This window comes from Trichoderma reesei (assembly GCF_000167675.1).
Source record: "Trichoderma reesei QM6a unplaced genomic scaffold TRIREscaffold_5, whole genome shotgun sequence".
Classification (NCBI taxonomy): Eukaryota; Fungi; Ascomycota; class Sordariomycetes; order Hypocreales; family Hypocreaceae; genus Trichoderma; species Trichoderma reesei.
Window position 1 is genome coordinate 240823 of NW_006711152.1, and position 1071084 is coordinate 1311906.

The window sequence follows — 1071084 nt, forward strand, 5'->3', positions numbered from 1 at the left end:
TCTGCACCCCCTCCGATCTCTTTCCACATAAAGGGCGCCGTCTGATTCGCTGCGCCGCTACCCTTGTAAGCACATCTCTTTTCATCTTTCTCCTCCTCTACAGTAGTCAAACCGGTTCCATATGCGCAAATGTCTCGAGTAAGACGCCATGCATATCGTACTGTACAAGTTCGTTCTGTCGCATTCAGTCGTGATCGCCCACAGCAAAGCGTTCCAATTCTTGCTACGGAGGATGGGGTGTGAAAGCCTTTCAATCTCCTACAAGTACTACTAACAATTGTTACTTACAACTGCTTTGTCTCTCACGAATCAACAAGGGCGTGATGGCTCCGACAAGGGGAGGAAGGGGGGGGGGTCTGGTCTGGTCTGTTAGCAAACGGCGTTTGACGTAGCCCACTTGAAGTTTCTTGCGCTTTTCGTGCTCATCGTATGGAGCAATGAGAGAAGGATGGGGTTGAGGTCTGTTATCATCATCAGCAGGATGAGCACTCTGCCAAAGCAGGGTTCCATGTTCATTCTCGCCCTTGTTTCTCTCGGTTTCTGATACCCCTCTTGATGATTACAGAGCAGCCGAACATGGTGGGCCTGGACAATATTCTACAGCCGGTTTACAGTCAGTATCATATCGCCGCTACTAGTATCGAATACTAGGAGCACAAAACGGCTTGCACACATGCCTTGCATCCACCTCTCGATACTAAGAAGAAGCAATAGTGCGTAGAAAATCTTCTGATATCCTCTTCAACCATCACTAGGTATACTGTGCTTGTGCCAATACTAAGACCACCGCTAGCACACACTGCCTTAGCGTATTGGGCTTTGTTCGCATTCAGAGAGGTGCATGCCATTGGGCTGGGGTCTCGGCTGGTCCAACAACTACGTGCATGTATTAGCATGTAGTAGTAGTAGTATCGTATGTCCTGTAGATGGATCAAATGGATCCCAGGCACACAGCATGCGCCGAGAAAGGCAATCTTCTCCTTACGAGCACATGAAGGCGCCTTGACGAATAAGTTGAACCTGATGATTTATTACTTGGCGTGGATACGAATGGTATCGACATTGGTGACGCAAGCAAGGGGCGAAGCACCTGTCAAGTCCATTTCTTGCGTTGGGCTATTACTATGTACTGACCAGAACATGGGGGATGTTACGAGTAAATGAAAATTTAGTCTCTTATTCTCTTGCCTGCTATTACCTACTGTACGAGTACGTAGTAGCATGACTGATGATTCTTCTGGTCCAGGCCCGGCGAGCAGGACCTGATGGACATGCTCTTCGACCTGGTTGCTCTTCTTTACAGTAACGGACCCGTGGCGTGTAAGAGTGGCACATCACCACCGCCTTCCAGATCCACAGAAAGGCGCAAGCCAGTCACGGCCATGTCTGTTCCATTATCCCCGCCGCTCTGCATGCCATCCTTGACAGCCAAAATGCGTCGGTACAAGTATCACTCGTACAAGTATGGGAGTCGTAGTCCTCATGACCTCCCTCCAATCAGGCCCATCGAGGTAGACTGTCCGCGGCCCTTTTCAGCTTCTTTCCCGTCTCTTGAGAAGGTCCAGGGGTAATGAGAAGGGAGGGGTGAGCGAATAATAACCACCTGCTGCTGTTCTGCATCTGATACGTATACTATCTCGAAACAGAGAAGATGAAAAAAAAAGGGCACACCCAAGCACGATGGAATCCAAAGAAGTCAAGCAATCTGTAACATGTACACACATCTCGGGGGCTTGCCCTGCAACGATTGCCGTGATACCATCATGAAATCAAAACACCTTTCATCATTTTCTTTTTTTTCTCCTCTGGTTGGTGTGTCTCACTCATACGACAACACCCCCCCTGTATTTATTGCTTGACGGCTTGGAACAAAAAAAGCGCCATCCATTTCCGGAACAGCGCTGGACCTAGCACCGGCTTTGCAATGCGAGCACTTTATTAGGTACTCTAGAGAGAAGAGAGAGAGACAGAGAAAACAGTGCAAGCAGTGGACAGTTGCTGGTACATGTTGCCTCGGGCAGTCATCCAAATTGAGAGCGACTTGTGGCAAAGGCATGATGATTCTTGACGAAGCAATCCACTCATTCCAGAGAGGATAATCGTGCGGGAACACTCCGTTTCCGCCATCCTGCTGCATTTGCATGCAAGAAGCATTCATGTGGTGCCCGTTTTTTGAGTATCAGGGTAAGGTAGGCAGGCATAGTCATCATCGACAAGCCCTGGCGCTATGCTTTTGTAGTATCCGCTCCCAGAAACGCAGGGGCTGGCTGACGCGGATCGGGGGAATCGTTTTCACCAAAGCTTCTCCTCTTAGTACTACTAGCACTCCATCCAGACCATGGGGCATGGCATGGCAAGGCATGGCATGGCAAGGCATGGCATGGGTCTGAGCATGGACATGGCAGGGCATGTCGAGTGGAGGTGCTTTGGCTGCTCCGTCTTCATGCTGTATGTACAAGCAATATCTTTGGTAGCAGGTAGTGGTAGTTGGTACCTGTGCTCCATAGATATGGACCGTCAAGAGGGTCGTGAATCAAGCACAAGCCATGGATCTCTAGAAGAGTCGTCGTCTTTGCTGTATCACGCAGTACGATGAAACTTGAAGGGCCATGTGTGCTTGCATGGAACTACTAGAGGATCGAGACGGACATTCGGGGCATGGTCTACAAGAAAATAAAAAAAGAGCGGAAAAAAAGTCATACTGTACGAGTACGAACCGCCAACTACCTCAATTGGGATATAGTTGTACCTATGGAATGATTGAATGGATGGCTGGCTTTGGAGGCAAATGGGCCCGGCGACGCCGCCTCTGCAAACCCGATACCTGTCGGACATTTGGTGGACTTGATGTTTTCTACCTACCTACCTACGTACTAGGTATGTATGTACCTGCGCATCTCACTTTCTTTCATCTTCCGCAAATGCCGTCATGGCCTGTTCAGCAGTGTGGCTGCCCGTGGAATACCTATGAATCAATCGTCACCAAGAAGAGAGGCTTGTAATACCTACCTCATAGGTCGATCAACAGGTAATATGAGAGAGAGTCAGTGTGTGTCAGAGGCGCCTCTTTGCCTCTTTCGCCGTCTGCACCATTACCGGTACTAGCTTGCCTCGCTTTCAACATGATGCTCCATACATATCAGCTGCTACTCTACTCGTACTATGAACTGCTCGTCATACCGCTGGATACTTCTCGCAGCATCCAGCGCAGCGTCCCCTTCATTCTTCTGTTCCAATTCCCTGGCGGCTAGCGCAGGTTCTGGATACTGAGCGTCGCCAGTGGGCTGTTGCAGGGGTCCAAACGGGTGCCGCTAAAAAAAAAAAAAAGGTGAGGGCATTTGATCTTCTGAAGAGACGTGCATCCGTTGGGAGACGGTACAGTACGAGTACGGAATCATCCAAGCACCGGCAAAGGGGACGCGAATGAAAGAAAGGAAATGCGGCAGTAATGAGGAATATCGAGATCCAGCCGAACGCCTCCTTGATCAAGCTTGACCCTTTGAGGGAACGAAAATAGGGAGAGCCGTATGGGCATCAAACGGCAAACAAAAGACGATTGACAAGACAAGGAACTCGTACAGATACAAACTTGTTGGAGCGGGTGTTCCGGGTCCAGGCGCCGTGTCAGTCAGCTGGGCTCGGCAGGGATGTGGCTCCAGTTCCAGCGCCGAGCGTGATGAGGAGAGGAAGAGAGGAGAAGAGGAGGAGAAGGGGTGCGACTTTGGTTCTCATTCGAAGCGACGTGACTGGCTGGCTGGCTGGCTGCTCGATTCCCTGGAATCCATTCTTCGTGAAGGTGTGTTTGTACCTGGTCTGGTCTGGTCTCTCCGTCTCTCTGCTGCAGGGGGGCAGTTCAGTTCAGTTCAGTTCAGTTCAGATGCTGCCCACCGTTGGCGTGGCCTCGTGCCTGTTCTGCTGCCCCCCAGCGCTACATACATGTACCCAGAACGGACCTGATGGAGCACAAGGCCCAGAAACGAAGGCATTGAAATGTTGGCAGTCCATCCATCACCGAATGCGTAGCACTACACTACCTTGCCTCCAGGGAGGCTTTCAGAAGATGTACAGGTACGAAAGCGCAACGAGTCCATCATCAACCGCCTCTGGTAGAATTACTTTGAGTGCCAATCGGTGCCGGCGGCAAGTTGGAGTTTGCTGGGCTGCCGCTAGATTGGGAACCCCGCAGAGGAGGCACAGGAGGCACACGCCGCTGAGACCTGCTAAAAGGGATACTATGTGTACCTTAACTTTAGGTAGGTATGTATGAGGAGACATTATCGAGACAATCATCAGTTTGGCCGGTTTATGTACATTCTGATCATAGTACTACCTAGGTATTCGCCTACCTACCTTACCTGTAATACTTTTATGATTGCTGGGAAGAGGTAGGCACAGAAGCTTCACAAAGGAGGCATCCGCACGAGACGGATGCCAGTTCTCTCGACGCACCGACAGGGATGCAGCAGCCGTCCAGCTACCCACGAGTACTCTACATGCCTTCATGTATGTACAGTGGTAGTAGTAGTCAATGCCCAGCACAGGGGCTTTGGTTCAGAGACACCAGGCCAGACAATGACTCCTTCGCTCGTATGTACTGTGTCCGCTTCGTATCATCCCCTCGTCTTCGTGCGTGTCTCATGCGTCGTGCCCGCAGCGCCACTTCGTGCGAGACCGAGACCAAAACCAAGCCCTCGAGCCTTGTGTGATGAGCGAACTCAAGACTCGGTCGGATACAGGCAAGACAGGAGGTGATGGGTACATAGGTCCCAACAGCAGACGAACGGACAAGCGCTGATGCTGGTGGGCAGTGCCTCGTGTAGTGTAGTGTAGTGTAGATAGGTACGAGCATCGTCAAGAGGTTCATACGATCAGGTAGTTGTATTACTACGTCTGGTTCGATTTCCAACACTTCCGGGTCATGCGCGTGAGAGACGTGACATTGAATGCTCAGGGTGACGCGTTGAGTGCTTTTGGTCGTTGCACGTCTTCCGTCTTCCGTCTTCCACCAGCATAAAGTGTACCTAGGTACCTAGGTAGGTACCTCACGAAGAGCCAGGGGGCCAGTGATCCCAGCCGTACCTGCGTGCGTGCCAGCTGCGGCCAATGTCCGCACTGTGATCTGCACTGTAGCGCTACTCATTACCTCGCCTTGAAGTGCTACCTACTGCTAGTAGAGGTACTACTGTACCACTCTCGAGTTGAACCCGACCACCCCCAACAGGTGCTCCATACCTCCATTGCCTCCATGCCTCGTCGCTCCATCATCATCCACACACCTCCCATGGATTGATTGTCTGTCTGTCCGTCTCTCTTGTCTGTCCGGTCCGTCTGATCTGATTCTGCCGCCAGCCACCACAGCGCCCAACTGAGGCCCGGCTCTGATACCATTTGATCCTCCTACCGACCGAAGCGACCCCCCCCCCCCGTTCCCGCTTGTGCGCTTTGCTGTGCCCTTTGTACCTTCAAGTTGTTCATTGCTACATGTACGTGCAGCCTACTGCCATCATAATCATCCCGGCTAGCCGTCAAGGCTCCCCGACGACTTGACGCCGTGCCCCGTCCGAGTCGAGACACGACGCCGAACGCGACGATGGAGGACGATGCCGTGTCTACCGCCCAGCCCGCCAAACCTTACCCATGACAGCGTCTCCTCTTTGTTCGGTTCTCCTCTCTCGTCTCCTTGTACAGTAGAGGCAGGTACCAGGTTATTACGATTGATCCAAGCCCCTCTTTCGGAACCACCAGGACGCAAGCAAGCAAGCAAACAGGCAAAAGCAGCACAACCCTTCCCCCCACATCTCTCTCTCTCTCTCTCTCTCTCTCTCTCTCTCTCGTCATTTCAGCATCTGGGCTGGCCGGGCTTCCCAACAAGCTGTGCCGCCCTCCTCGCGAACAATGTGCCACGCCCTCCCTCTTCATTGCTCCTCTTCCCTCGTCCCGGCCATGGCTGCTAGGGATGCTAGGGATGCATGTCAGCAAGCGTTCCTTGCCTGGTCCGGCCTCGTCTAGTGCCAGTGACTCGGTGCCCTCTGCCCATGCTAATAAACGGACGCTGCAAGACGAGACAAGATGGCAGAAGCCACCGCTAGCGGCCCCCCTCCACCCCCCCAGAGATGCATTGGGCCACCCAGGAGTGATAAATCCGGGGTCTGTTGGCGTCCAAGTTGCCTTTGCTCTTGTTGATGGACCAGGCCGGCGTCTGGTAGGGGTACCTTAGGTGGGCAGGTACTCGTATGAGGTACCTCGTACAGTGCCCCGAGTGCTGGTGCAACTTTGGCTCTGGCGCTTGTTCAGTCGAGTTGACTTCAGTTAGCCTCTGGCCCGCCGCGCTTGTACCTGTACCTCCCCGCCGGCCACGCCTGCAGCCAATATCGCGTACCCACTCGCACGCCCACCTCAGACGCCTCAACGCTCGATCGAGTTGCAACTTTAACTCTTGAATGTGCTTTTTCCTCAGCTTGGCCTCACCTCGACCCTCGATCCCTCACTCCTTCGTCTGCACGCAAGCAGTGAGGGACTTTTTCCCTTTTTTTCTAATTCCCCTTCACGCTCTTTTGTTCGCCTCTTCTCTCTTTTTTCTCACCTTTCCTTCTTCTTCACTTGTGCGTGACCTCGCATCGAATCTGGTCCCAGCCGCGCTTGTTCACTGCGGCAACGCCCTTCGACCTCGTCCCGCCCGACTTCACCTCGTCACAGGAGCTCCTCATGTCTGTTAAGGCTGTGCCGGCGACGTTGCATCTTCTCCAGCTTCCCAAGGTTCCTTCAACATCCTGCTTCGACGCTCGACAGCCGCCCACGACGCCGACCTTCGCCCTCGCCAGCATCACCAACACCACCATCACAACCATCGCCATTGCACTCTCCAGGCTTGCCAGCACCTCTCCCTGCGCGGCCTGAGAGCGCCTCCCGGCCGACGCGATGAGCACCGCATACCAGCAGTCGCTGGCCGCTTACGACAATCACGCCCTGCGACCCTATGCTCCGTCAATTGCCCTCCCCAGAGGCGCAGCTTCGGCTGCCGTCGGTGCCAGCGACGCCAGGAACGCCGCTGCGCTGTACGCTCGATATCCCTTCCAGCAGAGCCAGCCTGCCCAGGTGCCCGCCTCGCAGGCGCGCAACGACGCTCTCACGCAGCTTCACAGCGCACCCTCAGACAGGTCTACCAAGTCGGAGACGCCTGCCTCGGCTGTATCCGCCCAGGACGCTGCATCGTCGCGAAAGAGCCCTGAGACGTTGATCTACCACAGTCTCCAGATTCCGCGATGCATCAGTTCCGACGGCGGCAGCCTGGCAGACTTTGCAGCCCAGGTTCGTCGAAGCCAGCAGCTCCCCAACCCCTTCCACGCCTTATTCGAGCTCCTTACCCTGCTTGTCTATCCACGGCCGACTGTGGCCCCTTGTTTCAAGGTAGCTAACTCTTTGTTCTCTGAGCCAGATGACGTGCCTTTTTTGGTTTGAACCCATCGATCGACTCAAGAAGGCAGAGACTTTTCGGTCGCGGCCGGACACGGTCACGACGCAGCTGGCGAACCTCTCCAAGCCGAGCGAGCAGTTCCGCAAATGGGTATACAATGTGCTGTCGACCACCCAGGTTACACAGAACGTGATCCTGCTCGCGCTGCTCTTCATCTACAGACTGAAGCTGTCAACGCCGCAGATCAAGGGACGCGAGGGCAGTGAGTATCGATTGCTCACGGTGGCCCTCATGCTTGGCAATAAATGTGAGCCTCTGCCTCATCCTCCCCCCTCCCCAAGGGCCTGGACTAGAGCAGGCGCAAACAAGACGACGGGCAAACAATGCTAACATGGTGCTGGCACAGTCCTCGACGACAATACCTACACCAACAAGACGTGGGCCGAGGTGTCGTGCTTCGCAGTTGGCGAGATTCACGTCATGGAAGTAGAGTTTCTTAGTAACATGCGCTACAACCTCCTGGCCTCCAAGGAAGAGTGGGAGGACTGGTTGACCAAGCTGGCCTGCTTCCGCGAGTACTACACGCAGGCCTCCCGAGCCCCGGCATCTCCGCTGGCGGCCACCTCTCCCTCCTCCAGGGGCTTCCACTCGCCCGTCGTCTCGCCGACCACGATGCTCCCGACCGGCGACGCGGCATTCAGTCCCGCCACCGCACCCACGTACTCGCCGCCTCTGTCGAAGCACGCGCAAGACTGGGCCACGTACCACGCCAACCCCGTCTCACCCCTGGCCGTCAAGCCGTCGACGGCTCTGCGCAACTCTCGGAAGCGCAGCCCCGATGGAGAGCCCATGGAGGGCGTCAATAACCCATCTAAGCGAGTTATGCGTCTGCATCCAGCTCAGGTCCACGAGAACCCTTGGTCCACTAGCTGCGCTTCCGCGCCCAGGTACGGCGTTCCGCATCTATCCATTGTCACCTCGCAGCCCACCGTCTTCCCGACGGCAACGGCATCTAGGGCGCCTTCGCCTCTCACGGCGGGATACGCGCCTTCATCGCCGACTCTCAACCTCAAGTCTACGGCAAACGGCTACATGCCGTCTGCGTACACCAACCAAGCGGCCCCGGCGAGCGATCTCTCGCTTTCGACTGCCACATACGCCAATGCGGCAACCTCGACCGATATCCCGCAGCCCAACCCCTACGCCAACCAGAACGTCGCCTCTCTGCCCCCGCTGCAGGCGGGCATGCGTGCCATGTCGACGGTGTACCAACCCTTCAAGACGACGACAACGACGACAACGACGACGATGCCCCAGCGGACCAGCGTCTCCACGGACTACTATCCAACGATGACGGCGGCGGCGACGGCCCCTCCGGAGCTTCCCAGAGTCCAGGACGAATATTACGCTCCGGCCGCCACGGTACAACGACCTCCTCTCGTCGTCGCAAACGGATTCGCCAGAGCGCCGGCTCCCCAGGGCCCGCCGCCCATGGCGTACACCACGCCCAGCAAGCGGCAGCACGGCTTGGCCGGCCTGGCCTCGGGCTACACGTCGTCGCCCATGGCAGAGACGCCGTTTGGAGCCGTGTCGGGGGTGCACACGCCCATGGCCCTGACGCCCATCTCGCACTCGCCCAGCGTCTACCTGCAGCAGCGGGCGAGCCCCTACAAGCCCGTCCGCCACGTCAACAGGCTGCTCTACCCGCCGCCGTCGGCCTCGCTGGATCAGTATCACCTGGCCGTGCCGGTGCCGCCAACGCACATGCATTACCAGCCTCTGGGCCGGCGAAACGACCTTCGCACGGGAGTGGTGCCCGAGTTTATAGTGTACAACCAGGGCCAGCAACCCCTCCCGCACCATGCAGCGCAAGGATCGTATGCACCCTAGATGTGGTGGCAATGCTCCCTTTGCGGCCGCTGGCCGGTGGATGGTCGGCACATTTGCGCGACGACTCTTGGCCGATGAGCAGGGCGAACCACCAGACATGTTACTCTGCAGCATGTCTCAGCACCCTTGTACTATTACTCTCTCTTTCTCTTTTCTTCTTCACCCCGTTGGGGTTGTCCTACATCTGTAACACTAGTCTCTTTTTCCTTTTGCCCTTCTGTTTCCCTCTCGACGCGGGACCGCATTGCTTCTTGATTTTTTTTTCCCGCTCTGCTTTTCTCAACTACTGCTCGTCACCAGGACGCAGCATATGGATTTGCATCGTCTGGGGCGTTTGGTTAAGGGAGCCGGCCCAGGGATTTGGGATTTGGACGGCTCTGCACATTGACGAAGCCGTCTGGCAAACGAAGCCACGGCTTTCCGGTTGAAAGGGGTTGGGGTTGGGGGAAACGTCTGATATACTCCACCAGAAGCATGCCTCCAGGGCTGGTTTCATTTTGTGGTTATGCCTTTACGCCACCCGTTTTCAATTTCTTGTCCCCTGATGGTTTTTTTCAAATCGAGCTATTCGTTTAATACGCCCGAAGCAGCACGGGATGGCTACAGGCATGGCGGGAGGGAAGGGGGGAGACCACACGAAATGGCGGTTGGCCTGAGAACGGTTGGAATGGATTGGGACGCCGTCTGATTTGGCGGCGGTTGCTGCACACAGGCAGTCTTAAGGCCGCCTCCCCCCTTCTCTTCGCATGACTTTTTTCTGTTCCATCTTTTCTATTTTCTTGTTCAAGATACCTACTACTACCACTAAGGCTTTGGGGAAACGAGGGACGGGGCATTTCGATGTTTGCCTGGTTTTTGATGATCTTTCCATTTTCGCTTCTTTCTCGAGCAGAGCAGCATGGCGGTGAAGGATTGACTCATAGATGCGCACGGGGCGCTTTTGCCTTTTTGTCTCTTTTCGATCGCATGGGCGAGGAGTTGAGGGCGCTGCATTAGATGAGCGAATGATTAATGAGAATGAGGCGGCGGATGGCCGCCGAGTGTCCATGGTATTCATATTATGTTGCATGAAATGATGTGAACTACTGGGTGAAGGAGTAAGGGCATACGGATTGTGGCTTGTTGTTATAGGAGCCTCGGATTGTGTTTGTTGTATTGGTGGTGTATACCTTATGGTTGGTAGTCTTGGGTGAGGCTACAATTCTTGGACAGGGTACGAGATGAGTTAAGTTCATGTTCGTTGCGCTGCGCACTACATTTGGGATAGGCATGGCACTACGAGGGGAAGATGACCGTCTGATTTTGTTTCATTATGTATTGTGATGTTGTAGGGTATGAAGCTGTCTCTTGTGAGGGGAGGTGAAGCTCATGGAATCTCAATTTGTCGCAACGAGCTATCTGCTGGATTATGTACTCACTTCAAATGAAGCTATATACGGGTATGCTGCTGGTGATTCTCATGCAGTTGCCTGTATTGAAGTTTTGCAAGCTATGCTTGTGGTGAGTAGTATTGATGGAATATGAGGTCAATGTCAGATCCAAGTAAACAGTTGGCTCGTCGTCACCTTGGTGATGATGTGAGTTGGTCAGCATAAGACCGTCTGCACTGTGCGGATGGCATCACGGGACGGACTGGGGAGAGGGATGCAAAACATCGATAGCCTGCATGTCTGGACCTGCATCTGATTGACTGTAGTATGTATACTCTTACAGTATCATCATACAGTTCCGATGGCCCTCTGGACTTGATTCAGGTAGTACTATCTAGTTCACCATCAGTCTGTGCCCTGACACTCTGTGTTACCAGGTGACACAGCAATCACGACGAGATACATGCTTCCATGACCATCTTCTCGTATTCCTCCAGGTCACCTTTTCCCTCCGCAGTGGGTCTCCCGCTACAGCACAGTATGTACAACCCCAACCCCAACCAACCACTTCGTAAACTTGCCAGCCAATTTTCCCTCTCTCTCTCCCTCCTCATTGCGCCTGTCCTCACTCTCTCTCTCTCTCGCCGCAAAACTTCCCCCGACAGGCCTCGTATCCACCGGGCTTCTTCCCTCGAAAAGACGATTGAAAAAGCGACAGCGACTTGCGACTCTGTGGGACGTCGATTCTCAAGCTCGGCGATTTCTTTCCTTTTTTTTCTCATTGTTGATTTTTGTTTGGCGCAGTCTGATCGCTTCTACGACACTCGTTTTGAGTCAAGAGGGAGGAGGACCAGGAAGAAGAACCGTGGCATCTTTGTTTGTCTGCCCCAGGAATCCACGCCAATCGCTGTCGCAACATTTCAAATTCGGCCGCGCATCGAGACTGAGGAGAAAGGGACGGATGATACGAGGCGACTGTTGATTCATTCACTGCTGCGAACACACTGACGACGACGACGACGACGACGACGACGCTCGTTTCTTTGCGACTCCGCGACAACGACGACAACAACGACACGATACCCTCGATCGAATCACCACCATGTCGGGCTTTGGCGACTTCACCTCCATCTGCGAGCACACGCCGCTCCCGCTCTGCGCCTCCATCGGCCCCGTCCTCTCCTCGTCGGGCCGCGTCGGCATCGAGCCCAGCTGCTACGCGCGCAACATCGAGGTCGCCAACACAATCATCTTTGAGGGCGCCGCCTCCTTCGCGCACATTGGCGCCCTCGTCATGACCGTCATCATGATCCTGCACGTCCGCAGCAAGTTCACCGCCGTCGGCCGCAAGGAGATACTCACTTTTTTTTATCTGTACATGCTGCTCACCTTCATCTCGCTCGTCGTCGACGCCGGCGTCGTCCCGCCCGGCAGCGGACCCTTCCCTTACTTCTCGGCCGTGCAAAACGGCCTGACGAGCGCCGTCGTGACGTGCCTGCTCGTCAACGGCTTCGTCGGCTTCCAGCTCTACGAGGACGGCACGCCGCTGTCCGTCTGGATGCTGTGGCTCTGCTCGCTCGTCGCCTTTGCCATTTCCTTCCTCGTGTCGCTGGCGACGTTCAAGGGATGGGCCGGACTCGGCCCGACGAACCAGGTCGGCCTCTTTGTCGTCCTCTACCTGCTCAACGCCATTGAGCTGGCCGTCTACGTCGGCATGCAGATCCTGCTCGTCGTCCGCACCCTGCAGGACCGCTGGCCGCTCGGCGACATTGCCTTTGGCATCTTCTTCTTCGTCGTCGGCCAGGTCATTCTCTATGCCTTTAGCGCGCAGATTTGCGTCGCCGTGAGCCACTACCTGGATGGCCTGTTCTTTGCGACGGTGTGCAATTTGCTTGCCGTCATGATGGTTTACAAGGTATGCGAACTATTTTTTATCCTCCCATGTTGAATGACCTCTCGTTGTTTTGCATCACTAACATCTCGTTTTCTCTCTCTTTTCCAGTACTGGGACTCCATCACCAAGGAGGATCTCGAATTCTCCGTCGGCACGCGCATGAACAACTGGGAAGTCAAGGAGCTTCTGGGCGAGGACGAGCGCCGCGGCACAATGTACGCGGATGATCCCTATGCCCAGTCAAGCGGCTACGACATGCCTTATTCGCCCACGACGAACCGCTACTCTTCTCGGCATTAAGCTTTTGCCTCTTTTCTCTCTTTTGTTTTTTGGCGAGTTGTTTCGTTCCGGCGGAAAACGTTTATTATTTTCTTCTTCTAACATTTTTTACAAATTAATGGGAAGCTGGATAGGGTTGTTGGGGAGTCGGAAGAGAGAAAAGCTTTGACTTTCTTTTTTTTTTTTTTTCAACTTGACTTGCCACGCCACCGGCTTGGGATGTGTACGCGACTCATGTTTTCTTTTCTTCTTTCTTTCTTTCTTCTTCTTCATCTTCTTCCTCTTTATTCCCTCTCCTCTTGCTTTGACTTTTTCTTTTTCGGGACATTTGGCATGGCGTTTGACGAGAGTGGTATTGGACGGGCTGTCCGAGATGAGTTGTGTTAAGAACTGTAATAAGAGGGGGAAAAGGATGCGGTCAGTATATATATATATGCCTTTTGTCAAGGATCTATATATAACGGTGTTACATATTTACAAAAATACATGTGCGATGCTGTAGTCAGCCTTTAGTCTCAATGACCTAGCTTAGGTAGAGAATGACTTGTTGTTGTTGAGTGTATATGGTTACTGGCGGCAACTTGACGTTCACATGAAGAATATATCTGTATAAGTGAACCATCTTGTCGTCATTATTATTATCGCTGGATCTCTATTAAGCCAAACAGTTATGTCTCGAGACAGATGACTAGATCAAAGATATGAAAATGGGAAACCGACAAGATGGAGAAGAAAGAGAAGAGAAGAAAACAAAAGAAAAAGGAAAAAACCCAAAAATCCAGGCCGATTTTGTTTCCTACCGGGTATCTATTGTCACTCCTGATGCTTCATATCCCTGACGCCAAAAGGAAAAAAAATTAACAGGAACATGCTCCTTTGCCATGGAATGCAATAGCCCCCAGACAGCCTGAAAGAACGCAGCCATCCATCAGGAAGCAAAGAATCGACAACAAGGGGGAGACCATAAACGCCACTCTATTAAGCCGGCCATCAAACCCCAAATGCAAATGCAAATGACGACATTACCGAAACGCCCAGTCCTTCATCGATGCCAAGGTCAACTGCCTGACCGAACCCACAATGCGCCTACCTTCAGCATTACCGTACGACAGGTGGCGCGGTCAATGCGGCCGGCCTCCTGCTCTCTCTGCTCGACAGCTCGTAGTTTTCTTGGGACAGAGTCTCCGACTGCATGGCTGTCCAGCGACGCTGCAGCTCCTCTCTGTTACCATCATTGTCAGTATGAAAGCCTCTCGAAACCAAGGAAACAGTGTTCGTGAGGAAAAGAAAGGGGCAAACTCACCGAGATCCCTCAATGGTCCTGACTCCCCTCGCCTCAAGGACCTTGATCAACCTCTTAAGCGTCCTCTCCCGGTTGAAAGACACCATTATATCCCCTCTGGGCCCAATATGCGGCGAGATTTGCATGCTACGTTGAGTCATAGCGAAATGCGCCTTGAGCTCCCGCCGGTTCCAGAGCACCTCAACCAGGTCGACCAGCCGCACGTCAAAGTTGACGGGCTCGCTCAGAGCGCGCCAAGTGACGGGACTGTCCCCTTGCAAGGTCTGGTGCTCCAAGCACCTATCCTCCTTGATCCAGTGCAGGTACTGCGTCAGCCCGGCCGGGGTCGTGTACAGGCGCGACTTGATCTGATCAATCCGAAAGTCGTTTTGCGTAAGAGGCGTGCCGCTCGAGGCATCCTTGTCAGTGAACTCGGTCGTGTCGTCGACGGTGACTCGATACGGCCGAATAGACGGAGACAGCGACCTAGCACGCTTGGTGATGGGGCCTCCTGGAACCGGGGACCGGAGCTCCAGCACCGTGGTATTGTTGCCGCTTTCCGACATGAACTCCATCGACGACCGGTCGCACTCCTCCCCATTACGAGACGGCGAGTGGAAGCTCGACCGCTTCCGCTTCGCGGCCGAGTGCGCATCAGCTGGTGTGGTATCGCTCCGACGGTGTGCCTTGGACCCTCGCGGCCGGCCAATGTTCTTCATCCCGCATTCTTCTCGCAGCTGGGCCATCTTGGGATCGTGGTAGAAGCCGCGAATGGCTTCCGCCGGCTTAAACTCGCTGCCCAGCTCCTCCCACAGCTCATGCAGACGGTGGCGCATCCACTCGAGGGGTTCAACGTCAATCTTTCCTTTCGCCTTGAAATGCTTCAGCTCGCGCAGAGCATGGCACATGCGGAAAAGGGTGTCGTAGGAGGTAATGCTACCCTTGCCATATGCCGTGTACTTCTTGCTGAGAAGTTGAAACGGGCTAATCTCGCCCTCCTCCAGGAACTTGATGATCTCCTTGCCACGGTTCACCTGTCGCCCGAGCTGGAATCGCTTAGTGGCCTTATCATCTTTGCTGCCCCTCTTTGCCATGGCCACTTTGTACTCGTCTTCGCAATGGGCCAACAGCGGCTCGATTGACTGCTCGAGGTTGGGCCAGTCGGGATCCCAGTACGGATGAGAAGGGTCGATCTTCTCCAGCGGCACGCCGGCTACTATTTCAGGCTCAGTGTACACCCCATCCTTGTGCTTGAGTACGAGCACATCCTTGGTGATTTTTGGGAGGGGTAGTATACTCTTCGTCGCTTCAGGAGACGACTTGAGGGAGCGAGGAGTAGGAGTCTCGAAATCCTGCGACGGTGGCCGACTTGGCGGGACGTTAGCTGGCGTGAAACCTATAATCGTGGGATACGCTTTCTGCTCTGAGCGTTCCCAGGAAGTCGACAGCTGCTCTGTTCGGTGTACCGGTGGTCGACTGGTGGGTAGACCTCGTCTCTCCTGGGCGGCGGGCCTGGCAGGGTCGGTCTGCTGAGGAGGCTCTCGAGACGTGTCTGCCCCTACTGCTCCATTTGACACGCCGTCTTCTTGTGATGGCGCAGCTCTGCCCTTAAAGATTCTATCTGCTCCACCATCACTCGACACTTCCTTCGACACTTGTTTTTCCTGAGCAGGACCTGCCGATGAACCCTCTTCCTCCGCAACCAGAGCGGCTCCATGGCAGCCCTGGCGATTCCATTCACAGTTGCCACACTTTTGGAAAAGGGGAGTGCCTATGATAATGCAATCATCAAAAGCGCCCTGGTTCTTATTGCAAGATAGGCATCGCTTCCCCTGGATCTCACCAATAGCTTGAATCATACACGACAACCACTTGACCCCCTTTGCCTCTGTGTGGTCGTAGATGGCCGTGAGATGGTCGGTGGTGAACTTGCGGCCGCGGCGAACCTTGACATCCCTCTTGATGGGCATGTTGAGGATGGCCTTGACCCACTGGTTCCATGGCTCTGTCTTGTAAATGGGTCCGATGACCTGGTCGTCCGCGTCCACGAGATTGACGAGAAAGACAGGGTCCTTGGGAACGCTCCTGAGGGCAGCTGACGGCAGTGGCGCGATGGGCGTCTTCGCGGCGACCTGCCTGGTGAAGATGGCCGACTCGGACGGGCTGACCCGCAATGACAGATCATTCAAGGATTCGCCTCTGGTCGTCTCGGTCGATATGCTTCTGGTTGCTTTCATTACGGCTGCAGAGTCTCCAGAAGCAATTGTTTCAGCACCGGCATCAACGCGTGTGCCAGCCTGATCCTGAGCAGTCACCTTGCCCGTCTGGTCTTGGGTAATTTGATCTTGGGCAGTTTGATCTTGAGCAGTTTGATCTTGGGCAGTTTGATCTTGAGCAGTTTGATCTTGGGCAGTTTGATCTTGAGCAGTTTGATCTTGAGCAGTTTGATCTTGAGCAATCATCCTGCCCGCTCGCCTGTCCTGAAACCAGGAAACCATGGCCTCGACATGACCCTCCCTATGTTGCAGCCAATTTTGCTCAGCCTGTTCATATCTCTTCTCTAGCATGAGTGTCTCGTTTGCCTTTCTGTCGTAGTCGAGAACAACTTGGGCCAGCTCTCTCTCGACCTGGTTGAGTTGCAGAGCAAGGTTCTCGCGGAGCTTGGTCAGCTGCTCGCGCTGCCCATCCAGAGTGCCGAGTTCGACTTTGGCCTTGGTCAGGGGTACTTCGAATGCTCTGATAAAATCGGCATGCTGGGCGTCTTTTTGAGCTAGAAAAGCTGGCCAGAATTTGCTCTCCGCTTGAGTGACGGCAGCGTCGCGCTGGTCAGCAGGGAGCTGCCCCAATATGGTTGCGTCGTCCATCCTCCTTCTGAATATGATTGATCTGTGCGACTCGACTCGATATGTTCGATGCTGAAGAATCTCCTCGAGCTGTTCGTCGACGGGAGGCCCCAGGTAGACGCTTTCAAGAATGGAGTGTGAGGCAGGTCGTTGTGATGCTTTTGAAGTAGAATATTTGGTTAATGACCAATGGTCGTCTCGCCCCCTGTTTTGCTTGCCGGTCTCGGTTGTTGGACTCAGGACCTGGCAGCCTCGTCTCTGGCGCAAGATCCAGTGGAGGAAACTAAAACACTCTTGAGTGTATGGTAATTGATCTCTTTCCCGCTGATAACCTCCAAAAATCTAATGCTTCGAACCCCTTGAGGATATAAGGGAGGCTCAACATAGTCGACCGGAAGCTTGATACTGCATATGAGTGTCAGCAAACCACGATTCTTGGCGTTCTCTTGACCGCCAGGCGCTAAGTGACGAAGTAACAGCCACGGATGGAACTGACAGATATCATAAGACTTGGGCGAGCTGATGAATGCATGCGGCGAGGACTGGCTATAAACCGGTCTTGGGGTGACACCAGGCCAGGCAGATAATAGATGTAAGGCGGGGAGGGGTGTGTAGGATAGCAACAAAGAGCTACGACTGGTCATCGCAGTTAGTCACCCGACAAGACAGAAGAGGAAGAACAATAGGAGAATCAGGCATCATCGGTAGGGGAGGGGTGAAGACGGCCATGGGAATATCAAGGGGAGTGCTTCGAAGTCTGAGGTATCCAGTACGCAGCATGTGGAGTGAGATGTTTGTCAGGGGGCAAGTACTGGTTTGTAACCCTGTTTTGTTGTTTGTGAGAAGATGTAAGAGCACAAACATTGATTGGAAAGCTGGGTATGGAAGAGTGATAGGTACAAGTATCGCAGGCATTCCACGAAATGCCGCCACGAGCAAGGGACTGGCAAGCTTCTGTAGCGGCATCACGCGGGAGCCAAGAGGTGGTGTTGGCCACGGACAGGAGGCAGAATGAGAAGAGGAACGACAGGGGATGGGGAGAGGCAGAGGCAAGGGATAGATGAAGCTAGACAAGAATGTGAAGAGAGTGAAACAGTAACGGTGGCCCACAGCGGGCTGTAGATGCTCGGCAACAGCGGGCTCAAGCCCAGGAACAGAGACCAGCAGAGGCACAAGCAGAGGCGACGCCAACCGCATCAAGAGACGCAAATCCAACAAGCTGAGCGTCGACTAACCTGGTTGGTCGTTTCGATATCGGTAGTTGGAGGAGGTGGTATCACTGATCACGTCCAAGACGAGCGGCTGGCGAGAGATCCGGCTCCGCTGAGGGCTCTCGGGCTTGGATAACGGTGCTGTACGCTCGGTATTCGTACCTCGTACAGGTAGATCGTACCGTCTCGATAGAAGCTGGTAATAATGAGCGATTGCCGACTCCAGCGTCTGAAGTCTGTAGCGTCGCAACGGTTCAGCCCAAGGGGGAGGCTGAGAGGACCGAATACAGGCAAAGATGACAGAAAAATGGTGTATCTAGAGATGTATTGGTGGCAAAACAGCCATAAAATGATGCGCAAGCCAAAAAGAAGAAGAACAAAGGGAGGAGGAGAAGAAGGAGGAGGAGAATGACGAGAAAGAGATATGGCTGACTATTGGCATAGAAGACACAAGAATGACCAGAAGATTGCACACATGGCAGTGCAGTGCGATACAAGAGAAAAAGAAAGAGAAAGAGAAACAGAAAGAGAAGAGATTGAAGAGGAAGACTATGAGCAGGAGGAAGAAGAGTGAAGAAGAAGGAAGCAATCGATAGCGAGGCGAGGCGAGGCGATTCACGGCCTGGGGGAAATTACCTATGGACTGCACCTGCCAACTGCCAACTGCACTGCCGGCTGCAAGCACCTGTCCAACAGCCTTGCAGCACCTTCCCAACTTCCCAGTAGCGCCCCGGCAGGGACGACGGGAATAGATCTTTGTTTCTCAGAAACCTCTACGAAGATGTAGGAAGAATTTGAGCGAGATGGGAGAGTGAAAGGAGTGCGAGGACACAAGTTGGTCGGTCGCTGAATAAATTAGTGAGCCGAGGTGGTCAACAGCAACAGAAAAGGCAGGCATACCGGGTATTAAATGAACCCATCAAATACCTAATCGAGGTCCCCTAATAATAAGGCTGCCTTGCCTACTAAGGTAGCCGATAGTGCGAGGCGCATGTCGCGAGTACCTCGTTTACGATTTGAGGTCGCGTTGGTCGGATGTACTAGCAACAAATCCACGTGGGAAAGACACCTCTCGCAAGCTTCGAGCGCGTGGACAAGTATTAATACCTCTTGAATGAGTCAATACTGGTCAGCCATAGCAGTACCTAGGCGATGCAACTAGCACTTGCTATCAGTGCTGGTACAACAGGCAAGGCCCGAAGATGAGTTGGGCCCCCCTAACCATTGACAAAGAAGCAATAAACCGCAAGACAAACAACCTGGGCTGGAAAGCAAAAGGCCGAAGCCAAGCGATAGCCTACCTAATACCTACCTACCTAATGACCCAACCATCGCATCTCGCGTAGGTACATACCTACCTGGGTAGGGTCTCTTCTTTCCGGCCATACTAACAAGCTCGACAGCCTATCCGACATGATGGCCCTTTGTTCAAACCAGGTGTTACATATCCAGTACTTGGGCACCGATTGGAGCAATAATAATGTATGAGCAGACCGGGTTCGGTTGGGGAGCAGCGAGGAGGGCATCGGATTGGGCGAATGTACAAGCACGGCAACTTTCTGTCTCGTCTTGTCCGGACAGAGGTAGAGCCAAGGCCATTGATTGTGCCAATCTAAACTGCCGCGGCTCGGATCCCCCGCCCTTTGTTTCTTTCATTTTTTTTTTTGTCTTTGGATCCCTATTTTCTTATTCGGCTAGTTTCTTTGTCTTTGCTCTTCCCGAACTAGTCCTGCATCACGAGTCAAAAGCCCAATCCAGGGCCAGTCGGGGTTCACTAGCATTGCCCAGCCAGGAAAGATAGACATCTCGAAATAGTCCTGGGCCTGCCCTCTCCTTTCCCCGTACTTGTTTCGTGCGGGTGGTTTCGTTTGGATTCTGGAAATACACGGAGTTACGGAGGAGATTCAGGGCCTGCATATCCGAGTGTCATCCACCTGACAAAGCGTTGACTTGTTCGTCTTCAAGTCCATCTTACCTACATCCATACTAGGCAATAATGAGGCGCTGGCAGCCACCAAGAAGGGAAAAGAGCATAGTTAAAAGCTTCTTTGGCTGCTTCCATCAGATCCGCTCACGAATTGAAGATTATCACAAAAGGCCAAGGCGAAACAGAGGCGTAAAAAGGGTAATAATGAGTCAGAAATTAAGCGAACGCCTCGACAACATCAGAAAGGAATGGCCACAGCCCACCTGTCTGTCGTCACTTTTCCTCTTCGTCTGTTGGCAAGTCGCGAACAATTACCGGGGACGGACGGATGTCTCGTCAGGTTGCTGACTAGATGCGATACGACCGGGGTTGGGAGAGCTACGTAGGAAGAAGCAAGCCAAGGAGCTGAAAACGACCGTCATGCTGCAGCTCGGGATTATATCCCCATCATATACGACTTATACTAGTCAGTCGTCCTCCTACTGCTACTGCGAGAGCGGCTTCGCCTCGTTTCTATTCGTCCGCTATCTTGGCCGCCCGTCCTCCTGGTCTAGGCTAGGAGTCAAATCCTACCGCACTATCTCGTTGTCTGTTTGTCATGCTCGTACCGGAAACGAGGCCCAGTTGGGACTTTACTACTAGATCCGTCTAGCATCCTTCACACAACCATCGCCAAAATCGCAGGCTTTGATACGGCATTGAGCCCATATATCCAGCGCATGAGGATCGTCACGGCACACGTATGTATGTATAGGACGAATCCCTTGAGTCATTCGACTTTCACTGCTGCTTCCTCTGGGAAGAGGACTGATAGGACACGAGTCTTGTCTCCCGTTGCTCGGGCTTGCACGAATGCCGCTATTCGCCGCCGTTCACATTGTCCGCTCGCTGTCCGCTCGTTGTCCGCCCCTCTACCACTGGCATCTTCCTATCCGTGTGCCGTTTCGTTGGCTTGTCTTTGTATGAGTCGGACAAAAAGCAGACAAACCAGCTAGTGATGCCCATCTCTGGACCCACGCACTCCCCTCCCCCCGGACCACCCACCCTGATCCCGGACGAACTCGCAAGCCTCCCTGATGATTACATTACTTTGCAGGTCCCCGAATTTATCAATCCTTGCTGTTATAGCCCACAAAACTATATCATATTCAGAAGCGGCCAAGACCTTTGGTGAGCGGATCTCTGTTCCAAAGCTAGACACAGAAGAAAGGAACCGAAAAGGCCGCCCCCTTGCTTGCAGCTCCGCATGGTCGTTTGGGTCCAATTATGGGTCGGTAGCCTCAACCGCTCGTTGCAAATACTAGACCACAGAGCTCTAGAGATGCCACTGTACGCGCCAGAGTATCAAGAGAGCTCAAGTGGTATACGCGGTCTGATTACTATTCTTCTCATCGGCAAATGACCAGGATATCATCGCTGTTCTTCATGCAGTTTAGCCACCAAGAGCGGATGCTGTGTACCCACGCTTGGTCTCAACGGGATGCCCAACGGGCATCCAAGCAGCAACATATAGTGGTCATGCTGAGCGCACTGCTAGCTTTCTCATCATCCGCTCCTTTGTCTCTCATTTCTCTCGAAGCGGCTAATGCATTGGAGCCATGGCTTACGACTCTGTCCGTCGTCTATCCGATGGATGCTTCTATTCTTCCGCAGCTACTTGCTGATTCCGGAGGTTCACACAGCGTAGGGCAAGTAAATCATGCTGTCCCTCGATGCTCTTCATATTTGAACTTGTTGCTTCTATGTAACATTTGGCACCAACACAATGAATGCATCACAAGGGTTCTCGTACAACCACTCAAGTCAAGATTCCGGCTTCTTACTCGCTCCCAAGCTTCATATTCTCTGCCTACCCGATTCTTCATGAAGCGACACCGTCTGTCTTTTGTACTATTCCGTGAGGACTACACTGTACCCGTCCCGCAATCTATCATACTACCTCCATCTCCACGTGCCAGCCCCGTCCCATCCGTATCGAGCAATCTTTGCGAAAGACCTCTGGCTGTCTCCCGTCCTATTCACTGCACGCTCTCGTCTTTTCCGACCCCCTTCTCTTCTTTTTTCCCCATGGGCAATACTACGGCACCGGCAGGCATGAAGAGAGCTATCAAATGTCCACCCGTGCTATGAGCTTCATGCCATACTTCTCCTGAACACGTCTTCGACTCGTGTGTGCTTTGGGGAGATATTAATGTAACGCTCTTGTTTCCTCCCAAATTGGCCTCCTCTTAGTGTCGTCCGATCCATGTCGCCGGCAGGGCAGTCCGACAGCGTTCAAGTCTACATATGGTAGTGATAACATACTGCATCTGGCAGTGGTGACATTGTTCGCTTGTTAGTCGTGGAAAATATCAATCAAAGCGGCGATAGTTGAGTGATTTGCAAGAAACAAAATCAGAGCCCGACGTTAGCCAGCCGTGATACAAAGACAAGCCTGGCGAAACACAAGATACTAATAACAGCCTTGAAGCGAGTACCAGAAGCAAGCATCAACACCGTGTTAGGAGTTCCCCCAACTGCCACTTCTATTCTCACGTTCCATCCACAACCAAGTTTCGTACTTGTACAGCGACCTAACGTAAAAGGGCGATCGTCCATCCTATTGCCGACCCATTCAGAGGCTCGCCCGCCCTTGTCAGCAAGACCCAATTCGGCCATGTGGATGGCATCATCAGTCACTTGAACCCCGGACCATCATCACGATCATCGTAGGGCAGCACCGGCTCCAATCTGGTTAGCATCTCTTAGCTCTGTATGTGCCTAAATTCTTCCGGCAGATGAAATCTCATTACTACTGTTCGTATACACGAAGCACACTTTTCTCACTGAGGCTAAGCACAAAGTTTGAAGCCCGCCAGATGGCGGGAAAATCCCCTTGATGGCGGAAAAGTCAGACCTGAAGGGAGCCCAAGCGAATCCAGCTCTTCCTTCGCCTCCTTCGCTTGCATATTGTAAAAGTATCAAGTCTCGAGGAAAGACCTCAGAGATGATTAGTGAATCCTGACACAGACCTGCCATGACTCGATACCCAGAAGGGCAGCATTATCAATCAAAGGTTCCTCTTCCGCCTCGTCGGAACTGCCTAGCCTGAACCCCCACGTAAGGCTGGGCCTTGTATTCCTGTCTGCCACTCATATTTTCCGTTTAGTTCATATGAGTGCATTTCCGTATTGAAACTACCTAAGAGCGTTATTACTGTTTCAGTACGGCACCATAACGACCTACCCAGTCCGGGAGGTGTAACAGCTCGGCTAGCCAACTCCTGACTTGCTACCACGAGCCCAACTACCTTCATTACCCAGACAGAGTATAGACTGTACAATTCTTCTATCAACGATCAACCCCTACCCTACCTGTGACAAGTTCCCATCGGCCGCAAACAACAAGGCGGCGCCACACACTGGTCACCAGAACCGAGCAACACTGCCGGCACTCGCTCCATGCACCCGCAATTCGGGCGGCCTTCGGCAAGCCCAGATTGAATGCTGATCTCAGGCCTGCATCGGTTTTGATACTGCCGGTAATGCAGTGATACTCAACAAGGAAGTTACCAAGCAAGGAAGGGAGTAGTATGCAGGGAACTTGTCTTCTCTTCACTGACTCGAAATGCTATCTTCCTTGGGAAGCAAAGCATCTCATCCACATTTGGGTTTTATCTTTCCTTCGGCGTTGCTTCTCCACAGAATAAGCGCCTACCCCGTTTTACGGGCGGAAGCCATTCGTGAACGTTGACATAGAAAACGCCCTTTTGTTGACTGGGGGAGTTTGGCATCTCGGAGTAAAGTTGCTGGAACTTCTCCAGTCTCCGCGAGGTTCCGCATCAGAGTAAGAACTTACTACTTGACCCACTGGAACCTTTTCTGTCGCTTGCATGAGAGTGACGGCGATCCCGTGCGGCCTTTGCTCTTGCGTGTTGCAGCGTGTATTGCGTACTTTCTGACAGGCTCGGCCGTGGCTGATGTGAGGCGCTGCGCTTGTCAGACTCTATTTACCTCGGAGGTAAAAGGACAAAGCTAAAAGGGACTCCTTGGTTGCTTGTGGTCATCCGTGTGGCGAGCCGAATGCACAAGACTCCTACAATTTCCCCGAGTCCTGTCTCTTGTCCCATGCATAACCATAGTTGAACTCAAGGCTCGGAGAACTACAAAGACTGCTACAGCTGAGCACGAAAATAGTATGGCAGACTTCCTGTAGACAATCAAGGATGGCTCGTTGTTGCTCGCTGATCTAGCCTCGTTATCCGTAGTGGACTCCTCGCTTTCATGGTCCCGAGCCCTCAACACGGATACCGCGGCTGTAACATTGGACTCCAACGTGACAATGAATGAATGAAATGGCAGAGAGATGGTAATGAACGCCCCCTTGTCCGAACCCAGCAGAACATTCCCAAGCATCACTGGGCAGTACAGATCTGGCACAAGACCTAACATTCCCAGAAGCTGTATCCCTGGCCCTTGGCCAACATCCCCAACCAAGCGAGCAAGATATCCGTAAAATTGAGCAACTTTCTCCGCGTACTTGTGGCGATAAATACACTAACTAAGCTAAGGCGGATACTACGGCGACATGCCTAATCCAACAGAAAGCAGCCAGTTCTATTAGAAGGTTACAGATCCTTTGATATTATGTCGCACTAGTGTTGAGCCTTGCCTACTATTGAACACGAGGAGAGGGGAGAGGATCTGCTGCAACGGACGATAGGCATCCGGAGCCTCTCCTGAATCGCCAATATTAGGCATGACGAAGAGAGCCAACCTCCGATGTTATACTTCTGTACAATGACTACTGAGACTGAAGAGGAAGAATGAGATACCGTAAAGATTACTGATTTCGGGTGAGGCCTCTCAGGGAGATTGTAACTGAACCCAAACGGCTTCTGATGCCTGTGTCTATGTCAGTGTACTGTCCAGTTGCAAGAAGAAACAAAGGCCATGAAAGAGTGTCTATATTCCGTAGTGGGCATCTCCAACCTTTTCCGTCTTGTAATGCGAGCCGCTTTCTCTGAGCCGTTCTTGGAACACCGTTCGTCCGGCCGGGCGAGTCATTCTCACCATTCGTCATCTTACATGGTGGCGATGCGTATATGTAACCACATGTGACTACCTACCTATGGATTGGCACATCGGACAGGTCCCGACGGAATATGTGGTATCTCCAAGTGCCCCGTTGTATAAGCACTGCTGAGACAGAATTTGATCCATTGGAACACACCCCGTAAGACAATGAGGCTGGGTAAATTCCAAACTGAGGGAAGGCCATGGATATATGTGAGAGCTCTTTGCTTTCTCGTAGTGGAGAGGCAAGAGTAACCTCACCGTTGCCATTTGCTCTTCGGCAACGTGGCTTTCTACCGTCTCCACGTCGAATTGATAAGGATTGTCAAATATCTTCTCTTCTGGAAAGGGAGAGACACAGCAGCTTTCGAGACGAACATCGTCAGCACCAGGCCGACGATGGACTAGATGAACAGAGCCTGACACTGTCGGAAGTAATCACCTTGTTTCCATCTCCTGCTGAGTGGTCTCCCCACTCCGTTCCCGAGTTGCGATCGACCTTACGCAGTCTACAACCATAAGTCTACTACATACGTCGATGCTATACAATCAACCAACTGGACCCGATGGACAAAAAGAGAAAAAACAGTCACAAATTGGTATGACTATACAGGTTTCCCCTCTTTCTTCTACCTATTTAACTGTACGCAATAATTGACCCGCTCTTGACTAGACAGGGTCTCTTGACATCCATTATCCAATGCTCTTGACTCCGAGCTTTTTGAACAAGCCATTCTACCCCGAAGAACGAATGATTCCTCCCGATGATCCCTTTTCAACAACCAAGCCGTAACAACAAGCAGACGTCCCCCTTCTAGATGCAAAGCGAGTGGCATTCACACTCCTAAAGAAAAAACTCAACATGCAACGACAGCGGCGGAACCTCTTCGACCCTTTATACGTTCCTTCTTACGCTCCGACAATTAGATATGCTTCCACAGCTGATACTCTCCCAATGTAGGATCATTGGAGCCACACCTGAGGATGACCCCCCCCCCCCCCCCCCGCGTCTTGACGTCTCTTGCCAGAGAATCGCTAACAGACCACCGCAGCAAACGACGTTGATTCCCCCCCCTTACTCCTTTCTGCAACTACTCGAGTCACAACGCAAGCAAACATTCCGCTCTATTAAGGCAAGTCCAAGTTTCATTATTCCCAGAATCAACAACCCAAAGCCATGATAGATGACCACAACATATCACTATACCACTATCGAGCCATGTTATGTAGTGTCCCCTCATACGCTTATGGCTCGATATATATCTGCGGACTACACTCCACGTTCTCCTCCCTAGCGTACCTCTTTCTGTCAAGGTTTCTTCCCTTTTTGCGCAATCTGTTCCTTCGGTTGAGTCGAGCCATATTTTCAGGGGGTTTCCCCAGATCTGTTGTTGTAGAGATTTAGTTCCGTATGTAGTTGTGTCTGCAGGAGCCCTTCAAGTCTAGCAGTGTTTCGTCTCCAAGCCCACATCATCAACTCCATAAATGACAGACAACAATGTACAGGATCATGACACGCCTCACCTACCAACCCCCTCTACCAGACCGAGAGTTCATACTAATAGCTGAAGGAGAGTTGCACCAACCCCTGTAATTATGCTCAAGGACATACATCACTGGTAATTCAAACAGTTCCTTGCTCCCTTTCACGCATATGGCTTGCCTGATGCCAGCAATAAACCTTGCCATCCATAACACAGGCCATGAATCAATTCATCAAAATTCATCAGACATGGGGACTATTTCCCAACGCGCTTTGAACCAAATCCCACCCTGAAAGCAAACTGAACCCCTTTCCTCCTTGGTTCTTCCCAGATCACGAATGCTCCTTACTGCTCTTTTACTCCTATATATCCCAACATCTTTAAAGAAGAACGAAACTGCAAAAAGAAAGCGCAGCGCCTCTTGTAGGTATAATCAAGCGGTAAAAAAAAATCCTTCACCTCCTCCTCGAAGACCTGGTCCGTCCAAGCCCTTCTGACGACACCCCTTCAGCGGAAGCACCAGTCATCCTGCTCATCAACATGGCCTTGGTCTCCATGGCTTCGGGATCGCGATACTCGAGCTGTGTTGCCGGCGGAGACCGCCTCCCCCTCTCCTCCTCATCTTCGTCCTCTTGTAGAGCGCGAGGAGGATAAGCCGCACCGTCAATACTGGCAGCACTGCTCGCATTGGAAGCGTTGCTAATGGCGCGACCGAGAATCTTTTGTCGGCGACGGCGCAGAACACGCGCATCGGGTTGATCACGCGTCGCGGCTTCGGAGCCGGTGAGATCGGACAGGGCAGAGGTGAGGCCCTGGCGGAGTTCGGCGGCGGCGGCAAGCTGGCGTTGCTTTTCGATTTCGTCGGCGGAAGCTTCTTTCGCTGCTTTTGCTGTTTCGGAAGGTTGAGGGGGTTGTTTTGTTGGTTCAGGGGGTGGGACTGATTGTTGTTTTGGCTGTAGTGTATCTGGCAGCTCCCTTGGCTCTGAGGCGGCGGGAAGGCGAGGAGGTGCTGTTTTTTGCTGTTCCTCGATTGGTGGTAGCTTGGCTGGCGCGGATATGGTGCGGGCTACAGGGCCCTTGGCTGCTGGCTGCTTTGGCGATACGTTGAGCGCTGCCGACGATAGTTCGGACAGAGCCATTGCAGTTTCAGCCGGATGTGTTCGTGCCGTGATAAAGTCTGCCGACGTAATGGACTCGAGCGTCTGCTTGGCGCGATTTCTTCCAGGGACGTCCTTGTCAAAGGCGCTTGTATCCACGGCAGGCTTCGCCACGGGTTTCGTCTCCGGAGCCTTTCGAGGCTGCTGCTCAGTTTCCGCATCGTCTTCATCGTTGACAAAGGGGTCTCGCGGATCTCGTCGCTTGACGCGGCGTTTCCTGAGTTCCGGGTATACAAAGTCTTGGATAGGTACGAGGCTGCCGCTTGATATGCATTCCCACAACCAGTCCGCCGAGACAACAGGCACGCCCCAGTCCAAAGCGCACTTGAGTTTTTCCTTGCGCATAGCCATGAGGGATTTGCACACGAGCACGTTTGTTGATCGACGGAACGACTCTTCATACTTGCCTCCTAGCTGAGCGACGGCTCTGGCAACCTGGTTGAGCTCGATCCCGGTAAAGGCGGCGCTGCACACGGTCAAGCTCGAAAACGCAGGAATGGGAAACAGGGGGAACGGCCGCCCGAGAACCTGCTCGTTGGGGTTAAAAAATCGCTTGTTGTGTAGGCAGTTTTCGATGTAGAACTCGGTTATGACGTGGATGTGTTCGTTGGGTACCTCGGGGTGGGTGTCGGGCTGTGAAGTTTGGGGAACTATGAGGAATCGGTAGTGCTCAGGGTCTGTTGGCTGAGACAACATGGCGGGAGACTGCAGGGAAGAGGCGATGCTGCCGCCGAGAGTCGCGACAGTCTGCTCCAAAATCGCTGCTCTTTGTTGGGGGAATCCATGGACGACAAAGACGCAGTTGGCGAAAACACCCTGTTCCTCCTGGGCGAGAGAGTAGCCGGGCTGCGTAGGGACCTGTGACGCTGGAGTTGGAGCCGCAGCTGGTGCTCCAGGCGCTCCAGGCGGATTTTCGTGAGCAAAAGAGTACTCTCTCGATGCAGATCTACCCAGTATGTCTCCCCAAAGATCGTTTCTTTGTGAGCTCAGCTTCATGCTGGCAGTCTTGCGAAGCTTCCTGACCCCTTCGTCTCGCCCACCGCCGACGACGGCTGACCTTGCTCTCTTGCCTAGAGAGGATCGCTTAAGATCTTTCTTTACCCAAGCGCCAACGCCCTGCTCCTCCGGGGGTAATAGCGGATCGAACTTGGATTCCTCCAAAATCATGCCGCGCTCTACACTCTGTACGAGCCAGTCCAGAGTGACCGTGTGCAGTCCCCACGCCTTGGCTGCTGTGAACTTTTTGCCCTCGGGCTTGTTGACAATCAGATGCGAACACCTCCTGGTTAGATCTCCAGAGTATTGGCCGCCGTTCTGCGTAATCATCTCTGCAATCTTGTCTCTTTCGTCGCCGAACCCGGTCAAGCATATCAATAGCGATCCACGGGCCGCTGGCAATGTGTCCTCCTGTAATGATGGCTCGGTGCCGCTCGTCTCCAGTGCCTTGAGCTGATATCTCTTCTCCAGGGCGACTAGGTCTATTTCGTCGTCATTCTTCCACAGCTCGTTGACGGCGTTGATCCAGGCGGCGTCCATGGCCTTGATGTCGGCCCTCTCGCGGGCGACATGGCGATATTTGGGAGTGTCATAGTCGCCGACGACGAGATGCGTGACGTCGGGCGTCAGATCGTATTTGTGCACGCCGCCGAGCTCGGCCACCTTTTGGGCAATGTCTGTCTGTTTGAGGCGTCCAGGTCAGCTTCTGTGCTGTAAGTGATGGCCGTGAGCTTCAACGAACCCGCTGGTCTGGTGGGATGCTGGTGCAGCACACAATGACGCCCTGGAAGGGCACCGAGGGGTCGATGCCGTAGCCTTCGTCGTCTGAGGAGTGGTGAGATGCCATGGTTCAGGGCATGACCGGCTTGATCACGCACAGAAACAGGTTGCGGCGCATGCAGCCACTGTCTGCTGCTTCGGCTGGTGATGGTTGGAATTGCTGCGGAAATCCAATGCCTGATAGCAGATGGACGATAAGAGACGGACGCGTCTGGGAGCATGTACACAATCGAAGCGCGTTGATTAGAGTGGTCCGCACTGTGTTTGCTCACTGAAAAGGAGCTGCTGCTGGAGTGGGGTGCTGGATTTTTAGGTCGATTCAGTGGCTCAATCACAGTGCGGCGCTACTTTGATGGCCCATGGAAGCTTCCAAGGTCAGTACCAGGTAAGGTACCCATCATATCAAGCAAGCAAGGCAAGGAACCCGACATCAAAGGGCAGAAGCACGACACCCTCGAAACAACAAAGAACCTCACTGATGGGATGGGGATCTCAAGATGATGTAGAATGCTAAACGCTTGATATCTGAGCCCGAAGAATGAATCACAATGTGACAACAGCAAGGAAGCCAAGTACATGTCAGCTCACCTTCTATCTAGGTACCTACCCACATGCAGGCCAAGAGTCCGTGTCGTACATGTCAAACCTCATTCTCTGGCATCAGCTACCTTCAATACCTTGAGGTAAGGTATCGAGTAGTGGGGTGCCAAATGTACCTATAGCCACGGCTTGATTCTGTAGATTAATTCGTAGCAACATAACGCCGGTAGTTGTAATGCACTCTGAGGACAACAGCAGCGAGATATTCGGATACATAGATGCTCTTTTTTCCAGTCAAGATTCCCACCTGCAGGTCACAACTCGGCATGAACCAGCCCCTACCCACAGCACCTCAAGTCAACATAGCCGCACCTGGGCAGCTTCATTGTTAGGCACCTACCTGCATCTCGGCCTGCGGCCCCAGCGCCCCAGCGGTACCTCTTAGCTGCCCAAACACCGGAACCCCACCATCGCAGCCTTGCGTGAGTCGCTCCAAACCCGCTCCTCTGCTCTGCCAACTCAAGCTGAACCACCAAGCTGCGACCTTTTGTCTTCGCCCCCCGCAACGGCTCTCTCTCTTCCGATCTGCTGCCCTCTACTTCATCCATAGCGGACAGAAGCCCTCACTTCGCTGCTGTCTCACTCTCACTCTCTGCAGCTGCCCCCGTGCACAGCAGCTTTCCGCCACCGATTCGAACGAACGTTGCGACTCGTCGACACCTGCGACCTTTCCACGACGACAACGCACAATCGACCCCCTCTCCAATAGCGAACCTCGTCCCCTGCGGGCAACGGCCTTTCACACGACACGCTAGAGCTACGACGTTACCGCCCACGACCGCTCACGACCGCCCAGCACGCCGTGACTCGGTGCTTCGAAGGCTTTACTCGACAGCTCCAGCTCATTACCGCATATCGACCGACGCCCAAAAGTCCTCGTGTGACCCGGCAAACGCACCCAACGCTCGCCGACCTTCCTCTTCTCGTCACAATGCCTGCTCCGTCGACGGCGCAACAAAAGGTGCTGCTTGCGCAGTTTGTCAGCCTCACTGGGGTTACGGAGCGGCAGGCAACTCGGGTACGTCAGATAACCAACACCAAAGAAAACGTTGCTTTTGCCCTGGGTGCTTGGGCTGCTCGCCATGCTCGCCGTCCTTGCTGATGGCCCGGCCGAGCCCAACGGGGATCTCCCTTCCCCTCCATGCCCCAAACAGACCTGACACGTCCCGCGGCTGCGTCTCGCTTGGGCTCATCCCGGATCAATGGGCCGGGATTAAATCGGGGCTTGAGGCTGGCATGAGGCTGACCCTGTTTGCCGACCCTCTCGGCTTTTGGCGCCTGCTGGATGGGAGGCCGGACCCGCGGCAAAGCAATCGTGCATCCCGATGTGGTGGTGCTTCCATGTTCTGCAACCCGTGAGTTCGGTCACTGACGTGAGGGTGTGGGCAGTATCTCAAGTCGACTGGCTACAAGCTCGAGGAAGCCGTGGATGCGTAAGTACTCTCAGTCATGATCACGGAGCTCCCCCCCCCAGTCCTTTTGCTTTCTCTGTCCCCTTGCGAGCCTCAAATCTCCGCCTTTGTTTCCCCCGAATATGCTAGGCCCCCATTCCCGTCCCCTTCCTGGCCGCCGGATATTCCTCGAATCAGACTCTCCACGGCGCTTCTCGGACAATTTCGCTGTGAGATGATGCATCGCCAGGCTCCCAATGTTGTTATCGGTGTGGATTGCTTGTGGGGGTCCCACTAAGGCGAAGCCCGCCCGTCTTGTCGGACACTCACCAGAGTATGGCCGAGCGCCGCCGATGCTACTGAAACAGAGACGTCAGATAGCGACAGCATGCCAAGATGCTACCTTGCAAGAGTGTATTCCAACTGCTGGCTTCCGGATGCCTCAGAGCGCCTGTCCTAAGCACATTTCAGTGGCCCGCCGGCGTGCCCAGAGCCTAGGGAGCCCTTCTCTGATCGACCACAAAGCCGTGCCCTTGTTGAGACTGCGTCAACCTCCACCCTCGCCATCCTCGTTGTTGAGTCCCTCGGTCTGCTGCTCGGTCTGCTGCAGCCACTTCGTCGTCGATTGAGAGAGCACCTTGAATTTTTCCGGTTACTCCGAATCCAGAATCTGACGATCTGCACGCAGCGGCAACATCCGGCCTGGCTACCACTAAGGGCTTTACACCGGACCGACTAACGAGGGCGACGACCACGATCCAGTGCTCCGGGACGCATGCATCCCGTGCGTCGGGCCCAGAATGATGCTCAGTTGGAAGGGCGTCAAACAGCATCTGCCGTCCAAAGTCGCAAAGGGCGTGCCCCAATGGCTGTCTAAGAAGAAACGGGAGAATCATGACGCAGAGGGCTCTGCCACGGATCATTCTGGACGGTATAACATCTCTGGCCTGGTCGGGCTATCAGGACGGGGCATCACAATCTGCACAAAGGGATGAAGGGCTCTACGCTGGTTGATATGACCATGGCAATCTGCTGCTGAGTGGTAGCGTTGCATACTTCGTTTTCCTTTTCTCTGCCGGACCACTGCAACTCGATGCTCGGCCTGCTCAGCGGCAGCTGCTAACGTTCCTTCGCTAGGTATTTCATGAACTCGGCCAACGAAGGCAAAGGACCGTCTCCGTTGGAGGTGAAGTTGGATGCCCTGTTTGACTCATTAAGGGGTAAGTTCTGATGCTTCTGCCTGATGTGTTTTGACTGATGCTTACCGACCAACCCCTGTTTAGATGACGAAAACGATGAAAAGGACCAGCTAGAGCTGGAGTCCACCATGAACTATCTGAGTGAGAAGCTCAACATCAGCCTAGAAAATGCGGAGCTGTTTGTCGTACTGGAGCTGCTGCAGGCTCCGAGCGTGGGCGAAATTACCAGAGAAGGCTACATCAATGGCTGGAGATCAAGCGGGTAAGTTTGGGAAACAAAAGAGTCATCAGTGTCGAAACGATTGTACTGACGATTGGTAGGGTCGACGCGTCTCATCAAGAGCACGCCAAACACGTACGGAATCTCATCTCTAACCTGTCGCGTGATGCAGCGCTGTTCAAGAGAGTGTACAGATATGCATTCGTCGCTGGCCGTGAAAAGGACCAAAAGGCTCTGGCCTTGGACAATGCTCTCATCTACTGGAGCATGCTATTCTCAGCCCCCGGCCTGGTATGGAAGGGCAAACACGACTGGCTGGAGCTGTGGAAGACGTTCCTGGGAGAAAAGTGGACTCGATCCGTCAACCGTGATATGTGGAACATGATCCTGGAGTTTGCCCTCAAGAGCATCAACGACGAGTCACTGTCGTTTTGGAGCGAGGACGGCGCATGGCCGAGCGTCATTGACGACTTTGTCCAGTGGTGCAGGCAGAGAGGCATCGGAAAGGCCGAGACAATGGATGTCGATGGCCAATGAGACTATGGGTCCCGATGACCACATACAACAACTGCCTGGGGCCGCTACGTCTCGATACTCCACTGAAGAGAATGGACAAGGGCCTCATATTTGGTATGCAGGCCGATGCTAGGTGCGCTTACGATTAGAGGTTGAAAAGGGGGGCTGGCTGGCCTTGATGCTAGAGGGCTTGCTTGCAAGACTGATTGTGGCACTCCAGCCTCCGGGCCTCGCGATTCTACAATGGCATAGATATTTTGGAGCGAAAGTCAAAAGAACCGTGGATCGACTTGAGTTGGAATTGGCAGGCTTTGTTGTTATTTTTATCCATACCCTAGCTACTAAAGCATAGCTATCCTTTTGAAGAGCCGTCTATCGTCGTCTTCAACATGTGACATTTGGCGTTTCCCATGCAGACATCCAGGGATATGTACAGAGTATATCGGATGTCCAGATGCCCCTTTCGTTCCACCAGTTTCGTTGCCGAGCATGAGACGTTCCCTTCCATGTTGGGCGCTTCCTCATTCTCGGACAGGATCATAATCTTACACAGGTTGCACTTGTATGCACACCTCTAATAGCCGGGAATTTGTTTTCCCGCGCTCGATCGCAAGCTTGGAGTGCAAATTAACCCAATCAATATCTTCGTAATTTTCTTTCGTCTTCATTTCGTCCCTCACGCCTCACTCCCCTGCGTCCTCCATCTGGGCGGCCCAAATCTCGAGACAGTCTCGAGCTTGCCATCGCCAAGCTTGACGTGCGCAGCGCGGATCATGCGCGGCTCGAGGCGCAAGGTAGACCGGACGTCGTGGTGGACGGCGGCGGAGGAGTCGTAGCGCATGACGAAGTAGTGGCCGTGGGTGTGCTTCATCTGGTGGATGGAGACGGGTTTGGGGAGGGAGAAGACACCCCAGTTGGAGAGGCCGCGGATGACGCCGCCGTTGCGGAGGACGAGGGATCCTACTGTCTGGGCGATTCTGCAGTCGGAGTCAGGGGCGGGATTTTTCGAGATTGATGGCTGAGACTGGGGAGAGTTGGGGCTTGGGATTGAAAGCTGACGTACTCTTTTACCTCGGTGAGGTTGCCCGGCCGGACCTAGAGTGGTAGTTAGCGGAGATGTTTGGCAAAACGGGGATCGATAATCTGAATAGAAGATGGGGATGGAATTGACTCACAATGGCTATTAATTCGTAGAGCATCGTTGCGACGGCACCTACAAGCGGTTGTGGAGGATGCAATGAGAGAGACATGCGACTCTGTGTGGGATGGTGTTGAAATTCTGAGCGGGATAATATGCCGAGGTTTTGCCGTGGTGAGTGTGCAAGGGTGGTGACGGAATTACCTTGTACGGAGACGGAGTTCATGCGTGCAACGGAAAAGGATACACCGAGATGCGATTGACTCTGCAGAATACGATAAAGGGTAGATGATATGGTTACAGTTCTATTGTTACAGTTCTAGCCCATGCGTTGAGTATAATCCGGCTATATCCTCTCCTTGGACAGAGCCTGCCAAACCCCCCACGGCAGCCTCCATCCGCCCGTCCTGACGGCAAACGGATCAAAGTTGGCCTTTTCCAGGCTCAGCAGCCATTGGGCCGCTGGCACGGCTTCCAGCAAGACGCCAAAGCCTCTCCGGACATCCCGCGCGGCGTCGCTCTCCTCGTCGACGTAGTGGTGCTCGCCCTCGCCCTGGTGCTCAAACTCGTGACCCGGATCCTGCCCCGCCTTCAACCGCTTGAGCATCTCCCGCGCCGTGATGAGATGGTCATTGGCGCGCGTGGCCACCTTGAAGATGGCGTCCTGCAGGCCGGGAGCGCTGGGCCCCTGGCGAAAAACTTGCTCCTCCTTGACACCCTCCTCGGCCATGACGTCGAGGGGCAGCAGCAGGGCCTGGCTGCGGCTCGGGGTCTCGAGGCCGGAGGGCGACCTGACGGGCTGCGGGGGCGCGGCCAGGACGGGCACGCCCCGCAGCACCGCGACGATGCCACACGCCTTGCCGATATGGCTGGCCAGGTGGTCCACGTGCATGGACCGCAGCGGCATGGATGCCAGAGTCGCATACATGATGGTCGAGTACGTGTTCTCGGCATAGTCCTCCAGGCTGGCCAGGGTCGCGAAGGGCCGATTGTCCATGTGCCTCTCGCGCGTGCGGATCAGGCGCGAGACCCAGAACTTGATGCTTTTTGTTGACGACGTCGAGCCGCCGCCGCCGCCCCCGGTCCGCTGCTCCAGCTCGCGCAGGGCCTTGTGCAGCAGGATGCAGATTGGCTCGCGCGGGGGCTGCCCGGAAAAGGTCCTGTCGATGGCGTCGTGCCAGAACTTGACGCGCATGGCGCCGATGGTGGGATTCGACACCATCTCGGGCAGCCGGACCAGCTCGAGGTTGAGCGCGCGGAGGGCCGCGTAGGTGTCCTGGACGGGGGGCGGCATGAAGCGGCGGATGAGGTGAGCATCGTAGTCGCTTGTCCTGCAGATGGGAGGTCAGCCAATTGCGTGGTTTAGGGTGCTATGCCAGCAGTGATAAGGGCCGTCTGATCGGGATTAGGGAGGAGAAGCCGTACTGAAGCTGCTTCAAGCAGTATCGCCGAGCTGATTCGACGTCGGCCTCGGTCACGGTTGCGAAGCCGCGACAGCCCCGAGGAGCTGAGACGAGCCTTTTCAGGCCATTGCCTAGAGCGCTGGGACGATGCATATGCATGCAGCCACGAATTCCAGCCCGAGGCTCGTCAGTCGATTGCCACCATCGTGGTGATGCCTCGGCGAGAGTCGCATTGCATTGGCCGCTATTTATTTTGGATCGTTTTTCCAGTGACAAAAGAAGCTGCGTTTTCAATGCTCAGATATGGGCGGCTCGTGATTGGTCCGCCAATTACTCCGACGGACAAATGCGGGGCCACTCTAAATCGATGACGCGGTCATGTGACCTCTTTACACGGTTCGCGATTTGGGACAGACGAGGCGCGTCTCCCGGCAGGTTTGGCTGCCCAGATGCGCGTCACGGCTTGTTTGACGTGCTGGACTTTTGCAGATGGAGCTGGAATCCTCGCAGGAGCCGCCGGTGAAGAGGCGCAGATTCTTCAAGGATGCGGATGAGCCTTCGTCCGATCCGGCGGCGTTTAGTCCGAAGCGCGAGTACAGCTCGTCGCTCGAGCCGAGGCGGTTCTTCAAGACGGAGGACGAGGATGACGACGACGAGGTAATACCGAAGAAGGAGGACGACGGGGCACCAAAGAAGGAAGAGGCTGTCGATGACTGGGATCCGGAGGCGAGACGGAGCATCATTTGGAGCGCCTCGGGTCATGGCGAGAATGACGTTGCAGCAGAGGAATCGGCGGCACCGGGCCAGGAGCAGGCTACATCCAAGGATTCCTCAGGGCAACAAGACTCGTCGGCGGTCACTTTCGATCGGGACACATTCGAGAGCTTTGTTGGAGGCAAAGTTGCCGCCAACGTCCTGCGTACGATTCAGCAACACTGCGGAAACAACCTTGAACGAGCCGTCAACATGTACTTTGACGGCACCTACAAGAAGCTCATGATGAAGTCGAAGCCCCCATCTGCGAGCCGGACACAGTCTACGGATGGGCTGATCCAGCCGTCGCCGCTTCCAATTCGACGCAACATGCCATCCGCACGATACGTGGGCGCTTTCGGCGTCGAGGGGTGGGCTACCAGAAGCGGCACGAATCTCTTGAAGCATGGTGAAGCCGTCAGGATCGAGCGACAAAAGATACAGCCTCCTCCGCCGCCAAAGACGAAGCCCCGGCTCGGAGTCCCCCCTACCCCGGTCAAAACGAACACGGCTGCCTCGAGACGAGTCGACGTCATTGTGCGATTTACGAACCAAAGGGGCCAGGAGATTGGGCGTCTGGCCAAGGATACGGCTAATTGGGTGTCGACATTGATGGACCAGAAGATTTGCAAGTTCGAGGGTACATGCGTGTACTGCCCTGAGCGTGCACGAACAAACGACACCGTCTTCCTCCAGCTGCGATGCTTCCTGCTCGACTCTGCCTTTGTCGACCGCGGCTTCACCCCCGCGAGCGATGCGTCAGCTACCTGGTTCGAACAACAGACTGAAACAGCGCAAGAGAAAGAACTTCGACTGAGGCAGGTTGCGCTGGTCAGGCTGTTTCAAGAGATCAATCTCCAGCCCGTCATCGCCAACGCTGCCGCGAAAGATGGGAGGTCGGGGCTTCTTCAAGCCGCCGAAATGGACGAGCAGAAGCAAAAAGAATCCAAGAAGGCGGTTGCGAATGGTAACAAGGAGTCTGGAAACTCATCACCGTCTGATGAGGCAGAAGAAGGAGAGGAGCTGGAACAAGACCAACTCGATGCGCTGTATAAAAAGGCCCAGACATTCGACTTTAACATGCCCGAAGCAGAGCCGGCGAGCACATTTGCCATGACGCTTCGCCCCTATCAAAAGCAATCCCTACATTGGATGATGGCCAAGGAGAAGGACGAAAAGAGTCACAGGGAGCCATCGATGCATCCGCTATGGGAGGAATATGTGTGGCCTGTCAAAGATGTCGACGACAAGGACCTGCCTGTAGTAGAGGGACAGTCCAAGTTTTACGTCAACCCGTACTCTGGCGATCTGTCCTTGGACTTTCCGGTTCAGGAGCAGCACTGTCTCGGCGGGATCCTTGCTGATGAGATGGGGTTGGGAAAGACGATTCAGATGCTCAGCCTGATTCATACGCACCGATCCGAGAATTCTCGGAATACCGGACACTCCTCCCTGGACGGGTTGAGCCAGCTCCAACGCTTGGGCAAGAATTCGCCAAACGTCTTGGATGCGCCTCGCACAACGTTGGTGGTGGCCCCGATGTCACTACTGTCACAGTGGTATAGCGAGGCCGAGAAGGCTTCCGTGGCCGGCAGCATGAAGATTCAGCTATACTACGGCGCTGAAAAGGCACTGAATCTGCAGGCCCTCTGCTGTGGCTCCAGCGCCCCAGACCTCGTCATCACCAGCTATGGCGTTGTTCTGTCAGAGTTCACCAGCATTGCCGCGAAGAACGGCGACAGGTCTTTGCACAATGGCATCTTCTCTCTCAAGTTCTTTCGCGTGATCCTTGACGAGGCACATTACATCAAGAATAGAGCGTCCAAGACGGCACGAGCGTGCTACGAGATCTCAGCCGACCATCGATGGGCGCTGACGGGCACCCCCATTGTCAACAGACTGGAAGACCTATTCAGCTTGGTGCGTTTCCTGGGCGTCGAGCCATGGAACAACTTTTCGTTCTGGAAGACCTTCATCACCGTGCCATTCGAATCTGGCGACTTTGTGCGCGCCTTGGACGTGGTGCAGACGGTCTTGGAGCCACTGGTCACCCGAAGAACCAAGGACATGAAGACGCCGGACGGCCAGCCACTGGTGCAGCTCCCGCCGAAGCAGATTGAAATTGTTGAGGTGGAACTCTCAAAGCCAGAGCGAGACATCTACGACCACATCTTCAACAAGGCAAAGAACACTCTTACCAGGAATGTCGAGGCCGGAACGTTGCTCAAGGCGTTTACGACTATTTTTGCTCAGATTTTGCGGCTCCGTCAGTCGTGCTGCCATCCTGTTCTGGTCCGTAACAAAGACATTGTTGCCGATGAGGAAGAGGCTGGCGCTGCGGCCGACGCGGTCACGGGCCTGGGCGACGACATGGACCTTGAATCGCTCATTACCCAGTTCACCGCCATTACGGACGAAGCCACCAAGGACAAGCAGACGTACGGGGCGCACGCGCTGGACGAGATCCGGAACGAAGCCGAAAAGGAATGCCCGCTATGCTTTGACGAGCCGATGAATGAGCAGATTGTGACTGGGTGCTGGCACTCTGCGTGCAAAAAGTGCCTGATGGATTTTATCAAGCACGAGACGGATCATGCCAGGGTGCCAAGGTGCTTCAACTGCCGTGCACCGCTCAACCAGCGAGACCTGTTTGAGGTTGTGCGTCACGACGACAGCGACGATGCGTTTGCTTCATCAAAGCCTCGATACAGCCTTCAACGACTCGGCCTCAACTCGTCGTCCGCCAAGATTGCTGCGCTGATATCGGAGCTCCGGGCACTACGCCGAGAGCGGCCCAACATGAAGTCGATTGTCTTTTCGCAATTTACATCCTTTCTGTCCTTGATCGAAACTGCCCTTACGCGCTTCAACATCAAGTTTCTGCGCCTCGACGGAAGCATGTCGCAGCGGGCCAGAGCAGCGGTGCTGCAGCAGTTTACAGAGAGCAACGGCTTCGTGGTGATGCTGATGAGCCTGCGAGCTGGAGGCGTGGGCCTGAACCTCACAAGCGCGGGGCGCGTGTTCATGATGGATCCTTGGTGGAGCTTCGCCGTGGAGCTGCAGGCGATTGATCGGGTGCACAGACTCGGGCAGCAGGATGAGGTGGTGGTGAAGAGGTTCATTGTGAGGGGAACTGTGGAGGAGAGGATGCTCAAGATCCAAGACAGGAAGAAGTTTATGTGAGTGCTGCCGGAGGTCATTCGTTTGACATTTGCCCAGGCTAACTAGATCTGCAGCGCAACATCACTGGGTATGATGAGCGATGAGGAGAAGAAGCTGCAGCGGATCGAGGACATTAAAGAACTCCTCAGCTAGACGACACAGCCGCAGGACGCGGGTCTTAGAGAGGACGTGGTGATGGAGTATCGCGGTGGCTATTGCATGTGGCGGTCTCAGTTCTATGGCGCATAAGTTTGCTTTGGAAGCATTGAAGGCATCGTATCATTTGTGTTTACTACGTGGCATGGCATTTGATGGGAAAAAGAGTGTATACTATATGCTTGGCTGGTCATGGCACTCGAGAAATTCTCTCTCGATCACAGAGTCAAGGTAGACGTGGAGGTCGAGTCAAGGAGAGACGGACCCCGTCTGGGGTAAAATACCACGATGCTACACGGGTCGGGGTGATGAAGAGACCCCGGAAGCGTCAACTGCCAATGAAGAGTAGCATCATGTGTTGTCAGTGTTGCTGTCTGAAGGTGACATGCGGGCATCTTTGCGGTGTTGCAACAACCGTCACGGAGCGGTGCATGAGGCTCAGGGATGATCATTGCGGTATACGGGAGAGACTCCACAGCCGTCCCCGGTGAGGCTTCTGGTCAATATAACTAACTGCTAGGATTGTTTCAGGGACAGGGCCGACGGAGTTGGGAGCTGGGGATTGGGCGGGAATGTGTGGTGTTTGCAGATGAGGATGATTCGGATACCCTCTAGGGAGTCCAATTGCTCTTCCGTCAGCCTCTTACTGACTATGAGCCTTTCATAATATCTCTACTATATTGTGATGTATTAGCAGTAGAATGGGTGAAACCGCCATCCAATGTTCAACGTCCACCGACAGATCCAGGGGTCCCCCCCCGTCCATAAAGGGGCGGGGCCGCAGGACAAGCCTCGAAATTAGCACCCGAAATTACCGGCCCAGGGGTCCCTCAGCCCACACGAAGGTGACCTGTCCCCCTGTAGGACCCTGTTCGCAGGTGAGCGATGGCTCTCATACGAGCTCTGAGGTTGAATGGGCTCATCAAAGGAATACGAGGCGAGTGAGCTGTGGTGCCCGGGCCAAGCGGGCTCCTTTTTTCTCTATACGAGAACCGGAGAGCATTACGGGGTACTAGTAGTCGTGAATTTTTTAGCTGGGGAAACAAGGGATAATAAATACAGTGATCGCCCCGGATGCGCGCGGAAAGGAGGAAAGGAGATCTCTTTTTGCTTTTCCACCATCTCCAGTCGCTCATTTAGTTACAGACATACACACATACACAGTCATTACCGAGGTCTCCTCAAACAAGCCCCATAATACACCAAATCTCGAGTCGAAACATCTCATCACCAGCCAAGATGCAGTTCAACAGCCTCACCTTCATCGTCGCCGCCCTGGCCGGCCTCGCTGCCGCCGCTCCGGCTCCGGCTCCCTCCGTCGACGGAAAGCTCATCTGCGGCGAGACAAAGGGAACTGTGATTGGATGCCCGTTCGGTCAGATCTGCCTGCTTGCGCCGGGGGCTGACAAGAAGTCTGCTTTGGGAGTCTGCCAGGCTCTGTAAAAGAGTGGTGAGTTCCTCATGCTGTTGTTGATGGTGGTGGTGGTGGTGGTTGAGAGGAGATTTGGGTTGCTGATTAGGTTTGCGATAGGTCTTTGAGGAGACAAGAGGATGCCGGGGACGCGTCTGAGAGGCTGGATTGGTTGATGTAATGGATTGATGGAGATGAGGTTTATTGATTCAAGCGATTATTCATACGACGATGAAAGATAATACAAATAATACCCTATGGCTTGTCAACGCAAGTCCATGCTGGAGACCAAGTGCCTACCTAGTCCGCTCTCCTGTTGCGTGATGTTTTGTCAATTGAGACATAGATTGTGATGTGAGATAACGTATAGCTCATATATGATACTTGACTCCATCTACATCGGTCACGGATCGATGGATCGACGCGCCTGGAGCCATAGAGTTCTGACGTGGTGAAAGAGGACTTGGCTCGTTTAGGCATGTGAGGGCCATTGGGAGCAGTAACAGAGCGACTCTTTTTGCTCGACCTTGACGGCAGTGGATCATGTCAACTGTTTATGCTGATGATCTTTAAGAGCTTATTTGCATGTCATACCTTTAACCATGTGGATCTGATGGAGATATGGAGTTGCTGCAGTCCGGTGGCGATCTGGTGATGTTTGGATTACTTCCTATTTAGGCAATAAGCAGACTGCGCGAGACGTACACTCACAGCCATGAGATAAAGTATTTATTTTGCACCTTTTCGTCGTGAATCTAATGTCAATCACTTTTTCAATCTACCGCAAAGAATTGTTTCTCTCATCTCCGCTCACACAGCTTCCACAATGGATCGTTACGCTGTCGCTCATGCCTCTCGCAACGGCCCCGGAGACGCTCGTCCAACGGCCCTCCAGATAGTCCAAGATGAGTTGCAGTACGGCGACAAATCTTCATCTTCTCTATCAGAGCTCACAATTGTCATCACTGGTGCAACGTCTGGCATTGGCTATGAGACTGCCCAGGCGCTCTATGCCACAGGGGCAAAGCTTTTCATCACGGCGCGAGATACCGCCAAGGCTAGACAAGCCATTGACAGAATTGTGTCGAGTATTTCTCCAGTCAATGGAAGACGGTACCAAGAGATTGAGGTTGTGTGCATGGATATGGATTCCCTTGCGTCTATGAGACACGCGGCGGGGGAGATTCTCACCAGGGCGAAAACGATCAACGTCTTGATCAACAACGCTGGTGCGTACAGACTATCATGCCCTCGAATTGTCTATCAACTAACAATCTCTTCAAATCAGGCATCGCGGAAATCTCACTTGAGCATACAAAAGACGGCCTAGAGCGCAACTGGGGCGTAAACTACATAGCACACTTCCTCCTCACCCACCTCCTCCTCCCGCGCCTCGAAGCAAGCAGCTCCCCAGTCCGCCGCTCCCGCATCGTCAACCTGAGCACCACCGGACATAGACTCTTCCCAACCCACCTCGAAGACCCAAACTTTGAAAAGACGCCGTACGAGCCAATGTCTGCGTATGCAACGTCGAAGCTGGCCCTCATATACCACGCCAACTATCTCGACCGGCACTTTTCTGATCGTGGGATTAGAGCTGTGTCGGTTCATCCGGGGACTATACGGACACCGATGCTGGACAAGTATGACGCCTTGCGTAGTGAGAAGGTTGATTTGCCGCCAGCGTATGCGGAGGAGCTCAAGTCTGCCGAGCAAGGCGCTGCGACGACTGTCTTTGCGGCGATTGCGGCGTGTTTGGAGGATAAGGGCGGGGTTTATCTGGAGAATTGCACGTATGGAAAGGAGGCTGCTGAGGATCTGGGGCCGATGGATGGGGGATATGCGGCGTTTGCGTTTGATGAGGAGGTGGAGGAGAGGCTTTGGAAGGATACGTGCAAGTTGCTGGGGGTTTCCGAGGCGTTGTAGCGAACTTGGGTTATTACTCAGATAAACTGAAAGAAGGAATGGTTGTAGAAGCTTTGAAGTGGAGGAGTGCTTCTCCTCGTCTCTTGCGCCAGACATTTGAAGACGCAATAAGGTCCCAGCATCCGTCCAGCACGTCGTGCCATTTGTGGGCAAACTCATCGGTCACCTCCCAGTTGTGCGCGTCCCACGAGTTTTCGCCCCAGATCATCAAGCCCGGGCGACTGCAGCTCAGTTGAAACTTTCCTACTCCAGTGAGATCTTCACAGAGCTCGGTTTCGTCCCATTCCTTTGAACATGCCAACTTGTGGAGGACATTGTCACGAAAGCGTGGGAAAGGGATCAGATCCAGCCATGGGTGATGGCTCTCTTTCTGTTGTAGTTCTGTAGGTTGCAGATTAAACGGTAGGGATGACTGTGATGGTGCCTTGTCTGTGGAGAAGCTTGAGAGCGAATCATCTTGGCAGACGGTGTTCCACGGATAGCTAAGGAGGGTAGCATTTGCAACTAGTCCACGGATAATGTTGTTGTGAACAAGTGTGAGAAGCCGATAGTCAGCTGAGAGGATCGAGTTGCTTGCAGATGAGAAGTAGGCGCCACACGGGAGACGCGGTTCTGATGCGGAACCAGGCTCATGGCATAAGATGAATCTGTCATGCCGGGTAGGTACTGGTTGAAAAGTTTGTCCCCTTTGCTTTGCTTTAGCTGCTTCCCGGAGACCTGTAGCAAAACTGTGAATCTCTACATACCAAGGATCATACATCCAGGCTGGAGAAGCTTACGGTAGTTGTGTTGCGCTCGGCGATTCTGCAAGCGGCGTCTCTCTACTACAGGGGCGGCGCATGTTTGGGGCTTTGCCACAGGTACACTCTGCCTTTTCATGGTCCTTTTGCGTGCAGTCTGGCTTGGCTTGTCCAGCATCAAGTTTTGGTTCTGAGAGGGAGGCGGTTGATGGATTCACTTCGGAGTTTTGGGACTTATAAGGCCGAGGCTGACATTCGATGGTCTCCGCGTCCACTTCGTAAACAGCCGCATTATTTCCAGGACAGGAAGTAAGTCTGCTGCTGCTATCCCGTAAATGGCAGCTCATAACAGTTTGGGATGTCTTGCATTCCAGATATATCTCAAGTTAGAAGGGAACAACCGGTGTTGTCATCGAGTTAGCAGCCATATGACCGTTGAAAACTTTCAAATCCAGGCGCTGGTGTACCGCTCTCGAGAATAATTCCTCCTCTAATGATCATGTTGAATCAGCTGGGAGGCTTGATACCCATATCCGCAAGCCGACATACTCCAAGCCTCTCATCTGCGAGAACGGATAAAGCAGAATGATGAACCCTCTCGCATCTTTTACGGTAACCTTGGAGTCTTTCGTAGGTAATACCAAATTCAGCGTAACCGTCAACCGTAGCCTCTGCGATAGTGTTATCAGCCAGAATATCACTATCATGGTCAGTGAAACGGTAACAGCGCCTTGACAGTTCACTTTTGGTCGTCCAGCGCACTTCGGTGAAGAAGCGAGGCCTAATATGGGGCTTGCTGCTCTCTGCTTCTAATAGATGCTGAGCGCGAATGATTAGGGGCGTTTTGTGCTTCAAACCAGAGGGAGTCGCTTGAAGGATATAGTCCATGAGATACCTCAGATTCACTTCCGAAATGACTGTTGCTTCATATGTCGCTAGGAGCTGAACCCCTTCATCTTCGTTTGGATGATACTCCCCGAGCAGGAGCTCATGACAAGGGGGACAATTGGAAAAGGCGATGTCTTTGTTGTCTTCAATCATGTATCCGGTCTTGAAGACGAAGGATGTCCGTCTGTCCAAGTCTGGCTCCCTTTCTAAAACAGCCAACAGAATTCCCATAAGCTGTTCGGATATCGGTGGGTAGAACAGCGCGGAAAAAGATGTTTTGATCGCCGCACTCGATATCGATTCATACGGCGCAAATTCAAAACTTCCAGGTTCATGCCAAGAGCGCCCGGGACTCATGTGTGAATCGTACAGGCAGATGTCGGCAAGGTTGATATCAGGACCTAGGGTGGAGATGGATGCTTCAATATCGAAATGACTCCAGGTCCCGATAAAATCGTGCATGCCGTAAATCATGTATCCTCGCATGGCTTCTCGGAGCAGGAGGGTGGCGTGAGACGCATCTCTACTCTCTATACGCAACCGCAGAAGCCCCTCAAAAGCTGGTTCGAGGAGAAGCAAAAGATCAAAGAGTGGAGGAGGATACCAGTCTGGTCTATAATCCCATGGCATCAAGCCAGCTGCGAAAAGGCTCTCCAGGTCATTAAGCAGATCAGCCACCCTATTGCCCTCCGATGTCGAGTCTTGAGCCACTGATCGGCCCAGTATTTGGAGACAATAGTACAGTAGATCACCGTACATCCATCTCCGACCAGCTCCCAACTTTTTATCTCGCAGAATTCGAAGTTGGCACACAATGATGGTTGCAAGGTCCAGCTTGATGCAATTTGTTTGGCCTTGTGCTGATATGTTTCTCCCAACCTCGGACTGCAGAAAGAAGTCAAGCAGGGTTCTGTGTAAAAATTCCCACCCCCACGAAAAATGCCCCTCGAGTTGTCGGTATTCTGGTCTCAACACCTTTAAATCGACGATGCCAACGTAACGCTTGACGAGAAGCCCAGCCGTTTTGACAGGAATGCCTAACGCCACGTCCTCACATGCCTTGTCCATCTCGGAAATCGAGCACTGACATGATACATTGAGCATCTTTCTTTTCAAGGCTTCATTTGCGTCAAGCATGAGATGGAATGCAGTCAGATTGAAGTCGCACCCTCTACCAAGAAATCCTTGGTTGAAATCTTCAAGCAGGGTTTGGTTCGTGATGAGCAAAGCAAAGTATCGAGCCGCTTCGTGTTGGTAGATAGCCTTGTCTTCGCCAAGTCTGTCCCACATCTCCTCATAAAGATTCTCGAGATCGGAAGGCAGTTTTTCCAGGCGTGAGTGGATTGTACCTTGGCCATCGTTGTTTCGGAGTCCTCTCTTCACGCTTTCAAGTGCCAGGACGAGCCAAAGGAATACGCCCTCGGCCTTCTCGACAAGAAGTCGTCTCACTTCATACAAGAACTCCCACGGGTAGCTGCCATATGTTTCGGGGATTTCTGCCAGTACAAATTTCAGCATATCTTCCTTGGTCAAAGCCTCGAGCTTGAATCCGTCACATTCAGAAAATTTCCGGCTGAAGACGTCCTCGCCACGGCTGGAAACGCACAACTTGACATTGGGGAGGCCAAGCAGAGAGTCAATCAGTTGGAGAATATGCTCTGTTTCTGTTGCTTCGTCCAGGCCGTCGATAATAAAGCAGACCGATCGATTGCACTGTTCCAGTATGCAATGAAGAACAGATTTCAACTGCGTGATTTCCCAGTCGCCCACCGTGTCTTGTTCTCCAGCAAATATGAATTCCGACAATACATAGCCAACCAGCATATGGTCGCTGGACAGCAGTTGATGATTCAGAGAGCAAAGCATCCCTCGTAGGTTCCTTTGTAAGATTTTCCCCGGCTTCCAGAAGAAGTGTGACACAATCAGGGTGTTTGGACTCCATCTGTCGATCCCTAATTGCGTCTTCTCATGCTGAACAATAAATTTCAAGAGCGTGCTTTTTCCAGAGCCAGGTTTTCCTTGGATCCAGAAGACTTGATCATCAGACTGTAGCCATTTTACGAAGCCTTTCCATGCCATCGCTACTTTGTCAAAGCCAAATTCTTTGTTGGACGCCTCTTTATCAAGTGAGTCAAATATTGACATATAGGTGGCTTTGTGAGCAGGACTGAGCCCGGTTCGCCGAGCATTCATAGACTCATATTTCAGGCTACGAAGGAGACGTTCCCTTTTCGCTTCGTTGACCACTTCCGTTTGAACATTGTTGATCTTTTGCTTCACGCGATCCTCAGACTGTTGTACTTGCTGCCTTGTCTGGGTGCCATCGCGAGTGATGAGATTTGCCATGTCTGTGTGCCCTGCTGCCATTTGGGAAACCAAGTGTTTCATAGAATCCGAAAGCTGAACAAAGTCTTGACGTCTCTGAAGTTGAATCGCATCCGATCTGGTACTGATCAAAGAGCAATGTTGGTTTAACTAAGATCTTAATATAAAGACATGGGACCAATGTAGGAGGCCTACCACAAACGGACCAGTAAGTGCGTCTCCAGAGTTCTCTGGTGTTTGCAGAACTGGTCGTAGAGACTTGTAATCTTTCTATTGCCCAACAAAGATTTGAAACCAGCGGCGATCGCTCTCATGGAGCTGCCAGGTTTTTGATTCTTGATGACTCGTTGTATCTCAACCTGCAATTCTTCTGCGGCTTTGCTGCACTTTTGGGCAATCGCATGGAGCTCCCTCTCTTCCTTGGTCTGCTGCTGGACAGAGCCAGCAGAGCGATTCATCTCGTCCAGCAAGACCTTGATAGATGCCGCATCTTGTTCCATCTGACGATCAGCAGTTGGACGGCCCTCGTAGACGTCTTTGCAGACGGTCAACACTTCCTTGGTGAAGGAGATGACCTGCATGATGCTGCAAACCAGCGACAACGCTTCGAGTCCAGACATTTTGACAAAAATGGTTCTCATTCAACGGGTGATGGGGCGACTTGGAAGGACAATTGAGATGGACAAGGCTGAGTTTGGGCGGGGAAAAGATCACGCCCGAAGCCTGATTTCAGCTTTCCACGCGGTAAACGATGATTGGAAGATGAGCCTTACCCTGTGCACACGTACATGTACATTGGGCCGCAATACAGCACATGACTGTATATTGTTGTCACTCACCTACCAACAGACTGCGAGACAAGCCTCTTCTAATCTAGACTTCTATATCAATCATGGAACGAATAGTGGAAGAGCAAAACGCGGTAACCAGGGGCTACTGACGGCATGCAACAGATATAGCAGCCTATGAGACGGAAAAGGATAGAGACACATAAAGACTAAGATACGATCTTATAGAAGTAGAAGCAGTCAAACATAAGTACAGAGAAGAGCGGGAACTAGAGAATGGTATCAATTGAACAAATATATAAACTGAATTAAAGTATTCTACTAAATAGTCTTACAACCCTTCCAAAGACAACGCTCTCTATATCTAAGGGGTGATGGTAACCGCCGTAGCCTTGGTAGTAGTGGCCTTGGTAGAAGTGGCCGTTGTAGGAGTGGCCTTGTTAGAAGTAGTAGCCCCAGGGGCACTCCAGCCAGGCAGATGCTCAGCCACCATGGCCAGGGGAACACACGTCTGCGCAACACCGCCGACAACGGTATACTCCAAATCAGAATCCATCAGCGTCGCCGCACCGCTATCCTTGTCGCTGACGAGGAAGATCTTGTTCAGCTGGCCCTTGATGTCGCAGACAAAGGGGTAAAACACGTTCTGCATGCTGTCCATGGGCACAAGGACCGTCGAGCCCGTGCTCGTCACCACCGGGAACAGCGTGATCATCTCGGCGCCGAGGGGGATGGCGTCCCAGGTGGCGAGGCGGAGACGCGAGGCGCCCACGGCGGTGATGGTGCTGGGGAAGTAGTACAGGATGCGGCTGACCGAGTCGCCGGTGACGAGGGGCCGGGTGACGTCTGCCATGAAGGAGGCGCCGTTGGTGAGGGAATCCATGGACACGGTGCTGTCGGCGGCGGAGACGAAGAGGCTGCCGTTGACGTGCGGGTTGATGAGCAACTGGCCGGTTGCGTCCTTGAGGACGACGGGGCTGGACTCGTGGGGGCCGTCATCAGGGGAGCTGGTGCTCGTGGCGGTGGAAGTGGCATCCGTTGCGGTGGCAGTGGTAGAAGCATCTGTCTTGGTAGTCGTGGCGGAAGCCGTGACAGAAGCAACAGAAGTATCCGTGGCAGGGTCCGTGGCAGCAGGGGAAGCCGTGCGAGTGAGAGTATCCGCGAGGATCTTGGCTTGGACGTTGCCACTGGCCGTTCCGGTGGCGGTGCCAGCAACAGTCCCAGCAGAAGAAGTCTGGCTGATGGACGCAATCGTGGTGAGCGTCGTCGGGGCACGGTCAAGCAGCTGGATACGCTTCTTGTGCGGCGAGGACACCTTCCTGTAGCTCCAGATGATGTTGGCCGGCGCCGCCGAGCTGGGAGCGCCCCCCCTGTACATCATACAGTCGGGCATGGCACCGAACATCTGGCCGAAGAAGTTGGCGCCGACACAGAGGTCATCGGTCGCGCAGATGTTCACGCAGGCCGCAGCGTTGTTAGTCCTGGCGACCCTGTAGAGGACGTCCGCGTAAATGAGGCCGCAGCTGATCTGGAACGCGGCACCGCTGGAAGAGCAAGTCTGTCCGTCGCTGCCGGGGCAGCTGAGGGAGCCGCAGTCGGCGCCGGAGGGGGGAACGGAGGTGGTGCCACCTGAGGGGGGAGCAACGGTGGTAGCAGGGGGCGCAATGGAGAGGTTCTCGCCGACGCAGCCCGAGGCAAAGACGGGGGCGTCGTACTCGTCCAGGGTGTAGGTGCCCTGCTTGATGTCGGAGAGGTCGAGGACGAGGGTGTTGACCATGCCGACGCTCCAGTGGATGCCGTAGCAGCCATCCTCGGGGTCGGTGTTGACCTCGCCGTTGTTGACCTCGTTGGTGAAGTCGTACTCCAGGCTGGCTCGGACGCCAGGGGTATCGACAAGCTTGATTTCCTTGTCATACTTGCCCTTGAGGATGTTGATGCCAAATCCGAGGGTCACAGGGAGGCCGAGAGTGGAGTTGACCGTCAGACTGCCATCAGCCTGGACCGTGTCCCGGATGTTGGGAGTCCAGCCCGACTTGGAGGAGCTGCGAGGGTTGAGGACATCCAGCTTGGCTGAAAGAGAAGTCCACTGCATGTCAGCACCAACAAGATACTGTCCAACAGCGCTGATGTCCAGATCGACGGAGATGCCCAGAGACAGCACAGGTCCGATGGCGAAGATGTCGGGAATGGACAGCCCCGGCAGGCCCAGGGACAAGAAGTCATACTCCTTCTTGGGGTTCCACTGCGCAAAGGCGTTCATACCAAGGTAGAGCCCAGCATCCAGGCTTCCGTCCAGAGACAGCTGAGCCTTGGTCAGGCCGCTGGTCAGGGAGAAGGACGCGCTGCCGAGGAGCTTGAGCTTGCCGTCAACGTGGCAGTCGACACACCAGAACTCAACGCCGGGCTCAGGGTCAGCCTCGCCGATGACGACGCCCTTGATCTTGTCGAGGGCCGCATCCTGGGCATTCCAGTACTCGCCCTTGTCGGGGGTCCAGGTGTAGAACTTGAAGCCATCGCCCCAGGGGGAATCGTCCAGCGCGCTCTTGGGCGGCGCAATGCTGATGGGGAAGTCAAAGGACCTGTTATAGTCACCGGTGACGATGAAGATGGCCGCCGCCAGGATACCCGATGCGAAGTTCTTGGCCATTCCGAGCACGGTGTTGCCGAGATTGCCCAGGTTCTTGAGCGCATCCTTTCCAAGGTCCGAGGCGATGCTGCCGAGACTGTTACCGATGGACTTGGCACCGTCGGCGACGGCGTTGTAGGCCTTGGTCGCGGTCTTGTCAACCCAGGCAACGGCCTTACAGGCGATTGAGGGCCAGCATCTGCCCTCGAGAAGGGCGCGGGCCTCCACGTCACTTGGCTGGACACCAGGGATGACAGCCGCCAAGGTGGTCTGTGTAACAAGTCAGCTAGTCCATTCGTACGGGGAGATAAGGGGGGAGGGGGCACTCACGTCGATGTCAGCATCTTCAATGGAATAGTAGCCCAGCTTGTTGTTCAACCGCTGATCAAAGTCAGGACCACAGTAGATGGCCGGCAAGCCACGGACCTCTGTGGTGTCAGGCACAGTACAGCCATATGCAGTTGCAAGCTCCGGGTTCGCCTCAAGCGTGGGCACAGAAGTCTCAATGACACCGAAGTCAACACCAACCTCCTGGGTAATATCAGCAACCGACTCAGTAGAACCAGAGCAGCTGACAGACTTGGAGCCGTCGTTGAAGGAGATGCTGCTGGCAACAAAGTAGACGTAGTGGCCGTCTGAGCTGCAGCCGGGGTCGGCGGTGACGATGATGAGCCTGTCGCTGCTGCCCTCGGCAGCCGCCCAAGACTGCTTGGCGGCGTTGTAGGCATCTGCGCCGTTGAAGCTGGCTGACAGGGTGCTGCCCGAGCCGCACTGGATGTTGAGGATGTTGGCAGAGTTGTCCAGGATGACGGAGGGATACTGGAAGGTCATGTTGACTCGGACGGTCGGGGCGTTGACGGCATCCGAGGCGTCAGACGGCGGGTTTGTGTTTCCGAACCAGAGCTGGGAGACCTCCTTGGGCTTGATCACATCGGTGCTTGAAACATCGACGTTGGGGGGAGCCAGCGGACGAAGAGTCACGGTTGGCTGGGCGGGGAGCTTCAGGGGGCCAGCGGGAATGTCCAGGCTGCCTGGGATATCGGTTGTGACGGTAACGTCATCAGCGGTGGTGGTGGCTGCACTCGACGACGTGGCATCTGGGACGCTCGTTGAAGCATCCTTGGTGCTTGTCGAGGTGCTGTCAGCGCTGGACTCGGTCGTAGAAGCTGAAGAAGCCGAGGATGTCGTAGCCGGAACATCAGTCGAAGGGGTGGAAGCCGCGGAGCTGCTGCTAGAGGAAGATGAGGAGGACGTGGCATCGGCTGGGCCGGTGGTAGCAGCAGGGCTGGTGTTGGAGGAGGAGGCAGTAGAAGTGCTGCTTGAGGCGGAAGCACTGGTAGAAGTCTGGGAAGACTGAGAGCTAGTCGACGTAGACGACGCCGCGGTGGTGGTTGAGGTGCTCTTCGAGGTAGAAGTAGACGTAGTGGTGGTCTTGGTGCTTGAAGATGTAGTAGTAGTAGTCTTCTTAGTCGAGGTAGAGGTCGTCGTCTTCTTGGTAGACGTAGACGTAACCTTAGTCGAGGTCTGCGGAAGCTTGCTGCTCAGCACAGCAACTTGGCCGTTGGCTCGTGTCGTAGACTTGTTCAGCGTCTTCTTCAACCAGCACATGCCGTCGTGGTAGGAAGCAGCAAGACATCCACTGGTCTGGTCACACCAGGCAACGCAGCTGCTGAAGCTGTGGAGGCTCTTCGACGCCAGATCGCCACCAGGCCGGTCGACGTTGCAGGCAACCGTAAAGCTTCTGCCCGTCGACTCCTTGATCTGCTTGCCGTTCTGGCTAGGGCAGAGGGAAGGCGGAGGGCTCAGCGCCGAGTCGAGCACAGCCACCTGGCTGTTCGTCCGTGGGGTGGGAGCAGTAACCTTGCTCTTCAGCCAGCAGTGGCCGTCGTGGAAGACAGAGGCAGCACACCCCTTGGTCTCGTCGCACCAAGCAACGCAGTCTCCAAAGTTGGCCAGCGCCTTGTTCGCCAGGTCTCCGCCGGGACGGTCCGCGTTGCAGAAGACGGTAAACGTCCGGCCGCTCGTCTCCTTGATCACCTGTCCGTTGGGGCCGGGGCAGAAGACCGGGCCGGTGGGCAGCATGGAGCTCAGAACGGCAGTGTTGGCCCCTGAGACGGCGACTGCGGGCTGCAGCGACTTCTTCAGGTAACAGGTGCCAGAGCGGAAGCTCGCAGCCACGCAGCCAGAGGTCACGTCGCAGAGGTTGATGCAGTTGGCAAAGTCGGGCGTCTGGACGTGCTTGAGATCGCCCTTGGGGTGGTCAACGCCGCACTGGACGGTGAAGGACCGTCCATCAGGGCCCTTGACCCGGCTGCTGCCGTCTGCAGGGCAGGAGATGGGCTTGGGCACATATTGAGAGCGAACAGCGTTGGTGGTCTTGCTGTTGGCGACGGCGGGCTGGATGGAAGACTTGAGCCAGCACGTCTTGCCCGAGTAGGAGACTGCACGGCACGAGGCCTGGGTCGAGCACACGTTGATGCAGTCGTTGAGGCTCTTGGCGGTGACGGACTTGTAGTCGCCGCCGTGGTGGTCGAAGCCCGTCTCTACGGCGAACTGGACGCCATTGGGGGCCCGGTAGGTCGAGGTCGATCGGGCGGCGATCTCGTTGCTGTCGACAGCCGGGATAGCGTGGCCGGCGGCCTCTGTCACCAGAAGGAGAAGCGTGAGGAAGGGACGCATCGCTTCTCAGGACGAAGAGCCGTTCGTTGAAAGATGGGTTGAACAAACGAAACAGCCTGGAGAGATCCAGGTGCCGGACCCCTTGATATCTACATCTCGACACCACCACCTCGCCTATGGCGATCAGTAGTAGTAGTAGAATTTCTCATGAGGGCAAGAGACTACGGAGTTCACCGTCCGGCAACGTGCTTCGAGATGAGCCCATTCTGCGTGAGGCCAGAACGGAAATGTGGGAGCAGCACCGCGCTATCGAATCGACTCAGTGTGTGTTTTGTGAGGCTATCGTGAGCGTAGCGCCAAGACTATTGAGAGGTCCCATGGGCCTATGACCAATCTCACCCAGATCTGCATGAGCACTGGCTGAGCTGAAGCAGCTGCCCTTCTCCACAGAGTAGCTGGATCTGGGCATATTCCAGACGGGTGGTCCCATGGAGGGTTCAGGCAAAGCTCCCCAAGCCTCTTTCGGGGGCCGTCCCGAGCGTTCCTGGATCAATCTAGAACCACGAGCGCCTCCGGATCTCGCCCCAATCGTGGCGCAGAGCTCCCCTGCGGGCCAGACCGAGGTGTGGTAAAAGAGACTCAGCTACGGAGTGGGCGGGTGCCAGCACACCAGGAGGAAGAGATTTCCGTGGGGCCTGTCTTTGGGCAAGGCAGCTGAGTGGTGGTTCGCCCCGTGCTACTGGCGGTGGTCGTTGTTAGCACTGGTTGATCAAGTGGGCGAGCCAGCTCGAATCTAGAAGGTCGCCGGGTCTCGATCGGGCTCAGCCAGCCTCGATTTCTAGATGCTTAGTACCTACAGTAGGTATGTTATGTCCGCGGAGACAGGGGCAAGGGGGGTTTGGGGGAGGCAAAACCACATGGCATATTTCAAACGATTGCAGAGACTTGGATATACTACTACATAGTAAATCATTGTACTTCTATGATGCTCGTGCTGTTGCTAGAGTCATGTCCATGTTTCGCCACTTGTGTGTGCTGTTCCAGTAGTAGCAGATCCATGTGCCCGGGATAGGCGCCGTGCTTATCTACCTAGTTTGCCGTGGCGCTCAGGATTAGGCATATGTTGAAGCATTATGGTTAACGGTGAAGCATGCCTTACATGTATGTTTACTAGTGAAGCATACGTGCATGCTTAGATTCAGTGGCGACCTGCGTTTAGGATGGTATATAATAGAGATATTAGTAGCCCAGTTCAAAGATTCCTCGAAGGGGCACTTCACTTGTCTTTCATACATGCTTTCTAAGCTCTACATGCGTTCTAAGCTCTACAACTGTTGTGACACAAATAGAAACGCTCAGTCTTTGCTCGGTCGACGTTATCGTCGTAAAGTCAAATCGCTCAACAGAAATAAGATCGGACAAAGAGCCTTCTCTATCTCAAGGCGGATTCTTTCCGATCTCGCAGCAGAAGGCATCACGGTTGTGATGACCGCTCAATGAAAGACAACAACCTGTATACTGCTCTAGAAACCCAAATCCGTCAGATCATGGATATTCTTCCAATCGTGGAATTCCAATACATCGTGAATCACCCGTGGCCTGCGAAACAGTCTCTTCGTTGGGAGCCTAACCGTCTCCCACTGCCTCGACGCCAGTTCGTCCGCGTACGGCCTCTGTTCCCAGACACTGACATCGTCCAGGTTTTCTTGCTTCGTCTCGAACGTCGCCATTACCATTGGTGTTCCTTTGGATGAACGAACCGCTGCACCTCGAGTGTTCTTCTTCCCACTTGACATTGATCTGATAGTTGACTGAACGCCTTTCGTCTCAGAATTCGCTGCCTTTAGCGCCTCCTCTGGTAGACGAACCCCTTGCCCCCATCTGAAATACTTGGATCGATCCCAAATCTGCTTCACCGCCTGCAACTCTGCCCTGTTATCACCAAAGTATGCCTCCTCGTGCTGATCGCATGGCAGTGCCCTGTCCGCAAAGTTGATAAAGGCAGCTTTTCCCTCTAGAGAATACGGCCGCAGCTGCTTCTTGAAGTCGTGGAGGAACTCTCCCATCTCCTCCACCAGAAACTTCTCAAAGCACTGCACTGTAATGTATGTGTGGAAAACGCCGCTGCGCCAAAAGAATGCCGTGTCCGACGGTTTTCTGGAAGCAGCTTGCCCGCCTGCGTGTATCCAGGTGACTTGCAGCGAACCGCGATCCCCGGTGAACTTTTCTCGAAACCTGACCATGTTGTGTCGGATGATGCGCGAGATATTCTCAACTACATCTCGTCGATCGTTTTCGAAAACAAAGGAGGCGTAGTTGTTGAAAGATAGGTTCAATGGAAGTGACTTTTCAATCTCCTCTGACCATTGAGTAACAAGCGTCTCATGCAAGAAGCGGCAAGATGACTCTTCGAGAGAGCGCCTTTTGAGCTGCGTCGCCAGTGGAACGGAGGAGATGGTGTCGTCAATGACCTTGTCGAACTCTGCTTTGCCGCCGTTGTGGTAGACGAGGAACCTGATGGCATCTCTGCTCTCCTGAAGATCGCACAGCCACGTGCTGTCAATGGTGAGCTCTGTAGGGAAATCTGCCGTATAAAACTGCGTCATGGTAGCGGCGTAGTCCGCGGACCTTCTTGGATGATGGCTCGGGCCAAAGTCCGGGTGCCAGGTGTATCTGCCTGCCACGACTTTGTTGCCTTGAAGCTTTTCGATCCGCAGCTTCATCTCGACGACAACTCCAAAGTTGCCTCCCCCCGCGCCACAGAGCGCCCAGAAGAGCCTGCCTTTATCGGATCGAGGGTCATCGCTCCTCTTGACCTTGACCTTGTCTCCGCTAGCAGTGACTATGGTAGCCTCCTCCAGCGAGTCACAGCCCATTCCGAAGCTCCTGGTAAACGGGCTGAGGCCGCCTCCGAGGGTGAAGCCGCTGACTCCCACCGTGGGACACCGTCCACCGTTGACAACGTAGCCGTCAATCTTGCGGATCACAAACTGCTTGTAAACGTGGCCCCATTGTGCGCCGCCTTTGACAGTGGCAAGCTTAGTCTTCATGTTGAGCGTGACGCCGTTCATCTGCATCAGATCTAGTGAGATTCCCTTCTCCGCGGTGGAGGCGCCCGAGTATGAATGGCCCCCATTCTTGATCGTGATGTGGATGCGTCTTGTTCTCGCCTCTCGGACAACGGCTTGGACGTCAGACGCGTTTCGTGGCTGGACAACGCAGTCGGGTCTTGCGAACCGGTAGAAGAGGTTGACCGTGGCCACTGATCGCTCGTATTGCGGCTCTCCAGGCGCAAAGACTGGTATCTTGTTCTCTTTTAGAGTCTGTATCAATTCGCGCATGTTGGCCATTGTAAAGCCGCCCTCAAGATAGGGCAATTGATCAATAACAAGAGAGAGAAAAAATGCCTTCAAAAGTTGTGAAACCACAGAGGCAGCTGGTCAAAGTCAATGGGGTTTGAGCCCACGAGATTTCTTCAATATTGTCGTGCCCTCGGTCAGATATAGGACTGATAATGGCGCAGATCGGCCTAGCTTTTGCTGGGAAGTGACCCAACACGGAAGGTTGACAAGGTTGTATCGAGTTTGAGAACTGTTGATCCCGTGTAAGTTGAGTCGCAAGAACCAGGGCTCGCAACAGCTTGCGGCTGTGGCACAATTTGAGAGCCTTTTGCATTAAACATATTGAGTGACTTAATTGAGTGAGCAGGAGTAACATGTTGCTATTCGGCTGGTATACGGGCTTCTCAACGCTTCTGTCCCTTTAACGTTGTTAATCCTCTTTCTCCAGGTATCTACCATGAACTCAGCTGCCCAACAAGCTTCACTTGAATAAAACAAGAATTTAAAACTGAAATAGACAAAATATTCAAATAAAGGAAAATATTCTTCCAAGAGGAGAGAAGTTACTGCATGTGAAAACAAGAACTTAAGCACTGCATTTTGCAAGAAGCTGCTAAAGGCATCTTGTGTTGAGCCATCCCTGCCAAGTGGATTGATCGCTACAAACTCTGGCAATGTAGTTTCCTTTTTCCACTTGCTCTCCTTCTGTAAAATACTCATATTGAACACTTTTACTTCTCCATATAGAAGAGAACTGCATGCAACAATAGTTCGACCCTTTTCTCAGCCTTTTCTTGCTCATATTCAAGCCTTCAATTTCAACTGGGCGGAAGTCCAGGTCCGAGTACGTACCGCCCAACTAGCTCGGTTTCGGCCTGAGGCAACACGACTCAATTGCGCCGGTCCAAAAACTTCAAGATCCTCTTATCACGAACTGCCCGCCATGCGATAAACCGACACAATCTCCAGCCAACCCACGATGCCTCCCCGAATACCGCTTGCCAGCGTCTCGGCGTGCTGCAGAGCCGCCGTCAGCCCTCCCGCCGCCTCATTGACCACCTTCTTCGCCCGGCTCTCCCTCCAGCAAACCCGCAATGCCTCGATCCTGGGCAGCCTGGCCAACAACCCCGGCGCTATACACAAGAAGAAGCGAGTCGGCCGCGGTCCCTCGTCGGGCCATGGAAAGACGTCCGGAAGAGGTCACAAGGGTCAGGGACAGCACGGAAAGGTGAAGCCCTGGTTCCAGGGTGGCCAGACGCCGTTGATTGTGAAGCACGGCAGGAAGGGCTTTGACAACTTGTGAGACTTGAGAGACGAGCGGGGCAGTTGCTTGCAGCCGCCGCATCTTGAAAGGAATGTCTACTGACTATCCCCAGCCGAGCGCCCAAGATTTCCGAGGTGAACCTGGACCAGATCCAGAACTGGATCGACCAGGGCCGACTCGACCCCACGAAGCAAATCACACCAAAGGAGCTCATCGAGAGCAAACTCATTGGGAGCGTGAAGGATGGTGTCAAGATTCTCTCCCGCGGCGGCGAGAACCTCAAGCAGCCCATCAATGTCATGGTCTCAAGGGTCTCTGCGGGCGCCATCGCCGCTATCGAGGCTTCCGGAGGCAAGGTTACCACTAGATACTACACCCGACTGGCCATTGAGCGACTATTGTCCGGCGAATCAGTCAATACCGATAAACCTCTACCCGTCGGCAAGGAGCATGTCGAAGGAATTCTGGCAGAGGCGAGAAAGGGCCCCTTCCGATACAGACTGCCCGACCCCACGAGCCGTGCCGACATCGAGTACTACCGAGACCCAGCGCATCGCGGATACCTGAGCCACCAGCTTGCTCCTGGCCAGTCGCCCAGTTTGTACTTTAGGGTGCCTGGTGTGCACAAGGTGAAGAGCGCGGTGAAGACGGACAAGAAGAAGGCGGAGGAGACGCTGTGGTAGGGGGGGATGAGGTGATGTGGGTGATGGTGGTGTTTGGCTTGTGGCGCATAAAGAAGATTGCGCTATGTAAAATGTTGAATAGAGGATGATGGGCATGAATTGTACAATATATGAGTTCCTGACATGATCTTTTGGCCCAGTCAGTACCGATTATCCTGGTTGGCTGGTTCTAGGTACTCGAAGGTGATTTGAGGTAAATCTCGAGCCTGAAACCACATTGTAGGAGTTTTGACATGATCTTGTTTGGGGTCTCATGGCATGTGCAAGGCTCAACTCGAAGCTTTTGCATGTTTCCTCTCCAAAGGCAGCCCATGAGCATGCATGATTTGTGCCTTCTCCCTCTCCCTGATAAAAATCATGGTGTCATCGACCCCATATAAGCCATCAAATGACGGTGCCACGACAGATGGATGTCTAAACTTGGCTCACTTTTCTCACCGTATCACCCGTCGTGCAGGCGTGTTTCTTCTTCTTTTCCTTCTCTTTGTCTTCTCTTCCTTTTCTCCATTAGTCCACCGTCATTCATGCTTTTCACTTGATTCATCCCCAACCAGCAACTCTCAGCGTCACAGCACCCGTGGCCCTTGACAGTCCCCCCACGCACAGCGCCTTACAGGCGGTTTAGCGCCTAACCAACAGCACCAGACGTCGGGTGCTGCAATCGCCGCTGAGCGCACAGTGACCGCCGGAGCTCCAACTGCGGGTTCGACAGCACTTCAACACTAAGCCGATCTGGATCCTGGACCTCGTAAGTGCTGCGACATCGACCAACCTCGCCTCCTCCAGACTCCTCCTCCTCCTCCTCAGTCAAACCCCGCGACACGCACTCGATACTTCCGCTCTCGTTTCTCACCTCTTTCTCCCCTCTCTCTTCTTCTCTCCCCTTCTGAGGCCATACACCGCCCGCGTCGACTTCGAGACAGCTCCTGCGACTCCATCACAGCATGTCGCTCTTTGGCGACTCGCCCACCGACAACGGCCCAGCCCCGGGCTCATCGCCGCCTCGCCGCTCCGGAGCAGCAGCCAGGGCGTCAGGCGGCCTCTTCGACGACGAGCCCGCGTCCGGCCGCAACTCGTCCAGCCTCTTCGACGACGGCAGCGGCGCCTCGTCGCCCTGGGACATGCCCACGCCGCGCAAGCAGCAGAGCCGGGCCGAGCTGATCCGCAACCTGCTGCCAGCCTCGGACGTGCCCGACAGCTACATCGAGGCCTTTGACGCCGTGGTGCGCGAGGACGGCCACGAGGGCCGCGTCACGGCCGCCGGCATCGCCAAGCTCTTTGCCGTGGCGAGGCTCGAGGCCGACGCCCAGGCGCGCATCATGTCGCTCGTGGCTCCGGGAGGGTCCGACGTTTCATTATCGCGCAACGAGTTCAACGTGGTGCTGGCGCTCATTGGGTTGGCGCAGGAGGGCGACATTATCAGCCTTGACGGAGTCGATGAGCGGCGAAGAAGTGAGTGGAAAGTCATATAGGCACATGTTTTCTGTTGTCCTTGGGACGTTGCATCTTGTGAGGTGATGGCGTACGATTCGCCGATTGGACCGCTTTGCCGTCCCTCAGCTCTCTCGATGCCCGACTGTCTTTGCAGCTGTGAAATGGGAGCATACGCAATACATGCGAAGCGAGGCCAATCAGCTTATCGCCACTCCATGTGATGCTTTTTCGAAGCTTCCCTGAATTACTGCTTCTGAGGGTACATAGCTGGCTGACACCCCGTCTTGCTTAGATCTCCCCCGGCCCAAGCTGCCCGGTCTGACCGCCGAACCCGTCATGCCTCCGGTTGCTGAGCTTGCTGCAAAGCCACCACAAGTCCCGACCGAACATGAGCCAGAGCCGGAAGCAGAACCCTATAAGCCCGAGCCTCAACCACAGCCTCGGCCCCAGCCTTTGCCAGAGCCACAGCACCAACGCGAGCTTCCGCCCGCCCCCTCGAGCATCATGAGCAGGTCGACCATGGTTGATCCCGACGAGGACCCGTGGAACACGCCAGACCTACACAAGGGCCACACTCACCCTCAAGGCGGACAAGAGAGCCACGCGGCCGCAATCAATGGACACGGCCACGGCCACGGCTTCGGCCAGGATGCACCTCCATCATTTGACCCACGCCCCACGAACCATTACAGTGCTCCCCCGGAGCCAATCCGCCCTCCCAACCGGCCCCGTCAGATCTCGAGCGGCTCCTTGTCCGGTCAGGGAGCATGGGGAGGTGGATTCTATGGCAGCTCGCCCGCTGGTGGCGGTTTCAACGATGTGCCCCAGCATCAGAACCCGCCGCCCATCCCCAACATCTTTGGGAATGATGGTGCTCTCCAGATCGGGGGAATCGCCCCGGCTCCCGTTGTTCCATCGCGGAGTCTAGGAGGCCGCATCGGAAACAGTATGCAGGAAAACGTCGTCGTCACTCTGATGCCCGGCAAGGAGGGCATCTTCATGTTCCAGCACCACAACTACGAGGTTACTAGCCTACGGCGTGGGAGTAAGGTGGTTCGCCGGTACAGCGACTTTGTATGGCTGCTGGACTGCCTGCACAAGAGATATCCATTTCGGATGCTACCATTGCTGCCTCCTAAACGCGTCGCTGTGAATGGTAATCACCTCTCTAACGACGGTTCCTTTATCGAAAAGCGACGAAGAGGCTTGGCTAGGTTTTTGAATGCTATTGTTCGGCACCCAGTGTTGAGTCAAGAGCAGCTGGTTATCATGTTCTTGACTGTTCCTACAGTAAGTTGTCCTGTCGAAGGGGGAGAGGCGAGAGAAACGAGAGACAATTGGTATATCTAACACGGGGTCAGGAACTCGCCGTGTGGCGGAAGCAGGCAACCTTTTCTGTCCAGGATGAGTTCACCGACCGACAACTACCCCCCGGCCTAGAGGATTCACTGCCCCCGTCGCTTGAGGAGCTCTTCCTCCGAACACGCAATGGGGTTCGCCGATCTGCCGAGCTGTACATTAATGCGTGCAACATCATGGACCGCCTCGTCAAGCGAACAGAGGGCGTTGCTGCCGACCACGCGCGGGTTGCCATGACACTCATGTCGCTCACGGAAGCCTCTGCAGACACTTATGCCACCGATCCAAGCGAGGTACCGCTGCTCAACGACGGCTTGACGGCCATGAGCAAGCATCTGCGGACCTGTCAGACGTTGCTCGAGGACGAGAGTCGGGGCTGGGACGAGGGAGTGCTGGAGGATTTGAAGCGGCAGCGCGATGCCCTGGTCAGCCTGCGGGAGCTGTTTGACCGGAGAGAGCGGCTAGACAAGGACAACATTCCGTATCTGGAGAGAAGGATACAGGCCAACGAGACGAAGCTGGCCAACCTCCGGACAAAGCCAGAGGGTCTTGTCAAGCCAGGGGAAATTGAAAAGGTGGCAGAGTCCATCATCAAGGTGCGTTACGTCGCTATCACTTTCTTGTCAAGGTGACTTGCTTATGCATGAGGATCAACCAGGACAAGGAATCCATTGTCCAGCAGCACAACCGCTCCATCTTCGTCAAAGAGTGCCTCCGCGATGAGCTCATCACCTTCCAGTCGACGCAGTACCACGTCAGCAGGTGGAACCAGGACTGGGCCAGCGAGCGCGTCAAGTACGCCGAGATGCTGGCCGACAACTGGAGGCGTCTGTTGGATGCTCTCGAGGGCATGCCGCTGGGCGAGTAACGAAACAGGGAATGCCATGTTGGACTTTGGGATATATATTGAAGAGCAAGTACGAGGACGAGTTTATGAGGTGTATATGGTGGAATATGTCTATGTCATGAATGTAGGATAATGAGGGGAGCAGAAAGAAGGGCAGCGATGGTGGGGTTGTTGTTGTTGGGTTATTGAGCGGGTTTCAAGAGAGCAGCAGTCGAGGCACGATACCCTTGATTTTGATTCCTTTTGCTTTCTTCATGTTTGCCGCCTACCTAACATTGTCTTTCTTGTTTATGCAAAGCTTGAACATCTCCCAACAGGTTCGTTATCTTACCCTCGGGCAGTCAGCTAGAGAGCTATACGACGACAGGAGAATGGGTCAAGCTGCAACAATTGCCCGCGTGGATAATACGTGCACGACTTGATCTCATGTATTCATACTGTTCGAATACATTATCTTCACCATCTGTCCGTCACCGCGCCGTGGCTGGCGTCGCCTACCAGGCGAGCATACTTGGCCAGCACACCCCTCTTGACCGGCGGCTCCGGTGGCGTCCACTGCTTGCGCCTCTCCTCCATCTCCTCGTCCGAGATGGCCACATCGATCCTGTTGGAGACGGCATCAATCGTCACCTCGTCGCCGTCCCGGACCAGCGCAATGGGGCCCCCAACGGCAGCCTCGGGCACGACGTGGCCGACGATGAAGCCGTGGGACGCGCCGCTGTACCGGCCATCGGTGACGAGTGCGACGTTGCTCAGGCCAGCGCCCATGATGATGGCCGACGCGCGCAGCTGCTCGGGCATGCCCGGCCCGCCCTTGGGGCCCTCGTAGCGCACAATGAGCACGAGGTTGCCGTCGTCGCGGGTGATTTTGCCGGCCATGAGCGCGGCGTCGAGCTCGTGCTCCTTGTTGAAGACGCGGGCCTTGCCGGTAAAGGACAGGCCCTCCTTGCCGGTGATTTTGGCGACGGCGCCGCCGGGGGCAAAGTTGCCCCTGAGGATGCGGATGTGGCCGGTGCTCTTGATGGGGTCCTCGAGCGGGCGGATGATTTGCTGGCCGGGCTCGAGCGAGGGCCAGTCGGCAACGTTTTCGGCGAGCGTCTTGCCGGTGACGGTCATGATGGAGCCGTCGATGAGGCCCTTTGCGATGAGCATCTTGAGGACCGAGGGCGTGCCGCCGACCTTGTACAGGTCCTCCATGAGGTACTTGCCGCTCGGGGCGATGTCGGCGAGGAACGGGGTGCGGTCGCTGGTGCGCTGGACGTCGTCAATGGTCAGGGGCACGTCGGCGGTGTTGGCCATGGCGAGGAAGTGCAGCACGCCGTTTGTCGAGCCGCCGAGGATCATGGTCAGCACGAGAGCGTTTTCGAAGGCGGCGCGCGTGAGGAGGTCGCGCGGGCGAATGTCCCTTTCCATGGTGACCTTGATGACCTCTGCGGCGCGCTCGCACTCGCGGGCCTTTTCGGGGCTGACGGCGGGATACGACGAGGAACCCGGCAGGGTGAGGCCCATGGCCTCGATGGCCGTGGCCATGGTGTTGGCCGTGTACATGCCGCCGCAGGCGCCGGCGCCGGGGCACGCGTGGCGCTCAATGTCGTCCATGACGTCGGAGCTGGAGCGGCCGGGGGCGTCCGGGTTGGTCTTTGCCTTGAGCGAGCCGTAGGCGTAGGCGCCCGAGGCCTCGTAGCAGCTCGAGATGTTGATCTGGCGCTCGAGCAGGCTGGAGTGGCCCTTGCGGATGGTGCCGCCGTAGATCATGATGAAGGGGCGGTTGTGCCGCGCGGCGGCCATGACGACGCCGGGCATGTTTTTGTCGCAGCCGGGGATGGAGATGTTTGCGTCGTGGTGCTGCGCGCAGGTGACGGACTCGATGGAGTCGGCGATGATTTCGCGGGTCTGGAGGGAGAAGCGCATGCCTGGGAGGAGCTTGTCAGGATCATGTTGCATATATATGTAGAGTGTAGTGAGGAAGAGAGAGAGAGAATCACTGACCGTCGCCGCCCATGGTAATGGCATCGGACACGCCAACCGTGTTGAACTGCCAGCCGAGCATGCCCTGCTTCTCGACAGCTCGCTTGACAATCTGGCCAAACTCGAGCACTGCGGGATGCGTGTAAGTGTGTGTTTATTCTGCGTCGTCATGCCCTCTTCGGAGCTCCCTGGACCGAGGAGAGCCTCGTCAACTTACAATGTGTGCTGTATAATTTACCCTCCAATTAGTTTTCAAAAGGCTCCCCATTCAACATCCCAAAGATGCCACGAATAATAACGTACTTGCATGGATTGCCCTCCCACCAGACACTCGCAATGCCGACCTGCGGCGCCGTCTTCATCGTCTCCTTGTCCGGCACGCCAGCGCCGTACAGCATGGCCTTTTATGTTTGTTTTGCATTCGGCCCCCGCATCAGCCCACTCGCCCATTCATTCAATTCATTCATTCATCGTATGTGCGTGTCAAGATTGAGGCATGTGCGTCTTACCTGTGCTCCGGGAAAGTCATGGTCCTTGGTGATGCGTCGCGACCAGCGGTTCAGCGGGCCTCCGGGCGGCAGACACGGGAACTGGAGGTAGTCGGGGGAGGCCTTTGGGTCGGGGCCCGGCTCGGCGGTGCTGGAGGCTTGTTGTGACGCCATTGCTTGGTGGTTTGTGTGTGTGTTTGTGCTGTTGTCAAGTTAATTGGCAAGCTTTGACACAGAAAATATCAAGAGGAGGAGGGGAGAGGGGTGAGGAGAGAGAGGAGAGAGAGGAGGCAGCCCCGCGGGAAGCTTTTGCACTTTTATGAAATGAAAAAGGTTTTTGGGGGAGGGGGGACAATGCAGAGGTGAGGAGAATCGCAACAGCTCAGACATTTCTATGCTTCGTCCCTATGGATGCCCTGCCCCCCACGGAAGAAGCTCGATTGAACCCGTCTGGGAGCTCCGGACCCGTCGTGGGGAGCGATCCCGGAGGCTCTCCGCGCCCCTCCTCTGCTCATCTCGGGCATCAGGTGGTGAAGATGTCACGGGGGACAGACTGCGTATGCTGTGCAAGAGAAAGAGAACAAGACCAGAAGAGAGATTCAGCAACTCACCTAAGTCAACAGCCAGACTCCTGTCATTGCTCATGAATAAGGGGGCCAGCAACGACGGCACTATATCAAAGAAGCAAAAGAACAGAGGCCAAAGACAAGAGATGAAGCAAACAGCCACTACCATCAACCGCCTCTTCTTCTTCTTCTTCTTCATCTCCTCCTCCCCACCTCCGCCCAGCTCCAGCTCCAGCTCCAAGCTCCGGCTCCACTCCCGCCTCCGCACGCCTCCGTCATCGTTCCTAAACTCTCCTCAGCTCACAAGGCCTGTATCTGCGAGGACCTCAGGTACCTAGTAGTATCGTTGTGACTACCTAAATACTTGTTCTACCAATCAGCTAAATAGGTATACGAGCAATTATCGCCCGATATCTCATCAGACTCAGCCTAATAAGTACCTTTGCAGTAAAACTAAGTAAATACTTCGTCTCCTCTTGGACCCCTTTTTTTGCGGGGAAGACCCGAGGCTCTCCGGTCGTCGAATCGCGTTGCTCGTTTTACTCACCCGCACCCCAACGCCGGCATTAAGTACCTATCTGCGTGGGAATAAAGTCCCATTCTAGCCGCAGTTTGTCTGCCATTTGATTCATCAGATTCATTGATCGCCTGTTACATATTCAACGCGGTTGGTTTGAACGGGCAGAACGGGTGCTTGTTCAGCCGACGACATGGAGCCGGTTGCGGCTTATACATACGAGGCACGCCAGACGCAATGCTTGGCACACGATCTTGCTATTCAGCAGACGAGCCATTGTGCTTTTTTCCTCGCTTTCCTAACCCTTGGGTCTTAGAGGTGAGCACTGCTATTGATTGGATTTTAGCCTAAAAGCGCAATTGGCCAATTGATGGCCGAAATGTACGGACTATGTAGTCGGGTTCCAGCTCTACATACCGGCGACTCACTTCTGTCCATCATCGGCAACCCTTTCCTCTAGGTATAAACAGAACCCATATATTACAGCCACAATCCAAGGACTTTCACTGCCACTAGATCCTCCATGAGCTTCCCTTTTAACTCCTCCGTTTCAGCAAACGCCCACATGCCAGAAACTCCCTCTTCAACCCTTCAGAGAACACCGCTTCCCGAGCAACGCCCTGCCAAAACATGTGCCGCGTTTCAGAATCCGGTGATTTCAAGTATCAAACTTGTGCACTCATTTCCAAACACACAACAGCCAAGTGCATTAAAGGTAAGAAACGATTGCCAAGTTAGAGGCTGTTTCGGTCTGTCTGCCCATACCCATGCCCAATCCCATAATCCATATCCATTCCAACCACTCCATCGTTCCCAATCTCAGGCTTTTGATAGCAAAGAAGAGTGTTCTCGAAAGACTCAAAAAGATAAAAAGACAAATCAAAGACAGATCGCAACTCTAGTCTAAGAACTGAGAAAACAAAGGAAAGATTACATATCCAATGAACGGTGTAATACCCAAGATCCTCAAACAACCAGAGCCAAAAGAAAGGGAAAATAAGCATCACTTTTCTTTCACCCCCCATCACCACCTCCCCGGCGACGCATCCGCCAACAGCGACGCTATGCTCGTCCTGTCCACGCTGTCCCGCCTCGCCGGGGCCTCGGGGCTGTCCGCCGGCGTCAGCGGCCTCTCGGGCGTTGCCGCCTTGTTGCGCTGGCTCTGGCTGTCCCTCCACGCGCTCTCCAGCACCGCCGGCGACGCATTCCAGCCGTAGTCCCGGGCGATGGCGTGCCAGAAGGCGTCGCGGTGGACGTCATACAGGGCATGCAGGCGGGTCATGTCGATGTACGGGGGCGGATGTGTGGACGTGGACGGCAGGGGAAAGCCTGCTGGTGTCTCCATGTGCTGCTGCTGCTGCTGGTGGTGATACTGGGACTGGTGGTACTGTTGATGGTGATGATGTTGGTGATGTTGGTGGTGAGAAGGAGGAGGTGGGAGATGGCACAGCTCCTCGTGCAGCCGCGGCAGATGGCGGGATCCCGTCTCGGCCACCATGGACGACGGCCGCGGCAGGATGACGGGCAGCGTGGGAGACGCCCAGGCGTCGACGATGCGCGGCAGCTGGACATTGTCCCCGGACGACGAGGCCGTCGACGTCGAGCTGTAGCTCTCGGCCCTCCGGTGGTGCGCCGACAGGGACGCCGTCGGGCGATGGTGGTGCGCCCCGGGGCCGAGGATCGTGACCGTCATCATCTCGGACGGGCGGCTCGACGCCGACGACGCTGACGACGGCGTTGTCGAGACGGAGTGCCTGCGCCGCGCGCTGCTGTGCGTGAGCTGGTGGTAGTGCAGCCGGCACGCAAGCTCCGTCTTCTTGAGATTGGCCGCAATCTGCTTGTACGGCACCTTTTGGTGGCGAGTCCGGACGAGGTATTGTTCCTACGACCAACGGGGGTTGTGTCAGCTCCTTTCTGTTTGCCAGCCGTGGGAAAGATAGGCTCATGGCTTACCTCGGCCTCGCTCCAGGCTCGTCCTCCGCCCGTCATGATTGTCTTGCGGCTCTTGGTTACACCTTGCTCGTGTCGTTCGACAGGCTCGTTCTTGGGGATGTAACCTGTCACCGTCATGGTATGTGCGTATGTGTCGTGTCTGATAAGGTGTAGATCGATTATGCGATAATGTCGATGGGGTATGCCTTCGTGATCGTACTGTGTATTAAGCTTCGGCAACTCCCAAGCCAGATGCTCGTATATGAGGTCGACTCCAGTAATGCAAAAGATATTAAAAGTCGTCTTGAAGAGTATTGGTGAATCTCAGAGCAATGTGAGCCAGCCACAAGGAAGAGATGATGACAGATGAATTGAAAAGAAGAAGAACCCGGACGAAGATTAGGACAGAAGTAGAATAAACAGACAGTCTATCAATGAAGTAACAGGGAAACAATGAACCAGCCATGTACCATCGACAAACAGGAAGTTCAAAGTCTGGGTGAGAGAGAATTAAAAGAGAGGAAAAGGACGAGACGGACATGGGGTGTGAGAGAGAGAAGGGGGGGGGAGGTGAGCAAGTATTAAAACATGCTCACTCGCTCACTCACTCACAACTTTTTCGACGATGAGCGGTAGTGACAAGAAACAATTCATGCCCGTGAGCCTAATAATAAAACATGCGCACGCCACAGCAGCGTCTCTGACAGCATCGCATTTGAGCAGGAAAAATGAGAATCCTAGTAAAAAAAATCTAGCCGGTTGTGTCCCCGCGAAACCTCGATTCTCTCATGTTACAAGTAGTCGCAGTGATGTTGAATCTGGCGCCGCCAGGGGACAAGGGGGACAAGGGACCCTCCGCCCCCCCTGGGAGCCACACCGGACTGACCTGCTTCTGTGAGAGATCTCAGGTGTCCTGTGACAATTCCCGTAACAGCGATATTCGAAAATTAAGCATAACAGCTCTACTTTGGAGGGGGGACTTGGTCGGGGCGGGCTGTTTCCTCGGTGCTAGACTGGGGGGGCTGCGTTTGGGTCGGCCCACCAAGAAACACATTTCAAACATTCATGCAGGCTTGTGTTTTGGGGCTCGGTAGGGGGGACTACTGGTCGTACTACGCGGTAGTACTATCAGTGAGCTAGCTTCGTATCACGAGGAATAAGGTGAGAGAGAGAGAGAGCTTCGAGACTTGTTTGTCTTTTTTTCCCGTCTTGCTGAGGTCGATATTGTGGGGTGGCGCCGGTGGCTGTTTCGATGGCGATGAGGTCGTTTGACTCGTGGGGATTTGCGTTGAGTGTCAAGGCGATCATGAGATAGTGAGCCCTTGGCTTGGACTGCTGGAGAAGTAATCAATTGTCTTTAAGCTCTTGTCCATCTTTTCCTCTTATGTTGACGCTTGTTTGACTTCTTTATCAGGGGTCTTACAATGTTTGATCCCACCTTGCCCACTTCCCGCACTTGACTTACAACATGTGCAGTCTTTCATTCTACTATCGCCATACGAGTATAAGCGCTCAACGAAATCATTTACTCAGCCTTATTTCCCATCTACACCAACTCAAATCGCAACACACATCTCCTCAATCTCCCACTAACAAGATGGAAAGTAAAAAAAAACCAGCGCAATCCATCCCCAAGGCCCAGACCGTCCACGCAGCCGCTCACGACGCAAGGAGCCAAAACGTCGCCGTTTGAAGCCTGTTTCCATTTTCGTGAAACAAGGAGGCTGGCCTGCTTGCTCGCCGTCCTGCTAAGCGAAACGCCAAGCAAACAGAGAGAGAGCGGGTGAGAGAAAAGACAAGACGCCAATGGATGGACCCCCCTGGCCCCGGCTTCCCCAATGATGGGTCCACGGTTTGGAGCAGTGCTTAAACGCTGGTGGACTGGGATGTTCCGCACGGTCCAAGCTCTAGCATGGGGACGGGGAACAGCAACGTCAGGAAACAACAGCTGGGGACGAAGCAGCAGTATCACCGTAATGAAGTCGTAGACAGAGAACAGCAGGGCAAAGTCGTGGCGTGTGTAAGTGGTCCACCGCGATCATACTAATGTCGCAACTTGAACGCCAAACGACAACACCCCGACTTTCGAATGTGCAAATCACAACACAAAGTAAGCATCGAGACTGATATCCATGTTATGATACGAACATTCTAGAGATGAGAGCTCTATCACCTCCCCGCCTCCCTCTCTTGCTCTCATCATCTCTACTCTTCCATCCCCCCTCCTTCTTCCCTCTCGGATGTCGTCTCCTTCCGGTGAACCGCCTCTGCCTCAGATAGCGGCCGGCATCATGCAGCCGCGTTTCAACCCTGCCCTCGAAACGCGCTAACACCGACTGGCGAAACTCTTCCCCCAGCAACGTTTTGTCCTCCTGCTCCTCTCTCTCTCTCACGTCGTTTGCTTCCATCATTTTTTCTTTATTTTCCTTTTTTTTTTTTTTTTTTTTTTTTTTTTTTTTTCACTTCTTTTCTTCTTGCATCGTTTCACGCCAAAAGCCGTCAAAGGTTTTGTTTGCTCAAAAGTCCATGCTGCTGCAGAATAATTTCTTGACTCCCGACGCAGGTGAGAATGAAACGCGCGGCTTGAGGAGCGCAGACTGATCATGCAACCAAGACCGCCACTCAGACGGGTGTGCTTCGGGACCGAGAAGAAGCGTTGGGGAAGAACGACTGCAACAGAAAGATTGCGCAAAGCAGAGGTTTCCTACATATTCTGCGTCTAGTTCCGCATGCTTGAGAGGTCGAGTAGTGTCCTCAGGCACTCCTACCTGAGATGTTCCCTTCGAGGCTGGTAGGTATGCAAATGGTGGCCAAGTACATAAGACTACTCCGTACCTTACCGGTCCTGAAGCACGCCACATGCAAAGAGAACAAACACTGCGCATACGCACAATAAACCTGGCCATAATTCGAAGACATTGTCTCCCTCACATGTCTCTCCTGCGCTCCCCTATCGTAAGACCTGCTCCCACCAATGAGCCAGGTTTGACATTCAGCCAAAGCGGGCACGCCCCAGGAAGACAAGGCTCATTCCACACAACACATTGAGATCCTGGCAGTGCATACGCCCAATAGGCCGCCCAAGGGGCTCTCGGGGCCTGTGAGAAAAATTATGCCCAGAAATCGTATGACACGCCGTTCGATTGCCATTCGTCGCCCGGAGAAATTGTAGAATGCGGAAAACACACCAAGGAGTGGATGGTCGTGATTCAATACACGACTGGCTGTGTCAAGCAATGGGAATTTGAATCTGACGTTGAGGAGGAGCATCAGTCATTTGATTGTGCTGCAGCCAACGGCTCTCGGCTCGTTCCGGAGGTCTTGGGGAGATCATTTCGGGCCTTCAGTCGTCTCCTCATATAGGTATGCACGAGGTACAAATACATGCGGGTGTAGGCCTCGCTCCCAGCCAGAGCAGGTCTCCGCATGTATATGCAATAATAGAGACGACATGAAGTGATGTTTTTGGTCTCTTGCAGTACGGTACATATAAGGTTGATGCATTGTCCGCAACTCTATGTCTGGCAAGTTAATATCCAACTGTTGGTCAGAGGGCCAATGCTTTCTCCAGAGGTACGTGATACATGAAGATGGCCACAGCAAAGGCTCTTCATCACGAGTAGGTAGGTACCTATGCGCGTATATGACCTGTAAACAAGTTCCGAGGCCTGACTCGCCGCAGCATTTGATATGATATATCACGTCTTATGCCCTCCTCTGGGTAGGTGGCCTTTGGCGGTATGATTTCGTCCAATGGCCGCTGCGATGCTCACAACCAATACTGGCATCATGTCAAGTATCCTGCTTGTGATATCTCCAGCATCTGCAAGCCTTGGAAACCTAGGTACCTATGGCCGGGTAATTTGCAAGGTCATGCTCGCCGTTTCTTCGTACCATAGGTGGGATGCCCGCATGGGAACCGGTCCCATAATCATTACGCAGAGCCGAATCACGCCTGGAGTGCGATTGAGGAATGCCGCGGAGTGTACCAAGTACGGAGGAGAGTCTCCTACCCTTACCACCGCGGCCCTTATCATGCATACACACATGCAAGCCGTATGTAGCTCGTACTTGCGGAGATATCTCGAGCACCAATCTCTGCGCCTGCCTGCCTGCCTACCCTGCATTGCATGGTCGATATGCAGGCATTGCCCATCACCAAACGAGAAACAGCTGCATATTCGAGCATCCAATGTCAAATAGCATCTCATCAAGTCCTCTAGGAGCCTTGGGGGGGCTGTCCAGTAAGGGGTGGTGGAAGCGAGTTCCGGGTAAATTCACCCCAACATCAGAAATTCATATGTCGAGGCCCGGCGTTGAAATGGAGATGGACGCCCGAAATGCGATGCTACAGCACAACACGCCGCTACGCTCATATGGCAATAAAGCGGAGGAGGTTGGGGGCTCGTCAGAACAGGAGCAGCAGCTTGAGAGTATGTATGTACATACTGTCATCTCAATTTGCAGATACTACTAGTAGTAGTATGCAGCCGTGCTCCGTACCGCTCGTAAGACTCCATCTCGAGTCCTACCTGACATGGACGAGCACATGCAAGCTCTTGCAGAGATCGCTCGCTGGCATGCTCGAATCGAAGCATCGCCGACTGGAGCAAATCGGATCTGCTTCCAGCGATGCCAGAGTCAACGAGTGTCTCCTCCACAGGTACATCTGGCAAAAGTCACCCAGAGACCTGAACGACGTCCAGACAACTGGATCTGGCCAAGGCATCGAGTACTCGTACATCCAGTACCTGGCCTTGTGGAGCCGCGATGCGATGCGGCCCTAGCCTCACGTCGAGCAGAGGTATCGAGTACCAGACGGTGAGGTACATTCAGCCGGACAAGGCTAGCAGAATCTCATGCCAGCCGTCCACGTCCATGGGAACAATGGCATTGGCGATTTGCAGTTCGCGCATCAGAGGCGCTGCAGGGGTTGAGCATTCTGGAAGGCCGGGAGCACAAGGTGCAGCTGCTGCTCGGGCCATGCCTACCAAGAGCTACTAGCGCCGTCGAAGCTGATGGGCCATGTTGACGATGATGCTGCGGCTGCTGCTGCTGCTCCTGCTGCTGTCGTGATTCCGTGCAACAGCCAGCCAGGAGGCATCAAGACGCCATGTTCCGTGCCGTGCTGCGTCACCCGTTTGTGTCCGTGCCGCGTCGTGCCGTGTCTGTAGCGCGTTGAGCTGCGCTTGTGCCGTCTTGTGCTCTGACCTCTGCCATGTCGAGCCGGCCTTGCTCATCAACAAGAGCCAGGCTCGGCGAGGCTGTGGCCGTCCGCGAAGCCGCCTCTTTGGCCTGCGCCCGTTTCCCCTTTCCCCCTTTCCTCTGCCCTCACCGGGTTCCCCAGACCATATCGTATCACCGGAGCGTTGCTGGCGCCTGTTCGCTGCATGGCATGGCATGGCAAAACATGACATGGTATGGCATTTCACGCATGTCCAGCCCCGGCTCTCAGGCCGCCATGAAGCACACACACACAACCACACACAGCTCACTTACTCACACATGGACATCGCCATCCCCGCTTTTCCCGGCCTCGTCTGAGATTAGATTCGTGTCATTCGACAGACCCTGCCTTGGCCCGCCTAAGCGAACGGTGGCAATGCTCTGCTCATCTGCAATAGGCGCGAGGGAGCGCGCTGGGGACAGTGCCTCGACGAGAAGAAGAGGAGGAGGAGGAAGAAGCCGGAGACCAGAAGAGCGTGAGGACGAGGACGACGACGAGGACAAAGAGCGCCGCCAGGAACGCGCAGCTGGCTTCTGATTGCTGCCGAATACGAAGCATTGGGCTTCATCAGCCCTTGGGCGGCTGTGCAACCCGAGTTTGATACCCGGTAGTGACACGAGCGCAGGCAGACAGACGCCTTGGTACCTAAGGCCCGGAATCTGATGCCATTGATAGGATGTCCGCGCCGAATCAGCAGCTTCACAAGGACTTGCGAGGCAGTCCATCAGTCGATTCGTGCCACCCGCGATGCCCGTCCATTGTCGCACAATGACAGTCACTGAGAGTCTTGAGGTCTGAGAGCGCGAGTCTTGCTGCAGCTTGTGGGCTCCTGTCGTGCCAGCAAGTACTCAGCGCGCAGGTACTGCATACCTCGCGACCTCGCTACCTCATGCCTCGTACAGAGTACGGCCACGCTCTTCGTACCTTAGGTACAGAGGTATGGTACAGGCAGCTTGAGGATCCAGACGGAGAAGCTGCTGCTGCAGCCGCCCGCCCTGTCGCAGTTCGCAATCTTGGTACTCCCTGAACGCCCCCGTTTTCCATCACGCACGCGAACGCCTCCTGCGTGCACAAGTACCGCTACAAGGGCCGATAGAGGCCGTGCCACCTTGCCATTGGCCCGCAAACCAAGGCACGGCGAAATGAGTGGCTGGTGCAGGAAGGCGCGAGGGCAATCAGCGGGTCCCATGCGGTGCCGAAGTCGGGCTCTGGTTGGCCAGATGCGCTGCCCCAGCAGTTCCCAACCGTCCCTTCCCTGGGCGAGGGTGTCATTTTACACGGTTCTTTCCTGCTCTCCATCGGAAGCTGCTCTGCTTTGCCCACGGTCGTCGTCACGTACCGTATGCGTACAGTGTGCAGGCACAGTAGCAATGCTCGTCCCTCTGCAAGCGCTGGCCGTTGCTGACTCTCCCGATGCCGGTCACAGTACGAAATGCTTCGCATGAAGACCAGCTCCAACATCGCGAAGCGTGCATTGCAATACTTCGTGGTACCAGCCTTGAGTGACCGTTCCTGCGCCGCGCCTCTCTACCTAGGTAAGTAGAGTACGATACGAGTATGTACAGAGGTATAAACCTACAGTACCTACTACTACTAGGCAGTACGAGTACCTGCGACGGCAGCTGCGACAAGTCTCTGTGCGAAGTACCTGTTCGCACAAGGATCTGCTCCACCAGGACGCAGCCGGTCTTTGTCTGCGGATGTGACGGTACTGGTACGAGCGTGGAGGCAGTGAAAGAACCAGTACATCTACAGGCGAGCCGTGCGCTGCTTCCACCGTTGCCGAGCAGGGCCACCAAGCAACGCAACCAAGGGCAGCTGGTCCACTGCAGTTTTCGCTGCAGTTCCTCTTCCGTTGCCTCGCCGGAGCCTTGCGTCGTTGCGTGTGCCCGGAGCCCGTTAGCCCGTACTTGTACCTGCACGCCCGGCGCGCAGGTAGTGGTACAGCTGCTGGCTCTGGCTAGCGCTGCTGGTCCGTGCGCCACGCAAGCTGCTGCGGACTCCCGTGCTGCGAGAGAGGCCCCGCCCGCTGTGCTCAAACTCGGGCACTGTGTGTCGTGCGACAGCCACCGCCAGATAGCACGGTACATAGCTCGGATCTCTCGATAGCGCGCACTGTAGACTCACCCTCTCGCTTCCCCTCCACTGCTTTGTGATGGCGCAACCCAGCCGACCTGGGTGGTACCAGTACCTGCTCCGGCCAACCGCCTTCCCACACGCCCCCTCTTTCTCTTCTGCTCCTGCTCCACCAGCCGCCAAGCTTTTCCCGTGCCCTCGTCACTGATCCTGGCCGCTTGCCTCCCTCGCAGGTCGCGCAACTTTCTCTCTCCCCTTCCCCCCCCTTCCCCCAAAAAGACCCAGCAGGCCAAAACATTCTGGCTTGTCCCCCAGAAAAAAAAAACCGAAAAAAAAAACCAACCGAGTGACTTGGGCTCCAAGTACTCAACCTTCCACCCCCGAACCTCTTGACCTGGCCATCGCAAAGCACTGCAAGCTTCTGCAACCTTGGGCGGATCCACTGCCATTCAGCTTCAGCTACAGCTACAGCTTCATCGGCAGCTGCAGAGTCCCGACCAGAGCCAGAGACGCATCGCATCGCAGCGCATCGCCTGCCTCAAGCTTTGTGCGTGAAGCGTGTGCGAGTGTCGCCCCGAGCCACGACGCGGAACGCCGCCTCGACCAGCGTCGCTGCTCGACTCACCAGCAACGCAGCAGTACTTTCGTACTCCAACAAGGCTCTCTTCCGCGAAACCGCCAGCAAAGCCTCGCGCCTTGGCCCCCAGCAGAACCGGCTGCAAAGCTACTGCGACTGTGACTCTGCTCCGTACGAGTACACTCCGCGCTGCACGAGAGGCACAGCTGCATCGGCACGCTACTTTGACCACCCAAGAGCTACAGCTACCTCGCAGCTCCAGCTCCCGCCGCGAGTACTCGAGCTGCGTACACGCTCTGCTCGACTCCGTGCCCTCGCCTCAGAAAACACTCAGTCCTTGATCCGCGACCACTCGCAGCACCGCTCACCCTGGCCGATCCGCGTCGTCGAAGCAGGCTCTCCGGAGTACCGCCCAGTACCACTGCATCAGTCGCCCTGCCGCTCCCGGCGCCGCGCCAACCACCATTCGTACGTGCTTTTTCTCTCATTTTTCTCTGTTGCGTTGCTGTTTTGCTCGCTTTGATTTGCTTGATCTTCCCTCCCGTCCGTCGAGTCAAGGCAGGCAGTCAGCCAGCCACGCCGGCCAAGCAAGCTGAGCCTCCCGCTGCCACACAATTTCAAGCTGCCTCACCCAACTGCGACTCGACTCGGCTCGACTCGACCGTTATCCCCCAGCCCAATTAATCCCTCTTGGCCGTGCCTTGTCAATTCGCCGTCCGCCTGTCCTGGCCGGTCACAATAGCAACCCAGCCCACCGTCGCCTCGGCTTCGGATCTGTTCCCTCCCCTAGCCAACGCCTTTTCCCTCTCCCCACCACCCAACTGCCACAAGACAAAAGCACTCGAAATTTCTTTTCACCACTGGATCACTCACACATCCCATCCGTCACCAACCGGCGCGCGTCAGTTCGCGGGTTGCCGTCATATTTCCACTCTCCTTATATCTTTTTTTCCCTTTATTCCCCATTTCTTTTTTTCCTTTGTCATAATTATCCCCAATTGTTTCTTTCGTCACCCTCTTCCGTCGTCGTCTCCGGTTACGAAGGCTCGTCAACCACACCCCCAAGAGGCACACACGGCCTTTTTCGGTGGCACTGCGGTTACAAGTACTTGTTGATCCAAGTGGTCTTGCACTACTTTGCCGAATTGTGCAACCTGACCCTTTCGGCCCCCAGCTTTTGCTCCTCTGGTTGACCAAGGAAAAAAAAGCCGAGCCAGACCTGTTCCAGTCGGATGCGCTCTTAGGCAACATTGACCTACATTGCCTCGCCCGTAAGGACATTCCCCTTCCTCCCCCCTTGCTCCCTCTCGCCGGGCATCTTCACCTTGTGCCCTTGCAACTTCAATCCGTGGCAGCCCAAGTTTGTCGACGACCTCGTCCGAGATGCTCGTGTGTTACCACTGTTGAATGCTGCCGCGCCGTGTTCATGCTTCTTGGCCTGCGTCGCGTCGTTCCGTTGCAGCGATCAGCGGCGGCATTGCTAGGAGCTTGACTTTTACGCGTGCGCTGCGCGTAAGCTCTCTTTGAGCAAACGACCCCTCTCTGTTGCTCCCCCCGTTCCATTTTCTTGCTTTTTTTTTCTTTTCTATTTTTATTTTATTTTATTTTTATTTCCTTTTCCCTCCTGTCCTTGTCCCGCAGGTCAATAGCCTCGTCGGCTCTTGTACGCGCCGCGTGCAACAGACCTGATAGACTCCAAGGCAGAGAAACCCGCGCGGGCCTCTTTTCTCTGCTACTACACCTTGAAAACCTCATCTGATATCTTCCGGCTGCGTTTTATATCAACCAAAGAAACGAAAAGAAGAAGACGAGCTTGTTACTGACCTTCGCGTGCGCTATCCTCAGATCATGCAGCAGTGGCAAGTCGGCCCCGTGCCGGACTACGTCTACTCCAACTCCCCCCACCCGTCCAACGACATGCAGTAAGTACTCGATCTCCTTGTTCCCTGTACATCGTCCTCCGCCATCTACACCAAAAGGCCTCTCCTGCCGGTCACATTGTGCCTCCGACGAGCGGTGGTCATGTATTCAATGTATTCCTCGCGACTCTCCCTCCCCGTTTCCTATGTCTACACCTCTACCCCGTCGTGGCATCACGGGCTGGTAGACAAACGAACGCTGTATCACCGTCTGCCTCCTGTCGATACCTTCTATAACATCGCCCGCGGTGCCTGGCGAAACCATGAGCCTCGTTCCCTCTCCCCGCTTCCCACCCCCGGCCCCGTTCTGAGGGTGCCTTTTCCTATACCATGCATAGTTCCATGCCATGCCATGATGAATCCCCTCCCCCGCCAGCGAGTCTGCTAACCGGGGTGCCTCGAACAGTAACCATCCTTACCCGGCCGATATGGCTCGCCGCAACGAAGCTCGTATGGATTTCCCCTACGGCGCTCAGCCTAACATGGCTGCCCAGCAGCAACACCACCCAGCGCCCGTCCAGCCGCCCATGAACGTATCGCAGCAGCCACCAAACGGCCCTCCTTCGCAGCAGCAGACGCCGACCCAGCCCGCCGCCCAGCCGCCCAGCGCCCGTTCACGGAAGCGCCCGGCCCAGAACGCGGCGCCTTCACCCGCCACGGCCGCCGCTCCACCTCCCGTGGCCCCGGCCCAGGGTCAACCACCTGCGCCCACGCCGCCCGCTCCCCAGGCTGCTCCTCCTGCCCAACCCCAGGCTGCCGCGACCGAGGACGCAAACTCCAACGCCGCCGCGTCGGGGCCTCCCGCCAAGAAGAGCCGGACGAATACGCCTTGGACTCCCCAGGAGGAACTCCGCCTCAAGCAGATGCGGGACGCCGGAAACAGCTGGGCCGAGATTGCAAAGGTACGGTGCTCTGTCGATGGCATTTTCTCCTCCCACATTGCCATTCGTATACCCCTCGGTCTCACTCAATCTCTGATGAAGCATGCTAATCTGTGATGCTCATAGACCTTTCCCACTAGAACGGAGGGCTCCGTTAAGAAGCATTGGTACAAGGACATGCACTATGCCGAGTTCGCGGAAGACGAAGTAAGTAGATCCTCTACTGCCAAGGTTGATGCGTCATTGATTGATCAGTCTGTTCAGAGTCAGGCACTGTTGAATGCTATCAAGGAATATGAGAACAACAAGTGGAAGGTAATTGGGCAGAAGGTGGGAAAGCCAGCCAAGGTATGACAGGTCCATGATGACTTATCTCTTCCCTCTGTCGACACGTGCTAACTCTTTGCAGGCTTGTGAGCAGTACGCAAAGGAGCATTTTCCAGGTATGCTTAGTACAGTCTTTGGCCGGTAGGGGTTTGCCGCTACGATCGAGGTCCCGCTAACTCTCAAGCAGATCTCTTTGGCAATCCCAAGGGGAGATGAACTCAACGTGAACGCTCGCCAGCGCTCTAGCCCGGGCAAAGCTCCTGGTGGGCCCGCTCGACGACTGTAGTCTACTCGCTCGCATGTCGTCTCGCCATGACAAGGCCCTGGCCCCGGGGCAAACCGCCGCTATGGAAGAGGATGGAACCAGTTTTCGTTGATTTTTACTCACTTTTCTTTTTTTACTCCGATTTTTTTTTCTTGTCGTCGTCGCAAGGGCTTCCAGTTAATAACTCCAGATGCGGATGTCTGAAGAAAAGCAAGGAACAGTAAGGAGTACGGCCGGGTTTTCCGCTACTTCGTTATCTGGCAAAACATGGGTTCTGCCATTCTTACTTTATTTTGTCTATTGGTCCTTTGCCCCCCTCCGCCTTACTGACTTTCACGTTCTCCTCTTCTTCTCCTTCTGCCGGACTTAGAGAGATGTGTGTATGTGCTTCTGCGTTTGCCGGGTGGGGAAAACCGAATCACTGGATGGTCTTTGCCGGCGTGGGCAACGGGCTGTTGTCTTCCTCGGCGAGGCTGCGCGCCGTCGCCTGCCACTGATTGACTCATAATTTCTCTCGTTTCGCATCCATTTCTTCATTTTCTCTGACTTCTTTGATTCTTCCACTCTCGCCTTCCAACGATACCTATTCGGTGGTGGAGAGAGAGAGAGAGTTTGACCGGGACAGGGTGTTTCTTGGGGACAATGCTTGGGAAGGCAGGGAGTCGACACTGAAAGGGGTTACTCAGGCTTGATTTGTCCTGCAGGCATGGCGATTGATGGGAGGATCTCGAATGTCGCCAGCCTGGGTGGCTGGCGATGCAGATTGTTGCTGATAAGAGGGATAGCTATACCCGAATAACACGTGTTCCCCCCTTGATCGCCTTCGCCTTCTTTTTCCTTTATCGTTCTACGTATTTTAATATGAGTTCCGCTTCATTTGCGACACTAAGCTTTGGACGAGTGACAAAGGGATATTCTCGTAACCTGCCCTTGACATTTATTTGGGATGAAGCCATGAGGTACCTAGGTAGGTACCTAGTCACCGGGTAATGTGTGCGAACATGACAAGAAGCTGATATAGCTACCTAATGCGAGTACGTCTGGTGCAAGTAGAGTCTTTAGTGGATTCGCCTTGCCTTGTTTGGTGGTACGGAGTACAAGGAAAGCTGTTGGCGTGTACCTGATGAACCTGAAAGAGGTACAATTGGAAACAGTAGTAGTGGTGGTTGCAAGGTTCCAAGTTGCATGTAGCCTGGCTGGCATGCATTGTGAGGCAGGTGTGTAGACGCAGTCCCGGTACTCTGGAGCTGGGTACCGGGTAGTGCGGCGCCACGCGGGCAGATGACCCCAGACGCTGGCGTTGCTTGCTGATAGGTGGTTGATGTATCGCGACAACGTCAGGTCGAGATACTTTTGGTGTCTGAGGTACCGCTACCAGCGACTTGAGGTACCGCTCCCGGATCGAGGATAGGCAGGTTACCCGGGGAAGGTCTGCAGGACTTTGTGTGGCAATGGATATTTAGATACTACCTAGGCACTTATGTTTGCGCAACGCGAAGATGGACGGACACGTATCAAGCATCCTACGTGCGGATGATATACTTCCTTTACCTCAATGTATTGATCAGGATTGATTGGTGGTCTGTCGTCGTTGCACCGTCCACGTCGACTGCCCTAAGCGCTTTCTGCTCGGGGAGGCGTTCCGGAACGATGGCTGAGTTGCAACTCGGGATGTGCCACGAGGCGGGCGCAAGGGTTTACAAAAGACAAAGGTACTGTACACATTGAGATGGAGTGGAGGAAGGGGAAGCTCTAGCAGAAGAGGACGGACTGGGTCTCGGGCGGGTTTCGGATCGGAGAGAGATCACCACCGCTTCAGCCCTACCGGAGTCAGAAGAGGGAAAAAAGGAAGAGAAGAGCCTGAGACGGCGATGAAGCTTTCTGACCAGGTAGCGGTACATTTGGGTGGGCGTGTCTGGAACCCTGAGACGTTCACAAGAGCTGGCAACAGGTGAGACGAGCGTAAAGAGACGAGAGAGGTATCCTGTACAAATGATGGCATCTGTGGAGTTTGTGATGTACAAGTACAAATTGGGAGTCATGCGAAAGGAATCTCGAAGCCTGGAAAAGCGCAGAGGCAGATAAGCGCTAGAACGGGGAGCACTTGACATGACATGACTGACAGCAAATGCAAAGAATTGGATTCCAACCTGATGCGAGCTGTCCCGCAGACCTCGATCAAGCCCCACACAATGTCCTTTCAATTGCTACCAGGTACATGACGGAGGTACCTCAGTACCTACGCTAAGAGTTGGTTTGGTGATTGGAGCTGGGGGCGATAAGATAAGATTGGGGGAATTTTTTTCTTCTCTCAGTTTTATGGACGATAAGGCACGATAAAGCGGCGCAGGCAAACAACAACCTCCTCCGTACTGCGTCTCCTTGCTGCGCCTGAAGGTTCTGCGTTTCTTGATATACACGATTAAACGAGTCTAGAGAGCAGCCATTTCCTTCGCAGCAGTCATGAAGCGCAAGCTCAACCAGAATGACGTGCCAACCTCGGCCAAACCCGACGCAGACCAGCAGATGGCCGACGCTGAAGCAGCAACCACCACCACAGAGCCGACAGCGACGACGACGACAACAACGACAACAACGGCGCCGACGACGGGAGCGGCCTCTGATGAGGACAAGACATTTGCGGACCTTGGGCTCGATGCCAGGCTGGTGCAGGCCGTGGCACAGCAAAAGTTCTTGAAGCCGACGCTCGTGCAGCGCAGGGCGATTCCGCTGGCGCTCGACGGCAAGGACGTGCTGTGCAAGGCGAAGACGGGGTCGGGCAAGACGGCGGCATATGTGCTGCCTGTGCTGGCCGGGATTCTGAAGAAGAAGAGTGTACGTTTTCCCTCATTCGCTTCCAACCACGTGGGATCAATGGCCGGTGGGATCATGGAGAATGGCTGCTAACGGGGGAGGGTTGTTGCTCGTCTAGGTTGATCCTACTCCTGCCACGACGGCTCTGATATTGGTTCCGACGCGAGAGCTTGCCGACCAGGTCTTCAAGTCGATCGAGCTCTTCTCCGCCTTTTGCGCAAAGGATGTCCGCGCCGTGAAGCTGACGGACAAGCTCACCGACGCGGTGCAGCGCTCTCTGCTGTCGACGTGCCCGGACATTGTCATCTCGACGCCCGCCCGCGCGTGGCACAATGTCAATGGCAACTCGGGTGCGCTGTCACTGGATAAGCTGGCGTACCTGGTCCTGGACGAGGCGGATCTGCTTCTGTCGTACGGATATAGCGAGGATCTCGAGAGCTTGTCGTTTTCTTTGCCCAAGGGCATTCAGACCATCATGATGAGTGCTACGTTGACCACTGAGGTGGATTCCTTGAAGAAGATTTTCTACCGCGACCAGCAGCCCACGCTGTTGGATCTGGAGGAGCCGGATGCCGAGGGCGAGGGTGTGACGCAGCTGGTGACCAAGTACGCTTCCTCTTCCTCTTGCGCAAAGCATCTGTTCACATGTCTTGTCCACTAACATCGTTGCTTCAGGTGTGGTGAAGACGAAAAGTTCCTGCTCATCTACGTCATCTTCAAGCTGCAGCTTGTCAAGGGCAAGTGCATCATCTTCGTCGCCGACATTGACCGCTGCTACCGCCTGAAGCTCTACTTTGAGCAGTTTGGCATCCGAAGCTGCATCTTGAACTCGGAGCTGCCCGTCAACTCGCGAATCCACGTGGTCGAGGAGTTCAACCGCAACGCCTACGACATCATCATTGCCTCTGACGAGAAGGAGGTTCTCGGTAACGAGGAGAAGGCCGAGGAGGAGCAGGAGGATGAGGCAATGGACGACGGCGAAGTAAAGGAGGGCGGTCGACCGAAGAAGAAGCGGAAGGCTGCCAAGGGTGACGTGGAGTATGGTGTCTCTCGAGGTATGTTCTGGGCCCCCTATCTACCCCTACGAAGATCTAAGTTGAAGCATGATTGCTAAATACTTTTAGGCATTGACTTCAAAAACGTTGCGGCCGTCATCAACTTTGACCTTCCCACATCTGCGTCTTCCTACACACACAGGATAGGTCGCACGGCGCGAGCCGGACGAGCGGGCATGGCGCTGTCGTTTGTCGTCCCCAAAGATCTCTACCGCAAGCACATCCACACGTCCACTCCCAGCGCGGAGAACGACGAGAAGATCCTGGCGAGAATCACAAAGCAACAGGCCAAGAAGGGCAAGGAGCTCAAGCCGTACAACTTCAACAAGGAGCAGGTGGAGGCTTTCAGATACCGCATGAACGACGCGCTGCGTGCGGTGACCAAGGTGGCGATTCGAGAGGCGCGGACAAGGGAGCTGCGTCAGGAGCTGCTGAAGAGCGAGAAGCTCAAGAGGTGAGTGGCGATGGGACATGGGCTTCATTCAGTATTTTTGGCGAGATGCTAACAGCTTGATTAGGTACTTTGAAGAGAACCCCTCGGAGATGAATCACCTCCGGCACGACGGCGAGCTGAGGACAGCCCGGCAGCAGGCGCATCTGAAGCACGTGCCGGACTACCTGCTGCCCAAGGAAGGGCGGCAGGCCCTGACGGCGGGCGACGTTGGGTTCGTGCCGATGAAGAGGTTTGACCGGCGGGCGGGGACGAAGCGGAAGGGGGGCAAGAAGAGCGGCAAGGCCGGGGTGCGCAAGGGAGATCCGTTGAAGACGTTTAAGGCGAGGCGGAAGACGAAGTGAGTGTGTTGTGAATGGTACTTGACCAGGAGGGATATACATATGTTGAGAGAGATTTCCGTTGCTTTTTATGCATGTACTGTTGTGTGATTTGAAAAAGATATAATATAATGCGTCTGTACTTTTGAGGTTTGCTCTGTTCTACATTGATTGCTTCGTTTGATTCATGGCACTCCTAAGCGGTCTTCTTCTCCGCATGAAGCATGGTGATCAGACCCAGGAGTGGTTTGAGCGAAAACGCGGGCAAGCGAAGATGGGGGGGCAATGGGGATACGAGATGCTGGCCCCCCTAAATTGAAGCGAGGCTGACGATGCCTTGTCGATCGCGATGATCGGGGGCATGGGGGTGTGATAATGCGGACTTGACGCTTTATTACACCACAAACTACAGTACATAAGGTATTCACCGTAGGTACCTTATGAAAACAACATGTCATTGCACGGTAGGTAAGGTAAGGTAGGTACGGAGTACAGCTAGGGGTACTAGATGGATGCAGTTGACGGCTGGCATTTGCCTTGTCATATAGTAGTCTATGTGCTGCAACATGCAGAATTGGTCTGGGGATGCACTGCAGGTTGATGGCGCCTTGTGACGGGTGCCGCTTTGCCGGGGTGTTTGTCGGGATGGAGGTCAAAGTCCGGACTCCTTTGGCGTGTTAAGAGGTTTTCTGCTGCTTGAGATCTTTATCATTTGATCTCTCCATCTCTATGAACTTTACTACCAGGTTTCAATATAATGTCAGCTCCCGTTGATCAAGTATACTAGGTAGTATCAACCAACTCTAGCTTTCGACCGCATGGAACCCAGCACCCGACTCTTCCTGTGAGTCCTAAAACAAGGCCGAGTCCAACCTCGTATCCGACGGTCCGTGGGGATTCGGTGTGTGCTTCATTCATGCGCTGCCTGTGGATTAGGTAACCAAAGCCATCGGCAAGCGTCGAATTCCTCGAATTTTTCCCTTTCAAAGCCCAAGTTTTTAGAATAGAAATCTTAGCTTGAAGGGGGGAGGGAGGAGGATCCACCCGCACCTCGTGTCGGGGCCCCACAAAAATCTCTCCGTGTCTGGATTTGGGTGGAAGAAGAAGAAGAAGAAGCAGCAGCAGAAGAAGAAGGGAGTGGAATCGGGATCGGGTGGATTCTGGAACAAGGTGATGTGGGAGTGACTGAATGACTGTGTGTGTTTTTGTCGTTGAATTGTTGTCAGTAATGATTGCTTTTGGATCAGCACGTGTTGGTCAATATTACTGTGTGTAAGGTAGGTACCTGGTAGAGAAGAAGGGAGGAAACGGGAATTGACTTTTTCGGGTGCTTCCCCTGATGGATGTGGCGTGGTGGCGTATGGGGGTGGATGAGCTGTGAGGGAGGGCGGCGCCTTTTGCAGGTGAAGCTGATGGTGATGGTGATGGTGAGGCTGGTGATGCTGTGAGGAAGTAAATTTGCATCACATATAATAGAACAAGTCAAATATGTACGTACGCACACAGCATCAATGACAAACCAGACGAACAATGATTAGACCGTGCCATAATATAATCCTACATGCAACAAGAATCTCAGAATGGATGAGCGAGTACATCGTCGATTGCAGGGCCCTATTACTAGTACCTACAGCAGCTGACCTGCCTGTTCAGGCCTGTCAAATGCCCTGGCCCAGGCTCGGCTAGTGCTGGAACCGATGGCCCATCGACTTCGTCCAGGGCTCCTCCGGCTGCTAAATATCTGCCCAGGTCCCGGCTTCAAGTTTCCATTGGATTTGTTCCATTCCTCTCTCCTCACGGACGACAACAAACACGCCTCTCGTTTCTCTTGTGTGCCGTCCCGAGCAGTGCGTCACTCGTTTCAGCGCACTCCCAGCGGCTCGGATCTGTTTCTGCTCCTTGCCTGTTCAGCACTCATTGCCGGTTCATTTCTTTTGCGCGACACCGACTTCCAATTCCCCAGCGCGTCCGACTGGGCTTCCAATCGCTCGAAAACTGCTCGAAAGAAGAAAAACCAGCGCCTCGGTTACACGACACGACGCCCGAGCCCGGCATCGCCTTGGGCATTTGTTCGACGACAGCGACATCCCTGCTTTTAATCTAATCGATCTGTTTCTGTGGCTTCAAGCCCTTGGGGAGCGACAGACGCACAAGGAACCATGCGACAGTCCGCCGTGGTTGCTGCCCTCCTGGGCGCCGGATCGGCCTTTGCGGCTGCGACGTGCTCGCTGACCAAGAAGTGTCCCAAGGAGTCGCCCTGCTGCTCCCGTACGTGACGAATCTTCTTTTGGGCGCTCTTCTTCTTTGCTTGAATCCTCTTCCATTGACTGACCACATGCCCCAGAATATGGCGAGTGCGGCGTCGGCGCGTACTGCCTGGGCGGCTGCGACCCGCGAATGTCCTTCTCGCTCGACTCGTGCACGCCCGAGCCCGTGTGCAAGTCCAAGACGATGACGTTCGACTCCAAGCTCAGCACCATCGCCGACATCAGCGACTACCTGGGCGACCCGTCCACGGCCGAGTGGATGGCCCAGGGCGAGCCCGCCTACTACAACGGCAACGTGCTGCTGACCATGCCCAAGAACAGCGTCGGCACCGTCCTGGCCACCACCGAGTACATGTGGTACGGCAACGTCAAGGCCAAGTTCAAGACGAGCCGCGGCCGGGGCGTCGTCACGGCCTTTATCCTCCTGTCGGACGTCAAGGACGAGATTGACTATGAGTTTGTCGGCGTCGACCTCGAGACTGCGCAGACCAACTGGTACTTCCAGGGCATTCCGGACTGTATGTGATGTTGACCCTTTCCTACCTACCTTACCCTCCCAATATCGTTATCAAAGTGCTGACCGCTGGCAGACAACAACTCGGGCAACATTACCCTGTCCGACACCTTCAACAACTACCACACCTACGAGATCAACTGGACCCCCGACATGATCCAGTGGCTCGTCGACGGCAAGGTCGGCCGCACCGTCTACCGCAAGGATCACTGGAACGCCACCTCCAACCAGTGGTCCTTCCCCCAGACCCCGGCCCGCGTCCAAATCTCCATCTGGCCCGGCGGCCTGGCCAGCAACGCCCAAGGCACCATCGACTGGGCCGGTGGCGAGATTGACTGGAACGCCCCGGACATTCAAAAGTCGGGCTACTTCTACGCCACCTTCGAGTCCGTCACCGTCGAGTGCTACAAGGCCTCCAAGGGCCCCGGCTCCGGCTCCGGCACCAGCTACACCTACGACAACATCGCCGGCACCAACGACACCGTCGTCGTCGGCAACAAGCGCACCAACCTGGCCTCGCTCGAGGGCACCGGCACCGACATGGACGCCGGAAAGCCCGATGATTCGTCCTCGTCGTCGTCGGCCTCGGCCTCGGGAACCGCCACCAAGTCGTCCGACAAGCCCAAGAACACGCAGGCCCAGATCCCCGGTGGAGGTACCGCCCCTGGACAGGTCCCCGGCGGCGGCTCGAGCGACAAGGGAAGCTCCGGCTCCGACAACAGCGGCAGCAGCGGCGGTAGCAGCTCTGGCGGAAGCTCTGGCGGCAGTTCTGGCGGCAGTGCCCCTGCGGACACGTCTGGCTGCTCGACGACCAGCTTCAACCAGGACTGCAGCAGCAACAGCGACTCCGGCGACAGCAAGAGCGGCAACAAGAACGCCGGCTCCAAGGCGGGTGTCAGCGCCCTGGCAATGGGCCTGGCCGGTGCTGCGCTGTGCCTGGTGTAAGGGGCGCGGAGTCGAGTTTTGGATATCTTTTGGTGTATTTTTGCTGGCTTTATAATATTCTCCCCATGTTGGATCGATTTTTGGTATTTTTTCAAATATGTTGATGCATACCCGCGGTCGAGGACTGTCTCAAAGGTAATTGGACAAATGTGCGATGATGATGAACGGGGAGGACTTAATATCGGATGTATCTAGGAGATGCAGTGGTTGTATTTATGGGCAGATTGAATGATTACGTTCCCTCCAGTTTGCTTCATACGCCGTTGCCCCTTGAGTGACATGCTATTCGTGATGTGTACCTTGGATGAGTGACTTCTGTCGGCTGGTGAGATTTCGACGGCGTGATGGGAGTGACAATGATTTAAGTGGCGTTTGGTATTGTGATACCTCGATGCACGCCGGGGTGTTGCGCAGATTCGGCGCAGCAGATGCACAGCATGAAGTGCATGGGTGCTGTTGTAATGTTCTGAAGATACCTACCTAGGTAGTAACCTGTGCTATACTATCTCGTTCCGCCTGATATCAAGTCAGCTTTCAAAGCACGATGTTGTCTGGCTACACAACACGTGCATGTAGATACATGGCCTGTTTTGACCCCCGCAGAACGATCAATCAATTTTGCGTCCATATTAGGTACGTTGCCAGACTGAATCGCTTGTTATTTCTTGTATCTCTCATTTTTGTGCTCCTCGCCTTCACACAGGCAATGCTTTGGTGGTGTGTGACGCCGAGACGGCAGTGCCTTGTTTGAGGCTCTCTCTGACCTCATGCATCGCACAGGCTTTTGTCGTCATTCTCCCCCGCCTATCTATCTATTTACCTACCTACTTATTTACCTTCATATCCAACAACAGCCTCACTTGGACCCAACCAAGTTCACCTCCATTCACCTACCTCCTATTCATTGACTGCTAAACACCACACTGTCGTCTTTATACACTCCATCTACACAGCAGTCCACCATGCTTCGCCGTCTCCTGATATCCCGCCCCGGGCACATCTACCTGGCAACATACTCTTCCTCCTCCTCCTCCACCATCCCCAAAATCACACTCGACCTCGACCTCCCCTTTGCCGGCAATCCCTCCTGGCTCGCCATCTCCCCCACAGACCCCAGCCTCCTCTACGCAGTCAACGAAAGCGGCTCATCCCTGCACCTCTTCGAACTGGACCTCAAGGCCAGCAAGCTGACGCAAATCGCCCAGCGCGACAACGCCAGCGAGGGCGTCTGCCACCTGGAATTCAACAAGCAGGGCACCCTCCTCCTCGGGTCCTCGTACGCGCAAGGCGCCATTGACATTTGGAACACGGAGGACCCGCGCGAGCCGCGGCTGGTGACGACGCTGCCGTCAAAGGATCCCGTCGTCGACGCGGGCAGGGCGCCGCATGCGCACCAGGCGGTGGTTGATCCGACGGGGCGCTTCTTTGTCGTGAATGACTTGGGAACGGATTCGATGCTCGTCCTGGACGCGCTGAGGCCGCATGTTCCCGTTGTGCGGAGGGTGACGGTCGAGACTGGGTCCGGGCCGAGGCATGGCGTGTTTTATCCTGGTGCTCAGGAGGGCGAGGAAGTGGAGGGGGGCAAGCCGGCGACGCATTACTTTTTGCTGTGCGAAACGAGTAATCGCGTGGAGGTCTTTGCGTTGAAGTACAGGGAGGGGGATATCGACTTTACGCCCCAGGGAGGCTATTCTACGTTTGTGAGTGATGACGGGGATGGGAATGCAACGGGGGACGAGGGCGTGCCGAAGAGGGGTGCGTTTGCGGCGGCGGGGGAGATTGTGCTTTCAAGGGATAGCAGGCATCTTTACACGTCGAATCGGCTGACGACGGACCCGACGGAGACGATTGCTCATTTCCGGGTCATTACGACGGAGGATGATGAGGATGATGATGGTGGCGAAGAAGGAAAAGGACTGAAGCTGGAGCTGGTGGGGGAGACGTCGACGAGGGGGAAGCACCCGCGGATGTTTAGCCTGAGCAAGGATGGGAGCGAGCTGTTTGTGGGCAACGAGGAGGGCGAGTGGGCGGTTGTGGTGTTGCGGAGGAGGGAGGATGGGACGTTGGAGGAGGAGCCTGTGGCGGGGATTCTGATGGAGGATGTTGTCAAGGGCGGTGATGATGAGAAGGGGCCCATGTTTGTGCTGGAGGTGGAGTGAGGAAGTGGGATGGGAGGTGAAGGCAAACTGTATGAGGAGGTATATCATTTGATACCTAGGACTCTTGGTGAAGAAAGGGTGTGGGCAAGAAAGTGAAATAATCTGTCTTTCAATAAGGTATCTATCCTCTTCTCCAGATGAACCACAATATGTTTTGATATACCACCAACGGACGTCTTCAAGAATTAAATATATCCAATCAATCCAAAAACACCTCATCACAACTGAATCTGAACTATCCACTCAAATCAACAAGAAGCCCGCCGCCGCAACAACAACAGCACTCAAAGCGAAGCCATGCACACCCATCCGTCCAGCACCATTCGTACCACCAGTCTGCGAGGGAGCTATCCCCGTGGTAGTGCTGCTGCTGCTGCTGCTGCTGCTGCTCTGAGCAGCCCTCGTCTTCGTCGTCGTCGCCGCCGCCGCAGCCGCAGCTGCAGTTGTCTCGGCACCCTCAGGAGATACCTGCGTGACTGAAGGCTGCACCACCAGCGTTGTCTGTCCAGCTGCTGAAGTTGGAGACGGAACGTTGACTGTTGACGGGGTTGGTGAGGAAGATGCGGGAGTGTTGCTGCTGCTGATGCTGGTGGTGGTGGTTGCAGGGGGGGAGATGGCTGTTTTGGAAGAAGCCGTCTTGGAGGCTTTTTGCGTAGCGGTGGATGAGGGAGAGGCAGAGGGAGTTTGGGACGGGGATGGTGATGAGGACGGTTTGCTGGGGTCGTTGCATGTGCCGACGAGGTTGGACAGGGACGAGGTGGACGTGATGGACTTGACGTTTGTGCCGCAGTTGGCGTAAGGGGCAAGGTGGACGACGTTGCTGGTGAGGTCAAAGACGGCTGTATTTCTCATGTCAGTCACACATAAATATACACAAACATAGACGCAACTGAAAAAAAGAGAAAGGAATGTCTCAAGAAAGAACACATCGGGGGGGTGTGATAGAAACTCACCATACGCAGACCGCAAAAAGGTGTCCCCCAACAGCGCAAACTGCGTGCTCCCCATCATGCCCAGGTAGCAATGCGGCGGCAGCGTGGACACCTGCCGAATCATCTCGGCGTAGGGCACCCTGATGGTGACGCCGTCAAACTCGAAATCAATGGTGCCGTCCTGGCTCGCGAGCGCGCAGTCGACGACGAAGAAGCCGCTCTCGTCGGTCTGCGTCGAGCCCAGCGCGGATGCGATCTGGCGTACGAGCGCGGGCGGGAGGAGGGTGAGTGTCGAGCCGCTGTCGAGGAAGACGGTCATGCTGGTCTGCGGGAAGGCAACGGGCTTGTTGTTGTTGTCGTCGGTGCTTCCTGAAGAAGAAGGTGGTGGTGGTGTCAAGGAGATGGACTTCATCTTGACCCAGTACCGGGCCACGCCGTCGGGGGAGTCGTCCGCGGGGACAATCGGCAGATGGGCCAGCTCGCCGTGGAATTTCGCCGTGTCGACGCCGCCAAAGATGATGACGCCTTCTTCCTCCGCCTTGCTGCCCAGCGCGAGGCTAAAGGCCTTTGTGGCGGTGACGCCCTGCGCGGCGAGCTCGTCGACAAAGTTGGGGTACTCCGTGTTGATGCCGTTGCCGGCGCCGAGGCCCAGGATGCCCGAAAACTCATCGACGGAGGTGTCTGCCACGCCGAACTGGACGGCCTTCATGGCCTTGGATCCGGATCCGGAGCCGGGGAGGGAGATGGTGTCGTGGACGTAGGTGACGTCTGCGCTGCCGATGCCGTAGCGCAGGCGGGCGGACTGCGAGGTCACGTCTGCTGTGGACGAGGACGACGGGTCGTAGAAGCCGATGGCGCGGCAGAAGCGCTGGTCTGCGGACTGGACGTTGGAGCAGTTTGGGTTGACCCAGAGCTCGAACGATCCGGTGTCGATTTGGGCGTAGACTGTCTGGGGGGGAGTCCCGATGTTGACTGAAAAGTTTACACGGTGAGTAGGAAGAAACAATCTCACATACGAGGGTTTCAGGGGGGGGTACTCACGCTGAGCGTAGTAGGAGACGTCGGAGCGGTTCTCGACTTGCACTTCGATCGCTCTGCTGGCCAGCTTGGGGCGCCGCGCGTGGATGATGGGCAGCGTGTAGGTCCCCGAGGGGATGTCGTCGGCGGGGAGCTTGCGCTTCTCCTTGAGGAAGGGGAGGTCGTGCTCGCGGAGAGGTACCGGGAGCGTCATTCCGCCGGCGGCGCCCTCGTCGTCGTCCTCTAGAATCGAGCGCTTTTCCTTGACAAAGGGGAGATCGTGCTCGCGGAGAGGTACCGGGAGCGTCATTCCGCCGGCGGCGCCCTCGTCGTCGTCTTCTTCTAGGATGGAGCGCTTGTTGGGGTACGGATAGGGCAGGATGTGGAAGGGTTTGTCTTCTTCGTCTTCATCTTTTGCATCGCTGCTTTCCGCGCTTCGTTTGCTGGGATAAGGGTACGGCAGAATGTGGAACGGCTTGTCTTCCTCCTCCTCTGGCTCGACATCTCGTTTGCTGGAATAGGGGTATGGCAGGATGTGGAATGGTTTGTCCTCCTCCTCCTGCTGTTGCTCGGGGGCACTGCGTTGCGAAAGGCCGGCGGCGGCGGCGGCGGCGGCTCCTTGATCTGGTGAGATGACGGGGAGGGTGATTCTGTGGCCGAGGTCTTCCGGTTCAAAGGCGTGCTTGGGGCGGGCGTGGGCGAGCAGGGCGAGGGAGAGGACGAGGAATGATGAGATGGCCATGGTGCGGGTTGGATCTGTATAAAGTATGTATATGTGCGTATGTGACTTATATCATCGGTTGAGAATTAGAGAGCGACAACGAAAGACAAGGAGAGAGAAGCGCAATAAACAGGCAGCCGTCGAGGCTGGTTCGCAGGTCAAAAAAGACGAAATGAATGAGAAGCCAGTTCTCGGATTAAAAGATTGACAAGCAAAGAAAACGACTGAAGTGAAGCTTCGCGACAGTAGAGAAGGAAAAAAAGAGAGAGAAAGAGAAAAAAGAAGAGAAGAAAGGTGAATGAGAAAGCAAACCAAATCTTAAAACAACGACATCAGATTGTAATCGGAGAAGCAGAGGAAAAAACGGGACCGAAAAAAGCCAAGCAAAAAGCCAAGCATTGAATGAACGCAAGGTGATGACGAGGACCCTTGGGGGGTGAGGTTTCACAGGATGGAGAAGCAGACCGGGGTGCGAGGTTTATTCTTGGTGCTGAGCTCCATTGTTTAATGTTTAGTATCGTCGGTGATGGGCGGCTGGGCGTTTGCGTTTTGGACCGGGATCCAGGAGATTTTGGGATGAGAGGCATGGGGGGGATGGCGGTGTGAATTCAGTGGGAGGATTGGTGAAAAGGAAACTTGATGCTTGGGGGTCTAACGTGCTTCGACTGCGCAAGTTTATGCGGCCTAGAAAAACGGCTTGTTCGGTGCTGATGAGGTTGGTGAGGGTCGAGGGCTCGGGATGGTTTGTTTCCTTGGGAGGCGAGGGTTTGAAGTTGGGCAGGGTGGGCGGATGGTGAAACGCCAGCCGTCGAGGGTTATTGGTTCCGAGGGGGGACTCAAACGCTTGGAAAGAATGAGATGGAGTTGACGCGTGGCTGGCTTGGTTGAGCTACGGAATCGAGGAGAGATGGAGGTTCATTTACTGAGAATGATCATGTAGGTGAAGGTTGTATCTTTCATAGGGAGTTGTCGTTGTGTCTTTGGTTGTTGTGGTTGGTTCTCGTTGAGGTCGAGTAGACTTCAAGTGGCTTACTTGACTCTTGGCTTACACTGGCCCAGCTGAGCGTGGGGAAACGACCCCTGGTTTAGTTCAGACAAGGGTTCGCTCGCCTGGACTATAGAGTCAGTCCTGCCAAGCGTGCCTTGACACAGCGTGCACTTGATGGAGTTACTGTATGAATATCTAGACTGTTTCTAGTGCTTCCAATGAGGACCAAGAGAGAAGGGAGCTGGTTCAAGATTGAGCTCGTGTCGTATGTCCCATCTGTCGGGGCTTTTACGTGGGATAGCACCAAATGTTAGGCATCTCCAAGTAGCGCGCTTACACACACTTGTGTTGCGTGCCACTGCGTGAGAAACAGAAACTATAGGCAACCTGGAAGTGAGACACTATCTTGCTCACCTCATGCTATTCCAACCGACAAGAAATCAAGTATAATAATCTTCAGTTTGTTTTCTTCATCTTGGCTTCATGATGAGTGCGTATCAGAAGGGACCGTCCAGCGTCAGAGACGAATGCTTACACGGTGGGCATGCTTCGAACGCCACCCCATGTCAGGCGCTCTAATCGCATGCATGTAGCGTCACACCCGAATCCCGCCGATATATACCTGTAGTAGTAGATACCCGAAGAGGCAGCAAGAGATGCCATGTAAGCGCTGTTGCTCCAAAAAAAAAATTCAGCAGAAGAGATAGGAGGGTTTCTCCCCCCTTGCTGGGACCCTGTCGAATCAGCGGCCGCGCACTTGATGCTTGTTCGATGCGTTGTCCTGCGTCCGTAGACCGGCCTTCCCCGCAGTATTGGGGGCCTTCGAGATGAGTGAGGACTTACACACCTCTGCCAAGTTTGCCACTTTGGGAGCAGTGGTGCCTTTTTGCTTCATGGATTCTTCTTTATGGATTACTGTATATAGCCAGAGTATTGTTCGGCTTGAAAGCTGGCATGGCACCTTGCATGGCACCTTGCATGGCAATGTGTTGGCCGTGAGGGGTGTTGATGCCTCGTTGTAGAGGCTTCACCTACCCTTGACTTGACACATATGTTTGCTCTCAACGTCAAATCTCCAAGTTGCTCAGTAACTCACGTTGCAATTTGTTCTCAATATCTCGGTATCATATAAGGCCACTAAATATCCTCCCACGACAGCGCAATAACCCACCGCCAACAACACACACACACAGATCTCTCTCCCTCTCTGCTCTGCACCTCTCTATTCCAACCCAAGCCATCGCCCCTATCGTAGTACACATGACCCATTCATTGGCTCTCTTCTTTACCCATGGGCAAAAATCTCTGCATATGGCAAACACCACTGGTGGAATCCCCGCCCAAGTGCTTGCATGCACTTACATGCCGTAACGCGCTCTTCGCGTCCTCCCACTCGCTCGTTTCGCTGGCCCGCAGGAACAAACGCCGGCCCTTTTGCGCGTGAAAGGAGGTGCATGTGCATGCGTTTCTGTGCGATTGACCAAATTTGTCGGCGCTGCATTGGACTGTGTAACACGGGCCAATGGAGCGGCTGTATCTTCGTTGTGAAGGGGGAGGAGAAGGGGGCTGATTTGGGCTATATAATGTATGATGCAGCGCCGAACGCAATGCCATGCCTTGTTGTTTCTAGCTTACGAACAGATCTATGAATTCATTATCATTGAGATAGCACTTCATCAGAAGGCAGCTCGAATGTATATCTCCAGTCATCTAGCTCAAATTGAGGCGCTTCGGCGCCGTGCACCGCAGACCGCATACATGCAGAAGCAAGGCGACAACTCCATCATCTCAAATATACTTCAACGTACGGCTTCCATCATCAAACGAAGTGATTCGGCGATACATCGACGCTCAGGTTCGGCCGCACACACAAACCTCATCATCGGCCTCGTGGTGGGCTTCACCCTCGCGGCCTTCATCATTGGCGTCTGCGTCTTTATCTGCTGCTACGGAGACTCGATCCGCTTCTCGAAGAAGAAGCATGGACACAGGCGCCGGTCAACGAGCAGTAAGGGGTCTAGGCATTCCAAGGCAAAAGAAGGGGAACATGCTGAGGGGGCGGCAGAGGGGGCATGACTGTGATGTTGTGGCGTTGTGACATGTTTTCTTGCTCTACAACTTGTTGAATACGGGTTGCGTGTCATATGCCTGGGCTTTTACTTCTTTTCCGTTTCTTCACGTGTTAAACAGCTGTGAGTGCCTTGGAGGATCCGTTTGGTAGGATACGGCGCAGGTAACATCTTCTTAACAACTTAACTGCTATTGATGCACTTGTTACATATTCTCGTTTCTCGAATTACGAAACAAATAGTATGACGAATTACGAAACAAATAGTATGCCCTCAGGTTGTCTCAACCACTACTCTCATTGTATCGACCCCCCTCAATCAACACTCTGATCCCTCTGCTCAACTCCATGCACATACCTTTCCACTCTCTAATGGATGACCACCCGCTTCTGACGATGGTGAAAATGATGGTGGCGATGATGATGATGATGACGCCGCTTGTTTCGTCTCTCACTCGACTCATCATCACGACGTGCGCCCCCCTGTTCCTGAGCATTTGCATTCCTCTGCGCGGCATCATTCGGCAGCGGAATGTCCAGACCGTTGAGAATGGCCTCGAGATCTGCCTGGGTGATGTCCGGGAGCCGGGGTGACGGGGATCTGAACAGTCTCTCAAACTCGGCAAGGGGATCTTGGGGGATGATGACCCGATTAGTGCGGTGGGAGCGGTTGAAGCGGTGATGACGGTGGTGATGGTGTCGATGGTGGTGATGATTGTGGTTGTTATGCTGATGACGAGCATCGTTCTGAACAGTTCGATCATTGTTGGGGTCAGGGCGGTCCACGATGTGGTCGCCCTCATGGAGGTGGTCATGGAAATGGTCTCCGTGGAAATGCTTATCATCATGCTGATGGTGGTGGATCGACAAAGGCACCGCTGGCAAAGGACACTCCTGCTGACCCTGAGCAGCATCATTCCGTCTTTGGGCCACCTGTTGGACCTCAGGAACGGCTACTCTAGCCCCATTGCCGGCAGCATTTTGACCGGCTTGATCACGCTGGTTCTCGCGGCGGTGGCGTGCGTCACGACGATGGTTCCTGGGTTCTTGCTGGCGCCAGCACCAGAAGTAGAGCAGGACGGCGACGACGAGGCCGACGAGAATCAGGCCAACGGCGAGGCCGGTGGCTGCGGGGGAGGATATTTCGCCGTCGTGAGAGCCACGGGAGTGAAGCACGGGGGGTTGGTGGTGGTTGTGGAGGCAGGGCATGTTGAAGATGGGGAACATCATGGCAGACTTTGAAGATTGTGAGTAATATGATCGTGTCTGCTCGTCCTGCTCGTCTGTGATATGCTACAGTACGCCTACGGAAATTCTCACCACGGTGAATGATGCCTTGTCTTTATACATGCATGATACGGAAGTTTGCTACCAAAGGAGACGCCATCATCTTGCTTCAAAAGGCACTCATCTGTCGAGCCTTCCTGTGAGTTTGGACATCGAAGAGCGGCTATTCTCACCGTCTTTTCCAGCTCGAAACAGTTTGCTCTCGCCATGTCTAGCAGCAACAGCATCCGATCAGAATCGGTTGGGCGATGGTGGTCATATTTCGGCTGTTGAAAGAGATGGAGGGCTGACAAACAGGCTGGGACGGAGAAGAGATTTGCTATAAGACGCGAGGCAGGGTGACAACGGCTTGGTGTCAAGCCTGTGAGATGGCAATCCCTCGTTTTCTCACCTGTGGGAGCAAGGGAAAAACGTGTCCTTCGGGAGAGACAGCACGGGTTGAGGTTGGCCAGGTGCTGCGGTGATGAGGCGGGAGAAGCAACACAAGAGGTGGTGTCTGTGCCTGACGATGCGGTGAGCAAAAGAGAGACAGAGAGCGTGGAAGAGGAGAGAGAGGGAGGGAGGGAGGGAGGGAGGGAGGGAGGGAGGGTGAAGGCTTCTAGAAGGAGGTGCTTGATGTCAAGAGTCGCTGTTTGGCATGTGTCCTGTCAGATTTTGGCACATCTTGTGCCTGGCAAAGGTGTCAGATTGGGCTTAAGGTCGGACAGCTACGACACAAGCTTTCGCGGGTTGCGGGTTGCGGGTATGCTTGTGTGTCGTGCCGCCACGGCCAACAAGGGGGGGTAAGACGCCAAACAAATAGAGTCCGACTTTAGTCAAGGCCTTTGCCGTGATCCGACGATTTGATGGAACAAGATGGGGGGGCGAATCGTCAGTGATGGGAATTACATCATCAGGAGGCATCACATATCGAAGCCTTCAAGGGCTATCCGACTCACTCTAACTATCTTGATATCTTCACAGCATCATCCACAGCAGTCAGTTCAGGCGGACAATCTATCAGCCGATGACGCACCTCGCCGGCGTCTCTCCCAAATAATCAAGAGGCAAGTCTGTCCGTCCCGCAGTGATCCAGCGGAGGTACCTCGCTGTAACCGTGTCCTTTGCGTGGGGTAAAAGAGTGGTCAAGATGGAGGCGAAAACGGGGAGCAGATGGAGCCAGATGGAGAAGAATGAGGTGCATCTTGGAGTCGAGCCGAGGTACCGAGTACATGCGGGGTACAAGGCGATAGGGGGGGGAAAGATGGCGGACCGTGTCGAGGCGCCACCAGATTCGTGAAGGTTCGAGAAGGACGGACAAAGTTGCGCCATCTGTTGCGCTCTGAAGCAATTTCCCCTGGTTCTCTTACTGGAATTGGCAATCCTGGCATTCTCTGCGTTCATCAATGACATGCAGGCCGAAAAGTACGTAATTCGTGCCCCTCATCACCTCAAAAGCTGCCGGCGCCTAGGATTTCCTCTTTGGGTCGCGGGGCAGAAGCGGCATCACGATAGATTCAAGCAAGCTTCGAGGATCGTGGTGATACTGCTAGGACATTTAAGAAGAAATAGGAGAAGAGATAAGACGAGACGGGCAGAGACTATCAAATACTAGTCACAGAATACGATATGAACACATACTGTAAACACCATCTCTAGCATTTCAATCGTCACCTTGATGGCAGCCTCAATCATGGTTCCCCCGCCACGAGTCAGTCCGTCGACGCCCGGATTTATAATGGAGACAATCCAGACAAAAAAAAGAAGGCGACCAAGAAAAAAAAAAAGACGCGGCTGCAAGCCTTCGAGGCCAACGGCCCTCCTCCAATGATGCGTAAACTCCGATATTCCCCACAGAAAGCCATGGACGGGGCGACGATATGATCCAAGCTCCCCCGGTAGCAGCCCGTACTTCTGGGTCCAGTTCGTCATGAGGCGTGTGCGTGCTCGATAACGGCCATTCGAGTACATAAATAATGGTGGCCCTGCGTCACCTCGCTCGGCCGTCCTTGCTCTCCATCTCTCCTCGCTGTTCACGAATATCGCACTCGATTCGCTCAGCTCAACACTCGATTCACAACCCAATTCACCACCACCACTACTCCCCCCGATTCTTCAGCATCACCGCAAACATGTCTTCCGGAAGGACCGTCACCCTCAACACCGGCTACAAGATCCCCCAGATCGGCTACGGCACCTGGCAGGCCGCTCCCGGCGAGGTCGGCGCTGGTGTCTTTGAGGCCCTCAAGGTTGGCTACCGCCACCTCGACCTGGCCAAGGTCTACGGCAACCAGAAGGAGGTTGGTGAGGGCATCAAGAAGGCTCTTGCTGAGGTCCCCGGCCTGAAGCGCGAGGATATTTTCATCACCTCCAAGCTGTGGAACAACTCCCACAAGCCCGAGGACGTCGAGCCCGCTCTCGACGACACCCTGGCCGAGCTTGGCCTCGACTACCTTGACGTGCGTACACCCTTGCCCCAAGTCCCCAAGTTCGTGAAGTGATGGACGAGACGCTGACGCTTTTCTCTAGCTCTACCTCATCCACTGGCCCGTTGCCTTTGCTCCCGGCGCCGACCTCTTCCCCAAGTCCGAGGACGGCTCCGAGGTGCAGCTCAACCAGAATGTGTCCATTGTCCAGACCTGGAAGGCCATGACCGAGCTGCCCAAGTCCAAGGTCCGCTCCGTCGGTGTCTCCAACTTTACCATTGAGCACGTACGTCTTTCCTAAACGAACAATCCCACGATGGCATTTACAACCACAGCAGAGACTAACACGCAACAGCTCGACGCCGTCATCGAGGCCACCGGCGTCGTCCCCGCCGTCAACCAGATCGAGCGCCACCCCCGCCTCCCCAACCAGCCCCTGATCGACTACTGCGCCAAGAAGGGCATCATCATCACCGCCTACTCCGCCTTTGGCAACAACACAAAGGGCCTGCCCCTGCTCGTCAGCTCCGACGAGGTCAAGGCCGTCGCCGACAACCTGTCCAAGAAGCAGGGCAAGACCGTCACTCCCGCCCAGGTCATCCTCGCCTGGTCCCAGATTGGTGGCCACACCGTCATTCCCAAGTCCGTCACCAAGGCGCGCATTGCGGAGAACTTCCAGGAGGTTGAGCTGGATGACGAGGCCATTGCTGCGCTGAACAAGTTGGGCGAGAAGCCTCAGCGGTTCAACATTCCTTACACCTGTAAGTTTTGCTCACCCTCGAGACGTATGAATAGATGGGAGCAAAAGCTGACTGTTACATAGACAAGCCTAGGTGGAACATTAACCTGTTCAACACCGAGGAGGAGAAGGCCGCTGCCCACACTGCTGTCATCAAGCTGTAATTTTGTTTTCGAAAAGCATGTACGAATACCCACGAGCGTTAATGATCTAGGGGTCTTGATATAGAAGAGAGAAACATATTAGTTCAACATTAGCGATTGCTTCGACTGCGATTATTTGCTAGAGATCGTGAACAATTCTAACGTCTGGAACTGGCATGCAGAATGCAACATCACGAGATTCAGGTATCAAAGTGGATGTGGTCAATCTTATTGTTGACGGTTACTATGTACTGAGCTGGAAATCCTATATTGGCGGGGGACCGGAAAATCCGAGGATGAGGACTTTATTATGCGCGACGACAGTGAGACCAAGAGGAAGTATGACGACGGCATCATAACCGAGTTGCCATGGTCGATAGTCCATCGGCAACCACAGAATGTTGCTTCCATTCCATGTGACCCAAGCTTGATCAGAACTCAAACCGTAGCCTTCGAACCGAACATCTTCCAAAGTTATGGTTTGATAAGAATCCAGCGTCTCGCAACCAGTTTGCAGGCCATTCAAGTCGATATAACCGCCCCACGTTGTGATATACGATTCTCTGGCTCCAAAGAGCTTCCCGAAACTTTGTTCACCGAGAATGAGCCTAATTACCTTCTGACCCTCGTTATGTATCCATATCTCGTTGATAGATGTATCCCCAAAAAGTACGCGACTAGCATCTTCAGACAAGGCTACTGCTCGATGCCGATTTCCAAGGCGTCTGCCTTTTTCCTTGTCAATCATTTCATATGCGTTCGCCTTGGCGTACTTGATTCGATAACCGGTAATGGCATCCCAGATGCCGACCGTCCCATTTGGAAATAAAAGGATGAGATACTGCGCATTGTTGGAGAATGCCATGGCCAGAACTTTTTGATCACCGGCGGTGAAATGCACTGATTTCTGGCCTGTGGACATATCCCATATCGTGACGTCTCCACCGCTTGCCATCGCTTCAGCAAAGAGTCTGCCATCGCTAGAAAATGCATCGCCGAGTCTGTCCTGCCTGTCGCTCAGAAGTATTTTAGAGACTGTTGCTTCTGTCCTCAAGTCAATACCCCATTTAGTGACACTAGCATGTTCCTGGGTGTATATGAAATTGGAATCTGGTGAAAACGCCACGGAGTTTGGCGATCGAGCCGTCACTCGTTCTGTCTCAAACTCCGCTAGCTCGCTTCCTGTATTTACGTCCCAGACTTTGACAGCATCCTTTGATCTCGTAGCCACTAGCTTATAGTCGTTGTTGATTGCGACCCCTTCCAAGACAACATCCGCGGCGCTAATAACTGGGACGGGCTGGGGTTCTACAGAGGCGGTCATATCCCACACGTAGACGCTGCTGTCAGTTGATGAGACTAGGATCTTGCAGTCTTGCGACCAAGAGAGACTTTCATGCAACTCGTATTTGGTGTCCAGTTGCGTCAGAAGGGTACCATCGACGACATCCCAAACCCTAATGTTCTCCGAAGTCCCTCCAGCTAGACGCTTGGAGTCGGTCGAGAACTCGAGCGAGTAGATAATTGCGTTACCGCGATCTGTCTTTGCAGAAATGGTACACACCTCACGCCTCATCGCCAGGTCCCAGATATTGATGCCGTTTGAAACGTAAGCCATGAGCGTGGAGTCAATCGAGAAACAAATTTCTGCGCTTCTGCGTGATGTGCGGATGACCTTGTGTGCGTCATCCCCCTCGACATCCCAAATTGTAATTGTATCCCCGCCAAATACTAGATACTTGGCATCATTCGATAACTTGATCTTTTTTTCATATGGGTCCTCTCCATACTTGTAATGATCCTGCACAAGATACAACCGTTTCCCGGTATTCATATCCTGTACTTGAATTTTGCCATCAATCGTGCGAGAAGCGATAAACTTGCCGTCGTTGGAGATTGACGGAAAGGTACCAGGGGACCATGTGGAATGATGCACAATGCCGGAATCCACATCCCAAGAAACGACACAAGAGTCATAGGCGGTCATGACTCGCTTGGAATCGCTGGAGAAAACAATCTTGCTGATGTCCTCCCTAATATAGCGCTCACGGATTAACTTCCCGGAGTTAACGTCCCAGAGGTTCAGATCCCCGTGGATTGTACTACTCGCTAACATCTTTTTGTCGGCTGAGAGTGCAACGTGATCGGTAGAACCTTCCATTATCTGGAGGCAAGGACTCCAATGACTTTCAACTGGCGGCTTTACTGTTATCCATGATGATAACTCTTCTTCGAAAAGAGACCTCACAATGCTGAGTTTAGGAGTAAATAGGATTGCCGATAGGTATATTTGAAGCGGAGCATTGTTGATGATCCACGAGCTGTGCTGCGTGAATCGACGTATGTCGTGAACCAGGTACAAAAGTTCGCTGTCGGGGTAATGTTGCTATCGACTCTGGTTAGTATGGTTTTTAATGTTCGCTCATTGGAAATATTGAACCAACCCTGACTAGGTCTTCAAAATGAATAACATCAGGAACGCCCTCGAGTGAGTTTTCCATCAAGGTCATGACTTCCAGCCAGTGAAGAATGTGCTCTTTTAAGAACTTCAACAACTTGCCATCACTCAGATTGAAGCTAGCCATCGACATGCAGAGGTGGCGAAGCCAGTAAGAGCAAGGATAGCGCAGAGATACCAAAGGGTCGGGCTCTGGTGTACTGATATCACCAATCAGGATTGCAGGATCGTGTAGCTTGTATATGTTTCGACATAGCTTCCGTTCCATGATCTCTAGCGAATGCATCACGATCTTATGGTGAACCTTGTCGGTGCCGTTTGGAAATATGGCTGATTGAGCCCCGTTGCTGGTCGTTAGATATTCCTTGGACGATTGATGTATGAAGTAGACGGTTTCGTCCTTGACGGTGAGAAAAGAGCCACAGGTCTCGATGAGAGTCCGCAATGCAGAGGGTTCCGTGAGGCCGTCTTTGAAGCCTGCCAGGGTGGCCAGCTCTTGAAGGCGAAGGGGCTGATAGGCCACCACACAAATGCCGAGCACAGTCTGGCATAACTCGGACTCTTGTTCGCTATCCAAGTCTTTGATTTGCTTGAGCATTCTGTCGTAGAGCTCCGTGAGGCCCTTTGGAAACTCATTCAATCGTTCCATCAGGGCCGAAAAACCACCGTCGAGGAATTTCATGCGTTGCAATTGTTGGAAGACAATAGCCACCCAGAGGAACGTTCCGTTGGCCTTTTCTTTCATGACTTTGCGGACTTCTTCTCTCAAATAATCTTTTCCCCTGAAGAGCTTCACCTCGGATGCTTTCTCAGAGATATAAGCATCCACTGCATCTGCAACAACGGCGGCATTAACCTCAAGACTGAGATTTACACCCTCAGCGTCCGGTGTATCCTCAAGGCTCGCTTGGATATCAGGCCAGTTTCGACTAGACAAGATCCATTTGACATTTTGCAACGGCAACACTTCTTTGAACAGCTCCAGGAGCTCAGGCAAGCCGGTGGTGCACTCGTCGAGGCCGTCAACAATCACATATATCCTTGTCAAATTTGCATCATCCAAGATGCTGCGAAAAAAGCTTGTCAGGCTGTACCATGCGTTGGGCCCTTCGAACACATCTTTGCCGCTGGTACCGTACGCTTCCCGAATGTATGAAAGGAGAGAGGGCTGTTGGTCGGCAAGCAGCCATATAAGGCCGCGTAAAACCGACAAGTGATTGTTGATTGTCGGCATGGTCGCTTGACAGAAAAAATAAGATACGGCATCTCCCGACTGTGCGGCTCGCTTTGTGATCTCGTCGACTAGGCCACAGAGAAGCATTGTCTTTCCCTTGCCTGGGTCACCCTTTATCCAGAGAAGCCGTTTGTCGTCATCATGAAGCCAAGTTTCATAGTCTGGATGGTTGAGAATCCAGCGCCACGAGTTTTGCACCAAGCCTCCTTTGGTGTTCTCAATTCTGCGCTTGTCCATTCGAGGATCTGTGATATACAGATCTCTCAGACACTTCTTGTCCTCCTCAGTCTTTCGGTACGCCTGCTCGTCCTTTGCGTGGAGGACTAGTTGCTTCATATATTGCCCCAGATCGATGCTTCGGAATGCATGGAAATGCTTGTCAAAGAAGGTCTCGGCGTCTTTGATCTCGTCGAGACTCCCTTTCCAGTCATCAAGCTTGACGAGATCGCGTAGGAAGGTGAGTCCCCGGTGGCGATAGTAAGAGCATATGCTCTTGATTTCAAAAAAGAGCAACTTCTTATACAGATCGATGAGTTTCGTCTGAAGCTCTCCCTGAAGTCTGGCAGTGCTGCCATTATGATCGCTGAAGACTAGCGCAGCCAGTTCGCAGTACCAATTCATTTGCTCTATCACATACGTGACTCCCGTGCAGTTGGCCTTCGTCTCGGACATAGGGTTCGTCAAGAGCTACATGGAAAGTGTGTTAACAAATGTTGTCTAAGAGCAAGTCTTGCGGTCTTACCTCGAGTGAAAGGGAAACGGCAGCCCATGGAAGCGCCGCCTGTGGAACGCCTTTGACCACGTTGGTGACGATATCTTTCGAGACGTTGATCAGGGGGAGGAAATCGCCTATGCGGGATTTCGCCTTTGACTCCCGTGAAATCTTGTCCAGGCCATTCTTCACCAGATTCTGCATCTGGATTCTTCTGTACTCCTTGTTTTGTTGTTCGATGCGGTTTTCGCCAGATGTAGCATCAGTCGTGCCGTTGTTGTCGCAAATGAGGTGGGCCGTCAAGATTCTTTCGTATGCTTGTACCAGTGCAGGTTCCTCGGCTTTTAGTTCATCATATGCACGGTCCCAGAGTTCGTCAGATAGCTTTTGTGCTGGTCTCCCCTCTTCGTCATCATCGCCAGGCTCTGCAGCTGGAGGATCCTGAACGATTGGCTCTTGCTCAGGCGCCGGTTCGTTGATCGTCGGGATGGCGAGCGAGTGACGACTCTGGTGACCTTCTGCCGTGAAAGTAGGAGCATTCTGAGGTGTGTTTGCCGTGGCACTCGAAGCAGAGACGATGGCCTGGACGTTTGGCAGGCTTTGCGAAGAGCCATCCCTCACTGAGGGACTGCGGGACCTGCTGCGATGGGAACGGATCTTTCCCTTGACTTTCGTAGTAAGTTGACGAAACATCATTCCTTGAAGGATGGATTGAAATCTTCAGCCAAGTATCTTGATCTGAGCAGATGTTCGAGATAGAGAGTTGAAGAATGAAGGTGATTCTCAACATTGCTGATGCGGGCAGACAGGCAGTTGGGCATCAGCGGGGTCGACGCAGGTAATTTATCCACCAGCCAGTAATATTGTCAGACCATGTCGAAGATGCTGTCCAGCTGAACTGCAACGGCCTTTGGTAAACAGTGCAAGGCATATGCATCTGCTATTGGCTGTCTTCAATAGTTTGTCATTTGTAGAGAACGGAGCGTACCTTATACAACCGCAATACCGTTGTCGTTTTGGTGACATTGTTCCGGACGTGGTATATTGCAAGAGACCTAATATCTCAACGAGAATTGGCACGAACGAAATCCATGGGTCTCCCTCAGGGTCAACCCAAACCTCCCTGATATGCTCTGGTAACCTCAGATCCCGAAGGAGAAGCCCGACGAGAAGCAGTCGACAGTGCCTTGTGTCCTGCATACTGTTGGTTTGGAGTCATTTTCGCGGGTTATGGGCTAGCTATATAGCCCTTGAGAGCTGTTTAGCTGCCCACTTGCGTTACGTAGTCTGTGCAAAGCCGAATCGGTGGTCACGACAACCCAGCTACACAACTTGTGGAATAGCCTTCAAGTAGTGCAATGAGAAAAGACTATCAAGCACACGAATTTGAGATACATCAAGTCGAGGGGCGTTTTTTTCTCTTTATTTTCGAACGAAAAGCACATCTACGTACAGATGATAATGAGATTCTCCTTCTTTATCTTCCATCAATATGCACCAAGATCAGGCTGAAATCTCACTGCCGAGACGGATCCAATATCATATCAACATTTATAGAATGCAATTCTGTCGCTCTGGCACACGATGCCATAAGCATCGTGGATGGCAGGTAGCCAAGCTGGAACAACGAGCATAAAGTCTGGCTGTGGCTTCAGATGATAAATTTCCACCAGGCCAGCGATTCCCGACTGCTACACTTCAGAAATTCCCACTTGAACCACGACGTTATGGATAAAATCAATATAAAATTTGGTCAATACAACTATCAAGTCTGTATTGAGAATGTCCTTCACCCCTGAGCCGCCCTGAGCATTATAGTGTCAAGATGAGGTACTGTTGCGAACCTGTGGTTATCCGTAAGTCATGAGTAGCCGCGGGTATATCGGCGTCTTGACACCCCAATCGAAGACAATCTGTGACAAGACATCAAGAAGAGAACCAAACCCTATCAGTTTCAATCAATTATGCTAGCATATAACTGAAAAGCGTGTAAAGACGGCACACGATGCCCTCACTTAATATGTCGTCAACCCGTCTCGACCAGAACCGGGGCCAGTATTAGTCATCCGTTTGACAACATCAAGTGCCTGCGGATTCGGCTTATTGAATCCAACACATTTCACGAACCGCAGCACTTGTTCACTTCATGCCGTCGCAGCCTCATGATCGCAATACGCATATTATCAACTTTTTCGCCAGCTTACAATCCGCCGGTGTACCATCTGGCCATCATCTTATAAGGCCAGAAGATGCGCACAACCCTCCGAAGATCCTGTGACGCGTGCGCAAAGGCGAAGCTCGCCTGCGATCTCCGGATCCCCCAGTGCTCCCGGTGCATCAAGCGAAATTCGAGATGCGTCTATGCAAACAAGCCCCTGAACTCACCTCTGGACTCATCTGCTTCGTCTACAGAGGCGTCAGGCTACAGCCCTCCAGCGGCTAGCAACGGCGGCGAGCTGTTGTCTCTGTTGCCTCAGGATGGAGAACCGGCAGCTCGATATTCGGAAAACCCGGCTTGGATAAGAAACCCGGCAACTGCTTCCTTTGATCCTTTCGACTCATATCCACCGACGAGGCTTCCTAGGATGCATGTCCAGAGGTTGATACACCGGTGTAAATCTTCTTTTTTCCTTCGCCGCTGATCAAAATAAATGTCTGGCTGACCACCGAAACCTCTCAGTTCTGTCTAGCATTGCCTTTCAGTACTACCCACTGGATCTGAATATGGACTCAAATCCATTCATCGTGTCCTGGTGGCCACTAGCACTGGCGGATCAAGCATTGTTTCATGTGTCATTGCAGACTGCCTCTCTGTATGAGGAGCTCCAAGCCCAAAATGGGTTCGCGATATCCGATCTTCTCATGGTCGACTCGATTGCTCTGGTGAGACGAAGAATTGCAGATCCATTGTTAGCCTTTCAGGACGAGACTATGGACTCTGTCGTGACACTGGCTGCCATTGAGGTGACATATCCTTTCTTTTGGTGGGTGGGCTCGACTTATTAACGTGGGGCCTGAATAGCATGGCAAGGGGAACATCGAAGCCAGCAGAATGCATATCGACGGAGTAAAGAGGATGGTCAGCATCAGGGGCGGGATCGACGAGCTCAAACAAAGGAGTCCCCTCACGGCGAGAATGGTCTCATGGTGAGTGTCTCACGGGTGCGAGATGAGAGCGAATGCTGATCAAAGACTGATTCAAGGGTATCGATGCTCGTCATGGAAGCCCCCCAGTTTCCAACCAAAGATGCTGCTGGCGATGGCGACGGAATCAGCGCGATACCGCAGTGGCAGCTCGCCTCGATAGACGCGGAATCCCAGGGCGGAACCTTGGGCGCCTTGGATTTCACACCAACCATGAATGACATCTTGTCTCGTCTAAGAAGGATACTGCACCATTCATTGCACTCGAGCCTCACCAACACGCAGCTGCACGATCTCACCTGTTTTGTTGTGCACAGGCTGCTGCTGCTGCCTCCGTTTACGGAAACAATCACAGATGCTGACGCGAACCCATCGCGATTGGCAGCTTCTGAATGTCTCCGATACGCGACTGCATTATACATGCTCATCATACACGGCACGACATACTATTCCCACGTTGGCTTAGCGAACGCCATCATCCGCCAGCTCAGGTACCATCTCGTGGCCTTGCAAGAAGGGACAGCAGCAACATCGATAACCGCTCACTGCCACGATTCATTAGAGATCTGGGCTCTCTCCGTGGGCATGGTGGCCTCTGCTGTCAATGGCTTGCTCAGAGACCACGAATGGTTCACAGATCAAGCGCTTGCCACCGCAGCGGCTCTCGGGGTTCGCAAATGGGACGACGTCGTCTCACATCTACAGGCAATCCTCTGGGCCAGGATGCCGCAGGAAGAGCTCTTCCGCCAGGAATGGGAGCGAGCATTTGTCAAGATGAGTGTAAGATGAGGGATGGCCAATCAAAGGAGGATACTACTATCGAAATCCCACCACGACAAGGGGGGACAGAAGCACCGGGATCATCATGCGGAAAAAAAAGAACCATGAAATGTTTTCCCCACAAGCCGCGATCCATGAGCTCGGAGTCTAGAACTATTTAGGCTTAGACTCCGAATGTCTAAATCACGGCGGCAGTTCCGGGATGATTTGGGGTCTCCTTTGGCCTTGGTCAGGCATCACACACCCCACGAGCATATTTGTCTTGGATCTCGGGGTTTAGTACAGAATGGGCTGTAGAAGATGTCTTGTATAAGCAAACACACCACTATGGGACGTCAAGAGGCTGCGGAGAATACGAGTACGAAGAGCCTCAGCAGTCTTTTCGCGGATACGCAGTCTGCCGCCCCTTGATATTTTCGGATTCCCATCCACCACTATCTGACCACTTTTATAATGGCCTGAGACGGATCGCCATTGGCCATGTCAAGCAACCCCGTAAACAGCATGATTACTTGAAGGGAAGAGATGTCTGCCACTTGCTAGACACTTAAAGCCCTTCTTCGTCCATTTATCTTCTACTCCTGCCCGTATGTATCTTGTCGTTCTTTAGCAGCATGCACTCCGGGCGACGAGGTTTGACAAACACCATGGCCACCATTATAGAAGGCAGCATGCCGATCTCCTTCGAGAGCACGATCAATGCCACTCAACACGGTACCTCGGGACTCGTCGAGAGCCTCTGGTCAAGCTGTTCAGCTGCGTCGAACTGGCAGATTGCCATTACGGCCTTGCTTGTTCTGGTTGCCTATGACCAATGTAAGCCGCTCTTACCATATCATATGCGCCCATCGTCTTGCGTGCTTTGTGGGTTGCTGATCCAGAAACAGACTTATACATCTCACGGAAGGGATCGATTGCCGGGCCTACGTTCAAAATTCCACTCATAGGACCGTTTCTGCAAGCCATCTACCCCAAATTCGACGCATATCTCGCCCAGTGGGCCAGTGGCCCTCTCAGCTGCGTCTCTGTATTCCACAAGTAAGTGTTCCGTAGACTTGCATTTGATTCCATGTCTTCAGTTGCCAATATACCGATAGGTTTGTCGTTCTGGCATCAGACCGCGATCTCGCACACAAAGTCTTCAAGTCCCCAACCTTTGTCAGACCATGCCTCGTCCCTATGGCCATCAACATCATGCGCCCCACGGCATGGGTCTTCCTCAACGGCAAAGCGCACGCCGAGTTCCGCAGAGGCCTGACTGGGCTATTCACGAACAAGGCCCTGAGCACCTATCTCCCCGTTCAAGAAAAGGTTTACGCGGACTACTTCAACCGATTCGTCGAGCACAGCAAGGCGAACGGGGGAAAGCCTACAAAGTTCATGGGGTGGTTCAGGGAGATCAACTGCGCGCTGTCGTGCCGCACCTTCTTTGGTGACTACATCTCTCAGGAGGCCGTCAAGAGGATTGCGGACGACTTTTACCTCATCACCGATGCGCTCGAGCTCGTCAACATCCCGCTGTCTATACACGTCCCCTTTACCAAGTGCTGGAGAGGGAAGCGCACAGCAGATGCCGTTCTGGAGGAGTTCACAAAGTGTGCTGCTGCCTGCAAGGTCAACATGGCCTCTGGCGCTCAGCCGACCTGCATTGTTGACCAGTGGGTGCAACACATGTTTGAGTCCAAGAGATACAACGAAGCCGTTGCCGCGGGTGTCGAGGGCCTCGAGAAGCCGACGAACCTCATTCGGGAGTTTTCGGACGAGGAGATTGCCCAGACGCTCTTCACCTTCCTGTTCGCCTCTCAGGATGCTTCCAGCAGCGCCACTACATGGCTTTTCCAGATCTTGGCTCAGAGACCAGATGTTCTGGATCGGCTCAGAGCCGAGAACCTGGCTGCCCGAGGCGGCGACAAGAACCGCCCCTTTGAGCTGGAGATGCTCGAGTCGCTCACCTACACCAACGCCGTGGTCAAGGAGCTCCTGCGCTACCGCCCGCCCGTCATCTTCGTCCCCTACCTCGCCCTCAAGCCCTTCCCCGTGACACCGGACTACACCGTGCCCAAGAACGCCATGATCATCCCCTCGTGCTATCCCGCCCTGCACGACCCGGCGGCGTACCCGAACCCGGACGTCTTCGACCCGGAGCGGTGGATCACGGGCGATGCCGAGACCAAGACCAAGAACTGGCTCGTCTTTGGGGCGGGCGCGCACGACTGCCTTGCGCGGCGGTATGTGCCGCTGACAATGGCTGCCATGATTGGCAAGGCTTCGCTGGAGCTGGACTGGGTGCATCATGCCACGGAGCGGTCGGAAGAGATTCGAGTGTTTGCCACTTTGTTTCCCATGGTATGTTTCTGTCCTATTCTCTCTTTGTGAAGCGTGTAAGGGTTGTGAGTGAGCTAACGAGTATTCAAGGACGAATGCCCTCTTGTCTTTACGAGACGGGAGTAGACACATGTTAAAAGTCTTCTCATTGTATTCCTTATATTGACTTCATACATGCGAATACTCTTGCTTATGAGACCAAGGGCTATTTTATACTCCTTTTCTATATCGATGATGGATGGTCCACGAATTCCCCAGGGATATCAGCAAAACCGATAAAGCAAGAGGGATGAACTGTAAAATATGATGTATGCGCAACATTCCAGGCGGAAGAGATTCATCCTGGCAAAGAGCTAGTTCTTCACAAGGTAGGCAGATAATGAACTTCTTCGACACTTTGGCGGTGGATTTCAGTATCCACGTGTACAACTATATTTGTGCGGACCAGGAGTAGAACCTGAAGCAGCGTGGCACACGTGTAGAGAGCAGAGTAAAGTCGCCAAGACAAGAAGCGAGACAAGTCAAGGATGGCGATATGCGAATGGCTCATGTAAATATGTCACATAGGAGTCTCCAGAGTTGTGAGAGTTAAAGTTTTCGCTGGGGCAACGACATTCTATTATACAAGCAGAGATAGCTGCAACAGCTGCACGACGGCAAACTTGGTCTATCCTGAAAACTGTCATGCTTATAAGGAAGAGCTGATTTCTGTTTGATTGCAACGCTTATTGAGAAAGGAAAGGGAGGAAAAAAAGAAGGCTAGCCTTCTTCACAGACAATTGCTCGAAGCAACAGCTGAGTAAAAGCCGCTCTTCCAAATTTCAGTAATACGGCTTATACCCTTCCCTCCGCATCTGCCAAAGCGATGCCGGCTCAACAACCTGACAAGGCAGCTTCAAGCGATACACGGCATCTCCACGAGAAGTAATGTCTCTGAAAATACGCTGCTGCTTGATTCGAAGCTTGTGGAAACGCAGCCCTGAGGCAACGAGCCTCCATACCCGAATCACATAAGGATCCTCGCTCAACGGCAGTCGCCAAGTTCCTCGCCAAGTAATGGATGGTCCGTCCTGTTCCACGCGGTAAATAAAAGCACAAGCGTGCCCTCTCGCCCCGTTCCAGAGCACAAACGTGTGCAGCTTGGGCATCCTCTGCGCGAGGACTCCGGCTCGGCATAGTAGTACGTTGATGCATGGCCGCAGGCTCTCGTCCTGCCCCAGAAAGTTTGCTGTGAGCGCCAGAGACTGCAGGTGAGGCCAGTTGCCCGCCGGCTGACAGTATCGAAAGAATTCTTCGGCGTTGATCATGAAGGAGATGGAAAGGTGTCGCAGGTTGCGGCTCCGAGATGCAAACGTCGCGCCGAGTCGGAGGCCATCGGGGAACAGGTCGGTCGAGGCCCCGTCTGATAACCGCCTTGAGAAGCGGTTGTAGAGCTCAAAGAAGTCCTCGAATATCGTCAAACTCCTGAGAGAGCCCGGAAGGCCGGCCTTGACCAGGATAGCAAACGCTGGCTCACGGTGTTAGCGGTAGACGTTTTTCAGGGAAGAGTGGGCTTCACACGCGGCAGTGGAAAGAAACCCATCTCGTACCTTGTTCACGAAACTGCTTCTCGGATGATATTGGCACTGCCCACGGCTCGTAGACCATGTGATCAAGGTGGACGAGCGAGTTGAGCAGCAGTCTAATCTCCATGGGAAAAAGGTATCGCCGGAGCTGTCGACGCATCAGGAAGCGGGTGACTGCTCGGACCCGGGGCAGCGGTTTCTGGAAGCGCAGAGTAATGGGTTGGAAGAGCCGCAGGATGGCCGACCTTGGAGGATCCATGATTTGTCGACCGTGCAGCCAGCCGTGACGCGGGTCGTGGCACCAAGGTTCGCCTCTCCAGTCATTCAGCGACGTGACGCTGTCCTCGTCTTCCTCGACATCATCAGTGGACAGGTAGATGCCCTTGAACCAGTGGTCGCGGTCGCTCGGAGAGTACACATTGAGCTCCAGTGCCAGGTCACCCGCCGGCTTCCAAGCACTGAGGATGGAGAAAAGCCTCCATATTCCATTGCTGACGATGGAACTCGTGTTATCATACATGGAAAGCCGTCTGCAGCAGTCGTCGCACGCGTATCGTGGTAATTCGATGTTGAGGCAGATGTGGTGAATGATGCTGGTCCTCGACGGCGAAACCACGCTGCTAAAGTCGTCGAGACAGGACACGCGCAGCTTCAGCTTGTCAAAGTTGGCGGGCTCGAGGACGCTCTGCCATTCTCTGCACACAGAGGCGAGAGACGCCCAACCGGGATGCTTCTGGCGCGCTATTACATTGAGGATCATTGTGCGAATCTCGGCGGGGAGGAATGTCCATGTGAAGGATTCCGGCTCTGGTTGGCCGGTGGTTACCATTTCGAGGCGATTGGGGGGGAAGCAACAGGTGATAGACGCGAAATACAGCGGTATATAGAAATGAGAGACGTCCGCTATGCTGCAGTTGAGAACAATGGTAATGGTGCCTTTCGAGGAGAGCCCAGCTTGTCTGTTTTGCTCGTGGCAAATGTAAATGCAAAGTCCCTATGCCTCAGAAGCTCAAGGCGAGCAGTCTGAAGGCGGTGGTGTAAGAAATGCCTGACTCTTGCGAACTGAAGACTTCACGAGGGTTTCGTTTTTAATCCACCACATGTGACTCGTACCTTCCATCTCAGCTTCGTGCCTCAGTCTCTTGCGAGTTGTTCCAACTTCAGCTGCCGAGAGTTTGGTAGCGACATGGCTTTGGTTGGCCAGGAGCGCACATGACGTCCGTTTGAGTCTTGAATTTGGTGTGTTGAATGGATCTGATGAGTTACTACTCTACAGAGAACTCTCGGTTGAAACTTCAGGTTCCTCATGGAGTTGCATATATATATATATATATATATATCTATATATAGGAAAGCATTCTTCACTGAGCAAGTCAAGCACCAGCATCACCGCAACTCGCTGTCCGTCGCCGCCGCCCTCTGTCTATGCTCTTCCGCCAGACGGTCCAGCACATCAACCGCCTCCCGCTCCCTCCCCAGCGGCACAAACAGATGGTCGTGGTAAAAGCCGCTGACCGGATTGACGCCCATGCCGGCCTCCGCCAGCCTCGTTGCCACCACGGCCATGAAGCCCACGGCCTCGAGGCTCGACGTCACGTTGAGCGTCAGCATCTTGCAGGGGAAGAGGTAGTCGATGCCGTGCGCCTCGGCGTAACTCCTGGTGACGATGACGGTGATGCCCTCGGTTTCTTTAAACACGAGCTGCGTCTCTTGCAGGGGCGGGAGGCGCGATGCGTCGGAAAGGGTTGCAAGAACGAAGACGGGCTCGTGCAGGGTGGTAGTGAGGGTGGCGAGGAGCCTGGCCAGGGACCTTTCGCCGGGATCGCTGGCAAGGGCGGACATGGTGTGCCTTGGGTATGAGAATGATTCAACTGTTGATGGTGTTGTGATGCTGTCGTTGTGATTGATCTCTTAGTAGGGTGCTCGTGTTCTCCGGGAAGATTGTTTGATGGTTGTGAAGTTGTGAAGCCATGCGTCTTTATACAAGCATTTCCTGGCCAGATCCTGTAAGCGCCAGTCCTTGTCACTGCAGGGCGCGCCCGGTGTACACGCAAGGTAGAACCACAGCCACAATCAGCTAGTGCATGGACTAAAAGATACATGTATAATACGTCGTCTCCGAGGTGTTTCGCAAGAGCACCAGCTTCAAGGAATAGGAATATAGGTACCTAATCCAGTTGATCAATGTGAATCATCAGGGGGCTCACTCATCAGTCTTGGTATATCTAGGAAGAGGGATCTCAAAGATCACCTCCCGATGACAACGCAGGTACATTTAGACAATCCCATTCTCCCCGCTCCCTCCCCCCTTTACATGATATCAGACCCCCCCCTTTCTTAGAAATTCGAGTTATCCGCACTTGCAGACACGCCGTGCCGCCCAGCACCGCCGCTGAACCGGGCTGCTCCCTTGACGCTCTCTGCCGCGATGACGGGAGTCCCGTTGGCGAACTCGTTCCTTAGAGCATCCTCCAACGACATCGCGTTGTAGGCTGAGTAGTAGCAGCTCGCGCGGTCCACGTTCATGCACGCCTGGGGAAACGCCAGCAGCTGCCGCGCAATCCTCGTGGCCTCGTCCAGACACCGGCCCTTGGGCACGACGCGGTTGGCGCGCCCCATCTGAAGGGCCTCGTGTGCGCCGACCGGCCGCCCCGTGAGGATCATGTCCAGGGCCCGGCCGAGGCCGACAATGGCCGGCAGCCGAACGGTGCCGCCGTCGATGAGCGGCACGCCAAAGACGGCGTCCTCGTCGACGTAGTCGATCAGGCAGCACTTGTTTCCTTGCGCTGACGCGAGCAAAAGGCGCGGTTTACATGTCCATCAGCGAGGGAAGCCTTTCGGAGTCCCGGTGCGGAGAATGACGGCCGAGGCGAGCGGGTAGAAGCAGCCGTGAAAGGCCGGTGGTTTGCTGACCGTCTGCCGCCGCCCTGGGCGAAGGAGAGCAAACAAGACTATAAGCACATTGAGTAGAGACAAAGAGGTTAACAAGAAAAGGGAGATTTGTGTATGCACTGTGCACGTCTGCCTAACAATCGCAACCCTAAATGCGTCCATTGTCCGTGCGCTTTGCAGATGGAGGAAGAGGGGGGGGGGCAGAAAACGAACCCTGTGCAACGTGGACTCTCCTCTCCCACCGAGTTTTACAAATAGCAGGAGTTCACCTTTTCGCAACAGTCAAAGGGCAGCGCATCTCCAGTGGTCTTGATTGGGACACGACAATGGCTCTGACCTCGCTGCCTAGAGAGCTCTTGAGTGAGATAGCCTCTCACCTGTCGAATTCCGACATTGGAGAATGGCGACTCGCTTGCAAGCGGTTCTCCCTCGTTGCGCTACATATCGACAGAGTCTTCATCAGCGCCAACCCAAAGGACATTGAGGTATTCCGAGCCATCGCGGACCACGAGACACAGAGATGCATGGTGAAAGAGATCGTCTGGGACGAAGGGCGATTCGAAGAGGACCCCAGGAGCACTTGGTGTTGTCACGACTGGGCGCGGCACAGGCAATCCCCAGACACACCGCCAAAAGGCTATGCGAGGGCTTGCAAGAGGAACTTGGATGAGATTCATCGAAGGCGTTGTGAATATGATGCTGACTTACCGCATCATCTCGACAAACAAGCGCGGATGGAAAAAGCCATGGCGGTTCAGGAATCCTGGCGGCACTACCGTGGATATCTGGCGCAGCAGAACGTGGTCTTGGCTGATGATCTGGATATCAAGGCGTTTGAGTACGGTCTGGAGCGCTTCACGACACTCCGACGAATCACCCTGACCCCTGCGGCACATGGCTTCACCTTCATGCCGCTATACCGTACCCCGACGATTCGAACGCTTGCCGCCAAGACCAAAGACAACAAGTATATGAACTACAAGCTTCCACGCGGCTGGCCCACCTCGGTGGACGACGCCCCTCTGGAGGCTCGGAACTGGAACACCGAAGCTGACAAGGAGCCGTGGCGCGGGTTCATCAATGCGACTCGGCTTCTCGCGGAGAACCAGGGGCCGTCTGTGACCGAGCTTGTCCTCGATGTCCGCCAGCTGCTGACGGGTCTTACCTGTCGCTTCTTCGACAATCCCTGCCCAGAGTTCGACCATCTCGTTGCCGTGCTTCGAAGACCCGGGTTCCGCCGGCTTGACCTCGCGCTCATGGTCGGTGGACAAGAATACGATGGCTGGAAATCACTGCGGAACGGGCGCCTGCGGCTTGCGCTCGAAGAGGTGTCCAGTAACCTGGAGCACATTCACTTCGGGACAGACGTGCGAAATGATCCGGACTGGAGAGGCCAGAACCTCAGCGGCGGCCATCCGGAGCATTTCATTCCGCTCGGCAACCTCCTCCCGTTACGACGGTGGCCGAGGTTGCGACATTTTGGGTTATCCAAGTTGCTTGTGAGGCAGGATGACTTGTTGTCTCTTCTTGCCAAGATCCCCAAGACAGTCCGGACGATTGAACTGAGCTTCCTCTACTTCCTGGACGGAGGTGGTAGCTACAGAGGCCTGCTGGAAGACATGAGGAGCACTCTGGGCTGGCACACCCTGGACGTAGCAGAGCGTCCCAAGGTGGTGATCAAGTTAGACATGCATAGGGAAGGGTTCAATCTCTATGGAAGAGCCCTTTGGCTGGACAAGGAGCTTGACCACTTCCTATACGGTGGTGGGAAGAACCCCTTCGGGCACGGAGACGATGAATGGTCGTCGAACTCGGTGTTTGCAGGGGAAGGGGGGGGTACCGAGAGGGATGAGTTTGATCCGGCACATGAACGTCCTCACGCGGAACATCCCGAGCTTGTGCGCCTGGGAATCCATAAGAGAAGATATGGCCGGCAATACTGAACATGTACCGGGAATTCGGCTTCCGCCATCCATGCCTACCTAAGGTAGGTAGTATATAGGCCTCCCTGTCCCTCTGCATTTTTAAAGCACATGTAATCGATAATAATGCAGTAATCTAAAGACGAGCTGTCCAACCTTCCTCCAAGCCTCACTGGGTAGCTTTGAGAAACCACCTACATGTCAGGGTCGTAGTGTCATAGCAGCAGAGCGAGCGATGAACCCCTGTTCTTCACCTCCCTGCGCGGCCGGACCAGCGCAAGACGGCACTTGTCTCAACTTTCAGCGTCAGATACCGATACAGACATAGACGTCAGATTGGAGGCCCGAGCAGTCCTTCTTGGCCGCCGGATTCCACTTATAAAAGTCCACCAGCTGAATCTTTGCGCTGTGAGCTATATCCCAACACCCCTCATCACGCCTCACCTTGTAGAACCGCTTGCATTGGGCCACCATGCCAGCCTGCGTCGGCATCGGGGCCTGCGGGCCCGTGGCATTGTGAGGGCCGGCCACGCAAATGTACGTGTTTGCCTGCAGGCCCGAACAGTCCCCTTCCAGCGCCGGGTTCCAGGCGTACAGGTCCGGAAGAACAAGCTTCTGCCGCTGAGCAATGCCTATGCAGGTGTCGTTCAGCAAGACCTTGTGGAAACTGGTGCAGGCAGGGCTGATGCCGGCCTGAACAGGGGACGGCATTGTGCTCGTGGTAGATGGCGGTCTTTTTGTTGCTGGTGACGCTGGTGGCGATGGCGCGGATGTGATTGTTGTAGGAATGTCGCTGCAGTGCGAGACTGCTGGGGGGTTTTGCTCAACGGGCCCTGGAGACTGTGAGCTCACATGCCTCTTCTCTTCATCCGTGTTGCTTTCGACGAGCAGACGACGCAGGAGAGGAAGAAGAAATTGGGGGGGGGGTTTGACTCACTCGGGGGCGGCGTGTTCAGCTCGAGGCAGTAGGATTTGCTGGCTGAGAGGGTGCATGCGGTGGCGTTCATTTGCGTTTGCGTTTCGTTATGTGCCAAAGAGGGATTCCATAGGAGAAAGTCCTGTATTCAACGAGTCATTGAGCAAAGCCCTCCCAACACAAGCGCCATCCGTGTATCTGGTTCCAACGGACCTCTAAGGGAGCATCTGATAAAACGAACAAGTCATAGCAGGCGTAGTCATCTTCATCGGTCCAGAAATACCTGACTCTGGAATTAGCAGTGTTCTTCTAGGGGTAGATGAAAGAAAGGGGGGAGGAGGCCGCCATATGATGCCACGTTTAAAACATACTCGCTGCAATCGAGCCGCGTGCGATCGGCGATTGGGATCTCCGGCTTTTGTGGTCTGTATAGGCCCATGAGGTCTCGGGTAGGCCCTGGCTTCATTGGCATTTCGACCCAGGCAACGCCGTCGTCGCCTGTGGGCGTTCCCCTGTAGCCCCGGTATGTCGATATGGATCCAACAGGCCTCACACAGTAGTGATAGTCTTGCCGGAGGCGAGAACAGTCCTCTCCAACACTTGGATTGAGGAAGAGGCTGCACCTTGGAGTAAGCTCACTTGCACGGTCTTGTTTCTTTCCCCGTGATACATCTCCACTCACAAGTCATCCATCGATATACCAAACATAGTCTTGATGGTTGAGCAACTGTCTCCCTTGGCGGCTCTGTAATATTGTCCACAATATGTATTGGTTGTGTTCGGCAGTGGGGTAGGCTTGGGCCTGTCAGATAAACCATTAGTACTCCATCAACTATTTCATGAACAGGAGAGTGCCTACGCTTGCGTAGTGATGGTGCTGGTGCTCTTGGCACCATGTGTATTTCTGGGCAGGGCGAAGCTTCCCGTGGGATTGCTCAAGCAGATATTCTGGCCATACAAGTCGTTGAAGTTCCTATTTCGGTTCGTTGTTAGTCCCTCGAACAGCAGTCTGAAGGAGCCATGATTCTACGATTGCGACCTACACGCAAGCTGGTTTGAGAATGGGGTTCCAAGCAATCATCTGTGAGAAAGACATGTTGTTCGCGCGCGCAAGGCCGAGGCAAGTATCGCCGTCGCGAACGACATGCTGCTTGCATATAGCTGGGGTGTCAAAAAGCTCAGTGTCACCGACTCCCGCAGATTTGATGAAAGCGCTCGATGTAGAGATGATTGAAGAAAAGTACAAGAGCCTCGGGAGAAGCTTCATGGTGAAAAGCTCAGAGTAGACCTGGGCACAAGACTTGAGGGATGCGTTACAACAAGAAGGCGTGTGAAAAGAAATAGTGTGATGATTTGAAGAATGAACGAACATTGGCATTTCCTAAGAATGAACGAACATTGGCATTTCCTACCTTGGCGAGGTCTTGATATAAGCGTTAAGGAAACTTCAGAAGTATTACTTGCTATGTTGTAGACAAACAGTATGCCCTGTGCCTAAGCTGTCTAGAGATAATTATAGCTTCAGTTTGCCGACAAGGCAAAAAGGCACCCATCCGGTCGTCCATCACTCACAAACAACTGTTTCCGTCGGAAGCAAGTAAGTCAGTTGAGATCATACTACACGCAACTGGGCTTCACGAACACGCTTGAATGCGCTTGTATACGCAGCATGAACAGATATCTCAGCGGAAGCAATGCGTGTCATGACCCTTCCTGCGCCTCCCCAGTTTTACAAGGTACGAAGCAGCCGAACCAAACTTCATCGCTGACATTGCATTTCGGGACTTTACAACAAATGATGCGATGCCCACAGTCGCACTCCTGTTGATTGACTACGAATGAAGGTCCTTGCAGCCCTCCATCCGACGGACTGCGCTTTACCAACGCCAAGGTTGCAGTATCAGAGTTCAGCTGGTGTCGCTATCCGCTGCGCATGTCCCCAGGCTGGCCCTTGCGCCGCGATGGCCGAGCTGAGGCTGAAGATGCAAACTCCCTTCTCCCAGCAAGTGCAGCAGCATGTCCAAATGCTTTGAGAGGAGAATCCAAGACGATAAAAGCCCTGCTTTCGGCCAGCTCGGTTGTTTGGGGGGGGGGGGGGGGGGGGGGGGGGGGGGGGGGGGGTGTGGAGGGGCAACTGTTTAAGCTGCTCGCAATGGTTTAAATTGAGGAATTGACTGCTTTTCCTCAAGTATAATGATAAACTCTATTAGTCATTTCATATTATATAAATGTCGGTTTTGTGTCTCCTTTGGATACTTAGGAGTAGACTCTAATAGTCACTACTAGATAGTCTATGTCTTTATTCCTAAGCATTCTCCTAGTCAGGTAGCCGCGCAGTTTACTTTACCATAATTGCAGACCCTGGCTTTAGGCTTCATAATCTGTTGAATGTTGTTGATCGTGTTCGCAGGACCAGATTCAGCCAACTTCATATGCCATTTTATCTTTCCGCTCTTTGTTTGCTCACCTCCACCTCACCAGTCACAGATTAACCAGCTGCTAAGGATAGATGCCACCGCTACGACGTTAAAGCGGTCACATATCACAGAAGATGGCAAGTGACAAAGACCGAGCCGCTCAAGAAGCCACTAGTATGTCACATATAGAGATAGTTTGAATAACGCATGCAACATTCACGGCCCTGGTTGGTCTCTCGACAGTTGATAAGTAAGGTTGCTGCCTAGCCTATCAACTATCATCAGACAGAGAACCCAATACTACTGCAGGGAGGACACCAATCGCGTTGCTTTTCGAATCGATTTACCCCGCGAATTCCACTGCCTGCATGAGGCTGACGTACAAGGCCAGATGTCGCTGCCAGTCGGGCTCGATGCAGCACCCCGACTGTCTTCACAATTACCGTCTCTTGTCTCACTGAAACAAGCTATCTGAACTGCAAGCCGCCATGCCCGAGAAGCCTCGTGACCTGTTACAACGTTTCCATGGGGGACTGAGATTGAGATCAAGGGTAGACCATGGCAATGTCTCCAGGGCCTCTACGCCCACGCCGACCGCAGGAGCTTCTCTTGTTAGACCTCCTACTGAGCCTGCCCTTGAGCTTTCCCTGGGACCTTTTCAAGCTACTGACATTGCCGTTGAATCTCCTGCAACTGTATCCCAAACTGCTCCAAATCTCCCTCTCGGAGAAGAGTCTTCCCCGGAGCCTCGCCCTTCGAATGTGGAGCGTCTCTGGGATGAGGCTTACGATGCCATAAAGAAGGACGATGCAAAACTTGTTGAGGGATACGAAAGGATTCTTTCACAGTATCTGAGTGGCGAGGGTTCCATCGCAGATTCGGCTGCAGCATCGCTCAATACCATCAATTCTATCAATCGGCACACGAGGCGTGAGCAGATGAATGAGCTTGTCCGCATTGGCCTCAGAAGAATGAGACGGGCGGCAAAGACAAAATCAGACGGACTTGGAGCGACTATGGAGATTGTGCACTCTTTGAAAGAAATGGTAAACACCGCGATAGCAGCTGTTCCACAAGCTTCGATTGCCTGGGCAGGAGTGTGGGTTTCCCTTGGAGTACGTGAGCATGCCCCTGTCGAACGTATCCAGTATACTGATCGTTGTGAAGATGTTTGAGAATGCAGTCAACGAGGCCGCTTCGAATCGTGATGGGATTGAATACGTCATTACTCGCATCAGATGGTACGGCAATCTCTCCAACGTGCTGCTGGAGGGTAGTGATCTCGATGGCACCGCCGTATCTGGCATGAAGAACGAGCTTGAAGCGCGACTTGCCGAGCTGTACAAAGCACTGCTTGCGTACCAGATAAAGAGTGTCTGCTACTATTACCGAAATCGTGCCTACAACTTCCTGCGGGACTTGGTAAAGCTCGATAACTGGGCGGTCAATTTGCAAGATATACAGAAAGCTGAAGACAGTCTGCGCCATGATATTGGGGGTTTTGGTAACCAGCAGATTCGAACACGCCTCGAAGATATTGTGGGTCATGTCGTAAAAATCAGGAGTGGGAGATCAAAGGTATAGCAAGACGCCTGGAAGAGCAACTTCGCAGCCAAATTAATGCCGAGGATCAAAAGTGTCTGAGGCATCTGTGGTCACACGATCCGTACGTGGAGAAGAAACGAATCGAGGATACAAAAGGGGGCCTCCTGCAAGACTCTTACAACTGGATCCTTGGCAACGAAGACTTTCAGAGGTGGTTCCAGGACCCAAGGCGCCCATTGCTATGGATCAGAGGGGATCCAGGAAAGGGCAAAACGATGCTCTTGTGCGGCATCGTCGACAGCCTTCAGAAGCTGGCGCCATCAAGCCTTGTCTCTTTCTTCTTTTGCCAGGCCACTGACCAGCGCATCAACAACTCAACCGCAATACTACGAAGTTTGATGTTTCTCCTCATCGATCAACAGCATCACCTCCTGAAGCACTTGCAGGAGCGTTATGTCCGCCAAGGGAAGTCTCTTTTTGAACCACCGAGCGCGTGGTATGCCTTGTCCGAGATCATGGAATCTCTCTTGATCGACTTGAATGACAGTCAGAAACCAACCTGTCTACTGATTGACGCACTCGACGAATGTGTCAATGAGGATCTGCCTCGACTGCTCGACTTCATCGTTAAAATGTCCAAGAAAATACCCTACGTCAAATGGATCATCTCGAGTCGCAACTGGCAGCACATTATAGGCAAAATGGAGACCCTTGGTCCTGACGCACAACTCAGTCTGGAACTGAACGCGAATTCAGTGACCACTGCTGTTGAGGTATACATCCACCAGAAAGTCTTACAGTTGAGCGAAAACAAAAAGTACACCAAAGAAAGAGAGAAGAAGATCCTAGACCACCTCTTAGTCAATGCTGAGGGAACCTTTCTTTGGGTGGCATTGGTTTGCCAAAATCTTCAGAGGGTGCCGGCATGGAAGGCTCTAGAGGCACTGGAGGCTACCCCCCGAGGACTGGAGCCTTTTTACCGAAAGATGGTCCAGAGTATCAGTCTCTCAGACGATGCTGAGATCTGTGAGAGCATTCTTACTGTTGCCACTGTTGCCCGCCGACCACTCACACTGCAAGAGCTTATTGCGCTCGCAGAGACTCCAGGAGATGCATTTGAGAAAGAGCAAGCTGCTTGTGAGCTCATAGGGCAATGCGGCTCTTTTCTTACCATTCGAGATGAAGTCGTCTACTTCGTGCATCAGTCAGCGAGAGACTTTTTATCGGAGATGTTAACAAAGCGAGAATTTGCCACGGGAATGATTGAGGCCAGATGCCACATGGTGAGGAGATCGATACAGCTCCTGTCCCAGTCGCTCAAGCGCGATATCTATCAGCTGAGCGACCTGAGCATTCATGTTCATGCGGTTGAAGCCCCGACTCCGGAGCCGCTCGCCGCCGTTGGATACTCTTGCGTCTTCTGGGTTGATCATTTCGCGGATCTGGTTGACGGCGAATACAATGAGACGACGGGTGGTTATGCCAACGATGCTCTTGTTCCATACATCAAGACCTTCATTGGTACCAAATACCTTTACTGGCTGGAAGCTCTTAGTCTTCTGAGAAGGGTGCCAGAAGGCGTCATCGCGATGAGAAAGTTGCAGGACATTTCTGTTCGTTCCCCCAGCATCTCGACTTGCCCTTGAGTTTAACATTCATGATCACTGAGAACCAAAAAGCTAACGTTAGGAAATGCTCCAGAGGGTTTGGGCGGGACAGGACTCAGAACACCTGATTCGAGATGCCTATCGGTTCATCTTGGCAGCTAAACAGACGATTGAATATTTCCCGCTACAAATTCATCCATCGGCCCTCTTAATATGTCCAGATGGCAGCAAGATCCGGAAACTTGCTTTGGCAGAAGAACGCCCGTTATTCGTGATGAAGCGTGGCATACGGACATCTTGGGATTCTTGCTTGCAAACGCTGGAACTGGATGAGGATGTCGGGAGCGTAGCCTTATCTCCGGATGGCAGTCTCATGGCATCCAAATCAAGGTTTGGCGGAAAGCTTTGGGATATGGCCACTGGAACCTGTTTGAAAACTCTTTGGAGTCCTCACGAGGACCTCAGACGTCTACTGTTCTCGCCGAATAGCCAGCAAGTGGCCGCGATCACAGAGCACAATGGCATTGCTATTTGGGATATTGAATCCAGAGAGCTTATAATGATACTGGAAGGATGTGGCTATCGGCCCTGCAATTCATCCTTCTCGCCGGATGGAAGTCTCTTCGCGTCCAGTTTTCATAAGCACATTCTGGTCTGGGACGTGTGTTCCGGTGAGTGCTTTCTCAAGTTGAACAGCCATCAGTACGTCGCTGCATTATCCTTCTCGTCGGATGACAAGCGACTGATGTCATGCTCCGACCGTGGGACCATAACGGTCTGGGATGCGGCTGGTAACTGCACGAGCACTCTGACTGGATCATGGCCCAACAAACATGGCGCACCGTGTATCTCCCCCGACATCTCTCGAGTAGCATTCCGTGACTCAAGTGAGAGGGTCGGTATTGTCGACACAGCCTCGGGCCAATGTATTAAGACCAAGACGCTTGGTAGAATTGTGCTTGGTCCAAGATTCTTCCCAGATGGTCGGCAGGTGGTCGTGGCCCTTTCCAGCAACGAGATTATAATATGGGACATCGATGGAGACAAGCCTTTGAGGACACTGAGAGGCCATTCTCACTCAATAAGCTCAATTGAGATCTCGCACGATGGCAGTCGCTTGGTATCATCGTCGTCCGGGGATGGTTCTATCAAGATATGGGATGTAGGCCTGGGGGTAGATGATCGGGAGCCAAGGGAGCCTTACCGCCGTCCGGCAATTGTTGCCTTATCTCCAGACGGCCTTACACTGGTATCAAGCCTCGGAGATGGAAGTGGAATCATCATGGTTTGGGATACGGCTAAAGGCGAGCAGGTGCAGACCTTCACTGGCCACACGCTTGAAGTCCGCCACATGTCGTTCTCCTCAGATGGGCAGCTTTTGGCGTCTGCATCACCATATCATCACATCAGAATCTGGGATATAGAAACAGGTACCTGCAGGTACATACTGGAGGGTCATTCCCGCGAGGTCAGTTTGGTCAAATTCTCACCTGACTCTTGCCGATTGGCGTCAGTGTCGACATATGACGGTAAAATCATAATCTGGGATCTTGCTGCGGAGACTTGCATTCAGTTGGAATGCGAGTCACAATGGAGCATGCCCATTGACTTCAATATGGATGGAAGAGCACTTGCCTCGGGCGTCGGGCATGGGATAATCAAGATATGGGACAGCGCCTCAGGCCGGTGCATGCATACCTTGACGTTTCATCCAGCATCAGACACTCAGTGCTTGGCTTTCTCCCCGAATGGTACGGCATTGGCATCAGGAACATCCATGGATGTCAGAATCTGGAGGAAAACTGATGAACAGTTCGCGTGTATACAGATACTGGAACTAGACTTCCTCCTCTTCTCGGTAGCCTTTTCTCCAGACGGCAGGCAGATCATCTGTGGCTCGACAGACTTCACGGTAACAGAAGTATGGAACTTTGATCCTTCGACGAGCTCGGCAACCTTTTGCCAAACGCTCCCGTGCGATTCGAGCTCATTCCTATCATCGACGTTTGCGAAGAACGAAAAGCAAGGCACGGCAGAGCATTGTTTTTACGGCTTAGACGTGACGGGCCGTAAGATTCTTCGAAACGGTAAGATGATTCTTCAGCTGCCTGATAACAATCGCCTGCTATCTGATAATAGCCCCGAGAAGAAACTCAAGGCCTGGTTCTTGGTGCATGGTAGTACAGTGATAATTCACGACCGTATGAGTGGGCTAACCATTCTCTCATTCATATGAGAGCAGAAGCACCACAGGGAAGTGTCAACAGAGTCCCAGATAGATGGCAGTTATCTCTTGGAGGAAGGCTTCCAGTATCTAGGTCCAAATGATATGGCCAAAAGGAGCATAACTGGATGTGAAGTCGTTTGCTATTTTTGCCCCGATTTTGCACATTCCCTCGAGGCTGAAAAGGACTTGTTCTCCAATAGACCTTGTGGAAAGCTGTAGTTTAGTTCCCAGAGAGCGGCGAAGGAACATGGGGACACTCAGCCTTCCTTGCGCGTATTCTTTGCAGAAATTTGGCAGTTGCAGCGTCCATGGGGCGTGGCGGACGATGCATCTCAATCCAAAGCCCCTTCGTCATTGTTTGGTGTTGCGGCGCTGTCAGGCTGCTGACCATCCATTCAATGTTGACCCCCGTGTCAAGATAAGGTACGGGACGTGCAACAGACTTTGCTCGTATGATATCCCACCGTAAACTCATGAGCCATGGATGCACGGCTGAGACTCTGTAAGAAAAAGGCTATTCAAGGATTCATGGGGAGAGACTTTAAGGTCGGAGAGGCAAGACTCACCACTAACATAATCACGCACAGTGACAAAGTCGTTGCCAGCAGAAGGTATGACTTTGATCTTCAGACCTCTCTTCCTAAGTGGCCTATCGTCTCCACAACATCGTATGAGAAACTCAGTATCCGAGTCCTCTTCCCAGCTGCCATCCTCCTTGGGTTCATCCGCGTATGGCCGGTCTTCATCGCTGAGGTCTCCATAGGCAACGTACTCGGCGTGAAACTCAGGTGCAGTATGGTCTCTATGCCATGCCAGCCAATCAGACTCCCATTGGTCAAGATCGCTGAGTGAAGCCTCAACAGAAGTGTTGAAAATAGGGGCATCAATATAGGAAGTACCGGTACGTCATGCAACAAGGGGCACCCATCTGCAGAACATAAGTAGGAGCTATGCTCCCGTCTAGACATAGGGAAGATAGACAAGCCAATATACACACATTTCAACAGGTTATAAGCCCGGCTTCCGCTTAATTACTGAAAAACAATAAGTACCAATACTCCAAGTGGCTAACAACTAATCTCGCTAGTCCTGCCATATCTCAGGGAGAATCTGCTATACAACTCCAAAATAACACCAGGACACCAATTAACTAACCTAGATAAGCCAAGGATCGCTCAATAACTAAGACAAATAAGATTGCCATCCTCAGATAATCCGATTATCAGACCAGCGCATCTGCCAGAAGGCTAGGAGACCTAGGAGCTGTAGGAGGAAGGACTAGACAATAACGAGAATAAGGACAGTCTAAACACCTTAAGGCGTCTAACCCCTAGCCCAATAAATAAGGATTTTAAAGACAAAACAACAACAATTCCTTCACCACCCAGCAACACAGACATACACAGTTATAAAGTCTATACACCACCACTATAACCACTATAACCCAGACCAACACAAAACATGGCTTAATAATAAAGCAACCTGAGGGAGATAATCATAGCTAGAGAAGCAGGCACAACTAAAGCCAAAGTCAAGATCAAGCCTATTATTATTAACGCACTAAGTCTCCAATCTCTGCTATCTTTAAAGAAGCAAGAAGACTACCTAGTGTAAGATCGCCAGTTAAAACTGGTGATTAACCTTATTAAAGCAGAAGACCTTCTAAGTGTCTATAACACTAAGGATAAGGTGCTAACCAGCTAAATCACTGCCTAGAGAAATAAGCAGTAATAATGCATTAGTATCCTAAAGACAACGCTATTAATCTCACTTAGTAAGATAATAAGTAAGGAGAAGACAGTATAAAGGGTTTTCTAATAAGTAAAGGAAGAATTCCAGGAGTCTAGGCTTAGCGCGCTATAAATAGCATATAAAGAATAGGAAGACTGCATCTTTAGCCTATCTACAGACTCTATATAAGAATTTGCCTAGCGAATTAAGACCATTTAAAAGAAGTTTCTCTAAGCAGGGAGCTAGCATAAGCTCCTAAACAGTTATCTTATCCTAAAGTTTATTAACAGCCTGACAGACTAATACCTTATCTAGTGCACTAACTTCTAGTTAAGCCACAGTGTTAAGACATTCCTAACACTAGATAGCGTTATCTGCAGCACAGAAGCTAAGGAGGTTAGGCAGAAGAGCAGTATAATAACACAGGCCTTGCTAATATAAAAGAGGCCTGCGCTAATAAATAACAAGGACTCTGCATTAGTAAGGGTGCCTAAATGCATATACTGCAGCAAAACTTACTATATAAAAAAGGGGTGCTAGGACTTGCATCTAAAGAAAAAGAGGCATTAGGAAAACCGCAGAGGACAGCAAGGACATCTACATCTAACCTTAGATTAGAAGGAGAGTTAAGCTCTACTATCTAAGACCTTAACAGAGACAGAGCACTTTATCACCTTTTAAAAATGCCATCTCCCTCTAGGTGCAGCCTTAAGGCTGTATAGATTCTTAACTCGGGATGCAGCCAGCACGCAACCTTGCAGTAAGATTAATTCATTCCAGGATCCCTCTAGCCTTACTATAGATATCTTAGTAAGATAGGTAACTTTAAAATCCTAGTTAAGGGCGTTAGCACAGTTATCTAGAAATGCATAAATAAAAATCTGTCTATTATAATTACACTTACTAAAGTGCTGTTCGCCTTAACGCTTAGCCTTAACCTAATCTCTATTACCTAACTTCTTAACCTAAGGGGGGAGATGCAAATAGCTTAAGACAGCTAGATAATTAAGAAGGATAAAGTAAAGATTACAGTATAATAGTTTAGAAATCTCTTCACTCTCTAAACTAACTCTCTCCTTACACAAGCTCTAGTATCCTATGCACTTTAAATTAACTCCCTCTAAAAGCCAGCACTTATCTTATATGCAGTTAATCCCTAGATAAAAGTGTGGCATAACTAAATAGGCCACCTAAGTAGCAACAACCTTAATAGACTTAAGGACCTAGTTAACAGGATAAACACTACATAAGAATACTGCCTCTATAAGCCATATCTTTAAGAAAGGATAAGGGAAAAGCCACACCAGGGGCAGCTATAACAGGGGGACTATATAGGAGATATTATTTATATTAATATCTGCAGCCTATTCTATATCACCAGCCATATAAAGAAAAGGTACTAAATTACGCTAGTTAATAAATATAGCAGATTTAGTAGGAGTAAGGTAATAAAGAACAGACAGGGTGCTTAAGAGTTTATCTAGTACTTTATGCAGTTCCTAGAAAGCAGAGAACCTTAAGGATAATAATACTGCATAATCCACCTTAATAAAGTAAAGGAGTTTAACAGTCTGGAATTTAATAAGTGGGCTGCCTAATAAGGGACTAGCCTGGAAATCTCCCCTATAAAACAACATTAGTCTAACAGTATCGCTAAGAACTTTAACATTATAATACATAACAAGCTTCTGCCTATAATAATAAGGGGGAGCATACTAAGGCAATACTGGTCAGAAGTCCTAGAAACCATTAACTACCTACATAACTAGAGTCCACACAGAGCATTAAACAAAACGCCATTTAAATATATTTACAGGCAATAACTAAACGTCTCTAACATTTAAACTGTAAGGACCGTGGCCTGGCATCTTATCCCTCAGGCCTAACAGAAGAAGCTAAACAACAAGGGCATTAAGTGCATCTTGCTAGGGTTTATTAGGAATATAGTGTACTGACTCCTCATACCTAGAGGAAAGGTTATCAGCTCGTTAAATATCCACTTTAAATCTAATACAGTTGCAGAAGCAGCGCCGCCAGCAGCAACAACAACACTGCCAACCACTTCCACACAATCCATAAGGACCCAGACAACTAACCCCATAACTAAAGTGGCTAAGAAGCAACACTACAAGACAAGCTCTGCCTAGTCAACAATTAAAGTCATTCCCTTACAACCAACAGAAGGAAATCAGACAGAACCTAAGCAAGCCCATACGCAAGAAAACATGCATCCAGAAAACGCAGTCCTAGGACATCCTAAACTACATTACCCACTAAGGAGCTAAATCTCCCTATACAATGTCCTTGCCCTTACAGCATCAGCAGAGTCACACCTTAAGGACACCAAGCCAGCATCCTATAAGGAAGCCAAACGCAGTTTTTTCTAAGATAAATAGCGCAGTAAAATAAAAGAAGAGCTGCAAGCCCTACAGGATAATAACACCTAGAAGCTAATTAATCTAAAGCCTAGTATAAATATACTATAAGGAAAATAGGTCTATAAGTTAAAGCAGGGACTAGATAATTAAGTTATTAGGTACAAGGCTCGCTAGGTTATAAGAGGCTTTAAGCAAATTACTAGGATTAACTATACTAAGACCTTTACATCTGTTATTAAGCTGATAATATATAAGGCCCTCTTTATAATAGCAGCTGCTTTAGACTTAAAGATAAAGCAGATAGACGTTAAGACAGCCTTCCTATATAGAAATATTAAAGAAGATATATATATTAAGCAGCCTACAGGCTTTAAGGATGGCATAAGGAGGGTCTGCAAATTAAAAAAGGCGCTATACAGTCTTAAATAAGCCCTAAGAGTCTAGTATAAGACGCTTATAGAGTTCCTCCTCACTTTAGGTTTCTATGCAGTAATAGCAGATAGCAGGCTATACATAAAGGACGGCATCTTTATCGCAATCTACATAAACAATTTGTTAATTATTAAAAAAGATAAGTCCTAGATCGCAGATCTAAAAGAGGCTCTGCACTAACGCTTCTCTATAACAGACCTTAAAAAGTGTTACTTTTACCTTAAGATTTAAATTCGCTATAACAAGGCCGTATAAATAATCACCCTTAACTAATAAGGCTATATCTAGAAGATCCTTTAATAGCATAATATAACAGACTGCGCACTAACTCTAACCCTAATAGTAGAAAAATAACTGCAGAAGGCTAGAGATAAGTACTTATATTAACTAGAGTAATAAAAGGAGTATTAGTTTATAGTAGGATTGCTAATATACCTTATGCTAGGCATGCAGCCAGACCTTGCTTATACAGTATTAGTTATTAGCAGGTATTCTAGTAATCCTAATAATATATATAAATAAGCCGTTAAACGCATCCTAAGGTATATATAAGGAATAAAGGACCTATATTTAGTATTTTAGGGCAACCTACAGCCACTCTATAGCTATACTAACTCTAACTAGGCTAGTAATCTAAATACTCACAGGTTGACCTTAGGGTATATATTTAACATAGGCAGTGGCAAGATCAGCTAGTTATTAAAGAGGCAGGCAACGACCGCCTTATTAAGTTATAAAGCTAAATATATAGCCTAGATAAATGCAACTAAGGAGGCAATCTAGCTGCAGAGGCTCTTTACAGAATTACAGGACAATCTTTAGGGGGAGCACATGACAAAGCTGTTAATAATATCTGACAAGCAACACACGATAAAGCTGTTAACAACGTTTAACAAGCCGCCAACATCCAACAAGTTGCCAAATACAGTTATTATCTATTATAATAACTAAGGAGCCATTACGCTTGCAAAGAATCCTATAAACCATAGAGGCTTAAAGCATATAAAGACTTAACAGCACTTTATTTATAAGAAGGTTAAGATTAGAGAAGTGGCACTAGAATATATCCCTATAGACAAGATAGTAGCAGATAGGTTAACTAAGCTGCTAGGCAAAGACCAGTTCCTAAAATTCTATAAAGCCTTAGGCCTAAGGAGGATCACTAATGTAAAAGTCATTAACTAGAAGTCGAGGCTTAGTCCAGTGGGAGTATGTTCCAGGCCTGGTGTCTCCCTGTGTAAAGGCAAGGAAGCAGTAGGAGTTGTTACTAAAGCTTCCCATGTTGCTAAGTGGGAGTGTTAAAAATAGGGGCATTAATATAGGAAGTACCGGTACGTTATGCAATAAGGGGCACCCATCTGCAGAACATAAGTAGGAGCTATGCTCCTGTCTAGACATAGGGAAGATAGACAAGCCAATGTACACACATTTCAACAAGAAGAAACTTTTAGGTCGGTCACGGGAAGCGACGAGGTTTCATGCCAGGTGCCACTACCGCTGCCACTGCCGCTGGTGTCTGGGATGAAGAAGGGGTCAAGCTCTTCCACGCTGCGGGCAGTCCTCATAACGGATATCGTGAAAGGGAAGACACCTTCTAGGGGCCAATAGAGACGTTTGGCGGCGGGAGAGAAGATGACTCGCTGCTCATTGCTCCGAAGCTCCTCAAATGAGGGGTAAGGGGGTTCATCAAATGGGCTTGACTGCGCAGTTGCCATGTTATATGATGAATTTTGTCGATGAACTCTTGTTCATTAAGGCTCGGCGCATTTGGCCTTTGTGTGGGGATGGCTTCAGGACCCCAGAGTCATTGACCTAGGTACGTGGAGGTATGTGTTCTGTTTTATGATAGGACCACAGCTTGCTATTGTCAAGTGCTGTAGGCTATAAAGAACTGCGTTTCATTAGCAGAATATGTCGCTTACAACAATACAGGTTGAAGTAGGAGACGGCCGACTTACTGCCTACCCATACAACGCAAAGCATAGAACTACATAACAAGTAAGACTACATGTAGTTGCCCAGAGGCATTTCGAGGTAACCCAAGCCTCTTTGAAATATCACGTCAACAACACATGGCAGGTTACTCAGGTCAAGTTGTCACGTCCGCAGCACAAGTCTACACCGAAGCCTCCTAAAGACGCTGCCAAGGTAAAAAAGAGCCTGGCAACAGTCATATACCAACACCTGATGACCCCACAGCATGAATCTCATCACAAGTGTCAGCTATGAGAATCTCTTTCTGCTTCTCTAAAATGGACGTGATAGTCCTCACCTTTACAACGTGCTGGAAAAGCATATCAGCAGCTGTGCCCGGAGACAAACAGACCTCCGCACTCCACCCCCCGACGGACTCGGATCCGAGTGCTGGTCCCACAAGTGATAACGCCGAGCCGTCTGTGAAGACCGAAACAAATTGCCTAGTTAGGATGAGCTGATGACAGGGATGCCGGGAAAAAGAACCAATGCTTCATAGCTGTTCCTGGTCTTCAGCCAAGCAATAGCTCCGAGCCTCAACCATTCTCACGTATTGGCAACGTAGACTTCATTGGCTTGATAGCGGTACGAGCATAAAGAGCCATTGGTGTATTGCACTCCCCACTAAGAGAAACAGGCATTACGTTACTAGGCGATGGAGTATCTTGCACCCTCTTGTCGATCGTGGCTCACATGCATAGCGCAATGGTCCATCGTTCCCCGAGGGAGACCTCATTAGCCTTCTGAATAATTATACAATTGACGAATGAAAAGAAACGCTGAGAGATTTCGAACTCAAAACCTCCAACATAAATCTCAACGCTGGGGGGTTTCAAATGGAAGCAGAAAAGAGTGAGGGGGGATTATGCCGCCGTCGTGCTCGCCATATCTCTCCATGAACAATTTAGTCATATAGATCCTCTTCATCAATTAAACCCGTCGAGGCTTGCTGCAGAGCAGCATCAGCATCAGGCCCAACAGCATCCGGGCCATTAGCATCAGGCTCATTAGCATCAGGCTCATCAGAACCAGACCCATTCGCACCAGGCCCATCAACATGAGACGCTTCAACATCGGGCTCGACGGCGCCAGGTGCACCGGCATCAGACGCATCACCACCAGGATTCTCAGAATCAGAAGACGATGCCTCCTGGTGAGGAAGTGGGGATACAGTTTCGCCCTCTGATGAATAATAGGAACCGCTTTCTGGCGACGATGTGTCCGCGATGCTCGGGGAAGGGCTGGGCGGAATTCCAAACAACGAACATTTTTGGTCGAAATCAATCCCAAGCTTGCGCATCATCCTCCCCAAAGCCGTCATATCCTGCCAGATGAAGAACACATTTTGCATCGTCACCCGGCAAAACAGTTGGTTCTTCACGCGTACTTTCATCAGGTGCGGGAACTGGCCTATCGACATCGCCACTGTCCGCAGATTCTCGATAGTGCCCGGCAGTGCGATAGTGATCTTGAAGGTCTGTATCGACTTGGGCAACAGCTGTATGAAGTAATTCTCGTGGTAGTCTTCGTCGAATTTATTCGGAAAGAGAAAACAGCTTCCGTCCAGTTGAAGGGTTTTGAGGCTCGAGAAGGCTCTCAAAGATCGGATCTGCTCGCCTTCAAGGCACAGCGGACTGGCGTAGAACTCACTCAGGCGATCCCTGTGTCTCCACGCGAGGTCAAGTTTCAGCTCGCCGAGGGTGTCCACGTGCCGCTCCAGGATGCGAACCATCTCTGCGGGCGTCACCGACGGTCTGCGCTCGGAATACAGCATCGAGTAGAAGTGATGGAAGAGCTCCAAGGGTCCACATGCGTGCACTATCCTCCTCATTTGGTCTCTGTCCATGTTGCCGAGGTTCAGAGCGAGTCGCCTCACGGTGGAGAGATATGGCAGGTTATTGGCGTTCGGGTTGATCCACGGATGATCCAGGGGGGAGCTTGGCTCTACCACAAGTTGGCGGAGGCGAGGAGAAAGCACAATGAGTCCTGCATAGTGCTCGATCGAGAAACTTGGCGTGTGGAAATGTTTGATGGTGAGACCCTCCAGTTTCCGAAAGAACATTTGTCTTTTCCTTGCCAGCTGGTCTAGTACCCTCGGGCCGCTCGTCGGTCTTCGTATGAATTGGTCTGCATAGAAGTTTATCAACCTCACATTTGGAGTGTGGGCAATGATGAGCTGTGCCAGCATCTCAAAGGTATGCTGCCGTGGCGGCGGTCCGAGATCAACGCCGAGCCTGGCTGCCGCTTCGGAAAGTATGGGAAGTCGATTGATGTTCACATCCGCAAAAGAGCTGATTTCAAAGCTCAGTTCCTGTACGAATTCGCCGAGTTCGGGGCGTCGACAGAGTGTCGTGAGAAAGTTGAGGCATACCCGCATTGAGTTGGATGGAGGGGCAAGGAAGCGAGAGTAGACCACGGGCGTTGCGGCGTCGTGGAATTGCTTGCATGTCCGCGAAAAGAGAGACAGATCCTTTGGACCGTCGCTTCCATCCTTTTCACCCCGAAGAGGGAATATCAGGTGGCATATGCATCTGATGATCTCTTGGGGGAGCGAGAGCAGTTGGGCTGATGAGGACATGATGCCCCCGCGAAGGGGGGGTCGAGGGGAGCAAGAGGTGGCTGCAGCAAAAGCTATTTGAATGAGACGCTGTCAAGGATTTGAAACAAATAAAAACAAATGCTCTAGGAGGATAAAGATGAAACAATCACAGGGCGGCAATAGATGGGATTAGTCGTATAGATATCGCTCGCGGACGTGATCACCGCATATGAATGTAGGTGAAAGGGGTGAAGAAGTTCGATCAGCCCGTCAGATGTCATGGAAGAGAGGCACCAGCTTCCCAAACATGCCAACTTCGTTTCTCCTAAGCGCAACAAGAAAGACTCCCGGCACGTAGCCGCATTCAGTACCTTGTCTTTCCCCGTCGGCCACCCTTGCCTGATGGGTCATTTGCACCTGCATATCTCAGAGGTTTAGAACGGCGCTGGCTATGATTGACATAAGTGAGATGGTTGCCATAGTAATCAACCTCGATGTACTGATCTCCAAAGACACCTTTTCACTGTCACAATATTTCTGTGACTCACATAGAGTTCGTGAGTATGATATGATGTTGTAGGATTAGAACAATCTCTTGTTCAGTGATAGGCTGACATATGAGTCCATTGCCTCCACTTGTAGTTCAGCATCTTCCCAGACACCCCTAATGCCACTCACAGCATCCCAGCCTAGTAGATATCCCTATGCTCAGCTTTAATCATGTCGGCTCCCTTCTCAGCCACCATGTACACAGAGTTTTGAATCCGGCAATCTGGAATCACCGGCATGACAGAAGCGTCAATCACGCGGAGGTTCCTCACCCCGTGGACCTTGAGCGAAGGATCAACCACTCCCTGGTCGATACTCTTGCTCAGTCGCGCAGTTCCTACCGGATGGAAAGCGGTTTGGCAACGATCTAAGACAGCGCGCTTCATCTCCTCGTCAGAGCCAAGGGGCATCTCCCACGGCGATTCCGCAATAACCAGGTCTTTGAAGCCCTCACCCTTGGTTAACACATCATAACTGAAACGAATCCCCTCCCTCATCGCAATGATGTCAAGGTCATTAGCAAAGAAATTCAGGTTAATACCGGGTTGCTCAAGAGCGTCTGCACTCCTTAAAGTCACCTCACCGGGATCTGAAATTGGACGGACCAGGTCCACGACGACGGTAGTGTGTTCCCCCTCTCTGGGGAACGGGAAATGCCACTGGAACGCGCTGCCCCAGAGACACACAAAGTCAAGCTCAAAGTGCGGCTGACCCTCTGGCGAAAAGGGATCAAGTCCACCATTGGCCTCCTTGGCGCTGCGGTATGCCTCATCCTTCTCCAGATAGTCATCAATCCGAGGGAATGCCACCATTTCCAGGAATCCCGACCCCATAGGTCCCGAATGGTCCTTGTTATACTTGGCTTGCAGCTTCTCATTCTCGGCGCCCTTTCGAAGAACAGCCGAATCCATGCCGATGCCCTCCTTCACGCGCAGCACAAACGGGACAGCCGGATGGTCGACGAGGTTCTGCCCGACATGACGGGAGTCGACAACCACATCGATATTGAACTTTGCGAGCTCGCGGGCAGGACCAATACCACTCAGCATCAACAGCTTTGGGCTCTCAAAGACGCCCTCGGAAAGGACGACTTCGCGGTCTGCAAAGACGTTGAGGTCTTTGCCGTCGGGCGTCATGACCCGCACACCACGGCAGATGCGGTCAGCATAATTGATGAGCAGCTTCTTCGCATGTGTCTCGGCCAGAATCGTAATGTTTGGCTTGTCCTTCAAGAAGACCCAACTCGCAGACCGCACCCCCTTATAGATCGTATCAACACAGTGATAAAGGCCATTCATCTCGCCATCGTAGATGTTTTCTGTAATGGGTAGGCCGCGGGAAATCCAGGCTTTCTGGAGGTTGTCGCGGAACGGGGCCATCTCCTCAATGAGCTCAGCATGAGATATGTGGATAGGCCCTCCGCCCCCAATCTTCTTCAGCTGCGGGAGGTACAGCTTGGGATCATCATGATAGGTGGCGCTCTTGCGTAGATAGTGGACAAGAGGATCCCAGGTCCATTCTTTGCCGCCGTATTCGGCCCATCGATCAAAAGTCGGCTTGCAGCCAGGCACCCAAGTGAAATAGTTCAACGATGAACTCCCACCGAGGGCCTTGCCTCGCGTATTGGGTTTTTCGATGCGCTCGTAATCCTCACGCTTCACTAGGGTGCTTTTGTAGGACCAGTCGTGAGCACTGTTACGCAAATTCATGGCATTGGCGGGCGTGGTGATCTCGGGATGGTCTTGTGGATTGCCAACACCTGCCTCAATCACCAAGATGCGGACCTTGGGATTCTCAGCCAGGCGACCAGCTACACAGTTGCCAGCAGTACCACCGCCAACAACAATGAAGTCGAAGTGTTCTCCGTCTCTGACCGCCATGATGTTGGTTTGAGCAGGTATACTGTTGTGAGAAGGCCTTGTGGAGACGTGTGAAGTAAATGTTTAGGGTCAACTGAGTAAATGTGCAAAAAGCCTTAATGTCCAGCAATCTTTCATGTGTAAACGATACCCCCTTTTTATACTCTATTTCCCTCCAGAAGCTCACGCCACTCTTGATTGTCCGATGCCATCAGCAAGGCTTCATCCAGCTGAAGGGAACCCTTTCGGAATCTCGGGGGCTCTGCAACGCCAACTACCGTTTGATTCCAAATGTCAGCTCCTCTCGATCTCAACCAAGACACAATCAGCATCTTGTAGTTCAGCCCAACCCCACTCAGAAGAGGGGTCAAAGATGCCTGACTTCATGTTGTTCTTGGGTCTGATAAGGAAGCCATCAGGGAGGCTTGAGTTTGTATTATGGTAAATGAAGCAGTTTTCGGGCCACTCTGAACGTGCCCACAGCTCAGAGCATTAAAAGTTTGATCGGCGTCCCATGGCGATGCTCCATGCTGTATCCTAGTTCTACAAACGAGTAGCAGGCATCGAATAGGAAGCAGTCTCCGCATTCACAAGCCATTCCGAGTTTTGGCGAGTTGTTAAAGTTATGATAGGTAGGTCCCATGAGAACACTATGCCCTTCAATAGGCGCTCCTCTAGCTCTCTTCCTACAACGTCTATTATAGTGGCATTGTAGACACAGGAGAGCTTGTGCAACCTTGCCCTAGCTCCAATAGCTCTCCCATGCCACGTCCCAGCTCTCTGTGACATACCCAAAGCATACTTTGACGTAACAAAGTGTATCAACAAACCGCATCCAAGGCCTTTCATATTGCAGTCGTCGATATAGTTTCAAGTCGGCCTCGACTAAGCAGCTCGCTTACACATGCCCCTTTCGGTAACGTCAAGCAGCCATAAAGCCATGCGCCAGTTGACCAATGAGTGTTTCCTTGCACGCCCGGCTACAACGATGTGGTCAGCCGCGTTCCGATAACTTTACTCTAAGAACTTGATATGCTAGACACTCCAGGGTTCAGCCATGGGCAGCAGCTGAAGCCATCCGCCAATTGATATATTCTCGAATACAGAACTCTACAGCCCGTCAGACTACCGTCTTATTTCCGGAAAGACTTGTCATGCTCAGTAGCAATCAGCGTAGCATCGATGTGCTCGTCCTATGTGCTTCCCATCACGCAGGATATGGCTTGTCACCCGTTCAACCGGACTCGTCTGTATGATATGCAAGCTTTCGGCTGCCTCGGCTACCGCTTTGGTAGCTTGGAGAAGCGAGATGAAATGCCTTGAGTGGCTGATATAGTCGCATGAGAGCATTTAAACTCAGGATAAGTTTCATGAGTTGCCCGATTTCTATCATGAGTGAGGAATCTTTGTTTGATCTGTCACATAGCTGTAGTATGGACATCAATAGACAACCAAACAACTTGGCTACATAAGAGGTTTTTGTCGGAGTTCGTAAGTCAAAGTCGTGCAGTTGCACACACTGAATGTACTACATTCGGATCTCTACCATGAGTATCTTGCACATTCTTATTGCTCTATACTCATGAGTACCCGAGAAATCCCTCTGAGTCTATCTCTCCTACAACAGTCCTAGACCAAAGACAACAACAACTCTACAGACTCGAGTTCGAAGCCACTCATAGACCCAGCTACGCCATGCTCATCTCCAAAGTGGCTGGCCCACTTACATTCTGACGTGCAGCTGGCGAAAAGCAAAGACGGATCTCCTCATGCATCTATGCACACTGTATCCGGATGCTGAGAATGCACAGTAAGGCCCGAACTGTCTCTGAACAACATCTCGAACCGGATACAGACCACTTTTCTTGCAAGAAAAGCCTACTTCATAGATTGTTCATAGGTATAACAGGTAATGCCGGCAGTTGAACCGTTTGCAAGAGCAGTCTCGGCAGGTCATCTACTAGGATTACCACAGCCTATTATGGAAGTGGTTCCGCCAGAAGGTGATGATGTCTGACATCCAACCACAACTTTATTGTTTCCCGATACTCGCGGGACTCGGAACAGAACAGAGGAATCAAGCTTATTGCCCATTCAGCCTGACCCTCGGTGGCCAGCCCGTGAACCCAATAAAACACTCTCTTATCAAGCACGTCATTCAAACAGCTTCACCAACAATCTCTCCTCTTTCCCACTAAATCTCGCAGCTCACTTCTTTTCGGGCACAAACTCAATAACAACCTTCCCCCTCCTATTCCGTATCGACGCATACTTGTGCGCCTGAACCACCTTTTCCAGAGGAAACACCTCGACCGCAATCGGCTGAATCGTTCCGTCATCAACCAGCCGCGCCACCTTGTCCAGCGTCTCAGCCTTTGGCGTGACAACAAAAAAGAGCCACTTGACATTCGGAAAGTCATCCAACTCCTCCGGCCGGCCCTTTCCATACTCCCACGCCGCCGGCGGTTGTCCAACCGTGATAATGTGCCCATTGCTCTTCACCGTCTTCCACGTCTTCCCCAGAACAGGGCTCCCAACCGTGTCAATAACAACATCAACACCCCTAATGGTATCCTCCCAATTCGGCGTGTTATAGTCAACGACCCGACTCGCACCCAGCCTCCTCAGGGAATCATGATGCTGCTCGCTCGCAAGAGCCACAACCTCAGCCCCAGCCAGCCTCGAAGCCATCTGCACGACAATCACGCCCACCGCCCCCGACGCCCCCGTCACGAGAACCCTCCACCCGCGCTGCACCTGCGCGCGCTCAAAGACAGCCTCCCAGGCAGTCAACAGCGGGATCGGCAGCGCCGAAGCCTGCGCGTGGCTCAGGCTCTGCGGCTTCCTCGCCACCTCTGCGCTCTCGACAATGGCATACTCTGCCTGGCCCAGCCCTCTCCAGCCGTGGATCATGGAGAAGACGTCGTCTCCGACCTTGAGGTCTCCCTTGTACTCGGGTCCCAGAGCGGCCACTTGGCCTGAGATGTCGTGCCCTGGGATGCGGATCGGGTGTTCCCAAAGCTCCCACCAGGTGATTTCGTCTCCTGTCAGTCCGGCGGCGTGGACCTTGATGAGGATCTCGCCGTTTTTGGGAGATGGCTTGGGGACGGCGGGGTTGAGGGTGACTTCGGGGTTGGCCTTTGTGCCGAGGACCTCGACGGCTTTCATCATGATGGGGCTAAAGCAGGTGAAGAAGAATATTGTAGAGGTGATGGGCATCTATAAAAGAAAAAAAAAGATGTAAATAAATATGCTCTTGAAAGCTCAGTGTCAAGGCAGCTGATGCTAATTTCGTCATCTCGGGTGACGGTGGATTCCCGACCCGGCCCGGGTCTCCCGGAGCGGCCGTCTCTCGATTGGGCAACTTTTCGGGTCGGGTGGTGGGACTCGGGTCGCCAATTTACATGTAGGTACCTTGCCTTACGCCGGGTCGTACATTTTGACAACATCACAGACGAACAAGGGTTGTATACGCTCTTCTCCCAGGGATGCGGCCACGAGTTCCCTCGGGTTGTCTTCATACGCCATTAGCGTTTCCAAAGGTCGCTAATTGTTGCCACACGGACCATCCGACAGAAGCGAGGCTGATCTAAAGGCCTCCTTTGAAGCAGTGCAGTCCTCTATCAAAGACCGAAGGGCACAAGCCATTGGAGGAACAATGGACAAGACTGGCAAATTTACGAAGGTTGTCATTGCACTTACACAATATGGGCCACCACTCAAGGTCTCCAAGGTGGTGGCTCATCCCAAAACTTCAGTTACACGAGGCCTTTGCCCAGCTGCCTTGTCACACACTCTCAGGCAGCAACGAAAATGTCCGTTCCGAGTCATATCAAGAGACAGAACAACTCTTCAGTGTCATCCTCAACCAAAATTCGCCGATACTCGTACCCAACCCAGCCAAGACACCGTATCCCGCTCTCAGATCGTGACAAGCCCAGCGCCCGTGATGTCTCACGACTCAACCACCCCTGTCCAGCAAGGAAGCGATTCCTTCCAATCCCACCCCCCCATCTCCCATCGAACTCCAATGTTCTCGGCAACTCCGCAGTTCACCATCAGCTCCCATTACCACACCCAATGGCCTCTCATCCCTAGGTCAAGGCAAGGCAAGGCAAGGCACTGTCTTGCATGAGCAAGACCCGCGCCGCTCTGCAAACCCGCATACACACACTCACACACACCATCGTCGATAATCTCCGAAAACCCCAAACCACCAAGCCACACATCACCACTCACCACTCACTTGCTTCTCTCTCTCTCTCTCTGTCTCTCCCAAGCCCTTCCCATCTCACTCTACCTCATCTCACTCACCACCTCACCACCTCACCACCTCACCACCTCACCACCTCACCACCTCACCACCTCACCACCTCACCACCTCACCACCTCACCACCTCACCACCTCACCACCTCACCACCTCACCACCACCACCCCCAAAGAGGCCATGGCGGAAGCCGTAGGCATCGCCCTCAGCGTCCTCCCCATCGTCATTTGGGCCCTCGAAAAGTACTCGGAGCCCCTCGACGCCTACAGCGACTACCACCGCGCCATCGGCACCCTCCAGGCCAACCTGCAGATCCAGCGGATGCACCTCGAGGCCACGCTGCAGAGCATCGGCCTGCGCCACCCGACGCCGCGCGAGCTGGCCGACTGCCTGCGCCAGAGGTTCCCGTCTCATCATCGCGAGATTGCCTTTATCGTGCGGCAGATGGACGAGATGATGATAGGCATGATGGACGGGCTGCAGGTCGACATGAGCCGGAAAGTGAGACTTGTCCTTCCATTCTCCCCCCCCTTTTTCTCATGGGCACCAACATCGAGGCACTCTCTCCCCCTCTTGGCCGTGATGTTGTAAATACTCATTCATCATCCGTTCTCGTCACCACCCAAGCATAAGTACACATCAATAGTACTCACAATCCACGCAGCCCCTCTGGACAACACACGACTCCCCTGACAGAATCTCCTGGGAATGGCGCCGCGTCAAGCGCAGCTTCCGCACCAAGAAATGCGACAAGATGATCCGCGACCTGCGCAGCTGGAACGACGACCTACGACACCTCGTCCAAAGCGCCGCCGCCGCAGAGCCACGCCCGCCAGACGAGAGCCACGCCATCCAGCGAGTGCGAAGGCTCTACAACAGGGGCAACTGCGAGTCCGTGCGACGGACACTCCGATCTTTGCATCGAGCGCTGCAGGCTGGGTTGCTTGGCGATGGAGACGCTTGTCATCAGGTTTGTATTGAGTTGAATAGCCTTCACGCGGGAGGTTTTCCGCTCTTGACGTTTCGAATCGGGGTCTTGCATGGAGCGGATGGGGTGGAGAGCAGCGCTGCTTGGAAGCTGTTCTATGCTGCGGGTGAGGCAGCTCAAGGCAGCTCGGTATCGGATTCACAGCCATATCCATTTCCATCGAGGCCTTCAACACTCCGATCAAGACGGTCGTCTTATTCCCAGAATCTACGCGAAAAAGCACACAGCATATGGAGCAAATCCCGAGACTCCTTCAAACAGCTTCCCACCCCAAGAGGTAACTCATCACCAAACTCCAGCAACAAAACCACCCGCACAAAGCAAACCCATCCAACTAACAACACTCTCAAAGCAAGCGTAGAAGACACATCAATCACATCAATCCCGCCTCTGCCCCAGAAACCTCTCATCCCCTGCCCTCCTCCACCCATCACCAACCTCTGCAACGCCCTCTCCTCCCCCTCCCACACAGAAGAACTCTTCGGCTCCCTCAAAGACCCAACCCCATCATCCACATCATCATCATCATCATCATCATCCCACGAAGGAACATTCTTCTCCCTCAGCCACTTATCCCGCAACCACGACGCCATCATCAGAGAAATCTCCCTCGAGAAAATCATCGCCACGGAATCCCAGCGCGTCGCACCCGCCATCCAGCCCCTCTCCGCCAAACGACGCTACGGCATCGCCGCCTCCCTCGCCTGGGCAGTGCTCTATCTCGCAGACAGCCCCTGGCTATCCCAAGGCCTGAACCGCCACAAGGTCAAGCTCTTCCTCCAGAGGAAACAAGCCAACGGCTTCATCAGCCTCTCCGAAAAAGCCTACCTCGCATCTTCCCTCTCCAAGCCAACAACAACAACTCTCCCTTCGCCCGCCTCATCATCGGCTTCCCTCCGCCACATAACAGCAACAACAAGAAGAACCCCAAAGAGCCTCATCTTTGACCTCGGCATCCTCCTCATCGAACTCGCCGTCAACCAGTCCTTCAGCAGAGACTCGCTCTCCGCCATCCTGCAGCACGATTACCGTCCGTTGAAGAACTATCTCGATCGCGTGGAGCAAGAGGCGGGCATTTACTACTTCAATGCGGCGCAGAGGTGTGTGTATGGCGTTTTTCTTGCGGATCAGGGACAGATGGACTTTGATCTGGACATGTTCCAGCACGAGTTCTATAGCACCGTTGTGGCGCCTCTGCAGGCGACCTATGAGGGCCGGTAACTATTTTTTGAAGAAGATGGATAGATACCCAGTTGTAGACTTGGACATGTAAAGGAGTCCTTTGTGTAGTGCTTGTTGGTTCGATCCCTGTCTTTACTCTCAAAGACGGAGGATAGAGGAGCAAAGAAAAGAAGCAACAAAACGACTTTTTACTGCACTGCTGAAAGGGGTGAACAATGCACAAGAACAACAAAACACTGACTCCAGTCTTAGGTATGCAGGTAGGTAAGCACGTTACTGCAATCACCAGCACCCAAGGGCCATCGAGCACTCGAGATTCAACACAATTCAAACCTCAAACCAGCTCATTCGCTTGTTAGAGAAGAGTGATTCTACATCTAGCAATGCCACGCCCGCTCTCGCCCATCTCCCCGTGCTCCAAACAGGCATTTCTACTCTAAGGAAAAACCGCACATTTCTGCCAACATCCTTCGCTTGACCCTTGCTTTGGTTTTTATACCTAGTATATATGTGTCTTGTAATGGACAAACAAACAAACAAACCACCCCAGTTCTCGCTGATTCTCATCCCTCTTATATCCTGGATACAGTGGCAAAGCATTGTCTGAGCGAAAACACCAGAATGGACGAGGACCAATAAAGTAAAGAACCATTTTCCGCCGCCACTTTCGCCCATCATTCTCGAAGAAAAAACGGCACAGCACAGTCCCTCCTGAAATCACCAATTGCCCTCTCTCGCATTGTATATAAGACATCGTAGCCGCATCTCGCATCGCTGTGCCAGCGTCGGTATTTCCATGGTCTGTATTATCTTCGTGCACTTCATTAATGGCCGGTCCCAGTAAGCGGAAGGGAACCGGACCGTCTTTACTCAAATTTCCAAAAGAACGAAGGAAAAAGGCGTCCCACGCTCCTCTTCTTCTTCTTCATTTACGGCGATGCCCAACCACCGGCGACGTCGACCCACTCGGCAAGACAGGAGCCGTCCTTGCCCTCGACATCGACAATGTCCGTGTCACATCGGCAGCGGCAACCAACGCCGTTCTCCTTGGGCTCGTCCCAGCTTTCCCAGTACTCGTCCTCCTCGATTCGTTTCCGCTCGTCCAGGGTGGTCGACTCAAGGAAAGGGGGCCGGGGGAGCTGTCGCGCCGGGGCATTGGCAGGGCAGTGCTGGATCGTCGTGTGTCGGTATCCAAAGTCTCGGAAGTAGTGAATGTCCCGAGGGGCCAGAAGAGCACCGGCAGCCAGAGAGTGGATGGGAGCATCTCCCCACTGGTCACCAGGTTAGTATGATTTCGACTATGAAGGGGCTTGGCCGCGTGCTGGCAACTTACTCGTTCCATCCAGAAGCCGCCACTCCGGTCCATCATCTCGAAAAAGTCGTTGTACTCCTTGCTGCGGAACCAGCTGAGCTTGGCAATCTCAAAGTTGGACCAGAAGTGGCACATGTTGTACTTTTCCCCCTCCATCGCCTCGGGGTCAATGGGCGGCAGGCTGCTAGGCTTTCCCTGGAGAATCTCCTCGGGCAGCGGCGGGTTGGGGTCGTCGCGCTGCTCCTTGGGAGGATCCTGAGGCTCCACGAACATTTCCCAGAGGCCCTTTGACGTCAGGTTGTTCATTCGCTTATAGGCCGAGGCATAGCGGAAGATGTTGGGGACGGTCTCGCGCAGCTCCTTGACAGCGATCGTGAAGCCGTACGTCTTGTTGTTTTCAATCATCTTGAGGAAGGGGTCGCTGGGATGCTGGTCAGTTATGCGATCTTTGGGGGACAGGCGCCGACGGGCAACGTACTATGTAATGTCGCAAAAGTAGGTAATTTCGGGCTCGACGCGCCAGTACCACTCGTACTTGAGCAGCAGGGGATGGTTGTAGAAGAAACTGGGTCGCAAGTCAGCGAGGTGTTTGCGACGAACGCCGTCGAGGCACGGTGGATAAAAAGGGACTCACCCAGAGTAGAAGCGACACATGAAGTGGTAGCTCTCCATGCCACCATACATGACGGCAGCATCGCCCTGCTTGGCAATGCCCTCCTTTGCAACTTTTTCATCGATCCAGTCCGGAAAGCCCCATGTGCCCGGCTCAACCTTGCCAAACTCGACGGGGGCCGAGGTATAGTTTCGCACAGTCTCCTTGAAGTTGTCGTCGAAGTCGGCGTCGTTGAGGAAGACGTACGGGTAGTGGTACCACCTGTTGAAGTGGCGCTCGACGGACTTGATGGACTGGATCACTCCGTCAATCTCCTTGTTGCGGGCCAAGACGACAAAGGCGGCATTGGCTCGCGGCGTCGAGGTATCGGGCTCGAGGCAGCCCGTGACAAAGACCTTGTCGTGCTTTTCGCTGATTTTCCTACACGCAAGCCTCCGTCAGCAGTCTACAAACACAAAGTGTCACAGCGCTCGGACATACCGAATGGACGGCGGCGAGCCAGCGGGCATCAATATCCTGCCTGGAGAGCTGGGGTGCCTAACAAACAGCACCAGGATGAGCACCACCACCAGCACCGGGAAGATGAGGACGACGCCCAACGGGATGGACACGGCCGAGTTGCCGCGCAGACGCAGCGGCCTCTGGAAGAAGGCCAAGCTAGACGCGAGCCCCTTGTTCTTCGTGCGCTTTTCGTCCGCCGTCGGCAGCTCTGATGATCGCCCACCCGCTCTTGATCGCCGGAAGATGTCCATGGCGAACTAGCAACCAAGCCTGCCTGTGCGGCAGGAACAGCAACAGCAGACCAAGAAAGAGAGAGAGAGGGAGAATCGACGTGTGTATCGGCTCGGTCAGAGGAGAGACGCCTCTATCGTGACGAGAGACAAATGCCCGTGTCGAACGAGGTTGTGGGGAGGGGCCGTGGCAGATTTGAGGCCAGATCAGTGAAAGTCGAGACTTCGTAATCAGGGGTCGAGGTTGGTTGATTTTATTTTTCTGGCGTTTGGAGGGGGACTCGTATCAGGTTATCGACAAGCCCTGCAGCAATTTGACGCCAATCGTAGAGCAGTCCGGGCGGATCAGTGCAGTCTGGCTCAGCAAAAGCCTCTGATGGCTTGATCGAGGCTGTCGAGCCGCAAGAGAGAAAAGGATCGTGATGCCGAAGAGCCAGAACGCGCTTCTGCGTGGAAATTGGATGCGCCTCCCGCGGGGCACCGGCCTGAATCGGACTCGCACGCCAATCTCAGCTCCTCGCGCCAGACGATAGAGGAAAGGACAGGAAAACGGCGCCTCTGGCTGGTGATTTCGCCGTCAAAGACTGGGGAGAGAAAGTCGCAGCATCCAATCGACTGATTTCCCTTCGTGTCTTTATCTTGCCATCAAAAGGAGAGGGAGATTGGGTTGAACTTAGTACTTACTACCTACCTCCTAGTCATAGTCGTACTAGCCGTTGGATCTGGCAGATACCGCCAGCCTCCAGACCGCTCGCCGCTGATTGGGGAATCCCGATCCTCTGCTTCCACTGGAGTTTAGCGCGACCCGGCAGAATCGAAAAAATTTGGGGCAAAAAGAAGGACAAGATTCGACAGCGACAAGAGGTCAACCGCCGCCGCCGCTGTTGGACAGGTACCTCGGCAGCTGACCAACGCCGCACGGCCGCGCACGTACCGCATAGCAGCGTCGGGAGGCTGCGACTTCGGTGGCCATGCAGTGGCGCTGTGGCCAATCAGCGGCGTCCTCAATCATGAATTTTCCGAGCCAGAACAAGGGGCAGAACGCCACAGGGATAGGTAAGGTAGTAAGGGTCCGGCGGAGGGGAACATGTTTGTTCCCCCTTACATAATACTAACGCCCGACCGACCCTGCATGCTCTCTAGCGAAACTCCACTCGATTCTGTCTGGATAGGTGAGTGAAAATAGCTGCAGCAGGCAAAAAGCAATGATCTCGCCCGGGCTCGAACCGGGGACCTTTTCGGTGGTGTCAACAGATGTTGTTAACGAAATGTCATGACCAACTAGACCACGAAACCATTTGAAGCGCTGATTGGTTGATTATCGCCCGCCGCAAAGAGCTCTATCAACTAGGTACCTACCTCTACCAACAACGTCAAGCGTTCAAGCTCACCTCTAAACAATTACTACTACCTACCGTACTTGGCAAGGTAGTACTACTCTAAAACGCGACGGCTTGACCTCACACAATCCCCCATATCCACACAAACATCGCCATGTCCCAAAAAGTCAACGCCAAGAACCTCTCCTACAACTCCTCCCTCCCGCCCTTCCTCGCCGCTCTCCGCGCCCAGGCCGCCGGCGCAACAGGTCCCGACCCCATCCTCGCCGCCCAGCGCCGCGGCGCAAAGAAGCGGTCCGGCAGCGAAGAGGCCGAGGATGCGCCCCTGGTCGTGGACGAGCATGGAAACGCACTTGAGGATCTGAAAGTCAACAAGGACGGCACCGTGGAAGAAGCAGCAGCGAAAGCAGAGGATCAGGCCGAGGAGGAGAGCAAAGATGATGGGAAGCTGGACGCGGCGAAAAAGAGCGAGGCCGAGCCGGCGAGGGCCTCGATAGGAGGGCGGAAGCGCAAGGTCGGCAAGGTGGTTGGCGAGGAGGCGCACGATGGCGCTGCTGAGAGTGCGGCTACGGGAAAGAAGAGCGAGACGTCAAGGAAGGAAACGGACGATGCTGAGCAGACCAGCAACCGCAAGCCCAAGAAAAAGGCAAAGAAGATTAAGCTCAGCTTCGACGAGGACGAAGGCTGAGCTGGGCTTATTCCAGCAGCACGAACAACAACAGCCAGCTGGAGGAACCGACCATGCTGTGGCAGCTCACTAGCAAGAGAGTTCTCTTGAAATCGCCACCGCAGCTTCACATAAGCCCCAGATCTCTTCTGCCGGCGAACTCAGCTCGATTCCTGGAAGCAAGGGATCTCAAGGCTGCTGGTGTAGCATGCGATGGAACGAAAACACCGCCGCCCATCACATACCAAACATGTGTAGCTACCAGTCCTTGCACATCCTCAATACAGCCCTCCTGATAAAGGTGAGGCGCCTCACTGGAGCTTCTCAATACTGCCGGGGTCATGCAACAAGCGATAAGATTGTCAGATGCATGGGCCAAACATCCCGCATCGAACATTAGATCAATCAGAAAGATACCCTGCCCCTGGTCAATGCTCGTGATTCACATTGTAACAAAGTCATGAGTATCTACAAAATACACAGCCGCGTCCCATTGGCCCTCCGGGCATGGACATCTCGCTCCACCCAACTCTTATGCCCTGATAATACATCGTCTTGATACACCTTCCCTCTGATTTTCGCGTCCTCCGTCATCCATCAGCGGTGCATTTATCGGTAACGGTACTCGGGCTTGACGAAGTCGGCAAAGGTCTTGGGCTCGGCGATCTCCGGGGGGTGGTGGTGGTGGTGATCGTCCTGGGGGCCGACGTAGTCCATCTTGTAGACGCTGCCGCACTCGGGGCATCGCTCGACAGGGCGCTCCTTGGAAAGCTACACGTCGTAAATCCGCCCTCGTCAGCACCTCGTAAAAGCCAAAACCACTCCTTTTTTCCCTTCACTCAGGTGCGAGCACTTACGCCGAGCCAGATGACGCCGTGGGAGTCGGCAGGGTAGCCGGTGCAGCCGGCAAGCTGCTCGTCGCCGGCGGAGCGCACCAGGATGGGGTCGTCCAAGGTTCCCTTGCGGCTAGAGTCGAGGGGGCGCATGTCGAAGACGTCGACGCCCTCCATCTTTCCGAGGATCTCGAGACGCTCGAGACCAGTGGCCTGCTCGAGGTCGGTGGGGACGGTGCCGGGCTGGGCGCCGGGGCCGAAGAGGTCGTCCTCGGTCTTGATCTCTGTAGTGGGAGTGAGGAAGCTTTGCATCAGCATCTGCTATTGCGAAGGGATGCACTGCATGCCATCGTGGATAGCTCAGAGAGCTATAGCCACCTAGCCGAGGTAGCGATGCATGCGTAAACAAGCCGACGCAGACATACCAGACAGGGTCTTGTAGGAGCCAATCTTCTTCTCGGTGGTGCCGGCAAGAGCAGCAGCCTGCTGGTTGGGGTTCGCAGGGCCAGCAGAACCTAAACCACATCCCCCAACACGTCAGCCACAGCTCCAACAGTCCTCCCACAAGTCGCATCTCCATCCATCCGAATCTCCCATTCTATCCCAAGCTCGACACAGAGGAGGGGAGGGGGGGGTTAAAAGTTCATACGGCGAGCGACAGAGGTGGCGAAGCCGCGGGCAATGGCCGGAGCGGCAGCGGCGCGGCGGGCCGCAGCGATGGCAGAGCGTTGCAAGAACATGGTCGTCGTTGGTCGTCGGGAAGCGGGCGGCGGCGATGCAAGGAGAAGCAAGAGGAAGTTGGTGATGGGGTTCGGTTTTCTGGCTTCGAGGGATTTGCGGATGGTCTGATTTGAGATGGCGCCCCGCTGTCCGGGCGGGAATTGGCCAATGGCGGGCTGTGGTTTACCAACACGTGACTGAGCTGCTGTGTGTGAGCTGATGATTTTGTGATTACCTCATGGCAAGGAGGGAGAGCTGCCTTGATACTACTAGTAATATGACGATGGGCGGGAATAGGTAGCTCAAAGAAGCTGCTTCGTTTGCTCAATAGAGGGTTATGCTACGTGCAGCTGGTATCAGAAGCTGAGGAGGCAGGTCGTAAAGCTGTTGCTGGAGCTTGTGCGACACAACCCGACGGTACCAGCCATGTCACCATTGCACCACCAACTCGGCTCAGTTCACAGACGACAAGAAGCTTCGAATATGAGCATCATTGGAGCTTGAGACGAATGCAACTTTGACAGGGAAATCGTACAAAAATAGTCTTACAGAGATGATACAACAATGCAGCTACAGACAAAACGCAGTTGTAGCTGTACCCGAAACAAAAGAAGAAAAACCAACAAGAAGGCAACAAAAGACCTAAGCGGCGTCTAGCCACAACACAAGTAACCACCAAGCCTCACACAAATCCCACACAAAGAGGAGGAGGACGACGACGACGACGACAGTCTCCGCGCCTCGCCCCTGCGCACGCAGAAACCGTCGCCTCTACTCCGCCTCGGGGCGTCCCTCCTCCCTGGCCTGCCGCTCCTCGGCCTCCTGTCGCATCTGCGCCTCCCGCCGCCGCTGCTGCTGCTGGGCTCGAAAGGCATTCACCCCCGTATAGACGGGCCCCGTGGAGGCGGCCGCAGCACGCGCGCGAGCAAGAGCAGCAGCATGGCGCTGGCTCCGCCTGGAAGCCAGGGGGAGCGGGCTGCCCGAGTTGTGGTCGGCAACGTCTTCCTCCGTAAGCCTCGACTTCTGCGGCGACCGAAACGCCCTCGTGCTGTATGGGGAGTCTCTCTTGTCCGAGAGCCAGTACTTTCGCCATCTGCCCCGGGGGCCATAGGCACTCAGGTGGTTTCTCTGCGCAGCAGACATGAGCACCGCGTGCCTCATGACGGAATCCTGGTAGGGTCTGCTCATAACGCCGACGGAGTCGTCGCAGAGCTTGTAGACAATCGTCCTGATCGATTTCTTCGGGTTGTCTCCCGGGTTGCGCATGAAGCTCGCGGCTTTCTTGATGAGTCGCCACCTGATGAAGTCGAAGGGGTCCATGGCCAGCGCCCCCATTCGGTACAGATGCTGCAGGTCCGAAATCTTGCACGCCAGACGATACATCAGCTCCATTTGGCACAGGCCGCTAGAGGGCAGGTAGTCTTTCGAGAGAAGCTGGTTGGGGTGATATCTGCTGGGCTCTCCAAAGACCTCCCTGATCTTCTTGAACTTGCTCGAGTTGTCCCGGTACCGCTTCAGCGATGCCCGCAGCGCCTTGTCGCGAGGGTTCAGCTGGCTGAGGTAGGCAACCTCTCTCTTCTTCTCCGACTCGGGCTCTTGGCGCTCCAGGAATTCCACAAGCGAGTCCCACGAGGGGTTCTAGTACTCTGAAGACTCGTTGATCCGTTCCACCGGGGTGCCGCGAAGCAGAAGAGGCTCGAGAAAGGTCTTTCCATCGGGCGTAACCTTGTACACGCTGTCGTAGGGAGTCTTGAGCAGTTCTCGGAGCGTGGCGGCATCTTGAGGAGTGCCAATAGTGGGCGGTGCCGTGTTGATCTCATAGGGGTTGTTCATGACGGGCATTTTGGAAAATGAGCCGACGCAGCTGGATGTGAGAGATGTGTGGCCTGATGACTGCATACACATTGGTTAACTGGGTGGACAGAGACACGTAGGCAGGCCATATCAGGCGGCGGTCATGAGCTCACTGCTTTGCCGTAGAGGATAGTGTGCCCGACACTCGTGAATGAACTGTCTTGAATGCTGATAGATACGAAGACTGGCCAGGAGTTGGATGATGTTGGTCTGTATATGCTGTTTGTTGCTTGAGAAGAGAGAAGGGATGCAAGGTGGTTGCGTCGAAATATGTCAGCCGTGAAGATGATCGTGAAGGGGGGGAGAGAAGAGATCAAAACAGAGAGACGCGCTTTATAGAAGTTGAGCCTTGCAGACGCGCGCCCACGCGCTGCATCGTCTGGTGTCTGTTTGTTGACATCGAGTGCTGGCAGCTGGCAGCTGGCAGCTCGGGCACCAGGCAACGGCGCATAGCAACCGACTGGCGAGGCCAGGCACGGGGCTGACATACAAGAGAGCACTGATGGAGTGAATGGATGATGAAACATTGCTTGGACGTATCTAGGTCGTCTATGTGTTGACCGTCAAACACATCTATCTATCTAGTCTCATCAACTCTCCCTGTCTTATGATACCATATGCCGACTACGCTCGATGCCGCCAGTTAGATATCCAACTCACCACACCTTGATTACATCACTCGTTTGTGATCCATCAGCCTCACAGCTTCTCCTTAGTCGTCTTCGCCTTCTGTTCTGCCGGAATAGCCACGCCGTCCTGATACCCGCTCGCCACATGCTTCCCCTCTGGACTCCATATCCGGCTCTCCATCATCCCCCTGCCCGCACACACTCTCGGATAGCAGACCTCCTGGATCCACCACCCATCGCCTTTCATAACTGCCTCATCAGCATTGACATGCACATAGAACGAATATGACAAGCTCGCCGCAGTCCCGAGATTGAAGCCCCAGCCGAGGGAGTTGGTCAGCATGATCAGCCCGTTGCGGTCCGCCTCAAAGGCGTGTGCCACAATGTGCGCGTTGGCATCGTCCTCAGGAATCGGCTTATGCAGTCGATAGAGAATTAGCTCACGCCGCTCGGGAACCGCCCTCTTTGCGTTGTAGGCCTTCATATCGACCTTGTACATGTCCAGTATGGGAAATCCTCCATGGCCGGCATTGGGGAACATTGCCGTGATGGCATCGACGTCGAGTTGCGGGCTAGGATCCCACTCGTCTGGTGCCCGCTGAGAGAGAATGTCGGCGTAGCGTTCCTGAGCTGATCCTTCCATCTGGTGATCTGCCGGTGATGGCGCGGGACGCTTGAACGTCGTGAGACAGGCGAAGCAGACGCTGCCCAGCGGCTGATCAGCATCCGACTCTGGAAAGGGGCCGGCAGGGACTCTAGATGGTGCTGTGGGCTGTCGTGCCTGAACCAGCTTGGTGGCGAATGAACGGGTTGAGTGGACGTTTGTGACTTGATAGATGAATGGGCGATCAATCGCGCCAGGCTTGGTGAAGACGCCTTGAATAGACTGCCGATGATCCAACCATCAGTTCAAATCATAAGCCCGTGAATGGTGACTGCAGACTCACATGAATGCCAAGTTTACCGTTTCCATTGCCACCGGCCTCCTTTTCATCCTCTTCCACGGCTCTCGCCGCTGCCAAAGGGGCCTGGGCATAGACGTGGCCCCCGAAAGCACCACGAGGAAAATCGTCCTTTGTCCTCTTCCAGGGTAACTCGTCGCCTGGCCTCCACGCTGGCGTACGGCTCATGAATCTCTTGCCGCCATCCTGAGAGCTGTTTTGCTTGTCGGGGAGCCGAGATAGCTTCAGAGCCTCGTAGAGATCATTGCGCCGGAACTCGGTGGGTGTGTCATTGCCGTTGGCGCCCATGTTTGACATTTACGCGACGCGTTCCAGTAATTTATTTTACTTGTGTTGCTGCCTGAACGTTTGTTCCGCTTCCTCTACCCGCCCGTTGACTTATTCGAATTGCATCGAGTGACTGGACGGTCGAGTTGGCCGGTGTAACAGAAGGGAGGCGTTGACATGCTGATATCACGTACATACAGGGACGAAGACGCTCAAGCTGGCATTGGACCTCGGCTCCGGACCCGCTAGCTGCATCCCCATATTGCCGGCTAAAACAGGTGCAGAGCATCCAATTGACGCTCGCCTCGCATGCTGCTGAGATTGATTGCCATTTTCAGTTACATGTATGGGGCATCTTTGATCTTGTGGGAAAGCAATTTACATGTACTCATCAGCTTTCCGATTTCACAATTACTTTGTCGTCTCTTTTCCCCATCAGACTCGGCAGGTGACAAGATGCTACATCATCTGAAGCCGACGAATACACACTTGCAGCAAACCAAAGATGAACCAACGACTCTCCAATCCTGTTATAGTGGGATTCATGTGAAATGACTTAGTAGACGCGCAGTAGAAAAGCGTCCATTGAATGCTCCTTTGTCTCCTCCTAAACTCTTACACGGAAGCGGCGTGATCTTCAGCCACTCCCGAGGCTTTTTAGCAAAGGCAAACCCTCCACAGGCGGGCACTACCTACCTTAAAGCTTTTGGTTGATGAGACATCAAGGTACTCTGAAGCAGCAGCAAAAATAAATCGAGTCGTCATCGTGCTTGATACGCGCATATAACTGCATTTGTCTCCTCAGCGCCTGCTGAGTGCCTGAAGTCGGGTTGCACGTTGATATTACAAAGACGCACACAGGGATCGATAGCTAAGGGCCATCCAATGCATTGCATCTCCACGCACTGGACCTCAGCATTGAGCCAGTATCGACACAAAGCTTATGTGAATGCTTTCTTTCTTCTTCTTCTTGCTAAACAGTGATTTTAATTTGCAACGGATTCCTTGTATAGGTAGGTAGGTCAATGATACCTATGTGGCTTGTAGATAAGGTAAAGTAAAGTGCAGTCCCATGCAGCTCGCCTCACGCAGCTTACCCTGTGATGTCACTCGGGCTTCAGACGCACCTGGCAACATGATGCACCAAAACACAAAACAAGCGACACCACCAGCAATTGTCGTCATCAAGCCATCACCCGATAAATCTCACCTCTATCAAATGAAAAAAATTTGATAGTCTCCAAGCTCACAATACCTGGAATTTGGAGATTCGGAAAAGGAAGAAAAACAAGCCCCCAATATTGAATTCCCAGTGACACCCGGTTGGACGCACCTGCCGTGTTTCAGCTCCAACGTCAAGCAAGCGTCATTGATTTGCATCATCTCACATACCTCACCTCCTCTCACCTCTTTACTCACCTAGGTACTTACTAAACTTACTTACTCCTACTCTATCTTCACCTCCCATCAACAACCCGAACCCACCTCATAAGCCATTTCATATACTCTCTCATCACACACCTTTGGCATCCATCCCCTTGAGACAGAATAAGAGAAACCACTACAATCAGCTACAATCTCGGAATCGCCACCATGTTTTCCTGGCTGACTCTCAGTCACGACAACGGCCGCCGCCGCCACGATGAAGAGCACCAGCCGCTGCTCCCGCAGTACAACGAGGCCACAGAGCGCCAAACCCGCCTCCACGAGAAGCTTCACACATATCAGATGCTGCGCGCCCTCTCCAACGGCTACATGCCCTCCAACGAACAGACCATCACGCATCTCCGCACGCTGCTCTCGGCAGACGTTCTCAATCCGCAGGCGCCTGGCCTGAGTCCCTCGGGTAGAGCCCTGGTCCGAACCACGCGCATGTGGATTAGCGAGCTCATCGACCTGCTCCAGGCCAAGAACTCCAACGATCAGATCCAGGACTTCCTGTGGTACCTGTCCAAGGCCCGCCTGCGCGTGGACGCCTCGGACATCCAGGCCAGAGCCAGCAGCAACAAGATGAAGGCAGACGTCATGGCCGCCATCGCCAGCGTCAAAACAGTGGGCTCGCTGCTTCTCACAAACTCCGACTTTCGCATCTTCCTTACAGATCTGTCTACCGTCTCCCGTGAAGTCTTTCGAGATACGGCATTCACGCTGAGTGACGTGGCCCAAGAGACAGCCAAGAGGATCGAGCCGCCAAAGGAGAAGCAACAGGCTCTCAAACATGCCAACGGAGATGCCCAGCCTGCCCCCTCGACCGAAGAGCTGCAGGAAGAGGTGACTCAGGTGGCTGAAGTTGTGGCAGACGGTGCCACCGATGTCCTTGGAGCTGCAGCTCGCAGCGCGCGGGATCACATCCAAGGCGAAGAGCAGGAGGCCCTGGCTTATCGCCTCAAGCAGGCCGTGCTCAAGCTTCGTAAACGACCAAATTACTCGGATTCCGTGTCCACCTTGTCCCTTCTCCTGAGGCGCTATCTCAAAGTCTACTCTCAGGCTGCTGCTCGTACGGCTGAGGTCGTGGAGGAAGACATTGACATCAACCCGGAAGCCGACGAAGCCCTCAGGAATTTTTGGCAGCTTGTCACGTCGTTTGGTGACAAGGACGCCTGGGACCAAGTGGAAAAGTCGTTTCAAGAGGTTGTGGAGGTTGGCCAGTCCGATCCTGCATTTGAAGAGCTCGTCAACCATGTCTCCAAGCTGGTGCAGGACATTCTCATGGATCCCGAGTTCTTCAGCAACGCGGAGAAGCGCTTCAACGAGATCCGCGCCAAGTCAAAAGAGCTCGCAACCGAGACGTCCATCCGGGACAAGCTCGACGAGCTGCTCGGCAGCCTCAGCGCGGCCCTGCGCTCCGTGAGCCAGGATACCGAAGTCAACCAACTCATTGCTAGCTCAAGCCGCATTGCACACCTGATATCGCCCAAGAATCAGTACATCAACCGGGAGATGACGTCGGACCTTGTCAACGTGTTTGTCCCCATGATTATCCAGGGCATTCAATATTTGCCAATTCCGCGCCTGGAAGTTTCGACCCCTGATGTGGATTTGCTGCTTGAGAATCTGATCCTGCAGCCTGGTCGAACAATCAACAACACCTCGTTCCTCCCCTACAGGCTCCAGGTCTCGACCCGGAATGACATTGACATTCGTAAGGCCCGCTTCCAAGTCTTGTCGACCGTAACATCGCTGGCCACGATCAAAATATCCGGGCTATCGATTGCGGCGGAAGATCTGGGATACTGGCTGCACCTGCACTCTGGCATCTTTAGGTTCATGGACGAGGGCCTAGCCAGCATCCATCTGGATGAGCGCGGTATTGACCTGATCCTGGACATTGAGATTGGCCGGGACAGATTGGAAAAGATTGTGACGCTCCGCAAGGCCAGCGTCCGCATCCACCACCTCAACTACACCCTCCGCCAGTCTAAGTTCTCCTTCTTTGCCTGGTTGTTCAAGCCCTTGGTCCGGCCCATCATCAAGAGGGCGCTGGAGAAGAGCATCGCCTCGTCCATCGAAGACGCACTCCACACCCTCAACCGCGAGCTGCTCTTTGCGCGCGAGAGGCTGCGCGCAACACGCATCGCCAGCCCCGAAGACCTCTGGACCTTCATCAAGGCCGTTGCCGCCCGGCTGGTGCCACGGCCGGACCCGGAGATTGCAGCCAGGATTGGCGTGCGGCCAGAAATCTTCCGCGACCGCTATACGCCGGGCAGCTTAGTCCAGCTGTGGGAGCGGGAGGCTCAAGATGCCAGTCAGAAAATCTACGAGTACGAGCGAGGAGGATGGCGCAATGACATCTTTGGTGTGCGGACGCGCCCAGCTTAGCCAGGTCCAGAACGAGGCCTGTCAGCCGGAGAGATTGGGGGGAAAGCTGCCGCCTGGCTTTTCGACTGGTCATATGGGCTCGTGGTGTATTACAGCATGCGGCGGGCTGTGGCTCGATTGTACTTGTACTGAGTAGGCATCCCGGCATGATGTGCGGTGCGAATATTGGCTGCCGGCTTGGTTCGGCAGAGCGAATGGGAGCAATGGCGCTGCCACCCAGACGCGGCCGGATATGGCGGGGGCCCTTTGTTAAGCCCGTCGAGACTTTGGTCTGCTTCTTTTTGCGATTTTGTTGCTGATCATCGTGGTCTCAGCGTCATGGTGATTCAGGCAGCGATCCCAGCTGTCGGGCTGTGACCAAGGCGGCACATGGCCAATCGAAATCTGGGGCAAGATGATCATGGTCTTTTGCACTTTGCAGCGCTTTGCTTCGGATCTGGGCAGGTAAGGTCAATGCAGCACTGAGCTGGCAGAACGCCGTCTCAGGTAACACAGCAGCAGAGTGGCTGGAAACAAGTCATTGGCCGAGCTGCTACACCGTCGACTCGATGCGTAGGGAAGCATTAATAGTTGGTATGAATGGTCGAGACACACAGATTGACGAGTGTGCGTGCGGATTCAAGTATGTTGTAGCACCAGGTGCTATTCCACGTCTCGCTCCCGTGACACGAAGAGCAGACAGCAGCTTTTGGTTCGTGGGATTTTCCCTCGGTGTGTTGACAAGAGAGAAGCACAATCAGCGAGCAGGATTTCGGGGGTTGGAGAACTCTGAAGGGTAGCAAAAGCAATGGGCAGCCCAAGCAGTCAACATGAGCTGTTTTGACAATGTCGACATCTGTCTACGCCTGTATGTGAATGCAGGAGAAGACGCTTTGGGAAGTCGGGCCAGTTGGGCGGACGAAGCCCGATTCGACAGCGAGAAAGTGATTTGTTCTTTTTGTCATCGTCTGGAGCGCTTTGGATGGACTGCAGAGGGGATGTGGTGTGGTGTGGCATTCGTGCGGAGAGACTAGCCAGGGTCTTGGGCTTTTCCGGGGGTGGATATTGGAGATCCAACGTGACCTGTCGATGGGGTTTGGCGACCCGATGATTGTTCGATCAGGATGCTTGTTTGGCTTGATTTGCTGCATGTCTGACGGATGGTTGAGTGAGTGAGTGGGTGAGTGAGTGGCTGGCTAATACTTGCTGAGCGTTGAGAGTGAGGGCTGCAGCTGCATGGCTTACTCTTGCAGCAAATCACGGCTGAAGATGAAACCGGGGCTTCTTTTTCTGCATGCACATACATAAGGGTGCATAAGGTCAGGCAAGTCAAACATGAAGGTAGTAGTATGGATGCTTTCATGCAGCTCGACCGAAACAGCAAAGAGGCAAAGCGCGGTCTGCGTACATGCTTGTATGGCATTCGCACGGCTGCATGCTTGTTGTATTGTCCCTTGACAGATGACATGTACGTTAGGCTATTGATACCAATGTCACATGAACCTCCAGTCGTACGAGGAGGCGTCCTGTAGGTATGTACGAGCGAGCCTATCAAGTACCAAGGGGCTTCCGGGGATGCTAGAGGAGAGGAATCCGATTTGACGAGTTGGGCCATGACGGTCATTATTGCTTGTGTCCTTGATTTCCTCTCCCCCTCGTGTTATTGTATACCTAAGAATTGTGGACTGAGTGTATCTGATAGTGATGACTCTGTCGGGAGTTGTGAAGTAATACTAGGTAGTAGCTAATGAGATATTAACCATTAGGACTGGCTACCTAGACATATGCTGTGGAGAAGAGCTGAATGGCAAAGAGCTGGCGACCCGAACCCTTGCCGCAAAACGAGGCGTCAAGTCCCATTATTGTTTGTTAAGCCTCAACTGTCCCGTCTACTACTAGGTAGTATTCCTGGCACAGGCGAGATGGGGACTGTCTCAGCTGGGACATGGACCAGGGTCTCGTCGTCGTCGTCGTCCGCCTCGAAGCAGGACTTGTGGGAGCACGAATGCTAAACATTTGCCCTTTACAATCCTCTTTTCTCTTTTCTCTTTTCTCCTATTCCCCCCCCCCCCTCTCTCTCCCCCTCTCTCTTCTGATTGCATTTGGTTATTCTACGCGCGTGGTCGAGCTGTGCTGATTGGATTCATGCATGAGACGTGCATCGTTAGGTACATTCATACCTTAGTTCGATGCGAAATGGAAGCCATTGACAGGTTCCGCGTGTCCTGCAACGCTGTGCCAAACATGCATTTTTACTATTATCCTCTGCATGTAGTAGTATTACAAGGCTGCTGCAAAGATTAGGCTTTGTAGGGGTCGGGCGCCTGAACGTGATGATGTCGTCCTGCAGTGGTCGGAACTCGGGGGTTGCTCTTGTGTGTGTCTGTGTCTGTGTGTATAATTCTGTTGCCTTGCCTTGCCGGCTCTTTTCTCTCACCACCCTTGTGCATGAAGTACATACAGCCTGAATGCTACGGTGACACCCAAAGAAAAACGGCAGCATCATGTAGGTCTCCTTCAAGACTACAGTAGCATCATCTACAAACAGACAACAACAGAAAGCCACCAGGTTCCTTAGATAATAGAATACTTCAAGAGCTGCCCGTCTCGTGATTACGTCCCCTTTCGCTCCCCTATGGCGTTGTCGACCAGGCACACGGATAGTCCGCTTAGCCTAAGGTATTCCTTGTTCACTTCATCTCTTCTCTCTATTATTGATACCCTGCAGATCCAGATCCTTGCAGAAAAAAAGAAAGGAAACAATTACAAGGCAGGGAAAAAGGAATATACTATGACCGTGCTTCCCCGGGCCGTGGCGCTGGCTAGAAGAGGAAATCCGCTGCTTTGGTGGGTGGGTGATGGATGTCACACACTCACTTACACACACACACACACACACACGCACACCTTCTTTGATGTGTTGGTCAGGCCAGGCCAGCTCCCAATCCCGCAATACCACCTCTTCCGTTGCAAGGCAGTCTTGCATTGCACCTATGCTAGTATGGCATTACGGGAAGCGAAACCCCCGTCATCCGTCGACTCTCGACTCGCTCCCGCGTCTCTGGGACGGTGGGATTGGATGCTCGGAGACTTTGCCTGCGAATAAGCCTGATGATGTCTCTCTGTCTTGCATCCGAGGAAGAGACAACAAGACGAAGCAGCAGAGAGAGAAGAAGAAGAGTAGAGGTGTGTAATGATATCGACCAGCATGGCACCCCCCCTTGTCGAGCTGGCTGCCCGTGGCGTGTGCAGATGGACAAATCAAGACTCTGGTGAAAAAGAAAACAACTTGCATCATGTTTCTTTTTTTACTTCTCATGTCTCTCTGTCCCGTGAAGAAATACTAGTGTTAGAGATCTAGTTCGTTTTGAGGCTTCGGTCGGTCCCGTCGATTCAAAGGTCCAGCGCCGGGCTCCCCGCTTTAATATCCTATGTATGAATGGGCTGCGGCGCCTTTTGCCGTCTGTAACCTCCATCTTCCGTCTTCTGTTGCTAATACCTTCCAGTTGTCTTGCACAAACCTCACTGGGGGAGCATCCATAGCAGCATCACCGACAGAAAAAACACCAGAGACTACAATAACACTCTCTTCTGCACTGCTTCAAGCCACAGAGTCCCGTCTAGAGCACACCTTCTACCGCTGCTGGTACAACGAACTCCTGCTCCATGCAATAAAAAGTGACAGCACAACAAACAGCGAAAGACAAGGGTTCACCAAAAAAAAGAGTGGCCTCTCTTCTTCATAACCACCCCCCTTCACCTTGATCTGTCCTTCACCTTGACCTTCAACAAGCCTCAGCAGACCCTTCACCGGTGAAAGCCGGGGGAAATCAAACAACAAGCAAGCAGCAACAACTCTCATCGCATGAAACCCGCCTTATACACCCATCTAAAGGACAAGGACACAACCAAGCAATGCAAATCTCACTCGAGCCCGTCCAAACGCTCAGATGCCATGATGCCCTCCTCGAAGCCGGCCCCATGGCGGTCGTCGTCCCAGGCCTGCACTCTCTCGGCGCAGCAGCAAGACCACGCCTCGCCAGCATGAGCAAGGCCCTGTCCAGACGCAAGAGCTCCGACTTCCTGCTCGAGGCGCCGCCTCACCGGCACCGTCTCAAGAAGAGCATCACCACCACCACCACCAAACGCAAACAACCTCCTCCTCCTCATATTCTTTCTTCTTCTCCTCCTCCTCCTCCCCTTCCTCTTGCTCCTCCTTCTACTGTCCTGTCCTCGTCCACGCCGAGGCAACGCCCCAAACCAGACATCATCATCAACAACAACATCAACACCAACAACCTCATCCAATTCGCCCTCCTGGACCGCACCAGCCTCCAAACAGCCTTCACCTTCCTCCTCCCCAACAGCCAAAAGGCAGCAGCAGCAGCAGCAGCAGCCCGTCGCGGCATCAAGCGCTGCCGCCTCGGCTCCGACGTCGAGGGCCCCAACACGGCCTCGGTCGGCCGCAAGAAGCGCCGCCTCCGCAGCCGCCTCATCACCAGCCCGCTCTCCCAGCCCTTTTCCCAGCCCGCCACGCACATCCTCAACCGCGAGGGCAGGCCCGTCGGCGACCGGCGCTTCGTCAAGATGGCCGTCATGCTCGACTCCAGCAGGCGCGCTGCGCATCTCCGCGCCACGGCGTATCTGCGCTACTCCGTCATGAACCGCATGCGCAAGCGGATGGGCCTTGCGCCGTATCACCATCAGGTAGAAGGGGAGCAGGGCGAAGGCGAGGGCAGCAACAGCAGCAATGGCTGTAGCAGCTGTAGCAGCTGTAGCAGCAGCAGTACGCTGCGGCAGGGCATCGATACGTTTGGCAGAGCGCCGTGGCAGCAGCCTCAAGCCGTGAAACCAAGTCACGAAGCGAAGCACAGCTTCCTCGAGGAGGCGCGCAGAGGCGCAACACCGCCAGCACCACAACCAGAAGAACCCATCGGGACACTGGCCAAGGCACCGGCATGCCGTCTATCCAAACCCATAGCCCTGCCGCTGCCTTCGGCCGATGCGGATGCCACGAATGACCGCCCCGCGGCCCGCATCGACTCGACCACATCTCCGGAGCCGAGGCCGCCGCTCGCGTGGATGTACGACGACGTCGAGGAGGACAGCTTCGCCCATCTTCATGCAGGCGACGAGCACCTGGATGATGACGATGATGACGACGACGGGGTGGGCGTGTATTGCAACTTTGATGCCATTTTTGCGGTCAGGGCCACGTCGCCGGATCCGCAGGTGACGACGCCCAAGGAGGATCACACATATGAAGAGTACATGGACGAGCTCGATGGCATTTCATGGAGAATTGGGTGAAGAATTGGGTGATTATCTTCTCCCTTGTTCATCCTTCTTCTTTTTTCTTCCTCCATTTTATTTGTCTAATCTCTTATTGTTCACTTGGGAAGACGGCTGGAATCAACAAGGCATCGACGCCCGGAAATCACTTGTAGGGGGCTTTCTGAAAATTACTGTATATTTATCTTGCATGGCTGGCGCACAAGCAAAACCTTGGGCTGTATGGGCTTTGAGAGGAGGGAAGGGTAGGAGGGCGTTTTATCTTGCTGGGTTGAGGGGGGGAAATGGCAGGGCTATGGGCGAATTTTGGCGGCGGAGGACCGGATTCCCTCCTGAAATTGTTCCTCAAAACATGGTTGTGTAATCTAGAGGAGTCTGTCTGTTCTTCATCATCTTCTAACTCCCCCACCGAAAATGCATATTGTGCTCGAAAGCGGCAATCGTCAGAGTCAGTTGCCGTTGGACGGCTTGCGGGTATACGTGTCTTCGGGGAGCTTCGACGCCCGGTCTTTGGCAATGTCGCACATGGCCTGATGTCCGCACGAGTTAGCTTCCAACCATCATCACAGACAAATAGCAGGTTGTTGAAGGTCAGCAGCCTGGAGTCATACCTGTGTTGCGGCAATGACTTCTCTGGAAAAGTCACTTCGCTCGATCCGCGCCCTCATGTCCTCCATGATCTCGGGCCGCGATCTGCCATTGACGTAGACGACGTATCTGAGCCCCGGGAACGCCTCCTCGTACTCCTTGTTGAGCGCGGCCAGCTCCTCCGCCTCGGCCTCGGAATCGTCCTGGAAGCCGGCCTGCTCGGCGACCGACTGCGGCGACTTGACGTTCTTGTCGCCCAGGCGCGGGTGGGAGCCGAGGACGGACAGCAGGACCGGGTTCGGCTCCGTCTCGGCGGATCGGGCGGCGAGCGACAGCAGCTTGATCTGGCAGGCGTCGATCAGGTCGGGGTAGGATCTGTAGACGGCCGTGCGGATCACCGGCAGGAGGGTTGCGTGGATGGCGGGACTGGGCTCGAACAGCAGGTCGAGGACCTCGGTCTGGGCTAGATCCGTGTACGAGTGAAGCGCGGCGATGGGAGGGAGACGCTCCAAAGGCATGATGCAGTGCGTGCGTGCGAGCGTGCGTGTGCGTGCCTCTAACAACAAGAAGAAGAGAGAAACAGATGTTGGGCTTGTCGTGCTTTGGGTGTTTGCGTGTTGTAAGAGATCGAGTTGTGTGCTGGAGTCCCGAGATGGTTTGGACGCACACACGGGGGGGGGAGGAGGAGGAGGAGGAGGATGGCTGGATAGTCTGGACGGGGATGGATGAAAACCGCGTCGTAGAAGCAACGGAATGCTGGAAACGATTGCGGGCGAGAAGCCAGGCGAAAGGAGTCCGAATGCACGACAAGCCCCGAACGATTCAATGCAGCGCAAACAAGAGAACAAACAAGCCGCGGGAGAAAAGGGAAACCTGAACAAGACTGAAAAGAATGGCTGGCTCGAGGAGAGGACGAGCTTCATCCCCTAAACTTAAGTTGCACTCCCCGCAATTCCAGCTCTTGTGCTGGAGCAGCTGCTTATCGGGGCCGTCCTTATCAGCTCGTGACGTGCAGGGGGGGAAACGCTGTACTGTGTGTAAGGTATGTACTGGAGCTGGTCTGTGCGCTGGAGCGGAAAATCTCGAGCGGGATCAAATGCTGGTTCGCGCCAACGGGCTTCCAGGCGCTTTCAGCTTGAGCTGCAGCCTCGTCTCGCGAGTTCTGGAACTGTTTGGACTTGTCACCACCTTATCATTCATTCCACAGCCATTGGAAGCGCAGCCGGGATCCAAATCAGTCGCCATGCTTTGCGGAAGTAAGTAATTGGCTGCTGCCAACTCTGGATGACGATAGCTTCTTCTCTTGTTTCTTTTGTCTCGTATGCTAACTCAACTTCAGTCTCCGGAGAAGCTCCTCAAGAGCCTGTCGCGTCCAAGAAGTCGGGTGAGTAGAGGCCAAAAGGGGGACCTACACAGACGGCAGAGCAGATTTGGCTGACTTTTTGACCCCAGGCATCGTCTACGAGAAGCGGCTGATAGAACAGTACATCAATGAGCACGGCACAGAACCCAACGGCGAGGCCCTCACCGTCGAGGACCTGCTGCCCATCAACACCTCTCGCATCCCGCGCCCGCGCCCCCCTACCCTGACGTCCATCCCCGCCCTGCTCGCCACCTTCCAGAACGAGTGGGATAACCTTGCGCTGGAGACATACAACCTGCGGGAGCAGCTGGCCCGGACAAGGGAGGAGCTCGCGACGGCGCTGTACCAGCACGATGCCGCCGTTCGCGTCATTGCGCGGTTGACCAAGGAGCGAGACGAGGCCAGAGACTCGCTGAGCAAGATTACCGTAACAGACGGCGCTGCCAACGGCGACGGCATGGTGGTGGACAGCGTCGAGGCGCTGCCGGAAGACCTGGCGGCGCAAGTGGATTCAGTACATCAGAGGTCAGCACACTCTCGCGCCTGTTCTTGGGCCATTGCCATATACTGACTTGACGTGCTCTGCAGCTTATCAAAGGGGCGCAAGAAGCGCTCCGTGCCCGAGGGCTGGGTCTCCAGCGACCAGGTGTCATCATTCGAGACGACGACGACAAACGCCCTGCCGGTTCCCCGGGCCACCGCTCTCGACGTGGAGGGCAGTTATGCGGTAGCGGGAGGATTGAACGGGGAGGCAGCCATCTACTCCGTCGAGGCCGACAACGTGGAGAGAACGATTCCGGTGGGCGAGCCCGTGACGGATACGCTCTGGGCTGGCTCCAAGGTCTTCTTCGCCACTAGCCAAGGCAACGTCAAGGTGTACGAGGCCGGTAACGAGGTTGGCACATTATCCGAGCACGCTGGGCCTGCCAGCGGCCTGAGCCTACACCCGTCCGGAGATTTGCTCGCCTCCGTGGGCACCGACAAGAGCATCGTGTTTTACCACCTGGAGACGATGAAGCGGGTCAGCCGGGCCTATGCCGATGCTTGTAAGTTTCTATGGCTCCTCTCGCAGCTGTGTGTTAGACCCTTTCGATTGACACTCGGCAGCTCTGACAACGTGCGCTTTCCACCCCGACGGACATCTTTTTGCCGCAGGCACAGTCACCGGCGACATCAAGCTGTACATGACCAAGAACCTTGAGCAGGCCGTTGTGTTCAAGCTGGGCGCCCCCGTGCAGGCCCTGGTCTTTTCCGAGAACGGCTTCATGCTGGCGGCCACGGCCAAGGGGCAGACGAGCGTCACCATTTTCGATCTGCGCAAAGAAGGCGACGCTGCCGTGTCCAAGGTGCTGGAGACTGGAGGGTCGGTGCAGTCACTGGCCTGGGACTACACCGGTCAGTTCCTGGCGACGGGAGGCGCCACGGGCATCACGGTGCAGCAGTACACCAAGTCGAGCAAGAAGTGGAGCGAGCCTCTGCGCAACTCGGTCGCAGCCGTCGCGGTTCGATGGGGCGAGTCGGGGCAGAAGCTGATTTCACTCAACGGGGAGGGAGTGGTGACGGTGTTGGGCGTCAAGGAGTGAGAGGAGATGATTTGAAGTTGGGCGGTGCGAGCCTTGGTTCTGGGATTGATGATTCCGTCTCTTAATGCTACTATACATATCTGTACCAAACGGCTGGGACACTGTTTGTTACACGAGGGGGTCTAGATTGCGTCACAATGGCTATATATTCAGGAATGGTCTCTCTGGATGACAGAGGCAAAAACTTTCAGGCAAATGGCACAAGCTGGTCTCTGTTGGTTACTCAAAGGTTGAAGGCAGTGAGAAGCATCTCGTCATCCATCAAAAATGCAGCCATTTCCCGTGATTGCCGGCTTCAAGGTGGGGGGGCCAAGGGAAGGACAAGGGAGGGCTGTAGGCCTTGTTCGGTTCATATGCCAACTGCCGGGTAGGGCAGCCTCACTGATGTCCAGATATTGGCTGTTGGATCAGGACACGGCAATATGAGATGATATAGACTTTAACAAGAAGTCATGATATCAGTTCTTTCAGCTGATCAGCTCGGCCAATTACACTGCAAAGCCAGCGGTTAGCAGTTCGCTATCCACGGCTCTAGTGGCGCTGCTTGCTGCCCTGATTTCCCATTCTAATCTCCGTCTTATTGGGGGTCTCTCTTCTTTTTTTTTTTTTTTTGTCCCGTCTCTTTCTCACTTCCGCCACTCTTTGTCAGCTGCCGAAAGCGATCCGAACCATCAATGACACTATGACCAGGGAAATGCGAGCCAAAGCCGGTGTGATTTTCGCACGGTAACCCGACGACGAAACAAAGTGCCGGGTCTTTTTTTGTTCATCTTTGCCTCACTTTGGTCTTTTGTCGACATACATATTACATACATACATAACGCTCAGGCTGATTCCTGTTTTTGGCACATTGAGCCGCGTAACGAGGAAACAAAAGCAGCAGCACTAATAACCAGCAGCTTTTCATCCCTGTTGCCAATCTGGTCTGCTGAGGGTCGGATATCGCCTCTCTCTCTCTCTCACACTCTGGACGTCTCCAAACGAGCCTTGACGCAGCACCACCTGAAGCCAAACGAAAAGCAGCCTCAACAAACAAACAGGACAACGACACGCTCAACCAACGGCTGAAGCCACCGAATCCCTCCCAGAAGCTACGCGAGCGACCCTCTCCCCCCAGCCCCGACGCCGTCCGAACCCCGTCCCAGGCAGCATCATCGCTATAACGACATCCCAGTCTCCATCTCAGCTGCCCTTGCGAAGCCAACGCCACCCTTACGCAACGGACGCAACGGTGAATTGCCCTCCGCACTCGCACGCAGTCGGGCCTCGAAACACCAATTCTGCACGCTTCAGCGATCCCGCAAGACTCGGGAAAAAAACCTCCAATTTTTCTCCTCTCGTCGCCTCTCTTTCGCCCTCTCTAGAACTCCGTCTCCCATCTCTGGCTTCCCAACAATAGCAGCAGCTGGGTAGAGAAAAAAACACCAACCGCGCCGCCATGTCGCGATCCGGGGACGAAGGGCTGGATCTGTCCAGCGACGACGACCTGATTGAGGTCCACTTCGAAGGCGAGGTCCATTTCCAGGGCAGCCAGGCCTCAGCGCCCAGCAGCCGCGGCCGCAGCATCTTCCACGACCTGCTGCATCCCCAGGGCGTCCCTCCACGGGACTCGACCATGGCGGGCTCCGTCAGCCTGCGGCCGAGTGCCAGCCACTCGCGACGGGCCCAGCCCGCCCAATCGTCGACAACCTCGCAGCCTCGCCTGCGCCACTCCTCCCACTCGCAGCAGCAGCAGCAGCAGCAGGCTTCTTCACAGCAGGCCTCGATGCTCCGCGCCTGGACGGGAGCCTCGCCAGAGGGCCATCCGCCGGCCACGACCTACATCGACCTGACAGAGGAGCCAGACTCGCCCGTCGAGCGGCGGAGGACGCAGGCGTCGGACCCCCAGGTAACGCTGCAGCAGGTGACCAATAACATTGCCGGGCGACACCCGCGGCGGACGAATTCACAGCGCATCTCGCCGCCGCAGCTCGCCAGGAGCGACAGCACCCTCGTCGGCGGCCAGTCCAGCTACATCGACCTGACGGTGGACGAGGACGAGCAGCAGCGCTCCGGCAGAGAGCACTGGCGCGCGCGCGCCCACCAGCGGCCACACCATCACCACCACCACCATCATCATCACCACACAAGACACAACAACGAAGACCACCTCGTTGCGCTGAGACTCATGGGCGGCAGCGGCCACCACCAGCTCGAGTCCGGCATCCGAGTCCTTGGTCGAACCCTGGCCGACATCCTCAACGGCAACTTCACCGCCAGCCTCAACTCGCCGCAAAACAGATTCCCCGCGGAACCAGAGCCGAGACCAAAGCCCCCGATGGAACCGATACCGTCTGCATCGGCGGGATTCACCCGCGACACCCGCGCAGCAGACGGCCAGAGCGAGGAGCTGGTCACGATATGTCCCGCCTGCAACGAGGAGCTAGCCTACGACCCGACGGAGTCGTCGACGCCGTCCAAGAAGAGGAAAAGGGCTGTGGGAGAGCACCATTTCTGGGCGCTCAAGTCGTGCGGTCACGTAAGTATTTGCTGACTCCTACATTTTTCTCTCTCTGCTGCTGCTGTCTAACTGAGATTTTTTTTTTGGGCCACAGGTCTACTGTGCCGAGTGCTTCGAAAACAGGAAACCGACCAAGACTGCGCCCGAGGGCGTCGGCTTTCGATATCCGCCGGGGAAGAGCAACGCGACGCCCAACGACATACTATGTGCCGTGGACGGATGCGGAACAAAGGTGGCTTCCAAGACGGAATGGGTGGGCATATTCCTTTGAAGAGCGTGGGCGTCGGGGGGTTGGGAAGAACCATGTTTTGGCATCTTGTCGTTGTGCCATCTCCTGTGCAGAGAGTATGGAAACTGGTTTCCAGGTCAAAAGTTGCTGCTCATAGAAAGAAGCGAACTTGAGACATTGGAAGGGGGGACGGAATTATAGGCATGGAAGTATCAGCGTCATGGAACGAGGAGCATATACGCCGGCTGTGCTTTTTTTTTTCTGCTTCTACCTTTTTACTTCTTTTATTTTGTTCAAGCACAGGCGGCAAGGATTGGCGTCTAGGATGACTTTTTCTTGGTCTGATTTAGCCGCGATACAAATGGTCAGGCGAAAACAAGGGAGACGACTTTGTTGACATTCTGCATTCGAGGCGTTGGGGAGGAGATAGGGTCTCTATTGTGTGTTTTTTGTTTGTTTGCTGTTTGCTTTCAAAGTGAGATATATATATCTGGTAGAGCTGGAAACGTCTATCCATAGGCTCGCTTTCAGGACGGACAGCGAGGCACGGAACAAGGGACATTGGCAAAGTAAACGGGCAAGGGAAAGGATATGGCAAAGGCAATGGAAGCGATAAAGACTAGGAAAGACTTTTTTTTTTTTTTTTTTTAAATGTATGTGAATCTTGTATAGATGGTTTTTCTTGTGTTGTCTGCTTTTGTGCTGGACTTGAGGTTTTTAAGGGACTGAATGGTGTTTGTGAACGATACCCTTTGGCATCTCTTTGTCGTACTACTATGCGTTTCTTTTCTCTCTCTCTCTTTTTTTTTTTCCCCTATGGGAGATATGTGCTGAGGGATGAGTTTTCGCTTCCCATACGGCACGATATGTAATATAACGAACGAAGCTGTATATATCCTCAGTTCTGTTTCCAGTGTTCCACATGACATGACATGAGCACAGGGCATCGGTTCCTGGTATATGTAACATAAAGTAAGGCAAGGTAGTACAAATACAAGCCGAGAGAGAGTGTTTGATCGGGAGCGGTTGTACAGGAACGATGCCGTCTAGGCACCCTGCAGCTAGCCGGTGCAAAAAGGAGAAGGGGAGGAAAGAGGCTAATGCAGCTTTTATGCATGGGAAAGAAATGAGATTGGGGGGTGTGTACCTGGTTTGGGCAGGTATTGTATACCTAGGTAGTCTGTGCTTGTTGGTTGACGAGGGTTCGGCTCTGAGGGGCTGAGATGTAAGTTGGTGGGAGATGCCGGGGATTGTGTGTGCTTCGACTGTTTGTAGTCTCTTGAAGAGATGTCGAGATTCGAGCAATGGATGGATCAAGGTAGAAATGTTCAGTTTAGGAGTCATTTAGCGATCCATGGACTGTTCGAATAAGGAAGGATATAATGAGAGCTGGCAACGCGCCATCAGAGCTGGTGATATGTGACTCTGAAAAGGAGCAGGCATTCATCTCTCCTCATCACAACTTGGAACTGTAAATCGTACAACATACATAAATTGATACTCTCAATAATTGTAAAATAGAAAGCAATATTCGCCATGTGATGCAAAAATCACTAATATCCCGCCAGTTTGCTATCAAAAGAGTCCCGTTTCGCCGTAGTAAATCAAGCCGTTCAGCCATGTTGTCCGCTGTATAATCCAAAGGGGGGTATATATCGTCTCTCGTAGCCATCTCTGCGGCCGTGTTATCGAACTCTGTGTGGTATGTACATTATAGGGAAAGCTCCGTCGCAAGCTCGTCCATCCAGCTTCCGCCAAACTCCGACTCCTGAGAAGCCATCAGGTCCTTAAACTCATCGAAATCAGGAGCGATTTTGTTCTCTTTGTTGAAAGTCTTGGTAGGCATAGTTTGGTCTTTAGAATAAAAGGGTCCGGTTTGTGTCTTGAGAGGGAGGGGCTTGTTTGTGTCTGACGTTGGAGGGAGCTGCTGTTGGGGAATCGTGACCACAGGTGAATCTTTCTTCGCTTCAGACGCAGGAGGCACTTTGGTAGGCAATGCCACATTTGCGCGTGTCTCAACAAGAGGCCTCCGCTGCGTAACCGCCCTGCTGGGTGCACGGTTTGCGTTCGGTATAAACGCTCTGCCCCTCGGAAACTGTGGTGACATCGCACTAACTGGCCTTGCCTGTCGAGGGGCTTGCGGTTTCTCATACGTCTCCGTCTTTGTAGACTCAGCCGATTTTGTTGGCTGATTGTCTGTTTGCCTCCCCCGAGCAAGGCGCTCTGCTTCTCTCCTCTTGGCTTCTTCAAATTCCAGGGCTTCCAACTCGGCGGCCCGCCGCCTCTCCTCCTCCTCCCGCTCAGCTGTTCGTCGACTGTGTAGCAAGGCGACAGCCATTCTTTCGTTTGTCCCCGAAGCAGTAAAGAAGGGCTTCGGCGTTCCAGGAGATGAAGACGTTGTCTCCACAGGCAGAGGCGAACTCTTCTTCGTGACAGCACTTGCGGCCTGAGGTGTAGGCGTGTAGCCTGATTTCGTATGTTGAGAGATGAATGTGGTCTCCTCCTCCTCCAATTCGGCTGCCTGCTGCGATGATGTGGGAAAGAAGTCGTCCATGTTATAGAGGATCTGCTGGGTGCTGAGAGGAGGTGCCTGCCGTCTCATTGCGACAGGTGAGCTGAGGGAGGGCGAGCGCTGCGGAGCTGGTATCGGTGGTGGTGGCATAAGACACGCCTGGCGGTTAGGAGGGCTCATCTCTTTAAGTCCAGCGGCGAGCCCGAGATGCGTTTCGTAATCTGCCGCTGTGCGAACCGATTTCTCTGGTTCATGGGGTAGTGGGTGCTTCAATGGCTTTTTCGGTAGCTGCTGTTGAGAGGTCAAGGCAACGTCCAGAGCCAGCATCTCCAGCTCCAGATCCTCCTCGTCGTCTGATATCAAGTCAAACTCTTGAATGGGTTCGGGGTTCTTCAATGAGACGGGAGAATCTGATGGCTGGAGTGTGGTCTCACCAACGAGGCCTTTCCCCTCTTTTCTCGGACTGGCATCCTGCCCTGCAGGGGAACCATACTCTGCGTCATCTACCCTGGGTCTTGCAATCACCGTATTGAATGATAGCTTGGAGATTTCGTCGTCCGACATGACCTCAAATCCCTCCAGTAAATCTTCTTCACCAATGGGCTCATTGTGTCGAGCAGTGACATCCTCAGCGGGAGGCTCTTCAAGCGCAGTGTCAAGCTTGGTGACAGGTTCAAGGGCAGCAACAGCCTCCAGTTCCTGGATAGCAGCAGACTTGTCCTTGTCCTCCACCTTCTTCTCAGAAACAGTCTTGTCATCGAGCTCGCCATCACCTTGCTCAGGCTCCTCGGCGATGCCCCCGAGGTCATGCCATGTTTCGCAGGTTCGCTTTGGGCTGGAAAGGTCGTCTTCCTCTGACTCCTCCGCTATCGGCAATACTGGCGCGCCGGAAACGTTTCGTCCTTGACAGTCCCTCTTGCTCCCCAAACCGTTCCCCCTCACAAACCGCGCAATGGTGTCTTGACTGGGCCGGACATTGACCAGGGGCAGGCCCTTCTTCTTCTTCTCCTCTCGCTCCGCCTGCTCCTTTGCTCGTTTCTTCTCCCTCAGCGCCTTTGCCTTGCTTGCGGCCTTTTCCTTCTCAAGCTCCCTTCTGATGCGCTCCTGCTCGGCCCTTTCCTGTCTTCGGAGCTCTGCCTTGGACACGCGCGGGACGCGATTGGCTTCTCGGTAGGCCTTGCGGACTTGCTTGGACGTCATGGGGCGGTTGTCGAGGGGCGTTCGCTCGGCCGGCCCCGGAGGCGGCACTACGGTAAATGTCCTCTGGACGCGCATCGTGGCACTTGCAACGGTTTCAGTGAGTGGACGAGCATTGCATGGCTTGGTGGTGATTGACGATGCTTTTCGTTGTTGCTTTTGGTTTGTTGTTGTCGCGGGGTAAGATTGAGGGAGAAACAGCGTGATACCCCCAAAGCTCTTGACGCGAGACCGATACGCTGTCACGTGATGGCAATAACACGATGACTTGACCTCACCTCCTCCTCTCTCTTCACGCCCTGCAAGAAATGTATCTAGTCAATTGACTGATGAGAACTTCAATTGCTTTTCCCATCAACATCCACTCTGATACTTTCATGAGTCGCAGAGAACATCATGCAGGGCACCCTCTCATACTGAGGTCCATGTATGCATAGATACCTAAGCTGCGACCAGCAGGTATGTGTGCTAATGGACGTTCTCAGCCAATCAGTATGTTGGGCAGAGCTCTTCTGGGATCAAGACCAACCATCGCCTCATAACACAGAACTCAAAATTGAGGCTCTGTATGCACCATCAGCCACGCACCCAATCTCGGATGTCAATGACAGCCTCAGGCAGCAATGCAAATGCATTCGGGAGCCCGCCGCTCCTGAAGAGCACAGCCCAACCTGCACAGCCTGGTTGCCTCGCGAGGCTTGCATACATACCCGAGTGGAAATGAGCCACTCATAGCTGACCACGACGTCTCCAGAGCTGCCTGATATGCAGCCTGATGAATAAGATGCCATAGCCATCGGAGGTCAATGGCACTTTGCACAGCAGCCAATGGAGGGCGGTATACCATGGCCTTGTTCCGTATATATGAGGATTGGAAGTCCCTCAAGTACAGTCTCACCGAACTGCCTCTTAACGCAAATCAGTCACTGTATTTCTTCTTAACCTCCGGTCGCAACTATTCCCCTTCACGTCGCCTGAATTCGCGAGGCCTCTACAAGCAGTCACTATGCGCGATGCTCAAGACGCAGCATCACACAGAAGCTCACTCACCTTCAGCAGCCCGTCAGAGGATGGGGACTCATCATTCTTTGGAGACTTACCAGAGGAATCGCCATTGTCCCTCGCGGCACGACGGGGAGATACAGAACGTGTGAAGCAGTTGCTTGAAGACCCTGATGTTGACCTCAACGCCGTCGACTATTGGAGCAGTACTCCACTCACCTACGCTGCGCGGAATTGCCATATCGACATAGTAAGGATGATGGTGAAGGATAAAAATAGAATCGACGCAAAAAACTACAAAAACGCTTTTTTCGCAGCCGCAGCGGCCGAAGAAGGGGTTGACAGCGTCCCCGTCCTGGAGTTGCTTTTTGCAACGTTCAATATCGACGTGAATGCAACCGACATGAACGAATCTACAGCGTTGCATCTAGCCACACAAAAACGCAATCGGGATGCTGTCGAGTTTCTGCTCAAGAAAAATGGGATCGACATCAATAAGAAAGACAAATCTGGCTCTACAGCACTCGACATAGGTCTGGCAAAGGGTGGCCGGCATGTGGTCGAGCTGCTGCTTCCCAGTGCATGGGATAAGAACCTCGAGAACTCAATTGAGGCGGCCGTTCGCAGCGGAAATGACGATCGCTTGCACTCTCTGTTAGCCAGTTGCTGTGCTTCAGTCAATGATCATTTGGAGCCGTTATCATGGGCCGCAATGCGTGGACAACTTAAGGTGTTGCAGATATTGCTCACGAGGAACGGCGCCAATGCAAACGCAAGGGATCGCAGTGAACGAACGGCGATCTCATGGGCTGCTCAAGCCGGACAAGCTGATGCCGTAGATTTGTTGCTGAAACACGGCGCTGATGCAAACCTACCGGATAGGTACGGAAGCACACCGCTCTGGTACGCATTAAGGGAAAATGAGGAGGAAATCGCGAAGAAACTGATACCTTTGGACACCAAGGCACTAGCAATGCTGGTAATTGAGAATAAGCCTGACTTGATCAAGGTTATCATGCGTTTGGGAACGGATCCTGACCACAAAGACGCAGACGGCCGAACTGCCTTGCACATAGCTGCGTATTTGGGGCGCTTAGACTGTGCAAAAACGCTCCTGTCCGCGGGGGCAGACATCAACGCCGTGGAGTACTCGGGAAAGACGCCACTCCAGGTTGTCCTATTCCACAGAAGGGCCGACTTCGCGCGAGAATTGTTGAAGAGAAGGGCAAGTACTACGGGCGTCATGCCTAAGGAGTGGTACCGGGTATCTGGGAAGCGGGACGGGGAGTTTGCTGTCTTGTCCGAAACATACGACGGAGAACGGCACCTTGATTTTCCAGAAGCAATCGACGACTGCCGGACTTTATGCAAAGAATATCCCCAAAGGAAGAACTTTTTGATGTGAGCTATAACGGTCTCTTTCTCTAAACCCTTGTATTTAGGACGTCAACTAAGGCAACCCTTTCTAGCCCCCTAACCGATGAAACGAATGGCTCAGTCTGGGCGAAAGTGCTATTCAAGGTATCAGAGGAGGAGAAGTTAACTGCAAACGACTTACGAATATATCAGGCCTCAGAAGTTCGGAACGATACTGTATCTATCACTTTATGGCTCCCTCTCGATCAATTCTCATCGGACCGCCTTTCGCAACATCATGGTGCCCAGGTGAGTAGAATCGGGTGGTACAGATCATACTTCATCAACATGGGGAATCAAACTGCGTACCTGAGTACATTGCCATTTGGCTGCATCCCAGATGATTGCGCAGATTTATTCCGTCTGTTCCTGAAACACGCCAACACGCAATGGTTGGAACTGTGCCGCAGGGCTGGGGAGTGTCTGTCCAAGAGGGTGAGCACTGGTCTCATATGATCGCCCAAGGTCCCAAATGTAGCCGAAGCAAATCACTTACCATCTTGCACAGCGCGTTGACCAACTAACGTTCCGGGGCAAAAGCCCCCATATGATGGATGACCTAGCAAAGGATGCGCAGAAATTGGCCAACCTTCGTCTCTGTCTGGCAAATCACATCTCACAGGCTAGAGTGTTTCTGGACGAACCTAAGATGACGGTACACAGTTCATACAGTACTCGAAATACCGTGCTAAAGATGTTGGAAGAGGACTTTGAGACTGGAATCAAGACAAAGTTGAACGAGCTGGATCAGATAGCCAGAGACCTCCTTCAGATTGTAAGTAAGGGGTATCCCGCCCCGTCGGGAAATGCATGCTTATCGGGTACAGGAGTTTGCGTGGAGTTCAATCCGCGAGGCGAGAACTGCGACGAAACTAGGGCAGAATGTCATGCTGCTCACTTATGTGAGCATCTTCTATCTGCCGCTGGGGTTCTGCGCTGTGAGTATAGGACCCAATACCTTGGATGGGATCCCTTGACCTGAGATTTACTAGGCACTATGGGCGATTCCAAACATTACAGACATCAGCACAAGATTGCCCTTTATTATTACAGCATGCTGTGTCTCCTTGCTTACCCTGCTGGTCACTTTTAACATGGAGAGGATCGCAACTTGGTTTCAAGAAGGGCACCGATACTGCAGAACCAAGACGCCAAGCGAGGTACTTGGGAAGATTTCGACCAATTTACCCAAGAAGGTTCCGAGAGCTTTGCTCAAGGCTCCGAGAGAATTGCTTGGGAAGATTTCGCAATGGAAGGAAAAGAAGAAGGTGGGAAATCCAAGCCTCCCATAGGTTTTTATTTCATACACCTTGTCTCAACGAAGGTCGTCTTTGGTGTTGCAATTACCTGTCCAACGGCTCAACAGTGGGGTCCCAAGCACAAGGACTGTACTCGTTCGTCGTCAACTCCTTGACCTCGTGCTCGGTCAACTCAAAATCAAACAAGTCCGCATTCTCCTTGATACGACTAGGGGTCACGCTCTTCACCAGCGGAACGAGCCCCTTTTGCAAACTCCACCGCAGCAAAACCTGCGCCTCCGTCTTCCCATACTTCTTCGCCACGGCGCCAACCTTGGGATCGCCAAAGCGCTCGCCGCGCACAATAGGACAATACGCCTGAACAGCGACGTTACGCGCGCGACACCACTGCACGATGTCGTCGCGCGGCAGCCAGGGGTGAATCTCCCACTGGCCGACGGACAGAATCCCGCCCTTGCCAGCCTCGCCGCCGCGCTCGGCCTGGAGCTCCTTGATGTATGCCTCGAGCTCGTCAAGGTGGTGCACGCCGTAGTTGGAGACGCCAATGGAGCGCACCTTGCCGGCCTCGACAGACTCGACGAGGGCCTTCCACGCGCCCTTGCGGTTCTCGGATCCGCCGTAGGGTGAGTGGATGAGGACGAGGTCGAGGTACGGCAGCTGCGTCTCCTGCAGGGCAATGTCGACGAGGTCGAGCGTGTTTTGGTACCCGAGGGGCTTCTCCCGGACGGGGACCTTGGTGGTGAAGAAGACTTCGGAGCGGGGGATGCCGGCGGCGGCGATGCCTGCTGCGGAGGGGCCTTGGTTGCGGTATGCTGAGGCGGAGTCGATCTGGGGAGGGGGGGAAATGTGAGTGTGAATGAGCGTGTCTTGTGATGAGGATGATAAAGGGGGAGTGTGCGTACGTGTCTGTAGCCGATTTTCAGGGCTTCTTTGCAGACGTCGGTAGCCACAGAGGCGGAGCTGTCAAGGAAATCAGGATTGGTTTAGTTGTCTTTGAGATGTAGGTAGCTTTTGTTGATGGACGGTGACATACGTTTGGTAGACCTAGTAAGCACCAGTCAGCACCCTGTCGGCAAGTCTAATTAAGAAGCCATCGCGAGAAAGTAAGGTGATAACTCACTCCAAAGCCGAGCAGGGGCATATGGTAGCCCGAGTTGAGCTTAATCGTCGACTGCAACGTGAGTTTCTGCGCCATTTTGCCGAATTTGAAGGACCCTTTAATATTTCCTTGAGTTAATGAGAAGAATAATGAAAAATAAAGGTGGAAAAAAGAAAGAGCGCAAGAGTGTCGCAACAGTTAGTACAAGGAAACGTTGCTCAGTCTTTATATGGATGATGTCAACCACGCCATGGAGGGGCTCGAACCGTTCGCCATGAGGGGCAATTTGGAGCTGGACAAGGGATGGATGCACCTCAAAAAGCGTCCCACAAACCCGCACAGTACCCGGAGATTATGGGCGTTATCTCGGAGCTGCTGATGTCGAGGCCGTGGCTTTTTAACGCCGAGGCGCATAGAACCGAACGGCCAGAGTTGCCAAGCTGTTCAGACTAAAAAGCAGTTTGCTTGATAATCTTAGGTAGGTAGGTAGGTATATGAGTTAAAGAGAGCAACGGCAATGGCATCTGCCATACATATGAGGGCCACCATTTGGGATGGAATCACAGCTCCATGCCTAACAAGCCACGCAAATCCATCGCACGCTCATTCATTTTGGTATCCCAGTCTGTCTATTCTAAATCACGTCATCCAACATGTCCACCTGGTCGTCCTCGTCCCGCCTCGGCGGTGTCTGTTCTGCCGCTTCCGCCTCTTCGTCCTCATCCAGGTCGTGCATGGGATAGTTCAGAATGGCCGCAATGTCGCCCAGCATCTTGAGCCGCTGCCCGCTCTCGTGATCGCTGCTCAATATCCGCGCATCGCCGCCGTCCCTCATCACCTTGTCCACCAGCGCGACGTACTTTTTCCTTGTCGCCAGATCCTCGCTCCGGAACAGAGAGTTATTGATCAGCAGCACCCCGGAACCGGGCCCGACTGCGCCGTCGGCAACGGCCTTTTCCACGGCCTTTGTGCCGTACCACGCCCGGCCGTCGTCGAGCTTGAGCAGCTCAAAGAAGCTGTCAATGTACTGCGCCTCCTTGGCGTACTTCATATTCCTCATCTTGGCCAGCACCTCGGGGCTCTTGAGCACTTCGTTTAAGCTGTGAACGTGCCCCGAGTTGGCGTGGACCACCGTTGCCTGCTTGGCGACCGCCGTCAGCACCTTGTCCGACTTGTCGCGGCCCTGCTTTGCAATGTAGTCCTTGAAGTCCTGCGCAACGAATCCGGGGCTCGCCAGTAGCAGCGGCCGTGACTCGGAAAAGTCGGCCGCTCTGAGTAATGACGACAGCGTCTTTTCAAAGAACTTGCGCATGCCGGCGTCCTGGTCCGCCGCCGTATCGCGCTTCTTGGGCACCACGCTCTCGACGCGGGTCTTGACGACGGTGCGGAACTGGGTGATGAGGCAGATGTTGGCGAGGCCCTCCTGCATCACCACGGCGGCCATGGCGCCGTTCTTGTCGTCCGACAGGGCCTCGGCCAGCGCGTTCTTGGCGACGCTGTCCCAGCCGTCGGGCTTGATGATGGTGAAGGAGCGGTTGACCTCGATGTCGAGCGTGTGGTGGGCGCCCATGGCGACGTGCTCGTTCTCGGCGGCGACGACGCCCGAGATGCGCAGCGAGGCGACGGCGGGATCGAAGAAGGTGGACTTGACGCGGATGACGAGGTTGGTGTGGACTCGCTCGGCATTCGGGACGCCGGTGCCCGGGTTGATGTTGACGACTTTGCGGACGGCGTGCGCGTGGACGAGGTCGCCGGGGACGATGAGGTTGTAGGCATGCCACTGAAGAGATTCGCAGTCAGCTGCCGGCCGCTCAAATGTGTGTCATGCGCTGTGGTGACGCATCGTGGACTGACCATGTCCTCTGGATCCTCTGGCAGCAGCGAGACTTGCTCGTCCTCGAGCTCTTTCGGTATGTGTCGCGACACGAGCTTCATGGTGTCTGTGATGGCAAAAAGCAGTCAAAGTGCGAAATGTGTCGCCAGAGAGGTCGATTTGAGGCCAACAGACGGGATGCGACAGTTTATATAGCTGTTCAAGTGTGGTTGTTGTATGGTTCAAGTCGGTCGAGAGGCTTATCGCCCTGAACTCAAACTGATAAGCTTCTGGTGCTGCCTGTCTAGGTCACTGGCACTAACAGTGGACGTCTGATCGCAAGGCACCGGCCCCATAATGACGTTGTCCACTTGACCTGCTCACTAAACACCACAAGGTCATTGGACACATGCAAATGGTGGACATGGAACAAACCAATGCTAAGAGAGAAGAGCATCCGCAGCCATCCTTTACTGAAACTGACTTGGTAAGTATGTATATCTCAAGGAGGGATGTGATGATAGATACGTCTAATATATTTCACGTTGAGTTTGATTAAAGAAATTCGATACGCTCCAGGGCTGTCATATCGCCTCCAGGCGAAACAGAAAAGCAGTCATAAGGACCGAAGGCAGCGCCACGATGAGCGCCCCAAGCCCCATACCCCCCTGAATGTCTCCCCTAATTGAAGACCATAAGGCGCTCATCAGCACACCCGCCAAAGCGGTCAAAATTATGACCCAGAAGATGGCCACACGGTTCGGCCCCTCGACGACGTGGATGCCCCAGCCCTCGGCCGCCTCGCCGCAGTGCAGGACCTTGCCGTTGAGCCGCTGGGGCAGACGCGGCAGCCAGGTATGCCGGTTGGGGCTGAGGTCGCCGTCACCGTGCAAGAGGTAGTGGATGAAGACCTGAGGGGGCATGGGCTGGGGTATAAAGTCGTAGTCGATGGCGGTCTTGGGGGGCATGGAGTTTGGGCGGTCGGTGATGGAGACGTAGCCGTGGCGGAGGTTCCAGAGGGTGAACTATAGTAGTAGTCCGTTGATTAGTACATATACCTATGCAGAGATGGACTTTTTCGTATTTGAAAATTTTCAATTGATGTGGTTAGATCTGTCCTCTGTTGTTGTGCTTGGATTTTTGTCTCTCTATAGGTGGCCGGGTAACGGGAAGCCCTTGACTTACACGGACAAACTCAACTGTCACCGGCTTTATAAGCAGGCTTAATCGGGATCGCAGCCCCCGATGCTCGAGATACGCCTGCTTCATCAGAGAAAAGGCCTCGCTGTCAGACTTGATGCGTGTCGTATCAAGCTCGGCCAGCTTCTTGTACATTCCCCCCGTGTTGACGCAGAGGGCGAGAAATCTCGAGTGCAGCTCGACGCTGGATGCCACGGTGAGGGTCAGGGAAGCTGCTGTCCCTGCGGTCCATAAGCTCAAGTTGCTTTGTAGTGAATTTGACGGCGTTCCTCCGATGACTTCAGCGTCTGGCGACTCATTCTCGGGCGACGTGTTTTGTCGGGCGGGAGACCGAAGTGATGCTTCTAGGGCATCCAGGTCTGATGGCTCTTCCTGGGAAAAGTCGCCATATAGGTCTACTCCGCAGTCCTGGGGAAGGGCATCAATGGTTTAGAGCTAAAATCGACAACAGCATAGGGGGTACTAGGATTTAGTCAAGAGAGTGGCACTTACGCAAGTCCATTCAATTCTTCTATGCCCTGGCCTAAGCCTAGGCCGGGGCCGGAAACCCCTTCTGAACCATGATAGTAGGCTGCTGTGCGGCAGATCGCGCTGGAGCCTCCTCGTAGCCCGGATGGGTGACTGCAGGGCCGATAGTCGGTCATCAGCATCTACTGCTGGACTTTCATCGCGTGTCCTTGGAGAAGGAGTCACAGTGTCTTGGGAAGACTCTGGCTCGTCATCATCCGAGCATTGGTTAGAGCCCCAAGGCATACGGCTTCTCGTGACGCTGCCTTCAATTACCTGTACATCTGGCACTGTCAATTCTGTTACGACTGACTCTTGGGTTGTCTCAACAATCATGTTCGAGCTAGGGAGAATGTCGCTCTCGCATGTGCTCGCCGCGTCGAAAGAGCACTGAGCATCACTTTGCGTAGAGAAGCGGGAGCTGCTTACTAGACCCGCCTGCCGTCCCTTACCATGGACACTAGACGAGAGGTCAATCGTACGCGAGAGTAGTCCTCTTAGAGATACCGTGACCGAATTTTTGAAGGCCACCTTGAAGAAGCGTGCAGGATGCTGTGAGCCCAAGTCGGCCCATAGCTCAACAACAAACTGGAAGTTAATATGGCTGTCTGGCCGTCTTCCAGTGGCGGCTGTGACCGTCTTGACTTGAATCTCTTCAAAAGTATGCTCAGTGGGATGCAAGCGATGCGTGACTCTTGTGGTCTCCGGGCTCTCAAATTGGTACGTCGAGGTTCGGGGCGTCAGCTGCACCTTTGCCGGTGCTCTTGTACTTTGTCCATTATGGCCGTGGGCGACGTGCTGAACAATCTTGACGCAGGACTCGTAGGGCTCGCAGTCACACTCAACGGCCGAGATGCTCATGGCAAAGCCATGAACATCATACAACCGCCTAGAGCCCCCTGGCTTGAGCTTGATCTTTTCGTCGTTTTCAGGCGGAAACAAAGAGTAGGAGCATGTACAAGACAAATAGTTTGGTTGCCAGCATACCCATTCATTGTTGCTCAATGATATGCCATTGTCGATGTTGCTGTAGAGATTGACCTTTCTTTGAACGAATGAAGAAGCGTTGAATAAGGTTCCAAGGGTAGACACTCCGAGGAATGGGAGACTCTCTCTCATCGAGGCCTCGGGCGAGTTGTAGAACGATTGATCGAGGACTGATGAGGAATTTGGTTCTGATGGACCGCCTGGAGGCTCACAGTGGAAGCGAGCCTCTCGACATGCCCGGCAAGGCCAAGTATTTGTCGATATACCGTCGCAGTGAATGCCTCTCATACCACAGTTGGAGCACCCCCTGGCGACTACCGACAAATCAGCCACCACCTGCCAAATAGAGGCTGGGTTTGAGGGCGGAGCAAACCTTTGGGAAGGGCACGGCTTTGATCGTCCGGAAAATCATGGAAGACGTCTGAGAGATAATCAATTTGAGCACGATGGAGGGTAGTCTAGCACAACTGTTGTCCATACCAATCGAAGGGGATCGGGTGCCTCGTCTAGAGCTGAACCCTCTTCTGGACCATCTTGAGTTCGCCTTTTGCCCAAGGTCTTCGTGTGTCATATTACCGACTTGGATGCAAAATGTTCTGGTCTTTTGGAGCAGTCGGCCGGTAATGATGAGTTTTCAGTATTTGAAGCATGCGCAATATTCTTCTCTTGAGCCACCGTGAGGGAGATGCAGGCGTCGAGGGGGACTGAAGAGTGCCTTGTGGCGAGGCTTGCGGGGAAAGTGTGCCCTGGCGATGTTGTGTTGCCAACATGATAACCAGTTTCTGTTGTGATCACCCCTCCGGAGTATCAGCACGTCTTTGTAGTGTCTGAGTATTGACCATGGCCACATAGTCCTTCGGAATATGATCGACGAAAGATACCTAGTATCTGACACATACTCCGATGGGGACAAAATGATATCAAGAATAGGTACCACGTAATGGGTACAATAAGATGTTGAAACGACCCCCTCTAAACATGAAGGTGTCGACTTCATCCCGTTATCAGTCATCCATACTGATACGATGACATTATGGTACAACCAACATGCAATATTGATGCCTGTGGACTCTTTATGACAAAAGGGGTGGAGGGGTCAGCCTGAGATGCAGATGCAGAACTCGCTACCCCACAATCTCATGCTCTCCAGGTTGCCTATAGACTTGCTATATTTAGCAGATGGGAGCTGCGACGAGAATGGCTCCCTGTTTCGTCGTCGTATTTTCTATCAACACGGGGATCATCAGGGTTCGTTGCATGTATCCTTGAGCATCTCTAGCACGTGTTGATGCAGGTGTTGTTTCAAGGCTTCGACGTTTGAAGCTTCCAAGGATGTTCTTTATCCACAGTTGAGGACCCGCTCAAAAAAGGCTTCCCGCATTCTGCATCTAGCGCCGCTTGGTCGGAAGAGGCTGTCGATTCGAGGCTTGCGCAAGCATTTCATCACAGCAGCCGCGTCATTGATGTGAGAAGTCAGAATCAAGGGAGATTGTCTGAGGGCGCTGCAGGCTAGAGAGATCAAGATTAGAAGATCAACGCCTTGATGGGGAATATACACAGTCTGAGCACCATCACAATCGGAGGCAGAGAGAACAATGAATAGGAAACAGCAGGGCAAAGTCGCATCCAGGCCCTGTCTGTTTCAAGACTCGTTAGAAGCCCATGCGAATGCGTCTTTTTGGCTTCGAACCGTCCGCTTGCCGAGGCGCCCCATAAGGCAGCTAGTAATAAGGTATGTAGTCACTGTGGAACGCAGATGTTGCTAGATCCGGGCTAGTCTTTCGAGCAAAAAAGAGCTTGGTGAAGGATGGTGTTGAGTGAGGCCTTTTGAGGGGTTGAGTTTGCTTGCTCGGTGTCTGTGCCGTTTTGTTTGTTTTGTTTGTAGGTTGGTTGTGCAAGATACCTACCGGAAGACGAGACGATGAGGTCATCGGCATTGGATTTGGATCATGTATGGGGAATGAAGAACAAGGTGGCGGGACGTCAAGTGATAATACTATGTACCTACCTCAGTTCGTCAGGTAATATCACACTCTTGGATAGATCGCCTTGGCATGTGGTCAGACCGAATACTAGTACTTCGTACTTCGTATCCGTATGTGCCTACGAGATAATATTCAGCTTTACGGAATACACGCACCTCGTCGAAATCAATGGCCGACTCATGCAGTGGTTCCTTATTTCCCACGGTGACCCTTTTCAGGGTCGGCGGGTCTTGGCGGGGGGCTCGAGAGAATTGACTGATCGGGCCGAGGCTCGCCGCGATGGTTCCCCCAAAGCTGGGAGTTGCTGGTCCCAAGGCTCTCCATAATATATGCATACGACACACACACATGCGCGCAGAAGAAGAAGAAGAAGCTGTGGATGCAAGCAAGCGGTGCTCCCGCAATCGAGGCCATGCCCGCTATACGCGTATTCGATGGATGAAATACGAGTATTCGCTGTTGATGCTGCCATGTAACTTCTTAGGTACTTACCTACTTGTACCTCAGGTACTCGTACCTCGGCCTGCAGAGTCTGTCAAATTCTACAACAAAACAGACGGAATGAAGAATGCATGGCTCTGTCTGTCCACGACGACTTACGACTGACGACTGACGACTTCTAGAATCCTTCGCAGGGGCCACAAGGGGGAACATGAGCCTCTCCACAGGCGGTACCTGATCATAGGTCCAGTGCTACCAGGTCCAGCACCAACAGGCACCATCAGCCAAGCCAGGCAAGGCAAGTTAGCAAGGCAAGGCATTGATCCATCCCAATCCTTGGCTCCTGGACGAGGCACAAAACGCCGGCAATGCGTCATCATGCGAGGGGCAGCATCACGCGCGCTCGTAGTACCGAGTACCTGTGAAACACGCGCCTCACCTGCGTAGGCCCAAGGTCACCACTACCCCCGCTGCAAGTCACCTTTTTAGCAGCCACTTTCAGCAGCCTGATCCATTTCATCGAGATTTTGGCCATTCAAAAAAGCTCGATTTCGCTCTCGCGTGCGCCAAGTGCGACCCCGTCATAGCATCTGGTCCTTTTTTTCTCTTCAGCTCGTACTCGCATCGGCTCCTAAAGTAGAGTCATAGAAAACCGTGTGTGGCTTTTCTTTTTTCTTTTCTTTTCTTCTTGTTCTTCCTTTTCGTCCCTCCTTGCTTTCTCGCTCCTCGCCCTCTTCATCGCTTCTCCCACCAACTTCAACTTTACAACTTGTTCAACCCCAACTGCCTTCGTTGCCGTCCAATCAGCCGCTCTCAGTCTCATCGCCAGCAACTCATACAGCCACTCCAAGAGTCCAGTTACCTGCATTCAGCCTCACCATCCAATACCATATCTACCGACGCATCATCAGCCAGGATCCGAATAAGCACAGCACAGCTCAGCACAGCTCAGCACAGCTCACTCCCCTGTCATCCTTCGTCTCTCGTCTGCTCCACCGCCGATTCCTGCCATCTCGAATCCTCGGCTTCCGCGCGCGCCCTGTCCTGCCACGACTAATCCAGCAACTTAGGCGTGCAGACGAGGCCTGTGCCAGCAGTTGAGCAATCTGGCAATCAAGCAACCTACTCTCGCCCTGACCAGGTACGCATCTCGGAGCCCACGGACTGGCTGACGCCCTCTAGGGGCTTCAACATCAATGCCAATCGCACCACGGCGCAGCTGCTAATGACCACAGAGAGTCCTCCGCTTATAAACAAGCTGAGCCGGCCCACTCGGAGCCTGACGTTGTCCGAGTCCGTCTGTCCTCGATCTGTCTTCTGGTCTATGTACTTCATTGTGCCGGACAGCTTCAGCTCGTGATTTGTTTCAACTTTTACCGCAAGACTTACTGCGCTTCGTCTCTCTTCGCATCGTCGCCTCGATCCGCTTCCGCACGCATCCTCACCCGAAGCCTCACCTCGGGCTGCTGCGACTCTCCGTCGGGTGGTCGCCTGTCCCAGTCGTACTGGCCTCACAGCATGGAATATGCCTCCCCCGTTATCATCGTCAGCGGACGTCGGCGACAGCCAATGGGCCTCGACAAAGGACGGTAGCATCAAGAGTCCCGCCAACGGCACTCCCGGCAGCTCTGAATCCCGGCCGCTGCCTGTGCCAGCACGCCGTTCCACGACTCTGCTATCGCGCTCGCCCACTCAGCAGCAACTGCAAAATGGAAGGGACAAGGAAAAGGAGCCCAAGGGCGTCATTATAAGAACCATGTCTTCAACCCCGCCGACACCCGCGGCCCTGGATCCTCTGGGCACTGTATGTCTCCCTGCTTTACTTGACACTCATTCAGCTGGATCAAGCTACGCGTGATGCTAACGGAGACATGACTAGCAAATCTTCCTCAGAACCAACAGCGGCACCATCGAAACGTCGCTCGCTCAGCGCCTGCGCGGCTCGACCAAGCCCGATAGTCCCACGACGGAAAGCTTCCCCAGGAAGAGTTTTGGCATTGAGACCACAGCCCGCCTAGCAAATGCCCTGCCCGAACCCTCCAAGGATCGAAAGTATGTTTGCGCTCAACTGTCCTCGCTACTGGATGCCGTCGGCGCGTGCTAATGCTTTGTGCCGTAGGAAGGGAACTTCTTTCTTGAGCCGCTTTGGCATGCGGAGCGCCTTCAGGAGATACGACAACGATGCGCCCGACTCCGACTCCGAGCTGGGCGAGCAGCGCACCGAAGGGAGCAGCGCCCGCGCGCCCATGTCCGTCTTGAGCGAAGGCGGCGGCTACATTCCGCTTTACAAAGAACCTCCCCGCTACATTCGCGTAAAAGCTCACAACAGCAGACGTCGGGATTTTAACCGCTTGTTCCTTGCACAAGAGCTGCTCGGGCCCAAGCCGGACAAGGACGACGAGCCGTCGCATGGCCGCGTTCCTGCCACAGCCGTAGGCACGAAACTTCTCAAGGCGGGTGATGCGATCTGGGCCGCTGAATTTAGCCTCGATGGGCGCTACCTTGCCGTGGCGGGCAAGGACCAGGTGGTTCGCGTCTTTGCCGTTATCTCGACCGAGGAGGAGCGCAGGGCACACGAGGCGGAGGAGGAGGCCGATAGAGAAGCGCAGGGCAAAACTAAGGGAGAGCGGCTCAGCGCACCCGTCTTTCGGAACAAGCCGGTTCGCGAGTTCCAGGCGCATACCGGAGAAGTGCTGGCTCTCTGCTGGAGCAAGAACAACTTCCTCCTGTCGACCTCGATGGACAAGACGGTAAGGCTTTGGCATGTCAGCAGACAGGAATGCCTCGCTACGTTTGCGCACCACGATCTGGTCACCTCGATCGCATTCCACCCCACCGACGACCGATATTTCCTGGCGGGCTCTTTGGATGCGCAGCTGCGACTGTGGAACATACCAGACAGGACCGTGGCCTTTTCCGCTTCTGCCAACGAATTCATCACGGCCGTGGCCTTTACCCCCGACGGCACCATGGCCATTTGCGGCGTCTTGAGCGGCATGTGCTCCTTCTACGAGACGGAGGGGCTCAAGGTCAAGTTTCAAATCCACGTCCGATCGTCCCGGGGCAAGAACGCAAAGGGCAGCAAGATCACGGGCATCAAGACAGCCACGGCGGCCGGCACCAACGAGGTCAAGGTCCTGATCACGTCCAACGACTCTCGCGTCCGCATCTACAACCTGGACTCGCGGGCTCTCGAAGTTAAGTTCAAGGGCCTGGAGAACCAGTCCAGCCAGATTCACGCGCACTTCAGCGACGACGGCACCTACGTCATCTGCGGCAGCGAAGATCGCAAGGCGTACATCTGGAACACGAATGCGGCGGAAGCCGACGCAAAGGACCGCCAGCCCTACGAGTCCTTTGATGCCCACCCCGAAGTTGTCACCGCGGCGCTGCTGGCCCCCACGCGCACCAGGCAGCTGCTGAGCGCATCGGGGGATCCCATCTTTGACCTGTGCAACCCGCCTCCGGTGCTGCTGCGCAGCCTCGACGAGGCCGCTCTCAGCCAGACGGAGGTGTCGGAAGCCGGGACCGAAATCCACCACCCGGCGCCGCCGCCGTCGAGCGTCAAGAAGCCGGAGGAGAGCCCGGCCTACCTGGAGCGCTGCAAGCATCTGGATGGCAACATTATCGTCACGACGGACAGGACCGGCACGATCAAGGTATTCCGCCAGGATTGTGCATACCTCAAGCGCCAGCAAAACATGTGGGAGCTGGGCTCCAAGTTCTCGAGCAAGGTGAGCGGGCTGGGACGAAGCGGCAGCATCATCACCAGGACGAGCGGCAGCGTGTCGAGGCGGACCTCGCTCAACTTGAGCGCGGGCCAGGCACAGCACCCGTCTGACCGCATCATTAGCTGGCGTCAGGATGTTGGCGACGAAGGGCCTGCAAACGTCAGCGTGACCTCGGCGAGGAGCGAGCGGTCTGCGTCGCCGAGGAAAATCCCCAGGCGCCCGGCCAACCTCTCGTCGACTGCGAGTCCCGCAGCACAAGCCCGAAAGCCACTCGCTTCGGGCGGCGGCTCCTCACCGGCGCGCCCGCAGAGAAACAGCCTCGCCAGCCCCACGGGTAGCATACGGAGCCGGCCGTCGATAGGAACGTTGGACGGGGGGTCGCAGCCGCCCACGCCGAGCTTCAACTTCATCAGCGTGGCGGAGTCGGACGAGAATGAAAAGGAGGGCGGCTTCTGGAACCTCAGCCGGTGGAGGGGCAGCATCTCGGGGCTGAGATATTCTGTCAGTGCCAACTCGCCTACAGAATCTACGCACGAGACCGCCGGCGCCGGTGGTGATGGCCCGTCGCGAAAGCCCAACGACCTCCTGAAGCCTCCTAGTCGGGCGACTGCTCGGAGGAGCATTGGCGTCACCGATCTCAACAGGCCCAGAGTTGTGGAAGATCAGGCCAGCCGAAGGAAGTCTACGGGGCCTGCCCTTCAGTCGAGCAGGTCCCAGGAGACGACGGGGCCAGACATGGGTGTCATTGCCGAGGACAAGTCTGCTCAGCCACTCTCCAAGAGCCGGGCTGATTCTGGCCTGGGAAGGATGAGCGACGATGCAGCAGCGTGAGAAGGGTGAAGACACAAAAAGTGGCCATGTTTCTTTTTATCATGTTTTACTCCGCTCAGGTGTCGCTTCTGATGGGAGGCCTGAGTGTGACACACGCGTTCAACGGCAGTTTTCCTTCCTTGACATTACTTATCATCACGGCTGCATATGGAGCGGGAGTTTATTGTGTACAATTTTCTTTTATATCATCATCAGGTGGCTCGGCGGTCATGGAAAAAGGCTACGCATGTACCTTTTTATCTTTTGGAACACGGGACAATGACTTGTCGGAGGGCCTTTTCTTTCCTTTTTTTTTCTTCTTCATTGGTGGGCGCATATTTGTAGATTGAGAGGACTCTTGTCATTGATATCATGGGTTTCGAAATGCTGGATGCGCAACGACGGAGCGAATAGAGCGGGTTACGACAGTAAAAAAGAAATGCGATATGTCCATGTCCAGCACGATGCATGCAATGATATATTTGCAGACTAGCCGGGGCTGAAGCGCCTGTCTATATCATCTCGCCCTCGCGAGTGGTATCCCTCGTGTCCCATGTCACTGTATGTGTATCCTCCTCTGCAGCGACTTTACCTATTGTTTCGTCTCGTCCCGTTTCGCGTGTAGGAAGCTTAGGCCTAAGATACCAGACATCACACACGAAGAGTCAGCCACAATCTTTTCTAATCTCTCACTCATCCCACACTCCTCTCAAACCCCCCTCAGAATCAGAAGGTTCTCTGAGAGACAAAAAAAAGCGCAGGGACTTTAGGCGGTTTGTGAACTCACCGTCTTGGCCTTTTCAGCAGTAGCCTCAGCCAGCTTCTGCAGGGCAGGCGGGTTGGCGCCGGTGAGGGTCTCGCTCTTCTCGCCGTTTTCAAAGACGTAAAAGGCGGGGATGCTGCGGATGCCGAGCTCCATGGCGAGGTCGGGGACCTCGTCGGTGTCGAAGCGGGCGAAGACGAACTTTTCGGGGACGGCGAGGGCGTCGGCGTGCTTTGTGAAGAGCGGGGAGATGGCCTTGCAGGGGCCGCACCAGGTTGCGTGGGCTTGGAGGGCGACGTAGGGCGTTGTTTGGGTGAGGGCGTCGAATTCGGGCTTGGACTTGATGTCGATGACGGGCATTGTGGCGGTTTTTGAGGGGGCTGAAGGTTGTTGGGCGGTGGGTTTTCTGATTTGTTTGTTTGGTTAGAGGAGAAGGGTGTTTGTTGTTGTTGAGGTTGTTGAGGTGGTGATAGTTGGTTGATGGAGGTTTGTAAGTATGGATTGGATTGGTAAGTGTAATAGCTTTATGCGTTTTTTTCGTGGGTGGAGTTTTCTTGGAGGGGAGCTGTGGATGATGTAAGTGTAACTCTCTTGGTGAGCCTCGGAATGTTCCGACAGATGGGTTGAAGAGCAATGATCCAGAGTGAGGTTTTCAGGTGTATTGTTCTGTGTAGTAGAGAAGCAGAGCAACTACGGGCTCTTTTTGAATCATTTTATATCATGCGTTGGGTTAATGTAATGTGATTCTATAGTGAGTAATCATTTTCTCGAAGCTCCGTCGAGGGGTGGCTGCATTACAAATGCCATCATCTGCTGTCGCGTCGTCAGGTTTGACGCACGTAATTACAGTACAGTGTACCTAGGTACTTCTTCGTACGAGGACCCTGAGAGATCAAAGGTACCTTGGTCGTACTTCCGACCCTTTTCAAGCCGCTTAAGATAGTGACGTGGTTACTTCAGCAGTACTTGGTGTTGGATCTGTTAGAGTGGGCATCGAACCCCGCGATTCGCCGCACGCTTTCTCTGCAGGTCAAGAGGTACCTACCTAATTAATGCCTTGCTTGCGTTCCCTGAGTACCCCGATAGTTGCGGACACGGCTTTTTGAGCGTTTGCCTTGTTTGAGGGATGGATGGCGTGCTTAAAAGGGGAGGGCGGAGAGGGATTGCTTACGTGCTTGCTTTGTTGCTGACCAAAGAAAGAGTGTTGAAGCTGGACTTGTTGGATGTGGGATCGGATGTCGCCATCTTGAGGCTCGGGATGTCGCACGAAGAGAGTTGCGAGTTGAATTGATCAGGTAGAGATGCGTTGTGCGGAATGCATTATGGATGAAAATATGGGATGCACTACAGGTTTGCTGCAAAGCCATAGTTGAGAGCAAGGGAGGTTTGGCGCTTTGGGATGTATCATACCTGGTTGAAGCTCTATCCAGCCCTCTGCTCATGACTTATACCTGTGTATCGCAAGTCTTCACTGAATGGGCGACTTCATAGCTGAGAGCAAACATCGAGCTGGATGACATATAGCGACTGACTGGTCGAGCTGAAGGTCGACTTTCCTGCGTCATGAGACCTACAGAAATAGAGAAGGGCTCGTAGAGTGGAATGACATATCGACTTTCATAGGCTCATGATGTATCATGCCACAGGTAGGATCAAACGCCGTTTATGCATATCGATTGAACCTATGTGTAGCCAGAACAGCTCTATCAAGGGAATCAGGCACAAGTTAAAGGCGATGCGGCCAAGCGATTTGCCAAAAATATAGGTAGGGAGTGCGTAGGTAAGTATGGACACACATTAGTACAATACGCGCACCGTTGAGGCCTAGTAATTGGTGTGTAAGGTCGCATTTGTATGCGTATGGTTGGTTTTAATGTATGTTCATATTCTGCCTTGTTCCCCGTATTTGTGCAAACCGCTCAGCCGGCCGTCGCTGGCCCCTGCAGCTTCTTTCATTGTAAATCTGGGTTCTTAATCATGGCCATTACAAAGCGGTGCCTCTTTGCATGGCCTATTCTATGCTCAAATAATACGTTCCTCAAGCACCTGTTGCCTCAAAGAGTGACCTATAGGAGGAGTATGCTGAGGGCGTAAACGCACTCTGAAATTCAGAAAGGCGATAGGTATCATTCATCACGTACTTGTAGACTGAAGCATTGGAACTGCGGGCATATGGGAAGGAGTGTTACACAGAAATCTGAATAATTACACAGCAATATTGTTGACTAAAGGTCCTTGAACGCTTCGTGACCATCTATCATGCACGTGCAGCGGAGTAGATGAACAGTGGCTCCATTCAGTCCGCGTACGGCATCCTCTCACTTGCTTTCAACTACATGATTACTTACAGCCATATCTGCGACTTGTCTAGAACTAAGAGAGCGTGAAGACACAAACAGCGCATAAGAAGTAAATATGGGAGAAGGTGTCAATTATGAGGAGTTTCAACTCGTTTCGGCGGAAAGGCGCCTTCTCTGAGCCGAGCTTCGTGATTGTCGGCACGCTGCTGTATCACAACCTCTAGTCGGGCCATTTTTCAACTCCATTTCTGTCTGTTACATGTACTGTACATATGATACGACTGTGATCCGCGGTTTGGCAATCTGACAATACTCAGGGTTCATAATTGGTGATAGAGAGGCGGTATTGATACAACTCACTCCGTACCTTGCCTCCCCCTCGAGGAGTGAACCCGGGCATGGGCAAGATGTGTATCCCTCTACTCTTTGTCCAATTATCACAGAGATGGCAACCTATTTGCTATGATTACCTGCGTCATCACCATGACGAGACTTGTGATGAGCAAGTGTAAGTGGCCGATAAGCGAGGTTGCATTGGCTGCTACAACATAGCCATGGATGAAGTAAAACATTTTGCCACATTACTTGCACAGGTTGGTCAGTCCTCGCCGCAGACTTCTCAATCGAATCGAGACACATCATTGCTGAGAACCTCGGCCTAGCGGCCTGCACATGGAAGGGAATCAAATTCCAGACTGGGCAAGATGTAAAAGTGTGCACACCCCTGCATATTAAGCAGCCCTCAAATATGCATGTAGAAATTCAAGGCATCGGCAGAGACACACCTAGGAAAATTCTAAGTCTGCATGACTTACGGCGGGAGATGAGTGATGTTCTGTGATCTGCATCTAAAAGCCAAGGCGTACATAAACGCCATTTAAACAGACGCAGAGTTCCAAGAGGGGGGTTGTTATCGGGTCTCGTCAGATTTCCCCATGGCCTTTCTTTGTCTCGAGCTGTCCCAGTTGCGCTATAACACTTAAGCTCCACAAGAGAGCAGCAGCAGCATCAACTTCGTCTGATGAACCGTGCTGCAATGATAGCGTTGCGATTTCAAGTGGGGAACATGCGTATGATGATACGCAGCTCTCGCCATCACCCGGGTTTGCTTGATGCTACGCTGTAAGCGACGTGTCGTATGTCGTATCGGATACGGCAGGGATATGTTGAGGATACTGTGCAAGAGGAACGTGTTAGGTCTTCAGTAAACAATCTCATACTGGCAATCCTGCAACAGAGTAGAGGAACTCAGCTGGAGATGAGAATCTACGCTCGATAATGATGATGTGATAGGTACGTGGGCAGCAGTTGGCTTGCTGTATCAAAAGCACGAGGACTTCAAGGGAACAAAGGAACGCAACTTGACAGAGAGCAAGCTGTGTGCGAACCTGTGCTGCTCCTCCTCGTGCTTGCATGTATGTCTACCCCGCTCATGCAGGTTCACGCCGAGCTCCTACGACTAGCCAGTATAGGTAACGGATGAATTCACATATAAATGGCCCCATGGGCGGAAGTCTGCTTTCTGTGATGGGGACTTGAGTGTCCATCTTCGCTCCTCAAGTCTACAAGGAGAGTGTCCTCTTGACTGGTATCTGTATTGATCCGGCAAGATGGCCATCCTCACGCATGACGTTGCTCCCATGCTTCTATTGAAGCCTGCTCTCGTTATACCTCTGTTGCTGGTCATATCGGTAACGACATCTGATACTCGCCGCAACCATGCTGGATGGGCTCTCTAACCGAATAACAGGGGCTGCTCTACGTTGGATACACTATTGTTTACAACTTGTTCTTTCACCCTTTGAGGCATTTCCCTGGTCCCAAGCTGTGGGCCATCCATTATGGATTCTATGCTCGCCTTGAGCTCTCTGGTGACGCCCACAAGCTGTTGATTCCATTGCATCAGAAGTACGGCCCCGTCATCAGGGTCGCCCCCGACCATCTCGTCTTTTGCCATCCGGACGCCATCAACGACCTCTCTGGCCATCGCAAAGCAGGTCAGCTCGAAAACGGCAAGGAAATCGCCAGAAACCTACTCGTCCCCCATACCATTTTCTCGGCCGACCGGGAGAACCACACTCGAATCAGAAAGAGCATGGCCAACGGATTCTCGAACCAGGCCATGCTTGACCAGCAGCCCTTGATCATGACCTACGTCCAGAAGCTCTTCGAGAAGCTTGATGAGGAGAGCGCAAACGGGAACAAGATTGACATCGCGGCCAGGTACAACTGGACCACGTTTGACATTATCGGCGACCTGGCCTTTGGCGAGCCCTTTGGGTGTCTTGAAAACTCCATGTACCACCCATGGGTTGAGATGGTATTCGATGGCGTGAAGAATGTGTCAGTTGACGCGACCTTTAGGCGTATGCCACTCCTTTACAAGGGTCTCGTCATGCTCACACCCAAGGCAATGTTGGAAAAGCTCAAGCAACATAGTAGCCTGTCTGAGCAAAAGGTTCGCAAGAGGCTGGACACGGTGACGGACCGCAAGGATTTCATTGCTGCCATGACGTCCAAGAAGGGAAAAGACGTAAGTTGGGACTCAGAAACCCGAGTGCGTGAGCTATCAGATAGGTGATGCTAACTCTCAAACTGCGCATAGGAGGTGACGCTTCAAGAACTCATTGCCAACATGGCCCTGCTCATCATAGCGGGCTCGGAAACGACGGCCGTTGCGCTGATGGGAGCCACGTACTATCTTGGTCGCAATCCAGGGCCCCTGAAGAAGCTGTGCGACGAAGTCCGTTCTTCCTTCACGTCCGAGGACGAGATTGACCTCGTGAGCGTTGGCCGCTTGAACTACATGCTTGCTGTTCTGGACGAGGCAATACGGCTTCACTCGCCAGTCCCCGGCACGACGCCGCGAACGATTAATGAGAAGGGAGATGTTATTGCTGGATACTGGGTTCCGCCAGGAGTAGGTTTCCTCCCGAACAATGACCGTTTAGTCTTGGTCATTCTTGTTCACGCGATGGTGCTGATGAGGCTTGATAGACGCACATTGACATATGGTACTGGACCATGTTTCACTACCCTGAATTCTGGACTCAGCCGGAGGAGTTTATCCCCGAGCGCTGGCTGGGAGACTCGCGGTTTGCAAACGACCAGAAGAGGATATTCACTCCTTTTTCCGTTGGTCCGAGGGTTTGCATTGGAAAGAAGTACGTCTTCCTGATCATCATCATCCCATCTGTTTCATTGAGCCACTGCTAATGAAACATCGCGTCTTAGTCTTGCCTATGCTGAAATGCGCCTCATCTTGGCGAGACTCATCTGGCGATATGATATCGAGCTTGTTGATGAGAGCATCGGCTGGGATGCCAGATCCAAGGTCTACATCGCATGGCAAAAGGGACCTCTGTATATTCGTTTGAAGCCTAGAGCACGGACAGCTTGAAGATGATGATTGTTAGTTGCGTCAATTTGATGGCCTTGGAATCAAACATAGAGCCGAGCGGACACAGCGTTTCGAGGGTTACGTATCTTCGGTATATGAACGCAGCATACGTCAATCATCGAGTTTCGTTGCTGATAAAGTATACTTCAAGAGTTTCGCAATCAGACGTCGACCATTGCTTTGCGACTCTTGATTCAGTAGATGACCCTGCCATCATCAAGACAGGCTGCAGCTTCACAGCGACCCCTCGGGCCATTTATAAGGCGGCCACGGGAAATCGGGATTCCATCTCAGCTGAAGAACCATGGTTCCCTCTGGAAACTCCTTCCTTGTCCCATCCGAGTAGGGAAAAGGCCCTGAAGGATAATACGTCGTCCACTCATTGACCACTCCGACAGCCTCTGCCACTCCGTCCTTCAGCCTCGCGCACGAATTCGGTGGCGCAATGTAGTCTCCCAGCTGTTCGCCGCCTTTGTTGACCTCGTATTCTCCAGGCTCGGCTCTGATCCAAACAGGCTGGCGGTACAGATCCTTGTGCATGTCCAACTTGTAGTCAAACACCTTGGGCTGCTCAAAGCCCTCTTTGACGGGAAATTCTACTCCGCAATTCCCCAGGTCCTCCTGCAGAGACGTGTTTCCGATGCTGTAGTTTGCATACACCATGGCCAGCTTGTCGGCTCTAACGAGAATCTTCCACAGTACATTCGTGTTCTGGGCTTCTTTCCACTGCACCCGTTCGGCGTCGGCAAAGTGCGATATGTACCAGACGGCGTTGTTCTCAATGGCCCTCTTGTCGAGGATGAGGAATAAGTCCTTGCGACCGGCTTCGTCTTCCTTCTTGCGGATGTACTCGTGGGATTTCCCGAGATAGTCATCTGGTGGATGGACGATCTTGATGTGGAGGACGGGATTGAAGGCCGCGTGGTTGCCAAGTTCAAAGGCGGATTTGAAGGCCTGGAGTTCATCGCTGGAGGCTTCGGCGAGGAGATAGCATGTGAGGGTGGGAATGTTGTCGTTTGGGGCGAAGAAGACCATGTTGAAGACTGATGGTGAGGCTGAAGCTCTCGAGACCAAAGAGTCTATAGGTGTTGCATGAGTCTGACGATAACACCTCCCAGCAGTCAAGTGAATTTCTTATATCACTGAAATGGAGACTCGGGTCATGATGAAATATCTCGTTATGCAGTTAGGAAATGATTGGCGGACGAGAGCCGCTTACTGGTGGCTCTCGGCAGTTCAACCAGTTGTTTAGTGGGCGGCTGCGCCTCTCTTCGCAAATCCGCTTCGGAAATGGGCATCGATGCGAGTTCATTTTTAGAACTGCTGCGGAATCTTGGTACAGCCGGAGCTTCGTGACGCTTGAATGGGCTTTGAAATGCCTAGAGTTTTGGTATTGAAGGTTCATTCGAGGCAGAATCAACCCTATCGTACGTACGGCTTATACTGCCCACATACACTGATCTTGTAAGCTAGAGGCAGTATAGCTGACACGAGCAATCAGCATTCTTTTCACACTGTTGCAAGACCACATCTTGTATTGAGCCGTCATGTGTGAACGGCTTCAAATCATGGCAAGCATATGCCTAAGAAACTGATTGAGATATGCAATGCAGCAATGGCACATGCCTCGGAAACTGTTACACAAACGAGGGGCGACTCTCTGCAAGTGACACCAAGCAGTTTCAAGACACGAACCTGCACAACGTTGCACAAGACCATCTCTCTGTCTCTCTCTCTCTTCCTCACATAAAGGAGCGCAATGCAAAATAAGTGATTGTGCATCCCATTGTCCACATGAGCAAACACCTGCAAGTACGGTCGTCTAATCGAGTTGCATTCGCTATATATCCAAGTGAAGTGTGTATGACTGCTCTCCATCAATCATCATCTGCTCTCAAGCACATCAAGAATTCTCAACGTCGCTCCCAACTCCCAGATTCGGATCCATCCCCCTCTCCATCAACACTCGAACAATATCTTCCCTCCCCTTGCTGGCAGCTATATGCAAACTATTGCACCCCTCGCTATCCACCAGAAACGGATTGGCCCCTACAGACAACAGCATCCCCACGGCGTCAAGATGACCAGCGTCAGCCGCATAATGGAGCGCAGTCCGTCCGCAAGTGTCTTTGGCATCTATCCTTGCCCCCCGACTGAGGAGGAGCCCCATGATCCCTATGTATCCGCCTCTCGCAGCCAGGTGTAGAGGGAACTGGCCACCGAGGTGACCCTCTGGCAGCAGGTTGGTGTTGCTCGGTCTGCTTACGAGGCTGATGGAAGCGTCATACGAAAGAGCTGACGCTGGCGAATGCGAATCCTGAAAAGGCGCAATGTCGAGCGATGCTGTGCTTGGAATGGGACTGTGGCTGTGGCTGTGGTTGTCGAGAGACTCCCCCCCAGACGGCAGAACACTGCTGGGGTCGCCATCGAAGAGGGGAGAGGCGGCTGGCCAGAAGGGCGTCCATTGGCTGGCGGACAGAGTCTGCCGGCTGTCGTAGTCGGACACGACCGAGGGCGTGAGAGGGCCGTATGACGACGAAGGGTTTGGTGATGTGATGGATATGAAGCTGCGGCTGTAGTCTTCTGGTGGAGGAGCCGCCTCTGGCCGTCGGGTGACGCAGCAGCAACACGGTCCCGAGTGCAGCGGTGAGACCCGAATTTCGGGTGACTTGGACATTGCAGAGAGTCTCTGCTCTGCTTTCCGCCGTCCTGCAGGTTGCAATGGTCATTGGACTGGTCTCACGCCATCTGTGTTCCGCCCTTTCCTTTGACTCACTGTGCTTGCGCTGTGCGATTCTGTTTTGCTTTCTCCGCCTCTCCTTTGCAGCGTCCTCTGCGTCGACGATGCTGTCAAGCCTGATAGTCTTCTCTTCGACTCCCTCGTTGTTGTGAATGGCGAGCTTTAGTTCATGTCGAGCAATAGGGGTGCCGTCCGGAGTATAAGATGAGGTTGCCATCGCGTCTGCCCCTTTCTCTGTCTGTTGGAGGGATGCTTTCTTATGCTGCGGTTTCAATGTTCCAATTATCTGTTCATATACAATGAACTTGTCCTGAATGATGAGGCGAGGGTTGAGCAAAGTCAACTCTGGTTATATAGATTCTCACCTCAGGCACCAGAACAGGGGTGCCGTCGAAGGAATCTTATCGTAGACACCCTCGGCATTGGGGGCGGGCACACAGCTCAGCACACTCTCATGCAACAGCCACTCCTCTTCACCACTCTTTGTCCGCAACCGAGAGCCGGGGGATGGCCCTCGTCCTTGACTGGATACAGAGATTTTTTCTGTGGCATGGCTCGAATCGGCGCCCATGCGACATCTATAAACAAACGCGCGCCCCAGCGCCCACGATGGCCGCAGCTCCAGCGGCCCAGGCCCGTCCTGCTTGGCGGCCCATTTTGCCTTTTTTGCGACTCGTGGCGATCCTGCAAGGTTGCTTGCTTGCTTTGATCCGGGTTAGCAAGGCTGCTGCCAGGAACCACTGACGGGACGCCGGGCGAAGCTTCGCTAGGAATAGGACGCTTGGTTCCCCCATGGCGGAGCCGGTCGATCTAGGACGAAGGGGACCCCCGTGAGATGAGGCCCGCGAGCTGGGGTCCTGGAAGCGCATTCGAGAGCGAGGTGCGATGAATCGACGCAAGGGGGGGGGGGGGGGAGGAAGAGCCGGTTGGAACAGGGTCAGGCTGGCCAATCGGCGGTGGCACACAAAGGACCAGCTGCCCAGGGATCTATCTGCGTGGCTCATGAGATTTGGGGGACTCCGGACGACGTAGGTAATGACGACTTGTCCGATGGCCGAATCTCACTCAACGCTTCGGCCATTGACTCACCGGCAGGGGGTCGGCGAACGCGGAACTCCATCCATAATACTGGGACGAGCTCCTGGGAATCAGGCGCTGCGGCAGTTGCTGCACGCGGCCACAGACACACGCACAGAAGAAAGAGAGAGTGACCCCCAAGGGCCACCTTGTGGCGAATGGGCACGGCAATCCATGTCGCTTCTGCGCGGTTGGCCCAATAAGCGCCCGGGACGAGGCGCAGAATCCCAGGAGGAATCGCTGAAGGATTGCCCCTGGCATCAAGGCATACTTTGATGGTTCGATTGATCACGGGAATCGCGGCTTTTGGGGCGCAACAAAGAAAAAACCAGAAACCTGATGGAAGATGAGGAGCAGAAAGCTGTGGCGCGTCTAGATGACGTTTCTTTGGATCGTGTGCTTTGTAGCTAAATATGAACAATTGCCTGGTTGCCATAGTCTGAGGGGGAATATATCATCAAGGCCAGGCAGATTTGGAGGTCGTCGTCCCACACGAACGGCTGCGCATCTCGAATCCTTGTCTTATTATAACAACACAGACGACAACGCAAACGACAACGTTGACGACGACGATAGCGAGGAATGTCATCCAGCAATTTACTCTCCAGGCTGTGGGTGACGAATCACAGCTGACGTAGCAGAGCGCGGCATGTTTCCCTTTGAAGACATTGTTGGATCGATCGTGCTCGTTTAATTGCTTCGAGTCAGTCTTACTTGGGGTGTCCCATCCCCTTGGAGCAACCCCCCCGGATATAATTGGTCCCCAGCGGCAATAGGGAGCTAAGATCCCATGCGAGCCCCCATGGAACCAATGGGACAATGTCTTCCAGCACTCTGGAACCTGTACTTTGGTGCCTGGGATGCAGAAGATGTAGAGGTCATACGTGCATGCATACGCACTCCATGTGCTTCAGCCTCGCCATCAGATCACATTGCACACGGCGATGTCCGATTCATCAGAAGGACGAGAGGTTGGAGGAGCAGGCACGAGGCTGCAGATGGAAAAGAAGAATTTGAAATCAAGTTGCAACTCTATAGGTAGGTAGGTAAGGTAGGTAGTCATAATAGTACATTGTATTCTATCGCTGGCGCCCGTCTATTCGCAAATCTGGGGTTGCCCATGTAACATTCTAGTAAAACCCAATCCGAACAATGAAGAATAATACAGCGGCATCAATGAACAATGCAGCAAAATGATTGCAGCCTGCGCAGAAAGAGATTGTGCAATGCCGTTGGCCCAGCTGCAGCCATTATTTCTGCTGGGAGCCGGAAGAGGAGCCAGAGTTTCCGCCAGATCCAGACGAGGAGGAGGAGCCGCCCGAACCGCTGGGCGCGCCAGATCCTGAGGATCCCGTTTGACCGGCAGTTGTGTTGGTTCCGTTGGCGTCTGAAACGTATGTTAGTTGTAGAACTATCAAAGCAACATCTCGGTTGAAGTGCCAGAAGTTAGGGTGTAAGTGCAGAGAGGAAACTTGCCAGCAACAGAGGCCATGACCACAACCAGAGGGAGTCTCATTCTGTCGACAGTTTGCGAGGTAGAAGTTGTATAGTAAGTGATAGCAGAGGAATAAAGCTTGAAATATAGTTTTTCTTTGCTTCTTGTCTGTCTGCTTGCTTGTGTGCTGAGTGATGTCTTGATCAGTCTAGTAACCCAACATGCTGCATTCTCAACGCATTCTTATATATCCATTGCACGTTGTCAGCGTGACGCGGCGTGGACCAAGATGAACAAAGACCGAATGCCATCATAGCTGATTAGATTCATTGGCAACTCAATATTCCCTCTTGCGTCGTTTCATCGTCTCGGAGGATGAGGGTTGGCCGAGTGCGATAGGCTGATATGCTGACAGAAAAGCGCGGCTTCAATGTCAGCAAAGAGTCGGCATGACTGCTGACGGAAACCACTTACAATGCATTCAGACAACTCATTTTGCTATACTGATTCTCTATGATTTTATCATCCCAGAGTGGAATTTTTCAGAATGCTTTTGTATGTCTGCACAAATACCGTGGCATGGTGCATTATCACGAGACGGGAGGGAGTCAACAGACATCTTATTTTAACATATCATTGTAGACATGTACAACTTTGTTTGTTCAAGGCGAAACTATAGATACACTCGAATCAGCCTCTCAGTTGCTGATTGTTCAACTTTTTTGCCGCCTCTCGGCTCATTCATGAATGTTGTAGTAGGTGTCCAAAGTTCAGAACGAAAGTCGTAGGTTTTGGACCTCCTAGGTACGTATTGAGTAGAGCCTGCTCTTTGACCTGGCCGTTTACTCGAGAGTCTCCTGGTGCCCACCATAGGGTTCCTCGCAAATGTCGTCATATGCCGTACGAAGGTGGGCTCGATCAAGTCTCCGATTTCTCATACTTGCCTTGTGACTAATAAGACAAGCACGATCAGCTAGTCGATCATTCTTCTGGGATTTCTCTGGGTACCGGGATGGGCCTTGTGTGTGCCACGGGGGCCATCGTTGTGCAGAAGCATACAGTTCGAGAATGTTCTCTATTCCTTTGACTGTAAGAAAACTCTGTCAGAGTAGCATTCCGTCTCCACGAATCTGAAAGATGCCTTGGCTCTGGCACAATTCGTCATCTATCCGCAACGGCAATCTCAGAAACTGCTTCCTTCTGGCTTCCATATCCCATGCTCAGAGTTTCATCCCGTGTCATCAAGCAGGAACCCCCATCCCAAATCCAATAACCTCAGTCATTCCAGAAAGGCCAGAAGTCGTGGCCCAGCAAGACTGACATATGTTCCCACAAATCCTACAACATCAGACACGTTTTCTTACGTTCCTTGCCTCTTCCAACCCTGACACATCAGGCTGCGGCTAAGGGAGCAACCACTATCTGTACCCATTAGCCGCAGCCTTGTATGACCGCTCAGGTTTCAGCCCTATGGAGTTGACAAATTGCAGGACAAAAGGATTCGTGTGGAATATGGGTCTTTTGAGCGAGGCAGATACTGACTATCGCCGATGCGGACGTTGTTGGATTGCAACTGTGAAACGTGGGAGCCAAGCGCAGATGAGCATGACGGCTCCACGTTGGATGCGACTGAATGGGACATCCCACCCAACAGTCCATACACAAAGAATACAAGACGGAGATTGGTAAGGTAGGTATATATGGAGCGAGAAGTAGCCAACTTCGAGAAGGAAAAAAAGTTGATGCGAGGAGCCCGCGGCTCGCAGGCTGGACAAACCAAGTGTAAGGGAAACTACAAGCTTGGATGCATTATTTGCGGGTTGTCGGAAGCTCCTTGTCTATAGCGAGCCGATACTGATCACCGATAAGCGTCTGACAAAGATCTAAATAGTCCTGCTGTTCAGAAGGTGAGGTTCTAAGAGCCTCTTAGTCTGCTGAAAATGATAGCTCTGCTGCAATCGACATTTGCGCTTCCGTCTACTAATTGTTGTCTACTAACAGACTGGGATTGCGGTGTGATATGGAAGAATAGCTAGCCTTGTGGGCTGTAAATCCTGAACTGCTACTGTGGCCGTACAACCCCTCGATGCCTGTAGAACACCTTTTTTGGCAGACCATGGTTGACTGAATGCTGGTAAACTGGCAATGAAGGTACCAGTTCCATTACTGAGGTCAAACATTCAAAATAAAGGACACCGTCTGGAAGGGAGACAGCTCTGAAGACCTTTTCAATGAAATGCACGCAGCTTCGTTTAACCTGGAGGTGGCATACCTAGACATTATAGTTATTCTGGATCATTTTTGTTAACTGTAATTCTCACACAAGATCATTTCCCATTACCCCCTCAAATGCCGACGGTTAAATACAGAAAGAAGGAAAAACTACGTATAATGAGTTATGGTATGAAGAAGAAGAAGAAGAAAAAGAAGAAGAAAAAAACTACTTCCGTGATGCCCATAATGAATCAAGGAGCAAAAAGGGATGATCTCGCCCGGGCTCGAACCGGGGACCTTTTCGGTGGTGTCAACAGATGTTGTTAACGAAATGTCATGACCAACTAGACCACGAAACCATCATGTTACCTGATTGGTTGACAGACACGCTCGCCTACAAGCTTCATAAACCTCACCAACCATTGGAAACCATCATTGATGTCTATAACACGACCTTTAAGTGACCACTCTTCTCCCTCACGGAACTCATCGATAGATTTCAAGTTACGGAACAGCATTTTTCACCCTTCCTCTCCTCAAAAGGATGGGGTGGCACGAACCTATAACAAACACCATACCTCGAAAAGGCAAGTCATCATTCCGAATGATCTACCTAGGTACCTAGTGCTGCCTGACAAAGCTCGACTAGAACATCGACCAAGTGCGGCTCGTTTGCCGCAGGCTTCCAGCCACGGCCAAGGCGGCTGCTTACCGCTGCTCTCACTCTGACGCAAAAAGAATAACTATCGGTCTTAAAGGCCCTTTTTTCGTTTACGCATGGTATCCAGACCATCAAAATCCGACAAACGCTAGTACCTTATATGCATTAAAGTCCGAGTCGCTTGGCTCCTGGAAGAAAAGGGAAAGCTTGGTAGCTAAGAAGATATACGGGCATTCACCAAGGAGGCAATTGTCTGTATCCCAGTCGCTGTTCAATTTCCTACTTTATCCACGTCCATATAGTAGGTACGGACAGTTGCCCAAAACAAAACCCAGTGGGAAGACTCCATGCAATGTCCGCCCCTCCCCGAAAATGCTCGGGATCCCGCTGAAAGCCCACGCAACCCGAGAATCTGGAAATGAGTGGCTCCCGGAATAAGCACAATTCCCGCCCAGCCGATCAAGTCGCAGAACGAACTGCCTACCTTAGCATAATACCTATGTATGTATCAGCACACACCCACACACACACACCCCGGAGTCCGGACATCTCACATATACGTAGCCACATACTTGTAGCATATGAACCATGTGTGCCTTTTCCCTTTTTCTACCGCCGGCTCTCGGGCCATTCGTGTGTTCTGCGGCTTGAGAATGCACCAAACGGGAAATTTCCCTTTTACGGAAATGCTTCTCTATCGCTACAGTGTTGGACCTTTTCTCATACCTAAGGTGAGGGCATGCTGTGGTATGATGAATAAGCACTAGTTGGTAGGCCGAGCTCTCCTCTGTCCCAACATCTCATGGTTTCGAACGTAGTACTATGAGGTGCTTAATGTGTCTTCAGAAGTATAATGCTGCCAGGTATTCCGTAACTTATTCAGCGAACTATCTGCGGACTCGCCGAGCAATAGAGAGGACAAACGATGCTAGCGACAAGAGAAAGAAACCTTGGCTAGGGTTGAAGGGGGAGCATTGGATGCTTGCAAATGCTTTGAGTGGACAGGGCGAGTAAGGAGAAGCGTTCTCTCTCACACGGCAAACATGCCGGGCTGTCACCTTTCGGATGACATCTAGAGCGCCACCTTATGCAAGCGATGTTTCTACGAATAATATACGCGTATGATCGACTCCTTTCTAAGGCCTCTCACATGCCAGATAGAATACGAATAAGGCATGGACTGCTTTCGAATCGAATTGGACAATGGTCGTGTCCGACATCTTCTGTGACTAAATAGGATCGTTCACGGCATAGTGCAGGATCCCGAACCATACCTCTGCTACGCACGTGCATCGCTCAAACAGATAATTTGAGTGCCTTGCCGTAGCATTACGTTGAAGCATATATATCTCGGTACATCTCGTCTCGAGCTCCTGGTGATTCCATCTGTATAGTTAGCTACCAAGATTATGTACACGTTCAACGAAGTTCTGTCAGCAGTCCACCTACCATAACTACATATGCTAGTACTTACCAAACAGTCGCCGTGATTCCACCTCAACTACTGCCAAGTAGACAACCTTAGATACGTCCCCTTGCCGTCTCAGCCGCGTGCAGTAAAGGAGAATAAGAAGAACGACATGCTACAGAGTAACACCGCGGGGCTGGAATCTGTACAGTGGCTCCACGAGGCTTGACGGGCTCAAGGGTACCGGCAGTCTGAGGCTGAGTTGAGAACGATAGAGTTTGGACGGTGCTGACAGTGTAGGTGAATGAGCGAGACACGGCTCTCAGGGGCATTGCAAATCGGCCAAAAGCACCAGACGATACCGAACATTTTTTTCAGAGCCGAGGCATCGCATAATGGAACCGCGGAATCTGTGCCTCACTATCCCCTAAAGGTCCCATTCAACTCTGGTTCGGTACAAGATGCTTTCGGGCATCAATAGCCATATGGACGAGACAAGATTCGTCCCTCCAACGCCGAGCTTGCCTCGGGTGAGTGGAGCTGAGAGAGCCGGTCCGCATAGCCTAATCATCAAGATCCACGGCATGAACACGATCCCCTATGCACCTTATGCTAGGAAACCCCCGGTGTCTGGAGGTCAAAATGTGGTCGATGTCCGCGGATGTGATTGTGAGACGCTTAGCTCTGACAGACGATTAGTGTATGACAAAGGCCCTTTTAAGCGGTCTCTCAACTTGCATCTACGTGTTCCCCCACGTAAAGGATTCGTGCATACTAGTACTAGGATGACGGTGCTGATGATAAAGATGCTCCTAACGTGGGTAAAATCCCGACCCGATGTGGCAGCTATGCTATACCGGCATCACTGTCCTTGAACCAGTCGTCATGCCAAGCACCCGGAGTATTTGAGTAAGGTAGTGAAGGGATATTTGGCATCCATTCGCCCCGCCTCAGCCCTATCGCAAAGGGAAACGAGCTGAATAGTCCGGCACCAGTGAGACCGACAGCATCTTGCGGCTGCGCTAGTCATAGGCCCTTTGCCGGTGGTCCAACGTGAGACACGCTATAGTGACCTGACAAGTATGAAGAATCTCCACGGACGTCCGATTTCTCGGATTCGATGGCCGAACAGCATTGCTCAGACTATTCCCGACGCCCTGGATCTCGCCTGACTGCAAATCAGCAATCGCTGTTCGACAAGCGAGTGCGAGTGGCAGTTTATACTGCGATCGACGTGTCAACGTGCGCCAACGGCCAACTGATGGGCGACTCGTGCTGTTGTAACTGACCGCAAATGAAGCAGGGTTTTCGAGGTGGGAGAAATTGCGGTGCACCATACGATGAGAAAACGTACAGCTAGCCAGGCACGCAGGGACGGACTAGCAAGTAATGGGCTTCGGACGATCCATGTGTGCTTGACAAACCACACAAGCATACCTATAAACGCGTATCGCAATAGGAGGACAAGTGTTTAGCATAGCTGCTCTCACTACCTGCCTCGGGTGGAGGCGTCGACTATAGCCGCCGAGCAAGGAGACTGTGGCGTATCCGATCGAGGGCGTAAGTGTATGAGTCCATCCACGTCGCACTCACACTGGTCGCTGGTTAGACTGTGCCCTCTCCGCTGAACCCGCGAGTATGTAGCATTTGTGTGGCCAACGGGCTTGGCGAAACCTTGAGTACCTTACATTGTTGTGAAATAGGAGAAAATTCGCGGCCACAGTAAGCCGTCAGGAGAGGCATGCAATCACATTAGGTGACAAATAACTCGCATCTACTGTTTGAATAGAATCCTCGATCTGGTCATGCTCTTTCCTAAAAATAACCACAGTATTGTAAGCCACAGGCCGTCATGGAAGATTATTGGGGGGTGTTATCAACTGGCGGTAGCTTACCATGATAGCGTTAGCTGACCTCCTCTAGGTAGTTATGCTCACGGGCGTCAGCCTTAGTAGAAGCATGGTGGCCGACTCGAGATGAATGAGAGGTGACAATGCGGCAGGTATAAGAGAAGCGACGGCCTCTCGTCCGCGAGCTGTCCAGTCAAATCCGATCAGTACCGGCCTCTTCACCACCTTCAGCTCCAGAAGCTCACAGTAGCATATCGCCAAACAGCTTCAGTCCAGCCCACTCGTGAACGTCCATCCAAGACTCACCATGGCTTCCTCTCAAGGCATGGCCGCCTATGCTGCGCCCTCTCTTTTCCAACCTCACCTCGCCCGCCAGGCTATCCGTGATGCTCACAAGAAGAAGATCCCCCCGTTGCTGGGATACTATGGCGGCCTTGGATCCGTAAAGGTCACGCGCTGGTTGGCACCCATTGGTTTTGACGCTGTTTGGGTCGATTGGGAGCACAGCAGCATGAACGTCGAGACGATGACGACCATTGTTCACGAGGCCATTTTCATGAGCCAGGGAAGGACGATTCCCTTCGTAAGAGTACCAGGGCACGACCATGCGGCCATTGGATATGCGCTGGATGCTGGTGCCAGTATCATCATTCCTCAAGTATGTTAAAGTCCATCTCGCAACGGGGACAGCTGGCGGAATAGTAGAGCTGACATCGTGAAAAGGTTGAAACAGTCGAGCAAGCCAAGCACGTGGTATCGGCAGCCAAATTCGGGTCCAAGCAGGGCGGCAGCCGCTCGGCCCCTCCTTTCCGGCTCATGCGAGGCGTCACAGACGCGCCATTCGAGAAGGGCAGGGATATATTTGAGGCAATGAACCACCAGGCCGCGATCATGATTCAGATTGAATCGCTAGCCGGTAAGCTGCCATTCCGTCACGCTCGAGATCTGCCTGTAGCTAACGCGATCCCGTTGTGAAGGAATCAACAACCTCGACGCCATCCTCACCGAAGTGCCCGACATCGACATCGTATGGCTTGGGACACTCGACCTTCGCGTAGAGATGAATCTGCCCAGCAACATGGGCAGAGGCGGCACCGAGCCCGAATGGCTGGCAGCCAGGCAAAAGTTCTTTGACATCATGGACAAGCACGACAAGCCCTACGGCGGCTTTGCTTTCACCACTCCTCCTTTTGGCACTCCGGAGTCATTCAAGGAGGCCGTGAAGCGCATGTCCTTTGTCATTCAGGCAGCGGATGTCGCGGCGCTGGCGGCCATGGGAGAAATGTTGATGCTCTCGCGGGAGCTTGCGGCGCCGGCGCCGGAGTCGGACAAGAAGGTCAATGGAGAGAGCGGACACGCAGTCAATGGTGAGAAGTCGTGAACCAGTTGCGGCTAGAAGAGAGGCTGATGAGATGGAAACGAGACAGGTTTGGTGACGGATAGACAGAAATGAGTTGAGTCGTTAGAGAAGAGGAGGAGGTGCACGATAAACAGTGTCGGATGATGTAAGCGGTACAGCTGGTGAACAGACAAGCAACTGCAGCTGTTGAACGTGCCTTCTCTGGATCGTGTTGCTCTGGATTTAGTCAGCTACTGCCGCAAACCCCAGTCAATACAGAAGGTAACCTGAAGCATTGAACCAGTGAACAATCATGACTACCTACCTATCTTGACTCTTTCACCACCTTCAACAACTGAACATCGTGTTGCTCCAACAATCCAACATTCACGTCATTGCTGTCTGCAGCATCGCCTCCGCACCGTTTACATAACAGCAACCCTCTAGTGCTGCTCCGAATCTGGGGAAGGCCGCCGTTATCGTGCGCCATGTGGGACGTGTGTGAGGCCTGTGATTCTGCTCAGCGAGACGAGTCGAACAAAGGGCGTCAAGGCGTCAATATTCCTCTGCAACCAACGTTTTGTCTCCAACTCTGCTCCCTAGCACGCTTATCTCCATGCTCCAGCACTTGCCCCCCCGCGGGCTCCCCGCAGATTCGCCGGTGGCGGGCGCTGAGGATTGGCTGGAATGTTGCACGGCCGACCTGATCCCTGATCGATTGACGAAGCTTGACTCGCGCAGTCCGATTTCCGCATCCTTATCATATCTCCTGGTGCCATCGGACCATCGCCTGGCTTCAGCCCGTTCTGACGACGGTTATGCTGCGAAAGCCATCGAATACGTACGGACCAGATATGGAACTGTCTTCAAGTACAATCCGAGATCGCCAAGACGAGACATGCTCCCATGTGCGGGATCTGAGACACGACATGGCTGACATGCTTTGGGCGCCACCGAGCAGCAGGGCAAACAAGCTTATCATCAGGCCAGCGAATGCCTGCTGCAGAATCGGCGCCGCTGTTCCTTGTTCGAGCATGAAGCCGCGACTAGGGTCCAAACTAAGCACCGAGCCAGCACGCGACAGCGACGCAAGTGCGGAGGGCGCATGAAGCCTGGAGGCAGGGAGAGCCTCGGTCATCGTCATCGGACGAACCACTGCAGCATGGGGGCGCAGATAGCGATTGAACAACGGGTAAGGCTCTCTTATCTGCGCCTTGTCCATCTTCAGCTGCTTCTCTTTTCTTTCGCAACCCCCTACTTCTTTATTTCTTTTCCGCCATTCTGGGCGGCACGCTTGATTCCCGTCTCTATACATATGCCTCGAGCTGTCGTGACACGACATTGACAAGGTATTGGCGACGAGGCAAGCACACTAGAAGCGTCGTGTCATCGACAACACCCGATCGAATCGCGAGCTTTGAAGAACCAGACCGGCGAGAGCTTCAAACGGCCATGGATTCTCGTCGTCGTCGCTCCTCCGTGGGCAGCGGCGCCCAAACGGCCGACCAAGCCCTCGCCTCTCTCGGCTACAAGGCCGAATTGCCTCGTCATCTCTCCATGATGTCCATCCTTGGCCTCTCCTTTGCCATCATGGCCGTCCCATTCGGCCTCAGCACCACTCTATACATTACACTGACCAATGGCCAATCCGTCACCGTTCTTTGGGGATGGGTTCTGGTCTCGCTCATCTCTGTCTGCATTGCTGCGTCTCTCGCCGAAATCTGCGCCGTCTTCCCGACTGCGGGCGGCGTCTACTACTGGTCCGCAATGCTAAGTTCACGCGAGTGGGCGCCGCTGGTCAGCTTCGTGGACGGATGGCTCACACTCGTCGGCAACTGGACGGTTACCCTGAGCATCAACTTCTCCGGCGCGCAGCTGATTCTAAGCGCAATCACTATCTTTAACGAAGACTTCGTGGCGAATACGTGGCAGACCGTCCTGTGCTTCTGGGCCGTCATGCTTGTATGCGCTCTGGTCAATGCCTTTGGCTCGCGCTACCTGGACCTCATCAACAAGATATGCATCTACTGGACTGCTGCAAGTGTCATCATCATCATGATCACGCTGCTCACAATGGCCGACCACCGACGTTCCGGAGACTTTGTATTTGCCCATTATGACGCCTCGGGCAGTGGATGGCCAACTGGGTGGTCCTTTTTTGTTGGACTCCTTCAAGGTACGCTCCCATTGCGGTTCCTTGCTTTTGTTCTGAAGTCAAATTGTTCGTACTGACGCTGGGCCTTTCTTAACTACAGCCGCCTATACACTGACCGGCTATGGCATGGTTGCCGCCATGTGCGAGGAAGTGCAGAACCCCGAGCGCGAAGTCCCCAAGGCTATTGTCCTCTCCGTCGTTGCCGCAGGCATCACTGGCGTCATCTACCTCATCCCGCTCCTCTTCGTCCTCCCCGATGTGCAGACCCTGCTCACCGTCGCAAACTCTCAACCAATCGGCTTGCTCTTCAAGATTGTCACTGGATCCTCAGCTGGTGGCTTTGGCCTGCTGTTCTTGATCCTTGGGATCCTGATGTTTGCGGGTATTGGAGCTCTTACAGCTGCCTCGCGATGCACCTACGCCTTTGCGCGAGATGGTGCTATTCCTGGCTACAAGCTGTGGCGCAAGGTGAACAAGTCATTGGACATGCCCATCTGGGCTCTCGTCCTGTCTACGGTGGTTGATTGCCTCCTGGGGTGCATCTATTTCGGCTCCTCCGCCGCCTTCAACTCGTTCACCGGTGTCGCCACCATCTGTCTCTCAACCTCCTACGGTGTTCCCGTCCTCGTCAACCTTGTCCAGCGCCGTCGAGCAGTGCAGCACTCGCCTTACCCTCTCGGCAAAGTCATGGGCCCCATTATCAACTGCATCTGCATCGTCTGGATCGTCTTCTCCGTTGTGATATTCTGCATGCCGGTCTCGCTGCCGGTTGATGCCACGACGATGAACTACGCCTCGGTGGTGTTTGCTGGCTTTGGGGCGATTGCGTTTATCTGGTACTTTGCGTATGCGCGCAAGAACTTTACCGGGCCGCCCGTTCGAAGCGCAGGCGACGAGGGCATCATTCCGACAGTGGGAGTGCCGGTGGGCGATCATGACGGGACAGGGTCAGATTCTCCGCCGGCGCACACAGAGAAGGATCTCAAGTGACCTAGTAGAGTAATGAGAATATTGAATCCCTAGTTTTTTCTTTCAACATCCTTCGCCTCTGTCCTCCAGTCAAATTCTTTGCCTGCTTTGGTTCCCCTTCATCGTGCGCATGAGGCATCAAAGCCACCTAGCATGTCGTGAATCATCCATCTATTGCACACTCCAAACTCTCTATATCAGCGAAGCATGCCCATAGTCATAACGGGTATATACAAGAAACAAGGCCCATGGAAATCTTCTTTGAGTTCCCCTTTCCCCCCCCTTTTTTCCCATTCTCTCCGTTCCCATCTCTAAACACTAATCGTCCTGAACACGCTAAACTCCTCGCCCGTGGCAATCAAGCTGCCGGGAATCTGGGGGTGCCAGTGCACCTCCCTGACGTCCTTGAGGTAGTGGACGAAGAGCAGCTGCGGCGGCACGTCCTTGACGCCGGCCGTGTCCTTGCTCTCCTCGTCATCCAGCTCGACGGCGAGATCCCAGAGGGTGACGGTGTTGTCGCCGGCGGCCAGGGCGACGATGGAGTCGTCGGTCGGGTGCCACTCGATGCTGCAGATCTGCTCCTTGTGGTAGTTGAAGCTGGCCAGGGGCTGGGGCTTGTTGGCGTTGGCCTTCCACTGGCGCAGGTCCCAGACGGCCCAGGTGCCGTCGTCGGCGCCGGAGGCGAGCAGGTTGGTCTGGTGGCGGGACCAGGACATGACGTTGACGTCGTAGTCGGAGACCTGGACGGTGATGGCGGGCTTGCGGGACTTTGAGCGGACGTCCCAGATGCGGATGGTGCCGTCGCTGGAGGCGGAGGCGAAGACGGACTGCTCCGAGGGCGACCACTGGATCTCCTCGACGCTGCTGGCGTGGCCCTGGAAGGGCCGGCTGTCGGTGACCCAGCCGCCGCCGTCGGTGCGCGAGGTGAGGTAGATGAGGCCGTCGTTGTCGCCGGTCAGCAGCTTGCCGCCGGGGACGAGGGGCGACCAGTCGACGGCGTAGCCCTCGGCCTTGTGCGCCCGGATGGTGGAGATTGGCTTGTTCTGCTGCGCGGTGATGACGGTGCCGGGGACGTCGAAGGAGGCGAGGTGCGGGGTGACGTCGTGAATGAAGACGTTGGCCGACTCGGTCATTGTGGCCGTCAGCGTCGTCGGCGGGCGCGAGGGGTCCTGGTTGGGGATCTGGTGCGAGCGGATGCGGTTCGTGCACGAGTTGAGCGGGATCGACTTGCTCTCGAGGATGGGGTCCGAGTCCTCGTCGTCGTCGTCGTCGGAATCAGACTCGTCGCCGCCGCCGCCGGCGCGGTCCATCTTGCTCAGGCCGCTGAACTTGAGGACCAGCAGCTCGTTCTCGTGCGCCTTGGCCGACTCGGCCTGCGTGCCGGTCACGGTGTACATGGTGTGCGGGTAGGCCTTGCGGTTGTCGCCGAGGGAGTCCTTGACGATGTCGAAGGACAGGCACGGCCAGGGCGTGTTGAGGCCGTGCAGCATTTCGTACGTCGTCAGGTCGGGCGCCAGCGTCTGGCCGGGCTCTAGCTTGCTTCGTCCGACGATGAAGGTGCCCTGGTCGACCTCCATGGCATCTGTTGAAGTGTGTTTCGGTCAGTGACATGGATTTCTCCCAAACTGTGAATTGCCCTTGCGAGTGATGCGACCAGCTGGACACTCACGTTCTTTCTCCTCGGCCTCTCTCTCGGCGTCTGGCCGCCCATCGACGCCAGCCTCGATGATCTCGTCTTCGCTCTCGAATTCGTCCTCGAACTCGTCCTCAAACTCGCCCATGTCCTTGTCCATGTCCACGTCCATCTGCTCGGGACGCTCGCCGCCCTTGAGCGGCGCATCCTCGCGATCGTCTGCTGTGCGCTTCGCCATGTTGATTGTGATGTGAGTAGTTCGCTGGATCACCTATTGAATCTTCAAACCAGGTCAGATGCAAGATATCGTCAGTCAATGTTTGCGCGCATCCACTCACTGGGATCACAGGTGTTGGACTGCGAATCTTTTGCGACACCAACTTTTGAGCCCCTCTAGAAAAAAAAATCCATTGAGCAACTCTTATCGCACGATAGCAAGCCACAGTGACCCCGCTATGTGGCTGCACTAGTACCTTAGGTAGCACAGCTGTGGCGGTGCAATTCACAGCGCTTGAACGCCTCCATAAAAGGAAAGATACCCTATTATACCGTCTCTATCCTGTCATGTTGTCTAGATGGTAAGACTTTTTCTGCTATAATCATTGATCATTGCTATCGGAGCAATTGATACTGGGCATTATCTCTTTGAATTCCTCTCTAGACCTCCCACATTGTGAGAATACCAGGTTATATTCATTAGCTTACTGACAGATTTACATCTTTGGGTAGGCAGTTGTCATGACATGCTACGTGATGGCAAGTCTGGGACCTGAAACTTCGTTGAACGCGCATATCACCACCTATCAGTTTTCCAAATGACAGGAGCATTTGGCTTTGATAGTTTACAATGGGCTTGTGCCCTTATCCGACTTGTTCTAGCTGTCTAAAGTGCTGAGGAACCACTTTGGTCTTGCCAGCAAATGAGGCAAAGTCGATGTTTTCCTACGTAACGTGATGCAGAGAATAATCGGTCTCTCTCACTCCCTATTCTTAAGATAACAGTCACTCTTTAGCTCACTTTCTCATAGAAAGAAGGGCAATTCAGCTTTCAGGACTTTACCAAGAGTCAGTCCGGCCTCTTGCACCTTGGCGGCATGTTCTGTTACAATCCTCGAGCATGTGATAATGTACAAGAAACGTCTTCACCGGCGTAGCTGGATCGTGTTAAAACGAATTGGCTCCAGATTTCTGTACTTCACGTCTTCACATTTGCATAAAATGTATGTTTTCAGCAAGACAAACACCTTGTTCGTCGACGATGATTTAAAGATCTCCTGTTGAACCCCGCGTTCGTTCAGATGGATCACCTCTCATGAAAAGCACAGTTATTGAGAGTAGAGGCTATTCTAGCTGCTACCACTTAACAGCGAAAGAACACACGTAATAGCCATTCTTAGAGCCTGCTTTTTTATCGTTTTATATATGGCCTTCACTGATATTCCAGTGAATGGGGCGATGCCATCCATCCAAGCAACTCTTCAGATTACTTGTTCTGGTGTCATCAGACTTGGGTCATTGTGTTACTTCCAGTTCACCATATCCCGGGACGCTTGGGACCTTGATGGAAGTGGCTGAGTCGTAATAGTGCCGAAGGTCTAGATTTTCTACTTACACTCGTATTTACAAAAGTGCCTCATTAGCTATATCCTTAGGGAATCATCACATGTTACTGTTATCAAATGGCAAGAAGTCTGGCCGTTTTGTTTACAACTTGATAGCTAGACACCCCTTTTGAACAGCCGAGCACTAATGACTGGCCTGCCAACAGCTAATCAATATCGGTGGTCATTTCCAGTAACAATCTCAGCCCAAGGCGTTCTCCAATCTCCACTCCGGCCAAATAGTCAGCCTCATTGCTCAGCTTCTTGTTAAGAGCTAGAACACTGGAGCAGCAGCTTGAGTGTTTTGAGAAGCAATCTTCGAAGCTAATTGCATATGTTCCTGCCTAGAAGCAAACTGCAGTAAGCAGCGTGCTTTTACCATTCAGGGAAACGTGCATATTGGTGCTTCGTCAGTTCCGAACGAGTTGCCCCAGGTATGGCAGATGAGGTGTGCCGTAGCCGATGTTGGGTTTAGTATTGTGTAGCTTACTCTCAATGGCAAAAGGTAGTTCTAGACTCTCGTGTCATACATGAAGCCTCTGAAAAGGATTACTAGCCCCAGGAACAGAAAACACAACAGTAACATGTGATGGGAACAGACCAGGATCGCTGGGCTGACACTAGATCCACAACCCTTCCTTTGAAGCTTATACGTCGTATTTCGTTAGCTGCAATGAGACCCCTGGCTCAGAGATTCAGCCCTTTTTCGTCTGGAGCCGTTCTTTACTAGTATGCTGGCTCGAGGCAGGAGCTTTTAGCCCCGTGGCTCATGCATCCCCTGGCATACTTGATGGGGGATTCACTTGGACTTGACGAGGTGGGACTACGAACTGCTCTGATGTTCTTCGGCATACTAGTGCCGACAATTGAAGCATTGGAGGGCTCAGCTGTGTGTCTAATTGAGATGACATAGTCCTGAGAGCAAGGTCAAGGATCTTCCTCAGTAGTGTCTGTTGTGACCAGGGTTGCACTATTGATCTCACGTTTTCATCAGTTGATATTGCACCGCCATGAGAATTACCCCCAAACTGCTGCCAAGCCAAAGACCGACAACGCCACACCTCTCAACTTGTTGCCATCCTTAGAGTTCCAGAAACTGTCTCAGCCCTGTCAACTTGATACTTCAACGACAGGTAAGAAAAATAAATAACAGGGGCCAAAAAGAGAAACAGCTAGTTGAACAGCTAATGTCTCCTCCGGGAAGGCTCGAACTTCCAACCTCCTGATTAACAGTCAGACGCGCTAGCCAATTGCGCCACAGAGGAAAGGCTGTGATGGATGCAGGAGGAGAGACAAGGCTGTTATGAATGTACGCGGACGAGAGACCAAGCTTTCGAGTCAATCTTGGAAAGCCGTCTCTTGACTGATCAGATCCGACTGAGAAATATCTACTTAATGTCTAACTGGGAAATCGCTACTGCTATTGGCACTATCATGACGATGCCGCGGGTATCCTCCTCAGATCGTTAAACCACACATATCGGCTCAGAATCATGTACAAGTGGCGGTCCCACGAGTACTGGCTGCTGTGGCTCGCAAAAGCGGCGCGCGTCAGGGCATAACGATGCAACGAGTTGGCCAGCAGAGCCTTTGATGTGACATCTGAGTCCGCCTTGACGGAGGGGTAAAAAGCCGCGGATACGATGCGCCAGAAGAAGGACAGTGCCGTCAGTGGCAGGTCAAAGAGGAACGTGTACTTTCTGAGGACTCCGGTGGTGACGAGTTTGTATGCTGGGGGAGCGTCTTTGGTGCTCGTGACGTATTCGCTATAGAGGGACCGTGAGTAATCGGGATGGACCAGGAGAGGCATTGTGTTGCTCTGAGATGCACAACACAAGACACTGATATGGCTTACCTCACGGCTGCGCTGACAGCTCGGTGGTTAATGTGACCGGACACACCGCCCTCATCAAAGGTGATGATCTATTCGGGTTGACATGTTCATCAGTATGCATAGTCATGAAGTTATAGTACATTGCTTGGGTCAGCTTACAGCGTCAACGTCCCATCTCTTGACATACTCCCGAATGATGGAGTGGATCAAAGCCGTATCCCACCAGACCTTGGGATTATCTTGCAGTCTAGGATGGTTGAAGGCCTCGCATCTTGATGGGTTGATGCCAAGCGCCTGACACGACCCCTTGAGCTCTTCTTTGCGCGTATCGCCTTTGCCGTAGTTGTTTCCTGGTAGCCGGCGAAGATAGGCGACATGATTGTCTCAGCACAGCCTCTCTTACACTCAACGCGGGGGGGAATACTCGAAGCCACGAGAAGACAATGAGAGAAAAAAGAACAAAAAGCAAGTAAGAGAAGGGAAAACAACAACTAACCAGTCGACATGACTAGCAAACCGCCATTGACGGCACGGTTCCGATCGAGGATGCCCAAGATGGTGGGCGAAAAGAAGAGACACTCATCGTCGGGATGCGCCGTCACGACAAGCAGGTTCTTTGCGCGGAGCAGCTCCGGCGGCAGAAGCCGTGCATCGCTGCCAACAATGTACGCCAGGAACCACTGCAGAAGGATTGGGAAGACGAGGGCCGCAATGGCCGCCCGGAACAGGGCGCGGCGTCGACTGCGCGTGGCCACGGGCCAATGGCAGGCCCTGAAGGCTTTGGAATCGCGGAGCTTGCGTGCCATCTGCCTAGCCCCTTGCTAGTAGTAGTATAAGAGAGACAAGAGAGAGAGAGAGATAGGAGAGAGAGAGAGGTGTAACCCGAGAGAGACGCAACTTGGACCGCGCGTCAGGGCGGGACTGTGAGTGAGTTGACAAACGTCAACGCTTCTGAGACGACCAGTTGTCTGATCTGCCAAGTCCTGCGTAAGCTTGATGAGTAACAGAAAACCGGTGCCCAAGAGAGACACACACACACCTAATACTGTACACACACTCACACACGCAACACCGACGTGGCATTGGGAGACTTCCCCGGAAACAGCAGCACAGCCTCGCTGAGGTCATTCGCTCTGGAACGACGCCACAAAAAGAGGGCTTGAACCGGGCCCTTTGGCTTGGCAGCTCTTCTGGGTCCAATTGTGAGGCTGGTGATTTGCAACGGCAAGGGTTGGATTTCACTGCATGCTAATTCGACGGTTTCGTCCCAAGGGGGGGGTGTGTGCCGCAACCGCATTCAGCTTTTTTGTATGCATGTACGTACTTTGACTTCTTCTGCCTCGAGGATCCAAAGCAAGAATACCCAAAGGTATTTAGTACGACATAGAAGCACGAGTTTGTCTGCAGTCAAAACAAGGGCACCGCTCGATTATTAGCCACGCCTGTTGCATGAGTTTGACACGAAAAAGACCCGCCTGTGATCCCTGTCGAGGCGACAAACCCTGACGATCTTACAGGTTGAAGAATTGGGCTTCGGGTACTTGGCCCTTTGGACTCGTTACTGATATAGTAATACGCCAAATAATACGACAAGACTTGGCGAGTTTCGACAGCCGCGTCGAGATTCCCGAGATGCCAATTTTGACCAACTTACTCGTGGCTGCAGGGGAACAGGCGTGCTGGATGCGACTATACTACGCACAGCCCCCCTTATCAACTCAGAGACAATGGCTTTCACATGGCCAAAGAGGAAAAAATATCCAGGGTCTAGACGCATACCTCGTCAATGGCCTACGAGTACGTGCACGCAACTATTACCACTTGGACTATAGTGTAAGTATCATAGTCACGATCTGTCAATACCTAGGTAGGTAGCATTTGCCTGGCATCATCCCAAGCCAAAGGCCAGCATCTCTGGGCCAAGAACAAGCCACAGATTCCCCATGCCGAAGTGCCGAACCCAACGCACCTCCATCCGGCAATGATGGTACCTTACAAAGAAGATTGACAAGAGAGATTGATGGCAATGCGTCCCGGCCGGCACGTATCATGCTGCCGCCTGTAAGGGGACTGGAACTGCTTGGTGGCGTTGCCGTTGGGAGAAACGGACGAACTTTTGACGGACGAGGTTCGGCGGCCGAGCCGTGCATTATACGGAGACTTTGGGGTCTAAAAGGCTTGTTTACCAACCCTTGCATCTTAGCGAGAACAACTGAATAGTCGGCTTTAGCTGCTCCGTGCTTCCTTCCATTAGGAAGCCCATTTTCTTCAGGAAAAGCACAAATTAAGCTGCTGACGGTACGAGTCAAGCCATAGCGATTAGCGCAGACTCCCATCATGTCACTCTGACGAGCCAGTCCCCAGGAGTGAATGTATTGAGGACATCCCTTGGCAGAGGAAGGACGCCAATGGCTTTCCCTTCTAGACTATCCCCATTATCGCAGGGCTGCTGTCGGTCAGCCTTAGCGGTCGAAGCCGGGGCTCCATGTACTCGTAAATAGATTCTCGATCCGTAGAAGCGCTATATTATTGATCTAGTAGGAGAGAAGTGTGCAGGCTGTATATGAAAGATGAGACTTCATCCTGGACTGTAAGCACCAGACGAAAACTGACACAATGGTTCGATGTCTCTGGTGTTCGGCCCTCTTGATCTGGCTCATCACCCTACAGGTATGCAGCCCCGGTATGGCACCGGCCAGAAGCAGCGGGTAAGGGGTGAGTGCTCCAAGGGGCTTTCGTTTTCTGCAGCCATAGTCGTAATCCCGGGTACGGTTAGCGATCCACGCCAGCTCGTTCGTACTTGAGCTCCCTGGGCTGTGGAGGCAAAGCCCCTTGTTGTACTTATCTCTCTCTGGCCTTCACTTGCAAGCCGCGCATTTGTATCCAATGAGGCGCTACTGGAGAGTCGTGAATGGGCGGGACTGGGGGGGGCTATGCCAGAGCAGGCCGGAGGTACGAGATGGTCCGAGTGAGTGATGGGATGGAAGGACGAGGCAAGTTGTTCGTTTGAAATAGGCTCCTAGACTAGCTGCTCTCGAGATGTCTTGAAAACATGACACGACTCTCCTCCTTGGCTATCCACGACATCTGTTGATCCTGAGGCAAATCATGGTCTGCAGAGTATCAACGTGCAAGTGAGATCCATTTATTTTCGTTCATTCTTTTGGTTCCATGTTTCTTGAACGCTTTGTTTATAATCAACTACATACTTACCATCAACTCTTCTCCTTTGTCCTCGACTCACTCGACATTCACTCATTCATCCCCTTCATTTTCTCCTTGGACATCATCCCAGCGCTAGCCCCCTTAGCATTGACATCATGCTCAAAGCCCACGACGCCGGCTACCTCAACATACGACTCGAACGAAGAGCACGAACCCTCCTCTGGCTCGCCATCCTGAGCTCCCTCGCGGCAATCTTCTGCTTCCGCCATCTCCTCTACACCTCCGGGACACTGCTCGCCCTCCCCGCCAGCTGGGCCGCCGACCACGAAACTTTCATCCTCTCCGAGCAGCGGGATGCCTTCGACGTCACCTTTGCCAACTACAGCATAAACCAGCTCTCGGCCGCCCCCTACGAGGACCTGGTGCCCCCCGTGCTGCACCACATCGCCCTCGGCAGCCATGGCACGCATTGGAGGACGGAGTGGAAGGAGACGGTGCAGAGCTGCATCGACATCCACCCCGGCTGGGAAACGCACATCTGGACCGACGAGACGGCCTCGCGGTTCGTCGAGGACAAGTTCCCCGACCTCAAGCCCATGTGGGACAACTACGCGTATCCCGTCGAACGCATCGATGCCCTCCGCTACATGCTCCTCTACGAATACGGCGGCGTCGTGCTGGACATGGACCTCAAGTGCACGCGGGCCCTGGGCCCCCTCCGCCGCTTCAGCTTCGTCGCCCCTGAAGCCTATCCGGCAGGCTTCTCCATCGGCTTCATGATGGCCAGCAGGCGCAACGACTTTGTCGGCGCCCTCGTCGGCAACCTGGAGACGTACAACAAGCGCTGGCTGGGGCTGCCGTACGCGACCGTCATGTTCAGCACGGGCTGCCACTACGCCTCGGTGGTGCATGCCGCGCAGCCGCAGCCTGGCCGGGGCGAGCTCAAGATCCTGCCGGGGCCGATGCACAGCCTTAACGGGCGTGTGAAGACGCCGATATTCGAGCATCTGGGGAGCTCGTCGTGGCACTCGTACGATGCGAGGTTCATCATGTCGCTTGGACGGAGGCTGCACCAGATTGTGTTTTTCTGCGTAGGTGTCATGCTGGTGGTGTTGATAAAGAGGAGGGTCATGCTACGGAGGGTGTGTGGGAGCTGCATGGGAGATCGATCGCTTGTATAACCATGCCTGCGAGCTGGGAAACTGTATAATTGGAGCTGAGAATATGGGCAACAAATCGAATAGCGTAGCACGGATTTCGCGAGGTCAGGCCCCCAAGGTCTCCCGCGACTGGAGTTTCACATCTTCTAGAAGTAATTGATAGTTCCTTTGTAATATATCTAAAATTTCATGATAAATCCTGAATGTGTATATACTTGCGTCTGTGTAATTACTTTGACTTGAGAACGTAGAGTGTTGATGGTCTTCACCTTCATCCACTCCCACTTCCAGATCGTACGACAGACAACTCGGAGATTTCCATCGGCTCTCATCTCATTCGACCTCAACCATGCATTACCGGCTGTTCGGCACCCTCACAGCAATCATCTTATACGATTTCAGCCCGCTTGCGCGTCTGGCATGCTTGCACTGCTAATTCCGACGGAGATCGAGGCAAAACTATTAGGGGGGGTGTGTCAGAGAGAACGCAAGCCTAGCAGGACAAAGTGCCCGGTACATTGGGGCCAGACCAACGATACATGCCAGTGGCTAAGCTTTTTGGATCTGCACTGCCAAGCTTTCTGAATCTGGAGCTAAAGGAAGTAGACCAAAGGTTGCGTAGCGGTAGAGTCCTGCGCCGGGGGAGGGGGCTGAGAGACGTCAGCTCTACCTGTGAGTACGGCGGTGGTGGGGTGTTAGCGCAGGAGAGCAACTACGGCTTACACGCGTATCCAAGTGGTTCTCCCCAGGTGGACTTTTGCCGTGTGACTACCTGATGGGTACTCGACGAAGAGGCATGGGCTGCGAGTAGGTACGCGTTAGAGGGGAGAGAAGCCGAAGACAAGCGGTCGGTTCGAGCCGTACAGGGTCTGTCTTGTGCTGTACCCGGTACTGGCATCCGACTCCCTGCCTCACCATCTTCGTCTTCTGTCTCTTCACTTATGCCCGCTACTCTCCTGCCTCGCCCAACATCACACTGCCTCGTTTTCAAACCGTTCTGCACATTTCCCACCATATAAAGTGAATCGTCCATCAATCTCATCATCTTTACGTCTCCTCATCTCCCGTCCTCCTTTCACCCTCCCCGTTCAGCAGCCCCGTTTTCTTCCCGTCTCGGCTGCGCCACCCAAGCCATCGCGATGACAGCCGCAGCTGGGGAGGTCTCGACTCGAATCAGAATCGAAAGGTCCCTATTCTCTTCTGATTTAACACGATTCAAGGCTCCCGCCAGCAGATTCGGAAAAGGGCCGAGAACGATCTATCGAAGCCCTGGCCTTTCCCTTCAACCCCCCGGATGGTCCTTTTGGTTGGCATATCCTGCTGATCCTATTCAAAGGACCTGCCGCGTGTTGGATTTTGGACTCATCGTCGTCGTGGGGGTGGTTTCTCTGCGTCTGTGGTCTGGTCTGGTCTGGTCTGCCTTGGACAAAGCACCACCCCTTGTCTCTGCTAGCATCACGCTCTAAGAAATCCCAGTCTCTACCTAACAGCTACAGTACATACTTAGAGAAACAGGCCGTAACCCCTAACCAGCGCCCCTCCAGCGGAACAATCATCCTCAGCCCCAAGTCCTTCAAGCTTCACATGCAACGAGACTCTCGTAGACCTCCACCACATCATTCAGCTCGGTGCTACAAGCGCCTCTACCATACCTCTAGCACTTGCTTCTCCTTGTCATAGTCGGCGCCATCTTGGCCTCTAGGTACCTATCATCAAGCCAATTCATCCGATGCTGCTCCCGCACAGCCTGTTCCGCCGGCGGCTGCGGCTGATGCTCCTCGCCGGGCTGGCCTCTGCGGCGGCGGCCCTCTGGATGCTCCCAGGCCGGCATGACCAGCCAGCGCAGCCATTTGACGCCGGAGAATTAGAGGAGCGGCACCCGCTGGTGTGGAAACACATTCATTCCTTTGACGGAATCGGAGGAGGTAAGCTGTCCTTGCTCCCCCCCCCTTTAAACTTTGGTGGCGTTCGGATTTGGTGGCATTCCCATATCCGGCTCCCGGATGCCGGACCATCAACATCACCATCAACATCACCATCATCAACAACAACAACAAGCCGCACGTAACCCATCTCATACCTACCTACCCAGTAGTCCTCGAAAATTTGTTGATCACCTTGAAACAATGTGAACTAACCCTCCACAAAAAAAAAAAACAGCCTGGTACATTCCCCCAGCCTGGATCCCACCCACCCAGCCTCCTCCCAAAACGATCCTCGACGCCGCCCTCCTCGCCTCCAAAGCCGCCCTCTCCGTCCCCGAGCGACGACGCCGACGCCTCGCCTACTCCAACATTCCGCTGCTGATGCACCAGACGGGTCCATCCTCCAAAGTCAACACATGGAAGCCCGAGGTCGTTCCCTGGGTCGAGCAGTGGCTCGAACATGCAGTGTCCCCCCATGCCGATACTGCCGCAATGGCGTACTTTTTCTGGGACGACGAGGGGATAGACATGTTCATGCATGAGTACGAGAAGGACTTCATGGGTGACTTTAAGAACATGTTTACGCCCGTTGAGAGGGCAGACATCTTTCGCATTCTGGCGTGCAAATACTTGGGAGGCGTTGTACGTATTCATGATTTATCCCGAAAGTCCATGCCATACATACATACTGTGTGTGTGTGCTCTTCTTCACAAATCTTTCCCATGCAGCATCTCTATCTAACAACGCCTCAAGTACGCCGACATCGACACGCAACCCCTCCGTCCCCCAGCAACCTGGATCGGCCCGGCAGATCTCACCCCCTGGACCGATGACCTCACCAACAAAACCCACGGCTCCTCCCACCTTGACCACCATCCCAACGCCACCACCACCACCACAGCAAGACAGCCCGTCGTCAACCTCCTCTGGGGCATCGAAGCAGACACCGATCCCTCCTCAAACGCTTACTGGCGCATGGGCTACACGTATCCCATCCAACTCACCCAGTGGGCACTAGCATCCAGCCCCGGCCATCCCGCGCTGGACCAGTTCATGGACAACCTGCGCGCCGAGGTCCGGCTGGAGAAGGAAAATGCAATGGGTGGCGGTGATGATGATGATGATGATGATGATGTAGGGAATGGAAATAGCAGGGCTGATCCTCTTACGAGGACGGGTCCTGCGGCGGTGACGCTCGCGACGATACAGTGGCTTGCAAGGGAGAGTCAAGACTTTAGGTGGAATTCACTTACGGGGTTAAAGGACGGGGGGAAGTCGAAGCTCGTCCAGGATGTGCTTATTCTGCCCATCACGGGATTCAGGTATTTACTTCTTGCCGCCTCCCTGTCCACAACGGTTCAAAAAGCGGGAACAAAGAAAAAGAAAGAGAGACAAAAGGAAAAGGAAAAGCTGACTGAGTCTGGTTTGTAGTCCCGGCCGCGGAACATACGGAAACATGGGCTCCAAGCCCATCTCCCATCCAGACGCCCGCCTCGTCCACCACGCGCTCGGCTCCTGGAAAAAGTTTGACTGGCTGGTTGAGTACGGCAAGTTTTGTCGGACGGCCTTTGGGCTGTGCAGGGATTGGACAAAGGTTGTGTCTTGAGTTTGCTCTCCCGTTGTCTCTTTTTTTCTCAAGCGTTTACGTTTTGTTCACCAGCCGTCAGGAGAGAAAGATGGTGGAGGAGAGAGAGAGGAGCGTATTTATATGACTTTACTACCTCTGCATGATGTTGCCCTTTCACGATTGTTATTGATATGACTCAACTACGTTACTTGTACGGCCACAGCATCAGCCATAGCCGAGGAGCCTTTGTCTTATTCACTATATAGTTGGTCTCAACTGATCGTCAATCTACATGTACAATAAGCCCTTAGAGCCTGACTTAGCTTACCTATATACAACCTGATTTATCTCGTCTCATCAACACCTCACGAATGCTTGCTTATACACGGCCTCATCCAATCAGATACTCTCATGGTTAGACCATTACTGAACCAAGTTTCATCGACATTGAGAGAAGACTGCAAGTGCTCAATCCCGGCAAGTCGGCGACGTGGATCTTCCTCGTCCTAAAACACAAAAACTCCTCTAAATGCTAAAACCAGGAAATGTTCACAATACTGTAAGTCTCATCACACCAGAATCGAACAGGTCAAGCGCACAACGGCGCATCATTACTATCAACACTAAATACTAAATTCTAAACAATCATATTCATATGTCCACACAAACATTCAAGCCGCCGTATCCCAGCCCCGGGGTATGTTTGATGCATCTCCTAGATGTCTTTCATGTCGCCGCCAAAACGCCATACCCAAGTTGCAAATGGCCAATCTCCTCATGAAGTCATGTATCCAAAACAAAAGAAAGTGCGGGAGGTATCCCAAAATCCCGTCTATGCATCCGTGCGTCGACATCATGCTTCGACAAAAGAAATGTTGTCGAAAGAGAATATGAATGAAAAAAAGTAATAGATCCGAAATGAACAGAATATGATTTGGTTAAACATTATACTTGTGCGCCCTCGCGTCCATAACCGGAGCGTTGTTGGAGAAGAGCAGTCATGTTGAGATTGATGGACGGTCGGGAAATTTCCATGCTTCGGCTAGGCATCCTCCTCCCGCCAGGAGTTCGTGGGTGTGCTACGTTGACGCGGCCGCTCCGGTCCAAGATCCGCGCGGGTGACTCGTCGCCGTCCGATCCGGACCCTTCGTGGTCATCGCCGAGGCCGTACTCGGCCAGTCGTGTAAAGTAGTCGGCAAGTCCATCGACGCTGGGCGTGCCCACAACGGCGTCGTATTGGGGAGGCGGTGTCATGATTGGAGGGATATCGGCGGGAGTTCCATCGTAGACAATGGTGCTTGCCGGAGGCGGCGCCGTATCGTCATCAAAGGCGGGAGGGTTAAAGCTAGGTGCTCGGAGCAGATGAATGGGCCGAGGAGCCGGTTCAGGTGCCCACGTTGTCGGCGTTTGTCGGCCTGCTGCTGCCCCTGAACTTCCCGCTGGAGCGCCAGAATGCAAGTGGGCGGCTTGAGGAGGTGCCGGCATGCTGTCGACCAGAGCTTCGGGATCTGGGAGTGTGCCGGTCGAGGAGCTCGGTGAAGTCTCCATGGCAATTGTTGCGGAATCGGGGCAGCCGCAGGCTGCTTGATACGGCGAAGGTCGGTTGGTCTCGCCGGAGTAGGCGGGCAGAGACGTGTTTGCCCTGGTGGCTCGGCAGTTGAGAATGCTGAGGGGAGAGTCGATGCTGATCTCGAAATGGCGGCGCTTGGTGCCTGAAGGGTCGTCGGCGTCAAGACGACTGATGCGCATCACCACCTGGGGAGGAATGTTAGCAATGGCATCACCAAGTATATCGTCACGGTGCAAGAGAGGCCTACCTTGATCCAATGGAAGACGTTGACATTCTTCCAGCTGCAATCGGGGTGGAGTCTAAGAGACTTGTTCTTGGCCATCATCTCGCACGTCGGAATCTGCACACTGGCCTCGATTTCGGTGGAACCCCACATGTTCTCCAGGCCCAGGTCCAAGTCGCCGAGGAGATTATCCACTGGCGCCGGTAGCGGTTCTGGGGCCTGCTTCCGCCTTGCGGCTTCGTGGGCTCGCCTTCTCGCGGCGGTTTCACGAGCAGCACGGCGCTGCTCTTCCGTGAGCTCACCTCCGCGGATTGTAACGACCTCGGACGAGGCCCATGCAGGGTCAAGCTCCTTTCCGGCCGTCTTTTCGAGGAGCAGAATCTTGCGCCCGGGGTCCTTTCTCGTCACTCGCCTGTCGCTGGTCCAGTACTCGACGGATTCGGTGATGTAGACCTTGAGCTTGTGGACTTGAACCTTGGCCAAGGGAGTGAGCTTGAAGGCAATGGGAATCTTGGACCCAATAGGGAAGCTCTTGCCCGAAACCATGATGTCGTAGTGCAGCTGGTCTTCCCACTGGCGGCTGATTGAAATGGGCTCAGACATTTCGAGAGACATCTGGTCTGGCAGGCGAATGATGGGGACCTCCTTGGAGCCGTGGAGGTTGGGCTTGAAGGCGCCGGCGCGGTCAATGCTTGCCTGGAGCTCCCACTTGACCGAGGCATACTGCAGCTTGGTGGTCTCGAGCTGGTGATGATCGATGGGAAGCTCAAAGGAGTAGTCGTAGACGCCCGGGTAGAACACCTTGAAGCCCTTGGCTTGAGTGGGTGTCACGACGCCGCTCTCGCCCTTGCCAAAGCTGCGAGACTGGACATTTTGCAGAGAAAGCTTCTTTAGCTCCTTGGCCGTTAGATTGTTTCGCAACGACGGAGATGGTGAGACGCCGGGCGATGTGGTGAGAATGGTGCTGCTAGAGTTTGCGGAACCACCCTTGAGCTTGTAGGTGCACTGGTTACCGTACTCTGTCTCCCATCCTTCATTGAGGGCGTTGAAGAATGTGAGGACCTGCGTCCGTAGGGTTTCCTCCTCATACAAGTCTTGCTTGAGCGGCGGGATGCCCTCGGGCCACTCTGTCCGCGCGCGGCCAACCAGTTTAAGCTGAACAGCCTTGATCTTGACATTTTTGCTAATGGTGAGTTGCAGCTTGCCTCTGAGCAGGGCAGTGCCGGCGCGTGCTTCGCGGTGCTCATGGCCGTTGTGGTCGAAGCCCGACAGGAAGACGTTGGGCTCAGCGAGGAGAATGGAGCAGGACACTCCGCTGCCTGTGGCGACGGGCTTGGTCACTTCGGTCACGACGGCATTTACGCTGGATTTTGAACTTCGGATGGATGTGAAGCTGTTGTGGTGGCCTAGATGATAGGTGCTCATGGGCACCGCGGCTCTGGCGGTGGCCATGCTGTTTGGGGGGTAGCGGCGATGCTGAGAAGACTGACGGGTGCGAGTGGATTGATGGCCGGAGTGGCGGCTAGCGTGGCGGCTGCGGCTGTTGCTGCTGGCGCGATGCCTCTGCCTCGACCTGGAAGACCTTGAAGAGGCCCTGTGGCGTTGTCGCTCTCGCTGCTGTTCGCGACTGTCTCCTCGGCGATCACGCTCGCGCTTGTTGGCGGCGTCACGGTCTCTAGTGGATGAGCCCTGCTGCTTTGGCTCACGGGTCCTGCGAGACGATGAAGTGGTCTCTTGAGAGCGATGCGACTGGTGGCTACGGGGCCGATGGGCGCGGCTGCTGCTATGGCGAGACTCGGACCGGTGTTCGGTAGCCGGGATGGCCTGGATACCCACGGGGAATGCGGTGTGCTGTGGGACGTCGACTGAGGACACAGAGTCGCTCGCCAATGATTGGAAAAATCGAGTCAGAGCCAGGCGGACGGGTAACTCCGATGTCCTGGCGTTGGAACTCAGTGAAGCAGAAGGCCTCGACGATCTCGGGGCACTGGGAGCGGGACTGCCGCCAGATTCGAGACGGGCTCTCGATGAATGAGGGGAGGTTCCGGTGCGCAGCTCACGAGGCACGTAGCCCGAGGGATAGCTGACGACGTGGATGGAGTGAGGTCGCGTCCTTCGGGGCCCAATGGGGTCGATGGAATCGTCAGCGGCAGCGACGGGAAGGGCAGCTGCGGAAGCGTCGGCGACAGGGGCGTCCGGGCGATAGAGAATGTTGTCGTTGCTCGTGCGGACCCAGTCGTCTCTTCGGCGACGTCTGCGATGGCGGGAGTCAGACTCGCGGGATGCTGGCATGTTGTCATCAGTCTGCTGGCTCTCGGCGGCATGGAAGCTATCGGTGCGGGTTGGCTCCCGTCGACGGGTTCGTTGTGAGGAGGACGGCGGCTGCACTGCAGCTCCAGCGGGCATGTTTGCTCCTCGAAAGGGGACGACAATCTGGGGGAGGGGGGAGGGCGGGTGTGGGGAAGCAATTGGGAAGCGCCGCGATCTCTCTCTCTCTCTCGTCTGCTAGCTCGACCACGGCACGGCAACAAGGGCAGCCAGACAGCCACTCAGACCGCCATTATCAACTGCCGAAGCAGCGCTGGTGGAGGCCAGACTGGGCGAGAGCACAATCTGATGCTATGCAGCGGTGGGATGGGGGAAGAGGGAATAGGAAGGAGGAGAGAGAGGCACAACTCGAGCCAATGCAGGGATGACACAAAACAAAACAAAAAAGAGGAGGGAGGGGATTGTGTATGAGCTTAATGCAGCGGGGTCGGTTGAGAGTAAGGGAAACGACAGGCAAGGGAAATCAGTGTAGCTGTGGTGAGCTGACGGCAAGACAAAGAGGGCAGAAGGCGTCGATCTCGAGGCCGGCAGGACTAGAGTGCTTTTTTGTGTCCAGATCCAGGGCAGGTCGAGGAAGGCCGGGCGAATGAGAATTGGACCGCTGGCAGGACCGAGAGAAGGAGGGGCGTCGACACGGGCAGTGGGAATCGAGAGAGGCAAAACGAGTGCAGAGGAGAGGACAAGAAAATTTTGACTGAATTGTGTTGTAATTGGGCAGCGAGGCGAGATTTTCTCCTCTCCCATCGCCTCCTCACCCCCCCTCGTGATTATGTGAGGCGAGAGGGCGGGCGATAAGATAGTCAGACGCCGACGCAGGACGCCTTGGCCGGGAGAGCAGATGGAGCAGGGCGGCAGGGCGTGAGTGGCCTCGGTCGAGCATCGAGCAGCGAGGCATGAAGCGTGAAGCCTGGACGGGCATCCACAAATGCAGGCTGGACACGTCGATGGGTGGTGACGTTGACGGTTGGGCAGCCCGCATCCACTCGCGCCCACTGCAGCTCGCGCAGAGCCCACTCGAGTCCCGGGAGCTCCCAATGGCATCTCGCCCAACGGCCCAGAGTCGCATTCAGGCACTCGCCTCAGAAAGGATTGTCGGGCCAAGCGAGTGGCAGGATGATAGGTGACTGATGCCGGAAGCCGGTGGAGGAGCTGCACAGCGCTTGCAGTAGCAGCAGAGCCCGCAGTGGCTTGCAGTGAAGAAGAAAGAAGGGCGCCGGCCAAGATGGAAGAAGCAAGGAAAACTGCGGCGCCAGCGCAGCAGCAGCATGGCCAATCGTCGAGGAGCCAATGGAAAGCAGAACCACAAGCAAAGAGGCGGACTCACCTGCGGATTGGATTGTTTGTTGGGGGACCTGGTCCGGAAGAAGGCCAGAGGATCGGGAAAGGTCGCAGGGAAATGGCGTAAAGCCTGCTGGTGGCTGTCGACTCGTCTTTGTCTTGTCGGACTGGACTGAAACGGGCAAGGCTGCTAGGCGAGACGCAGCTCGATGTGCATGTGCTTGTGCTTGTGCTGGAGATGTGCTGGAGATGCTGGTGCTAGGCGAGCAAAGCAACGGGGTGGACCGATGGCGAATCGCGGTAACGTCATGAATCGGCCGAGCAATTGAGTCGAGAATCGCGAAGACCGGCGAGGTCGAGGTTTGTCCAAGAGAAGGAGTGGAGAGGGGAGAGAGGGAGAGAGAGAGGTATGGCAATGGTTCGTGAGAGGTGGAGGGTAAGGAGGAGGAGGAAGAAGAAGATGAAGATGAAGAAGAAGCAGAAGAATGGAGAAGAGACGAGAAGCGAAGGTGGTTGCAAGGTAGGTAGGTAGGTAGGTATGTAACTTGTAGGAGGTGGGAGGAGCAGGAGGATGAAGTAGATGAAATGCAAAACGCCGTTACTGCCAAAAATAAGTGCCTGATGATCGGGAACCCCAGAAAAAAAAAGCAACCCCGAGCCGTGGAGCTGGTTTAGTCACCCGTCTGCCAGCCGGGCAAGAGGCTAAACGGCGACCTCGAATCGAGTCTGTGGCAGAGGGAATAATCGATCCCAGGCGGCAGGTCCGGTGGCAGCGGCAAAGCGAGAGACAAGCATAAGGTATGGGGACAGAAGGGGAATTCGGGCGTGTGTCTTTTAATCAACGCGCAGCGGCTACGTAATGCATCACTCATGTCCTTTTTCCCCTACTTCGACCCTCTCTCTGCCCGGGCCTTGATTTTCCTCGGCTTCTGTGTACTTCTGCCCCTTGCCCTGGTTAGGCCTAGCCCGCACGATGGCTCTCTCGTCCGTTGCCTGTTTGGGCTCGCTCGGCAGTCAGTTCCGGGGCTGATGCGAGCGCGCGGATTGGGCTCGGGCTCTGAGGGGCGCTGAAGGGGGCTGTCGACAGTGGATGACAGTGGGTGAGGTGACAGGTTCAGTTGGGCTGTGCGTGGCAGTTAGTGGGCGGTGGCAGCGGGTTTCAGCACGCTGTGGCGCTCAAGATTGGGTGAGGTTATAGCGGGTGCGCGCCAATGGCGGTGCTAGTACCGTCTGGGCAGTAATCGGCAAGGGAGCAAGCATAGGGCTGGTGATGTCACGGAGGCCGGGGTCGGCACATACCTACATAAGGCATGGTACTGTAATTCAGAGCAGATGGGATTGCAGGCATGGATCGAGGACGGGGAGCGAGCGAGATGGACGCATTTTGCGCAGATTGACTGAAAGATCCATCATCATGGATATCAGGGCTTTGGTGGTCGAAATCTGGAGGCACCGGAAATAGCACATGCATCGCTGCAACCTGATGCGGAGCGAGGTCGTATTACTGCTTCTGCTTCTGCTACTACCACTACAGTACCACCACTCCAAATAACCATCCATCTCAGACACTCGGACACGTGCAAGCAGAGACACGCGAGAGCAGCAGGCACGGGGCGGCAGCTTGTCTCACTCCATCTCACATGAAACAGCAAGTGGCGGCGTCTTCTGGCCTATAATCCCGCCACCCACCCTAAAATATTAAAGCCACCCTAACTAGCTATATTAGGCTAGTATTCCGCTAGACTTCTTAATATAGAAGGTACCTATCTCTGCATATAAATTACTAGCATTTATAAGTACCCTCTATCTTATATTAGTTTTTTTTTAACATAACCTAACTATAACACTAAGACTAGCGCATATATATTAACACTATATAAATATAAAGAATAAAGGCAATAAGAATATAAAATATATAAATTAAAGCTTTATTTACTATAAAAAAAAGGTATTTTATATATATTATGCCTGCAGCTAGGTTATATAAGGTTAATTATAGTCTTATATAGCTAAAGCATAGCTAGACACCTTTATTAATATGCATTTTATAATATATAGCCTAGGATTATGCTATTTTATATAGCATTTAGCTACTAAATTAAAGGCTAATACTACTAGTAAGGAATAATTTAGTTACTGCTGCTATTAATTAAGCTAAGGGCATTCTAAATTAATAATTATAATCCTAAGGGTTTAAAAGAATATAGCCTATTTTTATAGCTATAGTTAAGGCAGCTGCAGGCCTTAGCAGGAACTTTATATACCTTAAATCCTAAGTAAATGCATTTTATCTTAAGCCTTATAGCTTTTAAGCGCTAGAATATTTAATATAATGGATTTAAAGCTAGTAAAGTAGGTATTTATATAATCTTTATATTATTCTATAGTATTATATTATTTTTAAAAGCTTATTAAATTTCTTAATATATAATTAACTAAAGGATTACAGCTAGGCCTTTATTAAAGCCAGCTAGCTATAAGGCTTATTATAAGGCCTAATTTATAATACTTTATATATTTTATTATTATTAATAGCATTACCTTACTAGCACTAGTGCTAGCAGCTTTATAAAATTATTTTTAAGCTTATTTCTTTTTAAAATAATATAAGGATTATAAATATAATAATAAGGATTTAAATCTTCTTATTTTTTATTAATAAATAAAACAGTAAGGCAGTAAAAAAAATAAAGATAATATATAAGACTAAATAAAAAAAGCCACTAGTTATTAAAAAGTATAATTAGTAATATATTATTTATAATAATAATATAATACTAACTATTACTAAATACCTTAACTATAAGATAATTATTAATTATATATATATATAGCAGCCTATACTAAGCTATAAATAACTTTATATAGCTTTATAAGGCATTTTTCTTAGGATTTAGTTATATAGCCTTTACTTTAAGGTATTACTAATAAACTAAGTCTAGTAACCTTTATAATACTTTATAAATAATATTAAAAAAAAGCCTATACTAGAATATATTTTATATTTTTATTATCTTTATAGCTGCCTTCTTTTAAAAGTGCGCTAGTGCTGTTTTTTACTACTTCTTTAAGGCATAAAATAGCTACTGCAGATTATTATAATATAATTAAAAGAAGGATTTAGTGCTAAAATACTAGGCTTTAGCTAGGGAAGTTATAAAATGCTTATAATTATAGTATTTTTTTATAAATATAGTTGCCTACTACTTATAAAAAGGAATATAAGTTTATTAAATATAATATAAAAGCACTAGAATTATTAGTAAATATATTATAAAAGAAAAAGAAATAATCTCTTACTAATATACTTAGAAAATATAGTTTATATTATCTCCTAGGCTATACTAAAGCTAGCTAGTATTAAAGCATAAAGAAGGTATTACTAGGTAATTAGGAAGTTATTTTTTATTTTTCTATATGCTTTTTAATATATTAATAGTATAAAATTTTTATTTATAAGCTGCTAAATAGTAAAATACTATAGCTTTAGCTTTTTAAGTTTATCCTAGCTAACTTAATACTTATTAATAGCTTTTAAGATATTTTTTAAAATATACTAAATATATAGCTGCTTTTATATTATTAAGAAGATTATATTAATAATAAGGCGCTTAATAGTAGTAAAGTTTATAATTATAACTTTAAGTAATAGGAAGTTTATTAATAGTAAGTGCTGCTACTTATAAGCAGTTTATATTAACTTTAAATTGCCTAAAGCCTATATAAAAAAATCAGCATTTTCTTAATAGCTAAGGGTAAAGGTAATAAAAAAGATAGTGCTAAAGGAAGAGATATTATTTATTTTAAAAAGCTTTATATTATAGTAATTTATATTATAAGTGGCATTAATTATTATTATATTAGGCAATGCCTTTTATATTTTAAAGTTACAGTCTAGTATAATAAAGATATACTTAATAAACTCCTACTTATTAAGCTGCTCTTTATAAATAATACTATAATTATTAAGCTTTTTAAGCAAGGCCTAAGTTATTATATACTTTTTAAAATTACACTATATTACCTATAATGCTATATTTTAAATATCTTATTTTATAGCTATAAAATTATTATTTTAGGCTTTTAATATATACCTAATAGCTCTTGCTATTAAGCCTATTATATTAGACTTTAGGATAAAGGCAACTTGCCTAAATATAAGCCAGTAATACTTAAAAAAAGAAAAAGGAAGCTAAGGGTTATAATTATGCTTGCCTTAAATAACTTTAATAAGCTAGGTATTATTATCTTACTATATTATTTTAACTAAAAAAAGGCAGCCTATTTTATATATACTTATTATTTAAAGGCTATAGCCCTTCTTTTTATACACTCTTAAGTATATATAAGTAATATTATAATAATAAGACTGCCTATTTTTATAGTTAAATATATATTAGTAAATAATAATATAGCCTTTCTTTTTAATATAGTGTTAAATTAAGAAAAAGGCTTCCTTATAATATAAAAAAGGCCTAAGTTAATAAAGTGGCTGCAGTAGTATTATTATTTAAAGCTATTTGCATTATTATAATAGTATAGATATTAGTGTTAGTATTATAGTAGGCGCGCTATATAAGTCCTGGTATTATAGTTAGGTTACGTTAAAAAAAAAATAATATAAAATAGAGAGTACTTGTAAATGCTAGTAATTTATATATAGAGACAGGTACCTTCTATATTAGGAAGTCTGGCGGAATACTAGCCTAATACAGCTAGTTAGGGTGGCTTTAATATTTTAGGGTGGGTGGCGGGATTATAGGCCGCGTCTTCCCGCCTCTCCCTTAAGGCAAAAACAACACGAACAACAACAAGAACGACAAAACGGAACATTGAGAGCAAGCATCGCGATCGACGTCACCGGTCCCGGCACCCCGGTCGAAGCTTGGACCCAAAACCGCAGGGATGCGCACCTGTCGCACAAAAGTTGGCGTCCAACCAACGCGAGGCATCTGGCACTTTCGTGGATGTGCGCGACATTCTTCAGGACGCATGAATAACAACAACAAGAAGGACGCTGTGTATCAGTTGCTGTCTTACATAAGGCGTCAATCGCTTCAAGTCCAGTCAATCAAACGGAGCCTCCTCCGATCAAGCCTGGTGATGCCTGTCTGACAGCATTGGAATCCCGCGTCGCCTCGTTTCGTCAACGACTGCCCCCCCAGCAGAGCACAGCAGGGCCCAAGAACAGCAACTAGTAGTACTCTGATACCGTCAATCTATGCATCTGCTTGAATGCCGAGAAATCGCAGAAGCCAGATGCTGTAAACAAATCACTCCTCCAACCCCTGCCGAGACAAACATCAATCTGCGACTAGCTCCGGGCGCAGCTCCGTCTGCAACTCCAAAAAGCCAGCCATCGCCAGCTGGGCGCCAGGCTAACCCATCACTTCTCGTCGTCCTCCTTTCTGTTCTAGGAGACTTCTCGTACCCAGCAGGTCGGTTCTCACGCCTCGCTCAAGCCACAGAGCTCTAGGCCCTGCAGACAATTACCTGTACCAACAACCATGGCATTCCTCCAGAGGCCCAGCTTCCTCAGCTCAGACATCAGCGCCCATTGTCCCCCCTCGTGAATAGTCTCAGCTCAGCTCCCATTCCAGCCAAAATGTCTCGCACCCTTCAGCTTTCCCCTTCCGCCTGGATTAAAGACAAAATAATAATAATACTAAAAAGAAAAGAAAAGAAAAAACACCCCAGCCCAGCCAGATTGGCGGGCTCGGCTGTCGGAAAGTTCCCCTCCCCCCCCTCCGAACCCCATATTGCCGAACCACATGCGCTTCCTCTCAATACCGAGACATTCCAGGGACCCTCAGCTAGCACTCACCTGTGGCTTTGCCTCTCTCAGCCCTCTCTCTCTGCCTTCTTCTATTTTCTGACAATTCAGAATGATCTTTTTCATTTATTGTATTTTATTGTATTTTATTATTATTACTTGATCTTTATCTTCATCTCTATCTGTAATTCTGCCTTGATTCCAGTTCATCCTCCTACCAAGCCCCGTCCCTAATGCTCACTCCCGGCCCCTTAGCACCCAGACTAACCCTTGACGCCGGCTCTCTCGGGTCCTCTCAACCCTCCGGATCTGCCGGATGGCCCCTCCCTCTGCCTCCTCTTTTCTCCGGCATAAAAGCACAAAGGACAAACAACCAAAAATCACGCCGCTCCTCCGTCTCGCAAGTCCAACGTTGCCATACCCTCCGTTCTAGAACGGACAGACCCCGAGATGGTCTTGGTCTGGCCAGATGAGATCTCACCAGCTGACCATTTTTTGGCTACATGAGACTTGATACATAGCCTCTCGGTGGACGCTCAGCCACCGGGGGACGCGCATCTGCTGATTCGCTACCGGGCAAGTATTCGCTGCTGATTCTTGACTCGAGTTCTCTGTCTCTACTTGACCTCGGTTGCAAGCCTCCTTGGTTGGTATCCGTGGCCATGCCCCGTCCTGCCGTTAGTAGATTGCAAATACATAAGACGCATCTCAAAGTGTACTGCCTCCACAGATCGAAAGACTTCAAGTCAGTCGCAAGTGGTATTAGACATAGACTCATACAGCCACTCAGAGTGGACGCAACCTTGGCAGCTCACATCGCCACCCATGCCCGCCCAATCAACTGCCCTCTGACAACAACAAGAATCTCCCGGAGCCCGTCCCCCATCAGCTCACGCGCCCCTCCAGAAACGGATAGATCAAGCCTCCGTGGCCAAACGGACAAGAAACGACACAAAAGGCTCTCCTCCCGCTAGTGATAAGCAGTTCCAGTCGACTTCATGTCATCTTACGCGTCCCTCTAATACGCCCTCAGAACTATACTCTCATGTGTAATATCTTGTGCAACTTTATCAAGCTGTATTGCTACCTAGGTGAGTATCTAGGTAAGTCTGTTGATATCAGGTCGCTTCTTACATCTGGCTACACAGCTTGCGTCATCACTACTTTTGGCAGCGGAACATCCGCATCCACTGGGTCCATGCCTATGCCAATCGCTCCAAGTTCTCATGCAGCAGCAAACGCCTCTCTTTCCCCGCCTTCTAACTTGATGATTACCCTGTGCCCTGAGTCAGGTCATCCATGTACAACATTCGTTTTGGCAGCCTCTGTCCATATTTCGACGGAAGAGATACAGTAATTACAATGCCCGGCCCTACCGGACATTCAATGCTCTTCGCCTGCATCCCTTCCGACTTGCCGGCCTCTCCAGCCGAATCCGGCCCGGCCTCTAACCTCCCCCTCCCATGTGATGGCCAGTTCGTAGAACAAGGTCAATCGGGATCCAAGTTCCGGTAGGAATTCGTCTTAAAAGGGTCTCTCAGGGTCTTGACATGGGACGACAGTGGCATGATGCGGGACTGGGTCTGGGGACTGAGGTCCCACTTGTCTAGGTAGATGCCGTGTTGCGGAGACGAGGAGCTTCAAGATGACGGGATCGATGGACGGTAGCTACTTGACCCGGTCTTGTGCTTAACCTATCTTTCATGTGTGCTTTTGTTGAATGATTGCCGGTTTGGTTTTTTGTATTCCGGACGTTATGCCGCTGTTAGACGCTGCAATGTTGTGTACATATCATCTGATTCAGGTTGTTTCTGTGACCCCATTACCACGAGGTTCCCAGACAGGTGGCACCAGGAACGAGGGCCACGAAACAGCTGTCAGAGTGAAACAAAAGCTGCCAAGCTTTGACTTGCTCTAAGCTGCTATTCTAATTGCCGCTGATGTCGTCTCACGTCCTGATGTAGTTGATTCACCACGATGCCGTCTCGTGAAGCGCTTGTCCTCTATGTGCTCAGTGGCGGCAACAAATACAATGTCTATATCACCTTTGCCATGCTCATGGTCACCATGTCTTTGAAGTAGAATCCTCGCGTCATTTCGAGCTCTTTAGATGCAAAGTTTGCGCCACTGCCATTGACATTGCTCTGTTCTTGATACCCTGCTGACCCGTCATCACCTTGCCGCTTAGCTTACCCTATCACCAGCTCATCACATCCTGTTGAACAAAAGTGATAGGGAACGATAAAATTGACAACGAATGACACTTCTACTAATTGTATTGTATCTCAATGGTGTCTACTCTGGTAATCACCTGTATCTGTTGAGAAAAACGCATCAGAGGGCAGTGGCTCTCCTTTTCCAATTCAGTATAGTAGCACTCAACGCTGTGCTGTGTTGAACGAAAGCCTCTTATAATGAACACAATGCTGCAATTGCATGATGCTGGATTCCTATTGCTCATATCAATGATTGGTTACATGACAATGGCGCTCAAGGGAAGCTGCCATGCTGCCCTAGACTCAAGTTGTGCTCTTTCAAGACGCTCGCTCACTCATCCTTTATCTCGCTCTACTCCCGGCCCAAGATCTAGATACAAGCCCCCGCCAAATCTATCTCGTCTATCAAATCAATCTTGTGAAATAACACCCTTGTCGTCTCGACCACACTCTCCGTAGCATTCCCCATCATCATCATCATCATCAGGACCACCATCACCAGTATCCCCAAAACCAGCTCTCCCCAAACCCCAACCAACCCATCACTCCTCCCTCCTCAGCCGAAACGCCTCCAGCAACCTATTCCTCATCGCCAAAGCCGTCAAGGGAATCCTCCTCCCCCCAACCTCCCCCCTCCTCACGTCCTCCTCCCCCGCCCACACAAAATCCTGATGCTCCCTCTCATCAAGCACAACCTCCTTGCCCCCTTCAACCTCAACCTCAAACCCAAACCCGCAAAACACCTTCGTCCCATCCCTATTCATAAAAACAGACCACTTCTCTCTCTCCCCCCCCTCCGTAACAAGCCTCACCATCCTCCTCGCAACAAGCCCAGCCTCCTCCCACACCTCCCGCGCACACCCCGCCAATATCGACGCATCCTCCTTGTCCACCGCCCCTCCCGGCGTCTCCCACAGATTCGGCATGCTGTCGTGCGCCGCCCTCTGCACGAGCAACACGCGCCCTGCGTCGTCAAAAATAAAGGCCGACGTGTGCACCCCGTCAAAGGCCTTGTTGTTGATCCGCAGCCAGTCGGCTTTTGGGACGGTGAACTCCACGAGGGACTCGTCAAAGGCAAAGTCGGCGACGGGGCAGCCTTGAGAGTCTTTTGTGTCGATGGCTGTGTTGGGGATGGCCATGCTGGTACGGGGTTTGGTTGTTTTTTCCCCCCCTTCTTTCTTCTCTCTTTTTGTTGTAGTTGTGGCTGTTTCTCGGTGAGTTTTGGGTAGCCTCTTTATTTTGAAACCGGTTCAAGTTGTTTGTGTGGCTGCTTCTGTGTCAACTTTATATCTGTTGCTTGTGATTGTCTCTGATGAATCCACGCTCAAAGACGAAATGAGCGCAGAAATTGATGTGGTCTCTTGCGGTCAATCTGGCCCACCCACTACTTTTTACCTTACAGCTGGAGACATTAGCGGCTTGAGGCTCCTGCAGCATTAGGCGCTGAATCCAGGCAGCACAATCTTCCACCCACCACTGACAATCTTTCTTTTCTTTTCTTTTCTTTCATTTTTGCCTGTTTCAGGCTCCCATGTTTCACGTGTGTCGCCGAATGACTCACAGTTGAGAGAAAGTACATACCTAGGGTAAGTCACTTTGACAGAGATCAACGGATGGATGTGCTTGTTGCCCTCCAACACCAACTATCCATGACCTATAGCACCTCGGGTAGCATACATAGTAAGAAGGAGCCGAAAGCTCGGTACAGAGATACTCGGCTGGATGAATCGAGAAGCAAGCCCAAAAAGTGATTTGAAAAAGATATATGTAATGAGTATTAGGTACAAGATATTCACCCAACGCCTATAAACACCCTCTCGAAACCGTATGAACAAGGCAGAAACCACTTACATGCCGCGCTCTGGCCGCACGTCATGACGCGGAGACGGAAATATGCAGGTCTTGTCTAAGTAGCATGAGATGAATCGCTTTGCTACACCCCGATTCCATCAAGCATATCTCTCATTTTGGCGCTGCAAGCTTGCACGAAAGCCCACCAGCTGGTTTCGTTCCATCGCCTCCTCTCATCCATCAGAGTAACTCCATGAAGTAACCCCCCTCGATGCCTGGCATGCTCGCCGGCATCCTGTGTGTGATGGCTAGCAATTCCCCATGATTGACTTGTAATAGACATCAAGAGTCATGTCCGGGTATCTTCCATCGTCATCATCATCGTATCGTCATAAGACCAATAGCAGACCCTCCGTCTAAAATTCCGACTGCATCAGTGAGGGCGTAGTAGTGACAGACCTTTCCGCCCTCGTCCGCATATGACCAGCATGTACGGCGAGGCAGCGGGCCATGAGGTGCGTCACCTGCCAAACGGCTGCCTTGTCGAGCATCCGGGATGTGACGCGGAGAATCTTGGTCGCCAGCCCACTGAACCCATCGTCCGGGCTCCCCGTCTCGGGTGTCATGCTGCTCGCCGTCACTTCCATGCCAATCTTCATCTCTGCCGAAGACAGGACGTTCTGAATCCTCTCGAGCAACTTGACGTCGTCTTCCTCCAGCAGCATAATGGCGGGCATTGCCGTGACGTTGATGTGGTCCTGGCCGAGAATGCCTAAATAGCGGCCGACTCGATCCTGCAGAGTGGCGACCCACTCGGCGAGAACCTGTGCGCAGTCGAGGGTGCACATGGCCGATTGCAGGGGCAGCTCGCGACTGGTGAAGTCAGCAAAGGTCACACCGAGCTTGTCCGACATGGACAGAGAGTCGGCGGCATAAAAGGCTGCCTTCCGCAGGTGGCGCTCTCGCCGCGAGATGGAGCGAGTGGCCTGCCCAGCACCGTTGGACTGCTTCCGTGGACGGTTCGACGCCGACGCCGCGCTCGTTGGCGACCCGGTGAAGAGCGAACTGTCAAAGGTGTCGTTGCTCTCCGGCTCTGTGCTGGACGTGGGGGAGTGTTCGGCGTGCTGCACGATTTCCGTGCCCCGGGCCAGTTCCTCGGCCACGCCGTCCCAGTCTTGTTGCCAGAACTTCTCCTTGGACCTGGCAAGGTTGACGAAGAGACGGACGTATGCCAGATCTAGCAAGGGAATCGCGTCCGCGGAGAGTGGTCCTGCGCCATACGGGTTTGGCCGTTCTACGGCATGCTTGGGGTTGCTGTTCCAGGCCGCCTCCCACGCCTTGAGGGCGGGCTCGATGTGCCGATGCATTTTCTCCGTCTCCTCATTGGTCCAGACCTTGTTGTGATGCCGCTGCCGCGTCTCCCAGATGTAGTTGTGCAGGGCGTTGATCAGCACCAAGCAGCCAAAGGTGCTCGGGCTCAGGTCTGATCGCGCCATCTCGCCGGAAGAGTGTGGGCCGCCATTCATTGCCGCCATGTGCTTCTGCTGTCGCTCGTTTGTGCGCAAGAGCTCTCCGAGAGCATCGTAAAACTTGACCCTGTTGTGATTGGCGCCCTCGACACCACCCATGGCGAAGAACTGGGCGCTCGATCCAGCGGCGAAGAACTCCTCGTCGCAGGGCAGGTCCAGCAGGATTTCCGAGTTGGTCAAGGCCGGCGTGTGGTTGTAGGCGGCAACCAAGAGGCTGGACATGATGAAGATGGCGTACAGCGTGCGCTTGCGTTCTTCTTTTCGCTTCCACCGCAGCCACTCCTGCTGCTTCTCGTGTTCGCTTTTCCTATGCCACACTGAGTCGTCAACCATGCGCGTATCCTCTCCATCGGCCGAGTCCTCTTGCTCCGGGCGCAGCAGATCGGCTGCCTGAGCCAAGCTGACGAGCGCTACGCAGTGCGTCGAGGCGATGTCGCAGACAATCTTTTCCCCGCAGTTGTGGCCGTACACGACGTTGAGCAGCATGGCCTGGACGAGCCAGACGGGCGTGTGGGCCGAGCTGTCCCTGTCCTTATCCCTACCTTTCGCCGACGACTGCTGCTGTTGCTGTTGCTGTTGCTGATGATCCTGCTGTTGCTGCTGCTGCTGCTGTTGTTGCTGATCAGATTCGGCGTGCTTGCTGCGTCGCATGTCGGCCCGGCGAACGTCTGCCTTGCGTCGCTCCTCAAGGTAGTAAAAGACCATCTTCTTGGACATGGCGAACAGCTCCTTGGACTGGGTAAGCTCAGATTCATAAAGGGCGCCAACGGCAGCCATGGCCAGCACCAGACACCCGCTACCACCTACACCGGGCTGGCGACCGCTCGGGGACGTGGACATATCAAAGGACAACGTGGGCAGATGTAGGAAGGGGAGATGGGGATGGAAGTAGGCGATGTAGGCCGCGACATAGCGCCGGAGGTTCTGGGTACTGGGCACGTCGGCAGGCTGAGGCGAGGACGACGACTGCGCCTCCGGAGACTGCGCCGGGGCATGCGAGGTAAAGGAGTATTTACGGCCCCCAAAGGGCGGGCACTTGGAAAGAAAGGTCACAATGGTATTCCTGGTGGCATCTGTGATTGTGGTTACGGGCGAAGCGAGATGGTTAACACCGTTGAGGGACGATTGGGGATCCGGGCCGGCGTGGAAGCCAAGAGGGTGGTTCATGCTCTGCGGGTTCAGTCCAGATACGACGGAAGGGCTCAACGAGCTCAGCGACAAGGGGGGCGTGGAGAAGTATGGGTCATTGATCTTTTGAGTAGCTGGCTGAGGTGATAAAGGAGCTCCAGTAAGGAGATCAGGAAAGACCGAACCATTCAGATCCATCGCAAACGGGTTCGGCATCTGCGGAGGGCCCATGACCGAGGGTTGCCACATGGTACTTGTCCCGGCTGGCGCAGGGTGGTTTGATCCATCCAACATGACATCGCTGATGCCGCTCTGGCTCGTCGTGCTGAGCGCCGACGGGCTCGACTCGTCCACCACGTTTTCGTTTGTCTGGAACGACATCTGGTGCTCGAAGCCGCTGAGCCAGTCGAACGAGTCGTCAAACGACGGGTTGGCCGGGACGTCGTTGAGCGCAGATGCAAACGGGGAGGCCTGCTCCATGACCATGGACGGCGGGGAGTCGTTGTAGTGGAGGGCGTTGGGGTTGATGGTCGTGCCCGGCCCGAAGAAGAAGGAGTCAAAGTCAAAGTCAGGGTTGAAGCCCGACAGCGGCGGCGCCGTGTGGAGGCCGGTGTCGAAGTCGGGAACGCCCATCTGGCCTGTCTCCAGCTTGGGCAGGCCGTGTGCGATGCCGCTCCGGTGGGCCATGGGCAACATGCCCGTTAGGAGCTGGTCGTAGTTGTGCAGCGGCAGGCCGGCGAGGCTCGGGTGGCGGCTGTGCCCGACATGCATGCCCCGAGCGACTGACGCATTGGCCGAAGCAATCATCTGCATGGCCGCTCCGTCGACATGGCTGATGGTGTTTGCTCGCGGCCGCATGGTGTTGGCGGCCGGGTTGGTGGCCGTCGCCGCATGGCTGGGACCCGCGACGCTATTCTTGCGAGCCCGGCTCTGGCCTGGCGGGACGCCGCTGGTCGACTCTCGGCGGTTCCGCGGGCGGGCAGAGGGCGTCGACGTCTGATGCAGCTTCTGCTGGTGGCGAAGCAGCAGGTCGCGGCGGGCGAAGCACCGCGAGCACTCGGGGCACTCGAACGGCTTCTCCTTTGTGTGAGACCGCTCATGCCGCTTCAGATGCTCCAGGCGAGCAAATGACCGCTGGCAAGTTGCGCAGACGTGCGGCCGAGGCTTGTCGGTCTTGGGCGGAGGGAAGTTTGGAGGGGCCTTGGGCGTGGTGTTCACCGTGATTGTCGAGGCTGCGTTGCAAGACAAGAACGGTTAGCATTCTGGCAGAGAAATTGTGATTGTAAGGTGCGAATCTTTGCATCTGGATATATCCTTCTTTCTGTCTCTGCTGGCGCGGGCCAGGAAAGGCTCTGGAGTGGGAGCCCGAGGGGAGGGGTGCTTTGCGGCTGACGAGGGAAATGCTCTCACCAGAGTCGTCTGCGGTTGCAGCATTGCCGCCGGTACTCGCAGAGGCCGCGTTGGACATGGTGGAGGCGCGCGACACCCGGTGGCCAGAGTCGTTCATCACCATGGCAGTCCAGAGCGTGTGAATGCCGTTGTCCGCTCGAGGGAACAAGGCAGCGTCCGGGCAAGTCGAGGGGGTTCGGCGTCGAGGGGCAGTTCGCGGGGCGCTGAGCCGAGCTTCAGGCGTAACGATAAGCTGTGCTTTGGCGGGGAGGTTCGCTGAGCTCGCCGAAAGGCTAAGTAGGTAAGATGCGATAAGGTGCAGGGAAGAGGGAGAGGAAGAAGTAGAGATGCAACACTAGGCGCGGTGCTGTCTGGCGAGTGACGGAAGCATCCCAGCGCTGGCTTGCTCGGGACAGTCTCTCAGATCAGCGCTGAAGCCATCAACAGGGCAGGGCGAAGCAGAAGACGGGAGTTGCTGCTTGGAGTGAATCGTGCAAGAGAGAGGATTGGTGACTCGACCGGGCGGCGAGAAGGTACAGGTAACTGCTCACCACCTGGTACTAGCCCGGCAGGCGGCGGCACAGTGCGGCCACGGCGCGGTCCAGCAGTGCCTGCTGCGCCCGCTAGCCCAGGCCGGGGCTCACAGTGGCTGGCGGGCCTGGCACACGGCGGCAAAGACGCTGGCGGGTGGACAGGGCCTTGGACGGCTGCTCGCACAGTGCCGCTTGCGCGTCTCGCTACGAAGGTCTCGATACTCGCCAGTACCTACCTCTGACTGAGGTACCTAGGTAATTCCTTGCTGCGATTCGACGTTGGAAAGCGAAAGCGCCGTGGATGCTACTACATGTACATGTACGAATACTACCTGCTCGTACGCAGTCCATGCCAGATGCCACTGCGGCAACAAAGCTCATCTGGTCTGTGTGCTCGCGCCGTGAGGTGTCGGCACTGTACCTCGCCTGTACGAGTACCTTGTAGTGCTACCCAGATTGCAGCGTTGGTCCACAACGGCGGGCCCCAGCAGGTTTATTGCAGCGGCGCGGCCAATCGGCAGGGGCCAGGGCAAAGCTGCTGCAGGCAGAGGACGCAGATGGCATGCAAAGAGGGTGCCTGTGCATGTACCCGAAGTCCAGCCCTTTGCACGAGCTTGTATCGTCCGAGTATCGACTTACGGCTGCCTCACGTCCCTGCGTAAGGTACCTTAGGTAGGTTAGCACCTTGGGATCATGTACGCCGCATGTCCGGATCATGTATGAGGCATGTCGCAAGTACGTAGGTACAGGTAGGTGCAGGTATCAGCTGCTCATCCTGCCTGGGGCCCGAGCTGGCGCTGGGGGATGACGGCGGCCAAGCGTAAAGTACCTGCGCACTGCCCGGGGCCGGACGAGGTACAACTGGGCCGAGACGTGGGAACTGCAGTGCTGGGTGCGACGCTGCATGTACGGAGTCGGTACGGGCAGCCGCGCACTGTGCTGCACTGTAACCTGCGGCAGGGTGTGGCCGCCTGCTTCTTCCTCGAACGAACGACGGGAGCGGCTGGAACTGCGAGCGTGAGCGTCACAGTTGCGAGGCAAGGCGCAGCGCATAAGGCCCGTTCATTGGGCCTCTGAATCAAGGCAAGTTCAGGTGCGTGTTTGACGCCAAATAATGCCTCTTTCTTTTGCCTCTTGCTGCGACGGCGACGGACGATGGAAAGCCACGGATACCTGCGGATGGCGCGGAAGGCTGTGTCTCATCAGCCTCTGGCCAGATGATTGGGCACGTATTGCAGCTTGGACGGCTTACTGCCTGACCTCTGTTTGCCTCGTACCGTAATACTCTCAAAGTTTTCTTCTTGATGCGCCTAGGTACCTACTTATTGATCTTGTTCACGACCAGGTAGGTAGGTACCTTATCCCGACTCAAGTAGGTAAGTAGGTAGGTACTCGTCGGGCCGCACTATTATGCCTTCTGCTCAGTATTAACTGTCTTGTTCTCTCGCACTGACACCCTTGATTGCCGTGCATCATGCGTGTCGCAGCAGCGTGCGTCGGATGCCGTGGTGGAAAATGCACCTCGTTGAATTGGGCTGATGTCGTTGGTTGGCTGCTTGAGTGTGGTTGGGCACTGTGCCTACTAAGGTACGCAGACCCAAGTACCCTGCATGTATCTGACCTGACGTACTCGGTGCTGCTGTGCAGGTCGATGCAGGGCTTAATGCGTTCTTGTCCACGCAAAGAACCGCTGCTCAGCGCATGAGGTACCTACCTTATCTGAGCAGGTACCCGAGCGCTACCTGCGCTGCTAGGAACCTTATCCGATTCCGGGCCCCGGAAAAGCTTGGTCGCGCCTTTTCTTCCTCTTGTCTCTTGTCTCCCATCCCCAAGCGATTGCAACAATCAAGGTACATGCACGAGTTTGCAGCAGTCAATATCAGGTCGGTCTGGTTGGCATCATGACCAGAGTTCAGCCATCTCCACCCTGCATGAATGCTCTGCCTGTCCTGTCTGACGCTTGCTGCATGCTAAGCTGCTGCTAGCCCAGCACGATAGCCGGCCATGTGCGTTGGAATGGCACAGGACAGGCATGAGCACGAGGCTAAGCATGGCGCCGATTCCATGTCTCGAAGCCACCAACTCAATCCGACCTGGAGGCTCAACCGCTCTCATTACAAAGATCCGCCTCCGGTCAGCGGCTTCGGCTCCTATTTTTGCGGCTCCCTTTGCGGCTCCCTTTGCGGCTCGCGTCTCGACTCGTCCCCAGCAGTCCGTCCGTCCGTCGCCGTGGCTGTCGTCGCTGGCTGAGCAATGAGCAGGCGGCTGGCTGGCCAAGGAGCATGGAAGATCCTGGTCCAGACACTGCACGCTCGACAATGCCGGGATCACTCCGACGAGGCAATTATCCCGTTTGGCGTGCCATCCTGCCCTCTGGGCTCCGTTCTTCTCGCTCGCCCACCCTCCCGTACGCGAACTGCTGGCGGCACTGTACGAGATACACCAGCGCCAGGGGCTGCTCTGTGCTCTGGACGCGGCCAATGGCTGCTTCGGCCACAAGTCGCATCTACAGTGGCAGGACCTGCACCGCATGCTGCCGTGCCCGCCAAGCACCATCAGCTTTGCTCGAAACCCTGCCGTATCCAGTCCAGAGCGTCGCAGCCAATGCCTTGGCCGCTGCAGTGCACGCATCAGAGGGCGGAGCTATCCGTGGATCTCTTGTTGGGCCAGGTTCCACCTGCGACGAGCTGCCGTCTCCTTGCTGGAGTCGAGGCGAGGCCATCCGCGGTCCCTGGGCCAAGGCCAAGGCCAAGGTCAAGGTCAAGGACAAGGAGAGCGGCAAAACTCCCCAGCTTCGCCGTGGCGTGGAGACCGCTGCTGGGCTGCTGATGGCAAAGGTCCAATGTTGGTCTCGAAACCCTTATGCTCGTCTGTGCCCAAAAGCTGACTAGCCGCAGGGCCTAACCACTTAGCAGCCGCTGAGGACTGGACAGAAGTTCTGACGACTGACGATGCCGCCCTCTGATTGCATGCTCGCATCACACGCTTGGCCCCTTGGAGCATTAGGGCATCTGCAGCAACGCACGGTGCGAGCGCCTGCTTGCCGATACAGGTAGCCAGCGATCCTGACGCCAGGAACCAGGCCGCTAGCACGCCGCGACTCCAAGAGGCTGATGAGATGGATCCGATGTTCGTCCGCTGCGGCTCCCTTGCCGTACAGTATGGTGGTGTATGTACCTGCTCGTATTGTGCCACAGTGGCTCAACGTTAACCACTTTGGTATGCATGTGCTGTGAGCCGCTTGTATCAACGGCTTGTGCCATGTTCTCATCTGAGGCTTGTGCTACACCGAGCTCTTGTTGAATGTGGCTATGAAGCATGAGGAGGAATAACACGATGGGGTCTGAGACTGACGACGCTTTCAGTCACACTTTCGACTCAATCAAGGTAAGTTGATGATGGAGGTCTAGCAATCTGACGTTCAGCTGTTATTATTATCGGCCTCCTACTTTCAGACGAGCACTCCAATTATTAGTGCTCTATTAGTGCTGTTGATAGCACGGAGACGTTGCTGACGTTGATGTTAGTAAGAGGAACGGGCTCACAGATTAGCATAGGGGTCTGGAGCTGTTGATGCCGCTATTTTCATCCAAGTCTCTCTCAGCTCGGACTATTGGGCCATACCTACAGTGCATACACCCTTGACCACGCCTTCGACTCGACTCGGTCTGATGATCCTTCCTCCATTTCGATGCCGTCCACACATATCTGATGTATACGGGAACTGTTGCTTGGTGGCACTTGAGGCTGCCAATGCGTTCTGCAATTGCTTGCCATGTGCTGCCAGCATACTCCATATTGATGTAATATCTCTGGTTGTCCACGCTTTTTGGGCTTTCAAAAACAGGGCAAAGGCAACCTGGAGGCAAATGGCAATGCTACCTACCTTACCTTACTGTGTGTCAATAGTACGCAGCTGTACCCGTGCAGTACATGGAACACTTCGACAACCACACCAGCAGCCGAACGAACTCGCTTAGCCCGCGCATCCGAATGATCTTCACAGCGTTCCCCACTGCAAACCGGCAGTATCTTGTTTCGGATGCTCCTCTACCTTGCCTGCCTGCTGTGTGGTTGTGCTCCTTTCCCGGGCTTCGGCCTTTGGAGATTTGTCTTTGGCTTCTAGTTGACTTTGTTGCTACTGGACCCGAAGCTCTTGTCCGTGAAAAGCAAGCTGTCCAATGGTGCAGACATTATGCGTCGCTTCGGTTCATCAATGGCGTCATATATTGGCGCCATACTTCGTATGATGGTGGCCTGTTGCTGCAATGGATGCCAGAGGCTACATTGCCAATTGCATGATTACGGAACAGACAAAGTTGTTCGTTGGGGTTTTCGATAACGCCGCCTCTTGTTGACAAGCATTGTTGAACTGACGACTACTGGTAGGTATCCGTAGTTCATGGCGTTCCTGATTGCATCTAATACCTAGGCTCTGGAATCTCGACTCGGATCCGTTTCAGCTTCCCATGCAGCCGCCTCCGGGTGGCGGCCGACCTGCAATTCAGAGGCACGTCTGAACAGACAATTGCTTGCTCCTTGACTTCATGACTCTGTCACCTTATCTTCAGCCCATTGATACATACGTACATATGCAGTCTATGGTCTCGACCAGTGCGTAGGGCCCAGTAGCTCCCGACACCAGATCGGCGAGGGCTGAATCTGTCCCTGTAGATTGTTCTGCCTCATCAGTCACTGTTGATCGCTGGCATCTGACCGCGAGTGAGTCTGTTTGCTGATTCCAGCTTCACATGCGAAGGAGTCTTTGCGAAGGCTTTGCTCCATGGATCACGGCAACTGGGCTTCCGTACAATGTATATACAAGTATATTGCAGATAGGGCGATAGATCTCATCAAACAATGCCATCCCGTGCCTGGGATCAAGCTCCCGCTGTCTCTGCCTGGGTCCAGACAACCAGTTCATATCAGTGGGTCGCCACGATGTGATCACCTTACAGTGCCGTTAACACCGTCACACACACCCAACGGCTACCTCATGCAAGCGCCCAAAGAAGCCATCCTCCCATCAGACCCTTTCCCGAGCATTCTGTCCTGGTCCAGTTTTCAAAAGTAGGCCACATGGGACGCAATCAACGGCTTCCCACTCCATTGTTGATAAGATAGGAAAGACAGATCTAGGGATTCGCAAGCTCGCCGAGCCAACTATGGCGCTGTTCGCTCGTCTAAGTCCCAAGCCGCCCAACGCCAACAGCCCCGGACAAGACGCCAGCCGCCGGATGCATCAAATGCTATCGAAAAGCACGGTGGTACTGAGAACCGCCTGCCAGCCAAAAACCTGAACGATGAGGTCACCGAGGCGAAGACGAGACAGACACGAGGAATATGTATTGACCCATGGAACTCCAAATGCACCATCACGTCACCCTGCTGGCAACAACAGCAATACTACTCGTACGTACTCGTATGTACTGTAGGTAGCTCTCTTCCTACGCCCCCCAGCCAAGCTTCCATCCCTTCCACATCTGATCGGCCGTCTCGGGGACCCTCTTCGCTTGAACCACTAGTACCAAGCCTTGCGAGCTCTCTCCCTCTCTTCCAGGCCCTCCTCGATGAAGCAGGTTGTTCCTGGACCCATATCAAGACGAGGTCAGGTGCACAAGAGGCGTTCCAAGGGGCCCACAGCATCCCTTGTCCGGGGCTAGGACTCTTCGCAGAGCCAGAAGAAAAGGCGTCACAAAAAGGTGATGCATCAATTGTTCGGAATGCGAGCTCGGCAGAGCGGCGCTGCTTTTTCCACTTCGCTGATTCGCCCTCTGAGTGTGGGCTCCCCCCCCCCCCCCTTCCCCCATGCACGTTGACTTGACCGACATGCTTTGCTAAATGGGTCTAGAAGATGCAGGCTGGTTGAGGGTTGAGTCACATCCAGTTGGTGATGGATGGAGGATTTCCCATGTCCATTCTGACTGGAGCAACGGATTTTCTTGCCTGGATTTGGGTGCTGCCTTGAGTGGCCCGTACATGCTGTACTGCATGTATTAGTGGGAGCAGGATGTTATATGTTACAACCTGCTGCTGCTGGTCTGATTCCTTTTTGGACGGTTTTGCTGTCACAATATCTAAAAACAGGTCGTAGTTTTCTCTGCATGCATGCTACAGTATTAGTTTACCAGTCTTGTGTGTGGGAGGCCGCCCATGTGATTGAATCCATCAAGAAGAGCCTTGTCTCTTTTGCCATCTAGTAGATGATGGGCTTCGTGCTGTTCCCAGCGACCCCTGCTGGCCTCTGTCACTTGCGAGTCAATGCTCATGTTACGAAGGAGACGATAATCTCTCACAGCAAGCCAACAACCGCCCAACCTCCGAGCTGGTGCCCTATTTCTACCAAAGCTGGTGTGAATAGCCCGGCTCTGGCAGCCCACCGACACAAACCATGCGAGCAGACTGACAAGCTGTAGTCTCACTCTCTCTCTCTCTCATCCTACTAGTCTCCATGACCCCAAATAACATGTAATCGCATACCCCAAATCTACAAAAACCCTCGGCTTACCCCAAATCGCCCTTTGAAGCGCGGGGTCCCCGGCCATGTTTGTTCCTATTTGCGACGTCTCCTTCACCCCGGATTTTGAAGCTCAAATCGGCTCGCCTGCTGACCAGGAACAACACCCCCTCCCTCACCCCCCGGGGGGAAAAGAGAATGAAGGGGGGCCCGAGCGGTCTGTGGTAGCGCGCACACTTGTTTCGTGCGAAGTGACGACCATCGTGATGGAACCCCTGCTCTTCTTCCCCAGATTCTTCTCGACTATGATTCGTACTAGCTCTCGGGCTCCACGGCCATGCAAAAGGAAGGCTGGGGGAGATGGGAACCGAGGCGACCGGCCGCCCGTGGCTAGGATAATATTGCTTGGCCGGCGTTATCTGCTGGACATGATGTGGGCGCTGTCTGTGCGTTTGCTAGGGAACGATACAAGCTCTTGCCTTAGAAAGGGCGTCTAAGTGATATGGGAACTGGTGATGTCTTCCGAGATGAAGCCCAGACTAGCAATACCTCTAGCCATTTAGCCATGCCCTTGGCCCCCTAGTTCAAGCTGGAACAGGAGATGACGCTGTGCTGGACCAGTCGTTGCTCTACGATAACCATACAAGCCATTCTTAGGTCCAAGACATGGGAAATATCCACTTGGACTGCTCAAGGGACCCTAGAGCTTCCCGAGTTCACCGGTGAGCTTCGGGTAAGGAGGCCAGCATTAGCTTCACACGGTACGGATAGTCGTTCTCCAGGTTTTCCGGGGGGGGCTTCGTAATCGTTTCACGCTGGCGCTTGTTTCGCCTCCAGTATTTGTAGAGATGCAAATAGTAGTCTGATCCACTGAGAGGTTGAATGTCATTCCGCGGCGTATCCGAATCTGCGATTCTCTGCCTGATAATACGCTTCCATATGGTTATAGCTTATGGACATGCAATATGTGCCGATACTCGTAAGTATATTGGTGAACTTCTGGCATCCATTAGGCTTACTGCTACTATCATGTAATGAGCTGTCCCTGACTCTTCATGGCCTAGATTCTCCCACAAGCTATACGGGCAGATGCAGGTGGTCCCGGACAGCGCTCGGCTATTGGTTTAGCCGCACATCTCCAAAGACGGGAACTGACTTACAGATGGGCCTCGTCAATATGCTACTCACGACGATTCATGGCCAAAGCCACTTTACCGATAATGTCGGAGATTGGCAGTCTTCAGTGTAGACGAAAGCAGCTCGCATGAAGTATGTTTCGACCAACAGCACCCTGCGAATGCACTCTTCTTAAATCTGGTACTACTAGGAGAGAGTAATACTTTTTCCTACGACCTGCTACTCACGTGGCACAATTCAACATGCCGAAGCAACACACTAGAGAAGTAACAACGGCGTCTGTGTTGGGAGAGTCTCGAAATCATGCAATTGCCCAACACGTCCCACGTGCTCGGATACAGCTCCGAGAAGCTTCGCCCTCGCCCTCTAGACACGGCTTGTTCATAACGGCATTATGCGTCAGCAGCCACTCAGGCGCATGTTGGGCCACAAGCAGCAGTTTCTCGAGAATACATACATAGATCAGGCGCCGCCAATTGCACCATGAGCAAAACAAGCCCATCGAGCGCGATATTAAAAGTCTCCAAAGGGACCCCGTGGGAAGAGCCCGCTCTGCAGTCCGGTCCACAACGGTCTCCGGTGCTATCTTTGGTGGCGTCCAGGGGTTCGACCCCGTCTCGCCGTCGAACAGTGACTGGACTCTCCTTCATGAATGATGGTCCTTTGTTCGCTGCGCTTTAGGTTGATCAGCGGCTTGACTTTCCTCTTCCATTTGCTGTGTGGCAGCCCCCATTGCAAGTGATGGAAAACCGGGAATGGCTTCGTATCGCGGAGGGTTTGCATGGTTCCAAGAGGGAAGCTAAAAGCACCACATTGCCATTGAAGGGTCCCCTCCCCCCCGATTAGTTCGCCGCAATTGTGCCACGGGAGACGTTTGTCCGTCCGGTATGGTATGTCTGGTTCCACTCGCACTTCGGGCCTAAAGACAGCAAAACCGCGCGGTTGGAGCGGGCAAGCGGATTGTGGGCTTTGTTTTCAGTTGGGCTCTTCTCGCGGCATGTCTCGTTGCTGCCTGGGTGTGTGTGTGTGTGTGTGTTTATACCATACATAGCGGTATGCCTCGTTAATCTGGCTATATGTCACGATTGGACGGCTTTTTTTGGACTGGTAAGACAAGCTGTCCATGGGGTACCCATGTAAGCTGTACATGGACATGTACAGGTGGTCTCTAGCATAAAGAAAAAGGTCAAGCTGTGCATGTACAGGTTATCTCTAGCGCAAAACACACAGCCACATAGTACAGCCACAGCTAACCAGACCGGACCTGGTCCTGCAGCAGATGCCCTGTGTGTGCACTGCGAATTGATTCTGAATACCTTCCAATTCCGACCGACCACATACATGTAATCAACCACATCGCAATCAACCACATCGCAATCAACCACATCGCAATCAACCACATCGCAATCAACCACATCGCAATTAACCACATTACAATCAACCACATTACAATCAACCACATTATAGCCAATTAACTGCATTACAGTAAATTAACTATATTACAGCTAATTAACTATATTACAGCTAGCTAGCTAGAATATACTTATTATTATAGGGTAGTAGGCATGTATTTAGTAGGTGGTTGTGATATGGTTGATTCCAGGTTGCGATGTGGTCGGTCGGAATTGGAAGGTATTTGGAATCAATTCGCAGTGCACACACAGGGCATCTGCTGCAGGACCAGGTCCAGTCCGGTCGGAAGGCTGTATAGAAGGTAGATTGTAGTGTGGCTTAACTGTGGTTAGAATAGTAACGAGAAGTTGAGCTGTGCATGTACAGGTCATCTTTTTTTTCGCACTAAAGACCACCTGTACATGTCCATGTACAGCTTACATGGGTACCCCATGGACAGCTTGTCTATACACTCCTTTTTTTGCTGCTTGACAGCGGTCTTTCATTGGGGAAAAGAGGATGTCGCTGAGAATGAGCGACTAGCCTGTCTTTCGAGTTCGGAGCATGTTCATCTCATTCGCCTAGGCTACGCCAATGAAGAGAGTTGTGAAAGGATACGATGTATGCGTATATCAGGCGATGCACCATGAGAACTTGTAATATTATCTTGCATGAATTACATAGATTGCGTAAAGGGATGGAGCCTATCAACAGCATGTAAATGTAGGAAGGCAATCCGGGATGTCTTCAGGCATACGATGTATAGGTAGTGAGATTGATATAGGACCACTGCCAATGCGTTGACACCATATGAGAACAACTCAACCAGACTGGCATAATCGTCCCTCAGTCATCCAACGACATTGCGATCATCTCAATAATGTCCTGACTAGCTATTCTGTATACAGAATGATGCAGAACTTCATCAGGCGGCCAGTTGAGAGACAAATACCTGCTTCGACCAAGTCTGTAGCTGCTTTTCACGACCCAGTTCGAGAAGAAACAGTTAGCCAAGATAACCACTCACAAAAAACAAAATCGACAGCGTGCAATGAACATAATTGATCTCATGCCCTAGAGGCTAATCTCCAGTTCGCGATAGAGACTGCTTCACTACATGTAAGCCCCGGATAATGCCTTGCAGTCATTGTCCAGATCGCATCCTACGTCTTCATTATGGCGGTATGTCTTCCGTTGTACGCGTCATGCATCAGACTTCTGCATGTGTAGTTCGCAAGATTGATGCAACGAAGAGTCAAAGCAGTTAGAAAATCGTCCTACGGAGCAGAGACAGATGTCATATAGCAACAAGCACTTACACTATCCGACTGTCTGCTCCTCAGCATTTCCGTTGCCGTTTCCACGAGCATTTGTTACAACGCTCAGGTATAGCATAGAAGCGGGTATATCAAGTGATTGCATCTCGCAATAGGCCGAAAACAGCGGCGGTTGCAATGAGAATCTCGGTTTGCCCTTGCTCTCGTACACGGGAGGCGGGTCCGCGAGGAAGGGTAGATGTTCGGATTGTCGCTGACGTGTTGGGCTCTGAGCTCGTCAGTCGAGAAAGGTCCAGCTGTCGTTTTATTTTGCACCATGTGTACCTAGTTGTCGCAGATCGAACTCTGCAGTCATCACGTAGGTGCCTACGTTCCTTCGGAAAGAGAACAAGAGATGGTATTCCGGTTGTTCGATATGATATGCCGGCTCTTCAAGTCCGATACCTGAAACGTAAAGCTAGACCCTTGATAAGACGACAATGGCATACCTAGGGGAGACGGGCGCGTAAGATGGCACCATCGGGAAGATATTCTGGAAGGATTCACAACATCTATCAGATCTCAAGTTGTGCAACATAGGTTGCATCCATTTGTATCTGTATCCATAAGATGGCGCCGAGGTATTTCTGCTCAGGCAATTAGACTCCTCGAATAACCTTAAGTTGCAGAGGAGAGTTGACCAACCGCGACTCTGCGTCTGAGGCACGCGATACCCGCCCCCAGATCTACAATCGAGCTCTCCATTGCCAAATGACCAGGTGATAGCACTCCAATGTAGCCCTTGAGTTGAGGATGATACGTCTTTTTTTTTCTCTTTTTGTTTTTTTTTTATTTATTTATTTATTTCTCATGTCTTCTATCAGTCTGGATCAGAGACCCATCTGCGTTTAGGATACCGAATTGGTCAAAGCCAATGTCCAGACGTAGACTCTAGAGATGACGGCGGATAGAGCAAGAGCTCTCTCCATCACTTGCGACCAAAGAAAGTCATAGACTAGTTGGTGGGTGTTGCTTTGTGGAAACGCGAAAGTTGTCAACTGTCTTACTGTGGATTGTTTAGGCGGATACCGACGGTGCGTTGCTCGCCCGTCCCGTGTCTGAATCAGGCATGTCTGGATGCCATTTTCCACCCCGAGTCTTTCTCTTCCCCGACTTCGACTTCCCCAGACTCTTCGAATTAAAAACATGTCGACATCATCACTTCTCTGATACAACGCATCTCCCTCTTGAGATTCAGTCGAGAACGCAGCTTTATAGCACTTCGGGCCTTTTAAGTATGGGGTTGGGCCATTGCCGGTATACAAACCGTCTGTCGCGGAAGTTCGGCACCGACGAGGACGGGTATCTCGGCACTCGCCCTGACGTGTGCGCTTGAAGCAGCATTAACTGACCCCTAGATCCCAAGATCTAAACGGCAGGTCTTTGTCAAGTTGGCAGTCCAGCAACTGTCACTTACTGAAGAGATCCAAACATGGCCCTGTTTAGTTGCGGAGACTCTTGCTCATTGGCTTGCTACAGCAGTTGCGGCTCCTCCACTGCTGATGAATTTCCTTGTTCATGAGCCGGTCCTTGTCCTCGTCGTTGGCTATACTAGGACGAAGAGGGATGGTGATAACATCTCATGAATCGAAAATGACATTCTCTGCGAGACACGAGGGGTTGTTGAGGCCGAGGAAAGGAGTTATGGGCTCTTCTGACAAGCTTGTATAAGAAGACCGCGCTGAGTTTCCCAAGAGTGAGGCTTTGAGATCGGCAGCTTAAGCTCTTCATTGGGTGAGATTCACAGTCAACAGCAGTCATCAAAAACACCAAACCAGCAACATGCGTGGCTTACTTCTCGCCTCTCTTGTCGGCCAGGCCGCCTTCTGCGTTGCCCTTCCTTCTGAAGCCGCTCACAGCCCTCGCGCGGCCGGTGCCCAAGCCTATGCGTCCAACTCGGCCGGCAACTACAAGCTCTCCTCCATTGCCGCTCCTGTCCAAGGCAATGGAAGCCCTGGCCCGTCTACCTGGAACCTGTCCATCGACGACACGAGCTCTGGCTACAAGCAGAAGATCACCGGCTTTGGTGCCGCCGTGACCGATGCCACCGTCACTTCCTTCAACGAGCTCTCTTCCAGCACTCTCAATGAGCTGCTCAACGAGCTCATGACCTCGGCCGGTGCCAACTTCGCCCTCATGCGACACACCATCGGTGCGTCCGATTTGTCTGGCGACCCGGCTTACACGTACGATGACAATGGAGGCAACGCCGACCCCAACCTCACCGGCTTCAACCTCGGTGACCGTGGCACTGCCATGGCGACCATGTTGGCCAAGATGAAGGGCCTCAACTCCAACCTCAAGATCTTTGGTTCGCCCTGGAGCGCTCCCGGCTGGATGAAGCTGAACAACGCCATCGACGGCAACACCAACAACAACAACCTCAATGATGGCTACCTGACCAACAACGGCCCTCAGTACTCCAGCGCTTTCGCCCAGTACTTTGTCAAGTACATCCAGGCCTTCCAGTCGCACGGCGCCACCATTGACGCCATTACTCTGCAGAACGAGCCCCTGAACAGCCAGGCGGGCTATCCCACCATGTACATGTTCTCGTACGAGCAGGGTGACCTCATCCAGAACTACGTCGGCCCTGCCCTGAAGAGTGCAGGCCTCGGGACCAAGATCTGGGCTTACGACCACAACACTGGTGAGTTGTTTCAACTGCGTTGAGTTTCCACGTATACGGATGGCTAACGCAAGCTACTACTGCAGACCAGGCTGTCTACCCTGAGCAGGTCCTGGGCATTGCCGCCGACTACGTCTCGGCCGTCGCGTGGCACTGCTATGCCACCAACCTGGACTGGACCGTCCTGACCAACTTCAAGAACCAGTTCCCCAACGTGGAGCAGTACATGACCGAGTGCTGGACCCCGTCCACCGGCGCCTGGAACCAGGCCGCCAGCTTCACCATGGGCCCTCTGCAGAACTGGGCCTCTGGTGTCGCCGCGTGGACTCTCGGAACGACTGCTCAGGACGGGCCTCACCTGTCCAGCGGTGGATGCGGCACCTGCACGGGCCTCGTCACCATCAACAACGGCCAGTACACATTCCAGACTGCCTACTACATGATGGCCCAGTTCAGCAAGTTCATGCCCGTGGGGGCTACTGTCCTGAGCGGCACCGGCAGCTACACGTACTCCTCTGGCGGTGGTGTCCAGTCTGTTGCCTCGCTGAACCCTGACGGAACCCGCACGGTCGTCATTGAGAACACGTTTAGCAACGACATCTACATTCACCTCACTACCCAGAGCGGCCAGGAGTGGAGTGGCAACGTCCCCTCTGAGTCTGTGACTACTTGGGTTCTCCCTGCTGTTTAAGCAGGTGGGCGATGGGACTTTGATGTATATACTAGTCTACATAGTGAGACTTTTCACTGCACATATCAAGATGTAGGGTCAATACCAATAACTCATGAGTAAGAAACGATTTTTTGGTAGCTGTGTAATGCATTCTCTAAGTGAAAACCGGCAACCTAGATAAATGCATATATTTCAAGTGGAGTTCGTACCGAATATGCTGTAGTTTGTAGACACGCTCCCGACTCGACAGGAGATATCCTAACTTTGGTGCTCCTGGCATCTGTTGCTCCTTGTCAATCTGCATGAGCATCATACGCTTCAGGTCCAATCGCATCTGTTCGTCACATTCCAGAAAGTCATTCGCAATCTCTCCCGGAAGGGGTAAGCAACGACGTAGACTCTCCTCTACTGTTATGTAGGTGCAACTTGGGATGCCTATCATTCTCACTCCCTAGATTGAGTACACTGACAATCTCACGAATACTGAGACACCTCTGGAATCATTTTACAACGCAATAGACACTTCATCGATCTGTTTACGTACATCTACCCTGGCTGCCATACCTTCATCTCTGATGTCAACTTCCTGATGTCAACTTCCGCTCAGTTGAATGGATATGGAACCGAGGGAACGGGGTTCGCGCTATAGCACGAGTACATCGGGTCCTTATCCCCCAAATAACCAACGCACTTCTTACAGTTGAGCACAGTATCCGGATCCCACTTCTTCTTGATAGCAAGCAACTTATCGTAATTCCTGCCAAAAAAGACATTTTGCCAGTCTGGTTCATCCGGATCAGCTTCGTTCAGATACGCAGCCTGCACGCTCAGGGGCGCCTTGATCGCATCCATAGCAGCCCGAGCAGCCGATGCGACGCCGCTGCTAACCTTGTCTGTAGTGCCAGGAAGCCATACAGCAGGTGCTACCAGATGCCACAAGGTCTTTCTCCAAGCGGGATTGACGCTGGTCGCCTGCGCGGTGTCGGCCGTGTTGGGTGCTCCTGTTTTCAGAAGGAGGAAGGCCACCCGAGACGCGAGGGCATCGCCAAGTCCCTCCTTGGCAATTTGAATGGCTCGCAAGATGCCGGAAACAAGCGCGTCAATCTTGGAAGGGCTTTCGAAGTTGTCCGTGGTGATGAGGCGGCTTGGGAGCAAGATGGAAGCGCCAACTGTGCCGCCGCGGGCGATGTAATCTGCCTGACCGGTATAGAACGCCTGCTGCGTGGGAAAGACTTGGTACGAGTTGATGGAAATGTTGACGCCTGAGTGCTTGGACAGGAAAGCGTTGAAGCTGGCGGTGAGATTCTTGAGCGTTGCCAAAGGATTGCCGGCGGCGGGAAGTATCTCGAGAAAAGTGACGCCAGTTGGCGAGATGAGGTCGTAGCCGGCAACACGATTCTGCGACCATTTCGGCTGGTCCTTGGACAAGGCTATGAGGACATCGCGGAGGACAGTGTCATGCGTGACGTTGGAGCTGCTCGGCGTCAGACTGGCCTCGAGTCGCCACGTCGCCCATTGCGTCTGCGGATAGAGCTGGAACTTGTAGTTGACCAGGATCGCGTACGACTGGCCTCCCCCGCCACGCATCGCCCAGAAGAGGTCAGGCTCGTTGCAAGCATTGATTGTTCTGAAGACGCCGTCCGTTGTGACGACGTCGAACTCGACGGCTTGGTCCACCATCAGGCCGTGAGTAGGAGCAAGAGGACCGTGGCCGCCGCCCTGACCGAAGCCGCCGGCGATGCCAACGGTAGGACAGCCTCCGACTGTGGCCATCATGCCGTGCTTGTCGAAGAAAGTAAGGGCCTCCTCTGCGATGACGCCTGCGCCAATAATGCCGATGTTCTGTCTGTTCGAGGCTGCGCAGTTGTGGGCTGTGAAGGAGGACTTGAAGGTCATGCTCTTCATGTTGTGGGTTCGCAGGCCCAGGGTATTTGCAGCAGCGCTTCGACCAAGGTAGTCATGTCCCGTATTTTTGACCACGATGCGAATGCCGTGTTGTTTGGTAAAGGCGAGAGTGGCTGTGATATCGGCAGGCGTCTCGGCATCAACGTAGAGAGGCGATATCCTTCCGAGAGAGCAGGTCGATCCTTGAGGCGGGACAATGCCTGGATAGCAGTTTGTATTGCCGCAAGCCTCCCATTGGGTGATTTGCTGAGCGCCGTACGTTGACTCTCGAAAGGTGCCGTTGGAGTAGTTGTCCAAAACGTTGGCACAGACGCTGGCATCAAAGTTTGGTGTACTGGGGAAACAAGGACTCGATAGCATGACTGGGACTTTCAGACGTCCAGAGACAGTCTTGTTCAATGCGTTCCATTCTTGGATGCTAGGCCAGCAGGCTTGCTTTGGCTGACAAGTGAATGAGCCAGCATCTACCGCGAGAGCGATGAAGCTCGCCAGCACAAGGAGCCTTGTCGTCTTTTCGAGAAACATCATAAATCACTCAAGAAGAAGAATAGAGTATTGAGCACTGAGTGAGTTCTCTTCAGTGTAACAAAGAGGTTGCCCAGCTTAAATATATGCTTATGTCTAACGAGTCTATTGAATCATTCCAAAGCCGTGAAGCATCACATAACCATTGTCCGAATAACTATCCGAAGGCAATTCTAAACATAAGAGCCAGATCTCATTGCCAAACACATGCCTCACCATCTAAAAGGTTATGTGACTCTTGGATCACTCGCATGAAATTCCAGAAGTGGTCCAATCTGCGGGCATATAGAGGCGTACAAGCAATCATATGAGGTGGTACAAATGTGACGGACAGGGCTTTCGCAGTAACACGAAGCAGGGGCCAATAGCCTTCTTCCAGAATGATGCCACTGCTTCCTCTCTAGTAGGTAGAAAGTCCAGCGAAAACTCTCCGTTAGGCAGACTATTCAAGGCAATGTGCAAATATGGAATGCACCGAGCTTATGATGCTAACCCCTGAATCCTGGCTGTATGACCAAGGCCATAGATAGGGTGGCACAGTTGCTGTCCACTTCTAAAAATGGTCACTGAAGATTGAAAGTTCATTACTCTCATCACATCATTAATCATTAATGGCATCAAGGGCTGCTCATGATAAAGATGCTCGCAAAAGAGCTGTTCGCCTGCCAATAGCCTACCATGCTTCTGATAAGGTAATTGTAGGTTATTACCCGGGGATTTGACACTCAAATCCTCAATCTGAGAGGCCAAATGCACTTCCTTGACGCTCAGTTCCCATTCTCGACAAACGTTTGAGTCATACATTGACAATAGAGAAAAAGAACGCATAAGTTTCCTTATTGCCTAGATTTTGAGGGTGAGTAGAAGTTGCGGCTCAGTTGCTCGGTGCGTTATTGATTGGCAAAGTAATGTCGCCGACTGTGATTGTTAAGCGGGGGTTGGAAATATCAGTAACACCGATGCTTCCACCTCCGCATGCCTTCGATTCTTATAATGGCTTCCATGCTTACTGCTACTGGACAGGAGTAGGCAATTCCTTTATGTGAACAACAAGCAATGAAGAGGCGATGAAGTCTCATGACGCAGACTGCGACTAGTTGCTTCATACTTCGTGATGCGAATGGAATCACAATCGTTCAGTGCGAGTACTTTTGACTCATACTTTGAAGCATTATATCGGCGCCATTGCTTCTCCTTTAGGCTAAATGGTTGCAGTTTGCTGGTATGTGACGCCATCTTCATCACAGATAGGAGGACCGTACAGACTCGCCAAATCTCTCCGCGAACACCTACCTAGTGGACTCGAAGGCGCTTCTAGCTCGGACACATTCACTTGATCAGGTAGTCATCGCACTCTCTCAGCATGGTAACTTCTCTAGGGATCATACAAGCAAAGTTCGACCAGCGATCTAATCCTCTATGCGAAGACATTCAGCATCGGGTGCTCCATCCGAAGCACTTTATCCTGCATACGGCACTCCGCAGTTTACCGCCTTTTCAACTGCCGAGCGGAGTTTGTCAACGGCAGTCCTGCAATCTTTCAAGCCCCCAGTTCTCCCCCCCTGCGTCCCCTCCCCACACGATGGACTACCAAATGGAGATGCATCTCGATGTGATAGCCTTCTTACAGTATGATGACCCGTATAACCCTACCACGGAGCGAATGGGGCGAAATGCCGTGCCGAGTTGTATTTCAAAGCAGGTGCCGTTTATATGCTCCGGAAAAATCTCGAGACCATGAACACATCACTGTTCGTATTGCAATTCGTACGAAAGACCGCGCAGACTGGAGACACATTGCTGCCGCGGGAAGAGGGGGGAGGCTTTATAACCTGGCCATAAATATATCATAAGATCCTCTGCCTGTATGAGTATCTGAATATTCTCGTATTCTCTTACATGACGGAATCCCCAACTTGTTGGTCATTTTACTTGGTTTGACAGCTCACCCATCGAATGACCATGGGGTTTCTGTTCGTCTATCTTGCGGCAATGCGGGACTTCATACCGACAGGGCTGGCCGCACTCTACTTATGCGCATATGTAGCATACAAATTTGCTTCTTTGGAATCGAAAGCGACTCTCATCATCCAGATTGGCCCCAGATCATTGCACCAACGCCTCTGAATGTCTCGACTCGATTGATTCTGAATGACTTCCCTCATCGACGAGGGCCAAGAATACTCATACCATCTATCCGTCCAATGCCGCCACGCACTCAATCTCTACATCCGAGCCCATCGGCAAACCGGCGACGCTGACACACGTCCGAGCCTGTCTCTGTGTTAATGAAAGTCCCATTCAACACACGGCGAAGGAAACAGCTTACGGGGAAAGGGGCAGAAAAGAACTTCGCGTAGCCTTCATTCATGGGACCAAAGTTGTCCATTGTGGTCAAGTAGACATTGACCTTGATGATTCGCTTGAGAGACGAATTGGCAGCGTCCAGAAGGGCAGAAATGTTGCGAATGGTTTGCTCCTGTACATAGGGGGGGTTAACGATGGGCTTCACTAATGTCTGCTGCTGCTGCTGCTGCTGAAATCTCCCGATAGTTTCAATATTCTTACTGTGCGGTCTGTTACTGTGCCCTCGACGAGCTTGCCTGTCTTTGGATCGATACCAATGTTTCCGGAGCAGTAGACGAGGCCATTGTAGACTTGAGCTTGCGAGAACAGGGAGATGGGTGCCGGGGCGGCGTCTGTATGGACCGGTAGGGGAGAAGGCATCTTGGAGAATTTTTGGAAAATTCTTTCGCTTGAGGCTTGTGTTCACAGCTGTGACTCGGGATGTCTGGGGAGCATTTTATGGATGGCATCTTTTCTTGTGTCTATATGTTTCGCACTTTATGTCCAATGATTCCTCAGCTAATTCACGTGTTGCTTTTGATGTGCTGCCGTATAAAATCCATCCTCGTTGTCAACCCCCGCCTCAAAGGGCGCAGTAGCTTCAATGATTCCATTTCTTGCGATATCTCGGACTCTCCAAGCGGATACCCCTCCTCCCTAATCGGACACATTTGTCATCAGATTGGATGGTTTGAGGCGTTCATTGGCTCTGGTGATAACGATCTAGGACCCTTTGTCATCCAGCTGAATCAGCAATGCCGTGGATAGCCATGAATCGTGGTCCCCCCGATGACGCTGGCCTTGTGGTACCATGATAGTACTAGGGAGAAGCAGCCGATTGCGGCGAAGGAGAGGACTTGTTAGGGCATTGACAAAACGAGGACCACATGCAGTATAGCCAGCCATATTAGCCAAGAGGGTCGATCAGGATGAGCTGGAATCATAGAGTCATCAACCCTCTTCTATCGCCCATTTCAGTCTCTTCGGTCAGACATTTCTTCAAGTTCTTCACATATTGCGCGTTGTATAACGAAGATTTCATTCTGATTTTGCCCCCAAAATGAACGAACAAATCGAGTTTGTCAACCACCCACGGTTTGGCCGTGCGTTTGGAGAGAAGCACTTCATGTTTAAACCGGGGTTCATCCATCTTAATCAAGGTTTGTCACACATTGTACCTGGCTGAGATGATATTGTTCTCACTAGACGTCTGATATACCCTCAGGCTCTTATGGAGGATACCCTCGTCCAGTGAGAGATGCTCTACGCTCTGTCCAAGACGCAGTCCAGGCTGAGCCGGATAATTTTGTTCGATACACATACCCGGGGAAGCTGGACAATATCCGTGCTCTGCTTGCAGAACATCTGCACGCCGCCGACAAGGACGAGATTGTCCTAGTACCGAATGCAACAACAGCGTTGAACACGGTGCTTCGCAATCTAAAGTATGAGCCGGGAGACCTGATTGCATACGTACGAGGGACCTATGGAGCAATCGAGAAGACTGTGGATTACCTTGTCGAAACTACACCTGTCAAGAGTGTTCTTATTCCGTTTGATCCTACCATGGATAATGATGATGCACTTGTTGAGTCGTTTCGACTTGTGCTGCAGGAACATCATGGCCGTGTACGGGTAGCCATCTTTGACACCATCATGAGCATGCCTGGGCTCAGGATGCCATTTGAACGGCTAGCACAAATCTGCCGAGACTTCGGGGTGCTGAGTGCCATTGATGGGGCGCACGGCATTGGCTTGATTGACTTGGATTTAGACAGATTGGGGGCTGACTTCCTGACGACAAATTGCCACAAGTGAGTCTTGATTCATTGATTCGTCTAGACGTCTCCCATACACTGACATTGCTCTAGATGGCTTTTCGTACCACACGCGTGTGCTGTGCTATACGTCGCATCAAGGAACCAGCATCTGATGCGATCCTCTCTCCCCACGTCTCACGGCTTTCAGCCACTACCTGAGATTCTGCACAAGAAGCAGTACATGAGTCCATACGAACTTCCAGCCTCTATGAATCCATTCGTGTTCCAGTTCAGCTACACTGGGACCATCGACAATGGCCCCCCACTATGCATTCCCGCGGCAATCAAGTTTAGAAAGGAGGTATGTGGAGGGGAGGAAGCGATTCGAACTTATTGTCAATCACTAGCCCGTGAAGGCGAGAAACTTGCAGTCGAGATACTGCAGACGCGAGCGTTGCCTATGCCAGAGTCGAAGCGAGTTGCTTTTGCCAATGTCCAGCTTCCTATCAAAATCTCCCCCCTCGATTCTGCGGAAAGGGGGGGACGTTCAGTCCCTTTGGCAGATGTACCAAAGGTTATTGACTTTATTCTACGGAGACTTGCTCGGGACTATAATACCTTTGTTAATATTGCCTTCATCTCGGGGGCGTTGTGGGCCAGATTCTCGGCTCAGATATATCTTGAGCTGCAAGATTTTGAGTATGGCGCCAAAGCGTTGAAAGAGCTGTGTGAGAAGGTTGCGAAGAGGGAATATGTACACTAGTGAGGCTCAAGTCATGGGATATTCACAACATATCAGGTGCCGGGCAAGGGAATTCGGAGATAATCTATTCGGCATTTATATGAGTTACAGTGATTTTCCAATGACGTCCATCATTCTCTTGAAGCACCTAGTCTCGCACTTAGGCCGCCTTGTTCAGTTTGGCAGCCCACTCGTCAACCTGTAAAACTTCGTCCACAATGGTCGGCCAGATGATCTTCTCAGCGGCCTCTTTCAGCTGGATGGAGAATCCAGCAGTTGCATCGCTTCTATGATGAGGTTAGCATTCTGGTACCGCGAGACCTGTAGGTCACAGGGAATACATACATGATCGTGACGTGGTAGCCCCTGAGTTGATCTCGTATTAGCCTCTAGCTGTTGATCATCGAAATTTGCAGTACTCACAACTCAACTGCATAGCGAGCAGTAGACTCAAGGCACGTGTTGGCAACCATGCCAGCAACTACAACGTGCGTTACGTCTCGTTGGCGAAGGTGGTAGTCGAGGTCAGTGTTGGCAAAGGAGCTGCACTCTTGTTAGTCTTGACAAAATGACATAGCTAGATCATCAGCATTCCACCAATTACCTGCTGTTCCAGTGGCGCGAGACAATTGCGTCGCCGTTGCTTCGATCCGGCTCAAGCCCCTTCAGTATCTCGGCTCCAAAGCTGCCCGCTGTGAAGGCTTTGGTTTGCTGGATGGTGAGTTGGCTCCTGGACATGTGCTTCCAGTCATCAAACTGGCCTTCTTCGAACAGCTGGTGCTGGCAGTAGAGGATCGGTAGATTGTTGGTTCTGGCGATCTTAACGAACTTCTGGAGGTTATTCACAGTGTCGGTGGCGTTGATGCTGTCTTTGAGGAGGGAGTAGATCTTGCCATCTGGGTGCAAGAACTCGTTGAGCGGGTCGATGAGCAGAACGGCTGTCTTTTCCTGCATTTTGATTGTGATTTGGAAAGCGTTTGATGTTCTTTTGGTCGTATAGTTGTTGATGCAATAAGCTTCTTTGCAATGAATTACTGAAAGATTGTAATGGATTATTGAAAGATACCCAAACTTCAGCAGGGTTTATATAGTCAGATTCACTGAGGGGGCAGCTGAATCTCAACCTTTCTTTCGATAGCGAGCCACTCCGTAGACCCGACCGGAGCTCATTACCCTACAGGGACGACTTGAATAAGCAACTTTGAACAAGCTAGGCTCTATTGACGTAGCCTCGGTTACGTCGATACTGCAACTGTTTCAGTCAGCTCGAGTCGTGACTTTGTCATCGTCGTTTGTCAGATTCTGGATGCCGTGTTTCCCGTACGACTTCTCACAAGCCGGGCGCGTTTTGCGGTGTTGCGGTGTTGCGGGGTTATATATGCGGTGTTTCTGGTGCTCTTTGCGGAGTTATGTCCCCTGCTGCGGTGTTTCGGAAGCTCGCCTCATTGTTGAGTTTGGGCTGTGTGAGTTTCTTGGCAGGCTTGTCTATCAGATCATGAATCATCAGTCTGACCAATCGAGCAATTTCTCGAAAGGATTCCGTGTCCCGATGCAACAGTAGAGGACATCATGGAAGGGTATGTTTCGTTAGAAGTAACCGAAATGGTTCATCGCCCGAGCCTTTTGGAACGCTTAAGTCGCTGGGTGAGGTAGAACCCCATGAATGACCACACAAAGAGCGGTTGAGGCTAGACAATAGATGATTAGATCGACACGATACTTTGTCATTTTCCGTCTTCTTCGAAGACGCCACTTGAGTTGATGACGACCTTTCTCAAACTTGGTCCTATAAATCTCAATGCTACAACTCGGCACTCGATGTTCTCACGGGTAGCCCAATTGACATGGTATTCGACAGAAGCGTCTGTGCAGCCATTGCATTCCAGACATGGAGCTTCATGTACCTAAGCTTGGCTCATCCAAGGCCCAAGGATTCAATCCTGGCCGTCGACCTTTTGTTGGGCCACAACTCTGTGCACATACATACTATATTGGATCGGTAAAGCACAAAATCTGGCCATGAACCCATACATTGCGCACCCAGATCATATCCCCAAAGATGACCGATATGCGGATATACCACTCTATGGCAGGTATTATCCGAAGCAAGATGACTTTCGTGTTGATGTTCAGCACATCAACTCTACCTCGAAGAAATCGCTGCAATACTGGGCTGCAGTGCTCGGACTCTGTACAGAATCGAATCTAATTTACCCCGCGGACGCAAACGAAGGTCGAGATGTTTTCGCCGTCGGCAGTATCATTGTCAAATCCAGCCATCGACATACAAGTATCAAGATTGACTACGCATATGCGGATGCCAATGCAGTCCAAGCAATCAATATCGCCAAGAGAGTCCTGAGGGGAATTAGGGTTCCGACCATATACTTCTCCGGCAAAGTCCGTCTTCTTACATGCCAGGTGCCGCTTAACGATAGAATGCGACTCACACTTCACTAGATTGACGGCCGCTCTGTGTTAGTCCAGGAACGACTTCCCGGCGTCAGTCTGGAAGTTGCCTGGCCATATCTGTCCGAAAAACAGAGAGCGTCTTTTAAGATGCAAGCCAGAATGATTCTCGGGCGGATGCATACTGTCAAGCCCCCTCGCATCCACCAGACACGAGAACATATCGTTCCAGACCCAGATATACTCACTAATGGCCGCTTGAATCCCCAGGAGGCACAGATACTTTTCTCAGCCAATCTTGATCAGGATCTGAGCTTCATGCACAATGATTTCACGCCATCGAACTGCATCGTCAATGACGACAAGATTGTGGGACTCATTGACTGGGAAATGGCTGGATACTTTGGCTGGAAGACAGCAACAGAGGTTCATCGACAGATCAGGTGCCCTCAGAGAGAACACTTTGCCAAGGCCAACGTGAGCGAGGAGAAGTTTCGGGATATCATGTGGTGGATTGACCTCTATGATGATGAGTTGCCTTGAGTCAGGAGCCTCTGTAATTCAGCAAGGTTGGGCATGTAAGCCATGTGTGAGGAAGATCCCACTAATAAGGAAAAATGATCTCTGCCTCTCTATCATCATCCGACATGCGTGTGTTCGTCACCTTAAAAGTCTACGACCTTCCCTTTTCATCTAGACTACCTACCCAAAAAGGCAGCTCTTATGTAAGAATGATTAATCATCAAGAGATCCCTCTTACTATTCCCACGTTCATACGTCAACCAGCTGGTATCACAGCCTCTTCTTCTATCCGATGATATCCGCTGATGATCAAGAATTGTCGTCTTAACGTGTGACTTGTCCTCATCTGGATTGATGACCAATCGTCTATGCCTGGTTTCGGCAACTATCACCAATTTGATTCCACATACAAGACGGCAGAATGCGGAGAGAGCCGATATCGGCTGATTTAATAGACGAGAGGGGCATTTAAGGCACTTGTTGAAAAGCTACATGACACAGACGAAACATCACAAGAGAATCGTCCAAGCTTCTCATATCAAACCACAGCAAGAAGCAAATTGTACAGAGTAACAGTCCAGCATCCGCCATCATGCCTATGTATAACTTCGAACTGGCCATCAAGCTCAGCCAGACCCAAAAAATGGCTCTGGTGCGCAGAATCACCGATTGGCACGCAACCACCTTCAGGGCACCGAGATTCATCGTCAACGTCCGCTTCATCGACGTGACCCAAGGCCCATTGTCCGATTCCTACGTCGGCGGTGTCCCGCGAAACATCAACCGCCTGTTTGTCAGCCTTCGAAGTGGCACTAGCCGCACCCAGGAGCAGCTTGAAGGCATGGCCGACAAGCTTGAGGGATTCTGGAACGAGACTGTTGGAAAGGACTCGATTACGAAGCAGCTCAAGGGTGTTTTCATCATGGGAGAGATTGATGTTGCAAAGGAAGCAGGGTTCCATTTGCCTCTGGTAAGCTTGACACTGCGTATGACGGAGACATCATTGCTAACACTACGGCAGCCTGGCCATTTCGAGCAATGGGTCAAGGATAACACGGACGAGTTCAAGCGTATGGCAGAAGAGGGCGATCCTGATGCGCAGCAGGTTGTTGAAGAAATTGAGACCAGGCCTGAGTTCCAGAAGTAAATCAAGTGTCAGACCATACCTATGTATCTTATCTTGTTGGCCGGGGCCAAGAATTGCTGAGATCAACCCTAGACGTTGGAGAGTACAATGTCGGTAGATCTCAATCTTATGGTGGAAACTCCTAATCAAGGGACGCCAGTGAAAAGCCCCTGAGACAATGGTGCCTCTTGTCTGATCTCAGTACACTCACATACATTGTCACTCAAGATTTGACTACATGTAAGGAATTCGATCTTTGCACTCACTGTATTCCACTGTATGTATGACTAATCATGCTTACTATGCATCACTATGCTGTATGGCTGATGTCTAGGTACGCAAAACGAAACATGTTGCTGAAGGCGTCGTTATGTTACATTTGCAGAGATACAATGACAATTCTGTCCTATCTGTCAGCCTTATTGCTCTCCTGATGTAATCATTGATAGCATCGTCGTCCAGTTGATGAAGGTCAGACGCCATTAACCTCAGTATCTGCAATCAGTTACAGAATGTTGGGCGATTTATCTTGACAACCCGGTCAAGCCAGTTGCCCGATCAAGCCATCGAGTTGATACGGACGACGGCATGTCACTGAGTCCACTTTGAGTCCCGGAGCCACGGAGCAACACGTTTCTGACAGCCTCCGGTTCATCGTGAGAAACTAGACAAGACCCTGTCAAAATTAGTGGACCCCTGCCGAATACATAGAGTGGACCAAGCCGTCAGACGTCAGAAGCATGTGAAAGCGATCAATGTTCAGATTGATCTGGGGTTCCCTCTGAGTTGCAACGTCTAGAGCGCCACCTGTTGCTTTGACAGGCAGTTGGTAAAGTCAATTCTCTCTAGCTCATTATTCCCTCGTTATATGGGTTTCTACCTATCTTGTCAAACTTGATGCTTCACGACCTTGTCTTCGTACTTACACAACGGCCCTCGCCGCTAACACTCCCAAGATCGCCACAAAGGAGCTGAACCGAGGCACGGAGAAGCATTAACAAAAATGTTCAATTCGCCGACGGGCGGGTCGGAAACGTGCCCAACAAGGCACCGCATCCCAACAAAGCGATTCGAATAATCGTACATATTTTTTGACAGTCCGTATCGCTGATGGAGATGCGAATCGGGTGAGAAGACCAACCAACAACCAGAAGATTCAACCTCTTCGACCAACTTCAAGTACATCTCCTACGCTCAAAAGCAGAAATCAGAACCCTTCAACCATGATTGAGCAAAAGAAGGACTTCTTCCCGGGCTTCAGCCCCTTGTCCGACCAAGTCTTCATCCGCCATCCAGACCCTGAAAGTGATGCCGTCCCGCGCCCAACCGATCCCCGAGCCGTGCTCATCTACTCCTGGGGCGACGGCCAGCCCAAGAACCTGATCAAATATGCCGACGGATACCGCGCTCTCTTTCCCTGCTCAACGCAGATTGTCGTCCTGGCGCCCATCTCCAAGGCCATGTGGTCCGGCCTCGACCAGCGCACGCAGTCCATGCGGCCCGTCATCGACGCCATCTTCCCTCGCGAATCGGAAGACGACAGGGATGCGCAAAAGACAGAAGACCGCGTGCTGGCTCACATCATGTCCAACACGGGCGGCATCAACTACGCCGCGACGCTCAACGCCTATCGCCTCGTCCACGATAAGCCTATGCCGCATCACCTGCTGGTGCTCGACTCAACGCCGGGAAGCGTCATCATGACCCGCGAGAACCTGGCCCGCTGGTCGCGCGCAATGGCTCTGGGCACGGCAAACTGGTTCCCCTGGCCGTTTGGCGTGACGCAGACCCTCTGGGCGGGATTCCTCTGCGGAAACCGCTTCCTCGAGTGGGTTATTGGAAAGGAGCCCGCGCCGGCATTCAGTGTCAAGGCGGTGATCAACCCCTACTATGAGACCAAGGACACGCGGCACTTGTACATCTATAGCGAGGACGACGACATTATCCCCTATCAGGATATCGAAGAGCACATTGCGGAGGCGAGGAAAAGGGGGTACAAGTCTGATAACCACATGTTCAAGGGCAGCGGCCATGTGCGCCACATGCAGATGTTTAATGAGGAGTACTGGGGCGCTATTCGGACCTCGTGGAACAGAGCGACGAGCGAGCCCTCCGATGAGGCGTGAAGAGCAGAGATTGTTGAAAGGGTCCATGGGAGATTCACGAAGTCGCCCTCTGCTGCTTTTCATAGACCAATTCGTTGTGCTGTGTGTTTTAGTACTTGTTTTATACCTATACACCTATATAGACAGTTGCTACAGAAGTCCAATTTTCACGTTCCAATTCGATGCACAAGCAATTCATCCAAGCATACATTAGGCATTGCATGTCAAGCTCAAAAAACTACAGTTGTGGACAACCAATATTGCCATGGCCTACTTCAACAAGCACTTCGCCACTTGTCAATCAGAGTTTACTAACAAAACTCACTGCCCATTGCATAATCTTCATCATTCGCGACTCATTCTTCGCCCGCAGCTCCGCTTCCGCCATGTCAGCTTCCGCGGTTCCTGGCTGCACTTCGTTGTCGATGATGTCCTTGAGCTCCTCGATCTGTCGTCCTCGTGCCTCGAGCTCGTCTGCCAACTCTCCAAAGAACTCCCACACCTCAATGTAGCGGTCGCCTGAGCTACCGGTGCTTACCATGCGGTCAAAGACGCGCCGCATCTGCGCCGGCTGCTTGATGAGCTCCAGAGCGTTGCGACCTAGTACGCCGGTGTTGATATCGCTGTTTGCGGAGGTGCCAGCAGAAGGGTTGATCCGATGAGCGTACGCAGCGCTGAGTCTGACGCAGTAGATGATGAGGGCTGCGAGGCCGGCTCCGAGGGCCGTGGCAATGGAAGAGCCTGTCTTCAGGCCGCTGTGTTCAACCTCAGAGGCATATGGGTTTTTCTGTAGCATCTCTCTGGCACTGGCCCCGGCTGGTTGGCCGGTGTCTTCAACCTCGTGACCCGGTAGGGAGTAGTCGAAGCGCGATCCCGCCATTGAGACGCGGATACCGTCAACCGTGGCGGCCGCCATCTTGAAGAGACCGATGCCACCGTCACAGCCAAAGGGATAGAATGTTTCGGCTTGTGCCTTTGTCATCTCTCCGCTATCTGGGCAAGCGCAGAAGAGCAGAATACGATTCTGTGCAGTGGCTTGCTTGAGGGCCTTGTCTAGCCTGTCCATATCTTTTGCGTTGGCCGGGTTCTTAGCAATAGTCCACGACATGGAAATGATGTCGAACTTTCGACTCGGATCGATTGCTAACTCGAGTGCCTGGCAGTCAAAGAGACACGTTAGGTATCTTGATATGTAGGATGTAGGTAACAGCAAGCCACAGAACTATACTCACATCTGCTGCGCTCTTCGCGGTAAAGTGTGCCCGTTCTCCAGGCGTGGACACCACGTCAAGTCGAAACACGAAGATTTTGGCTCTCGGGCAGATGCGACAAATTGTCGACGCCATAAAGGTGCCGTGCTGCGTCTCGGAGCTGGTGTAGGGCCTCGGAATGCCTTGCAGCCCATTGCCTTCGTACCCGGTGTCGCATGTCCAGCCGTTGTAGATGCGATTCGTGAGGTTCCGGTTTGTAATCTCGACACCATCATCTATCAAAGCCACCCTCACTTCTTCCGCAAAAACATCAGGTGAGAGAGTTCGCTCCATGTCGATGAGATCAATGCCGGCCGCAAACTTGTCCATGATGTCCAACCACTCATGCCGTCTTCGGCGTCGTGCGATTGTTTGGTTCAGCTGAGGGCTATGGGCTGCTGGAGAGCGACCGGGTTGAGCAGCGTTGCTGGTGTCCGAGTCGTTCACCGTTATGTCGGGCCACATGTCTAAGACAGTCACTGGCAGTCTCTGACCTGAGGATGCCAATCTTAGCCTTTCCTCCGGCTGGAAACATTTCGGTCGCTGTGCTATGCGATCATTATGCAGCCGATCTTTGAAAGATTGCAGATTCTTCTTGTCACGCTCAACCGATTCGATGCGCTGTAACCCTTCGTTAGACATGAATTCATGGGGAAGCATCGGCGTTCCCCTTCAGAGTCAAAGGCTCGGCAGCCACTGTTCTTACCTGGGTCTGATGCAAATGGATTTCCTTCAGGCGTGGAAGCGTGGCAAGGCCACCTGGAGCGCTCCAGGCCACTAGAATGGCATTATTACCACTCCACCACAGATGTAGCTCGACGACATTCGGACACGCTTTGCATATCGTATCTGGGCAGAGGTCAATTTTCCGCCAGTCGAGTAACTCAATGGACTTGAACCCTGAGAAGCATCTCTCAATAGATTCGTCGCTATGAGGCGGAGCTTCCGAATCAAAGACAATCACTTTGACAATGTGGCGAACGCCCTTTTCCTTGAGAAGTTTGAAGATGACCTCCATGTCTGTTCTGCCAGCGTCCTTATTCTTCGGGTGCTTGAAGATGATGCGGCTTACAGCCACGTTGTGCAGTATGTGATCGAAGTTTTCGTTGCTGTAGAACTTTGTGAAGGCATGTTGGTCCACCGCCTGAGGTCCTCCTATCATTGTCAAGCAGACTGGTCTCTCTGTGGCAGTGAATGAGTTAGTGGATCCGGCGTGGGTAGCAGAAATATGAAATGTACAGGGCAAGGCAAGATCTTGAAAAGATAAGTGTGATGATGAAGGAAATGCTTTCAGGAGCGAAGTTGGGGCACAAGTAGTGCTTGAGGCATCGTGACATGACATCCTAGGTGGTGCGAGAAAACGGAGGGAGGGGGGCAATGGATTTACCTTCTCCTTGGGCATAGAGAAAGCCATGAGCTGACGCAACGTGTCTATCAGGCTCAAGCTTGAAGGTCGATCGAAGATACTGGAGCTTTAGCTCGTCTTCTATCTCATCCTCTATTTGCTTCTCCCTTTCCTTGTCCTTGGACATCTTGGATAATGCGGTCGACTTCTTGCTCCTGCCAGCCTTTTTGCCTGACGATTTCTTCTTGATTTCCGTGACATGTGCCTTGGATGCAATAGGCGCCTCTTGGAGCTGCCGAGTCAATGTTCGCTGGAGGGATTTGATCACCTCCCCCCCTTCTACTGGGCTTCGTAGAACTGGACCGGCTGCTAGCTCGGCTTGCATCTGGTCCTGACTCTTTTCTTTGACATCAATAAAAGATTTTTTGGCATCGGTTGGCTCATTCTTCTCCCTCCCATCTTTTCTTTTGGCTTTGGGAACACCTTGCTTCTCCTTTGGTTGCTTCGAGTCTCCCTGAGCTCGTCCGAGAGGTTCTTCGGTCTTTGATAGCCCAGAGGACTTTCCGGAGTCCTCTCCTCGATAGATGGCCATGGTTTTCCGATAGTATCTGTACGCTGACATCTCTTCCTTGCAGCGCTGATCAAGCGCTTTCTCCCCATATTTGAGAAGAGCCTTGATGACCTCCAGCCGCTCCAGACACTTGGGGTACTCAACAGCCAGGTGCAGAGGCGTGAATCCTCTCCTGTTCTTTGCCAGAAGACACTGATCGTTGGCGGCCTTCTCTATGAGTTGCACTGTCAAATCCGGGCAAAGATCTCAATGGACCAGTGAATGCAATTGCACGGCCCCTGATCGCCTGCGTCAACTGTCTCTCGCAGATTATTTCGGAGGCTGTCTGTGAGGCTGTCATCGCCCTGCTCCCTCTCAATTGCCAAAATAGTGTGAATGAACGGCTCGTTCTTCCAGCGTATAGCGGTAGCAAGGGCCAGGCTGGGTGTGGTGTGTGCCTTGTCTGCGAGCAGTTTTGACAAGCTGTTGCGTGCCATGCCTTGAATATCCGTTGCATTACGGTGAATGTGGTCGATGATCCAGCGGGGAAACTGGTTAGGAACCTCGAAAGGATGAATAGCCAGCATGTGAAGGACGTTCTTCTTGCTCGCCGACTCTTGCATGATATGGTCCAGAACATCTCCGTACTTGGCGAGAAACTGGGCTTCGTCAAGTTGTTTCTCCCCCTTTGCCGCCTGCCTTATTTCAGTCTCAACGTCACCCAGCATAAGCTCTTTCCATTTTGCGAGCTCCTCTGCCTTTTTTCTTTCTTCACGCTTTATGAGCTCCCTGTCTCTTTCAAGGCTGGCGTGTCCCTCCATGGTGTCGTCTTCCTCCTCCTCGTACTCTCCTTCCTCATCATAATCCCCATCTGTATCGTCCGAATCCTCATCATACTCATCATAGTCTTCTCCATCTCCACTATCTTCATAATCAGGATCTTCTGGATCATCATGATCGTCCCATTCGGACATGTCGGCAAGGTGACCTTCCGGTTGTGTAGCTGTGGAGTAGGAGGCTTGGTTAGAGTCAGACTGAGGGTTGGCAGTCTCCATAGCTGCAGCTAATTGAGACAGCAAGAGACTATGAATGATACTGTCAACTAGGAGAAAAGTGATCAGCAAGATGGAAAAGACAAGAAAAGCTGTTCCAACCAGGAGGGGCTGCACACATGTGATTGCCCCGTATCTTACCAACAATGCTTCAAACGAGAGATCTTCGACGGACCTCATAAGCTGGCTACCTGGGAGTGCAATTGATGGATACACTGATCTCGTCGAAAACGTATCCGCATCTATTCATGTCTACAGCCGAGTAAGTAACCAACACAAGGTAGTAAACAGTAACTTCGTACAACACAGGTGCTTGACCAACGACCTAACAGCCCCTTGCGAGGCGTCTGAGGCGTTCACGGAATATGTACTTGCTTCCAAAAGGGGAGTTTGGATGCAATTGGACAGTTGTACACCTGCACCCTGTGTGATAACAGTTTCCGATGGAGGGTCAACTCGATACATGTATACATACACATCGAAAGTGAGAAGGGGGCGGAACGCTGAAGGAAGATGTCCCCTGGCGCTGATGAATACTCCCCGGGTCGGGCATCTTTGGAATCTATGAGCGCGTTCGGAAGAAGGCATCACACCTCTAGATTGTCGAGTACTTACCTCTACAGGATACCGCTCTCTCTGACAAGAGAGAGGAAAAATTCACACGATCTTCGGAATCAGGGGTTCACTTGTTGGTTACTCAAGTGTATCTCCCTCTAGATTGAGTATACTATGTACAACTTCGAAATACGTTCATACGAAAAGGCCAGTTTTCGTTTCAACACCACACCTGATGGCCTAGGTTAGCGACGAATATGACTTTCTCAGCGAGTGGCAGTGGGTGAGATTTATAAATAAATGGGCCGGCACCACTGCTTCTAATAATATAATGTGATTTACAAGGCCCGCACTCTACTTGTTTCTCTCGCATCACTCCTATCTGAAGGCACAAGGACCCTTGCAGTTCACACAGTTGCCATGGAGCAATACATGGATGACAACGACCTCCCTTGCTTTGATCTTGACTTGTCCGATAACATCAATGACGCTGCCAACTTTCGCTTCGAAAACGACCCGTCAAATCCCTACGAGCGCATGAATGTCATCGAGCGGCGAGGCTTGTTGCTGGTTAGGTGCACAGTCGAGGATATTGTCCACGGCCATTGGAGCGACGATGGGGAGAGCGACGACGAAGCCACACTGCTGGTGCTGCTCTTCCGCTTCGACGCTGATAGCCTCGGCCGCCGCATCAAGCTCGCCCGTATCAAGCTGAGCTTTTCGGGCATGTCGAGTAACCGTCCAGATCCAGAGGTAGCCCGTCTGTGGCCAGCCGAAACCTACAGCATACTCCCGACAAGACGCAATGAGACGGTCAGTTCAGGAGGCAGAGGCAGCTTGTCTATGGGAACTCAGCTCGGCCCAGACCTATCATATGAGAGAAGCAAGACGGTGCAGAGAGAACTCCAAAGCATGGGCACTATTCGAGGCTCTGCCGACACCCGCGGCCGCAACTATGGCCTGTATAACAGCGCTTCGTGGACTCTCAAAGAAAACCCCGACACTCGCAGCGGCGTTGCCGCAGCCCTGCAGTGTGCCGTGGTCGTGAGACGTCGCACTCCCGGAGAGAAATTCTCTGCCACGGTGCAAATTTCAGTGCAAGCTGATCGCTCAACCGCTGGCCTTGAATGGTTCCGCGGCGCCTTCACTCATCCTGACACCGTGGACCCCATCCTCTTCGACCCGAAGCGTCCTCCTACCAATAGACTCCGGGTGTACGACGACAAGACTCGAGCAACACTAGGCAGCATCAGACTGGATGACCCAACCCTGACTCACATCACCTCCTACAATGTATGGGCCGCCGCGGAAAAGCAGACGTGATACGTGGTACATACTACGTGGCTGGGTGTGCTGATATTCACGCTCGTCGACCCCTCCTTTTTATATGTATGCACCTATCATATTGCTACAATACAACATTCATGCCGCTCTCCGTATACGCAGGTCTGTAAATACATACTCATAAAGTCAAATTTCGTCCTGTATGGGCCACGCAACGCTTTGTGTTTGCCTTGCATCAAAGGGCGGCGGGTGACGTGGGCTTGGCTCGGCTTGTTTGCGTCAAAGAGCCAAAAAGTACGGATCAAAGCAATGAGGTGAATGTTTATACTTTCTTTGTTCTTCTTGAAAGCGCCATGTGACCCTTCTTTTAGAACTTCAGCTATCCCTTAGTTTGCTCATCAGCAATAAAAACCCAAATCCACAGGCATCCCTATCACGGATCTGGGCAGACTCTAGTCCACGACTCTGTTCCATGGTTGTGTCCGCCTCCCACATGATTTACAAGCTCTACGCCTTTTCGGGTGAGGAGACTGAATCCTCAAAGGCAGACTTTTACAACAGAGCGTTAAGCAGAGGGCTGTGAGCATAGGGCGGGTAGGAGGAGCATTTGCCGCTTCGTCCCGACATTACTATTGATATTGTTGAATACCACCACGGTATATCTGATCGCACAGGCTCGTCAGCTGGTGGCTTAGAATTCAACTATGGCGAAGCTGGAAAGTGTTAATCAACATGCTTTTGACGTGTTCAACCTGCCTGAGCTCGAGTGAGTTTTCCTCTCGTTCAAAACAGATGATTCTAACGGCTTTTTCATCTCTCTAATATCATTTCAGCATCATTCTTGTGATGGAGGCGTGGTCTGAGGCAGATGGTCAAGACAACCGGGTCGCGAAAGAGTTTGAAACTCGATCGGCAAACAAGTCTCGCATCTCGCAATTCTTCTTGCGGATGGACGACACCCAGGGAGGAGTCTTTACGCTGGAGGGCGTCCGGACTGAGGCTAACTCTTTACTGCATGGCATTCTGGATCTCCGTAAGGACGACTCAGAGGTATGTGACACTCGGCTAGCTCTGGGCAAAGCACCACCCTGAGACCACCGCCACGAAGAACCATGAGGGAGACAAGCTAATCATTATTGTTCAACTTAGAAACCACCAGTCTTACTCATTGCACAGGGATTTGGTGGGCTCATACTCAAGCAGGTACGTCATTTTCTAACTACAGAGGCCCGAGTTTGAATGAAGTCTAAGCTACAAACAGGCTCTGGCTCTTCTTCCGCAAACATTCGAGGAGCTCAATGACCTATCAAGACACGTATGGGCTACGGTAAGCACCCATAAAAGAGACATATAGAAATAGTTATCAGTCTCGCCCTTCCCTTTTCTTGTTTCTCACGGGCTGATCTTAGTGACTCACAGCTATTCATTTGCCCGATTCATAGGTGGAAAGATGAGGCAACCTTGAAAACGGCGCTGGAGCAAATCTTGACTGCTCAACATGGAATGGATCATGCCGCGGCACTCCAGCACTCACCAGCACTCGTCGAGACTGTCTCAGCCACTAACATCGCGTTTTACGACTCGAAAGCCATGTTCAAAAGCCGGTTTATAAGCGTTGTGCCCACTCAAGGCGCTTTTTCGAATGTAGGTTGACAATCCCTCATTACTACCAAGAGTTACGACTTATTTCTCGCTCGAAGCAAGCCTGAGCTTACATTACAAATAAGGCAATTCTGTACAGGGGCATGGGCTCCATGTGTCACCCGCTGGAGGAGAACATACAAGCCTCGTGCCCGTACCGGGAGATTCTAGATGCTGTGGCAGGTCATTCGTCGATATATCGCCGATCAGATCGCGAGTATCCAGGTATGGTGCAATCACCAACGTCAACCTCCATGTCAAAATGGAAATGTGACCGGGGCTAACCTGCTTGACTTAATAGTCACACAGAGCCTCGATCTGCATCTTGTGGCCGCATTTCGACACGCAGTTCCCCAATATCCCACGGATATTGATTTGACAGGAGAAACTGGAGAGGAATGGGCTACTTGGATGAGAAGTGAAGGAACAAGCTTTAGATTCCCAAGAGGACATCCATCTGCGCACGATGGCACGACCAAGAGCGCATATTGTTCGATACCTAAGCTGTCAGTCGGAGGCGGGCTCGGCTTAAGTTTTAACTTCTCTGCAAGGGAAGCCAATTACACTTCGATGAACGCCTTCTTGTGGACGTGGCTATCACAGCTTCTGTCTTGGTCCAAGTCCCGATGGATCTCATATCAAGGCTCTGGTGGCATTACGCCAAACATGTTCAGTCAACATTTTGATGTTGTGGGTAAGATGTACGATTTGGGAGACGACGACCTCCTCCGCATCTGCTTGTGCACGCTTAAAGACAACATACAAGCGGACAGACAACATCCGACCCTCCTAGTTCTCAACAATGTCGACGCAAGCTCTGATTGGCAAATGTCAGTTGTCAAGAAGCTGCACGACACATTTCGAGGCAGCCATTTGCGGCTCAAGGTTCTCATCACAAGTCGAGAAATATACACAATTGAACAGTCACTCGGCCTCATTGTCCATCGTATGTTTCGTCACCCTCGAAAGGAGACAGCGTCCAAGCCCGGCAAAGCTCAGAAGCTCTCGATGCTACAGACGAGAAACAAAACCGCTCTGCATATCTTCAGGAGACACTACCCAGTCGTTAATAGACTGCGTTTGACAACCACCAACGTTGCCTCCTTGGTACAACCTCCTAACCCTCGAGAGTTACAGGAGTCAGGGGTCAGTACCAGCAGCAGGCTGACTCAGTATTACAAGCCAAACCACCACCTCACCAAGCAATTACTTGATCGATCCCTTTCGAACCCTTCATCCGTTGAAAGACCCCTCGAAGACCTGGCCCTGACGATCATTCTGCGGTGTATGCGACCCCTCAAGAAGGCAGAGTTTGAATCACTGCTCAATATGGCAATGGATCCATCCTCGACCACTCCAGATAAGGCGTCCAAGAAAGTCGAGGAACTTTATGGTGGTCGTTTCGTTATCACACAAGGCCGCGTCTTGCCGGCTAAGGACATGGTCAGGGAAGCCCGGCAGCCGCAGGAGGACTCGGCGGATGACCAATGGTATCGGGAAGAAACAGAATCTCACTCAGATCTGGCAAATTGGTGTCTGAGATACTTGCAGCTGCCGGGAAATCGAGATATCCTGGTGGGGATTCGGGAAAGCGACAGAATGCCATGTGCTAACCACGGCCTTCTCTGGTATGCGGTTGACCACTGGGCTGAGCATGCCCGACGTAGCGAGGGCTTCTGGAACGCTGATCAGCCGGCTTTCCAGTCTCTGCTTGAGGACCACATGGCAGTCCTAAATCTTTGGACTGTGGCGAAGGTTCTGCGACAACCGGCAATCCCCTGCGTCACGGCCCGCCCGCGAACAGCTCTCTCCATCCTAGCACATCACGGCCTTGCCTCTGCAGTGGATCTTGTAATCAACTTGGCCAGGGGCAACGATAGCTTTTGCGACGAGCTGGCAGATGCTTTCATCGCTGCCGCCAGTAGCGGCAATCGTGAGACCATCCGTGTCTTGACCCAACAAGTCGAGCTTCGGCGATTTGACGTTGACCAAGCCGTCCTGGCAGCGATCGAGTCCAAAGACGAAGAGGCTCTTGTCGAGGTCATTGACTATTCCAGTCGACTCGGACTAGAATTCGGCGACACTGCAGCATACTTGGCCCGGGCGGCATCACTCGATAATGTGGTCGCTCTGCAAGTTTTGCACGAGAAGATCCTCAAGCACAAACCCCTTGATGAGCACTCCAAGACCTCCTTCCCATTAAGCCTGGCATGTTACACACAGAAGCCAGAAATACTGCTTGCATTGCTTAAGAACGGTCTTGGCCCACCCCCCGGTGATGTCAAAGGCTGGCGGCAGCCCATGGAAACAGTCTGTTGCTACGGGGGTAGCGCTCTTGTGAGGCCATTGCTGGAGCACTTCGAGTCAAAACACCCTGGGGATACGGAACTGATGACCTCCATCTGCCGTGAAATGCTCAAGAAAGCAGATGACTACGGCCAGTGTGCGGTGATATCCTCCATCTTGGACTGGGCATCAGCGCACTCGCTTATCCTACTCAACCAACACATCCTCTGCTTGTCGGACGCATTCTGGTCCAATATGAAGAACGCGAAGTTCTTAATGTCTCCTTTCAAGCAGCCCAAGGCCTTTGAGGAAGGCGATACGCTCTTCAAGAAAGCTGTCTTCGTCTTTTTTGCGAAAGCGGTGTTTGGGATAGCTCAGGAGCTACTTCAGCCACCCATGACCATGGGTGAAGAAACTTTCTGCTCCCTCTTGAGAACTGCTATCCTCAAATGCAATGAGAAGTTGGTTTGTCTCATCTGTACTGTAGGGTCACGATCAAATATCGACATGACCCACCCAGCAGTGAGAGACACGATTCTCACCGAAGGCCTCATCCAGACTTCCATAAAGAGCAACTTCATCGCCCCTCTCTTGGAGCTCAAGCTGGATCCCAGCTTGGAGGTTCCGAGCCTTGGGCGGTCAATGTTGGGATATGCCGCATATCACAACCAAATCGGCGCTGTGAGAGCCCTCCTTGCTGCAGGTGCCAAGGTCAATGAGGGAGGAGACGACTGGACACCCCTGCATTGCGCGTACGATAACACCGAGATCACAGAGCTTCTTCTTGCGAGTGGCGCCGATGTCAATCTGAGAGATGTCTCGAATCGGTCCGCTCTGTATTTTGCTTCAAAATGGGGCCATGGCGGTGTTGCCAGCGCGATCCTGGGGAAGAAGCCTCACAGAGACACCCTGGAGCAGGCCTTGGGCGTTGCGCTGGAGAACAGCCGAGCTCACATTGCCGAGCTGCTCGTCAAACATGACGATGACCTGACAACTGAATCGTCGGACGCGGAAGCGTGGCTGGCTATGGCCGTATCGACGTCCGACGCTGCTCTTGTGAACCTGATTCTGGATCGCTGTCGCAGCCTGGACATTAACCAGCTCAGCAGCGATGACTGGGCAGAAGCACCGCTCCATTCCATCAGTCACAGCACCGAAGCTGTCATCGTTCGCACACTCGCGGCGAGAGGCGCCGACGTAAATATCTTGAACTGGCGAAAAGAGACTCCCCTCTGGAAGGCGGCCGCAGCAGACAACCTCAGCGTGGCGCATTGCCTTGTTCGACGGGGAGCAAAAGTCAACGGGCCTGCTAACCAACCTCTTGCACTGGTCGAAGCGTGCGGAAGTGCAACGCCTGATTTCGTCAAGTTTATGCTTGACGAAGGTGCCGACGTCAATGCAGCCTGCTACGCAAATCCTGGCACCGCTCTGCATGCGGCTTTGCTTAGGGAGCAAGGTGAAAGTGAAGCTGCAACGAGCAAAGCCCAGATACTCGATGTCCTACTGAACACGGACGGTATCAACGTGCGGATTCGAAGCCGTCTATGGGGTTCGGTGCTCAGCGCCGCGGCTCTGAAGTGCCAGCCCAGCATCGTCTCGAGGCTGCTAAAGATGGGTGTCGACGCCAATGATGTAGACCATCTGGGTCGGGAACCGATTCACTTTGCTCTGCTGCAGTCGGTGGAAACAGCTCAGCTGCTGCTGCGAGAGGAAGGCGTCACGTTGGACGGGGAAGACAGACTGGGCCGGCATGCTCTCCATTTTGCCGTGCAGAGCCAGAGATCAGACATTGTCGAATTCATCCTCCGAGAGCGGCCGCATCTCGTCAACAAGCCCGACATCCACGGGTGGACGCCGCTGCTTTGGGCGCTTCGAGCCCCTCCGACGTTCTGCAGCTCTACAACTCCAGATCAGCTGAAGCAGATGCTGACGCTGTTGCTTAACAGCGGCGCGAGCAAGTTTGTCAAGGGAGATGGCGCTGATGGCGAGGTTTGGACGCCGGCGAGACTTGCAAGCTACCGTGGCCTGAGTGAAGATGTGCTGGAGTTGGTGACGCCGGATGAAGGGGAACTGGGGCAGCGCCAGGAGTTTGACAGAGATATATGGACTGAAGCATGCGGGCGTCAAGGCCAATTTCAGGCCACCGTATATTGTCATATGTGTCTAGCGGTAAGAGAGAAATCCTTCCACTTCCCCTCCATCGTCCCTTTGTTGTGAGGCCTTATACTAACGTGGGCATATTGAAAGGCTGGAGATGGGTTGGGCTTCGAGTGCAGCGAAGCCGGCTGCGTCATTGCCACGTTCTACATGTGCTGGAAATGCGGTATAAGCAAGGGGGTATTGCATTCTGGGTCCACGCATGTCTTATATGCGATACGATATGAACCAGAGTCGGACGAAGAGGAAGAAGATGATTCAGATGAAGAAGAGGATGGTGAGACAGAGGGAGAACAAGAGGATGAAATAGAGGAAGAATAACAACCGAAGCAATGAAGAGGATTCAGTTGGAGGCATGGTGTGGGCTTTGATGGGGGAGAGGTGTTAGTTACTGTTAGGAGCCACTGGGAGTCACTACATAAAAGAAACAAAGCCCAGTTCGTACAAGATTCTTTTCCACATAAAATGCGCCGTCTTGCTTCTGACCACTAATTAAGCTAGCCAGGTGCTTTTGATTTGTAGGATGTTTTCCATTTACGAGTATTGAAGAAGGGGGGGGGGGGAGCTTCGGAAATAGACGAGCCGGATGCTGCCGCATACCGGGCCGCAGTGTAAGCTCATGCGTCTCTACCACATCATGAAATTGTTCAAGGCAGGATTCTAACAGCGATACCCATACCTGGAAGAGACCGAAAGCAATCATCAATGTAAACTCCGAAAAGTAACGCCCCGTGTTGCCAAAATACAAACGGATATCCCCAACCACGGACTCCATGCGTCATACGAGCTCTCATTGCAACGCCAAACGAACATAACAAAGCATAATATCACCCGCTCTGAGACAGGCTCATCCACTCATCCACCGAGCAAGTTTTTGAGCTTCCCCTTAAGCTCTTCGAGCTCGGCCTGCCTACTCAACGCCTGTGATCTCCAGTGTTCAGCGTCCGCCTTGTGGGTTTGTGACCGCGACTTCTCGTCTGCCAATAAATGGCTCAAGTCGTCCACTTCCTTCTTCAGCCGGTCATTCTCCACCCGTAAGGCCTCTGAGGTACGCTGGTTCGATGAAGCGGCGTTTCGCTGCGCCAGGATGAGGGCATTCTCATTGATACGGACGTCTTGCTGTAACCTCACGATGACGTCCTCGAGCTGTGAGATTTTCTGTCTGGCGTCTCCAAGATATTCCAACTCCCTGAGGAGCAAGGACACGGCATCGTCGACTTCCGGAGACAAAGTAGAGAATCGTGACCGGGGACCGCGTGGACCAGACACGATACTGCGACCAGGACCGCTGAGATTAATGACGCCTGACATTGGTGTTGACGTGCGTGGACTTGCAATCGTACTTGACCGCGTCAAAGGAGCCGTAAACTGGTTCTGCGACAGCCATGTAAAGGACGACTGTCCTGAAGACTGGGTATTCTGATTGGGCGTCACAGCAGGAGCTGGCGAAACGGACGGCACCCGGGCTTCGGCGTCTGAATGTGCGTTTGGCCTGTGGCTCGGCAAGGCAACTCTTTGTCTCTCGAGTGGCGGGGAGGGCGGAGGGCTGGGCGGAGGGAGGTGCTCATGCCATTGACGGTTGACGCACACGCGGCAGAAGAAGTTGTTGCTGTGGAAAAAGTGGTCAACTGGCTGGTCTAGACAGCGCTGATGGTATGATCTCCTGCAGGTGTAGCAGTCCAGCAAGTCTGTTTCCCGTTTGCAGATGAAGCAGAAGCCATCGTGAGGAGATCCTTTCTCTAAGATTTTCTTGGTTAGTGCTGAACAGGGAAAGACTTGCAATGTCAAGCCGGTGGAACTCACTGCGCCAGGCTCGATATCTCTTCTCTGTTAAAGCGTGCGGTCAGTATTGGTTCTGAGGTCATACAGCGGTGGAGCAGCACAACTCACCCGCATCATCCATGGGCTCAGGATTCCCATTTACATCCTCACTCGCCGGCTGCTTTCGCGGAGAATTTTTGTTTGCCTTGGTGTCACCAGCATCACGTCCTGCCTCCGCCACGAGTCCGCTGCCTTCAGTATCAGACTCTTGAGTCCGGCGTCTCTTCCCTCGCGGCGGCGTTTGTGACATAGTATTCCGTTTTCTCAGGAAATCTCGAGCCTCAAAGAGCGAGGAGGAGTCAGGGGTTCTGAAACCGTTTCCAGATAGTACCCAATCGTACAGTGAATGTGTCGCATGAGCGAAGCTCCTCGTCGCGAGCCGCCAGGGATGGCAGGATTATATGATTGTGCCACCAGCTCGACCCAGTGTGAGACAGGATTATTAATAACCAACTTAATACCGGAATCAATGGTCACGTGATGCCTTGAGCAGAATAAATAATCGTGATAACTAATATGTCAGGCCGAGGTCGAATTACGTGCGTAAGAGCAAGTAAAGGAGTGGTGTCTGTCTGCCTTATAAGTATCGCGTCAATCGCCAGCAGATCCTCTTCACTCCGCTCCCGCAGGAAACCCCAAGATCCCATGTCCGTACGAAGTGGTGCTAGTTTACTCACCGGCCAGCGAATCTCGTCTCGGAGCGATGCAAATGATTTGTCCTCTGGGGACCGTATTCTTGCGCCAAGCGCATTTGATTTGCGATCACCGAACCCTGTACGCCCAATAGCACGCCTCCATCTGCACAGGGATGCCTTTGCTGGTCTCATCATGCTGTTTGTGTGCGCGAGTCTTGACGGCCCAGGATAGGTCTCTCTGTCATACTGCTCCTATTCTGTGGCTCCCTACCTTCAGCAATCTGATGACTTCCAACAAAGGAATTAAATTCAGGATCACTTATATATGTAGCTATTTCCTGCCTTAAACCGTGATTACTCTACGCTTGCTTAGTGTATCCTCCATGAGTCAAGGTTGTGCATTGACGAAGATGTTTCCCCAGGCGCCACTTGGTCAGACTCCCCCTCCTCTGAGCTTTTCCGTCCCCTCCACGCGACGATTACTGGTTAAATCTGCCGCCCCGATTCGGCAACTGATTACCAAGCAATCCTAGCCCAAAATGGCATGTTTCCTCGTAGATATCCCAGGCCCGGGGCTGTCGGAACGGTCATTCGAGACTGATGGACCAGAAACATGCGATAGGGGCCATTGCAATGAGATTGTAGAAAGTAAATTGAGATGTAATACTTTCGAGATGTCTGTACTTTAGATAACACTCTCTTGCAATGAAGCCCTGTGAGACGCAGCCACGAGTCTGATCATCCGTGTTGAGCAACATCGCAAGAGCTTGCCAACCCGATACCTTGACTCCGCACTTCCTTGATTAACCCTAAAAGGGTCATGATTTGTCATAAAAAGTGAGAGTTCACGACCCTATCGAGGGATATACCATGGAAATAATCTGACCCCCATCTCCCATATGGTCTCGTCTCCCTACACCAGCTTGCCGTCGTTCCGCTCGATTATTCAACAGTGCAGATTCCCTGTTTCTCCCTTACTAATGTGGATGGGTAATCTTGGAGCCCAATTTGGGGTTCAACCTTGCTTCTACTCCTCTGCGATTCTTCAATCAAGCATATAGACCTGCCATCTTGGTGCTCCAATTGATCACTTCGTTGATCCGGTCGTTTCTATATACGTTCTTCGTAGGAAAGTGGAGCTAAGATGGACGTTGAAGAACACAGAATGGGAAACACAACACCAGGTGACAAGGAAGAGGACTCACCTCCAACGAGCGACCCTGAGAGCGCACCAGAGAGCAGCCACGAACCGGACTGGGAGAACGATCCTCGCAACCCCTACAACTGGAGCGATGGCAAACGGCTTTATCACACCGTCTGTGTGTCTCTGTACGCATTCACCGTGTAAGTTACACATCTGGAGGTCTCTTTGCGAGCTTTGAGTACGCATACAGGAATGGTTCCGCTAATCTACCCCTTTTCCCAGCACCTACATGTCCTCCGCCTACGCCCCAGGAGCCAAAGCAACCGGTCACGACCTCCACGTCTCAGAAACAGTGTCCCTCCTCGGCATCTCGCTCTTCTGTCTTGGATTGGCATTTGGTCCAGTCATTGGCGCACCGCTCAGCGAATCCGCGGGTCGACTGATCGTATACCGCCTAGGGCTGCCCATCTGTATCCTCTTCCTCGTCGGCGCCGCGACATCTAATAATATCGGTGGCGTTGTCATCTGCCGCTTCTTTGCTGGTGTCTTTGGAAGCCCGGCTTTGAGCGTGGGCGGAGGGACAATGGCAGACATGTGGCCTCCTGCTCGTCGTGGGCCGGCGACAGCGCTGTTTGTCATGGCCCCCTTTATGGGACCTTGCATCGGTGAGTCTGTCCATACGTGGCCTTGTGATACTATCATACTCATGGTAAATTAGCTCCTATAATAGGTGGCTTCGTCGTGGAAAGACTCAACTGGCGATGGCTCGAATGGGTCTCCGTCTTCTGGGGCGTCGCGACCTGCATCTTCGCAATCGGCATGCAAGAGACGTACAAGAAGATATTACTCGCGCGAGGAAACAAGCAGACCATCAGAGAAAAGCTGTCTTCCAAAATGAAGAAACCCACGCTGAGCTGGAGCGCGATACACAAGTGGGCAAGCGAGTCGCTGGTGACACCCATGCACTTGCTCTTCACCGAGCCCATTGTCCTCTTCCTGAGCTTGTACATCGGCTTCGACTTTGCCGTGCTTTACGCCTTCTTTGCTTCTATACCACTGGTGTTTCAAAAGACGTACGGCTTTGATTCTCATCAGAACGGACTGGTCTTCATCTCCCTAGGCATCGGCGCGCTGCTCGCAACAGCAACCAACATTCTCTGCGACCGCCTTATATATCAGAAGAAAGCAAAAGAGGCGCGCGAGAGAGGCGAAACAGGCCATCTGCCACCCGAACAACGACTTTATCCAGCCATGATGGGCAGTCTCGGGGTTGCCATTGGTCTGTTCTGGTTTGCCTGGACTGCTCGGCCTGATATACACTGGATAAGCCCAGTGCTTGCCCTCATTCCTTTCAACTGGGGTAATCTGTGCATCTTTGTAAGTTGGCCTTTCTCAATATATCGGAAGTTTGATGTTAGTAACATTCGTCTACTCTAGGCATGCAGCATTACTTATATGATTGACTGCTATGGTGCTCGGTATGGTGCTTCGGCGCTGTCAGCAAACGCCTTTACACGCTACGTCTTTGCGGCGGCGTTTCCTTTGTTTGTTATTCAGAGTAAGTTATTCTCCTAAAGCATGATAATCAGCAGTATGATAATCAGGACGTCGGATCTCTAACCCTGTGGTCCATCAGTGTACAATAACTTGACAACAAAATGGGCCGCCAGCCTGCTTGGCTTCATTGCCATTGCCCTGATCCCCATTCCGTGGGTGCTCTTTCGATTTGGCGCGAGCATTAGGAGGAAGACTCGGTACGCACTCTAAAAGTAAAAGTTCTGTTTTGGCATTGTACGCTTGCATTGGCACATTGAAGCACGAAATGATGGTAACATTCAAGCCGGGGAATATACGACGTGATACAGTATGTTTGTCGGCATTAGACAGGGTCATCAAGCACAGCTACAAGGTAGGGTAATTAACAAATGGTTCGTATATCCGAGCTTAACGAGAACTTCATAAGAGACGCTCCAAGATTCCAAAAGCCTCGTTTATGAACTCTTTGTCAATCACATCTTCATGTCAAGATACTGAGTATGGACCATGGGTCAACTCTTGGCTGGGGCACCTACAAAGTAAATTTCAATGCCTGATGTGATGCTCCTACCTGGTAGGATACATTGCCATCCTGCTAGCCCCATCCACCCATAACAAGCCGCTCAGCACGACGCAAACGAGGAAACATTAGTGAGGTGAGCACTACTGTAGCCTTTAAGTTAACCCCATTCCAGCCATGAATGATGATGACTTTTGCAGTTTTACTGCTACTCTCCACCTCAATTTTGAAGCTGTCAACATCATGTTCACAAAAGACTTGTATACTCCTCATAGCAATCTGCTAAGGTGCATCGTGGCAAACTCCAAGCATCTGCAGGGTGGCCATTAGACTAGGTAGGTGCTGCAATTACTTATCATACCTACCTAGTCTATGCCAAGGCCACCACATCCTTTTTCCACAGATTCATAATCCCTTTCCAACGACAAAGACGAAAGAGATACAACCAACAAAATCTCACACGTCAAAAAAAAACTAATATCGAGGGGACAAAAAGTAAACCCGTCTCCTCCGGGAAGGCTCGAACTTCCAACCTCCTGATTAACAGTCAGACGCGCTAGCCAATTGCGCCACAGAGGATCTTGATTGGAGAGTGGCGACTCACATTGTACTATCAGCCTAGCTAATCAGAGAAGACCAGCATCAACACCATACCACATCATCTACAGGAGCGAGATGGAATTCATGCATGTTCTCAATTCGAGTCCTGAGACCCTTCATGGCCTCTCTACAGGCAGTACTCTAGAGTCATTCTCATGCAGGTTAGTATGCATTGAGTGTTCTAACTCAGACCTTGAAATAAACGCCCCAAATACCATCTCAACAACACTCGCCAACCCAAAACCAAAAGCATCTCATCTCCTCAACAAACCCTCACTTCTCCCTCGTGCTTCTCCCCCCAACCCAAACCCCCAAAACCACAATCCCACACTGCATAAAACTAACCACCACCGCGACCCCCGCAAGCACACCCTCCCTCAACCCTCCTCTTCTCTCAACACCATCAACCCTCCTCCCAACCTCATCCTTATACTCCCCGCCCACATTCCCCCTCGGCCAATACTCACAAACAACAAACCACCCCCTTTCACCACACAACTTCCTCCCGCACCCAACAGCCCTCGTATCCTTCCACACCAGCTGCGAAAAGTGCCCCGTCTCTTCCGTGAAGCCCGGTTTCGCAAAGTTGTACTCCTTGTCCTCGTTGCCCCATGCTTCGACCGCGGCGGTCGCGTTGGGGTAGCCTATTGCAATGTTTTCGCCAAAGGGACCGCCTGAGTGGGCGAATTTGCAGGTGGTGTCGTTTGCCAAGTATGCGGAGGCGAACTTTTCGAGGGTGGTGTTCCAGTGGACTGATGATGCGTTGTATTGCCTCCGGTAGGTGTTTGTCGAGTTGAGTACGGCGGATGTGAATGATGATGGGTTGGCGTAGGAGGGCTCGTTGGAAGGGATGGCTGGGGCAGCCGTAACGGTAACAATGGTCGTCGAGTAAGAGAATCCAATGAGAGAAATGACTGTGCATATGAAAAGCATGAACCTCATGATGATGATCTTGTTGTAGGCAATCCTTGGTAGTGCGTGGTGTAAGCGCTCTCGAAGTCGAACAAGAGTCGTATTAATGACAACAAGCGCATCCAAGCACCGCAAGACAAAGCAAAACCCTTCGACAAAGAAATAGAAAAGAAGAACAAACGCTAAACAGAACAGCTCATGTTGAACATCACTCAGCCAGCACAGCCTCTATTTGAAGGAGACATGCGTTGCCCCCTGTCTTGTCGCGCCTATTCCCTCTCACCACTTGATTTGTCTGCACACCCTCAAGTTAAGCGCCGGCCCAGCGAAATGAAACACCACGCAACGACCAATCGGTTGGAGACATCGCGCCTAATCTGCCTCGAGACGCCGCATGGTGCTGAAAGAAGCATGGATGCTTACTTGATATGCATCTCACTTCTCGTTGCACCGCTGAAACTTTATGCATGTTTATTAAGTGGTATTACCTGGCCCAGCCATCACCATCATTCGTTTTACGCCTGTAAGCTTGAGATGCGAATTGCTTCCTTGTTGGCTGTATCAATTATACATACTGATGTTATTATAACGGCTCGATATCAATGCCATATCGCTCCAAGCCCTTCTCATCTCGCCACCATTTCAAGCTAAACAGCCCATTTGCCAGCAACACCTCCGTACTCGTCCGTCCATCCAACTCAGCCATGGACGAGGCCAGTCGAGACACCAATTCTCCGCCCGCCACCAAAGTCGCCGTACCGGCAATTGAGCAAGGGTCATGCGGCAGAACATCTCGCACCGGGAGAAGCAGCCTCGTTGCAATACCACACGCGACCATGACTGCCAAAACGACCTGAAGCGCAATCTTGGGCCCGCGATTCTGCTGCAGCCGCTGATGACCAGATGTGGTCACGACGCCGTCGTAGGTGCCCAGCGAGGCCCCGTCGCCATCCGTGCTATTGGAGCGCATGTTGAGGGATATGGCTTGGGCCATGTACACTTTGTAGAGCCTCTGGGTCATATTCTTGAGGTTCTCGACGTTCTTGGCGCCGGCAAGCTCCGTCACGGGCCTACCGTCCTTGGAGAAGACCAGAGCCTTGATGAAGTTGTCTATGTGGTTATTTGCTGCATCAGTGTTGTTTGGCCCGGGAACCGTCTGGTTAAACAGCGGAGTGGTCAGGCCGTTCAGCCAGGCGTTTGGCAGATACGGAAACCGTTCGCTGCCGCGCTTCGACTTCAATAATCTCGCCGTGCGCTCATCTGTCTTTGGAAGCTGGGTAGGGTCGAGACTGAAGTGAGGGAGTTGCCATGTGACGTTGGTCATGACCTGCTCCATATTTTGATAGCAGACAATGGTGGCAAGATCTTGCTCAAATCCCGTAATCCTGGCTTTGGGGCCTTTGCCCGACTTCTTCAACCTCATGTGGCCTAACGTGGCAGTGAATGTCGGACACCCATTGTCCGGCTCCGTAATTGCGTCGCCCATGATTCCCGCAGTCGGATCGGTGTTCAGCGCCCCATCGCCGCCTACTATCCCACCACTCCATGTGAGGATCGAGCCTTTGCCGACATAGGCCATGCTTGTGTCGTTGGGGAGAAGAAAGTATTGCATCCACGGCTCGTTCTTCATCATGCCGTGGGGGGCAACCTCACACCAGTCGGCGTATCTCATCGTCGTGTTCACGCCAACCCAAACATAGCCTGGCTGAGGAGTCACAATGTCGCTTTGCCCAGGCATGACAAAGACCGCTCCCGAGGTGGACTCCTGGTTGAAGATTGTCACTTGTCGATCCTCGTTCGGTATCGCGGTGCAGTTCAGCGATGGCCGCACCGCGGGTATGGTGACCGTCAGCGGCACGTTCGTGCTTGAGTTGCTTGAGGAGACGGCGTCCTGGTGGAACGTGTTGAAGACGAGGTCTTCCGATACCCACCTTGTGCTGTTCAGTCCCAAGTATTCAACCAAGTTGTCAATGGCGGCGGCCTCGTTATCGTCCAAGGAGAGATTCACATCTTCAAAGTTGAACCAGTCGTCTTGGTGCAGCGTTATGTTCTTGCCAATTGGCACGCTGATGCTACTGTAGAGACCCGACACTATGATGGAGAGAAAACTACCGAGAAAGGTGCCAAATAGTGCAATCGCGACTGCAAAGTTCCTCGATCTTAGGGATAGATAGAATGCTCGGGGAAAGATCTGGCAGACAAGGCTCAGCGATATTGTTCTCTCCGCACTAGCCTTCCCACGCTTCAGAGGCGCAAAGGGGGCAAAGGTTGCGGCCATCATTTGCATTGCAGCATAGAGACTGGCCACGCCTAGAGCAATCGCTGATGGGATATATGTCGCAAGCACAGCCGAGCTCGAATGGCTGATGCCCACGAATCCTTTGTTGACATCTGAGAAATGCTGAACAATTTCCAGAGACGCAATAATGGCAAGTGGAAGACATATCGCAAAGCCAAGAAACCAGTTTGCGCCCGCCATTGGCCTCCATGACGGCACTTGACCTTGACTCTGTGCGGTGAGATGGCTCATTGTTTGGCCCTCATTCAGTTGTACTGCTTCGATCGATACGCCCGCACCGGATTCGGAAGGATTGGTTGTTCTGAAATGGTATGCGGTAAGATGCTGCTGTAGCCTTTCATTGCTCAACGACCCCATATATGACAGGATCTCGTTGAGACGGGGGCTGGATGCTAGCAGAGTAGCCATTGAAAGAGCTGCACCTGGTCGATCTGGAGCCGCAAAACTAGGCCTCACAAATATCATGGCGATAGCGATTATGACCAGAAGGCCAAGAAAGCTGCACATGAAGCCGGTGGAAAGCGCCTTGACACGCAGCCGCTGCTCTTCATACGTAATGCTTCCCGTAGTCGTCCGGTTAGCCGGCTGCACTATGATGGAATGCAGCGCTTGAGCTGCGATTCCCTTGAACACATCAGTTGCAGTGTTTATGAGAAGCTCCGGATCCATGAAGCTTCTGATGGACTTGACTCCAGCCTTCTTCGACATGAGTTGGAAAAAGGTCGGCACGGTTGCTGTGAGGACATAGTCGACTCCTCCGTTGCCCAGGATCCAGTTGCCGACCGTGGTGTCGACGGCCATGGCCAAGGACCCGTGCGGAAAGTGCTTGATGGCACCCTGTTTTGCTGCTGATGTTGAAAAGAGAGCATGCGCAGAGCCGTTGTTGGCATTGGGGACGCCAACCTCAAAGCGGCCGAGCTCGTAGGATGGCTTGCAAAGAGCAGCCGTCACGTTTTGAAGATACATGTACTTGGGACCGCTGAAAGAAGCATTGTATGGCGATATGCGAAGATCGACAACAGACATGAACAGTCGGAGGTCTCGACTTGTGTTGTACACTTGAAGATGCATCGATAGATTGCCTGGGTCTATGTACTGTCTGCTGAAGTCAAAGTCATAGTTGCAGGGATATACGACGAATTGAGCCTGATAGTTTTGCGTCGCATTCTTATCATGGTAGAAGTTGTGGTCGGGACCGGCAGCGAGAGTGACTCCTTTTATGTCGCAGTCCCTGGTGGTGACGTTCGCAACAATGAACGGCGCAAGGATGCTTCGCCAGGGCATGCGGGTTTCGGTACCGTTGGTGATGGGGAGGAGTTCGCAGTCATAACCGACCTTGGCACCATCCGTGCTCATCGAGTATTCAATGTTGCTGGCCGCCATCGAGGGCACTTGGAACTCGGGTACGACAAAGTCTTGTGCCGTGCCGGGAGGGTAACGCAGTCCGTAGAAATTGATTCCATAGTAAGTCTGCGCGGGACCTGGACCGACTGCCCAGGCGAATGTGGGATCGGCGGACTGATTCAACTCGAACTTTGAGGCAAGTTGAAACTTTTGGTCGCTTTTGAACATCTGAGTCGGCTCCAAGATGAGCAAACCGGTTGAGAAGACGGTCTAGCAGTAGGTATCAGCACGCAGCTACGGGGCTAGCGAGGGAGAATTGTCTCATGTTGGAAAGACGAACAGTGCCCAAGATCAGTAACTGGCCGAGAATCGACATGACCACCGCCCAATGCCTGTTTCTGATAGCCATCCAGAGGCTTACGGGCAGCAATGGGGAGATGTAGTCGAGAAGCAGGGTCTTGTCTGCCGACGAAGGCCCAGTTCTGAGCTCTTCCCAGGGCATCAGGATCTTGTTTGCAAAGTCTACCTGCCGCCAGAGTGTTCCCACCACGACAAGGACTACAATGTCATAGAATCAGCAGGTGGAGAGAAATCCTCTAATGAGGTATCTGTGCCTTACCTGCTGTAGGGCCGTACTTCCAGGCGTAGTGGTTTGCCTCTTTCTGAACGCTGATTCCGCTGTTCTCCTCAGAAAAATGGTAGAGCAAAGCAGTGGCCAGCAACATCAGCAGAAATGTGACGGCAAAAGCGACGAGAGCAACTCGACTGAGCCAAATCGGCGCCCAGAGAGCTGGATGGGAGTTGCGTGGCCATTTGGGAGGCGGTGTCTGTGAGCGATGGCTCGATTCAACACCGTCTGCAACCCCGCCTTGCCCGAGATCGTGAGACTCGTAGAGCCTCGGTGGTGAGGAAACACCCTCCTCTTCAACATCAATGTCTACCAGGTCATCATTTTGCGCAGCTGCAGCTGATCAGAAAAATCATCTCTCTTCTTCGCTCGAGTTTCGCTCCTGACAAGCAAACGCACCTTGGTGATATGGCCCCGCTCGCGCCGGAACGGGCTTCCTCCTCGTGGACACAATCTGGTGATATGCGCCCAGGCGTGCCCCTGTCAGCTCCTCTGCGTCTGTGAGCCGGCCGCCGGAGTGGGACATGATGGTCGCTGCCAAAGAGGCGTCGTCGAAGCTTCATGGAGGCGGTAGGAGGATAGAAAAGAAGAAGAAAAGACATGTTCGATGGCATGAGAGCGATTGGCACTTGATCGTCGACTCAAATTCCCCCATCTTCTCTTCGTCTAAAGACTTGCTGCCTTGTGTCGCTTCTCTGCCGTGTCGCTGCCGGGATTCGCATCCTTGGTGTGTTCCTGCGCGATGCAGCAGGGCTTCAGTGCCGGTTTCTGCATGGCCGGGCAGGGCTTCCATTGGCACAACAGGCGCTGGGGCGGGCGCGTGGCTCGAGAGTCGGTTCAGCTAGTAGTGGCAAGGGAGCGAGGCATCGTGTGAATAAAGATGTGGCGGTGCCTGGCCTATGCTGGCTTGGGCTAGGAGGGCAAGGGTAGGGCTGTAGCTTGTTTCATCGACTGGTGAATGTCGAGATATTGTTTCGCATTGATGGCAGGTTGAGAAGAGGAGACACTGGTGAGGAGGCTGATAAGAAATTGTTCAAAGGACAAGTTGATACATACAAAGATACGAAACATGGGACTGCTTGCAGCAAGCCATCGGTTACTTCCACATGCTGTGATCTCGTACTGCTTACCTGCGCGGGATCCTTCTGTCTTACACGCACCAGATGACCTCTCTCAGCAGGCTGCCGCAAAGAGAGAGGTATGTAGAAACGTGGGACAAGAGGATTATAGCTAAGTATGCACGTAGTAGTATCAGGGCTACCAATTGTATTAATAGTATCAATAGTTCTCCTGTGACTCCTTCAACTGCGAATGGTCCGAATGTTCCAACTAATACCGTCCCTTGTCTTCTTCACCAAGTAAACGCTCGCTCCCACGCATCACCAGAGACATCCACCCCTCCTCCCTTCCCACATCGTCCCATCTCCGCTGCCACGCGCCTCCCCAGCTTCATGCTCTTGCCTAGCCCCTGATTAAAACATGTCAAGAAAAGAAGAGACCTCAGGAAACATCAATGCTGACGCATGCGGGAAGCCCATCCGACAATGACCCTCAGGAGCCGCCAATCGCTCTTGCGCGCCGTCATAGTGGGAAGCGTCTGAGACACGCCCCTGTTTCGCATGACGCTGGAGAGGCGCATCCGATCATCTCCAGCAATCCGGTCGTTTCCGGGGCAGCAAAGTCGTCATACTGGAATGCGGATAGATAATTTTGTCATCTTCCCCAGAAATTGCTTTCTGGTGGCTGGGCAATTCTTCTTGTAGTATCGATTCAGTTCATCCCTTCGATGCTCGACCCTTACATCAGACACGAGAGACGAACGGTTCGATATAACCAGCAACACCACACCACACCATACCAGCACAGCAGCTCGGCGTCGGCCTCATGGCGATTCTCGCCCACTTCGCCCTCATGGCCGGCACAGCGTCAGCAGCCCTCCTGACGCTCTCTAACTTCTAGGGCCTCACCACCGCGGTGCCCGTGCAATGCCTCTACGCCTACAATATGCCCATCCAGCGATGCACGCCCGACGACTTCTCCATAGGCGCCTCATGCTCCCAGTCCTGCATCTCGGGACTCCAGGCAGCGCAGTTCACCGTACGAGGGCTGTGCTTCAGCGTCAACGCTCCCGCCAATTCGCTGCTCAAGCAGATCCAGGACGGCCACATAGTAGACGTTCTCTGCGGCGTGAACAAGGCACCAATACCGACAACCCCAGCATCAGTCGTTCCACCGAAAACAACACCGCCAATACCAGCACCATCATCAAATCCCGACGCACCACGCCCGATATTTTCGACATTGTCAACGTCGACTACCCAATCACAAACAACATCATCATCCGCCCTTCCCGAAGCAACCACAAGCACGCCGACAAGCGAAACATCATCCACATCAACCGAGTCTCAGGACAGCACCACCTCAGAAGCAGCATCCAGCTTACCCACGGCGTCTACCACGGAAGACGCCAGCAGCCCAACACCTCAGCCTTCGAATGATGACCAGCCGTCCTCATCAACAAGGAATACAAAGCCAAAGCCAACACGCCCGCCAAACTTGCAGCCAGGGAGCGGCGGTGGAAGTCCATTCGACTTTGTTGCCTCCAGCAGAGCAACGAACCTCGAGCTTGCTGGAGGCTCTATTGCATTTGCCATAGCCATCGCATCCGCAACACTGGCGCTTTTATGATACGAATCGTGTTACTTTGTCTGCTATGCAGCCTGGATGCTGCAAATAACGAATCTCTAATGTCTAACGAACGAAGAAAGAGCTGGGATACAAGAATGCACGTTGGATGGCGGAGAAGGACATTGGTGAACCAGCATGTTCAACGGAGGGAGCCTTGACGAGATGCCGAGGTAAACATGTACTATTAGAGATGGGAAATGCGGGGATCACTCGGGTTTTTGTAGGAATATCTTTGAATGGAGCGTAGGGAAGAAGACTGACGCAAAGCATGGCAGGTCAAGAGAAACGGGTAGCCAAATGTCGAGCAGAGAGGGCTGGAGGAACATGTACTGTAGTCTCAGATAGATGATGGTACACCATCTGGAATAAATGCAACTGCCCAATTACAAGGGTCTATTATCTTAATTCAAGGTCTCGGTGAACAAGGGCCCGTGCAATCGTTCCTTATATTCCTGCTTCGCTCAGGACATCTCCACCTGCACCACCATCTGCTGGCTTGTAGTATGGAAGCTTCCAACCAGTTTGTGCCAGAGCCTTGTGTACCCCCTTACTCGATATGGACGTCAAATACAATATTCGAAAGTCCACATCTTCAGCGCTTTGCCAACGCCGCATAGATAATGCTGCCAGCGAAGTCTGCGAAGAGTAGGAGTTGATGTAGGCCTGCCTATCTCGTAGGGTAGCCTGGCTCGGAGCGCATCGAGCCGATTCGTCGGGCCATAGAAGTGTAGGGAAGAGGGCAGCTGTGGCAATGGGGACCATTTCTGCGAAGCCCCAGTCGATGATTCTACATACTTTGTCAGATTCGGATACAACCTATGGGGGGGGGGGATGATGTTCGTAATGGATGAAGTACCCTTTGATGTTGTACTGCTCGTCGACAATAATGTTGCTCGCGTTGAGATCGCCGTGGCTCATGGCAAATGCCTGGCTCTCTCCATCTTCGCCAAGCACGTCTTTGAGAAAAGATTGTTGGTCCAAGCAATCTCGTTCAGAAAGCCCGGCGAGTTCTCCGTTGAGCACCCGTTTCTGTCGATTTCCCAGACGTCGCTCGTAATAGATCCCAGCAGTGATAGGTCCTGCCTCACCAGTCAGAAAGGTCATTCCGGTGATGAAGCTTGTTACATACGAGTCGTCAGTGTGCATGTCATCAATGACAACTGTACAGAGGCGAGTCTGCCGAGCAGTTCATCCCTCAAAGGCCGTAGAGGGAAGTCTTCGTCCCAACGCAAAGGGGAGCCATCGATCCAAGTCAGAACACTGAACGGGCTGTGAATAGGATTGTCAAATGTCAAGCTAGCCCCGAGGCACTTTGGCGCCCAAGCAAAGCTTCTTTCTTCAAGCGTTTGAAGGGTTTGAACTTCATCTTCAACCATGGCGATGTGGTTGTCATGGCTAATCTCATGTGAGGCGTGCCGCACACGAACAGCGACACTTGGGCGGTCTTCAAAGCTCACTTTGAAGATGCGACACTCGCCTCCGCTGAACTCTCCGTCAAGGTACGGTGCTTTGCCGCAGAGGTTGAGTTCAGAGACAGCAGCCACGATATTGCTTGCCTCCAAGGTTTCAGCTTCATGAGCCATTGTATATCCAAAGGGCATATATGCAACGGCTGGGAAACAGCATAAGACTGTGATGAAGCCCTCTGCATTATACTTGTACCGCTAGCCCCTCTCCAAGTCTTTCAACGGGACTGTGAACTACGCGCTTGGACTGACTTGCCCAGATCGTGATTGGTGTTTGGTTCAAATTATGCGTTTGTTCATACCTATCTTCAACCAACAGCATCTCAGCATCTTCCGTGGGAGGAATGTCAAGTGACACAGACCGCATGCAAAGTACATGTTTGATGTGTTGGTTCTACAGAAGGGTCTGGAGAGAAGTCTACGACTCGAGGTCTACGGCCAAGAGTCACTCAGGTTTTGAGAACATAGGACATGTGATTCTCGAGGTGAACTGGCCCAGTTCACCGTCTCTCAAAGGACAGTCCATCATCATCATCCTCTAGAGCCCGAGATCGCTCTGTTCACAATCGCCCTCTGCTCGTGGCAGGTACCCTCTCACCACAACTTGAAGCCACCAGGCACCTTGCGCTGAAACACCCCCGTCGGGTCATACTTGTTACTCACCCTGCGGAGAAACTCCAGGTTGTCCGCCCCGTATGAAGCCAGCGGCGACTGGTGTGGGCCAGCATAGTTGAGATACTCAAACTTGCGCAGCACCCCCTTTCGCTCAGCAACCTCCTTGACAACCGTAAAGGCGTCTCGGCCTTTTTGGTAGACGGCATCGTTGGAGCTCGAGTTGGGCCAGAGGGCGGAGAAGAGAAGGACTGTTTGTGTCAGGGATTAGATCAATCAGCAACTATGCTGCATGCCAAAGTGCATCGCGCGAGACGTTTCTGAGACGTAGCAACTTACTGACGGCATTCCCATCCTCAGGACTCAACCCGAGAATGTTTCCCCCAGTAGCAGCTGCATGTGAAAGCATTACAGATGGGAGGGGCTCAAAGGCAAAGTTCCATGTAACACCACCAGTGGGATTGAAGTCATACAAGGATCCGTTTAGGGCCCTGAAGATGTCTAGCATAGCCTCGCTTGAGGTCCCGAACGTCAACGTGGCAAAGAGCCAGTTCCTATTCATTCATCAAAACTCGCATTAGTATACATGTCCCATTTATATAAATACCGTCGACACATGTGTCTTGTTTGGTGTTGTACTCACAGTGGCGGAGTGGGATTCTCCGCAGCCAGCGCAGCCACGGCCGTAATCTTGGAAGTATTGGAAATGCTTGGCACGGCCTCGAGCTCTCTGTACACCTCAGGGTGAAGCACGGGCTTCGTGTAGTAGGCCGAGCTGCTCAGCGTCCACGCCTTTGCTGCCGAGGCGTACAGCAGGCCCGTCTGGAGGGACACGTAGGGATCAAAGTTTGGCGAAGCGGCGATATCCGTAAAGGTGTCGAAGACGGCACCGGCCCGAGACACGTCGTACGAGAGGGTGCTCACCGACATGTTCCCCTGCGGAAACGTCGCCAGGTCATAACGCGTTACGATTCCAAAGTTGTTTCCGCCGCCCTTGAGTGCGCGATACAGGTCGGGGTTGCTGGTCGAAGAGACATTGACTAGGGTGCCGTTTGCGAGGACGACCTGGCCAAAAGTCAGAATGCATATGAGAACATGAAGCACAACAACGAAGAATGAGCAACATCTTAGAAGGGCGCATACCTCGTACCCAACAACACCATCACACGCCCATCCCACCCGCGACGAGAAGTGCGATATGCCACCACCAAGGAGCAGCCCACCAACCCCGACGAGACCGTTCCTCCCACCAGCAGCAGCAAGACTGAACTCGTCCAGGTAGCCGTACACATCGTTCCAGACGGCGCCTGCCCCGACAGCGACTGATTTGCCGTCGCCGCTCAGAACTGTCGCGTTCAGGCTCGTCATGTCGATGGTCACGCCGCCCTGGATGTTGGCAGAGCCCCCGGCCGGTGTGTGACCACCGCCCTTGACGGCGAACTCGCACCCCGGCGAACGTGATGTGGAGAGGATTGCCACAGCCTTGCTTACATCCTGTGCTGAACGTGGCCGGACGATGCAGGCCGGCACGAGGGTTGACTCCTGTAATGAGAAGTAGTCGCTCTCGGTGAACGGCGTGGTGGTGACGATGTCGCCAAGCACAGAGGCGAGACGAGCGCACTGCAACGGTCAGTGTCGTGTTACCGGGATGATGAGGCGAATGAGACAAAGAGAGGTTGATCCTACACATCCGTCAAGTGAAGCCGCGGATACGGCACCAGCCGCTGCCAGCGCAGTAGCAATAGTTGATTCTGCAAGTCTCATAGTGGGCAACTCGACGCTCTATACTAGCCTCCCCTATAAGTTTCAATGAGACAAAAGCTCAACTCCAGCAGTCACCCTCTCCTGCACACACCGCCGTATATAAAGGCCATCCTATCCTCAAGACATCATCACCGCCCCCCAGAATTATGGGCGCTGTTGTCAGGGACTTTCGGCAGGATCGCATAAAAGTACGAAGTTGACAAGGGACAGTCGGCCCGCGAGGTGCGTCTAGTCCGAAGCTATTCGGTGCCTCTCCCCCCAGTCTCGGTGAGTTGACGGGATTACTGTTGACTAGTCTCCGGAAAACCGGCAAACTTGTCGATCGAGGACTTGTGAATAGAAAGACAGATGGCCATTTCCTAGTCTTTCTTTTGGTACCCGCCTGTGTATTAAAATGTGCGATTATGCTTGAGCCTTATCAGGTATTATCACGAAGCAGGCAGAAAGAATCATCTCTCTCATCATTCCCTCAAGATACAATGAGAAGGGAAAGGAAAACAAAGATAGAAGAACAGAAAAAAGGACAAGAAACAAAAAAGAAACAAAAGAAAAACGGCACCGTAAAGAGCAAAAAAAGAAACCGCCTTGATCTCAATCAGGTGTTTATATAGGAAAAGCCCGATGCGGGGGTCGAACCCGCAACCTTGAGATTGCATCAGAACGTGTTCTCGACTAAGAGTCTCACGCTCTACCGATTGAGCTAACCGGGCCAGGTCACGTGACTTGAAGTCCAAGTACGCTTGTCCCGATTGAGCTCAGGCGGCTCGTTGAATACGACTGAATTATTTTGATATATAAAGCCTTTCCATCACTTCTATTGACAACACCATGATCTAAACTCAACCTCAACCAACATCTGGTCAATTTTCTTCAACTGGAAGATTGGTCAGTTCACGATTTGCAAGACATGATTCTTCTTTTCCCGCCACTTCTATTATCTGCTTGCTTGTCTGAGTAATGGCAATACTCAAAGGTCAAGTGTGTCGGTCGTCGCTACGTTCTCAGCTATGTTCTTGCCCAGTGTCTTTGAATCAGAAACCAGACTCGGACGTCGGTACAGCGATAAGCCACCTGGTGATTCAAGGATAATCATGTCATGTTCTATCGTATGAATCTGCTGGAGAGCCTACTTGTAATATCAGAATGAACTTCACAAACAGCAACCAAGCCCAAGTCCAGTACTCCGAGCAGTGCAAACCCCCCCAATGCCCCCCTGTTATCCTTCACCTATTCCCTACTCAGTCTCTCTGTCCTTTAGCAATAATCTCGTCAAAAGCCTCCAGAATCTCTCCGTACAAAGTGTTTGAATCAAACGGTGTCCCAGTAAACATGGCACCGTCCTTCATCGGGAACAAGATAGATCGCAGGGTGCGGCAGAACGGCTTGAGACGCTCAAACTCGACCGGAAACTCTGCCAGGACCGATTCGAAACAGTGCTTGTCCATATTGGCTTGCTTGTTCCTCGCAAGATGCTCGAAAGAACTGGCAGCAAGCCAACCGTGCAGCTCACTGAGAACAACGGGGTTCTTTCTACCCACAAAATCCCACCCGCGTGCGATGAGTTGCCAGAGTAAAACATAGAAGAACGACTCGAGATCCTGCCGGTAAGTGTGCTCAATACTACGCAGCGCACGAATGGCCATAAACTCCTTCGTGCCCACACGATTCCGTGCTTTGACCGGCCCCTTGTCCATCTCCTAAACAAGGTCAAAGTTAATCAGCATGCCCGAAAAGCCAGTCTTCTTCGCGTCGGTTATGACAATGTTTCTCTCCGATATGTCCCGGTGAAGCATCTTTCCTTTGACATATAACGACTGATGCGCCTTGATCGCATCTCGGATGGCCATCAACAACTCCATGGGCGACTGATACTCCTAGATACGTCGGCCTGGAGGATAGATGACCACACAGCGGAAGATGCGGTGTTGCCAGAACCATTGACTGATAATGTCTCGGTTGATCCCCCGTTTTCCCTTGAGCGTGAGTTCTTTCTTCTGGCCTGGCAATTGACTGTTGTCCTCAAGTCGTTGACGATTCAAGACTCCTTCGGTTGAGCCGCGCTTCTTCGATTCGCTTGTTGAACTTTCTGATGTTCCAGTGCTCTTGCTGGTCAAAGGCTGAGATGCCAGCAGCGGTTGCGAAGGCCTTGGCATGACGCTGGCGGTATCATCAAAATTGCAACATCTTCCAAACGTCATGCCTCTGCGCATCTCATTGATAGTCGTGATCTCGGAGTGAGTGACCAATCGGACAATGCCTTGGACACCCCTTTCCTGGGCTAGTTGGAGAATAGCCGCTTCATTCTTCTCGTGATATTGTGGCCACGAAAACTTGATGACATGGTCGTGGGCATTGGAGTCTGCGTGCTTCCCAAGGAAGCACGATGTAGCGCAGGATACAATGGTAGGCCGATGGTCGAGGAGGGCCGGAGACAAGTATAGCTTCTTCTTGTCACCCTCTGGGCCCACGACGTCTATGAAGCGGGAACGCCCCTCTCGCTGTACAAATGTGTCGAGACCCAGGTCATCTCCACTCATCATGATATACCCTGCCATTACCCGAATGAATCGTTCTGGGTGTTGGTGGATATTGAACGCGCCTGGGCTATAGCATCCCGAGCGGTCAAACACCCATGGCTCCAGCATACTCCCACAGATGGTGAATGCGTGAAGATATCGGCGAGTCGGTTGGTAGTCAAACAGATGTCGGGCGTAGCAGGCGAGCTGCACCAGCCGCTTCTTGAGAGCACCCTCGGTCGTTAATTGGCCAATGACTAGAATATCTTCCCATTCGCTCGTGGTCAGAGGCGGCTCTTCCGGCTTTCCTTTGACGCATAGATCGAGCCGGCCTCCTGTGATGCCTTCAGTCAGCTCGCTCGGAAGATTCACCTCCCAAAAGTTACGATGCTGCACTTTGAGAATATGGTCTTGCAGAAAGTCTAGCCATCTCATCATCTCGGATATGCTCGGCGATGCGCGGAAGAAAGCCCACATGTTGTTGACATGCTGTTTCTTGAGTAATCCGTAAACCTTTCGAACATCCTCCGTCCAGTCTTTCCCTTCAAAGAACTTCTCAAAGAATCCTCCCACACCCAAGAATGTGCATCCTTGTATCTCTTTGAAGGTCTCTCTCTGGACATGTTCTCGGATTCGCTTTATTCTTTGCTCCGATCCGCCATCCTTTGCGGTTGATCGAGGGTCGATGGGCTGGGAGGGAGCGAACCCCGTGAGGAGGGAAATTTCCCGAAGTACGAGGTCCCAGACCAGCATTGTATTTGGGGAATGAATTGCTGTCTCGATGAGCAGTATAATGCGATCCATGGCGTCGGAGCCCAGAGCGTCGGAGCTTGGAAGCATCGAAGACGCGAGGACGCTCAGGGAAGCCCTCAAACGGCTGTTCTCAGGCAAAGCCGACAGAAGCCCATTGAATAGCGTACACGCAAGAAGCCGTAACTCTGTAAAAGCAAGTCAGGGTCTATATTCTGCAATTTGACCGGCGACTGTGTCTTACGCCTTGGTTCAAAGTCGTGGAGCGATCCACAAATTAGGGGCAAGTCCAGGCTGCGGCACATGACGTTGAACGAGGCGTGGACAATCTCCAGCTCGTACGTGAGGGAGATGCCCCTGATGAGCTCTAAGTCTGCTGGGTCGAACATGGCGACAGAGGCACGTCGGTCGGCTACCTATGCACCTCACGGAAATGGTGAAAACACAGTCAAGTTGCGTGTAGGTTTCGGCCCTTGCAAGCTATGTTGACTACCTAGGTATTGTTACTGCGTCAACAGTTCGGGATATACTCGCGACTCACAAGCTCTACTCATGACAAGTCGGTAATGACTGCTACAGTTGTCGACTCTAAACAATAAACTTCGGTAAGCACGCCTGATAGCGCCAGCAATGGCATACCTCTGGGTAAAGTACCTAGGTATCATTGTACCTATGAGATGTGCAGGTAGAGCTTCTATATCCTTTTGCCATCGCGGGCTTTCCCATGGAATAAAAGGGGTCGTGTAGGATAGATCTATAGTCAAGCTAGTAATTGGAGTTCTCTGTGTTCACGATAAACCCCTGCTCGGGCTCGTGATGGATTTATGACGGCGAAGGAGGCTACCATGTTTGGGCATAATTATGTTGAGGACTTTGGTCAGTAGGAAAGGACTATGACAAGATGGAGAGGGGTTTTGAAGGCCATTATGAACACCGTGAGTGCCCTCGTCTCTAAAATTCCGCCATTGTCGGGTATCAGCACAGCCAATATAACCCTTCATCTGTCATGAAGGACATCAGTGGCGTCCAGCAGATGGCCAAGGCATGCAGCTCGTACATTTATGCCTTCCTCCATATGAGAGTTGCTGCAAATGAAGACACTTAGCAGACAGCTACACGCGTATCACAATTTCTGGATAATGAAACGTGTTCAACATTATGATTATCCAGCTGCTGCGGGTGTTACACACAAGTGTTCCCACGTTCAAATTAGAGAGCCTCCCTTTCACGTTGTTCGCCTCTCGTAACCACAGCCTCTTCAAGGTCTTACTTCAATCTCAACAGTCAGAGGACTACTGACATTGCCCCTGCTGAGAAGAACATCGTATGTATACTGGTAATTCTCACGTCCCGCTTTCAGGTCGTAAAGCTCGCTAAAGCACAAGATTTTTCAAGTCCATCAACAGCAATCCCATCATCAAAGTAGCCAGGCATATGTAGATCGCGACAGGTATCTGAATATCCTGAGCTCCTGCCTCATTATTGGCGCTGCAGCTTCCAATGTTGACGTTCGCGCCGTTTTCAATGAGTAATGCCATCATCTCTTCCTCTTCGCTAGCGACGGCCATCTCCAGAGCACCTGGAAAAGAGTCGCCATCGACATTTGGATTTGCTCCTTTCTCGAGCAGGATCTTCACTGATTCTTCCGTGTCCTGCTGAATGATATAGACGAGTGCAGAGTCAAACATCCATTGGGTTTCAGCATTCACCTCTTTCTGAACCAGAACTTCCATCACCCCTGGCCAGTCATTTCTTATAGAATCCCTAAGCGCGAAGCGATGGATGTCTCGATTGTTGCCGTCTCTCCGCTCCCTGCGCAATATCTCCAGGACTTCTTCGACATCTCCAGCATCTCTGGCCTCTTGAAGCAAAGCGATGGTGACTGCACTTGGACTTCTCCGATCTGCCCCTGCATGAAGCAGCAGTTCTTCAATGCTTTTATGACCGCGGAAAGTAGCCGCTTGGAGTGCAGTGCCAAGCGCTCCCCCATGTAAGTTGACGTCGGCACCGTTCCGAAGCAGCAATTCAACCACGGCTTCATGGCCCTGTCCTGCAGCTGCCTGAAGCGCAGTCCCCCAAAAACCTCCTCGAGCATTGACATTCGCGCCTTCCGCTAATAGCATTGCCACAATTGTCTCTGAATCATGTGCTGCAGCTGCCTGGAGCGCAGTGCCGTGATGTCCTCCTCGAGCATTGACATTTGCGCCTTCTCTTAATAGCCATGCCACCATGGTTTCATCGCCCCTTGTTGCAGCTGCCTGAAGGGCAGTCCCCAACATTCCTCCTTGAGTGTTGATATTTGCGCCTTCTCTTAATAACAATGCCACGATCTCTGTCATATCGTCACTAGCCATCTCGACAGCAGCCTGAAGAGCCGTGTGATAACGTCCTCCTTGGGCGTTGACATCTCCTCCTGCTTTCAATAGCATTCTCATCATGGTTGTATCGCCTCTTACGACAGCTGCTTGAAGTGCGGTATTATAATACCCTCCTTGAGCGTTAACGTCTGCGCCTCCTTCTAGCAGCACTGCGACAACCTGTTTGTTGCCTTTTGCTGCAGCTGCTTGGAGTGCAGTGCCGAAAAGTCCTCCGCCAGCGTTGGGATCAGTTCGCATCTCCAGCAATGACTTTGTTAGCCCACTGTATCCATGGAATGCCAACATATAGAGCAAGCTGGCTCTTTTGGTGCACCCTGATCCAGGAGACTCCTCGAGAGCATTGTGGAGCAGCCTCACCCGCTCGTAGGTGGCATGATCCTCACTCAACTTTTGCAAGAACCCAGCCTGCCTGGCACCACTGCTTTCCGCTTCTTCCGCATGGTCGAACATATACACAGAAGCATATTCTAGAAATGGGTATTCTGGCTTCAGTTCCTTGACTTCGTCCCGACTCTTTGCTGATGCAAGAGATTCCATCATAAGATACGCCATGCAGGTAGACTCGAGGCGTTCGTGGCTCGTGCCAATGATGTTTGGCGAGAGGGACGGGTCTAATAACTGCAGTCTCTTGTTTCGAAGAAGAAAATCGTTGACAGACTTATGGATGAACTGAACAGTGCTTGTGCCGCCTTGCCGTACTTCGATAAGACCTCTCGAGGATTGAATGATACGCCGCCGTATAACATCTTGCGTCAGTTTCTCTGAGTCCCAGGGTCCCGTATCTTGAGCATGAATATGGGTCATCGTGGCAAAATACAGCTCCTCGGCCCTTAGAAGTCGTCTTGCGAATAGAACAAAGTCAAGCATGAAGACGGTCTCCTGCTTCTCCTCATTGTCTTTGGTCAACAGGTCCTGGAAGACTTCGTCGAGATTTCGGGGGATGTCATTCAACCTCTTGCGCATTGCCTCAAGTTTGCCTTCGTCATGTGCTTTGTTAAGCATCTCGACAACAAGAACAACCCACAAGAAGACGCCAGATGCATTTTTCAGAAGCTCTCTCTTGATATTCTCATCTGGATTAGTCAATCTTTTGCCAACGTATACCTTGATATCATGATCGTGCTGCAATGTCCTTTCCACGACCAGCTGCAAACGCTTTTGCATTGTGATGTTTGGATAATGGCGACTGGATAAACAAAGTATGAGGTGTGCTTCCGCGTTGATGCTGAGGTCCTCGAGAAAATGCACGACCTCCCGCACATATGATTCGCTGCACTCATCCAAAGCGTCAATGAGAAGCAGCATTGGCTTTGAATAGCGTTGTGTCTCTGAGAGCAGAAATTGCTTCAGTTCTTCCTCTCGCCACTCCCACTCTCTGTGTTTTTGCCATTTTTCCCGGAACAGTGGAATGAATTGCTCGTATATAGAGGGTTCTTTGTCTACCAACTGGTACAATATCGAGCGTAGCATGCCAAGAGGCGTTTGTTCGAAGCGGTCCCCTCGGGCATTGAAGAAGTGTGCTGCAATCAAATGCTTTTCGGAGAACTTCGTTTCGCACTTCTCAAGAATATGCTTCATCAGCGTCGACTTTCCAGTGCCTGGTTTCCCTTGCACCCATAGCACCCCGTTATGGCTCGAAACGTCTTCGCGGTTGTGCCACTTCCGGAATTGCTCAGAGTCGAGAACCCAATCGCAAGTTCCGGGAAGGGCACTTGATATATCGGTCCTTCGATCGTCCATGGTTTGGTAGCTGAGTGAAAGCAGACAGTCTAGGTTCTATTTGTTAGTATCACTAGGGCCTGCCTTAATGAACCACAGAGTGGACAGGTCCACTGACCTTCTTTTTCTTTCTTGAGTCTCTCAGCCTCTTCCGTCTTTGGGTCTTTCAGAGGGACTGTCATGAATCAGCGGCCTAAGAACAACACATGAGGGTGTTTCCGTTTCTCGTACCGCCATAGAAATTATTGTAGTTGAACTGAGTGCCACTATCGTTGTTGTTGTACTGAGACCCATCGCCTGTTTTGACGTTCTGAGGGCCTCCGCCGTGGTTACCGATGAAGCATCTCGAAGACATCGTAATGGTTTGCCTTGATCTGTCTGAGAAGATCTGTGTGCCGTCAGAGACTGCCACAAGAAGGCTCTACTTTGTATGAAGCAAATCGTATATAACGAGGGCTGAACAAGGTGATGAGGGGAGAAGCCCTGTGTTGGGCACAGATGCTTCTATCTTGTTCCACTCCCAACCCCGCAAGTGAGGCTGAAACGAAATCAGCCTATGGTACTCTCTGTACACGCGCCTGGGGATGGAGTTTGACCAATGAGCGAGCTCAAAGAGATGTAGCGCAGGGTTCTTTCTATGTGTGCTGGCTGCTTCTGAACCAATTGAATAGAACTTGTAGAGGAAAAGACCAAGCCACGATACCGACGACTTACCGGTGACACGGTTGCCTTGTCATTTCTCCTGTCCGGGTTAACCTCCTGCCTCTGTCTCTCCTGCCTCTGTCTCTCCTGCCTCTGTCTCTCCTGCCTCTGTCTCTCCTGCCTCTGTCTCTCCTGCCTCTGTCTCTCCTGCCTCTGTCTCTCCTGCCTCTGTCTCTCCTGCCTCTGTCTCTCCTGCCTCTGTCTCTCCCTTATCTGGCCCTCATATGGCGGTCTGGTCATGCTGTATATAAAACAGGCTACCCTTACATACGTTTGTTGTAATCTCATTGGGACCGATTTTACCCAGACGCTCATGCAAATTCAAAGACTCAAAATATACAACTCGGAATTAATGGCTCCCTGTCATATTTCTGATACCTTCGTAGTAAATTCCGCGAGACGAGGAGTCCCGCTTCTTTGCCCTATTTCTGTAGAAAAGGGTTGATGCCATGAAACGAACCTCCGTTGATCTGTGCCCCGCTGCCGTTATTGTTGTTCTGAGGCCCCGTGCCTGTATTCACATTCTGCGGACCAGAGCCGTAGTTGTAAATACCAAGAGACGAGCTCTCGTGCTGCAGCGACGGTGAGATTGCTGATACCACCTTCAGAGCCTCACTCAGCTCCTCGAGATAGGAGCTGGTTGCGGCTTGCATCTCATCATCCACCGTCAATAAGTTTTGGACGTCCTCCATTGCGTCTTTCGGTCTCTACACGACTCCTCTCGCCCAGCTCACGCACAGCCAAGCGATAACATTCCACTCTCTCATCAGCGGTTCGCGGAACAACTTTCGTGAACAAGACGGCCAAATTCGTCGCCTTGCCTTTGCAGCCCTCTACACTAGGCTTCATTTCTGCGCAAGTGCTATCATCTTTCCTCTGTTGTATGTGTTGTTTGGCAGCTTTGAGTGCCTCGCACACAACTGGTATATGCTTGCTCACGTCTTTGAATGCGGGAAGTAGACCCTCGACGCTCTCGATGTCTCCGTGGATCTTATTGATGCTCTTGAGCTTTGATGTCGAATCTCCGATCGGAGCGATTACTTCACATGCTATAGGACCCGGCATGTTGGGTTATCTTGGCAATGTTGTTAGTTTTGGCCATGTATCTTGACAATCGGAGTTTGTGGGCTTACCGAGGGCAATTTTGATTGAGTGAGGATATCGAGAGGTGGGATTGGGAAAACAGAAATAAAAAACCGGCACATCTTGGGGCGATTGCTACCCAATGTTAAGCCACCCTCAGCTCTGGTCAGGGGGGTAATGAAGAGGCTGAGAATTGCCAAACTCGACAAATCACCTGTTGAGGAGACCTCAGCTCGTGTCTGAACATTTCAGCCAATCCTCGTCGTCCACGACGTTGTCGCGCTCTGCATATGGGTGCAACGTGGAAGCTGCCTAAGGCTTTGGGATTTCAGCCGAAGGCTTTCAATACCCCCAGCTGCCCATTGCCATTTCCCTTGGGAAAAGCCGTCAAATAGTCACCCCTGTTCCAGAGAAGCGGTTAGTGGCAATGCCTTCGAACATCACCATCAGCAATCATGGTTCTGGCCCCCAAAATGTTGCTGCAGGCAACGGACCTCAAAACAACAACAACGCGGGGGGCACACAGATCAATCACGGCAGGTTCGTGGGATGTACGATCAACATATCCCCCTAAAGCACCTTATCAGTGTTTAATGGCTAATTGGAAGCAGTCAACCCTTTTCAACGGCAGACTGAACCTGCAAAATCACCACCGGAAACCCCGAGTCAGGCGTCCGACAATGACCAGCCGCGTCGTCGCGAGGACTTCCATGTCGCAATCATCTGCGCTTTGTCCATTGAATACGATGCGGTATCGCTAGTCTTTGACCACTTCTGGGACGAGGATGACGAGCCGTATGGACGTGCGCAGGGAGATACGAACACTTACACGACGGGACGAATCGGCAAGCATAATGTGGTGCTGGCGCTTCTACCCAACATGGGCACAGCCTCTGCGGCTGGAGCGGCCGCGAGTTTTCGATCCAGCTATCCCGGCCTGAAACTTGCCCTCCTCGTCGGAATCTGCGGTGGCGTACCAGGCACGGGTGCAGACGAGATTCTACTTGGCGATGTGGTCATCAGCAAAACGGTGGTTCAGCACACGCTGGGCAGACAATATCCTAATACCTTCGTGACCAAGGACACAGTTTGTGACAGACTCGGGCGACCAAATAGAGACGTTCGCACGCTCATCGCCAACTTTGAGACTGAACTGGGCAGAAGGCGATTGAGGCAGAAGGCTTGTCAATACCTGAGGGATCTTCAGTCGCGAGCCACGCAGGAGAGGCATCGATGCAATTATCAATACCCCGGTGCGACAGAAGACAAGCTCTTTGCGTCAACATACCGCCATAAGCATCGAGGATCGCAGAGCTGCAAGTGTACCGAGGCGAAGGATGGTCTCTGCGAGGAGGCCGCTCGAGCATTCTGCTCCAACCTCCTCTGCGACGAGGGGCAGCTGGTTGTCAGACAGCGTCTAGAGTGGAAGAAGACGCTGACGCCAGAAGACGCGCAGTGCCCCGAGATCTTCATTGGTTGCGTAGCCTCGGGGGATACGGTGATGAAGTCTGGCGAGCATCGTGATCAGATTGCCATACCACGAGACATCATCGCCTTCGAGATGGAGGGAGCTGGTGCCTGGGATGAGGTGCCGTGCGTTGTTGTGAAGGGAGTGTGCGACTATGCTGATAGCCACAAGAACAAACGGTGGCAGCCATTTGCGGCAGCGACTGCGGCATCTGTGATGAAGGCAATGCTGGGAAGATATACCCTGACGGACTCGAAGCCCTAGTGCCTCTGGACAGGAATACAATCTATAGCTTGGTTACTGAGCTCTAGAGTCGTTGTTTTATTCGGCATATACAACCATTTAATCCTGCAGCCTTGTCCCATGGATACGTGACTCCTGAAGCCACTGTTCAGCAGTAGTCCGATGGTCCTTGCCAAGTTGATAGCTTGCAAGTCGTTCTGTGTCAAACCTCCTTTTTCTTGTTGGAACGTGGCCCAAAAGCATGCTGTGAGCCAGAGAGGTCCTCATAACGTCTCCAGCCATCATTGAGATGGAAGTTCCCCGACAGAGCCTCAAGGGAATGAAGGTTTAGCCATAGGGGTAAGACTTTAGCATCCGACAACAACGACCAAGCAAAAGGATCGCTCGTCAACTAGGGTGTTGCAAGTGCCAGTGTCCCGGTGAAGAAGCATTACGGGCAAAGATAGAAAGCGACTGTCGATGTGATATAGCGCTGGATGATACCACGTTCCACCTTCCAAGGTCAACATATCAAGCGCTTCAGATTTGCCGTCAAAGTATTCCAGTCCTCTTCTCCATACTCATCGGCCCCAATCTCGTAGAGAACATCCAATGCCTTGATGCCATCGCCCAGAGCAACCTGCACAAACTTGCGACAAATCTCCATGCGATTCATGGGATGTAGCATAGCAATCCATATCGCCTCTGCAATGTGCGACTTCTCCGTCAGCTTCCAGTCACCCTGCCACTTGAGGGCCTTGCCCATCTCTGCATTGTAATGTGCTCGGTATCGCTGTAACGTTTCTGGCGAGTCTTCTGAGTCGGGCATGTGCGGCCATCCATACATCAGAGGATCCCAGTCGCGCGTGATCCATCCTGGATATCTGGCATAGCCCATTGATCGTGGCATTGTATGGGCAAAGTCCCAATCTATGAATCCCGTGACATTGCCTTGATCATCCACCAGAACGTTCCGCGAGTCAAAGTCGGGATGGCAAAGAACAAACCCAGGCGGAGAATCGAAGGTTGGCCGGCAGGCTATGATGGCTTCCATTACCTTGGCCTTTGCCTTTCCCCAGACGTTTTCTTGACTGATGGTGACGTATTTATCCCTGAGAAAAGCAGAGACAGAGCTGTATGGACCTGAGGAGGAATACTTTATGCTGCCATCTTCTTGCTCGTCGCAATCGTACAAGGGCCCGACGGCAATCGCTCCAAATTTATCTCTTGTGATAGCCCCCACGATGTCAAAGGTTAGACACGATAGTTGCGCCATAGAGCGCGATACACTTGTCAAGACTCTGAGGCGCAGTTCTTCCAGAGGCAAGGCGCCCGAGTTGTCAAACCACAGCTGAGACACAGGTTTGCCAGGCAAAAAGCTCATGCACAGATAGGGAGCGCCAATCTCGTTGTTCGCCGTCGTGTCAAAATCGTATATCGCCGGCAATGGCATGCTCGTTTTGTCCTGGATGAGCCGCATCGTAGCGACCTGTGATTCCATAGCCTGGGCCGCGATTGGCGTCATGCCAGAACCCCATCCCGTACAAGGAACGCGAATGACGAGCTTGATGCTCTCCAGTTCGACAATATGGACGATGTTGTACGATCCGTCGATTCGCGCAATAACCTTGCCGCCTGTGCTTGGAGAGTGTAGCGAGTCATTTGCGATTCTCGATGCGAGCCGTATAAGAGAGTCGTCTATGATATCCAGGAGTGGACCAAAGGTTTGCCTATCTCTATCTATGTCTTCCATAGACGGTATTTCGCAAAATTTTGGTCAAGTTGAAGTGTAATGGGTGTTTGAATGAGATTCGGATGTCGAGAAGCTTGAGAGCTTGAAACGTGGAATGCGACCTTGTTGCCTGGCAGGCTATGTAAGTGTCCGTGCCACTCACTCGCATACAGCATCAAAGAGGTCACATTTCATCCGCCCACCAACGGATCTCATCACCTCAGAATCCAAACACCTTTGACGAAATAAAAAGAGGGAGAATGCATTTTATCATCCTCACAATCCCGCGCAGAGTCTCAAAATAAGAAGTATGCAAATAGGACTGCTCTTAACATATGTAGATTAATACATATTGCCGAATGATGGATTGTGAAGCGCATGAGGTGATTTTCATCGTCATCGATGCCTAATCTGTTCCTGAATTGACCCTGAGAGAACCCATCCACATAAGAAGCATACCTATGATATATGCGGAGCTGCCACTTCTCTCACAATGTCCTGGTCTATCATCTAAAGACTCCAATCTCTGGAGACTACGTTTAGAAGTTGGACTTGCATTCTCCTAGCTACTAACCACTGATCCATAAGTGACAGTGACCTAGGTAGTCATCGCTTCTTACTGCTTTGTATGTACAGCATTTGACACAGCAGCATTATCGGAAAGTACAAAAGCAAGATACTACTCGCCAGCAAACAGAACACTATCGTGGCAATCGAAAAGCCCCAACCAAATCGGACGATGGGCTCCCCTGTGCTCAACCCGAGGCCAGCCAACATGACCTGCATAGCCGACAGCATAAGCGACAGAACGGCGAATGCAAACAGCAGCGGAGGAAGCCATGAACGTGAATAGTCGGCCGACTGAGTATACAACTCCAGATAGTACAGTCTGTTTGCAACCCAACCACCCGTAGCGACTGAACGCGGTTGCAGCAGACGCACAGCCCAGTTCAACCGGGTGAGGCGCATTTGTCCGAACTCATATCGTGGTGAGACAGCACCGACTGGGAGGTATCGAAAGGGCTTGATGAAGGCGCGGAAGCTTGAGTAGTCGATATCTTGGGGTATGAGCCCCAGGGATTGCGCAATGTCGAAATCAGAACGATGCTGAACCAGGAACGCATACGTGCGGACAAAGCCAAGCGCTGATTGGCACTGATAGCTCAAGGTTGCTGTTGAGTACCGACTGATTGATGGTGAAATAGATGTTCGAGATTCATCCTGATCACTTGTAGTACTAGATGGAGAAGGCGGAAGTAGGAACTCGGTCCACATAATGAAGCTGAGAAAAAGAGGCACAATAGGTTTGATGAAGATGGTGTCATAGTACCAGATAAGATGAAGGCCAGGATCCTCGGTAATAACTATCCGCATCTTCTTGATCTGATATCTGTGAAGGGAATCGATCCGGGTATGTAGGCGAGGAGCGATGAGATGCAAATAGTCCTGTATTTCATCCAGGACTGGAGTATTGAGCTCGTCAGCGACAACCGCGGTGAGATCTCGGTTTTCCCTGATAGCACACCGATCCAACACTGAATGACCAGGGAGATAGTCTTGAAGATGTCTGAGAAATACGTCGTCGCTTATAAGCTGCGGCTGTTTCTCAGAGAGTGGGAAGGCGAGTGAGGTGGTTTGGCCGAGCGGCACGTGGTTTCGAGGCTGCTTCATTTCGGAGATTTGAGACAAACGCGATATACTATTTTGACTGATTGCCTACACATTCGGACGCGAGCAAGTCTTTATGCCAACGTTGCGCAGCCAGGCGCAGGCCACCTGTGAGTGGCTATGCAAAGAAACGTTTCCGTGAGGCAGTCAGGCAGGCAGTCAGCGAGCGCTCACACGCATGAGACCAACAAAGCCCATGTTCCTCATGCAGCCTGAGCCAATGATGCTTCAAGTTCTCCAACCGATGAGGCTTTTGTGAAGTTGGGGTTGGGAGGAGTTGCAGCACATGTGTGCAATAGGGCCGCTTCTCACACAACCCTTCATATTAGAGCCTATCAAATAGCGGGCATGGAGTTGAGGTATCACCAATGGATGTTTGCTGGATCCTGTAGGATTTAGGCAGGAAGACAATCATTTTCGGCGGCATAAGAAGAAGGTCTTGGCGCTTTTCGCGGTGTAAATCACCCCGAACACCAGCATTTAAGAGTTCATGTCCCTCTTCCGCGCGGCCGAATCACCCACAACGTATTCTCGAATCTCGAAAAGACGCAAATATCTGAGGACAAAATCAGCAAATTCACACGAAGCTGATTCCAGCCTCGACGACCATGGATGCCACAGCCACCAACGCCACATCCGCCCGGGACGCACGCCGGGGCCCCGGGGACCGCGAAGCACCGCTCAAATATGCAATCACTATGAGGCCGGACCAGCCTGAGGAAATCGCCTTCTATCAACGACTTGAGGATGGATCTAGATGGCTCGAGATTCCGCCGAACGCTACATTTGAGCGAAAGACTTGGAACATTGGTCTTGCAATCAATCATCACGGGACCACCGATACCTTGAATTCGGCTGCCTTTGGGGCAGCTACCCATTGGGGGGTGTTTATCTGCCCCGTCAAGGCAGATAATGAGGTAGATGAGCCGCTCACAAACTAGAAAGATGAATTATATCTCAACATTTAGCGTAGGAAAATCCATATCATGTATTCGGATTGAACTTCAGAGACGCTGCGAGACAGGAGTTCATCCTTGGCCAAAAGTGGCAGACTGCAGGTCGAGAGTTTCAGACCAAGGTCGACCGTTCAGATTTCGACACAAAAGAGGAGTATAACATGCGAGTAGTGTGCAGCTTTGAGGAGTTTGTCCTGACTGGTAAGAAAGCTCATCACATAACGATTTGTTCAACTATAAACGAGACTAATGAAGTCATACCGGCGTAGCTCAAAGAGTACTCCAAGAGTTTCAAACGAGCGACAGGGTCTCGATGGAAGGAACGTCACGAGGCGGCTACGCCTACAGTTTGTTCTTCAACAACTGTCAGAACTTTGCCTTGGGGTTATTGAAAGAAATCAAGGACAGTGGATGGGAGTCTAGACACCAAAGCTGGAATTCGCGTTTCAAGCTCGCAGACCTAGCGTCGACGTTGTTGCGTTCTCGCGAAGATTTGCGCAATCGTTCCCTGGACTACGAGGGCGACCTCAGGACCCGAGGGGGCGATGATGAGTCTTTCACACGTTGGGCTCGGGGGTATTAGAGGGATATTCCATGCTAGCTTGATCTCAGCAGGCAAAAAGGGGCGGATGCTAAGACGATTGTATCCTCTGTAGACTCTCAGCTTATGCGAAGCATCGACCATGAAGGTAATCAAGACTACAGGAATATGACGAACGTCCGCGTTCTCTGCGAGCGAAACAGTCTCTTCCCACCACGGCAATCCGTTTATACATGGGTAATGGCTTCAGCGGCTATAAGAGGGATCCCCCGCAGCTTTTGTATACCTCGACATCGATCAATTTGGGCTATAGCTAAAGAAAATGAGAGATGAGGGAGGCGCAGTCATTGTAAACCTACCTTACCTACAGGCAGTCATTATAACCTACCTACAGGTCTCTCACAACTAGACAACCTCAGAACACAGAGAAACAACACAGAGAACTAAAACAGCTTCCAGGGGAATGTCATGCCAAGCCGTTATCCTCTGGCCGCTTCTTGCCTTAAGGGCAACATGCATGCATTTACTCTACCTAGTACCTACCTGTTATCTCCCTGACCCAGGTTCACTGATCTTGGGGCGATAGTATGCATATGCCAAGTTCATAATTTCATTGGCACAAAGCGTTCTAATGGCTTTGGATACCGGAAGATCATGTAACGTGTGGCCATTGGCGGTTTCAACCCATACGGTCTGTAGAGGTAGCGCCGGCTTCCGGCACAAATGTCAGTGCTGTCTTGGGACTCTCTTGGTGTGGTCCCTACTGTTTCTCTTGGCATCACTCTCCTTCGAAAACAACTTCACCGCTGCTTCATATCCGCTCTTTTCCGAAGGCGTCGTACCGGAGCCCCCAGAGTTCACGTCTATTGCGTCTGCTGCGAGGAGTGGCCGCACTCTCGCCTTGTGTCTATTCTCCGCCGCAAGGGAGAGCGTACTTTATCCACTATAAATCCTCCTACACACATAACATCTATATCAATGCCATCCTCCGCGAGCAGAAAGGGGACCACCCTTTTCATGCCCGCTTTCGCTAACTAGAGTGTTTCCTATATGTATATACGAGGAGCAACTTGACTACCTCTTCATAGCCAGTAATTGCCGAAGCAGAACGCCCCTCGTACATAGACCGCCGATCTAAACTACATTGCATGCCATCCCTACCCGTTCTAAGCCACGTCCTAACTACTCTTTCGAGTCCATTTCTCGAAGCAACGGATAGTGGTGTTTCACACCTGATTCCTGAACCTGACGACAAGCCCACGGTTAGATCAAAGATCTAGGTTAATGTCCGTATGTGTGCAAGTAAGAGGTTGGCAATGTCAGCATGGCCATTTCTTGCAGCCCATAATAAAGGTGTCGACCCATTCTTGTCCCTTGAATTTACATCAACTCTGGCTGTAGCTATCAGCAGCCGTACCACAGCTTCATACCCATGTTCTGCTGCATACGATAGCGGCGTCCGCTTCTGTTCATCAGCCTTATCGGGATCATTGCTTTCAATAAGATGCTTCAATGATTCATCAAGCCCAAAATACGCAGTTAGATGTACAGCCGACATTCTCGTGCCTTTCAGGGCTTTAGGGCTAGCATCAGGAAACAATAATGCATATATCATTTCCCATTGGTTTCTGCATCCCCATTGGCTTTTCAGCACCTGGATTGAGGCTTCTACCTTGGCGTTGCACTTCAAGAATGCCATGATGCCTCGGTTATATGTTGAAGTCTTGCGTGCATGATGTCCCCAGTGAACTGCGGCGTACGCGTACAATGGATGCAACAAGAGTCGGTCTCTAAGACCAGTGACTGTCGCGCAACATCCCCCCTCGAAGGCTTTGAATGAGAGATAGGTGAGGCAAGTTTTGAGGATGTAACACTGATGGTTGATAAACCATATGTCCTGTGTTCTCTTCAAGTATTCCTTGGTCGTGTAATGCACCAGTCGAACTTGATTGCTCCAAGCATCGATCGTGATCAGACCCGCACAGATGGTACCAATAGTGTTCCTTGTTGGGATAAACTTGCGATCCAGCTCCGACTGGCCAGGCCGGATTGCGACTGCGTGTTGGAGCTCCTTGAAGGAGAGTGGCCTTTTGGCGTGTAGGATCCAACAAAGTATGTTCTTCGCCAGGTCTCGTTTGCCTCCTCCTTGGTCCTCGATCCTCATCAGTGCTCCGTCGTAAATTTCGTCCAGACCAGTGGGCAAGCTTCGTAGCGCGGTTTCGACATGTCCAACAGTCGGCTCTCGAGAAAGAGCCTCCACAAGAAGAGGAGCAAGAAGGTACCTAATATTGATTAGAGTCAGTCTTTGTTCGTTTTCAGACAACTCCATGATACTTCGGACTGGCATACATTCCGTCGACTGCAGTACATATCGCGCTGATAATATCGTCTTGCAATTGTCGATCTTCCAAAATGAACGACGGAAGCGTTGCTATGTGATGTGTTACGTACTTCTGCACGTCTTCAGCATGAGCACGGATCTCCAACAGAAGGCTTTCACCCAAGAGCCCGACAGTCTCCGCATCATGTCTTGAAGTCAAGAAGATTTTCACGTTGTCGTCGGCTTGAAGCCTCAAGCTTTCAAATATAAGTCGCGCACGACATCCCTTGTCTCGAGCCTCATCCAACGCGTCGATAATTATAATGACGCTAGAGAAGAGCTTACTGGTGGAGTGAAGAAGCATCAAGATATCGTCAAGATTTAGTGGCTTGGGTTGTTTCTTATACTCCTCATGAAGTCTTCGCACGTCATCGGGTACTGAAGCCTGTCTCTGGGCCAGCTGCTTCACTAAACTCGACAGCAACTCTTCTATAGTTTGTTCGTGTTGCCGGCGGTAATCGCAGTATAAATAAGCAATTCCCACCGTGGTGTCATTGTGGAACCGATTGTATATGTCATCAACAACAATCGCCGTGATGATTGTTTTCCCAGATCCTGGAATGCCAGGGCAAAATAGGGTTTGCCTGTCACTGGCCAGCCACGCTTGGTACTCTGCAGAGTTTATGAACCATTGACCAGTTCCTGGCTGCCGTCTTGCAATATGATCCATTTGTGTAAAGGCATAGTTGATTGGAGTGAGCCAGTTGAGGATGGCCTCATCATGTCGATCATGTTGGATATCGAGGAGCTTGTTGACACCTTCTTGAACACCTATAGGCTGACGGTTAATGGGACTGTAACAGGCTTGACCACTTGATAGACTATACATACCAGAAAGCATCTCGCCGATCTTCTTCTCAGCTTGAACCCTGTTAATGGAAACTCGAGAGAGCAGATTCTTTGCATAGGCCGCTGCTGTCATCGCTGCATAACCTCGCCACGAGGTGTTGCCATGTGAGTCTGAGTAGTCACATATACCACGTATGACCAGGCATGGAAAATGGTTCATAAGGCCCGCAGCTTGTGTTTCAAAACACAGAATCCCATTCTCCGCTGCAAGTTTGTCTCGAAGAGCGGCATCCTTCAAAAGTTGGTCCGCCGAGGCTATCAGGCCGTAGTGAATCGTCGGATTGTCATCATCATCATCTCGATCTGGCCTTTGTATGAGCTTTGATGGATTATCGCCGCAGACTGAAGCACAGGAGACTATATCTTGGGACAGTGGGTGGATGATGTCTCGCCGGTAGAGCCTATCGCTGTTCTGGTCTGGTCGCATGTATTTTTTCTTCAGCTTCGGCTTCTCCAGAAGCTTTTGGTCTATGGACTCTTGTATCTGGTGTCCATCAGACTCGTATTCCGCCCTTAACCCGTTCAAAGCGGTTCGTAGAAGCGTCGGCGGGAGGTTCAGGTATGATATGGTTTCCACTCTCTGATCCTGTAGGGTCTTCGTGAAGTCGTAATGCAACACTCCGCCAGTCGCTCTATCGCGCGGAGTGCTGACCACAACATCACCCAGGCGGATGTCATGATTCTTGCTTGGTGCACCGCCGCCAATACCGACCAACAACCCGATTCTGACGTTAGGGAAAGTATGAAGCATGTCTCTCGCAACAGTTGCTGCAGAGGCGATGCCATACTCCCCGTCGGGCAGCACAGCAATGACAACGTTGTGTTTTCCCATCGTGCCTAGCGTATAGTCGTTGTTATCGTTTGGGGAGACATCTTCGGGACGGCCATGCTTCTCGTCGAGAAAAGATTGCGCAGCGACATATTCCTCCTTGATGCAGCACAACCACCCGACGGTGTACTCTTCGTGCTTCAACATATCGGCTTGGGAATGAGACTGAAATGCCAATGCTCAATATGAGGACTTTACCCAAGTTGGAAGGCTTCAGGTGTTGGCTCTCGGGCCCTTTTACATACGTACTTGGGCCCTGATCAGGCATACATGCATTCAGCCACCATGTACTCACCGAAATCCAACTCCCTTACTGAATCAGGCTATTCTAAGCGAGGCTGAAACTGTTGTCGTTGCCAACCTAGGTACTTTTACGCTCTAAATTGTACCTTATCCAAGGCTTCCCACTGCGGCGTTTCTATGAGGCCAAGCTTTGCGTCGAGATGCCAGCCTTGAGGGCGTCGTAAGATGCCTTAACAGTTCTCGTGTTCAGGCGAAAACACAAATTGCCATATAGGGCGCTTACGCTCTATAACACTGACCTGATATTCATCTAGGAAAAGCAACATCTCCTTTGGTTCTCAGTGATATTAGTCAAGCCTTCAAGGGTTTTAGGTGTGAGGCAGTGATGTTCGTGTATCTTCAACCCTCTCAGGTGGTTGGGTGTATGCTACATACAGTACATGTATGTATTCGAGGCTGACAAGGCCCCTGAGCGGCTCAGCGATGCGGCTTAGCTTAGGCTCCAATGGACGCCTTGGGCGGGCATCAGACGGATATACCCTTGATCCTCCATTATGCGTAGTCAGCCACTTTGCGCAAGGAGTCTCGTGCTCTACCGAATGAGCTGTCGAAGCTGCATCATTAGGACATATGATGCAGCTTCGACAGCTCATTCGGTAGAGCACAAGGCTCCTTGCGCTAGAGCGGCCACTTAATTCCCTTGCACGGCATTGGCCTAATCCGTATGCAGACACTCCATTTCCAGTACTACCTTGTCGAGGAGATGTCAATGCCTGCACTTTACAATGTCTCACTCGTCTCGAGTGAAGCCATCCAGATGAACTGAATTGCCACGGAACTCAGGCACATACGACCATATCCATTAGAGAATACGGGATCCCGTCCGCTCTCCCAGAGTCAAGCTAATGAGAGGCAGATTAGTAGTCAGGTGGGTGACCACTGGCGAACACCGGCTGTTGTATGTTTCTTTTTGGTTTCTTCATCTTTTTGGTCTTAATAGTTTGCTTTAAATGTCGGGGTGATGCTACCGTGTCAGAGTCTCGGCGTGTAAGAGGTGAGGGTTGATATGATGGACCATGAGACTACCAACAGGCATCAAACCCTCGAGAAACCCGGACTCTGCCCTTTTCTCAGACTTTAACACTGTCTATGATAATTGACGGACCTCGATGGCCAAAATTGTGACTGTCAAGTTCAGTTGAAGCAGACAACAGAACTGTCTTGATTGTGGTTCAATACACGCATTAGCAACTACCGTAGTGTATCGGGTTAAAGATCAAGAGACGGCAAGGACACAAGATCTCATCGTTCCGCGTATTGCTTACTGTTTGACATTCAATCTCACTGCAAGGGCGTGCGCTAACATCAATGTAACGCGCCCTCTGCCCCACGCGCTGAGAAATGCAAATGTATAGACTTCAAAGACATATAAGCGATAGCCAATCCAGAAGGCTTATTTTCCAATCAACTAAAATCATCATCAGAAACCTCAACAAGATAGTATTCTCATACCACAATCAATCACAATGTCAACCTCAGAATCCATCCCCAAACTCCTCTCCTCCTTCACCGAAACATGGTCCCCCCGCCTCGTCGCCGCCATCAACGACCACCACGTCAAAGTCGCCAAGCTCGACGGCGAATTCATCTGGCACGCGCACCCAAACTCAGACGAGCTCTTCTACCTGCTCTCCGGCAAGCTCACCATTGAGCTCGACGGCCGCGACGACGTCGTGATGCAGGTCGGCGACATGTTTGTCATTCCAAAGGGCCTCAGACACCGGCCCGTCGCGGAGGAGGCGTCCGTCATGCTCATAGAGCATGAATCCACGGTGAATACCGGCGATGAGACGGATTCGGAGAGGACGAGGCAGGTTAAAGATGTTCGTGGGCAGTACTGAAGATGAGGGCTGGTTATGAGAATGCTTCGGAGCTTGCACGATGTTACGAATACCCTTCCTTGACCTTACCCTATAATAATATCCAACCGCATCATCACACGATCGTGGAAGGATGGGGACGGGTATCCAATAATACTTCGTACCTGATCAGCAACATCGTGCATTTCCAGATCGGCATCAACAGCAAACACCAATGGATATGCAAAGCACTAGTAGTAGTATCCTCCAAGGGGGGGTTCAATTCTTGCATCATACCATCTGATCCGGCTTCGGATCCCAATTCAGTGGGCTCGAACCACAGAATGGGGTCCATCGTCAAGGAAGAATCAATGCGTGTACATTTCAGCATTCACCCTTCAGATCCATCCATCCTTAACAAAAAAAGTGTGACCGCTACTCCTCGAAGACCCGGCAGTGTGGGAAGAAGGAATCCGGCAGTGTGGAAAAGCAAGGGACCAAAAACAGCCCCTGACAAGGGGTCAAGCCGAGAGCCTTCTCGCGATCCACCTCGAGATGCCCACATCATCTTGATTTAGCGTGCAAGCCCAAAGCTGCAGAGCTGAATTCTGAAATTGAGATTGGCAAAAACCATGGTGGTGTCCAGTCTGAGTCTGTGTTAGTAGTCGCCTGTGCTCTGCGTCTTTACTGTTGCGCTGCTGCGGCATTGTGTGGCCATCAAACTCAACCACCTGAACGTTCCCCCCTTGTAAGACAAATGGGTCTCGACCCAAATTCTCAGCCCAAAGCAGGCCGCAAACCTGGTCGAAGCAACCACAACAGACCCGGACAAAAGAAGCAAACAAACGCCACCAAAAGCTCAGCTTCACGAAAGCCCAATCGGCGCGCGACCCTCCCGCGGCAGCCGTACGTCGAAGGAATATACAGCCCAAACCAAAATGTGCATTTTGAAACGCCCGAGTCGTGGGAAGACCACCATGCCAAGTTGCTGAACGACACCAAGCGGGTGTACTTTTCGGAAAAGTTTATCATCAAAGAGTGAGCCCCCCCTTCCGTGCCCTCGGATGTGGGACACCTCCCGGGACTGATAGCAAAACAGTGCTCATATCGACGCTCTCATTTCGGTGGGAGCCGACTTCTGCCAGTCTCTGCGCAGCTTCTCTGCCGGGGACGCAGAGACCGGCAAGGGCTATGACTTGACCGACGCAGCCATCGACCGCCTTGCAAAAGCGTGTCCCAACCTCGTCCACGTCAGTCTCGACGGCGCAGTCCAGCTCACAGACAAATCCCTGCTGTCCCTCTTCGAAAACTGTCCCAACCTTGCATTCGTTCAGGTATCCGGCAACGACAACTCACCCGGCAGGGTCAAGGGGACTTCTCTCCGCAAGTTAAAGGACAATTCAGCCATGGCCCCGAAACCGGTCGAGCTGAAATTGTCGGACCAGTGCGAGATTGACGAGAGGCTCGAGGCGGCCATGAAGGCGCTGTCTGCGGCTAGGAAAGATCTTCTCATTCAGGCGGGGAACACGCATGAGGAGTATGGCTCGGTTCACTACTGGCTTGGGGGAAAGAATAAGTTTGAGTTTGAGGTATTCGGGGGTGGTTCCGGCATGGGCTTTGGATGCTGGTGACGGCTGTACCTGCATGTAGTCTGTGTTGGCAAATTCCCACCAACAGCACCCAAAACAACACAATCGTCGATAAATGATCTCCAATAACGCTTTTCTCAAAACCAACGATCCAACAACACGATCCCACGATCCCATCCCATCCGCCTCCCCCCTCCAATCGGTAAAATTGCTGATCTGCACTCGACTGCGGCCGCACTCTCAGGGGTCACAACCAACACAGTTTACGGCAGGTTCCACAGATATCCGGCACGAAAAGCGAGATGTGACATTACAGTACAGTACTAGTAGTAGTAAGAATTTCTGTCTCGTTCTTGTATGTCAACATGACGCGTGATGCAAATCCAATCGAACGACATCACAACAAGCATGCAGAAGAGAAACAAGCAAACACACACAAAAAGCGTACAAGAACATCACTTCTTTAGACATTGTGCCCCAACTCATGCTCATAAAGTAGAAATAAAAAGAAAAAATAAGCAAATAAACAAGCAAAGAGAGAAAAAAAAAAGGAAAACAAAAGAAATCTATCTACTATCCTAAATTGATTGGTATCTCTCTACATACATAAGAATTTCCAGAACAATGAAGCAACAGCTTTCGCCCAATAAGCACCTCAACATCCCGTCTTTCATGTCCTTTTCTTTATACAAAGAAGAGGGGATCAAACACAAATAGGTATCCCGAGTTTCGCTGTCCACACACAACAACAACAACAACAAAGTAATGAAACAGTTGACGATCCCGTTTCCCCCCCGTTTCCCAGAGTGTGCCAAGTCGTGATCCGGGGCCACAACGTCCCTTTCCTTCCGCCCAACAGATACAGAGATAGGAGACGATATGGAATAAAGAAGAAAGAAACAAGAGAAAAATGCCTGGTCGTCCCGCCTTGTGAATCACACATCATGTTTTTTTTGGTTTGTAGGTGACTTTTCCTCATATGCAGTATTTAGTAAACAGTAAACCGAAAAAGAAAACCAAAAGAAGAAAAAAAAAACACATGACAAGGAAAAGCGAGCATGTCATTCAGACTTCATCACTTCATTGCCGTGACTTGGTCCTCATGTTGGATATCGAAGACGAACTCCTGACCGAGCTCGTCGTGGTCGTCAGCATCGCCGGCATGCCGCCCTCCTGCCGCTGCCGGTTGTCAAACTCCTTGAGAAAGGTATAGACGCTGCCCAGCGGCATGTACTCGAGCAGCGGCCGCAGCTCGTCGGGGAACATGTCGGCGCCGTGGTCCTTGATGTCCTCGTTGACGCGGTTGAGGCGCAGCACCTGCATCCAGGACACAATGTCGTCGCCCAGCAAAAACGCCGGGAAGCGCGCCTTGCTCATGTCGTCGAGGATCCACGAGTTGCGGAAGTAGGGCCGGTTGAGGAAGTCGGAGATGGCCTTGTAGCTGGGCACGTCGCGCGGGTCGGTGATGCCCTCGGGGATGTCGCTCAGGTGCGCGACGGGGCCCATCCACTGCAGGACAGGGGCGTAGTCGTCCGGGTGCAGCTCGCGATCGCCCGGCTCGCCAAAGGTCAGGGGCATGCACTTGTCCCAGGCCTTGATGATCTCAATGGCCAGGTCCGACGTCGCGTCCTTGAGGCCCAGCCAGCCGACCACCATGCGGGCGTGGCGGTAGGCCCGCGCCATGTGAGCCCGGCGCTCGGCCTCCTCGCGCTTGTCGCGCGGGTTGATGCACAGCAGGTCCAGCCAGATGCGCAGCGGCGGCGTGCCCCCCCGCGACGCGCCCGGCTCGGCCAGCATGTGCCGCACGTTCTTGAGCAGCGACCGCAGCCAGCCGGGGGCCTTTTTCGGGGCGTCGACGCCGTCCTGCAGGTCCGTCCTCGAGGCGTCGGGCGTGGGCAGCGACGCGGCCAGGAAGACGGCGCGCATGTGCCGCAGGGCCTGGGCGAGGTGGACGGGGATGCAGATGGCCGCGCCGTTGACCATGATGGTCTCGGTGACGGTGATGTCGCCGTACAGGGCCGACAGGCCGATGAAGTCGTGCGACTGCGAGTCGCTTAGCCGCTCGTGCACCAGCCGGCACACGACGCGCTCGTTAATGTCGTTGGTCGTCGCCGGCTGCAGCTCGAGCAGGCGAATCTCGTTGCCGGACCGGTCGAGCGGGCGGTACCGAATCGACGACACGGCATCGGGCGGGGCCATGGTCGGATGGGATTGGCATGCAAATCAGAAAGAGAGAAAAAAAAGGGCCGTGATCAGAAGCGCTTCCTGTCTCGAGGGTGCCGGAACCGAATGGTTACATGTAGGCTCGGGACGTTGGCTCGGGAAGACGAGGTCGGGTCGCTCCTCCAGGCGTGTGAACCGCAACCCAGGGCACCTTTCTGCTGCGGCGGCCAATCTCGATTGCAGCGGCACTTATACAAGTAACAGCCGTGGAAGGGGTCAAGTGTCATTTCCGCCGTGACATTGGGCTTGAACGTGAGCCCTTGCAGCCCTTCCCCAGGCCGGGGTCGGACGAGTGGCCGTATGGGCTCAACAGCACCCGATGCCACAACCGTCCTTAGCAGCCCACCGCTAGTATAAGCTGAAGGGGGACGAGGGCCGTCAGCTCGCCGGCATTGTTTGCCATCGCGGCCCGCCAGCGCTGGCCATCGCAATCAGCCGTGGGACGCAGGCTGGAGCTTGGTGTTTCGTCCGGAAACCTCTGCCTCTCCTCTCTGGGAGCTCGCTCGTCCCGGGAGCTTGGGGCCCTGCAGCGTACTTGTACTATTATACCAGCCCGTACCAAGGGGACACGGCAGACCTCTCTTATTAGCACGCCTTGTTGGCAAGCGAACCCCCAAAGTGTCAGCCGTATTCGGCGTCTTCGCTCGTGCCGGGCTGCGTCTTTTGGCCTTGGGATGGACCTGTCTGGCTGGTGTGGAGAAAGGCAGTGCGCCAATCCCCTTGCAACCAGCCTCCATCTCGCGTCCATCAGCCTCAGTCCGTTTCCCCCAAGATCATACTAACAAGTCACCAACTGAATTGCCGGCCAGCAGATATTAACCAATTGCCGCGAGGCGCGACAGAATACATTGTCCGTCCCCGTACGGCAGTGCTGAGAGATGCTGCCGCCAAAGTCTCCATGTCCCCTGGTCGACACCAATCCTGTCAAGCTGCAGTCTGTGGCCTAGGGAGTTGATTCCTCGGCATATCCGGATCTGGATCGCGTCGGGACAGACTGCCAACCTCAGGTATGTAGGTATGTATCTGTCTGTATTCTTCGACAAAACATTCAATTGACCATCCAGACACGCTTCCTCGGCAACCAGAGGGGCCCTGCGATTCGCATTGACAAGACGCAAGAAACCTCGTACCACTCGCAACTCAAAGGACAAGGGGAGAGACTGCCGTGGGGTGCTATTATCTAGTCGTAGCCATCTGCTATCTGTCACCTTGTTGTCAGTGCGGAGAAGTTGTATGTAAGAACAACACGATGATTCGTGGACTCGTGGCAGTCCTACAAATACTTCCTGACCTGGTCGACAAACAAGACCAGGCATGATATGGCAAGGCGTATTCACGCTTGTTCAGCAAACAGCCAAACAAGACCAGGGCCTCTCGACGTCGGCCAGGATGTTGCTTGCTTCCATTACCTAAGTGGTTATCAAGGCCACCCATACCCCTGCCTCGCACTTTGGTGCTAGGATAACATGTGGCAGGCCTAGCACAAGTCTTATCCGCTCCGTCGCTCTCCCGTCATAACCTTTTGTGTAATCCACATTGCCACCAAGTCCACAGTTCGTCCCCGTCGACTCCGGCAGAAAGGTACGAGTGGCAGTAGTCAGCCAACCAACCAACAGGGCGTGGCTTGGCGGTCCGGTCCTGCAGATGCCGGCGGCGCGGTCGTGCGAATCGCAAGCGTCAATTGCTGTATCCATCTGGATCCTGATGCAATGCAGAGGCAAAGCGATGTACCTGTATCGTGCAGACGGCCATTCTCCAGCATGCCACGTCCGTCACGCGGTCCAAGAAGGCCCATCCTCGAGCCTTGCATTCTGCCCTCGGTCTCCTCGGTCTCACCCACGGCGAACCGCAACGCATGAACGGCCAAGGCTCGATACGCCTTGCTTTCGTACATGCTCATGGGACCACGGCCGCTCGAGTGCGACTCTGCAAGGTCAAGGTCAAACCATCGCCAGCTTCGCAAACCGTGACATCAACCCCAATTTCTCACCGCTTCAACGCTTGCAGACAGCACATACATATAGCTAATCCCAAGGCAGCAAGTGTCCGCGGCGGGAAACATGGACAAGCCAACGAACTTGATATCATTGTGGAGTATGAACCATCAATCGCTCAACAGGGGACCCCCTCGTGTTCCGCGTCTTCTTGCGGAGAGGTTGGCATGGATGAAGGGAAATCTCTTCCTGATCAACCAAGTCGTCAACGTGGTGCCAAGATGAAGATTTCTGGCGCCATTAGCTTCTCCAGTTGACGGTAGCGAGACCAAGAGTGGTATCCAGTTCGGCTCGTTATCTTGCCACTTTGGACCGTCTCTGAGTGGTTGTGTCTGTGTCTGTGTTCTCTCTGCTTCGGTCTCCATCGCTTCGTCTCTTCGTCCTTGGTCAATCTGGGCTTCTCCGTTGTCCATGTGATATCCAGATCTTCCGTGAAGTCGCAGACCTGCATGCCAAGAAAGAGCAGCAGGACTCTCGATCAAGGCCAAGTAGTAATAGGTTGTAATGATACTTGGAAATCCACAAGCATCAGCTTACCCTCGCCCGCCGAGTTCAGCTGTTCAGGTGGGCTCAGGTAAAGCTCCGGTCAGTCGAGGTCAGGTCACCTCAATGTTGGCCTTCCTTCCCCTCCTCCTCCGTATCAATCCCAGCAAATCCTGTGATAGAATGTGACATGTAGTGTTGTTGGTTCACCCCGAACTTTTTTTAAGAGGCTCCATCCGAGTGCAGATGCGGCCTTTTTCCAGGCTGCAGCTGTGCCACCACGGCTGGATAGACGCCCGTTGAAGCAACATATAAACGGACGGCGGGAACCCATGAGCGAGCTCTTGTTGTGCCATTCATCTCAAGTTGCTTCTTCCCGGGCGTCGATCATCGCAATGGCTTTCCTTTGGTGCCAACCCTTGTCCCATCAGAGCTACTGGAGCGAGTTTGACCTCAAAGGGCTCAAGATCAAGATCAAGTCGCCCAAGAAAGACGTCTTCCGGGATGACTCGGGCCAGATTCCCCCATATTTCTGGGCCAAGGGTTTCCGCAATCGGGTTAGGAAACTCCTCGGTCGGAAGCCTAGGAAGCACTCTTTTCCCGTCCACCGTGGCTATTCAGAAGCAAGAGCCTTAGTCGGAGATGGCACTGTGCCGGAGCTGGCGATGCTGTCAAACCAGGCCCGCGCCTTTGTTGCCGAGGTCTTTGCAGATGTCGGAGATGCGTCGGACACGTCGTCCGTGGGCGAAAAGCAGTCGTTGTCCTCTCTCGAGTCGGGCCCTAGAGTAGTCCAGCTTAGACTATCCGCCGATCTGCAGGCGTGGAAGGAATCCCAGCACGCGGCCGGCAATATCCTCCCGCCAAAGGGCACTGGCCTCAGCCAGGCCTCGGCTGGAGCCCTTCAGAAGTTCCGAGCCGCGGGCTGGCCCGACGCCCTCAAGACAAACAATGCCCTCTTTGGCTGCGGCATCGCCAGCCTGCTCATGGGCGCTGCCGATGCGCCCACCATGTTCTCCAACTATGTGACGGACATGGTCTTTTACTATGAGCACGGCTACAACTACGTCTTCCCGACGCTGGAGCCGCTGCTGCAGAAAGGCCTGGAGGATCCCCATGCGCTGCGCGCTCCAGGGGGTCGCGAGCGGCGAGACGCCGTCTCTCTCGGCAAGCAGTACATCCAGGGTAAGATCGCGCTAGAGGACCGATTCAAGAAGAACTTGTCGTATCGATCCGCGCGACTGAACCGGCGCACTGCTCAGATCGTCTCCCTGTCAGAGAGCAGCCTGCTGGGCATGGCAGCCGAGGCGATCGCACGCGGCTGCGATCCGGGGGCCGTCATGGCCGATCTGGTCTTCAGCTCGCCGGGAACCGACGTCGTCGACGTGGGGTGCGATCTGGTCAACTCCGAGGTCATGAACTCGTTCCTCAACGTGACGGACATTACCGAGACGGGCGTCGTCAGCGAGGAGGTGCTGCGCCGGGTGTACGATGCCTATGCCGCAACCGGTGCCCGTATGCTGACCCAGCGATGGCATGAGCCGGTGGCCAGAATGTGCGCCGCCCTGTACACATGGCACATCCAGAACGACCGCCACATGTTCTTCCGCCGTGCAATCCTAGGCTGGCCCAAGGCCCGCAAGACGCCGAACCAGCCTCAGTTCGAAGCCGACTTTGACGAGGTCTTTGACAAGCAGTACCGCACCACGGGCTTCAGAAGACCTCTCGAGGCCAAGTACGCCTGCAATGGCGAAGACACGTGCGATCATGTCCACCAGTTCTTCCATCGCCACCAAGACAAGCCGCTGCTGAAGGATCTCTGGCGCTTCCTCGTCACCGAGCCTCTCGCGTATGTCCGGGGCGGCGTGGTCGATGAGGGGCGCGAGTACGAGTTCGCAGAGGGGTCGCGGCTGACGATGGCCGATCTCTTCTCTCGCGGCCAGGTGCTGGAGATGGTCTGGATCATTGCCCATGCGAACCACCACGCCTGGCAGGTGAATCATCTGTTTGAGGCGGCCATGTTTGGCAGCATCCTGGACGGGGGCAAGCTGATTGGCAAGCTCGACAGACAGGAGGCGAAGCCCGCGGACGAGAAGAGCGTGCAGTGAAGAGTCGCAAGAAAGTGAGACGAAGTTGAAGATGGAGTGAAGTCGGATTAGAGTTGGAAAGAGGAAAGAGGGATTATCAGACTGTTGCGTGTCATGTGCAAGGCTGTTGGGTCCAGCCTGAACCAACAACATGTACCAGATTGTACCAGGCAGCAGACGGGAAGTACTGCCTTACTTGGATTGACTTTGGAGGAGATACCACGCGCAGGGAGGCTTTGTCTCTCCACGCGACGACGCTACGGCCATGATGCAAGTATTGTTTCATTGTTTTTTAGGACGAAATGACTTACGGTAACGCAATTTAATGATCGATTGTTTGTGTTTTGTTTTCTATCCAACCTACCTCTAACCTTCTAGTGAGGTAGAGTTGGGACCGACGTGGTTCCAACGGTGAAAGAGACCAACAAACGTTTCATGTGCCGTTCAGACGCCATTTGCACTTGGAACTTACCTACCTGATTACCTACCTACCTAGTAGGTGGTGAAACGGTAAACGGGGACTTATGCAAGCGCCTCCGATATAAGGTACCTAAGGTACTGTCGACAGTCGTGAAGTTGATGTACGTAACTTTATGTTAATAGACACCCAAAGTGCCCAGCATCAAGATGAAAGAACCGCATCACATGCGTACCACCTGTGCTAGCAGGAGCGGCAGAAAATTTAAGATACCTAGATTACCTATGCTACGGTCATTCAGGGTTTCAGTGCGTTTCGCAACTGTTACGAATGCGAATTTCGGAGCATTCAATCCTTTGAAAGCCAATCCATCCTAGCAACATGGCTGACGAGTCGTCCGTCGACCATACACTTATCAGCGCATGCTCAATGCATCAATAGTCATTCTTCCAACATCTCATAGCATCAAGGCGAGTTAAACTCAGACATTGGGGCGTGTGACCGTCACTGAGTGCCTGTGAGTGCCTGGGAAACATGGAGTGCTGTTCCCTTGATCATAGGAGTCGGTTCCTCTTCGAACTGACTACCCATCCATTGACTCTTGAAGGTAATCACTGTGAGCACAAAGCCTCGTATGTGAAGGAAACAGCTTGATAGACAAACACCAACTGTTTCAATGATTTGGCACTAAGATGGCATGGCATATACATAAATTTAGGTGTGAGCTTCCGAATAGTGGCAAATGGTATCTGAATAGCCGTCAACGACATCGAATCACGGCACTACAGCACTCCTACAACAAAGACAGGCGCAAACTCAATGCACGTTAACAAAGAATTCACACTTTCATTATACCCAAAGGATTGTTGTGTTCAGTGCTTCGATATAATCTTCCCGTCACCATGCGTATAGACTCGGCAGCCCGTATGACGACGGTAACTGAGACGCCTCCCCGTATTATTGATATCGCTGACATGCAGGATGTTTTGCAACTCCACGTGCCTCTCTACTTCTAGTTTCTCCCAAATTGTAGGACAAGGAGTCCCTCAAGTTAACATCAAGCCAGATATAAACTGTTTCAATGTAAAGGTATATATAATTTACCTACCTACTGTAGGATCCTTTCGACCTCGTAGAAAAGACTATGTACTGGCATGCGTCCCACGTAACATCGACGTCGGAATAAGCATAGCAAGGGGCGCAAAAGTTGACGTGAAACGCATCATTCTAGAAGTCGTACGCCGGCTTCCATCCTCGAAACGGCTTGGCTGCATACATGCAGATGCGGCTCCCCAAGAGTTTGGCGACCTACATCAAGCTGTGGCTCGTGATACATTCCCCTCCGACAGGCTTGTGGTGAAGAATCTTGGGTGCCACATGCGTGACATAGACTTCAGGTAAAGAGCATCTAGATAGCCTCACAGGTGCATCATGCCAGCATGTGACACAGGTTATCCGACCTGGCTTCCGCTGACAGGTTGACATCTTGGTCGTGGAGAGAAGGCAGCAATGGAGAAAACGAACGGCAAACGGGCTTCCCGTCAACTTCCTTTGGATGCGCGCGTGTTTGCATGACTCTTGCAAAGCCGAGAGGCCTATGATCCGCAGAGTAACATGAGCGGTGGTTGGACAGCGCCGAATGCACGCGACAAGAGCCAATTGCAGATCTCGCCAGCTTTGACGTCGCTACACAAGCCGCGCGCTCGCATTGAGGTGACCCGTGCGAAGTATGTGCACACATGATGTGCAAGCTCAGGAAGCGTTCGAACAGACACTTGCACCACCTGTCGGTAGATTCTTACAGGTGGTGGTACGATTCGAGGTTGCAGCTGGAAAACCAGCATCACGACGTCTGGTTTCGCAGATGATATTCCATGATCTGCACCAGAGATCTTCAAACGAGTGGTTTGTTGTATGGAACAGCTCCGCCAATGGGCTCTCACATGATGCATTACCAACAAAACGCGGGGAAGCGAGCAAAAAGCAAGGCAGATCGGCCTTTCAGTCGTCCATCAGGACTGTGTCTATGTAGAGAAAGTTCCCAAGTGGCAGACAGTCAACTCCCATTGGCTTCTAAGCATGATGCCAAGTCAATAAACAACGAGGATACTAGCAGACGTGACAAGCACCCGGCAGACTGCTCACGAATCCCGGGTCAGGACGGGTTTGGTGTTGGGGGCTAACGCAGGTTGTCAGCAATCTAGATGAGGCTCCCATCCAGCCGTTTGCTAGTTGGCTAGGAAGGGGCCAAAGAGATAAGCATAAAAACAGGGACGAAGGATCGAAGAGAAGGAAGAGAATTAAAGGGGGCCGGACGGGGACACAGCTTCTTGGCTCTGTCTCCGTAACTGCAGATCTCACCAATGCCCGGGGCCGAAAAACGCCAGGTTGTGGTATTCACGGAGCATGTCGGAACGGATCACAGGAGCGACGGCGAATTGGCTGCCGGAAGACGGGCGACAACACGCGCCGACGTGAAGTTCGGGAGTTTGAGCAACGGAGACACAGGTTCAGCCCCCATCGGAATGGAAAAAAAGGGAGGAACAAAAGACGAATCAAGGGCGTCATAAAAATAGCAAACAATAGACCGAAGACGAGGGCGAAGAAAAAAAAAAGGAAAACGTCGCGCGTGCTGCCAAGGAAGACGGTGCCGAGACCTGGCTTGGCTGGTGTCTCGTCTCGTCGGATTGCCTGCAGAGGCCGGATCTGAGTCGTCACGAGGCGGGTGAGACAGGGCAAGGGAAGAACAGGGAGAGTCGTGGAACGGAAGCAACTGCATTCGACGACGGTTCCGGCAAACCGGAACGGCCAATTCCATTCGGGGCTCTGTTTTGATCGAAAGCAGCCGGGAGGGCGAGACAACAACAAAGCACGGCATAGCAGAGCATAGCAGAAGACGGCGGAAGAAAACAGAAAAAGGAAGAAGGCAAAGACGGGATCGCCAGTTTGGCCAAGACTCTGCTAAAATCACAGGCTGGAGCCAACACCGCCTTTGAAGCGGCAGAATCGGTCCACGGCGCTCCGCCAGCAGTGGCTTCAGGGCTTCTAGTGGCCGCCAGCTGCTGCCGCCTAGGCGAGGTGGTGCCCCAGCCCGCAAAATCCCCACGCCCCGACGCCCTGAAGGGCCCGCACTGGCGCTGTGCATCAGCGCTGGACTGGGGGGGCTGGCGGCGGTAGTTGCTTGGCGGCCGCGTTGGTTGGTTTGACGTCCAGATTGTGGCATCATTTCTGGTGACGGGCTTTTTTTTTTCGTCGTTCTTTTTTCCTGGGCACGGAGTTTGGCGAGGAAACGGAGACGAGAGCGACCAGGGAATCAATTGGTGCTCGGTGTCTGGATTGAGGGATTGTTGCAGTTGCCATCGGATCTCAGGGTTCAGGGCTGGCCATCGGACGGAGACAGCACAAGTCCTCGAATCACGACGGATGAAGCGAGTTGACATTGATACAGTATCGCAATACAGCACCGACAGCCATTCGACGACGCTCAGCCTTGATGCAGCCGCGATAATGATCCATCTGATCAGATAGCGCCCAGCCCTCGGAGCGTTTCCCCCCCATCCTTGCGCCGGTCCACGAACTTGTGCCGGGCCCATATCGGCGGCTTCGCCACGGAACCGACCTGTCCGATCGAGTGACGACACAGAATACGAGTGGATGACCACCAACCACGCACACAACACGCCCGCATACACATACACACCTACTATCACCTTTTACCTGCTACATAGCGACACTCACCCACATTCCCGTCTCCTGCAACTCGCAGCCTCGCGCACGGCACCTCTTGCTGCCAGTCTCCACCCCGTCCATCCATCTTGCGCTGCTTCTCTGCTGCTTCCAAGCCCTTGACTCGGGATTCGGACTCGCTCAGACTGTGGCTTAGCGGCAGTCGAAATCCAGGTCCAAAATCCTTATCAGAACCTTGAACTTCGTCCTGGCCTTATTTCCACGTGCAAAGCCCACTTCTTCCGTCATTCCTGTCCTGTCACCCTTCACCTGCTTCACTCTGCTTTCTTCTCCTCTCATCATCCTCGATTCTGCTCTCCTGCATGTCTCGCCATCACGACGCCCCTCGCTCGGCTACCATTGACTGGGGAGTTACCTCAAGATTGCAGTGCCAGCCCGTAGGCCGCTGCTTCTCCCGGCTCCAGCGCCAGCCGGAGCCCCAACCCGCGCCTTGAGCCAGCAGGACCAGGTTCGCAGCTTGAAACGAAGCTAGGAATTGATAAAGCGATAAAAAGAAAGGAAAAGACTATTAGGTGAAAAAGAACAGGGCCAAGAATATCAGGCCGGCATCGCGCCTCGAGCATAACCCGTCGGGCAGAAACGCCACCGAGGGAAACCAGGAGGAGCTGGTTAGGAGGAAAAAGACGCGGAGGAGGAAGAAGAAGAGAGAAAAGGAGGAGATTCGAAACAATAATAAGAGGCGGGCCTTGTGAAGAAAATCAAACCACACGAACCGAATCGATTGGATTGATACCATCCAGAGACAGGAGCCCATACGTCCACCTCGTCGCGAATCCAGACCACCGCCCGCCATGGCGTGGGACAACCTCGACATCACCAAGCCGCACTTGGTCTACATCATCCTCGGCGGCTTCACCTCGCTCTTCATGCTGTGCTCGTCTGTCATCAAGGAGCGCATGTACATTGGTGAGGCCACCGTTGCCACCATCTGCGGCGTCATCTTCGGGCCTCATGCCGCCAACCTGATCGATCCCCGGTCCTGGGGCAGCGTCGACATCGTCACCGTTGAGTTCTCGCGCATCGTCCTCGTCGTCCAGTGCTTCGCCGTCGGCGTCGAATTGCCCAAATTCTACATGGAAAGGCACTGGCGCTCCGTCGTCTTCCTGCTCGTGCCCGTCATGGCCTTTGGCTGGCTGATTGTCAGCCTCTTCGTCTGGTGGATGATCCCGCCGCTCACCTGGCTCGACTCGCTTGTCGTCGCCGCCTGCGTCACCGCCACCGATCCCGTCCTGGCCTCGTCCGTCGTCGGCAAGGGCAAGTTCGCCAAGCGCGTGCCCAAGCATCTGCGAGACTTGCTGTCCGCCGAGTCCGGCTGCAACGACGGCATGGCCTTTCCCTTCATCTACCTCTCGCTGTACCTGATACAATACAACCGCAACGCCGGCGAGGTCAGCTTCCACTTCGTCGTCTACGTGATCCTCTACGAGTGCATCTTTGGGGCCTTTTACGGCTTCATGATTGGCTATATTGCGCGCCGCGGCATCCGCTACGCCGAGGAGCACGAGATGATTGATCGCGAGAGCTTCCTCGTCTTCTACTTTGCCCTCTCACTCTTCTGCGCCGGTTCGGGTAGTATCCTCGGCGTCGACGATCTCCTCGTGGGCTTTGCTGCCGGAGTCGGCTTCTCTAACGACGGCTGGTTCGGCGAAAAGACGGAGGAGTCGCACGTTTCCAACGTCATCGACCTGCTTCTCAACTTGGCCTATTTTGTGTTTTTTGGAACCATTATCCCCTGGGAGCAGTACAACAACGGCTTCTTGGGCATGGAGGTCTGGCGCCTCGTCGTCATTGCCATTTTTGTCATTCTCTTCCGCCGCATCCCCGTCATGATGCTGCTCAAGCCGGTCATACCAGACATCAAAAACTGGCGTGAGGCCCTCTTCGCAGGCCACTTTGGCCCCATCGGTGTCGGCGCCATCTTCGTCGCCATCCTCGCGCGTGCCGAGCTGGAGCACGACGAGCCCGTGCCGCTATCGGATCTGCCGCCCGAGGGCTCGCCTCACTATAACCTCATCTACCTCGTGTGGCCCATTGTCACCTTCCTCGTCATCTCCTCCATCCTGGTCCACGGATCCTCGGTTGCCGTCTTCACGCTCGGCAAGCGCATCAACACCCTGACCCTTACCATGTCCTACACCGCCGCGCCCGAGGACGGGCCGTCTTGGATGAACAGGCTGCCCAGGATCTCGTCCCAGTCCAGATCCCAGGCCCGGACGATGTCGGAGACGTCCTTTGACGACTACAAGGCGCCCGAGTTCCCCCCAGGCACCATCCCACCACCCGCGCAATTTCTCCGCCGCCAGCGCGAAGAGGACAACAACGGCCGCTCCGGCAGCCGTCCGTCGTCACTGGTGGCCAAGAAGAGGAGGAACAGGAAGTGGGACGACGGCATTGGGCCAGGAGGCCCCATCAGTCAATCGGCCATCTTCCCTAACCGGTCAGCAGCAGCGTCACCCCCACCTGAAAAGGAGACGGCCCCAGAGCCCGAGGTCAGGGACTCCTCTACCCCGTCTGGAGAGAGCCCTACGGAGGTTGACCTGGAGAAGTCGGGCGATGTAGAAGAGCCGCGCGGTCGTCGCGGACGCGCCGATGAGAGTCAGAGCCCGCCACCGCACGTCAATGTTTACGAGGAAGGCGAGCATCTGGTTATCGAAGACGATGAGGGCGACGTTCTTGATGCTCGATCAACACAGGGCGAGGTCGAGGAGGGAGGAAAGAAAGAGGAGGTGCCAAAGCGACCATCACTGGCGCCCACTGGGCAGAAGTCCAAGTCGGAAGCAGAAAAGTTCCACTGGTCTGTGAACAACATCCGCCGTAAAATGACAGACGTGTACAGCTCCGAGTTGGAGAAGCGAAAAGAAAAGGATAAGACCAGTCGACGACATGAACCAGCCCGAGCTTACCAGTTTGGCAACACGGTATGTTTCTTTCCGTTTCCTCACACGAGTGAAACTGCTTTCTAACGTTTTTTTTTTACAACAGATCATTGTCGAGGACGAGGATGGCGAAGTCGTCAAGACATACGAACTGCCTCCACAGAAGCCCGCGGGCCAGGAGGGCAAGCTGATCAACAACAGTCTCAAGTACCTGGGTCTCGGCGCCCTCGCACGACACCCCGAAAGGTCGCCGCAGGCCGCCATGGAAGAAGGCCAGGCAGGTGAATCCTCTGCCTCTGGCGCAGCCGCTTCATCTTCCAAGCCTGCGTCCAAGCCCGGCTGGACTACCGGCTTTGGTGTCCTTGGTGGTGGCGAAGGCCGCAAGAAGAACGTGGCCCACCAGGAGGACTCGGACGATGATCGAAAGATTCGCTTCACAATCGGAGGCGTAGGCCGACGCATGACCAAGGAGGACTTTATCCGCGAGGTGCAGAAGCTCGACGCCAGCACGCGCAAGGAGGTGGTTGATAAATCCTCCGCCTCCAACGCGCTCAAGAACCTGGCCCGGCAAGATCTCCATGTTCAGGGCACGAGCCGCCCGCTGAACATACCCGAGATTATCGAGCCCGAATCCAGCTCCGGCCCCGCCTCCACGTCGGCGTCCACATCGGTGTCACCCGCTCCCCGCGGCAGCTACCGCGACTCCAAGTCCCTCTCACCTCTGCGACAAAGTGATGCGCCTCGAGGCCGAGACCGCAGCGGTGTAAACGCCTCTGTGCAGCCTTCCGAGCTAGACGGCGAAACTCCCGTGGAGCGAAACCGTCGCCTGGCCGCGCTGGGAGGCCAGCAAAGCGAAACCGAGCGCCGTGAGAGCGCGATCGACGCCCGACAGAGGATGGATGATACCAGCCTCTCAACGGGCGAGACGCCTGCCGAGCGACGGCGGCGAGAGGCAGCCCTGGGAGTGGGTGGCCCGACTGCCGCCGAGGACAGCGACTCGGACGACGAAGGCACGCCGCGAGTGCCTCCTGCGAGAAGAGGCATCCGGTTCGCGGAGCAGCCAAGCCGACAAAAGTGATGATCTTTGCTATTTCTTTTTTTTTTTCTCTTACCCCCTCTGGCAGTTCTTGGTTCGAGGGTCAAGGAGCGGGAATGTTTCTCTTATTTATCATAATCATTGTGCTATATCCAGGCCTCGAGTTTTCTCGTCATCTATCTGCATAAGAACGGGCTTTTTCTTTTTTTTGTCTTTTTTTTTTTCTTTTGGCACAAAAAGAGGTGGACGCTGAATGTATAATGTCATGGCAAGGGAAGCGTGCGATATCCATGTTTTCTTTACTGAATGATTGCATAGCGTAATCCGGTATGAAAGACGATATTGACAGACGATGGTCTATCTAATTTCCTATTACCTTGTTCTACCTTGCCTTGCCTTGCCTTGCCTTGCAGTTGCAGTGGGGGGACCATTGAGACATTGTGAGATTTCTGAGATGTGCAATGTATGACGCGACGTTTCTAGACAGGGAGGATCTCAGGATAAGCCCATGACTTTTTTACGAATGTCGGTTTGTCAAAGGTTTGACTAGGAGTTGAATTAGATTGCTATTCCAAAGAAGAGACCACCTCGTAAGAAATGCTGTGATTTCCCGTGCAGAAGGCCGGAGCTCAATTAGAGCCAGAGCATCTAGAAGTTTGCAAAAACACGAATCGCCATGTTTTTTTTTCCCTGCCTGTCTTGCTTCGCCAATCAACATATATGCATAGGTATATACATCAAGGTAGTATACAGAAAGACCTCATTTGATCGAAAACCCATTCATCCATAAATACAGCCCCGTGACAAGCAGACTCGGCACCGCCCACACCAAGTCCAGCTCGACCACGGCCCACACCCACAGGCAGCCCAGCGGCGGCGCCCTCTTCATGTTGTACAGGTAGCCCTTTGAGTTGGTGATGTAGACGAGGGCGCAGCCCGCGGCGCAGCTCATGCCGAAGAAGAGCAGCTGGCGGAGGGGTCTCTGGAAGCGGCGCGGGAGGCCGGGGAGGAGCGTCTGGTTGGCTTCGTGGGGGTGGAGGACGTAGAAGAGGAAGAAGAAGGCTTTTTTTCCAACACCACATTAGCATCCAATCATGTATTCCACACTCGTTTTGTGTAGTATATATATATATAGCACATGGTCAAGGACAAGAGGAAGATTGGAAGGGGGAAAAACCTACCGCACCACGCCCTGCCGGCATTCGCAACGACCTTTTCCCATTTAATCACCGTCCCATACTGATTCATCACCAAGACATCAAACGTAGAGTGCAGAATGGCCAGCGTCGTCGTCCACAGCAGCGCATCTAGGAACCTCTCCGCGCCGGGCGACAGCTTCCCATCATCATCGTCCTCGCCATCTCGAGCGCCGGGGGAGGAGGAGGAGGAGGATTTGCTGCTGCCTGCGAGCTCCCTCTCTCGTCTGGCGGCCTGGTCGAAGAGGGATCGTTCCTGGGCAATGTCCAGCAGCGTCTTTTCGGTGGGCGGGGAGCGGTCGGGCTGGCGGAGCTTGATTTTTGCTGGGTCCTTGCGGTTCTTGGCCATTTCCCTTTACTTTCTTATCACTCCTATTCTCAAGCTTTCATGCCCAAGTCTTTGAAAGAGTCTCGTCGGCGACCGGCGGGTGGAAAGGGTTCAATGTCGCGATGATATAGGTAGTAAGCTGATGCTCGGCTTTTGGCATCCCACCTGCACACACGTGTTCTCGTGTTGGTGCCGATTAATAGCAAATGACATCAGATCAAGTCAGCCGAGGAAAGGTGCTTTATCGATAACACTGCCAGGGGGGCGGAACGGATTCGATGCCCCTGGAGGGTGGCGCTACAGGTGCCTCTAGCAGTTCATGGCATATCCGGGATTCTGCACAGACAAAGATGATGATGGATGATAAGGTACTTGCGATGTGATGCCTTGGGAAACATGTCATATTGGATCTTCCCTGGATAAAAGCAAATTGTAATGCTAGAGACTGTACCTCTCCATCTGCTCAAAACCGCTCACTCATGTATTATAATCCTCACCGCATCGTGTCCCCGTGATGCCTCCCCTCCTCCCTTACAGCACGCAGCTCCTCTGTCCGCGATCCTCCGGCGTCCATCCAATGTTTCACCCGTCATCCATCATCGGACCAATTGCCGCTCATCGGCCCTTGGGAAAAACAGAGCCCAGTTCCCTTGATTGAGCGCCGTCTGGTGCCATTGCTGCAACTTCCGGCTGCGGGCTTGTTTACACATGCCCCTCGCTATTAAATCCTCACTGACGTGTAGATCCAGAGAGAGAGGGAGACACTGAAGAAGCTCCCCCCACTTGATGCCGCCGGTCTGATTTCCCGCAGAAAAAGGTACGCACGCACTTTAGACTCGGCCGGCAAACCAACCCGCTTTATCCCCCAACAAAAACATCCCACAAGTCGCATCACCACCACCGTAGACACACACACATACACACACGAACACGAGCAACGAATCACGAGATCCCAGAACACCGAATATCACACCTCAACGTTGACCTCAGCCTCGGCCACGAGCAGCAAACCTTCCGCCCTCAAAACTACCCGAGGCTCGCGTCGTCCCGCAGCCTCGTCAACGTCAACGTCGACACGATCCCCCCCGCCGCCATGCCCAACTCCCTCAGCCTCCCCTTCGACCTGCCGTTCCGGCTGGACCTCAACTCCAGGTCGCTGCTGGTGCTGACGGCGTCGCTCGTCGCCGCCGTGCCCGCCATCTACATGATCACCGCCGGCGCCGTGCGCAACCGCTTCCCCGAGCTGCTGGAGAAGCGCGTGTGCCTGCTGATTGCGCACCCGGACGACGAGGCCATGTTCTTTGCGCCCACGGTGCTGGCGCTGGCGCGGCCCGAGACGGGCAACCACGTCAAGATTCTCTGTCTGAGCTCAGGTACGGCGGGATGATGCTGAGGAATCACAAGGAGAGGAGGAGAAGAAGATGAAGAAGAAAGAAGAAGCTTCAAGCGACTGACACGGGGCGTTGCGCTTCTAGGGAACTCGGAAGGCCTCGGCGAAGTCAGGAAGAAGGAGCTCGTGCAGAGCGGCCTGGCGCTGGGCCTGCGAGACGAGTCCGACGTCTTTGTCGTCGACAACCCGTGAGTGGTGCTTTTACCAACGGCGCATCCTGTTTTCGTCCTGGGTCACTGACCACCAGTCGCGCTTTGCAGCAAGGACTTCCCCGACTCGATGACGACGCACTGGGACGAGACCAAGATCGCCACCCTCCTCACCAAGGCCTTTGCGCCGCAGCTGGCGCGCCAGCGGGCCGAAAACGCCTCCGAGCCCACGGCCAACATCGACGCCCTCATTACCTTTGACGGCCGCGGCGTCTCGTCCCACCCCAACCACATCTCCCTCTACCACGGCGCGCGCGGCTTCGCCAGGGCCCTGACCGAGGGCAAGCCCGAGTGGAAGAGCCCCGTCGACGTCTACACGCTGGGCACCGTCGGCCTGCTGCGCAAGTACTCGGGCGGCCTCGACCTCTTCACCACCATCGCCTCGACCCTCTTCTCGCGCGGCGGCCAGGACCCCGAGCACCCGGAGAGGCTCGTCTACACCAACAACCTGTTTGGGTCCGAGCCCAAGCTGGGCACCGCCTGGCAAGCCATGACGACGGCGCACAAGAGCCAGATGGTCTGGTTCCGATACCTGTGGCTGGGATTCAGCCGGTATATGCTCGTCAACGACCTGCGACTGGAAAAGGTGGACCAGGAGCAATAACTGGGTATGACCCCCCTTGCCAATACGGCAACGGAAAGAAGAAGAAAAAAAAGACAATAAGAAGAAAAGAAGAGAAAATATATATAAAGCGAGTTGAAATCTACATGGGAGCTTTGTGAAGGGGAAGCTTGTTGTTGGGACCAAGGATGGACTTGACGATCAAGAGGAGGGCGGTTGGGCGTTGTTGCATGAGCGGCGTTATTTTGCGGGAAGCCGGCTACTGTGTATGGTGTGTTTTGAGAGCCTAGATGCATGTCAAACGGCCTTTTCTTACGCTTCTACGATGAGCATATTCGTGTTTGTGTGAAGTGATTCGATGTGGTATGGGCGAAATAAGGGGGTTCGTGAGAGGAGAGCAACAGGTATGATGCTTGATGATCGTGATACTGACGCTTCTAGGGACGAGAAAGTGGAAGAGCCAGAAGAGCCAGACTGCAGCTCGAGGCAGAGGCAGCGCACCAAGAATTACAATGTAGCTCATCACAAAGACTGGGCTGCGCTCTTGGATTACATTGGACAAGGCGACCAAGCGACCCTACGAGGTGTTCCATCCGTCCAGACGAAAGCTCCATAGCTTGCGGCACTCCCTGCAGACGTGGTTCATGCGCTGAGGACCTTGTTGAAGAGGTACACGGGAGTGATCTCTAAGACGAGGGTCTTTGTCACGGCACCGTTGCTGCGAGATTGGAGAGGAGAAGTCGGGAGTCTAGATCAGTCTGTGAACTGCCGGCTGCATACTATGCGCATCCCAGCCGAAGACTTTGGGGGAGGTTAGGGTTCTGGGAGTGGAAAAGAAAAGGGATGAGCTGATGTTGGCGGGCGGGTGTCGACGGTCTGGATTCACAAAAAAACTCGGAGATGAGCATGGTATGGCGTTTTGGTATGCTGGGGGAGCGACTCAGAACGTGCTTCCACCATGTGGTCTTTTCTGTTACGCGAGAGAGTTGATTCAGGCATTCAAGGCAGGGGGATGTGAGAGAGAAAAAAACTGTTGGGTTTGGGATTGAGAGAGCAATTGTGATTGAGGGGGGGGGGGGGGGGTTGGACGTGGTGCAGACGTGGAGCGATGCAGGCAGGGCAATGAATGGTTCATGGCATGGAACATCAGTATTGGTCGTGGACGAAAAGGGGGTTGTTTGGTAGGAAGGGAAAGGCAGGGCAGCCTTTGTGCGGTAAAGGCAATGGGTAAGGTTTTACGCCTCGAACAGACTTTTTCAGTGTGTTCGCCCCAATGTTGTTGCATCGAAGCATTGATTTGCCCTTCAACTAACCCAGTTTGAAGCCATCATCACAGCATCACCCTCCACGTTCAGAGCAACGTATTCAATACTCGTACCATCAAGGTTCACAACTCGAACTTACCCAAGCGGCTATTCACGGAAGACACGGTTTCTAATTTTACTGCAAAGGCAAGAAGAAGAAGAAAAAAAGTCACATCATGTGTTTCCATCACCCGATCCATCTAGTATTTTTCGTTTTGTTACAAGAGGTCCCCACGCAGGTCACGTAGGAAGGGAAGAGAAAAAAACGCCCCTATTCCCACACATTCCCGCATCCGCGCATCCACTTCCCACTTTCGACCTCCTGAACAAGGCGCAAAAAAAATTTTCTTTCTCATTGAATTGGAAACGCATCGTGAGGTATCCACATGTTCCTCGAAATGGGCTTCACTTTTACGTATTGCAGTCTATATACATGTACAAGTATATGTATTTTGTGTGGTCGTGGAAATAACAAGTTTGACGACGGCTACAATACGCACGTGCTAAAAGCAAGCCGTTCAAGGGTTCCAATGACAGAAAAACATGCAGTCAAGCAAAGGAGCTACATCCAGTTGAATCAGGACTCCAAGCAAATCAAAGTCCATCTCACTTACACGGCCACAAAATACGTGTATCCCAACACCAGATCTCGCATCAGGCACAAACTCCACGGGACTAAGGAAAACCAATCCCATTCACAGGCAAATGTTCATTCGCAAAACCCATAGATTCTACTTCAGGCACCAGGGGAGTAATGATTACGCAAAGGAACCACTTACAGAACCCGTTCCCTTCCTTGAATCTCGCCACAAACCCTGGATGGGTTTCAAGAAAACCAACGGACGACAGGGCACGCCACACACACACACACAACCAGCACCATCAGCCAGCTCAGCCTCTCCCGCCCAAACGGCTCCATCACGGGCGCCAACTTGTGGGTTCCTGGGAAGCTTTTGCCTTGTGAAGATGATGATGCTCCATAGCAGGTGCAGGTTTTCACGGATCCCGGCTTCGAGGGTGCGGGTCGTCGGGCGGCCTGGCTGAGCTTTGATGGATACCTACCAATTATACTAGTAGTAGTATTGGCCTGAAGCGTTCTACTACTACTACTGCTGCTACTATGTAGCAACTCCATAGGGCTTAGGTCACGATGCTCAGGGAAAGAAAAACTTGGCGATGGTACCCGTCAGTAGTCGTTGTAGCTCGAGGCCATGCAAGTACTTAGGTAGGGTTTCCATCGGCCGGGCCGTCGGCCAAAGGCGTGTGTGAGGCATTGGCTGTGCTGTGCTGTTCTGAGCTGTGGAAGCTGCTGGCAGGGTCGCTAAGATTCTTCTGTTGCTTCTCATTACTTAGGTATGGTATGGTAAGGTAAGGTAGCATTCGGCTTCGGCTTTGGTCACTATTGAGCTTGCTAGGTAAGATAGAGGTGAAGGAAGTAGTCTGAGACTGTGTAGCTTCAAAACAGCTTACATGACGGCGAGTGAGTCAAAGTGCGTATCAAAAACAGTCAATAGACAAGATCGCATGTCCATCAGGCGTAGAAATGACTCCATCATCACGTCCTCGTACGAATGACAGCTCCATCAAGCATCAGTCATCAGCCCCCTTCACAGCTCAAGATGGAAACAAAAACGAAAGGCAAGACCCCTGTATGTTCGGCCCGAGACAAATCCTTAACCCGCATCTTACCGCTCTCTCTCTCTCTCTCTCTCTCTCTCCCTGCCCTGGTACCTGAAATCAAGGCCAAACCCAGGAACCACTCACACACACTTACACACCAAAACACACACACTCACTCACAACCAACCAACCAACGAAAAAAAGAAGCCCAAAGAACAAAAAGAAAAAGAAAAATTCTTCCCTGTCCCCTGTCAATCCCATGCCCCCTTGCTGACTCATTGCCGAAGAAGCGCCCCAGCCTCGATCCAATCCAGCTGAAGCCACCCCCCCTGCTAACCCCCCCCATCCATCCACTTCTATCCACATTCTACAACGACAGCATCTTGTCAGGTCCCCCTTTCAACAATGCCCAATAACTTGCACACACACACACACACACACACACACGACGTTGGAAAATTCTCTTCACCTCCCCCCCCCATGTCATCATGAGCAAACACACACACACCCCCTGGCTACGATCGGGATGTGGATCCGGCAGAGCAACGCCGGGCCTTGAAGAAGAAAAAAATCGGATCCTCCGTCTGCAGGTGATGCTGGTAGTAGGAAGAAACATATGGACAAGGAAAAATTGCCATGATTTGTTTCTTCTGGTTCAGGAGGTATGGAAAGCGACGGCATCGTGAAAAACTGCATCATGTACGTACCTAAATGGAGGCGTGCTCGTAGTTGTATATAAGGAGAGGCATCGAACGTAGTTCCAACATCAGCATCAAGCATCAAGCATCTACAAGATCAACAACACTACCTACAAACACACAACTACTACACTCTCAACCACATCAACAACAACAAAAGCTTCCAAAGCTTCACCCACAACTCATATAAACAACCACTTACACAAACACACACACACACAAACACATCTTCCCCCTTACAAACCACACAAAATGCTCGTCGGCGACCTCGTCCACTTCCGCGCCGCCCTCAGCAACGGCGTCTCCCACGACCTCATCCTCTCCCCCTCAACGGCAAACACAACCCCCGCCGTCTCGCGCCGCAACTCGACCGCCGCATGCAACACCCCCGACAACCGCTCCATCGCCTCTCAGGACGATCACCACAAGAAGAACACCAAGACCAAGAAGCGCCACTGGTGGTCCCGGCCTACGCCTTCCGTCAAGGCCGCCAACTGCGGCGCTGGCATGAAGCTGCCCATGAACGTTGTCTAAAGACTTTCTTCACCTCTACAACATGTTCATTAGCTTCTGCTTCTGCTTCTTGGATTTTGTGTTCCTGAGCGTGCGAGGGTTTTTGTTGAAAAAAAAAGGGGTGATGGGAGAGAGAGGCCTTTCTGTCAAGGCATAATGGGTTTAACACGAACAATCAACAACCTGCAAAAAACACCAACTTTGTTCATTCACTAAAGCAACTTTCACGACGACAACGACCACCACAAAAAAGTTTATCTTGCTTTACTGAAATTCGGACACGGATATTGTTATTTCGGGCTGGGAGCACAAAAAGTTTTTTTATCATGAGTATTAGATATATACCCATTTGATTCGAGGATACCTGTTGGATAAAACAAAAAAGGGGTGACGGAGAGGGTTCGATATAGACATCGAAACACCTCTAATAATACACAATTTCATTCTACTCTCTCGCATTCATTGCACTGAACATGAACATGATCCGGTCGAGTCCGAGTCAAGATTTCCACCGAGTGATTCATGCAATTCTTCATGATTGAATCAGTGTCAAGAAATAGTATCATAAATCGTAAGCCAGCCATATGTAACAATGCCATCTATGCCCATCCTGAGGGAAAAAGAAAACGCCCATGCTAGAAAAACACGCTATGCTTCTTCTTCATCTTCTTCCTCTTTTCCTCCTCCGTCTTACCTCCCCCAAACAGATTAATCGCACTGGCTCGCGCCCCTGCCAGCCCCGAATAAGGGCCCGGCTTGTGGCGTCCACCCTGCTGCTGTGGCACAGACTGCGGCCCTACGCTGCTTGGCCGCGGCGGAGGCGGAGGCGGAGGCTGGAGATTGTTCACGACGGGCGGGCCATACCAGCTGCTGCCGCCGCTCAACGCTCCAGACATGGCCGCCGTCCCAGAGGGCCGCTGTGAAGGGGGAGAGGGCCTCTGTGAAGGGGGAGAGGGCCGTGCTGGCGGGACCTGGACGCCGTACTCCCGACGTAGTCGCTCCGTCTCGGCATCAATCTCTGCCTGCTTCTGCCGCCGCCGGGCTTCTTCCTCCTGCCGCAGCATCCTCCGCGTCCTCTCCTCCTCCTCTCGGGCAAGCCGCGCGCGGCGCTGCCGCTCTTCCTCGGCCACCATTGCCTGCAGCCTGCGCGTCTCGGCGTCGATTTCGGTCTGCTTTGCGACGTTGCTCGCCGGAGACGGCCGTAACGGAGGCGTGTGAGTCGCCTGTACCGGTGACGGAGTTCCCCCCAGTGCGCCCGAGACAAGTGTTGGATCGCTGGGTGACGATGACGACGCCAATGGCCGTGACCCTCTCCTCCCCTTTCCATTCAGAACCCCCGCGGCCGCCGTGCCAGAGATGTTGAACGGATCCTGCCGAGGCGCAAAATGCAAGTCGCGGACGACAACGGCACTCAGCAGCAGCACAACCTCCAGCCCCTTGCGGTCCTCGACCTCGACGCGCGCCATGTTGGGCTCGTATATGCACAGCGCATCCCCGTGCTTCTGGCTGCGATACATGGCAACGGTAATGTCCGGCTCCTTGCTCTTCTTGCCGCCCACGCTCTTGCCGGACATGTAGCACGTCATGTCCCTGTTGAGGCGCCCGTCGCGCTTCCAGTGGAACATGATCTTGGGCGAGAGGTCCGACACGTCGTTGCTGCCCAGCTCCTGGTCCAGCCTGCTGGCGCTGGGCAGCTTAAAGGTGCGCTCGGGCATTTCAAAGCCCCACGAGTCGGCGCGGTTCCAGCCGCCGGCGCTACGCTTGACGACGATGCTCTGGTCGGGGTTGTACAGCAGCACGGAGAAGGCGTCGGGCGTGATGGGCACCGGGGCCGGGACGGTGCCGTTCTGGTTGCGGATCTCGGCGGCCGACAGCGTGGGCTGCTGCCACTCGGGCTTCACCAGGACCTCGCCGTAGATGACGGACGGGTAGTGGGCGTCGAACAAGGCGACGGCATACTGGTTTGGTGAGGATGAGGGGGCCGGTCTCTGGAGGTTGTAGGCGCGGACGGGGTCCGAGCCGTTGTAGGTGTAGAAGAGGCCCGTCTGGAGGGGATCTTCGGAGGAGTGCAGGCGGTACGTCGGGAAGCTGTCGTCGAGCATGGCTGCGGATGCCAGATGAGCTTGAATTGAGGATTTGGGAAAGCAAGTGAAGAAGAAGAAGAAGACTTGGAGAAGTAATTCTTCAGGCGGCAATCATCAGCTGAACATGACGCGCGAGCCTTGGCCAGAGGGGTCGGACAGGGCGGCTAACAAAGACGTGAGGCTGCAGGTTGAACCAATGCGTGGAGGCTGAAGGATCGGATCCTGCAGTAGTGGCTGCTGTGGATGGTGGCTCAATGGAGTTGAATCAAAGACTGAAGATGGGAATGATGATGATGCAGTTGAGAGAACAAGTAGAGGGCATTCGGGCATTGAACACTGTCCGACATGTTGAAGAGACTGAAGTTGAATGAAGCTGCTTACCTTATTCAACATGAAGGCATTACGCACCGGCTGCCAACGTCATTGCAAGCACTGCTGCGCCACAGCCGCGACTGCTGGCCCACAGGCCCCAGACAGTGGCTGTGCGGTTCCGCCTTTTATACTCGTCCAGTATTGTTACCTACTCTAAAGATCAGCGAATTGTCGAATCGCTCAAGGCTGATCTCTTCAGCATCCCTTGACGAGTTGCGAGTCGGTGTGCACATCAGTACCTGATGACAGAGCACAGATGCTTTGATCTTGAATTGATTGATTATTTAATAGGTTTATTCTATTCGTGAGCATCCAGCAGCGTGTTGTTCTTCGTCACAGCTGACGACTTGATATTCCCAAGACGATCCAAATAAAGCCAAAGAGGCAGATGCCAATGTCCAATTCCCAACGCCTCACAACTCCCATCCTGTATCATCCAATCATTGTATGCCTATAATCCATCCCAGCAGAACAAAAGAAACAGAACAAAAGAAACAGCACCAAAAGAGAGAATGCTATAAGAGATTACCCCTCATGACTCTCATGACTCTCACGACTCCCACTCTCATCATCGCCAACCTCCCACGGCCTCCTCCGCGGCCAATTCTCACTCACCCACGCCTCGTCCTCGAGAACCACCAGCCTCCTCCTCCTAATGTTATCGTTCCGCCTCTGCAGCCGCGTCCGCCTCGCCCTTCGCAAGCACGGCAGCCAGCAGCACATGACGAGGCTCACCAGGATGCCAATGGCCATGCCGACGAGGAACCCGCGCAGGAGCTTGTCCCCGCTCGTGCCGTCCTCGGCGACCTGCATGAAGCCGGCTCCATTGTCAGTGCTGCTGCTGCTGCTGGTAGCTGTAGATGTCGGGGGAGGGGATGTTGCGCTGCTGGTGATGATGCTGGCGATGATGTCGGTGGGAGTGGGAGTGGGAGTGATAGCGGGCGTGGGGATGGGACTCGGTCGAGGAGGAGAGTTCTTGGGAAAGTCGGGGTTGGGCTCGATGCCCAGGCGTGGTAATACGACCATCTGCGTACATGGTCAGTTGTGTTCAGAGTGTCTGGCTTGAGAGCCATTGTGATGATCATTGTGGTATTTCTCAGTTTGTATAGCGTACCTTGATGGTTGATGTCGTATGTAGGTAGGCTCAGTATAAAGCACTATATCCTCTCCTCCATTCTCGTCACTCGATCGTAAATTATCGGCAAGTATATAGACAAAATACAAAGCAGATGCTCAGTATCAAGACAGTGGATATACCAGCTGCTCAATGATTATCATATATCGAATATCAAGTGTCTCTGGAAGTAGATCAGATCATGGACATGGAACCGCAAGAGAACCCCAAATCCCAGGCACCGAACCACTCCTCCTTATAAACAAACAGACAAGCAACGACACGCCCTTCCCCAGCCCAGCCCAACAACAAGCCTTCTCCGAGCACCGCCATGACCGCATCCTCTTCTGCGTCTGATGACTCTACCTACCTACGTCCACACAGCCCTATCGCAGTAGCATCTACCCAGTATGTAAGGACTAACACCCCAGCCCCGGCATAAGCCCACGCAAACTTTGCTCCGCGCGGTCACGCATCCCCCATCATCACACAAGGCCGATTCTCTCTTGTCCTCACTCCTCTACTACTACTAGTACCTATTCATCCATGCATGTGTGTGTATGACCAAACAAAAACTAAGGTTAACCAGCACATCGGGTTCACGTCCCCCCCTTCCCAGCTCGGCTTCCATTAGGCGCCCCCCCGCCCCGTCTCGGCGATGACTCAACCTGGCAAGGGACCATCATGGTTGCAGCAGCATAACATAACAGGCAGCAAAAACTACATAAGATACTTACGACTGTAGATGATACTAGTATAATGACTAGCCCAGCTAAAGCCTGATCACAATTGGACTGGCCGAATAAAGGTAGTAATAGTACTACGAGTCGAAGCTTCGTATCACCCGTGCCTGGTGTGGCCCCAAAGCCGAAGCCGAAGCCGCGTCTTCCTTTTTTCGGCGCGCGGCTGTCGATGCAACCCTCGGGTGCGGGAGCCGGGGCTTGAGCATCTGACGCTGAACCTACCTAAATCACGGTTCTACTCCTTCAATGATTACTCGTCACAAGCCTGATCGATGGGATTCATAACAGACAATTACAAAGCAAACATTTTCCACATAGAGCTTCTCAATTATGTCAAGACTGATTCTGAGGGGAACAAGATGGACAACATCCTTCTGATCCAAGCCACACATCATTTCAACCACTTCACCAAAACTCCAGATCCATCAACAGGCTTACTCCAAGGCAAAACTTTTCGCCCATCAGCACCCAACACGACCCAAGGCAGAAAATATAGCAAAAAATCTCCTAAAACAACCCCAAGTTCTCTTCTACATCCGTATGTCAACGGATATACGGTTTCAAAAAGAACACACATTCCTAAACGAGGCTTCCACGTAGCGGCACTTAAAACCCTTGAGGCAAACATTAAAAAAGCAAAACGCAACAACAATCTACGCAACGAAAAAAAATCCTCCCCGGGTACTGTAAACCACCAACAGCAACTTCTTACGACGCACTCCTTCTACCTTACCTTACCTTACCTTTCCCAATCATTTCATCCACCTAAAGTCAAACCACCACGCAACTCGTACGCGAAAATACCCCAATATAACCTCTCCAACCGGCTACAATATCCTGCTACCCTCCAATCCCACAGACGCCATCTGCGCCCCAAGTTCTTCAAAAAAAGCAGCCTAGATTCCATTCACGCTCATCCACCCCCAAACCACCAACCCACCGTGAACAAACTCCGCATCCTTCTCCCCTCAACAGCACAAGCAACTCACGCAAAAACTCTAATAATTCAGCGCACAAATTAGCCTAAAGAAACCAACATCAAGCTCTCAGAGAAAAAAACCCACAATCAGCATCTCCAGTCTTCGCATCCCCCGTCCATGCTGCCCAAAATCTGACTGACTGACCTTCTTTCCGTCGCGCCCCCCCATCAGCCTTTTTATCCCGACCAGCTCCTCTTTAAGCTCCATCGCCAAACTCCAGACCCAGACCAAAACCAAATCCTCAACTATTAATCCATCCTCAAGACTCATCACTCACGCTCAAGTACACCTTCGAAAAGGAAGAGAAGAAGACGAAAAAAAAAAAAAAAAAAAAAAAAAAAAAACACTCAATAGAGTATTACATAGTTCTCGCTTCCTAATACTACATGCGTCCCTAATAAGCCACATACAAACGATAGAGAGAGAGAACAAAGAAAAAGAAAAGAAAAAGACAAGGTTAATACACGACCCCTTCGCGCTCTCCGTGATTTTTTGTTGCCCAGATTGCCGTACACCAGAGATCCCCGCCGTGTTTGTATTCTCCCCCATTCCCTTCTTCCCTCCTCCGCGCATGCGCCATTGCCCGATATATGCAAGAAACGATGAATAGTCTCACAGATAGCTAGTCAGCATCATGGGATCCCAATCGACCGACGACAGACAGTTGACCCAGCCTTGCAAGGTAGCTTTATTCTCACATCCTCAGACCACGTCCAAGGTTCGACACCTTGCTCATTGTGCTGCAAGACCGCCCTTTGTGCCAACTGGTCTGTCGATAAAGCTCGACGTCGATTCACCGAATCTCCAATGGCGAGTCCACGTCCTTTTTCCGGCTCTGGTGCATCAGTCTCGTGCCATCTCTGTTTGACGGCTCGCGGCTTCTTCTCGTACTGCAACACAAGCTCGGGATACAGCAACGAGAAGCGTCGTCTCCGTCTTGTTTCTTCGTCGTGGGTCAAAACCTCTTGCCCTTTCCTTTATCCGACAAACTCCAATGCGCCCACTCCCAAGTATACACCGCCATGCCATCCCGGGTTCAACAGCTCAACCAGCGGATCGTAAAAGAACAAAGGCCTTCTCCCCCAGCCGTCATCCAGAGACCAAGACCATTCCAAGTGAAGCATTGTTCAGATGATGCCTCCCGGCGGATCGTAGCCTGTCGCAGCTCCTCTGGCCGGGTTCATGCTCATGCCGGGAATGTCGCCGTCCACCTGTGCGCTGTTCGTCTTCCGCAGCATGAACATGGGCTTCTTGCCTTCCTTATCCAGCTGCTTAAACAGAATCAGGGGCTTCTCGTCCATGCCGAGGCAGCGCTCCTGGTCGCCGTAGACAATGTACAGGGCGTACTGGTCCCAAGGTGCGTTGATCTGGTACTTCTTGAGCGCAGCCGGCAGCACCTTGTAGCACGGGTCGTCCATGCTCACTCGGAAGGACTTGAAGATTTCGACAGAGTCCTTGGAGCTGGGCGTCTCGGGCACGGGCGTCTCGCGGCGTCGAATCGACCCTCCGGCCCCGGCCTTGTCTCGCGAGCCGTAGCCGAGGTCTCCTTCGATAAACGTCGTCCGTACGGAGGGCGCCGCCGAGTTGTACGTTCGAGAGCCGAGAGTCGCTGCGCTCATGTGGTTTTGGGGGGAGGTCGGTGATGGTATGATTGGCGAAGGGTATCCTGAGGGTGAGGCATGCTGGTTGCCTCCGTTCATCGCAGCCAGGTGCGACGACGACATGACGGCTCTCTCTGCCGCGCTGGACGGGTCGAGCGTCTGTTCCGGCATGATGCGCTGGTCGTGCGTCGCTTGCGTTGGCGAGCTGCTCTTGGGCGTCGCTCCGATCAGGATCCGCCTCTGGGAGTACTGCCGCTTCACCCCTCGATCGCCGGGCTGGGCCCCGGGCGGTGTCGGCGCGGGCGGAGACAGCGTGGCCTCGTATGCGTATGGTTGGCTGGGCCCGGAGACGTTTGGCAGCGGGTGCTGGACATCCTTGACCAGCCGCAGCGCCGGCAGCATGTCCTCCCTCAGACGCTTGAAGTCTTCGTTCATCCGCCGCAGGTCCTGCTCCAGTAGGCTCATTCGCTCGTCTCGCAACCGAAGCTGTTCTACTAGATGTCGAATGTCCTTGAGCGTTGCCGTGGCATATTGGGCTTCGGCATCGGCGGCTGTGATTGTTACAACACCAGCACAGTCAGTTCCCGGACGGTTCAATCTTCCCGCTCATGGGTTGGTGGGAGCAGAGGGATGCAGAAGCCTTACATAGTGGTAGGTAGTGGTCGCTCTCCATGGGAATGTCTTGAGCTTTCTTGACGTCGTAGACGCTCTTGAGGATGGTCAGGCGATGGCCCACACTGGCGATGCCCATGCTCTTGAGATCATCGTGCAGCAACGCAACCAGGGCCTCTCCAACAATGTCATTTTCTGCAGCGCCAAGCCCAGCGATCAGCCAAATGTGCGCCCATCAACAGCAGCGAGACCAAAGCAAGGAACCACAACCTCATCGAGAGTCCGGCCCATCAATACACATACCTAGAAACGTATCGGCATACTGCGGCAGCCCGATGGCGCTGATGAAATCCGCGCACTCCTCGGCCGTCCACTCGGTGATGATGGTCTCGGGCAGGCGGTCCATGCTGCTGCGATGGCCGTAGGTGGTGGGCGTGTGCTCGGCCGACGTTGACAGCTCGGAACCCATGGGCGACGTCTCGGAATCGCCCACGGGCGAGTGGTCGCCCATGTGATGCTCGTACTCGTCGTCGGCGTCCGACTCGGCGTAGCCCGTCCCTCCCTCAAAGTTCATCATCGTGGGCGCCGCCGTCCGTGGCCAGCGGGACAGTGTCTGTGACGCTTCTTTCTCTCGCTTCTTCTTCTTCCCCCTCGCAGGCGCGGGATGTCGTCCCCTATTTGACGCCTGTCCCGTTCGTCCGCCGTCCCGTGGCCGCTGCGCTTCTTTCGATGGAGGACCAGTTCTCGAGGCGGCCACCAAATTTTGTTGTTGTCGCTCGCAGCGGTCGTCTCTTCGCTTCGGGGAGCGTGCGGGCTGTGGCAGGAATTGAGGCAACCCGATCGAAGGGGGGAGACCAGGTTCGTGCGGAGGCGAGCAGAGCGCCAACGGGCGGCTAATGGATCGATACAAGGCGCTCCGGGTGGGCGAGTCGGGTCAGCAGGAGGGACGCAAGAGACCCCAGCCAGAAGCAAAAGGGCGAGGGCAAACAAGAGCGAGGGCGTCGAGATATAAGGTAGACTAGACGACAGGGCGACGACAGACGTGAGCCTTGCTTGGCTGCTGCGTGTCGATCGTGAGGAGGGGCAAGGCAAGGCAAGGCAGGACAAGGCAGGACAAGGCAAGGACAAGGCAAGGCAAGGCAAGGAACAGGACGAAACTCGGGACCTTCGCGTTGAATCAGTTCGCAACAGGCCCAGGTGTCAAATCTCGGCCAATAGACGCCAGCCGACAGGCACAGGCACACAGGCACAGGTACCTGGAAGTGAAGCACGGGCGGGCGGAGGGCAGGTATCGGTACCGCAGCAGGCGGCAAGCGCAGTGCGTGCAGCCCCCGGCATTGGTGCAGCTGCAAGTACCGGTACGCGCTCGTTCCAGGCGGGCGCCGTCCAGTGGCCTCCAGCGCCAGTCCCTCCAAGAGAGGCGCCCGGGCATCCATGGACAAGTCGGGTCGACTGGAGCGCTGCAGCTCAGGCGCTACAGCGAAGGGACAAGCCCTGGAGCCAGCCGCTAACGCCCTCTGCGCTCGCTCCGGCTCAGCGGCCGTTTCCACTGCACCAGCACGCCGTTTTGGATGGATGCGTCAGGGCACGAGCCATTGCCGGCGGCGCCTCTAGCCACAACGGGCCAAGCGTGGCAGCCATTGCGAGCCCTCCCTGTTCTTGTGGCTGAGCGGACGAGCAACTGAACAGACTGCATGTGCTTTGTTTGACGCGGTCGATGAGAAGCTCAGCAGTTGTATATGTCTTGTGTTCTTCTCCTTGTTTCTAACTGGGATATTTTTCTTTGAGATTTAATTAGGATTCCATTGCAGCGTCATGAGGCAATACGGCGCCATAAAAAGCAACGACACTAGAAAGAGAACCTCAACTCCAAAAGGATATCTGGATCTTGACATTTCACTTGTCGCAAACCATAGTAAACAATAGAGTTATGCCTCGAAGAATCAGTTGCTTCACATAGGCTTCACCAGAGACTCCCACATAGACTGAGAGGCCAGCACAAATCCAACCCATCGATTCAATTGCCTTTACTTGAGCAATTGACCCTACTTCTTCACGCACAGAGCTCTCCAGGGTAACCAATCACTCAGAAACCCAAAACGCATCACTTACATCCAATGCAACCTCCAACCACCTCAGTCAACATCGAGCCCAAGTCACACGTAAACAACCAAAAACCACAGACACTCACAGACCACTCGAATCCCACAAGAGCCCATACATACCCTCGCCCTCCCGCTCCTCCTCCTCCTCCACAACCCACGCGCAACGGCCCAGATCTTCTTTCCAAAGCCCGTCCAACTCTAACCGAGCTGCTCCCAACAACAACAACAAAAAGAAAAAAACCACACGACACCCCTGCTTCGCTAGGCTTTTGAAAAAAAGCAAGAATCCTCTTTCCAACTCGCTAGCACTAGCCTCTGAGAGAAATTCCCACGATACCTTGGATAACCTTGAACAGAAAGAAAGAAAAGAAGAAAAAAAAAAGCAAATCTCGCCTCTTTTCTTTCCCACGATCCTACACCCTACGAAGCCCCAAACCAAGGCCCGCGCCCGCACCCGCACATCGTCTCGTCTCGTCTCGTCTCCGTCTCCGCCCCCCCCCCCCCCAAATGCCACATGCAAGGGAACAGCTCCAACCCGTTCACTACCTACACTTTCACTTCCAGTAACCTGTCCCGTCCCGCCTCCCTTGCAGCAGCCAACAACCAGGCCAATTAGGTCCTCCATCGACTATCCTGTCTCAAAATATTACTATTATACTATGTAGTACAACTTCCAAGAAGCATCCCAATCCATTCCGGCTTCCAGCCCGTCTTCAGGCCAAAAGAAAATCCCCCCCCTAATCGAAACACCTCCCATACCGCACAGAAACGCGTTTCATCCCTCCCCCAAACACACACACACACCCCCAACCTCCATCCTGAAACTCACAATCATACCTAGGTACCTCGTATACTACCTATACCACCACAGTCAGTAATACTCAAAGTGATTCAACCCCCGAATGGAAGCTTTCTTTCATGTTCCCGCCCCTTTCACCCTCGGCGTCGCGTTTCAAACTTCCTTCTCCGTTCTTTCTACTTTATCCCTTCTTTTGCTCCCAGCAACAATGGAGTGCTTCTATAAATATCCATAACCTAGGCTTGCAGCTCTGCCATAGTACTACTACCCCGTACTTGTACATGCTAGCTAGGTAAGGTAGGTACAACCTGTACCAATCAACCTAAGCTCATCAGCTCCGCAGTGTGCATGGAGTACCAACTCGTATGTACCTACATGTAGATGGACCGAACTCTGACACGAGCAACGGAAGTGACTGGATGGATCACGGGCCACATCAGAATGGCATCAACCTCACCTCCGTGGCATCACAACTCACAAATGACAGAACACGCAAACCCACTCGACGAAAGCCATCAGCTCTCCACATATTCAACTCCATTAGTAGTCGTTCTACCTACACGTCTGCACACGTTGACGTACACGTTGAGCAAGCACGCATCCCCGGTGAAAAACATAAAGAAAGAGAAGAAGAAAAAAAAAAAAAAAAACACCCGTATCCACTGATATATCCCGCATCGCTCGCCCGCAAATGCCAACCGGGTCGCCGCTCAGCTAAAGGCCGACAGCCTCAGCAAATCGTGTCCCGGGCGTCGTCCCAGCAGTACTAGTATTAAAGCTCGCCCTGCAGTCATATAACCTCCCTGCAGCTTCGCATCATGGCCGCCTGTTCGGCCATGTGTCACATAAATTATATGTAGAGTGGCTTCCGCCAAGCCAGAGCCGCTCACATCACAGGGCTCTGTACATCGTAAACGGTCAAGTCGAAACGTTGAATTAAAAGGTAGTAGTAATCATCCCTTTCCTTGAATATATGTTGCCAAAGAAAGAAAGCGAGGCCGTTTGTACATCTCCCAGGAACCGGACGTCAGTTAAAGAAAACACTTTGCGCCCCAAACACCGAGCCGTGATATTTTTGTTTTTCTTTCTTTCTTTCTTTTGCCCGTTCTAAGTGTCTTTTGTTTCAAGGGAGGGGGAAGGATGTTGTTGGCTTGCCCACAAGATTCATGATAAAAAAAGTAAATTCACACAAAGACCAATGGAAGTGACAATCATCGCAGGGGAAGCTTGCAGTCAGCGACGCCTCGCGCAATGACATCCTCAACCTTCCACCTGGGGGGCTTGATGGGAATGCCATTGGCCTTCCTCCACTCGGCCTCGTCCTCGGGCGCCACGCCCTCGGGAAGCGGCTCCAAGCCTCCGGCAATACCCGTCGAGTACCTGAGCTGCAGCAGGTCGGCAATCTCGTCGCAGGCGATGAGCAACCGGTCGAGGTCATCCTTGTTGTGGGCGGCAGAGACGCAGAAGCGAGCACGCGAGCTGATGAGCGGAGTGGCCGGGTAACCGACGACGACGACGGAGATCTTGCGGGCGAGCATCAGGCGGCTGAAGGCGGGCATCTTGCCGGGGTGGTAAAGCAGGACAGGGATGATGGGTGAATCGTCGTCGCCAGTGACAATCATGCCGAGACGCTTGAGTCCGAGGCGGAGATAGCGAGAGTTGAAGGCGATGCGCTGCAGGCGCTCTTCACCCTGGCCGGGGCTGATCTCGCCGTTGATGAGCTTCAGGGACGTCAGGATCTGCATGAGAACCGAAGGGGCAGGCGCCTCGCCGAAGATGGTGGAGGCGTTGGTCACACGGAGCTTGTCGATGATGTGCTTCTCGGCGGCGATGTAGCCTCCGTTGGCGCCGAAGGACTTGGTCAAGGTGCCCATGAGGATGTCAATCTCCGAAGGGTCGACGCCGTAGTAATCACAGATGCCGCGGCCGCGGGGTCCCAGGGCGCCGATGGAGTGAGCCTCGTCGATGAACAGGTAGAACTTGTACTTGCGCTTCAGAGCCAGGATGCCGGGCAGGTTGACCATGCTGCCTTCCATGGAGTAGAGGCCTTCGACAACGACGAGGATCTTCTTCCAGGGGCGGTGAGTCCTTGGCTGGCCCTGGGAGATGGCCTCGCGGAGGACGCGCTCCAGGGCCTCGACGTCGTTGTGCTTGAAAGACTGGATGACGGCGCCGGAAACACGGGCACCGATTCGAATGGAGGCGTGGTTGAGCTCGTCGGAGATGATCAGGCAGCCCTTGGACACAAGCGCAGGGAACGTGCTGGCATTGGTGACGTAGCCCATGGAGAAGACCATGGCGTCGGGCTTTCCAACAAACGAGGCGATTTCGCGCTCGACCTCGAGGGCCAGATCCGAAGTGCCGCTGTCAGCCCGGGGGCTGGCAAAGGTGGCTCCGTACTTCCTGACGCATTCCTCGACGGCATCGGCGCAGGGACCGTCCGACTGAGCAAAACCGAGATAGTTGTAGGAACTCATGTTTAGGGTCTCAGTGTGGGTGCCGGTGTAACGGTAGGTGTAGTTGTAGTCGTCCGACTTGCGGTCCTTGAGGGTGATGTAGCGGCCGGGGACGCCGACAGTGGTGCGGGCAAAGCAATCGTCCAGGCGGAGCTTGAGCCGCCTGCTGTAGAAGCTGTCGAAGTCATCGTTGAGAGGAGCGAAGCCGTTGTGCACCTTGAGGGGCGCGTAGCGCTTGCGGTCGCCAAACCGCTTGCCAAAGAAATCGCGGACGTGTCCAAACAGGATGAGAGCCAGGTAGCTCAGGTACGTGGTCAAGAGATAGTAGTAGGCCGGCTCGTCCTCAATCGGCCGCGTAAAGGGCTTGCCATGGGCCTGGCTGACGTACAGGTGCTCCGGGGAGAGCAGCGGAGCGAATTGAGACTCGGCGCGTCGTCGTCGCTCCACCTCCTCGGCCGACTGAGGCTTGAACAGCGTCGTGGTGGGCTCGGCCGTGTTGGGCTCGCCCGTCGCGGTGGACAGCGAAATGGTGGGCAGCGACACCGTGGACGGCGAGACGGTGCTCATCTGGCTTTGATGCATGGCGGCCTGGTCCTTGGACTTTGGGCTGGACGAGAAGAGCTGGCTCAACCGGTTGGTCTTGGAGGCCGAGAGACGTCGTTCGCCAGTCTTTTCGGACGCTGACATGGCAGACTGGCTGGAGGAGAAGGGGTTTGCGAGCCGCCGCGGCATGATCTCTCCAACGCCTTAAGCAGACTCGAGGGAGAAGCCGGCTCTTGGGTCAGACGAGGCTTTCCGGGGATACTGTCTGTAGAAAAAAAAGAGCGGAAGCAAGGCGAGTTAGCTTCAATTGCCGAACAGATTGGCGATGGTGCAAGCGTGGCGTGAGAATGAAATGAGTGAAATGGGGAGCTGAAGAGTTGTCAGGATTTTCCCCCCCTTCTCTTCCTTTTCCTTTCCCAATCGATCCCATTCCCCGGAGCCATCGCCTCGCTAGAGGGTCAAGCCATCCGGCACCGAGCAACTCAAAAAGTCGCGGTGTGGCCACACACAACGTTCCAAGCCTCGCCGGGCGGCGCCACTGGGCCTTGGCCGCAGCCGGTCAAGCGTCTGGATGGAGTCGAGTCGAAACAAGCTTTGAGAGAAGGCCTGGCGTCATGGCAATGGCAATGGCACTGGCACTGGCATTGGCAGGGCGATACTGCAGCCCATCGCCGGCTCTTCCACAAGGGGTGTTTGTGGAGGGGCAGGGTAAGGAATTTGAGGTTGGAGTTGGAGCTGAGCTGGCGAGGCGTGCCAGAGCCGGCTGCGCGACTTACCGGTGGCAGTAGATCGAAGCCAACACCGAGGGCGATGGTGATGGTGTTGCGGATTGTCCCGACGGGCCTCGAAGCCGTTGTCGACTCTGCTGAGCGCGCGCACAAGCAAATGAATGCTTGGGAGTCCGGACAGACACGGACACGGACACGGACACAGGCTCAGGCTCAGAGTCAGGCTCAGGCACAGGCACAGGCACAGGCACAGACTTGAGGTTCTCGACAGGCGAATCGCTGCCCCAAGGCAAGACGTGCGTATCCCAGCTCGCAGTGGAGATGCCGCACAAGGACACCACGCGACAGGAGGACAAAGTGACCGCGATGGCAGGGCTGGGAAGAGCAAAAGAGCAAGCAAAAAAAAGAAAAGCAAGTTGAAGAAGACAGGTTCGCTTCTGGGTCTCTGGCTCGGGGGGGATGAATTTGGCGAAAGGGGCCCGCGTTTCTTTGACGAGCCCACAAGGCCAATGAAATGGCGGCTGGGCACCAAAGCGGGAGCCACTCTTGCAGTTCAGTGCTTGTACTAGCACCGTAGGTACCTGTTAGGCAAGGGAAGGGGCCCCAGTTCACAATTGGCCAGCCTCGGAACATGGACATGCAAGTGCAGTGCCAGCCCACGCCCGGTTTATTACTTATCATCGCCTTTGACGCCCTACATGAGCTGGCAGCCATGCTTTCTATTGTCGTCGTTGTTGCTGTGATGCACCATCTTGCGCGGCCGCCGATTCTGCCTGATGCCATCGCCATTGCTTCCGTCTCTTTCCCCCCCGAGCTGCTACGGAGCTGCGGCACATGCGGCCAAACACCATGCACGACAAGCCAGAATCACAAGAAAAACAGAACGGCGACCAGGAGGGTCGGGTCGGTCGAAGACCCAGCCCAAGCGATCCGTCACGACAAGGGCAAAAGTGGGCGTCTAGCTTGTCATGGGTCGCCTTTTTTCTAATTTGCCCACGTCTGCCGAGGGCGTGATGGATCGCGGGCAATCAGTGGCCTGGCCTTGCAGGTCCGGCAGACAAGCTGGTGTTGCCGGTCGGATCGCCCGGGCTTACAAGGTATGGACGCATCGCCCTACAACGCGATGGCTCTACTACCTACTATGTATTCTTCCGCGTTTCGTGCTAGTTGAGACGAAAGCGACTTGTCGTCCGATGCCAGTTGCGCGGGTTCGCAGCTGATGAGGTCACTCGAGCGATACTAGATGGTTCTGCAGTTCTCCCGACAAGCGACGACGAGCGGCTGCGATCCCCCTTGCTGGAGAGGCGGTTTGCCAGGGGTGCCGTCTTACTGCCGACCTGGCACTATGTATCACAGTATTATTACTCCGTGCCACGACCTATCGCCACCTGCAGGACTGCTCCGTGTCACAGGCATGTACCGATGTGGTGAAAAGAGAGCTGTTTGGCCATTGTGCGTACAAATCCGTACAAACCGGTGGTGGTCGAGAGCAATGCGACTCGAGATCTGCAAGGGGCCGCGCGATGACATTTTGCCGCCATTTCTCTCGTCCATAGGAGGCAGCCCAAAAAAGGGGGCGCTGACACCAAGGCCGCCGAGCTGGTGCTACTACAAGCAGCAGCTGGCAGCTCGACGCCGTGGATCTTGAAGCTGTTGGAACCATGACTTGACGGCCGGGTTCCGTGACTGCTAGTGGTTCGTGGTCGCAACACTCTCCGACGAAGCCGGTCCAACAGGCGCAGGGCTATTCAGCATCCATTGCTGCAGAGGACAAGTGAGCCCTGTCTGACCGAACAAATGGAGGGCTTCTAGACGAGGCAAACACGGACTTGGTCCTCCGTGCGGAAACACGTATCTGTTCCCGCCTCTGCCTCCCTCTCTTACGTGTATTTGACTGGTCGCCCGCAGCGCCGGCGGGTGCGTTGAACCAGCAGATAGTAGTCGATTTCCTGACGCATCTTTGATCTTGATGCGTCATTTGTCTTGCGGAGTCGAGGTGGTTGATTGAGGAAGCATTCCAACGCAGAGGTTCACTCGACAGTGCCAACTCCACGCTTGAACACTCGAGCATCTTCTCCGGTCTACCCAGGACTTCCGAAGAGACGGACAAAAGCAGAGCCAAAGAAGAAAAAACCTCTTCAACCTCATCTAGATCTTTTGCCTCGGCCCCCCTGATAATACCGCTACTAGATTCGACTCCAAGCGATAGTGCATCTGCTAACAAAACCGCCATTCTTACACGCCCACCCACCAACGTCTCACCTCAACTTTTCCTCTCCCAAGCTCAGCTCGACACCAGCCACACCCACCGTCCTTAGTCATCCACTCTCCAGCCACCGTCTCTCGGCTCTCAGCCCTGCCTCTCGTCCATTCCAGTTTAGAACCGAGGGTGCCCGCGGGTTGCAACGGGCCACGATGGAGGGGGACCGCAAATGCAGCCGATTCGGCAGTTGGGCCACGATCCCCAACCATTTCCGGTCCCTGAAAAGACTATCTGATGGGCGGATTCTTATAGAAGAGAGGGACAAGATCGCCAGACGCCCATTGGTCCCCTCCGATTCTCTCTTCTGCTTGATTTCCAGCCCTGTATTCCGAACGACAGCAGAGACGATCGAGCACGACGACATCACCGACAGACGCAATGGGGGAGTCCATCGATCACGACAGCGCCTTTGCGGGCGTCCCGCCACAGGCAACGGAGCTCTGGCGGCACCCAGATCCCGCCTCGACGCCCATGTGGCGCTTCCTGCAGACGGTGAACCAGAAGCACGGCCTGCATCTGACTGGGTATCCCGACCTGTACAAGTGGTCGGTCGACAACGTCGGCCAGTTCTGGGATGAGGTGTGGCAGTTTGTCGGCATTGTGTCGTCCCAGCCATATACACAGGTTCGTTCCCTCTCCGGGTATCGAGTGACAAGAGCTCGACTTACACGGCAACACTACCTACCTAGGTTCTGCCGCCTGATGCGCCCATGTTCCCTCGTCCCGACTTCTTCTCCGACGCTCGCCTCAACTTTGCCGAGAACCTCCTCTTCCCTCCCACCTCCGAGCCTCTCGACCCTTCCTCTACTGCCGTTATTACTACCACGGAGCTGCCCGGCGACCTGCGCTCAACCACCTGGGCCGAGCTGCGCGAGTCGGTCCGCCAGTGCGCCAATGCCTTGCGAGCCAGCGGCCTGAAGCCACACGACATCGTCGCCGGATACGTGTCCAACCATGTCGAGGCCTTGGTGGCCATGCTGGCAGCCGCTTCGCTCGGCGCGATCTGGACGGGCATCAGCCCTGACAGCGGCGTCTCGGCCGTGCTGGACCGCCTGAGCCAGATTGGACCTCGCGTGCTGTTCGCCGACAACGGCACGGTGTACAATGGCAAGCAGTGGTCAAGCACCTCCAAGACGACGGACATTGTCGCCGAGCTCAGCAAGATGGGCCTGCAGAAGGTCATTGTCATCAACAACATCATAGGCGACCTTGGCATGGACGACATCAGAGCCCACGGCGTCGAGGCCGTCGACTACAAGAGCTTCCTCGCCAGCGCCTCGTCGGATCCTCTCACGTTTGAGCAGCTGCCGCCGTCACATCCGCTCTATATCCTCTACTCCAGCGGCACCACTGGCCTCCCCAAGGCCATTGTCCACACTGCTTTGGGGACGCTGATCCAGCACAAGAAGGAGCACATGCTGCACTGCTCTTTGACCTCTTCGTCGAGCATGCTCTACTACACGACCACGTCCTGGATGATGTGGCACTGGAGCGTCGGCGCGCTTGCCGTGGGAGCCAAGCTCATTCTATACTCGGGATCGCCCTTCCGACCCAACTCGTACATGTCCATCCCCCGCGTCTTGTCGGACCTCAAGGTGACCCATTTCGGCACCTCCGCAGCCTACCTGACGGCCTTGGAGGCCAATGGCGTCTATCCCGTCCGCGATTCCAGCATCGATCTATCTCACCTCGAGGCCATATACTCCACGGCGTCGCCGCTACCGCCATCCACCTTTTCCTTCGTCTACGAGGCCTTCCCCAAGACCATTAACCTTGCTTCCATCACCGGCGGCACCGACATCATATCCCTGTTCGGCGCGCCCTGTCCCCTCCTCCCCGTCCGCGTCGGCGAAATCCAGTGTGCGGGCCTTGGAATGGCCATCAAGGCCGTCGACTCCGTCACGGGCGAGGACATTCCCGCGGGCGAGCCCGGCGACCTGGTCTGCGTCAAGCCGTTCCCCTGCCAGCCCCTGACCTTTTTCGGCCCCGACGGAGACGCCAAGTACAGGGCGGCCTACTTTGAGCGCTTCGAGAACATCTGCGGCGTCAAGGGCCCGGTGTGGCACCACGGCGACTTTGTCAAGATCCCCGACCCCAAGACGGGCGGGCTCCTCATGCTGGGCAGGTCCGACGGTGTCCTGAAGCCGGCGGGCGTGAGGTTCGGCTCGGCCGAGATTTACAACATCCTGATCCGGTTCTTTGCCTCCGAGGTGGAAGACGCCGTGTGCGTTGGGCGGAGAAGAGCCACGGACACGGACGAGACGGTGTGCTTGTTTGTCGTCATGACGCCTGGCCACGAATTCAACGACGACCTGAGGAACAGAATCAAGCAGAAAATCAAGAGCGAGCTCAGCCCGCGCCACGTCCCGGGGATAGTGGAGGAATGCGGAGGCGGCATTCCCAAGACGGGCAACGGCAAGAAGTAAGTTTAGCAGCCCGGAGAAACCCCCCCCCCCCCCCCCCCCCCCCTTCCCCAGGGTTCGTCCATTGCCTAACACGTGTTGATAGGATCGAAGTTGCCGTGAAGCAGATTCTATCGGGCATGAGCGTCAAGACAAACGCCAGCGTGGCGAATCCCGAGGCCCTGGAGTGGTTCAAGCAGTGGGCAAAGACGCATTAATTTACGGTAGGCGTGATGCAGCATATAGATGTGCTCCTGCCGATGAGCACCAAGGCACCAAGCGACGAAAGAGCAGAAGCGGCCAAGATTCGTAAGGAAGCTTGGCGGTATACCACGAGGACGAGGGAAGGCTCAGCATCCGTAAAGTATTTGGGTATGGATCTTGGGGGTTTATAATGATGGGCGTGGTGGAGTGTTTCCAATTGGAGATATAATCTGATATAGAAAGAGTTCGGGTGGGAGTAGTTTTTACCTCTTTATAATGTCTGAATACATTTGATATGCCAAATTTTTCCAAACGTGAGAATATGTGACATCTTGGTCTCTTAGGTATCAAGAGAGTAAATCCCGAATCTCCGTGAACTGACCACCTCGGAACAACCGTGGCTTCAGCTTCAGCAAGGTTTATCGCTTCTAGTGTGTGTATCATAGTAGTAGTATGTATGTAATATCTTTGCTGGGGTGAAAGGGTCGAATCCATCGAGATTCATCCATGCAAACTGCTGGATTCGGGACAGGTCGCGAGAATGCCTCACTCATCTACCTACCCTAGGATGCGAGAGAGACGAGGGTGAAGAGAATATTGAGACAGACTTATACGGTGACGGTGTGCAGGTATGCAGAAAGGTGACTGCCTCATGGATACTGTACAATGAAGGGGTTACAATTCCTAAGTCGTCGGACTTACAATTGTATCAAACGTGAGAAAGAGGGCCAAGAGATGAAAACTACGGAAGATGCATCCATGTTGCATGCAAACCCATATAGAAGGTATGTACCTATCAACACAAGTGAGGCAGGTCGATCAAGTCGATATGTAGTATCCGTAGGTGTACTCAGATTCGGTACAATCCAGACACGAGTTCAACACCCCCGGAAAAGGATCGACGAGGAAGAATCCTCTTTGCTCTTGGCAGCGCGGCGCCTCTATTGGATGCAGCCATCGTCAGTGTAACCAGAGCAGAGACACGCAACGGTATGGCATTGCCACACAACGGTGAACCGCCACAATGGCATCCTCCCGCGATGCCCGTGGTGAGCTTGTACAAAGCACAGAGTAATACCTTGCACACCGTCATATTCGGTAGCCACGGCGAGAAGGAAATAGGAAACGAAGAAAAAAAAAAAAAAAAAAAAAAAAAAAAAAAAAAGCGCTTTGATCAAGTCCAGAAACCACAGTGCGGCCGCTTGTCGAGAGAAGCATGAAATTAGAGTATCCGCACGGCAATGCGGGCAAGGACACCAGCTTCGTCTTCCAGCACGACAAGTTGCGCGTCCTGGTGTCAGTGTCGGCAGAAGAGCCGCGTATGTACCTGTACCAAGCACGTCATGTTCACTCCCAAGAGATTGATCTGGTTTCATCGTCAACAGAGTATTTTTTCGATGCGCTCACCTATTACTCACACTGGAGCAGGTACGATTGAAAGGGGGCTCATCAAACAGCCTTCTGCTCAGCTGGAGATGCTTCCCCCCCCATCTCCGGCATCTCCTGCTTTGAGCACTGAGGCGGCTGTCGTTAATTACTCGCAGGCGGCTTCCACCGCATGCAAGTTACTGTCCTCCGTGCCTGGCCCGGACCCAGCCAAAGGCGACAAGGCGAGTCGAACGATGTGCCCCCAGGCCGGGGGTCGAGGATGAGCTGCGGATCGGCTAGTGCAGAGCAAAACGTCTTGGTGCTAGGCCGGGCCAAAGCTGCGAGTAGAAGGTGGGCTCGGAGCAGGGAAGCGGGTCGAGATGCAGGCATCGTAAATTGCGGTCCTTGGCCCGGCCCTGGGCTAGACAGGATCGGGGAAAGGATTGGGATGTGGGATGTGGGATTGGGGATTTGTGGTCAGTGAGGACGGAAGGAGAGGCATGCTGAAGAAGGGAGAAGGGTGAAGAGAGGATGATGATGGAGGCGATGGCGCGGATAGGGAGGCATCGCGGGTCTCTCTCTGCCTTGTGGGAGAGGAGCGCAGCTCGGCGGAGCCATGTTGTTGCACGACAAGACCGCAAGACCTGACGTTCTGACATACATGTACAAACCTGTACAGTACGGTCCTGTACTTGTGCTCCTGCCAGCCAGCAATATTACTCGCAACCGCCCCCCGTATCATTCATGGCTAATCTGCTCTCAGGGGGGGCCAGCTGCAGGGCCTCGGCCAGTGGCGTCAACCGCCGCTGATACATAGGAACCGCGATGCGTTCGTTCGCCATCCATCGAGACGTGAGAGCCGGCGGAGCTGTTGGTCGGGCTGATTGCTCGATGACGGGCTGTCACTGGTTGGCTGGCTGCAGATCGGGCGAGCAACAGACAGAGGCAGAAGCACGGCGCGGAAAGCTGCATCTCGAAATGTACGATGGAAGCAAGATTTCATCAATCTGCCCGTGCCCTGTGCCCAAATCCGAATGACACACAGGCACACGGACGCGCCCATTCCCATTTCTTCGTGTCCCGGGCTAGCGACGGTTCCTTGCAAGGTTGTCTGCACCGTCAGGCGACCCCTGGCTCCTGTCGTCTCTCTTCTTCGTCTTCTTCTTCTTCTCTCGAAGAAACAGGGCCGCCCAACCCGCACATGCATCGTAGAGGGCCAGAACCCCACCCCGTCTCCTTGCCCCTGATAATCAATGCTACCTTGATTACGAGCAGGCTAAAGAAGACAGAGAGAGAGGAGTCGGAGAATCTGCATCTCGGGAAGCGCCTCGCCTAGGCAACACAGTGGCAGTCTGAGGTCTGGCGCCACTGTGGCCTAAACAGATGAGGCAGGCTGGCCCTCCTAAAGGCAATATCTGTCGTCTCGGTCGACCAACCGCGTTGAATCGCGGTCCTCATCTGCGCCTAGTGCTGGCATGCTGCAGCTCGGCAGCTTGTGTGCGTCACTGTCAGCGGTAGAGAAGCATTAGCAGCATCGGCGTGGGATTTGGGAGGCAAGAGAGGAAGAAGAGAGGGGAGAGGGGGACGCCTTGTCGGTCAGCCTGTCCGCCAGTCTGTCTGACCGCCATCGATCGATGTCGCCGAGCTGAATCGACTCGCCGGCCGTGTTTGATGCCTGATTCCTGTCCATATTACAATATTATCTTATGCGGATGCAACCGCCGGGCTGCTATTTCGAGGTGCAGAAACGAGCCTCCCGTGCTCCGTACAGTGACGGATCACCAAACACAGCTGCTCAGCATCCCTGGGGTCATTTCCCGGATACCAGAACGGCGGGCCAGGACGCGCTTAGAAATAGAAGACAAGTAGAATCAGAGGCTCCCGGACATGGAACTCGCAGTCGCACGGGGGCGCACGGGGGCCACGAGAGTGAATCAGTCAAGAGTGGATGAAATGAATCCGAGGCACGTTGAGGCGCATCTTGTCATGGCGCTGGTGCCAGTTGCCTCCGTCAATCTTGAGCCGGTACAGGCGAGGTACTGGCACTTGCGTCGGTACTTACGCGAGTGCTGCATCGTGGGGGAGCAGAGAGAAGCAGAGCCAGGTATCAAGGCTCTCATCTGGCCGCTCTCGGTACTAGACCGGTACTTCAGAGCTTCGACCTGTTGTCGACGGGACCTGACGGGAGTCTTGCCGGTTCCCCTTGCAGCGCCAACTGGCAGGTCGGAGCGCTGGAGTACGCACCAGAAAGGCCGCATCCATGCAATCAAAAGCCGTGACGCAAGTCCACGCATTATGTACCTTGGACTCACATCTGACTGAGTGCCCATTCAACAATTTTCGACGATTCCTAATCATCGGTAGCTCCCGACATCTTGGGAGTCGCATCTCGCAGCTGCACCAGCCAGATAACCACCTAGCTGCTCTAGCAAGCTCTAGCGGGCCACTGGTCTGGTGCAGGCGCCTCTAGCCCAGCACATCGCCCCGGCCCCAGCCTGGAAGCGCAGCTGCAGCTGCAGTTGAGGTGCAGGTCCAGCACGGTCCAGTGCCCAATGGCCGCAGGCTCAACTGCGCTCGCGCTCAGGGCCTCTGCGCTGGAGCCCACCGTCAATTTCCCGCAAATCCGCCCCAGGCACCCCAGCCGGCACTAAGGCACAGCGCTGGCCCGCCCACTGCCCACTGGCCCAGCGGCCCTAACCAGCCCGGGCCAAAGCCCCTGGAGCGCCGAGCGCCAGTGCTGGGATCCCGGGATAGGAGCTAACGACCGCCTGGGCCTGGGAGCCTCCATGCACTGTAGCCTCCAGTCCTCTCTCTCTCTCTATCGCCTGGCTGTATCTGGTCGGTCCCGTCCTCCTGCCCAGGAAAAGAAGCAGAGCCCAGGCTTGAAAGGGTACCTGCCCGGCCGTACTCCGTGCCCTCCAGCTTCTCTTGTTCCATTTCCCCCCCCAATCCAAGCCAGCGCAATTCTCTCCTTCTCCTCTCCCTCCGCTCTCCACAGTCCCAACCGTCGTCAATTCGACTCGCCTCGATCTCGACTCTCCCCCGACGACGAACCCGCCAAACCCGCCGCCAACTCCTTCGCCCGCCTCCCATCTCCATCGTCTTCTCCCGCCCCGACGTCGATTCGCCATGAACTCGCAGCCCAACGATGTGTCGCCCGAGGCGATGCAGGCGCGCATCCAGCAGGCGCGTCGCGAGGCCGAGACGCTCAAGGACAGGATCAAGCGAAAGAAGGACGAGCTGGCCGACACCACCCGTATGTTGACTTTCCGCTTCTCTCCATTCCCCCTCGGCGACGCTCTGCGTCTCTCTCTCTCTCTCTCTCTCCTGGCCTCTCAATCGACGTGGCGCCACGGCCTGCGATGATTTTGTTGTCCGCCAGTTTTGTCGAAGCAGGGAAACTTGGCAAGAAACCTAATGAGGCTCTCGCGATGCTAACCCGGTCATCTTTGTCCTCGCCCTCTAGTCCGTGCTGTCGCTCAGCAGGCTCACGAGCCCATCCCCAAGAACCAGCTCATGCGGGCGAAGCGGACGTTGAAGGGCCATCTGGCCAAGATCTACGCTATGCACTGGTCTACAGATCGTCGACACCTTGTCTCGGCCTCGCAGGATGGAAAGCTCATCATCTGGGATGCCTACACCACTAACAAAGTTCACGCTATCCCGCTGCGGTCATCATGGGTCATGACGTGCGCCTACGCCCCCAGCGGCAACTTCGTCGCCTGCGGTGGTCTTGATAATATCTGCTCCATCTACAACCTCAACCAGCAGCGCGACGGGCCGACTAGAGTAGCTAGGGAGCTGTCCGGCCACGCCGGCTACCTGTCCTGCTGCCGTTTCATCAACGACCGAAGCATCCTTACCTCGTCCGGTGATATGACCTGTATGAAGTGGGATATCGAGACGGGCCAGAAGGTCACCGAGTTCGCCGACCACCTTGGCGACGTCATGAGCATCAGCCTCAACCCGACCAACCAGAACACCTTCATTTCTGGTGCCTGCGACGCCTTCGCCAAGCTGTGGGACATCCGTGCCGGCAAGGCCGTCCAGACGTTTGCCGGCCACGAGTCCGACATCAACGCCATCCAGTTCTTCCCCGATGGCCACTCTTTCGTCACCGGTTCCGATGATGCCACCTGCCGACTGTTTGACATTCGCGCCGATCGTGAACTCAACCTCTATGGAGTGCGTAGCACCAGCTTTCCTTTGGCGGAAAAAGGGTTTCTCTCAATCAATGAAAATCGGCTCGCTAACAATTGATATAGTCTGAATCCATTCTCTGCGGCATCACCTCCGTTGCCACCTCCGTGTCCGGACGTCTGCTCTTTGCCGGTTATGACGACTTTGAGTGCAAGGTAAGCTCTTGAATCTGCCTCTTTCTTTCTTTCTTGAACATCAACGCTAACCGGCGACTCAGGTCTGGGATATCACACGAGGCGAAAAGGTCGGCTCACTGGTAGGCCACGAAAACCGTGTGAGCTGCTTGGGTGTCAGCAACGACGGCATCAGCCTGTGCACGGGTTCATGGGACTCTCTGGTATGTTGAACAGGATACAGATCGCTCTCCTCAAACTCGACGTGGCTAACCTCCTCCGCAGCTCAAGGTCTGGGCTTATTAGAGTGCCTACGGCTGAGATACAGATGGACTTTTGTCGCATGTGCCGACTCGAGTCTTAACCCCGCGAACTTTTCATCACCATCCGCATTCAAAACGATCATATTACCCGCCAATTCGGACACCCGACTACGCATATCTGGCTTGCGAATACTGGCGTACGCAGGACGAAGTGACGAAACGTGCCCTACTTAAACCGAATCCTCTTTCTTCTTTTTTCTTTTACCTCAATTATTTTTGGCCGATGCATGAGCCCCTGCCTAGGTCTCGCGGAGACATACTCCGATTCTTTCGGCGACAGTCGGAAAAGGAAACCGGCCGACTTGATACCTTTTGTTTCTCCTTTCCCTCTCTCTCCTTATCCTTTTTGATTTCCTTATTATTTAGTTTTTGGTTTCCCTCCCGCCTGATCCCCCCAAAATTCTTTGCACATTAGTTTCTGCGTTTTTCTGATAAGCTCTGGGTAGTTGGCGACGGGCCGGGTGTTGTATTACTTGATGGTTTTTTTCTATGTCTTCGACTGCCTCTGTACGCGTTCCGGCCTTGTCTGCGGTTTTCTTGACCCCGGCGAGCCGGTAGCTCAGTGATTTTTAGAAGGGCAACGCATACTACAGAGCCATGAGAAAAAAAATTCTGGAGAGCCAGAGGGAGGAGTGGTTTTCGTTTTCATCTTTGTTGGAAGGGAAAGTCAGGTGGAGAGGGGAGGATGCTTTTTCTGCGTTTTGGTAGGGACGGGGTGGAATGTGGGTGACTTATAACTAAGGAGCAGATTCCAAAGCTTCAGATAATACAGTACGATGATTCAACAAGACACACACAGGGCCAAGCTTGTCTCCTGCTTACTTCCAGGAAGATGTTCAATGGGTACGGAGAGTGATGGAAGGGGGAGAGTGGACGATGTTGAGCGGTTGGGAGTGGAATACAGCGATACCACGGGGAGGATTCGTCTTGGGTTTTCCGATTCATTTGCATTTGTTTGGCTGAGATATATCTGTTTATTGGTAGTATGCTTTTGTTAATATGTTTATTCTTGAATGAGATATTCTTTCATCATTACCCGGTGGTGTCTACTGGATGGAGGGATAGATGAACAATCTGATGTTTTCGTCTGAGTGAACCTCGGCACTTGAGCAGGGCTATGCTTTGGCATTGGCATGTCAAAGTCTGGAAGTGTGGATATCGGAATGACTTTCGATTTGGGTCAATGCCTCTTTGTTCTCGCTGAGTAGGTATGAAATTGATGTGGACTTGAAGTGGAGGAGGAAGTCAAAATTGATCTGGAGCTGCTGTGTCCCGCCTAGGCCGTTAAATTGTGTCGTGATGATATATATGGCCTTGAAAAGTGGATGATCGACAATGAGCAACGGCAGGCTGCATGTTTGCATCTACTACCTTAGATATCGAGAATACGCACAAATACACATAATAGAGGTTACTTTCCGACTCATCAAGAGACTCACAATCAGCATTAGCATCATGCTGAACAGGAAGACCGAGGGGAGGTGGGTACATGGCCGTTATCCATCGATTGAAACAGGCCTTACAAAGAAATTAAAGAACAATCGAGATTCAGACCAGCGTAGGTATTATCAAAGGATAAGAGACATCATTTTTCCTTTAGGCTACAGATGCTTATAGGCTACTTTAGTTGTCGAGGAAACTTTCCAGCTGAAGGGACACCCACCCCAGCCTTTGCGCCAACAATGACGCATGATGAGAATGCTTTATTTTGTCCCGCGCTGATGAGAGAGAGCGTAGAGACAAGCGTAAGTTTGGCATGGTAAGGATATCTGAAAGATTCTTGACACACTGCCTTTTATATATATATGTATATTAAATGTGTAATGTAATACATCTTTGCCTTGGTACTGGTCTCCAGGAAGATGCTTCGTTGTTGTCAGCAGATGGCATGCACATGGTCCTTTACGAAGCACTTCCTAGGACATGTAAAGCTTCAGCGCAGCGACAGCATGAATTTCTAGATTGGAATCAAGCACGTTCATACAATGACACTGGCCAGAAACAGCTTGAAGGAGGTCTTTTGTGCTCGCTCTTGGAGGCATGGCGCGATGGCGGGAATGTTCGAGTGGCCGGCAGGTGCCCGGATGGGGGATGTCAAAAAAAGTGCCAGTAGGTTGATGAGCTGATGATTGTGCTTGGCGATTCGCGAGTATAGTAGAGGTGGTTGCTTGCAAGTGACGGCTGTGACTTTTAGGGGAAGAGATGGAGTTCCAGATAAGGTAAGTACTAGGTAATGATGTGAATGCCCGCAGTCGAGATTGTAGAGTCAGGCGATGACGGCCACTCAGCTTCATAACCTTCAGCTATTGACAATGATTTCGCTCCTCACTGTTCAAACCCAATCCAAGCGTGGACAATCAAGACTGGGACGATACGCTAACATGCGGCTGCATCGATGGTATCGGGAAGCTGCATGTGCAGCAAATCCAGGCGACATATCAAGATTGGGCACGTCGATAAGGTTGCATCAAGGACGTCAGCCTCGAGGCTTGAGCGGAGCTAAAGAAGGGTCCTGTATCACTTGACTCGCAGCCTCACCGAGCCTCGCCGTGGTGATGCTCTGCAATCATGGAGGCATGAGGGCCAGCAGTAGATGGAGATGAAAAAAGCACTTTCGTTGAATAGGTCAACATGCCATTGGGAAGCAGTGCCATCAGAGGAGAAGATAACCACGTCATATGGTCCGGTCAAATATACTCGTATCTGATCTCACGGTAAGCGCTGGACCCCCTTCAAGCCTATCCTTGGAAATCACATCATCCATGAGAATGCGTGTTGGCTGCGCCTCAATCCCGTTATTCCTCTTCTCAGCACAACTTTTCCTTGCCTTCGGTCAGAGCCAGCAAGCTGAGATGACACAGCAGACCAACAAGAAGGAACCCCGGAGATGACCAGGAACAAGGGTCTGGTCTGATATTAGCCAGGCCTCGGATCTGCATGAGAAAAGCTGAAACGGATCCTGAAACAACAAAAAGGGCGCAAATGGGGCCTTGCCAGATATCGACTAGCGCACGTTGACAGCAATACTACGACGACATGGAGGCATGCGATTCGATTCGACCCTTCGATTTGACTGACTGCCAGCTCATCATGTTCATTCATTGTTCCCCTTGGCCTGGGAATGCCGAGGGTGGGTTGTATTTCGTTTCCATTGTCGCAGGATGCTGTATGTATTACTTGTCGATATCGGCGGCTTGGGGTTGAGGCCTCGGCAGTGAGATTGGCGGCGGCAGTCGAGATGAAGCCATGGCTGAAGACGGCTTGTAAACGCGAAATCGAGTGTCCTCTTGTCTAATTGCCGTTTGTTCTCTCATTTCAGTCACGAGACAATTTTCAAGCATCGACGCCAAGCCAGAGAGCACCACGGCAAGCTGTAGCAAATGCAGGCAGTCATCCCATCAGCTCTCCGCTGGTCCTGGTACTAATGGAGCAGTCATCAAGAGACGCAGGCCGTCCTTGTCCAAAGTCAACCGCGTCAGCCGGAGCCGGGGGCTCTCCCTCTTTCTTTGTTCCCTCACCGTCCATCTCCGACATAGGGCTGGGCGGCACAGCTTGAAACATACCGCCTGTCTGAGCCCACACTGCGAGATTCTGGCCAGCCCGACCAACGCCAGACAAGGTCATTATGCGCATGAAGAGGCTGTGACCGCGATCAAACTCTGCCGTCCAGTCAGACGGATTCCCTCACCTGTTTGATCTTATCAACGTATCCTTGTGAGCCCAAGAATAGCGTGGCAGGTCGCGCACGAGATTAGATATCCATGCAAGAGGTGAGGTTGAATGGGGCTTGGGAGTCGTGAGAATCCTACCAACCATTCCTGAGCTTCTGACGTTGCATCTAATCCTGCCGAGTCACACCACGCTTGAGCTTCTAGAAAGCTCAAGAATCAGCGACAAAGTTGCCGGCTTGTTTCTTGTGTTGCTGGTCTGTATCTACTGGCGAGCCCAAGGCCATCCGTTGGTGTCTCGTCAGGCTTGAAAAGGCCAAGATAGTTGGATGGCTATCCATGAAATCGACGGGTTTCAGTACGAGGCTCAGCCGTCAGTCGTTCGTTCCCTTGGCGCCGGCGGTTTGACGAGGAGCCACATGTCACCCCGGCTTTGGGAGAAAAATGTGACGGGGAGAAGGCAGACCATGACGAAGGGCAGCATCAGGCTCTCTTCAATTGCTTCTAGCAGCTTTCCAGCAGGATTCTGGCGTGGCCGCATTGACGACCAGTCTTGCTCGTAAAGAGGTGCAGGGATGACCCCGGATCCAAGTGTCGACGCATGAATAGATCTTCAGCCTCGTCGAGTTGGTGCTTGCGGTGGGAATGCTAGGAGCAGAACGCGGTGCGCACCGTCATACAGCTGCCAAATCAAGGGCCAATGCGTAGCTTCAGTGGTCCTGGTGATGCCATCCTAAGGTCAATGGAAGTTGTTGATGTTGCTGGTGGAGACCATTTACAGCACTTACAGGCATCGCCTTTGGTGGTGTTAGGGCTCGGCAGCCGCTAACTGGAACCTTGAAGCTTCATGCGCCTGCGCCACGACCCCCGCGCCACCCTCCACGTCCTCGTTCTGCCGCGGTAGCCCGAACTGTACCTTACAGGAATCCCTGCCCAAAGCCCACCTCAACACCAAACCTCGCCAATCACAAGCCCGGCTCTCTCTCCTCGTCTCTTCGCAACCCGCTCCAGGCTCGGCACTGCGACCGCTGGACTTGGTGCGGAAGCCCTGCCCTCTGGATCCTCTGGCTCCCCCCCCCTGTCAGGTGGCATATGGACTCACTGCTACTACCGCGATCTGCCTGCTGAAACCGCTTGTCGCATCGAAAAAAGGGGGGCGTGCGTTTCTGGTCAGGGGCCCCGTCTGTTGGCTGCTCGACTCTCTTTCTCGCTCTCGCTGTCGCCGACGATTCCATCTCCTGCACATTCGAACCAAATAGCCGCCATCACACGCTGCCCTGATCCGAGCGCCTTGCTGGTCAAATCAAGACTCGGAATCGACGCTTTTCTGTCTCACCCCCTTGCTTGCCTGCTCCGCTCCTTCGAGAAACGCGTTGCCCGACAGCCAGTCGAACGCTTCCCCACGCCCCCTCCCACACGTTATTGTCTTCGGCTCACTCGACCACCTCGAACGGCCGCTGGTTCGAGCTTGCAACTGCGCCGCTGCATACAGTCCTCATCAATCATCTATATAACAGCGCTCAGCCGCCCCGAGCCCTTCAAGATGCCGACTGAAGCTCAAGACGAATTCAACGCACTTGTTGCCAACAACACCCCCCGCGAGACGCTACATCCCGAGGACCGTGACGACGCCGACTCGCAGCACGGATCCGACCTCTCTGAAGAGGAACAATACCGCAACCAAAGAATCGAGGAAGCCATGAGGATGCCCACTGCCGCCACCGAGCTCAAGCTTCCCCCGGCGTCGTTTGACAGCGGCCGCTCCACCGGTGTCAAGGGCGTCATTGCCGATGCCCGAAGCTATGAGTCTGCCCGCAAGACGAAATGGAGAAGCCGCGCCATGTCCGTTCGCAAGAGCGTCTTTGGCGCCCCGCGCTCGCATGCCGATAAGAGCGAGAGCGAGAGCGAGGAAGCCATCTTCAGCGGCGGCGATGACGAGGAGGAGGAGGAGTTCCTGAGCCAGTGGAGAGAGGCCCGGAGACAGGAGCTCGAGAAGGAAGCCGGCCAATCCATTCGCAACCGGAGGACAAGCCCCAGCACGCGCATTTATGGCCGCCTGGACGAGGTGGATGCCCTGGGCTACTTGGACGCCATCGAAAAGGTCAACAGAGACACTACCGTTGCCGTCTTTGTCTACGATCACGAGGTGAGTCAAGGCTTGCTTTTCTTCTTCTCTTGTCATGATCAGCTTCCTAACGCCGTCTAGAGCGAGGTTTCCTCAGCAATCGAGTCAGTGCTACTGCCGCTGGTCAAGACGAACCCGTCGGTGCACTTCGTCAAGGTCCACTACGAGGACATTGAGTTCGACAATGCTGCCGTGCCTGCCATCCTGGCCTACCGAAACCAGGGAGATCTGTTCGCCAACCTCACCGGCATTATCGAGATGATGCCGGATGACGAGCACTTTGGCGCCGAGTCGCTGGAAAAGGTCCTCAAGAAGCACGGCGTGCTGTAAGCCGGCCTCGCGCAATGATTTGCACAACTCTTAAAGCATTCTGCGTCATCGCGCATATCTTTCTCATCTCCTCATTTTGTACGCCATTATTAATCAGACGGCTCGCTTCGGCTACGACGTATTCGGATAGCATCAGCGTTTTGGAATCATCGCCCTTGTCTGCCTCTTTTTTTCTTCCCTCAGCCTCCTCCTGCTGACCGACCCCGGCCGCCGAGCCTCCTCTCCGTGTCACAACATCTACGCGAGAACACCCCACTTCTTCGAATTTATCTCTGCTTGGCTGCCGGGGTCGTGGACTTGGGTTGGTTTCTACCCCTGGGCGGTTGGTAGGGGCTGGCTGCCGCTGCCAACGCTTGACCAGACCCCTGCCCTGGCGAGGGCTCAGTCTATTTTCGCCTCTTTGCTTTTTTTTTCTTGTTTTGTTCTGCTTTGGATATTCTTTTACCGGCTTTGGCCAACACGGAGTTTGGGGGAGACTTGGGCAACAGGGGGGAATAAAAACCTATAGACTTGGGGTGGCACGCGTATCATGTCGGAACGTCGAAACGTTTCTTTTTTTGTTCTCATCTTGGATTATCGGTTTTGTTTTGTATCACATGCTCCTGCAGGCTGCAGCGGGTTATGCATGGGAGACTGGTGGTTACGACTGGTTGGGACGGGGTACAGTACTGTAGATAGGGCTGGTTCAGCTTATATGCCGAAGCGATATCGGCCGTATGAAATCACAGTTGCATATCCATTTCAAAGAAGCTGTCACTTGATGCTGCAGCCCTATAAAGTTGAATGACAGAGCAAGACTGTCTAGGTACATGACAATGAATGTCTGCGCTTCTCACGTCTCTCGCATTCATCATGGCTTGGTATTTGACTGTGTTGGTAGAGAGGTGTTGATGCTTTGATGCAAACTGGAGGTTATTTATAGAAATTCAAGCTACTAGGTCGCTACTACTACTGGGTGGGAAGCCGAGGACGGAGACAGGCACAGGTCGAAGGCAGGATGACGAAGCATTTTTGGGCTTGGAGTGGCTTTTCATACCTCGGGGGAATACTAGGTACCTATTTCAACAGATGAGCCAAGCAGGTCTTGACGGAACTTTGTCGTTTGAACCTCAAGGATCTGCAAGTGCTGAACGAACTTTTCGAAATGAGAGACGCCTTGGTTTGAATGAGAGAACTTTGTAAGTGAAGCAGAACAAGAGAGGGCTGCAGCAGTGCGATACTATGTGGATTTCCTGCATGTATTTGAAAAAAAAATTAAGAACAAGAAAAGACGAAAATTGAAATTGAAGTTAGGGTACCTTGGGCGCCCCGCAAGGTCCGGATGGAGAAGCGCTTTGGGAAGCTTCGGGAGGGCGGGAAAGAGAGGAGAGGGTCCACAGTGGGAGGGGGGATGACTTGACTTGACTGACGTAGGTACCGTTAATCGAGCACATGTCAGATTTGGGTGAGGATGCTTTTGGTGTTGGTGTTGATGCTGGTGAGGCGGGGTTTGATGGGATGAGTTTGTTGTTGTTCAGTCTGCAGAAGCCTTGCTCTAATGAACATGTGTCTTTGTATTATCTTTAAGGAGATCCAGAGCTCGATAGGTACTTTGATGATCTTTTGAGCTGTTCAGGTACCTAGGTACATACTGCACTTCGTGGTGCATCAACCAGACGAGACCCCTCACTCGGAGTACATCCCCTCCCAAATGGGGACACACATGCAGGCCTTCACCACTCACCACCAAGCAGACTGCAAATCAACGGAGACGTGTGTGCGTGCATATCGCCGCTGGGACCTTGCATGCTTGGTCGTCGTTGCGTTACTTGGCTCCCAAGTCAACTTGCCTCCTCACCATCGTACAGCAATCATTATTCGACACAGGTAGGTAGTACTTAAGGTAGCTTCAAGGCAAAAAGCGCAAAGAGACCCAAAGTATTTGCTTAGGTACTTTGGTCGGTCGAACCATCAAAAGCCACGCAGGCGCAGGCCCCACCGCGCCTCGTCGGTTTGCTTCGATTCGAGTTTCTTTCCTTGCAGCCTCGTCTGACATTGCCTTGCCTCGCTTGAGGGCTGCTCGGGCTGTTGGGTTGATCCTTTTCTTCTTTCCCAGTTCTTCCTTCTCGGTACCTATTTGGGACTGCCAGTCAAGTCAAAGGAGTCGTGCGGGTGTTTTCCCTTTACCTTCAGGTAAGACAGCCTCCTCTCACTGCATCACCTCTGCTGCCTTGGACGCCTGTCAACCTGTCAAGCCGCCCACCATCCCCATCTCACGCCTGCACTAGGGATCAAGTCCAAGTCCAAGTCCACCTCGAGCTGTCTCAACCCGGACAATTGCCTCGCCTGCTGGGTCACGCGCAGAAGCTCCCCGCCATCCGATCCCCCTACTAGCCCAACCGCCAAAACCCCACCAGCGATCCGTAGGTGCCAGATAGCGCCCTCGTCCGCTAAACCTACAGCGACCATCAGGCAGCCTCGGGTTCCCGCAGGCATCAGCTCAGCCTCCAGGGCGGTTGCATTTCGTGCCTCGACCAGCTTCACGCGCGGCTTGCCTCTCTCTATTCTTGTTGTCGATTGCGACAAGCTCTTTTCGAGGGACGATCTTCTTCTTGATCCTCTGGCTCATGCCCTCTTTTGGCCTCTCGCGAGCCCTCTTGTCTGTTCCTCTGCCCTGGTTAGTCATTTCCTTGTTGCAAGTGCCGGCCCTCTGACCTCACTCTCCATTCATCCCCCCCCCCCCAGCTCAGCCCCTCCCCGCCGCTCCTCTTTGTCCCCTCCACCATCAAGTCGGCCGCGTGCACGCATTCACAGCATCTCTGCGTCTGCATCTGCATCTGCATCTGCCTCTGCCACCTTCCAGCCTGCTGCCTCCCACCGTCGCCACTGAGAAACGAGCTGCCTGCGACCTGCTTGATTCATGGGCCCGTCGACGAGTCATCGCTTGGGTGCGTGAGATGGTCCTCGAGAACTGACCACAGTCACTTCGTGATGGAACAGAGTGAATCGTCACCACTCCCGCCTCCCCGTCGCGATACTTTGCTTGCCCGAGTGAGCAGTCCCGCACCTTCGAATCAAACGCAAACACAGTCTTCAACGCTGTCGCCGTCGGCCAACGCAGAAACGCCCGCAGCAGCTGCAGGACTCTCTGCCTCGGAGCCCACGCTCCGCTTCCCCAGGCCCCAGGTCAACAAGCAGCTTGCGAATTGGATATCCAGCAGCAACCCCAACATCATGGAGCTGGCTCCGACCCACGACGACAACAGCCTGAGCGAGTCGACCTACGAGCTCATCTCGGGCCCCAACACCGACACCGAGGAGTCTCAGGATGACAACTACCCTGGCTCTATTAGCGAGTCTGTCGGCTCGCTCGACCGGGCAGACGATGTCCAGAGCTTGGCCGGCACGGAGGACTCGTACGAGACCGAGTCTGCCGTAGACGATGCCGACATGTCCGGCGCATCACCTGATCGCGCCTCGTCTGAGCGCGATGAAACCGAGGACGAAGAGGACGACGAGGACTCGGTGCATGAGGACGCCGTGCTGGCCGAGTCCCAGATAACAAACGAGGACAACAAGCTCGAGCCCTTCCCGGTCTTTGAGAACGACGTCTACTCGCAGTCGTCGCTCGAGTATACGCAGCAGAGCCTGGGAACCCCGTCCTTCCCGACCCCCGAGGCCAGCCGAGTCATCGAGCGGCCCGGCGAAGATGAGAAGAAGAAGTCGTGGAGCACCAAGGCGTCCGAGGGTTGGGGCGCAATCAGAGCCCAGCTCAAGGAAGCCGGGCTCGAGGCAACATGGGAATATTTTCCCAGCGTCATGTTCATCCTCGTCGCCCTGATAGGCATCCAGATTTTCCTACCAGCATCCCAGCCCTCTGATGCAAACAAGCAAATGTCGCCTCCCATAACCGCCACAGTCACGACTACGTCCTACCTCACCTCTTCGTCGTCATTACCGGCTTCCAGTAGCAGCAGCAGTCTCGTGCCTTCATCTACCAATGGCGTGGCCTTGATGCCCATTAGCGACGCCCAGTCGGTCGACTGGATATTTGGAGCCAAGAGGCCGACTGTGTCATTCACCGCCGAAGCAAACAATGAGATTGTGATTCACATCCCCGAGAATATCAAGAAGACATGGCTGACCAAGGACTGCCTGACGGTGACGACCAAGAGAGATGAGGTCCTTGTCGACACCACCGTATCGCCGGTGGACGAGGGCCTCCGCCTCAGGTTTGCCAAGAGGGATTTGCACGGCGTCATCAGCGTCGTCCTCGAGGCCAGCTGCCGCCCAAAGATTCACAAAGTGGTTAAGGTCCGCTTTGTCAGGGGCTTGATGGAGGGCGCTCTGGAGCGGACCAAGCATCTCGCCCACGATCTGTCGGGCCTCGTACCCGCAGCTGCTCAGGAGGCAGAGCGGTGCCTCGAGAATGCCAAGCAGTCGCTGGGTTCGGCATGCCAAAGCGTTTGCCACACAGTCACTGAGACCGTCTCCAAGACATTTGGCGCCAAGCTGGCCAGCATCGCAGGCGTGCGGCAGCACCTGGAAGATTTTGCGGTGACGGCCAAGGCGCAGCTTGACGAGGCCGCGAGCAAGATCGACGTGAGCAAAATCGAGTCGCTGCTCAAGACGGAATTGCCATGGGTGAAGGACGCCCAGAACAAGCTGCAGCTGCAGCTCCTCGACGCCCAGCTGTCAGCCAAGCTCTGGTGGCTGCAGGCCTTTGGCAGCGCCGAGGAGCACGATGAATACCTGCGCAAAGCCAAGTCGTATTCGGCCGACAAGCACGCCGCAGCCGCGGAGATGAAGCACGCCGAGAAGGACTCGCACGAGCTCTTGAAGTCTGCATCACGGTTCTGGGCTAGACTTGTTAACTAGGCACACCACAAGAGTGGCTTGTTCTGGTGTCCTTTTGTCCTTTTTTTTCTTTTAGCCCCTCTTCAGTGTGCAAACGCAGGAATCCGCGAGGATCCGATACATGGTTTAATGAACTTGAACGAACAGAAACAGGTTGGAACGGCTGGACGGAGTTATGGATTTCCCTTGATATTGTAACATCCTTCTTTTTTTTCCTCCCCTCTATGTGGTAGCTTTTCAGGTTGTGATTGATGGTCAGGGGATGGCTCTTGTTGTTTGGCAATGCAGAGGCAACTATATATGTGCTACTTTTCCTGCCCGACTGCTGTGGTCGATGTCGTGATATGATAGTTGACATATGACTACTTGGGCATTCATGGAGCCTACCTGTACTCTCATCTGAGCAGTTGTGTGACATGTCCAGCTACCTTTGTAGGTACCAAGAGAGCATCACCATGTTGTAGCCATGTCTTTACAGATCTGGCAGACCTGACGGGAAAGCATAATGGAGATCTGCGCTCAGGGCATTCTAGAACAAGTGCTTGCGTGTCACTTGGTCACCCTCCATCTCACGTCTCCCGTGATCTTGCATGATCTCTAGTCCCTGTTCGTTAAATAGCTCAAAGCCACGTGCCGGTGACTTTTTTTTTGTTTATCTTGGGTGGTTGCTGAACATACTAGCATGCCTACCTACCTATCTACAGAGTGTTTGCTTCACTGAGTTTGAATGGCGGTTGTTTGTTACTTCTTGGAGCTGTTTGGCAGATGAAATAGATTGTTTGGCATGACTTGGTTGAGAAGTTTGTGATACGAACCTTGGGCTTGTATAAGGGGGCTGCTAAACAGTTAAATAATGTCGCCACTGGTGTTATGCCTAAGGTCCTAATGCATTTTGCCTAAAAAGTATTTAGGCAGCTAATCTAAATACTTTTTAAGTAACCTTACTAAAAAAGAAAGTAATTATTAGTATAATTTTTTATATAACTTCCTAAATCCTATACCCCCTAGTTATTAATATACTAAACTAGTAGGGGCTGCATAAATAATTATAATTAATAAAGTTACTAAAAATATTTAAGAAATTCTATTATAAATAAAAGGTAATAGCTAAAAAGTATTTAAATATAAATATATTAGAAATTTTATTAGCTATTATTAAAGTATAGTAATAAAAGTTATAATTAACTTTTTATTAAATTTAATTATTATTATAATAAGTAATAAGTTTTTTAAAGCTATAGTTAAGGCAGATAAGAATAATTAAGATTTTAAAAATACTATACTTTTATTAATAATAGCTAATATTAAAAATTAAAAAGTATTATAGCTATAATAATAATAAACTAATAATAATAAAGATAATAATAATAATAGCCTTTAAGGCTTTATAATTATAGCCTTTTAGTAATTATATAATAAAATCCTTTAAGGGTTAGAAAAAAGATTTAAAGAATAATTTTATATAATAAAAGCTATATTTTATACCTTTTATAATTAGCTAAGACTTAATACTAATGCCTTTAATAATTAATTATAATTACTAAAGTAAAAAGTAATAGTATTTTTTTAAATCTATATATTTAATAAGACTTAATATAATATTATATATTATTTTTAAATATATTAATTATTTATATTATAAATTATTAGTAATTTACTTAATTTTATAAGGCAGCTATATATAGCTTTTATAATAATACTACTAGTAATATATATCTTACTATAAGTAATATTAAATAATAAAGTAATTAGCTTTAAAAGTATAATTAATATAATTAATAAAATATATATCCTAGCCTTTATTTTTATAATAAATTAGTAATACTTTTAGTTAAGGAAAAATAATATATTATAAAATATACTTACTAGTATTACTTTAAAAGGCTTATTTTATTATATACTAGCTAAAGCTAAGGGTTTTATTAATAATACTACTTTTTTACTATAAGCTTTAACTTAGAATTTTATAATCCTTAAGTTATAATTCTTTTTTAATAATACTAGCTTTAAAATATAAAAGGGGATTATAATACTATATTTTAAGGTATATTATTATTTAAAAGACTAAGGTAATATAAATTAATAACTATAAGATAATAAAAAGCTTTTTAACTTATAGTATGCCTTATTAAGGACTATTATAAAGTATATCTTTAGCTACTATAAATAAAAGTAAAAAATTATATATTATAGCACTTTAAAATATAATTTTATTAATTAAGTTCTTTTTATATATACTATTATAAGGCTTTATAACTTTATAATACTTAAAGGCATAATATTAATAAAAAGCTATTTTAAAACTAAGGCAGCTTTAATTAAAAAAGAATAATTAATCCTAGTATAAGCTTAAAAAATAGCTAATTTTATTTTACTATTATTATTAAGTTATTAAATAAGGAAATATATAATTAAGGCAGCTTAAGCAGGCTATTAGTATTATATAAATACTAAAAATAACTTTAATAATAGCTTTAATAATTAAAAAAATAATAATAGTAATAGTAATAGTAATAGTAATATTAAAATAAAGCATTAATAATAATAAAAAGTATAAAAATTAAGTATAAATTTAAGTTAAATTAATAAAAATTTTATATTATTATAAATTAGTTAATTTATTAAATAGCTTAAGCAGTAGCTAAGTTATTAATATTTTATTTATTTATTTTATATTTTAAAGCTATTTTTAAATATTAAAAAGAATACTAGAAATTTAGCTAAAGTTTATAACTAACTATACCTTTTTTACCTTTTTTATTAATAATAAATTCTATATTAATAAATTAATTAAATCTTCTTATATTTAATAAACTAATTTAATTAAAAATTCTATACTTTTATTATTAATAAATTTAAAATATTCCTTAATAGTATTTTTAAATGCCTTTATATTAACTAGAAGTTATTTATAAAGGATAATATATTAATATAGCTATAAGTTATATACTACTTATATAGCTAATAGCTATTAAATAGCTTTTAATAATACTAGGCTTTAAGCTCTTTTTAATAACCTCTTTTTCCTTAACCTTATTTTAATAAATAATACTAATACTAATACCTTTAATATTAATAATAGCTTTATTAGCGCTAGTAAAGGTATTATTAATAAAGGTATTACTAGCTATAATATTATTTTAAGTTATATAATAATAATAGCCTTATTTTTATTATTATTATCCCTAGCTATATTAAATTCCTTTAAATTCTTTTTTATAATATTAAGTAAGTCTGCACTTTTTATAATAATATTTTTATTAATTTAAGTACTTTTTTAACTGCTAATTCCTTTAATAATAGTAAAGCCTTTAATATTACTAGCTTTTTAAATATATTCTTTAATAGGTTAGTTTTTTATAAAGATTTCCTACTAATTATTAATTAAAATATTATTATTAATTAAAAAACTATTTATAATAACCTTTTAGCTAAAATAACTATATTAAGTAATTATAAGTTATTAATTTTAATAGCTTATATTTAAGGTCCTTATTTTCTTATTATATATTATCCTTAATTACCCTTTTATATAATTAAAAATATATTAGAATTTTTTTAAATAATAATATTTATTCTTTAATATTTTAGCTATTTAAAGTTAATTAAAATACTATATTTTTATAAAATTAAATATCTTTTTAAAGCCTTATTATAAATATAAGGCTTTATTTAAATTTATAATGCCTTTATAAATAGCTTTAAGTACTAGGCTAAAGAAAAATAATATCTAGTTATTTAATTATTTTATAGCTAAGGCCTTAAATATTACTGCTATAGCTTAAAATATTAAATTATAATTATTTTATTATAATAACTTTAAATATAGCTATTTTTTTTTATAATTTAAAGTATTTTAAATATTATAATCTTTATAAATTATAAAATATAATAGTATAGTTATTTAAAAGCAGTAAGCTTCTTTTTATAAATATAGTATAGCTTACTAACTTAGTATTATAAATATAAAAAAAGGATACTTTTAGGCATATTTATTTTATTATAGGTTTAGGAAGTTATACTATTTAGCTGCCTAAATACTTTTTAGGCGAAATGCATTAGGACCTGAATGAGTAATAACTACTACTACCTAGTAGGTGTGTTCTCTGTGCTGCTGTTGGAGCAATCGGGACATGTATTATTCTACAATAGGTACCTTATGTATCAGTGAAGTGAAGACCAGGGGCCCCGCCACTGATGGGAAAAGCCACCTGAGCAGGCGATGAGCGTAAAATAGACAAACACAGAGGAATTATTCACACTTAAGCGAACTGTATGGGCATATTGATTTCTACTAGGTACTTACCTACCTCTAGTAATAAGCGAGCGCTATGCGTGTTAATTGTGTGTATATTTTCTTCGGGCTTGTATGCGCGTAATCTGAAGAGGCCCGGCCTTATTCCGCCCACCGCTTGCCCAGGCTGAAAGGAGGGGCACAGACAAAAGGTACCTACCTAGGTACACAAGTACACAGCCAGACACCAAAAAACCTTGAGGCTGCACCAACCGCCGACTTGTTTTGCATTTCCCTCTCTAATTTTTTCGCCGTTCCCCGCTATCCAAGGCAGACAAGACGACAACCGCACCCCTCCCAAATAGGTCCACGACTCCGTAGACTCTCTCTCTCTCTCCTTTGCGACATACGTCCAGCCTCATCGCCAGCGCTTCCCGTGTCCCCTTGAGGTGAGTCTCTGCTCCTTTTCGCTGTCCGACGACCTATAAAGTGCCGCGTTTGTCCCCCCCCCAAAGCCGTGGAGGAGGAGGGGCAGAGAGGAACTGAATCAGCTTGCTTCTTTGTCCTTCTGTGACCCCGCCACGCCACTACTGACCAGAACTTGCGTGCCTGTTATTTTATTTCATTTCCTTTTTTTTTCTTCTATCTCTTCAACTGCTTCCCCTTCCGACGAAAAGCCACGACTGACAACTTTCTTTCCTATCGCACGGAAACAGAATCCCTCTTCGTCTTGTTCTTCTCCACCTATTATATCCGATCCTACATCTCTCTCTTCCACAACAGAGATGTCTTCCACCGACGCCGCCACCGAGCCCAAGGTCGAGCAGACCAAGGCTGAGGTACGAAATCCCGCCCTTGACGCCTCATCGACCGACTGATATCGAACGCTGCGGGGCATCTCCTACTCTTGGGTACTGTGCTGACTGGGACGACGTGTTCGTGTAGGCTCCCTCCGTGACCTCTTCGTCCGTCTTCTCCATGTTCGGCGGAGGCGAGAAGAAGGAGAAGAAGGAGGACGAGGACCGGGGTGACAACTCCGGCAGCGCAAAGGCCCAGCGCGAGGCCAAGGCCGAGGAGGTGAGCGCTCTTCTGAACCCCAACAAATCATACCACAACCATCATGATGCGCTGATACGTTTTTTTTTTTTTTTGTTTTCTGCATCAACAGGACGAGGCCCCCGAGAGCGAAGACGTCCACTTCGAGCCCGTCGTCAAGCTGACGGAAAAGGTCGAGGTCAAGACCAACGAGGAGTCGGAGGAGCAGCTCTTCAAGATGCGCGCCAAGCTGTTCAAGTTTGTCAAGGCGGCCAAGAAGGAGGGTGAGGAGGCGCCCGCCGCCGCCGGCGAGTGGAAGGAGCGAGGAACTGGCGACGTCAGGCTGCTCAAGCACAAGGAGACGGCAAAGGTGCGCCTGGTGATGCGACGGGAGAAGACGCTCAAGGTCTGCGCCAACCACTACAGTATGTGCCCTCCCCTTGTTCATCCCCTTCTATGTAACCCATGAGAAGGGGTTTCGTCGATGATGGAACTAGGTAGCTGACAGCAAATGCGCGCAGTTGTGCCCGAGATCTCTCTGTCCGCCAACGTTGGCTCTGACCGAAGCTGGGTGTGGAACGCTGCCGCCGATGTCAGCGAGGGCGAGCCCGAGGCCGTCACTCTGGCTATTCGATTCGCCAACTCCGACAGTACGTCATGCCTGCCTCCAGCCATGGGAGATGCCCTTGTTCACTAACATGATCATCTACAGATGCCAACCAGTTCCGCGATGCGTTCCTCAAGGCTCAGAGCGAGAGCGCCCATCTCTTCAAGAACTCTTCTGACGACAAGGAGGAGAAGGAGGCGGAGGAGGAGAAGACTGCCGCTTAAGTCGACGACGCTTCCTTGCCCGACCACCGACCCCGAACAATGCTTGCCGCTTCTCGAACCATCATAACCCCAACACGCACCGCGCATCCGCTGTTGACCAAGACACGGAGATGCTGTTACCTGACACACCCCACGCCCCATCACATCACAACATGACGACACACACACATAAACGACACATGGCTCGCCATGTAGTCTGTACCAGGTCGATGTAGCAGAGCCTGTCGACCTGGAGGACGGAGACTGGAGAGGCCCTGGCCACTGAGCACCAAGTGGTGCATGCCCGAGGAGAGGACGAATAATGGCGATTGACTAGTACTGCAGCACCCTGAAAGAATCAAAAAGTTGAATTCAAAGAGCACTCGAGATGTGTGATGTGATGATGTTTGTAGAAGGTAGTACGGGCAGATGCATGAACAATTCAATATGGCGCTGTAGAATGTACCAAAAATCGTCATACGAGGTGTGATTTCAGCCTCGAATGCAGAATTCAGAGAGCTATAGTAGGTACTTGGAACGGCTTCCTGATATTGCCGCCAGACGATGGCGCGCAGCATTTCCGTCCCACCCCAAGCCCGTTGCTGTTGTCTCTTGATTCGGGTACATGTTTTCTCCTATTCTTCCCTCTTTCTTCTAGCGCGCCGGCGGAACAGAAAATCCAAGCAAGGCAAGGCAAGGCCAGGCCAGGCCAGATTCCGTCCGATCTGGGCGGGTGCGTGCCGCGTTTGGCGGCTATGACGGAGGACGACGACTGGGCTTCTACCTAACCTACCTCCCTTGTGCTTGTGTGTGTGTGTCCAATGATTATGGCTTGTCGGTACGGGCAGACTCTAGACAGCCTTTGACAGCATTGGGGGAATAGCATCAAGAATGGCATAGAATTTGCTTTACGAAGAAAAGAAAGAGGCGTACATAGAGATCAAGGACATATTATAGCCGAGACTACATAACAGGTCAGATACTAGCAGCAGATGGAACCGAGTCTCTCTCTTTTCCCGTCTCCTGTCGTCATGTCTCATTCTCCCAATGCCAGTGTAAAATCGATGGGATGGGACGCTGAGAAGTGGAACCGCTTTTTTTTTTTTTTTTTTTTTTTTTTTTTTTTTTTTTTTTGGCCCAAAAGCAAGAAAAGACCCGAGCGTTGAGCTTTGCTGCCCTGGAAGAGGCGGGAACGAATTATTATTAGAGGCGTCTGATTAGTAGCAGACTGGGGACACTTTGTTTGCTTGGGACAGCAGGACAAGAGCCGGAAGAGCCAGCCAGCCAGCCAGCCTCAGCCCAAGCCCAGCCTCAAGCCCAAGCCGGGCAGCCAACCAGCCCTTTTCCCTTGTACATAGTCTACACGCGGGCGCTTCTGTCTCTCTACTCTCGCTCTCTCTCTCTCTCTCTTCTCCCTTGAAATCTTGCCGCAGATCCGCTTGCTACCTTACCTCATTACCTTGCCTTGCCTTGCCTTGCCTTGCCTTGCCTTGCCATTGGTATCTTGTAAGCCACGAGGAGACAAATACCCAACAGAAAGGAATCCGAATCAAGCTTTTGGGCCGAAAGATCAATTCGTCGAAAAGGCAATTTGGGTGCGTGCCGTCCCTCGTTTTGAGAAAGCTTGTTCCCTGGGGTCTTTGTCTCCCTTGTCGTCCTTCTTCTTCTTCTTCTTCTTCTTCTTGTTGTTGTCTTCCTCGTCTTCTGTTTCCCTTCCCTCTCTCCCCCCTTCCATCAACCGCCCCTTCGGAACCGGTGCCCGCGTGTTTGTGTCCTTTTGCGTGTTCGTGCCCGTCCGCGTGTGTGCGTGAGCTGCGTTGCGTCTGACAAGGACAGGACAGTGACAGTGACAGTGACAGGACAGAGAAGACAGCTTGAAGGAACAACCTGGAAGAGCAGGACAGCCCGGCACTCACTCACTCACTCGCTGCAACGACAGGCGCTGGAACACGGCCGCTGGACACTGGACGGGAACAAGGAGCCGCCATTTCTCAGAACTCTCGGTGACCTTTTTTTTTTGACAGGTCTCAAAGTCCTCTTTTTTTTCCCTCCTTCTTTCCCTTCTTTGCCCATCTTTTGTATCATCCTAATTTTTTTCTTGGTCTCCGCCTCCGGGGAATTCCCAATTTTTTGCCACCATCTCCGGTCTGTAATAGAGGGAAGCTCTTTTTTTCTTCTTCACAAATCCTCTTTTATTTTTTGACGGACGGAAGTATCGGAAAGGGAAACGACGGATTCAGCATCATGTTGGTCGAGGTGAGTTCTTTTCATTTGAACACGCGGCTTTCTTTTTTTGCTTTTGCTCCCCCTCGTTGTTCTTTTTATTCATTCATCTTGGATTCCGTGGCGGTTCGTGAATTCGGTTGGTATTGTTCCTATTGGACACGGTTTATACATCGTCAGAGGAACATGGGCCTTTTTCCGTTCCATCCTTTTCGTCATCACATCTCTTAGTCTTTTGGTTTGCACGACGACGGGGAGAGCATTGGGGCACGTACCGGGCAGCAGGGCGAGTCAAGATGTTGTTTGAAAGGAGCAGCTTTTCCCTTCGTCTTTGGCCATGGCGACGGGGACTGGCGGTGGCAGGGAAGGGCGAATGAGTTGCAACTGCGGGCAGAAGAAGAACGGCTGCCAGCTGGTGATGGGAGCGTTCGCCAACTGCCAGCCGGTCGTGGGTTTTTGCCTGGCCCTGGAGGGACATTCATTCCCATTGATTGAATGAATGGCCTTGCTCTTCCTGCTCACTCCTTTTTTTTTCTTCTTTTATTCCGCTCCTCGCGAGACTCTGCTGCTCGGGAGGTCTTCTCCATCTTCACTTGTTGCATCATTCCGAGGCCTTTCTCAGCTCGCGTGTTGAAGCCCTTTGCGCGTCACCAACATACGCACAATACCTGCTCCCGCCAAGGCCTTCGCCGGCACCTGCTGTTCTTTGAAGGATAGACTTGTTTCTTCTCCTCTCGATTCCACTTATTCCATCTGTGCAGCATTCACCAGTGTTGATTTCTCACAACTCTCATCTCTGTTTTCACGATGATGCTCCGCAGTCGCAGAGGAGCGCCGCGCGCTGCAAAGCTGGGGAGTACGGCCGAGCCCGAAGCTGACGGACAACAGAGGAAAATCAAGGTGGTGACGGAGCAGCACGTCATGTGAGTCCTCTTCTTACCATGCCCCGAATCCGACTTTGCCGCTCTTCTCTGCCGCGGCATCTGCCAGCAGATTTCCTTGTTGCCTTGTCATTGAGTTGGCAAGGCAAACTGGGGGTCATTGTTGGAGGAGGTCCCTTTTACTCTGCGTCACCTCCTCCTCTCTTTGGAGCCGCCCTGCCTTGCCCTGCCTCATGCTGACCCGTATGCTGCAGTGACAAGCCTTCTCCCGTGGCCGAGTTCCCCATGCGGCAATGGAGCTTGCGGCTTCACCTGCTGGATGAGGAGGGCAATGAGCGGCCTGCCGACGTCTTCACCAAGGTGGTCTACCACCTGCATCCCACATTCGAGAACCCCGTCCAGAGTAAGTCATGGTGCCGTGAGCTTGGGTTTTCCTCACCCCAGCTCATTTCTCTGCTTGTCGTGTGTTCTCTTGGCATCTCTCTGACGTGACTAGCCTTCACAAAGCCTCCCTTCATTTGCTCCAACGAGGGCTGGGGTGAATTTGAGATTGGAATCGACCTCTACACCACGGAAAAGACCAAGCTGGCCCCCATCATCCACGACCTTAACTTTGCCAAGGAGAGATACGAGGTCACGCATACTGTCGTCTTCAAGAACCCTTCCCAGGCGCTCCAGGAGCGGCTGCGCGAGTCGGGCCCGCTGCCGTCCGACGAGGACCGGCCCAAGAAGAAGGGCATCGCGGGCAAGAAGAGCGCCCAAAAGTACGACTACGAGAAGATTGCCGATGCGCTCGAGAAGCTTGAGGAGGAGGACCTGCTGCGCGTCATCCAGTTGATCAACGAGAACAAGACGCCGGATACCTATATCCGAAGCGATGTGGAAGGTGAGTTTTGGAACCAGCGCGCTCTTTTTCTTTTTCATCTGGTCGGCTGTGTCCATCCCCTGTGTTGATGCTTTTTCTTCTTTCCGGATAGTGAATAACCTGTTTGAAGCTGGCGAATTCTCCATCGATCTGTACACCATGCCGGATACCCTGACCACGAAGCTCTGGGATCACCTGGTAAGTTATCCCGGATGAAGCTCAAATGAATTAGCCCTGACAGCGCGGCGTCGCACAGTTGAAGAAGGGTCTTGTCGCCTAGATGGTGCACCTCTGAGCGCCTCCCACGGTCAATGGATTGCAGGCGGCCGCCGTTTGAGATGAGAGTAGCAGAAATGTCTTTTATTTTCTTTGTATGTCACGGCAGGGAGCATCATGAAAAAATTAAGCAACGAGGATATCGGTCGACACGACGGAAGTAATTGGTTACATGTACGCAGAGGGTACAGAGGCGAGGCGAGGCGCGCAACTGCCTGGGGACGAAAGGGGGGTTTGCTGAAACGACAACCGCGAAATCGGTCACGTCTTTTTTTCTGTCTGTCACGACGAGTCCTACTCGACACTCTCTACCTGTTACTACTATCTGACTCCGCTCAGAGGGGGGGTAATGGCCTTGGTGTTTCTATTTTGTTTGCCGTCTGAAGGCTGCGATTTGTTCCCTGGTAGTAAGAGGACGCCCGCATCGACGTGCTTGGCAAATGGACTGCTCTTCGGCCTCTCGCACTCACTCTTTGATCTGGTCAATATTTCTTTTCTAGTGTGCACTTAATCCGTGTTTTCCTTCGTGGTGGCTACAGGTCGGATAGCAAGTGGGTAGAGGACGCGGTGAAGGAAGAGGGAAAAGTCGTGAAACTCTGGGATGCAAGTAAAATTTGCTGCTACCTGGTGTCGAGATGATACAGTAGTAGTTGAAGTCCATGACGTTTTTTTTAAGATCTTGTAAGTGCTGGTTTACATGGATATATCTGATGTGCGTCTGAGCTTGGTTTGATGACGTGGAGGCTCCAAGGTAAGGTAGGTACTAGTGGAAGTGAGGGCTCATGTGAGATGATGTGTTGCTTTTTGGTCCCCTTGCATTAATAGGGAGGGAGGGAGGGAGGTAGGTGATATGGGAATGGCGTTTTGCCAAAGGATGATTAAAGGTGGATGATTTGGGATCGGGCGTGATGGCTTCTTTGCACAGCGGCTTCCAGAACAATGAGTATGTTTACATCAATGTGATAATAAGCCTAAGAGCAATGACTTGGAAACTTATACACCGACTTGATAGAACTCTATGGATTTGAACAGTCTGGCATCTCATCGATATGCCTAGGGAGTTTTTTTACTGTTAGGTTACTTTAGGTAGGTTCTGTTGTATTGAAGCATCTCGATCTCGAGGCACCACTCTGAGAACATGACACAGTGATGTATCATTATGCCTTTCATGAGGAAGGGGGGGGGGGGGGGGGGGGAAGAAAAGTCAGCCATAAATAGCAGCTTTCTGTATGGGTTTTGAGACTGCACATGATGCCCGGCATCTGATGCCGCTGCTGATTGCTGATGCCTAACGGCAAGGGGAAAGAGAAGTTTTACAGACTGGGGAAACTTATCAAGCCCCCTTGCATTGAATCGCGAGCAGAGCAGAGCACATTTCAAGTGTCAGGATCTCGATGAAGAACAGTATAGATAGAGTGATAGTAGGTAGGCAAAGGTTCACGAGTAGGGAATCCTGTCAAATCAATCACATGAACTAATCAGAAGTTGGACCTCAGGGTGCACAGTACAGTACAGGTACGCACGATGGAAAAAAAAAAAAGAGAGGGCCAAAGTACCTAGGTCCTTTTGCTGGGGGAGCAAAATCGCTTTTGTCTCTGATTGGCTACTACCTAGGTACCTAGGTAGGTCGGTAGCCAGACGCAAACATTGGAGGGGCACTGATTGGCCGACGCGTTTGGTGGGGGTGGTTGCCCAAGGTAGAGGTACCTAGGTAGACAAGTAGACTTGCTAGAGAATCAGAGAAAATGCGAGGGCGGGTCTTCCGGGGATGGGAAGGGGAAGGAAGGAAAGCGCGGTGCAGAAGTGCAAGAGAAAAAAGGGAGGCCGCGCTGCCTGTGTTTTGAATGCTGTCGCTACTAGTATTCATGGTTGGGCTGCTAATCTTGCAAACTGAAGTCGTATATGTACACATGTAAGGGAGTTACCGAGAAAGTACTCACGAGAAAGACACTGTGAGGCGCTGAGATTTGGTGGCTGATGCTCCTGCTGTTTCTGCATCTGCATCGATCGGTCTTTGTTCTTGCCTTGTATGTACAGTACTGTAATACTAGTAGCTCGTTAGCATGGGCGTTGGCGTTGGCTCTTTCTGGGGGCAGGAGCGACGCGGGCCGGGAACCATTGGAAAAAAAGAGAGGGGAAGGAGGTACAAAAGTACAAGCAGTACAATTGCAGGTACAGTAACAGAAACCGCCGGGAGAGCTGAAAGACGACTGCAATTCATCTTGTATATCAGCAGTGAAGCTGGGGGGACGAGACCGCCTTTTCCTCTCAGTACCACCTGGATCCAGGTGATAGTCATGCTGCTGGAAAAGGTCAGGTGAAGCAAGAATAAGGAAAAGGGCAAGGGAAAAAGAAAAGGCCAGACCAGACCTCGAGAGTAGGGCAGAGTCCAGAATCGAGATTGGAAAACTGTTACGTCCTCGTTCAGCTGCGCGCCGGCTTCAATTGGCCTTAGTAACTTTTTTCCTCTCTCGGTCTCGGCGCATCCTCCTCTTACACAACAATTTTCCCCCGTCCTCCCACTGTGGCCTCGTCTCCCTTTTCTTCCCTTACCTTACTTCACCATCGCCTGCAGACGAGAAACCGGCGGAAACGGTCAAGGGGAAAAGAAGAGAGATAAAAAACGTACAGGGGGAAAGCCACATCCGGCGACGGCGAAATCCCTTGGCTTGTTTTCCCGCCTCTCTAAAGCGCCCCCGTCTGCAGAAAGAGATAGAGAGAGAGAGAGAGGGTGGTTTGACCTCGCATCTTTTTATATACGGGCTCGAGTTCGCCTTTCGCCCTCTGCGCGCGAGACACGAGACCCCGCAGACCCGAGCGAAGCCAGAGAGCGCTTCGTTTTCCTGCGCTTGACTTCGGCCTATCCTGCCCTCGCCCATCCCGCCGCAAACCGCGCTCGACAATCTCACGCTGCCTGTTGGGTGGTGTGTGCCGACGCAGCAGCAGATGGCCCAATACACGAGCGTCGCGAGTCCCGCCCAGTCGACGGCGACGACGGCATCAGCGCAGCAGCAGCAGCAGCAGCAGTCAACCCCTGCCCAGACGCAGGCTCAGGCTCCTGCGCCAGCGCAATCCTCGCAGCAGCAGCAGCAGCAGCAGCCTCCCCAGCACAAGCGCGTCTACCAGGCGTGCATCCCGTGCCGCCGCCGCAAGGTGCGATGCGACCTCGGCAGCGTCGACAACCCCCACGATCCGCCGTGCGTGCGCTGCCGCCGCGAGAGCAAGGAGTGCTTCTTCAGCGCCACGCGCCGCAAGCGGAAGACGGACGAGGACGACAGCGACGCCGACGAGTACGTCGTCCGCAACGGCCGCAAGAAGCTGCACGCCGCCGACAGCCCGCCCTTTTCCCGCTTCGACCGCCGCCAGTACAGCGACACGCCCCTGACGCCGGGAGGCTCCCATGGGAGGAACCAGCCGCTGCGGCGGCCGGACGGCAAGGCTGGCGGTGGCCGGGCGCGCACCGGCAGCGAGTTTGACGGCGATGGCGACTCCAACCAGACGCTCGAGAACCTCGAGGCCCAGACCGTCATGAGGCGCGGCGTCTACGGGCCCCACGACGCCCTCGACCTGCTCTACAAGGCCGCGACGGATAGGTTTGTCGTGCCGTCGTCGCTTGCTCACGCCACTGCTAACCGCGAGTCCAGCCCGGCTGCGGATACACACAGGCGCCAGCCAAGCATGGCCTCCATCGCCCCGGGGCCGCCCCAGCAGGCGCAGGCAGCGGACGAGCCTGGCCATCATCGTGCCAAGTCGAGGGGGCCTTCCATATCCGTCCGGTCCGAGCAGCCCATCGATCCCAACCTGGCGCGTCCGATGCTGAGCTCCCAGCCTGGCTACGAGGACGCCCTCAGAGCGTGGTCGAGATTCCGCTTCGTGCGTGCTGGGTGGTTCACCGCGCAAGAAGCCATTGAATACATCGACTAGTAAGGCTTCTTGAGGATCCGCCGTCTTTGTACGAAACATAGCAAGGCTAACATTCTTCTAGCTACTATAAATACCTTTCACCACTTACACCGATCTCACCTCCTACCTTTAGCAACCCTGCGACTCACCTCACCCTCCTGACCGAGGAGCCCATCCTAACAGTCACCCTCCTCACGATTTCCTCAAGATATTGCCAGCTTCCCGGCACCGGTGGTATATGTAGATCACATGCGGTGCCGGAGCAGCTATGGACCTATCTGCGCGGCATGATTGAGAGATGTCTATGGGGACAGGAGGCATTTGGCGGCGGCTTCTGCGGCTCAGGATCCGCCTCCATGCTGACCGAAGAGTCCCAGACAAGCAGCACGGCGCCATGGCGAGGCCTTCGTAAAGGCAGCTTGAGGACCCTGGGCACCATTGAGTCGCTGCTGATCCTGACCGAGTGGCACCCTCGCGCTTTACACTTCCCCCCACAAGAGGCCACCGACGAGCTGGTGCTCCCGATTGCCGAAGCCTCCCCTCTGATGGCGTCTGAAGATGAGCTGCACAGGACGATTGGCGCCGGCATCGGGGGCAAGAGGATCGAGAGCTGGCTGGAACCGGCGTGGAGGAGCGACCGCATGTGCTGGATGCTGCTCAGCACCGCCATGGGGCTGGCGTATGAGCTTGGCGTCTTTGACGACATTGACGAGCTGCTGAAGGACGACGCCATCACCCGCCCCGAGTACAAGGACGAGGTCTACCGCCAGCGCGCGAACCGCATCAAGCGGCTCCTGCTCATCTACACGAGCCAGCTCGCCGGCCGCCTGGGCTGGACCAGCATGACGCCGGAGCACCTGCGCAAGGCCGATCCCGCCGTCGCCCGTCAGAGGCCCCTGACCACGGACAGCAGCGGCACGCCCGCGACGAACCCGTCCTCGCTGGCCAACGGCTTCAACTACGTCCCGGATCTCGAGCTGGACGATCAAATCATCCACTGCTGGGCGGGCATCAGCAACGCCATGCACCTCGGCAACGAGAAGCTCTTCAAGACCCGCAAGCACACCACGGAGATTATCCAGTCGGGCAAGTACGTCGACCTGCTGAGGGACTTTACGCCGCTGCTCAAGGACTGGTACCGGGAGTTTGAGCTGTTCCGCCTGCCGCAGTACATCCGGCACATCCTGACCATCGAGTACGAATACGTCCGCATCTACATCAACTCCCTCTCGTTGCAGGCGGTAGTCGAGCGATGCACTAATAATGCGGGCAACACCGCCAGCTCCGGCAACGGGCTCCAGCCGACGCACCTGTCCCCGCAGACCATGATCAACTACGGCAAGCTGCCGCTGGGCCAGCTGGGAGGCTTCACCGTGCACGACCAGGAGTACGTGCGCGAGGTGGTTGACGGAAGCCGGAACCTGCTGCGGACGGTCGTCGAGGGCCTGTTGCCTGGCGGCTACCTCAAGCACGCGCCCGTGCGGACGTACTTTCGCATCATCAGCGGCGCCATGTTCCTGCTCAAGACGTTTGCCCTGGGCGCGCCGCGGTCCGACGTGAAGCTGAGCATCGAGCTGATGGACGCCACGGTCGAGGCGCTCCGCAACTGCATCGTCGACGACGTGCACCTGGGCATCCGGTTCGCCGACTTGCTCGAGTCCCTGACCAGTCGGCTGCGGAACCGGTTCATCCAGGCGCCGATGCAGCAGCCGTCTGCCAAGACGCAGAGCCCGGCTCCGGAGACGGGCAGCGCGGGCGCTGGGCCGCAGCAGCAGCAGCAGCAGCAGCAGAATGGTGAGAATGGGGAGAATGGTGCAAATTGGGTGGGCAGCCACGCGCAGAGGCTTAGAGACGGCCTCAACGGGCACTGTAAGTCTTTGAGAGATGTATCCATGTAGCCCCTTTGTCGCAAGAAACTAACCGTGCTGTCCTCTGCAGACCGAGTGCCGACGCCCACCATCACCACCGAGGCAAACAACATCTCGGCGACGCCGTTTGACCTCTCGACCGGCAACTTCCCGTACCACGGAGCGTCGTCCATTGGCCCGTCGACGCCCGCGGCGGACAACAGCAACACGTCGGGCGCCGGCGCCGGCAACATGGACGTGAACTTGTTTGACGAGTGGAACAACACCGGCAGCGAGATGTGGTACCTGCCGCCGGGGCCGGCCTTTTTCCAAAACATGGAGAACAGCTCGGTGGCGATGACGGCCGAGGGCGTCAACGTCGGCGGGCTGGATCTGCTCGAGTACATGGCCATGGACCCGGTGCAGTTTCCGGGCTTGGACGGGACGAATAGCGGAGCGGCTAGTTGATGATGATGATGAACAGGGGAAGCGTATGTGATGGGATAGGATTATGATGCTATGAATGAGTTGGCCTGTGGGTGCTGCGGTATCAAAAACAAGGGATATACTAGTTTCATCGGACAGGGAAAAAATTGTCTGGCGAGAATAATGAACGTGTCGTTAAGGGGGGCGGCGAATAGCGAATGCAATCAATTCTTGACGAGGTTCGTTTTTATGATTGCTTTGGTGTGGGATGACCTCCTTATGCGTTGATATCAAGGTGTATTTCATGGCCTGGTCTTGATGGAGACTATTGCAAGTCAAGTTCAACATTGCTCTTTACGTCGACATGGTTGAATTGCCCTTCAGCTCTAGTCGCATCTCTTCGTATGATCTTAAGAGAGGCTTAATTCAGAGTTCTAGTAGTCTTGAATCCCTTTATTATTGCCTTCTCTGTCTACACTATATTACACCGTCTTCAAGCCAAGTTTTTTTAGGTGAAAGAGACTACCTTACAGTAGCAGTTATAACCGTTTACACGCGCAAAGACAGCACAACGCAAAAAACAACACAGTACAATAAATCTAAGTAGGAGGTGATTTTTCAGACCTTAGCTTTACATTCTCTTCATTCTATATAACTCGCACCAAAGGAAACCCAGTAAAACAAGAAGAAGAAGAAGAAGCAGAAGAAAAAACAAAATAGTGGACATACAAAAGACTGACCCAGACGAAAGCAAGACAAAGCAGTAGAGTAAGACAATTCTTTCTTTGGGGGGAGATTACCTTTATTGTTATTGGATTTACACGGAAGCAAGACTTTTTCTAGCAAATGGGGGGGGAAAGGATATAGAGAGAGAGAAAGGGACAAGAGAGAGAGATGCACCCGAAACGTGGGACGATCAGTAGACCAAAAGAGAGAGAAATTCTAAGCGTAGAGAGCGTGGAGCTAAATATGCAGCGAGAGGATACAGAGAGAGATAGATGAAGAGAGAGAAGAAGTAATAATAAGCAAGGAATCTACTTGCCATGGTATCATGTAAAATAAAACAAGTAAAGAAACAGAAAAACAGACAAATGAACTTATTTCCTTCCTGAAACAAACGACTAGAAAAGGCGAGAGTGATAAAGAGAGTTGTGGTGATAAGTAAAGGAAATGCCGCGTCGAGGTGTCTATGTGTGATGTGTGTAGGTGTCCTGTGAGTGCATCGTCTGTCGAGGCTTCAGTGTTGTGTGCTATATCTTGTGTCCTGAGCCTTGAGTGTTGTAAGGTGGGAAGAGGGGCAATGAAAGCAAGGGATGGAAAGGTGAAAAGCATGTACATAGATAGAATACAACACATCTTTACACTCCCCCCTTCCCGCCCCTGGACGCATACTAGCAACAAGTCAAGAAACAAGTCTCCAACTGTGAGGATTTTGTTTCCTCTCCCCAGGTCCCCCTTTGCCCTTTCCTCATCCTTCTATGTGCAAAAGGGTCAAAGGCAAGTAAGTGGTCGGCAGTCAGGTGGTATATCGAGGTAAGAAAAGAAACAGAGAGCGAGGGGGGGGGAAAGGGACATCAAGGAGGACCGTTAGTAGTATCTAGTGCATGAGGAGTTTTCCCGACGTCGTGCAGACATGGAGAGCATGATGGAGTCTTGTGGGCACAAGATAACGGCAGGCAATTCGAGTTGCTGTAAGCGCTGCCCTTTTGATAAGCTTTCAATTCAGATGAAATGAGCATCACGCGAACTCATCGGCTGTGGTTAGCATGAGCAGCTTGCAAAACTATAAGCAACCAGTTAGCCCCCGACGACTCTCATTACAGACCAGAACGAGAAGGGAAAATACGTACCATGCAGCACGTTGAGCTGTCCGGTCCTATCTTCGCACGCCAGCTGGATGCCCGTGCCCTCGACAAAGTCCAGGACGACGCTGTTTGGCAGCTCCTGCACCTCCACGTCCGGCGTGTAGGGCTGTCGAAACTCTCCCATGTGGTACTTCTTGGTGCCCTGGGCGGTCCGGCTGCTCTGCGCGGGCAGCGTGCTGAGGATGATGCAGCCGTGCGAGTCGAGGCACAGGTTGCGGCGCTTCCACAAAAGGCTGTCCGGGAACTGCACGTTGACGTCTCCCAGATCGGACACGATGGAGGCTTCGCCCGAGGCGGCCTGAGCCGTCGATGATGATGATGACTGAGCGTTCTGAGAAGCAGCAGCGGCACCGCGGGTCGCCTCTGGCGAGGGAGACGACGCCTTGTTCTTGGACCCACTGGAGAGGTTAGACAGCTTGCGCATGAAGCGCCCGGCGCGCGACGTCTTCCGGTCAGAGGACCTCTCGTCGCCGGAAAAGGAATCTTCAGTCACGCTAGAGTTGGCCAGGCCGTCGCGATCAATGGTGATGGAGCGGCGGCTGCTCATGGACAGGCGATGGCTCGCGCTGCTGGGCGACACTGTTGTTGTCCTAGAAGCTATGGCATGGCGCATGTTAGTCGAGACCGTGACCGTCTTCCGAGGGTCCTTGAAGAACCCCTTTACCACATTTAGCGAGGATCGCCTACCCATGTCGTCCTCGCCGCGGCGCTCGAGGGACCTGGGCCTCCGTTCAGAGCCCTCATCGCCTCGGTGGTGGTCAGCAGCCGTGAGCGGCGACTGGTAGCCGCCGTACTCTGAGGAGGCGTCCTTGGGGGGCAGCTCGTAGCCAGCAAACTTGGTGGTGATGGCGATGGACTCTGGCCGCCCTCGCGACTGCGTGCCGGGCGCCAGACCGGGCGGCGGCGGGCTCGAGGCGGAGGATGCGACTGCGGCCAGCGGCTCGAACATGGACACCCGACTGACGACGGAGCCGGACCTCTGCAGGCGCACTCTGCCCTCGAGCGCATCGTCCTGGTGCGAGGGCGTGGGCGACGCGGCTCTGCCGTGCAGCGACCTGGTCCTGTCGACGACCGACGGCGCCCTCGACGTGTCCCGTTTCTGCACGGCGAAGAAGGTTGACGACGGCCGCTCGCGACTGACGGGCCGGGACTGGTCGCCCGAGGTGGCCGAGAGCTTCTCCAGCGCCTTGATGCGCTGCGAAATGCTCGACCCGACGTTGGGCTTCATGGTGGCGAGGCTGGCCGACTGCTGCTGCGTGACCTTGTGTAAGAAAGCTGCGCCGGAACTCAGAGAACGCGCCGTGGACTGAGTTACATCTGTCGGAGCGATGAAGTTGCCACGGACAGGATTAGAGACTGTTCGAACGGTGTGCGCTGGTGGAGCTCTGGCGCCTAGCGGCCCATTGGCAATGGGAGCGCTGGGGAAGACAGGGGTGAGCGGAGATTTGCTGGCCACCATTGGCTGGTCGTGCCTGTGCGCCGCTGCGTCGCGGGCCTGAAGAGGAGGAGGAGGAGGAGCGGCCGGAAGATGAGCTGTGGGAGAGGTGGGAGCAGCAGCAGCAGCAGCAGCAGCAGCAGCAGCGGGAGAGGGGAGGGGAGCAGCAGCAGCAGCAGCAGCAGCCGCCACCTCCTGGACGACGAGGGCATCGTCATCGCCGCTGCTGCCCGCGGACGCCAAATCCGTGCGGATCGGCCGTGGAAGCGCTCCCGAGCGTCTGGCGCGCTCATCATCATGCTCCTCTTCTTTGCTGGGCTGCTGCTGCTGGTGCTGTTGTTGCTGCTGCTGCTGGGCCTCGTCGGCATCACTGGGCTCGCCGGGAGGTGCCGCGGCGTCACTAGCCGTCGCTGCTGCAGGAATTGCCTCGTGTGCTGCCGGCAGCGGCAACGGGTCCGTCTGCAGCTCGAGCTCCATCGCGGGCGTGGCCACCGTTGTGTGAGCGGCGGCGGCGGCGTTTGCTGCGTCGACGACGTCTTGCGTCGACGCTCTGGACGGTGACGGTGGAGCAGCAGCGCCAGCACCAGCAGCAGCGCCAGCACCAGCAGCAGCGCCAGCAGCACCAGCCAGTCCCAGCCCCTGTCCCCCTTTGTCCGTTGCCTGCGCAACATCGCCGGGGGTCGCACCGAGTGGAATCTCGCCTGCGCCAGATCCCAGGCCATCTAATAAGGCGGCCGGTGGGGCCTTTGGCATCGGCATATTCGCCGAGAACTTGGAAATTGGCACTGCAATCCCTTTTTTCTCCTTTTCATTTTCGGCCTTGGCCGATCCCTTATTAGCAGCCCCGGCAGCCGCAATCTCATCAGCAGGCTCCAACGCAGTCGGGCTGCCAGGCTCAATCTCAGTTCTTCTTGTTCCATCCGCCGTGGAAGTCGCCTCACTTGCTTCTAGAAAACACGACGATGCTGCATCTGCAGGAAGTGCGGGAACGGCGGTGGCGTCGGGCGGCGACAATGGCGATGCCAGCGCCTCGGCCTCTGCGACGCGGATCCCTTCTTCCCCATGCAGCGCTTCCTCCGATGCAACGGGTTTGGGGATCATGGCAGCAGCTGGCTTCCGATTTCCCTCATTTTCGTACGCGGCAACGACGGCGGAATCGTCAGCAGCAGCAGCAGGCTTCGCGGCTGCGGCGTCATCTACCCTGGCGCCATCTGTGGTTACTTCATCTGGATGTTTCGCATGAACGGTCTCGTCGGTGGAATCTGAAAGTGAAGAAGCTGTGGTTGATTGATCGTGCTCCGAAGAGTCAACTGCCGGGCTCTGGGGACGGGACTCTGATCGGGTGCCCTCAGAAACCTCATCTATTTGCACAGACGACGAGAGACTATCCAAGACGACGCCGGAATCCGCCTGACTGATGGATGTTGCTGCATCCTCAGTTCGATTGGACTTTTTTTTTTGCTCATCTTCTTGAGCGTTTCCCTCCTCCGCCTCCAGCCCATCATTACCATCAGCCTCATGGTCCTCCACAGTGGTTTCCTCAGAGTGCGTCATGTCTTTTTTTTTACCATCATCTTCCCCCATGATTGCCTTGATATCTTCCGAGCCCGGTGTGTCCACTCCGGCTTCGGCTCCGCCCGCAGCCTGCTTCTGCTGCAATTGCTGCTGCTGCTGCAGTTGCTGCTTCTTCTTCTTCTCCCTCAGCTTCATAGCTTTCATGAGCCTGGCCTTCTCGGGAGTCATGGAAGGCTTGGCTGGCACCACCGGCACAGACAGTGTATCAGCAGCCGATCCCGCGCCTGTGGATGGCCGTGACGAGTCGCCACTGGGTCGCCTCGAGCCGCCTGGTAAAGTCCCTGTAGTAGAATCGGCGGGTAGCTCCAGTTCTGGGATGTCCTCGTGAATCGAAGACGCAGCGTCGTCGTCTTTGCCTCGTCCTTTCCTTCCACTCTTGCCAAACCTGATTCCGGCTGGTAGAGAAGAAACAGGCCTGAAATTCCCAGAAGCCTTTGGCCGGATCGAAACGTCCGTCGTCGGCCGGGGCGCGAGCTTCACCTTTGGTTTGCTCACGGGGTAGTAGTTGTAGCTGTCGGTGGTATCGAAGGACCTCGTAGGCGATGCTGGCGCGTCGGGAACACCCACGAACTTGGGGACCTCGGAGGTGCTAGAGGTTGAGAATTTGCGATGCTCCGGAGAAGATGCCAGCTCAGAGTTGAGCTTGACTTCATCTGCAGTTGTCGACCGGTTGCCAGGCGTTCGCGGCCGGTCGTCATCGGAGAGCTCGAGCGACTGCCGTTTAGGCGACCGCTGCTCCTCTTCGTCCTCCTCGGCGATTTCCCCCAGTCGTCGTCTGCGGGAGCTAACGGACGATGCCGTAGATCCAGACGCCGCGTGCAAGGAGCAGGCAGCGGATAGCTTCGTGTCTCTCAATTCGCTGGCTGTGGAGATTTCGAATATGGTATCGTAAGGGGAGAATCGTTCGCAGACGGCGTTGAAGTGGACGGCGACTCGCGCTGTTTTTTTTTGCCAGTCAGTTTCAATCATCCGGATGATGACAACGCAGATCGCCGCCGATCAACCAGTTTGACGAGGCTGAGCATGTAAGAGCATACCTTGTATAAGCCGAGAGCAGTCCTCGGGGAGATATTTGACAATGACATTCCTCCTCCGATACCGCAAGAAGCCATATAGCGGGCTTTCTTCTTCAAAGCCGGCGATGGCGTTTCGCATCTCGACGATGCCCGCATTTCCCTGGTCCAGCAGCTCGACCTCGTCGCGACTCGAGTATTTGAGGAGAAACCTGTAGGCATCACAAGCAAAAAGCAGGGTCTCGGTAAGCGTGAAGTCGTACACAAGACGTGTATGGAGTAGGAGGAATTCGGTTATGCATACCATCCTCCAGGCTCAGCGACGCCAGCCTGGTGCGCCTCTACGACCTTGGGATCGTCGAGGCCGTTGAGCGACATGATTGCTCTGATGTGGCTTCTGTAAAGAAGCTTCGCTCGCTTCCGTCAACCAGCTGGGCAAGTCCAGCTCGACCCAGAGTATCTCGAGGAAAGGAAGAAGTTGGGGGTGCGAAATAAAGGACTCGACGAATGGACAAAGAGCGATACCCGAAGGGCGTTGGGAGCACGAAAAGTGAAGCGAGAAGAAAGAGAAATGAACGAAAGGTGAAGAATGTAAGTGAGCGATTCAGCAGTAAAGCGAAGGACTGAAAAAACGCAAATTGCGCGCCGCGAGGGCGATCTGAAAGCAGAGACAACAGCTTCGGCGCGCGCGCTTCGACGGCTCTTGCGCGGCGAGACGAGCGATGCTACCGCCAGCTGCGTCTCAGGGGCAAGATGCGACGGCGTTGTTAAGCATGGAGACGAGAGTGAGAGAGAGAGAGAGTATCGCGACGTATCGAGTATTGACGGACGAGGCCTCGGGAGGATGAGAGAGAGAGGCGGCCTGGGCGTGGACAAGGGCGACTGATGGGTAGCAGCAGATCGAGAAAGTCGCCAGCAGATGGGCGACAAGTGCCAAGGAGTCGCGACTTGCCCCCGGAACGGAATTACTCGAGCTTGAAGCTTCGCGCAAAGCTCCCAGCTGTGATGCAAAGCCGACCGAAATCGCTTTCTGCCTGGTTCTTCGATATGTCTGTCGCTATTTCTTGTGGCGGTTGCGCAACACAGGGTCAAACGAAGAAGAAGTGAAGAAGGAAAAAAGGATGAGAAACCCGTTGAGGCCGTGCAGCGAAAAGTCGCGAGATCGGGAATGCGCCAAGTTCTGTGCCTGTGCCTGTGCCTGTGCCTGGATCTAGAAAAAAATGCTTAGGTAGGTACCTGAGCCAAGTCCACACAATAGCCCACACCAGCGTTGCATCCAATGTACTATAAGCGCCGCGCCGCAGAAGTCTCGAGGCAAGGGGTGCTCTAAACAGGAAACAAGCAAAAAAATGCAAAGCCCACATTAAAAGCCAAAGAAGACGAAGAAGAAGCACGGGGACAAGAATAAGCAACAGATTCCCCAGTGGCCGGTAATACTACTGTATGCAGATTCCAGGGTGCAGATCAGAGAGATTGGCCTTGCAGCAGCGGGAGCCAGTTGGAACCGCACAATGGGTAGCTTCACTTTTGTCAGCTGCGTATCATATTGATGGGAGTCTACAAAACAGCAGCAGCCCCGGGCCATTCCAGCTCTCCCTCCACGGCAAAAAGGGTACTACTAGTAATTGAAAGTACGCGCTCCCTGAGGACAATCAATCAATCACCGGGTGCTTACGAGAAAAACCATTCCGCTGCCATTCATTCCCTCTTCATGTTCGCGTTGTGATTCGCGACAAAAGAGGCCCCATCACACTGGACTCGTTAGTACAGTAGCTAAAGGGGGTTTAGCTGGGGAGGGGAGGAGGAGGAGGGGGGCCATCTCAAGCCCATTTCGGGGGAGAACCCCTGGTTCCGGGATGATGGGGGGGGGCCTTTATGCCAGGGGGTTTGCTGTTGACGAGAGGTAAAAGACAAAGATACTACAGTTTATTGGCCTTGGCGTTGTCTCTCATTGTTCCTTCTTCACCAGACCATGTCGACAATTTGGTGTGTGAAATGAGCTTGGGCCGCCTCCCTAAGGTAATATGTAGCTGCCTGCACAGGGCATGCGATTGGGCATCTTCTGCGGTCTCCCGATAATTGCGCGCGATAATACATAGTGTGAAAGTACGAATACCTTGATGAGTGATAATCATACCTTGGGGAAGTGACACACAGAATACTAGGTATGGCGAGAGCAGTGGCTGTCTGTTTCGCTGCTGCATACCTAAACAACGACGACTTACACCGTAAAGATGTACCATGGCAATGACGCCGTCATTGCTGTTAATATTACGGATACAAGCAATCAAAACAACACAAATAAACATCTCAATCAACATGCAAAACGCCCTTTGAGTGCGTAATCCTGTAAAGTGGCTGAAACGCACGTCTTGCAGCTGCTGTCTGCACCAAAGAGACCCCTGCCCACGCACGTTCTACTACTACTAGTGCAGCTCTTGAGCGTCCTCCTGGTGGAGGCTTTTGATGCAAGGTGTTGATTACTAGTTCCTCTCGCAAATTGACGATACTAGTACAACTACTATAGTATTGGTAGGTGAGCTTTAACCACACGCAGGCCTTCTATGGCCGCTTCATTGGTGTTGAGACTCTTAAAACCTCGTCTGTTACTACCAGTATCCAAGAAACGCACAAGAGCAGGCTACCCTGAAGATCTGCTGTACGTCCAAGTGCCGGACCACCGGCAAAGAGGAGGATGGACTATCGTATGCAATAGGAAGCACTATCCTCTGATTCTCTCACCATCAGCTCACTTAAGAAAATACACAATACTAGTACCTACGTAGTACCCAAAGCATCCAGGTCAATAACAAGTCAATAACATAGCTGTGTAATCAAGTCTTGTCTCGCCCAGCAAGGCCAACGTCATCCCGCCGTCTTACATACAGATACATGAAGCGTACAGAAAGCCCTGGCCGTGCCATCTTATCCCAACCATAAGGTACGCTCGCTGCAATTCCATCAACGCACCAGCCTCGCCACCCTGGCGCCTTTCTCTTGCCAAAGTGCTTGTTCTCGAGCCAAACAGGTCCTCCGGCACCACCACCCTTTCGTCGACGCGGTGCTGCCTCCACCGTCTGCAGTTGCCGCATGTATTGCTGCTTGTCCGTATATCTAGATCGTATTGCTGCCACAACCACCCTTGCCTAGTAGTCCAGTGGAGATGTTTGTCCGATTGGCTTAAGTTATAGGATCATGTCTTCACCTTCTCTGGCTGGGCGGCAAGGGTGTATGAATCCTAGGCGTCTGCTGGCACCTTTGCTTCCAGTTTTGATTCGGGGGCGGCAACGGCCGGGCTTTCGCCTGTAGCCAGCTCAGGGCTGTCGGCCTCCTCAATGGAAACGGGTTCCTCGACCAACGCATCGCCCAGGCTCGTGGGGACGAAGCCCTCTTCTTGCGGAGGGGCAGTGTCGTAGCCACGTCCACTATTGCTGGCCGACACGCCCACCGCGGGAGTCGTGCCCTCGGCAATCTTCTGCTTGGTGTCCATGATGATCTTGTCCACTTCGCTGACCTTGGCCGCGGCCCCATTGTTCGCTTCGGGTTCCGCGTCCTGGCGAGTCTGGCTCTGCGCAAGCGCCTCCTTGTCAAGGCGCACAATCATACATGACAAGTTATCCGTGCTGAACCGGCTGAGGGCATGCTCGACTAATATCTTGGATCCCTCGCTGGGGTCCTGGACATCTCGAACGAGATCGACGGCCTCTTGGTCGCTGCAGACATCCCACAACTGTTGGTTTAAAGTGTTAGCGCCCTGTTCGCATTCCTTCCACATCACTTGTCATCTTTCAAGGCAAGCAACTTACCCCATCGCAGGCAATAATGATAAACTCGTCGAGGTCATGTTGTATGACCGTTTCGGTAGTGTACGGGTGTCCAGTCACAAGATCCTTCATATAGGTGTCTCCAAGTGCTCTGGTGACGGCCAAAACTCCGTTGACGCGGTTGTTGAGGATGAGGCCACCGGCATTGGAAATGCGCTTTCCTTCGTTCTCGTCACTACCCTTGTGATCGTAAGAAAGCCGCAGGGCCTTGCCGTTGCGGCAGAGGATGATGCGCGCATCCCCCACATTGGCCGTGTAGAGAACACGCTGTCGACTGGCCATGCCCCGGAGCTTCGCAGTTATAGACTCGTTGGGAACGGCTTGCGATGCTTCAGACTGGCCGTCCTTTTCCTTTTCTGACTCTTGTGACTTGGTCAGTGCTTTGCCGGCAGCGACGTTTGCGGCGGCCGGAGCAATGGCAAGAGAGCCGGTGATGGATCGTTCGCTGGGCACACGGTCCTCCCAGCGAAGCACGGCAATGGCAGCCGTGCACCCGCTATTCTTGAGCGGCAGCTTCTCGAGCTGGGCGTCGACAGCCGTAAACGTCATGTCCAGGAGCTCCGGGATCGGCATGTTGGGGTGTTTCCGTATCATGTCTTCCAGGATGATGTGAAGCTTCTTGCCGCACCAGTCCGCGGCGAAGGTGCCGGCATGGCCGTCAAAGATGGCAAAGTAGCCGTTGTCCGACTCGGAGACCTCTCGGCGAGCGGCATCCTTGTCGTCCTTACTTGACTTGTCCTTGCCGGTGGCGGAGTCGACGGCCGGGGCGGGTGTGTCCAAGAAGTTGTAGAGAAAGGCATGCGTGTCCTCCATGGTGCGGCGGCATTTCTTGTTCCTATCCTCCCAGACGCCGACGCGGAAGGTGGACTTTGGGCCCGGGACCGAGTCGCCGGCCGAGTTGTTGTGCTGGCCCTGGGGCACGGCGAGGGCCGGGTCCTGCTTGCCGAGCTTCTGCAGCGGCGTCTGAGCGCCCGCATCCGATCCGGAGCGGCCAACCTGGGAGAAGTTGAGCGAGTTCCTGGCCGAGGCTAGCAGGCTGCTGGCCTTGCTGCTGACGCCGCTACTCCTGCGCTTCTTGTCGCCCGTGTCCTGGCGGGTGGGCGGGCTGCCATTGCCGCTGCGCTTCTCGCCGCCGGCGGCCTGGTCTGCGTTGCTGATGGGCACGGCAGCCGAGGCCGCGGGCGGGCTGCCCTCGGGCGAGGGCGACTTGCCGTCGCTCTTGGAATCGTCCAGCTTGGGCCCCGACGAGTTGCTCGAGGCGCCGCCAAACATTCTATTCAGCAGACTTCCTCCGTGCGAGGAGAGACTGCGACGCTTGCTACCTGCCAGTTTTGTGGAGGAGGAAGAAGGACTTCCGGCGGCCGGGAGATGGACGAGTTGGGCTCGAGTTATAGGCACGGCGACGTTCGCAGGGCCGCGGAGCAACGCAAGGCGAGGCAACGGCTGTTGGGACCTGGGACTGCAGGGACACGCGGAGACGGGAATGAGGGAGGGTATGAGCGTCTGCGTCGTTCGCGGGGTTGGCGGTTGGGATTCACGGACGGCTGTCGCACGCGTGATTGGATGGTCCAGGCGCCTAGTTGCAGCGGCGATTCGAGATGGATGGGATGGATGGCTGGATGCGGGCTGCAGAGGACTCTTCAGAGGACCTGTCGGCGTCTCAGGGGGGGAGGGTTCGGCAGCGCTGAGCGTGAGCTGTGGCAGGGAGCCTGTCGGGACTTGGGAGCTGGTCGAGTAGCTTTGGACAGTGGTGTAGGTTGTAGGGTTGCCTAGAATGGCTGGCGATGGTGGACGGGATGGATATGCTGGGGATCTGGGAGTTTGGGCACTCGAGGGGTGGAAGCGCCACCTGCACCCATCGGATTACCTGATGCCACGCCTTAGGCGGGGACAGCGGACAGCCGACGGCGGCCACGGCGGGGAGGATCAGCCTGGAAGGCCCCCCCAGGTGGCTGCTGTTAGTGCAGTACAAGTCAACTCCGATCATGGGTAATATGGGTAATATGGGGGGGATTGGGCAACTTGGACTGCTGCTGGTGGAAGGCGAATCAACAGGTGCTAACGAAGCTCAGGCAAATGCTGTGCCCCGTGATACGGCAAACTAAAGAGTGCAGCAAGTTGTCTCATGGATAGTGCTACTACTTTCACGGGCTGTGGCAATTTGCAGTGTGTGGACAAGGTCGAGGCAAACACTTGGAAGCATCTGGTGCTGATACCTAGTCTGTAACTGTGAGGGAGACGGAGACGATGGCGTGGCATCCAATGCTTGGGCTGGGCTTGGGACAGAGGCAAACCACAGTCAGACGAGCACAAGGAGAGGTAGAAGGATACCGGACGCGAGCGGCTGCAGATGAAACAATCGCTGTGAAGGAGCTCAGTTGAAGAGGAGATTGGCAGTACTGACATCCAATGCTCGATGCCCCAGTCTGAGAGGCATTCAAGCCGATAGCCTATCCATGACAGACATGACAAGGCGTCTGCACGAAGCTGGTTTCAATGTTCCCAGCGCTTCCAGTATCGAGACAGCTCTGGAACTCTGCCCAGAAGCTACGGACCTTAGCTTACCTGGTTGCATATCATACGTGTGTCTATCTCAATGACGCCGTGTCAATAAAGGTACCTTGAGCATTGCATACTATTCTACAGCTGCATACACATGATACAGACCCAGGACATATGTACAGGCATCCGTGCATTCTCGCGTTACCTCGATCAGGCATGCCCAACCACCCACCCGCAGTCCCGGCTATTTGGACAATAAGTTCAAATGCGGCAATGCCGGTTGTTTGCCCCAGAGGAAAAGCATTGTCCACCTCAGGAACGGCAGCAGAGGCGCCAAGGGAATGCCCAGCTCCGTGCTCTCATACTACTAAGCAGGTTGAGGTACGGTATGGTCTGGTATGTAAGGGGATGGGCACACGCATGTACGTCGAGGCGCAGGTGCTCTTAGCGCTCCAATCCTACCTACCATGGATGCGTCTGGTCCGATCGATTCGTCAATTTCGAGACGTGAGTGCTCTGCTTGTGCTTATGATTGGTGGGATGAGCAGTTCTGCGTGTGTCCACTTGATCTGGCATCTGCTGTGGAGGGTGATGCTCTTTCGCGGGCGAGGCCCGTAATCGCCGAGGGTGGGAAATCCCCGAGGACAGGAGATCAGAAAGGACAGATACTAGCGCATGCATAGCTCTATCGTGAATTCGAGATTGCAGCCAGCATGCCTTCTGTTCATGGTCGAATCGTCTCCATATACATGTAGTATCTGGAAGGTAATCTTGCCGCGAAATCACACAAGTTTGCCTTCTGTGGTGCTTCATTTTCCACCGCATTGAGACAAGCATGCCTCTGATCAATTATCGCAATGGTAAATCCTCTGAATGCGTAGATATATCTGCAAGCAAGTGTATCTTCAAATCATAATGGCAATCAACACCTCTTGCGCCCGGGAAAACATGACACGACACTCTCCATCCAGGCTCCTCCACGTACATGTATATAAAATGATGACAAGCAGGCACCAATCGTCTTCTAGATCATACGTCTTGCGATTGGCCCATGACCCCTTGCCAAACTTTGCCTTGCATTCTGCTCTTTCGTCGAGATCTGACAAAGTACTTCAAAGGCTGATCCAGGTCGTCTCAATCATTATTTCGTGGCAAATTGTTCAAGGACAGCAAAGCGGCTACTTTCGAAGGCTGTCGAGTCGGGCTTGAAGATCATCGTCGACCGGGTCACCGCTGCCGCCTCCTCCAGCTCCAACGGCTTGCGCAACCTTGCCTTCGGACAGAGCAGAGTTGCCCAAGGCGGTGGGCGTCTCCCCGAGCTGTCATCCCAAAAGTCAGCCATGCCGTGCATCGGATCTGGGGCGGGATACGAATGCAGTCTTACAGCTTGGTTCAGGTCTATGCCAATCTCTTCCAGGACTTGCTCAACAACCTCGTCGCCCTCCTCCTCGATTCCAACATCCATGGCGTCATCGACGGCGTCGTCCATCATCTCTTGCCTCTGCTCCATTATGTCGTTTTCGCGCTCAAATTCCATGGCAATGCGTTGCAACTGTGGGAGATTCATGGACTTGTTCATGCTGCTCAGCGCCATCGTGGCACCCTTCATGGCCTGCATCATCTGCTCGTTGGTTCGGTAGGTCTGGCATCATTCAACCGTTAGCAATCGCATGCCGCAACCGCTCCCAGGTCCAGCATACCTGAAGCCGCAACGAGATCTTTTGTAGCTGGCTGCGCATGCCGTAAAACTTCTCAATGTACCGCCGCGTGCGCACCAGGTCCTTGGCTTGGATCTTGCACGCCCCCATCTGCCCGTTCTTGGCGCTCGTCTTGATCTGCTGTATCAGCGTCTTCTCCTGCTTCTCCAGCTTGACGCGAGTCTGGTCGAGTTCGCGAATCGCCTTGTCGAGCATGCGCTGGTTCTTGCGCAGCCGCTCGGCCGGCGTCATGCGCTTGCCAAAGGCCCATTCGAGGATCTGCATTGCACGTCGAGGTTAGGCGCCGCTTTGGACGGGCAGTGAGCATCATCATCATCATCAAGGCATTGCCTCACATTCATGGTGACGACGACGGCTCGTCTTGCGGAAGCAGCAACAGCGGCGGTGTCGCGCTGTGTCGGTCTAGCAGAGGGGGTTTGGGTGACAAAGGCGGTTCTTCTGAGAGATCGTGGTGAAGCAGATGAAAGAGGCTGGACGGCATCTGCCTAGCCGTGGCGGAGAGCCCGAGAGGTACGTGTAGCGACGTCGTGCTGCATGTTTGCGGGTTGCCAGGACGTCAGTCTGCTGGGCGCCACGACATGTACCCTCACTGCGACAAACTGGTGCGAAGCTACCTCACCTTTGCCTCCCCAGGCGAGATCCATGAGCCAACGATAAGATAGCGTGTGCGCTGCCCGACCTTGAGCCGAGCAGCCAGGCCAATCAGGGGAGCTGCGTCACCTGGGAGGCGGCAATTTGCTTGAACATCATGCAACCTTTTTACTGACGAACCCGATCCAAAGCCCGACCCTCGCGCACCTACCCGACCTTTTCCTCACCTTTCTTCACCTTTCTTCGCCCTCTTCACCTTTTCACCCCTTCATCTCTTTACCCCTTCGCCTCTTGACAACAGCATCATCATCAGTACTCTGTCCCGCCCGACAATGCTGCGGGCAGGCAGTCCTTGACCAAAGCCATGAGCCAGGAATACTCCAACGACAAGGGCAAGGCGCCCGCCAGCCGCGCCTCCGACGATGCGAACCTCGATGCCGCGGGCTCGGCCGGAGGACGGCCCAACTACATGACGGTCGGCAGCGGCACCACCTCGGAGCACGCCGCGCGGCTGCAGAGCATGCTCGACGTCGACTCGGGATACGGAGGCAGCATCATGGGCGACGAGCCCGGCATGTGGGACGGGCATGCGCACGGCGGCCGCCAACAGTCGGGGGCCATCCATCAGATGTGGTACAACTCGCAGAGGGCGACGCTCGGCCGGTCCATCAACAAGGTGCTGGATCTGCTTCACGGCCTGCGCGAGATGAACACCGTGTGGCCGGCGCACTACCCGTCGGTCCAGCGAGCAGAGAAGATGGAGTCCGATGCGCCCCGTCCCGGCATCCTGCACTCGTCGACCATGGAAGACGTCACAGCCAGAGCCAACCAGGCGCCTCCGCCCATGCTTCGCAGGGCCATGACAAGTCTCGAGGATGCATCGGCCGAGTCTAGCCAGGCTGCCGAGGCTCGTCCCACGCCAGAGCCGCGGCTCGTTTCACCTTCGATTGCGCAGGAGTTTTCGGTGTTGAAGTTGGATCTAAAGCTGGGAGCTCTGCACCAGGCCGAGCTGGTGCACTCGCTGGAGAAGGGCTCCATCGCATCGCTCTTGGACGGCAAAATAAGCTCCAGCATCAAGCATCTTGTGTCTCTTCGAGAGCGTATTGAGGACACATCGAGCAAGGTGCTCATCACAGGCGATCTGAATGCGGGCAAGTCGACATTCTGCAATGCCCTTTTGCGGCGCAAGGTCCTGCCCGAGGACCAGCAGCCCTGCACAGCCATTTTCTGCGAGGTGCTGGACGCTCGCGAGAATGCAGGCATTGAGGAGGTCCATGCGGTCCACAAGGACGTCATTTACAACCGAAACGACGAGTCCACCTACGACGCATACTCCCTCCAGGAACTGGAACGAATCGTGATTGACAATGAAAAGTACATGCAGTGCAAGGTATACGTCAAGGATGTTCGGACAATTGATGAATCCCTTCTCAGCAACGGTGTTGTCGACATTGCCCTCATCGATGCCCCCGGCTTGAACTCGGACACGACCAAGACGACGGCCATTTTTGCTCGACAGGAGGAGATTGACGTTGTCGTGTTCGTCGTCTCTGCGGCAAACCACTTCACGCAGTCCGCCAAGGAGTTCATCTGGGCCGCTGCTGCGGAGAAGGCCTACATCTTCATCGTCGTCAATGGCTACGACTTCATCAGGGACAAGGAGCGATGCCAGAAGATGATCCTGGATCAGGTTGCGGGGCTGAGCCCGCGCACGCACAAGGAAGCATCCGAGCTCGTCCACTTTGTCTCGAGCAACGTCATCCCTATGGCACCTTCGCCCCCCGGCGGACCCAGCGGCGGAGGCGGCAGCGGTAGCGGCAGTGGAGGTGGTGACGATCCCGGCGATGACAACGGCAAGGGTAAGGACTTGGACAAAGTGAGAGACTTCGAGAAGCTCGAGCAGTCTCTGCGCAGATTTGTCCTGGAAAAGCGAGCGAGGTCAAAGCTTGCCCCCGCGAGGACATATCTGCTCAACATCCTCAACGACGTCAACACGCTGGCAACAGTCAACTACGAGGTGGCTCAGTCCGAGTATGACCGTGTAACTCAGGAACTCAAGGAGCTGGAGCCCCAGATCCTTGCCAGCAAGAAGGCTCGGTCAGAGGTCGACGAGCAGGTCGTGCAGAACATTGAAGAGACGTGCAAGGATGTGTATGAGCACACTCGAGGGCAGCTCAACGCCGCCATCAGCTATGCCGGAAGCACCAAGTACGACATTCCATACCCAGGCATCTTTGGTGCGTTTGGATACGCCGACGACCTCAAGGACGCCATCCTCTCCCACATTGCCGATTCCGTCAGCAGCTGCGAGGACTACGCCCGAGCCCAAACGGTCAAGGGCGTCAACTCCATCAAGCAGCTGGGCCTGCTTCACGTCGGCGACGAGTTCCAGAACCTCCACTTCCGGCCAGACGTCATGTTCCGCCGGAAGAAGGATGCCCTGGCCCGCCAGGTGGACGTGCCCACTGAGTTTGCCGACTTTGTCGACTTTTCCACCCTGATGCATAGCCAGGAGAAGTTTGCTGGTACGGGCATGGCCTTGACCGTTGCCGGCGCCCTCGTCCCTCGCATGCTGGGAATGAACTCCTGGGTTGACCACGCCATCACCGCGACGCGCATTATTGGCAACGAGAACCTCCGCAAGCTCATTTTGCCTGGAATCGTTGTTGCCGGTATGTTCCCCCTTTTTTAACAATTCCAGATGTGTATCGTGTTGCTTACTGACATTTTTTCTAGCCATTGCCGCCTCGGCCTATATCCTCCAGCAGATTCCCAACTCTCTCCCCCATCGGTTAGCCAGGAAGATTGAAGCACAGCTGACCGAGATCGACTACGTCCACACCAACGCCTCCCGAATCTCGGGGTCCGTCCGCACGGTCCTGCGCATGCCCGCGGACAACCTGCGCGTGGGCCTCGAGCACAGCGTCAAGGACCTGAACAAGAAGCGCGACGAGACAGTCAAGGTCAAGGGCGAGAGCGAGAGAGCCTCCAAGTTCTTCCGCAAGCTGGTAAACGAGAGCCAGGTGCAGAAGAACATGGTGGAGGGCGTCGACCTCGACGCTCCGCCGCAGCAGATTGCGCACTGAGCGAGCTTTGGGGGGGATTCGGATATGACATGACGTGTGACGAAACGAAAAATAGATTGGGACTCTTTGATGCCTTTGCCGTTTCTCGTGCTGTTTTCTTCTCGGGGCGTTTTACTGGTTTTTGTGGGTGATTGAAAACTGAAATGATGCGTTATGGAGTGCTGTTTCGGGCGAGATGCAAGAAAGGGGGGGGGGACCTACGGGAGGCCAAAAATGAAGATGGAAAAGTTTTTCACCAATTGAGGATGGGGAAGGGAAAGGAAAGGAGAATGGAAGCCATTGGATGGATTGAGCTGTTACTACCTCTCTGCTCTCCTACGTTCTTGTACCTGGTTTTTTCCCCTGTCGATGAGCAAGCACATAGCAGCGTTATGATGAATGTCCATTTCGCGTAGTACAAAACAAACACTTGGTATAAGCGCAAGTTTAGGCTGGAAATACATGAACCCAAAAAAGGGGAGGAAGCTTGTCTATTCCGTTGTCCTCGGACGTTTCACTGTCTGGTTCAATGTAGGATTGCTGTGAATCTGACTTGACATATGCGTGGCACATTCGGGTCCGGTTGATGGTTTTCCCCTCTCCCTTTTTTCTTTTTCAAGTCCACATAATATTCCGCAGTCGTTCCTTTTCGTGCTTGCCGCCAAAGATGTGGTCGATGGATTCTCTGGCGAGGGCGCAGATCTGGGCCTTGTCGAGGCGGAAGTGCTGCGCGACGAGGCGGTATTCGTTGGATAGGGGGCTGCCGAAGATGCCCACGTCGTCGGTCTTAATCCAACTGTCATGTCAGCTTTGATCTCTGACGGACACGAACAGCACGGCAAACGGCATGTGTATATCGCCGCATAGTCAACTAAACGGCAAGACTAGAAAGGAAGAAGAAAAAAAAAGAAGAAGAAGAAGAAGAAGAAACGCACCCCAAGAGTCACCTTGACACCCTCCACAGCCCTCCACGCCCCGAAATGATGCCCCTCGAAGCCGCCCGTCACCATGCCCGCCTGGACATTGCAGCTCAGGCACAGCTCCAGACAGAGCTCATCTCTTCTGCGCGCAACCTCGCGCTTGGACTCGTCGTCGTCCCAGATGACGTGGCCGAGGCGGTGCGGCTGCCAGGAGAGCAGGGTGCGCAGCTCGGCGGGGGATGCGCTGGCGGGAGTTTCTGCGAAGTGGAGTGTGATGCCGAGGCCTGCGGCGCGGGCTCGTTGGAAGATCGGGGTATAGAGGGATATTTCGCCTTGGGGACGGACGGTTGGGTCGCCGCAGAGGTCTAGGCCTACGATGATGGGGGGCTTGGACTTGGACTCTGACGCGGGAGATGGAGACGACGAGGACGACGACGAGGAAGAGAGGGCGAGAGAGAGGATGGACGATGCTGTTTCGAAGTCGTGGCGTCTGTCGATGGAGAGGATGAGTCGGGTATGTAGAGATGGGTGAGATGCTTCAAAGGAGGAGATTGTGTCGACGATGATGGAGATGTATTGCTCTGCGGAGAGATGGGGCGTCGAGCGGGGCGTTGTCCGGAGTTCGAGATAGACTACGCCGTCGTGGAGGAAGGATTGCAGGACGGAGGTTGTTGCGTGGCGGAGGGAGGGTTCGTCTGTGAGGAGGGCGTAGATGTATTTGCTGAAGAGGGGGAAGAAGCTGCCTCAATCATTCTTATTTAGCCTTGTGTATCTGATGAATTAAGGATTGACTGAAGGCGGAGGGCCTTACGTTTCGAGATTGAAGTCGTGTTTGCCTTCTGGTATGACGAGGAGAGGGTCCTCGAGATCGGTCGAGCCAGAGGCGGACTTGGTGAGCCATATCTCGTGGAGGGTTTGGCGGGAGATGCTGCCTGTGAGATGAGCGTGGAGCTATGTAGAGAGAACCGCATGTGAGAAGAGTTATTATTATCCTGTCTGTGTGTGGCCTCTTGATGATGCGGAGCAAGAGACGAACCTCAATCTTTGGCAGGGCTACATAGTCCATGGTTAGTTGAATGTTTGGTTGGTTGGGTGATGATACGGAGACGGGAGTGGGAGAGATGGTCGTGTGAGAGTGGTGAGGAGTCTCTTTACATGAGATGGTGTTTGGAGATGGGCCCCGCATGTCGAGCTTACATGTGATGAGGTCGTTAGCAGATGCTGGGGTAAAGGCACCTTGTTCGTCACAGCCACGGGTTATCACAGATGCAATAGGCCTATCAACCAGGCACCGACTGGTAGTATTATATCATTTGTGTGATGGCAAGAGGGCACAGACTTGGTAAACATCATCCAGAGCAGAGATTGCATCAATAAGGTACTCTAGTACATCGAAATTCCCCATGGTCCCTCTGAACTAGCCTGCCGAGATATTATATATAACATGTGGCTGACACGCCATCAGCCAGCCGTTGCCCTTTTGCTCCCAAAAGGCGTATTGTACACGAGTGGAGGAAACCTTTGCTTGATCTCGCCTTCAGGTTCGCTCCACGATATATCATCATCAACCTTTCCCCCCCCCCCTCTCCCGTCAGTGTAAATGTAAGCCAGTCATTACATCAGATCTTTTCCCAGTTCCAAGCACCTGCCTTAGTTTACCATGTGACGCCCCCCATTTGCAGTCTTCCACGCTCCGTCTCAGTTCGTCGTCGTCCTTTTCTTCAACATGCTTGTTCTTCTTTTGTTTTTGTTTTTGTTTTTTTCCTTCTTCATGACTCATCGTCACCACCATCATCACCACCACCTCACAGCGCCGCCTTGGCCTGCTCAGACCCCAGCGCCGCGCCCACCTGCTCCGCCGTGCTCGGCTCCGCGCCCGCAGTCAGCAGCTCGCTGCCCGTCTGGCGCATGTTGTACTCCTGCTCCATGGCCGTCAGCTGCTGGTCCTCGGCAAACGACAGCGCAAACGGCACGCCCAGGAAGAGCGCCGACGTGGTGATGACCCAGGCGCTCTTGCCGCCAAAGGACAGCGCGCTCCAGGCGGCGCCGGCGACGGCGTTGACGCGGCTCGAGACCCAGCCGCGGGTCGTGGGCGGGATGATGTCGCGGAGGGCGTACAGGCGCTCGGCGAGCGTCTCTTCTGAGGGGTCAAAGTCGGACTCGTTGGAGATTTCGGATTCTGTGGAGATTTTTGTCTTGTTAGAGCCGGCGATCTTCTTCTTCTTCTTCTTGCTGTTGTTGTTGGTGAGAAGGAGATGATGGGAGGGCAGGGCAGGGCATACCGGTATCGGTAAAGTCGTCGTCCTCGAGTTCAACAGCGTGGGCGTGCTGGAAGTGCTCGTCCTCGACCTCGGTAAGGGTGACCATCTTGGATGTGGTGTTTATGTGGGAGTAGTCGGGGGAGATGGCGATGTAGTGCGCAGGCAACAAGGAATCAACAAGTTGCCGCTGGCTGTGGTTTGAGATATCGGTTCAAGTGGCGATACGAAGACTTCCGGATGCGGGGCACTCGAATTCGTATAGTATTTCTTTTTCGTCGTCGTTATTCTTATGGGGCGTGACAAATCCAGATGGAGTGAATCGTTTTGGCGGAGAAGCTGGTTCGAGACTGGGAGCAATGCTTTGGGGGATGGAGATGGTGTTTGCTGCGTCAGTTGCGGCACTCGAGTTATCAGGTCAAATTTTTTGGCTCTTCTCACGTCAAGCCGATAATGGATGGGTCTCTCCGCCAAGGCGTTGGTGGTTTAGCCGAAGATGTCGCAACGGTCACGTGCTCTCTCCCTCTCTCTCTCTTCTGTCTCTGTGCATTTCATCTCTTCTGCTGGCATATTATGGCGATATTACCAACATGTTTGCTCCAGTCCTCTCTCGTCACGCTGGGGAAAAAAAAAAAACCAAGCGTCGCTTGTCGTGCTCACGACACTGCCTCTACTGAAAAGCCATCTACACATGTATCAGCACCAACCAGCTCCTGTCCCGTCGCGCTGTAGACCGGGAGCGCCTCGAGTATGACAGAAACTTCAGCCGCCGCCCTGTGCTCCAATGGCTGCCATAACGAATGTTTACATACTAGTTCAGCTGAAGAATCTAAAAATACAACAGACGGAAAATGGCAAATCCAGGTATAATCGGTTTCGAGATGACGGTGACCTTGAGCTCATGGATTCCTCCATCGTCAGCCACACGAATCCGATCCCGTCGCTCTCCCAGTCCTCCCTCTGTACGCAGTAGGTACCTAGAAGAAGTCGGGTAGTAACTTCCAAATACCTAAACCGGGGCAGACAATCCTTCGTCCGCAGCCAGTCATGATGTCATCACGAGTTTTCCCATCGAGGCAAAAACCCCGTTGGAGACAAAAAAGTCAACTTCTGAATCCTTCGTCGCATATTGTCGGCTCTACGACTTACTGTACACACACACGCACACACACACCCGCAAACTTTGACTTGTGCCAGGGAGCGTAGCAGCAGCTCGAAGGGATTTTCTTGCGTCCCTGCATTCAGCATCATATCGTATGCCACCGTCAGTAACATTGTCGGCCGCCATTATCTAATACTGTTCTTTTAATGTTTGGCTGCATGCATATCGTGTTGCCGTTTTAGGTACTCGCCCTCATCCGGAATGCAGAGAACGGCGACCTACCCTGAAATCAGACGACTGCAATTTTTTCCGCCCTTCGGATGAACCTCGAATCATCATTGTTATTAATCTATGTATGTAAATTCGTATTGTTGAATTGTATGCCGTCGAACTCTATGTGTCATATTGAAACTCTACTTCATCATTCCTCGTGTCCATGCTATGAGTACGTCTCCAATACCTCTCGCCCATGAGTCTCGTTGTCCTGAGACTGGCCTCCAATTACCTAGGTATCTCCTCACGTGTTATTCGTTCCTAATTACCTGTCATATCATTACTCCATTGCAAAGCATGATTCAATCACAAACAAAGAAAGATCAATCAGCATTCTATTCTAGGTTATTGCATTGTGCAAAGCAGGTAGTAGCCGAGTAAGAAGTCGTCGGCTGCCCTCGTCTTACATCCCCAAATCACGCTTACATGGATACCTTACCTACTAGTACCTAGGGTACCTTAAGGTACACAAAGAATCCGCATCGTATCCAGTTCCGTGTCTATAAACGCAGCACCTGATCCTCCCTCAGAGAAACAAAGTTACCTTATGTATAATAGAAACTCACACAAAGCAGACAAAGTATTTCACCCACCCGCAATTGATACAAATTACTCTACTGAAATGTCCCGAACCTGCATTACATCTTCCGGACATTCCACACACATGCACTGTCTGTCTACCTCTACCATGAGAAAGTTACACACCCACACAAACCAACCGCCTTGACCGTCTTCTCACACACATCAACGCTTGCACCGGGAAATAGAGTAAGAAAAATGCATTTACCCAAACAAGCCCCCCAACAGTTTCTCCCGCCGATCCTCCCCAAACCCGCAAATGATCATGAGAGAACTTTCACAGCTTATATTGAATGATATCCCCAGAACCAAAAGTAATACTCTCTGTATACCCTCAAGGTAAGGTACCCAGACGAAGCACACACCGCCCGCCATTCTTCCAAGGGGGGCGCTGGATTAGCAAATCCAACAAAAAAAAAAAAAAAAAAACAGGTCCTGTGATCAGTCAAGCGTGGCCCTTTTTCCCATCCAGCCCAATTCCAATTTGCCTTTGGCTTTTTTTTTTTTATCCCTTTCTTCTAGCAAGCTTCTCCCGTAGCTTCGCTTACAAAAAAGGGGGGGTTCAGAACGTGCCCGGGGTGATGTGCGGAACGCAAATCACACCTGTCACGGCCAAGTCTCGGATGTTGGGGCCGTCCGGTGGTATGTATGTAGCTTTTCGTGCAACTTGCACACGAAAGGACCCTCGCACTGCGTACCAAAAGGGCGTTTGAGATGTGTAATAACTCACTTGCTCCAATTCTGGAGGATAACATGCAGACGGTGAGAAACCTGCACAGAGAGCAAATCAAGTCTCATCAGGAGAACGTCGCCGGCATCCCCAGTTATTACATCATGCACTCCAGACGATCGAGATGTGCAAAGGTCTTGCCAAGCTTGCTTCCCCAGGAATCGAAGACCATCAAGCCCCCCCCGGGGGAGAACAGAGTCATGTCTCAAATAATATGCCAGGGGACACCTCTGGAACCTGGGGCATCACAACCAACTTCGTACGAAGTAGTAAGGCACACGTAGTAGCAGCCATTGCCTATGCTACGACTAAAGTAGTTCCCGCATCAAGTGAAGCTGCTCTGCTTCCAACCTGCCATCGTGACCGCCAAGCAGCAGGGTCAAACACGGTTGTTTGCCGCCCAGCAGCCCCGAAAACCCGGGGTCGGAGAAAGCCGTGCAAGCGTGACAAGTGCTGTAACAGAGGAGACAAACCACATGACTGGGCTGGAGGTCCTCTCTCGGTAGCGCGTACCGAGCAACCCCAGCTTTTCACCTACCACGGTGGCCCTGCTATTTTCGTTCCCGGCTTCTCTTCCGTTTCTCAGTAGTAGTAGTAGTAGCTCGCTCGGTGCGTGTAAGCGAAGAGTCGATCCGCGAACATCATCGCCACGGAAAAAAGGACAATCGTAAAGCGGTGTGTGGTCGGATACCTGTATCATCCTGCAGAGTTGATTGCATCGTTTCCCATTCATGCAGTTTGCGGCCTTTGCGCCTTGGATCCACGTACGCAGTCACCCGCAACGTATTCGTATTGCACCAATAATACGCAGGTGGTTCCAGAGACGAGACAGCCACAACTCGGGAGTTCTCACTGAGGCGCCCAATCACCAAGCATCATGCTGCGGACACCTGCTGCACATAAGCCGTAGGATACGGATTAGATAAAGGGGAAAAGGAAGTGCTAGAGAACAAATCAATGAAGACGAAAGAAACCGAAAAAAAAAATTGGCCGGCAGTGGCGTGCGAAGGCGCAGGATTGATGTGCTTCTCCCGTCTGTCCTTGTACGTAAAATGTGAATCACTAGAGCCTGGGGGGAGCGAAGAGAGGAAAAAGAGAGTACATTGACCTTCCTGCAGCTATCGTGACTCGTCATGGGAAACACCAAACACAACTGAAGAAAAGAAAAGGGATCAATGCCGGTCCCAATCCTCAGGGTACACGATACAAAAGAGCAGGTACCTGTAAAACCACAAACTCAGCTGAAACAAAATTCTGTGTCCCTTCCTTTTTTTTTCTTTAATTTTTGCAGTCCTCGTGATGGTACAGTGCCGACGCCCTGATGGGTCCTTTGCAGAGGCACAGCTGTTGCCCCTTGGCAAAAGGGGTATTTTGGGGGAGACTGCCAAAAAAAGAAGAATGGAGACGAGGGAAGAAAAAGAAAAAAAAATTGAAAAAATCGAAAAAAGAGAAAGCGGGGACAAGTTGCTCCAACAAAGAAAAAGGCCCACGATGTGCCAACAGGTGGCCGCAGCCCTGACTCTCCGCCAAGGAAGCAAGGCGGCTCCGTCCCCGTCAGGCATGGCAGTCGACTGGAGGCGCGGCGGAGACGTTCAGACGGCGCTGTGCTCCCCCAGATTTTCTCAGCCGAGACTACTGTACGGACGGGAGGGAGCTCGATGGCTGGACGAGCAACCGCCCTGCCGTACTTACGTCCCAGGACGTTGACTAGCTTGTTTTCTCTTTTCCCCGGGGAAAGCTGTCCCAGGAGTCGAGAGAAGCAGCCCCTGCAGACGACGCAGCAGAGACGAAAGGATCAATGACCAGCTCTGCTTCGCCCATGCGACCTGACCTGTTGCTGGCACTTAACTCGTAAATCGTCCGGCGTGGCGCACTGTGTCCACAAACCTGACAATTTCCATTACCTGCAGATTACGGCACCAAGGACTTCCTGCGTGCGTACAACTGCTGTAAGAGGTACCGAGAGATCAGGCGTTGTTGTACTCCCAAGTACTGCAGGTTCCGCGATCGACCAGCCCAATGTCATCGTCTGGGTGCGTGTCTGCTCCCTCTGCGGCTCGTGCTGGCCGCGTTTGCGCCATTGCCAGGTACAGAAACGCCTACTTACCCGGATGGACATGGCTGATGCAAGGTTCCAGGTTCTCCCCTCCCGAGTCGTCCTCCGTGCTCCGTCCATGCAGATACCTAATATGCGGCAGACTTGGCACTCGAGGTCAGCAGCACAGTTAGCACCATCTAGACTCTCCGGCAGCCCATCAAGCAGACGCAATTCCGGGGTACGATCATGTAACCTGGGGGTAATGGAAACGTCGGCTGAGAAAGCTGGGGGTAATGGAAATCGAAAGGCTCCGGCCGGCTCTGCTCAGGCTGTGGGGTCAGCCGATGGCCAACGGGGGCCCGGTGCGGGGCTTCTCCAGGCCGTGCCGAGTATATTGGAGAGCTGGCGTTGCATCCTCGTCGTGTTTGGCTGCTGCTTCATTGCCCGGCATTAGTGGCTTCGCCTGCTGTATCGTCCCCGTCTCCCATTTGCTGGCCGTGGGCGACTGTCGAGCTTCCACCTGGGCCAACGTTGTGGCCGGTGACCACGTACTGTGCTGCAGGTACCTGCACAGGCCTGCATGCCAGCAGCATCGAATGAGCCATCGAATGGATACATGTAGTAGGGGGGTCGGGGTCGACGAAAATTTCTTCAACCGCAGCTTGGCCATAGGGGCAGCCACGCAATGTTGCTGGCGTCGAGGATTGGGTCGTCGTCCATGTCCCGTATTGTGCCTCGTGGTCAAGCAGACAGGGCCATTGGCCCGCTACCCGCCTCCGCCATGCAGACAGGGAGCTTCTGCCGCTAGCAGTCGATACAAACCTCGTCCCCATGCTGATGCTAAGGATTATCATATTAGTTGTATAAGCTCCGTAGTACATACTAGCAGCATCAGCGTGAGAGAAGGAGAGCGTCCCCGTGGCTGGCCGCAATGATGGCATCAGAAGGGAAGCCAGCTGGACGTTCCGGAACCGTAGCCGGAACGATTCAAGCGGGCATCGACGAGATTACCATCGGTGCAAGAGACGGTATGCTGGAGCCGCGTGTGGCCTAGTTTTGCCCTTTTGTTGGGATTAGTGGACGATTGGACGACACAAGTTGGATACCCCGGATCTACTTGGCCGGCCCGCCATTGAGTCTGCGGCGTCTAGCGTTCCGCAAGCAGTAATGCCACTGTACTGTAGGTAGCAATGACTGAAAGAAGCGGTATGTGAAATGGCCACCTGCACCATGTGCTGGTCCTTCGTGCATGTAGCTTGCAGCATGTAGCACCGGAGAATAAGGTAAGGCAAAGAGGAAAGCAAGGGATCAGAAAATATTGAAAAGCGAGACTAGGCCATGCGCGTTGTGGAGGCGTTTGTCAGGTGGTCTTTTCTGTTTTTCTTCCCCCTTTCCTTTCTGGAGGCGAGAGTTGCTGACTATGACAAACAACTCGTAACAATGTCGCAGAACCTTGCAGTTCTCGATGCCGTCCTTGCACCCCTGTATTGTCACGATGGCAATTTCGAAACAAGCGAGAGGCCACGGTCGATATCCATTGGGCTTGCGGCATTGTATTTGTACTTGTATGGCCCTGGAAAGGTACGGTTCGGACTGGCACTGCGGCTTTGTCAGGTGTTAGACTTGATATACTATAGGTGATGACCAGCTGCCATAGCCGCCTGTGCTTGCGTGTTGCTCACCAGCCATTGTAGATTGAACAACTGATATCGAGATGCCACTCCCTTTCCGGTAAACACTTCGCGGCAGACCCTAGCAACTTGTGCTGCAGATTAGCACCTTCAAGTCGGCAAGGATAGTCAATTGGGTGTCAGAGATGCTGCGAAGTTGACAACAGCGCACGTCAGCATGGCATCACATTGCAACTGAGACCAATGCCAGTTGATGCAGGGCCAGCAGTTTTTGCCAAATCCTGCAGAGGTTTCAAAAAGAAGTCAGACAAAGTGATGAGAAGTGTTTTTGACTGTGCTACAGCGAGCACCAAAGGCATCCCTCGTACCTGTACTGAGCAAGTGAGTCTGGTGATGACTCGCAGGATAAACTCAACCAGGGACCCGTTGGATGCGGAGAACCACAGGAGGCTTAGTCGTGTCTCCAACTGAAGCCTCGTGAGGACGGGCGGACACGAGCAGAACGCCTCGAAAGAGGGGGAGGGGCAACCCCGGGGATCTGGAGAAGCTCTGAGAAGATGGAAGAGAAAACGAAGCATCGCACGAGGCCAGAGCAAAGTCGATTGCTCTAGCGCAGAGCCTCGAATAGCCGGGCATCAGAGCAGAGGTACGTACCGTGAGTACCTGAGCCCCTCCGTCGAGGAACCCGTAAGATGGCGGGACTTTGGCGTGAAGATCGAGTACCTCGGACCTCCTAGGCAGGTCACCGGGCCGGAGGATTGGCGGAATAGACCTAGGAGGTGCCGCATTGCAGCGCCTGCAGTCGCCTGCACTTGCCTGCACTTGCCTGCACTTGCCTGCAGCCCGGTGGTGGTGGTTCCTGATTGCTGAACGGTCAGGTACCGGGCGCCCGGACCACACATACTGCCCCTTGTGGTCTAGCGGCCAGTTACTATTTGGTAATACTAACGAGAGCCGCCGGCCGAGGGGCATGTAAGGAAATGCACAGAGGGTGAGGTCATCTCGCGATCCAGCGCAATTGTGGTGTTCTTTTGGCGCTGTTCCGCTGTGTTCTTGGGGGCTGTTTGGTTGGAGTAGAATGCATCTTTGTTCGCGGGCCGTATGAGAAATACTGTGCCGGTTTTTTTGCCTTTCGTTTCCATTGCCCCTTTCGTCTTTCCTGCGTTCAACAACGGTACCCTGGGTACTTCAGTTGTACGTACTGCTCGTACTTTGCAGTACTCTCAGCGTTTTTGCTCAGGTGGTTTGCTGCTGTTTGGGATTGCAATTTGCCCCGGCCGCATTGGAGATGAAGGGGAGAGTCATCTGACTGTTTTGCCAACGGTCTAGACGGAGGGCAGCAGAGCCGAGATGCTGGCAAAGGAGCCCGATCGGTGCGGCGCAGCAGCGGAGGGCTGGGGCAGCGTGACTGACAGCCGGGAGGACCCTTATGGCCGCCGCTGTTCTGGTTAGAGTGAGCGCTGAGCATGAACAGTAACACGGGCTCACCCAAGGTAGGCAATTCGGCAGCTTGCACTCGTCGAGTCCAGTATCACCGTGACTGTATAACAAGATCCCTCGTGCTGACCGGCCCGGATCACCGGCTGGCACCTGGACCGGTGACGAGAGCAGAAGCTGGAATCGAAAAGATTCGAGAAGCAGCGGAGCTGGCCTACCGACCTAAGGTTGGTAAGTACCTAGGCAGGTACCCAGCAGCCCACGGGGGCGACGGAGGTACGTGCGAGTACTGGCGGTACCTGCGCGCAGCCGTACTCGCGCTGTACCTCGTGCCCTCCAGCGCCCAAGTGCCCTAAAGCGTCCCCCTAGCGCGCCGTCCTGGAGGCCTGGCGCAGGGGGCTCCAGTTCTGGGCCTGGCTGGCCCACCGTGGGGAGGGGCAGCGGCGCAGGTCACCAGCCAAGTACCGCTGCGTACCGGCAGGCAAGTGACGGCCTTGGAGAAGCCAGAGAGACGCGGGCAAGAGTCACGAAGCGATGCGAATCCGCGACCCGAATTACTTAAAAGGCAGCGTCGCCGGTTGCGTTGCTCTCCTGGAAAAGCGCCTGTGAGCATCAGCATCAGCATCACTTCCGTCCTTCTCCCCATTACGGCCCGTCAGCTGCACCAATTGGTTCGCAGCTCGTCGCCGCTCCTTATCACCAGCTCCCACTCTCCCGCCTCACGCTGCGGATTCAACCCCTCCAGGGCAGCTGTTCCTCGCTCCGTCCGTCGCTACCAAACATCCTCAAGGAGACGGCAGCAGAAAGCAGGAATAGACCAAGACAGACGTCGTACCGGTAAGGCAAACACACACCCCAGAAGACGGTGGAATCGAGCGCAAGCTGCGCGCGGAGCTCTGGAGCACGGCTAGAGGCAGCGCCGCGGCACTCGGCACTGCCGAAGCTGTCAGCTCCCGCCTTAACGCCAGCGAATTGAGGAGAAAAAGAAGATCAAGGAACCAAGGTTGGCTGCAAGCAATGGACTAACGGGCCTCCCAGACTAAAATAGAAAATCCTCGCTCTGCCGTGGCTTCACGTCCAGATTCTCTCGTCCTTATCTCTCGCTCACGCACCGACCTCTTACGAGCCCTAATACGAGAGCCCGTCTCACCGGTCTTGAGCTTCTTATCTTGCGAGATATCGGACCCCTGCCCCGCCACAGGCTCGATTTCTGCTGTTTGGCCCGTCTGAATAGCTGTTATCTCAAAAGGTACGTTATTGATGGCTGTGACACACAGGCGCAAGCCCTGCAGCTCTCCTTTTTGCTGCCGCTGCGCAAAAATCGTACAGCTGTGTGCTAACCGTCCTTCGTCTAGGATTCATTACTCGCGATTTCGGTTGCTGTTCCTTTTTCCCTCCTGACAACCCTAATACTTTAGGTACGTGGTGGTTGCGAGCTCTCCCATTGGGCTGCCGGCAGCTGTGTCCGTTTTCTGTACCCTCGTCCCTCTTCGCCGTTCCCGTCGAATCAACAAGCAAGAGCCAAAGGGGGGGTGTGGTGGTAGGACGACAATGCCTGAGCTGTGGCCTGCGGCGGTGAGGACAATCGTGTCTTACACCGGCTTTGGGGCCTTTTGCTCGGTCAATGCCGTTATGCCCACGCCCCCCTCCAAGCATGCCAAACTTACACGCATTCCTGGGAAGAGAGATCCCCTGGCAAGTTTCGATACCTCGCTGTATCAACACCACGAGTGTGGCGCTGCCATCTGATTTCTCCTTGCGTCTCTGGCTCTAGCAGCATGTCTCACGTTGGCTCTCTGACTTCTGCCCCTGCCCTCAATTTGTCCTTGTCATTGACTCGTGCGCTACGCGGACATCACTGGTGAATTGTGCCCGAGTCCCTTATCTTTTGCCGTCCCAGCCTGGTCTTGTGGCAGTATATATACCTGTGTATATATACTATATATCTATGTGTATATATCCTGCCATGTCCTCTGGTTGCAAAGGCACTGGTTTCCCCTTTCTCATCACATCATCCCTCTTCCTCTCATGCCATCTTTCGTTTGCATTTCAAGCCTCGTTCCAATTCTTTAACCCACCATCTTTGGTCCATCACCATGGCCTTGGCAATTGAGACTAATTTCTCTCTTCACGACAGCTTTCCTGAATATAAAGATCCATTGGAAGATCTAGCATCCACCATGGCTTCCTCAGAACCCCCCAAGCCCAAGACTTTGGCTCAGATTCGAAGCGCCGAGTCAGACTCAAGTCGTGGCCCTTCTCCCCAGCCCACCCACGTCAGCGTCCCTCCCGTCCCTCTCGCTTTGAGAAATGGACACCGAGTTCTGCGCTCTGCCACAGTCGGCTACGTTGCTCCCCAATTCGAGGGAAAGACGGAGCAGATCAAGGCTGTCAAGTCCATCATCCAGCAGGGCGGCTGGCTGCCCGAGAATCTGATTGACGAGCAGATTGAGTGGTTCTATGAGAAGCTGGGCATCGACGATGTCTACTTCCACATTGAGACCCCTGAGGTCATTGCCAATCAGATCACCTCTCTCTATGCGGCCAAGGTTGCCGCCCACTCAAGGGAGGACAAGCAGGAGGAGATCCGCCTGGACATGGAGGCCAACGACCACGCCATCTACATCGACACCAGCGAGCCTGGCAAGGCCCACGTCAGTGGTCCCCGGTATGAGTCTCGCCTTGAGTCCAAGTATCTGGACCACCAGGGCAAGAGCAAGTACCGAGTCGAGACCTTCCGGTCGCCGGCTGCCATTGGCGCCAGCCCCAACTCCAAGGCTACCGTCCGCTGCTACTTCGTGTACCAGTGCCACTTCAAGCAGAGCCCCGAGTCCACGGACCCCAAGGAGACCCGAATTGAGGTCATCTCGGACGTCGGTTTCTGGCAAAAGGCCACGGCCAACACCAAGCAGGTGTACCAGGAGATCATCGAGATCGCCGTCAACCGGGCCGGTCCCGTCATCGAGGTCTTCGACATTGAAGGCTCGGCCGAGAAGCGCCTGGTTGTCGCTTTCCGCAGCCGCACTGCCCGGGGCATCTTCTCGACCCTGAGCGACCTGTACCACTACTATGGCGTCACCAGCTCAAGGAAGTACGTCGAGCAGTTCTCCAACGGCATCACGGTCATGAGTGCCTATCTCCGACCCGCCCCTAACCTGGACGGCTACTTCCCCTCGATTGAGACCTCCATCCACCAGATCACCAAGGAAATCTCCCTCCTCTACTGCTTGCCCCAGAACAAGTTCCACCACCTCTTTGCTACCGGCGAGCTGAGTCTGCAGGAGTCTGTCTACGCCCACAGCGCATGGGTCTTTGTCCAGCACTTCCTGAACCGTCTGGGCCCCGAGTATGCTTCTCTCCTTGAGATCCTTGACCCCAAGCAGAACGCCCATGCGGCTCTGCTGTCCAAGCTCAAGCGACGTCTGCGTACGGAGACGTTCACCCCCGACTACATCCTCGAGATCATCCAGTCGTACCCTGAGCTTGTTCGTCTGCTGTACGCTGCCTTTGCCAGCGTGCACCTCGGCGTCCAGGACAGCAACGTGCTCTTGGCCACGCCCGCCGTCGAGGTCTTGTCTGACGAGAAGCTGCGCGACAAGATCTCCAAGACGGTGGCCAACGAGCACGACGAGATGGTCATGACCGCCTTCCGCGTCTTCAACAACGCCATCCTCAAGACCAACTACTTCACGCCCACCAAGGTCGCCCTGAGCTTCCGCTTGGACCCCTCTTTCCTGCCCGAGGCCGAGTACCCCAAGCCTCTGTACGGCATGTTCCTGGTCATTGGTGCCGAGTCCCGTGGCTTCCACCTCCGTTTCCGCGACATCTCCCGTGGCGGTATCCGCATTGTCAAGTCTCGCAGCAAGGAGGCGTACGGCATCAACGCGCGTAACCTCTTTGACGAGAACTACGGCCTCGCCAGCACCCAGCAGCGCAAGAACAAGGACATCCCCGAGGGCGGATCCAAGGGTGTCATTCTCCTGGACCCTAAGCAGCAGGACAAGGCCACCGAGGCGTTTGAGAAGTACATTGATAGTATCCTGGACCTGCTCCTGCCCGCAGAGACGCCTGGAATTAAGAACCCCATTGTCGACTTGTACGGCAAGCAGGAGATCCTGTTCATGGGTCCCGACGAGAACACGGCCGACCTGGTCGACTGGGCCACCGAGCACGCCAAGGCCCGCGGAGCACCCTGGTGGAAGTCCTTCTTCACCGGCAAGTCTCCCAAGCTGGGCGGCATCCCGCACGACAAGTACGGCATGACGACCCTGTCGGTGCGCGAGTACGTCAAGGGCATCTACCGCAAGCTCGACCTGGACCCGTCCCAGGTCCGGAAGATGCAGACGGGTGGCCCCGACGGCGACCTGGGCAGCAACGAGATCCTGCTCAGCAACGAAAAGTACACGGCCGTGGTCGACGGCTCCGGTGTGCTGGCCGACCCCAACGGCCTGGACAAGGACGAGCTCATTCGCCTGGCGCGCAAGCGTGTCATGATCAGCGAGTACGACCTGTCCAAGCTGTCCAAGGACGGATACCGCGTGCTCTGCGATGAGAACAACGTCACGCTGCCGAGCGGAGAGGTGGTCAACAACGGCACTTCGTTCCGTAACACGTATCATCTGCGCGAGACCAACATGACGGACTGCTTCGTCCCCTGCGGTGGCCGGCCCGAGTCCATCGACCTCATCTCGGTCAACAGGCTCATCAAGGACGGCAAGAGCATCATCCCCTACATTGTCGAGGGTGCCAACCTGTTCATCACCCAGGATGCTAAGCTGCGCCTGGAGTCGGCCGGCGCCATCCTCTACAAGGATGCCTCTGCCAACAAGGGAGGTGTCACGTCGTCGTCGCTCGAGGTGCTGGCTTCCCTGTCGTTCGACACCGAAGGCTTCATCGAGCACATGTGCGTCGACCCCAAGTCGGGCAAGGCACCTCAGTTCTACGACGACTACGTCCGGGAGGTGCAGAGCAAGATCCAGGAGAACGCGCGGCTCGAGTTCGAGGCCATCTGGCGCGAGCACGAGCAGACCGGCATCGCGCGGTCTATCCTGTCCGACAAGCTGTCGGGAGCCATTACGGACCTCGATGAGAAGCTGCAGCACTCTGACCTGTGGGAGAACGACATCATCCGCAAGGGTGTGTTGAGGGAGGCGCTCCCCAAGATGCTGCTGAACAAGATTGGTCTCGACACCATCATCTCGCGTGTGCCGGAGAACTACCTGCGCGCCATCTTTGGCAGCTACCTGGCCAGCCGATTCGTTTACGAGTTTGGCAGCGAGCCCAGCCAGTTTGCATTCTTTGACTTGTAAGTTTCTTTGTCACCCAGACCATTACCCTACCGCACGAGGCCATTACTAACATGGTATGATTAGCATGTCCAAGAAGCTGGCAGACATTTCCGGCCAGCCTAACGGCGCTGAGCAGGTCAGACGCATGTCCATCAGCCAGTAAAGGAGGTGGATTAAATGGGTCTTGTTTGCATTGTCCTTTTGAAGCTTTTCTGAAATTCAGCGTGTTATTGTGCATTTGATACGATGCTTTAGTCATTGAGAGAGACGCGTTGTCTCCAGGGCATGATGGGAAAAAAAAACAGGGAACAAAAACAATCGAGGGTTGAGGCACGACCTTGAGCTCGAGTATAGCTTAAGACATAGATTTATGGATATATCGGTAGGGTCGGGTTCATGCACGAGGAAAAACCGAACCAAAGACAAAAAAAAAAAGGATGGTTACATGACGAAATGCGCCGCGCAGTCCTGCCGGCGAATCGGTAGATTTACAATGGCAATGTCTATTTCTCGTGATACGGAATCCTCACTGAAAGTCTGGAGGAAGAATGAGTCGTGATGCTTGGGTGCTCATTTGGGTAAAGCGCGGGCATGCAGGTGCAGGCTGATTCGACGCAAGCGTGTTGCCGTGTTTCGAATCTAAGGGGAAAAAAAATGGACAAATAAAGTACAAGAGAGATTGGGTGTGGAGTGTGGGGAGTTTCAGCTTTTGGTGCCCTGGCGATGGCTGTTGGGTTGTAATACTAGAGGGCTTTGTTGCTCTGAACCTCAAGATAGTACCTACTAAGTAGTACCTAGGTATTGGTAGGTACCTGATAGTACCCGTATATATGGGGATGGAGAATGAATGTTGATCAAGTCATACTGAATATCGATGAGAGAAGACTGGAAGAATGAGTGAGTGAGTGAGTGAGGCGAAACGAGGCTGACGGAGATACTAGTAGAAGACCCCCCTGTCAATTCAGGCACACACGCATCTAGTACTGTATTTCGTCAACTTGCAGGGTGGAGATGGCTGGATTGGCGCGCTATTGCGGGTTTGCATGTGCATGTGCATGAGGCTACCAAGGTAGCTCAGATACCTATACACGATGATTGCAATAAAGGTACAGAAAAGAAGAATGAAGAAATCGTTGGGAATACCGGTACACTTCATGGAATGAGTGATGGAAGGAGGAATGTTTGTGTTGTTGCTGAACGGGATGGCTGGAAGTCGATGTTGTGTAATAAATCGACAGCCTTCAAGCCAATCAAGATGCCATCAGGTAGACTGGACGGTAATACGGATACCCCAGATCGTGATGCAGTTGTCGGTGCCTTATAGATAGATGGACCCTGATTGGAACAGACAGATCCAGCCCTTGGCTGACTGCAGGACTGGCCCTATTCTTATGCGTCACTGCCTCGGTGATCAACCCAGTCCAGCCTCAACACTGTGATGCCTTTGTTGGTGACCTCACTCTCTCTCCCTCCCTGTGGCCTCCCTTTGGCCCTTCACTCATTCGGGTGTCAATTTTCTTTCTCTGTCTATTTCTCTTCTTCTCTGCTTCTCTGCCTTGTTTTCTTTTTTCTTACTTGCGCCTTGTCCGCGTCTTGTCAGCAACAGGTGCCTTTTTTTTTTTACACTCGGCTTGATGACGAACAACGTCCCACTTGTGCGACTCTGGATGCAAGTGATTCGAAGCCGCTTTGCTGGTTTTTGATGACGTGGGGACCCAACGCAGTGCCTTACTAGTCGCAACTCCATCAGCGGGTGAGCGAGAGAGTAACAAGACAAACGAGGCAGCACTGTCCAGATCTGTGAGCGCGGTGTTTGGGAGCTGTGCGTGACGAAGGCGGGACGAGGCGAGACGAAGACGCGATCTGCGCAAGACGACAGTTGGAGACGGACAGGAACAAGAGAGGCATGACACGGCACTTGATTGTCCGAGCGGGTGCGTACATAAAGCCATTTGTTATGATTCGTTCTCTTGATATTCAGCCCATGCAGCCCTCTCTTCTCCATCATCTCCCACTGCATTGACCTCGCTTCCCACCCCTGTCGAGCCAGCCAGATTTGCTCCCGAAATAAATAAGAAAAGAAAAAAAAAAGGGACAGGATTCGCGCCACCCCCGTTTCGAGTTGGACGCTTCACAAGTGATGTTTTAGCTCCGGCTTCCCTTTTGGCCTGCACTGCACTGCGACTGTTGGGAGAAAAAGGAAAGAAAAAAAGAGGCAGAGACGCACGAACAGCGAAACGGATTGACCAGGGGTGGCTTCATTCTTCTCACACTCGTTTCCCTCTCACTCTGTGCCTTGTCGGGGTTGCAGATCCAGAGCGTTCGTTGCCTCTGCGTCGTCTTCTTCTTCTTCTTCTGCTGCTTCTCTCTTGCTTCTGCGATTTCCCTTACCTGCTCACCAGCAGCTTCCTCTTCTTCCCTTCTCTTCCATCCTTTGGCTGCCCCTTGCGCCCCTTCTTTTTCTCTCTTCTCTCTGCCTTGACTTTACTCGGTCTCTCTATTTTCTACAATCATTTTCCCTTCTCTCTCTCTGTCGCTCTCTCGACTCTCGTTCACTCTCTTCAACTCGCTCCGAAGAGCCAATTTCCAATTCCCATTCTCCCCTTCCTACGTATTACCTCGAGTCCGCAACGCGCGACACGTGAGCATTGATTGCTTCAGACCTCTCCCACCGAGACTGACGAGCGCCATCCTCCTCCCCCCTTTGGCACGATACAGACACAATCGATCTGCAGCATCACCACGCCCCCTCGACCCAGGACCGAGCCCTCAGACCGACCCGAAACCCCTTCTCCAGCCCGCCCGTGCTGCTCGCTCCGCACCAGGCAGAGACGCTTCGCGACGTCGCCCACGAGACCTCCCGAGAGCACGCGCGCAGTCCCCGGGCTGCCACAGTCACAGACAACAACGGCCGACCGAACGCTGAAAGAATCGCCGACGGCATGGACGTGTACCAGCAGCACCAGCACCAGCAGGACTCGCTGGCCGTTGCCCAGAATGGCAACGCGGCCGACGACGACGACATCGAGGACGATGGCGACCTGGATGACGACATGATGGATCGCATCTCGAGTTCGCCTTCCATCGAAGACGGTGCGTGCAGCTCCGGAGCCACTCCCGCGGCCTGGCCGCGGCGAGTGTCTTCCCTGTCCTCCATCCCGCGGACCCCCTGGACGTCACTGCACCTGCACGCCAGCCCTCACTCCCCGTCTCCCACTCCAGCTCCCAGCACGCCAGACACAGACTTTTTGCACCAGATTCGCGATGCCCATCATCATCATCATCTTCTTGCGGGTGAGTATGCCGGTTGTAGCGACATTGACGACGGCGACGACGACGACGAAGAAAACCGCGACACCGATCATGGCCAAGACGACACGCAACGGCGCGTTGACGACGATCGAACCGGCGAGGCGGCGGCCGACGACAGCGAGACGCAGAGCTTGGAGACCAACGGCTAGGATCCCGCGGTAGACGAGGATGACAACGCGTTCATACAGGACCCAGCGGGCTACTGTGTGGACACTGTTGAGCACGAGACGTATGAGGCGGAACGCGACTGTGATCGCGGCTGCGACTGCGACAACGGCCAAGACCTTTGCGCGCACCAGAACGAAGCCGACACCGAAGCCGATCCCGACGCCGACGCTGATCTATCGCTCACGATACCCTACAACAAATCCTTTGAAGATGATGATGATTCCGACTTCTCCCTCCCCGACGACCCACGCTTCATTGACTATGGCTGGGCAGCAGAGTGCTTACATGAACCAGAGGACATTGATTTCGAATTCGTCTACGCCCTCCACACCTTTGTAGCTACCGTCGAGGGCCAAGCCAATGCGACTAAGGGTGACACCATGGTTCTGCTGGATGATAGCAACAGCTACTGGTGGCTGGTCAGAGTGGTCAAGGATAGCAGCATTGGTATGTCGACTGGCCATGGAGAAACATGCGCGCCGGCTAACACTGCACAGGCTACCTGCCGGCCGAACACATTGAGACGCCTACCGAGAGGCTGGCTCGTCTGAACAAGCACAGGAACATTGATGTATGCTGAGCGAGACAAGGCCCCTTTCAGGACAAGTCACTGATCTATTCTCTAGCTCTCCGCCTCCATGTTGACCGATCAACAGCCGCCCAAGCAAAAGAGCGGCTTCTCCATTGGCATCAAGAAAAAGGCGACGGTCGTCTTTACAGAGCCCACCTACTTCGACTACTCTGACCACGACTACTCCTCGGAAGAGGAAGATGCCGACGAGGCGTCGGAGCCTGTCAAGCAGAAGAAGCAGGCGCCCTCAGGAGACGACGAGGATGCGACAGATGAGAGTGCTCGCGTGGAGCCGCTCAAGCCCAACAAGCCCAAAACTGCCAAGCCCTTGGAGCAGACCCAGGACGATTCGTCAGACGACGAGGACCTGCGAGGCGGCAGCCTCGAGATTGTGGAGAAGCGAGACGGGCCCAGCATATCTCGCAACGGTAACATCAGGAACACCGATTCTTTCTTCAAGGACGAAACGACGGAGACCAAGAAGATTACCCTCACGCCGAACCTGCTGCGGGATGACGGCCCCCGGGAGTCCACCGACTCCATGTCGTCTGGCAAGCCCCGGACCAGCCTGGACAGGTTCGAAAAGGAGCTCATGTCGGACAAGGACAGGAAGAAGAGCAAAGACAAGGACAGGAGGGACAAGGACAAGAAGCCCGGCGGTTTGCGAGGCTTCTTCTCCAGAAAGGACAAGAAGCAGTCGCCCGACGACAGGCCCGAGGGCGAGTCCCGCGACAGCGAGGAGCGCCACTCGGAGGACCAGTCGTCTCCCGAAAAGCCCAGGCAGCCCGCCAAGCTGCACAAGCAGCAAGCCCGCGTCGAGCCCACCGTTAACAACAAGGCGCCCCAGGCTTCAACCGTGGAGCTTGCTTCTTACCTGGCTGAGAGCCGTATCAACGACGTCTCCAATGTGCCCCCGCCTTCAATGCGCATCGTCAACCCAGAGACCAACGAGACGCAAGAGGTGCCGTCACACCAGCCGCCCCGTGGTCGTCCCTCTCTGGAAACGACGTCTCCCACCACCCGCCGTGGACCAGAGGTGGCCATCAGCCCGCGGTCGGCCACCGCACCCCGCGCGCTCAACCACCTGGACCTGTCCGACTCGGAAGAGTCAGACGATGGCGACGCCATCTTGGACAGGATGCCCCAGCCCAACTCATCCACGCCCATCAGGACCACCAAGGCTCCGCAGGACGAGGAGGTGGAGGAGCCCATCATCCCGGGCTCTTTCCCCGACGGCAACCCATCCGCTGCTGCTGATCAGTCTCCCGTTTCACAGCCAACACCGGCCCAATCCGGCGCTCGCTCGCACTCGGTATCTCCCGTGTCGCCGGTCACCTCGTCGGAGCCTCCTGCTCTCATGGTGGACACTTCGTCTCCAGATGACCGGTCGCCCTCCGCATCGCCCTCCCCCGAGCTTACCCAGTCGGCCGAGGACAGGTCCAAGAGCAGCTCCTCTTCCACAGGCAGCAAGGAGCAGACCTGGGACGACATGAAGCTGCATGCCTTCTTCAACGAGCCCGACCACGTCCGCGATCTCTTGGTCGTCGTGTACGACAAGACGGACGTGGTGCCCGCGAGCAGCGACCACCCGGTCGTGGGGGGCTTGTTTCGGGAGCAGAATGCCAAGTTGGCAGAGATTACGACGGTATGTGTTCAACAAGGAACCAGAGAGTGAAATTTCCCGGACTAACAAGTGTCTTAGCAACTTGACAACATGCTTGGAGATTGGCTGGCCAGGAAACAGCGAACTCGGGGCTCCCGCTGAGCGGCGGTGGATGAGATCTAGCCTTTTTCTCTATGACTTGTACATAATGTTTGTTGCGGCAGCCTTCTCTGAGGCACCGGAGATTTCTTCTTTACGCATTCACACGTTGATCGCTGGTGAAGGGGGAAAAATACAGCTGGGCTGGGTTCACGCGTATTTCTCCTCGGCGCAGTCAGCGGGGTGTTGATTTCTATCTTTTGTACGAAGGATTTGTTTGTTTCTTCCTAAGTTCTCTTTTCTATCCGTTGTCGGACCAGATTAAGCCGTCATGGGCGTTTTGCGGGAAATCCAGTGGACACCAAAAAAAGAGAAGAGGATAAACCGATTTGTTTTCTTTCTTTTCTTTTCTTTTCTTTAAAGCTTACATGACGAGTCTGAATGCGACGAATGCATCACAAACTTGTCTTTTTTCTCATTTTTTTTTTGTTCTACTTTGACCTTTTTGATGTAGAGGCTGGCTTGAAAGCTGGGGGGCCCCCTTTTCTACTCTGAACTATTTTCTGTTCTTTCTGTTTCTCTCTTCACTATTTTCTTCTTCGATTTTCTATTCTGTTTCATTTTCATTTTTTTCCTGCTTTCCAGTTTGTCATGGTTCTTGATGAGATATTATACCACAGTTACAGCTTTCAATTTGAGTTTTTTCAATTTCAAGGGACGAACTGAAAGCGCCGATTTTTTTTTTTTTTTTTTTTTTTTTTTTTGGCTAGGTAGGTAGATAGATAGGTAGGTAGTTGAGGTGTGTTGCGGAGGGAATGCGATTGAGTCTTTTCCTCTTCTTTTTTTTTTTTTTTTTTTTTTTTTGTGTGTGATGCTAAGTTTTAACTGCTGGAATGTGTTCGGTTTGATTTCTTGTGATACCGTGTGTGTTTCTTTTTTTTTCTTCCCCTCTTTGGGTGTGATGTTTGCTGTGAAGGCTGTGTGATCTTCTTCTTGGCTCTCAGGCTTCTGCTGGACATTTTACATGTTGACTTGTGAATGACTTTGAGGACGTCAATTACAATGTCCTTCTTAGCTACCTAAGATGACTGGGTAAGGTACTTCTTCTACTTTGCATCTTTATTCTTCATTTTTTCTTTTCTTTTCTCTCTCTTTTTTTTTTGTAAGTAGGTAGATTATTGATCATCATGTTGGAGTAAGGGGTCAGAGAAAGCGGAGTTGGGACATCGTCTTCATCTAGGTACTCGTCGACCCCATCAGAACAGACCTCTGAACAAACCCTCCAACTCCCTCTCCGTCGATACATCTCCTCATGATATCTTCTCGTTAAGGAATCATATCTCGTGAGCCTCTCACCATCTCCCCTCCTCAACCTCGCCTGCCACGAAATAGGCAATCCAGACTATTATGTCGTCCTCATCCAAGAAGGGAGTGATTTAACAGCATTACTGCAGCAAAGGTTGGGAAAAGGGGACTGATGGCGACTTAATTCAGTCTTGAAAGGGACGAGAGTAGACATCGAGTTTGAAGACTCAGCAAACAAAACATCGCTGCCCGTGGTTGAGTATGAGTTCTTGATCATCAAGGTGACCCTCTGAAATTGTTCAAGAAGCTCTCCCCACTAGGAGGCTTGGAAGACATGTCTTCGATGTGAGCATTAACTTACGACGCATTCCTGATTACCATGTGGTCATATAGCATATCAGCATTTGGTTCCTGATATGGCCGTATCTTGCTATACAGGTTAGCCAGGCATCTACATATAGTTGAGTTCCTGTCGAACTTCAACCGCATCCCCGAGTTATCTGGGCCGATTCTTCAGGAGTGATCAAGATCACCAACAGCGCAGCATTGACCACGCCTCACACAGGCATCACCATCCTTGTCGTCAACGGTGCGTCATATTTCCCTGTAGTTCGACAATACACGCCAGAGGCCGTCTCGTCCCGCAATGCAACACGCATGCGCGCATGGCCATAAATGCAAACCGTAGCACCTTTCCTCCAAATGAGAATATCAAGTCCGCAGCAAATGAAGACTGCAGCGCCACCCCCTTCCCTTTTGTTCCATTGTAGCAAAAAAAAAAAAACAACACCACCACACCCGTAAAACCCGGAGAAAAGTGAGAAGAAACAGCCACAACACGGGAATTCGCCAACCACAAAGGACGGGCAAAAGGAGATCTCGGCGAAGACTTGTTTAAACTTTTTTTTTGGATTCTCCGTAGTTGTGTGTGTGTGTGTGCCGTGAATGCTTTATTTTTTGCTTCTCTATCGTCCCATCCACACACCCGATGATGTCGACAGATTTCCCCCTCTCTCTCTCGAGCCCCCCAGGTCCGCCGCTTAGACCTCCGTCGTGACCTTGGCCTTGGCGTTTGTGACCTTGACGCCAATCTGCTTGGCGCGGGAGATGATGTCGATTCGCTTTCGGGATGAGACGGCGCTGGCAATCCTGTGAAAGGGTTAGGAGATGGTATTCGCTAGACACTTGGCAGAGGACGTACTCGGCAGCGTGGGTTCGGTTGTGCATCAGCAGCAGCTCGAGGTCCTTGACGTTGTGGACGAGGAAAGCCTTGTGGCCGGAGGGGGTCAAGAAGCGAGTCTTCTTGTTGGATCCGTAGCCAATCTATATTTCATCCATCAGCACTCTTGTCCCTCAAGATGTCTCTCTCTCCTGCTCGAGATGACGTACCTTGGGCATGCGGATGGTGCCCCTGAAGCGTCTGCGGACACGGCCATCGATACCCTTAGGCTTCCTCCAGCTCTCACCGACACGGTCGAACCGGTCACTCTGGTGACGGGCGAAGCGCGTCTTGTCTGCAAGTCCTTGTTAACTCTGCGTCCAACGGCCTCGTTTCGGATATTGATAAAAGAAGAAAGATTCGATTCGGTCCCTCATTGTTTTGCTCAAGCTCAATTCGATCCAAACTGCATTCCAGAACCGTCTTCGTCGAAGTTTCTCAATCGTCGTGAAGGCTCTCAGAGGCAGCCGGAAGGAGAGCGCAGGGCAAAACGCAAAGGCGACCGTATCTCGGGTATATCTTCCTCTCGATCTGCTCGAAATGGATAAAGGACGTACGCTTCTTGACGATGGGGACGTGTTTCTTGGCGGCGACCATCTTGAAGAGAGTTGAGTGTTAGAATCGGTGATCGGTGACGGAGAGGATCTCGAGATGTCGATTCAATCGGCATAAACGTACCTTGACGGCGGTTAGTCGGGCTGTGGTTGATTTGTCCGGCGTGATGCTTCACTCGATGCGAAATTTTGGCGGATGCCACAACCGGAACAGTAAGGCGAAGGGTTTAGGGCATGCGTCACGTGTGCGTGTGTGTGTGCCGTTCTTTCTTTTCTTTCCCCTTGTCTTTGGGCTGTTGATGGTGGACCGCACCAAAAATTACAGCGGCTCTACCCCACTATAACCCGCCAGAACGTTACCACTGCGAAAAAAAAAGTTGCAAGCATCCGCCTTCGCTCGTGCGGCCCAAAGAGGGATAGCGCACATTAAGGGCACAAACCCTCGCCTTGTTCCCGCCGCAGGCCTCTCGCTGGTGCCGGAACGCAAAAAAATCCGTCCTAGGCGAAAAGGGGACCAAGCACCCATCACGACGAACGAAGCGAAGCGAAGACTGCAGCAGCATCATCTCAGACACCGCACCAGCAACCATGTCGTCAACTCAGAGCGTGCAATGCTTCGGCAAGAAGAAGACGGCCACTGCCGTCGCCCACTGCAAGGTTAGTGGAACGAGAGAATCGAGGACGGATTTGGAGGACATGGAGGAACAACATGGGAAAGAAAAAAATTGAAGATCTACACGAAATGCGCATATTGCGGGGGACACGATTTCGACATTGATGAGGAGATTATCGTCAATTTCGGGGATCAAGTCATGAAACTTGGGAGACTTTTGATATGCAGAAATGCTGACGTTTGGTTCTCGTATAGGCTGGCCGTGGTCTCATCAAGGTCAACGGCCGACCTCTGTCTCTGGTCCAGCCTGAGATCCTCCGCTTCAAGGTACGCCACCTGCTACTCCCCTCCGATACGACTCGAAAGCTTCTACGGCCGCCTCCAGTTCATCCCAAGAAGCATATTCTTGTCAAACATGGATGTCAAAAACGATTTGCGGGAACTTCTTTGCGGATGAACTTGGAGACGGCACATGTCACTCGAGGCGATCGAAAGGAACTGCAACAAAGCAAAGCGACATATACTAAGACTCATCTCTCTAGGTTTACGAGCCCCTCCTGGTTGTCGGCCTCGACAAGTTCGCCAACGTCGACATCCGCGTCCGTGTCACCGGTGGTGGTCACACCTCCCAGATCTACGCCATCCGCCAGGCCATCGCCAAGTCCCTCATCGCCTACTACCAGAAGTACGTCGACGAGCACTCCAAGAACCTGCTCAAGCAGGCCCTTGTCCAGTTCGACCGCACCCTGCTGGTCGCTGACAACCGCCGCTGCGAGCCCAAGAAGTTCGGTGGTCCCGGCGCCCGCGCCAGGTACCAGAAGTCTTACCGATAAACGGGGACGCGCAAGACCGAAAGAAGAATGGGCTTTCTTTGGGGCTGCTGCTGGTCGGGGCGTTTTTGGCGCTGCTGGGGAGGAGGAGATGAAGAAGAAGAAGAAGACTGAGGTGGTCGTGATGACGGAGGAGACAGGGAGGATGAAGAAACGGTCGAGAGAAGCATTCCTGCAGCTGTTGTTCCACTGCTTGGCAGCGCTGAGGATGTGGATTTTCACACAAACGAGAAAAGAAAAAAGGGCCGGAGTCGCATGTTTCCCTGGCATGGGGGGATAGGTTTCCCATTGGCATTTCGCATGGCCTTGCTTTGGGGCGGATTGTAACGGGTCTGGCAGGCTAATGAAATCTTCACAACGTTACGAAGCGTGGCAGAGATGGTGCATGTCTGTGAATGTTGCTCTGTACAGCCCATGGCTGCGCGTATCACAACTATCTGCGAGAGAGTTGACGAAGTTGTTTGGAGACTCGAGGCACTAAGCCTTTTGATGTTGGGTATACAGTTCCTCGTCGTGCTGGACAGGCAAGATTTGCTGTCCTCGGAAACGATCGGGTCCCATGAGCCAAATATCCCATGCCATGCCATGTCACTGTCAACGTCAACGTCAACAAGTAGTATGCATCAGCGAGCCCCTTCTCTCTATCTCGAACCGACTTGCGGCGAGATACCCAGCTAGGTACACGACACAGGGAGTCGTCGTTGGGAATCACCTCCTAAGTGAAACAAACACTGCTTCTTCCACGAAGCGGGCCCAAAGTGCCTACAATCGCCTGCCTCCCCTCCATATCAGATCTCAGGTGCTGTGTCATCCGTCTCCGTTTATGCTGAACCATATAATGCCCCCATTGAAGTCAGGTGCTCTCATTGTAGCAGTCCATTTAGCTGCTCTCAATAACGCCATCCATATATCAGAACGGAATAGCTAGCTTCATGAACCTTCCATCACTCCAGGCAACAAAAGAAATCACTCCAACCTCGATTCGCATCCGACGGCACATTGCCTTCCTCAGATCGATAGATGGCAAGTAATACAACCCAAAAAAAGTCTCTCATCAATCAGTTTGCGAAACCCATCTCCTAGAAATCAACAAATGAGTTCGACCATCAGATGACCTGGCACCATCCAGCAAAACCAATGATACTCTCATGCTGTGACACCAAAAATCCATCAACTGAGCCCTTTGCTGGAGAATGAATGTATCGAATGTTGGGATCATCGAGAGCAGAAAGCAGCATCGATCTCGAACTGAACAGCTCACGACATTTCCTAGCGGAGTCTACGACTCTAGATGAGCAGATACATATCAACTCAAACCATATGAAGAGCCTCTCGAGTTGCAAAAGACGTAAATTCGCTTCTGAGACAGACGAATCACACTCCAGAGAACTCAAGTAGCCGGTCCCGAATCCTATCCAGCTATCCTACTCAATGAACTCAACATTCAACGGACAACCAAATCACTTCACAAGAGCATCAACTTCCAGGCAAAGCCACTGGGATAGACATCATACAAAACTAATACATCTGTAATACAAACAAAGCCAACCTTTTTCCTTGCCTATACTCCTGTAAAACAACAGTCATGAACTTTTCCTTTTCCTTAACCATCTACCCAACCGAAACCAATGTACCATCCGTAAGGCTTCAAAACATCAAGCCTGGATAACCAACCTCATACCAGCCTAAAAGAAAAGAAGAACGAGGAAGAGGAAAAAAAAAAAGAAAAATCAAGGGGTATCTGACAAAAGCATGCGTCGTCTCGCCTGCTTCACAACGCTCATCCGCCTGGGCGGCACCATCTTGGAAATGCCCGCGCTGACCCAGTCCTGGGCCACGTCGTACCGACCGCGATGCTCTCTCTCGTCGCTCCGATCCGACTGCATCGTCGTTGCCGTCGTCGAATTGCGCCTCTGCGTGTCCACAGTCTTCTAGTCGTGCCACGACACCAAGTCCCGCTGACGACCGTGCTCGTCGAGCTCGACGACTTCGGGCGCCCACTCGCCGCGCTCGTCCTCGGCCTGCAGCTCGGCCATTTCCACGTCCACCTCCTCGCCGTCCTCCATCATCACCTTGCCCTTGCGGAGGTAGTCGCCGTCCAGCTCCCATCCGAGGCTGACGACTTCCGACTCGATCTTGGCGAAGGCAGTGCCGACGGTGAGCTGTTCCTTTGTGGCTTGGTCGCCAAGGCCCTCGAGGACCTCGTCGAGCCTGCGCTTGTAGATGATGAGGGCGAGCCGCAGCTCGTTGCTGTTGGGCTCGTTGGGGTCCAGGATGGTCTCGTCGAGCCAGCGGGCGCTGTATTCGAGCTGTGCAGCAAGACAATACAGCAGTTTAGCGGCAAGGACCGGGCGGAGCTCCGGCAGCAGGAATGCCTTGAGGACGAGCTTGAGCACCATGTGCCACCACTGCTGGATGCAGGCATGGTTTCCCAGGTGTACTCCAATGATAAAGGCCAACTGAAGCTCTGCAACAACGTCGTCGTCGGACAACGCCTTGTTCCCGTCGTTCATGACGGACATCATGTAGGACGTCGCATCCGTGGCCGCCAGGGTTCGATCAGCACCGACAACATCAGCCGTGTACGTCTTGGCGTTCTGCGGAAAGCTGAACCTGAGCTCCTTTGACTGCAGGTAATGCTTCGGCAGTCTCCTGTCGAGCTCCATCTCTGCGGCCACATGCAAGGCTCCCTGGACGCGGTCCGTGGTGTCGACGTGCCAGCTGGTGATGTGCTGCCCGATGACGCGGACAAGCACGCGTTGGGTGATGCTCCCGGCCAGTCGCTTCCACATCTTGGATTTCCTGTTAAGAGTCGTCTGGGTGAAGCCGTCGCGCTTGTCCAGCTCCGAGTTGATCAACGTCGGGTCGTTGTACGGGACGAGCAGATGGTGGAAAGTGTCGAGGCCTTCCGCCTGGAACCGGGCCTCAGCCCGCGAGGGCTCGGAAATGGTCTCGTGGAACTTGTCCCACTGGAGAACATGGACTTGCTGCGCGCCATAGGCCATGATGAAGAAGCCGGTTCGGACAGCGCCGCTCTCGGGGTGGGTGACCCACAAGAAGTGAGGGCCAGGCGGGATGTCCCTGACGCCTCGGAACTGTCTGGCGGTAAACGACATGGTGTCGCAGCCCACGAGATAGTACTCGGGCAGGTCCAGGACGAGCAGCACGTCTCCTCCCTGTCCGCCCGCCAGCGAATGGGTGATGGTGTCCAGCGTCTCGCACGATCCAGACAGACTGGGTTCTCGGTATCTGATCTCTGGAGGATCATCGCTGAACTGGACACGCCTCTGCCCATCGAGGCTCGTGATGGGTTCCAGCGGCGGCGGGCTGCCAGCCTCCTCCTCTCCTTCGTCGGAGCCCTCGTCAGGCGGCGGCAGCTCGCCAGGCTGGACGAGCTGGAGGGAGCCGTAGGGGTGGGCTCCCAGCACGGCCACGGACTCGTGCGACTTTGTTGAGCGCGCAGAGCTGGTTCTCTTGGGGAGGCCTCTATCCGAGGCCGAGAGATGTTGGGCTGGGGTTGCGTCAGACATGGTTGCGGTTTTGGGTTCAAAGTCTGCTGCCTGTCGATGACGCTGAAGATGGTGAATTTGATGATGAAGGTGGGAGGCGAAAAGAAACAAGCAGAAAGATGCAACAAATGGTGGGATGCTGCTGTGTTTATATAGTGCGAAGCTTGGTTGATACGGGCTAGACGATGCACATCTTCATGGCGGTAGCTTGATGAGGGAATGGTTTAAGGCGACAATGCAAGGCTTGAGTAGTCAATGCGGCTGCTGGGGAGAGACGATGCTTGGGGAAGTTTTGCTTTGTTGAGGCAAGGCAACGATGGTTGAAGGCGCGAGGCTGAGGTTGCAAACGCAGGCGTGAACGTTGTTTGGTGGCGGCCCTGAGGATCCGCTGTATATCCGCCGAGGGCCCAATCAGCGGCAGCGGGAGGAACAGCCTGGAACCGAGATAGTACAAGTAATTGATGCTGCCTCATCGCCTGCTGCATTCTAATGGAGAAATAAAAAGTATATTGACTTGTTAAGACGCTGAGTTTGCATGTCTTGGTATCAGAGCCTGAAGGAGAAATCCATCCATCGTGGGCGTTGAGATACGCGAGGGCCTTCCAAGGCTGCAGACGCTGCTAATCTGCGGTGACAGCAAAGATATTGACCTAAAGGCACGTAAACGAGGCACTACTAGAAGGAACAACTTCAAGAGGGTGTGCAGTCAACAACAACAAACACCAGTTCCTTTTAGTTGCCGCCCTGACAAGCTCGTCCCACGCCCCTCGAGAACAGCTTCACAAATAGGCCCGTTTGACAGATCAGAAAAAGAAGATGAAAAAGAGTTGAAAAGCTTGTCGGAGCACTAGACGGACGGCTCTGCACTATGTACGCCTTGTTTAGCACCGAGGCGGCGGCGGCGGTATCTCTTAAGACTATCTACCTACAGACGAGACAGCGTTTAGTGCTTCGAGGGGGGGTGTCCGTACGTACCTACTATTGATGTAGTAGATTCGACTAAATTAAAGGCACTGAACTCAACGTGCTTTAGCCTCTGGCTAAGCAGGTACATAGGCAGTTTATCTGATCCAGAGCAACGTGCTACAGAGCTTCTAGAAACAGAGGGTGGATGTTGCCGGGGATGGACTCTGGGTTGGGTATCTGTTGGATTGGAGGTGAAACCGACAGAAGTCGATATTCCGGCTTGATACGATGGATGGCTTGCGTGTTGGTTGAGTGAGCGGCGTCGGTGTCTTGACCGCCAACTTCTTTGGCTTGCTATGAAGAGTACAGCATCTGGCTGATCTGCAGATGGAACAAGCATTTGAAGGTATCGCCGTGAGTCAAAAACGACAACTCCCTCTGCTTTTTTCCCACCAGAGCATGTTCGCTTAGCAAGCTACCCTCATGAGTCCCTGATATCGGCACCAACAGCAAAAGTCATGTCATCACCGGCCAGTAATTATCACGAGTACGTCAGCACACAACAGGCCAACCGATCCAGCCCCTTCAAGACTCATTCGAGGGCACTCTCGGCTACAGGTACAGTATCATCAAGTCACGTCACATGGGGGTGTTGGCTGGCTGGGCTTCGGCACGAGTGCCTGTTATGCAACCCCTTTACTCCCAACTGCGAAGCCTTGATGCGGCTGTCTCGGCTGCGTTTCGCTACGCTCAAGAGAAGCTCTCGCTTTAGATCTTGGACAAGTAACTGATGAAGAGGTCAATCTTGTGTCAGTCATAAGCACTCCTGTTCTCGTACCAAACGCAGAACAGAACAGCCCTGAGAAACACGTCGTCCTCCGTATCATCCCGCCCGCCCCCCCCTTGCTCAGCCACCACAACGCAGCACCGACAACCTCAAACCAAGACGAGGATTGCATCACCTCAGTCCTCGAGATGCCCGGAATCGCACTACTACTACATACCAACACCCAACGCATCCACCACTCTCGAATCCTCGCTTCCCCTTGTCCCTCAGAAGCAACACAGTGCAAGGCGCTAGACAAGGGGGGGTCTGCACAGGAAACGACACAGAACACCAGAGCAAAAGGTTCGAACGGTCCGACGAACGATGGGAAACCGGAGAATACATACATACATACAAGTAAGTCCATCATCGGCTACCTTCTAGTTGCCGTTCCGCGCGACAAGGGGGAAGGTCGTGTTTCCACTTGTCCGGGACCGTGCTTTGCCGAAGCCGCTGTCACGTTGATGTTTGGTCGGTGTGCTCGGTTCCCGCAAGCTGCAGGGTGGAGATTGCTGCTTTCGTGGTTGTTCGTTTCTATTCTCGCTTCGTGCAGCAAGACTCTACTACTGCTACCCTGCTTGTGGTGAGGCCATCGTGATGGAGGAGGGATGGGGAGGGACAAGATAGAGGGTGTGTGGGTGTGTGTGTGTGTGTGTTGCGTCCACGATGAGATTGTGGGTAGTATCCGTTGCCACTGGTGTAGTAGATACGATGTTGGAGGCATATTCTATGTCGAATTGTAGCTGTACCTACATAATCGTACATTACCGCTTTGCAAGCAATATGACACCGTCTTTGTGGGCATTGACGGCAGCCATCATCATGCAAGCAGTACCTATCGAAAGCTCTAGAGCACCCTCACCCTCTTTGACAGTGACGCAGCTTACAAGCAGAATCCATCGACATGCAGTCATCTTCGATCAAAGTCGCACGCATTCTGACCGGTTCTCCCTCCCACCCCTGCTCTTCCGTCTTCTTTAGCATCATCATCTTACATTAGTCTATTTGGAAAGGGCGGTAGCATCACTAGCAGTAGTATCTCATCTAGCATCAGGTCGTAGTATCCCGAAAACTCCATACGCCCACTAAATTAAAGCAGAGACCGGGTGCGCGGTCCAACCGTTGAGGAAGCGGGCCAACAAAGCCGTCCAAAACCCGTGCTTGAAAGCACCCGGGCCCGGCCTTGTCTTGACGGACGCTTTGTTTTGGGTGCTGGCCAGGGTAGTAGTACTTGGGGACGACTGTGTGACAATGACTGCAAGCATACGATGAGGATGATAATATCAGCGTGTGCTCTTCCAAAGGCATAGAGGATCCGTCTCTAGGTAATGCATTTCCACCTAATACTATCAACTCCCATGATGCAAGATGGTATCGTCTCTCGCACCTCATTCCCCCTATAACCCCATACACGTGTGCCCATCCAATCTCAACCTTGCAACGGCATGTCATCAACATCACCATCACCAAGACAAAATAACGCTCCCTCTCTGTTAGCTACTAGTTGCATCCATCACCAACGCCGGGCCCTTCGACCGGGTCTCATCCACTTCCCTTCGGCCCCCCCCAGCAGAAAGCAACCCATTTTAGACTCGGACAACCACCCGTATTATGCAACGGACAATCAACTAAACGAACTACCACGCACCGGACACTTTTTTTTTCAATTCCCTTCTACTATACACACTATCCCATGCCTGCATCCGGGAGCCAAACGTTAAAAAATAAAATAAAACTAGGGACCGTCCGTGTGTCCTTGGATAGTGCCAGTACCTTACCTCTCTCTACCTTAGGTAGTTATAGTTGCTCAAACTAAAGGTAGTTTCTGCACACGCCCCCCTCCGCTTTATATTTCGAACTTGCCTTTGACGTACATTAGTTCCCTCTTCCCTTGGAGTTTCTCTAATGCAAGGTGCAAAAGGGAAAAAAAAGTAAAAAAGAAAAAAAAAAAAAAAAGCTATCGCCGGGCGGTTGCCGTTCCCGCAAGCCGTTCCCGCGACGATCTTGCCAGGGGGGGCTCCCAACGTCACCTCATCGCATGCGCCCACGCACTTCTTCCCTCTTACACTCAAACTACCTAGTATCTATAACAAACGATCGCTATGAATGAATCCCGCATCAATTTGAAAATGAAAATATGGTGTCGCACAATAACACAGGCCCCCTTGCAAGGAAATAGAAGCCATTGTCGAATCTTCTAGCGCATCTCTCTCCCTTCCGAACCACCCCTCCAAAGCCTCTCCCCAATACAAGAAAAGAAAAATAAGAAAAAAAAAAAAGAAAAAAAAAAAAGCAGAGACAAAACGGCCGGGACATGCATCTTCCCGTCGTAACACAAAAAAAGTCGGCAGACAAGCATCACTCACACAAAGCAATCATAAATAAAACCCGGACACAAATGTCTCACTCTCGCGTGGCCACCTTCATCATCATCATCATCTTCTTCTTCTTCTTCCTCCCTTCTGCAACTGCAAGATTTCCCCCAAATCTCTTCTCCGAATCTCTCTCCTTCTCCAAAAATGACTTCATCACCCGCTTTTCCCTTCGTTCTGGCCCCATGTGGTGTTACTTACCTGACTTCCCTCCTCCTCCTCATTCTCTTCTTCTTTGAAACCCCCACGTTTCGTATCAGAAAGCCAAGATTTGCTGTACGCCTCCAGTCGAGCAATCGCCATGATACCCGAGCCACTCAGTTCATTCCATCATATAATATAACATGCATGCATGCACCCAAACAAGAGAAATTACCAGAAAAAGAAATCAGACCTACATAAAGTCCTGCAACTAAAAAAATAACACAAAACTGCCCAAAATATACACAACGGCATACTACCTGCTAGTAGATCTGATCTCCTCGAAATCCACACACACACACACACACATGCATTGCATGGATACATCGCCACGCCAAAAAGGTCACACAAAGACGTAAAAAAGTACATGTACCCTCACGCACATACCTACACCACCTCCTCCAATACGCACAACGGGGATCTTCTGCTAGCTGTACATACAACTACCTGGGTACTTTTAGTAACCGTTACTCATACCTAGGTACGCAGGAGGATCGAAAAAAAGAAAAAAAAGAAACCCTTTTCCCCCCCATGTCATGCCGCGTCCCCTCGTCGTGTAACCATCGCACCCGTCACCACCAAACCCCCCCCCATGCTCCGTCACACCATCAACTTGACGGGACCCAGCCGGTCTCTCTCGTCTCCCTTCTACCCTCTTTTCAAACATTTTAATTATTCAAATACTCCAGGTCCCTTAGCTTCTGATCTAGCCTTTCCCACAGAAACACTAGCAGCAGTGCCTTGGCGTGCCCCCCCGATCCCGATTGCATGGCACGCCGGTTTTTAGTCTCGATTCAACGATGCAGGACTAAAACCAAAGCCATGCCATTATCTTGGGTCAAGATGCGCGTAGGGTCTTCGCTGTACGCCGTGGATGTCTGTACCTAAAGACACTTGCATATGTAGTCGTGCATGTAACCCCAAATGTGTACGATACACGCCCTTTCCTTGGTGTTTTGTCAAGCCATCCCCAACATCATCACCAAGCATCAGCATATCACGACCTCGCCATGGACAAAAGAATTCTTTCTCAGCTCTTAACGCACGTATTATACCAGTAATGACTGTTTAGGTGGTTGCTGCTACCGTGTACGACTTCTCTCCCTTTCAACAAGAAGACGCACACAAAAAACATGGAAAGAAATGCGTTACAAAAACGTTACACACAAGTCGTCGCTCTTCGCCGCGATATCTTGAAAGAGACGGGCGTAAATAAAACAGTCCCGTGTTCAGACGGGTGCCTTTTTTTTCTTCCTTTTTTGTTTTTTTTTTCCTCCCTCGTTTTCCTTCCGGTTCATCTTTCATCCAAAGAGTCCTCTTCGTCCCCCTTTGGGTTGCTCAGCCTTTTGCCTCCTAACAAGTCCGCAAAGGGTTACCGCAGGGGCTCAAAGAGGTCCGTTACCCGTTTCCAGCGCTCTGAGCGTTCCCTTCACTTGACAAGTCGTATCGCATTTTTTTTCTTCGCCTTGCGGCAATACAGAAGCAGCTTCTTTTCCTCAGACCAGCTACCGGGAAAATCCAGGTGCTTCACCCGCCGTGGTTTCAGTACTCCGTATCCTCTGCGCCGAACCGCCCCTGAAATTGCATCACGCCATGAAAGAGCCGACCATCCCCGGAGTGCCTCTGCCAATGCAACCCCCCAGTAACCGTGAGACCGTATGCGCTCCCATAGGTGGGAGCGCGAAAGAGCCGAAGAAAATATTGAAAACAGACACAGAAGATAGTTCGAACAGGGTGAAAGGGGAAAGTGTAAGAGAGCACACACACCAAAGAAAAAGAAAAGACAAAACAAGGGGGCGTCAAGTATCACCTCAAAAAGTGTTACAGAATAACACTGGTGCCTCCCTTGATTTAGGGTGCTGGTCAGCAGAGTACCCAAACCACCTGTACGGCGCGCTCCAATCCGGGCGACATCCCAATGAAATATTATTTCCTCCAGAGACCGAATGTTTTCCACTCGAGACCCCGTTTTCCTGCCGTGTGGAAAAGACAAAAGGAAAACCATTATGTCCAACGCGTCAAGAGGAGTGGGCAGTTGCGACCAACAAGGTCCAATGATGTTCCCATCTATAGGCAGGTAGCTTGCCACGGGACATCACGAAGTCGCTTCGGTCCATTAGTGGCTAGGGGGCGGTGCGCCGTTTGCTGCTTGATGTCGAGTCAGTAAGGAGGTCTCTTGGTTCATGATGCAACTTCAGGCCGAGACGTACACTGGCTGTAGAGGTTCTGCTGGCTGGGTTGAGCATAGGGAGAATGCGGCTGGTAGTTCGAGTACATGTGGCTCGTGCCATACTCGGGCATAGGCTGCTGAGCGACGTTGCCAGAGGGCGGCGCCGGATACTGCGTGGGCTGGTATCCTATGGGCGGCAGCTGCACGGCTCTACCGGGGTACCCAGACGTAGGCGCTCCGTCGGCAGCCTGGGGATCACCGCCGCCATTCTGGGCGGCGTTTGCCGCTGCGGCCCTCTGCCGCTCCTCTTCCGCCTTGCGCTGGGCCTCTTCTTCCTTCTTCCTCTGCTTCCATTCTTTGCGAATCTCCTTGAACTCTGTGATGAAAACATCTTGTCAGCCACTTTGCTCCACAGGGCGTATTCCAAACCAAGTTCGTGCCATCGAAACGGACGTTTGCGTGCAGATCGAGGTCAAGCCACGTGACTCGACACCTGAATCTCGATCCCAATGACCTGGAAACCAGGAATGGGATCGCAGCAACGCAGAACAGACGGGGAAGCAAGGGCTTGGGCGGAATTTGGCGGGAAACGGTTAAGCGGGTTTGCCACAATAGAGACCTACCTTCGGGAGTTCGCTTTTGTCCGTGAGACTGCATGGTGACGTGTGCATTGAGATGGTTGAGAGTGCCGTAGGCCTTCTCGCATCCGTTCCAGCCACACTTGTACATGCGCTCAATCTCCTCGTAGCGTCTGCGCGGGCGCTTGTGCTGCTGCGCTCCAGGGATAGGAACAAAAGAGTACACCTATCGGATCAGTGTTAGCAGATGCGCTCCCTGCTGTAGTAGAAAAATAATCTTGGACATCTCGAAAAGGAAAATCGCCGTCTTCAAAAGGTCGCGTAAAATCGCGGAGTCGCGTCATGTTTGACAGTTGCCCCGCTCTCTTGTCTTGACCAAAACACCGGAACATGACTCTTTCTCCGACTGCTGCGCCCTTTTTTTTTTGTTTGTTTTTTGCGTCTTCCTTTCGACCTCTTTGTCTTCGACGACATTTTGGCCTCGGCGATTCCTTTTGCGAGATTCCCACTCGTCACCTAAACGTACCTGATTGGGGCGTTGCTGCGGCGCAGAGGCCGGAGATTGGGCATAAACTGGATGTCCAGGAGTCAAGGGAGGAGCTCCATGCTGGCTGTAACCGGCCCAGTCGGGTCGGGGTTGCGCATACATGCCGCCGCTGGGATGGGAGTAGCCATGAGACATGTCTGGGTTTGGCGCATACGGCGAGTGCTGCCCGTAAGGGTAGGTTGGACTCGGAGCCGCAATAGACGGATCTATAGGCACATCGTTGTCAGAATTGACGGGGTGGGCTTGATGGCTAGGCCCATTGTGCTGGGGCATAGACGGACTGTTCTGTTGTTGCGCCATACCTCCGCTGCTGGCGGTGCTGGAAGGATGGTATGAACGCTGGATTTGCTCCGAAAAGGATCCTGAACGCGCCGAGGGAGGGTAGACGCTGTACTCTGACGTGGGCGTCACAGAGGCTGGGTAGTCTTGTTTCCCGGGGTACTGAGCAGCAGACGCGTGTTCTGCCGACGAGCCTTCAGAATGCTGGTCGCCGAAGCTGCTGGAGTAGGGCGAAGGCAAACCTGACTGCGAGAACTGGGCGGCACCGCGGTCCATAAAAACTCGAGATGCTCGTTGATGGTGGCGATGATGCCGACAAAGATGAGAGAGAGAGAGAGAGAGAGCTTGGCGACTCGAGGTCTTGCTTCTCTTCTTCCGTTGCTTTGCGCGGACTTGCGAGCGAGTGCGTCGATAGCTGTTCGCTGTCGAACGACAGAGAGTTGCAGAGGTGTGAAAGAAGGATCAAGACTTCCCAAAGTCGCGATGTTGGTGGTTCCCGTTGGCTTCTCAGGAACGTGCTACCGAACTCCACACGAGATTGGCGTGTAGTAGAAAAGAGACGGCGTCCAGACGAGACTAGTTTCCAAGCACTCGCGTCCAGATGGTGCAGGGGGGAAAGGGAAGAAATAGTAGTAGTGAGAGGTAGAGTGATGAGCAGGCTGGCCTCTTCCGGGGGGGACAGCTTTTGGTGTCGCGGTGGCGGCGCAAGCAGCAGCGGGCTAGTATATGTAATATCGCCGGCGGCGGCAATAGTAGCGCGGACTGGGGCACCGGTGTATGTATACCGTAGCGACCAGAGTCGCAAGTTGGTGGTTGAAAAACTGCGTCTGTTGATGGAGCAGCTTGGGGAGCGTGATGCGCACTAGTAGCTCCAAGAGGCCCAGGAGTCTTGGACCTTGGAAGCGCGGATCTTGGGCCAGGGATGTCTCGCTTTGCGATCAGGCCAAAGTGTCGAAGGGGGGGGCTAGAGGAGGAACTAGGCCGTCCGGTCGCACAGATTTGGGGACCCCCAAGCTAATATAGCCTTGGAGCAGGCCGGGGATTGCCAGGTCCAAGAGAGTCTAGCGTATGGCCTTGGGCAAGGACCAAAGGGGCGTGTGGTTTCTCTGGGCTTCGCTGGCTCGCGCGGCCGTCTTGTCTCGGTTGTTGAGCCTGATAGACGGACACGGGGCGCGAGGAAAGCTGGCTGGCTTGCTTGGCTGATATGAGGCGCTCACTAGCACGGTAGGCAGTTCTAGAAGGCGAACTCTACCTACTCGGCACACGAGAAAAGACGAGGCGGGGCGCGAGTTGCTTTTCTCGTTCTGGTTCAGGCTGGGGAGGGGAAACTCTCAGGTCAGTTTATGACGGCAGACAGGTTCGCGTAAGGCCAGGTAGTGCGGGACGAAAGAATTTTATACGGGCCAGCACGAGAAGGGAAAGGGAAAGAAGAAGAGAAAAAAATGAATGACGGGATCTGATGGAGAGGGTACGAGTACAAGGCCTTGGTACAGGAGGGTGGGACTCACTGAGGTACTTGCAGCTGCAGCAGACCAGGGTCAAGGTTAGGTATTCTGGAGCTGGAGAGCGACTGCGTCCGACCTGGAGGCTGCGGCCAAAACCCAGCGCTGTGGACGATGCCTGCAGCTGGCGCGAGTACAGGTACTGCACAGTACCAGGACGGCGTCTTGCTAGTAGCACGGAGTACGATCCGAGCGACGAGCGGCGTCTGACCCAGAGACGCTTAGGGGGGGGCGTGTGGCAATCGGGTTATTTCCGCCGTAGTGCGAAAAGGTTGTTGAGCTTGGAGACGAGATTCGGGACTCTGGTGGGCGAGAGGGGGGGCTGCTGCTGCAATTGCGCGTGCCTGTGGCTGACGGTTTGACGCCTCGGAAGCGCGTCTGATGGCAGTCGAATCAATTCGTCAGACTGGGGGAGCCGACGTTTGTTGGAGGAGGGCAGGGTGAGGAGTGCAAGAAGGAGGAGAAATTGAAGGGGAAAAAATTGAGAAAAAAAGATAACACGCTAACGCGGGTTGGCGGGTGACTCTCGGTGCATGTACTCCGTACCTCAGAAAGGTGTGGAAAAGAGGGCAAAAGGCAAAAGGCCAAAACCAGAAAAAGGAAAAAAAAAAATGATGAAAATTGGGTTATGAGAAAAAATAAAAATGATAATCCGAATAAAAAAGAAAAATCACAAGAAGAAAAAAACACGCACATGCGCGCACACAGCGCACACACGAAGTCACAAGAGCGAATGAAAGGCAAAGGAACTGCAAAGCCTCCCTGTCCTTGCAGAAGGCGAGCCGACCAATTGCATCCAAGTCCCCTCCCAGTTAAACAGACCCCAGCCCTCAGCAATGCCTGCCGCGAAACTGAAGCTGTGGCGGGCAGCAGAGAGGCGTTTCTATCGGACACGACAGGTGTGGCAAAGCTGAGCCCTGCAATCAAGCCGGGACTCACGATGCCTTGCCATACCTTGCAATACAAGTACGTGCGGTTCTCTATCACAGTACGGTGCTCGCATGCACGTACATGCAGTGAGTGCATGCACCCTCCACCTTTTCCGGGCACGAGCAAGGAAGGCCTGATGCTCGCTGTCTGCCGCATCACCTCGAATCGCGCTCAGGAAAAAAGCTCGAGTCTTCAGCACGGCTGGCTCCATCCCCCGGTGTGCGACTCGAGTGCCTTTCCTGCCTCGTGCTTCGTACCTGTACGGTCCGAGTTCAAGTACTACTCGTAGACGCGATTCCCAGTTACCGGGGTCCTCGGTGGATGCCCAGATGCTGGCTACTTTGAGTTTGTACAAGTTCGCTCCCAGCAAGCGGGACGAGCTGAAGCCTGGAGATTTGAAGCCAGCCGCACAGGAATTTGACGCCCTCGCACCCATGCCCGCAAGGTGGACGATGCTTCTCCGTACCGTGCCATCACAGTGCCTGTCTCTGGTACATGGCTGAACGCGTAGGCGCGCACGGAGTCGGGAGCAGCCAATGGTACTGCTACTTGCGCGGGCCTCGTGGAGCTGAGAGATCTGCGCCATTCCCCTCCCCTACCTCCCAGTCCAGTCCTCTTACTCTTTTCTTTCTGACGCTCCTCTCTCTCTCTCTCTTCTCCTCCCATCTCTCTTGTAGAGCAATATTAATGGCCAATCAGGTGGCCAGAGCAAGTCCATCCAATAAAGCCCCAGCATTGCCCTAGCCAGGATGTCACCCGTGGAGCATCTGCTGCTTGTCGTGGGGGGTGGGCTGAAGGAGTTGAAGGGTTGAGGCAGGCCCGCACCCAATGTTACGCCGGAGGTAGTGCCAATAAGGGCGAACCGCTTGATTGCCTGACATGGCCGCGTATGTATGCCCGTACAAGAACAGACACAGAAACTCGGAGGCGGCGCACAGTACAGATACAGAACCGACATGGCACGGGCCAGACGCCGCAAACGGCCGTATGCCTGTGTCTGCTGGGCGCCATCCACTCGCGCCCGCCGAGGGAGAGCAAGAGGGAGGGCAGAGGGCAGAAAAGGGCGTCCCAATGCGTCCTGTCGGGGTGGTTTGTGGGCAGAGCAGAGCAGAAGACGACGTTGACGTGAGGTGAAGGTGAAGAAAGAGTCTCAGGCTCACGATCGGGTCAAGACAGACAAGAGACGAACCATCGACCCAAGAGCTGGAGCCAGCCAGCGGCTAAGCAGCCCAGAGCAATGGTTCCAGCGTGGCGCTAGCGAGAATGTCGCACGCGAGCGGCCCACGCTGGTCCGTACGAGTACTCGTACTTGTACCTCCTCCGGGCGCGATATTCTCCGCAGAAACAAAGTCGCTCGTCCCACGCAGCCGCTTTGTGTAACCGTGCTAAAAGGCGCAGGCTCGATAGCCGGGCTATGGAGAATCGAACCTCAGGTGCTAATGTCGGCACAAGGGCATCTACTAAAGCACTGTATGTATGTACGAGCGCGCGGCGGCCGACTCGAGTCGACGGGTGTCATTGCATTGGCGTGGAGGATGGATGTTGTCAACGCCCGAGGTCGATGTTCAGATCGCTGCGAGGCACAGGTATCACCACCCAGTACGCGGAGCAGCAGCAAGAGGCAACGGTTCCCGGTACTCGCCGTTGCACATGTGCCCAGGAGCTTTGCGCAGCAGCCGCGTCGTAGCGGGTACGAGTGCAAGGACAAGGACGGAGTGCTACATGCGGCGTCTGCCTGGCTCCTTCGCCAGGGCGCCCTCCGTACTCCGTCCATCATCGTCATCATCGTCATCGTCATTATCAGAATCCCCCAGCTGCTCATGCCTGCCCAGATTCAAATGCCTGGAGATCAGCTGTGGCCCCCCAGCTTCTGCCCTGGATCGTCCGCTAGCTTCCACAGCGCTACTACTGGCTCGCTGCCTCCATGTCCCTGGCCGTGAACCGCTCTAGTTCTAGACCGTCTCCGGCCTTGTTGTTGAGGCTGGCATTGGCCCTGAGCCGTTTCCTCTCAGTCAGCACCGTCTACGGCGGTCCTGAGTGCTGCCAGGGGCCCCCGCAGTCTCTGCCGCAGCAGGCGACAGTTTTTCTGGTGCAGCGCCAGGGGGGCGGCTGATGGAAGATGCCCTGGGCTGGCGCCGCTAGCAGCAGACGGACGCCATCTGGGAGCTTCCACGGCCTACTTCGCAGCATCAGCACCCTGTTGCTGAGCTGATAATATGACTTCAGTCCATGGCAATTTCATCCATATCATCAGGCCTTTCTGTCACCTTTGCAGATTGCGGCGAGGGGAGTGGATAGACCATATGTACGAGTAATGGTCCCGATGACCGGGTGAGGGATTCGATTCCTGCCTGGTGCTATTACGTAGCGACCGATCAGCACCGTGTCTAGTCGTTCCCTCTGTCGAGACTGGTCGACATGTACGAGTACAGGCAGGCGATGGTACCAGCAAGTATTTGCTATCCGAAGCCTGGCGAAGTGGACAGCTCCGAAAACATTCATCCATCATCATGCAGCTGTGGGCAATCAGATGGCCAGAACGCGGTGCTTCATCAGCTGATTCGCCCGAATTGGAGACGCTGCTCCGATAGGTTGCCAGTTGCTGAGATGCAGGCACCACCTCTCCAGCGTTTTCGACCCCTAAGTATGACAGCATATGTAGCAATGGATGCAATCGTACTCATGGATCCAAGCACTCGTGCTTCGTAGTAATAGATTCGAGGTATCACGGACGCGTCGCCACTTGGCAGGCGAGGAGGTGCATGACCGGCCGAGGTCTTTGAATGCTTGGATATCCGTGCCGGACCGGAGGCCCCAACTGCCCATCACACCGATACCTGTGCTCGCAGCGCCGGCCCAGGATCTTTCAGACACATTCAAATCGCCCGCCCGTCTTCGGGTACGTTGTCTGAAGGTGTGTCTGCTTTTCGGGCAGATGGAGTCGAGTCAGCAGCATCCAGGCAATGGAATCTGTACTGTACCTGTACAGTACAAGCCATTGCAGCACACACCGGCTCCGCAGTCGGTGCGCAGATCCAACTCTCGTCTCTCGCTGTCCCTTGTCAACCTTGTCAACTCTGCCCACCTTTCCCTCGCCGCCGCGCATAAACCTGAGGCCATTGACGGCAGCGAAATGATGCGATGCGATGCGAGTTGCAGGGCCTGGAACTGCAGATGCGGCCACGCCTCCCCACTTCTCGCGGCCAGACAAGACAGATGACAGGTCCTTCGCTCTTGCCCCCCTTCTGTTTCCGGATAAATGGTTAATACCCTGCTCCGCCCACCCAAACGCTGAGTTCATCTCCGTCTCCCGTGCAAGAACATGCACATCCTTCGTACAGACAGCCATACAGAGCCGTGAACCAGCTCGGAGCAGACGTGCCACTCTGGGCCACTCCTCCGTATCACTAGAACTACGCCATGCTGTCTGTTTTGTGATGATGGCAGCAGGGCGAGGGAGGGAGTGCCAGCCAACCAATCAACCAACCACCAAGCTGCTGATGGGCGACTGGTCACGACAGCGATTCTTTTCAGCTGCCCGCATCACCCGGAGGGCACGGGCAACGATGACATGGCGGAACTGCGACGTAGCAGCAGCAGCAGCAGCAGCAGCAGCAAGAGAATACGAAGTGCTACTACTATCTGTTGCATGGCATGCAGGCCGGGAGCCTTGGAAGGTTCGGTGCAGCCAACAAGGGACGCCGCAGCGCCCTCCAGGCTGTATCGCCCAACCTGAGACACACATGCAGAAATATCCAGCGAGAGGGACCGCGGCATGATAGGTGCAGGTAGACACGGTGGCCACCAGGTACAAAGTATCACTCTCTCTTCGTCTCTCGGTGCCTGGATTCTCCCCCTCTCTCCCTCTGGCTCTGCTCGACTCCCTACGCTGTCTGTTCCGCCCCCTTGATCTCATGTCCTCCTTTTGCTCATTGGTATTTCACTGCATACCGCCTGCTTTCGGCGCTCAAGCCACGGCGCAGCTGTTCTTCCAAACCATGTCAACGTGACGCTTGCCCGTCCAAACATCCCATTCTGCACAAGCCCTCAGCCCGCTGACTCGTGTTTGCCTTCTGCTTGCAACCTGTCTTGGCCCGCAGAGACACAACTTTGTGTCAGCGTTACTTCGCGTGTGTCTATGCTTCTCGTCGCCGTTGCCGCCAATGTATTGCTTGCCTGACTAAAAGCGGCCTTCAGCCTTGGGAGGCGTCAACAGATCAAATCGACCCGAATCCTCGGGAGAGACTAAAATCGCCCCTCAGGCCATCTATACCCCGAATTGGCACGGTCGCGCCGTTTCGTTGGTCAAGAGCCCAAGGGCCAAATCATGGCCTGTCTGCCGGCGTCAGAACGATGCTCCAGCTAACGTCCATGCTTCTCTGAGTTTGTCTTAGTGAATGAGAGAGACAGCCAAAGGCATATTACGTGGGGAGAAGAGCGACCTCGGAATCTTGTCCGCAGAGCATTAGATACGAAATGCGGCCCAACTCTGTGCGTGCCGAGACGCAATGACCCCCGCAAAGGCCGTCCAGCATTCAAAAGCAGGAAAATCCATCGAGAGAGCTTTGTGGTTGTCATCTAAGCGAGCGCACATCTCGAGACGCCCATGTACGGGTACAATCTCAATCTCATATGGGGGAGCAGCACTCGGACAGGGTAGCTTCTCCGACTGCTTGCATATTCTCGTCAATGCTGCTCTGGAGCCTGCACACACACTGTGCTCCCAGGACGGCGATTTAGCTCGACTTGGCAGCTCTCTGCAGAGCCGCGGCCTACCATTTCACCGACCGGCTGCCGAGGTGAACCTGCGCGCTGTGGTTGCGATTGCTTGTTGTGGCTGTTGCGGTTGAGATCTGGGCTCACCGCAATATCAACTCTGGTCGCTTTGGCGGGCTTCTCGAACCCGCGACGTCCCCCCCCCTCCCTTCCGACGCAGCTCTTGTCGCACACGGCTGAACAGAAGCCCCTCTGGAGGGTCCACGTGTGATGGCTGAGCTTTGTGTTTCCCTCGAACCTGCGATGCGACAAGGGCGTAACCTCACGTGGTAGATCCACTGATGGGCAGGGATGCCGATGATGATGAGGGTTTGATTCAGCGCTGTACAACCGTGGCTGACCTTTGAAGACGTGTAGATAAATCCCAGGCGTCACGACAGGACGGTGTGATTGTGCGACATGGAAGTCCACGCCGGAGGGTCGAGTCATGGCCACAGACGACAGGCCTGTCACGGCATTTCAGCTCGTGAGTTACAGGTAGACAAGGCCGCGATCCTTCCCCGGGCAGCAAAATTGCACTCCCTGCCCCCAGCCTGCTGCTCGGTTCTGACGTCCTGCACATGCCGACCAATTTAGAGGATAACCTTGTCATTGATCCCTACCGCGCTGTCGCAGCTGCATACATACAACAACTCCACCGCCTAGCTATCAGCATTTTCCGGGGGAAGCCAGGCCTAGCATCATCACCTGATCGCAGGGGACCGCCTCAAACCATGAACTCCCCTGACACCCGTCAGCGCATGGACGGGAAGGCGACAGTTGGGAAAGATAAGAACTGAAAGAAAAACAAGGCAGAAGAAGCGGACAAAGGGGTCGGAGCGAAAGGGAAAGGGGAAAAGGCAGCTGGAAAATGCTGCACTCGTCTTGCATGGTCTGACCTCTCCTCAATGCAGCACGTACCCCCCTTCGGCACGCATCTGGAGCAGCAATTGGTCGAAGCCTTGATTGCAGCCACTTTACTTCGTACAGCCACTTCATACCGGATCACCCAATCAACAGCAAGAGACGAGAGAACGACAACCGAGCCACACAACGTTCGTTCTCATGTTCGCCTTTTCTCTCTGAAAGATTTTCTCATGGCCTGCAAAAGAAAATGGCAATGTGGTATTACGAAGCACGCACGCAGCCGGAATTCCGTCCTCCTTGCTGAGCTGGCATCAATCATCGACGACGGAGTAGGGTTAGCGTCGATCCCAGACCGGTGGCGCTCCAGCAAGATCGCAGAGAGCCCGTACGGAGCACGAAGTATTACAGAGTGCCAAGTCTGTCAAGATACCATAACCTGCTAAAACCAATCAACTAAGCAGCACATATCAGAGCCAGCGGCAGTCTGGAGAGCATTTACGGAGTACGCGTACCAAGTACGTGGCATGTTCGCACCAATTGGACATAGCATACATAGCTGCAGCTCTATCACATCTTTCGAACTCGGGGAGGTGCAGGAAGTGTCCTGTGCCCAGCTGGTCTCGGCAATTCTGTCCTAGAACATCCAAATGCCGAGCAAAGACGCATACGCCACCTCGCCGACGTTGTGAGGATTTCAAACAGCCTCCTCGCCTCCTCGCCTGTGCTATGTCAGAGGTGCAATGTGATGCATTCGTCATGACGATCATACATACACGGGGTTCTTTTGTGGGAAAAGGGCTCAATCATAGGCCCATGCCATGGAAGGTGGCTCAGATGATGGTGACTAGAGGGAATCTCGGGCTTCGGATCCTGGTCTCGGAGTTCCAGCAGCGCCGGCGAGCTCTTCTTACACCCTACGCTGGGCAGCAATGCCATCGAGCTTCTGCCCGACCTCATTCTGCTGTCCCGCGTTCCTTACAGCCCGGAGGGAATTTCAAACGACTGGGCACCGCAGCCGGAGCTGGGCAATCAGCGTGACGACGGAGATGGCGTCAGGCAGACAAGGGCAACCGAGAGTGGTGCCCAAGAGAGCATTCAGGCTGCCTCACGGTAGCTCATTTCGTACGCCTCTCTCGGGATTCGTCCAGGTGCAAGGCAGCTTCAACAACGAAGCAAGGAACTGCTACCGACTGACCGCTAGACGATCACGGGAAGTGCTAGCAGGAGTACTACTACTACTAATAGCTAGGTAGACAAGGACATGGGCCGCTTGACCTCTACCAGCCAGAGGTGCCTAAACCATGGTCTCCCCTTTCCGCATGAAACACAGCTGCCATGGTAGCATCCTATCACTCTCCCGGCTAGTTGTTGACTACTGGAGAGGCCAAGTCAGCCGCGATTTGCATGTCTCTCCGCACAGGGAATGGACGTGGTGAGCTAAACGAGCGAAAAAGAAAAAACGGTCAGCTAATCTCGCTGCCGCCTCAATCAGCCTCTTATGGCAGGGCATCGTACTAGGTGCCTGTCACCGGTGAGGCTCGCTTTCCGCGTTACCACTGCTTCAACGGACGTTGTCGAGATTTGGCATGGATGCCACGGCAAGGTGGTGCACCAGCTTCGGTACACCGTGTCTCTTCCACACCCACCTGCCTTGATTTCTCATGTCTGCCGGGACATGCGGTGGCTCATAACGAGAACGTGTCGTATTTCCATCCAATCAAGCCAGACTGCCTGAAAATTGACAAATTACGATCAAACGATTCATCGCATAGGCGCTATGGTTTGGGTGGGGCATTCAGGAGAGCTGCAAATGGACATTTTACCAAGTAATCCGCAGACGCGGCTTTGTCTGCTACCCTCTCCCCCCCCTTCAGCTTCCTGCATGGCGTAGCCAATGCGGTAGTCCAACCGCGCCTAGGGCTGGCACACCAGGTTGGTTGTGGCTGACAATGCTAGTGGAGGATGGCCCTTTACTCTCAAGCCACCGTCATCTTCTTAACCGTGATGGAGGCCCTCTAATGTCTCCCGTACTAGAGAGCAATGGCGAAGCAGGATGGACGAGCAGAGGGTCTCATGGCCACATTCATCGAGTCACAAGGAGGGGAGAAAGAGGGGGGGTGTCGGTGGCAGCTCGTTTGCAAGCAAAGGAGGAGGGAAGCCCCCAATAATATGCGTAGGATATTCTTCTTCCATTCAGACCTTTGTCACTACCATTTCGGGCATGAGTCGAGACATATGTATGCTGTTGATTCTTACTGGGGAAAAGGGGGGTCAAATGATTTGAACTACTGCTGGGTACTACTAGGTGAGCGTCGGTACCCAAATACTCGGATCCCTTATACTATCACTACTACGAGCACTACTACTAGTGGAAGCTGGGCTCTCTCGGGAAAAGCTGGCCTCCCCCACACGGCGAGGTAATAATGTCCAGATCTCGATGGGGCTGGAGAGAGAAGACGGCCGGCGCAATTTCCTGCTAATCGGATCTGCGAAGAAAAGAGACGGACGCTGGGGCCGGAAGTGTGTCTGGCGCTGGGCTACTAGTTGGCTTCAGCTGTGAGGAAGGGCCACCAAAAGTCGTACGAGCAAGAGGGAGGTTGAGAGCGAGCTAGCGCTTGGTATCACGCTGACTGCTCTCGACAAGCATGAGGGAGGTGGCAGGTGTGTGTATTCTGACATCGTTGGTCCAGTTTGTTTGGAAGGATTCACTTCCCTCGTACGTTGTACATGTCCTTGTGGATTTTGCAGTGCTTACCTACCCTTGTGGGATTCGGCATCACTGGCACACAATGCTCGATCCAGTCGAGTCAGCTTCCAAGATTCTTTCGCATAACCTGCTTTAACAATAGGTTTATTGCTCGATGGAGGCTGATTATAGGGTAATGTGCCGATTACCTGCGGCAAGAATTGGGTTGCCAGATGGAGCGATAACCGAAAGACGCGACAGCCGTAATACATTGCGCCGACACTAGGTAGGTATACGGAGGGTAGGTATACGGAGGAGTTGAACTCATCTCGATACAACTTAAGCTGGTAATTACGGAGAACAAATTTACGGACATTACGCGTGTTTTGGCGAGTTGCGATTTAGTTCTGCGGGTATGAGTTCCTAGACTGCGCTATGGGGGATCCGGTTGACGGGACGTTGATCGTTTTGTTCTTGGAACTTGGGGGTGGATGAAGACGCCGTTGAAGCGGTTTCTTGACTAGTAGAGTGCGCCGGTGCTTTGCTTCGTCTCAAGGTTCAGATATGCCCGACTTACGGGACGGAGCCGCCTGGAGATTTTGAAAGACTGGAGATCTTGAGAGACTGGGAGACTTTACTACTACTGGGGCCTAGCAGGGGCACGTTCTTGGGTTGACCACTAGAATCCCTCCTGAACCTGGGGATCCTGTAAGGCGCAAGGCATTTGAATATGCCTAGCTTTGATATTAACAAGGTACGAATATGAGGACGTGCAAGGTAGTTATGTTAGAGGGGATGACTTGGGAATCGAGCTGGAAGATGGCTGACTTGACCTCGAGCTGCTCTGGCGTTGCAGGGGGGGTCCTTGATTGCGTATGGCTCGTAAAGGAGACTTCACTTCATTGAGGAGATATGATATGAAGAAGGGGGAAATTTGAGATTGCTATCTCGATACAGGCCTGGTTCGATGAAATTGTACGCACTCCATACTGTATACGGCATGGACCAGAAGGAGAGAGGAGTGCTGTTGATATTGGCTGTAGCCATAAGAATTTGAAAGTATCACTTCTTACGGTACGAAGAGCCTCAAGGGTAATGCACCGTGTTCAAGCTGACAAGAACCGTACCACCTCATGTACTCGTATGCTGGCTGATATATGATGGCCAAGACATGTCATGTTCGGCCGTTGCTGCATTAGTCGATCGATGCAGCTGAAATACAACTTCTTCTCTTACTAGCAATCTGACAGATGGACTCTATCACAATTCCCATTTGCATCATGTCGAGTAGTATTACTTTGATAGCGCAGGTACAGCGTCGACAGCGCCAGGGCTAGAGCCATAATACGCGCGCCATCTCGGATCTTGGCTTCATTGCCAGGAACCCAGTGGCCGGTATCAAAGGGCTACTACTGCTACTAGTTGGTGGAACAAGTTGCCCAGGGCTTTTCCTTTTGTCAAGCAAACTAGTACAGTAGTAGTACTAGCAGCCCAGGTACTTTGCGCGTGAGAGGCGTGTGTCCCCGAGTCCCAGCGATCTGGGGGTGGAAAGTGGAAGTTGATGGGCCTTGGAGTTCATGGTGGGCTGGAGGCTAGCAGGTTTTAGCGGACAGCAATAGCAGCCCGGCCTGCGCTGAGGAGGGAAGCTGGAGGATACCAGTACTACGGAGGTACTACAGAGCCCAGAGAGAACCTCTTCATCCGCTAGGTACGACTCAATGGTTTACCAGCGGCGCATGTTTGGTGATCTGTCTGAGCGCAGTGGCAGCCGCAATAACGAGGGGAACGATCGAGAACCTCCTGGAGCCGCTGTTTGGGCTTTGGCGAAAGAGACGACGATGATGCTGTCTTGTACCTATGGAACAAAGTGCTTGTACGAGCATGTACCTGTACCTGTATCCCGGTCGGCGGCGGCTGTTGTGCGACACACCAAAGGCGGGTTTTTTTTTGGAGGGGGGGGGGGGGGGGAGAAGGAGGAGGAGGAGGGGGAGGAGGGAGGGAGAGAGACCCGCAGAGCGAAACCACGCAGAGGCTAGCAAAATGGCGCGCTGGTACCAGGAATACGGGAGAGACGAGTCGCGCAAAGTGGCCACGCTTGTGTTAGCGGCATGTGCTGAGGTACAGCTACCTTGTCGAGTACCTACCGCACAGTACGATGTTCGCTGGTTGATTGGTTTCTGGGGGTCCTGAGGTTTCTATCAGGTATGTACTGTATGTACAGTGCCGGTCAGGCAAGGGGAGGGGGAAAGATGGAGGGGAGGGGAAGGAACCTGTCTTGGTTGTTGATGCGTGCCTTGTACTGTACTGAGTATCTTGGGTGCAGGTACTGCACTGTGAGCCGGCGAGGCCTCAGCCAGGCCACGGACGACTTGGAAGGGGGACGGGATTCCACTTGATGTCGGGGCTAAGGGCATGACATGCTTGGGCGGCTCGTCACGTTATGTGGTCGCTGGTACGGCCGGTGGCTCGTGAGAGGTGGAGGGCGGTACCTGGTGCGGTGCTGGAGAGGGCCGTGCGTGGCTGGGTAGCGGGCAGCGATTTGGCTGGATCGCGAGGGTACCGTCTACCTTGCATGTACCGTACTTGCCTCTCTTCTTGCAAGAGCTGTGAACGCGACTTCCCAGATTGATGGAGTGCTCGTGACTTGCCCTGTGCTGGGTGCAGTTGAGGCCTCAGGCTGCAACGGGGTTCTGCGCTCGGGACTCGTACGAGAGAGGGGGAGAGGCTACGACTTGAGCTGGGCCGAGAGCCGCCTGACAGCTCCCAATGACGTGAAATCGCCATGATGTTACTACAGCTGCTGTCATGCCTGTCTCCTTCGCCTCGCTGTTGACTCGTCACCCGTCACCCGTCAAAGATGGCACGATGACCTGAGTAGGTACTCGTACCTTCATGCTGCGGTAGGTACCGGTACACGCACTCTGTACAGTGCGTGATGTAGTAGGTAGGTACCTGATTCAGCATCCCATCGCATTGTCTTTCTCTCTGTCCACTTGAGCCTGTCAATCGCCTCCTCTTCTCAGCCTCACGGTATCCGCAGCAGCATGAGCCTACGGGCAAATCAAATCAAATCCCCTCCCAGCAGGGCTCGTCTAGACGATGCCTACTTTCGAACGGGTACTCGTACTCTCGCCATGTAGACGGATACCCTACTCGGTATCTACCTACCCTTGCCCTCCACCTGACGACTCCCACCGCCGTCGCATCGAGACACTTCCGAGAGCAGCAAATCGCATGAGACGCGCAAGAGAGGGGGGGCACCCGCACATGCCTCGAGAATGACCCGGATGGAGCACCACGGACGCCGCAAAAGACAGCATTGAGTCGACAACCGGACGTCCAGACGCACTGCACAGCAACTGCAGACAAGGAAGAAGAGGGGGGAGGGGGATCAAAAGCCTCAGTCCTGGGACTTTGATAACTGTTTCAGCCACCAGACGGGGTCGCATTGTCGATAACTGGCTGCGTTGCTTTCGTCCAGGTACGATGACGTCTTGTTCTTCATTCAGTCTTTGCTGACAGTCAGGTCTTTTCCTTGCCCTGGTTTGGGTGGACACCAACTGCTGTGGAGGAGCCCTTTTGCGCGTTCCCGGCCTTTCACGATGCTGTGGGTTCGCCTCTTTCTGTTCTGCGCCCCCCTGCTGTGTGCGGCTGTTGTGATGGATTCTCTTGACGTTTCAAGGCACATTTTGCCGAAGCAATCGTCTTCCTCGCCTCTCCGCTCTTCGTCCATGACTAAGAGGATGAGCAGACAGCGACCAGGGGAGGGGTTACAGGCCCGGGATGAGGACCCATGGGCTCGCCTCCACGATTGCACTTCTCTCATCATGTCGCCTGCCTGTCTCTATTCTTTCTGCATACGCCCCCCTTCGCGCCCCTTGTCTGATGCCCTTCACTGTTTTCCCATGTCCATCCTCATCCCGGCATCCATCCAACTCATCTCAACTTACTTGCCCGCCGCTGCCAATGGGAGATTTTGCCTTCCCTCTCTTCTTCATTCTTTCTCTCGGTCTCTGTGCCTTCTTTGCCTTTCGTTTAAGTATCTGCCCCCCCCTTCCCCGGCGAGGGCGAGGGCTTCATCCGCAGGTTCACTGTGACATGCCATTACCGTCCATCCCCTCCCCAGCTGCAGCATTACGGAGAAGCAACAATGTCTTTCGACTTCTGACCTTATCCGATGTTCTCTACTCCAGTCATTCTTCGTCTGAAGTATAGTGTGGGGAATGGCGATGGTGCTCAGTGACAGTGTACCGGTACGAGGGCAGACAACATCCATGGATACCTACTTGGCATGCATGCTTCGTCGGCGAACATGATGCTAGACTCCATTCTTGTTGACTCATCTCGGCACCCCCGACATTCTGGACCCCCTCTGGCTGGGACGCTGGGCCCTGATTGGCCTGATCGAGGGCATTGCCCAATTCTTCCCAGTGTGTGTGTCTTGGTTCGCGGCTTTTTTATTCATTTCTATCTTTTGCATCTGATGATGCTCTGCCTCCTCTTCTCCATCTCATGCTTCTTGCGGTTAGCTACCCTCTCCACGAACGAACATCTTGTATTATCTCTTTCTTTATTGTGGGCTCGCTGTTCAGCCCATGAGCTAGAGGCGGGAAGCGAAAAGACGGTCAGGTTGTCTAATGCTACGCGCACATGGTTGTGGCTGCCCTCCTCCTCGGCTCTGTACGGCTGGGGATACGACTGCGACTGTGCTGCAGGACAAGGCATATGATCCTGCCTACATGTAGCAACCCTCGAATGGCCGTCCTTCTTCTGACATGAGCGAATCACGCGTGCCATTTCTTTCCCTTGCCTGCGTCGAGGCCCCCCCCCCGTCGCACACCCCCTTCATTTGGGTCTTTCTCGCGGGAAGCGGTATCGCAGCGTTGTCCGAGGCACAGAGCGAGAGAGTAAGTACTCTGAGAGAGAAAGAGGGGGTGGGAATGTGATGCTCGCTTGAGACAAGTTGACCATTGGATATAAGGTTGATGAGAGGCATCTGACCCATGGTTATCGCGATGCCTGGGTTCGAGCCTTTACAGACGCCCACCCCTGCCTGAACCTGGCAACTGTCTTCCGTGTGTCTTGGCCTTGACTAGCCTGGGCCGTTCCCCTGGTTCAGACGACGGCAAAGCTGTGCTTTTCCAACGCGTCTCGTCTCAGCAATGCTGAACCCATCACAACGCGGCCAAGCCCTGCCTCTGTACTGCGTACTGTCAGCCACGGAATCAAGGCCTGCAAAGGGTACGATAGCTGGCCGTATCCTGTACTGTACACTGGCTCGATCACCCCTCTTCCTCCCTTACCTACACACCAACAGCTGTTCTCCTCCTGTAGCATAACGCCACCTTCACCACGTGCTTACTACGCCCATCCCGGCATGGCTGATTCACGCAGGCGGAGAGAGCCAACTCCATAGAGGGGACCAAAGAGAGAGAGAGAGAGAGACATGGGAGAAGAAAGAGGAGAGCAAGTGTGAACCATTGCAAGCGGAGTACGATCGCTGGGTCTCTTGGGTTCTCGTCCCTGTGGCCCCTGCTCCGGGATATTCTCCTCTTTGCCCGTCTGATGAATTCAGCCTCTCCAGTTCGGCGACCAAGCAGCAGGTCAGGATTCCCCTTCCTTTCCTGCCCTCTCTTTTTTTCCTCTACTTCTCCCTCGTTCTCAGCCTCAGGAGTGTGACTGATCGCTTTTCTCTGTTCAAACGGAGGCTGGGAGGGGGGGGGGGGGGGGGGTTCGTGGATGAGGGAAAATGCACTGTGGACAGGGCTTGTCGAAATGTGGCTCCCCCGAATTTTTCCTCTTTCTCTTGTTTTTTTATCTCTCTCTCTCTCATGTTGATGTTCCTGTTCCCTGCTCTTGGCGTTTTCCCGAGAGGGGAACAAGACGTGCATGACATGTCAATGGGGGGGCCTGGATTTGTCCGTCTCCTCTTGTTTAAGCGGCGATATTAGAGAAGTATGTACCACGGTCATTTGACACACGGGCGTTTTCTTTTGCAAAAAGGTTCACGCCCGGCAAGGGGGGGGGGGGGGACCCTTTCTTTGCATTGTACTGCGTTATTATCTCTCTTGGCTTTTTATGGCTTTTTGCTTCTTCTCGGGCCCGACACTCTTTCAGCCGCGCCCGTTGTGTGTTGTTGCCCTCTTGCAGCGGTGTTATCAGTCAGGATGTCATGTCCGTACAGTACGGATATGAAGACCAAGACACAGAGAGAGATGGGAACGAGATCCTGGCCCCAGTTCGAAGGAACGGGCTCTGGTTGGATCTGGCCAGATGCCCTTTGCCGCCCCTCCTTGTCAGTCTCATGCCACTCGCTTTTCTCTCTTCTTTTTTGCCTCCCCTGTATGAGTGTGTGTGTGTGTGTGTGTGTATTGTTACTTTGTGTATTGTCTTGCTTTGAGCCACCCCTCTCGATGTCTGTGAGAGGTCACCTCTGCGTCATCCTATTCCCTGTGCAAAGAGGATTTTTTTTTTTTTTCCCTTCTTGTTGCAAAGGCGGTCTCCGGCTATGATGATGACCCGATGAGGGCAGCTCAGAGATGACTTTTGCCCACGGGATTTTGCTCTGGCTTGTCGGCTTTGTTGTCTTGGTGAGAAGAGATGCGGGCTGAAAATCGAGCTGGTTGTTACCTTTGCCATACTACACACAGATAGATATATTACTGTTCGGTTGTAAAGAGGTGTTGCAATTTCTTGGCTGAATTGCTGTGAATGGGCTGTTGATACCTGGACTAATGGATGATAGAGTAGTAGCGCGAGGCGTGGTTCTGTTGATACCGGATTCTTGGGAATTAGAAGGATATGGCTTGAACCAATGCGCCTCTTTTTGTCTTCTTCTAGTCCTTGAGACAGACAAGGCTTGGGGCGAGCTTGGTATTATCGCCTTTTCCTGATGGAGGAAAGACGGGGGTTTTCTTTGGTCGGGTGAGGGTGGCATTTGGTTATCGATCTTTATTGAACTGGAGATGGTTGAAAACGATTGATTGCTATCTGGTTTCTGCGTTGTTTGCTATTGTATGTGTTATCGATGTCTATTTGGGGGGTCTAGTTTGTCGTGAGATTCTGGGATCTGCAGAGGGATGGCTTTTCATTCAGTTCTTTTGCTCGATCATTATTACAGCATGTGAAGATGCGTGTGGCCATGTCGAAGTTTGTACACCACCTCTGATGGTTTCTCATTGCCGTGATTGCTGGATGCCGGGTGGGGGGGGGGGGGGGGGGGGATGAGATGCTTTTCTCACTTTATTATTCTCAGGTGTGACGTTGGATTGTTTTGATATTGAAGTTATGAGTCTTCTATATTCTCTTCTACTCCTTTTCCTTGGTGTTGGTCGTATCCCTCACTCAGGCCATTGACGTCTGCCGTGAATCTGACACTGTCTATTAGTATCATCACCAGGGACCAACCCCCCCTCTTTGAAGTATCCGTATGAGCCAACAACATTCATTATATTTCGAGAGCCAACTTGTCAGTTTTTCTTGTCGTATGTCGTTGGTTTTGTCGTGGCACATGCCCCTCTTTTTTTCGATAACCCGTCATACTTGTACTATTGTGAATCAGCTCGGCGATGTCTTGGAATTTTCTTTCCTTTTTTTTTTTGGTGTGTATTTTACCCGCTTCGACTGCTAAGAATAGAGTCTTATACACGTGCATGGGCCATGCTGGTGTTTGTTTTCTGACCGGCTGCTCTCGGTGACCTCTTGCCTTGTCACGAGGGGGCGTTGAATTATTGCTTTCGATTTGGCCTTTTGTTTTTCTTGTTTCTTCTTGGCCGCGTAATTGGGCTATGGTGTTTCTATTCATGGACAATTGTGTCAATGATCTCATGGTGTAAAGTATGCATTTACGCGGTTTCGTGTCATTATTATTATCCTTGTTATTATTCTTCAGCTCGGATGCTATGTTCTGGCTGGAATCGGGTTTTCAGATATTGAATGACCTCTGATTGCGTGTATGTATGTATGGAACTGAGGTGAAGGGGACCGGGGTGAGTCTCTATGTCGTCTGACCAACAAGGGGGCGTGTGTGTGTGTGTGTGCCTCTGTTCCTCAGTGTAAGAAATATAGAGAAAGAGAGAGAGTGTGTGCTTGTTCATTTCAAAGGCCTTCATAATGACCATCACATATGACCGAGGCGTTGTTGCTACACGCTCGCACTCAGGTATATTACTTATTCCTTGACAGACCAACCTTGGAACATGCTATTCAGCATCGCATGCAGAGCAGGATACTAAAGGCAGAAATCCTTCCGTTTTCTTCCCACATAGTACTTGTACTTGGTCCTGTTCCTTGGCGCACCCCTTGACCCATGTCCCATGTCGAATCCTTCCCGACGGTGCCCGCTTCCTACGGGATATTTCTCTTTGCTTTTTTATCTGTGTGTGTGTGTGTGTTGTTCCTTGTGCTTCCTTTGCCGGTAACATCATTCGTGTGATGTATACGAAGTATTCATGATATGGATTCAAATAGATATGGTGGTATCTGGTCCACGGGCCGCGTTTCGTTTCAAACGTCTTACAACCTGTTTCGCAAGTATATAGCGAGGGGTGTGTAATTCAGTTGGTTGGTTGGTCAGTCTGTTGGTTGGTAAAACTCTTTTTCTTGTATCTTTTGCGCATGAAGTGGGAGGGGGGGCGTGAGCGGTATGGGTATCTATTTGTGACTTGTCACTATGGGTTTTCCCTGGGTTTTGGCGTTTTTCCTTTTATACTTCCTGATCCTGGTATGCTTTCCATGGCTGTGTATGTGTGGTTGGGATGATACTACCTGCCCAGTAAGGCTGTTATACTATATGTACTACTTGTGTTGATGTCACAAGGAAGAAGAAGAAGAGACCAGAATAGGAAGGGGAAGCGATGAAGAGAAGGATTGTGATGATAACATGGGTTGAAAGTTTCGTCTCCGGTTTAGAAGCCCTGTCTGTGACAGCTGGGTTGTTACATGGACAGCCCAGCAAAGGCCGCAATCCATGTTCCAATTGCATTGCAAGCGAAAGAGAAGGGGAAAACGGGAAAGAAATAAAATAAAATATGACTGGATACTGCGACTTGTATATCCGTAAGAAGAAGGACAAAAGGTACATGGTGTTGGGCAGGGGAGATGTGAGATGTGGCATGATATGCCTCGTCTGGCGGAGAGCTTGAAGGGACAAGGGGGGGGGAGAAGGGAACAGAGCTGCTATGAATAGATTCTGGTTGCAGGGCTGAAAACGTACACCCTCGTATAAGTGAGACGAGAGCAGGAAATGTTCTGTATCCTTGTCTGGCTCGGTTGTCTACGCGGCTGCGGCTCCGGGAGGGGGGAGGGATATGATGGGACTTGAGGTTGGAAGGAGATGGTGGAATGTCGTACGGATGGATGTGTGTGCCTGTGTGTAGCTTGCATTAGAAGGCAGCTGACTTGAGAAACGAGTGTATTATAATATGACAAGCTGTAAGAGGTTACAAAAAGCGAGAGTTGGGAAAAATTTGACCGTGGTTGACAGGGGAAGAGATGTTGAAACCAAGTCCTACACAGCTTGAGACGCAATGAACAACAAATAGAGAAACGAAGCAAAGTTGCGAGCATGCAAAAGTTCATGCATTCGGTACTGCATCTGATGGAAAGAGTTGACAACGTTTTGTCTTATATAATGTTTTGACAATGTTTGTGCAATTCTCTCTCTCTGAGTGTTGACTTGTGATTGATACGCATTTTATCTGCCCTCTGCGCTCTTCCTCTGAAACGTAGAGATGAGGCTTACATTTTACATGAGACCATGATCACTATATGGTAGAGATGTGTGTGTATCAGTCAAGGCGGCTTGACGTGGTATATCAATGAGGATTCACTGAATCTTCAAAACATCATTGACAATTCCTCGCAAAACTACGGCTTACGAAGAAGAAGACAAGGCAATAGGCTGGCCAAATGGTTTGCTGTGACGCCAGACTGAACAGCATGTTCACGTCTCCGTGACACTGTTAAGCCAACTTCCTGCCTTCAATTTCGTAAGGTGATTGAGACAGTCGGAGGCGAAGTAGTAATCACAAGAAAACCTTGAGAGACTGCCTCTCAATCCAATTTCTCTAGATACAACCCTTCTTATTACAATCCCTCTTGATACAATCCCTCTTGATACAATCCCTCTTGATATCAAGAGCTCTCAATCTTACAAGAGAGGAAACTGCACGTGGGCCTCAAAGACCCTGCTGCTCTCAACGTGTTACAAGCATACATCGCAGACGAGTTCCCATTGTGCTGCTATAAGAGGCAATTATATCATGCAAACACTTCCTTTGCCACACCATCTGGGCCATCCAATGTTACATGACCCTCGAGCCAGATACATCTTCTACACTGAACCACTTCAAGAGCCCTCTTCTAATAGGTAAAGATCTGGAAAGACTGTTGCTAGAAAGAGTCATCTTGCAACCTTGCACTTTGTAAGTCGTCTTAGGTTTGCTTCACTCGGCGTAATAATACAACAACAAATCTTGCCTATGCTTCCCATATATCCAACGTGTCACAAATAACAACGACTTACTTCAACCACCATTAGATACTCTCGTACCTACTCAGAGACGCTCGTACTTCCTAAGGAATTGTAAACTTGACATGTTCACTCACTTCTGTCGAATGACCAAGAACCATCTCATGCCCAATGCGTGTCATTTAGACCTCGTTTTTTCTATCAACATACATTTGTTAACCTTGATGCAGAGCAGCCTGGACGATGCCGATGAATGCATCGACATGGTAGCTAAATAATTGGCTGATAACAATGGATCACCTCTCGTGTCCTTATGTGATATACGTGCAGACCATTAAAAAATGAGAAAAAAAAGCAAGCAAACAAAAATCCGTCAACAAAAACCAAATAACCGATGACTGCGCAGGAATGCGAGTCAATGTCTAGTTGAAACCAATCCTGTCCTCTATCAAACGCCGTTTGAGTGCATTGGGCCGTTCACGTGTGGTCATGCGTTCCAGGGACTCCAGGCTCGGGCGACTCGCACTTGTCAGGGTCGCCTTCGCCGGTTTGCGCATGAGCTTCTTTCTTCCTCCTTACCACCGCCGATTGCCGAGCGGAAGGTTGTTGGAGTTGTTGGCTGATAGACCGCGGTCAGCTCCCGACCCTGCCCTATGCTCCTTAGTATCGACGATACCCACCTCTGCCGCCGCCACGGCCACGGTAACCACCGTAGCCGCGACCACCGCCGCCACCACCATAGCGAACCATCTCAGCCAGGCGAGGATCAATCTGCTGCTTGGCCTCCTGGAGGACATTGACAAGATCACGAGCCTGCTTCTGGTCTGTTTGCAAGTGATTAGCGTCTGCGTGTAGATCAATGCAAGGGGAGCGAAACAGAAAAACTTACTGTCAGTGGTGAACAGCGTAATGGCGGTTCCGTGCTGGCCAGCACGGCCGGTACGGCCAATACGGTGGATGTAATCCTCCGAGTTGTTAGGGTAATCGTAGTTCAAGACATGCGTGATGTTGCGAACATCTTGATTACACAAAGAAAAAAAAGGGTTAGCAAGCGGAATACGGGTGTGTGTAGCAACCTCCAGCGCGGAACGTGAAGAGACGGCGAAAGGATATCGTCCATCTGTGTACTTCACTCCTTGGTAAACCAGGGCCAATCCAAGTGCGTTTCCAAAATGCCATCCATCCTCCCTGAAAAGGGGGACATATTATGTGATCACGGGGTCCTCAGGGGAGACAAGGAGCCTTGGGGAGACAGCTTGATCTGGGTCAAGGGATGCCAACCTCCACGCTTGTACCACGGAAGTGAGCAGGGTACAAGAATGGAAATACGAGTATAGCAGAGGGAAGCGCTACACAACGGATCAAGACTCCACCACATAATGAGAACCATACGGACACGGTTTGCTCAGGCAGTTGCGCACAATACAGATAGCCCCTAGACGCGAGAGTAAAGTATACAGCAAGTGCTTTTGCTGGAAGTTGCTGGAGAGAGGGGGAGGGGATTGATACGTACCGATACCACGAGACGCCACGTCGGTAGCAACCATGATAGGGCTCTTTCCGGTCTTGAACTGGTCCAGTACCCAGTCTCGCTCGTTTTGCTGCTTGTCGCCGTGAATTGCTGTGGACGTTGTTAGTTATCGAAAGGTCACAAGAAAAGTTTTTCTTGGGGTTAGCTTACAGAGAGCGGGCCAGCCGTCCTGGCGAAGGAATCGGGTAATCTCGTCGGCAATGCGCTTGGTTCCGACAAAGATGAGGATCTTGTTCTCCTTGTTCTCCATGACCTTCTCGAGGTGCTTGATCATGCGATCGCGCTTCTCCATCTCGGTGACAACCTCCACAATCTGGGTGATTCGGTGGTTGGCAGCCAGCTCCATGGAGCCAATGTTGACCTGGATGAAGTCCTGCAGGAAGTCGGAGGCAAGGGCACGGACTTCCTTGGGCCAGGTGGCGGACCACATGAGAGTCTGTCGGTCGGGTCGGATCTGCTCGATGATCTTGCGAATCTGGGGCTCGAAACCCATATCCAGCATGCGATCAGCCTCGTCGAGGACCAGGTAAGTCACACGACGCAGGTTGGTCTTGCCGGCCTCGAGCATGTCGATGAGACGTCCGGGGGTGGCAATGCAGACCTCGACACCTCGGGAGAGGTCGCGGATCTGGGGGCCCTTGGGCACACCACCGTAGACGCAGGTGTTGCGGATGCGGGATGAGCGGCCAAACTTGGAGATTTCCTGCTGAATCTGGACTGCCAGCTCACGAGTGGGGGCAAGAATCAGCACGATGGGGCCGTCGCCAGGGGCGAGCAGGGGCTGGGCGTTGATGTGAACAATGGCGGGAAGACAGTAGGTCAGAGTCTTTCCGGAACCCGTCTCGGCAATACCGACGACGTCGCGACCGGAGAGAGCCATGGGCCATCCTTGAGACTGAATGGCCGTGGGCGCAGGGAAGCCCTGGGCCTTGACTTCGTCCATGACATAGCGGGGGAAGCCAGCCTCGTCAAAGGTCTCGACGGGCTTGGGGACGTCACGACCAGCAATGGTCATCTGGTGCTTGCGACGGAACTCATCGACCTCGGCAGGAGAGCGAGCAGTGACATCGGGGTGCTCTTTGTAGAAGTCCTTCTCGAACTTGGGAAGGGCGGACAGGTCTGTTCATCAATAGTTAGCAAAAGGATACTGCCTGGAGCGCCAGGGGGAAAACAATTGAATCCAAAGTGCGGTGAAATCAGCGTGTGAAGACTTACCCCAATCCTGCTTCTGCAGACCAGCGCCGAGGTGGCCCATTCGGTCACCACCGCCGCCTCCATAACCGCCGCCATAACCACCACCACCACCGCCGCCGTAGCCGCCACCGTAGCTGTTGCCGCCAAAGCCGCCACGACTAAGCACAAATTGTTAGCAAAGGATTCAAAGAAGGAAGTTGGGGGGTTTGTCCATCGCGCCGATAGGGACAAGGGCTCCCAGTCGATGCGCAGGCGTTGTCAGGAGATGAGAAGCCAGCTCTGCGACGCCTGCGCATGTCGAGGACAAGAGTAGAGACAACAAAGAAGCAACTTACCCTCCGCCGTAGCCACCGCCTCCGTAACCGTTGCGGTCGCCGCCGCGATCACCACCACGATCACGGCCGTAACCACCGCCGCCTCCGTAACCACCACCGTTGGATCGACCGCCGCCGTAGCCAGACATGATTCTGGATGTGTTTGGTTCGTAGAGCGTTCTTCTGGGTGTCAAGATTGAGAAACGCGGTTGTCAGGTCAACAACTCGAGAGATGTCGAACTGGCGGTAAAAGACGGAAAGAAACGCGTCTCAAAGGGCGAAGAACTAGAAGTTCTGATCGTCTGCCTCTGGAGTGCGATGAAAAGAGGATATATGTAGAAAAAAGAGTGAGAGGGAAGACGCCGTAGAGTTGGCTGTCGTTGCAATGTTTGTTGAAAGAAGAGAAAAAGGATCTGGAAAGCAGGGGGGATTCGGTCTGCGCCTAAGTTTTTTTTTTTTTTCTTGCCTGCAGTTTTTTTGGCGCTAAGAAAATCTGATTGAATGGCGCCTGCCCGGTACGTACCTGCCAGGGCGCGGGTGGCAATCTGCTGATGTAATCACGCGTCATGGCTACCCTGGAGGCTTCTTGAATTTTCCGATTTGCTCGATTCACGCGCTTCTACTGACGGAGGTGATTGTTTGTTTGCTTTGCATACTGTGTTGTTTGCGATGATGATTGCTTCATGCCTAGAGGGCGGCGTAACTGTGTGTGAAACTGCATGAAAGTAGACCTGCTTTGAAAGGGGGAAAGCGTCGCACCCCCGAAATGGGAACTGCCACGCGGTGGCTTGTAATGGGATGGCATCAACTGGGCATCCATTTGCGACACGGTTCCCTGGGGAAGTCGTGGGTAAAACGTGCACGATAAAGCAGAACCCAGCGCAGACTCGAGAGACTAGAGACTGTAGAGTCAATGTGTAGGTATATAGCATCACAGGTTAGATGGTAGACAAGTATAGTAGGTAAAGTCTGGTCACACCATCACACTCTCGACTTGTTGCAATAGGTAGGTAGGTAAGGTAGATACAGGAGGTCCTCCAACTCCTTGAGGTGTATAAATTCAAGTATACAAGTAGTTTACAAACGATAGAGGTATCCTAGCCTCGAACCCGATCCGACGTTTTATTAGTCTTCCGCCCAGGCAGTTGAAGACGCCCACTCTATGTCATGAAAAGGAAAACAAGCCTCCGCTCAACACAAAACGGACAATGGAATCATGGTTGTTTCGAAACGCGGTCAACCAGCCGCTCTTCCAGCGCCAATTTTTCTCTTCTTTCTCGTTCTCTCTAGTATTGAATCGTTCTTCGCTCGTCGTCTGACATTTACTCTCGGGAGACGTCACGGCCGAAGGCCTTGGACTTGAGCCAGTCGAGCAGGACAAGGACACGGTTTCGTGCTACGAGCTTGTCAGCAAAGAAAGGAAATACAAGAAAAGGGACCTGTCAAGGAGACTTACTGCTAAAGCACATCGAGAGATAGGCGCTTCTCCAGAAGAGATAGGTCAGGCTACCACCGGTGGCCAGGTTGCCGTTCCACCAGCTGACGTCGGCAACGGCCTTCTCGCTGCCAATGTAGGCCAAGCTTCCCTGGTGGCTGTATCTGAAGGGCTTGACATCACGGATCTTCTTGAGCTGTCTCTCCAGCAGCTCAATCTCCTGAGCGGCCTCGGCAGAGTTGCCGGTCTCAATGTTCATCTTGCTGCTGAGCTCCTGGATACGCTGCTCGTAGCTCTCCGTCTTGGCCATGTTGTTAAATAACTTGCCAAGGAAGCTACCCTCCTGCGAGGCCACCTGTGCGGTAGGGGCGTAGCCAGCGACGGCGCAGTCACCAATGGCCCAGATGTCGCGGGTTCCCTGGACGACGAGGTACTCGTTGACGGCGAGGCCGCGGCGGGAGTCCTTTTGCGCAGGAATCTTGCTGGCCAGGTCCTTGACAATGGGGCGGACGGCGTTGCCAGTGGCCCAGACAAGCAGACCGTAGGGGATCTCGACACGCTCCTTGGAGCCGTCAGGGCGGGAAACCTCGGCCTCGACGGTCTTGTCAGTGACCTTCTTGACCATGGTCTTGGTCTTGATGTCAATCTTCTCCTCGCGCAGGGTGTTTTCGGTGTAGTCGATCAGCGTCTTGGAGAACATGGGGAGAACGTTGGGCAAGGCCTCAATGAGGGTGACCTTGAAGTGGGGGCTGATGTCGGGGACCAGCTTCTTGATGTCCTCCTCAAAAAAGTCTTGGAGCTCACCGGCGAACTCGACACCAGTAGGGCCACCGCCAACGACGACCATGTGCATGAGACGGTCAATCTCCTCGGGCGTCTGGCCCTTGAAGGCGGCTGTCTCGACGCAGTCCATGATCTTCTTGCGGATCTGCTGGGCATCGCCAATTTCCTTCAGAAAGCAGCTGTGCTCTCTGACGCCAGGGATGCCAAAGGTTGCGTTCTCGGCGCCGACGCCGACGACGAGCATATCGTAGGGGATCTCCGTCTCCGAAGTTGCGCCCTTGATCTCGGAGTTGTCCGCAATGCGCACGACCTTGCGCTCGGGGTCAATGGAGGTGGCCTCGGCCTCGAAGAACTTGGCGGCGGCCTTCTTTCCGCGCAGAATGGCGCGGACCGGCTCCATGATGGAGCGGTGCTCGATGGTACCGGTGGTACATGAGGGCAGGAGGGGGGTGAAGAGGAAGTAGTTGCGGGGAGAGACCACGACGACGTTGTAGTTGGAGGTGTCGAGCTTCTTGAGGAGAGCCACGGAGCCCCAGCCGGTGCCTGATATCGAGTGCCTGGTTAGTCATGACTTTGTCTTACACGTGAGAGCGCATCGTCGTGCCGCCGTCGACTCACCCAGAATGACCAGCGTCTTCTTGCTGGGATCAGGCTCGTACTGCTCGTCGGGGTGTCGGTCCTCGTAGATGTTGTAGGCAGTGTATCCCACGAGGCCAATGGCCGACAGATACGTCAGCCTCCAGGCCCATCGGAAGGTCCTGCGCAGCTTGCCGGGCCTGGGCTTGGGGGCCTCGTCGGCGTAGGCTCTCCGGAAGGCAATGCGACCAGAGTTGGCCAGCTTCATGGCCACGGACGGCCGCGCAGCGGTTCGCAGCATCGCGGCCTTGGTAGCCGATGAAAAGGCTCGGGTTGCGACGCCATTGGGAGCCAATTGGCCAGCCCTGGCGAGGGCCCTCATCGACTGAGTTGAAGCCATCTTGAGGCTCCGGGACTGGGATCAACAACCACCACAGGGGAAGAGGATCAGGGGCAGAATCGATATCAGATAGAAGATGATGTCGCAACGGTCACGATAGGGACAAACGATATTTTGGAGACGACCGTAGGAAACAATGAAAAGGTGCGCTAGGGGAGGATGGAGCTCGAGCTCAGTCCAGGTGGATTGGCCAGGGCAAGGAAGGCCTAAAAAAAAGAGAAAAAAAAGTTGATGACGCCTCTGAGGCGAGCTTTAGCGGCCGGATTTTTGCTTTGTATTTCTCCCCTAAAATAAAAAAAAGCCATCCATTGATCCATCCAGCCTTCCCGCTCGCAAAAAATTAATAACGCAGAAAATGATTGGGCCCGGCACCCACTCGAAAAGTCTGCCCCTACCCGTCTGTTCTAGTGATAGCAGGGACAGTTGGCGATAAGGCGTCGGGGGCAAGCATGACAGGAAGATACCAGTATGTAGACCCAAGGGCTGGGAGTGACCGATTGGTCTCGACCGTTGGGTGATCGATATCGGCATTCCGCTGTCTGTCCATAGATCCCGGGCATGTGCCAATGCAGGCTCGCTCCGTCCAATGCCGATGGCCTCCGGAGGCCTTCCTTGAGCACATGCAATCCAACTCTTTCCGGAAACCCGAGGCCATGGACTTACACTACGGGCTCGTGGGACTATGTAGGTAGGTATTTGAACTGACGAGGATTATGAGAGCGGGATACTGGAAGCCGGCTAGGGCAGCACGCTGCAGTCATATCAACCAGTAGTTGCCTACCTAGAGATCAGACATTGTCACTGCCCCCTCGCCTCTCCCATCCTGTCCTTGGCGGCTGCCAACTCTCTGTTTTTTCGTCTCTTCATGCTTCTTTGAGCCTCGAGACGATGCCGGTTTGATCCGTGCACGACCGGGCCGGTAGCCTAGCGACTTGGACGGACACGCCTGTCGAAGCCACCGGATGCCGAAGCTGCTCCGGACAGCGACGCTGACTGGAGCGGCTAGACGGAGACTTTGATTCTCATCCCGGGATCTCTCAGAAGACTCACGACAGGAAAGGGGGTAAGGGAGGCGATTATAGAGAGCTAAGAGCAGGCTATTGCATGTATGATGCAGGTCTCGTTGCCATTTCAGAGGACGGCGTTGAATGGCCGGACCGGTGAGAATAAAAAACGGAACGTTAGTTGCATAACAAGTCAACATCCTTTATATCCGTTCGTCATCACACTCCGTTGGGCCGGTACCGCTGGTTGCCTGCAGTCTCGTCTCGAAAGTTGATGGTACTACATTGAAATGGGGTTACATGGCATGGCACCTCTTCGCATGTGCTATTGGGAGAGGCTGCTGCCAAGAGAAACAGAACCCAGCTAGGTTCTGATGCACCCTGGATGCACCTTTGGAATACTGTACCATTCGTTGATCGTCCCAATGCTAAATATAGAAGAAGCCAAAACAGCTGAGAACCCTCGGACCTGGTCTGGGGTATTGCAAAAACATGTGAAGGGTGGACTGTGGCCTTTGACTCAAAGCTGTAGACAACAAAGCGCGTATTCGGCAGGTTCTCCGTCTTCATGACTGTTGTCAGAACTAGGTGTCTAAGGTATGATAGAGGAGTGCAATGCAATTCCATGTCAGGGGCTCCTCTTAAGAGCGGACAGAGACTGCCCTGCTGCTCCCAAAGCCAAGGCGACACAAACTGCAGATCTCGCTTAATTGACAAGCATTCCATGATTAGTGCTTCTAACTCAAATCAAGCGTCCCTGCTGTTTCAATTCCTACAGTATGTACATACAGTCAAGCTTTCGCATTGAGTCTGTCTGATCGTCGCCCCTGTTTACATGCGCAACAATGGCTGCGCCACCGCTCCTTCAATTGTCTGTCAGCCACCAGCCATATCACCAGCCACAACGTGCTGAAACCATTCTTTGTCTTGGTCTGGCAGTTCCGTCTCATCGAATCGAGACTCATCTCTCGCCATCACAACAGCAGCCTCTGACATCGCCATGATGCGAATCTCGACACACCAGCTTGACTGCATTTGCAGCAGCCGATGGCTGCCAGACACAGACACAGACACAGACACAGATGCCTGGCTGCCTGCCTCGGCCACTCGCTTCATCTGGCAGCTCGCCCTCTCCAGGTTTCAACCCCCAGCGCTACTCAGTAGCTGAAACGCTCGACGACACACGTTGACGCCGCCAAAAGGGCTGTGCGCGTTGCACTCGAGGCCTCCTTGTCGCAAGCCTTGCCCGCTTGAGCCGCGGTCCCTCAGCTTGTCATTGCGCGGATCTCGCTGCCCTGCATGTAAATGCCCGGGGCCGAACCGGTGCCCCCGTTGTTCGATACGTGGATACGTGGGCACGATGGCGACCACCTTTTGCCTCGTGCGCTTGATGAGACGCAGCAACTGCAGATAGCAGCGCTTAGACTCTTGTTTTTCTTGTTCACAGGCCATCATAGTGGGACACGTCAGCCAGAGTCCCCAGCTGCTATTACTGCCCCAGCTACCACTGCTATGAGGGTATCATGGTCTCATGGTGTCAGGCCATCTCCCTGTCAGACCAGAGACGCAGTCCCGTCCGTGTCCTGCGCGCCCCTGTCTCGAGACGAGATCCGACTTACACATCTCCCTTTGTCCCAGACAACTCGGCACTCCCACAACCTGGTCGTTCGATAATTGACATGGGAGTCTACGCTACTTTCCCTAGTGAAGCCAGCATTGGGTTTGTCCCCGAACCCAAGCGTGACGGGGGGCGGCGCACGATAGACATGATCGACAAGCTGTGACGAATCTGGGCTGAGCTGATTGGCTCCAGACACTTTGTTCGAAGCGGCGTTTCTCCAAGAGTCTCTCCGTCTTTGAGCTAGTCCGCATCGAAAGTGATTTGAAGATCCGGGAGGTCAAGCGGCATCTTATTAGCTTTGTCCCCACGATTTGTCTTCCTTCTCTTCTTCCTCTTCTTCGAAAGGGGTGTCTTGGCTTTCGTTTTCCTACTGTTTCTTCTTGTTTTCTTTGCCTATTCCTTTCTTTAATACGGGGATGGGCCTGTTATCTTGATATTATTTGTTAAATGTGCAGAACTGGTTTCTTGCACAGGTGTGGCGCATAATTTTTGTTTCATTTTGGCTTCCTTTCCCTTCTCTCCTACTCTTTCATTCCGGGGTTCAACTTTTCTGAGGCTATCATTTGCATGTTTTGACGAGAGTGAGCACGTTGATTGAAGCTGGACTATAACCAAGGTGCTCAGAATAAACCAAAAGAAAAAAAAAATAAGTTAGGAAGAGTCTTGGCTGGTGAACCATGGCACCGACCTCGAAGCCGGAGAAAAGACGCCCGATTCCCAAGGTCGACACTGAACACAACTTCGACACCAATGCCCGACACTTTCAGGCAGCAACAAGCGATGGTGTCGATATTGAGGGACAGCTGAAGAGGGCCCTCGTGGGACTGCCGGGCCAGGGCGAAGAGGTGGACGCGAATGCGGATGGGCCTCCCGAATCCCTTCCTTTCATCTCTCTCCCTTACCTCCCTCCTCCCTCCGTGCAGCCTTCGGACCTAGCAGAGAGAGGCCCAATCGCTACACTTGTGCCCATTCTGGATACGGACACCGTCGCCGCACCGGCTGCTGCTCCGCCTCCTAAGCCGTCTTTCAAGACAATTTTCAGACCAGACTCGAAGCCAACCTCCACCTCGACACCCAAGCGGCCCGTCTATACTATGGGCTCCATCCTTCCGAAAGGCACGGCCACTGGGGTAGCCGGAAACTTTCAATCGGCATCTGTACGCCCTCAAAGGACCACCCTCAGCGCTGCCTTGCCCAAGGCCACCGATGTTGACTCTGATAGTGATAGCGATGAGAGCGTCGACAGTGATGATAGCCTCGACAGCGATGATGAGGATGGAGATGATGCTGAGAGTGACGATGAGGACAAGGAGGACGATGGCAAGGCATCTGCTGGCAAATCTAGCAAATCACCTGTTGCTTCGTCGACGGCAACTCGACCCGCCATCACATCACCAATCTTGGCGAACCAAAGGGCGGGGGTTACTGGAATCCCAGAAACGACCACTTCCAAAGGAATAACAGGTGGCGAAAAGGCCGCTATTGCGGTTGCAACGATTGGTGAGCACATATATCTGTCTCAGCGGTCCAGTTCGGAAGTAACTCATCCTCAATTCAGGCTTCGTTGTCGTCCTCCTGGCCATGGGTTGGTTCTATTTGCGCCGCATTAAACGCAAACCTGTCTCCAAGCCCGTTTGGCCACCCAACTTTCCCTCAGGCGACAGCCTCGCTGACGGCACTCGACGCGTCTCCAGCAAATTCAGCGACAAGTTTCTGTCCCTGAGAGATCGCATCAAGCCTGGTGCCAGTGGCTGGAGCAGTCTTGATGACGGGACTGTATATGACAACGATAAATCCCCCATTTTGGAGGCATCGGATGCCAAGGCCAAGCAGGGAAAGAGAAGAGCCACACTCTCGCGCGTCATGGTGAACCCGTATGGCATGGTGTTCCGTAAGCCGAGACACGACTCGACGTGGTCGGACATCATGGTGCCAAAAGGTGAAAAGGCACCGCCGATGCCTTCCTCCCCAGCCGCAAGCCTCGCCCGCGCCTCGGTCATGTCAGAGAAAATCCCACCAATGCCACCGATGCCTGCCTCTGTGATGTCGCCAACCACGAGTGTCAGCTCGTTAACCATCTCGGATAGGCAGGCGGCTGCAGCCGCTCACCTGGAGACTGCGAGGAAGAGTGTGACCGCGAGCTTGCACAACAAGGCACTGCAGACGCCTCTGCGCCGAAACACTCACATGAGCGATGTCTCGTCGCTGTCCTCGGGCTTTGGCGATGGGGACATCATCATCACTCCCCCTACCGCTGCCGTTGCGATGAAGTCGGGCCACCCAGGCGTTGCCGACTCCCACGTGAACCTTGTGGCCGTCAGGGGCTCCGAGGGGGCCAGCCTCGCCAGCCAGGCGGCCGGCAGCAGAGACACCGTCTACACGAGCGTGTCCGATGACTCGCGCCCTCACTTCCGTCCCGTTTCCGCTTGGGTCCGTCAGCAGTCGCGTCGGGCGAAGAAGGCCGTGCCGAGCGACGAGAATGGAATTCCTGCTGTGCCTGATGCTCCTATGGAGCAGGGTTTCGATCTGATGATGCCTGATGAGCAGGAGCCGAGACGAGTTGAGTCTTCGATGTGGAAGGACAAGAAGGGAGGGAACGAGATGGCTTAAAGGGATATGGATCTAGGGAACGGAGTTGATGGTGGCACGAGTGTGTGTGGAAAAGGAGATGGGATGAAGAAAAGTGAGGGGGAAAAAGGTCCAAGGTAAAGAGCTGGAAGAGAAATCCTTTCAACACCCATAGAGGAGAGTGGAATGGCTCGCCCGATGACGAAGCTGGTATGGCTCATTCAGTCTTTTAAGTAAACACACCTCTCATAGTCTACTTCTATGTTCGTCTCTACAATTCTAAACGCAAAGCCGAGGCTGCAAGCCCCTTCATCTGTCTATTGGATTTGCCTTTTGCCCATCTCTTTATCGATCCACCTTCTATTTCACACCTTCATTTGTAGGGAAACATTTCCCAAAAGCCAATTTCCATCTATCGTATCACATCCCCTTTGTTAGCCGAAATCAGGAGGTGTTGATGGGCAGGGGGGATTTGAAGCGTACTCTTGTTGCGTGGACGAAGATTTTGATGAGTTCTTCTATTCTGCTGGGTGATTGCAATCGAATATTCTTCTCGATGAGTTCTGAAAGCCGATAAACGGGAAGAGTTAGCCAGTTCTCTCTTTTTCCTCACGTCTCGAGGGCACAAAAAAAAAAAAAAAAAAAAAAAAAAAAAAAAAAAAAACCAAGGGAACAAAAACCAAAGGAAAAAGGCGGATTTTCTTTCAACGTACCGCTTCCTAGCCTCACGGCTTCAACATAGTCATCGGCCTTGTAGTTCTCGATCCAGGCCCAGTAGGTGTTGCCCTCGCGGACGGTGTCGGCGTGGGCGTGGAGCATCTTTGCGACGGCGCCGTAGCCGAGGAGGCATGGGGCGAGGGCCATTTGGAGGGCGAGCCAGTCTTCGCTTTGGCCGACGTCGAGGACGTAGCGGGTGTATGCGGTGCAGGCTATCAGTAGTGAAAATCTGCATTAGCAATATGACGGAGAAGGGGATCGCGAGAGAGGAGGGAGGAAGGAATGGAAAGGGAGTGAGTGATGTGCAGGAAAAAGAAAGGCATGAGCTTGCCTTGGAGTTCTTCGGTGGCTTCGATTTCAGGCTTGGATATGCCAAAGGAGTTGCAGTAGTTTACGTGGAGCTTCATTTCGTGGAGGATGTGGGTGATGATTTCGTTGGACTGGATGGTTGTTAGGATGAGGGTTTGTTCTGGGGAGAGGTTTGGGTGGACACGGACTCTTGATATGTCGCCGATGGTCTTTGCTTTGTATGCTGCTAGAGCATTGGCTCTGGAGAAGTGAATCTTTCGGTGTCTTGTTAGCTACAGGTGGGCATGATGGGCGGTTGTAGGCTTTGGAAGAGAGAGTATACCAAGTAGAGATAGTCTTGGATGATGTATCCCTTGAAAGACTCGAGCGGTAGTGTCCCGTTACCCAGGGCCATGACAAAAGGATGGTAGAGGAACTCGTTCCATACGTCGCGTACGGCGGGGTGTTCGAACAGGTATTCGACAAAGTATCCTCTATCGACATGGTCAGCGTTGGCAAAAGAGCACTCAAGGCAGAAAAAGAGAGGCGTTGTATGATGCTTACGGGGAGAAAGGGAGAACGTGTGTCGAGTGGAAGTGATCAAGCGGGCCGTGTCCATTGCCAATCTTGGGAGCCGTCTTGATGCCTGCTTCGATGTAGCGACAAGCACCGCGGACGGCCGTGGGAACATCGGCGCCTTGAGCTAGACGAGCTGAAATGGCCGCTGTATAACAATTAGCACACTGCCGAAGATGTTTTGTCGCTGTGAGAGGGATGGTACTGACAAGCCAGAGAGCAACCCGTTCCGTGAGTGCTTGTGCTCTCCTGATACGGGCTTTCGATCCGAACCACCGTTCCCTCTGGCCCGATCAGGAAATCAATGACAACCTCTTTCTCTTCCTTTGTCTTTGCGACTGTCAAGTCTCTTCGGAAAGGCATGTGGCCGCCCTTGACGAGGACCCATTTCGGGCCCAGCGCCTGGATTTTGCGTCCCATGGCTTCGACATCGGCGACTGACTGTATCTCTCCGACATCGTGGCCATTTTGCGACAAGAGGAGGGTTGCTTCTGGGATGTTGGGCGTGAGGACGGTGGTGTGAGGGAGGAGGTGCTGGGTTAGTTGTGCGATGGCTTCATGGGGGAGGAGCTGGGCTCCTGATGTTGAGACCATGACCTGCGGAGGAGAGGAGGAGTTCCCCTGTCAGCTTTGCATGGTCGTGTTGTGTGTGAGGATTTGGATGTGAGGTTTTGTTTACCGGGTCGACTACTAGAGCTGGGACCTTGAAGTTGGTAATCATTTGAGCAATGACTTGGATGGTCTCGGCGGATGCCAGCATCCCTTGATGGAGCTGGTCAGCGGCGGATTCAAAGGGTGTGCGAATGTGATGGGAAATCACCTGTTTTGATGACATCGGCGCCGATGTCTTCGAGACAGGCTTCGATCTGCTTTCCAACGACTTCAGACGGTATGACGTGGACGCCGGTGACGCCTTTGGTGTTTTGGATGGTCAGCGCCGTGGTGGAGGTCATTGCGTAGCAGCCATGCGCGGCGAGGACCTTTTGGTCTGCTTCTAGGCCACTGTGATCATCAATGTATTAGTGGAGGGCACGGACATTTGGATGGGTGTGTGTTATGTTTATGATTGCTCTAGTCTGTAAGGGTTATATGACATTGCGTAGTGAGAGAGAAGTGAAGCAGTGATGAGATGAGTTCATGTTTATAGCGCTGGTTGGTGAGAGTGTATGTATGTGTCTGTGCTGAGGGAGATGGCACTTACGCCCCCCCTGAAGGGTCCGACCCGGCAATGACGAGGACTTTTCCGTGGACCATGATGCCGTGATGGAGGCAATAAAGTCCAGCTTGTTGGTGTTGTTTTCCTTTGGGTGAATGCAGCTCGAGGGATTGCTATGGGGATGGAAAAGGCGCGGAATAGTTGCGGCTCTGCTTGGAGGTGGGGCGGGAAAATGTCGAGGTTGTGTCGATTTCTTGGTGGGGCTGATCTGATGTGAAGCTGATTTCTTAATGCTGCTCACATGTTGCCGTAGGAAATGTATTACTAGGTACATGAAGCGTCCTGATTTCGTAAATATTTATGGAGAGGTAGATTAGCTATTGCATTAATGGGATCTACTGTAGAAATCAGGGGAGTGGTGAGCGATAGTGGATGCTGAACATGCTTAGGAGATCGTGATGATTGGGAGAAGAACAGCATGCGAACGAACACTCCTGTCCCATGATTGAGGTAGAACAGAATGATGTCAGGCTCGTGATGGCCCCTTCCATTTGCCGCATTGAGACTACAATATCAGAGCAGTAACTGGATCTCGTTGCAGTCGCTGGACAGTCCGTCGAAGAGACCAGGGTTGCCGTGACTGGGTCGTGGACAGGTGTAACGCAAGAGACGACCCCTGCTCTGCAGGCATTGATGGCCCGAGATGCGTCACGGAAGCACGCACTTACACAACGGATGCTTAAGCGCGCTGCATCTAGTAGCCGTTGTCTTGCATCTACAGTAGGACAAGGCTTTGGCAATGCAGGCTGCCTTCTATATACGAGTACATTGTTCACCACTTTAGCATGCGGCTGTCCATTCTTCAGGCATCCATGGTTCACAGCCTGTCTGTTATCTTGCCGTGTCCCCACTGTTCTCTTCAGCGAGGAGGACGAAGTCGGAGGCCAGTGTTTTGCCACTGTTCCCGCACTGCCCGAGCTACAAAGCATCACCCCTGGATTCCAATGGTTTCCAGTGACTAGCATAGAAGCAGAGAGCATCAAAGAAAGTACCTAAGTCACGAGAGGGCATACAATCAAAAGAATCCAATAGTCATGCCAGTGCTTGGACAACGTAGAAGTGCACGGCCTAGTATCGAGTAATGGTCAAAGCTGTTGGGGGGGAGAAGAGATTCCATCTAGGCTACCTTACCTTAGATAGTAGGTACTATTATCAATGTGAACCCCACGTTCCCTTGCAGGCCGTTTGATGGATCTAGTCTGGCAGATCCTGCGGGGTTTAAAAAAAAAAAATCCAAATCGCGAAACTTGACTCTTTGCGCCAAAACTTGCCCTCCGATCGAGACGTTTTGCGCCGCAACCCGCGTCACCACGAGCGTCCATTGCGTCTCTGCAGCGCATTCCTGCGTTGTCGTGCTGATTGTCAACCGCTGAGGCTCACGACTGCTTCCATTCCGCCGAATCCGTCGTGAACAGTCGTCAAGATGTGTGGCGTCACTGGCTTGATGGTTCGTCTCCTCCAGAGGGAATCCCGCTGCAACGCTGGCAAGGATCTTTGCTGACTCTGGACGACTTCTTCAAATCTAGCTCGGCGACCCGGAGGCCACTACGGCCGCCATCGAGCTGCACGAGAGTCTCTACTACCTCCAACACGCAAGTCTTGACTCTTGTCCATCACCACGGCTGTTGCTTTCGAAGCTAACAGGAACGGGAAAAAAATAGCGAGGCCAGGATGCTGCCGGTATCTCGGTCTGTAACGGAGGCCGCGTCTACCAGCGGAAAGGCCTGGGCATGGCGCAAAAGGTCTTTTCCGAGTTTGACGGGTTCGCTCTCCTCGAGCAGCTGCCTGGTGCTTTCGGCATTGCCCACGTCCGCTATCCTACCGCCGGCACATCGTCTGCGTATGTGATTGCCCTAGTCACTCGATTCGATCGATGCCTCGAGCAAATGCTGATGCAGAACCATAGATCTGAAGCGCAGCCGCTCTACGTCAACTCTCCCTTTGGCCTGTCCATCAGCGTCAACGGCAACCTCATCAACCCCGACTACCTCCGCGAGTTTCTCGACAGCGAGGCCCGCCGACACATCAACTCGGACTCTGATTCTGAGCTCCTGTGCGTCTCTACGCCTTTTATAACCTTGTGCTGGTTGGATGTCACTCTTGGGGTCAGCTTTCTGACACTGAAGCTACAGGCTCAACGTTTTTGCATATGCGCTTAATGAGCTCGGCAAAGCTCGAGTGAACGTCGACGACATCTTCGCCTCTCTGCGTGACGTCTATGCCAAGTGCCAGGGAGCTTATGCTTGCACTGCCATGGTCACTGGTTTTGGCATTCTGGGTTTCAGGTACGTCCCTCTGACTAGGTACTACCATGCCAAGGGATTGGACCAGTGTTGACTCGATAAATCACACAGAGATGCAAACGGCATTCGACCTCTTTGCTTCGGCTCTCGACCCTCCCAAACCCTGCCTGGAGCCAAGGACTACTTCCTCGCCTCTGAATCCGTTGCTCTCAGACAGCTTGGTTTCACCGACATCATCGACATCAAGCCCGGCCAAGCCGTCTTCTGCCAGAAGAACGGCACTGTCCACTTCCGCCAGATCGTGGAGCCGAAATCGTATACCCCTGACGTCTTCGAGTACGTCTACCTGGCTCGGCCCGACAGCTGCATCGATGGCATTTCTGTGCACCGCAGCCGACAGAACATGGGTGTTAAGCTGGCCAAGAAGATGAGGGAGGTTCTGACTGAAAAGGAGATTGCGGAGATTGATGTTGGTACGTAACTGAGGTCTTCGAACGCGTACATGTATACATGCTAACAACGTCTTGCAATTTCAGTCATCCCGGTTCCAGAGGTGAGGATCGCCTTGGTCTCCATACAGTAGCGAATGTCCATGTCGACGATCTCGTATACTAACCTGTCGACCAGACTAGTAACACGGCCGCGGCTACTCTGGCAAGCTGTCTCGACCGTCCCTACTCGAACGCTTTCGTGAAGAATCGCTATGGTAAGATACTCTCGCACGGCAATACGGGCGTCAAAAGCTAACTTCAGTTCTGTCTTCCGCACTTTCATCTTGCCTGGTACGTTGATTCTCCTCTCCATGTATGGGAAGTCTCAAAAATCTATTATACTAAACCGTCCACAGGTCAAGAGGCGCGAAAGAAGGGCATCCGTCGAAAGCTCTCACCCATTGAATCCGAATTCGACGGCAAGGCCATTTGCATCGTTGACGACTCCATCGTAAGAGGAAACACGTCGCGCGAGATTGTACGTGATCTGTGAACCACGGGGAGCCACTGCTGCTGCTGGCTCCAACCATTCACCTTGTAGCTAACGTTTGATTTCAGGTCCAAATGGCCAGAGAAGCCGGAGCAACCCGTGTCTACGTCGTCTCATGCTCTCCCGAGATCATGAACCAGCACATCGTAAGTACCTGCCTCTGAATTCGTCTGGGGTTGTGTTAACCTAGTGCGGCTTTCACAGTACGGAATTGATCTCGCCGACCCTGACGGTAAGAAACACCCCAAGAAACATTCAGAGTCCCCTTCAGCCCGCTAACAAGTGCCCTATAGAACTCGTTGCCTACAACAGAACCACCGAACAAGTGGCCGAGAACATCCAGGCGGACAAGGTGATCTTCCAGAGCCTTGACGACCTCAAGGCGGCCTGTGTCGAAGCCGCTGGAGAAGGAAGCGAGGTCAAGGAGTTCGAGGTCGGAGTCTTCTCCGGCAAGTACATCACCGACGTGCCCGAAGGCTACTTTGAGCACATCAGCCAGCTCCGAGGCAAGAACAAGAAGCGCAAGACGCCCAACTGCTCAGAGTCCATGCTCATTGCCAACGGCGGCGTGGTTAACATGGCTCCTGGCCAAAATGGGGCACAGGGCAACGGCACCAGAAATGGCGTTGTAAGCCCGTCATACCGGGAGGATATTAAGTGAGTGACTCATTATTCTTTTGCAGCATGACACGTTATTGACAGAGCCATAGCATCTACAACATTGCCAGCTAATCGACGACTTTCGGAGCTCTACTGGCGTGTAAACTTTTTGGACCTGGCCTCATCGATGGCTTGCGCCACATATATTGGGAAAAAGTGAAGTCCCGTGAAGAAGCAAGGGGAATCTACAGCATCGTGCAACATGAAGCAGTCCACCAAGGCAGAGTTCACGCTGGAAATCGATGGAGCCGTTGGCTTAGTTGCCAGCAGCATCTGGGCATCATGCGAGATCCCCCTTCGTTGTAGCTCTGGAGCCGCTGCGTGGCAAGTCTATTTCCTACTTGTGATCTGCCTTGGGGAAGCACAAAAAACAAGAAAAAAGCAGTACGACGAACAGAAGTTCTGTCTGTTTCTTTGGCATCGTGATTTTGGGGCAAGCAATGAGAGGCAATACATGGATTTACTGCAGGGCGACACATAGACGACAACAAAAGACCAAAACAATGAATTAGCCTCAGGGCGTCGGCTTGTTCTCTGCTCGCTTAGCATGTTTGAATGCGGATTCTATTGTTGGGAATTTCCGACAGCTGTTCCAAGGTCGTGTTGTGGATGTTAATCGAAGCCCCTGAGAAGATGATTGCCAAAGCCAATCTGCTTTGCCAATCCAAGAAGCACTCATAGCCAGAATTTGAGTCTCATTTCTTGGGCGTCTTCTTATTGCTAGGCTGGACGTTTCCTCTTCATGTGTTAGACAAAGGTATGGTGGCTCAGCATAGCTGTTGATGTCTTGCTGTAAGTCTTCCCTGTTTGCCTGAGAAACGAGTTGAACTCTGCTTCCCTCGGTAGATAAAATCACCTGATGGACTCTATAAATGTGTGGATAGTATGTAATTCACAAATTGGATTGATCGGAACATAGTACAAGTATGCAATGGAACTCATGTTGTCATCGAATCTACAACACCAGGAAGTATTGTCATAGTAGTGTATTACTGTCTCCATCACCAAAGCGGCAAGGAGGTAGATGACTATCACGGTTGCCAGAATAGGCCGCTTCCACAACAGGTCATACTTCGACACGCTGCGAACCAATGCCAGTGCTCACTCGCCATCTTTGCCCTAGGATGTCCTCGATGATGGTCCGGCAGTCGGCACACGGTCGGGGGAAAGGCGGAGCTGGTCTGACCCTCGTAGGTGTAGCCGTTGCACTTTGGTTACGAGCCCTGTAGCGGGTTGCAGGGATAGCCTGGAGCGCTGGAGTTGGACCGCGATGGGCTCGACCACGAGGCGAAGGCGACCTGAGCGCTGCACACCGGGAGGGTGATGAAGCCGGGGGTCGTAACGTCCTGGCTTGCGAGGTCCTGCAGAGTCTGCTGGTTCTGCTGGTTGGCGGGGGCGCCCCCGTTGGTGTTGCCGTTGGCGACGTACGTGTTGACGGATCCCGCGATGAGGTCGGACAGGGAGAGGTTGCCCCAGTACCCCTTGGCGAGGCCGTCAAGTCCTGGCGGTGCGGCGAATTGGCCATGTGAGCCACCGCCGGGATAGACTAGATAGTACAAGCTGTTGTTGTGGCATGAATAGGTGGCTTCTTGGGTGTCCTCGGTCATGTAATTGGTCAGTGGGTTGACCGTGCCGCAGGGATAGCCCGAGTCGACGACGAAGGCATTGGTGCCGGAGACGGTCCAGAGGGCCGGGATGGCGAACGCGTAAAAGGCTTTTTGGATGAACTTCTCCAGGTCGTTGGTAAAGTCGTAGGCATCCACGGGGCTAGTACCGTTACAGTCGAGGAGATGGCCATTGGCCATCATTGAGCCGAGGAGTTTGACAGAGGCTTCAGATCCATCGAATAGAGTATAGAGCTGATTTTCAACGATGGTAGCCCAGCCGGAGAAGACCTGTCCCACGGTGGAACTGAAGGTTGTTTGAGACTTTGGTGTCCATTGCTTCCTGCGTAGACTCGGTTACCAAAGTGCTCATATCTTGACACCGATCCAACACTATTTGCGTGGACCGCCGCAGGGTACCATCTGACTCGGTGATTCGCCAAAGTGCAACGATTGTACTTACTTTGAACTACCATCAATCGTAGCGGAAACGCTTGCGGTTGTCAACGCGAGGCTGGCATACGTGATGTTCCTGGCCGTGTCGGCGTCTACACGGTTGCCAAGAGCTTGCGAAGAACCAAAAACTAGGAGAAGGGGGTGTTTAACCGTGTGTCTGATGCGGTGGTTCATGATCCAGACTTACTTACGCGCGTTGAAGAATGATGCGGAGATTGCCCTGACGCCGAGATCCAGCATGTTGCGCAATATTGGTAGCCACTCGGCGGCGGGTTTCGGAGGCACCGGTGCAAATGCTTGCTCCATGGGTAGAATCGAGAAGAGGACGATATCTTGTGCGGCATCCTGAATTGCATTGTAGAGGTTGTAGTACATCTGGGTTGTAAATCTGTGTCAGTCGAGTCCATCAGAAGGGAAAAATTACTCTTGCCATCTCTCCCTCTCTTCCTCTCAATATATGTGTGTCCTGTTCGCCCGCTGCCTCGGAGCCGGAGAGACGAGACTCACCTCGTTGATGGCCACGAGGGATTCATAGATCAGATAGGCCGCGGGCCCCGTAGCACCGGTACCGTTACTGCTTAGAATATAGCCGCAAGTTTGGGTCTGATCACAGTTGCCTTCGGGAGCGATTAACCCGCAGTCCGTTTCGTTAGGGGCATGGAGCGTGTTCATGACGGACACGCTGAACGTGGTTTTGCCCTCGTCGTGCTGAGTCCATACTCGGATGACGTCCTTCCAAGCGTCGTCGGCGTCCAACTCGGACCAGCGCTGGGCGCAGCCCATATAGAGAGCATCCTGCACGGCCGGATCTGAACAGGTCAGGGAGGTCCAGTTGCCAGTTCGATCGCTCGCTGCTGCGGCGGAAGATGTGCCGATGAACAAGCACAAGGTGGCGATGGTGATATATATCAGGAAGCCAAGGGAAGCATCCCGCGGCCGAAGCCACGCGGAAGACTTGGAGGGTAGCGACATCGCGTTATGCAAATCTGGTGACTAGAAAGAGGCTGAGATGGCAAAGCATACGGCGAGGTTGACTGCCACGTCAAAGATAGCGAGATGTTATTGTGGATTTGTCTTGTTCGACGCGTGATTGTGATGCAACTCGAATTGCAACTTATAAGCCGGCGTTGGCAGTGATGAGTGTTCTATCCCTCTTTGACCATTCTTCGCGGGTCACTTGTCGAGCCAAGTCAGTCAATCGGTTTCGCATCAACAGATAGGGTCACCTCTTCTATACCGTGTGGAGCGTAACTGTAGACCTATACGGACATATAAATGCAGCTATGGACGTGACAAAGTAGTCAAAATAGTAGTTAAGGATTGTATAAGTGAGAGGATGTCGAAGCTTCAACAAAGGTTCGATATGTTATGGTGTGATGTAACGAGGGGATAGAGGAACGGCTGTACAGCTAGGCATGTACGGCACTGACGCAGTAAACGAATACCAAAGAAATGTTACAGGATAATATTGTATGTTGATGGGGAGTGAGTGTAGATGAAGACAAAGTCGCATGATCAGAGTAAATGCTTGTAGCAATGGCCTTCCAGAAAGGCACTGGTTCGGAATCACTCCTCCAGGAACGCAAGATATACAACGAGTCAGCTCGCCGTCACAGTCGTACGTAGACAAAAGATCCCAAAGTCTATGAAGTCGGTAAATTGTCTGCGACCAACAGACATAACATCGCCCAGCATTGACCCGCACCAGACATTGAGCCATTGGCTATGATTTAACGTGGGTAAACTGGGCCATTGGTCTGGCAAGGTTGAGAGGCTGCCGTTGGACCGGAACGCGGCACGGCTGGTGTGGGAACTAAATCCAGGGGTAACCTTGAAGGAGCCAAGCGGATAAATCTGCCATCAAGGGCTGTATACAGCAGAGGTGGGAGGTGTTGCGGTTCTTCACCTCAAAGGCTTGTGTTACGTGGTGTGGACAAGACAGTACTGGACTCTTAAGGCTGGCTAAGAGATGAATAGCTATCAAAGGAACAATACCGGACCAAGAATGCGATGAGGGCGTTGAATGTGGTGATAAGTGTCAAGTTGTAAGACTCGGTGCTATACAACGTTGCACTCAGCTCTTGTTTTGGCAGATCCAGGGATTGGCTGTTGGCGGGAATAAGGACGGTATTAACTTCGCTTTTGCCCGTTGACCCGTTCAGTATTGGCGGATCAGACTCTCACGAGACCGAAGAGAGGCTTGAGTTCGATCTGTTGGTTGCTGCAAGTAAATTGATGGAGCTGTTATATTCCCTTTCCCAAAGCGCTTACAGCTCGATATGAGGCGAAAGTGGTCGGCTGCCTCGATGCGGAACCGACATGGGTGTCTTGACCAGGATCATTGGGTATGCACACCTTGACAACGCATTTTCCCGCAGTTCCCTGCTCATCTCCTGTGACAGCGACTCGCATGGAGTTGGTCTAGATTCTGTAGGTAGTCTACGGGACCAGCATGTTAACCCAAGAATTTGGCGGCGCAATGGCCAGGGAGTTCGGTCGAATGCTATCATGGACGGGTATGGTTGAAGGAATTCCATCGCAATTGCTATGTGGCACTGGCTATCTATGCTCTTCTCTATAACGGCTTTCCAATACATCCGAAGGAGTGACATGACATGAAGCTGTATCTCCAGCTGTTTGGTCTGGATCTCATGGATCTGCGATAGACCTTGTCGGGGATCTACTGTAGGAGACATGTTGAAAATCCTTTCCTCATCGGCTTTACAGTATGTATGTCAACCATTCGTACGTGGGTTCTGCTGATGCATTACGCTTATATGGGTGCTTAATTTAAGGTCAATTTTCACGAGGAATCAAGACTGCATCATTCAGACCGCAGATCTCGTATGTAACGCGCATGCCACAAAGAGTATTATATTACAAGAATGGAAGAATGGTCTTAAAGCATATATTAAGGCTAAGTAACTGCTATTTGTCAAGAAGAGAAAAGAAGGAGAAGCTGCACTTTGGTAAAAGTATGCATCTAGTTCTATCGAAGCTGAATCAGGACAGTCAGGGCGGCCGACAGCGTGAGTAATGTAGACACCGCTGCCACTCGAGGACTGCCCGATGAGGAAAAGGAAGTCGGACATGTGATGTTCGAGTTCGGAGAGCAGACGTAGCCCGTGGCCCTGGCCAAGGCGGACAGGCTGGACACGGCTGCAGAATCGACCGTCACCGAGCACGGGTTTGTGGTCGGGCTGGGCCCGGGCATGCCACATGCGAGCTCGTCCCAAGAGGTCACGTTGTATGCCAGGGCTGCCGAGGAGCCGCAGACGTCGGCGGATGTGCCCGCCTTCATGTCAGGTGCCTGCCCAGACTTGCTCACGGTGAAGACGGTGTAGAACGTTTCGCTGCGCGCCTTGCCTTGAGATGTAGAGCAGTTGAAGTACTCCAGACTCCAGGCGAGGGTCCAGACGCCGTCCGGGTAGGCAATGGTGTTGACGGGAGCGTTAAGCAGGAGAGGCTCGTTGGACCTCTGTCGCTCGGTGGCCACATCGAGGCTGAGGGCAAGCGGTACGCTGCCGACAGAGCCTGGCGATCTCGTGTCGTTGCCTCGCCACAGGTCGAATGTAATTGTGGCGGACGACGGCGCCAGAGTCGGATTCTGCACCGCAAACAGGATGGGCATCAGCGCGCTGGGAGCGTAAGTTGCATTGTGAGGGAACAGCAAGTCCACTTCAAAGACGGCGGGAAGTGCAACGAGAGATTCATCGCTTTTGTCGCCCATTGCAGTCATCAAGCCTGTCGTCAGCACGGCCCAAGCAAGACGGAAGTGACTGGAAGCGCCCATGTTGGATGATAAGAAAAGAAATAAAAGGCTGAAGAGAAGGGGAAGGAAACGATGAGTTGGCGGGTAGCCTGTGTTGGGTCACTGGCTGCTGAAAGGGGTTGAAAGAACTTTGTATGAGGCAGGAGGACAAAGGGAAGAGAAGGAAGAAGAAAAAAGCATCTCAAGTCGGTGCGTCGACATGATCGTGACTTTCGAGTTGGCGGATTGCAACCATCACATGCGGCAGGTAATTTCATGCTGCATGCAAAAGGCGCTTCTCCATCAGGGACCTTTGAGGACTGCGCCAACAATCTTTAGGAAGAGCATGGCTTCGCGGGAAAGACGGCACGCAGGAACCGTTGGTTGACCCTTGTTCGATACCCTGTCGATCCCATGAGATGGTCCAATGATGAACCAGATACGCGCGATATATCGAGCCTCTCAATTTGCACACAACAATCGGTGGTTTGCACACACCACTAAACCTGTTCTAGCAAGGTCGGCCCCCTATAGTAATAACATGCAATCTATACTTACTATAAACTGGTCTAGTTAAGCTTCTAAGTCTTAAATACATTATGTATAATAAAAAGTGCTTCTATTAGGTAATAGAATTTGCATTTATTACTATAATATTAGCGGCTGCTATAAAGGATAATAAAAATAATGCTTTAAAACCTATAATAAGCTTAAAAGTAATAGATTATATATATTTCTACTAAAATTATATATAAAAGTACCTTTAAGTTTACTAATTTACTGCTAAGAGGTTTACTATATTTAATAGCTTCCTAACTCTTAGCTTAAAGGCAGCATTTATAATGCTTAAGGCAGCAGCAGCAGTAGTATTTATAATATTTAATATAGCAGTAGTAGCAGCAGCAGTAGTATTTATAAAGCTTATAGGAAATAGCGCTGCTACTGCATTTACTATAATAATGCAGAAGGTATATTAAAATATTTTTAATATAGCAGAATTTAGCTATATTAATAAATAACTATAGGCTGCCTTTAAGTAATAGCTAGAATGCTATTAGCAGCTATATTTTAACTCTATTATTATAATTATAATATTATAGCAGCTTAACTTAGCGATTTTTTAAATGCCTTTTAGTTATTAAGAATTTAGCCTATTTTTACTTACTAAGGGATAGGCTAGTTAAAAGGCCTTTATTATAATAGTACTTATATTAACTTATATTTATAAAATTAGTTAAGTTAGGCTTATTATTTAGGCTTAAAGCTAAGGTTAGTATTATAATTCTTAATCTTTAATGTTTTATATACTATATCTGCCTTAAGCCACTAATGCTTATTAAGGTGTATTATTTTAAAAGACTCTCCTACTTATAATAATAGTAAAATTATATAATAATAAGGTAGTCCTTACTATATATAAAACGCCCTTATATAGTCCTTTAGCTTTATTTTCCCTTAAAGGTTATCCTTTATAAGGTCTAGTTACTTCTAGATTTATAATAAGGCTTACTAACTAACTTTTTATAATAAATTAGTAAAAATCAGTTTATTAATAAACTAGACCTAGTAATAGATTACCTTATACTAAAATTAATACTAATAATACTTATAGTATTACTTAAAAAGCTACTAAATATACTATTAAAGTTAAAATAGGTTAGTAAACCTATTTCTTAAAAGTACCTTTAACTATATATAAGCGCTCTTTATATAAGATATTATTATAATATTATAATTTTAATAGTCTTTAATAATATAATAGGTAAATTAGCAGCGCTTTAGTATATAGGTCTTTAAGAGATAACTTATAATCTTTATAATATTAAATTAGCATATATTATAATATAAATAGAGGTATTTTTAAACTTACTAAGTTAGTTTAAAAACACCTTTTATAGCTTAATAAAAAGCTAATTAAATTCCTTCTTAATTTTAGTATATATTATAGCTATTTAAGTATTATATATACTATTAGCAGTATTTTCCTAATCCTTTTTATAAAAAAGTAATATTATTATAAATAAAAAAAGCTAAAATACTTATTATATTACCTCCTTAATAGCTTTTTTAGCTATTTCTTATTATATAGTATTAAAGATCTTATTATCTTACTATATAAAAGGGCTAAGGCTAAGGCCAGCAGCTTTATAAGCTTTATCTTCCTTAGCCTAGCTTATAATCTAATTACTAGTAAGACTTTTAACCTAGTTCTTTTTTATATAAAGAATAATATTCTTTATTATATACTATATATAAATTTACTATTAAAATAAATTAAAGATAATTATAAGAGCTTTTTTAAAAGCTAAGTTAAAGTTTATAATAATAATTTTAAGATCTAGGATTTTAGCCTTTATAGCAGCTTCCTTTATTTTTTAAAGCAGCTAAATAAAGGCCTTTATATCCTCTTTTATAGTTAACCTAAAGCTAGCGTTAAAGTTTATATATAGCGCTGTTATCCTTATAATCTAAAATAAGGGCATATTAAAACAGTTTACCTTATAAGTGTTATTTATATTAAGGAGTTCTAGATTCTAGCTTTAGTCTTCTATATTATTTATATAAGTTTAAAAGAACTTATATAATTAGCTATTAGCATTATAATTAATAGTATAGTAAAAGATTTAGTTATTATTTTTAAGGAAATTAAGAAAGGCTTATATAGATATATAAAGGCTATATTACCTTAACTATAGCTTATGCTAATAGAACTAAATATCCTTTTTTATAAGCAGAAGACTGTTATATTTCTTATAAATCTTACTAGTAATTATACTAGCTATTATTATTATATACTATAATTAAGTTCTAATAAGGTTATATAAGCGTTTAATGCTAAAGTTAAGCTATAACTTTTTTTATAAGTAAAGAGAGAGAATTAAATCTTTAACTAGATTATAATTATACTATAAATTAGCTAGTTTAATAATTTAAGAAAAGTCTTAAGGCTTTTTTATAATAAAAAAAAAGAAAGTGCAGTTTAACTTTTTTATTAATATCCTTTTTTTAGTCTTTTTCTTATATTACTAATAATAAGACCCTTTATATTAGTAAATAATAAAGCAGTAATTAAATATACTAGTATAGTCCTTTATTATTTATAATTTTAAGACTATAAAACTATTAATAGCTTTAAATACTTTTATAGCAGTAAAAGTATTTTTAAATGCTATATATTCTTTAATATAAATAGAAGATATTTTAATAAGTAAAAAGATATAAAAAAAGCTAATAGTTTTAGTAGTAGCAGTAATAAAATAAAAGCTTAAAGTTAGTAAGTTAAAGTTATAGCTAAAGGTTAAAGCTAATACTATTATTACAATAGTCCCTTATAAAGAAGCTAATTGCGTTCTATATTATGTAATATATTTAAGACTTAGAAGCTTAACTGGACCAGTTTACAGTAAGTATAAATTACATGTTATTACTATAGGGGGCCGACCTTGCTAGAACAGGTTTAGTGGTGTGTGTAAACCACTGATTGTTGTGTGCAAATTGAGAGGCTCTGATATATCTGCTAAGCTTGAAGACCCCTGTCAGGAACAAGCCGGTATGGGGGATGCCCATGGTCTGTAACCCACCTACAGGTACTTTAGCCTAATGATAGCAGCAGTTCTGCTTCACAGGATTTGCTAGAAGGCTTCCTGACGTTTGTTAGTTCTGTGGAACCTTAACAGATAACCCGAGGTCCGTCCTTACTCCAGCCTCTCTCCAGAAGATGATGGATCTAGAAACTGGAAAATACACGAACTTGCAATGCAATTTTGCTACTTCTAGACCTATAGACCATTTTGGAGAGACGTTCCTGGGGGCGGCTGTTCAGGAGATGTGTATGAATGGCAAGGAGGCCGTGGTGTGAAACGTAAATTCGGTGGTAAATGATGTGCAAGGTTGGACTCGAGGCCTTGCTGTTTGACCAACAGAATCTTGACGTGGGCTTGGTAGTAGATAGGGTCATGAAGAGGCATCTCTGAGAGGCTCAACCATGAAGTGGCACGGAGTGGTTCGCTGCACAATGCTACCTATCCCTTTAGATGCGGTAAGGTGCCAAATAGATCACCATGGCCACTTCATCTTCATAAGACAGAGATACTCGTCTAATTTGGTTCTATAAGGGATAGATATTAGTGGTAATTCACTCATGGGTAGTCTCATTTGCTATCGTTATAGCTTGGAGCCATAGCTCTATATGGCAGCACAAGCGTCCTGAAAGTTCGCCGCTGTGAGTGGCTTATATGCTTGCAAGAGACATTACTGGCATCTTACCGCACTCGAAGGGATGGGGCTTCGAAATCAGCTGACAACCGTGCCATGATGATGCGGGTGATATCTGGACCTAGAAGGGTTAGAAATTATGCTCCTTTCCCATTACTATTAAAGGTATAGTATTCTCCTTTTAAGGAGATGCCCCCGAATTTATTCTGGCGATTCCTGAGTTGCTATAGATTGCTCTTTTGTCCTCGAACAAGCATCAGAAATTAGCTTACCATCGACGGTATCATCATGCTCATGCCCATTAAGTCGCGTGGTGACCAACTGCATGAGTCTCTGCCTAGTTCCCTTCGGGAGCTCGTGCGCGAGCGTTGCGAGAGGCCAAGGCATGAGGGTCGCCAATAGGGGGTCAGACCAAGCTGCAAGACTCTGCGCTTCGGCAATCACTCTTGTGTAGACGTGTGGATGGTGTAAATCCTTCATATAATATTAGTTGTATATGGTGGTTAAGCGCATGACAAGATTTTGTCACTTTGAACAACGCTCAAAGACATCGGTAGCCAGCTTTCCCTCGAAACCTGCTATAGCAACTTATAAAGGCTACATAGCAAAACCACACCAGAGAATAACTGGACTTCAGGACTGAAGCATGATATATAGAGGTTCAAGGTCACTAATGTCAACGCTACATGCGCTAGAGTCTCGTTGCAAAGATCATCCTACGGATGGATATATGTCGTTACGGCGTAAAGGCGCGCCTCCTCGATGTTTGTCAATCGTACCCTTTCAGTTCCTGAAAATCTCCTTGGACATATTCCACTCGAAAAGTAGATCCATTGAGTCCTTGAGGACTCCCTGGCTGGGCCGCATGAGACTGTTGAGCTTGGACTAGACTGGGCTTTGCCCCTGACGCCTAACCTACCTATATGGGTGAATAATAGGCGGCTTAGACATTGCCTCTATTGGTGCACAATCGTCGTGCCGTGGATTGTCTTGACTGACCCGAAGCTTTCTTTTTTGGCTCGTCACCGTCGTAAGCTGGACTCTCGTTCTCATAGTGACCGGGTGCCGGCATTGGACCATTTATGCATACCCCGCCCATCCGGCGAGCATTCCCCGATAGCACTCTGTATTTTGCATGTAAGATACCATGCATGTGCCTCAGGGACTGCCACGTGTGTTTTGGTGTCGTGATCAGACTGGTTTCTCGAAATCTTACGGGAGCGTCAAGGATCAGCCGCAGTAGATGTCTGGGGCTTCAGCAGATAGAGCTACGTCAGAAGCGTCCATGCCATGCTACCCGACCCAAGGGACTGTTAGGAAAACGTGGCGGAACAGAGGCCGCCCATGGCTGTCTCTCATATGCATGCAGAGTGTGCATGGCGATGATGCGAGCATTCGCATTGGATACACGTAGCTCGGGCTCTATGGCATGCCACCTCCGCTGAACATTGCTGCGTGCTTCCCTGTGTTAATATATTTGTTGTTTTGTTCCCCTCCCCCGCCTTCATGCTGCAGGGCGAGTCTCAGTAGTATTGGCAACTCGGGCCCAACTTGCAGATAGTGGGCGGCTTCCTATCGCTTATATTTGCTCGATCCAGTCCATAGAAACACCCGTGATTTGTCGATGGGGTTGGTGCCTGATGGAGCACCCTGTCTAGGTTAATCATCGTGAACGGTCAGGTCAAGCCAACAGTCCCGTTGAATAATGGAAATGCAGCCTCTGTCGTGCCGTAAATGGAGTACGCGATTCTAGCATGTGTCTCAAAGCTGGAAAGCTGCAAGAGGGGACCCGAGCTTGAACTGGTGGAGACTTGGGATTGAGCAAATGGAGGTGTTCACCTCTTCTCTGTAAACATGCATGCTAGGTAACCACGTTCCTAGATCAATCTTACTCTGAATAGTCTATCATAATTTAATGACATACATGCATGCTGGGATTCCACTCTAGGCTTTGATACTTAGCTGCCTCGCCGAGCAACCCGTTCGCTCGACTCTCAATGGCCGCTGGCACATTTGCACTCCCGTAACCGCTTAGAAGCTCATTGAGCAGAAGCGTCATTTCAGTCGAGTTTCTGGGATCCAACGGTACTTGCTCAGCTATGTCGAGGATTCCCGAGCAAAACTCTTGTTTGGTGAAGGATTGATGGGCCGTGACCAAGACGGTATTGCTCAGCTCTGCGGCATGTTGGGCGGCAACCGTCAGCTGCTGCTTGACAGCAACAGTAGCTCGTTGCAATGCGTCCGTCTTCTCAATGATGCCGGTGACCTCGTTCCCCAGGTCTTCAATCTCGGTTTGAATAGTCCGCAGCCGCCAGGCTTGATGCTCAAGATGAGCCTGCTGTTCTCTTGCAGCTGCGAGGCCCTCCATGGCTTGTTCCAGGGACCTACGCTTGTTATGAAGGTCGTTGCGGACGTTATTGACGGCGTCGCGCAGTTGGAACACAGCGCCAGGAGACGCATTCTCGTCAATCAAGCCGACAATCCCCCATATAGGTATCAGAATGCTTATCTGTACCCAGCACAATGAGCATTTTCTTCTTGCCTAGGGTATCAGGCTGGTTGACTTACAGCAATGTTGACACCGTCACGCACTCTCTCTGCTTCACCCAATTTATCTTGGAGAGAGCAGAGTGAATTGTTCATTGCGTTGACCGAATGCTGTAAGCCATCGACTGTGTTGGAAGTGGTCATGATGGCTTGTTGATTACCCTCAAGTTGGGCTCCTATGTCGGATTTGGTTTCCTCAATGCCATCTTGCAGAGGACGAAGTTTGGCATTTCTCAACTCGATGCTCTAAAAATCCCGGCCGGTTAGGAGCTGCTCCCCAATGGCACTTCTCTATGTTCGGCATGTCTCACTTACATCGGAATTGAGACGCCCAACTTCCGCGAGCTGATTGTCCGCAAGTTCGGTGATCTGAGTGAATGCCGCGACCAAGTGGTCAAGGGCTGCCTTGAGTCGCAAGTCACTCTGATCAAAGACAAAGTCGCCCCTAATCAGCACAGAAAGCATGTAGAGACGCTCTGTGCCAATTTCTAATGCACGTGAGATTTCTTCAGATCGCTTCGTTGCTGCGTCTACCGTCAGGGTGGAAGCCAGCATGCTTAACTCATGTCGCATGTGGGCTAGACTCTGTCCATGAGCGGAAACGCGACTCTCCATCTTGAATGAGAGAGTTCTCCTGTTATTGCAGATTGGCAATGGCAGCGGTATAGGTGTGGGATGCTGCGTTGTGGTGTATGTCGAGATTGGTTCACAGAGGTATGACTGATGTAGTCGCAAGATGTGATTGCTGGGTGTTGCCTCGCAGCTATGGTGAGTTTATAGTCAAGACAGTATTGATCGTAGAAAAGGGTTTGCTCGGGAAGAAAATTGCAACTTGCTGGATCGCGTGTGACAATCTCTTTGGTACTTGACACGTCAGACGACTGAAAGACCAGCTTATCACACAGATGGGATTGAGCAAACCAACAAGATCACAAGGTAGACTTATGCAAGTCTAAATTCGACATGCGAGTCTCAACAGTTGGACAAGTCAGATCAAGATTGAAGTTTATCTCCTGATACCAAGACATCTGCATATGACACACGCTTCTTTCTGCACATTCGAACGTATATCAACTGCGGGGATCGAGGTTTTGCTTCTACCCCAGCGTGGCCGATTGACCTAACATCGACTTCGATCTGTTACATGCCCGCTCACCCCGCCAGCCATAGACATTCCATACTTACATTACCTATGTAGGTTTGCAGGGTCATGGGATGGCATTTGCGGACCGCTGCAGGCGGTACGTTCCGGGATAGTATAAGGCTTGCGTAACAAGATAGTAATTACCACCTGCGGGAGGCCGACCATACCGTATGTATGCCTGGTCATGAACCACTCATCGACGTCCACGTTTGTAAGACACACTGAAGCGAGATTAGCACGCATATTCCCCTCAACTGCACTTTGATAGCAATATTTGGGGGCGGCAAGGCTGCAGGTTGCTAACAACAACGAAGCCACCAACCAATGCATCGATTACATGCCGGAGTGGCGAATTGGAGCTACCACAATGATAGAGCGCGCATAATACCGCATGTAACTGGAAAGTGATCTTGTTTTTTGACATAGGAAGCCCAACTCTTTACGTAGATGCTCAGTTGACCGCATTGTTTAGGCAATTACGCAACCTAATAGCTCTGAAAGACCAGGATCAAGTCCTGCTAGAGATACTCGAAGGCTTCTTGAGCGAACTCTTGCGAACTCTTTGGTGGCTGACGAGCAGTCTTGTGTGCCTATCTATTCATAAGTATGAAGAGCCACCCCTCTACCCCGTACAAGAATAGAGCTCTTTACTTGTTCTAAACGTGAGTTTGACTTAGGAGATCGAAACGACATCTCCACGCTTTCCTTTTCATAAAGCTCTCCATCATGGATAGCGCTCAGGCAGAGCTCGCTGTTGCCCTCAAGGCTCAGTATGACCTTGACAATCGACCAGACGTCACCGATGATGCCGTCGAAGAGATCAGGAATTCCGTCATCTTCCAGTATAATTGGGAAGAGCTGCTTCAATCGGGCCCTGTCGCTCTTGCCTCGATTGGTTCCTGCTTCATAGCTTGTACCTCTAAAGGTAGTGATCACATTCAGCTGGAACCGCCCGAAGACGGCAAGTTCGAGTACATCAAGTGAGTGAGACCCATATCATAGAACATGGCAACAAGAAGAGAGGATAATAATGTATCCAAAGGCATGCGTCGCTCAACGCCAGCTTGATGGATTCAGCAAACTATGGCCGGGAGGCCTTTCTCAAGGCCGAACGGAACATGCTGTTCGTCAAACAGGTTTCCGGGAGAGTCTCCAAAAGAGTATGTTGCCCTTCTCACCTATCCTGCCAACTTTTTCTCCTGACTGAATGTGACAAGGTTGCCGATGTAGTCGACACACTGATGGGTAAGTCTTTGCCAACATACCTAAGCTGGATTCAAGTGCCCTCAAGTTGTGACTAACATGTGCCTGTAAACAGATGAAAATACGGCTAGAACGCAGCTTGGCCCTCAGCTTACCATGATCAAAGTAGCAGCAGATGATTGCTACAACAAGGTGAAGGAGATTGACGAGAAGTTTGAGCGTTGGCTTATGCACTGCATGGAGCTTCACGCCGCCTGCATGCAGACACAATCCACAAACGACGAGCGTCTCAGCACCACCGAGATGCACATGGCGGTTGCCCAGACACTTCTTGACTCGGAGAAGGATTCCGTCGAGAAGACGAAGAAGATCACGAGTGACTTTGCTAAGCAGGTTGAGCTTGCCACTGAGACCTTCAAGCAAGCATCCGAAGAGTATCCCTCTGGGTTTGTCTCCGAAACGCTTCCGCTAGTACAGATCATAATAGACACAACTAACATTCTTTATACCACAAATAGATGGGATATAATTGGCCAGCAGGTTGTCAGCTCAATCGCGGAGACGACTACCGCGGCAATAGGGCAGCTAGTCAAGGGCTTTGCCAGCACCCTGAACCCCATAGCCGCTGCCTCGAATGGTCTTGATCTTTTCAGGAGCCTGGTGCAGTAAGTGACATTTATGATGCGTCCCTAATGATGAACCCTGTCTTGACAAGTGACCAGCGGAGGGAAAAACCCGCCCCCAAATGGTGAAGCGCCTCCGGTCCAGCCAACGCCGCCTGCGCCGAAACCGACAGAGCGGCCCCATACCGAAGACCCGGCACACACTTATATCATCAAGGACATTGTATACTTTGAAACGCTCAACGCTGTCTTGACCAAGGGTAAAGATGGCGGAGTGAATTGGGAAGAAGCCGCGGGCAAAGGTGGCCGGGCGTCTCAGAGCACTTATTGGGTGGTGTCTATGCTCCAGAGCGAATTCGACAATTTCAGGGTAGTTGCTACAAGCGACGAGCCCAGCCAGACCCTTTTGAATGCCTTCACTACCGCGCTGCAGGTATTGCATCCCCTGTTTGCCCTTTGGGAGAAGTTAGGCAACTGGTATACTAACAGGGCGGCGTGACTGATATAGATTGCCACGGCTATCCAAGACGAAGTGAAAAAGTCCGCAGGTATTGGCCAGAGATTTCCCAAAGCCAAATCCAAGGAAGTCAAGGACTGGCAGAAGCAGTGGTCCTCTGTTTATTTGTCTGTCCAGAAGCTGTTAGCCACGGCCCGTAGTCGACCAGGAACAGCGGCTTCAGGTGTGAGTATCGTTGGCCATCAACTACCCCTACCCCCCCCCTCCCCCCCCCCAAAGAAAAACGACCTGATCTATCTATTTAGAGCACCCCTTATTAACAATGTCTTTTGAAAGCTCCCAATCATGGTGGAAACTGAAGATCCTGCAATTGCCATCGCACGGACGAATGCCCAAACGGCGGTGGCGCAGGCCACTCTGGATGCAGCCAAATACCGCCTCAGCATGGCCCAGAAACGATTGAGCACAACCCAGCAACTATATCTCAAATCCTCTCAGATGATGGTCGAGCAGCAGAACAAACTAGCGCAGGTTCAAGCTGAGATCCAGAAGCTGAGCACCACCACAGCTGACCTTGTAAGCTTTATCTCCTTCTCATCCCTATATACCCAGTCTACTCCTTTTCCCCCGACAAGCTTTCGGAACGAACAATGGAACTGCTTCTAAGGGAACATTAGAACGAAGTCAAACAAATCCTTATACAGGCAATCGGGCTCATTGCCCAGATGAAGTCGCAGATTGCCAATCTCTGCCGCTTCTTTGGGGCGATTGGTGCTACAGTCGACGCTGTCATCAAGTACAATGTGCAACCATTCATTGACAATATCAGCGCCATTACCGACGAACCTACGAGCAAGCAGGCCTCCATTGCGGGGATCAAATATACTGATCTAAGTCGCACAGTATGATCATTCCTGTCTCATGTACTTGGGGCTGATGAGGTGAACAAAGCTAATGGGTTATTGCAGATGATATATCAGGCCGTAGTCACTATCAAGGCCTATTTCTCTGTGTTTGCCGATATTGCAGGCATGTGGAGCGAGCTCTCTCAGGACGACATCATGCCGGGGCTATCACTGGTAGATGCGATGTCACTCACGCGAAAGCAAGAGGAACAGGAACTCAAGATGCGCGAGCTAGTGGATTGGACGCAGAAAGCTCAAGACCATATAAAGCAGGTGGCAGCTGAGGTACGTTTCACGACTTACACTCTACATATGACCTTGTTGCCCTTCCTTCTATTGTGATGATGCCCGGATGTAGGCTGACACCTGTGTTTATGTTTTTGTTCTTCTGTAGAAAAGGGCTGATGTCATCAATGGTATGGGAATGAGAATCAGGAGCATTGAGGCCACCACGAAGATGCTGCCACCGGCCCCGGCTGTTGAAGCGGCGATTGAGGAGGGCACCAGTGCAGCCACTCAAGCGGGCGAGGATGAACTCACTCACAAAGCTGATGTCTCGCCTTTGAAGCGGTTTGGCATGAAGCGATAGTCTCGTTCTCATAGTAACCGGGCGAAAATACATAAATGAGTTGGGCGCCTAATCTGACCTAGCTCGAGGTTTACGCTCTGATGACTGGGGTAGACTGGAAGTGCCCGACTATGCTGAGGAGGATGAACGAATTCAACACCTGTTTCAAGAGATAATCGCCCAACTGTCATGTATTAGATCCCCCTTTCGTGATAGAATTTTGCATGTATAATGCTAATACCCGACTAAATCATGCAGAGTCCCCGACGATGCGACGCTGGGTGGTTGATGTGATTATAGGTTGAATCCCAGTTATAAAGAGCCCGAATCTCCTCACCAGACAGTTTCCATCATTAAAAACCTCTAATCCAGCTAAATTCCCCATACAGGCCATCGGATCGATATCGACTTGAAGCGCTCAAGCAAGAAAAATGGCCGAGACTGTTGCTGATCTTATTGCAACTCACGAGTATGTTCCCGCCATTTCCAACTTGTGATAGAACGTTCCTAACTTGACAATGATAGACCAAAGGGGTTCGTTCCATTGCCTACACTTGCCGAAGCAACCAAAGAAGCCAAGCCTCGACTCACCATCGTCGGTATGTTGATGCTGGGCTGGTTCTCACCATGTCTGGTGACTCTCTGACCAGATCGTCTTCATACGTTGGCAGTGGCCTGCGTAGATCCTCGATGCAGCGTCGATAAGTTCATCGACCTGAACCTTAGGGTACCAAACGGTGAAAGTACGTCAAGTAAAGCAGAGCATGATCACCAGAGGCTGATTACAAGGCAGTGGTCATGGTCTCCCGCAACGCTGGCGGCCACATTCGCCACGCGGTCCGGGATATCCTCCTCCTGGACGCGAGATTTGGGATTGATGAGCTCGTTATCGTTCATCATACAGATTGCGGAACGCTGACGTTTACCGACGACTGGATGCGCGACACTCTAAAATTGAGATTAGGCAAGGATCATTCGGAGGAGATTGACCAGATTTACTGGGGCGGAAACACGGAGTAAGTTGTTGAAGCGACATGACCTTGATAGCGGGAATTGTGTTACTAAAGCATGACTACAGTATGGCGGCCAGTGTTCGAAATGACCTTGAATGGCTTCGTGAAGACAAGTTGATCAGGCAAGAGCTTAAGAACACAGCACGGGGATTTCTCTTCGACATCAAGACAGGGAGGGCTGAGGAAATTGTACTCTCTTAGTTATCACGGATCGAAACGAGTCTCATCTAGCTATCTCTAAGCAAACTGTAAACGGCCATGATGTCAGATTACAACAGGGAGGAACCTCCAGATTTGGTTGGCGCTCTGTTGGCTCGGATACAGAATAGCATGAGTGTTGTCAGCCGAACTGGCATACTCGAGGTCTATAACGTGGTTCGGGAATCGCACACTTTCAATCCTAAGTGATGTGTTACAGTTTAGATGCGATACTGACGAAGAGAGATGGACTGATGGAGAGAAAGAGAGTAAAAGAAATGACATACTGATAGGTGTCGCTGGTAAGGGCTGTGATTTTCCAACGGGTGGCTTCGTTATAAACGGGATCGTACACAGACGTGTCGAGCTGAGAAACACTGCCATCGACTAAATGTATGAGTTAGCAATCCCATCCTGCTGCATGTGCATCAGCCGAGAGGCAATGTCGTAAAAGCATACCAGGGGCAGTGATCCAGACGTTGCTAATAGTAGACTTCAAGCCGTAGACACCCTTACGAAGAGTGGTCACGATCCACTGCTGATGTTTGTTGGTGGTGTTATTGGTGTCTCTCGTACTTGGAAACCGTCAGTTGATATATATGAAGGAGCACTCATAAGGAGGGGAACTGACAAACCGACTACACCGGAGATGGGGCTGTTGAAGGGATTGGCGGCGCCCTCAATATCAAGAACAGGATTGGTATCGAGGGTGCTGGCGATGATGTAAACTCCGTCTTTAAGAGGCATGATGGAGAATAGCTGGGGCAATGATTGTCTGGAAGACTCAGAATGATGGACTTGCAGATTGGAGTTCCAAGACTTGTGCTGTGAGTTAGAGGGAACTGTGTAATGCGAGGGATCTTGATGTTCATATACGCCCACTTGTCTTCAGAAGCTCTTCCCTCTACCATCACAAAATAACGATCATTCATCTTCTCTGACTGTCAGATTGCCCTTGAATATGTGACCACTAGCTGTCACGGTTGCTGCGGCTGAGACGTCATGCCGCTAGTCGGAGCGGCGTTGATCATGTTCACCTGGATTGCTTACATTGAGGTTCGAGAACAAGAGGGAGGATACAGCTTCCACGAGCTGAGAATTCGATAGTTTCTGTCTGATAGACCGCTTTGCCCAGTAGGGATCGGGGGCAGTGCCATCATGGGAGCTGAGACGTCTAGCTCCAAGCGTGGCGGCGATTACTGCACGTACTATTGATGACTGCCGTCCCGACCCCCTGACTCCCATGGCGGCATTGCTAAGTCTACCATATACCGAGTAAATAACCTTATTATTGACTTACTCAAGATGGTATTGGCGTTGCTAGGTTAAGTACTCTGATTTGTCGTTTCAAGCCGCCAAGGCGTCTGTACCTTGCCTTGATGGGGCGCCTGATACTGGTCGTAAACAGGTAGGTAAGAGACCCTTGCGATATTCTGTACCTTTGGCATTGTCGACACTAGATACCTATATAGTTCTGGCCTGCCATCTATGTCCCAACGCTCTCTCGAAAATGATCTCTATGCATACATGAAAACCGTTATTCAATCATAGATACCCTCACTTGCAGCTTTCAACATCATGAATCTGAAGCCGCGGAGTGTATAAAAAATGGCCGATATTAGTAAACACTACTATGTAGATATATAAGAGGTCCCGCCTCCGCGACAAAAATGGTGGTTGTACTTAGACAAGAAAAGCTCTACACAAAATGATATACAATCAGCACTTCCATAAAGTTGCCATCTCGAAGTAAAAGCATTCGTTGATCCTACCAAGTAGGGGTTCCCGTCGAACTTGTCCAGGTGGCACCGCCATTTGGGTATGGCCGCGTTCCAGGGAAGTTCCAATAAGGACTTTCAGGGGGTATGCGTAAGAGTCTTCCGAGGAAGGACTCTACCATTTTGCAGTCTGCGCGATGCTTCCGGTCAGGATCAAGCATCGAGTTCTGGATGAATCGGAGGAATTCCGGGAAGAAGGTGTTTGCCATATCCGGGCCCAAGTCTTTGATAAGCACTGTAAACCACTACGAGAAGTCATAGTTAGTCACCATGTTTTGCATATTGTCTGTTACAGTATGAGTCGCCTCGGGAAAGCATACGTACCTCATCTACTGAACTCTTTCGCTTGGCTACCTTGTTTTGCGAAAATCGAGTCGTCTTCAAGATGAAGAAGTTGTCCTCCGACCACTCTCCTTTGCTCTCATCTATGTTGCCCTTGTCCTCGTCGAGGCGATAGGTCTTGAATAGTTCAATCGCGTTGTGTCCGCCCAATGCCCATGTACCAAATTCGGCGAATAGGCAGCCAAACGCCCAGATATCGATTTTCCTCGACCTCACCTTGTTCAGGTCGTGCTCAGGCGCCCTGTACGTCTGGTAGGCGAAACCCATGGACTTTGAATGGGCGGTGCGGGAGATGAGTCTGTGAAACTTCATGAGACCTAAATCCGAGACCTTGAGTGTTCCCAACGGCGAGCCGTCTTTGGTGAAGTACAAGACGTTGTCTGGCTTAATATCGCCGTGTATTCCGTAGAGGTCCTCGTCGTTCTTGGCGGACATGACGAACGGTTCATGGATTGCGAAGAGGTCGTGGATGATGCCATAGCACTGTAGGCAAATCCATCGGCTGAAGTCAGCCCACTTGACTCCTGCAGATTTGACGATCTCGTGTGGTGCCCTGAGCCATAAATGATTGAGAGTGCCTCCGTCTGCCCAGGGGAAGAGAAAACCACGTTTTTCTCCCTTTTTGAAGGCAGCGCAAATTTCTATGATATGTCCACCGGGTCGAGCTTGTTGGAAAGCGTCAAGTTCCTGCTGGAAGAACTTGTCTCTCTCGTCGGGTGTCATGGGATGCATAGTCTTGAGGGCAAAGTACTCGTGTCTCTGCGTTTTTGGTCAGCTTGATCAGAGCTTTGGGGCCGGAAACGAGGTACTCACGAAACCGTTGTGATCCCTGTGTATCTTGACCTTTTCCACCAATCCAAACCCGCCTGGATATTGCTTCTTGGAGATCTCCTCGATGGGTAATATTGCATGTGTATGAAGGTCATGGACATCGCAACGCGTGTCTCCAGCGGTAGGAGGAGTGAAAGATGGTGATAGGACAGACCATTGATCATGAAAGAAACTCTTTATGATGTGGTATGGGTCATCCTCGTCGAGGAAGCTCAAGTAAGGCGCTTGTTGATGCCGTGATGAGTAAAGTGCTGTAAACCTTGGCGTACTGAATAACGGAAGGTCGTTGTCGCAGAATTGATGTTGTAGGAATGTCTCAATCAATCTGACTTGGCCGAGGAGAACAACAATAGTGAAGATTCTGAGGGACGGCTGAGGCGTGATGGATCTGTCTTGAGCTTGTCCATGACAGATCCACCTGGCGCGTTGTTGGCAAAAGGCAGCATCATGCTCAGGAAAGGCCCTGGCCAGCTCTTGGGTGACAGACTGCTCATCGCATAACTCTCTTAGTTTTCCACATGGTAGGAATTGTCTGTCGTTATCACCGGGGTTGATCACGAATGCCTGTCTGAGACGTGCTATCAACCTTGCAGGCCTCCTACTGCCTCCATTTGCCGTGACAGTGTGAGAAGGCATGATCGAAATTGTAAGAAGTGTGCAGAATGAGGGGAACAAATAGAGGAGGGTGAGCCTAATACAAGGAGAGCCTTGTGGTTCTTTTGATATAGGTAGTCGGTTCGAAGGTGCTGTAGAGGTAGAGTGTGAAGTTGTGAGTCGACGAGAAAAATCCCGCCAACAGCTCCCCTATTTCTATTACCAGAGTGCGTTTTTAAATACGTGACTGGGCTTTTAGATCTTGATGCCTTTTTACTATATTTCATGTGAAAAGTTGGGCGTGTCTGTCCATGCCAGCATGGCTCAGAGGATTTGGTTGCCTTTTTTCTGCTTCGAAGAGCCTCGCACACTCAAAAACAGCTAGACAAGGGTATACATATGATGCCACCCACAGACATGATCGGTGTCGCCAGCCTCATTTTCCTATGCACGTTGAGCCAAGGTGCTTCATCCTCCCCTGAACGCCTTGAAGTGTGCAGATTGAGCGCTGAACCCTTCTCCACAACATATCATGCTATGTACTTAGAAAAGGCAGGGCGATGGTCCATCGCGGCCCGTTGTCCAACCGATGAAGCCGACCAGCCAGCATCTTCATAGGAGAATGAGGGATGAGCGGGTTGAGGCCATTATGTAGGGTTCGCCCTCCCAACGGGAGTGACACCAGAAAACGCCTTGCTAGATGCCTCCTGTTCTCTCGATGGTTCCTGGAGCCATGATGGGACTTTTACCGCACTTCTTGTACCACCTGAGGAACATCTTGCCCCTAATGACTGATCTCTTGATCGTCGTATGTTGAGACATACATCTGCAGGTCAGAACGATTGGCCGCAGCCTCGTTGCCTATATGTGAATAGGGTGCGTACGGCAAGGGAGAGATGAATGGTTGTAGCAGCCCCTTCGGTGTTAATGATCACTTAGAGCCGTTGGCGGCTGACTACAGAATATGCAGTCTTACTGGCTGATGGATGCACTCATTTGGTGCCATGTGTATGCTTCTGAGAGGCGAATATTGCTCTGCCACGACGCTGCGCCCCAATAAATATCCAGACCTCTCATCCACAGGGGAGGCTCCGGTAACTGTAGGGCACGATGTCCGGCGTGCTGAGGGGTCGATGCATTCGTCTTTTGCCGGTTAGGCTTTCGGCATGCGCCGCAGGAAGACCTGAGTCTGCCTTTGTCCTCACCTGTGGCCCACGCCACAGTCTGTGCACCGCAATCTCGTTGTTTGCAGCAAACTGTCAGAAGACATAATAAGAACGCCTTCCACCTTTTGGCGGTTATTCTCCACCCATTCTGTTGATGCTCAGCCTTAATCTTCTGTCAAGCTGCCGAAGCAATGGACTCGAGATCATCTTCCGGTATCAACAAACTACTTTCCACTCTGCGACGGCCCCTAAATTCGCCCAGCAGTCGATCGAATTCCCCAACGGCCCAAGACTGGCGAAATAACGAGCCTCAATGCATATCTGGAGAATATATCATACCACAGCGGCTGGAAGCTGCCCTGAGGAGGAATTGGAACACACAATATGCGGTCGAGGTAAATCTAATTGGTCTCTACACACATTGCATCGCGAAGGAAAACAAGGGATCGCATGGCTGACTACCTGAATTTCGCGTGAAGATGCGGTCAAACGAGTATCGGATTCGGGCGCCAGGAAAGCTCAGTGAAGACGAAATCCGCACATTTTACTCCCCGGGCTACTACTAGACAGCCCTACCATACCTTCCACCTGTATATACCAAATCCGAATCTCCATCCATGTTACGGGAGGCTATAATATCAGGTTATTCCATTCATGTCCATGTTGCGAGCAATGGCGCAGACTGCCTCCATCCTTGTCAGGGCTGGCTCTGGGATGGGAATCTTGGAGCATTCAGATATCTACCAGCGAACATGGCAACCAGATTGACCATTAAGATTTTCTTGCGCTGTCAAACAAGCTACTTTAGAAGACAAAGCAATTCTTTTCGCACCACTTCTGGCTCTTCTGATTCTGATTCCTCGCAAAAGTGTAATGCCACAATTACGCCGTCGGAAGGTAATGCCTTCTCATATTTGTCTGAATGACACCGATCTCCTCCTTATGGCAAGTCAGGATCATAATGCATTGAACCAGGTAGGAAATCTGTTGGTATCTTACGACTGTCAGTCGCCTTATGAGCTTAATCTGCCATTGGTTCGAGATGCGCTGCTGAATGTTAGGAGTACTGCGTCTACGAGAGCAAGCTGAAGGACAGAGCAAAAGGTGACTACTACCTGCACGAGCTTGAAATTGTCCTCCCCAAGGATTTCTTCAAGGATCTCTTGGAGCCTCTCTTTTGAACCGTAGCTTAAGTCGATCACCTGCGTCAACATCTTTTCCTAGAGCGACTGGAAGTCGAGAAAATAAGGCACAGACTGAAGTTGGCTAGTCATCTCCTGACCATCATCAATCTTCCCTTCAACCTGGGTCATTCGAGCCGACTAAATCAGGCTCTGCCGCCCGAGGAGGATCGGTGTGACACTCCTGGTCAATGCCCTCATCCGGCCGCTTCTGCATGTGGCGGTAATGGATGTCGTAAGGGCTCTGTTGCATGTTATCGTGTGACACGTCAAAAACCTGTCTTCTGGCCTCATGCATGTATGCAACCCAAATCCCACCGCTTCTTCCGGTCCCGAGTCAGTCCAATCACGACGTCTGATGTGGCGAGAGCCTCAGAACGTGGCAAGCAGTGGATAGTAAACGACAATGTTCCAGTCTGCCGGTTGATCAAACACTGATAGGCACATAGTTGGTGTTGGGCAGAACTGCAGTCTGTACTCTTCGTTTCGAAAAGTGCCTCAGCCTAATGTCAGAAAATATGCCTTGCATGGTCTTGACCAGCTGAGTAGGGCATCCCTTGTCATGCGTCAACTCATCGCTTGATTGGCGGATTTACACCGAGGACGGGCGTCTGCAGCTTTTTCATGCAGAGGGACATTCCTGGCCTCTGCTGCCTGAGGCAGAGAATGCCGAGGCAATATGGAGGGCTCAGCCACACCTTGATGGCATTTGCATATATTGGTAGTTGTAATAGAACTCACGATGATGCACGCATATCTCCCGCAGCTTGACGAATTGATTTGCGCGATACGCTTCGTTGAATTAACGCTCTCTCTCCAGTAAACCCATCAATTACCATTCGAAATGTCTTGGATCAGTCGGAAATTCGAGCCCGACAGGAATGATAGAGACTTATTAAGATTTTCCAGGGGTGAAAGCGAAGCTTTCCGAATACACAAGTACGAAGAGAGATGTAATGATGGTTGTATTGTTGGAGAACCCTGCACGCAGCTGTCGAAACTTGAAAACGAAGATGAGTGGGAGTCATGGTTACGGACATTGAAACAGCTACCATATGGAGATTCAAGCCGAGGAGACAAAGACGATGGCTTAAATAGCCAGATCACAAGGATACCCAACATCATAAATCTGGTAATGGGTGGGAGGATGTCTTCTCTAGCCAAGATGCCCCTTTCGGAGCAGGTTTTCATGGAGCTGGTGAGCAGTCTAAACATTCACAGGTCGGTTATACGAGCAATCAATAGAAACACAAGCTGTACCTTTTCACGGGTCAGATACCCTGAATCTATAGGTATGCCATTCTTGAAACATCCCAACAGACAGCATTCGCTTACACAGCGGCCAGTATATACCTGTAGAACAGCTGAGAGCTGGCCAGACGACATGGCGCTATCCGTGACATTCTTTCCAAACACTATGAAAACGAATGCCATCTGGTTCGGTTGTGATCTGGAGCAACGGTTTATTCATGGCCACAAATTGACGGATTCCGCCATCATTACGAGCAAACTACGCGAATTTGATGGGCAAGTCTTTCACCCCATGATGCTGCCCACTATATTTGCAGAATTCGAGAGGGACAGGCACATTGGGCTTGTACGCAAAAGCAATACTCAGTTTGTGCAAAGGATGATCGACATCGAATCGAGGAATGACTGGTTCTATGGTATACAACAAATACGTGGAGACGTTCGTCAGTCACTCGAAAAGCAACCTGCGTCGTCGTCAAGGTCCAATTCATTTTTCAACGGTATGAAGGGAAGAGTTGAAAGCTTTCTCTCAGGCAAGACTGTCTCCACAACGTGTAAGGACACTCGTACTTCAGACAAACGAAGAACATCTTAGCTTACTTTGTGCAATTAGCAACGTTTAACACTACCGCCAGATCAGAGACATTGCATAATGAAGACGGTTCCATGGATGAAGAAGAGGAAGAGACTTGTGCAATGCTCTGGATCAAGATCAGCCATCTCAAGAACGGGCTAGAGAATTGGAAGACGCAGCTGCGCAAGATGGTTGAGCATACAAGAGAGCTTGAGGACACAGACTTTGGCATCAGATGTGACGTGCAGACTGATGCTTGGATTTGGAGGCGAGATGCTTTGAGGGAATGCGGTACGCGACTCAGAGAAAGACTGCAAGACTTGATGGATGAATACGACGACTTCATAAGAGAGTGCGATCACATCATGGCCGGAATGTCGCTTGCAACACAACTGGTAACGATTCTCATCCTATATGCAGCATGATAATGTCTGCCTGTTCAATGCTGACACCTACCATGGACAGGATCTCAATCATATTGGCCGCAAAGATGCAAAGCTCAACGAAAACATTTCCAAGAGTAGCCTGGCGGTGGCAGAAACCGCTCAGCGAGATGGAAGCCTCATGAAGTCCATTGCCGTCCTCGGAATGATCTATTTACCGGCAACATTCGTTTGTGTATGTTCACCTAGGAAAGCCTTCCAAATTCTGCTTTACTGACAGTGTTCACAACGTGTAGACCTTCTTTTCCATGGGGTTCTTTCAGTGGAGGGGGCAGAGTGAGAGTACAACAACGGTCTCACCGGATCTATGGATCTTTGGGCTTGCTGCGGTTGCTTTCACTCTAATTACTGTGGGCGTGTTTCTGGTTTGCACGATGAGAAGGAGAGATTCGGTGAGGTCTAAGTTGCATCTTGTCTAACAGTGTTTGCGGGGACGTCGGCCTCCTCGATTGTCAGATGAGAATTGTCAAAGACAGAAACTAGCTCAACGAGAATGATTCTGTGACGTCTCATGGTTTGATCACCTGTCGTTCGATATATAAGCTCATATTCGGCGGATTTACATCCAGCATATGGCTGAAGGGTTGAGCATAATGTGGCTCCTACCAACCCTTTGAATCAAATTAACGATCCAACGTGATTGAACTCAAAATCTCTAAAAGCAAAGAATCTGTCAGTCACTGGCACTTTCGTTATTATCGCTGCGTTTGCCCATCTTGATTCCATGCGATTATGCCTCACTCACGACTGTGAGCATCTCATTTGAACTAGTGTCTGCTCTCCCTTAAAATGCGTTGAGGGAACACTTGGGTATCCTGCTAAGATGTAAACAAGTATAATCTGTTGACTTGACCACTACTTTGCCAATCGTCCAGACGCAGTATTAGAGTGAACAAACCACTCAGTGAGAGAGCAGAACCTAGGGCTACTCAGAAGTCATACATCCTCGCAATCACTCGAGGGAGTAGGTCATTCTACTTCTATCACAATGAGGCTGATCTCAACAAATGCATTGGAGTAGTTGGCCGCATACCAGCTGTAAATGACCAAGTCCGGCTGTACCATATGAGGAGTGGATTGCTCCATTGTCAAGCTTCACGAGGCACCCGCAGATTACATAGATGTGATAAAGCACCTAGGAAGGATACTGCACCGTCAGCAGCTAGGTTAGAATCAAACCATACTGATGGTAAATCCACATGTCTCGAGAGATCCATAGATTTGATCTTGAGTTTGAATTACTTCCGTAGTGGAAATGAACAATGACTACGGGACAAGAATACGAGGGTCCCTGGGCTTGTCATTTCTGCAACAGAGCAAGCTGAACGTCTTCAAGACAGAAACGAGCAGAGTGATTCATTGAAAGGATTAGCTAGCGAAGGTCGATAAGAAACAGTGACATAATAGCGGTGGGCAAGGTAACCAAAAATGATGCAGTGACCTTGCTCACAACACCCCTTGCCTTAGAAGAGAATGAATACTAACACATGAGAACACTATGCGGAATGGTCGCGTCATAGTGACTTGTATCTGTGATCCAGGACTTGTCAATCCAAAAATAAGTAAGAAATACCAGTGCCAACGCGGCTAGAATGTCCTCCCCCGTGAAATTGCCATCGTCAAGGTGTGGTATGTGATAATGACCGGGTATTTGATTCTCCTCATCATCATTCTGTTTTTCTTCCATCTCATCATGAAGAGCATCACCAAGAAGCCCTACGAGATCAAGCTTGTTGTTCTTGCAGAATACCGGCGTTTCAAGAAATCGTGCCATAGGAGCTTTGGAGAGCGCCCTCAGGACAGCCCGAACAACTTGACGGGAATAGATCAGTGCCCACACAAGATCAAGCGTCTGGGTATTTTCTCTTGGCTGTAAGAATTCTGTGCGCAGCGATGATGCGGCTTTGGCGATTAATTGCATATCCGGTACCGAAAAGTGAGCTCGTGCAGTTTTTCGGGTTCTTTGCAGGTCGTTGCAAAGCTCCATTGCCTTCACCAGAATGACATGTCGATTCTTTTCTGGGGCTGGGGGAGATTCGGGAGCGTGTGACCGCGTGCGAGACATGACGGCAGTAAGAGATCTCATGAGACCCTCGATATCACCCCCGGACCCGTTGAGCGTCTCCAATCCTTGCGTGCAGCTACTCGGAAAGACTTCTTTGAGGGTGTTCGATTGTGCTTGAATATTTTCGAATATCTCCCGTAGGTCGGAGGCGACAAAGAACGATGGCGAGAAGTAGAATCCATCCGGCTGAAGCTGCAAGACGGCCTCTTTCACCAATTTCAACAATTTCCCATCCAAGTAGAGGTCTCCAAGGTTGAACGGATACTGGAGACGATCTATGTCCTCCAGAACTGCATACTTACGGTCGTACTCAATGTACGTGTAGTTTGGCTCCTCCAGTCCGCGGCTAAATGCCAACTGTCCCTCCACTACTGTGGACAGTAGACCTGGACATGGCCGCAACACCTCTTTCCTGTCGATTTTCTGCTTCTCTGTGTTCAGAATACTCTCCAGGAAGCTCTCAGTCGTGTCCCGCCCAAGGGAGCCCGTTGTTTTTTGTGCCATTGCTGATCTCGTGCGTTCAACTTCTTGGTTTAATGCCGTTGATCGTGCCTCCTTTTTACCGAACATTTGGCGCATGAGTTCTTGCTCTGGTAAGTCTTCCTTCATGATATTTCTGAGCAATTCCTCATTTCCCATTTCGGCATCATCATCAATGTCTTGTGGTCGCTTATGTTTATCAGCGCCTCCAAGATATAACACCCGATTCTCCTGGAGTACGTATCCATTGATTGCTGTCCAGAGGCGAGAGCACAAAACAGACGTTTTGGACGGCAAGACCAAGTCTTGCGGGTCATAGTAGCTGTGCAAAGAGGGCGATATCTGATCGCGTGGCTTCCTTCGAGGGCGAAATTGGGCTACGCAACCATTTGCGCTCGCTCTAAACTGTAGCCAACCGAGAGGGGATGACCATTGCATTGGCAGCGGCATGGATGATTTGTAACTTGGCTTGTCCTCTGGCGACTGGAAGCCCAAGATTGAGCTGATACTGACGAGATCACTGCCAGCCCATTGCATGGGGACGATGCCATTCAGGAGCTCAGGTGCATCTTGCATCTCGTAGAGATGATTTTGATGTGGTCCCAATCCAAGTGCTTGCATGAAATTGACCCAGCTAGCCTTGGCTTGGACGAAGGACTCGCCATCCTCGATAGTCCCATTCTTCACTTTGGGAAACCCGATAGGGAAGGATATGCTGGGCTCCCATTCTTGTTTGGCCAGAGACTTGAGGCTGACAGTTGGCGCGGCAATGCGGCTTTGCAGACCGAAAAGCCCTGATTTGTCCACAATTTTCTGCCAGTGACCAAGGGATCGCCACGAAAGGCCATGCCGATACATTCGATTCTGAGATAAAAACTGCGTGGCTCCGATGTAGACGGTAATCAATGTGATGATGCCGACGATGGCAGAAGCCAATCCAGACACGGCAGAGATCCAATCGAATGCACCCCCATTGTGTCCGGAATTGAAAGGTTGGCCTCCGGCACCCGTTGCAGCCCTCTTGACCGCCAGTGAAGTTGCGTTTATCAACATGTTGTTGACCTTCTGAGATGTCTATCGAGGCAAATTGTGTGATGAAGAGGCTCACTCTTTTAGAGTACAATGAGAAGTGTTGACTATTCAAATGACGGTATACTCCCGCACGAAGGGAGTTTGCAGGCTGAAACCTATCAATTAATACTGCAGGGGAGAAGTACTAGAACGACGCTGTTTGAAATGAAGGAAGCCAGAACGAAAGGGGGGGAGGGCGAGTTCCCAGTCTTCGATATGGAGACAGTGAGAGTCTCCATGTTGGCCGCGTAATGGGAGCGAATCAGGCCACAGAATTCTTCCGAAGTCGCTGTTGCCTATCGCTGCAGCATTATGCAGTTGGCAGGTAAACATGTCGTTGAGCCTGGCCATTCATTTGCCTGCCTTATCATGGAGATGTGCGGCTGATGGCTCAGCTCGCCATGGGTTACAGGTTATCGGGGCAAAACTTGGGAGAACAGACAACGTGGAACCATACAACTCCCCTTTCGGTGTGAAATTGAAATAGGAAGACAGCGTGGCTGCAGGCAGGATCATTCTGGACCTTGGAGTGGCATCTGGAGCAGTGGAGGTTGATTTCGAAATTGAGGCTCTGCCGCCCTCCTGTGGACCATGTTCGGTGAACGAGAAATGTGATGACGGAACGTGTGTGGATACGTTGATGCATGAAAGCACACGAATGGCTGGCCACTCCGTACACTACACTGTATGCATGTATGCATCGATACCTACCTTACCTTAACTGATTGCGAAATATGCCTTGCTTACTGGGGTATGTAGAGCAGCATTGCGGCTGTCGGGCAGGAGAGCATGAGCCTGCAGCTTCACAAATGCCTGAAGTCTATTTAATGCACTCAATAGAGGCAAGAGGCAACCAATGGATTATCATCGTCAAGGAAGAGGCTCACTGCCACTCTAAGGCCAGCTCCAATAGAGTGCTTGAAGACCTAGTAGCTGAATCTGCAGTTGTCTTTATGCAGAAATTCATCGGTATTCAGAACAGCTGAAACTTGGGCTTACATGCATTGATGGGGCTGAGAGACGTGGGTGGTCGTTGGTAAGTCCATCCTTATGTACAGGTAGGTAGGTATGTGTTTGTATCTTGTAGTCGGGCTCGGCGCCAGGAATGGGCAACACTCAGGAAGTCGATAGCGTCGAAGCAAGTGAGGCTATTGAGCTCTCTTGCCGAGCCACTGATGTATTTAAGGTGCGCTTGAGGAGGCGGTTGGGACTGCCTGAAGCAACCAACTTTCTCACTGTGGCAGATGCATCATCTGGATACGACAAGACGTCCAACTACCTGATTCCCGCTGTGCCAAATTCTATCATTACCTTAATTTAGGTAACCAGACCTAGTTGACAGCTGAGAGGTAAGGTTCCATTACCCATCAAGAACGTGCCCACAAATGCATATCGTGAGACGTGAACTGTAGATATGGATCAGCTAACAGCAGTGTCAAGGCCCCTCGTTCAAGAAGCTATGAACCCCGACCTGGAGATGAGGCAGCACGACCCCGATCGTCTGTCAGACTCATCCGCTAGTGAGACAACCCAAGATGGTGACGAGTCTGGGAATTGTTTCGCTGTCCAAACCCCTTCGCCCGAGCTTTCTCTGCGCAATACGCCAGCTAGTTCTGTACGGAAGAACTCGATGAGCGACGTCTCGACAGGTACACACAACATTGGAGGGACAGATGATGATAAGCCTCAAGATGATATCGAAGTCGACAGCGAGGATCATGATAAGGACCTCAACGAAGATCATGATGAGGATGGCAGAGAGGGAGATGCCGATAATGGCAATGAGCACGGCTTGAACGACAGCGGCAGTGGAATGAACAACGACAATGAGAGTCACAGTGGAGGTGACAAGCAGGAAGATAACAACAATTCTGATAGCAACAACGACAACAACGAAGGCGGGAAGAGTGATTGCGACGATGACAGCGACGATGACAGCGATGATGACAGCGATGATAACAACGGCGATGACAACGACGAAGACAGCGACAGCGACAGCGGCAGTGACAATGAGAGTGACGACGAGAACAGTGATATGGAATTGATCAAGAACCCATTTGGCGAGACGTCTTCCAATGCAATGAAGCAGTGGACGTTTCGGAAGACAATCGAGGGTGGAGGTGAGAAGTCCGCGATCTTGGACAAATTGATGGAGTACCAGGGACTTGAAGAGGTCAAGCAACAGCTCCTTGATATCAAATCAAAAGTTGAGATTTGCAAGATGCAACATCCGAAGGGTGGGCGGAAGCGCCTGCGCTTAGAGAGGTTCAACATCATTTTTCAGGGAAATCCTGGTACTGGTGAGCGCATAAGCCTCAACCCTCTATGTCATTTTCGCACTGGTAGCTAATTCTGGCTTTCAACAGGCAAGACGACCGTCGCTCGTTTATACAGCAAGTTTCTGAAAGAGCTCGGCATTTTGGAGTCAAGTGATTTTTGGGAAACGACCGGCATGAAATTGGCTGCGAGGGGAGCCGCGGGAATAGAACACTCGCTGGATAAGGGTGTCGTCTTCGTTGATGAAGCATATCAGCTCACGGCGGCGTACATTGACGGCGTTGGCCGACAAGCACTCGATCTCATTCTGACTGAAATGGAAAATAAGGTCGGCAAGCTGGTCTTCATCTTTGTCGGGTACCACGAAGAGATGGAATCTTTCTTCGAACACAACCCTGGCTTATCAAGCCGTATCCCCTATACACTCAACTTTGCTGACTTCAACGACGCTGACCTATGGAAAATATTGGTCGATAACATTCGCAAAAAGTTTGGCAAGAAAATGCGTGCTGAAGATGGCCTGGATGGGTTATACATTCGCATTGCGATCCGTCGCCTTGCTCAGGGAAGAGGAAGCCGCGGTTTCGGAAACGCAAGGGCTGTTGAGAACCTCCTTGCCCGCATATCCCAGAGACAGGCGCGGCGGCTAATGAAAGAGAAGCGAGAGATTCCCAATCATGTTCCCGATTACTTTCTGTTCACAAAGGAGGACATAATCGGACCGCACCCTTCTGATGTGGCACGATATTGTTCAGCTTGGGACAAGTTGCAAAAGCTGGTCGGGCTTGAGCACGTCAAGGACTGCGTCCAGAGACTGGTCGGCATGCTTGGGCTGAACTACGAGCGGGAGATACAGGAGAAGAAACCTTTGAGATTTTCTCTCAACCAGGTTTTTGTTGGAGAGCCTGGCACTGGCAAGACGACCGTGGCCAAGCTGTATGGACGCATATTGGCTGACTTGGGCTATCTCAGTCGCGGCGACGGCAAGTATTCCCAACCTGCCTATTTGTTGATTGGCTTAACGTTGCTAATGCACTTTGACAGTCGTACTGAAAAATCCGGCCGACTTCATCGGTGAATGCTTGGGAAAATCTGAAGCCAAGACCAGGAAAATCCTTGAGGCTACGGTAGGCAAAGTCCTTGTGATCGACGAGGCCTATATGCTTGACGCAGGCGATCCAAGCAAGGAGCAGGACAAATTCAAGACAGGAGTCATTGATACAATTGTCTCAATGATTCAGGGTGTCCCGGGCGAGGACCGTTGCATAGTACTCGTCGGCTATGAGGACAAGATTCGCAACATGTTCCATAACGTCAACCCCGGCCTCTCGCGCCGCTTTCCTATTGAGCGACCGTTCCGGTTCAAGAACTTTACCCTTCCACAGATGCGACAAATCCTGGAGAGCAAGCTGCAAGGTGATGACCTTTCCGCAACAGAGGAAGCACTTCGCACTGCGGAGAGCATGTTCGAAAGGGCTCTCATGCGGCCCAAGTTCAGCAACGCCGGCGAGGTGGACAAGCTTCTGGCTACAGCTAAGCTCAACTATGAAAAGCGTCTGTCGGAGCTCTCTCTTAAGAAGATGCGGTCCGATTCACATGAAGACGAGGTCTTCAAGTTGCAGGCACTGGACTTTGACCCGGATGTTCGGAGCAGGACGAATGAGCAGCTTGACTGCCGCAAGATCCTCAACGGCATGGTTCAGGATAGCATCATCGACAAGTTGATCGGTTACCAGCAGAGTTGTGATGGGGCAAGAAGGGGCGGTTTCAACCCAAGAGATCACGTTCCCACCAATTTCATCTTCAAAGGCCCTTCAGGTACGTATCCTTAACTCCCTCTGAACTCCCATCCTTCACTGTATTTGAATACACAGCACATACAAGCATTTTCAGCCGCAATTCACCCCCACCCAACCATCTCTGGCTTCAGTCTCTCACATCACGCGATGATACAGGTACAGGGAAAACAACGACGGCCCAGCATATGGGGATCATCTTTTACAACATGGGGTTTTTATCGGACAGAGAGGTTATTGAATGCTCAGCGACAGATCTCATCGGCCAATACGTGGGGCAGACAGCGCCAAAAACGAAGAGAAAACTCGAGGAGGGCATGGGCCGTGTCCTCTTCATTGACGAAGCCTACAGGCTCACATCCAGCACGTTTGCGCAGGAAGCGGTGGATGAAATCATCCAGTTCCTCACAAAGCCCGCTAATGCTGGGAAGATGATCATCATACTCGCCGGCTACACGTACGACATTCACAACCTCATGTTGACTTATCCAGCCCTTTCCGGCCTCTTCCCTGAGGAGCTCGTCTTTGAGACTATGAAACCCAGCGACTGCATCAGTCTGCTTGAAAGGGAACTGAGAGTTTCGTACAGGATGAAGGTCACTGGAGACTTCTTGGTCAAACCTGCCTCCGACGAATGCAAAAAGGTCCAGCGTCTGTTTCGAGCGTTAAGTGTCATGCCTGGGTGGGCAAATGCTCGAGATGTCAAAACCTTAGCCAATCAGTTGGTGAACCAATTCCTTCGCAACAGATTACTCGACACCTCGAACAGAGAGCTGTCTTTTGAGGACCTCTTGAAGAGCATGCATCAGATGCTGGTACAACGGCGCGACCGCCTCAAGAATCCGGACGCCAATGGCAAGTTGAGCGTTCCGCAGCAACCGGGATTCTCTGGGCAGAACATTACCCCTGGCTTGGAAAACCCGCAGCTCGCACCGGCTCCCCCTCGCGTCGATACCGACGTTCACACACCGAGCGCTGCATACACAAACGCCACCAGAGATGATGCGAGCGTCGGTGTAGACCACCAAGCTTTTTCCAAAGGAACTCAGGGTCTTGGGGATGGGTTCCCCTTGGGTAGCGGGACCGGCGATTCTGGCGAACAGTCATCCGAACAAACCACCTTCCCTGGCGGACGCGGCGGTAACTGTGATGGGCAAGATGGCGGCTTCATATGCGATGACGAGACCTCGGCGATTCAGAAGAGGATGAAAAACCGGGAGGCGATAGACGAGGCGCTGGAGAAGGCAGGAGTATGTGTGGCAGGATACCAGTGGAACAGGGTAGCAGGGGGTTACAGATGCGCTGGGGGGGCTCACTATATGTCGGATTCGGACTTGAAAAGCAAGATGTTGTAGAGATACGGAAAAGGAAGAAGAGCATGACGAAATAAAGGGATCGAATGCGGACAACTTCAACGCATAGGAGACCCCGTATCTCTACGTAGTAGAGGACGTGGCGCCGTAAGATTGGATGACATGTAGAAGTCCAGATTAATGCCAAATGAACACCATCCCTTACGCTTCAGCACGAGTTATAGGTGTGAATTGTTCATGCTTTCTTTCAGTTGCGATGTACAGCATCTATGTATTCACTTACATCAGTGTTGAGGGCACACATGCTTTTGATGCCGCCACTTGAGGGCGGAAAACTGTGCCCTTAACAAGAGCCGGCCCGGAGAATGTCGGTGCTCGAGCATATCGCCATTCCTAGTTACAGGCCTGTGTAGAGTAGCCCTATATTTGTTTCTCGCATGATACGACGTTGATTGTGTCCCTGTAGTCGGTACTCAGTGTGATAGCACGGGTTCCCACGCCTACCAATGGCGCTCAACCGCACAGCAAATCTGCGTGTTGGTTCTACGGTCGTATGCGTGTTGGTTGTGAGGTTGCCTCGGGAACCATTTTCGTATCGAGATCTTACGGTACCGATGATTACGACGCAAACTTCCCAAGTGCGGAGGTAAAAAGCTCTTGTCTGCCTCCCCTTCCACCTCCGAGAGACGCCGTATGCGATGGAATGGCTCCTTGGATACCTACTTGCGTTTGCGACAGCTTTTGCAATGCTGCAATATCTATTGTCTCGGTTCAGAGCGCAAGCGACGATTGAGGATACACGAGACTATGAAGACGACGCAGACCATAATGACTCGTGCAGATTGGGAGTGCCTTTCGATGACGATGAGTACGATGAAGCCGAGATATTGGCGGTGCCGCAACCAGGTATGGAACCGCAATGGTCAGAATACGTCAAAAGATACGATGGATGGCGTCCCGAGTTGAGGGCCGAGTTCGCCCTGGGCCCGGGAGGTTTTGTGAGAGGTTGGCCATCCAAAGGCGGCCTCTATGTCTTGGACCGTGTCTTTGGCGTCGAACTGGAGTACTTAGGACTGGATCGTTTCAACAACACCCCTCGCCCATCTATCTCTGATCCCGACGCCTCTGCTGAGGAAGAAGAGATGCATTGCAATAAAAGTGAGTACCCGTCGATGGATTTTGCTCGGAACACCCTGACTGCTTTCGATATGAGAAATAAGATGCTAATCTGGACATTTAGTGCGACAGCTGGGTGCCATATGGCACAAGAGCGAAGCACATTATAGGAATTATAAAATTGCACCTGAACTCTACGACATGGACATAAAATATGCTGGCTGGCCCGCGGGAGGTGGAGTATGGATGCTGTTGACATCAGAGACGTATGCGAGACTGAAAGGCACCGCCATCATCCATAATGCTCTCAACATGGAAGAACGGTGCAAGGCGATCGAGAAGTTGGGGGGCCGCTTTTATGAGAATCCGAGGGATTGTCCGTTCCTGGATCTGCCCTGAGCCCCATCGACGGTTAGGTAATTGCTTGAGCATGATTGGGCGCGGGTATGTAATGGCAATAGACCGCATGGATACTCTGCTTGCACTAGGATAAACGATTAGACGATGCCCGTCATTGCTTGATATTGGGTTTGTGCACGATTCTTCTCTTCAGTTAAGGCTGCGTTCTTGAATACGATTTGCGTCTGTCTGACAGAACTACCTAGTCAATAAGAAGGGGACCGCTTGAGTTTCTTCCTATAGCACAGGCCACAAACCTTGATACAAAAGGGGCGCAGGGGAGACACGCCGCCAGATAAGCCCCTCGACAAGGACGAGCTTTGATCCATCAGCAGATAAGACAACGCCTGCTTCCCTGCTCCCTCTTTTGCTTCTCCCCTTCACTGTCTCGGGATATTCTTCACTTCTCTTCTGAGACAGGGCAGACTCTCCCAATTCTTGATGGCCTGAATTCAGATATTACTATTCTTTTCAATTTTGCTTCATTTTTGTTTCTTATCAGGGGCACGGGCGTAATCACGTGAACCTCAAAGACGGCCTTCTTTCGAGCCAACGTCTTATCATACCTACCTACCTAGGTACTCCTGCCCATTGTTGTCCTCCACGGCACGGCCTCGTGCTGCCAGCATCAACTCAACACCAGTATCATTAGGCGGTTGTCAGGTAAGTGCGATATCTGTCAGGCAAAGCAGGCAGTTCCTTGGCTGCGAATTCTTCCCATCGCTTCTCCCGATGCCTATGATACGGCCTCTATCGGCAATCCCCGGCACAAAAGCGGCGATCACCAATGAAGTCTCAGATCCAGCCTGCCATCAAGGCGACCTGACACAGCCCTCTCTCATCCTCGTGCTTCGCAATCATTAGCTGGACCTGCGGCTAATCAGAGCTCCAGGATGCAACGCCGCGCTGCGATTCAGCAGCTGAGGGTGGCCCGGAGCGCTGCCGGGCGAGCCTCCCAGCCCTTGTCGAGGCTGAGCGCATCCCGGTGGCAACTCGGCACCGTTGCAGGCCGCCATCATAACAAGAGCCAGCTGCTGAACTGCACACCCCGTCTGGCGGCCTCTCGGAGCTTCAGTCTCACGTCTTTTCGGTCCAGTAGCTTTGAAGATGATGATTCGCGGACAGGCACATACAACGAAGCCGATCACGAGCATGCCGTTATCTCGACCTTTGATCTCTTCTCCATTGGCATTGGGCCCTCCTCATCTCACACCGTCGGACCTATGCGGGCAGGCAACATCTTCGTCTCGGATCTCCATGAGGCTGGACTGCTTGAAAAGGTCGACAGGATACGCATAGCGCTATATGGCAGCCTGGCTCTCACTGGTGAGGGTCATATGACGCCGTCTGCTCTCCTGCTTGGCCTCGAGAGCGCAGATGTCGAGACAGTTGATACGGCCTATGTGCCGAAGCGCTTTGAGCAGATCAAGAAGGAAAAGAAGCTCTTCTTGGGCCAGCAGCTCCCAGGTGGCAAAGGCAAGGAGATTACGTTCGACTATGAGCGTGACTTCAAGTGGGAGTGGTCCAAGAAGCTCGCTCTGCATAGCAACGGCATGACTCTCATGGTATTTGACAAAGAAGGCTACATGCTGGCGACCAATGACCTGTTTAGCGTTGGCGGCGGGTTTGTTGTCAACGGTGCCTTGTCTATCAACAGGCCGGATCCGTCCAATGCACCGTCAGATCAGGGCGCTGGTCAGGGAGCGTCCGACCTTGGCTTGCAAAAGACAGAAGGCACTGGCGGACACCCGCTTGATCTTGCGGAAAATATGTACTACAAAGAGATCAGGAGGACGGATGCAGCAGGAGATCGGCGGACTGGAAGCGAGATCAAACTGTTGGAGGACAATGAGGAGGAGTCAGCCTTACTCACGTCTGGCACTGACGGTGGCCGCACGCCGCCTCCTGTCACCTCTTCCAATGGAGATGCCCAGCCTTCTGAGGGCGTGCACGGGAATCAGCCGCGGTATCCTTTCAGAGACGCAAAGAGCTTGTTATCGCTGTGTGATAAGCACAATCTGACGATTGCGCAACTGGTGTATGAGAACGAAAAGAGCCATGGTTACTCAGACGAAGAGATTCGGGACAAGCTGTTTCGCATCTGGGAGGTCATGGACAACAGCATCTTGGAAGGTGTTCAAGCCTCACCAGACTCACTACTGCCAGGCAGTCTGAAGCTGCATAGGCGAGCACCGGCATTGTATAGGCGACTCACGAGAGGACTGTATCCCTCACATACCACCCAGGCCAGCATTGGGTCAGAGGCGGCTCAAGCTCAGCTACTCACTGAAAACAAGACAGTACCGCCGACTTCAGAAACCTCAGGCTCCTCAGGCTTGACCACGAACTCAGTACCGCCTTCGTCAGGTCGAAAAGGCGTCACTGTCAGGAGGAATTTGCCGCTCCGCACACATGGATCCTTTTCTCATCCCGTATTACCATCTCCGCGAAGACGCACTACGTTTCCTGCCAGTAAGACTATCCTGGCGAACCATTTCGTCGAATGAATGATACTAGCTAACTCCTGTTCCGTAGTGGACTATCTTACTGTGTATGCCATGGCAGTCAACGAGACCAATGCAGCAGGTGGACGCATCGTCACCGCTCCCACGAACGGCGCAGCGGGCATCATACCCGCCGTGCTCAAGTACACGATTGAGTTCGTCAGCGATGACCCGGAGCGTGACATTCTCTCCTTCCTCCTCACAGCTGCCGCTATCGGTATGCTGTACAAACGCGGCGCCACCATCTCAGCAGCAGAGGGCGGATGCATGGCCGAGGTCGGCGTGGCCTGTTCCATGGCAGCTGGAGCATTCGCAGCCTGCATGGGCGCAAGTCCGCAGACAATCGAGCAGGCGGCCGAAATTGGAATCGAGCACAACCTGGGCTTGACCTGCGACCCCATCGGAGGGCTGGTTCAGGCGCCGTGCATCGAGCGCAATGCTCTGGGTGCTATCAAGGCTATTTCGAGCGCCAACCTGGCTCTCAGCAGCGAGACTGGCACGCAAAAGGTGAGCCTGGATGATGCCATTCAGGCTATGCGCCTGACGGCCAAGGGCATGAGGAACGAGTTCAAGGAGACGAGCTTGAGCGGCCTGGCTACGAGCGTGCCGGTGGAGATTCCTGTCAGCGTGCCGGACTGTTGAGGCGCTTCGCCAAGTCAGTACATGCAACGGAATAGAGTAGCTTGCAGTCGTTTCTTATGTTCACCTATAGCGAGAGTTTTGCAACACAAGGGGTGGTGGGTTGGGACATCCATTACATAGAGAAGAAAAGCGATTCTGTTTATCAACCCTGCGCTGCTGTACTACTGAGGTTATGATTAGACTTCATACAGCCAATGCCAACTTATGTCGACGGCTAAGACAATTATGTTGAATTATGTTGTGAAAAAGAAGAGCAACAACAGGTGAAGTTCAACTCTGAACCTTGCGAACCTTGCCATCTGCTTAGCGAATCCGTTTTAGGAGGGCTGCTGCGTTTGCCGTGTTTCTCACGGCAACTCTGCATGTACCCAATTCTTTGGATCTTCATAGAAGACGCCTCCCAGTTGCTCAATCAGCCTGCAGCGTTCTTCCATGTCATGGGCATTGTGAATAATACCGGCGTCTCTGGTAATTGCATCATCTTCTTTGAGGTCCAGAACCCAGACTCCACCTGCGGCCGGCCAGCCAACTTTGATGAAGCGCTTGGCGCGACGAAGATCCGGTTCGTTAGGCTCCATGAGTTTCCTCACCAACCATTCTTCTCCGCTTTCCCACCAGATGGCCCCTAGTTGCAGCACTATGCAGCAAGGTGATATATTAGTCTTTGTACTAATTGCTTCCCAGCTCAGAGCAGCTTTATAACAAAACACCCAAACGACCACGGTGTCATCCAGGCCTCCTGCTCAAGAGCGAATGCTTACTTCTGTTGCAGTGTGCCTCTTCTTCGGCAGCGGCGTCAGGACCAGACGGGTCTGGTTGGGGCGTTTTACGGAATCGATCCAACTTCAGAAAGTCCAGTTCAATGCCCACGCAGTCTTCCAACATATAGACACCGCCCTTGGACGGCCATCCCTGAACCAAAGCGCCTGGCCCAGCACCGATACTGACTCTGGTCCTGTTCTCTTGCGTGTTTCCACACATAGCAGCTTGCAGTTGCACGTGTTCCTCCATGTATCCATCTTGTCGTTCCTCCATGTATCCATCTTGCCGTTCCTCATTGACCCATATTGATGTTTCTGACAGATGAAAAAGAAAACCGAGCGTGACGAGAGCTGCTACGAAAGCGACCATGTATGGAATGAGCCTCGCCATGATGGTTGTCTGTTATAAGGTAGAGTTTGTAAAGTTAATGAGACTGAGGGATATTTATTGGATATTTATTATGATTGAGCCTAGGTGAGCAGAGATCACTTCATGATGACTCATCCAGAACTGTTTAATTAGAATACTACTGTACATGTTCGTACGTAGTCTCTGGAGTATGATTGCAAGTCCTGAGGGCTGGCATGGTTGTGGGCAAATTGAAGCAATAAAAGCATGGATCTGTATGCACGTTGGTTTGGAGAGCCAACGAACCTTGGGCCATACAACTATGTGATTGGTGGGGTTGGTATGTCTCATTATATGCAGCACTTTGTGTGGCCCGTCAACACCAAGATTCACGATCGAGATACAAGATTTAGTTCGGCTGCACCTGATTAGCTCTAGGATTTTAAGAGACTCAATTGATGAGAGCTTTAAGTTTATTTATACATATTCGAGATTGCTCGTTGTATGTACTTGTATGCTGACCCACCAAGGGAACAACAAGGTCCCATATCGCTTAAACCCGAAGACGGCGATGAACGTTTAGGCTTCCGTTCTGGGGACTCGACACTCTACACCGCATCGAACTATACCTAAGCTTGCGTGGGCCGAAGGATTCCTTAGCAGGATTCGAAGTTAGGCATTTAAGCTCAACTGTGCCATCATCTTCATATCATGAGTCACTCTCCCCTTCTTTCTCTCTTACTCGTACAGCAATAGCAACTCCTTCATCCCAGTAGCCATCATGGCAGCCCCTCTCATATGGATCAACGCCTTTCCCGGGACTGGAAAGCTCACTATCGCCAAGGCGATCAAGGCGCTGGATGAATCTGTCACCGTCGTTGACAACCACCAACTGATTGACCCGGTGGCATCAAGGATCTCTCGGGATGACCCACGTTACCAGGCAGAGCGGAAGCGTGAGCGAGAGCGAGCATTTGAGAAATATGTTTACGATCCTGCAACGGCTTCAAAGACTGTCGTCTTTACGGGTAAATTTGATCTTGACTGAGGAACTTATACTGTGCCTTTCTTTTATGGAGTGACTGATGGATGAGCAGACTTTCAATCAGACAATGAACTGGGCCGAAGTGTTGCGAAGGAGTACCTGATGGCGGCTAAGAAAGCCAAGAGACTCTTTATGCCGGTGTACCTGGGATGCGACGTCGACGTCAACCTCAAGAGAGCCGCAAGTCAAGACCGAGTGTCGGGTACCTCGACAAAGTTGACGGACATTGCTCTTCTCCGGGACTTGCGTTCAAGGTGCAAGCTCTTTGAGTTTGACGATCAGGATTTTTCCACCTGGATTGACACCACGAATAAAGAGCCCGAGGGTGTAGCCAAGATGATCCTGGGGCGGTCTCGAGTGATATCTGAAGGAAGATAACTTGAGTTTGTTCCATTTATATTATTTGTTTGCTGTTTAGGATGGCGATGCTTGCGCTAATTTGTAAGTGATCGGTCATGCTTGGGAAAGCCTAGAGTACAATACATAGACGACTTAGACCGCGAAGAAGCAATTATACAGAATACATGCAGAAGCATTCGTCTTACACAGCAGAAGAGCGTGTGTCCAACGGCGACAGACCGCCAATGCTAGCAGCAACGATGCCGGGCATCCCAATGGCTGAAAACATGGGCGAAGCCGGCCAATCTTTCGAAGATGGCGACGAGCCTCGTCTGACTTTCGCTGGATGGTGATGCGGCGAGCTTGATTCATGGGACTTTGCCAACGTTTCGCTCAATGCGCGAATTCGGCCTCCCCTGATCATTCGAAGAAAGGCAAGATCATCCTTGATGTGGGAGAAGACGGCGTTGTATCGCTCAACAGAGGATGTGTCGCTGCCGTCTGCTGCTTTCTTGCCTGGCAGACGCAACCACCGCGGCCATTTCTCTCGCAACTTGTTGCTGCAGCTTCGCAGTACTTCATCAGGAATCAAGCGGATCAGGACACCGATGGGAATCGATCCGATACCCAGACCAATCGAAATGGCCCATTGCTCGCCTGTAAGTCGGACAACAACAAAGGCGTCGCCTCCGACGTAGATGATGATGAGCTGTCCTCCGACCATGATGGACATCATCAGCATGAACAGCCAGTTGCGATGCAAGCCTTCGAAGATGTTGAGCTTATTATCGATGCGCCGGCTGTTGATGAGTTTGAAAATCTGCATGAAGACGAAGACATTGAAGATGAGAGTCCGCAGCTGATCCTCTGGGTAGTCAAAGAAGCTGGGTCCGCCGAACCATAGAACGAAGCAAACAGTCAATTGATAGATGGACTGGCCAAGTATCATCTTCCACATAGTCAGGCTTATCAGAGAAGCCGTCCGAGGCTCTGGCTTGCGATGGAGGGCACTCAAGGTGGGCGGATCGGTGGCGAGGGCGAGTGCTGCAAACGTGTCCATGATGAGATTCACCCAAAGGAGCTGCACGGCGTTGAGAACGGCGGTCTCCTCATTATCGGAGACGGCTGTGACAAAAGTTATAATGACCGCGGTGATGTTCACCGTAAGCTGGAAGAGGAGAAACTTCTTGACGGAGTCGTTTACAGCTCGCCCCCAGCCAAGGGCCTTGACGATGGACGCGAAATTATCATCCATGAGGATGATGTCGGATGCTTCTTTGGCGACTTCCGTACCAGTTATGCCCATGGAAAAGCCAACGTCTGCAATCTTCAGTGCTGGGGCGTCATTCGTTCCGTCTCCCGTTACTGCGACAACCTCGCCCAGATTCTTGAGGACTTCGACAAGGATACGTTTATCCTCTGGACTCGACCTAGCCAATATACAGATGTCTTCTGCGACGGCGGCTTTCTGTTCCGAGGAGAGCTGGCGGAATTTTTTCCCTTCCATTACAAGGCCTTGCTCTCCTTCTGGGGAAGCGGTTAGGATACCGCAGGCGAGGCCGACGGCTTTGGCGGTTTCGAGGTTGTCGCCGGTCACCATTTTGACGGATACGGATGCTGTTCGGCAGTCTTGGACGGCGGCGGGGACTCCTGGTCTGACTGGATCTTGGATCCCTACGACGCCAATCCAGGTCATGTCTTGATGTATATCAGGGAGCGTGACATCGTCGGAGCCCGGGGTGGTCGTATCGTCTGCCTCGGGCTTTTGGGGTGGCCACTGCGAGAAATCACGGTAGGAAAGTGCCAGAGTTCTCAAGGCTTGGGTTCCAAATCGAAAAACGACGTTCCTGATGGCATCTCTCTGGGATTCTCCCAAGGGCTCTGCGTTTGCGTGATTCGTAATTCCCATCAGGGAAGTGGTGCATTGAGCCAGCACAATCTCGGGAGCACCCTTCACAAAGAGTCGGTACTTCTCTTTGCTGCCTTCACCGCTGCCATCAGGCTCAGACAGCCGAATGACTGCTCCCATGCACTTTCTCTGTGAGTTGAAGGGAAACATTTCCACCACTGGGTTGTTGGCACGTTCTACAGAGACTGGCCCGAGGCCAAAATGTCGACGGACCCATTCGAGGAGGGCTGTCTCTGTTTTTGTCCCGACGAATACCGATGTGCCGCTTTCCTCTCGTTCGAAAGCAGTGGTGTTTACCGCAATGGCCGTCTTCAGTAGTTGTTGGACGCCACTGTCAAGCTTAGAGGATAGCTGCTGGTGCGGAATCTGCGACTCCATGTCCGAACCCCCATCGCCAAAGAGCAGTACCTCGCCTCCCAGTGCGCCCGAAGTCACTGTCATGGCATTTTCAGTCAAAGTGCCTGTTTTGTCTGAGCAAATAATCGTAGCATTGCCCATCGTCTCGCATGATTGGAGATGCCGAACAAGGTTGTTCTCTCGGGTCATGCGCTTCGTGGCGAATGCAAGCGATAGCGTCACCGCCAATGGCAGACCTTCTGGGACGGCGACGACGATGATGGTGATGGCCATGACGAGGATGTGTAGAAAGTCTTGGCCTTTTTCTTCGGCGGAGCCGGTGTTGTTGGGTAGACGGATAAGGAACTCGATGAAGAGGACAGTAAATAGTAGGCATCCTGCTGCGCTGCCGAGTTTGGCAATGTATCCTACAAGAATGAGATTAATCATTAGCATTCAGTTTCCCAAGTAAGTAGAGTGGTGCTTACCAGCCAGGACATTCAACTTCGATTGCAACGGAGTGAGTCCACTGTCCTCTCGCAGCGACATCATCGTCCGACCATGACTCGAGTTTTGTCCAACCGAAGTCACGAGAAAAGACCCGACTCCGTCTAACACTCGAGCACCGGAGATGATAAAAGGGTCCAGTTTGTCCAAGTCAAGTGCTTCTTCGCGGTGAAGAGCCTCCAAGACTTCCTCTGCTGGTACCTTTCGCACCAGATCGGACTCTCCCGTAGCAGAGGACTCATCACAGTTCAGACCGTGGCCCTCAATGAAAATTCCATCAACAGGAACCACATCGCCCGGCTCCAGGAGCATGACATCGCCCACGACTACTTCGTAGATGGAGACAGCCTCAGGCTTACCCGACCGAATCACCTTGACGGAGCGGTCCTCCTTCTTCATGTTGAGCTTCTGGAACTGGCGCTCCTTTTGCCAATCGTTCAACGCGCCGACGATGACAACAACGGCGATTGCGACGATAATGGCAACACCTTCGACCCATTCGACTTTTGCACCTTCATGCTTTGTTTGTCCGAAAGTCTGGTATAAGCCAAGGGCGAGGGAGACGATGGCTGCCACGCTGAGCAGGATGAGGATGTGGTCGTGTAGAGCAATCCATGCTAGCTGGAAGAAGGACTTTGACTTTCTCTCCGGTAGCCTGTTTTCGCCAAATATGCGCCTTCTCTCGGCGAAGCCGTCGCTTGGTTTGCTGATAGACAGAGTAGCTGGAGGTTCCCCGGTTGGCTTGACAGGGGAGGCCGCTGCTGTTGCCTCTTCGAATGTGATCGGTTCGAGAACATGCTCTTCAGCACTCAGGCCACCGCGACGATCGCTACGAAGTCCCCTTTCCAAACCAGTAAGACCTCCCAGGGCAACAAATGCGGCGAGGCTTTTAGGATTGATGAGCTTGTTCAATTGTCCGGGCGAGAAAGCAAAAGGGTTATTATCGGTATCGAATAGAGGTTCTTCTCCTGGATCCGGATGTAGAGCAGAGGTGCTCTGCTGCTGGATATCCTCCCACCGACTACATCCGCCATGGGAGGCTCCATTGTGGTACTCGGTGTTTGTGGACGTGGGCTCGGAAGAGTAGGTAAGGGTAGCATTTGGAGAGGGAGAGATGCTTTGCATATCGTCGTCCTTCTTCGCCATAATGCCTGGTACAGGCTGGGGGTATCATCGACTTTGGCTGGAGAACTATGCCTGGTGAACAAATGTACGCGGGTTCCTTCAAATTTTCACGTTAACCGGGTCTTCAAAATATAATAGAAAGAATCCCTTTTCATGAGACAAAGACGGAATTTGAGGAGACGATTTATGACTTACATCTTTGTAGCCATCCATCTACTGAGCTACTAGAAAGCACCACCCGCTATGGCCCGCAGCGTATGGAATGGCTGTCATCATCTCGCTCTCATCGCCAATTGAGGTCTTATCATCTGGAGCAAGCTTTGGATCAGAAGACTTCAAGCTTTCTGCTACTGGCTTGGCAAACGACTTTAACTCGCTTTTGCGACGAGGCTGTGAGGCAGATGGCGGAGGCACAGCAAAGCCACAAGTTTTGGAGACGGGAACGTTGCCACTCAAAATGCACGAGGAGCAGAGATGGCGGAGGTGGTTCAGTCCGTTAGTTACATGAAACCGCGCCTATCTTCTTGGCAATCTAAGGTACCTTTAGCTTCCAGTACTCAACAATTGCTCAAAGGCCGTACGGTAAGGCATCATGAATGTAGGTGTGGGAAAAGATGTGGCAAAACCCAGTGGCCCCATGTGCGCTGATGTATAAGAAGAGGTAACAACGAGACATTCAGCAAAAGAGTTGGAGTAGATTTAAGCTTACCTGAGAGTGGCTTAGGCCCTCAGCCGAAGTTTGCATGATACCATATCTATGTAATTGATGGTCGAATAAAGCTGCTTGAAGGACCACATTCCGTGCGCCACTAAGTGATTGTGATCTATTGATGTGTCGGCTACTAAGACCAAGTCACCGTTGCTTCAAAACAATATAGCTACTCCATTCTTGAGAGATCCGGATGTTTGTCTACTGCAGTGCTTTTTGTAGGGCGAGTTCTTTGATTGGATTGAGATCTTGCATAGAAGGCTTCAAGTCAGGAAAACTGTGGCTTTTGGGTCAAAATGTGTTCTGCTTGTAGACCTATAACATTTGTCTCTGACTTCTTGTAACCGACCGTCTCACGAGCTCAGTCAAATACCATAGAAGACTGACCTCAGATAGTGGAATGGTCTTGGATCATCTCACATTCGTTGGCTCCCAGGACACGATCACGGGCCTTGACAGGACTTGCATGACATGGGTAAGGAAGGCAACGGTCAGTTTGCAAATCATCATTCTCCCCTTCTCTTCTCTTCCGCACAAGCTCCTACAGGGTTCTCTCTGCTTGTATAGCCCTTTAAGAAATTACTGCATCGAAATGAAGTCTAGATAAAGCGACACATTGTGATCCCTCTGGCAATTCTCCTGTTACGTCCTCAGTTGCTCTGTACTTACCCACCTTCCAAAAATATGCCGTCCGTAATCGTATTTGTACGTCCAACTACTTTGTGAACGGTTGGGCCTAAGGCAACCAAGAGGACTTGGTATATAGTTGCACGACTTCTATTCTCGATGAGGAGGAGGTACAGAATACGAGGTCGATCATTCACTGGTTGAAGTAACTCGCAGTTGGTGCTCGTAGGACTTCAGAGTCGGGGAAAGTCATTGGCTGTGATACACGACATGCAAAGCTGCCGGATCGTTGTTTTCGTGCATTGATTAAGTGAGGGCAGCGAGGTGAGTCCCTCAACCCCCTTGCGGAACCCACCAGTCAGTCTAGACTTACGGTTAATGCCCTGTGATAGACTGGAAAGATGACCAGTGCGCCATGGAGAGATGAAGCTGAAGAATAACCCCCCCAATTAGAGGTTTTTATAGAATCTCGTGAGAAAGGGCCGATGGTATTTCTCACCACTTCTTGGGAAGCCAGCTGTGTTACATACTATGCTAAGTCGTTGGTTCTTCCCGGCAACCTTCTGATGGTGCAACTATCTGTTAGGCCTTTATAAACGCTGGGGTAATACAACGTTGGTCGAATGAAATCAAGCGAAAACACTTAAGGTAGGTATCCCGTCGGAGAGGTCAACTTGTATGCTTCGCCTTTAGAACTGTGCACACTCTATTATGATGTCTAAACTTGATACAACTTAGAAAGCATCCTGGGTTGATCTGTGAGAAGTTTACGAATGATGGATCCAGAAACCTTGGTAGAGTTTTCCACGGCCGCGCTCACTCGCCTTGCGGATATAGTCGCAATATTGAGCATGGAATATCAGAAGCCACAATGGGGTAACATCGCCGCAATCTTGTTGATCATCATAGGAACTGGCAATCTCTGGGACAACAGTGACCGAGTCAGAAAATTACTACGAGACACCGAGAAGATGTGTACCGTAAGTATCGACATGAATCAGTTCTGGATCATTCTCAAGTCGGTCGACTACCGGTTGACGGTCGGACGCTGATTGTAACTAATAGATGCCCTCGGAATTCAAAGAGACCAAAACACCTCTCCTCGAAGCTATAGTCTTCCCTCAAGACTCGCCAGTATATCAAAAAGCAGAACAGAAGATACGCCAAGGGCTACTCAATGCAACATTGATGCACCGACCTACACTGGAAGCCACCGTTCGACATTTCTCGAGGTTTGCACCGGCTAGCGACTCAGACTGGCTCCCAAACGTCGACGGAGAAGAATTGCCCACCGCGGTTGGCGCATTATTTCGATATCCGAAGGAGGTTGATGCACTGGTGAGCAAGGCGCTTAGGGATTGGATGTTTTGCACCTGCAGCACCGAGGCGAAGCAGGCATTCCAGAACAAGCATCTTGCCCAGCTTAGGTATGCTATGGCCTCCTTTCGCACGAGCCCCAGAGCATGGCCTAGTACGTTTAGAGATGCTGTTTTCGTCTGCTCCGGTCTGCAGCAAACGTCATTTGAGTCGCTGGCAGAACGTTGAACTTCATTTCTCATGGTATTTACCAGTGCTTCTGCGATCGTGCTGTCTCCATGACATGTGCTGACTACATACCTAGGTCTAAACGAGCCAGATTCGTAGATCACAGCCGCGGAGTGCCGACGTCGCAGCCTTCGAAGCAGCCCATAAGGGGTTACCAGGACAAGTTTTGCACGTCCCTTGGCCTAGATCCCACTTCTTGTCTCTGTCTTCTCTTCCAAGATGGAAAGCTCCGCGAGTCAAAATTCACCACACCCGTCGAGACATGTGTTGATCACAAGCCAGGTATTCCGCTCGCCCAAATACTCAAAAGCTATTCTCTCACTTCTAGAATGAGGGTCGCACTGGCCTATATCCTTGCCTACTCGGTGTGGCAGTACTATGACTCAGACTGGGTGAGATGTGGATGGACGAGCGAGTCCATACAGTTCCTTAAAGAGATTGACCCATCGGACACCAGTCTAAGCGCGAAGCTCTACGCCTGGAAGCCATGCCTCTCATCTCACTTTGGTGAGGAGGAGTCCCGGCCGCCCGAGTATATAGCAACACTGGACAGGATGCATCGATATCCAAGAGTCCTCGCCCTTGGGATTCTGCTGGTTGAAATCGGGATTGGTTCGCCACGAAATCGGATTCAAGACTCCTCGTCAAGCAGACCTGATGACGATTGGTTATGGGCCTTGAACCGCTGCAGTAACAGGCAAGAATGGGGTACATTCGACATCCCCGAGTATCTGAAAGCAGCCAAAAGCTGCTTGGATCCACAGCATTTCTTCTCGGCCTCTGAATGCGATGGAGATGCCCCCGGGCTTATGGATGGTCTAAGACACCGCAAGAGTGTTTTGTATCAGAGAGTGGTTGCCCCGCTAGAGAAGGTCCTCGTGTCAACTGGATGGATGGAAGAGCTGACCGAGACGGAACCCGTCAACGCTTCAATCGAAAAGAATCGACCGACTATCAACGGCGTCCACTTTTCTCAAAGCCGAGCTACAAAGATCCAAGGACACTCACAGTTAACAGCTGAGTTTTGTTTCACAAAGGACCAGAGAGATGCTAAAAAGTGGTTCAAAGAGATGAAAGAATTAGGTACAAGCCTTAGCCAACCCCGAGGTTCACGAGCTGGGATTCGAATCGCCATATTGGATACTGGGTGTAACATAGACTCCGCATTTTTTGGTGTACCGCCGATCCAGTGTCGCCTCAAGGGGTGGAAGGACTTTGTCTCAGGGGCGACTCATTGGCAAGATCACCACGGCCATGGCACTTATCTGGCGTCTCTCATCCTGCAGATTGCTTCAATGGCAGATATCTATGTTGCACGCGTTGCCAGCTCATCCGATGATCTGGCTAAGGCGAGTGACAAGGTTGCGGAGGTATGAATTTTCCCATCCAGCTCCCTTTTTGGTTTGCTATATGCCGCTCTTAACAGCTGACTGAGTCCCAGGCAATCTCCTGGGCAAGCAAAGAGTGCAATGCGGATATTATTTCCATGTCCTTTGGGTTCGCAGATGATCATCCATGTATAACTAAAGCTATACATGAGGCGTTATCTCACCGGAATGGCTCCATCCTCTTCTTCGCTGCGGCCTCAAACTACGGAGCAAACGAGAAAGAACTGTTTCCCGCAAGGCACGAGTCTGTCATCTCAATTCGTGCGACAAACTCCAAGGGCCAGTTTCTGGACCTTAATAATCCACCCCGAAGTCAGCACGATGGAGTCGTCTTTGGTACCTTGGGCTTGGATGTCCCGTCAGAACCCCTTGTCAGTGGTGAGATTCAGTACAAAACTGGGACGTCGGTGGCTACCGCTATTGCGGCGAGCATAGCTGGCGCCCTACTGCAATTCGCTCTTGGAGACTCCCAAAGGGAAGAATTTGAACAAGTTCAGACGAGTTTGCGGACACGGAAGGGGATGCAAGCGCTCTTCGAGCATTTGGCAGTGGCAAGTCACTATGAACGATACTTGTACCTGGCGCCGTGGACTCTGTGTAAGCAGACGGATAGCGCTCGATGGTCGACGTTTGTTGCTGCGGTACTGAGATGAATGGTGGCAGCGAGGAATGGGACACCATGAGACCGATCAATAGGTATCTGGGTATGTAGTATGAAATGAGATTTGGACCAACATCGTCACCACGTACAGTGTTACATTTGAGTTCCTACCTGATATCTGGCTGTCGATTCACCGAAAATGCTATCCACGAAACTGATCTACCATAAGGTCAGGAGAGTCTCATTATCGGTCTACACTCCCTTACCTGCTTACCACTACTATTGTAAGATCTTGTGCGACGTTAAGATGATATAGATGACGTGGCCTCGTTCTTTCGGAGCCCCCATAGTATCTAGTAGCACAACGTAGGCTGTCCGACCTTAATCGGTGGCCCGCAACTACCTACCTATATATAGAGGTCACAAGTCAGCTTGAAGTCGCAAACTTATCCTTCGCTTTGTTTTCACTTCTCGTCTTACCTTTCCTCCTTTCCAAGCTGGCTCATTGGTTGGCTATACAGAGCCCAATAGCACGAGTCCAGCATGGTAAACTACGGACTACTCACGGGAGCAACCCAGCGATTGGTGGTATGTAGGTACAAGTCCACGTACTCTGTAGCAGTGTCTCAATGAGAGAAGCTGGTCCTCGGTCACTGAGCCGATCTGGATGTGACAAAGTCTAGCGGTTTAGACCCAGACGAAGACTACATATACCTTAGGTAAGAGGGAACCAGACAAGCTTCCGAGAGTGTAACATAGCCTTGAGGTACATACGCCTCAACATATCTCATCGTCCCGAGTCCATTTGGCAAAGCAGCCTACAAAGTGAACCTCGCGACACACGCTGTTTATCTAGGTACCAAAGCTATTACTTTGTGATGCGCATGTAATAGTATGTCGGCTCATCAAAACGACGGAGATGGTGGCTACGCCTCACACAGACCGCCATCTGCGGAGTACTCTCGCTTCAGCATGAGGCCTCTGCAGGTGGCCAATATTGTGCTACTCAAAAGGAAATGGTATCACAGGGCGCAGTACTCGGAATCCCGCGCATCCTGTTTGTCATTAGATTGGGGCAGAAGAAGAGCAATGAGACACAAGGCAGACTACAGCAGGCTTGCGTAACACATACACCCCGCTCGCCCGAGCAGGAAACAGACTGTTTGTCGTCTGAGTGTTTGTATTCTGGGTGTTTGTCTTGTGTCTGTCTGTCTTGTCAGTGTTTGCCTCGTGCGTGTTTGTCTTCTTGTCCTTTTCCACTCACTTACAAAGACAGCAGAGCCTCCTTGAAATCCGCCCATCACCATCAGGTATCGCACAATATGAGTATCCAAGAGGCTACTAAGCAGTGCCTGGAGACCTTGAGGGCTTGCCTTGCGGTTGAGCAGTTGATGATTGATGCGTGGGCTGAGAATCGCTTAGCAGACCTCAATCTCTGGATCGCGGGCCTCGGGGCATTGGCGTCGTCACGGGTGTCTCTCGATACGAGACTGGGCTCGAAGCCCGAGATTCGAGATATCATTGCCAATCTGCTAGGCTTACTTGCTCTCACTGTGGAAAAGTGCAGAAGGCTAGGTATGATTTGATACAAACCCTTCGAAGTGGTGGTTGACGATCGTCTCTAATACAAACAGCGACTTCTGAATCCGGAGCTGCCGGTGTCGCCGCGCAAATTGAAGAAGAGCAAGAAGAGCTGTCTGAAAGCTCCAGCGATGGCATTCCACCCCGACCGTACTCTCCTTGGTCAGACGAAGACGATTCAGACTCTGATGACTTTCTTCCCGTCGCTGCCGAGCAGCCATTGTCAACCAACAGTCTTCTGGAGAGCAATATGCAAGATGTCGGAATGTTGCTAAAACAACTTGCCAATATCGCTGTTGTGGTACGGAAGTCAGGCAAAGGCTCACGGCTTCAGAGAGCGGACCAGCAATTCAAACCGGAAGAGCACAAAGATCTACAGGCACATCTCACAACGATGATGCTACTGAACAATATCGAGCAGCGTTCCGACCTCCATTCAGTCAACGGAACATTTGACCCTTCGAATCTGGGTGAAATACAAGAGCGCATCATACAATGCAATCTGAAGCGACGCAATCGCTTCCTGTATGCCCAACGGCACTCTGACTCCCTGTCAGGGAGAATATCTCAGGAAGACGACGCACGGCGCCCACAAAAAGCGAATCCTGGAGTGATGGCAAAGCCTGCCCCCGACGGGTCCGAAAGCCAAAGTCAAGCAGCAGTTCCATCTACAGAGATTGAACAGGTGCAAGAACCAACGAATCCCACGATAGTGACAGGAACTAGGGCGACTGCCATCAGCGACTCTCTCGATATACCACGGGTCACTTCGCCATCTTCGGCTTCTGCTTCAACTCTTCTTTCATCAACCACTATTAGCCTCAAATATCCCCAGCCTCCCAAGATCGTAAGCGGCATGTGCAGTTTTACGTGTCCGTGTTGCTGTCAGACGCTTCCTATGGAATATTTGGAGGAGAGAAAGTGGAAGTAAGTACTGTTAACATGAAGATGGCTGAAGATGGCATCCGCATGACATACTAAAGGCCGAGAGAAAGCACATTAGCAATGATCTCAGCCCGTATACGTGTATCCTTCGTGGTTGCACTACTCCCAACGTTCTCTACGCTACGAAATCAGATTGGCATCGGCATCTTCTCGACAGGCATCAAGGCTATGAATATTGGATCTGCTTCGCTTGTGAGGGTGCTGAACAATTCCGCAACAAAGAGCAGTTTCGTCGGCATATAGAAGTGCATCACACTTCGTTCATGCGAACCGGTCAAATATCACTATTAGAAGCTGTGTGCAAACGATATACGCCTCTCGACATCACTTCTTGCCCTCTTTGCAACAGGCCTAAAGGTCATGGCCAGGAAACAGAGGTGGATAAGACGGGGCTATTTGATCATATTGCTAAAGAACTGCACGCCTTTTCACTCCGATCATTGCCATGGAACGATGATTGTGGCCAGGAAAGCGAGCAGAGGATATGCCAGAGCTCTGAAAAGGTTTCTGAATGGCTCGCCAAGAACAGTCTCTATGCGGAAACTACTTCTGAGAAGCCTCCCCTGGAGAGGAGGGTTCATTCGTCAAGCTATTTCCAACACAGTCCGTACTTTGCTGACAGTACAGGATCTGACTCCTCCAGTGGTTCCGAATCCTATGCCTCCATAGATAAGGGGCTTGAGGACCTGGAAGCAGCACAGGGACCGGATTTCTTGAAGGAAGACAACATCGGTGTGAATGAGTCAGAACAACAATCACGGCAAAGCCTCCAAAGCGAGTCTCGATTCTGCCAGACAAGCTTCGTCAACCGCAATTCACACCCAATGCAAGAGGAGGAGCCGTGTTGTGGATGTGGACGACCCGTTGAAGTCTGGAGACCTAGGGATAGTGGCCATTTGGTCTGCGAGAGGTGCAGGCAATATCAAGGCCCGGCGTTGAGTATGGACTCATGGTATGTCTGATTTGCGCCCTGTCCCGTTGAAGATATACTGCCTTGTTTTTGGAGGGGTGTAAGGGATTGACTTTCCATACCGATGGCGAATCCAACGCCTTCAAGGCAGATGAAGACTACAGGAAGAAGAAGCAATTAGGCTTTCGGCTCGGTCTGTTCAGTCGTCGGAAAATGGTTAAGCAGGCTCTATAGCGAAGGAAAGATAGGCAGAGACATGGTAAATTGCAGCAGAGAGATTTTATATCCTATTCTCATGAACTTCTGCAAGCAAGACTTCTGAGAACTTGCCATAGACTATGGCACATTCAATTTCGTGTGATCGACTGGCGCCTTCTTCGATCTCCCTCCGAACCCCCATCCAATTTGATGCGCAATATTAATAGACACGTCCAAGTCGTCTGCCCACGCCCAGACTAAGCCCGGATTCTTCTGGAACATGCGGCCTGCAGCGATCAGATCCAGTGGCGTATCATCAGCTTCATCACTGCCCTCTATGAGCTTCTGCGCAACCTGGCCGGTCTTGATGCTTCCGACAGAGCTGACTAGCATCGAGTCTCCCACCGCGGCCTTGATCTTCTTCGCAAACGGCGCCTGGTATCCTGGCCCGCCAACCACTTTCTGCTGGGGGTGGTTTCCGCCGCTCGATACATCCAGCACGTCAACGCCGCGCTGAGCAAGAAGCTGGGCAAGCTTGATGCTCTCGTCTACATTCCAGCTTGGCCCTCCGTTCCAGTCCGGGTTCGTGTCGAGCCAGTCTGTTGCACTGATACGCACAAACAGGGGCATCTGCTTGGGCATGATACGTCGTGTCTCATCAACCAATTCAAGGGCCAGACGAGCACGGTTTTCGAAGCTTCCGCCGTACTTGTCCGTTCTTTTGTTCACAGCCGGCGACAAAAAGCTGGAAACGAGATATCCGTGCGCAAAGTGCAGCTCAATGACATCGAATCCACAACGGAGAGCACGAAGAACAGCGGCGTGGAAATCGTGCTTAAACCGCTCAATGTCAACAATAGTCATGGCACGCGGCTTTGGATAGTGCTCGTTGAAAGGCTCATTGCCGGGTCCAATGACATCGTCTGGCCATCCGCCGACTTCTTCGATTGCGGTTGCGCCGGAACTAAGCCATGGGGCGACGGTGGAGGCTTTGCGGCCGGCATGGCCGAGTTGGATGCCGATGAGGCCGTTCTGGCTGTGGGCGAAATCAACGTGTTTCTTGAGAGTCTCGACGTGGGCGTCGAGCCATATGCCTGAGTCCTCTGGGGTGATGCGGCCATTGGCCTGTACGGCGGTTGCTTCAATCATCATAAGGCCGGGCTATTGATAACACGCACTTCAGCTTTCACTTTTCATCACAATCCATAACCAGATGGATGCAGTCGCTGGAATCGACAGTTGGCTTACACCTCTCTGGGCCATGCCGCCATAGTGCGTAATGTGCCATGGCGTGTGAAACCCTTCGTGCGCGCTGTATTGGCACATTGGGCTCACCCAGATGCGATTCGCCATCTGTATGCCGCGGATCTTCAAAGGAGTGAAGAGCTTCGGGACCGGCTTGCCGGATCTCTGAGGCTCAGTCGCGGTGCCCGGAATGGGGATCTGCTCCGGAGTGAAAAACGTCGCGTTTTCGGCTGCGACATTGTAGATTGGCTCAGAGCACTTGGCCCTCTTCTCCGGGAGAGGGGTTACGGCTCGAGAAACGGTGATGCCGTGATGAGGATGAGAGATACGCTGGGTGAGATAGGCGGCCATATTGCAGACGTATGTGATGAAAGACTTTGATCGTGATGTGTATTGCGACTTAAAATTCTGACAGAGGCCGACGGGATCGGTTGGGGTTTCAGGCCAAACGAAGAGTTGCGTCCTGCTACTTTATCTCAAAGTATAGCCTCCAAAGTATAAAATAGACAGTGTTGAAGATCTAGATACCTCTCTCTATATATATATTGAGGATGAAATTTTAGCCACGATCTCGTGGCGTCATTCGTGATGGGGGGGTGACGTAGAAAGAGCCGTTGTAACCAAGCATCATCAGACTGATTGGTCGTTGTCGAACCGGCTCATAGATCTCGGGCGACGAGTGGAGGAGAGTAGCCCCAGAAAAGTGATCGCTCACATATGGCATTGTCAATGTCAGCACCAGGCTAGGGTATCTGTATGTTTACTTTTGTCCGTTTGTTCCGTTGTTGTTACGGATGTAAGCTTGCTGTCAAGCAATACGATTGTCCGCTGAAGACGGACCTGAGTCTTCTCTCCATTTCAAAAACGATTTGAACGAAAGGGATTGAGATTGAAACTTCCATGTTCACGCTGTAGCTGTAGCTTGCTTACCTAGTCGGGAGTAGGAAGCCACTGCTAGAAAGCAGAAAGAAAATGAAGATTCCTGGCTGGATATAGTCTCTCTCCAAGGCCACCATTGTCCACCGGTAATTACATCGACGGACTCTCGGTGCCAACCGCTATGCATCACCAACACGAAGCTGCCTCCAGGAGATGAAGGTGCACAGAGAACTTCGTGTTGGTAGAACCCCTCATTGCTTATATAATCTGTGTCCCCTGAGATGAATGCCTCGAGACGCGTTGACAATGTTGTGCTGGTTGAGATTGATCCATCATGAACCGCCAGAATGTCGCTCTGTTCGAATGACGTTGAGCTCATTACCTCGGGCTCACACGATGCCACCAGTGACCGAGCCTCCGACGTTATAATGGACAGATATCCCCCAACTGGGGAGCAGCTCGAAGAGAGGATCGTCGAGTTCATTGACTCCATTGTCGACAGCGCTGTCTGTCGTCTGGCCTCCAAGTACAACGGCCAAAAGCCTTGCAGCATTGTTGGAAGCAGTCGCGGCAGCTTTAATGTCTGTTTCTTCGTCCAATTTGGCGAGGAAAATGCCAAATGGGTGGTGAGGGTTCCTCTGGAGCCAGTTGTTGTCGACCCCTGGGCCAAGGTGCAGAGCGAAGCTGCCACCATGAGGTATGTCTTCCCAATATGCTGCTTGCAAGTTCTGGAACTGAGAATATTACTTAAAGATACATCAAAAAGAAGACGACGATTCCCATACCAGCAGTTCATGCATATGGTAACGATGCCGACCTAATTCAGGGAGAATCCAAGCCAGTGGCGTTCCTCATATGCGACTACATCCCTGGTCAGTCGCTTGGTATGAGGACTTTCGCCGACGCTACGGCCGATCAACGGAAACACTTTTACAATGACCTTTTTGATATTTTAAGCCAGTTATATGGGTTAGAATTTCCTGTCGCTGGCTCGCTGATGCCTAACCCAGGCAACGACGCGGAACCCATTATCGGTCCCATTCAGTGTATGGCTGCCAATGAGCTCCATCGGGTTGTCCAACCCCAGAGAAACCCGTCAACCTTCTCCTCCTATAGTGACTACATGACCTATCAGCTTCATATACTATCGGAGACATTCCGCCTACCAACGGAGGAACTGGACAGCAATCAGGCAAAGATGGAGTTGTTTGCGATTGAAAGCCTGGCAAAGCAAGCTCCCACCTTGTTTGATACCTCGAAATCCGAGATGCCCTTTGTTCTGGCCCACCAGGATATGAGATGTAGCAACGTTATTGTTACAGAAGATTTCCATATCAGTGGCATAATTGATTGGGAGTTTTCAGGCACAATTCCGCGTCAGTTGTTCACTCCCCCACCATGGATCAGTGGTCACGACCTTGATGTCGTAATTGCATATCCGGCTCGCGCTCCTATAACTCTTACCGAGATACGCTCCGAATTCCTGCAAACCCTTGCGACAAAGAGTGCCACGTCTAGAAACTGTGCCCAACTGATGGAGACTTGGAAACATCAATCTGAGCAGCTATTCCCAGTGTCACAGATTCTACGTCAGCCTTCTTGTCTCATCAGCGTCTACAACCGTTTCCTTTTCCCTCGCACCTTGAGGGCCGTCAGGAAAGATGTCGTTGACCAGTTCTTCACAAGCGACGGAGAAGGAAGAAGTCTTGCGCCCGAGGTCAGTCGTCGGGTCGAGCAGTCGGAAAATTATACGCAATATCTGAAAGATCAAGGTTTATTTGTTCCTGACAATCAATCTCAACTGGATCAAGAGTGGTTGACTAAAGCTGAAGCATTGCTGAACTCCTTGAAATGACAATACAATGAACGCGAGTTACATCCTTATACTCTTCTACTCTTCAGTTCCCTCTCCCTAGATTGTAGCTCGTGTATCTTGGCCCATAATAGTCCGATCTCTTGCCGTTTCTGAGCGACCTGCCTCTCGAGTTCCTCCCGGTATCCATCACCGGGTAATATGTCGGCTTTATCTCTTTTTATTTTGGAACTTGATGCGCTGCGCATCATCAGATGCTGGCCAATGCTGGGAAGACTATCCATCATATTCAATATTCCCTGCACTTCCGCCTCCTTGTTCTGAATGATTTGCATGGACTCGCTGAGTCTTCTCTGTATCATCTGGAGATCTAGGACATTGTCTCTGGAGGAGGACATTGTTGAGAGAAAAGGAGACGTGCGATATTTCATAAGATATGAAGAAGAAGAACTAGACAACAGCGACCGAACTGCGGCGTCAGGTTCCCTATGAGCCTCTCTTTGCTTCAGGTTTGGACCGATCGATACAAGAAGAGAGATCTCGCAATTGGAAAACATGGCGGTATAGAGATGGAGCTTTATAAGCCATATAGTCTGTCTCTCATGTTCCTCGTCGGGGCAGCTAACCGTGCCTACGCTGCGTGAACAGATCTCGACGCCTATTTGAATTGAAGGGCTGTTCCGTCACAATGAGAATCACCATTCCCAGACTCCATCGGCTCGAATGCCTTCACAGAAAGTTCCACAACCTCAAAACTTAAAAACAACGGCAGGGAATGCGAGGCTGCGTGTAATTGTAGCAATTAAACATGCACGACATGGCGGTAGACAATCGTCTTGGCCTGATCGAGATTCAGTCATTGACCCAATTTGCCGACCAACATATCTATGATGAAGGAAGTACTGAGAAGAACCTTTGACTACATTTTCTGTAGAAGAGAACTATAGTCGTCGCCTCAGAGTTATGGAACATTGTAGGATGCATGGCCCCATGATCATCGATGGCGGGTCTGCCGTTCGACACATTCTGCACATATAGCATTCATCTTGCGCATTGAGAGTAAAGACAACAGTTTTTGGCAGATCTACTCACTGACCGGATTCATCATTTCATGGATATTCAATAGCCTAGTCAAAAGCGCCTCTAGAAGCGAATGAAGGATCCGTGAACGCCCTCATCCGCTCTTCTTCACAGGCGGGTGGGGTGACTGTTGTTCTCAAAGAAAGGTAAGGTATACTGACCAAAAGCAGTTCAAAAGCAGCAGTAACTGAGGACACGCGACCGTCTACAAGAGAATAACCGGTCCTCTAGCGAACCTTTCATGCAGCATAGCGGTGTGTCCAGCGGCAGGTTGCTTGCTTCCAGTAGCAGAGACCTTCGTCTATGGCTGATAGTTGATGCTCACAAACCAGAAGATATGCAAGCTTATGACATGTGACTTAATCACTCAACAGACCAACTCACCTCCTGGATTGAATTACTCTAGCCTTTGGAAAATACAAAGTAGTATAACGTCGTGCTCAGCGAAATATTCTTACTCTAGCAACTATTAAGGCATAGTGTACCTAGGTGATTGTGCGAGAGCTCCTTGTACTCCCATATCTGGCGTTGTCTTCGATCTCCTGCATAGCCTCCTCCCTTGGGCCTCAAAACAGGCCGACGTACAGCCACCGACGGCCTATCACTGCGGCCTGCATGATTCACTTGACACTCAATACCAATCAACATCTGCTGTTGGTCCAAAGTACCATTGATAGAGCAAATATGGTGTAGTACAAACACGTGCGCACATACACAGCCTACGTCAACTTTTGGGGACAAAGACGGTAGCTGCCCAACTTGAACCTCACCACTTCAAACTTCAATCCCCTCCAGCAATCTTCCCTCCGCCAAAACGCTTCATTTCTGCATCACCCACACGCATCTACAATCTCAAGACGATTAAGCCAAGATGGACTTCTTTTGCTGTCTCTGCGATGGCGATTTTGCGCCACCCCCCTCCATCCAGCGCACGAACGGCGTCATCATGGAAAAGCCACGACTTCAATCTACTTCAGTCCACCAATCCGAGGAAGAAACTGCCCAAAGGATCATTGACATCCTCCTTTGCGCCGAAAAGTCCGGCAGTGGTCTCTCTGCTCAAATCGACGATGCCGTTTCCGTCACGGGATGGTCCGAATGGCTTGCTCAAAAAGTTCTGAAGAAGCTGGAGGGTGTTCTCAGAAACGGACGCGACAAGATGGGCCCGGCCATGGCTGAGGCCTATGATCAAGCTTGCGAGGTGGCCGAAATCACGTTCTCCGACCTATTCGAATATGTCAAGGAGCATCCCCTTGAGATTGCAGCTACTGTGCTATTGTCTCTATTCGCGTTTGGTGTGCTAGTCAGGCTGATGCCCGTGGTGCTGGAGCTCTTGGGCTTTGCTGAACTGGGACCAACTGCCGGTGAGCCTCATGATCGATGTCTCAATTCGATACCCAAATCGCTAATAGTTCTTTCTACGTTAGGGTCCTTTGCTTCTTGGTGGGAATCCACCTACGCCGGATACATCCCGAAGGGTTCTCTTTTCTCATTCTTTCAGAGACTGGGGATGACTTGGTCGAAGGTATAAGATTCCACCAGCGTGGCCGTACAAACTGAGATTCGAGCCAGAATAACCGGCAGATATGGACACTGGAGTGGACAATGCAGAAAATCAAATTATTCAGCTTCATATCGCTACAGCAGAAAGAGGAATCATAGGAGGGGACATTACAAAGCTACTAGTATAGTAAGATGCAGAAAGCCGTTGGGTGTGAATGGAGAATTCATTTCTCTGTATGATTTCGCTATCTCCTCACATGCAACCGTAGTCAACCGTCTGTAGCCCTGTTCTTCTTCCTTGCTCCACACAATTGTCAGGCCAAATCCCGGTTTCCTCTCCCCGGTTTATAACTTTCGTAGAATAACCACAACTGCTTTGTCACCGTGACCCTTGACATAATCAATGACATCTTGTGCAACAATCTCAACCACCTTCTCCGCTACCAACTTCTTAACTTCCGCGTCAAATCTGGCCGTTTCCCAGAACTCCTGGAGAACCGTGGCAATAACATTTCCTCCCTTCTTAGCCAGACGAACAAACTCCCTGAGAGCGGGATCCGGGCCAACGTGGCCATTGGTAAAGGTCCCAACGCAGGTGACAAGGTCATAGACGCCCTCTGGCTGTTGCACACGCTGAGTCAAGTCTGCTTGAAATAGGTTTCGGTAAACTCCCGTCTCCCTTGCAATCTTGAGCATGGCAGGAGACAGGTCGAGCCCGTCAATGGCCTTTGCACCAGCCTGGGCAAGAGCCTGGCCTACCAGGCCGGTGCCACAGCCGGCGTCCAAGATGGAGTAATGGGCTAAATCCTGGGAGGACCGGAGAGCCACCTGGGCAACGATCTCAGGAGCGACATACTCTTGAGCTTTGTCGCCAACTTCATCGTTGTAGGTAGCAGCCCATTTGTCATAGAGGCTCATGCAATCCTGCACGCTGCCACAAGCGCGAGCTTGAGCAAGATACATTTGCGGTGTTTGGACTTCGGTCATCATCTTGAAGATGGTCCTTGGGGTTATGTTGAATGTAGGAGAAAGTTGAGAGATGGAAAGGCGGACTTTTGAGTCAAGATTGAAGTTTAGCAAGAGAGATGCTTGATGTATGTTGTAAGACTTGCTGATGTTCTCTATTCTTACTTTGTCCTGATCATGGAACACAGGAGGGTTCTTATAGAGCTCGTTCGTCCAAAGACCAAACAGGCCTCGATGCACTGGTGCAGCGGCATTGATCACGGCATCAACAGTTGAGTCCGTAGGCTACACCCGTATAAGCTACAGCATCAGCATCCTGGGCTTCTTGGTTTTGGACTGAACTGGGTGAAGATGGGCGTGGACTAATGTGAAAGGGCACGACTTGTGAAGAATATCCCAATTGCTAGTACGATCACATGCGTGGCTCTCCAATACCGGCATCAAAACCGTATTATCCCACGCATTGTTTATTTTAGTATTAGCTATTATTAATCTGGGGTATTTTCTTCTATCCAGGTCCTGTTTCCTTGTTTTCTTCCAATCCAAGATTTAGATCTAGGTCTTCTTTCCTTGTATGATAGCCTACTCCAGTGTGTATCAAGCTTCTTCCCATGAAGTTGCAGATGCTCTCCCTTTGGGAACACACCTCCTCCATGGCTTATCAAGTATGGAGCAGCTAGTAGCCATCGCTATCCTCTAAACAGTTAGTTTTCTCTGTCTCCCATTTGCCTAAATACCTTATTTCTACATCTTCCAAGTCCTATTCTCAGGGATCACGGACAGGCACCTCGAAACGGAAATACTCGGGTACTCAAGAAGGAGCAAGCATCTGGATGAACTACCCCCACGAGCTCCAAGGCCATCCTACCGGTTGATCATCTCGCAAGTATGTACCATCCTATCTCTTCGGAGTATCTACTTACGGTTACTGTACTTCTTTGATTACGATGAGACCGGCGTAATGTTCATGCCATTGTGCCCATCATTACTCGATCTCGATCTCCTCCTCCATATCCCCTGCTTATCCGTGCATCATATGCATATAAGCACGGATACTACCATTGAGAATTTACAAATGCGCTCCTCTTCCCGTCCCCGAACTGCGTCGGCTACTCGACATTTCGTCATAATACGACGTCCCAAAAGGCTCCTTTGCATCGATCTAGCTTTCATACCCGCTGTATAGCCACTCTCTCCCGTCCCGCGCCATTAAGCCGCGGCGCTAGTATCTTGATTGAGTTCCAATATGCGGCTTATGCGCATCCTCCTGATTTCTTGTGGAGCTGGCAGCCTTGTCGCTTTTTGTCTGCGGTTAGTCGCGACTTTCTACATGTCAAACTTGTTGTATTACACGGCTGCACGTCTTGGCTGTTGGCTGTCACCTGTTAACCGCTGCCAATGTTTCATTGCGTCATTCACGGCTCGTCAATATGCAGATTTCTCGCGCCTTTGCGCCGATCCTCCTTTCAACCTGCTATGCATCCGCATTCCTTCTTCCGCTGCCGCTCACAGCGGCATTACCTTGTCCTTATCCTCAACTTCTGGCCGTGTCTTAGGCAGTCCGACTGAAACAGGACCCTAGGAAATTCGACCATTGTCTCATCAAACAATGATCCGGCAGGACCCGTCGCGTGAGCCAGAGTTGCTGTTGGACAGGGCAATGAGTGAGAGCAAAGACGCGTCACAAACACCAGGTAAGTCAGGTGCCCTCGCGGCTCAGATAACTCATCGGCTAGGTATCTGGCTAACAACTCCCGAATGAAAGAGGCGGCTAGCAGCAGCAAGACTGAAGCCCAACCAGAGGTGGAAGATGCAGATGCAGATGCCACACACAGCCCTCATACATACCCCGAGGGCGGACGCGATGCCTGGCTCGTCGTCTTCGGCGCATGGTGCGGCTTGACTGCTTCATTGGGCATTTACAACACGTCTGGGGTCTTTGAGGTCGTCATCTCTCAGGTCATTCTTCCGCAATACTCTGCCTCCACCCTCGGCTGGCTGTTTTCCACCTACGCCTTTGTGAACTGGATCTTCGGAGTGCAAGTTGGGCCTACTTTCGATGCCATTGGCCCGCGAGCCCTCATCACAGCCGGCACAGTCTGCACGCTAGTTGGAATCTTCACACTCAGCCTATGCACGGGTAGGCTTCCGGAATCCGTCAATGATGTTTGCCGGTGGGCATTGGGCTGACGATCATTGCCATGTGGCATCGCAGAGTACTACCAGATTCTCCTATCCTTCTCTATCCTGACTGGCATTGGATCGTCCCTCCTGCTGACGCCGTCTATGGGATGTGTCGCCCACTGGTTCATGAAACGCCGCGGCCTCGCCAGCGGCATCGCATTCATCGGCGGTGGGTTCGGCGGCGTGCTGTTCCCCCTCATGATGCAAGCCCTGCTGCCTCAAGTCGGATGGGCCTGGACGATCCGAATCCTGGGGTTCGTGTTGCTGGTCCTCTGCGCCGTCAGCATTGCCTTTTGTCGGAGCCGCATTCCCCCGCGCAAGGGCAGCGCCACGACATGGCGGGATACGCTCCCCGATTATCGAATCTTCCTTGACGGGACGGGAGCCATGGGGGCCACCACTGCCGGGGTGCTGTTGACCGACCTCGCGTACTTCATCCCCATCACCTACACGCCAAGCTACTACATTGATCGCCAAGGATTCTCCTCGGAGGAATCCCTCACCGGCTCGGCCGCGTTTGCATATCAGTTGCTCGCTATTCTGAATGCGGCATCCTGTGTAGGCCGCTGCGTGGCCGGCGAACTGGCCGATCGATTCGGCAGATACAACACCATGATCGGCTCCCTTGTACTTTGTACAATATCCGTCTTATGTCTGTGGATGACGGATATACTGGTACCGGGACTGAACAGTGACGGGCTCTTAGTGGCCTTTGTCGTTCTTTTCGGTTTCCAGAGCGGTTCCAACGTCAGCTTGACGCCTATCTGCCTCGGCCAACTTTGTGACACGGAAGAGTACGGGCGATACTACGCAAGCTGCTTCACGGTGGTTGCATTCGGCGTCCTGGCAAGCCTGCCTATCGCCGGCGGCTTGCTGAGCGTGACGGGTACCAGCGGGAAAGAGAAGTACTGGGGGGCTGCCTTGTTTACCGGGCTCAGTTATGTTGCCGCCCTCCTTTGCTTCGTGTGGGTCAGAGTCAAGCTCATGGGCTGGTCATGGCGGATCAAGTGGTAATTCATTGACCTGCCAGATATTCAACAGCTATAGAAGTTGTAGATACGATATGGGAGAATGCATCCTGTTGGGTTGGTGGCTAGGCCATTCTCTTGCAGATCCGATATTTCGTGATACACCCGCAACGTCGGCGTATACTTGATATGGCATATCAAGGCCTGTCAAGAGCATTATAATCTGACATTCACATGCCATGTAACCCAAATGCCACATTGTCACATCATGACTGTCTGTATTTCTCAAGATCCTTCCATCTAGTTCACACATATCTTAGTAAGTTGACTGCAACTTTGCTCTATGGGCCGCGCGGAGCGTTACATGGAAACTGCCAAGGGCAGGGCGGAGCAGACATTATCTTACGCGATGTTCTGAGATTGGCAAAGATCTCTGGTGGTGAGAATCTAGGCGGACAGGTTGTAGATTATCCGGAGGGTAGCATTCATGTATTGGCATCCTTGCAATATAACCAGCTCCAGCCCCGGGTATCTGCAAGAGATCGAGCGATGCACTCCTCCGCTCACAAAGTATACGACTGCGTGCCAAGTATGTTCAATCACCAAGAGATCATCAGTCCCTAATCCTGAGTCTAGATCTTGGATACGAGGATCATACGACGTCTGTATGGCTATGTCACCTCGGCTCTGTCAATCTTGAGAGCCGTGTTGCATCAAGGCCGCTTGTGATATCTCATAGTAATCAGGCATAGGCCTCCAAGGATGCGTCCTTTCATGACGCAATGAGCACACATCACTGCTAAACTCACAATTGCCTTGAATGGATTCAATAATCGTTTGATGTATGTTGTTATGACGTCGCCAATGAGAAGTGGTGTCCCTTTATAAAGTGTGAAGGCGAGCAGCTTCACCTAATAGGTAGGCAATCATACAACTTTCATATAGTCAATCTACTTTAATTCAAGACATACTTGACAAGAGACTCTGCACCCCAAGTTGTTACCATGGCAGTTCCCACTCTTGACTTCAGCAAGTTCATCTCAGGAACCCCTGAGGAGCGCAAGCAGTTTGCGCTTGACCTGCTCGACAGCTTTGAGAGGACCGGGTTCGCAAAGTTGAAGAACCATACCTTCAGCAATGACCAGCTTCGAGAACTGTTTCACTGGGTAAGCAACTTCTTGCAGAGTTCTGATACTAGCAGCGTTAGAATTGTACTAACCAAGCTCTTCAAAACTCCCAGGGACACTCGTTCTTTAACCAGCCCCTGGAGGTCAAGAACGCGATTCCAAACGAGCCCGGGCCTAGGCCCATGCGTGGCTACACTCCTTGGCGAGTAGAGGAGGTCGGGAAGCTGCACCATGAAGAAAGAGTCCGCATTATGAAGGACTCAAAGGTATGACCTCACTTACGCTTTTCCCTTCAACCTTGGCTCAGTTGTACTTACCATCATGATGATCAGGAGCATTTTGACCAGGGCCCCTCTGACGACGTGGAGTTCCCCAACAAGTGGCCCACTGACTCCAGCCTGGCCGGCTTCCGGCCTTTTATGGAAGCCTTCTACCAGCAGTGCAACGATGTGTGCCTCACATTGATGCATGCCCTCGAGGTCGCCTGGGACATTGACGATGGATCCCTCGTCGCCCGGTGCGCCCCCAGTGCCACCGACATGCGACTTACACACTATCCCGAGATCGCCGTCGATGAGCTGCAGACGGGACGCACCACCCGTATTGCACCCCACACGGACTTTGGCCCCATCACCTTGCTGTTCCAGGACAGCACCGGTGGGCTGGAGATTGAAGACCGCCGCGCCAATGCGTTTGTCCCCCTGCCGCCAACTGATACGACCGAGATGATTCTCAACGTGGGCGACACGTTGACTCGCTGGACTAACGGCAGAATCACTGGAGGCGTGCACCAAGTTGCTGTCCCGGAGGCGATGAGAGGCAAGAGCGGACTGATTATCCCGTCTCGCATGTCTATGGCGTATCTATTCAAGGCTGGACGTGATACGTCTGTTGGTCCGCTGCCCAAGTTTGTCTCTGCCAAGGAGCCTGCCATTTATCCTGACATTACTGCCCTTGAGTTCCAGCGCTGGAGGAACAGCATTGTCTACAACTTGGATAAGGAGGAAGACAGTGTCAAGTATAATGGGCATGTGGACAAGCCCGCAGCGGCGGCAGGCCTCCAGCAAGTCCAGGCCATCCGCGCCTAACTTTGTGCTTCGTTCTGATGTAGTTACCTCTCAAGCTGTATCGATAATTCTTGAATCAAGGAAAATGAATGCCAAGTCACGAATGATGCTTCTGAGCTGGTGGATAGTCGCATCGAATCGCCTGTAAGTCGAGGGTAAGTGACCATGGCGACGCTACAAGGCGACAATGTCCCAAGCCAACAAACCATGTCACCGCCGCTCCATGTGCGACATGGTCAATCAAATGCCCTTGCCTGACTCCATGAAGCTCACAAATGAAGAGTGCAAACGCTCACCAAACAAGGCTCTATACGGCCTGCGTTGACCGATCTACTACCACCCGTACCCTATATATGTATGATAGAGATCAAGCCAGCAATGGGAATGAGAATTACGCAGACTATAGGCGTGATTGAGGCAGTCCTCATCCAGAGTGTTTAGCATCGATTGCTTCAAGCAAGCTACGCTATACTATGAGACTTACCGCGGGTGCAATTTTTTCTCTATCACGATGACTAGAACATCTCAAGATGAGGCATTTGGTAACCATTCAAAAGGAGGTACCAGTCAGGCGTGAGGGAATGGAGAACGCTGCGGTCCCTGCTTGTAAGAAGCGGCAAAGAGGCGGTGCAGCCGTCGCTCGTTACCATTGTCGTATCGTTTGCTCTACCCAATGGAAATACCAAGCATGTCGAGATCTCGGATTGATCCATGTGCATCATCTAAATCGAACCATTGGTGCTGCTACTGGACAACTTCAGCTTACACTTCTGCAGTATGCAGATCAGAGATTCAGTCACATTGAGCCCTCTCGGGGCAGAGGGAGAGAACTTGATAAGTATCCAGCTATAAACTAGCTACCCAGTTCCCATATTAATCCTCGCAATGGACGCACTCAAATAGGTAACCCTACACGCAGCTGATGGTGTACCGAAGCCTTGGGGCTCCAGCCGCTGCCTATGAGAGAAAAAAAGCTCACCTTAATGATGGGAGGTTGATGAAATCTTTAGCGTCGCGATAAGATAAGGGCGGCCAACGGAAGAAGCTTGCAGTGACTCAAATGGGCCGCTTTAGCACATGCCGCCATCTTGAATCTTTCAACCCTGCGACATCTCTCGAGCAGCAAAGAACCGCAAGAAGCCATGGCTACGATCATTGTGAGTCGCCGCCACACAGTCAATCATGATATACAGGAGCTGACCTTGATTCCTCTACAGCTTGGCGCCCAATGGGGTTCGTGCCGCTTCCCTTTGCAGCCGCATTTCGGCCGATATCGCGATGCGCTAACATGACGATTGCGACTCTGCAGGCGACGAAGGCGTACGACTTGCCCGCACAATGCTGCTGTTCCCTGGACCGCTCTTTGCTGACGACGGCGACTCGATAGAAAGGAAAACTGACCGACATCCTTGCCCCCGAAGCGCAGCTTTGCGCGCGAGCTGCTGTGAGCCCTGCCCGAGACCGACGCCTATAATATCCATCCATATAGGTAGCATTTGAGAATGGACGAGCTGAGACGACATCTAGGGAGGACACAACGCTGGCCACTCGATTGTGTGAGTCGATCAATCCCGTCGCCATCTGATTCCTGACCCTGGATTTGCTGACAATGGCCCTCCTTTAGTGCCAATGGTGTGTCGTACAGGTATGCGCTTCCGAGGACCGTCTCGTCCAGGAGCCACGACTTACAGTCGCCAGTTTCCACTTGCTTCCTTCAGGCCTGGTCAATCCCAACTGGTACGTCCACCACCATTGATGGAAAAGTCCGGGAGCGAAGAGCTAACCGTGCTATATAGCCTGAACCTCATCGGCTCTGCCGTGGTTGCCCATATTGTTCGTCGCCAAGCATCCTCGAGTACGGGATGTCGCCCTGCTAACAACATTGCGTAGCCTTCTTTCTTCAAGGAGCTGGAGGAACTGGAGCGCAAGGGGCTTTCCAAGTACGCTAGGCTCAGCGGACCCGACGAACTGCGAATGATGCCTGCTAACCGAACCACAGCGTCCACGACCGAATCTTCATCAGCGATCGAGTAGGGATGATGATACCTGGCATGGCGAAGTGTTAAACTGACCATTTGGTAACAGGTCCACATTGATCTGGATCTCCATGTTGCCGTCGACGGACTCGAGGAGTTGGAACTCGGAGGTAAGCGCATCACAAGAGATTGCCTGCAATGGTTTGCTCACATCCAGCAGACCGCAAGGTTGGAACGACGGGACGAGGAATTGGACCGTGCTACAGCACAAAAGCCGCGGTAAGAGGCCAACCCAATGACATAGTCGATGGACGTTCTTTTCTGAGACAGCTATAGCGAAGTGGAATCCGACTTGCCGAGGTCTTCAACGAGCAAGTCTTTGAGCAGAAACTCCGACGACTTGCATCGGGCTTCAAGAAGCGTTACGGCGATCTGCTCAAGTACGATGTCGAGGAGGAGCTCGCCCGCTTCAAGGGGTATCGCCCTAAGCTTGCCAAGTACACTGTCGACGCCATTGCTTTCATGAAGCAAGCACAGGAGAAGAACATGAAGATTCTTTGCGAAGGAGCAAATGGTGAGACCCCAGCTTCTTCGTCCCGACCTCTGGTCAGCGTCGCTAACGGATGTAGCTCTCATGTTGGATCTTGACTGGGGCTCAGTAAGTCAAACTCGGCGAGCTACTACTGCGTCTCTTTGAATGCAAGCTTATCGGCGTGAAACAGTACCCATACGTCACCAGCAGCTCTACTGGGTTCGTACCACTGACCCTTCATCTCTTACGCCACCTATACTAACTCAGAATAGCATCGGCGGCATGGTCACTGGACTTGCCCTCGATATCCGGAAGATCGGTGAGGTTATCGGCGTGGTCAAGGCCTACACCACCCGTGTTGGCTCTGGAGCTTTCAAGACCGAGGACCTCGGAGAGTATGGTCTCTTCCGCTCCTCTGAGCATGTGAAGATAGCTAACATCCTCTCCAGAATTGGCAATGAGCTGCAGCAACGTGGCCGCGAATGGGTAAAACTCAAAACCTTCATCATTTGGCCGGCATTGACACCACTGACTCGCCTTAGGGAACCTCCACTGGTCGAACTCGTCGATGCGGCTGGTGAGTATCCCCCCCCCCCCCCCCCCTTGAGACACGTGTGACGAGGATATGTGGCTGACTGAAGCAGGCTTGGTATGCGGACTTTTCCACCCTTTTCACTTCCTCTAGGGCTTGCTATTGACTAAGACTGCAGACCTCGTTGTTGTCAAATACACCACGGTATAAACTGCTCATTCACTGTCTTCACACATGGAGCAGCCCTCTGACAAATCACAGGACGTCAACCACTACACGGCGCTCAACCTCACAAAGGTAACATGCTTTATCACCCAATCGGATGATCAGAAAGAAGAATAGCAGCTGACTGGAGGACAACCGCGTAGCTCGATGTCCTGGACACCTTCCGCACGATCAAGATCGCCATTGCGTACAAGGACCCCGAGACCGGCGAGGTATGCCCTTTCAAGACATCTAGACCATGTTGGAGACTTCTATGCTTACAAACTGTAGGAACTCGAGTCGTACCCCGCATCTTTGGACATCCTCGACCGCGCCGAAGTCGTCTACCACGAGATGCCCGGCTGGAACACGCCCACGACTAACGCGAAGACTTTCGAGGATCTTCCCAAGGAGGCCCAAGACTACATCTTGGTTAGAAACATCGCATGTGCTTCTATTCTCAGCTTTTACTAACATGTGATTCCTAGTACATTGAGAAGTTTGTTGGTGTCAAGGTACGCTTCATTCCCAGCCCAAAGCTTCGAGATTGCATACTCACAAGTCGCAGATCAAGTGGATCGGCACCGGGCCCGACCGCGACGCCATGATCACCCGATTCTAGACGGCCACTGCGGATAGCATAGACTAGGACGAGGTAGAAGGAAGAGCATCTACTCGCCCACGTACCACGTGCCCTGAGGCACAACATGTAAGTACCATAAGAACTAAAAGTCCGGTGTAAGTCTAGAAGAGCATTCTGGAGGTGTCCAATCAGAAACTTCTAGTTTGCAGGAGAAATACAAAATCTAGCAATGAATTTGATGAGGAAGGTTCACAGTCAGACGCGTATCATCCGAAGCCCTGGAGGCCAATTAGGGATAGACAGCCGTGAGCTCGTAGCCATATTCTAGCTTATCTGCAAGTAAAATTCAAACTTTGATCGTGTTGTAGTTGTGAGAACGGGCGTAGGTTCATAGCCTGCGACTGACAGTCGTATTGAGAAACTCAGGTCAAGACCATGTGCGCTTACGTCTCTTCCTCTGTTTGCGCCTTACACTTGCGGAACTCCAATTCTATCTGTACATTGTTCGACAAAAGACACTGCTCTGCATAGACGGGTATTTGAGCTCTACATCAGACATGATGACAGGTACGACGCTACTGTTCTTCTGATGCACAAAATCTTCATTTAGAAAAAGGCAGCGACTCGTGCCAAATCTTGCTTCTCAATACATCTTCAACCTTCCTGATGAGCTACTATGCCATCTACTCTTCACTCTTGCGGCGCAATTCCTCCTTAAAGTCTCTCCGAAACTCTCGAGCCTCCTGTCGTGCCTTTGTGCCCGCCTCGCGCGCCTTTCCCTTCAAGCCAGAAATTGCCGAACCAAATGCGCGTTTGGGACCGTCACTCGTCTGGGTCTTTGGCTCTCGGGGTCTTAAAAAGTATCTCTTGGCGGAGTCTCCGGCAGACAAGAGACGCTTCATCTTCCTTGCCAGCTTTGTACCAGCGGACAGCTCCTTTTGAGGTTTGATGCTGTCTGAACATGGTGAAATCAAAGTCTCCTCAACTTGCTGCATCTCTTCACGCTCGTTGTCGCTGTCGTAGCTAGCCATCTCCGCAGGAATGTCACTGATCTGGGGCAGAGCTGTTGATATGGCTTCTGTCGTCGCCACGTCGGGCAGAGTAGACTCTTCTTCCTCGACGATTTCTTTAGGTCCTCGTATGAGCTCTCCGAGTTTCAGAACTGAAAAGTTGCACATCTGCTTGACCACTCGATCATACGCTTCCTGTGACAGCTTGTACTCTCCATCTTGGAGAGTATAAGCGGGCATCTGGACAAACTCTTCAACCGACATAACCGTCTCGCGCACCGTTTCCCTGCTTGCAGCAAACCACTCTCTGTGGCCCCCTTTGCATTGAGCGCATTCTATCACACAAATATTTGCGTGACGAAGAATGATCTGAGAAATCCTCTCCGCATGAGGTGCACCAGCGAACCTTTTCGTCTCGTAGATGACTTTTGTGTTGGTACCGTAACAGTTGTTGGGTTGGTGCAGTCTTTCTTTTGCACTCTTGCTCGACCACCCGATCTTGAAAAGGGACGGATTCTCGTTGTGCTCGAGGATATAGACCACGCCTTCTCTCATTTTCTCTGGCGTCGGATGGCTGCTGATGATTTGAAATACCGGCGAATGGTCTCTGACTGACCCGTTGCGATGGAGGCCAGTAATCCCAAGTGCTTTAATGACGGTATCCTCCGTCGTGTCACCGTCGCTTTGGGACACCGGATCGCTCATGCCAGGGGCCAGAACCAAGTCTTGCATTCTCTCGTCATTGTTTCGAGAAATATCCTGGCGGGGAGCTTCATCTCCTACAGGTATCCTTGTAGTGACACTTGATTGACCAGATCGACCAGATTCCACCTGAACAACAGGTGCTTCCTGGACAGCAACAGCCGTCTGGCGACTTCTGCCTTGACCAGCCACCCTCGTCACAGGAACGGCTTGTTCAACAGCAGTGACTTCTTCGACAATATCCAGAATCTCCAACACAGGAGTTGTTCCATTGCGCAAGGGGGTATGATGAGGAGAGCTCATAAACGTGGTGTTGCTGGCCAGCGAACGAGTTTCCGCAACACTCTCATTGAAAGAGCTGCCGTCGTCCGATGTCGCACTGGCTGATGAGGGAACAAGGATTCGAGGCGTTGAGGGCAGCATTTGCAGTGCTGCCGCCGTTATTGGCTGTATGACAGGAGCATTGGTCTGCTGCACAGCCGGCGTAGGTCTAGGTCTTGGCCTTGCAACTCGCGCTGGACGTTGCCGTGCGTTGGATCTCGAGGCAATCCTTTCTCTCTTCCATTCAGTGAAGGCATAACAGGCGTTAGGGCGATGCCACCTCTTGCAGTGCGTATAAGTGACAAAAGTCTCCATCTTGCTGTAGAAGCTGTCCGTATCGGGACACTCTGTCATGTCACGGAACTCAGACAGCAGACTTGGAATCTGCCATCGCTCGTATTGCGTGCATGGAGGGTTTCTGCACCGTCCTCCGTCGCGCCTCATTGCACGACAGGTGCTGAAGTCGGAGTCTTGCGGGTCTGGAGACACATCTGTGTACCGTTGGATCTCTGTGAGGGCCGCGAAGACGGGGTTTTGCGTTGCTGCTCGGGGGGTCATTTTGATTGGGTTGTTTCTTGAGAAAAGGTTGTTTTCGATGATACCGTCTTGTTGCACTGTTTAATTTCTTTCAATGAGGTGCTGTAACGAGAGTTACCGGCGTATTAATGCGCGGGATCGTGAGGCTGTGAGGCTGAAGAGGGCGCTTCACGAAACGGTCATTATGCATGTTGGTTGTGGCTTGCTGCATGGCATCGCGGACCCCGTCATAGATGGGCAGATTCTGCTGAAGACTGGCCATCTCAATCAGCCTCATGTCGACAGAGCTGAAGACTGCAATCTTTTTCGAAGCGAGTCGATTACTTTTCAGTTTACAGTACTAGACAGAATTTGGGCAGTGCAAGATGCCCTTGTCCATCGCCTGAGACGGGCCATAATCGCGGCCGCATTAGCTTGGGCTTTCTCGACGTCTATCACGGGCGACCACTTGGCCGGCGCTTAGATGATCCAATTGACCGTAGGTGATGTGGAAACTGTTCAAGGGAGGATTTTTCAGCTCCTGCTCGGGTGCTTGAGGCATCCAATTGCCGGTTTCTTTGTTCGGCAGACCTATTGCCCAACTACATGCGATAAGTGTCTCATTTCGATGGTGAGGCTGGTTTCCCAACGGCCCACCAGCTCTTGTCGTGCAACAATCACGATTTCTGTGTTGCAATAGCTGAATGCCATCACCGTCATCAACTGTGGATTGTCCATGGATCTATCAAGTCAAGAATAAACTGACGCGGTTTTGCGAGGCGACGAAACATATTCTCACGAAGGCAATCTCCCGCAGAGGCATGGAGTCTGTGGTCGTTACAACTTCATGAGTCCTCCTCTCCGCTGCTCTCCTTGTCAGCCGCTGGGGGCTTTCCTGTATCTCGTATAAAACTCATGAAGGCTTAACTTTTTCTATGGAAGTATCTTCTCCATTTCTTTGGCGGAGTTCCCGGATGAAGGACTACATGAAGTCAAGATCATCATCTTCACCGATTTTCTCTTCGCCCATTGCAAACATGCGCTGCAGGAATGTAGAGCAAGTGTCTCTCCCCGGAGTCAGAGGTACCGAAATGCGACGTCTACCCTTGGATGTCTGTACCTTCTTGAATCCCATAGGCCGCTGCCCGCAGTAAATCCATTCTAGAGAAGGCAACACGCGTGAGTATCTTTCTGCTTCTCGAAGCATGCGGTTACGATGAGCACATTCCCAAAGCCGAGCCCCTCCGAGCCTGACTTGATAGAAAAACTCGTCGTCTTCAGTCGGTCCATCATAAAGATGCTCCATTGATCTGCGGCGGTCGAGGTACGGCCGCTCCATGGCGATCTCCTCCAATTCTGGTGATGTGAATGGATAGTCGTAGTAGTTTTCCACAGTACCGACGGAAATGCCTGGTGTAGTGTAGGTATCTCGTGAGAATGCGAGTCTCTTGAGCTTGACCAGTCCTCGGAGGCTTGGCCGTACCACCGTGTGGTCGATCAGCCATTGGTGACGATCGCCATAGATTTCTCCGGCAGTGAGATATAGCTGCTCCAGCGACTTGATACTGCCAATGGCCGCTAAAGAATTCGTGGAGATGGAAGCAATGTTTGACAACATTTCCTCTGAGCGATCCGGTCCACGCCATGCCAGTGAGAGGGAGGTGAGGTTTGACCATCTACCATTGGCAAGGAGAGGAACGAGGTGAGAGTCCATCAGCTGTGGCTCACCGTTTTGGACAGAAAGTTTGCGAAGGTGATAATGGCGCGAAATGAAGTTAAGAATTGCAGGCGCTTGTCTCTCACCCTTGTAGCCAAAGAATGGCAACACCAGCGTCTGGAGTTGATCCAGAGGTTGGCAGGCATTGATGGACTGTATGAAGGATCTTGAATAACTGTTAGGCAAGGCAAGGTGCCTCAGCGGCGAAGAGAGGAGTGAACTCCAGGCTACAGTGTCGAGATCGTCAAGGCAGCCGGATAGGTTAAGATGCTGGAGTTGGCCAAAGTCTGCCGGCTTATGGCCGAACGAAAGCAACTCGTAACGCGCAGAATCCTTGCATCGTATGGTCAAGTGCTGGAGAGTCGCACTGCAACCCTGCAGAAGACAGCTCATAAAGGGTAATAAGTCTTTATTTTCCCAAGCCAGCTCGTCATCGTCGTAGAGTTCGTCGTCTTCGAGCTCTTCTTCTTTGTAGAGCTCGTCATCTTCGCCCATCTCGTCATCTTCGCCCATCTCGTCGTCTTCACAAATTTCATCGTCTTCACTGATCTCGTCATCTTCACACATTTCGTCGTCTTCGCAGACCTCGTCGTCATCGGAGATCTCGTCGTCTGCGTGGACCTTGTCATAGCACGCCAAAATGTCCAGATGCAGTGTTTTCAGTGACAGAACAGACCGTCCCAAGCTATTGAGGCAATATGGGTTGCCGATGTACGCATTGCAAATCTTGAGATGGTGTAAAGGAAGTCTTGTGACACACTTGAAGAAACTCTTGTCAAGGCACATCTTATCGTACCAGACAAGTGATTCGATATTGGGCATTACGCTCATGGCAGTAAGAAGAGAAGTGATATGTGTTTCGAAGTAATAGTCTGTGGCTGCCTTGCGTAGTTCAGCACGCTCCTGAGCAGTGACGGTCCTGGCTGTATCGCCCCGGGTAGAGTCGTAGAGCTCGCTGTGTACATCAGCGACGTAATCCCGATCGGAACGAACCGTCACTCTGCGGATACAGGATCCAATGAAAGGCGGGCGGATAGGCGTGTCTTTGTTTTGTTTGGCACATGCCTCCCTCGTCAGATGAGAAAGAAGCTGGTTTGATCTTGGACCATAGTCGAAGCACACATCGGCAAACCAACAGGAACGAGCCAACTGTCTGCAGTCGCTGTTGACCAAGGCCAGGGCAGAGATGGTAGCTTTTTCGTCCACCAGTAGGTTCATGATTTCTCCGAGAATCTCTGGTGGCAGGGTGAAGAGGGGACTCTTTGATGCAGGCGGGCGGCCTTCCATGGCGCTTGGAAGCGGGAGTGGCAGAAGCCTTCTTGTGTCCTGCACTCTCCCGAACTCATCTTGCTCATCGCGCGAGAACGGGGAGCCAATGAGCCGCGAAACATCATGGCCCCCTAGCATGATGGCAAGGATATCTTGCAGAAGGGTAAAACAAGGAAAAGAATTGGCCTAATGGTGATCGAGTTTGGTGCTATGCTAGGTGATGGCCAAAAAATCTAAGTACTCACAAGTGAGATGGCTAGGTCGTTATCTGAGCCGACTCCGCACGTGATGCCTAACGGTGCTTACCTAGATCGCTACCTTAAGGCAGAACCAGTTCCTCCCTGGCTTTCATGTTGTCTACACGTCTACCTACTTATCTATCTATTTATCGAATCAGCGTATCGTTGCTGATGTAGGTAGGGTATGTATGCATATTCTTGCCGACTCTCGTTTCTTGATTCCATATTTCTAATTCAGCCAATGCCTACTAACTACAACAGGTGCTGGCTCTCATCTCCCTATAGAACGACCAGTTTCTGCCTCCTTATAGACCAGTGACAGCAAACAGAAAGAACGACGAGTTTAGAAGAGTCGCAGACTGATTCTTTATGTTGGTCTTGTATTCCCAGCCGCCTTACAGGGCCAGAATGGGATATGGGATTTGAATTTTCTTTTTCTCGTAGATGGCCGCGATGAGGCGTATGTCATAGCTGAAATGTCCATACATGGCCCTTGTTCGTCTCTTTGGAACTCGGTGCCTAAGGGCCTTGTAAAATGATTAAGCTTTCTCACGAGGGATACCTCCTGGCGTATAAAGCCGTCCCACGCTCAAATCTCCCCAATGTCTGGATCTTATCTTCATCAGCAGCGGATATACACCTCTAGAGGCCCCACGACTGTACTCTACTACTATACAATGATACAACTTGACGCACGATGACTCCTCATCTCATCGTCACCACAACTTGACTACACTTCTGACCGGCTTCAACAGATGATACCTTGTCTCGTTGTGATGTTTAATTGGGCGAACTGGCAAACCTAGTTACGGGCTCATAGTATGTGTCTGTCTTCCCTTATTATTTCGTCTCTGTCCACCTAGTTGGCCACTCTTGGACGATCCCTATGTCCTACACGTTGACTACCTTGATGAGATACCGTGGTACCAATAGATATGCGCATGGCTACACTTGTCTTTACCTTGACAGCAGCCATGACTCCTAGATACCCACAGACATATACTCTCTTGGCAACTTAGGTACTTGTTTCCTCAATGTCGGAGATGACACCGCCATGAACTTGTATCTGAACATATGGATATCTTCCGGTTGGTGGCTACGAAAGCGTCAGCAAACTGAAGATGAAAGCTGGGACAAGGGCCCTTGTTTGAGCTTGCGGGACATCTCGACACATACCAGACTGTTGTTTCCCTGCAGTTCAAACCGGAGCGACAGATTAAAGACGGTGGCAAATCTGGAAGTTCCACCAGCACAATGGCCACACCATCCGCAGCGATCGTAGCACAGGGAATGGTCGTCGCCAACGCCGGGGTACCAGGTATAGGACGATGTTACGGCTACATCGGCTCTGTCCGCCTGATTTGGGGAGTCTGTACGTTGAAACGGTTGACTTCCTTGCTGAATGTTGGCCTAGACAGCTTCAGTAAATATCTAGACTCAAGCCATCTCAGTTGTTGGCATTATTTTGTACACTCACATTATCCTCATCTCTATGGCCCTCGTCCCGTGGTAGGTTTGAGATATCTGCTGTTGTACTACCGGCCTCTGTGGCCTTGAAGTCATTGATGTCTTTCATGTTCTCTCGGGCGCCAGAGGCTTTTGTATCCGCCCGTGCTATCGACCCCTTTCTTGGGTGACGAGGAGACATGCTTTTATGCTGCTGAAGTGCCTGTTCAGACTTGAAACCACGGCCACAGCTGCACCTCATCAATGTGTCGGGTTTGGGCGTGGAGTTAGGGTTCTTTGGTTTGTGAGGCTTTGTATCGCGCCAGTGTTGCTCAATCGCTGTTGAGTCCTTAAAGACCCTGTTACAGTGGCAGCGAATCTGGGTTTTGGCCTCAGGCGCCTTGTTGACGCTGGCCTCGGACATCTTGTTGATGCTGAAGCAGTTTCTCTGCGTTCGAAGGGTTGTTGCTTCTTTGAAGATGCAGTTTTCAGGGGCGGGTGACGGAGCTCAGATCATGAAAGCGCGCAGCCAGGTTCGTGTGGAGTGTGTTTGCACAAAGTTGCAGTGTTCCTGATTGTCAATTCACTCGAGGACTACTCTTGTACTATCATTTAGGTAGCTAGGCATAGAAGTGCGAGGAGGACTCATTCACTGCAGCATAGACGAAGAGCTGCGTTTGTGTCTCTTCATGTGGGAGTGCCTACTTGTTGAGGACTTGCTTTGATCTTTTTCTACCTGGATGTTGGTCAAAATTCACGCGGACTCAACGCTCTGGCCCAAACTGTAGTGACAATTTGGCGACGGCCTCATTAATCGAAGTCATATCCATCAGCACAATGTCCACACCAGCCACAGTCCTTATCACACAAGGCATGGTTGTCACCCACGTCGGAGTACCATCTATCAGACGATGACCATACTCCTTGACTTCTGGCTCTTGGTTGGGCCGAATAAGCAGATCGATATGTATACTTTGCTTGCTGGCTCTTTCTGGCCTATAAACTATTGGTAAGTAGCCTTCTCGACTTCTCGATACCTATTTGGAAGCTCACTCTGCTATCAACCTTTTGTTTATTGTCTCGGGATGTCCTCGACTGATCCGCTGTCGAATCACCAGGGGGCAGGAAGGACTTCTTCGGCTCGTTGGAACCACTCTCCTGAGCAGCAGACGACGTTTCTCCTGTTTGCGCCTTCGGCCCTCCTCCCCGATGCAAAGGAGAGTCGCGTCTATGCTGTTGAAGCGCTTGTCCTGAGTTGAACTTGCGGCCACAACTGCATATCGTTCGCTCGTTCAGAGTAGGCGGGGGAGCATTATCTTTGGGCGGATGATTTGGTGAGTCGCGCAGGTGTTGCCCCATCGCTGACGGAATCTTGAAGCGCTTGCCACAGTGACAGCGAACTTGGCCTTGCGTCTCGGGCATCATGTAAATGCTGTAGCACTATCTACAGCTTTTGGGAGCCTGTAGGTGGTTCTTCTGAGAGAGCAGCTTTCAAGGCGGGGAAGAGAAGTTGGCTACTGCATGCAGCACAGAACTTCAAGCGAGCAGCTCCGCCGACTATGTTACACGAACCTGCAGCTTTACGACCCCGTCAAGTCACTCGAGAATTCCGATTGGTATACATTAGCTAAGCATCGAAGATCCCTGAAGAGCCAGTTTGCAACAGCACATACGGAGAGCCATGGCGAATATTGTACTATACATGTAGTGTTTTTTCACATGTTGATGACTTGCTTATGATCCGTTCCAGTAGCACGTTCAAGTACTATATGTTTCACAGGGCCTATATCTGGTAATGCCCATGCCAGCCGATGCCTCTTCACATATACATTCATGGAGACCTGCGTTCATTGCCACCCAAATTCCTGACTTTGTTGCCGTAATACACCCGGTGGGCTCTTAGCAGCCTGGAGACAATATACTACAGGGATAAACAATGATCACCATGCGTTCGGATTTCGTATACAATTTGGTCATCAAAAATATATACACTCAGTCACGCCCATCAGTCCTCTCCGTTCATCATCAGATATCCTTGTCAACAGCTCCGACTTCACGAACGCCAACACCGTACCCCTGGATCTAGCCTTGCCACAGGGCTGGGCCAGGGATGGTGTAGCTCGTGATTGTTGTGTAAGGGTTGAACAAGATGCCAGGGTCAGTGGGCTTGTAGAGCTGAGTTGCAGGAGTTCCGGCAGGGAGCGCTTTCGTGCCCGAGCCTGTGACGGCGATGTTCACGCACTGAGGATAGTTCTGCATGCCGTTCGCACTAGAGGCACCATGGGCACTGAACATTAAGACGTTAGCTGAGAATTGCCAACCTTGGGGCGGTTCAACAAGCGAGAAGACACATACGCAAGAAGTTCATGGCGGAAGACATAGTTTCCGGGCCTGAGGCTCGACGGGATCTTCACAGTCCACTTGTTGCCCTGGTTGATCAGATCCTGCTGCGCCCAGACTTGGGTGTTATAGTTGATGCCGGCCTCCTGAATCTTGACCCAGCGCAGGTTGTTCTTGTTCACGGTCGTGCACGATCCGCTGCACTCAGCCACGTAGGTAACGATGGGACCGTAGGGGTGAGGCCAGACGCCAGGGCCCCATTGGAAGACGATGTTGCTGCCGGCCGCTGCAGTGGCAGAAATGGCACCTGGGGCCGCGTTCTTGTGACAGACAATGTCGGGCGTGGTGTATTGGTCAGGGGAGATGAAGCCCAGGTCTAGGTCCTCGGCGTACCTGCATCTGCCGTATCAGCAATGTGCTTAAGAAGAAGGGTCTTCGTGTTTGCATTCGTAACGTACCAGCCAGCAACGTTGGGGAAGTGACCAGTATTCTGCTTCTGATAGTAGTAATCGACTGTTTGAGACACATGTGTTAGCAGTGGTCTGTCTTGCTTGGGCAGGGAAGTAGACATACGAATGAAACCCTGATTGTATTGTCCATTGATCGTGAAGTTTTGGACTTGTCCATGGCCGAGAACGCTCCCGGCAAGACAGCCAAGGGCTGCAAGAATGGCGCAGGACTTCATATCGATGGGGCTTAGATCCTTAAATCAGAATTTGTCTGTCTCAACAACTCGTCTCTTATCATAACCAACATGACCGCGCTCATGTATATATATGTATAGAGAGAGATAGAGAGACGCATTGGGTCAGGGCTTCACGATCGACGATCTCCCCCAGTTTCGGCCACTTATTGAAACAAGATATTTACCCGGCGCCGGAGAATTAGAGTCTGCCAACTCATAGAACTTGGAAACAAATGTCACCTCATGTCACATTCGGTGAAAATAGACACCTCATGTGACAAGCACCAAGAATGCCACCTCATATACAGGTTGAACTCATGATACATCGATGGGCTTCACAGAAGGCAGCGCTTACTGGTGAATTGCGCACAAGCAACACTACCATGAGACAAGCGGACGTAATATCTCCGTATATAGCCAGAGGGATTCAACCACGGCTAAACGAATATGCTTAAATTCTTGGCTAATTTTCTTTTCATAGCCTCAGTCTGGCTGCTGAATTAGGAAGTATTGTTTCGTTCCGTTTTCTTTTTGGCATAGTATCTATGACTGGTATATCAAGTGATGAAACCTTCTTCACAGCATGTGGTGAGCTAATCTATGCTGGTATTTGCGTTATGATGCCTCTAACCAAAGGCAAGCAAGGTCATTGAATACGGCGAGACGCCATTTTATTGGCGGGATTAGCAAGCGGAAGTACGTCAAATACCAATATGCCGTGGAAATGCATGTCGAAAAGTTCGTAAATGTTTGCCGAGACTTTCCCATATTCCGAGCGCAGATGACCATCCTCGAAGAGCCAAGCCGCTCTATCAAGCTATACTAGTATGGATTCCTGGCCACACAGTTGGGAATCCAAGCGGTAAGGTAGTCAAAATCGGGGCTCTTTGACATCTTCTTACGTGGCTTTGACATGACTTAGGTGGCTGCCCAAGAGTCGCCGATTTCACGAGCATTAAGCTTGCAACATTTTCCAAAAGGGGTTACCAGCAGCTTGTGATTGGTTCCAGACGTCGACCCTCACTGTTTTCTAAAGACACCACAATTGCCTATTTTGCTTGCCAAGATCAAGATGAAGTACGTGATTGGGGCGTTAATAAGACATGCTCTGGTCGAGCGGAGGAGGTGAGATGAGGTGGCACACGCTTGCCCAAGTACAAATGCACAAGTCGTTTACATGAATACCTCACCGATTGGTGCGTCTTTGCCCTCAGGAGTCAATATTTATACGAGCTACCTCTCGAGTATCTAGGGCTTATTTTCGCTGGTACTTTGGCAGAGTTGATCCCGCCATAACGTATATCGGCGTTTCCGGTCAGTAGTGTTCATGACGGAGTGTATTTGCGCTGACATTGTCCATCAGAGACGGATCGCCATCGGTGCATCAAGTGACTATGTGAATCTGAGAGATGGAATAAGGAAGGATGCCGGAAAGATTCCCATATGTATAAGTTTAGTAGTCATTGACAACGCAGCTGGTGCAGTTACCTTATATGAAATTGACCGTATATAAACTGGTACACATTTACTCACCCCAGCTCTTCTCACCATGGAGAGGTCTAAGAGCTTGTCATGACTACACGTCCGCCTTTCAACAAAATGCAATGGATGGAAGATCAAGTCTCAGTTTTAGAACCAGTTAACCTCTTACCGTCAGTATTTTCATAGGACAGTGGTCACGACATTGATTGAAGCTAACGCCGACATCGAGGAACTATCGACAGACGATATTGCTTTAGCCTACGCTCAGACAGGTGAGAATGAGGCGTATATCATATCATATTCGTCTTGGAAAAGTTTAAATGGCAATAGTTAAGGCTATCTTAGCTATAGAAGGCATAATTTCAACAAGTTTATGAAGTGAAAGGGGCAGTGAGGGCCTATAAGAACTGTTCCGGAAGGAGTTCAAACTTCATGCGCACTGGAAATCGGGTGGCTTCTCAATATGTAATTGCGTTTTTACTTGGTCACACGGCTTGCTTTTGGTTTCACTTCAACAAAGGATTGCTAGACCCGGCATTGAACGTGTTCGTAAACGGTGGCATGTTCAACACCACTACCACCCTTAGAACGCAGCATACTCTTTGCTCAAAAGATCGTTCTACTTCTCCGCCATTTGTACCGCTGAATAAACGCACTTTCCTTCTCGTCCCTTGTCTAAACTCCTTTTCGCAGACTTGGGTAAAACCCTCATCTGTACAACGTCTCGTAGCTCTCCAGACTAAGAGGCCTTTGTATGTTCAACAGCATCTAGCAGGCTGGAATAATGTAGCTACACAATCCATATCAAGAACAGTTAATCCGGCATACATCGCCATTTCTAACATCGTCACAATTCCTGAAGCCAAGATAAGTATGAAGCGACTTGAGTTTGACCCTTGTCATTGCTTTTCTACATGTCTTTCCATAGTGATCTCACTCCGGCCCTGTTTCGGATCACTTCAAAGGCCAAGGTCGCATTAAACACACTCTTGTCTTATGAGAGTCGTTGACAACCATTGATCATCTTGAGTTCAAACCTCGTTATACAGAACACTGGAGTACATCATCGGCTGTCTACGCCAGGTAATGCCATCATGCAGGTAGAGAACAGGGATCATTGCATACAGGGTTTCAGGTTGAGCAGAGTATATGTTGTACGAAGTATCAGCACCAGGATTGTTTCTTGGAAGACCATACAACGAGTGTAACCAGGCACAACATATTTTATGATAAGGCATCACTCTAAGAGCTGCGTCATGAGGTTCAAAGCGTGCGGAGTTCGAGGTCTATAAATATGTGCCAAAGCTACCTTATTCGCACCAGCATTATTTCGCACTCTAACTTCATCATGTCTGGTATGCTTGTCACTGGTGTCGTTGCTTGGCTGGGCCTTCTCTTTTACTACCACTACAATCGAAAGAAGAATGCATCTCCGAGTCTCCCTCCGGGTCCTAAGCCTTTGCCCATCCTCGGCAACATCTTCGACCTTCCACCACCTGGAATTCCTGAATTCCAGCACTGGCTCAAGTTCAAGGATCTCTACGGCCCAATCAGTTCCATCACAGTCCTGGGACAAACCATAATCATCCTCAGCGACAAGCAGACAACGGACGACATTCTGAACAAAATGTCGCTCAAGACGTCGAGCCGCCCAAGATCGTTTTTCGCATACGAGATGTGTGGTTTTGAGAACTTCACGTCAGGCAGACCGTACGACGCAACCTTTCGACTGCATCGGAAGTTGATGCATCAGCAAGCAGGCACAAAAGCCATCGCCTCACAGTACAATCACATTCACGAGGTAGAGTCCCGGCGACTTCTGAAGCGGATGTTAGACGACCCAAATAACCTGCTTAAGCATTTCAAGACGTGAGTTCGCACCTGGATCTGCGTTTGTTGGTAATGAATACATCTAATGGGTGCAACACACAGCGAGGCGGCCGCCATGATACTCAAGATCGTGTATGGCTATTCCATCGACCCAGACGCCACCGATCCTCTGGTAGAGTTGATCGACAAGATGATGTCCAACTTTTCGGAAGCAATGGTACCCTCGCCAAGACTATGTTGAAATAGAGAGTGTGATGTTATGTGTATATTGATAACATGTAAAGGACTTAGTTCAACTAGATACAAACGTCGGGGGCAGGGCCCTTCTTATACACTGACTTCGATCCGCAGAGACGGACCGGACTGGGGTCGCCCCGTAGTTCAACAGACTAGTCGACATGATTCCAGCTCTCAGGCATCTGCCCGATTGGTTTCCCGGCACAGCGTTCAAGGAGACAGCCCGGCGATGGAACAAGATCAATCGCGATACGGTAAACATTCCATACTCGTTCGTTGAGCGCCAAATGGCAAACGGTACCCATCGCCCATCCATGGTGTCAGATCTCATCGAACGATACACCATGACTGAATCGCAGAACGGAAAATTGGATCGTGACAAGGAGGACGCTATCAAATGGGCGGCAGGAATCTTGTACGGCGGAGGATCAGATACTACTGTCGCCGCTCTGAGCTCCTTCATATTAGCCATTGTCCTGTTCCCGGAAGTCCAGCAGAGAGCACAAGAGGAACTCGACAGTTTGCTCGGCACATGTCCCGAACGGCTTCCGCGCTTCGAAGATCAGGAACGCCTTCCATACACCTCGGCTCTTGTTACAGAGGTGCTACGATGGTATGGAATTGTGCCAATTTCCACGCCTCACATGGCCGACCAGGAGATCATCTATGGCAGTTACCGCATTCCAAAGGGAGCCTGTCTGCTTCCCATAGCCTGGTGCCTTCACCACGATCCGCTCACATACCAAGACCCCTTTTCTTTCTCGCCAGAGAGGTTCCTGGAGCCACGCAATGAACCCGATCCAGGGGAAGCATTTGGCTAGGGCCGCAGAATTTGCCCCGGTCGATACTTGGCCGATGACAACCTCTTCATAACGATTGCGCGGATTCTAGCTGTCTTCAATATCACAAAGGCGGTGGACGAACATGGAAACCCGATAGAGCCTCGTGTAGGGTACACGCCAGGGGTGGTTTCTCATCTGACACAATTTCCGTCTACGGTAATTACTGCGAGGAGCAAGAGGCACGAGGAACTCGTTCGTTCAATCGAGGTAGACCATCCATGGGAGAAGAGCGACGTTGATTCTCTTAATTTTGATGCCGAATTAATGACCAGCACATGAGCATGTCAGATTGCTCCTTACTTGGCGATATTCATTGTTCTCAGCGGAAGGGGGGGGGGGGGGGGGGGGGGGGGAGGAAGAGGTAATTTGACCTGCTTACTCTCCTGATTCTTGAACGTTCTTCGTTATATGGGTTCGGATGATTCAGGGTCTGATTTAGATGCTTTGCAAGGGATTATTGAATGCTATGCAAGATAAGGATGGATATCGTTCACACAGTTTAGCCTTGTGGATGCAATATATTGATTCGCAAGATATGAAGCGGCTTCGACATTAATACGGGCATTATGTATCGTTTAGACCATCGATCGGGTTAGGGGATCATTAATAGAGTCGTTTTCCTGGCTGCATGGAGGATCCCCATCTCCAGCAACTTTCTGGAAATCATAACGCGACTTCGGGTCCTGGGCACATGTCCAATCATCATTCACTCAGATCACCTCCTCCTGCATCTTCTTCTCCATCATCTCCCACAGACCCTGGCCTCTATGTCCAGATAGCCAGTAGTTACCCTCGGCGTCTTTCCCCACAATGATGATTCCATCAGAGAAGCTGTACGGGCCCTGCACACTCTGTACATACGATGGTGTAAGCGGCGTGCTGCGCGGCGTCACAGCCGCCGCCGACAGATCGGTCCCGTACATGTTGGCCTTTTGCCAGTTGGAGAACATGAGCAGCTGCATCGAGCTGCTGCCGAAGAACGGAGGCGCCCTGTTTGCTGGATCGAGTCGGATCAGCGACGTGTAGGCCTCGACTTGTTCGCGAGAGCCCTGCTCCTTGATTGAGCGGCGGATCTGGGATGCCAGATAGCTGAGTGGCTTCTGGAGCACGTCTTTGGCCGGCATCAGAGTGACGAGGAAGCCGACGCAGTTGCTGAGGAACGGCCGGTTTTCGGGGATCAGATCCTTCAGAATTGGACGCCATTGATAGGCTTGTTGCACAGCAATCTAGCAAGCAAGTTAGCATATTGATGTTCGGTTGGTCAGTCAGATTGCAGTTGGGATAGTCACTTACGGGTCTCTCTGAGTTCGCAGGGAGATTAGAAATTGCCAGTCGAGATACCCAAGCCACGAGGACATCTCCCTCGCTCAGGAACGGAACTTCCCACTTCTCGTTGTCAGGGGGCGCCTGAGCAGCAAGTTCCGCGACAGCCTTGACTCTCAACTTTTCAAGATACTCAGCAGGCATGCAGAGCATACGATGCTCCTTCTTCCTGATGATCAAGTTGTAGGAATTTTGAAGCGCCCACCAGACAAGGCCGGGCTTGGACACATGGTGCTGGGCGAGAACATGGGGCTCTGTGGGATTCTTGCCGACATTCTCCAGGATATACTCGTCTGGACCAAGCGGCTCAGGGATCTCGTCTTCTCTGCCCTGGAGCGCCAGCATCCAGGCATCGAGGAGAGCTCGTTTTGCCGTCGCATCAAAGGCGAGGTGTATCCAATGAAGAACGACGACCGTCGAGTTCTTGAACGAGACAATACGTAGACCAAGCTGAGGACGGTCGGTGTAGATGTAGTCATCGAGCTTCGTTGGCACTTCAGGGCCATAGATCAGATCCGACAGCTTATCAGGATCTCCCACAAGTGCCGGTCGGCCATCGCGGGGAGGACGGGGTATGTGTGATGCCGCGGGATGATCCTTCACGGCCAAGTCGCTGTGGTTCACATGGTCAAACCCCACTGCAGGGCGGTCTGGGGAGAAGCTGGCTGGTATATGATGCTCAAGTTCTCCACGATCCTAATTCATGCGAGAGGGGCAGTTGTTAGATTTCAGCCAGATCGGGAGGGGGGAGGGGAGGGTTGAGCACGGCTTATATTGCGCACATTCTTTCTCAGCCGAGCACCCAGCTTCTTCCAGCCAGGGCGGCTCACGACCCGTTCCAAGGAGCTTCGTAATCTCTCGGGATCCAGTACATCGTCGAAAACAAACAGGGTATACAGAACAAACGTCCTGAAGATGATCGTATCGTCAAAGAAGCCGACGGGGACAACCACGTCGGTCGGTACACGCTGAGGCGCCTGAGGCTGCCCAGAGAAGAAACTGAACATCTTTGCCAAGCCGTTACACCGTCTAGTTGTCACAAAGGGATCCTCGGCAGGCGAAACATGGTCCCCTCGAATCCTATTAATATGCGAGAGAAATAAGCGGCGGCGAAGCAGCCGTTCTGCGACGGCACCGGCTTCCGTACTTATCAGTCCTCTTTACTCCCTCCTGCCCCTGTTGGCCCCTTCATTATCGGCCGTTACCCGAGATTGACTCGATTCTATCTCTACCTACTAACTGCATGAGCAAAAAAGAAAAAGTCAGGCCCTCTTCGGAACCAAGGACCAACAGACAGTTGTAGTCCTGCTTAAAGCCGGCACGGGTTTGCTGTCATGCAAGCGACAGGAGAACCCAGTCGGCGTTACTACTACTAGCCAGGCCAGGGTCTCCGTATTTGGACGTTGACGGTTCTCTAGCGTCTCCTCTCTGTCGAAGATATAGTAAGCTACAAAATGATAACTGACAGGCGCAGGGAACAGCAACCTGTGGCAATCTGCCAGCGTCTTCGGACGAAATCACCCGGCCTCAGGGGTTGCGCGGACCTGGGGCCGATTCCCCCGGATGAGGCTATCCTCGGCAAGAGGCCCGCAAAGGGACAGGGACCGCCCAATGAACACGTGCATACACTGGGGCAAGGAAAGTGTTGTAGCGTCTGAAAGACCTCGGTGAGTTTGATATGTGTGCGTATCATGGGTCTCTTGTGTGTGCTAACCATTTCTCGCTTCCAAGTTTTTTTTTTTTTTGCAAACCGCTTGTCTGGGTCCATCCTCAACTATTCCAGAAGCGACACCCGAAGTAACGTCAACCCGTGCCGCTTCACTGCGGCACACGAACTCGGGGTGGGGGAGGTAATTCTGCCGGAAATACGCAAGCCATGGGTTAGGGGGGGAGAACAGAGGGCTTGCCATCAGGCAAAGGAGCTTCCCAACCCGTACGAGTGCGTACGCTACCAAACTCCGAGAGGCTTCGTACAAGTGAGAGGGAGAGTTCTGCTGTATCAAACATGATCTTCCGAGGCATTGGTGCTACAGGTCGAGAACCGTCAGAAGCCAAAGATCAAAGAGAAACCATCATACCACGATGGGACAACCCATCTTCACGCAATGGCATGACTGAAGGATTCTCAGCCATCGAGTTCAGATTTGGCGGCCCAACAAGGTCTAGTTTAGGAAACCAGGTATTCGGCTCAATACGATATACGATACGGAATTTGAGAGGAGCTGCCGCATCCAAGCCCCCAGCCGCCAGGGGAATGCCTGCTTCACGCCGGTCAGACCGTTCCATGTTGGTTCCATGTCCATATTCCATGGGCTTACTTGTCGAACTTTTGCTATTGAGATCTGCAAAAACAAGAATCCTCAAACACACACCGCTGACAGTATTACGGAACGGACCGAAGCGGGTTGTGTTGTTCTCTTCATACTCATACCTACTTTATATCCCACGATGGCACCCAAAAGCCACAGCCGTTAGGAGTTTGTTGGTTCTCTTTTTGCGACTTCTCGCAGACTATTCCGTATCACCTCCGTTTGAAGCTCTCCTATTCGCTGCAGCCTCTCTAGGGCTGCCCTCCCCCAATTGGCCAATATGGCCTCCTTGATGAGTCGAAACGAAGAAGGCGAGCGCATACAACAGATCGCCAATAGCCTGCCTCCGATACCCGTCCATGGCTTCACAAAGACGATTCAAGCAATCACATATGTCATCTGTATCCTCGCGACGTTGACCGTCGGCCTGCGGGTCTACGTGCGCATGCGGCTATCGGGAGCAGAGCGAGCGTGGGGATGGGACGACATCTTCGCAGTAGCCGGCTGGGTAAACAACTTGTCCAAGGCCTTTTCCATGATACGCCGTATCGCCGACAACTAACAATTGGGAGGCAGGTCCCGCTACTACCCTCTGTCGTATTCCTGCTACTGGCAACCTACTATGGCCTGGGTGCCCGTGACGATCATGTGCCCGAGGGCATGCTCATCTACTACCAGGTCAGGGTGAAGGGCTACATGTTCATCTTCGAAATGGTGTACTTTGCCTCGTCGGTTCTGACGAAGCTCGCCATGGCCATCATGATCCTGAGGCTGACCTCAACCAGGCATTATGCCTACATCATCTGGGGGAACATGGCTCTGCTGGGCGTAAACGCAACAGTGTGCTTGATCATCATGTTCGTCAGCTGCTCGCCCCTTCCGGCGCTTTGGAATGAGAAACTGTATGTTGATAAATTGCTTCCCTACCTATGAAGATGCTCCTGACTGACAGAACCGCCAAAGTGGCCATTGCCGTATCGAGTACGGTTGGATCATCATCAGTTATGCCGGCTCTGTCGTTCTCGCCATCGTGGACTGGACCTGCGCAATCACCCCGTTCTTCATGTTGCGAAGTCTGCAGATGCCAAAGAGAAGGAAGATTTCGGTGCAGATCATTCTTGGCTTGGGTATCTTTGGTAGTGCCGCTGGTCTGGTTCGCTTGGGGTACTATCATGCCTACGACACTGTCAAGTACCCGAACCAATCACTTTGTAAGTGCTGCTTGCTATTTCACCCGACAATTCAAAGCTATCCTAGGATCACTGACCAAACCAAACCATCTGTGTAGACAACTGGGGTTCCACGATTCTGTGGTCAGTCCTGGAGGCTGGTTTGGGCATCATCAGCTGCTCGCTGCCTCCCCTCCGTCGCCTCTTCAGGAAGTTCTACCAAGGTTCATCAGGCCAATCCGGCATGAGGTCTGGACCGGCAACAGTCGACGTGAGATTCACCTACCGGCCAACTTTGTGATATTGCTAACTGTTCCTCGCGTCTAGGGTGGCACGCAGCTCAACAGCATCAGTGGGAAGCTGAATGCGGGACTGACCAGCATCAGCCGCAAAGAAGGCTCCAACTGGGACAGACTCGACGACGGTCAGTCGACCTCTAGCCAGCAACACATTGTCAAGTCCACAGAAGTATACGTCGAGACGAGCACCTTGGACGGCGACGAGCCTCAACATAAGCGCAAGGACGGCGAATATTCCTGGAACGATCACGTATAACCTCAAGCCGAAGTCGACTCAGTCGCAAAAAATCGGTGTGTCTGTTATCGTATCAAAAGATCACGACTGACGTGTGTGCTTGCCCGACCAATCTCAACAAACACTGGCTGTTTTACAACTTATATAATAATCTTTGTCTTTCCTTTTTTACCTATATACCCACAGGTACCGTAACATAGTTAGAATTATAGAATGGGCATGGCTTCCATGCATCTCCATACATCACACTCATACATATCCTGCCTTCTCCGTCTTGGGGTATCGATGTAAAAGAGCCTTCGCAGCCGCCGCCGCCGTTGCAGCCGCAAAATCCTGCCACCTCTTATTTTTGTGAGAATCTGCATAATCACAGACACCCTTGACAATGATGCATGGAATTTCTTCCCATATGCCCGCTCCCTCCATCTCAAAGGCTATCACACGTTCTTTCTTCGCAATCCTATCGCGATCTTCGCCTGACTTGAGGACCGTGTCTCCTGATGCCACGGCGCCAATGTGAATTGCTGGTTTTTGTGCCTCTTCTTGACTGTTATGTTCAAGCTCTTCTTTTTCTTGGAGGCGTTCCCTAGGTATGCAGGAGCTTTCTTCGCATCCCAACTCCTCACATGTGGCGTTCAGAGCATCTTCGCAAACAGCATCAGCGCTGCTACTGCAAATGGTGCAAAGAGGTGTGCCTGAGCCGCGATGCTTGTGGCGATAATCCGAACGAAAGAGTCTATCTTTGGCTGTCCCAGGGTAACGGTACTTTGCGAGCGGTCGACGATTCCTGCCCTTTCCCGCATTTTGCATCTGCAATAGGAACTGCGCCGTTTGAGTCCGAAGCAGCCACAGTCCTCGGTCCGTCTCGAAAGTGTTCAGGAGGCCTTGAATGTTCTTTGGTGCTTTGCTGAGATTCTCTTCAAACGAAGCCTTGCGTACAAATCCGCTCGGATATTTTCTGCCAAAGTCGTGCTGGACAACAGTCTTGCCAATGATCACATCGCCAAGCAGGATCTCGTCTTCTACAGAGCCGCCAGGGCGAGGCACGCCTCCACAGACGCCCACAAGCAGCGCCAACTCGATGTTATTGTAACTCGATCTAAAACCGGCGGCAGCAGCGGCGGCGTTCGATTTACCCATGCGTGGAAGTAGGGCGAGGACGACGTTATGCTTGCCGATGCGGCCTGTTGTGTAAGTGTTGAGATCCCCCGCCGCTCTGCCGAATTGGTCCCCATTCTCATCCCAGAATTCGTCAAATATGTGACAAACTGCATTGTACTCTGTTGCAATGGCGCAGATAATGGCGACACTAAAGTGCTCCCTGTCTGGCGGAATAACAGCAGTCGTCGTCATGGCAGGATGGAACCTGGAGTAAACGAGAACAGTTAGCGGCCCAGGCTCTCTTCTATTATGGGGACAAAACACAATATATAGATTGGTTGGCTACACACAAGGATTTGGAGAGCACCTCTGGGCTTCTGTAGCTGGAGAAACTGAAAGTGCTCCTTTGTGATGCCCGAGGAGGCTCATGACTGTTCGTGTTTCGGAAAGGCGATGAGACGCCCATAGTATTTTTGGTCTGCTGTGGCATCATCAGACTTTCCACATGGCAGTCATCCAGTTCCAGGGGTTCTGTGCTATACATCCTCTTTGGCTGAGGCGTATCAGAAACGGAATCTCGGCGTTTCCGTTTGAGTCCTTCAGGATGAAGCTCCTTCTCGAGGTTCCGGACGATCTGTTCGTAGATGACCTCTTTCATAGCAGTGCCAGGCAATGGAGTTTGCTCATGCAGTCCTTGTTGCAAGTGCATGTGTAGGTATAGGCATCCTTGCACAGCTTGAAGGTAGAAACTGTTTCGATCTTGTCGCGCCTCCTCCACGTAACCGCACATCTGTGCCCAATTCACAATGTTTCGGGTAATGTTCTGGGGATCAACGTCAAGCTGAATCTTCTCACCATTGACAATTTCCAACAGCAACTTGGCAAATGAAAGAAGCACAGGATTGCCAGGCCCAATCTTATCGTGTATGTTGTGGTGTGCTGAGCTTGGAGGGTGTGATCTTACCAGGATATGCCACCAAGGCGGCTCCCCCTGACGGCGAGCAGAGCGCATAACGAATATGCTTTCAGCATTCCAATTGCAAACAGCACGCTCAAGGCTCTTATCGAAGAATACCATCAGGCATCTGGCAAGGGCCAATGCCAGGGATGTCTTTTCCCGGTGGTCAAATCTTTCTATTGCCAGTCCTCGCAGGTAAGCGCCAGGGCTAATAGGACGAAACATGTTCTTGTCCAGCAATGAGTTGAGGGCTTCTTCTTCGTAGTCCTGGATGGATGAAGCGATTGGCGGCTCCTCATCCGTGATGTCGAATAGTCCTCGTTGGTCGAACAAGAGGCGGAGCTTTGTACGGTGCTTCCATGATTCGTGTATTGAGATGCAGATATTGTTCTTCTTCTTCTCGAGATTGGTCGGAGCTCTACACTTTGTCAGTGCTGTGTCTTCTATTAAACCGTGGCCCAAGTCATACTGTATAGAGTCACAGATTGCTTCCTGCCAATCGCATTCAGATCGGCAACCGGATATGAGCATCTCAATCTTGGGCCAGTTTGACCCGGCAGTGTGCAGTTCATCCAATACCCTCAGCTTGACCTCGTGCATCATGCCACAGTTCCCTTGCTCGAATTCCTTGAAAATGGCATCCATGACGACTCCCACCGGGTTTTGTGCAACAAGGGGGCGGCTTCGCTCTGGCTTCGTCGCCGCCTTACTCGTCTGGCGCTGAACGATGCCATGCCAGTCTTGAGACCGATCCTTTCTCGCCGCCAGCTTATGGAGGAAAGTCCTCCACGCTGCCACATGATTGAGAACTTGAGTCATGGTTTCGCCATAGGCAGGTATAAATATAGACGAGCTGGGATCGCTCGCCAGATTTAACTGCCTGGAGCCCGATTCATCAAGGAAGAGCATCAATGCCGCCAAGTTCGGATAGAGGCTACCAATCTTCTTGATGTCGTGGGAGTCGCCGCTGCGGTAACCTTCTCCGTCATCATTATCATCATCATCATCATCTGTATGTCCTCGAGTATAGTCCTCATTGACCATACGGTCGAGAGAAGACAACAGGTCATGTGCCCTCCGATCCAAGTCCTCATAGTCGGCGTCCGAAAGATTCACATCTAGACTCGTGGTTTTCAGGATATCGCGAAGGTCGCAGTCCAGCAAATCGGCGTCATTCTGGACCCTGGTCGGCCGATTCGCGGTCGTTTTGCGATGCGTAAACGCCGCAAGTCGACCAGCCAGGCGCACCTTCAGTGCTTGGAAGCCAATCCATGAAAGAGACTCGGTCGGGAGCATGGCATGTTCTGCCTTGAGACGCTGTTATATCAGCACACGAGATGTTGTTCGCTTCCAGCTTGTCCTTGTTCTCCGAGAGTGACATACAATAGAGGCTGAGGGCTGAAAGCGGGGGGGCTTGTGAGGCTGTCATATCGTAGGCAGTCAAACGACCCTGTCCAACTGAATGCTGGAGCCTTGCTGCGCCTTGAACATGCAGTATCACGGCGCTAATGTTTGTCTGCTACCATGCCGATACCTTTGATGCATGTGACCTGTCATGGCTGCATAGTAGATTGAGGGATTCCTTTCAGGTATTCTTAAAGTAGATCTCTATACATGTATGTAATTATGCCCAAGAAGTCATATGGGCAATATCGGGGCGGGGTTTCGCAGGAATAGTGAACAGAAAGGACGACTGGCTCTGTTTTACATTTCCATATCCTGCCCTTTGAAGACGTCCTCGATCTTCCTGCAACTTGCCTCGAGCATCGCCTCGTAAATATTCCGAACAGCAGTCAAGTCTTACAAGATTCTTCATCGCATCTCTCTCACCTGCTAGCAAGTCTCGTCGTGCGGTTGCAGTCACACATGTCGACCACATGAATCGATTCCACCTTCGATCCATCAACGTCCAGATGCTCCCCTACAGTTATGGACGACGGGTGCAAAGACTCCAACGAGCCTATCTTTGAGTTGGCGAGCGAGTGTGAACAGCTATTCTCCCAACATCTCTCGAGACTCAAGGATGCAGGCGACGCAAATGCAACAAAAGCCGTTGGAGAATTTCAACAGCGGTTCTCAGCATGGGCCGCCTTCTTGGGCGTCTTCGCAGTGCCAGAATCATGCCTTGACCGCAAGCTTCAACATCATGCTGAAGTTCAGGATCTGGTGCTTCGCTTGCTGGACGTCATGAAGAGGAACTTGACTTATCGTATGTCCCTGCGTGTCAGCCGTAGTATACTTGGTACTCATGAGCCTGTAGTTTTTGAAGCCCCCCATTCCTCGGACGGCGTTATTGTCGAGCTCCCCAATTTCGAGCAAGCATCAGCGTCTAAAGCCCACCTCCGCATCAGCATGGAAAGTCTACGAGGGGTCGAGGGGGCAATCGAGCGACTTCATCACCTTGGCGGGACTATACAGCTATCGTCAGAAGCGAACCAGGCAGTCCGTATTGGCAAATTTGCAACCAGACTTGACTCGTCCTCCTTCGAACAGTTTGCGCGTCTGGCTATTGCTTCGTTATATCCAGAGGCTAGCCCATCCTTACTCGAACATCTCGCTCGCGCAATGGCAGACATGTATCACAAGTTTCACTACCGGCGATCTCGTCGAGCAAGGCTCCAGCCTCGGCCCCTCGTAATCCTATCTCCTATCAATGAGGATTCCTCATCCTTCAATCAGCCAAAGCCATGGAAAGCAGATGCAGTGGGAGAGCCAGCTTCTCCTCCCACAATGACCTTCCATAGACAGAGGCCCCCGCCGATAGTTAGGTCTCATCTAGGGGCCCGATCCCATCAGTCAAGGGATTCCAAGCCCACATCTCTTGACAGTCAAGAGTTCAAGCAGCAATTCTTTCAGAAGAAGGACGGTTCGGTGAAGAGCAAAACAAAATCTATTGTCGCCACACAAATGGCCTATCCCCCACAATCAGCAGACAGCCTACTTTGTGACTGGTGTTTCTCACCTCTTTCCGAAGATGGTTCCAAAGGGGATAATTGGAGGTAAGAAGCCTGCTCTTTTGCTACGCTAAACATCAGCATACTAACAGCCGCGGTACTAAGGAAGCATCTGAACGAAGACTTCAAGCCCTTTGTCTGCATCTCTGAAAATTGCAGCGAGCCGTTGAACAGATTCGCAACCTCTAGAGCCTGGTTTAGCCACATGCTAGAAACTCATGGCCAACACTGGCATCGACAAGTTCATTTGCCGGTGTGGTATATTTGTCCGTTATGCAACACTCAAGACACAACCTTCTCCAGAGCACCAGGCCTTGCTGAGCACCTTATGAAACTCCATGGGGACGTTTTCACCGCGCAACAAGTTCAGGTCATTGTTCATCAGAGTCGACTTCGAGCCCCCCGGTCACAAGATATTTGTCCCCTGTGCTGCCTTTCTATGACTGATGGACCATCGCCCGGTGAGGACGAAGATAAGCAGTTCTCAAAGCAAGCATTTCCAACATCGCCTGCTCAAGACAACCGTGTCTACGAAACACACAAGCGCATCAAGACAGAAGCAGGTGCCAGGCACCCGGACCAGCAGATTAATCCCAACTCTAGTTCAGCAGAAGAAACGGCGCCGGAGCCTCAAGCTTCATCATTCCAAGATCGTCCTCCGTTACACGTTGAGGCTATCGCAAAACATGTTGCGTCACATCTCCAAGGCATCATGCTTCTCACCCTGCGGATGATGTCTCTGGAGCTCTCCCCAGAGATTCCAGCTGACAGTCAGAGTCTGTCGGGGGGCACGGACGACGGGTTGTCTCGTTTTGGCTCAACGCGACAATTGTCTCACCACGAAGCCCAAGGTCAAGGGATGAGGACAAGCGATGAGTCGTGGAACCAAGATGGCAGCAAGATGGATATCGACGATCCAGTTTCGGAGGATGCCATCCCAGATTGCGAGCATGACGTTGATTGGCAGGATGTGATGCTCAATGACGAACCCTCTCCAGAGGCCGACGTCTTCCTACAACGAGTCATTGACTCCGGTGCGTTTCAGGCCAAGGACGGAGACTTGCCATCTGATGATGCTGCCATCGATACCCACCAGCGACGGAGACTTCACCCACAACGCGGTGTCATCATCAACCTCCCATTCCGCCGCGATCCCCTCTTCACAGGCCATAAGTCTCTTCTGCACAATCTCGTTCAAAGGTGTTCATCACCACCCAGCCGGATTGTCCTTGTAGGCTTGGGTGGGATAGGAAAAAGTCATCTTGCTATCGAACTTGCTCACCGAATCGTGCTTTCGGCGGATACTTCGGTCTTTTGGATTCGTGGCGATACTCTGTCCAGCATCGAAGATGGTCTCGAAGACATAGCGTCCAATGCAATCTCGTGGAGGCACAGGACAGACAGCTTGTCGAAACTTGCCTATGAATGGCTGTCAGATGAGCGTAACGGCCGATGGCTCATCATCCTAGACGGTGTCACCGATGACAGCTTCAGCTTCCTTCAGGACAAGACAAGTCTACTCCAAAGCCAAAATGGCACAGTACTCATCACCACGCGGTACAAGACGGTGGGGCACAGACTTGCCGGAAATCGCAACGATGTTATCGAGATGGAACCCATGGCGGTCTTTGATGCTGTTGCCCTACTGGGACGAAAGTTGGGGCGTTCAGGGAACAACTCATGGAGAGGGCCGCGCTCAACCAGCGATCTCGTCAAGTCACTTGGCTTGAGCCCACTGGCTATCTGCCGAGCGTCGGCTTACATAGAGTCCATGCCAGCTCCTGAAGACGCGGAACGAAACGATGGAGAAGGCAGAATTGAGAGCAATAGCGACGAAAGCGAAGACGAAGCCTTCTACTTCGGTACTCATGCAGTGTATCCGGGGAGCTATTCAGAGCCCGAAATGACCAGACTGGGCCTGGCTACGTTTGACGTCGAGAATTGGGAAGAAAAGCAGGAGGGAGAGAAGGAGAAATTGAAGAGGGTAAGCTCACGATGCACTCCAGGCCACAGCACACCATTCTGCCATCCCAGACAGCTAACGGACCGATGAAAGGCTCGATATGTCATGGCCCGCAAGTTCAAGCAGCTACTGAGCAGTGAGCAAGAGAGAACCAAGCTCCTAGAATTTGAACCTTCCAGCTCCAATGGAAGCGGAAAGAGACAGGACAGCATTCTCACAATATGGCAGAGTTCGTTCAGGGCCGTCCGCGCGGAGAGATCGTCTGCGGCTGACCTATTAGCTCTGATGAGCTTCTTTGACCGCCGGGGAATCCCGAAATGGCTTCTAAACATCCCCAGACGCAATGATCCTAGCCTTCACAAAGGAACATCTGGAATCTTTGATATCGACTCCGACATAGAAACGCTGTTAAACCATTGTCTCATATCTTCAAATGGCACGAAAGACATATTATCAATGCACGGGCTCATGCAGCTCGCCGTGAAGAGAAGCACTAACCACACTACTCGCCATACATACGAGTATCTGTTCGTCAAGCGCCTACAAGAAGCATTTCCAAGAGATGTGTATTCCAACTGGACAACCTGCGAAGAGCTTCTGGCCCATGCCCAAGTCGCAGCAAGCCGCCAACCAACAAGCAACTACCTATTAGGATACTGGGCGTCTCTTCTGTATCACGCAGCCCGATTTGCTCGAGCGCAAGGCAACTATGAAGTTGCCATGAAATTGGCCGACCAGGTCGTAAAAGCCCGGAGCCATCTGCACTCGGAGAGCATCGAATCACCGGTGGCCTCTTCGTTGACTGCGCTTATACATATGGACCAAGGGTCATACGACATGGCTGAGAAGATATTCACACAAGTGGCGGATGTATACAGGGACGATGATTCCTACGCAAGGCTGACCAGCATGCACAATCTGGCGTGTATCTACAAGCTCAGGGGTCTATGGAAGGAGGCTGAGGAAATCCTTGGCCCGGTCACAATAGACCGAAGAGCGAACTGTGGTGAAGATCATCCATGGTCTCTTTCAAGCTTGGCTAACCTGGCATCGCTGAGGAGGGCTCAGGGCCGGTATCACGAGGCCCATATAGTCCTACTTCGAGTGTTCGAAGGCTACACAAGGAGGTTCGGGTTGGACCACCCACGAACACTCGCCAGCATGAACGATCTGGGCTCGATCTGCAGGCTTCTGGGAATGCCAGACGAGGCAGAGCGATACCAGAAACAGGCATATGAGTCCCGCAGGATGATTTTCGGCGCAGATCACCCGGACACTCTCGCAAGCATGAACAGCCTCGCCTCCACATACAGAGTCCAAGGCCGCCTCGACGAAGCCGAAGCCCTCCAAGAACAAACACTGGAGGCTCGCAAGAAGATACTTGGGCCAAACCACCCCAGCACCCTAGCCAGCATGAACAACCTCGCTCTCATACTTAACGACCAGGGGAAGCATGGAGTGGCAAGCAAACTGCAGTCCCAAGTGCTCGACGCTTGCAAGGAGAAGTTTGGGCCGGAGCATCCGCACACGCTGACGAGCATGAACAACCTCGCGCTCATATGGAGGAACCAGGCGCGGTATGCGTTGACCAAGTGGACGATGGAGAATTGTGCCGAGGCTCGGAGGCGAGTGCTCGGGCCTGATCATCCGTATACCCTCGCTTCGGCGAGAATAGCGGAGAGTTGGGCTTCTGAGAAGGAGAAGATGGCCAGGTAGTACTAAGAGAAACGGCAAATTGCATGTCGAAGATGACTCGTTCGGATAAGGAAATGTCATGATGCATGATGTGATGAGACCTTACCTACCTACTGGTTGATGAGACTAGGTGCATCGTAACATCCTCGTTCCAGTGAGAAGAGTGTCAGAAAGTGAGGTGAAATCAGGCTTGGTTTAAGAGAAACTATACTGAACAAGAAGACGCTACAAGTCAAGAAACACCGAGCCATCGACTCGCAAACTCGCATTCGTCAGTTTCCGCTTCAAGCTCGACTCCACAATCTCAACCGTGCAGTCCTTGACATCTTCTTCCAGCCGTTCAAGCCTCTCGCTCACCTCCTGCTCCAACCGCTCCATGGTCTCATCAAACCGGTCATCGATAGACTTGAACACATCTTCTGTTTCCGCCTTGATGCCTATTATGCAGTCATCTAGTTGTTCACTGACTTCTTCCTGTATTGATGCACTATGATCAACGTCTACTGCGTCTGAGACCGTGTCTTCAAGCTGCTGCAAACGACTCTCGATACCATCGAGGCGAGTCCCGAGATCATCGAGCTGTGTCTTGAATTGACCTGCCACATCGTCGATACGAGCGCAGATGCGAGTCTCCATGCTGTCGAAAGAACTGCGAATGAAATCGAAAAGATCATTGGAGACCGCGGAAGATTTGCCCTTGTCAATGGGTGAATCAATCCTTCGGCGTTTATCTGACATTGACAGTTAGTATCGAGCTTCATGCGTGTCGGGAAAAATCAAAGCATAAGATGAGAGACAACTTACTCTTTGAAGCTTCGCCTTGCGATGGCCCAGCATAAGATGGAGGAGGCACGTCAGCATCGTCAGGTAGCGCTCCAATGACATTATCAAAAGTCACAATCTCGCCTCCCCTGCCAGCATACAATGACCCGAGATTGGCACATCTATCGTTTGTACGGGGACGATGAGAATCAGATTCCAGCGAGAATCTGCGGGCAATCAAATCCAAGCGCGATCTTTTCAGCGGTGAAGAAAGGTTGGAATTGTTAAGGTGGATGGTGAATTCAGTCGCTCTAGCCAAAGCCAGCATTACACTTAATGCGCCTTTGCTCTGTTCTTTCGTCTCCAAAACAAGACCCTTGGGGACAACGAGGGAAGGATGTTGTGTCAAAGAGAATGATAACATCGGGCGGCTGGGCTTAGACGTGCTCGGCCCCGAGGACCGTCCATCATTCAACGTGATCTCTCGAACTGATTCAGGGTGTATGAACAGAAAGAGGGTATGCTTTTGGCCTTTGGCTTTACTGCCTTTATGGAGGACGGAGCAGTAGAGCTTGAAGAGACACGTGTTGGATAAAGTGTCGAAGAAGATGTCGAGGTGGACGCCATCAGCACGCTGCTTCTGACTGCTGTCATCATTCCAGGTGACTGCGTTGTTGTGATAGGACATGTTGCTGTCGACAGTTTTTCCATCGCTGGAGTCGGACATTGTCATCTCATCGTCATTGACGTGATCCCGCACATCACCGTCATCGCCGTTGCCGTTGCCCTCATCATCATCACGCTCAGCTTGCAATTCACTCATCCGTTGAAGAATGCGATCATGACTTGAACCTAAGATGTTAGTTGACTACCACCAGCAACGGGAAGGGTTCCAGATGTGGTCATCACATGGTCGAGGGCGACAGGCGGAATCGGATATAGTGGAAAGTCCCACCGCTCAGTACCGGCTAACGTCGACACCAGAGAGAGAACTGCTAACGGCGGCCGGTGGGAGCGAAGGTTGTCACCGGCTTTTGACAGCGAGTAACAGCTTCGTACGTTCAAGCAGGCTTGCGCCCATCAAGAACCAATCTCACCACAATCGGCGGACCATACAAGACCCCGCCCATTTCAGCAGGCCTGCACACAAGTGTGCGAGGGCGTGCTGAGTATGCGACGGAATTTTAGTGGTTCCATTCACGCGAAGAGAATGAAGAACCGCGGTCTTGCTTCGCAGGGGGCCGTCTCTGGTGCGCGCGAGCGAGTCGAGACGGAACGGTAATCCACGTAGGCAAGAGGCCGCCGAGTGGAATCACACTGGAACTGTTTTCACTGACCCAGGCGGAGAGAATGGCTGCGTCGGCTCGTCGGCATCGTCGGCGTGGCGGGACGTCGACATGATATGGATGCGGTTGGTGATGCGGTGAGGCGTGCGTGAGCGAGGAATGGCTGGGGAATGAGGAGACGAGCGAGGTTGCTTCTATGCGTTCGGAGCGGAAGAATATTAAACCGTAGAAGCAAGTCACGTGGTAGCGCGCTGCCTGATTCGGTGGCGTCGAGAATGTGCTTAGTCATCATGCTTCTCCCGCATGCTCAGTCCAGGATCGACTCGAGGTGAATGAAACAGCACCAAAGCGACCAACACGAGCCATGAGATATCAACATCGGATCGTAGAGACCACGATGATCATATAATGACACCCATATATCCAGGTATTATGATTCATCACAGTGGCGGACGAGACTGACTAGAGCTACAACCAATATCCTGAATTTGTGCACATCTTATCCCGGGCAACTACTGACTGGAATCAGACATCAGGCCGAAATCATGCTGCTCAGGAAACAGCCCCTCCGTCATGAGCGTATAGTTCGAAAAGTCCTTGTACGCATCATCCGGAAAGTGAAAAATGTCCCCCAAACCCTCATCCAAGGGAGTACACGCAGCATCCTGCATCGAGCCAGCAACCTCCGCCGGACTGACACCCTCTCCACCCACCACAGCCACTCCCTCCTGTGGCCCCATACACGAAGCATCACACGACTCCTCCTGCTTCAGCTGGTGAAGATGCGCCGGGGTCAGCCTAAACAGGTCGGACCAGAACACGCTGCTGTTGTCGAACGGCTGGCCCTCTGCTCCGCTTATACTGCGGAGGGCCACTCGGGACAGCTTCTTCAGTATGAGTTCGTACTGCTTCGCCTGCAGGTTGTTTTGCTTGAAGTGCTGCAGTATCTGGTTTGCTCGGTAGATGGCAAGCTCGCATTCTCGTGCGTCTCCCAGACACCCAAAGTATGCGGCGCACACAGTCAAGGCTGATACAAACGTCCAACCCCTGCGTTTTGTTCAAAGTCAGCAAACTATATATGCCAGAGATGAACGCTGTTCCTGTCGACAAGGATCTGCACTTACACGGCAAGCGGCATGTTGTTGTAGAGCACCCCGGCCACGTACAACTCATGAAGCAGCTGAATCGTCTTGAGCGCAGTATCAAAGGAAGTCATGGCCCCATACTTGACGCTCTTGTCCACTTCAGAAGACTCCTCGCCGTCGCGCATCTCCGATCCCACAGTCGTCGGCGTTTTGTTGTACTTTGCCCTGAGGCAAGCAATGAGAAATGGCCTCGTCAACAGCATCATGCTGAAATAGTAATTGCACGCCACCGTTGCGTTCCTAATGATGAGCTGCCTCGTCTTGGGACACTTGTTGTCCGAAAACGCCGCAGGGCTGATGCTCCGAATCTCAGACGGCAGCTCGGTCCCCATCTGACGGAGCTTGCTCGACAGCCGTTGAAGAAGCCCGAGTGGCGCCGAACGTTGCGTATAGATCTCGAGCAGAGTCTGCTTCAGGATGGAGATTGCTCGCGCCGACTCGTAGAGGCCGAGCTCCTGGCATTTCTCAGGGTGCTTCGGATCCGGCCGCTGCCGATGGTCCTCAAAGTCTTCTTCTGCCGAGTCCATGGCCGAGGTCATCGGGGCGCGACCGATCATGGCGCAGAGCAGGATGTCGAAAACACACAAGCTACGCCATACTCGCTTTCTACGGTAGGCCACGGCGTCAGCGAACAGGTACCGCATGTGTCTACTCAGGGGTTGAGAGCCTGTCCCTACCTTAACCGCCTATCCTCCAGGCACTGAGGGAATGTAGATTCAGCGCGATGATACCCAAGTGCTTTGGCGGCGCTTATGGCCGTGCCCAGGTTCAAGTACCCTCCGTCTCGTCGACAGCAGCCAAGCATATACAGACTGATGAGTGAAAATGCCTGGACTGTTTCTATCGTGGGATACTCCGTTAACTCTAGCAGCGCAATGCGGCGTCCGTGATAGAAGAACGACCGAGATCGATGTGCGTCCAGCGCAGATGCGCTGCGTACTTGCGCTGCAAAGGCAAGCACAAGGTATAAGACAGCGGAGCTGCTACTCGCAACAGAGATATTGCCGCTGATCCAGCGACTGAGCAGGTTTTCGACTGTAGCTCGGTTGATGATATCAAGCATTCCACACGTCTGTATATACACGCTGTCAGTTCATGTCCTGTTGCAGCTCACAAACTGAATCTCACATCACATTGAAGGCTTCGGTGACAAAAGGGAGAAAGGGGGGGGGGGGGGGGGGGCGTTACCGATGTGAAAAAGACTTGTATCAGATCTTCCAAATCTTTGAGATTCGCGTTGCTATAAGCCAAGACACTCTCACCATCCGTCGGCGGAGCTTCCGCCAGCACCGAGAAGGAAGAAATCTCCTTGGCCACATCAGCAAGTTCTTCTTCGCCTTGGATGAGCTCCTGTATGTTTCTGAGGAAAGACAGCGCCGCGCAGTCTCCATAGTACACTACAACAATCGCACAACACTTTAGCGACCATCTCTCAAGGTATGTATGAACCAACAGCGCATCGTTGGTTGGGCGTTGAAAGGGAGGCTACGTACTGGCTCGCCCCTTTGTATCACGCATCGTATTCGGTACTTTTGGAATCGCGATATGTATGCCATCCTGTTCTCTAAGCCAACGATCGGGATGATCCTCTTGTATGTCCTCAACCTTTATCGTCCTCGTCTTCGTCTCTTTAGACACGTCCATGTCCGCTTCCTTGGGCCATGGCCGTTGCCGTCCGTATAAGCGTCTATGAGACGAATAAGAGCAGGTGCTGGATCTCTCCCGCTTGATGCACTGTCCACAAGGGCAAAGTCCATCGCACTTCGTCTTGTGAGTCTGGCAAAGGATGCAAGCCTTTGCGATCCGGGTTCGTTTCTCGGACCCTGTATGACGAGGCATGATGACGACAAAGACCAATTCCGCAGGAAAAATGAGACAAGAAGAAGAAGAAAGAAGTTCAAGTTGTGGCAATATTCAAACGAAGCTCAGAGAACGTTAAATCCGTCTTATTCAATCATTCCAAACCTTAATGCTTATTTTGTGCGGGACCGCATGTAAGACGTGCCCAACTTCAAGCTGATAGCTTTTCGTACTGTCTCTTGGAGTAAGCTGTAGTAAACTCTCCGTCCATAATCAGCTCTTCGATTCATCTCTCCCTCAAGCCAGAGAGCAAAGATCCGCGGATTTCCCGGACCTACCAACCCTCTATAAAACTATAGGGCTGCCAGCTTGAAGTAGACAGAGGGATGATGCATGGCCTCCGCGGCCCCCCGAACGGTGATGATGCTCCAGACCTAGCTCTGTGTCGCAGTCAGAGCCTTGCCACGATGACATTCTACTCACTGAAACCACAAATCTAAGTTTTACTGACTTGACAGCAGAGGACACGGAAGTCAATGAGGTGCATCATCCTCGGATTAAGAGCTGGAATTGCTTGAATCAGTTATTGAGCCTTCTGCTGGTTGATAGAGTAATCCTATTTGAACCGTAGCATATTCCTATTTGAACCGTAGTGGTCCGTGCCTATACCAAAATCATTACGCTTACACCACCAGTCCCAGAGCTGCACACCCATATACAGTATGAGCTGATGGTACATCCTGTAGCCCGCACAACAACACCATAAACGACAGTATCGCGATCTCTAATACCGTAGACCCTCTGCCTTTATTATCATGACCGCCATCGCCCTAGGGCTGAAGCTATAACTGCAGCAGCAGCAGCAGCAGCAGCAGCAGCAGCAGAGGCAGCAGCAGCAGGGCCTCCTTACAGTCGTCTGTAGGTCTAAGTTGCAGCCAGCTATCCGTACCTACGCAGAGATCATGAGCAACCCGGCGACGGTTAGAAGCTAATGCCGCTGCTGTCCCTTGACGGTAATGACCACCAGTGTGCTACACTGTATTTTGCTGTGCGGGCGTGGACCTTGCCACTTGGGGGTGTCTCTCTAGCCGTGGCACAGACCACTACGGTTCAAATAGGAATATGCTACTGTTCAAATAGGATTACTCGGTTGATATAGCGTTCTGAATCTATTCATGAAGTAGTGTAGTACTTTGAAAAGCTGTTTACACCAGGAAGGCCAGCAACTCTTCACTGGGCACCAAGCACCGGCATTTGATTGTAGATCTGAGAGTCCTATAGCTTCAAGTTCCTATCGTTGGACATGTATTATAATCCCAGCTATTCCCGGTGCTAGTTATGTATCGGAAAGGAACGCGAAGCCAACAGAGATGAGTTTTGCTTACGACATGTCTCTACGCCCAAAGCTCCCGGCGCCCTCAGCTTAATCCTAGATGTCCGGGAAGGACTCGGACTTGCTCGGAAACTGAACGAGATAAAAAGTCCGAAATTATAACCTTACGCTGAGCTGTGAACGGTCGAGCGAAACCTCCCTAATCTATATGCATCACATTCAAGGCAGTCGCCGCATCACGCCGCTCACGTCCACCTCGCAATGTCCATGTGATATCTAGCAATTGATCTAGAAACTCAGCTAGAAGACCAGCACACACACACACATACACACCAGAAAGCACACAAAAACAGATATTGAAAGCAATCGCCTCCCCGCAACCTCCTTTCTCCATGTCCTCCCCCTCAGCGCCGGAATGAAATCAACCACCCCCCATTTCCCCTTTCGCGCCAGAGAAGATAGAAAGACAGCTACAATCCCGCTGTTTCAGAATAGATACAAAAGCGTGTGTGTATGTGTGTGTAAGTGCGTACAAACAAGGTGAGGGTGACAAACAGTAGAGGTGCAAACCACCTGTCAGCCGTAAACTCCAAGCATGCAAATCCCCTTTTGGTGCGTCGACCTCGGCGTCTCCAAGTGTTGAAGCCACTTGCTCATCAATCACTCCATCTCTCGTTGAAATTCGAGCACGTCCTCATTTATCACTGGCCCTCCAGGAGCATATCCTCTCATCGCCTGGTCTTCTGATCGTCGGACTCGCAGAGGCGCAGGAATCAGGTTCGGCGACGGCTCCGTGGGCTCGCTGATGCTCCTTTGCCTCTCCGTCCTGTCATCTCTGTCCTCTCCGGAACTCGCGCTGCCTTCCGCCTCCACCTGACTGCTTTCGTCCTCCTCGCTGCTGTCGCTTTCCTCTTCGTCGAAAACGATTTGACGCATGACAGTCTTCTCGAATAAGTCAATCACCATTCTACGGACGCCGAGACGGTAGTGGTTCCACTCCATCAGGCCCATGACCATCTTGAAGAATTCCGCGCTGCGGAAAGCCATCGGCTTGCGAGCTTTGATCTTCTGCAGCTCAGTGACAGCTTTGCGATACAGGACGGTGTTTCCTAGGTCGACTATGAGCTCGAGGATGCGCTCGCTGATGGCAACGTCGTTGACAAGGGGTGGCATCTCTGAAAGCTCCAGCGGTGGTCGAGCGGGCCGAGGCGGAGGCTGCTCCTTGATGGTGCATTGCGACTCTGGCAACCTAATGGAAGCAGCCGTCTCGTGACGCCACGGTGCAAGCGAGAACAGCTTCGACAGGTCGGAGGGAATGCAATATCCCAGAGAGTTGCCCATCAGCGTCGTGTTTGCATCCCATCCGTGCTCCGACAGAATCTCGAGTCCATGAGTCGATCGAGAGATGAGGCCCAAGACGAAAAAGGCCGTTCCTCTGAGACTCATTACTTCGTGGGTTGTTGCAATCTTGATAATCTGCTCAACCATATCGGTGGACTCCAAGAATGGCGCACCAAGCTCCATGGAGCCCACGTTACCCACCGCCCAGAGGCAGCCCTTGACCTTCGTGATCAGCTCTGGGTCCTCGGACTGCATGCCATGTTCACGAATTGTGTTGGCAAACTCTTCAAAGTGGCCCTTATCACTGAGCAACTTGCATCCCTCCTGGGTTCTCGTCAGCTCCCTGTAAAAGTGAGGGGGGATATGGCTGTCGTGGTAATCCGTTTCTGCCTCGTGCTCATCAAACACACTGAGGCGATGATGCTGCTCGTCTGTGTCTGTTAGGAATGCTTTGGCCAGGCTTGCTTCGATTAGGCCGACATAGGTGTCATTTCGACCCAAGAACCAGTCATCCATTTCGTTGCTAATGTAATCAAGACCATCGAGATAGTGGTAGCCAATGGATGTCGAAAGGAAACGCAGCAGAAGTGGCGCTCCAATTTCGCCGAGATGATCCAAGGCCGGCCGGCACTCGACAATATACGCCAGGTAGGCTTTTCTGTTGCAGGCCTTCTCCAGAATCTTGACAGCAGTAGAGCACACCTCAATCTCCGGATCGTATAGCTGGGTGACCAGAAGTTGGATGGCCCATCTGGAGTCACTCAATTCGCCACGGCCGTCAATGGACGGCACTCTTCGAAGAGTGCATTTCCGAAGCGTGTTTGTGGCGTGTATGCGAATCTCCTTGGTGCCCGCCGTCAGCGCCTTCGAAAGCAGGATGCGATGGTGGCCTTGACGACTGTAGTCAAAGCTGGAGAGGAGCAGCTTTATAAGGTCAGGGCGTGAGGTTAGCTCGTAGATGTGGTACATCATGTTGAACATGCGCCATCTTTCCAGCATGGCCAAGCCCTTGGGATCCCCGGTAAGCACTCCGAGCATGGGGAAGTAGCCAGCACAGAGGGTGTCTGTGAGCCTGTCCTTGGAAAACATGGGATACTGTGCAGTAAGCCCGCTGGTCTACGTCCACTTCATTAGCAAAAAGAAACAGGATAGACCCTCGAAGATTGTTGAAGCTAGAAATTAACTCACCGGATCACACTGGGCCAGACATTCCGCAATCTGCCTCAGCAACTTGCTATCCGCCAGAAACCGAACTCCCTCCGGCGACTGCAGCAGAGAGTGCACCAAGGCACACCCAGCCCTGACGTACTTTTGTGCGTTCCGAGTGTTTCGCACGTCCGCAAACTTGTATTTGAAGGGCCGGTAAAAGCTCATGATCCGCTTCATAAACTTGGATGCTTTGATGGCCTCTTCAAGCCTCTTGCCGACCTGGAGGGGGCCATCAATGACCTTGAGGATATTCTCCCAGTTCCATTTGGAGTAGTTGGAGCTGTTGAGCACACCGGTGTCGATGAGAAGCTGGCGGAAGGTGGCATCATCAAATGCCACTGTAGATCCCGCCTTGCGCTGGTCATCGAGGAGGGCCAGATCATTCATGCTGTCGCTCGAAGGCAGAATGCCAGCCAGTGTATCTGTGGGAGCGCTTCGGTATAACGTGCGGTTGATGCTGCTCATTTGGTATACGATGCTTGATGCGATGTAGGACTGGCTGTCGCCAAACTTGGCGGCCGCCGAGAAGAGTTCAGGTAAGAGTTGTATTTCCGCGCTCCATGAAGGAGGGAGCAGCTTAGCGGCCAGCTTCAGCGTCTCGCCAATCAACAGCGTCGTCTTGCGCTTCAGCATGGTGTCATTCTCGGAGCGGGCAACCTGCAGAAGAGTCTGAATGATTCCAGACTTGATCAGGACCGCCAGGATCAGCGCCGTGTAATGGTCCACGAAATTCTGTTCCCCAGTGTCTTCTTCCAGATACCCTCTGTCCCTAGTCTCAGCCTTGATGTTCAGGTTGTTCACTCTTCCATAAGTAGTGAGCCTACGTCCTGCCAGGAATGACACGGCCCAGGCAGGGGGCTTGATCCGGAGCAGGGAGAAGAGCAAGTCCAGGATGGTTTCTCGAATGGCAGGGTTCGGTAGAGAGATGCTCATGACGAGAGATCGGATGGACCGAAAGTCGTACATGCAGAGGGTCATGAGGCCAGACCACGACCTCAAAGCGACGGAGATGGCCTTGCAGTTTTGCTTGAGCACAACTTCGCTGCCAGCCAGTTGGCTTGTGAAGGAGTTGAAGACAACGTCCAAGCCATAGCCCGGCTGGATGTACTTTCTCCTGTGAGGGGTATCCAAGAGATAGAGGAAGGCCGATGTAAGACTCTCGGGGGCTTTGTAAGTTCCCTCAGCGAGAGCCTCAGAAAGGGGACCAAGGCCTCCGGACGCTAGGAGCAGACGAGGATCTCGCACCATGATCTCAGCCAGCGTCTCGATGCAAATGGGCCGCAGGCGATCGGTATTCTGTTCAGTTGGCTGAGCGGAACCAGATCGATCGTCTCCATATTCGGCAACAGCTACAATGGTCCGCACAACGGCGCGCGAGATTTCCTGGACTCCGTCCTTAACGTCTAGAAATGCTCGGACGAACTTGAGAGCCTGCTCTCGTTCAACATCTGCCTTGCGATAATTGTTCAGCGACCTAGGTGGGGAGACGTTAGTCTGGTCATTTGCTAGATGAAACAAATGGCAATGAAAAGCGTTCCTGTTGATGTTGTCGGAAACCTACCGGATGACTAGAAAGTCCGTATTCAAGCTCCTGATCTTCTTAAGGGAGCTTCGGTCGGAAATCGCATATCTCGTCGCACGATAGCCAGCCGCGACAACCTCTCGGCTTTCGCTGAGAAGCATCATCTGCATGCGGAGGCCAAAGACGGACCACACCAGGTCGTACTTGAGGGTAGGATATCGCTTGAACAGGTCCACCAGGAGGTTGGCTCGGGTCACGTAGTAGTCGGGTGTCATACCCCCAACCTCCAGCGCTTGGAGGAGCTCGGCCAGGGTGAATGTGGGATTCTCGGTAGCCTCTTCAACGTCGGATCCAGGACCTGATCGGAGGCTATGCGGTGAGCGATGCGGCGGGACATCTTGCTGGGATCTGTTTCTGGGAGGCGTGCTGGGCGGTGCCGCCTTGGTGGCCTGGGCATCCGTGATCTGCTGCTTGAGCACCTTGATGCGCGAATGGCTGGCGGTCAGCTCGGCCTCGACCCTCTGGCGCTGCTCCTTTGTCTGCTTCGCCTTCTTAAGGTTGAGCGCCTCGAGCATGTTCTCGCTGCCTTCCTTGATCTTCATCTCGCGCTTGAGCTTGTCCCTCAGCAGCACGAGGTTCTGTTCCACGACGTCGCCCTCCTCCAGCCGGTCGTTGAAGCTGCTCGGATACACGGGCCCCGCGTCGGTTCGGCTACCCTGGCGGATCGGTATCATCTGGCTGCGCAGCTCGGAGCTGAAGCTGCCGGGGCCCGCGCCAGGGGTGAGGCTGCTGGCCCGCGGAGCAAAGGAGACGGACGAGGCCGACAAGTTCCTGGAAGCCCCGCCATTGGGAATCTGCAGCCCGGTGCCCTCGCGGTCGATGCTGGTCCGTCCGGCAATGGGTCCACCATCCGTCTGCTTGAGGCTCTGCGAGGGCTGGCTGGACGCGGCGAACCCCTTCTGGCTGGACGAGGAGCTGGCCAGCATGGCGACGGCGACGGTGACGCCCACCAAGAGGGGACTATGCCCTCTGGTGGCTGCTGGGCATTCGTGGGTATGCGGCCAGGGCGAGCGTAGCGGCGATGCGATGCGGGCGTCTGGCTGGCGCGGGATTCAAATCGTGTCGGGGCGAGGCGCGGTGACGGTTCTCGATGCGTGCGGCTCGAAGCTCATGCGCCCGACAAGCAGCCGCTGTGCTTATTGGCGGGCACGATGGGAGATCGCAGATCTGGGCGGTGGAACTTGAGGCAAGCTATAAAGCCCAAGGCTGAGCGGAAATAGGTAGTACTAGTAGTAGGCCAAGGCGAGCTGCGCACATGCGAAGGCCGGCGAAGCGCTGCAAGCGGGGGCAGCTGGTCAAGGCATGCGAGAGGACGAGGCTCGGCCCGCGCAACAGGACGGAGGAAAAGACGAGGGCAAAAGACGCAGAGGCTGTATGGAAGGCAGAGCGCCAGCCGTAAGGATCTCGGAAGGCCTGCGGGAAGCAGTCAGGTTGGATGCATGAGGTGCCCAGATGGATGGAGGTTGGTGGCTTGTAGCCTCATGTGGCACAGCAGCAGGTAGGTAGGAGGTAGGGTCATGGTTTGTTAGGCGAGTTTAGCACAGCTGGGCTCGCTGGGGTTAGGTAGCTTTCCAGCGCTCTTCAGCGGCTCGTCTACCCTATGAGCTGTCGGGTCTCTTCAACTACCTACTTACCTACCTTACCTAGGTAGTACAGGTAAGTTCTCATCTGCGGAAGACAGTTTGAAAGCCCATCGAAAGAACATTTGAGTATGAAATTGACGAGTCAATGGTGATGAGAAGAGAGCAAGCATTTTGCCAGTTGTAAACACCTGTATTACTGAATTCAGGTTCGGGGTTCATTCGGCCGATCGCGTCCAAGGTAGTATCAAGATGTGGCTGGTGAGTCTCTAACGAGAGTCGTGGCAGATCTGGGTACGCTTTCATCAATACATACCAAGATACACAACTGCATCTCCGAGACGTGTATTGACGATGCATCCACAGGACAGAATGAAAAACATGATAGATAAGAGCAAAGGGAGACAAGACGAATAGCACGAGATGGCATAGCTACCTCGTCCTAGTGATACGCATTATCCCAGTGCCAGTGCCAGCTTATCTTCTTCACTCACCCAAGCATCTGCCGCTCCCAAGAGACCTTGCACCATCTTCGGCATCGGCAAATGCTGCCATCAGGCCATTTGATTCCGTTCAATGCAGCCCCGAATCTGATACTGACATCTGCATCCCTCCAAGTCAGCAACCTATAACCGCACAGCTCGTATCATATCAGCTTCAAACCCCCTCCAAACTGATAGAAAAGCCAAAAACATGGGCCCATCTCCTGAGGCACAAACCCCCCCGAATTCAAGGGACTCAACAATCTGGGGCTTCCGGGGCGCCGCGTGCTGGGATTCGGCGGGCTCCGGACTCTGTGGCAACCCCCCCACCAGCGATAGAGTTGCAGAGGCGCCATGGCCCGAGACTTCAGGTGCTCGTTGTGACCTTTTACTGCAGTGTTGCTACTCATCCTGCCGCTGATGCCGCTTGCGGGCAAGTCAAGCCGATGCTGGGCGTGGACGATCCGGGCTGCTGCTTACCTAGTCTGAACTCGTAATGATCATGGCTCTTCTGATAATACAGTTTCTGGCTCGGTGAGGCGACGTCCGATGGCAGCTGTTGCGGCCCGTGTAGAAAAGTGGAATCGAACGCATCTGACGTTGATGTAACCAACGACGGGCACACATGTGATGGCTGCTAGTAGATATAAATCTCCTAGACCGCGCTCCGGTAGACTCAATCTTGAATGACCCGTGTCCTTCTTCTAACTATCTTCAACTTCCGGTCTCTTGATCTTCGTCTTGTCCTGTCATCCCGTCTTCCATACCGAGCTTCGGCATTGACAATTAGCTCCAGCTTGCGCCTCCGTGACGTCTCCGCCTCCGGTCCATCCTCCTCCCTCACCAGCATCACCACTTTCTCCCCCCCCTTTGAAGTAGAGTTACACAACGAAGAGCATCACCAAATCTCACCTTCTCTCACCCAAACAACACAACTTCACAACACCATGGCCTCTTCCGCCTACGTCTCGGCAGCCCGCTACGGCAAGGACAACGTCCGCGTCCTCAAGACGGACCGCGACGCCGCCACGGGCGTCCACACCGTCACCGAAATGACCGTCAGCTGCCTCCTCGAGGGCGACATCGACGTCTCGTACACAAAGGGCGACAACAGCGTCGTCGTCGCCACCGACTCCATCAAGAACACAATCTTCATCACCGCCAAGCAGAACCCCGTCAACCCCCCGGAGCTCTTCGCCGCCATCCTCGGCGCCCACTTCATCGACACCTACAGCCACATCCACGCCGCCAACGTAAAGGTCATCACCCACCGCTGGACGCGCATGACCATCCGTGGCAAGCCGCACCCGCACAGCTTCCTGCGCGACGGCCAGGAGACGCGCAACGTCGAGGCGCGCGTCTCCCGCAAGGACGGCATCGCCATCACCAGCGGCATCGAGGGCCTGACCGTGCTCAAGAGCACCGGCTCCGCCTTCCACGGCTTCGTCCGCGACGAGTTCACCACCCTGCCCGAGACCTGGGACCGCATCCTGTCGACCGACGTCGATGCCAGCTGGAAGTGGAAGCCGTTTGCCAACGTCCAGGCCGTGCGGGAGGCCGTCTCCAAGTTCAACCCGGCGTGGGAGGAGGCCCGTGAGATTACGCTGACGAGGTTTGCCGAGGATGAGAGCGCCAGCGTGCAAAACACCATGTACAAGATGTGCGAGCAGATTCTGGCGGCTGTTCCGGACACGGAGCTGGTCATTTACTCGCTGCCCAACAAGCACTTTTTCGAGCTCGGTACGTTTTCCTGACTGGTTCTATAAGATGCACGAGGGACCATTTGCTAACCAATTGACAGACCTGAGCTGGCACAAGGGCATCAAGAACACTGGCAAAGACGCCGAGGTCTATGTTCCCCAGTCAAACCCCAATGGTCTCATCAAATGCGAGGTTGCGCGCGGCTCTCCCCCCACCCGTGGCTCGCATCTGTAAACGTGGAGAAATTTAGAATATGTGATTTACCAATTGTTTGGATAAGTGGTGTCGGCTCGGGTTGCGTCAACGTTGGATCCAAGGGCTAAAGGATGATCATCATGACTGGCATGATGCCTGCGGTGTACGCAGATTGTTTTTATAGCGTATTTGGATTGTATTCGCCATGTCCCGTTTTCAACATATCATATCAAATGTGCTATTGTGCATGTGCTTTTAGAGATACGTTATGTTATTTTCCCGCATCCATCGTCTCCAGGCTCTAGTCTCGTAGAACTCTCAAGTCATCCAGCATCTCTCATGCCAAAGATAGTCGTCAAATGCAAAAGATATAGTACAATCAGCACACCAATTCCTCCCAACAAGTCCTCCCATAGCCATTCTCATTTCCATCTCCCCCCCCTTCATAACCGATCCTGATCCGTCTTCCGAATCGCCTCAACAGCCTTCTCCCACCCCTCCGTCCCCACCACCTTTCCCCCAAACCGTATCAGGTTCTGCTTATACGGATGTGCCTCGCCCTCAAACGCCTTCAACCGCGCCAGCCTCTTATCCCGCAACCTGTTCTTGGGCAGCATCCCGCTGACCGCCTTGCGCAGCACCTCGCTCCCGCCGTGCTTCTCCATCAGCACGTCCATGGTCACCGTCCGCAGGCTGCCCGGCCGCGTGTTGTGCCGGTAGTACTTCTTACGCCACATCTTGTTGCCCGTGGTGTGCAGCGCGGCGCAGTTGGTCACGACGACGTAGTCGCCGCAGTCGGTCGACGGGTCAAACGTCGGCTTGTGCTTGCCCATCAGCAGGACGGCAATGCGCGACGCCAGGCGGCCGAGGGAAGGAGGGGTGACGTTGGGCTGGGTGGTGAGGGTCGGGTGAGGCGTCGAGGCGGAGATCTGGTGCCATACTCGGGAGTAGGCGAGCCTTGTCTGTAGAAGCGCTGCGTTAGGAGAGGGAGAACATTCTTCATGTGCCGAGCATGAAAGCTCCAGGAGAGACTGACCAGGCCAATTGTCTGCGACATTTTGGTGTGATATGTATATAGATTCGAGCGCAACCACTTCCGCACTCTTTGAAGCGATGCAGCGCCGGCGACAGTGGTACCCCGAGTTGACGCTTCACCAACTGCCGTTCGAGTGGGATTTGCTATCACGAAGCCGAATCTCGAAAGTTTGCACATCCAATTGCAGCCAGTCGCCGAATGCTGACTCATCTCTCAATATCACATGACACACCAAGGTCCTCTTCGCACTCTTTTGTGCTCCCACAATAAGCTCCCAGGCCTTCTCTGTCGCCGACTCCACATGCCGGAAACCGTGTAAATCCCGGCGTTATGGCATCACTCGCCAGTGGATTTCAAAGCAGGGCCAGACGCTGCGTGTGTCTCCGTCCAGCGCAGCACATTCTATTGAGGTAATACATAAAGTCAGGTACCCAGAAAACCACAGACGAGACGTAAATGGCGCTTCGCAACGCTACGTCCTCCAAGCTCCTGGCAGCCTCGTTCGGCCTCGTTGCTGGCTATTCTGCGTATCGATACAGAGCCTCTCACTCGGTTCCGTCACAGCAGCGAAACGACGCTGCTAGCGCTTTCTCGACAGCAGGTACGTACCGGTTTACCTCTACAAATGAACTTCATGGATTCCCAGCCTTCAGCAACTCAGTTTACACGCTCAAAAAACCCCCCGCATGTGCTGACAACTCACACACAAACGACAGGCACAATGGCTGTCAAACACAGCTTCCAGGTATCTTTCTTCTCGAAAACTAATTCTTCCATTTCCCTGTTTTTGTTCAAAACAAGAAACGTGCACTGTCCTTGGAAAGAGTTAGAGAAAATCTAATGAAACACTCGGCAAACAGACCCTCTTCGCCGTTCCGCTATCCTGCGACGGCTGCGTCAAGTCCGTTTCAGACTCTCTCTACAAACTCGACGGCATCACAAAGGTCGAGGCCAACCTCAAGGACCAGCTGATATCGGTCGAGGGATCTGGTGAGTTGTCTAGAATGGCACCATCGACACTCGTGCACGCCCACTCATCTGCCGTAACCATCTGCTAACGCCTCGGGCCATGCCGCAGTCGCACCATCTGCCATTGTCGAGGCCATCCAGGCCACGGGCAGAGATGCCATCCTCCGGGGCTCTGGCGCTTCCAACAGTACGTTTCAGGAGAGCTCTTTACTGCTCAGCTTTCAGGCTTCGAAGACGCCCTCCCTGCTGCCGTCTAGGACAATGGCCCCCTCCCCTATTCGGTCCCATGGGAGGGCGTCAACCCATGTCTCGCCAAGGAGCAATTCATTCGCTTGAGGAACACTGGCTGACCAGGAACATGCTCACTCAGGCGCCGCTGTAAGCATCCTGGAGACGTTCGCCGACCAGCAAGAGCGCTCGGATGTGGACAACAGCCGGGAAGTGAGAGGTCTCGCCAGGATGGTGCAAGTCAGCCCTGAGCGGACGCTGATCGATCTGACGTTGAGGGGCGTCGCTCCCGGCACGTATCGGGCAACCATTCGTGAGTACGGAGATCTCAAGGACGGCGCTGCATCTACTGGGCCCGTCTGGTCTGGGGGCGAAAAGGAAGCCCCCAAGGGTGACCTCGGCGTTGTCCAGGTGTCCGAGGACGGCCGGGGATCCGTCTTCGTGGATCATCCCTTTCAGATCTGGGAAGTCATCGGTCATGCCATGGTGCTCACCAGACAAGACGAGTCCACGCCGCTCAAGAACGACGACAATACCGTGGTAGGCGTCATTGCGCGAAGCGCCGGGGTGTGGGACAACGACAAGACTGTGTGTTCTTGCACGGGCAAGACGCTCTGGGAAGAGCGTCAAGATGAGGTGAAGAAGGGCATGCTGTGACAACACAGCAGGGCTCAAACATGACGTTTTGGATAAACAAGTAGAATGAATAAATGAGACAAGCGACTGTTTTCTCCCACCTTTCCACCCTCTCTCTCTTCTCGAAGCTCGTTTTAAGCTTATCTCACAATCTCCTATGAATCTCATTATCCACAACACTAATCTCCTGAGAGGTTGTCGTGAACCGGCAATTCATCTAAAAGCATTCGAACTGCCGACTTCACGATGGCGGAGTTTCTCGTAGGGACTCATTTAGGAGTTTCATGCCGTCCAGGGATTCAGGTACCGCAAACGCCACCCTTGCAACGCCGAATGTACAAGGGGGACCGACAACGTCAAGACAAGCCAAACCAAGCACGAAAAAAATGTAGTCATCCCATGCAGAAGCACGGCCCTCAACTCAAATCTCACTGAAACGCCTCAAGTTCATGCGTTTCGCCTCGTGTACGAGGAGGCATCGAGTTGGACCTCGTGCTGGTTGTTTGCGGAGGTATCGAGGAAAAGGATCGCACGCCCTGGGTGCCGAACCTCCGGAGGCTTACATACTTACGCAGGCGATGCGAATACGCTTGACGTTGATAAACAGAGACGTCAAGCAACCGTATCACCTATTCATGAAACGCCGTCAAGGATTGGTGAGGTCACAATCATGCTGCGCGGGGTTGACAACTAGCTACAGCGCTCCCAGCATAGAGACGGTGTGATAGGCACAAACGCCAAGATTGTGACAGTTGAGACTGGTGCCTTGTCCTCAGCAGATGATCGAACGATAACCCTGGGACGTGGCACCACTGGCTGGAGGAGCTAGAAACGTCTTTCGAATATTCGATGTCTCTTCACCTTGCCTACACGCCCCCCCAACACGGCGTTGTAAGTTGTCAGACGGGATTCGGGTCGGGTTGTGGGCTAAGACTTCGGGCCACTCGTATAATTCGCCGTCACATGAAGAGCTGGCGACCAAGGCGATATCTACTTATGTGTTTTATGTATGAGCTTGCCGTTGAGAGCAAATCCGATGGGCTCCGCAGCCTAGCTGCAGCATCATCGGCGCGTAGAGAGCTAATGAGACCGAGTCCATGGCACAGGTGTGTGCAATGATGCTGTGACGGACTGACGAGCCAACAGCAAACCTTCAGCTTCCTCGCCAGGGTAGCTCCGAGAGCTGTTCCTCCGAAGATGACGTGAAGCAACGAGAGGTGGCTGCAAACGTGCACATGTGGAGTTGATTCAGAAGGTCATCTCGGCGAGCCGTCATTCACCCGCCTATCGCTGCCGCCTTAGCATCACAGGATGACTGACAGGACGCTGCCAAGTGGCCGTGATGCGTGTCATTATTGGTGATGAATGCATGGGACGGCCAAGGGAACCCCAGCTTTTCTATCCAGAACGAGGTACCCAGTCCCGGCTCAAGGCTCATGTGCTCGCTGTGGTCCGGCGGTGAATGCTGATCGAACTCAATCTTCTGGCCGTCGGATACGTGGAATGTATGCCGCCAGTAGATATAAATAGTTTGGGAAATGAATAACAACCCGTCAGCCATGACACCATCATCTCTGTGTGATCCAGTTGAACGGAGAATATCGAGCGCGAAGTGATCGTCCCGTCCAATCTCATCGCAGGATTTGGTGATGAGTAGATTGGCTCGAGGGAGCTAATATGCTAGCCGCAGATGACCCCAAGCCAACAGCGTTCAGGGCGCTTAGTAGCTCATGATCCTTTCACCCACGCCGCTGGCTATGGCTGCCCAAACAGCCGGGCCTGGCAGCGCGACTCGACATGCTGTTCCTCCCACATCGGCCAACAATGATGCTGGCATGGAAACATGGGATGACCTTACGCTCCTCTGTTGGTGGCTGGGACCTTTGACCGTGGGATGGCACAGCAAAGCTCCCAGGGTCGGCAAAAAGGTACGCGCCGTCGTTGGCCGCAAGCCCTGACCCCTGGTGGCCAATTAGCGGAGCTGTCAGGCACATCGATTCGGGAATTGCAACGCCGCGTGTCCCAGAATAGCGCACCTTTGATAACATTGTGAACTCGAATGCTCGTCGGCGTGCCAAGCCTTGCAGCTGCAGACGCTCATATGCGGGCTATCGACCAGCTGCACGGAGGAGGAGCCATGGAAAGCAGGAGCGCCGAAATGCGAGGCATCAGCTCTATACCCAGACGGTACTTGGCAGTGCCTGCGTAGAATGCTGTATGTAGCTGGCATCAGATATCGTGGACATCTGATGCCCTACTACTACCTAGTAGGTAGTGAGACGAAGATGGATGTTGGACAGAAGTAATTTTCGTACATGCACTCGTGGAGATGAGTAAGGCCATCTCTTATCTTTGACAGGAGGTAGGTACTATGCAGCAATGCTGATTGATAAGATCTTCTGGCAAGTGGTCCTGGTTTGCTCCTCCCCTCTGATCGAGGAGAATCGCAATAGTATTGTTCCAACCCGATCCAGAAACACGTGGGTGAAAGGACTTGACCTGACCTCAGTGCCTCAAGCGATCTGCTTAAACCATCTAATACAACGCCAATCAAACAGAGAAACAAGATCAACGCGGCGCAGCCGAATTGCTAGACAAACGTGGTTCGACTCTGGCAAGGTATCGACCAATTCAGCAACACGCGCAGACCGGCGACCTACCCGATCCATCGCCGCCAAGAGCGTAGATGGCGTCTAGGCCCATTGATAGAACTGCCATCGCGACGCTACTGGTACCTCTGTCGTTGCCCCCGAAGTCCTCTCTAGGCATGCTCGAGCTGGTTCTGATGCCTGGATCGGTAGTAGTATCTCTCGCTTGGTCCGCTGGGAGCAAGCAATGACCTCACAGACGACTTGGTTAGGAAACGGTGCGCCCCAAACAGGAGCAAACAGACCCGGACAGACGCTCTGATAGGCGAAGATGGCAGCTCGTTTCCAGCAAGGCGCCCTCGGTACGGAGTTGAAAACAACAGACGAAGGCCTAGCACCAAGGCCAACACGACGGTACAAGCCACCGAGTCGACCTGCGACAACAGGGAGCGACCCGCCACCCCTGGTTCCACGACGGCAGCGATGGCCTCCCATGCCACCCTCTGCCCTCTGCCCTCTGGGCATCTTGAGAAGGTTGCGCGGTTCGACAGACTCAGAGAGCCAATACCGAGGCTGGGATCGAATCTCGCGCTCTACTTGGTACACTCCGTCCAGACATATACCCCCATCCCGGATTCCCCTGCCCGCCGTTTGGTCGCTCACTGACCCCCCTCTGGCGACTTGGAACAGAGGTGAAGCTTCACCAGCCCATGTCCAAAACCGCGGCACCCCCCCAGAGAACGGCAGGCCAGTTCCCAGTTCCACCATCCTTGCTAAGCTCCGAGTCCCCATTTTCCCATTTTTACTCCTGCACGCCACGCCCACTGCCCCCCGTCTTCCTCTCCACTGGTCACTCACTCTTTTCTGTTCGTCTCCCCAGCCCAATGCACGCTACCCAACCAGTCACCTTGGCTTGTCGATAGCGCCGCAAAACCCATCGTCCACCATCGGAACACTACAATCGTTTTTTTCTTCTGCTCTTCATCGCTCGCTTGTCTTAATTCACTCATTACATTCCGTGGTCACGAGAGCGAGAGATTAGGTTAAAGAATTGTTATTCGGCCGGCCGGATTCTTTACACTGCAGCACAGAGGCGTTACACGGACGGAGCGCCCCTGCGAAAAACATAATAAGTCGGGTGACATACAGATCAGCATCGCTTGTACGAAATACACATACCCCACGAATCTGCTCTCCTTCTGGGGATGCACGGCGCACATAACGACATCTTCTAACATTAGAACAGCTTTTTCTCAGAGCTTGCGGAAGCAGACATTGTCAGGTTGATCAAAGCCAGAATTCGGGAACAGCTTTTGTCGGGCAATTCCAGGAGTCGGTGGCTTTGAGCATCATCACAGGATCCTCTCTTGGCTGGCGCCACACGCTTCGCCAAGGTCTAGCCCGCAGCTTGCACACTTTTCCGACCCAAAGCAAACAAAGGCGGGGGGTACCGACGTCTTTTGGAATCCAAGAGGCTTCGTACTCTGCTCTGACAAGACACCTCGTTGCAATTTTGGCTGGAGCTCCTCTCCCGATAGGCCGTGGTATTCCTTTGTCTCTCTCAGCCCCAGCATTCTGAGGCGCCAGCCCTTCCGTGGGCTGTAAATAGATCGTCCTCCATATACAATTGCCCAGCCAGCTACTCGACCGTCTTCCTGTGCTTTCGCGCATAGTCGGGTACGATGTCTCTGAAACAGGTAAGAGAAGTCGGCCTCGTGGTCTTGTCGGAAGGCGTGGCGTATGCTGATACCCTTGGCTTGTGTAGGAAATTGAGACCTGGGTCGCGGCCCTTGGTCGCTACGACAATAATGAGTTCGACGAAGCTCTTGCCGAGTTCGACAAGATTGGCGATACAAGCAAGATTCTCTTCAACATGGGTGTCATCCACGCCACTCTGGGCGAGCACGAGAAAGCTGTGGGTTGTGCCATATTCCCAGCACCGCCTCGACCCTGCCATGCTAACACATGCTGTGCGCAATACCTAGGTCGAGTGTTACCAACGAGCCATCCGATTAGATCAGTACCTGGCCGTCGCCTACTTCCAACAAGGCGTGTCCAACTTTTTGCTGGGTGACTTCGAAGAGGCCCTCGCCAACTTCAACGACACGCTGCTGTATCTGCGAGGCAACAGCGTCATCGACTATGCCCAGCTCGGCCTTCTGTTCAAACTGTACTCGTGCGAGGTCCTGTTCAACCGAGGATTATGCTACATCTACCTGCAGCAGAAGGAGGCGGGCATGCAGGATCTGGCGTATGCTGTTAAGGAGAAGGTTGTCGAAGATCACAACGTCATTGACGAGGCCATTCGCGAGGAAGCAGAGGTGAGGACTCTCGAACGTTTCCGTGGTCAAAGACACTGGCTGACTTGCGTTACAACAGGGATACACAGTGTTTTCCATTCCCGTGGGCGTCGTATATCGACCAAACGAAGCCAAGGTTCGCAATCTCAAAACCAAGGACTATCTCGGCAAGGCCAAGCTGGTTGCAGCCTCGGATCGATCCAATGCATTCACTGGATTCGCCGGTTCCGAGATCAAAAATGTGAGCACCTGTGTGCCCAGTAATGTATTTCTCTTACTTATCCAAACCCCCTCTAGGCCTTGACAGAAGCCAAAGACGACCGACCAAGCGAGAATCTGTCCTTCGCGGCGACAAACCTGGTCAAGCCTGGCCTTCAGTCACGACGACAGCAGTCCGAGCCGCCGACCGATCGCAGCAACGCGTTCCCTCCCACTCCTCCTCCGGAGAACGACCGTCTCAACCGGGGTGCTTCCGAACGGAACTCTGGAGGGAGAGGGAAACTTAGCATCCAAACGCAAGAGCCCAGCCGGAGATATGAGAAGGCAATCTCGCCACAAGAACGCTCTAGGCACGGGCGATCGGCATCAGCTGCCCCTGCGAGAGGCCTTTCGACGAGGGATCCCCAGCGGAGACAGAGGCCTATCGAGGAGGACTATCCCTACGGCGACGAGCAATACGACCCGTACGCCGTTGGACAGCGAGGAAGCAAGGGGTCTCGATCGCGACAACAGCGATACGATGACCGGTACGACGACCGATATGAGGATGAAGAGGACTCGGAAAATGACTACGGCTCCTTTGACGAGGGCGAGTTCGAGATGGTGTCCACGATGCGACGCGGCCCCGGGTCGGTGGCGCGGCCCTCGCGTGCGGCGTCGCGACGACCGCCGGAGATTCGCAAGATCCGCGTCAAGGTGCACTCAGACGATGTGCGATACATCATGATTGGCACGACGATTGAGTTTTCCGACTTTGTGGATCGTATCCGAGACAAGTTTGGCCTGCGAAAGCGGTTCAAGATCAAGATGAAGGACGAAGACGTGCCAGATGATATGATTACGATGGGCGACCAGGACGACCTGGACGTGGCCATTCAGAGCGCGAAGAGCACTGCAAGGAGACAGAAGCTGGATACTGGCAAAATGGAGGTACGTTACTGCCCTTTGAAGCTCACCCCCCCTTTTCTAGCATGCGATGTAAGGTCTAACGCTCTTTTAGATCTGGGTCATTGAGGTTTAGAGCTGTTTCTGTTACACATATGCGCAACGCAATTATACCCCATCCGATGCTCTCGACAGGACTCAAGCAGGCTCATCTGCCAGTCCACGGCAACTATTGCGACACGATAGCCCGACGGAGCTTCACAGTTTTTCTTGTTCGATTCGATTTACTCCATGTTGTGGAATTCTGGTGCTTAGACTGCATTACTTCCCTACGGCACTATCCAGTGTCATTATTTTCTTGATGCATTTCCTTTCCTCTTTAGCTGGAACATGGCGATTGCTCTTGTTTTTCTCCCTTTTTTTTCGTTCTATTCTTGTTTCTCTTTATATTTCCTTTGTGTCTCGCCGCGTCTGTGTCATGTGGTGCAAGGGGCTTCTCAAGCAGAGGAGCCTTGCAATCGAATAATGTGGCCCCAATGGGGTTTGTTTCGTTTTTTTTCCCTCTTCATTATTCTGTTCCATTTGGGACGTGGTGTATATGAGCTTCAGTGAACGGGAAGGGTGGCTCTGGTATTGGAGAAGTAGGGTCGAAAAACAATTGGTGGAAAAGGGGGTTTGCCTGGCAGAAAGACGATGATAGTTGATCTATCGGGATACTTTGACAGCTAGAGCGCCGTTTCTTCAGGCGAATTACGTGTAATGACTACATTATTTCATTTTGCAAGCGTCCTGATAAGCTCGTGGCTCTCTGTTGCAAAACTTCGCTTTAATTTATATCAACGACTCCGACAAGGCCGCGCGGTTGTGCCCCTGAGGAGGCGCATGAGCTGAGATTAGTAAGACGATGCAGGCAGATAAGCAGAAGAGAGAACATGAGATGTGCCGGGGTTGCAGCCGGATCAAGCGGTGGATCGACGGCATGGCAGCGCCGCAGAGGGAAAATGGAGACCGAAAGAGTCGGTAAAAGTGAACAAGGGTGCAAAGCTTTGTTTGTTGAGAAGCTCTGCTCTTTGACAGGGGTGGGAGCTGCTGCTGTTGCTGCTGTTGCTGCTGCTGAAGAAGAAGAAGAGGAGGAGGAAGATGAAGAAGGGGGATAGCTGGCATGGCAAGGCACGCATAGAGATGGAAGGTTCTAGGCATTTGAAGGAATGATCAACTCTCTTATAACTGATTCTTGGTCTTTGCTGTTTTGATTCCCAAGTGGTCTTTTGGTTTACTCGACGGTTTTGCCGGTCGAGGATTGGCGAACCTCCCTTTTGTCCTGTTCTGTTCTTCGTTCACGGAATGGTCGCTGGTTCCCGTTCCTTGCATGGATTTTCAAAGACTACATCTGTCATATTTTGCCTTATATTTACGGAATATATATTGCATCTACATTGCGTAAATACATTGCTCTACTACTGCAGGACTAATAACACACGGATGTTCGGAGGATGTGCGAGATTTGGACAGAGGCGGATCTGCAATCGAAAAGACTTGTTTAGGGGCGGTGTGGCTGGGATGAAAATGGCGTTATTTCGACCTCGACGTCTTTCTTTTTAAAATCTCACCTCTCTAGTATTCTTGTGTGACTCTTCTGCTTTTCGAATGATATGATTGAATGACTCTGGAGATGCACTCTTCCGTGCTTCTCTAACAATGAGCGGGCGAGTCTTTTTTGAGACGCTTGAAGCGAATTGCCCGAGTCTTCAAGGATCCCAATACTGTATGGACAAGCATGGGTTGCGGTAGTCTCAAGGAATCGCGCCTTTGCCTACTACGTAGTAGGTACCTCCTCAAGCCGCCGTCAATAAACGCCGAACAGAACGTCTTATACAAGTCAATGCCAACGCAACAACGGACCTCTCTCAACATCCGTTCAAATAGAGTGAAAAAAAGCTTGAACAAACCTCATTTCGCCTAAGCCATGAAAACCATAAGAGAAACCCGCGATGAGCGCCAGGTTCATTAGTCAAGAGCCTCTCTTCAAGGTCCCACTTTGCTACAGCTCATCCTTGTCTTTTTCTTTGCTTTCTCTTGGATGGAACCGCAAAAGTGTGCTGGCGATGGGGCAACGTCTTTCTTTTTGCTTTGGTGAGTGTGATGAGCGAGCTTGACAAGGTAGTAGATAACGACAAGGCTTGGCTGGGTGTGGGAAAAGGGGGCCGATAAGGTTGTCGATTTTTTTTCCTTCTTCCTTTTTGTTTCTGTGGATAGGTAAGGTAAGGTAGACACACCGTTATTGTTTGGTGGCTCGAGTGCGATGATCAATGGCCTCGATTCGCTCTAATTGCGTATCAACGATATAAACTCATCATCGCCATCAGGTCTCACGACATCAATCGACTCTTTCATCCTCCTCAACTCTTCCACATCCTTCCAAGCGAGCTTCTCCATCGATCCCACTCAGAGGACAGGCATCACTTCACATGTCGTCGTGTACAAAGTAATACTTGCGCTACCCAACGGACCCCCCGTACCGCCAGTGGACCGACAAGATCCATCCAAACGGGCCTCAGCAAGCCTCTGCCCTGTTTTTCTCTTCTTGTCGTCGTCCATCTCTCCTCCCCCAGCCTGCTCCCTATCCCAACTGACTCTCACACCGACCTCGCTCTCTCTTTTTTCGAGCCCATGGACCTTGCATCGTCCTTCGGCTGAGGCTCCGTGCAAGGCTCCTCTTCTGGGGACCTTTCCCACCCCCCCTAGCTCACGATCAAGGGTACTGATAGGACTACTACTACTACTAACAGCAAATCGCATACTAGTAGCAAGAAAAAACGAGGCCCCGTAACTGAGTACGAGTACGGAAGCGATGAACAGAGTATTACGAACAAACACCTGGTTCATATGCATTCTTCGCTTCTCTCTCGTGGGGACGAGGCTGGATCCTGCTCCTCCTCCTCCTCCCCCGAGTATTTAGTAAAGGAGCGTTTCCCACATGCCCGTGGCCTGGCCCTCTTCTTTTCCCTTTTTTTTCTTTTTCCTCCTTTCTTTTCCTGCTGCGTTTTGTCTCCTTGTGTTTGAAGAAAGAAAAAGTCGTGATTGTCAAAAGTGTCCGTTCGTTCGTTATACTTCGTGACCCTCCACGCTCGTTATAGAAGGACACCCACCCAAGACTCTCCGTACAATCCCCCCAACACGTCAACAAGACCAAGAGAAACAACTCCGTCAGTCAGTCAGTCAGTCAAGATGAAGTCCTCGGCCGTGATCCTCGCCGCCTGCGCCTCCCTCGCCGGCGCCACGCCCACGTACCGCTCCGGCAACTGGAACTCCACCGTCGTCAACTGGAACTCGACGACGCCCACCAACTGGAACACTTCTTCTTCTTCTCCAACCGCCAGCTGGAGCAGCCCGACAGCAATCACCACCTCGACGACGACGGGACTGCCTCAGGCCGAGGCCGCCAGCCTCCCGCCCTCGTCTTCTCTTCCTCCTCCGTACTGGAGCAACGGAACAACGGGGGCCGTCAGCAACGAGACGTGGGTGAACCACAACCAGACGCGGTTCTCGCCGGGCCAGGCTCATCAGCCGGTGCCCCTTATTCGGCGCTTCCGCCCGCAGAGGAAGACGCTTTCTCGTGCTTTCTTGCCCAACTTCTGAGAGGGATGAAACCCCCCCGAACTGGTGAGTTTTGTTTGAGCCCCCCCCTTCCAACTTGCACTGGCATGCTCTCCTTTATGTATATTTATAAGAAGGCCTTTCAGGACTGACTTACTTGCTTCTAGAGACGAAAGTACGGTGAATGAGATGAGAGATTCTCCGGTTGCTTTTGTTCCCAAAAGCAAGGCAAAATTTTCAAAGTTTTTAATGTGCTGTTGTTTGTCCAGGACGATGATGCGGTGTTTGGCCTGGAAATCTTTTATGATGTTTAATTTGTAGACGCGTTTGACGATGTTACTCTTGACGTTGGCTCCGGATTCCCCGTTAGAAATAGTTTCAATAATCTTTAGAAATGGAAATGCTTCATGGCTATTTTTGGGCGCTCAGCGTCTGGCGTTTCTTCCTTTTGCCTGAGTGATGGGGGGGTCATCGTGAGTGAGGTTGGTTGTATCGTGAAGCGATATAGTTGCCATTGTGGTTCCTCCGTAGCTCGTCCTATCGTGATCCGTCGTCAACGCTTGAGTTGTGCAAGCGGTTTTTGGGGGCAAACCGACTTGAGAAGACCAAATCCAGCGCCAAGAAGAAGTCCTGGGATCACCTCTGTCGTCCTTCAACCACCCATTCACTCCTCCCCAAACCAGCAGTCAAAGGAAAACAGGATATCAACAACCATCCTCTCCATCCGGCTCAGCCCCCGAATGATGCCCATTGTCCTCTCCTCCTGCCCTTCCAGCCAAGCCATCCTATCGTCAATCCCCTGCATCACAGCAATCACCTCGTCCAGAATCTCCTCCAGCTGCTGCTCTTGCTCCCCCATCGAGCCCACCAAGAAATCATACAGCTCAGCCGCCGTAACCTCCTCCTCCTCCTCCTCCACCTCACCCTTGTCGTCTCCATCTCCGTCGCCATCATCATCATCAAAGAGCGCATTGACCTGCTCCTGGACTTTATCATACCACTTGCAGTACCGAATGCACTTCCGCCGGATATACGCGCACTCATCCCTCATCTTCTCGCAATCCACCCTGTCTTCGCGATCGAGATTGCGAATCTCCTCGTGCGCGCTCCGCGATCTGCCCAGCGTGTCGAGGACTTGCTCCCACTTATGCCGCTCGGCGCTGCTGGGCGGGCGGACGAGCCGGGCGACTCTGCGGTGCAGCTCGATCACGGGCAGCAGGTCTGCGATGCTGGCTGGCGAGGGCCTGTTTGCCAGCTCAGCGGCGTCGTGGCGGAGCTTTCGGACGAGGATGGCGGCTTGTCTTGCTAGAGCAGCGTCTTCTTCTTCGTCAGTGTGATGATGGGTGGTGGTGGTGGTTGTGGTTTGAGGCGTGGGTAAGAAGGTCGGGGGCTGTGCCTCGTTGGTATTTGTTCTGTTGTTGTTGTCGTTGTCCTGAGGGGAGTCTTGAGCAATGGGGGTGGAAGACGGACGGGGATCGGGAGAACTGGGTGACCCATCTTGGTTGATGGTTGCAGGTAGCATTGCAGAGCGAGCTGTTTGACGATGATGGACCTTGCTCCGATACGAGCTGGAAGCCTCTCCCCTGTATGGTGCTGAGATCAGCAGCAGGTGGCGAGGTGAAGCCAAAGGGCGCAAAGTCGTGGTGAGGAAAGTTGAAAACGCACAACGGTCATTGGAAGCGTGAAGAATGTGTCCCTGACGCATTGTCATATTCGTTTTTTCGATGTTTCGATAAAGCTGATTGGTGCGGCTGATCGAAACGTGGAATGAGGCTGCCAGCTGGCTTGTCAGTTGATAGGAGTGGCAATGGACCCTGAGCCGACTCAAAGATCTTTTCTATGTCAGGCAATCCAATCACATACTTCTCACGAACTCTTGAATGGCAAGTGGCGGGGAAAAAATCGCTGAAAGATCGTTTGTGTCATCTATTGTTGTACAGTCTATCGTGTGGTCAAATGTCAGTAACGAGTCGCAGGTAAGGTAATACCCGCAACATATCCATCGTCACAATGGAGCATCAAAGAGCTCGACTAGTCGTGCAAGTCTTTCAAAAGCCCTTTGACAACGTCCAGTCGATGTGCCCATTCATCTCGCCCCAAGAGAGCAAACATCCTGGAACTGCTCTGCGAAACGATATCTTGCCCGCCAGCAGCCACCAGCCTCAGTACGTTGTGGGTCGTGAGCTGATCGACTCCCTGTGGCTCGACCTTGGACTGTATTGCCTGCATCACTTGAGTGCAGTCGCCCTCCCAGAGAGACTCCTGGGAGATGGCATCTTCGAGAGCATCGAGCACCTTTTGCTCGGGTCTTTGTTTTGCAATGGACGCCTTGAAAACCGCCAGTGGCACCCGCCAAAAGAGATACGGGTGCTGCGAGACCAGATCGCTCGGCGCCTGAAAGCCCCCCTGTTTGGATACAATTGCCTTGTACACGTAGGGAGCCTTGAGCGTGGCATCCGTCAAGGTCGGAACGAGCTCCAGCGGTAGCTGCCAGCCCTTTGATGTCAGCTCCGCGCTTTCGACGCTTCCGTTCGTGATTGCTTCAATCTCCCTCAACACGGGCTGTGTCAGATGGTGGTCGATGAGCTTCGCCTCCTGGTCTGCCAATGCGGCAACAGGCTTCCAGAGCAGAGCATCACGGTATTTGCTGTTGAAGTGTTCCAGCTTCGACAGATTCAGCTTGATGCCTCCCCTCGTGAATTTGAATGTCAACTGTCATCGTTAGTAAGAGTTGCAGTCTCTTCAGGGAGTGTCGCCCTCGTACCGCTTTGGCCACATCCTCCACCGTCCGGGGTGGCTGGACATGTCGCTTGAACGAGGACCCGAGATTGGCGAGCCAAGATAGCAAAGCCATGGGGAACGTGCCCTCTTTCTGATACTTGGAGATGTTGACGCTATCATTGCGCTTGCTGAGTTTGCTTCCGTCTGTGTCGACAAGCAAGCCGAGATGGGAGAAGATTGGTGGCTGCCAGCCGAACGCTTCGTATAGCGCAATGTGTTTCGGTGTCGAAATGAGCCATTCCTATATGCTTTATCAATACCATGTATCCACGGGGAAGAAGCAAGCACGTTAAAACACTCACCTCGCCGCGAATGACATGGGTAATCTTCATCAAGTGGTCATCAACAACGTTAGCCAGATGGTATGTAGGGAAACCATCCGTCTTCATCAGGATAAAGTCTTCCTCCGCATCCTTCTTCTGGAACCGCCCGTAAATGGCATCATGGAGCTTCGGCCGACCAAACTTGTCGCTCTTGAAGCGAACCACATGAGGCTCTCCAGCTTTGGCCCGGCGATCAGACTCGTCGGCGTCTATGGAGCGGCATGTCCCTGGGTAAACAGTCGGCTTGCCCGCCTCGTGGAGTTCACGCTTCTGGGTTTCAAGCTGTTCGGTAGTACAGAAGCAACGGTAGGCATGGTCATGGTCCAAGAGGGTCTGGACGTGTTCATGATAGATGGGCAGTCTCTCAGACTACAGCTGGGTCAGATTGAGGAAATCACAGGGGTAAGTCTTTGACTTACTTGTCTGTAGGGGCCATATGGCCCACCACAGTCGGGCCCTTCATCCCATGACAGCCCAGCCCATTTGAGATCCTTCATCAATCGCTCCTCGGCATCCTTCACAAGCCGGTTCTACAATCTACTTAGCACGTTCTCCCTCTTTGTCAAGGAGCACTGATTGCTGGCTCGTCCATACCTGGTCTGTGTCCTCTATACGGAGGATAAACGATCCTCCATTGGATGCCAGCACAGCAAGCTTGTTGAACAGGGCTGTTCTGAGGGATCCAAGATGGAGGTATCCTGTTGGAGACGGTGCAAACCGAGCACGGATGGGGAGGTCTGCGCTCTGACCAAGAATCGTGAGGGAATCCGGTGTAAGAGAGGCGGTGTCGCCAAGTTTCTTGTTCTTGTTCCTCAAGGCCTTGAGTCCAGAGCTATAGGCCCGTTGCTGTGACTGACATGTCCTCCTTTCAACTGCCCGCTCCGGACAAGCATATGTGCTGCTGGAGACACGGAGGTTGTGTCTGTCACAGCGAAGAACGGCAGATGTGACAAAGCTCCGGCTTAGAAGGTGACTAGAGGTGCAATTCCGTGCTTCACATAGCGAGCGGCTGCTGAGTCTTGTAAGGCCCAGCCGGAGGGCGGGTGAGGACATGGTCATGAGCCACGAGGGAGTCTCGCCGTCTCATCCATCTCTTTGTGTCGAGTATAAAACGGTCGATAATTGCCCGGCAATAAGCATCTGATGTTTCGTGAGGCGCATTTTCTGCTTTCGGGAACGCCACATGTGGCTGGCACTGACCGGTTAGATAAGGCGCCGATAAGACTACCTTAAGGCGATAGCTTGATAAGCCCAAAAAAAATTCAAGTTGTTCCATCGCCAGCCGAAGCGGCGACTTTGACTTTGAAGTGTGTACTTGGAAGTGAAGAACAATATACCTAATTAAGCTGATGTACACACTGAGCAAAAGTGTGATGATGTATTCTTGAACAGTGTCTAGAACCATAAAAGCAGCATCAGTCTGTTTGCTGCCATGTCATCTACCTTATCATATCTGCCCATGATTGCATTTTGTGATACATGAGCTGACGTGCTCCTCCTGCAAGCTGCTGCTCCTGGTTCAACCCGTCAACTGAAGGAGGTACCTTTTCAGCGTCCCGCAAAGTCACTCGCCGGCGTTTGTCCCGTTTGTCGCTCCAGCATTTTCTCAGCGGTCCTCTTTGCTCGACTTTTTGCCCCAATCTCAGCCTCAGCATCTCTTCCATTTCATTCTCGTCTTGTCCATTCTCAGTCCGGTTTTTGCCTCCCCTTTATCTCTCTTCTGGCAGCCTCGCAGCGTCTCGTCGGTTTACCGTTACCCAGGCAGCAGCAGCACTTTGTCAAACGCGAGGCTCGACCCCGCGCCACGCCAAAAGATTTTCTGGATTCCGCCCTCCAGCCAGTCGCTCCGAGACCCTACACTCTCTTCTGCACACCAAACCCCAAGCCATCATCATGGCTTCCGAAGTGGAAATCGATCTCTATGGTACGTACGAATCTATCGAAAAGACTCGTGTCTTCTACTCGGTTGAATCTGAACCCGTTTCCCCCCCATCGTTTCTGTCTGCAGCAGTTTTTGTCTAACTATTGCGTCCAGAGATCCTTGAAATCGAGAGAACTGCAACGCCCGACCAGATCAAAAAGGCCTATCGCAAGGTACTTTACAGATGGACGCCGGACCCCCCATCTCTTCAAATGCAGGCTAACAAACTCAGGCCGCGCTGAAATACCACCCCGACAAGGTCCCCGAGGAGCAGCGCGAAGAGTCAGAGGCCAAGTTCAAAGAGGCCAGCAGAGCCTACGAAATCCTCAGCGATGAAGACAAGCGCCACCTCTACGACACCCACGGCATGGCTGCCTTTGACGGCAGGGGAGGCCCCGGCGGCCCCGAGGTCGATCTCAACGATATCCTCTCTCAGATGTTCGGGTTCAACATGGGCGGTCCCGGCGGCCCCGGCGGTCCTGGGCCCATGAGGCCGAGGAAGGGGCCAGACGAGGAGCAGGAGTACAAGGTCACGCTCGAGGAGCTGTACAAGGGCAAGACTGTCAAGTTCTCGGCCAACAAGCAGGTTGTCTGCGGCACCTGCAAGGGCTCCGGCGGCAAGGAAAAGGCCAAGCCTGCCTCGTGTGAGCGCTGCAGGGGCCAGGGCATGGTCGAGGCCATTCGCCAGATCGGCCCCGGCATGATGCGCCGCGAGACCGTCCTGTGCGACCACTGCACGGGGTCCGGCAAGGTCTACAAGGAGAAGGACAGGTGCAAGAAGTGCAAGGGCAAGCGAACGACGCAGGAGAAGAAGGTGCTGGAGATTTACATTCCCCGAGGATCGATGCAGGGCGAGCGCATTGTCTTGGAGGGAGAGGCGGACCAGTACCCGGACCAGATACCCGGCGACATCGTCTTCACTCTGGTGGAAGAACCCCACGACGTGTTTAACCGGCTTGGAAACGACTTGTCCGCCGAGCTGACGGTGTCGCTGAGCGAAGCGCTGACCGGCTTCAACCGGGTGGTGCTCAAGCACCTCGACGGGCGAGGCATCCAGATCAACCGGCCGCGGGGCAAGATCCTGCGGCCAGGTGACTGCATCAAGGTCCCCGGCGAGGGTATGCCCCTGAAGAGAGGAGATGCCAGGGGAGACTTGTATCTCATGGTCAAGGTCGAGTTCCCCGAGGACGGCTGGCTGAAGGACGACTCTGCCTACGAGGCGCTGGCCAAGATGCTGCCGCCCCCGCTGCCGGCTGTAGAGGCCTCTGAAGAGGTTGACGATGTGGAATACGAGGACGATGCCGACATTGAGGAGGTGAGCATGGCCTATCATTGGTCCAGCGTTGCTTAAACAACAAGAGATTGCTAACCTAGAATCGCAGATGGGTGCTGACCAGGGTGATCCTCGATTCGCCAACGAGTGGGAGGACGACGACGAGCACGAGGGCCAAACACAATGTGCCACGCAGTAAGGAGGCTGTTCACCTGGCATATCGAACGTGTCACAACATGTTTCTTTTTTATCTTCATTTGTTTGGTTTTGCTTGAGGATAGAGACTAGACTTCCGTTTGCCGAGGGAACGGGCAATTTGGGACGATTAGGGGACTTTTTAACGACTTGAAATTTTCTTCGACGGGTTTTGACGAACGCTGGGATAGAGGGTCAATTTGACGGTCACTACTTATGGGATGACGAGGCAAAGCATAGGGATGGAAACGGCTGGTCACTCTGCTCTTGAATGAATACCGAAGGGCTTTGGCCCAGATTGATGGGTTGCTTGTGACGAAGTTGTTCTAGCTCTGCCATATCAGCGTCTGGTTTGCTTGACCATGTGGGACGGCGTAGGGGCTACCCGGCATCTTGAACGATATGGCGGGTGAATGGAATCAAATATTTCTCATTGGGAAACTATGGAATGGACGTCTAGGTGATTTATCTTCTATATTCGTTTATCTATTTCTGACACTTTTTGCAGCTGGGGGTCATCATCGGGTAGCGTTCCTTTTATCTTTTTTCTTCTTTGCCATCTCACACGTATTCCATCCATGCTTGACGTGACACATCCCGAGCTAAGATGCCGGTATCGCGAAGCCTCTGTCAGCTACTCTCCATTCAACAACTAAAACTCAACATACCTATGCGAACTCACAAGGCAATGCCTTACGCGGGATCAAATCAGGCATCAGATAATCATGAACTATCCATCACCAAGCGTCATTGGCACATTAGGTACTACCTTATGCCCCCTTTAGCAGTTAAATGTAGAACATGTTTGTGAGGTACCTGTACCGGTACGTACGTTGAGCCTCTCGGCATCTTGCCGCCTTGGCAGCCCCGCTGACTGCCGCCCCTCCTCCTATTGGAACTGACGTGCGACTTCAACTCAGCGTCACCTTTTCTGTCATCGTCAATCTCTCAACCTCTTCAACCTCTCCTCATCATTTTCCCTCTCGCGATACCTACACAAGCAAGACAAGGAGACACTACATCATTACATCACTCCCTGATCTCATATACCGTCATCCTTCCACAAACAAGTACTCCATCGCCAACCTCATACTATATAACTCCATTACCAACCTCGTCCATCAACCTCATCACTATCATCACAACCACCACCACCATGTCTCGCAAAGGCGTCGGCATCGCCGCCTTCGACCGCTCGCGCCTCACCTCGCGCCAATTTGCCTCCCACGGCTCCTCCCTCCGCGCCACAAACGCCCAGGCCCTCGAGACCCAGCTCGCCGTCTTCCGCTCCCTCCTCCAGCAGTTCGCCGCCACCCACGCAAAGGACATACGCTCCGACCCGTCCTTCCGCGCCCAGTTCGCGCGCATGTGCTCCGCCATCGGCGTCGACCCCCTCGCCTCCTCGTCCTCCTCCTCCTCTGCCAAGGGAGGAGGAGGATCAGGAGGCGGCAATTCAGTCTGGGCGCAGCTGCTAGGCCGCACCGTCAACGACTTCTACTTTGAGCTCGCCGTCCGCATAGTCGAAGTCTGCGGCGCCACGAGGGCCGAAAACGGCGGCCTCATTGCCCTGGCCGACCTCCGCGAGCGCGTCTCCCGCGGCCGCATGGAGGGCGCCGACTCCATCAGCGACGACGACGTGCGCCGCGCCGTCGAGACGCTCAAGCCGCTGGGCAGCTACGCCGTCGTCGTCGTCGGCCGCAAGGAGTACGTCCGCAGCGTCCCGCGCGAGCTGAGCACAGACCAGGCCGCCGTCGTCGAGGCCGCGCAGGTCCTGGGCTGGGTGAGCGTCAGCATGCTGCGGGACAATCTCGGGTGGGAGGCGGCTAGGTGTAGGACCGCGCTCGACGATCTCGTCGCGGGAGGGATGCTCTGGGTGGATGGGCAGACGGGTGGCGAGGCCGAGTATTGGAATCCGGGCGTCATGGGGGATGCTGGACATGACGGTGGCGCTGGTGTTTGAGATTGGACGAAGCAGCCAAGATCCTTTTCTTACGGCAAGATGATGAGCGGCCCTCTAAGGAGTCGGTGCCCGTGAGACGCCGAGTCGAGCCAAGTCAAGTTACTAGGAAAGGGACTAGGAAAGGGACATGCGAAGGAGACCACTTTCCTACCTTATGATGGGAGGGAGTCGGACTTTGCCTTGGCGATACAAGACATGCTCCGCTCTATATTATCGTCCCAAAGGTGGCAAAGTTGTCATCGAGAACCGCCAAGTCTCATGAATGACACTCATGCCCTCTCCGAGCCACCGAGCCCATCTGGACTTATGAACTTGATAATCCAGAATCCGACAGTTGAACCACAACGGCAGAGTCCATCTGGTCTACAAAGAAATAGGAAGAAGCAACATGCAACGACGCCAGCACAGATGACGACAGTTCACCAACAACAAGAGGAACTCCACACGACGTCAAAGTATCCAAAACATTTATACAGGGCATCTAACCAAAGAAAACAGTCATTACTAAAACAAACATCGCATTTGCCCTCTCCCCCCTTGAATAGCCCCCGATCCTCCCACGACTCAGATGCCCCCCAGAAAACCATTTCCATCATATTCCTTCCTCCTTCGGGAGAGACAACAAAAGAACAAAGGAGCATTCGTTTGTCACATGGAGAGCCTTGGAGAATCACAAAAAAAGAAATGGAGTATCCGCCGACAAAACACATAGCCAAAGCTCCCATTGGCAACCTTTTCTTTCCTCGGTCAAAGAAAAGATTAGGTGCTCCCTTTTCTTCCTCCCTCTCTTGCATCTTTTGCCAGATATCGCCGCAAAGTAACAAATGACTTACCTCTTCCACTCAAGTCCGGACTATTGTTCTTTCCCTTCAAAACTGCCTGGCTGCCTTGAAAGGGGAGAGTACTCCAGCGCATGTCCGCCGCCAGGGTATCATTGTAGACTTCAAGGTCCCAGTTTCCAGTTCCCAGCCTGTCCCTTAGTAGTTGGGGTTGTGGCTCGCCATGCTGGGCTCGCGCGGGTCACGGAGGTCACGGGGATCGCGAGGGTCGCGGGGGTCACGGGGGTCGCGTAGTCCATCGCGTCCGCCCAGGTTGGGGTTGGGTCCCATGTGGGGAGGGGGAGGATAGTCCTCGGGGCCGGGACGGCCCATCTGCGGCGGCGGGCGGTTCTCGCGGCTTTCGCCGTAGTGCTTCTTGCGCAGGGCCGCGAGGCGCTTCTTCTTGGTCAGGGTGTTGATGTAGGTGCCAATGACGAAGGAGACCAGGTTGAAGAAGGGCACCCAGAGCTCGTCAGGGAGGAACTGCTGGGCAAAGGCCAGGCAGATGGGGGACGTGAGCCACGAGATGCGCATGACTCTCCAGAAGCCGACCTTGACGGTTGCGCGGACCTGGTGGAACGTTCGGGCGCCGGCAATGAGGGCCATGGCCACCAGGTAGATGCTGTTCTGGATGGGCGCAATCTGGAATGACGAGTCAGTATGGAAATGATGTCATGAAGGAGTTTGTGTCAAATCATTCGCTTATCGTAATTGGAGGAGGCGTCTCCAATTCGAGAAATTGAGAGTCCAATTTGCACATGGTTAAGCGAGTTGACTGGAAGAATAAGGAAGCACGTACCACAAGGTTGCTGACCACAATCTGGATGATCTTGGCCCGGAGACTGACGCGGCCCTTGAAGAGCTTCTGGAGCAGCCAGATGAGAAAGTGGCCTAGGGGAGCGCTGACCAAGGCGCCGTAGGCGGCCATCTTGGGGACGCGCGAGGTGAAGTAGTTGCCATGCTTGTTGCGGTCCTTGGCCAGCCACGAGGCGAGGAACTCCTGGGCGCCGGCGAGGGTTCCGGCCGTCAGCATCTTGGTGCGCAGAGGGTTCGACTCGAGCTCCTTGATATAGGCCTAAGGGGAAGTGGCGGCAAGCCCGCAGTTAGCCAAACTCAATTCCAACCTTTCATTCCTGCCATTCTCCTCGTTCTATATCTCTCCATCATCCCGGTAATTGCGCGCAGATGTGTCAAACATACCGCCAGGTAGCCCTTGGTGCCGGCCATGCCCTTTCCTCCGGTCAATGCCGTGCCAATGGTCTCGGCAATGGGGTGCTTTCCACTGGTGCCGGGAAGAGGAGGTGCGCCTTCAAAGGCCCTTTTGATCGGGCCGGGGCCTTCAGCGAGAGCGGCGGCGCGCTCAGCAGCGGCGCTGGCGACCCCGTCGACGGTCTTCTCGGTCACCGTCTTGATGGAGCGCTGGACGACGGCGCCATGGTCGTTGGCAGCCTGCTCAAGAGCCTTCGAGGCCGAATCCTGGATGGTCCGGACCGTGTCCCGCTCGAACTTGACCGACATGGTGCTCGTTGGTTTTCGCGGTGGGTGTCGCTATGGACGGGCGGTCGTTGTCGTGATGGCGTGGATCGTGGCGGCGGCGACGACGGCGACTGGGACGACGGCGACGGACGGCAGCGGCAACAGCAGCAGCAGCGACAGCGTCAGCGGCTCGAGAAGGTGTTGCAGAATCAATCGACGTGCAGCTCTTTGCTCTCGTGGGGCAGGTCAGGGATAAACCGTCGTCATGAGGCGGGCAGAGAGGGTCTGGCTGTCCAACGACGCGACGGCGGGATGATTAGCAGATGCAAACGCTTTGGGCGGCGGAGAGATTGGGGAGCAACTGAGGCTGTCGTGGTGACAGGGCCCGGCCAATGGATTTGTTTACACGGCGAGACACTGACTGAGCCTTGATGCGCCGAGTGGGCCCCCCCAACCCCCCTGGACACTGTCTGGAGGAGTCCGCTGCTGCTGATCCAGCTCTCCAGCATGCAAGCATACACTTTGGGGACCTGCTGCCTCGGCAAAGGGGAGTCGAGAGGGTTCCGCGCATCGGTTCGCGGGCCCTTGATCATTGGACGCTGCCCTTGCTCCTTGTCTCTCGTCTTGTTGGACAGTGTCGCGTCGCCTGGCAGGCAGCCCGCAAGGATGACGGCGTGGGAAGACGAAGTGGCCCTGAACCTGAGGGGAGGCTGCGGGAGTGACAGGACAGGGCAGACAGGGACGGCGAGCGAGCAGGACAAGCAACAAACACAAGAAAATGGCGGCTTCAGGGCCAGACTTACCGGGTCAAGCTACGGCGCTGCGAGAGCTCGATGTTTGATTCTGAATATTCTGGGGCAACAACGACAGTTCAGTTTCTGCCGTTGAATCTGTTGGTTCGTTTCTTCTCAGCGGCCCCGAAGGGAGTAGGAGGGAGGGAGGGAGAGGGACGAGGGAGTGAGACTGCAGAGAAGAGCGGCGAACAAAGGCAGAGGAGATTTGCGAGAGGCTGGGCGGGAAGGATGACGCCCGGGACGGAGTGCTAACCTCGTACCTGTCTGGGCCCTGAACGGCGAGGTAATAAGGTAGGTAGGTCAGGTAGGTCAGGTAGGAACTCCGTACAGACACACCAACAGGTACGCTGTTGCACGACGACGATACTTGCACGATGCTTGTCACGCAGAGGCACAGACGCTGGCTGCAACCAAGAGCCAAGTACAGACGGGCACGGGTCGAGTCCTGCTGCAGCCACGGTACCTCTTTGGGCTTGGCCCGGGCAGCAGCAGCCTCTGATGAGCTTCGAGCACAGCTTCGTACCTGAGCATCAGCAAACACCCCCCGTATTCCCTGTAATCCAGCCGATGGCACCCAATAAACTTGTATCCGTTTTGGGTCTCGGGCGGGTGTGTAAGGGTCGAATCAAGCAACGCGTCTGCGGGCATGGCTCCAGTTTTGCGCAGCCTGCAAGCAAGCTCCTGGGCCGGGCTGAGCTGGAGCTGGAGCTGCCATGAGAAAAAAACGGGAAGAAAATAAAAGCAAAGGGCTGGGGAAATGGATGGAGGGACGGATGGGGTCGCACGATCGGGCAGCGGCCAGCTCCAGCGTCGGTCAGCGACTCTCTTTCTGCTGCTGGTGTGGCCTCGAGCTGGCTGAAAGTGGGCGACTGTGGGCGAAATGTGGGCGGCTGCGGGCTGGCGATTGGAGTGTTGGGTCGAGGCTAGGAGGTCCGCGATGCACGGCGCGGCAGGGGTTGGAGATGATGAGTAGCAAGGTCAAGGGCTGTCAGTCGGTCGAGGTCGAGGTCAAGCAGAGCAGATTGCTTGCTGTCTGGTTGTTTTGGTTGCTGACAGGGGGGGTGCGTCGCCATTGGCCGGCGTGCGCGCGCTTTGGCTGTTTATCGATGGCGCCGGCCGGTTCTGTTCTGCCCTGCCCTGCTCTCTGCTCTCTGCTCGAGCTCGGGTTCATCAGTCGAGCCCATGATCCATCTTCTCCACAGCAACCAGCAAAGGCTGACCGTGTTTCGATTGCAAGCGTCCCCTGCTGAAGAGGCTGGGGTCCGAGATTGCATGCGCCACGATGCCCCGACGTTCCTCTTGTCCGCTCTGCCGTGGCCACGCGCGTGTCGTGCATGGTGCAGATGAGAGATGACCGACCTTGACTGCCCGAACCCTTCCGATCAGCTCTGCTTGCCTGCTTGCCTGCCTGTCATCGTAATCTGCAGCGTAGGCTACTTGGCTCGTAACATGCCTTTCTTTGCCTTGTCCTTCCTTACTCGTACGCACCTTGTCTGGCTCGGTCGCGGCATGGCTGACGCCGTAAGATTTCTGCAGTGATGAGCGGATCATGGCGGACGAAGCACGGCGTAGCGTAGCACCGACCGAGGTTTGCTTGTTTTGCTTGTTTCTCAAGCGAGACCCTTTCGCGGGCTCCCATTGGGCCGGCAGGTGAGGTAATGCGGACAGCCGATAGCAAACTGAACATCAAACATTCCGCAGCCTCATTGGGCAGTAGTCTGTCCAGGTGATGGAAGCACCGCAGTGGTGCTTCGTTGGGGTCCGAGGTTCTGCGAGGCATGTCTATTGTGTGAATGCTATCGCAATGGCTCTCGCATCACGGGATGAGAGAGGTTTGGAGTGCAACTTGAAGTTGACCTCAAGCAGTCGGTTTCCCTTGTGGAAGGTGCTCCTGTGTCAATTGGTCTGTGCTGCTGGAAGGAAGGAAGCGACTTGCCACAGACCAACCTTCCGTTCCTACCTTATATGAGGTATCTATTACGCAGGTCCAGCAATCCAATGACTCCTTCCTCCCGTCATTATCTAGTGTAGTGTGGACACGGCACCACTCAACAGACGATGCCCAAGATCCGTCATTCACCTTGAGACAACACTGAAATAAGGAGACAGACAGCATCGAGATCGATAGCGAGGATGACGGCTATGCTCTGGAGCAGACAACTAGGAGACTACTAAGGCAGCAGAAATTCATGAAGACAATGACAGTCTGTGACAGGGACTGACTCCAAAAAGGCGGTATTGTTTGGGCGTAGATACAAGAGAGGCCGGGGCACCGAATCGAGAGCGGCGAGATTCCCGAACGCCAAGATTGGCTCTGCTTTGAAGGGGCATGGGAAAGACAGACCTACGCAAAGAGATGTTCATGTAATTGACCTAGTTCCAATCCAAAGTCAGCCAAGCCATCAGATTATCGACCAACGCTGGTCAACTCCCGTGACAAAGTTCAAGCGTAGGCTTCTTGACGCAGGATCCTACTATTTGACGACTTTCCTGTTCTTTTCGAAGGTAACAATGAGCTAGATCACGAGAATTTGCGTCGATGATACACCGTTCTCCTGAAATGGTCGGATACGTAAGCCAAGTGGCGGCTGAAGCACGACTGTTTAGCTTCCAGTTCAAGTCAGGTGTGGACAAGCAACACTTGTCTCTCAGTCAACTTCTATTGGTATGATCTTTGATACATCGAAGGGCTTAGATTTGGGGGGGGGGGGGGGGGGGGGGGGGGGTATAGGGGTCTAACTACCCAAGTCTGTACCGAGGAGGACAACCCTCCCTCTTTGAGACCTCTTTATGCAAATCCACCTCGCGCAGCAGTTCGTCAGGATACAGAGCCAGTATGACCAGCGAGGAATGGTGGTCTGACTGTAGGTACCTAGGCGTGTCTGTTTATGAAGAGTGTTCTCTAGTATACGGCCGCTTGCTTGTAATGGTGACCGTCAGACGTGACGGTGTGACCTCTTCGTCCTGGAGAAAGCATGTTCTTCTTCTGGGACACTCTTAAAGTCTTGCAAGCAGTTACTGAGTCACAGTTATAGTGAATGACTTGGACAAGATGGATAAAGCCCTGTCTCGCATGACGGAAGAGGTAGTAGATGGGCGGTATAACTGGCCTTGGATATGGAAGTTGTTGGCTTGATGCATCTCGATTCCTTGGTGCTAAACAGCGTCAGAGACCAGGTGCATCAACAACATGGACATCAGCTTGCCAGATATCAGAACCAACATAATCTCCATCAAAACCCAACCTTTTCAGGTTTCTCATACACTCGGACAGGACAGCAGCCTTCAGCCTTCAGTTGACGCGCAGCGCTGCAATGGCAACTGGAGCCGTTCATGTTCGCCAAAGTTTGGCACTGGCAGGCAGTCACGCGCCTGCAGCAACTGCCGGCAGCTTTCCTCGTTCCTCTCGCCCTATTCACCAGCAAGCTTGCGTAAGCTGCCAAAGGCACTGGATAGAAAATCCAATTCCACATTCTTCATCATCTGCTACGCTCTTCAATACTTGAATATCGGCACCGCTTCTCTATTGTCCTAGTTTGTCCGCCATCATTCTTCACCAAACATTGTTAGGGCTTTCGCCGGCTGCGGATTCTCTCCCCCTGAGCATCCCCGCCCCTGCTTGGAGGTAGCAGCTCCTCGACTCGACGGCTGTATCCATTGGCGCAACGTGCTACCGTCTGGACGAAGCACGAAGCAGAGACCAAAGGGCGGGCAGCTATCCGTCATGTATCACCGCCCTCCCCCGGGCCTGCACAGGCGCCCAATCTTCGAGCCGCAGTGCACCCACGCCACCATGACGAGGGTCTACAGCCCGAACCTCCTGTGCGCCCACTGCCACTATCCCGGTCCTTCTGGCTGGCTGTACCAGTGCACGCAGGACAGGGAAGACTTGATCGAACACGCCGTGGCGAGAGGAGAGTTTGTATGGCAACTACGACGGCGGCGAATCCTTGCTTTCGAGCTGGTGCCGGACACGCAAGACGGGATGCTAACGGTGACTGAGCTAGATCAGCATGGACCAGGTCGGCTGCCAGCTGGCGCCGTTGATGGGCATTCGGAAAGGGAGCGCCGCTGCTCGTGAGGACCGGCTCAGCTTCCTCTCGGAGATCAACCAGGAGCAGCTGGCTCAGTACCGACCAGATCAGGTCGCTCACATACTCAGGCAGCGTGAGAATGTTCGTATCAACCGCTCAAGGGACGGGAGTCGGGGTTGCTGACAGATACCTACTGCAGGTCCAGCTCATCATCCAGCAAGACAAGGTCCGTAAGAACAGCGCCGCCATACTCAATCGCCTGGCCCATCCCTATGGGATAGATAGCGCTTCGTGCAGCATTGGGTTTCAGAAGCCGTGGTTGTGCACACCACAGGAAGAATGCCAGTATCGCGTGTGCCAGAACTGTCGACCCGGATGTGCAGACCGCGCCTTTCTCAGTCTCAACGCCGTTGCCAATGGCGAAGTGCTCCCAACCGCAGCAGCAGGTTATAGCTTCCATCTTCTTGGCCAGCGGCCGGTTGTAGATGCCAACGTCCTCAAGAACATAGGTTGCCGTCCGGTGCCCCTGGTAAGTAGCTCGGACGATGATTCAACATATATCAGGAGCAAAACTAAGCGCCGTACACTGTAATGACAGCCTCAGCCATCCCCCACCAGCTCGATTCACGACTCGCCCGCATCGGCGATGAGTGTTATGGATATGCTCGATACGCAGATCAATCGCGGACGGCTCTTGTGGACGCGGCAGGGAGACGAGGCTGAGGTGGAAGAGTACGATGCCGACTTTGATTGGACGTTGGCGCCGGCAACATCCAGCGTTGCTTCTGGATTCTTGAGGTACTCTCCTGGGTGCGAGAATCTGGGAGTCATTGCGGAGGCTGCTGCATCCAGCAACTTTGTTCCCAGGCAATGGACGCCTCCTCCTTCGCCAGCAAACGGCATGTCGGACTTAGGTGGCAAGGTAATGTGAGTGAAAAGGGCAACTTGACAAGTGAAGCACACAACACCACTGGATATCGAACTGGCTAACATGGCGGCAGTGATACGCCTTCGAAAAGGGGCCCAATCAGTCAAAATGGCACACCACTTTCTGAATTGACCGTTCTGCAGACGACGGAGAATGCCACTGGGGGCCACCGCCGCGAGCAGAGCGTCGATGAATCTCCTCGCGGAGCAACACCCAGGTCGAATACTCCTTTATCAGACCACAGCTTTCCTCCGTCCCCCCTCAAAGTGGCACACGGGGTCGCCATGCTCGAAGAGAGCGTCGAACTGGGTGTTCCGGATGTCATTACGCAGGCCTGAACTGATGGCATTTTCCTTTCCGTCTGTGCTCGATACGTGTTACTTTGATAGCGTTTCGTTGTTTTGAGTCATGTGGTGTTGATGGGTCAGCGACGGATGTTTGCGGGATCGGGACGACTCATGCTCAGTCACTGCTTGGACCTTGGGTTGGAGGGTATAGCCCACACATGCGCACTGAATAAAGCTCCGTTTCATGAGTGTGATTTTGCACATACAGCTGCCGCAAGTTGATCAAATAGAAAACAAAACTCCACCACTTCCCCATAGGATCTACCTTGTGAATCCCCTGATTAACGCCAGAAACGAATAGACAGAAGGCGGCAAGTGATGTACAGCCCCTAGGTATGCCCTCCCCTTATTCCACTCAAGCACTCAAGCACACACCATGCCACGTCACTCCTTTTCCAGCTTCAAGGCCTCGTCCATGCTGGCCTGCACCTTCTTCATCATCTCATCCCCGACCTTTTTCGCGTCCGCAAAGCGCGGCTGGAAAAACTCCTGGGTGCTGACGAAGCGCTTCTCCCACGTCTCAAAGTGGCCGAGGGTGACGCACTCGGCCCAGCCCCTGGCAGCAAAAGTAAACTCGAGGTCGTCGCTGCGGTAGCGCTTGTCGTCGACGGCAGTGCGGAGGGCCTCGTCGAGCATGTCGGTGTTGCGGAAGAGGTGCTCTGTGACGCCGAGGCGCAGGCGGAAGAGGGGCGTGCTGCAGAGCATGTGGTCGTAGGGGACGATGGCGAGGGCGGCCCAGCAGTCGACCATTGCGAGGAGGGAGAGGTGGTTGTTTGGGCGGGCGGGGGTCTCGGGGGTGGGCGTGCCGAGGGAGAAGGACGAGAGGATGGAGGGCTCGAGGAGGGGCCTCGAGGCCCATGCGTTGGAGGAAGGGCCAAAGACCTTTTCGCGGGCGGCGTAGATGCGGGCGGTGAGGCCGGCGAGGTCGCCCTCGAGCATGAGCTTGTAGAGCTCGGTGACGGAGCGGGCGTACTGGGCGACCTGCTGGCGGGCCTCGGGGTTGAGGATGGCGAGGCCGGCGTAGACGTGCCACTTTTGGGAGTAGATGCGCAGCATGATGTTCATCTTTACGTTTTCGATGCCGCCGACGTAGCGGCTGAGCTCCCACGGGTACTGCCTGTTTGCGTGCCAGGCCTTGCCCATGGAGAGAAAGGCGGCGTGCGTGACGGCCTGCGTGTCGGCGGTGATGCGGTCGTGCTCCTTGGCCGTGAGGTGGACGTATTTCGATTTCAGGCAGCTCAGCACCGTCTCGACCTTGTGGAGGGCTGAGTCGGGCGCGCGGTGCTGGATGAGGACCAGCGGCTGGTTCTGGGGGTCGACGCCGGGCCCGTGGAGGGAGTGGATGGAGACGATGAAGACGTCTGAGGGGAGGTGGGCTTCGAAGGCGGCGATTTCGGGGGACTTGCAGGATGTTTGGCCGCCGACGATGGCGCCCATTTTCGTTGCTTTTTGTGAGGACGAGGATACCGTCAGCTGTGATGGGGAAGACAGGGAGATGTCATGAAGAGAGAGAGAGAGAGAGAGGCATACACGGTCCGTATTGAGCAATCACGCGGTCTATAAAGGCGGCTTCCACCGAGTAGATGATGTAGTCGCTTGCGCGGGACACGAGATGGCCGTTGCGGAGAATCTCAATGTTCTTCTAGACGGAGAGAGCAGGCTTCAGCATCTTGAGTTCTTTGGGGGGTCACGATGGAAAAAAGAGAGAGAAATGAGATCATTGCAGGCGGAAGAAAGAATGGATTGAGGCAGCGTAAGTTGCGTACTTTGCCATTGTATTTCTCTTTAAGGCTATCGTATCTATCTTCTCTGTCGCACGCCAGGATTCTAAGCTTGCAGTGTCAATTCTACTCGACTTGGTCTTGATTCCTGGGAAGGCGACGTCTACGTGAAGTGGGAGCCACAATTGCGAGGTCGTTCTATATCTTCTTTGACAGTTAGCTTCTTGACTTGTGAATAAACTTGTCCAAGAGAAACAAAAGGTTTGAGGAAGGAGATTTTTCAGACAGATAGTAAGTAAGGTAGCTAGCATTTTCATCACTGAAAGCACAGGTCCGATTCTGATCACCGGAACGGTGGGACAGGCGTCCCTGCGCAATACTCGAGCCAAATGCGCTCTGGTCATCATGAAAAGAAGAGAGGGAAAATGAGACAACATAGGGAAAGGAAAGGAAAGGGGGGGAAAATGCTTACCTGCAAAAAGAGTCGCCAGAGGTGGGACAGCACTCCCCATGTTCAAATGAGATGCCGACAAACAACTCACCTCCAGCCAGCTTCCGACAGCTTCTCGGCGTACATCCGGCCCATGTCGCCCATGCCAATCAGCCCGACGGTGAAGTTTTCCATTCCCGCCGGGACGTGGCTGGTCTGCGTGGAAGCCATTGCGCGCTGCTGCTCGAGCGGATGATCCCAAGCAGAAAGCTCTGTAGCTTCCGTGGCACCGGACAGTCGCCTTGAGGTCTTCCTTCGTCCCGGTGTGAGGACGAGGAGAGCGAACCAAAGGTGTGGGATAAGAGGAAAAAAAGAAGAGAGAAATTTTATCTTGAGGGAGGAAGTGAAGTTATATGTGGGTGGATTGGGAAAAAAAAAAAAAACTGCTGAATCAGCGGCATCAAGTGGGGCTGATTGGTCGGATAATCCGCTCTCGCTCTGGTCCAGAACCTTGAAGATGGAGTCATGCAGCTATCCGAGCATTTGAGCTTCACTCAATACCAAGTTCAGCGAGTGCAACATTGGATCTTTATCTTCATCAAAACCAGCTTCACTTGTTCCTGGTTGTTTAATCACACACATACACACACACACACAGAGAGAGAGAGAATTCTCAAGCTATGAACGCCCTCTACGCCATCGGCTCCAACGGCTCCGGCCAGCTCGGCATCACCCACAAAGAAGACGTCTCCGTCCCCAAGCCCGCCGTCTTCCACCCAGACCAACACCCGCCCTCGCGCATCGTCAAGGTCGCCGCCGGCGGGAACCACACGCTCCTCCTCACAGAAGTAGGCAAGCTCTACTGGAGCGGAGATCCAGCCAGCGGTGCCTGTGGCCTGCGTCCGTATCCAAACATTCCCGTGTTTCTGGAGGCCAGGCTAGCAAAGGATGAGCAGGTGGGAGACATTGCTCTCGTGGCGGCTACGTGGGAAGCTTCCATTGTTGTGTCTAGGGATGAAGGGGGAAAGCGAACAAAGGTGTTTGCTTTTGGGATTGGACAAAAGGGGGAGCTGGGTCTGGGCGAGTTGATTGTGCGGACACCTTCGGCTACGAGAATCAAGGATTTCCCACCTCCTGGCACGGAGGTTGTCGACTTGTCTGCGTGCATGGGGCATGTCGTCGCTGTGCTTGACAATGGCGAGGTCTACGGCTGGGGAAACTGCCGCAAGTCGCAGATCGGCGAGCCCGCCGCGGTCGTCTTTGCGCCCCGTAAGGTCGAGGGCATCAACTTCAAGGCCGTCAGAGCCGTCTGTGCCAAAGAAGCTACGTGCATCTTTGGAGAGTCAGGGAGCGGAAGCATGCAAGTGTTGGGCTCGGATAAATGGGGTCTGGTATCACAGGCCCCTTCAGCTGCCCCTGCGTGGAAAGACGTTGGAGCGAGCTGGGGGAACTTTTACATCCTGGGTCAAGATGGAAGCTTGACGGCCTGGGGCCGAGATGACCATGGCCAGCTTCCTCCGCCAAACCTCCCTCATCTTAAACAAATAGCCATTGGCAGCGAGCACGTCGTAGCGCTTACAGTGGACGGGGACGTTCTGTCATGGGGCTGGGGAGAGCACGGCAACTGCGGACCAAAGGTGGACAACAACGACGTAAAGGGGAGATGGAACGTGATTGCATCGTCAAAGCTCATCCCCCCTGAGAGCAAGATAGACAACATAGGCGCCGGTTGTGCCACTAGCTGGATATGCATTACATCCCGCTGAGCTACCTTTACTTGCCGCATGTGTTGAGCCAACAACCATGATGCCTTTCCATCAATCTAGTCGGGGAACAAGGCCAAGTTCTGGACATCAGAGAGTCTCTGAGTCGGGTCCAAGTATGTCGACTCTGCCGCCGCCGACTGCGCCTCTTCTGCCGGCTCATATCCACTGCGTCCAGCATCGTCTGCGCGGCTCATATGTGCAACAGATGGGTTCGTCTATCCAAGTCAGTGTTAAAGCACATCACATTATCTGAAAAGGGGGACTTACAGGATCGACGCTATGGTCCCACTCCAATCTGGCATCCTCATCACCATCCTCATCGTCATCCCTCACTGGCTCCCACGCCTCGTCTTCGACAAAGAGGCTCTCAGACCTGAGCGTAGGCGGCGGCGGTCTCTGCGAGGGCCGAAAATCGAACGCGCCGATGCGCGAAGCACTGGCTCTAGCAGCGCTCAGTCGTGGAGTCGGATTCGGCGGCTGGCGTGACGATGGCGGCGGCGGCATTGAAGGCGTGGCTGCCTGCTGCCGTTGAGCCTCGGAGGTGGTTTGTGAGGGTGCTGCGCTTGTGCGGCGAGATGTCTCTTCCAAGCGCGGCACAGCAGCGTTGATAGTATTTGTGTTTTTGGCCGAAGCGCCCTTTCGACCCTTTTTGGTCCTCTGTGAGGGGTTGCCTCCTCGTTCTCCCACTGTCATGATGAGGAACTCGCAGGAAATGGCATCACTAGCGTAGGAAAACTGCAGAGGCCGCGCGGGAAGGGAGTAGCGGGCGACAATGGCGTTGCCGGTAATGGCCGCATGCTGTGTGATTGCGCGGACGTCCTTGATGGACACGACAATCTGAAGCTTGTCCTCGACGTCGATGTCGTCAAACTCGTCTGTCTCGACCGCGATCGAGGTATGCAGGGGTTTCTTAAGGACCGCTATCGTCCAAGTTAGCTCGCTTCTAAATGACTGGACACGGCCCTCGTACCATCATCGCTGATGGTTTTTTCGCTGAAGCATGTGAAGTTGACATGGTCGCCGTCGGTGTTGATGTCCAGGTACTCGGTACCTGGTCCAAAGTGGTCCACCAACTGCTTCAGCGTCCTCGAAGATATGCTCCAGTGATAGAGAGCCTCCTGTCTGTTGAACTTGGCGTGCACGGGCATGGTGACTTCAAAGGGTAGTCGATGCGTGGCTGTCAGTCCGTTTCGGAAGATGATCCGGGCAATGAAGCGGCTCTTAACGCCCTGCCCGTCTTCAATGGCGACATCGCATCGGTCAATGATGGCCTGCTTGTCCACGTCTCCCCGTGACTCCACGCCAGATCTGCTGCGGAAGAGAGAGGCCAGTCCCTAATGTTGAAGGCGGATTAGCCATCTGGACGGAAAGTAGTACTCGATCGACGGAAAGGCGTCTCACTCGAATGTACATGGAGCAGAAGAATTTCTCTTGAAACTGCCCTGAGCCCTGAAACTGGTAGCGCCCAAAGAAGCGGTTGGTTGCGAACCGGAAGCTCGCGTAGGCCGATTTGGACGTGTTCATGGTAGAGAGGAAGAACTGGGAGGAGGCATCAGCAGCTGGATGAAGCATCATTCAAAGAGTGCAGAGCAGCCTCACAGTATCTTTCCGCGCTTCAATGGACACATCTTCGCTGAATTTGCTGAGGCAGTTGAGGGCGTCTCGAAAGGCAGTGACACCCTCTTCACTGAGGGTGAATGTCAGGACGGCCATGGCGGCATGTGGCTGATTTGCGTCAGACGCTTGTGACGAATTAGTCGGGGCGTTGGAAGTGAGAGACGAGAAGGAATCTAGATTGTTCAGTTATTGATCAGATCACATTAGGAACAGGGTATCATTCGAGGATTCTGTTTGTAGGCAATGTGCATGAACGAAGTGTATGAAAGTGATGCATCGCCGTGGTTCACGAGCTATTACATACATACTGAAGGCGCGCTGGGCGTTGGCGGATATGAGAGTATCCACAATTACTGCATACTTATCTTTTTATCGCGCATTATGCATCTTTCGAACCATTGCCGACTTGCTGCAAAACCTGAGATCAAGACCAGGACCACGTTCAGCCCGTCCTCCATGTCACTGCTTTTCCAATGATAAACAGAAGGAATGGACAGTTTTGAATTCATAGAAAAGCACTACCCAGAAATGAAAGCCTCCTAGCCATCGGAAACTACAAGCCGTTTCCGTACATCTGCTCAACCGCTGCGCGGCACTTTGGATTCTTGTTAAGATGCCTCGTCCGGCGATCTTTCCTGCTGAATGTCGCATTGCAGTTCTCACAACGACATTTCTCGTCCGGGATCTTCTGCTCCTTGGCATATCTTTTGTGGTGCACCCAGTAGTGCCTCTTCCGATCCTTGTCATCCGCAAATACTTCGAAGCAAAGCCTTCTTGACGGGGGCTCTGCCTCGCACGGTAGCTGTTTATCGTGTCTTTGCAGATGCTTCCTATGAATGAGTGGAAAGGTCAGGCTTTGTAGGTAGGAAATCTACCATGTATTCAAGAGAAAGACTGCTCACTTGAAATTGCCGTCGTCCTTCCACCACCGGTCACAGCACCACTTATAGCCAGGCTTGCTGTGCCCTGAGAACCTGTCAGACATAGACAGAACACCTATAGAAAGGCAAAGTGCTCACCGTTAGGATCTAGGTCATACGAAGCGCCTTGGGGGCCGCAGACGGGAGAGTCTTTCATCTCCTCATCAGGACTGCCGTTGTTCGAGTCGAAGGACACGGGCTCGGATCCCGCAGCTGCGTCGCAGGGGCCATAAACCGGGTTCATGCCGTCCAAGTGGCCGATCATGATATCATCTGTTGTCATATCACTTAGTATCTCGGTGAAAGTGTTTGTTGCATCGTTGTTGATTGTCCAGATGTCTGGACCATCAGTTGTTGCGAATGGTGTAATGCCTCCATCAAACATGTAGTCTGTTGTAAAGTTTGTATCGTTGAATGTAGATTCTGTTGTAACGTTGTTGATTTCCATCATGTCGTCCACCGACAAGTTGTTCATTTTCATGTCATTTATCAAGTTTGTGAAAAGTTGGTCGACTTCCTCATCTGTCCTACTATAGTCTTTGACCTCAACTGACAATTCACTGCCCTCAAACAGCCTCGCATGAGGCTCAGCCAACCCAGCGTGCTGGGGATCGAGGCCGAACCCACATGACTGACGAGCCGACTAAAGCGGCGTGTTGAGACTGTTGGGAGACAGAGAAAAGTCTGTGAGGCCAAGACTATCCGCCCGAGACATCGGAGAGGCAGTCTCGAAGCAGTGGGTGTTGTTCAAGTCCGTTGGCAGGGCGAGGTTCCCAATGTTGTTGTCCCAGGTCAGCGGGAAATCGGGACTCAAGCCCGGGCAATCATCCTGACCAAAAGAATTGATAGCATCTCGGCCAGTGTTGCAGAGGAAAGTGTCCAATGCCTCATTGTCCGTGAGCAAGACCGAGTCGTCATCTTGTTGACCCCCGGTCATCGCATCAGCCACGTCCATCATGCAATGATCAGCATCAAGGAAAGAGTCAAACGCAGGCAAGTCTGCAGGTCCAGCACATGGATCCTGCTCCACTGCGCGGCTGCGCAATTCTCGATACTTTTGGCGTGGCATTTTTGAAGCTGTGAGACTCATCAATATCTTCGATATATACGTAACCACGGGTGGTGAGAAAGTGCTTACACTGAGTTGCTCTGGAGGCTTGAACTGAAACGCATCCGGACCTCAAAGGGCTCCTTGGACAGGAAGTTGCTTCCGGGCGGCGGCCCCTGAGGAAAGAAAGAAGAGAGAAGAAGAAAGAGACGGAATAAGAAGCAGCATGGCCGGTATTTATGGTCAACTTCAGCGACGCTCAACCTCTCCCCAGCCAGGCGCTCGCAACCATCGTGACTAGGTACGTCTACATAGAGCACTTGGGCCGCGGACCACGGAGTCTCCCCCGCTTCTGCGCGAAAACGAGGCTGAGGTCGGCAACCGCGTTTGGACGTGCCAACGCAGCGTTATGCAGGACGAGTTGCAGCTCGATGCAGCCTCTGATTGGAGCGATGTGCATGCGACAGTGCAGCGTGACGCCGGCCTCTGGCGGTAGTATCAGGCCTTGGAGTTGGCCTCTGGCAGCTGCATGATCTGAATGGTCCATTTGGACGTGGGATGTCTGCGAGGGGCCACAGCGTGTGGGAGAGGCATTGCCCAAGAGGTTGCATGTGGCTTGGGCTCGGGTGTCATGGTCATGGTGAGTGTCGACCGCGAGGCATCGATGCCATCAACACTATCACGACTCCACGAAGCTATCTTGTACAAATAAGAGACCAAATTCCCCAGAACAAGTCAAACCCTAGGCACAATTCATGATAGCCATTCATCACAGCGTTCAGAATAATTTGGTTAAAAGCACAATCTATAAGCCATGGCGCTGATCAACCCAGCAGAAGCATCGCAGCCCCTAGATCACACCGACGAAGAACCAATCCCTCTCAAAACTCGCAGAATTCACACCTTTTTTGAACCCCTCTTATTACTCGTAGCCCTTGTCGACGCCGTCCGAAACACGGCCGGGCCACGGCCCCCCGAGCCAGAGACTGACGTTCAGGATCCCACACAGCTCTTCTGCGCCTTCGTCAACAAGCTGGGCCACGTGTGCGACAGAGAAAAGGGCGGCAAGACTGTCACTTCATTTATCGTCCTTCGTGACGGAGCCGATCCTCAGCAGGCTCACTATGTCTTTGCCATGAATAAGCAGAGCGATGACCAGCTGCAGAGCACGAGGACGTATGTCAGGACGCTTCTCCGCAAGGTTGGCCAAGCGCCCGAAGGTCAGCAAAACCAGCATGATGCCAGACGTTGGCTGTTGTTCCACATCTTGCGGTTCAATCGGCCCCGGGTCATGATTTACCTGAAGAAGCTTCGGGCCCAGGCTGCATCTTGCCTTGAGAAATGCCAGGCTGATGCGACGGAAGAGAGTATGTAGAGGAAGCCTATGCAACAACGTGCAAGAATATCGACACTGGCTAACCATTAGGGAACAAAAATTGCAGACAATATGATTGCGGAACAGTTGATGGACATTCTTGATATCCCCGAAACTGGTTCAGACCGCAACGACGCAGAATCAGCGTGTATGTTTTTTTTTCTTCTTCTTTTGTCTCACTTCAGCGGAGAAGCAAGCTCTAAGTGAAAAGAGACTGACCTTGTTTGTACCCAAGATATCAACAAGTGCGAAGCAACGATGCAGCTTCTCTTTCGCATAGATCGCTCTCCAGCAGGCAAACTCATAGAGGACCGCGCCCTAGAAGATCGCATGGTCGGATACAACAGCATGGAATGCTGGTCCAAGCTCCTCCACATGATACGGCGCATCCTCGCCTATCAGCAGTCCGTCCAGTTCTTCCTGCGAGCCAAGGAGAAGTGGCCCAGCCTCTTCCAGAACCCAACCGTCGACTTCCTCGCGTCCAGCCGGCCGGTGCCGAAGCCGATCCGGAACAAGAGCCTCTTTGCCGAGAACATCGTCGGCCGCATGACGAGCGACCAAGAGGTGATGAGGGTCTTCAGGCAGTTTACGCAGGATCTTCAGGCCTTTGATTTGGACAAACGTCTCGAGCAAGAGTATAAGAGAGAGACATTCAAGCCGACTGTCCATGCCGAGGTGCTCCTGCTGGACTGGGTCTGGAAGCAGAGCAAGATTGCACCCGTGAGCTTCTTCAACGGCTGCAAGTACATTGGCAGCAGCAAGCCAACGTGTAAGCTGTGCGACTATTACTTCCAAGGTCACAGGTTGAACATTGGGCATCGCATGTCGCATGGGAACCTTTATTCCAGCTGGCGCGTCCCTGACGTGTTTCCATCCCAAGGCGAGGCGGCGTTGCACGACAGACAGGTCATGTTGAACGGACTCCTGGAGAGGGTCCGCAAGGAGGCGTTTGACCTTGTCAGCAAAAAGGCCGTGCCGAGCGTCAAGGTGGATGATTCCCTGACTGCCTCGGCTCGGATGACGCTGTGGGAGGTTCGGTCTCTGCACGGCTCCAATACCGAGGTTGACGTTGATGATATTGCATCGATGCTGGGAGAGGTCGATCTCAGCTAAGGAACTTGGGAAAACCCTTTCTCTTATTAAAAGTGTTTAGGCAATAATTTACGTAGGAAGGTAAACGAAGCAATCTCGGGAGTAGGTCTTTTTTCCCAACGAAACCACCATTGTAGAAACTGCAAAACAGTGCTCAGACTCTCTAGAATCTCTTGCAATCCCTCCTATTCTCCCGCAATAACCATTATGCATCCATGTGCTCGTTTAGCCGCTCCTGAAGCAGCTGTATCTGCCCAGCGAGAACCTCCACGGCCCGCGACGGACCCCATGGCGATCGGCGTGCACGCTCGTGCCAAAGTGGCGGCCTCCGAATTGTTTCGACCAAAACAGACCCATTGTTGTGATTGTGTTGTTGTTTGCGTGTTTTGTCTCGTAATGTGAAGAGTGCGTTTAAAGTAATGTATGCACTGTTGCCGGAGGTCAGATATTGATGTCGTTTGTTTAATCCTCGCTTGCAGGGCGACTTACAGAGACTTGTTGTAGTTGGATCAAAGTGATATGGATAGTCGAGAGTAGGCAGGATATCAGAGACGATAGAAAAGTGTTGTTCTTTGGGGTATCAAGAGATGAAGAACAATGACAGTCGAGTGTCTCGCCTTCCCTCCCAACTGTCTTATACTAGTAGCACCAAATGGAGAGGCAGCTCAAGTTGGTCTGCATGAATCAAGGCAAGCAATGACGTAGCCGCTCTTGGCGTGCAACGTTCTAGTAGCAGACTCTGTGCGCATGTATGTATGTATGTACATGTACTTTGACTTTGACTCCTACATCGCTTAAGGCAAACTCCTTGAATAAATGCTCTTTCTTAAGTACCTCAATCACTCATCCTACCCTGAAAGGCAAAGGTCCATGTTTGCTCAGCCATGGAACAGGGCGATTCACAAGCGAGCATCTGTAGTAGAGACACACAGTCGTGGTCGTGACGAACAATTTGCAAGTTTTACCCCCCCATCCATGACATCATCAGGCCTTCACGTGCGGATGAAGATGCGCTTCAATGTTTTCAAGCGATTCGACGACAAGAGGCAGACCAAGTCGTGATTTACGGTTAAATTTAGAGTAGGACGCGCCATCTCTCCGCCAAGATCCCCAAAAATGGACCATCTGGAAAGCTTAATGTGCCACCTCGGAGATTCTCCTTTGAAGAGGGCCCCAATCATGATGACATTGGTATACATGTAGGTACGAGGGGGTCTTTACCACAGCTCGTACTTGATATTGGCCAGACAAGTACAGCTTCGCCCCCCAATCATTACACCATCCTCACTCCAACCCGCCTCACCAAGACGCAGCAGTCTTGAGCTCTCATAAACCACATCATCACAGCCACAAAACACACCATGAATCCCAAATGCAATGCCACAACATCTCCTCAGCACAACTCGAGCCCCCTCCTCCCAGCAGCCACCAAACTCAGCCCCTCCCCCTTATCCCCCGTCCCCGTCCAGTAAAACAACCCCCCAAGCCCCCTCTGCATCGCAAACCTCGCCTTCATATGCACCGTCCTCGGCACGTCAAACGTCAGATAGCCCTTGTCCCCGTTCGCATCTACATACCACGCCGCCACGGCCGCCTCATCGACCACGGCCTGCCTCACCCACTCATCCGGTATATCGCAGTAGTCCATCTCGCCCGCCTTCTCCGTAGAACATCCCGGCCCTTCCGCGCGAGGAAAGTATCGTGCGTACGCCGGAATCCCAAGCACAATCTTCCGGCTGGGGAAGCCCCGGGAGAGGATGTAGTCGACGCCGTCGGTAGCGCACGCCTGGAGTTCGGGGTGCGTAGACTGAAGGCGAGTCCCCGGGGAGCACAGCTGTGCATGGTTGCCGCATACTTTTGTCCAGGAGCCGGTGAAGTCGTACGCCATGAGATTCAGGTAGTCGATGATTCGGGACACGGCATCTAGATCAATGTGTCTGAGGATGTACTGTCCGACGGGAAGAGCCGTAGTGATGAGATAGTTTGGCTCGGGAAGAGCTCTGCGGCACTCCTTGAGGAGCTTCACATAGTCACGGCCCTGCTCCGCGTTACTCGGGTGCTCCCAGTCGACTGACAATCGTTAGCGAATAGGACTCTTCCACACGAGAGCTTGAATCACATACTGTCAATGCCATCGAGCACATGGCGGTCACAGAATTCGCGGGCTTGCTTCGCAAACGTCTCTCGCGCATGGGAGTTGGCAGCCAGCGCGGGAAACTCTTTGCTAGCAGTTCCTCCTCCGATGGACACAATGGTCTTCAGTCTTGGATGGTTGCGTTTGAGCTTTGCTAGGGCGGCTAGAGCCCCCCTTTCTCCGTCGATGTCCTTTACTACATCGGCGTGCTCATCGATCCACTGCACCAGTGTCAGCTACCTATATCGTGATAGAGTATGCAGGCAGACGGCATCATACCCGAAGTGAGCCATCTTCTTTCACGCTGGTTTGAATAGTCAGTTCTTATACTTCTGAGTGGCAATTCATCTCCCTGGGTTAAACCAGACTCACCCAATAAAGGCGTAAAAGACATGTGTAATGTTGTCTATGTCAAGAGTCGCCGGCGTCTTGCCCTTGTACACCAGCCAACTGGGATAATACACGCCATTCATGTATCTTTGGCCGCCATTGTGAGGGCGAACCATCTCATGCCCACTGTCTTGACTGTGAGGCGGAGGTCTGTTAATGTTGGGTTGCTGCTGATGGTGTTCCTGCTCAGAGTCGGACGACCCTGTTATGCACGAGCATGGACAGAACCAGCTTTGCGAGCGAGGCACCATTTTCGAAAGACTATGGGTCAAGGTTCTATAAACAAGTGAATTCGGAATTTTTAGAATATCAACAAGTTGAAATGTAGAGTTATTGGCATAGCTGCTGATGACAATAAAAATTGTATGATTGTTGCATGATGATGATACTGCCGTTGCTGATGTTGACAAGCCCACACAACCCCGCAGGTGCTCCGCCTCTCTGCTGATAAGTCGTAAGAGTCGGTTACACGTCAGTGGCCTCCTTCTCGTCCCTCGACGTGGCTGAATTAAGCAAGAACAAAGTTGAGGGGTATATCGGATTTTAATTTAATTGTGAATAAAGTTGAGGGGTCGATGTCTTTCTTCTCTTAGACTGTGAATAAAGTGGAGGGGTCAATGTGGTGTTTTTCTATTCATTTGCGATCCAACTCGTACACGGCAGAATCGTGGCTTCAATTGCAGTGGCTCTGTACCTATCTACGTAATGTACGTTTTCGTCAACGGTGAGGGCAAGATCCATCGCGTCACCATGAAAGGGGGATTGCATTAAAAGGAGGCACAGGGAATACCGAAGCACTCATCGTGTCACCATGAATTAGCTAAGATGGAATCGTTGTAGGGACGGGCAAACCGTTCCGAAAGTACTTCAGTTCGCCTTGCTCTCTTTCCTACCTACCTACTCTCCCATAACAATCACGTCGAAAGCACTTTATATAGTCTATCATGTTCACCAAACGATTCACTCCCATGACCGCAGCTCACGACTCTTGACAGCAAAACCAGTTACTCGTCTCGCCACCACACAACACATCCCCATTCTCATCAAGCACTACTGTCCCCCATCGCCTACTGGTATAATTCTCCAAAGGCGACGAGTGCAGCCCGCGTCTTATTAGGTCCATCTCCCCCCTTAGCCAATACGCCATGATGTACCAGCTCCGTCCCGTCAGCGGCGAAAAGTCGTCCTGGTAAATCTCCAGCGCTTCAATCACGCGCCGCTGAATCTCTGCGTCATCCGAGGCCGCCCAAGCAGGGATGAGGCAAAGAGGGATGAAGCTGGCTCCCAGCGGTCTGTATTGCGAGGCGGCGTGAGCCAGCTTGATGGCTTCGTTGGCCATCATGTCCGACTCCACGACCATGTTTCCGTCGTCAGCACCAAAGGCTCGCAGATACCCATTAAACATTAATGCACAACCCAAAAGCAGGCCGTAGGAGACTTGATACTGGATACGGATCTTTGTCGTTGCGTCTGTTTGCGACTCGGATGCAAGAGCATCAGCTACTCCCAGACCACGTTTTAGAAGCGGTATCTCGAGGCGCATCCGTTCATATGCAATGGCTATCTCGTCTTTGTGCTCAAACGGCTCGCGGATCAAATCGGGGATGTGGACAAGGCTCTTCAACTCCAAGCTAATATAGTTCCTGGCCGTACTGGCAATTGGTGCTGCCGGACCATACGCACGTGCCTTGAGTTTCGAGAACCAGCGACTTAGTCGTATCCTGGGGTTGAATATGGCTTCTAGAATCTGTCGTCTCCGGGTAAGGGACTGAGCGAACGCCATGGAAGGCTCTCACACGTCAAACGGGAGCGGGACTCACTACAGGCACATAGAGTGTATCACGTATGTTCTCTTCGAAAGGGTCCCGGGATTTCCTAGACGCCGCTGCATCGAGGAGATGCGCAAGCCCTTCACCATGGCTCATACGCTGATCTGTATCTTTTCCCGTCCATCCCTTGGCAAGTGGAGAGAAGCCATGTCAGCCTACAGCTTCCATCAGGCGGGATACTGGACACATCTTACTTGACAAATCATCAGCACATATACGGCACACAGCGTCTCTGGCTTCTGTGCCAGTTGTGGATCGTTCAAGCTGGTTCTGAGAGCCTGTAGCGCGTTTACGTATTTGAACAGAGAATCCCGAGAAAGAGATGCCTGCTCGTGTCTGCGCATGTGCGGATAGAAGCCCACCATGGCCTCTACCGCGGCATCCAGAGCCTTATTGGTTCCCAGACGCCGTGGGAGATCCTTGAACCACCCACCGTAACATCTGAGGTCATAGCTCGGATCTGTAACATCGAGCAGCGAGACGAAGGCCACGGATCGGGCGGTTTGCTTGTTCGATACGAGGCTCGTTATGGACGATGGGCTCGCGCTGCGGGCTTCAGGGGGAGACGACCTGCCTCGGGACTTCTTGGACAGTCTCTCGGCCTGCAGCTCCGTCTGGTCCTTGAACTTGTATCGCAGCTGGCCACACCCCACACACGCGATGTTGAGGCGCGAGCAGCGGGAGCAGGTGGGCGAGGCCATGTCGCACTGAAGTGTGCTTTAGCGGCACGAATAGCAAAGGAGTAGACGATGATGCGAGTGTATATCCATTCTATTTCCATATGACAATGCGGCAGATCTAGATGGAAGCACTAGAAACGAACCTTTTTCTTCTGCTTTCTGCACGCATCGCATCCGCGATACGACGGCACGCCGGGCATGGCGGCGGCTGATTGGCAGCGCTGCGTATTTCCCAAACGGGCAGTTCGGGGGGGTTCAGACGAAGACGACACAACACTCGTCAACAAGGGAGTAGTAGTATCGCCAATGACTTGATGTATTAGTCTGCGTGAGCTGATAGCTTTGGCAGGCTAAAGCAGGTTTGGGTGGTTGGCTGATAGGTATTGTATGGTCACGAATGGTGGCTGCTTGTCAATGCCTGCTGTGCGTCGACTTCTATTTCTTGCAATGTGACATGGCATGCAGACAAGATTCTCTCCAACAGCCGACAGATTATAAAGCACGAAGCAACCCGCGAAGCAAATCGAGACACCACGCAAGGCTCATGACAAGGCTGAGTCCATCTCTAGGCGGCTTTCGTGATGATGTCAAAGAGGAGGCTTGTGCCAGCGGGGGATTTCCGCTCAGGGAGAACAAAGGCAAGCCGAGAGCCACCGCCCCGCTAGATTAGCTTGAGAAGAGCCGCTGATTGGCCCAGCAAAAAGTCGCCGATCTCAGCCAAATCGGGTGGGGCGCCGCGCTCAACTGATTGAGGCTAGGGTATGTGGCTCATGCACCTCAGGTACGTACTTTGTCACTCATCGCCAGTTGTTCCTCGAAAATGCTTCGAGTTGGGCGCTTCTCCTGGCTCATGGAGAATGACTGCTATATAAGATAGAAGCAGGGCCAATTCTCATGACCTACTCGGTCGTGGTTCTTTTATTGAACCGTCTATGCGGGTATGTGATACCCTGGAGTACTACCTACCTTGGGTACGCGTTGGCGGCCGGCTGGGCTCATCCAGTCTTGATGCAATTCGGAGTCCTCCCTCTATAGAAGCAGTCTGCACTCGACGCGTTTGCCATTCAGTTGACTACTACGAAAGGCAGCTATTATATTTCCTTGTCTTCACGGTCGACGCCAAGCCAGGCCTGGTGTTCGTACAACATCGTGGCAGTTGTGACGCAGCGAGTGGCAACCCAGCATGTGGGCATCCAAGCACAGTCAAGGACAAGCAGACATACATACATACATCATCGAGCAGCAGCTGAAGCGCTTCGCGCACATCACCGAACAGCCTAGAAGCACGCAAGACCGAGATTCATCGCCGCCAAGGAAACGGATGCAACCCTGACGCAGAGCAAGGCGGCAAAGCCTGTCGCCATAGTATTGCCCGTCGTCGGCCGACATTGGCGAGATGATCGAGGCATCAGTGGCGCCTGCACGGCACAGCCCCCCTCCCTCACATAACGTGTAACCATCTCGTCCTCTCGTCAATACATACGGGTGTCGACTTGATTTCTTCTTGATGGAGCCACGTGCATCAACATCGACCAACAGCAGCCGCAGCCTGCCATGGCCCGAGGGGACCCTCCCAAGTCTTTTGCTGCTTCTTCCTTGCTTCCCACGAGCTGAGCCACAATGGAACAAGAGACAACGAGAGACACGATGGAGACCTATCTCATTTCCATCTGAAACATGGTATCACGCGGATAGAGGCCAAACAGGTCGGATTGGGTCTCTGGTAGCGGCTGCAATGTCCCAACACGCTGGCTTACGTGAGTCGACCACCAACAACCAACATCTTAGTCGTCCCGATCGGCAGCAAGGGGCATTTGCGGCACGGCAAGTCACACACTGCCCTCCGGAACTGCGCAGAAAAGCAGGGCAGCTTCATTGGGCATTACATCATGGGGCGGCCTCGCAGGCTTTAGCCCCGAGGGCGGACAAACAAAGGCGGATTGCGCAGCTACAGTAATGCAGTCATTGGCGGCGTCTTGAGGCCTTGGGCGACAAAGGAAGAGTCAAGTCGTCAAGGGAGGCGGATAGAGCAGCCGAGCAACAAGGGGGGGAGGAGAGGACCAAGATGATGAATGGGAAGACAAGTTAATCTGCGTCTCTGACTTGGCACGATCCTCGTTGGACTGGTGACAGCAGCGCTTAAGAAGTGGCTCTGTCCCCCCCTCCCCCCCTTGCAGCAGAGCAATCTTCCGTCTGGCTGCCTCTTGCTTCTGCTAATTTCTCCCTTATATTGCTGTACTCCCTCTACCAGTATCACCAACAATCCTATGACTCCTATCCCCCCAAGACATTGACGAAAGCATATCATCTTGGTTGTCCAGTTTCAGACTGGCCACTACGCCTTCTGCATTTGCAACATTTCGATTATCGACTTTGCCTCCACGAACCAATCCTCGCTTTCCCATCAAATCAACACATCGCCATCATGGGCTGCGGTTCATCCTCCCCCGAAGAGCCTCTGGTTCCCCAGCGCGTCCTCTGGCTGCGGCACTCCGCCCTCAGCAAGTCGGAAATCCTCGTCCACCAAGACGGCCAGCCCCCGGATTCCATCCCCCTCTACTCTGCCCAGCTGCACACCTACACCAAGCCCTCCCTCCGGTTCTTCCAGGGCCCGATTGGGGGCGGCCCCCAAGTCGGCGAGGGCAACTTCCACCAGATGACGTCCAACACCGACCTCAGCCTGCGCGGGCAGTCGTTCAAGCTCAACATGAGCCAGCTCAGCTACGACTTTACGCTCAAGGGGACGCCCATGGGCGAGCTCAAGTGGAAGAAGAACAAGTTCACTGGCGGATCGCTGGAGCTGGTCGATGGCAACGACAGGACGCTGGCCAAGGTCAAGTCCAACGGCATGAACGTGCTGGAGAAGAGGCTGGAGATTTACATTCAGTGCGACGACTTTTTCTCGGACCTCATCATCTTGTCGGCCATTGCTGCGAAACAAGTGACGGATATTACCATCAACCACACGGCAGTTGCTTGATAGTTGTGTGATCAATACTGGGAGGGGGGGAGATGCTGTCGGCGTGTTCTGCCTCTGCCCTGGGGGGGTTTCTTTGTCCTTTGCTTGGTGGTCTGTGTACGATGGAAGCCATGTTCTACGTTTACCTTGCCTTTGGCGATAATATTCTTGTGTAGCCTTCACACACGGAGGGCGTTTTAAAGAGCAAAAACTTCTTTACCATAATCTGTTCCCCCACTCCCAACACTTGGGTACAAGGTAATCATCTATGGAGCCATCAATATAATTTACCTACGGAATGGTAATAGTCGATTCGTTGAAAGAAGCCAACTCTCAATCTTGCGAGCGCATTCCGAGCTTGGACCATTTCCACAGAAGCCACCGTGGCCTTGGAAGTAGTAGCATACCAAATACTTGATGTCTTTTAGGGATGAGAATCGGCGGCCTCTTGACTCATTCCCAGCTGTGCAGATATTAGTAAGACAATGCGATGTAGTCCACGATGTTACCTTGGTGTATTCAGGCTACAGTCTGGCGTTTGGATCTTATTACTGTATGCAGTGAACTCGAGAGAGTTTAGGTTTAAAACTGGTCAAGTTATGTCATAACCAAAGGCTACGAAAGATGTCGGGCGAGATCTGTCACTCGCTCTTATGATTGCGAATTCGCCAAAAGGTAGGTAGGGATGCTATTTAGGCACAAACTTCCTTTTACCTAACGAAACATGGATGTTGATGGTTCTTAAATTTGCCTTAAGTAAATTCTTCGAATGGGACACGAGAGTCTGATGGAGCTGAGGAAGGATTTGATCCTAGGAGAAGACGGAACGGCAACATTGCCGAGCTGAAGTGATACTTCTGTGTAAACCATACAGTATAGCGATCCTGATGATTCCCCTCACACAGAAATTCTGCTAGAACCAAGCATACAAGTTTTTGTGAAAGATACGGCTTGTCAGTTGGAAGGGTAACTTTTCTGATAGCCTGTTGAACGACCTCTTGAATGACCGACCTTGTTGAAGGCAGTCAGTTGCACGGGGGTGGACTTCTGAGAGATAACAACACCCAATCCGCCATCTTGTGTATGTAATAGACAAGATATCTCCACCTAAAGGTACTAAACTTTCGTAGAAGCTCGGGTTCAAAGGTAGGGTTGCGTTATTGGCCCAGTTGTATAGAGGCGCCAGTTTGCCGTAGCAAGACCACTATTCTATAAAACAGATCATGTCAATGAAGGTGGAGGAGCATGTAACACCACTCGAGAATTTTGAGGAGAGAGATAGGACCTCCAACCCAGATGGAGCACTACATTTTGTCGCACAAATGCAAGCAGTTCTCTAGACTCTGGTAGACAAGGTATTGTTAGTTGTGATCACCCACAGCGTGAAGCATGGGGTGAAATCCAGGCAGACAGCACGTCCCCCATGGCATCCCAGCCCTTTTCAACAACGGCCCAAGGTCGTAATCGGTAGCTACATCACTCAAGGCCCAAAGAATCATGATCCCACAGCCCTACTACCAGTCCCGCAAGCCTTATTCACAGTATTCTTGACTCCTCCCGTGATGTTTTAAACGTTCTGCCTTTTTGACATGGCATACACGTACGATTTCTTCAAATTCACAGCATTTTTAACCCCCCTCGAAGCCTTCTAACGGAAATAAGGGAAAAAAAAATCTTGGATTCTATCGGACAGGCGCCAGTTGACATCTCCCAGCACTCTTGACTTCGTGCAAAGCCCTCAGATCAGCCACTTGCTCAATCAGCTGCTGGCATATGATGGATTCGTCACACCGAAGGAATAGGAAGGAACGGGTTTTGCCAGGCAGCGATTCTAGCGATAGTTCTAGGTGTAGTTTCTTCCTCCCTCGTCTTGATTCTCCCCAAAAGATGTATCCAAATCGCTCTCACATCCACGCCTTGACCTTTGGCAGAGTTCGTATTACCGCCTGTGAGAGACAAACACAAGCATACATGCTACAGTACTTGAACAAGTTCAAGCGCCATCCAGCAGAGAGACATTCAAAGTCTCGAACCTCCACGGGATGCTTTTTCGTTGGGATCCATCTCTACAGTTAAGCATACAACCGAGAAACAAAGAGACGAAAGACACCGAATTAAAGTCTAATATTCCCAGAGCAAGCCCAGAGCACCGAATCACAGACTACATCACACGCCTCGCACTCAATTCGCATACATTTCGGCATCAATAAGATCGATATGTCACACTCGTAGCAAAGCAGATTCCAACAAAGGCGGACAAGTGCAGGCATTTGCTCGTTCGATGCTTCATAGGGAAAAATAAAATAAAGTGCGCATGGAGGGGACATGTGCAACAGTGACAACTCTTCACATACCTACCCAGGTGGCTGAAACTTTTCATCCCCAAATGCTTCCTACTATTTTGGCCCCCAGCCCTCGGAGGCGGAATATTGATTGATGTTTCGATGTTAGGTAGGGTAAGGTAGGCAGGGTATCCCGAGATATGCTGTGCTACGTATGATTACTCTGCACCCATCTCCCAAGCCGACGCCAAGAGAAGAGAAATGGAAAAAAGCATTCGGTATGCAGAATGCTGACGAAACCTCATCGTGTAACTCGAGGTGATCCATTATCAAGCACCATGCACAGATAAAGGCAACCACTACTCCTCCTACCAGTTTTGTACTTTTTGGACCCCAGACATTGAGTTCTCATTGAGAGAAAGCCAGCCAATCGGTGTGGGTTTCAAGACTAGCGGAAAGATGAGCGCGTTGTGTATTTGAGACAGCCACTCAGCCTCACGTACGAGATAGATGAAAGAGGGGGCGAAAAAAAGAACAAGAAGAGAGGACTTTCAGCCTCGGCATCTTCAGAACAAAGCTTCATGGCGTAGACCCGTCGTAACGAAGAGGAACAAGACTCTCGTCGCCGAGGGCTCAAAAGATGGTAAAAAGAAGAATTGCAAGGGTTCATATAGAGCAAGTTATCTCCCTAGGATCTGTTTTTTTGCGCGCAATGTCCCAGCCGTGCGCATTCCTCCGAAAAGAACACAGTCCTCCAGATAGGAACTCTCCCGCCGCCACCCTCCCTTCCCTAGCATTTCCCTTTGCGCGCCCTGACCGTGGCAACAATCTTAATGAAAACAACAAGAGAGAAGAAAACAGATCCGTCAAACGAAGAAGGGTGAAGAGTGAAAGAACCAGGCATCAGCATATCGAGGAGATATACAGCAGTGGGAGAAAACGAAGTAAAGAGAAAATAGTCAACCGGAACGCCATCGTTCACCACCTTTGGTGTGTACCACCCGTAAAACCCCCAAATTTCCATCAATAACCATCCTTGTGTGATTGTATCAGCCCGCATCCAGGGGCCTAGACTTTGTCCCCGATTGTCACCGCCGTCGTGGGCTAGGTCATCAGACAAAACCGAGCCCGGCCGTGAAGACGCGATGATAATACCCATAGTCGTGTGTGCGGCCATTTCCGCCATTTTAGTCCTTTTTTTGTGATCTTTCTTCTTTTTTTTTTTGTTCTTTTCTTGATGCGCAGGATGGAACCGAGTAACAGTAAACCCTTTGGAAAATGGAGAGACTAGGTCGTAGTGCGACGGCGGGGTTGCAGCTCCCACGCCTCACCCGTCTCTTCCTTCGAAGAGGAGAGGCCATGTAGTTTCGTGATGCTGCCGCGGTCGCCCCTCGTCTCTTGCCTACATGACCGAAGAGGCCAGCAGGCGCGATTCAACATCATCCATGCCCATGCCGTCCATGCGAGGACCTTCCATGCCCTGGAGCCGCTGTTCTATTGCTTGGAATCGAGGCTCGTACCCGCCGGCGCGCGCCTCGATGTTCTCCATGCGCTTCTCAATGTTGTCGAGGCGCTGCTCGATGCGCATCAGGCCTTGGGCCATGTCGTGGCTCAGGCGGTCCAGCTTGTTGGTGAAGGAACGGATCGATGTCGCCAAGGGAGCATTCTCCTGGCCGGGGGTGCCGGAGGGGACGCGCGGCTCGTGGTTGTGCCTGGGCTCTTGCAGGGCGAAGCGCCACTGGTTGCCCAGCTGCACCTCGCAGACGGCCTTTGCACGGAAAGGACAGTCAATCTTGCGCGTCGAGGGGTTGCGCTTCTTGGCGGTGCTGTTGTACTTGACGCCGCCGCGATCGCAGACGAGGTCGTAGCGGGTGGGCTTGCCGTCGCGGTAGTTGGAGGCGCGGAGCTTGACGATGCCGTAGCCCTGGTCCTTCGCGACGCGCTGGACCGACGCCATCAGGTCGTCAAACGTCCGGAAGATGCCCTCTGGCGGAGGCAGCAGCGCCGGCGGGGGGGTATTCGGCATCGCGATGAGTTGAGCCACGGTGGCGAACGCGAAAGGCGCGGACCTGTTGGACGAGTGGGAAAAAAGGGTGCTTTGGTGACGAGACGTCGGAGGGGCAGAGGGACGATTGAGCGTCTGGTCCTCTGGGCGGTGGCAATGGAAGCTGCGGAAGGGATCGCGGAGGACGAGGGACCGGTGATGATGGTCTCTGGCTAGATAGAGCAACGAGATGCCTGTAAGTGAAGTCGCGTTGGTGTGCGTGGGGCGCTTGTTCTGCTCTAAGGCAAGGCAGAGAATGTTCTGTGGATGGATAGTGTAAAGGTACAGGAATTGCGAAAGAGAGGCCGGCCTGTGAGGATTTTTCCAATCCGCACTGTTGCCAGGTTTCAAGGTTTGGTGTTGATCCGGTCCGAGCGATGCGGGCCAGTCAGAGGCCGCGGAGCAAAGCTTGCCTGCGCGAGGTACCCAGTACCTGCCCGGACGGCGGCACCTGCAGTGCAAGGGCGAGCCTGCAAGCACAGCAAGGGCACAGCAAGCACCGCAAGGGCGGGCACACAGCAGTCAGTAGTAGTACCTGCCTGAGACGACCGGGGGGGGGCTTCGCCGGGTAAAGGTAGCTTCTACCTGAAGCGAGTGAGGGATAGACTCGGCTGCTGGAGCCAAGCTCTAGCGCTGCTGCTAACTGAGATGCGGACGCCTTCACGTTGGTCGTGCTGAGGGAGAATGTCACTGGCATGTCGCTGTGTTCGGAGCAGCAGCGCCCTTTTTTCCCTCTTCTTTTTCTTCCTTTTTTTCCAGGCACTTCTTCCAGCCCCTTCCCTTTGCAGCATCCGGGCATTTTCCTGTTTTCTCTCGACAGGGTTTGGCTGCGGCCATTACGTACTGTATAGGGACCCGTCAGCCGGCTGTCTGATGTAGGTACCCATTACTGGCACCGCTGATGCTAAAGCTAGAGGACCTACCTACCTCTACCTTCGTAATACCTACACACGAAAGGGAGACACAAAATCGTTCCTTTTTTGTTTCCAGAAATAAGCCATTACAGGGGTCCTTTAATAATCATGTATATAATAATAATAATACGTCCGCATGAGTTCAGGAATGGAATCGTATCCTCGTCACGCCATATTGCAAGGTAGAGATACCTCCCTACTTCACTCGTCCCTTTGACATCACATCAACCTCTGGTTGCTTTTTCTGGAGCTGCGCGCATATCCAAAGTGGGTAACGAAGCAACCTGCATTTCTAGCACTGCGGCCAACTCTATTTCACACCTACAGGAGAGGAGATGAGCCCCTGGATTGCGCGTCTCGTTCAGGAGGAAACAACTGGAGATTAAGCCAATCGAAGGCCTCTCCCTGAAATTCCCGGGCAGATGCTGAGCAGCACATCCGACCTGTCTCTCACTGCGTTTCCCCCGTCTCGAGGTCTCGACTGCTTCTCTCACGGCCCGGCACCCACTGTCTTGTCTTAGCAACATTCTAGCACATCTGATGCTCCAAATCCGCTGCACTGGCCAGTTCCAACCCCGTTTCCGCTGCCAAAACAACCAGGGGTCCGGCCATATCTCCGAAAGCTTGGCACTTGAAGCTGGCCGGAAGCAGGTCCAGCGCACGTGATGGGCAACACATGCTTAGACGGGCCAGAGTTCCAAGATGCAGCCCGACGGCCCTCACATGTCTGGCCCGTCTCGCGGCATGCAAGGAGAATCGCCGCCATGGCCAATGATGTGTGCATCCTGCGATTCCAGTGAGGTAATGTGTGCTGGGAAGCGTCAGGCTGCCGCGGGTGCAGCTGCTGTGCTCGTACCCGAGTTCTCCGTGCGAAATACGAAAAGCCTTCTATAGCACTTGCACTGTCATCTGTCTCGGGACTTCGTATCGCTCTAGCGCTGAGAGCGCTCAGTACCAGTACAGCCGGCGGCAGTACGCTTTGGCGCCAACAGCAGCTTTCTGACGTACTGGGTACCTCGGCCCCGGCGCCCGATAAGCCGTACAGGACACGGAACATGCCTCTGCGTCTTTGATGTTTCTGAGCCTCAAACCCTGTCCTTCCGCGCCCCACGTCGCGCGCGATAGCCATCCATCCCCAACTTCTGGAATCGTTTCTTCTTACTCGCTCAGCTCTGCTGCAACCTGCGCGTGGGGTGCGATTTTGTCGACATTTTGGACGCTTTTTGCCAGCTTCGAGACACGGCCTGATCCTCGCTCGCTCTCTTCAATTTCGGTTACGCGCGCCCCTCTTGCAAGCGATGGACAACAGCAACGCCGCGACGACGCCCGACGAGGCGGAGAAGCAGCAGGTGCTCGACGAGCTCAAAGCCATTGATGTGGCGATGCAGCGGCTCAAGCTGCTGCATATCAAGGCACGCCGATACCAAGTCACACTGCGCATTGCGTCCGTCTAAGCGAGACTAACCGGGGACGCCCCTCAAATGCAGGAGCGCAAGCTAAAGGGCCTCATCCCTACGATGCTGGAACCTCTGGTGCAGAAACACCGATCGCGTAAGGAGACATCCCTCGTCGCCTTCACATGGTGTCGCCTCGCCGTGGCTAACACTTGCTCTAGCAGAGGCCATGTATGCCGCCTTCATGAAGTCGGTAGCCGACGCGCAGGCAAAGATATCCGATTTCAGAGACCTCATGACGGACGAGACGAGCACCGAAGCCTTTGCGCGCGCCGCCAAGAGCAGGGAGGAGAGGCCCGATGGCATCGCGCCGTGGAGGTACGACAACTACCCGGAATGGTTCAATGCCGATAAGCACTGGACCAAGTAAACGCCAACTGGGTGCGATTCTGTATACGATCTTGTTCTGTTGTTTTCTTCTTCCTTTATTCTCCATTTATGATGGATAAATTGGCGAAATGGTTCCAATGGAGTAATGGCGCTGGGCTAGGAGTACTGCGTTCCTCGATTGGCGCTGCATACCCGGATACTGTACCTTGGTGGGCAATTGGGAGTTCATGGTTGATTTGGGACTCGGGATTCTACGAATTGGTTATCTAATGACAGAGGTGCGCTTGGTTACGGCCAGTGTTGCCGTGAGCTTCAAGAAGTGCTGAGGTTGTGTGGTATTATGAGCTACGGCATGACTTCTACCTACCATCACTTGGAGAGGAAGCCGAAGACAGAACAGTCCATGTCCACGCACACTACTACGGGCCTTGTTACTGCGACTCCGGACTAGGCAACGCAACTTTTGAGAATTTGGTAGTGCTACGCCTGAAAGTGGTAGGTCGTGACGAAAACATCAAGAAAAGTAGGGACTCTGTATCTGTATTGACGGGAGCATTACGATATCAGATTCGTACAAGCAAACTCTTGATCGCATCGTCCAGCAGGATGGGGGAAATACATAGCAGATACTCGATTTGATCTTGACGAGCGTGACAGTTGACGTCGTGGCAGTTAAGAAATACAAAGAGTAAGTACTGCTTCATTCATCTTCCGATTCTCTACTATGTGCAACCCATGTGTTGCGCAGCTTCACGATAACTTGAAGCAGCTCAGTTTCCCAAGCTGTCACTTTCTGACTTAGCGCCAATCGCAACTTGCTTACGGCAGCAATCGCAAAGGCCATCACCAAAAGCGAAGCCCGTCATCACGTGCGCTTAATGTGGGCCAAGCACGGCACGCCACTCGCACTCTGATTCGCCGGCTTAGCGGGCACAATCTGTTGTTCCGCCCACACAAAATTTCCCCAAATCTCGAAATTCCTCTTCTTTTGGTGAGATACTCAGAACAACCACAGAGCATCACCAGCAACAATGGCGTCCCACCGAGTCACCTACCGCCGCCGCAACGGGTGAGTTATTCTTGCCGTCGACGTTGGAAGATACGAATCAAGATTCTCGTCGACTTCGCGATGTGCCCTTTCCCCGGCGGTGGGCTGTTCTTGCGACAATAGTACTGACGAGGCGCAATTTTCTACAGCTACAACACTCGCTCCAACAAGACCCGAGTCATCAAGACTCCCGGCGGCGACCTCCGAGTTCTTCACATCAAGAAGCGCGGCACTGCCCCCAAGTGCGGTGACTGCGGCGCCAAGCTCCCTGGTGTAAGTAGGGCCCTTCAACGAAATCTTTGTGCAATCCGGAGGACGGGCGATGGAGGGAGGCAAGAGAGACACGAACGACGAAGCGACGATGGAGTTGGGAATCGGCTGGGATCAGAATATAGTCGACTTGGGAGGACGCTGCCGTCTGAAATTATCTGCAAAAGCCATGCAAAAGCCACGAGACGCCGTCTACGCCTTCTCGACAACCTCTTCTCTCGCCCTTCCTATACGACGTGGCCAACATTTCAGACAGCTACAGGATATTAGGAACTGACAAACATCGACGTCTAGGTCCCCGCTCTCCGCCCCCGCGAGTACTCCCAGATCTCCAAGCCCAAGAAGACCGTCCAGCGCGCCTACGGTGGTTCCCGATGCGGTGGCTGCGTCCGTGACCGGATTGTCCGCGCCTTCCTGATCGAGGAGCAGAAGATTGTCAAGAAGGTTATGAAGGAGCAGGAGGCGAGCCAGAAGAAGAAATAAACAAACATTTTTTTCCCACCACTAGACAAAAAAATATTTCGACTGATGGACTTGGCTTTCTGTGCGGGATGGCAAGGAACTCTTGGGGGTTTGGTTCATTGCTTTGGTGTTCATTAGGGCAAAAACGGACTGCATGATACATTATGGCCGAGCCGACCCATGGCCGGTCTGCTGCTGTCTTTAGGACTGCTTCCTCTTGGTGATCTAATGGAACGAACATCAAGTTGGTACAGAATTGCCCCCTTGTTGCAGATGTGAAGTCGGTGCGAGTTGGCGGGCAGAGGTGGTCGATTGTGTACAGCCAAAATAGCAAGTCCTCCTTGAAGAGGACAAATTCATCAAAGACATGAATCTGAATCTTCTAGAGTGAACGACACAACGATAATCGTTCAATATTGGCGTAACCCGTAGATGTATCCTGCAGTTAGGACATCAATTCTCAAACGAATTTCTTGCTGTAAGCCACCATGACGTTTGCACATGCAAGATATCACAATCCGCCCCGCGACAAGCAAAAACTTCCAAACTTGACACCACATTTTCCACAAGCCAACCTCGCCATACGACAAGTGCCAACGACGCCTTGAGCATAATACAACTCCAAACCCTCACATCAGACTCACAATGCGCGGCTCAACACGACTATCAACCGGTCTCCGCGCCGCCCGCGCAAGCATGCGCAATCCCTCAACATGCCTCTGCCCACGCACACCAGCCTCAGCAGCACCAACCATCACGTTCCAGCGCAGTCTCGTCTCCAAGCCCTTCCATACGACGGCCAGCAGCCTGTCCGATCGCCGCCGCCAAGGCGACATGCCAACCGACAATTCGCACCGCACGAGCTTCAGCGAGCTGGACGTGCTGGGCAGCGTGCCGGTGCCGTCGACGTCGGTGGACGTGTGCATGCACGACGGCTTCAGGCTCAACAGCGGCATCACAATACAGGGGGGGGACGGGGCGCTGCTGGTGCACGGAGAGGCGTTTGCGTGGCGGCCGTGGGAGGCGAGCGGGAGCAAGAGGCTCGTCAACGACAAGGGGCAGTTTGAGCTGCCGGAGGAGGCGTTTGGGCTGTTTGACGTGTTGTGGCCACGACCTGGTACGTTTCCCTTTTCTATGAGTTCATGGCAGGATTTTCTCCTCGTCCTTTTCTCTTCTATCCCTGATAGGACGGTGTGGGGATGTACAGTCTATTCAGGGCATTGATGAGGCTGACGATTTGTGTTTTACGGTTACAGATTTGCTGATTATTGGCGTGGGCAAGCACAACCTGCCGCTGAGCCCGCGGACGAGAGAGCACGTTTCACGGCTGGGGATGAGGGTCGAGATGCTGGACACGAGGAACGCGGCTGCGCAGTTCAATCTGCTGGCGACGGAGCGAGGAGTGTCAGAGGTAGCGGCGGCGTTGATACCCATTGGCTGGGAGGAAGGGCTGGGCGTTGTTTCATGATGTTGTACGGGGATTTGGTGATGGTTGTACGATAGAGATAAGGGCCGGGTGAGGGTGGCACATCTACCTAGACGTTGGGCACCTTTGATCATACAGGTGTGTTGTAGTGTTGCTGTGAAAGGGGGCCCTGTGGTGGCTTGAGTGAGTTTGGGCTCAGTCACAGCCAGTGTACGATATTCATGGAGTAATAGATATTTGCACGCACTGAAAGTCATCAAAAGATGCTTCTACTGCTGCTGTCTGTCATTGCATCCAAGGTATGTTCTGGTTGCTCTGCTTGAAGCTGCTCGGGCGTGGCACAAGGCTAAGCAAGCAAACGGTGATACGCAATCGACACTCCTTGGAAGACTGCCATTGGGCCATTCAAACGCTGAGTACTTACATCCTCTATCTCCTAGATTGACACTGAATCCTACAATTTGGATTACCTTTGTAATAGCTGGTCCAATTGCAGACATTTTTCGTTGCCTATCCCATTAGAACCGTAGCTCTAGGGTAAGCCCACGATGCAACTCGGCATATTGTAGATTGCGCTTTAGCAGGGGCCTCTCTCGCGCAATGACGAGCTCTCTCCAGGGCTCGTGTCAATTGGTTGGTCACCAATGAATCGCTCATTCGTTGACCTTATTTATCCTTGATTTTCCACTTCCGTAACCAATTGAGACTGTGTCTCTTCCATCTACTCATGCAATGCAGTGAGTCTGTCCGGCTTTGTCGCCAATCAATTGCCAGGCGACGCATGTCAATCTTTTCCTTGACGCAGCCTTGTTTTCTTGTTTCTGACTCACCCGACGAACACCGGCCTTGAGAGGGACCAAACCCAACCGCTATTTTTTTGCTTTGCTTTTTTTTTTTCCTTTCCCTCCTAGGTGCTTAATCTTATCTACACGTCATTTTCCCTCTGGCTGTCGACTCTCTTCCTTGTTCTCTTCCTTTTGGAATCCGCCGTAATACCCCATTGAGGCTCTTGGGATTGGGTCTTGCAAGGTCCAGTTTGCTGTTCGAGCGGAAGCGTGTGTTTCGAGCGATCCATTCCAGGGAGCGATTTGCTTGCCGTTCCAGGCGGACCCTTGCTGCTGAAACGTCGTGGAAGACACTGGACGGGTTCTGTTGTTTGCTTCAGCGGCTGCGTATCGCGATATAGAGCGCCAAGCGCCGTTGCTGCATTGCGATTGTTTTTGAACCCATTGGCCTCGGGATCCTCATCACCAGACACGACAGCTTCTAGCTCCATCAAGGCGTCGGCTACCGTGATTTGCTCGAGGTTCGAAATAACACCAACTGACATCGCCACCGCAAGCCGAGAAGCCAAGTCAACTACTGGCCACGCCCAATGGCAAAGGCATCGCCAGACTCTCCGCCGCCGGAGCAGTCGCTCTCCACGGATCCTCACGAAACAGATCCCGCGCTCCTCCAGCAGCACTCGCACTTCAAGACGTATAGGACGAGCCGGTTCGAGTATCCCGAGATCCGCGTCTTCTTCCGCCAGCATGTCAAGGCCGACCAGCTGCCCAAGAAGCCGGCGCCGCTGCCCCTGCTGGTGTGCATCCCGGGCCTGGGCGGCTCTGTCGCGCAGTTCTACCCGCTGCTGAGGAGCTTGATTGATCTGGCGCCGTGTCTGGCAATTGACTGGCCCGGAGGCGGGAGGTCCAAGTTTGCGCCCAGGCAGTGGGAGGCGTATACTTCCGAGGCGCTGATGGAGCTGCTGGAGGTCATCATCGAGGACTATCGCGACAAGGAGCACGACCAGGGCGTCGTCTTGATTGGACATAGCATGGGAACCGCGCTGTCGGCTGGCTTGGCGGACAAGAAGCTTCCGCATAGGACGTCTCTCGCAGAGCACGTTGTCGGCTTAGTGGCGATTTGTCCGGTATCTGGACCGATGGAGGAAGCAAAAGCGAAGCTTGTCAGGAAGCTCTTTTGGATCCCCGGCTGGGTCTTTGCCCTGTGGCGAGCGTGGGACAGCCGAGGAGGACTCAACAGCACCAGCGTCTCGAGGTTTGTGGGAGAGGGCGCGCCCACTGAGCTGAGGCTCATGCAGTATCGATATAACAAGCAGAGTCGCACGCCGGTCTGGAGGCGAATGGCATACGGCGCCTTGCCGACTGGGTATCGGGATGGGAAGCCGGTTGGTGGCATTCCGGGGCTGGATTCGTGGGCGAGCTTGGATATTCCCGTCTATCTCATTGGAGGCGAAAAGGATAATGTGACGCCGCCGAAGGAGGTGGACAAGATCGTTGCGGCCTTTCACGCGGCAGACAAGGCTGCAGCAGCGTCGACTGGAACCGAACAAGCGCAGGACGAACCGGAATCCGTCAACGGCTCGACACAGCTCGAAGCCGATACGAACGGCAACGGCCTGAAGGCGGATCTTGCCGAAGACGGCGACAGCGATGCAAACGGCCCCTCAACGCCGGTCGAGGACTCCCCAGAGCTACCGCCCCAACCGCAGCACCCTGCGCGAGCCATTCGATCCATCATCCTCACCGGCTCGGCGAACCACACCCTCCTGTACTCCCCGCGCACCGTCCGAGCCCTCGCCGGCCTTGTATCAGACTTCCTCGCCGAGCACATCACGCAGCGCCTCTCCCTCGCGTGGCAGCTGCAGCACCTCTCGCGCGAGGGCAAGTGGGACGTCAAGAACCTCATCAAGTGGCAGTCGGTCAAGCCCGTCTCGGAGCCCATCGGCCCCGCCGGCAAGCCCGTGTTCCGCGTCATCAAGACGCTCCGCGAGGCCGACGACGTGCACTGCCCGGCCGCCTTCGCCGACGCCTGGGGCCACGTCATCAAGGACGTCGTCGACATCTCCAAGGACCAGCCCGTGTACGACCCGCGCGGGCTCGAGCGCCGCGGCATCCACTACCACAAGTTTCCGACCGTGTCCAAGGTCCCGCCCGACGGCGAGACGGTCGACCAGTTCATCCGCCTCATCGACTCCCTCCGCGAGACCCAGCGCGAGAGGGCCGTGGCCGAGGCCTGGCCGGACCCCGAGCAGTGCGTCGTCGGCGTGCATTGCCACTACGGGTATAACCGGTCGGGGTACTTTGTCGTGTGCTACCTCGTCGAGAGGTGCGGCTTTGCGCTGCCGGACGCGATCGAGGCGTTCAAGACGGCGAGGCCGAATGGGATTCGGCATTCGCACTTTTTGGATAAGTTGTATATGCGATATAATCTCGAGCAGGGGGCCTGTTGAGCGCAGCTGCTTCTCTCTCCGGCCTGGTTCTGCTTATTATGCTTGACATGTTTTTCTTTTTTTAGGGTTTGCTTCTTTTTGATATACGTTACCACGGAGGCTTCGGCATTGGGTTGGATGGAATAAATGGATTGGAATGACCTGGGCATGGCCAAAGAATGAGATTGGGTATTATGGCGTCTAGCGAATGGTGGGCTCGCAATGATATCCTTGTGTAATTGTCTAGTCATATAGCAGCTATTTCGAACCGAGTTTCTTTCTCATTGTCTTTCTGATTCTGAAAAAGATTACCATGAACAAACGTCAAATCTCATTGCTAGGTATACGCTCAAACATTCTAACATGTATCTGGGACTCATCTGCTCTATAGAAGAGACAGGGGGGGCATATTCCAAAAGAAATCTCAACAACCCAACTCGCGCCATGCACAAAACACGCCATGCACCGAACCAGAGCAGCTATTCTAACTCTTAACAAACAGCTCTCTCTCTCTCTCTCTCTCTCTCTCTCTAAAATCTTCTCTAAATCTCTTGCGCGTGATAACTACCAACAACGCTCCCCCCCTCGAGAGCCATGCTCATTGCGCCCTCACCAGGCTTCTCCGTCTTCTCCCTCAGCTCCTTCGTAATGTCCTCCACCACATCGTCCACATCGAGGTAGTGTCGCAAGAACTTGCCGACATCTGTGTTCTCGACGTTGCCGCGGATTGCCTGCGTGCCGGGCCCGCCAGACGAGTAGATGTTGACGTCGACGGCGGTGTGCCCGTGGGTGCTCCAGCCGACGTGCGCGCGCAGGGAAATCATGGCGGAGAAGATCTCGAGAGAAGCCTCGGCGTTGTCCGCTAGGGCCTCGAGCTCCTCGTCGGAGGCGTTGGAGATGCCCAGGCCGGGCACGACGAGCTCCTCGTTGATCCACTTCTTGAGGCTGGCCTTGGACTTCCGCCTCTCCTTGGGGTTGTTGAAGTGACCGATGGACGCAGCATACGAGCGGAGCTTCGAGGCGAGGTACTCGGTGGATGAAGCGGCATTGGCCAGGGCGCGAGGGTACCAGTTGTATACCGGCAGATGGCCGGGCTCCTGAATGGCAGTGGCAAGACCGCCGGTTTCATGGTCGCTGGTGGCCACGAGCACCGTCTCCGTCTTGCTGTTGGCGATGAAGTCGAGGACGGCCTTGAACGTCTTGTCGTATTCGAGTACCTCGCGGACCTGGGCAGCGGGGTCGTTGAAGTGGCCAGCATGGTCGATGCGGCTGCCCTCAATCATGAGGAAGAAGCCCTTGTCCGTGTCCTTGGTCGCCTTTTCGAGAGCCCGCAGGGCTGTGGTGGCCATCTCGCTCAGGCTGGGGTACACATCGTTCTGCTTCTGTCTATCAATCTCGAACGGCACGTCCCTCTCGGCAAAGAGGCCGAGGAAGGGAAGCTTGACCTTGTTGCCGCCGTCGAGAGCGTCGAAGCCGTGGCGGTCGTCGGTATAGCCCCAGCCGTGCTTCTCCCGAGCCAGTCGCGTAACGTCTACCTCATCCGCACGGCATCCGCCCTCGGTGGAGTTGGGCAGGAAGTGGCAGCGGCCTCCACCGAGCATGAGGTCGACGGAACGGCCCAAGACACCCTCGCCAATCTCCTGCAGAGCAATCGAGTCCTGCATCTCTCGCCGTAGGACGTGGCTGACAAAGGTCGCGGGCGTGGCATCTGTGATATCGGTGGTGACAACCAAGCCTGTCGTGTAGCCGACCCTCTTGGCAGCCTCCATGACGGATCCGCACGGCTCAAAGTCTGGCAGGATGGAGATGGCGCCGTTGTAGCTTTTGAGGCCGCAGGAGAAGGCAGTGGCGCCGGCAGCGCTGTCGGTGACTAGGGAGTTGCTGGAGCGGGTGCGGCTGGTACCCCAGAAGTGCTGGTCCAAAACGAGCGTGTCGTTTTCAGGAAGGTCGTTGATGTACTGGCGGTAGCTGCGCGTCAGGGAGAGCGAGGCTGGGCCCATGCCGTCGGACACCATGAAGACGAGGTTCCGCTTCGGGGCGACCTTGTCGTGGTTGCCGTGATCGGTCTGCGCATCGTGCTGGATCCAGACGGCGGCGACGATGAAGGCGGCTGTTGCTAGAAGGCCCCATGCAAAGAAGGCGATCTCGCGGATGCGTGAAGAGCGCAGGGCCGCCTTTTGCTGGGCGATTTCGGCGGACTCGCCGCGGTTGGATAGGAGAGGATGACGCTCGGACGGCTGGTTGGCTGGGAGTCAGTGGGTGTACAGAGAGCAGCAAGCGGCTTGGGATCGTCTGATATCGGTCGGTTCAGCAAACTCACCATTCTGACCAGTCTGATGGCCTAAGCACTGCTCGATCTGCTCAGGAAGAGTGCTGGTTGATGCAATCCCCAGGTTGTAAGCCTTGGGAGGTTGGCAGAGGACGCAGGAGAACCTTCCATGAGCCGTCTGGAGGGACTGATGGAGTCTGCTGCGTCACAGGCGACCGTTATAGCGGGTGGCTAGCGGCGAGAGCCCTGTAAGTTGCAGCTAAGCCCCTGCGCGGGTGCGGGTGGGGCGCTGTGGCGCTGGACCCAAAGGCGGCTGGAGGTCGCGTGCCGGAATCGAGGCCAACCAGCCAACCCCAGCATCTCTGCTCCAGCAAGGGAACAACCCGTGACGTTGACGACGAGCGATCACGCCGATCAGCGGAATTGACACGCCCGGGAGCGACGAGAGGCAAGACATATTACCAGAAAGACCAGACGAGACAAGAGGCGATGACCAGCAACCTGCACAGCCCAACTGGACCGGACGTGAGCATCTGTGCGATGGCCAGATGGCGGCATCTCGGCCAGTCAAGGCAGCAAGCAGCGGATCTCCCTCCAGTCCTGCCCTGTCATGTACTCGCATGTACGCACTTCCGGCAGTGATTCACTGACATTCGAACTGGGACGAGATCCATTGGCTGGCGCCCATTACCTAAGGTTCGTCGTGAACCCTTCCGATAGTCTGTGTCTCTGCCAGCTGCTCCTCATTGGCGCGGCATTTGCAATCCGGGGCTGGTGGATATCGATGCAACGTCAAGCCGACGGTGGCCGGAGACAAATGCCGGCAGCGACTCTGATTCACTGTCGGAGGATTATCGTCTCGACATGCAAGGCACTGCACCGTCCTGCACGAACCACTGGCTGCTACCTACATGTACCCTGGTGCAGTGCGACCTAGCAGCACAGCTCCTGGGCCCAGATCAAGGGGATTCCCACGATGTCTGTTTCGTGGCTGCTCGGATGCTTGCTTGGCTGCCCTGGGGTGACGACAGCGGCTGGCAGATTGCTCTCTCAGTTGATTCACCGCTGTCCAGATGATGGCAGACGCGCAAATGAGGATACAATGAGGCTCGCTTCCACCACTAAGGACCTGCGACTGCACTGGCCAGGCAGACATGCATCGCTGGTTACATGAGGCCCGGCCGTACAGCCCAAATTCCCCGCCGCCTCGCCTCAGCGCAACCAGGTGGTGCAAACATTTGATGCTAGTATCAAGGGCTTGTGCACGATGCCATGGCGCCCCTGTGCGGCGTCCTGCGGGAAGCAAAACGACAGAACCAAGCCGCGTGTGACAGCCCGTGGGAAGGGAGGCGTGCTGTCAATGGCCAGATCCGACCTGGGATAGGTTCCTTTACGAGCGAATGCCACGCCAGGGCTGTCAGTGAATCACTGCCAGCGGCGTCTGTAGCCACCACACGATTTCACAGGCCGCTGATAACAATCCGTTGATATGGACTTGTTGTGTCATCCTCCTTCTCTCTTCCCCTTTCATCTCACCAAAGTTTTGGCTCCAGCATGGCCGGACAAGACACACATGACCAGCAAACCCCAATGGCGAGTGGGTTGTCCTTTGTCCCTATATCAGCGGCAAGCCAGGACTGAAGACACCTTTCAGCAGCCTCGTGTTGCATCGGAGCCAATGAACAGCAACTGCTGCAATCGCTCACTCGATGGGCAGCACTGCATGAATTCAGACTATAAGAACGAGGGATGCATGCCATCCGAAAGAGGCAAAGAAAGGCGTCGCTTCGGACTCTTCACCCACACAATGTGCACTTACACTGACGTCTTATACTCTTGCGGATGCTGTGGGCCACCAGTCTGCGACACGTCCTGCTCCCAGATCATGTCCGAGCTGGATCGAATCAACCATCCAGAAGCTTGGGAGGGTGAAGGCCTCGCCCAGTTGCCGTTCAACATGGCGGACGACTGTGCCCCGTATTGGCACAACGCGCTTTTTGTCCGTGAAACGGCCGTTTGCGACCGTTTCTGGGGAGACGGCTGTCTGCCTCAGCGAAAAGTGCCCGCATGGATTGCATCGTATGCCGTCTGGCCGGAGCAAACTCTTGTCTCCTGGCCGGAGCAGAATCTTGGATGGTCGATTGACAATGTTGGATTGGCAGAGACACATGCTGGATGGCCAGAGGACCACGCTGGTAGGCCAGAGCATGCCGTTGGCTGGCAAGGAATCGACGGCGATTGGTCGGGAGACAACGCTGAGTGGCTGGGATACGATCTAGAATTGCTGCAAAACTTTCCAGCATGGCTAGAATTTGATCCTGCGATGCGGGAGTATGACCCTGCAGGGCCAACATACCAGTCAACATACGACTAGAAGAGCAATCAAGAAGGCAAAACGGACCAGCCAAGGGGACCAGAACAGGCGAATGAGACAAATGGGAAGGGTCGTCGGAGGAGCCATGCGGAAACCCAGCCGCGGGTCTACAGGCATCTCGCCTTATGCCGAGAGATACATCTTCAACTCCGACGATGTCTTGCGGAGCAACCTCGCTTTGTCCGGCAGCTCATTGAGTTTCCAAGCCTATCAGGCGGTTGATGCGAATCCCACTGTCAAAACACCCCTGAGATGGCAACCCCTTTTGGCCATCGAATGGCAGCTCACCCGTTTCAGCTTCACATCAATACGCTCGACGAACCGATTTGGCAATTTATCCGCGGCCAATTCATGCTCCAGGCCCAGCGCGATTCCCAATTTCGACGACGTCATGCTGGAATTGGATCTGGACGATCTGGAGAGAGTCGCTTTCCGACGACATGATATGCCAAGCACTGACGTTGAGGTGATTCGATGCTGGGGGTTACTGACCTGGCCAATTGCTGAGCAGCGTCGAGACGGAGTCGCCCGTCTGGCGCATATGCAAGCCATCGGAAGTTGGGAAACTCTCTTTCACGTCTCGAATACATGTACCTATGCCTGCCTTTGAAGAAGCATTAGCCCCTTTGTTCGACTCGAATTCACGCAGCGAGCTGAGCCGGCTAGGACCTGTCAAAGAACAACGCTGACCAAGCCTCAGCGGCTAATCGCGATGTGGCTGCATCCATTGATGGCTGGTGTTTCTGCACATGCAGCTGGGCGCTAAAGCTTCAGCGACCGTTCAGTGGCCGACCAGCCGCTACGCCCGGCTCGCTCCGGATTTACAGGCGATTCTCCTCCTCAGGACCCCTGGAGCCTCCAAACAAGCTAAAACGCCGAAACAAGCTTGAACCCCCCGTGTCGTCTCACGTCTGTCTAATGGCGGCGCTGAAACGACTCGCGTTGGACAAGGTCGCTGGCGGCCCAATTTCTCTCCGACAAGGCGTTTCGTTTGGACGGCGTGGATGGGGCTCTGCGACCAGAGGCTTCCTAATCGCGAGAGGCGCCGAACAGAGACCCCGGACTGGGAAATGAAGGGACTGGACCGCAGCGTGCTCTCTGGCCGGGTCGAGCCGACAGAGGGAGAAGAAGACGTCTGAATACTTCAGCCGCGATTCGCGACTCTGGCAGGATGCGGCCATCTCTGGGATGCTGGTCCTTGTCCTGACCCTGGATCAGGTAGTACTCGAGATCGAGTTGGATGGGAGGCATGGACGGGGTACACACATGCACCAGCGAGTCACCGACTGAACAAGCTGCCTACCTATATAAGACGATGGCGGGATGCCGCATCCTTGGAATGGATCCCTCGAGTTCTGTCAGTTGCTTCTGAATAGCTTCACTCTGCGTGCTGTGCTCGCTTCCTTCCTTTTCCCCTTCACTTTCTCTTCCTTCTTTGTTCCATTCTTGCCTTTGACAAGGCCATCTGCTGTGCAGATTTTATACCACTCTCTTTTGTAACAGCTTCTTCTTCTTCTTCTTCCCTTCTTACCAGTCTCTCGCTTTCTGGTTCACCGAGTATCTATTACTTCACTCCTTGCTAAGCCAACACCATGATTCCCAAGACGACACTTGCTTTGCTCTTTGCGGCCCTTGCTGCTGCTGGGCCCATCCAACGTCGAGAAGTTGCATCATTGAACCCGGATGCCACCGCTGAGGCGCAGAAAAGAGACGACACGGCCACCCGTGCCTTTTCCAATGTCCAGATCAAGACGTCCGATGGCAAGTGCTTGAGCGTCGACCCGCTCTCAGGAGACTTTCGGGCCAACTTGACGCCCATCCAGATCACCGACTGCGGCAGCGCGCAGGGCCAGGGCTGGGATGTCATCACTGCCGGTGTCCACAACGACCAGAAGGGTCAGGCTCTCATTGTGAGCACCCTGACGCAGGCTTGCTTCAACTTTGACCCTCGCCGGGCGGCCGGCAACCAGGTGCTCCTCTTTTCGTGCGGTGGACGCGCTGACGGTGGCGGACAAGTCACCAACTCTCAGCTCTTTGCCTTCACCGGCGGTGCAGGCCCGCTGAGCCTGACTCCTGGCAACGATCCCACAAAGTGCTTCGCTGCCAAGGGCAACGTGGTCGACATTGCCGACTGCAACGACAACGATGCTTCGCAGAAGTTTACCTTTGGCGACGCTGCTGCTGGAGGCTCTGATAACGGCAACAACAACGACAACAACGACAACAATGACACCAGCAGCAGCTCTGCCACCGCCGCCGCCAGCTCTGTGCCTGCTGCGACGCAAGCCCCCGCTACCTCTGCCGCTGCTGCTCCCAGCGCTACTCCCAGTGCCGCGGCCCCTGCGGATGACCAGAACTCGCTCTGCTCTGCTCCCAAGGTCATCACGGTGACTGATGTGACCACTGTCACTGCTGGGGCTGCCCCTCCGGCGGTAACCAACGAGGCCACTCAGACTGCGGAGAGCACAGAGTCTGCTGCTGCTGCTGCTACCTCGAGCGCGGGCAACGGGTCGCAGACGACTGCTGCTGCGTCTCAGCCTGCCGTGACCGCCAACCCGACGACACCCGTCCCCGTCTCCGGAGCTGGAGGTACCCTGAACCCCACTGCGGTTGCCGAAGCCCAGAAGTTCGATGCCTCTGCCGTCCGACCATTGGAGAGCGTCAACATCCGGGCCGCCGATGGCCGGTGCTTCTTCATCGACCCCACGGCAGGCGACTTCCGAGAGAACCTGATCCCCGTTGGGCTGGCGGAGTGCAGCGAAGACGCCAGCCAGAAGTTTGACATCGTCACCAAGGGCGTCCACAACGATGGCCAGGCTGGCGAGGCGCTGATTGTCAGCGTGTTGACCAACGGCTGCCTCAACTTTGACGGCCGGAGAGCGGCCAACGACCAGGTGATTCTGTTTTCTTGCGGTGGACGTGCCGATGGTGGTAAGTGTTTTACTCCGACTTATCCTCTTTCAAACGCAGCAAACACTAACATGGATTCAACAACAGACGGCCAAACTGCAACTTCGCAGCTGTTCCCCTTCGAGGCCGGCTCCGACACGATTCTCCTTACTCCCAACTCGGCCGACAAGCAGACGTGCCTCATCGCCGGTGCTGACAGGGTGGAGGCTGCGCAGTGCAGTGGTCAAAAGGACCAGACCTTTGAGCTGGTGGAGGTTCTGTAATAAGGCGCATGACCGCGTGAGGGCGAGCACCGCATGGAGGAGCAAGGGGGGGGGGGGGGGGGGGCTTTGATGATATGAGATTAAGCCCCTCTGCCAGACCAGGATGCAGAGGAGGAGCAAGAGACAGAAGAGCTTTTACAACTGTATTATTTATTACTCTCAACGGGGATTTCGCTTCTTTGTCTAGACGTTGATCATGACGAGACAAGTACATACTATCCATTCTTGACGATCAGATGCATGTCTGGTATCACGAGCACATACAGTACATACTGTAGAAAAGACGATATCAGTCCAGCGTGGAGCAACTCCAGCCAATTGACCCATCATGTTCTGATTTGCGGCGTGATTGGCCGGGTCGCGGTGATCATCGCCATGTATCACGTCATGCTGACGGGAATGTATTTCAGGGAACCTGTTCCCTAACAGCTGCGGCTAAGGCCCAGGCTAAGGGGGCGGCAGCTGCGATCCGTTCTGAAGCGAACATGCAATAAGACGCTCCTCCAATTCTAATTATACCATGGGCTTATCTATCAATCTTTTTTCTCTCCTCCCTCTCTCATGCTCTGTTTCAAGAAACATGGCGAAATGTTTTGGATGACGATGCCGTGAATGCGATCATATTATCTTTGATTCTTGGCGACGGAAACTCTCTTGGGACCTGACACGACTTGGATGGAAGACGACCGAAGCCGTTGAATCTGACGAGGTGACGTATCTGTTACCATTGTGAGATCGAAATCTGGCGACTGCTGGTTCGGAAGCTCAACCAACCGACGGCTCCAGCATTGGCTGTCATTGCTCACCAGCATCTTCGCCGCGGCTGTCGAGAGCGACGCGCAAAGCAGAGCGCAACTGTTAGCGTGATTGCGCTGGCTCGAAGCCATCTCCTCGCTCGATCTCGTCTCGACAGGCCTCACAGACACCATGGATCCCGTCCACGAAGAAGGGAACAGCGCCGTCTCTCCTACCGACGCACGGCCATCCCTGAACCGAGTCCGCTACGATCTCAGCGTCGACACTGAGAACGCCAACAACAATACGCCTCCCCAGGCCGACGTACGGCGCCTCTCGCGCTCCGACACGGCCGTCCATCGCGAGCCCTTTTCGCCGCTGCGCCGTCGCAAGAGCGCTCGCGTCCAGACTTTCCTCACCATTGATGACAACGACGACTTCGACTTCGATGCCACGCACACGGAGAGGCCAGGCTGGCAACCGGGGTCTGAGCCGGGCTTTGATCCCCATCTCCCTGATGGCGGCCACGCTTCGATGCCGACGCTGAGTGCGGATTGCCAAATCACGGTCGTAGATTTTTCAAAAGATAATATGGTGAAGAAGCACTTTGACAACGACTCGTTTGTGTCGTTTCTGACGGAGCCCAAGGAGGAGTGGGCAAAGTGTCGGTGGATCAACGTCAATGGGCTCAGTTGGGATGTGATTCAGGCGATCGGTGCGCACAAGGGGCTGCATAAGCTGGCGTTGGAGGACATCATGAACATTAGAAACAGGACCAAGGCTGACTGGTGGGTTAACACACGGCCAATTCTTTGGTTATGCCTTCCATACTGATTTGCCTCTGTCAAAGGTATCCGAGCCATGCCTTCATTGTCATGACGCTACAGAAGCTGGTCCATCTCGTGGACGACGACGATTCCTCATCGGACACGAGCAGCATCCTCTCGGGAAAGTCGTCCTCCAAGTTCAAGAGCTGGTTCCGCAGCTTTGGTAGCAAAGCCGCAGACAAGGCCACCAACAACACCCCGCTCGACCCCGAGAAGCGTGCGCCCACCAAGTGCATGACGGAGCTGTCCGAGACGCTGGGGCTTCAGGAGACGTCCATGATGCGCTCGCTGCAGCGATACCACGCCTCGGGCAACGAGATCCGCACCGAGTACATGGAGGCCAACTCGATTCTGACGCCGCTCAACCTGGCAGTGTCGGCCGAGCAGGTGTCCATTTTCCTAACGTCCGACAATACCGTCATCTCCTTCTTTGAGGTGTCTGCCGGCGACGTGGAGCGTCCGATTGTGACGCGCCTGAGCAACCCGGGCACGGTGCTGCGCGAGTCGTGCGACGCCTCACTGCTGGTGCAGGCCATCATCGACGCCATCGTCGACCTGGCCGTGCCCCTGACGGCCGCGTACAACGACGTGCTCGGCGACCTGGAGCTGGACGTGCTGACATCGCCCAACATCAAGCAGTGCAAGACCCTGTACATCTGCATCAGCGAAATCAACAAGATGCTGCGCTTCCTCAACCCCATCGACAACCTGGTCAACGTGCTGCGCGACCACCGCACGAACCTGACGCACGACCAGGCCATGAACGAGCTGGAGAACCCGGCCAGCGGCGTCATCGTCACGCCCATGACACACACGTACCTCGGCGACGTGCTGGACCACTGCATCATCATTACGGAGGCGCTGCAGCAGTCCAAGCAGTCGAGCGAGAACTTGATCAACCTGATTTTCAACACAATCTCGGCGTACCAGAATGAGAGCATGAAGCAACTGACAACGGTGACCATCATCTTCCTGCCCCTGACGTTTATCACGGGTTTCTTTGGGCAAAACTTTCCGCCGGAGGGCTTTCCCGAGATTAACAACGGGATATGGTACTTGTAAGTGTTTTCTGAACTATTTGCAGAGAAAGCAAAAGGACGAATGCTAACACGAATTCGTCATAGCTGGGCTTGTGCTGTTCCGACGGCTGTTGCTACGGTGCTCATCCTCATGCGCGAAATGATTTACGCCTGGTTTGTGAGGGTCATACAGAGGAAGCGGGTGCTGAATATCCGGAAAAAGAACAAGGCCAAGAGGAAGACGCGGTGACTGGGCTGACGATGGTCGGTGATGATGCGGTAACTCTGCATACTTTGAGGCGTGGGGTTGGTGAAGGCTTGTCGAGATACCCTTGCATATGCTCCTTGTTTAGAAATATAGATGCTCCTATCAAAATGACTATTTTGCATTACAAAGACCTCTCAATTGAAGTCGGAACTAGACCGACCGGATCCTGTCCAGTTCAGAATCCTCCTCATTCTCAGGCAAATCAGACAGCATACCGCTCCTCGTCCAAAAGCGTCCTCTCCCGCCAACTCTCTTCCACCCACCCCTCGCTCACCAACCTCGGCATCTTCCTCCTCGAACTCAGCTTCGACCGCAACTTGTCCCCCACGTCGCCAACCTCCATCACATCGTCTCCCAGCACAACAATATGCGTCACCGAGTCGTCGTCTGCATCTCGGCTGACGGAACCGCCCCCGTAGCGGACGTACCTCTCCCATTTATCCCGTGCGCTCTCCTTTGCGCCGTCGACGAGGTAAAGCAGCACCCTGCAGCGCGAAAACATAAAGTTTCGCAGGGAACCGACGTCCTTGCCATGCTGCTCCAGTTGTTCCAGAAACAGCATCTTGTCAAACGTCTGCCTGTCCTCGAGCTTCGGCATGTCCCTCATCAACTCGCGCAACTCCTCAACATCCACATCGCGCGCGTAGCTATCCCCGTACCGATCCGTGTTCTGCGCAGCGACTTCTGCCAGGGCGTCCGTCGCGTGGAATATATGCCGCCCCGGCTCGTACGGGAGCAAGAATCCGCCGTCGGGCTGCTCCAGACAGTCCCTGATCCAGCGGGGCCGGATAATGTCTGCGTTGCCGTCTTTGATGAGGCTGGCGACTTTGACGACTCTTTTGTCGGCTATGAGGATCATTCTCGTGCCTGCGGCGGCTCTTTGCGATATTGAGCCTCCGTTTTCTTTGATGATGGCTTCGAGCTGTGGTTTGGTCTTTTTGTAGGGCTTGAGCGATTCGGATAGGACGCAGAATTCGAGACCTTCGAAGAGCTTCGTCTTGTTGCCTTCGAATAGGGGAGGAGCTGTGTCGTCGCCCGCGATGACGAGCTCTTTCTTGATTCGCTTTGGGTTTCGCCTCCTGCGGTCTTCGACTGTCATCTCGGTCGCTTTGAGTTCCGATTCTACCCTCTGCTTGAGCTCTTGAAACTCCTCTAGAGACAGGGCCGTGTCCCAGCTGCGGTCGAGTCGTAGTCTTCGAAACCGAGGGAATCGCAGGGTGAAGCCCCGGGCGAACTGATCCGACGGACCGACGCTGGCCGCCTTGACAGAGACCACGACGGAGTCCTTTGGCCGAATCCACATGTCGGGCCGTTCGTACTGCTTGGCCTCGCCGCCGCCCAGCTCAATGTACTCGGACGGCGGGTTTTTGGGATCCCACTCCATCCACTTGCCGTCTGTTCGGTGCCTGATCTCGGCGTAGTCCTCTGTGCGGAAGCCGCCGCCGACTTTGAAGAAGCTGAAGCACTTTTCTGGGTTGGCGCCGGCCTGGATGTGGTTCGGGCTGACGCGGAGGCCGCACAGGAAGCTCGACAGCATCCCTCCTCGTCGTCCCGAGCCATAGTAGCCGCCGATGATGACGCAGTCGAGCGACTCGCCGAACTCGGACATGTACTCGGGCTTTACCTTAAGCCAGTCGTCGTTGCGGCTGTTGAGGCGATACATGGACCGTGGGTTCTTCAACACGAGGCCTTCTGACGCGTTGGCGACGACCTCGCGCAGAAGGGGCTCGATGGCATCGGCTGAGGTGGCGGGCGTGTATTCGTGGATTTCCAGTCGGCGATGGACCGGCCTGATTGCCTTTTGCAGTGCATTTCGGCGATCGCGCAGGGTGTACTGCGTCAGCTGCTTGTCGTTGAGATACAGTATGTCGAACACGCGAAACAGCGGGCGGTGGCCGGCCGCGTTGGATTCGGACTTGTTGCTTTGTTCTGCGATGGCAGCCGACTTGAGAGTACCAAAGGGGACAATCTTGTCCACGCCCATGTCCCAGGTGATCATCTCGCCATCGAGAATCAGGTTACGCACGCCGGGTGCAAAGGCGTTCTTGAGATGCCTCGTCAAGCTGGAGTTCTCATCCAGTAAGCCGTCGCCATAGAGATAGGTGTAGTCCTTGGCCTTTCTCGACCACCAGCGGAATCTCCGACCCCCGGGGTGGTTAGGGTCCTCCATCATGTGCATCTGCATGCGCTCGCCGTCGAGCTTCTCCTCGATCCAAAACTCGGCGTCATCTTCCGTCGGCCGTAGCAGCTCAATCATCTTTTGGAACGAGGCCGGCATCTGGAACTGGGCAAGCTGTGGCTGGAAGCACTGCATAACTGCAATGCCCGCCTCATCCTGTTCGAGTCGAAACTCGGGGTCGTAAAGCTCCCAGCATACGCGCCTGAGACTGGATGACACGCTGAAAAGAGCCTCGGCATCGGGGTGCCACAGGTATAGGAACGTCTTCTCGGTAGCGCCCACCTTCATCTGCTTCAGAATGATGCGGATGAGCCACATAAGCTCTTCCGCATTCATGCGATTGTAAAAGGTTTCAAAGATGCGGAGGTTTTCAGCTTCTCCGCTCGAGGCAGCCAGCTTATCCAGTTGATGATTGACCTCTGCAATGGTCATGTCTCCGACTTGGGTGCGCATGGGCCGTTTCGAGATGACCTCGAAGCACCGGCCCGCAAAGTCACCCGCCAGACGCGCGCCGGTTGTTTGGCCTGGCAGCTTCCAGTGCAAGAGATTGTAGCCATCTTCCGAGTTCTTGTCAATCTTCATCAATTTCACCAAAAGCTTCCCGATGGCATTCTCCTTCAGGCCGTAGACGCCGCGATCTCGATCCTTGTCCGGCAGGATGAGTCGCAAAGCAGGGTAAAAGTCATTGCCGACTTCCTTTCTCCATCTGGTGATGAACCTCTCGATGATGTGCCGCCTCTGCTCCTGAGGCGATAGCTTTGTCAGTCCATGAGGGCCCCTTTTGCTTGCGGGAATTGATGGGCCAGAAGGCTGCTTCTTGTTGTCGTTGAGGGGGTTGAACAGCTCCTTGAACAGCTCTGCGAACTTGAGCGTCTTGGAGTGGTTCCTCGGCTTATTGGGATACCTTGGCTGCTGGGTTAACGCCTGCTGCTGATGTTTTGAGATATAAGGTAGAGATAGATTTCTTACTTTTCAGCGATTTCAGCCTCCGTCATGCCACTTGTGCCATATTGCAGGTCATCCTCCCTCAGCGCGTCTTCGTCGGGGGCTTTTTCTTCCTTGGGCGTCCATCTGCTCATGTCGCGCTAGACTGAAGATTGGCTTGTTTGTTAGTGGTGATGATGGTCCAGTGAACGAAAGGACCTTGACAGAACGGAGTATCGCCGCTGAGGAGATTGGCACTGTCAATTCTTCCAGAAGGGCTCGAATTGTACGGGAAATGTGACAGGACCAGACAAAGCAATTGAATGAACGAGACGGTGAAGGAATCGCGTCGCTGCTGTGATGATGCAGCTTTAAGTACTGCTGATTCAAGGGTCAAGGCCAAAGTTGCCGTGAAGTCATTGCCTTACTAGTAGTAGGTAGGTACAGCTATCCAGAAATTGTGGGCCCGGAGCTGCTGCCTGCACGCCACCTTTTTGGGATTAGTCTACAAAGCAATCTGCCTAGCTTGCATCTGCTTATGTAACCGCGGCCAGCCTCGACTTGTTTGCTGTTACCTGCGGATCTCCAAAGCCAAGCAACTTGAGCTTCGTCTTTCGCATTCATTGCTCCATCGGGCATCTCTGGGGGCTCAAGAGCTCTGCTTGAGACAATCGCACGGGTAAAATCAATGCCACATACCGGATGCTACATGATACATGGCACAGCATGAATGCCCGATACACGCCGCGCTGTTGGTATCAGAGGGGAGATGCCGCTTCAGCTGCTCGTGCTTTTTTGGCCATCAGAAGCTGACCTAGAAGGTTGTCGACGTTGACCATTCAGCAGCTGAATTTCAATTCCATGATACGTGTCACTTCTTTGCCTGGCTCATCCGAGGACGTACAGTATGTTGCCATCTCAGCACACCCGCGGCTTGATATGGTGAGGATGGAGGCCGCGACAAAGTTGCTCGTGGCATCATGACGCTCGGGGTCAGTGCAACTCGCCCGTCAAGGCAACGCAAGGTAACCTGTCACTGGCTGTAACCAGACTCAGTCCTTGTCCCAGATTCCGAGACTGGCCTTCTCAAAGAAACAGGTCGCCAGTGTCAACATGCAGTCAAGAGGAAGGAGTTCATCTGCCAGGTGAACAGCAGGCAACGTGTTCCTTCCACACAACCATCAACAGTCATTCTTTTGTAAAGGGAGCACCCCGAGACGATTGATAGGCTCTAGAGACTTTTCTCTATATTCTACCGTTCTCCCTTCGACTCAGCACAGACATCGTTCCCCGCAGGCATATTTTACTACAGTCACCAGGAAAGGCGACGACTCTCCGACCGCAGACGTATACTCTACAATCGTTTAGCTCTCACAATCGTTAAAGACCTCGACTTGACAGCATCTCGTCCAAGTATTCCCGCGCGTAACAACACATCACCATGCGTCCAGAATATGACGACCGTCTCCCGCAAACTACCTACAGTTTCGAGGTTGAATTTCTCGTGGCACAGGAGCTGCCGGGATTCAATTACGACTCTACCTTCAACGAATACCATGGACGTCGTGAAGAGCTGCCGTGGGCATGTCCCGCCGATGCAAAGGATCCGTACGAGACCATACTGAATGAGGTCAGGGGGTTACTGCTGAAATACGGACAACCTGTGGCAATCTGTGAAGACTCCTCTGATCAGCAACCATATGCAGCAGCATATGACCCGCGGAAGGCTCGTCAGTACCTCACTGCGGATGACGAATGGTGGCATGTTGAGCCTTCAGTCACTACATATGCAAAGAGAGACAGCCCGCAGATGTATGAATGGTTTGGCGTACGGGTTCGCAGTCCAGCATCTCAAAGCAGGACCATTGTGGACAACGAAATAGAGTCACCGACAGACTGGATCCTCGGCGTTTTGACAAAGGGCCTCGTCATGCATCTCAACTCAACATGCAGATTCAACGTCCGGGTTCGGCCCTTGTCTGAAGACATTTCTCCAGTTCACGTCAAGAAGTTGGTCACACTGGTCTGGGTTCTCGAAAGGGAGCTGCTTGAGCGTCTCTGTTCCAGTTCCTACGGGCGGCCTCATCCTCACGTTCGAACGCTGTCGGCGCATTCCCGGGTCGCGAGTCACATCTGGCACGGCTCTGGAGAAAAATCACCGCCGAATGACCCCCTGGGCTCAGTCGTCACGACGCTTCATCTGCCCCAACTGCACAACAAGGAGGTTTTGGCCAGGCTTCAATTCTTGTGGCAGATGCAGTCGCTCGAAGACCTTGCCGCTGCCCTCCGTACAACCACCGGCGAGGCTACATCGTTTGCTATACAGCCTACGGGAGGGCCATTTGGTATGCCAATCTTTGAGTTCCGCTATTCCCTGTGGCACCCATTTGGCCAACTGGACGCATCCAAGCACTGGATCGAGCTTTCTGTGAAGCTTCTCCAGACGTCCATGTGGAATTCTCCAATCTTCAAAAAGAACGTCACACTACTGGATGGTATGATATACAATTTTTGGGGGAGCAACGAGCCTCCCACATATCGATGGAAGGCGCTCTTGGCAATACTGGACCTGGAGAAGTGGTCGGAGTCCTGGGAGGTCATCATCGGCCAGTACAAGGACGGTCAGCGGCTGGCCGCTCGATCGCTCGACAAGCAGAAGCTTTTACACAAGGAGCTGAAAGCGGATGGCCAAAGGAAAACGACGACATGAGCCCTATCCTCTCATTCTTTTGGATCATAGTGTGTCTTGCGGTTTTGATGACAGCGTCTGGAATTGTGGAATCGAAAAGGTAGGTCAGAATAATAAGCCTTTGCGATACGGATCTGGACATCACCAAGGGGGATAGCTAGATATTTCATCACAACTGTATCCAAGCCTTCACCAAAGCGTGGCCTTCTTTATTGTTCATTAAATATTATGGGTTTCAAATCTTTCAATATCGAGTGATGTGATATGCTGAGGTCTATCCACCATGGAGTTGATGGCAAGTGAGGTTATGATCTATGTATGTCTAGGTGAGTTCCATCGCTAGCTAGCTGCCTACCGATGCCCTCATTCATTACACGTCGTCGCATTCTGGTTCGTTTCAGGAGACGCAAACCAGAGGGCTGAATCCATCGCTCCATCGGAGCCCTCCCATGACGGCAATCATGACCGCCAGAGCGGCAGCCACGCTGCTGAAGCCGTATACGTAAGAGTGTCGCCTTTCAAGACTGCTCAGCTCGGCAACCCACGTCGAGATAGTGGTCAGACAGCCACAAAAGCCATCCTCAATGCCCTGCAGCACCTGACACCCCGCCAGCCCGCCCACGCGAGCATGAGCGATGTCCCATGCCATGCCGAGGACAGCCGTGCCGCCGACGTTGGCGGTAAAGGTACCCAGGGGAAACGACGCAATCTTGGCATTGAGGTGGATGGAGAGGTAGAAGCGCGCGAGGCAGCCCAGGGGCGCAAAGACGAGGGCGAAGAGGATCTCGCCGCGCCACCTGTTGTGCGGGGGGAAGATGGCCATGAGGACTGCGCCGAGCCAGCAGCCCCAGCCGAGGAGGACGCCGAGGGGGTCGAGGATCTTGCGGGTCACCGGGTAGGGGATGGACGGGGTGAAGCGTTCGAGGGCGATGGCGAGGTGGGCCCCTAGTATCAGGCCCGAGAGCGAGAGGGACACTGTCGTGATTGTTACGGCTAGGAGGGCCAGGAACGAGTATCCGCCGTTTCGGTCTGGTATGCCTAGACCTGGAGTGACCATTTGGTTGGACAGGGCGAGGAAGATGTCCCGGATGAAGCTTGAGAAGCTGGTGAAGCTGCCGCAAAAGCCAGTCGCCAGGCCAATGTACAGAGGAATCGTCTTTTTCGTGGCTAGATGGGCCTTTTTCGCTGCCGCCAGATCGATGTCCTGGTCGTCCTGTCCTGGGCTTCCGTCACTGTTTCCGTTTCCGTTCCCGTTTCCGTTCTCCTTTGCGCGCGCAAGCAGCTGGTCGTAGGTCGGCATCCCCCACTCATAGCGGAACAGCATCCGGTCTTCGGACAGGAAGCCCATGATGAGGCTGCCGCCGAAGTTGGCCCACAGCACGCTGAAGACGACAGGCACGCCGGGGTACGTTGTCAGCGCGGTCAAGCCCACGCGCGCGAGGGTGCCCCAGATGGCGAAGAAGACGAGGTACGAGATCGTGTAGATCTCCGTCGCCAGCCTCGACGCGTGGTGCTCCTTCTCTCCCCCTTTTGTCTCGACGGCTTCTTCGACGTCGAATTGCTCCGCCGGAGGCTGCCTCGTCTGCGAGACGCTGGATCTTCGTCGTTGACGCTCATCGCGGTCGTGACTGCGGATCTGCTCCAAGCTGCGGTGCCGGTAGATGGGCGCCTCTGTGACGTTTTCGACGGGGCTTGTGGTTGCGAGTTCGTCGAGGTTGGCCCAGTCTTCGGGGATGTCGTATGCCGGGCTCTCTACGTTGGATTGCTCCGCCGAGGAACGCGGCTGCCTCGTCCGCGAGACGCTGGATCTTCGTCGTTGGCGCTCATCGCGGTCGTGACTACGGATCTGTTCTAGGCTGTGATGCCGGTAAATTGGCGCCTCTGCGACGTTTTCCACGGGGCTTGTCGCTGCGAGTTCGTCGAGGTTGCCCCAGTCGTCGGGGATGTCGTATGCTGGGCTCTGTCCGGCGGATGAGCGTCGACGGCGGCGTGCGGGAGATGACGATGCCGATGATGATGATCTTGCTGCCGCTGCCGTGACTGGAGCCTGGCGGCCCTCAGGAATGTCGACTGGCAGCCCAGCGGTGCCGTCGTCGAGATTCTGATACGCGATGGGAGCGTTGTAACTCCTGCGGCTCGACTGCGATGCAGTTTCTGGTTCGCGCGACGGCGAAGCCATTCTTCTCGAGACTTGAACAGTCGCTGGAGGTGCTCAGCCGGGCGAGTAGACGGCGTTTGAGCCACGAAACATGGCGGAAAGGGAGGATTGGAAAGTCAATGCCTGGGGAGAAAAGATTTAACACAATGGTTTGGAGCCGAGTCGGCTACAAAGGCACGAAAGGACAGGGGAGAGGCGAGGAGCCGACATTCAGCCGCTGTCCATCGGCATCTGACATCCGAGCGGATGTCACTCGGTACCTCGGACGGTCGCCGCCTGTGTGCTCTTGAACTGGTTCGAGAGAATGATGACTTGACTGCTTGCGCCAGACAACTGAATATCCAAATATTCTAGAGTCGATGATGTTTGGCTATCCTTCTTATCATCACACTAGAAGCCACCTGAGATAAACTCGTCTTCCCTCGATCCCAGACTGTGGATTGTCTAGGTATGTATCTCTTCTGCTGCACCTTCAAATCCCGTCAGGTCAAGTGCCTTATCAGACGGACCCACCGGCGGGCCTCTCCGATACCCGATCCACGCCTGAAGAGCTGCCCATCTCCACACTCCGCAGAGCCCCGGCGTGCGCTGTGGCTCCAGCGCCGTTAGAGCGTCGCTAAGCACCGTTAGAGCACCTGCACTGCTGGAGCACCCCCCCGTTAGCACTGACCCCTCCCCCACCTTGTGCCTCTGATACGGCCTCTCCCTCTACCTAAGGTTGGTTAAGGTACATGTATCTTGCTACGTAATTTGTGCCCAGTCCGACACCTGCATCTCACCTCGACTCTATCACGTCCGCTTCTTTCTCCTCTTTCCTTAGGCCGTACCTATCAAGATTCTTTGCTTGCTCCTAGAAATCCTATATCCGTGCCGTTTCTCGCTCTCTGTTTCGTGGCTTCTCGTTCAGGCAATCTCACAGTTTCTACGTGTTACATCATTTGTCCGTCTTCAACCTCTTGACAGGTAGATACGACAGCACAACACACGCAACATCTTCCAGATACATCACCAGCCATGGCCTTGCCTTCCAACGTTCACGTCTCGCAGCATCCCAGCTTGCTGGCCAAGCTCAGCCAACTGCGATCCAAGTCTGCCAGCTCTCGCGACGTCAAGTCTCTGATCCACGAGATCTCATTAATCATTGCCTGCGAGGCCGTCAGCTCGGCTCTGAAACCAGTCAATGGCCCAAAGGTAGCCCCTCCTCCATGTCCCAGTCCGATCGAAACGTATCCATTACTCACGATGTGACAGGATCAAACTCCCCTGGGCTATGAATACACGACCGTCGTCTCTGAGCCGAACCACATCTGCATAGTCCCGATCCTCCGGTCCGGCTTGGGCATGGTTGAAGGTCAGTTTGCAAATGGCACCCAGCAGCTTCCTAAAGACAGTACATAACCTCATGACTTGCAGCCGTACAAACCATGCTTCCCGACTCCGTACCTATCCACCACCTCGGCATGTACCGCGAGCCCTCGACCCTCGACCCCGTCGAATACTACAACAACCTTCCCCGGCAAAGCCCGGGCTCTGCCGAGAGCAGCAAGCTGGCCATCATCGTCGATCCTGTCATCGCTACTGGCGGTACGTGTGCGGCAGCCATCCAGACGCTGCGCGAATGGGGTGCCAGAAGGGTGCTTGTACTGTCTGTCCTGGGGGCTGAAGAAGGTGTCCAGAGGGCTGCTGCCGAGTGGCCCGAAGGTACGGAGATTTGGATCGCGGGCGTCGACAAGGAGCTGACTGATGGGGGCATGTTGAAGCCCGGCTTGGGCGATGTTGGAGACCGTCTGTTTTTGACTATTGGCAAATAAGCAGCGCATTCTTGCTTGAACAGGTGGATATCAGAGGACCAAGTGTTTAGAAGACGGGACAACTGACTGATATATAGCGCTAGATATAGCCTTAAATGGGGACGAGTGTCGGCAGGCTTACTTGGAAGGCTCTACTGGCTTTGCTTGCCATAGGGAAATGTCTCCGGCAAGAGGAACATGTGAGAGGGCAGCAGAGGAGAGCTTTCCTAAAACATCTCCTGTGACCTTCTCGAACAATCTCCCTGACAACATGCTTTCCTTGCGCCCGCTTGATTGCTACCACGGGCTTTAGGCCCATTAATGCAAATCGTTGAAGCCCTCTGAACATTGCTGATACTCTGCTGATCCTCAGTACTTCTCTGCCATCTCCCATCATCTTTGAGGACGATACTACACAGCCGCCGAGCTTCACCATAAATACTCGACACATCATGGCTCGGAAGAAATCGCGAAAGAAGAACAAAGATAGCTCGCAAACCGAGCCGGACCCCGAGCGAGGTTCAGCCAGCAAGACGCAAGAACAGGAAAAGCCAAGCGTCTTGAAATGTGCGGCTGAATGGGTGGAGGGGGTTCAATGCCCGACTGCTGCCAAGATTGTTTGCCCAAAGTGTCACCTTGTCGCTGTAAGTAAGGAACCCGTGGTTGTACAATATCTCCTACACATCTCTTGGTATTCCCTGAAGGACCCTCGTCCTTCTCTCCCTGTCTTTCCCCCTTGATGAGAAACGTAGATATAAGTCAGTCTGACATACAATCATCAACACAGTATTGCAGCCAGGATTGCAAGAAAGAACACGCAAAAGCACACAAAGCATCATGCCCACCACCACATGTTCCTCCAACCGCAGGCATCGACGGCGCCGCGATTCCTAATCACCCCATCTTCGACACTGGAGTGTTCTGGGGCAATCATGCCGCGACTGACATCTTGAACCTGGCAGAGAATGAGGGAGCAGAGTATGATGGCTTCCTGAGGCTCCTCCTTCTCGGCCGTGAGTTCGCCCGCTCTCGTGTCTTGTCCTTCAAATATGACACTGCTGACGAGTCTAGCTTTTGGTCTGCGGCATCTCATCTATTCTGTCGCCGCCATGCCGGAGACGGCGAATCCCCTCATCAACGTTGTTATTTGCGAGACCGACTTCTCCCAACTTCTGCGGACGATCATTTCGCTGCACATTATGGTTTCGTGGAGGCAGGACCCTGAAGAGAATACTGCATTGATCGCAGAGATTGTTTCACACGTTTGGTATTCGCTCAAGTGGCCTCAAGAACTCCATTCTTACGTCAAGGATACTGTTGGAAACGGTGCGTTAGAAGCCCGCGAACATGTGCGATCTTCCCGCGACAGTGGCACTGTCCGAACTCCATCGGTCACTTTTGGCGAAGGCAGACTGCAACTGCACGCTCAGCTCGAGCCCGATGTATGGGATGCTATCGTGAATCAAATCTACCAAACCTCGTCCAAGAATGAACGTACGGCTAGAATGGCGAGGGAAACCGACGCTATGCTGTACGGTGAGCCTCTGGATAGGGTACACGCGAGGATGTCGCCCTCAAGAGCGGCAGCTTTGATGAAGTGGCGACAGGATGGTATCCTTATGCCTTATAGCAGCCCGACGGAGGCTTTTGTGAAGCCGAGCCCGTAAGTCTTGAAGATGGCTCGTGCCAAAGAAATCGGAGAGATGGGGGACTTATACTCACGCTCAACAGCATCTTCTTCAACCCTGACGGGAGCCAACCCACCGGGCTGACCAACGAACCTCTCTCCGAATGGCCCATGAAGGGAATTCTAGAGTACGCCCCGTATCCTGCGAAAGGCGACGTGTATGGCAAAATGAGTCGCTACATTCACGGCAAGATCGTTGCATTTCTAGAGCGGGTGCAGAGAAGAGAAGTCCACATACGGCTCATGGCTTGCGGCCTTACGGAGATGGTGGGAAACCTTCGCAATACTTATGAAGAAGATGCGCCCTATTTCGATCGCATAGAGGTATGTCATGTGCAGTAAACATGAAGGCAGAAGAAAGACTTGCTCACGCCTAGCGCCTCAGGTCGGACACCTCTTCGAGTTTGAGCCCGAGCTGTGTTTCTTGTCATGCGCGACTTTGCTGCGACATGCAGACGAGAACCCCCGGGCGACCATGTTGACCATGTGTCGGGAGAGCGTCGTCTCGGCAGAGTCGCCCAAGCTCGACAAGTATGTGGCTGCTGAGAAAGATCTCATTTTCCATCGAGGACTCGAGCCACTGGACGCCATTATACCACCGGCACAAGCTGCCGGCGAGAACTACAGCGCTGCCTCGTTGCCTCGACACATGGGCATCTTGCTCTTCCGCGACTGGGACATGTTCTCCTACCAGTAAGCGGTTGCTAAAGACCTGTGAAGTTTCGATATGCTACAGGATTACTGACTCTGCGGGACCGCAGCTATCTGAACGATGCAGATCGCTTTGGAGGCCGAGATCCCGGAGAGGGGTTGTCGCAGCAGCCCAAGGCCAGCTTTTTGAGAACGGGCTACATGGGTGTGCATCTGAAGCGCAACAATACGGTTGTGAGTCCGTGGCCTAATCGGTTAGTTCATGGAGCCGGCAGCAAACCATCCAAGGAAGAAGTGATGCGCTGGATGAGCTGGTCCACGACTAAACCAGAGCGGTGGCTGGAGTGGAAGAGAACAGGGGATGTCAACACCAAGGAGTGGTTGAGACACATTGAGAAAATCAGGGGGCCTTCTGTATTGGCGAACATGAAGAAGCTCTACGAAGTTCTGCTGGAGCTTGATCAAGCAAGAGATTTTGACGAAGAAGAAGAAGGAGAAGGTGGAGACGAGGTTATGGATGTCAGGGTGAAGAAGGTTGGAGTGCGTGAGGAGGAGACTGATCGAGGCTCTCATGATGCCAAGCTGGGGCCCGTCGGCCGGGGATCCTCGGACAATCAAGGCATGGCATCGGACGAAGCGGCCGAGGTCGAGGGAAAGTATTGTCCGCATATGCTCTCCACCGGACCTCGTTCACGGCGCTGGACTGCTGGTTTCTAGCCTTGTTCTGCCTTGTCGATCGATGGGCGATGAAAAACAAGGTTTGTTATGATCTCCATGACTGAGAGCCTTGGAACCAGTCGAGTCGAAATTGCTCGTGCCAATTTTGTTGATGGCCGAGGACATATTGGCCAGATGAGAGGAGGGGGCCGGCCAATGTGTCGCTGAGAATAGGTATTATTTGTGAATCTCGGCCTCGAGGTGGGATGCAGGTACCAGGCCGTTTCAAGCGACTACTTGGCAGGCAGCTTTGGAATCACAATTAGTAATGGAGAATGACTCACAAAAAGATGTGCTGCCCGATAATCCTCGTGGTTCTGAAGAAGGCCGATGGATGTTTTGAGCGGACGGACAGCCTCGTGAATTGCTGCTGCGTTACATGGTTTTCGACACGCGGTTCACGCGGAAACATCCAAGAGCACAAACATGAGAGCATCCCTAAGCGAGATTCTGATTTGGCAGCTAATGAAATGAGGGGGTTTACAGGAATGGAAGGATTCATGTGTTTGTGAGTGATATGAATGAAGGTGTGCGAGCAAGTTGAGTTGATAATAATACGGAGGGATGGTGATCCGTGGATGACATGGCGGTTGGATTGCATTGGCCTGACGTCAAGTCCGGTCTGATGCGGGTATAAATCATTCGATGGTACATGATCTGACTCAACTCGTGCCGTTATATATCGAACTTCCCCGCTCGATTCCTGATTCCTGATTTATGATATATATTCTTGAACTATTAATCTCTCGACCTGAGGGCTCAACAAGCAGCAAAGAACAATAGACAATCACTCCTCATATACGCAACAGCCATGGCTCCCGAGACGAGGCGCAGCTCCAAGACGGGCCCCGAGTACGAGCTCATCTACTGGCCCGGCATCCCCGGCCGCGGCGAAGTCGTCCGGCTGCTGTTCGAAGAGGCGGGCGTCGCCTACAAGGACACGGCCAAGGGCAGCCGCGCGGTGCCGACGGTGCTCGCCCACTCGGCGCCCGAGAGCGCGGGCGACGCCTCGAACCCGCCGACGTTTGCGCCGCCGGTGCTGAGGCACGGCGACCTGGTCATCAACCAGCTGCCCAACATCCTGCTGTACCTGGCGCCGAAGCTGGGGCTGGGACCCAGGCTGGGGCTGGTGGACGGCGGCAAGGGGGAGGTGGAGGTGTATCACCTGAACGAGCTTGCGCTGACGATCCTGGACGGGCTGCTGGCGGAGGTGCACGAGACGCATCATCCGATTGCGACGGATCAGTATTACGACGAGCAGAAGGCGGAGGCGAAGAAGAGGGCCAAGGGGTTCAGGGAGGCGAGGCTGCCCAAGTTTTTGGGGTATTTGCAGAAGGTGCTTGATGGGGAGAGGAGTGGTGGGAGCGGGTGGTTGTATGGGGAGTTTACGTATGTTGATTTGGTGCTTTTCCAGGTGAGTTTTCTTCTCTGAGCTTTCTTCTGTCGGGTGTTTTTTTTTTTCTGGTTGCTGTTGGCTTGAGTTCAATTGGAGTGGTCGATGCTGATGAGGGTTGGAATTGTGTGTGCAGTGCCTTGATGGAACAAAGTATGCGTTTCCAAAGACGGTGGAGAAGCTGAAGAAGACGGGCAAGTATGACGGCGTGTTTAAGCTGTATGAAGCTGTCAGGGAGAGGCCTAACATTAAGGCGTATCTGGAGAGTGATCGGAGGATTGCCTATGCGGATGGCATTTGGCGGTACTATCCCGAGTTGGAGGAGGATTAGTGAGGACTGAGAGGGATATGGATGGAATGCAGAGAGATGTTGGCAGGGATGATTTGATGCTGCTTGCCGGAGACACCTTGACGGTGGAGGGATGCTGTGAGCCGGCGAGAGGCGGTCTGAGGTCTCCTCGTTGGGTGCGCCATCAAGGCAAGAGATCTTGATTCCCAGGTTGCTCGCGTTACCTCAGAGTGGAAAGTTTTGGCACACATGGGCTTTTCTCTGGATGAAGTGACTGTTTGTCGTGATGTAATCTGGACCGGGTGTCTGCCGTTGAGCTGCACCCTTCCATCTGTCGATGACGTGTCCAAGAGTCTTCTACTGCTCAATGATTTCTTCACAGGTCTGAGGCGACAGAGATATAAGTGTGCTGCTTCCCCCGTCAGACGGAAGACTCTCTTTGTCTGCATCGACTGGTCACCGATCAGATTATAAACAGATACAGCCGTGTAAGTTCTCACCAACCCCTGGCTTGTTTGGCTGCAACTGATCCGTTGATTATCCATCGATCCAGTCATCGACACCAACTGCTGGGTCAGTGCAGTCGTCAGCATGAGGACAAACATATAGGGTCCTCGGAGACTCGATTGCCGACCTACCGATTACAGACAACATCACCGACTGCCTGGAGACTTTCGGAGCAGACGTACCGGGTCCCAGAGAGTAGGAACCATCCTGGCACTTGTAAGGTGTCTATAGAGCCGCCATCCTCGTCTCCCACAGCCCATATGAGATGTCGGTCGCCTGAAGAGCTGGACATGCCACAAGCGCTGGCTTCAGTGCCTCCCAGTAAGGGAGCGGGCATGGATCACAGGCGGTCTGGGCTATGATACAGCCAATTGACTGATATGTCGAGGAAATCAACCACCAAGACGAAACATACAATGTATGTTCCTTCTGAAGCCATCTTTTCACTCCGCTGTGCTGTTACATGACATGGACTGACTTGCCAATGCGGGATTCCGTAGAACGACGAGGCACCCGATCTTGTGGTGTCCTGCTACAGAGGAGTATATGCGGCCTATACCCGCGGTTCTGCTCGAGAGAGCTTCATCAACAAGGCCAGTGAGTTAATAACAAATAGCGTGTACTGCGGGCCTGTTCACAAAAGGGATACAGATGGACAGCATGACTGATGTGTGCCGAAGCAGTGACAGTCGCAGCACATATGTCTAGATGACCACCTTTTGAACCTGTCCCAGGTGAAGGAGATGCTAATTGCAGAGTCTACGTCCATGTGCAAGTATATCAACATCGCGGTCAACAACATCAACACCTTACCTCCGACATCAGCTCCTTGCTGGGCACAGGAACTTCGACCCCGGCGACCCCGACAGCAACATAGAGCCCTCAGGCAGACATCTTTTGAACTTGGCAGCTCTACGGATAACTGCAGCATGTCAGTCTTTTGGCCATACCACCCTACACAAATCAAACACTTCACCGAAATCCGGTCGTGGTATGTGTGTCACATATGCCCCGACACCTGAGGATGTTGGGCAAGGCCAACCGCCCACAACACAAGGATCGTGGGTCTAGAGCCCATTTGTTGTTGTTCTTCTTCTTCCAGAGCGAGTCTCGACCGAGACTACAAGCCTATCTAGCTCATCGTCCGACACATTCAACCCACACAACCCGAGCAATTCCCGTGGAGGGGGGGTCGTTATCCTCGAGCAAGCAACAGGGGCCGGCCTCCCAGCTGGTTCCTAGGCGTCCGCAAGCCTACAAGTGCGTCCATCTTCCAAGTTTATCGACAGAGGACAAGTTTCTGCAGCACCCATGGAAGCTCTCAGTGCTGCATTGCTCATACGCAGTAGCTCTTGGATCGAAGCAAGCATTGTGTCAAACCTTCGACCATCAACGAGCTTATTTGCCAATACAAGCTACACACAGGCCGATCTGCTGTTCAACCATCGTGACTTCTACCGAGCGTTTGCAGCCGGTCATCTTTATCCACGTTCTGCCACCCCGCCGCTGTCAAGGCAATATTGTACCCTGTCAAACGCTTTGAGACCACCGACATCTCGACAGAGTGCAAGAAGGAAGACGGCGGCGACGACAACAACGGATGATCTTCTGTGGTGGACGATCCTCTTCCGACTTCCTCGTTATCCAATTGGTTGATTGAGCAATCTCTGGATAAGGGACCAAATCCATACCAATGCAGCTGTTCTTGATATCGAGACCGCCAACGCATATGGAGCGGATCGTGGACGCAACCGCTCAAGGAAAGCTTCTTCAGGGAGGGACGGAAGAGAGGTGGACGCCGGAACGAAAGTCCCCCTCTTGAAAACGGAAGCCCTTCCCCTGGACCACCTCGAAAGAAGACGAAGATATTAATCAAGCTCATGCAGCAGTTCGTCCACGGCCCGAGCCATGGATAACCATACGCCTGCTCCACAACCCGCTTGGGTGGCAGCGGAGGAAACTGACAATGTGTCCAACAGCCCGCGGAATATCCCACCATGCGTCATCCGGGTCCCTGATCATGGGCTACGCCGCCGTGAATATTGATTGCCATTGTTTTGGCGGCACTTGGCATCGTGATCATCGCGGCATAAGCTTTAAAGACAGGAAAGAGACTGTGTTTCAGGTCGCTATCATGGAAGCAAAGAGAGCCTTTCGAGGCATAAAAGACAGACGGCCGCCGACTACGTCTGACGAGCCAGTCGACCGGACTATTACAGAAGGCTTGGTATTGAGGGTGTTGAATTGATATCTCTTTCAGGATACGTAAGTCATTCATTAACCCCATTTTCCAGCACTTGATTTCTGACAGTGTCGTAAATAGAGAGAGTCTACAACCAATAACGGAAGAACATCGACGACCTGGACACCAAATGTCGTTCCAGGCATTGACCGCATAATTCACTTCTTTGGTGCCGTTGAGATAGAAGTCGTCCCGGCCGTTTTCCGGATTACCAAACGTCCTGGCCCCCGAAGAGGCAGCATTACCACAAAATTTCGTCGACTACGCTGTGGCTGACGGCAACTGGACTGATGATATGTCGTCGACCTCTGAAGGATAGAGGTTATCTTTCCATTGCGTTTTACCTGGGGGGTAACGATATGATCTGATACAATGGTCGCTACTGAGACGCGAAGAGAACCAGCGCCCTCTGATGGGGAAGAGGGCCTTGGCCTCCTGATGATGGACGAGTCGACACATACACAACAATAGACCGGATGTCTGTCTGTTTAAAAAAGATACAAGAGGGCCTGTCGTGGGGATCGCGCTTGGCTTGAAGCATTCGCCACGAAGCCGAGCAGCATTTGCGGCTTTGTGAGATCGAGACACTCACAATTTGTCGTTTGCGTTTACAGAACAGAGCATGCAGGCAAGATGTTTTGGTCCAGGAGAGTGATATTCCACATCAGGGGAGGGCAGTTCTCAAGCTCCAGAAGAAGATTGTTCAACCTACTCGGAGACGGCAAACAATGCTACGTGCAAATAGACGGACCACGGGATACGTCTGCGATACAACAAAATTCACTTTCTCATCCAGGCGAAGCCCGCCTGCAACAGGGTCTTCAAGGACTATGTCCACAATCTATACACCGCCGTTTGGCTCTACCGCAGGAATCCTGGGAGTACTTCTGGGATAGAGCAACACACAAAGTTTCCAGAGTTTGTTGGCATCAACTGGCTGTCAAGTGGCTGCGCAAGTCTTTGGGAGATCGGACATCTGTATGCATGCGAGCAGGATGCAAGGTGCTTCGATGAAAGAGCCGCTAGGTCTTAGCCAGACCCCAAAGGCGCTGAAGGTAAGGGGCATCCATTGACTACGCAGAGGCAGGCCCTAAGTTGGAGACAGAACTATAAATGGCCAAGGAAACAGCTGGTTGAGCTCACCGAGCTTATCCTCATGGACAGAAGCGCCCTGTGCAAAGTGCTTGCCAGCCTACTAAAGTCACAACTCGATTTTGCCGTCATATTCGATCCTATCGTGACGTGCAACGCTTGCGGATATATGGGAGTCCCTCTGGGAGGACGAGTAAGAGGAAGTTGGTTATCTTCTATAAATTCCTCATAGACTCCACGTTTTCCAATCACCGGCTGTGGTTGATTGACGACGATGTGGCGGTCAGGGACACCCTATCGCAAAAGTAAACAGTCTGCAAGAGCTTCCTCTAAGGAGTACCATGACAAACAACGCTTTTGGTTTCCGAGAGTAGCAGCACATACAGTCTCACCAATCTCTCTTTGTTGGGATTGGTGCAAGAAGATGCAGCTTTTCCAGCTTGCATCATGAGATGCTACCAGACGAAGATCCGTTCGCTGGATATGGAGATTGCCAAGTCCATGACCAGCCAGTCACAGTCGACCCAAGTTCAGAGAGCGCCTCAGGTTGTCATAACAGACATGTGTTTCGGGGTGAGGAGACGCATTTATTGGTGGCTATTGGCTATCTGGAAGTAATAATTCGGCCTGCTATCGAGTCGATGGTATCTATGTAATTAACCTATTGTCGTAGGTGAATTTCGCAGGGCAACAGCATAAGAAGCAGCACATCCTGAAGTGTGCTATATCACACCTTTCTTAATTCGTGCGGGCAAGGATACAATGATGAGTTAACCCCCCGGAGAATTCTGACATGAATCAAGAAGCGAACAAACCTTAGATTCCAAGAAGACATCAACCAAATATCCATCGTAAACATCAACACAAGTGACGAAAGTAAACCATATTACACCTTTTCCAATAAAGGGCGTAATCTGGCAACATTCCATTTCAGCGAAGATCAGGCATCAGTCACACACATATTTGTGACTCGAGTTTTTCGACTATTGGTCAGGTTCGAGGAGCAACAGCGAAGCCCCCCCACGCCGCCAGAGTGTATATGCAGGGAGAAGAACAACACGCATAGGCTGGACGCATGCAATCACACATGTCTTGCGTGATTGACAGAAAAAGCAGGATAAAGACTGGAGCTTCGGGTCTGGATTCTGGCCAAGGCTTGCTGTGGCGTCCATACACGGCCTTACACGTTTGTCGACTTGCATTTCAAACGTCCCCCCTTGCTTCGACTGAGGCCGAGAAAGTTGCCGGTGATACCAGCATTTAGTTATGAGATTGTAATACATATATTACAGAATTAGTAATGTTAAACAATTTGTAGTCAGCTTCATTGTCTGCTGCTTGTAAGCCCCTGTGGCATACACCAAAGGCAACTTTTGAGACTGAACTTACCGGGGCAATTAGATACCTAGGCAGTAGTTCAAAAAGATTTCGCCGTTGAAACAACACCTAGGTAGTCTGCGTAAAAAACGGTCGCTGCTCCAATAATTACAATCGAACATCGCGAGGTGCAGCCAACAACAACAAAAAAAAAAATGTCTCTCCCCACACTCAACCACGTCTTCACAATGGCCATCACCCCCAAGCCGCCCGTCAACACCGGCGCAACCCCCCGCGGAAAAGCCAACTGGTTCGAAATCACCGGCGGCAAAATCACCGCCGACGGCGAACACATTGCCGACGTCCTCAGCGGCGGAGGAGACTACCTCACCCGCTACGTCGAGGACAATGTCGCCGAGGTCGACATGCGGCTCGTAGCCCGGGACTCTGCGGGGGACTTGCTTCGCTTCACCGTGTCTGGGTATGATTATCTTGATAGAGCTACGATGTTGGCGTTGGATGGGAGGGCTGGGGAGGAGGAGGAGGAGGAGGATGTGGGTGGTGGTGGCAGCAGCAGCAGCAGCAGCAGCAGGTCGGGTGTTGCGGAGCCTTTTGGGTTTGAGGTATTGAAGTGTACTACTGGGAGTGAGAGGTTCAGATGGTTGAATTTTGCGGTTCTGCTTGCGCGGGTCAAGTTTGTTGTGGGCGATGCGGGCATTGAGAGTGTGGTTTATACCGTCTATGAGGTGACCAACTGAGATAATCTCTACGGTGGTGCTCTTTTTGTATTGCGGAAAGCAACTCTGCGACTTCCCCAGTCAACACCGCAGCAACAACACACACAAATTGCCACCATTGATACCCCGTATTGTACATAATCACTTGAAGCGTGGAAGCTATCATGTAGCCCCCCAGGTTCTTTGCAATCCCCATTACGTACCTACAAAGTACCCAGCACCGGCTGGGCCAATGTTCACCGGCTCCGCGACCCACCTTTCCGGGTGCCGCCCGGAGGTTGCCGCCGGACATTCAACTGGTGGGCAACTTTCGAGACCCAAGGTGCTTCTATCTACTGTAACCTGCTCAACATGATGGTATACCATCGACGAAGCATGTTATAGATGTTTATTCTAGCTTATTTAGTTTTGATGTATGTAGGCTGAGTGAGCCTGTAAGTGGCTGAGTGAGCCCGGCTCGCACAAGATTGAGACAGAATCAAGGCTATATTAGCTGCGTGTATGCCTTATTGTCCGGCGCCTCTTGCTCTATAACCGACCTCCTTTACGAAAGAGAACACATGTTGCCCTCACGCAGTCTTGGCAGCATCGTACACCCTCTTCCCCTTATACCACGTCTCCCGCACTTGGGCCTTGAGCAACGACTCCGGTGTCCACTCCATATTCACGACAGCGAAATCCGCCTGCAATCCCTTCGCTAGACTTCCGGTCCATCCTTCAGCAAAGCAAGAGTATGCGCTTCCACGAGTAGCGCCCTGCATGGCTTGGCATAGGGAGAGGGCAAAATCGGGATTCACAACTGTTCGGTAGTCCTTATCACGCACAGATCGTCGAGTCGTCGCCGTGTAGAGGTTTCGCAAAACGTCCCAGGGCGCTGTAGGAGAATCCGAACCGATGGAGATGGTGGCGCCCGAGGCTGCAAAATCGCCGTATGCAAACGCTCGCCCGCAGCGGGCCGTACCCAAGAGTCCCGGCCAGGCCTTGAGAAGAGCCGGATCAGCGTGAGCGGGCTGGATGGATGCCGTGATGCCCGCAGCGGCCAACCGTGCACCGTCACCAGGGCTCGTCAGCTCAAGGTGCTCAATGCGATGGCGGCGACCTAGGGTGCCATGTTCTGACAGCGCGTCGATGGCAAGCTTAGCAGCGGCATCTCCAATGGCATGGAGGGCACACTGTAGGCCGGCTCGGTCTGCTCTGCGAACGACCGCCCCAAGGGCTTCGGGAGTCCAGATGGGATCAGTCGACACGCCTGTTGTGCAGTAAGGCTCTATCAAAGCGGCCGTGCACGAATCGACAACGCCGTCGCACATGATTTTAATGCCAACGATGCGGAAGTCTGGTGAGATTGAAGCATTGAAGCGTTGACTTAGAGCGATTGCTCGACTTAGCTCTTCTAACTCGCCATCTGTGGAATCCGTAGGTCGAATGAGCCAATGAGCCGCAATATGCAGAGGGAGCTGGCCACCCATTTCCGCGCGGACCGTCTGCAGTGCATCCCAGGCAATGTCGTCCATGGCCATTTCGACACATCCGGTGCAGCCAACAGCGTGGAGGGCCTTGATCGCATCTCGCATTGCCCCAGTCCGTTCATCGGGCGAGGCAATCTGTGCCAAATGCGGCCATACGATAAGGGTGCAGGCGGCCTCGCTGAGAAGGCCGAGCGCTCTGCCCTGGGCATCACGATGGATGGTCCCTCCGACGGGATTGGGTGCTGATTCCAGACCCATCTCCTCGATAGCTGCTGTGTTGCACCAACATGAGTGCAAATCTCTCGAGACAATGTATATGGGCCGCGGATCTAGATCATCTAGCATGAAAACATCTGCCTTTCCATTCGTCATAAACTCCATCCAGCCGCCACACAGGATGCGAGGCGCATCGGGGTGTGCTGTCGTGTAGGCCTTGATCATCTCTCGGATCTCCAGTAGACTTTGGCATCTTTCCAAGCTCAGCCGCTGTAGGGACTGGCCTAGCAGGAGAGCATGTACATGGCCGTCAATGAAGCCGGGGAGAACATGGCTGCCATCAAGATCCCGCACTGCGGCGCCTTTCGAAGCAGCTGCCGCTCGGATATCGGCGTCGTCACGGCCGACATATTCGATTGTGCCATTTTCAACAAGCATGCACTCGTGGAACATGGCATCGTCGTCGTTTCCATTGCCTTCCGAAGCCGTGAAGAACTTGCCGTTCGTGAACAGAGTGGCCGCCATGCTGTTCCTTCACCCCTCTCTTCTGCGAAGGCAACACTTGAGATATTGGCAGTAGACACTCCATTGTCCTTGCTGGCGATCTCAACAGGTCTATTTGAGGATGCCCGTAGATGCCAATGGACCCGGTTATCCAAGAGGGGACCGTTGCGGATGCCGTTGCTAGCGGAACTAATAGCCCAGGCACGTCTAACTTGGCCGGCTGTCGATAGCTCGGGAACGGTGGGGTCGAAGCGTGTCTGCGTTGTCTTGCCTTGGTTGGCACGATGTACTTCGTACAAAGCCGGCAATCGTAGGCAATCGCCGTGCATAACACGAGCATGCCCTGGCTGGGTCGTGTCTCAGACGGCGCGGGGGTGGGGGAGGGATCAACTCGAGATGGTCCCAATCGATCTGGACGTTGACTGGCCTCCAGTCAGCCAGCCCATGTTGGATGAGTCAGGCTGACAGCTGGCCCTCTGCCTCTTATCTACCCCAGCAGCCCAGCTCAGCCCAGCCCGTCTTACCCAGCCGAGCCCATCTTGCCCAGCCCAGCCCATCTTGCCCAGCCGAGCCCATCTTGCCCATGGGACCATTGGGCTAGTAACAACACATTTTCCCCAAGTTTGCCCACGTGCAACCATCTCGCCAACTTCCCACGGTCGCGTCTCCTGGTTGAGCCCCTCCATTGCACCTGTGCCTCGCACGATGTTGCCGACCAAGGGGCCGGTGAAGAGCAGGTCCAAAAGAGGCTGCTGGACGTGTCGCATCAGGCACCGCAAATGTGACGAGGGCCTTCCCATGTGCAAAGAATGCGAGAACCGCAACATCCAGTGCCACGGCTACGGTCCCAAGCCCTCGTGGCTGGACAATGAGGAGCAGGTCCGCGCCGAGTTGTCGATGGTCAAGAGGGCTGTCAAGCAGAATGCGAGGCTGCTGAACAAGGGCCCCGTCAGAGTCGCCGGGCCAGACCCTCAACTGCGGGCAATTTCATCCAAGGAGGAGCAGGAGCAGCAACAGCAGGACACTGCCGCCTCCAAGCCCAAGGAGACCCTGTGGGCCCCGTGCCCAACTCGGGAATTGCGGTATCGGGAGGCTGAGCTCATCATGCTGTACCTGGACTACATCTTCTATATCCAGTACCCGTACTACACCGATAATGCCGAGTGCGGCGGCCGTGGTTGGCTGTTCTGGCTGTTGTTGAGCAACCGTCCACTGCGACAGGCGTCGCTAACCCTGGCCGCCCTGTACCAGCGGACCAAATTCGCGCGAGGCACCGAGTTCATGGAGGCAGAATTGATTGAGTACCACACCACTGCGCTGAGTGCCATGCGACATGCCCTGTCAGAACAGGAAAGCGACCTAGCACTCGACGCGGGAGAGAAGCTCGTCAATTTCATCTCCAGCGGCTGCTGTCTCATCAGTTTCGAGGTTCGTAAAAGCCAGAGACGCTTGTGATGATTCGGTGCGACGTGGCAATTCATCATCCTAACTCTGGGCACATGACATCTAGGTGTTGCAAGGTGGCTCATTGAACTGGCAGACGCACCTTGATGCCCTCACAACCGTGGTCAGCAAGATCAAGCTGCCTCCGTTCGACGACGTGGATTATTTGCCGTCCACACAGCAGGACCCCGGCGACATCGCGGCTGTCAGGCGTGGGCTGAAGTATGCAAGACGATTCGAAATCACGAAACTGCTGTGGTTCGAAATTCTTTCAACAGCCTCCACCGGGGTGCCGCCGCGCATGCCTTACCGACCATGGCTCGACTCGCAGGAGATCCTCATGGCGGACTATGTCGGCTGCCATAACTGGGTGATGCGAGCCATTGGCGACTTGTCCATGATCCAGTTCGGCGGCGACTGTCCCGGCATAGACCAGAGACGAGAGACGCTGCTCGGCCTCGAGAAGATGCTGCGCGAGGGCATTGAAAGGTTGCGCGCAGGAAGCAAAAGGGTTTGTCCCCATTTCCTTGATTCACGCCGTTCGTTGAATCCGTTTCAGTTCTCATCCCTGATTGTGTGATGGATGGATCTGCCATCATCTGCAGCCATGCTGACAATTCCTCCACAGCCAGGCGCCCCGGTTTCGTATTACATATCGCGCGTCTTTGCAACGGGAGCCCTCGTCCTGCTGCACTTCATCTTGTCGAGCACTCACCCTGCCGAGGCCGACATCTACGGCGCTGTTGGATTCGTCATGGGCGAGCTTCGACAAGCTCCCGCACATGTTTCGCTCCGGGGCGTGGTTTGGACCATCTGCATCGCAGGGTCACTGGCGCAACCTGATCAGCAGCCATTTTTCGAGCACCTCATGACGCGGATATTGAACAAGGGGAACAAATCGCATCCCAACTTTGGCAACTGCGAGAGCGTTCAACGCATCTTGAGGCAGTGTTGGACGAAGAGACACGAGGATCCCTTGGGGGACTGGACGTGGAGAGACGCCATGGCACAGCTGGGAGACTTTCCGCTGCTTGTGTGAGTTGCTTGGCGATGGATGATTTGCTTCTGGCTTGGGACTTTTGGATGGTTAGCGATGGAGTTTCATTTGCAAGTGCGTACCTGGTAGTTTCGAGGTTTGCCCTGGTTACCTAGGTATTGTTTTTCCTTGAGGTTGTATCTGGGAGGATTTCGCTCTTGCTGTTTCTGTTGGCAGGCGTTACCTATACAGATGTGCCATGTGACTTGACGCATATCGATAGCACGGCCGGGGAAAGTGCCACCAACGCAGATTCCAGTCTCGTGGTGCCAGCACTCATGCATTTTCTTTTTTTCCTATACTTTTTTCTAGTACTTTTCAACACGATTCCCTTCTGCAACTCTAGAAACTTCTCCATCTCCTCACAAACAAGCATCGTGATCGTCCTCACCCGACACCCGCAGCCAACCTGCTAGGCCGGAAATAAGCAAGGCGCCCGTCAGAATTGCCCCAATAGGCATTCGGTTCTTCGGCACGCTAGACCACGATTGAGATCTCGCTGCTTCCAAGGAAATCTCACTCTACCAACTCCTCAGCTGCCGCTAGAGCCGTCTCACGACGTCATCTCTGCACATCAATCCTGCATCGCTCAAATCTCTGTTTCATGATCGTGGAGAATTGCTGCCAAGAGGACAAGACATATGAAAGCGCTGCTCCAGCCGCTCCTCCAAGCGAGCTCATGTTCCGCATCATCATCCGTCCGACAACACGGGAATCCAGCTCTAAGACACTTACCTAGTACCTCCTTGCCTCAAAACCATCCACGCCAAATCCACCAGTGTTACTACTTGCAATTCAATCGTCGCCTTCAAACAGTTGCGCTGAATGGCCACCCACTGTCGACCGACTCACTCAACGCAAACTGGCTCAAGCACCAACTAATAAGACATACCTGTTTTTCATGTCGAGGTAGCACGATCGTCCCGCCTCTCTTACAGAGAATGCCAGCGCGCATCTTCACCGCCGAGACATTGAACCAGAGCCGCATAAATGTCGCCACCACAGCGCGCCGGACGAGATGGCGATGCACACGGAAACACTGACCCAGAGTCTCAACTCAACGAGCCCTACAGCCATGGCAAGCCGAAAATCGACAACGACAAGGCTCATCTCCAGCCCACGTAAGCATCTCAGTGGAAAGTGGTGGCCAAGGTACAGTCGCACATCTGCTAACACTGGGCTATCCAGGCGATGGTGGTTCCTCTCCTCTGTCTTCCCCATGGTTGCTGGTACGCTAGGCCCCGTAGCCTCAGCGTTCAGTATCTGTGCTTTGGTTGCGCCATGGAGGCAGAAGCTTGTTTCAGAGGATCCCGACGAGGCCATCTACGTCGGTGATCCTGTATGGTACGCCCCCTATCCATCCACATAATTTGGGCAGTCTCACCAGCTGCTGCCCATGAAGTAGATGTTGACCTTGCGTGTTACAGGCTTACGGCGATCAACGCTGTCCAGCTGGCGATTGCCCTGATATCCAATCTGTTCCTACTCTTCAACATGGCAAGACGAATTCGTTTCGGCATTGCACAGCCCATTACCATAGTCGGATGGTAAAAGCACATCTTTCCTTCGACAGTCAAACACAACATTGCTAATGCTGCTTGTACCAGGTATTTCTCAGCCATTGTATTGGTTTGCCTGCTTTGCACTGGTGCCGGACCTCTCACTGAAGACCTCGATTTTCCGAAAGATGATCTCATATGGTCTCAATCGTTTTACTACGGCATATGGGCAGCCATTCTCTACTTCATCATTGCAACCATCATGAGCATCACCTTTTGGGGTGCCTTAAAAGGCCACTACCCCAAGGACTTCATCCTCACCATGAGCCAACGCACGCTCATGCTGCAGACAATCTCACTGCTCCTTTATCTCCACGTCGGTGCCCTCGTCTTCAGCAAAATCGAAGGATGGGGATATCTCGACACTGTGTACTGGGCAGACGTCACTCTTTTCACCGTTGGGTTCGGCGACTTTACCCCGACGACAAACCTCGGAAGGGCGTTGATGATTCCATACGCTATCGTCGGGATCATAAGCCTAGGTTTGGTCATTGGGTCTGTGAGAAACTTGACAATGGATGGCGGCAAGCGCAGGGTTCTAGCACGAATGGAGGAAAAGAGGAGGAGGAGAACTCTTCGAACCATTGCTCGAAGAGGGAACGACGACATCCTCGAGCCTATCGAAGACGGGGTCGACCTGCCACGTGAGCCCACGGATAAGAGTCTAAGCAACGAATACGAGCGGCGCAAAGCAGAATTTGCCCTCATGCGCAAAATACAAGCCATGACCTCCACGCGAAGAAAATGGATGGCCCTAGGCATATCTGCCTTTGTTTGGTTGGTATTCTGGATGGTGGGCGCCGTGGTCTTCATGCACGCAGAGAAGCGCTGGCAAGACTGGTCATACTTTGACTCTTTTTATTTCTGTTTTATTGCATATACAACCATCGGCTACGGCGACTTTACCCCAGTTTCCAACGCCGGGAAAGCCTTCTTCGTGTTCTGGTCTCTCATGGCGCTACCGACCATCACGGTGCTCATCTCGCATGCAGGGGACACTGTGGTAAAGATCATTCGCGACAGCACTATCCGGCTAGGCAATGTTACTATTCTTCCGGGCGAAGAGGATTACATGGCGAGTTTCAAGCATCTAATCAGCAGAATGACTCTCGGCAAGTTTTTCCATACCCATTACGACACCGAAACCCCCTTAGTTGTGGACTCGAAGAGACACCACCTTCAGAGGTTGGCTAGCGTGATGGAAGAGCTTAATGAAGATGATCTCTCAGAACAAGAGAGAGAAGATGCGGAAGAGTCTGAAAGGGATGAGCAGGAGGAGTTGAGAGGCCGTCCAAAGCAACCGCGCCGTGAATCGCACGCATCGAGCTTCACCACCAAAGTTCGACGTTCGCTCTCCAAGCTTCGCAATGCGGAGCACAAGCTTCCCACCGGGGCTGACTTTCATTTCTTGCTCATCTCCGAGATTCGAGCAGTTGCCAAGCACTTGAAGGAGTCGAAAACTCACAACTACAGCTTTGACGAATGGGCGTGGTATCTGAAGCTGATTGGCGAGGACGAGCACAACCCGCAAACGCACGGCAAGGCGAAGGTGAAGGGGACCAACCAGGGCAGCTCAGACACCACAGAGTCTGCCAGTGGGGAGGTTTCGAAATGGTCGTGGGTTGGCCATCGGAATCCTCTGATGGGCAGCCAGGGGGAGAGCGAATGGATACTGGAAAAGCTGGTGGAGAGGCTACAGGAGTGTTTGTCGGCGGAGAGTCGGCGGCAGAGGAAAAAGCACAAAGAACATTGAGTTGTAAGATTGGGGGATGAACTTGTCTGTATATTTTGTAACTTATCAGTGTACATGTATCATGGTTGATAGCTGATAGCACAACGATGTCAAGGAGCGATGATTTGTGATTCTGGACTGTCTTCTGAAACGGTGAGGCTCTCGACTTCACAGCTGCGTGCGACTTTCGTGGCAAGTTAATCAACGACCAAGCCGCGATGATCAACCTGTTATGCAAGGGGCTTGTTGCTCGATTGCCTGATATGGTAGCATTCTACGAACATCGCCCAAGAGGCAATTCTATTTTTACAAGCCGTGGCGGCTTAGAGCACTAGAGGACGATCAGAGGACATGATCCTCCGGGTGTCGTCATTGCTCCTAAACAGCGTCGATCCTGACTTAGGCTACTTGAAGAGTTATTTTGCTAGCTTATGCTACAATAGTCTCATTCAGTAAGAAAGAGAGTGTCAGGAACGTACGGTGCTGTCGTCGCTCTGTATAGAGGGTAAGTGTGCTCCGTTTAGGCATACAATAAGTAACTGTGCCGTGCCGTGTATGTGATACGGGACGAAGCGAACTCAGAGAGCTATCAAGATGATTAACATCCTAGTAGATATGATTTATCTCTAAAGTCTACTAAAATTCGACTCTTACGGTCCAGTCAGGCACTTAATCATCGTCTGGCTGGACATTGCTGTTGTTCCAATGCCGTGCTACAATTGTGTCGTACGGCAGCACCCAACATCCGAGGGGCTTAGCAGTTTACCAAACGTCGACTGTCCGGTTCCAGTCAATGCTTGTCCATGTATTGCCGAATGCGGTTAATAAGGCCTCAAAAGCTTATAGACAACCTTGTGTTCCCGTGCTGTGTTGGCAGGTTGCGTGGCTGAGTTGTCTGTTGTGGCTCTTTGTATATTGTATGAATGCCCTGTACCCGGCTTTGGGTATCTTGAGGGGGATAGTAGTATGGAATGGTATCGATGACACAAATTGCTTGTATTTGGTTCCCTGGCTATGGGTAAGGGGGGAACAGGGTGAACGAACCGAGGCAAGTGAAGAGTCAAGCAACATGTTGGAGTCGAGTCTAATGATGTTGAGACCATGTAAAATAGGGTATCATCCGCAGATACGGGATGGGAATAAGCAATGCAGTCGAAGTGGGCTAATAACTGGAGACTTCCGCACGTAACGAACCACAAGGTGCAAAGTTTTGACATGCGTATCGATTGATGAGGATTGGGCATGGGATTCGTTCGGTTCAGGCAGTGGGTGCATGGCATATGCTGGTATAATACTACCTTAGGTAAAAGCAAAGTTTCTCCCTCTAGAGGTCGCTTATAAGCCATAAAACAGATCATGCTACCATGAGAACTCGCAAAAAGCAATAAACTCTCCCTGGGAGGTTCATCTTGTCCCTTCTGGAAGAGCAAGCATGCGTAAGCTGTCGTTCTGAGTTGAGATCCTACACGTTACACATGATACCTTATTTATAGCAGTCAGCTCCCACTTTTTGTCAGCTGTACCATAAGCCGTCGCCCTACGCAGAACCCCCTGTCGAAGTGGCCAAAGTTCTCTTCTCCTGACAGCCTACATGTTTCTACCGCTGGCACCATTGTTTTCTACGGGCCGCTCCATGCCTCCAACCTGGTTACCTCCATTTCAGCCCAAGATGCGGAGCAGCCCGCGCAGTCATCTGTTTGCCCAGAAACGGACGAGCCGAGATTGAGCATTCTAAGCCGATCCTCACAAAGGATTCGTATCTTCAGCTTTGGTGTGGTTCCCCCGGGATCAGTCTGTGACATGTCAAGACGAGCGTTGTTGCACAAAGTCGCAGGATTGGGGTTCTGAGCCACAAGGCTACCAACAGTGTTCAACCATGTATCACGTAAAACTGCGAAACCGCTGCATCCATACACCAACCAGCCCGCAAATGCATGCGGATTTCCGTCCAACATGAAATGCTCCAGCTGTGAGTGGCCCAATTTGTACAGCGGGTGCCAACAGCTATGCGAGTTGGCGGGAGAACGCAGCTAAATAGGCAAGGCGGCGCTCCTTCGTGTCAACAGCCATCTGTATAAATAAACCAGCAGTCGGTGAAGAGCGTCATCATTATTAACACTACGAAAGTCGAATGCTACAAACGGCATCAAGCACCGACTCCGGGGATTGAGGATGGGTTGAGCAGGGCTTAGCGTTGTTGTCCGTTGCCCATGTCTTGTCACAATCAGCAGCAACTCTGTAAGTTGGGGGTCATAATAGTCAAGAGATCCCTCAACCCTGGACAACCTCATCATGCGGCACTGCCCTTTCAAGGCCCATCAGCCCTCCTACACAGACAAGGCAAATTGCGGAAATTTTGTAATACAACCCCTTCTGGGCGGATCCCGAGAGTCCACACCTAATCCTTCGGGACGTTGGGTTCAGCCGCTACTTGGCTTTCTTGGTTATGTTGTGTCAACTGTTTGTCTGCGCCTTACCGTTGCTTGTGAGCCTAGCAGGGCATGCTCCGTGTTGTTTGTTTGGCTCGGTTGGGGTCTCCCTCCGACTCAGATTCCACCCAGTCAGCACTAACATCATAGTCGACGTCTACGCCTGGGCTATCGAATCGAGGCACGGGAGAACTGTTGAAGTCGTGAATATAAGTCTACGATGCCTGGTTATGCTATTGGACTATGTTGGGCCTTGCTCTTTCTTCACCCACTGCCCAATAGCCAACCGTGGTGAACAGCAAAGACTGTTGTTCCAACAAGAAGTCAGAGATGGCGTACTTTCCCGCTCTCTGCATCGCCCTGGGCGTGCTGATGGTCGATGCCGTTCTTGAGCTGGCCTTCATCACCAGCATGGTGGCATGGCTTCACAACACCGCCAGCGGCACCTTTGCCGTCAACTTCAACGGCTCGACATTCGATCTCTACGGCGAACCGAAGCACTTCCTCGTCGACCAAGGCCATTCCAGCAACGGCGCGGCGGGAACGGCAATCGTCCTGATTGGCTTTGGGGGTATCGTCACTCTTTGGCTTCGAAGCCGGCCCAGCATACTCGGACCGAGATTCACGTCCTTGCTTTACGGCATCTGGCTCGTCATTCTCGTCTTGGGCCTGATGCTCACTGTCGGATCCCTTGGATATGTCTTTTCCGTCACGAATGCGCACAAGGGACAGACGATCGATGTGAAGATTGCCTCGACGACTGGCAACCACAAATATCCCCTCGATACGTGGACGCCGCAGAATTGGTTCGCGGCTGTGCTGAAGCTGGACCTTGCCGACGACAGCCAGAGGAGCGATATCGAAAATCACCTGCGAGTTATGCGTGGGTGGCAGTATAACCTGATTCCTCTCTTCTTGGTTCAGCTTACGACAACTGTTCTTGCTGGGTTGGAGTTTTTGGAGAGACGAAAGCATCGACCTTCTGCGGGAGAATATGGCAGCGTGGAGCGAAACAGCGGCGAGCAAAAGTTTGTTGCAACTCCTTAGAGGGTTTGCTATCCAGAGCCACGATTCTTATACACATCTTCCTTTTGTCAACGAGGGCATTTGCATCATGGGGTCTGATTGGGATACGTGCGTTGTATTGTTTGCTCTTACACGACTTGAGCGATGGCATCATTTGGCGTGGGATAAACTTCCTTGTATAACTCTAGAAAGCCTACACTATACTAATTCTTCAACTTGCTTCTTGCTCTTCATAACATCTCCTTGTATTCTGTAGAACGTAATGGCCATGTGATTGCAACATCATCATCTGTATCTATTTACCTCGATATGCTCGGCATCAATTGGGTGGAGGGCTGCATCGCGCCATGTCTTGAAAGAAGCAGAGCTTTCTGCCGCTGAAGCGCTTAATGTAGAAGCCGGCAAAGTCAGGTATACCGTTTGCCGTGACTAGTGAAATGAAGATCGAGCCTACGTTGCTTTACTATTGCCCATTCTATCTCAAGCTTCATTCGGGCTGTGTACGTATTCCCATCGCTTAGTGTGTGCTGGAACACGGAAATATTATCCAGATCAAAGTTATAGAGGAAGCAATGAAACGTTCATTGCCAGTCCTGTGATTAAATATGAAGCTAGTTGAAAATTGTAAGGAGTCTGACCATTGAGGTAACAGACAAGTATTTCTCCCAGAACGAGGCCTTGATGTTTCGACGACATTATATAAGATCTTGATAGTATATCAAAACACCCAAAGTAGTAACTCGAGACTATTATCAGACAAATACATACAAATACTACTCGTTATACTTGGTCCCAGCTCAGGTCACTTCTCCAACAGCCCCAGATAACTCTGTAAGTCATCTCGCCGTGCCGGCGTCAAGAAATGTGCGTCCAAATCACACTTCCTAGCTTCATCATATTCATGACAGAGCAGCTGCTGGACACGTTTGAGAATGATCCATGGCCATAAGAAAAAAACATATGAGGAGTCGAAGATTGACGTTCATACCTCAATATGAAGGAGTCTATGTCTACCAATATCTATCATGTCATAGTTCTCATACCGTAACGAATGAACGAATGGCTCCGTACCCAACATGCGTATACAGTCACAGAAGTCTATTGCCCTATGGCACCATTCTCCAGCCCTGCCTTTTCAATCGCTGCTCTGCTAAGACGGGTTAATTCCGCGATGAAAGCATCCATTTTCCGGAGATATTCGAGCTCATGGGTCGTGACTCGATGGATGGGCATGCTTCGAATGAGTGTTGTAGCCGACGCCAGAAGCTCCACGTCTTTCTCTGCGTATTCGTGTAGAGGATTCCGTAGGATGTTGAAGAAGATGCTCAAGAGAGCAGATACGGGATAAAAGATGAAGACCCTAGCACCTAACGTTAGGAGATATATGTCCATAGAAAGAGATCAATCATAGCATGCTTACCAGAACGCTTCGCCAGCCAGTCGGGGCGCAGTTTCCCTCAGATAGATGAGAGTCGATCGACTAGCCTCGACGGATAAGTCCAGGCTGGACTGTAAGCCAAAGATCATTTCCTTGCCGGACTCGCTCCAGTCAACCACACACCGGCCGCTGGCACAATGGATGATGTTCAAAAGATAGTGGTAGTCTAGATGAAGCTCAATATGAAGCATGCTGGTAGTCTTGTTCAGAGTATCAGCCAGCTTGACGTGTTTGCTGACGGATAGCGCAGGGGCGTATTCAGGCGGGATGGAAGCGCGCCAGTTCTCCAAGTCCTCGTCCAGCTCACGGATGGTACGGAGGAGTTCGGCATCCGACTTGCGTAGGGAACCGGCAGAGTAAAGAGCACTGACAGCCTTTGACTTGAGGAGACTCAGTCGGAGATCATTCGGCAGGAATGGCCTCTGGGAAGCGTTTGTGGCTGTCAGGGCTTCGCTGGAGAAGCGGTTTTCCAGATACTCTTGCGGAAGCGTAAGGTCACAAAACTCGTCGCTTATGATGGGGGGTTGGCCATTTCTCAGGGCCATGTCTTTGTCAAAAAGATAGCAAAGCCAGAACAGTATGCGGATCTGACGCTCCTCCAGCTCCTCAACAGTGAGTTTGCGATCTTTAGGGGGGTCGCCAACCATGGTATGGCCTCCCAAGACACAGACGGTACGGCATGCTATGGCGTGATACATGCACGCTGCTTGCAAATGACCGCAGAGTGTCTCATTAAGGAGCTAGAGAAAGTTAGACATGACCACGAAAAAGATTATCACATTCAGGACAACAATGACTCACTAGCATGACCATTACTTGTAAAGTCGTCAAGCTTGCATCCTCAACAAAGTCTGATATCATTAGCTGTGCCTGCCTTGCGCAAGCATCGGTGTCAATCAACTTGGCGGCTGCTTCGTCTCGGAAATGATGGCCGGTGACGGATAGGAAAGCAAGAACGCAAGCCTTGCTGCCAATAACATGTATTGTGGGATTCTCGTCCGGCGAGTCGTACGCTAGCCGTATGGTCTCCTGGAAAAGCTCATGATCCACAACAGGGAAGACGAGACGGAAATCATTGTATGTGAAAAGGTCAAGTAGTGCCAACGTTATGCGTTTGTCGGGAAGTGCCCCTGTCTGAGGCTGCGTCGTCTGGTTGTTGTATATATCAAAGGTTGGGGCATAGGAGGGCGTTTGATCAGTGATGTCGCTGGGTGGAGAGGTGGTGTCGTCGTTGTGGAATCGTGGCCATAGTCCAGTTCGAGAGTAGATCCATTGTTCTCCAAGTGAAGTGAAATGGGGAATACCATTCCGCGAGCAGACAGCGGCAAACTTCTGACCGGAGAACCAGACTTGGCCAAGAGGAGTGGCGCCGAGCTGTCGAGACGACGAGGACGATTGGGAATGGCCATTGGCTCTACAGATAGTGCACCGACCGTGGGTGATCTTCCGCTGATAGATGCTAGGAACGTCGGGAGAAGCTGCGGGAGAAGCTGCGGGAGGGACTGCGGGAGATGCTATAGGAGGTGCTGTAGGAGGTGCTGTAGGAGGTGCTGCAGGAGGTACATGTATCTGGGTGCCCTGCTTGATAGCCTTTGCTCTGGCGATGCCCTGCTCTATTCGCTCGAGGCGCTTGACAATGCTCTCGGTTGAGCTTCTGCCGCGGCAGTCTTTGTCAGCGGATGTACGAAAAGTCACCTCCCTAATGGGCCGTGTGACAATGTTACAAGGACTCACTTGGCCTTCTTCTTCCTGCCCCGGATTCGGTTAAGTGTGCAGTCCAGATTGTGGTGCCGGCACCAGTTGCATACTTGATCGGACTCGGATCGATCGCATTGGATCTAACACCACCCAACAGGTATCAGTGCATGGTCTTGAGCGCATACGGCACAAAACTGCTGGTAGGGCCTAAGGGTGTATAGGCTGGAGGGAGTCAAGTTTGTTGATCGGACAGGAGGAGAGGAGGTACAAGTAGAATTCCAAGTTGATGGAGATACCCTGACCATTTCCTCTCCCAGATCCAGCCTCTGGGGAGGTCCATGTGTGGCAACGCGAGAAACAAGGAAGACGGTGAATAAAATTAGGCGAAGGTATCCCCTACCTTTCGCTTATAGCAAGCGTCACAAGCACGGCGTTCTCCAACCATGTTCCGGTTACCTCCTCACCTGCTGCGTCTTGTCGTTTGTTATCGAATTGTCCAGGAGATTTCTAATCGTGCCTGATGAGCCAAGGTGGTGAACTTTGATTGCAACCGTCCTTCGTGTTCGTACATGCACAAATTATTGATTTCTTTCCCGCATCATTACACACATGTTGGAGGGTCTCGGAAGTAGTTGATGCCTGCTCTGTCATTCATCTGATAAGCCGGCATAGCCTATTCGTATCTCCCAAGTCCGAAGATGCCCGGCTTAAAGATGAGGCTCGGGGTTGTCAGTGCTGACTCAGCGGAGGTTTCGCTCAGGCGGGCCTGTCCGAGCCTGCGCTAAGCGGCGCCGAGGTGGATCAGCCACGGTTTAGCCGAGCTGATAATGCCGAGGTGACGCATGGCGTCAGACCACGATGGAAGAAACGAAGCAAAAACTGGGGCGGATCCTACAGAGCCTTTCTGATATTGCTGTCGAGATCCTGCAAGGCAGAGGTGAGCTGGACCGATCCCTTGAAGGGGGGGGGGGGGGGGGGGGGGGTTTTGCGCTGAATTCTGACACGAGCACAGGAGATTTGCCCGAGGCGGCGCGGATTGGTAATGCCACAGCTGGGAGGCCACAGAGACTTTGGGGCCGTGATGGAGATGGAGATGAAAATGGAGATGGAGATGGAGACGAGGGGAGCCGTTGATGCGCTTAGTCAAGAGCTGTAAAGCAGGGACTCACAAAGGTGACGATAGATGGCAATCAGTGGCAGCTGGTTCGTTGCCTGGAGTCTCTTATGCTAACGCTCCACGATGTTGTCCAAAGGTATACTTGACCCGAGACAACGACCGTTCGAACCAACAGCGTTGGAGCAAAGCATGGACCCCGAAGTGCCTACAAGAACCAAGTCCAGCCGCTGCCTCTGACAGACATTCATCGAAAACTGCCCCTTGTGGCATGAAGCATGTGCAAAGCAGGAGACTTGCCTGAATCATTGGACCAGTCTCAGCAAGCTGCCCAAAAGAGAAGAACCGGTACTCCGTCCCAACGGTACAATCATCATATGCCCGAAATCCGGATCCATGCGCTTTGTCCGAGTACTAGCTCGGACCTGTGGTCATGACAGATTCGGCATTACCAACCATGTGGAAAGCAGCAAACTGCCGGTTGGCACATGCGTCTTCGTGGGATACCATGACAATCCTCGCCCGTCAGAATGGGGTCCAATTCCCTATGACTAAGCGGAAGATTGACGTTGGGTCAAGGACGAGCGAAGGGCGGGAAGCCGGAACGGGCGCCAGGGGGAGAATTTAAGCTCGTGGAGACGTTCTCCGAATGCGAAGTAAACACGGGAGTTTGGCTGATAACGCTCGCTCCGCCTCCGGTGCCTCTTGGCCGCGTGGACAAGGGCCTCCCAACGCTTTGGACGTCGGATCACATTCCTCAGCCAGATCTTACGCCTCCATTGGTTGGCTCCCATCGCTCCATCCTTTCAGCTCCATCGTGGCCATGACTCTTGACTTACAGGAGAGCGCGGGCCCCGTCTCGGGCTCCTTGTCAGCGCCGAGATCCACCGGGTCAATATTTTGCTTGACACACGATACGCCTGAATCCAGAGCTCTGCGGAACACGCTTCAGCCCAGAGCTCTAAAAGGGATGCCCTCTGCCTTCGAAGCCACATTCTCCTTCTTTTCCGCATCTTGAATCTATTCCAAGACTCACTTCATCATCTTGCTTCAGTCCCTCCCTTGGTGGTATCTCGCCACTAACACGGACCTGGCATCATCATGAAGTCCACCTACGATGATACCCTCACGGACGTCAACGTGTCTGATGCAGGCAAAGACTCCGTCGACAACACATGGTCCATGAAGCAGGATGTTGTCGCCTTCCATGAGCGTGACAAGGCTTCCGGCTTTCCCCCAAGAGAGCTCGGCGTCACCTTTCAGAATCTTACGGTGCAGGGTGTCCGTGCCGATGCAGCCATTCACGAAAACGTCATTTCTCAGTTCAACATCCTAAAGTTGATCAAAGAGTCTCGCCAGAAGCCGCCTATGAGAAAGATCCTCGACAATGTCCATGGATGCGTCAAGCCGGGCGAGATGCTCCTCGTCCTCGGCCGTCCAGGAAGTGGATGCACAACGCTACTCAACATGCTGGCCAACAAACGGACTGGCTATGCCCAGGTCACGGGTGATGTTTTGTACGGATCAATGAAGGCAGAGGAGGCAAAGCGATACCGAGGCCAGATCGTCATAAATACAGAGGAAGAAATCTTCTTCCCATCGCTGACTGTGGGGCAAACCATGGACTTTGCGACGAGATTAAAGGTCCCTTACAAGTTGCCCAATGGCGTCACCAGCCAAGAACAGATCCGTCAAGAGTCACGCAACTTTCTGCTCAAGTCCATGGGCATTGAGCATACTGAAGACACCAAGGTCGGCAATGCATTCGTCAGGGGTGTCTCTGGTGGAGAACGAAAGCGAGTGTCCATCATTGAATGCCTCGCAACCAGAGGAAGCGTCTTCTGTTGGGATAACTCGACTCGCGGTCTGGATGCTAGCACGTAAGAAAGGCCATATCTGTGTAACACTTGGAGACTGTCTCACTAACATGATTCTATCAGTGCTCTCGAATGGGCCAAGGCTGTTCGAGCCATGACCGACGTCCTCGGCTTAGCCTCAATCGTCACTTTATACCAGGCCGGCAACGGCATCTACAACCTCTTCGACAAGGTGCTTGTTCTCGACGAGGGCAAAGAAATTTACTACGGCCCCATGCGCGAGGCTCGTCCGTTCATGGAGAGCTTGGGTTTCATCTGCGGCGACGGTGCCAATGTGGCTGACTACCTGACCGGTGTTACCGTACCAACCGAGAGAAAAGTCCGAGATGAGATGAAGCTGAAATTCCCTCGGACGGCTGCGGCCATTCGCGACGAGTACGAGAAGACACCGATTTTTGAACAAGCAAAAGCCGAATACGATTATCCGACCACTACAGAAGCCCAGACCAAGACCAAATTGTTCCAAGAGGGAGTGGCGCTGGAGAAATACAAAGGACTGCCGGCATCGAGCCCGTTCACTGTCAGCTTTGCCGTCCAGGTGCAGACTTGCATCAAGCGACAGTACCAGATTATCTGGGGTGACAAGGCCACCTTCTTCATCAAGCAATTCTCGACCATTGTGCAAGCTCTCATCGCTGGCTCCCTCTTTTACAATGCCCCCGACACGACTGCTGGGCTGTTTGTAAAGTCTGGTGCCTGTTTCTTCGCTTTGCTCTTCAACGCCCTGCTCTCCATGTCGGAGGTTACCGAGTCCTTCATGGGGCGGCCTGTTCTGATCAAGCACAAGTCGTTTGCCTTTTTCCATCCTGCCGCCTTCTGCATTGCTCAAATTGCGGCTGATATTCCCGTCATCTTGGTTCAGGTCTCAGGCTTCTCTGTGATTTTGTACTTTATGGTTGGTTTGACAGCCACTGCAGGCCACTTCTTTACCTTTTGGGTTATCGTTGTGGCCACTACTTTCGTAAGTCTTGTCATTGCCTGTGTTTTTCTTGGGCTTCCGTTGAGCTAACTTTATCATCAGTGTATGACGGCCATGTTCAGAGCCATCGGCGCCGCGTTCCGCACATTCGATGGCGCTTCCAAGCTCTCCGGTCTCATCATCGCTGCTACAATCATGTACAATGGCTACATGATTCAGAAGCCTCGCATGCACCCATGGTTCGTTTGGCTTTTCTGGATCGACCCAATGGCGTATGGATTCGATGCCATTCTGTCCAACGAGTTCCACGGCAAGATCATCCCCTGCGTTGGTACCAACATTGTCCCCAACGGCCCAGGCTTTACCGATCCCGGTTCGCAGGCTTGCGCTGGCGTGGGCGGCGCAGTGCCGGGGCAGACCTACGTCGATGGTGACCTGTATCTGGAATCGCTCTCCTACAGCCACTCCCACGTCTGGCGAAACTTTGGCATCATCTGGGCATGGTGGGTTCTGTTTGTGGCCATCACTGTCTTCTTCACGACCAAGTGGAAGAGCTCTTCGGAAAGCGGACCCAGTTTGGTTATTCCTCGAGAGCGATCCAAGCTCGTTCCTGCTCTACGCCAGGCTGACGTAGAAGGCCAAGTTTCGGAAAAGGAGGGCAACAATGTCAACAACCAGTCTGACAGCAACTCTTCCGACGACACCGCCGTGGCAGTTCAGGGCAATCTTATCCGTAACTCCTCAGTCTTTACCTGGAAGAATCTGTCCTATACGGTCAAGACTCCACATGGTGATCGTCTTCTCTTGGACAATGTTCAAGGTTGGGTTAAGCCTGGAAACCTGACGGCTTTGATGGGTTCTTCTGGCGCTGGAAAGACTACTCTGCTTGATGTGCTCGCCCAGCGAAAGACTGAAGGCACCATCCGAGGCTCCATCCTGGTTGACGGTCGACCGCTGCCAGTCTCCTTCCAGAGGTCTGCGGGGTACTGCGAGCAGCTTGACGTGCACGAAGCTTTCGCTACCGTGCGCGAGGCTCTCGAGTTCTCGGCACTCCTCCGACAAAGCCGCGACACGCCGCGCGAAGAGAAGCTGGCTTATGTCAACACGATTATCGACCTCTTGGAACTGCATGACATTGCTGACACGTTGATTGGTGAAGTCGGTGCCGGCTTGAGCGTTGAGCAGCGCAAACGTGTCACGATTGGTGTCGAGCTCGTCTCCAAGCCTAGCATCCTGATCTTCCTTGACGAGCCCACTTCTGGTTTGGACGGTCAGTCCGCCTTCCACACCGTTCGTTTCTTGCGGAAGCTGGCTGCCGTTGGCCAAGCTGTGCTGGTTACGATTCACCAGCCTTCTGCCCAGTTGTTCGCCCAATTCGATACCCTTTTGTTGCTCGCCAAGGGCGGCAAGACTGTCTACTTTGGAGAGATCGGTGATCAAGCAAAAGTTGTCAGGGAATACTTTGCTCGCTACGATGCCCCATGCCCCGTCGATGTCAACCCTGCTGAGCACATGATCGATGTCGTGTCTGGACAGCTCTCTCAAGGCAAGGACTGGAACGAGGTCTGGCTGTCATCGCCCGAGTATGCCAACATGACCAAGGAACTTGACCAGATCATCAGCGAGGCTGCGGCGAAGCCTCCCGGCACGGTGGACGATGGCCACGAATTCGCCACGTCTCTGTGGGAGCAGACCAAGCTTGTTACTCAGCGCATGAACGTCAGCCTGTTTCGCAACGCCGACTACGTCAACAACAAGTTTGCGCTGCACATCTTCTCTGCTCTCTTTAACGGTTTCAGTTTCTGGATGATCAAGGACTCCGTCGGCGACCTTCAGCTGAAGCTCTTCACCATCTTCAACTTCATCTTCGTTGCCCCCGGTGTTCTTGCCCAGCTGCAGCCCGTCTTCATTCACCGCCGAGACATTTTCGAGACGCGAGAGAAGAAGTCCAAGATGTACTCATGGATCGCCTTTGTGACAGCGCTTATCGTCTCGGAGATCCCGTACCTCATCATCTGTGCCGTTCTCTACTTTGTGTGCTGGTACTACACCGTGGGCTTCCCGACCGACTCCCATCGGGCTGGCGCGACCTTCTTCGTCATGCTCATGTACGAGTTCCTCTACACCGGAATGGGTCAGTTTATTGCCGCATACGCCCCGAACGAGGTTTTCGCCGTGTTGGCCAACCCTCTCGTGCTTGGAACACTCGTGTCTTTCTGCGGTGTGTTGGTCCCTTATGCGCAGATCCAAGCATTCTGGCGATACTGGATCTACTGGCTGAACCCTTTCAACTACCTCATGGGTAGCATGTTGGTCTTTGACCTTTGGGGTCAGGAGATCAAGTGCGCTCCTCATGAGTTTGCTACCTTCAACCCTCCCAATGGCACGACCTGCGGTGATTATCTTGAGAGTTACCTTGCGGCAGGACCCGGCGCAGTGGCCAATCTGATCAACCCCGATGCCACGGCCAATTGCCAAGTCTGCTCTTTCAGCAAAGGCGAGGACTATCTTCGGACTCTGAACCTGAAGGAGTACTACTACGGCTGGCGGGACGCTGCTATTGTTGTGCTCATGGTGTTCAGCTCATACTCTCTGGTGTACTTGCTCATGAAGCTCCGCACCAAGATGTCAAAGAAGGCCGAGTAAGGGGGCTTCAACTAGGAGCAATCCCACTATTCCACCCACATTGTATGCCTAAAGGTATGCATGTCTCTCATCTAGAGACAATTCTCAATTTTCATTTCCTCGCAACTCAGATATCAGATAGAAGGGGATATACAGGGTTTCATGAGCATTTTTTTTACATGTTAGATCTCTTTAGAACAATTGCTGGGTGTAGCGAAGACATGAATGGCTTTTTCATGGATCATGGTTTATCGAATACAAGTAGAAGCAAGCAGGTATCTTAGTATATGACCTGGTGGTCACTAATAACAGACATCTTTAAATTACAGAAACTATGCTTCTACCTATATTCACGTTGTAACCCAGCGCTTTTCTCGAGATCACTAGCAATCATTCATCCCATGACCAACCCCAATGCTTCTCATGCTCTTGTTCCATTCACGCTCTTAGCCTTGAGTATCATCGAATGATGCATCACCCCAAACATATCCAAAGGCCGCACAACCTCGAAACCAGCATCTTCATAAAGCGGTCGTCCTTGGGGCGTAGCCATGAGATAGCAGTCTCTGCCTGCTTTTGTAGCTTGTTCAATGCCCCATGATAAAAGGGCCCTGCCAATTCCTCTCCGTTGGTGGTTTGGATCGACGCCGATGAAGTCGAGATCTATCGCAAATCAGTCAAGCTTTTCATAAATCATCCTTCTTGTACATTCGCATAAAGAGGATGTGTAAAGACGAATCGCGTAAGAGAATTGGAACGGAAAAACACACGCCAGACGTCTTTGAGCTCTCTATCCCCAAAAGTAGCCTGATGGTCCTCCTTCAAGATACTCTGAAGTTGCGCATAAGCCTTCAAATCGGTTACGTCCGCCGGCAATTCTGCCTCCGCAGGTGTAACCATCTCCGCCTCCGTTTCCTCCTCTCCAACCGGCAGATCCCACAGCGCAAAGCCGACAATCTGGTCATTCAGAGCTGTATCAATCGCGACTATCGAAGCGGTATTCGGGCCGCGCAAACTCGCTGTTTTTCTTGACAGGCGCCATGGCAGAGCGGCTTCTCCGTCGGGAACTGTTGGAGGTTGGAGGTGCAGGGGGAAGATTTGGCGGGTGATCCAGTCGGATGCGGGATGGAATGCTTTGCTGGCGAGGGCGGCGATGAGGGGGATGTCCTGCTCTGTTGCTTTTCTTAATATGATTGTCATTTTAGGGCTCTGTGAGATTGGATTTGGAGATTGAAATGGGTCTGTTCATCAGTTAATTTCATGTAAGGAAAGAGTGAGACTGAAGGTGCGTTGTCTCTGTCTTATAACTGCACTCTTCAGCCTCGTGGGATTCGTAATGATGGGCAGGTGGATTACGAGTCTGCCGGGCAATGCCTTGCGAGCCTCTGATGCCACATTGCCGAACTCCGTATTGCATCCTGCCAAACATCTCAAGCTAAAAGTTGGCCGAGGTGACGGATGCTTGCTCGTGTAAAGCAAAGTGGGCCGACTGAGAGGAGGGGGAGAATCTGTGTAAGTCGGCCAATTTATTTTGGGGGGGGGGGGAGTAGGTGGAAATCGGAGCTGTCATAAGCAGGGAATCTCCTCATCTTACCTTCTGTCCAACGCTGGCGTCTGGATGTCTGCAACAGTCCATCTAATTCAATCGTAAAGGACAATGGAAGGTATCAGCTGAAGGCACATTGTGCGTCTTTTTCGAGCGATAACTGCCGGGGTACATTGGCGACCTATGTAGGAAACTGTCAATTTCTGTTCTACAACCTCTCGTCAACCAACTCAAGCGGTTGCCCCGAAAAAGACCACAACCTCAGCGCCTCCTAAATGTACAGCAAGGAACAGAAAATGCTTCCCAGAAACTCTCATTACAAGGGAACCGCATACGTCCACGGAAAGGCCTCGGGTCCCCTCATCGCAAGCAATCTCGAGTTGAGCTTCTGGGGCGGCGTCGATCCGCAGACGAGCCAAGTCATAGACCACCATCACCCGTTGAGCGGTGAATTCCTACAAGACGCAATTCTAGCGATTCCCAGTGGTCGCGGCTCTTGCTCCGGCAGTGGGGTTCTGCTAGAGCTGTTGCTAAGTGGCAAAGGGCCCAAGGCTCTGATATTCTCGAGAAGAGAGGACATCTTGACTCTGGGGGTTGTTGTTGCCGAGGAGATATTTGGCAGGTCTATCCCGGTGGTTGTCTTGGCGGTGACAGATTTTGAAGAGTTGCTGGCTGCTCGCTATGTGGCTGTGAATGGGGGCACGGTGTCGACTGTGCAACTTGGTGATGCGATGCACAGCCCTGAAGATGATTCAACGGAGCCCCTAGACACAACTCTTGGCCTCAGTATCGAGTTGTCAAACAAAGACTACGCATTCCTCAGCGGAGCACATGGCCAAGCCGCTCAAGCTGCCATGCGCATCATCCTGCGCATGGCGGCCATGGAGGGAGCCCGCAAGTTGATAGACATCACCCAAGTCCACATCGATGGCTGTGTCTACACAGGACCGGCATCACTCAAGTTCGCAGAAACGTTGCGTGACTGGGGCGGAAAGGTCGTCACTCCCACCACATTGAATTCCATTTTCGTCGATCAACGACGCTGGCGAGCTCAAGGCGTTCCATCGGTCTTTGGCGAAGCAGCAGAGAAGCTGGCCACGGCTTATACGGACATGGGAGCGCTGCCGACATACACTTGCGCTCCTTATCTGCTTCCCAGCGCACCGAAAAGGGGGGAGCAAGTGGCGTGGGCTGAATCAAACGCTGTGGTGTATGCGAATAGCGTGCTTGGAGCGAAGACGATGAAGTATCCGGACTTTCTTGACATATGCATTGCTCTGACGGGGCGTGCGCCCTATGGAGGATTGCATATTGAGAGTAACAGGTCGGCTTCGCTTTGTGTGGAGTTGCCTGTTCTTCAAAAGGCTGATATTGATGATTCGTTCTACCCATTGCTGGGTTATCATGTTGGCAGAATCGCAGGCAGTCGCATACCTGTCGTTGTAGGAGTTGATGTTCTGCGCCCTTCGAGAGATGATCTCAAGGCTTTCGGAGCTGCATTTGCAACCATGGCGAGTGCGCCCATGTTTCACATTGTGGGTGTGACACCGGAAGCTGCCACGCTGCAAGACGCAATAGGGAGAAGAGAAGGCGTGGAATGCATTCGTCTTGATGTGACGGAACTTCAGACAGTGTGGAGGACGCTCAACTCTGCAGAAGACAACTCACCTGTTGATCTTATATCTCTCGGAAATCCCCATTTCTCAATCGCCGAACTGAGAAGACTTGCGAGTCTTTGTCGAGGCCGGGCAAAGCATGACAAAGTTGCCGTCATGGTGACATGTGCAAGGGCCACATATGGTCTGGCAGATCAAGCAGGGCTCATCGAGGAGCTGCATCGATTTGGGGTCGAGGTTATTACCGACACTTGTTGGTGCATGATTGGGGAGCCGGTGATTCCGACGACTTCGAGGACGATTATGACCAACTCTGCAAAGTATGCGCATTATGGACCGGGCCTTACGGGAAGGAGGTTTTACTTTGGGAGCCTTGCGAGGTGTGTTGATGCCGCTTGTGATGGATACTTTGACACAAAGATGCCCGGCTTCATATCGTCATGTATACCGAAAGGAGCAGGTGTGAGGTGATGATATGACATAGATGATAGATGTAACACTTTATTGCGATAGCTCCCTTGAGAACAATCTCTGAAAGCAATATGCGATTTGCTCGATAGCTCTGACAGCCAACCCTTCTTATTCGACCTTCATGCCCCTTGAATACCACTCAACAGCAAGAGTCTTGATGCTCGTGTTCCTATCCAAAGCATCAACAGTCGCCTCAAACCTGTCCGAGCTATTGAAGAGAAGTAATGTCCTCAATGAAGCATCCTCCTCACAGTTGCTGATCACAGCCGTCTCACTCCCTTCAGCCGCCACACACTTGTCCAATATCTTTGCCAACTTCTCCTTGTCCTCATTATCGGAAGCTTTGAGCAACCGAGAAAACCGGCTCTGGACGGCACGTGTCTGTAATCCACCGATTCTATAGTGCTCAACTGCAGGCGGTCCGCTCATCAATGGCTTTGAGGCCTCGAAAAAAGGAAATGCTGCCGGGCCGGAGATGAAGGCAACGTGCGCATCTACGCTCTCCCAGACGACCAAAGAGATGGCCGTGGCACTCTCTGTGCCTGTGGTGATGATACCGCCCATGGCTGAGATCAGGCCAGGTTGAGCGAGGAGAATGGGCTCCAAGGTGGTGCGGTATACATCTTTGTATCGTTCGGGGGGGACGCTGAGGCTTGTGTACACGAGTTCCGCAACAAGGTTGTTTGAGGCCATCATTACTTGTCCAAACTCAAGTTAAGGATACGTCATGGCTTTTGAGAGAATGTGATGTAGACGAGACATTTCATGCAATCCAACTCTCGAAAATTCGTTCCACACCGTCTATATAACCATACTCAGATAAATCACAGTCGGAAAAGCGGTGCTTTTGGGTTCCTGTAAAGCCGTAGTTCTTACAGTTTCCCAGCGTTCCAAAATCTCACTCTCAGTTTCTTTGCAAGGTTAAAGTCAGTTCTCGTAGACACAAAAGAGGAAGACTGCTCATGAGGAGATCGGCAGTTAATGTAAGATAAGCGAGAAAGCCCGTAAAGGCTCAGTATAAGTACGTTACAAGTCAGCAATGATTGGTGGTGATCATCGGCGGGGTTTGTCGGTGTAAGACGAGGTGACCTGGAAACGAAGTTGCCTGGTCTGAGGTGTGTAACTCTTCTTAGGTAATTACAATACATTCATGGAAAGATTGCATCAACAGACATGCGGCTTTGTGTAATCCATAGTTGTTTGGAGAAGATGGAGTCGTCTCGTGATACCTGAGAGGTTCGCTGACCACGACAGTCTTTGGCAGATTGATATTGGCGGGTTGTCTCACATATGCTGAGGGCATCAGGCTCACGTAGGTACCTAAGCTTCTACAAGTACCGAATACATGTATAATGAAGCCGTTGATGCATACCTATGCGTGAATGCCAGAAGACATGGATCTATTGTGAGCTCAGCGCTGCGAGATGGATAATACGCACTAGATCTGTATCCGGGAATCTACGTGTACATGTATATGCCAGATGAGATCTGATATTGCCTTAGTGAAGGGACCATGACTGGCGATTGGCGCCGCATATGTAAAGCGCAGGAAATTGGTCATCTTGCCAGATATGAGTGAATAGATTCATCGGGACCGGCAGGTTTCCAGGAATTGCAGAGGAACGAATTAAATCTACCATCACTCACTGGATACTTCAGCTGATGGGGCTCTTGCGGTTTGATAGAGTCTTGCAGTCTTGCAACACGTCAAACACTGTTTGGCAGCTCCTGGGTGCTACGAGCAATTGTTTTCAAGGCCTTATTAGAGTCGTCCAAGTTTGAGATCCAGCAAACGAGTACATGTAGCATACACACATGGGCAGTCCATCTCATGCATATCAGAACATGCGCTCACCTTGTCTTGAGGACCAGCTCATGATCCGTTCACGAAGAGAGCCATTTTACGCACTTAGTCTTGTGCTGCAGGAAGAAACTAGTTCCGGGTGTTACACGACGATGCTCGTTGAATCGTGATGCTTTGCGCTGTTATACCTGTACCACTGGTCTGTCTCATGCACGTGCAACAGATCCATGGATGCGTGTGTGTGCCATGATGGACGCAAATGATGGCATCGCCAACAGGCCCACCGGCGCGGTGACACAAGGGCGATACAGGGGCGATACAGGGCCCTAGCGCTGCGCTTTAGCGGCTGCTACCCCGCAACGCCCCTGCAGGCGGGAACTTTTGGCGCTCTAGTGGTGCTGCGGTGGCGCTGCTGATAGGCTCTGGCCGCTGCAAAAGTGCGGCAGCGCCCGGGGTACCGCAGCCAGAGCAACCCGCTTGGGGCTGCCCTACATGTACCTATCTCGGAGCTCGAGCTCGTCCGTATCTACTATTGGATCGATCTCTCGACCTCGCACAACCGCAGTTGACTGCCTATCACTGAGATGCTCCATCCGTCCATGTAGGGGGCAGACAGTCGTCGTGGTGTTATCAACTCCTCCCTCCTCCCTTCGTCTTCTTTTCTCCCTCTCCTCTTCCTCTTTCTCTTCCTCTTCCCTTCGCCTTCCTTCATCCGTTCAACGACCGTCTCCTCCTCCTCCAGCACGATGCGGGGACTGGGAAACACCATGGACGAGAAAGCCGATCTCCCTCCGTACAGCGCGTCAGAGCTGCCGCCGCCAGCCTCTGGATCTGCGCGTATTCGCGGTCGGCGCGCTGCATTTCGCCGGTCCCGCGTCTTGAAGCTCTTCGGAGCCACTTGTCTGACGCTCCTGGTGGCCGGCCAATGGACGCAGATCTGGCGAGACGATGCCAAGACCCCGTTGCTATCGCTGGACAAGCTCAACGACGACCTGCAGACCTGCCAGAAGCTCAGGCACAAGCCGCAGGATCCCATCGGGCTGGGACGAGACAAGAACGCCAGATGGATTCCCGGCAGCCAGCCAACGCTCATCAAGAACGCGACCATCTGGATCGGCGAGCCTGTCGAGGGCACGAGCGAGGCGGACGCCAGAGCCGGCAAAGGCTGGGAATGGATTCAGGGCGACGTGTTGCTCGAGCATGGCCTGATCACACGGGTCGAAAACCACATCTCGTCTCAGTCGCTTCCCAAAGACACTCAGATCTTCGATGCCGCGGGACGCCAGCTGACGACAGGCATCATTGACATGCACAGCCATGCCGGTGTCGACTCTCTGCCGTATCTCAGGGGCTATGCCGATACCAACGAAGTCTCAGACGACATCACGCCCTGGGCACGATCCATTGATGCTATCAACCCTTTCGATCCTCAGATTCAAGTCATCAAGTCTGGCGGCGTCACCACCTCCCTCATTCTTCCCGGCTCCGGCAACAGCATGGGTGGTGAGGCGTTCACCATCAAGCACGCCGTTGGTCCTAACAACGGCCGCAAGGAGATCAGCGCACAGGACTTGCTGGCCGACCCTGACCGCAATTGGCGGTTCATGAAGATGGCATGTGGCGAGAACCCCAAAAGGGTGCACGGAGGCGTTGACAAGCGGCCATTTAGCCGCATGGGCGAGAGCTTCAACTTTAGACATGCCTTTGAGCAGGCTCGGGCCTTGATCCAGCGCCAGGACGACTGGTGCGACAAGGCCGATGCTATTGGCGTAGAGAATATGGAAGAGTACTTGCCACAGGAGATTTTCTGGGAATCCCTTGCTGCGGCTCTGCGTGGCCAGGTCCACATCAACACTCACTGCTATACCATTACGGATCTCGAGGCCATGGTGGATCACACAAACGAGTTCAAGTTTCCCATTCGAGCTTTTCACCATGCTCACCAAACTTATCTTGCTACTGAGGTATGTCCTTGCCAGCAGTGACGAGTTTGACAAGGCCGGAACTGACGTGTTCTTCTTTACAGATCTTGAAACGAACCTACGGAGGTCGCCCACCCGCGTCTGCCCTGTTTGCGGACAACATGTACTACAAGACCGAGGCCTATATCGCGTCTGAACATGCTGGCAAGTACCTCTATGATGCCAACCTCACCACGGTGTATGTCAGTGACAATCCCGTCCTCAATGCGCAGCACGTCCTCTTTGAGGCTGCCAAGGGATACCATTACGGACTGCCCTATCACGCCGCTCTCTCCGCCGTCACCAGCCTTCCTGCCGAGCTGCTCGGATTTGGAAACCGACTGGGCAAAGTGAAGCCTGGCTTCGACGCCGACGTCGTAGTTTGGGACAGCGACCCCTTGAGCGTCGGCGCTGCGCCCGTTCAGGTGTGGATTGACGGCACTGCCCAGTTTGAGAATCCCGTGGAGCTCCAGAAGCCTGCCAAGGGCCCCATTGTGCCTGATGAGGCGCTGGCCAATATCATCGAAGAGCCTACTGACGTCCAAGACGTTGTCTTCCATGGCATTACCAAGGTTCTTTTGAAGGACAGCCAAGCTTTCGAATCCGACGGCGAGCCTGTAGATGTCTTTGTCTCCCAAGGCAAGATTGTCTGCATCGGCCCGTGCAGCCCTGAATACGAGGCCGCCGTTAAAGCTGCCAAGGTACATGTCGAGCTGAAGAACGGCTATCTTACCAACTCCTTCACCGGCGTGGCTGGCACCATTGGCTTGAACGACATTGACGGAGAAGACGTTACGGACAACGGACCCAATCCAGTCGCTTTCTCGCGTGCTGTCGACGGCCTGCGGTTGGACAGCAAGAAGCTCAATGTTGCGGCCAAATACGGCGTGACCAAGGCCATCTCGGCACCAAAGTACTTGAGCGGCAAGTCTCACCACGGCGTCAGCGTTGGCTTCCTTACCGCCGCCAAGACGGTCGCCGAAAAGGGTGCCGTGTTTGATTCAGACGTGGCCGTGCACTACACCCTCGACCTCAGCGCTCGCAACGTCGGCAGCTATTCTGAACTGTTTGGCCTGCTGCGGCGCAAGCTCCTGGCGGCTGCTTCTCAGGACAAACCAGAGGATCCCTTCTCGGAGGTGGCCTACTTGCAAAAGGTGATTGCTGGAGAGAGCGTCTTGGCTCTGACCATTGACAACGCCGACGCTATCGCCACGGCGTTGAGGATCAAGTCCGAGGTCGAAGAGGCTACAGACTCCAAGATCAGGCTGGCCATCCTCGGCGGGTCAGAGTCTCATCTTGTCGCGGCAGAGCTGGCAGCCGCGAAGGTGGGAGTCATCCTGCTTCCTCTGCAAGCACATCCGAACAACTGGGATCAGCGCCGCTCACTTCCCGGTGCACCACTGTCGAACGGCACGACGATTGACTACCTGCTCGATGCCGGCGTCACAGTGGCAATTGGCTTGCCCGAAGACTGGTATGTGCGCGACCTGGGCTTTGAAGCCGGTACGGCCTACCACAACGGCAACGGACGGCTGAGCGAGAAGACGGCGCTGGATCTCGTCAGCGTCAACGTGCACAAGATTCTAGGAGGCAAGTTGCCAGAGGCGCAGGCAAAGGGGCATTTCATTGTCAGCGAGGGGAGCCCTCTGGAGATTGGATCGCGCATCAAGGCCGTCGGTGCGGGACGGGACAGGGTGGCTGTTTTCCAGTAGACGAGTATCAATGTATACCTAGTTGATGCTTGCCACATAACGTTGGATACTACTGTTCAGTTTTCATAGCCCCTTCAACATGCTGACATGTACTCTCTGACCAACCTCTGCATCTGCTGAGCAAATGATTAACGCCATCCACGACGTCTGTAGTAGTTTGCTGACTCTTCGCAACCGAGAAACTTGATTGAATAATAAGCTCGTTACTGCAATTATCGTCTTCTTGGGTGACGCCATCTCAGCACTACAGAAAATTACATGTACACGCAGATATGCCGTTCCGCCCTTCTTGAAACCCAGCTTAACGGCATCCAAGTGGGATTCGGAGCTCCGACGCGCGGCTATTTCCCCAGCCCGCGCGGTATTAAGACGGGAATCCAGTTGATGATTGGTCGGACGGCACATCCCACCTGTTAAGCGCGGATTTCGATCCATTTCGTGTTCCTTCAGAAGAGCAGGCGGGCATCTAGAAGCAACTCTGCAACAGACGATCACTCTGGTCCTGCATGTCCGAAGTGCCCGTCTGTTGAATTGCCGAAGTTACCACAAGGACGCGGTTCTTCTACACGGCATTCTAGTCTTTTCGTAACAATCTTAGTCAACCGGAACCTCAGAAGAAATAATATTTAAAAACAGCCACTGCCCCGGACGCAACTCTTGGAAGCTTGTATGAGCTTACACTAAAGAGCTTCACTTGATGGGATTGATCCTCAAGAGACTCGTTGCCTTGGTTGGCAGAATCGTGCTCGTCTTCATACTGTTCCGCTACGCTTCAACGTACTTTGTCGGCCGGAAAGCCGCAGGCAAGATGACGTTGGCTCCGGTGATTGCGCTTTCGCACGGCGGAGGTGAGATTGACACACACTCTCTTTGACGACTGACCACCTCCAGCTACCGTCATGATATCAGCAGCATCAAGTATAAGCCAAACTGACATGAAAGGTTTCAATAGGCCCCCTTCCTATCCTTGGTGACCCCCTTCACAAAGACATTGTCAACTCCCTCAAGAACCGCGTCCCCAAAATTCTCAAGCTCGGCACCCCCCAACAGCCCCGTGCCATTGTTCTCGTCACCGCGCACTGGTCGACAGACAAGCCGACCATTTCGTCCGCGGCGTCTCACAAGCTGCTCTACGACTACTACAACTTCCCGCCCGAGGCCTACACGCTGCAGTATCCCGCCCCAGGCCACCCTGAGGTCGCGCAGGAGGTGAAAGCCGCGCTGGAAGAGCAGGGCCTCAAGCCCGTGCTTGACGCGGAAAGAGGATGGGATCACGGCGTCTTCATCCCGATGCTGCTCGTGAACCCCGCGGCCAACGTGCCCATCGTGCAGGTCTCGGTGCTGGAATCAGAGGACCCGGAGGAGCATCTCCGGATGGGCGCCGCGTTGTCAAAGCTCCGGCAGGACAACATTGCCATTGTGGGCTCAGGGTTTGCTTCGCTGCATAATTTCCAAGCATATCATGAGCTGCGCTCCGGATCGCCCGCAAAGATAAAGTCGTGGACGGACAGGGTTGATCAGTGGAATAGGGCCCTGACGGAGGCTGTCGGCGCGGAGAGCAGGGAGGAGCGGTGGCGGAGATTGAAGGGGTGGCGCGAGCTGCCGCATGCTGATGATATGCATCCGCCGAGGAGGGGGGAGCATTTCCTGCCGCTGGTTGTGTGTGCTGGGGCGGCGCTGGAGGGGGAGAGGGCGGGTGTGTATGAGGATGAGTTTATGGGGGCTGGGATTAAGACTTATTACTGGGGGGCTGAGACGGTTGCTTAGGTTGGGGTTGATGAGTTGGTGTTGAGAGTGAAGCGTTTGCTGTTATTGGGAAAACTGCATTCTGTGTAAGAGAGTCTTGATGATGTCTTTGGTCATGGCATCTGGTTTGGTGATGATGTCTGATTCATTGTAATGGGTGATGCTACACTTTGAGCAGAAGCATCATATCTCTTACAGTGAACATATGGTGTCTCCAATCCATTGTATCAAGCAAGCAATTCATGTTGCAGACGATTGATATCAGGTAGTTGTAGATCATCACAGTTCCAGTTCGTCCTCTCCCAGTTATAGGGTAAGTCACACACGAGGTTCCCCGGTAGAAGGGCAAGTACGAACAGAGTCCCGGACTGATGTTAGTCAGCAGAATAAGGCATCATCCCTCGGTCTCGTCTGATGTCTTCCTCCTCCCAACTTCTAAGATCTCACCTATTCTAGCTCCCGTCCGATCAACCAGTTCTTATTGTTCTCACACTCTCCCTTCAAGCCATGCAATGACTAAGCGCAAAGTCCAGTGTTGAAACCGCCCAAGACTCGACGACAATAACAAGCATTGAATGGATCCAAGGCCAGCCCAGCAGCGCCTCCAAAACGGCTTGGCCAACCCTCGACCCATGCCCAAGCCTCGTTCTGGGGAAGCGAGCACCAGGGAAAGACTCGGCTAAACCAGCTCTCGCCAATGAGAAACGAGAGCAGCTGCTTGCATGCAGGGGGGCTCGAATTGATGATGGCGTCTTGGCTGGCGGTGGATGGGCCGCGGACCCCGAATGGCGCGGGACCCGAGGGGGGCGACGCATCACGCATGGACCGCATTTTCGGGCGCCGAGCCGGAGGCAGGAATTCTGCAGACGGGGTGTTGGATCAAGCTCGGACGAGGGTGAAGAACTGTGTCTTGCTGCTGCTGCTGAAATGGCATCGCCTCGTCCGTGATCAAAAGGGTGTACTGCATGTTTGTCGGGTGACGGATGGTGACCACGGCTTCATGGTGAGAGACTCGGCCGTGACGTTGTGTCAATCCGCCTAAGCTGGCAAACGACAGCATCAATCTTCAACTGGCCCTATTAATACGGCCCAATCCTGCTTCGTCTTGTCAAAAAAGCCTCAGTTGACTGCGGAACTCGCCTCGAGAGTTGACGATGACAGCCGCAGAGAACGAAAAGGCCGTGCCTGGCAGCCCGGGCTTGCATACTGTCGAGCCGGGGGCCAGCATACAGATGCAAGTCACCAAACAAGACCAAGCATCGGCGGCTCAGAAAAAGTCTGGAAGCCCATATCTCGTAAGTCATCCGAATGATATCACAAGACACGGCGTATTTCTATGCTGTTCATCCTATCATTTGCAGGGCATCAAGCTGATCTTTCACGAACGACGAATATAGAGAATCTTTGCCTACGCAGGCCCCTATGAACGCTTCCTCCTCGCCGTCTCCATCGTAGCCGCCATCGCTTCTGGTGCTGGCATTGCCATCCAGAACCTGGTCTTTGGCAGCTTCGTCACGACAATCACCGACTTCGTTACTGACCCTGCGTCAGGCGGTGCGAAGCTTCGCCATGATGCCGGCAAGTTGGCGTAAGCTCCCTTCCCGTGACAGTCAATATGTTGTTGTTCTTGTTGTATTGACACCTTGTCAAGTCTCTACTTTGTCTACATTGGCATCGCGAGATTCGTCCTCTCTTACACGTACAACGTCCTCTTGACCTACAATGCCTATCGAATCGTTCGAAACATCCGACATGCCTATCTCAGGGCAGCCCTGAGCCAGGAAGTTGCCTACTATGACCTCGGCACTAGCGGATCGATTGCCACCCAAGCAACCACCAACGGAAAGCTGATTCAGGGCGGCATTGCTGAAAAGCTCGGCCTCACTTTCCAGGGCATCTCTGCTTTCATAACCGCCTTCATTGTTGCATTCGTCACGCAATGGAAGCTGACCCTGATCTGCCTCTGTATCGCACCGACGACAATCGCCGTCATGGCCTTTGTCGGCATATCTGAAGCGGGCATCGAGACCAAGATCTTCGACATACAGGCCAAGGGCAATGCTTTTGCCGAGGGCATTCTCGGCAGCGCCCGCACTGTCCACGCCTTCGAGATGCGGTCGAGGCTCGTCAAGAAGTTTGACGAATACCTCACCGAAGCCCATAAGTACGGACGCCAGCTCTCCCCCTGGTTCGCAGGCCTCCTTTCGGTCGAATACACAATCATGTATCTGGGCTTTGGGCTTGCTTTCTGGCAGGGCGTCCACTTATTCGCCAACGGAGACATTTCCTCGTCAGGCCAGATCTTCACAGTAATATTCTCTGTTACGATTGCGACTATTAGCATTACGGCGCTGGCGCCGTATTCGATTGAGTTTGCCAGGGCTGCTTCGGGGGCTGCACAGCTATTCGAGTTGATTGACCGAAAGTCCGATATTGATCCCTTTGACGAGTCTGGAGAGAAGCCCTCGCATGTCACTGGCCATCTTGATCTTGAGCACGTCACCTTTGCATACCCTTCTCGGCCCGGGGTCACGGTCCTGGACGATTTTTCGCTGAGTGTCCCCGCTGGAAAGGTCACAGCCTTGGTGGTGAGCCCCCCCCTCTCCTCGCTTTTCACATATAGACATTCATGATACTGACATCCACTGTGCAGGGCCAAAGTGGTTCTGGAAAAAGCACAATTGTTGGCCTCATCGAGCGTTGGTACAACTGCCGGTCCGGGGTCATCAAGCTGGACGGCAAACCGATCGACCAACTCAACCTCAACTGGCTTCGGAAGAATGTCCGTCTCGTCCAACAAGAGCCCGTGTTGTTCCAAGGCTCGGCATTCGACAACATCGCCCACGGTTTGGTCGGCACAAAGTGGGAGCACGCCCCGAGAGAGGAAAAGATGATGCGAGTTCAGGAAGCGGCCAAACTTGCGTTTGCTCACGATTTCATCACGGAACTGCCGAATGGATATGATACGCAGATTGGACAGAGGGGCGGCTTACTGTCTGGAGGGCAGAAGCAGCGTGTTGCCATTGCCAGGAGCATCGTCTCTCGACCCAAGGTCCTCTTACTCGACGAAGCGACGAGCGCGCTTGATCCGCATGCTGAGGGGATTGTGCAACAGGCACTGGACAGAGCCGCTGAAGGCCGGACAACAATTGTCATCGCCCACAAGCTGGCGACGATCCGCAAGGCCGACAACATCGTCGTGATGAAGAAGGGAAAGATTGTAGAGCAGGGCACACATGCGGGCTTGATGAAGCAAAATGGAATCTATGCCCAGCTAGTGCGCATTCAGGATCTATCTGTGTCCAAGAATGAGTCCGATACTGAATTGGATGACCAAGAGGACGCGGCATCAACAGAGCACCCAGCCGATCTCGCTGAAACTCTGAGCCGATACGCCACCGGGGATCAATTGCGTCTTGAACAGCAGAAAGAGCGAGACAACTACGAAACTTACCAGAAGAAGGGACTCTTATCTGTGATTTGGAGACTTGTGGTTGAACATCCGGAGTTGAAGTGGCCATACTTCTTCACTGTCCTTGGCTGTCTCGGAGCAGGTGAGCAGACACTCTAACCCAGAGCAATGAGAGTGCAACCATTCTGACTTCAATTAGCTGGTGGTTTCCCGGGTCAGGCGATCCTGCTGTCCAGTGTTGTCGACGTCTTCACGTTGACTGGCTCGGAAATGACAAAGAAGGGAGACTTTTACGCTGCCATGTTCATCGTCCTGGCGGTTGGTTGCTTCCTCATCTACGGGTGGCTAGGATATACTACGAATGCCATCGCTCAGGTTTGCCCTCCTCTTTCGTTCCCGTTTCTTGCTCTCCGATTCAAGTCTGACTGACGTGATAGACACTATCCCACAAACTTCGACGGCAAAGCTTGAATGACATGCTCCGCCAGGACCTCCAATTCTTCGACCGCCCCGAGAACAACATCGGAGCGCTCGCCAGCCGTGTCGACGCAAACCCGCAGGCCATCCTCGAGCTCATGGGCTTCAACATTGGCCTTATCCTCGTCTCCGTCTTCAACATGCTCGCGTGCAGCATCCTAGCTGTAGCGTACAGCTGGAAAGTCGGCCTCGTGGTTGTCTTTGCCGGGTTGCCCCCGATGGTCGGATCCGGATGGTTCAAGATCCGGCTGGACATGAAGCTGGACCACGCCATCTCGGCACGGCAGTCGAAGAGCGCGGCGATTGCTTCGGAGGCTGTGAATGCGATACGGACCGTTTCGTCCCTGGCCATCGAGGAGTCCGTGCTCAAGAGTTATATGCATGAGCTGGATGAGGCGGTTGCGGGGTCGGTGAAGCCAATGTCCATCATGATGATTTGCTTTGCTTTCACGCAGTGTGTCGAGTACTTTTTCCTCGCCCTGGGGTTTTGGTATGTTGTTTTGTCGTCAGTATCTCTTCGAGTTTTGTAATACTAATGTTTGGGCCTGTGTAGGTACGGATGCCGGCTTGTCTCGTTCCAAGAGACAAGCATGCACAACTTTTACGTTGCCTTCCTGGGCGTCTTCTTCTCGGGACAAGCTGCCTCTCAGCTATTCCAGTTCTCAACAAGTGAGCAGCGATGAGCCACATACAATGTATGCGGCACAGGTCGACTAACCTTGACACTAGGTATAACCAAAGGCAAGAATGCGGCCAACTACATCTTCTGGCTCAACGGACTGCAGCCCACCGTTCAAGAAACGCCCGAGAATGCAGACCGAGGGCCGAAATCAGGCGGCCCGGTTGCACTTGACAATGTCCGCTTTTCCTATCCTCTCCGGCCAGAAGCCCCTGTCTTACGAGGCATCAACCTAGAGGTACGTAATCACACTCAAACAAAACACAAAGGGGAACAAATCATCAATCTAACATTGTCCAGATCAAAAAGGGCCAGTTCTTTGCCCTCGTCGGCGCCTCCGGCTGCGGCAAATCCACCATGATTGCCATGCTCGAACGCTTCTACGACCCCTCGACCGGCACTATCAGCATCGCTGGCGACAACCTCACCCAGCTCAACCCTCGCCTTTACCGCCGCGTCGTCTCCCTCGTCCAGCAGGAACCCGTCCTCTTCCAAGGCTCTATCCGCGAGAACATTGCCCTCGGCATCGACGAAGACGCAGCTACTTCTTCGACCTCTTCCTCATCTCCCGAAGAGACCACAGCAGTCTCTGACGCACAGATAGAAGAGGCTCTCCGCGCCGCCAACGCATGGGACTTTGTCTCCTCCTTACCTGAAGGCCTCTCCACGCCCGCTGGCCCCAACGGGACGCAGCTCTCCGGCGGCCAGCGCCAACGCATCGCCATAGCGCGCTCCCTCATCCGCAACCCAAAAGTCCTCTTGCTCGACGAAGCGACCAGTGCGCTGGACACTGAGAGCGAAAAGATTGTTCAGAGCGCCCTTGCGGAGGCGGCCAAAGAGGGAGATAGGATCACTGTTGCTGTGGCGCATAGGCTGTCGACGATTCGGGATGCGGATGCCATCTGTGTCTTTTACGGGGGAAGAATTGTCGAGATGGGGAAGCATGAGGAGTTGGTCGCGTTGGGGGGCATGTATAGGAAGATGTGTGAGGCGCAGAATATAGATGGATGAGATATTTGGCGTTTTGCTTTGGGCTCTTGATTTTGGATCTATGGATTGATTGTTTTGGCATGTATACTTAGATAGGCTTTTGCATACACTCTGCTCTTACAGCTACACATTTCGAAAAGAGACTTTGTACAGATTTAGAGAATGCGACGACTATATGCAAAAAGTGTACAAGCACCACAACTCTCGTGGCTATTTCAACACATGAAAGTCTGTGCCATTGAAACGACAGACAAGATCAAACAGTAATGGAATACTTGGTTCCCGCGGTGGTCGAGATTGGTCCATTGTATTTCGCCCCATTGACATTGAAGCTCTGCCCGTTGGCCACCCTCAGCTTCAACTGCCCTCCCCTCGTCGACGTCACAGTAGCGCTCTTGAAGCTGCCGCCCTGCCAGTCGATATCGACCTGGAAGCCACCCCTGGCCAGCAAGCCCCTGACGTTTCCAGTCGGGAGGTTGGACCCGGGGAGAGCAGGCAGCAGGTGGACGGTGCCGGTCTGGCTCTGCAGCAGCATCTCGGTCACGCCGCTGGTGAAGCCAAAGTTGCCGTCGATCTGAAAGGTCGAGCCGCCGTTGGTGTTCCACAGGTTGGGCGTGGGATAGGTGGCGAACCACGCGACAATGTGCTTCCACACGTCGGCGCCCGAGAAGAGGCGGGCGTACTGGTTCATCAGCCAGGTGCGGCTCCAGCCGGTGCTTCCCGAGCCGCTTGCGACGCGATGGTCGAGGAGGGCCTTTGCGGCGGCGCTGAGCGTGCTGTTGACGAGGGGCGAGAACTGGCTCGACGGGTGCAGGCCGTAGAGGGGCGAAAGATGGCGGTGGCCCGGGTCGGTCTCGGGATACTCGGCTCGCCACTCGAGGATCTGGCCATAGGATCCGATGCGAGGGGTGCGGATCAGAGGCAAGAAGTCAGAGGCGGCCTTGACATTGGCATCGCTGCTGGAGATGCCGAGCGCAGCAGCCGCCTCGACGATGGCGGACATGACGTCTCGCATCAGCTGGTTGTCCATCTCAGGGGCCATGTCCATGGGCTCCTGCTGGCCGGCCACGTTCGCCCCCTGGGGCACGGCGTACGTGTTCTCGGGAGACAGAGACGGACCAGTCACGCGGTTGCCCTGCCAGGTGAAGGTGTAGCACTGCAAAAACTTGGAGATGTCGAGCAGGTACGGATACGCCGTGTTGCGGAGGAAGTCGAGGTCGCCGGTGAAGCGGTACTGCTCCATCATGTGCTGGACCAGCCACGTTGCCCCCATGGGCCACATGCTGCTGGACGGGTAGTTGTCGGTGGGCGCAGGGTCGCCCCAGACGTCCAGGTTGTGGTGGAAGACGGTGCCGTTGCAGCCGTACAGCTTCTGGGCCATCTCCTGGCCGCGGGGCTGGGCGACCTTGAGCAGGTCAAAGAGCGGTAGTTGCGTCTCGATCAGGTTCGTCTGGCCGGCGGGCCACAGGTTCATCTCGGTGTTGATGTTGATGGTGAACTTTCCGCCCCAGGGAGCCGAGGTCGCGTTGTTCCAGACACCCTGCAGGTTCGGAGGCATGTCGATGGCTGCTGAAGTATCGCGAGACGAGGCAACCAGCAGATGGCGGCCGTAGTTCCACGCAAGGACGATCAGCTGAGGGTCGTTGAATGCGCTGCGGGCAGACTTGACGCGCTGGTCCGTCGGCTGGTTGGCAATGCCGTTGGGAGATGTTCCGAGATTGATGTTGGCACGGCCGAGAAGGGCGCTGCTGTCCGCAATGGCGTCGTCGTGGACCTTCTGGAAGCCCTGGGACACGGCCGTGTTGATCTTGTTGTCGACTTCAGCGGCAAGGGCGCTGGCGGTGGGATAGCGGTAGTTTGTCTCGACATCGATGAAGACATCGATGGTAGTTGCACCAGTAATGGTGAGCGTGCCACCAGAGGCGCTGACAGAGCCTAGTTGAGGGTCGTAAGTCATGAGACGCATTGAACTTCTCCAGACGAGAAATGAGAAGAGCTTTTACCTCCTTGGGGCACGAAACGAGCCTTGCCAGTGAAGAGAATGGGATTCTGGGCCTGGCCGCTGGTTCCCTGCAGAGTCACGCTGTTGACACCACCAGATGTCGAGGCGACATTGCTTAGAATGTTTGAGATGCGTGAAAACGTGGCAGACACGCTGAGAGCACCGGCCTTGCTTGCTGTGAACCGGGCCGCGATGACGCCAACAGGGGCACTGGCAACATATTCACGGCTGGACGAAGAGTCGGTGTGTCAGCACGAAGCGGTCGAATCAATCAAACATCATGAGGACTCACGTGTAAGTGACGCCGTTGAACGTGTACGAGACGCTCGAGTTGCCCTGGCGCGTGTCCAGGGAGCGGATATAGTTTGATATGCCGCTGCCATGGCCAAAGTTGAGGTTCAGGTTGCCAAAGTAGCTGAACTGCCTCTCGCCGCCAACTGCGGGCATCATCTGGCTCAGGACAAGGTTCCCGGCGTCCGTCAGATTGTTGGCGAGCAGCATCTGGCGAACCTTGGGCAGGGCTGCCAGCCCATTGGCAGGGATGCGGTTCTGCAGCGGTCCGTCCCAGAGCGTGTCCTCGTTGATGGTGATGACCTCGTTGCCGCCGCCGAAGATGGCCCCTCCGAGGCGACTGTTTCCGATGGGCAGCACGCCGGTTTCCCAGTCTGTGGCCGGGGAGGTGTACCAGAGATATCGGCTTCCGTCCAGGGCGCCGGAAGCACTCGAGGCCAGAAGCCCGACGAGGAGGGCCTGGAAGCTGAGCTTGGCCATGCTTTGGTGGTTTGATGTCAGAAGCGTTGGTCACTCCTCTGTGCATCTCCAGAGGGCATCGTGATGAGCTGGGAGACGAGAGGCCCTATATATGCTAGTTGGTGGTCGATTCCCGGAAGCTTCGTCTGCGTCGTCGTCCATTAAAGGTCATGATCGTCAACCCCCTTTGTCTCTTCCGCCGGGAGATTTGGCGGCGGCAGCGTCGCATTTCCGTCTCGTCGACGTTGTTCCGGACGGTGCGGCGCTTCTGGGTGTCAGAGCTGGGGATCACCAGTGCCGAACCCCTAGAGCTTCTGTCAACCGGTTCGCGATGCTTCCAATCCAATCAGAGAGGCATTCAATCCGACCCCAGACGATTACATTAGGGTCAAAACGGGCCGTTTATGCGGGGAGCTGGATGCGACATTGCAGATAATCTGCCCCTTGGCAATTATTGATTGTCGACCAGGGCATGGCGGAGCAGGAAAAAGGAAGAGGAGGTTGAGGCGACGGTTGAATTGAGGTTGATTGGTAGAACTGCTTGGATGGCTTCACAAGCACTAGTTATAACACGTTGTCGCAACGTGACTGAGGAGATGCCGACGGATAAATCGACGGGAGTCGCTCTCCTCCTCTTGTATGTATGTATGTGCTGGGCATAATAAAGACAGGTACTGTATGTATAAGCTGGTATTAGCTCTTGATCGCATCGTGGGCATATATGATTGGAGACTGAGTGAGCAGTGAGCACAACTAATTGCCGACTCACCCCTGTCTCTTCCCCAGATTTTCCCCCGCAAATAATACGACAAACAGGGTCACTATCTCTGTCCTGCAAACTGCTGATGGTCTATTAGAAGCCGAAAAGAACCACCGAGAATGTCGCATCGACCCCAGCGTGTTTGTGCTAAACCACTCACTCACCCATCACTAGGCCACAGGTTTTACCCGCAACATTAGGCACATTCCGAGCTGCTGCACTGATTGGTTACAGCTGCCTCTGGTGCCTTGCTTTTCTTCTTTTGCCGTGGTGAGATGTCTTCATGGATCGGCAGGGTTGATACTTCCGTCGGTAGAGAGGCGGGACAAGAGGGGCTTGAGGAGCGACGCGAACTGCTTCTCTGGTACACGTTATAGAAATGAAAAAGTTTCTCATGTGTCTTTGAGCTACAGCTTACTGTGATATTGCAGTAGGTACTAGATGGCATGTCACAACAGACAGAAGGGTATAATCAAAGAAGTTCATGTGCATGGGCGAATGAAGAACATGCAAAGCTGAATATACCCGGCGGATCACCAGTGTTACAGACCTGACCTTGGAAAATCAACCTGTAGCATGATGTTGAGCGTATGTTACGATGATGAATCCTTGTTGCAAGGAATGCTTGTGAGATTGTCGAAACCTACATGGTAAGGAGGTTGCTTTAAGCTCATATCGTCTCGGTGTAGTGGCTCGCTCATCAGAAGAGAAGAGAAGAGTGCCATGGCCACTTCACATTTTCCGATAAAGCTGGGCATCATCGGCGGTCTGTAAGAGTGCAGTAAGACAACCAAGACAAGAAGTCAGGAAGATGGTTAACCCTCTCTTCGCTGCTACTATTCTTGTCAAACAGCTTAGTACTAGCCATCCGTCGTCTGTCGATATAGCTCGATCGATGATTTGGAACTTCAGATTGCCAACGATACACTGATAAAAGATCCATAAGCCTGCGCATCTCGGTCTCAGAATCTAAACGGCACCTTAAGGCTTCAACGGCTCTGCATGTCTCGTTCATGATGCCCACATGCCCACCGTTACCCCCATCAGCAAGGGAGACGAGCTGCAGATTTCGGAGCATCCGCAAACTATCCGAGACAAAGACCCATACCTCAGCTCGACGGTAAGCTGTCTTGAAAAAGCTTATCGGAACCACTCTCTGAATCAGCTGTCTCACAATTCTGTTTGACGCAGATCATGGGCAAAAATTCTCCGTAAAACGTCCATAAGGTTCCCTTCTCAGCTTACTCGAGGAGCAACAGACCGAACAACCGCATCGTCCGAAAACCCGCATCGTCCGAGAAGATGAAGACGGCCAGCTTGTACGACACTACCCTCGCCGTCAAACTAATCCATAAGGGAGATTTTGGGGATTCACAAGCAATGCGGCTGATGGACATGGCTGTCGTTCGGCCAGTTTCTTGATCCGGACATATCAAACTACGGAGGAATATGATTCTTTTTGTGGCACCATGATGCCTCTAATTCTTGGCAAGGCGGTGTCCGATTGTCTTTCAAGCCATCTTCTCTTTCTCGTGAGCAGACGAGCAAGATTCTTAGACCCTTATTTCCCTTTAGTTTCTCTGCGCCTCTCTCTCAGACTTGGACCCCGAAAAAGAAAGCTCCCGAAGTCCGGTCAACTTGGCAACAACTAGTCGCCTTCAGCTCTCCTGTCAAGCTTTGTAGTAAACCGGTCCGCGTCCCCTTTGGAATTGTGGCAATGGACGCTTCGTCGATCTCGTGTGTGCACTAAGACCAAGCCCAAGCAAGCCTCCTTCAAGGTAATCCGGCCCTTTTGTCTTCTCCTTGTATGAGAAGCCTCAACTGGCATTCCTCAGATCTCACGATGAGAGGTTGCCACAACTTGACCAGAAATGATAAAACTCAATCCCGTTAGCTGTACCAATACTGAGCAGTGTGTGTAGGACTCGTCCAAGCCAGTCCGGACCCCCAAGAAGAAGAGCGACTCCGCCTCCACCAAAAGGCGTATAGAAAATGGCGTCCACTAAAGCATACGCCAATGCATCCGTACAGCCGTCTGACAGACACGAGAAAGACATGAACAGAAACAGCAGCAAGCAGAATAAGGCATCAAGAAAGAAAAGAAAAATAAAAAAATCCTGCAGGATCCGAAAGATCCAGTTCGAGACCCTCTTGCGGCCGACAGACCGGGCGAAGCACAAAGCCAAACCTGTGAGGTAACCTCCGATGATCCGCGCATCGATTGCATATACTCGCTCTTACAGTTACGCCGTATTACTTTTGTTCACCAGCAAAAGAAGAAAATTGTAATAACAGAAAAAAAGAAAATAGAAGATAGATAAAATCACACGACCTTGATTGCAGTAGTGTTTCTCGTATAATAGGGCTGGCGGGAAGGCCTCAATGCCTTTTCAGGCTGCGATTGACACCAAGAAACGATCCTTTCCGTCACCCATTGGACCACCTGCTGCACGTATGGGCAGACAATTTTCATGACTTTTCTGTTGCTTTTTTTAGGCGTCCATCCATTTAGAGCCAATCCTGAGCCGTCCCAGTGGCTGGACCCCTTCAGCCGCACGTCGCCCTGCGTTAGCTGAACGAATCCCGAGCCGCGGGACAGTTGGCATTTGATTTTCTATTATGTATTATCATCGTTCATTAATATCGATTATTCCTTTTTCTCTGCTTATGGGGTAAATGCGGGACTAAGACGGAAATGGATCTCATACGTAGTTGACTTGCTCTCTGCAGTATTAATGGAGTAAAGGATGAATCTCAGCCGAGCCGAGGATCCGTCACCAAGAAAGACAAACCACCACCACCTCAGCAAGAAAATCAGCCTTCACGATCCCGAAGCAGATGTCGCTCACGGTGACGCTCATCAATCCTCTCACTGTCCATGCCGATCAATTCGTATTCCCAGGCTCTAGAGGCTCTCTCTCTCTCTCTCTTTCTAAACGGAATGCTTCTCCTCCTCCCATCTCTACCCAGCTGTGTGTGCATGTAAGTTGCTGATGCTCAATACACATACATACAGTGCGTAAGCTTAAAACCCAACAAACACCAAGCTCCAATCTGAAATACTACATGTCAAAATCGAGCAAACCCGGCCGACATCCCGGACCTCCCAGCTCTACTAGCTTCAATCTTAATGGAACAACTGGGCACTGCCCACACCCCATGCCGGGCCAAGACCACACGATTCTTAGTTTTCTGAAGCTATTTCATGTACGTCGCGGGTTAGCAAAGGCTGTAACTGGTCCAGAGAGTAAGCGGCACTTCGTATTCGAGCAGGAGGCTTTTTCGTATAGCGTCCACGATACGAAAGGATCAGGCAAGCCACCTACGTCCCCCCTTGTCCCGAGACAACACATGATATTGTCATGGTCTCGGCTGAGATGTATGTTTTTCTCTTACGCATCGAATCCTGAGGGCTTCACCAATAGGTCCTTTGGTACTTTCCAAGAAACGCCAGAGGCATGCGTGTGTCAACTTGGAGGGTAGAGGCAGATCTTGTGTAAAGATTCGGGGTATATAAAGACGACAAGATCTGCCCCGGATTCTCCAAGTCTCACTCCCATCATCAGCACACAAAGCATCCAGATCTCTCTACACATCTCGAACCAAGACAGAACAACAACATCAGTCTTTTCAGACAGACAAAAACCTTTCACAATGAAGTTCACAGCCGTTGCCTTCGCCGCTCTCGCCACCTTGGCCACTGCCAGCCCTCACCCTCCTCCTCCTCCTCCTCCCCACGGCTGCAAGCCCGCTACCTACTCTTGCCTTCCTCACGACAATGGCTGGCAAGTCTGCAGCACTGCCGGACAATGGGTCGTAAGTATACCTACACTCCTCGTCGTCTACAATACAACCAGAAGACATTTTCACGGTGGTCTTAACACACAAATGTCTTGATAGTTTGCCGGCAACTGCCCTCCCAAGACCATCTGCAAGTTCGACAAGGAGAACGGCAGCCCCTACTGCGTTCCCCCGGGATTCACCATCCCCTAAATTCAATCAACTCAACATACGAGCGACACGCCAAAAGGCTTGAGAGTTTGTGGAGACGAAAAAAGCCTGCTGGATGATCATGAGATTCTAGAGAGAGATCTTGATTGATGCGAAGATGCTTTGTGGCTTGTCTAACTGCCCTGCAAATCATTTTCTGGACATACATTTTCTTTTTACATACAAACAAACATATGGGTCACTCCTTTGATGGAAGGAACATGGACGTAGCTCACTAGCTATTATATGAAAAGCAATAAATTGTGTAACCAAACTAAATGTCTCATGATGTGATGGGAGGAGCCAGGTTCTTTATACCTTGCTTGTCTGGAGCTTTTGTCATACCGGGGAGGCTAAGATAACTAAATACGAGGTTGTAAGCAGAGGAGGTTGTTAGCAGAGGAGCTGGCAGTGCGGGAAGACAGTCAGCTACAATAGCTTCGGGAACGAATTATAAGCTCATGCCTATGCCTGGGATCTTGAGACGTAACATTTCATTCACTCTCATCGTTGTGAGTGTCTCGGTATACATGTTAGTAGACAATATGTGCTGTTACTGGAATTCTTATACTCAACACATAGGTCAGTTGATTTTACGTTCAGTAAAGCTACCGGGTCATGCCATGATGATGGAAGAACGACAGATATATAGCATCTTACAGAAAATGGTTACATGATACATCTGACATAAAGAACATTGCCATCATCACAAAGGTACGCATCCCAGATACCTAGGGTCGGAATGGGACAATGTGCATAAAGAGGTTACAATCATACTATAGAGCTCAACATTGTATAGGAAGAGGGAGGTAATCAGACCTTCAGTCTTGTTGAGCGACACCCGGGATATCATATAACAGAAACACCATCAACGCTTACAACATGAATAAAGCCAGAATGGCACAAGATATTACGATACTACGCTAAGTGCCAATTCCCTTACATAAAGCATCAAACGCGTGATTATCCCACTCGCTTCATCAACACCCAAGCTTCTTTCGGAGCTCTTCCAAGTCCCGTAGGTCTTCCAAAGCCCGTACCTGATTCCGGATTCCATCATTTTCTTCCATCCACTGCCTCAGCACATGAATACCAGTATCGGCTCTGGATACCCAATTCTTATTCAGGATATTTTGAGCGTGGTGCGAAAGGGAAACCGCCACCAAGATGACCACACTCCGAGCACAGGACTGCAATAGCACCCAGGTTCTCTCATTGCGGTGCTTTTGGCCTACCACTGCCAAGCGGATGCGATTCAAGCATGTTAGGGCCCCCAAACCCGCAAAAGTATAGACGTATTGCGGTAGCCTATCCTTGCCGCTGTTGATTGCAGCCTCAAGAAAAGCCCAGAACAAAAGCTCCCTGAAGTCCAACAAACGGCAGCTGAGAGTAAAACTGTGAATATCAAGGTCGGAGGCCTTTTTCATAACGGAAATTTCTTGAGGCAATGAGGCAAGCCACTCGTTTGCCTGTTTAACGTAGGAGACAACCGCCTCGAGCAAACGAACCTCTCGAAATCCATCGTCGCCCTCTGAAGACGACAAGATCTGCCCGATATCGTTGCGTGCTCTGGTAGTCAGCTTCAGGATAGCAATTTCGGCCGAACAGAAAAGCCGGACTTTCATATCCACGTACAGGTTCACTGATACGTCAGGAAGGGATTGGGTATTGACACGATCCTGCGTCTGAAAGTCCAAAGGCCCAAGACACAAGCGCAGATCCATCTCGGCTTTCCAACAGGCCCAGTATAGATTCACCTCCTCAGGCGATGGCTTGTGGCCCGTTGCTGTCTCTTGCGCCTTCACTGATCCTTGTACGGCGACGTCGAACTCCTGGCAGTAGGCCAGGGCCTGTAAGAAGTGCCTCCACGCCTTGACCGGCTGCATCATATACATGAGATAAACACCGGCGTAGAATAAGCATTGTGCAGGAATAATGCCACCTTCGGCAAAGACAATTCTAAGCCTTTTCGAGGCCAAATCAAAGAGTGCCGACCCCATCTCCGAATACGCTTTGTCGTCGTTACACTCAAACTTGGGAAAGGATTTCGAAATAGCACCTAGGGCCCAGACAAGCAGCATCAGACAAGATTCCGAGTCCTACTCGATGCCTGCTGAGTAGACCTGATAGGCCCTGCTTCTGAGGCTCAGAACATCTAGGAGAGGGCTTTTGATATGGACTTTGTAGAGGAAGCCAAGGACGAGCCTATCAGCGAGATGGGGATCGCTCAAAAAACGATCCAGACCAGACACAGACGGCTGGCGTCGCTCCGGATGCTTTTGCGGAAGCACAGACATGTCTTTGGCTTGCTGGTCGAATTGACCGGCGAAGACTGGCCAGCTGAGGACATTGACCGAGTCGATCTGTAGAGAGCGGTAGCGGGGTCGTTCGCCGGCCGGGCCTTGATTTTGAAGGGCAGACTCTTGCGCACTCGTAGCATTGCTGCCAGCGATGTTATTGTAGCTGCTGTTTGGCCCCGTCAGACTTTGAGCCTGTAAACCAGGGTTGGGCCCATCCTCAGTCTCCATGGTGATATCGACATCTGTCCTCGAGGTCCTCAGATCCTCGAATGGCCTCACACAATGAAGGCCCATTTGCAGGCAACGCAAACAAGTCGTCCCATGGGACACGCATTCAGCTTTTGCGACGTAGCATCCTTCACAACTTGTGCCTTGCTGGCCCGCCTCTCTTCGAAAGGTGGGCAATTCTCTGTCGTCCGGCTGAGATAACTCCATCGTGGAATGCTGAAAGGGATTGTTTAAGAACTCGGCGTTTTCATGGTGAGTGGTCTTTAGAGTAGGAGCTGTCAAGGTAGTATCTGTGTCAGCGCAGAGCATCGTTGAGGACAGTAAACCGCAGGAGAATCTGATGCAAGTCATACTTGTGAAGCTCATTGAATCCTTCGTCTGAGTTGGTAATATGGAGAAAAGAGAGCCTCAAAGTAGCAAAGGGAATAGTGATACGGATATTGGTAGTGGATCTACTATGTGTGGCTTCACAAAGTCATGTTGTTTCTTCCAAGTTCTCGCCAGGTCAGCGCAGCACCTACCTGCTTGCCCACGGCCTGCAGTGAACACGTGCCAACGCCTCCTTCCACGCGACTTCCCACCTTCATGCTGTTTGAGGTATCTTCGTCTCGCTGCAAACTGACTTCTTCTCCACCTGAAGGGTTATGTGAGAGAAAGAGCAGAGAATAACACGACTCGCTTCACAAGTCCATGGAGACTGTCACAGCCTTGCCGCCGTAGGACATGCACGCTCAGTCACTGCCTGGCAAGGCAAAATGGTGAACAGCCCCTACTCTAGAGGCTGAGAACCAACACATATTCGAATTCTTGATCGGTTCCAGGGCCTTATGATAATCTTACCTTGAGACTGTGTTGGAGGATTGGAGCTCAGCGGATTGCAGATGGCAGATGGCCTCATGTATTTAAGATCGCCAGAAAAGGCGAAAGGGGACAAAGGAATTCTATCCTCAAGTAATGCAGTACTAGTACTCTCATGTCTTCATGTGAATTACCAAGAGTCCCCATGTTCTCTGTATCTAATTTACCTAAAACCCCGAGCAACAAAGATAAATGCCTGGATGCTTATCATCGCAACATGAAGGAGGTCAAGCTTCAGCCTTAAGCCGCAGCCCAGCCAAGGCGGATCTCCGACACCCGCACTAGGCTTAGCGCCTCAGCACCATCCATCGGCATTGAGACAAGCTCTGGATGTACTTTGCACTTCGTACTGCTTGTGATTCTTTTTCCTCTTCATTCTTCCATTCTCTACCATCCCTCACCAGCAGAACACCGACTTCACCCTGGCACCGGCATCACCAAACCCTTGATCGCTGCTGCAACCCAAACAAGTCTGCAATCCATTGAGCTCTTCAGTTAGAATCTCGCTTCTCTCTCTCCCTCCCTTATCCTCCCACGAGTTCAGATCTCATCGCATCGCATCGCATCGCATCGCAGTCGCAAATCGCCAAATCTCACCACCAAATCTCACCACCACCACTCACCAAAACAAAACACCAACCATGTCCGCCGAAGGCCCCGAATCAATGCCCACCTCCGCAGACCCCCGCTCCAAGCGTCCCACAAAGAAACGCGCCCTCACCCCAACATCCGCCCAAGCCGCCTCCCTCGACGCCCTCTTCGCAAAGCCCGACCAAGAGATCCGCATCCCTCCTCCCCCCAGCGCCCTCGCCCCGGGAAGCAAACGGCCCCCGCCCCCGGAAATCGTCACAAACGTCCAGGGCTCCAGCGCCGGCGCCGGCTCCGGCGAGTTCCACGTCTACAAGGCCGCTCGTAGGCGCGAGTACGAGCGTCTGAGGGAGATGGACGAGGAGGTCAAGCGGGAGCGCGAGCAGGCTGAGTTTGAAAAGAGCAGGGCGGAGAAGCTGCGCAGGGACGAGGAGAAGACGAGGAAGAATCGCGAGAAGAGGGAAAAGGCCAAGGCGCGGAAGATGAACAAGGGCAAAGGGGGTGATGGTAGCGGCAACGGCAACGGCAACGGCAACACAACAGGGACCAATGGGAATGCAGATGCAAATGGCAATGGGACGACGGCATCAGCGGCGTCCGGAGCCGACGACTCTTCGCGAGAAAAGGGGAAGCCGGACACGGAGGACAACGGAAGGAATGGCAGTGCGAACGCGACAGCCGCTTCTGCAGAGCCTGCGGTTGGTCTCGTCATCCACGACGATGACTGAACGGAAGAAGTAATCAGACTACGGATGGGAGAGCGACAGCCTGTTGGATGGAATCTTGTTCGACAGATTGTGGGATATTGTAACAACAAATTACCAAAGTAGAAGCAGTGATACCCGTATAGAATGCCAATTCATAGATCCTTTTGTCGCCTCAGTCAGCGGCTCTTGGTTTAATACATTTGTCTATTTCAGATATTTTTTGGCGTTCAAGGTGCGTCTACAGATGCTCCCACATCCGGCCCGACAGCATTGAAACGAGCCTTGGCCCGTCCAAGCGCATCTGAGACGTCGTGCGCCTCGTAGATCGTGGCTTCTCAGGGCATCATTACCTCTTCAATTTCCAACCCTCGCGCTGACTTCCGCTCGTTTAATCATCACCGCCTCCCACTCCGGGGGCGGCACCCTGCTGCATCTTCTTGGCACTGCAGATATCGTCTACTCTCAATAACAAACAGGCAGCCTAGCAGTACACCATGTTAGATCGAGCTTTAATGCATGATGGAAAGCGTTAAAGGGTTAGACGGAACATACCTCGATAGCAGTCTTGAGACTCTGCAGCTTGATAGCCTCGGGCTCCCACACACCATACTCGGTCATATCAGCAATGGCACCAGTATCGCCGTTGACACCGTATGAGCTCTTGCCCTCGGCCTGCTTGGCGCGGAGCTCCGTCAGAACGCGGACCGGGCTCTTGCCGGCGTTCTGCACCAGCGTCCTGGGAATCACCTCCAGAGCATCGGCAACCGCCTTGTACGGCCACTGCTGGACACCCTCGACACCCTTGGCCTTCTGGGCCAGCCGGACGGAGACGGCCATCTCGGTGGCACCACCGCCAGGTGACAGGCGGGGCTGAAACATGACATTGCGGGCAACACCCATGGCATCCTGGAGGTTTCGCTCAATCTCGTTGAGGACGTCCTTGGAAGGGCCGCGCAGCAGGATCGTGCAGGCCTTGGGGTCCTTGCACTTTGTGAGGAAGGTGAAGTACTCGTCGCCAATCTTCTCAATCTCGAACAGGCCGCATCGAGTGCCGACGTCCGACTCCTGGAGATCCTCCACTCGGTTGACAATGGTGGCTCCCGTAGCGCGGGCTATTCTGTTGTTGTCCGTCTTGCGTACCCGGCGAAGGGCTGTGACGTTGGCCTTCATCAGGTAGTGCTGGGCCAGATCTGATCAAAGTTAGCTTGTGCTCCCTGTGCTTGACACTGCATCTCACTAACCAGATACACCCTTTTCGGTGATGACCAGGTCGGGCTGAACAGCCAGGATGGTATCGCACATGATCTTGATCTGCTCCTCCTCGATCTGCAGAATTCGGTTCCAGTCCTCCTCCTTTGTGATCTCAATGTTGGTCTGTGATTCACCCTTCTTGTACTCCAGGGGGCAGTCGAGGAGGACGATTCGGGGGTTCTCGATGCGTCGGCGCATCTTGGGGTGCGTGATATCCTTGTTCAGCATGAGGCCATCGAGCACCCTGCTGTCCTCGATCTCACCGCCAGGAACCTTTTCGATACGGGCATATCGCTTAATGTCCACTTCGGTCTTGCCATTGCCGGCTTCCCATGTGACGGTTCGCACCGCCTTGAGGGCGAGGTCGCACATCTGGTCCATCCATCGAGAGACGAACTTGGTGCCGATGGAGGAGGAGATGAGCTGGGCCATGGCCTTGTCGTCGTGGACATCGATGGGCAGGGAGATTTCGTCGATGATGTCGATGGCATCCTTGAGAGCACGCTTGAAAGCAGAAATGATGACGACGGGGTGGATATTGCGCTCGAGTTGAGGGAGGGCCTGAGCCAGGATCTCACCGGCTGAATGAAAGTCTGTCAGTACCAAGGTCTTTCTCGTCTCTCGAATGTGACCCCTCCCCCTTTTTTTGGGTTGCCCCTCTATGGGTTGGGCTATGCATCGTGGGCAGCGCGTAAATGTCAAAGGCCGGACATACCCAGGATAATGACTGTGGTGGTACCATCACCGACTTCCTCATCTTGTGTCCGGCTGAGCTCGATCATGCTCTTGGCGGCGGGGTGGGAGACTTCGATTTCTCGGAGAATGGCGTGGCCGTCGTTGGTCAGGACGATGCCGCCCATGGGGTCGAGCAGCATCTTGAGCATGGCCTTGGGACCGAGACATGATCGGATGATGTCGGCAACGCTGCATCAGGCAGGAGAGGTAGGTTAGCTTGTTCGGATCGATTGAGTTGGTGGCAGCAAACGCACGTTTTGGCGGCGGCAATGTTGGACAGCTGAGCTCTCCGTCCGGTCTGTCTCTCACCACTGTTGGTGTCTGTCGAGCAATGCGTCAGTCAGCTTGGCATTGGTTGCAAACTCTTGGGTACCGGTGCAACGAGGAGAGATCCATCTCTTATCCGCGTGGCTCGAAATGAGATCACGGCCTTGTTCCCTATCCTCTCCTTTTCTACTCCGTCGAACGGCAAGGTGGGCTTTGGGTATACGCACTCATAACCAACACAGGGGCCTGCATGGTGGGCGATTTGTTCGCACTCGGCGGCTCGTGGGAAATCGAAAAAGAGAAGCTTGCGAAAAGGTCGAGCAAGAAGCAGCACGAAGAAGCAGCTGATGGTCAGACTGGACGCGCCTCGTCGAGCAGCTTGTCAGAGGTCGAGAGAGTGCAAAGCGGTGGTCTGGAGGTTTGGAGGGGCGCACACTAGAAAAGTTCCCACGATGCCTGGCGGGCTTTTGGTGGGGAGCAGTTGAGAGAGCTTCCAGAATGGCCTGGTGCAATGTTAACCCGGCCCGCAAAGGGGAGCTGCGGTACCTGTACCTGTACTTATGCCTACCTTACTTTACCTTAGGTGCCAGGTGCCGGTCAACGATGCTGCCCCACGCAGGCTTGCTATGCTGATGCCTGAAGCTAAAGGAGTTGAAGTAGAATCGTTGTAAACACATGTTGAACAAGCTTATCGTTTGATTCAAAGACTTCAGTCTGCTATATGACCCTGATAGTGATAGTGCATCAAGTCTGACAATATCGTTATTCGATTCGATATACGTCTTAAAGGTTCTCTTGATGGCTCGCTGTTCGCAACCCCTCCATGATACATCCAAGTACCGATACTTCGAGCCCCTAACCTCCCATTTGTCATCGGCTCTTCAAGCATCACCAACCAATCAGAAGCAACATCAGCTCAATCCATATGCCCAACCAGGCACTCCCAGAAGCTCAAGCCTATCAATGACGACCTCTTTCAACCATCAAAGCCATATCAAGCATCACGAGAAGGTGGCCTCTAAGGCTACATTTTTTCATAAACACGATTGCATGACGTTAGAGCATCGCCTATGTATTGTTTGAGTCGATATCGCCTTACAGGTATGGACATGGAGATGACTGAATTATCGAACCCTGACACGAGCAGAGCACTTTGTCACATCCATGACTTCAACCTCATACTCCCTGCAGCGCGAAGAAAGGCACTCAGGGTCTCATGGAGTGTATGCACATATATATGTTCATGTATGTATGTATATGTATATATATACTCATCTTTCAATTGTATAGTCACTCATCAACTTCAGCATGCGTCACATGTATCATCCTTGGTCTGCCATCCTCTTCCTGGAACGATGACTACCTCATCAGCGACACTGCAATGTCCAGAGCACAAAATCAACTGCATTCATCGAGCGACAAAGACAAAATAACCACCGAATAATCCCACACAAAACACAAAACTAGATGTCCTCTTCATGCACCTCGTTCCTCAGTCCCGATGGCTTCCGCTCGCCACCCGCCCTCTTCGCCCCCCGAGGCCTCTGCGTCCCCTCTGCCCGCCTCTTCCTAGGCTCTCCCAGCTGCTGCTGCTCCTCCCCCTCCTCCTGCTGCTGCTCTTCTTGCTGCCGCTGCTGCGGCTTCTCCTCTTCCGACACCTGGGGCGGCACATGCACCCAGTCAGCATCGACCGCCGAAAGCCCATGCACGAGACAAGAATTCATCGCCATCTGTCTCTCCGTAAACATCCACGCTATGCTGTCAACCTCCGTGTCCCGGAACCCCGACCACACGTCGTTGATATCGCCCGTCTTCTTCGACGTGGCCAGCGCCGGGAAGCCATCCCGGCTGTACCGGTACGCCACCCTCTTCCTCCTCTGGGTGATGGCCTTGTCCTCGCTGCGCATCTTCCAGGGGATCGCGCACGACAGCAGGTAGTCGCCGGTGGTCCGGGAGCCGGGGTCGGCGTCCTTCATCCAGGACTCTTCCAGAACCTCGATCTGAGTCTTTGGGATCGCCATGATGATCCAAGCTTCCCCCTCTGCCGTTGCTTCTTCCTCTTCGGCGACGTCGGGCGCGAGATGGTGGCGGTCATCCGGCTCAAAGCTCCCCAAAGGCTTGCAGAATTTCCACCACTGCCAGGTGGTGGTTCGGTCGGATCGGTCACGCCTGCATGGGGAACAGATTGTCAGCCAAGTTAACTCACTTCACACTCATGTCCAAACGTCTCCAACAGTCAGGGGACAGTTAGATGCCACTCACGCGTCCGCCTCAAACAGCGTCAGGCTTCCGCCCTCTGACCTCAGACACGGATTGCCTGCCCCATCCACGTCGGGCTCAGGGGGGACCGAGCCGAGGGGCTCGCCGCGTATGTCGTGGTCGACAGAGATGGTGAAAAAGCCACAAAGGTCCAGCTCGAGCTTTCGGTAGCCGTTCTCGCGGCATGCAGAGCGCAGAAACAGGCGCAACCTTTCACTTGAACCTTGCCCGTCAGGGTTCTCGACGTCAGGTGCAAAGATGGTGTCGTTGTACATTCCCGTGATGGCCTGCAGCCGCCGACTCGTGTTCTCTCTGATATCCAAACATGTTAATCTTTCTCTAGGTTCTGTTGTTGCATCAAGTACGCTGGAATTGTCCGTTTTACCTCTGGTCCAGTCTCTGGCTGAAATGCTCTGACAAGATCTTCTTCCGCTGAGCCAGGGTCATCTCCAGGAGGTCGGCCTCAACGTCCTCTGTCAGGGTGATTGTGGTCTCTTCGCCTGGAGCAAGTTCCGACTGCTTGAGGAAGTCCGGATGCACGCGGAACGCCTCGTTGAGGGACTGCTGCAAGCTGGCCACCGGGCCATACATCTGGTACTGGTTGTGAGGCGCCTCTTCCATGCGCGGGTACTGCTGCTGCTGCATCATCTGTCGACCTCCAGCAAGGTTGAAGGCGATGCCCGCCAGAAGCTTGTCCCGGACCGGAATCCCGTTCGACATGATGATGGGATGGACAGTAAACTTGAGAATGGAAAAGATGAAATAATATCCTTGCACAAGACTGGACCAGGCTGGACTCGATGTCGATACGATGGAGAAGGAGAGATTTCGTTCCGAGCTTCGACAGGTGGAAGGGGGTTCATATAGACTGCGACTCCGTGAAAAGGTGAGATGTGGGCAGCTGGCAACTTCACTGTCAATTCACTTTGGCATCAGATTGCGGTGCCGCCATTGGGTCGCCAGCTCCACTGTCCATCGAGCAGTATCCATTGTCTCTCACCTTACGCTGACACTTGAGCAGAGCGAGTCACTGGCAAGTCCCCTTCAAATGCCTTGGGCAAAGCAAGCAATGCGTGATCCGCATATTCGGCGACTATACAGAGAAGTATTACCGAACAGGCGGAAGGGGTGGACAGTCTTGTAACATGGGTTGCTCGCTTTCTTGGCCTACAAAACACGATGAACATCACTTACGGCTCAAGTAAATCATCCAGCAAATTGGAGTAAGAATGCGCCATTCGTAGATGTCTAGCCTAGAGCAGAGACACGCTCTCTCAAGTGTCAAGGATGGGTATGCTACGTTCAACTCGACAGCCCACGATGCATGAAGTGAGCAAATGGCGCCTGTTCAACCTCGATCTCAAGCCAAAAGAAATAGCAGTAACGAAAGAAAGATGCCAATCCTTGCTTCTGGTAGCGACTCGATCCATGACCATCACCATTACCGCGAGTGATGCTTCAGGCTTCAGTCAGTCGACCTCAACCTCCACTCAATCTGAGCAACTTTCATCTTGCAGAAGACACCTTCGAAAGAAGCCACATGTCACTACGTAGTCCTATGTTAGTTATATATATTCTATAGAATGAAAGCTCAAGCAATTTCGATTCTATCAGCTCCTCTACCACTGGAGGGGGCGATACATGTAGTCACAATCTACGAATCAGACACCCCCCAGTCAGTGATGATGCATGTCCCAAAGCCACAACTGCAATGCACGCATAATCAAGGGCTTCGAACAGACGATCCTGCATCTGTGCCGTGTATATGCAGCCGTCCGTTTGCTCCGCATGAGCTGAAAGACCAGCCGCAGCATCTCCAAAATGACGGTGAGCCACACATGCATTGTACTCATACAACATGAAAGCAATAAGAATCCTCCAAGGTCGACATGCCTGTGTGCTTTCCGAGTACCCGGTTCCCGCGAGAGTCCTGCTAGACGATAGCCCCTTACGAGTCCCATATGTCAGCTCACCGATGCAAATGCCCTTCTAGCACAGTAAAACTTTACGAGTTGCAAGGCTCTTATGGGCGTCGTAGCATTCGTACTCGTACCGGCGACATGCAGGACATCCATATGACGAACAATGGCCTGCCACTGTTGCCACGCCACAATCCATCTGCATATGCAGGAAGCAGATGGTAGCAGTAGCAAACAATTGTGTGGCTTTCGTCGGCCTACTGCAATCTCATTTGAGAGGGGGGGTCAATCTTAGAGTATTCCCATGCGTTCAAGTAACACACCTTAGGAGGTGATGAAGTGAATGGGCCAAGATGATTCCAGACAGAGAGTCCGCCAGTGAAAGAGAAGAGCTGGGAAGCATACAGAAAGTTACAGCACCACTTCAACCACCGAGCAAGACGATGGATCTCCTCACTTGACCCCTACTGGGCAGGTAAACCCACAATCGAAAAGAAGATTAAAGCAAGAATAGATTAGAAGAGAAATCCATTTCAGACAGGACCTCTGCAAAAGCTTATGCCTCGCCTTTTCCCTCAGACTTCACACGCTGCCTGTACCTCAAGTTGCGCCCTCACCGCTCTCGATGATCCGACCAGCTCTCCGGAGCACCAGGAACTTCATTGCTATGATCAGGCAAGACAAATCCCGATCCTACCTGCGGTGGGTAAACCGCTGGGCTTCCACCAAAGAGATATGGGGAGTAAGGATTACCGTAAAAGCCCATGCCTGCGCCGTTATAGTATTCCGCCTGATAGTACGGAAAGGCAGACACCGGATACTGCATCGGCAAGGCGCTCTGCAGCCTCGTGTTGTACACGAGAGAAGAAGCAAAGGCAACATAATCTTCGTACGCCCTCCTTTTCGCGGCCTCGGCGTCATGGACATGATCAAATTGACTCGACCACGCGTGGTCATAAGGAGGAGTCTGGACGGCGTGACGGTTCTGAGGCACGAGAGTCTCGCATGGCTCTCCTTGAACCCGATTTCCACGAGGAGAGCGTTTTCTCCTAACATGCTTCGGCTTCGGGCTGGTCTCTTTGAACTTGATCTTAATGGCTTGGGTTTCGTTCCGGCTGTCAAAGAGCAGAAGTCGGTCCTTGAAATGCTCGCGTTGCAGGTGTGCTAGAATAATCCATCGTCAGCGTCAGAATGATCGAGTCAAACGATGAGCAACTCGATTCTTGCTTTAGACTTACCCAGTGCTTTCTCAAAGTTGTCTTTGCCCTTGATGCGCATCCATCCCGAACAGCTCGACGAGAATACCTCAATGTAATCGACGGGACATGATGCTGAGACCCAGTCTTTCATCTCTTGCCAAGTCGTGTTGAACGTCAACTACCCACATATATTAGAAAAGTTCCATCTTGAATGCACAGAAGGGTGTATTGGAAGCATTCTCGCTCCATGACTCACGTTGCAAAAGGTGATATAATATTCGCCCGTTTCGTCGCCCGGTGGGACATCTCTGAGCGAGGTTGGAAAGATTTGTCTGGTCGACATGATAACTCATATATAAATCCTTTGTGGAAGGAAGCAGTAAAACAGTGTTGAGGTTAGGTCTCCCTCTTGGAGCAGAAGCACCGAGTCTATATAGTAGCCCAAAGTCCAGCCATGCATAAGGGTCAAGGCCGCGGTCAAGTCGTTCAAATTAGATTCGATCCAAGTCCTGGGCCGAATCAAACCGCCCAGCATATGTTTGCTCAAGCACCAGGGTAGCTGCCTTTCTTTCGCACTCGCCGTTCAGGCACCAGCTTGACACTTCGCCGGGAACCCGTAGGGAATGCGATTGCCATTGGAGCTTGCAAAGCGGCTGCAGATCACTTTAGCAGTCAGACGCCGTAAGTTGGTCCGTACATATCAAGCTTCACAGCCTTTGTCTCAAATGACGGCGCGCCGGTGCGTGAGAGATGTCATGGTCTGAGACACCCACAGGCCTGAGCAAGACATGGATCTGGAACAATTATGGTGTGCCATAAGCTCGCAACGCGAAGCATTTGCATCAACAATGACTGGTGACCTAGATGAGACACCGCGGATCGTCCCACTTTGGCAGCAATTTCGTACAAGAACAAGAGCTTGGGGAGTGGGATTCGAAAGAGAAGGTAGGACAAGATTTTGAAGGTGCTCCAATCTCACAATCTGTCCGCCACGGATGCCGGCGTATCCCTTGCGTCAATGATCCTTGCACGGCCTCATTTGGCCTCCATGGTGGCCAAGGGGCAATGACTTGGTCAACCAGGGCCTGGCAGCATGAAGTGCACTCGCAATGTGTTGTTTTCGTACATCCAAGCTTGCTTGCCAGTGACAGCTGCGCCGATTGCTCGTTTGCCGTACAATAGCATCCCTAGCAACGGCGCGTACTTGCATTTCGAGAGTCATTGTTGCTCATTGTCTAAGCATGTCTAAAGGAAAAGGTATCGTCCACGACTGATGCTCCATCGCCGTCATCCATTGCGTAGCAAGCTGATGTCGGGCTGTCAAGTGCCATCTCGCTACCACTGTAATCCACAGCAGCAGCCTGCCAGGGATTAGAATCCCGCCCACCATCATTGGACGGAGACAGCAAAAGGTAGTGCTCCGCATCAGACACAAACAGGACCGGCGCTTCAGTCTCGCGGTTGATCCACGCAACCTGTGCTTTTCCCGCCGCTCTTCCAGCGGGCAAATGATCCTCTGGCACAAGCGGCGTCGGTCCATCGGACAGAGGATCCCATATGAAAGACACACCGTGCTGCGCGGGATCCTGCGAGGTGATGAGGAGGAGCTCACGAATTTTTGCGTGCCACTGGAAGGAGATCAAGGAGTGGAAAATGAGGACGGCTCGAAGCTCGGCGGCTACGATATCCCAGATCCACAGAGTGCATGGCGAGTCGTCTAACCGTGTCGCCAGAAGGGTCGAGGATGCATCAAAGGCGGCCATTGAGCAGCCGGCCCTGACTTCCGCCGCAGACTGAGAATCGGCGGCAGGCCCAGGGGGTGATAACACCTGCGTGGCCTTGAGAAAAGTATGGCGCGCTCGCGCCTGTGAAGAGTCCATTGCAATTTTCTGTTGCCACACCTGAGATGGGTCAGCACCTCAGAAGGAGCCATAGACACGCTGTATTCATGGCTCACCTGAAGAGTATCTTTCGGAACTATAGTCGCGGGATGAGTGAGCCTCATCTGTGCCCTCCATGAATGTGTTTGAAGAATAGATACATCCCTGCTATAATCCCCGATGGCACAAGTCTCTGCATTGGGGCTCAATTGACAGACCCGAATACCCAGTTCGAGCTCTGCATCGGGGCCTTTCAACAGGTTGTATGCCGTAATGGTACGGAAATGCTGCCCATCAGAAGTGTGGATGAGTAGTCGGTGACCATGAACAGCCGACTCCCAGAGCAGAAGCCACTTGCCATCAGGGGTCCAGGAGACGCCTTGAGCATCGAGCGTTTCTGGGAACCAAGATCTAAGCACTTGTCGATCAACCGGATGATGGAGGCTCACGATATCCCTGCCCCCAGAGCGAGCCAGTAATGCCAGATGTCCCGTCTCCGGACGAACAGAAAGGCCTCGTGACGCAGATGTGGCTTGATGGAACTTGGGGCTTGCAATTTCGACAGCGCCAGAGCCACACACATCGACGACTACAAGCTTCAAGCCAGACGCGGACCATATGAGAAGCTCCGTGTCCCGGGCTCCAAACTGAATAAGAGAAGGCTTTCCACCGACAAGAGAAATGTAGTTGCGAACTGTTGCGTGAAACTCGGTGTGATGAAGCGCGCCAAACACATCCAGCTGATCCGCAGAGCGGATCAGTATCTTGGAGGACGACGGAGCCCATAGCAGCGGCGACAGACTCGTCGAGCTGCCTGTGGCTGAAGAGGCGGGCGGGGAGCCAGAGCCAGAGCCAGAGCCAGAAGAGAGCCTCACGGCATTTGTGACTTGCAGAGTCTCGGTTGAGCGAACAACGAGCTCAGAATGTCTAAGGGTGGCGACGAAGCGGCCATCTGGACTCGGCCTGCAGTGAGGCGACGCTGTGATATTCGACAGTTAGAAGCTTATTCGAGTACCTAGCCACAGGCATCGGTAGGATTGCGGAGATGCTTACATACAGTCCAGTGCTGCAGATGGAGGCATCAAGGCGGTTGAGACTATCTCAAGCGTTCTCAGGAGGAGTCGTTGGACAATGCCGCAGAACAAGCTGCGTCCCTCCTAGCCTCGACGCTCGACCAACGTTATCGTGAGTCCTCGGTATAGACTCGGATCTCGGTAAATCCTGAATCTCCTCCCCAGCCCTTTCTGCCTGCAACTTTCAGAGCTACTGCCAAGTTGATAGGCCGAGTCTTGCGGGTTGAATTTTTCCTTCTCCTCGGAGCGAGAGACCCCAACAGGCGACACGGGGTCCACGTCGAGCCGTTGTTCTTCCAAGCTGGGTCGCAGATCAACTGCACTGTGAGGATGTATAGCGTCGTGGTTGTACGGAGGATTGCAAGTTGAGTCTATCCAGGGGATAAATAAAGAGCGCGTGGACGCGGGATGAAGGTTCAATGGATGATTTGGAGGTGTGGATTGATGCTTCGTGATCAAATGGTGTCGGTACCTGCCGCAACGCCCTGCTTTGCCCAAGCTCCCAGGTACACGCAGCTCCGGGGCGCTTGAGCAGCCGCTGGAGCTCTGTAACAGGCCCGCTGAAGGCTGCCGCCTAGCGCCCGCCATGTGCGCTAAAACGTGGCCTCCAAGCCCGTTCCCCCTCATCTGGGCGTCTTTTAGCGATTGGATTTTGATGCAACCTGAACGCACATGGCCTGGATATGTCAGCACTTGACCCTCAGCTCTATCGTCACAGCTGCATTATCACAAGAGGCGAATCTCTTTCTTCTTCTTCTTTTCTTCACAGCTCCGTCACCAGTTTTTGGAAAGCAACCTTTGCCCATTTACTCCGTTTTGAAATGATGCTGTAGCTCCGACTCTGTCAACAACTTCCGACATCCCAGCTGCGAGCACTGTATGAAAGGACTCGCGTTACTCATCTTGGATACGCCTCAACCAGCAACTTGCTCTTGAGCTCAGCTTCACTCCGTCCGTCTCTCTCTGTCTAGGACCTCACAAGCAACTGTGTCACTTCTTAAGCCTGGCCTACGACAGCATGGCAAGATAGAAGCTCTACCCCCAATATCTTATACACCAGGTTGTAATATACACCCACTATCATCCCCTGTGGCTGGTTCGCCACCAGCTCCGGCCTTCCGCCTCACAGCTATCCTCACATGTCTCGCTGCGCTTTGGTAGCAGCTCTGAGCGAGATGCGGTCCCTCCGACCTCTTGCGGCTCGACTTCCCTCAGGTGTCTCAGTTCTGCGACCTCCTACTGGCACGCTCACCTTCACAAGACATGTTGCGTCGAGCTCGGCGGCTGCAGAACCCCAGCCAGCTCACCCAGTTCTTCCGCCTACAGGCGTCATATCACGCCGGGAACGCATCCGCGATGCGAAGCCGTTCTCGGACTTTCTGACAGATACCTTTCACCGCCAGCATGACTATCTGCGCATCTCCGTCACCGAAAGATGCAACCTGCGCTGTCTGTACTGCATGCCGGAAGAGGGGGTTCCGCTGTCCCCCGACAAGAACCTCCTCACCAGCCCCGAGATCATTCTCCTGTCGTCCATTTTCGTATCGCAGGGTGTGACCAAAATCCGGCTCACTGGAGGGGAGCCCACGGTGAGGCGAGATATCGTGCCTCTCATGCAACAGCTCGGCGCACTGCGCCCATACGGGCTCCGGGAGCTGTGTATAACCACCAACGGGATCTCATTGCATCGGAAACTGGACAGCATGATCGAGTCCGGGCTTACCGGTGTTAATCTGAGCCTCGACACGCTGGACCCTTTTCAATTTCAAATCATGACGAGGAGGAAGGGCTTCGATGCTGTCCAGAAGAGCATCGACCGCATCCTGGAACTCAACTCACTGGGCGCCGGAGTCAAGTTGAAAATCAATTGCGTCGTTATGCGAGGTCTCAACGACCGAGAGATCCTCCCGTTTGTCGAATTGACCCGCGAGAAGGATCTCGAGGTGCGCTTCATCGAGTACATGCCCTTTGACGGCAACAAGTGGAACAAGGGCAAGATGTTTTCGTACGACGAGATGCTGGACGTGATCCGGGCCGAGCATCCCGACTTGCACAAAGTGAAGGATGAGAAGAACGACACGAGCAAGACTTGGAAGGTACCTGGCTTTGTAGGCCGCCTCGGTTTCATCACAAGCATGACGCACAACTTCTGCGGCACCTGCAACCGACTTCGCATCACGAGCGATGGGAATCTCAAGGTGTGCCTCTTCGGAAACGCCGAGGTCTCCCTGCGGGACATTCTGAGGAAATCCAACAGCGGAGAGCCCATTGACGAAGAAGCGTTCGAGGCCATGAAGCAGATTGAGATGAACCGCCGGCAAGGCCTCGCCGGCTCTGACCTACCGTTGGGAGTGGCACCAAACGAAGCCGAGCTCCTCGACGTTATCGGGATGGCAGTGAAGAGGAAGAAAGCAAAGCACGCCGGCATTGGGCAGCTGGAGCACATGAAGAACCGGCCGATGATTCTCATAGGTGGGTAACAGTTACGAGACATTCTTTTGAAACCAAGGCACGAGCGGCGAAAGATTGCCCTTGTTCACGTTCTACGTCGTTTCGTCATGCGGCTGGGCGGCCTTGCCAAAGCGAATTCGAAAGTACGATAACAACATACGCCATTGCATCACGAACCTTTGAAATGCCTTTGCCGGATCATACGCTAAGTAGGACATGATAGATCCTGCTCCGCCGTCACTCACCACCATGCCGCCCAGGGCGCAGCAGCTCATCCGCCGCGCCGTACCGCCTTTCGGCCTGCCATCAGCAGCCTCCTTTGGCCATTCTGGACAAATACAGACCCAGCAACTACGACAGCTATCTACCTCTCGCGCGTTGAAAACCACCAAGAAGGATGATGATGAAGATGAGATCATGATACGCCTAGGAAACGACAAGGGGGACAAACCCGCAAACAAGGCACGCCTCACGCACGTATCCGAGTCAGGCTCAGCACACATGGTCGACATTGCCGAGAAGCAAGTGACGTCGCGCGTCGCCACGGCCGCCTGCTCCGTGCACTTCTCCGGCGACACGGCCATCCAGCTCATCCAGGACAACCAGATGAAGAAGGGCGACGTGCTGGGCGTGGCCCGCATCGCGGGCATCATGGCGGCCAAGCGGACGGCGGACCTGATCCCGCTGTGCCACCCGATCGCCATCTCGCGCGTCAGCGTGGACCTGGACGTGGTCGCGGGGAGCCGGCGGATCGAGATCCGGGCGACGGTGACGTGCGACGGCAAGACGGGGGTCGAGATGGAGGCGCTGACGGCGGCGTCGTCGGCGGCCTTGACGGTGTACGACATGTGCAAGGCCGTGGACAAGGGGATGAGGGTCGAGGGGCTGCGGGTTGTGCTCAAGGATGGGGGGAAGAGTGGGAGATGGGAGATGGACTGATGCAAAGGGGCATTTTTTTGACCGTTTGCAACTGATGTAAGGGGGCATTGATGGTGCTTGTTGACCGTTTGCACTTGATGTTCGGGGGGGAGGCATTTGATAGTGCTTGAACCGTCGTAGAACTACGTAAATGCACCGTCAACAAGCTGTAAATGATCATCGCCATGTGGAATGCAGCACATCAAGATAAACAATCAATCTCCAGTGTTTTACCTTTGCAAATGACATCCAACGGCTAGATCCAAGCACCGTCAAGATTTTGAACTGATTGGCATCAAGTATAAACGATTGACCTCTCCAATCTTGACCCCATTCGGTGCAGAGACAACTCGGTTTCTCCGCACATCCCCCAAAGTCACCGATCGATCTGGTTGACTGACTCGAACCCATCCAAGGATCCCCAGAACTATGACTTCAGGTACTAAACGCCCCGGAGCCGTTAATCAAGAAGCATCAAGGAACCCCCCCAGAACCTATGACTTCAGGCGCGAGGCCCGGGCTTGCGTTGATCAAAGAAAAACATCAGGGACCCATGCGTTATCTTTGCCAATCGCATGAAATCATAGACCACGCAGCTGGGGGGGGGCCCAAACGGAGCCCATCAGACTCTCTCAATCTACAATGCAGCAGTGTTCCGAATGACCTCTCGCAGTTTCAAAGACGCCCGTAAATGCAATGCAAGTGCAAGTGCAGTAAAGCAAGAGAAATGTTACGAAATGCAAAGCTGAAGCGGTGAAGACGAACCAACATGCCCCAAAACACGACACACACAGAGGGCAAAATCAAGAAAAAAAATGCTCGTCAAGAAGCACACCTTGTAAGATGTAGTAGTTGTAAATGGGGAGGGGGTGTCGTTGAAACCCAACCTCGTGTGAATCGATGCTCATTCGTCCATCTTGCAGCAACGCATGCAGGCAATATGCAGTTCGATTCTCAAGCAGCTCTCTCCTCCTCCAGTAAGTTTCCATACATACTACTACTCCAGATAGCCCCCCCCCCCCCCCCCCCCTCCTCCTCCGCGCTGCAGTTGCTGCCGCACATGTGGAATGCGGGATAATCACGAATCAGCGCGAGAGACCAGCCGCCCCTCGGTCCGCTCATTCGCTCAACTCAGCCAATTCCCTGCTTTAAGCCCAGCAGAAGCACCACCACAAATCAAACTCATTCAAGCCCCATCACTTCACAGTCATCTCAGCCCTCTCGACATCATCTCCCGGTGTGGCCAGAGAGTTAGTCGACACGCTCTCCCTGCTCAACCAATCAAAGCCCTCCTGCATCTCCCTCCGGCATGTGAATCCCAAAAAGCCAATCATGACCACGAAGCGTTACAATCATCCAATCACGTCCAAGCGATAAGACGAAGCACATCGAAATGTCGTTGCAGGCGATTACCCCAAGCGGAAAAGATCAAGCCTGGCTCACACACACACAAGCGAGTGGCTTGCTTCTTACATGGCACGCAGAGAGGCCCGTCCATGTTCAAGATGTCTGTACATACTGTGTGCTGCAAGTATCTCCGGCTGGCGCAGATTGCGGGCCAAAGTACCTTGAAGTAGCGGGATGGATATTAGATCCTGAGGCTTTGAAGTTGACAGCGAACGGGAGTCGCAACCCAAGCATTGCCATCTCTCCTAGATTACCTCCATATAGGATGTCAGATTCGATACCGTACAGTATGATTGTGTATCCTTTCCCGTAGCCATGGCCCTGGACCTGGACTGTGATTTAGATGAGATGCCGGAGGTCGTTCCGTACGACGGCAAACAGTGAATGTACAACCACAGCCCATCTCACGCTAAAGGAGCATTTCCTCAGCTGTTGCCTACATGTTCACACCTTATTGCCAATTATCACTTACCGACGTTCGAAACCGAGCACTCCTATCTTTTACATTGGTACACGCACACACACACCGGCTTGTTCGCTGATCAATGTTCATTACTCGGGCGAACTTGAGTCGTATGTAATACATAGTAGCAGCGATTCTAAACGGCGAGAAATAAATAGATCCCACAGAAAAGCTTCCAAAGCCCACAAGCTTCCACACACACACACACAGCCTCTCTGTCTCCAGGCGGGGTCAAACAGCACAGCGAGAGTCCCGCGCCGCTTCTCCCGTCCAAAGCCCACCGGCGATTCGCCGCAGCTTGCAGATTGCAGTCTTGGTACTATTACTAGTATTGTTGTTCTGTTCTCTGCAGCTTGCAGCTTGCAGTTGCAGCTTGCAGAGTGCCCAAAACTCCACACAGCCTATCCCAGTTGTTTCTTTCCTGTCGATACTATCCTTTCAATTGGAGAAAAGGTGGCCGGCGAGCAAGCCACTGTGGCGTGAGGCACGCGAACAAGCTATTTCGCCAGATGTAATATTACTACTACTACTAGTACTGTAAATACATACATACATGCTCTGCAGTAGGTAGAATATCGGTTTGAAAATCAAGGATATGCACTGGAATGGCTGCATGTATGTAACATGCATATGCAGGCGATAGAAACTTGCAGCACATGGGAAGAAACACATCGCGGAGACAACGAGCAGCGTCCACCTCACTGGCCGCACGCATCAACAACCACACAACAATACCTACCACCTTCAACTCTTCAACGCAAAAGCACACTTGTCCATATTATTATTTACCGGGTCAACTCACTTGCTCGGGATACCCTTACAAGTACTAGTTTCCTCAGAGCTTGCCCACATCAACTACTACTACTGCCAACTAACACCAGCACAGGAAGCTCTCCCGAACTACTAGAACAATGCCAATACCAAATACTCCACTGCAACGGGATGTCCGTGTGGCAAGTGCGCGCTCTAGTGAGCTTCTTTTTCGAAGGCAGAAAAGAAAGAAGCAGATGCGCGAGTAAGTGTCTTGCTTTTTTCCGTTACGTTACACCTTTTGTGCGCTTCTTCCCAACCCGCCTCTTTGGTCACTTCTTTTGTTGTGGATTCCATCTTTTTGGTGTTAGTAGTAATTATTAGTAGGCTCCCTCTCTTTCGGTCCATTCCACTAGCGCCGTGCCTTGGCCGGACCGAGGGTCGGGCTTGAGGGACGTGGAAAGTCGTTTGCCATTGACATTCACGTTGCCCAGACATTGACAAAACCGACGGTCCGGATTGGCTGGTACTGCTGATGATGATGATGATGCTAGCATATCTGTTATCCGTTCACAGAGGCCTGTGATGGGGGTAAAAGTGAAAAGAGGCAAGACACCTGGCATTACTTGGTTTCTAGGAACTGGTGCTCATTATTGCTCCGGTACCATTATATCGGCGGCAAATACGGTAAAACCGCCTCGTACCACGTACCTGACAAGGTGGGTGGCGAACCCGCTACTAGTACTAATAAACAAGTTGAAGCCAGACAAAGTTGAACTGCCGCTTCGGAACCTGTCAAACAGGCAAACCCTGTTGACGCCAGATCTTTGGCAGAAGCCGCACTGGAATCTCGAGCTTCCATATGTTCTTTCGCCACCCGCCCGCAGTGGCTTCAACCTACCTAGGTACTCCTACTATGAGCATGGATTACCCCGTAATCCAAGGGCGGTGAGCCCGTGTGTACTGCACGTATTTATGTAATGTAGTAGTCTACGTGTTCTGTCCAGTAGATGTCTCGACCTACATACAGATGCCCTTTGGTGGTGCACAAGACACGAGTAATACATAAGGTACTCCAACAAACAGCTCAGATGAAGATGGGAAGCTGGAAGAACAAAAGATGCCGAGCCGAAGCTGTTTTCACCGAGGGCGTCCTTGTAGCAACAAGATCGGAACCATTCCGTAATGTCTATTCAGTGGTGTAGTAATAGGTAGGTAATTAATTATACTACCTGGTAATACATACCTCCATCTTCTCAGGCGAGATGGAAACAACCATGCTACTTTTGGGGCACCCTTGTCTTTGCTGTAGCATTCTGAAACGGCTTGTCGGCAGTTTGGAAATATCGCCGTGGCGCGGTAGACGCTGGCCGAGGTAAAGATTCGGAGTACTATCGTACAGGCTACATACCTTACAACCACCATGCTTCGGGTGCTTGTGTCTACAATGTAAGTTGCAAGGGCAGTAATACTAGTATACGCAGTTCTTGTTGAATTACTTTCGCACCTTACAGTCATATTTACTTGCTCAAACAAGTATCCATCTTCCACGTGAAATAGAGAGTCGAACCCCCCTACAGCAACATTGATCTCAGCAACAAGCGAACCGTCGTTTGTTGATGAGGCCGGCCCCATCTCACAGGCTGCTCTCGGATCTGCACTCTCCGGACTCGCACGCATGGGCTCCAATGCAATTTCTCGCATAACAACCATGTCAATTCATTGACAATCAAAACGACAACGACGAAGAAGAAGACGAAAAAAAAAAAGGCTCAACCTCGATATTTTTGCCCAGGAACAGCAGGGCCCAGCAGAGCTACAGCCAAGATGATCAACACGCCCAGACCTTTCCAGTGGGCCTACTACACTAGGTACCTTAGGTACATGTAGTGCTAGAGGGTCCTTGTCCCTGTCTCTTCTTTTGGGGGTGGGGGAGAGGAGAAAGCACCCAAGAGAATGGCATCTCCGAGACGGTTCATGCGGCGGCTATGGAGAAAAAAAGAGCAGTGCAAGGGTAGAAAGAGAGAGTGAAAAAAAAAAGGATGGAGAAGATGGGGAGATGGAGAGAGAGAGAGTTGAGATTGAGCACGCGGGCGGCATTGATGCCCAACAGGGAGAGGATGAGCAGGGTCTTGCTTGGCGTGATTGAGAAGCCGAGAGAGACTGTAATATATCGTATGAAGCAGGTGAGCATGTGAGAGTCAACCTAATACTAAAGGTGAGGAGGGTGCAAGCTACCTTACTGGACGCAAGTGACAGACAGCACTGCACTGCCGACAAGCGAAGGCCCTAATGTAATGTCCGTGATCACAGGCACAGGCACAGGCACAGGCACAGGCGGTGACGAGATTGCAGGTTTGCCAGCAACCCGATCTACCTTAGATGCCTGACGATGCTTGAGAACCGACCAACACGCCATTGGTTGCAGTGCGGCAGAGCGCAACACAATGCTAGGGAGTAGTAGTATGTACTGTAGTACGTAGGTAGTCAGGCAGCACGCACGTACCCTCAACAGCAGCTCAATTACATGGGAAGCTGTCTCAGGACAAGACCCCTATTATGTACATACCTCCCGTAGTCGGAGGCAATCGCATCTGGCCAAAGCACATGGCAAAGCCGGGGCGGACAATCTTGTATGTACGTACTACTTCGTACACGCAACCCGGACCCTCAGCATCTCGTGGTGGCTTGACCGGACCGTGTGTGCTAATATTGATAGACAAAAAGCAAGCCACGAACAAGCGGCCAGACTTGACCAAACCAAGAGAACAAGCTCAATGGCTTCTGTGCACCGTCTCCATACACATCTCCAGTTCTTTTTCAGTCCAGATCTTCCGGGTTCTGGGTAGGTTGGCAAGTTGGATTGCCTGCCTGCCTGCTCCAGGTGTGGCGCTCCGCTTTTGCAGCGAGATTCGGCGACATGCGTGCTGGAAGATGCCCGCGCTGGCCGTAGACGCTGGCACGGGGGTGTTGTGAGGCACTGGACGGGCTTGCTGTCGGTTCATGAGGTTGCTTCCACTGAAGTTGGACTGAACTTGCAGTGACGGAACCCTCCCGTCCATCCATCCACTCTCACTCACTCGCTGGAGATGGAGCCCTCCTCCTCCTCATCCTCCTGCCCCTCCAGCCCCCCCAGAAGAAGAAGAAGATGAGAACAAGGGCAAACGGGGCGCGCGTTTTGCGCTGCGGGCCAAGCAATCAATCAAATCCGCGCTAATTATTCAACGTTTTGGCTTCGTCGATGGAGTCGCGATGCCTTCTCTCGATCCCGCAGCGCGCGAAAAGGGCAACAAGGCACTGGACACCTTTGCCTGCCTGTCCACTACTAGTAGGTACGTAGGTAGGTAACCCACCCCCCTGGTCCCTGAACCTGGACCATGACGAATGAGATGCATCCCAAAAAATCTTCATCGGCGTTGATTTGACTTGTCATGGATTGGACACGGATGGATTCGGCATGTTTGCAGTAAAGGCAGCGCCTCAGCCGTTGTTGTACGACATTTGGTGACTTTGGATAGTGTGTGTGAGAAGTGTACATGTACTGTAGAACAGCTTCAACTCTTGACAGTTTTTTCTTCTTCTTTCTAGATGAGGATCGTCTTATCGTTGGCACTGAGCATCGCCAAACGGGTCAATGAAGAGCCTTGCCCGCCCAGTTGAAAAAGTTGCGTGCCACAGCCAAAAAGTCCAACGCCAAGAGGGCGTAACAAATTGCGGCCATTTTGCTGTAATATCGTACTGAGGCTCTTCTTCCCGTCTGCCGTCTCTTTTTTTTTTTTTGGCTTGTTTGTCTTCTTCAGGTGCAACAGTCTGAACGGACCAAAAGGCCCCCCATGCAGCCTGACGCAGCTGCGTGGCTCGTACATGTACGTTACTACTAGTAGCAGTAGCTCCAGTCTCTGTGCTGCATGGAACACACAGGCCGTAGCAAGGAGCATCAGAGCGTAGCATGACTGGGAGATGTAGTGTTATTCACTCACATGCCGTTCTCTGTCTCTTCTGGCTTGTCTGCATGTGTTTCTTGATGATTTGCCGCTTCTGCTCAGCCCGCCGCAACACTGCCCGTGACCTCACTCACTCCAGCATCACCACAGCATCAACCTTGCCTCTCAACCTCTCAACCTCTCAACCTCTCTCTCTTCCATCTCCCATTCCACCCATTCCACCGTCCTCTAGTGCTACTCCACGCTTCCTCCACGCCTCCATATTACTACCAGGTACTACAGCACTTAGCTAGCCATTTCTTAGCATCTCCGTCCGGCTCGCGACTCGCATCGCCACCAATCCGCGTCGGTCCAATTGCCGCCCTGCGATAGTCCGCCCCCTGTTCGTGGAACCAATCCGGCCACTCCCCGACACACCCCGACCATCCCCAAGCAGCAGCAGCAGCAACAAGAGCCAGCCAGGACCAGGACCCAGTGCGCCGTTGCGACGCTTCGAATCCAGACCCGAGTCACTCGGCCGTCCCAGTAAGCGGCGTCCAGGCCAGCAAAGTACCGCCGGGTACCTCGCTCTGGTACCTTCTCTTTCTGGCTGCTGGCATTTATATCCTCGTCTGCCCTCGATCCTCATGCCTACCTATCTAGACTCCGTACATACATATTAATACACGCTTCGTATTTACAACAACCTCGACCTTCATCACCTGCCTACATCTCCTCACTCGCCACACCCGACTCTTGGTTCATCATCTTCTTCTTCTCTTCTCTCTCGTCCTTCCCCAAGCATAAGCGGTGCGACGCAACCCTGGGGATTCTTACGCCTCTGACACAACATTCCTCCTCACCCCGTCACCGAATCACAAACAACACCACAAGCCACTCACTCACCAGTCAGCGTGGCACGACTCCTCCGCCCTCTTTGGTGATTATACGTCAACCATCACAGATCCGGCGGACTTGTTGTTGTTTGTATAGAAGCAACGACGAGACGACAAAACCGTCATCAGAGAAGCCGCGAACACAATACAACACCAAAACAACACACATACACAGACATACACAATGGCCGCTCAGCTCATCATGCCTACCGCACCGGGTACGCAGCAGCAGTCGCGGCACTTCCTCCCAAACACCAGCAGACGGCCTCACACCCACAGCCGCTCCCAGTCCTTCCAGCTGCCTCCGGGCCCCCAGCTGTCGCCCAACAGCGCCAACGGCTTCTACGACCACGCCGTCTCGACTCCCTCGTCGCCCAAGGCTCACCACCACTCGGGCCACTCTGGCCATGCGCGAGCCTACATGCCCGCCGTCCTGCGCCCCAACGACGAGTTCCCGTCGCTGCCCCTGACCAAGTCGAGGTCGCCCGACTCGAGCTCCGACTCGGGCTCCGACACGACGCTGCGCCGCTCCAACACGGGCTTCATGAGCCTCGGCGGCATCGTTGGCCGAGGCTCTCGCCGTGCCAGCGAGAGCGGCAAGAGCAGCATCGACGGCGAGTGGAATCTCGATCTCTTCCCCGACGTCACCGAGCCGCCCACCCGCAAGCACTGGAAGGTAAGCTTATATATCATAATACACTTTACACTCTCCTTCTTCCCCTATCTCTGCCTCCCTCGCTCCTCATGACCAAAAACAAGACGAGAAGTCCTCTCTTGCTAACATGCTTCAACCCAGCCCGACACCGAGTCCACCATCTGCGACGACCCGACGTGCAAACGCAACTTCAGCTACTTTGTCCGCCGCCACCACTGCCGCAAGTGTGGCAACATCTTCTGCGACTGGCACTCGAGCTACGCCCTGCCGCTCGACCAGAACGCAAACTTCAACCCGCGCGCCGTCCCCTCGCGCACCTGCAACCACTGCTTCGAGCAGTTCAAGACGTGGCACAGCCGCGAGGGCAGCCAGGCCTCGAGCTCCGCCTCCTCGGACGCCCACCGCACCGTCCCCTCCACGCCCATCTCCGCCGCCCAGCCAGCCACCCCGTTTGGCCTGCCCCAGGGCCCCGAGATCCCAGCCAGCGTGCCGCGGGACTGGAACTGGAGCACCTTTTGAAAAGAAAAAGGAGGCGGCAGCCCCGGCGGTGAAGCTGCATAACACATTTACACACAGCGGCCGATGGAGGCCCTGTTGGTTGGGCGAAATCCCAATTCAAAGGGGGCGGGCGGGCGCAGGCAACATATTTCCCTTAATCACCCGGCTACTACCGGCGGCATATCTTCGATACCCCAGAGCGAGCACATGAAGTTACGAGCAACTCCAACATGACGATAGACCATTAGACCAGATTGATGATTTTCCTTTGCTTTAATTTTTCTTTTCTTTTCTTCAACTGTTCATCTCCTCGAGAGAGATCTTTCTTGTCCATCTCAACCCCCTTATTCCAAGCCATCTCTTCACTTATTCCTCGTTTTTCTGGAAATACTACTTGCATGGCGCTTCCCACACCAAACCGACAACAGACGGGATATCACTACCACTAGACTTGCAGGAAAGCAGGCGTTTTTTCTTTATATAAAGCGGGTTATCCTCCTCTTTCATCCTACTTTTCTCTTCTCTTGTCCCATTTTCCCTTACACTCTGCCAGAGTCCCAATGTTAACGGGATGGCATTCTCTTTATGTTGAGGAGGTTCTAATACCCCATGGCGGAGCACATATCCAGCCACTTTATTCCCCCTTTTTTTTCTTTTGCTTTAATGAGCGACGGGAGTCTATAGACGGAGAAAGTCAAGATAATTGAACTTTTACTACTACCAACATACATTAACTGATTGCTTTCTTCTCGTGATACTTGCCAGTCATCTTAAGATCTACCGCATTCGCTTGATATAAGTTGATCGCTTGATATTCCACGTTGAATTTCCTTGCAAGTATATACATCATCTTGAGAGATGCTAATAGTAGACGCGAAACGCGATTCAAAAGGGACAAGTCACATTTCTTCTCAAAACGCAGGGGCAAACGCAGGGGAAAAGGAGGCTTATTATTATAGACTATCAAGCCACGGGCTTTCAGAATCCCTTTTCTTCTTCTTCTTTTTTTCATTACTGACGAATAGATAAAATCTGTTTTGGTCTTCTCCTGAATGATCCGAAAGAATCAGGTTGGAGTTGTGCCTTCTCTCTCGGTGCAAAAGTAACTCCTCCTCCTCCTCCTCCTCCTCCTCCTCCTCCTCCTCCTCCTCCTCCTTACATTTATACCTTGATACTTGCAAAAACACGCAAGACAAAGCAGTGGAAACATCAACCTTACTGTTAGAGAAAGTGGCAGCATCTTCATTCAAACTCTTATATGCATGGTTCAAGGTCCTCATCACAATTGTAATACAATCAGCATGTCGCTTCTGATCCGAAACCTCGGTCAGACAAGTTCTATACGCTATTCGACTTTCCAACAAGACGATCAAGACAAACAACACCCCCTATCCACGTAGATACCAATGTCAACCCTTGAACCCCCCGACCTGTGCGGTCAACATGTCAAACAACGCCGTGCCTTGGGCAATATCAAAAACTTTTTGTTCCTTCAACTTCGTATTGCCGTGCCCATGAATCAATAAATCATCCCAAATCTTTGCCCTCAAATCGAATCACGTTACGTTGCGCAGACCTCTCCGACCTTCTGCGAACAATCTTCTCCTTGGCAGCTTGCCTTCGTTGGCGCTTCTAGGCCCTCCGCTTGCTCTTGGGACCGGAGTTGCCGTTGCTGGCACCATCCTCGTTCTGCTCGCCGCCGTAGACTTCCCTCTCGACGTTGCGGGCAGCTTCCCAGCCGGCCTTTTCAGCGAGCGTAACCTCGTCGCTCATGCCGCGAGCAGCCTGGCCCTTGAGCTTCTGGGCAGCGTTACTACGCTTCACGTAGCTCGCAATGAAGAAGCTGACAAAGAGATACGTCAGAGGGGCAAGGTAGACGACGTTGATCCAGATGGCGAACGTCTCGCTGGTGGTGAGGATGCAGGGCTGCACGAGATCATAGGTCCTCGTGACAGTGGTGGTCTTGCTATGGCTTGGGGCAGCCGCCGCAGCTTCGCCGGCAACCTCGCCAGTTCCAAAGATGAGCTGCTTGAGCGAATCCAGGGCGCTGACGGCCGTCGGGATGATGTAGTCGATCGGCGCGCTCTGGGTGGCGGGCGACTCTTCGGTAACGACATGGGTGACGGTGATGGGATAGACGTAAGTGATGAAGGAGTGGACCATGGCGCACGAGGCTCCAATGATGAACTGGGTGATTTGCATGCTTGTCAACATGCGCTTCATAAAGGTAGGGATTCGGATGGAGAAGGCCGTGAGAGTGTAGTAAGTGTACTAGCAGTCGGGATTAGCAAATGTCATCGGATCTGGTCCACCTTCAGATGTTGGGCCTCAGGCCACAGCCCCGAGACGAGGGAGACTTACCATCAATGAGTGGATAAACGAGTTAAAGAGGCAGAAGATCCAGATGGGGACGGCCATGTAGCGCATGCCCGCCCACATGCACATCATGGCGCCGGCGTGGTGGTACGTCTGCAGGGTCGAGCTGTACTTGCCCTTGGCCAGGATGATGAAGGTGTCGAGGACCTCGTAGAACTTGCTCAGGTAGAAGATCCAGCCGTAGTAGTTGAGGCCCTCGTTCCACATGCGGCCGGGCTCGGTGGTGCTGGGCATGCCATTGTTGGAGAGCAGAAGCGCGGCAGTGCTCTGCGAGGCGGTGTCCCAGCTGCCAGTGGTCTCGTTGAAGTAGACGGAGTTGCCCAGCCCTCGAGGGCCCTGAGGACGGCAGAAGGCATCTGCAGTCGCTGCAACGCCGCCGGGCCCAAAGGGACTGACAAAGCTCCGTCTCATGACGCCCACCATGCCCCAAAAGGTCCAGGCAGAGTAGACGGCCAGGAAGATGTTGTGCAGGACGACAAAGCAGAAGAACGGGCGTGTCTTGCTGATGCCCCAAGGCTTGTTCTTGCGCGCCTTGTTGTACTTGTTGAGCAGCTTCGCCGTGATGGCGTAGGCCACCGCAATGGTCAGGGGGACTCGGGCATCTAGTGCGGATACATAGAGGTTATCCGGGATGTTGAAGGGCCTCAGAATCGAGGTCGGGACATGTGCAGGCGGGATTGGCGCTGGAGGGTTGGCGGGAGGAAAGTTGAAGAGACCGGCATCGGGCAAGGAGCCCCAGACTTGGAAATTAGACATGCTGAATGACTGATGGATGATATGATGTTGCTGATTATGATGCTTTCTTCGACTGAAACGAAAACGAAGCCGCTCGAGACGTGTGGAAGAAAAAAAAAAAGCGAGGTTGTGGTGGTGAAAAGAGAAGCTCAGTCTCTCGAGTCTCTTGGCCGCTTGTGTGTAAGTCGTCGTCTAAGCAGGGAAGCTCCCACGGTTCTTGTTCTTAGTCCTTGCTGATCCGCTAACAAACACGGCAGTCTTGATGCTGTGTTTGCCCCCGAAACAGATACAATCAGGGTCTTTCGGCTAATGCAGGGAGAGCCAAAACAGCAATTCTCCAGAAACAACGAGGGAAGCAAAGACCGAAACAAATACTAGTTGCTGTCGCAGAGATATGGAGAGAAAAAAGACGAAATAAAACCGAAGAGAAAAAAATGCGATGCGATGTATTAGATACCCGCTGGCGCCGAGGCTCGTTCCAAGGGAGGGGTGAGAAAAAGAGCCAACCGACACGCCTGGCGAATTTGTTGGGGCACAGGCGGGTCAACGGAGGTCGACCAAGATGTCAGTGATGCAAGCGCTGGGCACAAAATATGGGAATGGAACAGAGCAGATGCAGATGGTGGTAGAGCTTCTGGCCGTCTGTTGGTTGATTGGTGCTTGGCTGAGCAGAGGAGGTGCAGTAACTTTCTCGGCTGCTCGTGCTCGAGTCGTCAAAGTAACTTTGGAAGCAGCGGCAGTTGTGCGTGTTTGTCTTGTATCACTCGATGGACTTGTTGCCTTCCATTTGTTTCGTAAACATGAAGCAAGTGGTTGTTCTATCTTCCAGGGCGGACAGTAAGCCGGGCTGGCGAATAGGTTCGAGGGGAGAGTCGAATGCTAGTAGTATTGAGAGAGATAAGAGATGTCTGGCTCGCCGGACAGGGTGAAGCTGGTCAAGCTCGAGGGAGGCGGGCTGTTTATACTCGGACGCCTTCATTTCGCGGGCATCGTCGAGACAGAGTTAGCAGCAGCAGCAGCAGCAGCAGTAACAAAACCCAGCGTGCTACAGCTTGGTATCCTAGACTGAAGCCATCGCATCTTTCTGGCCCCTGGCTGGCATCATATCACCCAAGCTTGAATTGCCGTCCCGTCGCCCTTGTGCTTGTCCTTGTTCTTGTTGTTGCGGCCGCTCGGCAAGCCAGGGGCCAAAGTCAAAAGCTGCTCGCATCCCTGTCACTTCGGAGCCCGCGGACCTGCACGTCGATCGATGTCGTCTCGATGGCTTCAGTGACCTGGAAACGGAGAGAGCGGAAGAGCCTCATTGTTGAAGCTTCCAATTGGAGATGTTTTGAGGTTATCAATCAGGGGTTAAGTACTAGGTAGGTAAGTACCTGCATGCATCGAGGAAGGAGCGATCTTCTCATGTTGCAGAGTGGTTATCGATACGGCAGATGCCAAAACTTCTACCTCATGTCCTTCAAGCCTCTTACTTCTTCGCTTCACCCAACTCTCTTCTCGTCATCTTCAAATCCATCTTCATCTTCATCTCAGCCCCATCATCGGACTACTAGTAGCATCGACCTTTGTCGCGGCTCTCCACGATCGAAACTCTTCGCCTAGCGATCCCAACTGCGCCCTGTCCCGCATCAAGGGCCGAAGCAGCCGTGCTTGCAGGCCGCAGCGGATCGAGCGGTATGAACGACCCAGAAAATCATACGAGTCCGCCTTGCTCTCCAGCTTGAACGAACTGCATTGATACATACACGGACCGAGGATCGTTGTGAGCAGTTCGCGGCAATGGCGCAGCCTCTTGGCCGTCTGCACGTCTACAGCTTGCTTCGTCCGTCCGCCCGTGTATGTAAATGCACCTCGATCCATGCCCGACCTACAACCCTCTTTCGACAATCGTCAGGCATCCTCATTGGCTGGCTCTTGATGCTGGTCCATGCTTGTCCCACCCCTGCACCTCCACTCCAAAAGCTCAACATATCGGCTCTAGGCCAGAAATGACGAGAATGCCATGAATACCATCCTCTGCTTCCACCATTCCATCACCCTGCAACAGATTCCCAAAGACAACTGCGTACTGTATAGTACTAATAGTACTAAGTGCTTGCAGTATCTTATGTGAACATGAGGTGCTGTCGATGCCATCTAATAACAGAAAGCACCCGACGTGCACTACCGCCTCACCTGCCTGTACGAGTAATGACCCTCCGTTGCCTCTTCTTCGCCGCTTGGGGGTGGCAATGGCAAGGCAAGGATACAAGCATACTGTATGTATTGCCGCTCGCGCCTCAATAACATGACACGCAAACGGCAACCGCCCTCGTTATCGACTGAGTGCCATTCTGATTGCGGGATACTGGCCTAGAGGATATCCAGTCGACGAAGCTCGTCCACCGTCTGCCACACAGTTTCTGCTGTCTCACGTCCTCATTCCAGGAACCACGCGACACCGAAACCTAAAAAGAGGCATCAAGGCCCTCTGGAAGCTCTCGAGCCAATGCTAGCCGCCCATCAGCGCCCTCCGGCCAGCCGCACCTCCTACGGAGTGGTTGCATCTACCCCGTCTCCCCGTGGCCGCGATGCGGAGCCGGATGCGGCAAACGGGCCATCTTCAGCTCTCACAGGCGCTCCAGTAGGAGGAAAACTTTTTTTGTTGGGGGGAGAGGCGATTGTTAGCGCCGCATCACTGGGATACAACCACGGTCCTTGGCAGTGGTATAATATTCGGTCGACTATAACGCAGTCGCCCGGTGATAAACGGGGCTCCCCGCATCATATTTGGGATACGACTTCGATGGCTAATCCAAGCCCTGCTGCAAGAGGCGGAGCAGTTGCATTAGCCGTGGGACTTCCTCGGCTGATATGAAGCTCTGCCAGGCCCTGGTACACTGACACTCTATGATATCTCTGGTGTTTATACGATTCTACTCCTTGTCTACTCTGATGGCTTCGAGATCTTACGAAGAGGACGGGGACATTTGCTCCCGCTAGGTAATCGACGATGCAGGCAAACTAACACTTAGCGGCCGCAACGGTCTCGTCTACAGACTCGTGAGCTTGCACGCTCCAACACATGGGCACGTGCGCCGTCTCTGCCCTCGATTGAACGGGGACATTCATTCAGATATACATAGCTCTAGGTACGCCCAATTTACAGGTCGTGCCTGAGGTCCATGCATCAACTATACCATACGATCATATCGAGGAAAACTCGGAGACATCGAGCAACAGCATACAAATCAGTCCACTTCGCCCGTATTCACACCTCAACGAGACACCGAATACTCAGAAGAGACAAAGCTCTCATCGTCATTACTGCCTACAACATCAGACTCGCGTAGAGCCGATAGCGAAGAATGTTTCCGAGCGGTTATTCAAGAAAGTGACATGCCATACCTGACCGTCTTGTTAAACAGGACGTTGAATCCATGTAGCCCATCTGTTCTTGCCCGTTGATCAAGCAGGAGATTCAAGTCATCGGAATAGACAAGGCGCATATCATCGGGATGACAAAGCAATCTGCTGGTATCACAATACATATACTACAATATTCCCCTAGTAGAGTGGGAGTACGGCGTCAACGCAGGGTAACATGGTACTGCATGCTACCTAGTATCTAGAGGTAAGGTAGATACTCGTCCCAAGGCTAGCTGTAGAAAGCCAACATAGGCACTTCGTAGATACTCTTACAACTCCAAGCTGCAATGTCTGGGTCAATCCCGCGGATAACGGAGCTTTATGTCCTCCTGACCTCGGTTGATACTACATCTCCGTATCGGAACATATGCCTCGCATTGCGAATCACTGTCGTCAGGGGGGGCGGTCAAGGCATCCTACGGGGATGCAACCTCACCGTCAGATATATTACAACCCCTGACCATCATGCGAGCCTCGTACTTTTGTACATTACAGTGTTAACGAGTCTTTTCTACAAGCCTACATTGGGAACATGTGGGATCATAGCTCCGCAAAGATCAAAAGGATAGTCATCCATCAACGAATCTCTTCATATTCGCAGTCATTGATTCTGTTCTAAAATCCATTCCATAACACAAAACACAAGCATTCAGGTCGCGCTCATATATCATTTCCTGTGCGACTAGCCAAAAAACAAACATACAGTCTTTGGATATCTTTAACATCATGACAGCCATTTATTTGGCAACCCACTCGCCGGCGATCCAGCGGTTGATAAAGTTGATGCTGCCCTCGGGCTCGTCCGTGGGCGTCATGTGGCCGGCGCCGTACACCTGGATCCAGGTGAGGTTGTGCGAGGACAGGACGTTGCCGTACGTCTTGTCGCCAACGGTAAGATCCTTGGCCTCGGCGGAGCGGAAGCTGTCACCGTGCTCCCACTCGAGCTGAGTGACCCAGGCCTTGTTGCCGAGCCAGTTGCAGATAAAGTCGGCGTCACCGGCGTAGATGAGGACAGGAATCTGCTTCAAGAGGTCGGGGACGAGGCGGTAGATGGGCTTCATCCAGTCACCACGCATCAAAAAGTCACGGTTGATCTGGAAGTTGCAGCTCTCGTAGCTGGAGACCTCGGCACCCAGAGCCTCCATGACCTCGGGCTTGTTCAGGTACTCGGAGATGTAGCCGAGACCCTCATAGCACAGGTTGCCGGAGTCCTCGCACTTGGAGCGGATGTCGTAGGGGTTGTAGCCGGTCTGCTGGTACGGTCCAATGAAGGCGTTGTTGCAGTAGATGGCAGCGGGGACGCAGAGCCACGCGCTCTCAGAGTCGTAGCAGTTCTTGATGAGGCTCTGGCAGCGGGGCAGGGCGTTGTCCATGGCGTTGCACTGGCTCTCGCTCAGCACGGCAGGGTAGCCACCCTCGCCGCAGGCCATGGGGCGGTAGTAGGCATACTGGGTGAACTCATCGGTCAAGCCATTGCCGACGGCAATGCTCTTGAGGTTGATGTTGCGGTCCTTGTGGGAGAGGATCTCGGAGGCAAAAGTGGGGACGTAGTGTCCGCCATACGACTCTCCGGCAATGTGGAAGTCCTGGTGGGAGTACTCAGGGAACTGGTGGAAGAAGAGGGTCATGAGAGCGTAAACGTCCTTGCCGGCAGCAACAGTGTCGCTGACCGAGCCGCTACCATACGAGTAGCCGACGTTGACCGGCTGGTCGAGGAAGATGACGGAAGCGTTGTTGTTCCATGCGTGAGGGTTGTGAACAACCTCAATCTTCTTGTTGATGGAGGCCGGTCCCAGCTCGAAGAAGAGACCGGTGAGGGAGGAGCAGCCTGGGCCACCGTTGAGCCACAGGATGACGGGGTCGTTCTTGGGGTCGTTACGGGACTCGAAGAACCCTACAAAAGGAGATATAGTTAGCTATTGGCCTGACAATGGACGAAATATGACAGTCAATGGGGGGATTAACTCACAGTAGAACAAGTGCTTGTCCTTCTCGTCGTCATCAAGGTATCCGCTAAACTGCTTCACCTTGTCGACGCCGAGCTTCTCGGGATTGACCTTCTTGGCCCGCAGGCTGTAGTTGGACAGCTTGCCGCCGACCAGCCGGCGCGGCTCGCCCGACTCGTCCTCCACCCACAGCTTCTGGACGTCGGCGCCCTTGACGACGTGGTCCCAGTCGCCGTCGGGCTTGCGGTCGTGCTTCTTGGGCTTGATGCCCTTGACCTGCTCCTTGAAGGCCGCCATGGCGTCGGGGGCCAGCATGGCGACCTCGTCCCAGACGGCCTTTGCGTCGGCCGTCAGCTCGCCAAACGACTCCTTGAGGGACGAGGCCAGCGACTCGAAGTCGGAGCCGAACTTGACCGCCGGCTTGGACGAGGGGTCGCTGAGGACCTTTTGGTCCTGGAAGGCCATGGCCGAGGAGGCGGCGCCCAGCACGAGGGCGGAGGTGGACAACCGCATGGTGACGGTTTGGCTGTGACGATGCTGATGATGATGAGGATGATGATGGGATGAGATGCGGATGAAGGAGTTGGAAGATGGGATGAGGAGGGGATGGAGGATGGAGGAATGGAAGAGGAGGAAGGGGGAACCAAAACAGGCCGGGCTAATAAAGGGCGTGGCTGGCCGCGAGACTGGCGGTCATTACGTACGTATGCGAGCAAGGCAGAAGCCCAACCTCCCGTCGTCCAAAACGCAGGCCAAAGACCGACCGCTTGGACGCGCTGAACCGAAACCTTGTGCTTTGCCTAACCGCATCCACCGCGCATCGACGGTCGCCGGTCACGCAGCCGCTGTTAGTGCTCCGATAACTGCGAGGTACCTGGCGTCTCACCTGTGCTTGTGTTTGTCACTGCTGGATCGGCAGTACGTATCTTACAGTACTGTAGCTCCCCCAATCCCCTCTCGCCCCTCCTCTCGCTGCAGGGTCTCCGGATAACAGATAACCGCAGCGGCGAGGGTGGCCGGCTGTTAGTGGCGATTGGCTGGTCCGGTTAGCGGATCCCGTACCCGGCACTGTTTGGGTCCCTTGATGGCCGCCGTGGCTGCGAGCATCAGCGGCGACAATCAGGGGATACGCAAATACATGGATATGCTGCAAATGGACAATGATTGCCGCCCAAGACATTGACGCAACGACTCTCTCTCTCCCAGTCTCCTAGGTACTAAGTATTCATGCACCTCGTGTGACTGTTCTTGGTACCTGAGCAATATGTACAGCTTGCCTGCTAAGGTACCCAAGCAACCCCGTGCTACATACCTATGCTGGCGACAGCAAAGGTTCCCCCAGGATACAGATAGCCCCCACATATTGCCGCTTCAGGCCTGGACAACCTCAGGGCCCCGGCTCGTACCGTTCACGTGGCCCCAATCAGCACTCAATCTCCAGGAGCGACAGGACGGCAGCGATTATGCTGCAGGAATCAAGCATTCATGTATCTTCAAAAGGGGGAATAGTTCAAAGTCGGGTATTGATGAGCATGTGTGGCTGCCTTGTTATTTCAGTTATACATACTGTGGACTCACTGAGAGGCTTGACTTGTCACATAAGGTATGCAGCAATGACTCCATATCGTTGCGACGCTTCAGGTCTACCCTAGACGCATGCATGTGTACGGAGTAATATTCAACAAATCGACTTATAGAGGGTGAGACCATACTGGAGCCCGCCAATGAGGCCCTCACATCGTGTCCAAAGAACTGAGAACTTCTCTCAGATATTCATTTCTCTTCATAATATATAGGCGTAACATCTATTTGCTCTCAGCAGCCTTGGCCGCTTCCTCCTCCTTCTGCTTCGCCTTCTCAGCCTTCTTGGCTGCAATCTGCTGCTCCTTGAGCAGCTTCTTCAGCTGGTTCTTGGTCATCTTCTCAGGTCCACCCTCCGTCGGGGCCGCGGTCTCGTCCGTCTTAATCTCCGGCACGACGAGATCCGCCCGGGGAACCTTGGGGTTGCCTTGCCACTCCAGCGGGCGGACGGCCATGAACTGCTTCACAACCTCGTCCGTCACCTTGGCTCTCCTCTCCTGGAATGCGCCAACATACTCCTGCAGCTTCGCAATGCAGATTGCCTTGAGCTGTTTGTTTTCCGTCAGCATCATCATCATCATCGTCATCAGGTAATCATAGCGATTGGAGCACTTACGTCGCCGGTGAGAAGGCTGCCACTCGTGTAGTCTGCCTTGATCTTGGCCAATTCCTGTACCATGCTGTTAGTTTAACTCCTTCGTCATGACAATGTATGTCCATACCTCATCATCTTCCAGGAAGAACTGCAGATACTGGAAGGATACATCAACATCCGGGTTGCCTCCCTTCTCACGGTGCTCCTCCACCGTCTCGCGGCCTCCTGAGAAGGCGTATCTGTTGACCTTGTTCTTGATCTCCTTGGCCGTATCCTTCATGAAGATGGCAGAAGTGTCGTCACTGGCTGACATCTTGGAACCCGGACCCTGTAGGGCATCTAGGAACCTCATGTGGACTAGCGAGGGCTTGGCGTAGCGAAGGCTCGTCGCGCAGTCTCGAGTCAAACGGAAGTAGGGGTCTTGATCAATGGCGCAAGGGATCAGACAGGGGATCTTGGCCGACTTGGTCTCGTCATCGCCAAAGATGTGAGGGAACGATGAGGCAAAAGCTGTGGCGCCCTGGATACTAGGAAAGTGAATCTTGCCAATGTTTGAGCTAGTGTCGAAAAGCAAAGGTTAGCTAGTGGTGACAACGCTGGTCATTGTAGAGTCGACTACCACTTACCTCCCGTCGAAGCCAAACACGGCCTTGGCCACATTGAACGTGACTCTCTTTGAGAACCTGGAAATGTTCCTGTAAAAGGCACCGCCGATGAATTCGTAGTCTGAGAAGATAAAAGTCTTCTTCATGTCGAACCCGGCCGCGATGATATCCTTAGCGTTGGTCTGAGTGTAGCTCATGACCTCCTCAATGGTTCGCTTCTCCGAGAAGAGGAACTTTTCATCTATACAGATGATGATTTAGCTTTCATCGTAGAGACACCTTGTGCCGAAGCAGAAGTCACCCACCGTCTGTCAACATGATAATCAGGGGGGCGTCAAGCACATCCTGGAGCCACCTGCGGCAACACATTAGAACACTTGCCCAAGTCAACGTCTTCAAGAAGTCTCGTACTTGACAAAGTCAAACACCTGGGTGTGTCCAATGTGCATGCTGTCGCTGCTGGGCCCTCGTCCAGTGTAAAGATAGAACGGCTCATTCTGTCAAACCGCGTCAGAAACAATACCACTTCATCCTCACCAGTAGTGGCTTTTCCCCTCACCTTCTCATAACGATCCAGAATGGCCGTCAAGTCTCTGTGACTGAACACAATCCCTCGGCGCATGAATCGATGCGGCTTGCTGCCAGTGACCTTCTCCCAGCGCTCCAGCAGCGCATCGTCAATCAGGCTGGTGCCGAACTCGTCAATGAGCTTCCGGTAGTCAATGGCCTTGACCTTTCCGTCCTCGCCAACTTCTCCAGACACGGACCACGGGTTGATGTCCTGCTTGCCGGCCGCATGAGGAACATCGGCCGTCTTGTCCTCGACGGCCGGTGCAATCGGAGCGTCGGCCATTTCGTGCTATATCCTTTGGGGGCAGTGAGGCTGGGCTGCTGGTTCAGACCTTGACGAAGCGGTACCAACACGGCAAAGATTTGTGTGTAACCGTATAGTTTGGAACACTTCCTGTGACTCCTCGTGACTCAACAACACTTCGCAAAGGCGGGGCAATACCAGCAGGATATCAGCAGAGGAAGAAATCAAAGGCCAGGGTGTTGTGCAAGGCTGGCTCGCATTCTTGGTGGGGTAGAAAAAAGTTCAAGTGTGTGCATAAGCACCAGAATGACAGGCAGAGGAGAATTACACCCCCAGCTAAACTGTTTTGAGCATCTCCTGCGGTACAGCTTCATTGCTTCTCTTGTCCTCACGCAGGTGGACTACAGCTCTAGTCACATATCAGATGTCTCATAGTGCACTTCAAGATGGCGAGTCGAAGGACCATAGGGATGACATCTGCAGCAGCATAATTTCATCGTGGATTGCGCCTCTTCTGACTCCCATTACTGACAAACCAAGGCAAAGCCATCACCATCCACTTACAGTCTAGTCCACGTCCATATTTGTAAGCCCAGCGTCCATCCATCCCGCCAAGCCGCACGTCAGTCATAGCCTTACGATTTATTTACATTCTGCACTTTTCGACGTCAGTCTGTTTGTTCCTTGCATACATACGTCTGGATCTTGTCCACAGAAAAGCACTGAAATAGCGCCTGCGATTCGTTATAAAGCATCAACTTCCTTCTCCATCTCTTCGACCTCACCTTCCTCCCCTCCCTTCTTCTTCTTCTTCTTAAAAAAGAAAAAAAAAAAAAAAAGAAAAGAAAAAGGTTTCGCGATCCAGCGCAACCCAAAAACGAAAAACCCGCCACAATGTCCCGCCAGATCAACCTCCCCTCCAACCAGATCAAGCTCACAAACGTCTCCCTCGTGCGCTTGAAAAAGGGCAAGAAGCGCTTCGAAATCGCCTGCTACAAGAACAAGGTCCTCGAGTGGCGCTCCGGCATCGAGACGGACCTCGACAACGTCCTCCAGATCCCAAACGTCTTCCTCAACGTCTCCAAGGGCCAGACGGCGCCCAAGGAGGACCTCGAAAAGGCCTTTGGCAAGGGAAAGTCCACCGACGACATTGTCCTCGAGATCTTGAAAAAGGGGGAGCTGCAAGTCGGCGACAAGGAGCGCGCGGCGCAGCTGGAGAGGGTGCATAATGAGGTCATTAGCATTGTCGTCAGTAAACTGGTCGATCCGCGGACGAAGAGGGTATATACGCCTGGAATGATTGAGAAGGCGCTCGACATGTTGAGCTCGCAGGCCCACCAGAACAACAACAACACGGAGAAGGAGAAATCAACAGATTCGGGTGCTGCGACGCCCACGACGGGAGAGGCTGGCGAGGCCAAGCCCAAGACAAAGGAGCACACCTGGACGGGCGTCACCACCACCAAGAGCGCAAAGAGCCAGGCCCTGGACGCGATGAAGGCCCTCATCGCGCATCAGCCCATCCCCGTCGCGCGGGCCAGGATGAAGCTCCGGGTTACGTGCCCTACCAACGTCCTCAAGCAGGCCGTCAAGGCGCCCAAGGCCGCGGCGAAGGAGGACGAGGACGGCAGCGGCGAGGCCAAGGCGCCCGGGACCGTCAAGGATCGGATTTTGGGGTACGTTGAGCAGGTTGAGAGCCAGGATGTCATGGGCTCAGAATGGGAGGTTGTGGGCTTTGTTGAGCCGGGTGCTTTCAAGGCCTTGTCTGATTTCATTGGCAATGACACCAAGGGGCAAGGAAGAGTCGAGGTTTTGGATATGGCGGTTACGCATGAGGATTGAGGTAGACATATTGAAATGGGAGCCAAAGGGAAAAAGCAATGAAATGATACCCCAATAATTGATTTCCTGACGCTTGAAGGATTCTTGCAAGCGTACTTTGTATTTGACCAAGCTTCATAGCGTAAAGATTTTTGTTATACACGAGATAGCAGTCCAGCAAAATACGGATACATTGAATCTCGGACCATTTAATCTCTGATTCCTGCACATTCAACCAAATGGTGGGCCATCTTGTGGCATGGCACAATTCAGATAACGCTTTGAAAATGCTTTTAATTCATTCGACTCTGATCTAGAGTACAGCACCAGCTGCGTATGCCAGAAAGCAATCCCAAGGAAATGCTCATCACAAAGATGAAAAACCCAGCCGTCACGCCTGTCCACCCCAGACCGAAAACAGTAAAACCATTAGCCACCCTTCTTCTTGGAGACACCGACGGTCCGGCCGCGACGACCGGTGGTCTTGGTGTGCTGACCGCGGACGCGGAGGCCCCAGTAGTGTCGGAGACCACGGTGGGCGCGGATCTTCTTGAGGCGCTCCAGATCCTCACGGAGCTTGGAGTCGACGCCGTTGGCCAGGATGTGGGAGTCCTTGCCGTCGACAATGTCGCGTTGTCTGTTGAGGAACCAGGCGGGGATCTTGTACTGGGTGGGGTTTTGGATGATGGTGACGATACGCTCGAGCTCTTCGGAGGTAAGCTCACCGGCGCTGCAGTTCAAAAAAAGTTTTTGTTAGTCTTCCAGATTCCCAGGTTCTTCGCGTGTTTGATGGCTTCGGTTGTAGCTTCTACAACCAGCAGAATCAAAAGCCAAAGCCACAGACATAGATCGGAGTATTCGCGTACCGCTTGTTCAGGTCGACATCGGCCTTCTTGCAGACCAAGTTGGAGTATCGGCGACCGACACCCTTGATCTTGGTCAAGGCGTACATAACCTTCTGCTTTCCATCGACGTTGGTGTTCAGAAGACGCAGAATCTGGACGAGGAAATAACTGTTAGCCCAACTGATTGCTCCTGATGAGAAGCCCCCCTTCCATAATGCTCTCGAGCGCGTCTCGAGACGCATCCCCAGCGCTCCGAGATTTTCCTCCTGGATCATCGCGACGATGACATCCCACGACCGCATAAGAAACTCTCGGCAGCAACTGGAATAGATGCTCTCTCCTTCCTCCAGGGTGAATTGGTATCACTTACGAACTGGAAGTTCGTCTTCTCTCCCGTGACGAGCGACATGCTGGGCAACTGTATCGGTCGTTGCCGTGCTGCTCGTTAGAATCGATTGTTCGGGGTTGAAGAGAAGAGGGCGGAGGATTTCACAGGACTCGCTAAACATGGTGGAATTTTCGGCCCTTGTGGGGGCACAAAGTAGGGCACACACAAAGCCTGCCAACGTAAGCAATCACGTGCATGAGCTGCACGTGATCTGCTGACTTGGCGTGTCTCTGGACAGTGTGTGCAAGCCGTGCGTGTTTTGCATCCGCACACCCCGCCAACCTCCCATCTTGAAATTGACCAAAAATTTCTCTCGGCCGAATTGCTTTGGTCGAGATCTTGCTCCCATTATCAACAGCATGCCTGGAGCTCTTGCATCACATACAAGAGCTTTTAACTTCTTAGCAACAAATTACATGCCCTTTTGAGACGGTAGGTGCTCGTAGACTCTTCAAGTAGCTAGAAGCATCGTCTGTTTCCATCGCTCGGCCAGCGTGTCCTCGCCCGCTGGTCTTGAGCCGGATGCCCGTACTCTTTTGTATGGGTATAAGACAAGAGCAATCACAACGTTTTTTGAGTACGAGACCTTTATTTGTGTGGAGGCTTTCGTAATTTATCTGTTGTTACATATCCCGCAATTCCTCATTCCAGGTTTCCTACCTTATCCATTAGACCGCATTTGATTTCTGATGTAACTTTGTTCAACCAGCTTCAGCCACCTCGCCCTTACACACCCAAAGCTCGATACATCCCAGAATATCAACTGACCCGTCGAGGGAGCAAACTACCCAGCAACTCGCTCGCCATAGCGTTACTACTCTCCCTTGAGACTTAACATCACTGCTTCGCCTTGGTTTCACTCTTCGTCCTCCATATCTTCATCTTCCTGGTTGCCGTTAAAACCTAATTCAAGGGATGAAGCCGAAGGGCTGCGGACTCACCTCCTTGGGCCCCGTCAGTCTGCTAGTCAAAAGCTCCAAGAGATTGGCCCGGTCCATCTCGTGCGACTGAGAACCGCCTCTGGAGGGTGGCGCAAGCATAACTCCGACTCGAGAAAGTCCGCGTATCTCTAAGAGTTCGTCCAGGCCGAGGACATCCGCTATTCTCGTGACCTTGAATGACAAAGGGAAGTAAGACTTCATAACCGTGGCCCGCTCGTTGAGATGAATGTATGTCAGCTTGGAGAGAATGATCCCAAGACTGTCAAGCTTAGGAAGCTTGTTTAACAGCTTGAATGTCTTTGCCGCCTCAGGGCCGCTCCACGAAACCAAGATGCTCCTCACATTCTGGCGGAACATGTTGTTGCGACTCAGATGCGACTGTAGTTCGCAGGGGCATCTGAATCGAAACGACTTTTCGCGGTAAAAGACTCGGAAAAACTCGCCCGTCATCGAATTCGAGCCGAAGAGACACGGCAAGTCTCTCATTTGGATTGTCTGAAACGTATTGTCCCGTTCGAATCGAGGGCACTTGCAGCCTGGAGTCTTGTTGCCCGCCGGCAGGATAGCCTGGGTCCGGAAAATGTTGTCTATGATGAGGCTGAAGACTTTCCGCCGTATCTCCGCCGGGAGCCTCATGAAGGGGAACCCATCTGTAGAAGGCTTTCTGTCTGCGGGAAGATTGTCAGCACAACCCTCGCAGAACCGCGTCAAGTCGTGCGAGGGCACGCCGCAAGGGCATTCGCATCTGACACTTGACTTACCTGCGATCTCGAGGAGCTCGGTGCACATCTCGATGACATCAACGCACGTGGTGAGTTCCTCGGGCTGCTTCTTAATGATGCCCGCGCATTTGGTAATGGTGTTGGCAATGGCCGACCTGCGATTTGGGCTCAGGCGCACGAGTCTGCCCAGCTCCACGGCGTCGATGGAGCCGCTGTGGTAGTGATCCAAGGCCGTGAACAGGTCCTGGATGTTCTTGGACAGGCCATACCGGGTCGGCACCGCCTTGAGCTTGAGGACGAAGAAGGACTTGGCCATCTCTGGAGGCGGGCCGCTGGATGCTGGATCGGGGAGGCTGCCTGCTTGTCAGTTCGGAGAGTCTTGTCGTGGGTGATGCAAGGTCAGCGTCTGACGCATAAGGCTGCTGCCGTTAAGAGTCTGCTTGAGATGGCAGAGTTTGGCCGCCAGTTGGCCAGGCTCGAGGTAGTGACGAGTACTGGAGGAGCCCAGCGGGAAGGCGCGAGAGGGCACCTGCCAGGCCTGGTAGTGGTGGCCATTCTGCCATATGCCAGCTGCCTGGCGAGCAAATCCGAGGTACCTTATCAGGTGCACTTCTCAAGACAGTCGAGGAGGCAGAGCTCGGGAGTAGTCACAGAAAGCATCAAGCCGCACCAAATTTCAAGGCTGAGCGGCAATAGCGCTGCAGTTGACGCGAGTATAAAAGGGTTGCATAGTGCTAGGTCATTGTTTGAGGGGGGGCGAGGATGCGCAAAGACGAAGCTGTCAATGTTGTTGGCGTGATATCACGCTGGCTTCTGTTTGGGCCAAACCACAGAGTTCCTACGCAGTCGGACAAGACAGGTCTCACTCTCAATTTCTCCTCACCCTCGTCTTGAACCTAGGTAGCCCCGGATTAATTCACAGTATAGCACTTGTTGCAGATGGGATCAACGAATTAGATGAGTATCGATAGATTTATTCAAGAGACATCTACTCTTTGTGAGAGACACGAGCAATTATTGCAAGTGCCGTATATGTATGGAACCCGATCGCTCAGGTCATGCCCAGTTTGTTCCCAGCCATCCAACGCCGTGATCCGTCTACAGCGAGATCTTTTCTAAAACCTCTGTAGAATATTTCCAAACTCCCGTGTATCCAGATTCAAAGCACAGGTAATAGATAGGATAGACAAAGGAAACAGTAATTGGCAGGGTCCCAGAAACCCACGTCGTCTAGGTGTAGCCGCCCTCCATCGTCATAGCCATTTGCGTCGTGGTGAACATAGCACAAGGTGAAGTGTGCAAATCTCGCATCGCAACTGAGATGCGGACTGCGCGGAATAAACTGAAGAGAGAGAAAAAAAAAAGCTGTCAAATCGAAGAAAAGGAGAGAATCGCTGCGGTCGCATGAAGGCCGCCGACGGTTTGGGGAGATCTCAGATCTGTCCCCTCATGCTATGCAGGTACAATCGCTGCCGGTGGGGGTGGCGGTCTCCGCAGCGTTGTAGTGTCGGTGAGGAGGCATTAGATAAGGTAGGTAGCAAGAAAGTTGAAGATTGGTGTCCGAAATTGGTGTTGAAGATGAAGGTAAAGATAGTGGAAGAAATCCGCCGGAAAAACTGCCACGGCTAGATGATTTCTCTTGAAGCTGCTGCAATAGAAAACAGCACGCGCCTTGTCATGTGGCCGTCGTCATGTGGTCGCATGCTGAAAAGGATAAGGCATTAGACTGCGTTGCATACAATCGCCGGTCAGATCTACCTAGCCGTGGTGGTGGTTTGGATCTGGCAAATGAGGGGAATCCCCGGTCGCAAGTCGCATGCTAAGCAGGCATCGCGTCGCTCCGGCTCTCGGTTCCCGGCAATGCTTGCAATCGTGCATGTGCAATCCATGATTTAGCAACGCACGCAGCGCTCAAATCAGGCACGCAAACTCAGACATCCTCGGGCCCCAGGTCGCAGCTGTTGACGCGCGTGCAGCACGGGCTGATGCCGTCGCAGTCGAGGTCCTGGAGGATCTGGCTGGGGTCGGAGGCGCCAAACTCCATCTTGAAATGGCTGAGCATCTCCTGGTGCTTCAGGTTCTGCTCCGTCATGGGCTTTTCGCTCGGGTGCTTCCACTTGCGGCCCTTGTTCTTCCTGCGCTCCCTCTCCTCGCGCTTCGCCGCCTCCTTCTCCTTGTCCTTTTCCTTGCTGCGGAGGCTGAATGAGGCGAGTGTCCTTGATAATGTTGAGCTGGTCTTTTTCAGCGATAGCTGGGGAGCGGTTTCGGAGCTGGAGCTCTGTCGGGCCGACGACGATGCTGTCGTGGTATTTGAGTCTGTCTGAGAAATGATGGTGTCTGAGTCGTCGGATCTGCGCAGGGCGCGGCGGAATCGCTCTCGGATAGCCATTGTGAAGCTGGGCTGTGGTTTGTCGTGGTAGGTAGTCGGTGGAAGGCCAGTTCTACTAGGTAGGCCTCGAGAGCAGGCGTTGATGTTTTATGTACTCGTGCGAGCTGTTATGCCGGAGTGCAGAGTACAGCCGAGGGTTCGAATGTTTGTATCACAGACTAGACGCCGGGGTCGGGGGCTGTCGGGGGCTGTTCCGAGAGTAGGTAGGTGTGTTCGGACAAGGCCCTTTGCTTGGGGGAGCGAAAGCAAAACGCTTTATAAAAAGGGCCAGCAAACAGCCTCAAAGGCGAAGGGTACCAGGTTGGCAGAGCGTATCCTGTTTTGACGATTCCCAAAGCAGCCCGTAAGGCTTAGAGTTTGCACAATGGGTGTAGATGGCTGAATGTGGCTGAAAGGCGGTTGAAGATGGCTGGAATAGCTTCGAGGCCAGGCTTTTTTTGACGGAAGACAGAAAAGAGAAAGAACCAAACGTAGAAGCGAAACGCAGGCGCGCCCGGGAGCAGATCGACGGCTACTTATTTCAAAAGGAGAACGTCGAAAAGCGCTCACGGATCGAGTCAATCAGTGCCGGGATCAGGGAAGGACGATTGTCTGCGAACTGCTGCTAGTCAGGGCCACATTATTGATGTACATAGGTAGGTAGACCTGCATTTGTGCCACCAGGTTGTATACCATCATTTCCTCTACAAAAAGAGCGAATCGACGAGGTATCTGTCAGTATCTGTCAGTACTGGACGGTACAGGCAATGTCCGTGTTCCCCAGGTGGCGACCCCCCCAGCAAAACTCGGCCTTTCTCTCTCATCTGGCGCAAGCGGAGCAGAAACACGCCCCCATCGCATCCAAGGCACCAGCGAAACGGACGACCAGGGGACCGGCGCCCCGAGCTGCTTGCGGCTGCCATTGGCCCAGCACCGCGTCCAGCGAGCCCACCGAGTCCAGCCGGCTCCAGAATCTCCAGGAATTCGTCGCAACGCTGCGAAATTCCCCAGCCGGGGTTCCCGCAGCCCCCACCAGCAATGAAGTCAGTATGGAGCTGCTGGGGCTTGTTTGCGGCCACGGCATTGGGAGCAAATCTTAGCGGCCTGCTCTAGAAGGGGGGGGCGCTGTTCTGGCTACCACTCTAGTACCTAGGTACTGGTTCGGGGGTTTTTTTTTTCTTAGCGACCTCCTGATTCTCCCTCCCTTTGGTCCTTTTTCAGGTCGCTGGTTGGCCTTGTCCGTCCACCCACCACATCCTCGGCGGAATAAATCGCAGCCTCGGGGCCAACCAACGAGTCCCAGTTATCCCCGAAAGGAGCCCTCCATCGCCTCGCAAAGTACTGTATGTAATGTACTCGTATGGTGCGCAGGCGCCGGTCTCAGATTGCGGAGGCGCCGCTAGCAGTGAAGCCTCACTTGTGATCCTCATAGATTTCATTTCCAGGTTGGGTGTGCAACCATGATTCAAGGGGTGCTTGTCGAAAGGGAAAAAGTGCATCTGCCGCAAAGTCCATGAGCTTGGGACGCCGCGCCGAGAGACAGCTGCAGCAGCCATACCTACTAACAGGAGCATCGCATGCACGAATATGCATGTTTAATTAGATCTTCTCGACGTCGCTCTCCTTTCCGTCCGCCACTGCATCCGACTTCTTTTTCTGTCAGACGCTGAGGGTGTCGCTCGTACCTCGTACAGTAAAAGGTAAGGTACTGTCGCAGGTGAAAATAGAAAGCGGAGACGGCGAGACAGTCTGGCGTCTGGTAAGCCGGACGCGTCCAAGGACTCGGAACAAGGCCGCGGACGGTGGGACACTGTCTCTCGCGCCCCCGTCTAAGTTCTCACGAGCTCGTGACTTGAATGAATCTTGGTCCATTGTTCTGCGTTTGCACTGTGATTTCCTCGCCTCTTCCGAGAAATCCTCATCTGGGGACGAAACCACCATGTCCCTCGCACGCCGTTTGATGTGGCGTTTGATGTGACGGCTTGTTACTCTATCCCAGCCTTGCACAGACACAGCGACACAGCGACAAAGCGACACAGCGACACAGCCCAGACGACGGCGCTGGCTGATACACGCATCCCGTGTGGCCGAGGGAAACCGCGCAGATTCAGTCTTGGCTCCGCGCCGGCACTCGAACCAAAAAGAAGCTGACTCGCTGTCCCGTCGCAACACCAGGTTAGCGCACTGCGACTCTGCAAAGGCCCGTGGGAGTCGCAAAAACGGGAGCCGACATGGATGTCAGTCCGTCGTCGTGGTTGATCGGCCACGGATCTGGGCAGCGGACACGATTTCGCCTACATAAGGTACGGAACAGGGCTTCTGGAGGGGGGGGGGGGGACCAAGTGCGGTTCAGCTGGATTTGCCTGGCCAAATTGGCCTATGCACTTGCTCAACGTCCAATATTATGCACATATGACATGGTTCTGAGAGCGTCCTCGGCGGTTCCGCCAAGATGACACCCCCCCCCCCCCCAATTGCGCCATCAGACCGCTAGCGAGCTCTCCTCACTGTTCCAGTCGCGAACCGTCTTTTTCTCGAACGTTGGCGATCAGTTGCAAAGGCGCCAAACTCATCTCTGGAGGGTGGTCGACTTCGGGTCTACAGCGGCTGTGGCGGATATCCGTCAGTGCCACCATCTGCTGGATGGGGGACGCCCAAAGACTTGCAGGACACCCTCTCGGTTGAGCCGTCCCGTAAAGAGCCGGCGATAATGGGCGGGCGATCTCGTTCGTGCCCTCCGGCGCAGGCGCCTCACGTTGTTTGGATGTCCCGAGACGGGTTTTTGAAGGTGTCAGCCCACGGCATCTTGCACTGGTGGCGGTACTACTAGTGATGGCTGCAACCTTCGCCTCCTTTCTTGGTGTTGGTGAGGGGGCAAGGCGGAGTGGTATACCGCATGTATGCGTTGTTCGGGAGAGTGCCACAGCATGGGCCAATTCACGAAGAAAAATCATCAACGTGCATTTATCTGCTGAGTGGGCAGAGGACCAACAACGAGGGAAAATCCAGACGAGGAGGAAAGATCCAACACACATTGATTGGGTGGAGCTGAGACATTGTGTGTCGTTGCTACGCCTGGACTGCCATGTGCCCCAAGGCACGACGATCGTGACGCTCGCGGGTCATCCGAAATGTACATCCATACCTACTCCTACACAGAGGCCTCGCCCTTGTACCGCACGTTGGGCAGTGATGCTGTACCTACGGATCTGCTGGCATCTCTGCACTTGTTGGTGCGACGTGCCTGTCACATTTGGCTCAAGGCTTGTTCTGCATCCAGTACTGGTCACCCCCATGGATCAAGGAAGTGAGGCCGCTCCAAAGCCTGACTTGCATGCAAATTTGACAATTTGACAGTCATGCAGAAGAAGCGACTCATGTGCCTTTGAAGTCGTGCGGTAGGTACATTCAAGTGAATTTTGCAGATAAGACAAAGACACTCACAGAGCAGCTCACATTAACAGTCTAGGCGGAGAGTATATTCTCATAGGGTCTTCACATAGGGTCAACGTACCTACCTAGGTAGTTTGAAGCAGCATCATACCCTCCCCCTAGCAGTCATGATATCCTCCCGCTTTCCCCCACAGAATCTCAACTTTACTCGGAAGGTCTCCAAAGCGACCATCATACACCTACCAGGGCTGGTGGTCAAGTCGCTTCCAAGGCTCTACCTCAGTACCTAGCGCATCTCCTGCCACAGCACCTGATATCTTGCACCCAAGTGATGAAGAAGAGGACTTTCCCGAGTTGTGCTCTTCTATGAGTTTATGCCAGCAGCAGACGTACTCATGTACTGCTGAATGATACTGTACCATGAGACCCGGTTTGACGCACCCACTCATATGTCGAATGTCGTCAGGAGAGTGTGTGGTTTATACTAACCCGCTGCGTGGGGCATTGTCGACTTGACAACGTCCTTTGTTGCTGGGGAATCGTCCAGGATGCTGTCCCAGAACAAGGCCGACCCATATTACTTGACGTAACCTGTCTATGGGCTCCTACTGGGCATGGCAGTATCGTGTCTCCTCAGTATCGAGCTTACGCAAGGCGACTGGGGACTGGAGTCTTTCAGCCTGGTCTATCGATACAAAGGCTGGAATGTCCCACGAGTTTCGCCGAGCCAGTGTTCTAGCTCCACAGCATGACATCTCCAGCGCCCATGTGGTCTTCGACGCTGTTATTCAGCACCAGATCGGATGCCCCAGGACGACAGTACGATAGCAAAAGGCTGATCTGGGGTGAAACGATGCTAAAGAGAAATGCCATTCTTTTATCCACGATATGATTGCAAAACCGGCGCCAGCCTCTCCGAAGCAGATGGCCAACTTGCCTAAACTGTACTCTTGCAGCGACTGGGCAAACGCCTTGGTGATGTCACTGCCCCTTCAGCTCTTCTCCGCGATTCTTCGTGCCTGAACATCAGCGCGCTTCGTCAGCAACCGGCGCATTCTGATTGGCTCGTGCCCACATGACGCATCACGATGCCCTCCAGCCGAACTCCCTGAAGCTCGTGATTGATGCACTTCGACTCTTGCCCGTCACCCTCGGCGTACCAGAGGCTCTCTAACTCCATCCGTCTTCTCCTCAGCAGGTTAACACCCCCAGGCTGTGTGTCCCACGAGTCGGCACCTGCATCTGTGCGACGGTTCCACTGCCTTGATCGATCCCCCATTTCGACAGTACATGCAGTGCCAGCTGTTTTGATCGCGTGGTCTCGTTTCATCCAAGCATCCTCCTCCTCAGCCTCGCCGCGTGATTCGTCTGGTCTGAGCGAGGCACCTGATTCGTCTTTGTGGCAGGCTTGCTGCCCAGCTGAAGAACACAGCCTTCGGTGCCGGCTTCAAACGCTCGCGTTCAACCGGTCATGGCCTTCTCGTGAAGCTACCTACTGTTCTGTAGCTCGTCCATCGCTCTATATCATCGCCCATCATCATTCTGCTTCGATCCAAAGGTATCGCATGCTTCTTCGCTGATTGACTTTGCCGGCGCTGCCGCATTCCCACTCGCATTCCAGTCTACTTGACTGATTCACATCCGGCCCGTTAATCGACCATGACGGCATCGTCCCCCCGCGAGTCCGAGCAGGGCGAGACGCCTGCTCCTCGGCAGCAGCAGTTTACACCGACCGCCAGCACATCGTCGACTCCGGGCGCCGCTTCTCCCCGGAACCGCTCCATCGACGAGCGGCATGAGCAGGGCCAACAACCCACAAACGATGAACACTCGCCGCTGCTGCCTCCAGCCGACTACGATGCGTTTGGTTCCCGGTCGGACGGACGACGCGATAGCCATACTGACGACAGCGACACAACCAAGAGCTTATGGTATCTGACCATCTTGACCATCGGCATTGGAGGTCTGCAAATTGCATGGTCTGTGGAGCTCTCGAATGGCTCGCCATATCTGCTATCCCTAGGCTTGAGCAAGTCTCTGATGGCTCTGGTCTGGATCGCGGGTCCCCTGACCGGCACCTTGGTGCAGCCATACGTCGGCATGCTCAGTGACAACTGCCGCCTCCCATGGGGTAAGAGGAAGCCGTTTATGCTTGGCGGTGCTGCCGCCACCATTGTAGGGCTGCTCTTCTTGGCTTGGACCAAGGAGATTGTCAGTGGTATCCTGAGCATTTTTGGTGCCGCTCCCGAATCGCACGGAGTCAAGATCACCGTCATTGTCACGGCTGTGATTGGAGTTTATCTGCTGGACTTTGCTATCAACACAGTCCAGGCCGCTCTCCGTGCCTTCATCGTTGACTGCGGGCCTGCCCATCAGCAGGAAGCTGCAAACTCCATGGCCAGCCGCATGACGGGCATTGGAAACATTATCGGATTCATTGCGGGATACGTCAACCTGACCAAGCCTTTGTGGTTCCTCGGCGATACCCAGTTCAAGATTCTGTGCGCCATCGCAAGCTTTGCGCTTGGGTCGACGGTCCTTTTGAGCGCTGCAGTGATCAAGGAGAGAGATCCGCGGTTGGAAGGCCCTCCGCGCAAGAAGCACAGCATCTTCCTCTTCTTCTTCACCCTCATCAAATCAATCAAGCGACTGCCGCCGCAGATCAAGCGGGTGTGCCAGGTGCAGTTCTTTGGCTGGGTCGGCTTCTTTCCCCTGCTGTTCTATACGTCTTCGTACATTGGCGAGATTTACGTCCAACCGTTTCTGGAGAAGAACCCTCACATGACTCCTTCAGAGATTGACAAGCTTTACGAGCAAGCAACTCGCATGGGCTCTTTCGCTCTTCTTATCAACTCCATCGTGAGCCTGCTGGTCAATGTGTTTCTGCCTTTTCTTGTTGTACCGACGTACGATAGCCATCCTGGCGTGGACAGCTCGGAGTCTGACCCCAAGAAATCCTTCCTGCACCACCTGAGGATACCCGGCTTCACCCTTAGACGGGCCTGGTTCGGATCTCTCATTCTCTTCGCCATTGTCATGGTCTGCACCTTGTTTGTGAGGTCTGTCGGCGGCGCAACGGCCTTGATCGGAATCGCTGGAATCACCTGGGCCATTACCCTGTGGGCTCCGTTCGCCATCATCAGCGCCGAGATCAGCCGTCGCGATGCCCTCGCCCGCCGCGCCAAGCGCGCCCGACGTGACAATCGTGGCGCTTCCCCGGGCCCCCCTCCTTTGACTCCATCTGGTGGTCATACGTCCCCGATGGAGATGATTGAAGCACCAAAGGAGGAGGAGGTTGACCAAGCTGGTGTCATCATGGGCATCCACAACATGTCCGTCTCCTGTCCTCAGATCATTGCCAACATAGGATCGAGCTTAATCTTCAAGATATGGCAGAAGCCGAGGGGAACACCAGGCGACCATAGCATTGCCATTGTTTTGGCGCTCGGAGGCCTCTTTGCGCTGGTGGCCGCCTTTTTCGTGCTGAAGATCAAGGACGACGTCTCAGTTCCGCCCGAGACGCTGGCTGACGAGGAGCATGGTGCGGACCAGGATGATGACGAGATGTCGTCTGCCGGGGATTTCTCTGGAAACACGAAGCCGGGCTACTCTGCGGTGCCGACGGCGGAGACGGAGGCTCCGAGACTGGTGAGGAGCGGAAGCTTTGGGGGGATGGAAGTGGCGTCTGGTTCTGATAGATGAGCCGATCCGGTGTTGATTTCCAACGTGGCACACTGCCAAGCCTCTCGACTCGTTTGGAGGTAGAGTAGAGATTTTCTAGTGTATATGATTTGTAGACTGATCAAGCCTGTAATAATTTGCCATCAACATGGGGTGGGCACATATGGTTGAAGATTTGTATTATAGTGTAACCTTGTCATCTTAACTTGAACATTGCCAGTCCTGACGGATAAAAAAAGACGTTTTGTCCAGCTTTCCCTTGGTCCCCTTCGCTCATGGCACCATAGAATTGAAGCCCCCCCTCCCCTTTATTCAATGTTTCCCATCGTGATGCTCGTTCTTCCTCAGCAAAAGAATTGACAAGATCCAACCTCCACCTCATCATAGGTACCCTACCTTATCCCCTCGAAACTCCCAAGAAGTCTGCATGTTCCAAGTCAAGTCCCACCTCAAAAAGACAGCAAAGCAGCAGCAACAACAACCTACATCATGACCCATCATCTGCAGAAGGCGGAGAGTAAGTATATTCATCTTCTCCCCTTTTTTTTTCTCTTTTTTTCACACAGCCGTCTTGGTCCTCGGCCTCCCAAGCTTACACACGCCCAGCGTAGTGACGAGCTCCCCCGGCGACGGGCCCGTCTTGTGCCACGTGGTGACGCCGGCCCAGAAGTGGCAGTACGAGGTGCCGTTGACGCAGTAGGTGATGTCGCAGTGCAGGGGGCCGGGCGTGATGGTGGGCGCGGGAGCGGCGTTGCTGCTGTTGGTGTTGTTGGAGAATGGGAACGACGAGGTGGTTCGGATTGGGGGGGTTGTTGTTGTTGTTTTTGCGTGAGTTGAGAGGAGGAGGAGGAGGAGGGAGAGGGTTGGGAGGAGGGACTTGAGGATCATTGCGGGTTTGCGGCTGGTTTGTTTTGTTTATGTAGGTAATGTTGTAGGTAACGTTGTCTAGGAATGTTTTTTGCCGTGGTGTTTGAGGTGTTGTTTGATGCTTGAATAGGTGTTTGAATAGATGTTTGAGTAGGTGTTTGTAGGGAGACGGTTTCTTCGTCTTATATACTAGAGGAAAGTTGTTAGATCTGTCTGTGATGTGATTGCTGTTGTGGAAAGAGCTCGATAGACCCTTCTCTGGAATATAAATGATCTGTATAAGTCTGGAAGACGGAAAGTAAGGCGTGGAAGCAAACACTTCTCGGACTTTTTGATACTGAAGGCGGTGTTTGTGTTCTACGAAGATCGAGGCGTGGCGTGTCACGAGGAGGAGCATGAGGGAGGTCAAAGGACAGCGTCAGTCAGGCTTTTCTTCATGTTGATTCGAAGGCAGACGTGTGTTCATCTCGCGTGAAGGAAAGGGAGGACAGATAGCCCTGTCCGGTAGGAGAGGACGATGAATCAGTGACATTTCCTCATTTTTTGATTTCCACTCAGCTGTGATTCAGAGTCTCGATGAGGCTTTTGAAGGCTGATGTCGTTGTTGAGTTGTCGGGAGGGATTTACGGCTCGGCCGAAGAGTAAAGTTGCATCGGAGGATTCCATGCAAGCTTTGTGCGCCCCTTTTTTTCTCGCTTGCCTGCATGACGAGCAACTGTTTGCTCAGACCTCAAACGTCGCACAGGGGGACCGCAGGAACAAGCATCCGAGCATGCTTCGTGGGCGACGACCCAAGAAGGACAAGGCAAAAGAAGAGGCATCCAGAACAAAGCATCATTTGTGTCCCCGTCGTTTTTTTCCTATCCCAAGGCCAACATGCTCTTTTATCCCCTCGCCCCCCCCGCCCACCCCCTTTTGCTGCGGGAACCTGCTAGTTTGTGGTTCAATGTATCTGTTGAGTCTGGTCGCGGTCATGGTGCGTGTGGCTTACTGCGAGGAGGGAGTAAGAGTTTCTCGTGGGATCTAAGCCTGAGATGAAGCTCATCCTGACGACGGGTTGTCCACTTTTGATGTGGATTTCGCAGGTTTGTAGTGTTATGTAGAGAGACGTTTTAATATGACCAAAGTCCTTGAGAGATGTCAAAAGAAAAAAAAAAAAAGTCCACAAAAGACGGATATAAATACAGACAACCTGTGATTCTAACAATGCTAATCAAGAAGTCCAAGCAAAAACACCATCAACCCCAGCAATGACACCCAGACGCATAAGGTAGTCGGCACCCTGCCATCCTTGATGAAATCCGGATAGACTATCCACTCATAGACATCAGCAAGGCAATCCTAATCCTACAACTACTAATCATGGGCAACTTTCTTGAAAAGGCCACGATGTTTGGTTCTGGTAGGGAGACGGCGTTGGTTTTTTTTTTTTTTTTTTTTTTTTTTTTTTTTTTTTTTTTTTTACTGCAACTCGGGAGAATGGCCTTTGCCGACGGCCCAATGTCCGAGGGATCTGTGCTGTTTACTTGTCAAGTGTATCATAAGCTGTCACTTGGGTCGGTTTTGTTCGCACTCTCGCTGCTATCTTGGACTTACAAATCATCAATTGAAGAGATTCAAGGCTTCTTCATGTAAATTCTCCGTTGAGAACAAGTACAGAGTACTTGTGTGGCGACAAGATACGCGCAAAGGGGGGAGGCCAAGGTTCGGCCCGCCTCAGCCACATTTGCTAACGAGACGGGAGTCTTGACATCCGTCCACTTGCAGTAGGATAAGGTAGTGTTCACGTGGATTGCTCGAGCTTATAGAACAGCTATCTAGGTAGGTAGTTTATAAGAATGTACATACAGAGGCAAATAAAAACAGCAGAACAAAAATGAAGCCTCGGCGAGGCAATTAGAACAACCAAGTTTGAAACGATCCGTCAACCATCGTCCACCATTGCCCAGCTGATACTTTCAGCATAAACCCATGGGTATCTCCTCCTCTGTTCCACCGAGCGTCCTGCCTCGTTTCCTCTCGTCTCTTCACTCTAGGATTCCATCCCCAGCTTCCCTTCCTAAAGGTCCTCTGGAGCCTGACTAAGAAGCCTGGTTGTACACGCTGACAGAGTTTACAATCCAGAAAGCCTCCACAAAGGCCGACGGATTATTGGCAACATACTCTTCGCACGTAGGAGCCAAGGCGGAGCACTCAGGGTCAGACGGCCAAACACCGCCAGCCAAGTCGCCGCACAACGCAGTGTTGAAGACAATCTGGTTGTTCTTGAAGAAACCACCAATGTTGCTCCCGGCGAACTTGGCCAGGGGAGTGCCCCAGCTGCTGGGGTTTGGGTTGCCAGAGTTGATGTCGGCGGGGATGTTGGTCCGGGGGAAGAACCAGACGGCAATGTGGCTGGACGTCCACTCGGTGGCATAGACGCCTCCGCCAATGGCGTTGAATCCATCGCCGTAATTCTGGTTGTCCGTGGTCTTCTGGCCACAACCGGTGTTTGAGCTATTAGGGCCGCAGTCGCTCCCCAGCAGGCTGGTAGACGGGTTAGACCCCTTGTTGTTGATGTTGAGGCCGGGTGCTGTGTGGAGCGTGATGGCGTTGGTCGTCTGAGTACTGTAGCCCTCGATAATGTCGATTTCGCCCGAATTTGGCCAATCTGGGCCAACCATCCAAAAGGCAGGCCAGACTCCACAGATGCTGCCCGGCATATGGGCAATGTCGGCGATGAAGAGGCCGTGAGTGAACTGCTGTTGCGAAGTTACGCGAACCGACTTGCGGCCGCCGGACGGATTTTGGGTCGTTGAGTCGGTGCCTATGAAGATGCCTCCCGAAGAGATTCCCGCGAGTCCCAAGGAATTGGCGGTCTGGGCGTCAACATACTGGACGAAGCCATGTGTAGGATCGGCTTCGCTGAAGAAGTCGAAGCTGGAAAAGAAGTTGCTCTCGTCGTAGACAACGTTAAGAGTGTACTGGCCACCCTGAGCATGGGCAACCTGGCAGGCAAACAGAGCGCCGAGAGACAGGGTGAGACTTCGAGAGGCGTACATTGTAGCGCTGCTGGATATGAGCCTTTAGAGGTATCTTAAAGATGTGTTTCGAGATTGTCAAAGTTGCAATATGAGCCAGCCACCAGAGCAACAGAGACCGGGACTGCGTCTAGCAGGCGTGATAGTCGAGCGCAAGAGTATAGACTGTCCGATAACCACCGGGGTCGAGATGTATATAATTGTAAGAGAGTTAAGATATCAGAAGAAATTTGGCGTAGATACACAAATGAAGGCCGGTGACTATATGCTTGGAAGAAGGTGAGTATGCGTGAGAGAGAGAGAAGCCAGGCTGAAGGCAACCGTGAATACCTTCTTTTGTAAGTGAAAGCCAACTCGAAGCTATTGACAGACTGCGTGAATTGGTTTTGAACTTGTATCAATTGAGCGATCAACACACTGTTTCCTCTCCAATAAGAGAACACCAGCCACCGAAAGGATTGAACGGCCCAGGCTGAGTCCACCAGGAAGCGAAACAAAAGTGAGAGAAGAGCGAGGCGAGAGCGTCAGTCCTTTGCACATTGGCAACTTGAGGCCACCGGGTCGTCTAAATACAGACAGTTCTCGTATACAAATCCCCTTCCTCAGCCCGTTTCACGGCCGGAACCGAAGAAGCCATTCAGGAGGCTCAAACTCTCAGAGGCCTGCAACAGACGCGCCGCGGCGCAGATAAGCCAAGGAGCGCCCAGCGGGAGAGCGACGCCGTTTGCAAAAAGAACGTTGCATGTTGCCATGCTGATACTCGTTGTCTCCCCCGTTGAGTGATCCAGCCGGATCCGGGGACTCGGGACGCGGGCGCCAAAGGGGCAGAGATACGTGCACACGAGCACGCAAGTGAGACGAGATGGAGGCGCATCGGGGCCAATTGATCGCTTGAGCGACAGGGGTGAGGGATCTCGGATCGCATTGTCTGGCTGGCGATCCTTGATCGGCGCGTAAATTGGGGGTGGTTGCGCGGCTAATCTGTCATATGATGGGCGTTTGCGTGTCTGGTTTTGCTGCACCAGTTGATCATTTATAGGCGCGCAGCTTCTCGGGAACAGCCAGGTCGGTTATTGGAATCGAGGCTGTACTTGCATAAACGAGTGCAAGAGTTTACACTTCTGAGGTTTCATTCTATACTGTACCTAGTATTTTAATCTTTGGATCAGTGCCTGAGGCAGTTGTTTCCTGCAGCCGAAAGTAAGGGAAGGGAAGGCGCATCTGGAGGCACTCACCAGCTTGAAACTGGGCGCATGCTTCATTCTAGACATGGCAGCTGCAACCGGTACAGTTCGTACCTGCGATCTGCTGCCTTGGAAGCTACCTTAGATTCTGAAAAGCCCTTGCGAAGTTTAAATTCGACTGCGTTGAGTGGTTCTGATTGAACTCTTGAAGCACGCCAACTCGTTCACCCAGGTACCTACCTACCAGGCGGGCCGGGTTTTTCATCAGAGATTTGGCAAGAGGTAGGCGCTGGCAAGAGCTTCAGTAGTAATTTCCTCGACAGATAACACTTACCAGAAGCCCAAAACTATTACAGGACCTCTGACGAGCGTCGCTCTCTTCTCAAATCTCTTACCAAAAACACCCCCGGCCTCCTAGGTACCTAACAAGATACACGCGCAAAACTGCCCCTTTGTTCGGTATTCCGGATTCCGCTAGGGTCTTCCCGAAGAGAATCCAGGTACCTTTTGGTTCTATTACTGGTCCACGGGTACCTTGCCTTTAATCCTTAATCTTCTTCTATCTCTAGGTACCTACTAGGTAGGTAAGCAAAGATCATTGCCATCTTGACTGCCGCGTCAACCTGCAGCATTCAGCATTTACCAAATTACCTAGTATAAGGCATCTGCAAAAGTCTTTCACATCCATAGTAAAGACAAAAATTGGCATACCCTTCACCATAGAAATCCTCGACCAAGGTGAGAAGATTCACGCACCCCCGAACCAGACACCTTTCGGCACTCAACCAAACATAACTATTCAGTAACAGGACACATGCACATACGGCATATCACTGCAGCCCGCCATCGTGACTAGATTCCTACTGCTGTACCTACCACCATCACACACCGAAACAATCCTCTTCGGCCCTATTGATCCTCCTCCTCCTCCATCTGCTTTGACGCACACACTTTCTATGAAACATCAAGAAACCTTCCCATTCTGGCTGTTTTCGCTGTCGATCCTTCTGCGGCAGAGACCTACTAGCACCAGACCTTCATACTTCCAAACAGCATAGAGTAGGACTTATGGGGGTCAGTCAACCCCATTGCATCCCGTCCCCCATTCATCGCTTATCTGCTGCTCCACGATTCCGCCTACAAGCACGCAATCGGTGACAGTTCCCCCCCTATCAACAAGGGTGCGTTAACCTTAATTACGAAACCATCGCATGCATCCCCTCAGTAAAATCATCCCACCCACTGGTTACTTCGCCATAGGCGGCATACCCAACACTTCCGCCCTCTCAATCGATATTGAACGACGGTTAAATAGGAAACTACAGATATATATACACTAAAGAAAACAAGTCTATGATGATTTTTTTTCCAGAATATATACCCAATCATGACCACAAAGGCTCCATCTGATAAACAAATGTCTGCCCCAGAAGTTCTTCTCGCTTCCTCCTCTTCATCCTCATCTTTCCTCATCCAACAGCAAAGCAAAGAAAGAAAGAATCACCAGATATTGCAAGCGTTGCCAACGCAAGCAATGACACCCCATGCATTGTGCGCCCTTCCTTTCCCTAACAGCCTCCTTTCCTTTTTAGATAGCCTCTCCAATTTGTTTGTCCCCAAAATACCGTGTGTATCTGACATGGAAAGCGAACATCTCCCTTCCTTTCTCCTCTCCTTTTGTGGCAATCTGTCTTCCCGACTGATGCACTGCCATCGACCGCTGTAATGCTCGCGGCGTAGGTTGCTCCAGTCAGTCGACAGATGCCTGTGGTTCGTCGTCTCGTCAAATGGTGACCCTCCCAGTCATTTGTCAATTATATTCGTCCAGCCGTGCAGAAGAAAGGGGACATGTTAATGCCTTGGTACAATCAAGAAACAAAACAATTAAACCAACATCTATGCAACAAGCAAAATCAGGATTAAAGAAAACAAAATTGATGCCTCAGAATGCTCTGTGCTAGAAATGGAGCTGACCAACGGAAAATGCGCTGTGTCTAGCCCATGGGGCAAACGACGGGTTGCGCTGGGGCACAAGGGGGTGAAAATGCAAGCCCGTTTTCCTATGCAAGATGAAGCCCAGATTATAGCTTGACTCGCTGGCCCGTGAGTTTGTACCAGATGACAGCCACAATCTCCTCCTTGAAAAGCTCCCAAGGGTTTCGATTGAGCCAGTAGCTGAACTCGCGGTAGTGATACATCTCGCCCCAGCAATCGCGACCCCACTCGCAGCCAGCCATATTGACTACGAAGTCGCGATCCTTTTCGTTGTAGTGTATCCTGGTGTTGTTAAGACCCGATTCGTCCGCGCACGCAGCCGGGGGGAAGCTGTTGATCAAGCGCTGCGGCAGGAAGCCCGTGTGCTGTCGAATCCAGGGCTGGGTCCGGTACAGTTGCTCCAGAGCGTCCTGCTCCTTGTGCTCCCATTCCATGTGCTTCTGCTCATACAGCACCGGGTCCCACCAGATATCCAAAAGTTGCTCGGTCCAGGCGCTGCGTCGAATAAAGAAAGAACCCAAGTTGAACCCAGAGCAGTCTTGGGTGAGCATGAGGTTCACCGAGTTGATATTGCCATCGCCAACGGGGCTTCGCGCCTCAGCATCCAGGTATTCTTCCGTGGGGGGGTGGGTGATGTTGAGAGGGTTGAAGACGTTAATGTCTCGGTAAACGTGTCGATCGAGGTGGTTAAACAGATGACGCTGCAGCGAGTACGATGGCTCCATTACGTAGGTGTTGAGGTCCAGCCACCAGAACCTAGGTTGAGTTAGCCGACTGCCAAAAGGATAATCCTGTTGCATCCTGCTCACCATTCAGCCTTGGGATATTTCCGCATCGCAGCGCGGATGAAGTCGACCTTTTCCCAGCTCTCTCGCCATTCGTGGGCGTATCGCTTCTTGGTCTTCATGTCAACGATTTCCAAGTCGTAACCCCATCTCGTGGCATATTTCCGCTTGTTGCGAACGCTGTCTCGCTCAATGGCCCACTCTCGAGCTCCCTTCCACTCCATGACACCTCCACCAACGTTGGCCCCCAGGATAATGACAAACTTTTCGCCGCCTCCACCCATTGAGATCCGTCGCCACCAGTGAACGAAGCCGGGAGCCTCGTCTGTGTTCCCGTCAGTAAATGAGCCCATTGACCTGCGAATGTAGCATTGGGTGATCTACTCACGAGTGCCATAGTACGCCACAATGGTGCAGATGATGATGAGCGGGAGCAGAATCCTCCACTTTAGCCTCCTGCCAATGCGGGCAAGAAAGGCTCGTAACCTCCCGCCGCCGGCGTGCGGGCTGTGTCCTCCTCGCTCATACTTTTCCCTCTCCGCGTAGGTATTGCCCGGGCCGGCGGCGAATCGTGGCAGGCTGCTCGATATGCGGCGCATGTGGCGGGTGAAGAAGCCCTGATTCTGGGTCGAGAAGGACGGGTAGCCATTGGCGCCTTGCTTCCTCATCTTGGCGGATTCCCAAGAGACGGAGCTGCCGGCGGCATTGGAAGGACTCGAGCGACCGCTGTTGATATTCAAGCCAGGACTCGACCAGCCCCCACCCGGGACAGGCGACGGGCTTCGAGACAGAGACATTGGGTCGGCGGGCGTGCCTGTGACAGCGAACGAGCCAGGGGAGCACAGAGATTAGCCAGCGAGCGACGTCAAGTTTGCGCGACACAAGATGACGCAGGGTAGGCGACGCGGGAAGGCCTGCAAGGGGAGCCGGTCGGCGAGGGGAGAACGCCGACGCAGAGGCGGACAGACGGAGAGACGGGGAGACGAGAGGACGTACCGACGATGGGGGACAGCTGGGCCTGGTTGGCTGCGCGAGGATGGATGGACAGCAGGCTGCCAGCGCGCGCCTCGCTTAGGGTCTGGTTGCCAACCGAGGAGCGCCGCCGGTGATGGGACGGCTGAGCCCGGTCGTTGAAGGAGCTCGAGGAGCCGGCCGGGAGCCTTTGGGAAGCCAGGATGAAGAGCTTGTCTGATGCTGACCCGGCAAAGGGAGGAAAAGGCTCGAAGCAGCTCGATTCGACAGGTGGTCGAAATACGGAGTCGGGCGTTGGCAGCAGAATGCGGGCGGGCGTGGGCTTTCCCAATACGGAGGCGCCACCAGAGCTAGAAGAGAAGGGGTAAGAAAAAAAAATGAGTGTGACGATAAAATAAGATGATAATGTATCTATGCAAGCAGCTTAATGCAGAGCAGAGCGAGGGACAGAGACGATGCCTCGTACAGAGGGCGAGCACACGGGCTCCAGAAGTGTGGGAGGGGGGTGGTTTTGGTTTGGGGGGGGTCTCGAACGCTGGACCAGATCCTGACAGCCCTGGAGGACAGAATGATCGCGAGAAGCAGAGACGGAACCCGCAGCCACGACCAGAGAGAGAGAGAGACAGCAGGCCAGAGCAGGCGCTAGAGGAGCAGGATCGCGTTGTGGCCAGAAGTCGGAATGAGATTGATAGTATTACTGCAGGAAGTGCTAGAGCAATAATCGCAATCGGATGGGGGTCCAAAGGGAAAAAGAGAGAGGCGGTTTATTATTGGCACGTCTGGCATCCCAAATCCTGCCAAGGGTCCCCGTAGGGCCAGGTTGCTTCTGGCTTGGGCTGGTACCGGGACTGCTGCGGTACTTGGCGGCGGCTGAGCGCAAAGTATTGCAATATGCTCACAGCGGTGCTGATGCCGCCAAGGGCAGGCTGTGCGCTGCGTGGCTGAGAACAGAGGGTACAACAGCGAGCGGGCCTGGGCAGTAGCAGCAGGATGGGGCTACTTGCTGCGACCAAGGCGGCGCGATGCTGACGATGCTTGATAAGGCCAAGCGCGTACCATGTACTTAACCAGTACCGTTTGACAGAGATTGAAGGCACGCAACAAGTTGGCAAAGAAGATTACTTTGAAGTACTTGGCAGGTACAGGTACGATGTTGGCGTCTCGAGCTAAGGAAAGATTTTTTAAACAACCAAGTTGAAGGTGTCAGGGGAATGTTGAAGCCATTATCTGGCCTTGTCAGCTACCTACCTCAGCTTGCTCAGGTATGGATGGCATCGACGGCCATAGAGGTAGGTAGGTTATACGTATAGGCACGAGGATACCTTATTGTGTAAGTTCAACGGCAAAGATGAACAATGAGGATCCCATGTCAGCGGTTTCTTTCTGCTATTGCTCGCTTCACCTTACAGTATGTACATCTTTCCCCTGTGGCCTGTCTAAATACTGTATGTTTTGCAGCAATCAAGGCCCGTTTCTACGGTCCTTTTCTCTTCCCACGCACGGCCTTTCAGGGTGTTCTAGAACTAGGTGGTGGCCTATTTTACAGATGACACGGTGCCAAAGCGGGCGGATCGAGATGCATCTTCCACGCGGGAAAAGGGGGCCGCACGCCTTTGGTTTTCAACCGGCTCGTATCTTGCGTCGGTTGGCAGTCAAGAGTTGCGAGCACTGGAAGCGCCTGTCCTTGTAATCAATAACGACCTGATTTAACCAGACTGGGCAACATCATGCAAGGCTTATCACAGCGTATTCTCATCTCCTGCGTCTTACAGCTGTGAGAATGATGAGCAATGCCCACATCGCCAATTTTACATCTCGTATGGGCTGGAGCAACGACACAATCCCGTCCTCGCGTGATGGGACGCACAGCTGCAAGCGGCCACCGCGAACCGTCTCAAGTATGACGGTTACGGGATGGAGTCACGAAAGAAAAGAAGAAAAAAAAGCAAGGACAGCGGCATATCGCGAGCCCGCACAATCGGCGTGCGACGGGCACACAAGACTCGAAGCTCGTGCCTCGTGCGTGGTAATACGAAGCTTCTAGTACGAGTAGTCCTACCTTAGCTCTACCTGCAGCTGTACCCGTAGCTGCGATTGTACCTGGTGCCTGGCAAATGGCGCGATAAGGAGAATTTTACTTGGTCGCTACCGGGGATGAGGAGGTTTTCAGTTGGATGACTTGGACCCGTGATCCTTGCGATGGCAACTGTTTGGCAGCGGTGACTGGCTGGCTGCATCTGATGCTACCTCACGAAGAACCATCACCGGCTTTTCTCGACCTCTCCTCTGCTCTCAGGGGCGAACCAACCAGCGAGTCCAATCCGTGAGTTCCATAGCAGCCGGCCTGCGAGATTTTTCTCCTGCGTCCAATATCGGTGCGGAGCACTTCGTACTATTTTGGTTCGTACAGGGCCAGTAAGTAGCATCGTATCCAAAGGCTCGTATGCGGTCGGCCTTGCTCCGTGCTGGTGGGCAGTCGCTTGCGCAGCACTAGACGCCTCAGATCCACTACGACGCATCTTGCTTCCTGATCTCTGTAGCGCGTCTGTTCGCATGCTGTTGGTGTCTGTATCAGCTCGAGTTGAAGGCCATGGAGAGCCTCGACTGATGCTGTCTGTGAAGAAACGTTCGGCCAAACCCGAGTCGTGATGGCTAGGCTTCTCCCATTGGGGCTAGTCGCATGGCGTATTTCCAACGTTGAGTACTATCAAATCGTTGGTGCGGTCTCGACACGCTTCCAAAACTCGCCGTTTGCGCTGGCGGGCAGCGTGGCCTCGAAGAAGAAGAAAGAAGCGTCATCCCATGCTCTTGGCATGTGCTTCGTTAGTCACGATGACGAAGGGAAGGGCAGCCGATGCTGTGCTGTCTCGTACGTCCTCTACGACAATGACCCGATACACGGAACTCCAGGGAACCAGCTGGAGCATACCCAAGCATCAGCTTACAGGTCATATCGTCGGCTTCAAGCTGCGCCATCAGCGGCATCCAAATACCGACGCTCGATGCCAGAGCTTGGGCGATACGAAGCACTACCGAACCAGATGCAGATGGTCAAGGTTCGAGATAGCCTACCAGGCACGCTAAGCCATGCATCTCGAACAAAGTTCAGCCTCGTCATGGCTGTCCATGGCGTCAAGCCTTTTCCCCGCCTTTGGCTAAACTGCATGTGCTGATTGCGGCCAGAGCCAAGCCACCGCTTTTCGTATAATATCTAGAAGTCCGTATAGGCCCTGAACTGCCGGGCAACGATGTTTGTACGTCATTGATGATCAGACGAGAAGATGGTCGCTAGCTGCACTCCCCAGAGCCTCGCAGGTGATGCATCACAGGGAACACAAGACAGAGCAAGGTAGTAGCTCCGAGTGCTGGGATTCGCGCAGAATGGCTGAGACTGTGTCGAAGCTCGCCTTGGCTTGCCAGTTTTGCTCTGTCTTGGTCTCGGGACATGCTGTGTGGTAGTACCGAAGACTACGTTCCGTATGATCTTTGCTGTTTCTATCAATAGCATCTGCACGTCATTCCAGTCGATCCGTTAGCTTCTCTGGCGCGTCGCATCGACACCTACCTACCTAGGTATGCTCTTCTGCACATACCGTATACATAGTCCCGTGTTTCGGTGGCTAATATTTGTTTGAAGTTCTCGCCATCATATTATAGTCTCTCAACCAGCCACTGACCACATGTTTCAGGCAACCGTTCATTCGCTGTATGAGGTATACAAACTACTGTATCAATTTGTCTACAGACTCTCTCAATCATACATTATTAAGAATGCATCCTCAGATGCTGCATCATCCACACCGTTCAATGGCCTTTGCACATGTACATGCATCATTCTAGGGTATCGAGGTCGCGAACCGTTCAGTGGATGCCAACACCAAACAGCGGCCGGCAACCCCTGAAAACCCGAGGCCCACAGCGGGTGTGTTGCGCAGCTGGCCAAGCCTTAGCCGCCCGACTGGCGATAAGCGGCCAATCAGCGGCCCCTGTGCCGTAGCGCAGATTGCCCGCGGCCAATCAGCCTGCGCATAGCCGCTCACACGGCGTCTATTCCAGACCTGCAACCTGCACCTCGTCCAGCCAATCTCGAGCTCGAGACGACCACAGACACGGCGGAAACGCGCCACCGGCCAGGGAAGAGAGCTCCTTTGCTGGGTCAACAAGAGACGACAAGATGAAGCAGGCGATGAGCTGGACGGGTCTGGAGCTGCGAGGGCGGCTTCAGGCCGGGGGACGGAGCGTGGGCGGGAGTCGCAGTGCTGCCCTCGTGCTCGTTCGCTGCTCTTATTGTCTGCTGCAGAGCTCTTATTGTTCACGGCCTGTTCTTCCTCCATCACTCAGCTGAACGTCACTATCCTTCCTTCACTTTCATTCTTTTTCTCTTTCCTTCCAGACGAACCTGATTGTCGTTCATTGTTGGTCGTTCATTGTTGGAGTCGGCGTTGCGCTGCGTTTCTATTTGCTCTGCGAACATTGTGTGTGTGTTCAGTCTATTCATACCCGTCGGCTTCTTTGTCACTGACTTCTTGAAGAATTTCCACATCACATGGCCTGGAGCTCGTGATGTTTCTTTTCTGATTCTTCATCACTTCGCTGCTGCTGCTATTTTCGCACATGACGAGTAATAACGAGATACACGACAACGTCACGGTCACGCGCTTGCAAACAACGAGCCAGCATGTCTTTCAACTACGGCAAGCGAGCCGAGCCTGTGAATGGCAGCAGGCTGTCATCACGGACTAGCCGGGCTGTGATGCCTCGACATGCCTCTTACACATCATCAAAGAGCTATCGAGCGGACGATTGGGAAGACTGGGAAGACGACGATGTGGTTACGCTAATAGACGTCGGCGAGACACCCTCAGCCGAGCACTCTGACAAAAAGAACCTTCTCAGTGGCGCGTATCTGAATACGAGCGCAAGTAGTTCTGCTACCAACACCCGCAGCCCATCCCCCCTGGACAGCGACAGTGTCTCCATCAGCTCCAACGAGGATATCACGCCCATCGACAGCGCAGTCGAGCCTGGCCTCCTTGCTCCACCACCCACTCCAGCTTATATCCTCACAAGTGCGACCAAGCCTGTTAACGCCAGGATATCAGCAAGACGCTCAGCAGCCAATCGTCCAGTATCAAAGAAGCCGCTCAAGGCGCGAAACGCAAAGTTTGGTATCAGGCTGATCACGGACATGCCTATGATGAGGCGGCAATTCCAAGCAAAGTCACCCGCGAGGCGCGCCCCCAAGTTTGCGGATGCCGCTGCCCTGAGAGCTCTGGAGGGATCTCCGAACCCGCAATCTGTTGAAAACTGGAATTGGCTCAACACCAATGACAGTGCCGAGCGCGGGGCTGCTTCTCCCCACCAGGCCGCTCGCTCACCTGCTGAGCAACTTTCGCCGGAAGACAGACCGATTGTCATTGGAATTACTCTCCCCTCTGATGAGGTGTCCAGCAGAGGAATTGACCCCCTTACGGCAACTGTCAACAACATCGATACCCCCAGCGGCACGAAAAACCCGTTTCCCTTTACGTTTCAGACAAGCAATGATCGGGCCAATGAGCGGGCTATTGCACCTCAGGCGGAGCCTCGGCAGCTCCAGTCTGTCTGGTCTCCGGACACGCCCGAAACTGCGAGTTCGTTTAGCACGATAAGATACCCTTCCAGCGTTTACTCGCAAGCGTCCATGGCACCAGTAATGGGCCTTGGGCTGAGGGACAATGATGTTCCTCCTGTGCCAGCTGTCCCGGCCAATTATCAGGGGATGACACCAGCGCCCCAACGCATTGAACGCCTCAAGAGCGCCCAAGAGGAAGACGAATCCGGGACGCCTTGTACACTCTTTGAGGAGGACGGTGTTACGCCTCTGAAATCCCCCGCCAGCAAGCTGTCTGCTCTAACTCCTCAGAGCGTCCGTGGCTGGTGGGATCACCACTTGGTCACGCCGTTTCTAGATAGGACAATGTCCTTTGCGAGCCGGCGGACCCAGTTGGAGTCACCCATGGAGGAGAGAGGGCACCACCTGGCTCGGGCTACAGAAAAAGGAGACCAGAGCTCATTGCTGACCCCCGAGCACGCAGCGAATCGGCAGTCATGGAAAACTGCCATGTCAGGTACAGAGGCAGGGCAGACCCCCTCGCCTATGGAAAGCCAAAGAAGCCAAATAGACTCTCCAGCTGCTCATGTCGACGGTGGTCGTGCGATCCTGGGACTGTCGATGCTGGAAAAGCAGAGAGATTCGTGTTCCTCTTTCGAAGTCCCTGTGCCAAGTCGTGTTCAGGAGAAGGGCGCGGATGGCTCATCACACGTTGCTGGATTGGAAAACTCCGACATCCACATCACCTTTGCGACTGATGATGAGATCAAATCGCCGGGCAAGTACAGTGCTGCGGACGTGAGCGCGAACTATGTATCTCGTACCGGGAACTATCAGCAGACGTCCTCGCAGAGCCATGAAGCAACTTCCCTGAAAGCCTCATTATCCAATGAAGTTCATGTAACGAACTTGACTTCTACCTCTGTTGAGGTAAGGGAGCACCGAACAAATTCCGCTGAGTCTCAGCCAAAATACGGACCTCAGCGTGAAGCGAAGCGTGATCTCACTCCACCACCCAGACCCCAATGGAAAGAAGCCCAAGCGCCCATCATCAGGGTACCGACACCGCGACAGACTCCGCCTCCCAGGGAAGTGCTACGGGAAGGCTCAGAAAGGCCGATTGTGGTCCATATCCATGTCAATACCGGGGAGCAGCAGCAGCAGCAAAGACTCCTTGTTGACCGCGTCGCGGTGGGTTCGACGCCCACTATCAAGATCCCTACTCCCCGGCGGACGCCATCGCCCCTGGGGCAGGTGTCTCGGGCTGAAGTTGTGCCTGAAGTCACGCGAGGTGCTTTGGAACGGGATAGATCAGCTTCTCGCGAGAGAGTGCAAGGCTTGGGCATAACCAACTTTGCTACCACCTCTCCGCCTCCGGCTACGTCGTCGAAGAAGCAGGCGGGGGATGGAGATGCCATCAAGTACCAAGCAGTCTTTCCACCCGACCATCACTTGAATAGCCAGTTTTCTCCGCGGGAGGCTCCCTTGGCTACCTCGACGACGTCACCAAAGGCCAGAGGAGGTGCGGCGTCGAACTCATCACCAACCGTTTCGCCGATCTCACCTGTTGCGCCGGCTTTTACAGCAACGACGACAACGGCAGCGGCCACGAAAGCAGCTGCGTCACATGGAACCACGTCTACGACAACAACGAGAGCCGCAGCATCAAACTCACGAGAAGCTGTTCACGAGACGAGTATAGCTGCCGCCACAACCCTGTCTGGCGCCAGCGTACTATCCTCGCACGACTCGCACCGCGGGCAGGCTCAACAGTCCATGAGAGAAGCACACAACAATGCACACGAAACGTCTACATCTTTCCGCACAGGAAACACCACTTTTTCCTCACGCAACGTTGAGGCCGTCTCGAGCAATACGTCTCGAACTGCAGGACTCCAGCGACAGGCTTCCACTGCGGCTCATGCGCACCATGTCTCAGAGCAACAAAGCCGTTTCTCCGTATCACCGACTTCATCAAAGTCGCCTGACGCGGAGAGAGGCTCGCGAGCGCCGCGCCATGTCCGTGCGGCGAGCAACTTTGTGTCTTCGGTCTTGTCTCGGCAGCGCTCTCCGGTTGACCAAAGCCGTGGTGGCGACAATCGCGGTGTACAGCCGATCGAGATTGTACTGGAAGAGCAGAGAGCCCCCGAGAACATGCCGGCGAGCCCGCAGAGAGCATATCTGACTTTTGGAGCTGACCCCCACAGAGGCAGCTGGACAAGAGTCGGGTCCCTTGATATGGAGCGTGGTTACACGGATTCGTTGCCTCCTCGGCCTGTGGGAGCATCTCTTTCGCATGCACACGCCGACAAACTGTCAGGCAAGGAGCACAAGATTGAGGAAAAACGACAGCGGCACGAAAATGCAGACAGGGCAGCAAGACGAGCCGGTGGCCTCTGGCGGGGCCGAGGTTGCATACCCAAGAAGGGCTGCTTTGGCGACGCTGGGCCGGAGGGCCGCAAGAAGAGAAGAATCTGGCTGTTGATCATTGCGCTTCTCCTACTTCTCATCATTGCTCTGGGCATTGTGTTGGGCATCGTTCTCAGCAGGCACCATGGCTCTCACGGCAGCGATACCCAAGCTCCTGGACAGGACCCGCCGTCCTCGATAACTCCCTCGACGCCATCCTCCCCGGAAGCGTCTTCGATATGGGTCAACCTCACAGACTATCCTGCCATGCCAACCGGTGTCTTGACGTTTGTGGGGCCCAACAACACCGTTGCCAAGAGTGACTGCACTGCGCCGACCACCCTCTGGAGCTGTTCTTTACCGAAAGATGCCCAGGCGTCTGTGTCTCCATTCAAGGCAAACCAGCCTACCATGATTTTCCAGATCCAGTGGGACAACAGCACGGAGAGGGATTGGAACGTTCCCAACGGCGCACCTCCGACGGCCATCTCGAAAAGAGACGGAGGCAAAAACAGCTCTTCGATTGATGGATTCAAGCCAGATCCGAGTCCGCCGACTTTTGAGGAGATGTGGTTCTTGGGCGAGACTACGGACAACATCCAGTCGAGCCAAAAGGCAGGCGAGCCCACCCCCTTCTTCATCAGCGTCCTCCCGTCTTTGAACGACACAATCGACACGCCATCTCTGAGTCGGCGTGCCACCGCTTCAGCCATCAACATTTCGGACATCATCTTCCCGCCAGATCTGCAGGCGGACGGCACTCCTGCGCCTGCCGTGATGCTGCCCACTCCAGTCCAGCAGCCGGTTCGACTCTTTGACCGCGGCTTGCCGACCGAACATTACGGATTCTACACATATTTCCAACGAACCATCTTCCTCAAGTCCGTCACTGTTGTCAACGACTCGAGCCAGGGAAACGTGCCCGCGGACGAGGATGGCGGCTGTAGCGAGACCGAGGCCAATCACCTGGTGACGTGGGCCGAGACACGCATGCTTGTGCAGATCTGGACGCGGAAGCTGAACAGCACGGCGTCGTTGCTGGAGGGCGACGACGACGAGCGTGTTGGCGACTCGACGGAGCTGATCAAGCCGGGGACGATGCCGTATCCGGTGACTGTGACTCTGGACACGCACGGTGGCGATCCCGACCACAAGGTGGTGTGGGAGTGGCCCATGGATGACCGCCAGAAGCTGAATACGAGCGCGCCTGAGCTGTTGGTGAACAAGATGGACGTTGGGGGGACGTGGATCAATCATCGGGGCAGCGGGAATGCCAAGTTTGGAGGGTTTGATGGAGGGACTGGGGGGTGCAAGTGTCAGTGGGTGAATTGGACGTGAGGGCGTGGCGTCTATGTGTGGTGCTATGAAAGTGTGCTCACGACGAATCATTCTCTCTTTTTCTCTCTCTACTTTTTTTGCCAACTTCTTTCCTTTTGTTCTACCATAATGAGGGTTGGTGTATATAAAACTGGCTGGATCATGGACGAGGGATAACTGCACAAAAGGTACAAGTGCATTAGGACTGCTGCATCGCCGGTTGAGATACCTGGTTTATCTAGAGCTATACAGAATAAGAACATATCAATGATTATTACATACTTGACTATGAAACGTCAGTTGTTGAGCCGTGATTGTGTGGCATCTCGTAGCTTGACCGACTTAGACGGAGGAGGCACAGCGGGATTGGGCAGCCCGAGCAGAGCCCCCCCCACACTCCTCCGGACTCCGACGAAAAATCGGTCCGGAAGTTCCAACGGCTGAGGACCACCAAAACTCGTCAACTTACACCCATCACTTGCCCCTTCAAGAGAAGCGCTTCACCATATTCCACCCGAAAATTGTGAAATTCAGCAAAGAATATAAAGAAAGCAAGACAAGACAGAAAGACAAGACAGAAAGACAAACAGCTCCCCATGCTCCCCCCACAATGCCTCTCAAAATCCCACCGTCTCGCCCTTCCACAGCGCATCTCAAGCATCCTCACGCACACCGTCCGCCCAACCACCACAACGATCAAACAGCAGCAGCAGCATCGTCACCATGACCTCGTGTATCAGACAAGCCGGAGGCGCCTGGTGACGCTCGCCATCGAAACCTCCTGCGACGACACAGCCGTGGCAGTCCTCTCCAAGTCGTCCACAACCGGCAAGACACGCCTCCTCTTCAACGAGCGCATCTCATCTGACAACCGCGCCTTTCAGGGCATCAACCCCATGGTTACGGTGCAGGGGCATAATGCTTCGCTGGCGCCTTTGGTGGAGAAGGCGTTGGGGGCTTTGCAGCGGTATGAAGGAGATGATGATGAGGATGATGATGTGGTTGGGAATGGCAGGGAGATGGAGAAGAAGAAGAAGAAGATGAGAACTGGAATGAAGAAGGTGGTGCCGGATTTCGTCTGCGCGACGAGAGGACCGGGCATCATGGCGAATCTATCGGTGGGATTAAACGTCGCAAAGGGGCTGGCGCTTGCTTGGGGGGTTCCCTTTGTGGGCGTTCATCATATGCAGGCTCATGCGTTGACGCCTCGTCTCGTCGACGCCTTGAAGTCATCATCATCATCATCATCATCCTCCTCCTCCTCCTCCTCATCACCATCCCCATCCTTCCCCTTCCTCTCCCTCCTCGTCTCCGGCGGCCACACCCAACTCATCCTCTCCACATCCCTCACCTCCCACAAACTCCTCGCCTCCACCGCCGACGTCGCCATCGGCAACCTCCTCGACCAAACCGCCCGCGTCATCCTCCCTCCTTCCGTCCTCGCCTCCAGCCCAGACGTCAGCTACGGCCGCCTCCTCGAAGCATTCGCCTTCCCTCCCGGCCGCCCCGCAGAGAGAAGCACAAACAACGACGACGACGACAGCAACAATGTTGCTGAGTATGAAGCCTTCTTTCAGCCGGCAAAGTCTAGAGGCGACGAGATCAAAGACGTGGAAACTGGGTTTGGGTGGACGGTGCCGGTGCCGTTGAAGGGTTCGCGGAAGTTGGTGTATTCGTTTTCGAGCATATACACGCATGTGCATAACATTGCTGCTGCTGCTGCTGCTGCTGCTTCATCAAACACTCAAACAAACAATGACAGCCATGCCGGTGAGAACGCCGCCGCCGCCGCCGCCGACGATGATAACAGGATTCCCCTCGAAGAACGCAGGGCGCTCGCCCGTCACACCCTCCGAGCAGCCTTTCAGCACCTCGCAAGCCGCCTCATCCTCGCCCTGCAAGACTCGCCTTTTCTCCAGCCATCATCATCATCATCATCATCATCATCATCAGGAGGAGGAGGAGCATCAGCATCATCGTCGTCCTGTCCCATCAAGACCCTCGTCGTAGCAGGCGGCGTAGCAAGCAACCGCTTCCTCATGCACGTCCTCCGCACGACCCTCGCCGCGCGCGGCTTCCCCGACATACGCATCGTCGCGCCGCCGCTGGAGCTGTGCACCGACAACGCTGCCATGATTGCCTGGGCGGGCATGGAGATGTTTGAGGACGGCTGGCGGAGCGAGCTCTCCGTGAGGCCGATTGGGAGGTGGCCGATGGATCCGGATGTGGGAGGCGGCATCTTGGGGGCTGGCGGGTGGGTGAGACGTGTGAAGGGGTGAGTGAATTTGGGGGAGGAGGGAGTAGGGTTTGGGAGAGGGGGAGATGGAGGTGATGATACCCTTTTGTTTGGTGTTGGGGGTTGTCGATTGGATATTGAGCTTGTATTGTATTGATATAGTGAAGAAGGTCATTGCTCAAGAGTGTCAAGGATGGCCGTGTAGTATACTGAAATCACCCAGGACTTGAATCTCAGCACACAACATCAAATGTGTAGTATCAATCTCAATCAAGACGGAAATCATTGCTTCGTATTTGATCTACTTGTCTTCCCATACGCATCTCATCCTAACCTCCTACTCCAACGCACTCGTGACGTTTGAAAACTCGCCCTTATCCAGCTTCGTCTTCCAAAAGATGGGATTCGTGTCGAGGAAGCCGTGCTTGACCCAGCCCGCCTCCTTGACGTGGTACAGGTTGATGTAGCCACCAGAGTAGGCGTCGCGGTGCGTCGCCGCCAGGATGCTCCTCTTGCCCAGCTCCAGCGCCTCCTCGTCGCTCATCTCGTACTTGTACTCCGAGTCGAGCACGCCGTACGCAAACGTCTGCCCGCTGCCGACGCAAAACAGGTTGCCCGCCAGCCGCGTGCCGTCGCTGTCGACGTAGTACAGCGCGGGCCCTTCCTCCTTGGTGACGCCCGCGCACATGGTGCCCATGCTCAGCCCCATGCCCTTGTAGCTGTAGATGAGGTTGGCCAGGATCTTGCTGGCGGCGGCGACGCTGATGCGGCGCTTGTGGCGGAGCTCGTGCAGCCGGCACTGCATGCCCAGCCACGCCAGCCAGTACTGGCAGTCCGCCGCGCCGCCCGCCATGGTGCCCAGCAGCACGCTGTTGATCTCAATCACCTTCTTCACCGTCTGCGAGGCGATCCAGTTGCCGGCCGTGGCCCGCGAGTCCGTCGCCACAATGATGCCGCCCTGGAACCGGAAGGCCAGCGTCGTCGTGCCGTGGGCGATCTTGATGGGGCAGTCGGGGTTGGAGCGGTCGTCTGTGGCGGCGCGGAGCCAGGCAGAGGGCTATTTTGTTGTTGAGTGAGAGTCAGCATTTGGTTAACTTCCTTCTGTAACGCTTTCATGCTCGCTCCCCTCGTCATGAATGTACAAAGCTACTTATAGCTCAAACAGACAAGACAAAAAGACGTACCTGGGCAATGGGCGGCATGGCAAAGTTGAGCGACAGGTGCGCCGCCGGGTCCATCAGCTCATGGCTGAGCTCCTCGTCCTCCAGAGGCTCGTTTTGCGCATACGCCGGCCGGCTGTACTTGGCCACGAGGGAATCCATGGCGATGATGATGAAGATGATGCTTCGAGGTTGTGGTGCTGTAGATATCGACCCCTCCAGGTCAGGGCTCGGTTATCGATTTCAGAGTATGTGAGCAAAATGCCCTCGATTCTTTCTGAGCCAATCTCAAACTTGCTTTGAATGAGCGTCGGCCGCAAGATGTCGAGCTGGACGAGTGTTGCTGTGTATCGGCGGTTGGTGGTGGCAGCTTGTAAAGGTCCAAGAGAGAGAGGCCCCTCGTTGGCTTGGTGCTTGCTGTACGTATTCACGGAGTATCTCAGGCAGCTTCCGTCTCGCGCGTCACTGCCGTGCTTTTCGAAGCATCCCGAGCTTCTGATTGGCCACGCCTGCACAACGCTGACTAAGCCAAGCTGTGGCCATCTTGCTGCCTTGTTGCCTGACCCAATGACTTACACCAACAGCCATCACCAAGTTGATCGATTTTTTCCATTCACGATGAAGAAGGAACATGCAAAGAGACATATGAGATGCTGATGAACCAGTCTGTTTCAAATCACGAAGAGTGAATCTCATTTAGCTGTCCCAGTGACCGACGTGAACCTCGCCGGCCACACACTACCTATATACGTTTGATCCCTGAACCTGTTCCTATCCCATCAACACCCCTCAGACTCCAGACAGATACGTTGTATTAACAAAATACAGAGCTGCAATCTTGAACAAAAAGATGTAAAGCAATTCCAATAGACAAATCACAACTTAGTCGCCGATTGGGGTGACCCGAACGCAAATGGAAAACCATGCTTGCCAGCCGCTCAGGGATGGGCGCTTGGGTCTCTGCTCCTCGACTCTCGCTTACTCAGGAAGCCGCGTCTCGAAAACGACTTGGGGCTGTCGGGATACTTGTCCTCCGCCGGCTGGAAGTGGCTCTTAATGGTCACCGTGCCGGACCCAACAGTGATTTCCTTGACAGCTCCGCTACCCGTCTCGTCGACAAAGTAAAAGTGCTCTCCCAGGTGGTCGTCGCTGCCAAACATGTGCTCGCCTCTGGCTTCAACCTTGAACTGGGCGTCCGGCGTGCAGCTGAACCGGAACGTCTCGTCAAAAGTCCACTGACCACTAGACGACTTGTGATGCTTCGTCTTGCCGACAGTCTTCTCTCTCGGCGAGATTTGGGTAATGAGAATGTACAGGTCCGTCGAGCTAGGATATCCGGAAGCCCCAATGACGTTGAACGTTGCTGTTCCGGTCGGAGCTCCAACGCCGACGGCGCTGTGCACGGAAGAGCTGCCGAAGCTCCTGGTCCTGTTATGGCCAGAGCCCTCGGGCATCAGATGCGGAGGGTAGTCCCGGGAACTGTCGACGGCGCTGGTAGTGGGCCGGGTGCCGCTGTTGGAATGGCTGCCGCCGACGGCGAAATCGTGGCCGTTGGTGATGATGCTTGGCACCGCCGGAACCTCGGCCAGCTCCGTGAGCGAACCGTTCGGGTCGTTACTATCCTTCTTGCCGAGGATGCCGCGCTTCAAGAACGAGGCGCCTCTGCCCACGCCGTGGCCAACGGCCCCGGCCACCGCAGCGCCTCCCTTGAACGGCACGCCAGCAACTCCGGTGACGATACGAGTGGTGCCGCCAAAGGTGCCCTGGAAGGTCGAGGTCCCCTGCCTCGACCGAGTGATGTAGTCGGGTCGGAACACCATTCGGAGCCTGATGCTTCCCGATTTGCCGTCCAGCGGGTAGCTCTGCTCCATCGCCTTGAAAGGCTGGAGAGTGTCCAGCGGGATAATGGCTGCACCCAGGAAGTCGGGCTTGTCGGCAAAATCGTAGTCATAGACATTGCAGACGAAATGGGCCGCCGTCCTCGAGGGCACGGCAACCTCAAAGAATTCGTTCCAGACGGGAGACAGTGTCTTCTTTTGCACCTTGGTCTTGTATACCTCGACATCGTTCAACTCAAACTTGCAGTAAGGGTCACTCTTGCCGTTCCTGTCTGCCGATGGCAAGTCTGTGCCGCTCAGGACATCGACGCGAAGGGTGCCCATGTTGTTGATGCTCTCGCTCGGATCCAGCTCCATCTTGAGCGGGATATACTTGAGGCTGACCTTGACCCAGCTGGACTTGCCATCCTCGCTCTTGAGCTTCAACGTGGTGGGGTTGTTCTGGAAGATCGTTAGTCACACCTTGATACGGCTGGCCAAGAAGGTTGCCGCAAAATTCAAGGACTTACCAGGCATTGTTTCAGCGTCTCCAGCGTATTGCCAGACAGGTACGCCAGAGTATCGTCGGCATCATCGCCCTTCTTCCGCGCCTTGATTGTCAGACGGGAAAAGTCCAGTTCTCGGATGACGCAGTCGCCAATCTCGTCAAACTTGTGCGACTTGGTCTGCACCGTTGTGGATGTGTAAGAGGGATAAGCCATGTCATCCACGAAGATTTCCAGGTGGCTGTCCTTTTCGGGCATCTCCGACTCCAAGAGTCTGAAGATGAGCACGCCGCTCTCGTACCTGAGAAGCTCTTCGGGGCTGAGTCGAATCTTGGGCGGTCCTCTCTTCTCTACCGACATGGATGACCGCATCGACGCGGGTGAGATGGGTCGGCCGTCTTCACCTGTGCTGGCGCTCAATTTGGCTGTATCGACCGATTTCCTGGACACATCAACCGACTTCCTGGACACGTCGAGAGAGGCTTTGGCCACGGTCGGGGAGGCGGAGCTTCGTGGTCGGTCGAGAGATGCTTTGGGTTCGTCGCCGTCCATTTCGGCATTCGCGGCGTCCTCTGCGGCCTCTTCTTCCTCTTCTTCGGGGTCGGCAATGTTCAGACAGGGATAGAAAGCAACAGTATATGTCAGTGTACCCTTGGGCAAGCCCTTGCCGTGAAGTCGAAGGTCGCTCTCGAGGACACGCTTTTCATCGTTCACCAGATATTCGCCGGTTTCATCCTGCTGAATGTAGTCCGCTGCGGAAACTTCGCACAGGCCAAGGGAGCGATCCTTGCCGAGCTTTTCCTCATCCATCACCTCGAGTGTTAGTCTGTCACGAGCGGAGTGGACAGGGACATAGAGGACCTCGTCCCATTCGGGATTCAGATCGTTCTTGAAGGTAACCGTGCGCGCCTTGTCGATGCCAGAAAGAATGACCCTGACGTATGGGTCGGATTTACCAAAGGCCTCAAAGTTGCGGAGATCAGTCGCCTTCTTGAAATGAAGTCGCATGACGCCAATGGGGGTGATGTAACCGCCGGTGCCGGCAACGCCCGAGATAGCCACCGGCTTCCACTGAGCTGTCATCTTAACGCGTCCAGTCTGAGCCCCGTGGAGCTGGAACCAATCTTTGCCTTGCTCCATGCATTCCAGCAAATCGTCAAGCTTGATCTGGTACTTTCCGAGAGTCAGGTCAGAAGAAAGGTCCCGATCATCCTTGAGAGTGACACCAAGCTTCGCCCTCTTGCGGTCGGTGATGAAGATTTCCTTTGAGCCATTGTCCCAGATGGGCTTGTTGGTTCGCTTAAGCTTCTTTGTCTGGTGAATAACTTTGCCATTGAGGAACATGACAGCGTAGGGGTTAAGTTGTCCGACAAGGCTCTTAGTGCCATCCAAGTCTTTGGCCTGCTCAACGGTGAAGCGCAAGATACCTTGGTTGGAGACAGGCGGGGGCTCCACCTTGCCGTCTTCACCTTTCTGGCCTTCGAGGACAGGGAAGAAGCGGATGTCGCAGGAGACCACACCACGGTTTTTGCCGGCTGCGAGGACCTCGAGACGCTCGTTCTCGTACACATGCAGCTCCTCGATTCTCTCCAAGGGGAAGGAGGCCACACCCAATTCTTTGGACTTGCGGAAACCGTTCTTGTCAAACACCTGAATGTCCAAGGTGTCGTTGAAAGAGGTAACAATGATGTAATGGGTCTCGTTCCACCTGGGATTGGCATTGTCTTCGACAGTCTTGGTGCGCGCAAGCTCCTGGCGGCGGTTCAGCGTAAGGACGGCGTAAGGATCGACGGTTCCCGCAAAATTGTCAGTGTTCTTGAGGTTATGCGCCCCGTGAAGGGTGACGACGAGCACGCCGATGGCCTGGTCGACGGGCGATCCCGCAAGCATCTTGGCGACCTCGATAGGGAAGACGTGGGGAGCATACATCATGGGAGCCAGGTTGCCGTGGATTTGTTCCAGGATGAACTTTTCCAGACCCGGGATGAAGTTGATGTCAAAGCCAAGGTGTTCACCACCAAGAGGCTTGCAGACGTAGTCAATGGTCGGCTTCTCCAGGAAGCACATTTCAACTTTCTCAATGTGGGGAAAGGGAACCTGCAGCTTGATGTTGAGTCGCATGATTCCAGAAAAGGCCATATTCTCAACAATGACATCGAGGCCCTTGCTGATCATGGCTTTACCAACTCGAATCTCCAGGACAACCTTGGGGTTGACCTTGTTCTTGATCTGCCTTGCCGTCATGTCGGCAGTGTCGCTTGGCGTGAAGCTGAACTTCCAATCCATTCGGACAATGTCGTCTCCCACGTTGGGATACGTCTTGACATGCTCCATACGTGGGGGCTTGTCGCCCAGAGTAAAGGTCTTGAGCTTGAGGCTGTCGAGAAAGGAGGGCGTTGCGGAGCTCAGCACTTGGTCGACTGCATTGACGACGGTCTCGGCGAGGACGGGCTGGTAGATGGGCCAAAACTTGACGAGGAACGAATTGATCCACTCGAGAGACTCATGGTCAGAGTCGAGCCTCTTGAGGGCCATCTCTCGGGTGATGTCATCACGAAAGTTGCGGCGCACTCGTCTTAGGGACGTCCGGTAGTACGTGCCGCAGATTGCCATGACTATGATGACCCAGCCGAGACCGCCGCCGAGGACGGCTATAAGCCAGGAGGAGATGCAAGCGAAAATGATGACGCCGGCGTTGTGGTACCAATCTGTTTTACCCGTGTAAGACGCCAATTTCGTTTCTGTTGGGCCGGTGCAACCTTACCTCCAAAGAGATGATCCGGCAGCTGGCTCTCGACCCATGTAGTGTGATCGAGCAGGCTCTCGCCCTCGAGCGTGCTTTCGACGGGCCACCCAATCTGGGGAGCCCAGCCCGTCCGCGAGTACGGAGCCTCGGCGTCCTCTGCGTCTCCATTCGCAAGAGACTTCTCTTTACCGGCGGCGTCGTCGAGAGCGCCTTCTTTCGTCGGTTCCGGGAGCTCTTCGTCAGGGCCAGTACCGTCGTCGACGTCGGTTGCGATGGCCGTAGCCTTGTTCCGTCGAATCTGCTGGAGTTCGGGAGGGATGGCCTAAACCGAGATGCATCGTCAGCCTTTCTGCGCCCCTTGGCATACAAGAGGCACCGTGGCCTTAGAAGAAGGGGGACAGGCATCTTATCATACAGCAGCAACTTGAGAGCGCTTTTCCTCTACTGAGGCATTCGGGTCGAACATGAAGGCGGGAGCGCCAGCATTCCGGGCTTCGTTAACCAGGAGCCTCTCGGCGTCTTCAGGCGATACCGACGTCTGGGGGTCTTGAGCAGCCTCAATGGCCCCCTGCACCTTGAGCTCGTGCACCTCCTGGGCCGACATGATGGCCAGCTGTGTGCGCTGTTGCAGCTATTGTTCGTGTGCGCCAACCGGGCCGTTCAATTGATCTGGTAGCTTTGCGATGTCGTCATTCGAAGTGCCGGCAGCTGATGGAGGGGCAGTGGCCAGATATGCGTCGCAGCAGCGGATTCGGGCTGCGAGCGTATGATAGGAGAGTGAGAGGAGTTGAAAACGAAACGGCTTCCGTCTATCGAGTCTCCGTCTTTATACGATCAGCAAAAATCACAAAGGCTCCCCTTCGAGTTGACAGAGAATCAAAGGCAAACAAAAGAAACAAGGCTTGCAAAGAAGAGAGGAGGAGACTGAAGCAAGGCCAACGGGAGGAAGAGGACAGCTTAGTAGTATTGCGTAGTGGTCGAGAGGCTTCCCACCTTTTGATTGATTGTCTTGGACAAAGCCACAAGCTAATGCACGTGTGGCTCGGCACAGAGACGACGCGCAAAGCTGAAAACAAGGACAAGGACGGACGAGAAGCAGTGAAGAGTGCAAGTCTTGGAAGTTGGTGCAGTGGAGCTGACGACTTGGCCAGGTGCAGTGGTTCAAGTTGTCCGTGGCGCAGAGCAGCCAGACGGTTATCAGGGAAGAAGAGCAGGAGGTTCCTGCGTGCGTGGCACTTGTACGCGTGTATCAGGCCCGGGAGCAGCCAGAGATGCTGGTTCGCTCTCACACACAACACAAACTCGTCCAAAGATGCTCTGCTGCTGCTCTGCTGATTACATGTAGGTACCTACCTAGTACCTTAGGTGCTGCTTCCGTCTATCGTCTACAGTACCTACAGCTGGAGGTCAATATGTCTGAGCTCAGCGCAACGGGGATCGAGCCTGTAGTAGTCGCACCGCATGGAGTTGGAGGGCTGCCGGACAGGAGCTACAGTGGAGCGAGGTGCTGCGCTTGGCGGCTGCGTCCCCACTGTAGCTTCGCTGGCCCTCCCCTGCACTGCTGAAAGCGTGGCGACGACGTAATTGCAGGCAAGGGCCCGGCCAGTCAGGACTCAGCTCCAGCTCCCAGCAGGCTTGAGCCGGGCCAAGGGGCCGCTGCAGGTGGTAGCGCCTAGAACTCTCAGCAATTGGAGGGGGGAGTGTCGTGCTCTAGAGCCTTCTGGGGCCCCGTTCAGTGGATGGTAGCTGGTGGTGAGTTTAGCGCTATCTCTCCTCCCACTGGACAGCTGGAGAGGGGGGAGGGGGAAGCTCGGCAACAGGAGGCCTCGAGGTCAATCCCTGGAATTGCTTGACTGCAAGCACGTTGAATACCTGTAGGTATAGATGCACACGATTACTTTCTGGATAAGTACCACGCACACACAAGCACTTCGATAGAGATGTAACTACGGGCCCTCATGCCCCGTGAAATTGGCCCTCATCTCTCACAAGCCGGCAAACAGGATTGGATGCTTTAAACATGGTGACACAGCCACACCCTGTCGTGTCTGGTGGCTGCTTGCAGACCTGTGGTACCCTTTGGAAGCAAAGTCCGAAATAAATTTTGATTTCCTCTTTCCTTTGTGGACCGAGAAATCGGGAATGGAGATGGGGTAAGAAAAAAAGGGTGAGTGAGTGAAATATCAAGCTCATTTCGGATCGAAACATCCGCGGGTCTGGCAGACGCACTAGAACCACCTGAGAAAGAATTTTGTTTGTGGAGAAGGGAAGCGGCATAGGTAGCAATCTTTGTTTCAGTGTACGGGAAACGACTTGACGATGTTTGGGAGATGGGAGGATTTAGGAGGAGAGGAGGATGCCGAGGCACAAGCTGATGCTGTGGTGGCAGTGAATAACAGCCATCATCACGTATCATTCTTTCGCAACCACCATCACAACATTCACACAAACCTGAAGATTCCGGCCAGTCCATCAGATAACACTGGACTTGACTTGACAGCAAACAGGGATCTCCCTCATTTTTTTCACTAAATCAGCCCCGGCTTAGCGTCTCCTGTCCGATCGCTCGGGCTCAGAACGACATTGAAGATCCTCGTCATCTCGCTCAGCGATCTGCATAAAATGAAGTCATGGAAAGGAAAAGAACGGCAACCCCTCGACAGCTTCTTTGCTTCTACACTACGAGGTATATGAAGATTTTTTTTTTTTTTTTTTTTTTTCAGCTGCCCCAGACTCAGCTGCCCCAAAGACTTTGAAACCAATATGAAATTAGAAGCTAGAGGGAGGCAGGCGGTCACGAGCATGCAAGTTGACGATCTAGACTGAAGAGTTTAGACCTTAGGAGAAAGAGCAGGCAGGCCTTCCTTTGCTTCATGACATAGAGCAGCGGTTGGTAGAAGATGGGTTACACAAAACCCGGAGTGATGTGTGTGTGTGTGTGGTGCGGATCGCGTAACCGCAGACAAACTCACTTGTTTCAGATGTGTCAAGAGAAAGATGATAGTAACGGCCCAGACATCAAGGCGAGGTTTGTCCCAAAGAGTAGATTCTTGGCCATTGGTCATGACTGCGGGGTAGAAGCATCCAAACTGGGTGCTGCTGTAAGACGTGAAGAATCCTGGTTTCAACCCATCGTCAATATGGCGCTGTAGAGAGAATTGTGGTATCACGACATGATCAAGTCCAACGGGCTAGCATTTCACAACTCACGGCCCAAGGAAACGCCATGCTGGAAGAAGAGAGTCTGTCTGTATATTCATGTCAACGCTACAACATATTGCTTTAGCTCGTTAGATTCGTTCCAGCTAGACCAAGGCCATCGATTGGTCGACCGCCTCATAAGGCCTCAAGAGTCGACACGCTGTACGAAATAAATGATATCGTCAAAGGAGGGAGATCCGGTATATGCCCTGGGCAGCTAGGCTGTAAACATCTTTCAAATTTGACTCCAGGTTCGCCAAACACTCCAATATGCAAAGGACCGAATCTGTAATAAGCATTTCAAACAAGAGGCCGTCGCCCAGCCATTCCTCCCAATTCTCCATCTAATACCCGAAACCGTCGTGTTGATGCACGGGGCATCTTCCGGGATGATTGACAAACCAGGCTGAGATACAAGACCGGTGGAACCGGCAAAGGCATTCAAGTCGTGCCATGGGGATTCCCACGGTGAACTCCTCCAAGCAAATCGTGCACTCTGCATCGTCAATGCAGTCCTTCTCCGTGGCGGCATATGTGTACATGCCGGTGCGCCTGGGAGGGGGTGGTGGTGTATTGCCATCTGCTGCTACACGAGGGCTGCCGTACGTGCTGTGCGATTGGATGCAGGCGGTGATGTGCGACTCCCGCAGAGCCTCGAAGTTGGGCAGCTCCCGTGAGGGAAGCTCCAGATGGCAGATGGGGCATTCGTCCTCCTCCGGAATTTGAGGGGGAGGGGGCAACGCGCGCTGTCGTGACGATGAACCGCCAGACTCACCTGCAAAACGACGCCGATGAATGTGGTGCTGGTTCGGCATGGAAAAGGGGGATGGTCCGGCCGCCATCAGCCGGCCGATGGACGCCGCTTCATAGTTGGCACTGCTGCGCCTTCGCGAAGAAGAGGCAGATGACGAAGCACCACCTGGTCTTTGTCCAGAGGGGTCCTAAAGCAGCATGTCAGCTACAGTTCATTCCCGCGATGAACCTACTTGCTCTTGTCCTTACCATTGTGATACTCCTTGTCCTAGAGGTATAAGCTTGATAGGGGTCATTGCTCTGACCGGCTGAGAAGACTCCTCCGTATCGATTCGGACCAGGCGAAGTAGGATAGCCGCCACCCATGCTGGCCCGGGACCTGCGTCGTGAAGCACGCGGCGATAGAGCTGGAGAATCTGGACTTTGGGGCGGCGCAGTGTTGGGATCCGGGACGCAAGGGTTGCAGAGGCGCACCCGCTCGCCCCCCGAGAGCCCATTGATATCAATGTAGCCTCCGCCTGTGCTGTCGTAGAGCAGCGCCGGAGGCAGCGGCACCTCGGTGCCTGGCGCTCGGACAATGAACTGGTGCGGAATGATGATTCTGTGGGGGGAGCAAGAGTTGCAAACGACTCTGCCACACTTTCTGTTTGCCTGTGAGCAAGCCTGCCATCTTTTCCCCCGGGACCTTACGCCCGTTCCAATGGGGAGAGCAACCTTACCTGCAATGATGTTTGCGCACAAAGATACTAAACTGAGTGCGGCAGATGGGGCAGTATGTGACCTCGGCATCTGGCTGCCACCTAGGAAGGACGACGGCCGACTCTGTGCGCTCCAAGTCTCGATCTCGCTCAGGCTCGCGTTCGCGCTCTCGCTCTGCCGGTCCAAACAAGGTCTCAAGCAGGCCGCTTTGGTTCGTATCATTGCCATAGACGGCGGAGAGCTGATCTCGCGCAGACATTCTGGGTGAGCTGCTCTCTGACAGGTCACCGGCCGATGCGCTAGCAGTATACGCCCGACTGCCCTGATCGGAGGACTCGCCCCAGCCGTTGCTGCCGAAATCGCTCGATCGCAAGTCGATGCTCCTCGAGGGAACGCGGGTGCGGATGGGCAAAGACGAGAATCTGGAAGGGGAAGACACTGCGTTCGCCGGCACAGAGCTTGTCGAGCTCTCTCCCTCTCTCTCGGCCGCGAGCCCAGACGATATGCCCGATAGCGGCACGGCAGGGTCCGAGACGGGAGCTCCCTCGCTCTGTTGTGGCTCGGTCGTCGTGTCGTCGTGGTGTGATGCTGGAGAGTCGTCTAACGAAGCTCGTGGGGAGCCGCTATCCTGTCGAGGTTCTGTCGCCTCGGCGGTGGTCTCACTCGCGCCTTGGTCGCTGGGTCCAGCGATGTCATCGACAGAAAGCCGCCTCTCAACGGTGTGAGAGGGGCAGTCAAAGTACCGCTCGCACTCCTGGTCGTGGAACTCGGCCGTCCTCCAGCGACAGGAGGAAACGCCGTGGGCATTTGACCCTTCATCGCCTGAGTATGGCGAGTCCAGCATCGCATCTGCACTGACGCTCGCCTCCCTTGCATCCCGGGGCGCCAGGGTGCTCGGTGCACCGTGCGGGCTGGCCATGGCGAGGATGGTTCCTTGCGAAGACAAACGGCGGTCGTCAAGAAGGAGGACAACAAGTGATGATGACGACCGGCGACGCCGAATTAAGCTCTATGGCACAAAAAACGAGGGATAAAGCGACGATGCGGGCGGGAGGCTGATGGCTGATGGCTGATATAAAGCTCAAGCCCCTCAAGTCTCTCAAGCCTGGCCTGACTCAAGGCGTCGAGGCAGACAGGAACAGAACACTTTGAGCGATGATGCACACGGTACCACGCCGGCTCAGGGCGCTCAAGTCATGTTCAAGCGCCCGACCTGCTGTGAAGAAGGCGGCCGCGGCGAGGCAGCAGAAAATCAGACGCAGAGACGGGGCATGGAATCACGACGCTGGTTCGAAAGGAAACCCCCCTTGGTCGAGGTTGAGACACGCGATCACTTATCGCTGCAGCTGGCTGAAGCTTATCGAGAGGGTGGCGCCAGCGACGCTTAGTCAACTACAGGATGCGCCCACCTGACGCTGTTGTGCGATGCTGGTTGGAGAGAGGCTCGACGATCACGTTTGGAGTAATAACTGGATCCATGCAACGCTGCGAGTTTTTGGGGGGGAGGTTGAAGAGAGGGTGTTGTGAGCCTGACAATCTCTTTCGTTTAATAAGTCTTCATTTCCTTTTGTTGTCCTTCATTCGATAGTGCTCATATATTACGGTGATGGAGATGCCAGCATCAGTCGAGCATGTGGTATTATAGTACATGTCCTTTTAGCTTCCGCGATACTACCTAGGTAGGTAGATAGCATGGAAGCTAACCCGAAGCCGCTTCGTACAAGTACCGGGCCTAGTAATTACTTGTAGTAGCGATGAATGTTCCAACGCCTGACCACCATTCAACTCCTCCAAATGGGTATCTCGCTTACGCCAACTCCTTAATCAAAGCAAAGCACCATGGCCCTCGCCCACGATCAAAGCAAAGATTCTCTCTCATTCTCCCACCTCGCGATCATTGTCCCAGTGGACAAAGGAAATGACGCTCCATTTCCACGAATTATGCCTGATTTGCTTTCCCCAGAAATACAGCGGGATCCACAGGATGAGGACGGCCCCCGCAATTCCCGCCATGGCTCCAAACCCGTCCTGATAGCCAGCGGCATTGATCCAAGGGTTCGTTTCGAAGGAGAGGAAAAAGGCAAAGAGGGCTGAGTCTCTGTCTGTCAGACGAGCCCAACCAGGGACAGGGCGACGGAGACGGAAGACGCACCTTTGAAGCCGGTGACGGCCAGCGTTATCTCGCCCGCAACAGGCCGGTATGAATCAATGACGTACACGACGCAGATTGTGTTGGCCTGCGTGATGGAGAAGTTGACTGTGTCTCATGGGTTAGCTGGTGATGACAAGATGAGTCGCAGGAAGCCGAGCGGGACACGGGAAAACTTGGGTTCTTACGGAGGCCCAGTCCGATGGTAGGACATATCCAGTGCAGTTGGTACTTGATGCCAACGCCATAGAGTATCAGAGCCAGAGGAGTCGTGATCACAGAGACCATGACTGCTGGAAGCCGCATCTCCGGTTCTCGGATACCGTTGTTTCGCTTTGTCAGAATGTCTGCAACTTTGTCTCCCAGATAGCCCCCTGCAGGAAGCCCCAACAGGGAGCCAATAACGCCGGCGATGTAGCAGAGCCCAACCTGCCAGGATGCAAACCCATACGTCAGATTAAAAGCCGAGGCTGAGTTGGACGAGACGGCCACCAGAAACCCAATCGTGACCGACAGGGCAAGGGCAGACCAGAGCACCGGTGGGAGGATGATGAGGCCAAAGGGGCGAATCATCATCTTAAAGAGGTTCTCGCTCGTACCCGCAGCCTTGAAGACCAACAGCGACTCGACGTAGCTCATCTTCTTCACGGAAGCCTGCGCCTCCTGAGTCGCGCCCGTTGTCGCCGCGTCACCGGCTACGTCCAAGGCGAGCGAGGCATCGTCATTTGTCCGGGAGTAGCTGGTCTCGGGCACGGTAAGGAGCAGGGCAACAAGGACGAAGCCGACTAGAGCAGCGCCGACCTGGTAGATGGTCCGCCAGGTGTGGTTGATTGTGATGAGGCCAGAGATCACCAACCCTCCCGACGCGCCGATGGACAGAAAGCAGGTATACGCAGACATTACTCTGCCTCTTTCGTGCAGAAAGAAGACGTCGGCAATCGTGATGGGCGCGAGCGTCTCTGCCGCACCAGACCCAAAGCCCATGAGGATCCTGCCCGCGAGAAACCTAGCATACGACTTCTCATAGATGAGCCATACTGCCGTGGCGAAGTAGATGGTGTAGCTCAAGATGTACACCGGCCGCCGGCCCCATTTGTTGGCCGCTGGCACCCAGACGATGTTGCCCAGGCCTATGAGCAGAGACGTGGTGGTGAAGAAGTAGGCCGTCTTTGGGATGGCCGAGGTGATGAATGTGCCGTCCGTCAGGGACTCCGGGAAGAAGTCCGCCGCCGTGGCCGGCACCGCAATGGCTGGCCCGGCGGCGAGGAAGTTGCACACGGCCATTGCCAGGCAGAGAACCCCGGCGACGTAGTATTTGCGCCATGATGACCTGACAGATGGTGACACGAGTCGTGAGCCGACGAACGGGTTACTACAACATGGATGCCGTATAGATGAAACAGAGACGGAGACTAGGACCTACCAGTTCAATGGGTCGTTGGGGTCAGAGGATGGCGTGGGCACGAGAATCACGGCATTCGTCTCGGGATGGACGAGGCGCAGATTGCCGAGCGTCCTCTTGCGCGTCTTCTCCTTGAAAGACTCCTCGGCCTGCGGATCCAGCGCGGGGGCAATAATATCATCCTGGATGGTCATGGCTGAGGGTAAGGAAAATCCGTGAGAGGCGACGGCTCCTCAAACGACTGCCGAGGGCAAGCAGATGGGCAGAGGGATTGGACTCGGTGTCATGGGCTTGGCATCTTTTAGAACTATCCGGAGGCCTGGATCAGGGATCTTCGTGGGAAGCTGCTGTCAGGGGAGCAGCCCCCGGAGAGACTGGTCCTGTATGCGCGAAGCCAAGCTGTCACTAGCTAGGTAGAGGGAGGCGGCAGCTGTATTATGGTAATATTGCTTCAGAGCATGCAAAATGTATCAGTGTGAAGCAACCTTGACATCTCGTACATGCAAGGTCTGGTCTGGTAGTAGGTAATAGACATGCACAAGGGCACGACGGGGGGGCCATCTCAGGGGTTCCGGGCCGTGGAGGGGGGCCCACAGCAAGATGGCCAGTAAGGTACATGTAGGCTGAAATTTGCCCAGATGTACCCGAAGTTGTGGTTGCAGTCGAACGGACTGAGGCCTGCGAATTATATCTGCGCCCTCTGATCATGGTTGATCCAGATTTGATGTCCGGCGAGAACTCCACTACAAGTGCCACCGACGGCGCATTCAATAAAGAGCCCGTGAAAGATGGCAAGATGAGTATGTAACCTCAAGAAGAAATTAGGTAAGGTAGTTCTAAGCAAGGCTCGCCCGTGGCGCCTTTCTTAGCTTTGATCTATTATAGTTGAGCGTTGTCATTTGCTGGGTAGGAAAATGCCCGGACAAAGACAATTCCAGCGCTGTGGGCGATTCATCTTAGTGCTCCATAGGTAGTGACTGGAAACTGCCGTTTCTAAGTGGGATAAAAAGGAGTTCCCTTCGTGCGTTGGGAATAAGCCGGGCAAGAGAGAGGAGCAGTGCTTGTGGGTGTTTTACGTCTCTGGTGGAGGAGAGACGGGCTGGCAGGGAAGTTTTAACAACCCTGCGCTCACTCTCTCTCTTTGCAGATTTGCTTTTTCTCGGGAGATGCGACGGCAGTGATTTGATGTTCCATCCTGCTGGGTCTCCAGTTCTGGACTCCTAGTGTTGAACAAGTGGTATCATTGTCTGGCTTGACGTGTTCAACACTACCAATCGTACAGGACTTACGCAGACTTAAAGTGAAATTATTGATTGATTTCTAACTTATTGAATACCGAAGAAATTCTAGGCGGCGGATATCCTGCATGTGCCGGGCATCTCCGGCTACCAGGTAAGCTGAATATAGTCTGCATGTCACTGCGCCGGGGCTGCGCTGTCAGCGAGCGGTCCGCTGGTGGCAACTCGAGAAAAGCCTCCTTAAGCCTTCCAAAGTCTGTGTGGCCTCATGTACTTTGACTTGACTTCTGGGAACTGACATTCAGTCAGTACCGAGGTTCTGGATGTCTGTACAAGTGCTTCAGAGTAGTCTTTGTGAGGTTGTCTCTTTGCGTTGTTCGCGGACGCTTAAACGGTTCCAGAGGAAGGCTGGAACCCTTGAATGTCCCCAAGCAGAGCCGCCAATCTGCCGGCAATACCCTGTTCGAAGCTCAACAACACCAGCAAACCAGAGGACCCCCCAGATCGGCCCCCACGGCACCCTCGTCGTCGCTCGCAGAGGCCAAAGTGATAATGCCAGCTGTGACTTCAGCCCCGGCTGCCACGCTCGTCTCAAGATCCCTCCTCTTCGATTGACCAGCAAACATTCCGATCTGGCACTGGTGAGTAAAGTCGTCTTCGTCACCTCACATACATAGCATACATGTATGCAGAAGCACGCATTGGCGGGGGTTGTGAGGTCTGACAACTGTTTGAAGTCTGAACGATTAAAGCTCAGGGTCAAGCACTTTTCAATCCCAGCCTCATCAAATGTTGTAGCAGTACCGGCTGTTAACTGGTCAAAGTGGTGCTTGGCCGCGTGGCAGTACCGCCTCCGTGCCACTAGCAGCAGCGGTTGAGCGGCTACCAGCACGGCCACCCACCCGCTGAAACCCGGTACGCGTACCTCCCCATTACATGTACTTGTACATACTCGTACAGCAGGTTCCTTCCCAGGGCAAGGCCTCTCGTCCAACCACCACCGCCAAACCGTGATCCGTCCCTGTCCGTCTTACATTACCTATGCAAGCCTCGCCCATACAAGATTGGACTTGCTCACACTCACTCGCACAGTCCCCCGACAGCACAAGATCATGCCAAGTCTCCTCGCGCACACCAGCGGAGCGCCCCCATCGTCCACGCAACGCCTCGGCCACGGCGTCTAACACCAGCGGAGCGCCAGAGTAGCGCCATCTTGCCTCTCGGTAGCTCTGATCGGCTTGTGTGCTGGAACAGCATTGATCTCAAATTCTCTTACTACGACTGCAGGTATTACCTGTCCCAGCTCGCTCAGCCTTACCGGCAGCGGCCCAGCCAGTTGCTCCGGCCCATATCCAGAGCCCGCCGGGACCCTTCATCTCAGCCCTGACGTACATCCCATCAGGCCACGGCGGCGCCCTCTGCCACCATCGCTCTAGTCCTCGTTCCGCGAGGCTGTCCTCCCAATCCACGCCTTTCGTCTTGTCACGGCTTTGATGTGGGAGTAAAACCTTGCCGGCCAGACATACTGGAACCTTTCGGGGCTGCCGCCGGTCCGTAGCCAGCACGCAATGGCCGGGCCATCTCTATCACATATCCTCGATCCCATGGGTCCGGGCAGCGATCCTCGCCCGCGGCCTGTGCCTTCGCCTGCGCCTGAATCTGCACCTGCGCCAGTGCCAGCAGCTGTCCCCGTCCTCACGCCTGCGAGCGTGTCTGTGCCTCCGTCTGTACCTGTTTCTGCGCCAGTCTCTACGCCTCTGCCACCCTTTCCCCTGGCACAGCAGCCCGTCGTGAGCTCAGGTGCTGCCACTACAAGTACGGTTGGTTCCGCGCCGCCATCGACTCGTGCTGGGAGCAGGGCCCGGAGTCACATTGCTATGGAGGCTATACCGTCGCCCACCTCGCCTTCCAGTGCTGCCGACTCGACTGCCACGGCTGGAACCACTGGTCGTGCCACTCCCGAGCCAGGTTCTGCGTCGCGGAAGAGCCACCAGACAAGCAATCCGTATGCTTGTCGCGACTGTGGGCGAACCTACTCAAGGCCAGAGCACCTTGTCAGACACGTCCAGACTCACACCCTGGGCCGCCGCTTTGCCTGCGAAATCTGTAAGAAGTCGTTTGCGCGGAAGGACTTGCTGAGGCGCCATGTCGCCAACCACGAGAACGACTCCCCCAAGAAGCGTCAACGGCTGCTTTCGTCGCCAAACTCCAGCCGTGTGACTCAGGCCTGCCGTGCCTGCGCCGCTGCTCGCGTGAAATGCGACGAGTCGAAGCCGTGTAGGCGCTGCGTCAGCCGGAACCTGCCATGTTCTTCGTACGAAGCGAGCACCTCCGGGTCCCTTGTTCATCTTCCAGCCAGCGGACCGGACGCCGCCGACGCCCGTCCAAGCGGCGAGTGGTTCACAGCATCCACAGACTCCAAGCCTGCGTCTCATAGTTCAGTTCCCAGTGCGTCTGCAAACTTTGTTCGCGATAACACGGCCAGCAAGAGCAGCCCGCTGTCACAGGGTACCTCATCAAGGCAAGATGAGAGCCAGTTGGCCACTCCGGACACGGGCATAGAACAAGGTACGTCATATCGTTGAATTTTTCTTGAGAGAGACTGGCCGCTGAACTTCTGTGGAGTGTTATATGCTGGTTTTCCCACAGTCGAGTTAGGGGCGCCAAGAACTGACAGCGAACCCCCTATTTAGGTAGTACTACAGCAAGCACTCATGGCCCTGCTCAACCGAATGATGCTTCTTCTAAAGCTGCCTCCGGCCTTATGGAGTTGAGCAACACTCCATTCTTTGACTTTTTGCGTGATGTCCTCTACCAGCAGCCGGTGGATCTGTCACGTACTCACGAGTCTCAGGGTCCCGCCGTGCTGGATTTCTGCGATGACATGGACATGGATTTGACGGACATGGACTTTGGCCTCTTAGATCACTGGAACCTGGATCTGAACGACGGCAGTGCCATGGTGACCCCGGCCATGGCGAGCCAGACGACCCAAAACTCGACGGAAATGTCTCAGATGCGGCAGAATCTTGCCAACGTCTGGGGGGAACTGCCCTGGAAGTGGGAGCCCACCAACAAGGACAACGCCTACACTGAGCAAGGCAACCTTCCCATTTCCTCCAAGGACATCTCCAACGCTCAGTTTCAGGAGACGAAGAGACAGCTGGAGCGCGTGGTGGACCAGAAGCTCAACCTTTCCAGCCGCGACCAGATCTTGGCCATTGTGCTCAAGACGTGCCGCGATGCCTCCACGGCCAGCCGAGTGGCCGCCTCCTTTCCGACGGTAGACGTGATGGACACCATGGCCCAGGCCTTTCTAGCGGCTCATGTCCGCCAGGTGTCGACATGGATACACTACCCTACCCTCAAGCTGAACGCGGTGTGGCCCGAATGGATCGGGAATGCCGTGGCTGCCGGTGCCGTCTTGATGCCGGCTCCGACTTTGCGCAAGTTTGGATTTGCCGTCCAAGAGGCAGTTCGTAAGTGACTTTCTTTCACTTTGCACCAGACATGTGCTAACGCCTGACCAGGAATCACAATACCTTCGCGGGTACGTACAGTACAATCAGCGTATGCGTATGCAGCAAGAATGGCCTGACGCTGACACATGCCACAGTTTGAAGATAACAATACCGCCATTCAAAACCTCAGTCTTGTCCAGTCCCTCATTCTAGGTCAAGATATTGGCCTGTGGAGTGGCAATCGCAGGAAGATGGAAATTGCCGAGTGTCATTTGGTCATTCCGGTCACGGTAAGAGATTCCGGCTCCCCATGTTCGGTACATTGACTGAGCGGTTGTCAAGATGATGAGATATCGTCGAATGTTTCAGCGATGCATGTACCCTGCCATCACAGTGAGTGCGTCCGACGAGGGAGACGTTTTGGAGCAGAAGTGGTTGAAGTGGGCGGCCGCAGAGCAATGGAAGAGGTCAGTTCCCGATGGACATAGTGTGTCTGGCCATCAACGGAAGCATAATACTTACAGCAGGTGAACAGACTCGTCTTCCACTGTTACATCCGCGAGGCGCAATTGTCCATGACGGCATTGACGAATCCTTGCATGTCGTACTCGGAGCTGACGCTCCCTCTGCCGGAACGAAAGGCCCTGTGGTGTGCAAAGTCGGCTTCCGAGTGGAAAGCTGTGTATCTGGCCGGAGCTGCGGGACAGAACACGAAGATACCCTCACTCGCTGAAATGTACAGGGACGCACGCCGATTCGTTGAGAACAGTACACGCATCGACATGCAACTGTCCGTCTCCGTATACCTCCATGGCTTCTGGTCAATGATTTGGGAGTACTCTCAACTGAGCGTGGTGCACCAGTTCCGCAGCTACTCCAAGGAAGGGTCCAACGCGTTGCTCAGCTCACGGCGCGAGGAGCTCACGAGAGAGCTGCAGGCCTTTCAATTTGTCGCATCAGAGCTGGAAGGCATCTCCCCTCAAGAGCAAGTCATCTTGTATCTGCTCATGATGCACCTCCACGTGTCCCTGGATGACCTGCAAATCTTCTCGGGCAAGCAGGGAGAGGAAGAGGCCCGCCGCATGTATCCCATTTTGCAGCAGTGGACGGCCAGCCCCGACTCGTGGTACGCCGTTTGGTGCGCGGGACAGGTTCTGCGATATGCCAAGCTCTTTTCCCCGGGCACCCTGAAGGATTTCTACGCGATTGCGGTCCATCATGCCGCGCTCGCGCTGTGGACCTACGGCGTTGTGTCACGGGCCAGCCAACAGCAGGACATGCCATCGCAGTACGATTACGACGCCATGTATCTAGACGACGGCGGCGATGCCACTTCTCTCCGGCAGTTTCTGAGTTTCGGTCAGGGAAGGCCGTTTATACAGGGGCTGGCAGGGTCAAGCTCTGGGGCTGCGCCGGGCGACGCGTCCGTTTACGATCCTCGTGCTTGCATGGACATTGCGCAGGAGATTTTGCAGGCTAACTTTAGGAGGCCGCAGGATGCGTTGCCGCCTCTTGTCGAGAATCTTTGCCAGCTGATTAAACAGCTTGGAAACGCAGCCTGGGCGGTTGGTCTGGGGTAGCCGGGTTTTTTTTTCTTTGTCTGTGTATTTTCTCTCTGTTTCTGTGTTTCCCCTCTCTCTTTGTTCAGACGGGAGAGGGCATTTTGCGTTTGAATGCATTCTCGTCTGCGCAGATTGAGGACGAATTTGTATTGCATGTATATACATATATATATAAGATACCCGGGCGTGGGCCGCTGGCGTACATGGATCAATGTGCAATGTAAGGCGCATATATCGTATATTGAGATGGCATTTAGATGAATAGATACGCAAGGGCATTTGTTCACACATGAATCTGTTCACCCTTTGGACTGATCTTTTGGGCGGGCGAGTGTGAGATTGATTGGATACTAGCTGATCCATCGAGAAGAGCCACGTGCAAGCCTCGAGTTCGGAATAGGCACTCCAACAAGGATCCTGGACTAATATCCCCGTGAATCGGATGGATCTTACCGGCAAATTGCGAAGCTTGGTACAAGAGCACTACAGCCAGAATGGAACAGCGTCTGAATTTAGATGGAATTGGTAGTAGGTACTCAGTAATAGCAGGGTATTGGTCATCTACTGTATACCATGTAGATTATGAGCGGGCGCCCGTTTTGCGTGTGCTTCTGCCGCTTTTTTCGTCACTTGCCGATTTCCGTCTCGCTCTCTTGGAGCAGGTGCTGTCCCTGCCGTGTCATTTTCTTGATAATCTTATTTTTTGTTTACTTTTTCTAAGTTGTCTTTTTTATTTTTTTATCGAGTTCCTGGATTTCTTTTTGTGGTAAGCGCGGGATAGAGAGGCATGAGTTGGGCGATTTGACCGCTTTCGCTGCTGGTTTACCGTAACCCCACGCTCGGCCTCGGGTTTACCTACCTTAGGTACCTACATAGGTAATCTTTCCTACATCTTGCAACGTCCAAGTCTCTGGAGTCCCTCACAACAAGCATAAGAGCAAGCCATCCTTTTCTTTGCTTTTTGTTCTCTTCTGTCTCTATTCAAACCGCAGAACCTCCCCCTTTCAAATTTAAGACACACGCACACACATGTGAGGCGCCGCCTTCAGAGCCAGAAGCCCATGGATCCGGTAGCAGCATCATCAGCCGGCAGCGGCTTCTTCTTCTTCCGCTGGCCGGCGTCGTCGTCGTCGTCGTCGTCGTCGCTGCTCCCGCAGACGACGGCCATGGCGGTGACGGTCACCACGACGGCCGTGGCCACGGCGACGCTGCTCCTGCTTGTCCGGTCGGCGCTGTGGCCGCGCTGGGGCAAGGTGCTGCCGAACCCGCTCAAGACGGCGGACAAGGTCAAGGTCGAAGGGCTGGTCTATCGGCCGGATGCGTTTCCGGGGGCGAGGGATGTTGAGACGCCGGTGAGTGTTGCTTTATATATATATATATAGAGAGAGAGATATATATACTTTGGGGAGACCAGTTTGATTGATTTGTGGGGGATGGGGAGAGAGAGAAGAGAAGAGAAGAGAAGATGTGGAGATGAGATGGGATGAGATGAGATGAGATGAGGCTATCACGAGAAAGAAGAGCTAAATCATGTTGGATGACATGCCAGTACGGCTCGATCCGCGTCTACGAATTCGGTCCCGAAGATGGCGAAAAGGTCCTGCTCGTCCATGGCATCAGCACGCCCTGCATCACCCTCTCCCACATCGCCCACGGCCTCGTCGCCCGAGGATGCCGTGTAATGCTCTTTGTAAGCTCACCCGCCCCCCCCCCCCCCCCCCCCCCAACCACCTCATGCCTCCCAAATGTGGCCAGTCAACATTACAAGCAAGTGATCATCACATCGGCCTAACTGCCGTCTCACAGGACCTCTTTGGCCGAGGCTTCTCAGACGGCGTCGGCGACCTCGCCCACGACGAGCGCCTCTACACCACCCAGATCCTCCTCGTCCTGGCCTCGAGCCCCCTCCCCTGGACCGGCACCAACGCCATCCGCCTCGTCGGCTACTCTCTCGGCGGCGGCATCGCGGTGCACTTCGCCACTGCCTTCCCCCACCTCGTCTCGTCCCTCGTCCTGCTCGCTCCCGCGGGCCTCATCAACCCTGAGGATTTTGGCGCCGTCTCCCTCTTCGTCTTCAAGTCGGGCTTCGTGCCGGAGCGCATCCTCGCATACCTGACCCGCCTGCGTCTCCAGAAACCCATTGCAGCAGCACGCAAGCCCAAGGAACCACCGTCCTCCTCTTCGCCAACCTCTGCCGTCGCCGACATTGCCATCCCAGAAGCCACCAGCACTGCAGAACAGAACACCAGCAGCAGCAGCAGCAGCAGCACAGACGGCACCGCCACGAGAATCCCCCTCGAGCAGCACGTGCTCATGTACGTCCGCTGGATGGTCCTCAACCACCCTGGCTTCGTCCCCTCCTTCATGTCGTGCATCCGCCACGCGCCGTTGACGCACCAGCATGAGAGCTGGCAGCTCCTTGCGCGCAGAAAGGCCGGCACGACGATTGTCTTGTTGGCGCGGGATGATGAGCTTATTGACGTGGGCGATTACGAGCGCGAGGCTCTTCCGCTCGTGGGCGGGAAAGAGAATGTCGTGTGGAAGGTTCTTCCTGGGGCGCATGATTTTGTCATGACGCATACGGAGCACATTTTGAGGGAGCTTGATGAGTTGTGGAAGATGTGAGGAGGCGTATGATGATCGATTTACACGTTTTATTTTTTTTTCCTTTTGAATCATTGGAGAAGACACGGTATCACCAGCGATGAAATTCACTCAGGGATTGGGATAGATCAAGAGAGAAGAGTGCCCTTCACTCGCCTTGAGGGGCAAGGGGAAACATTTGCTTTGGAGAAGAGATGTGTTGTATCTATGGCTTGACATGAGGTGCGTTTGTAGACTGTTTGTATACACAGCATATACTCCAAGAAATATAAACTGAAAGAAGAGAAGAAAAAGAATAAGAGTAAGAATAAGAAAGCAAAAGACTTCGCCATGTATCCAGATCGTCATGTATACTGAGAAGCATATCCGTAATCATACACACAAGTTACCTATCCAATGCCTGGCTTTGACACTGTTTTCGCAACGCACGTTAGCAGTCATCCCAAGAGGAAAAAGGAAGCACAAGAGCCATGGACTCCTCCAAGCAAGAAGAACTCAAGTGCACGACAAAGAGGCCAACTTACCATCTGCCAATAAACCCCCTTCTTCTTCAACAACTCAACATGACTCCCCCTCTCCAGCAACTTGCCCTCGCCCAACACGAAAATGACATCCGCATTCTGCACCGTCGCCAGCCGATGCGCGACAACCACCATCGTCCTGCCCTTGCCGGCCCTCTCAAAGGCGGCCTGGACGAGCTTCTCGCTCTCCGAGTCGAGCGAGCTGGTCGCCTCGTCGAGCAGCAAAATGTCCGGGTTGCGGATGAGCGCGCGGGCAATGGCGACGCGCTGCTTCTGGCCGCCCGAGAGGGAGACGCCGCGGGAGCCAATGTTGGTGTTGTAGCCTTCGGGGAGGGAGACGATGAAGTCGTGGATGGAGGCGTCGCGGCAGGCTTGGTATATTTGCTCGTCGGTGACGGTGGATTCGTCGACGCCGAGGATGATGTTGTCTCGGAGGGTGCCTGTGGGAAAAGGAGAGCTGAGTAAGGGCTGAAGGGGGAGTTAGGGTGGGTGGATAGGGGCTGACCTTGAAAGAGGGTTGGTTCTTGGGCGACGAGGGAGAGGTGTTTGCGGTAGTTGAAGATGTTGACCTCGCTGATATCCTGGCCGTTGCACAAGATGCGGCCTTTGTCGAGATCGTAGAACCTAATGGTGTAATCAAGTACATTAATTTAGTTGTCACAACAGATCCAAGGCCTCCTTGACTCTGGCTTACCGTTCGAGAAGAGAAATGATGCTCGTTTTGCCACATCCAGACGCTCCCACCAGGGCCGCAAACTGCCCCTTTTCAATCGTCAAGTTGAGTCCCTTGAAGACGGGAATGTCTCGCGTTGGGTATTTGAAATGCACATCCTGCAGCTCAATCTTCATTCCCCCTTCCTCTCGGGGAAGGTTCATCGCCCCAGAGCTCCTATCCCGGATCATGGTGTCTCTGGTGTTCAGGATGCGGTTCGACGCGGCCGTCACCTGCGCTGCGTTTGGTCCAAATCCGAAACTCTGGCCAGCCGACTCGGAAGCGTTCATGATGGCCATGAAGCACACAAAGTAGTTCTCGAGCTTGTACTCTCCGCTGGCCAAGAGCCGGCTTCCGTAGTAGAAGATGAGAGACTGGCAGGCCAAAGTGCAGCTGTCGGCGAATCCAAACAGAAGACTCACCCAACGAGCCTTCTTGAAGGCCGTCTTGACGTGGCCTCTACACAGAGTTTCGAAGCGGCTCGATATAGGGCCCTCCAACGTCAAGGATGTGACGGTCCTGAAGGCGCCAATGGACTCGGACGCGAACTTTGAGCTTTCGGCAAAGACCTCGTTGTTCATCTTCTCAAACTGCATCTCGTACTTGAAGCGCCAGAATGAGGAGACGAGGAGAATCGGCATGACGACGGCGGTACCAACAAGAGCCAGTTTCCAACCAAAGGTAAAAGCAATTGCAATAGATCCGCTGAGGTTAAAGATGGCGATGTATACGCTGGCCATGTTGGCCCCCATTAGCTCCTCCAGCCGTTGAGGATCCCCGCTCGCGCGGGCTGTCATGGTGCCGTGCGAATGGTCCTCGTCGTCGAAGAAGGACGTCTTCTGGTAAAGGATGGCCTCAAAGTACTGCTTCTGGTACTTGGCTCGAATGATGGACGCCATTCGAGTGGAAAAGAAGAGTGTTCCAAAGTAAGCGCAGCCCACCCCTATCGCCAGAATGAACCACATCAGGCTCCAGAAGCGAGACTCAGAGAGTAGTTTGGCGCCGGTAAACTGGAACACCACGATGAGCTTCGCAAACAGCCATGCTTGCAGTGGGGTCGCTGCTCCGGCACAGGCGGCGAAGAAGACTGTCAGAAACATCAAGTACCATTGACTCTGTGTCTCGTAAAAGAGGCGACCGAAGCTGTTGAAGATGTTCCGCTGCTGCTCGGTATCGGTCTTTGCTTGTGCTTCGGCTTCGGAGACAGCCAAGCTCTTCTCGCGAGCCAGAGCCTCGGACGCATCTTCCTTTTCATCGCTCTCGTCAGACTGTGCAGAGCCCCCCAAGGAAAGTGCTTGAGCCTGGACGAGGCCGGAGTAGACACCGCCCTCCAACGCAATGAGGCTTTCGTGTGTGCCCTCCTCAACAACCTTTCCCTTCTTGATGACAATGATTCGGTCCGCTTTTTTGATCGTGGACAGGCGGTGAGCGATCGTGATTGTTGTCCGGTTTTGAGCCACGCGGTCGAGGGCAGCCTGTACGATACGCTCCCCACGGACGTCAATTGCGCTTGTCGCTTCGTCGAGGATGAGGATCTTGGGCTTTCGAACAATAGACCGAGCAATGGCAATGCGCTGACGCTGACCACCAGAGAGCTTGGCACCGCTGTCACCAACAAGGGTATCATAGCCCTACAACATTTGGCGGGTTAGAAAGGGGAAAGAAAAAAAGAAAGAAAAGAAATGAAAAGGGGGGATAGATAACAAGAGGACGGAGCCAACTCACCTGTGGAAGCTTGTCGACGAACTCGTCGGCAAATGCCTCGACACACGCTTCCTTGACCAGCTCGCGCTTCTGTTCTTCCGGTTCATTCTCCCACTGCGTGCCAATCAGACCATTTGCCACGTTGTGGAAGATTGTGTCGTTGAAGAGAAAAGGCTCCTGCTGGACCAGCCCAATCTGTGACCTCCACCATTTCAAATCAATCTCGTCCAGAGCATGGCCACACGTGGTGAGCGTGCCACTGAGTTTGACTGGCGGCCCTGTGTCTTCTGGATCTTGGGTTCTGACCTCCTCCTCTTCCTCGCTGGGCTTCTTCTTCTTCTTGTTCTTCTGCTGTTCCACGGCTTCCGCAATGACATATTGTTCCTTTAGTGTATACCATCTTTCAATCAATCCCACAACGGTGCTCTTTCCCGAGCCAGAAGGACCAACAATGGCGTTGATCTTGCCCGCCTCGATGCGGAGATCCAGCTCGTCTAGGATCTTGACGTGGGGGCGGCTCGGATAGGCAAATGTGACCTTTTCAAACACAATATCGTCCGTGGCAGAAACTTCGGGGTCCTTGAGGTGGCCCTTGTCGGGCTGAGGGGCATCGATGACGGTGAAGAACTGGGCGGCGGCAACGGTAGCCTTGCTGACGGCCAAAAGAGGAGTGGTGGTTCGCTCGAGGGAGAAGACGACCATCATGACAGACATCAAGACACTTTCTCAACTTAGCTACGTGTCCCCATGCATACGGAAGGAGTGTATATACTCACATGACGATCGTGCCAACGTTATCAATCTTATTCTCAGCTATCGACCGGGTTCCGTACCAGAATGCGAGCGCGAAGGCTGAGAACACGCTGAAGAACTGTGAGGCTGTTAGGATAAAGAGGCTTCAATGTACATTGTAGTCTTACTATAAGCCCAAACTGCAGGGATATGAATGGCGATGTGCGTTGAGCATGCTTCTTGGCTTCCTCGACGGATATCCCGTATTTCCTGACCATGCGGGCCTCGGCGCCGCACGCTGCAATCATGCGAATGCTGGCGAATGTCTCGCTTGCCACGGCCGAGGATTTCGCTTCAGCCTATGAAATGGTGAGATTTTGTTCTCGATAGCACTATTGCCATAATACAACAGCATCAACACTCACTTCAGTTATCCGGCCGTGACCCTTGACTATCAGGGGTAATAGCAAGGAGACGGTCAGGCCAATGAAGAGAATTGCCGAAGAAGTGACGAGCGTAAGGGCCCAGTTGCGAGTAAAGGCGATGATGATGGCTGCGACAATAGTGGCGTTGTACTCGAAAAAGACACCAAGCTTCTCTGAGATTCCAAGCTGAAGGGTGTTGGAGGTAGAAGTGATTGTCGTCGTGGCATAGCCGGGAGGCATCGAATCCAGGACGTGGATGCTCTGGCCCAACAGTGCCCTTAGGTAATGAAGTCGAATCCCTGAAGAGATCCGAATTCCGATCATTCGAAAGGCAAACTGTCGTACACAAATTAGTGGTCTCATCGTCATGGCCGTAGAGTATGGGAGGTAATTCGCACCTTGTTGATATAGTTGAGTCCCAGTCGGCCGAGAAACAGAGCAAACATGTACAAGCTTGCTATCGTGTTAGTTGTAGAATAAGAGTCAGGCATGGGGCGTCAGTCTCACGATAGTTGGTCTGCCCTTTTGCGAAAGCCTTCCTGGCTCTGGCTGGCAGCGTTGGTAAAGTCGCTTATATCGCCGACAAAATTACCTAGAACAACAGTGTAAACATCGGGTTCACCAGAGCTTGCCCGCTATGCCGCACAGAGAGCATCGACTATATTGCACAGAAGACAAGGATGGGACATACCAAAGACGACATTCATAAGTGGCAACGTGATGCCGGCGCCAATCGAGGCCAAGATGCCTGCAGCGTAGGCGAGGAAGTCCCATTTCGTTGCATATTGAAAGACTCGCTGCGTAGATGGAAGAAATCAATAGTCATCAGCACCTCGACCAACACGTCGTCATCAATGGCGTTCTTCAAGCTCACCGTGTAGTCCTTGAAGGAGGCTATCCGCTGAGGACGAGCCTTTGACTGCTGTTGCTGCTCCTGCTCCTGCTCCTGCGCCTGTTCGTCGGGGGCGACATTGTCAATCTCAGCGTGCTTCTCGGCGTCTCCCGAGACCGCGCCACTCGACTGCTCGAGCTCAGCCTTTTCCATCTCGAAGCGGCGATGACACTCGAGGCCGAAAGAGATGAAAGAAGCAAGCCGAGCGAAGGGCCTCGCTTGGATTTTGAAGCTACAAGTACAGGCAGGAGCTCGAGGTTGCAGCTGAGGAAGATGGGCTAAGTGGAGGTGCAGGTACGAAGCGCAGGGAGGCGTCCAAGTCGGTGCAGGTACCGGGTACTTTCAGCCTACATCACAGACCATACAAATGCGAGCCTGGACTCTTTTACACGCATGAACTGAGCCTGACGGCGCTTCGAGACCTCGAGACCCCTTTGGGAGCTTTCGTTCTGGGCCTTGGAAGATTAGACGGGGTCTTGAGAACGGGCTACGACTCGACGAATTGCAAACGAAACCGATCAATACGGCTCGGTTCGCAGTGGGTATCGGCTCCGAGGCCACCCATGTGGTTGATATTTTGGGATTTTAAGTTACGTGTACTCGCCGTCATCCCTGTCTGATTGAGTAGCAGAACTCGAATGTAGCTCAGTGTAGGGAATTGGGGGGGGAAGGTCTTTTCACGAAACCCAATTCCGACGTTTGTACCTGTGGTGTTGCTCGTTGTTTCCTGACAAAGTACTTCGTAGGTAGACATGGAATAGCGACACCTTAGACAGATACCTGATCAGCGACATGTTAGGTAGGTATCTTCGAATGAGAGCTCTGTCTGCATTGCTTCCAGGGCATGTTTGCTTACCAAAACACACTGATACTCATCAATCTCAGAATACCTGCAAGAAGTCCGTCCAGGAGGCAAAGTACATGTACCTTCGCGGCTCAACGTTGGCAACTCAGCCCAGCAACGCTATATCGTCCTTAATTTCCCGGTACGCGGGGCCTAGCTCTGGCTTCAACCGCACATACTACTAGGTAGGTAGTAAGGTATCTTATAATAGTAACTGTATCTATCACCGATCAAACTACTATAAAGATGAAACCGTTGCATTAGCAAACCCATTGGATACGAGCAAAAATCTGCCTACAGAAATACCTGTACGCCTCATCATTTACTACGCATAACCGATACCATACAGATGTTGCAGTAGCTCAGACACGTCAGCAAGGCAACAGCTACACCATCGCAGGCAGCAGAAGCCACTCCCGGCTCCCAGAGTACCTAGTAAGGCAGTTGTTTCAACGCAACAAACAACAAAGGGGCTGCATCACAAGGTAAGGTGTTAGTCACTTGGGTGGCACCATATTCTCCGAATACTAGGTTTCTGTAGGAGTAAGAGGTGTGGAGGAAAGGTATCCCTTACGAAGAGCTCGGCTACAGAGTTCGAGATCCATGTCGTCGACACTCGCTGCCGAGTACCCAGTACTTGCGACTGCTCGATGCGGCAAAGGTGAGAGTAGCGGTAATGGGAGAAGCCTGACTGGCTGGTGGAGAAGCCGTACGACCGGGTTGCGGGTTGTTCCTCGACCCCGAGAAGCCGTTGCCGCCACCACAGGGCGAGCCAACGGGCCTCAGCTGTGCTGCACTTTCTATCGATCTCTTGATGCCTTGGTAATGTGCATGTCATTGTATCTGATCAGCATTCTGAAGCACTTACTCATGAGGTGATGCTCCAGGTGATTGAGGGCGTAGCAATTGTTATATTTTATCTCTATCAAACCACCTCTTCAACTGTCTGTGCTTTTCTGCGTAGCCGAGTCTTCGTCGCCATTGCAGCGCCATAGAGGGGCTGTGGGCATATCAAGTAGACCTGTACTCTACAGTCATCAAGCGATAGGTAGGTTGCCTTCGCCAAGTTCTCTTGTTTTAGCCACATGTCTCCGTACAAGGCAGTTGTTGCTTGAATTTAAGATGTACTTCAACTATAGGTCAGGAGTTAACATATCGACAAGGCGCTGCTATGGTGTGAGAGTACCATAGAACGCTCCTCCTTGTTCAGTTCTGTAGGCACGTTAGAGAGACTGTCCATCCCCAAGGCAAGCGGCAACGTACATACCTGTGGCATATTTTGGAAACGGCTTTCCCTTTTTTATTAATCACGCCCTCGCTTTCCGTCCCTTGCTCCAAGAGAATTCTTCAACCATCTTTGGACTTTGTTTTGCCCAACTATGTCTAATCCCTCAAGCTGGCGATGCATCGCGTTCGATGATGTCTTCTCGACCCAACGGTCGTGTTCCGTCATTCAGGACCATGGCCTCGCGATGTTGGCGTCGAAGCCTCTGCTCTTCTGCGGAATGCTCCCTGGTCCGCCGACTCTGTTGCTCCCCGGACTGCTCTCCCGCCGCAATCTCCTCCTCAACCTCCATCAGGAGATCAGGCAGTTCTCTTATCCGTCGTCGGGAGCTTTCCTTGTCAATAAGCCCTGCTTTCTCTAGCGCACGCAGCCCACGCCGGGAATGCTTGATTCGATTGACAATGTCGGTGATGCGGTTGTTTCGGTAGTCCATGTAGTCCTTGAAGTTACGGCGTCTTTCCTCGGGCGTGTTTCCCCATGCTTGCTTTGCAAGCCACTTCTCAACAAACTTGGCTTTGACAAGCATGGTGGCCCCATACTTGTTGATTAACTCTGTGAGAAACATGAGACAGAACCGTTCGCCCATGTCGCGGAGATAGTACTCGTCCCAGTGAATGTCCGTGACGACGGGAAGTTCGGTACTCTGCATGCACAGTTCCATACACCGTACCAAGGCTGAGTAGGCTTTCTCGTCATGAAGTCTTGCCAGGCCCTCATTGCCTGATGAACATGAGCATGGAATCTTGACAGAATGTCTTTTTGCCAGCGCTTACCTGTCTGGCTTGTCAACACAGCCAGTGTCCTGAGAGAGTCCATGCGCTCTTCGTAATCCGGCCGAGTAATGCCAAACCAGATATACGTGATTACTTCGGGGTCGTTGGCGGCCCTATCGCATAGGATCTTGACGGCGATTTCCTTGATGGAGAAGTTGGGATGGTCCAGGAGCTTCTCCAGGGTGTCCAGCTGCAGCGAGTCTTCCGTGTCCTGCGTGATGTACTGAGTCTTGGGCTCCGCTGGCGGGATCTCGTTGTCATCTCTAATCATCGTGAGAGCCGTGATCATGGTGCTGACCAGGCCAAACGTTGCAAGCCCGATGCTGACCAGGATCACACGCTCATCGCGTGCGAACGACAGGAAGCGGCCCGTCCAGCTCATGACGTCGGCCCTCGAGTGTCCCTTTCCCGACGATGCCGCATGGGGGCTGTGTCTCGGTGAGTATACAAGAGTATACAGTGCTGGGAGCTGATGAGAAAGTATCCGTTCAAAGAGGGAGCCGTCGAGCTAGAAGGAAATGCGAGTACCAATGGAGTGGCCAAGTTGAAGCTTCTTTGACGGCAACATGAATGAGTTCCTGGATCAGCGCAAGGTCTCCACTCACTTCTTCTTTAGGGAAACGAACCCACAGGCTTGTGTCTCCACCAGCCCAGTCCACGCTAACATCGCTATCGATAAGCCATGTTCAAAAAATTTAGCAACCAATTCATCTGGTGGTGGCAGCCTCTTGGTAACTCGTGTCTGGTGCTGCTTCTGCGCAGGACAAGTTCGTGGTCAAGGGCTCGATTGTGGAATCAAAGACACACATTCCGCAATGGCCGGCTCCCAGCTCAAGCGCCTCAAGGCGTCCCTGAGGGAACAAGGCATCACGGGTCCTCAGAAGTCCAAGAAGCAGCGACGGAAGCAGGCTCAAGAGGATCCTTCTCGCAACGACAAGCGTCTGCAGAGAGGCGTCGTTCTGGAGGGAATTCGAGAGCAATTCAACCCTTTTGACCTCAAGCATGCCGCGCGCGGTCCCAAATTTGAGGTGACTACCAACAGACCGAAGCCTGGAAATGCCTCCATCAAGGGACGTCCGGGTTTGGCCAAGGCAGCCGCCGAAGAAAAGGTGAGAGAGCGCCTCTCCTTGTCGCATATCAACTTCTTTCGGACTATTTCTAACTCTCAACTCAACAGCGCAAACAAACCCTCCTCGTGGACATGCAGCGCCGAAACAAAGTTGGAGGCATCCTCGATCGACGATTCGGCGAGAACGACCCGACCATGACGCCCGAAGAAAAGATGCTGGAACGATTCGCCCGTGAGAAGCAGAAGGCGCACAAAAAGAGCTCTCTCTTTGATCTCGAGGACGATGAACCGATGGATGGCTTGACACATGCAGGACGATCTTTGACCTTTGACGACCAGGAGGAGCTGGTGGACGACTTCAACGAGGATGACCTAGAGGAGGGCGATGAGGACAGCGACGGTTCATCACGCGAGAAGCGACTCAAGCGTCTGCGTGCAATCATCGCAGCTGGCGAAGAAGAGGCTGAGGATGGCGAGCCGGAGCGCAAAAAGACGAAGAAGGAAGTCATGGAAGAAGTCATCGCAAAGTCCAAGCTTCACAGATACGAGCGACAGGCAGCTAAAGACGATGACGCCGACCTTCGGATGCAACTCGACAAGGAGCTTCCTAATATCCAACAACTGCTTTCTACTGGCCTCAACGGTACAAAGCGACAGGAAACTGCCGCGCCGTTACCCACCATTGCAGGTGTTGAGCGAGACGCCTTTGAAAAGAACTTTGATATCGAAGTCAAGCGACTGGCTCAGGATAAGAGGGCGCAACCCTCCAATCGCACCAAGACAGAGGAGGAGAAGGCTGAAGAAGAGTCCGCCCGGCTGAAGAAGCTTGAAGAGAAACGCCAGAAGCGGATGATGGGCGAGGAGGTTTCAGACAGCGACGAGGACGAGGAGGACAAGAAGCAGGATAAGTCCTCCCGTGGTGCAGAGGCTGACGAAGATGATGAGGACGACGATGGGTTTGGACTGGGACATGGTATCAAGGCTCGACCGACTGCAACAGAACTGGGCTTCGATGATGAGGACGACTTTGTCATTGACGATGACTTGGTGGCCAGCGGATCTGATCTGGAACTCGTCGAGAGCGACGACGACCTCGACGATGAAGAGGAAGATGATGAGGGCTCCGCAGGCCAAGCTGGGGATGAGGAAGAGGAAGATGACGAATTCACAAAGGGCCTGTTGAACGAAGCGGAAACCAAAAACTTTATATTCCAGGCAAACTTCGCTTCCAATGACAAGAGCGACGAGAACGGACTCCCATTTACATTCCCCTGCCCGCAATCATGCGACGAGTTCGTGGCCATCACCAAAGAGTATGATGCAGCGAATCTGCCAAAGATTGTCCAGCGAATCCGAGCGTTGCATCACCCCAAGCTTGACAGCAAGAACAAGGAGAAGCTGGCGAACTTTTCGGTAGCCCTGGTGGACTTTGTGGCTCTCCCGTGGGATCCAAAGACATCGCCGCCCTTCTCCGTCCTGGAGAGTCTCATTCGTCACATTCACTCTCTTGCCAAGATGTTTCCAATCGAGATTGCAAAGCAATTCCTCCAGCATCTTGAAGAGATCAGTGAGGACCGGCCCATCGCATTGCAGCCGTCAGACTTGACGCTCCTTACTGCCATTGGGACGATATTTCCGACGTCGGATCACTTCCACCAGGTCGTCACACCGGCCATGCTGACGATTGGCCGGTACATTGGCCAAAAGGTGCCTCGCGAGCTGTCGGATTACACCATTGGAACGTTCCTCTCCATTCTATCCCTGCAGTATCAGCAACTCGCCAAGCGATATGTCCCCGAGGTGATCAACTTTGCCCTCAACACAATCTGCTCGCTTTCGCCCACAGCCCCATCACGTCCCTTGGGTAATTTCCCGGTACATGAACCCCCAGCCGGAAGCCGAATACAGAAGTCCAAAACTGTTGAGCCAAGGCGTCTTAATTTCGCCGATTGCTTGCTCGAGACTTTGCAGCAAGACACCAAAGCCTTCAAAATCTCCCTACTCACCACAACCATCCAGGTGCTCGACGCCGCTGCAGACCTGTGGGCCGGAAAGCCTGCATTCCTGGAGACCTTTGGCCAGGTCATTGAGGTCCTGAACCATATAAACAGCAAGTCACAACGCGAGCACCTACCGGCGGCCGTCAGCGAGAGGTCAGAACGGCTGGAGGAGAAGCTGAAGCGAATGTCCAGAGTGTCGCAGATTTCGCGTCGCCCGCTGGAGCTCCACCATCACAAGCCCCTAGCGATCAAGACTTATATACCCAAGTTTGAGGAGACATTCGATCCCGACAAGCACTACGACCCGGACCGCGAGAGGGCGGAGCTGGCCAAGCTCAAGAAGGAGCACAAGAAGGAGCGCAAGGGCGCGATGCGGGAGCTGCGCAAGGACGCCAACTTCATGGCGAGGGAGAACCTCCGGATCAAGAAGGCCAAGGACGAGGCGTACGAGAAGAAGTACAAGAGGCTCATTGCCGAGATCCAGAACGAGGAGGGACGGGAGGCGAATGCCTACGAGCGAGAGGCAAAGGCACGGAAGCGAGCCAACGCTCGCAAGTAGTAGATATCTGCTGGAGGTTCTTTATTGGGTATTTAATAGAGTGTATTCATACCATTCTGCAGGACTATTGACCATAAAATACATGCGTGAGACTACAGGTATTTGGATAACCTTGGGCACTTTCGCTGTCTTGAAATCAAGCAAGAGCCTACAGTGTATGAGCCAAAATACAGATCAAAGAAGTGAAGGTGCACGGCGTATTTCAGAGTAAAAGTTGCGAGATGGAAAACGCATCGAACCGAAGTAGCGATCAGGGGATCCTACGAGTTGCTCAGTCTACCTGATTGAGTAGGCGCTCATTTGGCCAGAGCTATATATACATCTTTAGCGCACCACTGTTCAGCAAGCTCAGAAAGCAATTTGGCGCAGTGGAAGCGCGCCGGGCTCATAACCCGGAGGTCGCACGATCGAAACGTGCAATTGCTAATCGCTTGTTTCTTTTTTTGAGCTTTTTGCAATGTTTTTTACATGCGTATCTCTTTAGGGTCGTCTCGTTTGATAACTCTTTGTTTTCTTTTCTTTTGTCTTTTTTCTTCCTTACTTCTCCTTGGAACTTGTTAGAGCAGGGTATCCCTGCTGTAAGAGCACCCGCGTCTCTCTTTCTTGCGTCGTGGCATGTGGGTGCAATGACTGCGGGTAACAAACGGGATGTCGTCTTTACACGGCTTTAGATTCTGCCATCTGGTAACAACCCTTCGAAGATTTCCCTCAATGTCCTCTGCAAATAAAAGCTTCCGTTCAGTGTTCCTCGTATGAATCTCATTACACCTGCCGAAAGCATTTTTCAGACACAATCACTGGGTCGAATTCGTGGTTGTGAATTCGATCCTCTTTTCAGGGTAGCGGTAAGGTTTCCCGTTGGGTCGCACAAAGTCCAGGTACAAGCCTCGCCGCCTATCGCTGCAGTGAATGCCAAGTGCCCTGTACCTCAGCAACCCCCTGCCATCCTGAACCTTGCACCTGCAGGGACAATCTGGCCTTGCTCACCGTCCCACATAAAAAGCACGTCCGACTCGCCCCTCGACGACTTGCGACTGACACGAGTAAACAAGCGACGATTGGGATCTTGGGGCTTCACAATTGCAAGGGCAAGCGAGAGTAGCCGAGCCTTGCAGTCATGAAGATTGAGTATCTGGTTGTCGGGGTTCTATCCCTGCTGACTCCGCTGGCAGCAGCATGGAGCAAGGAAGGTGAGAAACGGCCTTGGCTTCAACAAGACTGATCGATGATCACCTACCTACCTATCTACCTATCGAGGAAAACACGAGAGCTCACAAATTGGCCGTCCAGACCGCGAAATCTTCCGCATCCGCGACGAAATCGCCGCCCACGAGAGCGATCCCGCGGCCAGCTTCTACGACATCCTCGGCGTGACGCCATCCGCCTCCCAGGACGACATCAACAAGGCGTACCGCAAGAAGTCGCGGTCGCTGCACCCCGACAAGGTCAAGCAGCAGCTGCGCGCCGAAAAGGCCCAGGCCGACAAGAAGAAGGGCGCCGGCGGCGGCTCTGCTGCGTCCTCCTCCAAGGGCCCCACGCAGGCGGAGATCCGAAAGGCCGTTAAGGAGGCGTCGGAGCGCCAGGCGCGGCTCTCGCTCATCGCCAACATCCTGCGCGGCCCTGCTCGCGATCGCTATGACCACTTCCTCGCCAACGGGTTCCCGCTGTGGAAGGGGACGGACTACTACTACAATCGATACCGGCCTGGCTTGGGCACGGTTCTGGTCGGCGTCTTCATGATGGGCGGCGGTGCGATCCACTACCTTGCGCTGTACATGAGCTGGAAGCGACAGAGGGAGTTCGTGGAGCGCTACGTGACGTTTGCGAGGAACGCGGCTTGGGGTAACGACGCTGGCATTCCCGGCGTCGATGCCATGCCTGCGCCGGCGCCGGCTCCCGCTCCCGAGGAGGACGAAGCTGCTGCTCCTGCCCAGCCTAGGAACCGGAGGGAGAGGCGCATGCAGGAAAAGGAGACTCGGAAGGACGATGGAAAGTCGTCCAAGAAGGCCCGCAAGGCTGTGACCTCCAAGAGCTCATCGTCTGCGCCTACCCCGACTGGTGCCCGCAAGAGGGTCGTTGCTGAGAATGGCAAGATTCTCGTGGTTGACTCTCAGGGCGATGTCTTCCTGGAGGAGGAGGATGAGGAGGGCAACGTCAATGAGTTTCTCCTGGACGTAAGTATACGGAAAGCCATCTTAATTCAAGGCGAAACGCCATTGCTAACACATACGTTTCCCCATAGCCGAACGAGCTTCTTCAGCCTACTTTCAAGGACACCGCCGTGGTCCGAGTGCCCGTCTGGGTCTTCCGATCGACCGTTGGCCGTTTCCTGCCCAAGGGCGCTGCGCAGGCCGAGGCCGAGGAGACCCATGAGGAGGACTCGGATGCCGCGCAAAACACGCCCCCGAGCTCCGAATCTGCCGGCGATGACTTTGAGATTCTGGACAAGAGCACAGATTCGCTGAGCAAGGTGAAGACGTCTGGCGCTCAGCAGGGCAAGGCCACCAAGCGGAAGACTACCAAGAAGAGGTAAAAGATCAATTTTTTTTTTTTGGGGGGGGGGGGGGGGGGGGGGGGGGGGGTGGAGCTTACTGGTTGTTTATCTGATGAATGTGAACATGAGACGATGAGAATTCTGTATGCATATGTAGCTATCACTCCGTCAGGGGCTAGTGAATATGGGAACACGGTCGGTACACAGTTCCTTTGTTTGAGGGACAAGATACTTAACGGGAGTAGGTCGAGGAAGCACAAATTTAGAGAAGGGTTCAAGGCCTGGAATGCATTTGAGACAAGTCCTGTCCGTAAATTCACGATTTGAATACTATATGTGCCTGTTTTCCCCCCATACGGTCTCCTTCTATCGATTCTTCGTCATATCCATTCTTCTGCTCCTCACGGCCACGAGTCGTTCAATCTATTACATCATCTCGCAGAGCAAATAAACTCTGCAAGACTTCCTCGGCCTTTGCCCGCAGGGCGTTGTGGTACATGACATTCGTCTCATACGTCTTGATCCCCCTGATCAACTTGGCCGTGTCCATCGAAAGCCCATAGTCGACATACATGTCATGTATAAACGCCGCCGCATAAACAGGCACCTCATTCTTGCGCAACTGCTCGACATCATACAGCGCGGGCCAATCCGACGCAGTAGCCAGCCGCTCAGCAACGGCCCGCAGGGGGATCAGCTCGGGATACGTCTCAAAGTGCAAGGGGAAGACCATCTCGCCGGCGAAAAGCAGAGGCTGGTCGACTGGCACGGAGGAGGAAGCGCCCGTGTTGCCGCTAGCGAGCCAGGAGAACTGGGACAGGGCCTTGCCGACGCGGTAGGCGGCCCAGTTGGAGACGCTGCCGGGTCCGTCGCAGTAGAGCGCCTCTTGGAGGACGGCGTAGATGGGGTTTGTGTCAAAGGGGGTGAATGATTCGAGGAGGGCTAGGGAGGCCCGTGTGAGGAAGCCGAGCTGGTCGAGGGAGGCCTTGAGTTGGAGCAGTACAGCATGGATCTGATCGATGCCTCCGTGGAATCCAAGGGCAATGCCTATAGTCAACAGACGAGGCACCGTCAGGAAGCCTCCTCCAGGCAAAGGAAGGCCCTGCTCCCCGCCCTCCTTTTCGATGTAAGCAGCAATCTGGCGCAGAACCTCGACATCCTCCGGGTATTTCTGGTAGTACGCAGCATTGCGCTCCAGAGTCCTCTGGAAGGTTGCCTGGTAGACCTGATCCGCGGACTTCCCCACGGGGGCCAGGCCGCCGGTGAGGAAGACCTCGCGGAGCCCTTCTGGATGCAGCGACAGGTACGAGATGGAGACGAAGCCGCCGTAGGACTGGCCAAAGATGGACCAGCGCGCCTTGTGCTCGGGCAGTCCCTCGGTGAGCAGCTTGCGGACGGCCTCGCAGTCGCGCACCGTGTTGTCCTGGCGCATGAGCTTGAGATAGCCGGCCTGCACGTCGACGGCATCGGGCCCCTGTCCGCCGCCAGCGCCGGGCAGCCGGGCCAGCATCTCGGTGGACACGGGCGTGCTCAGGCCGACGCCGCGGTGGTCCAGGTACAGCACCTGGTAGCCGTGGGACAGGGCGACGCGCGTCAGCGGGTGGTCCTGGGGCTCGCGGTTGCCGAAGCCGGGCCCGCCCTCGAGGAAGACGAGCCACGGCCGGGGCGAGGGCGGCTCGTCGGGCGGCACAACGGGGCTCTCGTGCTTGGTGGCGCTGCGGCCGAAGAGGGTGATTGTGCTGGCGGACGGGTTGGCGTAGTCGAGGGGCACCTGGAAGAAGTGCTCTGTGACGAGCAGCTGGCCGGGCACGATGTGGCTGCTGCGGCGGAGGAGCTTGGCCGCGGGGATGGCGAGGCGTTGGAGCATGGCGGCGGTGGTGGTGGTGAGGATGGCTACAGCTGAGGTGATGCCGGAGATGGTACTGATATGGAGAGTGACGGCAGAAGCACTTGGAAGATCAAAGAGGGTGATGAGACTGCCTGCAGTAGATGCTCAACACGCCCAACAGTTTCCGCCAGATTGAGGTCTAATCATGTAATAGATGGCGGGTGAAGGCATCCAAGGCCGAGTTCACCCCGCCACAGCTCGACCAATGGGGTGGACTGGACCTATGAATCCCAGTAAGCAGTCCATTGTCCCTTGTTGGCGGTGTCTTGCGATTCTGTATGTCGGAGAAACTCAGGCCAAGGTGAGAATGCCATCTCATCTCAGCTTTCTTGAGGGATGCTAAGTAAGACGACCTAGGTAGGTAGGCAGTAGTATGAACTGGTGAGCTGGCTGTAAGCTGTCTACGTGTAGTTGTAGCATTAACATTATATCAGCTTAAGCCGTCCATGGCTGGACTCACAGTCGCATATTTCAAGGCCATCTTTTGCAAAGCTTGCAAGTGACACATCCAGAACGTCTGGGGGTTAGCCTATCTGGCCGTTGAAGCTTGGAGAGATGCTTGATGTCTGATGATAATACTCCTGTGTATTCGTGTTGACCTCGGCAGACATCATATCTCTCACTCGTATAGAGGCATGCTACATACTCTTGCTTACTGCCGCGTTCTAGGAACCACTACTGTAAGCTATATCCGTATGTACATCGTTGTAGCACTGCTCCATGCTTCTGCGATTCGCATCCCGATCCTCATTCAGCCTCTGGACTAGCTTCGATCAACTCGATATCCGAGCTTCGTTCGGAGGACTCTCCAAGTATTACCAGTACACGTACAGGTTCATGCCTGCTGACAAATCGCTCCACGAGTTCGTCACGCGTTTTTTTTGCGGCACCGCAACCCGGAACCGGCCAAAGCGCGCCCCGCCTCAGCCAGTAAAAACTCCGGCTCGCTTCTCAAACCTCGTTTTTTCCCTTTTCCCTTGTTTTCTCTTCCTTCTCTTCTCCTTCTTCCACCTCTCTCTTCTCTTGATTCTCCTCTTGATTCTTCGTATTCCGTGGCCAAGCTCTCACATGACTTGAGCCATCCCGGAATGGCATGTTTCCACCTCACGCAGACCGTAGCAGACGCCTTCAACGCGCTTGCCGATGAGGTGCAGGTCTTGTCAGACCGAAAGACGATTTTGGAGCACAAGCTGCGATTTGCGCACGAGCAGGTAAGCTTTGCAAGAGCTTGACAGAGCTCGAAAGAGTTGGACAGAGTCTCTTTGTCTTGCCTCTCCTTCTTCATCTTCTTGACTGCATCTCCCCTGGTCACTCCCGCATTACATGCACACACACACACACAAACCCATCCCCTGGGACAACCAACATGATGAGATATCATTAGCTCTAGATCAATAGCAGCACTGCTGCCGGGATTGACAACCTTTTTATCACTGATCCAAATTGTCCTCCATTCACACGTTTCACATCAACTTGATATCAAAGACACCCTCCCGAGACAACGATGCCTATCTGTTCCGAGACTAACATTGTTGCCTCTCTTTGATAGTTCCAATATCTGGCCGACAAATATGCCCCGGCTGCGCCGGAGATAGCCGAGACGTTGGCCAAGCTCCAGCTGCCAGCTCACACCTCTGTCGATGAAACCTTGCCTGTGCCTCTTCCTAAGCAAAGCTCTCTGCCCCCGCACCAGATTGCTCTTCTTATTCGTGACGGACGCCGCGCTGCCAACAAGCTGGTTGCCTCGTTGGGTGAAGCCAGCAAGACCACAGCATCATCCAGAGACACGCTATCTCAAACCTCCCACGTAGAAACATCTCTCTCGACTGCTATGGAACAAGATTTCACCCTTGAGGGGAAGAAAGGCAATCTGCAGTGTCCCTATGCTAAGGATGCCGCTGCTCATGCCGATCGAGAACAGAAGCCTGAAACCGGCCCGGACTCGACCCCAAAACACCATGAAGACCCCATCTGTGCTGCCCTGTACGAGGAAGAGACGTCTCACCATGGCGCCGTAAACGGAACGCAGGCAAGCAAATGCCCCATCCGATTCTTAGACAAGCACTCCCCAGAGGAGATTGCTCATTACGTGGAGACGCACAAGCACGAGCTGCCTCGCAGCCACGAGGTCTGCGTGCGCAGATACCAACGCAACGAGGAGCAGATCAGGAAATTGGATGCAAAGTATGGAAACATTGTGAGCATGATTGAGGACCTGAGCCAACTCCACAAGCCAATGCTGCCGGACGAAGACCACGCACGCCGCCCCAGCGATGCCACGAGGGCTTCGGCCGATCGAGTAGAGAGTTGGGCACACGCCGTCAGCTCCAGCACGGACCCGGAGGCCCCTGCGGAGCCGCCGGCCGACATGGACGAGGAGCGGCAGAGTCACTTTGACCGGCCGCTGAAGGAGGTCCGCGTGGGAGAATCACCAAGCCGTCCCTGGGGCATCTCCGTGCCGGTCTACGAGCAGTCGGGCCACGGAGCCGACCATCCAATGTCGCCGCCCCCTGCGCCTGTTCGAATGCCGAGCCCCGTCCAGAGCACCCAGACGCCGGCGAAGCCCGCGGGCAAATGCCCCTTTGGCCACACGGCCAACCCGCCGTCTGCCTTTGCTGGGCTGAACATCTCGGCCTCGCCCAACCCCCAAACGCAGAATGCCCCTGCTGCCAACGGCCATGGCTCTGCGCCTTTTACGCCAACGAAACCTCCCCACGAGCGTCGTCCAACCCACGAGCGTCATACAGCCCACGACCGCCATGCTCCCGTACCGCAGCCTACCTTTATCAATCCCGATGTATCGAAAGCACCGGGCGTTCCTCAGATGATTTTCACCGGCCCCGTCTTTATCGGATATCCAATGGATCAGGCCATTCAGTTTATGAACCAGTATCAACGATCCTAACGGTTGGCTGTGTTTTCTGCCAGCCTTGCTGCTTATGGCTCTATCTCGGCCGTCTCATTTACGACTTTACGACTTCTCTTTGCCTGCCTCGTTCTATAACACACACACATGGGCTCATTCTCTTATCTATAGCGGCGGCGTTTTGGATTATTTGCTCTTTTTTACGTCGGATTCGTCAAAGGCCATTGTTAGGGGTCGTCTCTTCTGTTGAATGACTTGACGCTTTTCTTATTTTTCTACTTGAGGGATATGCTAGCGAGCCAGTTTATCGAGTTTGGGTTTCCAGTACAGCTAGTGCATCATCAATGATAAGAGGCAGAGGAAGGGAGCACTGCCTATCTGTCTTTATCATAAGTCGAGATGGCCCCCTCTTGTTGCTCGTGTGACTACTATTTCAGACCGCAAATAAGGCGTCTATCAGGCAAAGCTTTACACACCGACGGCCCTAATATCACAACACTTGCCATTGGGAGGACTCGGGTTTGAAAATGCACAACGCCAATGCTCTTTTATTCTATCACGTAACATCGTTATGCCAGAACCATATCAAAACCACCATCCCCATCATCCCACCTCATCCTCACCCAATCCTCAATCTAGTCCGTATTCAACTTCTTCTTCTTCGCATCATCGCCTTCCTCATCCTCATCGTTATACTCCCCCCACCCATCATCCCCCTGGGTATCCCAAAGCGAAACGTCATCATCGCCCATGACGTTGGCCGCATCCTCAGGATCCATCAGCGTATCGTCCGTGTCCTCATACGCCACGGCCCCCTCCTCGGCCGCAACGAGAACAGCTTCCTCGCGGGCGAGCTCCTCCGCGCGGGCCATGGTCCGGCGGTAGATGATGATGCCGGCTGCGGCGCCGATCGCGCCGCCGACGAACATGCCCGTGTAGTTGACGACCTTGTCGCGCAGGGACATGGCGTCGCCCTGCTCGGCAATGATGGCGAGGCGGCTGCCGATGAAGATGTGGATGAGAAGTTTGGGCCTAGAAATGAAGAACAACAACAATAAGAAGTAAGCAAATCAGTATCCACAGAAATAACAGCCTCTGACAGTAGTATGGTTTGTGTGAACAGATAGATATATGTTTGCCCAACTTACGTTGACAGCGCCGTCGAAATGACAAAAGTCAAAGGCGATATACTCGGGATCGTAGCCAGAAAGCCATTGCTCAAGCTAAACGGCAGCGGGCAGAAGCGAATCCCCGTCAGATACAAGAGGCCGTCCTTGCGCAGGACCTGCCCCAGCGCAACGAAGCGGTGGTCCGTCCCAATCAGCCTGTGGACGTGGCCGCTCAGGACGGTCCGGCAGGCCATGAAGGCCGCCAGACTGCCCACCACGCACGCCGCCGCCGCAATCGGCCAGCCCATGGGGAAGCCGTACACGAAGCCGGCAATGGTGTTGGCCGTCGAATAGCCCACGATGGGAGGCACAGAGGTAACAAAGATGAGCATGAAGGCAATCAGCCAGCCCCCCGGGATCTCGCGCCACGTCTTGGACACCGTCGCCAGCCAGGTGAAGAAGGCCTCCGAGTACAGCACCGACAGGATGATGAAGACCCAGCCCAGCAGGATCGCAAAGGCCACCAGCGACCGGTGCAGCGGCGACAGCGCCCAGAAGGCCGCCACCGTCTTCTCGCTCCAGCGGAGGTACGTCGTCCACTGCTCGCGCACCCAGTCCTGCGCGTTCGAGGACATGCGCGCCGACCGCGAGACGCCGCCCGAGAGGCGCCGGCGGCCCAGGTCGCGCCGGGACCAGCGCTGCGGGTGCGGGAAGCGGGTTTCTGAGGAGGAGAGGGGCGGAGTGGTGGACGAGGCTGAGGAGGGCGTTGGCGAGAGGCTGTCTGCCCGCGCGGGCTGGTATGGGGTTGTCATTGTGGTCTTTGCCTTGTTTTCGTCGGGTTATCGAGGCGTTGCTGGGAGCAAAGATGTTGGTCGGATGGGAGGCTGTCGCCGAGAGAGAAGAGCAGCTAGTCGCAACAACAACAAGAGCCAAGGTGTATACGGTATTCGCAAGAGATGCTCGAGTGGACCGTAGCCAACGAACCAGCCGAACAACGCAGCCGGGTTCGAATATATTTGATATCGAAACTCTCAAAGAGCAGGTAACAGAGGAACCTCCGGAAGACCTAGCTCTCCATCCCGGATCTAGCAAGGCTGTATTATTATCGTAAACAAGCTCAGAACGTCGAACCGGTCAACTTTTTGGTGGCGGATCGCTCGGTCGAGAGGTAGTCAAGGTCCGGAATCGCTCCGACTCGTCAGTATCCGCTGCAGGCAAGTCGCCGCCGTACATCAATCAACAATAATCGAGGTCAGAAGATAACGGGATGACAAAAGAGGCACAAAAGCAAACTCAGTCCGATTCCCAACCACAAGAGAAAAGAAGAAAAGTATCATGCAGAAGTCCCAAGAAATACCATTGTGTTGTTTCAAGTGCGAATAAGCACCTACTACCTAGGTAGTAGGTAAGCCAAACGCCGCCCTTGTTGACCTCGTCATCAAAATCGTGGCGGTGTCCGCCCGATAGCAGTGTACCTGACCTGTACCTCCCGCCTTCCGCATCAGCGCCAATGTCTCCAGCTTCCACAGCACTAGGTACTTGGTTGAGGCCCAGTACCGAGACGTGTGCACCTATAACTTCAAGGTTGTACCTGGAGATGCAGTACTTTTAACCCTCAATTGGCATCACGTCGGGACTTCGAGTCCGGGTACAGTCAGATCCAGGCACCTTTACGTCAGACCCATTGGGTCCCTAAGTAGGTACATGTACCTTATTAACCAACCTTAAACATCGTCTTCGCTCCCCCTTTCCCACATGCTGCAAACCCACCAATTACAGCCGCACTTGCGGAAACGTTGCGGCTCAAGTCTGGCCACGATATTCTAGGAAGAAGTCCCTTGCTATATTGGATCTGCAAGCAATCGAACATCAAATACTACCAGCTTTGAGTGCTACGCTCGGGCTATCACTGAGCAACTGGCCAGTGAGTTACGGTATGGGTGTTATATGGATTACGCCTGGGCAGCACCACACTATCACGAACAAGAAGACGATGATGAAATCCAACAGCTTTATACAGCTACGCTAGAGCCAATGCTCTTTCATCTCTGTATCCTCACATAACGCTTGAATCGAGCTATACTCGTCAACGACAGGCATTTCAGCTGTTGTTGATATGCTTTATCAAGCAATGTGCCTCCCAACGAACCATCTCCTCCATCTCCCTCCCAATCTTTTTTTGCAGTACTTTTATCATCTTTTACTTGTTTGGTTCTCGCCTTGTCACCGGCGGCCTGGGCCCTTGGGAGGCTCCCTGACGAGCAGCCTGACCTTGCCATCGCCAATCTCGACGCCTTGGCTGAGAATGTCGCCCGTAGACTTGTCTTCGTCGGCTCCCTCCCTAGCAAGCGACTTGTCCCAGCTGCTGGCGTCTATGCCCAAGATGCCGCCCATGTTGTTGCGGTCTCCCGGCACGGAGAACTCTCGGTACGCATATTTCCACTCGTTCAGAAATGCGCGGATCGCCTTTCCCACCTTGTCCTTGCCGTTCTTGCTGTGGTGGCCGGTGCCGGTGATGGCGTAGATGGGTCTGCCGCCCTTTTCATTCTCCAGAAGCACCTTTTCTAGGTACTCGACAGCCTCCTCCGCGTGGAGGCCGTGAAGGTCAACGTACACTTCCGACGTAGCGTCCATGTTCTTGTTTCGCTCCTCGTAGAGCTCACGGGCGGCCTCTCTGTGGGCCTTTCTCATCAGGTCATTCTCGCTCTGGCCACGGAGACTGAGAGCCTTGGCAGCCCGGGCATCGTTGCGGTTCCATGCTTGAGCAGCGCTGGACATGTTTGTTAGATCTTTCCATGTACTCCTTGGCGGCACAAGTCTCAAAAATTGACATACCTTTGCAGAAACTTGTTCCTGAGACCGCCGTGCTTGATGGCATCTTGGCGGGCCTTGAGATAAGCCTTGTTGGCCAGCTCACCGGTTTCAAGCCATGGAATATGCTTGGGGCTGGGGATTGCTAGCGCTGCGGCGCTATTCTCGCCATCTCTGGCTGTGCTGTTGCCGTTGGAGACGGGCTTGCGCATCTCCAACCTTGGAGAGGCAGGTGGGTTCATCTTGACAATGTCCGCCAAGGAGCTTGGAGCGCCATTTTCCTTGTGCCCATGCCCGCCGCGCTTGCCGTGATGCTTCTTGCCTTGCTTTGCAATGGCCGCACCAAGGGTCGGAAAGGCCTCGTTGTCATCGAGAGCTGGGGCGACGGCATGGTTCTCTTTCGCCTGGTGGCGGCTCCCGGGTCGTGATCTCGGCCGCGGGCTCTCCGCTCGCAAGGACCGCAAGCTCGGCGATGCACCTATTCCAAAGGCGAAATTGTTGGGGCTACCAGAAAAGCCGCCGTGCTGGTCAGAGTCGCCGGACTGGAGAGAGGGAAACGAATTCATGTCCTGAAGCATCAGGCTGCTATTGCTCCGGCTGGGGGTGTTTGCGCCGCTCTCCAGCGACATCTTGCTGACGAGCTTGGATGGATCGTGCGAGAAGATGCACGTCTCGCCGGCCAGGCAATTGCCCATGATCCAATATCTAGAGTGACCATGTTAGCAGGCTTGACATGTCGCGGATAGCCCTCATAGACTTACTTGCACAGATGGTTGCTGAGGTCATGGCTGAACCGGCAGTCGGCGCGCAGACACTGCCCAGTAGACATGTAAAACTTGCAGATGACGCCCGCCTTGCTGTTGACCGGCGTGGACGGGCGGCCCTCTGCAGAAATCGACTTGCCGATGAGGACATTCTTGGGCTCGTCAAGTCGCACACCGCCGTCTTGCGGAATCTCCATGATGGACGTAATGGTTGCGCTCAAATCATAGTTGTGAGCCGCAAGGGCAGACTCTATCTCGTCATCCGTCCTCGTGGGCCCCAGGATAGACCTGAGTATGTCGTAGGGCGACATGTCGATTTGCTGCGAGGTCATGGACGAAAATTCCGGAGCGGCGGCATTGAGGCTCCTGGTGGTGCCCACAGATGACGAAAGGCTAATAGTGTCGTCGTTGACCAGCCAGTCGACATTCTCGATCTGGTACTCGCCCAAGATCTCAGGGGCGGGGGTGGGGTCGCTGGCAAATTCATATGCGTTGAGGTTTGGGCTGTGGGGGATCACGGGAGTTGCAAGGGCCAGGCGAGGAGACGCCCGTGGCGATCCGAAGGGAGAGGCTGTGACCGACTTCGTCCTGACAAAGGTAGCGGGGATGTACCCGGGCGGCGCGAGAGGACTGACTGCCAGACGGGGAGAGCCTGACAGCGGAGTGCCGCCCCTCCAGGATGCCGGGGAGGGCCGTCGCAGGATGGTCTGGCGGATGGGAGGCGGTGATGTCGAGGTTCCTCCGCACTCACGCCATCGCCACATGACATCGAGGATGGCGTTCTCCAGAGAGTTGCCAACCAGGTTGGTCTCCTTCCTGAACAGCTCCTCGATTCTGTCGGTCTTATCCTCATCCTCGAGCCTGGGATCCTGCAGGATGGGCAGGCACATCTCGTAGTGCTCGTCCAACACCATGGCTGCGGGCGGTTGGTCCCGACAACGCAGACCAATCCAAACGCAAGACTATGTTGTACTCTGTACGTCGGCGAAGTATTTACTCGGTGAAGGATCGATATCAAAGGAGGGATAAGAGATGACCGCTTGCGATCGAGACAGTCGTAATTTATATGGCCAGCTGGCGAGCTGATGTAGAGAGTGGAAGAGGAGAGGGGGTGGCACCAGGGGCTTTTGGAAGCGGTGGTGAATCGAAGGAGAAGAACAAGAATGAAGAGAAGAAGAAGAAGAAGAAAAGCGAACCGGGGCGCAGGCAGGTGATGGACAGGAGACAGGAAACAGGGACCTAGAGAACCAGATTAACCTCTGATGCTGTGCGCAATAAGCTTTCGGGAAGGCCCGTTTGTAGCAAGGCTAGGTAGGGGAGGCTGATGAGCCATCGTCGAGGGGAACTTACGTGTTGAGGCTGGAATTATGGGACAATGACGATAACGGCGAATCACAACGGTATTAGAGGCGAGTCGAGGCCCCAAACAAAGGCACGAAATCGAAGGAGAACGAGCAGCGAGACACCGGGAAAACGAGGCGCGCGGACGGTGAAGAAAAGGGCGGAGAGGGCCGGCGGACGAAGCTTACATTGCGTCGCAAACTCCGGGTCTAGCAGTAGAGAGACAGAGATGAAGGACTTCTGCGCCGCTCCTCGCCGTGCCGCTGGTGTCGCTCGACGTTACCGCTCTTGAGCTGGATGGAGACGAGAGGAAAAGACAAGGTAAAGTGCCCTGTTTCGGTGTCAAGGCGGGAGAAGAGCGGTATGGTGATGGAGGAGAGATGATGGGAAGAAAGGCTGACTGATGCAAGCTTGGACGAGACTCGCGACAACTTTCACGGAGAGCAGCCCAGTAGTAGCACCAAACTGGACCTTTAGCCTGCACTGAACCCGCTATAGCTGCCCGGCGCTTTTGGGGGCCGCTTGAGGGGGGCTTTGGGTACATGTAGTTGGCTGATACCTGGGGGGTACGCTGAGCGCCGACGGCGGGAGCTGGAGCTAGTAGGCGCTGAGAGCAGCTGTGAGGTTCCGAGAAGGTACCTGTTAGGTGCTGTGACCCCCCCCCTCTGCATCAATTTCCATGTTCTAGACGGGAGCTGCATCTGCAGTTCTCCTCTGTGGCGCTCTTCCCCCCTTTCAGAGGGACGGATCAATGGATACCTGTGCAACTCGCGCCATCGTTTGAAGCACCTCGTACCAGACAGGAACAAAGACATCCGTACGGTACGGACGCTAGCGAGGCCCTTTCACAGAGCCGCCGAGATTCACGGCTGTACGACCTTGTGAATTGAATGCTTTGCTTTGCTCTGCTTGGCTTTGCTTTGCGTGTTCTGAGGCGAGGTTTCTAGCGGTGGAACAAAGTAAGCCCAACTGCAAGAGACGGAAACTACAAGTGCTTGGATCCGAGTGACGTGGTCGACCAACTCCGAACCTCGTAGTAGCCCGTAACAGGTGCTCCATCGATATACTGGGTATCTGCAGCTGGGATGAGCCGCATCTTGTATCCATAGGCAGGTATCGTCGTCAACACTCCAATCATCGTGACCAGTCACTCCTCATTCTTTTCCATCCCAATTAGACAATTCTCATAAGGTAGTCTTCTGTATCAGGTACTCTACCGAGACAGACATCAACCCCTCAATAGTACCAGGTACTTCAATGGTCTCTGCATGCATGCACACTCTCCTGAGCTCAACTCCTCCCCTGGACACTCTTCCTGAAACCCTCAGTGACATTGGATCTGGATAAATCGGCTACCTTAGCGCTGTCCAAGGTAAGGGCCCAAGCGCTAGGTACCTTGGTAGGTACCTCTAGTAGTTCTTTGACAACATACCCCAGAATCAGCTCCATGCTTTGTGCAGCCTCTGTAGATATCACATTCCAGTCAACTCTGGTGCCAAAGTCTACGGGTATCTGCTAGGTATCACTGATCAACTTGTTTTCACCAATGCTTAGCGGCCATACGAGACAGCATCAAAAGGTAAGGAAGGGGGTTTTTGATGGTGGCACTTGATCTCACCAACTCTTAGGTATAGTCCTATTCAGGATTGCGCGATTGTTATCAATATAGCACCTTCATGATCATTTAGTCAATATATACATGCTGTTTCGTCACTGAAAGCATCCATATCAGCGAGTGCCCATATATCGTCGATGCGTGTGGACTTCCGGCGACGTCTTCTTGTACAGAGTCAGCCATTAGGGTATCTCGTCATCATCGTCGCCCCCAAAGCCGAAACTGAAACTGAACCCTTCAGCCTGCTCTTCGTCTCGGCCCACCGCTGTATCCCACTTCCTCTTCTTGCCGTTCTTCTTATCCGCCAACTCCAGCGCCTTCTCCAGCACCTCCGGGTACTCGTGCTTGAGCCGCGCCGTGAAAAGCCCAAATGGATCTTCCACATCTCGCGAGAAGCCCGACACCTGATCAGGTTTGTCTCTCAGGAACGACAGGACCTCGGAGACGAGATTCAGACTCGGAGACTGCGGAACAAAGTTCTGCGTAAGCGCAATGCCCTGTTCGAGATTCACCACAAGATGCCACCACCCGCTCGGTACATGGAGAATCTCCCCAGCATTGCAGATGCCCTCCACGCACTCGGGCATCTGTCTCGCCTCAGCGTGGAACGTGAGCAACCACTCAGCAATGCTCAACGGGCTTGTCACCTCGCTGCTGTCCGAGGATACGTAGACTCCAGGTACCTGGGCCGTGGGTGGAAACATGATCCAGTATTTGGACCCCTGAATCACGGCATTCCAGGCACTCGTGCCGTTGGGATCCTTGTGGAAAGTAGAGCCGCTCCGTTCGGGGCCGATAATCAACCACCGGTGAGCTGGCCGCTCGTCTCCCAAGACTTCAAACAGGTCCGGTCCGAAGCAGTCTGGCCGCCAATATGCGGCACCTTCCATGTGTCCGACCTTGAGGCCCATCTTCTCCGCGAATTTTCGGTCAAAGAGGTAAAGGGGGCTCTCGTCTCTGTTCCTCTTCATATATTCACAGTACTGTGAAAACTTCCAATCGACGGCTTCGGCACGAAACTCGACATCGGCATATTTGGCGAGCAGGGAGTCCATGGTCCATTCGGAGTTGACTGGCCAATCTTGTATGCATTTCGTCAAGACGAAAGGCTGTTCTGTCCACTTCTCAGCATACTCTTCGTATGTCAGGTTCTCGAACCGGCGAATCTGGTTCATCTTCGGTATTCCTCTGGCAAATTTCGCCAGCTCAATGTTGCTGCAAGCAAATGGTCGATGCAGGACATCGGAAAAGACGTTGCCGCAGTCAACCTTTGCCTCTTTGTCGCTATCAAGTTGAAGGACAGTCGACCTCCAAGAGCCACGCCAGTCCATAGGCGAGCTGCCCGTTGATTTAGAACTAATTGACTCAGCTTCTGTCATTTTACACCACAAGTTCATGAAAAGAATGCGTCTTGTCTTTTGAACACTGGAAGAGACTGGAAAAACTTACCGTAGGTACAAGGCTTTCCATAATTCTTCAGAATGGCAAGAAGCATACATGTATTTGCAAGTAGACCCAAGACTCAGCAGGGAGCTCTTGTCGAAACCCTCAAGGACAAGGGCAAGCATCTCCTCGGGCAGAGCTGCCCATGTGCCAATGTTTCTTCGGGCATTTGGCCCCTCGTAGAAATACTGATTGCCCAGAGGCTTCAGCCCGAGCGGGTGAGTTGGAATGAAGTCACTGGCCTCGTCACCATGTTCTGGAACTGCAGATGGCATGATGCTATTCACGTCGGCTCATCACCTGCAGGAATATGAACTTTGCTCGGTCGCCTGGTTGACTCCGATGCCAATTTTGGTGGAGAAAGATGTTGCGTAAAAGACAGCCGCAATTTTTCGGGGCTATAGTATGATCAGAGGTATGATGCGATAGGGGATGGAAGATTTTTGCTGGCAATCACAGCGGCTCGTGTGGTGTTGACAGAAGTTGGCGGTGTTATTGGCAGAATCTTTTCTTTGCCCAATGGTTCGCTGTCATGCCGATAAAATGGGGCCATTGCACGAGTGTAGGTACATTATCCCATGTTGGGTTTCATCCAATCTTGATGCGAATTTGTATCAATCAACGAGTTGTTCAACTTATTGTCATGTTCCAATCTCCATACGAGAGTCTAATGAAATTTGAGCCAGCAATAAAGGTCCTCAATGAACTCAAGCATATTCAGCAAAGTCCCGAGTTGAAGACTGCATGTGCTGATCATAGATGAGGTACGTACCCCGCGTCAAATCCAGCCCGAGCCCGTCCTGCTGCTTTCCGTCCTCTGACTAATCCCGACTTCACGACTAATAGGCGCCCTATGATTGGTCCAGATAGCCGAGGACCGACACATGCTTTTCCGAAGGCTCCATCGACGAAAACGTGACATACGCCGCCAAACCTCCAAGCATTGCCGAGCTGCCAGTTCCGTGATACAGCCATTTGCTGCTTCAATTTTCTGTGCGGACGCAGCCTGGAGACCCCGGATATCTCGCTCTGCTCACAATGGCGTCCTCTATGGCATTGAGGAAGTTGGCCTCTGGCCCTTCGGTACGTCGCACGGAACGGGAAAAACCTGCGAGCTGACTGCCCCTCCGTTGCTCTGCGCGCAAATCTGTTGCCCGGAGGAGCAACGACTTGGAGGGAGCATGATCTGCACGGGCTTCTTGTCCGCTTGAAATGTCTGCTGAAGCTGACTTGTTACTTGCAGTTCTCGCGATTCGCGCGGAATCAACTCCGAACCTTTTCATCTACTCGACCGGCAGGTAGGTCCATCTTATTCCGGAGAACTATATATGATTTGCGATCTGCGACTGCAATACGATTTGCGATTCCCAACTCGGGGGATAACTGAGAGCGAGATCAAAGCGACGAACAGTCTGCTGATAAATCATCTCAAACACAGCTCGTGTTATTGCAAACGGACCTTTGAGAGCAAAGGAAGCTTCTCCTTTTGTTAGCTCCAAGTATCCCGTCATTGTACGTCGATCCCCTTCCCCGCCCCCAGATTCGACATGCTCCCGGATCGGCGAATGGAGATGGAAAAGATGGAAAAGTCAATTGACCATGCCTTATCACTGTTAGGACCATGAGTACGACGCGCTCGTTGTCGGAGCTGGTGGTGCGGGTCTGAGAGCAACAATGGGTCTGGCTGAAGCTGGCTTCAAGACTGCCTGCATTTCCAAGCTCTTCCCCACAAGAAGTCACACGGTAGCTGCTCAGGGCGGTATCAACGCTGCCCTGGGAAACATGCACGAGGACGACTGGAGATGGCACATGTACGACACCGTCAAGGGTTCCGACTGGCTGGGCGACCAGGATGCTATCCACTACATGACCCGCGAGGCTCCTGCTTCCATCATCGAGCTGGAGCACTACGGCTGCCCGTTCTCCCGTACTGAAGACGGCAAGATGTGAGTTTCCTCAGCGACGAGCGCTGCTCTCATGGCGGCACTAGAACCCTTCAATTCGATGCCCCTCCCCCGCATTATGCTAACCACGAACGCCTTCTGCCTTTAGCTACCAGCGAGCCTTTGGTGGTCAATCCCAGAAGTATGGCAAGGGTGGCCAGGCCTACCGATGCTGTGCTGCTGCCGACCGAACCGGCCACGCCCTGCTGCACACTCTCTACGGCCAGTCCCTCCGTTACAACGCCAACTACTTCATCGAGTACTTCGCCATCGACCTGATTATGCAGGATGGCGAGTGCCGTGGTGTCCTCGCCTACAACCAGGAGGATGGCACCCTGCACCGATTCCTTGCCAACAACACCGTCTTGGCTACTGGTGGCTACGGACGTGCTTACTTCAGCTGCACGTCTGCCCACACCTGTACCGGTGATGGTATGGCCATGGTTGCCCGAGCCGGTCTCCCCAACCAGGATCTCGAGTTCGTTCAGTTCCACCCTACTGGTATCTACGGTGCTGGCTGCCTGATCACCGAGGGTGCTCGTGGCGAGGGTGGTTACCTGCTCAACTCCGAGGGTGAGCGCTTCATGGAGCGATATGCCCCCACTGCCAAGGATCTGGCCTCCCGAGACGTCGTCTCTCGATCAATGACAATGGAGATTCGCGAAGGCCGTGGTGTTGGTCCCGAGAAGGACCACATCTACCTCCAGCTCAGCCATCTGCCTGCGGAGATTCTCGCCGAGCGTCTTCCCGGCATCTCCGAGACTGCCGGCATTTTCGCCGGTGTCGATGTCACCAAGCAGCCCATCCCCGTCCTGCCCACCGTCCACTACAACATGGGTGGTATCCCTACTCGCTACACTGGTGAGGTTCTTACTGTTGACGAGAAGGGTCAGGACAAGGTTGTCCCCGGCCTGTTCGCCTGTGGTGAGGCTGCTTCAGTGTCTGTCCACGGTGCCAACCGACTGGGTGCCAACTCCCTGCTGGACCTGGTCGTCTTCGGCCGTGCCGTTGCCCACACCATCCGTGACAACTTCCAGCCCGGTACCAAGCTGAAGCCCCTTCCTGCTGATGCCGGCGCTGAGCACATTGAGGTCCTCGACAAGATCCGAACGTCTGACGGCCCCAAGAGCACTGCCGAGATCCGCCTGGCCATGCAGAAGACCATGCAGACCGAGGTCAGCGTTTTCCGAACCCAGGAGAGCTTGGACGAGGGTGTCCGCCGGATGAAGGAGGTTGACCAGACCTTTGCGGACGTTGGCATCAAGGACCGCAGCATGATCTGGAACTCTGATCTCGTTGAGACTCTTGAGCTGCGAAACCTGCTCACTTGCGCGTAAGTGTTGACATGAAACCCAATGTCCAAATCAGACGTGATCAGAGCCGAGACTAACGTACGATGTACAATAGCGTTCAAACCGCCACCGCCGCCGCCGCCCGAAAGGAGTCTCGTGGCGCTCACGCCCGCGAAGATTACCCCGAGCGTGACGATGAGAACTGGATGAAGCACACCCTCAGCTTCCAGAAGCAGCCCCACGGCAAGGTCGACTTGACATACCGCAGGGTTATCGCCACCACTCTGGACGAGGCGGAGTGCAAGCCTGTGCCCCCCTTCAAGCGTGTGTATTAAACAGCTGACCGCTTGGCCGTTTGATAATAGCGTACAACGAAGTGTCTTTTACTTTATGAATAGGAACCGGGAGGGCCATGTTGGCGAAAATGCAGTTGCCTTACATACTGTCCTCTCAGGCTGCGCGAACCTTCCGCAAGCGAGGGTGAAAAGAGGCCGCGTTGAAGGGGATACTGCTATGCACGCTTGATACCTTTGATCGACGCTAGCTATATTGTATTATATTAAAGTTTGAATCCTAGCCATAAAAAAAAATGTTAAGAGTCACCAAATGAGTCACTGTAGGAATTGGGTTTAAGGGGCAGGGGGCCTTTGTCGAGTAAGGTATCATGATATGATGGCAAGGTAGGACTTGACCGAAGCACATGTGGCAGAACATCAATACAGAGCTGAGTTGCCATCAGGTAGGTAGGCTGACACTGACACACGAGTCCTCTAGCAGTATGTATGTATGTAGGTATGGACAGTATTATGACACAAGTCGCCTGAGAAACCGGCGCTAAGAACAATGCAAGTCCCACTGATAGCAACTCCAACAATGGGGAAACAAGAGCCTTGCCTGGAAGAAGAAGAAAGAAAAAAAAAAAATTCTTTGCCTGCCAGCAAAACTGCGCCTCTAGCGCCTTTGCCTCTCTCGAGATACCCTAAGCCGCAGCCCCACCACGACGCCCCCCGAGCGCTCCGCCTGATTGGCCACAGGCCTGGTGGGTAGTAAAAAAAAACAGGCGTCGCCCCTCAGTCGTCTTTTTTTCTTTCTCTCCTCTCCTCTCCCACTTCCAACTGAACAATCGATACTTCATCATCACGAACTTTTTTTCCTAGATTCTTCAGCTCTCGTTTGTATCGAGAGCGTTTGGGTCTAGACGACAACTTCCTTCAGTTTCATTCACCGCCTGCAGCCTTCTCCCCCGAGAAGCCTGTCTTTTTTCTCCGCGCTTCCACCCCGCCGAATTTTTCTTCTATTTCTAGGTCGAGCTGTGCTTGATCTAGATTTCTTCTTCGACAACCGCAATCATGGCTGACAAAGGACTTGAGGATGTCCCCGAGGGTGAGTTTGCAAACGCTCTTTGCCCGTCGCATGCGTCTTGGGGATCGCGGAGTCGAAGGCTTCAGGGGCGCCTCGCTTGTGCGCGCAAACCCCCGCGGTGTTTTGACCCCACGATACCCAAACTCGACGCTGCGATGCCCATGGGCCCGCCCCGCTCTGGTTGATGCATCATGCTGACGATGGTTGCGATACAGGACAGATCGAGTCTAACTACGACGAGACTGTCGACTCCTTTGATGACATGAACCTCAAGTCTGAACTCCTCCGTGGTGGTGAGTGCTGCTCCTCTTCGACGCCCGCACGAAGCGGCTTTGCACACAAAGGGGCCAAGGTCTAACGAGCGACTAGTTTACGCCTACGGTTTCGAGCGTCCCTCTGCTATCCAGCAGCGCGCCATCATGCCCGTTATCAAGGGCCACGATGTCATTGCCCAGGCCCAGTCCGGTACTGGCAAGACTGCCACCTTCTCCATCTCCGTCCTGCAGAAGATCGACCCCTCTGTCAAGCAGTGCCAGGCCCTCATCCTCGCCCCCACCCGTGAGCTGGCCCAGCAGATCCAGAAGGTCGTTGTCGCTATTGGCGACTTCATGAACGTTGAGTGCCACGCCTGCATTGGTGGCACCAGCGTCCGTGAGGACATGAAGGCTCTTCAGGACGGCCCCCAGGTCGTTGTCGGCACCCCCGGCCGTGTCCACGACATGATCCAGCGTCGCTTCCTCAAGACCGATGCTATGAAGATGTTCGTCCTCGACGAGGCCGACGAGATGCTTTCTGTAAGAAAACCCTGGAGCCAAACACGAATTTGGCGACCTTGAACCGTGTATGTGACCAGTTTGCTAACGCGCATTGTCTCCTGCAGCGTGGTTTCACCGACCAAATCTACGACATCTTCCAGCTCCTTCCCCAGTCCACCCAGGTCGTCCTTCTCTCGGCTACCATGCCCCAGGACGTCCTCGAGGTCACCACCCGATTCATGCGTGACCCCGTCCGTATCCTCGTCAAGAAGGACGAGCTTACCCTGGAGGGTATCAAGCAGTTCTACATTGCCGTCGAGAAGGAGGAGTGGAAGCTCGACACCCTGTCCGATCTCTACGAGACCGTCACCATCACCCAGGCTGTCATCTTCTGCAACACCCGCAGAAAGGTCGACTGGCTGACCGACAAGCTGACTGCCCGTGACTTCACCGTCTCCGCCATGCACGGTGACATGGACCAGGCTCAGCGTGACCTGATCATGAAAGAGTTCCGATCCGGCTCCTCCCGTGTCCTGATCGCCACTGACCTGCTGGCCCGTGGTATCGATGTCCAGCAGGTTTCCCTGGTCATCAACTACGATCTCCCCGCCAACCGGGAGAACTACATCCACCGTATCGGTCGTGGTGGTCGTTTCGGCCGAAAGGGTGTTGCCATCAACTTCGTCACCGCCGACGACGTCCGCATGATGCGTGAGATCGAGCAGTTCTACAGCACCCAGATCGAGGAAATGCCCATGAACGTTGCCGACCTCATCTAAACAAACAGACATCGCCACCGGATTACTAAGTTTTCACTCGCTTCGGGCTATACCATCTGTTTTCGATATCACGGGTAGCTCTGTTTCACGATAGGAGGACACATACGTGGGGAAGGGAGAGTGGGGCCATCGTTGCAAGAAAAAAGAAGAACGGCGACATCTTTCCGACGGTAGCTCTTGATAGATTGTGAACGTTGATAGAGGAGTGAAGGGGGGACACCCAGGGACCGCGATTCGAGAAATCTCCGATATTTTCGAAGGGGGTTAACCGACCTTTACCAAGGGGAGGGAAAGAAAAAAGGGGGGGCAGATTCCGTGACTGCGTGACGAAAGGCTCAGGAAGTCCTTTGCACCTTAATGACATGAAGGTGCGGCGGGCAACCAAAAGTAATGCAATGATCACTTTTTTTTTCAAACGACCCTGTTCCTGTTGCCTCTGCATGTGTGTGTGTGTGTGTGTGTGTGTGTGTGTGTATGTGTGTATCTAGGTTTCCATCATGATGGCATGTGTCTTGTTTCAATCACCAATGTCATAATACCTACGTGCCTTGATACTGGTGCTAATAATACATAGGTACGTTGAGTTAGGTCCACATGGCCTTTTCATCACTCATGACAATCAATGACAAGACCATTGCTGGAATTGCTTATTGCCAGACTTCTCTACTCGAGATGTTTGGGGATGCGTAGGTAGGTTGTAATACGTCTTGGGCATGACCCACGTCATCCTGCGCTATTTACCAAGCAAGGAACAAGAGTTTGACCGTCATGTCTCGCAACATGATCGTTATTGCCCATGGATCTATTACCTAGCTAACAAAGAACTAAACACAATATCAAATTCAATCAAATTTGCAACTAGTGATGCTTCGTGATGATTGTACTGTATTATTATAAAAGGAAAATAATGGTAAATCCTACATTGTAGGGGAGAATAAAAGAAGATATGGTATATACACTCAGTTCTCTCGTCGAATCCAGTTCCGATAAAACTCTTTCCAAAATAACAAGACACTCAAATGTCCATGATACAAATCAATGTGCCCGCCTGCCCTTCCACCTCCCGAAAATATCACACACGTTGTAACGCCGCAAAAAGGTGGTATATGGTTTTCAACGGAACACGCACTCCTTCCTCGCTTCTCCTTTTCTTCCAATTCAATCTTGACAAGGGAATATATTTCCGTCTCTGTCGTCTCCGTGGGTGGAATATCGCTTTCGTTGCAACTTGTAGAACAAAAGAAAGTAGAGAATAATAAAAAAGTAGGGTGTGTGTCATCTTCATCTTCATCAATCTTTCAGGGGTAACCCTGCTTTCTTTTCTTTTTCTTTTTTCATCGATTTTTTTTTTTTTCCTTTCCCTCTTGTTCACAGGCTTACATGGCCTGTCCAAACGTCGCAGGAGCACCGCTATACGCGCCAGGAATAGGCACAGCATCGTACGTAGGCTCGTCCGCAGCAACAGGAGCATGCTCGTGCAACGTCTCCTTTTGCGCCGCCGCCATCGAATGGTCTACCGGCGTCAACGGGCTCTGTGACTTGGGCGTGGCAGAGGGCGCCTTGGTGGGAGGAGCCTGCAGCTTGAAGGGCACCGAAGGCCGGGAGAACTGCGAGGGCGGCTCGACAAGGACCGCCGCGCCGGGGGTGAAGGCGGCCTTCTCGTCGACGGCGCCCAGGCTGCCGAAGCCGGCGGGCGCGTGGCGAGGCGAGAGCGCGTACTGGCTAAGGGCGGGCGACTTGGGCGGGAACATGGCGGGCGTCATGGGGGCGCCGCTGAAGCCGCCGGGCGAGCGCGGGAAGCCGGGGGTGTTGGGCGCGGACTGGGAGCGCAGCTGGGCGAGGTAGAGGTCGGAGCGGGCACGGTCACGGACGTCCATGGACTTGTGCAGGCGGCGCTTGGAGTAGTAGCGGTAGAAGATGACGCTGTAGAGCAGGATGCTGATGACCTCGAGGACGACCTCGATGATGATGCAGATGAGGGTCCAGTTCTGCAGGCGGCAGACGAGCGAGTACTTGACCTTGTCGGCAAAGACCTCGGCGCGGGTGTTTTGCACGCACGACCACCCCCACATGTCCTTGTTGCCGCCGTTGTTCTTGGAGTTGGAGAAGACGGCAGCGGCGAGAACCCATAGGATGAGACTGACGATGAACTGTTGCTGCGTGTTAGTCATGAGTTTGAAAAAAGAGGTGACAAAGGAGGGGGATAACGAACCCATCCAATAGCAAAGATTGTGTAATATGTGCCAACCTTTTCAGCGCGGCGATGTCCTCCACGGCAGTATGCAACAAAGACTAGGATCGAGATAGCAAGAGACAGGCAGGCCATGGCGAGGACGAGCTTCTGGGCCCAGGGGTTGGTTCCGGCGGCCCAGGAGGGCATCTTGCTCTGCTGGGGGAGGGACTTTGTGGCGTTGAAGATGGCGAATGACGAGGAGAGCATGGCGAGGATGATGAGGGAGCAGCTGAAGTGGACGCTTCGGAGGGCGAACTTGGCCATTCGGACGCGGACCTTGATTTTCTGTGGCCTTGTGTTAGTGAGTCCTCCAAGATGAGGATGTTTCCCAGCAGACGTACCAGATCCTTGGCCTGCTCCTTTTCCGTCTCCATCTCCCGCTTCTCCAGAATCTCCTCCTCGCGAAACGTCGGGCTCATGAGGTTCATCGTCCTCGCCGGGGTCCCAGGCACCCTCATGGCGCTCTTGAGGGGCGACTTTGGCATGCGGAGCGACTCGCGGTCGCTGCCCGAGTTGCTGATGTATCCGAAGCCGACATCGCCGGGCCGAGCGTCTGAGGAGGCCTGAGGGTTGACGGGGTCGGCGAACGGCGAGGCGTTGCTCTCAATGGGCGAGTGGACGGACGTTGCCTCGGCAAAGCGCGGCGTCCGGGGCACCTTGAGTGAGCTTTCTGACGAGGAGCTTGAGGATGTAGCTGTGCGGGCGTGTGTGAGGTTGAGGGCGGCGGGCCGCTTCTTTTCGCCGAAGTTGAAGCCTGCGGGCGCGGGCGTGTCAATGGGGGCTGGCTCAATAGCACCAGTTGGCTGCTCTGGAGAAGGCGGCATCGTCTCCTGCGTCAGTGTAGACGGACCTGAGTTGTCCATGGTGGACTTTTGTGTTCTTTGATTTTATGTGTAGTGTTTCGTGTTGGGGGAATTGTGTGGTGGTGGTGGTAGTGGTGTAAGTCGAAACAGGACAATCGAGGAAACCCAGACTCTTCGACCCAGTCGACAGAAGGCCCTCGTAAAACAAAATCAAGATAGGAGTAATGAACAATGGAAGAGACAGTACAACAGCAACAGTACAATAATCACGATGGGGAGGAAAGTGTGGTGAGTCCAGCTATCGAGGGAAAGAAAGAGAAGAGGGAGGACTCCAAAGGCGTGGATGGGCAGCGGGAGCGCAAGAGTTTTGAGCGCCGTCCAAGACAAGCAGATGCGACAAGCTCATTCGTTGGACCGGAGGCGAGGCGAGGCGGCTACTAAGAAAAGAAATCGCGGGAGAGTAGAGAGAAGAAGATGCAGATGCAGCTGCAGCTCTTTCGCTTCCGCTGCACGAGCCGGGACCCGGTGATTTCTCTGCGTGTCGCTCCAGGTAGAATAGGTATTCTTCCCTGTTCGGCTCTCGATTGGGTGTGTGTGTGTGTGTGTGTCGATATTGGCAGGGGAGAGGGGGTCCCGAATACGGCTCATGCAGAAAGGTAACTGGACGGGGGAACGGGATGGCAAAGCATTGGGGATGCCCTCGTTGCTGCGATGCCTGGCTGCTCGTGGATGGTTATTGGCGGATGACGCTGGTAGGGCGGCTGCAGGGTGTGATGCTCCGAGAGGCGTGCGCGGTTAGCCGCCGAACTGGCCAGAGCTGAGATGCAGATTGGCTCTTTGGGGGCCTCTCTGTGCAGATTGGCGCTTCTGCGGGCGGGTCTGTGGTGTATGGGAGGTGTGATTCTGCTGTGAGGGGTGTATAGCAATATCAATCCTGTGTTCTGTATTGAAGAAGAGGAGGAGGAGGAGAAGCCTTGTGAGATGGTGAGATGGTTGAGTCGAGAACAGAGGCGAGAAGCTGGAGCAGTATGACGGAACAGCCCCCGATTACGGAACGAAGAATGGTAGAGAAGGTAGGTTGGAAAGAGAGATGGAGATGCAGAGGCAACAGACAAAACAAGACGAACCGAGCAGCAGTCACGCAAGGCTACGGCTGCACTATTATCTCACTCAGGCCTTTAAATTCTGGGGGAGGCCCAACAGCTCGCATCGTCAAGAATGACAGCCGAGAGTACATGTAGGTATTTGCCTGTCCCGGGCACATGTAATATTGCAGCAAAGATACTTGCGGAGCAAGCAAGCACCGATGAACCAGATGCAAATTGTTCCCTTGCTGCCCCGGAAGTGGCTGGACGACCTCGTGGTTGGCTCTATCAGAGTACGAACTTCTGACTTGAAGCTAACATCGAGCTTGGAAAGCCACGCCCCTTTGCTAGTGTTTTCCCTCTTTTACATACTTTCCTTTTTCTTGCCCTCTTCTCTCGTCTCTCGTCTCTCGTCTTCCCTTGAAAACGAGCAGCAGCCAGCTCGTCCTTCGACGCAATCCATCCCATGTCTCTTCTCGTTGCCGCCCGGGTCCCGACTCTTCACTCGACTCACCTTGACTCGGCCGTCCAGCTTCCAGTAAGACAAACAACCCCTGTCCCGCGCCCTGATTGGCCCCATGCCGCCCAACCCCAGAAGGCCGTCCAGCGGGCCTTTTAGGCCTGTCTAGGGCCTGTTTGCCTCTCAAGCTCCGTTTACAGGGGGGGCTTGCAGGTGCTAATGTCTCTGTGCCCGCAGCGGCCGTGGCCAATCAGCGGCCAGATCGCCTGTGATGGGTGCGAGCCACTGCAGGCCGTCGGCGGCAATCAGCTCGCTGGGATTCGTCTGCCAATTTTTCTCGCGCCCAGAGGACCCAATTCCAACTCGACTCGACTCGACTTGATCTTCAGGCTCTTCTGCCGTTGATCGGGCCCGTCAGTTGATGTGTGTGTCTCTCTCGTCGAGTGTTTCTATTTCGAGCGCCGGCCACCATCCATGTGTGTGTGCTTCAGCAGCCGCCCGCCAACCTGATTCTCGACTTGTCTTGCTGTCCCTTTGATTTGTCTCATGCACCACATGTAATAACTGCCTGGTTCCTACATGTACGGAGTAGCTGTGCCGTGCCGTGTCCCCCCCTTAAAAAACGACTTCTTCAAGTAATCTCAAGACCTCGCGCTTCTCCTGGAGAATAATCAAGCCTTCTATTGTGCGCGCCCAACGGCAGCCCGTGGCGTGAGTCCGGCCCAAGCCCGTCAGCAGGCGGCTGACCATGGCTGCCTTCTACGCCATTTCCATGCCAAACAAGCATTACGGCTCCGGCTCTATTGCCATCCGGGGGGGTTGCGGTCAACGGGTTAGCCCGTGTGCCGTGTTGGCATTTCGCTTCTCTGCGTTTTCGTCGGTCGCTGGGAAGCCAAAGCCATCCACTGCGAGATAGTACAGTATTGCGAAGTAGGATCCGAACTGCGTAGCCTTCGAATCGGGATGGAGAGGTGCTTCTAAAGCTGTACTCGCATGTCACCGAGTAGACGAGTACGACCTCAGTCGGCCGCTTGGTTGGTGATTGGAGACGCTTGCCTACATTGTGCTTGGTCGTGATAGTAGCCTCGTGCGTACGCATCTGGACGAATGTCTTCCACGGTGATGCGTGCCACTACATAGAGTACTACACGCTACAGCTGTCTCTCAACCGCCATCAACCGCGTTGTCTTTCTTGCCATTTGATGCGTATCCGGCTTTCATCTCTTCCAGGCGGACATGAAGCCATTGTTGGTTACTATCGTCAAAAACCAGGTTGAGAGAGGTACAAGTGGTTCACGCCAAGAGCTAAGCGTCTGCATGGTGCATGTGCCACCATGTGCATCTCCATCACCAACAAACACACAACTCGCAAGCCACCACTTACACCCAACTCGTACCTGAAGCCAGTCAATTTCAGAGCCCACCAAGGCCAGCAACAACGCGTCTCCCCCCCCTCTTCTTTCTTCTTTTTCTTCTGCATCGCCCCCAACTCTTATCTTTTGCCTCTTCTTCATCTTCTTCAACCCATGGGACCTGTCATCACCTTACTCGCATAACAGTCCCATTAACCGGGAAATCACAAAACGCCCGCAGCTCCCCGGCTCGGGCACGTCATGGGCAAGGTCGCGCGTCAGCATTTAGAGAGTTTTTCTCTGTGCACATACTAGTAGCCGATTCCAGGGTATTTAGTCGTATCCCATACAACAGCAAGACACCTAAGTCGTATAGGTAGCTTCCGGAAATGGGTTTGGAGCTTTTGAAGCTTGACTACCTATGCGAGATTCGCATCCGGGAACCCATGCCCCCAAACCTAACCCTGTGATGGCTGATGATTCTTGAAGTTATCCCGGCCGATCGGCGGGCTATTAGTACTTGCCCATGCTGAAGTTCTGTCGACGACCACACGAGGAGTGAGCAAGGTGCTTTTCAGCCTGTTTCACCGTTGTAATGAACTTGTAATTGCTTCGGATGACATCTTGTGCAACGATTCTCCTCTAAATGCGGCGTTGAGAGCTTGGTCCTACATACAATCTTTGTCGGATCAAGCCCAACAGCCATCTAGCATTGCCATGTACATTTATTATTGATCGGGCAGCTCGTTCTGCAATTGAGACTATACACGTCTTTGGATTCTGCGTTCTCTGTCATGAACCGGAATGCATCAGCAGCCGTGTGCTTTCGAGAGTGATGAGAGAGACTTTTGCCAACTTGATCAGTGGCAGGATGCATGAACAGTTGTAGCAGTCCGCTTTGACCTGGGTAAATGCTAACCTAAGGTATTGTAGCGAGTTGGCCATTTGATACCTTACCGATGTCGAACAGCAGTGATGGCCTACCTATAAAGTCGTTAGAATGTACCGACTCATGGTTGAATGTCGTCTTTCCATGGTTGCTGCCATTCTTGACCGCATTCCAGATACTGTACATACCTTTTATTCTTCACCACACATGTAATAGCTTAGTGACCACTTAGTAACCAAATGAGGCACCCCAGACTCGCTATTATAGCCTTCACCACCGAGGATGCAAACCAATTTATCATGGCCACGTTGCCTGAGGGAACATTTGTTGCTCTTCAATATTACATCGTATCGCCATCACGACTTCTCACCTTGACCAATCCGCTTGCCCACGCAAAAAGAGGGGCTGCCCGACTCTGGCCGTGGAGGGGCAAGAATCCTTATCAGCTTATCGCGCCCAACGCGGCTTAGCGTAAGAGTCATCATGCTGCACACGATGAATTTTGACCACTCGACGGCGAAATGGCTGCTCCTGCAAACCTCCGCAACTTTATAGCGACGAAATCCTTGTAGGCGTTTGCCTCTGATCCATCTCTCTCGGTCATCCATTGCCTCGTCTTCTCTCCCGCAGACGAGCACTTAGACTATCGGCCCTTCGATCCAGCATATCCTCATTGTCTCGGCAGAAACCACCCCCGACTTCCTCATCTCGCGCTCTCCCCCCCCCACCCGTCACAATGTCTGAGGATCCCAAATACGACGACATCCAGTCCGACTCCGACTCTGGAGAGTCCATCGACGCCCATGACAACGTCGAGAACACCGAAGAGAAGACGCTCAAGCCGGCCCTCAAGAAGTCCAACCCCGCCATCCCCAACCAGGCGGCCGTAAAACCTCCGCTGCCCCCGCAGACCGACCCCAAAGACCTCGATGTGTCCGTCTTGACACCCCTCACGCCTGAGATTATTGCTCGCCAGGCCACCATCAACATCGGCACCATCGGCCACGTCGCTCACGGAAAGTCCACCGTTGTCAAGGCCATCTCCGGCGTCCAGACTGTTCGATTCAAGAACGAGCTGATCCGAAACATCACCATCAAGCTGGGATACGCCAATGCCAAGATCTACCAGTGCGACAACGCCGCGTGCCCTCGTCCGGGCTGCTACCGAAGCTACGGAAGTGAGAAGGAGGTTGACCCTCCTTGCGAGAGAGATGGCTGCGGTGGTACCTACAGATTGCTCCGACACGTCTCGTACGTTCCTCTCCCCCCCTTAAGCCCCCCTCATCCCACCTTCTTCTCAAATGGAAGTTGTTGGGAAGAGTATCACATGAGTTTTGGTGTATGTGTTTGTTAATGCTTACTTGTTTCTAGATTTGTCGACTGCCCTGGTCACGATATTCTCATGAGCACCATGTTGTCAGGAGCTGCCGTCATGGACGCTGCTCTTCTCCTCATTGCAGGCAACGAATCCTGCCCTCAGCCCCAGACATCCGAGCATTTGGCCGCCATTGAGATTATGAAGCTGGAGAACATCATCATTCTGCAGAACAAGGTCGACCTGATGAGAGAAGAGGTCACTCAGCAGCACTATGAGTCGATCCTCAAGTTCATCCGTGGAACCGTTGCCGAGAAGTCCCCGGTCATCCCCATCTCCGCTCAGCTCAAGGTCAACGTGGATGCTGTCCTTGACGCCATTGTCAACACCATCCCCGTGCCCGTCCGAGACCTCTCCATGGAGCCCCGCATGATCATCATCCGTTCTTTCGACGTCAACAAGCCCGGTGCCGAAATTGATGACCTCAAGGGTGGTGTTGCTGGTGGCAGTATCCTGCACGGTGTTCTTAAGCTGGGAGACGAGATCGAAATTCGCCCCGGTATCGTCTCACGCGACAACAGCGGTGCCCTCAAGTGCGCCCCTCTCTTCAGCAGAGTCATTTCCCTCAACTCCGAGGGCAACGACCTCAAGTACGCCGTGCCCGGTGGCCTGATTGGTGTCGGTACCCAGATCGACCCTACCCTCTGCCGTGCCGATCGTCTCGTCGGTTTCGTCCTGGGTCTCAAGGGCAAGCTGCCCGATATCTACAGCGAGATTGAGATCAACTTCTACCTGCTCCGACGTCTGCTTGGTGTCAAGACGGCCGATGGCAAGCAGGCCAAGGTCGCCAAGCTGGCCAAGAACGAGGTCATCATGGTCAACATTGGCTCCACGTCCACTGGTGCCAAGGTCGCTGCCATCAAGAACGACGCTGCTAAGCTGGTCTTGACCAGCCCCGTCTGCACAGATATTGGCGAGAAGGTGGCTCTCAGCCGACGTATCGACAAGCACTGGCGTCTTATTGGATGGGCTACGATTGCTGCGTAAGTTTTTCTCAAACCCCCCTTGGGCATGTTGGGCCTTTGATGCTAATATGTTCAATCTAGTGGTGTGACTCTGGAGCCCAGCTCGGCATAAACGTGCATGCTCTATCGAAAAAGCTTGTCTACGAAGTGATGTTTCTTTATGTAAGTCAAGTTCGGACGCTTGCTCCTTACTAGGGGCGTAGATCACAACAAGATGATGTGTCCTTATTGGCATATCTTGCAGCGTGTGGAGACGGGAGATTAAGCTGGAGGAAGCACTCAGTCTCAAAGACAGCAAACAAGCTGTAGTCTGGGATTTCACCGCGGGTCCTCCCAAGGTTTAGGTAGCGGCGTCAGTGGACATGGAGCTATAAGGCTAGAGAGGGTTTCACACCATTCGGGGGCGATATGTTTGGTGACGGCAGCGTGTGAAAGAGGGCATGAGCGTCTGGAGAAGAAGGCGATGAACAAAAAAGTACAAACCACACTGCGGAGGTAGAATATAGGCTTTGGACAAGAGTTGAGGACAAAAATCCAATAATATATCATCAAGCGAAAAAAAACCAAGTAACATATCATCTACTTGCGTACCTTACGGGCATGTGCTACCAAGTTTTCTATAACACCCTCAAAGGCCTCGCGATCCCCAATCTTTTCGTCTGTCCGTTTTGTCCAGTACTCCAGCAGCTCCTTGGCCGCCCCCTGCATGGCCTCCAACTTGGCCACGTGCTGCTTCAGTTCCTGATCCGTCATGCCGTCGAGCGCTTCGTCCGTCGTCTGGCAGAGATGCTTGGCCGCTACCAGGTCCAGCTCTGGTTGCGGCGGCGGTCCTTTCCTCCTCTTGGATGTTGACGTCTTGCCTTGAGAGTCTACCGATGTAGATGAAGCGTTTCCATCGCTTTGCTTCAGCCTTGCCGTCGACCGCAAGTCGCTCGATCCCCTAGGCGATGTCGCGGGGATGTTGAGCGACGGCAGCACGAGCTTCTTCTGTTTTGACGCCGGGAGGATCTCGTCCAAGTCTACAGGCACACCGAGCGAGACGAGGAACAAGCGGCGGGTGCGCGACCGGATCCAATCGGGAGGCGCGAGGGGCGGAGGAGCGACGAGCTGAGACCACAGCGAGGCGGAGCGTGGGGTCAGGAAGATTGATGAATCTTTGGGTAGTTGTGGGAAGGTTGGGAAATCGAGCTCTTCAGGGGGGAAGAGGCTTGGTAAACATGGTTCTATCGCGGAAATGACTTCATCTGGACTCAGCCCATCAAAGTCGGGTATCGACTGCGAACAAAAAAAAAAAAAAGAAAAGGTCAACACTCATGATCAATGCGTCTTTGGCTTTTCGAGTACATACAAATGGTAGTGAATGTTGTGGTTGGGTTGGTGGAGGCACTGATGCCGCGGATTCGGTGGGCTGGGGATGCTGAAAGCCATCCTCAAAGTCGTCAAAGTCGTCGTCGTGGCCGCCCTCTTCGAAGTCGTCAAAGTCATCGCCAAAGTCGTCGTCCCCGAAGCTGTTGTCTTCGCCCTGCTCTTCCTCTGCTTTTTCGTTGCTTTCTTCTTGGGGTGGAGCAGCCAGTATTGTTGGCTGAGAGGAGGCGAGGGAGTCTCTCCTAGAGCGGGCTGAAGATGATGTGGGTGAAAGGGGAGCATCTTTGAGATCGGTCAATTGGTGTCTATCCGATAGTTTTCGGATCCGTTGTAGTGTAAATACCTGAGATGGCGTCTTCATTGCCACTCCTTATCTCGCCATTGGGGCTCAGTATTATATCGGGGTTGGCGTCTGCTTTGTGCTTCTCCTGCTCCTCTGCGCTGTGCTGGCCGGGGTACTCTCCAGTAGATTCTTCGACGACTGTGACAGGGACAGTGCCCGGCTCGGGAGGAGCAGATGGCGAAGGCTCAGGAGTATCGTCGTCGGGCACCATGGCAATCTCGTCGGGCTCGGCATCCTGCTCCCTCGTCTTGTATGCTTCTGTGCCAGGCACCTCCCCATATGAGGGCTCAGTGTCGACCTTTTCCACCCTCGTCTTGGGAACTGGTGAGCTGACGCCGGGGCTCGTCGGTGCGGACTGCGCATCTGTGAATTGGTCTTCCGAATCTGAAGCCTCAGCTATAGTATAAATGTCAGCAGTGCTTGATCGCACCAAGGTGATCTATATAATCCAGAGCCAAGACATACCCAGCTGATGGGCCCCCGGGTCCTCGACGTGGGTCTGCGGCGGGGGTTCAAGTTCCCGGGAGTCCGCCATTGCGTCGTGAAGGCACTCTATCAAGCTGGGCAGCTGTTGGCAAAGCGATCCAGGGTGGTATTGCGTCCGAGGTTCGATTCGTAGAGGCTATTCAGTGTGTGTAGTCGATCAAGGTAACGAGTGTCGGGTGGTCAGACGGCGTCGAGGCCAAATACAGTGTGTCGTCTTTAGGACATTCCGGTGCTTCGCAGTGGCTGGGCGGTGTGTGTACAGTTATGCACTCGCAATGGACAGGAGGAGGGGAAATAGGGACACAACTGTCTACGCCGTGGAAATGAAGGTGTTTCGCATCATCGAGTGTCATAGCATGGAGCTCACCTCGACGGTAGGCGTGCTATCGTCACGTGGGGAAGGACACTATGCACGATAAGTGTGGCTGGTGACTTGCTGCAAGGACTCGTGGATACCAGCCACAGCACGGCTGCGCGCCCTGGGTCTGATTGAGCTCCCAGGAAAACAGAACCGCGAAAAAAGCACCTGCACCTGGCCAACCGTCACTTCAGCCTTGAGCCGCCCCAGGATTTTGTTTTCCTCCAGCTCACCTTGGAGGCATCACGGGTCTGAGCTTTTGGCAATCTCGTACGACCCCCAATCTGCCTCCTGCATCTCGGCCCAGCTTTGCCATGCCATGAACGCCTGCAGGGTCTTGTTGCTTACACGTATCTAGCTGCCTGTCGCCGCCTCACGCCTCTCAACCTCGCGACCGTCGACGATTCGAACCAGCAGCGCATCACCGACACCAATCGCCATGTCGTTCAGCTTCGGCACCCCGAGCTCCTCGGGCGCCGCGTCCAACAACACGACGAGCACGGCGCCGGCCACAGGAGGCCTCTTCGGCACTGCTGCTGCATCTGGCACGCCCAAGTTTTCCTTTGGCAACACCACCACTCCCGCTACCAACCCGCCTGGGGGTCTGTTCGGAGGTCAGAGCAACGCTGCCCAGAAGCCAGCCTCTGGCGGACTCTTTGGATCAGCCGCTGCTTCATCCTCTTCCACTCCTACCACTTCGGCAGGTGGCCTGTTTGGAGGAGCCTCGACCACCCCAGCAACGGGTGGCCTCTTTGGCGGAACAAGCACTGCAACCTCTTCCTCGGGAGGCGGCTTGTTTGGGGGAGCGACAACCAGCACAGCACCATCCACTGGCGGTCTCTTTGGCAATAAGGACGCATCGACCCCATCGGCTACCGGAGGCTTGTTCGGAGGAGATGCCAACAAAACCCCAACTGCCACTCCGACACCTGCTGCTGGGGGCTTGTTTGCAAACACTGGCTCTGGTCTCTTCGGTAACAAGACGTCGACTCCCACGACTCCGGCGACTGAGACTACCACCCCTGCCAAGCCCTTGTTCTCCATGGCATCGACGACGCCCGCGGGTGCGCCGCCACCCAACACAGCCAAGACCGCAGGCTCAAACCTGTTTGGAACTAATACCAGCACCACCCCCGCCGGCGGCTTGTTTGGCAACACTGCTACAAAGCCTGCCACCACTTCGGCATCGACTTCACAACCTGCGACCACTACCACGTCAGGATCAGGACTCTTCGGCAGCGGAACTCAATCGTCCACGAGTGGCTTGTTCGGCGCTGCCAAACCCGCAGCTACCAGCTCTACTGCACCGGCATCTGGAGGGCTCTTTGGCAATAAGACCGCCACCACGTCCGCGCAGTCCGGGTCCTCTACGCCCGCTGCGACACCGGCTGCTGGTACAACCTCTACGCTCTTCGGAACTAAGCCGGCTGCGACCACCACATCTACGACCCCAGCGGCGACATCTGCTGGAGGTCTCTTTGGTACCACACCTGCTGCAACAACCGCTCCAGCTTCTGGATCTACTCCTGCTACCGCAGCCGCTGGGGGTCTCTTTGGACTGAAGCCTGCTGGCACCACTGCCACTACGACTTCGTCTTCAACGACCCCGGCAACCACTGCCACGTCCGGCAACCTCTTTGGCACAGCTCCTAAAGCCTCTACTGCCACCACGGACAAACCTGCTACCTCGCTCTTCGGTACCACCGCCACCACCAAGCCTGCCACGACTGCGTCCACCACCGCGACCACGACAACAGCAGCACCAGCGTCGACTACGACCACGGCTGGTGGCTTGTTTGGAGCCAAGCCTGCTGGCGACAAGGATGCGGCGAAACCTGCTGCACAGACCAGCACCATTAACCCATTGGGAGCTTCCACTACCGGTCCTCCCTCTCAGATGGCCCGGTTGAAGAACAAGACGATGGAGGACATTGTCACTCGGTGGGCTTCTGACCTCTCAAAGTACCAGAAGCAATTCAAGGAACAGGCCACAATCGTGTCCAACTGGGACAGAAACCTCGTGGACAATGGCGAAAAGATTCAGAAGCTGTACCTGGAGACCTTTGAAGCGGAGCGGGCCAGCCACGAGATTGAGCGCCAGCTGGCTGCCGTGGAGAGCCAGCAGGAAGAGCTTGAGGCCTGGCTGAACCGTTACGAGTCAGAGGTCCAGGATATGTTTGCTAAGCAGATGGGCCCTGGCGAGCAGCTTGGGGGACCCGACCAGGAGCGCGAGCGTACCTATAAGCTGGCCGAGAAGCTCACCCAGCAGCTTGACGAGAAGTCTCGAGACCTGTCAAAGATGGTCAAGGAGATTAATGACATCTCTGGAACTCTGAGCAAGGGAGCCAAGGCTGAGGACCCGGTAAGTTCTCGCAGCAATAGCGATTCCACTGGGGCGTATATCAATGCTAATGTCATGCTGCAGCTGAGCCAAATCGTTCGCGTGCTCAACAGCCACCTTACCCAGCTGCAATGGATCGACGCCAATTCGTCAGCCCTGCAAGCCAAGGTCGCGGCGGCCCAGAAATCCAGCAGCAACCTGGGTAGCCACTACGGCAGCGGAGAGAGCGACGTGGCGGAGAGCTTCTATAGATCTTACATGGGACGGAGGTGAAGCAATTGTCGGACATTGATGGTTGAAATTGGAGTTCCGGGATGGCATCAGGGATGATTGAATCTAATAAAGGCATTTTCTGTTTTTCGTCACGCGCATGGCTCATGAGCAACGTAGGTTCGGCAAAACATGACACAGCAGCAGCTCTCCTTGTGCTTTCTGATGTGACTTGTGTTATTTTTCTTTTTTTCTTTTTTCTTTTCCTCCGAGAAGTGGAGAGGAGCTCATATAGCTCTACAGAACGGTATCGTGGCTAGCGATGAGGCAGATAACGCAATCATGATGTATGCGCGATTCGGACCCCCCGAGGGCTGTTGTTGCCCTCTACCTTAATAATACAATTTGAACTGCCCAGTCAAGCCGCCCTCATGCCATGATGAGGCGACTCGTCTGCCTCTCTTTCTCGTGCAGGTCCGGTTTACAGCAATTCCTTTAGTTTTGCTCGCCGCCCTGCTCCTTGGTAATCTCGTCACTGCAGAGGAAGAAAGAAAAACAAGATGAGTTAGTTTCTGGAAGCACAGCCGCTTTGAGAAGAAGGAGGGGGGTTCCCTTATTGAGTCAAGGTAGGGTAGGAATTGAAAGGGGGAGGGTCTGCGCGTACATGTGCTTGGCGAGGCGATCGAGGTGCTCCTGCTGCTCGGTCAGCTTCTTCCTGAGCTCGAGCAGCTTTTCCTTTTCGCGCTGGCGGATGGCGTAGTCCTCGGCGGCCTTTTCGCGGCGCTGGAAGGCGTCGCTGTATGGATGGAAAAGAATTAGCCCTCTTATTCTTTCTTGTCTATTCGGCTGCAATTGCAGTCTGCGGTTTTGGGAGAATTGGGAGCTGCGGAGAGCTAGGAGGAAGAGAGCATTTAAGGACTTACCCTTGGCCGCCGGTCTTGGGGGGAGCGCCAGTGTCGCCTTCGCCCATGGCGCGGGCAGTGGTGGTGAATGCGGCGCGGAGGGGACGGAGAGCGGCCGTCTTGGTGAGGGTTGTGCGGAGCATTTTGGTGTAGATTTGTCTGGTTGGAGCGGATTGGGAGGTTGGTGTTGTTGTTGGAAGGAAGTGAAGTGAAGTGATCTTGTTGGAGGGGAAGAAAATAATTGAGGTAGCAAAGGCTCGTAATAACCGGATTGCCGTAGTAGAAGGTACCTACGTAGGAACAAGTACTACTAGAACTGGACCGTGCTGTAATACTAGCACTTGGAGCTCCTGGCCTGATAGGAACTGGAGCTGAAAGTGGTGCTGCTAGTAAGAGGTACGGAAGAGGGCTTGGATGGCCTGAGGGGTTGAATGAGCGTCATACTGCAATCGAGTGGTTCGATGCGATGATGGGCGTGAGCGGATTGGGGTTAGTGGCGGTGCTGCCTTTTCAGGGTGGGGGAATAATAATATTGGTGATGCATCTCTGGACAGTATTACTGGAGGGGGATCAGAATGGGAATTCACGATAGAACACACAGTGATGGATGGTAATCTTCGTCAAAAAGATGAAGATGGAGCTTTTGCTGTAGGATCAGAGCCCAGACTGTGTTCAAATCAAGTACAGATGATGTAGGAGCACATAGCAATATGGTAGCTAAGTGAGAGCATCGGAGATACTAGCACAGCTTGTGTGAGACGCCAAGAGATCGAATTGTTCTTGACAAGCCATCACTTTCCGCGATACAGACAAGGTTCGTTTCGATCAAAAAGCTTACATCACGGAGACGATCAGAAAATGTAGTGGACTGACTGGACGCGTTGAGGCATCTGATGTCCTGATGTATGTACGTATGTGGATGCCGGAATATCTCGGTACGCGCAAGGTTGTACTTTGCTAGTGCGTGCCTCTCCGGCTGTAGAAGCGAATAGAAGCCAATTCGAAAGTCGCGAACTGCACAAGCAGCAACCACCAAAGCTGTCCAGCGTTTTTGCATTTCTTGTCATCATTGCAAAAATGGTGCCTGAATATCTACGTGCCTTTGAGATGGTAGATGCCAGAGAAGGTAGCCAGATAATAATCGGGGCAGCTGAAGCAGGATCGCCGTGGTTCAATACTCCGTAATAGTACACGCAACTACCTACTATTGATGTGGAGTTGATCCTAATAGTATAACTGCTTCGTCTGCGCGTCGTTACAACATGTTGAAGGCATGTAAGATTACGACTACAACACTGAACCATCCCATCGCCTGTTGGTATTAGCAAGAGAAGAGTGCTGCAAGTCCTCACACGTGCCGGTGGCTCGCATAGAAATTGGCCTCTTCCCAAAGCATCCTAGAGCGGAGCAGCGCATGGAGCTGGATTGCCGTCCGGGATCCAGGGAAATGAAACCTGTCGTTGCTCGACAAGGCCGCAATCTCGTGCCCCCCAGCAATGAGCCTTGACAATCTGGCCCGGGCCGCGTGACCGCATCTTCAGAGCCTCATCTTCAGAATGTTCATGGACTGGTGTGCTCGTGAGTGGAAGAGGGGACTGCGGATTGGCTGCCCCGATATGCCTCTAGAGGTAGGCAGCATCGCGATGTGCCTCATGCGACAAGAGGGGGAAGAACAAAGCAGAGAATCAAGGCACGGCACAGCATGGCGACTGGAGGGACGATGACGAACCCGCGGCCACGGATCAGCTTGAGTTAGCGTCTTCTCTTCAGCACCGAGGACGAGGTTGAGAGGAGGTAAAAGACGCTGCTGGCCATTGAAGCAGTAGGTACGTAGGTAGTAGCCGGCAATGATGCGCCAGCGCCACCAACACTTGGATCGTGGTTCAAGGTTCAACGAGTTGATGCCATTTGCTCTGTAAGGTTGATAACAGTCATTACCTTAGGCAGACAGGCCCGTGGACGCTGCCGCAGCTGGAGAGGAAGAGGCATGCAGCTCGTAGTACGATATGTACAACTACATGTTGCCTTGTCTGGTGCATTCATTCGTGCCCCCAACCTCCGAAAGGTGCCTCTGGTGACGTGATGCTACAGGGTCGGTCTGAGGAGGTGGACGCGGGAACCTGGCAGTACGAGATTGCGAGCCGGGCCACACTGTCCCGCCGCGTCGCTGACCGCCCACGCAAGTACCGCCGCGTACCGATGCCTGCCCACCTTGGCACCCGCCGGCACCCACAAGCCCTGGAAAGGACAGGCCTGCGCGGCACGTGAGGCCTGCCATGGCGCTGAACGAACCGCTACTGGGCCGCTGGGCCTCTGAATCAATGCGCTGGCTAATAACTGGGACCCCTTCCATCATCAACAGCTTTGGATTCTTTCCCTTTTCCTTTCTCTCTCTCAACGAAGCAACAAACGCCCCCTTTTTGTCCGAAACCCGCGCCTCATCGTACGTACGTATCCTCCCTCCCGTCCTCTGCAGCTCTGCCGGATTGGTTTTTTCTGCCGCTCCCGTTTATTCCTCTGCCCTCGAGCCAGTGCATCCTCCTCTTGCAGCCCAGCTCCCGCCGCTGCTTCTGGGTGAGCGCCTTATTATGGCACGGCGCGCGCCCCTCCTCGCTGTCGTCATGGGCTGGCCCCCCTGGGCTCGCAGCAAGCAGCGCAGCCAGAGCCGTCAATCGCGCTGAGACGCCCGACCGGCTGCTCAGCGACTGTGTCGGCGCATCGGGGGACCTGGGAATGGCCTCGTCTCTGTCGATTGGGGCGCTGCCTGTCTGTCGCGGGAGCTGGCGCATTCGCTACACTACACCTCTTTGTCTTGTCTCGAAACCCCACCAAAGGGGTTTAGGAGCGGGGGAGCAGCGCAAGCCTCACTCGGGGCCTCGTCCGCAGAGTCAGCCCTGCGGCACATTGTTCCTGCCACGGCGCCTGTTCCGTTGCGCAGAATTTCACCCTTTGGCTGGGATGAGGCTGTGGCTGCTGCCTTGCTCTGTTTCCCCCCCTCTGTTCCCCCCCCCTTCTTCTTCCCCCTGCTTTCATGCGGAATTCCCTCTCAAAACCGCTCGCCATTCCCCTTGAATCGTCTGCCGACTTGCGTTACGCCATTCTCCGACGCGTACAACCTGCTGACAGATTAGGAAACCAGCTTTCATCAAAACTCCAGAAAAAAAAATCCACAAACTCCTACCGTCAAAATGGGTCACGAAGATGCTGTTTACCTGGCCAAGCTCGCCGAGCAGGCTGAGCGATATGAGGGTGAGTAGCTCAGCTTGCTGTTATCTCCGGCCCCCCCGCCGTCCGATGGATCGATCGCGCTGACCGAGGATGCCCAACAGAGATGGTTGAGAACATGAAGATTGTCGCCTCCGAGGACCGCGACCTCACCGTCGAGGAGCGCAACCTGCTCTCCGTCGCCTACAAGAACGTCATTGGCGCCCGCCGTGCCTCTTGGAGAATAGTCACCTCTATCGAGCAGAAGGAGGAGTCTAAGGGCAACTCTTCCCAGGTCGCCCTTATCAAGGAGTACCGCCAGAAGATCGAGGCCGAGCTCGCCAAGATCTGCGACGACATCCTCGAGGTCCTCGACCAGCACCTGATTCCCTCTGCCAAGTCCGGAGAGTCCAAGGTCTTCTACCACAAGATGTGCGCATCCCTGGTTACTCCCATGCTGCAGTGTGCATAGTTGAGCTAATTTTGATTCCCCGTTACAGGAAGGGTGACTACCACCGTTACCTTGCCGAGTTCGCCATTGGCGACCGCCGCAAGGACTCTGCCGACAAGTCCCTCGAGGCCTACAAGGCGGCCACCGAGGTTGCCCAGACCGAGCTGCCTCCCACCCACCCCATCCGCCTGGGTCTCGCCCTCAACTTCTCCGTCTTCTACTACGAGATCCTCAACGCCCCCGACCAGGCTTGCCACCTTGCCAAGCAGGCCTTTGACGATGCCATTGCCGGTAAGTCTTGTTTCTCCAGAGAAAGAGTCGACGGGAATGCAGGCAGAGGATTGCGCCCTTGAAGAAGACTCACCTTGCGGACTTTGACTGATGCCAACTAACGCGCCCGTCACAGAGCTCGACACCCTCAGCGAGGAGAGCTACAAGGACTCGACTCTCATCATGCAGCTCCTCCGCGACAACCTTGTACGTTGATAACCCCCTTTCGTTGACTGCGTATCCTGCTAACGGGCTATTCAAGACTCTCTGGACCTCTTCTGAGGCTGAGACCTCTGCCGGCCAAGCTGAGGCTCCCCCTAAGGAGGACACCCCTGCCGAGGCCGCTGCTCCTGCTGAGGAGCCCAAGGCTGAGTAAAGTCAGTCAGGGGAACGGGGGTAGATCTATAGGCTTTGGTCGCTTTGGTATGGGATGGGATGGTGTCTACGGAGTGGATGGAAGACTTCGTTTTTTGATCAAGAGCTTCGGCATCGTTTAGGTAAACACGCAAATCACTTTCGGGGAGAGAACCAGTTTGGTTCCCCCCTTATCAACGGATCGGCAGGGAGGATTGAAGAAGAGCATATTGAAGGTTCTGCTTTTAGACTCTTGATGCGCACCGTCTGGACAAAATAAAAACTACGAAAATTGCTTTATAATATAACTTTATCTTACCAACCATCTGTTGCCATGAAACGACCGGATGATTTGTTTCTCGCCCTCATTCCTCATGAACACCACATGTTTTCGCTGTGACATGTGTTGGTGCTTCCTTTGATGTGGCCTCCCAATGGTCAACTTGTATCTTTTCCATTTGATATCGAAAAACCCGCGTGACCTGTCTCTCCTTCGTCTTCTGCTACAGCAAAGTGAACTTTCAGCCAAAGGCTGCAGTCATGACACCCAACCATGAGCACACCCTCCTGCTCAACCCCCTCTAGATCCTCCTCATCGAATGAATACCCACGCTCATTCCCACAGCGACACGACCTATACCAGCGCTCCTCCGCCTCATCGAATTGCAGATCATCCAAGTCGACGTTTTCGATGCCCGTCTGGAAGCGTGCCTGCGTAGCTTCGCCGTTTGCTCTGGCCAGGCGGAGGGTTGCCTCGTAGGTGCTGCGTTGGGAGGGAGATGAGAGGACTGTGAAGGCTTGTGTGATTTGGTCGATTGTGTAGAGTTGAGGGGCTAAAGGCCTTGTTTGCGATGTTGATGATATTTGTGATGATGATGAGATTGAGGGAGTAGTAGTAGAAGTAGCAGAAGCCTTGTCGGGGTGGTGCCGGAGGAGGGCTCTGCGGTAGGCTTGTTTTATGAGCGTGGAGGGGTCATGCTGGGAGTTGAGGATGGATGGGGAGAGGTTGAGGACGTCGTAGTGGGATGGCGAGGGGGCGGCCATTGATTTGTGATGAGGCAAGGAAAATTTAGTGATTATGAGAATAAATGAGTGTCATGACCTGTCTTCTGAAGTTTCGCCTATGAGTTAATGGCTCTAAGAATGCTATATTGAAGATTATCAAGGCGGCAAAATTAGACACGGCGAGGTCACGTGATGTGAATGAGCCTTTGCTTCAACGACATGATGGACGACAAGATTGAATCAGAGGGAGAAGAGTTAAGAGCTTGGAAAGAGTCTGGAGTGAATCTGCATATTCGTTTCTCATTGTTGTACATAAAAATACATGGCGTATGTACATATTCGCCGGGGTAAAGGGATTTTTTTGCTGTGTCGTGACGTTTATTTCGGGAACTTTGTCCAGTTCCTCTTCCCGATCTGTGCGTTTCAAAGTCAGCTTTGCCCTCTATATATGAACGGCTGTCGAGGATGAAGAAAGATTGGGGGGAAACCTTACACTCTTCCAGGCCCGAATAAGCTTGGGCATATCCAGCATGGCTTTTCTCCTCTGTTCCATCCTAAGCGGTCGTGTTAGTCGTCATGGTGCCCTTGGCAATACAAAATCTCCAAAACAATAGCCAGCAAGGACGACAATGTACATACTTTGCAATCATGTGTCGCTCGTGAATGTGACCCTTGACCTTCTGTCCCACACCCGTACCCTTGACCCTCAGACCGTGCTCGACGCGGTGCGCCAGCTTGTACTCGGTGCCCTTTGTCGTCTCGGGCAGCAGCTCCTCGACGCCGTGCTCCCGCGCCAGCTTCACCAGCTGCGCCTGTCGCCGCTGCGAGTAGACGGGATCCTGCCACCGCCCCGTCACGGGGTGCTTGTAGAACCGGAACGGGTTCGGCCGCTGCTCCTGGAAGGCCGTCGGGGGGGTGCCGGGGGCGACGAGCGAGGCCGGGGGCCAGCGCGCGAAGAAGCGCTGCAGCGGCTCGGGGAGGCTCTTTGCGAGCTGGACGAAGCTGGAGGTCGAAGCCATTTGGAATGTCGGCTATGAGGGCATTCGGCCTGGTGGTGATTTCTCTCTCCGGGGGGGCGGCTATCGCTGGGCTGATCTGTTTCCCCGGGGGAATGGGCCGATGATTCGCGGGGAGGCTCTTTTTTTGGAGGTTGCCAATTTGAACCGATTTCGAGATTCCCAAGGCTGAGCATGCACTAACAGGGACCCGCTAAGCTAGTGAGCGATGCGATTGGATTGCCATCAGCAGGTGGGTCTCCAGCATCGGCCGTAAGCTGCAGCCTCGTCTGCTTGTCTACTCGCTCCAAGCTCAATTCTGGAATCGTCTTCAAGTTCAACATCTCAAATTCCGTACCCTTCATTTTCCGCTATAGAGCCTGCAGTCTTCCGCGTACTTCTCTCTTTCTTACTTCTGAAACGAAATACATACTCGACTCGAAATGCCCCTCGACATCGAGGAGATACTGAGGAAAAAGAAGGCGGCCGATGCTGCTGCAGCCAAACCCAGATTCATCCCCAAGGCGGAACGCGAACGACTAGCGGCCGAGAAGGCAAAGCAGGAAGAAGAAGAGAAGAAGCGCAAAGCGGCAGAAGAAGAGCAGAAGCGTCGACAGGAAGAAAGAAAATGGGAATCTCTCGCGAATGGCTCGTCAACCCCCAACGGCATCGCGCCTCCTACAGGCCCCAGGGCCATGAACCCGCCCAACGCAGGCAGAGGCCGTGACGGGGGCCGTGACGGGCCCCGTGACGGCGGGCGAGAGGGAAAGAAAAACTCCAAGACGGACGGCGTCAAGCGCTCGGCGGCGGACATTGAGGACTCGCTGCTGCGGTCGCGGTACCTGGGTCCCGAGGTCAACCAGCAGTCGACCTTTTCAGCCAAGAAGAAGCGCATGCGGACGACGGAGAAGAAGTTCAACTTTGAGTGGGACGCGGACGAGGATACATCAAGAGACAACGACCCGTTGTATGCGAGCCAGAGCGTCAACAGAGGCGGCTCCCTCGCCGGCCTCGGTGGCGAGTTCGACAAGGAGGCCGAGCAGCGGGCGCGCAAGCGAGCAAAGATGATTGAGGAGCGCGATCCGGAACACGGCAGGGAGCGGGCGATTGGCATCATGGAGGACTTTTACAGGGCGCGCGACAGGGCGAGGGAGAGGGCCGAGAGGACGGGCCTGGGGCGGCACTGGTCGGAGAAGGCGCTCAGCGAAATGCGCGAGCGAGACTGGCGCATCTTCAAGGAGGACTTTGGCATCTCCACCAAGGGAGGCGCCATCCCGAACCCCATGCGCAACTGGGAAGAATCCGGGCTGCCGCGGCGTCTCCTGGACATTGTGGACCGCGTTGGCTACAAGGAACCCTCTGCTATTCAGCGAGCAGCCATCCCGATTGCCTTGCAAGCCCGCGATCTTATTGGCGTTGCCGTCACTGGTTCCGGTAAAACTGCCGCTTTCCTACTGCCGCTGCTGGTGTACATATCCGACTTGCCGCCTCTGACGGAGGCCAACAAGAACGACGGCCCGTACGCGCTCATCATCGCGCCGACCCGCGAGCTGGTGCAGCAGATCGAGACGGAGGCGAAGAAGTTTGCCGAGCCGCTGGGCTTCAGGTGCGTCAGCATCGTCGGCGGACACTCGCTGGAGGAGCAGGCCTTTGCGCTGCGCAACGGCGCCGAGATCATCGTGGCGACGCCGGGTCGTCTGGTGGACTGCATCGAGCGGAGGCTGCTCGTCCTGGTCCAGTGCTGCTACATCATCATGGACGAAGCCGATCGCATGATCGACCTGGGCTTCGAGGACTCGGTCAACAAGATCCTCGACGCGCTGCCCGTGTCCAACGAGAAGCCGGACACGGACGACGCCGAGAACGCGCAGCTCATGAAGCGCTACGTGGGAGGCAAGGACCGCTACCGCCAGACCATGATGTACACGGCCACGATGCCGCCTCAAGTCGAGAAGATTGCAAAGAAGTACCTGCGCCGCCCGGCCATTGTGACCATTGGCAACGCCGGCGAGGCCGTCGACACGGTCGAGCAGCGCGTCGAGTTCGTCGCCGGCGAGGACCGCCGCAAGAAGCGCCTGCAGGAGATTTTGTCGTCGGGCCAGTTCGCGCCGCCCATCATCGTCTTCGTCAACATCAAGCGCAACTGCGACGCCGTCGCCCGCGACATCAAGGCCATGGGCTGGTCCGTCGTCACCCTGCACGGCTCCAAGACGCAGGAGCAGCGAGAGGCCGCCCTCGCGTCGGTGCGCTCCGGCCAGACGCAGGTTCTTGTCGCCACTGACCTCGCCGGTCGAGGTATCGACGTGCCCGACGTCTCCCTCGTCATCAACTTCAACATGGCGACCAACATTGAGAGCTACACGCATCGTATTGGTCGTACGGGTCGTGCTGGGAAGAGCGGTGTCGCAATTACCTTTTTGGGCAACGAGGATGCGGATGTGTTGTATGATCTCAAGCAGATGCTGAGCAAGAGCTCCATCTCAAAGGTGCCGGACGAGCTGAAGAGGCACGAGGCGGCGCAGTCGAGGCCCGTTCGTGGAGGGGCGAGTAGGAGGGATGAGGCGGCTGCTGCCGAGGGCGGTAAAGGGGGAGGAGGCAAAGGAAACTGGTAACGGTTCCAAGGGAAATTTTTCCACGACGCTGGAAACCTGTTCATTGTTCAAATCACTGGCGATTTAGATGTTTGTCTCGCGCAAAAAGGGAATTGGACTGGGAGTTTAGGTTCATACATTTTAGGTCGATAAGATGACATGACATTCTGTGCTTCATTGACAACAGCTCTTTTTATTGTGTACTCTAGAGACCTTCTACCGTCTACATGAAGATTGTAGCCCTGTTCGATGAAAATTCAAGGCAAAACAATCCACGCTGTCTTACTCCAACTTGAGCTGCTCAAACTGCTTAATCGTCTCCTCCAGGTGGTGCTTCTCCTGCTTGGCATCAGCCAGCCTCTTGAGGTCGCCCTCCTGAACGGCCGCCGAGACCTTCTCCTTGTAACCGGGGTCCGCAAGCAGCTTCTCCTGCTTCTGAATGTTGGCACCAGTCTTCTCGAGCTTCTTCTGCGCCTTTGCAATCTCGGCGTCCATGTCCACTCGGCCCTTTACGTGCAAGAAGACGGAGGCGGCGGTGGAGACGGGGTACGCGACGCTGCCGAGAGGGCGGGAGGCTTCAGGGCCGACGACCTCCATGGACTTGACGCTCTTGCCGCTGAGGGACTTGATAGAGGTCAGTTCGTTCTGGCAGGTCTTGAGAGACTCGGCATTGTACGCCTGGATGACGACTATTTTGTTTTTCAATGTCAGTTAAACAGGAGATAGATATTCTGATAGTGGGATAATGCTTACGTTCAGCGTCTTCCTTGATGGCATACTCGGCCATGAGCGATCGCGAAGCCTTGCTGCAGTCGAGCACAAGTTCATAGGCCTTCTCGGACGCGGGATCGTCGAGAGCAGGATTGTACGTGGGATACTTGGCCACCATGATGGACTTGGTCTCGTCGCTAGGTCTCCGAGGCATTCTCTGCCACATCTCCTCGGTGATGAACGGCATGAAGGGGTGGATCATGGTGAGCGCAGCCTCCAGAGCAGTGTACAGGGTCTGGATAGCCGAGTTGCGCTCCTCCTCGGTGCCATCGCGAATGATAGCCTTGGAGTTCTCAATGTACACATCGCAGAGCTCGTTGTACCAGTAGCGGTAGACGATGATGCTGGATTTTGAAAACTCCCGCTCAGCAAGGGCGATGTTGATCTCCTTGGCGGCCTGGTTCATCTTGTGAAGAATCCATCTCTCCGCCAGAGTCTTGCCGGGCACGGCTCCGGTTTTTGAGGGAACAAAGTCCTTGGGCAGACTTCCCAAGACGTACTTGGTTGCTTGGAACTAAACTGGTGTTAGCACTCGAAGGCCAAGAGGGTGGAACGATTCGATGATGCGTTTGATCAACATACAATCTTGTTACAGAACTTTCGGTAACCGTGAATACTGGACATCGAGTTAGCTGAGTTCAAACGTATGGAGCTCGAAACGTGCTCACATCTTGATCTCCAAGTTAATGTCGCCACCGCCGGTCGTGGCATTGATCATGGTGAAGCGGAGAGCGTCAGCTCCGCACTCGGGAATGCCATCGGGGAAGGCAGACTTCTGGTACTTGGTCGCCTTTTGAACCTCGCTGGGGTGCAGGTTACCCTGAAGGAGCTTGGCGTGCAGGTCCTCCAGTTTGATGCCGGCAATGACATCCAGGGGGTCAATGACGTTGCCCAGACTCTTGCTCATTTTCCGGCCCTCGGAATCTCGGACAAGACTGTGGCAGTACACTTCTCTGAAGGGAACCTGTCCGGTGAGTTTCAAGCTGAGCATGATCATTCTGGCGATCCAGAAGAAGAGAATGTCCCAGCCAGTCTCGAGAATGCTCGTGGGGAAGAGCTTCTCAAAGTCGGGCGTCTTCTCGGGCCAGCCCAATGTGCTGAACGGCCACAGACCAGAAGAGAACCAGGCTGCCAACTGTGTTAGTCTTTGAGTTGACTATGCCCTGAACACAAAATTGACTCACTATCAAGAACGTCCTCATCCTGCTCGAGGGTAAAGGTCTTGCCAGGCAGTGCCGCCTGGGCCTTCTTCTCCGCCTCTTCCCTGTTTCGTCCAGAGAACCAGAGCTTCTCCTCGGGGATACCGTCGGAGCCGCCCTCGATCTTGGCAAAGTACGCAGGACATCTGTGACCCCACCACAGCTGTCGGCTGATGCACCAGTCGTTGATGTCCTCAAGCCAGCGGTAGTAGCTCTTCTCTGCACTCTCGGGACGGATCTTGATCTCGCCCTCCTTGACAGCCCGAAGAGCCTCCTGGGCAAGCTCCTTCGTCCTCACCCACCATTGGGGCTTGATGATGGGCTCAATGATGTCCTTGGACCTCTCACAGAGGGGAACGGTCATCGGGTTGTCCTTCTTGTCCACATACAGGCCCTTCTCCTTGAGAGCATCCTGGATAGCGTATCTGACGTCGAAACGCTTCTGACCCTGGTACGGTCCGGCGTTCTCATTCATCAGTCCATTGTCGGTGAGGATGTTGATGAACTCCAGGTTGTGCTTCTGACCGAGGTTGAAATCGTTGGGATCATGGGCGGGCGTCAGCTTGACAGCACCAGTTCCGAATTCCATGTCGACATACTCGTCGGCAATGATGGGCAGCTTGCGACCCTCGATGAACGGATGGACAGCATACTTGCCGACCAGATGGGTGTACCTGGCGTCCTTGGGGTGAACGGCGATACCGGTGTCGCCCAGCATGGTCTCGATACGAGTCGTGGCAACCTCGACGGTCTCGTCACTGCCCTCAATGGGGTACTTGAAGTGAACAATGACACCAAACTCGACCTTCTTGTCGTATCCGGGGACCTCGAGCAGCGTCCTTCCAGTGAGCTCCTTGTTCTTGACCTCAAGATTTGAAAGCGCAGTGTTGAGCTGTGTGCACCAGTTAACGAGTCTGTTGGCGCGGTAGATGATGCCCTCCTCATGGAGCTGGACAAAGGTCTCGTTGACGGCTTTTGTCAGATTGGGGTCCATGGTGAAAGCTGCCTCTTTGTTAGTTGCAATATTGCTCACTCAAGTGCATCACAACGCACCTTCTCGGCTCCAGTCGAACGAGCTACCCAAGCTGGTCAAGGCCTTGTTGATGCGCTTGTGGTAGTCCTCCTTCCACTCCCAGACGGTCTCGACAAACTTCTCGCGGCCGAGGTCGTGTCTGGTCTGCTGCTTCCGTCTCCACAGCATGTTCTCGACGACGCTCTGAGTCGAGATACCGGCGTGATCACAGCCAGGAACCCAGAGGGTAGTCTTGCCCTGCATCCTGTTCCAGCGGATCATCAGATCCTGAAGCGAATCGCCGAGGGCGTGTCCCATGTGCAGGCTGCCGGTGACGTTGGGAGGCGGGTGGACGATGACGAAGCTGCCCTCCTCCTTGACATTGCCGTCTGGGGTGAACTCGGGCTTGAAGAAGCCTTCCTTCTCCCACCAGCTATACCAAGCGGACTCGACGGCGACGGGGTTGTAGGCCTTGAAGTGGGGGTCGTCGAACGATCGGATGCGCTTCTTCTCTCCGGCGGGGGTATCTTCGACATAGGCGGGCAGCGGCTCCTCCTCGACCTTCTCCTTCTTGGCCTTCTTCTCCTTGGCGGGAGCTGCAGCGGCGGCGGCAGCCTTTGCCTTTTTGGCCTCGAGCTTGGCGGCCTTTTCAGCCTTCTTGCGCTCCTTTTCCACTGCATCAAGATGTCAGATCCGTGGTCCTTGATGATCTATATTGAGTTTGTGAAGAGGCAGCTCGGGGCTCCTTACACTCCTTCTCAGACTTTACTTTCTGAGGGCCCTCGGGAGCTGGCACAACGCCCGCATCCTGGCCGGAGGCGTGCTCTCCGGGAGCAGCAGCCTGAGTCGAGCCGGCAACCTCTTGCTTGACCTCGCTGGAGACGTTGGGAGGCGCGGTGGTGCTCTCCTGGATGCCCTCGGTCCCCGGGACTGTACATCGGAAGCTCGTTAGTGACTTGTTCCTCTCCAAAATTTCAACGCAATAAAGAAGCCACAACAACATACTGGGGATGCCTCGCGCAGAGTTGGTCGCCATGATCGCACGTGTGCTGGTGAAAGATCTTGCAGTTGCGGTTGCAGGACAGACAAGTGGCCGCACTCGAAGTGCCCGAGCCGCGAATCTGAACGTCGTGCTGGATAAAGTTCGGGGAAGCCGCAGGGTGAATTGGCCTCCTCGTCAATCCTAAGCGTCAAGAAACTCGCCCTTTTTTAAGAGGAAGCAGCAGTGACTTGGCTCTGGTTTGCGTTATCGGATTCAGAGTCAGAGATTCCCGGTCGGAAATTTGAGTCATGGAATCTTATCAGGTGGGATGTGCTGAGGGGTGTGGCGGTGCCGCGGGGTTGCAAGCTGGAATGCTGCTGGAATTGGCAGTTGAGCCACCAGTCGAGCCACAGCTGCTCTTACATGGAATTTCATGTATCACTACACTCAGAAGGTCAGCCAATGTCTTGCCATCACCTCTCATGTCATACCTCTGCAATCGGATCTCTCTCTCGTGAGTGATTGATCTTAATACACAGAGAAGTTCTCATTGGCTTCATTCTCCTGGCTCAATACTACCTGGAATAAACTTCCTCAGGGAGATGATCACCTGGGTCTCCCCCCGGGCTGTGAGAAGCCTGCTTCCGAGGCGAGGCGCATCAGCTCTCATCAGATCCTATTCGAGCAATTCCCGTAACAGTCAGACAAGGTTCACATACGCGATACCGGAGAATAGACAGGTGAGTCAACCATTCCAAATCATGCAGACGAATTGCTCACAATCCCTTCTCGCTTAGATCAACTATGACGAGCTGTTTGAGAAGCTGAAAGGAAGGAAAACCCTGGACAACGCCGACGGCCACAACGCCGCAGTGCTCCTCACAACGCCCAGTTTTGCCAAGGACCTCGAAAATGCCCAATTGATGACGGAATTTGCCAGGTTAATGGCCGGCTCAGCGGACGTGGGCAAGTTCCACGTGCTGAGCGCAGTAGTCGACCATTTGGCAGCCCCGATAGGATCACTCAGGCCCCTACAGGGCGTGTCAGTCTTACGAGGCCACCTAGACGACATGCTGCCGTATCTGTGGCACGAGCAGCCGCCAAAGTCAAGAGATGATGCGGATTCGGTTTCTGCCCTGACGTTTAGCTTGGGGGATCCCGCGTTGACGCTGCCCCTGGCGAGAACCACGTTCCATAACAACCGAGCGTCTACACTTGTGTTGTCCGAGTTTGACTTGACCCCTGATACGACACAGCTTACTCGGCAGGTGGAAAAGCATTCACAGTTTGTCAAGGTCTCATTAGACGAGGACATCAAGTCACTGGCCCACCTCGACATGTGGGCACCCCTGATGCCTCTGACACATCCCCGAACGGTGACTGAGAGCTTCGGTAACATCATCCGAGGTATCGAGGTCGACGGCAAGACCATCCCCGCTTCTACAGAGCTGGAGGAAATTGTGAATGCGCTTCACAAGCAGAATGCCCATTCGGGCATCTTGTCTGGCCCTGTGGGAGTCTGGGCAATGGTTACCCCTAACCCGGAGACGTCGAGCACGTTGGCAGAATGGTTCGAGGAGGCCCCCCAGCCTATTGTAGCGCTGCCAGATGTCGATGATATCAGGGATACTGTAGGCGCAACTGCCCAGCATCTCAAACAGCTCTACAGCCATGGCGGCCGGTTATACAAGATATGTAAGAAAACATCGCCCCCCGCCCCAACCCCTCAAGGGAAACAAATGTAACGAAAATATGAGATGCTGATTCTCAGTTATAGTGAGCGGCGGTGGCGGTTGGGGTGCCAAAAAGGGATTGCTCTCGCTCGACCCTCAGCGAACGCACTTTTCCCTCTCGGAAGAGGAAGAAATGAACAACTTCATGCAGTCGATGAACGGCGAAGGCTTCACGCCCCAGGGCTCGCAGATCCAGTTCTTCATGTCCGCACCCGTCCTGCCCAACGTTACGGAACCCTTTACCCCTGGCGTAGCATTCGGCGTTGCTGGAGAGACTGCGGTGCCCAGAGAGCCGGAGCCTGTCGAGGGCTTCATCGGACAGCACTTTGGCGCCCTGTCAAATGCGGCCGTCTATCTTTCTGGCGAGGGCCTTCCAGGTGGTAGGGAGACGAAGTTGAGTGTTCCTCACTCGAGGATCTATGGCAGAGAACCCGGTGCAAAGATGGGTATCTTGGAAAACTTGGCATATGAGTTGGCTGAGGCCGGGACCATCGCGTTGGCCGGACTCAAGCATTAAAGAAGCATTGTATTCTATTGACAACGTCTCCCTTCAACATATCTAATGCCAAGCTGTATATAACCGCCTCCCAACAATATCAAGCACCATAGTGCCGTCTTCACTCCCTTTTCTTTCTCTTAGTCTCTAGACCCTCCGCCATAAGCGCCGCAACATCATCCAAGCTCGTCCCCCTCTTCCTCTTCCCAATCTTCTCCCTCCCCAGCACCCCATCCTCCGCAACGGCCCGGTACACCCCCGCGATGCCCTCAAACACCGTCCCCTCCCAGCCGCCCTCCTCCGAGAACGTCTTTGCAATCTCCTCCATCTCGCGCACCCAGCGGTACGCCTTGGGCGGCATCCCCGGCACGCCCTTCTCCGCCCGCGTCAGCATCGCGGGCACCATGTCGCGCAGCTCCCGCTTCAGCTCGTCCGCCACGCCCAGCCGGTGCGCCGTCGTGAAGGACTGCGTGACCAGCGCCGTGAAGCCCTTGGTGAGGGAGGCAAAGCACATCTTGAGGCCGCTCGCGGCGCCAATCTCGGGTGAGATTGTCCGCAGCTTTAACACGGAGGTGAGTCTCTCTCCGTCCGGCAACGATGTCAACAAGTCGGGTCCCGAGACGGGGATGCTGGGCTGATCCCACTCATCATCAGCTTCCCCTTCCTTGTCAGACTTCTTCGTCTTCAGGCTGGGAGGTCCGCCCAGGATACAAGCGTCCATGAACTTGACGGGCACCCTCGCCTTGTCAAACAGCGCCGCAATGCTCTTACACGTCGACGGCGCAACGGCATTCAGATCGACATAGTACAGCGCATCTGTACGAGAACCTCCAGATAAAGCATCGACGATTCGCTGAGCTGTGGCTTCTGCATCTCGTGGTGGCACGACTGAGAAGATGACTGAGGACTGCTGGACGAGCTCCAAGTCGGACGAGAGCAGCTCGACGCCGGCGCTGCGCGCTCTCTCAACCGTATCCTCACTAAGACGGGCGATGATCTCTTAGTAATTTTCCTCCTCTCTCACGCTTGGTGTTATGTGCAATGAGAAACGAAGCTCACCTTCGCCCTTGGCAGTTTGTGGAAACGGGGAATCCATGCGCAATTAACAGCCTCGCAATTCCAGCGCCCATGTCACCCAGAGACAGGATCCCGACCTTTGTCGGTGTTGCGCTCGAGTTTGAAGCCATTGCTTCCCAAGACTACCTTGACGGGAATAACGGAGAGGGATGGATGGGAAAGGGAAGGGAAGAGTGCTGCGCCGCCGATTTCGCATTTGACGAGTTGCAGCTATGGCGTATTAAGAGTCTGGGCTGACGAAATCTCCAGCATATCCAGATATGTATTGGGTTGTAGTGCACTCCGTACGTCGATATATCCGGGCCGCGATATCATGGCGCTTGCGACTACCCAATGGTGGATCTGCTCAGTCAATGGAACTGAACGACAATGACCTTGAAGGCCAATGGGGGCAATATTGGTTATAGATGTTACGGTCCAAAGTATGCCAAAAGACTTCGTCAAACACCAAGATTCCTGACCAAACGACACTTTATCCATTCCGGAATGACAACCTTGCTTTGATTATATATATGTATGCTTCATCTCCCATGCTTCGGATTGGCATTTTCTGTAAAACAACAAGCCCGATACTCCAGATGTCCCCGTGAATCGCATTCCCCGTTCCCCTGTACCAAGAGCGTAGCGTAATGAGCCAGGTTACTCGATCATATCAATGTCATCAGCGTTAGCGGGCGCAGCGGCCTCTCCGTTGGGCGCAGCAGCAGGTTGGGCAGCGGCTTCGGCAGCAGGCTCTGCCGCCCCGCCGTTGGCGTTGAAGTAGTCCTCCATCTCGGCATCCAGTTCTTCTTGCGTCTTCTTGGGTCGCGGCGCGTTGGTTCGTGCAGCACGGCCATCTCCTCCACCACTCCGACCACCACGAGCACCGTCCTGGTCCCTTCCACCACCCTCCCGTCGAGCACCAGGGCGACGGCCGCCACGACGGGGCGGCATGGGGCTTCGAGAGCGGCTGCCTCCCGGAACGTATCGATCGATGCCTCTGCGAGCCGCATCTTCTTCGTCGTATCTGCGATGAGGAGAGAGCGATCGAGATCTGCCGCCAGGAGCAGAGATGCGCTCCGACAGAGGCTTGCCGGGCATAACGGCAGTGTCGAATGGGTTTCGAGAAGGACCACCTGACAGTATGGTCAAACGAATGGGCTGGCCTACAAAGTCTGTTAGTTGCGAGACACAGACGCAAAACTGTTCCGAGGGTAGTGTACCGTTTGCGTTTGCGCCATCGAACTGCCTCACGGCTTCAGCGGCGTCGCTGCTGCTTTCATAAGTCACGAAAGCCACACCCTCGGACCGCCCAGACCGGTCGTAGCGAAGTTGCAGCTTGGTAATGGGACCAATTCTTCTGAAGAGTTCCTGTTGATCATGTTAGACTTGGTATTGGCCGGCTTCTCTCGTGTTCGAGGTGGCATACATCGAGATCTTCCTCGGTGAGATCGTAGTGGATGTTCTCTACTCGGAGACGGGTGCCCCGGACATCTCCGCTGAACATGACTGTTAGCTCCCTGGGATTCTTTCTTTCTGCCCTTAGCCATCGAGAGACTTACCCGCTAGGAGACTCGCGCCTGCGACGCGGTGCAGGGCCTCTTTGGCGATATGCTGAAAATCATGAGTCGGGTTCCAAGGGGGTTAGAGGAAAGTGAATAGAGGCGGGTGGTGACTGTACTGTTCTCTTCGTATCGATCATGAACCCATTCGCTGTAGCATCTCCGTCAGTACGTGTCGCAGAGCCGCTGTTGATAGTATTCCTAGAGACCAACCTATCCAGGTTTCGAGGTTCGTTCCGGAGAGACTGCAGGATCGACCCAAGAGCTCGTTAGCGAGGAATTCCACAGCGTACGACGCGCGTCAGGGTCGACAAAGACGCCGAATTTCGTGTTGACCGAAAGAGAGCGCAGAGAATTTGACGAGAGCGTGTGCCAGTCGATTCAGGAGGGAGAGGAAGGGTTCAAGTATCAACCTAGACAAAAGTGGCGGGTCAGCCTCGCGTGGCAGCTGGAAGAGACAAAAAGAGACGGCGACACGCACCTTTTTCACCCCGTCACGGGGATAGTCTTGACGGTCGCGACGACGGTCGCCGCCGCGTCGGTTTCGAGATCCATTGCTGCGCTGAGGGAGGAATTAGCGATTGTCTTGCGGCTGCGGACGAGGCTGGCGGTATCGAGGCGGATGGATCTCTGAGAGTACGGACCTTGTCTGCAATGATTTCGTCGAGGCCGCGGTCCATCTTGTCTGAAGCCATTGCGAAGATGGTAATGAAAGATGCTGTAGAGATACTTGTGACTTGCGCGGCTCTGGACTCTCCCGTAGATGGACGGTCAGAGGTGTAGGATGAAGAGGAAGGCTGGAGTCGTGACAAGCTGGAGGCAGAAATGTCAAGCTAGAAATGCGCGGCAGGACTCGATGGGGAAGTACTGCGGGTAGCGTCCAGGTACGCACATGCCTGGAACAGGGGGGCCGCTCAGCGTGTCCAGCGCTCCGGCAGCGCTCCGACAGCGCTACAGGGCCAGAGGTACCGCTACAAGCGCCACAGGTACAGGGTCAATCTTGGGTGACAGCCCTGCAGGAGCCGAATCTACAGCGTCAAGTGCCAGTGGAACAGCCGTGTTCAGGTGACAAACAATGGCATCTCAAGTGATACAACCACAGCTGGACATCTACCATAGTAGGTACCTTATATTCATACCTATCCTGAAACTCGCGATTCTGCCGTGATTCATCTCGACACTGCATGCAACCCATCTGTACCTACTGCATTATCCCGTCAGAGGTGCTACCGTCAGTACCAGGCAGTAGGTACCTAGCAGTACCGCAAGAGCAAGAAAATTTATGCCTTGGATAGGCCTAGCCTGACATAATCGGGAGACCCCTGATTTCGAGGCAATTGCTCGTATTGCCATTGATCTCTCCAGTCTGTCCTTTTCCGCACCAGCTTTGGTATTATTAGCACTACCGTTAGTGGGCGAGGGCGTTACCAGAGCACGAACGCAGATTCGCTCTGCTACGCCTGTTCTTTTCTTCTTCTTCTTCTCCTTCTCCTCTGCTCTGCCATCACCATCTCCCTGCCACAGACGAGCCAATCCCGCACCGTCGATGCCCTGACGCTCGTTTCTGCTGGGACGCACCAAGTTGCTTGGGGGTTAGTAATCAGCCAAGGCTCTGTTCCCACATGCGCCGCGCTGCGCTGCCGTCGAATTGATCGCGATAACGAAGATCCCAACGACAGAACCGCTGCCTCGCCGCCTCTCTCTGCCGCAACCACCGCACGGATACACCGACACTCCCACCGGCTTCGCTGCCATGGCTCGCCCCATGGGGTCGGTCCGCCTCAAGAAGGCCAATCCCTCGACGCTGATCCTGGGCGCCGTGCTCTGCATCTTCATCATCATCTTCCTCGTCTCGCCCTCGAGTCCCGCCTCCGCCTCCCGCCTGTCCATTGTCTCGGCCCAGCATCACCTATCGCCCCCTACCTCGCCGTACCAGAGCCCGCGGTCGGGCGCCGTCCAGGGTCCGCCGCCCGTCACGCGATACAACCTCAACAAGGTCACCGTCACGTCCGACCCCGTCCGGAACCAGGAGCACATCCTGATCCTCACGCCCATGGCCCGGTTCTACCAGGAGTACTGGGATAACCTGCTGCGCTTGAACTACCCCCACGAGCTCATCACCCTGGGCTTCATCCTGCCCAAGACGAAGGAGGGCAACCAGGCGACATCGATGTTGCAGAAGCAGATCCAAAAGACGCAAAACTATGGCCCGGAGAAGGACCGCTTCAAGAGCATCATCATTCTGCGCCAGGATTTTGACCCTGCCGTTGTATCGCAGGACGAGAGCGAGCGGCACAAGCTGGCCAACCAGAAAGCACGACGAGAGGTCATGGCCAAGGCTCGCAACTCGCTGCTCTTTACGACGCTGGGCCCGTCCACCTCGTGGGTGCTGTGGCTCGACGCCGACATTACCGAGACTGCTCCCACACTGATTCAGGATCTCGCTTCCCACGACAAGCCCATCATCGTTGCCAACTGCTTCCAAAAGTACTACGACCCCGAGAGCAAGAAGATGGCCGAGCGGCCGTACGACTTCAACAGCTGGCAGGACAGCGAGACTGCGCTCAAGATGGCGGAGCAGATGGGGCCAGATGACATCCTGCTCGAGGGCTACGCAGAAATGGCCACCTACAGAACCCTGCTTGCGTACATGAGCACGCCCGGCGGCTCCAAGGATCTGGTGGTGCCCCTCGACGGCGTCGGTGGCACCGCGTTGCTGGTCAAGGCCGACGTCCACCGCGATGGAGCCATGTTCCCTCCCTTTGCCTTTTACCATTTGATTGAGAGCGAGGGCTTTGCCAAGATGGCTAAGCGGTTAGGATGGCAGCCATACGGGCTTCCCAACTACAAAGTACGTTACCAGCCCCTTACCCTTGGGGTCCCTATCAAAGCTAACATGAGATGTCCCAGGTCTATCATTATAATGAATAAATCGGATATTTATACCCAAATCTTCATTTCTCTTCTTCCATAAGCTGATAGGGAGGGCTTTTCCCCTGTCGCTTCCCTATCATTACGGATACGACTTTGCTGTTGGGCTGAGCCTCGACGGCGTCAGGGGCTGGGGAGGAGAAGACGGAGGATAACCGTCCTATACACGTCTCTCCCTTGCTACAACGCTTGTTGAAACTCGATTTAAAAGATATTTGGGGTGTCTTGGGTAGGAAGTCACGGCAGGCAGGCAAGGTCAGGCACGGCACGGCGCGGTGCGGCGCGGGCGTTTTCTTCTCTCGTTGGAAGCATCTATTCCACCACCACCTCTTCAACCTCTCTGGCATGTGAATCTCATATATAGAAAAGCCCCCCCTTTCTCCCCCAATGTTTCTTCATTATTTCCTATTTTTTTTTTTAACATCTACAATTGTCAAACTGGCATGCATCAGCTGGCAGGACTGGTCCAGAAGCAAAAAAAAGGGGGCGGCGATGATGTGATGCGGTGGCTGTTCTTTGTATTTTACCACCTATAGGTAGTGTCTATTTAGTACATGTTTCTTCGGGATGGTGGCTGGGCGGTGGTAGAGCAATGATTATCACAGACGAATTGGAATAGAAGGAATGAATCGATGCGAATGAAAATGGTTTCTGCATGACATTGGTTGACAAGTGAATCCCCTTGTTCCATCTCGTGCTCGTGTTTGTCGTACTGTCACATTTATGTCTTTAGATTGTCCCAAGCCAGCCAGTTCATCATGATACCTTACCCAACAGTCAACGCACAGCCCATGGTTAACATATAAACACCAAAACCGTACCAAAATACCACAAATAACCAACCAAATCTGCCCAAACCCCCCCTCATGTCCCCTCCCCCCTCCATTATCAGTCCCCTCAAGGCCCATCATACCTCCCCTCCGCCTCCGAACACCAATACTCAACCAGCTTCCTCGTCCCCAAGACGTCCCCGCCCCTCAGCAGCGCCGCCACGTCCACGTTGAGCGGGCTGTCCGTCTCGGGATACCCCAGCAGCATGCGCACGGCGCGCACGCACTGCAGCACGCTGTACGTCGGCGTCCACTTGTCCTTGAGCAGGTCGAGGCAGATCTCGCCCGACTGCAGCGCAATGTTGGGGTGCACAATGGGCGTGACGAAGCGCATCTTGGGCGGCTGGAGGGGGTACTGCGGCGGTATCTGGATGTGCAGGAGCCAGCGGCCTTCTATTTATCACACACACACACACGCAAGTCAGCACAGGTTTGATCTCTTTAGTATAGAAGGAGTAGAGAGAGAAAAGAAAGAAAGGAAAGAAAAGAAGGAAATTGCGCACCGTCATAGCCGGATCCGATATCCCGCCCGTTAATCACAGCCTCCCACTCGAACAAATCATCCTCGTTGATCGGGCCGAGCCTTTCCACGCCCTTTTCGTCCTTGCGCTCTTTGCGCCAGGATTCGAGCTCTTTGATGAGGCGCTTCGCTCCGCTTCTTGCGCTCGACATTTTGTTTCCTTGTCTTGACTTCTTTATTTCCGTTTCGTTTCTCGTTTGACGGAAAGGGAAGGCTTGGTCGCAGATAGGTAGTAGGTGTTCGCAATCGAGTAAGGTAGTCAACTGACTATAACAAAACGTAGTTGGGTGTAAATAGAAGGAAGGGGGAAAAGGGTATCGCTTCGCTGGTAGATGTTAAAGGGAACAAGAACAAGAACAAGAGCAAGAAGAGAGAGAAGGAAAAAAACGCGCGATCCTGCGGATGGATGCTGTAGCTCAGATAGAGTAGTATTACGGGTAATGGGGAAATTTGGGAGGGAGCAAGAATAATAAACAACGAGCGAGGCTGGAGATGGGAGGGAGCTGAAAGGCAGGGATTAGTAGATGTCAGTCGCGCATGTCACCCACAGCCGCGGTACAGCACACCGGTTAGTCAGCAGGCTGGACAGGAACAGCTGAAGAGGGAGGTAATATCAAGACTCAGGATCCAAGCTTAGGGGTTAAGATTCTTTCAATTTCATCAGTTTCATATAGAAACATAAGGCTATTCAAAATTAGTCATGCCTATCAACAAATATGACTGAAAATACAATTCCAGTTTCGTTATTTAGTCCTAGCTGTAGCAAAGTTCTGATAAATGAGCACCACCATAAAAACAGCTGTTAAGCCTTGTCTTGCCGCGCCGACTTCAAGCAATAACGACTTCTTCGTAATGTCATAACGTCTAGAAACAGATATATTCATCATAATGATACGGGCCTACACACAATCAAACTTTTGCCATGAATCAGACGAAATCAACGCGCATCATCCCTCTTCTTCCTCCGCACCCCCGACGACGCCCCTGACCCAGTCGTCGTCCTGCTCGACACCGTCTTCCTTGACGACACAGACTCGGGCTTCCTTCTCGATGCTGACCGCGTGCGGGACGACGCTGGCTCGGGCCCGGTGGGAGATTCGGGCTCCACCTCGACGACAATCTCCTCCCGGCCCTTGGCGGCTCGGCTCGACGTCTCTTGCACCAACGCCAGTTCCTCGCTGGTCTCGTCGGAGCTTTGCCTCCTAGACGAATCCCGTCGGCTCCATTCAGCCGACTCGGGCCTGCCACGGCGCGACAGGGAACTCAGGTCAGACTGGCCAGAGCTGTGTCGCTTGGGCGCAGAAGCGGAACCGCGAGGCCCAGTCGTCAGGTACTGAAAGGGATCCTTCGACGAGTCCTCGTGGATGCTCGATGGCCGAGACGTAGAGCTGCCAGACTTTGGCCGGCGCGAGCTGGAGTGCGGGGGGAAGTAGCCCATCTGCGGCGATGCCTCGTCTTCTTCCACCGCGTCGCTTCCGGAAGGCTGTCTTGACAAGGAGCCGGAGCCAGAAGCCAAGCGTGAAGAAGAGCTTCCCAGTCGAGCCATGGACCCAAACTGGGCAAGCGGTATGGCCACACGCTCCTCGCGCCGCCTGCGGTTCCTGCGCTCCTCCGCCTCCATGCGCTTCTGCCTCCGTTCCAGGGCCGCAATCTCCTCCTTGCTGAGCCGTACGTCGGACCGGCCCTTTGCCTGCGCCTTTTCTATCCGGTAGAGCGCCTTTTGCACCAAGGCCTCCTCGCGTTCGTCAACATATCCCTCGTCTGAGTAGTCCTCGTCGTAGCTGTCCCCAGACGAACTGTCATCTTCATCCTCCGTATCGTAGCGGCGGCGGTCGCGGCGCGCAAGGCCGCCCTCTCCAGTCTCCCCATCCTCGTCGGAGGCCAACTCCTCCACCCTACCTCCATATTGCGCGACATCCCCACTTGTTTCCCTCCGCCCGCGCCGCGATGGTCTTCCCCATTGGGGCGCAAATTTGGGAGCTCGCGGCCGACCATTTAGACCGCCTCCCCGGAAAAAGCCTCATCGATAGGCTTGTCCATGAAACTCGCGTGACCCTAAGAGTCGGTTAGCAAGGGCATGGCCATTGGATGGATGGATGGATGGCTGTCTCGGGAATGCCACTTACAAGAATACTCGCGCCGCTCGCTCCAATGAGCCAGAGCAGGGTCGAGAACGGAGAGGAAATGAGACCGATGGGGATGCTGATAACCAAGAGACCCGTCCAGAGCTGCGAGGTGGTGGCCCTGAAGGTTCCAATCTCGAGATCGCGCCCGTCCAGCTTGCTGATGCAGAACATGCCCGACACCACAAAGATGATATCAAAGAGGAGCAGCCAGTTGGTCAGCAGAGCGTAGACGCTGAGCATGAGGAAGACGACGGCATAGTTGCTGGAGAAGTGGCTCAGGTTGTAGTTGACGCGCGACTGCACCTCGCCAAAGTTGGCGGGCTTGGACAGGCGCTTGAAGTCGAAGAACTCGGAGATGGGCCGCAGGTTGGAGAAGCGACCGCTCAGAGGTCCGGCGCGCAGGCCCTGGAAGCGCTCTCCCAGGTTGAGGCGGGACGTGATGAGGTCGAGGGGGATCTGGATGCGAGACATTTTGGACAGATGTTTGTTTCTGTTCCTTGTCGTGGTTTTGCTGAAGCGCCGAGGCGACTGTTTATATGCGGAAGGTCTGGAGATGGCTGAGCCGAGCTGATGAACCGTATGTTGCTTGTTGTCTGTCCGCGAGGGTTCACGGAGGATTCAGGCAACAGCGACGGGGAGATGCCACGGTAAGCCGACAGCAGACGGGCTTCCTACTGCGTAGTAGGTGACGAGATGCAAGGAGGAGGTCGAACACGCAGCTAGACGAAAAAGAGAGGACCCAATCAGCAAGCGATGCTACTAAGACGCGATCCGCGTGGAGGCACTCCGTTGAGAGCGAGGCTTGCGCGGCCGGGTACGCAGTCCCAACAGCCGCCGGATCTGAATGCGTTCGGAGGGGGGCGAAGCCGGCCGTCCGCAGTCAATCGAGCAATTTGGAACAGGAGGCACTTGATGCAGCCTCTTGAGCGGGATAGGAGACAAGAAGACGTACCAGAGTCGGAAGAAAGGCGACCGGATGGACTCGAAGCTGTGCAGAAGCGCGAGGTTTTGTTGGCAAAAGGAGAAGAAAGGTGTCGATCGCTGTATGTCGAACTTTTTTTAATTGGCGTGTGGTTTTAGAGTTCCAGGTTCGGAAGTTCCTGGATGGGATCCAAAGCCAGGGGGGGTCCGCAAACGAAGTAATAATACGTGGCCGATGCAGAGAACCAGACAATCTGGACAGTGAGAAAACGGGCGGGATTCGGGTGCCTCAGCCACCAACCCAGACACCCGCACTGGGGACTTGTTTCAGGGCCTATTTTTGGGCCAATTTCCCAGCCTAGAGCATCACATGTGAAAAGAGGTTAGAAGTGCTCAGCTTTTGCCATTGAAGCGTGATGCTTGATGATTGATGAGACAAAAGAACATCTTCCCATCTGCCACAACGAGTTCTTGATTCAAGATTCGCGCACCAATCTGCTTCTCTTTCTTCACCTCCGTCTCCCTGCTGCTTCTTCTTCTGTTTCTTCTCTGTAGCAGTAATACGTACCTGGAATTGCCGGGCCCCCTCAACCCCTCCTCAGGAAGCGCAGACCGCCACCTGATGGGGATTTCCGTCGCCGTGTCTTCTCTCTGTCTCTCTCCTCCTCAGGTCCGAGGCCTCTGTGAAGGGGCAAAGTAAAGAAGAGACAGACCAAAGTAGTGAAGTAAGGAAAGAGAGGGAAGAGGAAAAAAAAAAGGAGAAAGAGAAGCGGAAGAAAAGGAAAGAAAAAAAAGAAGAAACCAGCGGAGGAGGGAACGGGCGTGACTGACTGCAGCCGTGGACCATCGGGCACCTACAGACAAGTAGGTAAAGAGACCGCCGCTCATTGACACCGGGATTTCCCCCGTCGTTTTCGCTTATTACTGTAGGTAGGCCTGTAAATTGCTGCTGCTGCTGCTGCTGCTGCTGCGCTGCAACAAATTGAACTCTCTAGGTCATCTTTTTACCCACTCTGCTGCAGCTCCAGGTCACCGCTCTCTGGCTCGAGGCCCGGCGAATGAGAATCTCAGACCAGTCATCATACAGAAATCGACGATTACTGTAGGGATCGAGTTGGAGTGATACTAACACGAGTTACTTTTCTGCTGATTGGCACCTCCATTATGCTCATCCGGGTGGTCTACGGAGTAGGTAGTACTACATTGACTGAGACAATCGAGGACGGCACCAGTCGTTGGTCCGAGATCTTGTACGAAGTACACCGACGATGCGGTGAGCGCCTACACCAAGCTCCCTCTGCTAGTACTTACTACATGTACTCTTCTCATCAGGCAGCCTTCTTGAAACATCGTCGTGGTGAATAAGGTATTTGCTGGATGAGCCTTCATCCCCAAAGGTCAAGGTATCGCCATTTATCCGGCCACTGCCCCATCCCGCACGTCCTGCTTATTATATCCCATGCGAACGTGTCGCCCATGCAATGGTGGGAGCACGAACCCTCCCCAGTTCGGGCACCCACCATCAAAGCATGAATACCTAATGAGAAGACGCACCTCATTTGCCTGCTTATCATCTCGTCAATCCTCGACTCCAGCAAGGGATGCAGAAACTGGGCCCAGATACTTTACAATGCTTCTTGTATTTGATCGACAAATACTAGTGTTTTGAGGGGACCATCGGATATGACATCCGCTTCATGTGTCCGGAGGACGCCTTCATCTCCACCCATCCTTATCATTCTCATAGAACGCACTCGGGTGCTCCGGTAGTATTATACAACTCGTCTATTACGCATACAGAGTAGAAAGAAAAAGGTGTAACCCAACGCACAACCAGTTGATGCTCTCACTGTGCCAGACCTGCCGTTCAAAGATGGGGTATATGTCGCAAACAAACAAAAGAGAAAAGCAAGAAACAAACTGGGTGAAACGGACAAAGAAAACAAAAGAGGGGTTGAAGAATGCATCAAGAGGGTACCCGGCCAGCTTAGACTTCGTAGAAATAGTCCTCGTCCAGTCCCTCTCGACTGGGCACGATGCCGCCTCCAAGAGGGACTTCGTCCATCCTCACATTGAGCAGCCGAATCTTTAGCCCGTATCCGCAGACCAGATTGACCAGCTTGCTCGTCTCGGCCGTGATGGGCGCCTGGTTCAAAATCATCAACATGCCGTCTAGCCACTCCGAGGCCACGCTATGGCTCGTCGGCCAGAGGGACAGGATGGGCTGTTCCTTTGCGTCTCCGCCAGCAGCTCCGTCGGCTGGGCTCACGAAGCTGTATATCGTAATCTTGGTCGTCGACTTTTCTGCACCGCCGGCCAGGTTTTGAATCGTCGCACCGCTGGCCGTCGTCTTGGAGTCGTCGTTGGACGCGGAGACGTTGGACACCACGGAGCTGATGGTTGTGAGATCAATCTTCTCCGACAGACTGTTCAGGCCCGGATCTTGCGCCATCTGCTCCTCAAAGTCGGTATAGTGCAAGAAGCGGCGATTGTGCGACAACTTGGCGAATCTCCAGGGCTTGTTCTCCCCCGTCTCATCTCTCTGTGACGCTGGCCGATGGAACCAAGCGCCTTGGAGAAGGCACCGCACTCTCTGCTCCTTGACAAACTGCAGAGCTTCCTGCTTCAAAACGTCCCGCACCTGGTGAAGATGCTTGCCCCAGGTTTCCTCAAAGGACATCTCAAGCAGGTCCATCTGCAGCTCCCGAAGTCTAGCTACATCGTACTCCAGTAGATCGTCTTCCACCTCTGCAATGTCGCAAGTTCGAGGACACTGGCCGGCAACCCGCTCTATCAGGATGCGCACCAGCTCCGCCACCTTGTCAAAGTCTTCGGCTACGGCACCTGTGGCTTTCCAGATGCGAAAGAAGCTGTGGAGCCCGGCCGAGTGCAGACGAGGCCACTGCAGCAGCAGAGGCCGAAACACCCGGTCGTAGTCTTTGGTCTCGACTCCCTGGTATCCCTTGGTGTCCTCCACGTCTGCCTTGTCCACATCAAAGTGCTCGTAGAGCATCATCGTCACAGCCAAGCTCGCTCGGGCTACGGGGCACCGCTCATGCATCGGCCTCGAGGCTTGCTCCAACAGCAGCTTCTGGAACCGGTCCTCATGTTTGCGCACGTAGTCTGTCAGATCCATCAGGCCCAGATATCCAGCCACGTCAAAGTCCTGCGCGGGGCTCTCCGTCTCGAAGCCAAGCCTCCTCCATTTCTCAGGACTGTGCTTCCTATCCTGCCTCGTGGCTGTCGTGTCGCCCGATCCCTCTCTGACATGGCCGTTGGTCGTGGATCGGTCTGGCGCGCTCGAAAGGTGCAGGCTCTTGAGCGAGCGTCTGTGTTCGGGTCGCTCCAAATCCACCCGCACGTCTCTCCACTTCCGGATGATGACCTTGGTCAGGTTCTGAAACTCCATGGCAGGGTGCGCCAGGTCCTGCAGCCCGGTGCCCTGCATCAGCTTGTAAACCGCTCTGATCAGGCCAAGGTCTTGTAGCCGCTTCATGAGCTTGGGCCACTCCTCGCCAGCGGCCTTGCCCGTCCCGCTGGCCATGACGCTCTTGTTCGAGAGCGAGTCCCGGATCAGCGCGTTGACCAGCATGAGCGCATTGGCACAGAGGGCGTGGTCGGCGCTGTTGAGCTGCTGCACGACGACGTCGAAGAACTGCGGGTACACGGCGACGGCCGGCTTGAGCGCCCGGAAGCCAAACGCTGCCGCTCCCTGATCGCGGCTCGGAGGCTCGGGGCCGCTCGACTGCGAATGCCCGACCAGGGCGACGAGAATCGACATTGCGCCCCGAAGGATGTTAACCAGGGGGTTCGTGACGATGAGTTCCACCACGCGCTCGACCAATTCGCTGGCCGTCGGGCCCTCGAAGATGTCCCATCCCATGTCGACCTCGAGCAGCCTCGTCAGGCTCTGCAGCGCATAGGCCAGCGTGTTGCCGCCGGAGCTCATGATGAGGCGGCGCAGGATGACGAGGCCGCCGGAGGAGATGAAGACGTCGGCGAAGGAGGGGTCGTTGATGGACGACTGCAGCTTGAAGACGGCCATCTTACGGGCCGCATCTTCGGGGCTCGCCAAGCGAGAGAGAAGCGCGGGGATGTCTGCTTGGTCCATGGCGCAGATTCGGGGAGGTTTATCTGGGGAAGACGAAGAGGGGGAGGAGGAGGAGGAGGAGACAAGACAAGAGGGACAGGAGAGAAGAAGATCGGATTCACCAAACGCACGTGTCTTGGTGATGGTGCGACGATGATGTAGTATGCATTGCTCTGCTGCTGGCTGGCCGCAAGATGTTCGCAAGCGAGTGTATGATCCGGGGGAGAATCAGCGACTCGCGACGGCCGCTCGAGGACGGTGAAAAGGCTCTGGCGAGGCGTCGAGGCTCTCCAGCGTCAGGGGATATGATTAAAGGCATGGCCCAATCGAGCCTAGCCCTGTGATGGCTTTCTGCAGGTCCCCCAGCTTAGTGCCACTTGCCGCAAGGCGCGCGTCGGGCGCGTTTCTGCAGCAGCCCCTTCCAAAAGCGATGGAGCGGGTAATACGGCAGGCGCTGTAAGTCGGTGCATTTGTGTAAGGTAGGTAGACGGTGAGGGAAGACTTGAGCTTGATGTACCTAGCCAGTGATAGATAATAGTAGTATCTGAGCTGCTATATAACAGTTATAACAGTTTGCATGTGATTAATGCTTAAAGTACAGTCTGTTGGTGATTATAAATTCTGTTGCCCGAATCCTGGAGTCGATATCCAGGAACAACAAGCTTCCAGTGCATAGCACCTTACTCGTACAGGCAATCTGCGGCTGATTCCAGGTGGGTCGAACAACTTCCACATGGGAACACCCCCTTCAGCCACGCACGTGACTCAGCCTCGCCTCCCCATGTCTGTGGCGTAATGATCCGAGCTTCTTTAGCCCATGGATTCTTTCCAATCAACCCATCAAGCCAGAAAATCCCCCATATCATCACCATCACCAATCGAACCAAACCGAACAAAGACGATTTAAAAAAAAACATACAAAACCTATTACAACCGAATTCTTCACATCTACATACGCAACCATGGCCAATTTCCTCGCGTCCATCTTCGGCACCGAGCTCGACAAAGTCAACTGCTCCTTCTACTTCAAAATCGGCGCCTGCCGCCACGGCGACCGCTGCTCGCGCAAGCACGTCAAGCCCTCGTACAGCCAAACCATCCTCATGCCCAACCTGTACCAGAACCCGGCCTACGACCCCAAGAACAGGATGAACGCCTCGCAGCTGCAGAACCACTTTGACGCCTTTTACGAGGACATTTGGTGCGAGCTGTGCAAGTACGGCGAGCTCGAGGAACTCGTCGTCTGCGACAACAACAATGACCGTACGTTTTTTTTTCCCTTCCTTCCTTCCTCCCTCCCATTCTCCCTCTCTCTCTCTCTCTCTCTCTCTCTCTCTCACTTGACAAGTTTTCATGGCAATGGAAATGCTAACGCGATGGTTTTCCGCAGACCTCATCGGCAACGTCTACGCCCGCTTCAAATACGAAGACTCCGCCTCCGCCGCCTGCGAGGCCCTCAACAGCCGCTGGTACGCCGCCCGCCCCATCTACTGCGAGCTCTCCCCCGTCACCGACTTCCGCGAGGCCTGCTGCCGCCTCAACTCGGGCGAGGGCTGCGTCCGCGGCGGCTTCTGCAACTTCATCCACCGCAAGAACCCCTCCGAGGAGCTCGACCGCGAGCTCACCCTCAGCACCAAGAAGTGGCTCAAGATGCGCGGCCGCGACGAACGCAGCCAGAGCAGGTCGCCCACCCCCGAGCCCAGCAGGAGGAGGTTCTGAAATGCGATTGTCGAGAGTGATCAAATATTGAGAGGAAGAAAAGAATGAAAGGGAGAAGAGCAAGATTTACGCGCGTTTTGATGTGTTTTCATGCATTTGTTTTGGGATTCAGGGATAATTAGGGACATGTATACTCTTGCGCTCGAGGTTTGGCGTTCCGGTGGGCATCTTGTCATCTTGTAGAGCAAGGGTAATTCGAAAGTCGTCACAGTCAAAAGAGGTCTACAATTTGTACCAAGTAGGTATCGAGTATTCTACAAAGAAACCAAAAGATCTGATACGACATAATTGATATGTATATATATATAACATGCCAGCCCTCCCGCCGTTTGCAGTCCCGTCGCATAATGTATGTCCGTGTTGAAACCCAAGAAACCTGCTCCCGCAAACGGAAAATCAAGCACAATGCGTGATGAAGCGCCCATGTATATCGTAGCCTGGCCAGATGTTTGCGCCGTTACTCTGTCAGGATATTTTCCTACCCGCCTAGCCAATGATGAAACCCCCCAGATTTTCGTGCTTTACACAACCTCCTTTTTCATCCAAGCGAAACCATTACTTTACAGCAGGTCACCACCATCAGCCGGCAGGTCCTTCTTCATATCCTGGGCAAAGTCGATCAAGGGCCCTTCTGCCGGCTTGCCCGTCGCGGCGAGCATGCGCTCGATCTCGTCTGGTGACTTGGCGGCCGGTGCGGGAGCTTCATCGTTGCCAAAGTCAATCAGGCTGTCCTCCCCTTTGGGCTTTTCGGCCACAGGCTCCGCAGGCTGAGCGGGCCCCTGGGTCACCTTGGACGAAGATGCTGGCGGTGGAATCGCAGGCCCCTTGTTCAATGTCTGACCGGCCACGATGGGGTAAATGGCGAGTATCTGCTCCGTCTGCTTCTCGGGAGGTGCTGTAGGATCGCTGTGGGGTGTTAGCTGCTTGACCGAAGCAAAGGTGTTCAACTTGCGAGGACCACATTAGACATACATGTTGGCATTGATGATCCACTCCAAACTTTCCTCGCCTTCCTCAGGCTCTCCAGGCCCGCTCCTAACCGCTCGGAAGAGCCGCGGAACCCATTCGATATTCTCCTGGGCCCTGAGGGCAGCCTCCTCGCGCTGCCGGTCCTCAATCTTTGTCTTTTCGTCCGTGGCTAGCTCGTGGTTGCGCTCCTTGACAGCCTTGGCCGTCTTTTCCCACAGTCGCTGGGATTCCCGCTCTTCCTGCTCCGAGATGGGCCGTGAGAGCGGCGGGCTTGGCTTTGCCTTGTGGGCATCGAAGAACATTTCTCGTTGGCCCGTCTATGATTTGTCAAGGTCAGCAAAGTTGCGCCAATATCCAAGCATGAGCAACTCACCCTCATGTCCTTGATGAACATCTCCTCGCTCCAGAGACCGGAAAGCTCATACAGCACTTCGCCGGTGCTTTCCCTCTTGATGACACCGCCAATAGCATTGTAGGTGCCTCCAACCCAGCCTTTTGTTTTGAAGTCAATGTCGGCGGTCAGATCGAGCTCGGGACACCGTACGAAGCTATGGTCGCCAAGCTCGTACTTCATCTTGCCGAATAGGATTCCTCGCGCATACATGTTGGGCTGTGTCAAGATGCTGTGCCAATGTTAGCAGCCAGAACTGCCGCGTCGACCACAGTGGAGGGGGGTGTTTGACTGACTATTGCTCTCCTTTGGCCTTGTTGCTGCCCCGATTCAGGATGGAGAGGAAAGCAATGCCTTCCATCAAACTGGCAGCAGAGTTGCCCAGGAATCTACTTCGGGGCTTGAGCGTTCCGTCAATTCGAATGTGGTGATGGGGCGCCATGTAAAAGTAACTCGACTTGGGAGGGTGATGTGAGGTCTGCTCGGAGATGTAGTAGGCGCGCTTGTTGTCTTCAAGGTCCCAGTAGCAGGAGAAGATCTCGCCCAGGATCGGATTCAGCGGCTTCTTGACTCCCCTAGTGCTCGATTAGCCAGATGCACCTCCTTATGCCGGAACGAACGGGGCACGTACGGTGGCCGGATGTGCCAGCCGCTCAAGTAAAACTTGACAACGGATACGAATCGCTCGGTCGGGTCGTCGATGGTGGGGATGTGCAGGAGCATCTCGGGATGGCACATGAAGCTGCAAGCCGGTCAGCACAGGTGCCAAGGGGAACGGTAGCCAGCAGGACAAGTCGGCTGCGGAATGCATACTTTGTTATCCTCTCCAGCATGCTTCGGGGCTCGAGAATAAAGGTAGGCAGGACGACGCGACTGAGGTCCGCGCCGGGGCGCAGTTGGGAAATGATGTGCGAGAGAACTGCAGCGCTGGTGAGCCTGACGAACTCTTTCCTTGTTCCATTTCCACCATATTCCTCATCCTCCTGCTTTTTTCTCTCTGATACTCCGGCGGGCGATGTCGGCGAGGCAAGGCAGCAGCATCATAAGCCGAGCCCAGCACCCCGATGACATCGTCATGCCAAGCGTCATCTTCCCCCTCCCCCGCCATTCTGGTGTTGCGCAGCTTACCATTGCCCTGATCCGGCTCCATCACCTGGGTATCGTCATCGTTGTCGATCTTGCCTTCGTCGACGGAGGATCGATTGCCTGCGGGTTGCGCGAACCAGTTGGTTAACATTTTGCAAAAGCCGGAGTAGGTTTTTTTTTTTTGTCTTGCGCCAAAGGTAAGGTAGTTGAAAGGTGCAGGTCGCCAAGTGCCGAGTCAACGCCTCGAGCTCAGCTAAGGCGAGGTAGGGTGTAGGTAGGTAGGTAGGTAGGTAGTAATAGGGTGACGGAAGGGAGGACGAAGATGAGTGGGCGTTGTAGGGCTAGTCTCCCGGATAGGGAAAGGTAAAAAGCTGGAGAATGGAAACCGAAAAAAGGGTCTCTTTTGATCTCTGTGCCTTGCACTCGTCGTCTCCTAGACAGGGGCCGGGTATAAGGGTAAAAGGGCAAAGAGGAAGAGTGAGACGAAGTCATCCAGGTGTGAAAGGGCCGAAGCGGAAGGGGGGGGGCAAAAGGGCGAGACTCACTGCCAGCCGTCGAGGCTCTGCTCCTCCGGGGGTGGGCTAGCACGGACGAGAGCCCCATGGCCCGAAATTAAGCAGTAGGTAAGGGTAGCTGTTGAGCTTTGGGGGGTGAAAAGACAACTGCAGGCAGAACAATTCCAGAGGCTGGCGGCGCCCCTCTGTCTTGCCAGTAGTAATGAGAAGCGCAGGGAATTAAGAGAGTAAGCTGAGCAGAGGCCAGGACGGGAGAAAGTAGGGCTCGTATATGAGATGAGACGCTGTCGCAGCAGCCGCGGTATGCAAATTCCAGAAGGAGGCTATTGCAGGTCAGAAACAGGCCGAATCGCCAACAAGTCCGAGAATGTCTGCTCGGGGCTTGTATCCGTGCTGTCGGGTGGGCGCAAAGCAAGCAGCTTTAAAGAGGGTGGCGGAGCGGTTAACTATGGATTGGGGGAGGACTGACGTAGGTTGTGCTGGGGGGGGCGGGCGTGGGCTTTAGAGGTTTTCGAGGTCCGTCGGCTGCCGTGGGAACGATCAGGTAATAGTCAAGTGAGGCTTTGCAGGTGGGAACGGCGAAGGGGGCGGAATGACCAGGTTCGAGTAGGTGAGGTGAGGTATGGGCTCCGAGTCCGCGGGTCCGGGAGAGTGAGTGAGTGAGGAAGCGCTTAGTAGCAGATAGAGCGAGAAGAAGAGGGAAGCGAAGAGAAGTGAGGGCAGGAAAACGAAGCGGAGGAAGAGAGAGAGACGAGAAGCTGCCTATGTACACCGAGCTACGCCCTATAAAGGTACCTTCCTTGGTTGAGAACCAGGGCAGGGTGCCTCTTCTCTCAAGGTTCCAGCCGTGCTACAGTACCTACAGTACATGCAGAAGCCAAAGTAGCCGGTGAGTGATGAGCTCCAGCTGTTCTACTGCAACAGTTTGCTAACAAGATGTATTAGCATTTCTACTTTATTGGCCTGCAGGGGATGCTGGAGCCGGCGGCTTCATCCAGATATGTACGAGGGATCGGAACGTCGACAGCAGATCGGAGAGACCTGTCAGGGTCTTTGCAGTCTGCACACCTACAAGGACTCTAGTATCAACCACCACCAGTAACCAACCAACCGAACACAGATTGAGGCCCCTCTGATGATGCCACGAGGGCCAGACAATGGGCGGCGGCAAAAAGTCGCAGCCAGGACAAACAAACAGGTTGATCGAGAGCCAAGCCACATGTCAATACTATTCCACGCCTTACAACAAAAGTATCCAGTACCTGGAGCAAAAACTGCAGTGTCACATGCAAATTACGTACTTTCTACATACGTAGCTCCGCGATCCCCCGATGACGTTGCCGCTAGAGCTTTGTCACAAGCGCAAAAAAAAAAAAAAAAAAGAAAATGAGACAAATCAGCTTTGCTGGATCTGGTCGGAGCGACGAATCAACTCTTTTTGGGTGCTGGAAATCTTGATTACCTTATCTCAGCGGAACAAACTCCTGCAGATTCAAGTTTATGGACACACGGCAGCCATTGTCGCGAAACAGTTTTACTTGAAAAACTGCATGCATTGCATCTGCTGTCGAGTACTTGACTACTTCTGCTGTTAAAAGTACTACCTATGTAGGTACCTAGTAGGTATGAGGTAGGTAAGGTACCTTACTATTGCCTGCTAATGCGGCGCCATACAACCACAGCTCCTCCCAGATGCAGCATCGTGCCAATGTACCTACATGACCGCCCCTATGGCTGCATCATCCGCATCTCAACAAAGAACACAACGCGATGCTACTGTACCCCCATCAGCGGGTAGACAAAGATACCGTTACAGAGTGCTAGTATTGCCCTCTGTATGATTCCATGTCCTTTATACCCTGCCCCCCTAATAGCAGTTCAGCAGCAAAACATCAGCAGTCCAGACAAGCCCATCAGCCGCCAACAGAGAGAATCATCATTGGATCTTACAAGCACCTACTTACCGGATAACCGCGACAGCGCACAATATACCTAGCTCCCCCCAACAAAACCCTCGACCCCCCAAGTATCCCGACCTCTTTTTCTTCCTCGCCTTACATGTGATTCTCCCCTTATCCATCGATTCTTCATAGCTCGCACTCCAAACAGCAAGCAGGTGAATCTTCTTCGTACGTAAGGGCATGCAGTAATAAGACGAAAAGAGAGGAAAAGGGACGAGGACCCCCCTTTCGGCCACGGAACTCTCGCCGAGCCGCCGGTCCCCCAGCATTCGAAGCAGGCTTCTCGGAGTCGCTATAAACTCCGCCGACTCGTTCTTCTCGAAAAACATTGTGCCCCAAACGAGATAGAAGGTGCCTTAGCCTTGTGTAAAACGTACCACGCCAGCCCGCCGCTCCCGAAGTCAATGCCATTCACAACACATGAACATGCATCACATACAGCTTGCCGCCACAGAGACTCCATCTATCTAGTTGGCCTAACAAACCAATTTCTCAGAATCGGGAAAAGATACCTCGGAAAAGCAACATATATGTTTCCTGACTTGTTTCCTCCTGCACAAGATGGTGAGGGAAGATTTAGGAAAAATCGCCACCTGCGGTTTGTTCCGAGCTGACTACGCCGTACCTAGCATCATACCCCGTCTTCCGGTTGACGGAGAACCCCCAACTGCCGGGGCAGGGAACCTCTTTCTATACAAGGGGGGAATGGATGTGGCGCTCTCACAAGGCCGTCGACCTGCCGATGCATGTCTTGTAGTCAGTCACTGCTACATATAGAATCCCTGATCGTGGCATCTCAACCGTTCCCATTCTTCTAGTTTGCCTGCACCCTTCTTTCGAAAAGCATACAGATCTAAACAAAGGACAAGACCCAACATAGAAAGAAAGATCTCTAGATATACACAACATCCTAGAGCCATCAAGGCTGGACCTATGCCGCACTTTAACAGGAGACGATGTGGGAATATGGGTGTTAAAACAGGGGGTGGTGGTGGTGGTAATTCTCGAGGCGCTCTCAGCCAATGCTTCGCAAGACAACAAAGAAAAATACATCCATCGCTAAATCCGACTCTGCTCTTTCTTTTTTTCTTTTTTCAATATCAGATCAATGCTCTCGCCCTTCCTTTTTCCTTCATCTTGGGTATTCTCATATGCGCTTCCCCCCTCGCCTGAAGCGTCGGGCTGCTTTGCTCTGACCGGTTGATAACCTGACCTGACCAATGGCTGTCTTCTTTTTCTTACGATCAACATCCTCGGCATCTCTCACTTGTGGCTCCTCTTGCGTGGCGTATCTGGCCCCTATTCCGCCCTTTCAACCTCCTCACGGCCTTAGATCACAATGCCAACAATGGGCCCCAAACTCCAGTACGCCAGAGGCAGTTACGCCAGAGAGCACGGTTGAGAACATGCCGCTCAAATGGATTGCAGACTGTAGGCAAGGCGGCTGGCAGTCGCGGCGCAGCCACTGATCATGCACATCATTGTCGAAAAATGGGAAGTTTCCATGTACGTATCCGCATCAACGGCTGTCCCTTCATTTCATTCGTGAGATTCTCGAAGAACCCTTGATGGGGGCTGGAAGAACTTGAGCGAGACGGTCCCGGTCTATCTTCATTGTCAGCAACTACTCAATTGCGCACTCCATGGGGGGAGTCACAAGAAAAATAGGATGGGACTGAAAGAAATATTTCTTGTGAGTGCAGAGAGCTTACCTTCTTCGGTCTCAAACATGATGGAGATGTCGTCGTGCTCGCCCGGTAGGTCCGGAAGATCCAGGCAGACAAAGGCCATGTCATCGTAGTCCCCGTCCTTGTCGGCCGGCAGCCGCGGCAGCGGAAACTTGGCATCGACGAACCGAATACCCGACTTGCTGCCTCTGTGGAAGGCCTCGTACAGATCAGTGCCCTTGAGCACGAAATTCATGCAGTGACCGTGGCTAAAGTCCTCAAAGAACGCCAACAGCTGCAGCTGCTTGTCCTCCTGCTTAATGACCTGGATCCTGGTGTATCCCGCCTCCCACTTCTTGTGAATGGGCACAACCATGCGACGCCGCGCAATGGCAAACGTGACCGCCAGCGCGTCGAAAATGACCTCGAAGCCAAAGACTGCGTACTGGAAGGCGTGGAGGTCCTTGAGGTTGTTGAACTCGATGGACCGGATCGTCTGGTTCTGCCTGATGAGCTGCAGCGAGTCGTACATGTTCCGCGGCACGTCCTTGCCCACCTGCGACTCGGCAATGGCAATCGTCATGTCCTGCTGGGGCTGGCGGAGGAGCTTGAGCACCTTGGCGTTGCTGACCTCCAAGCGCATCCGCAGCTCCCCGGGCTCGACGTTGATCCTGTCGGTGATGGTGCCGTACTGATGCTCCAGGATGATCCTCAGCCTGTCTGCGAGCACGGTGGGGGCCGCATCTCCCTCGGGGCCGTACTCGTCGTTGACCACCCTGCCTGCCTTCCACTGCAGCCGGCTGAAGGGCGACATGCCAAGCGGCTCGCGAAGGCTTTGGGCAATGGTAACGGAGGTGACCGGTACGTCGGTAAAGACCTTCTCGCCAGGCTCAATGGACGTTCCGGTAAGCAGCGAGTGGAAGCGGGCGCGTTCCTTTTCGTCGCCAAAGACCATGACCATGCGGCCCTTTTGCCGACCATTCTCAAACTTGACTGAAAAGGCGGGCAGGTCTCCTTCGGCCCTGAAGAAGCCAAACTGCACTGGCAGCGGTGGGGGGTAGGTGTGAGACACTCCGCACGCCGTTCTTGTCTTTGGTCCTGTGACGACGGCAATGCGGAAGCCGGTATGCCAGCATCGCTGTCCTTGCGGCCCGTTGTCCTTGCGCAGCTTTTCAAAGAGGGCTACGTCGCAAGAGCTAATGGGTTCCTTGGGAAATGCTCGGGAGTTGGGGTCCGCGTCCAGGTACTGGAAAGACCGGAGCGTGTTTCGAAACACGACCTGCTCATCGGGTCGCGGCTGGAGCGTTTGCTGGAGCTTCGCGGCGTAGTCGTACATGTTGTAGAGCATTCTGTAGTCACTCTGCGTCAGCTGCACGCCCAGTTTGAAGCCGCGGGGCAGACGCAGGTCAAAAGAAGACGAATCGGGCCTCCAGCGGATGTCCTCCCAGCTGGGCCCGCCTTTGGTCGTTCGGTCCTGGATTGGCAGCTGGATGTTGCCGTCCTGGCTTGAAATCACAAAGATGAGTCCGTTCTGCTTGGTCGGCCGGACCAGGGACAGCATGCAGGGGAAGCGCAGCTGCTTGTTCTCCCTCCCTTGCTCCATGAGGAACACCTCGGCCGGCAGTCTGCCGTAGCAAAACGTTTCAGCCGTGTCGCCAACCGGGAAGGCATCCAGCAGCTCGAGGTAGCTCATGGGGTGCTGCATCGCCGTCAGACCGCCGCCCCAATTGCCCGTCAGCAGGGCGACCATGTCCTGGCTCAGGGGGGGATATTCCACCCAGATGGACTTGTCAATGGTCTGCGGCAGCACGGCGTCTTCGGGTGGCAGGATCTGGTTTCGCTTCATCGAGACGGCCAGCTTCGTCAGGGCCGTCACCACGCTTTTGGCCACGTCAGCGACCTCGGGGTCGGGCTCCAGCCCCTGAGATTCAATGAGGTCGGGTAGGACTTCCTGGCAGAGCCAGTAGGACTTGGCCAGATTAGAGTGCGCCTGTTGCCGGTCCAGCTCGAGCTGCATCTGCGACTGGGGAGAAGTAGGTCGGTCGCGAATAGCGGCCTCCAGGCCCATCCTACCCTTCAGAAACCACCACAGGCTTCCTCGTGCAAGCTGCGATTGAGAGCAGGATGAGAGGGTCCGTACTTGCTCGGCGTGCAGGCGAAACAGCGCGAACAAGTGCCTGCTTCTGGCTATAAACGTCTTGAGAGCCTCGGAGCCGGCCACCGCGTCGGTGACTCGCACCGAGAGCGCTCTCGAGGCCATCGAAGGGGGAGCGCGCGGCTGCGAGCTGTCGCTTGGGCGTCGAGGAGTGTCACGCAGAGGCGTTGACGAGGTTTGAGTGCTCGGCGACGGGTAGTTGCCGGAGTTGTTAGACATGGAGGTGACCGGGCTGTAGTCGGCCGTCGGCCTGGCCTGGGCTTCGGGAGACGTAGGCTCTGGAGAATCGTTTAGCTCGCGGGATGGGGGCAGCTTCCTCTCGCCCCAGTCGTGCTCAGAAGCAGCGCTGGCGGTGCGGGCAGCCTTGGCAAAGGCCCTTCCCTCGGCCAGCGCCATCTGCGCCTGGTGAATCTCGATGAAGGACTTTCTGTTTTCATCAGTGTTGTTGCTCGACACTCCCAGGAGGCCAGAGGACTGCTGGTTCCTGCCAGGGTTCTGCGGCTGCAGCTGGGACGAATTGGTCCTCGTCTTTGGCAGGGGCTTTGGCTCGGGCTCGGGGCTGTAGATGGACGAGAAGCCGGTCTGGGTTCGAGATATGGGCTTCGGTACGAAGTCGTCCTGCGAGGACAGGTCGCTGTTGGAGTACGAGGGCAAGCTCGGGGACGGCCTGGGGCGGGCCTGGGGCGGTGTCGGCGGGGGAGGCTGCTTGCGCTCCGCCTTCCTCCTCGATATCTCCATGGTGGGCACCTCGGACTCGTCACCGCCCTCGCCGATGACTTCGATGTGCGTCTCATTGAACCTGACTGTGAGGCCGCGTCTGCTCGGCCGTGGGCTTCGCCTTGGGGATCGGACATCGTTGCCGGCGCCTGGGGCTTGGCCGCGGTTCTGCTGGGACTGCTGCTGCTGCGCCTGGGGGAAGCGCGGGATGCTGGTGTCGAGCTTGGGCAGCGACAGCGAGACCTGGGGCGACTGCGACGGCGGCGGGTGCGAGATGCTGAGGGTGTCGAGCGAGCTGTGCAGGAAGGCGTCGACGGACGCGGCGTTGGCGCCATCGTCAACCTTGCGGTCCTTGCCAAACAGCTTGCCCATCAAGCGGCCGCGCTTCTTCCTGGAGTCGCCCTCCTCGGCGGTGACGAACGACTGTGTGCTCTCCATTGCTGGCTGCGTGTTGTCGGCTGGCGATGCCCTGGGAGAAGCTGTGTTTCTTTCAGCCCGCCGATCTGCTGTCGTCTCTTGTTCCTTGCGTCTGTATGTCTGCTGTATGTCTGATCGTTTCTCTCTCTGTCTCCCTCTTCTCTCCGTCTCCTGGAAATGCTGGGCGCACTTGGCGAGGCGGTTGGCCCCCCTCCCCTCGTCACCGGCTCTGGAAAAACACTGGCAGCGAGGAGTCTGACTCCCCGTGCGCGACCAGTTGTGTTGCGGCTAGCGGTGCTCAATGCTTGGCTATCTCAGGTGCAAAGAGGACGAAAGCTGCAGAGCGGATGTTGTTGTTTTGTTCCTGGCTGGCTGCCAGCATACCTTATGCAGAAGAGGTGCAGGCCTGCCCGCTTAGCATGGGGCGGGAATGTGGTGTAGATTTGGGGGAGATTGCTGTGCCAGCTCGCCTTTTGGGACAAGCAACTTCGGCACAGGTGATGGATGGGTGATGGTACAACCCACCAGCCCTTTTTTTGTTTGTCCGCAGGGAAACGGCAGCAGAATGCCAGCGGCGGCTCCAGTAAAGATACAAGGACCTACGAGGACAGAACAGAGCACGACAGGCAACGCGCAGCAGCTGGCAGCAGCAGGTTATTGGGATTTACTGCCGCAGCCGCAGGCTATGTCGTCACGAGGGAAGCCAATTGGCCTTGATCGGCGTCTCCAGGGAATGACAAGGAAGTTTCAGAGCGTTCAAGACGGCTAGACCACGGCGCCGCAACCCACAGCCCTTCCATGGGAGATGGAGACCCTTATCACGGAACCCAGGGGTGCAAGCTGTGGTATGTATGTACTCGTACTATCACCTATTGTACTACTTGAGCTTCAGGGTCCCTCGTGGCTTCAAGTTGAGCACCTAAGTAGGTACACTACCTAGGAGGCATTGCAGCTAAACGGTTGATACTCGTACCCTAGGTACCCAAGCATAAACGGGCCTCGTATTTCTCAGCTCTGCAGTTCCATCTTTTACGGTACTATCGTCGTCTCTCCAGTGACACTCACCAGACAGACTCCTCGAGCTGGGCTGTGCCTTTCATCATCTCTCTCTCTCTCTCCCCCTCCTCGCACAAGCGCCACGCCATCGAACCCACCACCAGATCAGCCATCCGCTCGCTGTGCGACCTCTGCAATCTCGGGCTTGTTGTACCGCTACCGGCATCGCTAGAGACGACACCTCGACATCCATCCAGTCATTCATTCAGCCATACTACCTTACTAGCCTGGGCCCTCCATTTTCATTCATTCTCCTGCTCCCAGAGCCTAGTCCTAGTAGTACTATGACCCCGGCGACTTGACCAGTGACCTCCATGTGCTCTTTTTCCCCCACCCTCGAGCCCCTGAAGTCTCGGGGGCTAGAGTGGATCGAGCCCAGGCCCAGCCCACAGACGGCGCGCCTAATCAGCTCCTAGCAGGAGAGCGACTGTGCCTGTACCTGGAGCCTCTTGGAAATGACTGGAGCTGGCTTGACCACCAGCGCAGCGCATCATTGCTGTTCGAGTTGATCATCGTGGGCTTGCACGGGAAGGGGACTTGAATGAGGCAATAAATCTGATCCTATCACGTAGTACAAACGCGCCCAAACACCCACCGCTAGCCGCGTAACACCATCTTTTTTCTTGTGCGAATCTCTGCAAGCCGCCTTTGTTCGCGTGAGGTGCCGATTCCTGACGTTGGCCCTCCCCTAAACTCCCCTGCGCGCCAAAACCGCCGCAAGAGGTCCAATGCTGGGGGCCGGGTTGCCTCAATAGGGAACGGATCCCTGAAACTAACGCCTTGGCCTCAAACCGAGTGTTGGAAGGATGGGGTTCTGCATCACAGGTCCTCGTAATGCCTGTTCCATCGCTTCATCGATGCTTGCTACTACCTACATACTCGTACATACCTATCACAGCATGTTGATTCCGCTCGACTTTTTGTTCCCTGGCCATTTTTTTTCCTTTTCCCCCTCGACTAGATCAAAGCAGCTTTAGTTTACCCTTTTTCTTCTACACGAGACTCTATCGCCTAAATAATACTACTACTAGGTAGTAACCCATAAAGGGCAGCTAGGAATGAGCCGAGATATTCCCTCTAATTGCACAGCTCCAATGTTTCAAAGGCCTGGATCAAACCATGGCAACCATTGAAGAACGGATCTGTCGATAGTTGCAGGACAAATCCGTCGGATCGGAGGAAAATTACAACCCTCTTCATCCATAGCGGGCGGCAATCGGGAGCGAATCAAGCAACACCATCTTCATCTGCGACCAAACACGAGAAAATCGTACGAACCCCCCTCCACTACGTAGGTTAGTGACAAAGGCGAACCTAAGGGTCTCGGTTCATTGTGCGCTGAATCGTCCGGCTCGTAAACGCGGCTTGACATTTGGGACTAGAGCACGCCTCCTCGGCAGCCACAAGTCCCCTAGGTAAGTATGTAGTAGTACTAGGTCCCTTATGTGACAAAAATAGACGCAGCCTCGCATGCATCACGAACATGGAACCCAAAGTTTAAGTCGGTAGGTAGGTGCGACGTACGGAACGCCTCGTATGTACCTACCTACTTCGTATGCACCCCGTAATCGAACCCAAAAAAGACATCGTAATATCTCCGTTGACGGATATGCTTGAAATAGAACATCTGCAGCCTCGTTCTTTGGTCCAGACCCAGCCTTGAGCCCACTCCACCAACTGACCTCCATGCCTGTTGGGAATTGCCTCCGAGTCCTTTGCCTTATCAACTACCTATTCTTCACATGCGTTCGAGACAAGACAGACGACAGACTGTCAAAGGAGAGCTTACTACCTTAGGTACCTTTTCATACACCATCTCATTCAACCTGCAGCAAATCTACCTTATGCACCTGCAAGCCCCGCCACAACCAACTTCGCGTCTGATAGTACTTGGGTATCATGACTGTCACGCGACCTCAATTTCTCCTAATATTGCAGGCGTTATCAATGGCAATTTAGCCAATATTCTTGCTACCCATGGGCCTGGCCTTGTCTTTTTCCATGTGATGGCTCTCGTAGCCCTGTCTATCTGCTACGCTTAAGATTTAGTGCATTCCCTCCGTTGCTGCGTGGTGATTTACGCATTCCAGGGCACCGCAATGCTTGAAAAAAAAAAAATGAATGTTCCAGATGTTGCTTCCTCTCCAGACCATTCCCACACGATCCTGTCTCGCGCAGACACATCAGCCCCAGGTGGCTGAAAGGCGACACGCAAGATGCGGCGAGTGAAAAGCCCAGGCGGAGCAGCGAGTTTCAAGTGTTCTCGGCCCCGAATCTCGGATCCACAACTCGGAGACGCGCCCCCAGTTTTCAATTACATACTGGGGGACGCCGCTATCGATAAGCGATAAGCGCTGATAAGCGCTAGTTTGAATTTCGTTTCGCGATGGCATCCCACCTTGTGTAGACTCACAATCTCGTCATTCAACCCAAGACAAGAGCATGTAGCGTCTTGCGCCAGAGTGGCATGTTTAGGCTGCTGAAGAGAATCATGGCTTCTTCCGAGGTCAAGATGGTCCCTATCCCTCGCCGAGGCGTCGACTACCGCGGCAAGGTGGTGCTTGCGCCAATGGTTCGCTCGGGAGAACTTCCCTCTCGGCTGGTGGCGCTCAAGTACGGCGCTGACCTTGTGTGGGGTGAGTAGACAGAAAAAGGCTTCGTTTGAACGACCGAACTGGTGTTTTCTGACAAGATCTGAACGATATAGGCCCCGAAACGGTTGATCGAGCAATGATTGGAACGACGAGGCGATACAACGAAGCCACACAGACAGTCGAGTGGTTCCGAGTAGCCTCCCACGGCCAGAAAGAGCCGCCGCCGGACGCAAAGGAAAACATCATCTACGCAACACACCCAGAAAAGGAAAAGAACAAGCTCATCTTCCAAATCGGAACGGCGGATCCGGATCGCGCGCTGGAAGCCGCAAGGCTGGTCGCGGCAGATGTTGCCGGCATAGACGTCAACGCCGGCTGCCCAAAGCCCTTCAGCACGAGCGGCGGCATGGGCGCTGCGCTCCTGCGGACCCCGGACAAGCTGTGCGCCATTCTGGAAAATCTGGTCAAACACATTGTCCCCGAGTTCGAGATCGGCATCAGCGTCAAGATTCGCATCCTCGAAACGCCGGCCGAGACGGAGGCCCTCGTTAGAAGACTCGTCGCCACGGGCATTACGGGACTCACGGTCCACTGCCGAACGACGCCGATGCGGCCCCGCGAGCGTGCCATCCGTGGTCAGCTCCGCATGATTGCGGACATTTGCCGCGAGGCTGGCGTGGCCTGCCTGATGAACGGCGATGTCGAATCCAAGGACGAAGGGCTGAGGCTGGCAAAGGAGTTTGGCGCGGACGGTGCCATGATTGCCACGGCTGCCGAGAAGAATCCCAGCTGCTTCAGGACCGAGGCGGAGGGCGGCCTTGCCCCTTGGGAGGAAGTCGTCAAGGAGTACGTCAAGACGGCCATGGACGTCGAGAACCGGTTCGGCAACACGAAGTATCTCCTTGCGCAAATGGTTCCCGGGAAAGCTGGACTTCACCAGCCCTTGACCCAGAGCAAGACCTACACGGACGTCTGCCGGATGCTGGGCTATGAAAAGCTCATGGAGCAGGCCCGGGAAGCAGACGTCAGGCGGGGCCTCGATAAGCCGCCGGTCAAACAGTCAAAAAAGGGTAAATCAAATGCTGCTGCGCTGGCTGCCGGCGGACAGATGGGACAGGCGAGGGCTAAAACGCAACAGAAGAAGGCACTGTCTGAGCGAGCAGCAGCTCCAGCACAGTCGGAATCCGAACCGCAGCCTATTGCTTCCGTCGGGTGAAGGAGGGGGGATTATTGAAAAAGGAAACAAGGGGGAAGAATATAAAAATCATATCACTCAGATTTCAAAAGGGTCCGAAAAGCGAGGTAGCTTTTGGAATTCACGCAGCATGAGGGACGGCCATGCGCTTGGCATCTTACCATATAATATAGACAAACGGTGCAGTACTTGCAATGATTTAGAGCGTGGGCGCGACATTTGACATCGGTACCTAGGTATGAACAAGAGCTGTAGAATATGAATTATATATCACCGCTATATCGCACATCTCTCTTGCACGTCTCGGCCCCTCTCTATTCCGTCTCTTTTCAGCATTGCCTCGACCATTTTTTAAAGCTCTCGTAAGACGTAAGAACAGACTGAAATATGTAGAACATGTTATAAAGGAAAAAAATCTCTATGTATGGTACAGTCGCTTTTTTGTTTAAGAATTTACACAGTCGTCCTTTTCGACCCTTCTTTCAAGCACTCCTCCCTCCTTTATTTTTCATTTCCCCTGCGCAACCCAGTTCTCGACCGCCTCCCGCACATTCGTCACCTTGTCGTCAACGTACTGCACGCCGACATCCTTGTGGACCTTTGCAAAGTGGATGCCCCTCTGGATGCCCTCGCGCAGCTTGACGTGGGACTCGGCCACGGCCGGGAACTTTTGCTCGTACTTCCACGCCAGGTCGGACACGTTGCGCATGGTGATGGGCAGGACGGTCCAGCCGGCGCCGACGCCGAGGGCAAAGGGCACGGTGGCGCGCAGGACGACGTTGCGGTTGCGGGTCACGATGCTGCCGGCCATGGCGGCGACGAGGACGTAGATGGCGCCGGGCATGAGCTTCTCGCCGCTCTCGCGCGGGGGCGCCAGGGAGGCAATTGTGCGGGTGAAGGACTGCTCGAGGTCAAAGGCCGAGTCCATGGTCTGGTTGACCTTGTTCTCGGCGGCGACGGCGATGTCGTAGAGGAACAGGCGCGCGCGGCCAATCTGCACCGCCAGGCGGTCTGTCGGGGTCGGGGCTCGGGAGGAGTGCTCGTGGTCGGCGGCCTTGTCGTCGTCGGCGGGCTTGCTGGGGAGGATGGCCGGTAGTGAGGGCAGTGAAGGCGCTGTGGGCTGGGGAGAAAAGGGCTCGGCGTCATCGTAGATGGGTTTTCTCTAGCTCATTGGGTCTCCGTCAGAAGCTGTAGGACTACAAGGAAGAAGATCCCCCTCAGCAGAGGAACGGGAGGGACGAGGCCGTGACGAACCTTGGGGCCCTCAGCAAAGACGACGGCCGGCGAAAGAGCAATTCCACCCAGGGCGGCTGCGGCCAGCGGCGCAAAGGAGCGCTATAGAAGATTCGAAAGGCTCAATTAGCTGGAGCTCGCCAATGATGTCGAGCAGAGACGTGTTGGGAGATGGGATATTTGCCTACCCGCTGCAGGAGCACTCTCGCGGCCATGATGCAGGCGAATTGGGTGAGAGCGAAGCCGGCTCAGGGAAGTCGAGGGAAGTTCGATGATGTTATTTTTTTGAAAAGGCTCATGTTCATCTTGCTGGGATCCCGCACTATTCCGACGAAGGCGGCGCAGGAGAAATTCCGGCCCCGGGCGGCTCTAGCTGGTGGGTTGCCGGATTGGGGAGGTTTGGCTGTTGAGCACCGGATATGAGAATCGCTGCATAATAGGAAGCAATTGTAAAGGGTTTGCTTCGGTTATCTTAATGTACATAGATAGCATGACAATTTGTTTAGACTTCACTGGATGGAGGTTTCCTACAATGTGCCAAGAGACAGCGAGTGAAGACGGGCCAAGGTGAAGCAAATGTTCAAAGTAACAACCTCTGTCAGTCTGATGAACATGTCCGGCAGAGACCTTCCACTTGACTCAATTCACATTATCAATTTTGGAGAATGGCATAGGCTCCTATAAATGATATGGCAATTATCAAACATTATCAAAGAAGCCGGGTTTCGCCCAACAATTGATCTTGGACGAGTAGAAGACTCTTTGTGCCTGTAAGTGAAATGTGCCTATTCTAAAAAGCCAATGAGGGGCTTAAGACATGCCTGCAGCATCACCATTATAGTTCGAATGAAACACATAAACAAAGATGTCAATTCCAAAAGAAATTCATGAGAGAATGCCAGTCAGTACAATAAAGCATACCAAGTCTCTTGGCTCTAAAAGTCATACAAGCACTCAAGCATGATGCTGTCCGTCTGTGTTGCCTAGGTAGGCAGTACTTGATGCTCATCGGCTTTCGGCATCTCGCGGGTAATTGTTCGAGGTACCGTCTCACAGCTCCGAACTTCGGTTCACACTGCATTTTTTCTGCCTCGTTATCACACCTCCGAATGCAGCTGCTTGTACGCCGCACACACGATAACACCCATGGGCTACTCATGAGGACGCCCGCTTCTCCGCATGCCGCCAGCTTCTTCCTCTTCTTCTTCCTCTTCCTCTCCAGCCAACGCCAGCAATGCTCAACTCCGGGGGCTCCCGCCTCCGGGTCTGCACCCGATGCTGCCGCCGCGTGATCAAGGCCAGGCCGGGCCACGTTCGATGGGAATCAACCGCCGCCGCCGCTGTCAATGATGCCGCTGCTCCAGCGTCAGGCTCAGACTCTGCAAAGCTGCCGATCGACCACTTCACAAGCTCCCGACACGACGATGCCCTCCTCCGCGAGCTGTTCGACGCCCCGTCCAACAGCCGGCCGTTTGCCAACTTCAGCCTCAAGAAGAGCCAGGGCCTGTTCAAGAACCGCTACCTCACGAGCCCGGATGGATTTCTCGTCTTCGCGCAGAAGAGCTTGCAGAGGGCGACGAGGATCGTCCACCGGATGCTCGCCGCCTCGACGACGCCAGAGTACCAGCGCCTGATTCGGGACCTCGACCGGCTGAGCGATTTGCTGTGCCGCGTCCTCGACATGTCCGACTTTGTGCGCATGACGCACCCAGACGTGCGCTTCCAGCAGGCCGCGGCCGATGCCTGGTCCATGGTGTACCAGTACATGAACCAGCTCAACACCATGACGGGGCTGAGCGACCAGCTGGGCGAGGCCATGTCCCGGCCCGAGGTCACGTCGACCTGGTCCGAGGAGGAGAGGACCGTGGCGGAGCTGCTCAAGCTCGACTTCATGAAGTCTGCCGTCAACCTGCCCAAGGCGGCCCGCGACAGGTTCGTCGAGCTGTCGTCACGCATCAGCGACGTCGGCTCGGCGTTTGTCCAGGGCATGGAGCCGGAGCGCAAGGAGGTGACGCTGCCGGCTCATCGCTTCTACGGCTTGTATCCCGGGCTGGCTGCGCAGCTCAAGATCCGGTCCAACATCACCATCCCCACCACCGGCTCCGAGGCCGCCGCCGCCTTGCAGAGCGTCTATGACGAGGAGACCCGGAAGGAAATCTACCTTGCCCAGCGGACAGCGTCCAGCCGGACAATTAGGCTCCTGGAGACGATGCTCAAGCTCCGAGCGGAGCTGGCCAACCTCGCCGGCTTCGAGAGCCACGGGCACATGGCGCTCAAGGACCGCATGATGGCCAAGTCGCCAGCTTCCGTCATGCAGTTCCTGCTTGCCCTGAGACACCACAACGCCCCCATTATCCAGCAGGAGCTCAACGAGCTGACGCAGAAGAAGCGCGAGAGGCTGGCCATGCAAGACGCCACTCTGCAGGCGTGGGACAGGGACTTTTATATGGAGAGGATCCGGGCCGAGATGCGATCGCGGGTTCGCTTTGACGACCACTTGACGGCGTACTTTTCCGTCGGCACCGTCATCCAGGGCCTGTCACGTCTCTTTGATCGCCTCTACGGCATCCGCCTGGTCCCGCGCGAGACGCTGCCCGGCGAAACCTGGCATCCCGACGTCAAGCGGCTCGACGTCGTGTCCGACAACGGCGGTCAAGTAGCCGTTTTGTACTGCGATCTCTTCTACCGGCCGCAAAAGTCGCCCAACCCGGCGCACTTCACCGTCCGGTGCTCCCGCGAGATCCTGCCGGACGAGATTGACGAGGTTGGCGCCGACCTCAACGGCCCCGACATGCCGGCGTTTGAATCCGCCGAGCAGGCCGCCAACGACGGCATGGAGACGTCGTCGCAAGACGGCAGCCTGAAGCAGCTGCCCACCATCGCCCTCGTGTGCGATTTCCCCAAGAACGACAACGCCCGGGAGCCCGCGCTGCTGTCGCTGTACTCGGTCGAGACGCTCTTCCACGAAATGGGCCACGCCATCCACTCCATTCTCGCCCGCACCTCGTTCCAAAACGTCTCGGGCACGCGCTGCGCCACCGACTTCGCGGAGCTGCCGTCGACGCTGATGGAGCACTTCGCCGTCGACCGCACCGTGCTGTCGCTCTTCGCGCGCCACTGGAAGACGGACAAGCCGCTGCCGTACGACCTCGTCGCCGAGCGCATGCGCGTGTCCAAGCGCTTCGAGGGCATCGACACGGAGCACCAGATCCTCCTCGCCATGGTCGACCAGGCCTACCACGCGCCCGAGGTCGCCGACCGCTCCTTTGACTCGACCGCCACCTTCCACGACATCCAGCGCCGCTACGCCCACGGGCCGCACGACCCGCCCCAGACTCGCTGGCAGGGCTTCTTCGGCCACCTGCACAGCTACGGGAGCACCTACTACAGCTACCTCTTTGACCGCGTGCTCGCCGAGCGGGTCTGGCGCGTCGTCTTCCGCGCTGGCCAGGACGGCGCCGCCGTCGGTCGCGACAACGGGGAGCGCCTCAAGGAGAGGCTGCTCAAGTGGGGAGGCGGCCGAGATCCATGGACGTGTCTCGCCGACACGCTCGAGGACGAGCGTCTTGCCCCGGGGAATGAAAAGTCAATGGCCTTGGTCGGTAGCTGGGGGATCAGGGGATGAGCTTGCATTGTGCTTGACGACAAGTCGTTTGATATCAGTCGGAATCCGTATGGGAAAGTCAAAATGATGGTGGAAGCTCAGGACTTGAGCTGAGCGTATGAGCTGGCATTCTTGACAATATATTTTGTGGCGTTCAGAGGCACGATAGAGCACGGCATGTGAGTTACATCAGGATCTCAACTCGATATGACATGGCACCACATCGGAATCGACATGTCTGTCAATCAGATAGCTGTACACCTCCTTTATCATAGAACTTGCACCATATCATGGTTATATATACCTTCAGAGTTCAAGTTGTTTTCTTCTATTTTTTCTCGAGGCATCCTTTTAGCCTACCGTCCCCTCATCGTCTATAGCGAGCCCTCTCTTGTCTCTTATCAAGCCTTGGTACCGGAAACCCAAGTCCTTTTGCCCAGAAACCATGATTGCCCACTCCACCAGATGATACGAACAAAAGAAAAAACTTCAGACGATATCACAGCATCGTCTGAATGGGGTATAAATACACAAGCAATAACAGCGCTAGTAATTGCCGAAAAGTCATCAAATGCCGCTCGTCCTCCTTTCTTTTCCGATAGTCTTTTGTGTCTGTTATCGCACCCTCAGTCACGAGCTGGGTTTACTGCTCCATCTAGACTGTCTGCGATAAGGCTTGCTGGGACGTCGGATATCCCACGTCACCAAGCATGGTCAGCTTTGAAAGCGACAATGTCGTATTGGGCCTGGTCAAAGGGGCCTCTGCTTCCTCTCTATAGTGGCCCGGGTTGTGGCTCTCGTCGTTTAAGGTAGCAAATGAATCTGGGTACTCTCTGTCCCCGGGCTCGGTGCCAATGCCAGAATCTTCGTTGTGGTCTTTTTTGTCGCTCATGCCGAGATTTTTGGCATCTGCAAAGTCGTGAACCGATGTTTGCCCACCTTCGGCTTGTGTTGGGGCCGCACAGGCGGAGGGCAAGTTTCTAGACAGACGGCTAACTTGTCGGCTAAGCTCCCTTACTTGCGCCTCCAATGCTATTCGAGCAGCTCGGTCGTTTTCCATTGTCGTCAAGATTGTGTTGTAGGTCTCGTGGTCCATGATGAAAGACCCAGCGGGTACCGACTTTGAAAGGGTAGGGAGACTAGACGCAAGAGTTGTTCGCTCCGGGGAGGCAAAGGCCGAGTGCTTCGTAGTTTGTTGGCTTGCTGATCGCGCATATATGGGTACCTCGCCAAACGACAGCCTGGATGTTCCAGAAAACTGAGCAGAGGAATGAGAAGAGGGTCGAGCTGCTGTTGGGAAGGTGGACGACCATGCGGGCATGGGAGGTGCCAGTCGTTCAGAGGCATCGTCTCCCAACCCAGTGAGAGGAGTTCCCTGGCGAACATGCGTCAGGATGCCTTCTACCAGGCTTAGACGATTCTCGACCTGGCCGATTCGGGTCTCGAGGCCAACAGCGTCTGTGATCTTCATACTCGCGCCGCCGGCAAACTCCGTCATATAAGGCATATTGCTAAACTCGAATGGTTTTACAGGCGACTCAACCTCATCCTGCAATCCGTCGTCGGACTTGGCCTCGTCGTCTGATCTGTCACTGATAAACGTGGCACCATCCTCGCCGCCTGGCCCGGTCGAGGACATAGGGGAGGTGGCTTCCTCGCAGCTTTCCCGCCATCCGCGAGGGAACTCGTCGCTGCGGCGGCGTGTGATGCTTGGTGTCGGAGTAGTTTCGTCGATCAAAGGAATAAATGACAGGCTCCTGGACCGACGCTTCAGGCCTGTGGTGATTGCGCGGCCAATCTCCTCTGGGTCGTGGCTCTCGTCAACCAACCTGCTACCCCAATCCTGGGTGCTGGCGGGGCGTGGTGTCAAGCCCGTCGTCGGCTTCACCCAGCGTGCACTGGCGGGATGGGCATCGCTCCCAGTTCCCGCTCGCCTCCTCTGGTGGCCGCTGTAATCTGCATTGACGGAGCTGCGCGCAGTCTGGATGGCAATGACGTCTTCAGGGCCAACGGAATGCGACCGCAATGCTCGATCGTATTCAGAAATAGGAAGGGATTCGGACATGTTTGGGAGTGGGTTCTGGGCAGGAGTAGGGCTGCTCGGAGCCTATTTTGCCTGCATCAGTACGTGGCATTCGCCGAAGTGCTTATGATCCTGTAGGCGGGACTTACATGATAACGCTGATCCGATAGATCCTCCTCAGAGCCAACAGAAGCCAGTCCAGTCATAGGCCGAGGCACCTTCTTGCGTCCGAATATCTTGCTAAATGCAGTTCGCAGGACTGACCTGGACCGCATGGGCGTCAACGAAATTCGGCGGCGGGAAAACTCCCCTGAAGGCCGAGAGTTATCCATCGAAGTCTTTGCGGTGCTGGTGTGCTGTGGCATGTGTCCAGAAAACCCAATTTCCTGTGGTCGAATGGACAGCTCTTTGTCAAGCGCTTCTGTAATAGGTATCGGGCTGGAGATTTGGGCCCGAGTTATCCTAGGAGCTGTCGGAGAACGAACTCTGGGCATGTTGTTGACGGCGGCGGCGCTTGATGACCGGGGCATGTCTTGCGGAGAAAGTGGTGATGTTGATGATCGGTGCATCCTTTCTTATCGAAGACGCTGAGAAAAATGACATTCAAGAAGAAAAAGAAGAAAAAGAAACGAAAGGACAAAGGAGAGAAGGAATGGATTGAGTTGAGCTTTTTTTGGAACTAGGGATCAAAGAAGGTTGAGTGAGTGTCGACAGCTCTTTGGGAGAGGAAGCACGGATGAGGATGACAGGGTTCAACGGCTGCGGGCAACCCTGGACTCCCAAGAGTTTGTCTCCCTCAGGGTTTGTTTGGATTCGTTCGCCTGGGACGGAACCCTCGGACCAGTTGGTGAGTAAAGCTTCAGATTCCGGATCTTCTGTTCATGTATGTTGACAGGTTTGACGACGGTGAGGCTGGTTCATCACATCGGGGCAAGCAGAGGCCGTTGTCAGTCCTCGGTTGTCAGATCGTCTAATCTCGAATAGCAGGCGATGGCGCTGTGATCAGAGAAAACTTGGCCCCGGCGTTGTCGAAGCGTTCCTGGAGGGGCGTGTCGGCCGCGGGGCGGGAAGAAGCAGCAGCAGGCAGCGAATCATAAAAAGGAAATATCACAGTCGAAACGAGAGACACGAAATAACGTCAATGCGAGGTGGCCAAACGGCGCCGGGCCAGTCGCTATGAGAACGTTGCAAAGTTGAGGTGGCACAAGGCGGTTTGTCTGGAGCAGGAGCAGCAGCAGAAGCAGCGATGAGATCGATTGCTCGCGGCCACGGCCGGGGCGAGTGCGTTCCTTTGTGTAATGGGCCTTGGGAAGACGGAGGATGAAACACGATGGCGCCCTGGCCGTATTTTAACGGAACCCCCCCAGATGGCCCCGAGCTGCAGCCAAGCTAGCGAGGGATTGGGATCGAGGCAGCCGAGGTGCATACCTTGAAACGCCCAGGAAGGGCAGGTCAGAAACGCCGCTATTCGCCGTGGAAGAACCACTCGAGATATGAAGCGTATGGGATACGGAATACCGGTGTCAGGACGGCCGCTCTGGTTCCTTGACGGAGGACTAGGGTGACAATTCCGCACCAGGGTCCGTGTAGATTGCTGGCAGCAATAGCCTGTGGACCCAGCCCAGAAGGACGAGGTGATGTTGAAGTTGCTGGCGACGCGGGCGCTGTTTGTAATACATCGCTCGAGCGTACGTACTTTACGGAGTACGCAGCACACGCACAAATGAGAGTCGCGTGCGTGGAAATACGGCTCTCACCGGAGTCCAAGGATGATAAAGCAGCGATCCCCAGGCGATTGACCCCCCCTCCTCTGCCGTGAACTGTGCATTCGTGCCTCGATGGAGCTGCCGAGCGGCACAGAACGTTCTCGTACACGTATGAGTGCAGAAACAGCAGGCGAATCAGTGGCCGGCAAGCCTTTCCATTCCACGGCCGAGACCATGCGTCTGCATATCGATGACGACGGGTTGAGTTCTCGTCGCCTGCCCATATTTTCATAGCTGCAGCGTCTCCAAGTCGCAACGACTCGCGATTGTCCGAAGGTGCATTTCGCCCAGCAGGGCTCTCCGCCAAGAGATGCCGGCCACGTTCTCTCGCAGGGGAGGATCTATGGGGCTCGGGAATGGACCGCACTCCGACCACGAAAAAAGGGGGCTTCTCGGCGGGTGCAGATTCGGTGCGGAGCCTGGAGCGGCGATACTTTGTGTGGTGATGAGCTGTGCAGAATACAAGCGCCAGGAATCCTTGCTCCAAGCCAACGACCAAGCTGTGCGAGCCAGCGTTAGTGCTCGTACGAGCATGTACACGTATAATAGAAAGTATTCGTAATCGGCAGCGACGAGACAAGATGTCCGGTTTCCAATAGACAGTACTGGCGGTCCGTTAGTACTTTGCAGGAAGCAGCAACAAGGTCTGGTGTCAACTGGTGCGAATAGCTGTCCCGGCGAGTTTGAAGTTAGTCGCCCCAGTAGTAACAAGGACTAGTAATGCGGCTGAAGCCGACGGGACCGCAGTTATTTGAAAGCCTATTGATTTCTCGAAGCTAATGACGACGCTGCCAGTGGCTCTGCCTGCGTTTGGGCTTGTCAGAAATGCACAGAGGCCGGGAATCGGGAGCATCAAAGAGGGCGAGATACGAGCACCATCATGCCCGTTCCGTATAGTACGGACAGGCCAGAAATGAGGGCAACGAGGGGAAATGAAGATGAAAGAGAGACGAGGATCAGCGAGGCTCATGTCGGCGGCTCGATGGCGGAGTCGAGGCGAGCAACCGGGGCAGATTGGGGTACCTTGTGTGCTGCAAGCTCCGTCTTTCGTACAGCTAGTACTACGACCATGAAGTTATCGCCATCAATTCCTGCCTGAGGCGCGAATCACATTGATACTCGTACCTTCCCGCTCTTAGATGCGATGCCTTCATGTTGCCATGAGCACGGAAGGCGCCCGCCATCACCGAGTCTGCACCTGCCCAGAACCCTCGCGGCAGCCTTGACCTTGGCCTGAGGGGATTACAAATCGGCGCCCAAAATCTTCGTCTGCAGCAGAACTCAGTCCCTGAATACCTTCAAGCCTTTCAAACTCCGCCGTCAGTTTCACCTCCGTCTTTCGTTATTACCACCGGGCTGCTAATCCGAGTTGAGCATTCTGCTACACGTATCATGTACGGAGAGTTACCTGCGCATGCTCTGTTACTCCACCGCTGTACGAAGTACCTGTGTGATGACCTGCGTCGTCTACTTCTCACTGCCAGGTGCCTGCTTGTGACATGCAATCAGCCATACTCGGCCCTACAGCCTACAGGTATGATGACTACAGCCAACTGCAGATGACTCCGGGCCTGCAGACTGTTACTGGTCTGCTTCCCTGCCTGCCTGCTAACTCCGCGCTGTCTACAGGTAGTACATGCCACTGCTACCTCCGAGCAGCAGACAGCGAGACACAGCAGACGTTTTGTGTTAATCAAAGCGAGCCAACTCGCAAATTGCCGCCAGGGTTATGTGACGACTTGACAAAATGAACCGCGCCACCGCTCCAGACGCATGCCTAGCTGGCAGGCGGGCGTCTATCAATTCTTTGAGGCTCTGGTCCGGGCGGCTCCAGAAGCATTTCAACCTCTCTGTGCCTGGTACTACGAGCCACTGAGGCAACTCGGTGTGCGAATTTCGTTCAGAAGAATCCTTCCGAGAGACCAGAGGGACCAACCAAGGGACCAAAGGGACCAGAGACATGCCAGGGAAGACGAGGACCCCCTGGTCCAACCCCATGCATGGCGCAAAACCAAAGAGAGTGGTGGGCTTTGCACTCTTCTTAGTCTGGCGGTTCCAGACAGACAACTCAGCAAATGCTTGGCATCGCATCCTGCCCCGGCGCCGTTTTCTCAGCCACTCTTCATTTCGTTTCCTCGTTTTCTTTTTGCCTGTTTTCTTCAACGAGAATTCCTTTTTTTTTTCCCTGCCCTCACTCGTCTTGTCCAGTCCCCGTTTGCTCTGTGACGCGGCCATCCGAGCCGGGGGCCGTTATCCGACTTAGCTCTCTGCAAAGCATAAAAGCGCGAGTGCTGGCGGCCAGCCCTGTTGCAACTGGTTGCGTTATCCAATCGTTTCAGACCGTCTTGGAGATCCGGACCAGGGGCCGGTTGATGCGTCGTGGTTCATGCGCAGATCCGCGTCCCTTGGAGCTTCTTTCTAGAAGGAATGCAAGGGAGAGGGCCGTGCCCTTCCCACCGACCACGCGGCGGCCATGTTCTGGGGCTAGTTTGAGAGGCCAACGTGAATCGTTGTTGACTTGTTCGTCACAGTTGCTGGCAAACGCCACCATCCTCGCGTCATTGCCGCTCTTATTACCGCTGTCGCTCCGTTTGACATCGACGGGTCGGCAGGGCTGTTTCTGCCCGTGCTTAGAGGACGCCGCTGCCAGGCTGCACGACTTGTCACCAGCTTTCGGAGCTGTTCGCACCCGATTGTCAAGGGGACGGACGTTTGCCAGCGGACGCCAGATGTTGTCCAAGTCCAATAAGTCGCTCATTTGTGACTGACCATGGCTCAACTCTGCTCCCCTGGCCTGGCATCTCGGTACCACAAACCCGTCTGCTGGCGGGCATCATCTCCAGACATCCGAACCTTGCTCGACATGACCTTCGGAGGACGGAGAATGGCCGGCGACCGTGGTCACAACGGTCGTGCACGGTTACACAGAAGCCGGATGTTCGGATGAGAATTACATACCTATGTGCTCTGGAGCAATCCCAAGTTTTGACATGCAAACAAACAAGCCCCCAAAGGCCGTCGGAAACACTCCCCGTCGAATCGCGAACAGAATGAGCCACGTGGAAATAAGTCTCATTTTAAATCCATATCTAAACGTAACCACCGCGCTGGTCGTTCAATATGACTCGGTCTTATACCTCGTACTACTAATTGTCCATTTCGAGACACTGGCGGAGCTTTTCCATTGCACTGGGGGGGGAACGTATCAACTTGAAGATTGCTCACCTGAGTACAAGCCGAGCCATGACTTTAGGACGAAGTAATCAGCACTACATAGCCAGCTGTTGGGGCTTCGCGGACTGTCGAGCGCATCATTTCCTGTCCCTGATTTGGTACCTTATTCTTCGTAACTGGGTATAAGAAGTAGTCTAGCTCTTCGCTTCACTCTCGGTTAACCTCTGCAACATCAGGATACCGAAGATCAGCATGCTCTTCCAGAAACTCCATCCACTTTTTCAGAAATTTGCTTCCCCTGAGAAAAAGGAAAGAAATGTCAGCATGTCTCTTGTCCAGGACTCGTGGAGCGGCGGAAGCAAATGCAAACACAGACTTACTTCTTGACCGTCTCGGAGTCTCCAATGACGGTTAACGATCGTTTAGGACGAGTCATGGCGACTGCAAGCATGGTTAATATCGAGATTCTGGCCCGGCGCCCTCGTCTATTGAACTTGGTGTCCCCATAACCCGGGATGGAAAAGCTGGAGGAGGGTCCAGGAAAGAAGGCAATTGGAAGGATAGACGAGGAAGAACGGTGAACCGCCCTGTTTTACGCGAGGACTCTTGACCTACCGTTGAGGCGCCTCTTTTCGCCCAGGAAGCCCACTTCGCCATCAGGATTGCTGCGGACGAGGCTCACAATCACAGCCTCCTTCTCGCGCCCCTGAAACCCATCCACACTGCCGAGTTCAATGCCGGGGAACTTTTCCTTGAGCGAGGCGAGTGCAGCAAGCTATTTTGTGTTTTCCCCTTCTTCGTTAGCAACTTTTCCTCCCCCAATCGGTCCCGATATCCCACTCTTCCATCTTCGCATTACTTTGGTAAAGAGAAAAGGGGGGATTGGTTTGGTACTCTAGTAGACAGCCCAGGGGAAGCGTATAACGAACCTGTGCATTATAAGGGGTAACGACGGCGATATCCTCGGGTCGAACGCCGGCTTCGACGAGCTGCTTGACGTGCAAGCGAACCAATGCCGCCTCCATCTCGTTGCTCTTGCTCTCCCCGTGCAGGCTGCCCCTTTTCGGATTCTCCTTGTCGTCGTCCTCGTTGCGCTCCGGGAAATCGCCTCCCTGTGTGTCAATGAAGATGACGGGCTCCGTCGTGTCTTCGTTGCTCTCGACGTCGTAGTCCAGGTCCCTGAGCAGCCGTGCTTTTACAGCGTCGGCCGCGATGAGTTTTGAGTCGTAGAGTTCGTCCGACGGGAAGCGCATAATCTTTTCGTGCATTCTGTATTGCGTTGTGAGCATGCGCTTGATGGACGGTCCGTGGAGTGCCAGCAGTCGGTCAAAGAGCGTCGTCTCGAGCGTCATGCCCTTGATGACGGGCGCTGCTGCTGCTGCCGCATCACCATCTACGCCTTTCTTGCTCTTTGGCTTCATCTTTGAGTTGAGGGACTTGATTGTCGGCGGCAGCTGCAGATGGTCTCCGGCACAGACGGCCTTCTTCGCCGACAGCAGCGGCACCCAGCACTGTGCCTCCAACGCCTGGCTCGCCTCATCGATGATGACCACGTCGAATTCCTCGTTGCGCAGCTGGTAGCCTCCCGCTCCGTGAAGCGTTGCGAGAACGACCTTGCTGCCGCCGACGAGGTTGCTGACGCATCTCCTCTCCCGCTCACGGTACTCCTTGCGTAGCTCTTTGAGATCAGTGTAGATGGCTTTCCGCTCCCTGCCGCTCTTGGTCTTTTTGATGGATGCCTGCTTTGCGTCCATTTCGGCACGAACATCCTTGATGATCGCCCCGGCTTCCGAGGTTTGTGTGAGAACGTCTAGAGAGTGGTTGAGAACCGATGGCAGAAGCCGAGCGGGATGGCCCAAGCGAAGAATGGGCACTTTGTGAGGTGCGAGTCGTTCCACAATGTTGTCGACTGAGATGTTGGAGGGGCCGCAGACCAGTATCCTCTGATTCCGCTTGATCATTTGCAGTATCAACTCGATCAGCGTATGAGTTTTGCCTGTCTGATTTCAATCAGCAGCCCGATCGATCAAGGTCCGTGTATCGTTTACGGCGAAACCTACCCCGGGAGGACCATGAATGAGAGCCACCTCTCGAGAAGCCAGTGCAAACCGAATGGCATCCTTTTGCGAGTCGTTCAGCGTAGGGTCAACCCATTCAATACTTCCCACCTCTTCGCTCGCAGCCAAGTCCGATGGCACCGGCGAAGGGCTCGACAGCCCAAACAACACCCTGATGAAGCTCGAGTACTCCGCCTCTCCCATCTTCTGCAGCTTCTCCATGGTCTGGTTCATGCTGCCTCACTTTTCGTCAGCTTTTCATCATCCTCAAATCTCGTCTCCCCCGCCACTGGGGTTATCCCCGGCTTCTCATGCATCATCTTCACAGACGACAGGCAGAAGACCAGTTGCAGAAATTGTCCCATACCGTCGATATGTAACCTCATCCGCCAACTTCACCATCCACACCCTCCCCGAAAACAAAACCTCATCCTTGCCCTCGTCCAGCGCAACGCTCACCGCCGCCCTCTGCACCCTCGTCACCACCCCTCTCGCCCCCTTTCTCTCCAGCTCCTTCACCTCCCTCTTCTTCGCGCTGCCCGCGGGCTGCTCCGCGACAAGCACAATGTCGCCCGTCCGGATCCCGTGCTCGGGCAGCTCCCCCGTGCTCGAGGTCGCGCCATCGGGCCCCAGCTCCAGCACCGTCTTGCCTCCCAGGCCCGTCCTCTGCGAGGATATCGTCAGGTTTGTAATGGCCAGGCCGGCGCGCTGGAGGCCCGTGGGGCTGTGGTTGGAGATGAGGCTGCTCGTTTCCTGGATCTCGCTCTGCAGCTCTTGGTCTAGCAGGGCGAGCTGAGTGGCTGCAAATGAGGGGACGTCTATTGGCTCCTTGGGCGACATCTTTTGATAAACTGCGGCAAATAGTCGCTGGGGAGAGAGAGATGAAGGTTAAGTTGGTGTGAGACGTCGTGGTGTGTTGGTGACAGAAAAGCAAACATATAACCCCACCAAATGCAAGCTATGTCATACCCCCAACCATATGCCGATTCTGGGCGATAAGCCAAAACCCGCATCATCACGATGCCACTAAACGAGAGAGCATAAGGATTTGATAAACTGCAATTGAAGAGACGCAGCTGCTCTGTAGGCCTTTGGTTATCTCGGTTTCTCTATCACGAGATGAAATTGACGGATTTTCCGCTATCTATGCAAACGCGAACAAAACCCCAATATATGCCTACCCTGAAAAAGGTCCGGTCCCAAGGATCATTATATTACGCCCATACCATCTCCAATCATACAATGGCACAGCTCTGATGCATTCCCAACCCAACAAATGGCCCAAAGGGCTCAAAGACCAAACGCCGGTGACCTCCATCCATCGCTCAACACAAAGCTACCGTATGACAATGACCACCACCAAGGACAAAATCATGAGCGCCAACGCTACCAATGACATGACGATGATGGTGCCTCGGCTTGCCGGGAATTTGCCCTGCAGAATCCATTCCTGAGCATGGAAATATCTCCTGCAGCCGAGGAGCAACGTCACGATGCTAATGCCCAGGAAGGTCGCACCCAATGGCCGTCCCATCTTTTGTAGCTTCGTGTGATCGAATTCGGTGGCGGAGACGGAGCCGTTGGTCTGGAGGCGGAATAGCTGCGTCACGGCGACGCCAATGGACGCAAAGGCGAGAGATGTTCTAAGCCATGCTAGAAATGTGCGCTCTAGACAAGAATCGAGAAAGTCAGCCAATTGATGCCTCGCTGAGACCATGCAGTCCAGCTGCCGACAACGCCAAAAGGCATGCGGTGCTCTGACACAGTGAGGCATGCGACATACCGAGCGCTAGGTGATCTCTGGCCACGCTCCCCTTGTTCTCCAGCTCGAGGCTCTGGAACTTGCGAAAGGCCTGTTTCGCCCAGGACGCTTTTGCTTTCGGTTTCGAGGGCGCTTCTGTGTCCCCCGAGCTCGACGCTCCGTTTCGCCGCCGAAGAGACTGGGTCTCGCTTCGCGGGTGGCTGCTGACCTTCTTCGCCGTATCGCTGTACGAGACTCTCCTCGGACGCGGTGCGTCGCTGGTGTCATCGTTGTGTATCGTCTGGTAGCCCTGTGTTCCGGAGGCTCCATCGTCGACGGAGCGATTGTGGGAAGAGTTCTTCTGGAGGAGGCTCAAGGACGCGGGATCCATGCTTTCTGCCCGGTGTAAACCCGTCTGCGTCATCGACATATTGGCTGTTAGCGACAGGTTTTTTTCCTCCCTCTTTTTCTCTCCAAACGACGGCTGGGATGGTATCGAGAAGTGCAGTCCTTATTGTACCTGGTCCCAAGGCACCTCCAAAGTCTTCCAACACAGGGAGATGGTGGGAAGTGGAACAAACAAGACAGGGAAGCACGCACGACGATATACCAGCCTTAAACCACACAAGATTTCAATTGCATGGAGGGTGGCCGCGTCTCACCTCGAGAATGTCGTTAATTCGAGTATCTGTCGATCGACGACGCTGCAGATCAGCCCTCGACAGCGTCCGCTTTGGCAATGCCACCGACGAGGCAGAGGCACAAGCATCGGCCTCGTTGGTCTGAGAGGGAGGACGAGAGCCCATGGTCACGACCAGGGTGCACGTCTCACTTGACCACCTGCCCGGCAGAACTGCAACCCAGAACCGGCACAAGCACAAAGCTGCCAGCACAAGCACAAGCACAAGCGCTTGTGGGGGCGCAAGAGCGGCGCGATTAGAACTAAGGCTTGGTTGCGTGATCGTAGGTCAGAGTGGCGGCAACGAGCCAAATGGTGGCGGGAGAGAGAAGCATTGCGTCCAAGCACGCAGGAGAGGGAACAGAAGAGGAAGGGTTCATCTTCAGTCAAGCAGATCGGCTCCCGCGATTGATTTAATAGCAGCTACCTAGTTCAGTTCGTCCACCGGCCAGAGCAGTTGGTGAGTGGCCACTTTTCATCTCCGGCAGCTAGAGGAGCGAGATCCGCAGCGCCGCGATCCAGCCATTGTTGCGTCATTGGCCGACCTTGTTTGAACGAACGACGACATAACATCTGGCATCACATCCATATTGGTGGCAGCCTTGTTCATGAAGACGCTCTTGCGGTCTCAACTGTCGGCTCCAGCCTTGCCTTCCTTGCATCCGCCGTCCTCGCGATGCTGTATCATGTATCACTGCTGCTTCGTGGGTGTGAATCAGACAAATACCAACATCATCGGGAGCCGGCGAGGAGCCAGAGTCTCAGTGAAGAGGTCACAAGGAGCCATTAGTGTTGCCCACATATCCAGATAAAGATTGATGCGTATCTTGGCCGGCAGATCGTCTGACAGGCCGTGGGGCCGCGGTATGGTCACGGCCATCGGCTCGTCGGGGATCTCGGCGCCCTGTCTTCACGAAAGCCTCGAGCAAGCATCTGGAGCCATTGGCGGCGCATTCGTAGAGAATCACTGCTTTTTCTTCCATTTACTCTTCCGCCTGTAGTCCCAGAGTGGCCTTGTACATTGCCACGCATTTTATCCTCTCTCCCTTTGCAGACCAGATCGTATGGCACGGAATCGTCGCAAATGGCACCGACGGTCCAGCATCGCCGACTTCCGGCCACAGCGCTGTCACGCCGCCAACCTCGACATAGGCCAGGTGAGGGGTTGCATTCAGTGCTGGAGGGGGTACTTCGAGGGCTCGGACTGAGCTGTTGTATGCAGCAGCGAGGTCTTGTTGCAGAGCGTCCCAGCTGACAATGTCGTGTTCAATTGAAGAGACTCGAGCGAGAGTTGTGTACACCAGTGTAGCCTTGGAGGTCCGGACAAGCACGTGCCATGCCCTCCAGCACGACGATGAGGCTTCTGGGTGATAAATAATCTCTGCACTGCTCTCTTCGATTCCCGACAGGCCAACATGAGCATGCCACTCGACCATGGCCTGTCGAGGTAGCTCTTCCACTTCAGCAGCGAAGAAAGGGGGGATGCACGACTCCGGCTCGTTTTGCTGTCTCAGAGTGAACACTGACCAGTCGGGCAGTCGTGCGCGAACCTTCTGCTGATCGCTCGCCAGAGTCATGTGTTGGTAGTTGTATTTGAGGTCCCAGATATCCAGGTCGTTCTCATCATCTTCGTCATCATCCGGCGATCCGTGAGCCAGCTTCCACGCAAGGCCTGATGCCGTAGCGTTGCGCTTCATCTCATCAGGCGATGACGACTTGGAGAAGTAGGCCACGCCGCTGGTCCAAAGCTGGACTTTCAGCTCGAGCCCAATTCGCCAGAGATGCTGCAAAGAGAGCACAATCTGTGTTCCGAAACTAGTATCGGATGGGGGCGGCAAGGTCATCGAGGAAGGTATCAGGGGAATCTGGCCGGCGATATATATGGCTCGCAGACCGGTCTGTCCTGCTTTGGCTGATACCGCAACATCGATAGCCTGACTGTACGGGCCAATGTTTGCGGGCGCCCAGTACGAACGGGACTGAACATGAAGTCCATTCCTGGAAGTATTGACCCCTGATCTTGGTATTGTAAGGAACACCATGACACTGTAACCCGGCGGAAGTAAAGCGCCGCATGAAATGGTGACTCGTGATGGTGGGTTTGGCCTTCTAAAGAGCTTGCCATACTCTGCGTTGATCCTTGGAAAATCTGCCATGTTGCGAAGGATGATGGTGGTGTTGGTGATGTGAGCCGCATCAAGGCATGAGGAGGAAAGGCGCCCTTCGATCTGGCCAACCACAGACTGCATTTCCGCTTCAATAGAATCGCGATCTGCAGAAGGGTCGGCCAGAACGGACCACCGCAAAGTATCATCGTCCCCGTCCAATGTCGAGGACGTTGTTTTTCCCAGTAGCCGTGGTCTCGAGTCTCGAGAGGCTTCCTTCTCGCCATACTCGGCCGGCCTTGTGCTTAAGATTGAAGCCAGTATAGTCTGGAACTCAGGGGCTAGCAACTCAGGAACCCTGATGGAAGACTCCGGGGTCGAGACATCATCGACGCCAATAGGTTTGTCTTGCAGCTGGGCTCCTCGCAGCATCAACCAGGTCGAGCCTCCTCCTTCGTTGACAACTCGTCGCCCATCTTCAGGGACCGATATCTTCTTCTTGAACAACCAAGATGGCCCATCCACGACGAGCGTCTCGAATTCGCCTCCCTCACCAAGTGCAGCACCTTCAGCAGCACCGAATTTTCTCAAAGCGCTCTTGATTCGGGTCACTCCTTCAATGCTTGATACTCGCTCCCACAGATGGCCTTCACCGAGCCCAGCACTTGCCACCTTGATGATCCGAGCATCAAGCCCTGCTGCAGCCATATCACGCAACAACTGAGCATCGTCCTTGGACTCATTTGCTGGGGATGGAAGCACGGGATACTTCCAGAGGAATGCCAAAGGGGTGAGGCCGAGTCTCAGCGCAACTGACTCGACTCGTGTCCGCTGGTATGTCGACAAGATAGCCCCAGAGCAGAGGGCGTTGGCTTCTGGGTGACGAGCCTTAATGGCCTCGAGCAGCAACAGCATGGACTCCGTCTCTTCGGCCTTGCCTGAAGCGTCTTTCTGCTCCTGGGACGTATGGTCATAATCCCGTTCGTGATGCAGCGCTCCGCCTCGGATAGGCATTCGATAGAGGGGCAGTCCGGTTGCTGCCGCGTAGAGCGGGATCACCTCGTGCCCAACCGTCTGATACATGAAGCTGTTGAGATCCTCCTCAATGGCATTTTCATCTTCAGCGGCCTCAGAAACTGGCTGCTCTGCCGGGTCAATGAACTGAACATCTTCGGCATGGTCGTCTATGCCGTCAGCTGCTGGGTACAGATTTGCGAGGGCCACGATGCGATGCCCATGGCGAATGCAGTGCAGCAGGTTGTAAAAGCTGTCTTTGCCTCCCGAGATGAGGGCAATGACATTTAGTGATTCAGACGACATCTCCTGTGCAAAGCTGCCGCCTTTCGTCGTGGGCATGAAGCGATGTTGAAGTTGCTGGAAATGGAGAGCATATTGTTCCTTCCCACGTGCATTTTTTGCGCTTTCCCAATTGGAATTTTTCCTCCAGCCCACAGCCTCACAACTCTACAACTCTACACCAACACAACGTTTACTACTACCAAACAAAGGCTTCTTCATACCAAACAACTATTTCCAGCAATCAGCACGAGTGATCATCACGATGTCCATGGAAATCAGTCCGTCAAACAGTTTACTTTTCTCGCCCTTAATTCCCTATCTGGTGCGAAGTGCCGCATCGTATCATGTTACACGATAAGACAACATCCCGCCACTAACCGCAACTCCCCAAACCACCACGAAACCCCAAGATAAGGCCGTCTGCGCTAATTTTCTTAGCAAAGAAGCCATCAAGGTCGATTCTCTTCAGCTCTGTTCAGCTCGGGCAGATAGTCTTTAGCAGATACACCAAAGAAACGAAGCCTACCACGTTGGGCATACTAACGACACATCTTCCGTCATGAAGTGGGATTCCCCTCCGCACGAAGCTACGATAGCGATGGCGATCTCCCTCACTTGACGACGACCCTGAGCCGCCGTCGGCGTTAGTTGACGCTGGCGAGGAAGACGGCAGATTGCTATGGGAGCACGTGCGCTGCTACTAGGAGCTCTCTATCGAGCTGTATTACTCGCGTTGCTACTGCTACGAGGACACCGAGTCAGGCATCGCCCTGAGATACCGCCCTGTGCTACGTCCGGGCTTAGCCTTCTGTGGGGTCGACGACGATTATCCATCGTTTGCTTCAAAGCCCCAGGCGATGCTAGCATAACTGCTTCATGCTAGCAAATAGCTCGGAGAGCTAGCACTTGTTCGAGAAGTGCTCCGTACAGCACGAAAAGTGCCAGTATGGAGACAGTTGGTGCTTATGGTGTTTGCCGCGAGAGATGAGCCTGGGCATTCTCACGATCAATACCTCTTACTGTAACAATCAAAACGCCCGCAGAGCACAATCGTCAAAGGATTTGTTCCATAGCAGGGCTCCGCAGAGGAGGAGGGTCGAATCCAGGCACCTCCAGTTTCTTCAGCAAGATCCGAGCACACTCCGAACTCCGTGTCCCCCTACCGGCTATGGAGCCAATACGAAGCACGTGCTCCAAGTCTCCTGCTCGTCAAGACGCAGATGCTGCTCTTATTCTTCGCTTGGCAGGCCAGGTGCCACGGTCCAGGACCCCGAAACTCCCATTCCCTCACCATGTTACGAGCAACACCACCACCACCACCGCCGAACCCCATTGAGCCAGCTCGCCGTCAAGTTCATTAACCACAACTACTGAAAATAGTTGCTTCGCCTCTCATTAATTTGCCGCCACCGTGGAACGCCACCGGGGAATTTGGGCATTCGTCAAGGCCATCACGGCCAAGCTTTCGCCTGTCTAATTTTGGCGTAGGCCATCTTTGGCTCTTCTTCATTTCCACCTTCCAGAGGACGACCCCACGGCCCAGTTCGAAGGGCTCAGTCTCAGCTCGGGCTAGTCCAGGGACCGTTCGGTACTCGTACGAGGTACACGTCCGGAATGGCCTGCAACTCGTACCCTTCTCGTCCGGCCAGGGGGGGTGTCGGTCGATAAACCCCCCTCCCAGGCTACGGAGCAGGGGATTCCGCGTTGCCCAAAGAGTGACCCCCGGGCCAGGCACGTTCCCTCTTCAACGGACCAGACGGGCCATACCCGGGCCCCGGATAGATTGCGCGAGAGATTAGCTCCATCGCAAGATAATGGAGTCGTCGTCGCGCCAAAACTCGTTGCCTGCGCTGCTTGATGCTACGCCGAGGTGAGTGAAAGGGCCTTTGTTAGCGTTATGCTACCTCGACGAGCAGAAGCCCATCCTGGAAGGGAAAGAGAAACACTACTCGTACCATGATATGACAACTCACATTCTGGAAGAAGCGCAGGTAGCGCCCCCGCGCAATGAACCAAGCCCCCAAACGAGACTTCTCGACTTGACCCTCCCCAAATGCCTGTTTGTTGCCTACCTTGCCTACTTATGTCCCTTGTTTGCCCTGTCAGGGACCCCCCGTAGCGAGGCTCCCAAAACCGAACTGCAGGAAAAGAAACCCCTTGACCGGCATCTTCGTCCCCTTCCCCTACCCTTCCAAGGAACTTGGACAAATGGGAACCAAAGGCAACATCCCCACATGTATAGAAACCGCCATGGAAGGTCGAGAAATGTGAGCTGAAGTCTACGCCTCACCTAGAGCAAACCCGGTTCTCATATTTGCTTGACCACCACTCTCCCCCCCTCCCTGGCCCGGCCTCCCCTCCCCTGCCCTCGCCTCCCAGGTACCTTGCAGGGTTTCCGAATGCACACTACTCGTAACCAGCTTCCTTTCCCCCAATATCCCCACTCACCACCGGTGAAGCCTTCCGTGAGTGCCCTTCCATGAGTGTTCTTCCGCCCATTCCATTCCCAGTTTTCTTTCCCCCTCTCCCCCTCCCCCAAAGGTCGCGGCGGAACAAGGGAACATACATGTCACAAAGTTGTCAAGCCTGTCAAACCGAATTCTAAACAACCCCTCCCCCCCTTGAAGACCCCTTATTACCTGAGGTAATAACAACGATTTGTTCACCTCTGAACTTGGATTTCAATCATGGAAAGTTCCGTCTGTGAACGGTTCGGGTAAAAGGCTCGGGAGCGTAACTCTTGTCCATAGACACTGACTGACTGTTTCTGCATCACATGCGTTCTTTCCACCCAAGGTAGGTAAGTGTTAGTGGTGATTTTGAGATTGGTGTTGATTATTTGTGATTTGTGTGTGCTTGCAAGGCACCATTGTCTCCGATGATAATGAATTTGGGCCAAGACTCCTGTAAGAACGTTATCTACGCTTTACCCCAGCCCACGGCATGCAAAAAAAGACTCGTCTCTTGTCCTTTCCTTGGGGGAGAAGGGGGGGCGAAGTTTGTTCCTGTCACATCACACATTGCGGCAAACACAGCCGTCCGGTATGCATCAAGATCACAATCACAGTCGCAATCACAATCTCTGTCACAGATAATCACAAGTCACATCTTTAGCAAAGTGGCACAGAGAATCAGATATTCAACCTTTAAGCAAAGAGACACAAATTTGATTGAACTCGAAAGTTGATTTAGTCTTTAATTCGAAAGTTGAGTTCGATTTCCATCGTCTATTGTCTATCGTCTATCGTAGTCTATTGTACTGTAATCCCCAGCATCTATATACCCAAAGTCTAATCCCAAATCTTTCTCACATTCAAGAATGAAGCATTTCACTGCCAGACAAGCAAGCATATGTCACCATCCCCAGGGCACAAAGTCAGTAGAAAAGATGTTTTGGCAACAGTGTTTTTTTTTTTTCTTATTGGTTGGCATAGCGTCAAGTTAAACTTCTAACAAAATGTGACCCGCACACTGCCGCCCATTTGCTCCCCGTGAGAGTGAGCAGCACAAAGCCATATTGCTTCGTGCTGAAAGAAAAAAAAAAATGAAAAAAAGGAACCAACCTCCATGGTGAGATGGGGCGATCCTCCCACTGGCCTCGATGCTTCCCAGAATTGTTTCCTCTCTATGATTCAGTTATTCCTGCCATGGCAAAACGACCTTTCCAGCCATCGCTCGCGATGGAATTGTTAGACACGAGCGTGTGTAACAAGAAGGGGCAAGCCGAGCTGAGTAGCATGCCGTCGTTGTATGTGCCAGATATAAAACAAAAAAAGAAATCTAATTGTCCGCCATGCGCGCCCCGAAAAAAACAAAAACAAATCATGTCCGAAAAAGAAAAGATCCTCTTCAAAGTTCGAGCCAATGTCGAACTTTCTGTCGTGATGCAAAAGTAGAGATGATACCAGGAGCAGTCGTCCCGATATGATATAAAAGTATATCATCAGTATGATGTTGCAAAGTCGATACAAGAACTGAAAGGTTTTGAAATGCAATCATAACCGCTTGAGCTTTTTCCCTGTATAGTGTGGTGGTGGTCCCCCTCTAGCAAAAAAGTGTATGTGTGGAAATAGGGCTTGCGCCGAAGCGAAGCGAGAAGTGTCAAAGTGTAAAATCGTGTCAGGCGTATGAGAGAGAGAGATGGGGGGAAGTCATTTAATCGGAGCGCTTGCGCTTCTTCTTGCCCTGCTCGCCCTCTTCTGAGGAGAGCTCGCTGGCGCTTCCGGGGATCTCTGAGGCGATCTGGAACAGGACCTTGCCATAGGTGCTGTAGTCGTCACCCACGGGCCCGGCCATCATGCTGCCATCGTAGGCGGGCACCTCGGAGGACTCCTCGATGAGGTTCATGACAATGGCACCACCAGAGTGGGTGCGGGCGTGCTGAGCCAGGTTGTCGCTGCGAGAGAACTTCTTGCCGCACTCGTTGCACTCAAAGGGCTTCTCCTGGGTGTGCAGGGAGCGGTAGTGACGCTTGAGGTGCTCCTGGCGACGGAAGCGGCGGTTGCAGAGGTCGCAGACAAAGGTCTTTGAGGGATCCTCGGTCAGCGACTGCTTGCGACCGCGGCGGTTGGTAGGGGCGGGCATGGAGGAAGAGGGCTCGTCAGAGGCAGAGGAGGCATTGGAGTCGGAGGCGGCAGAGGCGGCCTCGGTGGCGCCAGCCTGCTCGTTGCCGGACTGGGAGCCGCCGGCAGCAGAGTTCATGACGGGCTTGGCCTCCTTGCGGTCCTTCTTCTGTCTCTTGTCCTGGTGGACGTCGCAGAAGTCGACGGACGAGGTCGGGCTGGGCAGGGAGGGGAAGTGGAAGGCCTCGTCGTCGAAGCTCAGGTCCTCGTCGCCAATGAAGCTGCCGTGGCCCAGGGAGACGACCGAGGAGCCGGTGCAGGCGCGGGGGCGGGAGATGTCGACGGGGTTGATCTCGCCGAGGTTGACGAGGCTGCTGAAGTCGGCTTCCGACTCGAGATCGGAGAAGTCCTCAAAGGTCGGCAGGCCGCTGGGCAGCGCAGGGTTGAAGTCAAAGGACGGCTGGGCAGCGGTGGGCAGCGGCTCGCCCTTGATGTCGTCGGCCAGCAGGGTAAACTCCGGGGCCAGGGTGGGGTTGGAGCCAACAGAGACGGTCAGGTTGCGGGGATCGCAGAAGTCAACATCGTGCTCCGACGTGACGGAGCGCGCGTAGGGAGTTGGCGAGGGAGACAGCGAAGGGCACGAAGCTGTGGTGGAGAGCATGTCGCTCGGGCTCGAGGTAAGCGAGGGCACCTTGCCCGAGCTGGTCTGGGACTGGAGATACACTGCCCGAAGCGGATTAGCCGGCTGTCCCGCCCCAGTATTCATCTAAAGCAGCATGTCCACCATGGCGCCAGTTCATCGCGACAAAGGCTGGCATTGACGGAGAGGAAGGGTCCAAGGAACATTCGACTGCGGAAATTAAAGAAAACAAGGCGACGACTTACCAGGCGACAGGGGGGGCGAGGCGATGCTGGCCCAGTCCAGGACGAGGCTCTCGGTGGCGTCGATGCTGTCCTTGATGGCAATGCCCTCGAGGCCGGAGAACATGGGGTTCATGGGCGTCTGCAGCATGTCGCAGGCCTTGGGGCTGCCGACGGTGCTGCCCGAGGCCGACAGAGGCGGCGTGGAGGGGAAGTAGGGGTTGTCGCCAAACTCCGTGTCCACCAGCATGGGCTTGCGCGAGGACAGAGGGGGTGTGCTTGTGGGAGTCATGACTGAAGGGCCGTTGCTGTACAAAGTCGGGGGCTGCGAGCAGGACGAGTTTGGTCGCGAGTACATGGGCGTGGGCGGCAGCGAGGGCATCATCTGGTAGGCGGCCATCTGTTGTGCGAAGATGACTTGTCGAGGGGACATCTTGTGCTCGTGGTTGTAGAAGTAGAACGCCTGCTGTCCCATGGGTTGAGACATCATGCCGTCCATTGCTTGTCTGTTCCAGCCAAAAGGTATACAAGTCAGCTCTCTGAAAGTCCTTTTTGTTTTGTCTGCCATGGTTCTTTGTCTGACCTCTTTTGTGTGTTTGCGATGGCTTCCGAGTCCCGAAGGGTATAGATTTAGATATTAAGCGTTATTGGTTTGTTGTATAGTAGAAGTAGTAGTCCGTATTATACAATTGCCCAGGCAATCAGGTTGTTGTAAGAAGAGGCAGAGAGTAAAGAGTGGTGAGGGTCGTCTTCGGCTCCGGGTGAAAGAATGGATGGCGGTCTTTGGTAATGGTAAGGGTGATGGAGGAGGAAGAGGAGGGGATGTTTGCGAAGGGTGGTTTGTTGCGCAGAACAGAGATGAGTTGAGGACTGCGAGTAAAAGAAGGGAAGGATTCTCGAAGAAATATATCGAGTTTCCGATAGAGACGAGAGGTCGCAAAAAAGAAGGGGAGAGTCGAGGGCGTAAAGAACAAAGATATACAAGCTCAAGGGTGCCGATCATATGGATGAAGTCTCTGGTCAACGGCGGGGGGCCGTGGCAGGATAAGTAGGCAACGCCAGGACGGGTTGAAGCCAGCGGCCAGCCCAAGCACCGCACCGAGATCATCGACGAGCCAAATCGACCGATAGGCAGAGCCCACAGCGGTGGGAACGCTACCAAGGTGCTGCTGCTGCTGCTGCTGCTGCTGCTGCTGCTCCAACGCTGCGTCGCCTCCACGCAGGCCCTTGCCCTGCCCTGTCCCTGTCCCTGTCCTGTCCTGTCCTTGTCCTGCCCAAGCCCAAGCCCACTGTCCACTTGTCTCACTCGACGCTGGGCCCCGGCCAGGAGCCAGGATCCGTTGCGCGGACATGACGGGACAGGCTTCCTCCCTGGCCCCTGTCGTCCGTGAGGTGTCTGGGGCGAGTCGGGTGGTGTGCGAGCCGGGGCTGTTGGCGCCGGGGGGGGTGCGAACCTTGAGAGGGCCCCAACTGGGAGCAGGCCTGCAAGGGTAGCCTTGCAACCTTGCTAGCGGACGACCAGCACCAGCTGCCCATCCTGGTCGAGCCCATCTGTCGAGGCGGTACGTACCTAGTGCCGGGCTAGCGGCCAGCCTAACAAGAGGTGAGGCCTGGGAGGAGCAAGAGAAGCAGAAGAAGGGACCGGGGTGCAGTTGACGGTGATGGGATGCTGGGGAGGGGGATTGGGATTCATTCATTCATTGCGTACCGGGGGAGGCAGGTTGGACTTCAGTCGAGTCGAGTCGAGTTGTTCGCTGGCTGGTGGGTACAATCATACAATTGTACAATGCCGGTGGGCCGGGAACCAAGTAACACGACAACACGACAGCGACGACGGCGATGACGACGGGACCCTGGGACAATAGCACAGCTTCCCACTAGCGAATGCTCTCTCTCGTATGTGCAAAGTGCAGCTGGATGGACAGACTGTACCGACTGCTTGTGCTTGGACGCTCGTACGATATTGGGTACTCTGCCAGTATGTATTATCGAGTGCTAGGAGAGGCATCAGATGCGGTCTCTACCTAGCTGGCGTTGGTTGGCGCAATCAACGTCAGAGCCAGATGCAATCTCAATGCTCGTACAGATTTCCTCGTGGCAGCCGCAAGTCTAACGCCGTCACTCGTAAAATGAATGAATGTACGAAGCCCTCGGCAAGCACCAACATGCTCATAACGCCAGGTTGATCGACCTCAAGTTCCCCCCTCCAACTTCGTACCCGTGCCTCCTCCCAGCCGTCATTCGCCAGTGGCCATTGGGCGTTTGTGCCGCCACGGCTTTGACTGGCTCGGTTTGAGTCGAGAAAAAAAACCCGCGGGCGAGGGCGAGGGCGAGCATGGCGCAGCCACCCTTCTAATTCTGGTGCTTGTGGGCTTATGATATTGCACACACTCTCCTCCTCCATACGAGCGTAACATACGAAGTGCATCCGGGCCATGAGATTGCAGCCCATCCAGCCATACGTATGTGCAGGACAGCTCGCCTTGCGTCGCAGGTGCATCAAGAGGACGTGCAATCTGGCATGGCATTTCAAGCAAGCAGACGTAGCCGTACATACCTAGTACCTACCTATACATACATACACATACATGCTTCGTACCTCTACACACAATGTACTCGTACGTTCTCCGCAGTCCACAGCCTCTCGGATGCACCGCGACTGGCACAGCGCAGCGCTTTTGCTCCCTCCACCGGGCTTGGCTTTTGGGGGGGAGGGAAACGAGAAGCCACTGGCTGGCAGCCGAGCCAATTGCTGGAGCTGATTGCGATGCTGTTTTAGTTTGTCTGTTCGTTTGTTTTGGACATGATTCAACTCGGTCACGTATGGCTTGTTGTCGCGCGCATACCTAGCACATGTATGTAGTTTGATTCTGCTCTATCACACTCCAGACTGGAGGAGGGGAGTGAGGGGGGGCGTCTACCAAGTGAACGAAAGAGAGAGAGAGAGAGTCAGAGATAGAGACAAGAGACGCACGCACAGTCCCGCACGCAGAGAGCCTTCTGTCCCAATGCTCAAAGCCGCATCGCATCCCGTCCCAAAGCAGTGGCCAAAACGAGATCCATCACGGATGCCTCGCAATGACATCTGCACGGCGCCTCAGCCGCTGATTGGGCCAACCCACGACCCTCCCAAGGAAAAAACGCTCCCGCTACCCATCATCTGTTGCCAGTTGCTCTCCCAACATCGACAGCCTACCCACTCAATACCTGACCTGATGCCGAGTCCTTCTGGCCCCCATGGCGTTCGTTCGTCCAAGTCTGCTCGTTCCCATTCGGGCCCTCTTGATGCTACTGATACGCACCACCTTTTGATGGAGGGGAGGGGAGGAGGAGGCCAACCTATGAGAACCGCGGGCATCAGCACTGTCGTCAACTGACGGCGGTGCACCCCAAACCTGCGTGCGTCTGTGGTGATGATGATGATGATGATGATTGCGCCGGCGCCATCCCGCTGCTAGAGCCACCCACTAACCGGACTGGTATCACCACCACCACCACCCACTAACAACGACGCTTGGCCGTCTGTTTACGTTCACTATTAGTACTACTAGAGCAGCTTCAACGGAGAGGAGACGCGGTTCGTTCTACTGGACGACGACAGGTGCTCTCTCCTTCTAGTAGCTTCAAGACCTGTGCGCGCCATTCACGCCCAGTGCGCCGGCCACTCACGGGCGGGCACGGGCACGGGCACACAAGACCAGGCGCGTCACAAGGCCCTGCAGAATGCCGCCTGGTGATAGGACGCTTTTTTGTCTCTCTTTGGTTTTCAAGGTGCTACATGTAATACCTCAACACCAACCTGTATAGTACCTACCACTCAGATTTTAATCTAATACTCGCCGCGGCATCAGATAGAGAGAGAGAGAAAAAAAAAAGTTTTTCCCTTGGAGAGATGCAGCTAGCACAGAAAAAGCCGCCGTCTCAGCTCTGCACACTGACGCACTCTTTTGCCTGTGCACAGCCCGTTGGGACCTCGACTCGTTCACACCCACAACCGCTCGATGGAGATCTGGGAGTCAGAAGTCATCGAGAGCAAAAGTGCATGGTGGTGAACAAACTCCACCGACTGCAAGGCACATGATGATATCCCGCCCAAGCGATGCGCTCAGACATCCTATCAAATGATCAAGAGAAAGAAAAAGAGAGAGAAAAATCGCCGCTGCCCGCCCAACCAGCCCGCCTCCCACTACTACTAGGTACTTACAAAAGTTGGTGGTTGTAATAAGTCACTCGACCCAGCCCAAAAGCTGAAACAGTGTCGTCGTCACTAGAGCCAGGGAAATCTCCCGTCTTTTGGGCGGAGGAGGCAAAAAAGAGACGTCAAAGTCCGGGTGCCAGATTGGGCCGGGCCTTGTTGGGAACGGGCGGAGAGGGAAAATCGGAGGGAGCTGATGCTCTCTCTCTCTCTCTATGGTTGCATCCACTGGTGAGGTCCAAGGTACCTACTGTACAGTTGTTTGGCCAGGTTGCCGCCCAGGGCTGTTTGATGGTGTGTGTTTGTCAGGTCAAAAAGCGTCAAATCAGGGCCGCGGCGGGCGTGTGTGCGTGTTTCTGTGTGCTCTTCTGGCCACTAATGCCTTGCCTTTTGTGTAGTCGTCACACAGGGCAGGGCGTATGAGACTGCGATAACCAATCTCGTGGCCGTATCACATCGGATCGTAAGGTGAGGCAGTTGGAGTCGAGACTACTGGTACGGAGCAGTGGTGATGGAGGTCCTACCTAGTAGCAAGGTAGGCAGCGGTAATACCTAGGTATTCCCATTCTCCATTGATTCTTACCTCGTAATACTTACTAGGTAGGTAGTAGTAGTACTCGTAATACAGGCTCAACCCATCTTTGGTCTGACTGACAGACAGACTGACAGGCAGACAGACAAACGGTGGTCATCATCACCATCATCATCAACTGGGCACAGCTCAGGCTCTGGTTCCAACTTGGTCTGACATATGAGCCAATTGCCAGAACGAGGCCTAGCGCGTCGATCACAATCCAAGAGGAGCCGGCTGCATGAGTGGATTTATTTATGCTCCCAGTGTCACCTCGTACAAGAATAGCCCGTCTCCACCCCGTGCTTGGTGCTGGTGAGGGAAATGGGCTCTTTTTTTCGTCATCAGTTTCATAGTCTGCTCGTATGGGCTCCGTAATGGCTTATGCATGGAGACATTTTTGTATTCTGTTTCTGTGTTCTTTGTTCACTTGTCGTGCTGGTTGCTGGGCGCTAGTCCAAGCCAGGACGGTACCTAATAGCTCACGACCGCTACCTATTACAAGTGGCTGCGGGAGAGGCACACACACACACACGAGCAAATACGAAACACCAGGACGAGACACAACCGAGGAAGAGAAGAGACTTTCCACTACCTTACCCATGAGGGTATGTAAACACCTGACTCTCTCGCGCACAAGAATCACGAGAGGCGAAAAAGTGAAAAAGAAAAAAAAAATCATGGTAAAAAGAAAAGAGTTGGGCGGCAGAAGGCACGGCGGCAGTGGCAAACCAGCCATCCCGCGGGCGAAATGAGACGCTTCCCCGGCCAGCCAAAGCCCAAACAGCCCGTAATATTTGCTTTTCTTTTTTCTTGTCTGTCCTCTCTTTTCTCTTCTCCCTCCTGTATTTTTCTTTTTTTCTTTTCTTTTTCTCGTCTGTCAGTCTTGCCTCCTCATTGCATGGAATAGAAACCCTCCCCATGCCCTCCCCAAACCCCCCCGGTCCGCCAGCCGTGCTGTCATGTGCTGTCATATTCCTTGCCTTGTCCAGCTTCCTGAATCTTGTCTGTATGCATACCGCCTCGACCAAACAAAGTCCGGTGAAGGCTTTCTCTCTTCCTTCCCAAAGTTGCCTCTCCAGGCCTGCCCAACGTAGAAGCGCGCTCGCTATCGCCTTTGGCGGCCCCGCGCGTTCCCGCATATTGCCCCAATGAGGGCTTCAAGGGCCACCCATCGCCTGGGCTGAGAATCGAGCCACGGCTCGTCGACGGTGGCTTCTCCGGCCCGCCAGGCTAGTAGCTGGAGAAGCGCTAACTCACCAAGACTGCTTTTGCTGCTGCTTTGCCTTCTCCGTACGGAGCAAGCCCAGCTTTCCCACTTGGTGCTCCCCACGCCCGGTTCGGTGCCTTTTCCCGCGGTCGTCGTCGACTCGAGTCGGGAAAGGGAAAATCGCCCAGTTTCACCATGGGCCATCAGGGTCGTCGAGGGCGAGTCATTGCCGTAGGCGCCCAAGTCAGTCAGTGCCTTAGCAGCTGCATGTGGTCGACGCCTCGCTTCGCTTCAACGCTTGATGTGCTGTACAAAGCGCCAGCAGCACCTTACCTGGGCGAATATCACCGTAGGTACCTGATGCAACGAGCAGGTGCGGCAAAGAGTGGAATTCCACATCATAAGGCGGGTGTCATCTTGGGCGATATGGGGCCCTTCTCTGACGGTACCAGGTACCTAGGCGGTAGCATCGTCCATGTCACGTATTACGTACTGTACGAGCATGACGGTGTGCTGTCCGCCATCATCACGATCAATGCCCTGCCTGCCTTGCGTTGCCTTGTCTTGTCCTGGCCATTGATGGGTTGACCACGAGAGGCGGTTATCGTTGTACGTACCCTTGCACGTGCATGCATGGAAAAATGCAGCCCCCCAGGCCTTCGAAGGAAGGAACTTTGAAGGAAAATCGGCTGGCAGCTGTCACCGCAATTACAGCAAAATGTGCGCTGCTGGGATTGACGCCTCTCCGCTTTTCTTTTTCTTTTTTACGGTGTGGCCTTTAAGCGAGGCCTGGTAAGCGTCCGATAGGCTGCCGGGGGGCGCAGGCCATTCCCCCGTCCTATTGCCAGCACGAACAACAACGGTCATGCATGATGGCCGCCCACCAACTGGAATCTGTCGTAACGTCTAACGGTGTGTTGCAGAGACGGGACGGTTCAACGGTGCAATCACATAACGCGGCGACGACTTGAATTCTCGTCTCTCGTTTGTGGTCCATTCGGGGCACATGTGGCACTAGTTGCAGGCGCCATGCCAGCCACTGGGGGCTGTCTGCTTGCATCGTCACCGCGCTGCCATTGGATGGGTTGCGTGTTAGTGTCTCTTCTTGGAAGGACGACGAGGCTTGTAGTCTTCATGTCGGTATTGTAGATACAAGACCTGAGCTATCAAAGAGGCCAAGGTTGTGCTAGGGACATGATGCTAAAAGAGAAAGACCACAGTGATGCCGATGGCGCCTTTGCTCTTTGCCTTGTTGGAGGGGACCACTGGCCTGTACTAATGGGGCAAGAAGAAAAGAATGTCTCAAGAGGCGATGATACCCCAAGAAAGCCCAGCAACTTGGATCGGGCATTTACCCATCATATAGCCTGGGACGAGAGATGGAATCTTTGTTATCGGCGAAAAGGGCATCGTTGCAAAGGACCTGCGCCTCGTTGACAGTAGCTACCTAGGTAGGTAGGTATTGCAACATCCCATCCCATCCCATCCCATCTCATACACATCTGCTCCAAGCCTGTGATATATACCGGGTAAGCAAGCACCGGTCCAGCATGTGATGTCCTATCAGACGTGAGTCGTCAGCATCCTGCGTGCGGTGGTGTGTGATGTGACGGCCAGGCTACGTCCGCATGTGGAGGGTTTCATCCAGCTCTCTTGGTGGCCCCGACTGGGGACAGAGTAATCTTGTGCCTGCACCGTCCGTCGATGATCACACACGCGATGCAAGCATTGGCTGCCACCGTCGCTAATGTAAACGGACTTATGCCAGATGCTGGACCAGTGGCAGCGGTCCTATTGGCTGCCGCTCAATCTGAAACCCTAGCGCTGCATAACGAGTCGGGAAAGGCTTTGCATGAACAAAGTGCACGGACCCTTACGCCATGGAAACGCGGCGTTTGTACCTACGGACAACATCCATAGGTACCTTAGTATTAGGGCGACAGGGATGACGCTTTCTTGTCTCTTCTCTCACGACGTCGGCCGCCTCTTATCGATTGGTACCTACCTACTATTGACGCAAAGTCCCCATCTTCCCTGCGCAGCACCTGCAACCTTCGGACAGCGTCCATACGAGCACGCGTAACCACCTACCTAAGGTACGCATGAGAAAAGATGGCTGGCACGGTCATAAGATGGCAGAAATACGAGGCGCCAGTCATCAATACCGCATCCTGCTTTCTTCTGCTTCTCCTTCACCGACAAACTGGATTAAGCGACTGCGCCGGCAGAGCTTTCTACCTGCTACGGGAGCGCAATATGGGATGATCGCCCACGCACCATCGGACGTTTGATGTGACCAACACGTGCTGACGAAACGGGATAGCGAAGAACACCTGGGGAAGACGAACCAAACACTTTCAAGTTGCTGGCCGTTAAACCGCTCCATTCTAGCCGCAACGGGAACCCGCGTCAAACGATCAGGGCACGACCAGTCGACGGATCGTCCCAAGCGTTGGCCGAGTCGAGCCACTATCGCTCGTCCGTCTCTATCTAGAGCCTCTGGAAGCTGATGCTAACGCCCAAGAGGGAGCTAGACCCCGTGGTTTTTAGATTAGAGCAACACTTGATGGCGACGCTCCGCCCCGTACCGACATTGTGCCGATATCTGTGCCCCGACGCCAACAGCATATCGGCCGACCGAGCCATGATACTACATGTAAGGTATTATCAACACCGACCGCCAGCAGCGGGATCATGTGCGTGTCTGTGTCTGTGGATTGCATGTATGTACAAAGCACAGTGGGGGATCAGCAGATGCATGAGAAAGGTCAGACTGATGTCAGTGGTCCAATTGATGCATCCAATGGCATGTATGTACCTACTTTGCAAACTTGAGGATATTACAGCAGTACTGTAGCAGCGCTTGACCGCCAACCCGGGGCCATTTCCAGTCGCGGCATCTCCCATACCTCAAGGTACACATCACATTTGCTTGTGCAGAGGCTCCACGGAATCCATCCAGCATAGCAGCCCTCGCGTGCATAACTCGCCTTGAGTGGCCAGCGGCCCCCACCAACTGCCTCTCGCCATCAATCACCATCCATCACGGCCTCAACCCCTGCCACAAGAGACCGCCACTGCAGTAGCAGCCATGCAGGAACACGCACCAATGCGGCCACTGGAGCCAGTGTATGCAGGTACCGGCCACAGCTTTTCAGGGCTCGTTCCGCCCTGGAACATGGCCGGGATTCAGGGCCACCCCCCAGCTAGGTAGGTAGGTACCTAAGTACCTAGCAGGCCGGGGGGTGTTTTGGGGCAGAGTTGTACAAGACTTTCGGGTGTGGACATAGTGGCGCAATGAGGTTCGCGGCGCGATAATGATTGTTGGGCTAGTACATGGTGTCAGCAGGTGTGTTGTGTGCGTGTGAGTGTCGCCGCCCGAAATTGTTGCTAGTTAGCACGACTTTGCATGCACGCAGTTCTTTTCCGGTCGGCAGTAAACGGACTACCTGTTTTCTGTTAGCCGAAGAAGACGCGCAGAAGCCGCAATAGTTGTGAAACCAGCATAAGATTGCTGATTAGACAGCATCTGTGTCATAAAATCGTTGTGCAGTAATGTTCGCTGTCGACACTGTGTCGCCATTATTACCTGAGCGGCACACTGTTACAAAGCAAAACTCTGTCCAAGCGAAAAGAGTGATTACTGCTGGCATAATGTTGCCATTATTATTGAAGCGCAATTCTTCTGTGAAGAAAAAAATTATCTTGAGCAAGAACTCTGTTTGTGAAAAGGTAACATGCTAAGCCAGAAAGCTGTGTTTTCATAGTGACAGACTGCAACACAGTAAGTAGATCAAGATAATGTCAAAAGCGGCCATAATGTGCAGTACAATAGTATTGCACTATAATGTTAGACCAAGAACCCTTTTGTTCTGGCGATAATGCTGGCATGAACATCCTTATTAACATGAAAGTCTTGTGTTAGAGTTACAGTCTCGTCCTTGGCGATGGCTTCACGTCAACCTGGAGGAGCTCTTCTTGAAGGCTGTACGTATGTATAAATACCTATCTTAGACACCATGTATTGGTTATTGGCAGTTGTGCATTGTAGGCGCTGTCGCTTATACAGACAACGATCTACTTTCCAGACGACATGTGAGTACGCTCTGCGGTTGCAGAATACCACATCCATGCCGCTGCTACCTATTCTTCCCTAGGCAGTAGACGTTGTGGCATTCTATACCCCATGCCTGATCTCTGGTGTGAAATCCCTAGTATGTCTCCGTCTCAGTCTGTGGTGGTTTTATCAGTACGTTACAAGGCATGCTATAATGTAGGCGCCAGGTTTGAGAAGCAATGTGAAATTGAAATTGTTCAACTGTGGTTACAGTCGTAGTAAAGATAACCTCCTACCCTCTTGTAAACCTTGACTGCTCCTTTTTGTAACCTCATTGTGAAAACCCAGCATCTGAATACCGTAAGAGCCCATGCCTATATGTAAAGACCAACCTGTGTTAATGCGTAAACGATAATTCTCATGCCTGGTCCCATAGATGCCGTAAGTTCGATTCCAATTTCACGCCATGCGCCTGTCCTTGATTGCTCTGCATACTATGCCATGTCAGCCTCATGGTCCTCAAGCATAATAGTGCCAGGATAAACTTGCCTGTCTTATGGGGTGTCTACTGATATGTGTCGCAGCTCCCCCTCTGTGCCATGACCTGGGCTACCGCGGTATCCATGTCTTCACAGCCATCCAACATCAATTGTCGCGCCTTTGAGTATTCGGCCATGGTTGGCTGAGGTTTCTTGGGTTCATCCGCAGTCGTAAAGAATTCGAAGCTCATTCCAAGTGCATCTCCAGGCGCGTTAAAAGCTGCGACAGCCTGCTTCTCGATCGTCTTCTGCTTTGTATTATTGGCATTGTTGGTCCTCTGCTTCTTACCGGAAGTCGTCGAAGTAAACTCGTGTAGAGCTCGTTTGGCTAGAGATAATAATATAAGTTAGCATTGCATATGTACGAGAAGCATGTCAACCCTCACCTGGATAATAATTGCCATCCTCCTTGCCAGCATTGCCATCCTCCTTGTCGTTAACATCCTCGCCAGTGGTGCCATCCTCTCCACCATTGCCATCATCATTATCAGCGTTGCCATTCTCCTTATCGGCGCCGTTTTCGCCAGATCCGGCTTCACCAGCTCCATCACTGCCAGGTTCATCATCGCTGGCCTCATTATCACTAGCCTCGTCATTCATCTCCTCATCCTCTGTAGATTCACTCTCAGAGATGTTCTGCTGTTTCTTCATCCGCTTCTCATGCTTACGCCTGGAGGCGCGCATCGCCTTTCGAGCCATTTGCAGTCCTGGCGCCGCCTTCTCCTCCTCATATTCGCCTTGCTCATTCTCCGTAGGTCGACGGAACATGAGGAACTTTTTCACCTTAGGGACTGATCCATCAGTCGGGAGGTGCACCTGGAGCGGCTGACCAGGTTTCACAACAAACTTGGACGCAGATCGGCGGATGAGGTTTGCCATCTGCGGATGAGCGCCAGCAAACTTCTTCCAGTTCTTCGGCAGCTTGTCCTCGTGGCAGCCCTCGACTGCCATGAGCGCGCCAACAAATTGGGCAACATCTGGTCCGTTATCTGGGTCGGCGATGCCGGCTTTGCAAGCATCGTTCAGAACGCGGTACCAATAATCATCCCTGCAGACAAATCCCGATCCAGTCGCCTTGGCTTTTCCCTTTGCTCGTCTGGTCGGCGCCATCTGTGAAGAACCGGTGAGCTATTGCTGTTAACGCGAGGCGCTGCACTTGAGTTTGGACAGACCTTGGTAGCCTTGCGAGTGCTCTTTAAGGAAGAGACAGGTTGGAGATGGAAAGTTGAGAGTTGACGCGTGTAGGAACAGCAGGTTAATAGCAGCAGAGTGAGGTGATCTTGAAATAGAAGAGATGTGGCGATGGATGATGGAAGAAGAAGAAGATGAGGAGGGAGATGTGGAAATCTAGAGCAAGATGTAAGGAAAGAGAGCGAGAGTGAGTGCAGAAGTGGGGAGGAGAGTGAAAAGGAAGAAGCGGGCAGAAGAAGTCACTCCAGCCTTAGCCAACACCAGCCGCCAGTGGCAGAGTTTCTCTGCTCACAGCTTGCCATTAACCAGAGCATTGCCTAACAATTCTCTAGTCTAAACGTGAATTCTTCATGCTTTAGTAATTTACTACAACCTATAGCCATTATACTTATTATTCTAATCAGCAGGTTCATTACCAATGTGAAACTCTACAGACAACCTGAAAGTGAATAACTTGGAACTTATCATATTATAAAGTCACTGCCTATAGCAGGACAGACAGAATGTAATAAACTAACATCACATAAGGTAACCTCATAAAACATGCCTTCGTAAAGTAATGCCCATTAAGAGCGAAGTGAAACCTGAGTTCTGTAAGAACTGTACCCCAGTGCCGCCCATAGAAACAACCATCATGCCATTAACTAGAACATTGCCACCATTACGCATTATATCAAGCAGATCAAGCGTGAAAAGAAGAAAGCCTCCCATACTGTGTCCCATTCTGTAAACATGTGGCCTGTTAAAATATGTCGAAGAAATGCAGATACTAGGTATTCAAGTGTCAGTAGCGAGCATGTCAGTAATGCAGGCCAGGCCACACTTACCAGACCCATGATGCGGCAAACCTCAATGTGAAAATTAAACTCCATACCGCCATAAACCCAATCCGGTTGGATAGTCACGATGCATTAGTGACAGCGGAACCATTCTGGACCTAGAAATCGTCTGGCATATACATGTCGTCGATGATCTCTTTGTCGCTATCACCGGAGTTGTCACCGGCCACCTTTGCTGGTTCTTTTGCTGCCGTGTAGATGTATTTGACATCTCCGATATTTGGGCGTAAGGCGTCGTACTTCTCATTGACGCCGTACAGATTCCATCGTCTCCTCGTCATCCTCTCGCAATACTTCGGGTCAGGCTTGAGCTTGTACTCAGGGAACTTGTGGCCGTGGGCGTAGTTCCATTCCATTTTGAGATTGCCGCCCATGTCAAGAAAGATTACTGTATATAGGATAGGTTGTCAGTTGTCTGACGCGTGGCTTTCACATGGCAGGTAGAGAACATACCCTTGCACCACCGCTCAACACGCTTGTCCGATGCCCTGAAGTCAATGGTGTCTTTGGCGAACTTGAAAATGGAAAGGAACGTGTCCAGCGACCATTGAGCCCTGAGTAACATGTGGATGGTCCTGATGTCACTGCACTGGCCGAACACCTTGTCAGTCGCGGCCAGGTCTGCAATGTACTTCTGGTTTGTATGTTAGTGGCCTGTTGTGAAACAGTCGAGTGGTATTAGGAAGGGGTTCTCACTCGGAACTCCTTAAGAGTCCTGCACTTCCACGAGCTGAAGCTGCCATTTGCCCTATATGACGCCTGAATATATGCGTTTTGTTGGTCTTGACCTTTTAGATCCTTGAAGAAGTACTTCATGATCACGTTAAGGCGGATCTTGCTGAGGTCACAGATATACAGGAGTCGAATCTGCACCGCAATGAACATGTTCACTTCGACCTTCGCCGCTGTTGAGAGCGGGAGATCGCCCACTGCAACACCCCGTGCCTTTCGAGGAATTTGGAGGACAGCTTTCGCGCCGTTGGCGTCCCCTTTGAGCTCGTTCTGGCGTGAAATGTTAGCAACTTTTTACGCCTACATCGGTAGGTAAAACATGACTTACGCTTGCCCTTAAATACCATGCCGCCAGCGACTCCTCCTTATCAACCTCAAGCGCAAGGATTGCTGTCTCACTAGACTCAGAATCACTGTCGTTGAAGGTGAGATCCTCATCACTGTTACTCCCATTCCTCAGCGATGGATGGATTGATTGAACAGGCGTCTGGCTCTGGCTGGTTGTAGTGGTTTGGCCCTGCCTCTGGCCCTGCTCCTGACTGTCTTGGATCTCGACCACACTCTGTGTGCCATGGACGTGAGCATATTGAGTGGGTTCCGGATAGTTCTGGGGCGTGGAATCGGCGATGCGTTGCAGGTGGGTCTCTCGGGTGTAACCCGTGTCCATCGTTGGCTGGAATGACGAGCCTTGGGTGCCCTGGCTCTGAGTTGGGTCCTGTGAACCAATGGTTGCCCGCGGCATGGTGAGAACGTCCAGTGTAAGTCGCCTTTGATGTTTGGGATGTGATGTGAGGATGTGAAACAGAAGGCTGGCTGCAAAGGCAGCAGGGATGACAGACAGGGAGAATCCTTGGAGCTTGAGGAAGAAAAGGAAATGTGGAAATGATGGCGTCAGACTTTCTGGTCGTGAAATTGTGGGTCACGTGACTGCGCGTAACAGGTTTTTCGCGTTACCCTGCTTAATAATATCATACGCGTGCTTCACTACCCGGGATTTTGACGTAAGTAAAATCATTAATGATGGTATAATAGCAGCACCTAAAGTAATAAAATAAACGTTCAGTCGGTAACATAGTTTTGTAGTTTATTTGATTAATTTTTTCTGTATTTTTTTATATCAGGAAACGCTATGGTTCTTGTAGAATGGTGATGTGCATGTGCGCGTCAAGAACCGTGAATCTGGCTGGAGAAGTGATATCGATAAGCGTGCATCTTCTCAGACAGTTTTGGTCCTCATGCGTCCTCAGACATCTCAGAACTTGCATCAACGCCTGCATCAACACCTTCATCAACATTCTCTATTAACGCTCATCAATAAGCGCGCAATTCTTTCATCACATCGTTTGCCAAGACTTTCCCATCTAAAGATTTGTTGCCAGAATGCCTCGGAAAGCTCGAGCCGTGTACAATCCCAAGTATGACGACGTGGCCCAGTTCATGGACAAGAAACGCCAGCAAGATCGGCTTCAGAAAGCACAATCAGCAGAGTCACAGCCATTAACTCAGAAGGCCATATCCCAAGTTCCACTTCTGGGCGAAGAATTCAGCTCCAGATGGCTAGACGAGACTGGACAAGAGCTCGACACTCCAATGTCCGACGAGCTGCCCGACGATGGAGGGGAACTGCTGGATCTTCACGATGACAACGACAAGCCACACTTGCACACTGATGGAGAGAAGGCATTAGACATGATAAATCAGATTCTTAACCGGGTACGGTTTGATGATGGTACCATGGTCGATGTCAATTCTGCCCAGAGTGAAATGGCAGACGACCTGGAGCAGCCAGCACCTGAAGACGTCAACTCGGTTATCGACGTCATGCCGCCCGCCGTTAATTTTTATCCCGATAATACCGCTGGATTTGATGACGAGGACGACGATGACTCTGAAGCCGACATCGCCGCGACAGTGACTATGGGATCATGTCAACTTAGCATTTCGACAGAGACACTCACTGGCACAGCGGTGTCACAAGACAATATAGAGGCCGCCAACACCGAATCACGGACCATCGACGCAGATGAGACGCTGTTGCTAGACAATTCACCCTTGCCAGACAATTCAGCATTGCCTGGTCATTTGCCAGATGCGAACATCCCAGCAATGCCAGCCAGCTCGCCCATGCCAACGAACGCGCGTCCCCGAGGCGTCGTTAACGATACGACCACGCTACTACACCATACTCCAAAGCCGATCAACATGTCAGAGTTTGCATTTGCCTTCACCTTATGGGTAGATCATAACAATGTCACACGCCAGGCTTATCGAGAGCTGATCGAAATTTTCAAGTTGGCAAAAAGTCTCCAGGATCTACAAGAGCTGTCCACTCGCAAGGAAACGATGCGCAAAAAACTCTACAACAGTCTACCGTTAGTCGCATTGCGCACAAAGACACTCGACCTCGACAAGACACTCCTGCCATCCCGTGCACAGATTCGTGAGGACCTGTTGGCTTTTGACCTCAAGTCTGTACTGCAGGCGTTTCTAAGCTCTGACGAGAACATGAGGCTTATTCATCGAGGACTGGCGCACCGCATTGATACGCCGGTGATGGAACCTTGGGAGGCAAGATGGTGGGGGGAGTCGATCCGAACGACGTCTGGCCACTGCGCCTACGACAGCAACAACGAACCTCTATGGCCCTCCGACTTTATCCGTTATATTTGCAGGGAGCCTGGCTGCAAGTGCGACGAGCCTGGTCATATGGGCCGGATTACTTATGTTGGTCGGGATTTCACGTCTAAGGCAGTCACGAAAGGAGAGATTGTCATTGAGGTCCAAGAGGTCTATACAACCTCCACGCTGCCGCAGTTTATGCACGACTGCAGCTGGCAGGCCAGATGTTCACTACCATCAGATGGATGCGTGGAGCTTGTGGTCGTCGGGGACTGTCGAAAGTACATCAACTGCAACGAAGTGCACAGCCGACTCCCTCACGTTCACATGGACTACAGATTTGACCCAAGCCTGTCGCCAGAGCCACTTGTAGCGCCATACACAGTCCGATACTTCTTCCATAACGGTAAGAAGAAGTTCTATCCCACACGTCTTACAACTGCCTTGCGAGGTGAAATGGAGATAATGGTCTTTGGGAGAGAGTACCTGCTCGAGCACTTTACCAACCCTGAGATTATATCCTTACCAATGTTCCTATTTTCTGATGCATTTGGCCTCTTCCGCAACATGTATCGGTCGCTTCTAGGCCTATACCTAATCCCCCAATTTCTCCCCCGCGACCTACGGACACGGCGAAGCAACCTTCTACCATTGACCCTTGGGCCATTTGGTGCAGACGATGCTGATGTTTTTGAATGTCTTATGCACACCTGCGAACTAGATTCAGGTGTTGAGATAGACATTCAAGGCAAGAAGGTGTTCGTTTGCTCATTTGTCGGCGCAATACTCGGGGATATGCCATCACAGCAGAAATTAGCAGGGTGCCGCACACATTCAGCGCTCAGGCCCTGTCGATATTGTCTCATATTCTTCGACGATCGAAACCAACTTGATTATAATATACTCGAGTCTGGCAGATATGGCGAACAGCTACTTCTTGACACAGCAAGAATCCGAGAAGATCCAAGAGTCACATATCAAGAGAGTATGGCAAAGGAGCTGGGTATGAGCGTAAAATGGCGACTGATGGATACTCTTGGTATGTCGCTTGCTTGATACGTCTACCTACTTAAATACCGAAAAGCAGCCCTCCCCCCGGTAGTATACTGACATTTCCATTCTAGACACGCTGTTTCCTGCGATCGATCGGATTCGGGGCCGCCCTATTGACGCCGCACATTCAGAATATCAGGGACTTGCTAAAGTCCTTTTATCACTCATTTTCAACAACATTCTAACTGGGCCTGGATCTGACAAAATGAATGAGGTATATCGAACGATTTCCCTTCCTCCAGGATGGCGGAGACTCCAGTCTCCTAAGAAGCATCTTGATTCTTGGAGAATGCAGGAGCTTGCCAGGGGCGCAATCTTATTGCCTATCATCCTACGCCGCTGGCTTAAAGCAGAACACATCAAGCCAGAGCTTCAACATACACTGGTATACCATGCGAACACCCACTTTACCATGTCTGACTTCCGGGATACTCATAAGTTTACCTCGGTTGAGTGGTTAACCGCAGCAGCCTGGGTTTTTGCAAAATCTCTTCTCCGTCTCTGCGCTCCCTATACTCCTGGCAAACGTGAAGTTACTGAGACTGCAGTTCGTGATGGTCGAAGGGCAATTCAGTTTCTCTGCTATGCCTGTGCACTTGCAGCAAAGATGAAAGGTGGCAGCGATGACTCGGAACTCCCAGCTTCTACTGAAACTCGAGTACCGCAGGGTGAAACTGGAGCAGACACGCGTCCTATCACTACCATGGAGCCGCCACCCGCCAGAGCGCCGTCCATGGGGCCGCCAGCCAGCAAAGCACCAGCCAGAAGAGCGCCAGCCAGCAAAGCGCCGTCCAGGAAAGCTCCCTCAAGCAGAGCGTCGGCCAGCAGAGCGCCAGCCAGCAAAGCACAATCCAGCAAAGCGCAGTCCAGCAAAGCGCCATCTGTCACACCATCTGGTACCAAGAAGCCTAAGGTGAGGACTAAGGGCAGCGAATTTGAAGACAAGGCCAAGCTTCCCAACATCCACACTGGTCTACATCACGCTGAAGTTGCCGACGAGTATGGAGGCTGCCGAATGGTGACCACGCTCCAAGGCGAAGACAAGCACAAGTAAGTTCGCTTGCTAATAGGCATAGAGATAATGCATAAGGTCATATGCTTACAATTTATCCTCCTTAGGGAATATAAAGCCGATATCCTCTCAACGAATTTTCGAAACGCTGCCGCCACTCTGATACGACGAGAGCGTGTCCGTCTCACAGTATCGCTGCTTTTCGAGAACTGCTTTCCAGACCATCCTGAGGTGCAGAATCTTTTCTTGATGCTGAGAGAGAGATGCCCAACACTTGCCAAGAGCATGAACTCTACAGCTAGAGATGAGTTAGAGATCGAGGAGGAGAACGAAACGAGATTAGACCTACGAGGAGATGACGACCATCGGAAACCTCACGCGTTGAGATATATAGCGCCAAATAACCTTCCCAGCACTAGCGAGTTTGACTTCTTAACGATCAAGAAGCTCAAAAACCTGCCAAACGACCATGAATTCTTAACGCAACTGCAGGAGGCCTATCGCAACGACTACCATGATACAGCCATGATCTACCGCATACAAGACACCAAGATCCAGTGGTCTGAGAAAGTGGCTTTCACGCCAAGGTTTGATCACCCAAATCACTAGCCATGATCACCCATGCTAACATTCTGCAGCAACGGGAATCGAGTTTGTTTCACAGTAGGCGACTTCATCCGCCTCAGCCAGTCCAACAACACAGTTCAGTATGCCAAACTCCTCGGTATCTTCTCGCATAGGCGCCATAGCACAAGCCACCTGTTTGCAGTGGTGGATCTTGTGTCAAAGAGGACAGAGGGTGAAACTAAAGAGCTTGTTCTTGAGTGCCCGATCTTTGAGTTAGACCACAAGCAAGTGATTGTTGGTCTACCACAGATTCAGGGCACCAAGGTCTGGATGGTAGAGCGTGATGACAAGAGTGTCTTATTCATTGACTATGACATTTATTTTATGTAACGATTGGCGGGATTTTCACGCCGAGGCTGTTGCTGTCTAAATGCAGAACCAGCAAGTATACTATATCTACCATAGGACCAGCCCCTGAGATACCATACAATCTAGCTAGATTACATTTTCACATGAAGAGCAAGCAATTGAAAGCCCTCGCCCATGGCGTCAAAGGCTGCATAGTAAATGTCTGTCTTAGTAAAGGTTCGCTAAGGTGCTGGCCGGCTGTGCACGATCCAGTAAAGCAGGAGGAGCCAGAGCACCCAGGCACCTGCCATAACACTCCAGCCCCATTCACCCCAGGCCCCATTCACTGCTCTGATACTGCCATTCCCCCATCAGAAATTTCTCTCCAGCTTCAGGCCTCTTCCATCTTCATCTCTCCCAGCTGCCTCATCATCCATCGTCCCCTTCCATCATCTCCAACCGTCTACTATATCCAGCGCCTGCGTCCATCGCCTCTGCACTCATCACCGTCTGCACTCTGCAGTAACACCATAAAGACGACACACGCTGTCTCCTGTGCATCCTGCACCTGATACGCGCCCGCGAGCCCGCGTCGCGTGCTTGTGGTCAGACGGTGAGCTTCTGCCACATCACCCATCGCGACATCATAACGCGTCCAACCCTAGATATCTTGACACTCTTTCCACGCAGTTGCCGTCTTCCTCATAGCATGCCATCCACTCCTCTCGTGTCTAATGTGAAAGGCAAGTGTCCAATACCTCTGTTCTCACCGATGTCTCTGTGACTTCAAACTGCTGATGCAAGTTCTCACGTCCACAGAAAACTGGACGTCCATGGCATATTCACCCTTATGTCTCCTGCACCTCACGCCATTCCCTCAGCTCTGGTGGCCCAGTCACTGGCAGCTGCAACGCGATAGTGAATGGTGCGGACGGACTGGACGATAGTATATGTACCACCTGTTTCTCCCTTCCCCCGTTTTCCCTTCTGCACGGAGCTTCTGCTAATGTCTATCTGCACAGTCCACTCTGGCTCTCCTGGCAGCGTCCACCTCGGCCAGGCTGGTTGCCAGATTGCTGGGAGCACTGCCTCGAGCACGGTATCCAGCCTGTCTCTTCTGGCCGAAGGATTTCACTCCCGCGTCCACCACGCGTGAGGTTATCAGCATCAACCTCGGCCAGGCTGGTTGCCAGATTGCGGGAGCACCGTCTCAAGTACGTACACAGCCTGGTATGCCATCGTCCATCCTGCCCTGATGATTTCACACCCACACTCACTCTGCGTGAGGTTATCAGCACCAACATCGGCCAGGCTGGTTGCCAACTCCTGTTGGGAGCACTGCCTCGAGCACGGCATCCAGCCCGATGGTTACCTCACTGAGGAGCGCAAGGCTCAGGACCCCGACCAGGGTTTCAGCACCTTCTTCTCCGAGACTGGTACGTTGCGTCCTGTCACGTTTCCCGTCGACCACTGTGTGAAGAAGGCGTCGCCTCTAACCATCTGCACAACAAACAGGCCAGGGCAAGTATGTCCCCCGCGCCATCTACTACGACTTGGAGCCTAATGTCGTCGACGAGGTCTGGACCGGTCCTTACCGCAATCTGTTTCACCCGGAGATGATGATCACCGGCAAAGAGGATGCCTCCAACAACTACGCCCGTGGCCACTACACCGTCGGCAAGGAGGATGCCTCCAACAACTACCTACGCCCGTGGCCACTACACCGTCGGCAAGGAGCTGATTGAGGGCGTGCTCGACAAGATCTGCCGTGTTGCCGACAACTGCGTCGATCTCCAAGGGCTTCCTCGTCTTCCACTCTTTCGATGATGGTACCCTCCCTGACAGAGCGCGTGTCCGTCGACTACGGCAAGAAGAACAAGCTCGAGTTCAAAGCGCGTTTCACACCGTTGCTCTCGGAAGTAGAGAATGCGTCACACTTCATCACCAGCGTATGGCAAGTGCCATTCTCCCTCCCAGCACCTGTCAATGTGTCTAATCCGTTCCCATCAGATTGCATACCATTATCGCACATACAGCCGTCCACAGAGGTCAGATGCACATATAAGTCACTTTTTCACTATCTACGCAACACAACTAACAATTTGATGTATATTTTAGATGCATTAGAACGATTTTTTTACACATCGATTTTTCCCAACACCAGAGAATCCAATATCGTGTTTCACATCCGGCCTCAAGTAAGCAAAATCTTCCAGTCCTTTTCTTCACATTGTTTGCAGGTGCGTTATCTAAAAAATACACAAGTAAAACATTATTTATCACGGCGGTTCTTTTTATGCTGATTTCATCTACAGATTCCAGAATTTTTATCAGTCCGTTTCTCAACACCAAGAATCACCAACAACAACTCGATCTCAAGCTTCACGGGATACATCAAGATACCTGCAGTACATCTCCTTTCTCTAGTATGTCCACCCCCGCCCGCTAGAAAAACTTTGACATCCAGCTGACTTGATGGTGCCATCATACAGAAGACGATCGAATTCCATCGGCGCAACACCAACGCCTCCATGACGCGGCCATCGGCAGATGCCACAAGCGAGATTGAACTGAGTACATCGCGGAGGGTCATCATGACACTGCTTGGAGATGGTTCACATGCAGCATGAGAGTGGTGGTCGCCGGCAATGGTAGCGCGGAGCAGGAATCATGTATCTCATCGCCAGCATGATAATCTTGGACAAGCATGTCGGCGCGCAGTAAGAGTGTCATGGACAGCATCGTGACAGCAGAGTGTCTATTATAGCCAGCAGCAACGAATGCATGATCGTCACTATTGCGAAAAGTCATACAGTGTCCAGGCGAACTTCATTTCTGCACAAAAAAAATTTCCCACAGCAACAGAATTGCTTGGATGACATTATGTCAGTGCTAAACATGATTTTCACATACAGCATAATTATTTTTCACACAGCACAATAATTTCCAGCTCTAACAATTATTACCAGCGTAAAAGTACTTTCTGTCCTAACATCATTTTCACATCGAACACCATGTCTGCTTACCAGCATAATGGCGCGTAGGCAAGGTAGCCGCACTTAGAATACTTACGCACCGACAACGATTTTACTCAGAACACGCTGTCTTCACAGAACAGAATTTCACCCGCGACAGTGTGTTGCAGTGCTTTCACGCTGCGACTGGCAGCACACGATGTGACTGGCAGCATACTTCTACTGCGCAAGACAGTTGCGCGACAGCCAGAAATTTGACGCCGCGAATTCTGGAAATCCGCACACGATTTTAGCTTGGAATTCTGCCTTTAGATCACCCCTATGCTGCCACTATTTCCACACCCGAAATCCTTGGAACAGGCCTGTTATAAAACGCCCCCGGCGCCCGAAGGTAGCTGCTTGACGACGGGCAGGCAGGTAGCTGCCACATCGCCCTCGCATCCAACAGCAGCCGCAGTCCACCACAATCAAAAGGTTCTGGCGGTATAGAGTACCTGACATGGGCCGCGGGCGTGCTACTAGTAGTAGCAGTTGGGCTACTGGGCACTTGTGCATGCACGCTGCATCACCCTCGACCCCCGGCCTCTCACCCAAGCCAAATCCAATGGAACCAAAGCCATCCAAGCCAACGAGCGAGTCTTCTCCAGCAGCCTCTCCACCCACCATCATCGGCCAAGAAACTTGGTCAGCTCATCGCCTTGCCCTCTACAGCAACAGCTCCAGAGACGCCGCTGCTGCAGCCAGGCAATCAGGCAAGCACCCGACCTCCGCAAAGCTCGAGCTCCAGAGCTAATACATAGCCTAATTGGCAGAATAACGCCCCGGGAAGGCAGGCAATCAGGCAAGGCAGGGTGATTCCGCAAGGTGGTGATGCACCAGTGCCTGCACGACGCTCCCACTCTGCAAAAAGCTGGCCCACCGAAGCTCGTCTGTTGCTCTGGCCGGCCACCGACTGTTTGTGTGCCCTCGAGAGCCTTGTCCGTCTCCTTCCTTCCGGCCGCGTTCAACTCCATACCAATACCGCTTGTCCATACCGCCGTGCGCTCAGTTGACAGCCCGACACCGCCAGTATCCAGGATGGCGGTGCTTGACAGGCCGAGCGGGAAAAAGCTTCTTTTGCCTCCCTCGCCAAACGAGCTCGCGGAACCGGCAGCGGCCACCGCCTGAGAGAGGATTTCGGCAGCACCCTTGCTAGCCGGGGCGAGGGCTTTCTGGCATCTGCAACCGATAGATCGCACTACTCAGCACACGGGCTCGAGGCAGCCCAGATGAAGAGCCAGGTTGCCAGGGTGTGTGCCAGCGCAACTGCTGCACATCCTGCTGGCAGGCCGTCTTCCTTGACTCGAACAGCGACCCTGGCGACCTGTGGCGCTGGTCACTGGGTTTTCGGATGCCTGCAACAGCGTGCCCCGGACTCGAGCGAGAGCCCACGGCTTCCTGTAGATGTTCTAAACGGACATGGGGGGGCGTCGCCTGCCAGAGACAACGGTGAAGAGCTGCGGCTGCCGGTAGCAATCGTGAGCCTCAACGGTCCGGTGGTCAACCTCGTTAACGACAGCCGAGTTGTCGCCACCAATACTCTGGTTCGACCGCTTCCACGGTCTTCACGGCAATCAGGTATTGACGGCTGAATACGAAGTGCTTGGGTGATTCCAGCCAATGTCTGCCCACTAATAACCTCATGTCGAGGTAGTTTGGGGAGACGCAGCCTCTCTGCACGTTATATCCCGACTACGCTGCATTGCTCGTTTGCCATTGCTCGTTGCCACATTCGCAAAAACTGTCCGACAACCCCTCAGAAACATGCTCTTTTGCGTTGAGCCAACGACGCAAGAGGCAACAGGCACATGATACACATAGCACTGGTACTATACGAAGATCCCAGCCTTGACAGGAGGAGAGGCGGCAGCCATGGCCTACAGCACTGACATGGTCGGTGAATCGAGATAACTTTGCGGTAAGGCATCCATGCGCTCCATCAGTCTCCAAACCACGGACCGTTGCATGCGAATCTGCTTCGGAGCAACTGGGCTCTCCCATATCGACAACGGAGGTCGGAGTTGGCAGCCGCAGATGCACTCCATTTCGACAGAGGCAGACAGAGAGACTGAAGCCGTTTTGCCACCGCCTTTTACACCGTCGAATTTCTTCAAGGGACGATGTCAAGTGACTTTGACGGATGCGGACGAGTCAGGACCTAATCTCACAGATCAGAGCGACCAGGGCCCTGGCGAGCAGACCTCTGCACAATGCGCAAGGACTAGCAACGGCCCGGATTCGCAGCCGTGTGGCCAGCATCTCGCTTTGATACCATAGAGGCCTGGCGGACCGGGATTGCTTGGCCCTTGCCACCGGACCCTAGCGGTCTACCCGCTCCCCGGATTTCTGCTTGGCGGCCAATTTGTCTCGAGGTCCACCGGGTAGAACAACGCCAGTCTTCTCTCATTCTTCGGTTTCCCCTCTTCGAAGTCGACGACGATGGGGCACAGAACGGCGGCTGGTGATTGGCACGAAAGTGTCCAATGTTCTGCAAAATGACGAGCAAACAGTACCGGTACGAGTACTACTACTATGCAACATTCTTTGCAGTCGCCTAACGCAGGTTTCACGGATCATCACCGTCATCTTCATGAGAATGGCATCGCCCTCTTATCGGTTGGCCTATACACTATGCACTTGCCCTTCTGCGTTGGGCTATTTGATTCATGGCCTTTGCCAATCCGTTTCGCCACTGGCGATATGTTTCAGCATGCTTCATCTTGACAGACCGCATTGCTGCGTTCCTCACAGGCATATCAACTCTTCATGCCGGCCCTGCGGATCCATCTCCTGGGCGGGAAAAGGGCTCAATGCTTCGGTTGTTCGCTGCCTATGGCCGACCCGCTACCAGGCCCATGGTACATTCGCTGTGCCATGTTAAGAGCCCAGTGGGGAGGCATTCGCTGGCAAAAGCTAGCCAGGGCATCCCCATGCCTAGCGCAGGTACGACTTATCATCCATGAAGGTCTTGGGCAGGGCCAATTGGGCATTCCGCAACCCAAGCCCATGGAGCTTCTGGAAGGTTTCATGGCCCACCACTCGAGCTTCCATTCTGCCAGTGTTTCCAGGTTTCTGACCTTGCAATGCCAGGCCCTTGACGCTTGGAACCGAAGGTCCCGCGAGGTGGTGCTTGTACAAGTATGTACAGACAGCGGTAGTATGGCGTATCCATTTCTGTACCCAGTCCCGGCCTCATTCTCGCGCCTGCTTCGTCGGCGATTCCAGAAAAGCGCAGGCAGGGTTCTGCTGCTGCAATGGCGGCGAGGAAGCCAGCCTGTTGGCGACTCCAGTTCAACGGGCCATGCCGCGGCAATGAAATGGCGCCAGATAGGACAGCCGCTATCGGTGTGTACTTGGGCGGCCACTCGCGGGTACGAGGTGGTGCTCGTGGTTGGTAGGTATTCGCTGGCACAGGCGCCCCGTTCCTCTGCCGGCAGTCGTTCGATGTTACCCTGTCGACGCTCGGTAGTACATGCGCAGAGTCTCAACACCTCTCGCGGTGTCATACACCGCAGCCACGGAGTACTCCGTGCCGTCGGTGGGTAACACGGCGGGCGCGACTGCTGCGTACAACTACGGAACTCGAACATGCTTACCACGATCTTCATGGCGTGCGAGCATCTACACACTCTACCAGTAGCTCGAGCACTAGGAACACGATCACGGTTGGGGCCGCCGGCTGCAAAGAGCGGGATGCGGTCTGTGAGCGAGCGGCAAATTGGGGAGTGAGGACGGGATCAGGCAGGAGTGTTTATGCACGGGCGATCGAAGGCTCAGGCTGTTGCCACGGATTGGGGGTGGCGGTTTGCTGAACTGAATACGCATGCTAACGCTATGTCCTGCCCGGGCATTACATACAGTACTGACCGAGTAGGTACTCACGTGAAGTCGTGCTACCTGAAGCTGGCCACCCGTTTGCTGCGACACATTACATTACTCATGTTGTAAGTTGCGGACCGGAGTGTTTCATCTGTGTCATTGCTCTCTAAAAGTTGTGTTAATCTATATGGGTTTGAAAATAGAAACAACGGAGGTAACGTCAATACCAGGCGACTGACTCTAATCCACTCTGCCTATGTCAATCAATATTCTATTTACGCAGTTATGACTCGGTCCGGAACGGTGGAAATTAAATAAGACCTCAGAAGCTGCTATATGTCACCGGTGGATCTCCCGACAATGAGGCTGATGCAAGCTCCGGCTCCATACTACTTGCACATGCCTAGGCCTAGGTCCTACGAGTACAATGAATGAGGCCAGCAGCTGACGACTTGGTTATCCTCTAAAATTAACCTGCGATAATATCGCTCCGGAACACCTGGAGATGAGATTCCCGGCCAAGGCTACCATATTCGCCTCGGGCAGTGGCTGAGCGTCGGTGTGGGCTCATTCTCATTTCAACGACAACGCCACGGCAGCGCAGCCGAGTGGTCCAGCTGAGCTGGGAAATGGGAGCTGGGGAAAGCCTCTTCGACGGCCAATGAACGACGGTGCACGAGTCTCTGGGTGCCCTTTCGCGGGAGAGTGTCAGTGACAGTTTGTTTTTATTTCCCTCGTGGTCAATTACCGATGGGCGTTGGATGACTTCTGGCACGGACGTGGAATACGAGCACGGGCCGGCGAGCGGAAGACTTGACGGGATCCGGTTGGCGAGCAGGATTCCGTGTGTGTTGTGTGTGCGGTGATGATGGAGGCCCATTGCGATTGGGTCTTTTCTTGCCACTCAACTGCGTTTGCACTCGGGGGCATACGACTACTCTGTGTCGCCTGTTACGCCCAGAATGATATCTGACCATCGTACCTACGCGATGGTGTCTTTGCCTCACCAGCGTGAACCGTTGGGAGCCAGCGGGGAGTATGTACCTCCGCATTGCCACTCTTTTGCTGTTCTCCCTTGGCATTTTTTTTTGCTTTTTGCTTTCCGTCTGCCCTTTTGTCTGTTTCAGATCAACTGCTACGCGCGTCAACTTCTGCCATAGCACTTCCGACATGTCACTATTACGGGGAAGCGTTCTCCTTCTCATAACCAGTCTGGCGTGTCAATCGCCTCAAATGACAGCTGAGACAAAAGACGCCGAGGCTAGAGCAGACCAAGGAACCACATCTTTGCTCTCACAAACTGATTTCTGACAATTTTCCCTTCCTTTCAGGAACAAAAAACTGTGCAAAAACAGGATTTTTCCGACGTCGTTTCTTTTTCCTCTCTCCCTCTTTTACCGGTAGGTATTTTTAGGTGTCTCAAGTGCCGAAATCTCATACCGTGGCGTTATGCTTCACGTCGCAGCTCGTGTCTTCCCGCACGCCACACGCAAGTCCAAGGTTCGAGGATTGTGCGGATCATCGGCCGAAACTGGACAAGACGAAGTGGTGCGCAACCTTTGTTTGGACCAATGCTTGGGTTGCCCGCAGAATGACAAGTTGATATGACTTGACGCCTGTTGTGCTTTAGCTTCACGCCTGTGTTGTTGATGTTACGGCACTAGTTTTGACTACATGTGAGCTGCATGCAGTGCGTCTTTCTGGTACAAGTGTCTCTGTTGTTCTACCTAGTATTGGAAATCGCTTCTTGTTTGCTTTTTTTTTTTCCTTTCTTCCTTTCCTTTTTGACTCGGCTCACGCGGTAATAATGATGGGGGACGGTACAAGTATTGGGGCTTGCGATTGGGAGTGACAGCACCTCTGGGGTTTTGATATTTGCTTCGCACACGCCCATGGACAGGTTTGCGTTTGTCCGTCGGTTCGGTGCGATATGTTGGGGCAAGAGACAAGCTCAGACGTCCAATTGTCTCACTGTTTGAGATCACGGGCAAGACCAGCTTGATCCGGGTAGCGCCTCTTTTGATTCACCTCGATCTGAGAAGGTCTCAGTCCAGTCGAGCACTAGTATCAGGATGCTGATCCCACCATTGGTCTATGTTGCCCTCTGTGCGATATACTACATGGAACGAGCACTGGTCATATTAGTGCGGACACACAGGCAAGTCTTGGCTGCGAAAAGTCGCTGTAGACTTTTCTTCTCTTGATGTCACACACATACATACACACACATACCTAGGTAAGACGCAATGGCCATTGCCCGTCGAGCGTGTCATCGCTGTGCAACATCACGCATGAGACAAGTGGCATTTTTGTCCACCACCCGTTGGCCATTTGGAGGGGTACAGTACAGTCAGAAGCAAACGAGATGGAGGGGTCACAGATCCAAGATCACTGCTGCACGCTTTGACGCCGGCAACGTGATAATGTGGGCAGCACTCCCGTGTGCGTCTGACGATGTCACGATTTCTTACTACCTCTTTTTTCCTTTTCAACTTCTTTGCTTGACTTTCCACGACCTGCTCCTTATGGATCAGTCACGTACTAACCCGAAGTTGCACTGGATTATTTTGCCACCTCGAAGTTGGGGAAAGGCCGTCGCCAATGGTAGGTTGGGCCTCCATTCCTGCAAGGACTTGCGTACGTGCAACGTGCATCATCACAGGTCAATGCTTCTGTTTCGTGGTGAGAAATGCAGTGGGCTCTGTGTACTACCTGGTACTTGACTACCTCGTATGTACAGGTATGTGCGAGAGAATTCTGTCCCGTTGCTCATCCCGTCTGGCTTGAAGGACGACATACATATGTTCTGGTTGGCCGAAACCCAGAGTAAAAAGCAAAACAACGACAGTTATCGTTGCTTTTTTTGCATCGACTGGTATGGAGCACTTACCGTTATACCAACAATCTAACGGTCGAATGAGCAATGGCACTTATCTACGGCTAGCAAAGCGGTTGGTAGCCTTTCTTGCTCGACAAAGACTCTTTTGCCGCATTGCATTGGTATCAAGTCCATGGCGAAAACCAGAGAATTCCTGACATGAGCCCCGCGTTGACCAAGGACACTGCCAATGCTCCATGGGTGCTGTGGGAATTCGTGCCCTACCGGAGGAGGGGTCCTGGGTCTTGGGCAGCGCAGCGGAGACGGCCAGTTGTCTCCCTACATGCGAAGCCGTGTCTGTGATATTGGGCCATTGTCTCAATATTTCCCAGTGCGCTGCCATCCAGTTTGTGCCCGCAAACCGGCGGCGGGCTGCGAGATGCTGTGTCCTTGGGGACTGCAAGGGCCCGTTCCCTGCATCCGGGTGTGAGGCCGCGGGGTGTGTGTGCCTCATGCTTGTACTTGTGGTGCTTGCGCCGGTTTCGCTGACGTTGATGGCGTCTCCGGCCTCGCATGTCGAGCATTGTGATCGTGGCCGCCGTCGGATCTGGAAGAAGCAATTCCTAGTGCGGCATGATTCCCACTGCTAATACTACCACTCCTCCCACGACATGCGAGCAAGGCATCATGGCACTTTGGTGATGGCGTCCCAGAGCTGCACACGTCACGAACGGGGCGGGTGGACGTCGTTCCCAAGGGTCCCCATAGCTGGTGATGCGAAGTTGCGAATACATAGTACCACCTACTACAGTAGTACTCGTACAGCAGCGCTGCGTCCAAGGACTTGCTTGCACCCCAAGACCCCGTCAAGCTACTGCAGCTGGTAAACGGCACAATGGGACGGGCCTTCACCGCATGTCCCGCTGGATGCTGCCGGCCGCTCTCTCTGCCTCCACCGCCGGCGGCCACGTCAGAAGCCCAGATGGACACACGATCACGTCCCGCTGCTGCCCTCGCGCGTGTTGCGCAGTAGTGGTAGTAGTCCTTGTAGGGTAGGCCGGAAGCCGGGGCGGGCTGCGACTTCACCGAGTCGTTCGCTCTCTTCGGCGCCGGGCCCCGCTTTTAGGCCTTCGAGCAGCGCTGGCCAATCGGCTCGCGGCTGGCGGGGCCGGTCGTGGCCAACATGCGCCAGGTCCCAACCACCCGCTTTAACGCTGCTGGGTACTTTGGCCGTTTTTTTGCGTGCGCGGCCAGCTGTCACTCGCTCAAACTCCCCTCAGGCGGCACGTTGACCGCCAAAAGCGAGCCGCTCGTGGGGAATGGAGGAGACGATGAAGAAGAGAGAGAGAGAGAGAGAGAGGAAAGGCGTCTGGCACCACTACCGCTGGCTGCATATGCATTATGCGGAGAATGAGGAAAAGTGTGAACGTCGACAAGAGAGTAGTTTATCAATTACCAAGGATAATCAATTGAACAAAGAGTGCGTTTCCATTATTGTTAGTCAATCGCAAGGCAGGAACCAGCGCTGCATGAGAAATACTTGCGGTGGGGTCTCTGATGCGAGGGAGGGATTTGCCAACTCCGACCGCACCTGCCAGTGTGTGTGTGTGTCTCTCTCTCTGCTATTATGTACTTACACGATGTTGAGAGACGGAAGGAGAGATTGAGAAGAGCAGAGAAGATGCCAGAGAAACCACGAAGCACGGCAGCTACCAGCCGTAAGAAGGTGCTATTCTCGTACTCTTGCTGCGCACCTGCCTTGGCAGAATGGCCTCGATGACGAAAACGAGCACAATTGGGCAACTCGAGTGGCTGGGAAGGTGCAGAGCCCCCGCTTATAACCAGCCATTTGCTCAGAACCTGCGTCTTTTGGATCTTTCTGGCTCCCTCTTGCACAAAATCTCCCAATCTTGACCGAATACTCGCTCTACTGCGGTATCTCTTAGGTTATCCTCTCCAGCTGTCCCTCCCTCTTATCGGGCACTGGAATGCTGAAAGAATAGCCTAAAGCGACTCCAAGTCACTCGCTGTCACGGGCATCCCTTGCATCCTTTTCCGATCACTTGCCGCTGCTTTTGCGGTGTTAGTCTGGCTAGAGAGAAACAAAAAGAAAGGCTGAGCCAGCTAGGTACTACTGCAGGTGATCGCAACACCAAGGCTTGAGCTCCAGCATTCTCGCAGTCCACCACCTCCTAGAGTGTGTTCACTATAATATTGGAGAGTTTTCCCCTGCGTGGCGCTAGGATTCGGCCATTGCGGCACAGGCTGCAAGAAAGCTGCATCACTTGCAGCAGAGCCATTTCTCTCTCTCTCCCTCACATCTCTCTTTTTCCTTGGTTGATCACACCCCGTCGCTTTCCTGCTGCTTCTCCTTGCAGCCATGAGACGTGTGGCGAGCGTTGCCTGCGCCGCTATGGCTGCACTGGCGTTGCCCGGAGCTGTTCTGGCGCAGACCTGGAGCCAGTGCAACCCGCTGACATCCTGTAAGTTGATCTATCGCCCGTGCCATCCGATAGATGGAGGGAGTATGGGATTCGCTGGCTAACTGTAAACAGCGGGATGTCCTGCGGACACGGCACTGGGCATGACTATCAATGTGGACTTTACCAAGGGCGCCGTCAACTCCTTTGTTGCTTCTGGCTCGCCAACGTATGACAGCAACGGCGTCTCATTTACCGTGGCGCGCGGCGGTGACGCTCCACAGCTCGCGTCCGTGTTTTACATCATGTTTGGCCGCGTCGAGGTGACGATGAAGGCTGCCCCTGGGGCCGGCATGGTCTCGTCATTGGTGTTGCAGTCCGATGATCTCGATGAGATTGATCTGGAGTGTCTCGGTGCCGAGCCAGATCAGGTGCAGTCCAACTACTTTGGCAAGGGCCAGACGACCACGTACAACCGCGGACAGTTCCACAGCGTCTCGGGTACCCAAACAGAATGGATCAAGTACACCATGGACTGGACCCAGGACAGGATCATCTGGATGGCGGGCGACTCTGTGCTGCGCACCCTGACCCCGGCTGATGCTGAGGCGAATCAGTATCCGCAGACTCCGATGCAGGTCAAGTTTGGTTCCTGGGCCGGAGGCGATCCGAACACCAATGCTCCCGGCACTGTGAAATGGGCCATGGGGCCGATTGATTACAGCAAGGGGCCCTTTAGCATGATGGTGCAGAGCATCACCGTCTCAGATTACTCTACCGGCAAGCAGTATGTCTATGGCGACAAGTCTGGCTCGTGGCAGTCGATTCAAGCCGTCGGTGGCCAGGTCAACGGCAACACCGGCAACAAGAATGTTCTCACCGTCACGGCTAGCAATAGCAATGCCGCCAGCACTCCGACGATCGTCCTGTCCATTCCCGTTGGTGGCATCGGCACGGACAAGAGCCCGGCTACAGCCACACAGACTGGCTGGCCGTGGGTTGCAGGCGCCACTCCAACGTCTGGAACCATACCCAGCGGTTGGCATATGAACCCTGACGGCAAGATTGCGCGTGATAATGGCGCGGCGTCGGCGGGCGTGCCTGTGCAGACGCTGTTGGTGCTTTTGATGAGCCACTTGATGATTGGCGCGTTGGCCTTTGCTGCAAGATTATAACGACTTTACGACGAGCAAGCGGAGTATGGGTTCACCTGGGCAATGTGTGATGAGTGATGGGTGTGTATATATTGGAAAGGCGATTTTTCTGTGTTTGGGGACTTTCTGGACAAGGAAGCAAAAGATGAGTGCTCCAAACGGGGAATGCATTCTTCACGGCGTTGTTTTAAATATATCTTGAGATTTGGATAGTTGTATAGACGGCGACAACAAGGGAAGCACGGCACCATTTCGTTATGAGATAGATGTATATACATATGAACTCCCTATGAACATAATTGTACTTCTTGGGCATTTCTAGGAAAGACCTTTAGGCCGACTTTAGGCCAATATTCGGTGAAGACAGGTAGGCGGACTGGTAGTCTTGGGCCTCTTGAAACATCAATCCAGAAGGATTATTGACTTCACTCATTGAGTGACCAAGAGGCAACACATCACGATCTTCTCAAGGCTGCGGTAATTGCATTTAAGATTATCATGTTTGACATGGACATACACTTGGTTAGCAAACAAGTCCTTGAACATAACAAAAAGTCAATTAAACGCTACGGCATGCGCTGCGAGTCGGAAGAAACGTTCCAAACCGCAGTCTCGCTAGCTATAGTTCTCGTGAATGACCTCCTTGTCTCCATTTCCCAGGAGGTTAGGTAATTTTTCTTTCTGTCTCCTGATGTGTTCCCTACTTCCAACCTATAAGTATAAGGTTCTTTCTTAACCCTTTTGACTCCCCCTCTAGCATTCCACTACCTCATCAAAGCGTACATCGTCCTGAAACCCCCTTCGGAAACAAAAAAGATATCTCTGTGAGCCTCTCTCCCTTTCCCTTTCCCCCCCGCGTCACCTGTTTTCGCTGTGTGCGTTCCATGATCCATGATTCGCCGTCCAGTCTAACTCCATCGTACACTGTTCGTGGAGCCGTGATGCATTAAAGCAAAAGAGGAAAAAAGAAACAAAAGGAAAAGCAAAATTAAATAACTTGCAAAGTGTCGTCGTCGTCTTGTTGCGCCGCGTCTACCCGATATGGCCGTGTTTCTGAGGTGGGCAGTAACCACCTCTACTGTGACATGTATATATCTCTTGCGAGAGAAATGAAATAGTGCGGTGAAACTAATAAAAGTAAGGCAGTAAAGGGAAAGATGAGATGCATAAAAGGGAGATAGAAAGAACAACTTTTGGCGAAGAAAAGCGCAATACCTGTGTCTCGCTTCTTGCCTCCGTCATGGGAGCAGAGACTGCCCTTAAAACTCCCAGTCATCCGCGTCCTCGACAGACTTGATGGCCCATCGGAACTTGTCTCGGAGAGTCTTGGAGAAGAACTTCTCAATAGGAACGTCGAACTTCTTCGAAAACACTACCGTCAGACGAGGGTCGATGTAGTTCTGCGGCCATAAGGTTAGTATGGTTGTGTTTGCTGCGACAATAAAAGTGCTGAGCGGAAACTTACAATCTTTGAAGTGCTCAGCGCAACCTCCTTGTTGCCGTCGCGGTCTTCGGCCTGCGTCTCCAGAATCCTGATGCGCTCGTCAATCTTGTCAATGGAAGCCAAGAGTTTCTCTACTGTCACGCCCCTGCCTTCGGCTTCGACCTTGTTGGTTTTGTTCTCCTTCTTGAACTTGGCCTCGAGTTCCTTGACGGCCTGGAGGCGCTCTTTAAGCTCCTTCTCCGGGAGAGGTCGTTCCTTGTTGGCCTTGAGCTTCTCGTTGTCCTTCTCGAACTTCTTCGTGATCTTGGTGCGCTGCTCCTCAATCAAGAACTGCTGATGCTCCTTGATCCACTCGTCGTCGAGATCTTCGTCCTTCTCAAACCAGGCCGCACCCTTCTTCTTCTTCTGGGTCGGGTCAAGGTCGAGAATCATCTTCTTGGTCCGCCACTTCTGATACCTGAGGCCCTTGATCTGATGAATGAGTTAGCATTGCTCTCGCCCCTTTACTGCTGAACAGATAGAATGACCACAGCAGGAACATGACTTACCCGATCTCCAAGCTTCTGCATCTGCTGCTCGTGCGATGCGCCAACAGTTCGCTTGTGATTACAAAGAATGGCCACCTTGCGGTTGCAGTCATTGTAAAGCTTCACTCTCTCTGCAATGGTGCCTCGAGAGCGCGGATCTTTCCCAAGTTCCTTGAGCAGCTCGGACATGGTGTAGGACGCGTTGTAGGTACGGAAGACCTTGGCAGTCAGTCCGGGCATGTAGCTGTTGAGATGCTTGTTCAGTTGAGACGTCTAGCAAACATGAGGTTAGCATGCAATACCGCTACCGGTAAACGGGTTATCTTGTAGCTTACGTTGAGGCGATCAAAGAGGTCATCGCCGTCCGTCTTGGGAGCCTTCTTGAACAGCTTGAGGTTCTTGAAGACCTGCGGATCAACACGTGCCGTTTCATTGTACCTAATGCTGTCTTTACCCAGGAAGTCGAATGTGACTTGGTCCGGAGGCTGCAAGGAGATGTGCTCGTATTTCAGCGAGCAGCAGCCAACGGTATCTGCTTCGTTTTCCGTGTCCTTCTCGTTTCCAGCTCTGAGAGCAAGCTTGTCGATCAAGTACATGGCCGTTGCCCTCTGACGGTCCGCCATCACCTCGCTCTTGAGATCCTTGGTGTAGTCCCGGCGGATCTTGTCAATGTGCTTTTTGAGCTCACGAGCCTTCTCAAACTTCTTGAAGTCACTCTGTCCTTTCACATCGCTAGCAGCCCCCAGCATGACGTACTTGTAGGCGCCGTTGATGTTCTCCTGCCACATGGCAAGCCACGTAGCCTTCTGATCGTGCTGGACAGCCTTCCACTTGTGTCCGGCCGGTGGCTCGGGAACCTTGGCCTCCTTGCCGATGTTGATGGTGATCTGCTCCGGCATCACTCGGGCCTTGACTTTGCCAGTCTTGGGATGTTCGCCTCGTCCACGAAACAAGCTGGGAGGTTCCACTCGGAAGTTGCCTACTTTTTGCTTCCTTCCGTCCCACATGCAGTAGAGATAGGGAGCCTCGAGCTTATCTTTCTCAGCCTTGAGAGCCGCTTTCTCCTCCTTGGTCATGTTCTTCTTAGCCTCGATCTTTGCCGTCCAGTACTCATGGATCTTTGAGAAATCGCACTTGTCCAGGCTCTTGATGTCGACTTTGTTGCCTTTGGCGTCCTTTGCGCCACCTGACTTCTTGATGTATTCGGAGAAATCGGCAAAGAAGTTCTTGCGGAAGGTGGGATTCTCAAGGTGATGTGAGGACGCGGGCGTCATCATGGCTACCCAGAAAGTGGCAACCTCCTCTGCTTCGGGCGCGAGGGTGACGGGTTGGCCATCGTAGTACATCTTGACGTTCTTCGGAAGGGGTTCGTATTCCGGCGCGAAGAGAACTCCGTTGTGCTCGAGGGTGGTCCACTTGATGCTGTCGTCCTCCTTCTTGGGCGCGTTCCACCACTCGAATTCCTCCTCATCCGCTTCTTCGCTGGGCTCCTTGGACTTGGCCTTCTTGGTATCCTTTGCCGGAGTGGCTTTCTTCCCCTTGGCCGAAGCAGAAACTGATCTCGACTTCTTGGAAATGGGAGCGTCGGAGTCAGACTCGTCCTTCTTCACTCCGGTGGACTTTCTCTTCGCAGCTGTGCCATTTGATTGCCGCTTTTTGGCTGCGATGGGCAGATCGTCATCCGATTCGTCCTTGACGGCCCTCTTCGGTGCCGGCTTGGCCTTGGCCTCCTTGGCACGGATAGCTTTGGCCTCCTTGTCCGCCTTCTTCTCAATGTCAGCCTTCTTCTTCGCGAGCTTAACACCCAGAGGTTGCTCATCGTCAGAGCTCTCGGGCAGCGCGGTCTCCTTATATGAGGGCGGCAGCTTCTGCGACCTAGCCTTGACCATGGGCTCGTCATCCGAATCGGAGTCCTGATTTGATCGCTGTCGTTTCGCCTACATGCCGATGCCGTTAGCTGATCGTGCCTCCCTAGTGTCCTTGTCATCGTCATGAAGAAGGGCATCACCTACCAAAGGCTCGCCATCGCTTTCCGATTCTTCCTTGTATGACTTCATCAGGGAGCCTCGCGATTTGCGCTTGGAACCGTTGGTCGCCGTCGAATCCACATCCATCTCGCCATTCTCGACAGGTCCATTACGGATGGACAGTCCGGCCATCCCAGAGCCCTTCGCGGAGACGGACTTATCCAGGGCGATGTCTTCGGCGCGAGATATCTTGGAGGACGACACTAGAGTTGATGCCTGCGATTAGCCAAGTGCCAATGGTTCGCTTACTTGCGCCGCGATTGGACATGGGATCGATGCGTCTCATGTAAGCGCTGGCGCAGTCGCGTGGGTTCAGGAAGTACTTGGGGTCGAGAAACCGAAGGAATCGAAAAGAAAAGAAATCGTCAACATGTCTAAACTCGGGACAACTTACGACGGCCGTTTGGCCTGGCGAGAGGCCGGTCATCGTCTGAGCTGTCGGAAGCCATGGCTTGCAGCGAAGACCAGCTGGCACTCGGCGAACGCAAGGCTCTGAAAGAGGCGCGAGCGACGAAGGGAATGCGAGAGCCGCGATTGGCAAGCGAGAAGCCGAGGGAAAGTCGGCAGAACAGAGGGGAGAACAGATCTGCGAGAGTCAGAGCAGGCTGGCGAGAAGTGAACCTCGACAGCCCCGGGGCGAAGCAGAGCCTGAGGAACGCAGAAGAGCTGGGCGGAAGAGGAGGGCAAGAAGAATGGAATCGCCTCGTGTTTTCGGCCGGCTGTTGAAAAAGCCTTATGCATCTACCTAAGTAGTCGTCTACAGCGCCTGCGTCTCGAGACGGGATATAGCGATAGTGGACTGGCCCACCGCACTATCGCTATAACGGGGGGCTCATCGCGATTGGAGGCTTAACACTTTTGCGAGCAAAGCGCTGCCAGTGGCGTTAGTGCAAGGGCGAGGCTGCACCACCCACCACAGCTGGCAATCGCGAGGGTACAGACCGGATGTACCTTTACAGAGGCACAGAAGCACAGAAGGTACAGAGGTACAACACACTTTGCGGGACCCGTGCTTTCCCGTCGATTTGCCGGCAAAACGAGCAAAACTGCAATCAATCGCTCACCACCTCCGAGCTGCATCCCCACGAACATCCCCGTCTCTCCAATTGATCCTCCCCCCGTCACGATCAATTGGGTCTGCGCCGGCCAGAGGGCTTCGATCAACCGTCCACTCCTGCCAGAATGTTGTCCAGGGCTGCCCGACCGGCTCTGCGCGCCGCCGCTGCAGCTCCCTCCCGGTGAGTTTTTCGCTCTCTCTCTCTCTCTCGTTTGTGCCCACTTTGGCATCTATAAGAAATTTGTTATAGCCGCGGGACCAAAGGTTTGCGCGATCCGTGAGGCGGCACGACATGAACAAGCCCAGCATGAAGGAGGGACAAGGGAGCACATGATGAGCATTGAGGAGAAGATAGGAGAAAGGAGGACACGAGGTGGAAGGAGGAGAAAACACAAACATCAAAAAAAAAGCGTCATTATCCTGCGGTTCATGGAAACACTAACAATGGAATGCTTCTTTTACACCAGAGCTGCCGCCGCTGGCCCCAGCACCGCCGCCACCTATGCGACGCTCCGTGAGATTGAGACCCGTCTCAAGTCCATCCGCAACATCGAGAAGATCACAAACACGATGAAGGTCGTCGCCTCCACCAAGCTCACCCGCGCGACCCGCAGCATGAACGACTCCCGCAAGTACGGCGAGGCGTCCAACGAGGTCTTCAAGTCGGCCGAGACCGCGGCCGCCGAGGCCGAGGACAAGAAGTCGCTCGTCATCGTCTGCTCCTCCGACAAGGGCCTCTGCGGCGGCATCCACTCGGGCCTCAGCCGCACCATCCGCCGCATGTACGCCGAGCAGCCCTCGGGCTTCGACCTCGTCATCATCGGCGAGAAGTGCAAGGCCCAGCTGCAGCGCACCAACGGCAAGGAGATCCAGCTCTCCTTTGCCGGCGTCGGCAAGGACATCCCCACCTTTGCCGATGCCCAGGCCATCGCCGACCAGATCGTCCTGCTGCCCACCGAGTACACCGACGTCAAGATCCTGTACAACAAGTTCATCAACGCCACCAGCTACGAGCCTACCTTTATTGAGGCATTTTCCGAGGAGGCCATTGCCCAGTCCCGTATGTCATCACTCCTCGAAACGCTGCTATTACGCTCTTTTTTTTTCTTTCACTAACACTCTCGGAAAACAGCCAACCTCTCTGCCTTTGAGGTCGAGGACGAGTCCCTTGGCAACCTGCGCGAGTACAGCCTGGCCAACTCCCTCTACTGGGCTCTTGCCGAGGGCCACGCCTGCGAGCAGTCTGCCCGACGAAACGCCATGGAGGTGAGCTTTGACAACCCCCTCAATCAACGGCTTTTTCCAGCGATGCTAACGAAAAATCCCGCAGAACGCTTCCAAGAACGCCGGTGAGATGATTGGCAAGTACCAGATCCTGTACAACCGCACCCGACAGGCTGTCATTACCGGAGAGCTGGTCGAGATTATCACCGGTGCCATTGCTTCCGAGGAAATGTAAAAAAAGAAAAAGAGAGAAACATAATATACACATAGTCTTCTTTTATTATTTTCCTCTTTCTTTTTTTTGTACTTGGTAGAAAGCAGAGCTACATATTCTAAAAAGAACTGGCGTGCCGGAGAACCAACAAAAAAAAAAAAACACAATCCTTGTATTAACAAAAGCGAGAGGTTACCCCAGTGCGGTGTCTCCCTCAAAAGTCAAGTGTATCGAAGCCACAAATAAAATTTCCTTGGTAGACAGACCACAAAGCATCACGAGTTGGAATCACGGCAGAGACACAAGCTACTTGTCAAAGCCAGATGACGAGATAAATGATTGATTCAAGTGGATTGCCTCATATGATATGTACGCGATACCTCGCTTACAGCCATCCAGTGCGTGTTTATCCGGCCATGGAACCAGAGGCTGAATCGACTCTCTCTCTCTCTCTCTTCGTGCAAAACCACTTTTTTTGTATCAACGGGGGTTTCTACAAATCCTGCGGGACCCAACCATCCAAACGCCACATATATACAGCCATCAAGCAAGTTTTAAGCCAGACAGGATATGGACGACGAGACCACAGAAAACCAGCAATTCCAGTAGTCTGCATTACTTCATGCATCCGCGTCGGTATCTCCGCCCTCGGCATAACTTACATTCTTCGCCCTCCGCTTCTGCGCCATCGTCGAAGACGCATCCTCGGGGCCGCCCTCCTCCTCGGGGCCCGGCACGCTGGGATGCTCCTCTTCGTACGCGGCGCGCAGGGCCATGGCCTGGCGATCCCACTTCTCCGCCAGCTCATTGTACTCCTGCATGGCTTCGAGATAGCGCTTCTTCTGCTCGGCGACCTGCTCTTCGTACGGCCTCTTTTGTTCCGGCGTCGCCTCTTTCCACATGCGGGACGTCATGATGCGGACCTCGTTGGGTATGGACCGGCCCCTGCCGGGCTTGCGGCTCTCTTCGCATCTCTTCTTGGCGGCCTCAAAGTGAGCCTTGCTGAAGAGGATGTAGGCGCTGCCGGCCACCTTGTTTGGGCGGAGCGGTCGCTCGCCAATCTTCGAGAGGACATGCTCCCAGACCTCGATTTCGTATGCCTCCAAGCGTGCCTGTCGGGGATCCTTGGCCGCCTCCTTACGTTTGCGCAGCAGTAGTGAGTCCCTCGGGAGCACAAGAGGCGTCGGCACCTCGATCGGACCGATCATTGACTCCAGAACCTCGGAGGCGGCCCGCAGTCCCGACAGATAGGCGCCGTGAACGGTCGCCGGGTGCGTGCCGATGGTATGCTCTCCGGCGAAAAATAGGTTGCCTGCAGGCTGGGCCATGACATTGTAGTCGTCTGGCTGCATGTCGGGGGCGGCTGAAGAGTAGCTGCCTCGGGCAAACCGATCGGACCCCCATCTGGTAACCACCGTTTCTATGGGGTAAGGAACGTCTTTGCCAAAGACGCTCCTCAAGATGTCTGTGGCTTCGGCGACTAGGCTGTCATTGCTCGTATGCTCCGTATCAAAGCCAGCGTCTCCGGCCATCAGTGCGATGAGGCAGGGCAGACCCGTGGTGTTGGTGACGTTGAACCACTGGAAGAAGCGTCCGCGGTTCGTGCTGTAATCCTGCTGGGATGTGCTATGCCGGTTGGGCGCATCCCTGAGCACGCCGAAGATGTGCCTGTCTGAATCCCAAAACACCCTGTCGTAGAGCAGCACCACCTTGTTGAGGATGCCGAAGCCCAATCGGCGAACTGCCTCCGCCTTTTCGGAAGGCAACGGCGGCTCAAATTGAATCGTGCCTTGCTTGAGGACGCCAAGAGGTATGGTGCAGACGACAGCATCTGCTTCTACTACCGTGCCATCTTCGCTTTCAATGCTGGCGGGGCCGTCGAAGCCTTCGCCATGATAGGTGATTTTCTGCACGGCAAACTTGGTCTTCACTTCGAGCGGCGACGGACACTGGAGCAGGCCACGGGCAACGCTCTGGTACCCGCCGACGACCATGGTGTGGTGACCCTCCCATTCGTTGCCTGCATCAATGTCCCAGAGGCCGAGACTCAGGTTGTGCAGATTGGTGGCGTTGCTGTACTCTAGGTTGGCAATGTGCCAGTTGATCAACCGGTGATCTTGCGCGTTCAGGTCGACGATATTCTTGTACTGGGTAATGGCGTAGTCCAAGACAGATCCCAATGTTGCCCCTTCCAAAGCGGTGGCTTGGGTCAAATCGAGGTTTGCCTTGTCCGCCGCCCCGGCTTTGATGTTCCAGCCCATCAGCTTTGCCTTTTCTGATGCCTTGATGGTCCCAGGAACCCCGGGCTCGGTGTGCACCCGGCCCGTCAGCTTGTCTGCAGAGACCGGAACCATGTTCACGGTCTCGGGTACGTTCTGCTGGGACACTGAAGGGGCATCGGGTAGCGCGGCGGTGGCCTCCTCAGCTTGTATGATGGTCTTGGAACCATCTCCAAGGCTATCCCGACCCTCGTCGAGCAGGTCACGGTTGCCTTCAATCACCTTGGAGGGCTGGTACTTGTACTTGAACTCGCTGACGCGATCTAGACAGTCATTGTAGAGCTTCTCAACCAGGAGATCCCTTACTGGGTCTACTGGTTTGCCATTGCTGTCATAGATTGTGGTCTCGGCTGTAAGGGCGTGGTAGGGTATGCCCAGTTGTCCACGAACGATGACATTCAGGGGATTCCCGCGATCAAAGCCCGTGATGATCATGCCGCCCATTTCGGCCGTATACCTCTTGCCCTTGAACTCGGGTTCACTCGTGGCAGGCCTTGTCTTAAACTCGCGGGAATATACTCTGCCTCCAACTCGGCCTCTACCTTCGAGAATGACCACTTTTGGCAGCTCCTCTCCTCTTGAGTAGAAATGGCTGGCGTGCTGCTTAAAGAGACCATCTAGCTGCCTTGCGCAAGACAGACCTGAAATGCCCGCTCCAATGACAGCAATGGTCTTTCGCTTCTTTGTAGGTGGCTCGTTCCCCCTAAAGTCGGGCTGGGGCTCAGGCAGCTGTACGCAGCCATAGTTTATATAGCCACGACGAACGAGCCAGTCGTAGCATACGCTCGCGGCGTCGAACCATCGAGCATTGGCACATCCGACCGCCTCTTGCCGCGTTACGCCGACCGACGGCTGCTTCATCCACATGCGCAGTATGCCGTTTCTGATGTTCAGGTATGTCGTAACCTGAGAGTGGGATATATGGTGGCGTAGAAATTGATACTCTTCGGGATGCAGAGCGTACGGGTTGAGCCGTGATGATTCGGCCGCGGCGATGCACTCGCTGGCATATTGGTAGGACGGGATGTCTGTCGGGATAGATGACTTCGGTCGAACATTGAAGGTCAACCGTTCGATATCATGGCGGTAGGATGACGAGGCCGAAAAAGTTTGTGTGATCCCACCGATCTGTGGGCGGCTAGGTATCTCAGTCTCGATAGGCGTTGTGGCTTTACTAGAGACAATGGAAGGTGAAGATAGAACCTCTGAAAGGTCCGACAAGGAGGAGTGCGACGAAGTGAACGACTGAGCAATGGCGTCTTCTGTAGGCTCGGCTGGCAGCGGGATATCGTCGCCGTGCTGGAGCTTCTCATCACTACTCGGGTGATGGAAAAAGTCAATCAATTAGAACAGACTTGGACAAACTGAACGGAAAAAGAGAAATGGACAAGGAGGATAAAAAAAAAAGAAAGGAAGATGATGCTTCCCAAGAGATGGAAAATTTGTGATTTTCTTCTTCTCAATTGGGTGGATAGACGGTTGGTATAGACTCACTCCGTGTCAAGATGCATGCTGGAAGACTCTTCCGTGTCATGGTTCGATAAGCCGCTGCTCAAATCCATATCTTCCGACTCCATGTCTTCCGTCCACACAACAATCTCGGGCGCCACCTCCGACGACTCATCCGACGAGCCCAGCCCAGACACCCGGCGAGAGCTCAAGACACTCTTGGGCGACGCCGTCACCTGGCTCTGGCTCTTGGCGACGGACTCGGCCGCTAGGCTTGATATCGAAGAGGAAGAGTCCGTGTCTTGCGTGGGGTGCGAGAAGGTCGGTCCAATCGGCACTTCCTTTTCTAGGCTGAGATGACTCTCGACAACAGTTGCCATGGCGAGTGGTCTGTTCCGGCCCAGGCGCCTGCTCTGACAGCGGCTGGGGGTTGTGGTCGGTGTCGATATATGAGAGACTGTGCGGATGTCGGGATGGAGAGACGGTGATCATCGACTAGGACACTCGGCAGTATGACAACCATACAGCATGACGCTGGGCAGACGCATCATATGATGGGGGAATCTGCCATGAGAACCTCCTGTCTTGTCGGGGTTGTCAGCCAAGCGGACCGGGTTTGCTCTCACTCGCGGCGTATATAATACCTGAACCCAGGAATGTGTCTGTAAGCGGCACGATAAGTCGTCTGGAGGGTTCACTGGCTCAGGAGCGTATCTAACGGGACAGAGGCCATAGGGCTGCGATGCAACAGCGGGACGAGCCGGGATCAATGATTCTCGGGCTGCGGAACAGGCCTTCAAGTGGTAATAGACCGACTTCAGCGGTGCCGCGGATTGTATTTTACTCCAAGGAAGGGCCAATGAGCAGGAAATAATAGAGCCATCAGCTCATCGCGGCCCCTCAAGAACGCTGAATTCAGGGAATAGGCATGGTCACGTGAGCGCAGTCAGTCCAATCGCGATGCTCGCTGCTGTGGGGCGCGCTCTCTCTACTGGAAGTAATCCGCCGGGCATCTCGCGACGATGAACTTCAGACCACTCTGGCATCAGCGACGAGGCAGCCCGATTGACGTTCCAAAGGGAGGGGGGAGTAAGAGGAGGAAAGAAAGACCGCAAGTCATATCAAAATGTTGCTCAAGATGCTCTCATGCCCCGCCAACGACACTTTAGACCCTCACCGAACCAGTACGCCGCCAACTCCCAAAACATCGTATCTCGACTCCGATATCCGTCCGCCTAAGGGCTGCTGGGCAACGTCGGCTCCTTGCGCGCGAACGCTTCTTTCTCGATTGCCGCGTCCATCATCCTGTTTCCGCTGATGATAGAAGTTGTGCAGATGACAATCTTTCTCCGACCTGGGGAGGATATACATGTTAGCCGTGAGTGCTGACCGGGCTCATACCACACCTTTGATTGCTGCTTACTCTCTTCCTGCTTCGCGATGAATCTCAACGCGGCAATTTCCGTGAACGTCACACCTCCGACAAAGACGACAAAGACTGTCTGCTTCTGCCCGCTGCCGGACAACAGGGCCCTGGCCTTGACGGCCTTATCCTCGCCCTTCTGAAGCTCATAGAAAGTCTGCCCCCGAACGTGCTTGACAGCCTCATCGAATCCGTGCCATCCTTGTGTTCCCGCCCCCGGGGCAACGCTGCTAGCATTTGCTGCGCCATTGCCCTTGGTTATAGACAGCAGGTACTGCTTTTGAAGAATGCATTGCACAAGTCGGATGGAGAGAGGGGCATAGCCGCTGTACACGTATGCGATGTCGTTGGGATCGTCCTCCTGCACTTCGTCGACAATCAGGCGTAACTGCTTCCGTAGATATGCGTAGTTGGTTTTGGTCCCGTCAGCGCCAGAATTGGCTGTCATTGGTATCATTCCCGCAAGCGGAGACGAGCGTGATAAAAACAGCTGCAACTTCTCCAGGTTGTTGAGCGTGAGGAGGTGCTGGTAGCCGTATCCTTGAAGTATAAGTCGCTTGAACTGCTCCAAGTCCTTGGGCTTGATCCCTCCGGATATGCACGAGTATATGCAGAGTAGCCGAAGAGTCTCTCGCAGGGGAGCCTCTCTGGCTATCAGCTCTTCGATGCCGTCGAATTGCGACGACGGATCGGCACCAGCAGCGAGATTCTGCTGGACCTCTAGAAGGCCCTTGAACAGATCCGTCCGCGTGTGTTTGATAATCTCCTCTGCGAGACCCGTGTGTATCCTTGCGCTCTGATGCTCTTGCTGGTAGCCGGGTAGCTGGCTCACGAATTCCTTGAGCTCGGCAATCGTTTTTGTCTTGTGCTTGCTCTCGTAATCGGACTGAACCTTTTGCAAGCGCCTGGCGACCTTATTGAGAAGCCCGCCGACGATGGCAAAGTTGGCGTTTCGCAGCTGCTCGTATAGTTTGTCGCTGGAGTCGAGCTGGACCGTCCGCTTTCGACTCTGCGATGTGGCTGTGGAAGACTGTGCTGGAGCTCCCACAATGGTCGTGTCAACCTTGGCCTGGTTATTCTGAATTTCAAAAATCTCATCAATGAGGCCCTCATACGTCAGCTGTGTCAGCAGCGGCGTGACGAAGTCGACCTCGCGGTCAATGATAATGACGCTTTCATTGGTAGTGCTGGGGGTGAGCGCCGTCTTGACATCGCTTCCGTCATCGCCAGCCAGCCGTTCCTGGCGCATGCGCACGAGGAGGTCCGCCACCCGCTTCGCGTTGTCGCCCTTGCCGATGATTCTGGGAAACAGGCCGTGGTTCTGCTGCACCTCCATGAGCGCCTTGGCCATCAGGAAGTTGGGGGTGATGTCCTTGGACAGGTAGAGGTCCTTGAAGGAATCCTCCAGCTCGAGCGATAGAACGTCATCTTCGAGTGGGAAGAAGAGCAGCGGCAGCTCCGAAATGTTAATGTCGCCGAGGACGCCGGCTTCCTCGAGCAGTTGGTCGGACACGAGCGTGCGCCGGGGCACCCAGAATATGTGAAAGTCGTGCGTTGTCTGACTCTCCCGCTGTATTCGTTTGATCTGAGCTGGAGGGGTAAAACTTGCGTCAGCTCACTCAGCCTACAGTCCAGAGGGCTACGTCTCTGCCGACGAGCAGTTGGTTCTTCTTCTACATGGAATTGGAGAGCACCATTGGGCAGAGCTTGAAACAGCCCTGATATCTCATGCGCACCGTGAGTCGCGTCTTACCTGCTATGGCCTCCGCATGCCGGCCGCACTCTCCTCTGGCGACAAAGACGACATTGCGCTGGCTCGCATCCACATTGTTGTTCTCGAGGATGAAGAACTTATCGACGCCGTACTCCTGCAGCGTGGCAACCTTGACGATGGTGCCGATGGGACCGACCAGGCTGCGGTCAAACACGAGGTTCTTCTTGCCGCGGACCTACAGAGGTAGAGATGCGTTAAAAGCTGTGTGTTTAGTAGCCAGCTAGGCTTCCAAGGCCGAGAAACGAAGAGGACGAGAGGGATGGGAGGGGGTTAGTGAGCCTTACTTACACCCTCGAGCAGGTAGAGCAGGTCCTTGCGCGCTTTGCCCCGGACCTGCTCGGTGCTGAATTCCGCGCGCGGCGCCATGATTGTGCAAGGCGGGGAGCGGGTTGAGGCAGCTCGGGAGCTCAGTTTCCAGTGGCAGGTCGCAGAGGCGCGAGGTTGTATGTAGCTGGATGGAGCTCAAGGTGCCCCAAAACCCCCCCCTGGCCAGGGCGGTGAAGCGCCTGCGGGGAGCCCCGCAGCTCTGCCATTGCGGCAGCGGGCAGCTGATTGAATGCTGTTCAGCCACTGAAACGCGGGCTGCTGTCACTATAAACAGCCCTGGAGAGAGCTAGCTGGCAGTTTAGCGGTTCATTTGGCCTGTGGTTGGCAGACGACAAGCCGAGGGACGACGTCATATGTTGCATCGGTTGGGCGTAGCGTTGGATGGAAGCCAGTCATGCCACTTTATGGGAATTCCTCCCATGAGCAGCTGCCACAGCGAAAAGGTGCATGTTGGTATCTTTGAAGCATGTATCGATACTGACGACGATGCATATGCAAGGGAGACCATGGGCAAGAAGTAGAGTCAATTCTATGATCGTTGCGAATCCCTAGTGGCGTCCTAAAAGAAAAAAGGTTGGATGAAGCTTTACATGACAGGAGCTCCTCCTCGCCAGCCTCCGGACCCCAAAGTTGCGCCGCTGTGCATGCGCCTAAATGCCCCCTCGCCGCCGATTTGGTATGACCTGTTGCGGTGGACTTGGCGAGCATGATAGCATACTCCACGATAGCTGCAGGTATAGATGAACAGGACGATAGAAGAGAAAAAAGACCATCGCTCAAAGCCTCAATAACCAGCAGGATCTGATCCTGTGATTAGCCGTACCAGATGCATGCAAGGACCCGTGACCTCCCCCCCAGTGAGTGATTGCGTCAAGACAACAAAGATGGACGCAGGAACAAAGAAAGAACGCCAGATGAGCCTTTCGTGGCCGCTAAATCAATGCAAGAGTCCTCCAAGAAGAAAGCCAAAAACATCCCGAGAGAGCCGCGTTATCCATGGCCGAGGGGTGGTACTACACAGTATTATCGTGATATAGAAACTCAATGTCTCGGGGTCGCTGCTTGTTCCCCCGCACAAACTCCTCGTCGCCGGGCGGTCGCTCGTTCTTGGTGTTGCTCGTCAGCATGCTCTGTATGCTCATGCAGACGCTCTCGGCGCTCTGCACGGGGCTCCAGCCCTGGTTCCCCAGCAGATCGAGGCATATTATTCCGTTCGAGTAGATGTGTGGGTGGATGGGGATGGGGCGGTTCGGTCTCTCTATGAATGTCACTTCGGGGGGTTCTTGAGAGAGTAAGATTGTTAGTTTCGGCAGCACATGCGAATGCGGAGAGCCGGCAGATGAAGGCTTCTGCCTGCCTACTTACCTATGGGATAAGTGTCGGAGAAGACGAATTTCAGGCGGAAGATGTTGCCGTCGTAGATGGGGTTGCTGTCGAGGACGCGGATATCGAAGAGCCATTCCTTGAGGTCGTTGCCTTCCACGAGCTCGATGCCAGGCGGCAGGCCAAACTTGTCTATCTGTGGGCGTTGTCAGCGCTTCAAGGTCGTTTGGTATTGATGCGAGACGCCTCCAGCAAGCGACGACGAAGACGGAGGGAGTCTGGACGGGGAAAAGGGCTACCGACCTTCTGGCGCTCCTTGGCCACTCTCTTATTTCGCATGCCCGTGGCCATGTTGTGCTTTGTTGTCTGCTGAAAAGAAAGTCTTCTGAGGGGCGCCGCCACTGGCAAGTCGACGACTGCTTGAGTTGGGTGGATAAGGCAAAGAACCTGTAGTGATGTCTGCGCCAACGCGAAGTTGCGAGTAGTCGTACCGACGATGATAGATCGCCAGATGGTGCATGTGGTTTAAATGCGTCGGAGGGGTCTTGGAGGCGGCAGTTGCGGGTGTGGCGCTGGTGCAGGCGCAGCAACCCTCCAGCCGTGGGCTCCCTGTTATTAGTACCTTACCTTACCTCTACTACTTCCTACTGTCACTGTAGGTAGTATCAGATCATGGACGGCATGGATGGATGGAGCAAAGCGCAGCTGCCTGCAGCATTCCGGGCCGTCTGTCGTGTCACTGGGCGCTTTGAGCCCGCCGGCGTCTTTTCAGTGTCGCAGTGAATGATTCAGATTCCAGGTCACATGTGGTATGTCGACTTAATATGTATGTAACTGTAGGCTGTTGGCCCTGGGCGGTTTGATGCCCTACATACACGGCTGTGTTACAGCGACGTTTTCCCCGCGCAGCCATTCAGAGGCCGGCTCGACATCCAAACGGGATCTGCAGTCTTAGGTACCCAAGGCATTACAGCGTCATCCACATGTACTTGGGCGCCTAACGGGCGAGTAAGCGCTTGTCGATGCATGCGTCGCAGTTTATCGACTTGTTAAGACTCAAAATGCTCAATTGCTAGGTACCTTAAAAAAGTACAGCGGCTACATGTACGAAGTATGAGTAGTATTTTTGATGTGCAGCGTTACAGGTGCATCAATCCCGCTCTTGTCCATAAATCCCAAGTCCTCTCCTCCACATCAACGAAGCGGCCGCCCGGTCACCCATATATCCGTCCCAGCATATTCCTCCCATTCAGCATCCATATCGAAATGCCCAAGCAAATCAGTCTCCCATCTCCCCATCCACCCCTTGACAACAACCACATGCTGCTTGCTGGCGAAGACCAAATTCATCTCCCGAGTGAGGGCGCAGACGACCGAGCCCAGGATGCTCACCCACTCGGGAGGAATGAAGAAATGCCTCCTCACCTCCATGGTGAGATGGAACGTGTCCAAGTCCACGGTGCTGACCCATCTCTCCTTGTGAAGAAATACGAGAGTAGAGTCGATGACGGAGATGATATCGCCCAGTACGCAGCTCAATGCTTGTAGGCCACGTCTCGGTATGGCTTCGACTGCTTGTTCACCAGCAGCGAGGAAGCTGCTCGTGTCCCAGCAGTTCGTGCGGATTCCCGTCAACGGATCAGCCAGCTTCTCCACGACCACACAGTCATTGCTGAGATAGGATGCGTTTGTGGCATACTCTGGCTCGGGAAGCCGCCCATCTCGATACAGACTCAGTGTTCCCTCCGAGGCTCGTGTGAAATCGCGCCAGTAGAAGACATGGCTCCGTGAGTCTTCCAATATGATGAACCTGTCGTCCAGTAAAGGGAACTGCACCGCTCGCCGCAAGTTTGCCGAGCTCCTGGGCACACGCAGGCTCTCCAGCTTTTGCTTGGACGGCAGACTCCAGAGTTCAGACGCAGACAGTGTGATAACGAGCAACCTTTCTCTCGATGGACTCAACAGCATCTGTTCGACGAGATTGCCACATCTGGCTTTGAGCTCGATTCTCGCACTTGCCCATTCGCCTCGCTCATACACAGTCTCGGCAAACACCACGAAGCCATCTTCGTCTCCTGTAATGATCAAAGGTCCCTCAGTGTCCTGGACCATGACAAGGCTGGTTATTGCGCACTTATGTTCTTGGTGAAGCACTGCAATCCGTGACCCATCTAGAGCAGAGAAAGCCACGAGTTCTCCGGATTCTGTCCCACAGAACACGACACAGCCGTTGTCAGAAAGAGCCATGACTGCAATAGAAGCGTTATTGGACCCCGATGCTGCCTGACACTCTCGAGGCAGCAGCTCAGGTTTATGGCAATCGTCATCAGCCGTTGCATCCTCGCTCTCCTCACCTCCCTTCAGGTCAAGCATAGGGAACTCCCATATGCGGCTACGCCGACTGTGGGCACCAATGATGCGATTACCCCGGCTGGCGACCACGAGCGGCGTTATAGGTATTCCAGGATGATCCACTTGACATACGAAATCGAGGCTGACGGCATCCGAAATCCAGACCTTGTATACTTCAAGTGTGTAGGCAGTTTCTCCCAAGCCGATGACCAGATGTTGACCATCCGTAGTCCATGACACATGATTGGCAAATATGTCAGGTTTGTAGTATATCTGGCACATCGTGCTCGTATCGAAAATAGCAAGCCCGCCACCCGTATAGGAAGCTGCGAGAAGATGCTTTGCAGGGCTAGGATTGAAAGAGAACTCCTTTGCAAAATGTGGTCCAGGCGCGTGCAGGACTCCTTGAACAGATCGCTCGTTGATGTCCATGAGATAGATGTCACCGCTACTGTAGAAGGCGACGGCAAAACGCTGCGGACAAGTCTCGTCAGATCTGGCCTCGCATGCAGCTGACGATGGCAAAGGCGCGTCGATACAAATGTTGTCAAATGTACTCCATGGAAGTATGACCGGCTCCTTCGTTTCGAGATTTCTGTTTCATCGTGAGCGAGGGAGGACATATCAAGTCCCAAGGATGGTAAAGCTACTCACCTCTGTTCGGTCAACCCGGACGACGAAACGGTAATGAAGTGGTCCATGCTGAAACTGAACGCCAGAACTGGGCCGCAGTCAAAAGTATATCTGAGAGTCCCTGTCTTGGTGTCCCAAATGGCAGCTTGTCCGGAGCCAGTAGCAGCAAGATATTTGTCTTCACATCCGAAGCCAACCAGCTTCAGCTGCGAGTTCAGGAACTTGACCTCGATGGTGGTTTGAAGCAAGGCCATATCGTAAACAGTGATGAAGCCGGTAGATAACCCGATGGCAGCATGGTGCCTCCCGCACGCAACGACTTCCACCAAGGCTTCATGCTCGACGCACATGAGACATTCGTTCCATTGTTGGTCTCGCGACCCGAGTATCGCCAGTTCTGCGTCTCCAAGGGAAGAAGCATGGCGATGGATCAATGAATCTGTAGGGCAGAAAGGAGGTACTAAGTGGTGAATCGCGGCAGGGCTCTTGAGCAAGGGCTCTCGGAAGTTCAGGACGACCCGTGAAATATCAGAGGTCCAGCCCTTAAGACGCACGATATCGTGGTCCGACCATGTTCCCTCGTCTTTGCCGCGATCGGCATATCTTTCGATATGGAGGGCTGACTGGACGGCAACGCCAAGCTTGCGCCTCTGAGCCAAGCTCTCAATCCAATGGAGCACCCATTCGTCCAAGAATTGAGTGATTGTGCCCGGGTACAGAGGCTCTCCTGCATCCGACTTGGCCAGATGTTGCGAAAAACATTCTGCCGCGTACCAGAGAAAAGAGGATTCGGCACGTTGAGCAGATCGGTCAATTGGTAGATGTTTCGCCAAGTATGCCAAGCAGAGTGCTGCGAGATGTCCATGGTCTTTCGCCGGCGTTATTGCAAACTGCGACGGTAGATCTGCCCGACAAAGGAATTGTCTCGCTGTATCGTGAACAAGATGCAATCTGAGTCTTTGATCGATCATGACGAACTGGCCACATGCAGTAACAGCGGCATGGACCATCTTCTGCGGCGAAGCTCGAATGTCCATCTGCACTGCGCCGCGAAGCTCCTCGATCGTCATCGGCCGCTGTGCCAGAGTTATCCATGTAAGGATGGACTTTGCCAGTTTAGCTCGACGTTTGTCTTTCTCAATGGACTGTAAGATTCTGGCGTACATTTCGTGCAGGTCACTCGGGACTTCCTCGAGAATAGCCTCAATATCCTCATCGGTGAATGCCGTTTCGAGCTCTTTGAGGACCAAGCGGATCCAGACGAACGAGCCGTTGGACTTTTCGACGATTCGGGATATCAAATCATCACCTGTTTCCAAGTGGTTCAGCTGCTCGAGTCTTGCTTTGACGACGGCCCGCATGTCGGAGACTTGTGTCAGGAGATCTGGTTAGCATTCGACTCATTCTTACAGGAAATTTTGTTGATATAGTGAAACAACTGGAACTCACCCGTATGACTTGTATCAACCATCCGTATCGAGACTCGCTGGCCTAACGAAAGCATGCCTTCTTGTATCTCCGGCGTGTGTTGGCTGGCAACAAAAACACGAACATGCTGGGGCAGCTGTTCGAGGAATTGATAGATGTCAGAATCCCCAGAGTACTCGTCAAGCCCATCAATAACCCAGAAGTGAGTCAATGGCGACTTGACATTGAATATGGCCTCTTGAAACAGCTTCCTCCAGATAAGCTTGTCTATTTGGCCCTCCCAAGAAACTCCTCCTTCTTGAAGTCGAGTAATGGCCCTCCGGACTTGTGCGTCCTGCAGCCCCATTTGGAAAGCAATGCTCAGGAAAAGGGTAGAGAGATTGCGCATTTCCCCTTTGCCTCGCTTGATGAAGAAATAGCTGCATCGTATAGGCTCACTCTGCTCGGACAAATAGTCTATAACACGACTGCACATGATGGACTTTCCTGCACCCATCCCGGCCACAAGCCAGTAGATTGGTGGTGATTCAGGATCAAAGAGCGTCCAGCTGCGGAAGCCAGGGTCTTGTATGACCCAAGCGCACGACTCGGGATGCCTGGCGTCGCGATGCATGATCAAATCATCTTCAAACGAATCGTCAACTCCTAAATAAGGACCCAGTCTAGCTTTGGCAACCATTCTAGGGGCTGCACGAGGAAAGTCAGCCACGTTGTCGCTCTTGACAAAAGCCCCGAGACAGCCAGACTCTCGCATTGACGCAAAAGGGGGGCCGGTTCGTCTGGCCAGGGGCGTTTTTACTTACAATTGGACTTGATCATCTCGACCGCAGTCAACAGTGCGTTGCGCAGCTTTCTGTAATTGTGATCAGATTGGTACTTGAACTTGCAAATAGTACGGTGGTCAGCATCCATCAACGACACACTCTCGTTGTCGAAGCCAAGCGTGGCCGAGTGCTTGTCGACAACGAGAATGTTTGAATAGTCCGACATTGGCAGAGACTCGAAGAAGGACCAGAGATGGAGATCCGAGGCGTATTGGTGGAACGCTTCGTTCACCTCTAGCACGGGCCCCGAGTTGGCTACTAGGTCCTTGACGTATGGCTTGGAGACTCCCGTCACTAGCAGCAAGTTGCGCAGGACCTTGCCCAGCTCCGAGCCCCGATGAGGCGTCGCAAGGAAGAACATTGAGTGGAATCTGCTCGCGAGGTCCGCGCAAGCAGGATCCTGTCGGGCCAGGATATACGCCTTCTTGGCCACGCAGCCGCCCATGCTGTGCCCGACCAGCACGATGCCGGCGTCGCTCCGCTTGATGAGCTGGTGGTTCATCATCTCTCCGAGCAGAGACTGGGCAAAGTCATGGACCGACAGGATGCTGGGCGTCCGCTCCCTCCAATCAGCCTCGTAGCCAAATGTGTGGATTCGAACGTGCTCGAACTCGGCATCGGCTGGTAGCCAGTCGCGCGGCCAACAGCTTGCAGGAGCAGGGCCGGAGGAATCGCACCACGTCTTGATCGAGCCTCCGCCTAGGCCGTGGATAAAGATCATTTCCGCTATCACGACTCCATCTGGTGGCTCATACAGAGTGCTTAAGCCCAGGGACCCTTTGCTCTTCTTCGGCTTCGGTGGTGCTTCCACTATTGATGATTTGCGGCGTCTCGAAGGAAGGGAAAAGGTCCCAGTCGGTTTGGAGAGGATGCTGCTCAGCCATGATGGTTTGAGTTGAGATCTCGGGACCTTTAATCAGTCGAATGTGTTACTGTTAGCAGTTGAAGCAGTTGTAGGTAATGTCTCTCTCATGTGTAGAATTGAGGACATGAGACCACGACGTCTGTGCAGAAGCACCCGGGCAGAGGTTTATGTTGTCTGTTCCTCACCTTGGATAAACTTGGTGTGGTGTTAGAGGCTGGAGTACCTGCTCCGGCACTAGAAAGCTCGGTATACATGGCGACCTGTGGGTGCATGCGGCTCATCGTTGCTTCATAGAGTTCTGTCGTTGTAGGTGGTGAAATCTCGACTAATACATATATCACGACGGCATTTGATCGAAGATGAGGAGAAGATTCAAATTGTCGAATTCTATTGATCCCGTCTGGAGAAGAAATAACACATGTGCGAAGCTCGGGTTTCGTAGACTCCGTGGAACTCTCTGCGTAACCGCCTTCTGCTGCAGATACGGTCCATATAAAATAGCCTGAGCGGCTATTGCACCAATATACTCCCAGCACCGATGCAAGACAGAACCAACCGCATAATGCCAGTGTGAATGCTTCGGATCCTTACAGGAGCGAACCGCTATCGAAACGCCATACGATGCACATTGGGATTCAATTGCAGCAAAATGTTGCCGCTGCGGTCAGGACGTCGACTACCTAATAATAGGTATCTTCTTACTTGCAGAAACAGAGCTGATGCATGCAGCTACCTCACCTCGAGCCTAAGGTAGGTACATGTAGTTGATAGAGGATCACCATTGTGGTGCTGGAGAGTTGGTCTCTCTGATTAATAGTTCTACTGGTGACGACGAGAAGATAGGCCGTCTGGTGATCTTCTGTGTTAACAGGATAGGGAAGGAAGAAATCTTGAAGGGAACAGTTGGCTCTCCCATAGGTACTGTCTTTTGTATCAAAAAAAAGTGAGTTAACGATAAATTGACAAGGCAGAATTGGGAAACGCCTCGCAAGATCTCCCTCTTCGGATTGTGGAATACATTAGAAAACTAAGGACGTCATCCAGTAGCACTGCAGGTGATGATAACATAAGACAGCTGCTTCGAAGCGGCTGTCTGTACGGTAAGGAATAGTACTCGCCGGAAATGAACACGTATCAATGACCGAGTACTGCTGATACAATGAGCAAACGGAACGATAATACAACAGCATCATGATGCTGTCGTGGAGGCGCATTGTTAAGAAAGATGGCACAACAAGAGGCACATATGATAACAGACTGTTTCGATAATGCAAGCTTCTCAGAGGGTTTTCACCAATGTTGAATCCTTCAGGTGGTTACATCTCCTCATCACACAGTTTGACCATGAAAGCAATTCCACGTCGTCTCACAGGCGAGGTAGCCGGGAGGCATCAATATCCAGACCGCAGCCTTCACTCAGTAGCAGCATCACATCACATCACATCGCGCGGAATATTTCTATCCGATCAAGGCACGCGACCCGCCCATGAGGCCGCTGAATATAGCCGTTGCGCTCTACTGCAATACGAGTAAGCCACGATATGTAGTACATACGAACAAATCAGCCCTAGATACAACCTTGCTTGCCGATGAGACATCACGGACGCGCCTTGGCTGAACCGGTAACCGCACAAGCACTGGGCATCCCGAAGAGTGCGGCGGAGGCCGCCTGTCACATCTCACGGCTTGGAAGGGCGCCAATCCCGGCCGGCAACAGATTGCATCGGCTGGTGTGCGTGCGCTGGTTTGGCCGCCTCCAGACCGGCTTTGGGCTTTGGACTTTGGGCTCTAAAAGCTGCTGCCGGCCCGATATCTTGGCTGTGTTTTGCCGTTTGGGGATTTTCAAGACCGTAGAGAGACTTTTCCAATTCAACGTGGAAAGGATTCTTGACTGAATAGTGAGGGAATACATAGTTGGGATAGGGGCATTGTTGTCTCACATCGCACTGCCACAAAAATCAGCCGCGAGATAATGAGCAACAGTCCCTCCTTGGCGGATTGTGCCCTTGCATCGCAATACTAGTCGGGCAGTCACTCTACTACCTTGTAATAACCTTACCTACCTATACATTTGGCGTGTGGGGGGTTGCCGGTTTGCTCGAGAAAAGAAGCCCAACAGAGAGCACTTACATGGTTGATGAGGCATGGACTGCTTTCTTCACGCGCATTTTCGTCCCTTGTCTAAACCCGTCTGTCTCCAGGATAAAAATTCGAGAACTTCTTCACTTGCAGTTGCAACAGGAACCTGGACTCACCGTACCAAAGCCTCGACTGTCCTCGTCCAGTCAATCGGCAATTGCAAGATACCTAGAACTTGACAAGGCAGGCAGCTCGAGCCTTCTGGTGCTCAATAGGGGTGCTGCCCCTCCCGCGACGCTTCTACCCACCAGCCATGTCAGAGTACGAGTACCTGTGCGGTACCTACGAGCCGCCTCGACGGCCTCGCCCCCCCTCCAGGCCAGGCTCTCGATACCTACTAGGTATCAACCCACATGCAAAATAGCCTTACATACAGCAGCAGCAGCGCAGGCCACGGATCGCCCACACGTCTTTTCCCTCCCCCATGTCCGTTCTCCACCAAGTATCCCTATGTACAGAGCTAGTGCCCCTATGGCTGACGGCCGGTCTCCATTCGATTTGATGTTAGTAGCACCTGTGCCCAGTAGGAAGGGACCTGATGAGGGGCTGCTGGAGGAACTCTCAAGGAGTATTTTGCATCGAGGCCGTATTTATTCTCAGCTCAGCCGCTGTAGCTCCTTCAGCTCTGCCTCGTCCCGTCGCCGCTGTCCTTGTCGCTCCTCCTTGCCTTCTCCTCTTCGGCTCCCTCTGGCCGCTGCTTCTCTGGTTCTTGAATTCAGACGGACCGTTCTTCCTAGGACAGCTCTCACTGGCGTCCTGCTGGCTCCGGCTCCCTGTGCTCGAATCCCAACTCTTGGCTTGAATCCCGCTCCTCGTGTGTCCAGATACCCCGCCAGACTTCAAGATGAGTTGTAAGTCGCAATTCCCTTACACCGCCGCCGGTAAAGGAGAGGGAGGCCTGCCGATGCGCCAGATTGTGCCGTACCGGGGCTATCGATCCTCAGCGCAAAACATACGAATAGTTGCTAACGAGTGCCATCTCTGGGTGTAGTCGCTGGCATGCTAAACCGCCTCCATGGCCAACCCGAGAGCTATGAGAAAAAGTACGATACCAGCCTCCGACAGCACCGGCACTGAACTCAGCGTTAACGGACCGATGTTATAATACAGAGCAAAGTACAGGTTCGGACGAACCCTCGGTGCTGGCACATACGGTGTCGTGCGCGAGGCTGATGGCCCTACCGGCAAGGTGGCCATTAAGATTATTCTGAAGAAGAGCGTCAAGGGCAACGAGCAGATGGTGTACGACGAGCTGAACCTCCTTCAGCGACTGAAGCATCCTCACATTGTCAAGTTTGTTGACTGGTTCGAGTCGAGGGTGCGTTTTCTGCCCTTTTCTGGGCGATCAAGATCCCAGTACCTATGAAGAAGGGAGACGGGACTAACATCTGCTGGCGGCACATAGGACAAGTTTTACATCGTCACTCAGCTCGCCACTGGTGGAGAGCTGTTCGACCGAATTTGCGACCAGGGCAAATTCACCGAAAAGGACGCCTCCCAGACTATCAAGCAGGTCTTGGACGCCGTGACCTACCTTCACCAGAACAATGTTGTTCACCGAGGTGAGTTGGGCAACCCTAACCCTCCCTCGATGTTGATTGCATATCGAACGCAGGAGGCTAACTGGGCTCGCGCAGATCTGAAGCCAGAGAACCTCATCTATGTAACACAGGACCCAGACTCCGATTTGGTATTGGCCGACTTTGGTATTGCCAAGACGCTGGATAGCAAAGACGAGACCCTGAAGACAATGGCTGGCTCGTTCGGCTACGCAGCCCCTGAAGTCATGGCCAAGCAGGGCCACGGAAAGCCGGTGGATATGTGGTCTCTCGGCGTCATCACTTACACCCTGCTCTGCGGATACTCCCCTTTCCGCAGCGAGAACCTTCAGGATCTGCTCGAGGAGTGCACCAGGGGGTCTGTCATCTTCCACGAGAGATACTGGAAAGACGTCAGCGCGGATGCCAAAGACTTCATCAACTGCCTCATCGTTCCCGATCCCAACAGCAGGTGGACAGCAGAGGTAAGTCCAGAGCTCCGCCATCTTCAGCAATCACGATGACTCTCGTTCGCAACAAATCTAACGTGCGTGCGAAACTATAGCAAGCACTCGGCCACATCTGGCTCAGTGGTAAGAACGCCACCGACCACGACTTGCTGCCCGAACTGCGCAAGGCTCGCGAGGCCCGCGCGAAGCTCAAGCACGCCATCCTGGCCGTCAGCCTCCGAAAACGAATCGCCGCGCTGCAAGACGTCGAGTCCGACTCGGATAGCGACGAGATGGCCGCTGCCGAGGAGGCCATTCCCGGACAGCCCGCAGCCCCCTCCAATAAGACGAACGTGCTGCGGGAAAAGGTCAAGGATGGCTCCCTCTTCCGCTCCGTGGCCCTGGCTGCCATCAAAGACCATGCCGCCAAGAAGGAGGCGGAGATCACGGATGAGGATCTGGTCAAGCAGGCCAACAGGAAGAGCTTCAACAGTGAATCTTGACCTTGAGCAGACGACAAGTCTCTTCGTTTGCGTGCTTAACTTCCTTTGTCCTATGTTGCCTGTTTTGGTTTACTTCCCCGGTTGGATTTCCTAATGGTTGGATACTCCTGTTTAGCCATTCGCAACGATTGAAAGGAATAGTCAAAAAGGGACGCCTCTTTACTTATTTACGGCCGAGAGCAAGAGAAGGATTTGGGCTTGAATGGGGTCAATATGGATCTGAGACTCATTCCCAGTCGACAATACTTTTTATATTTTTTAGTTGTGCAGCATTGCCTAGTAAAATTTCTGATACTTGCTTTATATCCTTCACTATATAAAGGCAGCCAAAGCTGCTTGAGAGAAGTGACTCTTTGTCCTACTCTTGTCTCTAGAGACTGTCTAAGCTGCAGAACCATGCGATTTCCCACGAGCGCCGGAAAAGCAACACAAGCAGCCCATCCACAATGTCTATCGGTGCCCCCTTTCGCCTCAGCTCCAAAAGCAATACAGTAATGTACACCAACAGCCAGATAACCCGAACGAAACAAGGCCCAATGCAATGTCCAAGCGATAAATGACAACAGAACACCGATATTCTATGCGATGGTAGTTTTTGTTTCTCTCTCTTTTTTGTACACACTTTTTACACTTGATCTGTTCAATTCCTTAAACATATCAGTTGATATCTGCCAAGGCGTTCTCTCGAAGAGCTTCGTACTTGCGGAAGTCGAACCGCTGTCGCTTCCAGCCGTTGGCCCTCAGCCGCTCGATCCGCGTCTGCAGCTCAAGAGCGCGCATTTCTTCGCTCAGGGCAGGCGTGGGCTTGGGGTTCTCTGCGGCGGCAATGTCGCGCTCCAACCATTCCAGGTGAGAGGCGATCTGCCGCTGCAGGTCCGAAAGCACGGTGCAGTAGTGGTGGACGGAGCGGGCATGGAGGAAGCTGTCCGCAGCTGCGGGAGTATCGTAATAGTTATCGTCATCTTGGACGACGCTGAACTCGGAGTTTGTGGGGGAAGGGAGTGGGAACTGCGGCCTCCCGGAGCTGGACCGGAGAGGCTGAGAGTAGAGGGCCAGAGGTTCCGGAGTCGGCTGGCGAACGCCCCAGTCGTCGTCGAATCCGAGGGTAGGAGAGTCTGGGCGCACGATGGGTTCATAGCTAGACTCGTAGGCTGGCTCGTGAGAAGGCTCATAAGACGGCACGTCACAGAAAGCGACGCGCTTCTTCGGCTTAGGTCGACTGTTGCGGCTTTTCAAACAGCTATCGAGGGAGCTGATCGATAGCGAGGAAGAGGAAATTCTGGTAGAGACCGTGGAGATTGAGGCGTCTGAGCCATAAGGAGTGTGGTGGCTAGTCAACGAGGGGAGAGAGCGAGAGGAGGGACGTCGCTTAGTAGCCTCATCTTCTCTGATGAGGTGGGCGGCGACGCGATAGTGATCGCGGGCTTGGTAGAGCAGCTTTGTGCGGTGCGGAGAGTTGGGTGGGAGTGAGCGGACCTGCATCTCAAGGGCAGAAGCCGCATAAAAGCGGATGTAGATGAGGCATGCTGTCTCCGGCTTGTTCTAAGGATTGCTTGTTAGTTATATTGAAACAGAAGGTATGTGCTCTTTGATATATCTTACTGAGTCCTTGATGTCGCCGAGCAGTTCATGGCATCGCAATGAGCATTGGCGATACTTTCGGTTGTTGAAGTCTCTCTTCACATCGCCCAGCGCTCTCTTCCACTGCTCAGGCGTTGAAGGGGTTGGTTTAGAGGCGACGATTGGCGCAGGAGTTGTCCGTTGTCGCGCTGTGCGCCGATCCTCCTCGTTTTCTCGCGGTCTGGACGGCGTCGATTTCCAGGATCTATCATTGTATGTCTGGTTGGATTTCCCTTCTGAGATAGAGTATGTATATTTGGAAGCTGGAATGAGCGTGCTCATACGGAGGGGGATAAGTCCCGGCATCTTGCGGATGAGTTTCGAAGGCTGACGAAGATTGGGCCAGTTGATGAAGAGAATGGTCGCCACGGCAGAGGAATGAGGGAACGTCGATAGTTGGTTGTGGTCCTCCGTTCGTGAATTTGTCTTGTCTTGGAATTGTAGTCGAGAAAGGGTAAATCGATAGGTCCCCAAGGCGTGTTGGTATATCCGATATAGAGATGATGAGATATGTAAGGAATAGACTTAGGAGAGGAGGCAGAGAGCGTGGCGTGAATAAAGAGTAGTAAAGATTCACGGAAAAGAAAATCCACTCAATTCGAGTCGCGGCGCGAGTACGTAGTGATTAAGGAAATTCGTGATATATCAAGAGGCAGGAAAGGGAAGAAATGAGCGGCACAATGCAAGACAGCAGAGATGGAAGGCGGGCAGAAACGCGAGTTCAGAAAAGACCGGTTCGCCAAGGGAGGGAAAGACTGGAGACTGTGCTCTTAAAGAAGGAGGGAGTGTTTTGCACAATGGCTGTGTAACTGGCGATAACAGTCGAGTACTCGTACGTGACAGAGGGAGAGAAAAAGAAAATAAGAGAGGAAGAAGCTCGGGCTCAACTGAGACTGGCAGACGCAGCACAGAGACCTGCCGGCATCCCGGGGGGGTCCCCAGAGGGTTCAGCGTCCCGCCACCTCGGGAAGATGATTTTTCTTTCTCTTTCTTCCCTTCCCCTTGCGTATTGACTGCTACACCTTGGCTGTTCTCCCCTCCAATTGGCGCAACGTCGATGTTCTCTCTCCGCTAGCGGTCCATGTTATGCCCTCTTTCTCGATGCTGTTGCGCCGAGTGTTTGCTGTGCGGTTGTTGATGCCGCGGTCTTCTTGCTCCCACAACACCGTCACAGCACCGTCACAATAGACAGACCCAGGAGCCTGGTGAGAACCCCGTCCAGAGGAGCTGATGCGCGGTCCAGGTCGTACTGCTAAGGTTAGCACCTGGACACTCCCCTGGCCAAGTTCCCCCCTATCCCCCTTGCACACTCACCTTGCAAGCCCTCTCTGATGCGGTAGCCGTACCAGTTGGCCGTTCTGGCAGGCTACTGGGCGCCACGCTAACGGACCCTTGCCCCTGATCCCGCTTCCCCGGGCCCTTGCTTGCGAGGAAATTGTGGCTCCTGCGGGAATGAGCTGCTGCGGTGAAATGATGGAATATTGGCAAAAAGAAACGAGGCCTGCTGCCGTCCGCGATGAGGCTGCTGTCGACTCGATAATAATCTTACAGTTGAGTCAGCGCCTTCCAGCTCAGGTACAGGTATGAACGGTAAGGTAGCATCCATGCTTATGCGTTAAAAGTCCCGTGACAAACGTGGCATGTACCAGCTACTACCTAGGTTAGTTGGTTAGGTAGGTACGACCTGTATGAGTTGGAAAGTGCAGACGCACTCGCGCTCGCGCCTTCTGCCATCGGAATCCAGCAAGCGATTTTGCGCAGGTACGATGGAGCCCTGCGTCAGAACCAAGGCAGGAACAACTCGACTGCCGCGCTAACCCCCAACGGCGCAGCACTGATGAAACAAACAATCCCACACTGAGAACCAGCAGGAACCACCAGGCCGTGTCTCTCGCTTTTTGGCAGCTTTTGTGGAATGCGCGCGTATGCACGTTAAGAAGTCACCGGATCGGACAGGCTTTTTTTCCGCCGTCGTCGTCCGTGTACTTGATACCTCTACAGAATAACACTCGACTTGGACTAACATTCCATCCGACTCCAGCTCGCAAAAAGACACGAAATGGGAGATCCGAACCTCGGCAGCAAACAGACCCGAACAAGGACCCAAACGTGTCCCGCCATACATAGCACCACCGTTCTACTAACGTCCAACTTCAACGCCAACGGCCGGCTAGAAGAATAGAAAAGGGCGCGGAAGCCAGAGAGACCCGTCCGTGGATCGCGTCCCAAAAGTCACCGGCCGCCGGATCCCTGCACCTTCAAGAGCCGAGAACTTGACGGCACCACTTGGTCGGGCATATCAGGAACTCGTGAGACAAGAGAGGTTGAGAAAAAAAAAAACGCCACCCTTTTCTTGTTTCGCGTTGTTTACCTGTGCGAGCAACATTTACATCTCGTACCAAGTCCGTCAATGCACACTGCCTTCCGAGCCATGGCCCGTCCGTGAGTCGGCCTAGGAAGCCGTGCTCGTCGGTCGTCAAAGTCTTTCTGTCCGCTCCACAGTCCCTATTGGAATGCTGATTTGCTGCAGCATGCCAAGTCTGCGCTGGCTTGCCTCGCATTTGGTGAGTGCGGTGTTGTGCCTCGTATTCATGTTCTCTCAGCTGTCGAGTTGTTGCCATTCAAGGGGGCTCACGAAGTCACCTGGCGTGGCGTGTGATTTCTGTGCTCGGTATCACCGTACACCGTATACAAGCGGTAGGCCTATTACTCAAAATTCTCAGTCTGCGTAACCCATCGTCCCACCAACAATGTGTTCATATTGATGCTTTCGGTACGGCAGATGGGAAGCTCATCAGTACTCGTACGACGTGCAAATCTCGACTTCCCCCCCACCAAATGCTTATCAGCACCTCACAGCATTGAGATCAGCACTTATCGTGATGAACCACATCTGCGGAGACCCCAAGAAGTCTTTTTTGGCCCCTTCCAAGATTAAACGCTGGTAAAACGTGGCGTTGAGGTGGGATCAATCTCGAAACAAGCCTTGGACTATTGTCCACCCAGAGCTTGTTTAGATTACAGCCTGTCAATCTGTCCTGCTCCGATAATGCCTGGGTGCCCTGTGCTGCAAAAAGATTGGCGTTTCTTTGAGCAAGGCATCCGCATATGCAATGCATCATCTTGCAGGAAGATTACTCGACTGCATGCATGCATTGCCTGTTCGCACTAACGTCGTTCGCGTAGCATCAAGGCACGATGATGATGATTTGGTCACAGCATGAGTCCATGTGACGGCTTGCATTGGGCATCTTATTGTCCGTCTCACATGCTGCCAGATAAGAACTCCAGCCCCGCGGTGAGCCACAGTTGCACTGCTGCTCCATCATCTTGCTTGTAAGCCGCCATCTGCGAGATAACATGTTGAGATGTCTTTTTGCCTTTCAACCAACTCCAGATCGAGAATCGTGTTGGATCGAGTTCACGTACATTGTACAAACATCTCCATCGACAATCCAGCCAACACGGACAGATGGGTGGGAGACCAACAACACTATAAACGGAGATCAAGTCGATCCATACGTCTCGCCGGCATGTACTGACTCTTTGTTTGTCTTTCGTTTCCGTTTACAAGAAGAACCATGCTAATATCATGTAGGCCGTGTCGGTATTTGTCATGTCGAGTCAAGTTGGTACATACTAGATCATGATACTACTATATAACACCTGTTGCCGAAAGCATCATCTCGACGACAACAAGGACGCTATGATATCAAACGAAGTGCAAACACCAAGGCTCCTGCAAGTCGTCTAGAGCAACTTAAGTCCGGTCCTGCGGCCGACTTGATCCCGTGCAAAAGTACAAGCGAGCATCTTATTCCCTGCAACGACCCCTGCAACGACCCTCACCTTGCAAAGTCCACATTATGCCGTGTACAGATTGCCCAAATTGCTGCATTGCACGCGGGCCGCCAAATATCAATTCATTTTGGTAAGCATCGTCTATGAAGCCGGGGTCTCGGTAGCATCCGCCGCTGGGGTCTCTTCCGCCTTGGGAGCCTCCACCACCTCCGCGGCCTTGGCCTTGGCTGCCTGGTCGCCCTTGATACCGTCCACCACCCTGAGGCCCTCAGCCTGTATCGTGATGCTCTCCAGATCCCGCTTGCGCTGTATCCGGTACTTGAGCTCTTCCGCCATGCGCGTCATGTCCACCAGCACACCCTCCTTCTCGGGGTGTCCATCCTTGAGGCCCATCTCCTTGATCTTGACTTTGCCTTGAGCCAGCTCGTCTTCACCAATGAAGATGGCGAAAGGAACGCTGTTGGCCTCGGCAGCCTTAAATTGAGCCTGCATCTTCGGCTTGGTCTTGTAAAGGAACTCGGCCTTTCATCCTTTAGTTAGCCTTGGTTGCGTGTTAATGATGGAGCAGAAGTCCTTACCTTGATGCCGGCTTTCCAGAGCTTTGAGCAAATCTCCAAGCGCTCCTTGACCAGTCCCTTTCCTCCAAACGCCATGACATAGACGTCGACCTCATTGCCTCGCACCTGGTCGACTGACTTGTCCGCTGCCATGCGGGCCTTGGTAATGGAGAAGATACGGTCGACACCAAAGGAGATGCCGACACAGGGGATCTGGTTCTTTCCGGAGAACATGCCAACGAGGTTGTCGTATCGACCGCCAGCGGCCACACTTCCGACACCGATGGTGGGGTCATCGGATCGGTCCTCGTCGTCCCCTTTGCCCTTGGACTTCTTCTTGGATGCCTTTGCGGCATCTTCCGATCCGGGAGTCGCCTCGGGGGCAGAGCCTTCAGTGACGACTTCATAAATGAGGCCGGTGTAGTAGTCCAAACCGCGAGCCAGGCCAAGGTCAAATGAAACCCTGTCCAAAGCATCAAAGGCCTCGAGATACTCAAAGAGGAGAGAAACATCCTCGATGCCCTGCTTCATAGACTCGTTGGCCGACAGCTTCTCATCGTTGCGCAGCTTTTCGAGCAGATCGTGGCGGCCTCTTAGAACCACCCATTCTCCAATACGGTCTGCGACATCCTCAGCCAGACCCTTCTCCTCGGTCATCTCTTTCCGGACGTCCGCCCACGGCAGCTTGTCGAGCTTGTCGACTGCGGAAGAGATTGTTCGGATCTTGGCCTCGGGGACACCGCAGACCTGGAAGATACCATCGAGGATCTTGCGGTGGTTGAGCTTGATGGTGTAAGCGCCGTTCCAGCCCAGCCCCTCAAAGACTTCCGTGATGATGCGAATGACTTCGGCGTCGGGCAACATGGCGTCATAGTTGCCAGCAATGTCGAAATCGCACTGGTAAAACTCTCGCATCCTGCCCTTGGTCATGGCAGGCTGGTCTCGGCGGTAGACCTTTGCGATGTGGTAGCGCTTGATGTTCTGAATGTCCTTGTTCATCGCCAGGAAACGGGCAAAGGGGACCGTCAGGTCGTATCTCAGCGAGCACAGCTCACCGCCCTGGTCGGCGAGGTCGTAGATGAGCTTGCTGTCCTCGCCATATTTGCCAGCCAAGATTTCCTTGAGCTCGAAGACGGGAGTGTCAATGGTGACTCCGCCGTGGCGCTTGAAGACTTCGGTGATGGTGCTGAAGATCTTGTCTCGGATGACCATGTCCTTGCCACTCCCGTGGGGTAAGTAAGCTTGGAGTTCATTTGCGATTCTCGATTCTCCTGAAAAGAGTCACAACTTACAATCCTTGGTGCCCTTGGCGGTCTTGAGCTCGAACCTCGTCTTGGGAGCCATTTCGACAGGCGGTGTCTGTGAGTGATAGGAGGGGATTCTGAGGTAAAGAGGAGTCGCAATTCGTGGTCTTTGTAGTTGCGACAGTGGCCGAAGGGGTCGGAGAGACCTGAATGCAGCCAAAACAATCTTCATCCGAGGGGTGGAGGGGAAAAATTAGGCCTGGAGTTGTGGCAGGAGTCATCGGCGCTGTTTACATGGTGGTGGCTCGACAAGGCGGGGCGGGCAAGGCGGAATTTTGTTATCGATAAGGAATGGGTAAACAGTCATAACTGCGCATATGATGAAGCCACCTGAAATGCGTCATAGGTACCCTGCATCAACACGAGATGGCCCTTCGTGTGAGTAATTTTCTTGACACCTGCGTGTAAAAGGAGGGGCCCGGGGCATCTTTTTGTTCGATTTTGCAATGAACCAGTCAGACATCACTTCGCCCCCCGTGTTTGCATGTGAGAGTTCACATGTCAGTTATAGATACATGACTACCTAGTACATGAGTTCGACTGTAAGACGAGACCATCCAGGGTAAGCAATGGAAGGACGCAGAGAAACAGCCCTTCTCCTTTGCAATTATAATTCTCGATACCTTCTGTTGAAGCCTTGAGGTACCTTGAGATAAGTCCTCGGTTGAAGGGTTGCAATATTTTACCTATTGAATAGCGATACTCCCTACAACCTCAGAGGCCATTCTCAAAGCCCTTCGGCAAAATCCAGGGCACTTCTCCCTTGGACAACATCTGAACAGAGTCGCTTCCTGTCTTTCTGCTTTCCCTTCTGTCTGTTGTCTCCCTTTCACGAATTGGCAGAATGACTCACGCCTTATAGAACACGATTACGTATGTATCTGTTTATACCTTATGTTCAGCTACCTACCTACCTGACCTTGCCTACCCTAGGTATACTCAAACAGCGTATCCGGCTCAGGTTGCAAGTCGAGCTTCGACACTGCCAAAACCTCCTGACTTGCGCTCTGCAAAGAACAACCTAAAGCTCGCACAGCTAGGTAACTAGGCAACAATGACAACTGTGGCAACCATGCGAAGAAGTAGTATCTGCCAATAATCAGAAAGTATTGAAGGGCTATACATAGGCTCTGACTCTCTGAATCAGCGACAGCCAGCGGAGGGTGCACCCCTTTTGACTGATGCCGCACAGAACGGTACCAGAGAGCATCAACTGTGGAGCGCCACCACGGCCTGAACAGCACCTCTCCCGATCAATTGGCTGCGGGCTTCCCAGGTTCTGCTCACTGCGCCCCTCACCAGCGCATCGCAATATCAAGGATGCATGTAAACAATCCATCACATTGCTTGACCTGTGCTGCTGCTGCGCCGTCCATCTGCCGTCACATCTTTCCTTTCCATCCTTGCTGTCCTGTTTCCCTTCCTTTTCTTTCCTCTGCCTTCCACTTCGACTGTTACTTCTATGCAGAGTCTGACGCTCCTGCAACCTGATTCCGCGAATTCTCGCTTCAGCCTTCTTCGATTCGTTTCCAGTACCTCCATTGTCTTAGTCCCGAGTTGTCATTAATTGCATTTCCTCTTCTGGCTCTCCCCCCCCCATCCAGCCAAGGTACGAAAAGGTACCTACCTGAGCCTTCGGGTGTCCTAACCTGGCTCATCTTCATTTCCTCCCTTGTCACGCGGCCGGCCCGTCTAGAAGCGCGGAAAATAGGTCGCAGTGACAGCGGCAGCTGTTGCAGGTACCAAGCAAGCAATAATACGAGACGAGACCTCAGCTAGAAGGGATCTAGAAATTGGACGAGGGGGCTTCCCCTTTTGACCCTTTGCGCATCGAGCAGCCGCAGCCGCAGCCGCAGTAATAGTACAGTACTCTCGGGTACCTGGCCGCAGCACCACGGGGCGCTGCCACTCCCGGTATCCACAGGTCAATCTGCTGCTACCCAAAGGCGTACCCAGTAATTTTTGCCGGCATGTCTACGACAACCACCTCCACCCAGCCGGCCAGGTCCAACTTCTCGCGATCGCTGCGCCGGCCCTCCAACACTGCGTCGACACCGGACCTGGCATCTCTGTACTCCCAGTCGAAGCTGCTGCGCAAGACGTCGCTGGCCGCCCTGACCCCGAGCTCTCTCGCCAGCATCCCCGATGTCAGCGAGAGCTACGCCATCGACTCTGTTCTGAACGAGGTCCCCGAAACCACCAGCCCCGTCGCTCCTGAGACTCCGTCCGCCATGGAGCTGTCCGTCGGCGACGCTGTGAATGTGCCCGGGGGCATGGCCGGCACTGTCCGCTTTGTCGGCACCGTAGCAGGCAAGAAGGGCACTTTCGTCGGCGTCGAGCTAGATAGCGAATTCGCCTCCAGGGGCAAGAATAACGGCGATGTCGATGGGTAAGGAGAAGCAGCCGCGGCGCCGCCTGTCGCACACAGAGTCAACGGCTAACAAGAACTGCCTGTCTGGGCTCACAGCGTATCCTACTTCACGACCAACACCGCGGGTGCTGGCATCTTCGTCCCCGTTGCCAAGGCCCTCCGAAGGCCTTCCAACTCGTCTCCCAAGACCCCAACGCCCAGTTCGAGTGGACTGAAGCTCCACAAGAGCAATTCAGTCAGCCTGACGCCTCCGACATCAGGCATTTCGAAATTCAGCTCCTCTGTAGGCCCCGGTGCTCGGGCACCGAGTCCACAGGGCAAGAAGCCGCGAGCTTCGCTCGCACGGCCTGACTCACCGCAGCGGCGCATGGCCATGTCTCCGGGCCCTCGACCGTCGATTTCGGCACCGGCAGTGAGGGCACCTTCGAGATTGGCAAGTCCAACGGGTAAATTTACGCAGAGCGTGCGTGGCATCGCCGGGCACATGGGTGATCCGAACAAGACGGTAGAGCGGCGGCCCAGCTTCGGGGGGCCTCGTAGTGCTTCATCTCTGGGCCCCGAGCCGCTCTTCGACGAAGAGCCAGGGCCGATAGCAACGCCGCCGCTACCAACGAAGAGCAACACGAGCCTGGGGTCGCTTTCGCTGCGCCCACCGTCCCGGGCTACTACTGTGAACGACGAGGAAATTGAGCGACTACGAACCCAGCTGGAAGACCGAGATCGGCAACTCAGAGAGCAAGCCGCCACATTGGCGGAGATGGAGAGTAGCCTGACTGAACTTCAGACGCTGATAGAGCACCCCGACGGACCACCTAGACGGAGCAGCCTGGATGACAAGGATGCAACTCAGCTTCGACATATGCTCCGAGAAAAGAACGACAAGATTGCCATGCTCGTCGCCGAATTTGATGCACATCGCGCAGATTTCCGGAGCACCATTGACACGCTTGAGATGGCCAGCACAGAGACGGAACGGGTGTACGAGAGGCGTATAGAAGAGCTGATGGCGGACATCCGTGAGCTGGAGTCGAGGAACCTGGACGTTGACTCTGTAGCGGCGCAGCTCAAACAACTAGAGGAGCTGGTTCAAGAGCTCGAGGAAGGACTGGAAGATGCCCGTCGTGGTGAAGCCGAGGCCCGTGGAGAGGCCGAGTTTCTGCGAGGCGAGGTCGAGAGGACCCGGTCTGAGCTCCGACGGGAAAAGGAGAAGGTCGTTCCTCATAACCTGGCAGCCATGAATGGCGACAGCTCGCTAGCCAAGGCCCTGGAACAGAAAGAGGATGAGATTCGGGGCCTCAAGGCCATTATCCACTCCCTCAGCCGAGACTCGATACCCGGTGCCGAGGGCCATGCTCCTAGGCAGCGCCCTGGCTCATTGATCGCCGAAAAGGATGCCATCGAGAATAAGATTGCCCGAGACAACCTGGAGAGGCAGGTTGCCGAGCTGCAGCAGATGTTGAAGGAGAAGAACCACCGGGAGGAGGAGCTGCAGCACGAGATTGAGTTTCTGCGCTCAAGCACCATCAGCAAGAGCCGCGAGTCGGCTTCCATCCGGCGATCTTCGGTCAGGGACTCTCGGGACACCATCGTCTCCATGCGATCCCAGCCACGGTCGCCTGAGCCGTCACACAAGCGTGTGAGCACCCTTGATACGATGCACGAGAGCGACACCTACTCGACCGCCACCGAGAGTAGCACTCTCTGGTGCGAGATTTGCGAGACGGCTGGTCACGACATCCTGACATGCACGAACATGTTTGGCACCGACAGTGCCAAGAACTCCAAGCCCAAGGTTGACGACCACATCGAAGAGGAGCCGTCGCATGACGATGACGACGAAGAGGAAAAGGAAAAGGCGCGGAGAGAGGTTGCCCACGAGGATCTCAAGCCTCTGACTCCCACGGGCGACGAGATTCACCATCCAGCTGTCTTGACCCCCGGCCTGCCCAAGGAAGAGTCCGCCTCCGTCCCGGCCGTCAGAATCACCCCCAACCCCATGGAGTCAGGGCCCGTGGCCGGCAAGGAGAGCGGCGTTCTGGACCTTGAGAAGTGGTGTGCGATCTGCGAGCGAGATGGCCACGACAGCGTGGACTGCCCCTTTGAGGATGCATTTTAAGACGTTGTCTAATTGGAATGTGTGACGGTGCTACACGAGCCGAGCGGTAACGGCGAGTTGAAAGCAGACACGATAGACGGCAGGCAGTTTAGTACGCAGAAGGCATTCACGACTTTGACGTTTCTGTGTGTTATCATGGCTGCATTTTGTATTCGAGACGGGGCATTCGATTTCTGGGTTTCCTTTCTTTCTCTTCGGCTTGGGCACCCTTTTCGTTCGTATGATACCTCCGCACCCTCTTCTTTGCGGCCTTTGTTTTCCAGCTGCAGAGTGTACATTCACCGTGTTTTTGTTCTAGAAGGCCTTTAGATATTATGCGGGCAAGCTTCTTTACCCCAAGAATAGCAATGAATTACCTTTTACATTTTTTATATAGTTTTCTAAATGGCTTGCTACGCCGCAGACACTGTAGCTTCCAGGCTCTTGTTAACTCCATTGACGCAAGTGGCTTGCATGTCTGGAGTAGAAGTGTATCCTGTCTTCCAGGCACCAGGTCCGGCCGGACTTTGGAAGAGTGCAATGAGCACAGCCCTGCTTTCTTTGTACGATCCGACTTACACATTCGTATTTAGAATGAGCACGAGGTGTCACAGAATGTTTGGGCAAGGAGGCACACAAAGGCCAAATGGGCCTACCTACTGTTGGCCACTGAGTAACACAAAGGATGCCTTTCAAAAGCCAAAGGGGGGATTCCAAGCTCACGCGCTTCCGACAAAGCCCCCCCGAAGTCCTAGAAGGCTATGAAAGACGGCCGTCCAATTTCGAGTTCGCTTTCAGCTCAGCCCAGCCCAGCCGATGCGCGTGCCGGCCTTTTGGGAAGACCCTGCCCGTCTTCATCCATCTGTGGCGGTGCACCGTCAGTCAGCCAGCCCGCACAGCTTTCGCTTTTCTGTGTCCCATCCATCCCATCCCTTTTCCATCGGAAGCAGCTTGGTGAGCGTGCATTAGCAGCTGCTGGCCTAGTCTGTTTCCTGCGCCGAGCGAGATCGGTGATTTGCTGATGGGCTGTGGTGAGTACAAATTCAACCAAGGGGACTGGACGCTTTTGTTCTTTTGCAGCAGCGTGGAAGATCCTTGTCTGCCAGCTGGGTTCGTTCTTTCGCTCCTTTGCTGGTACTAGTAGACTAGATGAAGATACAGATACGACTCTAGGTGCTGCGTGTGTGTCTGTCAAGGTGGTGTTAGTGCGAGCAGTGGTCGAAAGAGGGAATACGTGCGAGTCATTCGCTGCTAATTCTTGATGACAATGGGAAATAATATGATGGAAGAGGCCGATGGCCGGATCGAATTCGAAGGTTTGGGAGGTGCGGAGGGAGGGGGGGGGAGAAACAGGTACAGGTACGGGCACGGGTACAGGCACGGATGCAGCGACCGGTGCGGAGTACCTGGCCGGTACCCTGAGATGTGAGATGGAGAATGAGATCAGTGGCATCGGAAAGTTTATTGGAGAGGCGGGAGGAGTCACTGGCAAGTACAGCTACCAATAGCAGCCTCGTCATCTTTTCGATCGGATTCCAAGGGGTTGCCAGCGTCTTCGCTGTTTCTGCCGCGTACCGTTTGGTACAGTACCTCTTCTGGCCGGCGGCCTTGCCCAAGGTACCCAAGTCCGTCTGGAGCAGGTTGTTCGAGTCACGGTCGCATTGCGGATGATATGACAGCTGATATCACGGCCGTGTCTACGCAAACACGATTCTACGCCAGATAATCTGCGGCAGCTGCGGTAAGACGGCAAACGGAGCGACGCACGAACACTGCAGGAAGAAGCCATCTCCAATCAAACAACACATGGCTGCGCTGATGCCAAAGGTACAGTGACAATCAGGTACGCGGCGGTACCCGCAGAAGCACGCTTTTTGGGTTATCGCGCACCGCCACACCATCGACTTTCTTCGATACACTTCCATGAGGCGCACCAGCCTTGAAACCCTTGCAGCCGCCCTTTTAATCCTCCTCTGGCGCTTTGAGCGTCCGTTCTGCCCTTTGCTGCGACCAGACCACGGCCTTCCCTTGACCGAAACAACTCTCCTCTTTTGTTTCTTTGAAAAGTTCACCTCTTCCTACTCAGTCACACCCCAGATCGACTGAACCTGCGCTTCTGCTCGCGCGAACAGAACTCGGCCTCATCCGAACCACCGCAACAAGACAACATACAAGAAGAGAATCATCAGAAATCAGAAATCGCCAACCCGCAAATTTCTCAGGATAGCCCCACTGTTTCCCTCGCAGCGGCTTCTTGGGCACGCTATCTTTTTTTTTTCCCCTGCTGGGCTATTACTCAGGTACGGTAAATACCACAACGACGCCGTTTATCATCAGCATTTGCCCCTCCGCGCAATCACTGGCAGCACAATTCCGTCTTCTTCTACGCCGGCACTGCAACAGGGTCTTCGAGCACAGTTCCTCTCTTCTTCACATTAGAAACCTGCTCTTTCCGCTGCCTAGAAGTTTCTACCGCCGCTCGGTTGCTACGGCCTTTGTCTTCCTTAGCTCTGACTAATATCTCTTTTGCAGAGCCTCTTTATTAGCAGCGTTCTCGTCGACCGCCTGTCGTCTTGATCACTGAACTTTTTTTGGGCGCAAACAAGATCTACTCTTCTTTTCGATACACCATAGTTTGACATCATGGTAAAGGAGACGAAGCTTTACGACACCCTAGGTGTATGTTTTGACCCTGCAACGCTCCCACCGCCTTGGCCTGGATGACAAGACTAACACGTTTGACGCTTAGGTCTCTCCCAATGCCACGGAGCAGGAGTTGAAGAAGGCATACAAGATCGGTGCCCTGAAACACCATCCTGGTACGATACTACCTTGCTAGTTGCCCTTTGGGAAAGCGTTCGAATTACTAACATGCAGCTTCCAGACAAGAACGCCCACAACCCCGCTGCCGAAGAGAAGTTCAAGGAGATCTCGCACGCCTACGAGATCCTCTCCGATCCCCAGAAGCGACAGATCTACGATCAATATGGTGAAGCAGGTCTCGAGGGCGGTGCTGGGGGTGGTGGTGGCATGGCTGCTGAAGATCTGTTTGCTCAGTTCTTCGGCGGCGGTGGCTTTGGCGGCATGGGAGGCATGTTCGGTGGTATGCAGAACCGCGGCCCTCCCAAGGCCCGCACCATTCACCACACCCACAAGGTCTCTCTCGAGGACATCTACCGAGGCAAGATCTCCAAGCTTGCGCTGCAGCGGTCCATCATCTGCCCCAAGTGCGACGGTCTTGGAGGCAAGGAGGGCGCCGTTAAGAAGTGCACGGGCTGCAATGGTGCTGGTATGAAGACCATGATGCGCCAGATGGGCCCCATGATCCAGCGCTTCCAGACTGTCTGCCCCGACTGCAACGGTGAAGGCGAAATCATCAAGGACAAGGATCGCTGCAAGCAGTGCAATGGCAAGAAGACAACGGTCGACCGAAAGGTTCTCCACGTCCACGTCGACAGGGGTGTTCGCAGCGGCACCAAGGTCGAGTTCCGTGGTGAGGGTGATCAGGCTCCTGGTGTTGAGGCTGGTGACGTTGTCTTCGAAATCGAGCAGAAGCCTCACCCGCGCTTCACTCGAAAGGAAGACGACCTTCTCTACCGATGCGAGATCGAGCTCGTCACTGCCCTTGCAGGTGGCACCATCTACATTGAGCATCTGGATGAGCGATGGCTCAGTGTCGAGATTCTGCCCGGCGAGGCTATTGCACCTGGTAAGCTCTTTTCCCCCCTTGTTGTCGTTTGATGCAAGATGAGATTATGGCTAACTCATGTTTCTAGACTCGGTCAAGATGATTCGCGGCCAGGGCATGCCCTCGTACAGACATCACGACTACGGTAACCTCTACATTCGCTTCGATGTCAAGTTCCCCGAGAAGAACTGGACCGATGATCCCGCTGCTTTCGAGGCCCTTCGCAAGCTCTTGCCGCCCCCCTCGTCACAGATCGTTCCCCCTCCTGAGGCCATGACGGAGCCTGCTGACTTGGAAGACTTGGATACCAAGGCTCAGTCCAAGGTCTTCGGCGACCCCAACTCTATGGGCGAAGATGAGGACGAAGATGGCCACCCTGGCGGCGAGCGCGTCCAGTGCGCCTCGCAGTAAGACATAGAGTCAAGTATCATGCTATATATACCTAACTGGGGGTTCGAAGAGAACGAAGAAGAAGAAGGAAGATGATTCAGAAGAAGGCGGATCAAGGATGCCCGCTGATGCCAGCGGCATGGAATCGCCACGATGCCCTCGTTTCCAGAGGCAGCAAACACTTGTTGCAGGCAGAAGAGCGGTGCTGTTTCATGTCATCGTTAGACTGACACAATGCGTCTTTCCACTCTCCGCTGCAAGCACATGTTTTTTTCTCTTCTTCCCCCGGAATTACATTGAGACCGTACCGAGGAGGGAATGGGTTCTTCCTTTGCTGGAATTGCAAAAAGGCTAGGGCATCTGAAAAGGCGATGGAAACGCAGATGAGATGATGATAGCGGGCATGTCCATCCTGCCGACCAATTCATGGGCTGGGTGCTTTTTGGACTGCATGACTAGGTTGGAGGGCGTTTGGGGCATAGACGATTTTGACGAGTTTTTTTTTATCAGTTGTTGCAGGCTTAGACTATGAATACGATGATATCAAGCGAATGCTGTTTGTTCTTGGGACCTGTGCACTTGGGTTTATGGCTGATTGTTTTTGGGGCTCATGATTATATATACGCAAGTAGGTACAGACAGGTTTGAATGATAATTTATCGGACGAATTGAGCTCACTTACAACTACTCCTCGCCCTCACCGGTATTATCTGCCGCTACATCGCTCTCCGCATTTCCATGCGGTGCTTCCGAGCCCGCCTCATCATCCGGACCCGTGACCACCTTGCGTAGGCTTTCGACAGTGTACAAGAGCCCCCGGACGTCCTCTTCAGTGAGCTCCGGCTCATTGGCCTCCACCTCCTTGTCCTTGAACGAGGACTCGACGTCCACGGCGAGCCTGCCGTTGTTCATGGTCAGGCGGAACGCATGGAGGCTCTGCGCCTTGGTGTCCGCGTCGGGATCGATGGCGGCAATGACGGTTGGGGGAGCGGCGTTGCTGTGGTCGTCGACGTTGGTGCTGGGAGAGATTGCGAGGGAGAGGGGTTTGCCGGGGAGCTGGATGATGCCGGGGCAGTGGAGCTCGTTGGAGTCGTTGAGTTTCCAGGAGAAGATTGCTTTGATGCTGCAGCGTGTTAGCTATTTCAACTTGATGGATGCTTCTCCTGAATGTAGGTGGGGGATGGTTACTCTTCGCAGATGGCTAGGATGTATGTGAGAGGTCCGTCTGCAGAGGGGTAGAGCAGAGTGTATAGGCCTGAGACGGCAACGGTTGCGGTCTCAGGAGCAATTTCTCGGGCGAGAGACAGGATGCTTGATTTGTAGAGTTGCTTTCCGGAGACCCAGTCCCAGACGAAGATGTCCTCGTCGCCTCCTCCGGAGATGAGGACGTCTGGCTTGGACGGGGGAATGGCCATCTCACTGACAAACTCCTTGTGGCCGAAGCAAAAGTTCTCAATGATGTGCGCGTGGGGAATGTAGCGGGATACGCGGATATGCTCATCTCTGTCGGCTGTGAGGATATACCTGCGGCCCTGCTGCTCGCCGAGGACGAGGGCGGTCAGCATGGAGACGTGTCCCAGCAGCAGGTTGAGCTCGAAATCGGGACCTGCAGAGTTGGCGGCCTGGGCTTCGGCGGCGAGCTCGGCCTGCTTGATCTGGTTGAGGAGGGCGAGGCGGTTGCCTTTGGAGTGGACGGTGAGGGGGGTGGCAGTGGGCTTGAAGGCCTTCTTGGAGGGCAGGGGGAGAGATGAGAGCGATGCTGCGGACTTTGAGCCGTCTTCTGGGATGATGAGGGGGATGGCGTAGACGTCGCCGAACTTGTCGCCGCTGATGATTTGGTTGTCTGGGCCGATTGCGACTGCGCTTGGTCGCTTCGGCATTGTCCTATATGAAGGTGATGCGTCTCAGCTTGGGTGATTCTCAAGGGGAGGCAGAAGTGATGAGCTCTGATGAGACTTGTGTCCTTACCTTTTGCTGAGCTGCTTCAGTTGGCCGTTTCCGTCGTGCTCAAACACCCAGATGACCTTGTCGTGCCCGGTGATGGCCACCAGATGCTTGCCGTCCGGAGTACTCGTCAGATGAGTGACGACCGGCCGGTCAGGCACACGTGCGAAGCGGGATTTGCCACTGTCAACAACCTCTTTGCCCTTTCCCTTGCCCTTCTTTCCCCTGCCGTCGACATGGCCAGCCTGGGGCTTGTCACCACTCTGGGGCGTCGCGGGAGTTGATGCTTCGGCTTCAGCCTGAGCGCTCACTGAAGGGTTCTCACTGTCGCCCTCCAACTTTTGCCGCTTGGCTGGCGGGCCCTCGCTTTCAGTTGCCGGTGTATCGGCCTCAGCCGCCGCAAGAGCAGCTTCAGCTTTGGCCTCGTTGATGGCCTGGATCGACTGCGCGACCTTGTCGACGTCGGGGTGCTTCCATGATGAGATGTGGCTGCCGTCTGTGAGACTGAAGGTGTGTATTGCGCCTCCGCGGGCAGCGAAGAGAATCTGCCCCTGTACGTGGACTCTGTTATAGGGGATCTTCATTTCTTATCTGAGCTGAATCAAGTGGGATCTTTTGTAACACTGAGACTTGATTGGGAAGAGTTCAATTGGACGGTGAAGGTGTGTCGCGTCTCTACAATCGCGAGCGCATATCGCAACTTTTTTTTCCACCAAGGCTCTCTGATGAGTGAGAGGAAAAAGATACTTTCCGGTTGTACCTTCACCAAGCTTGAGATTGCTGACTCATGCTAGGATTCTGGGAAGATGAGGTACGTACCCCACTTTCCATCTTTGTTCGACAAATTGAATCGAGCTCTCACCGCTTGCCCGAACGAGGCTAGCAGAGCACATGCCCTAGCCGTTCGACACACATTTTCTCACTGGCCGCAAAAACCGCAAAAACGGGCTCGGCCTCTTCTCTTTTCCTCTTTTCGCGATACCTCAAGACCTCGAGTCAATTAAAAATCCCCATACCTCTAGGATATCTTTTTGCCCTTAAATAACCTGCCTTCAGAAATAAGAAGATATGGGGGGCAAATCAGCGAACAAGGCCGGCTACTTCGACAAGCTCAAGGGCTTGCTCCAAGACTACAAGTCCATCTTCATTGTCGAGATTGACAATGTCTCGTCTCAGCAGATGCACGAGATCCGACACTCCCTTCGTGGTAAGGGAGTTGTCCTGATGGGCAAGAACACCATGGTAAGAAGAACTCGACAGAGACGCAGATCAATCAGGGGAGGGGGGGACTAACTCCGTCAATTATTAGGTTCGCCGAGCTCTCAGGACTTTCCTCGTCGACACTCCCGAGTACGAGCGCATCCTGCCTTTCGTCAAGGGCAACGTCGGCTTCGTCTTCACCAACGGCGACCTCAAGGAGATCCGTGACCAGCTGCTCGCCAACCGTGTCGCTGCTCCCGCCCGTGCCGGTGCTGTCGCTCCCGTCGACGTGTGGGTTCCTGCTGGAAACACCGGCATGGAGCCTGGCAAGACCTCTTTCTTCCAGGCTCTCGGTGTCCCCACCAAGATCGCCCGTGGTACCATTGAAATCACCACCGATCTGAAGCTCATTGATGCTGGCAACAAGGTCGGCCCCTCCGAGGCCTCGCTGCTCAACCTGCTCAACATCTCTCCCTTCACCTACGGTATGGGTATCGCTCAGGTCTACGACCAGGGCCAGACCTTCCCTCCCTCCATCCTCGACATTGGCGAGGAGCAGCTCCTCAAGGCTCTGTCCACCGCCATCACCACCGTCGCCACCATCTCCCTGGCCATCAACTTCCCCACCCTGCCCTCCGTCATGCACTCTCTTGTCAACTCCTACAAGAAGGTCCTGGCTGTTGCCGTCGAGACCGAGTACAGCTGGCCCGAGATTGAGCAGCTCAAGGACCGTATCGCCAACCCCGAGGCCTACGCCGCTGCTGCTCCCGCTGCCGCTGCCGGTGGTGCTGCCGCTGCCACTGAGGCTGCTCCCGCTGAGGAGAAGAAGGACGAGTCCGAGGAGGAGGATGAGGAGGGCTTCGGCGGTCTCTTGTACGTGATACCCCTTATTGAGTCTCACTTGAGGAATCCAATGCTAACATGTCTATTAGCGACTAAACAACCACAATCGGCAACGGGACGGCTTTCAGGGTTAATTCGGTTTGTTTCACGGTTTATGGATCTAAATTCACGGGTGCATAGGTCATTGGTTGGTCGAATCTAGGACCAATGCGATGCTTGCATGAGACACGAAAAGAACAATGAAAGTTGCGAGTCAACGATTGAAAGAAATCCTTGAATGGGCCAATTTGTGCATGTCGGCTTGTGATGATGATGGTGGCTGGAAGACTGCTCATCTCCAAAAGGTTAGTCTTCAACCCCCCCTATTTTCAATTTCCCCTTCTATCAGCCTTTGAATGATTATAAATCTATTCATGAGCTTTTTAACCCTGATCTCCTGATGAAAACAAATATTCAACAACACCTTATGACTCAAAGCTATATTTTCTCATTACTTCATTGCACTCGTTTGACAATATGTTCAAATGGCTAACGTACAAAAAGATCCCCAGGTTTCCGCTCGAAGACCATTCCATCATACATGTGATCTCTCCCTTAACTCTATGCAGCATCATATGACCTGCCATCTCCCGCTTCGTCATTTCTTGTCCCTGTGGCTTCCAGCACATTTCTCGCAACGTCAATTGCATGTTGCGGTAGTCCTGCCAGGCCTGCCACTTTCAAAGCGTGACTTTGTCGGTTGACGCCCGGTCGTAGTTTATGAACGTAGACGAAACCTCCATCCTTATCCTCCTTGACATCAGTGCAGTAAGTCCGGACGAAGCAAGCCTGCGGATCGCAGAAGCCCTCGGCGGCCGCCATGTCGGCTACATCGTGGAAATGCGTCGCAAAGAGCGTCCGGCACTGGTTGACCGTTACGAGATGTTGCAAGCAGGCAAACGATATCGCCCTGCCAGCCTCGGGTGTCGTTCCTCGTCCTATCTCGTCCATGATGACAAAGGATCGCGGTGTGGCATGCCGTAGGATGTGGGCCGTCTCCAGCATCTCGACCATGAAGGTGCTCTGGTCATGGAACAAGCTGTCCGCCGAGCCCACGCGACTGAAAATCGCATCGACAATGCCGAGTTCAGCATACGACGCAGGAACATAGCATCCGATCTGGGCCATGATGGTAATGAGCGCATTCTGGCGAAGGAATGTGCTCTTGCCGGCCATATTCGGTCCGGTAATCAGCCAAAGGAGGCCATTGGGAGGTGGCCCGATAACGCAGTCATTGCGCGTAAACTTTCGCCCTTTCTCCAGGAGCCCGCCCTCTACAGTAGGATGTCGACCACCCATGATGACATGCGTCCTCGAGTCGTTCAGCTTGGGGCGGACAAGATCATGGTCGACGGCGAGCTTTGCAAACGAGGTCGCAATGTCAATTTCGTCTAGCACGGTGGCAATGCGCCGCAGCTTGATCAGGTTCTTGACTACTTGGTCCCTCAAGGCCCGGAAGACTCGCTCCTCCTCGCGACGGATGCGACTTTTTGCTTGGTCGATGTGGACGCCGAGGGTCGTCCATTCGGGGACATGGAAGGATCGCGTGCTGCGGCTCGAAGAGACGGTCTTAATCTCTGCGAGGTTCTTGGCGTCCTTCCCGCTGATGTGAGCGATGTGACCAATTCCCTTTGCCCACTTGAGCGTCAAGGTGGAGGCCCCGAAGCGCTCGCGAAGGGCCTCCCCCAGGTTGTTTTTGTCTTCTAGTAGCGACGCGAGCCCGTCGTGCAGCTTCTGGAGCTCCTCGCTCGCGGCTGGTTTCATGATCCACGGTTCCTTGTCCTCACCGTAACTCTCCTTGATGGTGGTTGGCTTCTTCTTCTTTCCCTTGAGCAAGACTGCGGCGTCCTCCGGGGTGCCTTCTGAGGTGACAACGTCTCGGGCTAGGGCCGCAAGTTCCGCTTCCTCGGCTGCCGCTGCCACCTGCTGCTGTGCAATGCCTTCCTCGTCGATTGACTCCTGAATCCGATGTGCCAGTTCGAGAGGGTCCTCGAGGTCGGTTCGAGAGACTAGTTTAGCAAGACAGTCTGGTGAAGATGCTGTGTGATCCTTCTCTACTGCTTCTCTTAGTAAAGTAGTAATGTCCCCGGCTGTGCGAATGGAGTTTGCTAATCCGGGCAAATCATCTGGGCCACCTCGTCCCAGCGCAAACTTTTGAATCAGTCTGTGGCAATCATGGCTTCGTCGTAGCAAAGCAACCAAGGAGTCCCTTAGATCCCCGGCTTTGATAAAGCGAGCAACAAGGTCTTGTCGAGCTTCGATCACATCCAGAGAAGTTGATGGAGAGCCAAGCCATTCGTTGAGCAGGCGAGCGCCGCTCTTGGTGACCGTACGGCGTATGGCATGGAGAAGGCTGCCACGCAAGCGGCCATCGCGGATAGTCTGCTTGATCTCAAGTGCCCTCAAGCTGTTCTTGTCGATGGCCATGATCTGCATGTTTTCGTACCGAAGTGGTGGCTGAAGCTTCATGCTCAGTCCCTGCAGGGTGTTCTCGACATAATTCAGCACCAGGCCACCCGCGATGATCTCATCCTCGGTGAAAGCCTCGCGTGAAGCTTTGGGGATTTCTGATTCGAGGAATGGCTCCCAGTCGTTGAGGTTTGCTAGACTTCCATGGGGAGAAAATGTGACGAGGTGCCGATCGTCTGTCAGCAGGGTGAAGATGTGATGGTCTTTTCGAACTTCGAATGACTGCTCGAGAACAAGCTCCCGCGGGGCTATGCGGGATATGATGGACGGTAGAGATGAAAGGGTTGTGGATTGCGTGAAGAATTGCCCGGTAGAGAGATCAAGCCATGCTAGCCCTATCGGCACAGTATCTGTGCTTGCAGCATCTGAGGCTTGGTCCAGTGAGGAGGCTGCTGTTGACTGCGTAGTTCCAGCGGCAGCACTCTGAGAGATATGAATCGCCATGATGTAATTATTGACATAGGGATCCATGAACTCCTCGTCGATGAGAGTCCCGGGAGTGATGACTCGGGTAACTCGACGGTCATGCATGAGGCCTCCGGACTTGACCTTCTCGGGAGCGTCGTTGGGAAACTCTTCAGCCACGGCAACGCGCCGATACAGATCTTCCACTAGGATTTTCAAATAGCGTCCCAGGTTCATGAATGGGAATCCAGCCTTTAAAACATTCTTGTCAGTGTGAAATGAGCTCAGTCAAGATAGAGGCAGATAGAGTGAGGGAGGAGGGGCCAAGGGGTCGGGCTCACCATGGGCACGTGTCCGGCAGTTGTCTTTTTACGAACCAGCTTGATGTTGAGTAGCGGCGCGTACTCTTCAGCGTGCTCAAAGTAGAGCTCGTAGAAGCCGCCTACTCTTGTGAGGAGAACACATCCCTCGAACTTGTCCATGTTGCGCCGCGCCTGCGATATGACGGTTGGATACGCCGGTTCATTTTGCTCTTCGGCTGGAAGAGGCTCCGCAAGAATAGGTCCCTGAGGCAAGTCGGAGAGCTTGACGGTTGTTCTAGCTCGCTTGACGGTTGTTCTAGCTCGCTTGACGGCAGCTTGGAGCCGGGGAGTTGTGGTGAGACATCGAACCGAGGCGGCTACTACAGGATAACGGCATCGTAGAGCTGCTGGAGCTGTGGCTGTGGCTGTAGCTGTAGCTGATGAGCTATAGAGGGGCCGAGACAAGAAGCCACGGGCCGCATGGTTTCGTAACATTGTAGTTCATTTGACGAGGTCACCTCATCCACTTCATGAAACCTGTAGAAACTTGCGAGATTGGAGGCATTGAGATTGTGAGGATGGCGAGTTGGGGGTTGAAGTGGGAGGTTTCATTCTCACTTTTTTTTTCCATGTCGAGGGCCGTGATTTTTGCCCCACTGCAGGCAGAGGCGGATCGGTGCCTGAAGCGCCGTTGGAAGCGCTGCGGCGGCAATCGATGGAGTAAATTTAGCAGTCTGTCGGCGGCAATCGATGGGCTGCATTAGTTGGTATGGTTAGTGAGTTGATGTAGGAATCAGTTGATGATTATAATGAAATGCTGTCTAATGAGTAGGATCACAGGGTTGGCTGGTGGAATCGAGAGTTTGGTTCTAGTACCTTAGGTAATAAACCAGTGGGTGTAAGTAAGGTACCCATAGGTAAGAGAGACACTGCAGCATTCAGGCAGTATTACCTTACCATACGGTAGGTAGATACTTGCTCGGTACTTCATACATGCATTCGATGTTGGTGCTTGCTGCAGTTCAAGTGGAAGGAGCTGGTTGGGCAGCTGCAAGACGGTTGCCTTATGCTTTCCTTCCCGCAGAAGCACATGTACCTAACCCTCTCTACCTAAGCCTTCAATTTCAGGTATCTGCTGCTTTCACCAATTTCCCTTTCTTTTCTTCCTTTCTCTTTCAATCATCTTCATTCTCTCCCCCTCCAGCATCATCATCATCTGTGGTGGTATCGACAGCCTCGGGCCCTCGCCTCTTATACCTGCCACTGCTCACCTTATTAAGTAATACACCATCCAAGAGAGCCTGGACTCGGCTGCCGGTCATCCTTTGCTTCTGTCTCACCTCCACCTTGGAGAGCATTTGTTCTGGGCAGAGTCTGGTGTGATACTTGGTTTGCCTCAGTATCCCGTACGTTCAGAGACATTCATAGTCCGGGTGGCTTGGCCCCGAGTTGTGTCTGCAACATCTTCTTACCTTCCTATTAGTATCCTTGTTTTGGTCTGGTCATCTTCACCACCGCTGTCTACCTGGAGCCTGTCCCTATTCTGTTTGTTCAATTTTTGAATAACTCCTGCCATCCTTGGTTCTTTTGCAGTCTTGCTCTTGAAATCCTTGGCTATTTCTCCTCTCGAGATAGAATCGCAAGCATGAGGTGCGTACCACAAGCAAAAGCCATTACCGCGCTTTTGCCACCGAAAGAGGAGCACCATTCCACCCATGAGCATGACCCCTGGGAGAGGCTGGGGCTCGTGTTCAAGCTCCCCCGCACTGCGCTTGAATCCCACCCTTTAGCGCCCCCGAGAGCTCCAGCTGTTGCATCGCCTAGGAAACGGGACGAGACTCCTTGAAGCGGTGACCCTCCCATACCCCACAGCAGTGACAGTCTCCCCAGGGCAGAGCTTACGATTATATCATACTGAAACTGGCGCATGGCGGACTTTTCTCTTTCTTCCCTCTCACCTCTTTCACGAAGAATCGACGTCCCGGGGCTCTCTGTTGGGAGTTCTAGCTGATACTATTTCAATTCGGCTCGCTAATTGAGCTTGCCAGTTCCAACGACGACTTGAAGGACCACCTCGCCCCCGTCTCCTCCGATTGCCCCCAGCATTCGCTCTCTCCAGACAGTCTCCAGCCTCTGCCCGGCAAGCTTCGGCGTCTCTCCAATCGATCAGCACCGCCAGCGCCAGGACATCCAGCCGAAGTTGCGACAATGGGTGGCGGCAGCGAAATTAGGAGCAACGTTTCATACCCTGTCTTTGCGCAGCGGCCTGTCGGCGTCCCGAAAACTAGCATTCTCAAGGGCCGTATCGAGCCATTCTACAAGTCAGGCCAATATGATAAAGTGAATCTGCTAGCGTACGTCTTTTCTCGAGCTCCCTCTTCTGCTTTCAATGTCTGCGTGCTAACACGCAGCATAAAGGAATCTCTACAATGCCAGGTACTCAGGCAAGCCTCATGTGCAGCTCTCTGTCTGGAGCGCTCCCGGCCAAGAACGACCGGCCTTTGAGCATGCGGTTTCACAACAGTTCAAAGAAACCCACACCGGAGCTTCTTTCGGCCCTTCGTGGTCAACTCATTGGTTCAGAGTCGTTTTGACTATCCCCGCGGCCATCGCTGATGAAGAGCTCCTCGAGCTCCAGTGGGACGGAAACAACGAGGGCCTGGTCTGGACCGAGGATGGTATGCCTCTCCAAGGTCTGACCGGTGGAGGTGAGAGGATCGAGTGGGTGATACCGCGCTCGTTCCGCGACGGCAAGCCGCACACCATTTACATCGAGATGGCTTGCAACGGAATGTTCGGAAACGCGCCGAACGGCAAATCCAGCATTATGCCGCCTGACCCTAATCGTTATTTCACCCTTTCCAAAGCGGATATCGTCGCCGTCAATGTTCCTGCTCGCGGTCTTTACTTTGACATGTGGGAGATTGGCGATGCTGCCAGGGAACTCCCAGAGAACTCAGCAGAGCAGGGACGAGCGTTGACTGTTGCCATGAAAATCATCGACACGTTCGAAGTGAACAACCAGGAGTCCATCCTCGAGTGTCGAAAGCTGGCTCAGCAGATCATTGGCCCCGATGTCGACTCCCATCGAGTGTACGAAGTAGGCCCAGAGCCCGTTGTTTTTGGTATCGGACACTGCCACATTGACTCGTGCTGGCTGTGGCCTTTTGCAGAGACCAGACGCAAGGTAGCTCGATCTTGGTCGAGTCAGTGTGATCTGATGGACCGCTACCCAGAAGCCCATTTTGCTTGTTCCCAGGCTCAGCAGTTCAAATGGCTGAAGCAGCTGTATCCCAAGGCTTTTGACCGCGTAAGGCGAAAGGTGAGTGAGGGCCAGTTTCATCCCATCGGTGGCAGCTGGGTCGAACACGACACGAATATGCCTAGCGGAGAGTCGCTTGTGCGCCAGTTCTTCTATGGCCAGAGATTCTTCGAGGCGGAGTTCGGGGCGCGCTGCCGCACCTTTTGGCTTCCTGACACCTTTGGATACTCCAGTCAGCTGCCTCAACTCTGTCGCCTGGCAGGCATGGACCGCTTCATGACCCAGAAGCTCAGCTGGAACAATATCAACAATTTCCCCCACACGACCTTTATGTGGGTGAGCCCTGACGGAAGCCAAGTCATTTGCCACATGCCGCCGTCGGAGACATACACTGCTGAAGCCGATTTTGGTGACTTGAAGCGCAGCGTCACCCAACACAAGACTCTTCGTGTTGACAATACGTCCCTGTTGGTCTATGGCAAGGGTGACGGAGGTGGCGGCCCAACCTGGCAACACCTGGAGAAGCTTCGACGCATTGCAGGAATCAGCAACACTATTGGTGCCATTCCCAAGCTGAAGCTTGGCCTCAGCGTCGACGACTTCTTTGATCGCCTCGCTCCAAAGGCCAATGAGCTTCCCACATGGTATGGTGAGCTCTACTTTGAGCTACACCGAGGCACCTACACGACGCAGGCAAACAACAAGTATTACAACCGCAAAGCCGAAATCTTGCTGCGAGATCTGGAGCAGCTTGCCACGTTTGCCTCTCTTAACAATTCGGCATACAAGTACCCTACCGAACAGATTGACAACCTGTGGGAAGGTGTGCTTTTATGTCAGTTCCACGACTGCCTTCCTGGGAGCTCAATCGAAATGTGCTACGATGACTCTGACAAGGTGAGACGACAACGCTTCGATTCTGTGCGTTAGTTTATATATGCTAAACCTTTGGCTAGATATACAAGGAAACATTTGAGACCGGCCACAAGCTGCTTGAGGAGATTTACAAGGCCCTGGACACCAGTGCATTGCAAACCGACGGCTGCCAGTCGGTTGCCCTCAACACCCTACCTTGGCACCGCAAGGAACTTGTTGAAGTGTCAGATACTGAGGTTGGCGTTGCTTGCGGACAAGGGCCGCTCCTTGCGCTCCGCACCTTCAAGTCGCAAGAAGACAAGCCTGCAGTTTCGCTGGAGCAGCGGGGCAGTCAGTTCATCTTGGAAAATGACGACCTCCGGCTAGTTGTCGACGGTGGCTGCATCACTTCGCTGTATGACCGGGTCAACGAGCGCGAAACGATCGAGAAGGGCGGCAAGGCCAACAAGTTCGTCATCTTTGACGATATTCCTCTCTTCTGGGAGGCCTGGGATGTTGAGGTCTATCATCTGGAGACCCGCCGAGAGCTCAGCTACGGCGAGACGAACGTACACGAGATCAAGCCTCATCGCGTCACCCTTGTTACTGATATCAGGATCAGCAAGCATAGCTCCATCAAGTCCTACATTACTCTATCAGCAGCCCTCAAGGGTCAGCCGTCATGGGTCGAGTGTAAGGCTGAGGTGGACTGGCACGAGAACTCCAAGTTCCTCAAGGTGGAGTTTCCCGTGGACATTGTCAATACGGAGGCTTCGTATGAGTCGGCATACAGCATCACCAAGAGGCCGACTCACTACAACACGAGTTGGGACATGGCTAAGTTTGAGGTGTGCTGCCACAAGTTCGCCGATTTATCGGAGCACAACTACGGAGTCTCAATCCTCAACGACAGCAAGTACGGATTCGCTACAGCCGGCAAGCTCATGCGCCTGTCCCTGCTCCGATCTCCCAAGGCCCCCGATGAGCACGCGGATATGGGCCGCCACTCGATTCGTTGGGCCATACTCCCTCACAAGGGCAGTCTCTCGTCAACCACGGTCAAGGCAGGATATGCCTTCAACAACCCCCTCAAGGTGTTGTCGGCACCCAAATTCGCCATTGATACCTTCAGCAGTGCCCCCATCCAGTTGATCCATCGGGATGAGTCTGCCTCCATCATTCTGGACACGATCAAGAGAGGACATGATGACGAGGACGTCAGCCGCCGCGAAGGCCACCGCGTCAACAGCGGGCAAAGCGTCATCATTCGTCTGTACGAATCCTTGGGTGGACGCAGCCGGGCAACGATCAAAAGCGAGTATCCGGTGAAGCGTGTCACCAAGGTCAACATTTTGGAGGACGAGATCGAGCAGGTCTTGCTGCGGGATGGCAAGTTTGACATTACTCTTCGACCATTCGAGGTGGCTACATACAAGCTGCAGCTGTAGGACGAGCCAGACGCTTCTTGTATCTGCCCTGGCCCTAGCATCTCCATAAAGCTTGAAGACGAGGACGATTGAGCGTCTATGGTGTGCTATGAATATCAACAGTTGACAATGTCGGAATGGGAGAGCAAGTGGGTGAATAGAAAACATTGATAAGCTGCTGCTCTGGTGATCACAAGTCTTTTTGTTAGTCGTTATGAGGCAATAATAAACTCTGTTGCGTGGGATACTCCCAATCCGCCTCCATTTTCGTTTCTCTAAGTCGATGTGCTTCCCTGAAATCGAGCAGGCAGTTTATTCAAGCCACGATAACGCCGACGCCGGTTATAATGAAAGCAGTGATATGAACAAGTCATGAACAGTAGAAGACAGCGTTCCTCCATCAGTGAGAAACAGAAAAGACGCACACAGTACGCGCAGGCTCACATTGCATCATGATCCATATGCCCAAATCCAACGTGAATAAACAAGCCAAGAAAATGCCACCCCCCCGAAAGAAACCCCCCCAAACCAAAAGCGAACTCAACGTCATGATGTGAAGTCGCCCTCGGGAAGCTCGTCAATGACCTGCTCGACCATGGTAATGAGCTCGTTAATGTCCGGCCGCTCAGCGGGCTCAACCTTGAGACAAGCCCGGACGAGGTTCCGAATGGGCTCGCTAATGGCCACGTCCCCAGACGACCCGCCGCCGGGGCCGCCGGACTCACCGGCGGCGGCGCTGGCCTTTGCCTTTGCCGCCTGGATGGTGTTTGTGCGCTTGGCCTTGCCGCCGCCGGGGTTCTCGTCGGGAAAGCGCCAGTCGCCGCCGAGGACGCAGAGGCTGAGGGTGCCGCCAGTCTCGTCGGATCGCAGCTCAAAGGGGGATTTTCCGACGAGGCAGGCGTAGAGGGTGCAGCCGAGGGACCAGATGTCGGTTTTCGTGTCGATGACGGAGCCGGTGCGGACGTCGAAGAGCTCGGGGGCGCGGTAGGGCATGGTGGAGTGCTCGGCGGCCTGGTCCTGGATCTGGAGGGCGAGGGACTGGGAGGTTACGGGGATGGGGGAGGGGGCGACGGAGCCGAGGTCCATGAGGATGGGGATGGAGCCGGAGTCGTCGATCATGATGTTGCCTGTTTTTTGGATGAAACGATGACTGTTAGCTTTGTCTTTCTCTCTTTCTTCTCCTTCTCCTCCTTCTTCTTCCGGTTTGTGTGGAGGGGATTTACCTGGCTTGATGTCTCGGTGCGCATAGGACTTGATCTTGCCGCCAGACTCGCCCTCGAGCCGGCTGCCCTGCTCCATCAGCGGCCTCTCCTGCTCGCCCTGCTCCTGCTCCTCTGTGCGCTTCCCCCGGGTTCCCATCTTGCGCCCGCTCCGCGATCCTCCGCTTGCCGCCCCCGCCGTCGTGTCGTCATGATCCTGGTCCTCCTCGCGGCCCATCTGCATGCGCTCCGCAGGCGCAGGCTGGTACTCGTGCATGGCGCGCAGGGCCTTGCACACGCCGAGAAACAGCATCATGAGGTGCCGCTCGGGAAAGCGGCCGTGGTTGACGAGGTTGGCGTTGATCATGTCCTGGAGGTTGCCGCGGCGGTAGTACGGCAGCAGGACGTAGACGGTCTTGCTGGCGTCGTCGTCGCCACCACCGCCAGAGCCGCGGTCGGTCGCGACGCAGTGGTCGTAGGCGGAGATGATGGTCGGGACGTGGTCGAAGAGGCGGTAGGCGTCGACCTCGCGCATGGCCTGCTGGACGGACTCGGCGCCAAAGGGGCAGCGGATCTTCTTGAGGGCGAAGAGCTCGTGGGTGGACGTGTCCTCGACGAGGTAGACGTAGGAGAAGCCGCCCTGGACGACACCAGTGTTAGCTCACATGTATCGCTGAAGAAAGCAGGGAATGCAAGAGTGATGAGAACGAGATTGGAGGGAATTGAGGCTGTGTGAGAGAGAGAGAGAGAGAGTGTGTGTGTGTGTTGTTTTGCGCACCTCGCCGAGCAGCCGCTGGATCTTGAAGCTCCGGTTGTTGATCTTGAGCGTGGGCGAGCCCGGGAAGCAATTCAGGCAATTGCCAAACGAATAGAACAGGTCTGCCAGTATTTGCGCCATGGTTTGCTCTGACAACAAAAAGGGTTGTCCAATCGAGTGTGTCCGTTGATATCTGTAAAGCGGGAGCAGAACAAAAAGAGAGAGTTTGGGCGTGTTGAGGTGTGGAGGAAACAACGAGTCGGCAGCTCTCTCTCTCTCTCTGTCTTTGGGTGGTGGTGGATGCGGGTTTGGAGGTTGTGTCAGCTCCAAAGAGGTTGCGAACGTGGTTAAAGTGCTGCTAAAAATAAAAGGTTGCGAGGTACTGCTAGTACTCATCTAGTGCTCTACAGGAGGTACTAGGTAGTAGTACCTTAGTGTAGGTACACCCTGAGCTTTTTTAGGAGGGGACTTGGTCCCACTCATTGCAGGGTCAAGGTCAAAGTCAGCCTTGCTGAGAGGATGGATGATGATGGACTTGTTTGAAGGGATTCAACATGTAGGAGGGGAAGATGGTAAAAGAATCAGAGAGCGGATTGGTTCGAAAGCGGTAAGAATAGGATCTGACCAAATGGCAGGTTATGGGTTGTGGGTGGGCAAGAATGGTTGACAGCAAATACGTGGACGTGTCATCTATAAGGTAGATACCTAGGTATGCTCGTAGACATGACTGCCATAAAGGTGCAGAATACCAAGACTCAATGACAGAATGGCCCGGGCTTCTCCAGTTCATAGAGCACCTCAGACTCGAGCAAGGATGAAGCACTAGGACTTGAATCTATTCGCAATTGAGGCAGTGCATCATATCACAGTTCCCCTTGGAGATGATATGGATACCCCGTGCTCATGCTTCATACAGTGCTACTAGGTAGGAACATACATACCCAACATACAAGACCCTTTCCAACACCACAATGCAACATTATTCGCTATTCCTGAACCACGATATAAAACGCATGGCACGTCCATCTATCACACGGCAGAATTCATTTCCGAGTCAAGGAACCTCACAAGGTATCCCCACCCTTCCCTGCTGCGCCATATCTACACAGCATTCGCTCCTCGAACCTGTATTAGCAGTGCCCTTGCCTTGTAATTCTCATCCATTACACCGATCCTCTTCAACAGAAAGAGAGCAAACAAAATAGGGGTGTAGATAGACAATAAGACAGTGCTTGATAGGTGAGAACAAAAAAAAACAATGTGAATCTCTCTTTTGCAAGCGGCGCATCTCGTACACTTCTTGCTGTATCCCAACAAAACAATGTCTCCAATGTCTCACGAAAGCAGGTTGCGGAGAGACGGGTTCGTGCTCGCGCCGGTAGCCGGTCTGCTTTCTGGAGGCCGTGGTGCCATTGGCGCGGACGACGGGGGCGCTTCATGCGCAGGCGGCGGTGGAGGCGGCGGCCCATTCCTCAGCAAGGGAGGGCTTGCATGCGTGGGTGGTGGATACGATCGCTGGGGGTGTAAGCCATGTGAGAATGCGTCCGTTCGCGGCGGCGGCGGCGGCGGCGGCGCCTGTGTCCCGTTGTTCAAGAGGTGAGCCGGGGGATGGACAGGTCCCCCATGGCCAGGATGGCCCACGCCGCCATGGAAAGGGGGGGGAACATATGGAGCGGGAGCGGTTGGCCCGCTCATGCGCCGAGGTGATGGGGGAAGCCCGCTTGCATACGAGTGCCCATGTTGGTGGCCGCCAGGCATTGTTGGACCGGCCATGGCAGGCGGCCGGAGAGCCGAGAGATTCGACATCGGCGGCGGACCGCTGTGCAACAGGGGGGGCGGGGGACCTCCGTTGAGGTGTCGGGGAGGTGAGTTGTGCTGGCTGCCCGGGCGATGCGGCGCCCAGTCGCTGTAGGCTGCTGGTCTGGCCGGCGGCAGCGGCGCAGGCGGATAGGCATGTGTCACCGGAGGCGGGCGATGTCCTGCCACTTGAGCAGGCGCATGGACCGGCGCCGGTATGGCCGGAGGAGTTGACACGGGCGGCATGGCATGCGAGCTTGGCGGCTGAGGCCACGAAAGGGGATGGCTGGCATGGCGCCCGTCGCGATAATCGACCATGGGGGCCGGCGGTGTTGCACCTCTCAGGGGAGGCACCGGCGTCATCATCGTCTCCAACGGCTGAGGACGCGGGAGTTCGGGCGGCGCGGGCGGCGGAGGCGACGGCCCCGGTAGCAACGTCAGGCGCGGGCTGCGAGGAGCCTTTCGCAGTTTATGGCACTTGTGACACTGGAACCTCCGCTGCTCGACAAATTTCTGTGCTTCCGACCCGATGCTCCCGTGGTGACCATTGGTGAGCTTCCGCTCTTGAGACGTGTCTATCGGCCACCATCTCAGGGTGACGTCTATACCGCACGTGATGCACACCTTCTCTCCTGGGTGCTGCGCATTGGATCCAGCATCAACCACCTCGGTGTTGCGCGGTTGAGTCCAGGTGCCGTTGGGCGCCGTCGTCGTGGATGCTCGGCGGTTTCCTGTCTGGATCGGAGCCCCGGACAGCTTCGCCGCCGCCGCCATCAAGGTGGCCTTGCGAACGGTTCCTGTCAGGGTGAGGTCGGCTTGCTTGAAGTTCTGGACGTAGAGCTGGAGGGCGTTCAGTCCCGACTCGTTGACCACATCGTGGATCCGGTGGACAATGGTCTTGGTAGGCAGGTGGTCTTTGCACCACAGCAGTGCAGACATGGTCCCGCTCTCGCCATTGACCGTCACGATGTTGAATTGATCTCTCCGCGAGCTTTTGACAGGCGCAATGTCAAATCCAAGTACATGACCTTTCTGCCGGGCACATTCAACGTGGTCTAGGTAAGAGTAGTCAGTCTCCGAGCTTACTCTGCGTATATCTATCCTCGGGGTGGGAGAGAATGGCAAGGAATGGAAACAATGCAACTTACAAGGCGCACGGCAGTGATGGCAAGGCACACAGGCTCCGCCTTGCTGGTTACAGGCCTGGCAGATCTCGTCGTATCTGGACCTCGGGATGGACGGAATGCCCTCGGATGGTTCCAGCGCCTTGGCGTTGCCAAACTTGACTTCAGGAGTCCACACAGCACAAGTGACATGAACCCAGTTATTATCCGCGGTGCGCTTGAGCGGCTCGCGAGGGTTCACGGGGCGGTTCATGTCCTCTTGCTTCTTGCGGTAGAACTCGGCAGCCTTGCGGGCCTGCTGAACCTCGAGCTTTTCTCGCTCTCGATCCTTCTCGGACATCTTCTTCTTATGATGTGTAAGCTTCGGCAACTCCACGAAGTCATGCTCGGTGTGCTCAACGGGGCACAAGACACATTTGTATTGCTTTTCATCTTGTCAGTCACTGGCTGATGCACAGGTCGGGAGAAGAGGGGAGGGGGGAAAGCACTGATGAAGGCGGACAAGGGGTGATGAGAGTTTTGTGATGTGACTTACAATAGAGACTTGCGGGCTCTTATCATTCGCACACATGTCGCATATCCATTTTCCTTGCACCTTGTTGTCAATAACGCCGTAGCAGTTGCGATGAACAGTCATGCGGCACTCTCGACACGATAGGTGCTGGTCTCCCATGGGCTCCATTTGATCGCAGACGGCACATGGAAGCGTCCGCGGCTTTGGCATCTCGGGGGCGGCGGGCGGCTCCACAACCGCCTTCTCCTTCTTCTTAGTCGGAACGGCGCTGGGAGTGCTACCGCTTTCCGACGGTGTTGCGTCCGCCTCCTTGTCGACAGCAGACTTGAGCTTCTTTCGGGGAGGCTCCTGCGTTTCGCTGGGCGGGGGCGCGGCCTTGGAAGGCGTCGGGGCTCGTTCAGGCGTCATATAGCCCAATTCCTGTGCGAGCTGCAGCTCCTTGAGGAGCTCCTCGTCCTGCTTGCGCTTCCACGCGCGGCCACCGGCCTGTGCAACCTTCTTGGCCACCTCTTCGATCATCTCATATCGAATGGCATAACGGCGCCACAGCTCGGCGCAGCGTCGGCACAGGGCAACGACATATTGGTTCCCGGCCTTGTCTTTGCCGGAGCCCTTGAGGCCCTGCTCATTGACCAGTCCCGGCAGCGGATTCGGCGCCCGCCTCCATTGTCGGTCGTTGGTAGTATTGCAAAACTGGCAGATGAAGCTGCGCTTCTTTTGTGCCGCCTTGTCTGCGTCAAATGCCGAGTCGTCGTCGTCGTGCGCCACGTCATCGGCAAGCTTGGAAGCGGCGGCGTCTTCGCGTTTAGCCTGCTTCTTCCCCTTTCTGCCCGGGAAGCTGCCCCAAACTTGCGCCCCTCGCTCCGTCTTCTTCCAAACGTAGTAATGCCGAACAATCTCTCCCGGCGACTTGGTCTTGACGTGCTTCATGACGAGATGCAACTCGGAGCCAAACTTCGACACACCCTCTTCGAACTTCTTCAATTCGGCGGGGGTGAAGCTGGGCTCTTTGAACTCGGCCCTGGGCTTTTTGACAAGCGCAGAGAGAGCCTTGGACGGATCATAGCCCTCGCGGAACAGAGTTTCCACCGCCACATCGCGCAGATTCGTTGAACGCTCGGGGAGGTCCAGTTGTTTGGCCTTGCTCATGGCGTCGGCAACGTAGTCGTTGATCTTCTCGACGGGCGGCTCGCCCGCAGGCGGCGGCTTCCATAGCAACACGGCTGTGCAGTTGGGATCGTTCTCGTCCAGGTCTTCGCCGCGAGCGACGTATCCGGGTGGCTGATCCTGGACCCACTTCGGCCGCTGGACACGACGAGCCCTTTCGGCCTCCTGCTGCTCCTTGAGCAGCTTCTGATCCTTCTTGCTGCCCTTTTTGAACTCCAGAGGCTTGACATACTGTACGGGCTGGCCAGGCCACGGCCCTACAGAAGCCTGATTCCTGGGCCCAATGCGGGTGCCTGCGCGCGGGTAAATGCGGTCATCGTAATCCAGCGCATCCTCCGGCTTGCAATGCATGCCGAGATAACGCCACGGCCACAGGCTAGCCTGGTAAATCTGCTCCGCGGTGCCCTGGTGAGGCGCATCATCATCGTCGGCGGGGCTTGTCCTGTCGGTCTGGATGCCATGGACATCGTCTTCATCCTCGTCCAGAGGCTCATCGTCGAGATCCGCGGTATCAACCGTGTTAGGGGTGTGACGGGCCTCCAGCTTGCGCTCCTGAGCACGACTGCACGCAGCGCAGGACCAAGCAAACCCACGTGAGGGCTTTTTGAGCAGCGGCGGCTTGACGCAGTTCATGTGGTATGTGTGCAGACATACTGCGCAGTCAACTGAGTCATTGCTTTTCAGAATAGTGTTAGTAAAGGGGGCTCAAGCCAAACGGGCTAAATAATAGAAAGAAGTAGAGAAGAAAAAAAAAAAAAACAAAGGCAGCAATGGGCTATGGGCTTTGGGTAAAACATGACGGAAGAGATCGATACAGGGGAAGAGCATGAAACGAATGATGGATGTATCTCCATCATGCTATGTGTTGTGTGTCCTCGTGTGATGGGTACTGCAAGCGCGCATAGCGTGGAGGTGAATGGTCGTGTCAATATGCCCAGCTCTCGAGCCGATACGCGACGAACATGCCTGGAGCGGTGACATCCGACAGAGCTCCAAACGGCTATCGGAACACGGCTCTGCTGTTTCTGCTGCTGATGCCACAATGGCCCAGATGCCACTCGACGACTCTGGGGGGGCGCAGGACAGATGACAGCAGCCATCCATCCATCCGCCGCGCTGGCTGGCTGGCTGGCACGGCGAGGCGCCTAAGCAGACAGTCGGCCAGTGGTCCGACCAAGGCCAGCAAATTGCATGCACATGCACGCACGGCAAAGACAGGGAGGGGGGCAGAAAGGCGGAGACGATGGAATGGGAGGGGGGTGTCAGTTGGCCCTGGTGGAGGTTCCGAGTACCTGCCGATAGACGACGCCAGAAAAGGGCTGCTCCCTCAAAGGAGGGCTAGGGAAGGGGTGTTGGTGATCATGCACCGTGTACCGTGTCTCCGTGCCGTACGCTGCACCCATCGTCTGCTCTGCCCTGGCCGGGTAGGTACTTGGCCGTCGTGCCAATAAGGGGCCCGGCTCCCCAGGTACCAATCGACGAGGCCAGGGACAGGCCCGGTACAGGCCGGTTCGTGCTGGAGACACAAACAGCAGAGAGGCATCCATCAGGCAGAGACAGGCTAGGGCAGCGACGAAACAGGACAAGGAACATGCCGAACAAAGCAGAAAGAGGAAAAGCCCGCCAGAGAGGCAAAAGCAAAAAGCAGAAGGGAAAGGGAACGAAAAGAAAGAATAGAAAAAAAAAACAGGAAAAGAAGAGAAATAAACCGGCCCTAGGCCGAATAGAGCGCCATGTAGGGTCGTGTCGACAAATACGTACCTTGCACAGTAGCCACTGCATCTCTTGCAGAGCTTAACGGCGCTAGTCAGCTCCTTGCCACGCCCCTGCTCGACTAGCACGTATTTCCAGCGCTCGTCCAGCACCTTCTTGACCTTTTCGGGCACGTTGACAATGAGCCGGGTGGGAATCAGATCGTAGTTCTTCTGGATGTACCGGTCGTACAGCTTCTCGAACCAGAAGCTGTCGGGCTGTCGACGGTAGTCGTCCATGTTGTCAATCTCCAGCCGGTGCCTGATCTGGCACTTGCCGCGCAGGGCCGTCAAGGGGCTGATGTCCGAGTGCATGCTGGCAAAGACCATCCGCGTGTCGCTGGCCTTGCGCCCAATGTCCTTGGGGCGATAGAACCAATTGATGCGCACCGCGTCCACCGGCCGGGCGGCGTCGTTGCTGGCGTGCATGAACTCCATGATGCGGCCCAGGTAGTAGGGCTCTCCGGGAGGCTCGCACACGAGATAGACGTGATCTGCCAGATTGTCCGTTAGCCCGGCCTCGCCGCGAGGGTTTGGAAATTGGCTTCGCATAGGCTCGAGGTGGAACCCCCCCGGCCGTGCTACCTACCATTTGCCTCCAGCACCGTGCCATCGTCGGCCACCATTCGCCCATTGTCCGGCATGCCTTTGCACGTCTCAAACGTGAGCATGTTGGACTCGGCCCACGTCAGGCCTTGGAGCTGGTTCTGAGCCGCGAGGGCGTTCTTCTTGGCCGCCGAAGACGTGGCCGGGGGCGTTGCGGCCGCCGAGGTGGCAGTCGACGCTGCTGCGGTGCCGCCGCCGCTTTGGTTCGCCGCCGCCTTGCGTTTCCGTGAGGCCTGCGACGTACCCGATCCTGACGCCGCCTGCGATGCGTGGATGGTGCCGCCAGATTTTGCGTCCTGGGCGCTGTTCTGGCTGGAGCCCGCCTTGGAGTCGTCTGCGGCGGCGGCGGCGGCAGCAGCAGCGCTGGCATTCTTGCGCGAGCTGCCGTTGGTGCGAGGCGCCTCGCCATTGCTGGCGCCGTTCACCTGCCGCGATGACTTCTTGCCGGCGTCGCTGTCTTTCTTGTCAGGGTAGTGATCATACATGTCCATCTCAATGTCCTTGTCCTCGGCATAGTTGGGGCGAGAACCGGCTGTCCTGTTACGGGAGCGAGTCCCGTACGGCATGGCCACGTCAATGACGGCTTCTTTCTCTGCTGCGCCTGAGCTGGGCGACGTCTTGGCCATTGGCTCCGACGCCGTGGTTGCTTCAGGCTCGGCAGATTTGGAGTCCTGCCGTGGGTGTCAGAGCAACAGGCGACGACGAGTCAAAAAAATGGGATAGGTAGTTCAACATATACACTCGAGAAGGACTGGGAATAAAAAAAGCGACGTGCCAGATGCAGGCGTGTAAGAGAATCCCGCATGTTGTAACAGAAAGACTCACGTTTGGTTGCACCATATTGGCGGCAGATTAGCAGCGTGGCCGTGAAACGAGGCAAATCAAGGTGATGAAGGCATGCCCGTCTGATGTGAGTGTCCAGACCGGGTGGGATTCGAACGGAGAGCGATGAGCAACGGCTCGGGAAAAGTCGAGAGACGAGGGCGAGGGTAATTGGTAAAGGGCTTGTCACTGCGGAGAGGCAACGGGCCGCCGAGTCGGGACACTGAATTACGCGATAGGGACGAGGAAAGGACGTGAAGACGGCGGCCGGAGAAGGTTGGATGAGATTGAGGAGGAAAAAAGAGTGAATAGTGCCAGTCGAGAGTGAAGAATCCAGTACCTACTTACATATGGGCGCCGCCGTTCAAGGTAACAGGGGGGGCCGCACGCCAAGTGGATTGCGTCCCCTGCTAGGTCCAGGTGGGCTGTACCGGCCCAGGTCGCGGGGCGGTAGTCGCTAACAGCCGCGGGCCACGCTCGCCGCGCGCAGTGGCCTGGCTGAGGCTGATGGCCGATGGCAGCAACTTTATATCTACTCCGGGGTACTTGGGCCACCCATGAGCAAGTCCCGCATCTGTTTTTCCACAGAGGTTCATCAGAAATTCCTCCACCGACGACACACTGATTCTGTGCCTTTCCTCTCGGTACCTGCACGGGTACGAAGCAAGTCGCACGCGGCCAGGAGAGCCAAGCTGAGCCCTTCGGGGAGGTGGCATTCGATTGCAGCCGCCGCCCAGGGCTGCGCTGCCTCTGATGGCCGGTACTTTACAGTCATTGCGAGGCGGGATCCAGTCGATGCTAAGGTAGGCTCGGTGGCGCTCTCAAGTGGTCGCGGTAATGGAACCTTGATCTGCCCTTGAGCGATCCGTGTAGGTACTCTACCGAGTACTACTAGGTAGTTGTCTACCAGTAGGTATACAGCCTGCACCTACCTACCTACCTACCTACCTACCTACCTACGTATAATACCACCTACCTCACTACCTTGCGAAGTATGTAATCTCGAGCTTGGTGGCAGTAAGACTGCTCTGCGCCATGAGGGGCGACGGGTTTGTGTAAGCACGCCTCATCAACATGTGTTTGCTGCGCTTTTGCTTTGATATTTTGGGGATGCTCAGTTTAGCCATCTTATTTTCTCCGGCTGTCAAAGGGTGGTTGTCGGGGCGAGTCGTAGATGAAACAGACCATGGCTGGTTGTTTTGCCTGCGGCTCCTGCGTGTCCAGCAGGTTCCTGGAATTGTCGGGGAGTTGAGCTGGCAGGTTGTTTGACCAGACATTTGACACGTCTGCCTTTCCCCGTCCTGTCGCCCCCCCCCCCCCCCCCCCCTCATAATACCTCTACAGCATGTAGGATCTCCGGGCATAACGCGAGCTTGATGTGGGCTTCCAACCGTCTCTTCGGACGTCCCAGCAGCACCCAGCAGCAGCAGCACTTCTTTGGCGCCCTCGACCGCCCCCTTCGCTCTGCTCGTCTTTCTGCCGATGACGTACTCCACCACGCATGTGTTACTCTCGCAGGCCATTGTTTGCTGTCGCGTTTGGCACCCAGACACCCAAGTCAGATGCTTGTAATACGACGGCGACTGAAGCACAAGGCCACGGCAATGAGGCAAAACAGAGTCAGGACAGCCAGCACCGCAGCCGCGGGGGGAAATTGGCGGCGTGTTCGACAGAGCGAGCCCTTGCAGTTGGCATGCGCGCCATGCCGGTAGCAATTGTTTGGGGAGGTACAGGAGTACAGTCGGTACAAGCGCAGGAGGTACAAGCGCCAGGTACCTACCTACATGCGCCTTCGATCGAGGACTCCGTTTTCTACAAGAGCGCAGGGTTAGTGCAGAGTACCTAGTAGGTACCTAGTCTGATAGGTACCGACTTGCTCAATGCATCTGTATCCGTCAACCACAGTCGTGCCAGCAATTGCATGCACCGACGAGACTCAGCCAGCAGCAGCAAGCAAGTAGCAAGCACAACCTCTCCTGCCGGGGTAAGGACGGACTTCTTTTGGCAGTTTGCCGCACTTGTCTGCCTCGTCCTTTAAGTAGCGCATCCGGAACGTTGTGGCCACGACGTCACAGGGTCGGTCGGTCGGATAGGACGAATGAAAGGTGATGTGATTTTTTCAGTCGGTCGGGCTCAAGGCTCTAAAACAACAAAGAACCCGCCGGATCGGCTGTGTGGGGCTGCAGAGCGCCACCATGGACAGGAGCCCGGGGCAGAGAGTTTCCAGGCGTGATGGCGTCAAATGCTAAGGTCAGAGCCAAGCTTTGGCCTGTGGGAATCGGCGTGAAGATGCAGACGAGTAGTAACAGGTCGTTTTTTTTTTTCTGCTCTTCGTCAGCATAGGTTCGGCATTGCGCGCATCCAACAGCGAACGCGGCTGCTGTCTGGTGAGCGGCGTCTCACAGGGGGAGAGCCGGAGCAAGGCAGACTCTCTGCAGGTTCGTCCCCCAAATCACGTTACCGCGCACCGAATACGGGCGGGATATACCGGCGCGAAGAAGCCCTAGATATTGGGCGGTGTCTTTGTGGCCGCGCCCATCAAACAGCAGTGCTGTTTCTAGGCATCGATGCCCCTTCGTCGATTCATGCAGGTTGTTGTGCGAAGTAACGCCGGATGGATTCTGGAAGGGGGAATTGAGGTAGCCAATGACAGGCCGCGGGGCATTGCAAATCGGGCTTGTCTGTTGCACTCGCGCTGTATCCGGTCCTTTGTGCCTTGTAGGGTAATTAGCGGTAGGTAGTATGAACACTGTTACCTAGGTAGATTAGGCACGCCGACCTGAAGCGACGTGCCATGAGGCGCAGGATCGCAATGGAAGTGGAAGAAGATAGATTTGCTGTGAGAAGGGGGAAGCAAAACATGATGCTCAAATGGAGGAAGTCGCTGTTGTAATGCGACTGGGCAGCAATCACCAACTGGCTGTACATAGGTAGGTAATTGCTCTTGCCTGCTTCCACATCAGTAGGTACAAAGTACCTAGTTGAAGTTGTACTCTCTCACGCAACGGTTGGTGGGCAACTACTTTGCTCACAACAGACGGTGTGGTGGCTCTATCAAGGTCTCGGCCAGGCACGTGACCTCGCGTGTCCAAGCCCACTGCGAATCACTGCCGAGATGCGCATCTGCCTAACAAACGCGCTTCTCCACCCAACACACACGATGCTCGTTCAGCTCATAGAGCCCATAGAATCGGATACACATTGCTTGCTGACTGATGCACTCTTCGCTCTCTGCTTTTCTTTCTTTCATCTTGTCTGCTCGTTTGTTTCCATCCTTTTTTCTCTCTCTCCTTTCTCTCATTATCCTGTCTATCGCGTATCTAGATGACCCTCCCTCCTCTGTAGGTGCTTTGCCGCCTGCCTCTCCGCAATCATGGAGAGCATGAGGGGCATCTTGCACAAGACGAGCGTCCAGGAAGCCCATGAGCGGCAGGCAGCAGCTTTCGGACCGCCATCAGTGGCTGGGCAGAAGAGGGACTGGTCTACGAGCCTCGATGATGCGGAAAGAAAAGACTCGCCTTTTGGATCGGGCTCTGGCTATGGCTCTGGCTTCGGCTCTGGCTCCGGCTTGGGCTTTGCTCCCGCTTCAGCCTCCCAAGGCCCCGTCCGCTTCCAAAAGGCCCTCTATCTTCCCCAAACCGCGCCCAGACTCTCTGCCAGCAGAATCGTCACGGCCAATGCCTCCGAAGATGCTTCCGAGTATACCCAGCGGCGCATATTTGCCGCCACGCCGTCCTCTTCCATAGACCCCGAGCTCAGCCTTGCCCATCCAGTATATAAACTCCCGCCTCAACTTGTCCATAACTTTGCTTCCCTTGGCATTAAGCAAATATACCCATGGCAGAAGAGCTGCCTCAAAGGACCAGGCTTGCTCACAGGTGATAAGAACTTGGTTTACTGTGCTCCCACCGGCGGGGGAAAGTCGCTAGTTGCTGATTGTGAGCCATCTTGTCGTATCCACAGTACTCCCATGAGGTGTCAAGCAGCTGATGTTTGCCCCAGTGCTCATGCTCAGAAGGATAATCGAAGAGCCCGAGACCAAAGCCCTCCTTATCCTCCCCTACGTTGCCCTTGTGCAGGAAAAGGTTCGCTGGCTTCGTACGGTCGTTCAGGGGCTCGCCCCGAATATTGATCCTGGAGTGTTGGAGAAGCAAAAAGCCAACAGCATATGGCGGCTTCGCCCAGATCACGGTTCGCTCAGGGTCGTCGGCTTTTTTGGCGGCGGCAAGATCAGGTCCACATGGCAGGACTTTGACATTGGCATATGCACTCTGGAAAAGGTTTGACTCGCCTTTTCTGGCCCGATCCGTGTCATTTCGTGATATCTAACAGACCCTCATGTCTCAGGCGAACATGCTCATCAACACCGCCATTGAAGACTCATCAATATCCCAGCTGCGAGCCGTAGTCCTCGATGAGCTTCACATGATTGACGATGACCACCGCGGATACCTTCTAGAGCTGATTGCAACCAAACTGCTGAGCTTGGAGCAGCCCATTCAGATCATTGGCATGAGTGCTACTTTACCCGTATGTTCTACGTCTCAGCCATTATGGCTTCATTTACTGTGTCTGATGTCTTCTAGAATGCGAATCTGGTCGCGCAGTGGCTCAACGCACATTCTTATGAAACCAGATATAGGCCAATACCGATCGAAGAGCACTTGGTTTGCGAAGGGAAAGTCTACCACATCGGGACCAACGGCGCTACGGCGCACAAACATATAAAAGTCGAGGAGATATCCCAAGGTCAAGTCATACCCACAAGACATATTGAAGCATCTGACCACAAAGAATTCCGCGACCCGGTTCTGAATGCGGTGGTGTCTCTGGCCTACGAGACTGCCATGATGGGCTACGGCTCGTTGATTTTCGCCGGTAGCCGAAGCATCTGCGAGTCTGATGCTCGTCTTATCAGCCGAGTGATGCCTCAGCCGCATGATCTGGACAGCGCAACCATGGACAAGCGGATGGATCTCCTGAGCGAACTGCGCAGTCTCAGCACCGGGGCTGATCCCGTGTTAGAAGAGACCGTGCTGTCAGGTGTCGCGTTTCATCGTACGTCTCTTGCCTTGTGGCGGCGAAATTGCGGATGCTAACTATTGGCTTCTAGATGTGTGTGCAGTGTGACCATCCATAGCAGGTACATGCTGACCCATCTGAATAGGCCGGCCTAACGAGCGAGGAGCGAGATCTCATCGCCGAAGCGTACGATGCCGGCACGCTTCTGGTGTGCGTTGCCACTTGTAGTTTGGCGGCTGGAATCAATCTGTGCGCATCCCTTCAAGAACCGTTGCCGCCGCAAGCCCAGGTCAACTAACCGCGACACACCAGGCCTGCTCGAAGGGTAATACTGCATAATGCAAGGATGGGCCGCGAGTATGTCGGCCCTTCCATGTTGCGGCAGATGAGAGGCCGCGCCGGAAGGCAGGGCAAGTCACCTGTTGGTGAGACATACTTGTGCTGTCGCCAAGACGACCTGGAGCAGGTCTTAGATCTCATGTATGCGGATATTCCAGAGATTGCCAGCTGTCTCAACACCGAGAACAAGCGGGTACAACGGTGAGACAATGTCTTGATCCGCTCGACGAGCGTGACGCCCGCTGACATATGAGCAAGGGCTATTCTGGAGGTCATCTCCGTGCGCTTGGCGAATAGCCACGATTCCCTCCTCGACTACTTTTCAAAGTCCCTCATCAGCTATACTCACGATCGAGAGTTTGTGGAAACCTGTCTCAGGTCGGGGCTGGAGGAGATACACGACCTGGGCCTGATTGTCAACGACTCTTATTCAAGCTTCACTGCTACGCAGCTGGGCAGAGCCATAGTTGCCTCCTCGGTTGATCCCTACGATGGGGTCTTCATACACGCCGAGCTTACGAAGACGCTCAAAGCGTTTGTGATGGATGGCGAGATGCACATCCTCTACGTCTTTACACCCGTCCAGGATTTTGGCATAGTCGTCAATTGGCAAGTATTCCGCAACGAAATGGATGCTTTGGACGAAAGTGGGCTCAGAGTCCTTCGTTTCCTGGGGATCAAACCAACAGACGTGCTCAAATTGTGAGTCACATCTTCACGAGTCCCTTTTCCTCTCCATGACACCGTACTAATTGACATGATAAGCGCTCGTGGCGTGCCTCTTAAGGAGAGTACGCCCGAAGAGAAGGAGTTGGCGCGCGTATACCGTCGATTCTACCTTGCCCTTCAACTACGAGACTTGTGCAATGAGATGCCCATACACGTCGTCGCTCGCAAGTACGATTCGCCTCGAGGCTCCGTTCAGACCCTTGCACAGACATGTCAGGGCTTTGCGGCCGGCATGATTAAGTTTTGCGAACAGATGGGATGGGGGTGAGAAACCAACCATTTAGCTGTTGCTTCTCTTTTGAAATATATTCGTAGACTGACTCGAGTCTGGGGGGGTATACTAGTGTCATGGCTGCTGCGCTGGAACACTTTTCAGACAGGCTCATGGCCGGCGCAAGGACAGATCTCCTGGCCCTCGCCAAGATCCCCTTCATCAAGAGCAGAACAGCGTACGGCTTTTCTCTTTTCTCCCTTTTCATCAGTCCCTTTTGTTGTAAAGCATCCCATAGAAAGCATGTACATGCTAACTCAACTTTCTGACAGTCGCGTCTTCTGGGAAAACGGCTACCGCACCGTCGGCGCCATCGCAAACGCCGATCCCAAAGAATTAGTCCTTGTGTTGATGCAGGTATGTCAAGCCAGTCCAAGTCAATAATTCATCGGGATCCATATATTGCATTCGTCTTTGTGGCTCAACGTGTCGAACATCAGGCTCAACCGAACAAGCTACGGATCAAGGGGAAGGCCGACGAGAGATACGAAGAGAAGTTGCTTGCCAAGGCAAACGTCATCTCAGCTTCCGCGAATCGACTATGGCGTAAGTGTCGAGTTTTATCAAAAAGAGATGTTTTCATTAGGAGGGCGGCAGATCTGCCCTTTTGTATAACTATTTGTTTGAGGTGTGAAACTGACTGTTTTTTTTGTGTCTCCAGAGGTCCAGTTGCAGGCGGAAATAGCCGAAGAATAAAGTTGAGATGAACAGGCTGGGCTGTCTTTGGTTATATGGTAGGAAACGAAGTTGCATCAGGTTTTGACAAGGCCATCTACACACATTTTTTTTCCTGCGTCATCGGCTGCGCTTTCAGAGAACGATATATGTTTTTTTCTAGCTCCTATACAAGCGAAAGCTACAAAAGACATTGCATCTTGCAAAGGGACCTTCATATCCCCATGAAAAGAAAAGGAAAGGACTTAATCCATACCAATGCCCCAATCTTGCACCCGAAACCCAAGTCCGCCTGCTCTACAGCTTGAGGAGGTAAGAGTACGTGCTTCTCACGATCCTCCCCATCATCGGTACCCAAGAATAAACACAACTCAAGTCCCTCGCTTGCGCAACTAAGAAGGATACCCTTTGTCTCCACTCTCTGTTTCTCTGTCTCTATCTTTCTTGTTTCTCTTCCTCTTCTTCGCCGACCTGTATCCTTGAAGTGCAAAAATAACCCATCTAATCGGCCAAAACATTCCTCAGCATGACAAGGAAATTCTCCTTGAGCTTGTGAACCTCTGAAATCGGCGGCTTCACCGGCTCCCCGGCCGACCGCCTCAGCCGATCCCGCTTCTTCGCCCGCCGCTGCCTCTCGGCATCAATCGGATCCAGATCGTCCTCCTCCTCCGCCTCCGTCTCCGACCCGTCGTCGTACGCCAGGTCCTCCAGGTCCTCGTCGTTGAGCCCGAAATCCGCCGAGCTGAAGCCCGTCGGCATCATGTCGCTTCCCGGCTGGCCCTCGGCGGCCATCTTCTGCTGCGTCTTGTCGCTGTGCCACTTCTTCCTCGCCTCCTGCCAGGCGATGAGCGCGTCGATTTCCTGAATCGCCTTTTCCTTGTCAATGATGCCGCTGCTGACGCCGCCCTCGAACAAGGCGTTGACGTTCAGCGTGCCGTTCTTGGGACCCTTGCGGAGAAACTCCAGGATGCCCTCTATCCACTCCATAAGCTGAGTAAAGAGGCCGTTGTCGTGCGTGTGGATCTCGTGCACAAACTTGTAAAAGTTGTGCTCGTGCCTCGCGCACAAATCGATAAACGCTTGCACAGTCTGGTTCGGATCCGCGGATGCATCATCCTCTCTGCACTTCTCAACCACCTTGATCATGTCGTCGATGAAGACGGCAAAGTCGGTGACGCTGTTGTACACGTTGGCCGACTTGTACACCCGCACGAGGGGCTCGTAGAAGATGGTGAACAGGTCTCTTAGGAGCTGCAGCGTGACGGGCTCCTCAATCAGTTGTAGCAGCATGCTCTTATCTCTGTGTCGCGTGCAAAGCTTGAGAAGCTGTTTGAGGTACGAAAACAGTTGGGCCCCCTGCTTCAATTCCTCGTCAATGTTCTCGACGGCGTTATTGAAGGCGACGTATGCGTTGAACAATCGCTGCACCTGCTCGCCGGACAACTCGGGCTCAATCAGGTCCGACCTCAATATCACCACTATGATGTCAAGGTCTTCCTCTTCGGCCTGGCGACGAATATCCCTCTTGATGTCTTCGGTAGCGTTTGTGTACTTTTTGATCTTCTCCGTGAACACAGGATCGCCAATCTTAGCGTCCAGTGCGTCGATGGACCTCTGGAAGCTGCGAATACCATCATGCAATGCCAGTGAAAACATTCGCTGCATGAGGGACCGAGTCCCAAAAGGCTGAGCGAGGAATATGTCCAGAATGCCTGACATGACAGCTGCAGGGTTCGCAATTCGGATGACGTTTTTGACGACGGAGTACGGAATCAGGGAATGGATGCGCTTCGCTTGGGCAAACAAGTCGGCCGAATTGTCTTCGGCCAGGAAAAGATGGTATATGACGGCCGCGATTTCGATCCTGAGCCACTCGGCAAATTTGCGATACTGAATGCTGAGATCGCCAATCGTCTCCTTTTCTTTGATCTCCTTGAACAGTAGTGTAAGGCCATTTCGTTCGACAATGTCCCGCCGGAACCTAAGATGTATCACCGTCAGAAGATTCGATCAGAAAGGGGGGTGGAGCCGGAGAGACTCACGATTCCATATACTCATCCAGTTCAGCAGCACGCCTCCGAGCAATTTCGTAAAACTCCTTCTGCTCCTCCATGCGCTTCTCGTCAAGTGCTTTGCGCCTCGAGATGTCTTCCACATCCTCGTCTGTCGGTGTGATGGGGTCGCCACTCAAGAAATCCGACATGGCCTTGGTGTTTGCAATCTGAGGGTTGTGGAGAAGAGATCGTAGAAAAGCACGGAGTGAGACTCGTTGATTCTCTCGCCAAAGGACAATCTATATGTTCGTGTCAGCATTGATCAGTTTCTTTAAACCCAAACATGGGTAGATACTCACCTCCTTGTTCGCGTCAGGAGTCGCCGCTCCAGAGCTTGCATGGCCGTCGACTGATGGTCGAGGCGAAGCTACCTTCCTCGAGCGACTTGATTTTCTTGACCTTATCGATCCATGGCCATGCGTAACTATCGTGCCGGTTAGTCAACGATCCCTCAGAGCTGACTCTTGCTCGTATGAGCACTGTTCCGGGTCGTGTACTCACCCTTGGGAGACAGCAGCCCCCCTGAGGCGCTCAAATTCTGCGACATCCTCGTTCTCCGAGTGGACATGGAAGAAACAGATGAGGCATCGGAGTCATCCCCCGCGCCGGAAAATGACGGTAGCAGCCCGCTCATTCTCGTGTCAGACTTGTTCTTCTTCGGCAACGCAGGCAACACCCTTCCAGGTAGCTCGGCGCGCAGCCTTCGGTGCAATCTACTAAAGTCGCCATACCGCCGACCGACAAAGTGCTCCAGCTCGCCCTTTCGCTTGATGCGCAGGATGAACTCTGCGTGTTTGTGATACCTGATGTTGCGCTTGACGGAGGTGACGCGGACACCGGCGACATTGACATCCCAGCCGTTGATGTAGTTGCCTTCAGGGAGAGTGTTCATGACGCCCCTGTCGATGGCGTTGCTGTCCACGATTTCGAGTTCGGAGAACTTGATGCGCTCTTCGAAGCCGGACGAGGTGGGGATACCCGAGACCATCATGAGCTCGACCAGCTTCTGCGCCTTGATGGCCAGCTTCCGGCGCTTCGTCTCTTCCAGACGGTCTTCGGACGAGGAAATCTGCTTCGTGGCAAACGACTCGAGAAACTGCCCTGTGCGCGTCAGCGTCAAACGAACCCCCGCAGACAGAGACGCCAGCGTGATAACGTACGACTTGGAGCTTGTCCTGCCAAAACTCCTTCTCCCTGGCCTTGTCGAGAAACGGGAAATCGCGAACATGGTGGACAAAGATGTATCGTAGGATCGGCAGCTCGGACTCTTGGGGAGGGACCTCGCCCTGCTCTGACTTGAACGGCGCGCCGAAGCGCTGCAGAGCCGTCGGCGAGTTGAGCTCGTTGATCTCCCACTTGACCTGGTCGGATATGAGCTCTCTCTTGAGGTCTGTTGAAGGGAGTGCCTTGGTCAGCTCTGGATCTAGCTGTAGGTCGAGGACAACTTTCGCATCAAGATCATCAACAACGGGGGAGACAACGCACAGTGCTCTTGCTTGCCCGTCAGCGCATTGCTCGAAGCCGGCGCCGTGTTCGAGCCATTGGCGCGAATCGGCAGCGTCACAGCAGCGCCGCCATCGGGCACTTGCTGTTCGGGGACTGGCATGGCCAACGAAGTGAAGTCCGGCAACAGAGACAGAGAGGCGATCCCCGGTAGGAGGAACGTCAATGAACAACCGCAGGTCCTAAAAGGTCAGACAGACACTCAGACAGACAGCAAGTGGCGGCGCTTTTGGATGATGGACGGAAACCGGCTGAATCTCGTTGGCGGGGTAGGTAAGGTAAGGTAGGTATGGAATAACGGCGTACAGTAGGGTCGTCGCTTTACAGTAGGTACCTACCTAGTATGGAATGTACGAAGCAAGGTAGTGCTGTATGGACCTGTCTGCAGTACCTGTAGGTAGGTAGGTAGGTAGTAAGCCTGCTACTAGGTACGGAGCAGGAAAAGCACTATAGCAGGGCGCGCAAGCAGCAGAAGCTCCTTGGATCTGGATTGCGACTTTCGATGACGCGGGGATAACCGAGAAGGCGCAGTTTCTGTCTAGGTACCTTGGTCTAGATCTCTCTCGCGCAACGAAGACGAGACAGCAGAGAATGAAGAGAGTGACGAGGGGCACACGATTGTGGCCGACTGCGAGTATAAGACGACGCGATGATGATGGGAAAAGACAGAGGGAGGAAGAAAACATCACAGGCTACAGGATGACCAAAGCAGCTGGAATCCGCAGCCCTGCTCCGCCCCAATATTATATCACTGCCAAGCTCGTTATGTAGCAAGTAGGTAGGTAGGTAGTACTAGTCGTGTGCTACCAATGGAGCCAGGTAGTAAGGTACAGTACAGAGCAACTTACTTCAGAAGTAGTACATATTACCTACAGGCAGTTTGGCAGTTTACAGCACTCATATACTACCTACTTAGTAGTATGGAAGTAGGTACCGATTCAGGCCCTGGTCCTTGTAACTCAGATGACGTTGGACTGCAGCATCCAAGCCACTCCCACCCTCTCTTTCTGTTTTTCTTTTTCCTTTTTTTTTTTTTCTTTTTCTTTGCAATTTACCTAGGTATTCACTGTTCGGCCCCTCCTCAGCCGCAAGACCGA

At 53.3% G+C, this 1071084-nt stretch overlaps 289 protein-coding genes and 3 pseudogenes across 292 annotated transcripts; 134 read left to right on the forward strand and 158 right to left on the reverse strand.

Annotated features, from left to right (window-relative positions):
* Positions 1 to 6918: 6918 nt before the first annotated feature.
* Positions 6919 to 9304, forward strand: TRIREDRAFT_76249 (uncharacterized protein; the record flags this gene model as incomplete). Its single annotated transcript, XM_006963572.1, has 5 exons — positions 6919 to 7308; positions 7436 to 7721; positions 7821 to 8404; positions 8606 to 8740; positions 8894 to 9304. 5 exons carry the CDS (start codon positions 6919 to 6921, stop codon positions 9302 to 9304), a joined length of 1806 nt encoding a protein of 601 aa, XP_006963634.1.
* Positions 9305 to 11776: 2472 nt separating this feature from the next.
* On the forward strand, positions 11777 to 12868 carry TRIREDRAFT_3067 (ER membrane chaperone-like protein; the record flags this gene model as incomplete). The annotated part of the gene is made up of 2 exons (XM_006963469.1): positions 11777 to 12589; positions 12677 to 12868. The coding sequence occupies 2 exons, from the start codon at positions 11777 to 11779 to the stop codon at positions 12866 to 12868; spliced, it is 1005 nt and encodes a 334-aa protein (XP_006963531.1).
* Positions 12869 to 13945: 1077 nt separating this feature from the next.
* TRIREDRAFT_76250 (uncharacterized protein) lies at positions 13946 to 17349 on the reverse strand (the record flags this gene model as incomplete). The annotated part of the gene is made up of 3 exons (XM_006963751.1): positions 16415 to 17349; positions 14151 to 16201; positions 13946 to 14069 (listed from the first exon to the last, which is right to left on the reverse strand). The coding sequence occupies exons 1-3, from the start codon at positions 16991 to 16993 to the stop codon at positions 13946 to 13948; spliced, it is 2754 nt and encodes a 917-aa protein (XP_006963813.1). The 5' UTR covers positions 16994 to 17349.
* A 9649-nt stretch (positions 17350 to 26998) lies between these two features.
* On the reverse strand, positions 26999 to 29648 carry TRIREDRAFT_120897 (uncharacterized protein; the record flags this gene model as incomplete). The annotated part of the gene is made up of 3 exons (XM_006963752.1): positions 26999 to 27623; positions 27780 to 29482; positions 29544 to 29648. 3 exons carry the CDS (start codon positions 29646 to 29648, stop codon positions 27104 to 27106), a joined length of 2328 nt encoding a protein of 775 aa, XP_006963814.1. The 3' UTR covers positions 26999 to 27103.
* Positions 29649 to 30667: 1019 nt separating this feature from the next.
* On the forward strand, positions 30668 to 33815 carry TRIREDRAFT_120899 (uncharacterized protein). The gene is made up of 6 exons (XM_006963573.1): positions 30668 to 31199; positions 31571 to 31614; positions 32384 to 32503; positions 32710 to 32792; positions 32856 to 33033; positions 33093 to 33815. Exons 1-6 carry the CDS (start codon positions 31113 to 31115, stop codon positions 33526 to 33528), a joined length of 948 nt encoding a protein of 315 aa, XP_006963635.1. The 5' UTR covers positions 30668 to 31112; the 3' UTR covers positions 33529 to 33815.
* Positions 33816 to 33869: 54 nt separating this feature from the next.
* TRIREDRAFT_105307 (uncharacterized protein) lies at positions 33870 to 34718 on the reverse strand (the record flags this gene model as incomplete). Its single annotated transcript, XM_006963753.1, has 3 exons — positions 34683 to 34718; positions 34571 to 34602; positions 33870 to 34484 (listed from the first exon to the last, which is right to left on the reverse strand). Coding segments are annotated over exons 1-3 (350 nt in total), but the record flags the coding sequence as incomplete, so codon positions are not given.
* Positions 34719 to 36537: 1819 nt separating this feature from the next.
* Positions 36538 to 40116, forward strand: TRIREDRAFT_58631 (uncharacterized protein; the record flags this gene model as incomplete). The annotated part of the gene is made up of 3 exons (XM_006963574.1): positions 36538 to 36753; positions 36874 to 39980; positions 40038 to 40116. 3 exons carry the CDS (start codon positions 36538 to 36540, stop codon positions 40114 to 40116), a joined length of 3402 nt encoding a protein of 1133 aa, XP_006963636.1.
* Positions 40117 to 41358: 1242 nt separating this feature from the next.
* On the forward strand, positions 41359 to 41562 carry TRIREDRAFT_105311 (uncharacterized protein; the record flags this gene model as incomplete). Its single annotated transcript, XM_006963575.1, has 1 exon — positions 41359 to 41562. One exon carries the CDS (start codon positions 41359 to 41361, stop codon positions 41560 to 41562), a length of 204 nt encoding a protein of 67 aa, XP_006963637.1.
* A 794-nt stretch (positions 41563 to 42356) lies between these two features.
* TRIREDRAFT_58672 (uncharacterized protein) lies at positions 42357 to 43456 on the forward strand (the record flags this gene model as incomplete). The annotated part of the gene is made up of 2 exons (XM_006963576.1): positions 42357 to 42788; positions 42842 to 43456. 2 exons carry the CDS (start codon positions 42357 to 42359, stop codon positions 43454 to 43456), a joined length of 1047 nt encoding a protein of 348 aa, XP_006963638.1.
* A 5105-nt stretch (positions 43457 to 48561) lies between these two features.
* Positions 48562 to 53502, reverse strand: TRIREDRAFT_105313 (uncharacterized protein; the record flags this gene model as incomplete). Its single annotated transcript, XM_006963754.1, has 2 exons — positions 48562 to 51093; positions 51154 to 53502. The coding sequence occupies 2 exons, from the start codon at positions 53500 to 53502 to the stop codon at positions 48562 to 48564; spliced, it is 4881 nt and encodes a 1626-aa protein (XP_006963816.1).
* A 1802-nt stretch (positions 53503 to 55304) lies between these two features.
* On the reverse strand, positions 55305 to 56783 carry TRIREDRAFT_58421 (Hypothetical protein; the record flags this gene model as incomplete). The annotated part of the gene is made up of 1 exon (XM_006963755.1): positions 55305 to 56783. A coding segment is annotated over one exon (1479 nt), but the record flags the coding sequence as incomplete, so codon positions are not given.
* Positions 56784 to 57762: 979 nt separating this feature from the next.
* On the forward strand, positions 57763 to 62389 carry TRIREDRAFT_105315 (annotated as a pseudogene; the record flags this gene model as incomplete). Its single annotated transcript has 8 exons — positions 57763 to 58082; positions 58160 to 58726; positions 58871 to 58888; positions 59620 to 60182; positions 60457 to 60686; positions 60732 to 61454; positions 61526 to 62119; positions 62182 to 62389. Coding segments are annotated over 8 exons (3223 nt in total), but the record flags the coding sequence as incomplete, so codon positions are not given.
* Positions 62390 to 62826: 437 nt separating this feature from the next.
* TRIREDRAFT_21873 (dehydratase) lies at positions 62827 to 65469 on the reverse strand (the record flags this gene model as incomplete). The annotated part of the gene is made up of 6 exons (XM_006963477.1): positions 65438 to 65469; positions 64848 to 65028; positions 64642 to 64739; positions 64556 to 64563; positions 64360 to 64467; positions 62827 to 64283 (listed from the first exon to the last, which is right to left on the reverse strand). The coding sequence occupies exons 2-6, from the start codon at positions 64998 to 65000 to the stop codon at positions 62827 to 62829; spliced, it is 1824 nt and encodes a 607-aa protein (XP_006963539.1). The 5' UTR covers positions 65001 to 65028; positions 65438 to 65469.
* Positions 65470 to 66933: 1464 nt separating this feature from the next.
* Positions 66934 to 67979, reverse strand: TRIREDRAFT_58853 (uncharacterized protein; the record flags this gene model as incomplete). The annotated part of the gene is made up of 3 exons (XM_006963756.1): positions 66934 to 67359; positions 67405 to 67791; positions 67863 to 67979. 3 exons carry the CDS (start codon positions 67977 to 67979, stop codon positions 66934 to 66936), a joined length of 930 nt encoding a protein of 309 aa, XP_006963818.1.
* Positions 67980 to 77113: 9134 nt separating this feature from the next.
* On the forward strand, positions 77114 to 79225 carry TRIREDRAFT_120908 (uncharacterized protein; the record flags this gene model as incomplete). Its single annotated transcript, XM_006963577.1, has 5 exons — positions 77114 to 77643; positions 78047 to 78542; positions 78648 to 78869; positions 78931 to 78964; positions 79095 to 79225. The coding sequence occupies exons 1-5, from the start codon at positions 77570 to 77572 to the stop codon at positions 79223 to 79225; spliced, it is 957 nt and encodes a 318-aa protein (XP_006963639.1). The 5' UTR covers positions 77114 to 77569.
* Positions 79226 to 81576: 2351 nt separating this feature from the next.
* TRIREDRAFT_58627 (uncharacterized protein) lies at positions 81577 to 83777 on the forward strand (the record flags this gene model as incomplete). The annotated part of the gene is made up of 5 exons (XM_006963578.1): positions 81577 to 81948; positions 82046 to 82533; positions 82603 to 82982; positions 83052 to 83436; positions 83501 to 83777. 5 exons carry the CDS (start codon positions 81577 to 81579, stop codon positions 83775 to 83777), a joined length of 1902 nt encoding a protein of 633 aa, XP_006963640.1.
* A 1795-nt stretch (positions 83778 to 85572) lies between these two features.
* TRIREDRAFT_76266 (glycoside hydrolase) lies at positions 85573 to 87479 on the forward strand (the record flags this gene model as incomplete). Its single annotated transcript, XM_006963579.1, has 4 exons — positions 85573 to 86021; positions 86098 to 86538; positions 86611 to 87109; positions 87227 to 87479. Exons 1-4 carry the CDS (start codon positions 85913 to 85915, stop codon positions 87477 to 87479), a joined length of 1302 nt encoding a protein of 433 aa, XP_006963641.1. The 5' UTR covers positions 85573 to 85912.
* Positions 87480 to 88291: 812 nt separating this feature from the next.
* Positions 88292 to 89638, forward strand: TRIREDRAFT_76269 (uncharacterized protein; the record flags this gene model as incomplete). The annotated part of the gene is made up of 1 exon (XM_006963580.1): positions 88292 to 89638. Exon 1 carries the CDS (start codon positions 88442 to 88444, stop codon positions 89636 to 89638), a length of 1197 nt encoding a protein of 398 aa, XP_006963642.1. The 5' UTR covers positions 88292 to 88441.
* A 642-nt stretch (positions 89639 to 90280) lies between these two features.
* TRIREDRAFT_58669 (uncharacterized protein) lies at positions 90281 to 91801 on the reverse strand (the record flags this gene model as incomplete). The annotated part of the gene is made up of 3 exons (XM_006963757.1): positions 90281 to 90477; positions 90592 to 91542; positions 91612 to 91801. Coding segments are annotated over 3 exons (1338 nt in total), but the record flags the coding sequence as incomplete, so codon positions are not given.
* A 3512-nt stretch (positions 91802 to 95313) lies between these two features.
* TRIREDRAFT_105328 (uncharacterized protein) lies at positions 95314 to 96573 on the reverse strand (the record flags this gene model as incomplete). The annotated part of the gene is made up of 2 exons (XM_006963758.1): positions 95314 to 95372; positions 95820 to 96573. 2 exons carry the CDS (start codon positions 96571 to 96573, stop codon positions 95314 to 95316), a joined length of 813 nt encoding a protein of 270 aa, XP_006963820.1.
* A 2129-nt stretch (positions 96574 to 98702) lies between these two features.
* Positions 98703 to 99959, forward strand: TRIREDRAFT_120911 (uncharacterized protein; the record flags this gene model as incomplete). The annotated part of the gene is made up of 4 exons (XM_006963581.1): positions 98703 to 99089; positions 99160 to 99342; positions 99412 to 99817; positions 99880 to 99959. Exons 1-4 carry the CDS (start codon positions 98763 to 98765, stop codon positions 99957 to 99959), a joined length of 996 nt encoding a protein of 331 aa, XP_006963643.1. The 5' UTR covers positions 98703 to 98762.
* A 244-nt stretch (positions 99960 to 100203) lies between these two features.
* On the reverse strand, positions 100204 to 105561 carry TRIREDRAFT_105330 (uncharacterized protein; the record flags this gene model as incomplete). Its single annotated transcript, XM_006963759.1, has 5 exons — positions 100204 to 102324; positions 102383 to 104317; positions 104373 to 105005; positions 105331 to 105397; positions 105545 to 105561. 5 exons carry the CDS (start codon positions 105559 to 105561, stop codon positions 100204 to 100206), a joined length of 4773 nt encoding a protein of 1590 aa, XP_006963821.1.
* A 1505-nt stretch (positions 105562 to 107066) lies between these two features.
* On the forward strand, positions 107067 to 108275 carry TRIREDRAFT_58765 (uncharacterized protein; the record flags this gene model as incomplete). Its single annotated transcript, XM_006963582.1, has 3 exons — positions 107067 to 107306; positions 107365 to 107489; positions 107546 to 108275. 3 exons carry the CDS (start codon positions 107067 to 107069, stop codon positions 108273 to 108275), a joined length of 1095 nt encoding a protein of 364 aa, XP_006963644.1.
* Positions 108276 to 108937: 662 nt separating this feature from the next.
* TRIREDRAFT_58689 (sterol desaturase) lies at positions 108938 to 110717 on the forward strand (the record flags this gene model as incomplete). Its single annotated transcript, XM_006963583.1, has 4 exons — positions 108938 to 109082; positions 109154 to 109304; positions 109364 to 110612; positions 110682 to 110717. 4 exons carry the CDS (start codon positions 108938 to 108940, stop codon positions 110715 to 110717), a joined length of 1581 nt encoding a protein of 526 aa, XP_006963645.1.
* Positions 110718 to 111412: 695 nt separating this feature from the next.
* On the reverse strand, positions 111413 to 112985 carry TRIREDRAFT_58535 (uncharacterized protein; the record flags this gene model as incomplete). The annotated part of the gene is made up of 3 exons (XM_006963760.1): positions 111413 to 112078; positions 112341 to 112494; positions 112573 to 112985. 3 exons carry the CDS (start codon positions 112983 to 112985, stop codon positions 111413 to 111415), a joined length of 1233 nt encoding a protein of 410 aa, XP_006963822.1.
* Positions 112986 to 113542: 557 nt separating this feature from the next.
* On the reverse strand, positions 113543 to 113998 carry TRIREDRAFT_58857 (uncharacterized protein; the record flags this gene model as incomplete). The annotated part of the gene is made up of 1 exon (XM_006963761.1): positions 113543 to 113998. One exon carries the CDS (start codon positions 113996 to 113998, stop codon positions 113543 to 113545), a length of 456 nt encoding a protein of 151 aa, XP_006963823.1.
* A 1319-nt stretch (positions 113999 to 115317) lies between these two features.
* Positions 115318 to 116991, forward strand: TRIREDRAFT_120912 (uncharacterized protein; the record flags this gene model as incomplete). The annotated part of the gene is made up of 1 exon (XM_006963584.1): positions 115318 to 116991. Exon 1 carries the CDS (start codon positions 115375 to 115377, stop codon positions 116989 to 116991), a length of 1617 nt encoding a protein of 538 aa, XP_006963646.1. The 5' UTR covers positions 115318 to 115374.
* Positions 116992 to 117276: 285 nt separating this feature from the next.
* TRIREDRAFT_105336 (uncharacterized protein) lies at positions 117277 to 119153 on the reverse strand (the record flags this gene model as incomplete). The annotated part of the gene is made up of 7 exons (XM_006963762.1): positions 117277 to 117803; positions 117908 to 118028; positions 118100 to 118169; positions 118258 to 118503; positions 118569 to 118688; positions 118746 to 118859; positions 118930 to 119153. The coding sequence occupies 7 exons, from the start codon at positions 119151 to 119153 to the stop codon at positions 117277 to 117279; spliced, it is 1422 nt and encodes a 473-aa protein (XP_006963824.1).
* A 2748-nt stretch (positions 119154 to 121901) lies between these two features.
* Positions 121902 to 125196, forward strand: TRIREDRAFT_58814 (uncharacterized protein; the record flags this gene model as incomplete). Its single annotated transcript, XM_006963585.1, has 3 exons — positions 121902 to 123461; positions 123550 to 124583; positions 124713 to 125196. Coding segments are annotated over 3 exons (3078 nt in total), but the record flags the coding sequence as incomplete, so codon positions are not given.
* Positions 125197 to 133101: 7905 nt separating this feature from the next.
* TRIREDRAFT_105338 (uncharacterized protein) lies at positions 133102 to 134775 on the reverse strand (the record flags this gene model as incomplete). The annotated part of the gene is made up of 1 exon (XM_006963763.1): positions 133102 to 134775. The coding sequence occupies one exon, from the start codon at positions 134773 to 134775 to the stop codon at positions 133102 to 133104; it is 1674 nt and encodes a 557-aa protein (XP_006963825.1).
* A 650-nt stretch (positions 134776 to 135425) lies between these two features.
* On the reverse strand, positions 135426 to 137165 carry TRIREDRAFT_73016 (aryl-alcohol oxidase; the record flags this gene model as incomplete). Its single annotated transcript, XM_006963764.1, has 1 exon — positions 135426 to 137165. The coding sequence occupies one exon, from the start codon at positions 137163 to 137165 to the stop codon at positions 135426 to 135428; it is 1740 nt and encodes a 579-aa protein (XP_006963826.1).
* A 2187-nt stretch (positions 137166 to 139352) lies between these two features.
* TRIREDRAFT_21876 (uncharacterized protein) lies at positions 139353 to 140315 on the reverse strand (the record flags this gene model as incomplete). The annotated part of the gene is made up of 1 exon (XM_006963478.1): positions 139353 to 140315. The coding sequence occupies one exon, from the start codon at positions 140313 to 140315 to the stop codon at positions 139353 to 139355; it is 963 nt and encodes a 320-aa protein (XP_006963540.1).
* Positions 140316 to 140802: 487 nt separating this feature from the next.
* Positions 140803 to 143621, forward strand: TRIREDRAFT_105342 (uncharacterized protein; the record flags this gene model as incomplete). Its single annotated transcript, XM_006963586.1, has 4 exons — positions 140803 to 140959; positions 141366 to 141913; positions 142077 to 142382; positions 142662 to 143621. The coding sequence occupies 4 exons, from the start codon at positions 140803 to 140805 to the stop codon at positions 143619 to 143621; spliced, it is 1971 nt and encodes a 656-aa protein (XP_006963648.1).
* Positions 143622 to 144427: 806 nt separating this feature from the next.
* On the reverse strand, positions 144428 to 146214 carry TRIREDRAFT_46421 (glycosyltransferase family 15). Its single transcript, XM_006963514.1, has 5 exons — positions 145988 to 146214; positions 145529 to 145927; positions 145373 to 145459; positions 144916 to 145315; positions 144428 to 144853 (listed from the first exon to the last, which is right to left on the reverse strand). The coding sequence occupies exons 1-5, from the start codon at positions 146014 to 146016 to the stop codon at positions 144512 to 144514; spliced, it is 1257 nt and encodes a 418-aa protein (XP_006963576.1). The 5' UTR covers positions 146017 to 146214; the 3' UTR covers positions 144428 to 144511.
* A 1474-nt stretch (positions 146215 to 147688) lies between these two features.
* TRIREDRAFT_120915 (uncharacterized protein) lies at positions 147689 to 148266 on the forward strand (the record flags this gene model as incomplete). Its single annotated transcript, XM_006963587.1, has 2 exons — positions 147689 to 147945; positions 147997 to 148266. The coding sequence occupies exons 1-2, from the start codon at positions 147733 to 147735 to the stop codon at positions 148264 to 148266; spliced, it is 483 nt and encodes a 160-aa protein (XP_006963649.1). The 5' UTR covers positions 147689 to 147732.
* A 588-nt stretch (positions 148267 to 148854) lies between these two features.
* TRIREDRAFT_58493 (uncharacterized protein) lies at positions 148855 to 149390 on the reverse strand (the record flags this gene model as incomplete). Its single annotated transcript, XM_006963765.1, has 2 exons — positions 148855 to 149016; positions 149103 to 149390. The coding sequence occupies 2 exons, from the start codon at positions 149388 to 149390 to the stop codon at positions 148855 to 148857; spliced, it is 450 nt and encodes a 149-aa protein (XP_006963827.1).
* Positions 149391 to 150569: 1179 nt separating this feature from the next.
* On the reverse strand, positions 150570 to 151640 carry TRIREDRAFT_105346 (uncharacterized protein; the record flags this gene model as incomplete). Its single annotated transcript, XM_006963766.1, has 3 exons — positions 150570 to 150753; positions 150838 to 151400; positions 151470 to 151640. The coding sequence occupies 3 exons, from the start codon at positions 151638 to 151640 to the stop codon at positions 150570 to 150572; spliced, it is 918 nt and encodes a 305-aa protein (XP_006963828.1).
* A 711-nt stretch (positions 151641 to 152351) lies between these two features.
* On the reverse strand, positions 152352 to 153531 carry TRIREDRAFT_59056 (uncharacterized protein; the record flags this gene model as incomplete). The annotated part of the gene is made up of 2 exons (XM_006963767.1): positions 152352 to 153167; positions 153229 to 153531. The coding sequence occupies 2 exons, from the start codon at positions 153529 to 153531 to the stop codon at positions 152352 to 152354; spliced, it is 1119 nt and encodes a 372-aa protein (XP_006963829.1).
* Positions 153532 to 155103: 1572 nt separating this feature from the next.
* Positions 155104 to 157329, forward strand: TRIREDRAFT_58244 (uncharacterized protein; the record flags this gene model as incomplete). The annotated part of the gene is made up of 1 exon (XM_006963588.1): positions 155104 to 157329. One exon carries the CDS (start codon positions 155104 to 155106, stop codon positions 157327 to 157329), a length of 2226 nt encoding a protein of 741 aa, XP_006963650.1.
* A 3960-nt stretch (positions 157330 to 161289) lies between these two features.
* Positions 161290 to 162618, forward strand: TRIREDRAFT_105349 (uncharacterized protein; the record flags this gene model as incomplete). Its single annotated transcript, XM_006963589.1, has 1 exon — positions 161290 to 162618. One exon carries the CDS (start codon positions 161290 to 161292, stop codon positions 162616 to 162618), a length of 1329 nt encoding a protein of 442 aa, XP_006963651.1.
* A 431-nt stretch (positions 162619 to 163049) lies between these two features.
* TRIREDRAFT_58489 (uncharacterized protein) lies at positions 163050 to 163706 on the reverse strand (the record flags this gene model as incomplete). Its single annotated transcript, XM_006963768.1, has 2 exons — positions 163050 to 163130; positions 163212 to 163706. The coding sequence occupies 2 exons, from the start codon at positions 163704 to 163706 to the stop codon at positions 163050 to 163052; spliced, it is 576 nt and encodes a 191-aa protein (XP_006963830.1).
* A 1-nt stretch (position 163707) lies between these two features.
* TRIREDRAFT_105351 (uncharacterized protein) lies at positions 163708 to 166134 on the forward strand (the record flags this gene model as incomplete). The annotated part of the gene is made up of 5 exons (XM_006963590.1): positions 163708 to 163720; positions 164528 to 164572; positions 164641 to 165076; positions 165140 to 165597; positions 165659 to 166134. 5 exons carry the CDS (start codon positions 163708 to 163710, stop codon positions 166132 to 166134), a joined length of 1428 nt encoding a protein of 475 aa, XP_006963652.1.
* Positions 166135 to 166805: 671 nt separating this feature from the next.
* On the forward strand, positions 166806 to 168905 carry TRIREDRAFT_120917 (uncharacterized protein; the record flags this gene model as incomplete). The annotated part of the gene is made up of 2 exons (XM_006963591.1): positions 166806 to 168652; positions 168729 to 168905. The coding sequence occupies exons 1-2, from the start codon at positions 167573 to 167575 to the stop codon at positions 168903 to 168905; spliced, it is 1257 nt and encodes a 418-aa protein (XP_006963653.1). The 5' UTR covers positions 166806 to 167572.
* Positions 168906 to 170574: 1669 nt separating this feature from the next.
* TRIREDRAFT_120918 (uncharacterized protein) lies at positions 170575 to 172843 on the reverse strand (the record flags this gene model as incomplete). Its single annotated transcript, XM_006963769.1, has 1 exon — positions 170575 to 172843. Exon 1 carries the CDS (start codon positions 172648 to 172650, stop codon positions 170575 to 170577), a length of 2076 nt encoding a protein of 691 aa, XP_006963831.1. The 5' UTR covers positions 172651 to 172843.
* An 837-nt stretch (positions 172844 to 173680) lies between these two features.
* Positions 173681 to 174523, forward strand: TRIREDRAFT_42267 (uncharacterized protein; the record flags this gene model as incomplete). The annotated part of the gene is made up of 2 exons (XM_006963506.1): positions 173681 to 173836; positions 174314 to 174523. Coding segments are annotated over 2 exons (366 nt in total), but the record flags the coding sequence as incomplete, so codon positions are not given.
* A 755-nt stretch (positions 174524 to 175278) lies between these two features.
* On the forward strand, positions 175279 to 175771 carry TRIREDRAFT_58867 (uncharacterized protein; the record flags this gene model as incomplete). The annotated part of the gene is made up of 2 exons (XM_006963592.1): positions 175279 to 175425; positions 175499 to 175771. Coding segments are annotated over 2 exons (420 nt in total), but the record flags the coding sequence as incomplete, so codon positions are not given.
* A 562-nt stretch (positions 175772 to 176333) lies between these two features.
* On the reverse strand, positions 176334 to 177470 carry TRIREDRAFT_76288 (uncharacterized protein; the record flags this gene model as incomplete). Its single annotated transcript, XM_006963770.1, has 4 exons — positions 177370 to 177470; positions 177283 to 177293; positions 177152 to 177209; positions 176334 to 177077 (listed from the first exon to the last, which is right to left on the reverse strand). The coding sequence occupies exons 1-4, from the start codon at positions 177442 to 177444 to the stop codon at positions 176334 to 176336; spliced, it is 888 nt and encodes a 295-aa protein (XP_006963832.1). The 5' UTR covers positions 177445 to 177470.
* Positions 177471 to 177982: 512 nt separating this feature from the next.
* Positions 177983 to 179283, reverse strand: TRIREDRAFT_76291 (uncharacterized protein; the record flags this gene model as incomplete). Its single annotated transcript, XM_006963771.1, has 2 exons — positions 177983 to 179128; positions 179203 to 179283. 2 exons carry the CDS (start codon positions 179281 to 179283, stop codon positions 177983 to 177985), a joined length of 1227 nt encoding a protein of 408 aa, XP_006963833.1.
* Positions 179284 to 179745: 462 nt separating this feature from the next.
* Positions 179746 to 181729, reverse strand: TRIREDRAFT_105356 (uncharacterized protein; the record flags this gene model as incomplete). Its single annotated transcript, XM_006963772.1, has 4 exons — positions 179746 to 180186; positions 180347 to 180769; positions 180854 to 180982; positions 181298 to 181729. The coding sequence occupies 4 exons, from the start codon at positions 181727 to 181729 to the stop codon at positions 179746 to 179748; spliced, it is 1425 nt and encodes a 474-aa protein (XP_006963834.1).
* A 4636-nt stretch (positions 181730 to 186365) lies between these two features.
* TRIREDRAFT_58694 (uncharacterized protein) lies at positions 186366 to 188354 on the forward strand (the record flags this gene model as incomplete). Its single annotated transcript, XM_006963593.1, has 1 exon — positions 186366 to 188354. A coding segment is annotated over one exon (1989 nt), but the record flags the coding sequence as incomplete, so codon positions are not given.
* Positions 188355 to 189277: 923 nt separating this feature from the next.
* TRIREDRAFT_120922 (uncharacterized protein) lies at positions 189278 to 189945 on the reverse strand (the record flags this gene model as incomplete). Its single annotated transcript, XM_006963773.1, has 2 exons — positions 189278 to 189458; positions 189610 to 189945. The coding sequence occupies 2 exons, from the start codon at positions 189943 to 189945 to the stop codon at positions 189453 to 189455; spliced, it is 342 nt and encodes a 113-aa protein (XP_006963835.1). The 3' UTR covers positions 189278 to 189452.
* A 3690-nt stretch (positions 189946 to 193635) lies between these two features.
* Positions 193636 to 195285, forward strand: TRIREDRAFT_58772 (uncharacterized protein; the record flags this gene model as incomplete). Its single annotated transcript, XM_006963594.1, has 4 exons — positions 193636 to 194418; positions 194494 to 194805; positions 194883 to 195049; positions 195120 to 195285. Coding segments are annotated over 4 exons (1428 nt in total), but the record flags the coding sequence as incomplete, so codon positions are not given.
* Positions 195286 to 195519: 234 nt separating this feature from the next.
* On the reverse strand, positions 195520 to 196320 carry TRIREDRAFT_59078 (uncharacterized protein; the record flags this gene model as incomplete). Its single annotated transcript, XM_006963774.1, has 1 exon — positions 195520 to 196320. The coding sequence occupies one exon, from the start codon at positions 196318 to 196320 to the stop codon at positions 195520 to 195522; it is 801 nt and encodes a 266-aa protein (XP_006963836.1).
* A 919-nt stretch (positions 196321 to 197239) lies between these two features.
* TRIREDRAFT_42792 (uncharacterized protein) lies at positions 197240 to 197503 on the reverse strand (the record flags this gene model as incomplete). Its single annotated transcript, XM_006963509.1, has 1 exon — positions 197240 to 197503. A coding segment is annotated over one exon (264 nt), but the record flags the coding sequence as incomplete, so codon positions are not given.
* Positions 197504 to 206977: 9474 nt separating this feature from the next.
* On the forward strand, positions 206978 to 208051 carry TRIREDRAFT_105363 (uncharacterized protein; the record flags this gene model as incomplete). Its single annotated transcript, XM_006963595.1, has 3 exons — positions 206978 to 207328; positions 207394 to 207586; positions 207648 to 208051. 3 exons carry the CDS (start codon positions 206978 to 206980, stop codon positions 208049 to 208051), a joined length of 948 nt encoding a protein of 315 aa, XP_006963657.1.
* Positions 208052 to 209461: 1410 nt separating this feature from the next.
* On the forward strand, positions 209462 to 211154 carry TRIREDRAFT_58511 (amino acid permease; the record flags this gene model as incomplete). The annotated part of the gene is made up of 2 exons (XM_006963596.1): positions 209462 to 210185; positions 210265 to 211154. 2 exons carry the CDS (start codon positions 209462 to 209464, stop codon positions 211152 to 211154), a joined length of 1614 nt encoding a protein of 537 aa, XP_006963658.1.
* A 290-nt stretch (positions 211155 to 211444) lies between these two features.
* TRIREDRAFT_58299 (uncharacterized protein) lies at positions 211445 to 213004 on the reverse strand (the record flags this gene model as incomplete). Its single annotated transcript, XM_006963775.1, has 2 exons — positions 211445 to 212715; positions 212803 to 213004. The coding sequence occupies 2 exons, from the start codon at positions 213002 to 213004 to the stop codon at positions 211445 to 211447; spliced, it is 1473 nt and encodes a 490-aa protein (XP_006963837.1).
* Positions 213005 to 215799: 2795 nt separating this feature from the next.
* On the reverse strand, positions 215800 to 217007 carry TRIREDRAFT_58550 (uncharacterized protein; the record flags this gene model as incomplete). Its single annotated transcript, XM_006963776.1, has 5 exons — positions 215800 to 215955; positions 216010 to 216133; positions 216223 to 216290; positions 216361 to 216551; positions 216698 to 217007. 5 exons carry the CDS (start codon positions 217005 to 217007, stop codon positions 215800 to 215802), a joined length of 849 nt encoding a protein of 282 aa, XP_006963838.1.
* A 2313-nt stretch (positions 217008 to 219320) lies between these two features.
* Positions 219321 to 220676, forward strand: TRIREDRAFT_120923 (glycosyltransferase family 32; the record flags this gene model as incomplete). Its single annotated transcript, XM_006963597.1, has 2 exons — positions 219321 to 220457; positions 220611 to 220676. The coding sequence occupies exons 1-2, from the start codon at positions 219522 to 219524 to the stop codon at positions 220674 to 220676; spliced, it is 1002 nt and encodes a 333-aa protein (XP_006963659.1). The 5' UTR covers positions 219321 to 219521.
* Positions 220677 to 222661: 1985 nt separating this feature from the next.
* TRIREDRAFT_46443 (uncharacterized protein) lies at positions 222662 to 224077 on the forward strand. The gene is made up of 4 exons (XM_006963515.1): positions 222662 to 223093; positions 223206 to 223554; positions 223591 to 223774; positions 223884 to 224077. Exons 1-4 carry the CDS (start codon positions 222833 to 222835, stop codon positions 224056 to 224058), a joined length of 969 nt encoding a protein of 322 aa, XP_006963577.1. The 5' UTR covers positions 222662 to 222832; the 3' UTR covers positions 224059 to 224077.
* Positions 224078 to 225009: 932 nt separating this feature from the next.
* TRIREDRAFT_46446 (uncharacterized protein) lies at positions 225010 to 228059 on the reverse strand (the record flags this gene model as incomplete). Its single annotated transcript, XM_006963516.1, has 2 exons — positions 225837 to 228059; positions 225010 to 225774 (listed from the first exon to the last, which is right to left on the reverse strand). Coding segments are annotated over exons 1-2 (2193 nt in total), but the record flags the coding sequence as incomplete, so codon positions are not given.
* A 9899-nt stretch (positions 228060 to 237958) lies between these two features.
* Positions 237959 to 238498, reverse strand: TRIREDRAFT_42571 (uncharacterized protein; the record flags this gene model as incomplete). Its single annotated transcript, XM_006963508.1, has 1 exon — positions 237959 to 238498. A coding segment is annotated over one exon (540 nt), but the record flags the coding sequence as incomplete, so codon positions are not given.
* Positions 238499 to 239614: 1116 nt separating this feature from the next.
* TRIREDRAFT_58897 (uncharacterized protein) lies at positions 239615 to 243052 on the reverse strand (the record flags this gene model as incomplete). Its single annotated transcript, XM_006963777.1, has 2 exons — positions 239615 to 241285; positions 241394 to 243052. Coding segments are annotated over 2 exons (3330 nt in total), but the record flags the coding sequence as incomplete, so codon positions are not given.
* Positions 243053 to 255861: 12809 nt separating this feature from the next.
* Positions 255862 to 257399, forward strand: TRIREDRAFT_3094 (glycoside hydrolase family 30; the record flags this gene model as incomplete). Its single annotated transcript, XM_006963470.1, has 2 exons — positions 255862 to 256729; positions 256795 to 257399. The coding sequence occupies 2 exons, from the start codon at positions 255862 to 255864 to the stop codon at positions 257397 to 257399; spliced, it is 1473 nt and encodes a 490-aa protein (XP_006963532.1).
* A 693-nt stretch (positions 257400 to 258092) lies between these two features.
* On the reverse strand, positions 258093 to 259733 carry TRIREDRAFT_37316 (uncharacterized protein; the record flags this gene model as incomplete). Its single annotated transcript, XM_006963498.1, has 2 exons — positions 258093 to 258434; positions 258474 to 259733. Coding segments are annotated over 2 exons (1602 nt in total), but the record flags the coding sequence as incomplete, so codon positions are not given.
* Positions 259734 to 262004: 2271 nt separating this feature from the next.
* Positions 262005 to 262538, reverse strand: TRIREDRAFT_58848 (uncharacterized protein; the record flags this gene model as incomplete). Its single annotated transcript, XM_006963778.1, has 3 exons — positions 262005 to 262085; positions 262141 to 262290; positions 262380 to 262538. 3 exons carry the CDS (start codon positions 262536 to 262538, stop codon positions 262005 to 262007), a joined length of 390 nt encoding a protein of 129 aa, XP_006963840.1.
* Positions 262539 to 263381: 843 nt separating this feature from the next.
* On the forward strand, positions 263382 to 264680 carry TRIREDRAFT_59081 (selenocysteine lyase; the record flags this gene model as incomplete). The annotated part of the gene is made up of 2 exons (XM_006963598.1): positions 263382 to 263971; positions 264029 to 264680. Coding segments are annotated over 2 exons (1242 nt in total), but the record flags the coding sequence as incomplete, so codon positions are not given.
* Positions 264681 to 264819: 139 nt separating this feature from the next.
* On the reverse strand, positions 264820 to 265613 carry TRIREDRAFT_105379 (uncharacterized protein; the record flags this gene model as incomplete). Its single annotated transcript, XM_006963779.1, has 4 exons — positions 264820 to 264946; positions 265005 to 265025; positions 265083 to 265202; positions 265264 to 265613. 4 exons carry the CDS (start codon positions 265611 to 265613, stop codon positions 264820 to 264822), a joined length of 618 nt encoding a protein of 205 aa, XP_006963841.1.
* A 1139-nt stretch (positions 265614 to 266752) lies between these two features.
* TRIREDRAFT_73023 lies at positions 266753 to 267610 on the forward strand (annotated as a pseudogene; the record flags this gene model as incomplete). Its single annotated transcript has 2 exons — positions 266753 to 267059; positions 267120 to 267610. Coding segments are annotated over 2 exons (798 nt in total), but the record flags the coding sequence as incomplete, so codon positions are not given.
* Positions 267611 to 268182: 572 nt separating this feature from the next.
* Positions 268183 to 268737, forward strand: TRIREDRAFT_105381 (uncharacterized protein; the record flags this gene model as incomplete). The annotated part of the gene is made up of 2 exons (XM_006963599.1): positions 268183 to 268560; positions 268612 to 268737. 2 exons carry the CDS (start codon positions 268183 to 268185, stop codon positions 268735 to 268737), a joined length of 504 nt encoding a protein of 167 aa, XP_006963661.1.
* Positions 268738 to 269939: 1202 nt separating this feature from the next.
* On the forward strand, positions 269940 to 270842 carry TRIREDRAFT_58264 (uncharacterized protein; the record flags this gene model as incomplete). The annotated part of the gene is made up of 1 exon (XM_006963600.1): positions 269940 to 270842. The coding sequence occupies one exon, from the start codon at positions 269940 to 269942 to the stop codon at positions 270840 to 270842; it is 903 nt and encodes a 300-aa protein (XP_006963662.1).
* Positions 270843 to 270956: 114 nt separating this feature from the next.
* TRIREDRAFT_105383 (uncharacterized protein) lies at positions 270957 to 275571 on the reverse strand (the record flags this gene model as incomplete). The annotated part of the gene is made up of 8 exons (XM_006963780.1): positions 270957 to 270971; positions 271147 to 271977; positions 272054 to 272692; positions 272778 to 273226; positions 273459 to 274159; positions 274243 to 275029; positions 275321 to 275441; positions 275494 to 275571. The coding sequence occupies 8 exons, from the start codon at positions 275569 to 275571 to the stop codon at positions 270957 to 270959; spliced, it is 3621 nt and encodes a 1206-aa protein (XP_006963842.1).
* Positions 275572 to 275993: 422 nt separating this feature from the next.
* On the forward strand, positions 275994 to 276896 carry TRIREDRAFT_73024 (uncharacterized protein; the record flags this gene model as incomplete). Its single annotated transcript, XM_006963601.2, has 1 exon — positions 275994 to 276896. Exon 1 carries the CDS (start codon positions 276006 to 276008, stop codon positions 276894 to 276896), a length of 891 nt encoding a protein of 296 aa, XP_006963663.1. The 5' UTR covers positions 275994 to 276005.
* Positions 276897 to 277561: 665 nt separating this feature from the next.
* On the forward strand, positions 277562 to 283262 carry TRIREDRAFT_105385 (uncharacterized protein; the record flags this gene model as incomplete). Its single annotated transcript, XM_006963602.1, has 8 exons — positions 277562 to 277623; positions 277691 to 277907; positions 278034 to 278060; positions 278119 to 278184; positions 278277 to 278501; positions 278585 to 278723; positions 278800 to 282953; positions 283032 to 283262. The coding sequence occupies 8 exons, from the start codon at positions 277562 to 277564 to the stop codon at positions 283260 to 283262; spliced, it is 5121 nt and encodes a 1706-aa protein (XP_006963664.1).
* A 534-nt stretch (positions 283263 to 283796) lies between these two features.
* Positions 283797 to 285012, reverse strand: TRIREDRAFT_105386 (uncharacterized protein; the record flags this gene model as incomplete). The annotated part of the gene is made up of 3 exons (XM_006963781.1): positions 283797 to 284680; positions 284745 to 284768; positions 284832 to 285012. The coding sequence occupies 3 exons, from the start codon at positions 285010 to 285012 to the stop codon at positions 283797 to 283799; spliced, it is 1089 nt and encodes a 362-aa protein (XP_006963843.1).
* A 1550-nt stretch (positions 285013 to 286562) lies between these two features.
* Positions 286563 to 288308, forward strand: TRIREDRAFT_58296 (uncharacterized protein; the record flags this gene model as incomplete). Its single annotated transcript, XM_006963603.1, has 5 exons — positions 286563 to 286741; positions 286824 to 287206; positions 287260 to 287901; positions 288043 to 288099; positions 288178 to 288308. The coding sequence occupies 5 exons, from the start codon at positions 286563 to 286565 to the stop codon at positions 288306 to 288308; spliced, it is 1392 nt and encodes a 463-aa protein (XP_006963665.1).
* Positions 288309 to 289590: 1282 nt separating this feature from the next.
* Positions 289591 to 290070, reverse strand: TRIREDRAFT_33029 (uncharacterized protein; the record flags this gene model as incomplete). Its single annotated transcript, XM_006963495.1, has 1 exon — positions 289591 to 290070. A coding segment is annotated over one exon (480 nt), but the record flags the coding sequence as incomplete, so codon positions are not given.
* Positions 290071 to 290692: 622 nt separating this feature from the next.
* Positions 290693 to 294906, reverse strand: TRIREDRAFT_105389 (uncharacterized protein; the record flags this gene model as incomplete). Its single annotated transcript, XM_006963782.1, has 4 exons — positions 290693 to 294022; positions 294174 to 294310; positions 294372 to 294689; positions 294780 to 294906. The coding sequence occupies 4 exons, from the start codon at positions 294904 to 294906 to the stop codon at positions 290693 to 290695; spliced, it is 3912 nt and encodes a 1303-aa protein (XP_006963844.1).
* A 4222-nt stretch (positions 294907 to 299128) lies between these two features.
* Positions 299129 to 300679, reverse strand: TRIREDRAFT_58333 (Hypothetical protein; the record flags this gene model as incomplete). The annotated part of the gene is made up of 4 exons (XM_006963783.1): positions 299129 to 299397; positions 299486 to 299700; positions 299790 to 300211; positions 300290 to 300679. Coding segments are annotated over 4 exons (1296 nt in total), but the record flags the coding sequence as incomplete, so codon positions are not given.
* Positions 300680 to 302148: 1469 nt separating this feature from the next.
* On the reverse strand, positions 302149 to 304565 carry TRIREDRAFT_105391 (uncharacterized protein; the record flags this gene model as incomplete). The annotated part of the gene is made up of 3 exons (XM_006963784.1): positions 302149 to 302607; positions 302815 to 304364; positions 304421 to 304565. 3 exons carry the CDS (start codon positions 304563 to 304565, stop codon positions 302149 to 302151), a joined length of 2154 nt encoding a protein of 717 aa, XP_006963846.1.
* Positions 304566 to 306167: 1602 nt separating this feature from the next.
* Positions 306168 to 306515, reverse strand: TRIREDRAFT_59050 (uncharacterized protein; the record flags this gene model as incomplete). The annotated part of the gene is made up of 1 exon (XM_006963785.1): positions 306168 to 306515. A coding segment is annotated over one exon (348 nt), but the record flags the coding sequence as incomplete, so codon positions are not given.
* Positions 306516 to 310513: 3998 nt separating this feature from the next.
* On the forward strand, positions 310514 to 311790 carry TRIREDRAFT_105393 (uncharacterized protein; the record flags this gene model as incomplete). Its single annotated transcript, XM_006963604.1, has 2 exons — positions 310514 to 310598; positions 310670 to 311790. 2 exons carry the CDS (start codon positions 310514 to 310516, stop codon positions 311788 to 311790), a joined length of 1206 nt encoding a protein of 401 aa, XP_006963666.1.
* Positions 311791 to 314254: 2464 nt separating this feature from the next.
* TRIREDRAFT_41607 (uncharacterized protein) lies at positions 314255 to 315058 on the reverse strand (the record flags this gene model as incomplete). Its single annotated transcript, XM_006963504.1, has 2 exons — positions 314255 to 314666; positions 314745 to 315058. Coding segments are annotated over 2 exons (726 nt in total), but the record flags the coding sequence as incomplete, so codon positions are not given.
* Positions 315059 to 315711: 653 nt separating this feature from the next.
* Positions 315712 to 316687, forward strand: TRIREDRAFT_120926 (uncharacterized protein; the record flags this gene model as incomplete). Its single annotated transcript, XM_006963605.1, has 3 exons — positions 315712 to 316065; positions 316122 to 316305; positions 316374 to 316687. Exons 1-3 carry the CDS (start codon positions 315757 to 315759, stop codon positions 316685 to 316687), a joined length of 807 nt encoding a protein of 268 aa, XP_006963667.1. The 5' UTR covers positions 315712 to 315756.
* Positions 316688 to 316958: 271 nt separating this feature from the next.
* Positions 316959 to 320850, reverse strand: TRIREDRAFT_120927 (uncharacterized protein; the record flags this gene model as incomplete). Its single annotated transcript, XM_006963786.1, has 7 exons — positions 316959 to 317000; positions 317038 to 317050; positions 317189 to 317218; positions 317609 to 317679; positions 318063 to 318927; positions 319097 to 319796; positions 319857 to 320850. 7 exons carry the CDS (start codon positions 320848 to 320850, stop codon positions 316959 to 316961), a joined length of 2715 nt encoding a protein of 904 aa, XP_006963848.1.
* Positions 320851 to 322472: 1622 nt separating this feature from the next.
* TRIREDRAFT_43397 (uncharacterized protein) lies at positions 322473 to 322700 on the forward strand (the record flags this gene model as incomplete). The annotated part of the gene is made up of 1 exon (XM_006963512.1): positions 322473 to 322700. A coding segment is annotated over one exon (228 nt), but the record flags the coding sequence as incomplete, so codon positions are not given.
* An 862-nt stretch (positions 322701 to 323562) lies between these two features.
* On the forward strand, positions 323563 to 324436 carry TRIREDRAFT_120928 (uncharacterized protein; the record flags this gene model as incomplete). Its single annotated transcript, XM_006963606.1, has 2 exons — positions 323563 to 323843; positions 323905 to 324436. The coding sequence occupies 2 exons, from the start codon at positions 323563 to 323565 to the stop codon at positions 324434 to 324436; spliced, it is 813 nt and encodes a 270-aa protein (XP_006963668.1).
* Positions 324437 to 325474: 1038 nt separating this feature from the next.
* TRIREDRAFT_59028 (uncharacterized protein) lies at positions 325475 to 326593 on the reverse strand (the record flags this gene model as incomplete). Its single annotated transcript, XM_006963787.1, has 1 exon — positions 325475 to 326593. The coding sequence occupies one exon, from the start codon at positions 326591 to 326593 to the stop codon at positions 325475 to 325477; it is 1119 nt and encodes a 372-aa protein (XP_006963849.1).
* Positions 326594 to 329489: 2896 nt separating this feature from the next.
* Positions 329490 to 331334, forward strand: TRIREDRAFT_120929 (uncharacterized protein; the record flags this gene model as incomplete). Its single annotated transcript, XM_006963607.1, has 1 exon — positions 329490 to 331334. One exon carries the CDS (start codon positions 329490 to 329492, stop codon positions 331197 to 331199), a length of 1710 nt encoding a protein of 569 aa, XP_006963669.1. The 3' UTR covers positions 331200 to 331334.
* Positions 331335 to 334310: 2976 nt separating this feature from the next.
* Positions 334311 to 335811, reverse strand: TRIREDRAFT_105401 (uncharacterized protein; the record flags this gene model as incomplete). The annotated part of the gene is made up of 3 exons (XM_006963788.1): positions 334311 to 335215; positions 335335 to 335530; positions 335699 to 335811. Coding segments are annotated over 3 exons (1212 nt in total), but the record flags the coding sequence as incomplete, so codon positions are not given.
* A 73-nt stretch (positions 335812 to 335884) lies between these two features.
* On the forward strand, positions 335885 to 339297 carry TRIREDRAFT_76311 (uncharacterized protein; the record flags this gene model as incomplete). Its single annotated transcript, XM_006963608.1, has 4 exons — positions 335885 to 338261; positions 338326 to 338419; positions 338525 to 338891; positions 338979 to 339297. The coding sequence occupies exons 1-4, from the start codon at positions 336135 to 336137 to the stop codon at positions 339295 to 339297; spliced, it is 2907 nt and encodes a 968-aa protein (XP_006963670.1). The 5' UTR covers positions 335885 to 336134.
* A 718-nt stretch (positions 339298 to 340015) lies between these two features.
* TRIREDRAFT_120931 (uncharacterized protein) lies at positions 340016 to 341145 on the reverse strand (the record flags this gene model as incomplete). The annotated part of the gene is made up of 2 exons (XM_006963789.1): positions 340437 to 341145; positions 340016 to 340317 (listed from the first exon to the last, which is right to left on the reverse strand). Exons 1-2 carry the CDS (start codon positions 340798 to 340800, stop codon positions 340016 to 340018), a joined length of 666 nt encoding a protein of 221 aa, XP_006963851.1. The 5' UTR covers positions 340801 to 341145.
* Positions 341146 to 341983: 838 nt separating this feature from the next.
* TRIREDRAFT_3101 (uncharacterized protein) lies at positions 341984 to 342982 on the forward strand (the record flags this gene model as incomplete). The annotated part of the gene is made up of 3 exons (XM_006963471.1): positions 341984 to 342152; positions 342255 to 342357; positions 342430 to 342982. The coding sequence occupies 3 exons, from the start codon at positions 341984 to 341986 to the stop codon at positions 342980 to 342982; spliced, it is 825 nt and encodes a 274-aa protein (XP_006963533.1).
* Positions 342983 to 344596: 1614 nt separating this feature from the next.
* On the reverse strand, positions 344597 to 345163 carry TRIREDRAFT_105405 (uncharacterized protein; the record flags this gene model as incomplete). Its single annotated transcript, XM_006963790.1, has 4 exons — positions 344597 to 344669; positions 344859 to 344919; positions 345024 to 345059; positions 345112 to 345163. 4 exons carry the CDS (start codon positions 345161 to 345163, stop codon positions 344597 to 344599), a joined length of 222 nt encoding a protein of 73 aa, XP_006963852.1.
* Positions 345164 to 346814: 1651 nt separating this feature from the next.
* On the forward strand, positions 346815 to 347096 carry TRIREDRAFT_105406 (uncharacterized protein; the record flags this gene model as incomplete). Its single annotated transcript, XM_006963609.1, has 1 exon — positions 346815 to 347096. The coding sequence occupies one exon, from the start codon at positions 346815 to 346817 to the stop codon at positions 347094 to 347096; it is 282 nt and encodes a 93-aa protein (XP_006963671.1).
* Positions 347097 to 347710: 614 nt separating this feature from the next.
* Positions 347711 to 349177, reverse strand: TRIREDRAFT_105407 (uncharacterized protein; the record flags this gene model as incomplete). Its single annotated transcript, XM_006963791.1, has 1 exon — positions 347711 to 349177. One exon carries the CDS (start codon positions 349175 to 349177, stop codon positions 347711 to 347713), a length of 1467 nt encoding a protein of 488 aa, XP_006963853.1.
* A 652-nt stretch (positions 349178 to 349829) lies between these two features.
* TRIREDRAFT_105408 (uncharacterized protein) lies at positions 349830 to 350604 on the reverse strand (the record flags this gene model as incomplete). Its single annotated transcript, XM_006963792.1, has 3 exons — positions 349830 to 349982; positions 350147 to 350506; positions 350566 to 350604. 3 exons carry the CDS (start codon positions 350602 to 350604, stop codon positions 349830 to 349832), a joined length of 552 nt encoding a protein of 183 aa, XP_006963854.1.
* Positions 350605 to 353495: 2891 nt separating this feature from the next.
* Positions 353496 to 355158, reverse strand: TRIREDRAFT_105409 (MAPKKK cascade protein kinase regulator STE50; the record flags this gene model as incomplete). Its single annotated transcript, XM_006963793.1, has 3 exons — positions 353496 to 354520; positions 354615 to 354776; positions 354885 to 355158. The coding sequence occupies 3 exons, from the start codon at positions 355156 to 355158 to the stop codon at positions 353496 to 353498; spliced, it is 1461 nt and encodes a 486-aa protein (XP_006963855.1).
* Positions 355159 to 358592: 3434 nt separating this feature from the next.
* On the reverse strand, positions 358593 to 361586 carry TRIREDRAFT_46463 (serine palmitoyl transferase subunit). Its single transcript, XM_006963517.1, has 2 exons — positions 361261 to 361586; positions 358593 to 360749 (listed from the first exon to the last, which is right to left on the reverse strand). The coding sequence occupies exon 2, from the start codon at positions 360671 to 360673 to the stop codon at positions 358697 to 358699; it is 1977 nt and encodes a 658-aa protein (XP_006963579.1). The 5' UTR covers positions 360674 to 360749; positions 361261 to 361586; the 3' UTR covers positions 358593 to 358696.
* A 2267-nt stretch (positions 361587 to 363853) lies between these two features.
* On the forward strand, positions 363854 to 366316 carry TRIREDRAFT_76324 (uncharacterized protein; the record flags this gene model as incomplete). Its single annotated transcript, XM_006963610.1, has 3 exons — positions 363854 to 364099; positions 364165 to 365897; positions 365984 to 366316. The coding sequence occupies 3 exons, from the start codon at positions 363854 to 363856 to the stop codon at positions 366093 to 366095; spliced, it is 2091 nt and encodes a 696-aa protein (XP_006963672.1). The 3' UTR covers positions 366096 to 366316.
* Positions 366317 to 370500: 4184 nt separating this feature from the next.
* On the forward strand, positions 370501 to 372199 carry tgb1 (heterotrimeric G protein, beta subunit). Its single transcript, XM_006963518.1, has 5 exons — positions 370501 to 370705; positions 370916 to 371634; positions 371715 to 371804; positions 371867 to 371986; positions 372048 to 372199. Exons 1-5 carry the CDS (start codon positions 370579 to 370581, stop codon positions 372066 to 372068), a joined length of 1077 nt encoding a protein of 358 aa, XP_006963580.1. The 5' UTR covers positions 370501 to 370578; the 3' UTR covers positions 372069 to 372199.
* Positions 372200 to 377296: 5097 nt separating this feature from the next.
* TRIREDRAFT_58856 (phosducin) lies at positions 377297 to 378208 on the forward strand (the record flags this gene model as incomplete). Its single annotated transcript, XM_006963611.1, has 2 exons — positions 377297 to 377899; positions 377960 to 378208. The coding sequence occupies 2 exons, from the start codon at positions 377297 to 377299 to the stop codon at positions 378206 to 378208; spliced, it is 852 nt and encodes a 283-aa protein (XP_006963673.1).
* Positions 378209 to 379060: 852 nt separating this feature from the next.
* Positions 379061 to 383065, forward strand: TRIREDRAFT_120937 (uncharacterized protein; the record flags this gene model as incomplete). The annotated part of the gene is made up of 10 exons (XM_006963612.1): positions 379061 to 379084; positions 379277 to 379386; positions 379502 to 379586; positions 379622 to 379695; positions 379832 to 380074; positions 380304 to 380380; positions 380443 to 380610; positions 380660 to 380864; positions 381051 to 381135; positions 381188 to 383065. 10 exons carry the CDS (start codon positions 379061 to 379063, stop codon positions 383063 to 383065), a joined length of 2949 nt encoding a protein of 982 aa, XP_006963674.1.
* A 4596-nt stretch (positions 383066 to 387661) lies between these two features.
* TRIREDRAFT_76329 (uncharacterized protein) lies at positions 387662 to 389449 on the forward strand. The gene is made up of 6 exons (XM_006963613.1): positions 387662 to 387727; positions 387995 to 388117; positions 388224 to 388355; positions 388447 to 388738; positions 388835 to 388963; positions 389026 to 389449. Exons 2-6 carry the CDS (start codon positions 388064 to 388066, stop codon positions 389142 to 389144), a joined length of 726 nt encoding a protein of 241 aa, XP_006963675.1. The 5' UTR covers positions 387662 to 387727; positions 387995 to 388063; the 3' UTR covers positions 389145 to 389449.
* Positions 389450 to 390693: 1244 nt separating this feature from the next.
* On the reverse strand, positions 390694 to 391111 carry TRIREDRAFT_105420 (uncharacterized protein; the record flags this gene model as incomplete). The annotated part of the gene is made up of 2 exons (XM_006963794.1): positions 390694 to 390946; positions 391044 to 391111. 2 exons carry the CDS (start codon positions 391109 to 391111, stop codon positions 390694 to 390696), a joined length of 321 nt encoding a protein of 106 aa, XP_006963856.1.
* A 187-nt stretch (positions 391112 to 391298) lies between these two features.
* On the forward strand, positions 391299 to 393308 carry TRIREDRAFT_76330 (uncharacterized protein; the record flags this gene model as incomplete). The annotated part of the gene is made up of 5 exons (XM_006963614.1): positions 391299 to 391379; positions 392235 to 392269; positions 392482 to 392630; positions 392724 to 393113; positions 393205 to 393308. The coding sequence occupies exons 1-5, from the start codon at positions 391368 to 391370 to the stop codon at positions 393306 to 393308; spliced, it is 690 nt and encodes a 229-aa protein (XP_006963676.1). The 5' UTR covers positions 391299 to 391367.
* Positions 393309 to 396314: 3006 nt separating this feature from the next.
* Positions 396315 to 399586, forward strand: TRIREDRAFT_59067 (uncharacterized protein; the record flags this gene model as incomplete). The annotated part of the gene is made up of 4 exons (XM_006963615.1): positions 396315 to 396961; positions 397013 to 397291; positions 397354 to 399140; positions 399210 to 399586. The coding sequence occupies 4 exons, from the start codon at positions 396315 to 396317 to the stop codon at positions 399584 to 399586; spliced, it is 3090 nt and encodes a 1029-aa protein (XP_006963677.1).
* A 1706-nt stretch (positions 399587 to 401292) lies between these two features.
* TRIREDRAFT_105423 (uncharacterized protein) lies at positions 401293 to 405810 on the reverse strand (the record flags this gene model as incomplete). Its single annotated transcript, XM_006963795.1, has 4 exons — positions 401293 to 401327; positions 401395 to 405357; positions 405457 to 405644; positions 405737 to 405810. The coding sequence occupies 4 exons, from the start codon at positions 405808 to 405810 to the stop codon at positions 401293 to 401295; spliced, it is 4260 nt and encodes a 1419-aa protein (XP_006963857.1).
* Positions 405811 to 408670: 2860 nt separating this feature from the next.
* TRIREDRAFT_58587 (uncharacterized protein) lies at positions 408671 to 410528 on the reverse strand (the record flags this gene model as incomplete). Its single annotated transcript, XM_006963796.1, has 4 exons — positions 408671 to 409162; positions 409239 to 409547; positions 409731 to 409943; positions 410016 to 410528. 4 exons carry the CDS (start codon positions 410526 to 410528, stop codon positions 408671 to 408673), a joined length of 1527 nt encoding a protein of 508 aa, XP_006963858.1.
* A 2408-nt stretch (positions 410529 to 412936) lies between these two features.
* Positions 412937 to 413903, reverse strand: TRIREDRAFT_120940 (uncharacterized protein; the record flags this gene model as incomplete). The annotated part of the gene is made up of 4 exons (XM_006963797.1): positions 413812 to 413903; positions 413459 to 413734; positions 413143 to 413400; positions 412937 to 413077 (listed from the first exon to the last, which is right to left on the reverse strand). Exons 1-4 carry the CDS (start codon positions 413815 to 413817, stop codon positions 412937 to 412939), a joined length of 681 nt encoding a protein of 226 aa, XP_006963859.1. The 5' UTR covers positions 413818 to 413903.
* Positions 413904 to 414431: 528 nt separating this feature from the next.
* TRIREDRAFT_76336 (uncharacterized protein) lies at positions 414432 to 417590 on the forward strand (the record flags this gene model as incomplete). The annotated part of the gene is made up of 2 exons (XM_006963616.1): positions 414432 to 416739; positions 416804 to 417590. 2 exons carry the CDS (start codon positions 414432 to 414434, stop codon positions 417151 to 417153), a joined length of 2658 nt encoding a protein of 885 aa, XP_006963678.1. The 3' UTR covers positions 417154 to 417590.
* Positions 417591 to 417747: 157 nt separating this feature from the next.
* Positions 417748 to 419118, reverse strand: TRIREDRAFT_59053 (adenosine/AMP deaminase; the record flags this gene model as incomplete). The annotated part of the gene is made up of 4 exons (XM_006963798.1): positions 417748 to 417918; positions 418068 to 418445; positions 418902 to 419003; positions 419089 to 419118. 4 exons carry the CDS (start codon positions 419116 to 419118, stop codon positions 417748 to 417750), a joined length of 681 nt encoding a protein of 226 aa, XP_006963860.1.
* A 739-nt stretch (positions 419119 to 419857) lies between these two features.
* On the reverse strand, positions 419858 to 420638 carry TRIREDRAFT_76340 (uncharacterized protein; the record flags this gene model as incomplete). Its single annotated transcript, XM_006963799.1, has 2 exons — positions 420335 to 420638; positions 419858 to 420231 (listed from the first exon to the last, which is right to left on the reverse strand). Exons 1-2 carry the CDS (start codon positions 420417 to 420419, stop codon positions 419858 to 419860), a joined length of 459 nt encoding a protein of 152 aa, XP_006963861.1. The 5' UTR covers positions 420420 to 420638.
* Positions 420639 to 428740: 8102 nt separating this feature from the next.
* TRIREDRAFT_120943 (NAD-dependent glutamate dehydrogenase) lies at positions 428741 to 433812 on the forward strand. The gene is made up of 5 exons (XM_006963617.1): positions 428741 to 428937; positions 429139 to 429349; positions 429456 to 429518; positions 430238 to 433405; positions 433473 to 433812. Exons 4-5 carry the CDS (start codon positions 430281 to 430283, stop codon positions 433549 to 433551), a joined length of 3204 nt encoding a protein of 1067 aa, XP_006963679.1. The 5' UTR covers positions 428741 to 428937; positions 429139 to 429349; positions 429456 to 429518; positions 430238 to 430280; the 3' UTR covers positions 433552 to 433812.
* Positions 433813 to 436330: 2518 nt separating this feature from the next.
* TRIREDRAFT_105432 (uncharacterized protein) lies at positions 436331 to 439204 on the forward strand (the record flags this gene model as incomplete). Its single annotated transcript, XM_006963618.1, has 6 exons — positions 436331 to 436481; positions 436585 to 436682; positions 436889 to 437315; positions 437366 to 437439; positions 437495 to 439084; positions 439142 to 439204. 6 exons carry the CDS (start codon positions 436331 to 436333, stop codon positions 439202 to 439204), a joined length of 2403 nt encoding a protein of 800 aa, XP_006963680.1.
* Positions 439205 to 441197: 1993 nt separating this feature from the next.
* rpl32 (ribosomal protein L32) lies at positions 441198 to 442262 on the reverse strand (the record flags this gene model as incomplete). The annotated part of the gene is made up of 4 exons (XM_006963479.1): positions 441198 to 441595; positions 441648 to 441769; positions 441836 to 441960; positions 442223 to 442262. The coding sequence occupies 4 exons, from the start codon at positions 442260 to 442262 to the stop codon at positions 441487 to 441489; spliced, it is 396 nt and encodes a 131-aa protein (XP_006963541.1). The 3' UTR covers positions 441198 to 441486.
* Positions 442263 to 442764: 502 nt separating this feature from the next.
* TRIREDRAFT_46490 (uncharacterized protein) lies at positions 442765 to 444206 on the forward strand. Its single transcript, XM_006963519.1, has 3 exons — positions 442765 to 442876; positions 443088 to 443159; positions 443375 to 444206. The coding sequence occupies exons 1-3, from the start codon at positions 442808 to 442810 to the stop codon at positions 443663 to 443665; spliced, it is 432 nt and encodes a 143-aa protein (XP_006963581.1). The 5' UTR covers positions 442765 to 442807; the 3' UTR covers positions 443666 to 444206.
* Positions 444207 to 445584: 1378 nt separating this feature from the next.
* TRIREDRAFT_46493 (uncharacterized protein) lies at positions 445585 to 447099 on the reverse strand. Its single transcript, XM_006963520.1, has one exon. It carries the CDS (start codon positions 446776 to 446778, stop codon positions 445594 to 445596), a length of 1185 nt encoding a protein of 394 aa, XP_006963582.1. The 5' UTR covers positions 446779 to 447099; the 3' UTR covers positions 445585 to 445593.
* A 6493-nt stretch (positions 447100 to 453592) lies between these two features.
* Positions 453593 to 455326, reverse strand: TRIREDRAFT_58628 (uncharacterized protein; the record flags this gene model as incomplete). The annotated part of the gene is made up of 4 exons (XM_006963800.1): positions 453593 to 453621; positions 453687 to 454022; positions 454270 to 454450; positions 454751 to 455326. The coding sequence occupies 4 exons, from the start codon at positions 455324 to 455326 to the stop codon at positions 453593 to 453595; spliced, it is 1122 nt and encodes a 373-aa protein (XP_006963862.1).
* A 21510-nt stretch (positions 455327 to 476836) lies between these two features.
* Positions 476837 to 479449, reverse strand: TRIREDRAFT_58427 (uncharacterized protein; the record flags this gene model as incomplete). The annotated part of the gene is made up of 7 exons (XM_006963801.1): positions 476837 to 476880; positions 476933 to 477085; positions 477151 to 477279; positions 477775 to 477882; positions 477943 to 478911; positions 479008 to 479120; positions 479322 to 479449. The coding sequence occupies 7 exons, from the start codon at positions 479447 to 479449 to the stop codon at positions 476837 to 476839; spliced, it is 1644 nt and encodes a 547-aa protein (XP_006963863.1).
* Positions 479450 to 480622: 1173 nt separating this feature from the next.
* Positions 480623 to 482494, reverse strand: TRIREDRAFT_58815 (uncharacterized protein; the record flags this gene model as incomplete). The annotated part of the gene is made up of 3 exons (XM_006963802.1): positions 480623 to 480696; positions 480757 to 482061; positions 482137 to 482494. 3 exons carry the CDS (start codon positions 482492 to 482494, stop codon positions 480623 to 480625), a joined length of 1737 nt encoding a protein of 578 aa, XP_006963864.1.
* A 5566-nt stretch (positions 482495 to 488060) lies between these two features.
* On the reverse strand, positions 488061 to 490522 carry TRIREDRAFT_59068 (uncharacterized protein; the record flags this gene model as incomplete). Its single annotated transcript, XM_006963803.1, has 11 exons — positions 488061 to 488099; positions 488171 to 488250; positions 488401 to 488616; positions 488652 to 488844; positions 488902 to 488967; positions 489036 to 489186; positions 489257 to 489416; positions 489478 to 489865; positions 489948 to 490030; positions 490089 to 490270; positions 490470 to 490522. The coding sequence occupies 11 exons, from the start codon at positions 490520 to 490522 to the stop codon at positions 488061 to 488063; spliced, it is 1611 nt and encodes a 536-aa protein (XP_006963865.1).
* A 1247-nt stretch (positions 490523 to 491769) lies between these two features.
* On the forward strand, positions 491770 to 494440 carry TRIREDRAFT_120952 (uncharacterized protein; the record flags this gene model as incomplete). The annotated part of the gene is made up of 12 exons (XM_006963619.2): positions 491770 to 491931; positions 492011 to 492076; positions 492146 to 492537; positions 492617 to 492769; positions 492839 to 493200; positions 493264 to 493280; positions 493355 to 493433; positions 493575 to 493696; positions 493777 to 493854; positions 493913 to 493940; positions 494002 to 494365; positions 494419 to 494440. Exons 1-12 carry the CDS (start codon positions 491908 to 491910, stop codon positions 494438 to 494440), a joined length of 1707 nt encoding a protein of 568 aa, XP_006963681.1. The 5' UTR covers positions 491770 to 491907.
* A 1142-nt stretch (positions 494441 to 495582) lies between these two features.
* Positions 495583 to 497843, reverse strand: TRIREDRAFT_120953 (uncharacterized protein; the record flags this gene model as incomplete). Its single annotated transcript, XM_006963804.1, has 5 exons — positions 497666 to 497843; positions 496936 to 497604; positions 496620 to 496803; positions 496436 to 496556; positions 495583 to 496315 (listed from the first exon to the last, which is right to left on the reverse strand). Exons 2-5 carry the CDS (start codon positions 497398 to 497400, stop codon positions 495583 to 495585), a joined length of 1503 nt encoding a protein of 500 aa, XP_006963866.1. The 5' UTR covers positions 497401 to 497604; positions 497666 to 497843.
* A 1574-nt stretch (positions 497844 to 499417) lies between these two features.
* Positions 499418 to 500221, reverse strand: TRIREDRAFT_105444 (uncharacterized protein; the record flags this gene model as incomplete). The annotated part of the gene is made up of 1 exon (XM_006963805.1): positions 499418 to 500221. One exon carries the CDS (start codon positions 500219 to 500221, stop codon positions 499418 to 499420), a length of 804 nt encoding a protein of 267 aa, XP_006963867.1.
* A 4014-nt stretch (positions 500222 to 504235) lies between these two features.
* On the reverse strand, positions 504236 to 507556 carry TRIREDRAFT_105445 (uncharacterized protein; the record flags this gene model as incomplete). The annotated part of the gene is made up of 8 exons (XM_006963806.1): positions 504236 to 504287; positions 504446 to 504515; positions 504667 to 504868; positions 505174 to 505313; positions 505485 to 505518; positions 506319 to 506903; positions 506963 to 507187; positions 507257 to 507556. 8 exons carry the CDS (start codon positions 507554 to 507556, stop codon positions 504236 to 504238), a joined length of 1608 nt encoding a protein of 535 aa, XP_006963868.1.
* Positions 507557 to 508811: 1255 nt separating this feature from the next.
* Positions 508812 to 511862, forward strand: TRIREDRAFT_59065 (uncharacterized protein; the record flags this gene model as incomplete). The annotated part of the gene is made up of 10 exons (XM_006963620.1): positions 508812 to 509056; positions 509128 to 509249; positions 509404 to 509734; positions 509807 to 509953; positions 510011 to 510344; positions 510420 to 510527; positions 510705 to 510944; positions 511046 to 511270; positions 511337 to 511558; positions 511668 to 511862. 10 exons carry the CDS (start codon positions 508812 to 508814, stop codon positions 511860 to 511862), a joined length of 2169 nt encoding a protein of 722 aa, XP_006963682.1.
* Positions 511863 to 512272: 410 nt separating this feature from the next.
* TRIREDRAFT_105447 (uncharacterized protein) lies at positions 512273 to 512861 on the forward strand (the record flags this gene model as incomplete). The annotated part of the gene is made up of 4 exons (XM_006963621.1): positions 512273 to 512310; positions 512367 to 512440; positions 512492 to 512584; positions 512635 to 512861. The coding sequence occupies 4 exons, from the start codon at positions 512273 to 512275 to the stop codon at positions 512859 to 512861; spliced, it is 432 nt and encodes a 143-aa protein (XP_006963683.1).
* A 257-nt stretch (positions 512862 to 513118) lies between these two features.
* Positions 513119 to 513799, reverse strand: TRIREDRAFT_105448 (carbohydrate-binding module family 13; the record flags this gene model as incomplete). Its single annotated transcript, XM_006963807.2, has 4 exons — positions 513119 to 513254; positions 513340 to 513439; positions 513512 to 513627; positions 513684 to 513799. 4 exons carry the CDS (start codon positions 513797 to 513799, stop codon positions 513119 to 513121), a joined length of 468 nt encoding a protein of 155 aa, XP_006963869.1.
* Positions 513800 to 514820: 1021 nt separating this feature from the next.
* Positions 514821 to 516639, reverse strand: TRIREDRAFT_105449 (uncharacterized protein; the record flags this gene model as incomplete). The annotated part of the gene is made up of 3 exons (XM_006963808.1): positions 514821 to 515075; positions 515155 to 515931; positions 515986 to 516639. The coding sequence occupies 3 exons, from the start codon at positions 516637 to 516639 to the stop codon at positions 514821 to 514823; spliced, it is 1686 nt and encodes a 561-aa protein (XP_006963870.1).
* A 3084-nt stretch (positions 516640 to 519723) lies between these two features.
* Positions 519724 to 521816, forward strand: TRIREDRAFT_76359 (uncharacterized protein). The gene is made up of 5 exons (XM_006963622.1): positions 519724 to 520236; positions 520291 to 520749; positions 520809 to 521164; positions 521235 to 521387; positions 521449 to 521816. Exons 1-5 carry the CDS (start codon positions 519789 to 519791, stop codon positions 521629 to 521631), a joined length of 1599 nt encoding a protein of 532 aa, XP_006963684.1. The 5' UTR covers positions 519724 to 519788; the 3' UTR covers positions 521632 to 521816.
* Positions 521817 to 522588: 772 nt separating this feature from the next.
* TRIREDRAFT_76360 (uncharacterized protein) lies at positions 522589 to 524810 on the reverse strand (the record flags this gene model as incomplete). Its single annotated transcript, XM_006963809.1, has 2 exons — positions 522589 to 523193; positions 523368 to 524810. The coding sequence occupies 2 exons, from the start codon at positions 524808 to 524810 to the stop codon at positions 522693 to 522695; spliced, it is 1944 nt and encodes a 647-aa protein (XP_006963871.1). The 3' UTR covers positions 522589 to 522692.
* A 2098-nt stretch (positions 524811 to 526908) lies between these two features.
* TRIREDRAFT_58366 (uncharacterized protein) lies at positions 526909 to 529740 on the forward strand (the record flags this gene model as incomplete). The annotated part of the gene is made up of 4 exons (XM_006963623.1): positions 526909 to 527128; positions 527195 to 528179; positions 528214 to 528923; positions 529061 to 529740. Coding segments are annotated over 4 exons (2595 nt in total), but the record flags the coding sequence as incomplete, so codon positions are not given.
* A 2882-nt stretch (positions 529741 to 532622) lies between these two features.
* On the forward strand, positions 532623 to 534875 carry TRIREDRAFT_76363 (serine dehydratase; the record flags this gene model as incomplete). Its single annotated transcript, XM_006963624.1, has 2 exons — positions 532623 to 534201; positions 534265 to 534875. 2 exons carry the CDS (start codon positions 532623 to 532625, stop codon positions 534873 to 534875), a joined length of 2190 nt encoding a protein of 729 aa, XP_006963686.1.
* A 347-nt stretch (positions 534876 to 535222) lies between these two features.
* TRIREDRAFT_105454 (uncharacterized protein) lies at positions 535223 to 536027 on the reverse strand (the record flags this gene model as incomplete). The annotated part of the gene is made up of 2 exons (XM_006963810.1): positions 535223 to 535512; positions 535637 to 536027. 2 exons carry the CDS (start codon positions 536025 to 536027, stop codon positions 535223 to 535225), a joined length of 681 nt encoding a protein of 226 aa, XP_006963872.1.
* Positions 536028 to 536766: 739 nt separating this feature from the next.
* TRIREDRAFT_105455 (uncharacterized protein) lies at positions 536767 to 537033 on the forward strand (the record flags this gene model as incomplete). The annotated part of the gene is made up of 1 exon (XM_006963625.1): positions 536767 to 537033. The coding sequence occupies one exon, from the start codon at positions 536767 to 536769 to the stop codon at positions 537031 to 537033; it is 267 nt and encodes an 88-aa protein (XP_006963687.1).
* Positions 537034 to 537571: 538 nt separating this feature from the next.
* Positions 537572 to 541246, reverse strand: TRIREDRAFT_58952 (cation transporting ATPase; the record flags this gene model as incomplete). Its single annotated transcript, XM_006963811.1, has 2 exons — positions 537572 to 540042; positions 540103 to 541246. The coding sequence occupies 2 exons, from the start codon at positions 541244 to 541246 to the stop codon at positions 537572 to 537574; spliced, it is 3615 nt and encodes a 1204-aa protein (XP_006963873.1).
* Positions 541247 to 543358: 2112 nt separating this feature from the next.
* On the forward strand, positions 543359 to 546168 carry TRIREDRAFT_105457 (uncharacterized protein; the record flags this gene model as incomplete). The annotated part of the gene is made up of 4 exons (XM_006963626.1): positions 543359 to 543562; positions 543648 to 544009; positions 544204 to 545497; positions 545554 to 546168. 4 exons carry the CDS (start codon positions 543359 to 543361, stop codon positions 546166 to 546168), a joined length of 2475 nt encoding a protein of 824 aa, XP_006963688.1.
* Positions 546169 to 546659: 491 nt separating this feature from the next.
* On the forward strand, positions 546660 to 549594 carry TRIREDRAFT_105458 (uncharacterized protein; the record flags this gene model as incomplete). Its single annotated transcript, XM_006963627.1, has 6 exons — positions 546660 to 546704; positions 547010 to 547277; positions 547389 to 547691; positions 547751 to 548460; positions 548562 to 548624; positions 548681 to 549594. Coding segments are annotated over 6 exons (2303 nt in total), but the record flags the coding sequence as incomplete, so codon positions are not given.
* A 294-nt stretch (positions 549595 to 549888) lies between these two features.
* TRIREDRAFT_76366 (uncharacterized protein) lies at positions 549889 to 551440 on the reverse strand (the record flags this gene model as incomplete). Its single annotated transcript, XM_006963812.1, has 2 exons — positions 550999 to 551440; positions 549889 to 550911 (listed from the first exon to the last, which is right to left on the reverse strand). Exons 1-2 carry the CDS (start codon positions 551344 to 551346, stop codon positions 549889 to 549891), a joined length of 1371 nt encoding a protein of 456 aa, XP_006963874.1. The 5' UTR covers positions 551347 to 551440.
* Positions 551441 to 552221: 781 nt separating this feature from the next.
* On the forward strand, positions 552222 to 553729 carry TRIREDRAFT_73039 (phosphotransferase; the record flags this gene model as incomplete). The annotated part of the gene is made up of 2 exons (XM_006963628.2): positions 552222 to 552571; positions 552628 to 553729. 2 exons carry the CDS (start codon positions 552222 to 552224, stop codon positions 553727 to 553729), a joined length of 1452 nt encoding a protein of 483 aa, XP_006963690.1.
* Positions 553730 to 555713: 1984 nt separating this feature from the next.
* TRIREDRAFT_58602 (uncharacterized protein) lies at positions 555714 to 556298 on the forward strand (the record flags this gene model as incomplete). Its single annotated transcript, XM_006963629.1, has 1 exon — positions 555714 to 556298. The coding sequence occupies one exon, from the start codon at positions 555714 to 555716 to the stop codon at positions 556296 to 556298; it is 585 nt and encodes a 194-aa protein (XP_006963691.1).
* A 317-nt stretch (positions 556299 to 556615) lies between these two features.
* Positions 556616 to 557257, reverse strand: TRIREDRAFT_58521 (uncharacterized protein; the record flags this gene model as incomplete). The annotated part of the gene is made up of 1 exon (XM_006963813.1): positions 556616 to 557257. The coding sequence occupies one exon, from the start codon at positions 557255 to 557257 to the stop codon at positions 556616 to 556618; it is 642 nt and encodes a 213-aa protein (XP_006963875.1).
* A 1737-nt stretch (positions 557258 to 558994) lies between these two features.
* TRIREDRAFT_58560 (uncharacterized protein) lies at positions 558995 to 560434 on the forward strand (the record flags this gene model as incomplete). The annotated part of the gene is made up of 2 exons (XM_006963630.1): positions 558995 to 559376; positions 559452 to 560434. 2 exons carry the CDS (start codon positions 558995 to 558997, stop codon positions 560432 to 560434), a joined length of 1365 nt encoding a protein of 454 aa, XP_006963692.1.
* Positions 560435 to 561392: 958 nt separating this feature from the next.
* Positions 561393 to 562603, forward strand: TRIREDRAFT_58580 (uncharacterized protein; the record flags this gene model as incomplete). The annotated part of the gene is made up of 3 exons (XM_006963631.1): positions 561393 to 561554; positions 561629 to 561781; positions 561848 to 562603. 3 exons carry the CDS (start codon positions 561393 to 561395, stop codon positions 562601 to 562603), a joined length of 1071 nt encoding a protein of 356 aa, XP_006963693.1.
* Positions 562604 to 563969: 1366 nt separating this feature from the next.
* On the forward strand, positions 563970 to 566448 carry TRIREDRAFT_58651 (uncharacterized protein; the record flags this gene model as incomplete). The annotated part of the gene is made up of 18 exons (XM_006963632.1): positions 563970 to 564026; positions 564110 to 564136; positions 564258 to 564319; positions 564379 to 564415; positions 564473 to 564522; positions 564582 to 564612; positions 564668 to 564728; positions 564779 to 564837; positions 564895 to 565132; positions 565188 to 565216; positions 565281 to 565309; positions 565363 to 565576; positions 565794 to 565826; positions 565884 to 565919; positions 565991 to 566059; positions 566118 to 566258; positions 566315 to 566341; positions 566395 to 566448. Coding segments are annotated over 18 exons (1254 nt in total), but the record flags the coding sequence as incomplete, so codon positions are not given.
* A 644-nt stretch (positions 566449 to 567092) lies between these two features.
* Positions 567093 to 569000, reverse strand: TRIREDRAFT_105465 (uncharacterized protein; the record flags this gene model as incomplete). The annotated part of the gene is made up of 1 exon (XM_006963814.1): positions 567093 to 569000. The coding sequence occupies one exon, from the start codon at positions 568998 to 569000 to the stop codon at positions 567093 to 567095; it is 1908 nt and encodes a 635-aa protein (XP_006963876.1).
* A 940-nt stretch (positions 569001 to 569940) lies between these two features.
* Positions 569941 to 572082, reverse strand: TRIREDRAFT_105466 (uncharacterized protein; the record flags this gene model as incomplete). Its single annotated transcript, XM_006963815.1, has 1 exon — positions 569941 to 572082. One exon carries the CDS (start codon positions 572080 to 572082, stop codon positions 569941 to 569943), a length of 2142 nt encoding a protein of 713 aa, XP_006963877.1.
* A 1116-nt stretch (positions 572083 to 573198) lies between these two features.
* TRIREDRAFT_105467 (uncharacterized protein) lies at positions 573199 to 574053 on the reverse strand (the record flags this gene model as incomplete). Its single annotated transcript, XM_006963816.1, has 3 exons — positions 573199 to 573279; positions 573360 to 573593; positions 573661 to 574053. 3 exons carry the CDS (start codon positions 574051 to 574053, stop codon positions 573199 to 573201), a joined length of 708 nt encoding a protein of 235 aa, XP_006963878.1.
* A 1428-nt stretch (positions 574054 to 575481) lies between these two features.
* cel61b (glycoside hydrolase family 61) lies at positions 575482 to 576699 on the reverse strand. Its single transcript, XM_006963817.1, has 4 exons — positions 576543 to 576699; positions 576428 to 576482; positions 575985 to 576362; positions 575482 to 575916 (listed from the first exon to the last, which is right to left on the reverse strand). Exons 1-4 carry the CDS (start codon positions 576652 to 576654, stop codon positions 575712 to 575714), a joined length of 750 nt encoding a protein of 249 aa, XP_006963879.1. The 5' UTR covers positions 576655 to 576699; the 3' UTR covers positions 575482 to 575711.
* Positions 576700 to 579484: 2785 nt separating this feature from the next.
* On the forward strand, positions 579485 to 581324 carry TRIREDRAFT_3121 (uncharacterized protein; the record flags this gene model as incomplete). The annotated part of the gene is made up of 5 exons (XM_006963472.1): positions 579485 to 580005; positions 580069 to 580183; positions 580347 to 580975; positions 581033 to 581201; positions 581253 to 581324. 5 exons carry the CDS (start codon positions 579485 to 579487, stop codon positions 581322 to 581324), a joined length of 1506 nt encoding a protein of 501 aa, XP_006963534.1.
* A 431-nt stretch (positions 581325 to 581755) lies between these two features.
* TRIREDRAFT_76374 (uncharacterized protein) lies at positions 581756 to 583375 on the reverse strand (the record flags this gene model as incomplete). The annotated part of the gene is made up of 3 exons (XM_006963818.1): positions 581756 to 582271; positions 582339 to 583064; positions 583151 to 583375. The coding sequence occupies 3 exons, from the start codon at positions 583373 to 583375 to the stop codon at positions 581756 to 581758; spliced, it is 1467 nt and encodes a 488-aa protein (XP_006963880.1).
* A 1594-nt stretch (positions 583376 to 584969) lies between these two features.
* On the forward strand, positions 584970 to 586147 carry TRIREDRAFT_58767 (uncharacterized protein; the record flags this gene model as incomplete). Its single annotated transcript, XM_006963633.1, has 4 exons — positions 584970 to 585185; positions 585254 to 585579; positions 585641 to 585888; positions 585966 to 586147. The coding sequence occupies 4 exons, from the start codon at positions 584970 to 584972 to the stop codon at positions 586145 to 586147; spliced, it is 972 nt and encodes a 323-aa protein (XP_006963695.1).
* Positions 586148 to 586629: 482 nt separating this feature from the next.
* On the reverse strand, positions 586630 to 587733 carry TRIREDRAFT_58910 (uncharacterized protein; the record flags this gene model as incomplete). The annotated part of the gene is made up of 1 exon (XM_006963819.1): positions 586630 to 587733. The coding sequence occupies one exon, from the start codon at positions 587731 to 587733 to the stop codon at positions 586630 to 586632; it is 1104 nt and encodes a 367-aa protein (XP_006963881.1).
* A 5047-nt stretch (positions 587734 to 592780) lies between these two features.
* On the forward strand, positions 592781 to 595072 carry TRIREDRAFT_58396 (uncharacterized protein; the record flags this gene model as incomplete). Its single annotated transcript, XM_006963634.1, has 3 exons — positions 592781 to 593160; positions 593289 to 593319; positions 593474 to 595072. Coding segments are annotated over 3 exons (2010 nt in total), but the record flags the coding sequence as incomplete, so codon positions are not given.
* Positions 595073 to 595276: 204 nt separating this feature from the next.
* On the reverse strand, positions 595277 to 600083 carry TRIREDRAFT_105475 (uncharacterized protein; the record flags this gene model as incomplete). Its single annotated transcript, XM_006963820.1, has 8 exons — positions 595277 to 595782; positions 595856 to 596658; positions 597151 to 597262; positions 597620 to 598146; positions 598224 to 598892; positions 598922 to 599316; positions 599433 to 599641; positions 599738 to 600083. The coding sequence occupies 8 exons, from the start codon at positions 600081 to 600083 to the stop codon at positions 595277 to 595279; spliced, it is 3567 nt and encodes a 1188-aa protein (XP_006963882.1).
* A 1954-nt stretch (positions 600084 to 602037) lies between these two features.
* On the reverse strand, positions 602038 to 606435 carry TRIREDRAFT_59098 (uncharacterized protein; the record flags this gene model as incomplete). Its single annotated transcript, XM_006963821.1, has 3 exons — positions 602038 to 603834; positions 603907 to 605401; positions 605489 to 606435. 3 exons carry the CDS (start codon positions 606433 to 606435, stop codon positions 602038 to 602040), a joined length of 4239 nt encoding a protein of 1412 aa, XP_006963883.1.
* A 1866-nt stretch (positions 606436 to 608301) lies between these two features.
* On the forward strand, positions 608302 to 609506 carry TRIREDRAFT_76381 (urate oxidase; the record flags this gene model as incomplete). The annotated part of the gene is made up of 2 exons (XM_006963635.1): positions 608302 to 609311; positions 609373 to 609506. Exons 1-2 carry the CDS (start codon positions 608519 to 608521, stop codon positions 609504 to 609506), a joined length of 927 nt encoding a protein of 308 aa, XP_006963697.1. The 5' UTR covers positions 608302 to 608518.
* Positions 609507 to 609910: 404 nt separating this feature from the next.
* On the reverse strand, positions 609911 to 610524 carry TRIREDRAFT_105479 (uncharacterized protein; the record flags this gene model as incomplete). The annotated part of the gene is made up of 2 exons (XM_006963822.1): positions 609911 to 610429; positions 610504 to 610524. The coding sequence occupies 2 exons, from the start codon at positions 610522 to 610524 to the stop codon at positions 609911 to 609913; spliced, it is 540 nt and encodes a 179-aa protein (XP_006963884.1).
* A 700-nt stretch (positions 610525 to 611224) lies between these two features.
* Positions 611225 to 612748, forward strand: TRIREDRAFT_120968 (uncharacterized protein; the record flags this gene model as incomplete). Its single annotated transcript, XM_006963636.1, has 4 exons — positions 611225 to 611248; positions 611364 to 611493; positions 611582 to 611659; positions 611843 to 612748. 4 exons carry the CDS (start codon positions 611225 to 611227, stop codon positions 612355 to 612357), a joined length of 747 nt encoding a protein of 248 aa, XP_006963698.1. The 3' UTR covers positions 612358 to 612748.
* A 3236-nt stretch (positions 612749 to 615984) lies between these two features.
* TRIREDRAFT_120969 (uncharacterized protein) lies at positions 615985 to 618464 on the forward strand (the record flags this gene model as incomplete). The annotated part of the gene is made up of 7 exons (XM_006963637.1): positions 615985 to 616086; positions 616171 to 616621; positions 616690 to 616839; positions 616910 to 617245; positions 617304 to 617465; positions 617522 to 618373; positions 618444 to 618464. Exons 2-7 carry the CDS (start codon positions 616607 to 616609, stop codon positions 618462 to 618464), a joined length of 1536 nt encoding a protein of 511 aa, XP_006963699.1. The 5' UTR covers positions 615985 to 616086; positions 616171 to 616606.
* Positions 618465 to 621556: 3092 nt separating this feature from the next.
* On the forward strand, positions 621557 to 621967 carry TRIREDRAFT_105483 (uncharacterized protein; the record flags this gene model as incomplete). The annotated part of the gene is made up of 1 exon (XM_006963638.1): positions 621557 to 621967. The coding sequence occupies one exon, from the start codon at positions 621557 to 621559 to the stop codon at positions 621965 to 621967; it is 411 nt and encodes a 136-aa protein (XP_006963700.1).
* Positions 621968 to 623956: 1989 nt separating this feature from the next.
* Positions 623957 to 626088, reverse strand: TRIREDRAFT_124332 (uncharacterized protein; the record flags this gene model as incomplete). Its single annotated transcript, XM_006963823.1, has 5 exons — positions 623957 to 624637; positions 624690 to 624947; positions 625009 to 625398; positions 625449 to 625559; positions 625624 to 626088. 5 exons carry the CDS (start codon positions 626086 to 626088, stop codon positions 623957 to 623959), a joined length of 1905 nt encoding a protein of 634 aa, XP_006963885.1.
* A 633-nt stretch (positions 626089 to 626721) lies between these two features.
* On the forward strand, positions 626722 to 628733 carry TRIREDRAFT_76393 (uncharacterized protein). The gene is made up of 4 exons (XM_006963639.1): positions 626722 to 626953; positions 627065 to 627123; positions 627183 to 628265; positions 628333 to 628733. Exons 1-4 carry the CDS (start codon positions 626923 to 626925, stop codon positions 628420 to 628422), a joined length of 1263 nt encoding a protein of 420 aa, XP_006963701.1. The 5' UTR covers positions 626722 to 626922; the 3' UTR covers positions 628423 to 628733.
* An 841-nt stretch (positions 628734 to 629574) lies between these two features.
* On the forward strand, positions 629575 to 630378 carry TRIREDRAFT_58638 (uncharacterized protein; the record flags this gene model as incomplete). The annotated part of the gene is made up of 1 exon (XM_006963640.1): positions 629575 to 630378. One exon carries the CDS (start codon positions 629575 to 629577, stop codon positions 630376 to 630378), a length of 804 nt encoding a protein of 267 aa, XP_006963702.1.
* Positions 630379 to 631258: 880 nt separating this feature from the next.
* On the reverse strand, positions 631259 to 633612 carry TRIREDRAFT_120972 (Hypothetical protein). Its single transcript, XM_006963824.1, has 4 exons — positions 633476 to 633612; positions 632397 to 632957; positions 631996 to 632271; positions 631259 to 631838 (listed from the first exon to the last, which is right to left on the reverse strand). The coding sequence occupies exons 2-4, from the start codon at positions 632712 to 632714 to the stop codon at positions 631356 to 631358; spliced, it is 1077 nt and encodes a 358-aa protein (XP_006963886.1). The 5' UTR covers positions 632715 to 632957; positions 633476 to 633612; the 3' UTR covers positions 631259 to 631355.
* Positions 633613 to 637190: 3578 nt separating this feature from the next.
* Positions 637191 to 638766, forward strand: TRIREDRAFT_105488 (uncharacterized protein; the record flags this gene model as incomplete). The annotated part of the gene is made up of 6 exons (XM_006963641.1): positions 637191 to 637388; positions 637474 to 637641; positions 637706 to 637730; positions 637884 to 638029; positions 638099 to 638427; positions 638502 to 638766. 6 exons carry the CDS (start codon positions 637191 to 637193, stop codon positions 638764 to 638766), a joined length of 1131 nt encoding a protein of 376 aa, XP_006963703.1.
* A 284-nt stretch (positions 638767 to 639050) lies between these two features.
* Positions 639051 to 641237, reverse strand: TRIREDRAFT_46545 (uncharacterized protein). Its single transcript, XM_006963521.1, has 5 exons — positions 641039 to 641237; positions 640726 to 640815; positions 640542 to 640602; positions 640306 to 640417; positions 639051 to 640220 (listed from the first exon to the last, which is right to left on the reverse strand). The coding sequence occupies exons 1-5, from the start codon at positions 641155 to 641157 to the stop codon at positions 639160 to 639162; spliced, it is 1443 nt and encodes a 480-aa protein (XP_006963583.1). The 5' UTR covers positions 641158 to 641237; the 3' UTR covers positions 639051 to 639159.
* Positions 641238 to 641606: 369 nt separating this feature from the next.
* On the forward strand, positions 641607 to 642692 carry TRIREDRAFT_3129 (uncharacterized protein; the record flags this gene model as incomplete). Its single annotated transcript, XM_006963473.1, has 1 exon — positions 641607 to 642692. One exon carries the CDS (start codon positions 641607 to 641609, stop codon positions 642690 to 642692), a length of 1086 nt encoding a protein of 361 aa, XP_006963535.1.
* Positions 642693 to 642932: 240 nt separating this feature from the next.
* On the reverse strand, positions 642933 to 644405 carry TRIREDRAFT_58804 (uncharacterized protein; the record flags this gene model as incomplete). The annotated part of the gene is made up of 4 exons (XM_006963825.1): positions 642933 to 643612; positions 643663 to 644026; positions 644094 to 644231; positions 644292 to 644405. The coding sequence occupies 4 exons, from the start codon at positions 644403 to 644405 to the stop codon at positions 642933 to 642935; spliced, it is 1296 nt and encodes a 431-aa protein (XP_006963887.1).
* Positions 644406 to 644796: 391 nt separating this feature from the next.
* TRIREDRAFT_120975 (uncharacterized protein) lies at positions 644797 to 646298 on the reverse strand (the record flags this gene model as incomplete). Its single annotated transcript, XM_006963826.1, has 5 exons — positions 644797 to 645139; positions 645212 to 645275; positions 645329 to 645833; positions 645866 to 645891; positions 645929 to 646298. The coding sequence occupies 5 exons, from the start codon at positions 646296 to 646298 to the stop codon at positions 644863 to 644865; spliced, it is 1242 nt and encodes a 413-aa protein (XP_006963888.1). The 3' UTR covers positions 644797 to 644862.
* A 793-nt stretch (positions 646299 to 647091) lies between these two features.
* TRIREDRAFT_58475 (uncharacterized protein) lies at positions 647092 to 648765 on the forward strand (the record flags this gene model as incomplete). Its single annotated transcript, XM_006963642.1, has 3 exons — positions 647092 to 647644; positions 647720 to 647770; positions 647864 to 648765. 3 exons carry the CDS (start codon positions 647092 to 647094, stop codon positions 648763 to 648765), a joined length of 1506 nt encoding a protein of 501 aa, XP_006963704.1.
* A 1372-nt stretch (positions 648766 to 650137) lies between these two features.
* Positions 650138 to 651384, reverse strand: chi18-2 (glycoside hydrolase family 18, chitinase; the record flags this gene model as incomplete). The annotated part of the gene is made up of 4 exons (XM_006963827.1): positions 650138 to 650814; positions 650868 to 651099; positions 651158 to 651182; positions 651251 to 651384. 4 exons carry the CDS (start codon positions 651382 to 651384, stop codon positions 650138 to 650140), a joined length of 1068 nt encoding a protein of 355 aa, XP_006963889.1.
* Positions 651385 to 652247: 863 nt separating this feature from the next.
* TRIREDRAFT_58389 (uncharacterized protein) lies at positions 652248 to 653977 on the reverse strand (the record flags this gene model as incomplete). The annotated part of the gene is made up of 4 exons (XM_006963828.1): positions 652248 to 653015; positions 653089 to 653223; positions 653292 to 653804; positions 653921 to 653977. The coding sequence occupies 4 exons, from the start codon at positions 653975 to 653977 to the stop codon at positions 652248 to 652250; spliced, it is 1473 nt and encodes a 490-aa protein (XP_006963890.1).
* Positions 653978 to 656190: 2213 nt separating this feature from the next.
* On the forward strand, positions 656191 to 656789 carry TRIREDRAFT_73048 (uncharacterized protein). Its single transcript, XM_006963643.1, has one exon. It carries the CDS (start codon positions 656203 to 656205, stop codon positions 656755 to 656757), a length of 555 nt encoding a protein of 184 aa, XP_006963705.1. The 5' UTR covers positions 656191 to 656202; the 3' UTR covers positions 656758 to 656789.
* Positions 656790 to 660174: 3385 nt separating this feature from the next.
* TRIREDRAFT_21900 (uncharacterized protein) lies at positions 660175 to 661263 on the reverse strand. The gene has a single exon (XM_006963480.1). It carries the CDS (start codon positions 661042 to 661044, stop codon positions 660421 to 660423), a length of 624 nt encoding a protein of 207 aa, XP_006963542.1. The 5' UTR covers positions 661045 to 661263; the 3' UTR covers positions 660175 to 660420.
* A 2011-nt stretch (positions 661264 to 663274) lies between these two features.
* Positions 663275 to 663800, forward strand: TRIREDRAFT_59112 (uncharacterized protein; the record flags this gene model as incomplete). Its single annotated transcript, XM_006963644.1, has 3 exons — positions 663275 to 663403; positions 663479 to 663527; positions 663592 to 663800. 3 exons carry the CDS (start codon positions 663275 to 663277, stop codon positions 663798 to 663800), a joined length of 387 nt encoding a protein of 128 aa, XP_006963706.1.
* Positions 663801 to 664771: 971 nt separating this feature from the next.
* rpl34 (ribosomal protein L34) lies at positions 664772 to 665848 on the forward strand. Its single transcript, XM_006963645.1, has 3 exons — positions 664772 to 664829; positions 664958 to 665081; positions 665373 to 665848. The coding sequence occupies exons 1-3, from the start codon at positions 664792 to 664794 to the stop codon at positions 665559 to 665561; spliced, it is 351 nt and encodes a 116-aa protein (XP_006963707.1). The 5' UTR covers positions 664772 to 664791; the 3' UTR covers positions 665562 to 665848.
* A 511-nt stretch (positions 665849 to 666359) lies between these two features.
* Positions 666360 to 666996, forward strand: TRIREDRAFT_42455 (uncharacterized protein; the record flags this gene model as incomplete). Its single annotated transcript, XM_006963507.1, has 2 exons — positions 666360 to 666661; positions 666840 to 666996. Coding segments are annotated over 2 exons (459 nt in total), but the record flags the coding sequence as incomplete, so codon positions are not given.
* A 1345-nt stretch (positions 666997 to 668341) lies between these two features.
* On the forward strand, positions 668342 to 670201 carry TRIREDRAFT_58361 (uncharacterized protein; the record flags this gene model as incomplete). Its single annotated transcript, XM_006963646.1, has 1 exon — positions 668342 to 670201. One exon carries the CDS (start codon positions 668342 to 668344, stop codon positions 670199 to 670201), a length of 1860 nt encoding a protein of 619 aa, XP_006963708.1.
* Positions 670202 to 670722: 521 nt separating this feature from the next.
* Positions 670723 to 672503, reverse strand: TRIREDRAFT_105504 (uncharacterized protein; the record flags this gene model as incomplete). Its single annotated transcript, XM_006963829.1, has 2 exons — positions 670723 to 672417; positions 672501 to 672503. The coding sequence occupies 2 exons, from the start codon at positions 672501 to 672503 to the stop codon at positions 670723 to 670725; spliced, it is 1698 nt and encodes a 565-aa protein (XP_006963891.1).
* A 3530-nt stretch (positions 672504 to 676033) lies between these two features.
* TRIREDRAFT_120980 (uncharacterized protein) lies at positions 676034 to 677996 on the forward strand (the record flags this gene model as incomplete). The annotated part of the gene is made up of 2 exons (XM_006963647.1): positions 676034 to 677754; positions 677821 to 677996. The coding sequence occupies exons 1-2, from the start codon at positions 676416 to 676418 to the stop codon at positions 677994 to 677996; spliced, it is 1515 nt and encodes a 504-aa protein (XP_006963709.1). The 5' UTR covers positions 676034 to 676415.
* Positions 677997 to 678614: 618 nt separating this feature from the next.
* Positions 678615 to 680827, forward strand: TRIREDRAFT_120981 (uncharacterized protein; the record flags this gene model as incomplete). Its single annotated transcript, XM_006963648.1, has 3 exons — positions 678615 to 679519; positions 679582 to 680616; positions 680683 to 680827. The coding sequence occupies exons 1-3, from the start codon at positions 678924 to 678926 to the stop codon at positions 680825 to 680827; spliced, it is 1776 nt and encodes a 591-aa protein (XP_006963710.1). The 5' UTR covers positions 678615 to 678923.
* A 220-nt stretch (positions 680828 to 681047) lies between these two features.
* On the reverse strand, positions 681048 to 683930 carry TRIREDRAFT_58509 (DNA ligase; the record flags this gene model as incomplete). Its single annotated transcript, XM_006963830.1, has 1 exon — positions 681048 to 683930. A coding segment is annotated over one exon (2883 nt), but the record flags the coding sequence as incomplete, so codon positions are not given.
* Positions 683931 to 687034: 3104 nt separating this feature from the next.
* TRIREDRAFT_58607 (uncharacterized protein) lies at positions 687035 to 688228 on the reverse strand (the record flags this gene model as incomplete). The annotated part of the gene is made up of 2 exons (XM_006963831.1): positions 687035 to 687860; positions 687945 to 688228. Coding segments are annotated over 2 exons (1110 nt in total), but the record flags the coding sequence as incomplete, so codon positions are not given.
* Positions 688229 to 689588: 1360 nt separating this feature from the next.
* On the forward strand, positions 689589 to 690874 carry TRIREDRAFT_120983 (uracil phosphoribosyl transferase). The gene is made up of 3 exons (XM_006963649.1): positions 689589 to 689986; positions 690047 to 690146; positions 690209 to 690874. The coding sequence occupies exons 1-3, from the start codon at positions 689810 to 689812 to the stop codon at positions 690604 to 690606; spliced, it is 675 nt and encodes a 224-aa protein (XP_006963711.1). The 5' UTR covers positions 689589 to 689809; the 3' UTR covers positions 690607 to 690874.
* A 163-nt stretch (positions 690875 to 691037) lies between these two features.
* On the forward strand, positions 691038 to 693819 carry TRIREDRAFT_120985 (uncharacterized protein; the record flags this gene model as incomplete). The annotated part of the gene is made up of 6 exons (XM_006963650.1): positions 691038 to 691229; positions 691373 to 691598; positions 691657 to 692248; positions 692317 to 692596; positions 692658 to 692965; positions 693034 to 693819. 6 exons carry the CDS (start codon positions 691038 to 691040, stop codon positions 693638 to 693640), a joined length of 2205 nt encoding a protein of 734 aa, XP_006963712.1. The 3' UTR covers positions 693641 to 693819.
* Positions 693820 to 694493: 674 nt separating this feature from the next.
* On the forward strand, positions 694494 to 695364 carry TRIREDRAFT_41895 (glutathione transferase; the record flags this gene model as incomplete). Its single annotated transcript, XM_006963505.2, has 2 exons — positions 694494 to 695054; positions 695170 to 695364. Coding segments are annotated over 2 exons (756 nt in total), but the record flags the coding sequence as incomplete, so codon positions are not given.
* Positions 695365 to 696209: 845 nt separating this feature from the next.
* On the forward strand, positions 696210 to 697071 carry TRIREDRAFT_105514 (uncharacterized protein; the record flags this gene model as incomplete). Its single annotated transcript, XM_006963651.1, has 4 exons — positions 696210 to 696247; positions 696330 to 696426; positions 696564 to 696820; positions 696966 to 697071. 4 exons carry the CDS (start codon positions 696210 to 696212, stop codon positions 697069 to 697071), a joined length of 498 nt encoding a protein of 165 aa, XP_006963713.1.
* Positions 697072 to 700695: 3624 nt separating this feature from the next.
* On the forward strand, positions 700696 to 701238 carry TRIREDRAFT_105515 (uncharacterized protein; the record flags this gene model as incomplete). Its single annotated transcript, XM_006963652.1, has 1 exon — positions 700696 to 701238. The coding sequence occupies one exon, from the start codon at positions 700696 to 700698 to the stop codon at positions 701236 to 701238; it is 543 nt and encodes a 180-aa protein (XP_006963714.1).
* A 548-nt stretch (positions 701239 to 701786) lies between these two features.
* TRIREDRAFT_58885 (uncharacterized protein) lies at positions 701787 to 703427 on the reverse strand (the record flags this gene model as incomplete). Its single annotated transcript, XM_006963832.1, has 1 exon — positions 701787 to 703427. The coding sequence occupies one exon, from the start codon at positions 703425 to 703427 to the stop codon at positions 701787 to 701789; it is 1641 nt and encodes a 546-aa protein (XP_006963894.1).
* A 534-nt stretch (positions 703428 to 703961) lies between these two features.
* TRIREDRAFT_120988 (uncharacterized protein) lies at positions 703962 to 706231 on the forward strand (the record flags this gene model as incomplete). The annotated part of the gene is made up of 4 exons (XM_006963653.1): positions 703962 to 704834; positions 704917 to 705360; positions 705478 to 705884; positions 706198 to 706231. Exons 1-4 carry the CDS (start codon positions 704112 to 704114, stop codon positions 706229 to 706231), a joined length of 1608 nt encoding a protein of 535 aa, XP_006963715.1. The 5' UTR covers positions 703962 to 704111.
* Positions 706232 to 706875: 644 nt separating this feature from the next.
* On the forward strand, positions 706876 to 709197 carry TRIREDRAFT_105518 (uncharacterized protein; the record flags this gene model as incomplete). Its single annotated transcript, XM_006963654.1, has 4 exons — positions 706876 to 707006; positions 707074 to 707229; positions 707313 to 707432; positions 707493 to 709197. 4 exons carry the CDS (start codon positions 706876 to 706878, stop codon positions 709195 to 709197), a joined length of 2112 nt encoding a protein of 703 aa, XP_006963716.1.
* A 2738-nt stretch (positions 709198 to 711935) lies between these two features.
* Positions 711936 to 712652, forward strand: TRIREDRAFT_58699 (uncharacterized protein; the record flags this gene model as incomplete). Its single annotated transcript, XM_006963655.1, has 1 exon — positions 711936 to 712652. One exon carries the CDS (start codon positions 711936 to 711938, stop codon positions 712650 to 712652), a length of 717 nt encoding a protein of 238 aa, XP_006963717.1.
* Positions 712653 to 713729: 1077 nt separating this feature from the next.
* On the reverse strand, positions 713730 to 716107 carry TRIREDRAFT_105520 (fungal specific transcription factor domain-containing protein; the record flags this gene model as incomplete). The annotated part of the gene is made up of 5 exons (XM_006963833.1): positions 713730 to 713991; positions 714052 to 714809; positions 714871 to 715736; positions 715804 to 715907; positions 716064 to 716107. 5 exons carry the CDS (start codon positions 716105 to 716107, stop codon positions 713730 to 713732), a joined length of 2034 nt encoding a protein of 677 aa, XP_006963895.1.
* A 1956-nt stretch (positions 716108 to 718063) lies between these two features.
* TRIREDRAFT_59014 (uncharacterized protein) lies at positions 718064 to 722323 on the forward strand (the record flags this gene model as incomplete). The annotated part of the gene is made up of 3 exons (XM_006963656.1): positions 718064 to 718761; positions 718822 to 719719; positions 719780 to 722323. 3 exons carry the CDS (start codon positions 718064 to 718066, stop codon positions 722321 to 722323), a joined length of 4140 nt encoding a protein of 1379 aa, XP_006963718.1.
* A 400-nt stretch (positions 722324 to 722723) lies between these two features.
* Positions 722724 to 723502, reverse strand: TRIREDRAFT_58989 (uncharacterized protein; the record flags this gene model as incomplete). The annotated part of the gene is made up of 2 exons (XM_006963834.1): positions 722724 to 722965; positions 723133 to 723502. The coding sequence occupies 2 exons, from the start codon at positions 723500 to 723502 to the stop codon at positions 722724 to 722726; spliced, it is 612 nt and encodes a 203-aa protein (XP_006963896.1).
* A 642-nt stretch (positions 723503 to 724144) lies between these two features.
* TRIREDRAFT_59073 (uncharacterized protein) lies at positions 724145 to 725935 on the forward strand (the record flags this gene model as incomplete). The annotated part of the gene is made up of 1 exon (XM_006963657.1): positions 724145 to 725935. The coding sequence occupies one exon, from the start codon at positions 724145 to 724147 to the stop codon at positions 725933 to 725935; it is 1791 nt and encodes a 596-aa protein (XP_006963719.1).
* A 119-nt stretch (positions 725936 to 726054) lies between these two features.
* Positions 726055 to 726628, reverse strand: TRIREDRAFT_105524 (uncharacterized protein; the record flags this gene model as incomplete). Its single annotated transcript, XM_006963835.1, has 2 exons — positions 726055 to 726143; positions 726187 to 726628. 2 exons carry the CDS (start codon positions 726626 to 726628, stop codon positions 726055 to 726057), a joined length of 531 nt encoding a protein of 176 aa, XP_006963897.1.
* Positions 726629 to 728506: 1878 nt separating this feature from the next.
* On the forward strand, positions 728507 to 731412 carry TRIREDRAFT_58282 (carbohydrate esterase family 9; the record flags this gene model as incomplete). Its single annotated transcript, XM_006963658.1, has 2 exons — positions 728507 to 729703; positions 729766 to 731412. 2 exons carry the CDS (start codon positions 728507 to 728509, stop codon positions 731410 to 731412), a joined length of 2844 nt encoding a protein of 947 aa, XP_006963720.1.
* A 775-nt stretch (positions 731413 to 732187) lies between these two features.
* Positions 732188 to 733179, forward strand: TRIREDRAFT_76421 (uncharacterized protein; the record flags this gene model as incomplete). Its single annotated transcript, XM_006963659.1, has 2 exons — positions 732188 to 732260; positions 732365 to 733179. The coding sequence occupies exons 1-2, from the start codon at positions 732221 to 732223 to the stop codon at positions 733177 to 733179; spliced, it is 855 nt and encodes a 284-aa protein (XP_006963721.1). The 5' UTR covers positions 732188 to 732220.
* A 1376-nt stretch (positions 733180 to 734555) lies between these two features.
* Positions 734556 to 738737, forward strand: TRIREDRAFT_58899 (uncharacterized protein; the record flags this gene model as incomplete). Its single annotated transcript, XM_006963660.1, has 8 exons — positions 734556 to 734746; positions 734810 to 735746; positions 735812 to 736712; positions 736770 to 736945; positions 737008 to 737537; positions 737601 to 737716; positions 737777 to 737964; positions 738027 to 738737. Coding segments are annotated over 8 exons (3750 nt in total), but the record flags the coding sequence as incomplete, so codon positions are not given.
* Positions 738738 to 738972: 235 nt separating this feature from the next.
* On the reverse strand, positions 738973 to 741489 carry TRIREDRAFT_58802 (glycoside hydrolase family 95; the record flags this gene model as incomplete). The annotated part of the gene is made up of 3 exons (XM_006963836.1): positions 738973 to 740651; positions 740720 to 740946; positions 741011 to 741489. 3 exons carry the CDS (start codon positions 741487 to 741489, stop codon positions 738973 to 738975), a joined length of 2385 nt encoding a protein of 794 aa, XP_006963898.1.
* A 1020-nt stretch (positions 741490 to 742509) lies between these two features.
* On the reverse strand, positions 742510 to 743625 carry TRIREDRAFT_105532 (uncharacterized protein; the record flags this gene model as incomplete). Its single annotated transcript, XM_006963837.1, has 4 exons — positions 742510 to 742589; positions 742647 to 742665; positions 742876 to 742996; positions 743474 to 743625. The coding sequence occupies 4 exons, from the start codon at positions 743623 to 743625 to the stop codon at positions 742510 to 742512; spliced, it is 372 nt and encodes a 123-aa protein (XP_006963899.1).
* Positions 743626 to 745882: 2257 nt separating this feature from the next.
* TRIREDRAFT_105533 (uncharacterized protein) lies at positions 745883 to 746221 on the forward strand (the record flags this gene model as incomplete). Its single annotated transcript, XM_006963661.1, has 2 exons — positions 745883 to 746044; positions 746129 to 746221. 2 exons carry the CDS (start codon positions 745883 to 745885, stop codon positions 746219 to 746221), a joined length of 255 nt encoding a protein of 84 aa, XP_006963723.1.
* A 64-nt stretch (positions 746222 to 746285) lies between these two features.
* On the reverse strand, positions 746286 to 748953 carry TRIREDRAFT_120993 (uncharacterized protein; the record flags this gene model as incomplete). Its single annotated transcript, XM_006963838.1, has 4 exons — positions 746286 to 746361; positions 746403 to 746457; positions 747259 to 748277; positions 748464 to 748953. The coding sequence occupies 4 exons, from the start codon at positions 748951 to 748953 to the stop codon at positions 746309 to 746311; spliced, it is 1617 nt and encodes a 538-aa protein (XP_006963900.1). The 3' UTR covers positions 746286 to 746308.
* Positions 748954 to 750245: 1292 nt separating this feature from the next.
* On the forward strand, positions 750246 to 750920 carry TRIREDRAFT_105535 (uncharacterized protein; the record flags this gene model as incomplete). The annotated part of the gene is made up of 2 exons (XM_006963662.1): positions 750246 to 750699; positions 750754 to 750920. The coding sequence occupies 2 exons, from the start codon at positions 750246 to 750248 to the stop codon at positions 750918 to 750920; spliced, it is 621 nt and encodes a 206-aa protein (XP_006963724.1).
* Positions 750921 to 750991: 71 nt separating this feature from the next.
* Positions 750992 to 753512, reverse strand: TRIREDRAFT_120994 (uncharacterized protein). Its single transcript, XM_006963839.1, has 6 exons — positions 753380 to 753512; positions 753140 to 753206; positions 752866 to 753074; positions 752141 to 752731; positions 751452 to 752089; positions 750992 to 751380 (listed from the first exon to the last, which is right to left on the reverse strand). The coding sequence occupies exons 1-6, from the start codon at positions 753402 to 753404 to the stop codon at positions 751288 to 751290; spliced, it is 1623 nt and encodes a 540-aa protein (XP_006963901.1). The 5' UTR covers positions 753405 to 753512; the 3' UTR covers positions 750992 to 751287.
* Positions 753513 to 754615: 1103 nt separating this feature from the next.
* On the reverse strand, positions 754616 to 756131 carry TRIREDRAFT_105537 (uncharacterized protein; the record flags this gene model as incomplete). Its single annotated transcript, XM_006963840.1, has 3 exons — positions 754616 to 755321; positions 755415 to 755723; positions 755797 to 756131. The coding sequence occupies 3 exons, from the start codon at positions 756129 to 756131 to the stop codon at positions 754616 to 754618; spliced, it is 1350 nt and encodes a 449-aa protein (XP_006963902.1).
* An 899-nt stretch (positions 756132 to 757030) lies between these two features.
* On the reverse strand, positions 757031 to 758872 carry TRIREDRAFT_105538 (uncharacterized protein; the record flags this gene model as incomplete). The annotated part of the gene is made up of 5 exons (XM_006963841.1): positions 757031 to 757036; positions 757654 to 757722; positions 758028 to 758494; positions 758569 to 758707; positions 758786 to 758872. The coding sequence occupies 5 exons, from the start codon at positions 758870 to 758872 to the stop codon at positions 757031 to 757033; spliced, it is 768 nt and encodes a 255-aa protein (XP_006963903.1).
* An 892-nt stretch (positions 758873 to 759764) lies between these two features.
* On the reverse strand, positions 759765 to 761218 carry TRIREDRAFT_58391 (uncharacterized protein; the record flags this gene model as incomplete). Its single annotated transcript, XM_006963842.1, has 2 exons — positions 759765 to 760430; positions 760487 to 761218. Coding segments are annotated over 2 exons (1398 nt in total), but the record flags the coding sequence as incomplete, so codon positions are not given.
* A 1439-nt stretch (positions 761219 to 762657) lies between these two features.
* On the forward strand, positions 762658 to 764872 carry TRIREDRAFT_58837 (uncharacterized protein; the record flags this gene model as incomplete). The annotated part of the gene is made up of 2 exons (XM_006963663.1): positions 762658 to 763958; positions 764194 to 764872. The coding sequence occupies 2 exons, from the start codon at positions 762658 to 762660 to the stop codon at positions 764870 to 764872; spliced, it is 1980 nt and encodes a 659-aa protein (XP_006963725.1).
* A 2979-nt stretch (positions 764873 to 767851) lies between these two features.
* Positions 767852 to 769184, reverse strand: TRIREDRAFT_105540 (uncharacterized protein; the record flags this gene model as incomplete). Its single annotated transcript, XM_006963843.1, has 7 exons — positions 767852 to 768030; positions 768183 to 768215; positions 768387 to 768434; positions 768496 to 768660; positions 768704 to 768837; positions 768883 to 768942; positions 768979 to 769184. The coding sequence occupies 7 exons, from the start codon at positions 769182 to 769184 to the stop codon at positions 767852 to 767854; spliced, it is 825 nt and encodes a 274-aa protein (XP_006963905.1).
* Positions 769185 to 772113: 2929 nt separating this feature from the next.
* TRIREDRAFT_21907 (uncharacterized protein) lies at positions 772114 to 773464 on the forward strand (the record flags this gene model as incomplete). The annotated part of the gene is made up of 2 exons (XM_006963481.1): positions 772114 to 772966; positions 773087 to 773464. The coding sequence occupies exons 1-2, from the start codon at positions 772475 to 772477 to the stop codon at positions 773462 to 773464; spliced, it is 870 nt and encodes a 289-aa protein (XP_006963543.1). The 5' UTR covers positions 772114 to 772474.
* Positions 773465 to 775075: 1611 nt separating this feature from the next.
* TRIREDRAFT_21908 (uncharacterized protein) lies at positions 775076 to 776664 on the reverse strand (the record flags this gene model as incomplete). Its single annotated transcript, XM_006963482.1, has 2 exons — positions 775805 to 776664; positions 775076 to 775714 (listed from the first exon to the last, which is right to left on the reverse strand). The coding sequence occupies exons 1-2, from the start codon at positions 776573 to 776575 to the stop codon at positions 775076 to 775078; spliced, it is 1410 nt and encodes a 469-aa protein (XP_006963544.1). The 5' UTR covers positions 776576 to 776664.
* A 3933-nt stretch (positions 776665 to 780597) lies between these two features.
* Positions 780598 to 782512, reverse strand: TRIREDRAFT_120998 (serine carboxypeptidase). The gene is made up of 2 exons (XM_006963844.1): positions 781932 to 782512; positions 780598 to 781856 (listed from the first exon to the last, which is right to left on the reverse strand). The coding sequence occupies exons 1-2, from the start codon at positions 782419 to 782421 to the stop codon at positions 780700 to 780702; spliced, it is 1647 nt and encodes a 548-aa protein (XP_006963906.1). The 5' UTR covers positions 782422 to 782512; the 3' UTR covers positions 780598 to 780699.
* Positions 782513 to 783652: 1140 nt separating this feature from the next.
* TRIREDRAFT_121000 (tryptophanyl-tRNA synthetase) lies at positions 783653 to 785705 on the reverse strand. The gene is made up of 7 exons (XM_006963845.1): positions 785249 to 785705; positions 785101 to 785186; positions 784995 to 785044; positions 784711 to 784930; positions 784212 to 784641; positions 784106 to 784159; positions 783653 to 784037 (listed from the first exon to the last, which is right to left on the reverse strand). Exons 1-7 carry the CDS (start codon positions 785540 to 785542, stop codon positions 783714 to 783716), a joined length of 1458 nt encoding a protein of 485 aa, XP_006963907.1. The 5' UTR covers positions 785543 to 785705; the 3' UTR covers positions 783653 to 783713.
* Positions 785706 to 786224: 519 nt separating this feature from the next.
* Positions 786225 to 787420, forward strand: TRIREDRAFT_46582 (uncharacterized protein). The gene has a single exon (XM_006963522.1). It carries the CDS (start codon positions 786398 to 786400, stop codon positions 787343 to 787345), a length of 948 nt encoding a protein of 315 aa, XP_006963584.1. The 5' UTR covers positions 786225 to 786397; the 3' UTR covers positions 787346 to 787420.
* A 204-nt stretch (positions 787421 to 787624) lies between these two features.
* Positions 787625 to 788613, reverse strand: rps18 (ribosomal protein S18, S13 family). Its single transcript, XM_006963846.1, has 3 exons — positions 788540 to 788613; positions 788191 to 788321; positions 787625 to 788054 (listed from the first exon to the last, which is right to left on the reverse strand). Exons 1-3 carry the CDS (start codon positions 788576 to 788578, stop codon positions 787754 to 787756), a joined length of 471 nt encoding a protein of 156 aa, XP_006963908.1. The 5' UTR covers positions 788579 to 788613; the 3' UTR covers positions 787625 to 787753.
* Positions 788614 to 789513: 900 nt separating this feature from the next.
* On the reverse strand, positions 789514 to 790533 carry TRIREDRAFT_39351 (uncharacterized protein; the record flags this gene model as incomplete). The annotated part of the gene is made up of 2 exons (XM_006963500.1): positions 789514 to 790166; positions 790260 to 790533. Coding segments are annotated over 2 exons (927 nt in total), but the record flags the coding sequence as incomplete, so codon positions are not given.
* A 1567-nt stretch (positions 790534 to 792100) lies between these two features.
* On the reverse strand, positions 792101 to 793018 carry TRIREDRAFT_121004 (uncharacterized protein). Its single transcript, XM_006963847.1, has one exon. It carries the CDS (start codon positions 792607 to 792609, stop codon positions 792151 to 792153), a length of 459 nt encoding a protein of 152 aa, XP_006963909.1. The 5' UTR covers positions 792610 to 793018; the 3' UTR covers positions 792101 to 792150.
* A 4622-nt stretch (positions 793019 to 797640) lies between these two features.
* Positions 797641 to 799683, forward strand: TRIREDRAFT_124327 (Hypothetical protein; the record flags this gene model as incomplete). The annotated part of the gene is made up of 1 exon (XM_006963664.1): positions 797641 to 799683. The coding sequence occupies one exon, from the start codon at positions 797641 to 797643 to the stop codon at positions 799681 to 799683; it is 2043 nt and encodes a 680-aa protein (XP_006963726.1).
* A 376-nt stretch (positions 799684 to 800059) lies between these two features.
* Positions 800060 to 800550, reverse strand: TRIREDRAFT_105553 (uncharacterized protein; the record flags this gene model as incomplete). Its single annotated transcript, XM_006963848.1, has 2 exons — positions 800060 to 800085; positions 800259 to 800550. The coding sequence occupies 2 exons, from the start codon at positions 800548 to 800550 to the stop codon at positions 800060 to 800062; spliced, it is 318 nt and encodes a 105-aa protein (XP_006963910.1).
* A 2069-nt stretch (positions 800551 to 802619) lies between these two features.
* Positions 802620 to 803492, reverse strand: TRIREDRAFT_38536 (glycoside hydrolase family 16; the record flags this gene model as incomplete). The annotated part of the gene is made up of 1 exon (XM_006963499.1): positions 802620 to 803492. A coding segment is annotated over one exon (873 nt), but the record flags the coding sequence as incomplete, so codon positions are not given.
* Positions 803493 to 804151: 659 nt separating this feature from the next.
* Positions 804152 to 805580, reverse strand: TRIREDRAFT_105556 (uncharacterized protein; the record flags this gene model as incomplete). Its single annotated transcript, XM_006963849.1, has 6 exons — positions 804152 to 804525; positions 804848 to 804869; positions 804978 to 805022; positions 805377 to 805398; positions 805445 to 805528; positions 805558 to 805580. 6 exons carry the CDS (start codon positions 805578 to 805580, stop codon positions 804152 to 804154), a joined length of 570 nt encoding a protein of 189 aa, XP_006963911.1.
* Positions 805581 to 806814: 1234 nt separating this feature from the next.
* Positions 806815 to 808310, reverse strand: TRIREDRAFT_105557 (glycosyltransferase family 34; the record flags this gene model as incomplete). Its single annotated transcript, XM_006963850.1, has 3 exons — positions 806815 to 807484; positions 807538 to 807838; positions 807902 to 808310. The coding sequence occupies 3 exons, from the start codon at positions 808308 to 808310 to the stop codon at positions 806815 to 806817; spliced, it is 1380 nt and encodes a 459-aa protein (XP_006963912.1).
* Positions 808311 to 813238: 4928 nt separating this feature from the next.
* Positions 813239 to 820083, forward strand: TRIREDRAFT_59100 (uncharacterized protein; the record flags this gene model as incomplete). The annotated part of the gene is made up of 7 exons (XM_006963665.1): positions 813239 to 813313; positions 813479 to 814572; positions 815248 to 815626; positions 816251 to 817810; positions 818545 to 818802; positions 818845 to 819574; positions 819629 to 820083. The coding sequence occupies 7 exons, from the start codon at positions 813239 to 813241 to the stop codon at positions 820081 to 820083; spliced, it is 4551 nt and encodes a 1516-aa protein (XP_006963727.1).
* A 294-nt stretch (positions 820084 to 820377) lies between these two features.
* Positions 820378 to 821543, reverse strand: psb5 (proteasome catalytic subunit 3; the record flags this gene model as incomplete). Its single annotated transcript, XM_006963851.1, has 2 exons — positions 821225 to 821543; positions 820378 to 821097 (listed from the first exon to the last, which is right to left on the reverse strand). The coding sequence occupies exons 1-2, from the start codon at positions 821360 to 821362 to the stop codon at positions 820378 to 820380; spliced, it is 858 nt and encodes a 285-aa protein (XP_006963913.1). The 5' UTR covers positions 821363 to 821543.
* A 376-nt stretch (positions 821544 to 821919) lies between these two features.
* On the reverse strand, positions 821920 to 827179 carry TRIREDRAFT_46597 (uncharacterized protein). Its single transcript, XM_006963523.1, has 4 exons — positions 826685 to 827179; positions 826288 to 826591; positions 823548 to 826231; positions 821920 to 823479 (listed from the first exon to the last, which is right to left on the reverse strand). The coding sequence occupies exons 1-4, from the start codon at positions 826871 to 826873 to the stop codon at positions 822139 to 822141; spliced, it is 4518 nt and encodes a 1505-aa protein (XP_006963585.1). The 5' UTR covers positions 826874 to 827179; the 3' UTR covers positions 821920 to 822138.
* A 1859-nt stretch (positions 827180 to 829038) lies between these two features.
* Positions 829039 to 831841, reverse strand: TRIREDRAFT_121011 (uncharacterized protein; the record flags this gene model as incomplete). The annotated part of the gene is made up of 6 exons (XM_006963852.2): positions 829039 to 829086; positions 829242 to 829415; positions 829480 to 829498; positions 829873 to 830411; positions 830473 to 830824; positions 830943 to 831841. 6 exons carry the CDS (start codon positions 831839 to 831841, stop codon positions 829039 to 829041), a joined length of 2031 nt encoding a protein of 676 aa, XP_006963914.1.
* A 956-nt stretch (positions 831842 to 832797) lies between these two features.
* TRIREDRAFT_105565 (uncharacterized protein) lies at positions 832798 to 834667 on the reverse strand (the record flags this gene model as incomplete). The annotated part of the gene is made up of 4 exons (XM_006963853.1): positions 832798 to 833012; positions 833075 to 833179; positions 833260 to 834401; positions 834495 to 834667. 4 exons carry the CDS (start codon positions 834665 to 834667, stop codon positions 832798 to 832800), a joined length of 1635 nt encoding a protein of 544 aa, XP_006963915.1.
* A 2921-nt stretch (positions 834668 to 837588) lies between these two features.
* Positions 837589 to 843359, forward strand: TRIREDRAFT_76451 (uncharacterized protein; the record flags this gene model as incomplete). The annotated part of the gene is made up of 10 exons (XM_006963666.1): positions 837589 to 838176; positions 838389 to 839190; positions 839242 to 839261; positions 839328 to 839462; positions 839515 to 839639; positions 839708 to 840748; positions 841275 to 841290; positions 841892 to 842086; positions 842284 to 842424; positions 842541 to 843359. The coding sequence occupies 10 exons, from the start codon at positions 837589 to 837591 to the stop codon at positions 843357 to 843359; spliced, it is 3882 nt and encodes a 1293-aa protein (XP_006963728.1).
* A 115-nt stretch (positions 843360 to 843474) lies between these two features.
* TRIREDRAFT_76453 (uncharacterized protein) lies at positions 843475 to 848477 on the reverse strand (the record flags this gene model as incomplete). The annotated part of the gene is made up of 13 exons (XM_006963854.1): positions 843475 to 843750; positions 843863 to 844299; positions 844365 to 844483; positions 844554 to 844894; positions 844994 to 846202; positions 846297 to 846996; positions 847052 to 847146; positions 847196 to 847366; positions 847433 to 847768; positions 847831 to 847885; positions 847940 to 848024; positions 848124 to 848229; positions 848307 to 848477. 13 exons carry the CDS (start codon positions 848475 to 848477, stop codon positions 843724 to 843726), a joined length of 3852 nt encoding a protein of 1283 aa, XP_006963916.1. The 3' UTR covers positions 843475 to 843723.
* Positions 848478 to 850559: 2082 nt separating this feature from the next.
* On the reverse strand, positions 850560 to 851755 carry TRIREDRAFT_121014 (uncharacterized protein; the record flags this gene model as incomplete). The annotated part of the gene is made up of 2 exons (XM_006963855.1): positions 851227 to 851755; positions 850560 to 851173 (listed from the first exon to the last, which is right to left on the reverse strand). Exons 1-2 carry the CDS (start codon positions 851606 to 851608, stop codon positions 850560 to 850562), a joined length of 996 nt encoding a protein of 331 aa, XP_006963917.1. The 5' UTR covers positions 851609 to 851755.
* A 286-nt stretch (positions 851756 to 852041) lies between these two features.
* Positions 852042 to 854833, forward strand: TRIREDRAFT_46607 (uncharacterized protein; the record flags this gene model as incomplete). Its single annotated transcript, XM_006963524.1, has 2 exons — positions 852042 to 852335; positions 852404 to 854833. Coding segments are annotated over 2 exons (2724 nt in total), but the record flags the coding sequence as incomplete, so codon positions are not given.
* A 1138-nt stretch (positions 854834 to 855971) lies between these two features.
* TRIREDRAFT_39590 (uncharacterized protein) lies at positions 855972 to 857381 on the forward strand (the record flags this gene model as incomplete). The annotated part of the gene is made up of 3 exons (XM_006963501.1): positions 855972 to 856044; positions 856145 to 857028; positions 857097 to 857381. Coding segments are annotated over 3 exons (1242 nt in total), but the record flags the coding sequence as incomplete, so codon positions are not given.
* A 385-nt stretch (positions 857382 to 857766) lies between these two features.
* On the reverse strand, positions 857767 to 859215 carry TRIREDRAFT_58387 (uncharacterized protein; the record flags this gene model as incomplete). Its single annotated transcript, XM_006963856.1, has 1 exon — positions 857767 to 859215. One exon carries the CDS (start codon positions 859213 to 859215, stop codon positions 857767 to 857769), a length of 1449 nt encoding a protein of 482 aa, XP_006963918.1.
* A 1109-nt stretch (positions 859216 to 860324) lies between these two features.
* Positions 860325 to 862490, forward strand: TRIREDRAFT_21919 (uncharacterized protein; the record flags this gene model as incomplete). Its single annotated transcript, XM_006963483.1, has 3 exons — positions 860325 to 860447; positions 860786 to 861754; positions 861893 to 862490. The coding sequence occupies 3 exons, from the start codon at positions 860325 to 860327 to the stop codon at positions 862139 to 862141; spliced, it is 1341 nt and encodes a 446-aa protein (XP_006963545.1). The 3' UTR covers positions 862142 to 862490.
* Positions 862491 to 862941: 451 nt separating this feature from the next.
* Positions 862942 to 864543, reverse strand: TRIREDRAFT_46613 (uncharacterized protein; the record flags this gene model as incomplete). Its single annotated transcript, XM_006963525.1, has 2 exons — positions 863251 to 864543; positions 862942 to 863134 (listed from the first exon to the last, which is right to left on the reverse strand). Coding segments are annotated over exons 1-2 (966 nt in total), but the record flags the coding sequence as incomplete, so codon positions are not given.
* Positions 864544 to 865434: 891 nt separating this feature from the next.
* Positions 865435 to 867700, reverse strand: TRIREDRAFT_59062 (uncharacterized protein; the record flags this gene model as incomplete). The annotated part of the gene is made up of 3 exons (XM_006963857.1): positions 865435 to 866011; positions 866047 to 866727; positions 866784 to 867700. The coding sequence occupies 3 exons, from the start codon at positions 867698 to 867700 to the stop codon at positions 865435 to 865437; spliced, it is 2175 nt and encodes a 724-aa protein (XP_006963919.1).
* A 2224-nt stretch (positions 867701 to 869924) lies between these two features.
* On the reverse strand, positions 869925 to 871460 carry TRIREDRAFT_58851 (cyclin F-box/Jumonji domain-containing protein; the record flags this gene model as incomplete). Its single annotated transcript, XM_006963858.1, has 2 exons — positions 869925 to 871098; positions 871192 to 871460. 2 exons carry the CDS (start codon positions 871458 to 871460, stop codon positions 869925 to 869927), a joined length of 1443 nt encoding a protein of 480 aa, XP_006963920.1.
* A 678-nt stretch (positions 871461 to 872138) lies between these two features.
* Positions 872139 to 875024, forward strand: TRIREDRAFT_121019 (succinate dehydrogenase). The gene is made up of 6 exons (XM_006963667.1): positions 872139 to 872268; positions 872429 to 872483; positions 872624 to 872697; positions 872803 to 873131; positions 873238 to 874461; positions 874536 to 875024. The coding sequence occupies exons 1-6, from the start codon at positions 872224 to 872226 to the stop codon at positions 874753 to 874755; spliced, it is 1947 nt and encodes a 648-aa protein (XP_006963729.1). The 5' UTR covers positions 872139 to 872223; the 3' UTR covers positions 874756 to 875024.
* Positions 875025 to 875553: 529 nt separating this feature from the next.
* TRIREDRAFT_46619 (uncharacterized protein) lies at positions 875554 to 877732 on the forward strand. Its single transcript, XM_006963526.1, has 4 exons — positions 875554 to 875803; positions 875998 to 876075; positions 876152 to 876576; positions 876663 to 877732. The coding sequence occupies exons 1-4, from the start codon at positions 875770 to 875772 to the stop codon at positions 877314 to 877316; spliced, it is 1191 nt and encodes a 396-aa protein (XP_006963588.1). The 5' UTR covers positions 875554 to 875769; the 3' UTR covers positions 877317 to 877732.
* Positions 877733 to 878692: 960 nt separating this feature from the next.
* On the reverse strand, positions 878693 to 880655 carry TRIREDRAFT_121022 (uncharacterized protein; the record flags this gene model as incomplete). The annotated part of the gene is made up of 4 exons (XM_006963859.1): positions 880400 to 880655; positions 879891 to 880303; positions 879529 to 879834; positions 878693 to 879466 (listed from the first exon to the last, which is right to left on the reverse strand). Exons 1-4 carry the CDS (start codon positions 880410 to 880412, stop codon positions 878693 to 878695), a joined length of 1506 nt encoding a protein of 501 aa, XP_006963921.1. The 5' UTR covers positions 880413 to 880655.
* A 4034-nt stretch (positions 880656 to 884689) lies between these two features.
* On the forward strand, positions 884690 to 887654 carry TRIREDRAFT_121023 (uncharacterized protein). Its single transcript, XM_006963668.1, has 4 exons — positions 884690 to 885389; positions 885510 to 886496; positions 886560 to 886961; positions 887177 to 887654. Exons 1-3 carry the CDS (start codon positions 884875 to 884877, stop codon positions 886588 to 886590), a joined length of 1533 nt encoding a protein of 510 aa, XP_006963730.1. The 5' UTR covers positions 884690 to 884874; the 3' UTR covers positions 886591 to 886961; positions 887177 to 887654.
* Positions 887655 to 889469: 1815 nt separating this feature from the next.
* TRIREDRAFT_21924 (uncharacterized protein) lies at positions 889470 to 891644 on the forward strand (the record flags this gene model as incomplete). Its single annotated transcript, XM_006963484.1, has 4 exons — positions 889470 to 889866; positions 890116 to 890824; positions 890882 to 891392; positions 891456 to 891644. 4 exons carry the CDS (start codon positions 889470 to 889472, stop codon positions 891642 to 891644), a joined length of 1806 nt encoding a protein of 601 aa, XP_006963546.1.
* Positions 891645 to 891846: 202 nt separating this feature from the next.
* TRIREDRAFT_105589 (uncharacterized protein) lies at positions 891847 to 892645 on the reverse strand. The gene is made up of 3 exons (XM_006963860.1): positions 892505 to 892645; positions 892246 to 892377; positions 891847 to 892116 (listed from the first exon to the last, which is right to left on the reverse strand). The coding sequence occupies exons 1-3, from the start codon at positions 892624 to 892626 to the stop codon at positions 892077 to 892079; spliced, it is 294 nt and encodes a 97-aa protein (XP_006963922.1). The 5' UTR covers positions 892627 to 892645; the 3' UTR covers positions 891847 to 892076.
* Positions 892646 to 894851: 2206 nt separating this feature from the next.
* On the forward strand, positions 894852 to 897082 carry ftt1 (uncharacterized protein). The gene is made up of 6 exons (XM_006963669.1): positions 894852 to 894930; positions 895623 to 895732; positions 895813 to 896119; positions 896188 to 896429; positions 896545 to 896615; positions 896671 to 897082. The coding sequence occupies exons 2-6, from the start codon at positions 895672 to 895674 to the stop codon at positions 896782 to 896784; spliced, it is 795 nt and encodes a 264-aa protein (XP_006963731.1). The 5' UTR covers positions 894852 to 894930; positions 895623 to 895671; the 3' UTR covers positions 896785 to 897082.
* Positions 897083 to 897200: 118 nt separating this feature from the next.
* On the reverse strand, positions 897201 to 897806 carry TRIREDRAFT_58869 (uncharacterized protein; the record flags this gene model as incomplete). Its single annotated transcript, XM_006963861.1, has 1 exon — positions 897201 to 897806. One exon carries the CDS (start codon positions 897804 to 897806, stop codon positions 897201 to 897203), a length of 606 nt encoding a protein of 201 aa, XP_006963923.1.
* A 339-nt stretch (positions 897807 to 898145) lies between these two features.
* Positions 898146 to 898786, reverse strand: TRIREDRAFT_105593 (uncharacterized protein; the record flags this gene model as incomplete). The annotated part of the gene is made up of 3 exons (XM_006963862.1): positions 898146 to 898181; positions 898261 to 898321; positions 898407 to 898786. The coding sequence occupies 3 exons, from the start codon at positions 898784 to 898786 to the stop codon at positions 898146 to 898148; spliced, it is 477 nt and encodes a 158-aa protein (XP_006963924.1).
* A 419-nt stretch (positions 898787 to 899205) lies between these two features.
* Positions 899206 to 901374, forward strand: TRIREDRAFT_76481 (uncharacterized protein; the record flags this gene model as incomplete). The annotated part of the gene is made up of 1 exon (XM_006963670.1): positions 899206 to 901374. One exon carries the CDS (start codon positions 899206 to 899208, stop codon positions 901372 to 901374), a length of 2169 nt encoding a protein of 722 aa, XP_006963732.1.
* Positions 901375 to 901550: 176 nt separating this feature from the next.
* TRIREDRAFT_121031 (uncharacterized protein) lies at positions 901551 to 905563 on the reverse strand. Its single transcript, XM_006963863.1, has 8 exons — positions 905341 to 905563; positions 905086 to 905265; positions 904377 to 905009; positions 903309 to 904325; positions 902793 to 903252; positions 902707 to 902740; positions 902107 to 902638; positions 901551 to 902042 (listed from the first exon to the last, which is right to left on the reverse strand). The coding sequence occupies exons 1-8, from the start codon at positions 905369 to 905371 to the stop codon at positions 901636 to 901638; spliced, it is 3294 nt and encodes a 1097-aa protein (XP_006963925.1). The 5' UTR covers positions 905372 to 905563; the 3' UTR covers positions 901551 to 901635.
* A 187-nt stretch (positions 905564 to 905750) lies between these two features.
* Positions 905751 to 907567, forward strand: TRIREDRAFT_105597 (uncharacterized protein; the record flags this gene model as incomplete). The annotated part of the gene is made up of 3 exons (XM_006963671.1): positions 905751 to 905831; positions 906115 to 907012; positions 907095 to 907567. The coding sequence occupies 3 exons, from the start codon at positions 905751 to 905753 to the stop codon at positions 907565 to 907567; spliced, it is 1452 nt and encodes a 483-aa protein (XP_006963733.1).
* Positions 907568 to 907667: 100 nt separating this feature from the next.
* Positions 907668 to 908733, reverse strand: TRIREDRAFT_58753 (uncharacterized protein; the record flags this gene model as incomplete). The annotated part of the gene is made up of 2 exons (XM_006963864.1): positions 907668 to 908526; positions 908606 to 908733. The coding sequence occupies 2 exons, from the start codon at positions 908731 to 908733 to the stop codon at positions 907668 to 907670; spliced, it is 987 nt and encodes a 328-aa protein (XP_006963926.1).
* Positions 908734 to 909262: 529 nt separating this feature from the next.
* On the reverse strand, positions 909263 to 910859 carry TRIREDRAFT_59105 (uncharacterized protein; the record flags this gene model as incomplete). Its single annotated transcript, XM_006963865.1, has 8 exons — positions 909263 to 909768; positions 909826 to 909973; positions 910032 to 910101; positions 910165 to 910216; positions 910284 to 910315; positions 910378 to 910409; positions 910646 to 910726; positions 910809 to 910859. 8 exons carry the CDS (start codon positions 910857 to 910859, stop codon positions 909263 to 909265), a joined length of 972 nt encoding a protein of 323 aa, XP_006963927.1.
* Positions 910860 to 911917: 1058 nt separating this feature from the next.
* Positions 911918 to 913095, forward strand: TRIREDRAFT_58609 (glycosyltransferase family 62; the record flags this gene model as incomplete). Its single annotated transcript, XM_006963672.1, has 2 exons — positions 911918 to 913015; positions 913075 to 913095. The coding sequence occupies 2 exons, from the start codon at positions 911918 to 911920 to the stop codon at positions 913093 to 913095; spliced, it is 1119 nt and encodes a 372-aa protein (XP_006963734.1).
* Positions 913096 to 913992: 897 nt separating this feature from the next.
* TRIREDRAFT_58321 (uncharacterized protein) lies at positions 913993 to 914597 on the reverse strand (the record flags this gene model as incomplete). The annotated part of the gene is made up of 2 exons (XM_006963866.1): positions 913993 to 914318; positions 914429 to 914597. 2 exons carry the CDS (start codon positions 914595 to 914597, stop codon positions 913993 to 913995), a joined length of 495 nt encoding a protein of 164 aa, XP_006963928.1.
* Positions 914598 to 915371: 774 nt separating this feature from the next.
* Positions 915372 to 916313, reverse strand: TRIREDRAFT_121033 (uncharacterized protein). Its single transcript, XM_006963867.1, has one exon. The coding sequence runs from the start codon at positions 916064 to 916066 to the stop codon at positions 915383 to 915385; it is 684 nt and encodes a 227-aa protein (XP_006963929.1). The 5' UTR covers positions 916067 to 916313; the 3' UTR covers positions 915372 to 915382.
* Positions 916312 to 918172, reverse strand: TRIREDRAFT_46639 (uncharacterized protein). The gene is made up of 4 exons (XM_006963527.1): positions 918061 to 918172; positions 917524 to 917850; positions 916572 to 917290; positions 916312 to 916500 (listed from the first exon to the last, which is right to left on the reverse strand). Exons 3-4 carry the CDS (start codon positions 917040 to 917042, stop codon positions 916441 to 916443), a joined length of 531 nt encoding a protein of 176 aa, XP_006963589.1. The 5' UTR covers positions 917043 to 917290; positions 917524 to 917850; positions 918061 to 918172; the 3' UTR covers positions 916312 to 916440.
* Positions 918173 to 919479: 1307 nt separating this feature from the next.
* On the reverse strand, positions 919480 to 921603 carry TRIREDRAFT_76491 (uncharacterized protein; the record flags this gene model as incomplete). The annotated part of the gene is made up of 1 exon (XM_006963868.1): positions 919480 to 921603. One exon carries the CDS (start codon positions 921601 to 921603, stop codon positions 919480 to 919482), a length of 2124 nt encoding a protein of 707 aa, XP_006963930.1.
* Positions 921604 to 922544: 941 nt separating this feature from the next.
* Positions 922545 to 923301, forward strand: TRIREDRAFT_58405 (uncharacterized protein; the record flags this gene model as incomplete). Its single annotated transcript, XM_006963673.1, has 2 exons — positions 922545 to 922845; positions 922973 to 923301. The coding sequence occupies 2 exons, from the start codon at positions 922545 to 922547 to the stop codon at positions 923299 to 923301; spliced, it is 630 nt and encodes a 209-aa protein (XP_006963735.1).
* Positions 923302 to 924263: 962 nt separating this feature from the next.
* On the reverse strand, positions 924264 to 925898 carry TRIREDRAFT_58612 (uncharacterized protein; the record flags this gene model as incomplete). The annotated part of the gene is made up of 6 exons (XM_006963869.1): positions 924264 to 924587; positions 924644 to 924893; positions 924958 to 925236; positions 925293 to 925403; positions 925475 to 925580; positions 925790 to 925898. 6 exons carry the CDS (start codon positions 925896 to 925898, stop codon positions 924264 to 924266), a joined length of 1179 nt encoding a protein of 392 aa, XP_006963931.1.
* A 3859-nt stretch (positions 925899 to 929757) lies between these two features.
* On the reverse strand, positions 929758 to 930704 carry TRIREDRAFT_58442 (uncharacterized protein; the record flags this gene model as incomplete). Its single annotated transcript, XM_006963870.1, has 2 exons — positions 929758 to 929828; positions 929936 to 930704. 2 exons carry the CDS (start codon positions 930702 to 930704, stop codon positions 929758 to 929760), a joined length of 840 nt encoding a protein of 279 aa, XP_006963932.1.
* Positions 930705 to 936726: 6022 nt separating this feature from the next.
* Positions 936727 to 938045, forward strand: TRIREDRAFT_58267 (uncharacterized protein; the record flags this gene model as incomplete). Its single annotated transcript, XM_006963674.1, has 2 exons — positions 936727 to 936871; positions 936943 to 938045. The coding sequence occupies 2 exons, from the start codon at positions 936727 to 936729 to the stop codon at positions 938043 to 938045; spliced, it is 1248 nt and encodes a 415-aa protein (XP_006963736.1).
* A 487-nt stretch (positions 938046 to 938532) lies between these two features.
* On the reverse strand, positions 938533 to 939332 carry TRIREDRAFT_58519 (uncharacterized protein; the record flags this gene model as incomplete). Its single annotated transcript, XM_006963871.1, has 2 exons — positions 938533 to 939186; positions 939279 to 939332. Coding segments are annotated over 2 exons (708 nt in total), but the record flags the coding sequence as incomplete, so codon positions are not given.
* Positions 939333 to 940423: 1091 nt separating this feature from the next.
* Positions 940424 to 942882, forward strand: TRIREDRAFT_76502 (uncharacterized protein; the record flags this gene model as incomplete). Its single annotated transcript, XM_006963675.1, has 1 exon — positions 940424 to 942882. The coding sequence occupies exon 1, from the start codon at positions 940492 to 940494 to the stop codon at positions 942880 to 942882; it is 2391 nt and encodes a 796-aa protein (XP_006963737.1). The 5' UTR covers positions 940424 to 940491.
* A 634-nt stretch (positions 942883 to 943516) lies between these two features.
* On the reverse strand, positions 943517 to 945414 carry TRIREDRAFT_105613 (uncharacterized protein; the record flags this gene model as incomplete). Its single annotated transcript, XM_006963872.1, has 3 exons — positions 943517 to 944968; positions 945034 to 945120; positions 945370 to 945414. The coding sequence occupies 3 exons, from the start codon at positions 945412 to 945414 to the stop codon at positions 943517 to 943519; spliced, it is 1584 nt and encodes a 527-aa protein (XP_006963934.1).
* A 5002-nt stretch (positions 945415 to 950416) lies between these two features.
* Positions 950417 to 952721, reverse strand: TRIREDRAFT_58658 (uncharacterized protein; the record flags this gene model as incomplete). Its single annotated transcript, XM_006963873.1, has 4 exons — positions 950417 to 950599; positions 950754 to 951824; positions 951885 to 952116; positions 952249 to 952721. The coding sequence occupies 4 exons, from the start codon at positions 952719 to 952721 to the stop codon at positions 950417 to 950419; spliced, it is 1959 nt and encodes a 652-aa protein (XP_006963935.1).
* Positions 952722 to 955284: 2563 nt separating this feature from the next.
* On the reverse strand, positions 955285 to 957726 carry TRIREDRAFT_58363 (uncharacterized protein; the record flags this gene model as incomplete). The annotated part of the gene is made up of 2 exons (XM_006963874.1): positions 955285 to 957504; positions 957574 to 957726. The coding sequence occupies 2 exons, from the start codon at positions 957724 to 957726 to the stop codon at positions 955285 to 955287; spliced, it is 2373 nt and encodes a 790-aa protein (XP_006963936.1).
* A 4134-nt stretch (positions 957727 to 961860) lies between these two features.
* TRIREDRAFT_76505 (uncharacterized protein) lies at positions 961861 to 963782 on the reverse strand (the record flags this gene model as incomplete). Its single annotated transcript, XM_006963875.1, has 3 exons — positions 963712 to 963782; positions 963153 to 963634; positions 961861 to 962990 (listed from the first exon to the last, which is right to left on the reverse strand). Exons 2-3 carry the CDS (start codon positions 963625 to 963627, stop codon positions 961861 to 961863), a joined length of 1605 nt encoding a protein of 534 aa, XP_006963937.1. The 5' UTR covers positions 963628 to 963634; positions 963712 to 963782.
* A 9944-nt stretch (positions 963783 to 973726) lies between these two features.
* On the reverse strand, positions 973727 to 974810 carry TRIREDRAFT_105617 (uncharacterized protein; the record flags this gene model as incomplete). The annotated part of the gene is made up of 2 exons (XM_006963876.1): positions 973727 to 974028; positions 974087 to 974810. 2 exons carry the CDS (start codon positions 974808 to 974810, stop codon positions 973727 to 973729), a joined length of 1026 nt encoding a protein of 341 aa, XP_006963938.1.
* Positions 974811 to 975497: 687 nt separating this feature from the next.
* TRIREDRAFT_121041 (uncharacterized protein) lies at positions 975498 to 977204 on the reverse strand (the record flags this gene model as incomplete). Its single annotated transcript, XM_006963877.1, has 5 exons — positions 975498 to 975660; positions 975719 to 976118; positions 976184 to 976364; positions 976427 to 976732; positions 976791 to 977204. 4 exons carry the CDS (start codon positions 977202 to 977204, stop codon positions 975829 to 975831), a joined length of 1191 nt encoding a protein of 396 aa, XP_006963939.1. The 3' UTR covers positions 975498 to 975660; positions 975719 to 975828.
* A 5997-nt stretch (positions 977205 to 983201) lies between these two features.
* Positions 983202 to 983950, forward strand: TRIREDRAFT_121042 (annotated as a pseudogene; the record flags this gene model as incomplete). The annotated part of the gene is made up of 4 exons: positions 983202 to 983255; positions 983378 to 983497; positions 983577 to 983712; positions 983765 to 983950. Coding segments are annotated over 4 exons (492 nt in total), but the record flags the coding sequence as incomplete, so codon positions are not given.
* Positions 983951 to 994125: 10175 nt separating this feature from the next.
* On the forward strand, positions 994126 to 995307 carry TRIREDRAFT_58239 (glycoside hydrolase family 18; the record flags this gene model as incomplete). Its single annotated transcript, XM_006963676.1, has 2 exons — positions 994126 to 994195; positions 994268 to 995307. The coding sequence occupies 2 exons, from the start codon at positions 994126 to 994128 to the stop codon at positions 995305 to 995307; spliced, it is 1110 nt and encodes a 369-aa protein (XP_006963738.1).
* Positions 995308 to 995892: 585 nt separating this feature from the next.
* TRIREDRAFT_76514 (uncharacterized protein) lies at positions 995893 to 999733 on the reverse strand (the record flags this gene model as incomplete). The annotated part of the gene is made up of 6 exons (XM_006963878.1): positions 995893 to 996686; positions 996752 to 997201; positions 997279 to 997530; positions 997593 to 999194; positions 999270 to 999500; positions 999665 to 999733. 6 exons carry the CDS (start codon positions 999731 to 999733, stop codon positions 996546 to 996548), a joined length of 2745 nt encoding a protein of 914 aa, XP_006963940.1. The 3' UTR covers positions 995893 to 996545.
* A 733-nt stretch (positions 999734 to 1000466) lies between these two features.
* On the forward strand, positions 1000467 to 1001800 carry TRIREDRAFT_105623 (uncharacterized protein; the record flags this gene model as incomplete). The annotated part of the gene is made up of 4 exons (XM_006963677.1): positions 1000467 to 1000522; positions 1000809 to 1001401; positions 1001474 to 1001607; positions 1001672 to 1001800. 4 exons carry the CDS (start codon positions 1000467 to 1000469, stop codon positions 1001798 to 1001800), a joined length of 912 nt encoding a protein of 303 aa, XP_006963739.1.
* Positions 1001801 to 1002399: 599 nt separating this feature from the next.
* Positions 1002400 to 1009090, reverse strand: TRIREDRAFT_76515 (uncharacterized protein; the record flags this gene model as incomplete). The annotated part of the gene is made up of 7 exons (XM_006963879.1): positions 1008993 to 1009090; positions 1008684 to 1008879; positions 1006931 to 1008520; positions 1006762 to 1006861; positions 1006025 to 1006350; positions 1005553 to 1005844; positions 1002400 to 1005373 (listed from the first exon to the last, which is right to left on the reverse strand). The coding sequence occupies exons 1-7, from the start codon at positions 1009068 to 1009070 to the stop codon at positions 1002400 to 1002402; spliced, it is 5556 nt and encodes a 1851-aa protein (XP_006963941.1). The 5' UTR covers positions 1009071 to 1009090.
* Positions 1009091 to 1009611: 521 nt separating this feature from the next.
* Positions 1009612 to 1010705, reverse strand: TRIREDRAFT_121048 (uncharacterized protein; the record flags this gene model as incomplete). Its single annotated transcript, XM_006963880.1, has 3 exons — positions 1009612 to 1010313; positions 1010397 to 1010550; positions 1010658 to 1010705. The coding sequence occupies 3 exons, from the start codon at positions 1010703 to 1010705 to the stop codon at positions 1010045 to 1010047; spliced, it is 471 nt and encodes a 156-aa protein (XP_006963942.1). The 3' UTR covers positions 1009612 to 1010044.
* Positions 1010706 to 1015597: 4892 nt separating this feature from the next.
* Positions 1015598 to 1016475, reverse strand: TRIREDRAFT_105628 (uncharacterized protein; the record flags this gene model as incomplete). Its single annotated transcript, XM_006963881.1, has 3 exons — positions 1015598 to 1015620; positions 1015691 to 1016290; positions 1016403 to 1016475. 3 exons carry the CDS (start codon positions 1016473 to 1016475, stop codon positions 1015598 to 1015600), a joined length of 696 nt encoding a protein of 231 aa, XP_006963943.1.
* A 2748-nt stretch (positions 1016476 to 1019223) lies between these two features.
* TRIREDRAFT_76522 (Calcium/calmodulin dependent protein kinase) lies at positions 1019224 to 1021085 on the forward strand (the record flags this gene model as incomplete). The annotated part of the gene is made up of 6 exons (XM_006963678.1): positions 1019224 to 1019446; positions 1019587 to 1019638; positions 1019706 to 1019913; positions 1020001 to 1020157; positions 1020233 to 1020618; positions 1020699 to 1021085. Exons 1-6 carry the CDS (start codon positions 1019440 to 1019442, stop codon positions 1021083 to 1021085), a joined length of 1197 nt encoding a protein of 398 aa, XP_006963740.1. The 5' UTR covers positions 1019224 to 1019439.
* A 657-nt stretch (positions 1021086 to 1021742) lies between these two features.
* Positions 1021743 to 1023011, reverse strand: TRIREDRAFT_105631 (uncharacterized protein; the record flags this gene model as incomplete). Its single annotated transcript, XM_006963882.1, has 2 exons — positions 1021743 to 1022627; positions 1022688 to 1023011. 2 exons carry the CDS (start codon positions 1023009 to 1023011, stop codon positions 1021743 to 1021745), a joined length of 1209 nt encoding a protein of 402 aa, XP_006963944.1.
* A 3628-nt stretch (positions 1023012 to 1026639) lies between these two features.
* Positions 1026640 to 1028506, reverse strand: TRIREDRAFT_121051 (histidyl-tRNA synthetase, class IIa). The gene is made up of 3 exons (XM_006963883.1): positions 1028356 to 1028506; positions 1027085 to 1028289; positions 1026640 to 1027028 (listed from the first exon to the last, which is right to left on the reverse strand). The coding sequence occupies exons 1-3, from the start codon at positions 1028405 to 1028407 to the stop codon at positions 1026648 to 1026650; spliced, it is 1638 nt and encodes a 545-aa protein (XP_006963945.1). The 5' UTR covers positions 1028408 to 1028506; the 3' UTR covers positions 1026640 to 1026647.
* A 1831-nt stretch (positions 1028507 to 1030337) lies between these two features.
* Positions 1030338 to 1032854, forward strand: TRIREDRAFT_59042 (uncharacterized protein; the record flags this gene model as incomplete). Its single annotated transcript, XM_006963679.1, has 3 exons — positions 1030338 to 1030756; positions 1030835 to 1032530; positions 1032588 to 1032854. The coding sequence occupies 3 exons, from the start codon at positions 1030338 to 1030340 to the stop codon at positions 1032852 to 1032854; spliced, it is 2382 nt and encodes a 793-aa protein (XP_006963741.1).
* A 2257-nt stretch (positions 1032855 to 1035111) lies between these two features.
* Positions 1035112 to 1037237, forward strand: TRIREDRAFT_21937 (uncharacterized protein). Its single transcript, XM_006963485.1, has 5 exons — positions 1035112 to 1035133; positions 1035366 to 1035512; positions 1035583 to 1035652; positions 1035718 to 1036542; positions 1036610 to 1037237. Exons 2-5 carry the CDS (start codon positions 1035477 to 1035479, stop codon positions 1036930 to 1036932), a joined length of 1254 nt encoding a protein of 417 aa, XP_006963547.1. The 5' UTR covers positions 1035112 to 1035133; positions 1035366 to 1035476; the 3' UTR covers positions 1036933 to 1037237.
* Positions 1037238 to 1037595: 358 nt separating this feature from the next.
* Positions 1037596 to 1039439, reverse strand: TRIREDRAFT_105636 (uncharacterized protein; the record flags this gene model as incomplete). Its single annotated transcript, XM_006963884.1, has 3 exons — positions 1037596 to 1038034; positions 1038100 to 1038795; positions 1038880 to 1039439. 3 exons carry the CDS (start codon positions 1039437 to 1039439, stop codon positions 1037596 to 1037598), a joined length of 1695 nt encoding a protein of 564 aa, XP_006963946.1.
* A 416-nt stretch (positions 1039440 to 1039855) lies between these two features.
* rla0 (60S acidic ribosomal protein P0) lies at positions 1039856 to 1041100 on the forward strand (the record flags this gene model as incomplete). Its single annotated transcript, XM_006963680.1, has 2 exons — positions 1039856 to 1040097; positions 1040165 to 1041100. Exons 1-2 carry the CDS (start codon positions 1039924 to 1039926, stop codon positions 1041098 to 1041100), a joined length of 1110 nt encoding a protein of 369 aa, XP_006963742.1. The 5' UTR covers positions 1039856 to 1039923.
* A 398-nt stretch (positions 1041101 to 1041498) lies between these two features.
* TRIREDRAFT_58370 (DNA mismatch repair protein) lies at positions 1041499 to 1044608 on the reverse strand (the record flags this gene model as incomplete). Its single annotated transcript, XM_006963885.1, has 2 exons — positions 1041499 to 1044063; positions 1044153 to 1044608. The coding sequence occupies 2 exons, from the start codon at positions 1044606 to 1044608 to the stop codon at positions 1041499 to 1041501; spliced, it is 3021 nt and encodes a 1006-aa protein (XP_006963947.1).
* A 1713-nt stretch (positions 1044609 to 1046321) lies between these two features.
* Positions 1046322 to 1049678, forward strand: TRIREDRAFT_3196 (glycoside hydrolase family 38 protein; the record flags this gene model as incomplete). The annotated part of the gene is made up of 3 exons (XM_006963474.1): positions 1046322 to 1046467; positions 1046532 to 1048272; positions 1048332 to 1049678. 3 exons carry the CDS (start codon positions 1046322 to 1046324, stop codon positions 1049676 to 1049678), a joined length of 3234 nt encoding a protein of 1077 aa, XP_006963536.1.
* A 525-nt stretch (positions 1049679 to 1050203) lies between these two features.
* On the reverse strand, positions 1050204 to 1051754 carry TRIREDRAFT_58476 (uncharacterized protein; the record flags this gene model as incomplete). The annotated part of the gene is made up of 3 exons (XM_006963886.1): positions 1050204 to 1050784; positions 1050881 to 1051496; positions 1051635 to 1051754. The coding sequence occupies 3 exons, from the start codon at positions 1051752 to 1051754 to the stop codon at positions 1050204 to 1050206; spliced, it is 1317 nt and encodes a 438-aa protein (XP_006963948.1).
* A 1194-nt stretch (positions 1051755 to 1052948) lies between these two features.
* On the reverse strand, positions 1052949 to 1059412 carry TRIREDRAFT_105643 (uncharacterized protein; the record flags this gene model as incomplete). Its single annotated transcript, XM_006963887.1, has 8 exons — positions 1052949 to 1054465; positions 1054559 to 1054958; positions 1055070 to 1056891; positions 1057423 to 1057487; positions 1057608 to 1057731; positions 1057977 to 1058460; positions 1058556 to 1059243; positions 1059398 to 1059412. The coding sequence occupies 8 exons, from the start codon at positions 1059410 to 1059412 to the stop codon at positions 1052949 to 1052951; spliced, it is 5115 nt and encodes a 1704-aa protein (XP_006963949.1).
* Positions 1059413 to 1062767: 3355 nt separating this feature from the next.
* On the forward strand, positions 1062768 to 1066451 carry TRIREDRAFT_58696 (uncharacterized protein; the record flags this gene model as incomplete). The annotated part of the gene is made up of 12 exons (XM_006963681.1): positions 1062768 to 1063332; positions 1063397 to 1063674; positions 1063790 to 1063924; positions 1063981 to 1064468; positions 1064576 to 1064602; positions 1064729 to 1064956; positions 1065014 to 1065457; positions 1065521 to 1065748; positions 1065829 to 1065933; positions 1066028 to 1066112; positions 1066196 to 1066301; positions 1066417 to 1066451. 12 exons carry the CDS (start codon positions 1062768 to 1062770, stop codon positions 1066449 to 1066451), a joined length of 2724 nt encoding a protein of 907 aa, XP_006963743.1.
* Positions 1066452 to 1066566: 115 nt separating this feature from the next.
* Positions 1066567 to 1070573, reverse strand: TRIREDRAFT_46687 (uncharacterized protein). The gene is made up of 6 exons (XM_006963528.1): positions 1070326 to 1070573; positions 1069970 to 1070169; positions 1069645 to 1069874; positions 1068986 to 1069580; positions 1068473 to 1068707; positions 1066567 to 1068411 (listed from the first exon to the last, which is right to left on the reverse strand). The coding sequence occupies exons 2-6, from the start codon at positions 1070088 to 1070090 to the stop codon at positions 1066932 to 1066934; spliced, it is 2661 nt and encodes an 886-aa protein (XP_006963590.1). The 5' UTR covers positions 1070091 to 1070169; positions 1070326 to 1070573; the 3' UTR covers positions 1066567 to 1066931.
* Between the last annotated feature and the right edge of the window lie 511 nt (positions 1070574 to 1071084).

Excerpts from the sequence above, each read along its gene's own strand:
- rpl34 (XM_006963645.1), top strand. The coding sequence starts at position 664,792 with ATGGCGTCCCACCGAGTCACCTACCGCCGCCGCAACGG. Across the intron at positions 664,830-664,957 it reads ACCTACCGCCGCCGCAACGG|CTACAACACTCGCTCCAACA; the intron begins GTGAGTTATTCT and ends AATTTTCTACAG. Across the intron at positions 665,082-665,372 it reads GCGGCGCCAAGCTCCCTGGT|GTCCCCGCTCTCCGCCCCCG; the intron begins GTAAGTAGGGCC and ends ATCGACGTCTAG.
- TRIREDRAFT_46582 (XM_006963522.1), top strand. The coding sequence starts at position 786,398 with ATGTCCCGCCAGATCAACCTCCCCTCCAACCAGATCAAGCTCACAAAC.
- ftt1 (XM_006963669.1), top strand. The coding sequence starts at position 895,672 with ATGGGTCACGAAGATGCTGTTTACCTGGCCAAGCTCGCCGAGCAGGCT. Across the intron at positions 896,120-896,187 it reads AAGGTCTTCTACCACAAGAT|GAAGGGTGACTACCACCGTT; the intron begins GTGCGCATCCCT and ends TCCCCGTTACAG. Across the intron at positions 896,616-896,670 it reads AGCTCCTCCGCGACAACCTT|ACTCTCTGGACCTCTTCTGA; the intron begins GTACGTTGATAA and ends GGGCTATTCAAG.
- TRIREDRAFT_121004 (XM_006963847.1), bottom strand. The coding sequence starts at position 792,609 with ATGGCTATCCGAGAGCGATTCCGCCGCGCCCTGCGCAGATCCGACGAC.
- TRIREDRAFT_46493 (XM_006963520.1), bottom strand. The coding sequence starts at position 446,778 with ATGTCGTTTACCGCCAGACAGTTCCGAGGCGTCAGGGACATCCCGCCT.
- TRIREDRAFT_21900 (XM_006963480.1), bottom strand. The coding sequence starts at position 661,044 with ATGCCGAATACCCCCCCGCCGGCGCTGCTGCCTCCGCCAGAGGGCATC.
- TRIREDRAFT_121051 (XM_006963883.1), bottom strand. The coding sequence starts at position 1,028,407 with ATGGCTCCCAAGACGAGGTTCGAGCTCAAGACCGCCAAGGGCACCAAG. Across the intron at positions 1,028,290-1,028,355 it reads CGCCAAGGGCACCAAGGATT|GGAGTGGCAAGGACATGGTC; the intron begins GTAAGTTGTGAC and ends ACTTACCCCACG. Across the intron at positions 1,027,029-1,027,084 it reads TCTGGAAAGCCGGCATCAAG|GCCGAGTTCCTTTACAAGAC; the intron begins GTAAGGACTTCT and ends AAAGGATGAAAG.
- TRIREDRAFT_46443 (XM_006963515.1), top strand. The coding sequence starts at position 222,833 with ATGCACCAGACGGGTCCATCCTCCAAAGTCAACACATGGAAGCCCGAG. Across the intron at positions 223,094-223,205 it reads GCAAATACTTGGGAGGCGTT|TACGCCGACATCGACACGCA; the intron begins GTACGTATTCAT and ends CAACGCCTCAAG. Across the intron at positions 223,775-223,883 it reads CTGCCCATCACGGGATTCAG|TCCCGGCCGCGGAACATACG; the intron begins GTATTTACTTCT and ends TCTGGTTTGTAG.
- TRIREDRAFT_46421 (XM_006963514.1), bottom strand. The coding sequence starts at position 146,016 with ATGCCCGCTGGCTCGCCGCCGTCCATTCG. Across the intron at positions 145,460-145,528 it reads ATGTGTCGCTTCTACTCTGG|TTTCTTCTACAACCATCCCC; the intron begins GTGAGTCCCTTT and ends CTTGCGACCCAG. Across the intron at positions 144,854-144,915 it reads GCGGCTTCTGGATGGAACGA|TGGGGAGATGCTCCCATCCA; the intron begins GTAAGTTGCCAG and ends CCTGGTGACCAG.
- TRIREDRAFT_73048 (XM_006963643.1), top strand. The coding sequence starts at position 656,203 with ATGGGCTGCGGTTCATCCTCCCCCGAAGAGCCTCTGGTTCCCCAGCGC.
- TRIREDRAFT_46639 (XM_006963527.1), bottom strand. The coding sequence starts at position 917,042 with ATGTCTCGCATCCAGATCCCCCTCGACCTCATCACGTCCCGCCTCAAC. Across the intron at positions 916,501-916,571 it reads CGAGCGGCGCGAGTATTCTT|GGTCACGCGAGTTTCATGGA; the intron begins GTAAGTGGCATT and ends ACCGACTCTTAG.
- TRIREDRAFT_121023 (XM_006963668.1), top strand. The coding sequence starts at position 884,875 with ATGTCTGAGGATCCCAAATACGACGACATCCAGTCCGACTCCGACTCT. Across the intron at positions 885,390-885,509 it reads AGATTGCTCCGACACGTCTC|ATTTGTCGACTGCCCTGGTC; the intron begins GTACGTTCCTCT and ends ACTTGTTTCTAG. Across the intron at positions 886,497-886,559 it reads GGATGGGCTACGATTGCTGC|TGGTGTGACTCTGGAGCCCA; the intron begins GTAAGTTTTTCT and ends TGTTCAATCTAG.
- TRIREDRAFT_121033 (XM_006963867.1), bottom strand. The coding sequence starts at position 916,066 with ATGGAGGCGGAGGAGCGCAGGAACCGCAGGCGGCGCGAGGAGCGTGTG.
- TRIREDRAFT_76393 (XM_006963639.1), top strand. The coding sequence starts at position 626,923 with ATGGCTTCCGAAGTGGAAATCGATCTCTATG. Across the intron at positions 627,124-627,182 it reads TCAAAAAGGCCTATCGCAAG|GCCGCGCTGAAATACCACCC; the intron begins GTACTTTACAGA and ends TAACAAACTCAG. Across the intron at positions 628,266-628,332 it reads ACGATGCCGACATTGAGGAG|ATGGGTGCTGACCAGGGTGA; the intron begins GTGAGCATGGCC and ends CTAGAATCGCAG.
- TRIREDRAFT_120899 (XM_006963573.1), top strand. The coding sequence starts at position 31,113 with ATGCCTGCTCCGTCGACGGCGCAACAAAAGGTGCTGCTTGCGCAGTTT. Across the intron at positions 31,615-32,383 it reads CTCGAGGAAGCCGTGGATGC|TTGGAAGGGCGTCAAACAGC; the intron begins GTAAGTACTCTC and ends AATGATGCTCAG. Across the intron at positions 33,034-33,092 it reads AATGGCTGGAGATCAAGCGG|GGTCGACGCGTCTCATCAAG; the intron begins GTAAGTTTGGGA and ends GACGATTGGTAG.
- TRIREDRAFT_21937 (XM_006963485.1), top strand. The coding sequence starts at position 1,035,477 with ATGGTAAAGGAGACGAAGCTTTACGACACCCTAGGT. Across the intron at positions 1,035,653-1,035,717 it reads TGCCCTGAAACACCATCCTG|ACAAGAACGCCCACAACCCC; the intron begins GTACGATACTAC and ends TGCAGCTTCCAG. Across the intron at positions 1,036,543-1,036,609 it reads CGGCGAGGCTATTGCACCTG|ACTCGGTCAAGATGATTCGC; the intron begins GTAAGCTCTTTT and ends TCATGTTTCTAG.
- TRIREDRAFT_46463 (XM_006963517.1), bottom strand. The coding sequence starts at position 360,673 with ATGCCGCGGCGGCTCGCAAACCCCTTCTCCTCCAGCCAGTCTGCCATG.
- TRIREDRAFT_46545 (XM_006963521.1), bottom strand. The coding sequence starts at position 641,157 with ATGGCTTCCACGCAGACCAGCCACGTCCCGGCGGGAATGGAAAACTTC. Across the intron at positions 640,816-641,038 it reads CTGTCGGAAGCTGGCTGGAG|TGATGAAAATGCTAGCTACC; the intron begins GTGAGTTGTTTG and ends CTGTGCTTTCAG. Across the intron at positions 640,418-640,541 it reads AAGAGAAATACAATGGCAAA|AAGAACATTGAGATTCTCCG; the intron begins GTACGCAACTTA and ends CTCTCCGTCTAG.
- TRIREDRAFT_120983 (XM_006963649.1), top strand. The coding sequence starts at position 689,810 with ATGGCCTTGCCTTCCAACGTTCACGTCTCGCAGCATCCCAGCTTGCTG. Across the intron at positions 689,987-690,046 it reads AACCAGTCAATGGCCCAAAG|GATCAAACTCCCCTGGGCTA; the intron begins GTAGCCCCTCCT and ends ACGATGTGACAG. Across the intron at positions 690,147-690,208 it reads CGGCTTGGGCATGGTTGAAG|CCGTACAAACCATGCTTCCC; the intron begins GTCAGTTTGCAA and ends CATGACTTGCAG.
- TRIREDRAFT_121031 (XM_006963863.1), bottom strand. The coding sequence starts at position 905,371 with ATGGCGACCAACTCTGCGCGAGGCATCCCCA. Across the intron at positions 902,639-902,706 it reads GAAAGTTCTGTAACAAGATT|TTCCAAGCAACCAAGTACGT; the intron begins GTATGTTGATCA and ends ACACCAGTTTAG. Across the intron at positions 902,043-902,106 it reads CATCAAGGAAGACGCTGAAC|TCGTCATCCAGGCGTACAAT; the intron begins GTAAGCATTATC and ends AAAACAAAATAG.
- cel61b (XM_006963817.1), bottom strand. The coding sequence starts at position 576,654 with ATGAAGTCCTGCGCCATTCTTGCAGCCCTTGGCTGTCTTGCCGGGAGC. Across the intron at positions 576,483-576,542 it reads ATACAATCAGGGTTTCATTC|TCGATTACTACTATCAGAAG; the intron begins GTATGTCTACTT and ends TGTCTCAAACAG. Across the intron at positions 575,917-575,984 it reads TTCCGCCATGAACTTCTTGC|TGCCCATGGTGCCTCTAGTG; the intron begins GTATGTGTCTTC and ends CTTAATGTTCAG.
- TRIREDRAFT_121000 (XM_006963845.1), bottom strand. The coding sequence starts at position 785,542 with ATGGCCGACGCTCCGATTGCACCGGCCGTCGAGGACAAGACGGCCGAT. Across the intron at positions 784,642-784,710 it reads GTGTTTGGCTTCGACGGGAG|CTCAAACATTGGCAAGATTC; the intron begins GTAAGTGGTAGT and ends TTTCGACACTAG. Across the intron at positions 784,038-784,105 it reads GCAGCCTTCTCACCGGCGAC|CTCAAGGCAATCTGCATTGC; the intron begins GTAAGTGCTCCA and ends GAAAACAAACAG.
- TRIREDRAFT_46619 (XM_006963526.1), top strand. The coding sequence starts at position 875,770 with ATGGCTGACAAAGGACTTGAGGATGTCCCCGAGG. Across the intron at positions 876,076-876,151 it reads GTCTGAACTCCTCCGTGGTG|TTTACGCCTACGGTTTCGAG; the intron begins GTGAGTGCTGCT and ends ACGAGCGACTAG. Across the intron at positions 876,577-876,662 it reads AGGCCGACGAGATGCTTTCT|CGTGGTTTCACCGACCAAAT; the intron begins GTAAGAAAACCC and ends TGTCTCCTGCAG.
- TRIREDRAFT_120972 (XM_006963824.1), bottom strand. The coding sequence starts at position 632,714 with ATGTCGGTCAAGTTCGAGCGGGACACGGTCCGGACCATCCAGGATTCG. Across the intron at positions 632,272-632,396 it reads GCACCAAGGGCTACCTGGCG|GCCTATATCAAGGAGCTCGA; the intron begins GTATGTTTGACA and ends ACTTCCCCTTAG. Across the intron at positions 631,839-631,995 it reads TTGTGGTCAGCAACCTTGTG|ATTGCGCCCATCCAGAACAG; the intron begins GTACGTGCTTCC and ends TCGTCATTCCAG.
- TRIREDRAFT_105589 (XM_006963860.1), bottom strand. The coding sequence starts at position 892,626 with ATGCTCCGCACAACCCTCACCAAGACGGCCGCTCTCCGTCCCCTCCGC. Across the intron at positions 892,378-892,504 it reads CCCAAGACCGGCGGCCAAGG|CGACGCCTTCCAGCGCCGCG; the intron begins GTAAGTCCTTAA and ends CCATCCATACAG. Across the intron at positions 892,117-892,245 it reads GATCGCCTCGCCAAGCACAT|TGACGAGATTACCAAGGAGC; the intron begins GTACGCGCAGAC and ends CTTCCTCTGCAG.
- TRIREDRAFT_46597 (XM_006963523.1), bottom strand. The coding sequence starts at position 826,873 with ATGTCGGCCCAGGAGGTGCACGAGCTCAAGGTGCAGGGGGCCATTGAG. Across the intron at positions 826,232-826,287 it reads GCCGGATCATCTCTTTGGAG|ATTGGTACCACAACGCCGGC; the intron begins GTAAGGTTGCAC and ends CGGGTAAAACAG. Across the intron at positions 823,480-823,547 it reads AGACGCTGAAACAATGCCTG|AACAACCCCACCACGTTGAA; the intron begins GTAAGTCCTTGA and ends ACGATCTTCCAG.
- TRIREDRAFT_46687 (XM_006963528.1), bottom strand. The coding sequence starts at position 1,070,090 with ATGCCAGTCCCCGAACAGCAAGTGCCCGATGGCGGCGCTGCTGTGACG. Across the intron at positions 1,069,875-1,069,969 it reads GACGGGCAAGCAAGAGCACT|ACCTCAAGAGAGAGCTCATA; the intron begins GTGCGTTGTCTC and ends TCCCTTCAACAG. Across the intron at positions 1,068,708-1,068,985 it reads GGGGCTGCTGTCTCCCAAGG|AGAATCAACGAGTCTCACTC; the intron begins GTGAGTACACGA and ends TCCTTTGGCGAG.
- TRIREDRAFT_120943 (XM_006963617.1), top strand. The coding sequence starts at position 430,281 with ATGGCTTCCTCAGAACCCCCCAAGCCCAAGACTTTGGCTCAGATTCGA. Across the intron at positions 433,406-433,472 it reads CAGTTTGCATTCTTTGACTT|CATGTCCAAGAAGCTGGCAG; the intron begins GTAAGTTTCTTT and ends TGGTATGATTAG.
- TRIREDRAFT_76359 (XM_006963622.1), top strand. The coding sequence starts at position 519,789 with ATGTCTTGGATCAGTCGGAAATTCGAGCCCGACAGGAATGATAGAGAC. Across the intron at positions 520,237-520,290 it reads CAGATACCCTGAATCTATAG|TATATACCTGTAGAACAGCT; the intron begins GTATGCCATTCT and ends CACAGCGGCCAG. Across the intron at positions 521,165-521,234 it reads TGTCGCTTGCAACACAACTG|GATCTCAATCATATTGGCCG; the intron begins GTAACGATTCTC and ends TACCATGGACAG.
- TRIREDRAFT_76329 (XM_006963613.1), top strand. The coding sequence starts at position 388,064 with ATGTCTTCCACCGACGCCGCCACCGAGCCCAAGGTCGAGCAGACCAAG. Across the intron at positions 388,118-388,223 it reads TCGAGCAGACCAAGGCTGAG|GCTCCCTCCGTGACCTCTTC; the intron begins GTACGAAATCCC and ends GTGTTCGTGTAG. Across the intron at positions 388,739-388,834 it reads GGTCTGCGCCAACCACTACA|TTGTGCCCGAGATCTCTCTG; the intron begins GTATGTGCCCTC and ends AAATGCGCGCAG.
- TRIREDRAFT_120994 (XM_006963839.1), bottom strand. The coding sequence starts at position 753,404 with ATGCAGGCCCCTGTGTTGGTTATGA. Across the intron at positions 753,207-753,379 it reads GGCCCCTGTGTTGGTTATGA|ACACCAACAGTGGTGAGAGA; the intron begins GTGCGTATACCC and ends ATTGCTCGACAG. Across the intron at positions 752,732-752,865 it reads CACCACAGTCATTATCCTGG|CCGGTGAGATCCTGGCTCAG; the intron begins GTATGTCCGGCC and ends ACTTTCATTCAG.
- TRIREDRAFT_46490 (XM_006963519.1), top strand. The coding sequence starts at position 442,808 with ATGTCGTCAACTCAGAGCGTGCAATGCTTCGGCAAGAAGAAGACGGCC. Across the intron at positions 442,877-443,087 it reads CTGCCGTCGCCCACTGCAAG|GCTGGCCGTGGTCTCATCAA; the intron begins GTTAGTGGAACG and ends GTTCTCGTATAG. Across the intron at positions 443,160-443,374 it reads CTGAGATCCTCCGCTTCAAG|GTTTACGAGCCCCTCCTGGT; the intron begins GTACGCCACCTG and ends TCATCTCTCTAG.
- TRIREDRAFT_120998 (XM_006963844.1), bottom strand. The coding sequence starts at position 782,421 with ATGCGGTTGTCCACCTCCGCCCTCGTGCTGGGCGCCGCCTCCTCGGCC. Across the intron at positions 781,857-781,931 it reads GGACAAGCACTTGTTCTACT|GGTTCTTCGAGTCCCGTAAC; the intron begins GTGAGTTAATCC and ends CTCCTTTTGTAG.
- TRIREDRAFT_121019 (XM_006963667.1), top strand. The coding sequence starts at position 872,224 with ATGGCGTCCTCTATGGCATTGAGGAAGTTGGCCTCTGGCCCTTCG. Across the intron at positions 872,484-872,623 it reads TTCATCTACTCGACCGGCAG|CTCGTGTTATTGCAAACGGA; the intron begins GTAGGTCCATCT and ends TCTCAAACACAG. Across the intron at positions 874,462-874,535 it reads CGAAACCTGCTCACTTGCGC|CGTTCAAACCGCCACCGCCG; the intron begins GTAAGTGTTGAC and ends GATGTACAATAG.
- tgb1 (XM_006963518.1), top strand. The coding sequence starts at position 370,579 with ATGAACTCGCAGCCCAACGATGTGTCGCCCGAGGCGATGCAGGCGCGC. Across the intron at positions 370,706-370,915 it reads CGAGCTGGCCGACACCACCC|TCCGTGCTGTCGCTCAGCAG; the intron begins GTATGTTGACTT and ends CTCGCCCTCTAG. Across the intron at positions 371,987-372,047 it reads CGGGTTCATGGGACTCTCTG|CTCAAGGTCTGGGCTTATTA; the intron begins GTATGTTGAACA and ends CCTCCTCCGCAG.
- rps18 (XM_006963846.1), bottom strand. The coding sequence starts at position 788,578 with ATGTCGCTCGTCACGGGAGAGAAGACGAACTTCCAGTTC. Across the intron at positions 788,322-788,539 it reads AGAAGACGAACTTCCAGTTC|ATTCTGCGTCTTCTGAACAC; the intron begins GTAAGTGATACC and ends TTCCTCGTCCAG. Across the intron at positions 788,055-788,190 it reads GATGTCGACCTGAACAAGCG|CGCCGGTGAGCTTACCTCCG; the intron begins GTACGCGAATAC and ends TTTGAACTGCAG.